Source organism: Geotrypetes seraphini, chromosome 7 (assembly GCF_902459505.1).
Source record: "Geotrypetes seraphini chromosome 7, aGeoSer1.1, whole genome shotgun sequence".
Taxonomy (NCBI): Eukaryota; Metazoa; Chordata; class Amphibia; order Gymnophiona; family Dermophiidae; genus Geotrypetes; species Geotrypetes seraphini.
In genome coordinates, this window is record NC_047090.1 from 186,078,604 (window position 1) to 186,980,288 (window position 901,685).

The 901,685-nt window shown below is 43.9% G+C and overlaps 2 protein-coding genes across 4 annotated transcripts; both read left to right on the plus strand.

Annotated features, from left to right (window-relative positions):
- Nucleotides 1–58,026: 58,026 nt before the first annotated feature.
- Nucleotides 58,027–591,004, plus strand: CEP128 (centrosomal protein 128). Of its 3 annotated transcripts, XM_033953417.1 has the most exons (26): nucleotides 58,027–58,363; nucleotides 63,528–63,706; nucleotides 77,312–77,473; nucleotides 85,242–85,328; nucleotides 104,940–105,066; nucleotides 111,400–111,521; nucleotides 114,923–115,014; nucleotides 130,287–130,356; nucleotides 143,245–143,361; nucleotides 146,262–146,291; nucleotides 174,453–174,539; nucleotides 181,757–181,831; nucleotides 184,924–185,047; nucleotides 189,445–189,605; nucleotides 231,948–232,298; nucleotides 236,741–237,391; nucleotides 252,203–252,367; nucleotides 268,651–268,827; nucleotides 292,129–292,188; nucleotides 308,183–308,375; nucleotides 461,015–461,064; nucleotides 470,907–470,930; nucleotides 505,892–505,969; nucleotides 545,740–545,853; nucleotides 572,865–572,973; nucleotides 589,595–591,004. In XM_033953417.1, exons 3-26 carry the CDS (start codon nucleotides 77,327–77,329, stop codon nucleotides 589,678–589,680), a joined length of 3,297 nt encoding a protein of 1,098 aa, XP_033809308.1. In that variant the 5' UTR covers nucleotides 58,027–58,363; nucleotides 63,528–63,706; nucleotides 77,312–77,326; the 3' UTR covers nucleotides 589,681–591,004. The 3 variants fall into 3 exon arrangements, with proteins under 3 accessions (XP_033809308.1, XP_033809311.1, XP_033809310.1); XM_033953420.1 differs by lacking the exon at nucleotides 146,262–146,291; XM_033953419.1 differs by lacking the exon at nucleotides 63,528–63,706.
- Nucleotides 591,005–752,611: 161,607 nt separating this feature from the next.
- On the plus strand, nucleotides 752,612–771,565 carry DIO2 (iodothyronine deiodinase 2). Its single transcript, XM_033950979.1, has 2 exons — nucleotides 752,612–753,156; nucleotides 769,776–771,565. Exons 1-2 carry the CDS (start codon nucleotides 752,935–752,937, stop codon nucleotides 770,328–770,330), a joined length of 777 nt encoding a protein of 258 aa, XP_033806870.1. The 5' UTR covers nucleotides 752,612–752,934; the 3' UTR covers nucleotides 770,331–771,565.
- Nucleotides 771,566–901,685: the final 130,120 nt, after the last annotated feature.

Sequence of the window (901,685 nt, forward strand, 5' to 3'; positions counted from 1 at the left end):
TATTTTAGTCCTCAAACCTCTGGAAATTGAAATGGAGAATTCTGTCTTAAGCCGTGTAATTCTGCTGGCAAAAGAGATCTATACAATGGCACTTCTCCTGGATTTTGTAAGGAATAAGGCTGCACCTGGCATGAGATGCGGGAAGAGAGCTGTGCCCTGGGCTGCAACAACCAGTTCAATATTACCTGTGAATTGCCACCATATGACTGTATGTTTCATCATTTAGGACCCCTGATGAAGGCTTCCTTAAGAGCCGAAACACGGACCATGTAGGGTCCCGCTCTATTGTTCATCGGACCATTTGCTGCTGTTCACCGATCTGATATTGGCGTACGAGGTCTGTTTGAAAAGTTCCAGAACAGTTTGAATTGCGCACCAACGGGAAGTTCTTTTGAGACGCGCTAAGTGATGTTGGGTAGCTTGAAATCTCACAAGTAACCTCCTGTTTTCTGTTTGTTGATATCTGTTTTCGTGTCTGAGCCACAGCAGGTTTTGCGAAAGTGTGTTTTCATGTTCGGCTGTTTTTCATCATGGGTGACCTCAATGAGCAGCGCTACAGCGTGAGGTTCTGTTTTAAATTGGGTAAGATCGCTACAGAAACTTATGAAATGTTGAAAGTGGCTTATGGGGAACATGTCATGAGCCGTGGAAGGTGTTTTGAATGGTATTCATGCTTCAAAAGTGGTTGTGAATCAGTGGAGAATCGGGCAGGGCCACAGATGCAAAATCTGGTAACCATAATTTTCCCAACACAGTCAATACTTCAGGAGTCTCTTTCAGTACTAGGGCTCTGTTGGGAGACCGGGATAACTAAGAGCCTAGAACGTACTCCTAACTGGCCTTTCATACTTTAGCCCCTCCCACTTGGGCTAAGGGGTCTCTAGCTCCTCCCACTTGTCTCTGCTAGCCACAAGCACACACACTTAGGGGTCCTTTTATCAAGCTGTGGTAGGGGTTTAACGCGGGTTAAACTGCCTGCCACGCTAGCCGCTAATGCCTGCATTGAGCAGGCATTAGTTTTTTAACCGGTCGCGGGGGTTAGCGCATGATGAAAGGACCCCTTAGTGACCTCCTGAAAATTGCAGTGTCTCCTGCTCTATATCAGAGGCATTTTTCAGCCGGGTGAGGGGTGGGGGGGTCACATATATTTAAAAGTTTATATAACGTCATGAATGATAGCTGCAATGCAAAAACTTGCAGAGATTCATTATAACATTTTTGAGCACCAGAATGTGAAAATGTTTCCATATAATGTTATCTTTGGGGGGGGGGTTTGGGGTTTTTTGGGGTTTTTTTTGCGAAAAAGGGGTGCTATTTTTCTTTTCATCAGGCTCTGCAGTGAAATATGGGACTTTTCTACAGAACTCGTGTGTACATGTAAATAAATGGTTTTCCTAGAAGCCACCAAGCCGTAGAAGATCTGGCCTCCTGCACTTTCTTAGAAGGTCAGTATAGAAAATCATTTCTAGGCCCATATCCACCGTCAATGTCTCTGCATCTGTGTAACCTGGAAGTGATTCCTGGTCCTTTCCTGTCTTATAGAAACATAGAAACATAGAAGATGACGGCAGAAAAGGGCTACAGCCCATCAAGTCTGCCCACTCTGCTTACCCACCCCCTGTCTATGCCCCAATGACCCAATTTTCCTATCTCGACCCTCGTAGGGATCCCACATGGGTATCCCATTTATTCTTAAAGTCTGGCACGCTGTCTGCCTCGATCACCTGCACTGGAAGCTTGTTCCAATGATCAACACTCTCTCCTCCTCTCCCTATTGGCTAAGGCTCTTAACATTTGCATCTCCTCTTCCTATAGGCTAAGGCTCTTTACACCTGCATTGTGATGTCATAGAACTTTCTGATTATAGAAACATAGAAACATGATGGCAGATAAAGGCCAAATGACCCATCATAGAAACATAGAAGATGACGGCAGAAAAGGGCTACAGCCCATCAAGTCTGCCCACTCTGCTTACCCACCCCCTGTCTATGCCCTAATGACCCAATTTCCTTATCTTGACCCTCGTAGGGATCCCACATGGGTATCCCATTTATTCTTAAAGTCTGGCACGCTGTCTGCCTCGATCACCTGCACTGGAAGCTTGTTCCAATGATCAACCACTCTCTCTGTGAAGAAATACTTTCTGGTGTCGCCATGAAATTTTCCGCCCCTGAGTTTGAGCGGGTGCCCTCTTGTGGCCGAGGGTCCCTTGAGAAAGAAAATATCATCTTCCACTTTGACACGTCCCGTGAGGTACTTAAATATAGAAACTTGAGATTCTTTACTTACAATGAAGTGCAGCACAGGTTGTACTGATTACTAATGCAGAAATTTACAAAAAAAGTGCATGGTGCCGGGGTAGGAGATTCAGCGAGATGTGGTTTTAAAGTTTGCATTGTTTGGTGAGTCTGCAAAATTCACCTTTACCTGGCATCAGACCTATAGAAAGTCACATTAGGGTAGAAAATATAGAGATCTGCTTTAAGAAGTACAATTTATTTTCACAGATATGTCTGAAAGTTTATATTTTAGATAACATCTATTCATGTTCTTTTTTGAGAAAAATTGTAAATGCCCAGCCATAATCCACATCTATATTTTTTAATAGGGAAATCAAACTTACATCTTGGAAATGTTGGGAAGATTTGAAAATGCTTCTCCCGGTATTGCTTTTAGCGTGGTTTCCATCAATCTCCTAAGAAAACAAAATCATTTCTTGATTACTTATGTATCGCACATCTCCCAAACTCAATCAATGTCACTAATTTCAAGTTTCAAGTTTTATTAGTGCTTGATAAATCGCTTATTAAATATCTAAGCGATGTACAATTCAAGTAAAATAGAAATACAAATACACTGATTTTAAATAAAAAACATACTGGGTTAACATACATGAACCGTGAGGGTTAAGGGGGAAAGTTATATTTGTAGAAGAAAATATACATTAAAGGGAAAAATAACTCAGGGAAGGGAGAAGAAGAAGAAGAAAAAAAAATTATATGTCTGGGGTCATATCTTAAAAGTATCCTTGAAAAAATAAGTTTATAAAGCTCTTTTAAAAGAAAAAAGGTCTTTTATGTCTCTAATGTACTGAAGCATAGAGTTCCACAAGGTAGGGGCAACAATTGAAAACATTTGATATTTGCTTTCATGAGGAGATCCTGTGAACCTCTAATGGTAACAGAACGGAACAGCGTTGCATCTCAGAAAACACAAAACTGAGGTGGATGGGCTGGAGAGAGAGTTTTTCAAAGTAGTTTAAATACTGGAATAATAATATTAATAACTCCAGATTTCTGCCAGGTGTTTGTGATCTAGACTGGCCATTGCGGATGGACCATTGGTCTGACCCAGTATAGCTATTCTTGTGTTCTTATGTGAGCCAAGTATAGGACAATCGAGCCATTGTGATATCACTGATGATTATTTGAAGAAGAAAAATCATTAATACATTTCAAAAATAAATATGTCTTCAATGCTTTACGAAAAGTGGGTAAATGAGAGAGCACTCTTACTATAGAAGGAAGATCACGCCAAACTTTTACGAATAAAAAAAGAAAATGATCGACAAAAATTTTATTCTCTTAACAATGGGAAAGCCAAGTTTAGATTTCTGAGAGCTCCTAGAATTAGAGATTTCTTCTGAATTAAACGAAACAGAGACCAAAGGAGAAAAAAAAACACCATATAGGATTTTGAAAAATACAGTTGCACACTTAAATTGGATCTTCCAGTTGACAGGAAGCCAGTGAAGGGATATCATTAAAGGTGTAACATGGTCATATTTATGTTTACCATATATCAATTTGGCCACCGTATTCTGGATAAGTTGCAGCCTCTTCAAATTGCATTTACTTAAACAAACATTAAGAAGTTTGGCAGAAGATGATGTTTGAGGCTACCTGTGAATACCAACCACTTACCTTGACTTCCGGAAGACACTTAAGACATATCTCTTCTCTCTATAGCCAATCTCCTGTCCTTCACTTCTGCGTACAGCACTGATCGCCATACCTGAAGAAGGACACGGTACTACTCGAAAGGGTTCAGAGAAGAGCGATTAAGATGGTTAAGGGGTTGGAGGAGCTGCCATACAGCGAAAGATTAGAGAAACTGGAACTCTTCTCCCTCAAACGGAGGAGATTGAGAGGGGACATGACCGAAACCTTCGAGGTAATGAAGGGAATAGACTTGGTAGATAAAGACAGACTGTTCAAGGTAGGGAGAACGAGAGGGCACTCTCTAAAGTTAAAAGGGGACAGATTCCATACGAACGTAAAGAAGTTTTTCTTCACCCAGAGAGTGGTAGAAAACTGGAACGCTCTTCCGGAGTCTGTTATAGGGGAAAACACCCTCCAGGGATTCAAGACAGGGTTGGACATGTTCCTGCTCAACCAGAACGAACACAGGTAGGGCTGGTCTCGGTCCTTGACCTGGGGGCAGCCGCGTGAATGGATTGCTGGGCGCGATGGACCACTGGTCTGACCCAGCAGCGGCAATTCTTATGTTCTTAGACACATTATAAACTCTAAGAGCGCCTTGTACTAAGGTGCGCTAGCATTTTTAGCGCACGCACAAAATTAGTGCACGCTAGCCGAAAAACTACCGCCTGCTTAAAAGGAGGCGGTAGCGGCTAGCGCAAGTGGCATTTTAGCGCATGCTACAACCGCTAGCGCACCTACGTAAAAGGAGCCCTATGTGACTTACTCCTTAACTCATCGTCATACCAATCATTCAGAAAATCACTGAAAACCCATTTATTTGACAAATTCATTTAAGCTTCCTCTACGTCTACTTGCGTGCTCTTGCCTTCTGATATATATAATTATGTCGCACGCCTGTTTGTTTCCTCCTACTTCATGCTCTTGATGTAACTTCGCTGCATTCTTGCAGCCTCTCTTGTAAACCGTCTTGAACTGAAAGGTATGACGGGATATAAATAAAGCTATTATTGTTAAATTAACTTGTCTTTTTTTTTTTTTTGCAGGCCGTCGCTTGTACACTTTCTTAAGTCAATGGCAGCCAGAGGCAGCACAACAGCTGGCCGGTCCCCAGAAATGTCTAAAATCCTCACTATCGCACCATGTGGGCTGCAGTGTAGATGCGAACAAGCGGCGAAAAGAAACCTCTCCATCGAAACTTCCATTCCCTTCGTCCCCCTCCCCCTAACCCCTTCTAACTTCTGACATCAGCACACTGGAGTGGGTTTTGGCCCACAGAGTGGATTATTCTCTTACCCAGACTCTGAAGCTCTTTGTGTGCCCAACACAACACTTTAAAAACCTGTCAGCCATGCAGTATGAAGCAGCAGGAGGCAGGAGAAACTCAGTTCCAGAACACCTTCTGTCCATTATAACCAAAACAAAATAAACGCGAGCTTTGTCCACCTGAAACTGGAAAGATTTCCAGCAGTACCGCGTGCTGATAGCACTGTGCCTTTAGAACAGGGGTGTCAGTCCTCTCCTCGAGGGCCACCATCCAGTTGGGTTTTCAGGATTTCCCCAATGCATATGCAGAAGATCTATTAGCATACCATGAAAGCAGTGCATGCAAATAAATCTTCTGCATATTCATTGGGGAAATCCTGAAAACCCGACTGGATGGTGGCCCTCGAGGAGGGACTTTGACACCCCCTGCTTTAAAATAAAATGCCAGTGATATAGACCAGTGGTTCCCAACTCTGGCCTGGAGGACCACCAGCCAGTCGGGTTTTTGGAATAGCCCTAAGGAATATGCATGAGAGAGATTTGCATATAATGGAGGTGACAGGCATGCAAATCTGCCCTGTGCAAATTCATTAGAGCTATCCCAAAAACCCGACTAGCTGGTGATCCTCTAGGACAGGGTTGGGAACCACTGATATAGACTATGCTCAGGAAACTTGTTATAAGAACATATTCATAAAACTAGCCATACTGGATCAGACCAATGGTCCATCTAGCTCGGTATCCTGTTTCCAGGTCACAAGTACCTTGCAAGAACCCAAATAGTTGTAACATTCCATGCTACCAATCCCAGGGGAAACAGTGGCTTCCCCCATGTCTGTCTCAATAGCAGATTATGAATTTTTCCTCCAGGAACTTGTCCAAACCTTTTTTTTTTTTAAAACCCGTTGCCACATCCTCTGGCAACGCATTCCAGAACTAAAGTATTGCTCTTTAACTTCATTGAGTGTCCCCTAGTCTTTTGTAATTTTTGATGGGAGTAAGAAATATTTGATCCATTTGTACCTGTACTATACCACTCAGGTGTTGGTCCATACAGTAGCTTCAAAGCATCTAATCTCTAGAACCGGAGGGCTCAGGGGATGGGCACAGGGATACAGAACCTGCCACCCCTAGCCCCTTTGAGAAACTAGAGGGGTTGACGCAAACAAGGCCCCCCCCCCCCCCCCCTGTTCAGCCTCACCACTGCCTCACCTACCCACGCAGCCCCTCCCCCTACCGACAAGAATTTCTCAATTTTTTAAAAAATGAAATTTCAAATAAAGACAAACCAAGCAATGCTCTCTTTGCCGAGCCACATGAGCCTCACAAGCTCATAGCACATGTTTCTTTATATTACGAGGAGATAGTGGATGCTGCAGATGGGCCATTTGGCCTTTATCTGCCATCATGTTTCTATGATTAAAAGTGTAATATTGAAACACTACCTCCCCCCCTGCTGGCAGCATATGGTTGGAGGATTTCCCGTACAGCTTAGTGGGAGCATTGGTAGGTAGAGGCCACTGCTGGCTTTGACTTTGAATCCTTTTATTCCCGAGGAAACTAGCTCTGACCCCGCCAACAAGTTCAGAGGGTTGTCGGCACACAGAAAAGCAGAAGCAGTGAAATTTGAAATCTGTAGAATCTTATTATTTTAAGACTTCTTGGCCCAGATAATGTTGAAAATATGATCAGTGGCATTAATCTGCATGGCTGAAGCAACCAAAATGTGCCCTCGTGTTTTCTGCAAGGATTAGTGGAGGAAATAAAGAATATGTTCCATCACTCAAAGATATCTGAAGAGACAGACTGGGAGGGTCTGTCCTCAGTACGAATGTTATTACAATGAGCGAGGTATTGGTAAGAGCTTTCTACTGAATAGGAATTCTGGGACTAGCTGTGCTTCCTTCCTTGGTAAGGAATTTCTGGGTGACAAATGTTATTTGGGAATACTTTTACCTAGTACCAGAAATTTTTCATTTGGAGAAGCAGAAAAGAAATATCTCTCTCCTGGCTACATTAGGTTTAGACAAAAAGAGAGAGAGAGCTCCATTTGCTAATTTGTGGATAGGTAGAACAAGCAAATTATTGTATTAGAATAAGATAATACACTTCTCCCTCTGTATTTGCTGTGATAGGGGATTAACAAAACCGCAAATACAGAAAAACCGTGAATAACATGGAGGGAGACTTGGCCTGTTCCTGAAGGAGGGGCAAAACACGGTGAAGAAAGTGCCAGGAATCAGCGATTTTTTTTATTTTCTGTAAACACTTGGAATCAGTAATTTCTCTATGCAAAGCTGATGTAATTTGGTGGGAGGAGCCAGCAAGCTAAAAACCGCAAATGCTGAAACCGCGAATACGGAGGGAGAAGTGTAGTAGAAATATCAGGGATTTCCGCTATCGCCAATCTTGTTTAATGTATATCTGACTTCTCTGAAAATGTTTTGCCTTTCATCAGCAGAGACTATATTTACCTATGCAGATGATATTTTCATTTTATTAGAAGTTGATCCTGATCTTAACACTCTGCATTTCTAAACTTCAACTGTGGGCTTTGTCTATTCAAATGAAACTGAACGCTGCCAAAACCAAATTGCTTTGGATTGGGCTAAAATTAGAAAACCTCCCTTCCTCTGTTACATTAAAAACAGGTATCGCATTCCATATAGATTTTTCATCTAGAGTCCTGGGTGCCATCTTGGACTCATCACTTCCATTTCATGAACAGATAAATTCCTTGACAAAAAAGTGTTTTTTTTAGTCTGCGCATGTTGAGGAAGGTCAGATCGCTATTCCATCAAGAGCATTTCTCAGCGTTGGTACAATCCACTGGGCTTTCTCAGCTAGATTATTGCAACTCAGTTTATCTGGGCATTAAGTGGAGCAGTCGAAAACGACTTCAGTTAATACAGAATATTGCAGCTAAGCTCATTTTTGGGAAACCAAAGTATGATCATGTTTCCCCTTTGTTGATAAAGCTTCACTGGCTCCCAGTTCGCTTTAGGATCCAGTTTAAATGCTTCTCTATGGAATATTTGATCCTTTTGTCCCCTATGTTGGAATACCCTTAGACTCTGCCATTTGAGAAACACACCAAGATATAAGTTAGCCTTCCCTTCCTTTAAGGCAGAGGTGTCAAAGTCCCTCCTCGAGGGCCCCAATCTAGTCAGATTTTCAGGATTTCCCCAATGAATATTCATGAGATCTATTTGCATGCACTACTTTCATTGTATGCTAATAGATCTCATGCATATTCATTGGGGAAATCCTGAAAACCGGACTGGTTTGTGGCCCTCAAGGAGGGACTTTGACACCCCTGCTTTAAGGGAATTAAATCTGCTGGGAAGCTCAGTCGATCTTTTGTTTTCAAGTTCGTAGAGATCTGGAATGAATTTCCCGACTCCATTAGGCTTTTAGGCCAGCTGCAATTATTTCGTAAGACCCTGAAAACTTTGTTGTTCTCACAATTTTTAAATGGTTTAACTACAGCCTCAATGAAATGATAATATTATAGTTATTTTTCTTATGTACTTCAATTTTTAATTAGTTTTTCCTTCTCTTATGTTTTCTGCTATGTACTCTAGTCTTAATTATATATGAACCGAGTCGAGCTCCACTGGGAGATGACCCGGTCTATAAACCAAAGATCAGGTTAGATTAGAGAGAGAAAGAGAGATACAATGCAATGAGACAGGTCACTGGCATCAAGCTCTGTCTCTGGTCCTATTCAAATCTAGGTCGAAAATCTACCTTTTTGAGGCTTCTTTCAACTCATCTGTTCAGTAGCCAAGTCCGATTTAATCATTCCCAATGTGAATGATAAAGAAGTAAGAACCAGAGATTTTACCCCAAAAGTTTCCAGAAGCTTTTTCCTTCTAAAAAATTTGCAGATGAATGGGGCTTTTATAATAATTTAAGTGAAAAGGCACGCAGATGCGCCAATGGCATTATAGAATGCTAGCATGATGCTGCCTTGGCATGCCAAAATGTAGGTGTACCCACTTATGGCTGGTGTAAGTTGGCATGCCTAAGTGTGCCCTGAAATGCACACAACAAATAGTATTCTATAAGTTGTGTGCATTACTTGATCCATGCATGCCACCTAGCACTTGGCACCTAATGGTAGGTATTGCTATAGAATAAGGGGGTTAGTGTTTATGTATACAACCTGAACCTAGACTGGACTTGGCTCTTTTTGGGTGAGTGAAAAAAGAATTAAGAACATATGAACTTACCATACTGGGTTAGACTGCTCAGGATCTTGCTTCCAACAGTGGCCAATCCAAGTCACAAGTACATGGCAGAATCCCAAAGAGCAGCAAGATTCCACGTAGAATCTCAGAGCAATAAGGTTCTAGAATCTCAAAGAGTAATACGATTCTAGAATCCCAAAGTGTAGCAAGATTCCATGTAGAATCTCACAAAGCAACAAGATTCTAGAATCCCAAAGTGTAGCAAGATTCCATGTAGAATCTCACAAAGCAACAAAATTCTAGAATCCCAAAGTGTAGTAAGATTCCATGTAGAATCTCACAGAGCAACAAGATTCTAGAATCTCAAAAAGTAATACGATTCTAGAATCCCAAAGAGTAGCAAGATTCCATGTAGAATCTCAGAGCAACAAGATTCTAGAATCTCAAAGAGTAATACGATTCTAGAATCCCAAAGTGTAGCAAGATTCCATGTAGAATTTCACAAAGCAACAAGATTCTAGAATCTGAGTAACAAGATTCCATGTAGAATCTCGAACATTAACAAGATTCTAGAATCTCAAAGAGTACAAACATTCTAGAATCCCAAAGAGTAGCAAGATTCCATGTAGAATCTCACAGAGCAATAAGATTTTAGAATCTGAAAGAGTAACAAGATTCCATGTAGAATCTCACACAGTAATACGATTCTAGAATCCCAAAGTGTAGCAAGATTTCTGCAGAATCTCACAGAGCAACAAGATTCTAGAATCTGAAAGAGTAACAAAATTCCATGTAGAATCTCAAACATTAACAAGATTCTAGAATCTCAGAGTAATACGATTCTAGAATCCCAAAGTGTAGCAAGATTGCATGAAGAATCTCAAAGAGCAATAACATTCTAGAATCTGAAAGAGTAACAAAGTTCCATGTAGAATCTCAAACATTAACAAGATTCTAAAATCTCAAAGAGTAATACGATTCTAGAATCCCAAAGTGTAGCAAGATTCCATGCAGAATCTCAAAGTATAGCAAAATTCCATGTAGAATTTCAAACATTATCAAGATTCTAGAATCTCAGAGTAATACGATTCTAGAATCCCAAAGAGTAACAAGATTCCATGTAGAATCTCGCAGAGCAACAAGATTCTAGAATCTGAAAGAGTAATAAGATTCTAGAATTCTGAAGTGTAGCAAGATTCCATTCTACCAATCCCAGGGATAAGTAGTGGCTTTCCCCATGTCTGTCTTAATAGCTGTTTATGGACTTTTCTTCCAGGAACTTGTCCAACCTTTTTTGTTTTTAAACCCAGATAGGCTAACTGCTGTTACCACACCCTCCAGGAACAAATTCCAGAACTTAAACTATTCATTGAGGAGAAAGTGAGAAACTGGTGCCTACGTAAAGCATCCACGGAAAGAGGGACTTGAACCAAGTCTTTCCTATCTCTCCTCAGAACTAACACAAAAGGAGATGAATACGGTCTTCTCTTTCAAGCATTTAAAATGGGCTCCACAACAGTTATGAAAACTCAGTATGCAGAACACATTTTTAAAAATATACATATAGGTTATTTGTGTGCTTCCAGCTTCCTTTCATTGTATGGATATTGAGGTGTTGTGGTTTCTCTGTCTTTGTGTTGTGTCTCCTTTTTAAACTTTGAACAGCTGCATCTTGGGAAAAAGGAGGCAAAAGAAGACTATCTGGCCAGATCTAAGGCTGTCAAAAAGGCAGTCAGGGAAGCCAAACTTCAAACAGAAGAAGATCTAGCACGGAATATTAAAAAGGGGGACAAATCCTTCTTCAGGTACATTAGCGACAGGAAGAGAAACAGAGATGGGATAGTACGCCTTAGGCAATCAGACGGAAACTACGCAGAATCTGATAATACCAAAGCAGAACTGCTAAACGAATACTTCTGCTCAGTATTCACCTGTGAAGCACCGGGAGCTGGTCCACAACTACAGATAAGAGACAGCCAAAATGACCTGTTTCATGACTACGAGTTTACACCCAGTAGCGTCTACCACGAACTTTCAAGACTCAAAGTAGACAAAGCCATGGGACCTGACAATCTACACCCCAGGGTACTCAGAGAGCTGAGTGAAGTTCTGGCTGAACCACTATCCGTGCTCTTCAATCTTTCCATGCGCACGGGAAAAGTACCCCTAGACTGGAAAACAGCTAACGTAATTCCACTCCACAAAAAGGGCTGCAGAACAGAGACAGAAAATTACAGACCGGTGAGTCTTACATCCATAGTGTGCAAACTCATGGAAACACTGATCAAACAGAATCTTGACAAAATTCTAGACGAAGAAAATTTACGTGATCCACACCAACACGGATTTACCAGGGGAAGGTCCTGCCAAACTAATCTGATTGACTTCTTTGACTGGGTGACCAGTCATCTGGATGCCGGGGAGTCCCTGGACGTGATATATTTGGACTTCAGCAAAGCTTTTGATAGCGTCCCACACCGCAGGCTGTTGAACAAACTAAAATCGATGGGATTGGGGGATACATTCACTACATGGGTAAAGGATTGGCTAGATGGTAGGATTCAAAGGGTGATGGTAAACGGTGTCAGCCTAGAGGCCTCTGGGAGATTATATCAATCTGACCCTGGCATGGGAAGGCAGATAGACCCTTAGTGCAGGGAAACTGTTTTAAGTAGCCCTGATTGATATATTTTAAGTTTCAAGTAGCCCTGCTTGAATCATGGCTAGCTAAAAGTTGTTAATGTCTGATTAAGAGGGTGCTTAGGACAATGGTGCACAGATCAAGCCAGAGACTTAATCCCATCAGGTTTCTCACCCTCCTTTGTTAATTAAATTAACCATTGTCTCAAACAGTTTACAAATTCTAAACAGAAAGATACTGGGAAATACAATATTTTCTCTATTCAGAATAAGATTCCAAGGTATAAAAAAGCCTGCTCTCTGCAACACACAAGAGCTCTCTCGTTTCCTATCAAGCTATCATGGGAGGGGTCTTGGCTCTCCCTCTCTCTGTCTATACTTCCCTTTATCTACGGAACACGAAGCTTCCTAGAACTGCAAGCTTCTATGTCCCTCTCTGCCTCTGACCTCTGTAAGGCAGTGAGACTGCTTGCTCTCTGCTTAAGTGTAATGCTTATGAATATTACTTTTCTGTAAGCCTATTTCTATAATATATTCTTTATGCAATCACCTCTGGTTGTGTCTATTATTCTACTTCCTGGTGAGTCATCTGTGAGGGAACTGAACCTGGGACCAGCGTTTGTCAGTACGCCTTTCACTTAACCCCTACCACCTAATATTGTGGGGGCCACTTTCAAACTGACAAACGGTACCCCCTCCAAAACGTCAGCTGTGACGAGTGGAGTACCTCAGGGCTCCGTCTTAGGGCCAATTCTATTCAATTTATTCATAGGAGATTTGACCCAAGGGCTTAGAGGAAAAATATCACTGTTTGCCGACGACGCCAAACTATGCAACATAGTAGGCAAAAGCAGTGTGCCTGACTTTATGACGCAGGACCTACGGCAGTTGGAACAGTGGTCATCAACTTGGCAGCTAAACTTCAATGCTAAAAAATGTAAAGTAATGCACCTAGGCAAAAAAAATCCACACAGAACTTACACACTAAATGGTGAAACCTTGTCCAGGACCACAATAGAACGTGATTTAGGAGTGATCATTAGCGATGATATGAAGGCTGCCAATCAGGTGGAGAAGGCTTCGTCCAGGGCAAGACAAATGATGGGCTGCATCCGTAGGGGTTTTGTCAGCAGAAAACCTGAAGTCATAATGCCACTGTACAGATCCATGGTGAGACCTCATCTCGAGTATTGTGTTCAATTCTGGAGACCACACTACCGGAAAGATGTGTTGAGAATTGAATCGGTTCAGCGAATGGCTACCAGGATGGTCTTGGGGCTCAGGGATCTCACGTATGAAGAAAGACTAAAAAAACTGCGGATGTACTCACTGGAGGAGCGAAGAGAGAGGGGGGACATGATTGAGACCTTTAAGTATATCACGGGGCGTATAGAGATGAAAGATGATATCTTCAGTCTTACAGGCCCCTCGATTACCAGAGGACACTCGCTGAAAATCAGGGGAGGGAAATTTCAAGGTGATGCTAGAAAGTACTTCTTCACCGAAAGGGTGGTCGATCATTGGAACGAGCTGCCTCAGCAGGTGATTGAAGCCAACAGCGTGTCAGATTTTAAGAGAAAATGGGATATTCACATGGGATCTATAGGGGAGTAAAAGTCAGGAGTGGGTCAATGGCATGGGCAGACTCGATGGGCTATAGCCCTTTTCTGCCGTCAATTTCTATGTTTCTATGTTTCTATGTTTCTATGTTTCTATCTGAAACTTGGGGTAGAGCTGGGTCATTGGGGGCCTTCAGGCTGTTTTAGTTTTCAGACTTGGAAAATGCTGGGGGGGGGGGGGGGGGTTATGGGAAGGGACAAAGCTGCAATTTTTGCTTTCGGAAATGCACTGGAACTAGAACCCAAATGAGAGAATATTGTGATCGATATTCAAAGTGATTTAACCAGCCACAAATGGCTCATTTATTTTTTTCATCATAACAGGACATCTATTAATTTTCAGTCCTGCCCCCAATTTCTTCCATTCATTTTTCATGTATACATAATAATAATTTATTTTCTTTGATACCGCCCCACCAATCGTTCTAGGCGGTTCACAACATTTCGGGAGAACATCCAATTTCAAAAACACACTTCTACAAATGCAGCGATAGCTAAGATGCGATTTCAACTCGTTGCTATCATTAAAACATAGGTTAAAAATAATTATAAAACACCATCGTAATATATAAAAAAAAAAAAATCGGTATTCTTGTTTATCAATAGATAAGTTTTTAATAATTTCCTAAATGTAAAATAAGAATAGTCTTGAGCATCCAGGAGTTCATCTTCCCTGCCTGATACTTCAATGTCCTGTCCCAAAAAGTCTTATAACGACAGGCCCTTGGGGGAGGGAAGATGAACATACCCGAGTTTCTGATACATTTTATTGACTAAGACAATTTCAAGTAAGATACCAAATAAGAGGATAATAATCCAAAAAGTACCTTATAACAAATACACCCAAACTTAAAACACGCTCTGGCCCCAAAGGGCAGCCAATGCAGTCTGGCATAAAAAGGAATAACATGATCATATTTTTTAAGACCGAAAATCAAACGGACTGCAGCATTCTGAACTAATCGGAGTCTTAATAAAGGGCTCCTTTTACTAAGCTGTGTTGGGGCATTAACGCGCGTAATCTGCTGTGTGCGCTAAAAACGCTTGAGCACCTTAGTAAAGGGAGTCCTAAGTCTTTTTTGGTAACCCAAAATAGACAATATTACAATAATCCAAGGTAGGCAACACAGTACACTGGACCAGCAACCAAAAAAACTTCTTAATGGCCCTCAATTTTCACAATATTGCATAACTTTTTTAAATTATCTTATTAATTCATAATGATAACCATAAAATAAAAAAACCCATAAAGCACACTGTACACAGCGAAAATGGTAATTATTATTTATATTTGAGGTGGTTTCAAAGATGTCAAGGTAGATGACTTTAAAATATGCAATGTCACCACAGTAACAACTAGAGAATAATAGACAAAATATAGACAGCAAATATAAATTCTCAAAACAGACACATTTTGATCACTAAATTGAAAATAAAATAATTTTCCTACCTTTGTTGTCTGGTGATTTCATGAGTCTCTGGTTGCACTTCCTTCTGACTGTGCATCCAATATTTCTTTCTTTCTTTCACCCATCCCCTTTGTGTCCAGGTCTGTCTCTCTTTTCCCTCTGTTACCCTCCTCAGATCCAGTGTCAGTTCTCCTTTGTACCTTTGTTCCAGGTTTCCCTCTCTCTCCCTCATGATCTTGCATCTGTCTGCTCTTCCTCAGGGTCTCTCCCCCTTTGTCTGCACGTTGCATAGTCCTGCATCTGCATCCTGTCTTTCACCTTTGGTCCAGGCTTTTCTTTCTCTAGTCTTTCTTCTGCTTACATCCCCCCTTTCTCTGCCTCTTTCTCTTCTTCTTCCTCCCTCCCTCTTTCCTATGTCCCACTCACTACCTTTCAGCCTTTGTCCCACCTCGTCCCCTGAAGCCAGCCAGCCTGCCTACCTCCCTCCCTCCCTGCCGTGCCAAAGCCAGCCTGCCTATATGCCTGCCTCCCTCCCTCCAAAGCCTGCAACCGCAAATTCAACCCCCCCCCCGGTCCGCCTCCACCACTGCTGCCCACTACTGCTTCCCGTCCGTCATCCGCTGCAACAGAAGAAAAGGAAGGTCTAGGCACCAGCCCACAAACCTTCTTCCTGACATCAATTATGATGTCAGAGAGGAAGTTCCAGGCCAGTCAATCACTGTCTGGATGGCCCGGAACTTCCTCTCTGACATCAGAATTGACATCAGGAAGAAGGGTTATAGGCCGGCGCCTGGACCTTCCTTTTCTTCAGTTGCAGCGAGCGGTGGGTGGAAGCAGCAGCGGGCGGCAGTAGTGGCGGACTGGGAGGGGGGGTTGAATTGGCGGTAGCAGGCTTTAGAGGGAGAGAGGCAGACAGGCAGGCTGGCTTTGGTGTGGGAAGGAGGGAGGGAGGGGAAGCGATCGCCTGTCCTATTGTCCCCACGCACAACTTCGGGACGCTGTCTCTGAAAACAGGACATTTCAGTGTCCCAAAGCTGTGTGTCGGGACAACGGGACAGGGGATCTAAAAACGGGACGGTCCCGTTCAAAATGGGACATATGGTCATATTACTCATGACCAGTTAAATTAGCTGTTTGAGGCCAACCACTAATTTTCACTAGCACTTAACTTCAACATTAAGACTTTGATTCTACTGAGCTCACTCAACTTCCATTTACTTAGCAGATATCCCCATAGGATAATCAGAAAAGGTTGATAAAAACCTCCATTTAAATCAAAATGCTGGCGATAAGATTTTTAGAAGGATATCCTAGTGTTCTAATATAGAGAATCACTTGATAAATCCTAACCAATTGTTAGTGTAGTCCTTAGTCACTTCTCTCTAAATCACGAACTATTCCCTGTACTCTTTTTAAATCTCTAATATCATAAAGCTATATGGTGCCTGTTTAAATAGTGCAGCCCCATATACACTGTAAAGAGATTATGGATCTAATACTAACATACACTTCATTGTATATGTTATGAATATATATTAATTATTTATTTTTTCTTTTGTATGGACCATAAATAGTGGCCAGCAATCTCTTGTCTTCATCAGTCCACTTTATTGTTTATTTATTCAAAACTCTAAAATTCATTTAGTTTCATACTTATTCTTCATTGTATTTCATTTTAGTTTCCTTCATTTCCTTACTTACTTACTAATATAGAGAATGACATGAGGACAAATTTTTTCCCATCCTGCAGGAACTCAATTTCCCCCTCCCTGTGAATTTTGTCGCTATCTCTGTCGCTATCCCCATTCCTGTAAGCTCTGCCTTAATCGCACAAGCCTCGAACACATATGATTTTAAAGTGTTTGATGCTTGTGCAGATGAGGACGGAGCTTAGGCATTGGTGGAATGACGCATTATGACATCACAATCTGAGCTCTAGAATGTTGCTACTTAGGATTTTAAAGTGTCTGAGGCTTGTGCAGATGAGGACGGAGCTTAGGCATTGGTAGAATGAGGCATTATGACATCACAATCTGAGCTCTAGAATGTTGCTACTTAGGATTTGAAAGGGTTTGAGGATTGTGCAGGTGAGGGCGGAGCTTAGACATTGGTGGAATGAGGCATTATGACATCACAATCTGAGCTCTAGAATGTTGCTACTTAGGATTTGAAAGCGTTTGAGGCTCGTGCAAATGAGGATGGAGCTCAGGCATTGGTGGAATGAGGCATTATGACATCATAATCTGAGCTCTAGAATGTTGCTACTTATGAATTGAAAGTGGTTGAGGACAGAGATTGCAGGAATGGGGCAGGGACAGGAAAAGAATTCACCGGGATGGGACGGGAAAATGAGTTCCCCAGGTACAGGGAAAAATTTGTCCCCATGTCATTCTCTTTTCTAATACAATTATATGCTTATGTTGAAAACAAATTGGCTTTAATATTACAGCGGATCTGATTTTCAGCAAGCATGGAAAAGTTTGAAACAATTTTACTCTTAACCTTGCAAAATAAAGAACATGACACCTCTTCCAATCCCATGTAAATATTAGACTTCCTGGAGGTTTGCCATGCCTACACCAGCAGTTTGGTCCCCTCCACCCCCCCAGCACCTGAGGCCAGCTGTGTCGGCAGCCCAGACTTCCAATGGGCCCTCAGCCAGTTTCCACGGCACAAATTCAGGAAATGTCACGGAGTACCTTTGGAATTTTTCACAAAATATAACTAAGGAATGCCAGCTCGAGCAACGCAATGGTGAGATTCTGGGTTGCTGATCACTCTCAAGCAAAGCAGAACAGGAGAAAGAGAAACTGTAGCCAAATGTGGGCCAGTTATAATCAATCCTGAAATCTTTGGTTTCATGAGTGGAAAGAAAAACAGAAGCAAGAGAGGAAGGTCCACACTGTTAATTCATGGAATGCTAGGCTGGTACTTAGTGTCTGGTGTATCATCTCTTTCTCCATTTCAGACTCCATGGATGGGATGGAATCTGCAATCTAACTGGGTGCCATGGGAGGGGGACTTGTATGTCACCTTTTTGTGGCTTTGACATTTCAAAGCTGACGTTCAAAGCGGTGGGCCCTGGGTCACAAGAAGCAGCACTGGAATTTGATCTCTCAACCTCTGAGTGCAGAGGCAGCAGCTCTAAAAGTGAGCCACACCTTCAGTCTGTCCCAGTCTGTCATTCTTATGTTCTTATGTGAGCCAAGTCTAGGACAATCAAGCCATTGTGACATCACTGATGGTGGAATGAGGCATTATGACATCACAATCTCAGCTCTGGAATGTTGCTACTCTTTGAGTTTCTGCCAGGTACTTGGGATAAAATAAACATAGTCTGCATCTTGTACATTTTGTCTGCAGTTTTCTCATAAGTTCTGCTTCCACTGCAGTCCCAGTTGGATCCTTTCTTGTTTTTACTCTTTGGGTTTCTGCCAGGTACCTGGATTGGCCATTACAGCAACTCTTTATGTTCTTATGTGAGCCAAGTATAGGACAATCAAGCCATTGTGACATCACTGATGAGGTTGGCTTTAGGCATTGGTGGAATGAAGCATTATGACATCACAATCTCAGCTCTGGAATGTTGCTACTCTGGGTTTCTGCAAAGGTACTTTGGACCTGGGTTGGCCACTTTTGGAAACAGGATACTGGGCTTGATGAAAGGGAAAGGGAATGAGGACTTCTATACCACTTTTTTGTGGCTTTGGCATTTCAAAGCGGTGGGCACTGGAGGGTTAAGTGACTTGCCCAGGGTCACAAGGAGCAGCAATGGGATTTGATCTCACAACCTCTGGGTGCAGAGGCAGCTGCTCTACCAGTGAGCCTCACCTTCCCATCTAGGAATGGGCAGCCAGAACATTTTTGTTTTGCGTCATGTCATGCCATTCCTGGGAATGTTTGTTTTGTTCATCTTTTATTTCATTATGTCACCACCAGTGTCAGAACAGGGAGAGAAACAAGTGCCAATGACACCCCTAAATTTTCCCTGTTTCCCCCTAAAGTGTTTATTTTCTTACATCCCTCCCCTGGGAGAGTTACAGGAGATCATGGTGTGTGTGTTTGTGTAAGGGAGGGGCGGGTGAGATAGAGAAGGGGAGACACATTACGCACCATGGGTAGGGAGTCTATGAGCTGGTAGGGATGAGGAGAAATGCTGGGGTCCCCAAATGAAAAAGCATTCCGTTGCCCCAATCACCACAAGAGCTATGTTGTTAAAGCCTCCAGATTCTAGAAAGGTTGCCCCAATTTGGGTGCCCAAAATAATTAGTTAATGGGCTCCAGTGATTAAGTTATTGGCGATAACAAGAACTTAATTGACGCTAATTATGATTTGGGTGCTAATTTACCACTACTGCTATGATTATTAAAAAGGGCTCCAGGGAAGATCCGGGAAATTACAGACCAGTAAGCCTCACTTCAGTGCCGGGCAAAATGGTAGAAACAATTATAAAAAATTAAATTGTGGAACACGTAGACAAACATGATTTAATAAGACAGAGTCTACATGAGTTCAACCGAGGGAGATCTTGCCTCACCAATTTGCTGGACTTCTTTGAAGGTGTGGATAAAGGTGAGCCAGTTGACATAGTGCATCTAGATTTTCAGAAACCTTTTGGTAAAGTTCCTCACGAGAGGCTCCTGAGAAAATTAAAGTGTCATGGGATAGGTGGCAAAGTTCCGTTGTGGATTAGGAATTGGTTATCAGAGAGAAAACAGAGGGTAGGGTTAAATGGTCATTTTTCTCAGTGAAGGAGAGTAAACAGTGGAGTGCCCCGAGGTCTGTACTGGGACCGGTGCTATTTAACTTATTTATAAATGATCTGGAAATTGGAACGACAAAATCAGGTGATTAAATTTTCAGTTGACACTAAACTGTTCAAAGTTGTTAAAACACTTGCGGATTGTGAAAAATTGCAAGCGGACCTTAGGAAATTGGAAGACTGGGTGTCCAAATGGCAGATGAAATTTAATGTGGACAAATGCAAAGTGATGCACATTGGGAAGAATAACCTGAATCAAAGTTACCAGATGCTAAAGTCCACCTTGGGGATTAGCGGCCAAGAAAAGGATCTGGGTATCATCATAGATAATACAATGAAACCTTCTCCCAATGTGCAGCGACGGCCAAAAAAGCAAACAGGATGCTAGGAATTATTTAAAAAAGAGATGGTTAACAAGACTAAGAATGTTATAAGGCCCCTGTATCACTCTGTGGTGCGACCTCATCTGGAGTATTGTGTTCAATTCTGGTCTCCTTATCTCAAGAAAGATATAGTGGCACTAGAAAAGGTTCAAAGAAGAGCAACCAAGATGGTAAAAGGGATGGAACACCTCTCGTATGAGGAAAGACTAAAATGGTTAGGGCTCTTGAGCTTGGAAAAGAGACAGCTGAGGGGAGATATGATTGAAGTCTACAAAATCCTGAGTGGAGTAGAGTAGAGCAGGTACAAGTGGATCGATTTTTCACTCCGTTAAAAATTACAAAGACTAGGGGACACTCGATGAGGTTACAGGGAAATTCTTTTAAAACCAATAGGAGGAAATTTTTTTTCACTCAGAGAATAGTTAATCTCTGGAACGTGTTGCCAGAGGATGAGGTAAGAGCAGATAGCGTAACTGGTTTTAAGAAAGGTTTGGACAAGTTCCTGGAGGAAAAATCCATAGTCTGTTACTGAGAGAGACATGGGGGAGGCCACTGCTTGCCTGCCCTGAATTTGTAGCATGAATGTTGCTACTCCTTGGGTTTTGGCCAAGTACTAGGGATCTGGATTGGCCACCGTGAGAACGAGCTACTGGGCTTGATGGACCAGGGCCATGGTGAGACCTCATCTGGAGTACTGTGTGCAATTCTGGAGGCCACATTACAGTAAAGATGTGCGCAGAATTGAATCGGTTCAACGGACGGCTACCAGGATGATCTCGGGGCTCAAGGGTCTCTCGTACGAAGAGAGACTGAACAAATTGCAGCTCTACACTCTTGAGGAACGTAGGAAGAGGGGAGACATGATCGAAACATTTAAGTACCTCACGGGACGTGTCGAAGTGGAAGATGATATTTTCTTTCTCAAGGGACCCTCGGTCACAAGAGGGCACCCGCTCAAACTCAGGGGTGGAAAATTTCATGGCGACACCAGAAAGTATTTCTTCACAGAGAGAGTGGTTGATCATTGGAACAAGCTTCCAGTGCAGGTGATCGAGGCAGACAGCGTGCCAGACTTTAAGAATAAATGGGATACCCATGTGGGATCCCTACGAGGGTCAAGATAAGGAAATTGGGTCATTAGGGCATAGACAGGGGGTGGGTAAGCAGAGTGGGCAGACTTGATGGGCTGTAGCCCTTTTCTGCCGTCATCTTCTGTGTTTCTATGTTTCTATGATGGGTCATTTGGCCTTTATCTGCCATCATGTTTCTATGTTTCTATAATCAGAAAGTTCTATGACATCACAATGCAGGTGTAAAGAGCCTTAGCCTATAGGAAGAGGAGATGCAAATGTTAAGAGCCTTAGCCAATAGGGAGAGGAGGAGAGAGTGTTGATCATTGGAACAAGCTTCCAGTGCAGGTGATCGAGGCAGACAGCGTGCCAGACTTTAAGAATAAATGGGATACCCATGTGGGATCCCTACGAGGGTCAAGATAAGGAAATTGGGTCATTAGGGCATAGACAGGGGGTGGGTAAGCAGAGTGGGCAGACTTGATGGGCTGTAGCCCTTTTCTGCCGTCATCTCCTATGTTTCTATATTGGTCTGACCCAGTAAGACTATTCTTATGTTCTATAGTGCTACTAGAAGTATGCAGCGCTGTACAGAGTCACAAAGAGTGAGAAAACAGTCCCTGCTCGAAAGAGCTTACAATCTAAACAGGCAAGACAGACAAACAGGATCTAGCTACGTGCTATTCTGTTACAATGGAGATAAGAGATGAGGGTTTCAACGTATCCTCAACAATGACACCTAGATCCTTTTCCTGGGCAGTGACTCCTAACACAGAACCCAGCATCACGTAGCTATAGTTCGGGTTCCTCTTTCCCACATGCTCACATTAAACCTCATCTGCCATTTTGATGCCCAGTCTCACAAGGCCCTCTTGCAATTTTCCACAATCCTCTTGCGATTTAACAACTTTGTATCATGATCAAATTTAATTATCTCACTAGTTATTCCATCTCTGTATCATTGATAAATATGTTAAAAAGCAGCGGTCCCAGCAGAGACCCCTGGGGAACCCCAATATTTACCCTTCTCCACTGAGAATATTGACCATTTAAACCTACTCTTTGCTTTCTGTCTTAGAACCAATTCTTAATCCGTAATAAGAAATTACCTCCTATCTCATGACTTTCTATTTTCCTCAGAAGTCTTCCATGAGGTACTTTGTCAAATAACAACACAGAAAAAGAGGCAAGAGAGATGTCTATACTAACCACCAGCTACTTTAATTGATACATCAATAATTGTCCAACCAAAGTCCTTGATCTAAATAGACCATACAAGGTCCCAAAGTTGGAATCCCAGGAAAATCCCAACCGGGATCCAGGTTTCGGCAAAAGACGTTGCCTTCTTCAGGGGACAATGAATAAACTTGTAGGAAGTGTATGCTTTTTAGTCCTTCCCCTTCATGTGGCCTATAGTGGAGTCTGTGGTTCAGAGCAAGTGGACATTTTTTGTCAAATACCTTTTGAAAATCCAAATGCACAATATCAACCGGCTCACCTTTATCCACATGTTGGATAAACGTGAAGAAACCTGACGGGCTGAAGTTAGAACCCCAGAGTGGTGAGCTGGAGTAAAAACTGGTTGACGGACAGACACCAGAGGGTGGTGGTTAATGGAATTTGTGCGGAGGTCGGAAAGCTGAGTAGTGGAGTCCCTCAGGGATAGGTGCTGGGGCTGATCCTGTTCGATAAGTTTGTGAGCGACATTGCTGAAGGGTTAGAAGGAATGGTTTGCCTTTTTGCGGATTATACAAGTTTCAAGTTTATTAAGTATTTGATTAATCGCTTACTCAAATATCTAAGCGATGAACAAATCATTCAATTTACAGATAATACAGGGGTGATAAAAGACAGATGGACACTAAACAAAACATATTAAATTAACGACTAACAGAATAAACAGAAAAGGAAAACAAAGGGAAATGCAGGGTAATGAAATATAATAATAATGATAGAAAGAAGGACGATTATGGTAAAAAAACAATAGGAGGGAAATAAAAGAAGGAGCCTGATTAAAATAAGCAAAACTAGGCTGGGACTCCTAAATATCATAAGCGTCTTTGAAAAGAAAGATTTGTAACAGAGTAGACACCAAGGAGTGAGCAGAAACCATGAACAAGGATCTGCAAAAGTCAGAGGAATAGGGGAGGGTGTGGCGCAGTGGTTCCAGCTCCAGCCTCAGCACCCTGAGGTTGAGGGTTCAAACCCCACGCTGCTCCTTGTGACCCTGGGCAAGTCACTTAATCCCCCCATTGCCCCAGGCACATTAGATGAGATTGTGAGCCCCCCAGCACAGAGAGTTTAAAAAGCTTGAGTACCTGAATAAATTCATGTAAACCATTCTGAGCTCTCCTGGGACAACAGTAAAGAAAATTGAAAGAATAATAAAATAAATAATATCTGGCAACTAAAATTCAATGCAGAGTAATGCATTTAGGAATTAGAAGTCAGAAGGAGCGGCTGATATGCACAGATGGGGAGAGGGACCTTGGGGTGATAGTGTCTGAAAATCTAAAGGCAAAGAAACAGTGTGATAAGGCAGTGGCTGTTGCTAGGCGAAACCAGTCGAAGAAAGTGCTTTTCTTTGACTAGCCTTTATAAACTAGGTATCAAACAAGTACATTTGCAACATTTTTCAAAGGTTCACTGGTATACAATAACCAGACCAAAAAACATAAAGGCTGTAGCAATGAAGCCCTATCACCACCACTGTACAGAAGATTAGAAGAAGGCTGCCACCTGCTGGTAAGATTTAGGATTGCAGCACTCAGGCAAAAGGGAGAGAAATTTCACTCCAAGCCCTGTCCAATTCCCTTCAAGTCTGGCTAGCAAAATAAGACAAGAGTGACACTAAAGCAGCAATGCAGAATTCCCCAGAATATCTCTGCTTGCCTGTTTGTTTGGTTTTTTGACTCTGTGTCTTGAATGGAGGTTTTTTTCCCCCTCTGTTTTCCTTTATTTTATTTCTCAGGTTTACACTTTGATGTCTTTAATAAAAGATGCAGTACTCTTGATACAGATATTTCTCGCATGTTAAGCCCTAGTATAGCGTAGCAGTAAAATGTCAGATTTTTGAATGTTGCATGAAAAAAAAGGATTTTTTTGTGCCTCTTGCTGTTCTGAACTTTGAGCCTCTCTCTTTTTAATTGACAGATTTTTGAATGCTGCCATTAGCGCGTGGCTAGGGTTACCATATGGCTCCAGAAAAAGGAGGATAGATTGAGACATCCGGGTTTTACTTCCATTGAAAGCAATAATGGAAGTAAAGAGGACTGATAGAGACATCTGGGGTTTACTTTCAATTATGTGGTGTGTGTACTAACCCGGAACTTATCGCAGGACAGCTAAGAATTGCATACCAGAGTTCTATACAGAATTGCGTCTGTCCTAATGGACAGATGCCTAACCCTGCCCAATTCTGTAACTGGCGCCCATATTACAGGTGCCGGTTAGAGAATCGCTTTGCCACTGAGCTGATCGTGGCAAGGGAATCCCCCTGCTGCAATCAGCTCAGCGGCTGTGGCAGGGAAACCCCGTCCCCATGAACATCCCTGGCAGGAGCGATGCCCACTCCCTCCTGCTGGCACCCACAAAACAATCCCACTTCCTCCTGCCACAACACTCCCCCTCCCCAACATCTCCAGCAGGAGGGATGACCACTCCCTCCTGCCGGCACCCCTCGACCCCCCCACCCCTCCCCAAAGCCCACCTGGACACCCTAGATCTTTTTCAGCAAGGCCGGCCAGAGAGATACCTACTCCCTCTGGCCGGCAGGCCCGCCTTTTCAAAATGGCAGGCTTTCCACTTCTGGGTGCATCCTGGCGTAGCTGCTGGGTGCTACTGCTGGGATGTGCCCTGATTGGCCCAGGTGCCTAAGGCCCCTCCCATAGAGCATCCCTCCTGCCATGGAGTGGTCTAAGACTCCGCTTGGCCAGATCCTTAAGGCCATTCCCATGGGGCATCCCTCCTGCCGGGGATGTTGGGGAGGGGTGACGGCAGGAGGGAGTGCCAGCAGGAGGGAGTAGACATCCCTCATTCTGGCCAGCTTGAAGTGGGGTTCGGGGGTTCCCTGTCACGGCTGCTTAGCTGATCATGGCAGGGAGACTTCCTTGCCGCGATCAGTTTAACAACCACGTCTATTTGAAATGTAGGCCAGCATTTCAATGGCTTTCATTTTAGGTGCCTATCGCAGCCCTAGAAAGCCACCTAGGGCTGCTTGAGCTTGCCTAACACCACTTCAGGTGAAACCATGCCCAGCCTTGGGTGAGCTCAAGCATCACTAGGTGCCTCCCTGCACCCACAACAGACAGAAAACATGCATCCCGATTTGCTGGTTAGTGGTAGGATGCCTACCGCTGCCTCTAATTGGGATGGCGTTTATAGACCCCTAAGTGTCTATTAAATGTTGGAAACGCTCTTTAATGTCAGCAACAATGGATGAATCTGCTGTAGTAACAGTAAGATGCTTGAGCAGCTGGGCACATGATGGAAGGACATTGCAGATAGTAGGAGTCTGATCAGTTGACAAGACTGTTGTTGCCACATCAAAGGCAGACAAGACACAAATGATGGACTTACAGCTCTTGTGAGAACTACTGACACCAGCTTCCCCAGTTTTATACTGCCATTGCATCTTCCCACTGTGGTTTGCAGAGCTCCTCTTCCACAGTATTCAAAGATCATCAGAGACTGAACAACACTCTACTTCCCGGATCGGAGGTGTTCCCCCCAATTGATTCCTCGCAGCAGAACCACCTGCCAACAGCAAACATTGGGTGAATCATTAACTAGAAAACCTCTGGGCCCCTGAAATTGACTGAGGAATGGAATGAGGTTCCTGTGCCGTAACCTTCCATTTAAATTAGCACATGGCTTGAAATAGTTAATCTAGATAGAAGCACCAATAATATATAGTGTCAGGGTGGTATAGTCAGACCTCCCCTAAATAACTTCTATATAAAGATAAGTTCTGTATGAACCTTTCCGGCCCTCAGAAGCGCCACCAAGTGTTCAATAGCTTTCATAACACTTGGCTTTATGCACCCAATCGTCACCGGGTCGTTTCTACACCAATGCTTATTAGTAAATTTGCTATAAAGATAGTACTTAGCTTGGGCGGTGGACCAAGAGGGATCCCTCTTGGTCCACCGCCCAAGCTAAGTACTATAAAAACACCTTCAAACGCTTAAGAATAGTCCAAAATGCGGCCGTTCGCCTCATTTACGATCTCAAAAAATACGACCATGTAAGCCCCTATTACACCAAACTCCAATGGCTTCCAGTAGAGGCAAGAATCATCTTTAAGTTCGCCTGCTTCTGCTTCAAAACTCTAACCGGCTCTTCTCCAATCTACCTGTCTGAGCACCTTGAAATCGCAGGCCCCTCCCGCACACGAAACGCCTACCTGTTCACCTTTCCCTCCCTAAAAGGCTGCCTCTACAAGAGATTCCTCGATAGATCCCTAGCATTCCAAGCGGGGCAAATGGAACAATTGCCTAACCGCCCTCATTTCCAATTCTCCGCCCTACCAATTGTTCAGGAAGTCATTAAAAACCTATCTCTTTGACAAATTCCTCTAACTCCCCTCCCCCTCCCCTGCCCTTGATATGCCTCCAAACTCTGAACCCTCCTACCTTGCCAAGCCACTTTATGGCCTTTCATAAACGATTCTGTTTATCTAAATGACCTGTCCTGTTATGCCTATATATTATATGCCTTATCATTGCCATGTATGTATCTTCGCTGTAAATGTACAGTCTCTTCTTCTGTTAACCGCATTGAACTTCCATGGTATTGCGGTATACAAGAATAAAGTTATTATTATTATTATTATATGTAACCTTCCATTTAGACATAGGAAAAGATGTTTTAAAAATGAGAGAGAAAGTTTAATAGAGTTAAGCAAGCAGCAGAAAATGTGCTTCAAACAGCAGTTAGCCCTCTGTATAATTCTAAATTCTATCATTATAGGATCAAAGGTGAATCTGAGATTTTTTTTTTTTTTTTTTTTTTTTTTCAGTTCAATGATTTTATTGAATATTATAGGAATTATAAACAGAAAGCAGTTCAAACATATAGAATCATAATAAAAATCATGTATCAAATATTTGTATCTACAATCATTTGAATAAAACTAGATTAATGAAAAGGATCCAGAGTATCTGGAACTGCTTAGAAAAGGAACAGAAGAAGACAGAGAAGCAGGAGGGATAAGAGAAAGAGAGAGAAAGATAAAGGAAGAGAGAGAGAATGAGAAATAGAGAGAGATAGAGAGAGAGAAAGAGAGAGGCAGAAGTGTCTATAGAGCAGAACGAACATATGAGTCTAAGAATGGCCAAGGTGATTTGTTTCGTGTCAAGTTTGTGGAAGATCGAGAAAACAATTTCTTCTCATATGCATAAGATTCAAATTTGTGGTACATACTTAAAGAGTTCCACCAAAAAGTGTAATCTAGTAATGAGGATGATTTCCAGTTTTTCAGAATATGCATTAGAGCTGTCACGAACATGGTGTCAATGAGTTTAGGCGGGCAATTTGATTGTGCAAAACATGGGTGTTGAGAACGAAGAATTATAATGTCCATGGAGATCACTTCTGAACATTTAGTGATAGATTTTATGGTATCCCAAATACGAAGCCAAAAGGAATGAACCATATTGCAGTGGAAAAGCATGTGATCGAGAGTTCCGGGTGCTTTCAGACAGTTCCAACAGGTAGAATCTTGTTGTAGATTCGCTTTCCACTTACGATATGGAGTCCATACTGCATTCCACATAACAAAGTACATTGATTGTGAAACTCTGGATGATAAAAGAGGACGATTTGTGGAAGACCAGAAGAGTTCCCAATCTATTTCAGAAAGCGTGGTTTTCAAAATAGAGTCCCAATGGTTCATAGATTGAGTTGAAAAAGTAAAGAAGTGATCTCTTAGTATACCATAAAAAAGAGATATTGTCTTACCCTTCATTAAAGCCAGAGTAGACCAATGACGAACAGTATGAATAGATTTTTAAAAACATCTTAATCCATCACTTCAACTGCCTACCATCTCTTTCTGAGAACGCACGTCCTCTGTAAACTGAGAGTCAATTATCTTACATTAATGTGCCTATTCCCTTCTGTAAACACGGGAGGTCTACAGGGCGAGCGGGATCCGGATTAGTCACAGCTGCTGGGTTATGGAAATATACGAGGGGGTGATGAAAAGTTCTCAGCCTAACCAACTTTCCAAATTCTTAGCGTTATTTTGCCACTGTAGCTGAGATTTTAATCTAATCTAATTTAATCCTTAGATTTATATACCGAGTCTTCTTCTAAATTAGAAGCTTGACTCGTTTTACATAAATATATTTTAGTTTGCAAAGTGCCAATTTGCAGAATCGTAATGCTATGTTTTGACATTGCTTCAGATCATTGATTAAACGATGTCAAAGGAAAGTGTGGAACTCCGAGTCGCCCTGAAGTTCCTATTCCTGCAGAAGGAAACTCTGAAAGAAACCCTTGAATGTATGATGCAAACATTGAGTGACAAATGCCCGTCATACTCCGCAGTGAAGAAGCGGTGTGCAAACTTTCACTGTGTGTGGAGATTTTGAGACCGAAGATGCAGCAACTTGGTCTGGGAGGCCTCAAACGGTGTCAGCTCCTGAAGTTGTTGACCATGTCCACGATCTGATTTTGGCAGATTGGTGAATATTGGCTAAAACAATTGTTGAGACTCTATAGCTATCCAGGGAATGTATTCCACGAGCAGCTAGGTATGCAGAAGCTGTCAACCAAGTGGGTGCCCAAATGTTTGAACGTTGATGAGAAACAACATTGAGTGGACACTTCCAAGTTGATTTTGGAGCATTTTCAGCAAACTGGCGCCAACTTTTTGGAACAACTAGTTACTGTTGATGAAGCATGGTGACACCACTATTATGCTGAGATAAAACAACAGTCCCTGCCATAGCAGCACTCAGGCTCTCCAAGGGCAAGGAAATTCAAGATCCAAAAGTCAGCAGGAAAGGCCATGGTCACGGTGTTGTGGGTTCAGGACCCTGAGGATGAATCTCAGGTTGCTTAATTTTCCCGAAACACATTATTTCTGCCCTAAAGAAACTTTTAGAATGTATGTGAAAGAAATATTGCAATTGAATTTAGAAACTATAGATGTAGTGACCAGGAATAATAATAATAATAATAACAGTTTATATACTGGAGGACCGTGAAGTTCTATGCGGTTTACAATGATTAGAAATGTTACAGATTGAGTGAATAAACAAAGTTATAGATTGAATGAATAAACAAAGTACAGATTTAGCGACAGGTGGTTCTTGCGCGCGGGTGTTAAGGACTAAGATTGAATAGGTTGGTTTCCTAAGTATTTCAGGAATAGATGTGTTTTCAGGCGTTTCCTGAATTCTCCATAGGTAGTAGGCACAAGCAATTGTTCAAGGTCTTTACCCCATAATGCTGCTTGATGTGTGAGAAGATGTTGATGATGATTTTTAAATTTACAACCTCTAATCGGTGGAGAAACGAAGTTTAGGTGTGAGCTTCGCTTGTGTCTGTTGGTTGTGAAAGAGAAAATATCTGTTATGTATTTAGAAGCTAAGCCATAGAGTACCTTGAAGCAAAAACAACCAAACTTGAATTTCACACGTGCCTCCATCGGTAGCCAGTGTAAAAGTCGATAGGAAGGTGTCATGTGATCAAACTTCTTCAATCCACAAAGTAGTCTAACCGTTGTATTTTGAACTAGTTGCAATCGCCGCATGTACTTCTGGGGGAGTGCCAAGTAGGCGATGTTACAATAATCGAGTTGACTCAGAATAAGGGATTGTACTAGAATTCGAAATGAAGAGGCATCGAAGTAAGCTCTGATGGACCGAAGTTTCCAGAGGGTGTGAAAGATTTTTCTGATCAAGGAGTCCACCTGGTCTTTCATGGTCAGGTTCTGGTCCAGTGTTACACCCAATATCTTCATAGTGGGTTGAATGGGATAACTAAGGTTATTGATGCACATTGGTGCTTTAGTGTCGAGTGGGTATGGCGCTGCTATGAAAAATTTTGTTTCCTCTGAGTTTAGTTTTAGTCTGAATTCGGTCATCCATTGCTCCATCCGATGTTGCTTTGGGGGTGACTTCTGAGACAGAGTTGGTGAATGGGATAATTATCGTGAAGTCGTCAGCGTAGCTAAATAGTTTTATCCCCAGCTGGGATAGTTGTACACCCAATGAGGACATGTAAACATTGAAGAGCAAAGGGGATAGCGGTGATCCTTGTGGCACGCCAGATGGATTGCTCCATGTATCTGAGAGATCGTGATTAAAACGGACTTGGTATGGGTTAAGTGTAGCTGTGGATAGTGACTTAACATCCTTAATGTTATTGCATATTAAATACATTAGTAGGAGCAATAGGAGATGCATGCTTGTAGGTTAAACTGACTCCTTCTTGTCCTAATGGCTATTTGGTGTTTCTGGTACTTCCCGTTTCTAGAATAATTAATTAACGGTGAATCAGATAGGTGATTTTAAGTTTCCCGCTGGTTTGGGGGGGGAGAGGGTGGATTGCTTGCCTGCAGGCTCGGGCTCCTGCCTCTCTCTCCTGCCCACTGGTATCTGTGCTGATTTATAAGTTTCCCCACTGGTATTGGTGCTGGTTCTTGAGTTTCCCCGCTGGTTCGGGGGATGGGCGGATCAATTCTCTTGCCTGCAGGGTCGGGCTCCTGCCTCCGCTGGTATCGGTGCTGATTTATAAGTTTCTCCGCTGGTGTTGTTGCTAGTTTTTGAGTTTCCCCGCTGGTTCGGCGGATGGACGGAATAATTTGCTTGCCTGCAGGGTTGGGCTCCTGCCTCTCTCTCCTGCCCGCTGGTATTGGTGCTGATTTTTAAGTTTCCCCACTGGTATCGGTGTTGGTTTTAAGTTTCCCTGCTGGTTCGGGGGTTGGGCAGATCAATTCGCTGATATCGGTGCTGGTATTGGTGCTGATTTTTAAGTTTCCCCGTTGGTATCGGAAGTGATGTCAGAAGGGAGTGATGTCAGAAGGGAACCGAGGCTAGCGCAAGCAGCAGGAAGGTGTTGTAATGGCTGACTATTTTCCAAGGGGTCAAACGGTTAATGCAGAATACTACTGTAACTTGCTGTGCCGATTAAAGGAGTCTTTGAAATAAAAAAGGAGAGGGAAGCTGCAGAAAGGGGTTCTCTTTCTGCAAAACAATGCACCTGCTCACATGGCTGGCAAAACGACGGATGTTTTGATGCATTTGGGGTTTCAGTGCAAAGACCATCCACCCTATTCACCAGATCTTGTTCCATCTGACTATGCTCCATCTGACCAGGTGTCCCTTTTTATTTGAAGAAGAAGAAGAAGAAATCTGATGACCCTACCAAGAACCCATCATCTTATACCTCCAGTCCAAATGGATTTCTGTAATGCCGACTTTTCTCTGAATAAGCTGTACTTTGAGACCTTTCATTTAGCTAAAAGAAACTAAAGACTCTTCTCTTTGATGCAATATATGTGATTGACAATTATCAGTAGCTCGTACTAACTCTCGGAATTCTTCCCCTCCAATGTAAATTGTACTTTGAATATCTTCTCAATATTTCCCTGTAGAGGACTTCACCCCTCCCTTGCTATATCTCCGCTCACCCATTTCTTCCATCTTTTGCCTCCTTCAACCTATTTAGGCATAGAGCGACTCACACATCGTAGATTAGATTAGAAGTTACTAGGGTCATGTAGAGCAACAGCCCAAGACACTCTACACCTGAATACAGCACAAACAGCTGATGAGAAACCTGAAGGAAAAGACACAAGCCCTTAAGATACCCAACATGAGCAGCTAGAAAGTGACCTCAAAGAAGGTAGAGTGTCTAGTGTTAACATATTCTTTTGGTGTGCAGAGACACAGCGGCAGCCTGGGAGCGATCTGAGCTGCCGTGCTGAAGCGGTAAGAGAAGATGTTAGACGGAACACAATTAAAACATCTGCCCAATTATGAAGACCGACACGATGGAAATAAAACGTTCTCCACCCAGGAACATCGGGGGTCTTCATTATTCTCCATGATGATTATAAACACAAAATTTTCCAGAAGCACAACTTACTCATCTGGAACCTTCCAAATGCAATTACAAGAAATTAATAGAATCTGAATAGCACTATTAAATGTAACCAAATTGAAGCCATTATCTTTCCCGACAGCGATATTGTTATCCATCGTTTTTGTACAAACATGCTGCATCCTTATGTTAATTAGGCAAATACCTTTCCAATGAGTCTGAATTAAGGGCAGCTGAGATCCTCTTTCCTCCCACAGAGATCGGGATCTCAGGATGTCTAAACTGTGCAAAACAGCCTTTGTGTGGCCATCCTGAAAACCTAATCCATTTCTTCAGATGCTATTCCTGAATGCTCTGTTGCTCTTGGCATTGAAATCACAAAGCTCCAGCTTACGTTGCTCTTATTTCTCCTCTGCTGCTTTCAGTCACACTACGGCGCAGGTTCACGACCTTATTTATTTGCTTAACATATTTCTATTCCACACTTTCTACCATTCTAAGAGGATTACAGAAAAGCATACATATAAAATACAAACAACATCACGAATTCATCTATAAGGCAGCGGTGTCCTTGCATAATCTGAAAGCCACTCTAGCAAATCTTCTGTCATGGGGATGCGCCTGTGTAGGCTACACAGGGCAAAGTCAAAAATTATAGGGAGTGAGGAAAATGCTCTCAAAAATACACAGAAGTGAGAGGTCAAAGTCAATGAGAAAAATATAACTAAGAACAAGACTTCTCAATATATGAATGAAATATTAAGGCTTGAATATAAATGTAAAAAATATAATACAATTTTTCACATACACTCAGGTTTGTGTAATCCGACCAAGAGCCGTAGCTCCTATAGTCGAACCCACCGTCCCATCACTGTGTATGACTTTGATGTGAGGCTACATGCTCTACTGATTAATAACTTTGTTTTCAATGGCAATGAGAGGAGAAAACAACCCCTCCACTTAGCTTTAAGGTGAATTAGCAGGTCCCGACATGGGCCATGTTTCGAGGGTGTGTTTCAAGGAACCCAAAGGAGAAATATTAGACTTCAAATGCCAGAGAGATGGGTGCTTGTGTGAATCGGACGACCACTTGTGTTCATAAGTTGAAACGATCTCTTCTAATTGTTCATACACAGGGCATGCATAACTCTCACGGACCTTTGGTCTGACACAGTAAAGCCGTTCTTATGAGTTAAATAGAAAGATATTCTGCATCCACAAAAAACCCTACTTAACCCCTCCCAGCCAGAGTAGAATTAGGATATTTCTTCACAGGAACTCATCAAAAAAAAAAAAAAATATTCTGATCCTCATATCATCTGAGTAACAGTAACATTGGGCTCCTTTTACTAAGGTGTGCTAGCGGTTTTAGCTACGTGGAAAATGCTAACGCAAGCTCTATGGAGGCGTTAACGTCTAGCGTGCGTGGCAATGTAGCGCGCGCTATCCCCGCGCTAAAACCGATAGCACACCATAGAAAAAGGAGCCTATTGTCTCTCCACGACTAGCCATATTGTGAAATAATGCAAGGCGTGAATCAATCCCCTCATGTAGAAAACCTGCCCTGCCATAGTGGCATTAGTTCTGATTCAAACAGCATGATGCCTACCTAATAATAATAATAATTTTATTTTTGTATACCGCCATACCCAGGGAGTTCTAGGCGGTTCACATCAGTTAGATTCAGTACAAACAGTGCAGTTGAACTTGACAACAAAAAGAACAAGCAATTAAAAAAAGTCATGCTGGTTATACGTCATTGATTTGAGTGAAGGAAACCAAAATTACATGCAATACATACAATAAGTACATGTATACAGTTTTAGTGAAGGGAAAAAAATGCATACACGCCATAGGAAGGAGCATACAAGGGAAAGGCAGCTCAGTAACATCAATGCTACTAGAGCAAGGGTCAACACAAAATACATACCAACAAAGCATCACACCTCGATCGCATATATAAAACAGAACAAGGGACCACAAAAGAGAAATAGAAACATGAAGACAAAAACTGAATTGGGAACTTAAGAAAGAAAAACTCAGCTTGTACCGCAACATAGTACAGGAGAAAAAAAACAAACCAGAAACGTATTTCTTCTTGTCTTAAACAAAATATAAAATTATTCGAAAGAACACAATTCCAGCTCATAGTACAATCCCTAATCCTAGGTCTACTAGATTACTGCAACATCTCCTACCTCCCCTGCCCTGCAACAATGACTAAATAACTACAAACGATCCAAAATACAGCTCTGAGACTCATCTACTCATTGAGGAAACACGGCCATATTACAGAAGCATACATCAACTCATACTGGCTACCAATTCAAGAAAGAATACTATTTAAATTCTACTGTATACTATTTAAAACTTCAAACGGAGACAGCCCAACCTACCTGAACAACCACCTCATCCAAACTACCTCAACTAGACATAGAAAAACACCCCCCCCATTCACACACCTCCAATCAAAGAAGTTATACTGAAAAACTATAGGATGGCCTCCTAACCACTCAAGCAGCAAAACTAGATAACCAAATCTCCAATCTACTGATAACTACCCCAGACTACAAGATGTTCAGAAAAGAAATAGACTATACTCTTCAAGAAATCCCTTAAACAGACTTAACATCACAAATACTTTCTTCCTCCCACTTTCTTCCTGCCACACAGATAGTACCTGATCTACTCTCTACCTTCTCTAGAAATGACCAATGATCTTCCATTGTAACCCACAGTTTATAACTCTTTTGTAATCCGCCTTGAACCGCAAGGTAATGGCGGAATAGAAATCTCTAATGTAATGTAATACAAAGACATCCACAATGCATCTTTCCCCAAACTTACATTACATTAGTGACTTCTATTCCGTCTATACTTTGCAGTTCAAGGCGGATTACAAAAGAGCTAACTGGACATTTCCAGTAACGTTACAATTGTTTTTTTGTTACAAAAGAGGTAAGATGGCTGGATAATTTCCAGGAAAACTTGCAAATTGGATAGTAAGATGACTGGACAATTTCTAGGTAATATTACAAATAGGTTACAAATAAGATTATATTACATTTTAGGGATCTGTATTCTTGGTTGGTATTTTGAGGAGGAAGAGATTACCAAAGTGGAGGCTTTGGGAGGGGGATTTACCAGGGAGGAAAGGGAAGGGGGGGGGGTTAAGGTATCTGGATAAATTTTTTGAATAGCAGGGTTTTGATTTCTTTTCGAAATGTTTTGAGATCTCCCATTGCCGTCAGCAGATTGGAGATGGAGTGGTCAAGTTTCGCTGCTTGCGTCACAAGTAGGTGGTCAAACATCTTCTTGTGCTGAGTGCCTTTGAGCAGAGAATAGGCAAATGGGGTCGGGGTTCTTCTTTGTCTTGCGGTGAGGATCTGATTTAGGCGGTTGTTTAGGTAGGAGGGGGCAGAGCTGTTTACTGCTTTGAATAATAGACGGTAGAATTTGAATTGAATTCGTGCTTGTATTGGTAGCCAGTGAGAGTCTAGGAAGGCAGTGGTGATCTGATCATATTTTCTCAGGGAGTAGGTCAGTCTGAGGGCAGTGTTTTGTATAGTCTGAAGTTGTTTTATCATGTTGGCAGTGCAAGGTAGATAGAGGGAGTTGCAGTAGTCCAGTAGACCTAAGACTAGGGATTGGACAATTAGCCTGAATTGCTCTGGGTCGAAGAATTTTCTTATTTTACATAGATTTCTCATAGTTAAAAAAGCTTTCTGGGTGGTCTTATTGATTTGAGACTGCATTATGCAGCATCTGTCTATCGTTACTCCTAGGAGTTTGAGTTCGGGCTGTATTGGGTATTTGGTGTTCTTAATTTCAAGTTCTGTGATGGTAGGGGGTAACATCACAGGCGTTGAAATGGGGGTGGGGGTGGGAGGGAAGAGATACACACTTTAGCCCCTCCCAAATTTTCCTGCCAGTTGCCACCACTTATCTAAAGAACAGTGGGAGCTTCTCATTCCACTGCCACTGCTTTACTACCCATGGCTAGCTCTGGTCACTGGCACTTCATCATCGCTCGTGAAAATAGCACAAAAAGAGAGAGTAATTGCTCTCCAATTTTACCAGGCACATGATGCCAGCAGCTAGAGCTGGCCAAGTATAGCATACTGGAAAGAGAAGCTGCTGTCATTCTGCAGGTGATTTAAAGTGTTGAGAGTGGGACGTGACCAAGATGTCATCTTGGTAGGACACTCATCTCTACTTTTTTTTTTTAATTATTTCTTCATAGCTGTTTTTCCTTTCAGATGCCTAAGAGGAAAGGAAAAGTCAGGGGTTTTCCCTCCATGTCCCTTGAAGCTCCAGCCCTTAGGCAACCACTACCAGACATATGCAGCACTGTACAGAGTCATGAAGGAGACAGTTCCTGCTCGAAACAGCTTACAATCTAATCAAACAAACCAGACAAACAGGATGCCAGGGTGGGGATACAGTTATGGGGGATGGTTAATCAGCTGGCTGGGTTGGCGGGCAGTGGGGAGTATGGTTATGGATTGAAGGCTATATCAAAAAGGTGGGTTTTCAATCTGCTTTTAAACAAGGAAAGGGGTGTAACGGACAAACTCAGGAAATTTATTCCAGGCATACAAAGTATAGAGATATCTGGGAGTCTCCAGCATAAAGATGGTGCTGAAAATCATGCAAAAGATCAGAGAGGACCACAGGAACAAGCACAGAGAGATGAGAGAAGAGATCCCAAGAAAGAGCCCTGAGGTACACCAAGTGAACAGTGAATAGGTCAATAAGGATGGAGACTTTGGCGAAGGCAGTTTCTGTATACCTTTCAGGACGGGGAATCTTCAAAGCAGCAAAAAGTTAGTGTTACCTTATTGAAAGACTTGGATAACACAGTGGTTGAGAAGAGGTATGAGAGAGTCCAAGTGTCAATAACTTGAAGATTCCTAAATGTGTTGATGGTGACTAGATGAGGTCATAGGGGGAGTGTGATGATCAGATAGAAGAAACACTTAGATAGAGAAGTTTGAGTGAGCAGTTGGAGAAAGAAAAATGTGCTTGCCATGATGGTAAAGATGGTGGAAACTTTGAGGCATAAGAGTTAAAGGCACCATTGGCATGAATGAGAAAGTCCCCAAGAAGGAGGGAAAGGGAAGATGATTGAAGAAAGAAGACATGCCAGGAGTCAAAATCAGTGAGAAAGAGAGGGACTTATCAGGGGATTGATATATGACTGCTACCCAGAGAGGTAGTGGAATAAACAGAAGTGAACTTCAAAGGAATAAAAAAAAGTGAGACTAAAGTGGAAGGAGTTAAAAAAGAAGGGAGGACAGCAGTCCAACACTGCTGACATAGGCAGCTGTGTGAGGTAGATGGGATGAAAGGGAACCTCCCAGACAACAGAGGGCAGCAACTGAAGCAAAGTCTTCAGGGAAAAAGTCAAGTCTCAAAGCAAGAGGATGCACAGATGAGAAACAAAGATGTTGTGAATGTAGGCAAGCTTGATGGAGGCAGAGCAGATGTTCGACAGAACACATTAGAAAGGGAGAGAAGAGGAAGGGAGGGAGGGAGGAAAGGAGAAGATTGGAGGGCGTTGCAGTTTGAGTTGCCCGGTAAGATGAGACTTAATTTGGAGGGCCAGAACAAAGACTGATATCCTCAGCTGAGAGGAGAAGAGTAGGAGAGGCATGATGACAGTGATGAAGATGAGAAGCACTCAGAGAGAATGGAATTTGTGAATGAAATTAAGAAACTGCTTGAAGCTCGAGAGTTGAGGAGAGGGTAGAAGACAGAACGTCTGGTGAGGTTATGAAAGTGTTGTGGTACTGAGAAAAGGAATAAGACTAGTAACCACATCATGTCATAAAGTTTCTTATATCCCGTAAATTTCAACAAGGATTCAATGCAGTTTACAGTAAGATTCTTAAAACATAACATAACATTTGTAGACCACATTACCCTTCAGATCTATGCGGTTTAACAAAAGTAGAATACTGCTAAATGAGTGTAATAGTTTCCTATAATTTTGATATGATGTAGATGCAAAGAAAAATTGACGAAAATCAGAATGCCAAGTAGCTGCTTGAAATGACAGTAGTCAATTATGATATCTTTTATAGCGGTAACATTCGGGCGATGGAAAATCTTAAAGAAAGCTATTCGAGTAGAACATCTATGATGAGAAAAATAAGTTGATCAACTAAATAAAATTTTGATACTCAAGTGATAGCTGTTGGAGGTTTTTGGGGCAACGATTGTTGATACAATCCGGTGAGTGGGACCTCTTTTGTGGTATTTTCTGCAGAATCCCTAATTCCTACTTCAAGATGAGAGAGCAAAATTTTCTGGGCTGCCAGCGGCTGCCGGGGTACAGTTTAAGAGGTTTTCTTTCTTTTTGAAAAGTGTCCATGTCTGCTTGAGTGCTGCATGTTCTTTTTTGTGGCTGAAGTTTGAAAAGGTCCATCCACCGGTGCCTGTACATTCGCAATTACAATGAAGACGACCTTGAGAAACGAGGCAGAACTGGCTTCAACACCCTCCCCTAATGGCTGAGGCCGGAGCAGGACCTATTTGCAATTTGAAAAACCTGTAATACTTGTCACTTTGACCAATTTCTTTTTCATTAACAAAAAAAGGTTCTAATTTAGCCAGCCAGTTAATGGAAATTAGGAATTCAGAAAGCCATAATTGTAGCTGAGAATATAATATAAGTGAGCTGTCTATCTCAGGGTGGGGTTTTTCTATATTTAGTCTTGCTTGGGTGTTTAATAGCACAATTTATTAATTTTTAAACATTTATAGCCTGAGTAGTTTGCATTCAGGTACTCAAGCATTTCCCCCTGTCTATCCTGGCAGGCTCACACTCTATCTAATGTACCTGGGGCAATGGGGGATTAAGTGTCGTGCCCAGGGTCACAAGGAGCAGTGTGGGTTTGAACCCACAACTTCAGGGTGCTGAGGCTGTAGCTTTAACCACTGCACCACTCTAGAAATCAAAATGTAGTAAAAGTGAGCCAGGTATAGGACAATCAAGCCATTGTGACATCACTGGTGAAGTTGGCTCTTATTGGTGGAATGAGGCATTGTGACATCACTGATGAGGTTGGCTCTTATTGGTGGAATGAGGCATTATGACATCACAATACCAGCTCTGGTTATCAGAGGCTGAAGCTTTTCACACTATTTATTTATTCAATTTTCTATATTATTCACCCAGGAGAACCCAGAACAGTTTACATGAATGTATTCAGGTACTCAAGCATTTTTCCCTGTCTGTCCTGGTGGGATCACAATCTATCTAATATACCTGGGGCAGTGGAGGGATTAAGTGACTTGCTCAGGGTCACAAGGAGCAGCATAAGATTTGAACCCACAACCTCAGGGTGCTGAGGCTGTAGCCCTAACCACTGCACCACACAATCCTAGAACAGGTCTTTCTTTACATATTTTGTCCATATTTATCTAATTAAAGGGAAGTGGCTGATTCAGTATTAGTAACTCTGCATTTGCACCGTGATGCATTTCACTGGTACCAGCTTTACATCTAGGCTGACAAAATGGGTTTCAAATAACAAATTCAATTAAAACCACATTAATTTCATATTTTATATAATGCCCAAGGTGCAGTAGAATGAAATGTACAGCTTTATAATGATACTATTAAAAGAAGTAAATTGCTTTTTTAAAAGCATTTAGGCCAGTGATTCCCAACCCTGTCCTGGAGGAACACCAGGCCAATCGGGTTTTCAGGCTAGCCCTAATGAATATGCATGGAGAAATTTGCATGCCTGGCACCTCCATTATATGCAGATCTCTCTCATGCATATTCATTAGGGCTATCCTGAAAACCCGACTGGCCTGGGGGTCCTCCAGGACAGGATTGGCAACCACTGGTCTAAACCATCAATACAGTTCTTTTCATAGAGTAGGAACCAACTTTCAAAATGATTGGGGGTGCTCAGCTCATAACTCACAACAAGATTCCCCTCATCCATGCCTGCTACCTACTTTATGGGCAAATCTCGCTCATGCATATTCATTAGGGCAGTGGTTCCCAACCCTGTCCTGGAGGAACACCAGGCCAATTGGGTTTTCAGGCTAGCCCTAATGAATATGCATGAAGCAAATTTGCATGCCTATCACTTCCATCATATGCAAATCTCTCTCATGCATATTCATTAGGGCTAGCCTGAAAACCTGATTGGCCTGGTGTTCCTCCAGGACAGGGTTGGGAATCACTGCATTAGGGAACTCTTGGAAACCCAACCGGCTGGGGTCTCCCAGGACAGGTTTAAGAACCACTGGTCTAGCATTCACGAGGGCAAATTGTAACTCTCTTACTTGGAAGCCCGATCTAACATAGTCACAGGGGACTAACCTTAACCCCCGTCTCTGACCTCTTGTTCACAGTTTTCAGGCTCAGGCTTCCGTATCGACCAGCTCCAGTCCACACAGGAATCGAGGAGATGGACATTTGTAGTGGTGGAATGCAATCCTATTGGCTAAGCAAGAGACTCTGCAATCATGTACGTTCCGCTCGCATTCCGCCTGAAGTCCGCAGGAAGGATCCTTCTACTCAGCCCTTCCCAGTCTGTGCAAAGGACCATTTGGGTTGGCTCTTCGGTGGGGCCTACCAGCAGGAGTGGTCAGCCTGTGCATTGGTCCTTTAAAGGGCTAAGTTCCTCTTGACGATGGGGTGGGTGGGGCCAATACCCAAATGTGCAGGGCACCGGTGGGATAAGGAGCTACTTGAACGTGTGGTTCACTGCTGTTGTCGTGACTTTTCATCTTAAGCTATTCTTGACCCCCCCTTCAATCGGGTTTTCATTTTCTACATTCTACAGAAACAGCCCTTGATAGAGTCTCCAATAACCTGCTCCTGGCCAAATCCAAAGGGCACTACTCCATCCTCATCTTCCTTGATCTATCCTTGATCTATCTGTGGCTGGAGGCGGAATGGGGCGGGGTCATGTATGGTAACCCTTTTTAAAGGGCTAAGATCCGTAGACATCAGGGTGGGCGGGGCCAAGGCCCGAACGTGTCACTTGTGGGGTATGGGAGGGATCAGAGATTGGCTTCCTTCTTACCCTGCTGGAGCCCTGGGTGTCAAATAGCAAAAACCTTTAAATCTGATTCAGGAGATGACATTTTTTTCCAGGTAAGAGATACTCTTTGCATAACCATTAAAGCATTCTTCTAGAAAGATAGAAGCGCGATTCCTTCTAATCTTTCAACATTAACAGGTCACCAGAGCTAGCAGACCTGTGAGGGGATCAGTGTTTGCTGAACAACTGGATAACCACTGATCACAGCAAATAGAAATCTCCAGCATCAGTAGGACAAGCCACTAAGGGCCGGATTCCCAAAACTCACCGGTAAAATCCATTGGGTCGATGCAGTAGCCTTAGTGGGAGCAATTTTTCATGTACTGGTGATTCTCAGCATAATAGCGTGCAAATTATATGAATGCTATTTGTGTGGAGAATCACTAGGAAAGGGGGGGGAGGAGAAACTGTGCCTTGCACTTGCTCAGAAGAGTAATCACTAGGTATAGCTCCCCCTCCTGTCAAGGTTGCTCTCCCTGCCCTGATCAACTAAGCCACAGGTTTCCCCGAGCCCTGCCGGCTCAGCTGATTGACCGGCAGGGAGGGCAGGAGAAGGAAAAGATCCTCTCCCATGGACACCCACCCTTGTTTGCTGCTACCCAGCACCATCAGCCCCCACCCTGTACAAGATCAGTAGGAAAGAAGTCCACTCCCTCCTGCCACGGTCACCGCTGCCCAGACCTGTCCAGACACCCCACACCCCCGTGCCTTGGAAGCAGGGATGCCCACTCCCTCCTTTTGCCAGGGTCACCTATCCCCCAACCCCCCTCCATCCCTTTAAATTAAAGGACAGCAGGAGGGATGCCCACTCCCTCTGGCCAGTAGGCCTACGTCTTCATAATGGTGGGCCATCTCCTTTCCAGTTCATCTTTGGATGCACTAGGAGGGGCCTAAGGCCCTGATTGGCTCAGGTGCTTAAGGCCACTCCCTATCCCAGGATGAACTGAGCAGGGGCCTAAGGCTCTTATTGGCTCAGGTTGTAAGGCCCCTGTCAGGAGTGGGGCCTTAGGCACCAGAGCCAATCAGGGCCTTAGGTCCCTCTTAGTGCATTCCAGTTTGCACCAGGAAGGGGTTGGTCTGCCATTTTGAAAAGGCGGGCCTGCCAGCCGGAGGGATTAGGCATCCCTTCTGCCATTCTTCATCTTCAAGATATGGGGGGGAAGGACATTTTCAGGGGGTCGGGGGACCTTGACACCCTGCTGGCAGGAGGGAGTGCCATCCCTCCTGCTGTTCTTCCATTTAAAGGTAAGGGGAGGGGGTTGTCAGGGGGGGGGAGGGGGGACACCAGCAGCAGGAGGGAGTGGGCATTCATTCTCTAGTTATTTCTCACCTTGATTATTGAAACTCTCTTTATAACGGACTTCCTCAAAAAGAAATTCGACGCTTACAATTAATTCAAAACACAGCAATAAAACTCATCTATAAAACTGGTAAATTTGACCATGTTACCCCTCTTCTGAAGGAAGCACACTGGCTCCCCATTACACACCGCATCACTTATAAAACCGTTCTGCTCACTTTCAAAATCAGACTTTCTCACCTGCCTTCATACCTAGACAAGCTCCTCATTCCACAACGCTCAGTACGTCTCCTAAGGTCAGCCAATCAGAAACTCTTGTTAATTCCTTCTATAAAAGATTTCTTCTACACTAGGAAAATAAATTTTGCAGTAGTAGCTCCAACCTTGTGGAATGCTCTGCCACAGCTACTCCGATCCGAACATCAACTTGATAAATTTAAGATAAGCCTGAAGACTTTCTTATTTAGCAATGCCTTTTCCTGTGTTTAGATTCTCCCTTTTATATATATATATATATTTTTTTCTTTTTCTCCTCTTTCTTTCATTCTTCGTCTTTTTCCTCTTTTCATATTCAGCCAACCGCTTTTATAAAATGATCCCACCCTATATGTTTTACCCTCTTCCCTCTCTCTCCTTTCTTCTTCAAACATGTAACTCTCCCCCCATCCTTCTTACTCTCCCTCACCTTCAAGTCTGTCTAGTTAATGTCCTTGGTGTGCACTTTCATTATTTTTTATATATTTATCTTTTTTAAAATTCTTATTGTAAACCGGCCAGATACTTGTTGATGGTCGGTATATTAAAAGTCAATAAACTTGAAACTTGGGCATCTCTCCTGCTGAATAGTTTTTTTAAAGTACTGTGGATGGGGGATAGCAAACAGCCCGGGGGGGGGGGGGTGGGGTGGGGGGAATCAAGGGTGGGGGGGGGGTCTGAGCTGTTAAGCCTTACTTTCCTGTCAGTGCCTGAGCCAATCAGTGCTCAGGCACTGACAGGAATGTAAGGATATGCCAGCTCAGACCCTGCCGTAAAATTTTGTGAAAGCTGGATACTACCGAAAGAAGACAGAAAGAAGATTGACTCATTTGAGCCCTGGTGCTGGAGAAGGATTGTATGCATGCCATGGACTGCCAGAAGATTCTGGAAGAGATCGAACCGGCTACGTCACTCGAAGCCCAAATGATGAAGTTATGACTCTCTTATTTTGGTCACAGTCAGAAGAGAAAGATCATTAGTGAAGGACATTATGTTTGGGAAGACTGAAGGAACCAGGTGAAGAGGGTGACCTGCGATGTTGAAAACAACCATGGGGAAGACCCTGGAGGACCTTTCCGGACTAGCCCAAAACGGATCTCTTTTTAGATCTGTAATTCATCAAGTCACTTACGCCCTCTTTTAGAAAGGCGTGCTAAACGTTTTAGCGTGGATTTAGCGCACGCTGAATCAATGCGTGCGCTAACTGCTAACGCATCCTTAGGGTACCATGCACACGTTAGCGTTTAGCGTGCGTTAATATGTAGCGCACGCTAAAAAGCTTAGCACGCCTTTGTAAAAGAGGGGGGGTAAGACTCGAGTCCGAGTGGATGACACCTAACTTTCTAACTAATTTAATTTCCATCTTATATACCGGATCATTCCAGCAAGGGCTCGAGACGGTTAACAAAGATTTAAAAGAATATAATAGAAAACAATAATGAAGGTAATAGAAAAATTTTCAATGAATTAGATCAGTTAAGAATCTCCGAAAGAGAGAAGTTTTCAGATTTTTCCTAAAAAGTGATAGCGATAATGACGTTCTGATAATCGAGGGAAGATCGTTCCAAACTTTTACCAAGGAATGTGAGAATTTACCTAGGGTTTTACTCCCTTTAATGGAAGGGAAGAGCAATTTAAATGTATGTTTATTCCTGGTAGTGAGAAACCGAAGAGACTTAAATGAGAGGTAATAAAGGCGAAAAAATTCCATGTAAAATTGTAAAAATTATATTGGCGCACTTAAATTGAATTCGCCAGTAAACTACCTAAAAAGTGAGCAAAATGTTTAGAGAATCGCCTGGAGTTCTTAATATTAATAAGCTCGTTGTGCTGCATTTCCATAGTACAATCGGATGCTGCTAGGAACCACGGAAAAGACCACGGCGAGCCATTCCGAGAATCGGCAGGAAAAATGCTTGAACACTAAACCGGCTAGGACTGCACTAAATGTATGGTGAGGTTTGAGAACCTGGCCCTGAGAAAATAAGGAAAAGCAGGAGCCAGGCAGACGCAGGAAGCTATAACTCTTCACCGAAACGCCATCAGACCACTAGCATTCGACATCAGAGGCTGGATTTTCACATGAACCTTCAACACTGCCTTCCCTCCCCTGCTGTCACTCCCCACCCCAGTTCACCTTTATTCAAGACTTAGGAGAAATTCATAGCCAGAAATTGCTGGTCATGTTCACAAATAAAGAAAAGCGATCCCAGGCATCTTTGGAAGGTCAAATAACAAGAGCTAGAGTCAAAGACAGTTTCCAGCAAGAATATGTAAAACTCTAGCACCCATTTTCCTGAACTGAGCCAGTGGAGCAAAACCTCTACCACATCTGTATGGTAAGCTCTCCTGAGCAGACACCTGCCACCTTCCCTACACATACAGAGCTCTGATCTATGTTGCGGCCGGCGGTCTGGACGCAATGATCAACAGCCGGTGGCGGCTCCTTGCGCCATCCACACCAGCATTTCTCTTCCCCCTTCCCTTGTGGAGCAGCAGCGTGTCTGGCCGGCTCAGTCGATCGATCCGTTCAAACCGGCGGGTGGCGGTTCCTTGCGCTATCCACTCCTGCATCGGAAGCCTCTCTGACGTCACAATATCAGAGAGGCTTCTGATGCAGGCGAGGAGCCGCCACCCGCGGCTTTGAACGGAACAATTGACTGGGAACCGGCCAGACACGCTGCTGCTCCACAAGGGAAGGGAACGGAAGGGGAGGGGAAAAAGAAATACTCTGCTGCATATGAAAGGAGGACCCTAGGGAAATGTTTGAGACCGCTGCAATAGACTGTAGTCTCAGGAAAGAAAGAAAGTGAATGTATACATTTACATATATTTTCAATTTTGGATATTTATTTATTTTTATAGCACTTATAGCCTAAGTGGTTTACATTCAGGTACTCAAGAATTTTCCCTATCTGTCCCGGTGGGCTCAGACTCTGTCTAATATACCTGGAGCAATGGGGGGATTAAGTAACTTGCCCAGCGTGGGAGTTGAACCCACAACCTCAGGGTGCTGAGGCTGTAACTTTAACCACACAGAACAGATTGGGACCTCTCTAGCAAAGGTAGCCACTCTCGGTGCTTGCAGAGTAGCTCCGTCTCAAGAGGCACTCAGGCATGTCACTCTGAGACTGTCACTTCCGCTTCAGTCCTTCTTTCAAACCCTCCTCGCTCCAACGGGTCAGAATTTGGACAGGGCAAAACCGCGCCAAAACGGACTGTGACTTTGTTTTAAAATGCCTCTCTCTTTTCTCTGTGCCGTTTTCAAGCCTTTCAGAACCGCGTTTCAAGTTCATTGTGCATTTGTGAGCACCCACGGATGGTGCGAATGCACACCAGGATACAGGTTACCCCTAAACCCTTTACCTTTTAAGATATCCCTTACCTAGACAATCATTTGCGGTTAAAGTTTTCTATTCTGATTAACTAGTGTCTGTGCAGTGAGGGCAGACAGCTCAAAGAAAACACATTACTTGGTAAATTAAGGGCAGCTTTGGGGGGTAAAGAGGAGGGGCTAAGATATGCCTCTAGTCTACCCTTCCCTTCCGGACCCTACTAACAGCACCCAGGAACCCAGCATCCTTGGGGTTCTACCTCTGATTGTATGCCAAAACTGATAGATACCCTGATTGCATTTGGTATTCCTCAGATTTTCAAAACTGGAAGTCTGCTAATTATCTGGACGTCCCATTTTGGTGGAATTCCATAATGTCTTTCCAAAACATATGAACAATTTGCGATGGAAAAGAACAGTCTTCCCTCATCGCTTCATTTATCCCCTTCCAAACATTCAATTTGGACTCCACTTAATATATATTTGCAGAAGAACCATACTTAACTGCCATTGACCTTTTGATTTATGGTTATAGTTTTATAAAACGTTTTATGAGCTAGTTTAACTTTGACTTATAGTATACTTGTCTGTTGTTTTTTTTTATATTCTTTATTCATTTTTAAAACTTACAATAAGTGCAACAGGATATAACATCAATATATATTTAAATACATCACTTAATATCCTATTAATATTGAATTCAGATCCCATAACCCTCCCACCCCCATATTCAATGACTTTCATCAAACATAAGACATATAATAACCCCCTCCACATTATTTGCACTTGTCTGTTACTGATGAAATCTTTTTCCAGTACTTGCTTGCTGTATTTTCTGTAAATAAAAAAATTAGAACTAACAAAAAAAGAAGAAAAAGACAGACTAATCTTTGCAGCTGTCTCTGTTGTGCTATTTTATCAAAAATAGGGGGTCCAGAGGGATCCTCGGAACCCTGTTCATACAACCCAGGCTCTTGGGTGTCCCAGGGCTGATGCCCTTCACCCCACCCCAGCTCCCCTCACTCACAGGGTCTCGGTGTGCGTGGGCAGCTCGGGCCAGGTTGCAATGTCCCTGCAGGTGATCCTGGTGGTGGTGAAATCCGAGCACTCGCAGAGCTCCGGGCAGGAACTGCGCCTCCCTCGGCTACCCGCTCCCTGTGCCCACGGAGGCAAAAGCAGAGGCAGCAGCAGCACGGCGGGCAGCCCCCGGAGCATCGCTCATCCCCTGTAGGGACGAGAAGAAGTAGGCGGTTACAAGGAAAGACACAACAGAGTGCTACAGAGGCAAATGCAAAGAAAGAGAATTAGCACCTTGGTGATCCCCTCCCAGGCGATCAGAACGAACCTCACCTCCCAGCCAGCGGCGCAGCTCTCAGGGGTAGGGGGAATCCTGGCTTGCTGCTCTCTGGGGCACTGTTAGGTGAGACTGAATGAACTTTTGCAGGTCTTTAGGGACTGGGAAGGAGAAGGAGGGCTACTGGAGGCAGCTTCTGAGCACCCTTGCAAGCAGCCAGCTCTTACTAGCCAGCAGAAGCTGGACGCTGCTGCTCTGCCTGGAGCTCTACTGCCACCTGCTGCTGGCGACTGGTATAGTATTGTGAGTTGCATTGGCTTCCAGTGGAGGCTCGTGTTTTGTTTAAATTGGGTTGTTTATGTATGGTACCGCTCCGTTTTACATGGCTAATAGATTTTCTTTAGCATCGTATAAATAAGGTAGAAGATCTCATGCCCTGTTCACTTTTCCGTCAGTACAAGGCTGTAAAAGCAAGAAATTTCTTGACCATACTCTAGCATTCCAAGCGGCTTCCCACGATAGAGAATTTCGATTGTTATTGCTTGGAGCTTGTTCCTGTAAACATTTCAGAACCCAATTGAAAACTCATCTTTTCTCAAAATATTTGGCCAAATAATTTTTCTGTCATCATCAAATTGTTTTTAGTTTATAATCTTTTGTAAACCGCGTAGAACTTATGGTTACGCGGTCAAGAAGTATGATGTTATGTTATGTAAGGGGAAGGGAGCTGCTTTCCCTACCATTCGTGGACTTGGTTGCTGAGACAGTTCTGACAATTAAGTGACAAGCAGAATTGATGTTTTCAAATAACTTTAAAAGACCAACATCATGAATCACTGTGGAGGAAAAAGAAGGTGCTTCTGCCTTGAGAAAAACTTGGAAAATGCTAACCAGAAAGATCTGGAAAACACAATGAGAGAGGGAAGAGCATTCATTTCAAAGAGTATAAAGACATAACACCAAATAGGACAAGAAGCAAAAAAGAACTAGGAATAAGACTTGAAAAGGTAACGACTGGCCTGAGAAACAGGTGAGCCGATAGTGCTCTATGGGCATGAAATGGGAGAAACCTTTTACCTTAAGTGTAAGGGCAGATAGTGCAATGCACACAGAGCACCTTTACGAGCCCCCTCCCCACTAGAAACGGAGTTTCTTGCACCAGAGAGCTAACTTTCTAAAACTCAGACACACTAAGCACGTCTCTCATAGATACAATGCAGACATAAAAATCAATATTTTTAATATAAACAAAACAGATTCTAGCCTTGGTTCTTAAAGAATAGGAAGCTCAAAGGAGCAGAAGGAAATTTCCGGGGGGGGGGGGGGGGTGGAGGGGAGGAGGGGCATTGGCATGTCCATATGATGGAAAATATTTCAACATTTGTTTCAGAAGGGAGCTCGTATAAACTCTTTTGATCTGGAAGATGGTTTGGGTGTTAGTTGTGGATGCGGGTGCGAAGGAGATATGCAGGGATTGTTCCTTAGGTATCTTCCCTATCAGATTAATGACTATTATATTGATTAGAGAATGACATGGGGACTCATTTCCCATCCCATCCTAGAGAGTTCTTTTCCTGCCCCTGCCCCATTCCTGCAATCCCCGTCCTCATCTGCACAAGCCTCAAACCCTTTAACATCATAAGTAGCAACATTCTAAAGCTGAGATTGTGATGTCATAATGCCTCATTCCACCAATGCCTAAGCTCCATCCTCATCTGCACAAGCCTCAGATGCTTTCAAATCATAAGTGTTCAAGATTTGTGCAGTTAAGGATGAGCTTACAGGAATGGGGAAGGGACAGGAATAGCAACAAAACTTGGGAAAATTGAGTTCCTGCAGGGATGGGGAAAAATTTGTCTCCTTGACATTTTCCAATATTGATCTTGTTCAAGATGTATATTTTGTACTTTCTGCTTTTTGTCTCCTAATAAACAGATTTAGACATTAAAAAAATGCTGTGAGCTCTATGTGACTCTGAATGACTTAGAACAGTTTTCATACACATCATTGGTCTCACATTTCAGTGAAAATTGTCAAATGTTTGCCACTTATGAGCCAATCTTGATGGATGCTGCTGGTTTAGCAGCCAGGTCTGCCACCTAGTGGTCATTAACAGCTCTAACAATACAATTTGAAGAAAGTCAATGAAGGCTATAAGCCAAGGGCTCCATACAATCCTAACCTTAGTCAAAAATGTAATAATGCAGTCCAATAAAAAAGGTACCATATTTTATTTTTATGTAATAACTTTTAAACTAATACGGCATGACACTATAGTATTATAAACTTTTCAATGATGTTTGTCTGCTCCTCATACAGGTATCAGTCTGACACACAGAGCATTCAAACAGCATGAATGGAAGTAGTCTACCTCGGCCTGAATGGGTCCTGTCCATGACAATTAAAGGGGGGGGGGGTCCCTATAAAACCATCTTTCACCAGAGGAGAAGTGGGATCCCTTTCAGAGTACCAGGTGGGATATCTATGTATGAATATTGAAGGGGGTGTCCGTGACACAGTGTGTAGATCGGTGGTCTCTTCATTGCTAGGCCCATGAGCCAATGGTGACCCTCCAAGACCTCTATGATGGCCTGAAGAGCCTGTGCAGAATATCATTTCCCTCATCAGGATCCAGCACGTTTCATTTCCAGTGCTGACGTCTGCACTCTTCGGGCTGCGAACAGCGTGAATGAAGCAACTACGCTGCCTTTGGTGGCCCAGGAAGCTCTCTGCTACATCTTCCTACCATGGGGACAGGAAGTGGGTACGTAGTAAGGGTGTGGGATAGGTCTGGTCTGAAAAGGTTTCTGAAGTGGTGACACAGGGGAGGGGTGTCTACAGGTAAGTTGTCCTAGGTGAGCTTGAAGGGATAATGTAAGGCAAGGGGGTAATGCAGTTGAATGAGGTGTTCGATGTTTGTAGGGAGGGTGTGAAGGGGAGCAGAGGAGAGGTCAAGGAGCATTTTCTGCCTCTTCCCTCTTCCCGTGGAGCATCTTAAACATTTTTAAAGTCTGAGGCCCCGATGCTCAAAAGCTTTCCATGACAGTAAGACTTATAATTAAAACATCAAAGGTCTCCTCTTGATGAACAAAAGGGTTCTCCGTGGCTGCTAACGATCCTCATAGCAGTCAGCAAGAACTCTATGCAAATGCTGTGTGATGCACTAAAGGGAGCACTCCCCCCCCCCCCCCTCCTTTTAGGATTGAAATTTTCCGGCATTCACAACAGCTGCGCCCTCCCCAGAACAACAACAAAAGACATCACCCACCATTCTGCCTCTCTGCTCAGCTGATGGTGGATCAGAATCCGTGATCAGTTGAGAGCCGGAAGAGGGAAGAGTGGGGGTGGGGTGTCAGGGGGGCTTGTTCAGGCAGAAGCGGGCATCCCTCCTGCTGATCTCGAGGTGGGGGGGGGGGTTCCTCAGCCCACTGCAGCCAGCTGAGCTGATTGCGGCAGGGGAATTTCCTCCAATCAGCTGAGTTGGCAGGACGCCCCGCAGCCATGGGGATTCTCGTGCCATTATCAGCTGATTTGCAGGCCTACATTTCAGGCGTCTGTCTCCCATCTGCGGAGACGCGTATCACCGCTTAAGCCCACTCAAGGCCACTTCCGGGTGAAACCACGCCCACCCCCTGCCTTGGGTGTGCTTGTGTCCCTACACTTCTCCGTAGACGTGCTACGCACGCTTGAAATGTAGGCATCGGTCCTCACGTGTTTTTTTTTTTAATTAAATTAAATTTATTATTTTAACAATTTAAACAAGAGAATAAACTTCTTGTACAGAAAATGAATAAGATATAGATTCCAATATCACAGCAATTGAATTTTAAAAAGTAAAATTATCAACTTAATCAATATTTAAAGTCCCATATTGGAGCAATCCAAGATTCAAATGAGTGAATCAATAAAGAAGAAAAAAAGGAAATAGCATATCCTATTTGAAGATAGGCAGACAACTATCAGTGATTACAGGGAAAAAAAAATTTTTTTTTTTTTAAATTTAATTGCTGTTATCACATTTTCCCCTTCAAGACGTTTCATGGTTAGAAATCCTGACAGCTGAGAGGGTTCAAAGAATATATAGTTAGAAGACTTATATTTTACTAAACATTTGCATGGATATCGTAAAAGAAACGTTGCACCCATTGCAGTTACTCCTGACTTTAACAACAAAAATTGTTTTCTTCGTTTCGGAGTTTCTTTTGTCACATCCGGAAACACTTGAATTTTTTGACCCAGAAATTCCTTATATCTATTCTTGAAGAATAATTTTAATATCCAATTTTTATCTGGCAACAATACCACAGTGACCAACAATGTAGCTGGTCTAACTAATTCTTTCAATGAAGTATCCAGCATGGTAGTTAAATCCATATGTTGCTCCTGGTCCTGATCTTGTTGTTGCCTTTCTTGATTTTCCATTGGAAGATAATAGATTTTTGAAAATGGAGGAAAAATTTATTCCGAGACATCAAGTATGTCATGAAAATATTTTTTTAACATTTCTTTAGCTGAGATTGAGGATATTTTGGGAAAGTTCAAAATTCTAAGATTGTTTGATCTACTCTTATTCTCCAAAATTTCCAACTTCCTTCTCAGGTTCAAATTGTCTCTAATCTTAGTGGGCTGAATCTTATTAACTTCCAAAAGATCATTTTCAGTTTTTTCAATTTTTGTATTTATTACAATATTATCCTGTGTCAAAGTTTTTATATCCTCATTTTGTTCCTGGAACTTCTGTTCTAACACTTTAATTTGGGGTGACAAAGTCTGACCCAGAGTCACAACTAAATCCCATAATGAGTCCAGGGTAACATTAGTGGGTTTAGTAATTATGAACATACTTGCAGACTTTGAGTCCTGTCCAGCTGTTCCGAGTCCTTCCTGAGCGCCTTGTTCCTCTTGCTCCATCGATGGTTTCCCCGCAGACAAGCTCCCATCCAGTGCCAAACTCAAAATAGCCTCCCGGGAGATAGAGTTCACCACTTCGGGCAGACTGTCCTCCCGTGGATGGTCCTCACGTTTTAAAAAAAATGTGCATCCTGATTGGCTGGTGAGAAAACGGTTGGACGTCTACTACCACCTACAATAAGGACGCAATTTGGAGAACAGCCCCTTGGAAATGGGACAAGGTAGAGGTTGGGTGTATGTGACCAGTTCTCAAGTTTTGGGTGAATTCGAGCAGTGGTAGAGAGCTGGAGTGAGAAAGCTTTTTACTGTTTTGGGGAAAAACGTTTTTTTTTTTCTTAGAGTCAGCTTTTATTGGTGACAGAGTTTCCAAAGTAAGTGGAAACAGTAAGTAATCCAGGTTTCTGGTGAATTTAAGATTTTCTTGAAATTGGCTGTTTTTATTGAGGTTAAGGGTGTGGAGATAGTACTCAGAGGCTGTGCTTAGTGGCATAAAAACCTGGCTGAAAAACCACATAAACGAACCAAATATGACTTATAATACATTCCGCAAATCGATCAAAACCACCCTATTCGCTAAATTCATTGACTAAAACGGTCCCCTCCCCCACTAAGACCCCTCTCACGGATGTTCTAAATCTTTCAGACACTCATTACCCTTAGATCTCCAATTAATATGTAAGTTTACCATTTAGACTATTGTTCGGCATCTAGACTCTTTGTTCGGTACGGTATTTAAACTTATTGTATAGTATTGTATTTAGACTTACTGTATTGTATTATATGTGGAGTTATTGTATTGTATTAGCATTGTACTGTACTAAGACCTTTGTTATTCGCTGAACGTCCAGCCTTCTTACATTGTAAACCGCCTAGAAGTCGCCTGACTATGGCGGTATAGAAAAATAAAGTTATTATTATTATTATTATAACTTAGAGAATTAAGGCCCCCTTTTTATAAAACCGATTATCGCACTGAAGCCCACTGGAAATTAATGGGCTTTGGTCTTAACATTCCAGAACTGAGATTGTGATAATGCTTCATTCCACACTTCCTCAGAGCCAACCTCACTAATCACGTCACGGCAAAAAACACATCGACGCTATACAAGATTGTATGTTTGCTGACTAGAGATCATCAAAACCGTTCTGATTCCTTACAACTCCCTTCAGCGCAATCTTTGGCAGATCATTTCACTAATAAAATCCAAAAAAAAAAAATCCATGCCTCACTTCAACCATTTACTCAAACAACCTCTTCTACCCATACTAATTTGGATTTTCAACCCTCATACTTATCCCTTTCAAAGTGTTCTCATTTCAGAATTCCTACACGTTCCGAGATCCAACGAATCGTTAACTCAATGAATGTCATCCCTCCATTTATTCTCAAACGATACTTTGCAATCTTTGGATCATCCATATTTGACTTCGTTTCCACTAGTTTAATCACAAGTTCTATACCAAAACTTTGGAAAGAAGCCATTATTCACCCAATCATCAAAGACTTTAAAGTTAGTGCTGCTGACAACACAAATTATCGCCCAATTTCCAATATTCCCTTCCTAGCCAAAATTACCGAGATGGTGGTCTTTAACCAAATTTTCGACTTTGTGGAAACCACCAATGCTTTGTACCCTAACCAAACTGGATTCAGAAAACATCATTCTACTGAACTTTCCCTCATTGGTCTTCTTATTAATATCTCTTATCACTTGGATCATTATAACTCAGCCATTCTCATCTCTTTAGATTTGTCCTCGGCTTTTGACATAATTGAACATCACTTACTCATTCATCGATTACAGGAAATAGGAATATCAGACCAAATATTAAACTGGCTTATCTCATATTTTAAAGATCGTTCTTCAAAAGTAGCATTTAATGGCTCCTTTTCTGAATCTTACTCAATCAACTTTGGTATCCCTCGGGGATCAATTATTTCTCCCCTCCTTTTTAATATTTTCCTTGCTCCTCTGATTACCCTCGGACAGTCAATTGGCTTCACTATCTATGCCTACGCCGACAATATCCAACTAATTCATCCCATTAACTTGGATAACCTCGAAGACATCTTCAAAATCAATCAAAAGCTGGAAAAAATAGGATAATGGCTTAACAATAATATGTTATCACTTGACATCAATAAAACCAAAGCTATGGTTTTTCCAATCAAGAAAGGATCTTCTCTGATCTCCCCAATTAAATTTAATTGTGTTCCAGTACAATTAGTCAAATCAATCAAACTTTTAGGAATTACTCTAGATGAGAACCTCAACTTTCACGACCATATAAGCACAGTAGTTCGAAAATGTTTTTATCGCCTCCGGATGATTCGTTCTCTAGCTAACCTCCTTGATAATTCTGCTTTAAATATTCTTATTCATTCTTTGGTTATCTCTTGCCAGGACTATGGTAACTCATTGTACCATGGAATTACAAAAAAAGAGATTAGACGTCTACAGATAATCCAAAATACTGCTGTTAAGATCATATTTAAGGCCAAGAAATTCGACCATGTCACTCCCCTCTTGATTAAAGCCCATTGGCTCCCTATCGCTCACCGTATCACTTATAAAACATTATTGCTGACATTTAAAACAAGAAAAACAGGACAGCTGGAATTTAAGAACAAACTTTTGATCCCCTATTCCTTTTCACGTATCCTCCAATCCTCTGATCAAAATCTATTGGTAGTCCCATCACTCAGACACATCAATACAAGGAGAAATTCCATCTTTTCGGTTGTTGCTCCCGCCCTTTGGAATTCAATGCCTAACCATTTGAGAGAGACGACGTCCATGGAGAAATTCAAATCTTTTCTTAAAACATTCCTTTTTAAAGACGCATTTAAGGGGTGCGTTAGAATGCAGAATAGCACGTGCTACATTGGCACACGCGCTGGATCTTAACACCAGCATTGAGCTGGCGTTATTCTCGAAGCGTACCGTGCGGTTTAGCACGCAGTAATTTTGTGCGTGCGCTAAAAACGCTAGCGCACCTTAGTAAAAGGAGCCCTTACTTTCAGACCACTTAAGTTGGACTGCTACGTGTTACCCTTACTCTTTTGTACTTGCCTGTATTTCTCTTTCCTGTATTTCTATTGTAGTTCTCCCTTTTTCCATTCGTTTCAGTACATCCTTTTGTCTTAAGAACATAAGCGCCATCTCCGGATCAGACCTTCGGTCCATCAAGTCCGGCGACCCGCACATGCGGAGGCCCTGCCCGGTGTATACCAGGCGTAATTTTAGTCACCCATATCCCTCTATGCCTCTCGTAAGGAGATTTGCATCCAGTTTGCTTTTGAATCCTAGGATGGTCGATTCCACAATAACCTCCCCCGGGAGGGCATTCCAGGTGTCAACCACTCTCTGCGTGAAGCAGAATTTCCTGATATTTGTCCTGAACCTGTCCCTGTCTTATTTGTCCACTGTTTTAATTGACGATGTCTTTGTTATAATTTGTCGTCCCCCCCTGATTTTATTTTATAACTACCTTGAAACTGTTGATAAGGCAGTATAACAAATTTTAAATAAACTTGGAAAATTGTCTGACAGGAGCTGCAAAACTGTGAGACAGCAGTGCTGCCTGAATTAACGAAAAAACAAAAATAGAATATGGCTTAATAAAGATTTGGAACAAATGATACACATTAATACTGGAAAAGTTTTGACCATTATTAATGGTCACCTTTGAATCTGTCCTGGTGGGATAGGCTGGATACAATAAAAGTGGTACTATCCCCACACATTAATTATCCCCCTCCGTTAAAAAGCTATGCTAGCGTTTTTAGAATTTTACAAACAAATTGACTCAAAATTGTCTAAATTCCTTTGGAAAAATAAACCTCCAAGGATAGCCATGAAAAACTCTTAAAGCTAGTAAGGATAAAATTTGTAAGATAAGAGAGGGGGGAAAACGGGAAAGGGCAGAACGACTGAGGTTATGCTCTTTTCCAGACAGTCAAAAAGGCTGAGGCTTCTGCTGCTTCTGTGGATGTTGCCTCTCGACAGGCGGACGAATGGCAGGAGCCTGTTTAGGTGGAAAACGCCGTTGGTAAATCAGAGGCGGGCGTGCAGGTCGAGGAGGGGCCGGCTTCGGACGGAGAATGGAAGCAAAAGACTTCTCGTGGTCCGAAAGCTTCTTGGTGGCCGCCTCAATGCAATTGTATTACATCTTTTCCATATAGCTGGAGCTGCCTCTTTGGTGGAAAATGCTATTAAACTTTTAGTACGATGGTATATTAGTGCGGTTCTAATTAGTAAATGCACTAAGGAGAAAAATGCTGTTTGTTGGAAAGGATGTGGTGAAAGAGGCACATTTTTATCATATGTGGTGGGAATGGCAAAAGGTCCAGAAGTTTTGGGAGCAGGTATTCGATTAGGTAAGCAATTTAATCCAGACTTCACTTAATATGAAATGCTGAAAGGGAACTGTTGGGAGCTTAACATCCCCTCAATCTAAACTTATGGATTTGGCATTTGCAGCTGTCAGACTGACACTGGCTCAGCAATGGCGCACTTCAAACGTACCCCCGGTTAGAGATATGAGAGACCGTTTAGGAACAGTGTGTGAAAAATATAGACTCTCGGCCCTTTTAACCATCAATGGGTGAAGTTTAAAGATATATGGGAGAGGTATATTGAACTGGAAAAAGAGGTTTTATTGAGTATCCTATCCTTATGAATTGGGAATCCAGGTCTCCTAGGGGAGGGGGGGGGGGGGAGGGAGGGAGGGGGATTGTTTTAATTGTTGTGATGATAAGTTGGACTATTTTATTAGTTTATTAAGGTTATGAATCATGTAAAATGTTACTCATGTCTTGTATTGAGATTATTGTATTAAAATTATAAAAATAAACAATTTTTTAAAAAAGGAAAGATCTCCTTCCTTGACCAGAGTAACTTGGCAGCTCTGCAGTGTGGTCACAAAGAAGCCCTTTACCGGCGCTGCCCAGTTGCCCAGTCCAGGATTTCTGCCAACCCCATTCTGCTGCATTATTGGACCTGCAACACTGGGTGAATAGACATTTAAAAGCAGGAGCGGCTAAAAAGTCTCCGCCTGGAATGGGTAACTTGGCAGCTCTGCTAAATTAAAAGAGGGCTTCTCAACCCAGTTTTTGGGACTCACCCAGCGGATACCTAGGTCAGAGTTGGGAGTTCTGGTCCTCGAGAGCCGGAGCCAGGTCAGGTTTTCAGGATCTCCACAATGAATATGTATGAGATAGATTTGCATGCACTGCCTCCTTGAGATGCAAATCTATCTCATGTGGATATCCTGAAAACCTGACCTGGCTCCGGAACTGCCTACCCCTGGCCTAGGGTTACCATATGGCTCCCCCCAAAGAGGAGGACGGATTGAGACATCCGGGTTTTACTTCCATTGCTTTCAGTCTTTTTCTTGAGCCATCTGGTAACCCTATGAATATGCATGACTAGATTTGCATACCAGTGTGCCTCCCCCTTCCAATTAAAACAGACAACGCGGCCGTGGCTCGCGAGACAGCCAAGCACGTGCCGGGACGCAGGTGCAACAGGCAGAAGCGTTGGCTTGAGCGCGAGCGTTCGCTGCGCGGTCAGAAGAAGCAGACGGCGGCCTCGCGCCAAGCCTGCCGCCTCCTCCAGGTCCCCAGCGCGCAGCCGCGGCGCACGGCCTCACGGGACGCGTAGTTCCGGCCTGCGCGTCCCACAGGCGCTCGGCCCGCGGCGGACCACGGCTCCCGACAGCCCCCGCGGCGGGTCCTGGGCGCCGCCGGTTACCTGCGGCGGGGCAGGGCGGCAGGTTCAAGTTGCCATAGCGGCGGGGCGGCAGGACGCGGCGAGCTGTCAGGCGATGGGGCAGCGCTGAGCTCCGGCCGCGCAGGTAAGCGGCACCGTGTCGGGGGCAGCGAGCCGGGCCTTGAGCTGAGGCTGCAGAGGCAGAGTGAGCGGGCCCGGCCTTTTCCGCACGCTTCGCTCGAGACTGAGAAAGCAGCAGCCACCTATGGAGCTGCGTTGCATCGCCGTACAGACGTACTAGTGCAAATGTCATTGCGGGATGTCACTAGAGGGACGCACTAGTGCAAGTGTCATTGCAGGATGTCACTTGACAGGGATACACTAGTGCATGCTTCATTGCAGGATGTCACTAGAGGGACGCACTAGTGCAAGTGTCATTGCAGGATGTCACTTGACAGGGATACACTAGTGCATGCTTCATTGCAGGATGTCACTAGAGGGACGCACTAGTGCAAGTGTCATTGCAGGATGTCACTATAGGGACGCACTAGTGCAAGTGTCATTGCAGGATGTCAGTTGACAGGGATACACTAGTGCATGCTTCATTGCAGGATGTCACTAGAGGGACGCACTAGTGCAAGTGTCATTGCAGGATGTCACTATAGGGACGCACTAGTGCAAGTGTCATTGCAGGATGTCACTTGACAGGGATACACTAGTGCATGCTTCATTGCAGGATGTCACTAGAGGGACGCACTAGTGCAAGTGTCATTGCAGGATGTCACTATAGGGACGCACTAGTGCAAGTGTCATTGCAGGATGTCACTTGACAGGGATACACTAGTGCATGCTTCATTGCAGGATGTCACTAGAGGGACACACTAGTGCAAGTGTCATTGTGGGATGTCACTATAGGGACGCACTAGTGCAAGTGTCATTGCAGGATGTCACTAGAGGGACGCATAAGTGCATGCTTCATTGCAGGATGTCACTAGAGGGACGCACTAGTGCAAGTGTCATTACAGGATGTCACTTGACAGGGATACACTAGTGCATGCTTCATTGCAGGATGTCACTAGAGGGACGCACTAGTGCAAGTGTCATTGCAGGATGTCACTAGAGGGACGCACTAGTGCAAGTGTCATTGCAGGATGTCACTTGACAGGGATACACTAGTGCTTGCTTCATTGCAGGATGTCAATATAGGGACGCACTAGTGCAAGTGTCATTGCAGGATGTCACTTGACAGGGATACACTAGTGCATGCTTCATTGCAGGATGTAACTAGAGGGACGCACAAGTGCAAGTATCATTGCAAGATGTCAATTGACAGGTACACACTAGTGTATGCTTCATTTCAGGATGTCACTATAGGGACGCACTAGTGCAAGTGTCATTGCGGGATGTCACTATAGGGATGCACCAGTGCATTCTTCATTGCGGGATGTCACTATAGGGACGCACTAGTGCATGTGTGATTGCAGGATGTCACTTGACAGGGATACACTAGTGCATGCTTCATTGCAGGATGTCGCTAGAGGGATTCACTAGTGCAAGTGTCATTGCAGGATGTCATTATAGGGATGCACTAGTGCATGTTTCATTGCAGGATGTTACTAGAGGGACGCATTAGTGCAAGTATCATTGCAAGATGTCAATTGACAGGTACACACTAGTGTATGCTTCATTGTAGGATGTCACTATAGGGACGCACTAGTGCAAGTGTCATTGTTGGATGTCAATTGACAGGTATGCACTAGTGTATGCTTCATTGCAGGATGTCACTAGAGGGACACATTAGTGCAAGTATCATTGCAAGATGTCTATTGACAGGTACGCACTAGTGTATGCTTCATTGCAGGATGTCACTATAGGGACGCACTAGTGCAGGTGTCATTGTGGGATGTCACTATAGGGACGCACTAGTGCATGCTTCATTGCGGGATGTCACTATAGGGACGCACTAGCGCAAGTGTCATTGCAGGATGTCACTTGACAGGGATACACTAGTGCATGCTTCATTGCAGGATGTCGCTAGAGGGATTCACTAGTGCAAGTGTCATTGCAGGATGTCATTATAGGGATGCACTAGTGCATGCTTCATTGCAGGATGTCACTAGAGGGACGTATTAGTGCAAGTATCATTGGAAGATGTCAATTGACAGGTACACACTAGTGTATGTTTCATTGCAGGATGTCTTTATAGGGACGCATTAGTGCAAGTATCATTGCAAGATGTCAATTGACAGGTACGCACTAGTGTATGCTTCATTGCAGGATGTTACTATAGAGATGCACTAGTGCAAGTGTCATTACAGGATGTCACTATAGGGATGCACTAGTGCATTTGTCATTGCAGGATGTCACTATAGGGACGCATTAGTGCAAGTGTCATTGAAGGATGTCAGTTGACAGGGATACATTAGTGCATGCTTCATTGGAAGATGTCACTAGATGGACGCACTAGTGCATGTGTCATTGCAGGATGTTACTATAGGGACGCAATAGTGCAAGTGTCATTGCAGGATGTCACTGTAGGGATGCAATAGTGCATTGGCCATTGCAGGTTGTCACTAGAGGGACACACTAGTGCAAGTGTCATTGCAGGATGTCAATTGACAGGTACGCACTAGTATATGCTTCATTGCAGGATGTCACCATAGGGACGCACTGGTGCAAGTGTCATTGTTGGATATCAATTGACAGGTACGCACTAGTGTATGCTTCATTGCAGGATGTCACTAGAGGGATGCATTAGTGCAAGTATCATTGCAAGATGTCTATTGACAGGTACGCACTAGTGTATGCTTCATTGCAGGATGTCACTATAGGGATGCACTAGTGCATGCTTCATTGCAGGATGTTACTATAAGGACGCACTAGTGCAAATGTCATTGCAGGAAGTCACTATAGGGATTCACTAGTGCATTTGTCATTACAGGATGTCACTATAGGGACGCATTAGTGCAAGTGTCATTGCAGGATGTCAGTTGACAGGGATACACTAGTACATGCTTCATTGCAAGATGTCACTAGATGGACGCACTAGTGCCTGTAATTGCAGGATGTTACTATAGGGACGCAATAGTGCAAGTGTCATTGCAGGATGTCACTGTAGGGATGCACTAGTGCATTTGCCATTGCAAGTTGTCACTAGAGGGACACACTAGTGCAAGTGTCATTGCAGGATGTTACTATAGGGACGCACTAGTAGAAGTGTCATTGCAGATATCACTATAGAGACGCATTACTGCATGCTTCATTGCAGGATGTCACTATAGGGACGCAGTAGCGCAAGTGTCATTGCAGGATGCTACTTGACAGGTATGCACTAGTGCATGCTTCATTGCAAGATGTCACTAAAAGGATGCAGTAGTGCAAGTGTCATTGCAGGATGTCACTTGACAGGGATACACTAGTACATGCTTCATTGCAGGATGTCACTATAGGGATGCAGTAGTGCATGTGTCATTGCAGGATGTCACTATAGGGACGCACTAGTGCATGCTTCATTGTAGGATATCACTATAGGGATGCAGTAGTGCAAGTGTTATTGCAGGATGTCACTATAGGGATGCACTAGTGCATGCCTTATTGCAGGATGTCACTATAGGGATGCAGTAGTGCAAGTGTCATTGCAGGATGTCACTATAGGGATGCATAGTGTATGCCATTGTAGGATGTCACTTGACAAGGACACACTAATGCATTTGCCATTGCAGGATGTCATGATAGGAACACACAAATGTATGTGTCATTGCAGGATGTCACTAGAGGGATGCACTAGTGCATGCTTCATTGCAGGATGTCATGATAGGGACGCGCTAGTGCATGTGTCATTGCAGGATGTCACTATAGGGACTCAGTCGTGCATATGTCATTGCAGGACACATTACTGCTTGTGTGATTGCAGGATGTCATGACAGGGATGCACTAGTGCATTCTTCATTGCATAATGTCACTTGACAGGGACGCATTACTGCTTGTGTCATTTCAGGATGTCATTACAGAGACACACTAGTGCAAATGTCATTGCAGGATGTTACTATAGGGATGCACTACTGCATGTGGTCATTTATGCTACATAACTATTTAAACATCTCCATCATATTTCTCCTTTCCTGCTTTTCCTCCAAATCTTTAAGTCTGTTAAGACAAAGATCACCAACCGTTTTAGTAGCCGTCCTCTGGACCAACTCCATCCTTTTTATATCTTTTTGAAGGTGCGGTCTCCAGAATTGTCCACTATATTCTAAATGAGGTCTCACTAGAGTCTTAGATAGGGGGCATCAATACTTCCTTTTTCCTAAAGGACATAACTCTCCCTGTGCAATAAATAAACAAGTCTGTAGCAGGTTTGCTTATTTGTTGCGAGAAACGAAAGAACCTCTGTCATGCCAGTAAATATTTACAGATTACTACCCCTAAATACCGTAATCCTTAATCTGATGCTTTTACCTCTGGATCCACCCTTGCTCCCTTTCTCCTTCCCCTCCAGCATCTCCCTGCCTTTTTCAATCCAATTCTGTCTCCCCCCCCTACACACCTCTTTCCTGTAGCCTAGAGCTTCACAGATTTCAACAATCAGAACAGAGAAGCTGGAAGGAAACAGCTAAACCATCAGTTTTCTGCTGAAGGGAGATACGTAAAGAGGAATCTTCTTATGGCCTGTGTCTTAGATTTATTGAGAGTTGATGATATGGAATTTTATTGCAGGATTTTTGCAATTTGTAGTGGGCTAAACGTAGTGTATTGAAAGTACTGTATTGTTGTTTGTTGGAACCCAAGCATAGTACCGGGTAGAGCTTTGGATTCTTGCCCAGAAATAGCTAAGAAGAAAAAAATTAAAAAATTTAAATTGAATCAGGTTGGGCAGACTGGATGGACCATTCGGGTCTTTATCTGCCGTCATCTACTATGTTACTATGTTTGTTGTCTTCTGAACCATTGTGAATGTTTTAAATTGTAAACCGCTTAGTTATAGGTGGTTAAGAAATAAATAAATTACTTACAGATAAATCTCTCACTCTAAACTTTGGCAAGTTCACTAAAGTAAATGTATTTTCACAAATCGCTCACCTTTCCTATCTAAGGAGAATGTTTTTATTCAGAATTTCTGAGCACGCCCCCCCCCCAACTCTTTCCACATCGTCTCAGCTAAACTTCCTCTTTGAACCGACTACGTGAGCCATCAGCCAATCAAACGGCTTTAGTTGTCTCCCGATAACTGTCATGTAGCCAGTTAGCAGAACATTTGCAGATTTTAAACTATCCCTGGTCTCACTTGCACACTTCCTCTCGTTAATTAGAACACTGTACGAGCTCACCCTGAATGAAGAGTTCATCTCGCACCAAGGGCATGTATAGCACTGGCTGTATCCTCTCAACTTCAGCAGCGCCAGGGTCTGTCAACTGCATTTCCATAATGCCAGAAATAGCATAAGTGCTATGACGCTGATGAAAATAATCCATAGATAAGATGACTCTGGTAAGCAATTCCCCAAGCTCTGGGTTTTTATTTTTAGTTCAATCATCTTTATTAACATTTTGTTTTATAACATACAATGGGTTACTGACCTAGTACAGGTACAGATCATGACATAATATCGTGACTCCTTTGTTTTTGAGCTCCCAGTTCACCTTAGAATTCAATTTAAATGTGCATGTATTATTTTTAAAATTTTATATAGTATTTTTGCTCCTTTTGTTCCTCTATCATGGAACGTTTACAGATTTTCCTATGGGAGAGGTACCCAACAATTTAAGCTTTCCCTCCCTTCTAGGAAAGGAATCATAAGAATCAAGTATTTTAGAGTCCTTTTATCAAGCTGCGGTAAGAGTTTAATGCGCGTAATACCGCGCGTTAAACCGCCTGCCGCGCTAGCCGCTAACGCCTGCATTGAGCAGGCGTTAGTTTTTTAGCCGGCCGCGGGAGTTAGCGCGGTTTGATAAAAGAACCCCCTAGTCTTTCTTTGGTTTTTAAATTTTCTCAACTCTGGAATGAACTTCCTTTAACCTTGCGATGTCCTAGTCCTTTCCAAGTCTTCTGCAAATCTTTAAAAACTTTCCTATTTGCAAAATATTTTAAAAATTAATTCTCTTGCAATTTTGGTATATATATATACTTTTATTCATTATTGTTAACCGTGTCGAGCTTCCTTATTTGATGACCCGGTATACAAAGCTAAGTTTTAGTTTAGTTTAGTTACATAGAATCAATAACTACCAAAATGAGAAAACCAAAAGTGGGACATATCCTACAACCGAACAAGTTGGTCAGACGTGTGTAAGAGAGTATAATGAAGTCACAAGCTGCAAAATGCCTTAAGGCCTAATAACACAGTGTTGAAAAACATAATTACATTACATTAGAGATTTCTATTCCGCCATGACCTTGCGGTTCAAGGCGGATTACAAAAGTGTTATAGAAGGAGGGTTACAAAGTAAGATCACAGGTCGTTTCCAAAGAGCAGATCAGGTGGTATCAGTGAGTTAGGGAGAAGGAAGGTATTCGTGCTCTTAAGCCTTTTTCAGGGATTTCTTGAAGAATATACTTTTTATTTCCTTTTTGAACATCTTGTAATCTGGGTTTTTATCAGTAGATTGGAGATCTGGTTATCTAATTTTGCTGCTTGAGTGGCTAGTAGGCCGTCATATAGTTTTTTCCCGTTTAACTTCTTTGATTGGGGGTGTGTGAATGGGGTGTGTGTTTTTCTGTGTCTGGTTTATATAATTCGAGACCATAAATCTTCAGTTAGGCAACAGGTTATATGTTTTTTCCTAGCTCACTGTGGGAGAATCCTAAGGGCTCCTTTTACTAAGCTGCGTTAGGGTTTTAACGTGTGCTACATCGCCGCACGCGCTAGACCTGAACGCCTTAACGTTAAGCTGGCGTTAGTTCTAGCTTCGTAGCACGCGGTAATATCCTGCGTGCGCTAAAAGCGCCAGCGCACCTTAGTGGTGACCCCAGGTTTTCCAATCTTTTGATTGAGCCTTTGCGTTCAGCCGCAACTCTTTCATAACTTGCATATAAACACTGTATTCCCCAATCCCTGTTTCAATTAGATTGTAAGCTCTCTCGGACAGGGATCGTCTTTCAGCACTATAGAAATGCTTACTAGTAGTAGAAGCAGGGGGTAGTAAGGGGAGGGGGCTGCGATCTGCCCCGGGTGCTGTTTTAAGGGGGTTGCCAGCACCCGCCCTCCTCTCCACTTCCCCGCACCTTCCTGCCCCCCCCTTGACCACACGCGTGCGCCCCTTCCCTTCCTTCGTACCTTTTTAATCTTTCCCGGCGTGAGCAGTACCATGAACTTGCTGCCCGTGTCGGTGTCGCTCTCTCTCTGACGTCGCTTCTGGGTCCCGCGCCTTAGAAGTGACGTCGGAGGAAGAGCTGACACAATGTGGGCAGCAAGTTCGTACTGCCGCTCTCACTGGGAAAATGAAAGAGGTATTGGGGAGGGGCGCCACTCATTCACGCTACACCACTGAGTAGAAGTAGTTCCTGATGGGATTTTGGAGTCAAACTTTCTCAACTTATACACTGTAAATTTTGTCCCTGAGGCCGTGAAGGGTTGAATGATTTGCCCAAGGAGCAGTTGTGGGATTTGAAACTAGCCCCCTTGGTTGTCAAGCCCATCGCTCTGTCTGCTAAACTCTGCTCTTTAAAGAGATGCACATGGCGAGGTAACAGCCGTTGCCAGAGCAGAGTTAAGTGGCCCAGAAATGTTCAGGTCAGCTTTCAAAACGACTCTCGTGTTCGCTGGCACTTTGTAAACGCAGATTAAACAAGCAGATAGACAAGGGCGACCCGGTCGACATTGTGTATCTGGACTTTCAGAAGGCGTTCGAGAAGGTTCCGCATGAAACTTCAGAAGACTACTTCAGAAAATTGCGAGCCATGGAATCAAGGGAGAAATACTCATGTGGATTAAAAACTGGCTGGAGCATAGGAAATAGAGAGTGGGGGTGAATGGACAATACTCGGACTGGAAGAGCGTCACCAGTGGGGTGCCGCAGGGCTCACTGCTTGGACCTGTGCTCTTCAACATCTTTATAAACGATCTGGACATAGGTATGATGAGTGAGGTGATTTAATTTGTGGACAACACAAAGTTATTCAGCATAGTGAAGACACAGGGGGATTGCAAAGATCTACAATGTGACATAATAAGGCTCGAGGAATGGGCATCGACATGGCAGATGAGGTTCAACGTGGATAAGTGTAAAGTGATGCATGTCGGTAACAAAAATCTCATGCACGAATACAGGATGTCCGGGGCGGTACTTGAAGAAACCTGCCAGGAAAGAGACTTGGGAGTTCTGATCGACAAGTCGATGAAGCCATCTGCGCAATGTGCGGCCGCGGCGAAAAGGGTGAACAGAATGCTAGGAATGATAAAGAAGAGGATCATGAACAAATCGGAGAAGGTTATCATGCCTCTGTACCGGGCCATGGTGCGTCCTCACTTGGAGAACTGTGTACAGCACTGGTCGCCGTACATGAAGAGAGACACAGTACTACTCGAGAGGGTCCAGAGAAGAGCGACTAAGATGGTTAAGGGGTTGGAGGAGTTGCCGTACAGCGAAATATTAGAGAAACTGGGCCTCTTCTCCCTCGAACAGAGGAGATTAAGAGGGGACATGATCGAAACATTCAAGGTACTGAAGGGAATAGACAATAGATAAGGACAGGTTGTTCACCCTCTCCAAGGTAGGGAGAACGAGAGGGAACTCTCTAAAGCTGAAAGGGGATAGATTCCGTACAAACGTAAGGAAGTTCTTCTTCACCCAGAGAGTGGTAAAAAACTGGAACGCTCTACCGGAGGCTGTCATAGGGGAAAACACCCTCCAGGGATTCAAGACTAAGTTAGACAAGTTCCTACTGAACAAGGACGTACGCTGGTAGGGCTAGTCTCAAGGCGGTGGTCTTTGACCAAAAGGGCCGCCGCGTGAGCAGACTGCTGGGCACGATGGACCACTGGTCTGACCCAGCAGCGGCAACTCTTATGATCTGATGTTCTTATCTCAAGAGCTACATGGCACCATCTGAATGTCAAAACTGGCTCCAGCTCCCATGGGGCTCCCCCTTCCTATGCAAAATTGTTTGTAAATTCTGTGCCTCCAGAGACTCCTGAAGTGCACTTATGCAGAATTCCCCCAGGAGTATATTTTGTATGGGAGTTAGGAGAAGTGTCTCAGAGCCGTTAGAATAATTAAAGGTCTGATGTCCATTGCAGACTCAGGCTTCAGAGTGTGTGGATCCCAGAGTAAGGATTTTCAAGAGACTGGACGTGTGGCCCTTCTAGAACAAAGTAATTAGCTTAGGAAAATAAGGCACTCCATTGCGCCTGCAAACATGTCACCTTTTCCAGTACTACGTCCTGTCCTTTCTGGAATCTGTATATGATTCAAGTCTACAAAATCCTGCGTGGAGTAAAATAGGTACAAGCGGATCGATCTTTCACGCCATCAAAAATTACAAAGACTTGATGAAGTTACAGGGAAATTCTTCTAAAATCAATAGGAGAAAATATTTTTTCACTCGGAGAATAGTTAAGATCTGGAATGCGTTGCCTCAGGATGTGGTAAGAGTGGATAGCGTAGCTGGTTTTAAGAAAGGTTTGGACAAATTCATGGAGAGAAAGTCCATAGTCTGTTATTGAGAAAGACATGGGGGAAGCCACTGCTTGCTCTGGATCGGTAGCATGGAATGTTGTTGCTCCTTGGAGTTCCGGAATCTTTTGTTACTCTTTGGGATTCTAGAATCTTCCTTTCTTTAGGATTCTGAATGGAATGTTGCTGCTCCTTGGGGTTCCGGAATCTTTTGTTACTCTTTGGGATTCTAGAATCTTCCTTTCTTTAGGATTCTGAATGGAATGTTGCTACTCCTTGGGGTTCTGGAATCTTTTGTTACTCTTTGGGATTCCAGAATCTTGCTATTCTTTAGGATTCTGAATGGAATGTTGCTATTCTTTGGGGTTCCGGAATCTTTTGTTACTCTTTGGGATTCCAGAATCTTGCTATTCTTTAGGATTCTGAATGGAATGTTGCTACCCCTTGGGGTTCCAGAATCTTTTGTTATTCTTTGGGATTCCAGAATCTTGCTATTCTTTAGGATTCTGAATGGAATGTTGCTACCCCTTGGGGTTCCGGAATCTTTTGTTACTCTTTGGGATTCCAGAATCTTGCTATTCTTTAGGATTCTGAATGGAATGTTGCTACCCCTTGGGGTTCCAGAATCTTTTGTTATTCTTTGGGATTCCAGAATCTTGCTATTCTTTAGGATTCTGAATGGAATGTTGCTGCTCCTTGGGGTTCCGGAATCTTTTGTTACTCTTTGGGAATTCCAGAATCTTGCTATTCTTTAGGATTCTGAATGGAATGTTGCTACCCCTTGGGGTTCCGGAATCTTTTGTTACTCTTTGGGATTCTAGAATCTTCCTTTCTTTAGGATTCTGAATGGAATGTTGCTGCTCCTTGGGGTTCCGGAATCTTTTGTTACTCTTTGGGATTCTAGAATCTTCCTTTCTTTAGGATTCTGAATGGAATGTTGCTGCTCTTTGGGTTTTGGCCAGGTACTAGTGACCTGGATTGTCCACCATGTAGGCGGTCCCTGTCAGACAGACACCTGAGAGGCATGCCTTGTTGATGAAACCGTTAGACTTCTGCACACCTTTGAGGCCACTGAGGCTTATTAACACGATCCATAGCACGCTCTGTTCAGTGAGCAGAATTCTGGCAGCCATTGCCGCGGCCAGTTAACTTTTGTGCACTCCAGCACAGCTTGCAAATCATAATTCAATCTGAACCCTATTGCTGAGAGAGATTGATAAGACTAAATGACCTGATACATTCCAAAAACATGGTCCTATTGTTGCAATGAAGACAATTGGCTGCTCGTTTAGTAAGTCAGAAATGATTCAAAGCAAGCATGGTATTCTGGAACCGGCTCATGTTGGCAGAGGCCGGTAGCAGTTCTTATCTTGCCAAAGCTGTTCTGTTTCCACAGCACAGATGCTGTGGATTCATTGGTTTTTCGGGTTTATTTTTAAGTAGGAGAATATTCATTTATATAGAAAGTGGTTCTGTCGCGCAGGTTTGGCTGAAATGTGTAGTCCACTATCCACTTCAATGTTGTCTTGTGACACTGGTCTCAAAGCCAATGGCAGTTTAGGATATAAAATTTTACTGTTTTGTTTTATAGAAGAAAAGCCTGAAATGTTTATTAAACAGAAATAACAGTTTGCAATATGGTCATTTGAGGGCATTATCTTCAAGCTGTACGCCGTGGGCTCTGGGGAGTAAGAGTTGTTGAAGGAGGCATTCTTCAGGATTTGGGGATGCTGAGGCGTGCTGGTCATGAAGGTGAATTAATTTAATTTGTACACAAGAATTGCCGCTGCTGGGTCAGACCAGTGGTCCGCTCCCGCGGTGGCCCCCAAGTCAAAGACCCTTTATCCCCAAAGAGCTCAGAACGGGTTACAGGTCGAACATACATAATTTCAGTACGTTTTTATCCTAACCTGACACATACTAGGGGGGTCTAATATTAATATACAAAATATACAGTTTACTGGCTACAATTTGCCATAGTTACCCATACTGTGCAAGGATTTCAGTCTAAGTTTCATCCTAATTTGACACACAAATAGTTAATGTGTATGATTTTAAAATACAAGTTATCCTTATGCGACACGTATTGGTTCTGGCATAAGCCTTGCGGTTCTATGCGGCTTACAAAAGAGGCAAAACTGACCAGTGTCAGCGAGCTACATTAAGACTCGTTGACAGAATATACAGTACTCCCCCAAAATTCGTGGGGATTCCATTCTAGGAACCCCCGTGAATTAAAAAAAAAACTGCCGAATGCAGTTTTTTACCTGTCAAAAGGCAGGGAGGCAGGAGAGGTTCAGCTGGTGCATCGGCAGGTGAAGAAAATCACTCGCGGTCTGCTCCGACCGCCTCTTCCTGTAGTAAAATCGGGCTACACCCATCAGGAGCTGCTTTAACATGCAGTTCCTGATGGGTGTAGCCCGACTTTACTACAGGAAGTGGCGGTCGGAGCAAACCGCAAATGAGCGAGTCTGCGATTTGCGAACTGTGAATTCGAGGGGGAACACTGTATTTACAAAGTGCTATATAACTTGGCAACAGCGGTAAACTAAGGTTTAGAGGTCGGCAGATGAGGCCTAGCAGACCAATGTCAGTGAGCTACGTCATAAGTGAGAAGCGAGGTTAGCATTTGAGGTAGCTTCCGAGAGTATCTAAGAAGGACTGCTGAATTTCAGGAAAAAGTATGTTTTTAGGAGCTCCCTAAAGTCCATGGAGGAGGTTGATGCGTTGACCAGTTGACTCGGTTCTGGGTCTTTGGTGGCCGCTTGGTAAGATGATAATCTGCTGATGAATCTCTTTTGAGTGCAGCCTTTGAGGAGAAGGTGAAGAACCATCGATGATGTGTGGATCGACCAGGGCCGGAGAATATGAATTGATTAGTGAGGTAGTTAGGTAGTGGGAAACAAACAGCGAAGGAGACTCTGGTGCCCAATCACTTTTATGAATATCAAGACTCGACAAGATCGTGTTTCGGCCCAAAAGGGCCTGCCTCAGGAGTCTGAAAATCGGATTGAGGGTGTTTACACTGTTCTTCTAAAGGTATTAAGTTAATGTATTGAAATATTAAAAGTGGCTCTTAGAGCCGATACTGCGGTTCTAACCAAAGCTTGGCCGCAATCCTTGTGCACAAACTTTCTTCAAGGGAGCAAAAGATAGCTTCATATCCAAGTTTATTATATAGTTTGATTAATCGCCTAACCTACATTCTAGGCGATATACAAAAATGGTTACAAATATCTTATGGACAGGGACCATAAGTAGAGATAAACACTGAGTGGATATATTTTAAAGCCCACATAACACAGTTCTTACACTTTATCAACGAGGTTCAACATAACCAACAACCACCTGGTGAAGATAAGTATATTATATATAATAGCAACTCACATAGAGTGTCTTGTTGATATACTAAAGGTGGTATGGGGACGTTGAAGGCGATGATGGTCCCCTTGTTAACCTCGTTTTGGTGACATCACTAAAAACATTGGTTATAAGGTCTGAGCACTTCACATTTAAATAAGGATATTAATTAAGTAACATTTACTGTTTAATTAGAGCTGTGATTTATTAATACTATTACAAATATCTAAAAACATAGGTAAATTATTACATAGACACACAATATTTCAAAAACAAAACAACAAAAATTCATAAATACAATATCGAAACAACAGGAAGATTATTTAAAGGTTACAATCTGTATTAAATTTAATATAAGGGTAAAAACAATGGGAGGGAAGACAAACATGAAAAAAAGAAGTATAAGATAAAGATAGATTAAAAGAACATTTATTCACTAAAAGCATCATTAAAAAGGAAACTTTTAAGCTTAGTCTTGAATTTGTCTAAATTCTTTTCCTCTCTTATATAGAGTGGGAGATCATTCCAAGACTGGGGGGCAGTCACTGAAAAAATAGTAAGACGCCTCGTATTAATGACTCTCAATGAGGGAATGGCCAATAAATGTTGATCCTGAGATCTCAGTGTTCGGGAAGTAGTGTAAGGAATTAAAACTCTAAAAATAAAAGCGGGGGTTTGAAATATTAATGATTTAAAAGTGAGTAAACATATTTTAAATAAAATGCGATGTGCAACGGGAAGCCAGTGTGCCTCCTTGAGTAAGGGTGAGACATGGTCAAATTTTTTAGCTTTATTTTGATAGAGGCGTTCTGAATATGATACCACCAATGACCCTTTCAGAACAATCACTGTCCCTAGGCAAAATGGCAAAACATATTTATTTATTTATTTCTTCCATTTGTGCATCACACATACCTATACAAGCTCTAGGCGACATTACAGAGGAAGGGGTTAGAAGAGGGTAGGGAGGACTGCGGAGGGCAGGAAGGAGTGGAGAGGAGAGAAATTCCTAACTTTACAGATAGGAGCACCATCTATGTAAATGATATGTAAATGAACTGAAGTAATATTTAAAAAGGAATAGAAGGGAGGAACCGCTAAACAATACAATTCAGGGAGATTCACTTAATAAAATAAAAACAGGGGTAAAAACAATGGAATAAAATTTTAAATTATTTATAAACTGGGGAAAAAATAAAATCAAATATGCCTGACAGAAGTCCAATTTCCTGAAGCGGCTCTGTTGCCTCAGCATAATTCCAACGGCAAAAGTCCAGACGGGACAGATATCAGCTCAGGCTTTCCAGCTGCTGCAGCCTCGACTCATTGCGTCCAAGCAGAAAATGTACAGAGAAAGAAAAATCCAGCACTGGGCCACACTGCTCTCGGTGGGTGGCAGATGCTCATGGGCAGCTCCCGAAGAATACAGCACTCTGCCTCCATCAGTGGACAACCGGGAGGAGGAGTCCACGGCACGGTCCCACTCCACGGATACGGAGATATCACCAGCTCCTCCCCCAACGAGAGAGCAGACACCGCCCCATCCTAGGCAACAACCAGCAGTGATCAACCATACCTCCACTGGCCCCGCCTCCAGCAATGATCTCCCTGCAGCGAACTGCAGTCACCACACGCAGATAGGAAGGGCCTCTGCTGACAATTAACCGTTCCAGGCCTTTAGGTTAGTCGACCGTTATGCTGTGATTCTATAACTGTCAAACTCCTCCTATCCAAGATGTTTTCTGACTCGCCCGAGTGAAAATTAAAACAAAAAAGTACAGAACCCTCTTCCGCAGGCTGTCGTAGGTGAAAACACCATCCAGAGACAAGTTCCTGTGGAACTAGAACGTACGCAGGTAGGGCTGGTCTCGGTTAAGGCGCTGGTCTTTGACCTGGGGGCCACCGCGGGAGCGGACTGCTGGGCAGGATGGACCACTGGTCTGACCCAGCAGCAGCAGTTCTTAAAACTATGAATAAGGTAGATGAAAGGAACAAAAGAAAGTAGAAAGCAACAAAATAAAACTAAATAGAACTAAAAACTTAAAAATATAAGAGAGAGACACTGAAGCCCAGTAATGTAATGTATGTTTACATCTTTTTTTTTTTTTTTTTTTAATCTTTATTGATTTTCAAACTGTGACAGTGCAATACAATTAATTTAAACATAAACACTACATAGAACGCACTTTAAATACACAATTAATACATAAAGCAATCATTTTCTCCCTCCTCCTCCCCATAAGTAATACAAGAAGGCATACATATGTAATTACAATATTATAGATAAGTAATACATTCCCCTCCCCCCACCCACCCTGGATGTGTAAGGAAATCAATGCGATTCAATAAATGCAGTCATTGGGCTCCACACCTTATTAAATGTATTACTTTTTTTTTAGTTCAATAAATTTTTATTCAGTATTTTAAAAAAAATACAAGGAGCAATTCAAATACATAAAAGTAGTATAACATTTTGCATTAATATACAGTTATTTATAAAGGCCCATATTATTAAGAAAAGCTCAGAGTATTGGATTTGTTTGTGGTGATGTATGACAATAGAAAGTGAAATAGGACAAAGTAAAAATTGAAAGAGAGAGGAAAAAATTTATTACTAAACCCCAAACATTCCGCATTCATTCTCTCATACTTGTTAATTTCCTCGAACAAAAGTTTGAGCCAAAGCAGTTTGTGCTTTGTGTATCTATCCTTTTGCCGGAATGAACTGTTTCACTCACGACTTACATTTCTGAAACTAGCACCCATTTCGCATCCGTGCTCTGTGGTCATGCTTGTGAAAGGAGAAGCAGTTCTCAGAAGCCGGAAGTGAATGCTCAGTTCTTGCTCACAGACTTTAAAAGCCTGCACCGTGGAGATTGAAACCGGTTGTGGACTAAGACTGGTTTGAACCCAGCCTGGGAGCAGCGTCTGTGCCGATGGGAGATGCTAGTGTGAAGTCTTTGGCATAAGAGCAAAACGTCATTCATTGCTTTCACTGTCCCAGAGGACACGGACACACACACTCTCTCTGCGTCTGAAAAAAAACCTGTAATTAATTCTGCAATCCATTTTTTCCTCCCCATTTCCAGAGGGCTTACTTATGGCCTTTTAGCAGCCTTAGGCTGTCTACCTGCTGCTGATTCAGCTACTCTGGAAATGTTTGTGAGTCTGAGTCTTTTGCATGGATTGTCTGTGGCGGTTCTTTGAGGTGTCCGAGATTACTGGCATGAAGGTTACGATGCCTGTCAAAGGCTTTACTATCTGAAATGTCTTTATGTTGATATTTTGGGGGTGGGTGGTATCTGCTGGAAGCCTAAAACGGAAACAGAGTCGGATTTGGGATTTGCGTGTAATTATAGTGGTTCATTTCGTCTCTTGTTTTCATGTTACTTATCCTTTTATTTTGCAATTTAAAATATAAGAACATTGCAGCACAAGCAGATAACATGACCAATTTAGCAAGTAATTCAAAAATGAAGGGAAAAAAATGTATCTTAGTCCACATCGTGGAGATCATAAGCTATAACATATATCAGTAACTAATTAAACAAAACAAGCATAGTCAAATCTTTAATTAAACACCTAACAACCACCAATACTGTAATTATTAAGAAATATTACTTTCAAGAACAGCGTAGCTGGTTTTAAGAAAGGTTTGGACAAATTCCTGGAGGAAAAGTCCATAGTCTGTTATTAAGACATGAGGGAAGCCTCTGCTTGCCCTGGATTGGTAGCATGGAATGTTGCTACTCTTTGGATTTTGACCAGGTACTAGTGACCTGGATTGGCCACCGTGAGAACGGCCTACTGGGCTTTATGGACCATTGATATGACCCAGTAAGGCTATTCTTATGTTATTACACTTCCCCCTCCCCATTCGCGGTTCCTGCACTCGCGGTTTCATATAAGCGCAATTTTTTCTGGGGAGGGGGAAAATAAAAAAATCAGTCTTAATGTAAAAAAATCCCATCTTTTTTCCTCCCTGCCGCCTTCCCGGCCTTACCTGGTGGTCTAGAGCAGTGGTTCCCAACCCTGTCCTGAATATGCATGGAGCAGATTTGCACGCCTATCACTTCCATTATATGCAAATCTCTCTCATGCATATTCATTAGGGCTAGCCTGAAAACCCGATTGGCTTGGTGGTCCTCCAGGACAGGGTTGGGAACCACTGGTCTAGAGGGCTTTCGGGGCAGGAGCGATCTTCCTACGCTCCTGCCCCGTGCAGATCGCCATGAGGAAATGGCTGCTGGGAGTTCCCGTAGTCTCTTGAGACTACATCGGGAACTCCCTACATCCATTTCCTGATGGCGATCTGTACAGGGCAGGAGCATAGGAAGATCGCTCCTGCCCCGAAAGCCCTCTAGACCACCAGGTAAGGCCGGGAAGGCAGGAGGGAGGTGGGGTGGGTCAGAGCCGGATAATCGCAGTTTTTTGGCATTCGTGGTCCGGCTCTGCCCATATCCCCCGCGAATGACGAGGGAGAAGTGTAGATGTACAGTATCTTTAAGAAAATGCCCTCAAAGTAATGGATCCAGGAAACCAAATTTATCAATCTTGACCCTTTATGTATATTATTATTTTTTTTTATGGCTAATTGTATTGAATCTAAACACACTCGCAAGAACACCTCTTTCGTTATAAGACTAAAGTCTCTGCTGTATTTGAGGAAGGCTCTTTTCAGTCTGTCCAGTTTAACTTGGTAATTCTCGTTCGAAGTGCCAAACTGGGTCAGACCAGAGATTTCTCGCACTCAGTCTCCATCAGTGGTGGGCAGTGGGCAGTTGGAGCAACGAGGGCATCAGTCATGATTTGGCAATACCCTGTACAGCAGAGTCTCTGACTAAACTTGCCTCGTCTCATATTGTGTGGTCTAACTATATCATAAATATATCTCTAAAAATGTCATTGTGTTTATAGCTATATATTATTGTATGATAGATATGTTGGGGTGAGGGGGGGTTCTATAGGGGTACTTTTCAGGTGGACAGTTAGGAAGTGATCTTGAAATACACCTCTCCCTCTGTATTTGCTGTGATAGGGGATTAACTGAACCGCAAATAACTTTTTCATATGTTATTTGCTGTTTTCTATTAAAAACCACAGTGAATATGGTGAAACCGCGAATAACACGGGGGGAGACCTGGCCTGTTCCTGAAGGAGAGGCAACACACGGTGACGAAAGTGCTGGAAATCAGCGATTTTCTCTGTAAACGCTTGGAATCAGCGATTTCTCTATGCAAGCTGATGTAATTTGGAGGGAGGAGCCAGCATGCTAAAAACCGCGATTGCTGAAACCACGAATACAGAGGAAGAAGTGTTTTTCTATAGTGCTACCAGACGTACGCAGCGCTGTACAGTCACAAAGGAGACAGTCCCTGCTCCAAAGAGCTTACAATCTAAACAGACAAGATAGACAAACAGGATGTCATAGATACAGTTAAGGGGAACTGTTAATCTGCTACAATCAAGCCATTGTGACATCACTGATGAGGTTGGCTCTTATTGGTGGAATGAGGCATTGTGACATCACAATCTCAGCTCTGCTTCCCAAAGACTGAAACTCTTCACACTACTACTAGGAATTACACTTCTCCCTCCGTATCCGCTGTGATAGGGGATTAACAGAACCACAAATAACTTTTTCATATGTTATTCATTGTTTTCTACTAAAAACTATCGTGAATAGGGTGAAACTGCGAATAACATGGTGGGAGACCTGGTCTGTTCTTGAAGGAGAGGCAAAACACGGTGAAGAAAGTGCCGGGAATCAGTGATTTCTCTATGCAAGCTGACATAGGAGGAGCCAGCAAGCTAAAAACTGCGAATAATCGAAACCGCGATTGCTGAAACCGCAAATACAGAGAGAGAAGTGTAGTTCAGTTGTACTTAGCCATCTAATTTCATAGAGGTCTTCATTTGTTATGGTGGTTCTTAGAAATAAATTGAGGGATGCAGTTAATTGAGCCTCTTGAGAAACCTGTACAGAGGGCGGAGTAAGTAAATTATACATGTTTACTTCTAGTAGGGCTTGAAAGTCTTTGGGGAGGCTGGCGAGCTTGTGGATGATTTATTTTGCCTTTTGTTTTCTCCTCTGCCCCCCCACCTCCCCTCCTCCCCTCAGGAGTTCTAGACACTAATGGCGGGATCATCAACTGATTCGGACTCCTTCCTTCCAAGCCGAGCAAGCAAACGGGAACCTCTGAGAGCAAGCCACAGGCGAGGAAGAGCCGGCAGGGCCGAGGAAGTTACGGAGAAGATCCACACCTTAGCAAGCACTTTACAGGTGCATTAACGGTTATTCTGTAGCCAGACACATACCCTAGAGTTTATAAAGGAAGCCAGGAAGAAGCGTTGCGCTGTGTTACTTCAGGACCTCTCGTTCCACTAAGGAGTAGCTGCAATATCAGATCGAGCAGGAGAAGCCAGGGTTTGAGGGTAGGATATGAATAATTTGTAGGTCTGGTGGCTGGAAAACCTACATTGGTGCTGGGTTCTGGAGGTTAGTAAACCTGATCTGGATAATCTAGGACAAGTAATATATTTATTTTGGCATTTTCTTGGTGTCATGCAATTTATTTTTAATATATATATATTTTTTTTCATTTGTAGTACAGTACAGACAAAAGTTTACAAAGTTAATAGTAAAAAGAGTCCAGAGTTCCAGTGATCCTTCTGGTCCTGGAGTTTTAAGTGGTTCTGAAACCTTTCCTAAGACCCAGCTAAAATACAGTATAAGCTGTCTGATAACCTACTTGAACTTGTACATGTACTAACAACTTTATTGAATGTCCCTGTCAAACTGTCCCTTGTAACTTCCTGGGTGACTGACCCATCCTCTTGTAATGTAATCCGACCTTGAACTGAACAGATAAAGGCAGAACAGAAAACAACATAATATATAGCATCTGTACTGCCCTCGAGTGAAAGTGATGCTAAATGCAGTGGTTTGGTGGGGGTGGGGGAGGCAGAGTGCCCCGGGTGCCATATTTGCAGGAGCCTGTCTTCCTCTCTGCCCCCTTCCACGCACCTCTTGAAATGTTCACTGGCGCAATCAGAATTTTCCACCTGCGGCTCGTGCTGGCCTCAGCTCCATTTTATTTATTTATAGTACTAGTCATTAAGCCCGTTACATTAACGGGTGCTAGAATATATGTCTGTCTGTCTTTCAGTCTCTCTCCCTCCCGCTGTGTCTCTCTCTCTCCCTGGCCACCATTCTCTGTCTGTCTTCCCGCTGTGCCTCTCTCTCTCCCTGGCCACCATTCTCTGTCTGTCTTTCTGTCCCTCTCCCTGCCCATGTGTCTTTCTTCCTTTTTTCCGATTCCCTCCCTCCCGCTGTCTATCTGTCATTATTTCCCTCCTTTTCCCTGTGCAGCATGTTCACCCCATTTCCCTGTGCAGTAGCAACAGCATTTCCCTCCTCCCCCCCCTTCACTTTCCTTTGCAGAAGCAGCAGCGGTATTTCCCTTCCCCTCCAGGTCCCTGTGAAGTAGTAGCAGAATGTTCTCCCACCCCCATTCCCTTCTCTTACCGCGAGCTGTCCTGCTCCGTTCGGCCCCTCCCTTCTCTTAACGATCTGGCCTGCTCTGTTCGGCCCCTCCTGCTTCCCTTCCCGCGGTGTAGCCTGCGTTCCAGTAGCTGGAGTCGTGTTCTTTTTCGGCCCCCCCTTCCCTTTCCGCGGGCTGGCCTGCTGCGGCCGAAGGTTTTTTTTCAAATTTAAAAGTGCCGGCGGCGGCCCCTCTCACGATCCCCGCCAGCGTCGGAAGCCGACATTGCAGCTTGAGAGGTGGAGAGCAGGGAGTCCAGCGCTGCCGGCCAGTTTGCCGAGACCGCTATGTTAGATGGAGTGAGGGACCCTTGTATGCGTGCATGCGCACTCTGCCGACCATAGAACTACAGATCAGGCAACATGGTGGTAGAGTGCGCATGCGCGCTTAGCGTTTTATTATATTAGATTTAAATACCACATAACCTAAGTGGTGTACATTCAGGCACTCAAGCGTTTTTCCCTGTCTGTCCCGGTGGGCTCACATTCTATCTAATGTACCTGGATAATGGGGGGATTAAGTGACTTGCCCAGGGTCACAATGAGCAGTGTGAATTTGAACCCACAACCTCAGGGTGCCAAAGCTGTAGCTTTAACCACTGCCAGATATGGTCTCTTAAACCAAACACAATACTCCAAGTGGGGCCTTACCAATGACCTGTACAGGGGCATCAACACCTTCTTCCTTCTACTGACTACGCCTCTCTTTATACAGCCCAGAATCCTTCTGGCAGCAGCCACTGCCTTGTCACACTGTTTTTTCGCCTTTAGATCTTCGGACACTATCACCCCAAGGTCCCTCTCCCCGTCCGTGCATATCAGCTTCTCTCCTCCCAGCATATACGGTTCCTTCCTATTATTAATCCCCAAATGCATTACTCTGCATTTCTTTGCATTGAATTTTAGTTGCCAGGCATTAGACCATTCCTCTAACTTTTGCAGATCCTTTTTCATATTTTCCACTCCCTCTTCGGTGTCTACTCTGTTACAAATCTTGGTATCATCTGCAAAAAGGCACACTTTTCCTTCTAACCCTTCAGCAATGTCACTTACATACATATTGAACAGGATTGGCCCCAGCACCGAACCCTGAGGGACTCCACTAGTCACCTTTCCTTCCTTCGAGCGACTTCCATTAACCACCACCCTCTGGCGTCTGTCCGACAGCCAGTTTCTGACCCAGTTCACCACTTTGGGTCCTAACTTCAGCCCTTCAAGTTTGTTCAACATCCTCCTATGAGGAACTGTATCAAAGGCTTTGCTGAAATCCAAGTAAATTACATCTAGCATATGTCCTCGATCCAGCTCTCTGGTCACCCAATCAAAAAATTCAATCAGGTTCATTTGGCACGATTTACCTTTTGTAAAGCCATGTTGCCTCGGATCCTGTAACCCATTAGATTCAAGGAAGTTCACTATCCTTTCTTTCAGCAACACTTCCATTATTTTTCCAACAACTGAAGTGAGGCTCACCGGCCTGTAGTTTCCTGCTTCATCCCTGTGACCACTTTTATGAATAGGGACCACATCCGCTCTCCTCCAATCCCCAGGAATCACTCCCGTCTCCAGAGATTTGTTGAACAAGTCTTTAATAGGACTCGCCAGAACCTCTCTGAGCTCCCTTAGTATCCTGGGATGGATCCCGTCTGGTCCCATCGCTTTGTCCACCTTCAGTTTTTCAAGTTGTTTGTAAACTCTTTCTTCCATGAAGGGCGTGGTATTTACTCCATTCTTTGCCAGACAATCTTGGTCCTTCTTTAGGATTTTCTTCCGTGAACACAGAACAGAAGTATTTGTTTAGCACATTTGCTTTTTCCTCATCACTCTCCACATATCGGTTCACAGCATCTTTTAGTCTTGCAATTCCATCTTCCTCCTTTCACTAATATATCTGAAAAAAATGTAGTCTCCCTTTTTTTACATTTTTAGCCATTTGCTTACCGCTTACGCTTTAGCCAGATATACCTCTCTCTTGGCTTTCAGTTTCACCCGGTAGTCCTTTCTGTACTCCTCTTCTGGTGTTTTTTTCACGAACGCCTTTATTTTTGCCTTTATTTTCAGATATGTCTCCTTCATGGAATTTCTTTCATACTGAATCGCCTCGTATAGCTGGTAATTTTTGGTCTCTCTGGTTTTCTTGAAAACATGAGTACCGCCTTGGTTCCATTCTTAAAACTTGTCTTTCAGGGTCAAACTCATGTAGTGCTTCTGGTACAACCTTTTTCCTTTGAAAAATACGCTGGTGCAGGTATGGGCTAGAAACCTTGGGCTCCGTTTTTAGCGCACTACACTGCGCAGTACGCTTCTAGAATAAGGCCAGCTCAATGCTGGCGTTAAAGTCTAGCGCGCAGGGCAGTTTAGCGTGCTTTATTCCGCACCTTAGTAAAAGGAGCCCCTTGACTTACAACAATCCTTTTGCACCTTCTTCGGCTGCCGTTTCACCTGCAACTGGTATCTGACCTTACAGATCCTTTCTGGTTAGGGGGAAAGGGGCTCTTTACTAAGATCAGATTTCTTGACTGAAACATTTAATATAAATGCTGAAGCAAATTAAATGGAATGACAAGTAGCAAAAAGGAAAGAGAAACATTCAACCTGGAGCTCTGAGAGAGATTCAAGACCTTCATCCTAATCATGTTTTCTCTGGGGGGTTTAATGTAATATTCCTGTGTATTTGTGGCAGAAATAAATGATTTATAGTCTCCTTGACTGCATCAAATTGTGACTAACCAGTTTATGTGAACAAATAAAATTCCTTGATGTTTTAGAGCACTGCAAAAGCAATAGAAGCACTGTAATATGGTTACAACAGTGGGTTATAGATGAAACAGGCTTGCTAGAAACTAAGAACATAAGAATAGGCTTATTGGGTCAGACCAATGGTCCATCAAGCCCAGTAGCCCGTTCTCAGGGTGGCCAATCCAGGTCCCTAATATCTGGCCAAAACCCTAGGAGTAGTAACATTCCATTCAGAATCCTAAAGAATATCAAGGTTCTGGAATCCCAAAGAGTAACAAAAGATTCCGGAAACCCAAGGAGTAGCAACATTCCATTCAGAACCCTAAAGAATATCAAGGTTCTGGAATCCCAAAGAGTAACAAAAGATTCCAGAGTAGCAACATTCCATGCTACCGATCCAGGGCTTCCCCCATGTCTTTCTCAATAACAGACTATGGACTTTTCCTCCAGGAACTTGTCCAAACCTTTCTTAAAACCAGCTACGCTATCTGCTCTTACCACATCCTCTGGCAATGCGTTCCAGAGCTTAACTATTCTCTGAGTGAAAAAAATATTTCCTCCTATTGGTTTTAAAAGTATTTCCCTGTAGTTTCATCGAGTGTCCCCCTAGTCTGGAAGGGCATTAGACCATGCTGTGCAAGCCTTTCCTCTCGGTACCTGCTGTTGGGCCACTGTTAGGTGGGTATTTCATCAGACCCAGTGTGGCAGTTTTTAGGATGTTTGAAAATTTTGTAAGGTTATTTATTTTATATATTTATTTAGAAAGTTTATATACTGCTTTAGATCAAAGCGATGTACAAAATAAACATGCACAGTAGCATAACAGATTACACACATGTCAAACAGAATACAGTGGTACCTTGGATTACAAGCATAATCCGTTCCAGGAGCATGCTTGTAATCCAAAATGCTTGTTTATCAAACCGAGTTTCCCCATAGGAAATAATGGAAACTCGCTTTGATATGTTCCCCACCCCCGAGGCCAGTAGTGCTGCTCCCCCTCCGCTCGCAAAGACTCCCCCCCCCCCGCGTGAACAACTTAAACTTGCCTCCCCCGGTCTGGCACCGATCGTGCCGGTGCCTAGAAGATCTTCCGGCTTCTGCCTCCCTCGGCAAGAGGGAGAATTAGAAGTCCTTGAGCATGCGCAGATGCATGCTCAAGGCAGGTAGAAGCCGGAAGATCTTCTAGGCACCGGCACGATCTGTGCCTGCGTGCCGATGCCAGACCGGGGGGGGGGGGGTAAGTTTAAGTTGTTCAGGGGGGGGGGGGGGGGGTGCCGGTTGGAGCGAGGGGGCCTTTGCGAGCGGAGGGGAGCAATGCCGGTTATCGGGGGGGGGGGGCTCGCAAATCAAGTTCAAGTTTCAAGTTTAATACCGATTTGATTAATCGCTTTATCTAAATTCAAAGCGATGTACATAATGATAAAATTACAATATAAAGGCAAAATCACAAAAAATAAAACTAACAAGGCTAATGACAAATTTGACAAAAACTAGAAACAAAGGGAAAGGATGGGGAAGAAGTTACAATTTAAATAAAAGTTGAAGAAACATGTAGGGAGGGCACATAAGGAGAGGGTAAAAATAATAATAATAATAAGATAAAATGTAAAAGATAATAAAAGTTGAAAGTGAGACTTGAAGGAATAATTTAGAAGATTCTCGTGAATGTTATAAGGGTCACATTAAAACAAGTTAATTTATGAAGGCATCATTAAAAAGGAAAGTTTTTAGTTTACATTTGAATTTTTCTACATTAGTTTCTTCCCTTAAATGACTAGGTAAAGAATTCCAGGTTTGAGGTGCAGTAACTGAAAAAATAAACTGACGGCGCGTATTTATTATTTTAAGAGATGGAATCGTTAATAAATGCTGTTCGGAAGATCTTAGTGTTCTATTAGCTGTGTAGGGGATTAAAAATTTATGAATGAAAGCCGGAGTTTTAAAAAAAAGAGATTTAAAAGTGAGCAAACTAAGTTTGTAAATAATTCTATGGGCCACTGGAAGCCAATGCGCTTCCTTAAGGAGAGGTGTTACGTGATCGAATTTTTTAGCTTTATAAATAAGCTTAATGGATGTATTTTGTATAATCTGTAAGCGTTTAATTTCCTTTTGAGCTATTCCTTTAAATAAAGCATTACAGTAGTCAATCTTCGACATGACAAGAGAATGAATAAGGATGTTAAGAGATTTGACACTGAGAAATTGTGAGACAGAGTGGATTTGTCGGAGCCTAAAAAACGAAGACTTAATGACGCTACTAATATGGTCATGGAAGGAAAGAGTGTGATCAAAAATAACTCCTAGTATTTTAATATTGTGTACCTCTTGTAAAGGATGACCCTTAATAGAGATTGGATGGTCAAGTTTAGGATTATCCTTCCAAGGAAAAAGCAACACATTGGATTTGTTAAATCGAGTCAAAAGTTTGCTGAGTGTTTTGCTCGTCTTGCAAAACACTCGCAAACGGGGTTACTCGCAAACCGAGGTTTGACTGTACAGGCAACATTGCAGGGTTATCTAGATTGAGCACCTACTTAGTCTTACAAGTTCCGTTCAAATACCACATATAAATTAATTGAAATCAGGTTACAATAGGGTACAATCAAAAACAGTCTTATATAAGTACTAGCTGAAACCATGCCAATTCCAACTATGTTATAGAAATGCATCCAGAAACAGCTGTGTTTTCAGCTGTTTCTTGAAACATTACATAATCTCTTCTCTCCTGGGAGAAAGTTCCACCATTGTACTACCCATGAACTCTCCAGACTATGGTGCTGAAGAGAAGTGAAGCCCAGGTTTCATAAACTATTGGTTATCCGCCTTTCCTGCTGTGTGCACAAGATCTCTGTTCGTAGCTCACATTTATCGTGGTCAGGAATAGATAATGACACGGTGGATGTTACCCACGGCTAGCCGCGAGTAGCCGCGGGTAACCCGCCAAAATGGTGGAGGGGGAAAGGTGCTCACTGCAGGTGTGGGGACAAGACCATCCACCGCCCCTTGGAGCGGTGAATGGCCTTGTCCCCGCAGTTAAGGGAGGGAACGCGTGACCGCGCGCGGCCCCCTCCCTCCTTCCTATGAATCGATCTCTCTCCCTCCCCCTTACCTTTGCAGCGCGTTTTAAGGTTTCAGAGTACTTGTTGAAAGCCGCCTGAGCCTCATGGATAGGCAGAAACTGAGCCTCGTGTGTGGGCAGAAACTTCTCTGATGCAACTTTCGGTTGCGTCAGAGGAGAAGCTTCCGCCTACACAAGCACGCGATGCACTTAGGCTCCAGTGGCTTTCAACAAGTACTCTGAAACCTTAAAACGTGCCAAGAAGGTAAGGAGGAGGGAGGGAGATGCATGGACCGTGCGAGGGATGCCGAAGGGTAGTAAGGTGGCGAGAGGGAAGGGTGGATGCTGCAGAGACGGGGGCGGTGAAGGGGACGACGGGGACAGGGCGGTGAAGGGGACAGTGGGGATAGGGAAGTGAAGGGGACGGCGGGGACAGGGAAGTGAAGGGGACGGCAGGGACGGGGCGGTGAAGGGGACAGCGGGGACAGGGAAGTGAAGGGGACGGCGGGGACAGGGAAGTGAAGGGGACGGTGGTCCGGTGACGGGGCAGTGATGGGGACAGATTTTTTTCCCCCGTGTCATTCTCTAGTCAGAAACAAGTGCTTGTTCTAGAAGGCAGACTCGTGTATAAACTAAGACAGAACTGTTTCTTATGGAAGCGTGATTCTAATGCCATTTCTGCTCTTTCCCATTTTGGCTTTTTTGAAGGACACCAATCGGAACCTGAGACATGTCGACCAGATGCTGGGACAGTACAGAGGCTATACCCATGAACAAACGGAAGCCATTGCAACAGTAAGCACCTTCCTGCAGAAAGATCGACAGTCCGAGTTCATGTCCTCTCAGTCCCAGGGAAATCCATGGACAGGAATCTTGTCGAGCACGTCCCTAAGTGTTCATCTTGGAGGAAGGGGTCTGAGAGATTTTTGTTTTTAATACTGTAGGCCAACTCAGTCCAGGAACACCCCCTTGCCAATCAGGATATCCACAATGAATATGCATAAACTCGATTTGCATACACTGCCTCCATTATATGCAAATTTATTTCATGCATATTCATTGTGGATATCCTGAAAATCCGGCTGGCAAGGGGGAACGCCAGGACTGGGTTCCGAAACACTGCTATATTTATTTATTTATTCAATTTTCTATACCGTTCTCCCAAGGGAGCTCAGAACGGTTTACATTCAAATATTCAGGTACTCAAGCTAGTTCTGAGGCTGTTGGAATAGAGCAGTGGTTCCCAACCCTGTCCTGGAGGAACACCAGGCCAATTGGGTTTTCAGGCTAGCCCTAATGAATATGCATGAAGCAAATTTGCATGCCTATCACTTCCATCATATGCAAATCTCTCTCATGCATATTCATTAGGGCTAGCCTGAAAACCCGATTGGCCTGGTGTTCCTCCAGGACAGGGTTGGAAATCACTGGAATAGAGGTTGTTACTGTTTGTCATCTTGTTCCTGTTGGTTTGCTTATCTAATATTGAGAACAGTTTGTTGATTTTGAAGATTATTTTCTGTGCTGATCTGTTTCGAGTAGCATTCTTTCTTCTTTTGCGTCGGTAGTGATTTATATTCTAGGATTTTCTGGTACCACTTAGGGCCAGATTCTCAAAACTTTAACGCTGCCGCTAAACTGCTTTTCAGCGGTTTAGCCTGCACACATTGTAGCGGCGGATTATCAAAATGGCTTATCGCAGTTTTTAGCAAGCTTTCTAGCAGTCTCCGACACTGCCATGCAAATGGGCTCTTCAATATTGAAATGAGCACTCTGGTGGATTCTTAAAAATCACTGAGCCATTCTCCAAGAGCGACGTTGGCTTTTGGCGACAAAAATCAGCGACTGGTCCAGGGGTGCCAGTATAGTGACAGCACTGTTTAAAATCCTGGCAGCGGGAGAGATGCCCACTCCCACCGCCCAACGACCCCCCCCCAGCAGCAGGAGAGATGTCCATTCTCTCCTGCTGCCATGCAACACCCTCCTCCCCCGTGCCTCTGACGACCGGCACCCTTTCCTTTTACCTTGATTTAGATGGCTGACTAGAGGGATGCCTACTCCCTCCAGCCAGCTGGCCTGCCTCTTCAAAATGGGTCTTCCACTCTCTGTTGCATCCTGGGATGCACTAGCGAGGAGCCTGAGGCTCTGATTGGCCCAGGTTGTTTAAGGACCCTCCTATGGGAGGAGTCATATGTGTTTGGGCGAATCAGAGCCTTAGGCTCTTCCCTAGATACATCAGTAAGGAGCCTAAGGTTCTGATTGGCCCAAATGCATAAGGCCCCACCCATAGGAGGGGCATTAAACAACCTGGGCCAGTCAGGCTCCTCCACCGTGGAAGGGAAGGCCCATTTTATAGAGGTGGGCCAGCTGGCCAGAGGGCGTAGGCATCTGTCAGGTCAGCCATCTAAGTCGAGCTAAGGGGGAGAGGGTGCTGGTCTTCGGAGGCACAGAGGAAGGGGGGTGTTGCTTGGCAGCAGAAGAGAATGGGCATCTCTCCCGCTGCTGGTGGGGGTGGGGGGGTCGCTTGGCAGTGGGAGAGAATGGGCATCTCTCCCGCTGCTGGTGGGGGTGGGAGGTCGCTTGGCGGTGGGAGAGAATGGGCATCTCTCCCGCTGCTGGTGGGGGTGGGAGGTCGCTTGGCGGTGGGAGAGAATGGGCATCTCTCCCGCTGCTGGTGGGGGTGGGGGGGGTCGCTTGGCAGTGGGAGAGAATGGGCATCTCTTCTGCTGCTGGTGGGGGGGTCGCTTGGTGGTGGGAGAGAATGGGCATCTCTCCCGTTGATATTGGGGGTGGGGGGTCACTTGGCGGTGGGAGAGATTGGACCTCTCTCCCACTGTTGTTTTGTTTTTGTTTTTTTTCTTTTTGTGTTTATTCTGCACCTGTGCCCATCGCTATCACCACCGAAGGGCAGATTCAAATTTAGCAAGTTACATAAGAACATAAGAATTGCCGCTGCTGGGTCAGACCAGTGGTCCATCGTGCCCAGCAGTCTGCTCCCGCGGCGGTGCCCTAACTGAGACCAGCCCTACCTGCGTATGTTCCGGTTCAGCAGAAACTTGTCTAACTTTGTCTTGGAAGTCTTGGTCAGGGATGGGGAGGGTTTGGACACCCTAAGCAACATGTCAGCCTTACACGCCTTTCCCAATTAATTTTCAGGTCCCTAGTCTATTGGCTTCCCACCCAAGATTGTGATAATTTACTCTGCCGTCAAGCTTATCTAATATAATAAAGCCCTAAGCGCACATGCGCACTCCCACCTGCGTGCTCCCATTTTCCGTGCGCTGAGGGGACTGCAGGTAGGAGTGCGCATGCGTGAGAATCCCCCGAGGCGGCTGTCGGAGGCTGTAGGCCGCGGCGGAAGATGGCTGAAGCCTGGATGGAGGAGGACGAGGAGGAGTTGCGAGAGCTCCGCAGAGGCAGGAGGTGAGGAGAGAGAGACAGAGACAGATGGATGAGAAGGACAGAGGGACTACTAGGGGGACCAGGAGAGATGGTAGGGGATAGGGAGAGAGAGACTTTAGGGAGTGTGGAGGGGGCAGGAGAGAGAGATGGTCTTGGGGAAGGACAGAGGGGGACAGGAAAGGGAAAGATGGCAAAAGAGGTGAAACAGGGTCAGAGAGAGATGGTAGAGGGTGTGAAAGAGGGAAAGGGAGAGATGGAAATGGTAGGACCACTGCTGCTTTGGGGCACTGAGGGAGGAAAGGTTGGTACGTCAGGACTGCTGCTGCCGCCTCGGGTAAGTAATGACCCTATCAGGAGGGCCAAAAGGGTACAAAGGAAATGGTGAAAGGTGAGGTGGTGGGACTAGGATCAGTGGGAGGCAGGGTCCGGGCATGATAGAGGCGGGGCATGGGTGGGGTCAGGGTCAGGATATAGATGGGGCTATTCTAGCACCCATTACTGTAACGAATGTAACGGGCTAAAATACTAGTTCTACAATAAGCCTCTAAAAACATATAACTGGAAACCATACTTTTAAACTTTGTGTTGTATTACATGACAGCAGATAAAGGCCAAATGGCCCATCCGCAGCATCCACTATCTCCTCCTCTCTCTATTGGTTAAGGCTCTTAACATTTGCATCTCCTCTTCCTATAGGCTAAGGCTCTTTACAGATGCATTGTTATGTCATAGAGCTTTATGGTTATAGAAACATTGTAACATGAGGGCAGATAAAGGCCAAATGGCCCAACTAGTCTGCCCATCTGCAGTAACCATAGTAGGACTGGGTGATTGGCACAGAAAAAAACATGTTTTTTTATAAAGCACTGTGAGTGCTGTTACCCAAGGCTGACAGAAGGATGTCTCTCACCCTAGGTGCGCCAACAGTGATACACCCTCACTCTGAAGGGGAGATGCAGTCCAGCATCTCCCCTTCATTATCCAGTATGTTTCTACTCCATTCCCTCCTCCCCTGCAGATGTCCATCATCTTCCTTCTCCCCTCCCAGTGTCCAGCGTGTCTCTCCCTCCTGCTCTCTCTACTCCTCTGTCCCTAGTGATAGGAAACATAATATTGAAGCACCTTCCCCCACAGGAAGCAATGCGGTTGGAGGACCCCCGCTCAGCTTAAAGGGAACAGTGGTGTCGATTCCTGAACCCAGCTCTGGGCACCAGAGTTACCCCTGCCTAAAACCTGGTGTAGGAGTGGTTCAGTGGCTATAGCTACAGCCTCAGCACCCTGAGGTCGTGGGTTCAACCCTTCTGACCTTGGACAAGTCACTTAATCCTCCCATTGCTCCAGGTATATTAGATAGATTGTGAGCCCACCAGGACACACAGGACAAACAGGGAAAAACGTTTGAGTACCTGAATGTAAACCACTTAGGCCAGGGGTGCCCAAACTTTTTTGGCTTGCGAGCTACTTTTAAAATGACCAAGTCAAAATGATCTACCAACAATAAAATTAAAAAAAACACAAAGCACACTGTACGCAGAGAAAATGTTAATTTATCATTTATATTCCGCAGGTTTTCAAAAAGGTCAAGGCAGTTGAATTTATGCAATGTCACCTCAGTAACAACTATACAAAAATAGACAAATATACCCCCTCCCTTTTTACTAAACCCAATAGCGGTTTTTAGCGCAGGGAGCTGCGCTGAATGCCCTGCGCTGCTCTCGATGCTCATAGGCTCCCTGCACTAAAAACCACTATTGCGGCTTAGTAAAAGGGGACCATAGTGCAAAATATAGACAGCAGATATAAATTCTCAAAATTTTTGATCAGTAAATTAAAAATAAAATAATTTTTCCTACCTTTGTTGTCTGGTGATTTCATGAGTCTCTGGTTGCACTTCCTTCTAACTATACATCCAATATTTCTTCCCTTCTTTCAGCCTGCTGTATGCTTCCAGACCTCATTCCCTCCGCCAGCTTTTTCTTCCTCTCTCTCTGCCCCCCTCCCCTTTCTTTCTTTCTCCCTGCCCTTCTTTCTTTCTGTCTGTCTTTCTCTCTCCATTCCCCCTTTTCTTTCTTTTTCCCTTCTTTCTTTCTGTCTCCCTGCCTGCTCCCAAGCCACTGCCGCCGCCATCGAGGAACAGGCCTCCAAACCACTGCCGTCCAAAGCTCTCCCTGCTTCCCCACACAGAAGCGTCGGGCCGACCTGATTTCCTCTCCCCGACGTCATTTCTAAAGTCAGAGAGGAAGTTCCGGGCCAGCCAGGCAGTGATTGACTGGCCCGGAACTTCCTCTCCGACGTCAGAATTGATGTCGGGTGGGGGAAGTTGGTCAGCTCAGCGCTTCTGAGTCAGGAAGCAAGTTGAACGCAAAGGCAATGCGATTGACTCACGTTGCCTTCGCGATCTACCGGTCGATCGCGATCGACCTTTTGGGCACCCCTGACTTAGGCTATAAGTGGTGTATAAATACTAAAATAAATAAATAAATAAATTCCAGTGTCAAAACGGAGAGGAAGTGACGTCATCCTTCCGAATGGCTGCTTAAAACAGGAGTTCCGTCGGGGCTTTTGTGGAAAAGTGCATAGTGAGCTTCCAGAGAGCAATTTTTGCTGGCACTGAGTGGATTGTGCACCCGATATCATGGCGACCTGAAAATGGCTGGAAAAGTTTAAATATTTGGGTGAAACGGACAAAAAGTCAAATTCCGAAGGGGCCGGAGGGCTCGTGGAGAAAAAGAAGATGGCGGCGGGGCGGGAGGCCCTCTCGGAATCGGAGGATGAAGGCATTACTGATCAGATGGGAGAAGAGAGCGAGGTGCCTCATAAATCTATGACTGCATGGTTCCAGGAACTGAAAGCGGAGATGATAGGGGTTCGGGTCGATGTCAAGGCGGCATTGGCAGAGTTCCGATCAGAGGTCAGTGAGGTGGGAGCCCGAGTGTCGGCTTCGGAAGACCACGTGGCGACACTTTCCACCTCGTTGTCCGCAAATAAAGACACCACGGATCGCCTTTCCTCCGAGTTGCATGATCTCCGGAACCAAGTCGAGGATTTGGAAAATCGATCTAGGCGCTGCAATTTACACTTCAAGGGAATCCCTGAAAATGAGGCATATCGGGATTGCAAAGCGGTGGTGCGCGATGTTTGTGAATATTTGCTGCGGGCTGATGGCGCTGAAGTGCCTGAGTCTATAGTCCTGGTACGGGCACATCGAAGCCTGGGGCCGGTGCGTGGACAAGGCACCCGCAGTATAATTGCCTGCTTTGGAGAGTTTTCACTCAAGGAACGCATTTTGTTGGCGGGACGCTGGCAGGTGACATTACGATGGAAGGATCTTACGGTGGGAGTATTCCAGGATCTTGCTTGGTCTACACTACAGAAACGCAGAGCTTTCAAGGAAGTCACTCAAGCTCTGCGTGAAGGGGGCCATAAATATCGCTGGCTCTTTCCTTGTGGACTGTGGCTGACAGTCAACGGTGCCTCTAAACGTGTGAGCACCGCTGCGGAGGCCTGGGGGTTGATGAGAGCACAGGGATGTGGCAGTGCGCCGGACAGTTCTCAGACCCCAGCGGTGGCCTCCACGTCGGCACAAAGCGGGTCTTGGCTTACAAAACTGGGCATGAAGACCCCTTATTCTTATTAACACTGCAGGTAATTCTGTTGGAATGCCTCTGACCTGCCCATGTGTCTCCCGTGGCCACGGCCCCTTCCGAGTTGCAGGCTATGGGTGCAGCTAGATGGGTGTAGGTCCCCAATTGGCGCCAAGTCATGCCTATAATTGTTTTTTTGCATCCAGTGATTGTTGCTTAACAGCTCGTCAGCCAATTAAGTTGTGCCCGTATCTCAGAAGCTCTAGAATCCGGGGGATGGTACCGCCGAATAGAAATAATTTGAAACATCTCAATTAGGCTGATGGAAAAAGTGCTTCCAATTCCTGTGCAAATATCATAATTGCCCAGAATAATTATGGCGTAGGTGTGCCAGGAAGCTAAGCCGAAGAAGGCTGTCAGCCCTTGCCTATGTTTAGAAGCGGCTCTAAAAGTTTCTTCCAGGACGCTGTGACAAGAGAGGGCAGAAGGAAGGCTCAGGTGTGTAGCAGCTAATTTTCACCACATGCTTAGAGGTCACACATGTTTTGTTATACCACAATTTGACAGTGAGAACCAAAGCAGTTCACAGCCGAAGGGAAAACCAGGAAAGCGGCTCCATTTTCACGATCGGAAAGAGATGGGGAGAAATGGAGTTGAGAAAATAAAGAGGGACAAAATACCACTGCCAGATAAAACCAAAAGAGTTTTAGTTCAATCAAAAAACGGCAAGAAATTCATCACGTTGTTTTGACCCGTTTGTGAAATCTGTTTTGCTATCCTTCCTCTTGTCCATAATAAAAACAAATATTTATTGGATGGTTAACGTCACACTGCAGTGCGAGGGACATCGGCCTTTTCCTCTCAAAACACAATTATGTTTTGTGTTCTCTCTGAATCTTAAATACTACTATTTATTTCTGTAGCACTGAAAGGTGTACACAGCACTGTACATTTAACATGCAATAGACGGTCCCTGCTCAGAAGAGCTTACTATCTAATTTGGACAGACAGACAGGACCTATAGGGGTTGTGAAGTTTCTTGCACAGAGAATGATAGGGTGGATATAGGTAATTTTATGACCTTGTTCTGGTTGTAAAAGTCACCCCGCAGCTGCCTTCTAGTGGAATGCTGGTTTATGAGCCCTGTCTGTGTTGGATTCAGGCTTGTTTCCATTTTTGAAACATGAAAATCTTTGCCTTTAAAAATTGCCCCTTTGAAATTTTAAACTGCCCACCGAGGAGACTTTAGCATGCATTTACTTCCTTTTGAAAATAGTCTACTGGATAGAAAGGACCTGCAGAATTTCTACCTGTTTTGTAAGCAGGTGCAACATCAATAGGAAATGACACTTGTACATTTAAAAATATAAACCAGTAGAAGGGGAATGGATCAATTGAGTTCTGTAGATGTAGATTTAACAAAGTTTCTTGAAGATTCTCAAGAATTGATCCCAACCCGGGCTATTTTGTTAATTACCTGTGCAAATGAATTAGATAAAAATTTAATCTTGAAATTGTATTTCCAAAATAGAGAGGCAAAATTTTGTGGAGATAAAGTCTTAATGTTTCCCGATGTGGCAAAGGCTACTCAACATAGGAGGAAAGCCTTTTTGGCTTTACGACCTAAAGTTCTTGAAATTGGTGCAACATTTTTTCTCAAATTTCCCTGTAAATGTTTGTTGCACATTCAAGATAAAAATTATGTTTTCTGGGACCCATTTCAGTTAGAATTATTTCTTAAGGGAAAGAAACAAGACTAGTTTATTAACACTTCTCAGTGGGGATTTATATAAGTGTAGCGCCATATGAAGGTATATAGGTTGTGATGGGGAGGAAGTTTATTTTCCTCCTTCTATTCCTATTTTTCTTTTCCTTATGTGGACTAACTTCCCCAAAATACAATGGAACGACATGACTCGACTATACAACAAATATAGTAAAACTTCTTGTGACCTAAACAGCTGCCCATCGTACCTGCTAACAACCGCATCCATCAAGTTCAAAGCTAACCTCATGAACTGGCTACAATCCACGCTCACAGATGGTCACTTCCCACCAGAACTAGGCGAGATTATTATCACCCCCATACCGAAAGATCCCAAAGCTCCAAACAATAATCCAGCCAACCACAGACCCATCGCTTCAATCCCATTATATATCAAACTACAAGAAGGTCTTGTGGCACAATACCTCACCAACTACTTAGAAGACCACAACATACTACACCCATCACAATCAGGTTTCAGAAAAAACCACAGCACAGAGACACTACTTGTATCTCTAATGGATATAGCCCACCAACACCTCAGCAAAGGGAACAGGATACTACTTATCCAACTAGATCTTTCAGCAGCTTTCGACCTAGTGGATCACAACATACTACTCCAGATACTAGACGCCATAGGGATCACAGGTTTGGTACTCAACTGGTTCCAAGGCTTTCTAAAAACTAGAACTTATAAAGTAAAGACAAAAGACCACATATCTGACCCTTGGTCAAACCCCTGTGGAGTACCACAAGGATCTCCATTATCACCCATACTTTTCAACCTCTACGTATCCTCACTGGGCACCACTCTAGACTCCCTAAATATAGTCTCATTCAGCTACGCAGACGACATAACAATCCTTCTCCCCTTCAATACCCAAGACCCCAACTCATCAGGACGACTGAAAATAACTCTGGAAACGGTAGAAACATGGATGACCAACCACAAACTGAAACTGAACACGGATAAAACCAAATTCCTGCTGCTAGAAAAAGACAAAGAACCTACCTTAACTGATCTGACGACAAATGCAATCACATACCCAATACAGCCAGCACTCAAAAACCTGGGAGTAACAATAGACAGGAGATGCACAATGCAGACTCATACTAACAAAACCATCCAAAAAGCCTTCTACACCATGCGCAACCTGCGAAAAATAAGAAAATTCTTTGACAAAATTCAATACAGGATCTTAGTCCAATCACTTGTACTAGGACTTGTAGACTACTGCAATAGCCTTTATCTACCCTGCCCCGCTTACATGACCAAACAATTACAGACAGTACAGAACACAGCACTCAGACTTATCTACTCGCTAGGAAAATACGATCACATCACTAATGCCTATCTCGACTCACACTGGCTACCGATACAAGCAAGAACTCAATTCAAACTATACTGTTTATTATTCAAAGCACTAAACGGAACAGCACCTCTCTACCTAAACAGCCGCCTAACCCGAAACCTCTCAACTAGAGTAAGGAGAACCCAGACTCCATTCACCTACCCCTCACTCAAAGGCACAAAACGCAAAAAGCTATATGACAACCTACTTGCTACACAGGCCGCGAAAACTGACCCCACCATATCCAAGCTGCTGACCACAACAACGGACTACAAAGCGTTTCGAAAAGATATAAAAACCATACTATTCAAAAAACACATCCCAATATTATAATCTACCATCATCTTCTCTCCCTTCATAACCTACTGCAACTCACAACCAACTGCAACTTCGTCCCCATAGGCAACATCTAATCTAGCTGCATCGGGCGTAAAGCCAATTCATATCTAGAAACACAGTCTCCCCAAATACCGAAAAAATCAGATATAGCAACCTAGGAACAGACGATTTTTTGGTAACATAAGAATATGCGTTGTAATATTATGTAAAGTAACATAAGGTTATGCGTTGTAATATAACATAAGGTTATGCTTTGTAATATCATGTAATGTAAGTTATGCAATGTACTGGAATAATAAGGTAAAATAACATAAAATAACTCTACGTAAAGTCTTGTAAAGTTATGTAAGATAAATTATGTAAGATAAATTATGTAAACTTAATGCAAGTTATGCAAGCACGGTAAGGATAATGTAAAGTAACACAAAGTAACTCCACGTAAAGTTATGTAAAGTTATGTACGTAAAGTTATGTAAAGTTATGTACGAAAAGTTAAGTAAAGTTAGGTTTGCAAAGTTTGTAAAGTTATACAAATAATTGTATTGTCATCGCCTGGAAATGTCCAGCCATCTTCTAATGTAATCCGCTTAGAACCGCAAGGCACAAGCGGAATAGAAATCACTAATGTAATGTAATGTAATGTAATCTGAAATATTAGAGTTGTCTTCCTTCAATTTGTGGGCTAGATGGATATCTACCTTAAGTGGTTAATTTGGTTTTTTTTTTCCTTTTTGATGTATAATTACTTTGAAATCCATATCTTATTATTTTAAATGGATGTAATATGCTGAAAATACTTAAATAATAAAAAAAATAAAAATATAAACTAGATGCTTTAGATTCCTCCCTTGATCTAAATATGCCTCCAGCAAAGCTTCCAATAGCCCAACTAGAAGTGGGGAAGAGTGTGGCACAGTAATTAAACTTGAGCACCCTGAGGTTGTGGGATCAAATCCCTCACTGCTCCTTGTGACCCTGGGCAAGTCACTTAGGCCTAGATTAGGCTGTGTTTTTTAAATTTTAAATTTGACTTTTTACCCGTAAGCCCGTGGTTTTGACCCACAGGTTTAAAGCTGGTTAAAACCACGGGCTTGAGTCGGGGCAGGAGAATCGGAGCAGAGATCGGGGCAGGAGAGTTGGGGCAGTGCTTGGAGCAGACATCAGGGCTGGAAGATCGGGGCAGGAGATTCGGAGCAGAGATTGGGGCAGGAGAGTCGGGGTAGAGCTAGGGGCAAAGAGCAGGGTTGGAAGATCAAGGCAGGAGAGGTGGGGCAGAGCTCATGGCAGACGGCAGGGCTGGAAGATCGGGGCAGGAGATTCGGAGCAGAGATCGGAGCAGGAGAGTCAGGGCAGAGAGCAGGGCTGGAAGATCGGGGCAGAGAGCAGGGCGGCAATGGAGCAGGAGAGTCGGCAGGGACGTGTTCGACTGTTCCCCATCAATCGCTTCTTCTGTTGATCGGCCAGCCCAGTCGATGTCCCAGATTTGTTTAGTGAATCGCGTCCCTGCCTACTTTGCATGCCTTTTCCCCTCATTTGCATGCACGGATCGGAATTGGATCGGCATAGAGGTTAGTGAATTGGGTCAGAGGAAAATCGGGTTGAAAAGGGGTCACAAACCGATCGGTATCCGATCGGTTTGCTTAGTGAATCTAGCCCAAAATGCCCCCATTGCTCCAGGTTCATTAGACAGATTGTGAGCCCAGCGGGACAGACAAGGAAAAATGTTTGAATACCTGAATAAATTCATGTAAATTGCTCTGAGCTCCCCTGGTGTGAAAAGTTTCAGCCTCTGTTAACCAGAGCTGGTATTGTGACGTCATAATGCCTCATTCCACCAATAAGAGCCAACCTCATCAGTGATGTCACAATGGCTGGATTGTCCTTTACTTGGCTCACTTTTACTACATTTTGATTTCTAGAATGGTGCAGTGGTTAAAGCTACAGCTTCGGCACCCTGCGGTTGTGGGTTCAAACCCAAGCTGCTCCTTGTGACCTTGGGCAAGTCACTTAATCCCCCCATTGCCCCAGGTACATTAGATAGATTGTGAGCCCAGTGGCACAGACAAGGAAAAATGCATGATTATCTAAATAAATTCATATAAACTGTTCTGAGCTCCCCTGGAAGAATGGTATAGAAAATTAAATAAATAAATGTAGGCATGTAGGTGGTCCTGGCTGGGAGCTTAATAGTTTTCCGAGCACAAAGTTTTTTCTAATTATCCCAGGACAAGCAGGCAGGTATTCTCACTAGTGGGTGATGTCATCAGACAGAGCCCCGGTACGGACGTCTCACAAGCACGTGTTGCTTGTAGAAACTTAAAAGTTTCTAGATGCCCGCACCGCGCATGCGCCGGTGCCTTCCCGCCCGGAGGTCCGGGCGTGTCTCCTCAGTTCTTTTCTTTCCGCGGAGCTGAGAAGTTCAACTTCATCATGCGCTAGCTGAATTCAGTTAAATTTGCCTTCCTTGTCCGCGTTTTCGCTTTCTTTTAATTACAGTTAACAGTACTTTTCTTTTTCAGTAAAAAAAAAAAAAAAAAAAGAAGATTATTTCCTCCGGCGGGTCGAACGGGCCGGCCACGTGGCTCAGGCCCACTGGCTTCGACCTCGCGGCGGAGATTTTCCGGCCTATGTCCCGGCCAATCACCGGGTTTAAAAAGTGCAGCAAGTGCCAACGCGCGATTTCACTCACGGACCCTCACCGGCGCTGTTTGCAGTGTTTGGGCCCTGACCACATTCCGAAATCGTGCAGGCCTTGCTCTACCCTTACGGCACGCTCATTCAAGCGGCGTTGCCTATTGTGGGAATCGATGTTCAAGATGGACGCAGCTAAGGATCCCTCAGCCTCCACTTCATCTGATACCTCCCCGGTTCGGGCGAAACCGGTAACGACCCCTCCTGCATCGAGTGTGGTGAAACCGGCACCGTTCATCCCGACACCATCCACGAGCTCGACGTCGGTGCCTGCCCCGGTCTCCTCGGTTCAGGTACCTCTTCCTTCCACAGTGCCACCAGTGGTCATCAAAGTGCCGAAAGCTACTAAGCAGAAGCACTCGACCTCGAAGGAGCGCGATGACCGTGCAGGAGGACCCCCTTTCGGTGCGGATCCCTCCTTATCGGCTTCGCTACGGTCCATGCTGGAAGCTCAATTCGTTGAGCTCATGCAGACCATCGGACCCGGGCTCATCGCTGCCATACAGGGTGACCTCCCGGTACCGGTCCAAAGGGGTGGTCCGCCCCCTCCCCCTCCTCCACGCCGTTCGACCTCGAAAACCGACGAGGACGAACGGGGGAGGGCGGCGATGCCCATGCGGCAAGCCTCGCTTACCGATATGCCGCCATTAGAGCCCATTACGCCTCCGCGCCAACATGGGACCAGACCTCCGATCGATACTCAAAGCCCTGGGCATAGTCAGGAAGAGTTCTTCCGTACTCCTTACCAGACTTGGGTAGCATCGCAAGAATCCGCATCGCAACCCCAGTTGCGATCCACCGCTTCCAGCCCTATCCACCACTTGGGGGCCTCGGGAGACCATGCGATGCACAGACGATCCCGATCCCCGTCCCGCCACCGAGACGGGCACCGATCAAGACACTCATCCTGGCACTCTTCACGCCATTCGGAGGTGTCACCGCAGAAAAAACTGCAACGTATGGGATACTCCTCATCAGAGGTGTCCCCTCCGGAGGGACCGGAGTACGAGGAGACACCCGTACCCGATTCTCCTTGCCACTCCCCGATGTCCATGGACCCGGAGGCCTCCTCCTCCTCCAGCCCGTCCCACAGACCGACGCTGGCGGATCAATTGTCTTTCTCATCATTCCTCTGACAAATGGCGGATGATCTGGATGTGACCCTTGACACGGGCTCCCGATACTCCAAAGAGTATCTGGACACCATGCATTTACCTAACCCTCCAACGGAGTCGCTTCGGCTCCCCCTGCATAAATTGCTGGATCAGACCTTCATGCAGTGTTTCGAAACACCGTACTCCATACCGGCGATTCCCAGCAAACTCGATGCTCGATACCGCATCGTGCACCATAAAGGGTTTGAGGGCCCTCAACTCTCCCACCAATCCCTACTGGTCGAGTCCTCTCTTAAACGCTCTCATCCCTCCCAGGTCTACGCCTCGGTACCGCCGGGCCGAGAGGGGAGAACGATGGACAAATTTGGTAGAAAATTCTATCAAAACTCCATGATGGCGTCACGGGTGCTGAACTACAATTTCTTTTTCTCTTCCTATCTGGAGTTCTTCTTGCCGGTGCTCCGCAAGTTCACTCCGTTCATAGACACCCAAGCTCGATTCGAGTTCGAGGAAGTGGTAGCCTCCCTCTCCCAATTACGCCTCCAGCTGATGCAATCCTCCTTCGATGCATTCGAACTCTCGGCACGTGCTGCCGCAAGCGCGGTAGCCATGCGTCGCCTGGCATGGCTCCGTACAATCGATATGGATCCCAACCTCCAGGACAGACTCGCCAACGTACCATGTGCGGGAGCTGACCTGTTCGATGAGTCTATCGAAACTGTTACCAAGAAGCTGTCGGATCATGAAAAATCTTTTCAATCCATCCTGCGGCCCAAACCCAAACCTCAACAGTCTCGACCTTCCAGGCCACCCCTGATTTACCAGCGGCGTTACATGCCCAGACAAACGCCTGCTGCGAGACAACCTGCGAAGAGACAACCTCCCCAGAAGTCTCAGCAAAAACCTCAGCCACCGGCTGCACCTAAGGTTCCCCAGCCCTTTTGACTCCCCTCCCGGGAGCATAACCGACACCGTTCTGCACTCAGCCTCTCCCATAGGGGGCCACCTCCACCTTTTTTACCATCGATGGGAGGCCATAACCACGGACCTATGGGTCCTTACCATCATAAGAGAAGGATACTCTCTTCAATTCCATCGGGTCCCCCCGGACCATCCTCCAAGAGAGTATCCTTCAAGCTCGACGCAGACCGCCCTTCTTCTTCAGGAAGTCCAAACCTTACTTCAGCTTCGGGCTGTCGAGCCGGTCCCGTCAGACCAATTGAACCGAGGGTTTTACTCCCGGTACTTCCTCGTCCCGAAGAAAACGGGCGACCTGCGACCCATTTTAGACCTTCGGGCCCTCAACAAGTTTCTGGTCAAAGAGAAGTTTCGCATGTTGACTTTGGCTTCTCTATACCCCCTCCTCGAGCAGAACGACTGGTTATGCTCCCTGGATCTCAAGGAGGCCTACACTCACATCCCCATTCACCCGGCCTCCCGAAAGTTCCTCAGATTTCGGGTGGGAAATCTGCACCTACAGTATCGAGTGCTACCATTCGGCCTATCTTCGTCCCCCAGAGTCTTCACAAAGTGCCTGGTGGTAGTGGCCGCGGCACTCCGGGACAGGGGTCTACAGGTGTTCCCATACCTCGACGACTGGCTCATCAAGGCCCCGTCAGCCCCAGAGGTCACTTCGGCGACCTTGGCTACAACCTACTTCCTCCAGAATTTGGGCTTCGAGATCAACTTTTCCAAGTCTCATCTACAACCCACCCAGTCCCTCCCCTTCATCGGAGCGGTCCTGGACACCACCCGACTCCGAGCATTCCTGCCTCTGCAACGCATGGAGTCTCTTCTTCATCTCTGCCAGTCGGTGTCTTCTCGCCAAACCCTACCGGCGAGACAACTGATGGTGCTCCTGGGCCATATGGCCTCCACAGTACATGTGACACCCTTTGCCAGACTCCATCTCAGGATCCCCCAGTGGACCCTGGCATCACAGTGGAATCAGACGTCCGATCCACTATCCAAACACATCTTAGTCACACCTGCTCCTCGGCAGTCTCTACTTTGGTGGATGACCTCTTCGAATCTATCCAGAGGTTTGCTGATGCACTCTCCCCCCCATCAGAAAGTTCTCACAACCGATTCGTCGAATTATGCATGGGGGGCCCACCTGGATGGTCTCCGCACCCAAGGATTCTGGACCAGTGCGGAAAGACTACACCAAATCAATCTACTGGAACTCAGAGCCATCTTCAATGCGCTCCAAGCTTTCCAACACCTACTTCACGACATGGTGATCCTCATTCGCACAGACAATCAGGCCGCCATGTATTATATCAACAAGCAAGGAGGCACGGGCTCGGCCCTCCTTTGCCAGGAAGCTCTACGAGTCTGGGACTGGGCGGTGCGCCACAACGCCTTCCTCAGAGCAGTCTACATTCAGGGGGAGAACAACGTCTTAGCAGACAAACTGAGTCGTCTACTACAACCGCACGAATGGACTCTCCATTCCAGCCCCCTTCACCAAATCTTCACACAGTGGGGGACGCCTCAGATAGACCTCTTTGCGGCTCCCCACAACTCCAAACTGCCTCAGTTTTGCTCCAGGATCTACACCCCTCATCGCCTCGAGGCAGATGCTTTTCTACTGAACTGGGGGAAACGATTTCTATATGCGTTCCCACCATTCCCGCTGATCCAGAAGACTCTGGTCAAGCTGAAACTCGAACAGGCCACCATGATTCTAATAGCTCCTCGGTGGCCCAGACAACCTTGGTTCTCCCTCCTACTTCAACTCAGCAGCAGGGAACCAGTACCACTTCCAGTGTTTCCTTCACTACTTACTCAACATCAAGGATCACTGCTTCATCCCAACCTGCAGTCTCTCCACCTGACAGCTTGGTTCCTCTCAACGTAACCCCTCACCAATTCTCTCAAGAAGTGAGGGAGGTCTTGGAAGCTTCCAGGAAGCCCGCCACTCGACAATGCTACTCCCAGAAATGGACTAGATTCTCCTCATGGTGTGTTTCTAAATCAAAGGAACCTCAGCGAGCTTCCTTATCCTCCGTGCTGGACTATCTCCTACACCTATCTCAATCCGGGCTCAAGTCTACATCCATACGAGTCCACCTGAGCGCTATTGCGGCGTTCCACCAGCCCCTACAAGGGAAACCCCTCTCGGCCCATCCGGTGGTCGCCAGATTTATGAAAGGACTCTTCCATGTTAACCCTCCTCTCAAACCACCCCCAGTAGTTTGGGACCTCAATGTAGTCCTTTCCCGTCTCATGAAGCCCCCGTTTGAACCACTCAACAGGGCCCCTCTTAAGTATCTCACCTGGAAAGTGCTTTTCCTGGTAGCCCTTACGTCCGCTCGCAGAGTCAGCGAACTCCAGGCATTGATGGCGGATCCACCATTCACAGTATTCCATCATGACAAGGTGGTCCTCCGCACTCACCCGAAATTCCTGCCTAAGGTGGTCTCAGAATTTCATCTCAACCAATCCATTGTACTTCCAGTATTCTTCCCTAAGCCCCATTCTCACCACGGAGAATCGGCCCTTCACACTCTAGACTGTAAACGTGCGTTGGCTTTCTACCTGGATCGCACCAAGCCACACAGAACCACTCCTCAACTTTTTGTCTCCTTCGACCCTAATAAGTTGGGAAGACCCGTATCAAAGCGCACCATCTCTAATTGGATGGCGGCTTGTATCTCTTTCTGCTATGCCCAGGCTGGATTATCACTTCCTTGTAAGGTCACAGCCCATAAGGTCAGAGCAATGGCAGCCTCAGTAGCATTCCTCAGATCAACACCAATCGAGGAAATTTGTAAGGCTGCCACCTGGTCCTCGGTTCACACATTCACCTCACATTATTGTCTGGATACTCTCTCCAGACGGGATGGACAGTTTGGCCAAACAGTATTGAAAAATTTATTCTCTTAAGTCGCCAACTCCCCCTCCATCCCACTGAGGTTAGCTTGGAGGTCACCCACTAGTGAGAATACCTGCCTGCTTGTCCTGGGATAAAGCAATGTTACTTACCGTAACAGTTGTTATCCAGGGACAGCAGGCAGCTATTCTCACGTCCCACCCACCTCCCCTGGGTTGGCTTCTCAGGCTAGCTACCTGAACTGAGGAGACACGCCCGGACCTCCGGGCGGGAAGGCACCGGCGCATGCGCGGTGCGGGCATCTAGAAACTTTTAAGTTTCTACAAGCAACACGTGCTTGTGAGACGTCCGTACCGGGGCTCTGTCTGATGACATCACCCACTAGTGAGAATAGCTGCCTGCTGTCCCTGGATAACAACTGTTACGGTAAGTAACATTGCTATCTATGTAATGTCATGGGAAATACACATGTGAATGCAGGTACATCCAATGGACATGGCCATTTTAGGATAAAATGTTAAAAACATATAGTGACTTTTTCAGGGCTTTGAGCATGCAAGTGCTGGTTTTACAAAAGTGGAAGTCCAGGAGGAGCCAGTGAAGGAGAGATGTGAAGAAAGAAAACTACGCCTTTTTAATAATTTTAGTCACCAGCAACTAACTAACACGCCTGCCTCACAGCAAGTGTAAATACTGTTGTGCGGTGCGGAAACCAGTGGCTTTGGTCTTAGTGCACCTCAGTGATATTCTGTAATATCACATGAATACTATCTTTCTTAACTAGCCATTTACATGCAAAAAAAATATGATCACGTCACCCCCCCTGTTAATTAAATCTCATTGGCTCCCGGTAAGCCACTGCATTACTTTTAAATTATTACTCTTAGTTTTTAAAGCCATAAATTTTAATGAGCCACAATTTATCAATAGGTGGCTAATTCCCTACAACATTACACGATCTCTCCGCTCAACCTCCTCTAACCTTCTTTCGGTTCCCTCGTGGAAAGTTATAGGTATCAGACGACACGACATGTTTTCGATTATGGCCCCTCAGTCATGGAATCTCTTACCTCAATATATTAGAGAGTTAAAAGATTTAGCCATATTTAAAAAAACACTAAAAACATTTTTTTTTTAAGATGCTTACGATTCTTAATATTTTAATAATTATTTTTTAACTGATAAACTTAGGTTTCCCTCCTATGTGTTCTTCCCTTTTATGTTTTACTCTCTTTCCTGTCTAAACATTGTAATTTCCCCCCTATTTGTCCTCACCATTCTTGTATGTTTTCACCCATAACTAATATTTTTTTATATGTATGTATTTTTGTATGATAATTTTTATCGCATAACAAAAGTTAGTTTATATGTTGACACCAGTGTTTTATTTGTATTTTTTGTGGTATTGTACATCGCCTAGTAATTTAAAATAGGCGATTCATTAAGAACAAATAAACTTGAACTTGAACTTATTACATGCCACTATTCTACTTTACGGAGAGGGTAGTGGATGCCTGGAATGCGCTCCCGAGGGAGGTGGTGGAGAGTAAAACGGCGACTGAGTTCAAAGAAGCATGGGATGAACACAGAAGATTTAGAATCAGAAAATAATATTAAATATTGAACTAGGCCAGTTACTGGGCAGACTTGCACGGTCTGTGTCTGTGCATGGCCGTTTGGAGGAGGATGGGCAGGGGAGGGCTTCAATGGCTGGGAGGGTGTAGATGGGCTGGAGTAAGTCTTAACAGAGATTTCGGCAGTTGGAACCCAAGCACAGTACCGGGTAAAGCTTTGGATTCTCGCCCAGAAATAGCTAAGAAGAAAAAAAAAAAAAATTAAATTGAATCAGGTTGGACAGACTGGATGGACCATTCGGGTCTTTATCTGCCGTCATCTACTATGTTACTATGTTAATTAAAACACACAGAAGCCCTGCAGAACTTCTAAAAGGGCTTCCATAGTGTCTTTGTACGTGTACATTAAGTTGGAATAAAGTCACTTGCTCTCCATCAGTCTCATAGGAACAGTGGAGTCATTAACTTGCCACTTTGTTAATGGGATTTGACCAGCTTACCTGGATTTTAAAATCAAGGGGAGGTTGTAAGTAAAGGGGCACAGCTTCAGTGTTCTGGATTATATCCATAGAAAGAGAAGAACTGAAAAAGAGTCATTTTCTTCAACAGAGCTGAGAAGCCTAGATAGGAGACGAGACATCCAGTTAGGGATGGGGAGCAGAGCATGACTTTTGTACATCTTGAAAAGGATGTTCAGGTGTTAACTGCTGTTTTTGTTTTGTGCTTTCTTCCCAATTTTCATGCAGCTGAAAGACACCTTGGAACAGTCCATTGACCAACTGAGGAGCCAACGTTTGTCCCGTGATTCTGAAATGAGAAGTGGGTCTTTATCAAGTCTATATGCAAGTGACCTGGAAGGTGGGCCAGCCACAGGTGATTGAGGGCCTTGAGTTCTCCTGCCACTTAGGGAATCAAATTACAGAAAACACATGTGAACCGCAGCTTCAGCGAATGAATCAAATGACACAAGAGAGGACATGCTTCTCGCTTACAGCAAAACAGGATGAGCTTCGAATATTTCTTGGGATTGTAATGTCATGCAAAAACCCGAAGGAACGGCACAGTTTAGGGGGTGAAGAACTTTTGTGCATGAAAGAGGAGCAGGACTTGGGTGTGATAGTATGTGATGATCTAAAGTTGGCCAAACAGGTTGAAAAGCGATGGTGAAAGCTAGAAGGATGCTAGGGTGCATAGGGTGAGCTAAAGCCAGTAGGAAAAAGGAGGTGTTTGATGCCCCTGCTTAAGATTCTGGTGAGATGCCTTTTAGAATATTGTGTACAATTCTGGAGACCACACCTTCAAAATGATATAAAAAGGATGGAGTTCCAGAGGTGGGTGATCTTCATCGTAAGGCATATAGGGACAGACTTAAATATTTCAATATATATACTTTGAAGGAAAGAAGAGAGAGGGGAGATTTTAAGTTCTTGTAAACCGTGTCGAGCTCCATTCTCATGGAGATGATGCGGCATATAAACTTAAGGTTTAGATTAGATTAGATAAATATGATAAACACATTAGCATGACTTCAGAAAAAAACTCAAAACTCACTTATTCCACGGACAGAACACTTAACACACCCTCACACCTCTTCAACTCCCACCAATACACGTGAACCCCTTCCTTCCCTTTTATCGTACCCTCCAATCATATTAACTTTAATGACCGGTATATTCCTGAAAATAAAATATTACCTTCCTATTGTACATTCTTGTATATTCCTATATATTCCTGTACATTCTTGTATATTCCTTGTACATTCTTGTATATTCCTATCGACTTCAATGACCACGACACTCCTAAAATGTTAATTCCAATGATCTCATCGTTTGCAATCTTAATTAATTGCTATGAACCGCCTAGAACTCTCTGGGTATGGCGGTATACAAAATAAAGTTATTATTATTATTACATTTAGGGTTCCTTTTATCAAGGCGCACTACGGGGGTTAGCGTGTCGGACATTTCATCATGCGCTAACCCCCGCGGCAAGCCTAAAAACTAATGCCTCGTCAATGGAGGCATTAGCGACTAGCCCGGCAGGCGGTTGAACGTGCGGTATTCCGCGCATTAACCACCTACCGCACCTTGATAGAAAGAGCCCTTAAACTACAAAAATTTTTCAAAAAATGTTACCAGCCAACGGTGGAGCTGCCCTCAGAGAACATAACATAACTTTATTCTTGTATACAATCAAAGAATTACAATATACAAATTATAAAAGTACAACATATTGCTCAAGAAAAGACATAATAAAATTATTAGATTTAGTGTAACTTGTGTTTAGGAGATAAATCTATCAAACAATGCAGTTTTAATTTCTTTCCTAAAAGCGCCGTAGGTCGGCCTAGCTCCATTAATGTGGTTACCTAACGAAGACTGCTGTTTACTTGCTTGATACATGAAAGTCCTATCCAAAAAGGATTTGTATTTATAGCCAGTAATGCTTGGGTATGCAAATAGATTATCCTCGTAGGACTATATAGGACGAAATGAGATAAAAGATAGGTAAGAGCTAGTCCCCAAACCGGCTTAAAACAAACGCAAGAAATCTTAAATATTATTCGTGCCTCCATTGGCAACCATTTAATGATAAAGCGTAGAAAAAGCCTCGAGCAATTTATAAACGAGGTAGCAATCCACACAGACTTTTAGCCACTCTGCTATTATCATAGGCTATTTATTATCTGTTACTATTTATATTTATTTGTGAGACACATTTAAATACCTATGTGACATAAATGGATATGAGGCCAGTCTCTTTCAATTGAAAGGAAACTTCAGGATGAGAGTGCTAAGGAAATACATTTTTTTACAGAAAGAGTGGTAGATGCGTGGAATAGTCTCCCGGTAGAGATAGTGGAGACAAAGACTGTCTGAGGAGATAGTAGATGCTGCGGATGGGCAGACTGGAAGGGCCATTTCGCCTTTATCTGCCATCATGTCACTATGTTTCTATAACCACAAAGCTCTATGACATCACAATGCAGGTATAAAGAGCCTTAGCCTATAGGAAGAGGAGATGCAAATGTTAAGAGCCTTAGCCAACAGGGAGAGGGGATGCTGCGGATGGGCAGACTGGATGGGCCATTTGGCCTTTATCTGCGTTCATGTTTCTATGTTATTTAATGTTTATTCTTGGCAAATACACTGGGCCCAATTATTGAAAAGGATTTTACCAGAAAGAAGATGCTTCTTCCTGGTTAAATCTTGTTAAGTGTCTCAAGAGGGGCTATTCTGCAGCAGAACCACTGTATCCGGTGAAGAGAAGGAAAATAAGAGGGAAAAATTATAAACTGGGGAGACTGATTCTAAATTCCATGAGGAGGAGAGGACGCTGCCTCGGAGCAGATACCTTAGACCAACGTATTCCAACCCTATTCTGGATGCACATCAACCAGTCTGGTTTTCAGGATATTACATTACATTACATTAGTGATTTCTATTCCGCCATTACCTTGCGGTTCAAGGTGGATTACATTCAAACTAAAAACAAGAATTACATTCAAATTAAAAGGAATAGAATAAGTGATGACATAGAATTTTTTAAGGTAATAAACATTGGATAAAGAGTTACCAAAGGGAAGTGGAGGTCTTTAGGAGATAAGAATAGGGTGAAATTATGGGTTTTAGATAACGTTTGATAGATAAAAGAGTATTAGAGAGATCTATAATGATATCTATAATGAATATGCATGAATTACATTTGCATATAGTGGGGTCTCTAGTATAAGCACGTCTCTCATGTAAATTCATTGTGGATAGCTAAAAAGTGTGATTGCTTTGGGTTGAGAAGTCCTATCAAACCTGCTGCAGACTGGGACCTTTCACATTGTTTGAATGGAGCAATATAGGTAGTAGTTGGGGTGGAGGTTACAGGTTATCCATCAACCTGCAAAACAACCAGTGTGACAGGGTGGGATCTCCCTCCATTTCTTTCTCTCTCTCTCATTGCCCTCTATCCTGCCCTCGTTCTCCTCTCCACTTCAGCCAAACAGACCTTTTTCATTTAATGGCAGTAGATACTCCATCCCGTCTTTTCTCTGGGTCTCGAGCTTTAGGTCCATCTACCCGTGAGGACTCTCTGGCAGTTGCATCACCTGAACTCCCTCTCTCCCTTTCTTTTTGCCTTTACAAACTGGACTGACTTGAGTCTGCTTCTATTATACAAAAAACCCTCTGTCCTTCAGGCGTCCCCTCTCCTCACTATCGCTTTGGGAGCTGTAACCTAGGACTGTGCCTCACAACCCAGCCAGCCAGTCGGATTTTCAGAATAGTGATAAAGAAAATGCGCAAGATAAATTTGCATACTAAGGAGGTGCTTTCAAGCAAATCTACCTTATGCATCTTCATTGTGGATATCTTGAAAGACTGTCTGGATGTGCCCAGAGTATCGCGTTGAGATCCAGTGACCTTGGGAGTTCAATCGTTAGTTTTACTGGGTTCAGCCTGGGATAGGCAAAAAAGGATCTTTGGTGCTGGGGAGGGGGAGTAAAACCTGGGATAAGCAGAGCCACACATAAATACCAGCCACAACTGGGTACTTGTTAGAATGAAGGTGAAGTGTTAGGGGAAGGAGGGAAAATAAAGAGAACTGAGCCAAACTGTGGAGCAGATCTCGATGTGTGGTGGAAATACCAAATGGGCCTTTCATCTTCTGAGGTATGCACTAGAGAATGACACGGTGAAAAAATTGGTCCCCGTCACCGCCCCGTCCCCGTCTCACCATCCTCTGCACCGCCCCGTCACCGCCATTCCCTTCACCGCCCCGTCACCGCCACTGCCACCCCATTCACCGCCCCGTCACCGCCACTGCAACCCCATTCACCGCCCCGTCACCGTCACCGCTGCATACATAAAAGCCTCAAACGGGTACGATTTTATATATTTTTCTTTATTTACGTATAAAGGAAACATTCTTTAAAACTTTAAAACTTAGTTAAATATTAGTTAATAACTATACAAAAACAAACACGACATGTACTTTTAATGCTTACAATGTTAGCCTACATGGTAAGTAGACGCGGCCGCTGTACCTAATCGCGGCAAAGATCTCCCTGCCGTGATTAGCATAGTGACCACGGCTACGGCTGCAAGTCTCCCCTCCCCCCAGCGATCACGACAGGAGGGCACCCAACCCCTCCTGTATGCTTCTCCTCTGATCCTCCTTCCCTCAACCAAGCATCTCTCTCTCTCCCTCCATGAGTCCAACTTTTCACTCTCTGCGCTCTCCCCCTTCCCCAGTGTAACATTTCTCCTTCCCTCCTTTCTGTCCTCCCCATCCATCTTGCCCTCTCCATGAGTCCAACACTTTCTGCCTCCTGCACACTTTCTCTCTCTGTCCTTGCCTCTTCCCTCAGTGGTATCCCTCCTTCGCACCCCACAACCCAACATGCTCTCTCCCCATGCACAATCTCACCTTCCCCTCCAGTGTGTAGCACCTTTCCTTTCCCTCCTTTTCTGCCAGGTTCAGCAGTACCTCTTCTCCCTTCCTTTTACTTCCCCCTTGTCCAGCAGTACCCCTTCTCCCTTCCCTGTTCCCATTGTCCAGCAGTACCCCTTCCCTCCTGTCCAACAGTATCCTTTCTCCCTTCCTTCTTCCCCTCCTCCCCTTGTCCAGCAGTACCTGGTGTACACTGGGCAGGAAGAGAAGCTCCGGCATCAGCGTCAGCTGACTAGCAACTTCCTGCAGCTGCATCTTTTGCTGGGACTCCTGTCTTCGTGTATCCGGCAGATATGTGAAGGCAGGTGTCCCATACGATGGGGGGTTGCTAGTCAGCTGACGCCGGAGATTCTCTTCTTTCCCAGTGTGCAAGATTGCGCCAGCGTCAGCTGATTTGCAACTGCCTGCTGCCGTCGCGTATGCCGGGACTTCTGCCTTCGCGTATCCGGCAGATACACATAGGCAGGAGTCCCAGCATACGCGACGGCAGCAGGCAGTTGCTCAGATTTCGGGATCAGGTTGCCCAGTTGCAGTTGCCCAGATTGCGAGTTCGGGTACTAGACTGTGTATTCCTGTAGACCCCCCCCAACGGCCCTCCCGACAATCGCAGCAGAAGGGTACCCAACCCCTCCTGCTGGACCCCCCCCCCCAATGAACCCTCCCACCCCGGAACCCCCTTAGTCTTACTTTCCAAGTTGGACCGGACGGCTCCTCACACGTATGGCCAGCAGGCTTGCCTCCGTCCAAATGAGGCGGGCCCGCCCCTACCCTGCCCAACCCACAGGATCCTAGGGCCTGATTGGTCTAGGCACCTAAAGCCACTCCCGCTATAGGAGGGGCCTTAGGTGCTTGGGCCAATCAGGCCCTAGGATCCTGTGGGTTAGGCAGGGGAGGGGAGGGGCGGGCCCGCCTCATTTGGACGGAGGCGGGCCTGCTGGCCAGACGAGCGAGGAGCTGTCCGGTCCAACTTGGAAAGTAAGACTAAGGGTGGTGTTTCGGGATGGCGGGGTTTGTTGGGGGAGGGTCCGGCAGGAGGGGTTGGGCACCCTCCTATTGGCGATATAGGGGGCCGTTGGGGGGGGCCGGCAGGAGGGGTTGGGCACCCTCCTATCAGTGATCATAGGGGGGCTGTTGGAGAGCTGGCAGGAGGGGTTGGATATCCTCCTGCCGCGATCGTTGGGGAGGGCTGGTTCTGTCGGCATGAAGGGCTGAGCACCTTCCTGCCGGCGATCGTCGGGGGGGGGGGGGGGCGGGTTCTATTGGCAGGAAGGGTTGATCTGACAAATGCAAGTTGGATCGAGAGTAAATGCGGCAACGTGCGAGTTGGATCGAAAGTTGGAGGAGACAGACAACATGGCGGAGACATCTAACACCCGGTCACGAACACGGTGAAACACAGGTAAATAGCGGTTCCTAGAAGGGGGGACATTGGCCTGCGGGGACAAATCTATTCACCGTTTTTGCGGGCGGTGAAAGGATTTGTCCCCGCGTCTGCGGCGATTTGCTAATGAGGTCACCATAACCCGCAGCCAAACCGCAGCCACGCAGCGGTTCGCTGCGGGGATCGCTCCCCGTGTCATTCTCTAGTATGCACCTTCCCTGTACACAGCCTTTTAATTTAAGATATTTGAGTCAAGGAGCTGCAATTAATAGATAGCCTCGGCTCTTGCTCTGAGAGATGAGTTAGCACTCTATTGATTCTGCCACCCTCTTCTATGTCAGAGTGTCTCACACGGTCGCATTGTTATTTGTTTCCCTATTAAGAGAGCCACCGTTTCCAGCCTACCTCCCCACTCAGGGACTACGGGGACTCGCTGGGAACCAGGCGCCGGAGGTCCAGGTCCGCCAGTGTCCGGTTTGTTGGCAGCAGCGATAATCCTGATCAGGTATGCAAAATCCCACAACACATTGTTGAAAGGTCTGGTTGAAGGATAGTAAATCTTTAAGCTCACACTCGTTCGGATGAGTCTCTGTGAGGAGGGACAGTCTGACCCAGTTCTGGGATTTACTAGCACCTCCTGTATGTCCTAAGTTGCAATTACAAGTTTGTGTACATACAAGGAATAATTTTATAAAGCATTTTGCACCTGTACATGATACGTAGTAACATAGTAGATGACGGCAGATAAAGACCCGAATGGTCCAACCAGTCTGCCCAACCTGATTCAATTCAATTTTTTTTTTTTTCTTCTTAGCTATTTCTGGGCAAGAATCCAAAGCTGTGCCCGGTTTTCTGCTTAGGTTCCAACTATTGAAGTCTCTGTCAAAGCTCACTCCAGCCCATCTATACCCTCCCAGCCATTAAAGCCCTCCCCAGCCCATCAACTGAATGGCCATATTCAGACACAGACCGTGCAGGTCTGCCCAGTACTGGCCTTAGTTCTTCAAAACAGGGCTCTCGTGAAATTGCATGGTTTAATATGCATGTGTGAAGAGCAGTTCTAAGATTTATGTACCCAGCACACAAGTAAAGGGGCCCTTTATTCAGCTGGTGGCAATTGGCATTTTGCTGACCACCGTCTGAATTAAATCTGGAAATCCAGTGCTGGGCCAGATCCAGGCATTGGCATTGAATTTCTGGATTTGCAGAGCTGGCTAATGCATGGATGGTTAAGTGTAATAGTCAGTATAAAGATAGCCCTGTCTCTTATGTGGTTAACCTGGCTGGTGAGGTTATGAATGCCAGCACTTAACCGGCCAAGTGCTGACTCCACTCTGGATAACCCCCAAAACAGCTGGTTTTCAGTTCAGCATTAGCCAGTTATTTTCAGTGACATTAATCTGTTAAGTGCTGCTGGAAATTAGCAGTTAGCCCCAAACAAGTGACCTAACTGGCCAGGATCCATTTCTGTCCAATTAAATCACTTTGACCTGTAGACTTGAATATTTCTAATACCAACATATGCACACGTATGTGTACAAATGCATGCATTTATGCCAGCTTGCCATCTAAATAGTATCCTGTAAAAAAACCATTTAACTTACATAGTACACATTTGTAGGAAGGGTATACCTGGGGCGGAGAATGGGCAGGACATAGATGGAGCTCTCACGTGTGTAACATAGGGAATGTTGCTTTGTTTAGGTGCAGCTCTGTAGCTGGGTAAGAACATGTACCTAATGCTACCAGGTTACCCTAGAATTCTGGGTTGTGATATAGACCAGGCCAGTGGTCTCCAACCTTTTCCATGTAAAGGGCTGCAAAGTGGGCACAAGAAAGGTCTGGGGGGCCACCAAAAGATTTTGGGCCTATAAATGTAATTTTAAATCCTAATTTTGATTTGACTAGCATACCGCCATCCAAGAGTGCAGCATCATGCAGGTAAGCGCAAGTGAGGAGGGTGCGCACAACACAGCCTCTATTGTCCATTGCTGTCTTCAGCCCACCTTGGTGCAAAGGACCACAGACCTTTTCTCTAATGTTCAAATCTATCAAGCCAATATTAAAGTTATTAAGATTTTTGGAGCTGATCTGGAGCAGAGGTAGATTTTGCCACTACTGTAGGTAGAGAAAAGGCCCCGAGAAGCTCCGCTAGATCATGTGTGATTGCGGGTCACATTGACATGCATGCACAAAGAGAGGCAGATCAATCAGTATTTGCGTGTATATATGAGCATGCATGTCAGTGTGACCATTTGGCCACATATGACCCAGATGAGCTTCATAGGTCCTTTTCTCTACACACAGTAGCAGCAGACGTTGCTGGATAAGAGGGCCACTTTGGGGGCCTATTTGGCCCTGCAGCCACATGTTGGAGACCACTCGAACTGGCCCCTATCTGCATCCTTGAGGCACCTAGTTATAGGGTTTCGCGCACAGGGTATGTACATTTTTTTTTATTTCAGAGCTAGCACAGGAGATCCTTAACTATGGGAAATAAGGGGTGAAGCCTGGTATAAGCATAGAGGATCTTTAACTGTGGGGGAAATGAGGGATAAAACCTGAGCTAAGCGCAGGATCCTTAGCTCTGGGGAGTGAGGGCTAAAGCCTAGGAAATGAGCGTGTGAGGGGTAAAGCCTGGGATAAGGGCAGCCGATCCTTAGTGCTGGGGTAGAGAGGAGATGAAGCCTGGATAAGCACAGAGGGCCCTTTGCTGGGGGGAGTGAAGGGTCAGATGTGAGATAACCATAGAAGATCCTTAGTTGGGAGGAGGAAAAGTGTGAGGAGCAGCCTTGAACAAAGAGACGAGAACCAGGGAAGCCAGGTTAAATTAAATCCCAAAATATATACCTGCTTTTTTTCTTTTATCACAGTATAACAAGTGATTTCAAATCCAGGGCCAAGCATTACATTTAAACAAGGAGGTAAAAAGCCTCAGAATGATCCCCGTCCTCGGTCAAAATAAATCTTGCTGAAAGACTAGAAAGGGTAGATACCTCACCGACTTCTAAAAAAAAACCTCCTCGTGACTCAGGACGCACTCAGGACCTCCTTGCCCTCAGAACGCCTTACACAGTTCTCATACCGAGAACCTAATTCTTGAAATAGTGAGAACTACACTGTCCAGTTCAAAAGATAAGTAGTTGCTGCCTAAGTTATTCATTATGGTTGAATCAATAAAGTATAGAACTGTGCTTTATTTAAAGTCTGTATCTAACTACCATCACCATTGAGATTTAAAGCATATAATAAGCACACGAGGAGGTTTTTTTTAGAAGCCGGTGAGGTATCTACTCTTTCTAGTCCTTCAGCAAGATTTACTGTGACTGAGGGACGGGGATCTGAAGCTTTTTACCTCCTTGTTTAAATGTAATGCTTGACACTGGATTTGAAATAACTAGTTATACTATGATAAAAAGAAAGAAGCAGATACAAAACTTTGGTTGTAAGCCCTCCAGGGATGGGAGAATTCCTACTGTACCAGAATTTAACCTGTCATGAGCTACTATTGTAAAAGGTTTGCGCCAAATCCAAGGTGAAGCAGTTGGGCAGATACTAGATCAGGGGTGGGCAACTCCAGTCCTCGAGGGCGGGAATCCAGTTGGGCTTTCAGGATTTCCCCAATGAATATGCATTGAAAGCACTGCATGCAAATAGATCTCATGCATATCCATTGGGGAAATCCTGAAAACCTGACTGGATTCCGGCCCTTGAGGACTGGAGTCGCCCACCCCTGTACTAGATGGACATTCTGGTCATTGTATGCAATGAGATTCTTGGTGTCTGCCTTTGTTTGAGCGGTTGCCTGGACTGCAGGCACAGTGAAATAGATTTTTGTTCAGCCTCTCTATTTGCGTGCAGTGAATCCCTTACCTCGAGGGCTGATTTATGCTCTGTCTTTTCTAGCTTCATTTGTTACACCAGTCCCTTCGAGACCTGAGCAGCGATCAGCTTCGGATGGGAGATGACATCAACAGGGAGGTTGCCAGAAGAAATCGGTATGATTATACTTCATTTTCATGGGGGAGGACTGAAGGGATACGTTTTAGGGAGAATGAAGTCAGCATTTGTGGAACTTTATGGAAGCACACAAGCAAACCAGGACCATTGGCCTGGCCTCTGAGAAGCGTGTACAGTATAAGGCAGGGTTTCTCAACTCGGCTTGCCAGTCAGGTTTTCAGGATATTCACAACGAATATGCATAAACTTGATTTGCATACATTGCTTCCATTATATGCAAATTTCTCCCATGCATATTCATCGCGGATATCCTGAAAACCTGACTGGCAAGGGGGTCCTCCAGGACCGAGTTGAGAAACACTGGTATATGAGACAATATCTGGTTAGAGCTCAGAGGCAGAATTGCGTTCAGGTAGATAACACTTGGTCAGAGTAGACATAAGTTGTACATGTTGCCTAGTGGACTCTATTTTGGTAGCTTTATTTATTTAAAATATTTTATTATCTACCTAAAGCCTAGGCGGCTTCTAATGAAACACTCAGCATCTTTAAAACTTACAGACATATTTTAAAAACATACAGGCATATAAAAAATAGACCATTCCATCACTAAACCGATGTCCAGGCTGAAACGAAATCATAATTACAAAAGCATCCTATTTCAAATTTGAATGCCTGGACCAAAAAAAAAAAAAAAGGATTTTTATTTATTATTTATCTATTTTATTTATTTATTTTTGTTTGTTTAATTCTTTATTGATTTTCAAATTTTGACAGTGCAATACAACTATATTAAACATGAGAATTCTACATAACGCACTTAAAATACACAAAATTAATCCATTACCAATCCTCCCTTGCTCACATAACTGTTACACTGCATATGCATATATTATTTCAATATTATAGATGAATACCTTTAGAAATCCCAAATACCTTCCCCTCCCCATCGGATGTGTAAGGAATCTGTAAAAAAGGAGATACCTGATATTCATTGCAATTCAACATATGCAGTCAATGGGCTCCACACCTTATTGAATATCATACTAGACCCCAAACACTCCATATTCATTCTCTCATATTTATACGTGGAACAAATATTTGCCCACCAAAATGTGTAATTCAGTCTGTCGTAACTCTTCCAATTCCGCGTAATCATCTGGATGGCTATTCCGGTCATAATCAAGAAGAGCCAGCTTTTATATCTATCTAAAGAAGGCTTAATATGCAATATTGTATCACAAATTATGGCTTTGTAGGTTAACGGGATTGATGACTCAAGAATAATATTTGTATGTCCCCAAATTGACTTCCAGAAATGAAGTATCATTGGACAATAATACAAAAGATGATCCAAGGTCCCTATATCAATATGACAATGCCAGCATCTATTAGACTTAGAACTATCTGCCTTATTCAAACGAACTGGGGTCCAAAAAATCCTATGTAATAAGAATAACCAAGTTTGTCTCATAGATGCTGACGCTGTACATCGTAATCTCCAAGTCCAAATTCGTGGCCATCGAGATGCAGAAATATACTGCTTAATCTCAATGCTCCAAATATCTCTCAGACTATTCTTTGGTCCTGAAATTAATTTATACCACCTGGCGGCCTGATGTCCTAACAAATCTGTCTGGTAGCATAGGATCTGCAAGCTATAATAAGTTTTTAAGTTATTTCATTCAGGGAACCCACTCCGAATGGCCTGCTTCAACTGCAACCACCTGTAATTTTGAGACTTTAAGAGACCAAACACTTGTTGCAGTCGTGAAAAATCAAGCAGTTTTCCATTAGATACGACATCATCCAATGTACGAATGCCTGCCTGCATCCAATTCTTCCAAGCGATCTCAGCACCGCCTATTTGAATCTTGGAGTTCATCCATAAGGACTGAAAAGTAGAATTCATTATCGGAATATCTGTTAATTTATCAATAAGTTTATTTGTTTTCCATGTGTCCAATATTATAATGTTGTCCTTAGCATATCTAGGTATTCTGATACTTAATACATGAGATAGTTGCATAAGGGATATTTTATTTATTTCTAAGATTTCTAGACCACCTAAAACCTAAGGGGCTCATAATCGAAAGAGAAAAACGTCTTTTTGTTAACCAGCCAGATATTAACTTGATGGTTGGTATATCAAAATTAATAAAACTTGAAACTTGAACTTGAAAAACGTCCAAAAACCGGCCTAAGTCGGCACTTGGACGAACATTTGCCAAATACATCCAAGTGCCGATACTAAAAACGGGTTTTGGACGTATTTCTAAACGACCTAGGCCTTCATAGTGCCGCTGAATGACCAAAGCTAAATGGGGCGTTTCGGGAGGAGTGTCGAGGGCGGGAGTTGGGCGGGATGTGGGCCGGCTTAGACTTAGTCGTACAGCATGTATAACCGAAAGTTATACAGGCTGGGATCGACGGAACTTGGACGTTGTGAGTTAGACCATGTAAAACATGGTGTAAGTCACAAAAACCCACCTAAAGTCACCAGATAAGCACTGCAAACACATAACACAGACTCCCACACACTACCCCAGTGATCACCTACCCCCCCACCCACATAAAAATCATAATCACACCTTTAAAATTCAGCCTCCAGACCATCATCACCTGGCCGCCTAGTTGTCCAGCACAGAGGCAGCTTAAGTCACCTTGGGGGTGGGTTAGGGAGCCATAGAGAGGAGGACCCATGCCCATAAGCCCCTGTAATCACTGCATTGATAATAAAACATGTGCACTCCCCTATACATGTAGAAAAGGCCTTAATAAACTTGCATACTTATATGTACACCGCTGGGGTTGGAGGGAGGGCAGCCCTGCTCCATTTAGTGTAGAAAGACATGTCTAGAGTGGAGGTCTGCACGGGAACGGGGATCGCGGTAATCCCGCAGGTCCCGTGGGGGTCCTGCAGGAACCCCCCAACCCACGGGGACCCCCCTCTGGCCCACGGGACTCTCACGGGGACCCCCCTCTTGCCCACGGGACTCCCACGGGGATGGAAGGCTTTGGAAGCAGGGTTCGTCCATATAATATAATGGACACGTCAGCCTTAGTAAAAGAGGGGGTTTATAAGTTAATTACCTGAACAGAAAACAAAAAAAGGGTCCCACCAAAGAGATTCCATGAGGAAAACAGCAGCGCAAACACAAAAGAAACTGTGGAACTGATGATCCTGTCAGAAGTAATTGCTGCTTTTTATGGGGACGGGCGGGGATGGGTGGGGACGGAGAGGATCCTAATGGGGACGGGTGGGGATGGAGAGGATCCTGGCGGGGTACGGGCGGGGATGGGTGGGATTTCTGTCCCCGTGCAACTCTCTAGTCTAGAGTGCATGTACAGATCTACAGATGAAAGCGTGTGCATCAGCAATTGCATGCTTTTGGGGCTAGATCTGGGAGTCTCTTGCTTATAAAAAAAAAATAGACACCTTTTTGGACTTGTCACATAGGTGACCTGTTATAATATGAAGCCCATACTGTCCTGTTGAAAATGAACTCGCCAAAACCACACATACATACACAGCTGCTGTTTCATCCACACAAAATGTTTGAGAAAATATATGTCCGACTTTTGAAAATCCAAGAGTGTTAGTGCTTAAGTCCGAACCCAGCTTCAGGTTCATCTTTAGAAATGCCGATGCTTTTGTGGGAAAGAGGCACGTGAAATGGCATTTATATGCATACTTGACTGTGTGTTCCCCAGACAATTTTATAGCCCTCAATTTCTGTGCATAAAACCGGCTTTTAAAAGTTCCCCTGCTGGAGGTGGTAGTTTTATAACGACATGCCTATAAAAATGTCCAAAAATATACTTATGTGGCTTTTTTTTATAGAAATGCACTGATGCTTCAAATATATGAGTGTAACCTGAGGGGACCTCCGTGTTTTTATAGTGTAACATAGTAAATGATGGCAGATAAAGACCCGAATGGTCCATCCAGTCTTCCCAACCAGTCATGCTCCATAAATTAATCATTTAGTTTAAATGGTCCTTTTTCTTAGATATTTCTGGGCCAGAAACCCAAAGCCCTGCCCAGAGGTGTGCTTAGGTTCTATTCACTGGAGTCTCCATCGAAGCCCTCCCCAGCCCGTCCTCAACTGCGTGTCCACATACGGGACACAGGCCATACAAGTCTGCCCAGTACTGGCCTTAGTTCCTTCAATGCAAATGTGCTTACTTTGCAATTCCACTTAGTCTCTGCCTTCAAGAATGCCTAAGAATATATTGTGGAAAAGTAGGTGCTACCATGCTTCATTCAACTCACTTATACCTAATACAATAAAAATATTGGGAGTCACATTGGACACACACCTGACAATGGTCGAACACACGAACATAGTGGTAAAAAAATGTTTCCTGATATTATGGAAATTAAAGACCATCAAAAAATACTTTGACCCATTATCGTTCAGATTACTAGTGCAATCACTAGTGCTTTCTACTCTGGACTACTGCAACATTGTCTATATGGGTATACCCCAAAAAACAGTGAGGAAACTTAGAATTATTCAGAACACAGTGGTCCGCTTGATATTTAGATTAAAAAAAGAGCGACCATGTCACCCCCCTACTACAAACTACTGCACTGGCTGTCAGTCGAGGCACAAATAATTTTCAAGTTCTCCTGCATATGTTTTCAAACTAGTTTGGGGACTAACTCCTACGTATTTGCTCTCTCACTTCATATTCTACAGCCCTATAAGACAAACCAGAAACCGCTATCTTTTTGCACACCCAAACATTACCAATTGTAAATACAAAACCTTTCTGGATAGAACCTTCCCGTACCAAGCAAACAACATTGGCTAGACAACTACATTAATAAAGCTAGACTGACATACAACGCTTTTAGAAAACTCATAAAAACTGCCTTATTCGACAAATATATCACCTAAACAAAATCTTCAACGAACACTTCTTTCTTTTCTCGTTCCCAATATACCCCCTCTGAAATCCTAATCAAACTGTATTTTGCAATTCGGGACATTTCTTCTAATATACCCCCCCTGAAAAATTCTTAAACTGTATATTGTAATTTTCGCTGTATTTTTTGTATTTCGCAACCTCTCTCAAACAGGTCCTCTCGGAAATTTCTTAGCATACTGTACATTTTATATTTTCGCATTCTCAAAGTTGATGTACTCTGTATTTCCTCTGACTATCTGCATATTGTAACTCGCTGAATGTCCAGCTCTCTTGAATGTAAACCGCCTAGAAGTCGCAAGATTGTGGCGGTATAGAAAAATAAAGTTATTATTATTATTACAGCACAGTTTTAAAATCACTGTTTCGTGCTTTACACTTGGAAAATGATTTATAAAATTACTCCATATGTGGGTGATTTTCAGATAGCCCATGTACTTTTTTTTTTGTACTTCTTTTTTATTAAGAAACATCCAACAGCATGAGCAATGAATCAAAAGCTTTATAAAGAGAACAAGAAGAGAGATAAATGCAGCCCGATGTGCAGAAAAGCACAGAGACATTAAAGTAGCATTATCCAGCAGTATTAAAAAAAGAGTGAGAACAAGGACATCCCCAAATTATTTTTGTTTTCATAACAGACCAACACTATGTCTGTAGTCTTGCCGCGTCTATGTAGAAAGAACCGACGCTCTTCCTGAAGAAAGCCACAGCATGATGGCTGAAACGTCAGTTCTTTGCACTGCTTCAAAAAGCACATTAAAAATGCATCAGTTTTTAAAAGGAGGGCTGTTTTATACGTATAAACCCAGTTGTGATTTAATTCTCTTTTTGAATGTTTTCTTCTCTTATTATCCACCAGACCATCCCAGACGAATTGGGTATTCTCCTCTTCTAGCAGATGGAGACAGAGAACAAACTCGGGTGAGTCCTGGCCTACTCTGTATAAGGTAGTGACCAGCCAGTAGTTCCTTAGTTTTTCTCTGTCTCCAGCAGATGGTAGATGAGCATTTAGTGAAGTGTTGGATTGATTGTAGGACTATAATCCTGGGACCAATTGAACTGGCTACCTGCTAGCAAAAGGGAGGGGTTCTCATGTCCTATTGAACTCTGCCTCCAATCCACAGGAAGATACTGGGAGTAGTTAAGGTCGTTTTCTCACTCCTGGCTCCAACTTCATCTTCAAGTTGCATTTGTGTTATATGATGCTTCCAAACCCTTCCCTCCCTCCGCCTTATATTTTTCCGAAGGTCTTTGGGGACACACAAAAAAAAAAGATAAAGGGGAAGTGGGTAAGAGGCAATGATGTCATTCTAGAGGAGAAGAGGTGTGGCCCAAGGGGAATGCTGCAGAATGACCCTGTGGTTTGATTTGTGTCATGCAGATGGGAAGCTGGGAGATGTGAGCGCTGTGGAGTGCAGTGGTTTTGTCAGCAAAAAGGGGTGACAGGTCAAAAGCGCACGCCGACAAAGGCGCGCCGAGACAACTGAGCGCAAGGCGGAAGCCCGCGCCGAAGAAAAACAGTGTTTTAAGGGGCTCCGACGGGGGGTGGGGGGAACCCCCCCACTTTACTGAATACAAATCGCGCTGGCGTTGTGGGGAGTTTGGGGGTTGTAACCCCCCACATTATACTGAAAACTTCACTTTTTCCCTAAAAAACAGGGAAAACCTGAAGTTTCCCGTATAATGAGGGGAGTTACAACCCCCCAAACTCCCCACAATGCCGGCACAATCTGTATTCAGTAAAGTGGGGGGGGAGGGGTTCTCCACGAACACCCCCCGTCGGAGCCCCTGTTTTTCTTCAGCGCGGGCTTCCGCCTTGCGCTCAGTTGTCTCGGCGCGCCTTTGTCGGCGCGCGCTTTTGTCTATAAACCGCAAAAAGGAGATCCTGCAGGTTGATACCAGTGAGGTGTTTTGAGCAGTGTTGGAAGCAGCACTTATTTATTTGATACTAGCTGATTTCCTGGTATTGCCCAGGTATTTATTTATTCTAATCTTCTATTAGACAGGAAAAGGAATAAAATTGGCCTCATGCTGATGTACTCTCTCTGAAGCTCTAGATGTAGCAGCTCTCTCTTTCATATCCTGTAGTCGGGCATAAGAACATAAAAATTGCCGCTGCTGGGTCAGACCAGTGGTCAATTGCGCCCAGCAGTCCGCTCATGCAGTGGCCCCCAGGTCAAAGACCAGTGCCCTAACCGAGACCAACCTACCTGCGTTCGTTATGGTTCAGCAGGAACTTGTCCAACCTTGTCTTGAATTCCTGGAGGGTGTTTTCCCCTATAACAGCCTCCGGAAGAGCGTTCCAGTTCTCTACCACTCTCTGGGTGAAGAAGAACTTCCTTACGTTTGTACAGAATCTACCCCCTTTTAACTTTAGAGAGTGCCCTCTCGTTCTCTCTACCTTGGAGAGGGTGAACAGTCTGTCTTTATCTACTAAGTCTATTCCCTTCATTACCATGAATGTTTCGATCATGTCCCCTCTGAGTCTCCTCTTTTCAAGGGAGAAGAGGCTCAGTTTCTCCAATCTCTCACTGTACGGCAACTCTTCCAGCCCCTTAACCATTTGTCGCTCTTCTCTGGACCCTTTCAAGTAATACCGTGTCCTTCTTCATGTACGGTGACCAGTGCTGGACGCAGTATTCCAGGTGAGGGCACGCCATGGCCTGGTACAGCGGCATGATAACCTTCTCCGATCTGTTCGTGATCCCCTTCTTAATCATTTCTAGCATTCTGTTTACCCTTTTCACTGCCGCCGCTCATTGCACAGACGGCTTCATCGACTTGTTGACCAGTACTCCCAAGTCTCTTTCCTGGGGGGGTCTCTCCAAGTACCGCCCCGGACATCTTGTATTCGTGTATGGGATTTTTGATACCGACATGCATTACCTTACACTTATCCACGTTGAACCTCATTTACCATGTCGCTGCCCATGGCTGTTTGTGAAGCTCTAGATGTAACAGCTCTGTCATGCAGCGTCACAAGTCTTGTATTCCTCTGCTCGTGATTTTTCTTGTGTACGCTGGTGTTTCATTTTTTTAGCCTTTGATTGCACTTGGCCAATTGCCTTACATTTCCTTGGAGGCATTGTTACAACTGCACTTCCTTGTGACATCATTCCCAAAGTTTCACACAATTGGTCAGTATATAACATCTATATAAAACACATCACACATGTCACCCCCTTCCCACCCCCACAGTATTTTTCCCCAGATAATAAATGATATGTATACCAAGTTTGGTTGAAATATGTACGTGCGTTTTAGAGTTATGCTGGAGCATGCATACAAAAATTCAAAAATATCACTCCAAAACAAAAGCACCACACAAGCCAAGAAAGTTTTTTGCTTATGATGCTTTGGTGAAAGAGTGTGGGTCCACCTCTCCATTTGTCTGAGGCTTTTCTTTCGCTTAAGTAATAAGCTAGCTTTCTTGGCTTGTGTGGTGCTTTTGTTTTGGAGTGATATTTTTGAATTTTTGTATTGTACTTCAATCCATTCCTCCCTGTTTTTTGTGGGAACATACATACATACATACATCTACCTGATTCTATATATATAGATATCACCAATTAATCAATCAATATATGAGCCTGATTTTTTAGCAGTCATTGTCTGAGGCAAACATGCAGTCATTGTGGGCTCACTGAAGCACAGTCATATGAACATAAGAGATGCCGCTGCTGGGTGGTCCATCATGCCCAGCCGTCTGCTCACGCGGCAGCCCTTTCGGTCAAAGCAGATCTTGCTGTGATAGCATGTGGGAGGGTAATAGTCACGGGTCTAATGTGCTGATTAAGTAAGGAGAGAAGACTCCAAGGAAATGACCTCCCAGATAGTTTAAAGTTTCAAGTTTAATGTGTTTTTTGATTAATCGCTTAATCATATTTCTAAGCGATGAACAGTTTAAAATTGCAATTAATGGGAGACAATACAATACAAAATTATATATAATGACATTAGGGATTAAAAGTTTAACTTAACAAACTCATATACACAAGGAAAGAGGGGAGGTGAAATACAAAATCAATATAGAAAAGTAGAACAAAAAGGGAAAAGTACAAAAAGGGAAACAAATAAAAGGTATAATATGATACAGTAAAAATAATTTACATATCCTTGGAGGCATTGTTACATCAATGAAAGTACAACTGCAGAAACCCAAGAAAGATGTGTTTCAGATTTCACAGTCAAGACTCTTTAGCCTCCTTTGGTCCCCCATATTGGCTCTAGAGAGAGTTGTGGAGGGGCTGTTTAGTCTTCAGCCAGGGTCAAGGGAGATATTTTCACCTGAATTTCTGCTCTTAATGCACAAGGCTTTCTTTAATGTGCCAGTCAGGGGCTTCTTTGGACATGGCCTTAGAGTGTCCTGTCTCACCAAGTCTGATTAAGAGAGTCCATATGGATGTGCAAGATGACTTGGAAGTATAGCGAACCTGGTTGGTATGTACCCGTCACGAGCTCTCTAGTCTAGGTTACGTGAGAATATAAGAATAGCCATGCTGGGTCAGATCAAGGGTCCATCTAGCCCAACAGGGGCCATTCTGGGTCGCAAGTACCTGGCAGAATCTCAGATAGTAGCAAATTTCCATGTTACTGATCTAAGGGATAAGTAGTGGCTTTCCCCTGTCTATCTTAATAGCAGATTAAGGACTGTTCCTCCAGGAATTTGTCTAAACCTTTTTTAAATCCAGATACACTAACTGCTCTTACCACATCCTCCAGCAACAAGTTCAAGAGCTTCACTGTTCCTTGAGTGAAAAAATTATTTTCTTCTGTTTTTTGAAAAAGGAATTGCCCATCAGAGATGGGGAAGAGCTACCCTCAAGAATAGTGTAGGCCTTTAAAGCTCTTAGCAGATCAGAGGATCCAGTGAAGAAGGTGGAAGCCTAAGGTGAACCTGTACAGAAGGTCCATGTAAGCCTGCAAATTCTTTCCCAGTTCATCAGATTGGAGCTCTAATTCCAACAAAGTGGGATCCTATGTGATCATTCTCAGAATCAGCAGGGTAATGAAGAATCTGCATCCTCTGGCGCTGGATAAAAAGGAGAAGTTAAAATTGCTCAAGGAGAGCGATTTGGTTACAGTGATGACCAAGAAGACTATTTTTCTGGTGGAAGAGGGCATGACGCTTTAGGACCTTCAAGGTCAGACAGTTCAGGCGCTATTGAAGCCAGTCTTTGAAGTATTTGCTTTGGGTTTGTAGACAGTGATTTTTAGTGGATACTTCTACCACCCTTTCTGTAAAAAAGTATTTCATTAGATTACTCCTGAAGCTATCACCTCTTAACTTCATCCTATGCCGTCTCATTCTGGAGTTTTACTTCATTTGAAAAAGACTCACATCCTGTACATTAATGCCACAGAGATAACATCTCTATTATATCTACTCTCTCTCCAGGGGTCTATAAGTATTGAGGTCTGTAAGTCTGTCCCATTTGCTTTATAGCAAATAGAGAATGACACGATGACAAAATTCATCACCATTCCCGTCCCCGCGGATAACCGCAGGAAATAATCCTATGTCATTTTCTAGTGTCTGTTTCAACCTCAGTCCTTCTATACCAGCATTCTTCAAAGCAAAGCTTGCGGGTCAGTGATTGTGGCCATTCATACTCTGATTCTTATGGGAGCCAAGGATAATGAAGCCATTGTGACATCACTGATGTGATTGGCTCTTAGGCACTGGTGGAATGAGGCCTGATGACATCACAATATCTGCTCTGGATACCAGAGACTGTCATTCTGTAGTGTCTGTTTCAACCTCAGTCCTTCTACACCAGCATTCTTCAAAGCAAAGCTTGCGGGTCAGTGGTTGTGGCCATTCATACTCTGATTCTTATGGGAGCCAAGGATAATGAAGCCATTGTGACATCACTGATGTGATTGGCTCTTAGGCACTGGTGGAATGAGGCATTATGACATCACAATATCTGCTCTGGATACCAGAGACTGTCATTCTGTAGTGTCTGTTTCAACCTCAGTCCTTCTACACCAGCATTCTTCAAAGCAAAGCTTGCGGGTCAGTTGTTGTGGCCATTCATACTCTGATTCTTATGTGAGCCAAGGATAATGAAGCCATTGTGACATCACTGATGTGATTGGTTCTTAGGCACTGGTGGAATGAGGCATTATGACATCACAATATCTGCTCTGGATACCAGAGACTGTCATTCTGTAGTGTCTGTTTCAACCTCGGTCCTTCTACACCAGCATTCTTCAAAGCAAAGCTTGCGGGTCAGTGGTTGTGGCCATTCATACTCTGATTCTTATGTGAGCCAAGGATAATGAAGCCATTGTGACATCACTGATGTGATTGGCTCTTAGGCACTGGTGGAATGAGGCATTATGACATCACAATATCTGCTCTGGATACCAGAGACTGTCATTCTGTAGTGTCTGTTTCAACCTCAGTCCTTCTACACCAGCATTCTTCAAAGCAAAGCTTTCGGGTCGGTGGTTGTGGCCATTCATACTCTGATTCTTATGTGAGCCAAGGATAATGAAGCCATTGTGACATCACTGATGTGATTGGCTCTTAGGCACTGGTGGAAGGAGGCATTATGACATCACAATATCTGCTCTGGATACCAGAGACTGTCATTCTGTAGTGTCTGTTTCAACCTCAGTCCTTCTACACCAGCATTCTTCAAAGCAAAGCTTGCGGGTCAGTGGTTGTGGCCATTCATACTCTGATACTTCCCTCTCTCTTTAAAGAATGACATGAAGATGGTTTCCCGCAGTTATCCGCGGGAACGGTGATGAATTTTGTCACCGTGTCATTCTCTAATAGCAAAGACTACTATCCAATTTTGCAGTTAGAGGGTTAAGCCAGATGACAGTTTTCATGTACACTTTCAGCATTCACGGTTTCTAGCTTGCTGGGTCCTCCCCCCAAATTACAACAGCTTGCATAGAGAAATCGCTGATTCCAAGCGTTTACGGAAAAAAATCGTCTATTCCCAGCACTTTCTTCACCGTGTTTTGCCTCTCCTTCAGGAACAGGCCAGGTCTCCCACCATGTTATTCATGGTTTCACCCTATTCACAATGGTTTTTAATAGAAAACAGCGAATAACATATGAAAAAGTTATTTGGGGGTTTTCTGTATTTGCGGTTCTGTTAATCCCCTATCACAGCGAATACGGAGGAAGAAGTGTATTATTCTTTACATTTCTCCAAGGTAGGATGACTGAATTTAGACTGAAGCTTAACTCAGAAAAAACGAAGTTTTTTGTAGCCTCACCGCACCCGTTTGATGCTAAAACATCATTGCGTATAAATAAATTCAGCTGTCCTATTCAATCTACCATTAAGGTTTTGGGAATAATACTGGACCAGGGCTTGACTATGAAGAACCAGGTGGACTCTTTGGTCAGAAAGGGTTTCTTTACTCTTTGGAAGCTTCGGTCCTTTAGGGCGTATTTTGATGTTTCATCATTTAGACTTTTGGTACATTTTCTTATACTAAGCCAGCTTGATTACTACAATATTGCCTATTTGGCAGTTTCCCAGAAGAATATGCAACGATTGCGAATAGTACAAAATGCAGCGGCCAGGCTGAAGAAATAGGATCACATAACACCCTCCTATCGAGTACTGCATTGGCTGCCAATGAAGTTTAAGTTTGGTGGCTTCTGTTTTAAGGCTTTGTTTGGTTTAGCTCCCAAATATATAATTGAGCTTTTCTCTTTTGCAACCAAGAGACATAAGAGAAACTCACATCTGAATTTTGTTTTTCCACCTGTTAGAGGATGTCAACTTAAAAAACATTATCAAAATCTTTTTTTCATATCAAGCAGCGTTATGGGATAAGGATTTAGAACAATTGCTTTTGCTTACTGTCACTTATGGGGAATTTAGGAGACATCGGAAAACATATCTGTTTTCAAAGTATTTAGGCAGCTAATTCGTAAAAATTTTATGATGCACTATTTTGATCATTTTAGTGTCTTTAATTATTGGCTTTTAACTTTTTTAGTTCTATTCAACTTCTTTTATTGTTTTGTTTTTTTTACTATTGTAAACCGCATAGAACTATACGGCCTTGTGATATATAAACTGATTATTATTATTATTACTAGGTGGATAAGTTGTTGGTGGATCTTCCATTGCTTTGTTACTGAAGAAAACTGTGGAACTGTTGGCTACACAGCGCCCTCTATAGGGCAGGGCTCACAAGTGTTTTTCTCTGGGCCATCTGCTGACAGGCATAAACCATTCCTCTGGACTGGCCTAGTAGGACTTGAGGGAAAAATTATGAGGCAAGGCCAAACATTTCTTTTATAAAACTAGCTTTTCAGTTGTACATGTCACCAAATATACATGTTTTTTTAGTGGCACTCTATATTCTTTGGCTTTTTGTTTACTGGTCCTTTTTATAAACATAAAAACATAAGAATTGTCATATTGGAACAGATTTTATGCTGCATATCCTAGGAATAAATAGTGGATTTCCCCAATCCCAATAATGACCTATGGACTTCTCTTTTAGGTAATTATGCAAACCTTTTTTGTACCTTGCTTGAATAATTTCCTAAAACACCAGTCTTGGGAGTCCTTTCCTCCACCTAGAAAACCTATACTCGTGGTTCTCCTCTTATTGGTTCATAGACAACGGCGCGAAAGACAAAGGTGCGCCCAGACAATTGAGCGCAGCGCGGAGGTGCTCGCCGCTCAAAATTACTGTTTTTAGGGGCTCCGACGGGGGATTTTGTTGGGGAACCCCCCCACTTTGTTTAATAGAGATCGCGCCGGCGTTATGGGGGGTTTGGGGGGTTGTAACCCTCCACATTTTACTGTAAACTTAACTTTTTCCCTAAAAACAGGGAAAAAATGAAGTTTTCAGTAAAATGTGGGGGGTTACAACCCCCCACAATGCCCCCACAACGCGGCACGATGTCTATTAAGTAAAGTGGGGGGGTTCCCCAACAAAATCCCCCGTCGGAGCCCCTAAAAACAGTAATTTTGAGCGGCGCGCGCCTCCGCGCTGCGCTCAATTGTCTGGGCACGCCTTTGTCCTGGCGCGCTTTTGACCTGACACCCCTTTTATTTGCTTATTTATTGACACTTGATGTAATGGCCTACATAGGCTTCAAAGCAATTTACATGTTTAAAAACATTATAACCCCATAACACAAATTACAGAGTGGATAATACATTAAATACAATAAAATCTCAGTAAAACCAAGAAAATCTAGTCAGTTGGAAAATGGAAAACTTAGAGAGGACTTGAGTGGGCGGAGTGGAGGCGTGGCCTAGTGGTTAGAGCCGCTGCCTCCGCACCCTGAGGTTGTGGGTTTGATTCCATTGCTGCTCCTTGTGATCCTGGATGAAGCCAAGTTCCAGTAATACAGAGAACATCTAACTGATGTTGCAAGATAAGGTCGGAGACAAAAGAAACCGTATGCCTAAGCAAGCATGCCGTATATACTTGAATATAAACCAAGATTTTTGGTCCCCAAAAAATGGTCCAAAAATTGGGTTATCATTTTATATGAGAGTAACTTAATAACAGTAGCATCAAGGGTCTTGAGGTAGGAATGTTTAAATGCATGTGTGTGACATCACCTTGTGAGGTCAGCAGGTAGGTAACGGGGCACTTGGGAAATATGCCATATGACTAGCAGAGCCTATAAAAGAACAAAGAGAATTAAAACTAAGTAAAACTATGAGAATGACATAATAACATTGGTGTACAGTACTCCCCCCGATAATCTTGAAAAACCGCGAATATGGTTTTTAGCGGGGGAGACAGGAGGGGCAGGAGAGAGCAGCTGGAGTGCCGGCGAGTGAAGGAAATCACTCGCGGTATGCTCCGACCGCCTCTTCCTGCACTAAAGTCGGGCCTCACCAATCAGGAGCTGCTTTGATAGAAAGAGGCGGTCGGAACATACCGCGAGTGATTTCCTTCACTCGCTGGTGCTCTAACTGCTCTCTTCTGCCTCTCTGGCTGCCTTCTCCTGCCCGGTCATTCGCAGTCGGAAAATACCACGAATGACTGGGACCGCGAATCGCTGACCGCGAATGACCGTGGGACTACTGTAATCCTTTTGCTGTCGCTCTGTGTTTTAGGTCTATGGGCTAAAACTGAACTCCATTTTTATAGGGCCCACCTTTATTTTAAAGTGGGTGCTTGAGAAGTAAAAAAAAACCCAACCCTCTAACATTTTGCAGTTGTTATGATTTGGCATACAGATATAGTGACTGCCTCCACCAGCTGTTTGTTTGCAGTGTGCTTTCAAGGACGTGATGTGTAATAAATACTGTTGGATCAGTTATCCAGCAGAATCCAAAATCTTTCTGGAGGACATGTGTAATTAGTCAAGTCTACTTCAGTACAATAGGTGTAATGCTTTCTTAAAAACCTTTCCTAGAATTGATGCAGAGACTAAAAGGACCTTGGGAGAGTTATCAGAACGTCTCGGTTGCCAAAGAGAAGACACGGTGAGTCATGCTGTTGAATGGTAATGAGCTCCTTGATAAGAAAAAGGGCACATCTCTGCCTAGATAGGATTTACCTGGTAAGAAGATGGGGAGCTGGTGTTATGATGTACTTGGTCCCGTTGACCATTCCACTGATGATGTGCAGATGTCCAGCACAAGTGGTAGCCCCAGACAATGACCTTCAAAGAATGTGCCACAGTGAGGTTGAGGTACTCAGGCTTGAACTCTTCTCCAGGAAACCTCCTCACATAGGTGTGGGCCTGGTTACCAAACAGGCAGAAGGTGCTTTCATCAGCAATTAACATTTGCTTTACTCCCTCCCCATTGGTGTGGCCTTCAATTAATTTTTGAATTATTTTGGAAATTGTATTATCTCCTTTCCTTTTACGAACTTTGTTTTGATGGGTTTCCCCCCCCCTGTTTTAACATATATACTTATTTTAAATGTATTGTAAACTGCGTAGACGTAATGATAGGCAGTACCAAATAAAAAATAAACTTGAAACTTGTCCCAGTGCAAGGACCTGCTGATGTGTCATTTCTGCAACAGTCAGTGATACTGAGGAGGGAAGGGTGAGGCAGTGGTGCCATACCCAAACGAAAGAGAAAACTGCAGAGATGATGTACAAGATACCAAGTTTCTAATCAGTCAACAGTTTGTATCCGAAATATATGGTCCAATTGGGTTATGGTCAAATATATTTTTATTGAGCAATTAAGAAAACAACAGGCAACACAACAGAATACAAAACCAGCTCAATAGAGTATGAAATGGCCTCAAAAAGAACCCCCCCCCCCAAACCCAAACTAAAACAACCCGTCTCCCACCCCCATGCCCACCCCTGGGTCCTCCTTCTAAATACATAGTAGCAAAAAATGAGAAAGGATAATAAAACACCAAGCTAAATAAAAGGGTAAGTACAAACAAGATATTCAATTAAGTATCCGGCTACAAGCCAAAGGGGTCAAAGTAGTCCAAAAAGGTTCCCAAGTGGTCTGGAAAAGTCGTCCCTGGCGAGAAGACAAATCAGTCACATCCCTCTGCTCCCACATCAAAAGAGAAATCATTTGGCATCTCCAAAGGGAATAGTCTGGAGCTTCGGCCTCAAGCCATTTCAGCAAGCCATTTCAAAGCAATCTGGATAGACCACTTAAGGAAGGTTGCAACTCCTTTAGTACGTGGAAAGTAGTGAGGAACTGTCCCAAACAAAAGCAAAGGGGAGCTGCGAATGGTGACATGCCAAAGATTCTCCACAAAAGCAAAGATAGCAGTCCAAAAAAGCTGCACCTTAGGACAAGTCCAAAACATGTGTCCCAAGCTTGCTTCCGGAGCCTGACAACGAAGGCAGGCTGCGTTGAGACGGAAGTGGGATAAATAAGCCCTTCTAGGAGAGATATATAAATGAAAAATCAATTTAAAATGTTGTTCCCAAAAGGTTGTATATTTACGAAAAGCAGGCAGATGACGGACAGCCTGAAGAAGTATGTCAGAAGGCAAATCAACAGCAAGATCACAGGACCAAGCATCTCGCAGCCGAGAGTGGTCAAACAAAGGGCATTCATCTTTCAAGTGGCGATGATGAAACTTGAGAGGGACCGGTTGTTGGGAACCAATGGTAAAAGCCATGGACAACGACTCCTGACAAGAGGCCTGCAAGGAACTAGAGGGTAGGGAAGAAAGGTAATGATGGATTTGCATGTAAGCAAAATAATCAGAAGGAGGGAGAGCAAATTCTGCTTGCAATTGAGCAAAGGATTTAGTGGTACCATCATCATTAACCAAATGAAAAATATAATGAATGCCCTTCGTTTCCCACCGAGCAAAACTCGGTCCATCAATCCCAGGTAGGAAAGAACCATTAAAGTGAAGAGGCAAAAAGGGAGAGACAGAGGAAGAAAGAGAGTGAAATTTACAGACCCAACGCTAAACCTTCCGCAAGGGTCGATGTAATATTTTCAGAGAAAGAAACTCAGGTTCAAGAGAAGGGATGGAATGAAGATAGGCACTAAAGTGAGTAGAATGAAAACAGGAAAGTTCCAGAGATGTGTTAGTAAACGCTGAGGTACCCCTAAAGAAATCATTAATATGCCGTATGCCACAACCAACTGTCAAATAGCGGAGATTCAATAAACCCAAACCACCTCTATACCAGGGAGTCGCCGCCTGCTTATAAGATAGACGAGGTCTCTTACCAGCCCAAAGAAAACCGGGACCCGACACAGTCTGTGTTTCGAAGAAACACTCCTTCCTCAGGGGTCCTAGTATAAAAATGTGATTATTTCAACAGATATGTATGCTATAGTAAGGAAAGATGCATCGCAAGGAAAATCAGATTCATAGTTATTTAGTAAAAATCAGCCAGGAGATGCCACCCTGTATAGCACCCACGCCCAGTTCTCATCATTTTCCAACGAGGACCAACAGGGAGGTTTGGGACAGTGTTACAAGACACATTTATTTGCAGGAACTAGCTGCTGCCACTAAAAGGAGATAAGGCAGTGCATCCTGATATGGAGGAGCCTCGCGGTCCCTCATTGGCTGCACTGAATTTTTTTTTTCTCTTTTAAATTGCTGCCATTTTGGAGAGCCAATGGGCCGCGCAGAGAATGTGGGGGAAGGGCAGTTTATGCCAGTTTCTATGGCAATGAGGGCAGCGGGTTGGGAGCTTTTCCTTTCTCTTGCGCTCATTTGCTGTCAGCGCCTCCGCCTCCCCCATCTCTTTCCCCAGCTCGCCCCCCGGGGAGATGGGCTGCGGCTGCTCCACGGCCGCTACCGGCGCCTCCATGGGAGTTAAGTCAAGGGATCACTCACTTTCCGAAGAGAACCCACCTCTTGCTCCCCTCCCCCCCAGCCCCAATTGGCAGCTTCCGGATTTGCCTTTCCTGTTGCCTCTGGCTCTTTTGCTTGCTTCCTGATCCGATCTTTCGGGCCCTGTGGACCTACAGCTGATGCGGCGTTTGTACGGCGGGCCAGCTCAAGTGCAAAGTTGAAATTGTTTGGCAGGCCAAATTTTATTACACCACGGGCCAGAGATTGACATGTCTGCTCCAGAGGCAACGAGGGAGGGGGCTAAAGAATTTCTCAGTGAGAGTGAGCGGGGGCTTCATTTCTTGTGAATGTTTCTCATCTTCTCTTCAAGTTTCATCTCAAATGTCTTTGAGTGCAGACCTTGCATCATTTTGGTTGCTATTCTTTGCCCTTTGTATATTTCCGAGTCTGGGATAGGTGCACACTGTATTTCTGGATCTGGGGAGTCCGGGATAGGTGCACGTTGTAGTTCTGGGTCTAGGGAGAGTACAAAACATGCAAATAATGTTAAAAGTGTCCAAGTAGCTCAAGCGGGAATATCCCCACTGAGACGTAACAAACATACAACATGGAGAGCTATGTACGTCAACGCCCACAGTCTGAGAAACAAGATCCTGGAATTGGAAACAGAAATGAGGAATGCCGACCTGGATGTGGTGGCGGTATCTGAGACCTGGCTCATGGACTCCCACAGGTGGGACATGGTCATACCAGGTTATAACTTGCTTCGCCGGGACAGGGAGGGCAAAATGGAAGGAGGTGTAGCATTATATACTAAAGATGACATTAAGGTCACCAGAATCGCAGATGTCCAGTACACTGGGGAATCCCTTTGGGTAAATTTGGCCAGAGGGAAGAACAAATGCCTGTATCTTGGTGTAATATACAGACCCCTAAGACAACAGGATGACCTAGATATGGAATTAATCGGAGATATAGAGAATATCACCTTGTGTGGGGACACAGTATTGTTAGGTGACTTCAACATGCCTGATGTGGATTGGGACACACTTTCCTCTGCTTCCGACAGCAGCAGGAAGCTATTAAGCTCTATGAAGGGAGCAAGACTCAGGCATCTGGTGCTGGAACCAACAAGGGATCAGGCAATACTGGACCTGATACTTTCCAATGGAGAAAGTGTCACAGAGGTCTCGGTGGGCGACACATTGGCCTCCAGTGACCACAACATGGTATGGTTCAATCTCAGGAAAGGTTTCACTAAATCTACCACACTGACAAAGGTCCTCAAATTCAAGGACATAAACTTCAAAGACATGGGAGACTTCATTCACCAGGCGCTGCAAAGCCAAGCAGAAACCGATAACGTGGAAGAAATGTGGTCGACTTTGAAAGCCACCATACAGGAAGCAACAAACCGCTATGTTAAATCAGTAAGTAAACGGCGAAGGAACAATAATCCACAGTGGTTCTCTGCGGAGATCTCGGACCTCATCAAGGAGAAGAAAAAAGCATTCATCTCTTACAAACAACACTGCACAACAAAGTTTTTGCTTCCTGAACACTGCTGGGTGTTTCTTATAGAATTTTGGGTGCTGATCATGAATATTACATCAAAAATTACCCATCACGTACCATTTCAGAGAAATCTTAAATTTTGTCGTGATTTTTTCTTATATTTGGATGCAAACAATTTTTTCTCCCATAAGTGTCTTATCAACAACGGTTTGTGCCGCCTGGGTATGTCCATGCATAAAATCTAGCCAGGTTGGAAGCTGTTTTATGGAAGATGACATCCTGGGCATGTCTGGGCAGGTCTGAACGAGCTTGCGCTGTCTCACCATGCTATAATGGTGGCTTCCATACACCGATCCTGCTCATTTGGTTAATATAGATAGTCCGTGTGTGTATATAGTATCAGTATAGTAAAGTATAGTAGTATAGTAGCTGTAGCAATATAACAGTAAGTAAGCTTGATGCTATAGACGTTTTGGTGTCGGGCAATATGTCTCGTCGGTGTCGTAACAGCCGCGACACATTCTGCTATATCTGTGGGGAATATACACTTACGCCTCAGAGACGTTCGATGACTGCCCTTGTAAAGAAAGCCTATCATCTGTATTTTGGCTGCAAAATAGGTGATCAAGACAAGCAATGGGCGCCTCACATTTGCTGTGCGACATGTGCTGTTAGTCTGAGAGCCTGGCTCAGAGGTACTCGAAAGACGATGCCATTTGCTGTTCCGATGATATGGCGAGAACAGAAAGACCATGTGACGGACTGTTATTTCTGTTTGACTAATGTGTCTGGTTTCTCTGCCAAAAACAAGAAGTCAATTGAATATCCTAATCTGCCTTCAGCAATGAGACCCATGCCACATGATGACAGTCTTCCAGTTCCGAAACCACCAGAGGATTGGACCTTAGACGAACCAGATGAAGAAACTGCAGTGCAGGGTTCTAACAGTGACATTGACCCGGATTTTGAACCATCCTCATCAGGCGATCCACATCTGATAACACAGTCCGAATTGAACGATTTGGTCAGAGATTTGGGTCTGTCAAAAGCAAAAGCTGAGCTGCTAGGTTCGAGACTGCAGGAATGGTGTTTGCTATCACCAGGTACGAAAATTTCTGTGTTTCGAGACCGGCATCATGATATAACCAAATTTTTTGCACAAGTCGACAGTCTCTGTTTCTGTTGTGACATTGAAGGATTGTTCTCGGTCTTTGGTTGTGATCACAACCCGGAAGAGTGGCGTCTTTTCATTGATTCGTCAATGTTAAGCCTGAAAGCTGTTCTGTTGCACAATGGCAACGTTTATCCTTCAGTACCTGTTGGCTATGCAGCACATATGAAAGAAACATATGAGAATATGGAAATGTTACTAAAGTATGTCCAGTATACCAGGTATAACTGGAATATCTGTGGAGACCTCAAAGTCGTTGCTCTGTTACTAGGACTGCAGCTTGGCTATACAAAGTACTGCTGTTTCATCTGCGAATGGGACAGCCGAGACAGAGAGTCGCACTATTCTAGAAAGAACTGGCCACTCCGTAAAAAGTTAGTTCCAGGACAGAAAAATGTAGCACATGAATCGCTTGTTGACCCGACAAAGATATTTTTGCCTCCTCTTCACATTAAACTGGGACTCATGAAGAATTTTGTGAAAGCAATGAACAAGGAAGGGGAAGGTTTTCGTTATTTAAGACAGATGTTCCCAAGAATAACTGATGCCAAGATCAAAGAGGGTATTTTTGTTGGCCCCCAGATCAGACATGTTATGAGTGACAAGCGATTTGAAGATCTGTTAGTTGGGCCGGAAAAAATTGGCTGGAAAGCCTTGAAAGACGTTGTTGACAATTTTCTGGGCAATTACAGAGCCCCAAACTACATTCAGCTGGTAGACAAACTTCTCAAAGCATAGAATGAAGAGAATGAAGTGCAATATGTCACTCAAGATTCATTTCCTCCATTCACACTTGGACTTCTTCCCCGCAAATCTCGGTGCTGTGAGTGACGAGCACGGTGAAAGGTTTCATCAAGACATAGCTACGATGGAGAAACGATACCAGGGCAATTGGAATCCGTCAATGCTTGCCGACTATTGTTGGATGCTACAACGTGATGCACCAGACACTGAATATAAAAGAAACTCGGGAGCAAAACACTTTTAATTCTGTTTCATTTAGTCGCTTGTGCGAAACGTAAACTTGACTATATATTTTATTGTCAGTAAACATAAAAATGTCTATTTCTCATAGTTCTTACGTGATGCAGTAAAACCAAAACCATATTTGAGCATACCAAGTTGGTACCTGTCATAATCACCAAAAACTTTTCAGGAATCAAGACTTAACCAAAAAATTGTTGTGCAGTGCAATCAGGGAAACAGAACTCTAGAGTAGACTATCTGGCCAAGTCAAAAGCCGTCAAAACAGCAGTTAGGGAGGCCAAATTCCGCATGGAGGAGTCTCTAGTGAAGAACATCCAGAAGGGAGATAAATCCTTCTTCAGGTATATCAGTGATAGAAATAAGAACTCAGGCGGGATAGTAAGTCTTAGGAAACCAGACGGAGACTATGTAGAAACGGACTCGGAAAAAGCCCAACTGTTGAATGAATACTTCTGCTCAGTCTTCACCCGCGAGGCGCTGGGACTCGGCCCTCAGCTACAGACAAGGGTTGACTCAGTTGACCCGTTTAGTAATTTTGAGTTTACGCCCAGCAGGGTCTACTGCGAGCTGTCAAAGTTCAAGGTTAACAAGGCAATGGGGCCTGACAACCTACACCCCAGGGTGCTCAGGGAGTTGTGTCATCACACAACTCCCGTTTACTTACTGATTTAACATAGCGGTTTGTTGCTTCCTGTATGGTGGCTTTCAAAGTCGACCACATTTCTTCCACGTTATCGGTTTCTGCTTGGCTTTGCAGCACCTGGTGAATGAAATCTCCCATGTCTTTGAAGTTTGTGTCCTTGAATTTGAGGACCTTTGTCAGTGTGGTAGTCTTGGCGGAACCACTATCCGCGCTCTTCAATCTCTCCCTTAGTATGGGTAACGTTCCTTTGGACTGGAAGACGACTAACGTCATTCCACTCCACAAGAAAGGCTCCAAGATGGAGACAGCAAACTACAGACCGGTGAGTCTCACATTAATAGTGTGCAAACTAATGGACACTCTAATCAAACGCCAATTGGATACGATCCTGAATGAGGAGAATCTATGGGATCCCCGTCAACATGAATTTACTAAGGGGAGATCCTGCCAATCCAACCTGATCAGCTTCTTTGACTGGGTGACGGGGAATCTGGATGTTGGGGAGTCCCTGGACATCGTATACCTGGACTTCAGCAAAGCATTCGATAGCGTACCACACCGCAGGTTGCTGAGCAAGATGAGTTCTATAGGATTGGGCGACACACTGACGAAATGGGTTGAGAACTGGCTTGGAGGTAGGCTTCAGAGGGTAGTGGTGAACGGCACCCCCTCCGAAATGATGGAGGTGATCGGTGGAGTGCCGCAGAGCTCGGTCTTGGGCCCGATTCTATTCAACATCTTTATAAGAGACTTGGCAGAAGGGCTCTGAGGTAAAATAACATTATTCGCCGATGACGCCAAACTAAGCAATGTAGTGGGCAAAAGCACAACAGACAAAAATTCAATGCCCGACAACATGATGCACGACCTACTCCTACTGGAGCGCTGGTCTAGGACCTGGCAACTCAGCTTCAATGACAAAAAATGCAAAGTCATGCACCTGGGCAGGCAAAATCCATGCAAGACTTACACCCTTAATGGCGAGATCCTAACAAGAACTGTAGCAGAACGAGACTTAGGGGTGATCGTCAGTGAGGACATGAAGACTGCCAATCAGGTGGAGCAAGCTTCATCCAAGGCAAGACAAATCATAGGTTGCATACACAGGAGTTTTGTCAGCCGGAAGCCTGAAGTCATTATGCCATTGTATAGATCCATGGTGAGACCCCCACCTGGAATACTGTGTGCAATTCTGGAGACCGCATTACCGCAAGGATGTGCTGAGACTGGAGTCAATCCAGAGAATGGCCATCCGGATGGTCTCGGGACTCAAGGATCTCCCGTACGAGGAACAGCTAGATAAATTAAAGCTATACTCACTCGAGGAACGCAGAGAGAGGGGAGACACGATCGAGACGTTCAAGTATCTCACGGGCCGCATCAAGGTGGAAGAAGATACCTTCTTTTTCAAGGGTCCCACGGCAACAAGGGAGCATCCGTGGAAAATCAGGGGCGGGAAACTGCACGGTGACACCAGGAAATTCTTTTTCACTGAAAGGGTGGTTGATCGCTGGAATAGTCTTCCACTCAGGTTATTGAGGCCAGCAGCGTGCCTGACTTTAAGACCAAATGGGATCGACACGTGGGATCTATTCATAGAGAAAGGTAGGGGAGGGTCATTAGGATGGGCAGACTAGATGGGTCAAGGCCCTTATCTGCCGTCTATTTCTATGTTTCTATGTTTCTATCTTTATAGAAATGCAGCTTTCAAAATGGAGGACAGTATTTCCAGCAGGGCTTTGCTGTGGGTAAATGGCAAATCACATTCTTTTCCTTCCATCAGTCCAGTGCTGGAAGGTAAATCTATTCATCTTCAAACAGTTAAAAGCCTTGGGATATGGTTAGACTCGGATCTAAGTGGTAAAGCTCATATAGAATAAGCTCTGTCATTGTCTGCTGTAACCTATTTGTTGTCATGACTAATCTGTTTTCAAACGATTGTGAATGTCTACCTGTAACCCTTTCTGAGCTTCTGGGAGAACGGGATAGAAATTGAAATAAATAAATATAGATAAATTAATAACGGCTATTTTCTTTAAGCTTAAATATTTACATCAAATTCGATCTTCTTTCTCTTTTGACAATATGCAAAAATTACTGTAGCCCAGGCCTTAATTCTTTCAAAAATAGATTATTATAACTCCCATTATGTAGCATTCGCTTCCAGTTCTTTGGCAAAAATACAGTTGCTTCAGAATACAACTGCTTGATTGCTTTTTTATAAATCCAGATTGGACCGCATTACTCCTTTGCTGAAGACCCTGTACAGAGTACAATTTAAAATATTATGTTTGGCATTTAAAATCAGAAATGGCCTTTGTCCAGAGTACTTGCTGTCTTTGATAACAATTCAATCCAAAAGTACATCTAGGTTAATATATACCAATAAATTACAGTTTCCTCTTGACCTCTTGATCCTTTTCCTGGAGGGTGATTCCGAATATGGAACATAGTATTGTATATCTGTCCTTTAGATTATATTTCCTTAGGCCCATTACTTTGCATTTGTCCATAATAATTTTCATGTGCCATATCTATGCCCAATTTTGAAAGGTCAGATTCTCACAGTTCTTTATTATTTTAACAACTGTACGTAACTTTGTGTTGTCTGCAGATTTGATCTCACTTGTTTCCATTTCCAGCTCATTTATAAATATATTATAGATTTAAACCTCTCCAAAATACTCTAAATAACCTCTATGAACACTCTCGTAGCAGGGAAGGAAAAAGCCTCAGATCAAGGAGAGCCAGCGACGATAGCTCTACCACACACACATCACAGGCCAAAAAATGTTCAGGGAGAGGACAGAGACACAGCAAAAGATAAAAGTTGGGGAGGGAGCTTAGGGACAGGGACATAGAAGAGCAATGCTAGAAAAGGGGAGGGGGATAGGGAGACTGGGAGCAATGCTAGATACATAGAGGGATAGAGCAGGGGTAGGCAATTCCGGTCCTCGAGAGCCGGAGCCAGGTCAGGTTTTCAGGATATCCACAATAAATATCCATGAGATAGATTTGCATCTCAAGGAGGCAGTGCATGCAAATCCATCTCATACATATTCATTGCGGATATCCTGAAAACCTGACCTAGCTCCGGCTTTCGAGGACCGGAATTGCCTACCACTGGGATAGTGGAACATATGAGTAATGCCGAAGGGAGGAGGAGGAAATGTTGCACATGAATGGAGGAGAAAGAGAACAAGCGAGAGGGAGGATATGGTGCAAATGGACAGAAGGGAAAGGAAGAGAGGAGAGGAGATGTGCGCATGGATGGAGGGGAGAGAGAGGGAAGAGAGGGAGAAGAAGATAGATTTGAGAAGGCAGCAGAAAATTGGAAGAAAGCTGAACATGAAATGTTGGTTCCAAAGATGGATGTAGGGTAGAAAGAGAAGAAAACCAAATGAAGAGAAGGCCCTGAAAACAGAGTTAAGAGCCCAGACAGAGAGAAGGGCAACCTGAGACTTGGAACAAGACAATTAAAGAAATGAAATCACCAGACTGCAAAAGTAAGAAAAATGATTTTCTTTTCAGCTCAGTGATTGAAATATGTCAGTTTTGAGAATTTACATCTACAGTTTTCAATTCTGAATTATGCAGGAAGAAATGCTCGTCTCTTTATTTCTCTGTATCTTAAGATTTCATTTTAATTTGTGTTCTACATTAGTATTTTTAATTTGTGTTCTGCATGTGTGACTGAGGACAGATGTTCTAGTGGGGGATGGATGTTGACATGCCTTAATGTTGTTGCTCTTGGCTCTCTTTCAGCCCTATTGAACCTAAAATTACCTCAACTCTCAACAATTAGTAGAGACCACTGGTCCACAGCTAGGGAGTCCCATATGCGAGGGTTTGGCAGTTCAACTTATCCTCAGAGAATATGAACTTACCTGTAGCAGGTGTTCTCTGAGGAGAGCAGAACTTACATCCTCATAACCCTCTCATCTCCCCAAATAGTTGTATTTTTAAAAAAATATTGTAATGGACTGAAGAGGACCCAGATGGGAATAGGCATGCATGTATGGTGAGCCTACTACTCAAAGGCTTCTAGAAAAGTTCTTGGAGTAGTGAGCTGCTACATATTCCTCCCCTTCACCTTTGAGTCTCACAATGCCACTTTTGCACTTCCTCCTATCTCTAACATATCTGAAAAATGTTTTGTCCCTGTTATACTGTGTCAGCTATTTTTTCTTCATTTTGAATCTTTGCTTTCCTGACTACTTTATCAGCTACTCTTAGCTTTCTATTTTCTTTTGTGGTTTATGAAGGCTAATGTCTGTTTTCTTACGTTTTAGTTGCTTCTTCTGAGAATCAAAACCGCATCCTTTTCCTCTTACTTTTTTATTTACTTTCTTAACAAAAGGTTTGTTGCCCTTAAAATATCTCCTTTTTGTTTTGCCCACTGCTTTCCAGATTTTCCCATCCAGTTACTCTTTGACGTAACCCTCCCATCTGAATTGTGTTAGTGTTTTTGAAGCCTAGGACCTTCACTTTTTAATGAACCCTCTCCACATCTATCTTAATATTGAATCACACTATCCGTTGATCACTACCATGTTTCCCCGAAAATAAGACAGGGTCTTATATTCATTTGGGGCCCAAAAAAGGCACTAGGTCTTATTTTCGGGGTATGCACATGATCATCTCTCCCTTGCTCGCTCTCCTTCACCTCAATTCTTCCTCTTTCCTTTCTATCCGCTACATGTGCAGCTTCTATCCTTCCCTCCCTCCCATCCTTCATGCAGCAGAATCCTTACCCACCTTCTATTCATCCTTCCCTCCCTCCCATCCCTTGTGCAGCAAAACCCTTGAGCACCCCCTACCGCCCACGCCCCTACCGCGCAGCCAAACCCTGCTCACCCTCCATCCTTCCCTCCCCGCCGACTGCAAGTGAGTGAGCCCTGCCTTCATCCAAAACAGCGTCGGGCCGGCAGACTGCTTGGCCATGTCCATCGGGGCTTTCACTCTGCTGCGTTACTGATGACGTCAGTTGCCGGCGAATCCCGGAAGTAGGGCTTAATTTTGGGGTAGGGCTTATATTAAGACCTACCCTAAAAATGATGCTAGGGCTTATTTTCGGGGAAACACGGTAGTTGCCAAGTGATCACCCACTACAGCAACGGAAACTGTATAAACACTAGTCCAATATGGCCTCATTCCGTGTAGATTCCATTACCAACTACCACTTAATACTTATGTCAATAGTGGTAAATCAAGAATAATCCAATCCAACTGCTGGAAAGGTTCTCCTTGCAAGGAATCCAGGATCTCCCTATTTCTAGAAGACCCTGCAATAGAGATACCCTAGTCAATATCTGGCATATTGAAATCACCTGTTATATTTTTGAATGTCTTCAATTTAATTTCTGTCTACTTCTTGAGCCTGTGAAGAAGGCCTGTATATCACAGCAGTCTATAACATCAGACAATGTATATTGCATGTAGACCAGCGAATATCAATAAAAACTACAGTAAAGTAATCTTCTTCTCAACAAAATGAAGATGCAAGCTGCGTATTTATCTGTGTATTTCTTACAATACAGTACTTGCTGCGACAGGGGCAGAGACTGAAGGTTACCGTTTTCCTTTGGGGTTTAGTTTCATTTCTCCTTTTGGGGGGGGGGTGTGGTGGAGTTTTCTGTATGGAAAATGAACCAATCCAAGTGAGAGAACATAAAAGTTTATCTTTAATTCTAGATCTAAGCTGACATTTGAGTGCACGGTCTTCTGGAGGTCACAGCCTAGTCTGATGTAGAGTTCAGTTTTCCCTGTTGTTTTCTGACATTTCTTGTTTTGTTTTTAAAGGTTTCAGGACGGGTTGAAAGGCGACTTCTGGAGCTCGAAAGAGAAATGCGGAGTGAAAGGCAGGGAATGGAAAGACGCCAAGAGCAGCTGGGCCACATGTCCATGCAGCTGCAGGAGGTATGGAAGAACTTGCTGACCTTCGCCTGATCACGGCAGCCTTCTTGGGTGACTCCCTCTTCCTGATTTCTCTTTAAACTTTTCTACCCCATGCAACATGCTCGGTAGAAGCTGTCATCTCTTGCTGCACTCATTTTGGGACCAGCAGAGGCTTCCGCAACATGATCTAAATCCAAACCCAGATTTCCTCCTGGGATTGATCATGTTGCTTCTGTGGCTTGCTCAATCCTAGCTGACCCCAACAGAGAGGAGAAGTGAACCTGAACCTCTCTGATGTCTTTTGTATGTGTATCTGGCAGGCACTCTTGATCTGTCAGTCTCTAGCTCATTCCATATGTGACACACCTAGAGCTGGACAGCTGGGAGAGGAACAGTCTGTTCCAAACATAGATGTTTCTGATATAATGGAGTCTCCCTATATTACTTAAGTAGTAAAACACTCAGGAACTGACAACTAATACAGAAATGCTAACAATTCCAGTAATAACCACTACAAATGGTACCTCGTCAACTTTGTTAAGCCTTACAGCATTACTACTATGTTTCCCCGAAAATAAGACTGGGTCTTATATTAATTTTGGCTCAAAAAAACGCATTGGGGCTTATTTTCAGGGGATGTCTTAATTTTTTTCATTACAACAATCATCTCTCCCCTCCTCTCCTCCACCCCAATTCTTCCTCTTTCTTTTCTCCTCCTCCCATGTGCAGCATCTTTCCTCCCTTCTCACCCATCCCCTTATGTAGCATCTTTCTATTCCTCCCTCCCATCCCTCTGTGCAGCAGAACCCCACCGACCCTCCCACCATGAGACTGACATACCGAACCTCTGAGCCCTCCAAAAACAGCAGTGGCAGCAACATTCTGAACGCGCTGCTTCGCAGCCTTTCCTGCTAGGGCCTTCCTTCTGCCGCATCACTGATGATGTCATCAGTGACGCAGCAGAGGGAAGACCCTGCCAGGGAAGGCTGCGAAACAGCCTGCTCAAAGTGTTGCCTTCTTTGCTGCTTTAGGAGACCTTGGAGCGGAGGTATGTCAGGTCTCACCAGGGTGGGTGTCACTGAATTGACGAGTCTGATTTTTTTCGGGGAATCGGGCAGCACTAATGCCAGGGATGGAGTCAGGAACATTCGGGGGGAGGGGGAGCTTCAGGGGTTGGGCTTATTTTTTGGGTAGGGAGCATCTTTAAAAATCATGCTAGATCTTATTTTCAGGGAAACATGGTATTTGTCTATTTATTTGTGTTTGATATACCGTATACCGCCTATCCTATTCATCACAAAATAGTATACAATTCCAAATTAGTCGTTGGTACATTCTCTAAATTTGTTGAAAGTCCTTTTCTGATGCATAGTAATTCATTGCTGGAATTTTTTGATTCCTTCTGAGTCTGGACGACGAACGCATTTGGCATACTGTTCTATGGTAAATAACTCTCCCTTTTTCTTATGACACCAGTTTGTAACATAACATAGTAGATGACAGCAGATAAAGACCTGAATGGTCTATCCAGTCTGCCCGACCTGATTCAAAATGTGCTGTTTCATGTTTGCTAAGAGTTTATCCTATTCCTACTGCTACTAGTTATCATTTCAATGGCGCTAAAAGGCGTATGCGGTGCTATACATATAACAAGCAGTCTTGAGCACGACTGGCAGTGCTGTACATTACATTACACTACATTAGTGATTTCTATTCTGCCATTACCTTGCGGTTCAAGGCGGATTACACAAGAGTTGTCATGAGGTTACAAGAGTTGTAACATTACATAAGAATTGTCGTACGCATTACATAAGAATTACATAAGAATTGTCGAGAACTTAAGGAGCAATATGTTGGGTAATTGGAAACATTTTAGATTCAATATGAGTGGAGTGTGTGGTAGGTGGAGTTAGGGAAGGAACTGGTCGTGTTAAACAGGTTTTATGTGTTTTTTGAAGAGTAGGGTTTTAGTTTCTTGTTTGAAGGTTTTGTAGTCTGTGGTCGTAGATAGCAGATTGGTGATTTGCCTGTCTAGTTTAGCTGCTTTGGTGGCCATTAGGTTGTCATAAAGTTTTCCTCTTTTGACATTTTTGGTTGGTGGGTGTGTGAAAAGTGAGTGGGTTCTCCTGTGCCTGGTTGAGGTGGATTGGGTTAGTCAGTTGTTCCAGTAGGTTGGGTTTTCTCCATTAATAGCTTTGTATAGTAGGCAGTAGAATTTGAAGTGTATTCTTGCTTGTATTGGGAGCCAGTGTGAGTCGTGGTATGCTTCTGTGGTGTGATCATAAATTTTTCAATGAGTAGATGAGTCTTAGGGCTGTATTTTGTATTGTTTGTAATTGCTTTATCATGGCTGCTGGGTAGGGGAGGTATAGTATGTTGCAGTAGTGTATTAGTCCAAGGATAAGAGATTGTACCAAAAGTTGAATTGTTTCCTGTCGAAGAATTTTCGTATTTGTCTTAGGTTTCTCATAGTCACGAATGATGTTTTTATTACTTTGTTGATTTGTGGTTGCATGGTACAGCCTCTGTCGATCAGTACTCCAAGAAGTTTTAGTGTGGGTTGAATGGGGTATGATATCGAGTTTATTACTAGGTTTATTAAGGTTGGAGTTTTGCTGTTTTCTAGGACGAATTTTGTTTTGCCAGAGTTAAGTTTTAGTTTGCGATTTGTCATCCATGTTGCTACTGTTTCGAGAGTTCTGTATATTGTGCCTGTCATGGTGGATTCTGGGTGGTCGAAGGGGAGGAGAATGGTGATGTCATCTGCATAGCTGTATGAGTTTATGCCATGTTTGTCTAGGTAGGAGCTGAGGGAGGCTATGTATATATTGAATAGTGTGGGAGAAAGAGGTGATCCCTGGGAAACTCCGCAGGGGTTGGACCATGGTTCTGATTTTTCTTTATTTGTTTTAACCTTGTAGGTTCTGGATTGTAGGAAGCCTTTAAACCATGTGAGTACCTTTCCTGAGATTCCTATGCAGTCTAGTGTTTGTAGGAGGATGTCTTGGTCTACCAGGTTGAAGGCTGCAGAGAGGTCTAACATAACATAAACATAGTAACATAGTAGATGACGGTGGATAAAGACCCGAATGGTCCATCCAGTCTGCCCAACCTGATTCAATTTAAATTTTTTTTTTTTTTTTAATTTTTTCCCTTCTTAGCTATTTCTGGGCAAGAATCCAAAGCTTTACCCGGTACTGTGCTTATGTTCCAACTGCCAAAATCTCTGTTAAGACTTACTCCAGCCCATCTACACCCTCCCAGCCATTGAAGCCCTCCCCTGCCCATCCTCCACCAAACGGCCATACACAGACACAGACCGTACAAGTCTGCCCAGTAACTGGCCTAGTTCAATATTTAATATTATTTTCTGATTCTAAATCTTCTGTGTTCAACCCATGCTTCTTTGAACTCAGTCACAGTTTTACTCTCCACCACCTCTCTCGGGAGCGCATTCCAGGCATCCACTACCCTCTCCATTAAGTAGAATTTCCTAACATTGCCCCTGAATCTACCACCCCTCAACCTCAAATTATGTCCTCTGGTTTTACCATTTTCCTTTCTCTGGAAAAGATTTTGTTCTACGTTAATACCCTTCAAGTATTTGAACGTCTGAATCATATCTCCCCTGTCTCTCCTTTCCTCTATGGTATACATATTCAGGGCATCCAGTCTCTCCTCATACGTCTTCTGGCGCAAGCCTCCTATCATTTTCGTCGCCCTCCTCTGGACCGCCTCAAGTCTTCTTACGTCCTTCACCAGATACGGTCTCCAAAACTGAACACAATACTCCAAGTGGGGCCTTACCAATGACCTGTACAGGGGCATCAACACCTTCTTCCTTCTACTGACTACGCCTCTCTTTATACAGCCCAGAATCCTTCTGGCAGCAGCCACTGCCTTGTCACACTGTTTTTTCGCCTTTAGATCTTCGGACACTATCACCCCAAGGTCCCTCTCCCCGTCCGTGCATATCAGCTTCTCTCCTCCCAGCATATACGGTTCATTCCTATTATTAATCCCCAAATGCATTACTCTGCATTTCTTTGCATTGAATTTTAGTTGCCAGGCATTAGACCATTCCTCTAGTTGTATGAGCAGGAATTTCTTGCCTGTACAGAGATGCTGTCTAGCTGTGTCCATTAGTGTTTCTAGTAGGATCTCAGTGCTGTAGTTGGTTCTGAAGCCTGACTGTGTGGGGTGAAGTAAGTTGTGGTTTTCTAGGTATGAGGTTCAGGTTTTGGCTACGAGGCCTTCCATCAGTTTGACGTACAGTGGGATTGAGGCTATGGGTCTGTAGTTGGATGGTTGGTCCGTTGTTCCTTTGGAGTCTTTTAGTATCGGAGTTATAGTGATTTCGCTGAGGTCTTGTGGGAAATGTCCATCTAAGAGTAGAGATTGTATCCATTGTAGGAGTAGGGAGCGGAATAGTGTACTTGAGGCTTTCAGTAGGTATGGGGGGCAGTGGTTGAGGTCACAGGCTGCGTGGCTGTATTTATTATATAGTTTGTTGAAGTCTGACCATTGTATGGGTGCGAAGTGGGACCAGGTTTGTCTGCTGAACCTGTAGGTCCAGGAATAAAAATTAAAGGGCAATATATGTTTTAGTAAATGCACCACACACAGCATGTTTTTCTATACTGTACGTCCTGCGTATTCTCCAAAGTTAATCGCTTAGTTGCTTAGTCATCAGTGCCGCTACCTTTACCATCAAAACCAAATCAGTCGGGTCACAAAGGCCTGGGAAAAAGAGCTAAGACTAGACTTATATCTATCAAATAAGGATTCAGTTTGAACATCTGGAGTATTGTATTCAGTTCTGATCGTCTTATCTCAAGAAAGATATACCAGAACTAGAAAAGGTTCAAAGAAGAGCAACCAAGATGGTAAAGGGGATGGAATTCCTCTCGTATGAGGAGAGACTAAAACAGTGAGGGCTCTTCAGCTTGGAAAAGAGACAGCTGAGGGGAGATAGGATTGAAGTCTACAAAATCCTGAGTGGAGTAGAATGGGTACAAGTGGATCGATTTTTCACTCCGTCAGAAATTACAAAGACTAGGGGACACTCGATGAAGTTACAGGGAAAGTTAGACAAGTTTCTGCTGAACCGGAACATACGCACGTAGGGCTAGTCTCAGGGCGCTGGTCTTTGACCAGAGGGCCGCCATGTGAGCGGACTGCTGGGCACAATGGACCATTGGTCTGTCCCAGCAGTGGCATTTCTTATGTTCTTATGAAATACTTTTAAAACCAATAGGAGGAAATTTTTTTTCACTCAGAGAATATTTAAGCTCCAGAATGCTTTGCCAGAGGTTGTGATAAGAGCGGATAGCGTAGCTGGTTTTAAGAAAGGTTAGGACAAGTTCCTGGAGGAAAAGTCCATAGTCTTTTATTGCAGAAGATATGAGGGAAGCCACTGGTTGCCCTGGATCGGTAGCATGGAATATTGCTAGTATTTGGGTTTTGGCCAGGTACTAGTGACCTGGATTGGCCACCATGAGAACAGGCTACTGGGCTTGATGGATCTTTGGTCTGACCCAGTAAGGCTATTCTTATGTTCTTAATAGAGAATGAAACGGTGGCTGTTACCCGCGGGTAGCCTTGGGTAACCCGCCAAAATGGTGAGGAAAAACCTGTGTTCACCGTGGCTATGGGGACAAGGCCATTCACCGCCCCATAGAGCAGTGAATGGCCTTGCTCCCTCCCTACTGCCGCTGCTAAGTTGAAACAGCTCCCTTTCTCCCTCCCTGCCTCTTAGCTTCATGGCCGCGAGTCTAAATTGCTTCTTACAGCAGCTGGAGCGTTGAAGCTGCGTGTAGCTGCCGTAAAGGTCATCTCTGACGCAACCGGAAGTTGCAGCAGAGACGACCTTTACGGCAGCCATATGCAACTACAATGCTCCGGCTGCTGTAAGAAGGCAGTTTAGACATCACCGGTCACAGGTAAAGGGAAGGGAGGTTTGTTGGACCGGGCCTGTTATCCGGGGGGTGGGGGTGAAAACTCCATGAAGGTAAGGGGCAGGGAGGAGGAAATGTGGGGTGGAGAAGAAAAGACGCTGAAGGGAAATGGGTAAAACAGAGTAGGGAGAAGGACACTGAAAGCACATGGGAAAGACAGAGGGGGAGAAGGACGCTGAAAGCATATGGGGAAGACAGAGGGGGGGGAGAGAAGGACGCTGAAAGGACATGGGGAAGACAGAGGTGGGGAGTAGGACTCTGAAAGCACATGGGGAAGACAGAGGGGGGAGAAGGATGCTGACAGGACATGGGGAAGACAGAGGGAGGAGAAGGACGCTGAAAGCACATGGGCAAGACAGAGGGGGGAGAAGGACACTGAAAGCACATGGGGAAGACAGAGTGAGGAGGATGCTGAAAGGACATGGGGAAGAGAGAGTGGGGAGAAGATGCAGGCAGGGAAGAAGACAGAGATGCCAGACTATGGGGGGAGCGGAGGGAAGAAGATGGGTGCCAGACCAATTTGGAAAGGGGGGAGAAAGGGAAAGGCACAGTAACAGAGCAAATGGAAGACACAGAGAGAAAACAGAAAGTGGATGGAAGGAATTGAATGAGAAGATGAGGAAAGCAGAAACAAGACAACAAAGGTAGAAAAAAAAATTCTATTTCTTTTTCTTTTTTTTTTCTTCAGGATAAAGTAGTATATTAGTTGTGTTGATAAAAATTTATAAACAAAGTCCTGCCAGCTGAACATCTCTTTCTCCAGTTCAGCAGCCAGAACTTTGATTTATAAGGAAGGAATAAGCTAAATATTGCAGTACTGAGGCTTGTATGGATGTTGCGGGAGCGGTGAATGGGATGGTAGTGACGGTGACGGGGTGGTGAATGGTTTGGCGGTGACAGGGCGGTGAAGGGGACAGATTTTTCTCTAGTTCTTAACATAATATAGAATAGAATTCTGATAAAGTGGAGCCCACAAGACCAGGAAGGTGAAGGATCTGGAACTGGAGCACCCTTGGTGGAGAATAAGGAATTAGAGCATTGAAGAGAGAGGATGGCTGACCATTAAATGTCAAATGTACAGCGCTGCATCTGCCTTTCGGTACTGTATAAGTGATAAATAGTAGTAGGAGACCAGAGCAGTTCTTTGTATACAAGAAGAAGACGTTTCTAATTGCAAATATAGGCTATCGGTAGCCAGTGCATTTTATATCGAGGGAGAAACAAAATCACCAGAGCTTTCCAGTATACTGCATGGGGTGCCATATGTACGACTACCTCCCCTCGGGAAGGCAGGAGTACATATGTTGTCGATGCCGGGAGCTGGAAGGCCTGAAGTATGAGGTCGCGAGATTGCAGGCCAGGGTTCAGGACCTGGAGGGGCTGCACGCTTCAGAGGAGCCATGCCAGGCGTCTGAGGATCCAGACAGAAACAGCTCCATTGAAGATCAGGTGAGGGACCTTGAGAGATTCATCGAGGAGAGCTACAGGAGGGTCGAGGAGCAGAACCAGCAGCAACTCAGACAGGTGTCATCAGACGAGAGCCAGGACCCACCGGAGGATGGACCTAGTGGAGAGGCCAGTGGAGAGGCCAGGAGGGCAGAGGAGGCCAAGGACCCCGAGGGAGGAGCGCCCAGATTCACCATGGACACGGACCTGAGGCAGAGGAGGCTCTTAAGGAAGGGAAAGACTGCAATTGTTGTGGGAGACTCGATCCTGAGGGAGGTGGACAGTCACGTAGCCGGAGGTCGAGAGGACCGGCTGTTGACATGTCTCCCTGGGGCCAGGACAAAGGACATTGCCGACAGAATCGAGAGGATCTTGGACGGAGCCGAAACGGAGGAGACAGCAGTAATTGTCCACGTCGGAACAAATGATGTGAGTCGGAGGAATTTCAGCATGCCTGCGCTAACAGACCAGTTCAGGGTCCGGGGAAGGAAGCTGAAACGGAGGTCACAGAGGATAGCATTCTCGGAGATCCTGCCGGTCCCGAGGGCAGATGCAAGGAGGCAGGCCGAGCTCCAGGAGGTGAATGCGTGGCTGAGGAGGTGGTGCAAGGAGGAGGGCTTCCACTTTGTGAGGAACTGGTCGTCCTTCTGGGGAAAGAGCAAGCTCTACAGGCGGGATGGCCTGCACCTGAGCACGGCGGGAACAAGAATACTAGCAGCCAACGTAAAGAAGGAGATCGAGAGGGCTTTAAACTACAGAGAGGGGGAAAGCCGACAGCTGACCTGATGACGCTTCGGACAGCAGTATCAAGAAAAGATGCTGAATGGGCTGACTGCAGGGAGGAGGACGGGGGTCCGATGGAACTCGTGATCAGACAGCGAGGGAAACACCAGATAACAGCAACTTGCTGGGAGAAGTCTAAGGGGAAGGGGAAAACAGGGGATTCAGGAGGACAAGATGGCACCAGGGTGCAAACAGAAGGCAATAAGGTGGAGCCACAGGGCAAAGGGGAGACACAAGGCAAGGGGGAACAAACCAAGGCCCAGGGGACGATAGCACAGGAGGGGGCTGGTACTCCCCGGGGAAAAGCGGGGAGGTGGGGTGGAGGGGACATGGGGAGGAAGAGAGTTGCGAGGGTAAAGGCGGAGGTCACCCATAGTGGGGAGGACCGCAACGACTGCGCTCAACTTCAGGAAAGGGAACTATGTTGCTATGAGGAAAATGGTGGGGAGGAAGCTCAGGAACGGCTTTAGGATGGAGACTGTAGGGAGCGTCTGGACCCTTCTCAGGGACACACTGCAGGAAGCGCAAAAACTGTACATCCCCAGTTTCAGGAAAGGCCGCAAGAACAAGCGGTCAAAAGACCCGGTTTGGATGACACATGAAGTAAAGAAGGTAATCAGTGACAAGAAAGTGTCCTTCCGGAAATGGAAAAGGGATCCAACGGAGGAAAATCACCAGGAGCACAGGAAATGCCAAAAGGAATGCCACCGAGAGATTAGAAAAGCAAAAGGGAAATACGAGGAGGGGCTGGCCAGGGAGGCGAAAAACTTCAAGGCATTCTTCAGTTACGTAAAGGGGAAGCAACCAGTGAGAGAGGAGGTGGGGCCATTGGACGATGGGGATAGGAAGGGAGTGATTAAGGAGAATAAAGAGGTAGCTGAGAGGTTGAACACGTTCTTCTCGTCGGTCTTCACGAGCGAGGACACGTCCAATATACCGGACTCAGAGGAGCTCATGAGTGGGGAGCAGGCCAAAAGATTGGGGCATATAGAGGTAAGTCGGGAGGATGTCCTCAAGCAGATTGACAGACTGAAAAGCGGCAAATCACCGGGACCGGACGGGATCCACCCAAGGGTTCTAAAGGAACTAAGTCAGGAAATAGCGGGCGCAATCCAGCATGTTTGCAACCTATCCTTGAAAACTGGAGAGGTACCAGAGGACTGGAAACTGGCGAATGTCACACCTATCTTTAAGAAGGGATCGAGAGGTGACCCCGGGAACTACAGGCCGGTGAGCCTGACTTCAGTTATAGGGAAGATGGTGGAAGCAATGATCAAGGACAGCATTTGCGAGCACATCGAGAAAAATGGCCTACTGCGGACAAGCCAGCACGGATTCTGTAAGGGAAGGTCGTGGCTGACAAACCTTCTGTACTTCTTTGAGGGAATAAGCAGTCAGGTGGACAAAAGGGAACCCATAGACATCATTTACCTCAGTTTTCAAAAGGCCTTTGACAAGGTGCCACATGAAAGGCTGCTTAGGAAGCTGTGGAACCACGGGGTGGGCGGGGATGTACACAGATGGATCAAGCACTGGCTGTCAGGTAGACTACAGAGGGTCGGAGTAAAGGGCCAATATTCTGACTGGCGGGGAGTCACGAGCGGTGTGCGGCAGGGATCGGTGCTGGGGCCGCTACTCTTCAACATATTTATCAATGACCTGGAAACGGAGGCAAAGTGTGAGGTTATAAAATTTGCAGACGATACCAAGCTCTGCGTCAGAGTTAGGACCAGGGAGGAGTGTGAGGAACTGCAAAGGGACCTCGATAAGCTGGAGGACTGGGCAAACAAATGGCAAATACGCTTTAACGTAGATAAATGCAAGGTCATGCACATAGGGAAAAAGAACCCGTTGTTCGAGTATAAAATGGGGTGGAGATTGCTGGAAGACACCGGACTTGAGAGAGACTTGGGTGTGCTAGTGGATCCATCCATGAAACCATCCGCACAGTGTGCAGCAGCCTCGAAGAAAGCCAACAGGATGCTGGGCATCATCAAGAGGGGCATATCAACCAGGACGCGGGAAGTCATCATGCCGCTGTATCGAGCGATGGTGCACCCACATCTGGAATACTGCGTTCAATATTGGTCGCCGCACCTCAAGAAGGACATGGCAGTTCTTGAGAGAGTCCAAAGGAGGGCAACGAAACTGGTAAGAGGGCTGGAAAACTGCCCATATGCTGAGAGGCTGGATAAACTGGGGCTCTTCTCTCTGGAAAAGAGGAGGCTCAGGGGGGATATGATAGAGACCTTCAAAATACTTAGGGGCATAGAGAGGGTGGACAGGGACAGGTTCTTCAGACTAAAAGGGACGACAGGTACGAGGGGGCACTTAGAGAAACTGAAGGGAGATAGGTTCAAATCAAATGCAAGGAAGTTTTTCTTCACCCAAAGGGTCGTGGACAAATGGAATGCGCTCCTGGAGGAAGTGATCCGGCAGAGTACAGTACAGGGATTCAAACAGGGATTGGACGGATTCCTGAGGGAAAAGGGGATCGTGGGGTACTGAGGGAGGTGCTGGGGTGTTGCATAAGTATAGACAGCTCACCAGGTCGTGCAGGTGCAAGGCCGGAGGGTTAGGACATTGATGGGAAGATAGGACTTCGATGAGAAACCTAGGGGGCAAGGGGGCCCCTTCTGGTGATTAAGGCAGGTCATGACCTGTTGGGCCGCCGCGGGGGCGGACTGCTGGGCGGGATGGACCTCTGGTCTGACCCGGCAGAGGCACTGCTTATGTTCTTATGACAGCACAGTGGGTAAGTTTAATAGGAGAACCATTTATTGTTAAGTGCTTTACAATCATCAAAGGTGACTCTGCACTAACACATGGATCAAAGTTGCTGAGTAATGTGCAGCCAGGAAAGGTTTCACCTTTAATTATCTGTTGGGTTCACTTTAGAGCAGGATATCTGTGTGGACTTTCCAAAAAAGGTGCCTATTTGTTTTATAAATGCAATGTAGGTGTTAAGGCCCTGATTCTGTAAGCGGCAGCTGCGGTGGCAGCCACCTACAAAACAGACGCCTGCCACGTGTTAATCGCCGACAGGCGCTGCTTCCAGAGTCACGGCTCCCGAGGACACTGGGCGCTGGAAATGTAGCTCAGGGTTTTACAGGCCTACGTTTCTGGCACCCAGGGTCTTTCCTGGATCGTAGTTGCCTCTAATCACACCCGCTTTGAAAGGAAACTCTGCAATGAGGTGATAGGCTCCGGAGTAATCTGAGGAAAGGGTGGTAGATGCGTGGAACAGTCTCCCGGAAGAGGGGTGGAAACAGAGACTGTGTCTGATCTCCTCTCATGGTTTTCAATATCATCTCTATGCTGACGACTCCCAGATCTGCCTCTCCACGCTGGATATCTCTGCGGGAGTTCAGGCCCGAATTTCAGCCTGCCTGTCCGACATTGCCGCTTGGATGTCTCACCGCCATCTCATAGTAACATAGTAACATACATAGCGGCATAAGAGAGCTCCCAGGTCCAACATAGTAACATAGTAGATGACGGCAGATAAAGACCCGAATGGTCCATCCAGTCTGCCCAACCTGATTTAATTTAATTTTTTTTTATTTTTTTCTTCTTAGTGTGCTTGGGTTCCAACTGCCGAAATCTCTGTTAAGACTTACTCCAGCCCGTCTACACCCTCCCAGCCATTGAAGCCCTCCCCAGCCCATCCTCCACCAAACGGCCATTTACAGACACAGACCGTGCAAGTCTGCCCAGTACTGGCCTAGTTCAATATTTAATATTATTTTCTGATTCTAGATCCTCTGTGTTCATCCCACTCTTCTTTGAACTCAGTCACAGTTTTCCTCTCCACCACCTCTCTCGGGAGCGCATTCCAGGCATCCACCACCCTCTCCGTAAAGTAGAATTTCCTAACATTGCCTTTGAATCTACCACCCCTCAACCTCAAATTATGTCCTTTCTCTGGAAAAAATTATGTTCTACGTTAATACCCTTCAAGTATTTGAACGTCTCAAACTGAATATGGCTAAAACTGAACTCCTTATCTTTCCGCCTAAACTCACCTCCCCCCTCCCGCCATTCTCTATCTCTGTGGATAACGCTATCCTCCTCTCTGTCTTGTTGGCTCGCAACCTTGGGGTGATCTTTGACTCCTGTCTTTCCTTCTCTGGTCAGATCCAACAAACTGCCAGATCCTGTCACTTCCTCTATAATATTACCAAAATCCATCCTCTACTCTCTGAACACACAACCAAAACCCTTGTCCACGCTCTCGTCACCTTCTGCTTAGACTACTGCAACGTAGTTCTCTCGGGCCTCCCGCGCACCCGTCTCTCGCCTCTTCAATCCGTTCAAAATGCTGTTGCGTGACTCATATTCCGTGAGAGCCGCTATTCTCACATGACCCCTCTCCTCAAGTCGCTTCATGGGCTCCCCGTCCATTTCCAAATACAGTTTAAACTCCTCTTGCTGACTTACAAGTGCATTCGCTCTGAAGCCCCCCGATATCTATCCTTGCTTATCTCCTCCTATGCTCTTCCCTGTGATTTCCGCTTGTTGGGCAAGCCCCTCTTAATCTGCACCCTTCTCTTCCATTGCCAGCTCTAGACTCCGTCCCTTCTTTCTTGCGGCAGCGTATGCCTGGAACAGGCTGCCTGAATCAATGCATCATGCTCCGTCCCTGGCAGTGTTGAAATCCAAGCTAAAGGCCCACTTTTTTGAAACTGCTTTCAACTCTCAACTCCCCCTCACTGCTGTCAGATACCTAGACCTGCTATAATCTCCCCTACCCTAAAATGTCCTGTCTAAATTAGATTGTAATCTCTTCTGAGCAGGGGCTGTCTATTGTGTGTTAGACTGTACAGCACTGCGTATGCCTTGCAGTTCTATAGAAATAATTAGTAGTAGAATTCAAAAGGGCCTGGGATAGTCACGTGGGATCTCTCAGAGAGAGAAAGAGATAATGGTTAGTGCGGATGGGCCATTTGGCCTTTATCTGCTGTCATGTTTCTATGTTTCTACTATGTGCTGCTAACTGCCAGGGACCTATGCACCGGTCCCGGAGGCTGCATAGTGGCGGACATTTTGTTTTTAACAAGGGTTTCATTGGATTATTTTTTTTTTTAATTATTTTTATTTATTAGTTTTTCAATCATTACATTACATATATAATGAGTAAAGAAAAAGGCAATTGATACAATAACAAAAAGGAAAACGCATCATATCAAAATATACTTTTCAAGCCCACATTAATGAAGTGCCACACTGAAATTCCAGGAAAATATATATCTACTATCGGTAAACAATTGAGTGAAATCTGAGTAGATAAAATAGACCCAGATTCAGTCAATAATATCTAGGGCCAAAGGGTTTAATTGGATTTTAATGGCGCAACCGATTCTCGCACCACTTAAACCCAATTAAACCAATTAAGTTAGGAGGCAGGAATGCAGCTACTGTTGTCTAACTTTTGGCGACTTTTGTAGAATCCGGCCCTAAGTGCCTTTTATAAGAGAGCTCCCAGGTCCAACCGCAACAGCACATGAATGATCGTGCACAAATATACTTCTGCTCTGAAGAAGGTATAAATATATGCACGTGTGCTCTACATGTGTGCACATCTGTTCTACCTGGAAACAGCTATACACTGATTACACATGTGCGTATGCATGTGCACAGTGTCATAAAACCCTTTCCTGTGTGCAAAACAGGTTTTAGATGTGGAAGAAGCTTAGTGAAATTATCCCCTACACCTGTATATTGGAATTGAAATAAAAACAGATCCCTTTTGTCTGTCTTGTTTCTCCCTACCACCTTTTAGCCACCTCTGTCATAATTAGATTGTAAGCTCTTCAGGGCAGGGACTGTCTCTTACATGTACAATGTATATTGCTGCATGCAAAATAATACATTGTAGTTGTCATGTTTATGGTTCTCTGAAAGTACAACGAAGTGGCACAGTTGGAGACTGCGCTCTGATCTCTGCTCTGTACTTGAAGACCGCAGAGGCATTCGTTCTTGAAACCCTTTCCCACTGAAACACAACATCTTATCTTGCAGTACAATAGGATGGCTGACAATTGTAAAAATATTTAATTTCAATGTTTTGCCGCCTTAATGCAAGTGGTGACCTATGTCTCTTCTTTTTCTGCTAGAGACACAGTGAGGAGAACTGGAGAGCTGTAATTCAAAATGACATTTTATTCTGCAAATGGTTAGAACTCCTTAAAGGTCATGTTTAGAAAGATAGCTTATGCATTTGGGAAAAAAATAAGAGATAAACAAAAAAGCTTTGGAAGTGAAAACAAAGTGTATCATCCTGAATTAGTTTCTTGCTAGTGATTTTGAGCAGGTGTCCTTTTGGCAGCCACAGCGGAGATTGTGGTATGTTATGGTTATACTTATCTTTATTTGATATACCACTTTTCACAGATAGCAAAGTGGTTTACACTACATTGACTAGTAAGCAGGTTCTGTAAGTATTTTTCCTATCTGTGCCTGTGGGCTCACAATCTAACGATAGTACTTGGGGAAATGGAGGGATGAGTGACTCAAGGAGCAACACTGGGCTTGAACCCACAACCTCATTTGTTACATAGAAACATTGTAACATGATGGCAGATAAAGGCCAAATGGCCCATCCAGTCTTTCCATCTGCAGCATCCACTATCTCCTCCTCTCTCTATTGGTTGAGGCTCTTAACATTTGCATCTCCTCTTCCTATAGGCTAAAGCTCTGTGCACCTGCATTGTGAGGTCATAGAGCTGCCCATCTGCAGTAACCATTATCTCTTTCTCTCTCCAAGAGATCCCACGTACCTATCCCAGGCCCTCTTGAATTCAGACACAGTCTCTGTCTCCACCACCTCTTCCGAGAGACTGTTCCATGCATCTACCACCCTTTCTGTAAAAAAGTATTTCCTCTGATTACTCCGGATCCTCTCACCTCTTAACTTCATCCTATGCCCTCTCATCCCAGAGCTTCCTTTCAAATGAAAGAGATTCGACTTATGCACATTTATATTTTATAGGTATTTAAATGACTCTATCATATCTCCCCTCTCCTACCTTTCCTCCAAAGTATACAGGTTGAGATCTGTAAGTCTGTCCCCATACACCTTATAATGAGACCACGCACCATTTTCATAGCCTTCCTCTGGACTGACTCCATCCTATCTATATCTTTTTGAAGGTTTGGCCTCCAGAATTGGACACAATATTCTAAATGAGGTCTCAGCAGAGTCTTATACAGGGGCATCAATACCTCCTTTTTTCTACTGGCCATGCCTCTCCCTACGCAACCGAGCATCCTTCTAGCTTTCGCTGTCACCTTTTCAACCTGTGTGGCCACCTTAAGATCATCACATGCAATCACACCCAAGTCCCACTCTTCCGTTGTGCACAGAAGCTCTTCACCCCCTAAACTGTATTGTTCCCTCTGATTTTTGCAGCCCAAATGCATTTCTTAGCATTAAATTTTAGCTGCCATATTTCATTCCATTCTTCAAGCTTCACCACGTCTTTCTTCATGTTATTCACACCATACAGGGTGTCTACTCTATTGCAGATTTTGGTATCATCCACTAGCAAATCTTCCCCTACAGTCCTTCAGCAATATCACTTATAAAAATGTTAACAAGAACAGGCCCAAGAACCGAACCTTGAGGCACACCATGGTATCCTCCCTTTCCTCAGAACAATTTCCATTGACCACTACCCTCTGTCACCTTCCACTCAACCAGTTATTGACCCAGTCCATCACTTTGGGGCCCATTCCGAGGGCACTAAGTTTATTTATTAGACATCTGTGTGGAACACTGTCAAAGGCTTTGCTAAAATCTAAATATACCACATCTAACACACTCCCTCTATCCAATTCTATGGTCATCCAGTCAAAGAAATTGATCAGATTTGTCCTGTAATCCACCAGGTTTCAGAAACTGCACCATTCTCTGTTTTAGAATCATTTCCATTGATTTGCTTACCACAGAAGTCAGAGTTACTGGCCTGTAATTCCCTACTTCTTCCTTACTTCCACTTTTGTAGAGAGGGGCCACATCCGTCCTTCTCCAGTCCTCCGGTACCACTCCTGACTCTGAGGACTTTCTTAAGAGACTCCACAGGTGACCCTTGAGGGGAGAAATTCTTTCCTAGTGCCTAACCCTCAGTAAGCCTGGTTCTGAGAGAGGTTGTAGAGGCTCACATTAAAAATAGTTTTACAGCAATCTGTGAACTACTGTCTGGGAAAGGTAAACTTGGATTTCTGCAGGTTATATCATTGTAGTTCTCTTTTTTTAGCTCAGCAAAATCATTTAGGCAATAGTGTATCCTTTAGAGTCTATGTTAGGGTTTAATACAAAACAGTGTTTTAGCCAAGATTAGTGTTTTAGATTGCATTTCAAGGCATAATATCAGATAAGGGTACAAATAGCTGTTGAGGAAAAGCTCTGGTGTAATTTAATTCCCTCTCGCCCACTCCAAGGCAAAGCTTTTTGATTTACAGTCGACTCCGCTTAAGTGCAAGCCCTTTGGACCAGACCACGATGTGCACTTAGAGTGTACGCTTAATCGGAGTACCACTTTTTAATCATGAAAAATCACAGTACGCTGTAGTCAGATGCAATAAAACTTTTATTCAATAAAAAACACAGCAAGTATAATGTAAAACGGTTCAGTTATAGAAACAGCACTGTTCCGTCTATTGCAATGCGTACACTGTAAACCTTTTTTAAAACCAGCATTCTACTGAAATAATCAGTCATTGTTTTCTGCACGCAGATTGTACGATTCAGGCTTTGTATCTGACTACTTAAGAACATAAGAACATAAGCAGTGCCTCCGCCGGGTCAGACCACAGGTCCATCCTGCCCGGCAGTCCGCTCCCGCGGCGGCCCAAACAGGTCACGACCTGTCTGCATCACCAGAAGGGGCTCCCTTGCCACCTTGGTTTCTCATTTAAGTCCTATCTCCAGATAACAACGCAGTGTGTGTAGGGACTTCAGCGTGTCCGAGAAGGAAACAATCTCTGCAGGTGTTTCATTAGTCGTGATGTCAGCAGCAGGATCTCTGTCCTCTTGGTTGTCTGCAGTGTCCTTTATGACTGTACAGATATCGGAATAAGTGCTGTCAGATGATGTGGGCACATCGTTGTCAACTGCGACATACAGCTCAAACTCTTGTGGTGAGAGTCCAACTGGGAGTTCAGTGGACAAAGTGTCAGCTTCAGTTGTCTCATCAGATGCGTGAACGAAGCATGCTCATCGATAGCAATTTGAAATCGTTGATGATGAGACTCAAATCCATGCCTCCCATACCATATGAAGAGAGTCGAGCACCATCATTTTTCTCACGAGCTCAGTAGCTTGGGGGTTGGATTCCATGCTTGCATCAATCACTGCCATCACATATCTTAGGACGAGTGACCTGTAATGGCGTTTAAAGTTTGCAATTATCCCTTGGTCCATCGGCTGGTTTTGGTCTAAATCTCTTTAAGACATCGACACGTTCAGCCAAAGACAATGATTTTTGCCCATGCGGCGCCATGGTGCAGTTCTGAAAGTTCGAACACCTGGCCAGGCCTAGACTGCTGTTCCAAAACACGTAGCTCGTCCACGTCAGAACATGATTGCTTTTAAGTGGAGTGAACATAATGTGAACGAATAGAGGTGGGACCTATAACATCAGTATGCATAAGCGGATTGTGTGCTTGTCAGAATTGCAAATATGCAGAGTTTATGTCCATTGACTTTAATGTAAAAAAACAGGACCATGGTGGTGGATAACCGCGTGCGCTTAACCGACATGCACTTAGGTGGAGTCAACCGTATAGACTCTTCAGCCCTTTCTTTATTCTTCCAGGTGTAAGCACTTCTGCACCACAGTATGGCTGGGAAACATCGTAACACAAAATCCAGCTTCTGTCTCTGTGCAGCCAGAAAATGTTACCCAGGCATCTACCACCCTCTCCTGATGTTACTTCTAAGGCTACCACCCTGCAACTTCAGTTCATGTCCTCTAGTTCTACTGCTTCCCTATCTCTGAGAAAGATGTATTTGCATATTAATATCTTTCAAGTTTCTTTCAAGGGGAGAGTGTGGCACAGTGGTTAAAGCTACAGCCTCAGCACCCTGAGATTGTGGTTCAAACTCCCGTTGCTCCTCATGACCCTGGACAAGTCACTTAATCCCCCATTACCCCCAGGTACATTAAATAGATTGTGAGCCCACCAGGACAGACAGGGAAAAATGCTTGAATAACTGAATAAATTCAAGTAAACTGTTCTTAGCTCCCTTGGGAGAACAGTAAATTGAACAAACTTCTGTTTAAAATCTCCCCTTCCCTCCCTTCTTCTAATCTAGGCTACACATTTTAGGTCTTCAAGTCTTTTCTCATACATGAAGTGCTTGAGGTCATCTGTTCTATGGCCTCCAAAACTGAGCACAGTACTCCAAGTGAGGCCTCACTGATGATTTGTACCAGGATATTAACACCTCTTCTGGCAATGTTAAGGGCATTTTGGGCCATGATGCACCTTGATAACTACTCCCCTCAAATCTTAGAAGCCAAATTCTAGATGATTCTTCAAGCTTTAATGGATCTCTCTTCGTGTTATCCACATTTTCTAGGGTGTCTGCCATCTTCTACCAAAATGGCTTATCTGTTTTCCCCAGTAAAGATGTTTAAGGTTGTAACTGCTCTTTCATGCAGGTATACTCCATCTCATTATTAGTTGTCCTGAACTCTTTATCATCAGAGCAGAGACGAACATCAAGGCCTTTAAAACACTACTTAAAAGCCACTTCTTTCAGCAAACTTTTGGGGCAGATGCTGTAGTATTGCAGAGCATCTTGAAAAAACATTGTATCCTGTATTTTGTATTTTTAATTTTCATGATTGAAATGTGTATTTTTTTGTTGTGCTTTCCTACTTTTAACTTTTTATGTAAACCGCTGAGAACTGAGTAAGATTCAGCGGTATATCAAATCCGAATAAACCTAAACATTATCTTTTCCTTACAGAGCATACCCACACGGTCTCAAACCTCGTGACAGTGGGAGAAGTATAATCTTTGTGTTCCAGGGTGAAGCCGTTAATTTTTAGACTAGAAGTTAGCAATCAATTGTACGAATGTCCACTAGTCGTCAGTGTTCAGCCATCAAAGGCCTCTCTAGCTGGTTTCTTCTGCCATCACAACATAGCTCGCCAGACAGATTGTACTTTTATTTTCATCATTGTGTGTTTTGGATATTTGCGTGTGCTATTTATTGATTGATTGGGATTTATTAACCACTTTTATGAAGAGGGCCACCCTAGGTGGTGTACAGTAAGTACATTTCAAGGTAAAACTTACAGTTTTCTTAACAGTATAACAATAGTAAAAAGACCAAATATAAACATACAGTGAATGAGTTAAACTCAAAATCAGCAAATTGAAACTTAACAGGACTACCACGAAGCAGTCTCAAAAATATACTTATTAACAGCATTGAAAATGAGAGAGAGAGAGAGAGTGCAATGTCAAGATAATATGTGAGAAACACCTAATAAACATATTAGAACATTCAGATAAGAACATAAGCAGTGCCTCTGCTGGGTCAGACCAGAGGTCCATCATGCCCAGCAGTCAGCTCACGCGGCAGCCCATCAGGTCCAGGACCTGTATAGCCCTCTATCTATACCCTTCTATCCCCTTTTCCTTCAGAAAATTGTCCAATCCCTTCTTGAACTCCAGTACCGTACTCTGTCCTATCACTCCCTCTGGAAGCGCATTCCAGGTGTCCACCATCCGTTGGGTGAAGAAGAACTTCCTAGCATTGGTTCTGAATCTGTCCCCTCTTAATTTTTCTTTAATGCTTTTCTACAATACAACTTATCATATAACCGAGGGGCCAAGTGCAGATGTTAGATGAGGACAAGATGGATGTTACCGATGAGAGACTAAACTCAAGGCAAGTTGTTTGTACAGTTAAAACAAGGTATAAGGAACTGATTTGCCGTATTTTTCGCTCCATAAGACGCATCCTAGATTTAGAGTAGGAAAACAAGAAAAAAAACATTCTGAATCAAATTGGGTACTAATATATACCAGGCTCTGCACCCAATCCCACACTCCTTGCCAGGCTCTGCACCCTGTCTCCCCTCTCCTGCCAGGCTCTGCACCCTGTTCCTTTCATTTTTCATATACACACAGCAGATATAAATTCTCAAAACTGACACATTTTGATTACTAAATTGAAAATAAAATCATTTTTCCTACCTTTGTTGTCTGGTGATTTCATGAGTCTCCTTCCTTCCTTTCTTCACTCAGGCCCAACAATTGTCCCTTTCTATTCCCTCCCTCCCATGTCCCAAGTTTGTGCCCCTCTCCCTCACTGTCTTCCAGCCTTTGTCCTTCATCCTCCCAGCCTTCCATGTCCCGAGTTTGTGCCTCCTCCCCCTCACTGCCTTCCAGCCTTTCTCCTTCGTCCTCCCTCCCTCCCATATCCTGAGTTCATGCCCCCTCCCCCTCACTGCCCTTCCCTTCTCTGATGTCAGAACTGACGTTGGGGCCAGCAATGTGCAATCGCTGCACGCTGGCTCTTACCTTACCTTCCTGGAGTTGTAGCGTAGTGGTGGTGAGCAGGGAGCAGCGGCAGCAACAGGCAGGCGGAGAGCAGTGGTGGGGCGGGCGGCAGTCATCCCGCATACCCCCAACAACGGGACATTTAAAAAGGTATGATGGGGTGGGTGGGGGGTATTAAAAAAATTTATCTTTGCTGCATAAGATGCACCGACATTTCCATCCACTTTTGGGTGGGAAAAAAGTGCGACTTATGGAGTGAAAAATACTTTATGTATTAAAGGCTTGGGTGAAGAGCCAGGCTTTTACCTGGAGTTAGACGTAGCCCCTCTGGGAGTAAATTCTGGAGCATGGGGGCTACTCCTGAGAAGACTCGCTGTCGGGTATCTAATCTAATGTTTGTGTGTCGCACAAACCTAAAAAGGCTCTAGGCAGCTTGAAGAGACAGGAGGGAGCTAGGTCAAGAGGGGAGGGAGGGAGAAGAAAGAAGGGGGTGTAGGGGAGGGAGAGCCTAGTCATACGAAGTAAGAGAACATGTGCGAGGGAAATTGTCAAAGAGTAGAGTTTTCAGTTTCTTCCGGAGTAGGGTGTGGTTGGCTTCTGTTTTTATTGTCTCTGTGAGATCATTCCAAGTCTTGACTTCTAGGAAGGTGAACATGGATTGGAAAGTTCTTCTGTACTTGAGGTTTTTTGTTGAGGGGAGGTTTAACTGCATCCTCTTTAGGATTCTGCGAGAGATGAACCATGCGTTTGAGAAGAGATTTATAAGTGGGGCGGGAGAGATACCATAGATTATTTGATGCAAGATACATGTTGTTTTGAATTTTATTTGGGATGAGATGAGTAGACAGTGAAGTTGCTTACGGTAGGGTATCACATGTTTATCTTTATTAGTATTTATATACCGCTCTTTATTACAACATCAGCGTGGTGTACATCAATTACAAACGAAAAGAACTCCAATAATTGTAATCCAGATATAAAGACAAAAAGACCCCCCCCCAAAAAAAGAAAGACAACCCCCACCTCATTTGGTTACTGTGTGATCCAACACCCAACTAAGGGTTAAAAACTCTATCATAAAAGAAAACTAAAAAGGAAATGCCATTCCGAATAAATAACCCCCTCTTTTATGAACACATAGCGTGAGTTTTAGCGGCGGTAACTGCTCCGACACTCCTAGAATTCCTATGAGCGTCGGAGCTGTTATCATCGCTGCCAGCGCTAAAACCCGCGCTATGCGTTCATGAAAGAGGGGTTGAGTTTTTAAAGAAAGTCTAAATTTACCATTTCTTTTGATGGCAGTACAGATGGTGTAAAGCAGGGGTGTCCAATGTCGGTCCTCGAGGGCCGCAGTCCAGTCGGGTTTTCAGGATTTCCCCAATGAATATGCATGAGATCTATTTGCATGCACTGCTTTCAATGCATATTCATTGGGGAAATCCTGAAAACCCGACTGGACTGCGGCCCTCGAGGACCGACATTGGACACCCCTGGTGTAAAGTGTTCGCTTATTCTTTGTATTCTGGCCCAGCGTCACGGGGGATCTCTCGAAAATTGTCCCTTTCCCTTATGAATACAAAAAACAGTTATTGCATTTAGGAGACTGGCAGCAGGGTCGGATTGCCCTTGGTTCTTTATGGTGCACCTAATGGACTTGCTTCCATATAAACAAAAAGCCAAAGTCAGTTTGTTTGGTGTGTGCGGTGTTTTGTGGCGATGCCAGTAGTAGGTTAATGTTTTTCTTTCATATTCAGGCTTCCTGTAATGGTTTGTGTCCATGCCCTCCGGGTTGCGCAGTCACAGAAGTGACTCCGTGCGGCATTAGAGCTCCCAATCAGACTTTAATGCTTTATATTTATGACAGACTAAGCATATTCCTGTGCATACAGAGTGGATCATTATTAAATTATTAGGCATCAATAGCTCCTGAGGGAGTTGTGTGTCACCAGCATATTCAGAATTCTAATGCAAGATGCTCACATGTTATAGCCACTGGCAACTCCCAGCCATACAGTACAGGTGACAAAGGCCTTCCTGCAGCATAGAACTATTTGAATGGCATCAGCTATTCTTTCACCGTCTTAATCTGTAAGGGTCTACCAGGACATTTCATTTTAAGATGTTTTGTGAAGCATTTTTCATGTTCTTTGCAAATAAAACACCTGAAAAGGAGCAGATCAGCGCTGGGACCGATACTTAGACCCATAGAAAAATGAAGGCGGATAAAGATTATATGGGCTATCCATTCTGCCCATCCAGGTCATCTGCTAAGGGCTTGTTTACTAACGTACATTAAGTAGGTAGAAGGCAGTTCTAGAAGAAGTCGCTTGAGGTTAGGTAGTGTGTATGTCTGTAAATAATCTGTAATCGTGCACATGTTTTCAATAGGTGTGCTCTGCAAGTGAGTGTTCACTTGAGTGGAGTCTGAGCAGAGATCACAAATGTGTATCTTACAATATTCAATATAAAAAAAATATCTAGATATGAGCTTTTACACAAGCTTACACCTACATAACAATTGTTATGTAGATCTAAAGGTGAAAAAACAGTGTGACAAGGCAGTGGCTGCTGCCAGAAGGATACTGGGCTGTATAAAGAGAGGCGTAGTCAGTAGAAGGAAGAAGGTGTTGATGCCCCTGTACAGGTCATTGGTGAGGCCCCACTTGGAGTATTGTGTTCAGTTTTGGAGACCGTATCTGGCGAAAGACGTAAGAAGACTTGAGGCGGTCCAGAGGAGGGCGACGAAAATGATAGGAGGCTTGCGCCAGAAGACGTATGAGGAGAGACTGGAAGCCCTGAATATGTATACCCTAGAGGAAAGGAGAGACAGGGGAGATATGATTCAGACGTTCAAATACTTAAAGGGTATTAACGTAGAACAAAATCTTTTCCAGAGAAAGGAAAATGGTAAAACCAGAGGACATAATTTGAGGTTGAGGGGTGGTAGATTCAGGGGCAATGTTAGGAAATTCTACTTTACGGAGAGGGTGGTGGATGCCTGGAATGCGCTCCCGGGAGAGGTGGTGGAGAGTAAAACTGTGACTGAGTTCAAAGAAGCGTGCGATGAACACAGAAGATTTAGAATCAGAAAATAATATTAAAGATTGAACTAGGCCAGTTACTGGGCAAACTTGTACGGTCTGTGTCTGTGTATGGCCATTTGGAGGAGGATGGGCAGGGGAGGGCTTCAATGGCTGGGAGGGTGTAGATGGGCTGGAGTAAGTCTTAACAGAGATTTCGGCAGTTGGAACCCAAGCACAGTACCAGGTAAAGCTTTGGATTCTCGCCCAGAAATAGCTAAGAAGAAAAAAAAAAAAAAATTTAAATTGAATCAGATTGGGCAGACTGGATGGACCATTCGGGTCTTTATCTGCTGTCATCTACTATGTTACTATGTTACTATGTTATATTGGGACAGACTGAAGGTCCATGAAGACCAATATCCTGTTTCCAACAGTGGCCAACCCAGGTCCCAAGAACCTAGCTAGATCCCAAGTAGTAAAACAGATTTCATGCTGCTTATTCTAGAAATAAGCAGTGGATTTCCCCAAGCCATCTCAATAATGGCCTAAGAACTTCACTTTTAGGGAATTATCCAAACCTTTTTTTAAACCCTGCTAAACTAACGGATTTCATCACATTCTCAGGCAATGAATTCTAGAGTTTAATTACACGTCGTGTGAAGAAATATTTTCTCCTGTTTGTTTTAAATCTACTGCTTAGTAGCTTCATCGCATGCTCCCTAGTCCTAGTATTCACATCTACCCTTTCCACTCCACTCAGTATTTTATAGACCTCTATCATATGTCCCCTGAGCCATCTCTTCTCAAAGATGCCTAGCTACTTTAGCCTTTCCTTACAGGGAAGTTGTCCCTTCTCTTTTATCATTTTTGTCGCTCTTTTCTGTACCTTTTCTAATTTCTTTTTTTGAGATACAGCGACCAAAGTTGCATACAGTACACAAGGTGCAGCCGTACCATAGAGCGATACAAGGGCATTATAACATTTTTATCTTTGTTTTCCACTCCTTTCTTGATAATCCCTAACATTCCGGAAGAAACTGAAAACTCATCTATTTAACACTTAATCACCTGTATCCTCTCCTCCCCCCTCCATCCCCCCTCCTCCCCACCTCTTCTCTTCTCCCACCCCTCCTCCCCCTTCTCTTTCCTCGCCCCCCTCTTTAAGTCACCTTGAGCCTACCTAGGTATGAGTAATGCAGAATTAGAAGATTAGATTAGATTCTATTTGCTTTCTTAACCGCCGCTGCATATTGAGCTGAGGATTTCATCGTATCCTCAACAATGATCCTTTTTTTGGGGTAGTGACTCCTAACATGGAACCCTGCATCTGGTAGCTATAGTTCGGGTTTCTCTTTCCCACATACACTTATACTCTGTAAAGGAATGTAGGAGCCTATTTTCTTTTATAGAATTGGCTCCAAACCGTGCAGGCAAGGGATTGCATGCTGTTTTAGGAAAGAGAAGGGATTTGGGATTTATTTTGTGTCTTTTTAGAAGTAACTCAAAGTTAGCTACATTCAGATACAGTAGGTATTTTCATGTTCCCAGACGGCTTTTCTCAAAAATGTAACACTCCCTCCTCCTTTGATATCCTAGTTCTCTAAACCTTCTTCTTTCATCCGATCTTCATCCTTTCCTTGGAGTTCCTTTCTCATCCCAATTCCTGTAAACCGTGTTGAGCTCTACGACTATGGAGATGGTGCGGTATACAAACCTAAGGTTTAGTTTAGTTTAGTTTAGATTTAATAAGATCATAAGAATAGCCCAGTAGCCTGTTCTCACCCTGTCCAATCCATGTGCCTAGTACCTGGCCAAGGAGGAGCAGCATTCCATGCTTCCAATACAGGGCAACCAGTGGCTTCCCCTATGTCTTTCTCAATAACAGACTATGGACTTTTCCTCCAGGAACTTGTCCAAACCTTTCTTAAAACCAGCTACGCTATCCGCTCTTACCACAACCTCTGGCAATGTATTCCAGAGCTTAACTATTCTCTGAGTGAAAAAATATTTCCTCCTATTGATTTTAAAAGTATTTTCCTATAACTTCATCGAGTGTCTCCTAGTCATTGTAATTTTTGACGGAGTGAAAAATCGATTCCTTTGTACCCGTTCTACTCCACTCAGGATTTTGTAGACTTCAATCCTATCTCCCCTCAGCCGTCTCTTTTCCAAGCTGAACAGCCCTAACCGTTTTAGTCTTTCCTCATACAAGAGGAGCTCCATCCCCTTTACCATCTTGGTCGCTCTTCTTTGAACCTTTTCTAGGTCGTTACTATATCTTTCTTGAGATAAGGAGAGGTCGCATCATGGAGCGATATAGGGGCATTTTAACATTCTTAGTCTTATTAACTATCCCTTTTTTAATAATCCCTATCATTCTGTTTGCGTTTTTGGCCACCGCCGCACATTAGGGAGAAGGTTTCATCGTATTGTGTACGATGACACCCAGATCCTTTTCTTGGGCGCTATGCCCCAAGGTGGACCTCAGCACCATTCCCCAAGGTGGACCCTAGCACCGGTAACTGTGATTCAATGTGCATCACTTTGCATTTGTCCACATTAAAATTCATCTGCCACTTGGACACCCAGTCTTCCAATTTCCTAAAGTCTGTTTGCAATTTTTCACAACCCGCATGTGTTTTAACAACTTTGAACAGTTTAGTGTCGTTCCAATTTCCAGCTCATTTATAAATAAGTTAAATAGCACCGGTCGCAGTACAGACCTCTGTGGCACTCCACTGTTTACTCTCCTCCATTGAGAAAAATGACCATTTAACCCTATTCTCTGTTTTCTCTCCGATAACAATTCCTAATCCACAACTGAATTTTGCCACCTATCTCAGGACTCTTTAATTTTCTCAGGAGCCTTTCGTGAGGAACTTTATCAAAACCTTTCCGAAAATCTAGATACACTACATCAACTGGCTTACCTTTATCCACATATTTATTCACACCTTCAAAGCAGTCAAACAAATTGGTGAGGCAAGAGCTCCCTCGGCTGAATCCATGCTGACTATGTCTCATTAGATCATGTTTGTCTACGTGTTCCACAATTTAATTTTTTATAATTGTTTCCACCATTTTGTCCGGCACTGAAGTCAGGCTTAATTGTCTGTAATTTCCCAAATCTCCCCTGGAAACCTTTTTAAAAATCAGTGTAACATTGGCTACCCTCCAATCTTTAGGTACTACAGATGATTTTAGCAACAGATTACAGCATGTTACAGATTACAGCAGGTCAGCAATTTCATATTTGAGTTCTTTTAGTACCCTGGGATGTATACCATCCGGTCCAGGCGATTTATCACTTTTTAACTTGTTGATTTGGCTTAGTACATCTTCCAGATTCACAGAGAGTTCTTTCAGTTTCTCCACATCATCACTCTTGAAAACCATTTCCTATTTTTTGTTTCAGGAATAATTTATCTTTAAATCTAAAGAATATTTTTAATAACCAGTCTCTATCAGAGTCCAGTGCCAGAGCCACTTCCATTTGCTAAAATGTTTGTAAGATCTAATAAATCCATCTCCTGAGCTTGTTGATCTTCAGATAATTTCTTTTTCCCAATTGGAAGGTAATACATTTTTGTAACAGGAGGATAATTATCTTGGGGAATTTTCAAAATCTCAGTAAGATATTTCTTAAACATATCAAGAGCGGAAACTGTTATCCTCTTAGGAAAATTTATTATCCTCAAATTTTGCTATACTATTTGAATTTACTTCTGGGCATTTCTGTTTATTTGTAATAATTATGTTAATTTGTAATATTGAAACATTAATAAAAATACAGTTTCAAAAAGAAAACCATTTCCGGTTCTGTTAGATCTCTTACATCTTCTTTTGTAAAGTTCAAAGCAAAGAATTAATTCAGTTTCTCCGCTATGGCCTTATCCTCTTGTTCCCCTTTTGTTCCTTGATCATCCAACGATCCCTTGGATTCCCTCACAGGTTTTCTGCTTCTGAAGTACCTAAAAAATTGTTACGAGTTTTTGCCATTTTTGCAAGTTTTTCTTCATATTCTCTCTTAGCTAACCCCCGGGGGGCCGTTTTACAAAACTGTGCAAGAGATTTGTAGCGCCGGCCAGCACGCTGAATACGCTTGTATTCTGCACTGCTCCGATGGTCATAGAGTTCCTATGAGCATCAGAGCAGCTCAGAGCATTCAGGGCACCGGCAGGTGCTAAAAACCTCTTGGGCGGTTTTGTAAAAGGAGGGTTACCGTATTTTCACGCATTTTCACGTGGTTCTCTCGGAGAGAGCGAGACCAGAAGGCTTTGAGCATGCGCAAATGCTCAAAGCCTAGTCCAGCCCGCCACAGGAAGAAGGAGGATTTCTCTCGCACCGCCCAGCCCAGCCCAATCCAACGAGGGAGGATCTTCGGGCACTGGCACTGGCACATCCTGTGCATTGGTGCCGGTGCCGGTGCCCAATCGGGTAAGAGTTGTCTTTGCGGTGCTGGGAGGGATGTAGGATCGTGGGGGAGGGGGGGTGACGCGAGCGGGGGGGGAGGATGCCGGTTCAGAGTAGACGGGAGGAGGTTTTAGCATGCTCGGTATACGTGTGCGCGCGCTATATTAATTTTTTTAACATAAATTTGTGTTCCCCGCGTGCTATACTCGTGTGTGCGTTTTACACGGGTGCGCGGTATATGGGTGAAAATACGGTAAGTGATTTGCCGAAGATGACAAGTGGCAGCAGTGAGATGTGGCAGGTTCTCACACTTGGGAATGGACAACATCGATTTAGGCGGCAGCCAGCACATTTAGAATTAGTCCTAGGTATGCAGTAGCAGTGCCGGAAATGACCCAGCATTGAATATCTAGGTCTAATTCTGCCCACACCTGTCAGCATTTAAAAACTTGGACTGAATATTGACCGGGCAGTTTTAAAATTATGTCATTTATTTAAGGCATGAATTTATCCAACACTCATATTACCCATGTGAAAAAGTAACTCCCCCTAAACATAACTCCCTTTAGCAGCAATAATTGCAATTAAATGCATTCTCTAATTTGATTTCAGTCTTTCACATCACTCTTGAGGAATCTTAGTGCATTGCTCTTTGCAGAACTGCTTTAATTCAGATTTGTAAGTAGTTGTTCACCTCTCCAAGGTAGGGAGAACGAGAGGGCCTCTAAAATTGAAAGGGGATAGATTCCGTACGAACGTAAGGAAGTTCTTCTTCACCCAGAGAGTGGTAGAAAACTGGAATGCTCTTCCAGAGTCTGTTATAGGGGAAAACACCCTCCAGGGATTCAAGACAAAGTTGGACAGGTTCCTGCTAAACTGGAACGTATGCAGGTAGGGCTGGTCTCAGTTAGGGCACTGGTCTTTGGCCTGGGGGCTGCCGCATGAGCGGACTGCTGGGCACGATGGACCATTGGTCTGACCTAGCAGCGGTAATTCTTCTGTTCTTATGCTACTTCACGCTCATGGCAAGGTTCAATATGTATAGTGAGTTTTAGATTCAAAAGTATTGGCTGTATTCAATCAGCTGAATCTAATTAGCAATTAAATTTGGTCAGTTGGTTGATTAACTAAGGGGGTAGTTTCTTTTTCACATGGGTGTTGGATAACCTTGTTCCTTGAATAGTAACATAGTAAATGACGGCAGATAAAGATCTGTTCAGTGCTTCTCTCGTTTCTTCAATGTGCCTTTATTGCTACTTTCCATATATCATAAGAACATAAGAATAGCCTTACTGGGTTAGACCAATGGTCCATCAAGCCCATTCTCACAGTGGCCAATACCTGGCCAAAACCCAAAGAGTAGCAACATTCAATTCAGAATCCTAAAGAATAGCAAGATTCTAGAATCCCAAAAAGTAACAAAAGATTCCGGAACTCCAAGGAGTAGCAACATTCCATTCAGAATCCTAAAGAATAGCAAGATTCTAGAATCCCAAAGAGTAACAAAAGATTCCGGAACTCCAAGGAGTAGCAACATTCCATGCTATCGATCCAGGGCAAGCAGTGGCTTCCCCCATGTCTTTCTCAATAACAGACTATGGACTTTTCCTCCAGGAACTTGTCCAAACCTTTCTTAAAACCAGCTACGCTATTCGCTCTTACCACATCCTCGGGCAACGAGTTCCAGCACTTAACTAGTCTTTGAGTGAAAAAAAATTTCCTCCAATTGGTTTTAAGAGTATTCCCCTGTAACTTCATCGAGTGTCCCCCTAGTCTTTGTCATTTTTGAAGGCATGAAAAATCGATCTACTTGTACCACTTGTATCAGTGTATCGCAAACTGTGTGCCGTGTCAAGTTTCAGAGAAGCATTTGTGTTTTACCTTAAAGAGAAGCGATAAGCCTTCACCACTTGTTTTATCCCCCATTTTCCAGGCTCTCAATTTTGTGTAACGCTATAAGTCACGGGTAGGCAACCTCAATCCTTGAGGGCTGCAACCCGGTCGTATTTTCAGGATTTTGCCAGTGAATATGCATAGATAACTGGGATCAAATATAATTCACTTAATAGCTCCAAATAATGTCTATATCCCAATATTAAAGAAGCTATTATATATGAATTCTCATTAGTCACACTAATTTATTAATAATAAATTATCATATAATCAAAAATTAATGATGAAAAATTGACAAAAATTAATTTTTGATATATGATGATTTTTGTCTTGATATATGTTCATTTATTATTAATAAATGTGTGAATAATGAGAACTCATATATAATAACTTCTTTAATATTGGGATATAGACAATGAATATGCATGAGATCTTTTTGCATATAATAGAGGCAGTGCATTCCAATAGATCTCCTGAAAACATGACTGGGTCATGCCCTCTAGAACCAAGGTTGCCCACCTGTGCTTTAAGCAGTGAATGGTACAGATCAAACTTTGGGACCACTGTAGAATAAGTGAGCGTCCCTGCACAGAAGAGCTTACAATCAGACAGTAGCTGAGAGGAGACTGATAGAGATTTACCATAATCAAAAGAGCAAAATAAATGTGGAAGAGAACTAAGGAGGCTAGCAAGAGAAAATTCAGAGATGTAGGACAAAAGGTCAATTTTTGAACAGGTTGTGTGGGAAAGACAGAGATCCAGTGGAACACTCTGAGGATTGGGATGATAAGATTCCATCTTAAACAGTGGGGAAGCAGCCATGACCTTTGTCTGTACCATTTCCCATTCCTCCTCAGAGATCTGACATCTATATTCTATATGGACATGGTACACCAATATCTTTCCTTCACAGCAGCACTCCTGAAACAAAGATAATAAAAATCCATTTACATAACGAGAAGTGCCTGGCGCCTTCACTGCTGACTAGATGAACTGAACATGTGGGCTGCAATTTTCAACATCTATTCAGTGATGTTTTGCAAAATGATTGGGGTTTTTTTTTCCCTTCTCTCAGGCTTTGAGAAAACGTGACTCTAAAGCTGATGAAACTGAAGCCTCCACGAAAGACAGACTTGTGAGATCTGAAAGTGAGAAGAGCCAGGTAAGGCATCTATTCTCATCCTTTAGAACCAAAGTGCAAATCCTGGCTTGGCTACACCGTTTTTCCAGTACTCGGAGGTGAACAATATATTCCAAGCAGATTCAGCTTAACACGTCACTATAAAGGACATATTTATATGTCCACGTGGACCTCAAAGTCGCAAAGATCGTTGTTTATTGGAAACTTCCGTTCCGCTACTAAGTCAATTGTTTGCATGAGCTTCAGTAAAGGTGTTACAATACGAGATACTTCTCATTTTTCCTCACCTTTGTTCAAGAGTTTCATCATCAGTCTAGTTTCAAGCAAAGTGCATTTATATGTAATAACATAATGAAAACAATCATCTATTTATCTTATAAATATTCATGTTCAGTTTTCAAAAATTACTTTTGGCACTTAAGTTTGTAAAAAGAATCCCAGCTCCAACATGTTTTAAAAGTTTTAGCTTTGGGGAATATAGAATTATTCTGCTTGAAACGACCATTTCACCCATTAGGTTTACTGAAAAAAGATGGTAACAGCATCATACATTAAATTAAATGACAAGAGTTTTATGGATGTTTGGGAGCCATTGGCTAAATTTTGTAAGGAGGAATAAATGAGTTTTATTTTATAGACATGTAAACATACACATCCAGGGATGGGGGAGGGAATGGGAACTTGATTTAGGGATTTCATGAATAGTTTTATTAAGCTTTTATTTTACTTGTATATCAGGTGGGAGGGTAGGGATAATATAATTGTACGTTGAAGTCTGTAAGTTCTATTGTGCTTGTTTTTAAGTATTCATATTTGTGAATCATTGTAGTTGAAAAACTTGGTAAAGAATTAAAAAAAAAAAAAAAAATGACCAAATGCACCAATCGCTGAACTTGACCTGTGCTGCTTCAAATCAACCAGTCAATCCATTTCAATTCTGAATTAGAGAATGACACAGGAACAAATATTTCTCCATTCCCGTAGGAACTCAATTTCCCCGTGAGTTTTGTCGCTGTCCCTTTCCTGTAAGCTCTGCCTTAACCGCACAAGCCTTGAACACTTATGATTTGAAAGTGTTTAAGGCTTGTGCAGATGAGGGTGGAGCTTAGGCATTGGTGGAATGTGGCATTATGACATCACAATCCGAGTTCTAGAATGTTGCTACTTAGGATTTGAAAGCGTTTGAGGCTTGTGCAGATGAGGACGGAGCTTAGGCATTGGTGGAATGTGGCATTATGACATCACAATCCGAGTTCTAGAATGTTGCTACTTAGGATTTGAAAGCGTTTGAGGCTTGTGCAGATGAGGACGGAGCTTAGGCATTGGTGGAATGTGTCATTATGACATCACAATCCGAGTTCTAGAATGTTGCTACTTAGGATTTGAAAGCGTTTGAGGCTTGTGCAGATGAGGACGGAGCTTAGGCATTGGTGGAATGTGTCATTATGACATCACAATCCGAGTTCTAGAATGTTGCTACTTAGGATTTGAAAGCGTTTGAGGCTTGTGCAGATGAGGACGGAGCTTAGGCATTGGTGGAATGTGACATTATGACATCACAATCCGAGTTCTAGAATGTTGCTACTTAGGATTTGAAAGCGTTTGAGGCTTGTGCAGATGAGAACAGAGCTTAGGCATTGGTGGAAATTATGACATCACAATCTGAGCTCTAGAAAGTTGCTACTTAGGATTTTCAAGTGTTTGAGGCTTGTACAGATGAGGACGGAGCTTAGGCATTGGTGGAAATTATGACATCACAATCTGAGCTCTAGAATGTTACTACTTAGGATTTTTAAGTGTTTGAGGCTTCTGCAGATGAGGACGGAACTTAGGCATGGTGGAATGAGGCATTATGACATCACAGTCTGAGCTCTAGAACAGGGTAGGGAATTCCGGTCCTCGAGAGCCGTATTCCAGTCGGGTTTTCAGGATTTCCCCAATGAATATGCATGAGATCTATTTGCATGCACTGCTTTCAATGCATATTCATTTGGGAAATCCTGAAAACCCGACTGGAATACGGCTCTCGAGGACTGGAGTTCCCTACCCCTGCTCTAAAATGTTGCTACTTAGGATTTGAAAGCGTTTGAGGCTTGTGCAGATGAGGGCGGAGCTTAGGCATTGGTGGAATGAGGGATTAGGACATCACAATCTGAGCTCTAGAATGTTGCTACTTAGGATTTGAAAGTGAGGCTTGTGCAGATGAGGATGGAGCTTAGGCATTGGTGGAATGAGGCATTATGACATCACAATCTGAGCTCTAGAATGTTGCTGCTTAGGATTTGAAAGTGTTTGAGGCTCGTGCAGATGAGGACGGAGCTTGCAGGAATGGGGCAGGGACAGGAAAAGAACTTGTTGGGATATGAAAATGAGTTCCTGCGGGGATGGGGAAAAATTTGTTCCCATGTCATTCTCTGTTCTGAATTTTAATCTTCAAGGTACGCTGAACGAAGTTGAAAATCCCAAACTGTTCTTTAGTATTCAAGTACCGCTGATGATCTCCACCAAATCAAGTTTCTTAAAACATTATCAATCATCATCTATCTAGTATTTTTAATATTACATGTGATAATAAGCCAATGATCAATCAGGCAGATCAATTTTTCATTCCTAATTTGGGAATTTATGTTCAGTCAACTGCAATTTCAAACATCTTGAAGTCCAATTGCTTTGGCATGAAGTTGCAGAGATAACGAGCCTGAACCATAGTGTATCTGTTGGGTGGTTATCCACAAATAATATCCGATCACTCGTGCTTTACTTCACCTTCTAATATATTTAGAGGTTTCTATTGCGGGTGGAAAAAGACTTCAAGTGCTGATCGTTAGATTAAACTTGTACAGTCCCCTTTATGTGAGCTATCATTAGTTTAAAAAAAACAAAAACCAAAATGGTTTTAATTTATTTTCAGTTAAATCTCCTGTTTATTTTTTTAACACCAAACATGCCACTTACGGTGCATGGAACGAACCCTTAGCTGGACATGAAGACCAAAGGTCCAATGGAACTTCTGTTTGACGTCTCTAGAAGCTTCTTCACGAGCCGGTCTTCACTCAGAACTCGTGCAAGCCACTACATTCCAGACGTGCTGTGTTTCGCGTTCGCCAACTTTTCTGATGCACTGTTATCGAACACAGACTTGCCCCCTGTTTTGCTAAGGTTCGCTAAGCGTTTTAACGCACATTTAGCGCACGCTAAATCTACGCACGCGCTAACGCGGCCACAGACGAACATGCACACGTTCGCATTTAGCGTGTGGTTAGTGTGTCCTAAAAAGCATAGCTCACCTTTAGTAAAAAGAGCTCTTAGTGGTAAAGAGGATCTGTTGGGTGGTTGCCATTTTATTCCACTGCTTGTTGACCATAAAACTGGATGTAAGAAAGAAATCGTGTTTATGGCAATTAATTCTTCCAGGTTCTTCCTTTGATGTGCAATCACTGGTTCTTTTGTGATGTTGCCTGTAAAGATTGAACTCGTGTGTCAGGTTCAGAGATTGGTGAGGAAAAGTGGGGAATACCTTTGTGGTTTTGAAGTCCATCTAATATAATAAAAGACTAAGCGCGCATGCGCACTCTTACCAGCGTGTTCCCGTTTTCCGTGCGCTGTAGGTCCCCGCAGGTAGGAGTGCGTGTGCGTGCTTCCACGCATATCTCTCTCTCTCTCTCCCAAGGCTGCAGCGGCTTGAGGCGGCTGTCGGTGGAGGGCAGACGCGAGGTAAGGTGTGCTGCTGGACAGGGGAAGAGACGGGGGGGGGAGAAAAAGGAAAGGAGGCCTACTGCTGGACAAGGGAGCAGGAAAGAGGTGCTAGGGGGAAGAAAAAGGAAGGGAGGCCTACTGCTGGACGGGAAAGCAGGAAAGAGGTGCTAAGGGGGAAGAAAATGGAAGGGAGGCCTACTGCTGGACGGGAAAGCAGGAAAGAGGTGCTGGGGGGAAGAAAAAGGAAGGGAGGCCTACTGCTGGACGGGGGAGCAGGAAAGAGGTGCTAGGGGGGAAGAAAATGGAAGGGAGGCCTACTGCTGGACGGGAAAGCAGGAAAGAGGTGCTGGGGGGAAGAAAAAGGAAGGGAGGCCTACTGCTGGATGGGGGAGCAGGAAAGAGGTGCTAGGGGGGAAGAAAAAGGAAGGGAGGCCTACTGCTGGACAGGGGGACAGGAAAGAGGTGCTGCTGGACAGGGAGGAGATTAAAAAAAGGGAGAAGTGCTGCTGCTGGATAAGGGGAGCAGTGAAGGGGTGATGGTGGACACAGGGATGGTAAAAGGAAGGGAGAATGGGTGGACAGCCGAGGAAAAAGAAAGACAGAAAGAAATACAGAAAGCGGCTAAGGAGAGAGAGAAAGAAATAAAGACAGACACACACACATGTATTCTAGCACCCGTTAATGGAACGGGCTATAAGACTAGTTTCTACATAAGCTTCAAACTGTTTATTAGAGCGATGCTGAGGCATGGCTTAGCGCTCTTCAGTATGTGCATGATTGCAACTGATGGGGTTGAAACTCGCTTCCCCCTCCCCCGCTTCCCCCTGCTCCTCCTGAGCAATAATTAATTAACCAGCTGCTAGTTTAAAGATTTCACTCTTTTTCCAAGAGATCTGTCCTTGTCTTCTTTCCACGGCAGCTTATTCTTCCTACGCGGTGGGATGTGCTCCTGACATTGCCCCTGAGGAAGAGAACGAAACAGGGGACTTTGTAGGGCATTCGGCTGAGGCACCCCCTAAAAGAGAGAGCTTGGACTTTTCCATCATATTTGATTTCGTGGAGGAAACTGCTATTATCAAGAACTGTTTGATTTAAACGTTTTTATGGATACACTGATGATTTCTTTCATTCTAAACTTGCACATGGCACTTTATTATTATTATTTTTTTTTTTATATATAAAAAAGGCACTTTTGCACTTAAACGGTTCATGGGGTGACAGAAGGTGATGTTTGTGGGTAAAACCTTGTAGGGTGCTTTCTGTGCTCATGCGCTGAGGATATACCCAGCTGAACGCCTTATAAAAATTTTTTAGGAAGTTCCCATGAACTGATTAGTCACCCTGTGTAAACCATATCAAATTTAACTTAATTCAAGTTCCTCTTTTTGAATGGTGAGGGTGCATGTGCAAAGATAGAATGCTAGGAACAGGCCTTTGGGATTGATTTGAACTTTTTGATATTTTTGGACTAGTGGTTAGAGCAACAGCCTCAGCACTGCTGAGGTTGTGGGTTCAAATCCCATCCTGCTCCTTGTGACCCTGGGCAACTCACTCCATCCTCCATTGCCCCAGATACATTAGATAGATTGGGAGCCCACCGGAACAGATGGAGAAAATATTTGAGTACCTGATTAGATAACTTTGACAAGCAGTGTATAAATACCTAAAATAAATAAAAAGAAATCGTGATTAGAGTAAGGGGCTGAGAAGCAGGGAAACCAATGACACTTGTAGTCAAGGGCAGGTCACTTTATCAATTCATGCCTCAGGTATCCTCTTAGATTCTCAAGACAGAGACTTATCATACCTGAGTTCTAAAACCACCTTGAGCATCATTTGGAAAGGCTAGTAAAAAAAAAAAAAAATCCAAGCTCTTTTTCTTGGTATTATATGAAAGCATTTTTAGGTGCTTTGATAAGCACATTTTAACTTGAGGGTCTTGCATTAACTAATTGGATTGATGGACGGCAAGAGGTCATTTAGCTGCAGCCCGTTGATGTACTGGCAGAGTATTTAAATGTTAACAAGTGTATAGTTTTGCTCTGAGTTTTTCCAAAGGAAAAATTGCCTCTAGAGATCTGTTCCTGCTTTCCCTGCAGTTGATTTTTAAGAAAGAGTTCAAAAAGTATGGGATGAACAAAGAGGATCTCGAATCAGAAAATAATGGTACAGTATATATTGAAGAACTAAGGCCAGTACTGGGCAGACTTGCACGGTCTGTGTCCGTATATGGCCGTTTGGTGGCTGATGGGCTGGGGTGAGCTTTGACGCAGACTTCAGGAGATGGAACCTAAGAACAATAGCGGCCAGAGCTTTGGGTTCTGGCCCCAGAAATAGCTAAGAAAAAGGAAAATTGAAATTATATCTGTAATTTAAAGAGAGGATAAGGTTGGGCAGACTGGATGGACCATTTGGGTCTTTATCTGCCGTCATTTACTATGTTACTGTGTTACTTTTGGCAGTGGAACAAGTGGGCTGTGCAGTCCCATCTACAACCAGTCTGTTCTCAGTCTCCAGCAGGTGGGGATGGTAAGCCTGTGCAGTCTTTCCTCTTGTTAACTAGGGCCTGTTGGATCTGATTAGTAGCCTTTTCTTGTCCCTTTTTTTCTGACCTGAGAGAGCTTGGGGGGGGGGGGGGGGGGACCCTTTCGGGGGTCCATCCAACCTCGAGGGTGTCACACTCGGGTGGCCAAGTCCCTCTTCCCCCATTTCCCTCACCTCCCCAAATTTTTTTTCTTACAGCTTTGAGAGCCAGTGGGGTCTGTTCCTTTGTTAGTTAAAGTTTTTATAAAAAAATAAAGACCCACGGCAGTGCTGGTCTGAAGGGAAGTGTTTAATTGCCCTTAATTGCCTTTTATTGGTTTTTTTAAATTGCTAACTGGTGGTTATGTTTTTCCTCCCTAGCGGTTCACAATGTCTTCATGGTGGAGCTGGTGGTTGAGCAGGGTCCTGTTTGTCAGGGGGCTCAGGCTATCAGAGCTGCTCCCTAGTCAGCACAGTGGGGCACATCAGTGCAGAAACAGGGCCACACATTTGAAATTTTCTCTGAAATTATGACCAAGCTCACGCCTTTACTTGAGTGATTTGTTCCTTTTGAAAGGTGTTTAACAATATTTGAACATTTTAAGCTCTTTGACGTAATACTTGACTTAACTAGACAGGAAAATGAATAAAAATGCAAGGGTGATTTGAAAGGTTGGTAAATTTCCATGAGAGGGTGTCACAGTCCATTAAGTCATCAATGCTGTTAATGAGTTGCAGAGTTTGACAAAACCAATTTTCCTATGATACGAAAACCTGGAAACTCGCTGGACTAAACGTATAGCTCTCAATGGAGACTACGTTGTTTAACTTGCTTTTTAACCAAACTTTTTCAACCACCCTTTTATAACCCTTAATTATTGCATTGGTTGCAATTGTATCAAGTTAGTTAGCACAGTGGCTCGTTTGCCTTGCTTTCTGTGTTGTCCTGATAAACTCCTCTTATCTCTCCTTGTAAAGAACTTGTTCTGTTTTTCTTCCCCTGGTGATCAACATGGAAGCTGGAGCTGGAGCTGGATAGGTCACGCCGGAAACTGGATCAATCTGAAGGCAACAGAGAAGTTCTCTTGCTCCAGGTAATGCAGTAAATGACAGTAGCTAAAGACCTGCACTGAGCATCTGGCCTCCTCAACAAGATGGCCAGAACCACTCCCGCCACTCTGAATGGGTTATAACTTAAGTCCTTCATGCTTGAACTCTGACTGGCCAACTACATATAGGCAGTTAAATATGATGCAGTCTTGGGACAATATACTGTGTGTTATAAACCCTGTTAGTGATACTCTTGGTTAATATGCTAAATTCAGCATTAAGATGTTTTCACTTCTAACTTCAGACAGCCCAACCTACTGGAACAACCGACTAACTCAATCCACCTCAACCAGACACAGGAGAACCCACTCACTATTCACACACCCGCCAACCAAAAATGTCAAACGAAGAAAACTATATGACAACCTACTGGCCACCAGAGCAGCGAAACTGGACAGACAACTGACCAATCTACTGATTTCGACCACAGACTACAAAACCTTCAAAAAGGAAACAAAAACCCTACTCTTCAAAAAATACATAAAACCTATTTAACACGACCATATCCGTCTCAAGCTTCACCTACTATACTGTCTACTCCTTATCAAATCTAAAATGTTCAAATTACCCAACATGTATTACCTAATTTCACGACAATTCTTATGTAATCCGCCTATATATTTTATAACTTCATGACAACTCTTATGTATTTCGCCTTGAACTACAAGGTAATGGCAGAATAGAAATCACTATTGTAATGTAATATAGAGCACCTTCACTTGGAGCATATAATGATAAAGTGATGCATAGACTTGATCTTTGTCTGTCTTTTGCCATTTGCGCGATAAAGACCATAGAAGTCGATTCAGCACGGGCTTTTGTTCCCAACTGCTCTTGCCTAACACCAAGGTATGTTTCCATCCTCTTTCTATTTAGGTAACCCCTGTACTTATGCCACACATTTTTTAATTCTTTCATACAAACATAGAAATATAATGGCAGATAAAGGCCAAATGACCCATCCAGTCTGTCCATTTGCAGTAAACATTATCTTTCTCTCTCTAAGAGATTCCACTTTTCTTCCTACCCTGTCTTTCCTGAACAGATTATAACCCAGTATAACTATATCCCAGTCATGGTTCTCCGTGAACCATGTCTCTGTGATAGCCACTAAATCCTACTCAGTCTCTTCCATCCTAGCCTCTAGATCCAGAACCTTGTTTCCCATACTTCGAGCACTTGTATATACAGCTTTCCAGACATTGCCCCCTTTTCCCTTTAGTGTAGAGGTATTTAGTGATTCACTTACCACCCTGCCCCCTAGTTTCTAGGTTAAAGCCCTCCTCAGCAGGTTAGCCAGTCTACTGTTGAAGACAATTCTTCCCTTCTTTGATAGATGCACACCATCCCTGCCTAGAAGCCCTTGGAAAATCATCCCATGGTCCAGGAAGCCAAAATGCTCTTGACGACATTCATTCAGCCACATATTCATCTCCAGGATGCAAGCTTCTCTGCCCGGGCATTTACCCTCTAGGATCAATGAGAATATCACCTGCGTACCTGACTGTTTCACCTGCTCTCCCAGAGCCACAAAGTCACTTTTTCATACATTTGTAAGGATAACTAGCATTATCATTAGTGCCAACATGGATGAGCAACATTGGATAATAGTCATTAGACTTGATGCGCCTTGGCTAGCTCTCCATAACATCTTGAATTTTGGCACCAGGCAGACAGCATACCTCCTGGGACATCATGTCTGGTCTGCAGATGGATTTCCCTGTACCCCTCATCAGGGCATCAACCACCACTACCTTACGCCTCCTAGTGGTCCCCTTAGGCTAAGGGGACAGAAATCATAGATATAAAAGTTGACTTTATATACATACATAAAGTATAATATAAGCTATATATATATATATATATATATATATATGAAATAAGACAAAAAAAGTTGTTAAAACATCATTGATGCTAGGTTGGGATTAATGAGGATTTTATCACCATGAGTTGTGCTACTCGGTTGGCTGTCTGAAAATCCCTGGATTAAGCTCACTATAAGACCGGTTCTTTATCATCTGTGGTGGAAGGTTTATACTACATATGTTGATTTGGTGAATTGATAAAAAGGAAAGTATTTTGAAAAATGGTTCCGACCCAGCCAGCAGATTAACCGTTCCCCTTAACTGTATCCTGTTTGTCTGTCTTGCCTGTTTGGATTGTAAGCTCTTTGGAGCAGGGACTGTCTTCTTTGTGACTCTGTACAGTGCTCATGCGTCTGGTAGCCCTATAGAAATAATTCATAGTAGTAGTGTGAAAGTTTGAGTCTTTGGGAAGCAGAGCTGAGATTGTGATGTCATAATGCCTCATTCCACCAATAAGAGTCAACCTCATCAGTGATGTCACAATGGCTCGATTGTCCTGGACTCCCCTCTGCCCTCCAACCCAGCCAGAAGATTAACCGCTCCCCTTAACTGTATCCATGACATCCTGTTTGTCTGTCTTGCCTGTTTAGATTGTAAGCTCTTTGGAGCAGGGACTGTCTTCTTTGTGAAGCACTGCATACGTCTGGTAGCGCTATAGAAATAATAGTAGTAGTGTGCTACTGTACAGTATATGTATAGATGGTCATTAAATTTTGCTCGTATGTGCAGCACATGGCGTTTAAGTGACTGCTGACAAGAATTTGGCACTGTGTGTAATCTCTAACATTTTTTTTTATTTATAGTACTGTCTAAATCCTTTCCAAACATATTAAATAATTATTACTACTCAGTATGTTGAAAGGATTAATGGGCAAGTCAACTCTTCTGGCTTGCAGACGTATTTCTAGGCAGATACCTTGTAATCTGTCCGTTTGGCTCTTGTGCATGTCGAAAATTCAGAGGCGTTTTCCATGCGTTGTTTCTTAAAGTCTAGCAGTTTGGCTTTGAATGCTGTGTGCATGAGCAAGTGCTCACATGGTCTCTGTTGTACATTTGTCTGCATGGATCGGTTCATCACAATTCTGCTTCTGTCTCTCTGTCTATTGCATTAATGCATCTTTATTCGTATGCATTAGATCAATATAGATTTTGGGCTGATCAGGGTTCAGCACGCGTGGGATTGATGTATGTTCCACGTGTCTGTATTTCAGATCGATGATCTGCGCTCCCAGCTCATGAAGGCAGAGGGTGATCGCGTACACTTGCAGCATCAGATTTCCGTGCAGAGCCAAAGTCACCACGAGGACCGGGGAGATGAAAGACGGCTCAGGACAGGTAGAAGCCCTGTTTGTTCCATGGACCTGGATTCCTGATATTCCTTTTAAATTTACCACTCTTTAATTGTGTAGACCCTAGTTCTAATATTTTTGATCATATCTCCCTTCAGCCATCTCTTCTCCAAGCTGAAGACTCTCTTTAGCATTGTCCTGTCCCCTTTATCATTTTTCTTGTCCTTCTCTACTTTTTCTAATTCCACTCTTGTATGTTTTTTCAGATGTGGTGGCCAGAATTATAGTATTCGAGGTATGGTCACACTGTGGAAGGATCCTCATTTTGGGTTTTTATTCTTTTCTTAATAATTTCTATCATTTCATTGGCTTTTTTCAGCTGCCCCTGAGCACAGAGTTTCAACTTATCAACGATCTTTGAATAGCATCCATGCCTGATGTAAATTTTTGACCTTTGCGGTTGCTCTGCCAAGGTTTTTTTAAAAATTATTATTATTATTGTTCTTCTCATTTTATCAGAATCTCCTTTTTCAAAGTTAAATGCTAATGTATTGGACTTTCTGTGTTTACTTACTCTAGAGGTTATAGCAATTCTGATCATGTTCTGATCACGGTTATCAAGTGGCAGCAGGTCATGTCTGTCCTCCACTAAGGAGTAGGTCTAGAATTGTTTCCCCTCTTGTTGGTTTCTGAACCAGCTGCTCCATAAAACAGTCCTTGATTTCTGCAAGGAATTTTGCCTCCCTAACTGGCTCCAAAGTTACATTTACCCAGTCAGTACTGGGGTAACTGAATTCATCTGTCTGTGTTAACCTCCCTAATTTCGGATAACTCTTCTGCATCTGTGTGTTCATCCTATCACTCTCCTTTTCCCCTTTACCCATTGTGATTTCAAGGTGTGTTTTGGTTCCTATAGAATTTTTAATCTATTTGATTCAAGGCCCTCTTTAAGATATAAGATATAATTCGATCCACCCTACACTGATATAGTTTCTACCCTGGTATGACAGTGTCTCATTGGCTATCTTTCTTCCACCAGGCCTCAGAGATGCCTATTATATCTATATCTTATCATTTAGTGCAATGTATTCTAATTCTCCTATCTTGTTTCTTTGTTTATTTATTTATTAAATTTTCTATACCGTTCTCCCTGGGAAGCTCATTTTTTTTTTTTAAGATTCTTTATTCATTTTTAAAACTTCAGTTGTGCACAAAAGATGATGTATTTACATCAAATATTATCATTACAGCATAATATACTTAATAGAATAAAACAAGACTTATTTTCTCCCACCCACTTCCCATTAACCAACATCTCATAAAAATATTTGCAATCAACCCTTCTATACTTAACAAATGCCAAATATACCTCCCTCCTTGGATGTGCATGTTTTCCTCAGTTATACAAATCAATCAATCTTTACAATATTTAGTTAATGGTTCCCAAACTTCCATCAATTTTTTTTATAATATCCCGTCTGAATGGCCATAAACTTTTCCATTTTAAAGATATAACAGGGAAGCTCAAAATGGTTTACATGAATTTATTCAGGTACTCAAGCATTTTTCCCTCTCTGTCCTGGTGGGCTCACAATCCATCTAATGTACCTGGGGCAATGGGGGGATTAAGTAACTTGCCCAGGGTCACAAGGAGTAGTATGGATTTGAACCCACAACCTTAGGATGCAGAGGCTATAGCTTTAACCACTGTGCCACACTCTTCTCGCATTTGCATAAAGACATTTCAACCTAAGTTTGTCATTCCTATTTACAAATTGCTTAGCAGTTGACATGGATAATTTACAATCTTTAAAATCAGTCTGCTCTAAATTTAAGAACACCTGGTCTACTATGGTCTCTACTGCAACCTCATTTTGTTGAGGGTATCTTATCTTCCCTAATGTGATGATATCTTTTAAATATACCTTGTTCTGAACCATACTGTTTTGAGTGACTGGGGTCTTGATGCCATCAGGCTGATTCCACCCTGGTTAAGGTGGAACCCATCTTTCCAGAATAGGCTCCTCCTTCCCCAGAATGTTGCCCAGCTGCTAACAAATGTAAAAACCTCCTGCCTGCACCATCACCTCATCCATGCATTGAGACTCCGGAGCTCTGCTTATCTCTTGGGTCCTAAGCTTGGAATAGGGAGCATTCCTTAAAATGCTACCCTGGAGGTTCTGAATTTCAGCCTTCTTCCTAAGATTTTAAATTTGGCTTCCAGAACCTCCCTCTCACATTTGCCTGTATTATTGGTTTCCTAATGTACTAAGATGGCAGGCTCCTCCCCCAACTCTGTCTAAAATCTTATCTAGGTGACGTGTGAGGTCTGCCATCTTTGCACCAGGCAGGCAAGTGATCAAGCGATCCTCTTGATCACCATTCACCCAGCTACAGAGTCCATCCTAACCCTTCCCTCCCATCCTTGGTACAAGAAGATATTGCACCCCCTGGATTTGTTCCGGAAAATCTGGTAACCCTACCCTAAGGCAGTTGGTAATTTAGCACCTTCTGGAACCCAGAATAATGTGACATTATCAGAGTTTATAAAAGATCCTGTCAGGCGGAAGATTGTCTTTTGGCAATCTCTACCACCAGATCTCGATTCTCATCTGCAATGGAGTCTAACCAGTTGGAGAATAAATAACAACTCATCTTGTACTAAAAATAACAGATGTCAAGTTTGTTATTTTCTAAGTTTGTAACTGAGTTTGAAGGAGTGTCTCTCTCCAGTTCCCAAGAGAAGGAAAATAAACTTGAAGATTTTTCTTCAAACAACCGGTGTGGTCTGAATCATTGAAAAGAAGGCTTGCTCTGGTTCCAGCCAATGGCCCAATCTATAAAAATACCTTGTGGCAAACTCTAACCCAGCAGTCGGGTATAAAGGGGCCTGTTACATTATTTATCCTCAACTATTTCCTGTTTAATTGAATTAACTTATGTACTGTGTCCTGGCTAATGCCATCTTCTGTTGCAAAGACATAGGCGTCTGTACTGTAGATGACTATTCCTTGGTTGCAAGTTGCTTGCAGAGGGTGTCAATCACATCTTTCAGCTTCTCCTTCACCAGATGAGCATAGTGTCCTCTTCAGTTTGAGAGGGTCACAAAATTGAGTTCTGTTGCCTTCCCCAGTTCTGTTTGTGGATTCTCCAGCGAGACGCCCCACTGCCCACCAACCCAGCCAGCAGATTAACCATTCCCCTTAATTGTATCCATGACATCCTGTTTTTCTGTTTTGTCTGTTTAGATTGTAAGCTTTTTCGAGCAGGGACTGTCTTCTTTGTGACTCAGTACAGTGCTGTGTACATCTGGCAGTGCTATATAAAAAATTAATTGTAGTAATAGAAGTAGTAGAGATGGCCAGAAAAGGAGACCAGGGTCTGAGTGATGGTGCAAAGGCTGTTGGACATGCGAGCCATAGAGTCAGTGCCCAAAGAAGAATCGGGCTCTGGTATAGTGCCCAAGAAAAGCACCAAAGACTGGAGACCATTTCTTAAATGCGGCACTGAGAGTATTGCACTTCCAAACGGAAACAGTCCTGTCAGTCATTGTGACTGTGGCACCGGGGGATTTCCTAGCCGCCCTAAATCTGATGGAGGCATATCTTCATACTCCCATTTTCGTGGAACACAAGATATACCTGAGATTCCATGTCCTACAAAGGCATTACCAGTTTACAGCACTACCTTTCGGGTTGACAACCACTCCGCACACCTTCACCAAGGTAATGGTGGTGGTTACAGCTCACCTCTGCAGGATAGAGATGCAGGTTCACCCATATTTGGACGATTGGCTGGTCAGAGCTCCATTGAGACTGGAGAGAAAGCAAGCTGAAATCTCCTCCAAGAGCTGGACTGGATAGTCGACTTCAAGAAGAGTAACCTAGAACCGAATCAATGCTTGGAGTATTTGGGAGTCTGTTTTGACAAGGCAAAAGGCTGAAAAGTAGGTGAACTTGATAAATGCTGGAAATTTTAATGAAAATCCTCTATATATAGCTACTTGTTTTAATTAACAATTCTTTCCAAATCCCTGGTTATGCCTGCAGTTATAAAACAGCACACCAATTCATAAGCTTACCAGAAGCGTTCCTCTCCTCCCCAACAAAAAAAAAAATTGCTTTAGAAGGAACTACAGTTAGTTATTGAAATTCTTATATATGCAAGCGTATGGAGGTTTTCTGCTCACTAAAAGGCCCCCTTTTGTAAGAGGGTACAAGCAGTTCTCTAAAGAGCCAGGAGAAACAAAGAGCACCCCCTCCTATCTGATGTAGAAATTGCCATTTTAGATTGCAACAGTACCATGTCAAGAACTTGCAGTACTATTTGCTTTGAAAACTGAAAAATCATTCATTGTGCTGTGCAATTCCAGTTTTAATGGCTCTTGTTTAGTTTTCTTGTACAAGGCGGTTCTTGCAGCTGATGCATTCACTTTGTTTCTAGTGGTGGAGCGTTCGGAGCAGGAGAAGAGGGATCTAGAAAAGCAGATCCTAGAGCTAAGGACCCAGCTGAACCACAATGCCATTGCCACGGAGATGGAGGAGCTGAGACGTGTCACCGACCGCAAGGAACGGGAGAAAGCGCAGCTCTCTGCCCATGTAGAGGTAACCTCCCACCCCACTGAGATTTCTGTTCATGACCTTTTTCAGTGCTCAGTCAAATTACAATAAAGAAGTCACTTTTTAAATTCATTCGATTGTGAGCCTGCTGGGACAGACAGGGAAATATGCTTGAGTACCTGAATAAATTCATGTAAACCGTTCTGAGCCCCCCCTGGGAGAACAGCATAGAAAACTGAATAAATAAAATGGTAAAACCAGAAGGCATAATCTGAGGTTGAGGGGTGGTAGACTCAAGAGTCTTTATGGAGAGGGTGGTGGATGCCTGGAATGCGCTCCCGAGGGAGGTGGTGGAGAAGAAAATGGTGACAGAGTTCAAAGAAGCGTGGGATGAACACGGAGAATCTCTAATCAAAAAATAATGGGTATATATTGAAGGAACTAAGGCCAGCACTGGGCAGACTTGCATGGTCTGTGTCCCGTATATGGATATTCAGTTGAGGACGGACTGGGGAGGGCTTAAGATGGGCTGGAGTGAGCTTTGACGGAGGCTCCAGGAGATGGAACCGAAGCATACTGCTGGGCAGGGCTCTGGGTTTCTGGCCCAGAAATATCTAAGAAAAAGGACCATTTAAACAAAATAATTAATTTATGGAGCCTGTATGGTTGACTCCAACTTAGATAGTATAGTAGCGCTAGATAATAGATCAATGTTTTATAAATTCTTTCTTAGTCCAGTTTCTTTACAACAGTACATCTTAGGAATTCAGATATCCACCCTTATCGATAGATACAGGTGGTGGGATTCTTCATGATTCCAAGTACTCTTTCTCAACTATTTACTTATTTGAATTATTTTATATAAATATATAAATAATAGACTCAGCTTATTCAAAGTCCAGGGGAATGGACTTTGAATAAATAATAGACTTGCTGTCACTGTCCCATTCCTATAAGCTCTGCCTTAACCACACAAGCCTCGAACACTTATGATTTTAAAGTGTTTGAGGCTTGTGCAGATGAGGACGGAGCTCAGGCATTGGTGGAATGAGGCATGATGACATCACAATCTGAGCTCTAGAATGTTGCTACTTAGGATTTGAAAGTGTTTGAGGCTTGTGCAGATGAGGACGGAGCTTAGGCATTGGTGGAATGAGGCGTTATGACATCACAATCTGAGCTCTAGAATGTTGCTACTTAGGATTTTAAAGTGTTTGAGGCTTGTGCAGATGAGGACGGAGCTTAGGCATTGGTGGAATGAGGCGTTATGACATCATAATCTGAGCTCTAGAATGTTGCTACTTATGATGTTACAGTGTTTGAGGCTTGTGCAGATGAGGACGGAGCTTAGGCACTGGTGGAATGAGGCGTTATGACATCACAATCTGAGCTCTAGAATGTTGCAACTTAGGATTTGAAAACGTCTGAGGCTTGTGCAGATGAGGACAGAGATTGCAGGAAAGGGCAGGGAGAGGAAAAGAACTCGTGGGGACGGGGAAAAATTTGTCCCCATGTCATTCTCTAGTGCTAAGTACATCCTCACTAATTGCTAAGTGCAGAGGTCATGTATAGCATGCCCTGCCTATTACTGCACAACCTTTGCATTACTGTGCATTATCTTTTGCTGTTAAAATTGCGAAGGAGACAAGATGGCGACGGGAGTGGACGCGTGAGTCCAAGCTCCCGCTCTGGCAGTAAACTTTACCTTCGGTAACGATTTCCCCAACAGTTTTTGGATGCCTAAGAGGAGGAGACGGCAGAGGGATATCCCTCATTCCTTGGCCGCGACTTCGACACCGCGTCAAACTGCGATAACATCATTCGCAGTGCCGATGGCGTTGGGCGGATCCGCAGCTGAGCTCCAGGAGCAGCTCAGCATGGACGGCGATGCGTCGCTGAGCCCCTTGGGACCTGATCCTCCTCCTCCCCCGAGCAGCGCAACGGAGCTGTTACTTCCTGTTGAGGGACTTCGGCAGCAGCCGACTCAGGAGATGACCCTGTTGCAGACATACTCGGAGAAAAGACCTGGAGAGGGAGGAGGAACACTGCAGGCAAGCGGTGGTGAGAGTGGGGGAGGTGAAACCCGGGAAGGAGTGTGGGAACCCGGGTTACCTCAGCTCAAGCCGCTTGTGAAACCGGCGGTGGTTACACTGGACTCACTGTGGGGAGCAATTGAAAATCTACAAACTGTATGTATTGGATTTATTTCCTTGATGGCTGAAGTTTCTACTAAAGTTAATAAATTGGAAATTATTTCTTGTGATCAAGCAAAACAAGTAGGAGATATTGAAAAATCTATAACTGAGATTAAATCTTTAAATAATCAGAATGCAAAGGACAAAGTTTTTCTTCTTCGCAAAATTGAAAACTTGGAAAATCAAAATAGGAGTTTAAATTTGAGGATTTTAAATTTTCCTATGTCTAAACTTAAAACTCCTAGGGAATTATTTAAGGATTTCCTGGTTTCCATATTGAAAATTACGGAAATGAATATTCCACCTTTGCAGAAGATTTACTATTTAAAAAGGACAATAAAAGAGTCTGATACAACTACTGAACAAGATTTAACAACTTTCTTGGAATCATCAAATCTCGAATTGTCCGGACGAGCTACACTGATAGTATCCCTGGTATTTTATCAGGATAAAGAAATGATTTTGAAATTGTATTATGGTTTAAAACAAGTTTCTTTTTTGGGAGAAAGAATATATATATATCCGGATGTTTCAAAATGGACCCAGATTAGAAGGAAAGAATTTCTTACATACAGGGATAAAGTTGTATCATTAGGAGCTTCTTTTCAGTTAAGATTCCCTTGTCAATGTTTTGTTGTATATCAAAACAATAGGTACATTTTCTATGATTCTCAGCAGTTACGTTTCTTTTTAGAGGGAAAAGGTGTTTCATTTGCACCACAGTGATTTTCGGTATAACTCAAGTCTATTTTTATTAAGCCATCGGTTTTCACTTAATTTCCTGTAAAACTTTAAGTTGTGATCTTTCCTGGAAGAATTTCTCTTTCTTAGTCTCCTTCCTCCCTTATTGAGGACTATGTTTGAATAAAAAGTATGGTTTACTTCTTTTTGTTAAATATATTGATCCAATAATGAAAATGGATTTATTTTGTATCAAGTTTTTGAAATATCATGACTACTAATATTGGATGTATTAATATTGTATATTGCCTGTTAAGCACAATTGTTGTTTATTTGAAAATTTAAATAAAGAATTAAAAAAAAAAAAAAAAAATTTGCACTTTAGGGAAAGGGTCCCAAAGTTAACCGAGATGTCTAAAAAAAATCAAGACGTTAAGGTCCATTTGACACACAACATTAAGATCAGAATTAAGCTGGTCCAGGTCAGGACTTGCTCAACTTTGGTGGTATTTTACAAAATGCTCTGATAAACGTGGAGAAAACCAAAAAAGCTTTTTTGGTTTTCTCTTGATTTTTCTCTGTGGATATTTCTGGGTTTTGCCTGATAAACGTGGAACCTTTTGTAAAATACCGTATTTGCCGGCGTATAAGACGACTGGGCGTATAAGACGACCCCCCAACTTTTACAGTTAAAATATAGAGTTTGTTATATACTCGCCGTATAAGACTACCCCTTCTTCCGATTCGCGACCCCCCCCAAAGCCGGCAAAAACAGCTTTGCACCGCAGGCCCAGCCGCCCAAGACGAGTCGGAGGCCCCTACCCGCCGCATCCTGCACGTGGGCAGACTCAGCACAAACGCTGCTGATGGCCCCAATCGACACGCTGACCTCCCCGTGCACGCTGACCATCTTCTCTCTGCCTGCACTTTCCCCGCGGCCCTCTTCGGCGACTCAGCAGGGGCAGCGATCAAGACAGGCTGCAAACGTCGGGACCTTCCCTCTCTGAGTCCCGCCTATTTTGTTTCAACTTCCTGTTTCCGCATAGGCGAGACTCACAGAGGGAATGACCGCCTGTCTTGATCGCCCGAGGCTGGGAGGAACAGAAGATTTCTGCAAACACCATCGGGGCAGAAAATTTAACGGGTCCATCTCGCCGGTCCTGTGCGGACCGGCAGGAATTTTCTGCGGACCGGCACGTAAACAGTACCCGGCGTATAAGACGACCCCCGACTTTGGGGAGGATTTTAAGGTACTGAAAAGTCGTCTTATACGCTGGCAAATACGGTATGCATAAGATCTTTCAGGAGAGCAGGTGTATTTGCTGAAATGCACAGCAGGAGCAACTGTTTTATAAATATAGATGTGGAAAAAATAAGCAGCTTAACCCCAGCAGCTTCTGTGGCAATTTTGCATCTTCAGCCTGGAATGGGTGCAATTTTCACATATAGCCAGACCATTTTACAAACCTGTATCTTGAAGTGCTGCCAATTCAGTCGTGAGGTTGCAATTTTAGTTTTCATTTTGTAGGGGGAATTATTCCTGTAATCTCTCTTGTAAAGCGCTGGCAAAAATCAGCAAACGTCTCAGAGCTGGTGCATAACTTGATGTTGATTTGGAGTATGTAAAATGGCGAATACACTTTTATAGAAGGGTAAATGAAAAAGTAAAAGCAAAATGCATTTAATGGCTTTACACTTCTCCCTCGGGATTAACAGAACCGCAAATAACTTTTTCATATGTTATTCGCTGTATTCTATTAAAAACCATCGTGAATAGGGTGAAACCGCGAATAACATGGCGGGAGACGTGGCCTGTTTCTGAAAGAGAGGCAAAACACAGTGAAGAAAGTGCTGGGATTCGGCAATTTTCTCTGTAAATGCTTGGAATCAGCGATTTCTCTATGCAAGCTGATGTCATTTTGGGGGGAGGAGCCAACAAGCTAAAACCGTGAATAATTGAAACCGCGAATACGGAGGGAGAAGCGTAATAGAAGTATCTGTGAACAATTGAACATATCACTTTTCCACATAGAAACATAGATGACGGCAGAAAAGGGCTAGAGCCCATCAAGTCTGCCCACTCTGCTTACCCACCCCCTGTCTATGCCCTAATGACCCAATTTCCTGATCTTGACCCTCGTAGGGATCCCACATGGGTATCCCATTTATTCTTAAAGTCTGGCACGCTGTCTGCCTCGATCACCTGCACTGGAAGCTTGTTCCAATGATCAACACTCTCTCCTCCTCTCCCTATTGGCTAAGGCTCTTAACATTTGCATCTCCTCTTCCTATAGGCTAAGGCTCTTTACACCTGCATTGTGATGTCATAGAACTTTCTGATTATAGAAACATAGAAACATGATGGCAGATAAAGGCCAAATGACCCATCATAGAAACATAGAAGATGACGGCAGAAAAGGGCTACAGCCCATCAAGTCTGCCCACTCTGCTTATCCACCCCCTGTCTATGCCCTAATGACCCAATTTCCTTATCTTGACCCTCGTAGGGATCCCACATGGGTATCCCATTTCTTCTTAAAGTCTGGCACGCTGTCTGCCTCGATCACCTGCACTGGAAGCTTGTTCCAATGATCAACACTCTCTCCTCCTCTCCCTATTGGCTAAGGCTCTTAACATTTGCATCTCCTCTTCCTATAGGCTAAGGCTCTTTACACCTGCATTGTGATGTCATAGAACTTTCTGATTATAGAAACATAGAAACATGATGGCAGATAAAGGCCAAATGACCCATCATAGAAACATAGAAACATAGAAGATGACGGCAGAAAAGGGCTACAGCCCATCGAGTCTGTTCACTCTACTTACCCACCCCCTGTCTATGTCCTAATGGCCCAATTTCCTTATCTTGACCCTCGTAGGGATCCCACATGGGTATCCCATTTCTTCTTAAAGTCTGGCACGCTGTCTGCCTCGATCACCTGCACTGGAAGCTTGTTCCAATGATCAACACTCTCTCCTCCTCTCCCTATTGGCTAAGGCTCTTAACATTTGCATCTCCTCTTCCTATAGGCTAAGGCTCTTTACACCTGCATTGTGATGTCATAGAACTTTCTGATTATAGAAACATAGAAACATGATGGCAGATAAAGGCCAAATGACCCATCATAGAAACATAGAAGATGACGGCAGAAAAGGGCTACAGCCCATCAAGTCTGCCCACCCTGCTTACCCACCCCCTGTCTATGCCCTAATGACCCAATTTCCTTATCTTGACCCTCGTAGGGATCCCACATGGGTATCCCATTTATTCTTAAAGTCTGGCACGCTGTCTGCCTCGATCACCTGCACTGGAAGCTTGTTCCAATGATCAACCACTCTCTCTGTGAAGAAATACTTTCTGGTGTCGCCATGAAATTTTCCTCCCCTGAGTTTGAGCGGGTGCCCTCTTGTGGCCGAGGGTCCCTTGAGAAAGAAAATATCATCTTCCACTTCGACACGTCCCGTGAGGTACTTAAATGTTTCGATCATGTCTCCCCTCTCCCTACGTTCCTCGAGAGTGTAGAGCTGCAATTTGTTCAGTCTCTCTTCGTACGAGAGACCATTGAGCCCCGAGATCATCCTGGGCCGTCCGCTGAACCGATTCAATTCTGCGCACATCTTTACTGTAACGTGGCCTCCAGAATTGCACACAGTACTCCAGATGAGGTCTCACCATGGCCCTGTACAACGGCATTATGACTTCAGGCTTTCGGCTGACGAAACTTCTATTGATACAACCCAATATCTGCCTTGCCTTAGATGAAGCCTTCTCCACTTGATTGGTAGTTTTCATGTCTGCACATTTTTTGCATCGTTCAATTAGCGAAATTTTTCAGCTGCTCCCAACGCTTCCTTTTCTTCATCATGCTTTGTCTTTTGCTTTCCGGGTCACAGTGATGCACCCATGTCTCATCCCCGACGACCATTCTCTCCAGAATCCTCGGTTCTTCTTCATACTGTCTCAGGAACTGGGTCGCAACCTCCACACGCTTTTTCTTGCGCCGCAGACCAATAAGCTGTTTGGGAACCTATTTATTTATTTTGATTTCTATCCCGTCCTCCCCAGTAGCACAGAACAGGTTACAAGCCAACGTTCACAAGTCATGGTTGATTTGAGCACTGACTTTAATATTTAAATCATTAGGATTTCGAACTGCTGTGTTCTCTGGGCTGATTTAATTTTGAGATTTAAAAACTGTTGCCTATGATGGGCTCCTTTTACTAAGTTGCGCTAGCGTTTTTAGCGCACGATAAAGATTAGCACACGCTAACCATGCGCTAAACGAAAAATACTAACGGAGGCGTTGGCGTTTAGCGCTAAAACTGCTAGTGCATCTTAGTAAAAGGAGCTCTATGTTTCTCTAGACCTGAGCACAGGCTTTATTATTATGATGTATCTAATTATTGGGAATTAACTTTAACCTTTTCCTATCATAATAAATTTTACGTTACGCTGGTTCCAATCGTAATTATTTTAGCAAAGTTTTGTATTATTCACTGTTATCATTTATGGCTATTGTAAACATAATGTAAATAAGTCATAAGTTTGTAAATTCAAATATTTTGTGTTCCTGGCTCTTTATTAGTCCATACAGACTGTTTATCCACGATGGCGACGACATTTTTGGAATGTCCCGTCAGCCGGGACACCCGATAGGAAAAGGTTAAGAACTGTTTGTCTATAGTACGGTGTAACTCTTCTTTCTTCTAACCTAGCCCCCCCCCCCCACCTAAAAACAAACAAACAAGCCTTTCCTCCTTTTCTTTTTCTGCTTTGCTCTGTCATTAGAGGGGTTAAACTCTTCTGACTAAGGCAAGGTTTATTTTATTTTCCTTAGTCAGTCAGACCAGAAAGCAGCTTTAAGGTTCAATCTATAGTTGGAGATTATAGCACAGAAGCTGCTAGCTAGATTTATTGGGAATATTTAGAATTTAAAATAGGGGAAAAAAGGTAGATTCCAGAAGAATTTGCATCCTAATGTCTCAGTTGATAGGTCCTCCTACAGAACTGCTGATAGGGGTCTTGGTGACTCCCTGGGACTTTAGTCCCGGCCCACACTCCACCCATCTCAGGCTCTGGAACTCATATATAGGCAGCCCAATAATCAAGAAGCCTCAGTCAATCCCAATTCCAACCAATCAAGATGAATTTCATTCAGTGCAATCATTGTGCTGCTTTAGTTCCTAGGCACACCATCTGGAGACTCAAAGCTTGCCCCCTCTGTCTTCAACTTGCTAGTATCAAAGAGGAGCTCCGTAAACTTAAGCAGGAGTTGGAGGCAGTTAAAGCAGCTACAATCACCCCACACAAATATGCCAATACACCACCACTCCCCCAAAGAATAAAACAACCCAGGAATAAATGGATCACAGTAAGCTCTGGTAGACAGAAACATCCACCTTCACAAGTGTTGCCCCTAAAGAATCCCTTTGCTCCATTAGAGTATTGTGATGCTCAAGATAAAAGAACCGAGGAGGAACCAGAACCAGTGACGATAACTTGTGAAGTAAAGCACCCCCAGTGCACATATAAAAATGCTCAAACCAGGAAATCATTGCTGCTAGGGGATTCCATCATCAGAGGGATTAACCTTGGAACACAGGACCTTCCAAGATCCTCAGCTACTAAGAATGCCAGACAAATACTGACTATAATTAGGGAAGAAGCAAAGAATTTGAACCCATGATATTACTATCCACCTCGGAACAAATGACCTTGCCAACAATAACTGACTTGCAGTGCAGAAAGCTTCTATCCACTTGGGTGTTGTCTTCAGACCTCCGACTCAATTGCAGCAAATTGACAAAGATCTGATTACAGATATACAAAAGTTGGAAAAGAAAGGAGAGATGCTGTTGCTGGATGATTTCAACCTGCCGGTTGCGGACTGGAAAGTTCCGTCTGTGGAATCAGAAAGAAGTAGAGAGATCGTGGATGCCTTTCAAGGGGCTCTGCTCAGACAAATGGTGAGGGAACCCACGAGGGAAAAAGCGATAATGAATCTCGTGCTCACAAATGATGGAAAGTGTCTCTCACGTCCTAGTGGGGATCCATTTGGGAAGTAGTGATCATCATACAGTTTGGTTCGATTTAACAGCCAAAGAGGAGGATAGTCACACAAAGCTCAAAGTCCTGGATTTCAAACACGCAGAAAGAGCTGATTGGCTGGGAAGACATAAGAGAAGTGGAAAAACAGTGGTTCATGTTGAAAGGTGCAATAAAAAGAGCTACTGATCGGAGGATTGGAGAAAGACTGGTACCGGAGGACTGGAGAAGGGCAGATGTGGTCCCTCTCCACAAAAGTGGAAGTAAGGAAGAAGTAGGAAATGACAGGCCGATAAGTCTGACTTCTGTGGTAAGCAAATTAATGGAAACGCTTTTAAAACAGAAAATGGTGAAATTTCTGGAATCCTGTGGATTACAGGACTGGAGACAACTTGGATTCACTAGAGGCAAATCTGATCAATTACTTTGACTGGGTGACCAGAGAATTGGATAGAGAGAGTGCGCTGGATGTGGTGTATTTAGATTTTAGCAAAGTCTTTGACAGTGTTCTACACAGACGTCTAATAAATAAACTGAGTGCCCTCGGGATGGGTCCCAAAGTGACGGGCTGGGTCAGGAACTAGTTGAGTGGAAGGCGACAGAGGGTAGTGATCAATGGAGATCGCTCTGAGGAAAGGGATGCTACCGGTGGTGTGCTTCAAGGTTCTGTTCTTGAGCCTGTTCTTTTTAACATTTTTATAAACGATATGACTGAAGGGTTGTTGGGTAAGATTTGCCTCTTTGTGGATGATACCAAAATCTGCAATAGAGTAGACACGCCGGATGGTGAGAATAACATGAAGAAAGACGTAGTGAAGCTTGAAGAATGGAATGAAATTTGGCACCTAAGATTTAATGCGAAAAAATGCAAGGTCATGCATTTGGGCTGCAAAAACCCATGGGAACAGTACAGTTTAGGGGGTGAAGAACCTATGTGCACGACAGAAGAAGAGCGGGACATGGGTGTGATTGTATGTGATGATCTTAAGGTGGTCAAACATGTTGAACAGGTGACAGCGAAAGCTAGAAGGATGCTAGGTTGCATAGGGAGCGGTATGGCCAGTAGGAAAGGGGAGGGATTGATGCCCCTCTATAAGACTCTGGTGAGACCTCATTTAGAATATTGTGTACAATTCTGGAGGCCACACCTTCGAAAAGATATAAAAAGATTGGAGTCAGTCCAGAGGAAGGGTACTAAAATGGGATGTGGTCTTTGTGATAAGGCATATGGAGACACAGACTTAAAGATCTCAATTTCTATACTTTGGAGGAAAGGCGGGAGACGGAAGATATGATAAGAGTCGTTTAAATACCTACTTAATATAAATGTGCATGAGTTGAGTCTCATTTGAAAGGAAACTCTGCAATGAGAGGGCATAGAATGAAGTTAAGCGGTGATAGGCTCAGGAGTAATCTGAGGAAATACTTTTTTACAGAATCAGAGGATCTGGGTCTGATTCCCACTGCAGCTGTTTGTGACCCTTCATTGCCCTAAATACAAATAAGTACCTGTATATAATATGTAAATTGTTTTGATTGTACCCACAGAAAGTGCGTGTGCGTGCGGGGGGAGGATAGGGGAAGAATCACTGGGCAGTAATGGTTATCCCCCGATTTTTTTTTTTTTTTTTTTTTGTATTCCTCCAGTGGCTTGTAAATATCTTTTCCTTTTTTCTTAAAATTCTTTCAAGATTTTTGGTTCTTAACAGCTCAAAATATGGGCTTCACTTCTAATCTTCAGTCTCGCTGATTTGCTGTGCAGCTTTGAGCGACTCACTCTAGCTCCCTGTGCCTCACCTCTAATCCTGGTTTTGCATAAGATTTTGCATAATTGTGGGCAGCTCAGTTTATTTCCATATGCCTTTGTTACCTGGTCCTTTACCACTGCAACAGATCAGTTGACTAAAACCCCATAATTAGAAATGAATAAACAAAATTGCTTTCCCAGTAGTGAAAGTTGGCATGGAATTCACCCCAGAGGTGGCTGCATGCAACATCTCGCATGCTGCAATTATGCAGGGTCTGACCTTGTTTGACTAAAGTAGTCCGAAACTGTTACTCAGTGCTATAATTGTATAATATAGCTCAAATCATCCAACCCCCATAGGAAACCGAAAGATGGGGATCTGAAAAACAAGTTTCATAGAAAAATAATCTTATAGAAGGAATTGGGACAAAATATTACACACTGTAGGGTTTTTATGTTCTGCATTAATCTTTGCCCTGGAACAGGCTGAACAACAGCAGTTCTTCAGGGGATACTGTAAAGTCATCGTCTTTTAAAGTGGAAATTTATGCCAGAAGGGCACCTTTTTGGAAAATTTATCCATTTGAATCTGCTTTTAGAAAGTAAATGGCTGTAGCTCAGGTGTTTTGCAGAGGTACATAGGTGGAAATGTGCTGGTCAGTATTTGGAGACTCAAGTCAAATATGGGAAAGGGGACCAGTTACAAACAATGTAACAGGAGTGATAAAATGCAAATGTTGAACTGAAGGAAAATCACTCCGTGGACCTGTTCAAAGTATTATATGGATGATATAACAGAGTTCACAGGCTTGCTCAGAATCATGGAGGGGAAAACTGGGGCGAACCCCAGAGGAAAAACCACCTCACAGCCCAATCATCACACGGACAAGTAAACCAGAGGTTATATCAATTCATATATGTTTTTAAGTTGTGAAAAAACTACGATTTACTATAACTTATAGTCAAAGAACTTAGGCAAACTTAGCTTGCAGCTTGTGAGTTCCGACATGCATGTTTCGGTCCTGCCTCAGGGAACACGCAGGAAAAATCTTAAGAGAAACACTCATGCGATGGGAGATTCCGACAGAGGACTGTTGTCTCACATAGAGAAGCGCACAAAACGCGCAGTTTAACAGTGTTCCCTGAGGCAGGACCGAAACATGCATGTCGGAACTCGCAAGCTAAGTTTGCCTAAGTTCTTTGACTATAAGTTATAGTAAACCGTAGTTTTTTCACAACTTAAAAACATATATGAATTGATATAACCTCTGGTTTACTTGTCCGTGTGATGATTGGGCTGTGAGGTGGTTTTTCCTCTGGGGTTCGCCCCAGTTTTCCCCTCCATGATTCTGAGCAAGCCTGTGAACTCTGTTATATCATCCATATAATACTTTGAATAGGTCCGGTCAGTATTTGGAAGCATGGATGTGATGAGTAGTGGGTGAAGATTTGGTTTTTTCATTTTCAAATATTGTTGTTAGGTGCTATCGACTCGTGCTCGAGTCCTGGCGACTTGATGAATTGCAGATCTAAAAGAAATTGGTTTTATGCTAGTCCAGTAAGGTTCTCCAGTGTCATCCCTATGGTCGTTTTCAACGTGTCCAGCCATCTGATTGCAGGTCACCCTCTTCGCCTGGTTCCTTCGATCTTCCCAAACATGATGTCCTTCTCCAGTGATCACTCTCTTCTGATGGTGTGACCAAAATAAGACAGATGTAACGTCATCATTTGGGCTTCGACTGACATAGCATGGTTTAATCTCTTCCAAAATCGATTTGTTAGTTCTTCTGGCAGTCCACAGCATGCCTAAAATCCTTCTCCAGCACCAAAGCTCAAATGAGTCAGTCTTCTTTCTTTCTTGTTTCGCATCTGTAACTGACCACTGAGATGACTTTTTTTAGCAAGGCTTGCTTTTGATGGCATGGATGTTAGAGCTCACCCAAAGGTTTCTGGCTACTACCCCATAATCTCCACGTTTCCTTTTCCCTATTCCTTCATGTCCAGTATTTTCATTTCCCTTCTGTTGCTCTTCTCACCTGCATCCAGCATATCCCCTTCCCTAGTTTCTCTCTCCCTGTCCAGCATCTCCCCTTTCTTCACCTTCATGTCCAGCATCTCCCATTCCCTTCCCTAGCTCCTCCTTCCATGTCCAGCATCTCCCCTTCTCTTTTTTTCCCCTCATGTCTAGTATCTCCCATTCACTTTCCTCTCCTGGGCCTGCCTTTTCACCATCTCCTTTTCTCTGTTTATTCTTGCAACACAGCTATCAGTATGGTGCAGGACCCATGAGTATCTGCCTGCTGTCAAGACCTACCTTGCTCTACCCTCTTTAACACAAACTTGGGGCATGACAGGTGCTGAGGGTGGGCTATGGCTTAAAAGCCCTACGCTGTGCTGACGGTTGCTCCTCTCTCATGCTCCAGTCATGCTGCCCCCTGAATTCTGCCAACCAAATAAATACTGTTATATATGAGTCCCCAGCAATATCTGACCACCTATTACAATTCTATCATTCAGAACATTCAACGGACCTCATAAAGAAGAGCTGAAAGAAACAAAGAAAGAAATCATAAAGTCAAAAGCAAGAGGGAAGACATATATTTCAGGTACAGCAGTGGAAAAAAAAAGCCAGAGGTCGAATTGTAAGATTGAGAGGTACCGATGAGCAATGTGTGGAGAGAGATAAAGAAAAAGCAGAAATGTTAATGCTCTGAACAAGGACTGATGGTTGTTGGCAAAGGTGTTTAGGGCAGGGAGATAGATATGACGCCATTTACAGAAGAGAATATTTGTGTGGAGCTGGCAAAACTGAAAGTGGTAAAAATGTTTTCTGTCCAGGTGGAATACATCCCATAATTTGAAACATACCGGAGGGGTTCCAGAAGGCTGCAGAAGAGCTGATGTAATCCCTCCTCCTTAAAAGTGGCAATGGAGAGCAAGCTGGAAAGTACAGGCCAGGTTATTCAAAATACTGCAGCCAAACTTATTTTTTCTGCTGGAAAATATGATCATGTGACACCATTATGGATCTCCTTACATTGGCTACCAATGGAGGCCCAGAGGTTAGGTTTAAACTGTGCAATTTAATGTTTAAGATCTATGAGTTGCAGGACCAGGAAGTGACAACAGGCAGCAGGTTGGAGATGTTACTCACGCCGGCGATGAGCCAAAGGGGTACTGGGGGGGGGGAAGGGTAGGTGCCTCTTACCCTCGCTACGCCACTGGTTCCTTATATGAATTTGTATGTAGAAACATAGAAACATAGAACATGACGGCAGAAAAGGGCCACGGCCCATCCAGTCTGCCCACACTAATGGCCCACCCCCTAACTCCTCCATGAAGAGATCCCACATGCCAATCCCATCTTTTCTTAAAATCTGGCATGCTGCTGGCCTCAATTACCTGTTGTGGAAGATTATTCCAGTGATCAACCACCCTTTCGGTAATGAAACAGTAGCTAAGCAGACAAGATGGGTCTGTGCAGAAGGCCTGAACAGCACTGCAACCCTGGCGTAATCTCGCTGAAATATGAGCCATGCACTAACCTACGCAGAGTAGTGGATACAACCCTGAATGAGGGTTCTGGATGCCCTGCCAGAGCAGCAGTTTATTCATTGGCGGTTTTGCTTTCTTAGCCGCGTGCTCCCCTTGGAATTTCTGCTTGATTGTGGCACTGTCATCGTACACGAGGCTCCCGAGGAAAGGTTTTTACCCGAACCTGAGCTTGGCAGAGCCTGGACGCTTGCTCCACCAGTTGTTCAGATGTATGATGAAACATTGAACTACGGAATACACAGAGGTACCCATTGACGGAAACTTCTGAGCTGAGAGCGAGGCAACACCTGAGATAAGTACTTGATTTTGTGCCCGTTTTTGAGCGTTTGGCCTTGATAAGTCGGCAATAAAAGAAAATAATTTTCTTTATGTAGATTGCACTTCACTTAATTGATGCGTTTAGCACTGATAGAATTTAAAAAAAAAAAAGAAAAAAATCTTGGGAGAAAATACAAATTATAAATTGAATTCACATAATCAAATTCAATAAAAAAAACTATAATTCATTGAAACACAGCAGTAAAGCTCATTAGTGATGTTGAAAGCAGACCTCGTCGCACCCATCTGCCTGCCTTCAACATTATGGTCAGCTTGTAAGAACATGATGTATAGAAGTTCTTTTTAACTTCAAAGGCAGTGTTGCGTACTCAATTTCCAGTCGGGGTGTGAGAGTCAGATTAGAAAGAGTGTATTGCTGGTTAATTTCCAAAATCTTCAAGTGCTCTCAATCCAAAGTGCTCCCAAAATACGTGATATGTAAGTGCTAAACTCTCAAACAGAAAAACCACCGCTCCCGCTTCCGATTGGAAGTTGAGTACGCAACACTGCCTTTGAAGTTAAGAAGAACTTCAATACATCAGGTATTCCTACAAGCTGAAAACAAAAAACAACGTAAACACTGCAGAAGATGTACAAGATGCAGGCGTGGTTTATTTAAACAATCAAATTGCAGTAAGATACAGGGCTGTGGAGTCGGTAGATAAATGTTCCGACTCCGACTCCTCAGTTTTTTGTACTTCAGACTCTGACTCCGACTCCGACTTCTCAGTTTTTTGTACTTCAGACTCTGACTCCGACTCCAGGTACCCAAAATTTCCTCCGACTCCGACTCCACAGCACTGGTTAATTTTCAGATTGGAATGTCAAGTTGAGAGAAATGAGCATTTTCGACACCACCTTCTTTTTGCTTTTAATCAAGGTTCTAAGGCCGCAGAAGCTGCTCGCAACATTTGTGCTGTGTATATAGTGGGTGCTATAGCTGAAAGAATCGCTCTTGATTGGTATGCCAAGTTCAAAAATGGAGTCGGTAGATAAATGTTCCTCAGTTTTTTGTACTTCTGACTCTGACTCCGACTCCGACTCCAGGTACCCGAAATTTCCTCCGACTCCGACTCCTCAACTCCGACTCCGACTCCACAGCCCTGGTAAGATATACAACCTTATTACCAACCAGGGGACCCGACACGGTCCGTGTTTCGGACAACACCTTCCTCAGGGGTCCGTGGTGGTTAAGGTTTGCCAGTGTGTAGTATTTGCCTTCCTATGACTATTCCATATAGACGTTCGTTTGATATCTTTTGTGCGGTTTTGCCTCATAACTTAACCACCACGGACCCCTGAGGAAGGTATTGTCCGAAACACGGACCGTGTCGGGTCCCCTGGTTGGTAATAAGGTTGTATATCTTACTGCAATTTGATTGTTTAAATAAACCACGCCTGCATCGTGTACATCTTCTGCAGTGTTTACGTTGTTTTTTGCTGGCTGCTTACTTCGCTGCAGACTAAGTTGGAATTTTCTTTTGCGATTCCTACAAGCTGACCATAATGTTGAAGGCAGGCAGGTGGGTGTGACGAGGTCTGCTTTCAACATCACCTAATGAGCTTTATTGCTGTGTTTCAATGAATTATAGTTTTTTTTTTAATTGAATTGGATTATACTACTGATATAGGGCTCCTTTTACAAAGGTGCGCTAGCGTTTTTAGCACAAGTACTGGATTAGCGCATGCTAGCCAAAAAATTACCGCCTGCTTAAAAGGAGGCGGTATCGGCTCGCGCGTGGCAATATAATGTGCGCCATTCCACGCGCTAAGGCCCTAACGCACCTTTGTAAAAGGAGCCCACATGGTGTGAAGCCTGGCTTGCTGCCCTGGACTTTGTTAGCTTTCACAGTCGCACTCAGGATACACTAATTCTTCATTGAGAGATATCATGTGCTTATTAGTTGTTTCCGACTTATCTTGACTATTCTAACAGGGTTGGTTAGTTTTGAAAGCGGCACTTTGAACATCACTAGCAGACTGGAAGGGATATTGGCTTTATCTGCTGCATATTATTATTATTATTTATTTATTGATTCAATTTTCTATACCGTTCTCCCAGGAGAGCTCAAAATGATTTACATAAATGTATTCAGGTACTCAAGCATTTTTCCCTGTCTGTCCTGGGGGGCTCACAATCTATGTAATGTACCTGGGGCAATGGGGGGATTAAGTGACTTGCTCAGGGTCACAAGGAGCAGCATGGGTTTCAACCCACAACCTCAGGGTGCTGAGGCTGTAGCTCGAACCACTGCACCACTCTAGAAATCAAAATGTAGCAAAAGTGAGCCATTAGGACAATCCAGCTATTATGACATCACTGATGAGGTTGGCTCTTATTGGTGGAATGAGGCATTATGACATCACAATACCAGCTCTGGTTAATAGAGGCTAAAGCTTTTCACATCAGGGGATCTCAGAACAGTTTACATTAATTTATCCAGGTACTCAAGCATTTTCCTCTGCCTGTCCCGGTGGGCTCACAATCTATCTAACGTACCTGGGGCAATGGGGGGATTAAGTGACTTGTCCAGGATCACAAGGAGCAGCGTGGGTTTGAACCCCCAACCTCAGGGTGTTGTGGCTGTAGCTTTAACCGCTGCACCACACTAGAAATCAAAATGTAGCAAAAGTGAGCCAAGTATAAGACAATCCAGCCATTGTGACATCACTGATGAGGTTGGCTCTTATTGGTGGAATGAGGCATTATGATGTCACAATCCCAGCTCTGGTTATCAGAAGCTGATACTTGTCACACTATTTATTTATTCATTCAGTTTTCTATACCATTCTCCCAAGGGAGCTCAGAACAGTTTACATGAATTTATCCAGGTACTCAAGCATTTTCCTCTGTCCTGGGGGGGGGGGGGGGTCACAATCTATCTAATGTACTTGGGGCAATGGGGAGATTAAGTGGCTTGCCCAGGGTCACAAGGAGCAGCGTGGGTTTGAACCCACAACCTCAGGGTGCTGAGGCTGTAGCTTTCACCGCTGCGCCACACTGTCCCCTGATCAGATAGGAATTTTTAGTTTATGATTACAGAACAAAAAAAATAAAAGATCCAGGCAAACTTTAGAAAATTTGACAAAGTCCACAGTATGATCCAGGAATTACAAAATTTTCTCTCTAAAATGGAGATGGCTGTAAGTCCAGGAGACGGTTCTGTATTTGGTGGGTTTTCTTTTTCCTGGGTGAAACTCATTTTTATTTAAAGGGCAACATTTAGTTATGTTTCTGCAACATTATGAAATACCGTCTCTCCAGAAATTTGTTTTTAGACAAATTATCTCATCTTTAGAAAGCAATTACTGGCATGGATGTTTTCTCAGGCCTTTAAATCATACTGGTTGGTTGACGTGAATGACGAATGCTTCAACAGTCCTTCTGGGAATGAACTATTTTATTTGCAAGATTTTCTTTTGTTTTCCTGCTTGGCTTCCATTTCCATTAGTCCTTCCACTGATGTACAGTGCTAAGGGGCGATAAGGGGCTGAATTTATGTCAGCAGGGCTGAGGAGTCATCCTATCTATCATCCTGCACGGTATCTTCCAGGTATACCGGTTCCTGAACCATCGACTCTTCTCTCTCGGTCGACTGTCGGCTTTCCCCTTCTTTCTAGTTTAAAAGCTTCTCAACTTCTCTCTTGATGTTGCTTTGCAAGTAGCCTCGTTCCGTCTGTGCTGAGGTGGAGTCCGTCCTTCCTGAATAGCTTGCTCTTCCCCCGGAATGTTGTCCAGTTGCGCACGAAATGGAATCCTTCTTCCTCACACCTGCGCCGCATCCACATCTGCCTCTTCTCGTTGGCCCTGGGTACCGGCAGGATCTCCGAGAATGCTATCCTCTGCGTTCTGGTCTTCAGCTTCCTTCCTAGCATCCGGAACTGGTCCTTCAGTACTTCCCTGTTCTTAACCCTTTCTGGTATGGGTTCCTGGAGTAATGCAATGGATGGGTGGGGCTTTCCCCTTTTCACCTTTCTACATGGCTGGGTTCCCCTTGGATCAGGGCTTTCTCTGCCCACAAAGGTAGACCCAAAGTAAGGGTCTTCAGAGTGGGGATACTTTGTACTCCACTGCTGGATCCAGCAAGAGCTGCTGTTCATAGTAAAATGCCAGAAGCATCTATGACGGAAACAAGAAACAGGCTTCTTCCCTTTCAACTTCGCTTCTCACACTCAGAAACTGGAAACGGACATTTTTTTGGTTCTCGGCTCCAGTCCCTCTTCCCGGGCAACTCTTGGGCTTCTCCAGTGAACACCCTGAGCAGCACTGGGACCACTCCTAGAGCGGAATGCCTTAGCAAATAGTTCAGTCCACGTTAACAGGGTGCCTAGGCAGGACTGTTTTTCAAAAGCAACATATGCACCTACTGTATTTTGCTTTCTTAGCACACCCATTTAGATCCACTTCACAGCAGCTGTGATTGTGCAGCTGTGTACAGTATGCTGGTATGAAAAGGCATTTTATATAATACTAGTCATTAAGCCCGTTACATTAACGGGTGCTAGAATACTGTTCACCCTCTATGTTGCCCCTTCCATTCACTGCCCTCTCTTCTCTTTCCATCTCTCTGTCCCATATGGCCTCTCTCCATCTCCTCCTTCCTTTTGCCTTGGTCTGGCATACCTTCCTCCTTCCCTCCAAGCCATTCTCTCCCCCTCTGCTCCCTTTCCTCATTTAACTACTTCATTGGTCAGCAGCAGCATTCACAATTCATTGCTGTTGCTGGCTTCAGGTCTTTCTCTCTGGCCGGTCCTGTCTTCATGAAAACAGGAAGTAGGCAGGACCGGCCAGAGAGGAAGGCCTGAAGCCAGCAACAGCAGCGAATTGTAAACGCTGCTGCTGCCTGAAGCACCCGAGGCAGATGCTTCTCTCCTCTCCCAGCCCAACCCCCGCGGACTCTGCGACCCTCCCAGCAAAATGACTTTAATATCAAACCTCCCTCCAGCGTTGGCAGCCGCAGCATGCTAAACAGGCTGCTTCGCGGCTTTCTTCTGCCGTTGAGTATCTCTGTCGCATCATTGATGACATCATTAGTGACGTGGCAGAGGGACTCAACTGCAGGAGAAAGTCGCGAAGCAGCCTGTTTAACGTGCAGCGACTGCCAATGCTGGAGGGATGTTTGTACCGGTGCAGAAGCGATATGTCTCTCCCCCTCCAGTACCTGTGCAGCACTTTGCTGCGGCGCATCCTCCCATCGTGAGTCGGCCACAGCGCTCGAGTCTGTTTCTCCCGCTTTGTCTAGCCGCCGCATACGCACTCTGGCCACAGACCTACAGATCACGGATCAGGGATTACAGATCACGCAGGTCTGAGTGCGCATGCGCGGCTAGCGTTTTATTATATAGGATATGCAGAAATTGCTAGTCTTTCTCTCACTTTGCCCTGGGATGCCTGTGTGTAACGCCATATAAAACTAAGAGCCTACTTGAGTGTGTGCAACATACTAAAGTCCCTCGTCACACTCTACTCTGAAAGGAGATAAACCGTTGTAATAAGGTATTGGAGCCTCTTTATTTACCAACGCTTGCTATTCTCCCTTACATTTTGTAATATCCAGGCAGCTGTAGTTTAAAATGGATAAACAATACACCACAACAAAACTCAAATAACATATAACATTAAAATGATAAAATAAAAAATAATCAAATAATACAAAACGAGGCATGAACACGTTTTTGCTCCCTCCAAAGCAGGGATCTCAAAGTCCCTCCTTGAGGGCCGCAGTCCAGTCGGGTTTTCAGGATTTCCCCAATGAATATGCATTGAAAGCAGTGCATGCACATAGATCTCATGCATATTCATTGGGAAAATCCTGAAAACCCGACTGGATTGCGGCCCTCAAGGAGGGACTTTGAGACCCCTGCTCCAAAGGGAGTGTCTTTATTTTTACTGGAAGCTTCTTTTCCGCCACTAATGACTGGGGAGTCAATTCAGAGCGGTTTTCAAAGACCTCTGTAATGGATTTTAAATACAGATTCAGATGGATTCCACTGTGACTGTTGTAGGCCTCCTGGCTGCGTGGCTGGGGTACCACGTTTGCATTTGCATCATTCCACTGTTATATATGCATGCTATGTTTACACAAGATAACATTTCACCATTCTAAGTAATCTATATTTACATGCATCCTAAATATTACATTGCATTACATTAGTGATTTCTATTCCGCCTTTACCTTGCAGTTCAAGGCGGATTAGATATGAATTGTTAAGATATTAAGAAGTACTTAGGGAATAGTTTGAACATTTTCTGGTTTGCTAATGACTAGTTGGTATTGCAGGAGGAGTTCGGAGTATGTTTGGTTGTCTTATATTGGTTTTATGTATTTTTTGAAGAGTAGGGTTTTTGTTTCTTTTTTGAAGGTTTTGTAGTCTGTGGTCGAAATCAGTAGATTGGTCAGTTGTCTGTCCAGTTTCGCTGCTCTGGTGGCCAGTAGGTTGTCATACAGTTTTCTTTGTTTGACATTTTTGGTTGGCGGGTGTGTGAATAGTGAATGGGTTCTCCTGTGTCTGGTTGAGGTGGATTGAACTAGTCGATTGTTCCAGTAGGTTGGGCTGTCTCAGTTTATAGCTTTGAATAGTAGGCAGTGGAATTTGAAGTGCACTCTGGCTTGTATTGGGAGCTAGTGTGAGTCTAGAAAAATGCACTACTGTATATTCGTTCTGTTTACTGTCATCCTAGATAATTCTATGAATTTGTGGCCATCTCTGGAATGACCATGTTATACAGAGAAAAGTCCCTTATGGCCCCAAGACACCTTAGCATCACGCCCTCTGCCTCTGGCTTAATTCACTGTGATTGTAAATAGCTTCACAGCCACACTCTGATTACTTTTCTTTCAGCTTTCAAAACTGTCATGTGCTTTCCACATTGCATGTACTCTAAAATCATCATGAACATGCATCATTAGAGACTCCTCTCCTCCCCGGGGAAGCAAGTTGAACAGCAGTGAACTCATAGCTCTGTTGTAAAGAGAAGCAGTAGACGCTGTCCTCCTGTGTGGGACGGTTTGCCAGTGCAGCTGGGACATCTGACGCTTGGCTCCCATTTACAATACATCAAGCCAAATGCTTTGTGCCCTTAATATACAACATATGTTACCCAAACATTCAAAGAATGAGAGAGGGTTGCTTTTCCAAAATGGAAGGCTCTTGTCTTCTTTACATGTATTTGTTTTACCCACTGTTAAAAATTCTGTCTGTTTTTGAGGATAATTATACAAAACTAGTGTTTAAGCCCGTTACATTAACAGGTGCTAGAAAGCAGCCCCCTTTCCCTCTCCCCCTCCAGTTCCTCCCTGACTGTCTCTCCGTGGCCCCCTTCTGTCTCCCCTCCCCCAAGCAAAGCTGTCTGCCTCCCAACACATCCCTCCCCCCAAAGCAGCCTCCTTTCCCTCTCCCCCTCCAGTTCCTCCCTGACTGTCTCTCCGTGGCCCCCTTCTGTCAACCCTCCCCCAAGCAAAGCTGTCTGCCTCCCAACACACCCCTCCCCCCAAAGCAGCCTCCTTTCCCTCTCCCCCTCCAGTTCCTCCCTGTCTCTCCGTGGCCCCCATTCTGTCTCCCCCCAAAGCAAAGCTGACTGCTTCCCAGCACACCCCTCCCCCAAAGCAGCCCCCTTTCCCTCTCCCCCTCCAGTTCCTCCCTGACTGTCTCTAGTCCCTTGCTGCCCCCCCCTGCCCCGTTCCCTTCCCTTCCTGCGGTACCGACAAACGTGTAGACTAGCAGCAGCTGCAGCATTCTAAACACGCTGCTTCACGGCCTTCTACTGCCCTGATTTGCTCTGCTGTGTCGGGCAGAGCAAATCAGGGCAGTAGAAGGCCGCGAAGTAGCGTGTTTAGAGTGCTGCGGCCGCTGGAAGTTGCTGCCGGACACCCGGTTCCAACATTTAGAGGCATCAGTCGGGGGCTTTTCTCGCCCATGGACTTGTAAGCCTCGCACCAGTTTCCTTTGGCCTGACCAATGGCGTCTCCCCCCCCCCCCGTAATGGCTCCCCATGTCCCCGCTCTCTGTGAGTGAAGGTGGCTGCCGCTGCCGGCCCAGCGCCCGCAGCCGCAGTCCCGCCGTCATCTTGGCGTTCCAGGAATCGAGAGGGGGGAGGAGGAGAGGAGCGCGAGCGGAGCCGCAGCGCTCACAGGACCGAGTGCTCGAAAGGGAGACGGCTGGAGTTCGCAGAGGATCCTCCACCTCCTCTGGCAGTGAGTGACTGCGAGGGAGGAGTTGCTCCATGTTCTGGCCTGCCTCCGTGTTCGAAAATCGAATTCAGTATGGAGGCACACCTCACGGCGTCAGGAATCACGGAGTTTCAAGAGCGCAAATGCGCTCTAGGGTTTTATTATTATAGATGTACCACTGGTGCTTGGTTCTGAGATCTGACGGGGGCACTTTCATATGCTGGGTAGAGAGAAGCCATAAAACACAAATCCTACCCAGAGAGAATTTAAATTCAAGGGAACGAAGGCTATGATAGAAACATTCAAATAACTGACAGGCTTTCATAGAAACATAAAGATAAACATGGAATGACAACCTCTCAACTCTATAATCCCTTCCGCTCTCTTGAGACAGTCTGAGGCATATTCTAGAAATGGAGCCTAGGCAAAGCCATTAAAAAATGATTTAAAAATCGTTAAAAAACTGTAGGCTTCTAGAGGTGCCTACAAAAACAGCGCCTTCATTGCGTCTCTGGAGGCACCTTAGAATGCCTAAGGTCAAAGTAGGCGTGGCTAATGCCTGAAACAACCTTAGGCATTCTTAGGTGCCTCCGTAGACTGCATTCACATCAAACAGGTGGCAGAAATGTAGGCTTTTAAAACCCTGATAGACACGCAATCAGTGGCCGTGAAAACCATTTCCGGTTCAGATAGATTTCTTCCAAGTGGCAGATTATGTGGACAAATGTAAAGTAATGCGCATTGGGAAGAATAATCCAAATCACAGTTACCAGATGCTAGGGTCCACTTTAGGGGTTAGCGCCCAAGAAAAGGATCTGGGTGTCATTGTAGCCAATACGATGAAACCTTCCGCTCAGTGTGTGGTGGCAGCGGCCAAAAAAGCAAACAAGATGCTAGGAATTATTTTAAAAAAAGGATGGTTAACAAGACTAAGAATGTTATAATGCCCCTGTATCGCTCCATGCTGCGACCTCACCTGGAGTGTTACGTTCAGTTCTGGTCTCCTTATGTCAAGAAGGATATAGTGGTGCTAGAAAAGGTTCAAAGAAGAGCGACTAAGATGATAAAGGAGATGGAACTTCTCTCGTATGAGGAAAGACTAAAACAGTTAGGGGAGATATGACTGAAGTCTACAAAATCCTGAGTGGGTTCAAGTGGATCGATTTTTCGCTCCATCAAAAATGACAAAGACTAGGGGACACTCACTGAAGTTACAGGGAAATATTTTTAAAAACCAATAGGAGGAAATATTTTTTCACTCAGAGAATAGTTAAGCTCTGGAACGCATTGCCAGAGGTTGTGGTAAGAGCTGATTTTAAGAAAGGGTTGGACAAGTTCCTGGAGGAAAAGTCCATAGTCTGCTATTGAGAAAAATATGGGGAAAGCCACTGCTTGCCCTGGATCGGTAGCATGAAATGTTGCTACTCCTTGGGTTTTGGCTAGGTACTAATGATTTGGATTGGCCACCATGAGAATGGGCTACTGGGCTTGATGGACCATTGGTCTGACCCAATAAGGCTATTCTTATGTTTATTTAGGCAGCCACCGATATTGTAGCCGTTTGTAGAATCTGGCCCTCTGTGCTTCCCCCATCCTTCCTTCACAGAAAGGGTGGTGAATATCTGGAATGCCTTTATGCGGGAGGTTATGAAGATAAAAATGGTGATGGAATTCAAGAATGTGGGTGATTCAAACAGAGGATCACTGTAAGAAAAGGCATGAAATCCAATTAAAGCAAAACTTAAATAACCTCATAACTGAAGTGAGCTTTGATGGCAGCTTCACAGGTTGGGAAGTAAGACCAATGCCGTACTGACTTTAGCAGTTGGGTTTTATAAATGGCAAAAACAGATCAGAATCAAGGCTGGCGTAAGCTTCGACTACAACTCCGGTAATTGGGAAGTAGGACTTCTGCTGGGTAGACTTCTACAGTGTGTGTCCCAGAATTGGCAAGGAGAGACCAAGATTGACGAACAAGTGGAACCTATGCAACTCTGGTCACCTTGTTCGACAGGCCAGACGGACCGTGCAAGCAGTAGCTTAGTAAGGGGTAGGTGGGGTGGGCAGATTACCCCAGGTGCCGCATTCATGGGGGTGCCGGTGCCTCGCTACCCCATACCCCAAAGAGATCATACCGAGTGGTTAGTGGCGGGACATACTCTAACTCCTGGGAAAACCCCTCGGGGGTTCCGCAGGGTTCACCACTATCACCTACACTATTCAACATCTACATCTCATCCCTAGGACACTTCCTGCAAAAGCTAAACTTAAACTATTACATATATGCAGATGACATTTCCATTTTAATCCCAGTGAACAGCATAACAAACGAGACCTCAGAATACATTTCTCATATTATGACCGAAATAGAACATTGGACAATCAACTTCAAACTGAAACTAAATGCAGAAAAGACAAAAGTCTTCCTTGCAAGCCCAACGGACAAAATTACTAAAACAACGCTACATCTAAAAGATCATGATTGCCCGATTGCTAAAACAATAAAATTATTAGGAGTCACATTACATACGCTCTTGACAATGGTTGAACACACGAACATAGTGGTAAAAAAGTGCTTTTTGGCATTATGGAAATTAAAGACCATCAAAAAATACTTTGACCATTATCATTTAGATTACTAGTGCAATCACTAGTGCTTTCTACACTGGACTATTGCAACATCGTTTATATGGGGAAACCCCAAAAAACAGTGAGGCAACTCAGAATTGTTCAGAACACAGCTGTCCACTTGATATTTGGATTGAAAAAAGCAACCATGTTAGCCCCTACTACAGACTGCTACACTGGCTGCCAGAAATATTCAAGTTCTCTTGCGTATGTTTCAAGCTGGTTTGGGGACTAGCTCCTACCTACCTGCTACCTCACTTCGTACTATACAGCCCTATAAGACTAACCAGAAACTGTCATCTATTTGCAAACACAAGCATTACCGGCTGCAAATACAAAACCTTTCTGGATAGGACTTTTATGTACCAAGCAAACAAACAGCAAGCTTGGCTAGACAACTACATTAATGGAGCCAGATTGACCTACGACGTTTTTAGGAAAGACATAAAAACTGCCCTATTTGATAGATTTATCACCTAAACAATAACTACACCAAACACTAAATCCAATTCTATTACTTCTAATATGTCCACTCTTGCCTATAAGGTTGTAATTTTAATAAACTGTACATTGTAATTCGCTGTATTTTAAGATTCTGCATATTGTAATTCGCTGATTATCTGCATATTGTAACTCGCTGATTGTCCAGCTCTCTTCAATGTGAACCGCCTAGAAGTCACATGATTATGGTGGTGTAGAAGAATAAAGCTATTATTATTATACCATGTGAACTCATCACTGGCACATGCAGCATTTCCAACCTGCTGCTTGCGCCAGCCTTGGTTCTTCCTCTGAAATCACTTCCTGGTTGCGGGACCAGGAAGTGGCATCAAAGTGAGAGCCGAGGCCAGCACTGACAGTAAGCTTATTTGATGACGGACTGTCTCCTTTGTGAGTCTGTACAGTGCTATTTACGTCTGGTAGCCCTCTAGAAATAATTAATAGTAGTAGGAGGTTGGAATGCTGCTCACACCGGCGAAGAGTTAACGAGATAGATGGAGCAAGGAAGGATTGGGAGGGGCAGAGAGAAATGTTAGACCATAGGAAGAGGGAGGGAAGGAGAGAGAGATGCCAGACCATGGAGAGGAGAGAGATTCCAAGTTATGGGAAGGAGAGGAGAAAGATGCCAGACCATAGGAGGGGGAGGGGGAAATAGAGATGTCTGACCATGGGAAAAGGAGATAGGAATGAGATGGTGCACAGGGATGGAGGGGAAGGGGAGACATAGGGAGGAGATGGTGCACATCAATTGGTGTGGCAGGGAAGAGATAGGAAGAAATGCTTCTTATAGATAGATGGGAATAGGGGAGAAGAAAGAGGATGATGCACATGGATAGATGGGAAGGAAAGGGAAGACATGGAAAAGTAGATAGATTTTGAGAAGAAAGCAGAAAAATGGAAGAAAGTTGAATGTTAAAAGTTAATGCTAAAGATGGATGTAGGGCAGAAAGTGAAGAAGGAGAGAAAAACAGCAAATGGCTAAGGTGGCCCTGGATATACAGTTAAGAGCACAGATAGAAATAAGTGAAGTCAGAGACTGGGAAAGATGATTTGAAAACCAAAATCACCAGGCAACAAAGGTAGGGGAAATGATTTTATTTTCAATTTAGTGACTGAATTGTGCCAATTTTGGGAATTTACATCTGCTGTCTATATTTTGCACTGATCAGGAAGAAATGTATTTGTTTCTTTTTCTCTGGGTCTGTACTGCATGCAGAGTCTTGAATCTTAGGGTTTCGTTTGTATGTATTGTAGCCATACTGCAGCCCTAGGCCAGGGCTCAGCAGCGCTCTCAGTGGCTATGCACAAAAAGTGCACCGGCGTGTGACCTGGACTGGAGTCACCCTGCAGGATTTACAAAAAAAGGAACTGAAATCAAAACCACAAACTCAGTTGTTTAAATGGCAATAAAGCAAATTTACTTTTACCAAAATAAAGATTAGAATGGTTAAACAAAGTAAAGAGTGCAACTTGCAAAATCCAACAAAACCATACTCAAAAGGAAAACTCAGAGACAAAGTTCAGGATTTTTGTTTCCTTCAGCCAAAAGTCAGTAATTTGCTCTGAGATACTGCTCTCCTCAGAGCTTCTTCCTCTCAGGGCCTTCACAGCCTGCTCCCAAGCAGGTTGTAATAGAAAATACAGTCCTCTGCTTTGCTGCACAATAATCACAGTTCCAAAGAAACAAAGCCTCCAGCAGCCGTTAGAGCACTAGAGAAAAAGAGAGTGCCCTAGGTTTGCCTGTCAAAAGCTTCAAAATAGCCTTCAAAATCCCTCCCTGGGAGTTTAGCAAACCTCTCCCCAGAAAAAGGCACTTTCAGCTTCTCAAACAAAATAGAATGCAAAGTCCAAAAGAGTTCAAAAACAACAACTCACAGTTCAGGCTTAGTCCTTGCACCTTCCATGGGTTCAGGAAACTCCATGGGTTCAGGAAACTCGGCAAACTCCGCCTCAGGTAGTTCTCTCTGAAGTTCCATGGGAATCTCATCCTCAGGCACTGCTAGTTCTGGAGGTGTCCCAGCTTCTTCTACCTTCATGGGTGTACAGCCATCACCCCTGCTTGAGCCAGGGAGGTCATCATGGGAGAGAGACCTCAACTTTCTCCCTATCGTGCCTAACTCCTTGTTCCAAACTGCTGGCTTTTCTAGAGCAGGGGCATGCCCTGATCTAGCTGAGTCAGCTTGGACTTGCACAGCTCTTGGGCTCCCCCGGTGGTGACCTGGATATCGGTTGCTCTGAGGGTTCTTAGTTCTAGCTTTGCCCCCCTGGGTCCTAGCTCTACTAGGTTCATGCAGTTTGTGACCAGTGTTCTTAACCCTTGGTTCTAGATGGTTAGTAGACTCCGGTAAATCCCCATAGTGACTGGGCCGAGCCCTGGGCATCCCCTTTCTGAGTTTCTTCTCCCCTTTCTTCCCAGCACTCCCAGGGACTCTGGCATGCCTGTAGTCCGCTTGGTCACAATATTAGTACTTTAGTTTGTGCATAGAGGTTATCTGTGTTCTGCATGTATGACCAAGGCCAGGTGTTCTGGTAGGAATGAATGTTGAGAAACATACAGTGTGCTTTGCCTAGTTTAATTTTGTGGTTAACCATTGTGTGTTGTTAATAATATATTGTGTGTGTACATATGAAAAATGAATGGAAAAAAAGATATTACAGTTAATACTATTATGGGGGTGGGGTCTGGGGCAGAGCTTGGGAAGGGACTGAGACTGAGCTTTTGGCCCCCCCTCCCCCCCAAAAAAAAGCATTCTGCTGCCTATATACTTGTGTTGGGAATCTTAAGATCACCAGATACTGGTGCTCCAAATACAGAGTTTTTCTGTAGAAAACTCCAGGGATCATAATATGAAATTAAGAGATAGAATAAAGAAATACTACTTTCAACAAAAGGTATTGGATGGTTCAAATTGCCAACCAGAATGTTACTAATTGGGATCTAGCTAGGTACTTGGGACCTGGGTTGGCCACTGTTGTAAAGAGGATACTGGGCTTGATGGACCTTCGGTCTGTCCCAGTATGGCAACTCTTATGTTCTTCTGTGAGCCAAGCATAGGACAATAAAGCCATTGTGACATCACTGATGAGGTTGGCTCATAGGCATTGTGACATCACTGATGAGGCTGGCTCTTAGGCGTTAGTGGAATGAGGCATTATGACATCACAATCTCAGCTCTGGAATGTTGCTACTTTTTGGGTTTCTGCCAGGTACTTGGGACCTGGGTTGGCCACTGTTGTAAAGAGGATACTGGGCTTGATGGACCTTCGGTCTCTCCCAGTGTGGCAACTCTTATGTTCTTCTGTGAGCCAAGCATAGGACAATAAAGCCATTGTGACATCACTGATGAGGTTGGCTCATAGGCATTGTGACATCACTGATGAGGCTGGCTCTTAGGCATTGGTGGAATGAGGCATTATGACATCACAATCTCAGCTCCGGAATGTTGCTACTCTTTGGGTTTCTGCCAGGTACTTGGGACCTGGGTTGGCCACTGTTGGAAAACAGGATTCTGGGCTTGATGGATCTTCGGTCTGTCCCAGTATGACAACTCTTATGTTCTTAAGTCTGTCTGGAACACATACATAAGATGGAGGAGGGGGTGACTGGAGATCAATAAGAGTCAGTGATGACACAGTAGGCAGGGAAGTACCTAGAAGATTGGGCTAGCACAAGATCCTGTTATCTGGCAAGAGCTACTATGTGGATTAACTGAATGGTTTAGTGTAATTGTAGAGATGAAAAGCAAGGTGATGGAGAACTCTCTGCTCGTCTAGCAGCACAATAAGAAGCTGTAGAAGCACTTAAAATGGGAGTAGGTGAAAGTGGGGGCGTTGAACGCAGCTCTCTTAATGGATTTTCTGGGTTTTTGTTGCTTTGATGCTGATACACAGCGCCGGCTTTTTACAGAAAAGACGCATTTGCTTGTTTCTGTGGTGTTCTGCAAATCTTGCATCAGCACAGTCTGGTGTCATTTTGGATTTGGCAGAAGATAGTGGAGTCTTTACCATTCTTTTCCCTAATTTGCAGGGTTAACGGCAATCCACAGGTAAATTCCCAGATCAAGTTTCAAGTTTATTTAAAAATTTTATATACCGCCCAATTGATCTTCTAGGCGGTGAACATTGTCTTAAAAACATATATACATCCTTTAAAACAATAATCATTATTTAAAACATTTAAAAACAAAACCAAACAGAAACAAAAAAGGGAAGAAGGGTAGAACTACAATTTATCAAGTAAAAAGAGAGAACATATAGGGAAAAAACAAAAGGGAGGGTGTCTAAAAGTAGAATAAAACTATGTAGCCCTAAAAAGGGCATTTCGGGCTCGAAAGCATATTCCAAAAAGATGGAGCACTGACACAGAAAATAGTAAACCTCGTTGTGTTGATGAACTTCAGAGATGGAACAGATAAAAGATTTTTAGAAGAAGATCAAAGGTTTGGTTTGGAATCTCTATACTAAAATCACTCTTTCTGGGCCCATTTCTGTTCTTTACTACCTTTGCTTCTACCAACCTATTCACTCAAATTTGATCCACTGATAAACTGCTGTTTGTTCTGAAAGGGAAGGAATATCTTGTTAGCCAGGTTTAATCCTTTAAGGGAATGCCTTATGATAGACTTTTACAATCCTTGGAGTTAAGGCTTCCAATTAAATGCTGAAAGTTTATCCCCAAGGGGGGGGGGGGTCCCCAGTGGTGTCGTAAGGTGTGTCTCCTTGCTCATAAGTGCATTTTGCAATCCTGGACTGTTTCTGAGCCTCCCTCAAGTTCAAGTTTCAAGTTTATTAGTTTTTAATATACCGACCATCAACAAATATCTGACCGGTTAACAATAAAATTTAAAAGGTAAGAAAAATAAGAAAATAAAATAATTGGCGATTTAAAATAAACGGTGCGAACATAAATAATATCGACAAGACAAACTTGAGAGTGAGGGTAAAAGGGAGGGGAGGGGAAAAGTTACATGTTTGAGAAGAGAAGGAGAAAGTGGGAATGGGATAAAACGTATAGGGTAGGGTCGCTTTGTTAAAGCGGTTGGTTGCTTGGAGAGGAAAAGGAAGTAGAAAAAGAAAAGAGAAGGAAAAAGAAAAGAAGAAAAAAAAAAAAAAGACAGAAGATAAGTCTAAGCACAGCCAAATGCGTCACAAAATAAAAAAGTCTTTAGGCTTATCTTGAATTTGTCTAGATGTTGTTCATCGCGGAGTTGCTGTGGCAGAGAATTCCATAAAGTTGGGACAGCTACTGCAAAATTTATTTTCCGTGTATAGTAGAAGTCTTTTATGGAGGGAATATAGAGAAGTTTTTGATCAGTTGACCTTAGAGTGCGTGGGGAACATTGGGGGATGAGAAGTTTATCAAGAAATGAGGGCTGGTGAGAGAGTTTTATTTTGAAGGAAAGTAAGATGATTTTATAAGTGATACGGTGAGTGATGGGGAGCCAATGGGCCTCTTTTAGAAGAGGAGAGACATGGTCAAATTTGCCTATTTTGTAAATGAGTTTTTTTATTGCTGTGTTTTGTATTAGTTGTAGGCGTCGGATTTCTTTTTGAGGGAAATCGTTGAGGGAGATCGTTGATAATCTAAATGGGAGATAACTAAGGAGTGAATCAGGATATTGATTGAATCGGTCTCTAAAATTGGAATTAGCGACCGAATGATGAGGAGTTTGTAGAAACAGATTTTTGCGACCGAACTAATATGGTCGTGGAAGGTAAGATCCCTATCAATGATGACGCCTAATAGTTTTATTTTTGTTTCCATTTGTATTGGAGTGGATTTGATAGAAATTTTTTCCAATAAGGATTCGCATGTTTTGATTGGAAGTAGAAGGCCTCGGGATTTATCTATATTAAGGGAAAGTTTATTTGAATAGAGCCAATCATTTATGATGTCCAGTTTGTTATTTATGTCTTTTATGTCTGAGATGTTTGAAGTGTTGACTGGGTGAAGAAGTTGTATGTCATCTGCATAAGCAAAGATTGTGAATCCGATAGATTGAGCCAATGTAAGAAGAGGGGAAAGAAAGATATTAAATAGTAATGGGGATAGAATCGAACCTTGCGGGACACCATAGGATTGTGATATAGCTGAAGAGGTTTCATTATTTACATGGACTTTAAAGTTGCGTTTGTTAAAGTAAGATGTGAACCATGAAAGAGCTGGACCTGCAATACCGCAGTCTTTGAGTCTATTAATAAGAAGAGAGTGGTTGATAGTATCAAAGGCTGCTGATAGGTCAAGAGAGATAAGAATGACAGATTTTTGATGGTCGTGATAATAATGTATGGTTGAGATAAGGCCTAGCAGTGACAATTCTGTTGAATGTGAAGAACGGAAACCAGTTTAGCATGGATGTAAAGCACTTGGAGATCTCTGGTACATAATTTGACCGCCTGGGAGGCCCGAGAGGCGGTTGGTCACCTTTGACGGCGGCGCAACTAACTGCTGCTTTGGGGAGTCTATTTGGATTCCTTACCCCCTAGAGATCGTAGTCTCCTTTTAAATACTCTCGCCTAGCTTTGCTAGTGTTCCCCGTGCTTGTTTCCATGGTTAGTTACTGCCTGCCCCTTCTTCTGTTGTTGTTTTTTTTTTGGGAGGGGGGTTCCTCCTGACGTAGCCCAAGGGCCACAAGAGTATGGGCCTTTGGCATTCGGGAGTCCTTTTGGTCATCTTTTGTATATTTTCTGGAGGTGGATCTCAGGGGGAGGTTGCCACTGGGGGATTTTGGTGGCTGAATAGGAAGGTGGGGGGATGGGTTTGCTACTTTGGCTGTTTCTGAAAATTGTGTATTGTTGGATGTTGATTCCTTTGATCTTGTGTTTCTTGCTCTTTGTTCTTTTCACATTCACAATAAAAAAAGATTTGAACATAAATGCTGAGAGTTTAGGGGTCTGCATTTGTTCTGAATACTTATTTTAACGCACAATCCATAAAGCCAATGAGAGGGCGTGTTGTGCAACAGTGAGCCCAAAGCCAGAGGCAAAAGACCAGGATTCCACCAAAGAACAGGAGTCCACAAATGCACAAAGTGGAATCAGTCCTTGGAGCCAAGAGATTTTGATGCAAGATTCTTTATTTATACTTACACAAATAAACTGGCACTGGAACCTGGACCCAGCACGGGCCGCATTTCGGCGATGTGAGCCTTCCTCAGGGGTCCTGTGCTTGTCATCCAACTACGCAAGGTCCGATAGGCACTGCAAGGTACTAAAATTTGAGATGTAACATACAAACCCCGACAAAGCTGATTTCACACAAGTTCTTGTTGGGGCTTGTATGTTACATCTCACGAGGTTGCCGTGAGAACTCATGACAGCCATTCAGATAACGGTTCTGAATGGGGCAGGAGTGTAGGAAGATCGCTCCTGCCCCAGTTTACCGCTGGACATCCAAGGATTTTAAAGGTGCACTTTTTACTAATCGAGGAAGTAGGAGGGAGGTGAGAACTGTTAAAGAATCGGCCCACCATTGGACCACCTGGGCTTTTGGCAGGCCTGGTGGAGACCTGCAAGGCATCGGGAGAGAGTGGGGACAGTGCAGATCCTGGCATAGCAGGGGATGGAGTGAGGGATGGGAGCTGGGTATAGAGCCTGGCAGGGCAGGGCACTTGAATATAAGCCTCTCCCCCCCTCGGTTTATATACAAGTCAACCTTTTTTCCTCTCCTTTCTTCACACTTCTACCTCTAACCCTCTGTTGTAGTTCCTTCCTATTTCTCCTACTGTAAACCGCGTCGAGCTCTACGAACGTGGAGATGATGCGGTATACAAACCTAAGGATTAGATTAGGGACCTCCCTCCACTTCAAAATCACTGAGCTCTGGAACAACCTTACCTCCCCTCTTCGGAACTTGAGCTCTCTCCAAGTTTTCTGCAAACATCTGAAAACCTGGCTTTTCTCAAAAAATGTAAGTCTCCCTCCAACTTAGGAATCAAGGAAACTCTTCTATCTTGGCATCCCAAGTCCTCTAAATTTTCTTCACACTTCTACCTCTAACCCTCTGTTGTAGTTCCTTCCTATTTCTCCTACTGTAAACCACGTCGAGCTCTACGAACGTGGAGATGATGCGGTATACAAACCTAAGGATTAGATTAGATTAGATTAGAATAAAAGGTTACTTTGCTTTATATTCAGATCGGTTTATATTCGAGTATATGTGGTACGGGTATTACCATTTGAAAGTGCGGTGTATGCAAACTGTTCCCTAATCCCACCTGAAACTTGCCCCGGAAGTGCCCTTGCCCTGGAAGTGCCCCTGCTATCTATCACTGTGTGGAGAAGTAGCTGTCAATCCTTTTATCTTGGTAAATGAATGACTAACTGGGTCCTTTCCTTGTAGTTTCAACATTTGAAATTTGAGGCACAGCTGTTATTTTTGGGTGAACTTTTTCATCTTGGCGTGGAGGAATGGTTTAATGGTTAGGACTGCAGTCTCTACACCCCCGAGGTTGCAACTCCAAGCCCAGTACTGCTGCTTATGACGGAGATGGCAGTAAGTGGAACCTGAGCACACTACCAGGCAGGGCTCTGGGTTTCTGGCCCAGAAATAGCTAAGAGAAAGGACCATTTAAATTAAATGGCTAATTTATGGAGCATGTATGGTTGGGCAGACTGGATGGACCATTCAGGTCTTTATCTGCCGTCATTTGCTATATTATTATGACCTTGGACAATTCACTTAATACTTGGCTCAGGTACATTAATCAGATTGTGAGTCCACTGGGACAAGATAGGGAGAAATACTTGAGTGCCTGAATGTAAACCACTTAGGCAATAAGTGGTCTACAATTCTGAAAACCAATCTTAATTATTCACTAAAAGCCTATTAAAATGAAAATGTGTTCAGACCCTTTCCAAATTTCGTGTTGCTCACAAAGTAAATGGCAACCAATTCCACCACTCTGGGGCCCCAAAACATAAAAAAATATAGGATCTTTGTTCCTCTAATTTAACAAGATGAAAAGATGGAATGTCCAAAAGAGCCACGGAGGGTTGATAGATACACAGGCTCTTGGGAACTATTGCAGATACATTCAAAGCTATTCAAAACTTTAAAAAACAATCATAAAACCTTAAACCAAATTCTCGACTGTATTGGATGCCAATGAAGCCTAATTAATACAGGTGAAATATAATCAAAATGTTAAGAACCATTAAGGGCTTAAGCAATGGTGTTCTTTGCAACCTGTAATGATCTCCATAAACATTTTGGAATCCCAGAAGTAGATTATTACAGTAATTGAAATGAGAAATGATTAGGCTCTGAATTAGCTGTACTCATATATTCTCTTAATCGCCTAACCATTCTCTCTTTTTGGAAAACAGTTGAAATTTCATGGTCAAAGTTGAATCAAGAATGACAGCCAGATTTTGAATTTTCTCAACAATTAGGACTGAAACATCATCAATAAAATGTGAAGGGATATCAGTAACAGGGTATCCTGACAATGACAAGACCAGTGTTTTTGACATATTTAATTTTAAATGATTTGCCCTCATCCACAATTGCAAACGCAAGATTTTCATTAACAGACTTGTCTGTGCTCCTTTGACTGATCTAGCTCTTAACCTTTAACCTCAACAGGACTTTTTTCTTTTTTTTTTTGATAGTTAGTAATGTCACAGTTTTTACTCTGCATTGGTCCTCGCATTCAGATAAATAGTTTTGCCATTCTTGAGATGGCTTGGGGAAATCCACTGCTTATTCCTAGGATAAGCAGCATAAAATCTGTTTTATTACTTGGGATCTAGCTGGGTACTTGGCACCAGGGCTGGCCACCGCTGGAAACAGGATACTGGACTTGATGGACCTTTGGTCTGTCCCAATATGGCAGCAATTATGTTCTTATGTTCTAATGTTCTAATTAAGCCAAATATAGGACAATCAAGCCTTGTGACATCACTTATGAGCTTGGCTCTTAGGCATTGGTGGAATGAAGCATTATGATATCACAATCTCAGCTCTGGAATGTTGCTACTATTTGGGTTTTTGTCTGGTACTTGGGACCTGTGTTGGCCACTGTTGGCCACTGGGCTTGATGGACCTTCAGCCTGTGCCAGTAAGGCAGTCCTTATATACTTATGTGAGCCAAGTATAGGACAATTAAGCCATTATGACATCACTGATAAGTTTGGCTCTTAGGCATTGGTGGAATGAGGCATTACGACAATATCAGCTCTGAAATGTTGTTACTCTTTGTTTTTAATATTGATGGTATAGTATTGTTTAAATGAACTCATAATATATTTATGATATACATATATATAATTTTTTTGTATTCTTAGATAACTTTGGTCTTAACGATATTAATTTATATGAAGTTATTTATTATTCATTTATATGTATATATATGTATTTGTAGACTCCTGAGGCAGGCCTGTTGGCCAAAACATGTACATGTCGAGTCATTGAGTCATAGAATCGTTCGAATGTACCATTGTGACATTGGAGAAATAAAGATCTTCACATTATCAGATGAGTTGGAGGACACTTTTTTAGTGCACATCATTCTGATCTGGACAATTCCATTCTGTTTTGTTGAATTTTACTCTTTGGGTTTCTGCCAGGTACTTGGGACCTGGGTTGGCCATTGTTGGAGGCAAGATGCTGAGCTTGATGGACCTTCGGTCTTCTATTTGAATGACTTGGAGTTGTGTTGCAGGTGTGTTATTGTAAGTAGAAAAAGAAAAGGGAAAACTTTATAGAAGACTGAGCTGTAGATTTATACAGAGCTGAAACTAGGAGAGCTTTCCTCTTTCTGTATGCATGCGGCTGCTTCTGGATTGGACGCATTAGTCTTTGAGAACAAATACAGACCACTGTCGATTGTGGACTGCAGAGAGGAGATTGTGTTGCAGAAAGCATTACAGTTGTACAAGAAGAATTAGTCTCTCTCCTAGTATAGAAATATACTTATGTTCTTGTGTTATAGAAATAGGAAGGAAACTACATTACAATATTTCATGTTTTTCTTGCAGACAGTCTCAGGGAAAGTCTGTGTAAGAGCAATCTAAGGGGTGTTTTTACTAACCTACGGTAAGCACTGATGTATGCTTAAAATGCCTTACCATGGGTATGTTCCCAAGCATCCCGCGGCAATTTTGGCATGTGCTTCCCACATGCTAAAAAAAGGTTTCCTTTTGGACTTTTTCTTAAGTGTTTTCTAAGTCTTCGAATGCCAAGGAAAGTCCGTAATTTGTTTCATCAACGGCATTTTGCCCCAGTCTATTGTATTGGCGCAACTGGATTATTGCAACTCTCTTTATGCTTTCCTAATTAAGGGCAGCTTGAAGAGGTTACATTTGATCCAAAATACAGCAGCCAAATTGATTTCTAGGAAAAAGAAGTATGATCATGTGTCTCCTTTCTTGGGGGCTCTTCATTGGTTGTCAGTTCACCTCAGATTTCAGTTCAAGTGTGCTACCATAGTGTTCAAAATTTTGAATGGAGTATTTCTGCCTTTGGTCCCTATTTCTGTCAATTCTTTATGAACTATAAGACCAAGAACCTCTCAACTGTATAAACTTTCTTTCCCTTCAATTAAGGGAATAAAGGCATTAGGTTATGTCTCTCGCTCCTTTGCATACATCTTTACTTCTATTTGGAACGACCGACCAGTTGAGATCAGATCCTGTTATCCCACTCTTCTGGAACTCCTCTAACCCTAATTCCACTAGATCCTCCCCAAAACTGAAACTATCATTCCCCTCTGCAAAAGGTATATCCCGCATAGGAAAACTAGGAACATCCCTCCCCTTTAGAACCACAGAACTCTGGAACAACCTCACATCCCCGCTCAGAATTTCAAGCTCCCTCCAATCCTTCCGCAAACACCTGAAAACTTGGCTCTTTTCAAAAATCTAACACCTCCCGCTCTTTGGTTCTTTATCTTCCTAGCTCCTTTCCTATAACCCTTCATTGTAGCTCCTTTTCAACCTAACCCTGTAAACCGTGCCGAGCTCTACGTTTGTGGAGATGGTGCGGTATACAAACCTAAGGTTTAGTTTAGTTTAGATCTACTTTTTCTCTTTATGTCTTTAGAAAATATCTGAAGACTTTTCTCTTTCAAAAAATTGTTACATAAGTAATTTTGTTTGAAAAAACTATTACAACCTCTTGTTGTGTAAACCGAGTCGAGCCTCTGTTGACTGGAGGATGATCTGGTATATAAACCGAAAGATTGGATTGGATTGGATTGGATTGAAATGTTTTTAATTTCTGAGAGTTAGCTTTATTTTGTGTTTGGTTTCTGACCTTTCGATGATTTGGAATTCCTTCCTCTCTTTGGGCTCCTTTTACTAAGGTGCGCTAGCGTTTTTAGCACACGCATGAAATTACCGCGCGGTACGCTTCTAGAATAACGCCAGCTCAATGCTGGCGTTAAGGTCTAGCGTTGCTCTATTCCGCGCGTTAAGGCCCTAACGCACCTTAGTAAAAGGAGCCTATACACTGTCCTGGCCTCCCCATTCGTAAAGTGGCATAAGAACCACAGGCAAACTGTAACATGAGAACATAGCATAGACCAGGGCAGCCCAAGTCCGGTCCTCAAGAGCTACTGGCAGGCCAGGTTTTCAGGATGTCCACAATGAACATGCATGAGAGAGATTGGCCTGCACTGCCTTCTTGGTATGCAAATCTCTCTCATGCATGTTCATTGTGGATATCCTGAAAACCTGGCCTGCCAGTAGATCTCGAGGACCAGACTTGGGCAGCCCTGGCATAGACGGATGGGTCATTTGCCTTCATGTTTCTCTGTTACTGGCTCAGACCACAGAGGCCAATTGAGGTCACAAGTACCTGGCAGGATCCCAAAAGCAGAGCAGTGGCTTTCCCCAAGTCAGCGCACAAGTCCTGATATAGCAAAGTAATAAGTATCATTAAAAATGAACCACTAGCATTCTTAATTTGAATAGAAATCACACAAGCGGAGGGCAGCACAGTGCTTTCCATACAGCAACGGACTTATTTTAGTTAATTAAAATATTTCTATCTACTGCTGTGCTCATCAGGTTGCAAAAAACATACTCGAAATAATGAATAGGCTCAAATAAATTAATTTAAAAGAAATACAGAGCCTAAGGGCTGTTTTTACGAACCCGCGTTACCGGCTTTACCGCACGCACCTTTTTAAGCGCGCGCTAACCCCTGCGCTAGTCGAAAAACTACCGCCTGCTCAAGAGGAGGCGGTAGCGGCAAGCGCGGCTGGAAAATTCACGTGCGCTTTTAGGTGCGTTAAACTGCTAACGTGGCTTTGTAGTCCTTTTTCAGATGCCTACATTTGGGGCTCCTTTTACAAACGTGCTTTTGTACAGCAGGGTCTTAAGATGTTTAGTAAACACACCACAGTTTTTTCTTTTTTTTTTTTTATATATTCTTTATTCATTTTGAAAACTTACAGCAAGCGTACAGGAATATATCATTAGTAACAACAATAACACTTGTAATTCTCATATAATTGGTAAAAAAGCTTTTTCAGCCTTCACATGCTGAGGAAAGTTAGATCCTGCTTCCATCAAAAACATTTTACCCTCCTTGTCCAATCCATCATCCTCTCCAGATTGGACTATTGCAACTCTATCTACTTAAGCCTAACTAAGAAAAACCTCCACAGACTCCAACGGATTCAGAATGCCGCGGCCAAGCTCATCTTCGCTAAAAGTAAATTTGACCATGTCTCCCCGCTCCTGGCCAAGCTCCACTGGCTTCCGATAATCGCCAGGGCCCACTATAAATGCACCTGTTTAACTTTCAAAATCCTATATGGTATCCTCCCTCCCTTTAGCCCTCTTTCTTGGAATTCCTCAAACCCTAATACCACCAGATCCTCCCACAAATTAAAACTATCCTTCCCCTCGCTAAAAGGCATTTCCCACACAGGAAAGCTAGGGACCTCCCTCCACTTCAAAATCACTGAGCTCTGGAACAACCTTACCTCCCCTCTTCGGAACTTGAACTCTCTCCAAGTTTTCCGCAAACATCTGAAAACCTGGCTTTTCTCAAAAAATGTAAGTCTCCCTCCAACTTAGGAATCAAGGAAACTCTTATATCTTGGCATCCCAAGTCCTCTAAATTTTCTTCACACTTCTACCTCTAACCCTCTGTTGTAGTTCCTTCCTATTTCTCCTACTGTAAACCGCGTCGAGCTCTACGAACGTGGAGATGATGTGGTATACAAACCTAAGGATTAGATTAGATTAGATTAGATAATTCTACAAACATAAAAATTATATCCCGTCCCACCCACCTTTTTTCAAATATTATAATCAATTATATCATAAATATAATATAAACACATAATTTACTAAAATTTGCCATTAGATTTTTACCTCAGATTTGCCATTAGGTGCCACACATTTCTGGGGTCACCAATCAACTTTTGGCTATGGCTCCCTCACTAGCCCCATTATACTTTTTTTTAATGTTTTTCTATATAAAGTGCTCAGTGCTATATTAATAACTTAATCCGTTTTTTCTTAGCAGAAAAACTTGTAAGAACTTTATAACTTATCTCAAATCTTTTCTGTTAGTAACATCGGGAAGGGACCTGTCATTCGACATGTTTCGCCCTCAGGCTGTTTCAAGAAAAATCCCCCCTATTTAAATTTACTCGTACCATCCTGACCTGCATAGCATTTCTGAAAAAATGTTTGGCACCTAATGGCAAATCTGAGGCCCTAGATAGGATCTATAAAATAAGTATAAAGAATATGTGGGACATTGAAAAAACTGGCGATTATACTTGTCAACGACTATAATTGATACTGTTGTAGTGTAATAAATACACCGGCATCTTTTATAATTCAGTTGACAAATCATGGCATGGACTTGGGAGCAGCAACTGAAAGCACAATGGCTATTCTGATTGGCCGAACACAGGCTAGCACAAAGGTCAAATGCTGACAGTGATGTGTTGCTCTATTGGACTGATATACATGTAAAGATTAGAAATAGGTCTTTGACGTGTGAAGACCCCATTTTACGTGAAAACAGAGAAAATGACAACCGACAAAGACCATATGGCCTAGCTAGTCTCAATCATACCATCTACTAACTGATTTGGTGTAGGGTGGGAATCAGTGGGAATTCCAGTAACTTGGAACATGAGTCCATTACTAGCTAGACTTTACGGTAGGTATCCTGCAAATAATGGGGTGGTTGGATAGGCTAGAGCAGGGGTCTCAAAGTCCCTCCTTGAGGGCCGCAATCCAGTCAGGTTTTCAGGATTTCCCCAATGAATATGCATGAGATCTCTTTGCATGCACTGCTTTCAATGCATATTCATTGAGGAAATTCTGAAAACCCGACTGGATTGCGGCCCTCGAGGAGGGACTTTGACACCCCTGGCCTATAGGGAGAGGAGAAGATAGTGGATGCTATGGATGGGCAGACTGGATGGGCCATTTGGCCTTTATCTGCCGTCACGTTTCCATGTGTGTAAATCACTTGCCCATTATGATCGTAAATGTTTAGAATGCTAGTATATACAGTGGTGCCTCGCATAAAGAACGCCTCGCACAGCGAACGCTGCACACAACGAACTTCATTTCATGATTCATACAACGAACTTCGTTTCACACAACGAAGTCGCCCGAGCTTCCACGATCGCTGCCGATGTATTGCATCCTTCCGCGCAGGCACTGCAGGCAGTCGTTAGTTACTGCGCTTAACGCGTTTCACATAACGAACTTTTCGCATAACAAACTTGCTCCTGGAACGAATTAAGTTCGTTGTGTGAGGCACCACTGTATACACACAAGAATGGATGTTTATGTAGCTATATGTGTCACGTAAGCACTTTTCTATAAATGTGTTGTCTTGCAACACACATGTTTGCAAGAGGACAAACATGGATTTAGCATGGAAGGAATGTGTGTGGTGTTCCCACTTACAAGGGTAACTTAGGATTCCTGCAAGTTATGTGTATCTTTGCCATATATTTGTGCCTGATAGTATAATGGCAGGCACCTATAGGTAGGCACGCTGATACTGGGTTATGCTAATGTTCTGTAACCTAGGTGCCTGGGTTCCATTATAGAATCGGTTCCTACTGCCCACCCTAGGGGTGTCTAAATGGCCTTCAGCAGGCATTAAGAACACAAGAATAGCCCTACTGGGTCAGACCAGTGGTCCATCTGGTCCAGTATCCTTCTTTCACAGTGGCCAATCCAGAAACCCAAACAGTAGCAACTTTCCATGCTACCGATCCCAGCACAAACAGTGGCTTCCCCATGCTATAAGTAGGACGCCAGCAACCAGAGTACTGGAATAGTTGTACTTATATGGTTTGAAAAGTTTGGTAAGAAAGCAAGTTAACGTAATCTCCATTTAGGGTATAAACTTAGGCCAGCAAATTTCCAGTTTTTCCGTATCGTAGTAAAAATAGCTTCCGGAAAAACTGGAAACTCGCTGAACTAAATGTATAGCCCTCGATGGACACGATGTCGTTTAAGCCTCGTATTTTCCCTTTCATTATCGCACCAAACGCTGCAGGTGTAGCTGCCCTCAGAGTGGGCACTTTGATGGTCTACTTCAATGTGTTTCAGGTGCTAACATCAGACTTGGAGAAGAGGGAACAGCAGCAGTTGAGGATGCTGGAGCAAGTGAAGGAGATCCAGAACCGCTACGAAGTTTGTGAGAGAGAACGCCGGCGAGCGGACCTCCAAATTACTGAACTGAGCCAGCAAGCCGAGGATTCAGCCCGGGAGGCAGAAGGTTACCTCAGTGAGCTAAGGCAGGTGGAGGCCCTGAGGCAGGAGAGCGAGAAGAAGAGAGAAGAGCTAAAAACCAAGGCCCAGGAGTCCATCCGGCAGTGGAAGCTGAAGTGTAAGAAACTAGAGCAGGATGCGGAAAACCAAAATCAGTCTAGCAGCCGTCTGATGGACAAGAACAGCCAGGTACTTATTAGAAAGCAGCAGCATTTGTGAGGACAGTTTACAGTAGAGAACGACACCCCGCGGGATCTGTCTCCATTCCCGCAAATTCTGTCGCTGCCTCTGCCCTAGGGTTTCCAGATGTTCGGATTGCCCCGGACATGTCCTCCTTTGAGGCCCGACGAACAGGCAGCGGGGGTGGGGCATAACGGGGGCAGGGATGGTTGGAACTGGGCGGGCCTGGGGGGGGCGGGTCTAGGGATCAGGATTAAACTGATGTAAAATCTGGTAACCCTACTCTGCCCCACCCTTGCAAGCTCTCATCATCGGTTCATAGACAACGGCGCGAAAGACAAAGGCGCGCTCGGACAATTGAGTGCAGCGTGGAGGCGCGCGCCGCTCAAAATTACTGTTTTTAGGGGCTACGATGGGGGGTTTTGTTGGGGAACCCCCCCACTTTACTTAATAGACATCGCTCTGGCGTTATGGGGGGTTTGGGGGGTTGTAACCCTCCACATTTTACTGTAAACAACTTTTTCCCTAAAAACAGGGAAAAAGTTAAGTTTTCAGTAAAATGTGGGGGGTTACAACCCCCCCCACACCCCCCACAATGCCCCCACAACGCGACGCGATGTCTATTAAGTAGAGTGGGGGGGTTCCCCCCCACGCCTCCCCATCGGAGCCATAAAAAGAGTAATTTAGAGCGGTGCGCGCCTCCGCGCTGCACTCAATTGTCTGGGCGCGCCTTTGTCCCGGCGCGCTTTTGACCTGACACCCTCATCATCTGCACAAGCCTCAAACACTTATGATTTTAAAGTGCTCGAGACTTGTACAAATGAGGACAGAGCTAAATTTGTCCTCGTGCCATTCTCTAGTCCAGAGGTTCCCAACCCTGTCCTGGGTTTTCAAGATATCCCTTATAAATATGCATGAGAGAGATTTGCATATAATGGAAGTGACAGGTATGCAAATCTCTCTCATGCATAGGGTTGGGAACCACTGCTCTAGACAGCTCTCTGTACATGGTCTTTCGAAGGATATTTGTCTTTTCACCCATCACTATTGCCCCTGCATGCAGATGCAGACTTTTCACTAATTGTTCCCCTCTTTTTATGCCCCTCCCTCCCCCCCCATCTCCAAATGGCATGTTTGTGTGGCTTATGTCCTCAGTCAGGCCTGATCGCTGAGGAAGATTATTCCGCAGAGCTGCCTTTAGCCAATAGCAGTGGAGCTGGCTCCCCTCCCGGCTGCGGCTCAAACCATCACCTCCACAGCATGCCCTGAGCCCTGTCAGCTCTGTCCAGCACAAGGCTCAGGAAGCTGGTCTTGGTAAAAAAACAAGCGTGAAAAGATTTTAAAGCTGCTCAGTAACCTTGGCAATATCTGGCGTGTGTTTAAATTGCATGTACAAACAGTCTTTGCAAGCGGCAATCATTTTCAACCATTCCATACACCGTAAATGCATTAAGAGTTCGGGAACAGCTGGAACATGTCCTTTTAAAGGAGATAACCGGTACATCGTGAAAAGAATTTGTTCAAGTACGGTTTTACTGCTGTAGCCAATAGAGTTCAAGAAGTACACAGTGAAATTTATTTTCCTCTTATTACGGGGGATGAAATCAAAAGTTCAGGCATGAAAGAAAAGGTCAGAGAAAGGGTCTTTCTCTTGATGAAAGAACGATTAGCATTGCCTCTTTAGCATTTGTGTAAATTATCTAGGATTTTTTACGATTTGAAAGCTGTTGTGGTTCAGCCGCTCCCACCAATCTCTCTCTCTTCCCCACCTATAAATAAACAGGGTTGACATAAGGCTCCAGAAAAAGGAGGTCGGATTGACACATCCGGGTTTTACTTCTACCCAGATGCCTCTGTCCATCTTCCTTAGTTCTAATACCATTGAGGAACTGATAACCCCAATATTTCTGAGAGGCAATTCAATTCCGATGGTTAAAGCCATTAAAGTTCTTGGAGTTATTCTTGGCAGTAAGTTCACCTTTCATGATCAAATACGTTCTGTTGTGCAAAAATGTTATTATAAATTAAAAAATGATCAGATCCATATCATCTTTACTTGATTTGAACCGCCGTCTCTTAACATTCTAATTCATTCTTTAATCACCTCACACTCAGATTATTGTAATGTGCTATATCAAGGAATTACCCAAAAAGAAATAAATAATAATAATAATAATTTTATTTCTTATATACCGCCAAAGCCGTAGTAGTTCAAGGCGGTTTACAACAAAGAAGGGCTGGACAATCAGCGAATATAGATACAATTAATTAATCAATCAAAGGCGAAAAAATACGATCACGTCACCCCTCTATTGTACAAGGTCCATTGGTTACCAATCAAACATAGAATAATCTATAAAGTTTTAACTCTCCAAGTTATATAGGTTGATTCCTTATTCCTTATATCCCTGTCAGATCCCTACATTCTAGTCAACAAAACCTATTAACTGTTCCCTCTTCAAGCCTATATTCACCTTAACCCTTTCAGGACCATAAGGATCGTAGGCCAATTTTTGTGGTTTTGACGACATTTTTATGGTAAAAAGGGCTTGCAGATGCCAAAAAATAGATTTTTTTTGTGAAATATCATTATTTTTTTTAAAAAAAATCAAACTTCTGGCTTATGGACAGTGTGGCAAGTGAATCTTCTCGTCAATCTGGCAACGACGCTAATGAATGAATGTCGGAACCAGTTTGTTTACATAAAGGCAGTATCATATGGAATCCGTACATATCAAATTTAGAACTGTAGACTATCCCAATCAAAATTTATAGGATTTTAAAGTTATGGGACAAATATGTCCCTTGGTCCTGAAAGGGTTAACAGCTCCCACACTCTGGAATGCTCTTCTGTCATACTTATGACATGAAAAATCATTAACAAAATTTAAGTCCAAACTTAAAACTTTCTTATTTAATGATGCATATGATTAGATGTACGTAATGAGCTATACAGTGGTACCTCGGTTTACGAGTGCACCGATTTGCGAGTGTTTTGCAAGACGAGCAAAACATTTGCAAACTTGGTGCCTCGTAAACCGAGCTTGCCTCGCTGTACGAGCGCACCCCTCCTGCGATCCTACATCCCCCCTGAGCACGGCAATGACATCCCTTACCCCGACTGGGCACCAATGCTGGTGCCCGAAGATCCTCCCTCTTCTGGCGCGGCCTGGGCTGGGCGGTGCGTCGGAGATCCTCCCTCTTCTAGACTTCTCAGATTCAGAATCTTGGAGAGAGCGAGACCAGAAGGCTTTGAGCTGCGCAAATGCTCAAAGCCAGTCCAGCCCGGCCCAGCCCAGAAGAGGGAGGATCTCCGAAGCACCGCTCAGCCCAGGCCGCGCCAGAAGAGGGAGGATCTTCGGGCACCGGCACTGGTGCCCAGTCGGGGTAAGGGATGTCATTGTCGTGTTCGGCGTGGGGGGATGTAGGATCGCGGTGGAGGGGGGGCAACGCGAGCGGGGAGGGGAGAATGCCGGTTCGCAGGGGGGGATGCCGGATCGCGGGGAGGGGTATGGAGCAGCGTCGGTGGCCTCAAGCAGGGGGGAATGGAACAGCGCTGGTAGCCTTGGGGGGAGGGGAGGAGATGGAACCAATCAAAGTGAGTTTCCCTTACTTCCTATGGGGAAACTTGCTTTGATATACAAGCAATTTGGTTTACGAGCATGCTTCTGGAACGAATTATGCTCGTAAACCAAGGTTCCACTGTATATCAAAACCTAAATAAACTTGAAAACTTCCATTGCTTTCAAAGGAAGTAAAACCTGGATATCTCAATCCGTCCTCTTTTTTTTTTTTTTTTCTGGAGCCATATGGTAACCCTATAAATAAATGAATAATACAATGTGAAAATAATTTACATCGACCCCTACAGGAGGTAGCAAGACAGTATTTAATGTGCATTTGAAAATGTAGTAAACACTGCTAAAATATGGCTTAGTTCGCTTAATACATTTTAAAATTGTGTCGGTTTTGTTCACAGCTTAATTGTGCAAGAACAGTTTTCATGAACACTGAGCCCTTCTCCCCTCTCCCTTTCATATTTAAAAACCGCAGTAAATGTTGACTTCAAACATTGACCACAAAGTTTAAATTTATACCCGGATGTTCGGCGTTGGGCTCTTCCCAGATGGTGGCTTTGACTATCTCGGTACAAGGCGATCACTGGAATTTATTCAAGTCTGCCGATAAGCAGTACGGGGACTTGGATAACTGTCTGGAGAAGTCAAGATGGCTATTTTTCTATCCAGGGACCGGTGGTTAATTTTGATGTTCCATCTTTGCTTTCAGACCATGTTGACACCATTCAGAGAGCGGTCAATATCCAGATAATGCCCCTACCCGGAAAAGTGCTGATGAACATCAACCCTGAGGTCTTTTCCCAAAGTGCAAATGTGCTCCTCTGTTTCTTCTCAGACTTACTAAATTTCTTGATTTTTCTCCACTTCTGTTAGGTGGTAAAAGAAAGGGATGAGCTCAAGGGCCAGCTGCAGATGGCCATTTCCCAGATGGAAAATCTCCGCAGAGAACTCAGCGACGTGCTGGCAAAACGGGCTCAGCAAGAAGAGGAGCTACACTGCAGGGAGATAAAGCTGAACGAGAGCCGGTCTCAACAGATGGACCTGGAGCGGGATCTCCGGGAGTCTAGAGCCATCACCAGCAGGCTGGAGAATGAGCTGCGGAAGCAAGGTGAATTGCAGAGCCAGCTCAGGGAGGATAAGGAGCACCTCGAACAAGATCTTGTAGTTGCCAGCAGGATCCAGACCAAGAGTAAAGAGCAGCTGTTGGAACTCCAGGAGACCATCTCAAGCCTAAGTTCTATCAGAGCCGAGCTGACCAATAAGGTAGCAGAGGAGGAGAGAGTCAGCAAGGACCTGAGGAAGGCCCTTGCAGAGCTCCAGAAGCAGCAGGAGTTCAACCAGGAAGAGCTGGCCTCAGCCAGTCGGCAGGTGAAACTCGAAAGAGAGGTGCACCAGAGGGAACTTGCAGACCTGCGCAATAAGGCACAGAGCATAAAAGCAAAACATGAAAGGAATTTGCAGGAGCTGCTCACTCGTTTCCGAGAAGAACGGGATGAGCTGGAGAGTCACATCCGCATGCTGAAGGTATGTGCTCTAAAGCAGTCGGTTTTGCAAGAGTTTTAGCAGAGCTCATTTTGATCTTTATTTTTCAGTCTGAAATGTATTTTATTAGTAATGATAGTCTCATTCGAGTAAAGGTAGCTTTTACTAATCCCCATAAAATACGATGTTCTAGAATATAGCATTACAAGATAAACAGTCATGTGAAAAAATTAGGACACCCCATGAAATATTCAGTTCTTTCTTAAGAAATGTTCATGTATCGAAATCAAATCTTTTTTTTTAATTTATCTCTGGAAAAGAAAGTGAAGTAATTGCAGGTAAACAACAAAAATTTTCCTTGATTTACTCATGAAACAAAAGATATCCACCAAAATGTGTATTCTAATTCAGGAATAAATTAGGACACCCCACATATCCTCCCACTTAAAGTGGTTCAAATCACAAACAGGTGTATCGCATCAGGTACACATGATTAGAACATCGTTACTCAGCATTTTGAAGGAGGTTTGTCCTAGTTAAACCTCAGACATTTAGTGTGGTGTGCTCATGACTGCTGCGGTGAGAGTGAACACCATGGTGAAATCAAAAGAGCTATCTGAGGCCTTCAGAAAGATTGTAGCAGCTTATAAGTACGGCAAGAGATTTTAAAAAATCTCAAAAGACTTTGACATTAGCCATTCCACGGTCCAGAAAATAATGTACAAGTGGAGGACTTTCCACACAACTGCTAACATGCCCAGGTCTGGCTGTCTAAGCAAGTTGATCCCCAGAGCATACCACAAGATGCTAAAAGAAGTCTCCAAAAACCCTAATGTCATCACGGGACCTACAGCAGGCTCTTACTACTGTTGATGTGAAAGTGCAGGCCTCTACAATCAGAAAGAGACTGCATAAATTTAACTTGCATGGGAGGTGTGCAAGGAGGAAACCTTTGCTCTCTAAGAGAAACATCAAGGCCAGACTGAAGTTTGCCAGAGAGAACGTAGACAAACACCAGGACTTCTGGAATAGTGTTCTATGGACAGATGAGTCTAAAATTGAATTATATGGACACCAGAAAAGAGGACATGTTTGGCGTACACCAAATAGAGCATTCCAGGAAAAGAACCTCATACCAACTGTGAAATATGGAGGTGGAAGTGTCATGGTTTGGGGATGCTTTGCTGCAGCAGGACCTGGCCAGCTCACCTTCATAGAATCCACCATGAATTCTACTATGTATCAGAGGTGCTTGAGGAACATGTGAGACCATCTGTAAGAAAATTAAATCTAAAGCGGAACTGGACTCTGCAATACGACAATGACCCAAAACATACCAGTAAATCCACCAAGGACTGGCTGAAAACTAAGAAATGGAGAGTCCTGGAGTGGCTGAGTCAAAGCCCTGATTTTAATTCCATCGAGATGCTGTGGGGTGATTTGAAACAGGCTGTACGTGCAAGAAATCCCTCAAATATCTCATAGCATTGAGGAGTGGGCCAAACTTTCCTCAGACCGATGTCAGAGATTAGTGGATGGCTTCAAGAAGCATCTCACTTCAGTAATTTCAGCCAAAGGGTGTAGGTATTAGGGTGTAGGGTATCCTAATTTATTCCTCTGAATGTACATTTTTGTGGATATCTTTTGTTTCATGAGTAAATCAAGGAAAATATTTGTTGTTTACCTGCAATTACATCACTTTCTTTTCTTTTCCCTCGTAATCTCATTGTTGGTTTTCAGGTTATCCCTCTCCTTATTGTTCTTCCCTTAATCGTTCTTTTCTTTACTTATTGTAATTCCTCCCTTTTCCCTCTTGTTTTACTTTTGTTTGTCTGGTGTATGTATTTTTGTTTTTACTGACCAGTCCCCAGTAAGGATATGTTTTGTTTTGAATTCTCTGTTTTCGTGCTATTCTATGCTGATAATAGATTTTATTGTACACCGGTATAAGAAATTTTTAATAAACCTTGAGCCTTGCTATGTGATCATTTCTTAAGAAAGAACTGACTATTTCAAGGGGTGTCCTAATTTTTTCACATGACTGTATATAGCAGTGGTTCCCAACCCTGTCCTGGAGGACCACCAGGCCAATCGGGTTTTCAGGATAACCCTAATGAATATACATGGAGCAGATTTGCATGCCTGTCACTTCCATTACTTGCAAATCTCTCTCATGCATATTCATTAGAGCTAGCCTGAAAACCCGATTGGCCTGGTGGTCCTCCAGGACAGGGTTGGGAACCACTGGTATATAGCACTATACAGATACAACCAAGAGACTGTCCTTGCAGCTTATGAGCTAGGCAAGGCACACAGACAAAAATAAATAAGATACTTTGAGCAAATCGGTGATGAACTAATCAGGTGGATTACAGGTGAGATTATTAGAGGAAAGAATAATCTTGATTCTGCAAAGATTAGGGTCTTTTTAAGGGTGTGTGAAGGAAAAGTCAGTGGGTTGGGTAAGTATGGGAGACGGTGAATGTAATAATGAACATTCCTTGGCGTCCCTCCAGAGTGGCCTTGATGGATGGATTATGCACTCGTACCAGCAGGTAGGAGGAGACAGAGAACTACAGAGACGTTCATTGGAACCTATAAGTTAGCTGTGCAGTCCCTCCCAAAATCAGTATTTCTCAGTCTCCCAGCAGGTGATAGAGGTATGCCTGTGGAGTCTTGACTGGACTGGTAGGCCTGGGGTTTCCTAGTCCTAGGGGAAAAAATGTCACTGGGCTCAGCAGTATTTGTATTTCATTCTGACTCCTAATTTCTCTGCTTTTCTCCCGGGGCTCCTTCTTGGCTTCTGGTTGGGGCTATGGTCTATGGGAGTCACACTATGCAACCTGGGTGAGCGGGTCCTCTCCCTCCCAACACCTCCTGGTTCCTTAGCCCTGAGAGGTTCCTTTTTGTTTTGTGCCTCGGTCACTGGTACTGTCTAAAGACCCTGAGGGCCTGATTCTGGAAACAGCTCCTGCAAAATAGGCATCTACCGTGTATCGGTCACCGGTAGGCGCTGTATCCAGAATCACGTCCATTTTTTTGTACAGACGCCTTAAATGTAGGTCAGCGTTTTACAGGCCTACATTTAAGGCACCTGACTTGCACCTATGGAAGCACCTAGGCACATTTACAGATGCCTAAGGGCACTTCTGGTATAAGCCACACTTACATTGGTCTTTGGCATCTATAGGTGTGCATAGGTGCTTCGGTAGGCACAAGTCAGACATCCCAGTTGGTTCATTAGTCAGCGGTAGGACGCCATTTTGTGAATCAAGCTGTGAGTGCCTGGATGATGAGCTTCCTCTTTGTACTGCATAACAAAGGCAAAATCCCTGGTTTCTCAGTGCTGTGCAGTCTTTTTGTTTTGTGTTCAGCTTGTTAGCAGGCAGTTTTCGGTGGACTCCCTACTTCCTCCCACAGCAGCATGAATAATGGACTAGCTATGCAGCTCCTGACTTGCAGCCTGATGCTCATACCTCCTGTGCTGTTCTGTACAGCGCAGGAGAATACCGCGGGAACAACACACAAGAAATAACGTCCTATTGTTCAGCACTAATAACTTGCAAATCATATGCACGCTATCAGTGCTGAACATTGGGAAGTTATTTTTCAGAACCTGCCTTGCTCACGCACACAAGAGCAGGCTCGGGCAGGCATCAGAATTTCACTTTTCTCATTTTCTCAACCTGAATTGTTCCGGCAAAAAGAAAAGCAAGTTGTGTGGGGGGGGGATTGAGGAGGGTGAGCAGAGTTGATCTCAGGGGCGGTTCTCCCTTTGACGCAATGGGCGTGTCTAATCCCACAAAAATAACACCACTGCTCTTCATTAGCGCAGCTACTGTGACTCTGCTGGCTCTAAGGTTAAGAGGTTCCTGACTTAATAAATGGCCGCACCCGCCCCTCCATTAAGCGGCCGACATCCAGCGCCGTAATGGGAGCTCCCGCCTCCTTTGATCTGCTCCAAGTCATCCCCAAGAGCCCTCTCACGGGGAAATGCAGCCGCAAAAGTAGAGAAAGCTAGGCGCTGCTCTTGGAAAAGGGTCTCCAGTTCGGTTGCCCTGCTCCGGAGGTGGTTGTGCTCTTCTGTCCCCAACATTCAGAGCCGTGACGGGAGACGACATGCAGCCACTCCGCCCCTAATCTAATCTAATCTAATCTAATCTAATCTAAACCTTAAGTTTATATACCGCATCATCTCCATGAGTATGGAGCTCGACACGGTTTACACGTACTTAAAATAGTAGATGGAGAAGAAGAAAGAGGATTACATGGACTTATGTGAGGGAGGGAGGAGAAAAAGGGGGGGAGGATAGAGTTACAATTTGGTAAAAAGCCAAGTTTTCAGTTGTTTGCGGAATAATCGAAGGGAGTCCAGGTTCCGCAACGGGATGGTGAGGTCGTTCCAAAGACCTGTGATTTTGGAGAGAAGGGGTTTTCCCAGTTTGCCTGAATAGTGGATGCCGCGTAGAGAGGGGAAGGCTAGTTTAAGCCTTTGGGCAGTTCTGGAGGAGTCGGGACTGGAGGAGTTGACGGATAGCGGGATAAGAGGGGGGAGGATGCCGTGAATGATCTTAAAAGCCAGGCAGGAACATTTGAAATGGATTCTGGAGATTATTGGGAGCCAGTGAAGTTTGGCAAGGAGTGGGGAGGCACATTGTTGTTGCCTGAAAGGACAGTACTGGAGGGATCTCAGGGAAAGGTTCATCGTAGCAGCCATTGAGAATCCGATGCTCATGCAGGACAAGGAGCTCCGTGTAATGCAGAGCAGGGAAAAACGTTGTTTCCCAGGCAAACTTTAATGGCAGGGTCTTAGCTGTTCTAGCCTTACTTTCCTGTCATTACATTAGTGCTGATTGACTCAGACACTGACAGGAAAGTAAGGCTTGACAGCTCAGACCCCCCCCCCCCAAACAGCAACAACAAAAGAAGCCCCTCCCCCTTAATCCCCTCCCAGTCGTCCATAGCTGCCTCCCAATGCTGGGATTTCCCTTCTTGCCGAGCCCCCCTCCAAGAAATCCTCGACCCCCGTATTTAAAAAAAAAAAATCAGCAGGGAGAATGCCCACTCCCTCCTGCCACAGGGCCAGGACACACCAAGTTTCAAGTTTATTAAGACATTTTTTATACCGCTAATTCAAATTTCTAAGCAGTGTACAGCCTTAATAAAAGAAAGCTTTTAAAACACAAATAAAAATTGGTGTTAAAATATTATACAGTACTATACTAGGTTAGTAGACTTTTAGCATAGGACACATATACTGACTATACATAATTTGGGAAGTAGGGTTGAATTATAATAAAGCACAGTTAAGGGTTAAAACAATAGGTGGGGAAAGGGACACCACCACTCCCCCACTGACACACCCCACCTTTTTTTGAAATTTGGCAAGAGTGTCCACTCCCTCATGCTGGCAGGCCCACCTCTTCAAAATAGTGAGCCTTCCCCTTCCTGGTGCATACTGGGATGAACTGGGAGGGGCCTAAGGCCCAGATTAACTCCGACTCCTAAGGTCCCTCCCAGGGGCTTCGGAGAGTCCTGCCAGCTCAGCGGATTCGGGATTCAAATGCCACGATCAGCTCAGCCAGCAGGGAGAGCAACAGCGGAACATCAGAAGAAAAGTTTTATTTTGACAGGAGGGATGGGTAGAGGAGTTGGGCCTAGCGATTGCTCTTCTGAGCAGGTGGCAGGTAAAGCTCCTCCCCCTTTTTCCGGGGCTGCTGTGCATGAATTGCATGCATATATTTTGCATGCTATTCGTGCTCAACATCGCCCAGTCTGGAAAAATTGCTCCCAATGTTGGAGCATTGTACATCTTGCCCTCAGTGACCTAAGTAGTATCAAGGTTAATGAAAGCCTAGGGGCTAAGCGCAGAGGATCCTTAACTGCCGGGAAGGGAGGGTAAAGCTGGAGATCAAATGGCTGGGACTGGATAGAACATTGGTTTGCATTTTAATCTTTTTTCTTGAGAGGCTCAGGAAAGGAGAATTTTAAAAGCAGGTTTAGCCTTGATAAAAAGTGCATAAGAAAACAAAAGCACATATAAGGGTTCAAGCAAAGGAATGGAGAGGTTGATATATTGAAGATTATAACAAGTACGTTTCTGAAAAGTGAATTTCTTTTCAAAAATGATAAACACAGCCTAAACAGTCCGAGCTTTTGGTCTTGAACTCAGGGGAGCCCAGCAGCCTGTGGGAATGCTGTACTGCAAAGTTTACAAGCCCAGTTCCCTCTGGGTCACTGCCAAAGTCGATCAGATTTCACAAAACCAAACCACTTGGCAATGGGAGCCACAAGCTGATTACGGAACCCACTCCTTTTATTTCGAAAGTGTCTCCTGTAAGATAAGTCCAGATAAACAAGATCTTTGAAACAACTGAAAACCTGGCTTTTCAGCAAATTGTAGCTCTATCCTTCCCCCCTTTCTCTCCCCCCTTCTACACATAAGTTCATGTAATCCTTTTTCTTCTTCTCTACCCACTATTTTAAGTTCTTGTAAACCGTGTCGAGCTCCATTCTCATGGAGATGATGCGGTATATAAACTTAAGGTTTAGATTAGATTAGATTAGATCCTTGTAACCAGATCTGACTTTAGCCTCCCTGATGAGTTGAAGAGATTTGAGCGATCCATTCATTGCCTCTAGAGTTCACAGAAGATAAATGTCACAGTAGAAGTGGACAAGGATATTGATCATGGCTCTCTAACCGGTACCTGTGTGCTTGAACCTCTGCAGTGCTTGCCTGGCACTGCTTAAACTTTAAAACTGCCCACCCACTTGCTCACCCCGCTGCCATATGTATGCACACGCCTTGTAATTCATTTCCAAAGGGAAAACTACCCAGTAATTTCTATGAACTCTATTTCTCCAGTAAATAAAATATATTATTTACCTTCTAAGAAAGGAAAATAGAGAGGAAGACACAGATCGACCTTGATAATATATTGGAGATTCTGGAAAAATTTATAGCTGATGTTTCTGAGAGAGCAACGCTGTTTGTATCTTTTGTCTTTGAACAGGACATGGATATGGTACTAATGGCCTCTTTTACAAAGCCACGTTAACGACCCCGAAGCCCAAAGAGATTTAAAGGGCTTTGGGACTGTTGCCGCGCAGCTTTGTAAAAGAGGCCGTAAGACTTTACTTTAAAAGTTCTCATCTTCTTTTTGGAGGTCAAAAAATCTGGGTTTATCCAGATGCTACAAAGACTACACAGGAACAGAGAAAAATGTTTCTATCCTTAAGACAAGAAAGAGACTATTAAAATAGGAGCGACTTTTTTGTTGGCTTACCCATGTAAATGCTAGGTTCGCTGTGCGGGATCTAAATATGTGTTTTATTCCCCAGAACAACTGAAAGACTTCCTTGATTTGAAAAAATATATAAAAGATTAATGTTGGGAATAGAATGATACGAAAGGGGTCACATTAAGCCTTTTCTTTAAGATTTGATTCATGTTAAACTCCTTGTTATTCTTTTTGTCCATTCCCAATGGATAGTGGTCTAAGGAAGGATAAAAAGCTAAGGTGAGGTTTTTGGTTTTTTTTAGTTTTCCGTTTTAATTGTTTGGATTGTTTTCACTGAATCTTCCATTTTTTCTTTCTCGCTGCTCTGGGTTTCTTGTAACAAGAGATTGTCTTGTGATTTTTTTTATTTTTTTTTTTTGAAATGCATAATTTAAAAAACAAACAACTTAAGTGCAAACATGTGTATGCATATGGTACATGAACTTGCTGCTTGATCTTTTCACGGGCTGCCAATCGAGTAAAGCATCCTGTATGTGCTTAAAAATCAAACGTACATGCGCTGCTTTCCTCCCCCCATGTTTTCAGAGCCTATCGGTGTATACACAGTGGAAGCTGGTTCATATTTACAGTGCTCAGCCAGGTAAAGTATCTTTTGAAGATTGTCATCACTCAGGAAGCACCATTGGAACTGGATAAATGCAAAGTGATGCATGTTGGTAACAAAAATCTCATGCACGAGTACAGGATGTCCAGGGCGGTACTTGGAGAGACTTCCCAGGAAAGAGACTTGGGAGTTCTGATTGACAAGTCGATGAAGCCGTCCGCACAATGCGCGGTGGCGGTGAAAAGGGCAAACAGAATGCTAGGAATGATAAAGAAGGGGATCACGAACAGATCGGAGAAGGTTATCATGCCGCTGTACCGGGCCATGGTGCACCCTCACTTGGAGCACTGCATCCAGCACTGGTCGCCGTACATGAAGAAAGACATGGTAATACTCGAAAGGGTCCAGAGAAGAGCAGCTAAGATGGTTAAGGGGCTGGAAGAGTTGCCGTACAGTGAGAGATTGGAGAAACTGGTCCTCTTCTCCCTTGAAAAGAGGAGACTGAGAGGTGATATGATCGAAACATTCAAGATAATGAAGGGAATAGACTTAGTAGATAAAGACAGGCTGTTCATTCTCTCCAAGGTAGGGAGAACGAGAGGGCACTCTCTAAAGTTAAAAGGGGACAGATTCTGTACAAACGTAAGGAAGTTCTTCTTCACCCAGAGAGTGATAGAAAACTGGAACGCTCTTCCGGAGGCTGTTGTAGAGGAAAACACCCTCCAGGGTTTCAAGACTAAGCTGGACAAGTTCCTGCTAAACTGGAACGTATGCAGGTGAGGCTGGACTCATTTAGAGCACTGGTCTTTGACCTGGGGGCCACCGCGTGGGCGGACTGCCGGGCATGATGGACCACTGGTCTGACCAAGCAGCGTCAATTCTTATGTTCTTATGGACTCTGACATTTACCGAATGCATGCAGGACTTCCAAGATTGGTCCTCGCAGAATTATTGAGGTCTTGTTGAGTGGACAAATGCAAAGTGATACACGTTGAAAAGGATAATCGAAATTACTGTTACCGGATGGCAGAGTGCACCTTAGGGGTTAGCACCCAAGAAAAAGATCTAGGTGTCATCGTAGACAATGCACTGAGACCTTATTACTACCGATCGTTTCTATAGTGCTTTTAGGCATAAGCAGTGCTATACTCATTGTATTGCTGGTACTTTCTCTATCCCTAGTGGGCTTTCAATCTACCTGGGGCAATGGAGGGTCGCAAAGAGCTGCAGTGGGAATTGAACTCGGTTCCCCAGGATCAAAGACTGCCTAAGATCAAAGACCACTAGATGCACTCCTGCACTCCACCCAATGTGCGGCAGTGGCCAAAAAAGCAAACAGGATGCTAGGAATTATTGGGATAGGGATGGTGAGAAATACAAAGCCATTATAATATTTCTCTCTCTTTCACTTTGAGTATTGCGTTCAGTCCTGGTCACCATATTTCAAAAAAGATATAGTGGAATAAGAGAGGTTCAAAGAAGAGTGACCAGAATGATAAAGGGGATGGAACTCCTCTCATATGAGGAAAGGCTAAAGAGGTTAGGGCTTTTCACTTTGGAAAAAAAAGGTTGAGGGGAGATGTGTCTGAAGTCTACAAAATCCTGAGTGATATAGAGTAAAAGTGAATCAAAAATTATGAAGACATGGAAATATCTTTAAAACCAAGAGAAGGAAATAGTTAAGCTGTGGAACTCACTGCCGGAAGATGTGGTAACTTCAGTTAGCGGAGCTGGGTTTTAAAAAAAGGTTTGGTCAGGTTCCTGTAGGAAAAGTCCATAGTGGGCTATTGAGACAGACATGGCGAAGCCATTGCTTGCCCTGGGATGAGTTTCTGCTAGGTATTTGTGACCTGGATTGGCCACTGTGGAAACATGATAGTAGGCTAGATGGGCCATTGGTCTGACCCCGTATGGCTAGTCTATGTTCTTATGGTTTGAGGGAATAGGATTGTAAAGCAAAATGCACTTCCTAGAGTCTAGCAGTAGGGGGCAGCACAGTGGTCCTCACCTCTGCAAACTTGATGATGGCCCTTCCTCTCCATTTGCCCATTTTGTAAGGGAATAAGTGCTGCATTTCCTGGTTTCCACTTATGGCATCTGGTAGTTCTTGATGTCTTTGGGTCCCTGTTGAAACGTTATGGCACTCTCATCCTCATGTCTGCAAGCTGCTGATGTTAGCAATGATAAAAAGCTGGGCAGAAGTGCAGGCTTAGAACAAAGCCAGACTTAAAGCCTGTGTCTTTTTAGCCAGGCTGAGATCTTTTATGGGAACGCACCGATCCTCTTTTTAAAAAATGTTGTTTTCTACAAAGAATATAAAATATTGATATTGGCAAGGAAGCAGCTTCTTGCTTTAGATATCTGCAGCTGTAGAAATGTTAATACCATCTTTGTGTAAGCAGCAAGGGATTTTAGCAGCATATTGTGCTCTGCTTAGAGTAGATTTTGGACCTCTGCTTTTAGTAATGTGAGAGGATTTAAGGCTTTATGCTTCAAAAGTGAAAAAGAAATTGAGCAAACATTCCATCTTACTTAAATAATAGGCATTCAGCACATGTGTGGATGTTGCCCTTATGACATGCATAAACCAGAGAGCAACAGAAGAGCCTTCAAGCAGCAGGTTGACTTGATAGAAAGTTCTGGTGTGAATGAATCTTGCTGTTGTGTTTGAGGAGAGCATGATTAAGTTTTTCTTTTTCTGAGTATTCCTTGCAAGCTTCCATAGTCTGTTATTGAGAAAGACATGGGGGAAGCCACTGTTTGCCCTGGATCGGTAGCATGAAATGTTGCTACTCCTTGAGGTTCCGGAGTCTTTTGTTACTCTTTGGGATTCTAGAATCTTGCTTTTCTTTGGGATTCTGAATGGAATGTTGCTACTCTTTTGTATTCCAGAATCTTGCTATTCTTTAGGATTCTGAATGGAATGTTGCTACTCCTTGGGGTTCCGGAATCTTTTGTTACTCTTTGGGATTCTAGAATCTTGCTTTTCTTTAGGATTCTGATTGGAATGTTGCTATTCCTTGGGGTTCCGGAATCTTTTGTTACTCTTTGGCATTCTAGAATCTTACTTTTATTTAGGATTCTGAATGGAATGTTGCTACTCCTTGGGGTTCCGGAGTCTTTTGTTACTCTCTGGGATTCTAGAATCTTGCTTTTCTTTGGGATTCTGAATGGAATGTTGCTACTCTTTTGTATTCCAGAATCTTGCTATTCTTTAGGATTCTGAATGGAATGTTGCTACTCCTTGGGGTTCCGGAATCTTTTGTTACTCTTTGGGATTCTAGAATCTTGCTTTTCTTTAGGATTCTGATTGGAATGTTGTTATTCCTTGGGGTTCCGGAATCTTTTGTTACTCTTTGGCATTCTAGAATCTTACTTTTATTTAGGATTCTGAATGGAATGTTGCTACTCCTTGGGGTTCCGGAGTCTTTTGTTACTCTCTGGGATTCTAGAATCTTGCTTTTCTTTAGGATTCTGAATGGAATGTTGCTACTCCTTGTTGTTCTGACCCAGTAAGGCTACTCTTATGTTCTTGGATCTTGAATGCCCACCTCTCTCCCAATCACGTGGAAAACTCACTTCTGTGTTGCACTTGATTAGATCTGAAATGTAGTGCACCATTTTGTGGAGATAAGATTGACGTCTACAAAGTTCTGATTGGTTTAGAATGGGTTCAAGTAGATCTTTTTTTTTTTTAGTCCATCAAAAGTTACAAAGACTAGGGGACACTCAAAGTTACAGGGAAATACATTTAAAACCAATAAGAGGAAATATTTTTTCACTCAGAGAATAGTTAAGTAAGCTCTGGAATAGAGAATGACATGGGGAAAAAATTTGTCTCCGTCCCTGCGAGCTCGGTCCCCGTCCCCATTCCATTCCCGCGAGCTCAGTCCCCATCCCGTCCTTGCGAGCTCAGTCCCCATCCCCGCCCCATCCCCGCAAACCATCTGATCCCATCCGCACAAACCATCTCCCTTCTGTGTTCCTATTTTCTCTATTTTGAATATCTCCTCTCTGTATCTGTGTACTCCCTCCTGTGTTTGGCATTTCCCCCCCCCTGTCCATATTAGTGCTGCCTGATTCAGGAAAAAATATTTTGATTCGATTCAGCCTATTGAATCGATTCGATTCAATTCGATTTCCTGCCCAAATGGGTATTTTTTTCAAACATCCTGGTGGGATTATTTTATAGCCTCTTCACCCCTTTGCCCTCTCCTACCCACACTGGCGCTGTGGTGTATACAAAATAAACAAAAAAGACTTTTCCTCTCTCTGTTAAATCCTAGCTCACGTTTGTGGTCTAACACCACCTCTGGCAGGATACACATTTCAAATCTGACATATTGTAATCATAAATGGAAAATAAAATTATTTTTCTACCTTTTGTTGTCTGGTCATTATTCAGATCTTGTTGGTCCCAGGCTCTGGTTGTCTTCTGATAACTCACATGCCAGGATCTCCTTCTTTCTTCATGCTAACCATCCATCTTCTATCTCTGTCCTCCCCTTCTGTTTCCCTTCCCTCCCCCAGAGGTCTGGCATCTTTCCTTTCTTTCGTCTCTATTTTCGTAGCTGCAGCGATGGACCCCACCAACTCTCCTTTTCTCAACTACCCTTTCATCCAGCATTTCTCCCTCTTTCCCCACCACCCCACGTTCCACCAACTCTCCCTTTCTCTTCCCAACTACCCTCCTATCCAGTATCTCTACCCCCCCATGTACAACTTCTCTCCCTAAATCCCATTGTCCGCCATCTCTCTCCCTCTCCTGTTTTTAGATCCAATATTTCTTCTATCCCTCTCCCCATTTCCCCTCTCCCTCCCCAACTCTCCTCTACCCCAAGTTCATCTCTCCCTCCCCCAAGTCCATCCATCTTCCCCCCTCCATCTTCTCCCCATATCTCCTTCTCCAGTTTACCAACTCCAAGTCCATCTCCCCTGTCCCCCAGCTCTGACTCCCAACACAGAAGCCCAGTATTTGGCTGACAGAGGGTAACACTCGTGCATTGTGGCACCTACCAAGAGCTCCGGGCGCTTCGCACAGTGGATATACACTTTTCCTGTGAGCTGCAGAAGATGTGGCCTTACAAAAGCTGAGTGAGAAGTGTCTCCGCACTGCAGCACTTCCAGTGTGCTCGCACCGCTCCTCGGCAGCCCCCATGCGGCACCACATCATCCGGTGCTCGCTGGTGCGCGGGGCTCTGGCCATCATGTGGCCGATGAAAGGCCAGCTGCTGGCAGGACCCGGAAGAGCAGGTACGCGCCACCGAGCAGCAGCAGCAGCAGCAAGAGCAATGCATGCAGGTGCCGGGCTCTGGGGAAGCATGAGTGTGCATGTGGGAAGATGATATGCGGGCATCTGCTGCCAGCCAACCAATTAAAAATCAGCTTGTTGCCGCTGTTCTGCACCCAGAGGCCCACTCGTCTTTCCCTCTGCCACCGGAGTCCTTGTTTCTGGTGTAACTTCCGTTTTAGCAAAACCAGAAGTTACATTAGATGGAAGGATTCCGGTGGCAGAGGGAAAACCCGAACGGGTCTCTAGCAAGGGGGCAGATGAATCGGTGAGCTCGATTTTTTTTACAAAATCAAATCGATTCAAATCGATCCACCCAAAGTGGATCGGTGAATCGATTTGAATCATGAATCGGGCAGCACTAGTCCATATACCATCACCATGTATCTTCCCTTTATGTCTCTGTCCCTATGCCCCCATGCACATAATTTCTCCTCTGTTTCTGTTACCTTCCTGTGTCCAGATTTCCCTTCTCCTTGCAAGTAGTGCAGACCCTACTTAATATTTGTATCCCTTGTGCTAAGGACCGTTTTGCTAATCCCACGCTTTCTTGAATTCTCATAATGTTTTCTGTAACTGCTTCCTTCATCAGGAAGTCATATTTTGTCGTAAAATGGGTGCCAAATGCACAGAATATTATTCCTGAGTGCCTGTTTTTCAGCCTCAAAATGTGATCCCCAGTCCTGGAATTTCCCTTCCACCGAAGATGCTTTGCCTTCTGAAATATCTGCAGATATCTGGGTGCTTAGGTTCCATTGTAGAATACAAGTGTAACCCAGTACTTGTTTGTTATTTGGCCACGTTGCCGCTCATTGGGTGGAAGGTTTCATCGTATTTTCTACAATGACACCCAGATCCTTTTCTTGGGTGCTAACCCCCAAGGTGGACCCTAGCATTTAGGTTATTTTTCCCAAATGTGCATCACTTTGCATTTGTCCACATTAAATTTCATCTGCCACTTGGACACCCAGTTTTCCAATTTCCTAAGGTCCGCCTGCAATATTTCACAATCTGCATGTGTTTTAACAACTTTGAACAGTTTAGTGTCATCTGCAAATTTAATCACCTCACTCGTCATTCCAATTTCCAGATCATTTATAAATAAGTTAAATAGCACCGGTCCCCTGTGGCACTCCACTATTTACCCGCCTCCATTGAGAAAAATGACCATTTAACCTTACCCTCTGTTTTCTATCCGATAACCAATTCCTAATCCACAACTGAACTTTGTCACGTATCTAAAAACTCTTTAATTTTCTCAGGAGCCTCTCATGAGGAACTTTGTCAAAAGCTTTCTGAAAATCAGATACACTACATCAACCAGCTCACCTTTATCCACATGTTTACTCAAACCTTCAAAGAAGTCAAGGAAATTGATGAGGCAAGATCTCCCTCGGCTGAACCCATGCTGACTCTGTCTCATTAAATTATGTGTGTCTATGCGTTCGACAATTTTATTTTTTATAATTGTTTCCACCATTTTGCCCAGCACTGAAATCAGGCTTACTGGTCTGTAATTTCCCGGATCTCCCCTGGAACCCTTTTTAAAAATTGGCGTAACATTGGCCACCCTCCAATCTGAGGGGGGCTGTTGTGTTTTTGCGGAGAGGAAGCTATTGTGTAAAGGTTTTGCCTTTTGTAGGAAATTCTGTCAATGCTGGCTTTGGTTAGCTGTCTCTTCAGAGAACTAATGCTTTCTTTCTTCCTTTCCTCAGACAGAACTCATGGATGATAAAAATTTGGTAAAATCACAACGCTGGCAGGTGGAAAAGATGAAGATGGAGTGCGACAAGCTGACGGAAAGTTTGACTCAGAGCAAGGAGGAGACTACAAAGCTTCGGCAGAAGTGTCAGCTGATGCAACAGCAGCTGGAAGAGAAGGTGAGAAACAGCCGTTTAAAATAGGTTTTGTCAAGCATTTTCTGTAGTGGCGCCTTCCTTTCTGTCAGATTCTTCATTCTCCGGAATATTGCACATCACCGACTCTGCGTTAATTCATTCCTCAAACCCAGAAATGTATTTCTTTATATATTTTTAAAATTTCTATGACGTCTAAATCCTATATCCACGTACATAATAGCTAAAAATAGTACAAAAGAGAGACAAAACATCAGAATTCATTTCACAGTTAATCTTCGATCAGGACAAGTCAGACCCTATAAAAAAAAGCATTGACGAACAGTTGTGTTTTGAGGAGTTTTCTAAAAGTTCCTCTCTGCAGCTTGAGTTCTCGAGCCAGGTCTTGGACATCATCATTGATTCCACATTGTCCTTCAATGACCACCTCCAATCCTTGGTAAAAAAATGCTTTTTCAGCCTTCACATGCTGAGGAAAGTTAGATCCTGCTTCCATCAAAAACATTTTACCCTCCTTGTCCAATCCATCATCCTCTCCAGATTGGACTATTGCAACTCTATCTACTTAAGCCTAACTAAGAAAAACCTCCACAGACTCCAACGGATTCAGAATGCCGCGGCCAAGCTCATCTTCGCTAAAAGTAAATTTGACCATGTCTCCCCGCTCCTGGCCAAGCTCCACTGGCTTCCGATAATCGCCAGGGTCCACTATAAATGCGCCTGTTTAGCTTTCAAAATCCTATATGGTATCCTCCCTCCCTTTATCCCTCTTTCTTGGAATTCCTCAAACCCTAATACCACCAGATCCTCCCACAAATTAAAACTATCCTTCCCCTCGCTAAAAGGCATTTCCCACACAGGAAAGCTAGGGACCTCCCTCCACTTCAAAATCACTGAGCTCTGGAACAACCTTACCTCCCCCCTTCGGAACTTGAGCTCTCTCCAAGTTTTCCGCAAACAACTGAAAACCTGGCTTTTCTCAAAAAATGTAAGTCTCCCTCCAACTTAGGAATCAAGGAAACTCTTATATCTTGGCATCCCAAGTCCTCTAAATTTTCTTCACACTTCTACCTCTAACCCTCTGTTGTAGTTCCTTCCTATTTCTCCTATTGTAAACCGCGTCGAGCTCTACGAACGTGGAGATGATGCGGTATACAAACCTAAGGATTAGATTAGATTAGATTAGATCAGCCCATTTCTTTAATGTAATGTAATGTAATTTATTTCTTATATACCGCTACATCCGTTAGGTTCTAAGCGGTTTGAAGAAAATATACATTAAGATTATAAATGAGAAGTAACTGCCCGACCAATGAATTCCATAATTTCACTCCAGTGCAACAAAAGGTCATTCCACTCATTTCTACATATTTCCGATTAACATTGGCCTTTAACAAAGCAGAATTTTCAGAACGTAACGATTTTTTTTTTTTTGTATAATCATTTTTATTGAATTTATGCAAAATACTAAGAAAGAAAACAATTGCCATGCAATAATAGCCAAACTTACAAGTTTATCCTGTTGCCCAGCCCTCCTCCCCCCAAAACCCACCATATACAATAGTAAAATACCAAATAACATATCAGAAGCTAGAAGCCCCGTACCCATCATGCCCCCCCCACCCATCCAGCCCTACCCTCCCACCCCCCAGTGAGTAATGGTTATGAGGAAGAAGTGGCCAATCTCCAAGTGGTATAGGAATCTCAGATTTTATGATACTTATCCAACTGCTCACGCCGTAGCGCAGTCAGTTGACACATTAAATGTACATACTCAATACGACTCAGCAAGTAGTGTCGGTCGGGAATCTTAGTGGACTTCCAGAATTTCGCTCGTGCAAGGCGAGCCACTATACAGAGAAACAAAGCCTGACAATTTGCTAGAGAAGTATAGCCCAGGAAAGACTCATTAAGAAGAAAGCATTCTTTTCCCATGGGACAATGGTTCTGATGCCTTGGAATCCGAACTTAATTCGTTCCAGAATCCTGTTCAAGTTCCAAAGCGTCAACAAGTCCACGCTGATAGCAAGGTCACAAGGAGCAGGGTGGGTTTGAACTCAAAACTTCAGGGTCCTGAGGTTGTAGCTTTAACCACTGCGCCACTCTAGAAATCAAAGTGTAGTAAAAGTGAGCCAAGTCTAGGACAATCCAGCCATTGTGACATCACTGATGAGGTTGGCTCTTATTGGTGGGATGAGGCATTATGATGTCACAATACCAGCTCTGGTTATCAGAGGCTGAAACTTTTCACACTATTTATTCAATGTTCTATACCGTTCTCCCAGGGGAGCTCAGAACGGTTTACATTAATTTATTCAGGTACTCAAGCGTTTTTCCCTGTCTGTCCCGGCAGGCTCACAATCTATCTAACGGTTCATAGACAAAAGCGCGCGACGACAACCCAGCGCAGACAACTGAGCGCAAGGCGGAAGCACGCCGAATAAAAACAGTATTTTAAGGGGCTCCGACAGGGGGTGTTGGTGGGGAACCCCCCCCCCCACTTTACTTAACAGAGATCGTGCCGGCGTTGTGGGGGGTTGTAACCCCCCTCATTTACTGGAAACTTAACTTTTTCCCTCTTTTTTAGGGAAAAAGTTAAGTTTTCAGTAAAATGTGGGGGGTTACAACCCCCAAACCCCCCACAATGCCGGCGCGATCTCTGTTAAGTAAAGTGGGGGGGTTCCCCCCCACGCCCCCCATCGGAGCCCTTTCAAACACTGTTTTTCTTCGGTGCGCTTCCGCCTTGCGCTGGGTTGTCGGCGCACCTTTGTCGTCGTGCGCTTTTGACCTGTCACCTATCTAACGTACCTGGGGCAATGGGGGGATTAATTGACTTGCCCAGGGTCAAAAGCAGCGTGGGTTTGAACCCATAACCTCAGGGTGCTGAGGCTGTAGCTTTAACCACTGCGCCACACTTGCATGAAATTACCCCAGGTAAAGCAGGCACACACATGTATTTCTCTGAGTTACATACAACTGTGCACATGTATACTGGCAGTATCTTCTATTTCTGCGTTGCACATACCTAAGCCGGCTCAAGGCGACGTAGGACTCCTTTTACTAAGGTGCGTTAGAGCTTTAACGCGTGGAATAGCATGCACTGAATTGCCTTGAACTGGCGTTAGTTCTAGAAGCGTAGTGCGGGTTTAGTGCGCACTAAAATCCCGCGTGCGCTATAAGGAGCCCTTAGTCAGCCATATGTGTGTATTGGTCACTATCCATGTGTAAATGCCCAAGCCCTCCCTTGCTCTAATTTCTGGCCACCAAGCGTTCTTCTGGCTTTTGCCATCACCATTGTTAACTGGCCACCTTAAGATCCTCACATATGACCACACCCAAGTACCGCTCCTCTTTTGTGCGCAAAAGGACTTCCCTTCCTAAACGGTGCTGTTTTCTCAGGTTTTTGTAGCTGAAATGCTAAACCCAACCCTGCATTTTATTTTATTTATGTATTGAAACACGAATCACAAGCATTCAGACCTCGTAAAAGGAACTCAGATAGAGACGCATTAGGGCTCCTTTTACAAAGGTGTGCTAGCCAAAAAACTACCGCCTGCTCAAGAGGAGGTGGTAGCAGCTAGCACGCGCTGTTCTGCGCATTAAGGCCCTAATGCACCTTCATAAAAGGAGCCCTTAAAGAAAACAAAATAACCAGCAATTTTAATATTTATTTAAAAATTTATATACCGTATATTAACTATACAGTTTAGAAAGATTACAGTCATAACAGTTTAAAAACCACATATAAACACAATTGCAGAGCAGGTCTCATAAAAAAGGGAGAAACCCCCCCAAAAAAACCTAACACAGGAAAGCGCTAACAATTGAGTTTTCAACATGTTCTTAAAATTCATCCTCCCAGCACAGTATCGCCAAAATTCCAGGCAACGCATTCCAAATATCTTGCTTAGACTCCAACTGTGATGGGGGGTGGGGATGGCGGAGAGGAGAGTAATAAAGAGAGATTATTGGAAAAATATTCCAAACTTAGGCTTAACATGAAACTCTCTCTGTCACCCACCTAAGACGTAAAAGTGGTTGAGGCTTGTGTAGGTGAGGACGGAGCTTAGGCATTGGTGGAATGAGGCATTATGACATCACAATCTGAGCTCTAGAATGTTGCTACTTAGGATTTTAAAGGGTTTGAGGCTTGTGCGGATGAGGATGGAGCTTAGGCATTGGTGGAATGAGGCATTATGACATCACAATCTGAGCTCTAGAATGTTGCTACTTAGGATGTTACAGTGTTTGAGGCTGGTGCAGATGAGGACATAGTTTGCAGGAACGGGGCGGGGACGGGAAAACGATTTCCTGTGGGGACAGGGAAAAATTTGTTGGTAACAAAAATCTCATGCACGAATACAGGATGTCCGGGACGGTACTAGGAGAGACCTCCCAAGAAAGGGACTTGGGAGTTCTGTTCGACAAGTTGATGAAGCTGTCCACGCAATGTGTGGCGGCGACGAAAAGGGCGAACAGAATGCTAGGAATGATAAAGAAGGGGATCACAAACTGATCGGAGAAGGTTATCATGCCGCTGTACTGGGCCATGGTGCGCCCTCACCTGGAGTACTGTGTCCAGCACTGGTCGCCATACATGAAGAAAGATACGGTACTACTCGAAAGGGTCCAGAGAAGAGCGACTAAAATAGGGGCTGGAGGAGTTGCCGTACAGCGAGAGATTAGAGAAACTGGGCCTCTTCTCCCTTGAAAAGAGGAGACTGAGAGGGGACATGATTGAAACATTCAAGGTACTGAAGGGGATAGACTTAGTAGATAAGGACAGGTTGTTCACCCTCTCCAAAGAAGGGAGAACGAGAGGGCACTCTCTAAAGTTAAAAGGGGAAGTTCTTCTTCACCCAGAGAATGGTGGAACACTGGAACGCTCTTCTGGAGTCTGTTGTAGGGGAAAACACCCTCCAGGGTTTCAAGACAAAGTTGGACAAGTTCCTGCTAGACCAGAACATATGTAGGTAAGGCTAGTCTCAGTTAGGGCACTGGTCTTTGACCCAGCAGCGGCAATTCTTATGTTCTTATGTTTCATTCTCTACTTTGGAAATCAGTATAAAAACTGAATAAATAGTGTGAAGAGTTTCACCTTCTGATAACCAGAGCTGGTATTGTGACATCATAATGCCTCCCTCATTCCACCAATGCCTAAAAGCCAACCTCATCAGTGATGTCACAATGGCTTGATTGTCCTATACTTGACTTATTTTTTACTACATTTTGATTTCTAGAGTGGTGCAGTTTAGAGAATGACACGGGGAGAAATTTGTTCCCATCCCTGCAGGAACTCAATTTCCCCATCCTGTCCCCATGAGTTTTGTTGCTGTCCCTGTCCCATTCCCATAAGCTCAGCCTTAACTGCTCAAGCCTCAAACATTTATGATTGTAAAGTGTTTAAGACTTGTGCAGTTGAGTTCGGAGCTTGCAGGAATGGGGCAGGGTAAGAAAAGGACTTATAGGGACGGGAAAATGAGTTCCTGTGTCATTCTCTAGTTCTGGGAAACTCATTCTCGCACATGGGAAATTTATTTGGAATTATATGACATGGTTCAGTTGCAGTTCTGTACTTGTTAAACGTGAAGGGTAAAATGATGATTATCTGCTTCAGAATTGTATATCAGTTGTTAGCGAATGCCACTTGGGGATGGTAAAAGCAATGTTCTCTGAGAAACCATGAAAACCAAGGAACCCACTTTTATCCATAAATATCTGATTCCACACAATCCTCTGAGAACATTAGGATCCGCTTCACAGCATCTTCTTCATGTCCCATCCCTAAAAATCATTAGTATCCATAGGGCCTCATCTTTTGTAGCGATAGCCCCAACAATATGGAATTCGTTACCATCATATTTAAGGTCTGAACAGAATTTAGATAAATTTAAAGGTGACCTCAGTGGCGTACCAAGGAGGAGGCGGGGGGTGCGATCCATCCCAGGTGCAACCTTAGGGGGGGTGCACAGCCGGACAGGTCTGGAAAATTCCTGGGCTGCGACGGCCCTCAGCAGCATCGGCACCCCCCCCTGCCCCGCGACAGCACTCAAGTTTGGCCTCCTTCTCCCGGCATCAGCAGAACTTCAGATCAGCAACAGGTGCTCAGTCAAAAGCTTCCCCTGACTCAGCTTCCTGTTTCCGCCCAGGCAGTTCAGTCAGGGGAAGCTTTTGACTGAGCACCTGTTGCCGATCTGAAGTTCTGCTGATGCCGGGAAAAGGAGGCCAAACTTGAGTGCTGTCGTGGGGCAGGGGGGGCGCCGATGCCGCTGAGTGCCGTCATGGGGGGGGGCGCTGATGCCGTTGAGTGCCGTCGCAGCCCAGGAATTTTCCGGACCTGTCCAGCTGTGCACCCACCCTAAGGCTGCACCCGGGGTGGACCGCCCCCCAACCCCACCCCCCCTTGGTACACCACTGGGTGGCCTTAAAAGCTTTTTATTTAAAGACGCATATGACTGTTAATTGGTCTATGGAACTTTTCTAGCTCATTTTCCATATAAAAATTCATTTCCTATACAAAATTTATTTTTCCCTTTCCCTATGTTATTATCCTTAATTGTTCTCTCTTTCTTTTAAATTGTATTTCTCCCAACCATCCTATTGTTCCATGTAAGTAATGCTATGTCATTAAAAGTTTGTTAACTGGACCCCTTTTTAAATTTTATATTGTAAAACGCTTAGAATTTATGATTAGCGTTTTATCAGATTTTTAAGAAACTTGAAGTCTTTTTCTTGATTGTCCCCACGTACCCATGCGGAATTAAAGGGCCAGCAATTTTCATGCTTAATCAACACAGCTGTGAAGTGAGATACACTGTTGGGCTCGGAATGGCTCTTTGCGTTCCAGCACATTTTGGCAACTGCAGCCATCCCACCCCTCCTCACCTTTAATGACACGTCTCTGCAGCGCATCTCCTGGTACTGCCAGTGCCTGCATGTGCACCTGTTTCCCCTCCTTCTAGAAATCAATCAATAAAGTCACATATATTTTTTAAACATACGCCTCCTTTCTCTTCTGTCTTTACTTCTTTTACCAGTTCAAAAACTATTACCAATGCCTCCTAGCAAAAGTGTGTTTATTCTTGCAGGAGAACGTGTTGGGTCTGTTCTTTTTATAAATCTCCCCTTTCCTATTTCTGTCTTCCCATCATCAGTCTGCCACCTCCTGTCCATCCCTCTAATGAAAAATTGATGTCTTCCAACACCTGCTCCAGCTAGACGTGATTATACCTGCCACGGGGCTTTTTCTTTTTATCTCCTTTGCTCTGGAATAGTCTAACAACAGATATTAGGGGAGAATCTTGTTCTTTTACATTTAAAGGCTACTTGAAGACAGAGGGGCATTTTCAATGTGATATCTAAGTCCGATTTGGGATGTTTTGTGAAAAATGTCCAAAAAATTGAGTGGCAGAATGAATCTTAAACCTCAAAATTCTGGGTTTTTGTTTGTTTGTTTTGAAAATTGCCATTTTCTGGACATTTTTGCGGTCAGTATGGGGCTCATAATCGAAAGAGAAAAACATTCAAAAACCGGCCTAAGTCGGCACTTGGATGAACGTTGTCAAAATATGTCCAAGTGCCGATAATGAAAACAGGTTTTGGATGTATTTCTAAACGACCTAGGCCTTCATAGTGCCGCTGAACGACCAAAGCTAAACGGGGCATTTCAGGAGAAGTGTCGAGGGCGGGAGTTGGGCCGGCTTAGACTTAGTCGTTCAGCATGTATAACCGAAAGTTATACAGCCCAGGATCGACAGAACTTTGACATTGTGACTTAGACCATGTAAAACATGGTCTAAGTCACAAAAACCCACCTAAACTCACCAGATAAGCACTGAAAACACATAACACAGACCCCCACACACTACCCCAGTGATCACCGACCCCCCCCCCACCCCCATAAAAATATTAATCACATCTTTAAAATTCAGCCTCCAGACCATCATCACCTGGCTGCCTGGCATAGGGAAGCCTAGTCGTCCAGCACAGAGGCGGCGTAAGTCATATTGGGGGTGGGTTAGGGACTCATGGAGAGGAGGACCCATGCCCATAAGCCCCTGTAATCACTGCATTGATCCTTAAACATGTGCACTCTCCTATACACCCCGAAAACCCTTTTTTACTGGCATATAAGTGGCTCCTGCAGCCAGAAGGGCTATTGGGGTGGTAGATAAGTGGGTCTAGGGGATTCTGGAGGTTGTTTGGGGGGCTCATCATGACCTATAAGGGAGCTGTAGTGAGGAGAAGACATGGCATACTTTTTGTGAAGTTCACAGCAGTGCCCTGTCTGGGTGTTCAATCCATCACTTTGCAGACCCCTCCCACATCCAACAGGGCTTGTTCTAGGCGTTTTGGACTTGGACGAAAATGTGGTATATAGATGGACGATTTAGCGACTTGGATGATCAGAGCGACAGGACGTATACTTAGACGATTTTTGAAGCCAAAAAAATTTTGGACGTATTTTTTGAAAATGTGTCTTAGGCTGTTTTTAACTTTGGATGACTTGCAACTTAGAAGAAAATGGGCTTTGACGTTCCTTCCGATTATGCCCCTCCACGTCTTATTTTAGGTACCGTTTTCATGTGTCCAGAGTTTTCCAGACTAAAATATTTTAACCCTAGCCTAGGTAAAACTTTCACTGTAATTTCCTCATATTATATTATGAGCCCTCCAGTAACAGAAAAACAAACAAACAAGCAAATGTCCCTCATTGTGCCCCACTTAAATAGCCCTCAAGACTGCAGGTGCCACCTATACAGCAGGTATTTATTAGGTTTTGGAGGGCTCACACTTTCCACCACAAATGTTCCAGTTAGAGTGGGATATGGCTCTAGGTTCCCTTCTATACAGTCCACTGTATTGACCACTAGCCTATTCCTGAGGCTGGCTTGCTGCTCTTGATAGGATTGGCCATCATCTCTGAAACTGTCATAGAGCTTGATATGCACTTTCACTGTCACTTCTGTGAGTGATGGGACAGTTATAAGAACATAAGCATTGCCATCCTGGGACAGACCAAAGATCCATCAAGCCCTGTACCTTGTTTCCAACAGTGGCCAACCCAAGTACCTGGCAGGATCCGAAAGAGTAGCAACATTCAAGAACTCAGATTGTGATGTCATAATGCCTCATTCCACCAATGCCTAAGAACCAGCCTCATCAGTGATGTCACGGTGGCTTGATTGTCCTATACTTGGCTCACATAAGAACATAAGAATTTTTGCTGTAGCTCACTGAGTAAAAGCGCTGTCCCGATCTTCCGGAGATTGTGAGTAGAGAATGACACGGGGAAAAAATCTGTCCCCGTCACCAGCCCACCATCCTCTGCACCGCCCCGTCACCGCCGTTTCCTTCACCGCCCCGTCACCGTCACCGCCATCCCTTTCACCGCCCCGTCACCGCCACTGCCATCCCATTCACCGCCCCGTCACCGTCCCCGCTGCATCCATTTTCCGTTTTCATCCCCTTGGCCCAGAATCCTTTTCCCTTTCACTCCCTCCTTACAGTTTGAGCTGGGAACACGGGTGATCGCACGGTCCTCGCAGCCCCCACCCGCCTGCCCAATCGATCGTAGTGATTAGCCAGCTCTCTCCCTTCTCCTCACCTTAGTTTGCAGGCTTTCTTTTTCAGCGACCTGCACGCTTTCCCAAAGAGCCGCACACGTGCGGCTGCTCAGTGTTCAATCTTCTGCTCTGCTGCAACTTCCTGTTTCCGGTTGCGTCAGAGCAGAAGATCGAAACTGAGCAGCGGCGGGTGCGCGGCTCTCTGATAGCGTGCGGGTCGCCGAAAAAGAAAATCTACAAACTAAGGTGAGGAGAAGGGAGAGAGCTGGCTAAACACTAGAATCGATTGGGCAGGCGGGTGTGAGCTGCGGGGACCGCGCGATCCTTCATGCCTCACTGCGGGGAACAAGACCCATTCACCGCCCCGCGGGCGGTGAATAGCCTTGTCCCCGTCGCCGCAGCGACTGCTAGTTTTCTTCCCCGTTTTCGGCGGGTGACCCGCGGCTAAAATGCGGTGGCCGCGGGTAAACCGCCACCGTGTCATTCTCTAATTGTGAGTTCAACTCCCGGCCGGTCTTTTATTCATTTATATCCCACTTTATACAAAGTGGTTTACAGTGAAAACATGCACAATATTTAAAACACATATACAGTACACACAATACATGTTTAAAACAAACACAGATTAGCGACCAGCGCTCTGGCATATTTAATAGACCTAGTTCCCATATTTCATTTTACAGAACAAGCATCTCTTCAATAATCGCTTAAAAGTACATAAGTTTCCTTGCTGATATATATCCATAGGTACTTCATTCCATTCCTGAGGGCCCATGCATGCAAACATGCTTGTTCTTGACACCTTCAACCTCAGACACTTGATAGGTGGAATATGCAAATCAGCACGATGAACAGAACGCAATTTTGGTAATGGAACATATGGCAGAATACTGTCCACCAGACTTTTTGGTGCCAATCCATGCACACAAAGATAAACCATCACTAGAAGTCTATAACGTATTCGATTTTCCAATTTCAACCAATATAACTTCACGTAGTATTCTTTCACATGTTCATTCCTCCCCAACGGATACAGCATCCTGACAACTGAATTTTGTGCAACCTAAAAAGCAAAAACACCAGATTGCAGTAGTCAAAACATGGTAGCACCACAGATTATAGAATAATCTTAAATGGCCGTTTGGTGGAGGATGGGCTGGGGAGGGCTTCAATGGCTGGGAGGGTGTAGATGGGCTGGAGTAAGTCTTAACAGAGATTTCGGCACTTGGAACCCAAGCACAGTACCGGGTAAAGCTTTGGATTCTCGCCCAGAAATAGCTAAGAAGAAAAAAAAAAATTTAAATTGAATCAGGTTGGGCAGACTGGATGGACCATTCGGGTCTTTATCTGCCGTCATCTACTATGTTACTATGTTCTGTCCAACAAATACGGCCTAAGTTTGCATAAAAGGCGCAGTCTGAAAAAATTTGTATCATCATCTGAACATGGCCTCTAAATGACAAACTCGAATCCACCCAGACACCCAAATACTTGACCTCCTCTAAAATCCCTATAGACCTACCTAGAAGCTGAAGTGAATCTGGAATATCATTAACTCATACATATAATTTTTGTTTTCTGCACATTCAGCTTCAGACGACTGCCATCCATCCATCCTTTCATCCTTGCCATCACTGCCTGTAACTGTTCCACAGCCCCCTCTCAAAATTTCCTTCTATGGGGAGCAGAAACTGGATGTTGTCCACATAAAGCCTGTAAAGAGATCCTTAAACCCTTCAACAACTTACATAATGGCAAGAGGTACAGATCGAACAGCGCAGCAGAAAGTGTAGAACCCTGGGAAACACCTGTCATCCATTCACTACAGTGGGAAACCTCTCCGTTCACAACCACCTCCTGCCGTTGATTGCGCAGAAATGATGTGAACCATGCCAGAAAAGTCCCTGCAACACCACAATCTTCCAATTGGTTCAACTGTATTTGATGATCCAGTGTATCGAATGCAGCTGAGAGTTGTCATATTGGGACAGACCAAAGATCCATCAGTCCCAGTATCCTGTTTCCAACAGTAACCAACCCAAGTCACAAGTACCTTTGCAGAAATCCAAATAGTAGCAACATTCCAGAGTTGAGATTGTGACGTCATAATGCCTCATTCCACCAATGCCAAAGAGCCAACCTCATCAGTCATGTCATAATGGCTTGATTGTCCTATATTTGGCTCACATAAGAACATAAGAGTTGCCTTACCTGGATAGACCAAAGGTCCTGTATCCTGTTTCCAACAGTGGCCAACCTAGGTCACAGGTACCTGGCAAGATCCCAAGGAGTAAAACAAATTTTAAGGAAGTCAGAAACACTGGGTGATTAAGGAAGGGGATCAATATTTAATCTCTCCAGAGGTCATGTGCTCATTTAGGGCAGTATTTCTCAATCTTTCAAGTCAAATACCCACTAAGCTTAACAAATACCAGCCGAGTACCCCTGCCCAAACTCTGCCCCAAACCCGCCCCAGATCCACCCAAACTCCACCCCTGACTCTACCCCCATAGTAATACTACTAATTGTAATGCAATTTCTTCCATCCATTTTTCATATACACACAATATAATATCATTAATACATAATGGTAACCACAAAATTAAAAAAGCACACTGTACGCAGAGAAAATGTTAATTATTTATATTTGGGTTTGTTTCAAAGATGTCAAGGCATTTGACTTTAAAATATGCAATGTCACCTCAGTAACAACTATAGAAAAATAGACAAATATAGTGCAAAATATAGACAGCAGATATAAATTCTCAAAACTGGCACATTTTGATTACTAAATTGAAAATTAAATCATTTTTCCTACCTTTGTTGTCTGGTGATTTCATGAGTCTCTGGTTGCACTTCCTTCTGACTGTGCATCCTTTCTATCTTTCTTTTTCTGCCTCCTGCATGCTTCCTCTCCTCCAGACCTCATTCTATTTCCCAACCAACATCTCTCTCTGTCCCTCCATGAGTCCAACTTTTCTTCCTCTCTTGTCCCCCAGATCATTTTTCACCATGGCCCACCAGCCCTATGCCCATTTCTCCTTCTATCACACCTCTCCAGCACCATGCCACATCTCTCCCTCCATCACTATGTCCAACATTCCTCCCCCTTGCATCCCCTTCAATCTATCCCTCTGTTCCCTCTCCATCACCATATCCAACATTTGTCCCTCTCATCCTTCTATTCCCCATGCATCTCTACCTCACTGCTCTCTATGTCCAATTTTCCTATTCCTTATTCCCCATGTGCACCATCTCTTTCCCTCTCACTCACACACTCAGGCCCAACAATTATCCCTTTCTATTCCCTCCCTCCTTCCTGTGTCCCAAGTTAGTTCCCCTTTCCTCCCTCCTTCCTTTGTCCCGAGTTCGTGCCCCCTCCCCTTCACTGCCTTCCGGCCTTTGTCCTTCCTCCCTCCCTCCCTGCCGTGTCGAAGCCTGCCTACCCACTGCCAATTCCTTCTCCCTCCCGGTCAGCTGCTGACGCCGCATGCCGCAACTCCAGGAAGGGAAGGGCCAGGCGCATGCAGCGATTGCACACTGATGGCCCACAAGTCTTCCCCCCATGTCAATTTTGACATTGGAGAGAAGGTCTGGGCCAACTGAGCAGGCTTCAACGCGGCAGGGAGGCAGGCAGGTAGGCTTCGACACAGCAGGGAGGGAGGGAAGGACAAAGGCTGGAAGGGTACGCATACCACAGATTGAGAAATCCTGATTTAGGGTACCTTTTTGTAACTTAGTCATGTTTGAAACTGGTCTAGACAAAATCATATCAATTTTTGCCCTGGATATTTTGGTTTTGTTCCATTATGGCAGAAAAATGTCCAAGTCTCGCTCAAAACAACCCTCCTCAAATATGCCCCTTTGAAATTTATTTAAACTGCGGAGAAGAACATCTCAAAATAGAGTTTCATAAATCTCAACTGAGATGTTTTTGCATTTAAAAAAAATGTGCTCCTGATGCTTTGTAATGATTTTCAGACATTTTTCTCTTTGGAAAATGAGCACCTTAGCAATATAATAAATGATGGCAGATGAAGACCTGGATGGTCCTTACAAGGCAGCCAGACTTATACTTGTGCTGTGTACAGGTTGGTTTATTTATGTATGTATTTCCAGTACTTATAGCCCACACTATTCAAAGATATAGGCAGGTTAACAGGATAAACAAACACACATCAAAATAGCAAAAAAAATGAATCCATAAAGAACATAAGAACATAAGCAGTGCCTCCGCCGGGTCAGACCATAGGTCCATCCTGCCCGGCAGTCCGCTCCCGCGGCGGCCCAAACAGGTCACGACCTGTCTGCATCACCAGAAGGGGCTCCCTTGCCACCTTGGTTTCTCATTTAAGTCCTATCTTCCCATCGTAGTCCTAACCCTCCGGTCTTGCACATGCACGACCTGTTGGCTTTCTATACCTGTGTTACATCCCAGCACCTCTCTCAGTATCCCACGATCCCTTTATCCCTCAGGAATCCGTCCAATCCCTGTTTGAATCCCTGTACCGTACTCTTCCTGATCACTTCCTCCGGTAGCGCATTCCAAGTGTCCACGACCCTTTGGGTGAAAAAAAACTTTCTTGCATTTGTTTTGAACCTATCTCCCTGGTTCAAACAGGCCATTAAAAATATGGAAAAAGTAATGAAATATAAATTATAAAATAAATCTGTACAATATAAAAAACACCAGGCCTACACGCAGAATACATATGTTCAGCCACCCTACAATAAAAACCTGCCGATACAAAAGATTCCTTGACAGAACTTTAGCCTTCCAAGCAAGTCAACAGAACGGCTGGCTAGGCATCATCATCAAGCACTCCTCATCCTATCTTAACTTCAGAAAACTAGTTAAAACCAACCTATTTAACCGATTTGTAACCAAGAACTCTTAAATCTTCCCCACACTCTTATCACATGTACTCGATATCCCTACATTGTGACTTTATGTAACCAAAGACTTCATTGTTATTCTTTTTTGCTGACTGTCCAGCTCTTCTTGTTGTAAACCGCCTCGAACTGCTATGGCTTTGGCGGTATATAAAAATAAAGTTATTATTATAATCAAAGTCAAAACTCCTCTAAAAGAAATGCCAAATGCTCACATGAATAGCACACTTTTAATTTCTCTTTTGAAAGAATGAAAACTGGTCAGAGCACGAGTTTCTCGAGAGAGAGCCCTCTAACCCTGATAAGAAATTTCTTATAACAATCTAACCTAATGGCATTAAAAGAAGGATTCTCCAACAAGAGAGTGGTGGATAAAGCTTCAACACGGAGGTCATTCCTTTCGGAGATTGAAAAACCAAACAGAGAAGCTTGAAAATAATCCTAAACTCAGTAGGGAGCCAGTGGAATGTGTAACGTGTTCAAATCGGTTCATAGACAAAGGCGCGCGTCGAAGAAAATTACAGTTTTTAGGGACTCCGGGGGGTTTTGTTGGGGAACCCCACCACTTTACTTAATAGACATCGCGCCGGCATTATGGGGGGTTTGGGGGGTTGTAACCCTCCACATTTTACTGTAAACTTAACTTTTTCCCTAAAAACAGGGAAAAAGTTAAGTTTTCAGTAAAATGTGGGGGGTTACACCCCCCACAACACGGCGCGATCCCCCCACGCCCCCCGTCGGAGCCCTAAAACCAGTAATTTTGAGCGGCGTGCGCCTCCGCGCTGCGCTCAATTGTCTGCGTGCGCCTTTGTCCTGGCGCGCTTTTGACCTGACACTGTTCAAATCTTCCCTCGCTGTAGAATTCGGCAAAACTTGCAACGCTTTAAGGTATTTCTTTGGTAAACCTATCAAAAGGCCATGACGGTAATCAAAACAGGGAACTATCATTGTACATAGCACCTGACAAAAGTTCTCAAAAGTCAGCAACTCACTTAGGCGGCTGATAAGTTCGTTTCACAATTTTTGAGTCCTGAAATCTCATAGACGAAACTGGTATCTAAAATGACTCCTAAATTACGCATCTTATCTAATATTTTAACTCCACTCCATCTACTGAAATCATTTTCGGTGTTTAGCTTCAGGTGCTTACCATGCAACCAGTTATTAATGAAATTTAAATTCAATTCTAGCTTCTCCAGCGTCTCATTGATATTAGGCCAAATCTTAATGAAAAACGGAATGCCATCTGCATAAAAGCAAAAAGGAAGTTCCAAATTTCAAAGTAAATGGCGAAAAGAAAAGTGAAATCAAATTGGAGAGAGTGCTGATCCCCGGAGAACATCACTCAAGATCGAACTAGACTAATAAGCACATTACAGGTTCTATTGGTTACGTCCCCTCTGTGTCGTGTTTACAGTGTGAAGATTATTTAGGTTTAGCTCCGTTTCCATCCCTTTTCTGGATGGGGATCCTCTGTGCTTAGCCCATGCATTTTCCATTCTGTCACTTTTTTTTTTTTTTTTAAATCTCCACCACTCTTACTGGGAGGGTATTCCAGGATTTCTCTTCTTATCCTGAGCTTGTTGAGAGTCCAGGTATGACATCTTAGGCCCCTGTGATGTCTCGCTCTATGTTTCAATTATATTTGTGTAAGGGATTTACTTATATGTCTTATCCTGTTATTCCTGTCCTTGTAAGTTTTCTTCCAAATGGCCATTAATCAGTTTGATTAAACACTAAATGTATCTCCTTCGCACAGTGAGGCTGTATTGATTCTGTGGCTGTAGGTATAGGAGTAACTGAGTCATATAATATTTACATTCCCGTCTTTTTCTTCTCTTGCCCCAGGATAGAATGATGAGCACGGGGGATGAACAAGTGGAAGCACTGGAGGAGGCCAGACAGGAGCTCAGGGATCAACTGCGCAGCCTGGAAACAGAGCAGGAATCCATTCTGAAAATGATTGGAAGTGAAATTGATGCAGCCTGCAAAGTCCTCTCCAGGGACTCGGTGGAGAAACTCCAAGTAATTATCATTTCTTGGCCTGTCTTAGATTTGTAGTTAGCTTCCTAATGGGTGATTTTAATGGAATTGTTATGCATGGCTGGCAGAGAGTTACAGCCAGGGTCTGGATGGCACAGTAAGGCACATTTCATTTGTGCTTCTTAAGTGGCCCCGTAAGGGCCCAAGTTAGCAGGGACAGTTTTTCCCTTCCATCCTGTTTTATACTTTGGGAAAGCTCTACATGTTCAGTGTTGTATCATCTATTTTGCACATTTGCTTTTCTTGCAGTGTGGAGCAAACACTTAAGATTTTCCTGCGGTTATTAAATTTGGTAACGCAGAATTCGTTGCGCAGGCAAATGGCTGAGTTTTGTACGAGGTTTGTGTTCGACTGTGTGTCTATCTATCTGTACACACACAGCACCGACTCCTTAAATCAAGGAAGGAGATGTTGAGGAGAGGCAACAGTTGCAGAGGTGCTTTCCAGCCTTGGGGTTTGAATAGAACCTTCCCAAATCGTGTGGAAAGAAAAGCCTTATAGGAGAAATCTGGCTTTTTGGTTTTTCAGCAGAAAAGGTTCAGAAAATCAGATTTAAAGGTTTGTTTTTATTCCCTTATTTCAGCCTTAGTAGAAGAAGACCTGAAGAAATGCAGCATCACAAAGTTAATTTTTTTAAAAAGCACTTTAAAATGCAGTAAACAAGATGGGAGAACATCGCAGGGGAGGAGACATAGGCATCCTGGGACTGTCTGCCAAGTCTCTTCCCTGAAGAAGCCCTTTCTGGAAACGTCAATCGCTCCTCCTAAACTTACTTGCTCCACTTCATCACTGACGCTGAAACCGTGGATTGAAGACAAAGTTTTATTTTATTTTTCTTTCCAGCTTATGATTTATCTTTAATCTTATCTATTGTTTTGCCTTTCTATCATTTAAATTTCTCCAGAATTCTACTGTTCAATGGCTCCCCCTTCTGCTTCTATTCCTTTCTCTCCTCTCTTCTACCTTCCAAAGTATTTAGATCAATGCTGTCTTGTTAAAATGTTTATTTTATTTTTATTTTTCCTCTAACTCTACTTTTCACTTCTCTATTACCCTCCAGGTACTTTAGTTAGATTGTGAGCCTTCGGGACAGTAAGGGAATTTTCCAAGTACCTTTCTTATTTCTAATCTTAATGTATATTTTCTGTAAACCGCTTAGAACCTAACGGATGTAGCGGTATATAAGAAATAAATTACATTACATTACATTACATTACATGGACCATTTGGCCTTCATCTGCCATCATGTTTCTAGGTTTCTATAACCATAAAGCTCTATGACATCACAATGCAGGCAAAGAGCCTTAGCCAATGGGAAGAAAATATGCAAATGTTAAGAGCCTTAGCCAATAGGGAGAGGAGGAGATAGTGGATGCTGCAGAATTCTACTGTTCAACGGCTCCCCCTTCTGCTTCTATTCCTTTCTCTCCTCTCTTCTACCTTCCAAAGTATTTAGATCAATGCTGTCTTGTTAAAATGTTTATTTTATTTTTATTTTTCCTCTAACTCTACTTTTCACTTCTCTATTACCTTCCAGGTACTTTAGTTAGATTGTGAGCCTTCGGGACAGTAAGGGAATTTTTCAAGTACCTTTCTTATTTCTAATCTTAATGTATATTTTCTGTAAACCGCTTAGAACCTAACGGATGTAGCGGTATATAAGAAATAAATTACATTACATTACCTGGACATCTCTAACACTAGTCAGGCAAGAAACAGTTTTTCTTGCCCCATGTAGTTGGAAATACCCTTCATTTGGGTTACAGTTGGGGGTGCTCTAGGAAGCATGAACGGTGCAGTCAGGTTTCTTGTCTGTGTTCCTATATATAAGAACATAGGAATTGCCGCTGGTCCATCGCGTCCAGCAGTCCGCTACGCGGCGGCCCCCAGGTCAAAGACCAGTGCTCTAAATGAGTGCAGCCTCGCCTGCGTACATGGATAATAATAACTTTATTCTTCTATACCGCCACAGTCGAATGACTTCTAGGCGGTTCACATCGAAGAAGGCTGGACAATCAGCGAATTACAGAATACAGGAAGTGAGAGTACAACTTATTACATAAGAAATAGATAAAAGGAGAATATGAATCTTAAGTATGTGGTATAGGTCTCATGTATGCAACCCAAGGAATAAAGTTGGAAAATCTGCGAATTTTAGGATGGAGCTGGGCAATAAGGCGAATTGCAGGAAGAAGCGAATTACAGAATGCAGGAAGTGAGAGTACAACTTATTACATAAGAAATAGATAAAAGGAGAATATGAATCTTAAGTATGTGGTATAGGACTCATGTATGCAACCCAAGGAATAAAGTTGGAAAATCTGCGAATTTTAGGATGGAGCTGGGCAATAAGGCGAATTGCAGGAAGAAGCGAATTACAGAATGCAGGAAGTGAGAGTACAACTTATTACATAAGAAATAGATAAAAGGAGAATATGAATCTTAAGTATGTGGTATAGGTCTCATGTATGCAACCCAAGGAATAAAGTTGGAAAATCTGCGAATTTTAGGATGGAGCTGGGCAATAAGGCGAATTGCAGGAAGAAGCGAATTACAGAATGCAGGAAGTGAGAGTACAACTTATTACATAAGAAATAGATAAAAGGAGAATATGAATCTTAAGTATGTGGTATAGGACTCATGTATGCAACCCAAGGAATAAAGTTGGAAAATCTGCGAATTTTAGGATGGAGCTGGGCAATAAGGCGAATTGCAGGAAGAAGCGAATTACAGAATGCAGGAAGTGAGAGTACAACTTATTACATAAGAAATAGATAAAAGGAGAATATGAATCTTAAGTATGTGGTATAGGTCTCATGTATGCAACCCAAGGAATAAAGTTGGAAAATCTGCGAATTTTAGGATGGAGCTGGGCAATAAGGCGAATTGCAGGAAGAAGCGAATTACAGAATGCAGGAAGTGAGAGTACAACTTATTACACAAGAAATAGATAAAAGGAGAATATGAATCTTAAGTATGTGGTATAGGTCTCATGTATGCAACCCAAGGAATAAAGTTGGAAAATCTGCGAATTTTAGGATGGAGCTGGGCAATAAGGCGAATTGCAGGAAGAAGCGAATTACAGAATGCAGGAAGTGAGAGTACAACTTATTACATAAGAAATAGATAAAAGGAGAATATGAATCTTAAGTATGTGGTATAGGTCTCATGTATGCAACCCAAGGAATAAAGTTGGAAAATCTGCGAATTTTAGGATGGAGCTGGGCAATAAGGCGAATTGCAGGAAGAAGCGAATTACAGAATGCAGGAAGTGAGAGTACAACTTATTACACAAGAAATAGATAAAAGGAGAATATGAATCTTAAGTATGTGGTATAGGTCTCATGTATGCAACCCAAGGAATAAAGTTGGAAAATCTGCGAATTTTAGGATGGAGCTGGGCAATAAGGCGAATTGCAGGAAGAAGCGAATTACAGAATGCAGGAAGTGAGAGTACAACTTATTACATAAGAAATAGATAAAAGGAGAATATGAATCTTAAGTATGTGGTATAGGACTCATGTATGCAACCCAAGGAATAAAGTTGGAAAATCTGCGAATTTTAGGATGGAGCTGGGCAATAAGGCGAATTGCAGGAAGAAGCGAATTACAGAATGCAGGAAGTGAGAGTACAACTTATTACATAAGAAATAGATAAAAGGAGAATATGAATCTTAAGTATGTGGTATAGGTCTCATGTATGCAACCCAAGGAATAAAGTTGGAAAATCTGCGAATTTTAGGATGGAGCTGGGCAATAAGGCGAATTGCAGGAAGAAGCGAATTACAGAATGCAGGAAGTGAGAGTACAACTTATTACACAAGAAATAGATAAAAGGAGAATATGAATCTTAAGTATGTGGTATAGGTCTCATGTATGCAACCCAAGGAATAAAGTTGGAAAATCTGCGAATTTTAGGATGGAGCTGGGCAATAAGGCGAATTGCAGGAAGAAGCGAATTACAGAATGCAGGAAGTGAGAGTACAACTTATTACATAAGAAACAGATAAAAGGAGAATATGAATCTTAAGTATGTGGTATAGGTCTCATGTATGCAACCCAAGGAATGAAGCTGGACAATCTGCAAATTTTAGAATAGAGCTGGCCAATGAGGCGAATTGCAGAATGAAACGAAATACTGGATAAAACGAATTACAGAATAAAACTGGACAGTCAGCGAGTTACAGAATGCAAGTAGTGAGGGTATAACTTATTAACAAGAAATACTTAAAAGGAAAATATGAATCTTAAATATGTAATTTAGGTCTCATGTATGCAACCCAAGGAATAATGCTGGACAATCAGCGGATTGCAAAATGCAAAAAGTGAGGGAACAACATATTACATAGAAATAGACAGAGGGAAAAAATAACTTTGTAAGTAGTGAGGCTTCTGTTTAGGAGATAAATCTGTCAAACAGTACGGTTTTAATTACTCTCTGAAAGGCGACGTAGGTCAGCCTGGCTCTATTGATGTAATTACCCAGCCAGGACTGCTATTTGCTTGCTTGGAACATGAAAGACCTGTCCAAAAAGGATTTGTATTTGCAGCCGGTGATCTTTGGGTATGTAAATATGTTACGGTTTCTGGTTGTGTAGTATGAAATGTGGTAGAAGATAGGAAGGCGCTAGTCCCCAGGCCTGCTTGAAACAAATACAGGCAAACTTGAGCATTATTCGCACCTCCATTGGCGACCAGTGTAACCTTCTGCAGTAGGGGCTAATGTGGTCGTTTTTCCTCAATTCGAAGATCAAGCGAACTGCAGTGTTTTGCACTATTCTTCATTTTTGTACTGTTTTCTTTGGGATACCTAGATAAACGATATTGCAGTAGTCCAGAATTGATAGGATCAGAGACTGCACCAGTAATCTAAAGAATATAACGTCAAAGTATTTTTTAATGGTCATTAGTTTCCACAGTGTACAAAAGCATTTCTTCACCACTAAGTTCATGTGGTCAGCCATGGTTAGATGTGTGTCTAGTGTGATTCCCAGTATTTTTATAGTTTTGGAAATTGGGTATTCATGGCCGTTGTGTTGACTCAGGCTCTTAACGGCGAGATACATTCTAGCTTGGCTTCAGTTCAAGCCAGATGACAGAACAGTGTTGACCTTAGCTTTCCCAGCCTGAGTTGGCCACAGTGCATGTCTGAAAGGAAAGAACCTGAGAGTTGCTGCAGACCTGGCTCTTAAGTTTGGACTAACAGTGCCACAGCTGGAGCCCTCCCAGCCGCTAGAGCCAGGAACAAAGGAATAGGTCTGCCAGCCATGACATACTGATCCAATCCTGGTTTTTGGTTTTCAAATATGTGCTTTATCGAATGATAATAGCACAGGACATTTGCACAGAACATAAGAACATAAGCAGTGCCTCCCCTGGGTCAGACCTGAGGTCCATCGTGCCCAGCAGTCCGCTCACGCGGCGGCCCAACAGGTCCAGGACCTGTGCAGTAATCCTCTATCTATACCCCTGTATCCCCTTTTCCAGCAGGAAATTGTCCAATCCTTTCTTAAACCCCAGTACTGTACTCTGCCCTATTACGCTCTCTGGAAGCACATTCCAGGTGTCCACCACCCGTTGGGTAAAGAAGAACTTCCTGGTAGAGAATGACACGGTGGCGGTTTACCCGCGGCCACCGCATTTTAGCCGCGGGTCACCCGCCGAAAACGGGGAAGAAAACTAGCAGTCGCTGCAGCGACGGGGACAAGGCCATTCACCGCCCGCAGGGCGGTGAATGGTCTTGTCTCCGCAGTGAGGCATGAAGGATCGCGCGGTCCCCGCAGCTCACACCCGCCTGCCCAATCGATTCTAGTGTTTAGCCAGCTCTCTCCCTTCTCCTCACCTTAGTTTGTAGATTTTCTTTTTCGGCGACCCGCACACTATCAGAGAGCCGCGCACCCACTGCTGCTCAGTTTCGATCTTCTGCTCTGACGCAACTGGAAACAGGAAGTTGCAGCAGAGCAGAAGATTGAACACTGAGCAGCCGCGCGTGCGCGGCTCTTTGGGAAAGTGTGCAGGTCGCCGAAAAAGAAAACCTATAAACTAAGGTGAGGAGAAGGGAGAGAGCTGGCTAAACAATAGGATCGATTGGGCAGGCAGGTAGTGGCTGCGGGGACCGTGCGATCGCTAGTGTTCCCGGCTCAAATTGGAAGGAGGGAGTGAAAGGGAAAAGGATTCTGGGCCAAGGGGATGAAGTCGGAAAGAAAAACCCACAGCAGGAAAGAAAGGGAAGGACTGGCAGGTGAGCCAGATGCTAGAAGCAGGGGGGGGGGGGAAGAAAGAGGGAAAAAAGCTAGATGGGGTTGAAAAGAAGAGACACACTGGTATGGAAGAGGAAGATAGGAGAAATCTGGACACAGGAAGGTAACAGAAAGAGGGGAAATTATGTGCATGGGGCATAGGGACAGAGACATAAAGGGGACATGCCATGGAAATGGTATATGGACACAGGGGGGGCAATGACAGATACATAGGGGAGATATTAGAAATGGAGAAAATAGGAGCACAGAAGCGAGATGGTTTGTGGGGATGGGACAGGGACCGAGCTTGCAGGCTCCAGTGGCTTGCACAAATTACATTGTAACGTGCCATGAAAATAAGAGGAAGGAAGGTAGATAGGCCACGCGAGAGGAGCTGAAGGGTAGTAGAAAGGAACAGATGGTAAAGGAGGGAGGTAAGGGTGGTGGTGGAAAGGAATAGGACAGACATTGAAGGAGGGTGGAGAGGAACAGACCCCGAAGGGAAATGTGGAAGACAGAGTGGGAAGAAGACAGATGCCAGACTATGGGGGAGCGGAGGGAAGAAGATGGGTGCTAGACCAATTGGGGGGGGGGGTTAAGGGAGAGGCACAGTAACAGCAAATGGAAGACGCAGAGAGAAGACACACAGTGGATGGAAGGAATTCAATGAGAAGATGTGGAAAGCAGAAACCAGACAACAAAGGTAGAAAAAAAAATTATATTTATTTATTTATTTTTTGCTTTAGGATAAAATAGTATATTAGTTGTGTTGATAAAAATTTATAAACAAAGCCCTGCCAGCTGAACATCTCTTTCTCTAGTTCAGCAGCAGGAACTTTGATTTATAAGAAAGGAATAAGCTAAATATTACAGTACTAAGGCTTATATGGATGCAGCGGGGACGGTGACGGGGCGGTGAATGGGATGGCAGTGGCGGTGACGGGGCGGTGAAAGGGATGGCGGTGACGGTGACGGGGCGGTGAAGGGAACGGCGGTGACGGGGCGGTGCAGAGGATGGTGGGCCGGTGACGGGGCGGTGACGGGGACAGATTTTTTTCCCCGTGTCATTCTCTACTTCCTGGCATTTGTTTTGAATGTGTCCCCTTTCAACTTTTCTGAATGTCCTCTTGTTCTTTTATTATTTGAAAGTTTGAAGAATCTGTCCCTCTCTACTCTCTCTATGCCCTTCATGATCTTGTAAGTCTCTATCATATCCCCTCTAAGTAAATACGGTAAATACGGAGGTGGAGGAAAAACGACGGGACCTGCGGTGCTTATACGCCAATGCAAGAAGCCTCATGGCCAAGATGGGTGAACTAGAGGTCGTAGCCAAGGGGGAGGACCTGGATATAATTGGAATTACAGAAACATGGTGGACACAGGAGAATCAATGGGATGTGGCGCTGCCAGGGTACAAGCTCTACAGGAGGGACAGGACCCACAAGAAGGGGGGAGGCATAGCACTATATATAAAGGACTCTATCTACTCGGTCGGGATGGATATGGCAAAGAAGGCAGAGGGGCTGGAATCGCTATGGGTCAAATTGCCGGGAAACAAGGGTACAGGCATAAAACTGGGGCTGTACTATCGCCCACCTGGTACGCCGGAGGAAACGGACACGACTTGGAAGCTGAACTGAGACAAGAATGCAGGACTGGAAGTGTAACAGTGATGGGGGACTTCAACTACCCGGGGATTGACTGGAGTACGGGTCACTCCAACTGCACTAAGGAAACAGGATTTGTAGAAGCTGTGAGGGACTGCTTCATGGAGCAACTAGTCAAGGAACCGACGCGAGGGAGTGCTACTCTTGACCTCATCTTAAACGGATTAGGGGAGCCTGCAAGAGGGGTAGAAGTGGGAGGAACACTAGGCAAAAGTGATCACAACGCGATCAGATTCACATTAGAAAGGGGGACACCCACAGTAAGGAGGACCGCAACAACTGCGCTCAACTTCAAGAAAGGGAACTATGTTGCTATGAGGGAAATGGTGGGGAGGAAGCTCAAAAACGTCCTTAAGATGGAGACTGTAGGAAGCGCCTGGACCCTATTCAGGGACACCCTGCAGGAAGCACAAAGAATGTACGTCCCAAGTTTCAGGAAAGGCGGCAAGAACAAGCGGTCAAAGGACCCGGTTTGGATCTCAACAGAAGTAAAGAGGGCAATAAACGACAAGAAAGTGTCCTTCTGGAGATGGAAAAAGGACCCAACGGAGGAAAATCACCAGGCGCACAGGAAATGCCAAAAGGAATGCCACCGAGAGGTTAGAAAAGCGAAAGGGGAATACGAAGAGGGGCTGGCCAGGGAGGCGAAAAACTTCAAGGCATTCTTCAGTTACGTAAAGGGGAAGCGACCAGCGAGAGAGGAGGTGGGGCCGTTGGACGATGGGGATAGGAAGGGAGTGATTAAGGAGGATAAAGAGGTAACTGAGAGGTTGAACACGTTCTTCTCGTCGGTTTTCATGAGAGAAGACACATCTAATATACCGGACTCAGAGGAGCTCATGAGTGGGGAACAGGCTGAAAAATTAGAACACATAGAGGTAAGTAAGGAGGATGTCCTCAAGCAGATAGACAGGTTAAAATGCGGTAAATCGCCGGGCCCGGACGGGATCCACCCAAGGGTTCTGAAAGAACTAAGACAAGAAATAGCGGGCACAATCCAGCATGTTTGCAACCTATCCTTGAAAACTGGAGAGGTACCAGAGGACTGGAAATTGGCGAATGTCACACCTATCTTCAAGAAGGGATCGAGGGGTGACCCCGGAAACTACAGGCCGGTGAGCCTGACTTCAATTATAGGGAAGATGGTGGAAGCTATGATCAAGGATGGTATTTGCGAGCATATCGAGAGATATGGCCTACTGAGAACAAGCCAGCATGGATTCTGTAAGGGAAGGTCATGCTTAACGAACCTTCTGTACTTCTTTGAGGGAATAAGCAGTCGGGTGGACAATGGGGAACCTATAGACATCATTTACCTTGATTTTCAAAAGGCTTTCGACAAGGTGCCACATGAAAGGCTGCTTAGGAAACTGTGGAACCACGGGGTGAGAGGGGATGTGCACAGATGGATCGAGCACTGGTTATCGGGTAGACTGCAGAGGGTCGGAGTAAAGGGACAATACTCTGACTGGCGGGGAGTCACAAGCGGTGTGCCACAGGGATCGGTGCTGGGGCCGTTACTCTTCAACATATTTATCAATGACCTGGAAAAAGAGGCAAAGTGCGAGGTTATAAAATTTGCAGACGATACCAAACTGTGCAGCAGAGTTAGGTCTAGGGAGGAGTGTGAGGACCTGCAAAGGGACCTGGACAAGCTGGAAGACTGGGCAAACAAATGGCAAATGCGCTTTAACGTGGAAAAATGCAAGGTCATGCATATAGGGAAAAAGAACCCGTTGTTCAAATACAAATTGGGGGGGGCATTATTGGGAGACAGCAGTCTTGAGAGAGACTTGGGAGTGCTGGTAGATGCATCACTGAAGCCATCTGCACAGTGCGCAGCAGCCTCGAAAAAAGCTAACAGGATGCTGGGCATCATAAAGAGGGGCATAACAACCAGGACGCGGGAAGTCATCATGCCATTGTATAGAGCTATGGTGCGTCCACATCTGGAATACTGCGTTCAATATTGGTCGCCGTACCTCAAGAAGGACATGGCAGTGCTTGAGAGAGTCCAAAGGAGAGCAACGAAACTGGTAAGAGGGCTGGAACACTGCCCATACGCCGAGAGGTTGGATAGGCTGGGGCTCTTCTCTCTGGAAAAAAGGAGGCTCAGGGGAGATATGATAGAGACCTTCAAGATCATGAGGGGCATAGAGAGGGTGGATAGGGACAGATTCTTCAGGCTGAAGGGGTCAACAGGCACGAGGGGGCATTCGGAAAAACTGAAGGGAGATAGGTTCAGAACAAATGCAAGGAAGTTTTTCTTCACCCAAAGGGTCGTGGACACTTGGAATGCGCTACCGGAGGAAGTGATCAGGCAGAGTACGGTACAGGGATTCAAACAGGGATTGGACGGATTCCTGAGGGATAGGGGGATCGTGGGATACTGAGAGAGGTGCTGGGATGTAACACAGGTATAGAAAGCAAACCAAGTAATAAGTATAGAAATCCAACCAGTTCGTGCATGTGCAAGACCGGAGGGTTAGGACTTCGATGGGAAGATAAAACTCAATGGGAAACCAAGGTGGCAAGGGGGCCCCTTCTGGTGTCTCAGACAGGCCGTGACCTGTTCGGGCCGCCGCGGGAGCGGACTGCTGGGCAAGATGGACCTGTGGTCTGACCCAGCGGAGGCACTGCTTATGTTCTTATGTTCTTATGTCTCCTCTTCTCCAGGGAAAAGAGACCCAGCTTCTCCAATCTCTCAGTGTATGAAAGGTTTTCCATCCCTTTTATCAGACGTGTCGCTCTCCTCTGAACTCTCTTGAGTAATGCCGTATCCCTCTTAAGGTACGACGACCAGTATTGGACGCAGTATTCAATATGCGGACGCACCATCGCCTGATACAGCGGCATCGTCCTGGTTGTAATATCCTTCTTGATTATATCTAGCATTCTATTCGCTCTCTTAGCGGCCGCTGCGCATTGTGCCATCGGCTTCATTGTCATGTCCACCATTACCCCCAAGTCCCTTTCTTGGGTACTCTCATTCAATAACATCCCTCCCATCGTGTAATTGTACCTCGGGTTTCTGCTTCCTACAAGCAATACTTTACACTTCTCAACGTTGAACTTCATCTGCCATCTCGTCGCCCATTCCCCTAGTTTGTCCAAGTCCCTTTGCAATTCTTCGCAGTCCTCCTTTGTCTGAGCTCCACTAAATAGTTTGGTGTCGTTCGCAAATTTTATTATCTCACACTTCGTCCCTATTTCTAGATCATTTATGAATATATTAAATAGCAGCGTCCCGAGCACCAAGCCCTGCGGAACACCACTTGTGACCTTCCTCCAGTCCGAGTAGTGGCCCTTCACCCCTACCCTCTGTTTCCTACCCTCTAACCAGTTTCTGATCCATCTATGCACGTCTGCGTCCACCCCATGGTTCTTCAGTTTCCGGAGTACAGCAGCATTAGTAGGTTGATAACGGGAGGAAGGTAAAGAGTTCCCTTGTTCTGTTGCGCCCTATCCTCTTATCATTCCCTTTTTGTATTTACGCCCGATAAGGGTTGTAAAAATAAGAAATACCATGATCGTACACTCTCCTTTCAAGCAGCCTCTCATGATTAGATCTTCCGTCACTTTCTTCTTATGTCACATTCCTACTTACATTTCAGAAGTCAACTAAAAACTTATTTATTTTTTTCAAAATTTATAATCAACTAGTTCTCCCTAGTGCTGCCCGATTCACGATTCAAATTGATTCACCAATTCACTTCGGGTGAATCGATTCAAATCGATTTACAACAACAACAAAAAATCGGCCTCCCGATTTGGTGACTGACCCTCCCTCCTCGCCCCCCTAAAGCAGGAGCGGTAGTGCTGCCTCTTGCTGGCTGGCCGCTGCCGCTCCTGCTTTAGAGGGTGATGGGGGAGGGTCAGTTGGGAAGTGCTGGTGTCCGGCTTCCCCCCAGCCTCCCCCGCATCCAGGGCTGGATTAAAGGATAGGCCCAGTAGGCACGTGCCCGGGTTAGGAGGCTGCAGGCGGCAGTGGTGGTTCTGTGTACATCTTCCCTGCCTCGGCCAACAATGCTGCTGTTGGTGCTTGCCTGCATCATGGCCCATCTGCTTGCGGCCCGCCCGCCAGCTCCATTTAATTCCGCTCGCTGACGCTGCTCCAAAAGAGCCAGGCGCATGCAGCGATTGCATGCCGCCAGCCCATAAGTCTTCTCACCATCAGAATTGACGTTGGAGTAAGGCTTATGGACTGGTGGATGCAATTGCTGCACACGCCTGGCTCTTTTGGAGTTGCGGCAGCAGCAGGGGGGGTGTTAAATGGAGTTAGCGAGTCGCAGCGTCAGCAGGCAGGGGGTGAGTGGCGGGAGGCGGAATTGGTGGCAGGTCAGCTTGGGGGAAGGCAGGCAAGCTTCTTGGGGAGTTAGGGAGGATTCTGTGTGGATCCTGCAGCTCTTGCCATGAGACTGGATCCACAGCAGCACCAAATGAAGTACAGTATATTTAAACATTTCTTCTGCTGCCATCAAACTACTGCACGATTAAAAAATAAACCACCAAAGAGATCAAGTGTAGGCAGCCTTAATCAGCCTGAGAGGAGAGCTGAGGGGAAGGAGGCAAGGAGTGAAGAGCCAATAGGAATAGGCTATGAAGGAGTGAAAAAGTACTGAACGAAGGATGGGAATGAGAAAGGAGACAGGAAGAGAAATATAGGATTGGAAAGAGGATAAAGAGTATTTGGAGAGAGGGATGGAGTGAGCAGAGAAAAATGTCTGGTGGGAGAAAGGGAAAGAAAGAGAACAGTGAAGAGTGAAGAGGAGAAGTAGAGAAGCAAGAAGGGGAAAAGAAGTAAATAAGAAAATGGGTAAATGCGGGCAGGTGAGGCAGGGGGCCCAGTGGACTTGTGTGCCTAGGGGCTCTCGATGAATTAATCCTGCCCTGCGTGCATCCATTTACCTCATTTCAGCAGCCTGCAGAGAGGATGGCTTGTGCTAGCGATCTCTGCAAGCTGCTATAGGCCTTTGGAGCTGTTTCCTTTGCTGCGATCCTGCCTCTGATGTCAGAGGAGGGGCGGGACCGCGGCAGAAGGAAGACAGCTCTGAAGGCCTATAGCAGCTTGCAGAGATCGCTAGCACAAGCCATCCTCTCTGCAGGCTGCTAAAATGAGGTAAATGGATGTGCAGGAGGTCAGGGGAACACGCAGGCCTTCCGGGGGGGGGGGGGGGAATAGTTCAGGGGGAACAAGCAGGTCGTCAGGGGTGGGTTTCAGGCCTTCAGGGGGGTCAGACCTTCAAGGGAGGGGGGCCCTGTTGTAGAAGTACACGGAGGGAGGGAGGGTGGGAAGGGGGTTCAAAGAGACGTGCATATGACTTTGGGAGGGGGGGAAGAAACAATGGGTTTAAAAACAGAGGAGAGGGAGAGAGATGATGGGCCATGGTTTTTAGAGAGGGAAGGAACAGAAAGGGAGAGAAGTTGGACACAAGGGATGGTGTGGAGGGGGGGATAGAGATACTGGATAGGAGAGTAGTTGGGAAAAGAAAGGGAGAGATGGTGGACCCTGGGGTGGTGGGGAAGGTGGGAGAGATGCTGGATGAAAGGGTAGTTAAGAAAAGATGGATCTGTGGAGGGAGACGAAAAAAGGATAGATACCAGACCTCCTGGGGAGGGGAGGGAAGGGAAACGGGGAGGACAGAGATGGCAGATGGATGGTTAGCATGCAGAAAGAAGGAAGAAGGAGACCCTGGCAAGCAAGTTATCAGAAGACAACCAGAGCCTTGGACCAACAAGATTTGAAAAATAATCAGACAACAAAAGGTAGAAAACTAATTTCATTTTCTGTTTTGTGATTACAATATGTCAGATTTGAAATGTGTATCCTGCCAGAGCTGGAGTTAGACCGCAAACGTGAACTAGGATTTAACAGAGAGAGGAAAAGTCTTTTTTGTTTGTTTATTTTGTTTACACCACAGGACCAGTGTGGGCAGGAAAATCGAATCGAATAGAAAAATCGATTCAATGGGCCGAATCAAATCGAAATTTTTTTGCCCTGAATCAGGCAGCACTAGTTCTCCCCCGATTCCTTCTACTTTTGTTTATTAATTAATCTTTTGTAAACCTCATTGAACTCCCTGGTTATGTGGTTTAGAAGCCTGATTTAATGTTATGTTATTGTAGCAGTGGTCGTCAGCCAAGAGGCACATACCATAGCTCTGTTTAGTGACTGGTATAATTGTTCCGTGCACCAGCTGGTAGATACCGCTGTAGCAGAATAAGCAAGCCCCTTCCCAGGGGCATTAGAGTTCAGCAGCTGAGTCTGGAGTGGCTCTGAGCTGCTTCTGGGCCATTAGGACAGTCCCACTAGAACTGCATTGAGGTAAGAGTTGTTATCATCTGGTGACGGCAGTAGATTCTTGCTCATTTCTTTTGTACACACTCAGCCTTTGGAGTGAGCTACAGAAAGGAAAAAGCAGTGCCAGAGAAAAAAGACTTTTGTACATGAAAAATATCAGATGCTTCAAGGAATGAGTCCCAAGTTAACTGCACAGATGGAATTATTGTTTCAATATTGCTTACACCTGGAAAGAACAAGTTCACAAGTAATCCACAGGGAGCAGACGCTCTGTCCCAGGTTCGATGAAAAATCTGCCCACATGCTTCCATTATTTGCAAAAAAAAAAAAACCCAACCCATAGAAGCCTGCACGAGCAAAAGTCCAAAAAATGTCCTTGATTAGAAACAGTGCAAATGATGCTGGTGTTTGTGGGCAGAGGCAGCATTACAGCATAGTTGGCATTTAGCCCGGCAGCTAAAATTTCCAAAGATTTCCGTGGAGATGATTATGAACTGGATGGGAGAAAACCCCATGGAAATCCAGGAGAAGGAGTGAGGCTGAGCACAACCACGGAGAGTTCTAGGCACAAAATTGTGGAAGGAATGCTTAATCCTCAGGCCATTTTCCTTTTGTGCTATTCCTGTTTTATCCGTTATCCTTACAGCTTGTAGAGGAATGAAATTCTATGTTAGGTAGCTCCAGTTAAAGTATCTCCTGGATCTGGGGCAGTGGCCAATCAGAAATATCCGATATTGGAAGCAAATGTTCAATTTTGATGAATTTGTCAAAGCTCTACAAGGAAGCATAATTTTTATTATCTTTAGTTACATCAGTCTTCTCTAAGGTTCTTGCCTTTGTTAAGTGAGGTAAGTCCTAGTCTATTTATCATGAGAAATTCCATGTAGGGGGAGGAAGTGATCAATCACTTAGGTAGATAGTTTCTTTGGTGTGAAGTAGAGAATGACACGGTGACAAAATTCATCACCGTTCCCGTCCCCGCGGGAAACCATCTTCATGTCATTCTTTAAGGAAAGAGGGAAGAATCAGAGTATGAATGGCCACAACCACTGACCCGCAAGCTTTGCTTTGAAGAATGCTGGTGTAGAAGGACTGAGGTTGAAACAGACACTACAGAATGACAGTCTCTGGTATCCAGAGCAGATATTGTGATGTCATAATGCCTCATTCCACCAGTGCCTAAGAGCCAATCACATCAGTGATGTCACAATGGCTTCATTATCCTTGGCTCACATAAGAATCAGAGTATGAACCACTGATCCGCAAGTTTTGCTCTGAAGAATGCTGGTGTAGAAGGATTGAGATTGAAATAGACACTAGAAAATGACATGGGATTATTTCCCACGGTTATCCGCGGGGACGGGAACGTTGATGAATTTTGTCACTGTGTCATTCTCTAGTGTGAAGCTCGAAATCAGTGCTATACTCCCCTTCATTCACAATGTTGAGAGTGCAAAACGACTGTTGACCTTCCTAAGAGTGCTATGCTCATCGGGAGAAAGCTGAAGAGCTATAAATTCATGGGCGGAAAGGTAGTAGTGGGAGCTCCATACTCCACCAGTCCCAGCACTGCATTCAAGATGGGGACAGCGGCGAGATCTGTGACCACAGTCCTTTTACTTTTATATATGGACTAGGAAATCAACTTCATTCGCACCCACATAAACCTACTATGAACCTATAAAGCAAAACTAACCGTTAAGATGTCAATCTGTTCTAACTGTTACGCAAACTGGATTCTGGTCACTCCCTTCCATTACCTCACTCTGTGTCAGTAACTGCAACCTGGATATACATAAGAAGAACATAAGAATTTGCTGCTGCTGGGTCAGACCATGATCCATCGTGCCCAGAAGTCCGCTCCAGCGGTGGCCCCCAGGTCAAAGACCAGTACCCTGAGGCCAGCCCTACCTGCATACGTTTAGTTCAACAGGAACCTGTCCAACTTTGTCTTAAATCCCTGGAGGGTGTTTTCCCCTATAACAGCCTCCGGAAGAGCGTTCCAGTTTTCCACCACTCTCTGGGTGATGAACTCCTCCAATGTGTCACATGCAGGGTTATTCATATTTTGCTTACCCTTGGAGAAAACAAAATTACTTACCTGTAGCTGGTGTTCTTTGAGGACTGCAGGATACATATCCTTACAAATGTTCAATCTTGTACCAGCTAGAGACTTGACTGGTGAGGTTCCATCCAAAAGCGGCAGGTGGGGATGTGCACGGAAGTGGAATAGCATGCTCTAAAAAGGTTTGATTAAAGCTGCAGAGCTCCATCAGATGATATCACCCACATGTGAAGATATGTATCCTGCTATCCTTGGAGAATACCTACAGTAGGTAATTAACTTCATTTTATGTTTAAAGTTATCAGCTTAGATGAAATTTGATAAGCGGGTTATGAATGAAATCATCTAGGTTAATATGAGTTTTGAACAGTTGAAATGAGGTCTTATGGGATAAAAATTTGGGAAGCAGTGCTATATGGGACAGTTGCCCCAGGGAAAGATGTGTGTAGAGATTTTCAAATCAAACTGTCTACTTGACGCATGTCCCCCCCAAATCATTAAATGACCTGAACAGCAACTTCGCTCAGAACAGACTGTACAATCCAATGGGAATTCTGATTCCACTTCCTCAAAACGAGTCAGCGGTGTTAGGATTCTTCATCATTCCCCATAAATGGAAAGTACTCGATTTATATTTTTAAATTTTCTTTTCTCTTTATTTATAACTTATTAATAATTTATAGCTTATTTATAATTAGATAAAGATTTAAAAGTGTATCACTTATCTTCAATCCTTATCGGTTCCCCTTCCTGACGCGTTTCAGAACTCTTTTTCAAGGTCGGGGGAACAAGAGATAAGGGTAATCCTCAACCATATTCTTACTGCCGCTGGCTTCCCGCATCGGGAGGGGAACCGATAAGGATTGAAGATAAGTGATACACTTTTAAATCTTTATCTAATTATAAATAAGCTATATTTAAGCTATAAATTATTAATAAGTTATAAGTTTCAAGTTTCAATTTTTAAGTTTATTAGTTTTTAATATCCTGATCATAAAACAAATATCTGACCGGTTTACAATAAAGTTTAAAATAGGTTAGAAAGAACTAGTTATTTGGTGTATTAGAAAACATATAAAACATGTACTGACAAACCTAACAGTGAGGATGAGTAGGGAGGAAGGGAGAAGTTACATAATATTAGAAGAAATGAGATAGAGGGAAGGGGTAGGACATGAGGGATGAGGGTGCATGGTATAAGAGATATGCGCTGAAGTAAAGGTTAGTTTTGGGAAAAAGATAGATAAATATACAAAGTAGAGATTAAGATTTATCAAAGGCATCTTGAAATAGGAAAGTTTTAAGATTAGTCTTAAATTTTGGTAAGAAAAGAAAATAAGAAAATTTAAAAATATAAATCGAGTACTTTCCATTTATGGGGAATGATGAAGAATCCTAACGCCGCTGACTCGTTTTGAGGAAGTGGAATCAGAATTCCCATTGGATTGTACAGCCTGTTCTGAGCGAAGTTGCTGTTCAGGTCATTTATTGATAATTTGAAGTGAGTCAAATAAGTTTGGTAGATCCCCCGAAATCATGACCCACTGGACTTCAAAAAGGAACTATTTACATGGCTAACAACCGCCCTTACAAACGGAACAGTAAACAAGGACGTGGGACACATACTGATCACTCCTATCCCCAAAGATCAGAAAACCTCTACAGCGCTGACATCAGAAATGAAATTATAGACAACCTCTCAAACACAATGACAGAAATCGAAAAATGGACCACCAACTTCAAACTGAAACTAAACACAAAGAAAACAAAAGTCTTTTTGGCAAGCCCCAATGACAATTCTTAAAAAAAATAAAAAAAAACAGGATAAAAGCAAAAGGGAAAGATTGGGAAATATTTAAATTTTAAAAAGGCGTGGGATAAATCAGTCGTAGGCATCTTTAAAAAGAAAGCATTTTAAGCTACTTTTAAATTTATCCAGGCTTTGTTCTGCTCTTAAGTGTAAAGCAGACATGTCAAACTCTGGCCCGCGGTATAATAAAATTTGGCCCGCCTGACAATTAAAAATTTGTACCGAAGCTGACCTGCCAGCACACATTTTTTAAAAGCAATCAGGTACACAACATCGCAAAGTGTGGCAGCCGTGAGATGAGGCGCAATGCATCCTGCAGGTAAAACTGTAGGTTTACGCACAGGATGTGTTGCACCTCTCATCTCACAGCCGCCACTTTGCGACGCTATGCTCCCGCCGCGTTGCCGCTTGTGGTCGCCTGCACCCTGGTCCTCTCGGCTGCCGTCACCGTTTGGTTCTGCCTGGTCGGTAAGTAATACAATTGATATTTCTTAACCACTTGCACTATTTTTTTAACGTCGTTATAAAGATGCAAACCTGCCTAAAACCCTCCTGGAAGATGCTAAATGTAAAGTTAGAGATGTGATGAACAGGCAGAAAGTAACGTGGCATTACTGGAGAAGAAGAGCAGGAAACGCTTGAGTGACTGGCTCTGACTTTCATCACGGCAAAACTTCTTTATTTCACTAAATATGCTGATGTCAAGTTTCAGCTCTCCCTCAGGCCTGGATTCAGGAACAGCAAATATAGACAACTACCAGGAAACTGAATTCAGACACGATCAAATGGCTGTGCTCAACAGAGGTTTGCTTCCTCACTCATGACTTCTTTCACTGCCCATTCAATGGACTGTTCCAGGGCAGAATTCTTGGGGTCACAGGTAATAGAAGAATTGCCCACCTGCCCTGAGTCAGGTACAAGAAACCTTACTATTGATCTCCCTGTTCTGGCAATTACAGATAGTCTGGAACTGCTGGCAGAAAAGGGGATCACTTGAAAGACCCCAGTGCAAAGAGCTCTGCCATAGGAGAGTCTGGGAGTTCAGAGGGCACTGCTGGCATTTGGAGAAAGTCTCCTGAGCCTCTCTCAGAGGCCAATATCCATCAATGTTGGCAGAAAAGGGGATCACTTGAAAGACCCCAGTGCAAAGAGCTCTGCCATAGGAGAGTCTGGGAGTTCAGAGGGCACTGCTGGCATTTGGAGAAAGTCTCCTGAGCCTCTCTCAGAGGCCAATATCCATCAATGTTGGCAGAAAAGGGGATCACTTGAAAGACCCCAGTGCAAAGAGCTCTGCCATAGGAGAGTCTGGGAGTTCAGAGGGCACTGCTGGCATTTGGAGAAAGTCTCCTGAGCCTCTCTCAGAGGCCAATATCCATCAATGTTGGCAGAAAAGGGGATCACTTGAAAGACCCCAGTGCAAAGAGCTCTGCCATAGGAGAGTCTGGGAGTTCAGAGGGCACTGCTGGCGTTTGGAGAAAGTCTCCTGAGCCTCTCTCAGAGGCCAATATCTTCTCAGAGGAAAGTTGTCAATATCCATCTATGTGTATATTCTGTGTTTAAAAATCCATATAATGAACTTGATAGCTTGGAGTTAACTAGGCTTCTGGAAATGTCTGAAGAATATTTGGAATTAACTTGTACTCTAATAAGTAAAAAGGGTGATTTTATAAAAAGGCACCCAGAGGATCAGTAATTTCCACTTTATTAACCCTTTCAGGACCAAGGGACATATTTGTCCCATAACCTTAAAATCCTATAAATTTTGATTGGGATAGTCTACAGTTCTAAATTTGATATGTACGGATTCCATATGATACTGCCTTTATGTCAACAAACTGGTTCCGACATTCATTCATTAGCGTTGTTGCCAGATTGACGAGAAGATTCACTTGCCACACTGTCCATAAGCCAGAAGTGTGATTTTGTTTAAAAAAAATAATGATATTTCACAAAAAAAATCAATTTTTTGGCATCTGCAAGCCCTTTTTACCATAAAAATGTCGTCAAAACCACAAAAATTGGCCTACGATCCTTATGGTCCTGAAAGGGTTAAGGTGCACATTTAATTAAAGGACCCCGAAGTATCTTAATCAAAAATTCGGCCTGCGACTTAGCCTATGTTTTAGATTTCGGCCCCTTATGTGATTGAGTTTGACAGCCCTGGTGTAAAGGAAGTGAGTTCCGAATTGAAGGTGCTGTTACCGAAAAGATGTACGCGCGGCGAGTGTAAGGACTTACAGAATGTGTGTTCTACGTTGTAGCGGTTTGAGGAGGATAGAGTTGTGAACGGATCCGACTCCTTATAAACTGACCCCTTCGAAAGCTACGTTCTTTAACCTCTCGTTTCTATATAGTTAGGAAACCGTCTCCTTGTATGCGCCAGTTCTTTTGTCCTCTGTAGTCCCTGCCTTTAGCTTCGTGTCCTCTTCCCACACTGTGAATGTCCTTTTGTAACCCATTTTGAGCTGCTGGGGGCACGGGATAGAAATCTAAATAATGGCAAAGACTGCTCTAACACTTGAGTTGAGTATGGAATGCAATGACACCATTCTTTTCGTCATAATTCCTGGCATTCTCTTATTTTGGCTGCTGCTACTCACAGAGCAGATTTCAATATGTTTTTCATGAAGTCATCTAGAACCTTTTCCTGTGGGGTCTTTCTAATGTGGAAGCTAGCATCATAGTCCTATAATGTGGGCTATTCTTTCCTTTATATGCATCATTTTGCACTTATCTATGTTGAGTTTCATCTGCCATTTGCCCAGTATTCCAGTCTCCCAAGGCCCTCCTCAAATTTCTCACATGCATGAATCATTTTGTGACCTTTGCAAATTTGATCATGTTACTCACCATTCCCATTTCCAGATCATTTCTAAATATGTTAAAAAGTTTCAGAAAAGGGTTCACCTGGGGCAAAAAAAGCTTTTATCCCTCAGAAATCTCTTTGCAAATTACCCTGTGCATTAGGTAATTTTTATTAACTTAATAGTTTGTTCTCCCCCCCAAAAAAGCCCAAGTTTCAATGTAAATATGAAATTAAACAAAACAAATCCCCAAATTAAATCTTCTTTTGACCTAGATTCAGAATTACACTGTGATTGTTATTACTGATATGGATATTGTTTCCAGTCTGATTACTTGCCATTTGATTTAACTATTTAATTTGTAAGCTAACATGAACACATTGTAATGGACTTGTTAAATAAATGTGTGTATTTTTTCCTTGATGAATATTGTGTTGGAGAAAGCAATCAGAGTGGCAGTATTGGCAAATGAAATGTTCCATATATTGTGAGGGACATTTTCGGTAGGACGTCAAAGTCCAACGTTGGACATCTCTGCAAGGACGTTCAAAAGTCGGGTTGGGAAAACGACCATTTTCGAAACCACAAGACCTCTTTTTGTTTTGTTTTTTTCCAAAAATGGCTTGTCCACACATTCTAGCCCTTAAGATGTGTATCTTTTTAGCCATTTTCAAAAATCAAAACATCCAAATTGAAGATGTCCAAGCCTATTTGGACATGAGAGCAGCTAGAATTTTGATGGACTGTCCACACAAACGTGCCAACAGAGTAGTGGAGCACGGCTGTGAATGTCACATGAAGGGTGCCAGGTCCATATTTCAGCATAAGCCCTCCAAAACGCCCCCAAAACCTACTATTCCCACCTGTTTCCCACCCCAGTAGACCTTATGGCTGTAGGTTTGGGTAGGGTGTGATATGGACATGGATCCCATTCTCTATGGGTCATTACACTGCTCACAAGGCTACTCCAGATACCTACTTGTTGCTCTACTGAGATTTCCCATAATATCTGCAGCTGTCATGGAGGCTAGTATGTACTATTTCTTTCACATTGTGGGGGGCTGGGAAGGGGGTCATGCCTTCATTCAGCTAGTGGTCATCTGATTCCTTTGGGTACCTTTTTTGGTCTTTATTCACTTTTAAACAGGTCTAACTCTGAATGTCTAAATGACGCCCTGGACATCTTCAAAAAAGGTTTCATTATCCCTGCAAGACATCTATGTCCTAAGGCCATTGTAATCCCGCTCAAAATACACCCCCTTAAGATTCGGGTGTACTGGAGGTGGGGCCCCGGATTCTGGTCCTGCTGGTGATGATGCCCCTGCTGAGGAGAAGAAAGAGGAAGATTTTGAGAAGTCTGATGATGACATGGGCTTTGGTCTTTTTGACTAAGTGATGTTTGTAGCAAACTTTATAATTAACTGAATGAAACATTTAAAAAAAAAAAAAAAGATTTGTATGTACTGGAAGGAAAATGACCTGCAAGATGTCTAAAAGGTCAGTTTTGAAAATCGGCACTTGGACATTTTAGCGATTAAACCGTGCCTTTTTGGATGCCTTTCTGTTTTGAAAATGAGGCCCTGTATGTACAAAACGGGAACAGCCCAGGCAGAAGCAATATAATTTCTCCCTTTCCACCCTCCCCAAACACATGCATAATCTCAAGTAAAACTAAACTAAACCTTAGGCTTATATACCGCACGGCACGGTTTACAAAAATTAAAAAAGAGAAAAAAATACAATGTGGATTTGGAATAGTTTGGAGAGGAGTGAAATTTACAACTTTGAAAATAGCCAAGTTTTCGAAATAGTTGGAAAGAGCCAAGATCGCGCACTTGAGCAGGAAAATTATTCCACAGTTCAGTAATTTTGAAAAGTAGAGACTTCCCTATTTTGCCAATATAGATAACGCCTTTTGACGTAGGAAAGGACAATTTAAATTTTTCAGTAGATCTGGTAATGCAGAATTCCAAGACAGGGGAATTAGCATGCCAGGCAAGATCTTAAATATTAAGCAGGCACATTTAAAATAAACCCAATGAAGTTTTTGCAGAAGCAGAGAGACGTGATCAAATTTACTTTAATCTTAATGCAGAACAGCTATAGCACAGGGAATAGCAGTGCCCCCTCCATATATCCAATACAAGCGCACTCCCACAGACCAAATAAGTAGAAAACAAGAGACGTTAGTACAGAGTTTTTGAACACGCTGCCCCTCCAAAACATGCCTTCTTCTGGCTTTGATGGGAACACTTCGGCAAAGACATTGGGTTTTTTTTTAATGTCTGTTTATTCTGTCCTATTTTCTGTGGTTTCCTGTGGTGATGTGTTCTGAGACCTCCAAACGGATTACATATCATTTTAAGTTCTCTGATTGCATTGTATTTATATTTTCAGGCAATTTCACTCATCCCTAAGTTGCAGAATGACCCTCATCGTTGGCTGGCAGAAGCAAAGGTGAGCACTGATCCAAGGGAGAAAGTGGTAAATGATGGAGTAATTTTAGGTTAATATGTAGCCATTAGTAAGTGTATATTTATCTGGACTGAATATGTGTAAGTGGAAGAAAAGTTACCTACTCTGTTCTAAGAAATGACATGCACTTGTTCTTCATTCCCTTGATAAATGAACCGCAGTGTCGGCAGTACTTAGCATCTTGCATTCTTGGCGAGTTCAGCCAGAAAGATGCTGTCACTTTAATCACCAATGATGTGTGCCTTCATCACTAAATCTCGCCTAGACTTTTTCTTGAGGCTTTATATTTTCTTGCTGTTGGAGATGGGGTAACATACAGTTTTGAAGATCTAGATCCAGTGGAGAAATTTGTTGTTTCATAACTCAAAAATGATATGTTCCCCGGTGAAAGCAGCTTTCAACAGAATGAAGGACTGAATCCTGGAGTTAATAAAGCTTTCTTTATCATAAGAACATAAGAATAGCCTTACTGGGTCAGACCAATGGTCCATCGAGCCCAGTAGCCTGTTCACACGGTGGCCAATCCAAGTCACTAGTACCTGGCCAAATCCCAAGGTGTAGCAATATTCCATGCTACTGATCCAGGGCAAGCAGTGGCTTCCCCCATGTCTTTCTCAATAACAGACTATGGACTTTTCCTCCAGGAACTTATCCAAACCTTTCTTAAAACCAGCTACGCTATCTGCCCTTACCACATCCTCTGGCAACGCGTTCCAGTGCTTAACTATCCTCCGAGTGAAAAAAAAATTTCCTCCTATTGGTTTTAAAAGTATTTCCCTGTAACTTCATCGAGTGTCCCCTAGTCTTTTTAATTTTTAACGGAGTGAAAAATTGATCCACTTGTACCCATTCTACTCCACTCAGGATTTTGTAGACTTCAATCCTATCTCCCCTCAGCTGTCTCTTCCAAGCTGAAGAGCCCTAACTGTTTTAGTCTTTCCTCATACGAGAGGAATTCCATCTCCTTTACCATCTTGGACGCTCTTCTTGGAACCTTTTCTAGCGCCACCATATCTTTCTTGAGATAAGGTGATCAGAATTGAATGCAATACTCCAGATCAGTGTTTTTCAACCTTTTTACACCTGTGGACCGGCAGAAATAAAAGAATTATTTTGTGGACCGGCAAACTACTAGGACTAAAATTTAAAAACCCCATTTTCGCCCCATCTCCGTGAGCTCAGTCCCGCAAATCATCTGATCCTACCCACACAAGCCTCAGTTATGATTTTATATTGAATGTATTTTATTAAAGTATAAAAAGAAACAATATTCTGTACAATTGTCATTTTATAAATACAAATAATACAAAGCAAGGATCAACCCTTGCTTTGTATTATTTGTCTCCCCTCCCCTTCACATATATCCCCTCTACTATCAAGAAAACTGAACAAGCCAAATTATTACAGAATGCTACACAGAAATATCATGCTAACAGAATACTGCAGTCACACATGACAGGAATAGTGTTAGGGGAATGCAACTAGGGCAACTGCCCCCTGGTCAGCGAGCACCATAAGCTAGCTGGAAGTTAAAGAAGCACTGCCTGGGCTTTGCAGTCCCCAGTTATGTCTAACACCAGCTCTAGCAGGATATATATTTCAAATCTAATATATTCTAATCACAAAATAGAAATAAAATTATTTTTTTCTACCTTTTGTCATTTCTTCCCTTCCTCCCCTTCCAGCAGCATATCTCCTTCTCCCTCTCCAGTAGCAGCTGTCCCTTTTTTCCCTTGCCCAGCAGCTTCCCAGATTCCTTTCCCTCCGCCCCTCCCAGCAGCATCTCTCCTTCTCCCTCTCCAGTAGCATCTGTCTATTTTTTTCCCCTTGCCTAGCAGCTTCCCAGATTCCTTTCCCTCCTCCCCTCCCAGCAGCATCTCTCCTTTTCCCTCTCCAGTAGCAGCTGTCCCTTTTTTTTCCCCTTGCCCAGCAGCTTCCCAGATTCCTTTCCCTCCTCCCCTCCCAGCAGCATCTCTCCTTCTCCCTCTCCAGTAGCAGCTATTTTTTTCCCTTGCCCAGCAGCTTCCCAGATTCCTTTCCCTCCTCCCCTCCCAGCAGCCTCTCTCCTTCTCCCTCTCCAGTAGCAGCTGTCCCTTTTTTCCCTTGCCCAGCAGCTTCTCAGACTCCAATAGTGGCTTTCTCCCCTCCCAGCAGCTCTTCTTACTTCCCAGCGCAGCGATTCAGGAAGGCAGCCTCGGGTCCTTTGTTGGGTCGCCTGAGGAAAGAGGAAGTTGCATCATCAGAAGCAGCCACGACTCAGCAAAAGCCCCAAGGCTGCCTTCATGAATCACTGCGCTGGGAAGTAAAGGAGAGCTGCAAAGGGGAGAAAGCCACTATCAGAGACTCCCCATGATCTCTCCTGCCCAGCGAGGACCAGCTAAAAATATCTCATCGATCTTGCCGGCCTTGTGCGGACCGGCAGGAAATTGAACTTAATCAATCTCGTCGGCCCTGCGCGGACCGGCAGAAATTTCCTGCGGACCGACACCGGTCCACGGACCGGCAGTTGAAGAACAATGCTCCAGATGAGGTCGCATCATAGAACAATACAGGGGCATTATAACATTCTTAGTCTTGTTAACCATCCCTTTTTTAAGAATTCCTAGTATCCTGTTTGTTTTTATGGCCACCGCCACACATTGGGCGAAAGGGTTCATTGTATTGTCTACAATGACACCCAGATCCCTTTCTTGGGTGCTAACCCCCAAGGTGGACCCTAGCATTTGGGTCACTTTGCATTTGTCCACATTAAATTTCATCTGCCATTTGGACTCCCAGTCTTCTAATTTCCTAAGGTCCGCCTGCAATCTTTCACAATCCACATGCATTTTAACAACTTTGAACAGTTTAGTGTCATCTGCAAATTTAATCACCTCACTCGTCATTCCAATTTCCAGATTATTTATAAATAATTTAAGTAGCACGGGTCCCAGTACAGATCCCTGCGACACTCCACTATTTACCCTCCTCCATTGAGAAAAAGTTTATTTATTTCATTTTCTCTACTGCTATCCCAGGGGAGCTCAGAACGGTTTACATGAAATTATTCAGGTACTCAAGCATTTTTCCCTGTCTGTCCTGGGGGGCTCACAATCTATCTAATGTACCTGGGGCAATGTACCAGGCCATTTAACCCTACTCTCTGTTTTCTATCTTCTGTGATGAGTCTTTGTGGATGTTTGCATGTTATTCGATTGCTTTGGAATATAAATAATAAATTATAAACCAATTCCTACTCCATAACTGAACTTTGCCTCCTATCCCATGACTCTTTAATTTTCTCAGGTCAACCGCACTTCCATTCCTATTTGTGTTTGTTTTCTGTAGTCCTATTCCTGGCCCTTTCTCTGTGAACACAGAACAGAAGTATTTGTTAAGCAGTTCTGCTTTACCTTTTTCAGTTTCTATGGCATCTATCGCTAGAAAATGTATTGGTGCTTTATTTTACTGTATTGGCTATCTTTTCTTCCACTTGCCTCTTTGCTTTCCTGACCACTTTACCAGCTTGCTGCCTTTTCAGCAGTGAAACATCTTGTTCCACATCGCAGCCCATCAATCAGGCAAACATTGTTGCGTTTATCCCTTTTACCACCATTCCTTGGACCCCCTGATGAAGACATGTCGATCGAAACAAGGACCGTGTTGGGTCTCGTTACTTATTTAAGGTGGTTCAGTTTTGTTTTGGTTTCATTACTTTACCAGCTTCTCTTAACTTTTCCAAATATTGTGGACCTCCATCATCTTTCTGTGCTCTCTTACAGTTTACTAGTCTTTAAGCCCGTTACATTAACGGGTGCTAGAATAGATGTGTGTGTCTGTCTTTCTTTCTTTCTTTCTTTCTGTCTCTCTATCTCCTTGGCCGCTTTCTGTCTTTCTTTCTTTCTGTCTCTCTTTCCTCGGCTGTCCAGCAGCACCCCTTCCCTGCTCCCCCTGTCCAGCAGCAGCCCTTCTCCCTTTGTTTTACTTCCCCCCTGTCCAGCAGCACTCCTTACCGATCCCCCTGTCCCTCTTCCCTGCTCCCCCTGTCCAGAAGCACCTCTTCCCCACTCCCCCTGTCCAGCAGCACTCTTTACCTGCTCCCCCTGTCCCTCTTCTCTACTCCCCATGTCCAGCAGCACTCCTTACCGATCCCCCTGTCCCTCTTCTCTGCTCTCCCTGTCCAGAAGCACCTCTTCCCCACTCCCCCTGTCCAGCAGCACTCTTTACCTGCTCCCCTTGTCCCTCTTCCCTGCTCCCCGTGTCCAGCAGCACCTCTTCCCTGCTCCCCCTGTCCAGAAGCACTCTTTACCTGCTCCCCCTGTCCCTCTTCCCTGCTCCCCCTGCAGCCGGCTTCCTAGTGTCTTTGAACCGCTGATGCTCCTCTTCAAAGCAGCCAACTGAGGATCGCAGCCGGCTGTAGCGAACCTTGCAGGCCGCTCTGCACCTCAGTAGCACGTTCCCTCTGACGCAATCGCGTACATCAGAGGTAACGTGCTACCGAGGTGCAGCGCAAACTACAGCCAGCCGCGATCCTTAGCAGGCTGCTTTGAAGAGGAGCAGCGCCATTGGCAGCGGTTAGTGAGTGAGGGCGGGAGGGGAGAGTCGCTGGCGTGTTCCCTGCTTCTGTGTTCCAAAATGGAATTCGGCACGGAGGGACACAGCATGGTGGCAGCTATCACAAAACCCTAAGTGCGCATGCGTGCTTAGGGTTTTCTAATAGAGGATAATGCTAATCTCTTTTAACTTAGTTTTTCAGCTACTACTTTGAGGACCAAAGTTGCTTTCATTTGCTATCTAATGTGTTGAAGAAGTTGGTATTGGAGCAGTTAACAGATTTTGTTGTGAGGAAGGAAATTCTTGATAGGTTCCAGTTTGGATTTTGTCCAAAATGTGATACAGAGACGTTACTGTTTTTTAAATACTCAATTTAGTGCATGGAGAATTTGATAGAGGTTATCAAATGGCATTTTTTTTAAAGTTGTGCAGTCTTTGATACAATGAACAATTCGATCTTGTTGAATAATTTGCAATCTATAAGGGTTGAAAGTTGGCTATTAATAAGGTTTAAGTCTTTTTTGATGTGACGTTTCACAAGGAACTGATTAGACTTCTTGGATTATGATGGAGTCTCAGTTTTATTATTCACTATCTTTCTATTCCCAATTTGCCAATGATTATTTTGTCTTGGATTAATTATTGAATTTATGATGTGGATTTCTTGTTTTAGTTTAGATAGAGACATCTCTAGTATATGATCCATTAACATATGGATGGCTTCAATTGTTTTCCCCTCATTGTTGCCAAAACTATTATTTAAATTTTTGTGAACTTTTTATTTATCAATTGAAACATATTCACGATAAATTATTATTAAAGAAATCAGAGTATATGAAAACAAACAACAAAAAGAAATACTAGAATTAAACCTAGTGCAGAAAATAAACTCTCATAAACTGTTAGTTCAGAATAAAGAGGAAAGAGCATTAATCAGGCAGAGAAAAAAGATAAATACATGAAAAGAAGCAAAAGATGTTCCTGGATTTGATCGAAGTACACAGAATGTGGAGAACAGGAGAACGTTCATCGAGGGCTACTAAAGGGCTTATTAGAGACAAATGTTGAAAGCTGTGCTGAATCCAAAAAAACCCAAACCTAAAGAGTGATCACACATTTCCAGGGAAAACAACATAAGTTGCCAGCTGAGCTCTCATCCATCGAAATTTCCTTTTCTTCTTTGTCACTCTTGACACATTTATACTTTACAACTCATAAACAACATATCTTTAATTTTCAAGAATAGCTTCAAAGAGCCAACTGAACTAATAATGTAGCCGGTTCCAGAACCTCTAGAAAATTCTAAGAACATAAGAATAGCCATATTGGATCAGACCAGTGGTCCAGCTAGCTCAGTATCCTCTGGCAATGAGTGAAAAAAATATTTCATTTTGTTGAGTTCCCCAGTCTTTATAATTTTTAAAAGAGTAAACAAATGGATTCACTTTTACCCATTCTACGCCACTTCGGATTTTGGGGACTTCAATCATGTCTCCCCCTCAGCCTTCTCTTTACCTTTATCTCATACGAGAGGAGATCCATCACCCTTCTTTGAACCTTTTTGAATTGCGCTACCGCCTCCTTTTAAGCGGGCGGTCATTTTTTGGCTAAAACCGCTAGCGCACCTTAGTAAAAGGAGCCCTATATCTTTTCTGAGATATGGTGACCAGATTTCCATGCAATATTCAAGTAGAGGTTACACCACGGAGCAATACAGAGGCATTATAATATATTGTTTGGTTATTTTTCGTCCCTGTCCTAATAATTCCTAGCATCCGGTTTGCTTTTTTGGCTATTGCCACACACACTGGGCAGAAGATTTCAGCATATGGCCTATCATGACATGTAGCTCTTTCCTTAGATGCTGACTCCTATTGTGGACCCTAGCATCTAGTAACTATAATTTAAATAATTCTTCCCAAGGTGCATAAATTTGCATTTGTCCACATTAAATTTCCTCTGCCATTTGGATGACCATTCTTCCAATTTCCTAAGGTTTTAGAATATAAGAACAAAAGAATAGTCTTACTGGGTCAGACCAATGGTCCATCAAGCTCAGTAGCCCGTTCTCACAATGGCCAATCCAGGTCACTAGTACCTGGCCAAAACCCAAGGAGTAGCAACATTCCATTCAGAATCCTAAAGAATAGTAAGATTCCGGAACCCCACAGAGTAAAAAAAAGACTCTGGAACCCCGAAGAGTAGCAACATTTCATGCTACCGATCCAGGGCAAGCAGAGGCTTTCCCCATGTCTTAATAACCAACTATGGACTTTTCCTCCAGGAATTTGTCCAAACATTTCTTAAAACCAGTTATGCTAACCACTCTTTCCACATCCTCTGGCAACGCGTTCCAGAGCTTAACTATTCTCTGAGTGAAAAAAACATTTCCCCCCTATTGGTTTTAAAAGTATTTCCCTGTAACTTCATCGAGTGTCCCCTAATCTTTGTCATTTTTGACGGAGTGAAAAATCGATCCACTTGTACCCGTTCTACTCCACTCAGGATTTTGTAGACTTCAATCCTATCTCTCTTCAGCCGTCTCTTTTCTAAGCTCAAGAGCCCTAACCGTTTTAGTCTCTCCTCATACGAGAGGAGTTCCATCCCCTTTACTATCTTGGTCGCTTTTCTTTGAACCTTTTCTAGCGCCCCTATATCTTTCTTGAGATAAGGAGAACAGAATTGAATGCAATACTCCTTACCTATTGTTTCATTGTGTTCGTAAATAAGTTTTATATTATGTTTTGCAAACTTAGTCCTTTTGTTAGTTTTGTATGTTTATTTTATGTATATTTTAACTATGTATTTTGCTGATTTGTACATCACTTAGAATTTGGAATAGGCGATTAATCAAATTGTAAATAAACTTGAAAAAAACTTGAATGACGTTGCACCATGGAGCGATACAGAGGCATCCTTTTTTAAATAATTCCTAGCATCCTGTTTGCTTTATTGGCCACCGCCACACATTGGACGGAAGGTTTCATCATATTGTGTACGATGATACCCAGATCCTTTTCTTGGGCGCTAGTCCCCAAGGTGGACCCTAGCATCCGGTAACTGTGATTCAGGATATTCTTCCCAATGTGCGTCACTTTGCATTTGTCTGCATTAAATTTCATCTGCCATTTGGACGTCCAGTCTTCTAATTTCCTAAGGTCCGCCTGCAATTTTTCACAATCCGCATGTTTTAACAAGTTTGAACAGTTTAGTGTCATCTGCAAATGTAATCACTTCACTCGTCGTTCCAATTTCCAGATCATTTATAAATGTCTTCTTCAAATGTTTCACAGTCTGCAGGTATTTTAAGGTGAGTGGTTTGAGGTTGTGAGTTCAAACCCTGCGCTACTCCTTGGGCAAGTCACCTTTAATCATCCACCACCCCAAGTACATTAGATAGACTGTGAGTCCGCTGAGATAGATAGGGGGTCATTTCGTATCAAATCGTTCCTCATACGGACTCAAGGATCTCCCATATGAGGAACGACTGGGTAAGTTGCAGCTGTACTCACTCGAGGAACGCAGAGAGAGGGGAGACATGATCGAGACGTTCAAATATGTCACGGGCCGTATCGAGGTGAAAGAGGATCTCTTTTTCCTTAAAGGACCCACGGCAACAAGAGGGCATCCGTTGAAAATCAGGGGTGGGAAATTTCATGGCGACACCAGAAAATATTTCTTCACCGAAAGGGTGGTTGACCGCTGGAATAATCTTCCACAACAGGTCATTGAGGCCAGCAGCGTGCCAGATTTTAAGAGAAGATGGGATTGGCATGTGGGATCTCTTCATGGAGGGAGTTAGGGGGGTGGGCCATTAGGGTGGGCAGACTGGATGGGCCGTGGCCCTTTTCTGCCGTCATGTTCTATGTTTCTATTTGGCATGTGGGATCTCTTCATGGAGGGAGTTAGGGGGGTGGGCCATTAGGGTGGGCAGACTGGATGGGCCGTGGCCCTTTTCTGCCGTCATGTTCTATGTTTCTATTTGGCATGTGGGATCTCTTCATGGAGGTAGTTAGGGGGGTGGGCCATTAGGGTGGGCAGACTGGATGGGCCGTGGCCCTTTTCTGCCGTCATGTTCTATGTTTCTATTGAAAATCATCACCACTCAATCTCCAAATTGAATAAAATTTTGTGTGGATGTTCCCTCAAATGAAACCATGTACAGTTTTTCAGCTGGATCTCTATTGGTTTGAGACCTAGAGTCTGTCAAATGTAGGTCGCTCTTGGTAACATCAAAGGGCAGCTTTGTGCAGCCCAACAAAGCCTCAAAGAGAATTGAAATTTTACGGATTAATACAACCCCTGACACTAACTTCATTAGTGCTTTATACAAATTTTGGCCGTTGTTTGGGTGCAACTGTCTCAACTGTACTTCATTCATTTTTTTAAATTTTTGATATCACTTGAGAGAGCATCTTTTTTGCTAGAAAGGCCATTCTGTTTCATATTTGGCCAAAAGTTAGGTCACAAATGCATTCATTATTCACAGGCGTATACATGCAGTGGTCAAAAAGGACATCTTTGGCAGCCTATTACATAATATGCAAATGAGCTACAGGTGTGAACTTGTATGGTGCAGCTAAGCTTGGTGAGCTTGCCATGCTAACTCAGGCCCAGATGCACTAAAGTCAGCAATCGTTGCTAAACCATTTTTGTCTGCTTTAGTGTCGACCTGATATACAAAACGGCTCACCGCTTGTTTTTCCCCCTCGATCGCCCATTTTCCGATCCGGTCATGCAAATGAGCTAAAACCCCATTGCAAACTAGCCAAGTGATTGATGCACTGATAGTTCAGCTCCTTTTATAATGGGCACAGATGCCATGTGTGTGTTACACACAAACAATATCTGTCTCATTAAAAAAAGAAAAAAAGGCCCCGCCAATGTTGATAATGGCAATCCCTGATGTGCTCCCAACGAACTGGCACCGGCACCGGGAACCGACTTCCCCACCGGCGGCAGCGAAAACAGCAGGAGTGACCCACACGGTCTTACCAATCCTATTTAGCGCATCTGGCCCTCAGGTTATGACATCCACTGCTTACACGGACTCTTCTAAATGGCCTATTAAAATGGACCCTTCTCTTATTCAATTGTCAACCTGGCCAATATGTTGCTTTCATGTCTTATTGGTAGATTGGAACTATCTCTGAAATCTCCTCAGAACACAATAATGTCTTAATTAACCTTTTGCATCCACAAGGCCCTGCATGATCCCTTTGAAGTGACTGCGGAGCACGATTTGTCTTTGAAATTGTTACTCTTTCCTCACCATACTGTTCTTTGATCATATTAATGTTTCATCCTAATAAAAATTACAATTATTAGAAAGCCAGAAAATGTCAGTTCAAAGTTTCTTTCATTAGTCCAGTGCCTGTATACATTTCCAACATATTGTAACATTAAACGCAGTTTGAAACCTTTATGTAATTTTAGGCCCATTTTAAACTATTTGGAGTAGCAGGTCAAAAATGTGGCTCAGTGAATTTTGTAGCCAAAAAATTGTTCTTTCAAATGGTTCAAGAGAGAAAGAGATTGGAGGATGTACAGTTATGATATATTAAACTAGAATAGTTTCTAAGGTGTTTAACTATGTATCTTTCAAATCCAGTTTCTAATTTGGCTGAATGTTCATAATGTTTAGAAAACACTTTTTTTGGTCTTTTTATGAGACCTCAGAGCCACCACTCCTCCGTCCCACCAAGGTGTATATACGGGGAGTACAAGCAGTGAAATCCTCACCGGTCTCTTCAAAGTTTAAATACCATGCATTTCTTAGTGTGTTATTACTTAACTTAGTAATGGTGAAATCTTGTTTTTCATACGGACTGAACGGTAAGACCCGACATGTTTCACTAATGGATTTGAGGTTCACGGCTGCGGTAGTGCAGTGAAACATGTCGGGTCTTACCATTCGGTCCGTATGAAAAACAAGATTTCACCATTACTAAGTTAAGTCATAACACACTAAGAAATGCATGGTATTTAAACTTTGAAGAGACCGGTGAGGATTTCACTACACCTTGGTGGGACGGAGGAGTGGTGGTTCTGAGGTCTCATAAATGAGGTTTCAAAATGTGCTATAGTTTAACCGCCCCCCACCCCCTTGTTTTTTCCATTTTTCTACCAAAACGAAAATTGTAACTTTTTCATTTTCCCTCCCCACTCATGTTTGTATTTTATGAAAGTATATTGTCAACATGTTAGTTTCTTTGTATTATACTCTATTTTAATTTTGTTCATCGCTTAGTAATTTTAAAAAGCGATTCATCAAACATATTAATAAACTTGAAACTTGAAACATAAAAAGACAAAAAAAAGTGTTTTCTAAACATTATGAACATTCAGCCAAATTAGAAACTGGATTTGAAAGATACATAGTTAAACACCTTAGAAACTATTCTAGTTTAATTGGTCAGATTTCTAAGGAAGTAATCAGCCTTTTTACACAAGTTTGAACAGTTATGATATATGACATTAAATATAGGTAAACATTTGCATACATTTTTTTCAACAATTCATGGGGCAGTAACTGGCCGTAATCTCTTCCAGTTCCTAAAATCTGAGCCCTATTGTGATATAGTACATAGTAAATGATGGCAGATAAGACCCGAATGGCCCACCCAGTCTGCCCAACCATACATGCTCCATAAATTAATTTAGCTTAAATGGTCCTGTTTCTTAGATATTTCTGGGCCAGAAACCAGTAGTGTGCTTAGGTTCTGTCTCCATCAAAGCTCTCTCCAGCCCATCTTAACCATCCCAGTTGTCGAAGCCCTCCCCAGCCCATCCTCAACTGAATGTCCATATACAGGAGCTATGTTGTGTCAAATATTTGCCTGTACATTCCACAACAAACTTTTCATTAACATTGTGGTCCCCCAGATATAAGCCAAAGCATGCACCAATGATCTGAGTGGAATATTTGGGTTTAGCACCAAAGGTTATACTAGAAATATGACTTTTATCTTGGTTGAGCAACTATCCTTTCCACTACCTGAATCAAAATTTGATGTTTTTTTCATTATCTTCCATGGAATGAAAAAAGTGGCCCCAATAACAAGGCCCCTAACTTTGGAAGAAGTTGAGATCCTGCTCTAGGCGTTTGCGCATATTCATGGCATGTCCTATTGTATAAGTACCTCCAGTAAACATTTGATCAGCTTCTGAGATGGTCAAGTGGGGAGGGCCCATAGGAAAATGCTTGAGTACCTGATTGTAAACCTTGTCCAGGCAGTATATCAAATCGCAATTCCTTTCCCTTTAGCAACTGTGAATAGTTGTGTATCTACAGATTTAATCCCCTCACTTGTTCTGATTTCCAGATCATCCGTCTGCGGCACTCCATTACTCACCCTCTTCCACTGAGAAAAATGGCCATTTAGCCCTACAATTCACCAGAACATTGCCTCCTATCCCATGGCTTTTTAAATTTCTCAGGAGTCTCATGAGGGATGTTGTGGAAAGTTTTCTGAAAATCTAGAAACACTACTACTAATAATAACTTTATTTTTCTATACCGCCATAATCTTGCGACTTCTAGGCGGTTCACAGTGAAGAATAGCTGTACAAACAGCGATTACAACATACAGATGGAGAAGAGGTCACAGAGCGGCCTGTGATTACATGGTGCAGATTAGTAAGAAGAAAGGTATACATAGGTTACAATAAAGTTTTAACATGTTACAATAGAAATGTTGTAAAAAGAGCGAATAGCAGAATACAAATGGAGAAGAAGCCATTGAGCAGTCAGAGAATACGAAGTACAAAGTACCGTGAGAAAGGAAAAAGTGGATTCAAGTATGATGAGTAGTAACTTTAAAAAAGGGGGGGAGGAAGAACTTTATCCACATGTTTATAATAATAATAATAATAATAACTTTATTTTTCTATACCGCCATAGTCAGGCGACTTCTAGGCGGTTAACATGGTAAGAAGGCTGGACATTCAGCGAATTACAAGAGGTCTTAATGCAATACAATAATTCTGCATACTATACAATACAATGAGTCTAAATACAGTACAATACAATACAATGAGTCTAAATACAATACAATACAATGAGTCTAAATACAATACAATGAGTCTAAGTACAATACCATTCAATGAGTCTAAATATTTTACAATAAACTAAATGGGAAACTTACGTTTTACTTGGAGTTCTATGGGTTATGAATACCTGAATACTTTAGTATTAACATATTAATTGGAGTTCTATGGGTAGAGAGTACCTAATACGTGGAATGGAACTTCTTAAGAGAAAGAAAGGTGGTTACAGGGGGGAAGTTCTAGAGAGGAAGGGGACTGTTTTAGTCAATGAATTTGGCGTAAAGGGCGGTTTTGATCGATTTTCGGAATGCACTGTACGTCAGATTGGGTTCGTTTATGTAATTTTTCAGCCAAGCTTGCTGTCTGTTCGCTTGGAACTTAAAGGTTCTGTCCAGGAATGATTTATATCTGCAGCCTGTAATTTTTGGGTAAGTAAAGAAGTATTTGTTTCTGGTTGCTCGCGTGGGGTTATGTAGGATGAAGTGAGTTTGCAGGTAAGAAGGTGCTAGTCCCCCAGACTTGCCTGAAACAGGTGCACGCAAATTTTAATAATATCCGCGCTTCCATTGGCAGCCAATGCAGCTTTTTATAGTAGGGGCTGATGTGGTCATTTTTTTTTCAGTCCGAAAATTAGGCGAACGGCGGTGTTTTGTATTAATCTCAGTTTTTTTATTGTTTTTTGTGGGATGCCCAGGTAGATGATGTTGCAATAGTCAAGAATGGATAGGATCAGCGCCTGTATCAGCAACCTGAAAGATGTAGGGTCAAAGTATTTTTTATGGTCCTTAGTTTCCATAGCGTGTAAAAACATTTTTTCACTATCAAGTTCGTGTGGTCAGTCATAGTTAGGTGTGTGTCTAGAGTGATACCGAGTATTTTTATGTTTTTGGATATTGGGTATTCGCGATTGTTTATTTTTATCGAAGTTCTCGTAATTTTGTCGTTAGGACTGGCCAGAAAGACTTTTGTTTTCTCTGCGTTTAGTTTCAATTTGAAATTGGTGGTCCATTTATTGATTTCGGTCATTATGTTTGAGAGGTTGTCTACAATTTCATTTGTGATGTCGTCTAGGGGGATTAGAATGGATATGTCGTCTGCATAAATGTAGTGTATTAAGTTTATTCTCATGTTTATTCACCCTTCAAAGAAATAAAGCAAATTGGTGAGGCAGTGGTGTACTAAGGGCAGGAGGCACCCTGGGGGGGCAGAGGGGTGGCGCTCACCCTCCTCTCTGCACTCCCGCTCCTTCCCGCCCTCCACTCCACCCTCGTGTTCTCCCTTCCCCCCTTAGCTCTGAATCTTCATCAGCGCAATTGGCTTCTCCGCAGCATTCTCCTCGCACCAGAAGTTCTACCCCTTTTCCACCATGTTTCTGTTTGTATGTTCTTTGTTTTGTTAATATTTTAATTGTCTGGCTTCCTGTAATTTTATGATGCACTTCGCTTAGATATTTTTATAAACAATTTTATCAAATTTTAATTAAACTTGAAACTTGGATTTCCCTCTGATGTCACTTTGAGGGATAAGGGGTTTGGGCGGGACAGAGGCGTGTCAGGCAGTTAGGCATGTGGGATCTCTCAGAGAGAGGAAGAGATAATGGTTACTGCGGATGGGCAGACTAGATGGGCCATTTGGCTTTTATCTGCCATCATGTTTCTATCATTTATACACGTGATTGCCTACAGCTAGATGTGAGCATTTACAATAACCATGGAGGTGGCTGGATTTACAATACGAGGAGGCACTAGAAGAGAATGACATTGAAACAATATCAAAACATAGAATTTTGTTTCTCCAAATTGGCATAGAACGAAATACGATAGCGCTCTTTTCAGCTCCATTGGCAAAATAATGCTCAGAACATAGGAAGTTGTTGGTTGGGCTGAGAACTTTTCAGCACCTCTTCGTATGTAATAAAAGTGAGCCAAGTATAGGGCAATCAAGCCCTTGTGACATCACTGATGAGGTTGGTTCTTATTGGTGGAATGAGACATTATGACATCAGAATCTCAGTTCTGGTTATCAGAGACTGAAACTCTTTATACTACCAGGGGGTGTTGAAACGTTCTCAGCTCTGAAACGATGTGAAAAAACATAGAATTTTGTTTCTCCAAATTGGGATGTAACGAAATAACATAACTTTCTTTTCAACTACAGTGGCAAAATAATGCTCAGAATTTAGGAAGTTGTTGATTGGGCTGGGAACGTTTCAGCAGCCCTTCATAATATTTTAGAGCAGAAGTATCCTAATGGTTAGGGCAGTGGACTGAGAACCTGAGGAACTGGGTTCACTGGCTTGCCCACTGCAGCTCCTTGTGACCTTGGGCAAGCCACAAGTCTCCATTGCCCCATGTAGATAGTGAGACAACTAGGGACAGAAAAAGGGCCTGTATATATTATATGTAGACCGTTTTGTTTGTACCACGAAAGGCAGTACCGTATTTTCACGCATATAAAGCACGCGTTATACACGATTTTTACAAACCGAGTATAACCATGCGCGTTATATTCGTGAGCGCCTTATCCTCTTTTTTTTTTACATAGTTCCCCCCCCCGACGTCTGATTCACCCTGAAGGACCGCTCGCACTCGAACCCGCACCCCCACCCCGAAGGACCGCTCGCACCTCCACAGCCTCCCCATCCCCCATCATGTAGAAGCTGCCTACCGTCGTCCTGCTGCTTCCTCTGCCGGCGGTCCTGCCTCTTCTCTTAGCCCTGCATCTATGCTGCTTCCTCTTCCGGTGGTTCCGCCGGAAGAAGAAGCAGCGTAGACGCAGGGCTAAGAGAAGGGGCAGGACCGCCGGCAGAGGAAGCAGCAGGACGATGGTAGGCAGCTTCTACATGATGGGGGGGGGGTGAGGAGGCTGTGGGGGTGCGAGCGGTCCTTCGGGGTGGGGATGCGGGTGCGAGCGCGAGCGGTCCTTGGGGGTGGGGGTGCGAGCTGTCCTGCGGGGGGGGGGGGGTGAATCGGACATCAGGGGGGGCATCAGGCTTTCAGGGTGGGGACAGGACTTCAAGGGGGGACAGGACTTCAAGAGTGAGAGGAGAGTCAGGGCGGGCTAAAGGAGAGTCGGGCTGGCCAGAGGAGAGTCGGGGCGGGCGAAAGGAGAGTCGGGCAGCAACGGGAGAGTCGGGACGGTATGCGCGGTATAGGGGTATGCGCGGTATATAAAAATTTATTTACATAAATTACAGTTTCCCGCGTGCTATACCCGTGTGCGCGGTATATGAGTGAAAATACGGTATATCAAATGCATGAGCTTTTACCTTTTATACTTAGCATGCATCATCGTGCTCTTAAATTTCACTAACCTTTTGAGTTAACCCTCCTGTGCACCTTTCTCCACGGGCTTGCATCTTTACCTTATATTATGAAATATTCTATCTCTGTAGACTAAGCTGCAGTGGCTGTGTGAAGAAGCAAAAGAGCGGGAGGGTAAAGAGAGAAAGCTTCGACGTCACCTTCAGCAGAGCCGTGAGCAGCTCAAGGACTTGGTCTCCAGCAAGGATGCAGAACGTCAATCTTTCATGCAACAGCTATCCAAAAAGGAGGAACTTTTGGAAGGCGTGCACAGGGATAAGAAAGGTGATTTCTGAGAATTTATGAACCTCCCCAGCTCTGTATAACCTCTGTAGAATATGGCTGTGTGCTGGTCACCAGGTAGGGTGGACGGATGAGAGGAATCTTGAAAGGAAGAGAAGTAGAGAATAGGTGGAATATAACCCCTTTCAGTGCAATCGATAGTAGTGGCTGCCATATCTCAAAAAAGATATAGCGGAATTAAAAAAGTTTCAAGGAAGAGCAACCATAATGATAAAGGGGATGGAACGCCTCTCATATAGTACATGACTGCAGATAAAGACCTGAACGGTCAATCCAGTCTGCCCTATAATTATATGCTTTAAACAATGTCATGATTACACTATTTTTGGCATAAATGAAAAAATTATTATGGTTTGCAAAGTTAAACTACATATCCTATAAAACCACTAGAACATGAAATAGAGCTGTAACAATAATCTTTATAAATATTCTTGGGTGTGATTTTTTTTATTATTTAATCAATTACTATTATTAAAGGAGTGGCTTGCCTTAGGAGATGGAGCTATACACCCTATATTTTGTCTGCTCCCAATTACATCTGCTCCTGCTGACATCATAGGCATCCAACCCCCTCCTAACTACACTGTTCTAACATATGTAAATACTTTTCCTTTGTTAAACAAATTTGCAAAAAACTGTTTTTCTAAAAAGACAGATAGGGATATTGCCCTGTGCTGCCTGAAAATCACTATACTGATACAGCCTTCATTTAAAGTTTTCAACACAATACAGAGATTTCAAATTTGAGATCGGCAGACAGTGCAAATGCAAGATTACTTGCAAAAGCTTGCTAGCTTATATATATATATATATTTTTTTTAATTGAATTTTAATAAACGTATAACAATGCAGAACTGAATGTAAGCAAAATAGCACACACAGGAAATAAAAGTCCCCAGCCCAGAACTGGCCAAACTAATACAGACTGCTAGCTTATCAAGTTTATTAAAACATTTTTTATACCGCTAATTCAAGTTTCAAAGCGGTGTACAACATTAATAAAAAGAAACAATATAAGTGGGTATTAAAATATAATATAATACAATACAATATATTTTATTTTTACATTGATCAAAGGTGAGAGGCTGATGGAGATAAAATTTTAGCACTTGCTTCAGTGTGGTGCGGCCAATGGCAGTGTCTGTATGTGTTACAGTGTTATGGTATATTTGCTTTTGTATCTTCATGGTCAGTTCTATAGTATTCTACAGTATTTGAATTATATTGGTAAGGTGTATATTGTATATTAATGCAAGGACTGCAATACCTAGCTTGTTTTTAAAAGCAATCACAAATAACAGATAAGTTTTATTCGGAGAAAATGAGAGCCAGAAAGCCTTGAGCATGCGCAGATGTTCAAGGCCCAGTCCGGGAAGAGGCAGGATCTTTGGGCACCGGCACCTCCTGTGGGTTGGTGCTGCGTGCCGGTGCCAGATTGGGGGTAAGCCTTCAGTTTGGGCGGGCGGGGGATGCCGGTTCGTGTGTGTGTGTGGGGGGCGGGCGTTCATGAGGGGTGGCGATGCCGGTTCACGGGGGGGGGGGGGCGTTTGACGGCGGGAAGGGCGATGCTGGTTCGCGGGCAGGGGAACTCGCAAATCAAGTCAATGCTCGTTTTGCGAGTCACAATTTGCGAAAATGTTTTGCTCGTTTTGCAAAACACTTGCAAACCGCGTTACTCGCAAACCGAGGTTTGACTGTATAATGGAGAGAAGGAAATGTGTCAAATTAGGTAAAGTGAATATGGAAAAAGAAGTCCATAGGCCATTATTGAGATGACTTGGGGAAATCCACTGCTTATTCCTAGAATCCTGAGGTGGCGGAGCCACAACCACACTTCTGAGTCCAAGGTAAGTACCCATACTATACAAGAAAAAATGGGAGTCACACTAAATCAGAAGGGAATCTCTTCACAGGGACTTAACAACAATAAGGTATGGAGGGCAATGTATGTTAATGCACACAGTTTGGGCAACAAAATTCTGGAATTGGAGACTGAAATAATGAACGCAGACCTAGATGTGGTGGCAATATCTGAGACTTGGTTCACGGACTCGCACGGGTGGGATATGGTTATACCGGGCTACAACTTGCTTCGTCGAGACAGAGAGGGAAAGTTAGGAGGAGGGGTAGCACTATACATTAAAGAAAACATCAAGACTACCAGAATCACAGATGTTAGATACTCCGGGGAATCCCTCTGGGTGAACCTGGCCAGAGGGAACGAAAAATGCTTATACCTTGGTGTGGTATGTAGACCTCCTAGACAACAGGAAGACAAGGACATAGAACTGATCGAGGATATAGAGAACATCACTTTGCGCGGGGACACAGTTCTGCTAGGAGACTTCAACATGCCCGATGCAGATTGGAACACATTCTCTGCGACCACCTCTGGCAGCAGAAGAATATTAACCTCCATAAAGGGAGCACGACTCAAACAAATGGTACTGGAGCCCACTAGAAACCAGGCGATACTAGACCTGGTACTCACCAACGGAGACAGCGTCACAGAAGTATTGGTAGGAGATACGCTGGCCTCCAGCGACCATAACATGGTATGGCTTAACCTCAGATGGGGTTTCTCTAGATCAAATACAGTGACGAGAGTCCTCAACTTTAAAGGCACAGACTTTGAACGCATGGGAGATCTTGTCCACCGGGAGCTGCAAAACCAAGCACAAACCGACAACGTGGAGAATATGTGGTCGACTCTGAAATCCACCCTGCGTGAAGCAACAAATCGCTATGTAAAAACGGTCAGCAAAAGTCGGAGAAACAAGAGACCCCAGTGGTTCAGTACTGAAATTTCGGACCTCGTTAAGGAGAAGAAAAAAGCATTTATCGCCTACAAACATTTAGGAAAGCAGGAGGCAAAAGAAGACTATCAGGACAGGTCTAAAGCTGTCAAGAAGGCAGTCAGAGAGGCCAAGCTCCGAATAGAGGAGAATCTAGCGCGGAACATTAAGAAAGGGGATAAATCCTTCTTTAGGTATATTAGTGACAGGAAAAGAAACAAAGATGGGATAGAACGACTCAAGAAATCGGACGGGAATTATGCAGAATCGGATTCCACTAAGGCCGAGCTACTAAATGAATACTTCTGCTCGGTTTTCACCTGTGAGGCACCGGGATCCGGTCCACTTTTACAGACAAGGGAAAGCCAGAAAGACCCGTTTCAAGACTTCAAGTTTACGCCCAGTAGCGTCTACTGCGAACTTTCAAGACTCAAAGTGAACAAAGCCATGGGACCAGACAACCTACACCCCAGGGTGCTCAGAGAGTTGAGTGAAGTCCTGGCGGAACCATTGTCTGTGCTCTTCAATCTCTCCCTAAGCACGGGAAGAGTCCCCTTGGACTGGAAAACAGCTAACGTTATTCCACTCCACAAAAAGGGCTGCAGGACAGAGACGGCAAATTACAGACCGGTAAGTCTCACATCCATAGTATGTAAACTCATGGAAACACTGATCAAACAGAAACTTGATACAATACTGGATGAAGAAAATCTACGTGATCCCCATCAACATGGTTTTACAAAAAAAAAAGAAATAATAATAAAAAAAAAAACATGGTTTTACCAAGGGCAGGTCCTGCCAATCAAATCTGATTAGCTTCTTCGACTGGGTAACAAGACAACTGGATGCCGGGGAGTCCCTGGACGTAGTGTATTTGGACTTCAGCAAAGCTTTTGATAGCGTCCCACACCGCAGGTTATTGAACAAGTTGAAATCGCTGGGATTAGGGGAAACACTAGCTGCATGGGTTAAGGATTGGCTGAGAGGTAGAATTCAGAGGGTGTTGGTAAATGGTACCCCATCCAAAACATCGGATGTGACCAGTGGAGTGCCACAAGGCTCGGTCTTAGGTCCAATCCTATTCAACATATTCATAAGTGATATGACCCAAGGGCTCAGAGGAAAAATATCATTGTTCGCCGATGACACCAAACTGTGCAACATAGTAGGTAAAAGCACTATGCCTGACAGTATGACGCAGGACCTACTACTATTAGAACAATGGTCATCGACTTGGCAGCTCAACTTCAATGCTAAAAAATGCAAAGTGATGCACCTGGGTAAAAGAAATCTGTGCAGGACTTACACGTTAAATGGTGAGACCTTAGTTAGGACCACGGAAGAACGGGATTTAGGAGTAATCATTAGTGATGACATGAAAACTGCCAATCAAGTGGAAAAGGCTTCCTCCAAGGCAAGGCAAATGATGTGTTGTATCCGTAGAGGTTTTATCAGCAGGATGCCAGAGGTCATAATGCCACTGTACAGATCCATGGTGAGACCTCATTTGGAATATTGTGTTCAATTCTGGAGACCACATTACCGGAAAGATGTGCTGAGAATGGAGTCTGTTCAGCGGATGGCCACCAGGATGGTCTCGGGGCTCAAAGATCTTCCGTATGAAGTAAGGCTGAATAAATTGCAGCTGTACTCACTTGAAGAACGAAGAGAGAGAGGGGACATGATCGAGACATTTAAATATATCACGGGCCGTATCGAGGTGGAAGAGGATATCTTCCGTCTTATAGGACCTTCTTCCACCAGAGGGCATCCGCTGAAAATCAGGGGAGGGAAATTTCATGGAGACTCCAGAAAGTATTTCTTCACTGAGAGGGTGGTCGATCATTGGAATGAACTCCCACGGCAGGTGATTGAGGCCAACAGCGTGGCAGATTTCAAAAATAAATGGGATATTCATGTGGGATCTCTAATAAGGTAAGGGCAGGAGGTTGGTGAGCAAACTCATGGGGGAAGGGTCACTGGAGTGGGCAGACTTGATGGGCTTTGGCCCTTTTCTGCCGTCATTTTTCTATGTTTTCTATGTTTCTATGTAAAATCTGTTTTACTACTTGGGATCTAGCTAGAATTCTTTGAGATCTAAACTGAAAAGAGAGCTTAGGGATATAAATGGGATGAAATTAAGTTTGGAGGGTAGAATGTCGACCGTGCGTGCTAGGATCGGAGCACCAATGATATCTGTGGCCTTGCCTAGTATCCTGTGGTTTTGTGTGAGGAGGATGAATTATAAGAAAATGTTGAGAATTCAATTATTTGTCAATGTCTTCTTATGCTAAAGTATATTTCAGTTGATAATCGCATTTTAGAATTTTTTTTTTGACACAATGTATGATTTAAAACTTGATTGTATTTCTGAATTGATTGAATTTGCGCTCAATCCCTTTTTATAACCGGGACGATTAATGATGTTGTTTAGACATGTCTATGTTATATGTGACAGTTGTAGGGAAATAAGATTTTATGTTTGTGATATGGAAAGCGCATAGTTGTATGCAGTATATAAATTTTTGAATAACAAAATACTTGGGACCTGGGTTGGCCTCTGTTGGAAACAGGATACTGGGCTTGATGGAATTTCGGTGTGTCCCAGTATGGCAACACTTATGTTCGCACACTTTCTTGAGCCACTACACACTAGACGTAGTGGCTGTGGCTCGAGGCATCTGGAAGTGCGTGGGCATCGCCGTGATGATGTCCGCCCATGCGCGAAGGCCCTGCAGATGGGCCCTGAGACTCCAGCGGGGGGTGCCAGTAGAGAAGAGGGCTGGAGAGAAGGAGAGGCGCTGGCACCGGCTGGTTGCCTACAAGACATGCCTCTCGCCATGCAGTAGGCAGTCAGCCTGCGCTGGTGCTTCTGCTCCCCAGTGTGCCGTGGCACACCTGAAATCTCAGGAGGCACACAGTTTGTGATATACTGTTGTAACAAGTGAGCCTGAAGAAGTGGCCAAAGGCTATGGAAAGCGAATTATACTATTACTTGGGATAATAAAGGGTGGTGGAGGAGACATGCATTTGATCAGACAGATAAAGACCATATGGCCTATCTAGTCTGCTTAACCATGCCATCTGCAATCCCCTCCTCCCCCTCAGAGATGCAATGTACTTGTCTCCACCTCATCCACCGGGAGGCTGTTTCAACGCATTCACCACCCTTTCTGTGAAAAAGCATTTTCTGAGTCTCTCCCTTCATCCTGGGCCCCCTCAATCCTTTCGACTGAAGGAGACTCTCCTCATGCGCACTTATGCCATCTGCTGGCCTTCCAGAGAAAGAAATGAGTCTTTGGAAGCTTGTGTCTGTTCTTGAGAAGAACCATACCCTCTTTCTTATTCTGTCCCTGGAAATGAAAGCAAGGCCAGCGGGAGAGTTGTGCAAGTCTTAGGTACACATACTTTTTTTCCACCGGAGCAGCCCGAAGAAGACATGTCCGGGGGTATAGACAACTTTTCAAAACCTGGCACTTTGTCCGTCAGGCAGGAAGGAAGTCCGCGCATGCACAGATGTCACACGATGACATCAAGCACACATGTACATGACATCTGTGCATGCGTGGACTTCCTGCCCGACAAGAGCAGGGAGTGGAGGGTGGGGCTAGGGTGGGACTGGGGGGTGGGATTAGGGCAGGGATGGGCAGAACGGGGGGGGGGGGGCGGCAGGTCTAGGGCTCTGGATTTTCCAATTGGAAAATCTGGCAACCCTAGTATCAGATGTAGGCTGCCTCCCCTCCCCCACATTTAGAATCCCTCCTTCCTTCCCATTGTCCAGCACTGCCTCTTCCTTGCCCTCCCCCTGTGGTGTCCAGCTTCTCTTTTGTTCCCTGCCTTAAGGCTCCATGTTTCATCATACAGGTTCTGCTACCGAGGGGGTTTGAAAGGGAAGGAAAGCTGCTGAACACCTTTTGGGGATTGGGAAAACCAAACTGTGGTAGGGATTCTACAGATAGTCGAATTTTGGATGTCAGAATTTAAATTGAAAATTAACACAGAAAAAACTAAAATTTTCTATGCATCACCTAATTTAAACGAAGATGTAATAATACAATTTATAGCATTCAGTCAACTCTAAAGATACTTGGCGTAGTTGTAGACCGTACCCTTACAATGAAAAATCAGGTCAATTCATTGGTTCGAAAGGGTTTTTATACTCTATGGAAATGAAGAACTGTCAGAGCATATTTTGATATTAACTCCTTTCATTTGTTGGTTCAATCACTTGTCCTTAGTCAACTGGACTATTGTAATATTATTCATCTTGTAGCTCCTCAGAAAAACCTTTATAGACTACGCATGATTCAGAATGCAGCAGTTAGATTGATTTTCCATTTAAAGAAGCATGACCATGTTACTGATTTTTATCGTCAACTGCATTGGCTTCCAGTTGAGGCAGGGGGTTAAATTTAAGCTGGGCTGTATTTGTTTTAAGGCACTAACAGGCTCAATTCCTGAATATCTTATGGAATTTTTTATTATCGCAAATTCTAAACATCCTAGGAAAACTCACTCATTGTTTTCTTTCCCTTCTGTGAAAGGATGTAAATACAAGAAATTTCAGGAACGACTATTATCTTTTCAGGCAGCCTCATGGACTAAGGATTTAACTTATATATTTACACTCCCAACTTCATTATCAACAATTTCAACATGCCTTAAAAACGTACCTTTTTAGGGAACACTTCGGAAGTTAGAAATCGGATGTCTATCCACTTGTATTACTAGTCTTTGTGAACCGCACAGAACTTAATAGTATTTGTGGTATACAAGTGAGGTTTATGTTATGTATGAAATGCTGAACATAGACCTATTGATTGCTGCTAAATTGTGCTGCCCTAGGCAAATGTGAAGTCTGCCTAGTAGTTGGGCCTGCAGTGGTGGGACCTGTAGCTCAGTAGTACAAGGTTACAGGTGGCAGGATCTCTAATGAAAAAGAAAGTTATGTTCCAACATTTTGATCAAAGATTAGGTGTCTGTCCCTTTCCTAGGCTGAACTCGCATTAATGCTTGACTATTATTATTAATTATGCTGTTTTTCTGTGTTCTGTTTAAATATTGTGATCCGCCTAACTTGCAAAGTGACAGAAGCTCACCTGCTAGAGAAATCGTCCCTGCCTGATCTGAATACAGAGCCCCCCAACGTTTTGGCGTACTGCTCACCTTATCAAGAAAAGAACATTTTAGCTAGACCATTAAATTTTTTAAGAAGACGATTCTGTTTCTTGGACCTATCTTAGCGTAGCCTGAAAGAAGCACTGCAGAGAAATACAGCATGAGGGAGTAGGAGGCCTGCGGTACTGCGAGAGCAAGCCTGCTCCTCTGCTGTGGCAGATTTACATTTTGCTGTGCAGTAATGGAAACTCCATAGAGCACCAGTGGGGAGCTCTTTTAACGACATAATGAAATAGCCAGAGCTGCTGAGAGAGGCGGCAGCTTCTCATCCCTATTAAATGAGTTTTGTTTATGCTACATCGGCATTTCTAAATGCTCATTCTCCTGTTTAATGGGACACAGATTTATACAGTACATTATAAATGCAACTTTCCCACCATGCCTAACCCTTGGTTTGTGGACAGAAGTCTCTTCTTTGCAGTATTTTCAGGCACATCTTTGCCTTCGTCAGGTCAGCTCAGCAGACACAAGAAAAGAGGGGGATGGGAAAACCACTCCCGAGGATCAGTCCTGCATGTGTGATAAGATCTCTGAAAATTGGATAGGCCGGGGTGGGAGGAGGGAGAAATTGCAAAGATCTCTTGAACAGAGAATATTATCCCTTTCTTCCAGATTTTCATGGCTACTGTTACGGTGATCCACAGTTTAATGCGGTTTGACAATGGTGTATTGATAATGCTAAGATAACTGAAGACAGACCTCAAACGCCCAGGTGTTTAATAATGCTAAAAGCAGAAACACTTACACGGGGCTTTGACCATCATCATTGGTCTTGTGTCTTCAGTGCGTTTTTTTTATACGTGATTAATACCCACAATCTTGTGCTTTTAATAACTATATTTCAGTAAGCAGTTGGCTCAAGAATGCAACAGACAGTGCACTTATGAATTAATCGATAAAACCCAGAGTTGACATATAGAGCTACCCCTGAGGAAGCCGTTTTTAAAAGTGAAACGGATAGGCCGAGGTTCCGTTGGCAACAAAACTAAGTGCGATTTTTGCTATTCAGTAGAATTTTGAATGCAATAGGTTGTAACATATGAAAAAAAGAAACAAATAAGAAAAGAATATTTTCAATCCTGCCAATTATTGATCATACAATATAGTTATTAAAAGCACAAAAGTGTGGGTGCAAATCACGTATAAAAGAAAAAAAAGAAAAAAAATGCACTGAAGACACAAGACCAATGATGATGTTCAAAGCCCCATGTAAGTGTTTCTGCTTTTAGCATTATTAAACACCTGGGTGTTTGAGGTCTGTCTTCAGAAAGCTTAGCATTATCAATACACCATTGTCAAATCATCATCGATTTACCTTATTGGTTTTTCCATTAATTATTTTGGAATTGATCCACAATTTAAACCACACCCAAAGGAAACTAACAGAAGAGTTGCCAAGGGGGCCCAGTTTTGAGAGGACCATTTTAGTACATGCCCCAAGGCCCATCCCCTCCACTACCTGGCACACCTCAAGTCCACAGCCTTTTCTTCCTCCAGTTCTTCATGGCCCTTTGGTCAAAGACCAGCGCCCTAACTGAGACTAGCCTTACCTGCATATGTTCTGGTTCAGCAGGAACTTGTCTAACTTAGTCTTGAACCCTGGAGGGTGTTTTCCCCTACAACAGCCTCCAGAAGAGCGTTCCTGTTTTCCACCACTCTCTGGGTGAAGAAGAACTTCCCCTTTTAACTTTAGAGAGTGCCCTCTCGTTCTCCCTTCTTTGGAGAGGGTGAACAACCTGTCTTTCTCTACTAAGTCTATTCCCTTCATTATCTTGAATGTTTCGATCATGTCCCCTCTCAGTCTCCTCTTTTCAAGGGAGAAGAGGCCCAGTTTCTCTAACCTCTCACTGTACGGCAACTCCTCCAGCCTCTTAACCATTTTAGTCGCTCTTCTCTGGACCCTTTCGAGTAGTACTGTGTCCTTCTTCATGTACGGCGACCAGTGCTTGACGCAGTACTCCAGGTGAGGGCACACCATGGCCCGATACAGCGGCATGACAACCCTCACCGACCTGTTTGTGATCCCCTTCTTTACCATTCCTAGCATTCTGTTCGCCCTTTTCGCAGCCGCCGCGCATTGCGCAGGCAGCTTCATCGACTTGCCGATCAGTACTCCCAGGTCTCTTTCCTGGGGGGTCTCTCCGAGTACCACACCAAACATCCTGTATTCGTGTATAAGATTTTTGTTACCGACATGCATCACTTTACACTGCTCAGAGTTACTGAGAAAACATCCCTAGACTGGTAACAGCAAAGTCAGCAATACAAATTCATACAATAATATATAGGGTTGCCAGACTTTACTGTAGTAAAACTTGGACCCCTAGACCTGTCCCCCAATTCTGCCCAGTTCCACCCAACCCCGCCCTGTTACGCCCCAGTCCCACCCCAGATGCACGGATTTCCTCCTGCCCGACATGATTTAGAGGAGGCTTTTCAAAAGCCAGACCAAGTGCCGGTTTCTGAAAAGCCGTCCAGACGGTTCATAGACAACGGCGCGAAAGACAAAAGCGCGCGCCAACAATTGAGCGCAGCGCGTGCCACCGCGCCGCTCTAAATTACAGTTTTTAGGGGCTCCGACGGGGGTTTTTGTTGGGGAACCCCCCCAGTTTACTTAATAGACATCACGCTGGCGTTATGGGGGGTTGTAACCCTCCACATTTTACTGTAAACTGAACTTTTTCCCTAAAAACAGGGAAAAAGTGAAGTTTTCAGTAAAATGTGGGGGGTTACAACACCCACACCCCCCACAACGCCCCCACAACGCGGCGCGATGTCTATTAAGTAAAGTGTGGGGGGGTTCCTCCCCCACACACCCCCCGTCAGAGCCCTAAAAACAGTAATTTAGAGCGGTGCGGCGGCGCGCACTGCGCTCAATTGTCTGGGCGCGCCTTTGACCTGACACCGTCCAGACTCCTTAAAAAGGAGGGCGTGTCGTAGGAAATCCAGACGTCTGGTAACCCTAATAATATAGGCACCCTTTTATCAAGCCGTGTTAGAATTTTTTCGCCTCAGCCACTGCGGTAAAAGCTCCGACGCTCCGGCTGGCAATAAAAATCCCTAACGCAGTTTGATAAAAGGGGGCCTTAGTGAATAGTAAAGCTTTGCAATTCCCTCCCTGGAATCTTGAGGCTTTGTATGGATCGTTTGGACTTTAAGAAAATGCTGAAACCAATTATTTGTGATATATTCTGCTCTCCTGTGTTGCACTTGATGCGAGTTTTATACTGTGCTTTGCTGTTCCTGTTATTGTTGTTTCCCATCAATACAAAAAAATGATTTGAACTAAAAAAAGGGACAGAAAAGACTGGTTACACAGTCAATACAGAGAAAACATGCTACGAAAGGGGACTGGGTGGGATCCAATGCACAAAAAGAAAGGGAAGTTGGGAAAGAGGCAATATCTGATGTCTGGCCATGGTCAGAGATCTCGTAGGTATCTTTGAGGCTAGCTTTGAAATGGTCGATGTTAGTTTCCTGTCTCAAGGTTAAAGGGAGGGCATTCCACAATGTGCGTAGATAGGCTAATCGTTGCCAGAAATGTACGATTGCAAACGACTTAACAGTCACAATTTAAAATAGGTCTTGTAGATGCGCCTTAAACGATAACTGTGAATCCAGATCAACACCTAAGAAACATAGAGTATGACGGCAGAAAAGGGCCGGCGGCCCAACATGTCTTCCCACTCAAGAACCCTCCCTGCCTCGAGAATCCATCTTTTAAGCATTCCTCTGGAGCGACCCCACCTGTCTGTCCCATCGTCCCTTGAAGTCGAGCGTGGTACTGGCCTCGATTACCTGACGTGGAAGACCATTCCATCGATCAATTACCCTTTCGGTGAAGAAGTATTTCCTGGTGTCCCCATGAAATCTTCCCCCCCTGAGCTTTAGAGGTTGTCCTCTTGTCGCCGTGGGACCCGTAAGAAAAAAGATTTCTTCCTCCACCTCAATGCGGCCCGTGACGTATTTGAATGTTTCTATCATGTCCCCCCTTTCTCTGCGCTCTTCGAGAGAATATAAGCGCAGCCTGCTCAAACGTTCTTCATATGGGAGACCTTTAAGTCCTGAGTGTCATACTTTAGTAGAAGAAGTTATAACTGAATCTGAGTGTCAGCATCAATCTATTAGCGTTCATCCACTCACTCCTTAATCTCTGTCAAAATCTCATTCGACCTGATATCGTCTGCGGCAATGACCAAACAATTGGGAAAATAAATTGTATGTCGTCAGCAAACAACCTATATGATACTTCCAATTTCTTAGCAATGTTTAGGGCTCCTTTTACGAAGCCACGGTAGCGGCTTTAACGTGCGCGACTTTCATCATGCGCTAACCCTCGCGCTAGCCGGAAAACTGCCGCCTGCGCCTTCGTAAAAGGAACCCTTAGTCTCTTCACATTCTTAAAGTGTCCTTCTTAAAACCTACACCCCCAGAGAAGTTCCCCGGATGGGAGCAGGCGACCTCTTGAGGTCCGTTCCAGTTCTATATTTCTCTCTTCCCACACCCTTCAGATGCTCCTGTGCTTTGTCATTTTGTTTTCAGTACAAAATGAATTGGCAATTTCGTTTCCTGGATTGACATTTTGAAAAGTGGAAGATTTGACAGGCTTGAAAGCTACTCTGCCTTTTATCACTTAATTAAAAGCTTTCAGAGAAGCAATTAAATTGATCATGTCAGCTATCTTCCTAAAACAATCTTTTAAACTTCCCATCATGCCAGCCTTTTATCTTCAGGAAGCATTTAGCTGTATTTTTAAATCTGCAACAAATGTTTTTGAAAGTTGGGATTAATTAATAGACACCCCTGGATCTTTCCATGTCTTCTTTCTTTATTCGCTTGTTCGTTTTACATTTTTGTCTTCTGCCCATTTGATGACACCTTAACCATTAGCAGAGTGAAATAAGCTAAATGCTAATTTTATAGGTTTGTTGTTTTATATGAGCATCACAGGTCATTGTTGTCAACGAGACTAGGTTTACTTTGGCCACGGCAGGCCCATATGATACCTGGGTCCTGATGCAAAAATAAATTCTGGCTTAAGTACTCCTATAAAAGCCTGATTAGCGTTAGCCCTACCATAATAAAAACAATGACCAGCCATTAAATAAATAGACAATAAGGGGCAGATTCTGTATAGGACGCCTGTCTCAGTAGCGGCTGAGAATTGCACCCCGGCGTCCTATACAAAATCACGCCTGCCCTAATGGACAGACACCTACCCCCGCCTAATCGCCCCAATTTTCTAGACAGGTGCCGGTTAGAGAATCACTTCTCATCCCTTGCTATCAGCTGATCGCAGCAAGAGAATCCCCCTTACTGTGGGTTTTATTGTAATCCGCTTAGGCATTAAGCAGAGAAGACATTTTTAAAATAAAATAAATAAATAGTATCGATATAGAAGCTCTCAATAAACATCAGCCTTCCAATACGTCTACCTCACGCTTCTTCTGCCGTCCCAGTACTGAGCCGCTCATAAAACTCCAGTACAGTCAAACCTTGGTTTGCAAGTAACCCGGTTTGCGAGTGTTTCGCAAGACGAGCAAAACATTCTGGCAAAACGTGTCTCGCAAACCGAGTGTTGACTCGATTTGCGAGCACCCCCCCCCCCCCCGATAACCGGCATCGCTTCCCCCCCACTCAAACCGCCCCCCCCCCCGAACAACTTAAACTTACACCCCACCCCCCTGTCTGGCACTGGCACGCAGCCCACAGGACGTGCCGGTGCTGCTAGAAGATCTTCCTGCTTCTGCCGGCTTTGAGCATACATTTGCACATGCTCAAGGACTTCTAATTCTCCCTCTCGCCGGCAGAAGCAGGAAAATCTAGCGGCACCGGCACGTCCTGTGGGTTGCGTACCGGTGCCAGACGGAGGAGTAAGTTTAAGTTGTTCGGGCGGGGGATGCCGGTTCGCGCAGAGGGGGGGGGTCTTTGCGAGTTGGGGGGAGCAGCGCCGCTGGCCTCAGGGGGGGGTGGGAACGTATCAAAGGGAGTTTCCATTATTTCCTATAGGGAAACTCGCTTTGATATACGAGTATTTTGGTTTACGAGCATGCTTCTGGAACGAATTAAGCTCGTAAACCAAGGTTCCATTGTATTTATTTCACTTAGTTTTCGGCACCTCCCTCTGTTCTGGAACTAAGCCTCCCACTTCATTCCTATTTATTCCATGCTTTCTGACGATTCCTGAACATCAGTTTGTCCTTTGCTTCTTGTGTCACACTAACCAGCGTGTGTCGTCAGGAGTGAATGCAAAAAGCAAAGTTTTTAAGGAAAAATGATGTTCTTGGTAGACTGAAGCCTGGTATGGGGGAAAGCTGGCAGAGCTCATACAGCAAGGAGTTCTTCAAAGATCTTTGCTTGTTCCTCTCATGCTCTTGAAAGACGAGAAGCTGACAAATCAAATAGAAACCTGCTGGATCCCAATTAAGGTTTTTAGCTTATTCAGGTCACTGAAGTCTATTGTAGGTTTCTTTGAATGGACGTTTCTTGGGATTGCATAAAAGAGGGATGACTGGAAACTACGCTATCAGATCAGCTGTTGCTTATCCCCGGAATTCCCCACTACCTCAAAGCTTTCTAAGAAAAAAGCAATTACACGAAGTCCAAGTGAACCAAAAATGAGTTTTGTTTCTTGGTGAAAAATTGACGTCAGTTTTGACGACAAGGCTAAGCGGCTCAGTGTCAGTTGAAAGAGTGTCTTTACCGGGGTTATATTCATTAAAGCTTTTAACTTGGCAATCTGGAGCTTTACTGATTGAGAAATGGCTGAACATGATTTTAAAAAAATAATAAGGACTAGAGAAATAATTCTTAATAATGAGAATGTTGTCCTGCAATTTGCTTTTTCTTTGGGGTTATGCTGGTGACTGGAGAAGGCAGAATTAAAAAAAAAATAAAATAAAATAGCAGACTTTAAAATTATCACATAAAGAGGAAGCCAGCATGCAGGGTTTAAGATTCTCAGAAGATATGCTAGGTAAAAAGGATTGGATACTAATTCAATATTTATTTTTCCCTGATATATCTCAATAGTAACCTAGAAACATGATGGCAGATAAAGGCAAATAGCCCATCTAGTCAGCCCATAGTACATGTGCACCAAATGAGATAGAAAGTTCCTCTTTTTTCAGCTACCCAACAATAATTTTGTCATGGTGAGGTTTCTATTTTTTTATTCTACTGGTGAGTATTTATTCTTCTGGTGAGTAGGACCATCTGAAGAACCACCATTTTCCTGCAAAGTTGTACATATTGAATTAACTTTCCTTATCTTGTTAGACCAATGAATTATGTCACCTTACCAGTAGGTGGAGACAGAGAAAACCTGAAGATTCTAATGATTTTACTATAAGGTGGTGCAGATAAGACCCCACCCATATTTCTTTGCCTCCAGCAGATAGTCAAGAGGGCCTGGTGCAACAGGATATTAGTGGTAACAGGTCTGATGTCCTTGGATGCACATTACGGCCTGTATTAAATTGTTGAGGCTGGTTTGTATAGGCTCTTGGGAATCGAATTACAATCCTTCTCCCAGTTGATCCTGGAGGAGGTCACTGCCTCACTCTAGCACTGATTAATAAGTTATACCCCCTTTATCAGGTAGACCTGAATTGACTTTTTCTAGACCCAAAAGTGGGATGCCTTAGTGACAACAGTGACCAAGAAACCCACAATTCCATTTGAATGAGATTCTGCACTTGGGGATGCTCATGACAGGAAGGTAGAGCTTCCCCTTAAATAGGTCTTTAGTTCCATGGCCCTTGATTTCCAAGTGGCAGTCTGTGGAGGTTATGTAACTCAGGAAGTGGTACACCAGATTAAGAACTCCAGGGAAGGGAATGACTCGGGGACAAATTGCCCCTGCAGGAGTGTGTGGAGCAGGGGTTAGAGCTACAGTCTCAGCACCCTGAGGTTGTGGGTTCAAATCCCTCACTGCTCCTTGTGATCCTGGGCAAGTCACTTAATCCCCTCATTGTCCCAGGTACACTAGATAGAGTTTCAGCCCACCGGGACAGATAGGGAAATATGATAAAGTACCTGAATGTAAACCATTTAGGATATAAGTGGTATATAAATCGATCAATAAAATAACTCAATTTCCCCGTCCCTATGAGTTTTGTCGCTGTCCCTGCCCCATTCCTGTAAGCTCTGCCTTAACCGCATAAGTCTCAAACACTTAGGATTTTAAAGTGTTTGAGGCTTGTGTGGATGAGGACGGAGCTTAGGCATTGGTGGAATGAGGCATTATGACATCACAATCTCAGCTCTAGAATGTTGCTACTTAGGATTTTAAAGCGTTTGAGACACGTGCAGATGAGGATGGAGCTCAGGCATTGGTGGAATGAGGCATTATGACATCACAGTCTGAGCTCTAGAATGTTGCTACTTAGGATTTTAAAGCGTTTGAGGCTTGTGCAGATGAGGACGGAGCTTAGGCATTGGTGGAATGAGGCATTATGACATCATAATCTGAGTTCTAGAATGTTGCTACTTAGGATTTTAAAGGGTTTGAGGCTTGTGCAGATGAGGACGGAGCTTAGGCATTGGTGGAATGAGGCATTATGACATCACAATCTGAGCTCTAGAATGTTGCTACTTAGGATTTTAAAGGGTTTGAGGCTTGTGCAGATGAGGACGGAGCTTAGGCATTGGTGGAATGAGGCATTATGACATCATAATCTGAGCTCTAGAATGTTGCTACTTAGGATTTTAAAGGGTTTGAGGCTTGTGCAGATGAGGACGGAGCTTAGGCATTGGTGGAATGAGGCATTATGACATCACAATCTGAGCTCTAGAATGTTGCTACTTAGGATTTTAAAGGGTTTGAGGCTTGTGCAGATGAGGACATAGTTTGCAGGAATGCGGCAGGGACAGAAAAAGAACTTGCGGGAATGGAACGGGAAAATGAGTTCCCGCAGGGATGGGGAAAAAATTGTCCCCGTATCATTCTCTACTTCTGGGTTCATTGGAGAGAGCTGTTTTGGAATCGGGGGAAGATTTGTAAGCTGATTTTGCCTCATTTAAGGAAGATGACTTTCAGAGATTAGATTAGGAATCGTTGCTGAGGTGTTGGATTCTCTTCTACCTACATTATAGATATGTTTCAGCTTTGGCTTACTATGATCACAGCTTTTTGAGCAGTAACAGGTCACCTATTTGGCAAACTTGTTGCGTATAAACTTTTTTTACCACCATCTTGGGGACCCCTGATGAAGACGTGTTTGATCGAAACAGGACTATGTTGGGTCCCTTTACCTCTTTAAGGTGATTTATTTGTGGAATAAACATTGCCTTCATCTTGTACTGTGTTCTGCAGTCTTTTCTTGTTTTAGTTTCAGCTTTGTACGATTAATCTGGCAGTTTTCTTTCCTGTTTTATTATGTATAGTAGTTCTTTACATAAGAACATGAGTTATCTTACTGGGTCAGACCAAATTTTCATCTGGCCCAGTGGCTAGTCCAGGTTATAGGCACTTGACAGAGTCCCAAAAAGTAGAAAGATTCATATTACTTAAACTCACGGCCTCTTTTACAAAGCCGCGTGGCAACAGCCCTGAAGCCTTTTAAATCTCTATGGGCTTCGGGGCCGTTAGCGCAGTGCAGCCACTAGCATGGCTTTGTAAAAGAGGCAGTCAGGGATAAGTAATAGCTTTCCTCAGTATGTCTTAAAAATGTTTGCCGCAGGGCTCGGTCTTGGGCCCGATCCTCTTCAACATATTTGTGGGAGATCTGACTCAGGGGCTTCAGGGCAAAATCACATTATTCCCTGATGACGCCAAACTATGCAACATAGTAAGTGAGAACACTTTACCAGACAGTATGACGCAGGACTTACTTCTATTGGAACACTGGTCCTCGACTTGGCAGCTAAACTTCAATGCTAGAAAATGTAAGGTCATGTACATCGGCAGCAGGAATACATGCAATACTTACACACTTAATGGTGAAACCTTAGTTAGGACCAAGGCGGAACGTGATTTGGGGGTGATCATTAGCGAAGACATGAAGACTGCCAATCAAGTGGAGGAGGCTTCATCAAAGGCAAGACAAATGATGGGTTGTATCCGAAGAAGCTTTATCAGCCGGAAGCCCGAAGTTATAATGCCGTTGTACAGATGCATGGTGAGGCCTCATCTGGAATATTGTGTACAATTCTGGAGGCCACATTACCAAAAAGATGTGCTGAGAGTTGAGTCGGTTCAAAGAATGGCCACCAGGATGGTCTCGGAACTCAAAGACCTCCCGTATGAGGAAAGGCTGAATAAATTGCAGCTATACTCACTCGAAGAACATAGAGAGAGAGGAGACATGATAGAGATGTTTAAATATATCACTGGCTGTATTGAGGTGGAGGATGATATCTTCTTTTTTAAAGGTCCCTCGGCCACAAGAGGACAGCCGCTGAAAATCAGGGGTGGGAAATTTCATGGCGACACCAGGAAGTTCTTCTTCACCAAAAGGGTGGTCGATCGTTGGAATGAACTTCCACTTCAGGTGATTCAGGCCAGCAGCGTGCCGGATTTTAAAAGGAAATAAAAAGAACTAAAAAACGAAATAGCGGAGCCACTCCGACAAATATGCAACCTATCCCTAAAAACCGGAGAGATACCGGAGGACTGGAAAATAGCAAATGTCACGCCCATCTTCAAGAAGGGCTCAAGGGGCGACCCAGGAAACTACAGGCCGGTGAGCCTGACCTCAGTCCCGGGAAAGATGATGGAGGCACTGATTAAGGACAGCATCTGTGAATATATCGAAAACAATGGGCAGCTAAAACCGAGTCAGCATGGCTTCTGCAAGGGTAGGTCTTGCCTCACAAACTTATTGTACTTCTTTGAGGGGGTGAACAGCCAGGTGGATAAAGAGGAATCTATAGATATCATTTACCTCGACTTCCAAAAAGCCTTCGACAAGGTACCACACGAGAGACTGCTCAAAAAGATATGGAACCACGGGGTGCAAGGGGAGGTCCACCGATGGATCAAAAACTGGCTGGCAAACAGGAAACAGAGGGTTGGCGTAAAGGGCCACTACTCGGACTGGAAAGGGGTCACGAGCGGAGTTCCACAGGGGTCGGTGCTAGGACCACTCCTGTTCAATATCTACATAAACGACCTAGAAGCGGGAACCAAGTGTGAGGTCATAAAATTTGCAGATGACACCAAACTATACAGCAGGGCTCAAACGAGGGAAGACTGCGAAGATCTCCAAAAGGATCTAACGCAGCTGGAAAAGTGGGCCGAAAAATGGCAAATGAGCTTCAACGTAGGGAAATGTAAGGTCATGCACGTGGGGAAAAAGAACCCGATGTTCACTTACAAAATGGGGGGAACACCACTAGGTGTCAGTAACCTGGAGAGAGACCTGGGAGTAATGGTAGACGCAACACTGAAGGCATCGGCGCAGTGCGCCACGGCCTCAAGGAAAGCTAACAGAATGTTGGGTATCATTAAGAAGGGTATCACGACCAGGACGAGGGAAGTCATCATGCCGCTGTATCGTGCAATGGTGCGGCCGCATCTGGAGTACTGTGTCCAGTACTGGTCACCGCACCTCAAGAAGGACATGGCGATACTAGAGGGAGTACAGAGAAGAGCGACTAAACTGATAAAGGGAATGGAAAATCTCCCATATACCGACAGATTAAAACAGCTAGGACTTTTCTCCCTGGAAAAGCGGAGACTTAGAGGAGACATGATAGAAACCTTCAAGATCCTGAAAGGCATAGAAAAAGTAGACAGGGACAGATTTTTCAAATTAAGGGGCACCACAAGTACAAGGGGGCACTCGGAGAAACTGAAAGGGGACAGGTTTAGAACAAACGCTAGGAAGTTCTTCTTCACTCAGAGGGTGGTGGATACATGGAACGCGCTTCCAGAGGCTGTGGTAGACAGGAACACATTAAATGGTTTCAAAGAAAGTTTGGATAGATTCCTGTAAGAAAAAGGGATTGAAGGGTACAGATAGATATATACCACTGCTCAGGCAATGGGCTTGATGGGCCACCGCGGGAGCGGACCGCTGAGCAGGATGGACCTATGGTCTGCCTCAGCGGAGGCAATTTCTTATGTTCTTATGTTCTTATGAAATGGGATACACATGTGGGATCTCTAGGGGAGTAAAAAATGTAAATGGGATACACATGTGGTATCTATAGGGGGGTAAATTCAAGGGGTAGGGTTGTTGGAGTGGGCAGACATGATGGGCTATGGCCCTTTTTTGCCGTCATCTTCTATGTTTCTATGTTTCTTTCAGGAATTTGTTCAAACCTGTTTTAAATTCAGCTATATTAACTGCTTCTACCAATTGCTTCTGCAGGAAATCCAGAGTTTAACTATAAGTTGCATGAAAATTTTGTCTTCAATTTGATTGAAATTTGCTACTGTGTACTTCATGGAGTATCCCCTGGTCTTTGTATATTTTGAAGAGTCAACCATCGGCTTGTATTTGCTTGTTCTACTCCATTCTGGATTTTATAGATCTCTATCATATCTTCGCTTAGCCATTTATTCTTCAAGTTGAAGAGCTCTAACAACTTTAGCCTTTTTTCATATGAGAGTTGTTCCATAAAAAGATTAGAATAACCATACTGGGTCAGACTAATTGTCTATCCAGCCCAGTAATGTACAATGGCTTACTGGCCACGCAGGCAGCAAAACTAGACCACCAACTCTCCAAACTACTGATCATGACACCAGAATACAAAACTTTCAGAAAAGAAATAAAAACCCTCCTATTCAAGAAATCCATCAAGACAAACTAACTCCGCAGGAAGCATTTCAATTCCCCAAAGTAACCCGCTCAACTCTGTAACTCTTCTGTATCCTCTTATGTAATCCACCTTGAACCGCAAGGTAATGGCGGAATAAAAGTCACTAATGTAATGTATTCTGTTTCTGCAATGACCAATCTAGGTCACAAGCATATGGCAGAAACCCAAATAGTAGCAATATTCCATGCTCCCAATCCCAGACGATGGCCTTTTTCTCCAAGAACTTGTCCAATCCATTTTTAAACCAAGCTACGCTCACTGCCGTTACCACATCCTCTGTCAACATCTCCCTTTCTCATATCTCTTATAAATTATGTAAGCCACACTCAGATTTGGCAGTATTTCAAATTGAAATAAACAATGAATTTCCTTTTTGTGGTTGCCTGCTTTTGGGAAGATCTTGAGAAGTTAATTAAGGATTTGGTGAGTCTAGATCCCGATGCCATAATTCAGATTCCATTCCAGTAAGGCATCAGCTGATTTGCTTTAGAAAAACCTTGAAAACACATTTGTTTAAGAAATTTCTAACTGATAATTGATAGATGACTGAATGTTTGATATTTATTGATCGATGTATTTTTAAGATAAAGTTCTGTTAACCGTATCGAGTCCCTCAGGGAAATGACCCGGTATATAAGGTTAAAGATTAGATTTCATACCAAGAGTTGGTAAGAAGGGTTTTCATTCCTCCATGAGTGTATAGAATAAGGGTTCGTTTTGCAGGGCTAAGAAGTTGGAGAGTGGTGGCTCTCACTCACTGCCCCAAAGCACATCCAGTAAAGGTCAGAGATGTAGGTGTAAAGTAGACTTTGTCCATATCTTTGGGAATGGGCCCTTGACACTTCAGATCAGTGGTCTTGGAAGTGATTCAGATTGGTTTCACTGTTGAGTTTTCTCGTCCCATCTCAGATGCCTTTATAGTGTCTCCCTCTAGGTTAAATTTCAAATGAAGGGTAGTTTGGAATTCCTTGTGTCATCTCGGCTTGGAGACCCTTAAGTCTATTCACCTTTAAGAGCAAGGTCAAGGATGGTATTCCATCTTGTTTTTAGTCCCAAAGAAAGGAGGACCTTTTGGCCAATTTTGAATTTGAAGGAAGTCAGTACTGCTCTTTGGGTTCCCTATTGTTCAAAGAAAAACTTGGGTTTGCTAATATCTTTGGTCAAACTGGAGGAAATAACAGAGGAGAGAAAGGGCACCCCTGCTTGGTTTCACAGCTGGCCCAGCCCCTCCAACCCAGGACAGACTTCAGGCCCACCTCCCCTTCACCCCTCAAATCTAGCCTTTCCCTTTTCCTACCTGGGCCTGGGTCCTCTTCTCTTTGGTTCACTGGCCCACCCACCAGGCTACTTAAGACACCTATGTGCTGCTCTAGCTTTCCCATACCACGTTTTGCTGTTCAAGAGACACAGGCATGTGCTATTTCATTTACATCTTTGGAGGGGATGGGGGGGGTGGGAGGGAGTCAGTGATCACTGGGAAATGTGGGGGGGCGTGCCATACTTTCATCTCTCTAGTCCTCATCTGGTCAGTTTGGCTTTTTAGCCCTTATTCACTTTTAAAAAAGGTCTAACTCTGAACATCTAACTGACGCCCTGGACATCTTGAAAAACGTTGATTATCCCTGCAAGACATCCAAGTGCTAAGCCTGCCCAAATTTCACCCAAACCACACCTCTTCCATGCCCCCTTAACATTTAAATTTCCTGGAGTATGAATGCCCTGCAATATGTCTAAAAAAAATCTGTTTCGAAAATCAGCACTTGGACATTTTAGCGATTAAAATGTCCAAATGCCAGATTATGCTGTTTTTTGGACTAGGGATTTAACTTATATATTTACACTCCCAATTTCGACGTGCCTTAAAAACGTATCTTTTCAGGGAACACTTTGGAAGTTAGAAATTGGACGTCTATCCATTTGTATTACTAGTCTTTGTGAACCGCATAGAACTTAATGGTATTTGCGGTATACAAGTGATTTTTATGTATGTTATATTATGTTATCTTTTCATTCTTAGCGATATGCAGCCCGTAAGCATGCTTCTTTTTCCTTCCTACCATACTTGTCTGGATTTCACCATTAAGGGTGTAAGTCTTGCATGGATTTTGGCTGCCCAGGTGCATGACTTTGCATTTTTTGGCATTGAAGCTGAGTTGCCAGGACCTAGACCTAGATCGCTACAGTGTCATGCTGAGATTTGGTATGGATTTTATAGAGAGGGGTCACATTATGAAGATAGTGAGTAAGACTTGGGGAGAAAAATGTCTTATCTCCCCCTCAGAGCCTCCATAGCAATTCATCAGCTTGATGCTAAAGTATATATTGCATTCTCTGTTTTTTCCCTTTCGATCTTTCAAACTCTTGATTTCCTGCATAGCATTTGCCATCTGTGAAATCTCCGCATGTAGCTGTTGAAACTCCCTGATCAAGTCTTCAAGATCAGACCATTAGCGGACCATCTGTTCCTCTTTCCATATCTGGGGCACTGCTATCTTTAGTCTGCCTAGCCATTTCTTCAAGCTCTGCTGAATTTAGGTGCGATTGTGGGATGTCTTGGCAGAGGACCAACAGGCAGGCATGACTTTTTTTTCCTTGTTTCTTTCTTGTATTTGACACAAGAGCAGAAGGAACTGTGCAGAGGTCAAGTACGCCATCCTCGGTCTGTATCGAGGTCTATTTTTCAAAAGAACGCACTGACTCTGATCAGAACCTTGATGCTTTGGTTCTTTTCGCTGATTACTCGTGTATGTGTGTGTAGGAGGGGGGCTTAATTAAGAATCCATACACTTCTGTAATTAGAAACAGAAACATGATGTCAGATAAAGGCCAAATGGCCCATCTAGTCTGTCATACTCTCCTTGTTCAGATAATTGTGTTCTATATTGGGAAGGCCCAGTTGGGTGAGGATAAGTACTCTGAAGGCACAGGGCCTCAGACAGGTCTGTACACAGCCATAAAGAACAATTTCCTCAGGAAGGTTTCTTCAGCAGTGGAACATGCTTCTTTGGTTTCTACTACTGCTACTTACCATTTCCATACACCAAAACATGGAAGAGAGTCCCTGCTCGAAAGAGCTTACAATCTAATTATGACCGAGAAACTGGACAAAAAGGTGTGCTCAGGTGGGGGAATGACAGAGAAAATGCTAAACCAGATAAGAGTGCTTAGCAGGTGGATTGGGGTTAGGAGTTGAAAGCAGCTTCAAAGAAGTGGACTTTGAGCCTGGATTTGAAGACTGCCGGAGACAGAGCTTGACATACTGAATCAGGCAGTTTGTTCTATGCAGAGTAGAAGGGACTGAGGGCTAGATTCACTAACTCCCGATTCTGTGTCCGATCCGTGCCCAATTGCATGCATGCTGACGAATTCACAAAAGGCCTCATGCAAATGGGGACGATCGTTGACACGTCCCCCCACTTGTCGCACAGATCGCTAGAGAGCGATCCCGATGCATGCGCATGTGTCTAAGATCCGCAACTTAAAAAAAAAACTTTTACTTTTAAACAGCTCGCTTTAAACCCATGGATTAAAACCACGGGCTCGCAGTGCGGGGAAGGGCAGGAGATCAGGGCTGAGACAGGGCAGAGAGCAGATCGGGGCAGGGCGGTTGGAAAGCACCTCAGCAATTGGTCCGCTTACTTTGGATCGGCCAGCCCAGTCGGTGTTGCTTTTTTAAATTTTAGTGAATCACTTCCTGTCTGCATTTGAATGCCGTTCCCCCTCATTTGCATGTGCGGATCGGAGGATGATCGGGACAGAGGTTAGTGAATCGGGTCGGAGGGAAATTGGGTCACAAAGGGCTGACAAACCGATTGGTACACAATCGGTTTGCTTAGTGAATCTAGCCCTGAGTCTGGAATTGGCTGAAGAGGAGAAGGGTACAGATAAGAGATAAGAGCTCTCATTGCTTACCTTTTTATCACCACAGTTCCATCTTTGACCCTTCAGAATCACCACCCGAGCACCATATTACTGTTGTCTTCCTCTTGCTTCTGATATTGCACTAGGGAGAAAACGAGTTGGCTTTCTACCCTGCTATTTATTTAATTTTAGATGACAACAGTCTCACTTCTATATGTAGAGACCAGAGGTAACTTAGTAAATGACCGCAGATAAAGACCTGAATAGTTCATCCATTCTGCCCAGTATAATAAGAAAAAATACAAAACCTTAACTATATATAAAAATTTTTTTTTAAATTTACATAACTTCAGCAGGATCAGTGAGGAGTTAAGCCACTTGAAGTTAAATTACTCGGTGGTGGTCTGAGGGTCCCTGAAGACTGGAGTTTTTGACACGATAGGGAATGTGTATTATATGACTGTACTATGCATGCACCAGTTCTAAGTTTTCCACAGAGCTGAGAAGCTGTTTCTTGGATTCTCTCCAAGTGTGTCAAACTTATTCATTTTGTGCCTTCCCGTGGCATTTTTTTCTTTATTTTATTTTTTCCTTTTTATTTTAAGTTGAGAATTTTTGATTTTTGACTGACTTTTTATTTTGGGCCTACGGGCTCTTCTCAGCCTGATTTCATGCCAGGAACATTGAACTATTTTTGGCTTAACATCTACTTGACCTCCCCAGACCATAGAGTCCTTTGACTTTGTGTCAGCGGTTCCCCTGGATGCCCAAGCTCCAAGCCGCTTCAAACGGTGCACTCAGTGTAACAGCACCATCTCAACCACTGATCCACATAATTGGTGTGTCCAGTTTCTTGGACCTGAACACCAGGACATTTTTTGGACCCTCTGCTCCCAACTGCAGAAGAGGTCGCTGAAAGCAAGACAACTTCAGTACGAGAAGCTGTTCAGGACACTGTGAACATCAATGATGCCTGCTGACTCTGATGCTGATGTGCAGCTTCTAATCACCTTTGATGTCAATACCAGCATCTTGTACATCGGTACCATGATCGACCGCTGCTGCTTCTATCTTAGCTTCATCAGGGGAAGTTCGTAAAAAGGTTAAGAAGCATAGACATTGTTCCTCCTCCAGGTATGCATCAACATCTTCACAGATGTCCACATCATAGACGAACTCGAAGCGCTGACATACAGCAGCCAGGTCTCCATCGTTACAGTTGATGTCTTCCCCTGAAGCGTGCCATGTCATCAACGCCTCAACACCAGACACAGTCTGTGCCTTCTGTTCGAATGTACCATCTATACGTGCTCCATTGCTACACAACCAAATCAGAGAAATACTACGGAATGCTACAGTTGTGCAAAGTGTATGAACCGACTGCTTCGCATCCAGTGTCAGTTCAGTCCGTGCAACGCCCCATAGTTCCAACTAAAGATCGATCTCTGATTCCACAACATCGGTATTCAACATCGAGGAGACCTGCTATGAGGGAACACAGTTCTTCCCATTCAAGATCATCAAGCAGCATCACTAATTCATAACAATTGTTGTTACATGACCCTATTTGATAAAAATGACCGACGCACACCTTAAATCTGTATTTAATAATATATTAATTGCTAAATTAGCGTTTCTAAACTTTAAAGCGCAAGCTGATATGGTAATTTTGTTAATTTAGCTGATGGAGTGTTTCCTATTTACTTAATGTAACCTATCTTTGCAATCGTCAGCCAAATTATGAATCCTTCAAAAACTTCAATGTTAAAAGGTGTCATGTATGCAGGTAAATTAGGGAAATCCCTTTTCTTCAAATTCACTGAGCTTTGGAATAGCCTCCCTGCCCCGCTGCGGAACCTAGGCTCATTATAATTATTCCGAAAGCATCTGAAAACCTGGCTTTTCTCCAAAACGTAAAGCTATCTATTTAAAATGTAAAGCTAGCTATCCTCTTCTTAACCTCTAATTTCTTATTATGTCCTTCCCTCATTTATTGAAGTACCTGTAAACCGTGCCGAGCTCTATCTTTATGGAGATGATGTGGTATACAAACTTAAGGTTTAGTTTAGTTTCTCTTCCTCTCTCTCTTTTTTTTTCTCTCTCTCTTTGTCTCTCTTTTTTTTCTCTCTCTCTTTGTCTCTCTTTTTTTTCTCTCTCTCTTTTTTTTTTCTCTCTCTCTTTGTCTCTCTTTTTTTTCTCTCTCTCTTTGTCTCTCTTTTTTTTCTCTCTCTCTTCCTCTCTCTCTTTTTTTTTCTCTCTCTCTTTGTCTCTCTTTTTTTTCTCTCTCTCTTCCTCTCTCTCTTTTTTTCTCTCTCTCTTTGTCTCTCTTTTTTTTCTCTCTCTTTTTTTTTCTCTCTCTCTTTGTCTCTCTTTTTTTTCTCTCTCTCTTCCTCTCTCTCTTTTTTCTTCTTTCTCTCTCTTCTTCTCTTTTTTTTCTCTCTTCCTCTCTTTTTTTCCCTCTCTCTTTCTCATTCTCATTAAAAGGCGTGATGTATGCAGGTAAATTTTCTTCAAATTTACCGTGCCAAGCTCTATCTTTATGGGGATGATGCGGTATACAAACTTAAGGTTTAGTTTAGTTTACTGCAGCTGACGACAGAAAAATGACTCAATGAACAATGTTACCTTCGAATGCAACTATGCTTTCCAACAACCGGCGGTAATAAATGCTTACTGCAATCTGTCTAACAAATGCTTCTCTTCAAAGAAGAAATGGCGGTTATCTACATCAAGGTTGTACTCAAAAGCACCAGGTGCCAATAACGTTATCTGATAATTTCTCATTTCAACTCATATCATCTAATTTAATTAGATTACATGATTCATTTAAATTATCTGAACCAACCAATTGTCAATAAGGGGTCCTTTTAGCGCGTGCTAAACGCTAACGCGTCCATTATATTCTATGGGTGCGCTAAAACGGTTAGTGCCCCTTAGTAAAGAACCCCTAAATTTCTAAACAGCATTGAAAATGCTAGTTCATAACCAAGACTAGTTAGACAAATCCTATAAATAAGACTCAGGGCCTGTTTTACAAAGCCTCGCTAGCGGCTGCTGTGCGGTAACTGCCCCGAAGCCCATAGAGATTTAAAGGGCTTCGGGGCTGTTGCCACACGGCTTTGTAAAACAGGTCCTTAATAAAGTTACAAAAACATAAATTTTACATTGCAATTAAGTCTTATTTATAAGATTTGTCTAACTAGTAATGGCTATGAACTAGCATTTTTATAAAACAGTAAAGATATCCTGTACATTTGTAACCACTGATTTTCAGACTTCTCAAATATCTTTATCATACTCATCAAATTTAGTTTTTTTTATTCTTTATCTTTATATCAAAATCCAAAATTCATCTCTCTATGTTCCTATTTTTATAAACAAACTCGATTTGGGGATGTTGTAGAGTAGAATTGACTGGAATGCAAGCAGAATCAGGATTCACCTGTATATTTTATAAAATAAATGTGGCTTCAACCCAGGCACAAGTTTTCACTATTTAACAGCTCATATACTGTCCATCTGTAAAACCATCTAGACCGGTTTGTCGGTACTTGGAGGGCCTCAGAAAAAGGAGTTAATGCTTAATTAAAGAAATGACAATTTTGCATGAGGTAAAACTCTTTCCTTTTGGCTAAGTCTTAATAATAATATTGTCATTTATAGCTAAAGAGACATAAGATCAAGAAACTGTTTTATTCTACTTTTGTGATTATGAGAAACATACCGAGGGCCTCAAAATAGGACCTGGCGGGCCGCGCGTTTGAGACCACTGAGTTAAGGGGAACATTTAATCTGCTGGCTGGGTTGGAGGGCAGAGGGGAGAACAGGACAATCAAGCACTGTGACATCACTGATGAAGTTGGCTCTTATTGGTGGAATGAGGCATTATGACATCACAATCTCGGCTCTGCTTCCCAAAGACAAACAGGATGTCATGGATACAGTTAAGGCAGTGGTCTCCAACGCAAACCCTTTGCAGGGCCACATTTTGGATTTGTCGGTACTCGGAGAGCCTCAGAAAAAAAGAGTTAATGTCCTATTAAAGAAATGACAACTTTGCATGAGGTAAAACTCTTTCCTTTTGGCTAAGTCTTAATAATAATATTGTCATTTATAGCTAAAGAGACATACGATCAAGAAACTCTTTTATTTTACTTTTGTGATTATGATAAACATACCGAGGGCCTCAACTGATCTAGACAGTTTACAATAAAATTATATAGTCTTAACAGAACTACAATATTTGAAGAAAAGGAAGTGGTTGTCCTGGATTTGCAGTGGCCACTTATGGCCTAATTTCTGCCAGTCTACTCCTGGTGTTTTATAAAGAGACAGAAGTACCTGAGTGTCTTTATACAATTGGTTAGAAATAGGCATTTTCCTGCCCTCTCAACTTAGGCAGCTTAGCTTCCAAGAGACCCAGGAGGTTCTGGGGGTGCAGGGGAGATGAGGTATTGAGTTGTGCAAAAAGGGATCAGGGTTGGATGGGAGCAAAGTCAGGGAGGTTAATTTTTCAAAAGTATTGGGTTCAGAGTTTTTACGGTAGGAAATGATATTCCTGGCTGCAATCATGCAAAAATTCATTTACCATGGGATTCACTTAGCCACATTACTGAGATTCCACTTGCCAGTGAATCCTATGGTATATATTTCCTGTATTACATAGTAGGCAAACAAGTGCTTTTAAGTTTATATCTTAGGCAGTGGAGCCAAGGTCACAAGGCTCCACTGCCAGTGGAGCAGCAGAATTTGAACCCTGACTTCTCTAGTTCTCAAACGTTAGGGCTGCTTCTCAAGTTAATAGTCTTTGTGTTCTCTCCCAGCATCTGGAGTGAAGGAATACCTGGCCTTAGTGAGTCCTCAATAATCTTGTGGGAAGGCAGCTAGCAGATATGTCATGTCATGACGTTTCTGAGGGTTGCGCACAATCTTGTCAGTATTTCTTGGGCATGCCGGGTTTGATCATGGCTTGATACTTGTTTCCAAGGACAAAGGGAAGAATTCAACCCTGAAATTCCCATGAACAAATACAAAAGAAGAGGTGAATATGACTGAATGGTATGCTGAATCCATTAGCAGTAAGTAAGGCATTGCTTAAGATGCCTCTCTCCAGAGAATGCGATCCTTTCAGCTCACAGTCAAGAGAACTGAATTGTCAAGCACTTTAAGTGGTGATGACCAAGTACTTGCTTTCAACGAGTATCTCATAATTCCACAAAGTAAGAATGGGATTCTGTTCAGGTCTCCAGGGTTCTTGAGCACCTTTAAAAGGCTGCCTGCTTTCACCACATTAAATGCATAGCAGAATGGAAAAGGGTAGTCAACGTGCCTTAGCCTGAAAATTTCTGCTGTAATAGGGGAGAAAATCACCTTCTCCGCAGTAACCTTTCTGCTCACAAACACACATTCCTCTGCCTGGTCATATGTTGCCCACACCTCAGTTTAATTACAGCATTAGGCTCTTTTTGTTCTCATTAATTTCATTGTATTTTTGACATTTGAATTGCTATAATTATTTTATTGCTTTCTGTTTTGAAAACCACCGAGAGTCTCTTCTGGAGTAGGATGATATAAAAATGTGACATGAAATGATTCTTTGCTCTCCTCGTTAGGGCAGTTCTTTCTGTATGCAGTTCAAATATAACATTATCCGCTCAGTATGCAGCTGTAGCCAAAAAAGTGAACAATTTTATAATTATTTTTTATAATTATTAGGAAAAGAAAGGAGAATAAAAAGAGAATATCAAAATGCACATTTGGGGGCTCATCATAACTGAGCCAAACTACGTCACGTTTCGGAAGAAGCTAAAAACCTACCTAATCTAATCTAATCCTTAGGTTTGTATACCGCATCTTCTCCATGTTCGTGGAGCTCGGCACGGTTTACAGGAAGGGTTAGAGGTCGAAGAATGAGGAATATTTAGAGGACTAGGGAAGCCAGATATGAAGAGATTTGAGGACTTGGGATACCAAAGTTGGAGAGAGGCTTACATTTTTGAGAAAAGCCAGCTTTTCAGATGTTTGCGGAAAACTTGGAGAGAGCTCAAGTTCCGAAGAGGGGAGGCAAGGCTGTTCCAGAGCTCACTGATTCTGAAGGGGAGGGAGGTCCCCTGCTTTCCTGAATGGGTAATGCCTTTTAGTGAGGGGAAGGAAAGTTTTAATTTGTGGGGGGGTCTAATGGAGTTAGGGTTTGAAGAATTCCAAGTAAGAGGGATAAAGAGAGGGAGGATACCGTGGAGGATCTTGAAAGCTAGACAGGCACATTTGAAGTTGACCCTGGCGATTATTGGAAGCCAGTGAAGTTTGGACAGGAGTGGAGAGACATGGTCGAATTTACTTTTAGCGAAGATGAGCTTGGCTGTGGCATTCTGAATCCGCTGAAGTCTATGAAGGTTTTTCTTAGTTAGGCTTAAGTAGATAGAGTTGCAATAGTCTAATCTGGAAAGGATGATGGATTGGACAAGGAGGGTAAAATGGTTTTGATGGAAGCAGGATCTAACTTTCCTCAGCATGTGAAGGCTGAAAAAGCATTTTTTTACCAAGGACTCCTAGCTCCCTACAACCATCAGACACAAACTAAACTACCTCATGTTTCGGAAGAAGCTAAAAACCTACCTCTTCAACTCCATATATTCTCACGACTCCTAGCTCCCTCCAACCATCAGACACAAACTAAACTACCTCACATTTCTTAAGAAGCTAAAAACCTACCTCTTTAACTCCATATATTCTAATGACTCCTAGCTCTCTTCAACCATCAGACACAAACTAAACTACCTCATGTTTCGGAAGAAGCTAAAAACCTACCTCTTCAACTCCATATATTCTAATGACTCCTAGCTCTCTTCAACCATCAAGACACAAACTAAACTACCTCATGTTTCGGAAGAAGCTAAAAACCTACCTCTTCAACTCCATATATTCTAACGACTCTTAGCTTCCTCCAACCATCAGACACAAACTAAACTACCTCATGTTTCATTTGAAACTAAAAACAATTCCTATCCTCTGTAGAACTGTATTCCCCTTTATTTACTGCAATGCATCGTCTTAAACACTCATAATTTCAAACTGTAAGTCACTATAACGCTCTAGAATCATATCCTATTTTACTTATTGCAGTGTACTATTTTGGCTAACCATAATCTTGTAGGTCACCTTTAATCCATTTGGACATAGCATGACTCAGAAATGTGCAGACCTACGATTTGTCTATTTATTTTTATTTTTTTTTGCAATAATGGAACATTGCAAAAAAAATTCAGAGCAAAACTTAGATGTGTGAGGCTAGACCTGTTTCAAAAAGATGGCCAAACTGACTGGATGGCCACTGGAGGCATGAATACATACTCCTCTCGCCCCCTAAAGATGTGAATTAAACAGTACATGCCAGCCTGTATGACAGCTATGGTCAGCCCTATTAGAACAGCAAGCAGGTCTCTGGAGGAGCCTGGAAGTCAGTGCAGTGGACTCCAGAGAAAGGGACCCAGGCCCATAGCCCACTGTAACTAGTACACTTGTGGTGGAAAGTGTGAACCCACCAAAACCCTACTGTACTGACCTAGATGACACCTGCAGGGCATAAGGGCTATTCAGTTGGGTGCAGTAGGTTTTGGGTGATTTTTGGAGGGCTCCCCATACAATGTAAGGCAGTGTCTCTCAAACTTTTTTTAGCTGCGGCACACTAAACAGAGCAAATGTTTTTCATGGCACACTTCATGGAGCAAATGATTTTTGCGGCACGTTATAATTGAAATTATAAAACTGCAAAACCAACAAAAAATTAATTTGAGGCTTATTTATTTAAAGTTCTTTAAGCTATGTATGATAATTGTAACTACCCCCGCCCCTTTTTACAAAAGCATAATGCTGTTTTTAGCGCTGGCCGCAGCGGTTACAGCTCCGACGCTCATAGAATTCCTATGAGCATAGGAGCTGTTACCGCTGTGGCTGGCACTAAAAAACATGCTACATTTTGTAAAAAAAGGGAGGGGGAGTTGTAAAGTAGATAGAATTGCTAATCAATACGATGGATGTGCTTGTTTTTGAGTGCACAAACAAAAGATTGACCCTTGATGCTCCACAGACCGGGAGTCTGACGAGAACAAAAAGACTGTGGAGGAGATGATGTTCAAGGTGCAGGCTTTATTAAAAATACAGTTCAATAGTCCACATGAAGAAATACCATTGAGGAGTAAGGACGCAACACGGTTCGTGTTTCGACAAAATTGTCTTCCTCAGGGGTCCCTGAAGGTCCTGATATGAAAACTCGTGGATCAAAGACTAAAAACAATCAGGACCTTCAGGGACCCCTGAGGAAGACAATTTTGTCGAAACACGGACCGTGTTGCGTCCTTAGTCCTCAATGGTATTTCTTCATGTGGATTATTGAACTGTATTTTTAATAAAGCCTGCATCTTGAACATCATCTCCTCCACAGTCTCTTTGTTCTTGTTTTTGAGTGCAAATTAACTCAAAATGCGGCTCGATAGTTGACAAGGAAAAATGCTTCATCATCCACCATCTGCAGTTGTTCTCTTTTTTTAAAATTTAATTTCTGTTAGAGCTGAAGATCCAAAAAGTAACAAAGCCTTGATTGCTTTGTTCTACAAGTTAGGATAACTAGAACATAAGAATTGCCGCTGCTGGGTCAGACCAGTGGTCCATCGTGCCCAGCGGTCCATTCTCACAGCGGCCTCTAGATCAAGGACCTGAGCCCTAACTGAGACTAGCCTCACCTGCGTATGTTCCAGTTTAGCAGGAGCTTGTCTAACTTTGTCTTGAATCCCTGGAGGGTGTTTTCCCCTATAACAGCCTCCGGAAGAGTGTTCCAGTTTTCCACCACTCTCTGGGTGAAGAAGAACTTCCTTACGTTTGTACGGAATCTATCCCCTTTCAATAAAAATAAAATTTCTTGCCGTTAGTTTTCAAGGACCAATCACATCAAAGAATGATGCTTGTCTTGGCAGTTGTATCCTTACCGCACACAACATTGTCAGCCACTTGTGTAAACAATGTACATGTCATCTAATCTAGTGTATACTTATGGAGGAAATTTTTAAAAATAAAGTAAAATTCTGGAATCTCTTCGGAGCACACAGTTTGAGAGATAATGGGTTATGGTGAGCTGTGTACCTGGGTTCTTGTGTATGAAGCTCACTACAGTGCCCCTAGGGTGCTCCATTGCTTTGCTAGGATGTTGGTGTGGCCAGTCTCCTAAGAATGCTGGCCTCTTCTACATACCAAAGGCTGCTTTTTTCTGTGTTTTTCACTTGGACTTTTTTTTAATGATTCAAAAAAATAAACAAACCGTTCTAGGAAATAGCTTTTTTTTTTTTTTTTAAACAAAAAGTTGGACATTTCTCTGGTTTGAAAATGGCCATTTTCTTCACTGGCTTTTTGGACATTTTTCCCCAAAATGTCCAAAATCGGATTTAGATGTCATTGAAAATGACCCTCTACATCACTCCAGGGTGAGACTGTACCTTGATTATTGGGTGCAATTCTGGTTGTCGCATCTCATGATATAGTGGAATTGGAAAAGATACAAATAAGAACAACGAAATTATAAAGGAAAATCTCTCCTGTGAGGAAAAACTAAAGTGGTTTGGTGAAAATATAGCTGGGGGGGGGGGGATATGATAGAAACCTATACAGTCATGAGTGCAATGGAATGGGTAGATGCAAATTGATTATCTACTCCTTTCAACAACAAAAAAAGGTCTAAGGATTTTATTATGAAGATCCTAAAGAATGCTTTTTAAAACAGACCAATGGTCCTTCAAGCCCAGTAGCCGGTTCCCAAATCTGAGAGAATATTTTTTCACTTAATATATGATTAAGTTCTGGAATTCATTGTTGGAGAATAGGGTAAAAGCAGTTAGCATAACTGGGTTCAAAAAAAATTTGGGTAAGTTCTTGGAAGAAAAGTCCATAAGATAGTCATAGAGGAAGCCACGATTTGTCCCCGGAGATAGGCAGCATAGTGTGTGTATCCAACTGGAGCCAAGCCAGTTGGTACCTGCCAGGATCCCAAAAAATAGTTTCCGTGCTGCTTACCCTAAAGGGATGAGCAATGGCTTTCCCCAGGTCTACCTTAACGTCAGTTTATGGATTTATCTTCCAGAAATTTATCAACTAACTTTAAGAAGCTTTCTATTGCACTTATCTTAAAGTTAGTAGATATTTATTGTTGAGTTAGGTGAAGCCATTTTAAGTGATTTAAAGCCCCGTTTGTACTAATTGGTAATCCCAGAAATTTATCAAAGACATGTCCAGCTACACTAACTAGATAGCTTTTTATAAAACTGGCTATTAAATCCCCAATAAATGCAAACCTAGCTTTTAATTTATTTTATAAACTGATAATCTTCACAATCTGCAATCCTTGAAAGATAACAACTAAAATATATAATTATCTACAGTACGGCATTAACATTGACATACATTAAAAACAAGACAAAATGAGTATGGTAAATATTCATTGGGCGGAATGATTGATCACAATAGTCTGTAGTAAATGTCAAAAAATTTAGTTTTGGGTTTCCATATAATGTAGAATTAAGTATTACCCTGTTTTCAGAAATCTAAAGCCAGTATCCATCAGAACTGGGCAAGTAAATTAATAAGTAGATGCTTACTGCCTCTCTTAGAAAGCCACAGCCCCGAAGCCCTTTAAATCTCTATGGGCTTCGGGGCCGCTAGTGTGGCTTTGTAAAAGAGGCCGTTAATGTTCTTTGCTCAGGAAGGGTTCATTTGCAATAGCTTCGTGGATAACTGTTTTTTGAAATTTGCCCTGGACTCCTTTCCTAAGGCTGAAATTAAGACACAAAGGGCCGGATTCTGTAGCCAGCGCCTATGTTGGTGGATGCCTTAAAAGCGGCCACCGATTGTGTGTCAATCACTCAACAGCGCCGGTTACAGAATCACGCCTAAATTCAGCCAAGAAAGGCGGCTGAAATGTAGAACTGGAAAATCCTAAAGTCAGGCCGGCAGGGGAAGTTATCCCTGATCAACTGAGCCGGTAGTTGCTAGATCCAGTGTATTTATCCCAAGCTTCAAAACTGTTTCCGCAGGCAGAAGAATGTTTTACTCATGGAACTGGTCTATTTGAATATTGTCCACAGCACATGTGGGCACTTGTATGTTGTTTCAATACATGTGTCTTGTTAACACATTTCATGGAACCAACTCGTATATCTTTATATTTTCAAATTTTAGCCTGCTGTCAGCATCTGCTAGCATTAACATGATTGTCATGCTGTCCATATGATATTTCTAGTCTTAGATATTTTTCCAAAACACTCCTCGTATCACTTTTTCCCTTTAGGTTCCAAAAGAAAATCCATCAGCATTTGTTTAGCTATGACTGTCATTCGTTGTGTAGTCCAGAAATTGGACAGATACATATAAGTCTCTAAGATATTTCAAGAATACGGAGATAAAAGTGAACTAATGCAAGCATTACAGTATGTGAATTCAACACCGAAAGCTTTCAGCGGGGCTTGTCAGATGCTGGTGTGATGGAAGCTGAGTCTTTTAACTTCCTTTTGAATTTTGTGTGCAGATGGGCAGCTGCATCGTGAGCTTGCTGGCAGTGTCACAGAATTGCCACTAAATCTATTTTCCTTTTCATGGCATCTGTCATTTTTTTTTTTTTTCATTTCTTTGATGTCTGACATAAACACAATAGGAAATCTGTTCCTTCTTCCTGGCTGAGACAGCTGCACGCAGAGCTTATTCCAAAGAGCATTTCATATGTTCCTTATTGACCTATTCTGATTTGGACCCAGCAAGTCTTGGTGCTGGAAAAATTCTGCAGGAACTTAAAGCCAAACTATCATTGCATAGTTATAGCTGAGGAGGTACATAAAAAAATAGTGGCAGAAAAAAGAACTGGCCCAGTTATTCTGTCTGCACCAAGCTGTCAGCCACAGTGTGTGACCTGCAAGAAATTTCCTAGGGCAGTGGTTAGAGCTACAGCCTCGGCACCCTGAGGTTGTGGGTTCAAATCCCACGCTGCTGCTTCTGACCCTGGGCAAGTCACTTGATCCCCCATTGCCCCAAGTAATAGCCCACCGGGACAGATAGGGAAAAATGCTTGAGTACCTGGCTATAAGTAGTATACAGTGGTACCTCGGTTTACGAGTGCACCGGTTTGCGAGTGTTTTGCAAGACGAGCAAAACATTCGCAAAATCGGCTCCTCAGAAACTGAGCTTGCCTCGATTTGCTAGCGGCGTCCCCTGCGATCCGGCACCCTCCCCTCCCCCCGTGATCGCAGCCCCCCCACCGCGATCTGGAATCCCCCAGCACCCACCCGAACACACTGCTTACCCCCATCTGGCACCGGCACCAATGCACAGGACATGCCAAGGCCTTCGAGAATCTCGGAGAGAGCGTGAACTCGAAGGCCTTGAGCATGCGCAGATGCTCAAAACCCAGCAAACAAGAAGATGCAGATCTTCGGGCACCGGCATGTCCTGTGCGTTGGTGCCGGTGCCAGATGGTGGTAAGCAGTGTGTTCAGGTGGGTGCTGGGGGATGCCAGATTGCAGCGGGGGAAGGGGGGGGTGCAACGCGAGCGAAGGGGGATGCCGAATCGTGGGGGGTTGGGTGTCGGACCGCGGGGGGATGGCGGATCATGCGGGGGGGCCTTCGTGAGCGGGGGGAGCAATGCCGGTTCTCGGTGGGGGGGGGGGAGAGCACCGCCACTGGCCTCAGGGGGTGGGGGTGGGTGGGAACGTATCAAGCGAGGTGGAGGTGGAGGAAAAACGACGGGACCTGCGGTGCTTATACGCAAATGCAAGAAGCCTCATGATCACTGAAACCTGGCTCCAAGACAATGATGGGATAACACTAGGCGAACTATGTCCTCCAGGCTACCAGGCCCTAGCCTGTTCACGTACCTCTGGGAAAGGAGGTGGAGTGACTACCATTGTCAAGACCTCCGCCACACCTAAACTGATAAACTCCATCAATATTCCCTCCCTAGAAGCACTTGCGTTCACCATAGGCCACAAACACAAAATTGCCCTCATACTCCTCTACAGAACCCCTAGCTCCCCAGCAGATACCCTAGAGACCCTCCTCGAATTCATCACTGAACTATCCATCTCACACAAACACGTGACCATCCTGGGAGATTTCAATTTCCCAGACTACCCCAACACCTCAGGACAAATTGACAACTTCCTCTCCTCCCTCACCGACCTGGGATTTCATCAGGCTATAACCACCCCCACGCACTCAGCAGGCAACATCCTAGACCTGCTCTTCACCCTTAGTGACCCAACTGCAGAGCCCCAACAAACAACTTATACCACCACACCAGTCCCATGGTCAGACCACCACCTCATTGAATTCGAACTCCCACTCGAAACTACCCTAGCCCCGCGTAAAGACCCTACTCCTCCCACCCTACGTCAACTCCCTAACTCAGTCAGCCCTCCAGCCATGGCCGCGGGCATTCGCACCCTAAATGATACCTGCACCCAACATCCCCACTCCATTGACCAGGCAGCCTCCACATGGCACTCCAACATCCAATCCCTCTATAATAGCCTCGCCCAGACAAAAACAACCCAAATAATCACCAACAAAGCACCTGCTCCCTGGTACACCAGTGACCTCCGATCCATAAAACGATCGCTGAGGAAAGCAGAAAGGATCTGGGTCAAACACCCGAACTCGGAAACCAAAGCCCACTGGAATAACATATCCATCACCTACAAAGCTGCCATCCTAGAAGCAAAAAAGACCTACTACTCTCGCCTCCTACAACTAGCCCCTTCTAGATCCAAACAATTGTTCACCCTCACAAACCAACTCTTCACCAGCGCCCAAAGAAAAAGTCACAACAACCAAACAGAACTTGATAGCGAGACTCTCTCGGACTTCTTCCAGTCCAAAGTACAAACCATCCGAGATAATCTTGACACCAACACCAAACCCACTCCTATTCAACCCCAACCGATTCCAAATACCCCACCCTCCGCCGCTCTCTCCCAATTTCATATGGCCACTCATACCGAGGTTCTCGAAACCCTGAGAGAACTCAAACCCTCCAACACCATCCTCGATCCCTGCCCATCCAGCCTCCTGCTGTCCACAGAAGACGCCATGGCAGAATCCATCCTCCCCATCATTAACACCTCTCTAACCACTGGGACTGTGCCCCTCAGCTGGAAGTCAGCTATTATCAAGCCCACTCTCAAAAAACCCACTCTTGATCCTAACGAACCCGGCAACTATCGCCCAGTCTCCAACCTCCCATTTGTCTCCAAACTCCTTGAACGAATTGTGCTCCACCGACTTCACCCCTTCATTGAAGAACAAGCTGCTCTATCCCCTGCCCAATCCGGCTTCCGAAAAGGCCACAGCACAGAGTCAGTACTCCTTGACATCATTGATGATAGCTGGGCAATACTCGACAAAGGCAGTGATGCCCTACTAGTCCTACTTGACCTCAGCGCTGCCTTTGACACAGTCGACCACCACCTCCTCACATCCAGACTCTATGACCTCGGAATCAAAGACACAGCCCTCCAATGGATCACCTCCTTCCTCCATCAAAGGACCCAGACTGTCCTACTAGGAACTCACAAATCTCGCCCCAAGCCTATAAAATATGGTGTTCCTCAAGGCGCCCTTCTATCCCCCCTCCTATTCAACCTCTACATCAGGCCTGTCATTGATATAGCGCAGAAATATAGCATTAAAATCCACTCTTATGCAGATGACATCCAGCTGCTCCTCCCACTAGGCGAGAACCGATCGTCCCAAATTACTAACCTCCAACATTGCCTCTCTGATATGAAAACTTGGATGTCAAACAACAAACTTCAACTAAACGCCACTAAAACAGAACTCTTATGGATCAGAAAAAAAAGCACCAAATTCACACGTCCTACCCTAGCATGGGACTCCACTCTACTAACGGCAACAGATCAGGTACGCAGCCTAGGAGTAACCTTAGACGGACACCTATCCCTATCTGCCCACATATCCCAAGTAATCTCCACCTCCTTCTACTACCTCCGCCAACTGAAAAAGATCAAACCCTACATCTCCACACCTGACCTCGCCCAACTCCTCTACGCATATGTCCTCTCCAGAATGGACTACTGTAACTCCCTATTCAATGGACTAACCAAAAATAATCTCAAACGCCTCCAACGTGTCCAAAATGCAGCTATCCGCCTCCTACACAACCTCAACTACCATGATCCCGTCTCCCCAGCACTCTGCGCTGAACACTGGCTCCCAATTAGCCAGCGCTGTGCTTTCAAGGCCCTAGCAGTAGCCCACAAGAGAATTTATGCCACCACCCCCTCCTACATAAAATCTAAGCTTCCCATCTACACCCCCACTCGCACCCTCCGCTCAAAATCGGAAATACGCCTATGCATTCCCCCTGGAAGGTCCCTCCTCTCAGAAACTGCCCGCAAACGATCCTACAGCCACTTCATCCCACATCTCTGGAATAAACTCCCCCCCCAACTCAGGCAACAGAACTCTTTATTGACATTCCGTAAAATGGTAAAGACCCTCCTCTTCAACTAAAGGTCTCCCTCAGTCTACACCCCCCCTTAAACCCCACCTCTCTCTTCTCTCCCCTATTTAACTTCTCCTAAATTTCAGTATAGTCCTCTCTTAGTCTGTACTCTGATAAATTGTCTATACTCTGAAAAATTGTCTGTAGCCTGATAAATACTGCTCAATCTTGTATGTCCAAGCATCTAAACCTATTGCACATTTATTTGCCTAACTACTTCTACTGTGTATGTTTACTTGTAGACCGTTCTGAGCTACTGGGAGAACGGGATATAAATCTAAATAAATAAATAAATAAATAAAATAAATAAATAAATAAATAAAAGCCTCATGGCCAAGATGGGTGAACTAGAGGTCGTAGCCAAGGGGGAAGACCTGGATATAATTGGAATTACAGAAACATGGTGGACAGAGGAGAATCAATGGGATGTGGCGCTGCCGGGGTACAAGCTCTACAGGAGGGACAGGACCCACAAGAAGGGGGGAGGCATAGCACTATATATAAAGGATTCTATCTACTCGGTCGGGATGGATATGGCAAAGAAGGCAGAGGGGCTGGAATCGCTATGGGTCAAATTGCCGGGAAACAAGGGTGCAGGCATAAAACTGGGGCTGTACTATCGCCCACCTGGTACGCCGGAAGGAGTCGGACACGACTTGGAAGCTGAACTGAGACAAGAATGCAGGACTGGAAGTATAACAGTGATGGGGGACTTCAACTACCCGGGGATTGACTGGAGTACGGGTCACTCCAACTGCACTAGAGAAACAGGATTTGTAGAAGCTGTGAGGGACTGCTTCATGGAGCAACTAGTCAGGGAACCGACGCGAGGGAGTGCTACTCTTGACCTCATCCTAAACGGATTAGGGGGGCCTGCAAGAGGGGTAGAAGTGGGAGGACCACTAGGCAACAGTGACCACAACGCGATCCGATTCACATTAGAAAGGGGGACACCCACAGTAAGGAGGACCGCAACAACTGCGCTCAACTTCAGGAAAGGAAACTATGTTGCTATGAGGGAAATGGTGAGGAGGAAGCTCAAAAACATCCTTAGGATGGAGACTGTAGGAAGTGCCTGGACCCTATTCAGGGACACCCTGCAGGAAGCACAAAGAATGTACGTCCCAAGTTTCAGGAAAGGCGGCAAGAACAAGCGGTCAAAGGACCCGGTTTGGATCTCAACAGAAGTAAAGAGGGCAATAAACGACAAGAAAGTGTCCTTCCGGAGATGGAAAAAGGATCCAACGGAGGAAAATCACCAGGCACACAGGAAATGCCAAAAGGAATGCCACCGAGAGGTTAGAAAAGCAAAAGGGAAATACGAAGAGGGGCTGGCCAGGGAGGCGAAAAACTTCAAGGCATTCTTCAGTTACGTAAAAGGGAAGCGACCAGTGAGAGAGGAGGTGGGGCCGTTGGACGATGGGGATAGGAAGGGAGTGATTAAGGAGGATAAAGAGGTAGCTGAGAGGTTGAACACGTTCTTCTCGTCGGTTTTCACGAGAGAAGACACATCTAATATACCGGACTCAGAGGAGCTCATGAGTGGGGAACAGGCTGAAAAATTAGAACACATAGAGGTAAGTAAGGAGGATGTCCTCAAACAGATAGACAGGTTAAAATGCGGCAAATCGCCGGGCCCGGACGGGATCCACCCAAGGGTTCTGAAAGAACTAAGACAAGAAATAGCGGGCACAATCCAGCATGTTTGCAACCTATCCTTGAAAACTGGAGAGGTACCAGAGGACTGGAAATTGGCGAATGTCACACCTATCTTCAAGAAGGGATCGAGGGGTGACCCCGGAAACTACAGGCCGGTGAGCCTGACTTCAATTATAGGGAAGATGGTGGAAGCTATGATCAAGGACGGTATTTGCGAGCACATCGAGAGATATGGCCTACTGAGAACAAGCCAGCATGGATTCTGTAAGGGAAGGTCATGTTTAACGAACCTTCTGTACTTCTTTGAGGGAATAAGCAGTCGGGTGGACAATGGGGAACCTATTGACATCATTTACCTTGATTTTCAAAAGGCTTTCGACAAGGTGCCACATGAAAGGCTGCTTAGGAAGCTGTGGAACCACGGTGTGGGAGGGGATGTGCACAGATGGATCGAGCACTGGTTGTCGGGTAGACTGCAGAGGGTTGGAGTAAAGGGACAATACTCTGACTGGCGGGGAGTCACGAGCGGTGTGCCACAGGGATCGGTGCTGGGGCCGTTACTCTTCAACATATTTATCAATGACCTGGAAAAGGAGGCAAAGTGCGAGGTTATAAAATTTGCAGACGATACCAAACTGTGCGGCAGAGTTAGGTCCAGGGAGGAGTGTGAGGACCTACAAAGGGACCTGGACAAGCTGGAAGACTGGGCAAACAAATGGCAAATGCGATTTAACGTGGAAAAATGCAAGGTCATGCATATAGGGAAAAAGAACCCGTTGTTCGACTACAAATTGGGGGGGGGCATCGTTGGGAGACAGCAGTCTTGAGAGAGACTTGGGTGTGCTGGTGGATGCATCACTGAAGCCATCTGCACAGTGCGCAGCAGCCTCGAAAAAAGCCAACAGGATGCTGGGCATCATAAAGAGGGGCATAACAACCAGGACGCGGGAAGTCATCATGCCATTGTATCGAGCGATGGTGCGTCCGCATCTGGAATACTGCGTTCAATATTGGTCGCCGTACCTCAAGAAGGACATGGCGGTACTTGAGAGAGTCCAAAGGAGAGCAACGAAACTGGTAAGAGGGCTGGAACACTGCCCATACGCCGAGAGGTTGGATAGGCTGGGGCTCTTCTCTCTGGAAAAGAGGAGGCTCAGGGGAGATATGATAGAGACCTTCAAGATCATGAGGGGCATAGAGAGGGTGGATAGGGACAGATTCTTCAGGCTGAAGGGGTCAACAGGCACGAGGGGGCATTCGGAGAAACTGAAGGGAGATAGGTTCAGAACAAATGCAAGGAAGTTTTTTTTCACCCAAAGGGTCGTGGACACTTGGAATGCGCTACCGGAGGAAGTGATAAGGCAGAGTACGGTACAAGGGTTCAAACAGGGATTGGACGGATTCCTGAGGGATAGGGGGATCGTGGGATACTGAGAGAGGTTCTGGGATGTAACACAGGTATAGAAAGCTAAACAGGAAATAAGTATAGAAATCCAACCAGGTCGTGGATGTGCAAGACCGGAGGGTTAGGACTTCGATGGGAAGATAGGACTCAATGGGAAACCAAGGTGGCAAGGGGGCCCCTTCTGGTGACTCAGACAGGCCGTGACCTGTTCGGGCCGCCGCGGGAGCGGACTGCTGTGCGGGATGGACCTATGGTCTGACCCGGCGGAGGCACTGCTTATGTTCTTATGTTTCCCATAGTTCTTCTGGAATGAATTATGCTCGTAAACCAAGGTATCACTGTATACGTAAATACTAAATTAATTTACAAACATAGTCTTTTCTTAATCATTAATAGCAATGTCAATCATATGTTTTTAAATGCATAACAGAAAAAGAGACGAAGGTCAGAGCAACTGTCCAGAGATTACTAGATATAGCGGCCACTGAGCCCATCCCAGAGTCCGACTCAGGTACCAGCAAATACACAATATACTTAATCATGCCAAAGAGAGGCTTCAAAGACTGGAGACCAATTCTGGTTCGCAAAGCAGTAAATGCAGGTGTCAAAATGCCTCAGTTCCAAATGGAAACAGTAAGGTCGGTCACGCTGGGGGAATTTCTGGCCTCTTTGGATTTGACAGAGGCCTATCTTCATATTCCCATTTTTTTCAGGTTCCAAATCTTGCAGCAGCACTTCCAATTCATGGCCTTACCCTTTGGGTTAGTGACAGTGCCTCAGACCTTCACCAAAATGATGGTGGTTGTTGTGGCACACCTCCTTATGCTTGGCATTGAAGTCCACCCCTATCTGGACGATTGGATCATCAGAGCCCAGTCAAAGTCTAAAGGACACCAGACAGTTCACCATGTTGTCCAGTTGCTGCAGAAGCTAGGCTGGGTAGTCAACTTTCAGAAAAGTCACCTTGTTCCGACACAGGACCCATTTTGCCACGGGCATGCACAAGGTGTTTCTGCTGGAGTCATACAAGGCAAAGCTTCTCCAATTGATTTTTGCCTTGCTGAAAACTCAAGCCCTGACAGCCTGGCAATACTTGCAGATCCTGGGGTCGATGGTCACAACCATAGATGTAGCACTCTTTGCGAGAGCCCACTTGCGACCGCTCCAGGAAGTGCTTATCTCCCATTGGGGCCCTCAAAGGGATCTGCTACATCAACAACTTCCTTGGAAACGGAAGCTTGTCATAGGCTCGCCTAGTGGTTGAATCCTCTGGATCTCCACCTGGGTGTTTTTGATGATGGATGCAAGCCTTTACAGCTAGGGGGCACTTTGCATGGACCGTCCAGTCCAGGGACGTTGGTCTCCTTCCAAAAGAAAGTGGTATATCAATTGCTTGGAGCTTCGATTGATTCGATTGGCTCTCCTGTACTTCGAGAATGCACTGCAGAGCAAGGCGGTTCGAGTCTTCTTGGAAAATGGTATGGCAATAACCTATGTCTGTTGCCAAGGTGTGCACCAGAAGTGCACCCCTACAGTGGGAAGCTCAAATGCTCTTTTGCTGGGTGGAAACCCATCTTTTAGCACTTTTGGGGGACATGTAGCAGGAGCAGACAGAGTACAAGCGGAATATCTCAGTTGCCAGACGCTAGATCCAGGGGAATGGTCACTGTCCCCGGGGGCCTTCCGATGTACAGTATAGTGACAAGATGGGGATGTCCGAAGTTCGACCCAATGGCATCGGTATCCAACATGAAGGTGGCTCAGTTCTTCAGCTAACATCACAAACCAGGAAGTGAAGGGCTGGATGCCATGGTTCAGCTTTGGCCTCTGGATGACCTCCTCTATGGCCCATGATAAGGCATCTTCTGTGAAGGATCAAGGTGCACCAAGGTCGGATGATTCTCATGACACCTGATTGGCCGAGGCACCCGTGGTATGCGAACCTGGTTCATCTCCAGCTGGTTCGTGGTCTCAAACTTCCCTGCCATCTCTCGTGCAGGGCCCAATAGTCCAGCAGGATCCAGACCACTTTGGTCTTACTGCATGGCTTTTGAGCATGCAACTTTAATGCGCAGAGGCTACTCGGCTGCAGTGGTTGCTACCATCTTACACAGCAAGAAGAAGTCGACAGTTGCAGCATATGCTAAAGCCTGGCAGTATTTTCAAGCCTGGTACATTCAGAAGGGTGACGAACCGAACTTAATGTAGATCACAGTGGTGCTTGTCTTCCTCCAAGAAGGCCTGGAAAAGGGCTTTGGAGTCGGATTTCTGAGTGTTCAAATGGCTGGGCTTTTCTGTTTCGGTCCTGAGCCCCAGGGGGGCTCTTTTGTGGCTTATCCAGACGTGGTCAGGTTCCTGAAAGGCACGTTATAGCTCCGTCCTCCATTGTGTCAACCATTTCTGACTTGAAATTTTAATCTGGTTCTCCGGGCGCTGGCAAGTCCGCCCTACAAGCTATTGGACCAAGCTTCTCTGATGGATCTCAGTATCAAAACGGTATTCTTGGTGGCCATTACATTCGCCCACAGGGTGTCTGAACTTCAGGCTTTGTCCTGCAGATAACCCTTTCTTTGGACTACAGAATCAAGTGTGATCCTGCACACTGTCCCATCTTTCTTGCTGAAGTGGTGTCTAGTTTCCCCCATGTCAACCAAGAGGTGTGGTTACTGTCCTTTACGCTCTCGGGTTCGAGTAAACATGACAGGGTATTGAAATCACTGGATATGCGCAGGCTTTTGCTGAGGTACTTGGAAGTCACGAACAAATTTTGTTGTCAGATCACCTGTTCGTGCTGGTTGGGGCAGCCCGTAAGGGCAGACCAGTGTCAAAATCCACCATTTCCAGGTGGATCCAAATAGCTATTTTAGCCGCTTATATTGGAGCTAGAAAGCGGCTGTTTATTCAATAGAAGACATTATTAAGACTGCGATTGGTTCAAAATGCCGCTGTTCGTTTGATATTTGGACTGAAGAAATATGACCATGTAAGTTCCTTTTACATCAAATTGCATTGGCTTCCATTCGAGGCCAGAGTGATTTTTAAATTTGGGTGCATCTGTTTTAAGGCACTTTTTGGTTTATTACTTTTTTATTTGGTTTCTCATTTGAAATTATTTTAGTCAAATAAATATACAAGAAACTCCGGTATGTTCACCTTTCCCTCTTCAAAGACATGTCGTTATAAAAACTCCCTGGATAGAACCTTAGCATTTCAAGCAGGGTTGTTCCTCGACGCCCCCCAGACACTTTAGTTGAGCCTCTACGATCTCCCATTCGCGGGACTTCGAGGCCTCGGCTTACTATTCAAGGGAAATTTCTTCTTCTTTCTCGGCTGCCAACAGATCTCACTCAGAGTCTCCTCAGGGGGATGAGTCTTCTTCTCAAAACTCCTCCTTTACTCGTTTCATCTCTGATATGGGTAGAGCCTTGAACCTGGACCTCCATTCTGAGTCACGTTATACCCAGGAATTCCTGGTGGAAATGGGTGTTGATCATCAGCCTCATGAGGCGCTGCGCTTCCCATTGCACCAGGTTCTCCGGCAAACATTTCTCCGGAATCTGGAGACCCCCTATGCGGTCACGGCCATTCCCTCCAAGTTGGAGTCCCGTTACCGGACGATCCCAGTTAAGAGATTTGAGAGTTCTCAGCTTTCTCACCAATCCTTGGTGGTTGAGTCTTCCTTGAAGAAGTCCAACCCCTCGAAGGTTTACGCTGCTGTTCCTCCGGGCAGGGAGGGCCATACGATATACAAATTTGGTTGCCGTCTTTATCAAAACTCAATGATGGCGAACTGTGTCCTCTACCTTCGGTTCTGTGTGGACGCTCTCCGCTCGTTACGGGAGGAGGTGCCGGATTCTCGGCGTCGGGAATTTCATCTCCTTGAGGAGACTCTCTCCCAACTCCGCCTCTATATGTTTCAGGCGGCCTATGACTCCTTCGAATTGTCTTCAAGGGTCACGGTGTTTGCAATCGCCATGCGTCACCTTGCTTGACTCAGGATTGTGGACATGGATCCGAATCTCCAGGATCGTCTTGCCAATCTCCCTTGCGTGGGTAATGAGCTATTTGATGATTCCATCGAGGCAGCCACTAAGCGCCTCTTGGAACACAAACGGTCCTTCGCCTCTCTGGTGAGACTTAAGCCGAAGACCCCTCCGGCTCGGCAATACAGAATTCCTCTCCGGAGGTATCCACAGAAATCTACTCCTGCGTTCTCTTGGCCTCCTTCGAAGCGGCCGCAACAACAGCAACAGCGACAAGCTAAGGCCCAGCCGCCGGCTCCAGCGAAACCTGGGCCGTCTTTTTGACAATTCCAGTCTGAGCCTTCAGGCTCCTTTCCTCCTGGAGCCTTCCCCCTCCCCATCGGGGGATGTCTCCATCATTTCTATACCCAGTGGGAAAGTCTTACCACTGACAGTTGGGTGCTTTCCATCATCCGGGAGGGGTACTCCCTTCACTTCAGTCGCATGCCCCCGGACCTTCCTCCAAGAGAGTTTCCTTCTGCCCGGTCTCAGCTGCCTCTCCTTCTGCAGGAAGCTCAGGCCCTTCTTTGCCTTCGGGCGATCGAGGAGGTTCCTCTGGACCAGTGGAATACTGGATTTTATTCCCGGTACTTTCTGGTACCTAAGAAGATGGGGAATCTGCGTCCGATCCGGGACCTCCGTGCTCTGAACAAGTTTCTGGTCAGGAAACAGTTCAGAATGCTCACCCTTCCTACCTTGTACCCCCTTTTGGATGAGGGGGACTGGCTGTGCTCACTGGACCTCAAGGAGGCGTACACGCACATTCCGATACACCCAGCCTCTCGCCGGTATCTGAGATTCCGGGTGGGGGATCTCCACCTTCAAAATCGTGTTCTTCCCTTCGGCCTGGCGGCCTCTCCGAGGATTTTCACGAAATGTCTAGTTGTAGTAGCTGCGGCCCTGTGTCTCCGAGGCCTGCAGGTGTTTCCCTACCTCGACGACTAGTTGATCAAAGCGTCCTCGCGCCACGAAGTTCTGCGTGCGACGAATCAGACCATATTGCTCCTTCAGAGTCTCGGCTTCGAGGTGAACTTCCCCAAGTCCCACCTCTGTCTGTCCCAGTCTCTGGAATTCATCAGAGCGGTCCTGGACATGGTTCGTTTCCGCTCCTTCCTGCCTTGGCCTCGTCAAGAGGCCCTTGTTCGTTTATGCCAGAGGGTGGCCCATCTGTCCTCGGCCCCGGCTCGGATCCTGATGGTCCTCCTCGGTCACATGGCCTCTACAGTTCATGTGACTCCTTTTGCCAGACTTCACCTCCGTATTCCACAATGGACTCTTATGTCCCAATGGAACCTGGATCGAGATCCTGTCTCTCAACTCATTGTCATGGCTCCTTTGTTGAAGAAGTCTCTCCGTTGGTGGATGCTCTCTTCCAATCTTTCTAAAGGTTTTCTGTTTCATGCCCCCCCCCCCCCCTCTGCAGAAGGTCCTCACGACGGACTCATCAACCTATGCTTGGGGAGCTCATCTGGACGGTCTTCACACCCAGGGTCTTTGGTCCAGTGCCGACCGCCTTTGTCACATCAATCTGCTGGAGCTTCGAGCGATTTTCCTTGTCCTGAAGGCTTTTTGTCACCTGCTTCGCAACTGAGTGGTGCTGATCCGCATGGACAACCAGGTCGCCATGTATTATATCAACAAACAAGGGGGCACGGGGTCCCTGTACCTGTGCCAAGAGGCGATGCGGATCTGGGATTGGGCCATTCACCGCAACATATTCCTTTGAGCGGTCTACATTCAGGGCCAGCACAATTGTCTGCCGGACAGGTTGAGTCGTCTTCTGCAGCCTCACGAGTGGTTCATCCATTCCTTGACTCTGCTTCAAGTGTTTGCTCATTGGGGGACTCCAGACGTGGATCTGTTCGCATCCCCCCTCAATCACAAGTTGCCCCGCTTCTGCTCCAAGGTTTACACCCCTCTCAGACTCAAGGCGGATGCTTTCCTGCTGGACTGGATGAACCTGTTTCTGTATGTGTTCCCTCCGTTCCCTCTGATTCTGAAGACTCTCGTCAGGCTCAAGTCCACGATTGCCACTATGATTCTAATAGCTCCTTGGTGGCCTTGACAGCCGTGGTTCTCCCTTCTGTTGCAACTCAGTTCCAGGGAGCCTCTTCTTCTTCCTGTTTTTCCTTCTCTGCATACGCAGAGTCGAAGTTCTCTATTTCATCCCAACCTTCAGTCTCTGCACTTAACGGCTTGGTTCCTCGAGACTTAATGCCCTCGTTCCAGTTCTCTCAGCCTGTGCTGGACGTCCTGAAGGCGTCTCAGAAGGAGTCCACTCGCCAATGTTACCATCAGAAGTGGACCCGGTTTTCTTCCTGGTGTGCTACTCGACAGCAGGAGCCGCTGTCTACCTCCTTCTCTGCTGTTCTGGATTATCTGTTACATTTGTCTGGCGCTAGACTCGTCCTCTTCGGTTCGAGTCCACCTTAGTGCCATTGCTGCTTTTCATCAGCCGATTGACGGGAAGCCTATCTCTGTTCATCCTGTGGTTTGCCGCTTCATGAAAAGCCTTTTCCACGTTCATCCACCCTTAAACCTCCTCCGGTGGTTTGGGATCTTAACGTGGTCCTTGCTCGCTTGATGAAACCGCTAGCACAGGTTCACTTGAAGTATCTTACCTGGAAGGTTGTATTTCTGATTGTTCTCACTTCTGCCCATCGGATCAGTAAGCTTCAAGCCTTGGTAGCGGACCCACCTTTCACTGTCTTTCATCATGATAAGGTGGTTCTCTGTACCCATCCTAAGTTCTTGACTAAGGTTGTTTCTGAGTTTCACATCAACCAATCCATTGTTCTTCCTGTGTTTTTTCCGAAGCCCCATCCTCACCCTGGAGAAGTGGCTCTGCATTCTCTTGATTGCAAGCGTGCGCTGGCCTTCTACTTGAAGCGTACCGCTCCTCATCGTTCTGCTCCCCAGTTGTTCCTGTCTTTCGATCCAAATCGCTTGGGTCGCTCTGTTTCTAAGCGGACCATTTCTAACTGGTTGGCTGCTTGTATCTCTTTCTGGAAAAAAGGAGGCTCAGGGGTGATATGATAGAGACCTTCAAGATCATGAGGGGCATAGAGAGGGTGGATAGGGACAGATTCTTCAGGCTGAAGGGGACAACAGGTACGAGGGGGCATTCAGAAAAACTGAAGGGAGATAGGTTCAAAACGAATGCAAGGAAGTTTTTTTTTTCACCCAAAGGGTCGTGGACACTTGGAATGCGCTACCGGAGGACGTGATTGGGCAGAGTACGGTACAAGGATTCAAACAGAGACTGGACGGATTCCTGAGGGATAAAGGGATCGTGGGATACTGAGAAAGCTAACCAGAAAATAAGTATAGAAACCCGACCAGGTCGTGCATGTGCAAGACCGGAGGGCTAGGACTTTGATGGGAAGATAGGACTCAATAGGAAACCAAGGTGGCATGGGGGCCCCTTCTGGTGATTTGGACAGGTCGTGACCTGTTTGGGCCGCCGCGGGAGCGGACTGCTGGGCAGGATGGACCTATGGTCTGACCCGGCGGAGGCACTGCTTATGTTCTTATGTTCTTATGTTCTTATTACGCTCAGGCTGGTCTCTCCCTGCTGGGTTGTGTCACAGGCCACAAGGTCAGAGCGATGGCGGCATCTGTTGCTTTCCTCCGCTCTACTCTGCTTGAAGAAATCTGTAAGGCTGCCACTTGGTCCTCGGTTCATATGTTTACCTCGCACTACTGTCTGGATGCTTTCTCCAGGCGAAATGGCCATTTTGGCCAGTCCGTTTTGCAAACTCTGTTCTCCTAAATAGCCAACTCTCCCTCCATCCCATTCTGGTTAGCTTGGAGGTCTTCTCCCACATGTTGAGAATATGCTGCCTGCTTGTCCTGGGATAAAGCACAGTTACTTACCGTAACAGGTGTTATCCATGGACAGCAGGCAGATATTCTCACAACCCACCCACCTCCCCGTGGTTGGCTTCTTTGCTAGCTATCTGAACTGAGGCCACGCTGAGGAGATGCATGCCCTAGGTTGGGTGGGAGGGGCATGCGCGGGCCAATCACAAGCTTGAAGGTCTTCAAACAAGTCTGCTTGCGAAAACGTCCGCTAGGGGGCTCCGTCTGTGACGTCACCCACATGTTGAGAATATCTGGCTGCTGTCCCTGGATAACACCTGTTACGGTAAATAACTGTGCTTTTGCGGTGGAAGCAAAAACAGGGGCCGAGTTAATAAATGTGTGTGATATACAGCAAGATGGATCCGGAGCAAGTATGTGTATTTTATTCCACTTATTTTGTACCTGGGGCATTGAAGAGATAAATAACTGGCCCAGAATCACATGGAGCTGCAGTGGGAATTGAACTCAGTTCTCAGGTTGCTTCACTAACCATTCAGCTTCTCTTCCGCTCCTCCATTGGCAGTGCCTCTCTTTTCTTTCTCTTACCTACTGTCCTTAAGGTAGCTCCTCTTAGCTTCATATCTCCCATAACCCCTTGTGATCTAATCTAATCTATTTGTGCATCGCACATACCTATATAGGCTCAAGGCGACATCAAGAGAGGAGGAAGAAGGGAGAGAAGGAGATTTATGTGTCGAAAAGATGGGTTTTCAGTTTCTTTCGGAAAATGGTGTAGCCAGGTTCTGTTCTGGTCCTTTCTGTGAGGTCATTCCAGGTTTTTACTCCTAAAAAGGTAAACATGGAGTGGCAAACATGTTTGTATTGAAGATTTTTTGTGGATAGGAGATTTAGTAATATCCTTTTGAGGGTTCTGCGAGAACTGGACCATGCCGTTGAGAAGAGCAGGATGAAGGAAGCCACCGAGTTTCCATGCAGTATGTGGTGCTTGATATTTTGAATGTTATTCGTGATGGGATGGGTAGCCAGTGATGGCGGCCTGTAGATTACACCTACCTAGGTTTGCGAACCCCAACAGCAGTTGAGCAACTTATAAAACACACATTTGCTTTTTAGTTTTTCCACCCTATAATGTTCTTCCTGGTATGCTTAATGTGTTGTGAAATTCACAGGGCTTGATAGGCCAAGCTGAGAGCTGACATACGGTATTCGTAAGGGATTCTGAAGCCATTAGAAGAATAAACAGTGCCTGGTTATGTTCTGCAAATCTTCAACAGTTAGTAATGTTAGAGGATATGTGAGGATACTGTTCGTCAGGGATCCACACCTGGACTGAACGAAATACATATTCCGATCTGCTAATGGCTTCACTTAAAGCAGATGGTAAATTGCTGTTTGAACGATGTAATGTTGAACCTGTAACCTTTTGTGGAGTTATTTTGTTAGACAAGCTGATCAGTGGGAGATGTACGCACTAGGGGATTCTTAGCAAAAGCTATTGAGTTGATGCCCCTTCCTGCCCCTTGTGCTGGAGCTCTTGCTGTTTGTCTTGGAAAATCGACCCATTATGACTAGGACTTCCTTTTCATGCTGCACCAGAACACAATGTTCTCTGCACTGCCAAAAGCCCTCTGTCCTTAGCAACTTTTCTGTTGTTATTAAATTATGCTTCGGCAATTAGCAAGAAGCATTTCAGGACATCCTGCATTCTTCCAAGTGTGTAACGGGTGAGGCAGATTAAAGTCTGTCTTGTTTATGCTGCCTTGATCTTTTTCCCTCTGTCTGAATGCTTTAAATTGAAGTTGGGCTTGGAAATGTTCCATCCTCCTAAAATCGGCTGTGATTTGTGGTTTGCAATAAGTCGCTCAACTATTCATTTTGGAACATCTCAAGTTACAATAATAATACAAAGAATGGATAGAATTTCTGGTAAGTTTATGTAAAGCAGCTGCTTTGCTGGGCTTTAAAGACGGTGGCCTGATTTGTCTCTGTGTCCTCTCTTGCTCCCACTTCCCCCTGCTGTACTTCTGGCATGTTAAATGCTTTATCAGCTTTGCTCAAGCTTTGTCTGTATCCTACCTAGAGAGCAGCTAATATGGAATCAGTCATCTTGCACAGGGATATAATAGGTACAAGACCGAGGTACTGGGACATGGAATGCAAGGAGCAGAAACCTTTGATTCACTGGAAAAGGTTTCTCCAAGAATGGTGACATATAGTCGATCCAATCCAACTCCTAGCAGTGTTGGTTTGTGATGGTGTTAGCAGGGCACTGCAGCTGATGCCAACAAACTCTCCATGTGTCCTCGTTGTGCTGTTACAGTCTTACAAGTTAACTTCCATGTGTGTGTTACCACATTCTCTAACCCAAAGCCCAGGTTAGAGAAGAAGAGTGTGAAGCCCTGAAAGTCACATGGAGAAGAATAATGTTAAATCATCTATTACCAGCATTGGCTTTTGCAGTTGTAGAGGTGTAAGGCTTATCTCCAATCTAAGGCATATAATAATTTCATTCAATATTCTAAGTCACAAGTTTTCTGTCAAGATGTATTCCTATATTATGCTCCTGTAGAGCTGACAGTGTAATGCAATGTACACTGTGGTCTTGATTCTTTAGAATTCCTAAGTCATAAAAGTGATACACATAAGGAGCAGTTTGGCCAGTGGCATTGTTTTCTCATGTTTCTGAAATATTGATTCAATGCTCTTTTGAAGACATTTGCTTTGACACATGCTCAGTTTTCTAACATACCTGTGGATGTTGCCCAAACAGTAGCCAAGTGAGAATGACTGTTATATCACACAGTCTTTATCTGATCAGTAAGTATTGGTCATGATATTTCAAGTGGCGTTGCATTCTTTCCATGAATGGTAAATAAGATGGAGTTGGTCCAGAGGGCAGCTACTAAAATGGTCAATGGACTTCATCATAAAGCATATGGAGACAGACTCAAAAAAGATCTGAATTTGTATACTTTGGAAGAAAGGTTGGCAAGAGGAGATGTGATAGGTGCCATCGACTCATGCTTGAGTCCTAGCAACTTGATGAATTACAGATCTAAAAAGAAATCGATTTTGTGCTAGATTGCTAAGGTCCTCCAGCGTCATCCCCATGGTTGTTTTCAACCAGCCATCTGATTGCAGGTTGCCCTCTTCGTTTGGTTCCTTCGATCTTCCCAAACATGATGTCCTTCTCCAATGATCTTTCTCTTCTGACGGTGTGACCAAAATAAGACAGTTGTAACTTCATCATTTGGGCTTCAAGTGACATAGCCAGTTTGATCTCTTCCAGAATCGATTTGTTAGTTCTTCTGGCAGACCACAGCACGCATAAGATCCTTCTCCAGCAGTTGTTTCCGTAGTGTAGATATAATAGAGTCATTTAAATACCTCTGTGGCATAAATACGCAGGAAGCAAATCTCTCTCAATTGAAAAGAAGCAAAGTAAGTAGTAATATGGGGATTGGGATAGTCCAAAGAACCTGAACCTGTACAGCTAGAAAAGGGCCATTTCAGATATTCTGAAGATGCCACAGTCTGTGAATTATCAACACGAGTGATGTCAGTTGAACACACAGCAACTTTCTGAAGCCTTATCACATGTTGACTTAGGTTTGTAAGTGTAAAGTGATGCATGTAGGTAACAAAAATCTCATGCATGAATACAGGATGTCCGGGGCTGTACTTGGAGAGACCTCCCAGGAAAGAGACTTGGGAGTTATGATCGACAAGTCGATGAAGCTGTCCACGCAATGTGCGGCGGCGGCAAAAAGGGCGAACAGAATGCTAGGAATGATAAAGAAGGGGATCATGAACAGATCGGAGAAGGTTATCATGCTGCTGTACCGGGCCATGGTGCACCCTCACCTGAAATACTGCGTCCAGCACTGGTCGCCGTATATGAAGAAAGACATGATGCTACTTGAAAGGGTCCAGAGAAGGGCGACTAAGATGGTTAAGGGGCTGAAGGAGTTGCCATATAGTGATAGATTTGAGAAACTGGGCCTTTTCTCCCTTGAACAGAGGAGATTGAGAGGGGACATGATCGAAACATTCAAAGTACTGAAGGGAATAGACTTAATAGATAAGGACAGGTTGTTCACCATCTCCAAGGTAGGGAGAACAAGAGGGCACTCTCTAAAATTGAAAGGGGATAGATTCTGTACGAACATAAGGAAGTTCTTCTTCACCCAGAGAGTGGTAGAGAACTGGAATGCTCTTCCGGAGTCTGTTATAGGGGAAAACACCCTCCAGGGATTCAAGACAAAGTTAAACAAGTTCCTGCTGAACCAGAATGTACGTAGTTAGGGCTAGTCTCAGTTAGGGCGTTAGTCTTTGACCAAGGGCCACCGCGTAAGCGAACTGCTGGGCACGATGGACCACTGGTCTGATCAGCAGCAGCAATTCATATATTCTTATTGATAACATAGTATCATAGTAAATGTCAGATAAAGACATGCTTGGTCCATCCAGACTGCTCAACAAGGTGGCCACAGTTGTATCTGTCACTCTGAGCTGCTTCCACTTCTTCATGATTGAACCTTGGCTGACTTAATCTCTGTCTCTCCCTGCCAATTTTGGGCCGCTGATCCTACTGCCCTGCAATTGGAGTTGCTGACAACGCTCAGACCAGCCTTGATCCTGATCTGTCATTGCCATCTACAGGGGCACAGACCATGGACGTCAGCCTGGCTTTGGTCTTACTTCCCAACCTCTGAAGCTGCCATCAAAGCTCACTCCGGCTTATGAGGTCATTTAAGTTTTGTTTTAATTGGGTTGCATCCCTTTCCTGTAAAGGGATCCTCTGTGTTTATTGAATACAAAAACATCTTCCATTAATGAAACAGTAGGACAATCCGTTTAAAAAGTAGGTAAATATCTGATACATTACTCTGTTTTTGGCAGCAAATAGGAGGAAAAGCCTCAGGGCACAGACTGGGATCAGACATCTTCTCAGGCCTATTAGTGCTTCCTCATAGGCATAAAAACCTGTTCACCAGTCTCTCAAGGTCAAGTTAAGAAATGTGATTGTCAACAGTCTTAGTTCAAATGTTAAGATAGTAGAAGCATAACCAACTTATCTTGTCAGTGCCTTCAAGAAGAATCTTCTAATGGTGCTCCGTTAGCGGGTAATATATAAAAATAATAGAGTCCCACTGATGACGGTAGCCAGCGTTTTGTTAGTTCAGCTGCTTCAGGGCTAAAGGGACCCTAAAGATTATCCTCTGTGTTTATCCCATGTATTTGTTAATTAACCCAATAGTGAGTGTAGCCTAAATGTTTCCAGAGAAGTGAAAGGTATATTACAGGAAATTCTACAAGAATTAACAGGATACATCAAAACGCCCTTTTCTGTAGGTGCCAAGTGCATCTGTACTGTGTGGAATTCTAGCACTTAGATGTGCCAAAGACAACGGTAATTGGCATGTACATGCTTAAGTCCTAGGCGCTATTCTATACAGGATGTGCCACTGTCGCTTATTGTAGAACTGCGAGGGGTATATTGTATGTGGACGGAGCAAAGTTCATTGTATTAAGGGAAATCAAGGTTCTAGTCCCTTAGTGAGAATTTGGCACCTAAATGGGCCTCTTCTTTTCCTGCCACTGCATATAGCTGTGGATTATGTGCATTATATCTGTACTTGAGGAAAGAATATGGAAGGTAAAATAGTAGACCTGAGTGGTCAATCCAGGCTCTCCACCAGCCACATTCTTTATCAATTAACGACTAAACCGACACTGAATGTGGTCTTTCGTTGCCATTTCTGGGACACAGACGGTAGAAGTCCACCTGGTACTGTCATTATTTTTCAACTCCAGCCATCCCATAGACTGTAGAAGCCTGCCTAACTGTCCGTACTTGCCATCTAAGCGCCACTCGACACATACATGCGGTCATTTCAGTTTTCTTTTCTGTGCCATCCTCTGTGTTCATGCCACGCCTCTTTCAATTCTGTCACCATTTTGACTTCACTGACTCCCTCCCCGTTCAATCTTGCTTTTATTGAAGGAAATTGTTCTAAGGGCTTTTATCAACTTGCATGCATCAAAAGTACTTATACCGAGAGTCCACACATGCCTTTACATAGACTAGTCGTAGGTGTTCTTTGAGACTTCGTTTGGGCAGAGGAGAAGCAGAGTTGCGATGCGTCATGTATAAAATTTACAGATAAATACATAGAATGAAAGCTCCAATTTACACAATCTTTGGAGCGAGAGTAAAGTTGTGCTTGGGACCTTCTCCATTAATGGGGCTTGTTCCAGGTGTCTTTTTGGACTTTTTACAAAGGTACCCTCTTACTCCTGGCTGTGACACCTCGGGAAGAACATTATAACCCTAGATTTATCATGGAATTTCTTGAAGCTCCCTTTATCTATTAGAAATCTCTTTTCCATCTCTGTGAAATCTTTGCCTTTTTTTGATACTGATCTCTAATAATTGTTCCAAGATTTGTTATGCATGATGTAGCCTCATATGACCCAGAGGATTTTTTTTTTTTTTTTTTCGGCATGGCAAGCCTACCCTTGGCAAGAGAACGACGAGATGTCACAGAGCCGGGGTACTGTGAGGCCACATGTTACCAAACACAACTTGGAAGCATCAGAAAACTGAAAATAATAGGATCTTTGTGAATGAGAAAAGAATAAAGTCTAAAGACAGCAGAACCGGAATAATCCCTCCCAAATAATTTGCGCTGGTGCTTAGCGGTGCTCATCCAAGGTAAATACCTTTCCAACAGAATGTAGTTTTGATACACTGCACTGGGCTCCCTCCCAGGACTTTACTCTTCCAATCTGCTGGACACTGTTGGCTTTATTCTTTTCTTTTTTTAACTTTTCTAAAAGAAATGAACGTGTCTGGTGGACAGAGAAGAGAATGAAAGTGCACTGTTCCCCCCCCCTAACATTCCTATGGAAATATCGAAGGGAGAAACATCGGATGCACTACTGCAGGATTCTTTTGTTTCTCAGTATTTCGTAGGTGATGTCCTACTGTGGAATACCATATTCTGAAAATGAAAGGTAGGTTGGCAGCTCCTTAGAGCTTTGTCCCCCCCCCCCCTCTTTTCACCCAGCTTCCCTGTTTGCATGGCATTTCAGTGTAATTTTGAATAAGGATTACAATATGGGGAGCTGTGGAGAGCGTCTGCCTGCTTAGCGCACCGGCTTTTTCACTTCCCCCTACCTGGTGGACTGCGTAATTCTTCTTTGGTGCGCAGCTCATTATGAAGTTCTGTAACAACGTGGTTGATGAAAAATCTAGAAAAGGGATGTGTCCGAGGAGACCCCGTTTTTCTCCCTGTGCTCCCTGCTCATTTCTCCAACTCCAGAGGTGGAATTAAGAATGCATTATTAGCGAGGGAAGAATCATTAGCCAGAAATCTTTTCCTGTTTACTTCCCATTGAAAGAAACATTACTAAAGAACTTATTTTCTCTCCTTCGGTGATGGTGATGTGCATGTATTACATGTTTTTCCCAAATTATGGCTTAGTTCTAAACCCAGCTAGAGGAAATTCAGTCTGTACCCAGTCGGATCACAGTTCTTTTCATGTTGCCACAATGGTCCGTACGGTTGTGATGCATTCTGCTTTTCCAAGAACAGCTCTTGTAACTGAAACCTTGATATAAGACCCTGGTGCATAACATCAGCCTTCTGTGAATGCATCAGTATTTAGCTCCAAGCTGAGGATCTCATTGGCATATGGCAAGTCTGCATCAATATTTTCTTAGATATAAATCTACTAATTCAGCAGTGCTTCTGTCCAGTGTTGAGGTGTAGTTTGTTCTCATCAATATTTTGTACTTGAGGTTTTACGCAGGACAGGCTTTCTTGAGAAACAAGTGATGAAAATATAGAGGATGTGAATGCAAGATGTAGTTTTAATAATCCCCAGCTTTTCTTCTTGATGAAAAGCCAAGGAGAAAGTGTTACATAGAACATAAGATTTGCCGCTGCTGGATCAGACTAGTGGTCCATTGTGCCCAGCCCTTAGGTCAAAGACCAGCGCCCTAACTGAGACCAGCCCTACCTGCGCATGTTCTGGTTCAGTAGGAACTTGTCTAACTTTGTCTTGAATCCCTGGAGGGTGTTTTCTCCTATAACATAACTCTTACTGTAGTTTAGTACCCCAAGGAAACCTTAGCACAGGTAAGAATGGAGCATAAACTTGTTCTTTTGGATGACCAAGGACAAACTCAAAGCAGTTGAAGATTTCAAACGACTTAAACATAAATCTTAAATGAAGAAAAAGTAAACCCACAGCCTGGTATTTTTAAAAAAAAACCTCCATGAAGGCTGTTTTATTATTTAATTAGGGTCTATCTTAATACCTAAGCAAGCAAGAGACTAATATTACCTAAAACCCCAAATAGTGTGTTCAAACACTCCATAAACTTCCTTTCATGCAATTTTAACAAAATAGCTTAATCCTGTCCTTGAACACCGCTGCATTTCCAGTGCTATGGCTTTTTGAATTTTGCCTAACTATATGAAGTTTTTTTTTTCCCCAAACTTGTTAGATAGAAATTAAAGCTGAGAATTATCCTTCCCAGTTTTCCTCTACTTTTGCCTCTGGCCCTGCCCTCTCGCACTATAAGAGCCATCCGTCTGCAGGAGAAAGAATAAATTGCAAAATGTGATCTCTAGGGCTGTAGGGGCATATTCCCCTGCCTTGCTGCTGGATGTATTTCACCTTTGCTCCAGATATTCCTGCTTCTGCCTCAGTGTTTTTGCCCTGTCCTTCTCATTGATATCATTACAGGCTGGCTATGAGAGCCAGGCAGCCAGAGGGATGTACCAAAGGACGTTGCCCCTTTGGGAGCTTCATCGGGAATGATCAAGAGGTAGTGGGAGTATGTCAGATGGGCTGGGTGGAATTGGTATTGCTAATGGCTTTTGGGTGGTTAGTTTTGGCACTATCTTTTGTGAGGAGGGGTGTAAAAATTCAAGTTTCACCGCTCATCAAAAAAAAGTTTGAACGGTTTACAGTAATACTGAATATATTCTTAAAAAGACGATTACTGGGAAATGTCATAATCTACAAACAATATACAGAAGGGAGGCGGCTGGATGGGTAAACTGGATGGGCCATTTGGCCTTTAAAAAAAAATAAAAAAATTCAATATCCTAAGCGACAATCAATCGGGCTTCCGCACGGACCACAGCACAGAGACCATCATCGCCTCCTTACTAGACCACCTGCACATACTCTTCAGTCGGGGCTCCAGCGCCCTGATCTTACAATTTGATCTAAGCAGTGCGTTTGACCTAGTTGACCACACTATTCTCCTGGAATGCCTGACCCACATTGGAATCTCCGACCGGGTACTCAGCTGGTTCCAAGGGTTCCTACGAAACAGATCCTACAGGGTACACAAAAATGACAATTTCTCCTACAGCTGGGTGAACTCCTGCAGTGTACCACAAGGCTCCCCCTTATCCCCCACCCTGTTCAATATCTACCTCGCCTCCCTCAGTAACCTCCTTCACAAACTTAAGCTCAAATTCTTCATCTATGCAGATGACATCACAATTGTCATCCCTCTAACCAGTCTATCCCAGGATCTTCTCAACTACATAACTAGCATACTCAGCCAGATAGAACTCTGGATGCTCTCCTTCAAACTAAAGCTCAACCCAGACAAAACAAAATTCTTTCTAGCCACCCCCAAAGACAAAATCAAAGACACCACAATCCAGGTGAAAGGATTGGTTTTCCCACTCGAACAAACATTAAAAATACTAGGAGTCACGCTTGACAAACATCTATCCCTAGAAAATCACACCGACCTCACTGTCAAGAAAGGCCTTTCAGCACTCTGGAAACTCCATACCATAAAGAAATACTTCGATGACATTGCATTTCGACTATTAGTTCAATCCTCTATCCTCAGCATACTGGATTATTGCAATATCATTTACCTAAGCTCCACAAAGAAAATCACCAGAAGACTAAAACTGATTCAAAATACAGCTGTCCGCCTCATTTTCGGCCTGAACAAATGGGAACACATCACCCCCTTCTACCACCAACTGCACTGGCTACCCTTCGAATCCCGAGTCCTCTTCAAGTTCGCCTGCATCTGCTACAAGACAGTATTTGGTCTCTCACCAAAATACCTCTCCCCACATTTCAATATGTATTGCACCAACAAGAAATCCCGCAGAATCCAGTTGTTTACCTTCCCCTCCATAAAATCATGCCAGCTCAAAAGATTCATCGACAAAACCTTCGCCTTCCAGGCGGCCAAGCTGAACCCTTGGCTAGCCCAAATGATGCTAGAGGCCCCGACCTACCTAGACTTCAGAAAACTTCTCAAAACACACCTCTTCCGCGAACAAGACCCTTAGTCCTTACTCCCCGCATACACTCCAACCCCCCCCACCCCCACCTCCCTCTCCCCCCCCCTCTTCTGGTTTCCCACTCCCTCCTTTTTATCTTCTAACCCAACTATGATAAACCTGTGCTAAAACTACTTTGTCTCCTTCCGCGCTACCTGCAATTCCGACAAAATTTTTGTAAATCCGTGTTCAGACCGGATCCTAATGTAACGGATGTGAACCGCCTAGAACTCTTTGGGTATGGCGGGATATAAGAACCTAATAATAATAATAATAATAATAGCCATCTTGTTTCTATGTAAAAGAGAAAGTGATGATAGAGGAGAGATACAAAGGAAGGAGGGAAGTATTTTATTAGGGCCTGTCATGATCTTTTTCCATCATGGATGATATCTATCCTTAAATAGAAAGGATTTTAGGTTTGTTTTAAATTTGGATTTGGAATTTTCATGTCTAAGATGAGAGGGCAAAGCGTTCCATAATGTCAGCGCTGCGACTGAAAAAATGGTTTTGCGAGTAGTGTCATATACGAGATGACGCAAGGAAGGAATGGATAGAAGATTATGGCAATTAGAGCATAATGCCTTTGGGGTATTGTAAGGAATAAGTAATCTGTCAAGGAAAACAAAGGAGTGGGAGTAAAATTTTATACATTAAGTGGTGAGAAATAGGTAACCAGTGGGGAAACGCAATCAAATTTTTTAGCCTTATATAGAAGTTTTGTATTGTTTGTAATCTTCTAATTTCTTTTAGAGGGAATTTATTTAAAATACTATTATTTTGCCCATCATGATTGATTTTAGACAGATCCAATACAATATATAAATAGTCATGACATCAAGACGTGACCAGATGAATGTTACAAATAGTTAGGGTGGCTTGACTTTATTTTTAATGTATTTTTGGATATTGTTATGAGTCTGAATCCTTTTTGAGATGGCATATGGCATATTGCAAATAAATGCAAATGTTATATGCTCTAATATAATATACTGTAATCCTCGTGCTGGTCTGTAAAACAGAAAAGTGGGGTGACTCAGGGCTTCCTAACCTCTCTTGGGACCCCACAGTTTTTGTAGCAGTGAGACGCTTTTCTGGACTTCCTAGAATCAGGCAAAATTTGTTGCCAACCTTTTCGACTACCATACCTAAGGACCCCTGATGAAGACGTGTTGATCGAAACACGGACCGTGTCAGGTCCCTTGATATGTAAAAAGGTGGTCTGTTTGTACGCAACAAATATTTTGTTGGTTTAAATAAACATCGTCCAGTTGTCTGCAGTTCCATTTTGCTTTGCATCATCGGTTTTCCATCTGCTATGTAGCACAGGCCCTGTTTCCAAGAGTCAGATCCTTTGGCAAGACACCTGGAGTTAGAATTCTATAGTCATAGTTTTGATCTGTGCTTAAGTCTTTGATCACTTTATTGCTGAGCTGAGGAAAATGGGGGCCCACAGAGATCTTAGTAAAATCAGGATTTATTTTTTGTCGTGCCGCCACCTAAAATCATTCACGAGCCATCGATTAATATAAATTCTACATGATATACAATTCAACCAACAATTAAAATATTGGGAGTCGTTTTGGTTCAGCATCTGACCATGAAAAAACAGTTAGATGCTGTGGTACATAAGGGTTATTACACGTTATGGAAATTGCGTACCATTAGACCCTATTTTGAGTTTTCTGCTTTTAAACTTCCGGTACAATCTTAGTTACTGAGTCTTTTGGATTATTGTAATATCGTATACTTACATGGTCAGACTTACACTGATTCAGAATACAGCGGTTAGAATGATCTATGGTCTTAAAAAGGATGACCATTTTATTGTGAGCTGCATTGACTTCCAATGCAGGTTTGTGTTTTGTTAAAGTTGGGTTGTTTTTGCTATAAGTCATGTATGGTATTGCCCCATTTTACATGGCTAATAGATTTTCTTTAGCATCGTAGAAATATACTTTTCCATCAGTACAAGGCTGTAAAAGCCTGAAATTTCTTGACCATACTCTAGCATTCCAAGCGGCTTGTTCTTATAAACATTTCAGAACCCAATTGAAAACTCATCTCTTTTCAAAATATCTGCTCAAATAATTTTTCAGTCATTATCAAATTGTCTTTAGTTTAATCTTTTGTAAACCGTGTAGAGCTTACGGTTACGCAGTCAAGATGTTATGCTATGTTATTTCCAGCTAAGCAGCAGAATCCAGAATTTTTCCAATGTGATCTGTCCTTTTGTTGTTGCTTAATATCTTGCCATCTAAAGCAGTCATCAAGTGCCAGAATGGTAGTTCACGTGTGCGGGGCTTACAAACAGTCCACATGAACTTCCTTTGTAGCTTCTCCTTAACATAATGCATAAGTCCTTCCTCCCAACCAATGTTTACATTAGAAGAATCACTTCCAATAGCTTGAAGAATTTTGTCTGCTCCTCTTTCAATCATGCAACCATTTTTGCGTGAGTCTTCTCTTTAGTTGCTTTTGCAGTAACAAAATGCTACAGATATCTGCCTCCTAGCTTCATACAAACTGTGTAATGTTCCTCTTTCACCAAACCCAATTACCCAGTTAGCTGTCTGGTTAGTGTCTGTTCATTCCAGAACTTGGAGGCTGGATGGTGGCTGGCTGACAGTTGAGCTCCCTCCTTTTAAACAACAATTCTTCATCTATTTAATTATAAAATCCTCTAAAAGGACATCAACCAAGCAAAAGAAGCATATGGTATATGCGTTATGAGAAAAGACCAGCTGTAAATTCTAAACATCAGCAGATACTATGAGCTGTTCGCCTGCTCCTGCCTTTTGCCTGCTCTCACCGTAACTGACATCTCTAGGGCTCCCAGGCCACCTCTCTTCCTCCGGGGCTCGGCGTGTGATCGAGTGCCGCCCCCCAGAAGCAGCCGGGAACCCTCCTAAACTGCGGCAGTTAAGCCGTTCACCTGCTCCTGCCTTTTCCCTGCTCGCACCGCAACTGACACCTCCGGGACTCCCAGGCCACCTCTTTTCCTCCGGGGCTCGGCGTGTGAGCAAGCTCCTCCCCCCAGAAGCAGCCGGGAACCCTCCTGAACTGCGGCAGTTGAGCCGTTCGCCTGCTCCTGCCTTTTGCCTGCTCGTACCGCGGCTGTCACATCCAGGGTTCCCAGGCCACCTCTCTTCCTCCGGGGCTCGGCGTGTGAGCAAGCTCCACCCCCCAGTAGCGGCCGGGAACACTCCTGATCTGCGGCAGCGTTAACCCGGCGAAGGCACTGCAACCGCTGGCTTCGGCAATGGAGAGGAGCGTCCCCCACAGCCACCGCCGCCACCGCGAAGGGGAGGCCATGGTTAGCCCGGATGGCATGGTCGCCGAGGAGCCGCGCACGATCAAAATGGCACAATACCTGTCCAAAAAGAGACAAGTTCATCAGGTTTGGCATGCAAGAGGTGGATGTGAACATCTTGGTCGAGTTCGAAAAGCAGAGACACTGGATCTGGGGCTTCCGGTGTGTTGGCAAGGATCGGATGATACCTGGTGAAATTTGGCGGCCTAGCAGTGAAGCCATCTCAATCTGGACTTTAATCCGACTGTTCTGATTTATATTTTCACTTTTTTTTTTTTTCCAGTTTATGTTTTATTGTTAATTTCATTCATTGATTTGCCCCTTGTTTTGTTTTATTTTTAACATTTAAATTTCTCCAAAATTCTATTGCTCAATGGTTCCTCCTTTCTGCAGCTATTCTTATCTCTTTTCTTTTCTACCTTTCAAAGTCCTTAGATCAATGTAGTCTTGTTAAAATGTTTATTTTCTTATTTTTTCTTCTATTTCTATTTCTTACTTTTATTACTCAACTCATTGTTATTTTTCCAGGTACTTCAGTTAGATTGTGAGCCTTCGGGACAGTAAGGGAATTTCTAAGTACCTATTCTTTATTTATTTATCTTATTTTTATTGTATCCTTTAATGTATATTTCTCTGGAAACCTATATTACTTATAATTTTAATGCACACTATTGTCTATTTTCTGTAAACCGCTTAGAATCCTAACGGAGTTTAGCGGTATATAAGAAATAAATTACATTACATTACATTAACACTTACCCAATAAACAGCACTGGCTTAACTAGATAAGTATCTTTGAATACTGGCCCCTTTAAAGTACGAGGGGGTGCAGAAAAGTTCTCAGCCCAACCAACTTCCTAAATTCTGAGCGTTATTTTGCCAATGAAGCTGAAAAGAGTATTATTTTATTTTTCAAAGTGCCAATTTGCAGAATCGTAATGCTATGTTTTGACACTGTTTCAGATTATTGATTGAACCATGTCAGTGAAAAGTGTAGAATTTTTAAGTGTGGAATGCCGAGCTGTCACGAAGTCCCTACTCCTGCGGAAAAAAACTCCAAAGGAAATCCTTGAATGTAAGATGCAAACAATGAGTGTCAAATGGTGTTGTGCAAACTTTCAGTGTGGAGATTTCAAGATCTACTCTAATCTAATCTAATCCTTAGGTTTGTATACCGCATCATCTCCACGTTCGTAGAGCTCAACGCGGTTTATAGTAGGAGAAATAGGAAGGAACTACAACAGAGGGTTAGAGGTAGAAGTGTGAAGAAAATTTAGAGGACTTGGGATGCCAATATATAAGAGTTTCCTTGATTCCTAAGTTGGAGGGAGACTTACATATTTTGAGAAAAGCCAGGTTTTCAGATGTTTGCGGAAAACTTGGAGAGCTCAAGTTCTGAAGAGGGGAGGTAAGGTTGTTCCAGAGCTCAGTGATTTTGAAGTGGAGGGAGGTCCCTAGCTTTCCTATGTGGGAAATGCCTTTTAGCGAGGGGAAGGATAGTTTTAATTTGTGGGAGGATCTAGTGGTATTAGGGTTTGAGGAATTCCAAGAAAGAGGGATAAAGGGAGGGAGGATACCATATAGGATTTTGAAAGTTAAACAGGCGCATTTATAGTGGACCCTGGTGATTATCGGAAACCAGTGGAGCTTGGCCAGGAGCGGGGAGACATGGTCAAATTTACTTTTAGCGAAGATGAGCTTGGCTGCGGCATTCTGAATCCGTTGGAGTCTGTGGAGGTTTTTCTTAGTTAGGCTTAAGTAGATAGAGTTGCAATAGTCCAATCTGGAGAGGATGATGGATTGGACAAGGAGGGTAAAATGTTTTTGATGGAAGCAGAATCTAACTTTCCTCAGCATGTGAAGGCTGAAAAAGCATTTTTTTACCAAGGATTGGAGGTGGTCATTGAAGGACAATGTGGAATCAATGATGATGCCCAGGACCTTGCTCGAGAACTCAAGCTGCAGAGAGGAGCCAGAGGGTAGTGGGATGGAGGTGGGTGGGTGATCTAGTTTTGGACCGAGCCAAAGAAGTCTTGTTTTGGACTCATTCAATTTCATTTGCACAGTGTGGGCCCAAGATTGTAGGTTCATTATACAAGAGGATATGTTCTTAGACAGGTAGGAGAGGTTCGAATCGGTCTCGAGGAGGACGAGGATGTCGTCTGCATAAGTGTAAATTGTTTCAAGGGGGGATAGGTGGAGGAGTTTTAGGGAGGACATATAGATGTTGAAAAGGATGCGGGACTCCACAATTCGGTTTCCAGGGGGAGGATGAGGTACCATTCATGTTAACAATGTAAGAACGAGAGCAGAGGAATTTAGAGAACCAACCTAGGACTGTGAAGTTGATACCTATCTCAGAGAGTTGATAAACCAGAATATCATGGTGAACAACGTCGAAAGCAGCGGAAAGGTCAAATTGTAGGAGGACGGCGAACTTGTTTCGAGAGTGAAGTTGTTGAACCCTTGAAATCAGGGAAGACAGTAGGGATTCGGTGCTGAAGTTAGGACGAAAGCCATATTGATAGGGTAAAAGAATAGAGAATCTCTCTAAGTATGATGAGAGTTGGGAAGAAATGATGGACTCTAGCATCTTGGTTAGGAGAGGGATATTTGCAATTGGGCGATAGCTGGATGGTATGGAAGGGTCAAGGTCAGATTTTTTCAGTAGTGGGGTCAAGGCGATATGACCCATTTCTGGGGAGAAATGACCCGACTGAAGGGCGGAGTTTATGAGAATGGTGATAGAAGAAATAGCCTGAGCGGGAATGTTCTCGTATAGGTAGGAGGGGAATGGGTCCAAGGAGCAATTACAGGATTTCAGTTTGAGGCAGAGATTGAGGACCAGGGATTCAGATACGCGCTCAAAGGGGGTCCAGGATCTGTCAGCTGGGATAGGGTTGGAGACCATTAGGGTGGGAGTGGAATCGGTGGGCACTAGGGAGTTGTAAGAGACTGAAGGAGGGAAAGAGCATCTCAAGGAAGAAACCTTATCGTTGAAGAATTTTGCTAGCGCATCGGCTGAGGGAGAGGAGGGGAGAAAGGTGGGGTCTCTTTTGGAGGTTAGGGAGCGCCAGATGTTGAATAGAGTACTGCTTTGATTGTTGGACCTGGAGATTTTGTCACCATAGAAGTTCTTTCTTGCTTTTTTTAGTGCTGTATTGTACAGCTTGATATTGACTCTCCAGATCAAAGATGCTTCAAGGTGTGAGAGGCCTCAAATGGTGTAAACTTCTGAAATTATTGACCATGTCCACAACCTGATTTGGGCAAATCGGTGAATATCAGCTGAAACAATTACTGAGACACTACAGATATCCAATGAACATGTTGGGTGTGTAATCCATGAGCAGCTGCTGGGTATGCAGAAGCTATCAGCCAAGTTGGTGCCCAACTGTTCGAATGCTGGTGAGAAACAATGTTAAGCGGACATTTCCAAGTTGATTTTGCAACATTTTCAGTGATCTGGTGCCAACCTTTTGGAACAACTAGTTACTGTTGGTGAAACATGGTTACACCACTATGATCCTGAGACAAAACAACAGTCCATGCAATGGTGGCACTCAGGTTCTCCAAGGCCAAGGAAATTCAAGACCCGAAAGTCAGCAGGAAAGATCATGACCACAGTGATTTGGGATCTGGAAGGTGTTGTAATGACTTGACTATCTTCCAAGGGGCCAAACAGTTAATGTAAAGTATTACTGTAACATGCTATGCCAAGTAAAGGAGGCACTGAAAGAAAAAAAAAAAAAGAGAAGGAAGCTATGATAAGGAGTTCTCCTTTTGCTAGACAATGTACCTGCTGACAAGACTGGCAAAAGAATGTTTTGATGCAGTTGGGGTTTCAGTGCAAAGACCATCCACCCTACTCACCAGATCTTGCTCCGTTTGACTATTTTCTGTTTCCAAACCTTAAAAAGAGTTTGAAAAGATGACAATTTTCGAGTGATTTGGAGGTGATTGCAGCATTGGAGTTTTATGGCTCCACCTCACTCCCTTCTTGGTTAGACTAAGAACTTTTCAACACCCCCTCGTAATTGTTCCTGCTATGCAAACTACAGTGGTGCCTCGCATAACGAACGCCTCACACAACGAACGCTGCACACAACGAACTTCATGTCTTGATTCACACAACGAACTTTGTTTCACACAACGAACTTTGTTTCACACAACGAACTTCGTTTCACACAACGAACTTCGTTTCACACAACGAAGTCGCCCGAGCTGCCGATGTATTGCATCCTTCCGCGCAGGCACTGCAGGCAGTCGTTAGTCACTGCGCTTAACTGCCCTCTCTCACTGTATACAGTCGTCCTTTTAAGATAAACTCAATATTTTTTATATATCATGGCTTCTAAAAAAAGCAGGAAGGTGATTTCTGTTGAAATGAAACGGGAAATAATTAGAAGGAGTGAATGTGGGGTAAAACAGTGTGACCTCGTCAAAGAGTTTGGCCTCAGCAAGACCACCATTTTCACCATTTTGACAAATTTATCTTTTTTTATGTCATCTTAGCATATTTTATGCTGCAGAACGAATTATTTTTTTTAACATGTATTGTTATGGGAAAACGCGTTTCACATAACAAACTTTTCGCATAACAAACTTGCTCCTGGAACCAATTAAGTTCGTTGTGTGAGGCACCACTGTATTCTTCAAAAGTTTGTTTCAACAGCCAGGCATTTATCCTTTTCCATGTATTATAAAATAAATTTAAAAAAAATCTGACTTCTTTTGAATTGAATTAATGAATACATAGACATGGCTTGTTGCAGGTGAGTAAAAATTATTCATTATTTCAGCGTAGTGTTTAATGTACATTAAAGCATAAATTAAAGCCGTCTTATTGGAGAGTGTATCTGGGGTAAACATCGTTTAGCTTAATGTCTATCACCAGAAAAGACCGTGACCCCACCAGCCAAGCTTTCTTGAACCAACGAACACCAGTCACTTGCAAGACAGCCCTTTAAATCATGGTGAAGGAATAGAAATAGAATAGCTGAGGTGAGGAAGGGGTAATTCTGTTTTAATAGCAGCTGCTACTGAATTTTAGCACTGTTTTTGATTACTTTTTCTGATTTTGTCCCTTCTTTCTGCCTTTTCATGACAGATGTGTTGTTCCTAATCAAGCAAAAAGCCCAGAACTTTGATTAGCATCTTTTCAGTTAACTAGGGCGTTTTACCCATTATTCATAACTGCAGAATCGCCGTACTTTAAGGTCAGACCTTTATATTGCTATCATCTCTTTTGAGTAAGTCAGCGATGGTTAGGCCATTACCAAATGTGGAGCTGTGAGAGGCGCCTTTCATCTTCTGCACCTGTCACTTGTGATATGTGAGGATAATTTCCAGGATTTATTTTACTCAACCCCAAGCTGGTCTCACAGATTACTGTATAGATAATGCAATAAGGGAATCAGTGGTTTGTGAACAATAAACCACAAAGTGACATTCCATATAATCGATCAGACCTTTTTCCATGGTCCGTTGGATGGAAAGATCCGGTTAAGCCCAGAGTATTAAAGCAGTGCTGAAATCTAAAGAAATGGAATCAGCATTTATAGATATCTTTATCAGACTCCTTTATTTGGCAATTCAAGTTTCAAGTTTTATTTTAGTTTGATAAATTGCTTATTTAGTTTTACTAAGCGAGGTACAAAAGTATAAACATATATTTAAACATACAATTTAAAATAATGAGTTAGACAAATAGACTTACAGACCGACTAATACACTAGGTAAGAGGGAACAGAACTACAATTCTGTATTTTAAAAGTACAGAGGAGAACCATATATGGAGAGAAAAATAGGGAGGGAAGAGTGCCCTCAAAGAAGAAAACTAATATAAAATTTAAGCATAATTTAAAAGATTAAAAGCATCTTTAAAAAGAAAACTTTTCAAATTACTTTTAAAACGACTCAAGTCCTCTCTTAAATACTGAGGCATTGCAGCCACCTCTTTTCTCTGTTTGTACCATTGTACCAATTTCGCTGATTGTCCAGCCCTTCTTCGTTGTAAACCGCCTCGAACTACTATGGCTTTGGTGGTATATAAGAAATAAAATTATTATTATATTATTCCAAAGCTGCGGTACCATGGCTGAAAACATATCATGTCGTCGTGTTCCAATAACTTTCAAAGTGGGGACTCCTATAAGCTTTTGATTAGTAGACCGGAGAGAACGAGAAATGCTATAAGGGATGAGTAATTTATCAATAAATTGAGGTTCATTAGTAGAAAGCGTTTTGAATACTAAAAGTAAAATTTTGAAGGTAATACGGTGGTTAATTGGGAGCCAGTGGGATTTAATCAATTTGTGCTTGAATCAAAAAAAAGTGTAAAATCATTTGCAAAAATCCAAGGACCAAACAACGTTTTGGAGGGGAAGCCTTTAATCATAGAAGTCTCCAAACAAGGGTTGAAATAAAGAGAACAAAAAAAAAAAAAAAAAAATCAATCAGCAGAAAAACTGGTGACTTGCTGTGCATTTTTCTCCAGGACAGTTTTTCCTAATAGTTAAATTCTGCGTAGACTATAAGACTTGGCCTCACTCTTAAGCCAGGACATGTGGCTCGTATGATCTGTGTCTCTCAAATTTACTTCTAACACGTACCATTTGGCCAAAGAAGCTTCTTTCTGGAGTTCATGAGATATATTGTAACATGTATAAGCAATCCATATGTGCTTGGACATTCTTTTTGCTGAAGTCTGAAGTACCCAAAATGATAAAGCACATTATTCCAAGAAACTTTTCTGTAATTAACAGTTATTGTCTGCTAGGTTCTGCCTGTGGTCTTTGAGCTGGGGGGAACATTGTGATTCACACATTTTTACTTGACTTTCCTATTATATTATGGCATTCTTTTCTATATTCTGCATTTTTAATTGCAATCTCCTTGTATGGACTCTTAGTGCCCTTAAGCGGATAAGCAATTGAAATAAACCTGAACCTGAACACACTCATCATTGGTGAATTTTGATCTGAAGCAGTAGCGGAATGCTTGAGGGATGCCACAGAATGCTTCTGGAGAATGTTCCATCTTTCCAGATGAGGTATTTCCAATTCAGTAAGACCAGCTTAGAACAGTGCCCTCAATGCCTATTTCATTTAGATTGGTTAAAAGTAGTGGTGGACTGAGTCAAACGCGGTTGATATATCAAATTGGAGTAGAACTACCTGGTGTCCCATGCTTAAGGTTTGTTTGATTTTGGCGGTTAAGGTTAATAGAAGAAATTCTGTGCTATGTTGTAAGTGAAACCCAAACTGTGAGGGATAGAGGTTGCAGAATATTTCGATATAAGTTGAGAGTTGTTTGCCGACATGCACTTCCAGAAGTTTAGTAAGTATAGGGATGCCGACGATGGGTCTGTAATATGAAGGATTTGAGGTCTTGGGAATAGGGGTGAGGGTAATATGACCCATTTAGCCATACTGTAGTAGGTTATTTAGGAGTTTGGTCAGCCAGGATATGATGTGATCTGGGACAACTGCTAATAAACAAGGATGCTGCTGCAAGTGGATATTTTTTTTCCTGGGAGGCTGTGTCAGATGTTGCTAGAGGCTTGAAGGTATTCCAGACTTGGTCAGCCATACAAGGGTCTGTTTTCTTTGGGTGTAGTGTGTATTCTGGTGTTACAACGACAGTTGTCTTTTCAACCTCAGTTTGTATATTTTTAAACTAAACGAAACCTTAAGTTTATATACCGCATCCTCTCCATAGAGATGGAGCTCGGCATGGGTTACAGGAACTTAATATAAGGAAGGAAAACATAATAAGAAGGTAGTGAGATTTACATTTTTGAGCAGAGCCAAGTTTTCAGATGCTTTCGGAATAATTGGAAGGAACCCAGATTCCGCAGCAGGGCAGGAAGGTTATTCCGCAGCTCACTGATTTTGAAGAAAAGAGATTTCCCTAATTTTCCAGCATAGAATAATGCCTTTTAGCGAGGGGAAAGATAGTTTAAGGGCTCCTTTTACAAAGCCGCGCTAGGGCCTTAACGCGCAGAATAGCACGCGCTAAATTTCTGCATGCACTAGCCGCTTCCGCCTCCTTTAGAGCAGGCAGTCTATTTCCGGCTAGCGCGCGCTATAGCACGCGCTAATCCGGTGCGTGCATTAAAACCACTTAGCACGGCTTTGTAAAAGGAGCCCTAAGTTTTTGGATGGATCTGATAGTGTCAGGTCTTGTAGAATTCCAAGATAGAGGAGGAAGAATGCCATGCAAGATCTTGAATGTTAGACAGGCACACTTAAAGTGAACCCTAGAAATTACTGGAAGCCAGTGAAGATTTGACAGAAGTGGGGAAACATGATCAAATTTACTTTTTGCAAAGATCAACCTAGCCGCAGTATTCTGGATCAGCTGAAATCTTTGGAGACTTTTCTTGGTTAGACTTAGATAGATGGAGTTGCAGTAGTCCAGCCTGGAAAGGATGATTGATTGTACAAGGACAACAAAATGTTGGTGGTGGAAGCAAGATCTCACTTTCCTCAACATGTTAGAGACTAAAAAAAACATTTTTTTACCAGAGTGTTGAGATGGTCATTAAATTAAAGTGTAGAGTCAACAATGACGCCCAAAACTTTGCGTGAGAATTCAATCTGCAGTGTGGGACCAGAAGGTAATGAAATGAGTGTGGGTAGCTGATCTAATTTTGGACCAAGCCAAAGTAATTTTGTATTGGACTTATTCAGCTTAATTTGTACAGTGAGGGCACAGGATTGGGGTTTCGTTATGCATACTGTTATATTCTCAGTGAAGTTGGTAAGATTTGAATCTATCTCAAGAAGGACAAGGATGTCATCTACATATGTGTATAATGTTTCAGAGGGAGATAGTTGGAAAAATTTCAAAGTAGACATAGTAGATGTTGAAAAGAATAGAGGACAGAGGTGATCCCTGCGGGACTCCGCATAACGGCTTCCAAGGAGAAGACATGGTGCCATTCATATTAACAGTGTATGAGCACACCTTCTTGCAAATCACATTGGGGGATTCGAGTAAACAAGGTTTCTCAGCAGGGAACACCTGGCTTGGCCTCCGCGGGTGCGGGTCGCCGGACTGGATGGACCTAGAGTCTGATCCGGCGAAGCCATTTCTTATGTTCTTATGTTCTAAGAACGTAAGAATTTTGAGAACCAGTCTAAGACTGTGGAATCAATGCCTATCTCAGAAAGTTGGTAAATTAGAATTTCGTGGTGGACAGCATCAAAGGCTGCAGATAGATCAAATTGTAATAGGATAGCAAACTTATTACAAGAGTGTAGTTGTTGAACCTTTGAAATTAATGAGGCCAGTAAGGATTCGGTCCTGAAGTTGGGTCTGAAGCCATATTGGCAAGGTAAAAGAATGGAGAATCTCTCTAAATAAGATGAGAGCTGAGTAGATATGATAGACTCTAGCATTTTGGTCAGGAGAGGAATATTCGCTATAGGATGATAGCTGGACGTGAAGATTGATCTAGATCAGCATTTTTCAGTAATGGGGTCAGGGCAATGTGTCCCATTTCTACAGAAAATAGGCCTGATAGTAAGGCAGAGTTTATAAGTCTGGTGAGAGATGAAATAGCCTGCGTGGGAATTTTCTCGTATAGGTAAGAAGGAAACGGGTCCAGGGCACATATGCAAGATCTTAATTTGTGGCACAATTTTGAAACCTGGGCTTTGGATACATGCTCAGAGACTGTCCAGGATCTGTCTACTGAGATAGGGTTAGTGTCACTGGGCACCAGAGAATTGTAAGTGACTGCTGATGGAAAAGAGCTTCTTATAGTAGCAACCTTTTCATAGAAAAATTTTGCTAAGTCATTCGCTGCTGGAGAAGGGAATATAGAGGAGTTGTTTTTAGAGGTTTAGGAGTGCCAGATGTTAAACAATGTACTGCTTTGGTTATTGGATCTGATGATTTTATCACCATAGAAATTCTTCCTTGCTTTTTTTAAATATTGTATTATAGAACCTAATACTATCCCTCCAAAACTGTCTATCCGCAGGGGATTTAGATTTTTTCCATTTGCGCTCCAGTACTCGGCATTTCTGCTTCAATTCTCTGTGGTACGAAAGATACAAGGGGGCCTTACAGGAGTAGGAGACAGTCTTAGTAGATAGAGGAGCAAGACAGCAGTAGGTAGTCTCAGAGAGGTTTACCTAGTTGTGCCAGTTGGCTTCTGGGGCATCGGGCTTGGGACAGAAGGAAAACTGATTAAGAAATTGGGTCCAGAACTGTTCATTCGCAATTTTTATGCAGAAGGTAATGGATTTAGAGGCATGGGGTTGAACCCCAAGGTGAGAGACATGAAAATGGGGAGACAGAAGGTACCTAAAAAGTGGTCGGACTAAGGGACTTGTTCCCAACAAACTTCTTTGGATAAAATTTTGTAATTAGTAAGATCAAGGAAACTGATGATGTCCAGAGTGTGCCCCTTTTCATGGGTTGGAGAGGGCTCAGGAGAGGGAAAGCCCAGAGAAGTGAGAAAGTTGTTGAATTCAATCACATCCTTACTAATGTTGTCTAGGTGGAGATTAAGATGACCAATAATCAGTAATCTTTGAAATTTTAGGAAAGCGCTTGTTATGGTCTCAAAAACGAGTTTGGAGGATTTATTCCAAGGGATTGGTGGATGATATAATAACAGAATACCCAATGGGTGATAGTGGAGCCTATCGTTGACTTTAGCTAGCATATATTCTAGTGATGTGTCGCTACCCTTATCGAGGAGCTGTACGTCAAAGAATGATTTGTAGAGAAGTGCCAGGCCTCCTCCTTTCCAGCAATTTTTTATCTTGTTTAAGAAGTCAGCTAGTATTTGAGTATTTGGCTGGGAATTAATGTCAACTAGACCTAATTTTGGAGGCGTAGTCATGCTTCTCATTAGGCAAAATTTTTGTTTTCTATATTGCGAGCGTAGTGGATTTTTTGGCTTCAGCGATATTGAATTTGTATTGATTGATTGCAACCCTCCCAGCTGTTTTGTTTTCTGGTAGGTTGCTTTTTTTCCATTGCTTTTCAAGTATTTGGCAAGATTGTTTTTCAGCTATTAGGTTTTCAAGAAACCAAGGTGAGGGGTTGGTAATTCTTGTGTTGTGGTGAGGCTATTTGTTCAGTTGTGTTCCAATTAGTAAGCATTGTAGTAGGATTGTTTGAAGACGTGTTTAATAATTCAGACGCTTTATTCCAGAATTTGTTTGTGTTTATCCTGCCTTGTTGGTGTTTTTTTATTGGTGTCCTTGGTGGATGTACTTCCCATGTACAAGGTGCAATTGAAGAACGTGCTGGGCATGATGGACCACTGGTCTGACCTAGCAGTGGAAGTTCTTAAGTTTTTATGTCACTCTTGCATATTGGCATTACTCTTGGCATGGAATGCTGCTACTATTTGGGTTTTTGCCAGGTACTTGTGACCTGGATTGGCCTCTGTGAAGACGAGATACTGGACTAGATGGAGCATTGATTAATAAGGCTATTTTATGTTCTTATATTGGCAGGTGAGGTTTGAGATAATTTCTTGTAGTTTTGTGGTATTACATGACCATGGTCCGGGAGGAGAATATACTTGCAGTGTACCCATTTTGAAGGGATATATATCAGATTTATATTTAATTTACACGCAGCTCCTGATTGGTGAGGCCCAACTTTAGTACAGGAAGAGGCGGTTGGAGCATACAGTGAGTGATTTCCTTTACTTGCTGGTGCTCCGGCTGGCCTCTCCAGCTAACCTCTCCTGTCTCCCCTGCCTAAAAACCTTATTCGCGGTTTTTCAAAAATCGTGGGGGTTCCTACAACGGAACCCCCACAAATGTCAGGGGAGTACTGTAGTTTGTCTCCTTCCTGATTGCTTCTGGGAGGTCATTCCAGGTTTTTACACCCAAATAAGTTAGCATAGAGTGGAAGATTCGCTTGTAGTGGAGGTATTTTGTGGATGGTAGGTTTAGTTGAATTCTGTTAAGGATTCTTGATGTCGACCAAGCAGTAGAGCATTGTTGGATGAGGGGAGCAGCTGAGTTTCCGTACAAAATCTGGTGTAGGATGCATGAAGTTTTGAAGATTATTCGGGATGGTATTGGGAGCCAGTGTAGTTGCCTAATGAAGGCTGTGTATATGAGCTCCTAGTGATGATCAAGTACAAATTGCATCGGTGCAGTGGCACCCCGACGTTTAAATGTAAAATGCATTCTTTGAAATCTGTTAATAATGACATCTAATGGTTAGATATATTATGAAGCTTGCTTTCTTAGACACAGAGATTTTGGCAAGAATGGCATGATCCATGCTCTACATGCTTTTCCCTCTTGTTGACTCAAGATCTTAGCTAAGAAGTAGCAGTAGCAGTAGCAATAATCATAACCATGATCTCTGAAAGTAACTTGTGGTATGGTCCTTTACAGTGTAGAATGAATGATGCTTGGTGGTAACTAGGGGCAAATTTCTCAATAAACAGGGCGAGCAACTGCCCCACCTTAGGACATGCACTCTGGTGATCAAGGATGGTCATTTTGTTATTTTAGTCTGGATAGCTGATGTGATATTCAGATGGAACCCCTTGGGGCCCACCACAACTTAAGATTTTGGAGGGGAACCTCTCCTCTTGCCCCGTTGGAGGGAAGTACCTGGCTAACTTAATACCTAGAGGCAGCTGGAGGGTTAATTCTGCCACCATTGAGATATGTTCCATTTTTATCTTTTGTGAGTGGATGATAAGTAGTAGGGGGAAGGAGAGCATAACATGCTATTTACTAAGCCCATAATTGGGTTTAACATTTCTTTGATGCTATTGAGGATAAGAGATGCTGAACAATACACAGTAATGCTGCATTTCCATATTCATGTTAATGTTTATTTCAGAACAGTTTAATATGCATATTAAACATTTCCTTGCATAGTGTGTTATTTTTTTAATGCATGATAAATAGCCTTAATGAGCTTGGTAATATTTACTCTGTGTCTTCATCAGAACAGAAAAGCTGCAAGTGTGAAACCATTTCTTCCTATGCCCGATATCTTCATCCTGCTAGAAGTTGATCCTAATTTGAGCAGCTTTACAGCTAATATAAACCCTTGTATATCTAAATTGCAAACGTGGCCACTTCAGGCTCAAATGAAGTATAGCGCAATAAAGACAAAATGATTATAGTTTGGCCCAGAAATTGGTAATTTGCTATCTTCAGTTATCCTTAATCATCTTCTAGAATCATCTTCTAGAGCAGGGGTGTCCAACTTTTTGGCTTCCCTGGGCCGCAGTGGCCGAAAAAAATGCTTTTTGGGCCACGCAAGTGCTGCAGCAAGACAGAGGAGGGAGCCGGCAAGACGGTAAACACCCGGGGGCAGCAGAGCCCTCGACCGGGGCCGCGCAAAATACTTTACGGGGCCACAGGTTGGACACCCCTACTCTAGAGTCACATCAGTTCACTCAAATTTTCAATCATAGGCTATACCACCTCCTCCCCCTTTTAAAGTTATTATATCATTTTAATTTTTAACCTTATTCCCTTTATTTTCTTGATTGCTTTTTCTATTTAAAAACTCTTCAAGAAATATTCTTTATAAAACGTATCGATCCATTTTCAAGAGGGCTGATTTCATTACTCATAAAATTAATTTCCAATCCTCTTATAGATACATTCATCAATCCTCTCAATTCTTAATCCACCTCAGTAGGAAAACTAGTAATATAATGGACTCCTGAATGGGTCGCACAAATCTTCAGAAGACGTAGGGCTCCTTTTACAAAGCTGTGCGTGACTTTTCATCACGCGCTAACCCCTGCACTGGCCAAAAACTACTGCCTGCTCAAGAGGAGGCGGTAGCAATTAGCGCATCCGGCAGTTTAATGCACGCTATTACGTGCGTTAAACCACTAGCGCAGGTTTGTAAAAGGAACCCATAGTACAGTGTTTTTCAACCTTTTTACACCTATGGACCGGCAGAAATAAAAGAATTATTCTGTGGACCGACGGTTGAAGAACACTGGGCTAAGTCGCGGGCCAGACCCTGCCCATCTCTACCCAATCTCCACCCCAGACCCTACCCTCATAATAGTACTAATTGCACCTTGCACGTCCCATGCCTCATCTGGAAGCCTTCCCTATGACATTGCAACGTCAGAGAGAAGGCTTCTGGTTCAGGCGCAGGATGCCCGTAGGAGCCACTGCCCGTGGCTTTGTGCACTGAATCAGTCAGGAAGAGGGAGCTGGCTCGAAGATAACGCCACATCGATCACACCGTGGACCAGCGGTTGAAGAACACTGTTTTGGGCCTGATGCACGTGCTGGCCCTGTGGACCAGCAGGAAATTTCTGTGGACCGGCACTGGTCCATAGACCGGTGGTTGAAGAACACTGCCATAGTACATAGTCCAACAGGAAAATACTGCCATCTGTGTTCAAATTTCTATATTCACATTATTTGAAAAAACATGTGTCTTCTAAACAGTTACTTAGCTTGATTTAGCTCATTTTCACTCTTTTTTTCATCCAAGATCGCTTCATTAACATTAGGAGATGCCAAGTGTTCAGTGTTGTGGCTGTAGAGCAGATGGATTCATTGAATGGCAAAGCATAGAAATCTGCATAGTAACATAGGACTAGATTCACTAAGCAAAACGATCGTGTACCGCTCGGCTTGCGCTGACTTTCCGACTCCGGCTCGATTCACTAATCTTCCTCCAGACCCCATCCGCACCCGATCCAATCTGCGCATGCAAATGAGCAAAAAGGCATGTAAATTTCTTAACACGTCGATTCATGAAACCATTTCGTGCAAACTGACTGACCTTTCCTGTCCAAAAGTTACGACTGCTGAGGACCAGTCGTTTACATCCTCGCCAACTATTTCTGCCTAGCAACTGCCGCGTGCATGAACCCTATTAAAAATATATATCTACCCCTCCAAAAATCGAAAATATATCAAAACTTTTAAATATATGTAAACGTTCATATACATAAATGTTAGAAATATTTTTTTTTCTTTTTTTGGAATGCGCATGGCGAGCGCGGGAGTGAATCTCGAATTTGGAATGCGCATGGCGAGAAAATCGCGGATTAACCCCATGCTCTCCTTATGCATTGTACATTTCAAATATCAATGCCAAGCAACAAAAAAAAATTCAAAATTAAATAAAGCTTTTATGGGCCAGCTATCCCTCCCCCCTTCCTTCCAGCTGGATTGTCGCAGGCATGTGATGTCAGGGTGGCGCTGGTGGTTGCTACTGTCAAACAGCTACGGTCACAGCTTGTACAGCTTCAGAAAAATAACGGTTGGTAAGAAGACTTCCTTATATTGCCTTTTTTACGACAACAATGCTTTGTGGTAGGCGCATTCGGAGCCCGCTAATGACATCCGCAATTAAACCACACCCCATTTCTAACACAGTGAAGTCCTAAAGAGGTAGCGCATGCGTTATAATAATAATAATAATAATAACAACAGCTTATATACCGCAGGACCGTGAAGTTCTATGCGGTTTACAAAGATTAAAAGAAAGGTACAAATAGATTGAACTTAACAGGGTGGAAGTTAGAGATTAACAGCTTAAGGGATCAGTTATTGAGGAGAAAGAGTTGCACGGGTCAACTGCCTAGATATTTCAGGAACAGATATGTTTTTAGGCGTTTCCTGAATGTTATGAGCTTCAAAACCAACAAGGATACAGTGTGCACGCACTTCGATCGATGTTTCAGCGCTAATAGCGGCGTGTTTACGATTGGGTCATTTGCATGGACAAGCTTTACTGAATCGATTGGCTACAATGACTCGGAAACGGATAGGACACGAATTGAATAGATTTCGGGACTTTAGTGAATCCTGCCCATAGATAAAGACCTGGATGATCCATCCGGTCTGCCCAATAGGTACATGCATTACAAATCCATGGTTAAGTTCAGTTGTCTTTGTTATAGACCGTAGACGTCTGCCCAACAATGTGCTTTGGTTCCAACTACTGAGTGGCGGTTGAAGCTCACTCCAGCCTATCTAGACCAGTATTTTTCAACTTTTTCAAGCCAAGTACCCCCTAAATCTAACAAATATCAACTGAGTACCCTTGCCCAGGCTCTGCCTCTGACCCCACCCCCATAATAATACTACTAATTGTAATGCAATTTCTTCATATACACACAATGTAATCTAATTATTATATAATAGTAACCACAAAATTTTTTTAAAAAGTGCACTGTGGGGTCCTTTTACTAAGGCATGCTAGTGCAACTTAGCACACACTAAATGCTAACACGTGGCAACTCGTCCATAGGATATAATGGACGCATTAGCACACGTTATCATTTAGCGTGCTAAGACGCACTAGCATGCCTTAGTAAAAGGACCCCTGTATGCAGAGAAAATGTTATAATTATCATATTTGGGAGGGGGAGTTCAAAGAAGTCAAGGCAGATGACTAAAATATGCAATGTCACCTCAGTAACAACTATAGAAAAATAGACAAATATAGTGCAAAATATAGACAGCAGATATAAATTCTCAAAACGGACACATTTTAAATCACTAAATTGAAAATAAAATCATTTTTCTACCTTTGTTGTCTGGTGAGTACATGAGTCTCTGGTTGCACTTCCTTCTGACTGTGCATCCAATATTTATTTCTGCCTTCTGCACGCTTCTCTCCTCCAGACCTCATTCCCTTCCCCAACCAACATTTCTCTCTGTCCCTCCATGAGTCCAACTTTTCTTCCTCTCTCCTCCACCCCTATTGGCAAGATGTCTTCCTCTTTCTCTTTCACTGTTCATCTGTCTTGAGAGATCCAGGTATATCTCCCACCCCCTCTACTGCCACATCCAACATTTATCTCTCTCTCATCCCCTGGAGCATGTGCAGCATTTTTCACTACTGCCCACCAGCCCCATGCCCATTTCTCTTTCTATCACCCCTCTCCAGCACAATGCCCATATCTCTCCCTCCATCATTATGTCCAACATTCCTCCCCCTTGCATCTCTTTCAATCTGTTCCTCTGTTCCCTCTCCACCACCATATCCAACATTTCTCCCTCTCATCCTTCTATTCCCAATGCATTTCTACCTCACTCTTCTCTTTGTGCCCAGTTTTCCTCTTTCTTCCTTTCCCTGTGTGCACCATCTCTTTCCCTCTCATTCACACACTCGTGCCCAAAAATTCAACCTTTCCATTCCCTCCGTCCTTTGTCCCAAGTTAGTGCCCCCTTCCTCCCTCCCTTCTGTATCCCATGTTCATGCCACCTCCCTTCCCTCTGCGTCCAGAGTTCGTGCCCCCCTCTCTGTCTTCCAGCCTTTGTCCCAAAGTCATTCCCCTCCATGTCCCAACGCGCTCCTTCCCCCACCCCCTCCTTTCTCCCAGATCATGTCCTCTCTCTCCCTTACTTGCTAGAGTTGCACTTGCTCCTTCTGCCTTCAGCAGCACACTCATTGCTGGGACACACAGGCAGCGATTCAAATGCTGTACATGGCTGACCAACAAGCCTTCCCTCTGACGTCAACTCTGATGTTGGAGAGAAGATTTCCTGGTTAGCTACGTGCAGCATGTCAACCGCTGCGCGTCCCTGCAATGAGTGCCGCTGAAGGCAGAAGGAGGTAACTGGAGAAACACACACACACGCTGACCCAGAAGGCTTTCCTTTGATGTCAGCTCTGACATTGGAGGGAAGCCCTCTGGGTCAGCTTTGGTGGAGGTGGGTGGGCAGGAAGGAGGGATCCCGGCAGCGGCTTTGACGGAAGGTGAAGGGCATGAAGGAGGGATCCCCGACAGCAAATTTGATGGAGGGCAGGAAGGAGGGATCCTTGGCAGCAGCTTTGGTGGGCAGGCAGGCAATATCCTCGTTGGCAGCCAGTGCCATGTACCCCCAATAAGCAGCTTGCGTACCACTAAAGGTACGCGTACCGCATGTTGAGAAACACTGATCTAGACCATCTCAAATTACTGGAGTTCCCATCAAAACCCTCCCCAGCCCATCCTAAGCCAAATAGCCATATACAGGACACAAACTGTTCAAGTCTGCCCAATACCGGCCTTAGTTCTTCCAATTGTACCCTTCATTTTCTGATATCCTACTACCAGCTGACTGCAAGACCCAGTGGCCTTCAAGAAAGGTCTTTTTCTTTTAACTTAGGGGTAGATAGGAAAGATAATTTCTAGCTTCTCTAGTAGTTCACTCTTTTAGTTGGAGCTCTTTAAATCTGAGTCTGCAATTTCTTGTCCCTCTAGTTCTCAGATGAACTTCTACTACCACTGTTTTAAACTAGCCCCATCCTCACTTATGCACATTAGTCACTCTCTCAATTTCTCATTACAGTCTGCGTTTCTAAAACCACCCAATTCACCCACCCAAATTCCTCCAAGCAAGTCCCAACCCTTCCCTCATTGCTTGAACTAATTGATGTGCAATCTGCTAAAGCTGTACTCATCTTTGACCTAATTTAAAAATACAAACTTCACATCTTTGCGCTTCACTAAGACCTTGTAGGCAGGGAAGATGACACTAGCCCCCACCTCAGCTTTGTCAACCAGATTAAAAGTGTACACCACAACCCATGGTCTGTGGGTTGTGGGGAAGGCAAAGTTTTCACTAAGCTGTGTGGGAGTCCTCCAACTGCACTGATACATGTAGGGCATCCCTTCTGCCAGCAACCTTCGGGGGGGGGAGGGTATAGGGTATTCCTGCAGGAGGGATAGGTCATCCCTCCTGCCGCGTTCGTTCGGGGCAGGTAGAGGGTGTTCCAGGCAGGAGGGATTGGGCTTCTCTCCTGCTGTGTTCATTGGGGGAGTGGGGGGAGATCTGGCGACCGCTATACTTATCGTGGCAGGGAGATCCTTTTCCGTGATAAGTCCTTTCCCATTAGGAGTTATTTTTAGGAGTTTTTTTATAGGCAGAAAACTAGAAATTTACTATATCTTAAAGTTTGGAGTTTCTACAAAACAGATGAGCATGGTTCATTTAAAAAATAGTTCTTAAAGCCATCATGCTAATCCTTAATTTTTATCTCTATTATGCTCTTTAAAAATGTTCACTTCTAAAGAGAACGACAATAAATGTTGCTTCCTGTTGTTGTTACAGCAGAAGTCATAAGAGATGCTAGAATGCGGGCGCATAGATCTGGATTTCAATCATTTCCCACACAGGCAGGCAATAAAGTTCAGCCTGCCTTTGACCTTTTCTTCCGATGGACTTTGTAATTACAGCTTGGTAAGTCGTTATGGAACCTTTCCCTGCACAGGGTCTGTTGTTCCAAAGCGGAAGTCTCAGGACGCTTAGCCTATTAATTCTAAACTCTTCAGTTGAGGGAGTGGGACACGTTGGGGTAACGGGGATCTTGTAACTCATTAGAATGCAGCAGCTCTTTACTTGTTAGCGTGATTAGCTGTGGGACCACCAACAGCTGACAGCCAAGTCTCGGGCGATATCTTGCACAAATTACTGGAGCTGATGATATTCATGTCTTACATCCTCGGATATCCAGGCAGTAATTTTATCCTCTTTGTTCTTTCTGGCCCCTCTAGGTTATGGGTCAGTGTTTTAAATCCGTGCTTATATTGCTAGTTGACGAGCTGAGCAGCACTGTGTGTACTAGTATATCATAACAGATTCAGTTTTATTGCTGAGGCAGGAGACAGTGTAATTAAATCCCTTATTCTGCCTATAACAGAGCGTTCCAAGCTCACCTACAGAACATGCTGTAAGAGGCTGCAATAAAAAGTTACGACTAGTTGTCTTGCAGACTTGATTTCTGCTGAATGGTGGTAGACAGAAACCATTTACCTCAAAATGCGCCCTAAATCGAACATTCAAGGGTCTTATGGGACACTGCAAGCCCACCCACACATCGCACGTACACCCACAGTCCGAAAAAAAAGGAGACACAGGAAAAAAGTGGAGCAAAAGCCTCAGTTAAGCTTCATATGGCTAAAAAAAACTCCACTTATGTGTCTTCACTATATCAAAAACAGTGGTGAAAAATTGAGGCACAATAGCAGCCCCCCAAAAAACACCTCACATCCAGCAAGCCAAAATCTCACATACAAACATTGTGTGAAAAAGATTGCAGTCCAGAGGCACAGTCAGTATCACATTGATTGTGAAATCTGTGAAGGATTTGCACGGAGGTTTTGCATGGTGGATTTTTCACCCCTGACTCAGCAAGAGCAAAACAGAAATTTCCCCTGACTCAGCAGGAAGTTTTTTACCCCTGACTCAGCAAGAGCGAAACAGAGCTTTCCCCGTCGGGTGAGCTGTTTACCCACGAGGCCCGGGTAGTGAGGCTTGGGCGTAAGCCTGATTGGAGACAGCTGGGACTTCGTGGACAGCTAAGTTTTTCCTTTTCCCTTGCTCAAGTTGCAATATTTCCGACTGTGCCTCTGGACTACAGTCTTTTTTCACACAATGTTTGTATGTGAGATTTTGGCTTGCTGGATGTGAGGTGTTTTTTGGGGGGCTGCTATTGTGCCTCAATTTTTCACCACTGTTTTTGATATAGTGAAGATACATAAGTGGAGTTTTTTTTAGCCATATGAAGCTTAACTGAGGCTTTTGCTCCACTTTTTTCCTGTGTCTCCTTTTTTTTCGGACTGTGGGTGTACGTGCGATGTGTGGGTGGGCTTGCAGTGTCCCATAAGACCCTTGAATGTTCGATTTAGGGCGCATTTTGAGGTAAATGGTTTCTGTCTACCACCATTCAGTAGAAATCAAGTCTACAACACAACTAGTCGTAACTTTTTATTGCAGCCTCTTACAGCATGTTCTGTAGGTGAGCTTGGAACGCTCTGTTATAGGCAGAATAAGGGATTTAATTACACTGTCTCCTGCCTCAGCAATAAAACCGAATCTTCAGGGGATCTGATGTTGCGGGGGTAATTTATTCCAGTGGTATGGTATAGAAGGGATTATGTGGATGGTAGGATGGCAAATTTCTAACCAGTGTGTAAACAGAATGACTGACCTCAGTGCAGTGGATGTGGCTCTGGCCATCTTGTTGGGCAAACTGGATGGACTTTGCAGGACTTTATCAGCCAACGGTGTAAATCTGTCACTCAGTCAACTGCTAAAGAAATCGTCATTGCAAGCATGGGTTACTATAAGAAAGGCAAAGTCTCTAGGTAAACTCACTTTGTATTACTCCACAGAACATATCTGACCTCCTTAAATTTCTGGCTACAGTGGGGGGGGGGAACTTCTGCCTTACCTCTGTATTCTCCTGTCTTGGTGTCTGCCCCCAGCATTTTCAGCTTTCCCTCAGGAGTGATAGTGATGCTTGCTCCAGCGCTGAATCATTCAGTAGAGCTATTCTGCCAGCAGGGGTCACCAGAGGCCTGAACTTGTGAAGCAGTAGCAGCAGCGATCAAATTCATCCCTAGAATCAGGCAAGCATTAAACAAATACAGCAAAATTAACCAACTGAAGGTTTTCAGAGTTTGGGTTTTTCACCTAACCTTACTTTGGGCTCCTCAAATCTGTTTTCTTGCTATTTGTGCCCATGAAAATGAGCGTGATCCCTGAGATCCACCGCTCAAGCATTTTTTCTCTTTGTATGGCTGCAGCCTGCACCAGCCTTGGCTCCCTTCTGACATTAATCATCCAAAATACCGCAATAAAAATCATCACCAAGTCCAGGAAGTTTGATCATGTTACTCCCCTTCTAAAGCATGCTCATTGGCTACAGCCTCAGCACCCTGAGGTTGTGGGTTCAAACTCACGCTGCTCCTCTTGACCCTGGACAACTCACTTAATCCCCCCATTGCCTCAGGTACATTAGATAGATTGTGAGCCCCCCAGGACAGACAGGGAAAAATGCTTGAGTACCTGAATAAATTCATGTAAACTGTTCTGAGCTCCCCTGGTGTGAAAAGCTTTAGCCTCTGTTAACCAGAGCTGGTATTGTGATGTCATAATGCTTCCTTCCACCAATAAGAGCCAACCTCATCATTGATGTCACAATGGCTTGATTGTCCTTTCCTCGGCTCACTTTTACTACATTTTGATTTCTAGAGTGGTGCAGTGGTTAAAGCTACAGCTTCAGCACTCTGAGGTTGAGGGTTCAAACCCACGCTGCTCCTTGTGGCCCTGGGCAAGTCACTTAATCCCCCCATTGTCCCAGGCACATTAGATAGATTGTGAGCCCACCAGGACAGACAGGGAATACATTCATGTAAACTGTTCTGAGCTCCCCTGGGAGAATGGTGTAGAAAATTGAATGAATAAATAAAATAAATACCAATAAACCCTAGAATTACATTTAAAATATGTTTATTAATGTACAAAATATTAATCTGTAAACTTCCCCTATTCCTAGAGAGAATGCTCATTCTTTGCTGTCCGTCAAGAACATTACAATGTGATGACAAAAACCTCCTGTCCGTCCCATCCTTAAGGTGTATCAATACCCAGAGGGATACTATCTTTTCAGTCGTAGCCCCACAGCCCAAACAAATGAGGGAAAGAGAAGTCATTAGATGAATTCAAAGGTTTATTAAAAAGCTTTCTGGACAAAGACGCTTTTGACAGTTAAGATTTCTAAGAGGCGTTGATTATTCTCTTTCTCCCTGTCCTTGGGATCCATAGGCGATTGGCCAACCGATTCAGAAACCATCTTCATGCAAATGGGAGTGATCGGAGGTACCCCTCCCCCATCCAACGACACAGATAGCTAGTTAGCGATCCGGACGCATGTGCGGACCGTCTACTTTGCATGATTAAGAAGGGGATCACGAGTAGGTCGGAAGATGTTATAATGCCACTTTGCAGAACAATGGTCAGACCACACTTAGAATACTGTGTCCAACACTGGTCTCCATATCTTAAGAAGGATAAAATTCTGTTGGAGAGAGTGCAGAGGCGAGCCACGAAACTAGTCAAAGGCATGGGGAATTTAAGCTACATGGAACGCCTCGGAAAACTGGGACTGTTCACCCTCGAAAAGAGAAGACTGCGTGGGGATCTAATAGAGACTTTTAAAATATTAAAGGGATTTGATCAAATTGACCAGGAAGCAGCATTACTGACATTTTCAGATGTGATGCGGACAAGAGGCCATAGCCTAAAACTGAATGGCAGCAGGTTCAGGACAAATGTCAGGAAGTTCTGTTTCACACAAAGAGTGGTGGGCGCTTGGAATGCTCTCCCGGAGGAGGTGGTGGCAGAAAATACTGTGCTGGGTTTCAAACACATGTTAGATGCACACCTTCTTGCAGATCATATTGAGGGATACGGGAAAACCGGGTCTCCAAAAAGGAGCACCTAAATGGGCCTCCGCGTGTGTGGATCGCCGGACTAGATGGACCTTGGTCTGATCCGGTGAAGGCGGTTCTTATGTTTCTTATGTAGATGGCGCATGCGTTTGCTGTCCGTTTTTTTTTTTGGGGTGGGGGTTTACTTGCCCCGACTCTCCTCCGAAGTCCCTGCCTTCCTTCCCCTTCTTGCCTCCGGTGCTGTTCTAATCCTGTGCATGGATCATCTTACTTTTAACTTTTTATAGCTTTAAACCCACGGGTTAATATCATGGGCTCGTACTGCGGGGGAAGGCTGGGGCAGAAGCAGGGCAGCACTGTGCGGCAACTCGTAACTCCAAAGTCGGGGAGGCAGTGAGCAGGAGAGCCGGGGGAGACAGAGTGTCAGAGAACAGGTTGTGGCAGAGAGCAGGAGAGTCGGGGAGGCAGAGAGCAGGTCACGGCACAGGCAGAGAGCGGGTTTATTTCAGGACTGCAGGGCTGGCAGGACAGTCGGAAAGGAGGTGAGCGACTGGTCCCCCAGCAGTCGCTTCTTGTTGATGGGCCAGCCCAGTCGGTGTTCAAGATTTTTGTTTTGTGAATTGTGAACCTGCCTACTTTGCATGCCGTTTCCCTCATTTGCATGCACAGATCGGAATCGGATCGGTACACAGGTTAGTGAATCGGGTCGGAGGGAAATCGGGTCGCAAAGGGCTCGCAAACTGATCAGTACACGATCGGTTTGCTTAGTGAATCTAGTCTCTTATGTTTTCTTTCCTATCCCAATTGTGGTTCTCCCACCATCCCTTTCGTATCTAATAAGTCATGTTTGTCCATGTCTTGTGTTCCTAATTGTTTTGTCTGTCTTCCCCACATTTTTTTGTACGTCGCTTTGAATTTTTGAAAATATTTATCAAACTTCAAACTTCTTGGTCACAGAACCAGGAAGTGGCATCAGAAGGGAGCCGAGGCCGATGCGAGCAGCGGATGGAAGATGCTGCTTGCGCTGGTGAACATTTCAAGACGGGGACGGGGGGCACTCAAGCGGTGGGAAGAGCGGGGGTTGCGCGGTGCGACAATGCCGTGCGCCGGCCTCCCTTGCAACGCCACTGCTCTGTGGCATCAACTCAAAGCACGATCTGTTCCTAGTTGTGGGCAAATCAGCAACAGAGCTCTAAGCTATGGGGTTTTCCTCTGCAAACATTTTGGATATTTTCCCCCAAATTCTATAAAGTTGTGCATCCAAATTTCCCACTATCGCACAAAGTCGTGTGCACAGCTTCTAGAATAGTACTAGTACTCATACGTATTTTATTTATTTAAACATTTATAACCTACACATCCAACAATTCTATGTGGATAACAAAAAACGATGCATACTATCAGCACTTAAATATTATATTTCCTGGGTATTTATCTATATGTCCTCTGCAGTGAAAATACCACACTTTAGTACCCACGTATATCAAACCCCCTTCCAAACCACTTTGATCCTCAGTAACACCACTCTGTATTCTATCGTATTTCATTACACAGAGCTTTGCGTGTTCTTAAGTTAGACGCTCTTAGGTTTATATAAATCTTTTTCTTTATATATCTAATAAATATTAGCTAGTACTTGGCTTTTAAATGTGGTCATGGTTAGGGACGAATGTCGCCAATGTGTTTTGCAAAATATTGCTTTTTGAAGGACATTTCAAGGTTGGGGAGGTTATAGTGGGTCTTGGTATCTGACTGCAGTGAGTGGGAGTTAAGAGTTGAAAACAGTTTCAAAAAAGTGGGCCTTTAACTTGGATTTGACGACTGCCAGGGATGGCGCAAGACGTATTGATTCAGGCAGCCTGTTCCAGGCATACGTTGCCGCAAAAAAAAGGGACGGAGTCTGGAGTTGGCAATGGAAGAGAAGGGTGCAGATAAGAGGGGCTTGCCCAATGAACGGAGATCACGGGGGGGTGGGGGGAGCATAGGGGAGATAAGTGAAGAGAGATATTGGGGGGCTTCAGAGCGAATGCACTTGTAAGTCAGCAAGAGGAGTTTAAACTGTATTCGGAAATGGACGGGGAGCCGATGAAGCGACTTGAGGAGAGGGGTCATGTGAGAATAACGGCTCTCACAGAATATGAGTCGCGCAGCAGCATTTTGAACGGATTGAAGAGGCGAGAGATGGGTGCGCCGGAGGCCCGAGAGAAGTACGTTCCAGTAGTCTAAGGGTTTTTTGGTCATGTGTTCAGAGTGAAAAGGATGGATTTTGGTAATATTATAGAGAGGAAGCGACAGGATTTGGCGGTTTGTTGGATCTGAGCAGAGAAGAAGAGACAGGAGTCAAAGATCACCCCAAGGTTGCGAGCCGACGAGACAGGGAGGAGGATAGCGTTATCCACAGAAATAGGGAACGGTGAGAGAGGGGAGGTGAGTTTAGGTGGAAAGATAAGGAGAACGGGAATGGGGACTTGTATACCACTTTTTGTGGCTTTGGCATTTCAAAGCGGTGGGCACTGGAGGATTAAGTGACTTGCCCAGGGTCACAAGGAGCGGCACTGGGATTTGATCTCACAACCAGTCAGCCACCTTCCTTCACAGCAGCCCTGCTTGCTAATTACATTTTACACTAGACTGTGTTTGCCAAAAGTAAATTATTTTTATTAATTCCCTGGTGAGAGCAGTTATAAACTGCTGGGTGTTGAGCAACGATGAAAGCAGAAACCTCTAGGTTGTCATTACCGTCATTAAACTTCCCCTGGAAATTTTAACATAAACAAAGACACGTTTAGATTTTTTACAGCCTCCATGATGAATGTTCCCTTTACTGCTGAGAGATTCTTGCCATTGAGGTAGACTTTTGACACGATCATAATGGGAGAGTTCCATGAAACTCCTGGGAAATGGAGAACAAATATGCAAGCAAAGTGGGATTTTTTTTGTTTAAACCTTTCCGAAGAGCTAAACTGTGAATATTTTGGCTTTGGTGACCTGATGCAGACTGATTCTGCTGCACGAGAGTCTGCAGTTTTCTTAAATTAACCCTGACAAAAGAGAGAAGCAAATTCATATTTTCTGTGCATGATGGTGGCCAAGAGAGAAAGGCCCATTTTTGCTGCAGTTCTAGAAATTGTTGCACTTTCATTGCAGTAAGTCACAAAGGGCCTGAGGCCCTCCTTAAATACCATAATAAATAGTAATTTAATATTTCCCCAACAAGTATCAGTCAGTTTGGAACATTTTGTCTGTTGGGAGTGAGCAAATGCTTACTGTGGAAGAGTGCCAGCCTCCTTAACCCAGGTGTATATCATACAGGGTGGGGCAAAGGAGGCTCTGTGGCCCTCCCACTTTTCTTTGTATTCCTCTGGTACCTTGGCCACAGTCCAGCCTTTGCATGAAAGAACAAAGCGTGCCCACCTGCCTAACCTAGCTATGTCCTTACAGGTACATTCTTAAGGCAGGTATTTTAAGGTCTGTATAGTGTGGGATATGTCCTCTATAAAGCTGTTCAACAGATACTGCTTTTTCTTCCTGGCTTAAACAGCCAAACATTTATTTTCATGCATAGGTCAGGAGAAAATATACATCCAAAGTCGTTCTTCGTTTCCAAGTTTATTTAAACTTTTCTATCCAGCCTTTGGGAAACCCTTCAGGACAATTTACAATCTAAAACATAGTAATAATAATAAAAAAAATTAACAATACAATATACAAAGCAATCCATACATGCTATATACGTGGAGGGGCAGAATAATTAAAAAAAAAGTCTTAGTCCCCTTTTGGCCTAAGGCCCTAAACGCTGAAAGTAGCAGCAGGGAAAATGTCCATTCTCAAAAAAAATGTCCAAAATGAGGGTTTTTTTTGAGAATGGCCTACATCTACGTTCAGCAGTTTAATCGCCGAGACCACCACTACGTCTAAAATTACAATACATTATCAACCAAAAATTGCCCAAGTCCCAAACCCTCAAAACAAGACATTTTAGGCAAAGGAGAGGCCAGTCCTTCGCCTAAACACTGGATTCTGTAACCGGTGTCTGTCAAAAACAACACCGGTTACAGAATCTCTCCCCCTCCCCCTCCGCAACGATCACGGCAGGAGAGATGCCTAATCTCCCCTGCCGCGATCGCGATCCCACCCCCGAACCCCAAAACAATACTAGCAGGAGGGAGCCCAACCCCCCTGCCAAGGTGACCTGCGATCCCTCTCTTAAATATGGGCAGGAGGGACACCACGCCTTCCTGCCCATGATGCACATTACCCCTACGACCACACCCCCGATTGCCCCCCTCGAATCCCCGAACCCCCCTAGCCCCGCGACACCACTCCCACCCCTGACACCTTCCCTGAACTTACATGAAGTTGCCTGGACGAACGGGTCCCAAGCCCATCTGCCCGGCAGGCCCTCCATCCTCCGAATGATGGGCCTAGGGCTTGATTGGGCCAGACCCACAGGAGGGGCCTTAGGTGCCTGGGCCAAACGGAATTGATGCGGCAGTTCGGGGGGGGGGGGGAGATCGCGATCGCTGCAGGAGAGATGATCCATCTCTCCTGCCACGATCATTGCGTTGGGGGGGTGGGCAGGTTGCCGGGGCTGCTGAACTGATTGCGGCAGCCGCGATCAGCTCACTGGCTCCTATTCGGAACTTATACCTGTTTTGACTTGGTCTAAGTCAAAACGTATAAGTTCCGACTGGGCAACTGCTCAAGTTTTTGGTTATACTTGCTGAACGACTAAGTGTAGGTCGGCTCACCTCCCTCCCTTTCTCCTCCTCTAAAAACGCCTCTTTTCGTTCTAGGCGTTTAGAGGCAGGGGAAAGGCCTAAGCTGGTTTTAGATACGTCTAAAACCTGCTTTGATTATCGGTACTTGGACGATCTGGCTTTTTGATCGTCCAAGTACCCATTTAGGCCACTTTTTGAACGTTTTTTAAAAATTATTATTATGAGCCCCATAAGGTTGAAGAAAGAAATACAAATTTTCTTTTACAAAAGAAAAAGAGGATACATTAGGGATATTTCTTTTGTTTTCACAGATGCCAATTGCGCTACCCGTTATACCTGAGAAAAAAGATAGGTCTTTAAATTTTGTGTTTTCAGGGGGAGAGATTTTATTCTTTTCTCCTGCTAGACCTTTGTGATTTGACTGAGTTCAGTCTTATTGTTTTTCCCACTCAATTGGGAAATTTTCCCCCCTGTGGAATAAAGGAAGTTCTTCTTTACCTAGAGAGTGGTGGAAAACTGGAATGCTCTTCCGGAGGCTGTTATAGGGGAAAACACCCTCCAGGGATTCAAGACAAAGTTAGAGAAGTTCCTGCTGAACCAGAACGTATGCAGGTAAGGCTAGTCTCAGTTAGGGCCCTGGTCTTTGACCTAAAGGCTGCCGCGTGAGCCGGCTGCTGGGCACGATGGACCTCAGGTCTGACCCAGCAGTGGCAATTCTTATGTTCTTATGTCTAGGTGTATTTTATGAAATTCGCTGATACAGAGTGTACGCATGCTCTTTTACCTAAGATGGAGCAGATGAGGACTTGTGCCACGGCCCTGAATCTCAGGCTGTTTTATACAGTTCCTCAGGCATCTATGTTGTTTTTATAAAACAGGCCCCTTTTTCTAATTTTCATATCTGGTCTTTACACTTATTAACGCTTAGGGCAAGTACATGGGATCTCTAAGGGGATCTGAAGGGATTATAGATGGGCAGACTGGATATGGTCTTTATCTGCCTTTATTTTTTTGTCTTTTTCTTCTCAGAAGAATCTTTCCCAGTAATCTTTTAACTCTGAGTAGTCTCCCCCCCCCCCCCCCAGGCCCAGCTGTGACTCATTTTTATAACTGAAATTACTGACATAAGGAAGAAAACTCTATAATCTAGAGGGGGGGTTTTATGCTCTGGTTGAAACTCCTCACACATTTTCTCAGCAGGAAAGGGAGCTCTTGCTTGTTACTCTGTGCATGCGTTCTATGGTTTTGTTCGTTATTCTCCAAGGTCTAGGTCCTGAATGCGCAAGAAAAAGGCTGATTTTTAAAATTCTGTTTCTTCTGTTATCGTCCCGCCCAGTATTATCCTATTGACTTTATATGAATGAGACATGAGTGAATTATCTCTGCTGTAGGTGGATGATACAACTTTGTTTTGCTTGGCTTTATTTGATAATAAACCAATAAATGTAAGGGAAAATACAGCCATATATTTCAAAATAAAGCAAAAAAAGAATACAACGCACAGTAAATTTGTTTTGCCAGTTTTCACAATCAAACCTGCAAAACATATTTACAATGCGTTGTGTTCTTTTTTGGGTTTATTTGATGGCACATCCCACAAAAATAATTCGAGGTGAATAACAAAATGTAATAAACAAAAGAAAAGCCTAGCAAATAAAGTAAACATCCAATATAAATAATAGAAAATCATACTAAGCTTTCAACTGCTTGTTAAAAAGAAAGCAAACAGACGTTCAAAGTTTCAAGTACCTGGACTATTCAACAATGTTAATATACTGGAGACAAGATCAAAAACCGTGTTACAATTAGCTGTGAGAATGTTCATATGATGATTTCTGTATATTTCTCTTACTACCACCAGTTGGTAGGTTTCAGGTTTATTTAAAATTTGATAGTATCACCTATAAAACGTCTAGCGATGTACATAGAAACCCTACTGAGCTCCCCTGGGAGAACAGTACAGTTAAGTGCTTCCGATTAAGTCGTGAGACCACCATTTTGGAGGATTAAGGAGAGTGACTCCTTTAATCCCTTGGGTAAATCCCTGCCTGAAATGAACAGGGTTGTAAAACCTCGTATGTGGAATTGTTTTCCCTAGATAGTGTGAAATGGGAAATATGCCTACAGGTTATAGTCCCCTTGGGGTGTAGATCTCCACCTGCACAGTAAACATTGGCTTTCTGACATCAGTATTTATACACATATATGATATACATTTGTAAACCGTGCTATTTATACGTGGATCTACTTCTAAATTAATGCTCCTTGCCCTTGAAAACTCTAAGACCCCCAATGCCTAAGAAACCCCTTCAATTGACTATACCTAAATAAGGACATTTGAAATCTCAACTTATCTTACAAGTGATTCATAGAAGAGGAAGTGACCCTATGATAAAGGTTCACTGCTCTTTCGATATCATTTATTCCTTCCCTGTGTTAATAGCCTCTGTAACAGTAGTGAAAGTGATGCATTGTTTCTGTACAGAAAGCCTCCACAACACTAAGCAATCAAACCTGCAGCTTCACAGCCCAGTAACTAGATGCTTGGGGCTAAGCCATGAAGGCTACTTACCTGCAACCCAAATTCCAGGAAGTATTTATTTATTCAATTTTTCTATACTGTCTCTCCTGGTGGGCTCACAATCTATCTAATGTACCTGGGGCAATGGGGGGATTGAGTGACTTGCCCAGGATCATAAGGAGCAGCGTGGGATTTGAACCCACAGCCTCAGGGTGCTGAGGCTGTAGCTTTAACCACTGCACCACTAGAAATCAAAATGTAGTAAAAGTGAGCCGAGTATAGGACAATGAAGCCATTGTGACATCACCGATGAGGCTGGCTCTTATTGGTTGAATGAGGCATTATGACATCACAATACCAGCTCTGGTTATCAGAGGCTGAAGCTTTTCACACTATTTATTTATTCAATTTTCTATACTGTTATCTCAAGGGAGTTTAGAACAGTTTACTTGAATTTATTCAGGTATTCAAACATTTTTCCCTGTCTGTCATGGGGGGCTCACAATCTATCTAATGTACCTGGGGCAATGGGGGGATTGAGTGACTTTCCCAGGGTCACAAGGAGCAGCATGGAATTTGAACCCACAACCTCAGGGTGCTGAGGCTGTAGCTTTAACCACTGCGCCACACTCTCCCCCTATGAATGGCAGAAGGAGAAGCCTGCCCCTAGAGGAGACCACTGGAACAGCCTATAGAGTGTGTTATCAATGGCAGTATGAGTTTAAGAGGAAGTCCAGCCAGACCCACCCTTACTGGTTCGACAGTTTTCAGAGGGCCTATCCTGCATCGACTGTAATCCCAACTCCTTAGTTCCTTTCTACATACTCCATGTTTTGTTCCTGTTTTTACACCTGAATTCTGCTTGAAGGTTGTTCCCTGTTTTCAAATATTTTTTCTGGCATATTTTTAAATACTGTATATGACAGAGCAATACCAGTTCTTCATCAAGGAGCATAACCTAAATCTGAGCTGTATATTATAAACAAAATCTAAGATTAGTGGTTCTCATCGTCTGACCTTTGTTGGTCTTGGCACAAATCTGTAGGAACAATTATACATATAGTATTTGAACTTGTACAATTATTTTGGTTAGATGTCTGGAATATGATATAGAATATCTTTAATTTTTCAGAATCCATCACTATCAAACACATTACATGGAAATAAATCATTATCATTACAAACTCCTCTATCTACACCAGATAAAGCTTTATTTGACTTCCTAATGACAATAGCTTTGAAAATTATTATTAATAATTGGAAAAATAACTCTAATCTCTCAGTACATGCTTGGTGGAACTGAGTGGTCTTCTTTCAGAAATATGAGCGCATTTCATATTTAATATTAACGCATTTAAATTTACTACATCCCACAAATGGAAATCTCAAACAACATGATAAAACAACTACAGACCGTTCAGAACACAGCCATCAGACTCATCTACTGTCTCAGCAAATTTGACCACATCACCCCCGCCTATGTAGACTCTCACTGGCTTCTGATAAAAGCAAGAACTCAATTCAAGTTCTATTGTCTACTATTTAAAGTAACCCATGGAACTGCCCTCTGTTACCTAAACAACCGCCTATACCGCTACCACTCATCCAGATCAAGGAGAACTCAAAACCTATTCACCTTCCCCCCTCATAATGGTACTCAACGTAAGAAACTATACGACAGCCTTCTAGCGACACAGGCAGCAAAAATTGACCCCACCATCACCAAACTAATGATCAACACAACAGACATCAAAGTGTTTCGAAAAGAAATCAAAACATTTCTATTCAAAAAACACGTCCCTACTAACTAATCTCCTCCCCTTTCGCACAAGCTCTCCCTCTCTTGAATAACACATTAGTCAACTCCTAGAACCTTTCCTTCCAAAAATATTCTGATTCCTAAATAAGCATCTACCTCACTATCCAACAAACTTCTTACGTCATTGTTAGATAATTTCTCTTCTGTAACCCATATATACTGATATTCTCCACTGTATCCTGTTATCACTTGATTCTCTGCTATGTAATTCTTTCGGAAAAATCCAGATATCTTATAATTGAATCCTCTACCACACCATGTAAAATACATGAATCACTGTTATGTAATTCTCTAGATAATCTTGTTACGCAATTCTCTCGGTAATGTCCAGATCTCTTATAATTTGTAATCCGCCTAGAACCGCAAGGCACAGGCGGAATAGAAATCACTAATGTAATGTAATGTAATCTCGAAATATCTACTTTTCTTTTTTTTTTTTTGTTCAATTTCTTTATTGAATATTTTAAAGGTACAAAAGGCAGCATCAGTATAAGAAACAGTAAACAAATGCCTTAATCCAACTGAATAAATAAATAATAGTCAACAAAAACAAGCCATTAAACATATACATTCAGTTCAATAAAGTACCAAGAACTGTAGCCATTATGAATGAACCAGAACAATAAAACTGCTATGAAGCGCAGAAAAGAAAGGAAGAAGAAGAAGAGAAAAGGAAAAGAAGAAAGGAAGAAAGAAGGAAGGAAAAAAGGAGAAGAGAAGAAGACAGGAGTGTCTATCCAGCAGAGTGAACATACATGTCAAGAAATGACCAGGGTGACTTAGGACATACCAACTGTGCTTGGATAGGTATTTCTTTTCATATGCATATGATTCATATTTATGATACATGCTTAGGGAATTCCACCAAAAGGTGTGGTCCAGTAATGAAGGTGACTTCCAGTTTTTCAAAATGTGCATAAGAGCAGTCACAAACACGGCGTCGATAAGTTTGGCTGGACATTGTGAAAGAGCAAAACAGGGGTGTTGAGATCGAAGAATTATAATATCCATGGAGATTTCAGCTGAGCAGGATGTAATAGATTGAACGGTAACCCAAATACGAGACCAAAAAGAGCGAACCTCAGTGCATGTATAAAGCATGTGATCAAGAGTGCCAGGTTCCTTCAGACAGTTCCAACATAGGGGATCCGGTTTTAACTTTGCTTTCCACATGTGAAACGGGGTCCAAACTGCTTCCACATAACAAAGAACATTGACTGTGAGACTCTGGAGGACATGAGAGGTCTATTCGTCGAAGTCCAAAAAAGTTCCCAATCAACATCAGAGAGCGAGGTTGTTAACGTAGAATCTCAATGTTGCATAGATTGAGGAGAAAAGGTGAAGGAATGATCCCTTAAAATATTATAGAAAAGGGAGATCGCCTTTCCTCCCATCAGGGCCAATTTGGACCAGTGACGCACTGTATGAATGGAATCCTTAAAATCATAGAGAACAGCGAGGGAAGAAATGGCCTGGGAAAGAAGAAGCCATTGTGAGTAAGCAGACAAAGGTAGCTGATATAGAGAACATAATGTGGAAAAGGGAACAACAGAAGTAGGAGTAGTCAGCTGATGAAGAAACCAAAGACCTGCCTGTTGCCATTTTTTCCATGAAATAGGTTTACCATGACATTGGAACTTAGGGTTATTCCAGAGGGACACATCAGGGCTATCTTTGATGGAGATCTCTGCCACTGCGTCTAAAAGATGAAAGGCATGCTGCGTTGCACTCATCAGGGAATACTTCCTCAGTGATCTGGGTATTGGCGTCATTGTCAAGCAGGAAATGTGAAAAGGAGCACAAATAAAATGCTCCATTTCAAGCCAGGAAGGAGGATCTTTAGGGTGTGGATCATATACCCAGTGGGCTCCATATTTGGCCAAAGAGGCGGTATAATATAGATGGAAATCAGGCAAATTCAAGCCACCATGAACTTTAGAGGCCTTCAACTTAGTGAGAGCTATGCGGGGCTTTTTCTTATTCCAGATAAAATCTGAAATTTTGGTGTTAAGCCATTGAAATAATGACTTCTTGCATAGAGATGGAAGCATGGAAAGGGTTTAGTTGATTTGTGGGGCTAGGGTCATCTTAATTGAAGCTATTCTGCCCCACCAGGATAAAAAGAGCGGGGACCAGCGAGAAGTAGTAGTTAGAAACTGGCTCTTAAGTTTAGATATGTTAAGGTCTTGAGCATGAAGTGGATCTTTGTGAATTAGAATTCCCAGATATTTCACAGCCCCCTGTGACCAATGGAAAGGGAAATGTGAGAGATCCGAGGATAAAATGCGGTCATTGAGGGGAAAAATCTCCGATTTCTCCCAGTTGACTAGATACCCAGAGAGGAGGGAGTATTGAGAAACAATGCTAATAAAAGAAGGAAGAGGTCAAGGGGGTCTCGTATGAAAAGGAGGACATCGTCTGCATAGGCCGCCAACTTGATCTGTCGATGAGTAGAAGTAATGCCTTTAATTAAGGGGCATTGTCGAATGGCAGAAAGGAAAGGCTCCAAAGCCAAGTTAAACAGTAGAGGTGAAAGGGGGCAGCCCTGACGGGTCCCCCTGTGGAGGGAAAATTTGTTAGAGAGGGAGTTATTAATCAGAATGCGTGCCATGGGTTGCCGGTATAAGGTTTTAATATCTGCTTTTCTAAAACTCAGATTCTATAAATATTATTGATGCCAAAATGGCAGCACTTTTACTTTATAACATGCAGCTCAGATTTAGCTTAGGCTTCCTGCTTTATCTGTGGTTCTTGTTCTGTGAGAAATATGATGTTTAAGTTGGATTTTCAAATTGTGGTGCAGAGCTTGGTACTGTCCAGACTAAGGGCTCCTTTTATTAAGCTGCATTAGGGGCATTAACGCGCGGGATAGCGCACACTGAATTGCTGCGCGAGCTAGACCTTAACGCCAGCATTGAGCTAGCCGCGTAGCGCGTGGGAATATCCTGCGTGCGCTAAAAACGCTGGCGCACCTTAGTAAAAGGAGCCCTAGATTTCTGCAATTCCTTTTTGTTAGGCATTGCGAAAAATAAAATCAGGGCACTCCCAAGTTGTACAAAATTCAGCAGCGAGAATGATTGCAGGGGGTGGCATGAAATGAGTATATAACGCCGGTATTGAAAAGTCTCCACTGGTTGCCAATTCAAGGTAGAATTGATTACAGAATTTTTATGGTTGTTCAAGCAATCTATGGGGTAAAACCGTGGTATTTAAAGCAGGTACTGAAACATTACATACCTTCTAGAACGCTGAGGTCAGAATCTGCCATGAGGCTATCAATAGAGGTGCTTGGTGAAACTTATTGCAAAAAGACGCAAGCAACCGCCATTTCTGTGGCGGGTCCTCTGAAATGGAATGCTTTACCATGCTATTTGAGGCTACTGGAAACACTAGGGAGTGATGTTTCAGATTCTGATCATCTGTTTTATTAAAGTCTTATTAGCCATGTGCTAGTTTTAGTTAGACAACTTTGGAGGTATGAGTAGATAATGTTGTACTGATTATGTGTGTATGCATGATTATGTTTCTTTACTTTGTAAACCACTTAGGTCTTAGGTGGTGTAGAAATTTTTTAAATAAATAAATCCTGCAGGACTATGCCTTATTCAACCCTGGCCTGGGCGTAGCCTCTCTGTCCATGCTCTTGCCTAGGGGTAGGTCTTCACAGATAGCTGAAATAAAGAGATGATGCCGATAGTGTTGGATGCCCTCTGTCAGTTTCCTGGGATGATCCCTACTAAGGTATTCAAATAGTCATCCTGCACACAGTTGAGTTTAATTGAAATGCAGTCCTCATCCTCAGTACTTCTGTTCCAATGGATTATACTTTTCCAAATATTTAGAATCAGAAAGTTCTAAACCTCCATCTTGAAGGAGGTTGGTTGGAATGAAGGGGTTGATGAGATAGGATATTGGGTTGATTTTACTGTCTGTATCTAATTTTAGAAGATTGTTGTTTTGCGGCATCACTCTTGGGATTATGATTTATTTTTTGTAGTTTAATTACTGTTGAAGAGAGATTTTACGCTTGCTGTTGTTTTAGAGGAGCTTCTTGGAATTGGGGAAACCTCTGTAAAGCAGGCTAGAAGTGTTAAATACCACTGCTTAACCATAGGATGACATAGAAGGATCAAATAAATTATCTTGTTAAGAAAAGCTTCTTCAGCCTTCATTTGCTGAGCAAAGTTAGGGTGTTTTGTCATCAACAGCACTTTTCTGTTTTGGTTCAATCTGTTATACTGGCTCGGCTGGATTACTGTAATGCAGTGTATTTGGGACTAACTAAGACTGGCCTCCAAAGACTCCAACTGATACAGAATACCTCTGCTAACTTGATCTTTGGGAAAAGTAAGTTTGACCATGTGTCCCCATTGTTCAAAAAGTTACATTGGCTTCCTGTTCACCTCAGGATCCATTTCAAATGTGTCTGCATTGCTTTCAAGATCTTCTTTGGGTGTTTTTTGTTCCTCTACCTTAGAATGCTCATAGATCTCATTTCGCCAGACGTACTCAAAGATTCCAACTTTCCTTTCCCTCATTCAAAGGAATAAAAGCTGTCCGGAAAATCAGCCAATCTTTTCTTTTTAAGTTGACAGAATTATGGAATGGTTTGCCACTTACGGTGGCCGTTGGATGACCATGGAATAAAGGGAGTGCTAAAAGAGGACAAAGCCATCGCCGACAAACTGAACACGTTTTTTGCGTCTGTATTTACCGAAGAGAATATACACAACATGCCGGAAGCCGACAGGCTATACACAGAAAATGAAGATGGGAAACTGACAGGGTTGACGGTCAGTGTAGAAGAGGTATGCAGGCAGATTGATAGGCTTAAAAATGATAAATCCCCGGAACTGGATGGCATCCATCCGAGGATAATCAAGGAACTGAAAGGGGTTATAGCTGAACTGCTTCAACTAATAGCCAAACTGTTGATCAAATTGGGAAGGATTCCAGAAAACTGGAAAGTGGCGAATATTACGCTGATCAAGAAAGGTACAAGGGGAGATCCGGGAAACTACAGACCGGTGAGTCTGACCTTGGTACCGGGAAAGATGGTAGAGGCGCTGATAAAGGACTGCATCATTGATCACCTTGATGGACACAATTTGATGAGGATCAGTCAGCACAGCTTCAGCAAGGGAAGATCTTGCTTGACGAACTTGCTGCACTTCTTCTAGGGACTAAACAGGCAGATAGACAAGGGCGAGCCGGTTGACATTGTATATCTGGATTTTCAGAAGGCGTTTGACAAGGTCCCGCATGAATGACTACTTCGAAAAATTGCGAGCCATGAAATTGAGGGTGAAATACTCACATGGATTAAAAACTGGTTGGGGGGATACAAAACAGAGAGTGGGGTAAATGGACAATACTCGGACTGGAAAAGAGTCACGAGTGGAGTGCCGCAGGATTTGGTGCTTGGGCCCGTGTTCTTCAACATATTTATAAACAACCTAGAAATTGGTACGACGAGCGAGGTGATTAAATTTGTGGATGTTACAAAGCTATTCAGAGTAGTGAAGACGCAGAAGGATTGCAATGTGACAGAAACACGTTCGAGAAATGGGCATCGGCATAGCAAATGAGGTTTAACAAGGATAAGTATAAGGTGATGCATGTTGGTAACAAAAATCTTATACATGAATACAGGATGTCTGGTGCGGTACTCGGAGAGACTCCCCAGGAAAGAGACTTGGGAATACTGGTCGACAAGTCGATGAAGCTGTCCGCGCAATGTGCGGCGGCTGTGAAAAAGGCGAACAGAATGCTAGGAATGATTAAGAAGGGGATCATGAACAGATCGGAGGGGATCATGCCCCTGTCCCGGACCATGGTACTCCCCCACTTGGAATACTGTGTCTAGCACTGGTCGCTGTACATGAAGAAGGACACAGTACTACCCAAAAGGGTCCAGAGAAGAGTAACTAAAATGGTTAAGGGGCTGGAGGAGTTGCTGTATAGCAAGAGATTAGAGAAACTGGGCCTCTTCTCCCTTGAAAAGAGGAGACTGAGAGGGGACATGATCGAAACATTCAAGATAACGAAGGGAATAGACTTAGCAGATAAAGACAGGTTGTTCACCCTCTCCAAGGTAGAGAGAACGAGAGGGCACTCTCTAAAGTTAAAAGGGGGTAGATTCTGTACAAACGTAAGGAAGTTCTTCTTCGCCCAGAGAGTGGTAGAAAACTGGAACACTCTTCCGGAGTCTGTTATATGGGAAAACACCCTCCAGGGATTCAAGACAAGGTTGGATAAATTCCTACTGGAACAGAACATAAAAAGGTACTGAAAAGAATAGACTTAGTAGATAAAGTCTCTCCAAGGTAGAGAGAACGAGAGGGCACTCTCTAAAGTTGAAAGGGGATAGATTCCGTACGAACATAAGGAAGTTCTTCTTCACCCAGAGAGTGGTGGAGAGCTGGAATGCTCTTCCGGAATCTGTTATAAGGGAAAACACCCTCCAGAGATTCAAGACAAAGTTAAACAAGTTCCTGCTGAACCGGAACGTACGCAGGTAAGGCTAGTCTCAGTTAGGGCACTGATCTTTGACCTAAGGGCCGCTGCGTGAGCGGACTGCTGGGCACGATGGACCACGGGTCCGACCCAGCAGCGGCAATTCTTATGTACTTTAAGGGGTCCAGGCCTCTTCCAATCATTTTGAAAAGCTTTAAAACCAATCCTGTTTGCTAACCATTTTGGAAATCCTTCCTATTAGCTTTCTCTGACTTGTGATCCCTCTTTTTCTTTCTCTTCTTTTCCATGTATTTGTTTTTTTTATTGTTAACCGAGTCTACAAATCCAAGTTTTAGTTTGGCATTGATCTTGAACAAGGACGTTTAATAGTTAGGGTAAACTCACGAGGCAAGGTCCGAGTTTCTGGTTTCATTGGATCCTTATTTCTTAATCTGAAGAGCTCTATCAAGAGAAGAACATAAGAATTGCCTCTGCCAGGTCAGGGGTCCATCGTGCCCGGCAGTCCGCTCCCACGGCAGCCCTCCAGGTCCTTGACCTGTAAGATCCCTCCACCTGAATTGTTTATGCTCTAATCCCTCTATCGATACCCTGTCATCCCTTTCTTCTTCAAGAAGTCATCCAAGCCCTTTTTGAAACCCATTATTGTTGTGAAGAAGGGCAGTGCGAAAGCTACCGTTTGAACACCGTGTGTAGGTCATGGAGATTTCTTTCATCTTCCTTTTAGGTCAGTGCGCTTCAGGCCTTTGTTTAGAAACTTATCTCGCTCTGTCAGGAACATGCCTTTGCTTCAGTGCCTCCCTCTGGTAATTTATCCCAGCTGCCTCTTATCCCTTTGCATAAAACAGTTTTGCCCGTAACTGACCTTTCTGCACGGGGTCCGTGCCTCAGCCTGCCAGAAAAGAGTATTTTTGAATTGTTCTGCCGCAGAAGCTTCCCAAATCATAAACTTCTTTCTTCAATCATTACAAGGTGACATTCCCCGAGTTTAAGTTTTTCTGTTCTGTGGAATTATCTAAAGGGCTTCTCCCATCATTAAAGCAGGGGAATAAGTATGCCAGTTTGTTCTTTAATCGGGGGCAGCTTGAAGACGCTCATTAGGAGCATATTCTGTGAGGAAAATAGACACTTACTTTGTTATTGAATATTAGAATATTTTTTAAATTTATTTTAAGTGTTTGATAGATTGCAAAGGCTGACTAGCAGGTCAATGCGGTTTACATAACAAAAGGCAGAAGCAGGAAAAGATCGCCATCAAAATATAGGAGAGAAAGAATCATTCCACAAGGGAGAGGGAGAGATTGCAGGCAAACAAAACAAGATTTCATGAGCGCAAAGCATGTGTCTCCAAAAAGCCAGTCTCCAGGACCATTTTATATTTAGTTTAGAATTGCTCAGATCGCCAAAAAAAAAAAAATGGGGAGGGAGGGAAATATACTGAGTGCCTGGTAGATGCAAGGTGGGTGTGACATGCATGTCTTCCAGCCACTGAGATGGCGTAAATGCTGTTGCCTGAATGCCAGAGGTATACACACAATTTATAGCACGGTAGGAAAGGCAGTGCATACAAGTTTAATAAACATCTATAAGTTATGTGCACAAACCTGTGTGTATGCCTAGCTGTAAAATATGACTTATGTAATATATGTGCATATCTGGCACGCACGTGCACCTGGGTGCATATTTGCCAGTATTCTGATCTTTTACCTGCTCGATTGGCGTGTAAATCTTAGCGGCTTCTTTACTGAATTACTCCCTTGCTGGCCACAAAAACATACAGCGAAGACAAGATGATGCATTATTACTATGGCATAAGGATCATTGTAAAATCACAGAAATAAGTCACCACTAGGTCTCCTGGATAGGATCTCCGAGTCAGAAAGCTAATTGGTTTGCCAGTATGATGCTAGTGTGTTCAAAGTAACGTAGGGCAACTCAAATGAAGCGGAAGGCTTTTAATTTTTTGAAGCTAAGAGTATTGGCCCTGAAATCTACTTTTTGTTCTTAAATTTCCTTGTAAATGTTTGCTAAATTACCAGAATAATGATTATGTTTTTTTGGGATCCACTTCAGTTGGAACATTTTCTGAAAGATACTGAGAATTTCTTCATATTTTATGGAACAACTTATCTCTTGAGGGCTTGGTGGATTTTCTGGTAATTTTTTTTTTTCCTCAGTATTTCAAAGTGATTTCCATTTTCCTAAATTCCAAGTTTCAAGTTTATTAAAAATTTGATTTGTTCGCTTATCTGGTTTTCTAAGCAAGGTACAATTTAAAAAACAAAACAAAACAGGGGCATCATACAGATTCCGACACATGAACAAAATAAACAAAAACTGAACTACTTATGGACAAGCACAAGAGGAAAGGAGGGGAAGAACTACAATCTTTTGAAGGATAGAGAAGGAATATATAAAGGAGAAAAACAATATGGAGGGGGTTGAATGAAAAGTAAAGAAAGGTCTGACTAATTATTGTTTACGAATTCCTATGAGCGCCCGAGGTGTTAACTGCCACAGCCGGCGCTAAAAACACTAGTGCAGCTTTGTAAAAGAGGAGGTTAATTAAAAAAAGAATTGCTAAGTACAGAAGAGACATTCACAAGAGCAGTTTCCTGGTTTGCTGTCTAAACCCATGACATGTTTTCCTACTGTAGCTGCAATCTTGCCTGCTTTACTGAACATTATTCACAATTGTCCCTGCACAGGGAGGGGCCTAAGGCCCTGTTCAGACGCCTAAGGCTCCTCCTGGGATATAGATACAGAAGGAGGAGCCTAAGGCCCCGATTGGCTCAGAGCCTAAGGCTCCTCCCTCCTGGGAGGGGCCTTAGGCATCTGAGCCAATCAGGTCTTCAGGCCACTCCCTGTACATCCCAGGATTCTCTGGGAAGGTATGGGGATGTTCGGAGGATGGGGGGATTGGGGGCATCTGGTGGCAGGAGGGAGTGGGCATCCCTCCTGCAAATTTTTTTTAATGAAGGGGAACAGGGAGGGGTTGGTTGGGGGGGCTGGCAGGGGGTTAAATTCAGTGGGGGAAGGTCACTGTGGCAGAAGGGAGTGGGCATCTCTCCTGCCGATCTTCAGTTGAGGGGTTCGGTTCACAAGGGCCGGCAGTAGAAGGGAGTGGGCATTCCTCCTGCCAATCTTCAATTGGGGGGTGGGGTCGGTTTGGGGAGGTCAGGGGTTTGGGAGGACAGGGACCAGTGGCAGCAGGGAGTGCCAATCACGGTGTTGGCAGAAGGGAAGGGCCGTCATTGGGGGGGATCTTTTAATGGGGGTAGATATTATGTGTGTGTAATACATGCACATATGTGCCATTAAAAAAAAAGCTCCAAAAGCTGAGCGACAGGAGACTGCTTTGGATTTCCCCTGCCACTCAGTTGTTCGGGCTTCTCCAAACTGGCTCTGCGCCTGTTAGTCGCTCTCACATCAATTGATCATATGGGATTCTGGCGAGCCTCCGTACAAATCATTTGCATGGAAACTTGTTGGAGCATCAGTCGCTGTTCCAGAGTTGGCCCAAAAATTGGGCAGCAGCAACTCACGCTGTCTCAGCAACTATGTTTTGTGCATCTAGCCCCAAGACGGTTAGACAGTAGTTACCCTCATGAAGACTCCATAGGCACAAAGGAAAAGAATAGCCATTTTGTTATTATTTTTTCTTATCAAGTTCCTCTACTGACTTTGGTTTATTTTTTATATCTTTTTTGTTTTTGCCCTTCAGGCCACCTCAGGCCTTTTTTCTATCCAGGAGCATCAAGCCTTTATGGGTTGCTTCTTACTTGAGCTCCCTGGGCCATTGAGCCCTTTGACTTTGCATCAGCTTTTTCCCCCTCCATGTCCAAATCAATACCACACAGCTTCAAGAAATGTTCTTGATGTAATAAGATCATCTCAGGCTCTGATTCACATAATTGATGTGTTCAGTGCCTATGTCCTGAACATCAAGACATTGACTGTGTCCTCTGTGCCCATATGCAAAAGAGGTTACTTAAAGCCTACAAACTTTAATTTGAAAAACTTTTTGGTACTGGGTTGGCATCAACATAAAGCATGTCTGGGAATTCAGAACCCAATGTTCAACTTCCTCCAACCCCAGCATTGACATCTGCACTATCTGCATTGACACTGCGTCAGGAGCATTGTAATCAACTCATTGGGATCTACTTCTTTTTTTCTTTGATGCCTCAAGCATATAAGAAAGCTAAGAAGCATAAACATTCTTCCATTTCTAGGCATACCACTTCATCCTCCCAAATATAGACTTCATCGACGCATGCTAAGCGTCAACGTGCAGACTGTTCAACATCCATCCAACTGTTGTCTTCACGCTGGTGTACCGTACAGCAGGCTGCTTCTATACCACTGTCTCTTTTGGTATCGGCACTAACTCTCCAGAAGAAATCCAAGTTTTGCTTAAGAGCTTTGAGGGCTACTGGAGATGCAGTCCACACAGGCTTCAAGGGCTACCATGCCTGTCTCAGACCAGCTTGAAGATGCAATGGAAGCGTTGATCGAGGACACATCGAGCATTGGCATTAAGAAGAATCCATTCGATGCATGCTTCATCCTTGCTGGAGGAAATATCTCCTGTTTCACCTCAACACAAAGTTGAAGTTCTCGACACACACTTCCAGATAATCCAAAAAGAGAATACTTTGACCATTCTGATTCTAATATCTCTATACACCAAGTGAACAGATTTCTCAGCAGAAGAGTCCTACAGTATCCCTTCTGATCCTTCCCCTCCTCCTCCACTCCGCACATCCCCACCTGAAAGTCTTTATTTTATTGGCTTCATATGACAGATGGGATAAGCATTACCCATCAAGAGCCAGGAGGAGCCTTGTTCGGAACTCTTTGGATTCCTTGACTTTGAAATTCCACCAGATGAATGCATTAAAATACCAAATGAACGCACTCAGCTGCCACTCACTCTCTTCACTTACCTCCCCCTATAATCCCCCCTCCCCCCCGTCAGCTGGTAAGTCCCTCCTATATGTGCCCTTCTCTTCAGTTGCCAACTCCAGATTCCGTCCTTTCTGCCTTGCTGTGCCGTATGCTTTGAACAAGCTGCCCAAATCCCTACGGCGGGCTCCATCTCTGACAGTGTTCAAAGCGCTTTCAACTCCTAACTCCTTTCACCTTGTGTTCTGTATCCCAAACCCTATATGTCGTATCTGTCATTCCAAGTTAGATTGTAAGCTCTTCCGAGCAAGAACTGTCTATAAATGTCAAAATGTACATCGCTGCATATGCCTTTCAGCGCTATATAAGTGATAAGTAGTAGTAGTAGTAGTAGTAAGTAATACCTTTATACAAAGTCATAAAACACCCTTTATTTAAGAACTGGGAGACTCCCTTATCAGTACAAGTTGCTCCTAGGAAGGTAGACATTATGGGGCTCATTTTCAAAGCATTTAGACATACAAAGTACCATAAGAACATAAGCAATGCCTCCGCTGGGTCAGACCTGAGGTCCATCGTGCCCAGCAGTCCGCTCACATGGTGGCCCAACAGGTCCAGGACCTGTGCAGTAATCCTCTATCTATACCCCTCTATCCCCTAATCCAGCAGGAAATTGTCCAATCCTTTCTTGAACCCCAGTACCGTACTCTGCCCTATTACGTCCTCTGGAAGCGCATTCCAGGTGTCCACCACACGTTGGGTAAAGAAAAACTTCCTAGCATTCGTTTTGAATCTGTCCCCTTTCAACTTTTCCAAATGCCCTCTTGTTCTTTTATGTTTTGAAAGTTTGAAGAATCTGTCCCTCTCTACTCTCTCTTATCCCTTCATGATCTTGTAAGTCTCTATCATGTCTCCTCTGAGTCTCCGCTTTTCCAAGGAGAAGAGCCCCAGTTTCTCCAACCTTTCAGCGTATGAAAGGTTTTCCATGCCCTTAATCATTCGTGTCGCTCTCCTCAGGACCCTCTCAAGTATTGCCATATCCTTCTTAAGGTACAGTGACCAATACTGGATACAATACTCCAGGTACGGGCGCACCATTGCCCGATAAAAAGGCAGGATGACTTCCTTCGTTCTTGTAATACCCTTCTTGATAGTACCCAACATTCTGTGTTAGCTTTCTTTGAGGCTGCCGCGCATTGCGCCGTTGGTTTCATTGTTGTATCCACCAACACTCCCAAGTCCTTTTCGAGGTTACTTTCCCCTGGAGCCAAACCCCCCCCCCCCATTTTGTAGCTGAACATCGGGTTATTTTTCCCTATATGCATGACCTTGCATTTCTCTATATTGAAGTTCATTTGCCATTTATTCGCCCACTCCTCCAATGTTGTCAGGTGTCTTTGCAGTTCTTCACATTCCCCTATAGTTTTAACCCTGCTACAAAGTTTAGTGTCATCTGCAAACTTTATAACTTCGCACTTTGTCCCCATTTCCTATGATATTTTGGCTCAGATGCACTAAACTCTATGATCGTCTAACAATTATCGCTAAGCCAGTTTGAACTGGTTAAAGCGATGACCTAATTTGCTGACCCAATGTATACAATGGCTCACCGCAAGGTTTTACATGCATTCGTACATTCTCCGAGTCTACCATGCAATTAAAGAGAGGCAGGAGTGATGCCACTCCCTCCTGCCTTGGTCACCTGGACTCCTCCACACTCCTGATCCCCCCCCCCCCAACATTGTACCACCCGGATCACTCTACACTCCCGACTGCCTCTCTAGGAGAATTACATCACCCAGAGCCCCCCATACTCTCGGCCTTCCCCTCCATGAAGATCGTGATCACCCATACACCCTCCCCTATGAGAATCACGGCCCCCCCGGACACCCCCCCATGAATATCCTTGGCAGGAGGGATACTCAGCTCCCCCACACACACATACACCCTCGACCTGCTCCCATACCTTATTTGGAAGAAGAGCAGAAGGGATGTCCAATCCCTCCTGAGTCGGGCCCCCTCTCCAAAATGGGAGGCCTGCCCCTTCCCAATACACCCTAGGATACACTTGGAGGGGCATAAGGTTCTGATTGCCTTAGGTGCCTAAGACCCTTCCCAAAGGGAGGGACCATAGGTGCCTGAGCCAATCAAGGGCTTGGGCCCCTGCCCTGGGAGGAGCCTAAGGCCCTGATTGGCTATAGCCCCTCCTGTGTGGGAAGGACCTTGATCACCTGAGCCAATCAGGGCCTTAGGCCCCTCTTAGTGTATCCTAGGTGTATCGGGAAGGGGAAGGCCTCCCATTTTGGAGAGGCGGGCCTTACGCAGAAGGAACTGGGCATCCCTCCTGCTCTTTTCTTCCAAATAAAGTACGGGGTGGGGTGGGTGGTGCGGGGGGAGCCAAGTGGCAGAGGCATGTGGGAGCGGCCAATCCTGCCAAGGATCTTTGCAGGAGTTGTGTGTCCGGGAGCCGTAATCTTCGTGGGGGGGGGGGGGGGGTCAGGAGTGTGTGGTCACGCGATCCTCTTGTTGGATCGGGAGTGTAGAAGGGTCTGTGTAGCTGAGGCAGGAGAGAGTGGGTATCCTTCCTGCCTCTTTTTATGTTTGGGGGCATTTGAGGGGGAGCCATCATCCGAGGGGGCTTTCAAAACTTTTTTTTGATGGGGCAGATGTGCATGGGTAACACATGCACAATATCTGTGCCCATTTAAAAAAAAAAATGCTTTGTGCCCCAAACAGCTGAGTGGCAGGAGGCTGCTTCGGGGCTTCCCCTGTAGCTCAGCTGTTCAGAGTTTCCCTGCCGGCTCTGCGCATGTGTTTGTCAGTTTTCCAGTGACTGGTGGAGTGGGATTAAAGCAGACCTCTGTGAAACTAATTTGCATGCAAAGTCATTGGAAAATCAATTGCCATTTTTAAATCGGACAAAAAATTGTCCCACAGCGATCTACATGGTCTTAATGACCATTTTTAGTTCATCTGAGCCTTTGTGTGTCTAAGTGCTTTGAAAATGAGCCTCTATCTATAGGATACAAACAAGTCCAGGATTCAACAGACCTTTATGTCAACATCATTTACTGGTTGTGGAATCTGCCCTTAAACATTCACACAGTTCATGCTCTTATGCTTCTGCTTCGTCTAGAAGAAAGGCCAGAGCGTTAGATTCCTTTGGCAAACGCATATTCCAATTTTCAGTGCTTCTCAACAGGATAAAAACCCACCAGTTTTACATGTCCCTTTATCTCAAATATTTGCTAAAACAATTATCAGACTTTAATTAATATCTTCCTCCAAATCATTTGAAACAATTCCAACAGCTATCCAAGAGCTTGTTTACTACTAGGAAATTTATGGCTAGGGCAACTTCTGATGCATTTGATATCTCCTCCAGGATATCTGCAATAGCTATTGTAATGTTTAGAATGGCTTGACTTTGGGTCTCTGATCTGGAAACTTCAGGAATGCCTCTCTAATGTCACTTGCAAGGGAGAAAATTGAAGAAACTGCAAATAAAGGGGGTGAAGAGCTTATATGCATTACGGAAGAGCGGGACTTGGATGTGATTGTATGTAATGATCTTAAGGTGGCCAAACAGGTTGAAAAGGTGACGGCGAAAGCTAGAAGGATGCTAGGTTGCGTAGGGAGAAGTATGGCCAGTAGGAAAAAGGAAGTATTGATGTCTCTGCATAAGACTGTGGTGAGACCTCATTTAGAATATTGTGTACAAAAAGATATAAAAAGGATGGAGTCGGTCCAGAGGAAGGCTACTAAAATAATGTATGGTCTTTGTGATAAGGCGTATGGGGACGGACTTAAAGATCTCAATCTGTATACTTTGGAGGAAAGGCGGGAGAGGGGAGATATGATAGAGACGTTTAAATAAAAAAATCTAAGCAAATACTACCAGCCAGAGGTGGGCATGCCATTAGAGAAATCAATTATCACAAAAAGGTGGAGAAAAAGCCTCAAAAATCATATATACAGTCAGCAGACCAGAAAGGACTTCAAGCTCCCATACTTCTTGTCATTGGCAAAAAACTCCACCAGATTAGATAATCTATCTCAAACTAGGCAACCGCCCACCACCGTGCACTGATGGAAAAAGGAGAATTTCACTTAGCTGAACATGAAGAATGTTGACACTGTCCAACAAAAAGATCCTTCAAACATTCTTCATTCGCCTCCAAGAGCCTTGTTTCATTGTTGCCGGCTGCCTCAGGGATAACAAGAGCCTTGTTTTACTTGAATGCTCTACATCTGTTGAGGCCATCTGCAAAGTGGCTACTTGGTGCTCGATCCATACCGTCACTTCACACTTTCAAGTTCTGCAAAATCAATTTACAGTACTTCTTGACTGCAAGCTTTCCCACCAACACATTTTGGGTTTCACCAGGATCATGGGATCTCCTTACTTCTCAAGGGTCATGATTCTGGCAGCTTGGGAGTCACACATGTGAGACTACTATAACTGCTTGTCCTTTGAGAAAACAAAGGTAACTTACCTGTAGCAGGTGTTCTCCAAAGACAGCAGGTATATATTCTCACAACCCGCCCACGTCCCCTAGTTGGCTTCTTAGCTTTGTTACTGAACTAATGGTCCCACAAGCTGACATTGGGCAAGACAGCACCGGCACATGCAAAGTATGTGCACTTGGTATTATCTGTATTGGGTTCCCTGGATGATGTCACCCTATATACTTGCTGTCCTTGGAGAACACCTTCTACAGGTAAATATCTTTGCTCTTTTTGAATATCTTGTCTCATGCGTTCTTAGCAATACTTGCATTGAAACTGAATGTGGAACTAAGCATCATGTGGGCACATTAAATGTCATCTGTCATTTGTGAAGACATTTTTTCAGTTAAAATGGATAATTAATGTTTTTGTAGACTTTCCTGAACTATATAGGTTCTTTGATGTCTTTGTATGTTATTGAAAAAAAATCTAATAAACAAATTGAACTAAAAAAAATGGATAATTAATATCATGTTGTCTGCGGTATAAGGGTGGTTTAGTATTCTTGTATATCATCTGATGAAATCTACAGCTGGTGCTAGAATTGGTTTTCTTGGCCCATGTCCATAGTCTGTAAATAATAGGGGTTTTTTTTTTTTTTTTAATTATTCTGCACTTACAATACAGGTGTACACACAGCTTTTAAATGTGTTTCTTTCTATGCTGCTGCTCAGTTTGTGATCAGTAGCTGCATTTCGCATGACTGTTTTCAGGCAACACACTTTGGTGACATTCACCACCGTGACTGATTTATGCCACTCTACCAGTGAATATATACAGAAAGACAAGGCATTCCATAAGAACATAAGAATTGCCGCTGCTGGGTCAGACCAGTGGTCCATCATGCCCAGCAGTCCGCTCCCGCGGCGGCCCTCTGGTCAAAGACCAGTGCCCTAACTGAGACTAGTCTTACCTGCGCACGTTCTGGTCTAGCAGGAACTTGTCCAACTTTGTCTTGAATCCCTGGAGGGTGTTTTCCCCTATAATAGACTCTGGCAGAGCGTTCCAGTTTTCCACCACTCTCTAGGTGAAGAAGAACTTCCTTATGTTTGTACGGAATCGATCCCCTTTTAACTTTAGAGTGTGCCCTCTCATTCTCCCTACCTTGGAGAGGGTGAACAACCTGTCTTTATCAACTAAGTCTATTCCCTTCAGTACCTTGAATGTTTCGATCATGTCCCCTCTCAATCTCCTCTGTTCGAGGGAGAAGAGGCCCAGTTTCTTTTGCTATACGGCAGTTCCTCCAACCCCTTAACCATCTTAGTCGCTCTTCTCTGGATCCTTTCGAGTAGTACCATGTCCTTCTTCATGTACGGCGACCAGTGCTGGACGCAGTATTCCAGTTGCGGGCATATCATGGCCCGGTACAGCGGCATGATAACCTTCTCCGATCTGTTCATGATCCCCTTCTTAATCATTCCTAGCATTCTGTTTGTGCTTTTCGCCGTTACAGTGCATTGCGCAGACGGCTTCATTGACTTGTCGACCAGTACTCCCAAGTCTCTTTCCTGTGGGGTCTCTCCGAGTACCGCAACCGACATCCTGTATTCGTGTATAAGATATTTGTTACCAACATGCATCACCTTACACTTATCCACGTTAAACCTCATTTGCCATGTCGCGGCCCATTTCTTGAGCGTGTTTATGTCACGTTGCAGGTCTTTGCAATCCTTCTATGTCTTCACGACTCTGAATAACTTCGTATTGTCTGCAAAAGGCTTAGTTTTGCAATCTTAATCAATAGAATCTTCCTCACCCCTCATAAAGTATTTGTGCCCTCTGAAATCAGCTGCATTACTTGTAGACACAGAGCCCAGGCTCAGACCTTTGCTGATCTTCATTCTGATAATGACTTGAAATGCTGGTTCATCAGCCCCCCCTGAATTTAATTTGCTGATGTGTAATGGTGCTGACATGCAGCTTAGCTGCTTGCTTCTGGATCGTGTGTGACAATGGGGCTCTGCCAGCGCTACAGTAATGGCCTCCGAAGACGATCGAAGAACACAGGTGGTGATGGGAATGAAGGAAGGATCATCAACTTTTCAGTTGCCCAGAGGCTCCTGCTGGAGGTGCAGAGCTTTCTCAGCATCTTTGCATTTCCAGCTCAGGCTCATCTGGACGGTTATGCATCTCAGAATATAAAAGAAAACCCCCATGAATTTATGAGTTTATGTTGCTAATACAATGGCTTCATCCTATGCGTACCCTCCTGAGACAGATAAAAGCTACTTATGCTTGGAAATTCTTACATACTGCTGCAAATTATTACTCCAAATGCGTTGCCAGTGCGCACAGCTCTGTGAGATAAATTACCTGCCTACAAGGTCAGTTATCTCAACACATTTGGAATGTGAGTGTTTAGAACAGGAGGTTCAGTGGCAGGTGTGGGCTTGGAGCCCATGTCTTCCAGTTTCACAGCTATGTACTTGAACTCCTGCTGCTTTGACAGCTCACGAAGAAACTTACTTCAATGGTGAAAAATTCTTACAGTCAAAAAATGTGGAGGTCTTTGCAGATATTTTCATGGGAAGACAAGTGATTGTTAAATGATGGAATTTTTTATGGCAACATTTATCTTCATACAGCATGTATGTGGAGCATGTGTATCTTTAAAAACCTGCCAGTAGAATGTCATAAGTTTTCAAAGATGGTGAGCTCTTGATTGGATACTGTGGACCAGTTCTCTAGTAGGCTGTGAAGTGAGTCTGTAGGGAATATTTGTCTCAGTGACTTTGATGCAGTGCTTAAAATGTATAACTCTGGTTTGAGCATCTTGAAGCAGCCACAGTTGAACTTGAGGCCATTTTGGGGGGCTCAGATTACATTACATTAGTGACTTCTATTCCGCCTATACCTTGCAGTTTTAGGCGGATTACATGAGAAGATAACTGGACATTTCCAGGAAAATTACACTCTAGGGGGCTGGTTACATAATAGTCTTAGAGGAAATATTACAAGATGGGTGGCGAACCTAGGAGAAATTACAAGAAGAGTAGAAATCAGAAGAGAACTGGACATTTCCAGGAAAATTACACTCTAGGGGGCTGGTTACATAATAGTCTTAGAGGAAATATTACAAGATGGGTGGCGAACCTAGGAGAAATTACAAGAAGAGTAGAAATCAGAAGAGAACTGGACATTTCCAGGAAAATTACACTCTAGGGGGCTGGTTACATAATAGTCTTAGAGGAAATATTACAAGATGGGTGGAGAACCTAGGAGAAATTACAAGAAGAGTAGAAATCAGAAGAGAACTGGACATTTCCAGGAAAATTACACTCTAGGGGGCTGGTTACATAAGAGTCTTAGAGGAAATATTACAAGATGGGTGGCGAACCTAGGAGAAATTACAAGAAGAGTAGAAATCAGAAGAGAACTGGACATTTCCAGGAAAATTACACTCTAGGGGGCTGGTTACATAATAGTCTTAGAGGAAATATTACAAGATGGGTGGAGAACCTAGGAGAAATTACAAGAAGAGTAGAAATCAGAAGAGAACTGGACATTTCCAGGAAAATTACACTCTAGGGGGCTGGTTACATAAGAGTCTTAGAGGAAATATTACAAGATGGGTGGAGAACCTAGGAGAAATTACAAGAAGAGTAGAAATCAGAAGAGAACTGGACATTTCCAGGAAAATTACACTCTAGGGGGCTGGTTACATAATAGTCTTAGAGGAAATATTACAAGATGGGTGGAGAACCTAGGAGAAATTACAAGAAGAGTAGAAATCAGAAGAGAACTGGACATTTCCAGGAAAATTACACTCTAGGGGGCTGGTTACATAATAGTCTTAGAGGAAATATTACAAGATGGGTGGAGAACCTAGGAGAAATTACAAGAAGAGTAGAAATCAGAAGAGAACTGGACATTTCCAGGAAAATTACACTCTAGGGGGCTGGTTACATAAGAGTCTTAGAGGAAATATTACAAGATGGGTGGAGAACCTAGGAGAAATTACAAGAAGAGTAGAAATCAGAAGAGAACTGGACATTTCCAGGAAAATTACACTCTAGGGGGCTGGTTACATAATAGTCTTAGAGGAAAAATTACAAGATGGGTGGCGAACCTAGGAGAAATTACAAGAAGAGTAGAAATCAGAAGAGAACTGGACATTTCCAGGAAAATTACACTCTAGGGGGCTGGTTACATAATAGTCTTAGAGGAAAAATTACAAGATGGGTGGCGAACCTAGGAGAAATTACAAGAAGAGTAGAAATCAGAAGAGAACTGGACATTTCCAGGAAAATTACACTCTAGGGGGCTGGTTACATAAGAGTCTTAGAGGAAAATATTACAAGATGGGTGGCGAACCTAGGAGAAATTACAAGAAGAGTAGAAATCAGAAGAGAACTGGACATTTCCAGGAAAATTACACTCTAGGGGGCTGGTTACATAATAGTCTTAGAGGAAAAAATTACAAGATGGGTGGCGAACCTAGGAGAAATTACAAGAAGAGTAGAAATCAGAAGAGAACTGGACATTTCCAGGAAAATTACACTCTAGGGGGCTGGTTACATAAGAGTCTTAGAGGAAATATTACAAGATGGGTGGCGAACCTAGGAGAAATTACAAGAAGAGTAGAAATCAGAAGAGAACTGGACATTTCCAGGAAAATTACACTCTAGGGGGCTGGTTACATAAGAGTCTTAGAGGAAATATTACAAGATGGGTGGCGAACCTAGGAGAAATTACAAGAAGAGTAGAAATCAGAAGAGAACTGGACATTTCTAGGAAAATTACACTCTAGGGGGCTGGTTACATAATAGTCTTAGAGGAAAAATTACAAGATGGGTAGCGAACCTAGGAGAAATTACAAGAAGAGTAGAAATCAGAAGAGAACTGGACATTTCCAGGAAAATTACACTCTAGGGGGCTGGTTACATAATAGTCTTAGAGGAAATATTACAAGATGGGTGGAGAACCTAGGAGAAATTACAAGAAGAGTAGAAATCAGAAGAGAACTGGACATTTCCAGGAAAATTACACTCTAGGGGGCTGGTTACATAATAGTCTTAGAGGAAATATTACAAGATGGGTGGCGAACCTAGGAGAAATTACAAGAAGAGTAGAAATCAGAAGAGAACTGGACATTTCCAGGAAAATTACACTCTAGGGGGCTGGTTACATAAGAGTCTTAGAGGAAATATTACAAGATGGGTGGAGAACCTAGGAGAAATTACAAGAAGAGTAGAAATCAGAAGAGAACTGGACATTTCCAGGAAAATTACACTCTAGGGGGCTGGTTACATAAGAGTCTTAGAGGAAATATTACAAGATGGGTGGAGAACCTAGGAGAAATTACAAGAAGAGTAGAAATCAGAAGAGAACTGGACATTTCCAGGAAAATTACACTCTAGGGGGCTGGTTACATAAGAGTCTTAGAGGAAATATTACAAGATGGGTGGCGAACCTAGGAGAAATTACAAGAAGAGTAGAAATCAGAAGAGAACTGGACATTTCCAGGAAAATTACACTCTAGGGGGCTGGTTACATAAGAGTCTTAGAGGAAATATTACAAGATGGGTGGCGAACCTAGGAGAAATTACAAGAAGAGTAGAAATCAGAAGGGAACTGGACATTTACAGGGAAATTACAGTTTAGGGGACTGGTTTCATAGTTGAGTCTTTGAGGAGAAAGTGCAAGAAGAGTAGCAATTTGAGGGGGAATTTATGAAGGGAGGGGGAAGGACAAGGGGAGAGTTAAGATAACTGGATACATTTTTTGAAAAGCAGGATTTTGATTTCTTTTCGAAATGATTTGAAGTCGCTTGTTGCTGTCAGCAAGTTAGTGATGGAGGGGTCTAGTTTCGCTGCCTGCGTCGCTAGTAGGTTGTCAGATGTGCTAATGAGCTTGTCTTGCACACACCATGAAAGGAATGAACTTCACATATATTCTGGGGCACATGATATCCCGGGTGCACTACCCCTCCAGGCAAATAGCACTTCCCTAGAGAAGGAGTAGGCTTTGTTGGGTGGGGCACTTCTGGTTTGCATGTGCTTAGGACACTTTGGGGGTGTGGGAAGCTGCACAGCACTCATGGCTTGTTCCCCTATTTGGGGCTTCTCCTCCATGAGCACCGTGCTCCCTAGAGAGGAACCCAAGTTTGCATCCAGGTTGTCTGTTCAGGTTTCTCAGTTACTGCTGGATGGAATTGATTTATAACTGACATTAGTGTCCAGGATAATACCAACTCAGACACAAGCTCTGAAGAAGCATCTACAGGAGTAGATGATAGCGCCCATCTCGGGGACTTGTCTGCTTTTTTAACCTAGCCCTCCCCCCTTTAACCACTTGTGAAGCTGAGTTACTGCACTGAAAAGTCTCCATAGGGTGTGCTCTTAACAATAACTTTAAACTCCTCCACTAACTTACTGACTCTGGAGGCATCTCTAAATCAGCAAATCACCAGGATTGATAGTATGGAATTGCCGACTTCCAATATGAAAACTTTATCTGAGCAGCATACTCAGGTATGCCAGCTGATAGATACTGGCAGAATTTCTCCACAGTTACATCCAAAGACATCTCAGACTGGATGAAGAGGCTCTCAAAAAAAATCATCTTGCCTGGATATATATCTTGCCAAATTGTTGGGCCACGCCACCTCCCCTCCTCCCGAGTTTCTCATCTGGCTAACTGACTTTATCAACACGTACCTATACCGAAAGCCTAAGGCCTCAATTTAACTAGGGTCGAGAACTTCCAGCCAATTGCAAGAATACCTTTCCTTAAAACTGATGGAATTCTGCGTCAGCACGCAATCGACTGACTTCCTCAACCAAGTGGATGGATTCCACAGCTCACAACATTGTTTTAGAGCCATGCATAGCACCAAAATACTACTAGAATTAATCTCAACAGCCAAATCATACCTGAGCAAAGGAAAACAGTCCATCCATCTACAATTCGGCCGCCTTCGATGCCGTTGACCACTGACTACTACTATTTCTGAAACTCAGTGAAGTGGGCATGCATAGAACAGTCCTCAACTGGTTCTCACAATTCCTGAAAAACAGATCTTATGAAGTTTGGAAGGGCAGCCAGAGATCCCAGAGCTGGAAGTCCTCATGTGGTGTCCCACAAAGCTCTTCGCTCTCACCTTCCTTATTCAATATCTACCTAAGGGCAGTGGAGAATAGCCTCCCTTCCCTCAGATTCACCTCTTCTCCTATACAGGTAACATATTCATACTCTGCCCAGCCAAAGAATCACTAGACGGCACATTGCTCCTCATAAAATTACACACTAGCTTCCTATGCAAAATCATGCCTACACTTTCGGACAGCATTTTGCAGGTCTACATTTCATGCATCTGTCTCCCGTCTACGGAAGGGATAGGCAATTCCAGTCCTCGAGAGCTGGAGCCAGGTCAGGTTTTCAGAATATCCACAATAAATATGCATGAGATAGATTTGCATCTCAAGGATGCAGTGCATGCAAATCCATCTCATACATATTCATTGTGGATACCCTGAAAACCTCACCTGGCTCCGGCTCTTGAGGACCGGAATTGCCTACCCCTGGTCTATGGAGATGTTTGCCGACACTTGAGCCAGCACAAGGCCTCTTCCTGAAAAAGGCATGCCCACGCCCGCCTTAGGAGTGCTTAAGCGTCACTAGGCGTCTCCATAGATGTGTTCTGGAGACCTACAATATGGGTGTCCTGCCTTGGGGAGTTTTTTTTATTTAAATGTGTGTCCCAATTGACTGCCCGACGGCGGTAGATCGACAGCGATAGATGTGCATTTTCGAGAATCAGGCCCACAATTCTTTTCCACCTCTTTGAGGCTGATTGCAGCTTCCTAGCTGTGGAGCTAACTGAGGAGACCACTGTGCCCAAGTAGGGCAAAAGTGTTCCATCCTAATACCATGCAATGTCACCCATTTGTGTGTCTGATTGATCTCAGTGTCTACAGCTTTTCACTACCTTACATCTCCCCTTTACCCCTCCTTGTATACTCTGCTCATTGGGGTCCTATACCTGTATATAACTCCTTGAGCTCAGATTTTGAAAGATGCGTGATATAAATGAAAATTGTGCTCCAAGTCACTTCTCTTGCCCAATTACTGATTCTGCACTTTCCAGCCAGCCTTGAGTCGCTGCATCATACTTCCTCTCTGAACAGATTCAAATCAAGTATAAAAGTCTACCTTTGGCGGCCGCTTTTCAATCTTAACATCTGCTTCTCCTAATCACATCTTTGATAACCAGAACAAAAGAAGTTATCCTGTCGTTGTATTGGGCGATGGTGCGCCCACATCTGGAGTACTGCGTCCAATATTGGTCGCCTTACCTTAAGAAGGATATGGCGATACTCAGGGTTCAGAAAAGAGCGACACGATTGATAAAGGGTATGGAAAACCTTTCATATGCTGAGAGATTAGAGAAACTGGGACTCTTTTCCCTGGAGAAGAGGAGACTTAGAGGGGACATGATAGAGACTTACAAGATCATGAAGGGCATAGAGAGAGTAGAGAGGGACAGAAAGAGAGAGAGAAAGGGAGACAGAGAGAAATAGAGAGAGAGAGAGAAAAAAGGAGAGAGACAGAAATAGAGAGAGAGAGAGAAAAAAGGAGAGAGATAGAGAAAGATTGGAGAAACTGGGTCTCTTTTCCCTGGAGAAGAGGAGACTTATAGGGAATATGATAGAGACTTACAAGATCATGAAGGGCATAGAGAGAGTAGAGAGGGACAGAAAGAGAGAGAGAAAGGGAGACAGAGAGATAGAGAAAGATTGGAGAAACTGGGACTCTTTTCACTGGAGAAGAGGAGACTTAGAGGGGACATGATAGAGACTTACAAGATCATGAAGGGCATGGAGAAAGTGGAGAGAGATAGATTCTTAAAACATTCGAAAACTACAAGAATTAGAGGGCATTCGGAAAAATTAAAAGGGGACAGATTCGGAACCAATGCTAGGAAGTTCTTCTTCACCCAAAGGGTGGTGGACACCTGGAATGCGCTTCCAGAGGGTGTGATAGGATAGAGTATGGTTTTGGGGTTCAAGAAGGGATTGGATGATTTTCTGAAGGAAAAGGGGATAGAAGGGTATAGATAGAGGGCTACTATACAGGTCCTGGACCTGATGGGCCGCCGCGTGAGCGGACTGCTGGGCGCGATGGACCTCTGGTCTGACCCAGCAGAGGCACTGCCTATGTTCTTATTTTTAAAATGAAATGTCCAAAGTCTCTCTTGTCTTCCACATTTGGTCTTGAATACAGTACAAGCTCTGTGGGGTGGTGAATGATTGAAGTATTTGTAGCAGCAGAAGAGTGACCTGGACTTTGAACCAGGGAAGCCAGGGTTCTAATCCCACTCTGACTCCTTTTATTTATTTATATATGCAAGTTAATTATATACTGCCTATTAATTGTCCAAGTTTATTCTATATTTGATATACTGACCATCAATAAGTATCTTGTCAGTTTACAATAGTAAAATATTAAAATAAAGGTACAATTTTAAAAGAAAAGGGGTCATTAACTAAATGTAACATAAGTGACTGACAAGACATAAACAGACTTAGTATGTGAGGTACTGGGGTTAAGGTTATGAAAAATACATCGAAGTGTAAACATTTTTTTTTTTAAAGGAAGGTAAGAAGGGGAGGAGGAGTCGCTTCTTAAAAGCGGTTTTCTTTCGTCATTGATCCTGAGTGGAGCTGTCAGGAGATATGATCTTATCTCATATTTGATAAGCATCCCGGAATAAGAATGTTTTGAATTTGCTCTTAAATTTATCGAGAGAGTCTTCAAATCGAACGTTAGATGGGAGTGTGTTCCAGAGTGTAGGGGCTGTGGCGGAAAATATGGTATTGCGAGTATAATAGAGCTCCTTAATTGGGGGAATAGCCAGCAAATTTTAGTTAGTGGATCTTAAGGCCCGTGGGTTGACATAGGGGATAAGATAGTTGTCTAAGTGGTTTACATTCAGGTACTCGGTCATTTGTCCCTATCTGTCCCGGTGGGCTCACAATTTATCTAAAATGTGCCTGGGGCAATGGAGGTTTGAGTGACTTGCCCAGGTCAAAAGGAGCAGCATGGGGCTTGAACCCACAACCTCAGGGTGCTGAGGCTGTAGCTGTAACCACTGTGCCAATCCCTCCTCCTCCTCCTTTAATCTTGGACAAGTCACATCTCTCTCCATTGCCTCAGCTACAAACTCAGACTGTGATCCCTCTAGGGCAGGGGTAGGCAATTCTGGTCCTCGCGGAGCCAGGTCAGGTTTTCAGGATATCCACAATGAATATGTATGAGATGGATTTGCATGCACTGCCTCCTTGAGATGCAAATCTATCCCATGCATATTTATTGTGGATATCCTGAAAACCTGACCTGGTTCTGGCTCTAGAGGACCGGAATTGCCTACTCCTGCTCTAGGGAAACAAAAACAGTGGTAAGTTGTGTGTCTTTTCCTGTGTTTTGGGTGAGTGTTTGGGATGATAGAAACACCCTGAATGTGGACTAGAGTTAGGTAGGAGAGACGCTCACATAACCATCAGATTTGCTATAGATTACGTTAATGCCACATCCTGTGCTTTTTTCTAAAGTCATTACTTGTACGTATTAAAGAAACGTCTCCATCAATCAAGGAGGGTAGCGCTCAGCACCCCCCGAAGGCCCAAAGCAGTTACTACATACAAATAGGGAAGAAAACAAATGTGAATTAATATCTCATGAAAACAAACTAAGCAAACCTTTAAAATATAGACAGTGCAAGCTGGCCCGTCATAACACAACGATTTGTTAATGGACTAGACAGCTGTAATCACTATTAAAAATTAGCAGAAACTTTTTATATGTTTAGGAAAAGCTGCTAATTAAGGAGAGCAATGGCCTGTGAGATTGGCCATGAAATTCATTAGCCAGCTGAAGTCTGGCTCCAAAGAAAACATTCGCTTTGCGAGGTTCTCTGTGTGATATCTTACCTCTACACATTGGAATGCCATTTGGCTTTCTTTTATCATATATTTTTTTTTTTTTTTAAATATTGGGTACACATTTTTAATTCCGTTTGAATGGAACTTGAATGTTTAATTCTCATTAATAGCAAAGGATTAGTGCCTTGAAAACCTTTCAGATCCCTGTTTATTCAGGGGTGTATTCTGGTTTCAGTTCTGTGACTACGCTTTGGGCTTGCCTGACTTAAGAACATAAGAACAGCTGTTCTAGGTCAGACCAGTGATCCATCTACTCAGCAACCTGTTTCCAGCAGTGACCAATCCAGGTTACAAGTACCTGGCAGAAACCCAAATAATAGCCCAGGGGAAGCAATGACTTCCCTCATGTCTGTCTCAATAGCAGAATTCGGTCTCATCTATCACTTCTGTGATCCGACAGGCATGTGCTTCACTTGATGTACCAATCTCTACTGTGGCTTCAGTGTTCTTATGGGCACATGCCTTATGTGAGGGGCTGATCTCGTCTGGGGCTTCAGTGTTCTCATGGACATATTCCTTATGTGAAGGGCTGATCTCGTCTGGGGCTTCAGTGTTCTCATGGACATATTCCTTATGTGAAGGGCTGATCTCGTCTGGGGCTTCAGTGTTCTCATGGACATATTCCTTATGTGAAGGGCTGATCTCGTCTGGGGCTTCAGTGTTCTCATGGACATATTCCTTATGTGAAGGGCTGATCTCGTCTGGGGCTTCAGTGTTCTCATGGACATATTCCTTATGTGAAGGGCTGATCTCGTCTGGGGCTTCAGTGTTCTCATGGACATATTCCTTATGTGAAGGGCTGATCTCGTCTGGGGCTTCAGTGTTCTTATGGACATATTCCTTATGTGAAGGGCTGATCTCGTCTGGGGCTTCAGTGTTCTTATGGACACATGCCTTATGTGAAGGGCTGGTCTCGTCTGGGGCTTGGGGCTTCAGTGTTCTTACGGGTACATGCCTTATGTGAAGGGCTGATCTCATCTGGGGCTTCAGTGTTCTTATGGACACATGCCTTATGTGAAGGTCTGGTTTCGTCTGGGGCTTGGGGCTTCAGTGTTCTTACGGGCACGTGCCTTTCGTGAGGGGCTGATCTCATTTGTGACTTTAATTCTTCTATAGGCAAGACTGTGATGACAAAAATGCAAATAAGTTGAACTCATTTGTAAAACTATTCCCTGTTCACTGAAAGGGGTGTTTGAGGAGGACATAATTATGAATAGGGTAATAGAGATGAGAGAATGGAGGTTCTTTGGTTGTACTGAGTCGTCCTCCTTCAGCGGGCCCCCCTCACAGTTTCGGGCCTATTGATTAATCCGGCCCTGGTAGAGGGTGAGATTTAGTGATATTAGAGATTTTGAGTTAGTTGTCTACAGTGTTTCTCCTTTCAAAGAAGAGTTTTTAATCTTTTTCGGAATCTGTTGTACATTCTTTCCATCCTGGTGTTTGTCGGGAGGTTGTTCCAGCTCTTGGTGCCAAGATCTGCGAAGAACAAGTCAAATACGCGTTTGTATTTAACCCCTTTGTGAGACGGGAGGAACAGTTGAAGCTATTTCAGTTTTCTGGTTGATGTAGACCAGGAGTTGACAAATAAGTTTTTTGAGCGGTTCCGCAGTTTTTGCATATAAGAGATTCCTTGATAGAACACTGTTGTTCCAAGCTCTAACAAATGTCTAACCAACCTCATCTCAAGTGCTCCCTCCTACCAATCCTTCAGGAAATCAGTTAAAACCTATCTCTTTGATAAATTTCTCTGACTCCTTCCTGCCCTGTTATATCACTGTATCTCTTGACATATTTCCGGTTATACCTAACCTCTCTCGGCTTACTAATGTAATTGAAATCTGTTACCAATGTACTCGACAATATTTTCTGTAACATTGCTGTATATGTACAGTCTCTTCCTCTGTAAACCGCTCTGAACTGCTTGTGTTATTGCGATATACAAAATAAAGTTATTATCATTATTTGAAACATTATGCATGATAGTTTGAAGGTAATACAAGTTTTCACAGGCAGACAGTATAAGTTCTTATACCGTGTTTCCCCCAAAATAAGACAAATGTCTTATATTAATTTGGGGTCCAAAAAACGCATTAGGGGTTTATTTTTTTCATGTGCAACAGTCAGTCATCTCTCTCTTCCTCTCCTCCACCCAATTCTTCCTCTTTCCTTTCTCTCCCCCCCCCACCATGTGCAGCATCTTTCCTCCCCTCTCACCCATTCCTTTGTGCAGCATCTTTCTATCCTTCCCTCCTATCCCCCTGTACAGCAGAACCTCGCCGACCCTCCCACAGTGAGACTGACATAAGGTACCTCCAAGGCCTCCAAAAACAGCAACAGTGGCAGCGCTCTGAACAGGCTGCTTTGCAGCCTTCCCTGCCAGGGCCTTCCCTCTGCCACACCATTTGCTTGGAACAAGCTACCTGAATCCCTATGGCGGGCTTCATCTCTGGCAGTGTTCAAGGCCCAGTTAAAAGCCCACCTCTTGGAGAGTGCTTTCGACTCTTAGCTCCTCTCACCTTGGGTTCTGCATCCCCAACCCTATATGTCATGTCTGTCTGTCCAAGTTAGATTGTAAGCTCTTTTGAGCAGGGACAGTCTATAATGTCAGCCCGCCTCTTTGAGAGTGCTTTTGACTCCTAGCTCCTCTCACCTTGGGTTCTGCATCCCCAACCCTATATGTCATGTCTGTCTGTCCAAGTTAGTTTGTAAGCTCTTCCGAGCAGGGTCTGTCTATAAATGTCAGCCCACCTTTTGGAGAGTGCTTTCGACTCCTAGCTCCTCTTACCTTGGGTTCTGCATCTCCAACCGTATATGTCATGTCTGTCTGTCCAAGTTAGATTGTAAGCTCTTCTGAGCAGGGACCGTCTATAAAAGTCAAAAAGTACAGTAAGAGTAGGAGTACACTGACTTGGAGAGTGAAGCTGAAGTCACAGAAGTATAAGAATTGTAGATGACAGTGGAAGGGACATCTTTTACCTTGATCTCTGATAAAATGAAAGAGGAAGCGGAGCATTTTCCTCTGAGGGCTGCAGCCTCCATTAGCTTCTGATATTACATCTGGTATCCTTGAGAGGTCTAATTTTAAATAGTAATATTAGGATCTATCTACTCGTAAGAAAAGGAAGAAACCATTTTTATTGAAGCCTGGGGTGCATTTTTCCTTGTTAAGGGTATTAAGGGGTCCTTTTACTAAGGTGCTCTAGTACGTCTTAGCGCACGCTAAATGCTAACGCGTGGCAACGTGTCCATAGGATATAAAGGACGTGTTAGCACGCATTAGCATTTAGCACAATCTGAGACACACTAGTGTGCCTTAGTAATTTCATATTAATATGAAATGATGTTTTCTTTAAGACAGCACCGTTAAGTTCCCTGATCAGTAGAGGAGGTTGCTGGATGTCTCCTTCGACGCGGGTTCAGTAGCCCATCTTGTGTGTGTTAGAAAGAAATGATTTTCCCCTTTTCTTTTGACTTCCTCCTAAATAATGGTTTAGAATCAATGTTAGCAAGTTCTGTTTTGTCCTTGTGCCCATATTTCTTTGTTTTGCTGTACTGTCTGTTGTTGATTTAATCTACGTACAGAGAATCCTCATAAACTTGCTGAGAAGGACTTTAGTCATTTCCAGGTCGTAACTTTTCCTGTCTTTCTCGCCTGCCATACGGATTTACTTTGCTTTTCCCAACAATCTTTAATATCTTGTTCCAGTATGTTTGCATGATGAATAAAAAAACAGACCAGCTCTGTAAAAGTTTAGCCTCTCTCTGAGGATCTTGTATATAGGGTTAGCCTATGGCTCCAGGTTTTACTTCCATAGCTATACTGGGTTAGACCAATGGTCCATCCAGACCAGTATCCTATTTCCACAGTGGCCAATCTAGGTCATAAGTACCTGGCAAAACCCCAAATTTGTTTATTTAAAAGATTTCTCAACTGCCTATTCCTAGGCGGCTTTACATAAAATAAAAACATACAGAAAAAACAAAATATATACAAGCAACAGACATTTCAAATCATTCAATGAGAACAATCAATTCACAGCAAGAACACATGGGGATAATGAATGTATATAACACTTAAACCAAAACCTAAAATAGCAATTTTGCAACATATCACATCCACATTTCAATGGATGTCTTAAGTGTGCTTAGAGAGTAAAGACACCAGCATGGGTGAATAATCCTAAGGGCTCCTTTTACCAAGGTGTGTTAGGGCCTTAACGCGTGGAATAACGCACACTAGACCTTAACGTCAGCATTGATCTGGCGTTATTTTAGAAGCGTACCGCGCGGTCATTTCGTGTATGCGCTAAAAACGCTAGCGCACCTTAGTAAAAGGAGCCCTAAGTTTAGAACTCATCGGTATTCCGCCATTGTGCACTCTGCCGACTTCCTTCAATTGAAAACAAATAAACTTTCTTTTAAAAAAAAAAAACCAAAATCTAATTTTATATTTATTTATTTAAAAATTTATATACCGTATAGGAACTGTACGGTTTAGAAAGATTACAATCATAACAAGTTAAACACCATCTACAGACATGATTGAAAACAGTTCTCATAAAAAAGAAAAAAAAAAACCAACACAGGAAAGCGTAACAAAAATTGAGTTTTTAGCATTTTCTTAAACTTCATCCTCCCAGCACAGTATCGCAAAATTCCAGTCAATGCATTCCAAAGCTTGGCACCTACCACAGACAGCATCACTGCACCAATCCTAGCATGAGAGATTGACATCTTACATTACATTACATTACTGGCTTATATTCTGCCTGTACCTTTCAGTTCTAAGCGGATTACATCAGAACAATAACTGGACATTTCCAGGAAGAGAAATACAAATTACAATTAAGGCGTAAGGTCTAAAGCAATTTTGATGAGTGGGTTCTAAGAGGGGGAGAGAGGGGGAAAGGAAGGGATTAGGACGTTTGGGTGAATTTCTTGAATAGTAGGGTCTTGATTTCTTTGCGGAAAGCCTTGAGGTCAGTTGATGCTGTCAGTAGGTTGGTGATGGAGGGGTCCAATTTAGCTGCATGTGTTGCAAGTAAGTTGTCATACATCTTTTTGCGTTTAGTTCCTTTAAAAGGGGGGAAGGAGAAAGGGGATTGGGTTCTCCACTGTCTGGTTGAGAGGTTCCTGTTTAGACGGTTGTTTAGGTGGGTGGGTGCCGTTCCGTTTAAGGTTTTGAATAACATACAGTATAGTTTGAATTGGATGCGGGCTTGTATTGGAAGCCAGTGTGAGTCTAGGAAGGCGTTGGTGATGTGGTCAAATTTTCCAAGGGAATAGATCATTCTGAGGGCAGTGTTCTGCACAGTCTGTAGTTGTTTTATTAGGTAGGTAGGACAAGAAAGGTAGAGGATATTGCAGTAATCCAATAGACTTAGGACTAGGTATTGAACTATGAGTCTGAATTGTTCTTTTTCAAATAATTTTCTGATTTTGCGAAGGTTGCGCATGGTGAAGAAAGCTTTTTGTGTGATTTTGTTGATTTGCACCTGAAGAGTGCAACCTCTGTCTACTGTTACTCCAAGGAGTTTGAGAGTGGGTTGTAGGGGATATTTGGTGGTTTTTATTTCTAGCTCTGTTATAGAAGGGGTTTTGTCCTTTTCAAGCAGTAGAAATTTAGTTTTATCTGGGTTGAGTTTCAGTTTATGTTCTGTCATCCATTTTTCCACTGCTTCTAGAGTTTTTTCCAGGATGCCTGATTTGGTGGGGTCTTGTGTGTCAAAGGGGAGGAGTATGGTGATATCGTCTGCATAGCTGAATGAAGTTACTTTGAGTTTGTCTAACAGGGTACCGAGGGAGGAAATGTAAAGATTGAAGAGCATTGGTGACAGTGGGGAACCTTGGGGTACTCCGCAGGGGTTGGTCCAAGGCTCCGATATAAGATCGTTTGTTTTTACTCTGTATGTTCTTGTTTTAAGGAATCCTTGAAACCAGTTGTATACTTCGCCTGAGATCCCTATTGCTTCTAATATCTGAAGAAGTATGGTGTGGTCGACCAGGTCGAATACGGCAGAGAGGTCGAGTTGAATTATCAGCATCCTTTTTCCTTTGCTAAGGTGCTGTCTGGCTATATCTAGAAGGGAAGCTAGCAGTGTCTCGGTGCTGTGGTTAGATCTGAACCCCGATTGAGTTGGGTAGAGTAGGTTGTGGTCTTCAAGGTAGTTGGTGAGGTATTTGGCAACCAGACCTTCTATTAGTTTAACATATAATGGAATTGAGGCGATGGGTCTGTAGTTGGAGGGGGTGTCTATTGGTCCTTTGGGATCTTTCAGTATTGCCCTCTAAACTCAATTTCATACTATTTTCTGATCTCTAACACCTTCTAGGCTGATAAATTTTTTTAAAAACCACCTGTAAAACAACCGGAGAAACATGATACAAAATCTGATGTATAGTTGAAATAATCTTAAAGTGAACTCACATGGGTAACTAATGCAATTACCAACACATCCATTGGCTGCTTCAAGGAACCTAGATAAAGGCGATTCGCATCTACCTAACAACATAAGAACATAAGAAGTGCCTCTGCTAGGTCAGACCAGAGGTCCATTGTGCCCAGCAGGCCGCTCGCGCGGCGGCCCAACAGGTCCAGGACCCGTGTAGTTGTCCTCTATCTATACCCCTCAATCCCCTTTTCCTTCAGAAAATTGTTCAATCCTTTCTTGAACCCTAGTACCGTACTCTGTCCTATCACGCCCTCTGGAAGCGCATTCCAGGTGGGTGAAGAAAAACTTCCTAGCATTGGTTTTGAATCTGTCCCCTTTCAGCTTTTCCGAATGCCTTCTCGTTCTTGTAGTTTTCGAAAGTTTGAAGAATCTCTCCCTCTCCACTTTCTCTATGCCCTTCATGATCTTGTAAGTCTCTATCATGTCCCCTCTAATTCTCCTCTTCTCCAGGGAAAAGAGCCCCAGTTTCTCCAGTCTCTCAGTGTATGAAAGGTTTTCCATACCTTTTATCAAAGGCGTCGCTCTCCTCTGAACCCTCTCGAGTATCGTCATATCCTTCTTAAGGTACGGCGACCAATATTGGACGCAGTACTCCAGATGCGGACACACTATCGCCCAATACAATGGCAGGATAACTTTTCATTCTGGTTGTAATACCCTTCTTGATTCTATTCACTCTCTTACCAGCCGCTGCGCACTGTGCCGTCGGCTTCATTGTTTTGTCCACAATTACCCCCAAGTCCCTTTCTTGGATATTCTCACTCAATAACATCCCTCCCATCGTATAGCTGTACCTTGGGTTTCTGCTTCCTACATGCAATACTTTACATTTCTCTACATTGCCATCTCGTCGCCCACTCCCCTAGTTTGTTCAGGTCCCTTTGTAATTCCTCGCAGTCCTCTTTAGTCCGAGTACCACAAAATAGTTTGGTGTCGTCTGCAAATTTTATTATTTTGCACTTCGTCCCTGATTCTATATCATTAATAAATATATTGAATAGCACCGCTCATGACCCTCCTCCAGTCAGAGTAATGGCCCTTCACTCCTACCCTTTGTTTCCTACCCGCCAACCAATTTTTGATCCATCTATTTACGTCTCCTTCCACCCCATGGTTCTTCAGTTTCCGAAGCAGGCGTTCATGGGGTACCTTATCAAAGGCTTTTTGAAAATCTAAATATACGATGTCTTTGGGGTCCCCTTTGTCCATCCGTTTGTTAATTCCTTCAGAGAAGTGCAGTAAGTTCGTTAGGCAGGATCTCCCCTTGCAGAAGCCATGTTGGCTTGTGATTAGAAGTTTATTTCTTTCAAAATGCTCATCGATGCTGTCTTTTATCAGCGCTTCCGTCATTTTCCCTGGAACTGAGGTCAGACTCACCGGTCTGTAGTTCCCCGGGTCACCTCTTGATCCCTTTTTACTCTTCCAGTTGAAACCGTTTTGAGGTGCATGAAAATTTTCTTTATTCAGATTTCCTGAAGCAGCCAATGGCAAAATGCAGTTGGTGTTGGGACCCAACATTTGTTTAAAGATGCCATTGTCCACTTTTATAAAAGGACCCTCACGGAACCTCTACCAACCTATCAACTAGAGTCCGATCTCTTTATTTGCCTTTTCCATCAAAACTTCTTGAAAGACTGGTAAATACCAAGCTCACTGCATTCTTCGAGAGAACCAATATTCTCCACCTGAGAAAATCTGTTTTTCGGACACAGCATTTTATCAGAATGGCATAGAACCGAGCTCAATCAGGTTGCAATAGTTATATCATTGCCTTTGATTTGGTGGATCTAACACTTCTTATAGCTCAAAAAATGCTTGAGGATGCTGTACTTGGCTGGTTTCTCTCTCTTTTTCAGAATGTTAACGTTCTTCGTTTTTTTAGACACTTCAGTTTCAATTGGAGTTTCCCATGGTACAATTCTCTGACTCTCTTCAATCTTTTCCTTTTTCCCCTCTTCCTGCCCTCATTAGAGGTTTGAGATATAGGTGTTACTAAACTAAACCTTAAGTTTGTATACCGCATCATGTCCACAATCGTAGAGCTCGGCACGGTTTACAGGGAATGGTATAGAGAAGGAACTCCAATGAGGGTTATAGGACAGTATAGAGAAAGTTTAGAGGAGGAAATATTACATTTTTGAGAATAGCCAAGTTTTCAGATGTTTTCGGAAAAGTTGAAGGGCGCCCAGATTTCGAAGTGGGGTAGAAAGGTTATTGTGGGCAATGTTCCAATGATATTATATACTTATATTGACCGTACCAAGCCAGACTGTGCACAGCTAACTCAGCACATGACATAATGGCTGCTGGACTTATCTCAAATGGCATGAAACTTAATCCAGAGAAGTCACAAATGATGTGGATCATTTTCTATTCTCCTCTTCCTGAAATTAACAAAGTTCCAATTCTTCTTTCCACTTGTATTAAGATACTGGGAATTAAAATTGATTCTTTTTTGTTGTTGTTGTTGATAGATTGCTTTTTTACTCAAATCCTCTTATTTGGCTATTTGGCAGTTAGCTCTGTGAAACCTTTTTTCTCAATGTGAAAACTAAAGATTCTTGCCTTTGTTTTTATCTTAAGTTGCAGTGATTATTGCAATTCATATTATGAATTACCTTAAACCTCTATACACAACTTGCAATTACAGTGGTACCTCGGAACCCGACCGCCCCAGAACTCGAATGATTTGGAATCCGAACTTTTTTTTTTTTTTCATTTTTGCCCTGGAATCCCAACACTGCTTTGGAATCCGAACTGCAAGCAGTGCTCAGCCCAAAGCTTCCCCTCTGACACAGCTTCCTGTTTCCGCCTGGGAGGGGAAGCTTTGGGCTGAACACCACTTGCAGCTGCCGTTGCTGATCTTGCTGTCTTGCCGCTGGGGATCCCGATCTTGCTCCTTCTGCTGCTGGGGGTCCCAATCTTGCTGCTGGGGGGTCCCGATGTTGCTATTTCTGCCAGGTAGGCCCAATCTTGCAGAGTTTGTGGGACCAAGGAACGGATTAAACTTGGAACTTGAATGTTTTGGAACTGGAACGGGGTTCTGGAATGGATTAAGTTCGGATTCCAAGGTACCACTGTAGTTCAGAATACAGCCACCTGTCTGTTGACAAATGCTAGTAAATTTGAACCCTGTTACTCCAGTATTTACTTCCCATTTTCTTCTAGAATCCAAGATAAAACTATTTTTATTATTCACAAAACTTTGTTTTCAGGAACAGTACCCCTTCAAATCTGGCAGATGTTTTTAACAACAACTGTAGTATGATATGACTAATTTTGCTGGATATCTGGATCTAAGAATTATATCTAAGGACTAAACTAAACTCTGAATGAACCTAGGCCATCTGCCTACAGAACACTGAGGCCCATATACTCAAAGCTCACCGTGCCTTTAACGATAGACGCTAGACCACTTTTAACTGGTTTAATGTTGAAGTATTTCAACTGTCGATGCCCAAACTGGCTAATCGTGGTCTTTTCCGTGGTTTGTAGCGGCCTCCAATAATTGTATGTAAATGTATTACAACGAGCTCATCAATATATAAATGAGCACCGATTGATGCCCAAAACGAAGCAATGGTTTTTAACGCTCCAAAATCTCCGCCAGGTCTAGAGGTGCCAGTAGTGTTTAAAAAGCACAGCTTTTTAATTTTTTTTTAATGGGCACAAATATTGTGCGTATATGACACATGCACAATGTCTGTCCTCATTAAAAAAATTTTAAAAGTCATGCAGCCTCCCCCCCCCCCCCCCGAACTTTAAAAAAAGAAACTGGCAGGGCAGGAGGGATGTCCACTCCTTCCTGCCTCAGCTATCTAGATCCCCCCCTCCCCCATGAAGATTGGCAGAAGGGATGCCCACTCCCTTCTGCCTTGGCCATCGACGACTCCCCCCCCCCCCCCCCCCCGTGAAGATCAGTAGGAAGGATGCCCACTTCCTCCTGCCTCGGCCACGTGGAGGGCGGACCTCTCCCCCCTCCTACCAGCAGGCCCACCTCTTCAAAATGGTGGGCCTTCCTCTTCCCAGTGCATCCTGGGTTTGGACTGAGAGGGGCCTAAGATTCTGATTGATTCAGTCCCTCCTATAGGTCTTTGGGGAGGAGGAGTATGGGGAGAAGAGGCTTTAGAGGGAAAAAGAAACAACTAAAAAGGTACAGGGCTAGGGAAAATGAGGCAAGTGGGATGAACGGTAGCCCTAGAAAACCAGGATAGAGGCCATCTTGCAAACTGCTGTCAGCATGGTATTGAAGGGGGGCACAGGATTTTGACCACCAAGCTGATGACATGCTGTAAGAGCTGTGTGGTGCATGAAGTAAGACTGCAACTCCAGCTACTTCTCAACGTTTGATTGCACAGTGCAACAAAGATAGTGTTAGGAACTGGCTGGAGAGATGAGATTTTGGGGGGGTGGAGGGGGTTGGTGAAAGAGAGAAGCTTGGAATATGACTTACTGGGGGAAAGGGGGCTAAGGCAATAATATGGGGGAGGAAGCAGTGGATAATTGGAATCTGAGAGGAGAAATGAGTTGCAGACTATGACGTGTGGGTGGGGACTCGGTAGATAAGCTGGAAATAGGGTTATGTTGAGATGTGAAAGCAGGAGACCCCAGGGAGTAAGGAGACATATGTTGGAGACAGGGGTGTCAAAGTCCCTCCTCGAAGGCCGCAATCCAGTCGGGTTTTCAGGATTTCCCCAACGAATATGCATGAGATCTATTAGCATGCAATGAAAACAGTGCATGCAAATAGATCTCATGCATATTCATTGGGGAAATCCTGAATACCCGACTGGATTGCGGCCCTCGACGAAGGACTTTGAGACCCCTGGCTGGAGAGGTGGAGGAGACACAAGGAGAGAACTCGAGATACCAGGGGCTAAAGAAGAGGTGAGGGAGGTGTGGGGTTGAGTTTGGGGACATATGTTGGCTAAAAGCCTCATATGTACAGGGATGTGTGTGGGCTTGAAAATATGCTGAGAGATGAGTTGGGTGCAGAGGACAGTTATATGTATGTGTGTGTTTGTAGGAGGAAGAGTGGTTAGTGTTGTGTGGTTAGAACATCTGGTCTTCAGCGATTTTCATCTGACAGTCTGCAGAACCGAAGAAGACTTGCAGGCAGCTCTGCTTTTTTTTTTTTTTTTCAGTCAGTAACTTTTGTAGGGAAAGCCATGAACACTTTTGTGTTGCCCAGATATTGACAGATGCAAGACGTCGGCACTTCTACAGCTCCCCTCGGACTCGGTAAATTGCTGAAATATAAACTGCTGAAAGCCAGAAGGCCTAGCTACGGTGTGCTATTACTGCAATCCTGAGGAAAAACTTGGTTATATGTCTTCCAGTGAGAACTTTTCTGTTTAAACGTTTAAATAAATTACCACTCAGAGACAGTGGTTATATTGTATTAATTTTGACAAGTATATTATGCAGAATTTTAAGATTTATGTGTGCAGATGTTTTAATGTTTTCTGCAGAATTCTCCTGAGGGTATCTTTTGAACACTTTACATGTGCTCAGTGGTTCCCTTTCTCCGTCCACTCTCTTCCCCCCTCTCCCCAATCTTTTCAATAACTCCAGGTAGCTCAAAATATGGTAACAAGGTTTTTAACTAAGAAGATCTAGTGCTTCACAATTGTTACTCAGTTTACATTGGCTTCCAACGCGTGATAGGAGTATGTTTAAATATTAACATTAAATTTAACATTTTAAGTTGTCAGACCCTCCCCTTTGCTTTGTCCTCGAGTTTAAGGATATGTTCCCAGACATCCACTGTGCTTTGCAAAAATCTATAATAATAAAACCCTAGAGCGCGCATGCGCTCTTGAAACTTCGTGATTCCTGGCGCCGTGAGGTATGCCTCCGTGCTGAATCCGATTTTCGAACACGGAGGCAGGCCAGAACACGGAGCAACTCCCCCCTTGCCGTCACTCACCGCCAGAGTGCCGCCTCACTGCTGCCGCTGATTCGGAGGGGGGGCACAGGCGCACCTGCCAGCATTTTCTTCTCACCCTCTTGCCTGCTCACCCGCCCGCCGCGGCTCCTCTCTCGAACGGGCCGGGGACCACGGGCGGGCGGCCCGCAGATGGAAGGCTGCCGAAACGCACAAATCTTCCTCGGGGGAGGGGGGAACGGCAAGCAACGGCGAGGAGGGAGTTGGAGAAGGCCGCAGAGGATGTCAGTGCCTGCAGGCCGCGGCGGATTCAGGCGGATGTCAGTGGAGGGCAGAGTTGTCGGTGTCGGCTTCAGGCAGATGTTGGTGGAGGTAAGGGTTGCTGCTGGACATGGGAAGAGGTGCTGATGGATGGGGGGGGCAAAAAAAGGAAGGGAGGCCTACTGCTGGACAGGGGGAGTAGAAAAGAGGTACTGCTGGACAGGGGGGGCAGGAAAAGGAAGGGAGGCCTACTGCTGGACAGGGGGAACAGAAAAAAGGTACTGCTGGACAGGGGGGAGTTAAAACAAAGGGAGAAGGGCTGCTGCTGGATAAGGGGAGCAGTGAAGGGGTGGTGGTGGACACAGGGGAAGAAAAAGGAAGGGAGAATGGACAGGGGGAGCAGGCAATGGGTGGTGGTGGATAGCCGAGGAAAAAGAAAGACAGAAAGAAAGAAATCCAGAAATAGGCTAAGGAGGGAGAGAGAAAGAAATAAATACAGATACACACACACATATTCTAGCACCTGTTAATGTAACGGGCTTAAAGACTAGTATATATATATTGACACTAAGAACATAAGAATAGCCTTACTGGGTCAGACCAATGGTCAATCAAACTCAGTTGCCCATTGTTACGGTGGCCAATCCAGGTCCCTAGTACCTGGCTAAAACTCAAAGAGTAGCAACATTCCTTTCAGAACCCTAAAGAACAGCAAGATTCCGGAATCCCAAAGAGTAACAAAATATTCCGGAACCCCAGGAGTAGCAACATTCCATGCTACTGATCCAGGGCAAGCAGTGGCTTCCCCCATGTCTTTCTCAATAACAGACTATGGACTTTTCCTCCAGGAAATTGTCCAAACCTTTTTTAAAACCAGCCACGCTATCCGATAAAACTGTTTTTGGAAAGAAAAAATGGAAGCAAAAAGCTTTTTGGCAGTGCAAAGATGAAATAATTTAACAGGACATGAAAAGTATGTTGTCAGTTGCAGGTTTTAGAAAGGCTTTGAAAACTTATCTTTTCCTTCAGGGAAGATGTGACTGAATGTTTAATTTCTGGCTGTTTGTTTTTAAGGGCTTTTTTAAAGGCTTAGCTCACCTAAAAAGGCGTACCACAGGATGCACAAAAGCAACTTGTAGTAAATTTTTGTTTGCACGTGCCAAGTGGGTGGTGGTGATTTTTTTTGTGGGGGCGGAGAATGAGCATGGATGTGTTAACCAGCTAGCAATAGCGTACGCTGACTAGCTAACGCCTCTCTAAATAGGAGGCAGTAAGGGACAGATTCTACAAACGGCACCATAAATTAGGCGGTGGTTGGCACCCTACCACCACCTAACTTACCCCCTTTTACGAAGCCATGTTAGGCTTTTTTTATTGGTGGCCACGGTGGTATGAGCTCCGACGCTCCTAGTAATTCTTTGAGGGTCTGAGCTGATACCGCTACGGACGGTGATAAAAAAAAGCCTAACACGGCTTCATAAAAGGAGATGGGGGGATTTAATTGGCATGTTAATTGACTGCATCGATTAAAAACCAATTAAAATCTTATTTAAAAATGTGGATATTCCAATCGTATCTACAGAAGCACCTAATGGCGTCTACGGTCAAAGTAACATAGAAACATAGAAATAGACGGCAGATAAGGGCCACGGCCCATCAAGTCTGCCCACTCCAGTGACCCTCCCTATCTATCTTTGCGGATAGATCCCACATGTCTATCCCATCTGGCCTTAAAATCTGGCACACTGCTGGCCTCAATAACTTGAAGTGGAAGACTATTCCAGCGATCAACCACCCTTTCAGTGAAGAAGAACTTCCTAGTGTCACTGTGCAGTTTCCCGCCCCTGATTTTCCACGAATGCCCCCTTGTTGCCGTGAGACCCTTGAAGAAGATGTCTTCTTCCACCTCGATGCAGCCCGTGAGATACTTGAATGTCTCGATCATATCTCCCCTCTCTCGACGTTCCTCGAGTGAGTAGAGCTGCAATTTCCCTAACCGCTCCTTGTATGGGAGCTCTTTGAGTCCCGAGATCATCCTGGTGGCCATTCTCTGGACCGATTCCAGTCTCAGCACATCCTTGCGGTAATGCGGCCTCCAGAATTGCACACAGTACTCCAGGTGCAGCCTCACCATGGATCTATATAGTGGCATAATGACTTCAGGTTTACGGCTGATGAAACTCCTGCGTATGCAACCTATGATTTGCCTTGCTTTGGATGAAGCTTGCTCCACTTGGTTTGCAGACTTCATGTCTTCCCTGACAATCACCCCTAAGTCTCTTTCTGCTTCAGTTCTTGTCAGAATCTCGCCATTTAGGGTGTAAATCTTGCATGGATTTTGGCTTCCCAGGTGCATGACTTTGCATTTTTTGGCATTGAAGCTGAGTTGCCAGGACCTAGACCAGTGATCCAGCAGAAGTTAGTCATGCACCATATCGTCTGCCATTGCTTTTTTGTGTGTTGTGCTTTTGCTCACCACATTGCTCAGTTTGGCATCATCGGCGAATAATGTTATTCTACCTCGGAGCCCTTCTGTCAAGTCTCTTATATATATGTTGAACAAGATCGGGCCCAGGACGGAGCCTTGTGGCACTCCACTTATCACCTCCGACATTTCGGAGGGGGTGCCATTCACCACCACCCTCTGAAGCCTACCCCCAAGCCAGTTCCCAACCCATTTGGTTAATGTGTCGCCCAAACCTAAAGAACTAAAGTAGGCGTGGTTTGGGCGGGAAATGACCTCATGCGCCGAGAAAGGTAGGCGCTGGGAATGCAACGCCTTTAAAACCTTTTTTTTTTAAAAAATTATTATTTATTCATTTGTTACAAATAATATAACAAACTCAGGAAAATCCAATTACAACCATCATCATAAGCATTTACAAAAAGAAAAATAAAATCATTCAGCAGTTTATCCCACATTATCTGGCCGTCAGTACCTTCCCTTTAGCAACATAAATTTGTTATAAGGAAAACACCTAAGTAGGCAGAATGTGGCATCTACTTCTATATGTTTTTCAATTATCCTCCCTAGTTGGAAAATGAAACCCCAAAACTATTAAGTCTAGGATGCTGTTTGAACCGGTTTATCTTTTAGAAAACCTAACTGGACTTGGTCTAAAAAGACATATTAAGAAGGGGATCACGAACAGATCAGAGAAGGTTATCATGCCACTGTACCGGACCATGGTGCGCCCTCACCTGGAGTACTGCGTCCAGCACTGGTCGACATATATGAAGAAGGACACGGTACTACTCGAAAGGGTCCAGAGAAGAGCGACTAAGATGGTTAAGGGGCTGGAGGAGTTGCCGTACAGTGAGAGATTAGAGAAACTGGGCCTCTTCTCCCTCGAACAGAGGAGATTGAGAGGGGACATGATAGAAACATTCAAGGTCCTGAAGAGAATAGACTTAGTAGATAAAGACAGACTGTTCAAGGTAGGGAGAATGAGAGGGCACTCTCTAAAGTTAAAAGGGAATAGATTCTGTACAAACGTAAGGAAGTTTTTCTTCACTCAGAGAGTGGTGGAGATCTGGAATGCTCTTCTGGAGGCTGTTATAGGGGAAAACACCCTCCAGGGATTCAAGACAAGGCTAGACAAGTTTCTGCTGAACCGGAACGTACGCAGGTGAGGCTGGTCTCGGTTAGGGCACTGGTCTTTGACCTGGGGGCTACCGTGTGAGCGGATTGTTGAGCGCGATGGACCACTCTTCTGACCCAGCTGTGGCAATTCTTATGTTTATCACTTGCATATGAGATATGGCATTTACATGGACATTTTAAGAAGAAGGTCACACCCATCGCTAAGGCCTCAGGCCTAAGTGCCAGGAATTGCTTCCTCTTCATTTGGCTCTGCTTAGAAACATCAGGAAATGTAACCAGTGCCTACCTTTAACGGGAGCCGTGGTTCTACAAACTGCACTGTAGCGTAGTCGATACGTGAACGGTGCCGTTTTTGTAGCCAGCCGCCAATTATGGCTCCGTTTGCAGAATCTGTCCCAAGTGTTCCCAGGTTAATTTTTCTCACTTGCCACATGCTAATACCCAACAGTACATGGCCTGAAAAAGACTATTCTACAGATTGCAGGAAAAGGGCTTAGCACATGGAAAAGTCCTGTGTTAGCAGGCGCTCAACCCATTTCTTAGCGCATCTTAGTAAAATGTAATGTAATGTAATTTATTTCTTATATACCGCTACATCTGTTAGGTTCTAAGCGGTTTACAGAAAATATACATTAAGATTAGAAATAAGAAAGGTACTTGAAAAATTCCCTTACTGTCCCAAAGGCTCACAATCTAACTAAAGTACCTGGAGGGTAATAGAGAAGTGAAAAGTAGAGTTAGAGGAAAAATAAAAATAAAATAAACATTTTAACAAGACAGCATTGATCTAAATACTTTGGAAGGTAGAAGAGAGGAGAGAAAGGAATAGAAGCAGAAGGGGGAGCCGTTGAACAGTAGAATTCTGGAGAAATTTAAATGATAGAAATAGAACAAAACAAAGACAAAAGGCAAAACAATAGATAAGATTAAAGATAAATCATAAGCTGGAAAGAAAAATAAAATAAAACTTTGTCTTCAATCCACGGTTTCAGCGTCAGTGATGAAGTGGAGCAAGTAAGTTTAGGAGGAGCGATTGACGTTTCCAGAAAGGGCTTCTTCAGGGAAGACACTTGGCAGACAGTCCCAGGATGCCTATGTCTCCTCCCCTGCGATGTTCTCCCATCCATGCATTCCCTCCCAGACACACTGCCCGTGCCCCAGCCGCTCCAAGGAGGCTGCCCTAGATGAGGCCCACGGTGAATGCAGGATTCTCTCCTCTGCGGGAAAGCCGCCCGGAGCCGACAGTCGATCTTCTTAGCGGATTGCATGGGGGGAAGAGTTCACACTCTTGGTAGGATCGGGTCTGTGTGCTCTTAGACTGTAATAGAGAGCTGCACAGGAGCAGGGATGACGGGAATCCCGCGGAAGCTGTGGGGATCCCATGGGGTGCCCCTCCCCCCCGATCCCAGGGGGACCATCCCTATGGTCACAAGGATCCAGTAGGGTCCTCCCTGGGGTCACAGGGATCCCACAGGGTTGGAGGCAGCTTGAGGGGCTCCAATACCTGTGCACCTCCTTTTTCTGCCCTCCAGCTATATTTGCTCCTCCACCAAGCAGTGTGCAGCACTCCAAGCACGCCATCCGTAGCTAACCCAGAAATCTTCCTTCTGACGTCAGAGCTAACATCAGAGAGAACACTTCTGGGTCAGTCATGTTCAGCGTGCAGGGCCCACTGTACTGCAAAGAAGTGTGGCTAGAGGGCAGGGAGGAGACGGCTGACCAGGATGGCTCCAGTATAGTCTTGTGGGAGGGGGGCACCAAAGTGTGTGCTGAGAGTAGAGTCGGTGCAACGGATGGCCATCAGGATGGTCTCGGGGCTCAAGGATCTATCGTACGAGGAAAGACTGAAAAATTTGCGGCTGTACTCACTCGAGAAACGTAGGGAGAGAGGAGACATGATCGAGACTTTTAAATATATTATCAGCCGTATCGAGATGGAAGAAGAGATTCTCTTTTTCAAAAGACCCTCAGCCACAAGAGGGCATCCGCTCAAACTCAGGGGCGGGAAATTTCATGGTGACACCAGGAAATATTTCTTCACCGAGAGAGTGGTTGATCCTTGGAACGAGCTCCCGGTGCAGGTGATCGAGACAAACAGCGTGAAAGAATTTAAGAACAAATGGGATGCCCATGTGGGATCCATTAGAGGGTTAAGCCAAGGGAACCTGTCACCAGGAGTGGGATCCCTAGGATAGTAGACTTGGGGGTGGGTCAGTAGAGTGGGCAGACCTGATGGGCTATGGCCCTTATCTGCCGTCATCTTCTATGTTTCTAAGTAGTTGGGTCACAGAACAAGTGCGCTGGACCAAGGAAGGGAGAGAGAGGGAGGGGGCACAAACTTGGGATAGAGGAGGATGCACTTTGGGACATGGGAGGGGTACAAACTTGGGACACAGACAGAAGGAAGTGGGACATGAACTTCAGACAGAAAAGGGAGAGAGGAAGGGGCAAAAACTTGAGACATGGGAGAGAGGGAAAGATGCTGAGATGTAGGTGGAAATAGAAAGGGAGAATTGTTGGGAATGAGTGTGTGAGTGAGATTAAAAGAGAGATGGTTCACACGGGGAATGGAAGAAAGAGGAGAATTTTTCAGCAGAGGAGTGAGGTACAGATGCACGTGGAAGAGAAAGATGAGAGGGAGAAATGTTGGATATGGTGGTGGAGAGGGAACAGTAGAACAGATTGAAAGGGATGTTGGACTTAGTGGTGGAGGGAATGGAGGGAGAGATGTGGCATGGTTCTGGGGAGTGGTGACAGAAGGAGAAATGTTGGGCATGGGGATGGTGGCAAGGAGTGAAAGATGCTGCACACAGTCCGGGAGATAAGAGAGGGAGAAATATTAGAGGTGGCAGTAGAGGATGTTGGAGAGAAGCACCCTGGATCCCTCTCTCTTTCCCCACTCCCATTGCAGCAAGGGAGGGAATGAGAGGTAAAGAGATGGTGGACAGTGAGAGAGAGAGAGAGAGAGAGGGAGACATGTTGCACATGGGGGTGGAGGAGAGAGGAGGAAATGCTGTGCAGGAGTGGGGAAGGGAAAAGAGGGAGATTGATCCAGGACAGAAGGAAGCGAGGATGCTGTAGAGAGGGAGAAATGCTGGACCATGGTAGGAGGAACCAAAGGACAGCAAAAAAAAGAATTTGCAGAAGATGGGAAAGTGGAAAAAAAAAAAAAAAGAAACTGGGACCAACTTGATGGGAAAAATAATCTCCAGACAACAAAGGTAAGAAAGGAATTTATTGACTCCAATATGTTAGCTTTGGGAAATGTACATAGCAGATGTCTTTTCCCTCTCTTGGAAACCTTCTCTGATCTAACGTTGTAACCCTTCTTCCATAACTCTTTTTGTAATCCGCTTTGAACCGAAAGGTAATGGCGGAATAGAAATCTGTAATGTCATGTAATTGTGATCATAAGAAAAGGAAATGCGTTTCTGGTTTTATTTCTCCAGTGCTGAAGTATTTGCTGACCCTTGCTGTGGCTGGCAGGGATCCCCAAGTACCGCCAGAGGAGGACCTCCTCCAAAGATGGCCAGAACTCCTCTCCACCAAGCGCATCAGGCGTTGGCAGCATCCCTGAGCCACTGAGGTGCCAGCATCTGTGACTCAGGGGTGTTACTACTGCCTGCCAAGGACCCTCGGCCACCTTCACAGGAAGTCCTCAGCTGACATAGCTTGGGGGTTCTCATCAGCTGGAGCATTTATATTTTATATTTACATTAGAGGCTCTGGCAGAAACCCGTTTACAAAGTATGTAATCTTCCCAAATAATATTTCCAAATTAATAAAGTCTCTTTGCTTATTTGTAAATGGGTCTCTACCAGAGCCTTTAATTCAGTAGCATAATTAAATGAAATAACTACTTCTGAAGTTTACAGGGATGGGCGGGAACAGATTTGATTCCAGCAGGGATGGGCTTGATTTCTGTCCCCCGTGCAACTCGCTAGACTGTAAACATATCTCCTCCATCATGCTTGAAATAGAAAAATGGACTTTAAACTTCAAACTGAAATTAAACTCAGAAAAGACAAAGATTTTCCTTGCTAGCCCAAACGAGAAAATCTCCGCAACTACAATATATGTAAACGGCCATGATCACCCAATACTAAAAACCATAAAAATACTGGGAGTCACCCTGGATACCCACCTGACCCTGACCGAGCACATAAACTCGGTGACTAAAAAATGCTTCTTCATCCTTTGGAAACTGAAAACCATAAAAAAATACTTCGACCCGCTATCCTTCAGAATATTGGTTCAGTCACTGATTTTATCCACCCTGGACTACTGTAACATTGTCTACTTGGGAATACCTAAAAAAAATGTGAGAAAACTGAGACTAGTTCAAAATACGGCCATCCGTCTAATATTCGGACTAAAGAAGAGCGATCATGTTAGTCCATTCTACAAACTCCTTCATTGGTTACCAATTGAAGCACGAATTCTATTCAAATTCTCCTGCCTCTGCTATAAACTAATCTGGGGACTGGCCCCCAACTACCTACTACCTCACTTCGAATTCCACTCCTCAATTAGGCCTACCAGAAACCGTAACCTCTTTACCTACCCAAATATCATAGGCTGTAGATATCGCACCTTCTTTGATAGAACATTCAAATTCCAAGCAGGTAGACTGCAAACTTGGATAGGCTACTTCACTGATGCCGCCAGAGAATCATATAGTATCTTTAGGAAAGAACTAAAAACCACCTTGTTTAAGAAATTTATAACCTAACCAGACTTCTCCCCTAATATCGGAGCCTCCTCCCATCCCAAGGAGTCCGTCTACCCTCTTCTGCCAAAATTTCTATCTTTAATTGTTACCAGTTTTTCCCACTGGTGCCCGTCCTTCGTTCAAATGTACCAAGTTAACAACTTACTTCTCATCAACATCTTATGTTATCTTTTTCACCTTCGCAGCCTTGCACCTTTGTAACTCAAAGCGCAATCTCCTTTCTCTTCTCCTACTTATGCTCTGAATATCGTCGACTGAATGAGCGGGTCAGTAGAGTGGGTCAGTAGAGCGGGTCAGTAGAGTGACAGTATAATTACAAGGGATAGGGTCACTAGGACTGAATGAGCGGGTCAGTAGAGTGACAGTATAATTACAATTATTCTTTAAGGGGTCAGTAGATTTAAGAGGGTGGGTAAATGGTGTGGGCAGACTTGATGGGCTATGGCCCTTATCTGCCGTCATCTTTCTATGTTTCTATGTTTCTATGACTGTATAATGCTACTCATTGTGAAACCGTGTAATATACAGACCCTGTAACTCTCCTGTTACTATCACTAGATGTTCAATGCTATACTCTGTAATTCGCTGTCTGTACAGTTTCTCTTCATTGTAAACCGCCTAGAAGTCGCAAGATTGTGGCGGTATATAAGAATAAAGTTATTATTATTATTATTTTGAATTTGATTTTTTTTGGAAACCATCTTCAATGGCATTGTTAAGAGAAGTATAGAAACATTTTTAAATAAATAACTCAAATGATGTCCAATCCAGATTTTGGCTATATTTATAAAAGTAACCTTTACTGGGTGGTTTAAAAACTAGAATACAAGTTCAAGCTGTTATTGTCACAGATAAAACTAGAGAAACACTTGAAATAACATCCCGTGGTCATTTCTTTATGGGGGGGACACATCCATATACTCATTCAAACATTCTCGTACATTACATTACAGATTAGTCCACCAGTCATTAACACTGAGGCAAATGCATTAAATCAGGGCATTTTAGTGAATTGTTTTACAATTCTGTCAATTTTGAAAATTTGAGTTTTGAAAGTTATATATGAAGGTCGTGAACAGCCATATCTGACGCCCCACCAACAGGTTGAATATTGCAAACCGGAAGTGTTTTTCTATAGAAGCAGAGAAAAATGAAGCGAGATAAAGACCATATGTCATATTTAGTCTGCCTAGCCTTAGAAAATTGTGCCTGTCTTAGAAAGCGATGTGTACAAAATAGACGATGACACGGGGCTCATTTTCCCATCCCAGCAAATTCTTTTCCTGTCCCTGCCCCATTCCTGCAAGCTCTGTCCTCATCTGCACAAGCCTCAAACACTTTAAAATCATAACTAGCAACATTCTAGAGCTCAGACTGTGATGTCATAATGCCTCATTCCACCAATGCCTAAGTTCCGTCCTCATCTGCACAAGCCTCAAACACTTTCAAATCCTAAGTAGCAACATTCTAGAGCTCAGATTGTGATGTCATAATGCCTCATTCCACCAATGCCTAAGCTCCGTCCTCATCCGCACAAGCCTCAAACCCTTTCAAATCCTAAGTAGCGACATTCTAGAGCTCAGATTGTGATGTCATAATGCCTCAATCCACCAATGCCTAAGCTCCGGTCTCATCTGCACAAGCCTCAAACACTTTCAAATCCTAAGTAGCGACATTCTAGAGCTCAGATTGTGATGTCATAATGCCTCATTCCACCAATGCCTAAGCTCCGTCCTCATCTGCACAAGCCTCAAACCCTTTCAAATCCTAAGTAGCAACATTCTAGAGCTCAGATTGTGATGTCATAATGCCTCATTCCACCAATGCCTAAGCTCCATCCTCATCTGCATGAGCCTCATACACTTTCAAATCATAAGTGCTTGAGGCTTGTGTGGTTAAGGCAGAGTTTACAGGAATTTATTCAATTGTCTATACCGTTCTCCCAGGAGAGCTCAGAACGGTTTTATATTAATTTATTCAGGTACTAAAGCATTTTTCCCTGTCTGTCCTGGCGGACTCACAATCTCTCTAGTGTACCTGGGGCAATGGGGGGATTAAGTAACTTGCCCAGGGTCACAAAGAGAAGCATGGGTTTGAACCCACAACCCCAGGGTGCTGAGGCTGTAGCTTTAACCACTGCACCACTGGGACAGAGACAGCAACAAAACTCACGGGGACGGGACAGGGAAACTGAGTCCCTATGGGGACAAATTTGTCCCCGTGTCATTCTCTAGTCCAAAGGTAATTCTCTCTTTTGTTGTGTGTGCTGCACAAGGTTTGATTGTTTGGTTTTTGCATGTGCTCATTTTCTCGCTCTTTTTCAGACTTTTCTTCTGTACTGGATGTATTTTAGGTGGGACAGAGACTTGCTCTTTTCCAATTTCAGGTGGCCTTGAAATGCCAGACCTCTACCAGGCTGCACATACCATAATTGCAGTATCTTGTCGACTTGAATAGTGGACAAGTGCTAAGACTCGTAGCCTTTAAATAAGCAGATCTGAGCTGCAGCAAAGACCCTAAACTGATCATTTGGGAAGGCTGGATTTCAGCAGTACCCAAAGAGCTCTGCTTTTTATCAGCTTTAATAAACACAAAGAAAATATGCTTAAAAGCTACATTTTTAAAACAGTTTTGGTTAACTGTTATGAATCTGTACTTGCCTTGCATATGACCCTTTGATAATTCTCACCACAAAATGGGCGTCTTCTTATACGTTCGTGCCAAGTTTCCTTGCTCAAACATCACCAAGTTCTATGATTCAAAGTGGAATTTCATTTCCTAGAAGTGCTGGTGCAACACTTTCTACACAGTGGCAGGGGTCACAAGCAAAGCTCTTTTCTAAAGGAGAAAGTATCCATAAGATGCCTATTTGGAGGTATTTAGGCCCAAATTCACTAAGCAAACCGATCATGTACCGATCGGTTTGCGAGCCCTTAACGACCCCGTCCTGATTCACTTATCTCTCTGCCGACCATCCTCCGATCCGCGCATGCAAAGTAGGCACAAACCCGATTCACAAAGCAAAACCCTGCAACACCGACTGGACTGGCCAATCACAAACAAGCAACTGCTGAGGACCAGTCGCTGAAGCCCTTTCTGTCTGCCCTGCCTTCTGCCACCTTGCTCTCTGCCCTGTCAACCCCGGTTCAGCGCCATGACTCGATCAGTTAGTAGAGGGATGAAAAGCTCTATTTTCAACAGCATTTGCACAGCTTCTTTCTCCCTATTTGGCGGAACTAAAACTCATACCTGTAAGTCGCCTGCCTGCTCCGAATGCCTGCCGGCCCCGACTCTCTCCCACCCTTCCCCTGGGTCCAGCGCATGCAATAGTAGTTAATGGAGCTCAGCCCAAGAACATGTTCGCCCCAATCTTCCAGCCCTGCTTTCTGCCCCGAGCTCCTGCTCTTTGCCACCTTCCCTGCAGTGCGAGCCCACGGGTTTAAAGCGAGGATGCACGCCGCAGTGCAGCCCCGCTTTAATACGGGCTCATACTGCACGAAAGGTGGCAGAGAGCAGGAGAGTCTGGGTGGCGAGATTGCCCGGAAGGGGGGAACAGGAAAGCCAGCCCGTGTGAAGGATTAAAAAAAAAAAAAAAGTTGCGGCTGGATGGTCTACGGATGATCTGCGCATGGGCGGGAATCGCTTAACCGCAATCCGTGCCTGCAGATGGAGCGTTCTTCCGATTGCCCTCATCTGCATATTTTGGCTTGAAGAATTCGTTGGACCTGCCCAAATCGGGCCCGATCGGGCAGGTTAGTGAATCCAGGCCTTAGACGGGGAATTCATTAAGGTGCAGTAACGTAGAAACATGATGGCAGATAAAGACCAAATGGCCCATCCAGTATGTCCCCATGATGGCAGATAAAGGCCAAATGGCCCGCCCAGTATGTCCCCATGATGGCAGATAAAGGCCAAATGGCCCACCCAGTCTGTCCATCTGCAGCATCCACTATCTCCTCCTCTCTCTATTGGTTGAGGCTCTTAACATTTGCATCTCCTCTTCCTATAGGCTAAGGCTCTGTGCACCTGCATTGTGAGGTCATAGAGCTGCCCATCCACAGTAACCATTATCTCTTCCTCTCTCTAAGAGATTCCATGTGCCTATCCCAGGCCCTCTTGAATTCAGACACAGTCTCTGTCTCCACTACCTCTTCCGGGAGACTGTTCCATGCATCTACCACCCTTTCTGTAAAAAAGTATTTCCTTAGATTACTCCTGAGCCTATCACCTCTTAACTTCAGCCTATGCCCTCTCATTGCAGAGCTTCCTTTCAAATGTAAACATCTCTATCATATCTTTATTTATTTTAAGAATTTCTATACCACTTACAGCTAAACGGTTAACAGAGAATATACATACATAATCTTAAAACATGATAAAATAAACATACATACAAGCCTTAAAATTCATAGCTAGTGTACAGATTGAGATCTTTAAGTCTGTCCCCAGACGCCTTATCACGAAGACCACACACCATTTTAGTAGCCTTCCTCTGGACCAACTCCATCTCTTTTATATCTTTTTGAAGGTGAGGCCTCCAGAATTGGGCACAATATTCTAAACTAGTCTTTAAAGCCCGTTACATTAACGGGTGCTGGAATAAGAGTTTTTACCTCATGCAAAATTGTCATTTCTTTAATAAGACATTAACTATTTTTCAGCAGCCCTCCAAGTACCCTATTTTTTTCTGCGGCCCTCACAGTTAAAGTTTAACATCTTTCCTTTCTCAAAACTGACACATTTCAATCACTGTATGGAAAATAAAATCATTTTCCCTTCCTTTGTTGTCTGGTGACTTTATTTTTCTGTGCTTTTAACTATGTTTCCAGGGCCTCCTGCATGCTTCTCCTTTGGTCCTCCTTCCCTCGCCCAACCAACATCTATCTCTCCCTCCCTCCATGAGTACAACTTTTTACTCTCTGCCCTCTCCCTCTTCCCCAGTGTAACATTTCTCCTTCTCTCCCCATCCATCTCACCCTCTCCACATCCAACACTTTCTGCCTCCTGCACACTTTCTTTCTCTGTCCTTGCCTTTTCCCACCCCCCAACCCAACATGCTCTCTCCCCATGCACCATCTCATCCTTACCTCCAGTGTGTACTTTCCCTCCCTCTCTGCCAGGTCCAGCAGTACCCCTTCCCTGCTCCTCCTGACCAGCAATACCCCTTCTCCCTTCCCTGCTCCCCCTGTCCTGCATCCGCTAGCTTTATTTTAGCTTTAACCGCTGATTCATCAGGTAACTTCGGGGCTTTTGTAAGCCAGCCCACCTTGCATCATCGAAGTAGGTCGGCCTAGCAAAGGCCCCGCGGCTGCTTGATGAAACCGCGGCTAAACTAAAGCTAGCTGCCACTGCTGGTCTGGGGGTGAGAAGAAGAGGAGTCCCGGCAGAAGGCAGGAAGTCAGCTGGCATCGGCGATCGGGGCAGAAGGCAGGAAATCAGCTGACACCGGCACAGGTGATCGGTGGTAGAAGGTGAGATAATTAAACCGCCGCACACGCACACTCCTTCTACCGTGCATGCAACGGCACGGTAGCAGAAAACACGGAGGTACGGAGTTTCAAGTGCGCATGCGCACTAAGGGTTTTATTATGATAGATGAGGTCTCACCAGAGTCTTATAGAGGGGCATTAATACCTCCTTTTTCCTACTGGCCATACCTCTCCCTATGCAACTTAGCATCCTTCTAGCTTTCGCCGTCACCTTTTCAACCTGTTTGGCCACCTTAAGATCATCACATACAATCACACCCAAGTCCCGCTATTCTGTCGTGCACATAAGCTCTTCACTCCATAATCTGTACCATTCCCTCGGGTTTTTGCAGCCTAAATGCATGACCTTGCATTTCTTAGCATTAAATTTTAGCTTCCAAATTTCAAACTATTCTCCATGCTTCGCAAGGTCTTTCTTCATGTTATTCATACCATCCGGCGTGTCTACTCTATTGCAGATTTTGGTATCATCCGCAAAGAGGCAAATCTTACCCGACAACCCTGCAGCAATATCGCTTATAAAAATGTTAAACAGAACAGGCCCAAAAACAGGACCTTGAGGCACACCACTGGTAGCATCTCTTTCCTGAGAGCGATCTCCATTGATCACTACCCTCTGTCGCCTTCCACTCAACCAGTTCCTGACCCAGCCCGCCACTTTGGGACCCATCCCGAGGGCACTCAGTTTATTTATTAGACCTTTGTGTGGAACACTGTCAAAGATTTTGCTAAAATCTGGTACCATCTAGCACACTCCCTCTATCCAATTCTCTGGTCACCCAGTCAAAGAAATTGATCAGATTTGTCTGACAAGACCTACCTCTAGTGAATCCATTTTGCCTTTGGTCCTGTAATCCACAGGATTCCAGAAACTTGACCATTCTTTGTTTTAAAAGCATTTCCAGAAATCAGACTTACTGGCCTGTAATTCCCTACTTCTTTTGTGGAGAAGGGACCACATCCGCCCTTCTCCAGTCCTCTGGTACCACTCCCAACTCTAGAGAAGCATTGGAAAGGTCAGTCAGTGGAGCCACCAGAACTTCCTTAAGTTCCTTCAGCACCCTCCAATGTACACCATCCAGCCCCATCACTTTGTTTGCCTTTAATTTAGCTAGCTCCTCACGAACACTATCCTCTGAAAATTGACCAGGGTCTACCACTACTCCATCCCTATTTGTCTTCACCTTCTGCGGTCCCGCTCCTGGTGCTTCAGCCATGAGCATAGGACAGAAATATTTGTTAAGCAATTCAGCCTTTTCTTCATCAGCTTCTACATATTCCTTCCCTTCACTTTTGAGTCTCACAATGTCATTTTTGTACTTCTTCCTATCACTGATATATCTAAAAAATGTTTTGTCTCCCCGTTTTATCATGTTGGCTATTTTTTCTTCCATTTGTATCTTTGCTTTCCTGACTACTCGACCAGCCTTTCTTAACTTTTCCAGATATTTTTGTGTGGATCTGTTTTAATTTATGAAAGCTAACCTCTTATACCTTACCTTTTCAGCTACTACTTTTGAGAACCAAAGCGGCCTTCTTCTCCTCTTACTTTTACTTATTTTTACCACACCTTGATTTGATGCCAGATTGAGCAACCTGCGGGTTCTCAGTTCATCAAAAGTTTGAATTTTGGTGGGACACTTTGCTGTTCATGATTAAAATTCTGGCAGGTATAAGACAGCAAATTCATTGGGCTGTTTTTACAGTTGGAACCTCCAAAACTTCATTCAGCCTGTTAAGCTTCCATAGTTCTCCTTTTTTTCTCTACAGGACATTGTCAGAGGTTGTGGTAAGAGTGGATAGCGTAGCTGGTTTTAAGAACGTTTTGGACAAGTTTCTGGAGGAAAAGTCCATAGTCTGATATTGAGAAAGACACGGGGGAAGCCACTGCTTGCCCTGGATCGGTGGCATGGAATGTTGCTGCTATTTGGGTTATGGCTAGGTACTAGTGACCTGGATTGGCTGCCGTAAGAATGAGCTTCTGGGCTTGATGGACCATTGGTTTGACCCAGTAAGGCTATTCTTATGTTCTTATGTAGTACCACTGCAGAGCATTCCACACTGCTTTCCAAGGTCTAGGTTCATCAAAGGACTTTGTTAGTCCTGAAAGGGGAATTCACACTGATCTTTGCATAAATATCTAACAGGCAAAAATTTTGTGAGAATTATAATCTAAGGTTGTATCTGTGGCGATGAAGGTTAAGTGACTTGCTGAAGATCTCAAGGAACAGGGGTGGGATTTGAACTTGGCATCTCTGGTTGTCAACTCGGTGCTCTAACCACTGGGCGGCTACTCCGCTGCAGTGATCTCTCAGCACTGAAGGTAGGTCTTCATTTGGAGTTGATTTTTGTTGGGAACAATTACCTATATTTCTTTGCATGGAAACGTTATGTCTGGTGTTCTTTTTATTTTTACAGATCTGTTGGAAAGAACACGTAGACAAGATGAAGAAATGAGAGCGCTGCAGGTATGTTTCAATCTCAAACAACCTAAACAGGGAATAAGAATTTGTGCACATATAACATTGTGTGTGAATCATCACAATATTATGGCAGTCGTCGTATCTGGCGACTCCAGGAAGTACTTCTTCACCGAGAGAGTGGTGGATCATTGGAACAGACTCCCACTCCAGGTGATAAAGGCCAGCAGCGTGACGGATTTTAAGAGAAAATGGGATACTCACGTGGGATCTTTAAGGGAGTAAATTCAGGGGAGGGGATACTTGGAATGGGCAGACTTGGTGGGCTACAGCCCTTTTCTGCCGCTTTTTTCTATGTTTCTATGATGGCAGATAAAGGCCAAATGGCCACAGCATCCACTATCTCCTCCTCTCCCTATTGGCTAAGGCTCTTAACATTTGCATCTCCTCTTCCTATTGGCTAAAGCTCTTTACATCTGCATTGTGAGGTCATAGGGCTTTATGGTTATAGAAACAGACTCCCACTCCAGGTGATAAAGGCCAGCAGCGTGACGGATTTTAAGAGAAAATGGGATACTCCCGTGGGATCTTTAAGGGAGTAAATTCAGGGGCGGGGATACTTGGAATGGGCAGACTTGGTGGGCTATAGCCCTTTTCTGCTGCTTTTTTCTATGTTTCTATGATGGCAGATAAAGGCCAAATGGCCACAGCATCCACTATCTCCTCCTCTCCCTATTGGCTAAGGCTCTTAACATTTGCATCTCCTCTTCCTATTGGCTAAAGCTCTTTACATCTGCATTGTGAGGTCATAGGGCTTTATGGTTATAGAAACAGACTCCCACTCCAGGTGATAAAGGCCAACAGCGTGATGGATTTTAAGAGAAAATGGGATACTCACATGGGATCTTTAAGGGAGCAAATTCAGGGGAGGGGATACTTGGAATGGGCAGACTTGGTGGGCTATAGCCCCTTTCTGCTGCTTTTTTCTATGTTTCTATGTTTACAATGTCTGTTTTCTACCAGCTCAACACACTCTACAAATTGTATCAGAGCCAGAGAACACCTCAAGAAAATCATGTTTTTTCCAATTCTCATTTTGTTTGATTGTGTCATCACCAAATTACTGCTTTTTGTTCAGGAAAACAAAAGATTTAAGCCATTTGCTTCTGTATAGAGAATGACATGGGGACAAATTTTTCCCCATCCCCGCAGGATCTCATTTTCCGTCCTCATCTGCACAAGCCTCAAACACTTTCAAATCCTAAGTAGCAACATTCTAGAGCTCAGATTGTGATGTCATAATGCCTCATTCCACCAATGCCTGAGCTCCGTCCTCATCTGCACAAGCCTCAAACACTTTCAAATCCTAAGTAGCGACATTCTAGAGCTCAGATTGTGATGTCATAATGCCTCATTCCACCAATGCCTAAGCTCAGTTCTCATCTGCACAAGCCTCAAACACTTTCAAATCCTAAGTAGCGACATTCTAGAGCTCAGATTGTGATGTCATAATGCCTCATTCCACCAATGCCTAAGCTCTGTCCTCATCTGCACAAGCCTCAAACACTTTCAAATCCTAAGTAGCGACATTCTAGAGCTCAGATTGTGATGTCATAATGCCTCATTCCACCAATGCCTAAGCTCCGTCCTCATCTGCACAAGCCTCAAACACTTTCAAATCCTAAGTAGCGACATTCTAGAGCTCAGATTGTGATGTCATAATGCCTCATTCCACCAATGCCTAAGCTCCGTCCTCATCTGCACAAGCCTCAAACACTTTAAAATCATAAGTTTTCGAGGCTTGTGCAGTTAAGGCAGAGCTTACAGAAAGGGGACAGCGACAAAACTTGTGGGGACGGGACAGGGAAACTAAGTTCCTGCGGGGACGGGAACAAATTTGTCCCTGTGACATTGTTGTAGTGATTGCTGTTAGAAACGGTTCAGTTTTGAATTCTGCAGTTCTGGAAGAAGATAGATAAAGGCAATAGAACTGGAGCCCCCTCATATCTGGTCTCACCTCTGAGAATTCAGGGCCTTCTACCTTCTGCCAGGCTTTACTTGGCCCAATATACTAGCACCTAACTTGAACCCTAGTAACACCTAAGTAAACCACGCCTATTTTCTGCCCCTAACCACACCTACTTTTCAGGTAGGCATCGCTAGATATCCTAAGAGTTCCGTGCAGAACTCTTAATTGATAATTTAGATTTTTTTTTTTGATTGTCTGAAAACTGGTGTTATCCATTATCATGCAAATTAAGCCAATTAAAAAAAAAAAAGTTACACACAGATTCCAAAGTTAGGCATCCTATGTTACTAGATTGGGGCCTCAGATCTGTGTATTTTTCTGTTTCCTAAGAGTCCTAAACCAGGGATCCTTTATAAGAACATAAGAATAGCCTTACTGGGCCAGACCAATGGTCCATCAAGCCAGTAGCCCATTCTCAAACTGGGCAATCCAGGTCCCTAGTACCTGGCCAAAACCCAAAGAGTAGAAACATTCCATTCAGAATCCTGAAGAATAGCAAGATTCTGGAATCTCAAAGAGTAGCAAAAGACTCCAGAGCCCCAAGGAGTAGCAACATTCCATTCAGAATCCTAAAGAATAGCAAGATTCTGGAATCCCAAAGAGTAGCAACATTCCATGCTACCGATCCAGGGCAAGCAGAGGCTTCTTCCATAACAGACTATGGACTTTTCCTCCAGGAATTTGTCCAAACCTTTCTTAAAACCAGCTGCATTCATGGCTTCTCCTCCCACAATTTCTCTGGTGTTATAGGAGAACTACATTGATCTTTCACCTATTTCAGAAATATAAATTTAAAATTGGTCGCTACTATTACTATTAATTATTTCTATAGCACTACCAGACACACACAAAGAGTAAGAAAATAGTCCCTGATCAAAAGAGCTTGCAATCTAAACAAGCAAGACAGACAAACAGGATGTCATGGATACAGTTAAGGGGAACAGTTAATCTGCTGGCTGGGTTGGAGGGCAGAGGAGTAGGGTTAAGGATTGAAAGCTACATCAAAAAGGTGGACACTAGACCATGGGTCAAGGATTGAGGAGGAGAGAAATCTTAGATGTGTGCTTGGAGAGGGAGAGTGTGCCAGCACGGTCAACGAGAGTGCTCGACTTCCTCCATGAGCACTGATGTGTGGCATCGCTCATACAAGATGTGTGGCATGGCTGGGAACTGTGGTATTGGACCCTATGGTTAAGTGGTAAGAATTAAGCATGTGAGGAATCTTAGCTATCATTGTGTTGGCGAGAGAATGCTGACGCTGTCAACAAGGGCGTCTGACATCACCTGGGTGTGCCGCTGCCTCTATAGAATCCTGCAAACTCTATAGTGTACGTCCATAAGGATATGACCAAAGGGATATGCCCTGAGACATTAAGGAGCTCCTGGAAAGGACTAGGGGCTAGATTCACAAAGCAAACCGATCGTGTACCATCGGTTTGCAACCTCTGTGCGACCAGATTTCCCTCGGGCCCCATTCACTAACCTCTCCAGCGATCCGCTTCGAATCCCTGTCTGCAAATGAGGAGAAACACATGCATAGTAGGCAGGGACGCGATTCACAACACAAATTTGGGACATCAGAAGCGACTGCTTGGGACCAGTCACGCAGGTCTCTGCCAACTCTCCTGCTCCATTGCCCTGCTCTCTGCCCCAATCTTGCTGTGTAGGAAGAGGTTCAGGTCCTGTCACTGCTCTGAGCTCTGCTTTGGAGCTGATTCTAACCAATAGTGAAAGAAAGAGAAGACAGGAAGTGTGAATCTCTCTGCTGCCTTCCCTGCAATGTGAGCCCAGGGGTTTAAAGCAGGGCTGCACACCACAGTGCAGCCCCGCTTTAAACCCACGGACTCGCACTGCAGGGAAGGTGGCAAAGACCAGGAGAGTCTTGTCGGCAAGGGCAGGGCTTGGGAAGAGCAGAAGAGACAGCGCGCATGAAAACTAGTCTCTTAAAAGTTCCCGGCTGCTGAGGAAAAAATATCTATGCCTGGCCCGGAGGTCCAGCGTATGCATGCGCTGGGATCGCTATCGAGCGATCCAGGCAGGCAGATGGGGCGTTCCTTTGATCGCCCCCATCTGCATATTGGGGTTTCGAGAATTCATTGGACCTGCCCGGATCGGGCCGGTTCGTGAATCTAGCTCTAGGTGAAAGTCTGGGTGAAGACTGGAAGTTATGCGTAAACAAAAGATGGCTTCTACTCCCTTTTCAACTAGCCCAATATATAGACATGTTGATATCCTGCCAAATTGGGCTTCTAGGTGGTTTACATATTAAAACAGAGGGGGATACATTAAAAAAATTAAAATAAACAAACATACGCATTACAAATATACATAAATTACACAGACTAGAACAGGAATGAAAGGGAAACGGGGAAGAAAAGAAAGGAAGGGAAGAACAAAAGGGAGGGGACAATACTGAAATATCCGTCTTGCGGATGTATCTGGAAGCGGAGTGAATGGCCCTTTCCTGGCCTCCTCCCTATCTTTTGCCTGCCTATGGAAGTTAAATTTCCAATTCAGAAAGGCCGAGGCAATTTCTTTGCATCAGGATATCAGCTTGGAAACTATTGGAATTCTTGAGGGATTACACAAAATGTTTTTCTCCGTCCTCTCCTGGCCATTCAAATAATTTTGAAATATTGGGCCAATACAATGATTAATTGGTGTTAAGTGGTGTTAATTAGCAGTTGTGTGAGTAACTAATTTAATTTAGGGCTAGATTCACTAACCTGACTCTCCGTGCCCGATCCGTGGCCAATCCGTGCAGGCCCAACCAATTCACCAAACAAAAAAATTAAAATGAGGGCGATCGGAGGAACGCCTCCCACCGCACGGATCGCTAGTGTGCGATCCTGACGCATGCTCAGACCATCTGCTTTCCCTGTAGATGGTCGGCGCATGCGTTTGGTGTCCGTTTTCGCTCCAGCTCAATCAAATCATGGAGGCGCCAGTTCACTTTTCTGTGGGTTCCTGACAGGCTTTCGCCATGCGTTTCCTGCTAAAAGCCATCCTAACGAATTACTGTGCTGGCCTCGACTCTCCTTCTCTCCCAGGGAAGGGCGATCCCCAGCAGCAGCAGCCTCTTCCCCTTCGCCGACACAAGTTTAAAAGCAGGCAATTATTGTCTCTCCTGCTCTCTGCCGCCCTTCCCCGCAGTGCAGCCCCACTTTAAAACCACGGGCGGCTGAGAGCAGGAGAGTTGGGGCGGCAAGAGCAGGGCTCGGCTGGAAGGGGGCAGAGCGGCAGAGATGGGCTGCAGGGCTGGGAATTCAGGCCGAGGTCAGTGGGAAAGGACGTTTGCCACTGGTCCCCAGCAGTCGCTTCTTGTGTTAATCGGCCAGCCCAGTCGGTTTCCAAGATTTCTTTAGTGAATCGCGTCCCTGCCTACTTTGCACGCCATTCCCCCTCATTTGCATGCACGGATCGGAATCGGATTGGGCCGGAGTAAAATCGGGTCGCAAAGGGGTCGCAAACCGATTGGTACACGACTGATTTGCTTAGTGAATCCAGCCCTTAGTGTTCTATACTCTGTGCACAACATTCAAAGCTTGCAAGTGCAAAGGAGCGTGAACCTGTGCAGATCAAAAGTAGCACTGTCTGATTCCCTATTTGAATAGAATTGCCAATTTGTCTTGAGAGAATTGATTTGAATCCACTTGTTTTTGGAAAAATCGGGACTTTCCCATCTCCCTCCTGCTGTCGCCCAAGAGCAGCAGTGATGGTGGCAAAAGAGACTAGTCACTGTGGGGCCCATAGTCAGCATTTGCGTAGGCTGCCAGACCGGCTTCCTTGGACGTCACTTCCTATTCCAGGGCAGAACCAGTAGCCTGCGTGAATGCTGACTTCGGGCCCCACAGTGAGTATTTTTTTTTTCCCCCACCATCCCTGCTTCTCTAGAGAAGGAGCAGCAGCAGCACGGGTGTCAAGGTGAGAGGGCAGAGCTTTGAGGTAACAGATGCTGGATTGGGGGGGACAGAGAACAGAGGCAGGTTGGAAGAAGTGGAGACTGGAGAAGAGAGAGGGCAGAGGCTGGATTGAGGGGAAGAAGAGGGCAGACATGAATGGAAGAAGAAAGAGAAAAGAAACACCCTGGATGTAAGGGGCAGGGGAGGACTAGAGAGAAGGAAGGGAGGAGGGTAAACAATGGAGTGCCACAGGGATCTGTACTGGGACCGGTGCTATTTAACTTATTTATAAATGATCTGGAAATTGGAATGACGAGGGAGGTGATTAAATCTGCAGATGACACTAAACTGTTCAAAGTTGTCAAAACACATGCGGTCTGTGAAAAACTGCAGGAAGACCTTAGGAAATTGGAAGACTGGACGTCCAACTGGCAGATGAAATTTAACATGGACAAATACAAAGTGATGCAGATTGGGAAGAATAACCCACAACACACTTACCAGATGCCAGGGTCCACCTTGGGGTCAGCGCTCAAGAAAAGATCTGGGTGTCATCATGCACAATACGCTGAAACAAATATGTTCACCTCTACCCATTATTGAAAACATGAGACCAAGAAATTGTTGGCTGACTCTCTCTCTCTGCCTTTTTTGGCTGTACAGCTGTAACAGCATGTGAAGGTACACACAGTTTGAACCTGAAAATAAATGTGTGTTGTCTGTCCAGCAGCACCTCACCAGCATGTCACTGAATAGGTGGGGGTGTGCGAATAAAGCTGTGTTTTATTTGGGATTCTGTGTTCTTACGACCCCCCTCTAGAGCACTGCAAAAGGGCAGCCTGAACGTAATCGCTGAGTCGCACCGCCTGTGGTTACATGTTATGAAATAGTACAGGATGTGACACTCTCTGTAGTGACCATATTGCTGCATCGCTAAGGTCATTGTCCAGTTTATTCTCAGCACTGACGGCTCGTTCATTGTTCGAGCTTTTGAAAGTGAACTGGACAAATGTTCCCAGCTAACCCACACACAAATTTAACTGGTCAGAAATAAAGGGCAGGGGACAGAGGTGTTCCCAAGGATTTGGATTTAGTCTGCTAGGGCTGGATTCTGTATAGGACGCCTGGTCTCAGAAGCCGCCCTGTCCTCACGGACAGACGCCTAAGCCTGCCTAACACCACGATTCTCTAAACAGCGTCCATGTCACAGACGCCAGTTAGAGAATCGGGTTGCCGCTGAGCTAATCGCAGCAAGGGAATATCCCTGCCGTGATCAGTTTAGTGGCAGGGAATCCGTTTTCTCCCCCCTCCCCCGCAAAGACTACAGAAGGGACGCACAGTCCCTGCTGCTGGAAACCCTGAAGCCGCCCCCACCCCTGAATGTCCGCGGCAGGAGGAATTCCCAATTCTTCCTGACGCCACTCCTTCAAGACATCCCCCCAAGGCATCGAGCCCCCCTCCCTCCCGACACATTCCCCAGTCCCTTCTGCCGGATTCCCCCCCTGCCCCCGAGACATTGAAATCTCCCCACCCCTCCACCCCCAACACATCCCCCAGGTTGATAGATGCATGGAATAGTCTCCCAGAAGAGGTGGTGGAGACAGAGACGGTGTCTGAATTCAAGAGGGCCTGGGATAGGCACATGGGATCTCTCGGAGAGGAAGAGATAATGGTTACTGTGGATGGGCCATTTGGCCTTTATCTGCCATCATGTTACAATGTTTCTATAATTCACTCACCAAATCACAGCTCTAATTACTTATAATTTAAACCTATACATAAATATATTTGTAAAGTGCTCAGACCCATAACCAAATTAATCTGTGATAACAACAGACTATGGTTATTGTGGGACCATCATCGCCCTTTACGGTCCCAAGCCACTCGCTATGAATTCAGTCTTGATTCCCTTGCAATCCGAGTTGGTACTAGCCTTTAGCGGTGTCCCCTCCTGAGGAAGAGTCATCGAAACTCGAGTCAGGGGTCATCGATTTTAATATGGCTAATGTCTATCATTAGCGCACACTAGAGCACTGACACTTTATTGATTACTACGGTTATTTTCAACATCTTCTATCAACCACTCGCTACACCTGGTAAGTGAATTTATCACATCTTTTAAAGTTTGTTCATAGCGAGTGGCTTGGGACCGTAAAGGGCGATGATGGTCCCACAATAACCATAGTCTATTGTTATCACAGATTAATATGGTTATGGCTCTGAGCACTTTACAAATATATTTATTTATATGTTTAAATTATAAGTAATTAGAGCTGTGATGTGGTGAGTGAATTCTAAGAAAGCATCACAGATTACAAATAATATTTCCCTATTGAGATTGGATACAATGTTTCTATAACCATAAAGTTCTGTGACATCACAATGCAGGTGTAAAGAGCCTTAGCCAATAGGGAGAGGAGATACAAATGTTAAGAGCCTTAGCCAATAGGGAGAAGAGGAGATAACGGATGCTGCAGATGGGCAGACTGGATGGGCCATTTGGCCTTTATCTGCCATCGTGTTTCTATAACCCTAAAATTCTATGACCTCACAATGCAGGTGTAAAGAGCCTTAGCCTATAGGAAGAGGAGATGCAAATGTCAAGACCTTAGCCAATAGAGAGAGGAGGAGATAGTGGATGCTGTGGATGGGAAGACTGGGTGGGCCATTTGGCCTTTATCTGCCATCATGTTTCTATGTAGAGTAGTGACAAACTAAAAACTTCTTAAATCAACTAACAAAAGGAAGAATTGTTTAAAAATGTGCACTATGCATTAAAAACATGTGCATTTAAAACTGTAATCTACACATTACATATTACACTTTTTGAAATTGTTGTCATTCCCTCATTACTCCTCTACCTCCAGTTCCTTATATTTCCCTCACCTAAGTAACACGTGTAAGTCGCCTTTGTCTTATGTTTATCTTAACTGGATTGTAAGCTCTTCAAGCAGGGACCGTCTCTTGTATGTTTGTTGTACTGCTCTTTGTGTGTCTGATAGCGCTATATAAATAATAAATAGTAGCAGTATTAGTAATATTGCCAATAAGGTGAAGCATGAGACATAAGAAATAAAAATAGCGATATAAAATACTATTGTCATAAGGTATAGTAGGTACATCAAAAAAAACCTTTGTGGGCCTTCAAAGTAACATTCCTTAATGACAAAGGCTTGGAAAACCTTCCAAAATAGAACATAGTGTCAAAGGACATATAAAAACGGTCCTAGGTGAACATAAAGCATAGCATACGGATCAGACCAACAGAAGCAGAAAAAACTGTTACAATATTATATAATGTCAGCAAGAGATAAAGGCTAACGGGCTCCTTTTACTAAGGTGCGTCAGGGCTTTAACGCTCAGAATAGCGTGCGCTAAATTGCCAAGCGCACTAGACCTTAACGCCAGCAGTGAGCTGGCATTATTCTAGAAGCGTACCGCAAGGTTTAGCGCGCGGTAATTTCGTGCGTGTGCTAAAAACGCTAGTGCACCTTAGTAAAAGGAGCCCTTAGACCAGGGGTGTCAAAGTCCCTCCTCGAGGGCCGCAATCCAGTCGGGTTTTCAGGATTTTGCCAATGAATATGCATGAGATCTATTTGCATGCACTGCTTTCAATGCATATTCATTGGGGAAATCCTGAAAACCCAACTGGATTGCGGCCCTCGAGGAGGGACTTTGACACCCCTGCCTTAGACTTACAAAGTTCCGTGGGTCAGTACAGACCTTTGTAAGTCTAAGTGATTTGAAAATATGCCTCTAAGTTGCCAATATAGTGCAAAAATATAAAATTGTTTTACCCACGCAGGATACAAAATAGTTGAAACGTAGCCCAATGTGAAAATTAAGAAACCAGAACTGCAGAGTGCTTTGTGTATTCAAAACTGTGCCTGGTAGCAAAAATCTGAAAGTATTTTCTCAAACTTTAATGTCCTAATTTTAATATTTGGATTTATTTGTAGGATCGGATTATGGATCTGGAAATGGTAAGTTTCAATCCTGATTCTTCTTAAAAGCTTGAAACGTAGTCCAACTTCAGGAGTTCATGATGTCACAAGTCCCATGGGATAATGACATCATGAGTCTGTGGATTAGTGACATCACAAGTCTCAAAGGTCTGTAATATCATGAGCTTTCAGGGCTTACTCTTATCATGAATCTAGTCCTTGAAAGCCTTAATTGGTTAATCTGTACACCAGACTAACACAGCTGCCCCTTTTAAAGTGTTTATCAGGGGTTAATAATGTCAGAAGTCTCAAGGGGTTAATGACATCACGAGTCTTCAGAGACAGAATGGAGTTTTGTTGGCTCAGGGCTTAGTTAAGTGGTGGCTAAAATAAATTCATTGTTCTCAATTGTATTAAAAGTACAGTAGTACCTCGGAATCCGAACGCCCCAGAACTCAAACGCTTTGGAATCCGAACCTTTTTTTGTAGTAAATTTTGCCCCAGAATCCGAACTCTGCTTTGGAATCTGAACACCCTTCATGTTGTATGTGTGTGTTTCTGCCCCAGAATCTGAATGCTGCTTTGGAATATTTGTTAATATTTTACCTTAAAATCCAGTGTATTTACTGTTAAAATTTGAGTTTGTGGGACCCAGGAACGGATTAATCCAGTTTCTATTATTTTCAATGGGAAAAATTGGCTTGGAACTCGAACGCTTTGGAACGGATTAAGTTTGGATTCCAAGGTATCACTGTATTGTATAATATATGCATTTAGTAGCATCTATCAGGGTTAGCCTTAGAATATAAGGAGATAGAATTATCAAGCTGTGTCTTGGTGCTGACTAGAATATTCCCTTTTTAAAGTGTAACTGTGGATATTTTTAGATGCCCAGGGTAAGATGTTTCTTGAAGATATTTCCAGTTAAGCTAACCTCAGGGATACCTTTACATTGCATTAGGGACTTCTATTCCGCCTATACCTTGCAGTTCAAGGCGGATTACAAAAGAGCTAACTGGACATTTCCAGTGAAGTTACAACAGTTTTGTTTTTTGTTGTTTTTTTTTGGTTACAAGGGAGGAACATAAGAACATAAGAACTGCCTTCTCCGGATCAGACCTTCGGTCCATCAAGTCCGGCGATCCGCACACGCGGAGGCCCTGCCAGGTGTACACCTTGCTTAATTTATAGTCCACCATATCCTTATATGCCTCTCTTAAGGAGATATGCATCTAGTTTGCTCTTGAAGCCTAGGACGGTCGATTCCGTCATAATCTCCTCTGGGAGGGCATTCCAGGTGTCAACCACTCTCTGAGTGGTAGCTGGATTAATTCCGGAAGAACTTGCAAATTGGATATTAAATTGACTGTACGTTACTGTGTGATATAACAAATAGATTACAGTTGGAGTACAAATAAGATTACGTTACATTTCAGGGATCTGAATACTTGGTTGGTGTTTTGGGGAGGAAGAGATTATTTAAGTGGAGGTTTTGGGGGAGAATTTATCTAGGAGGAGGGGGAAGGGTTGGGTTAAGATATCTGGGTACATTTTTTGAAAAGTAGGGTTTTGATTTCTTTTCGAAAAGTTTTGAAGTCGCCCGTTGCCGTCAACAGGTTGGAGATGGAGTGGTTAAGTTTTGCTGCTTGCGTCGCCAGAAGGTTATGAAACATCTTTTTGCGCTGAGTGCCCTTGAGTGGAGGGAAGGCAAAAGGGTTCGGAGTTCTTCTTTGTCTTGAGGTGAGGATCTGGTTTAGGCGGTTGTTTAGATAGGGGGGGCGGAGCCGTTTAATGCTTTGAATAATAGACAGAATTTGAATTGAATTTGTGCTTGCATAGGTAGCCAGTGAGAGTCTAGGAAGGCAGTTGTAATATGATCATATTTTCTCAGGGAGTAGATCAGTCTGACGGCAGTGTTTTGTATAGTCTGAAGTTGTTTTATCATGTTGGCAGGACAAGGTAGATAGAGGAAATTGCAATAGTCCAGTAGACCTAAGACTAGGGATTGGACAATTAGCCTGAATTGTGCTGGGTCGAAGAATTTTCTTATTTTACGTAGATTTCTCATAATTAAAAAAGCTTTCTGGGAAGTTTTATTGATTTGGGACTGCATTGTGCAGCATCTGTCTATCGTTACTCCTAGGAGTTTGAGTTCAGGCTGTATTGGGTATTTGGTGTTTTTAATTTTCAGTTCTGTAAAGGTGGGAGTTTTGGCCTTTTCGAGCAGAAGGAATTTTGTTTTATCTGAGTTTAGTTTCAGTTTGTGGGCTACCATCCATTTTTCCACTGCATCTAGTGTTATTTCCAGTTTTGCTGTAGTGGTGGGCTCTGATGGGTCGAAGGGGAGGAGTATGGTGATGTCGTCTGCGTAGCTGAAGGATGTAACATTTAAGTTATCTAAAGTGGCTCCAAGGGAGGAAATAAAGAGGTTGAAGAGCGTAGGTGATAGAGGTGATCCTTGTGGAACTCCGCATGGGTTGGACCATGGTTTTGATTTGATATTATTGGACTTTACCTTTGCCAATTAATTAAATCTGATAATACAGAAACGTTTTAGAAAGGAGTGTTTCAGCAAAGTCATTTAGACCATGTTTTATACCTCCGTGTATAGACAGATATAACTCTATTCTATGAAAAAAAAAAAAGATTTTCTGATGTATACAGACTGTTTTCACAAATGATTGAAAACTTTGTTACTCCAGTGATACTTAGGGCTCCTTTTACTAAGCTGCGCTAGCGGTTTTAGCGTGCGCTTAGCGCGTGCTGCATTGCCCCGTGCACTACACGCTAACGCCAGCATTGAGCTGGCATTAGTTCTTGGCATGTAGCAGGGGGTTAGCGCGCGCGGCAATGCAGTGTGCGCTAAAAACGCTAGCGCACCTTAGTAAAAGGAGCCCTAAGATTAGTGATGTTTGTGGGAGGGGATATTTATTTGCAATCGGAGTAAAATTGTCATTATGTTTCTATGGGATCTCTTAGGGAGAGAAGGAGATAATGGATACTCTGGATGGGCCATTTGTCCTTTATCTGCCATCATGTTTCTATGTTACTAAAGTTCTGTGACATCACAATGCAGGTGTAAAGAGCCTTAGCCTATAGGAAGAGGAGATGCAAATGTTAAGAGCCTTAACCAATAGGGAGAGGAGGAGATAGTGGATGCTGCAGATGGACAGACTGGATGGGCCTTTTGGCCTTTATCTGCCATCATGTTTCTATGTTACTAAAGTTCTGTGACATCACAATGCAGGTGGAAAGAGCCTTAGCCTATAGGAAGAGGAGATGCAAATGTTAAGAGCCTTAACCAATAGAGAGAGAAGGAGATAGTGGATGCTGCGGATGTACAGACTGGATGGGCCATTTGGCCTTTATCTGCCATCATGTTTCTATGTTACTAAAGTTCTGTGACATCACAATGCAGGTGTAAAGAGCCTTAGCCTATAGGAAGAGGAGATGCAAATGTTAAGAGCCTTAGCCAATAGGGAGAGGAGGAGATAGTGGATGCTGCAGATGGACAGACTGGATGGGCCATTTGGCCTTTATCTGCCATCATATTTCTATGTTGCTAAAGTTCTGTGACATCACAATGCAGGTGTAAAGAGCCTTAGCCAATAGGGAGAGGAGGAGACAGTGGATGCTGAAGATGGGCAGAATGGATGGGCCATTTGGCCTTTATCTGCCATCATGTTTCTATGATTCTACAACCATAAAGCTGTATGACCTCACAATGCAAGTGTTACGAGCCATGGAGGCAGCAAGGAAATGTCCATTCTCAAAAAAAATGTCCAAAATGTGTGTGTGTGGGGGGGAGGGGGGGTTCGAGAATGGCCAGTCTATATGTTCAGGTGTTTAATCGCCCAGACCGCCACTATGTCTATCTTTAAGCCCTATTCCCAAAAAAAATTTGGCCAAGTCCCAAATGCCCAAAACAAGACATTTTGGCCCTGATTCTGTATAGGACGCCCGGGAGAGGTGTCCTATTCAGAATCGGGCCTACACTAAACCCCGATTCTGTAACCGGCGTCCATGGTACAGACGCTGGTTAGAGAATCGGGTTAGATTAGACACGGCCCGCTACACTTATCGCAGCAAGGGATCTCTCTGCCGCTATAAGTATAGCGGACCGCGGCCGCCTGTCCAATTGCCGGCAGGAAGTGCCCAAACCCTCCTGCCAGAAGATGCCCCCCCCCCCCGACACTACTGATCGCCCCCACCCCCGACACTACCGATTGCTGGCAGGAGGGTGCCCAATCCCTCCTGCCCGAAGACACACCCCTCCGCACTCTCCCCCTCCCGCGCTAACAGCCCCCAAACCTCCACCCCACCAAACTAACCTTTTCTTTTGGCCAGACGGGTCTTACCCGTCCAGCCGGCAGGCCCGCCTCGTCGAAATGAGGCGGGCCCGCCCCTTCCCGGCCCATCCCGCAGAAGCCTAAGGCCTGATTGGCCCAGGCTCTAGAAGCCTGGACCAATCAGGCCTTAGGCATAGCGGGTCCGCCCATCCCCACTTAATCTAAGGCCTAATTGGCCCAGGCTCTATGCGGTAGTGTCGGGGGAGAGCATCTTTCAGTATGAGGTTTTGGGTACCCTCCTGCCTGCAATCGGACAGGGGGCCGCGGCCCGCTATACTTATAGCGGCAGAGAGATCCCTTGGCGCAATAAGTATAGCGGCCGCGTCTACTTACAATGTAGACCAGCATTTTGTTGGCCTACATTGTAAGCGTCTCTTCCTCTACTAGGGAGACACGTAGGGCTGCCTAGGTTTGCCTAAGGCCCTTAGGCGTCTTGCAGGCCTCCCTAGGCTCCCGGAGGCGCCTTCAATATAGGCGGCCTGCCTAGGGAGCATTTTTTTAAAAAAAACGTGCATCCCGATTGGCTGATTAGACAGCTGTAGGACGCCTACAGCTGCCTAAAATCGGGACGCACTTTATAGAATCAGGGCCTTTAGGCGTAGGAGGAGACTTCTCCTTCGCCTAAAACCACAATTCTCTAACCGGCGTCTGTCATAAGCGCCAGTTATAGAATTGTGAAACCGGGGGGAGGGGGGATGGCTTAAGGGATCTGGCCAATCAGAATCTTAGGCCACTCCCAGCGCATCACAGAATGCACTGGGAGTCAGGCCTATGATTCCAGTTGGCAACTTATCCAGAGAATACATTACATTAGTGATTTTTATTCCGCCTTTACCTTGTGGTTCAAGGCGGATTACATAAGAATTGATTAAGATATTAAGAAGTATATATTGTTAAAAAATTAAGATATAAGAAATATTTAGGGAATGGATTGAACATTTTCTGGTTTGGTGATGGGTAGTTGGTATTGTAGAAGGAGATAGGAGCATGTTTGGTTGAGTTATTTTGGTTTTATGTATTTTTTTGAAAGTAGAGTTTTTGTGTCTTTTTTGAAGGTTTTGTAGTCGAAGTCATCAGATTGGTGAGTTGTCGGTCCAGTTTTGCTGCTTTGGAGGCCAATAGGTTGTCATACATTTTTCTTCTTTTGACATTTTTGGTAGGTGGGTATGTGAATATCGTGTGGGTTCTTCTGTGTCTGGTTGAGGTGGATTGAGTTAGTAGGTAGGGCTGTCCCCGTTTATAGCTTTGAATTGCACTCTGGCTTGTATAGGGAGCCAGTGTGAGTCATGATATGCCTCTGTGATGTGGTCGTATTTTTTCAATGAATAGATAAGTCTTAGGGCTGTGTTTTGTATTGTTTGGAGTTGTTTTATCGCGGCTGCTGGACAGGGGAGATAAAGTATGTTACAGTAATCAGTTAGGCCGAGGATCAGTGATTGAACCACTAGTTGGAATTGTTTTCTGTCGAAGTATTTTCATACTTGTCTTAGGTTTCTCATAGTTGTGAATGATGTTTTTATTATTTTGTTGATTTGAGGTTGCATGGTATAGCCTCTGTCTATCAGTACTTCGAGGAGTTTTAGTGTGGGTTGGATGGGGTATGAGATTGTGTTTATCATTAGGTTGGTCAAGGTTGGGGTTTTGCTGTTTTCTAGGAGGATGAAGTTTGTTTTGTCAAGGTTAAGTTTCAGTTTTCATCCATGTTGCTACTGTTTCAAGTGTTTCGTTTATTGTTCCTACCATGGTGGGTTCATGTTGCTCGAAAGGATCATTCCTAAATGGAGATTAGCCTGAACTTTAGGTAAAAGCAAGGGACTAACCAAAAGAAGATCGACTCTCAAGAAAAGATTTAGGCACCCATACATGACAGGGCTTGAAGTTCTGAACATTGCTATCACAAAATAGTCTTTACAAAGACTAGGAGACAGTCAATGAAGTTACAGAGTAATACTTTTAGAACCAATAGGAGGAAATATCTTTTCACTCAGAGAATAGTTAAGCTCTGGAATGCGTTGCCAAAGGATGTGGTAAGAGCGGTTAATGTGGCTGGTTTTAAAAATGTTTTGGGCAAGTTCCTGGAGGAAAAGTCCATTGTCTGCTATTGAGACAGACATGGGGGAAGCCACTGCTTGCTCTGGATCAGTGGCATGGAATGCTGCTACTATTTGGGATTTTGCCAGGTACTTGTGAACCTGGAATGGCCACCATAAAAATGGGATACTGACCCAGTAAGGCTATTCTCATGTTTTTACTTTGCAAAACATTGAAGCCCTTCTGTGTAACTCTAGAAGAAATGATAAATGTGTCATTCAGCACTGACTTATTCCCTAAATTCCCAGGCAGGCTGCCCTGATTTACTGTCCAAAGTTATACCTGTGACCGCTCTCACAACTCCCCATTTAAAAGGATTACTATATGTTCACATCTCAGTAGATTGGGAGGAGGGAACCCCACAATGCAGTACGTGCTGAGGATCGAGTCGGTTCAGCAAACGGCCACCAGGATGGTCTTGGGGCTCAAGGATCTCACGTATGAAGAAAGATTTAAAAAATTGCGGCTGTACTCACTTGAGGAAAGAAGAGAACGGGGAGATATGATTGAAACATATAAGTACATCACGGGACGCATCGAGTCAGAAGATGATATCTTCTGGCTCATGGGACCCTCGACCACCAGAGGGCATCCGCTGAAGATCAGGGGAGGGAAGTTTCATGGCGACTCCAGGAAGTACTTCTTCACCGAAAGAGTAGTGGATCATTGGAACAGACTCCCACTCCAGGTGATAAAGGCCAGCAGCGTGACGTATTTTAAGAGAAAATGGGATACTCACGTGGGATCTTTAAGGGAGTAAATTCAGGGGAGGGGATACTTGGAATGGGCAGACTTGGTGGGCTATAGCCCTTTTCTGCCGCTTTTTCTATGTTTCTATGTTAGTCAAATCTATAAATGACTCAAACCCATGTTTGCAAAATTGAAGCAGATTACCGTATTTTCACGCATATAACGCGCGCGTTATACGCGTTTTTACCTACCGCGCATACCCCTCGCGCGTTATATGCGTGAGCGCGGTATACAAAAGTTTTAAAACATAGTTCCCACCCCGCCCGACGCCCGATTCACCCCCCCCAGCAGGACCGCTCGCACCCCCACCCCGAACGACCGCTCGCACGCGCTCCCACCCGCACCCGCATCCACGATCGGAGCAAGAGGGAGCCCAAGCCCTCTTGCCCGGCCGACTCCCCGACGTCCGATACATCCCCCCCCCCCGGCAGGACCACTCGCACCCCCACCCCGAACGACCGCTCGCACGCGCTCCCACCCGCACCCGCATCCACGATCGGAGCAAGAGGGAGCCCAAGCCCTCTTGCCCGGCCGACTCCCCGACGTCCGATACATCCCCCCCCCCGGCAGGACCACTCGCACCCCCACCCCGAAGGACCGCCGACTTCCCGACAATATCGGGCCAGAAGGGAGCCCAAACCCTCCTGGCCACGGCGACCCCCTAACCCCACCCCGCACTACATTACGGGCAGGAGGGATCCCAGGCCCTCCTGCCCTCGACGCAAACCCCCCTCCCCCCCAACGACCGCCCCCCCCCAAGAACCTCCGACCGCCCCCCAGCCGACCCGCGATCCCCCTGGCGACCCCCACGACCCCCCCACCCCCCTTCCCCGTACCTTTGGTAGTTGGCCGGACAGACGGGAGCCAAACCCGCCTGTCCGGCAGGCAGCCAACGAAGGAATGAGGCCGGATTGGCCCATCCATCCTAAAGCTCCGCCTACTGGTGGGGCCTAAGGCGCGTGGGCCAATCAGAATAGGCCCTGGAGCCTTAGGTCCCACCTGGGGGCGCGGCCTGAGGCACATGGGCCCAACCCGACCATGTGCCTCAGGCCGCGCCCCCAGGTGGGACCTAAGGCTCCAGGGCCTATTCTGATTGGCCCACGCGCCTTAGGCCCCACCAGTAGGCGGAGCTTTAGGATGGATGGGCCAATCCGGCCTCATTCCTTCGTTGGCTGCCTGCCGGACAGGCGGGTTTGGCTCCCGTCTGTCCGGCCAACTACCAAAGGTACGGGGAAGGGGGGTGGGGGGGTCGTGGGGGTCGCCAGGGGGGTCGCGGGTCAGCTGGGGGAGCGGTCGGAGGTTCTTGGGGGGGGCGGTCGTTGGGGGGGAGGGGGGTTTGCGTCGAGGGCAGGAGGGCCTGGGATCCCTCCTGCCCGTAATGTAGTGCGGGGTGGGGTTAGGGGGTCGCCGTGGCCAGGAGGGTTTGGGCTCCCTTCTGGCCCAACTACCAAAGGTACGGGGAAGGGGGGTGGGGGGGTCGTGGGGGTCGCCAGGGGGGTCGCGGGTTGGCTGGGGGGGCGGTCGGAGGTTCTTGGGGGGGGGCAGTCGTTGGGGGGAGGGGGGTTTGCGTCGAGGGCAGGAGGGCCTGGGATCCCTCCTGCCCGTAATGTAGTGCGGGGTGGGGTTAGGGGGTCGCCGTGGCCAGGAGGATTTGGGCTCCCTCCTGGCCCGATATTGTTGGGGAGTCGGCGGTCCTTCGGGGGGAGGGATGTATCGGACGTCGGGGGGGGGCATCAGGCTTTCAGGATGGGGACAGACCTTCAAGGGGGGACAGTGCACGGAAGTCAGGGGGGGTGAACGGAGAGTCGGAAAGTCAGGGCGGGCGAAAGGAGCATCGGGCAGCATGCGCGGTATACCCGTGAGCGCGGTATACCAAAGTTTTTGAACATATCATCGTGATTTCTGCGCGCTATAACCGTGTGCGCGTTTTATACGGGTGCGCGTTATTTGCGTGAAAATACGGTAAGCCTTTTCTTGCTGTTCTGCTTGGCCCTGGGTATAAGTTAACAGATAAAACTTAACCTAAGAATCACCTGCAATTTGGACCTTTTTCCAGAGTAAGCACATTTTCTTGATTCTTTCCTAAGACTCAGATGGCATAACTTACAGTACAAAAGGTTTTTATGGCACAAAATGGGAGAAAGCCCCTAAGGTCAAGCAGTGACACATTCCCATGAATAGCAGACATCCAAAGAAGCCACATTGCCGGAACATCTCCAGTCCTGCAAGGCCTCATTTCTTCCATAAACAAACAAATTGCAGAAAATATTTTTTAGGTTAACAAATTCCAAAACATTTGCCCATGTTTTGGAAATATAGACATTTCTTAAGGAACATAATAGAAAGGTAACGTTACTGTAGTTGTTCCATTCATCGTCTGCTACAAGATCTGGCTCCTCGTATAACAGATAAAGACCACTGCCCTAGTTGTTTTGTTCCGTTTTTCCTATTTATCTTACTCAAGCTAAGGATGTGCCTTGGCTGTTCTTGACTGGCAGCAGGATATTCTTCATTATCCAAGTCCTTGAGAAATTGCAAAACATAAATCAACCTCCAGGTTCCTGTTAAAGCCCTGAGGCCTTTACCCAGCTGAACACAGCACTCCAATAGCTGCCAGCCATGGCCTCCATTCTGTGCAGATCTCTGTCATTATGGATCTCCTGAAAACTTGGCATATTGATTCTGATCCATAGAGTTTCATGGTAAAGGTTTAATGGTCGCCAGGTCTTTCCCCAACCCATAGCACTTAGCCACATGACCGCTGCAGTTGCTATGTCATGTGTTGCCACTCTCCTGGCACTTTGACCTGGCTACGGGAAGCATGGCAAGGACTGGCCTACAGATTTATTCATTCAATTTTCTATACCATTCTCCCAGGGGAGGTCAGAATGGTTTTCATGAATTTATTCAGGTAATCAAACATTTTTCCTTGTTTGTCCTGGTGGGCTCACAATCTTATCTAGCGTACCCGGGGCAATGGGAGGATGAAGTGACGTTTCCAGGGTCACAAGGAGCAATGAGAGGGCATAGGCTGAAGTTAAGAGGGGATAGGCTCCGGAGTAATCTAAGGGTGGTAGATGCGTGGAACAGTCTCCCGGAAGAGGTGGTGGAGACAGAGACTGTGTCTGAATTCAAGAAAGCCTGGGATAGGCACGTGGGATCTCTCGGAGAGAGAAAGAGATAATGGTTACTGCGGATGGGCAGATTGGATGGGCCATTTGGCCTTTATCGGCCATCATATTTCTATGTTTCTATGGGTTTGAACCCACAACCTCAGAGCCACTGTGCCACATTCTCCCCCAAAGGTCACATGCAACTGAATGGATAGCAGTAGAAGTAGAAAACCTGGCCGGCCGGAAGCCTTCTGAAGGCAGTGTAGAGTTCCCTCTTCTCTATCCCAAGCATGCTTATAAATGCGCTACCATCCTCTCAGTAAAGAAATGTTTCTTAATTTGTGAGTCGTTGCCCTTCAATGTCTTTTTCGATAGTAAATCATACCTGAAGACTGCTAAATATTTGAAGGTTTTGGTCAACTCCTCTACGTTGCTGGCCTTCTAACGCCAAGAGAAAAAAAGTGATGTCGTCACAAAGGATTCTGTGCTGCTATCTCATCCTCATTTACTTGGCACAAAAATATAGTCCAGTCAACTCATTCCGATATCTTGGGGTTATCCTGGATCCCCAGCTTTCTTTTCTGTCACAAGTGACTTCGTTCTCTCCAGAGTTACTTTGATCATGCTCTATTGCATTCCCTAAATGTACAAAAAATCTCCCCCGCCCCGAAAAAAGTTGTTAACAGAATAGGAGGGAAGAGACAACTGGAACTAACAACTGGAACGGGCTGACCTCACATATTTACTGAAATAATCTAGTGTACAAACCAGTGTACTACAGGTGAATCCCCTTGAATGAGGGGAAGAGATGACTTCTACTACCACTTTTAGTTATTATATTTAGATTCACCTGTAGTACACTAGTTTATACACTAGATTATTTCAGTAAATATGTGAGGTCAGCCTGGGGATGTTTCACAGTTAATATCCTTCTGGGTTTATTCCTGTGACAGCTGTACTTTTGGGGGTTTTCTTACTTTTCCCCAGGTTAGCTGTGTGACTGAGGGCTTTCCTTCACTACAATATTGGACTTCATTTAATCACTTATTAAGGTGGTTAGTTCCAGTTGTCTCTTCCCTTTTTTCGGGGCGGGAGAGATTTTTTGTACCTTTTGAGATTTTTTCTCCTCCAGTCTAAGGGTTCTACTTGATTCGTGATCCATTACATTCCCTGGCTGTCTCTCCTTGATTATTGTAAAGTGGTATATTCAGGTATTTCAAAATCGACCTCAAAATGGCCACAAATGTTACAAAACACTGCTCTACGCTTGATTTACTATTCCTGCCATTCAGACCATGTGACCCCCCTCTTTTTTAGAAATATGATTCGTTTCCAGTATAGCAGCAAATCATCTATAAAATTCTACTTCTTACCTTTAAAATCTCTTGGCTGGGTGTTCCTCTATATTTCAATGTTTGGGTTATTCCTTATATCCAACCCATGTTCTCCGATCATTAAATGACCACCATTTGGTCCTTCCCAATCCTAAAGCAGCTTACTACGAGACCACTAGGAACAGTGCATTTTCTTTCGTGCCCCTTGCTTATGCAATAACTTACCTCTATATACATACATAGTGAATTATTTAAAAAATTAAGTTCCAAAAATTTTTACTGAAATTTTTCATAACAATAGACATCCAGACAGGAGAACGAAGATTCTTAAAAAATTGCTTACGACTTTGTTGACAAAGCTTAGGCTATTCATGGACTATAACCATAACCCATCCCACCCTTCCCATATACAGAGATTTAAAAATTTTAAAGTGCCCTCAAGACTTGGCTCTTTCAGCATTGTGATAAGTGACAGTTGCACCCTCTACAACTCTAGTGGGTTTCGTGGGGGGGGGGGGGGGGGAGTTGTTTTTTCTGTGGATTGACTGAGTTCCTTCCCTGTCATTTAATTAAAGCTCCTTTCTTATTTGTGTTTTAGCCTGTAAACCGCTTAGTCCTGCTTTGTTCAGATAAAGAGGTATAGTAAATTTAAAATAAATACATTTATCCCATAAACAAACCTTAAGTCTTCATCTACTCCACGTGTAACAGCTGGTAATGGTGAACCTAAAGCTCCCCTTTACCACTACAAGTTTCAAGTTTATTTAAAATTTCTTATACTGCCTAATCAAACCTTCTAGGCGGTGGACAAAAATGTTAAAACCGTCTATTAACTAAAATACAGTTTAAAAACACACAACACTAGGGAAAATACTAACTTTAAAAGACTAATAAACTAAAAAACTTTTACAAACAGAGACAAGAGGGAAAGAAGGGCTAGAACTACAATATGTAAAGAAAACGAGAACATGTAAGGGGAAAAAAAACAATAGGGAGGGGAGCAGGTATTAAGAATCCTTCTAGGTCCTAGGAGGTCGTCCTTAAAAGGACAGTTAGGTTTCAAAAGCATCAAGGAAGAGAAATGTCTTTAATTTCGACTTAAAGTCTATTAGTGTAAGTTTTTCACGTTCCAAAGAGAGGGACGCTAACAGAAAAAATTGTAGACCTTAATGTATTTATATATTTCAGTGATGGGATAGTAAGAAGGTTTTGAGCTGTAGATCGTAAAATCCTTGTAAGGTTGTAAGTGATAAGTAGGTTATTAATGAATTCTGGCTGGTTGTTTTCTCTGGTTTAAAATGTTAATAAAATAATTTTATAGGGTTGTATCGGCAACCAGTGAGCTTTACGTAAAAGAGGGGTGCAGCCGAAAGAATTAGTTCTACCATGGTGAGATCCTAGCGAGGACTGTAACAGAACGTGACTTAGGGGTGATCATCAGTGAGGATATGAAGACTGCCAAGCAAGTGGAGAAAGCTTCATCTAAAGCTAGACAAATCATAGGTTGTATACGTAGGAGTTTCGTCAGCCATAAGCCCGAAGTCATTATGCCATTGTATAGATCCATGGTGAGACCCCATCAGGAATACTGTGTACAATTCTGGAGTCCGCATTATCGCAAAGATGTGCTGAGACTTGAATCGGTCCAGCGAATGGCCACCCGGATGGTCTCGGGACTCAAGGATCTCCCGTATGAGGAACGGCTGAAAAGATTGCAGCTATACTCACTCGAGGAACGCAGAGAGAGGGGAGACATGATCGAGACGTTCAAATATCTCACGGGCCGTATCGACGTGGAAGAGGATCTCTTCTTTTTCAAAGGCCCCACGGCAACAAGAGGGCATCCGTGGAAAATCAGGGCCGGAAAACTACACGGTGACATCAGGAAATACTTCACCGAAAGGGTGGTTGATCGCTGGAATAATCTTCCACTACAGGTAATTGAGGCCAGCAGCGTGCCTGATTTTAAGACAAAATGGGATCGTCACGTGGGATCTCTTCACAGAGAAAGGTAGGGGAGGGTTATTGGGGTGGGCAGACTGGATGGGCAGTGGCCCTTATCTGTCGTCTGTTTCTATGTTACCATTATCTTGCTCTGTTTTTCGTTTGAGAGAAGCTGGGCAAGCCAATGCGCCTCATCATTTTTCGTCTGTGCAGAGAGACATGGTAGCAATGTTCCTTCGACTGCACCCCTTCCAGCTGGCTGGTGGTGGAGAGCTACTTCCTGCTGCTTTCATTCCCCTCTTTTGGAAGAAAATATTTGCAAATTGCTAGAAGACAAGGTAGAGCATTTGTTCAGAATCACAAAACCGAATCCCCTTGTGTTTTGGAGCTAAATTTGCGAAGTTCATTTTCCAGATTTTTTAGTGAATGTGTTCCTGGGTATTCAAGGGGGTGCTGAAAAGTTCTCAGAATTTAGGAAGTTGGTAGGTTGGGGCTGAGTGTAGCTGAGAAGAGTGTCATCTTGTTTCATTAAGGGCTTCTTTTATCAAGCCGCACGCTAGCTTTTCATCACGCGCTAACCCCTGCGCGGGCCAAAAACTGCCGCCTGCTCAAGAGGAGGCGGTAGCGGCTAGGGGTTTTAGCACACGGTATTACGCGCGTAAAAGGAGCCCTACGTGTCAATTTGCAGAAACGAAATTCTATGTTTTGACTTTGTTTCCAATCACTGACTGAACCATAGCCAAATTATAGATCAATTAAGCAGCACTTTGCAAGAAACAATCTTCTGGATGTCTCATCCTCTGTATCCGTGCTGTTTATTTAGGGTTTTGTGGTAAGAATTTCTGTCTCCAGAACAGTTTAATGGTAGTGAATTATTCAGTGCTAGAAGTCAGATATACCTGGAGGGACCCTGGCCTTGATATAGTGGCTTTTTTTCCAGACCGGTGCCAGAGGCCATTGAACGTCGGTCTAGCACCGCTGCACACACCTTCACAGGGCACAGCGTGGGCGCTGAAGATCAGCAGAGCTAAAATGCAAATGGGAGTCAAGCAGACGTAAACACGGCACGAAGTATTTCTCCTGCTGTCACAAACAGCGCAGCCCTTACCGTTTGAAACCCTTGAGGTCTTTTCCTTTCTGACAACAAGAGCATTATATTACATTACATTAGTGATTTCTATTCCGCCATTACCTTGCGGTTCAAGGCGGATTACATAACGGAGTTATCTGGACATTTCCCGTGGTATTACAGAGTGGAGCGGGTTGCTATTGGGGATTGAGATGATTCTTGCTGTGTTAGTTTGTCTTTAAGGATTTCTTTTCTGAAGGTTTTGTAGTCTGGGGTCGTGATCACTAAATTGGAGAATTGGTAGTCTAGTTTTGCTGCCTGAGTGATCAGGAGGCCATCGTACATTTTTTTTCGTTTGACGTTTCTGATTGGAGGGTGTGTGAATGGAATGTGGATTCTCCTATGTCTGGTAGTGGTTTGGGATAGCAGGAAAATTATAATATATAATACATTATCCCAGGACAAGCAGGCAGCATATTCTTAACACATGGGTGACGTCACCGACGGAGCCCTCGGTACGGACCTTTTTAACTAGAAGTTTCTAGTTGGCCGCACCGCGCGTGCGCGAGTGCCTTCCCGCCCGACGGAGGAGTGTGTGGTCCCCAGTTTCTTCGTTTCCGCGGAGCGAAGAAGACGCGTGTGTTTTTTCAACGGCCGTTGAAACCACTTTTTTGCCTTCCCGCTCGCGCTTTTTTCCTTATTTTTTCTCTCTTTACCTTCGGGTTTATTTTTCTTTGATTTGCAAAAAAAAAAAAAAAAAAACTTTGCTTTTTCGCCTTTTTTCTTTCGTTTTTGCCCCGGCGGGGCCTGTTGCCAATATACAGGCCTCGGGCTTCGATTTTGCGGAGGCTATCTTCCCCTTCATGCCCCCGCAGGTCGGTTTTAAGAAGTGCCAGCGGTGTGCACGCCCGATCTCCATAACTGACCCACACAATTGGTGTTTGCAGTGTCTGGGTCCGGAGCATCGGGCGGACTCCTGCACCCGCTGTGCCACTCTTCAAAAGAGAACCCTTAAAAACCGAAGAATTCAACAAACTCTTCTCTTCGGCACCGAGTCGGCGATGGACTCCTCACCTTCAACGGCGGTACCTCAAAAATCGGCACCGTCGACCTCGACACCGACCGACCCCACATCGGCGTCGCTGGAGCCAGGTAAGCCGGCTAAGAAGCCTTCCTCTTCCCTCGAGCGCCCTCCAGCTACGGTGGCGACACCGTCCCTACCGGCATCGCACCGGTCCCGCAAACGCTCCGCCCCGATCTCGGTGAGTGCCTCGTCATCGGCCTCCTCATCGCCGGGGCGTGGAGCGGCATCCAAGGAACCGAAGAAAAAGAAAGCGGTTCCGATGCCACCCCTAGATGACCGTATCTCGGCCATCTTAAAGGCTCAACTCCAGGAGCAGTTGAAGAAACAACTTGAACAACTGTTGCCCACTATCCTGGCACCGCTCCTTCCGGTACCAGACCGGCCCGAGCCCCGTACCGAGCCCCCGGTGTCCACCCCTTCGGTACCGGTGAACACCTCCATGCCGATCCTTTCGGCCCAACAACTTCATGGCGATCCGGTGGTTCATTCTCAGGCCACATTGGATCCTCCTCGGCACCAGGCGGTACGGCATTCTTCTCGGGACCGAGATCGACGCCGGTCGTCCTCCCCTGGTACCGTTTCGGTGCGCTCTGGAAAGTCTTTGTCCAAGACTCGCCATACCGCGCCCTCCACCCCGGTGTCTCGACATGCACCAGAGGTCAGGGACCCTGACTTATGGGAGGAAACTCCTCTCGGTACCGAGGAGGATCCCTCCTCATCTGATGAGGAACCATCGGCACCCGATGCCACCTCTAAACCAGAGCAGTCCTCATTTTCTAAATTTCTGAGAGAAATGTCTGCTGCCCTGTCCCTTCCCCTAGAATCTGACTCCAAAAAGTCTCAAGCCTTTCTAGAGGCTTTAGACTTTGAGCAACCTCCTAAGGAGTTCCTCAAGCTTCCCGTGCATGACATCCTACGGGAAACGTTCTACAAAAACTTGGAAAATCCCCTCACGGTACCGGGAGCCCCCCGTAAACTGGACAACCTTTACCGTGTCATCCCTATTCCTGGATTCGACAAATCTCAATTGCCCCATGAGTCCCTTCTGGTGGAATCCACCTTAAAAAAGACTCAGGGCTCCAGTGTCTATGCCTCTACCCCTCCTGGCAGAGAAGGTAAGACCATGGACAAGTTTGGCAAGAGGCTTTACCAGAATGCCATGCTTGCCAACAGGGCAAACAACTATTCCTTCCATTTTTCCTTCTATCTGAAACACTTGGTCCAACAACTGTCTGCCCTCCAGAAGTACCTTCCTGAGCGCAAGGTCCCGCTATTCCAACAACACATCTCTGGCCTTCTCCAAATGCGCAAATATATGGTCCGCTCAATATACGACTCCTTCGAGCTCACCTCTCGGGCCTCTGCCATGGCCGTAGCCATGCGTCGCTTAGCCTGGCTCAGAGTCTCCGACCTGGACATCAACCACCAGGATCGTTTGGCCAACGCCCCCTGTCTCGGGGATGAACTCTTTGGAGAGTCACTGGATTCCACCACCCAGAAACTCTCGGCCCATGAGACCAGGTGGGACACCCTGATCAAGCCGAAAAAGAAGGCTCCGCCTGCCCGACCCTATCGGCCTCAATCATCTTACCAGCGGAGGTTCTCAGCCAGGCCACTCAATCCGCCTCCCCAACAATCTCGGCGACCCCGTCAACAGCAGCACCATGCCCAGGCTCGATCTCAGGCCACTCAACCTTCTAAGCCTCCTCAGCCTGCTAAACAATCTCAGCCCTTTTGACTCTTCTCTCCAGGGCATAGCCAGTCATCCACCCTCGCTACCTCTTCCACAGCCTATCGGGGGTCGTCTCACCATTTTCTCCAGCCGTTGGGAAGTCATCACGTCGGACCAGTGGGTCCTCAACATCATCCGCCACGGCTACTCTCTCAACTTCCAGACTCTTCCACCAGACAACCTTCCCGTAGAGTCTGCTTCACACTCATCTCAAACCCCCCTCCTCCTGAGGGAGGTTCAATCCCTCCTCCTTCTCAATGCCATCGAAGAAGTGCCTCCAGATCAAAGGGGTCAGGGATTCTACTCCCGCTACTTCCTGGTTCCCAAAAAGACGGGAGACCTCCGTCCCATTCTCGATCTCAGGGACCTCAACAAGTGTCTGGTCAAGGAAAAGTTCAGAATGCTCTCCCTTGCCACGCTTTACCCTCTTCTTTCTCAACACGACTGGCTATGTTCCCTGGACCTCAAAGAGGCCTACACTCACATCTCCATCAATCAGAATTCTCGCCGCTACCTGCGGTTCCAGGTGCTACACCACCACTATCAGTACAAAGTGCTACCGTTTGGCCTCGCCTCCTCCCCCAGAGTCTTCACCAAGTGCCTTATAGTGGTGGCGGCCTTCCTCAGGTCTCACAACCTCCAGGTGTTCCCCTACTTGGACGATTGGTTGGTGAAAGCACCTTCATCTCAACTCGTGCTACAAGCTACTCATCACACCATCTCTCTCCTCCACCTCCTGGGGTTCGAGATCAACTACCCCAAGTCGCACCTGCTTCCCACCCAGCGACTTCAATTCATTGGAGCAGTTCTGGACACCACGCTGATGAGGGCCTTTCTCCCCTCCGATCGCCAGCGGACCCTGCTCCATCTCTGCCGTCAGGTACTCATGCATCCCTCCATTCCTGCCCGACAGATGATGGTCCTCCTGGGTCACATGGCCTCGACGGTGCATGTCCTTCCTCTGGCACGTCTCCACCTTCGTACGCCTCAGTGGACTCTCGCCAACCAATGGTCACAGACTACAGATCTTCTTTCTCATCCCATCTCTGTGACATCATCTCTTCAGCAATCTCTCCAATGGTGGTTGAACTCCTCAAATCTTTCCAGGGGTCTACTTTTTCATCTGCCCCCCCACTCTATGATCATCACCACCGATGCGTCCCCCTACGCGTGGGGAGCTCACCTAGGAGATCTACGCACCCAGGGACTTTGGACCCCACAGGAGCGTCGTCATCACATAAACTTCCTGGAACTCAGAGCCATGTTCTACGCCCTCAAGGCTTTCCAACATCTTCTCTGCCCTCAAGTCCTCCTCCTGTGCACAGACAATCAAGTCGCCATGTACTACATAAACAAGCAAGGCGGCACCGGATCTCGCCCCCTTTGTTTGGAGGCTCTGCGCATCTGGACCTGGGCCAAGGACCGCAACCTCTTTCTCAGGGCGGTCTATATCCAGGGCGAACAGAACTCTCTGGCCAACAATCTCAGCCGCATCCTTCAACCTCACGAGTGGACGTTGGACCCTCCGACTCTGCTCTCCATCTTTGCTCGATGGGGCACTCCGCAGGTGGACCTCTTTGCAGCACCTCACAACCATCAGCTGCCCCAATTCTGCTCCAGACTCTTCTCTCCTCACCGTCTGGCTCCGGATGCATTCCTGCTCGACTGGAGGGATCGGTTCCTGTATGCCTTCCCTCCACTTCCTCTGATGTTGCGGACCTTGTCCAAACTCCGCAAGGACAACGCCACCATGATTCTTATCGCACCTCGGTGGCCTCGCCAACACTGGTTCTCACTCCTGCTCCAACTCAGCTCCAGGGAACCCATTCTCCTTCCTGTGTTTCCTACTCTACTTACGCAGCAGCATCAGTCTCTACTGCATCCCAATCTGTCTTCGCTCCACCTGACAGCTTGGTTTCTCTCGGGCTGACCTCTCCTGAGAACCTATCTCAGCCGGTCCGCCTCATCTTGGACGCCTCCAGGAAGCCGGCCACCCTCCAATGTTACCATCAGAAATGGACCAGATTCTCCTCGTGGTGTCTCCGGCATCATAAGGAACCCACCTCCTTAGCGGTGGAAACTGTATTGGAATATTTGCTCTCGCTGTCCAATGCTGGCCTCAAAACTACCTCCATCAGAGTCCACCTCAGTGCCATCACTGCGTTTCATGAGCCTATTCTCGGAAAACCCCTCACGGCTCATCCTCTGGTTTCCAGATTTATGAGAGGTCTCTTCAATATCAAACCGCCTCTCAAGCCTCCTCCTGTCGTCTGGGACCTCAATGTGGTTCTCTCAGCACTCATGAAACCTCCGTTTGAGCCTCTTGCCACTACTTCGCTCAGGCTTCTTACCTGGAAGGTGCTTTTCCTAATTGCCATCACCTCTGCCAGGAGGGTTAGCGAACTGCATGCACTGGTTGCTGACCCACCATTCACTGTTTTTCACCATGACAAGGTTGTTCTGCGTACCCACCCTAAATTCCTTCCCAAGGTGGTCTCGGCTTTTCACCTCAACCAGTCCATTGTGTTGCCCGTCTTCTTCCCTAAGCCTCACTCGCATCCTGGGGAACAGGCGTTGCACACGCTGGATTGTAAGCGTGCCCTTGCTTACTACCTTGATCGTACCAGAGCTCACCGAACATCCCCTCAGCTATTTTTGTCTTTCGATCCCAACCGTTTGGGTCGTCCTGTCTCCAAACGGACACTTTCAAATTGGCTTGCTGCCTGTATTGCATTCTGCTATGCTCGGGCCGGTCTCTCACTGGAAGGAGCTGTCACGGCCCACAGAGTCCGAGCTATGGCTGCTTCTGTAGCTTTCCTCCGTTCCACGCCCATCGAGGAAATCTGCAAGGCGGCCACTTGGTCCTCAGTTCACACGTTCACTACTCACTACTGTCTGGATGCGTTCTCCAGACGGGATGGACACTTCGGCCAATCTGTGTTACAAAATTTATTTTCCTAATGGCCAACCATCCCACCTCCCTCTTTGTTAGCTTGGAGGTCACCCATGTGTTAAGAATATGCTGCCTGCTTGTCCTGGGATAAAGCACAGTTACTTACCGTAACAGGTGTTATCCAGGGACAGCAGGCAGATATTCTTACGTCCCACCCACCTCCCCGGGTTGGCTTCTTAGCTGGCTTATCCTAACTGGGGACCACGCACTCCTCCGTCGGGCGGGAAGGCACTCGCGCACGCGCGGTGCGGCCAACTAGAAACTTCTAGTTAAAAAGGTCCGTACCGAGGGCTCCGTCGGTGACGTCACCCATGTGTTAAGAATATCTGCCTGCTGTCCCTGGATAACACCTGTTACGGTAAGTAACTGTGCTTTTTTGGTTTTAAATAACATAAAATAACATCAAACAATTTTCAATACACTAATAATAATTATAATAATTTTATTTTATATACTGCCATACCCAAAAAGTTCTAGGCAGTGCACAACAATTAATTGAAATACAAACAATGCAGATCCTTAAAATCAACAAGTTATATTCATATAATATAAGAAAAATACATACATGCCACATAAACAGGGTACAACAATCTTAAAAGATTATAATAATAAAATATATTAAGAACTCAGCCTGTTAAATAATTGAGTTTTTATCTGCTTTCTAAAATCAAGATAAGAAGAGGCATGAAGCACAATTTTGGCAAGCCATGAATTTAGTTTGGCCGTCTGGAAAGAAAAGGTTCGTTCAAAGAACCTTTTATAATGACATCATTTTAATGAGGGAAAAGCAAACCAATGTATTCTTTGAGAGCTCTTATTGTTATAACTCAAAGTGAAGTGAGGTTTGAGATAACCCAGTGACATACCAAATACATGAGAACTTGAACAGAACTCTGGATTCCAATGGCAACCATTGTAGCTTTTGATAGAAGGGGGTGGTAACATGTTCCCATTTCCTCAAGCCAAAAATAAGACGGACGGATGTATTCAGAACCATCCTCATTTTCCTGATAATTTTCTTAAGGATGCCCAAATTTATGATATTGCAATAATCAAGAATACTCAAAATGGAAGATTGGCATCGTCGAAGTACTTTTTTATGGTGCGGAGTTTCCAAAGCACCGAGATACTCTTCTTAAATACTAAGTCAGACTGTTTCTCCAATGTAAGATGTTTATCTAGAGCAGTGTTCTTCAACCACCGGTGCCGGTCCACAGAAATTTCCTGCTGGTCCACAGGGCCGGCACGTGCATCAGGCCCACAACAATGTTCTTCAACCGCCGGTCCACAGTGCGATCCATGTGGCATTATCTTCGAGCCAGCTCCCTCTTCCTCACTGACTCAGTGCACAAAGCCATGGGCAGCGGCTCCTATGCGCATCCTGCGCCTGAACCAGAAACCTTCTCTCCAACGTCGCAACCAGCTTCCAGATGAGGTGCGGGACATGAAAGGAGCCGCTGCCCGCGGCTTTGTGCACTGCAACAGTGAGGAAGAGGGAGCTGGCCTGAAGATAACGCTGGGGGGGGGGCGGCATAAAATGGCCAGGCGGGAGTAGGCCAGAAGGTAAGGCATAGCATGGAGGGAGGGAGACAAGAAAGGTAGGGGGAATGATTTTATTTTTGAATTTAGTGGTTGAATTATGTCCATTTTGAGAATTTACATCTGCTGTCAGTGCGCTTTGTGTAGTTTAATTTTGTGGTTAACCATTATGTGTTGTAAATAAGATTATATTGTGAGTATCTATGAAAAATGAATGGAAAAAATAGTGTTACAATTAGTACTATTATGGGGGCGGGGTCTGGGGCGGAGATTGGGTAGAGATGGGTGGAGTCTGGCCCACGACTTAGCCCAGTGTTCTTCAATCGACGGTCCGCAGACCGATGCCGGTCCACAAAATAATTCTTTTATAGGTGTAAAAAGGTTGAAGAGCCCTGATCTAGAGTAACTCCTAGTATTTTTAAGGATTGTTCAATATAATAATCCATCCCATTCACATGTATCGTCATTTCCTTGATGACCTTGCCTGCCTATATATTAAAATTATCCCAAACTTTCTCGTCATATCATTAATTCCAGGTTCCAGATTTGACTCTTTCATTAATTTGAGTAACTTAATAAAATAAAACTCTTTGAAAATTTGAGTTAACACCCCCCTCCACCCCTGTTTTCTCCTTGTGTGGCCAATGAATTGTCTTCTACAAAAGGGACACATATACAGTATATATATATTTTTTTTATATAATTTATATTCCGTATATGCTACAAATCTTTGCAGATTACAAATTATTCAGGTCCTCAAGCATGTTTCCCTAACTGTCCTGTTGGGGATGAAGTGATTTGCCCAGGGTCACAAGGATTTGAACCCACAACCTCAAGGTGCTGAGGCTGTAGCTCTAACCACTGCACCACACACTCTCACATATCTAATACAATAGGTGAATTTAAATCCGGAATCCAGGTTTCAGCTATGAAAGACATTCCCGTCACATCTCTTATCACTGGTGTTTTATTACATACTAATTGTGCATTAAAATAATAACATTATATCAGTATATAGTCATCCAATTATCAATTGTTACTTCAGGCGTAATAAATAACAAATTATTCCGTTCTTCAATATTCAAACTCCTACCTTTACAAGTTCTTCTACTTATAATTATCCCCCCTTTTAGTAAGCTATAATAGAGGTTTCTACCGTGACCCGGAACGCTAAATGCTCTGTTTCTGCTCTGACGCTCATAGAATTCTTTAGTGTTGGAGCAGCGTCAGAGCATTTAGCTCTCTGGGCCGCAATAGAAGTCTCTACTGTGGCTTACTGAAAGATGGTCTCTATGTTATAATGCCCCTGTATTGCTCTATGGTGCAACCTCACCTGGAGTATTTTATTCAATTCTGTTCTCCTTATCTCAAGAAAGATATAGTGGCACTAGAAAAGGTTCGAAGAAGAGCGACCAAGATGGTAAAGAGGATGGAACTCTCCTCGTAAGAGGCGAGACTAAAACGGTTAGGGCTCTTGAGCTTGGAAAAGAGACAGCTGAGGGGAGATAGGATTGAAATCTACAAAATCCTGAGTGAAGTGGAACGGGTACCAGTGGAACGATTTTTCACTCCGTCAAAAATTACAAAGATTAGGGGACACTCGATGAAGTTACAGGGAAATACTTTTAAAACCAATAGGAGGAAAAAAAAATTTCACTCAGAGAATAGTTAAGCCCTGGAACATTTTGCCAGAGATTGTGGTAAGAGCGGATAGCGTAGCTGATTTTAAGAAAGGTTTGGACAAGTTCCTGGAGGAAAAGTCTATAGTCTGTTATTGAGAAAGACATGGGGGAAGACACTGCTTGCCCTGGATCGGTAGCATGGAATGTTGCTACTCCTTGGGGTTCCAGAATCTTTTGTTACTCTTTGGGATTCCGGAATCTTACTATTCTTTAGTATTCTGAATGGAATGTTGCTACTCCTTGGGGTTCCGGAATCTTTTGTTACTCTTTGGGATTCCGGAATCTTACTATTCTTTAGTATTCTGAATGGAATGTTGCTACTCCTTGGGGTTCCGGAATCTTTTGTTACTCTTTGGGATTCCGGAATCTTACTATTCTTTAGTATTCTGAATGGAATGTTGCTACTCCTTGGGGTTCCGGAATCTTTTGTTACTCTTTGGGATTCCGGAATCTTACTATTCTTTAGTATTCTGAATGGAATGTTGCTACTCCTTGGGGTTCCGGAATCTTTTGTTACTCTTTGGGATTCCAGAATCTTGCTTTTCTTTAGGATTCTGAATGGAATGTTGCTACTCTTTGGGTTTTGGCCAGGACTTGGATTGGCCACCGTGAGAATGGGCTACTGGGCTTGATGGACTATTGGTCTGACCCAGTAAGCCTATTCTTATGTTCTTATGAATCTTCCACATCTTTTCAATTATCTCAGCATTTCCACTTTTTTTTTTTTGTAAAAGATGTTCACAGACTTTGTGACGGGCTGCTCAGACGTTCTTTTTCCAACGTGACTAATGAAGGCTTACCATGCCTCCTGTCTTGCTCTCATGCAGAGAGCAACCAATTGTCTCCTTACTGTCATTTTCAGAGTCAGAGCATGAACAAATTTACAGGAATTCCTTCTGATCCTTTACCATCATTGCTGTATTATGAGTCTCCATATAAGGACATTTTATTTCCAGAATGTGTCAGTAAAATGGCTAACGAGTTTCCTTTCTCCCTTCAGCAAGATTTGGAACCTAGATCAGGTGTATTTAGCTGTATATCGTAAATATATACAGAGGCTCCCAGGACAACAATTGCTGTATTTTTGCATAGCATGCTCAAAAACCAGCAGTTCACTTCCCATTTTGCCTGTTTCAAACAGCTTAGACATTGAATATAAAGTCCAGTCATCACCGTTCCCAAAGTGCCTGCACCAGAAAACCCACTCTTTCCCAAAGACTCCCTCCTCCTAGAACATACTCTTTCCAAAGAGCCCCCAGCACTCAGGACCTCCCTAGAGCATCCACATCTCCCCAAGACCCCCCAAGACTCCTAAAGACTCCCTCACCACCAATAGATCCTTGAGTCTTACCTTAAAGATGCCCTGGTGGTTTAAGATAAAGATAGGAGTGATACCCAGTTTCTCATGCCTATGCCTGTGCCAGCACCAGGTCAAAATGGTGATCATGACCTATAGTTGTAGTTTCATAGTACTACCACTAGGGGTGAGGACTAGCCATTGTACTGATGGACTACTACCAGAGGTCATGGCCACCATTTTGAACCTGGGGATGACACAGACAGGGGCTACTGGTGATCGCTCCTGCCTGCCCTACCCTAGACCACCAGGGCATCTTTAAGGAAGTCCTGATAAAGCAAAACTCCACCTCACTCTATGAAAAAAGGGGAAAAAAATTTCTTCTTTCTTTAACACTTGCTGGAATCCATCATCCTCCAATCTTTCCAAAGGTAAGACAAACCAGCAAACAAGCAGCATTAATTGATAATTCAATCATTTATTCTTAGTGCAGAGTTACTTAACATATCCCAATGGGACCAGATCAGATTGAGTTCCTGAAATGTGAGGACGCTTAAAAAAGAGTGCCTACTGTGAACCCTTGAGAAAGCCCAGTTAGGGTGAAACGGGTCCCGTCGGGATATGTTAAGTAACTCTGCACTAAGAATAAATGATTGAATTATCAATTAATGCTGCTTGTTTGCTGGTTTGTCTTACCTTTGGAAAGATTGGAGGATGATGGATTCCAGCAAGTGTTAACAGAAAGAAGAAAATTTTTTTCCTTTTCTCATAGAGTGAGGTGGAGTTTTGCTTTATCAAGATTTGAATGACCTCACTTTCATCTTCATTGTCATTGAGTCACCTTTAAGGGAGTCCCATGGGGCCTACAAGAAAGTCTTCAGGAGGGAGAGTGGATGCTTCCAGGGAGGGTGTTTGGGAAGTGGAAGCAGTAGGCAGCAGTAGCAGTATTAATAATGTTAATCATAAAGAGGGTTTTGTGTGGCTTGTGATCACTAAGAGTGATTAATCAAAAGCACTATCGCTGTTTCAGACAGAATGCTGGGGTCAGTGGAGCTTTGAGCTGACTTAGCAGAACACGTAAAGGGACATAAAGCATGGACAGTTAAAGGGCACATCTCCATCAGAGCCCTAGGCAGGCATTATACTGGCACATATAAAGAATGAATAACACATTGTGAATACCATTGTGGACAGAGCTGGGGGTGTGGCTAAAAAGCTCTCCCTCAACGATCTGCCCCCTGACAGTTTTGCACTTCTGGTGATAAAAGTATGTCTTGTTATACGGTATGTTCTGCCAAATGAGAAATCTAGCTTTAAATTAACTCCGATCTCAGGCTTCCATCCCAGCAGCACCGGGTGCCTGGATCACTATGCCATACTCCCACTTTTTTTGAAACTGCTTTCAACTCTTAACCCCCACTTACTGCTGTCAGATACCGAGACCCATTATAACCTCATCAACCCTGAAATGTCCTGTCTAAATTAGATTGTAAGCTCTTCTGAGCAGGGACTGTCTATTGTATGTTAAAATATACAGCGCTGCGTACGCCTTTCGGCACTATAGAAATACTAAATAGTAGCAGTACCAGGTAAGATGTTGCTCTCTTTCAAGCACTGGAGGCCTCACTGGAAGGCATTAAGTCCTTCACCAGGCTCTGGAGCATGCCGCACTGCTGCCCTAGTTTAAGGGAGACCTCACCACAGGGCTATATGCAAAACAGCATTCCCAGACGTCTGAAATTAGGCCTTGGAGAGGAAGCCAGGTCTGCGGGAAGAAAGAGCAGATGAGATGGGTCTGAAGAGTTTTATCTGCTATCTGCTATTTCTGTGTTTTAACACCTTAGAACAGGGGTGCCGGGTGCCCAAACGGTCGATCGCGATTGACCAGTACATCGCAAAGGCAACGCGAGTCGATCGCGTTGCCTTTGCGATGTTTTTCATCCTGCCTCCCCGAGCCAGGCCAGGTGCGTACAAGCGCCAGATCCACAAGACTTCACCTCTGATGTCAATTATGATGTCAAAGAGGAAGTTCTGGGCCAGCCAATCGCTGCCTGGCTGGCCTGGAACTTCCTCTCCGACGTTAGAATTGACGTCGGAGGTGAAGGCTTGTGGGCTACCTTTGAATGTCATCCCCTACGTGTTTTGGGAAAGAAAAATACAGAATATATTGAATACACTTCCCCTCCGTATTCGCGGTTTCCGTATCTAGGTTTTGCTTATTCGCGATTTTCAGCCCAAAAATTCATTTTCATTTTTCGGGCTATTTTAAGCCCCTGAGCCCCCCCTTAAGCCTTACCTGGTGGTCTAGCAGGTTTTTGGGCAGGAGCGATCTGCCCACGCTCCTGCTCCGTGCAGATCGCTTGAGCTTCTGTCATAGTCTCGAGAGACGATGGAAGCTCAAGGCAGCCATTTCCTTTGAGCAATCTGCTTGGGGCAGGAGCGTGGGCAGATCGCTCCTGCCCGAAAACCCGCTTACAGGGCTTAAAATAGCCAGGGGGAAGCAGGGGTTAGTGGCAGAACCAGCCCAAATATTATTCACGGTTTTTTAATATTGGCGGGCCAGCTCTGCCCCTAACCACCGCGAATACAGAGGGGGAAGTTAATAATAATAATAAAAATAACAATTTATTTATATACTGCAAAGCCGTGAAGTTCTATGTGGTTTACATCATTTAAAATACAATAAAAGTTGAAGAAGATTAGTTAAAAAGTAATGGCTAAAAACCCTAAAAGTCTGATAATTACATAATATAAAATTTTTTACAAATTAACTACTTAGATACTTCAAAAATAGATGTGTTTTTAGATGTTTTCTAAATTCCCCATAAATTTCAGTAAGAAGGAGCAGTTGATCTAAGGGCCTGTTTTACAAAGCCGCACTAGCGACCGCCCCGAAGCCCTTTAAATCTCTATGGACTTTGGGGCCATTATCGCGCTGCAGCCGCTAGCGTGGCCTGCAAAACAGGCCCTAAGTCTTTGCCCCATGCTGCTGCTTGATATGAGAGAAGGTGCATCCTTTAACAGGTGGAAAAGCAAAATTCAAATGCGAGCTTCTCTTAGGTTAGACGCACGTGAAGCTTGTGCCTGCCTTGTTCGCCGCTCTGCCTCTCGCTGCCGTCCAGTGGGGGAAGTGCTGGGAGTACAAAAAGGTACCGGGGGGAGGGGAGGTGTGGTATTCACTCCATAAGACGCACCCTTATTTCCACCCACTTTATTTTGGGGAAAAAAGTGAGTCTTATGGAACGAAAAATACGGTACCTGGTTAGTCACTTAATTAACACCCCCTCCCTCTTTTACAAAACTGTAGTTAATGTGATTTTTTTAACTGTTTTACATTGCCTAAAGCAGGGGTGTCCAACCTGCGGCCCCGTGAAGTATTTTGTGTGGCCCCGGTCGAGGGCAATGCAGTGCTTTCCTCTGCTGCCCCCGGGTGTTTACCGTCTTGACGGCTCCCTTCTCTGGCTTGCTTCAGCGTTTGCGCGTTTGTGCAGCCCCCGAAACATTTTTTTCGGCCAATGTGGCCCAGGGAAGCCAAAAGGTTGGACACCCCTGGCCTAAAGTAAAACCAAATGCATGATTTGATTTAGACCTTTCCCTCAGCAAACATGAATTGTCCCAGATTAAAAGGATGAAGTGTCCATCTTCGTATCTCCCCACTGATAAACTCGCACACAACTGCCATGATAAGCAAAGACAGCATTAACTAGAAAGTGGATAATCCTGGAAGTCTTAAACATTCATCATATGGTTTTTAAGTAAATTAACATAGTTGGTGCAACTCAGTCCAAAAGCATCCACTGGGTCTTAGGGGGTTCATTGGAGCATCCGCTTCCTTTGTTCCTCTTTAACTAATTAGCTGTTCAGCCTTAGTTGTCTGATTTATGGCACATCATTTGCTTCTATCTGTGAGATAATTAACATTGTTTAATTGCCCTTTTTGTCAGCCGGTGCTGCCGTCTTTCATTGGATTTTATTCCACACGAGTAGATCTATCGTCTTTAGCAGATGAGCTTAGTTAATAATGACACAAAGATGGCTCTTAATCCTCATTCCATGCCAGGAAAGTCTACTAGACTACAACTAGACTTCAGCAGCGCTTTTGATCTTGTTGATCACGAAATAATGCTACACTGCCTAGATGCACTAGGACTTACGGGAAGAGTAAGAAACTGGATACAGGGTTTCCTAACAAAGTGATCATACCGTGTGGTTAGTGGCGGGATATACTCTAACTCCTGGGAAAACCCCTCGGGGGTTCCGCAGGGTTCACCACTATCACCTACACTATTCAACATCTACATCTCATCCCTAGGACACTTCCTGCAAAAGCTAAACTTAAACTATTACATCTATGCAGATGACATTTCCATTTTAATCCCAGTGAACAGCATAACAAACGAGACCTCAGAATACATTTCTCATATTATGACCGAAATAGAACATTGGACAATCAACTTCAAACTGAAACTAAATGCAGGAAAGACAAAAGTCTTCCTTGCAAGCCCAACGGACAAAATTACTAAAACAACGCTACATCTAAAAGATCATGATTGCCCAATTGCTAAAACAATAAAATTATTAGGAGTCACATTAGATACGCTCTTGACAATGGTTGAACACACGAACATAGTGGTAAAAAAGTGCTTTTTGGCATTATGGAAATTAAAGACCATCAAAAACTACTTTGACCCATTATCCTATATAATAAAACCATAAGCGCACATGCGCACTTAGGGTTTCGTGTTCCCTGCCGCTGTGGTGTGTGATCCGTGGCTGTGTTCCATTTTAGAACCCGGCGGCAGGGAGCATTCTGACCACTCCCCTCCTCCTGCCCTCACTCACCATTTGGCCAGGCAAGCTCTGTCTCTGCCTGCATTCTCAGCAGGGAACACACCTCCCGCCCTCACTCGCCACTGCCGCCGATCTTCCTCTTCAGAGCAGCCTGTCCTGCCCTCACTCGCCGCCACCGCTGCTGCCGCTGATGCTCTTCTAAAGAGCAGCCTGCGATGGTGGCCGGCTTTAGCGAACCTCGAAGGCCGCTCTCTAACCTCGGTAGCAAGTTCCCTCTGACGCACGGGATCGCGTCAAAGGGAACATGCTAATGAGTTGGAGAGTGGCCTGCGAGGTTCGCTAAAGCCGGCCACCACAATCACAGGCTGCTTTGAAGAGGAGCAGGCCAGAAGACGCCGGGATAGAGGGAAGGTAAGAAGCGGATCAATACTGGGGGCCAGGGGGAGAGGGAAAGGGGGCTGCTTTGCGGGGAGGGGTGTGCTGGGGGGAGACAGAAGAGGCCATGGAGAGATAGGGAGAGGGAAAGGGGGCTGCTTTGGGGGAGAGGTGTGCTGGGGACAGACAGCTTTGCTCGGGGGGGGGGGAAGGCAGAAGGGGCCATGGAGAGACAGGGAGAGGGAAAGGGGGCTGCTTTGCGGGGAGGGGTGTGTTTGGGGCAAATAGCTTTGCTCTGGGGGAAGACAGAAGAGGGCCATGGAGAGACAGGGAGTGGGAAAGGGGGCTGCTTTGGGGGGAGGTGTGTGCTGGGGGCAGACAGCTTTGCTTGGGGGGGGGGGGAGACAGAAGGACACAGACAGTGGCCAAGGAGAGAGAGATAAAGAAACACAGACAGACAGACACATCTATTCTAGCACCCGTTAATGTAATGGGCTTAAAGACTAGTAATAATAATAATAACTTTATTTTTCTATACCGCCTTAATCTTGCGACTTCTAGGCGTTTCACAGAGAAGAATAGCTGTACAGTCAGCGAATTACAACATACAGATAGAGAAGAGGTCACAGAGCGATCAGAGATTACAATGGTGCATATTGGCAAGAAGAATGATATACATAGATTACAATATAATTTTAACATATTACATTGAAATGGTTGGAAAGCCAGCGAATAACAGAATACAAATGGTGAAGAAGACATTGAAGAGTCAGAGAATACGGAATACAAAGTACCGTTAATGAGGAAAGTGGATTCAGTATGGTGAGCGGTAGCTTTGAGAGGGGGGGGAGGAAGTCTAGCTATGAAATAAATTTTTTGAACAGAGTGGTCTTTAATTCTTTTCGAAAAGGGCCATATGTCAACCTGGCACCGTCAATGAAGTAGCCTAGCCAAGTTTGCTGCCTACCAGCTTGAAACTTGAATGTTCTGTCTAGAAAGGTTCGGTATCTGCAATCACTAGTGCTTTCTACACTGGACTATTGCAACATCGTTTATATGGGTATACCCAAAAAAACAGTGAGGCAACTCAGAATTGTTCAGAACACAGCTGTCCGCTTGATATTTGGATTGAAAAAAGCAACCATGTTAGCCCCTACTACAGACTGCTACACTGGCTGCCAGAAATATTCAAGTTCTCTTGCATATGTTTCAAGCTGGTTTGGGGACTAGCTCCTACCTACCTGCTACCTCACTTCGTACTATACAGCCCTATAAGACTAACCAGAAACTGTCATCTATTTGCAAACACAAGCATTACCAGCTGTAAATACAAAATCTTTCTGGATAGGACTTTTATGTACCAAGCAAACAAACAGCAAGCTTGGCTAGACAACTACATTAATGGAGCCAGATTGACCTACGACGTTTTTAGGAAAGACATAAAAACTGCCTTATTTGATAGATTTATCACCTAAACAATAACTACACCAAACACTAAATCCAATTCTATTACTTCTAATATGTCCACTCTTGCCTATAAGGTTGTAATTTTAATAAACCGTACATTATAATTTGCTGCCTTTTAAGATTCTGCATACTGTAAATCTCTGACTATCTGCATTTTGTAACTCGCTGACTGTCCAGCTCTCTTCAATGTGAACCGCCTAGAAGTCTCACGACTATGGCGGTATAGAAGAATAAAGTTATTATTATTATTATTATTCATTGTGGTGCTCACACAGGAAACAGAAACATGAAGCATCCACTCTCTCCTCCTCTCCCTGCCCCATGCTTTTTTCAACTCGGACACAACTCTCGGTTAACCGGCACTCTCATCCAACCAGCAAAAAACTGCTGAGGGGGAAAAAAATCTCCCGAAGCAGCAGCGGGCCTGAGCTGCTGCCAACCTCCCTCCCTCAAGCACCAAAGCACTACAAGCGGCAGCAGTCCTGAAGCACAAACCCCACCTCCCTCCCAACCCGAAGCACCAGCGTGGCAGCGGTCCTGAGCCGCAAATCCTCCCTCCCTCCGCTTCAGAGGAAAGGCCCTACAAGCAGCTTGTTTTGAGTCCTGCCTACTGCTGACCAGCTGCCGCTTCAGGTAAGAAAGGGAGGGAGGAAGGGGGTTCGCTGCTCAGGACTGCTACCATCGGACTTCAGTTGGACTGAACTTCTACCCCCCCCCCCCCCCAGGCTGCAGTGACTGCCGAAAAGAGAAAATGCAGCCAGCACTTTGAACGCCCCAAAGGATGCTATTAGAAACATAGAAGATGACGGCAGATAAGGGCCATAGCCCATCAGGTCTGCCCACTCTACTGACCCACCCCCAAGTCTACTATCCTAGGGATCCCACTCCTGGTGACAGGTTCCCTTGGCTTAACCCTCTAAGGGATCCCACATGGGCATCCCATTTGCTCTTAAATTCTTGCACGCTGTTTGCCTCGATCATCTACACCGGGAGCTCGTTCCAAGGATCAACCACTCTCTCGGTGAAGAAATATTTCCTGGTGTCGCCATGAAATTTTCCGCCCCTGAGTTTGAGCGGATGCCCTCTTGTGGCTGAGGGTTCTTTGAGAAAGAGAATCTCTTCTTCCATCTCGATACGGCCGGTAATATACTTAAACGTCTCGATCATGTCTCCTCTCTCCCTACGTTCCTCGAGTGAGTACAGCCGCAAATTTTTCAGCCTTTCCTCGTACGATAGATCCTTGAGCCCCGAGACCATCCTGGTGGCCATCCGTTGCACCGACTCTACTCTCAGCACATCTTTTCAGTAGTGTGGCCTCCAGAATTGCACACAGTATTCCAAATGAGGCCTCACCATGGTTCTGTATAATGGCATTATGACTTCAGGCTTCCGGCTGACGAAACTCCTGCGGATGCAACCTAACAACTGTCTTGCCCTAGATGAAGCCTTCTCCACATGATCAGCAGTTTTCATGTCTGCGCTGATGATCACTCCCAAGTCTCGTTCTGTTGAAGTTCTAGCTAAGGTCTCACCATTCAAGGTGTAAGTTCTGCACGGATTTCTGTTGCCGAGGTGCATGATCTTGCATTTCTTAGCATTGAAGCCCAGCTGCCAGGTCGAGGACCAAAGCTCCAACAAATGTAGGTCCTGTGTCATACTATCGGGTGAATTGCAGTCTCTCACTATATTGCATAGTTTGCCTAACAGCCTGTGCTCAAGCTCCTGACCGAGTCAAGGAAGCAAACAAATGCTGAGGACCCAGAACCTGAACTCCACATAGATTCAGCAGGCTGGCTGAACAGGCCCCGAAGGATGCGCCTGCCGGCTGCAGATAGGCTGCTCTACTCCAAGCAGGCATGACCCGTTCTGCAGCCATGTAAAAGGGAGCAGATCAGAATGACACCTCCGTGCCTGCAGAAGGAAGAACTGGAGAGGGCAGCAGAGACCGGGGAAAAGGAGGAGGAGCTGAAAAGCTGTGATTGACATCTGCAGAATGCTCGTGAGCAGGTTCAGCATACCATTCCTATTGCACTGGAAAAGTAATTTTTGAGTCTGCTTTTAGCAATCATGGTACAAGGTTATAGTAGCAGGCTACCTGGAGAAGTATCCCAGGCCCAGATCACATTTTTCATTTCTAATCTGTACTCTTAATTGTGAATTTTATTTGTTATCTGCTTAGAATATAGCAGAATATAAATAGAAAGAAAGATAGAAATATTATTCCACTATCAATGCTACTGAAAGCCATTAGTGCTCCTATGTCTATATGTATTTCGTAGATCAAGGTGTGTTACATTCCAGTACTGTAGGTATTTTCCTGTCCCTGGAGGGTTTATAATCTAAGAGGCCTGTAACAGTCACAAGCAGTAAAGAAAAAGTCTTTATTGTCTCAAACAAAAATTCCTGCAGACTATTACTTCATAAGACCAGGTATATAAGGAGCAGTCTCTTTGTTCAAGAAGCAAAAGTCCTGAGATGGCTTGTGACTTCTGAGTGCCACGCCCCAAACACCGTCTGCAAAAGTCTTTCTTGAGACAGGTAACAAGGTTGGGTCCCTGCCAGACCTCAGAACGAGACTCATAGGTGTTCAGTAGGGTTACCAGATTTCCGGATATACCCAGACATGTTTTCTTTTTAGAGGACTGACTGGGTGTCAGGACAGATTTTAAAAACCCATCAATTTGTTTGGGTGCTGACAAGAGCTCGGGGTCGCGTCTGGAGGGCCTCTGAGCATGCGCAAATATAACGCGATGACATTATGTATATGCTTATGATGTTATCATGTTGCATGCTTAGAGGCCTTCTACATGCGGCCCCAAGCCCAGGGAAGAAGAGATGAGGTTTGTTTGGGGGTGGAGGCGGGGCTTCAAAAAATCTGGTAACCCTTGTGCCCAGCAAAGGAAAGGTTAGCAGAGTATATAGTGCATATAGTCAAGGCACATATGGTTTTCGCCTCTTTGCCTAGCTCTGTCCCTGCCTCTTATACTTTCTGGTCCCTGATTTCTCCTTCCCATGCCACGTCCCCCTAAGGAAGAGCTACCTATATTAAGGTCACTCTGACATTGTGAGGGAGTATCCAGTAGGGGGAGTAGTAGCGTCCTGTAGACTTCCTCAGAGAGATGCATTGTCTGAAAAGAGGACTTTCATGAAGGATCACCAAATCAAGACAAACAAGGCTATGGTGAAAGTTTTTACAGTACTTAGATAAACATGTGTAGCCATGAAAAGCAAAGGTTAAATCTCCTCCCCCCCCCCCCCAAATTCAGGTAAAAGTAGACAGGGTTAGAGCAAGGCTGACAAAATATATCCCTAAAAAAGGGCCTGTGTTCCCTGCCAGTCGGCCAGTTTAAGAATTGCTGTTTAGGATGAAAGTATTGGACTACTTGATTTTTATAGGTGGATCTTGTCTTTTTTTCCCCCCCGTCTGTAGAGCACCAGAGTGGCCCTGGACCATCTGGAATCCGTTCCTGAGAAATTGAACTTGTTGGAAGATTTCAAAGATCTTGGGGTGAGCATATTTCGCTAAAAAGTTCAGTCTTTTAACTTATTGGAAAGTACTTATACGAGTGCTTCCCAGTCTTTTTTGTAGCTATGACCCCCAAATTGCAGCCAACTAAAATTGTTTGGCTCCCCTGAAGGTGCAGAATAATGAGGCACCTTTGGAGAGCTCACCCAGGTTGTGACACTAAAGGCAGGTTTTGTAGCCCCTCATTTGGGGTCCCGACCCACAGTTTGGGAAGCTCTGACTTATAGCCCCCCCCCCCTGCTGCTTTACTAAATGTTGAAAAAAAAGATGAGCTAAAGTTGTTGGAAGGAAGAGGGTGACGATGTGTTCAACAGGAACTAACCAGGTAGGAATGGCTTCTACCTGCATAAGTTCTGCTGACCCAGTCCATACCTCAGTTTTCAGCAGCGTTATCCGATCAGACTGCCTTGTCTTTATCCAGGTAGTGGTCTGGGGCGGAACTTGAGCGGTCGCCATGACTTTGCCTACAGATTTTTTCTGTCTTGAACTTTTTTGGGGTGGGGGATGACTTGTGCTTCCTCTTCATTGACTCCATTTGGGACCCGGGATCTCTGTGATTAGACCCAAATCTCATCTCCAATCAGCAAAATTCATTTGGTCTTCGCGGAGCATCTCCAAGCCTCGTCGCCTTCTAACATGGCATCAGCATTCCTGGAACCCATCTTGCACCAACCTTGGACATGCCCAACTTTTCATGAATTATTTTCCAAACTGTACTTGCCGAGATGCCCATTTCTTCAGCTATTCAGGAAACCGGTTAGCCGGTTAGCAGTGGTGTTCGGTCCGGTCCGGTCCACTAAACAGGTAACTGCCTGGATAAAGTTAAGCTAGAAAAAGGCTGCCCTAACTTTGTCTGGTTACCTTAGATAAGTTGCACCAATCAGCACTGAATATCCAGGTATAAAAAACCCACAACAGCCAACATTTACAAAAATCATGGACTGATTATCATTAGGGGGGTATCAACGAGAGAGAAAGGAGGGTTTCAGATTTCCATTTAATATATATTTTTATTGAAATAATTTTGTTCTAAGGGCACAATAAAAGTTGTTAGACTTTTAATAGCATACATTTGACAAGTACTAGTTGGTGATATAAATATATGAAAAATGTTATTTATAAATGTTTCCTTTTGTGGAAGAAGAGAAAGATCAGCTTTTCTCCTCTGTTGACCCTTAGCAGTTAAAGCCAGAAGGCTCTATAAACAGTAGGAAGAAGCAAACATTAACACTGCACAACACCAGAGCAACCATGCAGGACGAAAACCAAGAACAAGAGCCATCTCCGAGGCAAATGGCTCACGAAGCTTTTCACCTGACACGGAGGCCAGAGAGAACTTTAGGAAAATGTACACAGTGTTTTCTTAATTGGCTTTTAAAACAATATTAACGCATAGGATACTCTCACGTCTGCCATTGAATGACCTCGGTACTTAATGCATTTATTTTGGTTTTTCTCCCATTTTCCAATAATGCTTAAGGCAGCTGAACTGAAAAGGATTGTTTGTAAACTAGAGAACCAAGAACAAAAGAAACTAAGGGCTGGATTTACTAACCTGCCCGATCCGGGCAGGTCTGACGAATTCACTAAAGTAAAATATGCAGATGGGGGCGATCGGAGGAACGCCCCCATCTGCCTGCATGGATCGTGCATGCGCAGATCATCAGAGCAGCGTTTTTTTTTTTTAACGTACTTTTTTTTAGTACTTTTGAGCCCATGGTTTTAACCTGCGGGTTAAAACCATGGGCTCACAGGGAGGGGAAGGGCAATGCAGGGCGGCAGGACTGTGGGGAGATTTTTAACTAGTAGATTCACACCGACTCAACGGCTTCTCCTCTATCAAGCTCTTAGTTCTCCTCCCTCGCCACAGACTGAACCGGAGCAGCCTGGAGTTCTCGGTTACTTTCAGCCAGTTACCACGGGCTTGCACTGCGGGGAAGGGTGGGAGAGTCGAGGCAGGAAGCCATGGCAGTTTGGGCAGGCAGGAGAAGAGCATCGGAAAGACGAGTATCAGGAGATAAGAAGCAGGGCAGCATTCGGGGCAAGCAGGCAGGAGAGATTGCAAGGCAGAGAGCAGGGCTTCCAGTCGGAAAGACGTTTTTGACTGGTCCCCAGATGTCGGTTCTTCAGGTGATTGGCCAGCCCACTCAGATCGGAAATTTGGTGTAGTGAATCGGGTCGCTGTCCAATTTGCATGCATTTCACCTAATTTCCATGCACGGATTCGAAGCGGATCGCAGGAGAGGTAAGTGAATCAGGCCGGATGGAAATTTGATAGTAAAGGGGTGGCAAACCAATCGGCACACGATTGGTTTTGCTTTGTGAATCTAGCCCTAAGTCGGTGTACAGAAATCTTTATCAAGAAAAGGTACAAAGAAGGGCAACGAAAATAGTAAAAGGGATGGGGCGACTTCCCTTTGAGAAAAGGCTAAAACATCTAGGGCTCTTCAGCTTGGAGAAGAGACAGCTCATGGGTGATATGATAGAGATCTATAAAATACTGAGTGGAGTGGAAAGGGTAGATGTGAATCGTTTGTTTACTCTTTCCAAAATACGAATACTAGGGGGCATGCAATGAGTAGTTGTAAAACAAACGGGAAAAAATATTTCTTCACTAAAACGTGTAATTTGTTGCCGGAGAATATGGTGAAATCAGTTATGGGATTTAAAAAAAGGTTTGGATAAATTCCTAAAAGGGAAGTCCATAGGGGAAATCCACTGCTTATTCCTTGGAAAAGCAGCGAAAATCTGTTTATTATTTGGGATCTTGCTAGGTACTTGGGACCTGGGATGGCCACTGTTGGAAACAGGATACTGGGCTTGATGGACTTTCAGACTGTTCCAGTAAGGCAGCTCCTATGTTCTTATGTGAGCCAAGTATAGGACAATCGAGCCATTGTGACATCACTGATAAGGTTGGCTCTTAGGCATTGGTGGAATGAGGCTTTATGACATCACAATCTCAGCTCTGGAATGTTGCTACTCTTTGGGTTTCTGCCAGGTACTTGGGACCTGGGTTGGCCACTGTTGGAAACAGGATACTGGCCTTGATAGACCTTCAGTCTGTCCCAGTATGGCAGTTCTTATGTTCTTATACAAGAGTAAGAACCTGTTTATGAGAAAAGAAAATGAAAGATCACTAATATATAGAAGAAACCGTAGTTAACCAAGTGCTAAAAACAGGCCTTGATCATTAATTAAGCTCATATGTAATAATCTAAAATCTTCTAATATACTTCAAACAACAGACGTAAAGGCCACAATGTGAGACCCTTTTGGGAGACATTTCCCCAACTATTTATTTATTTAATTCGATTTATATTCCATCCTCCCCAGAGAGCTCAGAATGGGTTACACATAATAATTAAACAAGGCACAGAAGACTAAGGCATGTATATATATATCCATAATAATAAAAGGCTAAGCGCACATGCGCTGTCGAAAATCCGTGAGGCCTGGCGGCGTGAGCTGTGCTTCTGTGCCAGTGCTCACAGCGCCTGCGCTAGTGCGTGTGCCAGCGACTCCTCCCTCCCCACTGCCGGTCCTCTTCCAAGCGGCCTGCTGAGGTCCTCAGCCACTGTAGCGAACCTTGCAGGCCGCTCTAGCAAATCCAGGGAGGCGAAGGCTGGTCGGAGGCTGCGATCGGCAGCGGCTGCTGCTCCTCCTCCAGCCGCCTAGCTCCTCTCCGCTGGCCCCGGCCGGCAGTCCTCTCTGCTCCAGTGGCCCGCGCAGGAGAAGGAGCGGATGAAGCAGGGAGACTGTGCAAAGGGAAACAAGGGGGTTGACGGGACGGGAAGGGGAAAGGGAGGGGGAGGAAGCCGAGGAATCTCTAGCACCCGGCTACAGTGAGATGCGTCTGATTCGAATGTTCTGGATAAGCAGACGCATGGAGCATGAAGCATGCACAGGGAGTCAGTTGAACTTATGCGAGGAATACAGTGGTTTGGAAGCTACAGTCTATGCTAGCTTATCCCGAAGAATTAGATGAAGAGGTAGGGGTTTTTTTTTATTGCTTTTCTAAAGCTCAATAGCCCATCAAGGGATTTGATGTTTGGAGGTAGTTGATTCCAGTACTTTGGTAAGAGGTGAGAGTATGACTTTTATCTGGCACTTTCAAGTTGGAGGCTCTGACTATGGGGTAATTGTAGACGTGTTTCCTCCTAGGAGCAGAAGGCTCTGTTCGGGACATAAGCTGGGAGTTTGGCTGATATGTAGCTGGGCTTGAACATTAGTACTATGCCTCTGAAGATGCAGCATTTGGCTTTGGGTAACCAGTGGGCTGACGCTGATGCTTAGGTTACTGAATCATGGGTGTGAAGGTTCTTCAGTGGTCTAATTGCTGTGTTTTGTACACGTTGGAGACCGTTGAATAATGCATTTCAGTAGTCCATGTGGGAGAGGACAAAGACATAAAGAAGTTGGGTTAAGTCTGGTTCAGAGAAATAGTTCCTGAGTTTTCAGAGTTTTCGGAGATAGTAGGACGAAGAGGAGACCACTTGAGAGATATGGTTGGTAAGAGATAAGTTAGTATCGAGAAGTACCCCTAGGCTATGAATTTGGTCTTTAACGGTTATGGTAGATGATTCCCAGAGGACAGATGGGTGGTTATAGGTGCAGTGTTCTTTGTGGTTCCAAAGGAGTTCTGTTTTTGAGGCGTTTAGTTGAAGCTTGTTTGTGGACATGCAGATTTTGATTTCAGTCTGTGGGTCGTGGTTCTCTCCTAGTGGAAGATATAGTTGGATGTCGACGGCAAAAGAGAGAATCTTCATTTGGTGTTTTTAGCTAAATCCAGGACAGGTGTAATGTAGAGATTAAACAGCAGAGGGGATAGTAATGCCCCTTGTGGTACTTGATTGGCTTTGGTTTTGCTAGGGTGGTATCGAGTAGCATGCATTGGGATCTGTTGCTTAGGAAGGATGCGCATCAGAGTAGGCCTTCCCTCGAGTGTGACATTTCTCCTTTCTGCCCTCCCCATCCAACATCTCTTCCTCTCTCTCCATGAGTCCAACACTTTCTGCTTCCTGCACATTTCTCTTTTTCCTCGCTCCCTTCCCTCGAGTGTGATATTTCTCCTTCCTTCCTACCCTCGGTCCATCTCTTTGTCTCCTTGCGTGCTTTCTCTGCCCTAGCTGTTCTGTACCCTGCCCCATAATCTACCTTCATTTGTGGCCCAAAGGACGTCACTGGCAGCAGCCAATCACATAAGCTAGCCTGCCGCCTGCACCGGCATCGCTCGCCCCCCCCCCCCCCCGCAAAGTTAAAATTTTGGTAACGGTAGGGTGGGAGCAGAAAGGAAAAGAAGCTGCCACTGCAGGAGGAAGGGGAGGCAGAAGAAAGGGTGCTCTGCTGTGCTGGACAAAGGGGAGCATATAGGAAGAAGAATTCTGGGTGGGGGCACAGGAAATGAGTGATGGAAAAAGTAGTAGATTGAAAAGAAGCCGGAGAAACTATTTTTTCATTCAATGTGTAATTAAACTCTGCAATTTGTTGCCAGAGAATGTGGTGAAAGTAGTTAGCTTAGCAGGGTTTAGAAAAGGGTTGGATGGTTTCCTAAAAGAAAAGTCCATAAGACACTGTTAAGATGGACTTTTGGAAAGGGATTGGGACTTATATACCGCCTTTTGTAGTTGTACAACTACACTCAAAGAAGTTTATATACAAGTACTCAAGCATTTTCCCTGTCTGTCCCGACGGGCTCACAGTCTCTGTAATGTACCTGGGGCACTGGAGGATTAAGTGACTTGCCCAGGATCACAGGGAGCAGTGCGGGGTTTGAACCCACAACCTAATTACTCTACTCTTTGGAAAATCCACTGCTTATTCCTAGGATAAGCAGCATAAAATCTATTTTTCTCCTTGGGATCTTGCCATGTACTTATGACCTGGCTGACCACTGGGTTTGATGGACCTTTGGTCTGTCCCAGTATGGCAGCTCTTATGGTCTTATTTATTAATTATTTTAGCCTGTCCTCCCAAAGGAGCTCAGAAGAGGTTACAAATCAGTTACTCGAGCGTTTTCCCAGCAGACTCAAAGTCTCATCTAATGTACCTGGGGCAGTGGAGGATTAATGTAATGTAATTTATTTCTTATATACCGCTACATCCGTTAAGTTCTAAGCGGTTTACAGAAAATATACATTAAAATTAAAGATATGAAAATAATAAAGGTACTTAAAAAAATTCCCTTTCTGTCCCGAAGGCTCACAATCTAACTAAAGTACCTGTGGATTAATAAATTAATTAAAATAAAGATAGAAGAGGGAATAGAAATAAACATTTTAACAAGACAGCATTGAATTAAATTATTATTTTTTTTTTTTGGTAGATAGAAGAGAGAGGATCAAAGAGTTAATGCATAAGGGGAAACCGTTAAACAATGGAATTCTGGCGAAATTTAAAATGACAGAAATGTTACAAAACAAAGAAAAAAGGCATAACAATAAGTAAGATTAAAGGTAATTCATAAATAAGTAGGGAAAGAAAATAAAATAATACATTGTCTTTTAAAAAAGAGCTTCTTCATGGAAGAGATCTGGATGACAGCCACTCGATATTGAAAGTCATCATGTTCTGTTTCCGATGTAACTGGGTCCGACACAAGACTCCCGTCCCGCTGTTTCCGTGCACATCCGCCAAGAGCTCTGGAAAGAAGCCGAGTCAATGGGTGAAGTGGTTCTGGGGTACATGAAATCAGACTTCGGGTTAGGCAAGTAGGGATCAGATCTTTTAAATATCAGCAGCAGTGGAGATCAACTGCTTTTACACCTAAACAGCAACGAGACCAGCCACAACCACCGAGAGCACACAGACCCGATCCTACCAAGAGTGTGAACTCTTCCCCCATGCAATCCGCTAAGAAGATCTACTGTCGGCTCCGGGCGGCTTTCCCGCAGAGGAGAGAATCCTGCATTCACCGTGGGCCTCATCTGGGGCAGCCTCCTTGGAGCAGCTGGGGCACGGGCAGTGTGTCTGGGAGGGAATGCATGGATGGGAGAACATCGCAGGGGAGGAGACATAGGCATCCTGGGACTGTCTGCCAAGTCTCTTCCCTGAAGAAGCCCTTTCTGGAAACGTCAATCACTCCTCCTAAACTTACTTGCTCCACTTCATCACTGACGCTGAAACCGTGGATTGAAGACAAAGTTTTATTTTATTTTTCTTTCCAGCTTATGATTTATCTTTAATCTTATCTATTGTTTTGTTCTATTTCTATCATTTAAATTTCTCCAGAATTCTACTGTTCAACGGCTCCCCCTTCTGCTTCTATTCCTTTCTCTCCTCTCTTCTACCTTCCAAAGTATTTAGATCAATGCTGTCTTGTTAAAATGTTTATTTTATTTTTATTTTTCCTCTAACTCTACTTTACACTTCTCTATTACCCTCCAGGTACTTTAGTTAGATTGTGAGCCTTCGGGACAGTAAGGGAATTTTTCAAGTACCTTTCTTATTTCTAATCTTAATGTATATTTTCTGTAAACCGCTTAGAACCTAACGGATGGAGCGGTATATAAAAAATAAATTACATTACATTACATCTTCATCGCCGTAGCCAGGAGCGCAGGAAGCGGTGAAAGGTCCTGTGCCGACCAGGGTGTGCTGCATCCGGACATCGGGGGCAAGGCGGAGCTTCCCAGGGTCATCTCTAGCAACGCAGGAAACGCCTCCACAGCTCCTGCCCTCGCATCCTGGTCGACCACCCCCGGCGATCTCCTGGTCGGTCCCCGCCGTGGCTCGCCGACACTCAATGGCGACAGACGACACTGGCCTCCACACCGGAGTGACTTGCCCAGGACTACAAGGAGCAGTGTGGGGTTTGAACCTCAGGGTGCTGAGGCTGTAGCTCTAACCACTACGCTACACACAATGTCCTCTGTAAATTTGCCTTGGAGCATGCTGGACTATGGAGGAAAGTCTGAGAAGATCTCAGGCCTTTATTCGGATTATAGGAGCCAAATGAAAAACACGGGTTGGGTGCAATTTTCATGGACAATGTTGATGTCCTGAATAATAAAGCTCTACCTGCAGGCAAAATCCAAGCCAGGAGTTTAGGAAGAAGATTGCAACCATATGAGACTGACCTCCTAAACCGTATCCCAGCCCCATGCTCTATATGTTTTCCCCTACTTGTTTGTTCAAAACATTTTTAAACTACCTAGGCACTGTACCGTAAAGCATGACATTGCTTTAAATCCCTGGCTTCAGAGCCAATAAATAGATCCATGTAACTTATTGCACTTCATCCTTAATAATTCTACTTTGGAATCAAAGAAAGATGATAAAGCATCTAAGCCTGGAGCCATGTTGAGAAATCTAGACTGATTGCCAATGTTCTCAATGGTCTATTGACTACCATAAATAATTCTTTTGGCCAATCAGCAGATGAAGCTATCAGTCTGGACAGTTAAGATTTTTGCTTCATTTATCTCCTGTTTATCTGTCATCCCTTGTACTCCAACACAGTCATTCTGCTTCTTTCACTTACTGTACGCTAGGTGCAGGAAATGACTGTGCAGTAAGTGTAAAGCTTGTGTGGGAATTGCTGAAGGTTCCCACTTGAGCCCTAGTAGCTGTATAATTATATTTTTATTTTTTATAATAATAGCCACAGTGCGTGCATGCTGATAGCACCAGGAGCCTCCGTTAGTATCGTGTAACACTCCACACAGAAAAGACTGCTCCTTTGCATGCTTCTTCATCCCCATGAGAATGGCACTGATGCCCATTCACGTAATTGGCACTGATGCCATCAGCATCACCTTGTGTACCATCTCAGCATTAGTAAGAGACGTAAAGGAATGGAACAATGTCTGAGCTGGGATCCTTTTTTTTTTTACACAACATTTTAAGAAAATTTTTAAATGAGTTTAGAATAAAACAAAAGAGTTGCCATACTGGGACAGACTGAAGGTCCATGAAACCCAGTAGCTGTTTCCAACAGTGGCTGGTCTCTGTCAGCTAAAGAGTTTCCCTGCTGGAGTCCGGCAGAGCACTCTAGTGGCTAATGCCAGCATTAAACGTCTTCTGCACATGCTCAGTTCATGTATTTGAACTGAGCATGTGCAGAAATGCTGTCATCGGAGGCTGGAGCAACCTGCATGCTTCCCCGCATCTACAGGGCTCCGGTGGAGAAACTTCAGTTGGCAGAGCTTACATAATAATATAAGAGCTGTCATAATGGGACAAACCAAAGGTCCATCAAGCTAAGTATCCTGTTTCCAAGAGTGGCCAGTCCTGGTCACAAGTACCTGGCAAGATCCCAAAGAGTAAAATAGATTTTATGCTGTTTAAGCTAGAAATAAGCAGTGGATTTTTTCCAAGTCCATCTTAATAATGATTTATGGACTTTTCCTTTAGGAAATTCTCCAAACCCCTTTTTTATTTTAAACCCTGCTAAGCTAACTGCTTTCACCACATTCTCTTGCAACAAATTCCAGAGTTTAATTAGACTTTCAGACAAGACGTACTTTCTCCAGTTTGTTTTAAATTTACTATTTAATAGCTTCATTGCACGTCCCCTAGTCATAGTATTTTGGGAAAGAGTAAACAAGTGATTCACATCTATCCTTTCTACTCCACTCAGTATTTTGTAGACCTCTATCATATCACCCCTGAGCTGCCTTTTCTCCAAGCTGAAGAGCCCTAGCTGCTTCCTCCTAGGGAAGTCGACCCATCCCCTTTATCATTTTTTGTTGCCTGTCTCTGTACCTTTTCTAATTCCGCTATATCTTTTTTGAGATACGGCGACCAAAACTGCACACAGTATTTGAGTTGCGGCCCGTACCATAGAGCGATACAAGGGCATTATAACATTTTCCTCTTTGTTTTCCATTCCTTTCCTGATAATTCCTACCATTCTTATTGCTTTCTTAGCAGCCGCCGCACATTGAGCTGAGGGTTTCAACGTATCAAGTTTCAAGTTTTCAAGTTTCAAGTTTATTAAATTGTTTGATTAAACGCTTTTCCAATTTCAAAGCGTTTTACAAAATAAAAACAGAATTTAAAAAAACAAAACAAAACTAACTTATACATAATATTCTACTAAACGAACAAGGGTAACATCCTTAGGACAAGAAGAAACTAGAAACAGTGGGAAAATGGGGAAGAAATACAATTTTTGTTTAAAGAGTACATAAAAGGAAAACACATTGGGGAAATAAGGAAAATAAAAAGGCCAAAAAAATGTCCTTAGAAAAGTATAATGGTTTATATTTAAGGGAAAAGAAGTTAACTGATATTATTGTGCAAGGGATTAACTGATGTTATTAAAAAAGAGAACTGTCAGTTAAATGCTTCTTTAAAAAGAAGACACTTTAAGTTCTTTTTAAAAGTTTGCAAATCTTGTTCTAATCTTAAATACAAAGGGAGAGAGTTCCATAACATTGGGGCAGTAACAGAGAAAATTGAAGCACGGCGGGTTCCGATAATTTTCAAAGAAGGAACATTTAGGGTAGATTGAGAGGCTGATCTGAGAACTCTGGACGAACTGTAAGGAATCAGGAGCCTATCTATAAAAGCAGGAGTATTGGTTTTTAGTGTATTAAAAACTAGGAGAGCTATTTTATCCTCAACAATGAATCCTAGATCCTTTTCCTGGGCAGTGACTCCTAACACAGAACCCAGCCTCACGTAGCTATAGTTCGGGTTCCTCTTTCCACATGCTCACATTAAACCTCATCTGCCATTTTGACGCCCAGTCTCACAAGGCCCTCTTGCAATTTTTCACAATCCTCTTGCAATTTAACAGCTTTTATTCATCATGCTTTCTGGAATTTTTATAGTTAAAAGCAGTATTCTCTAACCATATCCCTGTAATATGTTCAATTGAATTAAATGATTGTCAGTAATTAAAACAGTTGGTAGATCTGATAGTATGACAAAGAACTCATGGCCTTTAATTGTGTCCTTAAATCATTCAACAGAGCCAAATGATATGTTTCAATACAGTGCCACAGTCTGAAACTGAATTGGACAGAATCCAAAAAGATTATTTGTTTCTAGATACTTTGGTAATTGGCCCACAACTCTCAGTTCTATCATTTTCCTTAAGATTGTTATGTTGAAAACTGGTCTATAGTTTTCCAAATTACTAGGATCAAAAGCTAGTTCTTTGATGAAGGGGTGAACTGTTGCTTGTTATAACCATGATGGCATAGTTCCCTCTCCCAAAGAAGCATTCACTAGGGATCTGATAATATAACAGGACAGTAAAGTTTAAAATATTTTATTTGATAAAAGCAGTGATGCCTCTGAATAGCAAAATAATTCCCTGTTCTGTGAAGGTGTTATAATGTGTGCATGTACTCTAGAATAAAGGTCTACACAGGAACGGGGATTGCAGGAATCCCGCGGATCCCGTGGGAATCCCCCCTAATCCACGGGACTCCCACGGGGACCCCTTCTGGCCCGACCCCCCTCTAGCCAATGGGAATCCCACGGGGAGGGAAGGCTTTTGAAGCAGGGTTCGTCCATATAATATAATGGACACGTCAGCCTTAGTAAAAGAGGGGTTTATAAATTAATTACCTGAACAGAAAACAAAAAAAGGGTTCCACCAAAGAGATTCCACAAGGAAAACAGCAAAAGAAACTGTGGAATTGATGATCCTGTCAGAAGTAATTGCTGCTTTTTATGGAGCGGACGGGGATGGAGGTAATTCCTTGCGGGGACGGGTGGGGACGGAGAGGATCCTGACAGGGACGGTGGGGACGGAGAGGATCCTGGCGGGGATGGGCAGGGATGGGTGGGATTTCTGTCCCCTTGCAACTCTCTACTCTAGAACTGGACACCTCCATTTTGGGCACCCCAGGGTAGGCGTTGGCATATTATTTGACAGGACCTAGATTCCATAATTTATTTCTTTTTCATTTCTATTTATTAAATTTTTGTTTTGTACAGAAAGCAAACCCCCCCCCCAAAAAAAAAAAATTAGAACAGATTCACAAAACAGCAAACAATACAGCTAATTACCAAAGAACTTCACATAAGAATACATTGTGAATCTCCAACACCCAACCTCCCCAGCCCAGTAGATCTCACCCCTAACCCACCCACCCCCAAATTTCCCCCTAAGGAGCTCGACTCGGTTTACAGTTCGTTAAAAAGTGAAACATAACAAGTAAAAACTGTGGGATAAAAACAGAAATTGGTTAAATTAGATGGATGGAAAAAGTTAGAAAAAAAGTATGTTGAATTGCTTAAAATTACTATTCGACAGCTAAAATCAAATTAACTATTGTGAAAACAACCAGGTTTTTAAACTTTTTCGAAATTGAAATAATTGATCTACCAGTCTTAGAGAATCTGGAAGTCCAGTCCAAATTCTCACCAATTTAAAAGTAAAGGTACCAACAAGAGAGACTTACCCAACGAATGGCGTTCCCGGGGGGGGAGAGACAAGAGAGGAGAGGTACTGAGGAGAATACATTTGTCAGGCAATAAGGGGAGTTTGAACTGTATGTGGAAACGGACAGGGAGCCAGTGAAGCGAGGGGTAACTTCTATGTAAAATCTACCGTACCTCCTCTCCATCTATCCCAGGCCCACAGGAAAGCATCTATGCAGGTCCCATGTAAAGAGGTGATAGCTTTCCATGTGCTTACTTTGCATGTAAAACATGGAGAAAATGAGCTGGCCTCTTTTTTACAGGGCTTGTTGCAGACCCCTGTGCCAGTCTCAGTGCAGTCTATGCTGTTTGCCCATTTCTCTTTCTTGAATATGTACACTTCTTATGAAAAATTGTTTCTTAGTAAATGTTTTATTTTGGGGAAGAAATGTATCTTGTGTTGCTGGCTTTCTTCTGAACCACCTTCTTTCTGGTATTGGAGGAATCGCCTTCATGAACTTCTGGGTTGGGAGGCCCGCTTGGCCTGTTCTTCTCGACGCCGGAGCAGAGACTTTGTTCACACGTGGACTCCGTATTTGAACATTTTGACTCCTGAGAGTCGTAGTCGTGTTTTGAATAGACTTCACCTCTGATTCAATGCATTAATGTGTCTTCGCTGTTCCCTGCCTAAACATTTGTTGTTTGTATCTGGGGGGGGGGGGGGGGGGGGGGGGGGGGGGGGGGTTGGGGTTTCTTTGCTGTGGGGTGGGGTGAGGTGGGTCCGGGGAGGGCATAAGAGTCCAGTCCTCCGCGGGTGTTTGATGAAAATGCATATCTTGGTTGTCATTGCTTTTGTATTTACTATTGCTTAATAAAATAGATTTAAACATAAAATAAAAAAAGGGACCTCAGTGTTATCATCCAAAAGACCATCCTGGGCTGCTTTTAGTTGCCACAAAAGAATCCATATAACCAGTAGAGCAGGGGTGTCAAAGTCGATCCTCGAGGGCCGCAATCCGGTCGGGTTTTCAGGATTTCCCCAATGAATATGCGTGAGATCTATTTGCATGCGCTGCTTTCATTGTATGCTAATAGATCTCATGCATATTCATTGAGGAAATTCTGAAAACACGAACGGATTGCGGTCCTTGAGAAGGAACTTTGACACCCCTGCACTAAGGGGTGGGATTTAAATTATGGCAAATAACCAAAAATCTTACGGGCAAATATTTTGTAAACGTATTCAGCCATATTGACGAAATGGGTTGGGAGCTGGCTTGGAGGTAGGCTCCAAAGGGTGGTGGTGAACGGCACCCCCTCCGAAATGACGGAGGTGATTAGTGGAGTACCACAGGGCTCAGTCTTGGGCCCAATCCTATTCAACATCTTTATAAGAGACTTGGCAGAAGGGCTTCGAGGTAAAATAACATTATTCGCCGATGACGCCAAACTGAGTAATGTAGTGGGCAAATGCACAACAGACGAAGATTCAGTGCCCGACAACATGATGCACGACCTACTCCTACTGGAGCGATGGTCTAGGACAGGGGTGCCCACACTTTTTGGGCTTGCGAGCTATTTTTAAAATGACCAAGTCAAAATGATCTACCAACAATAAAAAAAATTTTAAACCCCCACAAAGCACACTGAAAGGCAGAGAAAATGTTAATTATCATTCATATTCCGGGTTTTTTTCAAAGAGGTCAAGGCAGATGACTCTATGCAATGTCATCTCAATAACAACCATACAAAAATAGACAAATATAGCCCCTCCCTTTTTACTAAACCACATAGCAGTTTTTAGCGCAGGGAGTTGCGCTGAATGCCCCACGCTGCTCTCGACGCTCATAGGCTCCCTGCGATAAAAACCGCTATTGTGGTTTAGTAAAAGGGAGCCATAGTGCAAAATATAGACAGCAGATATAAATTCTCAAAACAGACACATTTTGATCACTAAATTGAAAATAAAATCATTTTTCCTACTTTTATTTGATGATTTCATGAGTCTCTGGTTGCACTTTCTTCTTCTGACTTCTTCTCACTTCACTCTGGCTGCACTTCTTCTGACATCTTCTGATTTCAGCCCACTCCTTCTTTCAGCCTCCTATATGCTTTCTCTCTTCCATACCTCATTCTCTCCCCCAACTTTTTCTTTCTTTCTCCCTGCCTCCTGTTCTTTCTTTCTCTCTCTCTCTCCATGCCCACTTTCTTTCTGTCTCCCTGCTTGCCCCCTTTGTTTCTTTCTCCCTGCCCTCCCCCAAGCCACTAGGTTTGCCGTCGCCACCGGGGAACAGGCCTCCAAGCCACCGCCCCCCAAGCTCTGCATGCAGAAGCCTTGCACTGACCAGCATTCTGCTCCCCTTCAATTCTGATGTCAGAGAGGAAGTTCAGGGCCAGCCAGGCAGCGATTGGCTGGCCCAGAAATTCCTCTCCGATGTAAGAATTGATGTCGGGGAGAGGAATGCTAGTCAGCGTTAGGCTTCTGCAGGCCCAAATCTCTGGATCCCCAGGGCCGAGGAAAAGAAAAGAAAAAAAGCCAGTCTTCCATGAGAGCCGTTCCAGTCTCTTTTTAGCACGACACTCAACTTCCCATTTTCAGGCTCAAGACGTCAGAGCAGCAGCAGCAGCTCCGGCATTTTTGGGCAGAGCACCTCCTGCTCCCGACCGCCTTTCTCCAGTCTGGCTTGTCAATTCCGCCAGGGGCAGCCGGCGCTCAGCTCTCAAGGGTCGTGACTTCCCTAGACCTCCCTCCCACCTTCTCCCGAAGGAAGTGACTTCATCCCCCAGTCGGAAGACGGGTTCTGGCAGTCGGGCAGGAAGGGCGCAGCAAGAATGAGTGTGTGTGGGGAACCTTGGGGAGATTCTGGTGGGGAACCTTGGGGAGAGGAAGGCTGATCAGCCGGCCGATTGGAATGGCAACACGAGATCGACTGGCGTTGCCTTCCCGATCGACCGGTCGATCGCGATCGACGTGTTGGGCACCCCTGGTCTAGGACATGGCAACTCAACTTCAATGCCAAAAAATGCAAAGTTATACACCTGGGCAGCCAGAATCCATGCAAGTCTTATACCCTTAATGGTGAGATCCTAGCAAAAACGGTAGCAGAACGAGACTTGGGGGTAATCGTCAGTGAGGACATGAAGTCTGCCAATCAAGTGGAGCAGGCTTCGTCCAAGGCAAGACAAATCATGGGCTGCATACGAAGGGGTTTCGTCAGTCGTAAGGCGGAAGTCATTATGCCATTGTATAGATCCATGGTGAGGCCCCACCTGGAATACTGTGTGCAATTCTGGAGGCCGCATTATCGCAAGGATGTGCTGAGACTGGAGTCGGTGCAAAGAATGGCCACCCGGATGGTCTCGGGACTCAAGGATCTACCATACGAAAAACGGCTTGACAAATTACAGCTATACTCGCTCGAGGAGCGCAGAGAGAGGGGGGACATGATCGAGACGTTCAAGTATCTTACGGGCCGCATCGAGGCGGAGGAAGATATCTTCTTTTTCAAGGGTCCCACGACAACAAGAGGGCATCCGTTGAAAATCAGGGGCGGGAAACTACGAGGTGACATCAGGAAATTCTTTTTCACTGAAAGAGTGGTTGATCGCTGGAATAGTCTTCCACTACAGGTGATTGAGGCCAGCAGCATGCCTGATTTTAAGGCCAAATGGGATCGGCACATGGGATCTATTCACAGGGCAAAGGTAGGGGAGGGACATTAAGGTGGGCAGACTAGATGGGCCGTGGGCCCTTATCTGCCGTCTATTTCTATGTTTCTATATAAGCTCAGCTGACCTGAGGGTGGATGGGGAGGGAAAATAACTTTTTCAGATGGTTCTGGGTAACCAACAGTCCAAAAGAGACATAATTTCTTGTAGCCATTCTAATGGCTGAACAATAAGTTCTATGTTGTACTTTGTCCTTCTCACGCTGAGACGTTCACCAAGCTCTCCTGAGCTATCTGCCTATTGGTTTCATTTTCCCAGAAAAACTGAATTATTCTTTCTAATGATTACACAAAGTTTCAGGAGACATATGGTTTCCTATCTCGAAAGGCCACGTTGCAGCCATGTTGTCAATCAACTTCTCTCTTAGTTTAGAATGAAAAATCATCATCGGCTGCATGTATTAGATTTGATGGTTTCGGTTTACTGTTATCATCAATCTTCCCCATCAGCACACCACTCCTCAGTGCTATGAAGATATAATTAAGTGTAAAACTAATTAGGTACTGATCAGAGCATGAGATAGTCTTACAGTGCAGACTATTAATTTTGAATTTAATGTAATGAAATTCAGAATAAAAGCTAAATCTCAGGTATGACCTGCTAAGTGATAGGTTCACTTACCACCTGAATAAGCCCAGAATTCTTTTAGCTGTTGTAAGATCTAATTAAGAACAGACAAGGATGTATCAAGATGCAAATAGCAATCCCCTGGAAATAGGAATTGTGGACAATCTAAGGCTACCTCGGTAATAATCTGTAATGAAATGCCAAATGTAGATACTTTGATTCACAAGGACAATGGATATTCATATTAATGGATGGATCATGCTACTGACATGCCAAAACACGCAGTGGGGAATCCACTCTGTGATGTTTCATGGCAGAGTACAGGAATGGTTTGCAGTGTGTGGCTCCTGCCTCGGCCTACAGCACCTGGTATTCCCAGGTGTTCTCCCATCCAGGTACTAGCCAAGCCCTACCCTGCTTAGTAAGCGCAGGCCTACTCAGGGCAACCAGGCCATAGGCATTCATATTAATAGAGGAAGGGTATCTAATCTAATCTAATCTTCTATTTGTGCGTCGTTCATACCTATACAGGCTCAAGGCGACTGTAAAGAGGGGAGAGAGAGAGGAGGTGGATAGGTAAGAGGGAGAGGAAGGGGGAAATAAAAAGAGGGGAGAGAGGAGGAAGGGAAAGGGAGAGAAGAGAGGGTAAAGGATGGCAGGCAAGTTAGTGAATCCTGTTAGTGAGAACTAGAAGCATCTGTTCTCACGTTTAAACCCTTTGCAGTACTGGTGGGCGTGTAGAGAAGGCTGAGCTTTTGACACCCTTCAACTCTGGCGCCTGAGCCAGCCCTGTTTTCCTGACGACTTTCCCAGCTTCTCTTAGCTCAGGGCCTTGAGGATTGCAACCACCTTGGGTTTTCAGACCTTTCCCCAGTAAATATGCGTGAAACCTGTTTGCAAGCACTCTCTCCATTGTACGCAAACAGAGCTCATGCATATTCATGGAGACAATCCTGAAAACAGGTTTTAGCCCATCCCTGTCTCAGGTTTTTCTGATATTTATTTATAGTATTTCTCTACCACTTATAAGTGGTTTACATTCAGGTACTCCATCATTTTTCCCCATCTTTCCCAGTGGGCTCATCACGCTCTATCTAATGAAGGGTTAAGTGACTTTAGGTCGGCTTTCACACTCCATGGCATTTGCCTTGGTAAAAATCTGGAATGACCTCCCATCGGAAATTAGACTCCTCTCTGCTTTGACACGTTTTGGAAAAACTTTGAAGACGTATCATTCCGTTTGTTAGTGTTAAGTAGTCTTGATTATTGTAATGTCATCTATTTGGGTGCTTTTAAGAAAGCTGAGTGGTTCAAAACACCGCAGTTAGTTTGATTTTTGGATTGAAAACATGGGAGTATATTACGTCATATTCCTTGAAACTTCACTGGCTGCCGATTTGCTTGTCTCTGTTCCAAATCTATTCTTGGCTCGTCACCTGGATACCTTGTCTCCCATTTTTCTCTGAACCACCCAAATAAGGTCCCACGCAGAGTTTGTTTATTTGCATTTCCTTCTGTTAAATGATGTCGTTACAAAAGATTTCTGGAGAGAACTCTCTCTTTTCAAGCTGTTAAATTGAATGGGTGGTTATGTAAAATTATGTTGGGATCTTCTTCTTCTCTTGATTTTAGAAAATTATTGAAGACCCAACTATTTGAAAGATCGGTATCCTAAAAATTCCATGCTTCTTTTATGTAATGTATCACCTTTTAAATTGTATTTTTATCGTACAATCGGTTCTTATTTGTTGTAAACCGCTTGGGACCTTTCTTTTAAATTGTACTGTTCTTTTAAATCATTCTCCACTGTAGGATCGGTTCCTATTTATTGTACATTGCTTAGAATTGTATTTTCCTTTTAAATTGTATTTTTCACTATATGACTAGTTATTATTTGTTGTAAACCGCCTAGATCCATTTTTTTTGTTTAGGCGGTATATAAAAAATAAAATTATTATTATTATCTGTTTAAGAAATTTTTAGCTGACAAATAAGGTTTTGTAATGGATGAACTTCCTGTCCAATGACTGTTTTCTTATGTTCTTCTGAGTTAATTTTGTTAACCAATTAGATTGGACTTGCATAAAGACTGATCTCTATTTCTTTACCTTTTCAGCTACTGCTTTTAAGAACTAAAGTGGTCCACCTTTTCCTCTTATTTTGAGTTACTTTCCTAACCAAATGATGTGTTGCCTTTAAAATAGCTTCTTCATCAAAATGAAGACTGCAATGTAAGCCTATCTTGTGGTCTGATTATTACCTAATTATTTTTACATTTAATTATATCTTCACAACACTCGGGAGTGGCATGGTGAAAATTCACGTTAACAGTAAACTGAGACCATCAAATCTAATGCACGCAGTGGATGATTTTTCATCTAAACCAACAAGAAAATTGATTGCAACACAGTCCTACAAGATAGAAAATGCCTTTTTGTGGTTATACATTCTAAGCGGTTTACTTATATACAGGTACAGTGGTGCCTCGCATAACGGCCGCCTCGCACAGCGAACGCTGCGCACAACGAACTTCTTGTCTTGATCCGTACAACGGACTTCGTTTCACACAACGAAGTCGCCCGAGCTGCATCGCTTAACTGGCGCTACATATTTTAAACCTCCCCCCGCCGCCACCGCATATTTTTAAACCTCCCCCCGCCGCCACCGCATATGTTTAAACCTCCCCCCGCCGCCACCGCATATGTTTAAACCTCCCCCCGCCGCCACCGCATATTTTTAAACCTCCCCCCCGCCGCCTGGGCCTGCGCTGATCTCTGAATGGCTGCAGTCAGCTCTCGCGGGACTCACAAGAACTAACTGCAGCCATTCGGAGATCGGCATGGGCCCACACAGGCGTGCAGAGGAATTGCTCCTGATCTCTGCGCTTCTGGCCTGTACGCCACTGGCTGGGAAAGATGGGAGGAATTAAAAAAGGTACTGGGGAGTATGTGGGGGGTGATTATAATACACAGCAAGGATCAACAAAACCCCTGTCTCCCCTCCCCTTCACATATATCCCCTCTATATCATGCTAACAGCTCTAACAAGATAAATTTATCTTTTTTTATGTCATCTTAGCATATTTTATGCTACAGAACGAATTATTTTTTTTAACATGTATTGTTATGGGAAAACGCGTTTCACACAACGAACTTTTCGCATAACAAACTTGCTCCTGGAACGAATTAAGTTCGTTGTGTGAGGCACCACTGTACTTATTTTGTACCTGGGGCGATGGAGGATTAAGTGGCTTATCCAGGGTCACAAGGAGCAGTGCTGGGATTCGATCCCACAACCTCTGGGTGCAGAGGCAGAAGCTCTACCACTAGGCCACGCCTCACTTCTTATGGCTTTTGAAATGAGTTTAATCATAACAACAAATAACCTTGCTTCCTGGTCTGCTGAGTAGCTACGGAAAATGAAACCAATAGGCTTCCAGTTTAGGAGAGATTGGTGAAAGTCTCCGAGTGTGAAGGACAAACTGTAAATGCAGAACTTAGCAGAGCCATGTGCAAGAGTTATTTCATCTATATCAGGATTTCATTCCATTCCCCTCCCCACGTCAGCTGGGTTTATGTTTAAATCTGTTACGTTTGCAACAAAATTGTGGTATAAGTTAAAATAAGGCATTGCAATTCCCATCATATCAGATGCAACTTCTGAAACATTTGCCTTTTAATTAGGCTTTTTGGAAAACCATACTATAAGACAAACAATCCCCAAAAAAGGTATTCCCATCCACCACACATTCCCCCCTTCTCCCCCTCCAATTACTTTGGCTTTTCCCACAAAATGCAATTAGGAGAAACTGAAATATTATTATAATTTTATCATTTACACTAAACTACATTTATAGTGTTTTAACATCTTAATAAGCAGTAATAATCTGTCTGCAAGCCAAGGTAGTCAAAATATTTCAGAAAAGCTCCTTTATTTCTTGAAACCTCTCCCACTTTTGGGTTTTATCCACAAGTACAGCTAAATACTCCAAAGCTGAGAGAGATTTCTTCTGAAGCGCCATTAGGAGAGAAATGGCATCCAGTTCTGAAGGATATATTTATACACCATCAGAGTGGTAATACTTTTTTTTTTAAAAACCCTACAATTTTTACTTCTGATCACGTTCTGTTCAAAACAGTCAAGAAGGAAAGTGCAGTTCAGTGCAGGAGTAATGCCCAAGATGACAGACACATGATGGGAAAGAGGCAAAGCTGCTGAATCCAGGAGCATTGCTAAAAGGTGTGACTGAGTGCAGCCATCTCTTGTGGACACTGGGGGCAAGTCTCATCTGCCCATATTCAGGCTTTTTAGGGCCTTCAAATAGATTTGCAATGCATTTCCCATAGTACTGACTCCCTTCAAACGTGATTTAAGATTACCATATTTCCACCCATATATCGCGCACCCGTGTAAAACGCGCGCACAGGTATAGCGCGCGGGGAACAGAAATTTATGTAAAAATTTTTTACTATAGCGCGCACACGCGTATACCACACATGCCACCCCGACTCTCCGTTCACCGCCCCGACTCTCCTTTCACCCGCCCCGACTCTCCTTTCCAAAGGACCGCTCGCACCCCCAACCCCGAAGGACCGCTCGCACCCCCACAGCCTCCCCCCTCCCCCTCCCGCATGGAGAAGCTGCCTACCGTTGTTTCCGGATGCCAGTGAGCCCAGCTGCTTCCTCTGCCGGCGGTCCTGCCCTTTCTCTGACGTCAGAGAAAGGGCGGGACCGCTGGAAGAGGAAGCAGCGCACGCAGGGCTCAGAGAAGGGGCAGGACCGCCGGCAGAGGAAGCAGCTGGGCTCACTGGCATCCGGAAACAACAGTAGGCAGCTTCTCCATGCGGGAGGGGGAGGGCGGGAGGCTGTGGGGGTGCGAGCAGTCCTTCGGGTGGGGGTGCGAGCGGTCCTTCGGGGTGATGAATCGGACGTCGGAGGGGAAACTATGTAAAAAAAAATTTGTACAACGCGTATAACGCGCATGGTTATGCACGGTTTGTAAAATCGTGTATAACGCACGCGTTATATGCGTGAAAATGCGGTAAATCCTTGCAGTTCTCTGGTCTGTGCTGTTTCATGTTTAGCAAATCTTATATACTCAAATATAAATCAACCCAAATTTAAACTGAGGTAAAGGAGGAAAAAATGTTGACTTGAATTTAAACTGGGAGAGGGGGGTTATATATTCACCTTGCACCTAGCCCTCCTTCCTTCCTTATTTCCCTTCCTACCCAGCCACCGATGCCCACTACAGGCCTGCCTGAAGCCCTTATGGTCCTGAGGTGAGCTGGGACAGCAGCGATCCTTCCCGTGTCCTTTCCTGGCTGACTCTAAACAACCTCCTGCCTCCCTGACCCCTGCAGACCTTACCTTTAAAGCCCTGGCGGTCTAGCGGGAACGATCTTCATAAGCTCCTGCCTCATGAGAGCCTCAATCAAAAATGCCTGCCGCAAGACCACGGGAACTCACAAGACTGCAACGGGAACTCGCAGCTGGCATTTTTGAGCGCAGCTCTCATGGGGCAGGAGCATAGGAAGATTGCCCCTGCCCCTTTTCACCACTAGACCACCAGGGCTTTAAAGGTAAGGTCTGTAGGGGTCAGGGAGGCAGGAGGAGGCGGGGTGATTTAGAGTGAGCCGGGACAGGACACGGGAAGGATCGCGTCTGTCCCGACACCGCTATATCACCAGGGCTTCAGGCAGGCCTACGGTAGGCCTGCAACTGGTCCAGACGGAAGGAGAAGGTGGGCGCAAACCAGAAGATTTAAATGTAAAGCGAGGCTTTCATTTTTTATCCAAAAATCTTGCTTTATATTCAAGTATATACGGTCATGACACTCATAAACTTGACAAAGCAGGTAGACATAGCAGAATTGCATAGGTACTTTGGTATGGGCTTCCAAATATAGCATGTCACACACACCTTTTCAGACACTCCCTCTGTCAGCTGAGAGAATTTTAACCCACTCACATAGTGCTGTGGCTGAAAATAGCCCAAATAATCTTTTTCTACTTTGTATTCTTGCTCTAACTCTTCAAAGCCTTTTACTTGGCCTTCTGCTTTTAAAACATAGAAAATATATTTAATTCCCTTATTTCCGTGGAAGGTTAAGATGTCCAAACCTGTTGGAAAATTTAAGTGCCTGCAAATTGGTAATTTGGTAATAGTTGAGTAAGGACCGGCAACAATTGACTCGACTCCTCTAGGCCACACATAAAGAAGTATTTAATAAAGATATTTGAGCTCCTTTGCCCTGCCATAAATTTACTCGGAAACAATGCATAGGATTTTTGGATTTCATGAATGGATTGATTTGATATAAAGTCTTTCTGTGGTACAATCAAAGTGGTTTAATTTTTATTATATGCTGTTACTTATTTCTTTTCTTAGTGGGCTCCCAATCTAATATTAAATGCTATTGCAAGCATTTGCAAAGTGCACAACGACTTGGGAACAAGTAACATATTGTAAAGGAGATTCAACCCATCAAAGAAAGAGGATGGGCAGACCAAAGCCAAATGTATTTGAAGCTCTCTCCTGCCCAAGCCACACAAAATACTCCCTCCCACTCGGCGCTCACACTTTGTTGGTCTGGCAGCACCTCTGATTTGGACAGATTGAGTTTTAAAGCCTTATGATGCAGAGCCCAGGCCAAGTTAGGTTGAGGTTTACCCAACACCAACAAAACGTCATCTGCAAACACAAGAAACTTGATTTCTGTTGCCCCGATCTCATTCCATTTGGTGCGTTTCTGTCATCTGCCCCAACTGCTTCACAAACTTTGAATCTAATGTTCTCACCACTGCCTGTATAAAATCTGCAATGATCGTGAGCCATCTGCCATCTTGTCCTCCCCCCCACGATTTGTTTCTTTCCTTATCTTTCTCCTAGTCTGTTTTTTTCTCAGAGCCTTAGCAACCATAACTGTGTCAGTTTTTGTAATATATCTGTTCATTCAGTGTTAATAATGCAGCAAAATTGGTTGAGTTTCCCATTTTTTTTCATCCACTTGGACATGGATAGTGAGCAAGTTTCTGGAGCGGAGCTGAGATACATCTGACTCAGCTGGCTGCACTGAGTGACACTCTGTCGGCTGAACTACTTTTGAATACAGACTACAACAAATTTGCAAAATATTCTGCTGATGAAACTATCTGTATTCGCCAAGATTTAAATGCCATAATTCTAGTGCATCAAGAAGAAAGAAATGGATGAACCTCCTCTAGTGCATTATTTCCCAAGTCAGGCCTGGAGCACTCCCTTGCCAGTCAGGTTTTCAGGATATCCACAATGAATATGCATGGAATTGATTTGCATACACTGCCTCCGTTATATGCAAATCTCTTTCATGCATTTTCATCGTGGATATCCTGAAAACCTGACTGGCAAGAGGGTACACCAGGGCTGACTTGGGAAACACCGCTTTAATGGTTACCATAGAGTCTTTTGCTGGGAAATATGGAACCTGCACCGTGTGCACTAGGCCCCTTTGTGGCTACTGTAAAAATCTTAGACTGGTCTTTTAGAAACTAACATGAGATAACTTTATAATGTATTTTCTCCGTGTAAAAGGGGCTCTAACCAAACGACGTTTTGCCCGCTGCTTTTCTCTTTCTCGCACCAAGTTCTGCCGCTGTAGTGAGTCCTTAGCTCCCTCCATAAACCCAGTATGCATGGGGGGAGGGGGTTATTCCATCATTCGATCCTACTGGAACTGCGTTTGGAAAGCTCTTTACCAAATTTTAAGACTAAACTTAAAGCATATTTAAGACAAGGCATATAGGTAATAGATGCTCTCCACCATCGGTTTTCTGGTTTAATGATCTTTTCTTTTCAAATTTGCATACACTGCCTCCATTATATGCAAATGACATGCTCTAATTACATTCATTTATGCTCTATATGTCTTAAATATGCAAATGATATGCTCTAATTACATTCATTTTTTTTATACTAAGATGTAAACTTCTTTGATAATTTTCTCCTAATCAGTATATTAAGTTCTTAATAAACTTAGAAGCTATAACAGTGTGCCTGCTCATATTTTGTTTGGGCAGCTGAGAACTGGTCCTGCTTCTGGAGCATGTTGAGTACTTGATTTTAACTTGTCATAAATGGAATTCCTTTCTTTTCCACTTTTACTTACATTTTATGATATTGTACGCCTTCCAGATCCCTAACCGGAAAGTGAGGTATATCAAATCCCAATAAACATAGACCTGAAAAGGAAAACGGGCAGCTACGTTCCATTCTGGAATCCTAGTTTAACAGGTGAAATTCATGACTACAGTTTAGAGCAAACCCTTTTGCCGGTCTAATCAGGGCATAAATGTCAGTGTTTGCTGTACAGAATTGCCCTCTGAGCAGAGCTTTCCTTTCCCAAGGGCTCAGGAAACGCAACCAGGGGTGATAGGAACGCAGAGAGAGGGGTGACATGATCCAGACGTTCAAATATATCACAGGCCGTATCAAGGTGGAAGAAGATATCTTCTTTCTCAAAGATCCCGCGGCAACGAGAGGACATCCACTGAAACTCTGGGGTGGGAAATTTCATGGCGACACCAGAAAGTACTTCTTCACCGAAAGGGTGGTTGATCGCTGGAATAATCTTCCACTACAGGTAATTGGGGCCAGCAGCGTGCCAGACTTTAAGACAAAATGGGATTGGCACGTGGGATCTCTTCATAGGGGAAGGTAGGGGTGGGTCATTAGTGTGAGCAGACTGAATGGGCAGTGGCCCTTTTCTGCCGTCAGTTTCTATGTTTCTATGAGTAAAGCTTGGCTCTTCTACACAGCGCTAGTATCGCTACTGGGTCATGAGACCAGGCCGAGCAGAACCATTCATATGCCAGTATCCCTAATGGACTGCTGAGTTTGCTTTCAGCCAGCCTTCCATTCTGAAAAAGCCTCAATATGGGAATTATCCCAGGGATACCTAGAACAGCTGGCGTCATATATAGTACTGAGAAGCTCCTATGGCCCAACCTATAATTGAAATGTCGCTGCAGCAGCATGGCGTAATATATCACACTGAGACACAATGCTATTGAGGGAATTTATACTTGTGATGTACTGCAATATATCACAATATACTCTAGCAACGTTTGACCAGTGAACCTGCAAGATTGGGGCTGCAATTTAAGAAATACCAGATCTACACGAGTCAGATAAAAAGCAGTATCTGCAAGAAAGCTCCCAGCTGATGATAAAGAACCGCCGGCTGTGAACGCAGACTCTCCAAATCCTCGTTTGCAAGGTCATATAACACAGACTAATGCGGTGATTAGTGATCCCAAGGCAAACTTCAAAGACGTGTCTTTTAACTGAGCTCTTTCTTTGAAAGTCATTTGTATGATATTTAATGAATGGATGCATATTAGCCTAATTTGGGTTTCTCATCAACTCGCCTTCACCTGGAAGCCATCGACTTTTTCTGCTCTGCTTGCCAGGGCTACAGCAGCTGTTCGAAATGGCCTGGGAAATAATGTCAAATCCAGCCTGTCTTGACAGGGTTTTCTTTTCTTTGTGAATCATCCTTCGCCTTTGCTTTTATTTTACCCTGTTCAGTGAAATTCCTCACTTGGGGTGTCGTGGACTAGCATGAAAACTATTCAAGTTGTCAGCTTTACAATGATAATTGCCTCGTTCAAATACACATAAATCACAAAACAGCCGTAACCCCATTCATCTTAAACACGCCAACTCAGCTAGAGCGAACATAATCACAAAACCATGCCCACTGTGTTCATGAAGCACTTTCAGATTCAGCACAACGACACACAGTAACAGTGACTTCACAAGATGATCGTCCAACCCATCCAGCTACACCAAGATCAGGAAAGCGGGGTGGAGAGGAGCAGTCCTGATTGGTCAGAATACCTCTTAATTCATCCGGGATATATGAAACCAGCGTAGCTTCTTCTAGTCTACTGAGCACCTCAGAAGGACTCTTCACCTGGGCAAATCTCCTTAGTGACCTTGAAGATTTGTAGACTTGAGATCCTTTTCTTCAAATACTCTGGGCCATTTCCCTTGAAAGCCTTGAAGATCAGGCATAGAGTTTTAAATTTAGCCCCTTATTGTACGAGTAACCTGTGAAGCTTTTGCAAAAGTGGTGCGATGTGGTCACATCACTTACAACCTCCTGTTAGCCTTTCTGCAGCACTCTGAATCAATTGGAGCTGGTGCAGACCCTTTGTAGTCAGACCAGCGTAGAGTACATTGCAGTAATCCTATCTTGAGGTTAACATGGCACGCACAACTGAGACAAGTTTTGCCTTCTCAATGTAATGAGACGGCGCATTTGTTGCAAATGATAGAAGCAGCTCTTAAAGGTTGCTTGGATTTGGTGGATCAGAGTAAGTGTTGAATCTAGCTGTATTCCAAGGTTCCTGACTTGTGGTTTGAGGGGGAGTTCGTATTTCCCAAAAGAGATTTTGATGTCAGGTATGTGCCCACTTGTGTCAGAGACCCATAGAAGCTCGATTTTACTTGGTTTCAGCAAAAGTATGTTGTTTTCAGTCCATTCTTGAATTGTTGTTAGACAGGTAATCAGTTTATTCAGGGCTATGGGTAAATCAGGTTCAATGGGTTTGAGTAGCTGCATGTCTTCCATGTAGATGTAGGGCTGAGTGTCCATTGATTGAATCAACTTGACTAGTGGCTTGAGGTAGATATTGAACAGAATAGGTAACGGTATTGATCCTTGTGGTATTTATCCATGCAGGGTTTTGTTATAGAGTCCACTCATTGAGGGTTCTAACTGTCGCTCCATACAAGCTATGCCAATGTTTTCTCATAGATTGCAAGGCTTTAAGGAAATGTTTCTATATGTTGTTCAAATTACGGACTTTTAGATCATATTTTGATGTTTCTTCTTTTACACTGTTGGTACAGCCATTAATTCTAAGTATTTTGGATTACTGTAATATAGTTAGCAGGTTATCAGAAACATCTTCTTAGACTCCGCATCATACAAAACACGGCAATCTGAAGAAATCAGATCATCTCACATCTTATTACCAAAGACTACATTGGTGACCTGTCAAGGCCAGAGTCAGATTTAGCCCCCTCCTTTACAAAGCCGCTCGAGCATTTTTAGAGCAGTTTATATAAGAATTACCAGGTGCTGTTACCGTGGGAGCACGGTAACTCTTACCATGGTGCCAAGACTACACCAATTCATGCTTTAACTGCCGTGTTAAGGGATGGGATCCGGGCAGAGAGCAGGCGTAGATTCCATACTACTGTCAGGACACAGCGTTTAGCACTCCTCAACCAGAGGAATTAAGTGCGTCCATTCTAATTGCAAATGAATGCATGCTAAGGGACTTTTTTTGTGTGAGAAATGTGACGGATATACTGGACATGTGCCCAAAGGTTACTGCACAGTCTTCGTGCTTAATTGAGGGGCACAAAACAGCATTGGTGCACCCACTTATGATGGGTCAGTGGCTGCTGTAAGATGCTTCACTTAAGTGCCCCATGTAATATGTGCAACTGATAGTATCATGCCCGTGGCCTGCCCATGTTTCATCCATGTGCAAGCCTCTCCCACATTTACGCAATAACTGACTTTGGCGCATATGTTATAGCAGTGATTCCCAACCCTGTCCTGGAGGAACACCAGGCCAATCGGGTTTTCAGGCTAGCCCTAATGAATATGCATGAGAGAGATTTGCATATGATGGAAGTGATAGGCATGCAAATCTGCTCCATGCATATTCATTAGGGCTAGCCTGAAAACCCAATTGGCCTGGTGGTCCTCCAGGACAGGGTTGGGAACCACTGTGTTATAGAACACAGCTACTGCTAATTATTGGGGCTTCTGACCCAGGTAAGTGCTATTAAAATCTCTTGGAACTTCACACTAAGTGATTTATTCTACTTCTGTAAACAGGCATCTTAGTGGATGCCTGTGCTAACAGTTAACACAGCAGCGTGACGCTTAGGGGGTCATTTCTATAAAGGAAATCAGATGCCCATCTTCCTTTATAGAACATTAGCGTAACAGGCAGAATGTGGGTCAATAATTGAGGCATGAGCACTCGTGTACACAACCAATTTATACTAATGTCCAGTATGTGTTAGCGCCTATAAGCTCCAGCCTTGAGTACACCCACCTGTCAAAAACACACTGTGTAAGATATGTGACTATTTACAGAATAGTGTTTAGATGGCTTTTCAGTATGTATGTACATTTAAATTAGTATATGCTGCTATTCTAATCATTTACATTTGGATTTGGCATGTAAATGTTAACACTCGCGTTATAGTACTGGTCGACAAGTCGATGAAGCAATCCGCGCAGTGCGTGGCGGCGGCAAAAAAGGGCGAACAGAATGCTTGGAATGATTAAGAAGGGGATTGCGAACAGATCGGAGAAGGTTATCATGCCGCTGTACCAGACCATGGTGCGACCACACCTAGAATACTGCGTCCAGCACTGGTTGACGTACTTGAAAAAGGACACGGTACTACTCGAAAGGGTCCAGAGAAGGGCGACTAAAATTGTTAAGGGGCTGGAGGAGTTGCCGTACAGTGAGAGATTAGAGAAACTGGGCCTCTTCTCCCTTGAAAAGATGAAAACTAAGAGGGGACATGATTGAAACATTCAAGATAATGGAAGGGAATAGACTTAGTAGATAAAGACAGGTTGTTCACCCTCTCCAAGGTAGGGAGAACAAGAGGGCATTCCCTAAAGTTGAAAGGGGATAGATTCCATACAAATATAAAGAAGTTCTTCTTCACCCAGAGAGTGGTAGAAAACTGGAACGCTCTTCCGGAGGCTGTTATAGGGACAACATCCTCCAGGGATTCAAGACAAGGTTAGATAATTTCCTGCTAGACCAGATCGTTCGCAGGTAAGGCTAGATTCAGTTAGGGCTCAGGTCCTTGACCTAGGGGCTGCCACAGAAGTGGACTGCTGGGTGCAATGGATCACTGGTCTGACCCAGCAGCGGCAATTCTTATGTTCTAACCTCTTGGTGTGAACTAATTAGATAATTAAATCTCTCTCTCTTGTCTGCCATGGTGCATATATGTCTATGAGTGTCATCCCGTAGGACTTCCAATACTGAATCCTTGACTGTCTATATTGGTCCCCCCAGGATAGATTTGGGAAGCCCTCCTTCAGGTGTTGGAAAGAGCATCACATCTTTCACATGGAAAGCAATAATGCTGTAGAAATCACATTTTACTTTGACGCTTAAATTTCTCTCAATAAGTCTCTGTGACTTTCTAGAACTTGAGGGACGGGGCTGCCAAATATTTGGGAACAGTCATATAAGAGATAGGTAAGGACAACCCATTCTGATTGATGAATGAGAAATCAAAGACAGAAAAAATGTTCCCAAACAGGTTCAGATGCCTCAGTCCTTTTAGCAGAGAAATGCTCAAAAAACAAGTCCAGTATTCAAAACTACTTATGAAGTTAATAAGCTGCAGTGGGTGTTGCCTGCCTAAGCATTAAAAAAAACATTTTGATGGCTGACAGACAGATAAGTTTGGCCAAAATAAATTTGTGTAGTTAAGAGGGGCTGGGGATGTCTCAGAGGCAAAGTTTTGTTATACAGCTGCTTTCCATAAAGCTTATAAATTTAAGCCTCCCCATAGTAATAATGGTTCTAGCTGTCAGATAAGTTATCCTTTTAGATAAACATATATTCATATGGCTGGTTGATTTAAAGACATAAGCTAGCTGATAGCTTGACACAAAACCTATCTGTACGAAGTTGTCCATTTGGAAACAATTCTATAGCTATTAGGCAACTATTGTACTGTATAGCAGAACCTAGGCATCTGGTTTCCATTATAGAAAGCCAGCTTTACTGGGTATCTTTGCACCTAGGAATTAGGTGATCACACTTACCCCACCACAGAATGGATTTACTGAAATGAGCATGAATGCAGGAGGGAACTAAAAGACCTTAAATTGGGGGACCCCTAAGCTATCAATAAAATCATCTGTGATACCTGAAGCTCAGAGGGTGGCAAATGTACTACCACTCTTTAAAAGGGGGTCTGGAGGTGATCCAGGAAGTTATATACTGGTAAGCCCAACACAGAGACAAACATGGTTCAGTGGGACAGAGTCAACATGGATTCATCCAAGGGAATTCTTGCCTCATGAGAAGATAAGCTATGCATCTGCTGGGTCAGACCAGAGGTCCATCGTGCCCAGCAGTCCGCTCACGCGGCAGCCCATCAGGTCCAGGACCTGTATAGTAATCCTCTATCTATACCCTTCTATCCCCTTTTCCTTCAGGAAATTGTCCAATCCCTTCTTGAACCCCAAAACTGTACTCTGTCCTATCGCACCCTCTGGAAGCGCATTCCAGGTGTCCACCACCCTTTGGATGAAGAAGAACATCCTAGCATTAGTTCTAAATCTGTCCCCTCTTAATTTTTCCAAATGGCCTCTCGTTCTTGTAATTTTCGAAAGTTTGAAGAATCTGTCCCTCTCCACTTTCTCTATGCCCTTCATGATCTTGTAAGTCTCTATCATGTCTCCTCTAAGTCTCCGCTTCTCCAGGGAAAAGAGCCCCAGTTTCTCCAGTCTTTCAGCATATGAAAGGTTTTCCATACCTTTTGTCAATCGTGTCACTCTTTTCTGAACCCTCTCGAGTATCGCCATATCCTTCTTAAGGTACGGCAACCAATATTGGACACAGTACTCCAGATGAGGGCGCACCATCGCCCGATACAACGTCAGGATAACTTCTTTCATTCTAGTTGTAATACCTTTCTTGATAGTACCTAGCATTCTATTCGCCTTCTTAGCGGCCGCTGCGCACTGTGCTGATGGCTTCATTGTCTTGTCCACCATTACCCCCAGGTCCCTTTCTTGGGTACTCTCACTCATTAACAGCCCACCCATCGTATAGCTGTACTTCGGGTTTCTGTTTCCTACATGCAAGACTTTGCATTTCTCTACATTGAACTTCATCTACCATCTCGTCGCCCACTCTCAATTTGTTTAATTTCTCTGAAGGGAAGAATAAACTTAAGGATAAAGAACTGAGGTTTCAAGTTTGTTTATTTTTGATATACCGTCTATCAAAACAAATGTCTAAACGGTGTACAATATAAAAAAAATTGTAGAAAACTGTTAAAATGGGTAAACAAAAACAATATTGTGTCATATATTAAAATACTAGGCCAATTCACATTAACGTACATGAAACAAAAGGGAAGTTGGGAAAGGAGAAGTTGTTTAAAATACATCAAAGTAAAATTAATAAAAAAAAGGAGAGGTAAAAGGGAAGTGGCAAGACATTAGGGAGGGGATCGCTTCAGAGGAAGCGTTTGATGTTTCAGAGCTTTGCAGAAATTAGAAGTTTGAGAAGCGGAAGCTGGTACTAAAGAGTAAAGGCATCTTTAAAGAGAAAAGTTTTGAGCTTGATTTTAAATTTTCCAAGCGAGTTCTCTAATCGAACATCTAATGGGAGGGCATTCCACAAAGAGGGGGCAGTAACTGAAAAAATGGATTTACAAGTAGTATTGTAAAACAGTTCGTGTATTGACGGTATGGAAAGTAGGTTTTGATTGTTAGATCGGAGGGTCCTGGATGATGAGTGTAGGATCAAAAGTTTATTTATAAATGCTGGTTGGTTAGTTTTTTGTTTTAAAGGTGAGGAGTATTTTATAAGTGAGACGATGTGCTTTACGGAGGCTGCTCCCTGCGACCAGCAAGTTGCTTAAGCCTCCATGCCCTGGGTACCTTAATGCTGGGACAGATAGGGAAAATGCTCGAGTATCTGATTACTATTTAATGTATTGTAAACCACTTTGGGTGAATCTCTTCATGAAAAAGCAGTTAATAAAGCCAAGTAAATAAATAAATATAAACACAATCATTTTGCAGTGTAACAATAATGAAAAATGCTGTCATTTATCTGAAATGTCTAGCAGGTTCACATTGGATATTATAACGTTGGCTTAAATATTATAGCAAGAGACACAGAGGTCCTCATGGATGAGCAAAGGCAAATGACAAAAGAAGCGAGGTCCAGCAAAACGAAGAGTCCAAGGTGTAGAGGCAAATATAATTAATTTAAAAAGTTGTTTCCTCAGTGTCTTCGGGCTTTACAGTCACTCATTTGTCTTGCTAGTGAATTTGCCGGTCCTATTGAAATAGAATCCTGAAAAGACTAAACTCTTTCTAGCTGATGGACAAGGGGGAAGAAAAAGGAAGGGAGGCGTACTGCTGGACAGGGGGAGCAGGAAAGAGATGCTGCTGGACAGGGGAAGAGGTGCTGATGGACAGGGGGGAAGAAAAAGGAAGGGAGGTGTACTGCTGGACAGGGGGAGCAGGAAAGAGGTGCTGCTGGACAGGGGAAAAGGTGATGATGGACAGAGGGAAGAAAAAGGAAGGGAGGCCTCCTGCTGGACAGGGGGAGCAGGAAAGAGATGCTGATGGACAGAGGAAGAGGTGCTGCTGGACAGGGGGGGAAAAAAGGAAGGGAGACTTACTGCTGGACAGGGGAAAAGGTGCTGATGGACAGGGGGGAAGAAAAAGGAAGGGAGGCCTACTGCTGGACAGAGGGAGCAGAAAAGAAGTGCTGATGGACAGGGGGGTAAAAAGGAAGGGAGGCTTACTGCTGGACAGGGGGAGCAGGAAAGAGGTGCTGCTGGACAGGGAGGAGGTAAAACAAAGGGAGAAGGGCTGCTGCTGGATAAGGGGAGCAGTGAAGGGGTGGTGGAGGACACAGGGGAGGTAAAAGGAAGGGAGAATGGACAAGGGGAGCAGGCAAGGGGTGGTAGTGGACAGCTAAGGAAAAAGAAAGACAGAAATACAGAAAGGCTAAGGAGAGAGAGAGAAAGAAATAAAGACAGACACACACATATATATTTTAGCACCCGTTAATGTAACGGGCTATATAAGACTAGTTAAGAAATATTTTGATACAGTTTCCTTTCATCCGTTGGTTCAGTCATCGATATTGAGTATCCTTGACTATTGCAATATAATTTACTTTGGTGCTTATAAGAAAATTTTCAAAAAACTAAGAGTGGTTCAAACCACTGCTGTTCGTTTGATTTTTGGTTTGAAAAAAATGGGAACATGTTACTCCCTATTACAAAAAATTACATTGGTTACCGATAGAGGCCAGAGTTTTATTCAAATTTTCATGTATCTGCTTCAAATCAATTTTCGGTTACCTTGTTTCCCATTTTTCCTTCAATTACTCAAACAAGCCTACACATAAAGTCCAGTTATTTACATACCCTCCTCTCAAATTATGTCATTTTAAGATATTTATAGAGAGAACTCTCGCTTTTCAGGCAGCTAAATTGAATACTTGGTTTGGCAAAATTATGCTAGAAGTTCCATCTTACTATAATTTTAGAAAATTACTAAAAACACAACTATTTGATAAATATCAGGACAAATATCAGGAAGTTCTGCTTCACGTAACGAGTGCTGGACACCTGGAATGCTCTCCCAGAGGAGGTTATTGCGGAATCCACCGTTCTAGGATTTAAAAGCAAACTAGATGCACATCTCCTTACGAGAGGCATAGAGGGATATGGGTGACTAAAATTACGCCAGGTGTACACCTGGCTGGGCCTCCGCGTGTGCGGATCGCCGGACTTGATGGACCGAAGGTTTGATCTGGAGATGGCACTTCTTATGTTCTTTTAATCTACAGGCATTATGTATCTTCTAGAAATAGCTTTTCTTGTATTGTAAATCGGCTGGATGTTCAGCCTTATCTTGCTGTGAACCGCCTAGAACCTTTTACTGGTTTGGCGATATACAAGAAATAAATTATTATTATTATTATTATGTACATGCCAAAGACAGCGTTTTACTCCACAGGTGCATACACTGCGTCTTTTGTTCCATTTCCTGATGCAGGCGTTATTGCCGAAACATAGCCATGTCGAGTCTTTTTAACCAACTGACTTTTAAATAAGTTATATTTGCCTTCACGTCTTGGAGTCTTTGTTTTGTTGGAACTCACTTCTTTTGTTCTTTGCTGTTGCTCATCCATGAGGACCTGTTGCTCCTTTACTCCTATGGTTGCCATATAAGCTACAGTGATAATGTCCAATATAAACACTTTGGACTTTCCGATAAGTGATGATCTGAAGGTGGCCAAACAGGTTGAAAAGGCAACGACAAAAGCTAGAAGGATGCTAGGTTGCATAGGGAGAGGCATGGCCAGTAGGAAAAAGGAGGTATTGGTGCCTCTGTATAAGACTCTGATGAGACCTCATTTAGAATATTGTGTGCAATTCTGGAGGACAAACCTTTAGAAACAAGATGGCGTTGCTCTAGAGGAAGGCTACTAAAATGGTGTGTGGTCTTCATCATAAGGTGTTTGGGGGCTGAGTTAAAGATCTCAATCTGTATACTTTGGAGGAAAGGCGGAAAAGGGGAGATATGATAGAGATGTTTAAATACCTAAGTGACGTAAATGCACATGAGTCGAGTCTCTTTCATTTGAAAGGAAACTCTGCAATGAGAGGGCATAGGATGAAGTTAAGAGGTGATAGGCTCCGGAGTAATCTAAGGAAATACTTTTTTTGTGGAAAGGGTGGTAGATGCCGTCATGTTTTTGTGTTTCTATGTTTCTATTGATCTTCTGAAGTGCGTGTAATATTTTTTTTTAAACTATATACTTTGCATAATAAATCTAGGGGAGTGTTTGTTTCAGTAGCATTTGTGCATTTTATAGATTGGACTTTAGACTGACTTTGTGTTTTCATGTCCATATTCAGACATCCATGAACCATTACAGTCACATCAAGAGGAAATCGTGCCGTCGTAAACACGCATACAGAGCAAAGTTGGCACTCGAGATACACTGACATTTACTTTTATTAAAGTATTATGAAATGAGCATGTATCATCTTCGGGCTGAAATTGTGGGCAAGAATGTGCAGTCTCTCACATGGTTTGAAACCATTTCAAGGATACAGAAAAACAGACTATTTTTAGCCCAGTGTGCAGCGTTGCACTTCCCATTACCAATGTGTCATCTCCAGCTGTGCGAAGATCCCTAGCCCAGCTATTTAGTTATTTATTTAGATTTTTATCCCGTTCTCCCAGTAGTTCAGAACGGCCTACAAGCAAACATTCACAGTAGACATTTGGACAATACAAAGACTATACAGTAGTTTAAGTACAAGGACTATACGGCAATTTAAGTAGAGGTTCAGAAGGGAGGGGGAGTTTGGGGTGGATGAGGGATAGATTGCAGTTGTAATTTCAGTTGAAGAAGAGGGTCTTTACCGCTTTCCGGAAGGTCATCAATGAGTTCTGTAATCTGATTTGCGGGGGGAGGGGGGGGGTTAGAACATAAGAATTGCCGCTGCTGGGTCAGACCAGTGGTCTATCGTGCCCAGCAGTCCGCTCACGCGGCAGCCCCCAGGTCAAAGACCAGTACCTAACTAAGACTGCCCTACCAGCGCATTTCTTGTTCAGCAGGAACCTGTCCAATCCTGTCTTGAATCCCTGGAGGGTGCTCTCCCCTACAAGAGACTCTGGAAGAACGTTCTAGTTTTCCACCACTCTCTGGATGAAGAAGAATTTCCTTACGTTTGTCCGGAATCTATCCCCTGTCAACTTTAGAGAGTGCCCTCTCGTTCTCCCTTCCTTGGAGAGGGTGAACAACCTGTCGTTATCTACTAAGTCCCTTATATATATATATATATATAATCCCTGGAATAAGTCCACACAAAAAATCCAATCCAATAACATTTAACTTTAAAAAAGGAAACTATGATAACCTGAGGAGAATGGTAAAAATGAAACTTAGTGGAGCATCTCAAAGGTCAAAAATTTACATCAGATGTGGATGTTATTCAAAAATACCATCCTGGAAGCCCAGACTAGATATGTTTCATGTTTTAAAAAAGGAGGAAGGAAGATCAAACGGTAGCCAGAGTGGTTAACGAGTGAGGTGAAGGAAGCTATTAGAGCTAAAAGAGAATCCTTCAGAAGGTGGAAGAAGGATCCGACTGAAAATTACTGTAAACAGCACAAGGAATGGCAAGGCACTAATAAGGAAGGCAAAGAAGATTGCACTGGAATCAAAAACACAATAACTTCTTAAGGTATATTAAAAGCAAGAAGTCGGGAAAAGAATTGGTTGGACTGCTAGACGACTGAGGGATAAAAGGGGCTCTCTTGGAAGAGAAGGCCATAGTGGAGATATTCAATAAATTCTTTGCTTTGTTCTTCAATGAGGAAGATGGGGGGGGGGGGGGAGATTCCAGTGCCAGAAATGGTATTCAATTCTGATGAATCAGAGAAACTCAAGCAAATCTCTGTTACACTGGAAGACGTAATAGGTCAATTTGACAAATTGAACAGTATAAAATCACCTGGACCGGATGGTATACATCCCAGAATGCTGATAGAATTGAAAAATGAACTTGCAGCCAAGCTGATCTTCACAAAAAGCAAATTTGACAAGCAGAGCCTGGGACCAACAAGATTTGAATATTGACCAGACAACAAAAGGTAGAAAAAATAATTTTATTCTCTGTTTTGTGATTACAGATTTGAAATGTGTATCCTGCCAGAGCTGGTGTTAGACCACAAACGTGAGCTAGGATTTAACAGAGAGAGGAAAAGTCCTTTTTGTTTTTTTATTTTATTTACACCACAGCGCCAGTGTGGTTAGGAGAAGCCAAAGGGGGTGAAAAAGCTATAAAATAAACCCACCAGGATGTTTGAAACACCCAATTGGGCAGGAAAATTGAATCGAATTGAAAAACCAATTCAATAGGCTGAATCGAATCGAATCAAAATTTTTTTTCCTGAATTGAGCAGCACTACTATAGACCAATGAATCTGACATCTGTGCTGGACAAAATGGCGGAGAGTATTATAAAGGACAAAATGACAGAACATATATTTGAGCATGGATTAATGAGAGAAAGGCAGCATGGATTTAGTCAAGGGACATCTTGCCTCACCAATCTACTGCATTTCTTTGAAGGGGTGAATGAACGCGTGGATAAAGGTGAACCAGTTGATATTGTGTATTTTGAGTTTCAAAAGGCATTTAATAAAGTACCTCATGAAAGACTTCTGAGGAAATTGGAAAGTCATGGGATAGGAGGTAATATAGAACATAGAGTATGACGGCAGAAACGGGCCGACAGCCCATCAAGTCTGCCCACTCAAGAACCCTCCCTCCTCGAGAAACCGTCTTTTAAGCATTCCTTTTATGGATTAAGAATTGGTTGAAAGATAGAAAACTTGGCCCCAGGCTCTGCTTCCCATTTATGCCCAGTCTTTCATTATGCCTGGCCCAGCAGTCCTCCTTTTTAAACTTACTTCTCTACCCAATAATCAGAGTTGGAGTGAGAGGAAAGAGAAGGGGAAGGACGCTCAGGTCATCTCTTCTACAGCCTGTTAGGTGCCGTTGATTCATATTTGAGTCTTAGCAATTTGATGAGCAGCAAGTTTTCGTGGTAGAATACAGAAGTAGATTCTGTACAGTATAAATTCAGTGTTGTCGCATCAAACCCAATCCTCCAACACTGCCCATCTGCTGTTGCCCAGATAGGTGGTACATCGTTAGTTTGACATCTCCACTGCTGCTGTTGGCTCGCAAAAATTGCTTTAGACGTTTCCTCCTATCTAGACTTTAGAAAACAGATATTCAACAAGCTAAGATCTTAACGGTTATTCCTAATCCTTTTCTCCTTTTAAACTGCTCTTATTTCTCAACATAGTCAACTTTCTTCATGCAGGTCCTCCAGAAATCTGATGTTTGCATTAGTACTGTTTATCCTACATTGTACGTATTTGCTTTCGATTCTTGTAAACCGCCTAGAACTCTCAGGTATGGTGGTATACAAAAAATAAAATTATTATTATTAATATATCCTGGTATTGTTTAGCATTACTCATTTTTAATTTGATTTTATGGTGTTTTCATTGTACACCGCCTAGAAGTTTGATTAAGCGGTATAAGAAAGTTTAAATCAACTTGAAACTTGAAGACGGCATATGAAACCTGATAAATAACTAAGGGGTTGGACCTAGAGAATGACCATGGGTAACCCACCAAAACGGTGGCCAAAAAAATTGGTCACCGCAAGTTCGGGGACAAGGCCATTCACCGCCCCGTGGAACGGTGAATGGTAGCACGGGGCGGTGAACAATCTTAAACGTGCGGTGACCGAGCGTTCAAACCAGCAGCCAACTCTCTCCCGCCGGCCGTCCATGTATCTCCCTCCCTCCTTTTCCCTTACCTTTTCTTCTTAAAATGGCGATTTCTATAAGGGTACGAGCTGTATTACAGCCGGAGCCTTGAAGTCGCGTTGCTGTTGCCTGCTGGTAAAAGTCTCCTCTGACGCAACTTCCTGTTTCTGGTTGCATCGGAGGAGACTTCTAGCAGGCAACCCAACGCAACTTCAAGGCTCCGGCTGTAATACAGCTCGTAGCCTTATAGAAATCGCCATTTTAAGAAGAAAAGGTAAGGGAAATGCACGGCTGGCCGGTGGAAGGGAGCTGCTGGACCGCGTGAAGGGTGCTAGGGGTGGGGAGATGGAGAGGAGAAGACGGGAACGGGGCCGGGGCGGTGAAAGAGACAGCAGGGCGGTGACAGGGCGGTGAAGGGGACGGCAGAGACGGGGACGGGGCGGTGAAAGGGACAGCAGGGACGGGGCGGTGCAGAGGATGGTGGTCCAGGGACGGTGACGGGGACAGAATTTTTCCCCGTGTCATTCTCTAGTTGGACCCACATAGCGAAACAGGCCAAGATAGGGCCAAACAAAAAACAATTCCTAGCTGCCCCTTTTACTAAGGTGCACCAGCGTTTTTAGCGCGCGCTACGTGGCTAGAACTAACGCCAGCTCAATGCCAGCTTAGTAAAAGGAGCCCTTAGTTATGTGGAAGTTATGCAACTAACAGACTGCCCCAGCGCTGACCATATAGTACAACTGTGGTCAGAGGACATATTCAGTAGCATAGTGCATTTATCAGGGGACAGCCCGCTAAGTGGGTTTAAGTGACCAGGGTCTCCTTCTCCCTCCCAGCTACTGTTATGGAAGTCCCCCTGTGCACGACATTGTTTTCTTTGACTTACTGTGCTAAACAATTTTTTATTCTCATGGCATTCACTCTTTCTATTTAACCCTCCAAACCTTTTCCTCTGTGTTTTCAGGAGTCTCAGCGTCAAAGAGAGATGCTGGAGGAGAGATACACCAAATACAGAGAAATTGTGGGTTCACTGCATCAACAACTGGAAGACTCCAAGCGCCGCATCGAGGAATACCGAGTAATGCTTCCCTTCTCCCCCCCCCCCTCGTATACACCTATTGAGTGGGTGCTGGGTGCAGGATAGACGGGCTCCAGAGAAGTCCAGGAAGTAGGGAGCCAGTACTGCAATGGGGAATTCTTTAGAACAGAATAATACACTTTTCTATCACTTACGCCATGAATGAGGCAACTTTGAAAAGTGGCCACACATACAAAAAGGGGCTTCGCTTGAGATCTCAGAGGGAGAATATAAGCGCCTGGAAAAAGCACCTGCAGAAATTTGAACTTTTTCCACAAGTTCTTGTTCCTTTCAAAGCAGCACGTAGATTTGACAACCTGTTCTATGTGCACTGCTACCCTCCTCTCACCTAACCATGCTCCCAAGCCCACCTTCATTTGCCTAAGTAAAAACCTCACCTTTACTTTTACTTGGGGAAGTTGTCGAAAAGCCAATGAACTGTATCCAGGTAAATTGCATACATTTCTCAAACTGTTCATAGTTCCCCCAGAAGGGTTTTTGTTGATGGCCTTTATTGGGCCAATACTCAGCTGGAATGGTCAGTGATGTTTTTCAACACCGACTACCATAGATGGATTAAGTCCAGGTAGTAGCCGCTGCTGTATATATGGATTCATTACCACTGTCTGGAAAGCAGAGATAATGAGTCCTCTATCTGGATTGAAAACCCAGATACTTAAGGCATCCTTTTCGCTATCCTAAATTTATTGTGATAATTATCCGGTTAGTAGACTAAATATCACTGCTGACCAGATAACGTCTAACTCCACACAAGCTCTGCCCCATCCCTATTTGGATAGTTTTGAGGTGATATATAAGGATATTTAGCTACATTAAACAGGTTGCATCCCTGAATAACCCTGGCTAGGCCCTACTAAGCTATTTATCAAAATAATGGCAGCTATTATAAGAACATAAGAATTGCCACTACTGGGTCAGACCAGAGGTCCATCGTGCCCAGCAATCCGCTCTTGCGGCGGCCCCCAAGTCAAAGACCACTGCTCTAAATGAGTCCAGCCTCACCTGCGTACGTTCCAGTTTAGCAGGAACTTGTCCAACTTTGTCTTGAATCCCTGGAGGGTGTTTTCCCCTATAACAGACTCTGGAAGAGCGTTCCAGTTTTCTACCACTCTCTGGATGAAGAAGAACTTCCTTACGTTTGTACGGAATCTATCCCCTTTCAACTTCAGAGAGTGCCCTCTCGTTCTCCCTACCTTGGAGAGGGTGAACAATCTGTCTTTATCTGCTAAGTCTATTCCCTTCAGTATTTTGAATGTTTCGATCATGTCCCCTCTCAGTCTCCTCTTTTCAAGGCCCAGTTTCTCTAATCTCTCGCTGTACGGCAACTCATCCAGCCCCTTAACCATTTTAGTCGCTCTTCTCTGGACCCTTTCAAGTAGTACCATGTCCTTCTTCATGTATGGCGACCAGTGCTGGACGCAGTACTCCAGATGAGGATGCACCATGGCCTGATACAGCGGCATGATAATCTTCTCCGATCTGTTTGTGATCCCCTTCTTTATCATTCCTAGCATTCTGTTCGCTCTTTTTGCCGCAGCCGCACATTGCGCGGACGGCTTCATCGACTTGTTGATCAGAACTCCCAAGTCTCTTTCCTGGGAGGTCTCGCCAAGAACCGCCCCAGACATCCTGTATTCGTGCATGAGATTTTTGTTACCGACATGCATCACTTTACACTTATCCACGTTGACCCTCATTTGCCATGTCGATTCCCATTTCTCAAGCTTGATTATGTCACGTTGCAGATCTTCGCAATCCCCCTGCGTCTTCACTACTCTGAATAACTTCATAAGTCATAAAATTAATCTGTTTATAATCCATGAAATTAGAAGTAACTGCATGGGGTCCCTTTATAATAATTATCAAATCTATCAAGCCTCAAAACAACTAAGGCATCATGAGACCCAAAGGGCTACTAACTGCACAAAAAATGGAGTCCCTTCATTTATTATCATAGACTTCTTATTAAACCCATGAAGAAAAAAACTGTGTGGAAAAAACTCCATCAAATATGGAGAAAATCAAATTGTTCCCCAAAATCCAGGTACAGAGCCAAAACACTTGCAGAAAATTCTAATTTCAAATCCTCAAAAATAAACCTAAACAGTTATCATCTAAAGAATGTCATATGTTTTATTGAGGACTGTTTCTTTCACTTCTCGGCAACTCTGATTGGCCAACAATGTTGGCATCCTGTTAAATTCCAGTCGCCATCTTCTGCAGTTCTTTTAAGATCAGTTCCGCCTCCTGAAGCAGCATTTCTGTGGAATAAGTGACGTTTCTTGGAGTTTTGGATTTATCCTGGTGCCTTAAAGGAGGTCTGACTGTCTTTTGGAGATTGGTCTTTTGGAGTTGTGCTCTTCCTACACGCAAACGTGAAACTAAGAAATTGGAAGGAGCGGGGATGAATTTGCTCTCTTCGCCTTTTGACCTAAGTGCCCTTCGCATCTCATTTCTATAGAGAGACACCAGTTTAAATTAGATTTTGGAACTGTTTAGATTTATTTTTTGAGTTTTTGAAATTTGAATTTTCTGCAAGTGTTTTGGCTCTGTGCCTGGGTTTTTGGGAACAGTTTGCTTTTTTTCATATTTGATGGAGTTTTTTCACACTGTTCTTTTTTTTTTCCTGGGTTTAATAAGATGGCTGTGATAATGAAGGGACTCCACTTTTTGTGCAGTTACTGGCTCTTTGAGTCACTTGATGCCTTGGGAGTTTTCAGGCTTGCTAGATTTGATAATTGTTTATGATGAAGGGGCCCCTTGCAGTTACTTCCAATCTCACGGATCAGCAAACATTATTTCTTTGTGTATTTCAGGTTTGCTCTCTTTTCTATTTATTCCAGTTGGCCTTTGTCTGTAAAAAATGATTTTGAAAATTTCAAGCCTTTGACGTCTACAAAGTACCGTATATACTTGAATATAAACTGAGATTTTTGAGCCAAAAAAGGCACAAAAATGGGAGGGGTCTCGGTTTATATTTGAGTCCACTATATAGCTGGAGCTTTAGTCCTTCCTTTTCCAATGGCAGACAATGCTTTCCTGCATTCCCCCTACCCCCGATTACTGGCACTGCTCTCCTGCACACCCACCCTCCCCTGATGACTGGCACAGCTGTCCTGCACACACACACACCCTCCCGATGACCGACCCCCCCCCTCTCTGCACCCCTCAATGACTGACGCTGCTGCACTCCACCCCCCACTCCGATGATCAACACTACTCTCTGCGCACCCCCCCACCCCCGATGACCGGTGCTTCTGCACTCCACCTCCACATTCTCCTTACCACTCTGGCACTAAAGAAGGCTGACATCAATTCTCTTTCCTGGGCTGGTGTGGGGTCTTCAGCATCTGTACAGGAGCACGCAACAGGGGTTCAAAGAAGCTTTGGATAGGTACTTGGAAGACAAAGGGATTGAGGGGTACAGATAAGAGTAGAGGTAGATTATAGGGATGGGATTAGAGGTAAGTTATAAAATTAATCAGGGATCACTGTTCAGGCACTAGGCCTGATGGGCCGCCGCAGGAGCGGACCGCTGAGCAAGATGGACCTCTGGTCTGACTCAGCGGGGGCAACTTCTTATGTTCTTAAGGTCTGTCGTCTCTTGCTCTCTCTGAGATTTCCAGAGAGGGTGGAAGCCAGCAGGCCTTGAGAATGCGCAGATGCTGAAGGACCCACACCGGTCCAATACAGAGAACGATGTCACCTTTTTTGAGCCAGTTTTTCTGCAATCTCTTGTTTCAGCTCTTGAATTTCATCCCACAAGGCAAGAATCTGATATTTCTTAAACTGAACTGCTTTTTCAGAGTACAGGTGACAGGTTTCTCAATAAACTTTCACTTCAGTGGGCGATATACCCCTAGAAATAAGAAAGTTTAGCAGGGATAATAATGTATATCAGATTATCAATAGTAAATTTGGACAAACTGAGCACAATCCAGTGTAAGTGAACTTGGGTGTGCTTGGTTCACCATTTCGGATTAAGAAAAGCGTTCTGCACCTGTCCTAGCTCAATTAATGATTTACAGCGACATAACTATAATGTTTCTCAGCAGTTTAAAGTAGGCATCTTTTTTAAAATGAGACAAAAAGAGAAATTTGAGTTGAATTTAAAGAGTTGATCCAAAGCCACATCAGAACAAAGTCAGCTATGGCTCTGATGATCTTAGCATTTCAACTTATTATGAAACTACTCACACAACGAACTTAATTGGTTCCAGGAGCAAGTTTGTTATGCGAAAAGTTCGTTATGTGAAACGCGTTTTCCCATAACAATACATGTTAAAAAAAATGATTCGTTCTGCAGCATAAAATATGCTAAGATGACATAAAAAAAGATAAATTTGTCAAAATGGTGAAAATGGTGGTCTTGCTGAGGCCAAACTCTTTGACGAGGTCACACTGTTTTACCCCACATTCACTCCTTCTAATTATTTCCCGTTTCATTTAAACAGAAATCACCTTCCTGCTTTTTTTAGAAGCCATGATATATAAAAAATATTGAGTTTATCTTAAAAGGACGACTGTATACAGTAAGAGAGGGCAGTTAAGCGCAGTGACTAACGACTGCCTGCAGTGCCTGCGCGGAAGGATGCAATGCATCGGCAGCTCGGGCGACTTCGTTGTGTGAAACGAAGTTCGTTGTGTGAAACGAAGTTCGTTGTGTGAAACGAAGTTCGTTGTGTGAAGTTCGTTGTGTGAAACGAAGTTCGTTGTGTGAATCAAGACATGAAGTTCGTTGTGTGCAGCGTTCGTTGTGCGAGGCACCACTGTAATTAGTTTCAATTTGACTTGCTTATCCCTAATATGCTACTATATTTTGGAAAGACAGAGCGGCTTGGCCTTAAAATTTTGAACTTAAAATTTTGTAGAATAAATTCACTAAAACATTTAAATGGCAGTAAACCAGGTGTCTCCCTGCATAGAGCTACCTCCTGTAGATTGAAAGGCCTGTGGTTTGGCCTGATCTTGATATTCCTGTAATTGAACCCATGTGATGTCTGAAATTAGCTTAGCAAAGCACAATTAGAAAAGCAGGTCACCGATTCAATAGCAATCTTAAGTGTATAATAGAAAAATCCAGCTGTGATGCTGAATTTCATCTGCCTTTCTGCCTAACCTGCACGTTATTAAGCTAATTTCAGACACTGCATAATAAATGAAGGGGAGAGGAGAAGGGAGAGAGATCATTACTGTACAATCAAACCTTGGTTTGCGAATGTTTTGCAAGACGAGCAAAACATTCTTACAAATCTTGCCCCGCAAACTGAGCATTGACTTGATCTGCGAACCCCCACCCCCGAGAACCGGCAACGCCCCACCCGTCCAAACCCTTACCGCGATTGGGCACCGACACGCAGCACCAACCCACAGGACATGCTGGTGCCGAAGGAGTCTGACGGTGATCTCTGCGGGCCTTGAGCATCTGCGCATGCTCAAGGCCTTCTGGCTCCCGTCCTCTCCGACATTCTCATTAGAATCTCGGAGAGAGTGAGAGCCAGAAGGCCTTGAGCATGCGCAGATGCTCAAGGCCCCACAGAGATCACCGGCAAGCAGCAGGCTTCTTCGGCACCGGCACATCCTGTGGGTTGGTGCTGTGTGCCGGTGCCCAATCGCGGTAAGGGTTTGGGTGGGCAGGGGGCGATGCTGGTTCATGGGGGAGGGCGAAGCCAGTTCTTGGGTGTGGGGTGGAAGCGCACCAGTTGCCTCGGGGGTGGGGGGGTCTTTATGGGATGTGGTGGGGTGGACTGGAAACGCTCCAGTGGCCTCGGTGGGGGGGGGGGGTCTTTTGGGGATGTGGAACGAATCGCCCACGTTTCTACTAACTGCTATGGGGAAAGTTGCTTTGATATACGAGCACTTTGGTTTACGAGCATGCATCTGGAACGAATTATGCTCGCAAACTAAGGTTCCACTGTACTTGGTCTAGATTCAGAGTTTAGTGTACTGTACCCACATCTAAACCCTCGGTTTATATTTGAGTCAAGCTGGAGGGGGGAAGTTGGCTCGGTTTATATTTGGATCAGTATATATTCAAGTATATACGGTAATTTTCTTACTTTAAATCATTTTTTGAGTTGGCCATAATTTTTCAAAAGGCCTGCGATTAATTTTTGCTATGAAAAGTTCCAATAAGGCACCTTGGCAGGATATAAAAATAAGTCCTTTGGAAAAATCAAACTAGCTTCTTTATTTAGTTACAGTTTTTTTGGCTTCGGTGTACCCGTGTAGCATCATCTTTGGCTGGTGACTTGCTGGGAAATGTGCATGAACTTAAAAGATAAACTTGCTCCACAGGCCACATCCAATAGAGGCAGAAAAATGAGCTGTGCAGACCGCAATTTGAAAATCCCAGATGTATGTCAGGGAGGCTTATATAAGCTGAAATTGGAGGGGTGACACCAGTAATCCATTTCTGAAATTGATTATGTGGACATTGCATGCCTAAGAAAATCGATTGTGGGCATCGGACAGTCTTGTGACATCCTGTTAACCACCTTCTCTTAACTAAACAGTGCGTTCTAACTTGGGTTTTCTGCAACTGCTCAGAGTATCCATTTCAGAAATAGGTGAATATTTTTCTCTTCTGTGTCTTTACCCATAACCTCCCTTAAAAGAGGGGAAAAGCTTGAAAGTACAGTGTTTTACAGTAATAACCCTCCAGCTTAAAGATTATAGGTTGAGAAAACATCTTTGCAGAAAAGTAATTGTCATGCATTCCTCAAGCCCTCTCTTTGACTGGTTTCAGGAAATATAACATGAGGAGGAATTCCTCACATTTCAAACACTTTTCACAGAGCAGAGAAAAGCTAAGCCAAAGACAGTTTCTAGGTGGTCTGCAAACCCCCCTATATCACTGCAGTTATAACTGAACAGTCAGATGTCTTGCAACAAAGAGCGGACAGCGTAGCTGGTTTTAAGAAAGGTTTGGACAATTTCCTGGGGAAAAGTCCATAGACTGTTATTGAGAAAGACATGGGGGAAGCCACTGTTTGCCCTGGATCGGTAGCATGGAATGTTGCTACTCTTTGGGGTTCCAGAATCTTTTGTTACTCTTTGGGATTCCGGAATCTTGCTATTCTTTAGGATTCTGAATGGAATGTTGCTACTCCTTGGGGTTCTGGAATCTTTTGTTACTCTTTGGGGTTCCGGAATCTTGCTATTCTTTAGGATTCTGAATGGAATGTTGCTACTCCTTGGGGTTCCGGAATCTTTTGTTACTCTTTGGGGTTCCGGAATCTTGCTATTCTTTAGGATTCTGAATGGAATGTTGCTACTCCTTGGGGTTCTGGAATCTTTTGTTACTCTTTGGGGTTCCGGAATCTTGCTATTCTTTAGGATTCTGAATGGAATGTTGCTACTCCTTGGGGTTCCGGAATCTTTTGTTACTCTTTGGGGTTCCGGAATCTTGCTATTCTTTAGGATTCTGAATGGAATGTTGCTACTCCTTGGGGTTCTGGAATCTTTTGTTACTCTTTGGGGTTCCGGAATCTTGCTATTCTTTAGGATTCTGAATGGAATGTTGCTACTCCTTGGGGTTCTGGAATCTTTTGTTACTCTTTGGGGTTCCGGAATCTTGCTATTCTTTAGGATTCTGAATGGAATGTTGCTACTCCTTGGGGTTCTGGAATCTTTTGTTACTCTTTGGGGTTCCGGAATCTTGCTATTCTTTAGGATTCTGAATGGAATGTTACTACTCCTTGGGGTTCTGGAATCTTTTGTTACTCTTTGGGGTTCCGGAATCTTGCTATTCTTTAGGATTCTGAATGGAATGTTGCTACTCCTTGGGGTTCTGGAATCTTTTGTTACTCTTTGGGGTTCCGGAATCTTGCTATTCTTTAGGATTCTGAATGGAATGTTGCTACTCCTTGGGGTTCTGGAATCTTTTGTTACTCTTTGGGGTTCCGGAATCTTGCTATTCTTTAGGATTCTGAATGGAATGTTGCTACTCCTTGGGGTTCTGGAATCTTTTGTTACTCTTTGGGGTTCCGGAATCTTGCTATTCTTTAGGATTCTGAATGGAATGTTGCTACTCCTTGGGGTTCCGGAATCTTTTGTTACTCTTTGGGGTTCCGGAATCTTGCTATTCTTTAGGATTCTGAATGGAATGTTACTACTCCTTGGGGTTCTGGAATCTTTTGTTACTCTTTGGGGTTCCAGAATCTTGCTATTCTTTAGGATTCTGAATGGAATGTTGCTACTCCTTGGGGTTCTGGAATCTTTTGTTACTCTTTGGGGTTCCGGAATCTTGCTATTCTTTAGGATTCTGAATGGAATGTTACTACTCTTTGGGTTTTGGCCAGGTACTAGTGACCTGGATTGGCCACTGTGAGAAAGGGCTACTGGGCTTGATGGACCATTTGTCTGACCCAGTCAGGCTATACTTATGTTCTTAAATTCCTTTCTCCTATGTACACCTTGTTAAGCAACCAGTCATGTCCTTAATGTTACTGTGAATGTCTTTTTGTAACCCAAATCTAAATAAATAAATAAATAGTTTCTGAATTGCCAGAAAAAATAGTTGTTGGAATTAGGGAAGTTGCCTTCTCAAAGGTTTCTTAAATATAAGCCCACTTGAAACAAGTAAATAGAGTAACAGTTTTCAATAGTAGTAGGGTTTAGGGTCTGGTTTCTATTTTCAAACTATCTAATGTAACAGAAAAAATATCTTCACTGAAACTTAGGTGAATCTTGAGGCAAGACATCTATCTTACGAATAACCACTCTGCCATAAAAAGGATCACCACTAGGAGGTGCCAGAAAGGAATGATCTTAAAGGAGAGCAGGCGAGATACATAGAAACATGATGCAGATAAAGGCCAAATGGCCCATCCTGTCTGCCCCTTCACAGTAATCATTATCTCTTCCTCTCTCTAAGAGATCCCAAATGCCTATTTCAGGCCCTTTTGAAGTCAGACACAGTCTCTGTCTCCACCACCTCTTCCGGGAGACTGTTCCACCCATCTACCACCCTTTCTTTGAAAAAGTATTTCCTCAGATTATTCTGGAGCCTATCACCTCTTAACATCATCTTATGCCCTCTCATTCCAGAGCTCCTTTTCAAATGAAAGAGACTCAACTCATGCGCATTTACATTACGTAGGTATTTAAATGTCTCTATCATATCTCCCCTCTCCTGCCTTTCCTCCAAAGTATACAGATTGAGATTTTTAAGTCTGTCCCCATACACCTTATGATGAAGACCACATACCATTTTAGTAGCCTTCTTCTGGACCGATTCCATCCTTTTTATATCTTTTTGAAGGTGCGGCCTCCAGAATTGTACACAATATTCTAAATGAGGTCTCACCAGAGTCTTATACAAAGGCATCAATACCTCCTTTTTCCTACTAGCCATACCTCTCCCTATGCATCCTAGCATCCTTCTAGCTTTTGCCATCACCTTTTCAACCTGTTTGGCCACCTTAAGATTATCACATATTATCACACCCAAATCCTGCTCTTCTGTCGTACACATAAGACCCCCTAAACTGTACCATTCCTTCGGGTTTTTGCAGCCTAAATGCATGACCTTGCATTTCTTAGCATACAATTTTAGCTGCCAAATTTCAGACCATTCTTCAAGCTTCGTCAAGTCTTTCTTCATGTTATTCATACCATCTGGCGTGTCTACTCTATTGCAGATTTTGGTATCATCTGCAAAGAGGCAATCTTACCCGACAACCCTTCAGCAATATCGCTTATAAAAATGTTAAACAGAACAGGCCCAAAAACAGAACCTTGAGGCACACCACTGGTAACATCCCTTCCTCAGAGTGATCTCCATTGATCACTACCCTCTGTCGCCTTCCACTCAACCAGTTCCTGACCCAGCCCGCCACTTTGGGACCCATCCTGAGGGCACTCAGTTTATTTATTAGACGTCTGTGTGGAAATCTAAATACACCACATCTAGCGGGAGTAAATTTTTAGTGCCAGGTTCCTGTTTGAAGTCCTGGTGCTGACCGTAAAACTTTCTGTTTTACTAAACCACCTGCAGACTCTTCTGTGAGTGAATAATGCCCAGGAAAATATGTGGAGAAAAAGTTGTTCTGAGACAAGTTGTTTTCTGAAGCCAAACATAAGAAATGCCTGCACCGGATCAGACCTGGGGTCCATCCAGTCTGGTGATCCGCACACGCGGAGGCTCAGCCAGGCGGGAATGTATGGCACAACTTCTTAGGCAATGCATTCTTTTTTTTATTAATTCTTTATTCATTTTCAAAAATACATTAAGTGTTAAATATATTCATTCATATTAACAATAAATACATCACTTACAAACAATCATTGATATATTTCATAAATTCTTATCCCTTCCCCTTTCCCATCCCTCCCTCCCATATATTCCATTATCATATAAAACAATGCTTTCTTGAGGATACAACCATTGGAAAGTTCCAGTAGTGCTGACAGTTCTGCATGTGATATTTGGTCTTCTTGGAAAATGTGATTGAGGGCTGATATTCAAAGCAATCTAGCAAGCCGCTGACCAGTTAAATTGCTTGGGCGGGGCTAGCTGTTCATTTTTAGCGGCACATAACTGGCTAAGTGCCGTTGGAACTTGGCGGTTAACATCTAACTCAAAGCCGGCTATGTTGGGGGCATTGTAGGTGTGGAGTCGGCACTTGACCATTCGTAAGGGCTGATATTTCAACCCTTAAACGAGACCACGTTAAAGTCTGTCCTATTTTCATGGGCTACCCCATGGCTGCTTAAGTGCCAAATATTGACTTAAGTAGCTACTGCATGTGTTAACTGGCTTAAAAATCACCAGGTATTCAAAACTGAAGCCTGTACAGGTCCTGGCTTTGAATATTCAAAATGCTCACTGCCAGTGGCTGAATTTTGGACTAGAGAGTTGTGCGGGGACAGAAATCCCACCCATCCCCGCCAGGATCCTCTCCGTCCCCACCCTTCCACATCAGGATCCTCTCTGTCCCCACCAGAATCCTCTCTGTCCCCACCCGTCCCCATCAGGATCCTCTCTGTCCCCACCCGTCCCCATCAGGATCCTCTCTGTCCCCACCCATCCCCGCCAGGATCCTCTCTGTCCCCACCCGTCCCCATCAGATTCCTCTCTGTCCCCACCCGTCCCCATCAGATTCCTCTCCGTCCCCACCCGTCCCCGTCAAATTCCTCTCCGTCCCCACCCATCCCCGCATATAATTACCTCCATCCCCGCCCGTCCCCATAAAAAGCAGCAATTACTTCTGACAGGATCATCAATTCCACAGTTTCTTCTGTGTTTGCGCTGCTGTTTTCCTTGTGGAATCTCTTTAGTGGAACCCTTTTTTTGTTTTCTGTTCAGGTAATTAACTTATAAACCCCCTCTTTTACTAAGGCTGACGTGTCCATTATATTATATGGACGAACCCTGCTTCCAAAGCCTTCCATTCCCCTGGGAGTCCCTTTGGCTAGAGGGGGGTCCCCGTGGGAGTCCCGTGGGCCAGAGAGGGGTCCCCATGGGAGTCCCGTGGGTTAGGGGGGATTCCCGCGGGATTCCTGCGTTCCCATGCAGACCTCTATTTTGGACCCTAGTTTTAAAGACAAGGTAGAGAGGGTGGCATGTGGGCTCCTTGAAAGCTAACGGGGTCCATTGCTGTTTCCTTTTGTGAAGCCCACATAGGGCTCCTTTTACAAAGCTACGATAGCGGTTTTAGCGCGCGCTAGACGCTAATGCCAGCATTGAGCTGGCATTAGTTCTAGCCACGTAGCGCGGGTTCAGCATGCGCTAAAAACGCTATCGCAGCTTTGTAAAAGGAGCCCTTAATCTTGGATCAGAAAATGTAAACAATACCAGATATCTTTAATGCTCAGGTACTGGTTTCCCGGTTGTCAGTGAAATTATTTCCCTTGCAAATAGTGATGTTTGCCAAAATTAGCGAGAATTGCGTATGTAGCAGAACTTTTCTTGAACGTGTCAACCTCCCGTGGCTTCCCTTGAGCTCTTGCCTGTTGATTTATTGGGATTTATAAGAAATTCATCCAGGATGATGTACAGCAACACAAAATTTACAAGGGCTTCTTTTATCAAGGCGCGCTACGGGGTTTAACGCGTCGGACATTTCATCACGCGCTAACCCCCGCGGCAGCCTAAAATCCTAGCACCTCGTCAATGGAGGCATTAGATACTAGCTCGGCAGGCGGTTTAACACACGGTATTCCGCGCGTTAAACTGCTACCGCGCCATTGTAAAAGGACCCCCAAATATAAACATAAATACAATGGATGAGGCAAACTTAAAATCAGTAAACTGAAATGTAATAATAGGACTATTGTGAAACAGTTTCAAAAATATACTTAAAACAGCACAGAAATTCAAATAAGAGAGATTATAATATGTACTAACACCCTCTTTTACTAAGGGGCGCTAATCGATTTAACGTACACTAAACGCTAACGCGTCCATAGAATATAAATGAATGTTGGGGTGATTGAAAGGAACGGGAGGGTTTCATTTATAACAGTGGGGTGAATAATATTGTGTATGTTATCTATAATATTAAAACCCTAGAGCGCGCATGCACTCTTGAAAATTCGCGATTCCTGGCGCCGTGAGGTGTGCTTTTGTGCCAGTCCTCACGGCGCCTACGCTAGCTGGAGGCGCGTGACTGTGCAGCTCTTTCAACGGTGCCCTGCCACGACCGCCTTACAGTTGAGCCTATGGGCTGCCGACCCCACAGTACCGCGCCTGGTCGCTGGCTGAGGTGGCGGCGCGGGGCACTGCCCGACCTGCTGGATACTTCACTTGTTCTGCGGTACAAGGGCCAGAGCGTGGAGATCGGGTCCAGGGAAGAGGAAGGTTGGTTGTTGTGCGCTGAGAGGGGAAGGGAGCCGGCCACAAACAAACATGCTGCTGCACAGAGAAGTGGGGTGGGGGGAGGGGAGGGAAATGCTGCTGCACAGGGAAATAGAGGGGGGAGGGAAATGCTGTGGCTACAAAGGGAAGGGTAGGAGGGAAATGCTGCTGCTGCACAGGGTAGTGGGGTGGGGGAGGGGAGGGAAATGCTGCTGCTGCACAGGGAAGTTGGGGTGTGGGAGAGGGAAAGGGGGCCAGGGAACAAACTTGCTTTGCTTTAGGGGGGAGGGGTGTGCTGGGGGGCAGGGAGCAATCTTGGTTTGCTTTGGGGAGGGGAGACAGAACGGGGCCACGGAGAAAGACAGACAGACAAAGGGGGCCAGGGAGAGAGACAGACAGACAAAGGGGGCCAGGGAGAGAGACAGACAGACAAAGGGGGCCAGGGAGAGCCACAGACAGAACGAATGACAGACAGACAGCGTCCAAAGAGAGAGAGAGACAAAGAAAACAAAACAGACAGACAGACATCTGCTCTAGCACCCGTTAATGTAACGGGCTTAAAGACTAGTTATGATATAATTTATTATATAATTTTATAAAAAATAATAAATGTTTGAAATTTAAATTATAATAGCGAGTGTTGAGTGGATATATGTTTTCAAGTTTCAAGTTTATTAGGTTTCTTGATTAATCGCTTAATCATACTTCTAAGCGATGTTTAAAATTTACATTTGTTTACATTTGTTTAAAATTTACATTTGTTTACATTTGTTTAAAATTTACATTTGTTAGGTGACAATACAATAAATAAAAATACTTAAAAAAAGGACAGAATTACACTCAATTTAACATATTCATAACATTGGGTAAGGAGGAATGAAATACAAATCTTTAAAGTAAAGAGAAAACATTAAGGGAAAATACAGAAGGTTAACAAAATAACAAAATTTAATAAAATAAAATAGAATGGGGTTGTAGGATAATAAAATTAGTTTGCAACTTACTACACGTTATACCTCTGTTGTGTCTGAAAATTTGGAAATGAAAAATAGGATATCCAGCGTTGAAAATAAAGTGGATGGACATGAAACTAGATTAAAAACAGTGGAGTCCAGGGTAAAAGACAGTGGAAACCTTAATTTTAAGGTGGAAATGTTGGAAAATATGACTAGAAGAAGTAATCTTCGGATTATTAACTTCCCAAAATTACCACTTATTTCTGCGCAGGATACATTTAAAAAATATTTGAAAGAAGTTTTGAAAGTTCCCGAAACCTCCTATCCGCCTCTCACTAAAATATATTATTTACCAACTAGAGGATCTGTTCAAAAACCAAACCAGCAGAATTTGGATGCTGATAGTTTGGATTTGACAAATTTCCTGGAGAGGTCAGGTGAAGAGATTCCGGCAACTGCTACGCTATTTGTACAATTTGCTATAGATGCTGACAGGGAATGGATGCTTAAAATGTTTTTCAAGTTTAAAGATGTTCCATTTATGACTAAAACAGTGAGAATGTATCCAGACGTGTCACGAATGACCCAAAAGAGAAGAAAACAATTTCTCATTTTGAGACCAAGGGTTCTGCAGTTAGGTGCGACGTTTGAACTCAGATTCCCCTGTAAATGTGTAATGACCTATCAAGGGAACAGATTTATTTTCTTTGAACCTCAGCAGTTGACAAAATTTATTTCTGCTAAAGAGCAAACTTAAATTCTTGAGAGAAGTTCAGTCTCAACCTGCTCAAGTATAAGGTTTTTGGTTATGTTCTCTCCCGCTACCATTTTCATTTTTCTTTGTACTATTTGATTAAGATTTCAGCAATTTTAAAGCTTTCTCCCCCATGGATTGAGGTCTAACGATACAAACCAGTAAAAATTTATTTTGTGTTTAATGTTATGCCGTATGAGAAAGGGAAAAATTTTGCCTTGATTCCTTTATTTCAATTGTAAATGTTTATTATTACCTATTGTCTCATTTTAATCTTTGAACTGACTTGTATTATTTTCTTGTTTTGACTAATATTATGTCAATACTATAAAATGAAAATAAAGATTTAAAAAAAATAAAAATAAAATAAAATTAGTTTGCAAAGGCATCCTTGAAGAGAAATGTTTTAAAGTTACTTTTAAATTTTCCAAATTCCTTTTCTTCCCTTAAAAATATAGGGAGGGCATTCCAAGTCTGTGGTGCAGTAACTGAAAAAATGAATTGTCGTCTTGTATTTATAATTTTCAACGAAGGAATAGACAATAGGTTTTGTTCATTAGATCTTAAAATTCTCTTTGCAGAATATGGAATTAATAATTTAAATAAGAAAGCGGGAGTCTTATTATAAAGGGTTTTGAAGGTAATTATACAAAGTTTATACGTTATTCTGTGTATAACTGGAAGCCAGTGTTCATTTTTAAGAAGTGGTGTTACAAGGTCAAACTTTCTAGATTTGGTTATTAGCTTAATTGAGGCATTTTGTATAATTTGAAGACGTTTTATTTCATGTAAAGCAATTCCTTTGAAAATAGAATTGCAATAGTCGATTTTAGACATCACCAAAGAGTGAATAAGGATATTAAGTGATTTGGGACATAGAAATTTAGAAATAGATCGAATTTTACGTAATCTGTAAAAGGTAGTTTTCATAATGTTACTAATATGATCGTGAAAATTTAGTTTGTTATCGAAAATCACCCCTATGTATATGTATATATGACGCTATTTATATGATATAACTAGCTGATGCCCCGGCGTTGCACGGGTATTTAATTATAGCAATATCACTGTAAATGGATTCAAATAAAGATACTTTATAGTGGTGAATGAAATTATTTTTTACAGCTTAATAAAAAGTACAATATTCAAATTATAATGTGAAATATTTGACAAAATGAATACAATACAACTAACGCAAAACATGATTATAAACAACATTTTTAGTTTCACCTCCAGGAGCAAGAACATATAAATTCTTGGGTGAACCCACCCTTGAGCAAGCAACATAGAGTTGTGGGCCGTGAGACCCCCAGAACATATCACCCCAGGTAGTGAGGGATCTGCATACCAAGTTTCGTTAAAATCGGTCAAGCCGTTTTTGAATTACTGTGAGAATGGCAGCTTTTTACATTTTTTCCATTGACATGAATGGGTGAAATCTGATTTTATGTTTGTAGCTCCGCCCATGTATGCAGGTGGGTCGCGATACCCCCAGAACATATCACCCCAGGTAGTGAGGGATCTGCATACCAAGTTTCGTTAAAATCGGTCAAGCCGTTTTTGAATTACTGTGAGAATGGCAGCTTTTTACATTTTTTCCATTGACATGAATGGGTGAAATCCGATTTTCTGTTTGTAGCTCCGCCCACGTGTGCAGGGGGGTCGCGAGACCCCAAGAACATATCACCCCAGGTAGTGAGGGATCTGCATACCAAGTTTCGTTAAAATCGGTCAAGCCGTTTTTGAATTACTGTGAGAATGGCAGCTTTTTACATTTTTTCCATTGACATGAATGGGTGAAATCCGATTTTCTGTTTGTAGCTCCGCCCACGTGTGCAGGGGGGTCGCGAGACCCCAAGAACATATCACCCCAGGTAGTGAGGGATCTGCATACCAAGTTTCGTTCAAATTGGTCAAGACGTTTTTGAATTACTGTGAGAATGGCAGCTTTTTACATTTTTTTCCATTGACATGAATGGGTGAAATCTGATTTTCTGTTTGTAGCTCCGCCCACGTATGCAGGTGGGTCGCGATACCCCCAGAACATATCACCCCAGGTAGTGAGGGATCTGCATACCAAGTTTCGTTCAAATCGGTCAAGCCGTTTTTGAATTACTGTGAGAATGGCAGCTTTTTACATTTTTTCCATTGACATGAATGGGTGAAATCTGATTTTCTGTTTGTAGCTCCGCCCACGTGTGCAGGTGGGCCACGAGACCCCCAGACATATCACCCCAGGTAGTGAGGGATCTGCATACCAAGTTTCGTTCAAATCGGTCAAGCCGTTTTTGAATTACTGTGAGAATGGCAGCTTTTTACATTTTTTCCATTGACATGAATGGGTGAAATCTGATTTTATGTTTGTAGCTCCGCCCATGTATGCAGGTGGGTCGCGATACCCCCAGAACATATCACCCCAGGTAGTGAGGGATCTGCATACCAAGTTTCGTTAAAATCGGTCAAGCCGTTTTTGAATTACTGTGAGAATGGCAGCTTTTTACATTTTTTCCATTGACATGAATGGGTGAAATCCGATTTTCTGTTTGTAGCTCCGCCCACGTGTGCAGGGGGGTCGCGAGACCCCAAGAACATATCACCCCAGGTAGTGAGGGATCTGCATACCAAGTTTCGTTAAAATCGGTCAAGCCGTTTTTGAATTACTGTGAGAATGGCAGCTTTTTACATTTTTTCCATTGACATGAATGGGTGAAATCCGATTTTCTGTTTGTAGCTCCGCCCACGTGTGCAGGGGGGTCGCGAGACCCCAAGAACATATCACCCCAGGTAGTGAGGGATCTGCATACCAAGTTTCGTTCAAATTGGTCAAGACGTTTTTGAATTACTGTGAGAATGGCAGCTTTTTACATTTTTTCCATTGACATGAATGGGTGAAATCTGATTTTCTGTTTGTAGCTCCGCCCACGTATGCAGGTGGGTCGCGATACCCCCAGAACATATCACCCCAGGTAGTGAGGGATCTGCATACCAAGTTTCGTTCAAATCGGTCAAGCCGTTTTTGAATTACTGTGAGAATGGCAGCTTTTTACATTTTTTCCATTGACATGAATGGGTGAAATCTGATTTTCTGTTTGTAGCTCCGCCCACGTGTGCAGGTGGGCCACGAGACCCCCAGACATATCACCCCAGGTAGTGAGGGATCTGCATACCAAGTTTCGTTCAAATCGGTCAAGCCGTTTTTGAATTACTGTGAGAATGGCAGCTTTTTACATTTTTTCCATTGACATGAATGGGTGAAATCTGATTTTCTGTTTGTAGCTCCGCCCACGTGTGCAGGTGGGCTGCGAGACCCCCAGAACATATCACCCCAGGTAGTGAGGGATCTGCATACTAAGTTTTGTTCAAATCGGTCAAGCCGTTTTTGTGTGATCGCGGCACATACACACACACACACACACACATACATACATACACACATACATACCTCCGATTTTATATATATAGATTAGCTCCGTGTTAGATGATTCATCGAATATAATGGATGCATCTGATAACAAGGGGTCCACTGGTGCCTGCAAACATACTGTCCCTCTTCACAACGGCAGTAAAAGCGCGTCTTTCTCAGCTTCCTTCTTTCCCGAAGATTTTAGGCTGTAAACTTAGGTCTTATTTAGACAGGATGTTTGCATTTCAAGCAAGCAAACAACAGTCCTGGTTGGGTAACTATATCAGCGGAGCCACGTTGTCCTATGGCGCTTTCAGAAATGAAATTAAGGCAGTATTATTTGATAAATTTATCTCTTAATTTGGGCTTTTAATCTTAACACAATAATTTTACTGTATTAATTTAAAATTTTCACGTCTTTTTAAATAATCTGCTGTATTCTTACCATTATTATTTTGTATTTCACTGATTGTCCATTTTTCTCTTCATGGAAACCGCCTAGAATTCTTTTGATTAAGGCGGTATAGAAAAATTAAGTCATTCTTATTATGAAGCAGCAGAATTCGGCGAAACAAGGATCTTGTTAAAGGGGGAAAGAAAGTGTCTAGTTGAATTACAAATTCACATGTAGGGCAGTGTGTTTGCAGGCAGCCGTCTGGCGGTATGGACTGGTGGAGCTTTTCTACATTTAAATTTAAATTTTTGTTTTCATGCTATTATACTGTATTTACCGTGACTAAGTTCTGGGAACTTTGGGGACATATTTGGGCTCATTCAGTGGGTGTAACCGTAGGTTTTTCTCAGTAGGCCCTTTGAGCCTTTTGAGGTATTTTTTTTATTTTTTTTTTTGTACTGCGGTTTCTCCCCCAGGTAGAGGAGCCCATGATTTAACTACTTATGGCTTAGTGTTCAGCCGAGCTCATGTCTCTGCTTGATGGTTCTGAGGCTCGTTTTTGTAATTAGTGTGGTTCCATTTCCCTGATTAGTCCTGGCATACGTGTGTGTACATTAAGTTGGGAATTTTGGTGGCCGCACCGTTTTGGGGATTTACTGTACTCGTATAACATAACATTAGACTACTCTTGGCACTCCTTGGTGACACTTCAATGCATCACTGAGACGTTTCATCACACAACACTTCATCATGTATTCAAATAATATATGTGGAAAACCTGCAGCAAACGGGAGGGAAGTGTGCCAGCACACATCCATGCCTGTAATTTTCTGCATCTAAATATGAGCCTCAGTAAAACGTCCTACACATAAAAAGGCTCATATTTAGACACTATGGGGCTCATAATCGAAAGAAAAAAAAACGTCCAAAAACCGGCCTAAATCGGCACTTGGACGAACATTTCTCAAAAACGTCCAAGCACCGAGAATAAAACTGGGTTTTGAACGTATTTAAAAGCGACCTAGGCCTTCATAGTGCCGCCCAACATCCAAAGCGTTTCGGGAGGCGTGTCGAGGGCGGGAGTTGGGTGGGACGTGGGCCGGCTTGGACTTAGTCGTACAGCATGTATAACCGAAAGTTTAACAACAGAGCCTAGACGGAACTTGGACGTTGTGACTTAGACCATGTAAAACATGGTCTAAGTCACAAACACCCACCTAAACTCACCAGATAATAATTGAAAAGACATAACACAGACCCCCCACACACTACCCCAGTGATCACCAATTCCCCACCCCCCCCCCACCCCCATAAAAATTTTATTCACAACTTTAAATTTCAGCCTCCAGACCATCATCATCTGGCCGCCTGGCATAGGAAAGCCTAGTCGTCCAGCCCAGAGGCAGCTTAAGTCGCCTTGGGGGTGGGTTAGGGACCCATAGAGAAGAGGACCCATGCCCATAAGCCCCAGTAATCACTGCATTGATACTGAAACATGTGCACTGCCCTATACACCCCAAAAAACCCTTTTTTACTGGCATATAAGTGGCTCCTGCAGCCATAAGGGCTATTGGGGTGGTAGATAGGTGGGTCTAGGGGATTCTGGAGGTGGTTTGGGAGGCTCACCATGACCTAGAAGGGAGCTGTAGTGAGGAGAAGACGTGGCACCCTTTTTGTGAAGTTCACAGCAGTGCCCTGTAAGGTACCCCACTATTTAGGTGGCATGTCTGGGTGTTCAGTCCATCACTTTGCAGACCCCTCCCACGTCCAACAGGGCTTGTTCTAGGCGTTTTGGACTTGGACGAAAAGTTGGACGGAAATGTGGTATAAAGATGGACGATTTAGCGGCTTGGACGATCAGATCGGCAGGACATAGAATTAGACGACTTTCAAAAGTAAAAAAAAGTTGGACGTCTCTTTTGAAAATGTGTCTTAGACTCTTTTTAACTTTGGACGACTTGCGAGATGGACGTAAACGGACTTAGACGTCCCTTTCAATTATGCCCCTCCATGTTTTCTTCACATTTATTTATTCAAATTTCTCTACCGTTCTCCCAGGGGAGCTCAGAACGGTTTACATTAATTAATTCAGGTATTCAAGCATTTTTTCCCTGTCTGTCCTGGTGGGACATTGGGGGACCAAGTGACCTGTCAGAACCCACCACCTCAGGGTGCTCCAGCCCCTGCGCCGCACTCTCAGACCTAGTATGGTAGGAGATAGCATGGCCAACATAGGACTCCTTTCACTAAGGTACGCTAGCGGTTTTAGAGCGCACTTAGCACGCGCTAGACACTAACGCCTCCATAGAGTTGGCATTAGTATTTTCCTTAGTAAAAGGAGCCCATAGGCTGACAGGCATGGTAAAATATAGCACAAATACTATAGGCAGTCTTAATAATAGTTTCCTTCAGGTCACCACAATTGTTCACTACCTTAACTATTCCGCCTTCTAGACCTCAACGGTGCTGCTGTGTGGCAAAACTTAAGCACACAGATCAAACAGCACCCAAATCGGCATTGGTCTTTTATCTTTTTGATAGTTTTTAAGAACATAAGCCGTGCCTCTGCTGGGTCAGACCTGAAGTAGGCCGCTGTCTAGGCCTACCTCGTAATGGAGACTCCACACACTATATACTGGTTTCAATAGGTATACATTTATTAGCAAATCAGTAACAGCTTACAAGAATAAATCATTCAGCATATAATGGAACAGATGTGATCCTCAGGCCTGAGGGTCCTCTGATGTCTGTTCTTCTTACTTCTGCTTATAGGCCTGGTTTTATACATTTCTTGGTGGTCAATACCACGTTAGCCTAAATCACATGATACATCTTTATTGGTTGTTTTTCTTATACGTCAATACATAAGTAGATTCATTTATTGGCTTATCTATTTGTGTCATCTTATACGTCTGTTCAGTTTGCCGTAAGGCCTAACCTTTTCCTGCAAATGCCCTTTTCCCTTTACCATATATGCAATTCCGAGTCCAAAATTCCTTCTCTGCTGTGGTAACACATGATATATCTTGCTAAATAATGTTCTTGAGTACTCTGTTTTTTCTGACCATGAGCTGTGTTCCTCTTTGCATAATATCCGGCCAGGTGCCATGCATCGGAATTTAAGTCTTGTTTCTTACAAGTTTTTGCTTACCATAGCTAACTCAGAAACAGAACATTTCTCAATCACTATAGGCCAGCTGGCAAGTGGGTTATGAAATATCTTTTACAGTTCATATACTGATTTATTAGAGCAAGAGGGAGGGGAGGGGGTTTTTCTCTTATGAGGTCTGGTTACTTCACCTTTATCCAAAGGACTTGTTTTGCTTCACCTGTATCACACCAGGTCTTCTTCTTCTTCATCTCATCCTCTTTTCCCTCTCATCCCCTCTTCAAAGCCTCTTCAGGTGGCTTTGACATCCGGATATTCGGTCAGAAGGTAGATTGTGTCAGTGATCATACAGCACAGGCATAGGGCCACGTACTTGAAATTGTATATGGTAAAAATGAAAAGGACAAGAGCCCACCCATACTATACTAACCCGGAACAGAGCAGCATAACATGTCACAATAAAATTATTAATACAATGTGAGGTCCATCGTGCCCAGCAGTCCGCTCACGCGGCGGCCCATCAGATCCAGGACCTGCATATTAATCGACTATCTGTACCCTTCTATCCCCTTTTCCTTCAGGAAATTATCTAATCCCTTCTTGAACCCCAATACTGTACTCTGTCCTATCACACCCTCTGGAAGCGCATTCCAGATGTCCACCACCCATTGGGTGAAGAAGAACTTCCTAGCATTGCTTCTGAATCTGTCCCCTCTTAATTTATCCGAATGCCCTCTCGTTCTTGTAGTTTTCGAATGTTTGAAGAATCTGTCCCTCTCCACTTTCTCTATGCCCTTTGTAATCTTGTAAGTCTCTATCATGTCCCCTCTAAGTCTCCGCTTCTCCAGCGAATAAAGCCCCGGTCTCTCTAATCTTTCAGGTTATGAAAGGTTTTCCATACCTTTTATCAATCGTGTCGCTCTTTTCTGGATCCTCTCGAGTATAGCATTTAATATTATTCAATAGTATTTTTAAATACTCATCTCTTTAGGAGCATAGCAAAGGGGATGTTCGTCCGACATAGACTATGGGCTCCTTTTACTAAGGTGCGCTAGCGTTTTTAGCACACACAAACCCCGCGCTAAATGAGAAATACTAACGCAAGCTCTATGGAGGTGTTAGCTTTTAGCAAGTGCGGCATTGTAGCGTGCACTATTAATAACTGTAACACCACCACAGAGCTCTGTGTATTTCAGTATAGAGACCATGTATTGTAACACCTCACAATTCCTTATGGTCAGGGCCGGATTAATGAATAGGCCCAGTAGGCACGTGCCTAGGGCCGAAGTTGTCAGGGGGGCCCGATGAAACAGAGGACTCAGGTGTTTTGGGGTTTTTTTCCTTGGCAACGTGGACCTCCCGGGAAAGATCGTCAGCACTGGGTCCCCCGGGAGTTCGACAACACCGCCCTCCCCCCGGCATCGACATCAACGAACCAGAATAAATGACGTCGGAGGGGGTGGACCGGCAGATGCAAGGAGTTGCTGCAAGGTCCCGTGATGACTGTGTCTGCCAGCTCTGCTTAGGGAAGAAGTAAGTGACGTCAGAGGGGTTGGACCGGCAGACGCAGTCATCGCGGGACCTTGCGTCTGCTGGTCTACCCCCTCCAACGTTACTTATTCTGGTTCGTTCATGTCGATGCCAGGGGGAGGGCGGTGTTATCAATCTCCCGGGGGGGCCCAATATTGTTGATTTCCCGAGGGGGGGGCCAGTGTTGTCAGTCTCCCGGGGGGGCCCAGCACTGCCAATCTTTCCCAGGGGCCTGCATTGCCAAAGGAAAAAACAAACAAACACCTGAGTCCTCTGTTTCTTCAGCGGGCCTCGTCTGACCTAGAAGGGTGGTGGAGGGAGAGAAAGGGGGTAGGGTGGTATGGAAGGGTGGTGGAAGGAGAGAAAGGGACAGATGCTGATGGAATTGGTGTGCAGGGAAGGGGAGAGATATAAGGGGAAGGATACTGGATGGAATTGGGTTGAAGGGAAAGAAAGGGGGCAGATGCTGATGGAATTGGGGTGCAGGGAAAGGGTAGAGAGACATAAGGGGGAAGGATACTGGATGGAATTGGGTTGGAGGGAAAGAAAGGGGGCAGATGCTGATGGAAGTGGGGAAAGGGAGAGGAGAGAGTAAAATGCCAAACCATGGGGGTGTAGAAGAGGGAAGGAGAGGAGAATGATGCCAGATCATTGGAGGAGGGAAGGGAAGAAGATGGATTGCTAACCAATGGGGCGGGGGGAGGAAGAGATGGAATGTGGAGGTAGACAATTTCTGGAAGAGGCATAGAAAGAGAGCAGATGTCATATGGAAGAAGCAGAGAGAGGGCAGACAGTGGATGTAAGGAAGAGAATGATGAGAAGATGAGGAAAGCAGAAACCAAACAACAAAGGTAGAAAAAATTTTCTATTGGTTGTATTTCTTTTTGCTTTAGGATAAAGTATTATTGTAGCTGTGTTGATAATCATTTATTAATAGAAAATGGAAAAAGGGTGATCCTGTTTATTGGACTAATTTTAATACATTTTTTTTTACTAATTCTGAGACCATAACTCCTTTCCTCAGGTCAGGACAGGGATACTGTAACAGTAGCATAGTTTTCTGACCTGAAGAAAGAGGTTTTAACCTCTGAAAGCTAAGTGAGAAATGTATTAGTCCAGTAAAATGACGGGCACTAAATTTTCTTTCCCCATGCCTCCTACCCATATGCAAAATATAAATTGGTGGGCTGCCAGCTGAAGATCTCTTCCTCTAGGAAGGAAGGGGAGATTGTTCAGAGATGTTTGGAGGTTGCATAGAAGAAAAACTGTACACTGGCACTGGTATGGTAATCTTTGGGGAGGAGTGAGGCAGGGGGCACAGTGTACCTGTGTGCCTAGGGACCTTCGACAAATTAATCCTGCCCTGCTTATGGTAACATCTCTACAGAAGCTCATGTAGTGTAGTGCCTTTGCAGAGGCTCATATAGACCGCTCAGAATTGACTCCTCAGTCATTAGTAGCGGTATAGAAGCTCTCAATAATCATAATCATAACCAGAGCAGGTACTGTAACATCATAATGCCTCATTCCACCAATGCCTAAGAGCCAACCTCATCAGTGATGTCACAATGGCTTCATTGTCCAATACTTGGTTCACTTTTACTACATTATGGTTTCTAGTGTGGCACAGTGGTTAAAGCTACAGTCTCAGCATCCTGAGGTTGTGAGTAGAGAATGACACAGTGACAAAATTCATCACCGTTCCCATCCCCGCGGATAACCGCGGGAAAACATCTTCATGTCATTCTTTAAGGAGAGAGGGAAGAATCAGAGTATGAATGGGCCCAGCCACTGACCCTCAAGCCTTGCATTGAAGAATGCTGGGGTAAAAGGACTGAGGTTGAGACAGACACTAAAGAATGACAGTCCCTGGTATCCAGAGCTGACACTGTGATGTCATAATGCTTCATTCTACCAATAAGAGCCAACCTTATCAGTGATGTCACAATGGGTTCATTATCCTATAATTGGATCACATAAGAATCAGAGTCTGAATGGGCACAGCCACTGACCCTCAAGCTTTGCTTTGAAGAATGCTGGTGTAGAAGGACTGAGGTTGAGACAGACACTAAAGAATGACAGTCCCTGGTATCCAGAGCTGACACTGTGATGTCATAATGCTTCATTCTACCAATAAGAGCCAACCTTATCAGTGATGTCACAATGGGTTCATTATCCTATAATTGGATCACATAAGAATCAGAGTCTGAATGGGCACAGCCACTGACCCTCAAGCTTTGCTTTGAAGAATGCTGGTGTAGAAGGACTGAGGTTGAAATAGACACTAGAAAATGACATGGGATTATTTCCCGCGGTTATCCGCGGGGACGGGGACGGTGATGAATTTTGTCACCATGTCATTCTCTAGTTGTGAGTTCAAACCCACGCTGCTCCTTTTGACCCTGGGCAAGTCACTTAATCCCCCCATTGCCCCAGGTACATTAGATACATTGTGAGCCCCCCAGGACAGACAGGGAAAAATTCATGTAAACCATTCTGAGCTCCCTTGGGAGAACGGTATAGAAAATTGATTCAATAAATAAAGGTGAAAGGAGATTAAACTCAGGAGTAACCTCAGAAAATAATATTTCACAGAAATGGTGGTGAATTTGTGGAATGACCTCCCAGTGAAGGTGGTGGAGATGAAAAATGTATTTGAATTGAAGAAAGCTTGGGACAAGGACTTAGGAGGATCTTTATAAGAACATAAGAAGTTGCCTCCACTGGGTCAGACCAGAGGTCCATCTCGCCCAGCGGTCCGCACCCGCGGCGGCCCATTAGGTCCACGACCTGTGAAGTGGTTTCTGAACACCTCTACAACCTACCTCAAGTTCTATCTGTACCCCTCTATCCCCTTATCCTCCAGGAACCTATCCAAACCCTCCTTGAACCCTTGTACAGAGTTCTGGCCTATCACATCCTCTGGAAATGCGTTCCATGTGTCCACCACCCTCTGGGTAAAAAAGAACTTCCTAGCATTTGTTCTAAACCTGTCCCCTTTCAATTTCTTCGAGTGACCCCTAGTGTTTGTGGCTCCCCATAGTTTGAAGAATCTGTCCTTATTTACTTTCTCTATGCCCTTTAGGATTTTGAAGGTTTCTATCATGTCCCCTCTAAGTCTCCTCTTCTCTAGGGAGAACAGACCCAGCATTTTTAACCTGTCAGCGTATGAAAAATTTTCCATACCTTTTATCAGTTTAGTTGCCCTCCTCTGCACTCCCTCGAGTACCGCCATGTCCTTCTTGTGGTACGGCGCCCAGTACTGCACACAGTACTCCAGGTGAGGGCGCACCATTGAGTACTGTGTGCAGTACAGTACTCAATGGTGTACTTGTATAAATCCATTTATGGGAGAAGAAAGGATAGGCAGACTGGATAGGCCCATATGGTCTTTATCTGGCTCCATTTTCTATATTTCTGTAACTGGTTCAGGGATGAAGTGACACAACGAGATCTGTCAGGTGATGAATTGTCTATATTTCCTGCCTTTCCCCACAACAATCAGGTTCAATTCTTCGTACAATAAAAACAAAGGTAATACACCGAAGCACTAAATACAACCTGAAAAAAACCTATTCCCATACAGATTGCATAGTCATAAAAGTAGTGAGTATTATGTCAAATCAAGTAAAAACACAAACTGATAAAATATTCAGAATATTAGTAATTAATAATATATTATTCCTCAAAATAGGTGCCAAATATCTATGGGGTCAGTATTCAGTGCTTTTAAATCAGGTGGGAGAGGCTCCAAAAATGCTGACCACAGTGAGCTGCATATTGCCTTTGTTTTTAACCTTCATCCTGAAGACCAAGCAATTAGCTTATGTCTTCCGGGAAGCTGGTGCCTCCCCCAGAGAAACTCCTTCCAAGTTGAACACCGTCTGGATCTGTTTAGGAACTGGAACAGAGAAAGGGGGGCCTTGAAGAAACATATAATTGCACCCAGTGGGCAAGATAATTTGGACAATGAGAAAAGCACAAAAATTGTGTGGCAGTGCCGATAAGAATTGTGATGTATTTCTACTTTTCTTGCTCAAAGGATGAGAAGATGGATGCACGGGCCTACAGCGCACGACTGATAACCCGTTCTTCATCTCTGCGGGGGCCCAGTAGTTTTCTGTCCAGTTCCTTGCTGTCGGATGGTGGCTGTAAGTATATGAAAAATGACCAAAGACACCTTTGCAGTGCGTATTATGAACCTTACACATAAGGTTGGAATGGGGTGAGAAACAGGCGACCGGAGGGGGACAAAGCAGTATCATTTTATGGTTTATAATGTTATAGGAAACCCAAATCTCTGTTTCTCACCGCACCCCTACTTTTCCCCGTGACACTGTCAAGCTTCAAGTTTATTTAAAAATTTCTTATACCGCCTAATCAAACTTCTAAGCGGTGTACAGTAATATTAAAAACATACATTGACTACAGTACAAACTTAAAAATTACTAGACATCTTTAAGGGTAATTAATACTTCCAAGGACAGAAGGTAAAAAGGTAAGAACTACAATATCGTTGAGAGAAAGAAAGTTCAAATAGGGGAAGTTCAAAGGAGAACAGTGTCTTTTCGCCCTTACTAGGGCTTTTCTGTTTTATAGATTCTGATATTGTCAGGTTTGTTTGGGGTTTTTTTTTGCTCATTTCTGATCTGAAGAAGATATCGCCTTCAAAAGTTAGACCGATAAAAAGGTATCATTTTGTCTTCCTTTTTGTTATCTTAATTCTGTTTATTACCTTTAAAGTGGACTAGCATAGCAACCACCCAATTTTATCCAGGACTATTTTTAAAGTTCTATTAATGCTAAAAGAAAATCTACCATTCTTTCACAGCTATAAAAACATCAAACATGAGAGTCCTTTCTCCCATAAATTTGTCCCATCTTTTCAGCTCCCATCACTCTTGGATGAGTTCATGAAATGTTAATGCTGATCTCTCTATTGATCCACTTATTCCTTAATATATATATATTTATTTTTTGAAAGCTGCTTAATCAGGCCCATTAAAAACAGGGAGTCTATTTTCAAAGTGATTTACATGGGAAAAACTTGTTTTTAATCTATAAATCCATTGTCTGAAAGATTTTCCTTCCTGCTGCTCCTCAGCCCGTGAAATTTTAATAGCACCGAGAGCAGATGTTTCCAGTGGTATGTTTAGTTCAGGTAATCTACCTGCAGTGCAGTTTTCGGGGTAAAAGTATTTTCATTTTGAGAAATCTTCAAAGGCTCACAAGTGTGCACCGTCTTTGTTTCAGTGTGTACAGTTTGAAAATGACCCCCTGGATGTAGGTCTGTCAGTCCATCAGTACAATTTATATTTATGTACTTGTGAGCATGGAGAGATGTGTATAGCAAATCAACAGTGGGTACCACCTTCACTTTGTGAATTTTCCAAATACTTGCTACCTTAGTCTGTTCTTAATCCATCCCAAATGCTGTGGTGAGCTTGGGGAGGTGGATGTCAGTCCACATTGACTTTATTATTTCAAGATTTCTGCCTGGAACTCTTGCCAGAACTTGCTATGCTTCAGAGAGGGTCAACGTGATCCAGAGTTTTTCGGTCAACATGTCCCAAACATCTTGAGAGCGGGAACTGTTAAGATGTATGTCTTGGGCTACAGTGTAGTGATGCTCAAGAACTGATAAGTTGTTACTTGAACACTGTACATCCCAGGCAGTATTGCAAGCCTGCATAGAGCTACTGTAGCTTTGAGGCACTCCTCATAGACAAAAAGATGACTAATTTCTGACCTTGTTGAAACTACTTAACAATTCCTCTCAACCTTGTTTAGTAATGTGTTTCAAAGAGACTCACACGGATATGAACTGATTGGGCTTTATGGGTTGTGATGTCACATGTAGGACAAGGTTCACGATACAGCTCTGAATGTAGCTGAGAAATTCTGGAGCAGTTAGTTAGAACTTCAGTTAAGACCGCTTAAGAGCAACTTTTCATTGCTCTTAAGGGTAGGTGGTGGTGGGTGGAAGGTTCCAGTCTGTATTTAGGCAGAGCGGCCATACCTATTCAGGTTGTAGAAGGCAGGATGTTCCTTTCCTATGTTTTCCTTCCACAGGGTCTGTAATCCATTGCTCTCAGGACAAGGGAGGCAACGCAGTTATCATGGGTGACTTTAATTATCCGGGGATGGACTGGAACCTAGGCACCTCTGAAAGTAGTAGGGAGACCAAGTTCCTGGATGGTGTAGGCGATTGCTTCCTGGAACAACTTGTCAAGGAGAATACGAGAGGAAACACAATTCTGGAAGTAGAAGTAGAGGGGACGCTGGGAACCAGTGATTACAATATGATCCACTTCGACCTGGACACAGGGGCAAAACATCAATCCAGAATGACGGGCACGGCACTGAACTTCCAAAAAGGGAATTACAAAGGGATGAGACTCATGGTGGGGAAGAAGATTAAGAAGAGGATAAGCACTGTAAAGACGTTAGAACAAGCATGGTCCCTTTTTAAGGACACAGTCAGCGAGCCGCAAAATCTATATATACCGCGTATCAGCAAGGGATCCAAGAGGAAAAAGAACAAGGAACCGGCGTGGCTCACTATGATGGTGAAAGAAGTGGTCAGAGACAAAAAGACTTCGTTTAAGGAATGGAAAAGATCAAAAACTGGAAAAAGCACAAACAGCATCAAAGCAGGTGCCATAAGACAGTAAGAGGAGCCAAAAGAGACTACGAGGAAAAAATAGCCAAGGAGGTGAAAAACTTCAAGCCATTCTTTTGATATATTAAGGGGAAATAACCCGCGAAGGAAGCAGTGGGGCCATTGGATGACCATGGAATAAAGGGAGTGCTAAAGGAGGACAAAGCCATCGCCGACAAACTGAACACATTTTTTGCATCTGTGTTTACCGAAGAGGATATACACAACATACTGGAAGCCGACAGGCTATACGCGGGAAATGAAGATGGGAAACTGACAGGGTTGACAGGCAGTCTAGAAGAGGTATGCAAGCAGATTGATAGGCTTAAAAATGATAAATCCCCTGGACTGGATGGCATCCATCCAAGGGTAATCAAGGAATTGAAAGGGGCTATAGCTGAACTGCTTCAACTAATAGCCAATCTGTCGATCAAATCGGGAAGGATTCCGGAAGACTGGAAGGTGGCGAATGTTACGCCGATCTTCAAGAAAGATTCGAGGGGTGATCCGGGAAACTACAGACCGGTGAGTCTGACCTCGGTACTGGGAAAGATGGTAAAAGTGCTGATAAAGGACCGCATCATTGAGCACCTTGACAGACACGATCTGATGAGGACCAGCCAGCACGGCTTCAGCAAAGGAAGATCTTGCTTGACGATCTTGCTGCACTTCTTCGAGGGAGTAAACAGGCAGATAGACAAAGGTGACCCAGTCGACATTGTATATCTGGATTTTCAAAAGGCGTTCGACAAGGTTCCGCATGAACGACTACTTCGAAAAATTGCGAGCCATGGAATTGAGGGTAAAATACTCACATGGATTAAAAACTGGCTGGCGGATAGGAAACAGAGAGTGGGGGTAAATGGACAATACTCAGACTGGAAAAGCATCACCAGTGGAGTGCCGCAGGGTTCGGTGCTTGGACTCGTGCTCTTCAACATATTTATAAACGATCTGGAAATTGATACGACGAGTGAGGTGATTAAATTTGCAGATGATACTAAGTTATTCAGAGCAGTGAAGATACAGGAAGATTGCAAAGATCTGCAACGTGACATAAACACGCTTGACAAATGGGCCACGACATGGCAAATGAGGTTCAACATGGATAAGTGTAAGGTGATGCATGTCCGTAGCAAAAATCTTATACACAAATACAGGATAACCGGGACGTTACTTGGAGAGACCCCCCAGGAAAGAGACTTGGGAGTGCTGGTCGACAGGTTGATGAAGCCATCCGCGCAATGTGCGGTGGTAGCAAAAAGGGCAAATAGGATGCTTGGAATGATTAAGAAGGGGATCACGAACAGATCGGAGAAGGTTATCATGCCGCTGTACCGTGCTATGGTACGACCTCACATAGAATACTACGTCCAACACTGGTCGCCGTACATGAAGAAGGACACAGTACTACTCGAAAGGGTCCAGAGAAGAGCGACTAAAATGGTTAAGGGGCCGGAGGAGTTGCCGTACAGCAAGAGATTAGAGAAACTGGGCTTCTTCTCCCTTGAAAAGAGGAGATTGACAGGGGACATGATCGAAACATTCAAGATAATGAAGGGAATAGACTTAGTAGATAAAGACAGGTTGTTCACCCTCTCCAAGGTAGAGAGAACGAGAGGGCACTCTCTAAAGTTGAAAGGGGATAGATTCCGTACGAACGTAAGGAAGTTCTTCTTCACCCAGAGAGTGGTGGAGAGCTGGAACGCTCTTCCGGAGTCTGTCATAGGGGAAAACACCCTCCAGGGATTCAAGATAAAGTTAGACAAGTTCCTGCTGAACCAGAACGTACACAGGTAAGGCTAGACTCAGTTAGGGCACTGGTCTTTGACCTAGGGACCGCCGCAGGAGCAGACTGCTGGGCACGATGGACCACTGGTCTGACCCAGCAGCGGCAATTTTTATGTTCGTATGAAAACTTTTATAAAGAGAGCATCAGTGTCATTTTAGTGGCTTCATAGAAGAAATGAGTTTGTTGATGTAAGACATTATCAATAGCAGCACTGGGAAAACGTCTCCTGCACATTATGCCTTATATAATGTGTGTTCTTATTTCTATTCGGTAGTACTCCTTGAAGTTCAATTTATGAACCCAGAATCTGAAGTATTTTAGATGAGTGAAATGCTAACTTGGACTTTGCTCTGGTGCAGGAGTATTGAAGTTTAAATCTCTTGACCAGTAAGGCTCAAGAGCACAGCAGAGGTGATGCATTGAAGCTCCTAGTAGGAAGAGACGTTGACTGTCACTAAAGGAGTTGGCAAACGAGCAAAAGTTTAAAATTTGGGCATGAATGAGACTTTTCCTCCACCAACACAGTACCAAACTTGCACTGGTTAGCTGTTTGAGATGTGGGTTTACAGTGGGCAATAAAGAGGAAAAAAGGATAAGACACCAAAATGTAACCAAGGCTAAAAGATGCTGGGAACAAATATGTGGAGAGTGATGAGGAGAAAGCAAATGTGCTAAACAAATACTTCTGTTCTGTGTTCACAGAAGAAAATCCTGGAGAAGGACCAAGATTGTCTGGCAAAGTTACACGAGAAAATGGAGTAGATTCTGCGCTGTTCACGGAGGAGGAAGTTTATGAGCAACTTGAAAAACTGAAGGTGGACAAAGCGATGGGACCAGACGGGATCCATCCCAGGATACTAAGGGAGCTCAGAGAGGTTCTGGCGAGTCCTATTAAAGACTTGTTCAACAAATCTCTGGAGACGGGAGTGATTCCTGGGGATTGGAGGAGAGCGGATGTGGTCCCTATTCATAAAAGTGGTCACAGGGATGAAGCAGGAAACTACAGGCCGGTGAGCCTCACTTCAGTTGTTGGAAAAATAATGGAAGTGTTGCTGAAAGAAAGGATAGTGTACTTCCTTGAATCTAATGGGTTACAGGATCAGAGGCAACATGGCTTTACAAAAGGTAAATCGTGCCAAACGAACCTGATTGAATTTTTTGATTGGGTGACCAGAGAGCTGGATCGAGGACATATGCTAGATGTAATTTACTTGGATTTCAGCAAAGCCTTTGATACAGTTCCTCATAGGAGGCTGTTGAACAAACTTGAAGGGCTGAAGTTAGGACCCAAAGTGGTGAACTGGGTCAGAAACTGGCTGTCGGACAGACGCCAGAGGGTGGTGGTTAATGGAAGTCGCTCGAAGGAAGGAAAGGTGACTAGTGGAGTCCCTCAGGGTTCGGTGCTGGGGCCAATCCTGTTCAATATGTATGTGAGTGACATTGCTGAAGGGTTAGAAGGAAAAGTGTGCCTTTTTGCAGATGATACCAAGATTTGTAACAGAGTAGACACCGAAGAGGGAGTGGAGAATATGAAAAAGGATCTGCAAAAGTTAGAGGAATGGTCTAATGCCTGGCAACTAAAATTCAATGCAAAGAAATGCAGAGTAATGCATTTGGGGATTAATAATAGGAAGGAACCGTATATGCTGGGAGGAGAGAAGCTGATATGCACGGACGGGGAGAGGGACCTTGGGGTGATAGTGTCCGAAGATCTAAAGGCGAAAAAACAGTGTGACAAGGCAGTGGCTGCTGCCAGAAGGATGCTGGGCTGTATAAAGAGAGGCGTGGTCAGTAGAAGGAAGAAGGTATTGATGCCCCTGTACAGGTCATTGGTGAGGCCCCACTTGGAGTATTGTGTTCAGTTTTGGAGACCGTATCTGGCGAAAGACGTAAGAAGACTTGAGGCGGTCCAGAGGAGGGCGACGAAAATGATAGGAGGCTTGCGTCAGAAGACGTATGAGGAGAGACTGGAAGCCCTGAATATGTATACCCTAGTGGAAAGGAGAGACAGGGGAGATATGATTCAGACATTCAAATACTTAAAGGGTATTAACGTAGAACAAAATCTTTTCCAGAGAAAGGAAAATGGTAAAACCAGAGGACATAATTTGAGGTTGAGGGGTGGTAGATTCAGGGGCAATATTAGGAAATTCTACTTTACGGAGAGGGTGGTGGATGCCTGGAATGCGCTCCCGAGAGAGGTGGTGGAGAGTAAAACTGTGACTGAGTTCAAAGAAGCGTGGAATGAACACAGAAGATTTAGAATCAGAAAATAATATTAAAGATTGAACTAGGCCAGTTACTGGGCAGACTTGTACGGTCTGTGTCTGTGTATGGCCGTTTGGTGGAGGATGGGCTGGGGAGGGCTTCAATGGCTGGGAGGGTGTAGATGGGCTGGAGTAAGTCTTAACAGAGATTTTGGCAGTTGGAACCCAAGCACAGTACCGGGTAGATCTTTGGATTCTTGCTCAGAAATAGCTAAGAAGAAAAATTAAAATAAAATAAAATAAAAATTTTTAAATTGAATCAGGTTGGGCAGACTGGATGGACCATTCGGGTCTTTATCTGCCGTCATCTACTATGTTACTAAGTAAGGGAAAGGATCTTGTTCAGACAGTACCATTGTCTTGGTCAGTGGCGTAGCCAGACAGCCAATTTTGGGTGGGCCTGAACCCAAAGTGTTTCCCTCCTTTCCCACTCCCCTAGCCTGTGCAGCAGTCTCTCTTTCCCTCCCTTCTCCCACCCATTCCCCAGCTCGTGCAGCCTCTTCCCAACCACCTCCAGTCCATACAGTATTTTCAGGTCACCGCAAACACATCAGAAGGAAGACTTTCGAGTCAGCTGTCGGCAGCATGTAGGAACCGCTGCCGGCAGCTTGTGGCTGCTGGATGGGTGGGCAGACTTGAGCCCAAATTAGTCAATCTAATATCCTCATATCCTAGAAGTTACTAACTATAAAATCATTTTTACCACTGATTTTGTTTGTTTTTATGTTTTGTTTTTAGTGCTCAGAAAAGGCTGCTCACTCAGCAGCAAAGGCTTATTTTTCACAGCAATGGGACAAACACTCCTTCTTAATCATTGCACTAATACATTTGAAAACAGTACATTCAAAAGATAATTCCTTCTGTTTGTACTTATCTTCTGTTTTTCTGTTCCAAACTGAAGCAATCCTCTTATCCTCTGCGATGATTTTCAGGGTGAAACACAATTTTTCAATATATTCCTAACTCCGCACCTTATCAAGCGATTTCCCAACTGGGATCCTGGTTTCGCCATCCTGCCTTCCTCAGGGGATAACTTTGTAGGACTCCTCTTGCCCTCCTTCACAGTGACCTACAAGTGACAAGAGGAGTCCCACAAAGTTAACCCCTGAGGAAGGCAGTGTGGCGAAACTGGGATCCCGGTTGGGAAATGGGAAATCGCTTGATGGGATGATGAGCTAGGACTATATTGAAAAATTGTATTTCACCCTGAAAATCATTGCAGAGGATAAGAGAATTGCTTCAGTTTGGAACAGAAAAACAGAAGGAATTAAATATAAGCATTAATTAAAATAAGCACTTGTGCTGAGAGAACAGCCTTTTCTGAGCACTACTGTAAAAACAAAATAATAAAATAAACTAATTTACTAAGGGGGTAATAATCAAAAAAAAAAGTCTAAAAAAGTGTCCTAAATGGCTACTTGGACGATCAAAAAGCCTGATCGTCCAAGTACCCATAACCAAAGCTGGTTTTAGATGTATCTAAAACCAGCTTAGGCCTTTCCCCTGCCTCTAAATGCACAGAGAGAAAAGAGGTGTGTTTAGAGGAGGGAAAAGGATGGGCGGTGGGCGGGAGGTGGGCCGACCTATACCTAGGCGTACAACAGTTAAAGGTTGCCTAGTCGGCACTTAGACCTATTTCACTTAGACGAAATAAAACCAGGTCTAAGTGCCGAAAAAGGGGCCACTGAGCTGATGGCCGCTGACGCCATCAGTTCAGCGGCCCGGCAACCTAACCATCGCGGCAGGAGAGATGCCTCATCTCCCCCTACCGCGATGCCATCACTCTTCTACCCGAACTGCCGCAACCCGATTCGGGGGTCGCCTGGGCCAGGAGGGCTTGGGCTCCCTCCTGGCCCGAACGAGTCGGGGGTGCCGCGGTTAGCCGGAGCAAGAGGGCTTAAGCTCCCTCTTGTCCCAATGTTGTCGGGAAGGGGGAGGGTCGCGGGTTGACATGGCAGGAGGGCTTGGGCACCCTCCTGCCTGGATGGTTGTGTGTGTGGGGGAGGGGGATTCTGTAACCGGTGTTGTTTTTGACAGACACCGGTTACAGAATCCAGCTTTTAGGCAAAGGACTGGCTCCTCCTTCGCCTAAAAGCCCTTCTATTGGACTTTTGGGGCTTAGGCGTTTTTTTGTTTCATTATGGCTGAAAAGTGTAGACGTGGTGTAGGTTTACTTTTAGACGTAGTGGTGATTAGACGTTTAGGCAGAGGAAGGCCATAATCAAAACAAGGACGTTTGGTTTGGTTATGGACACTTTCCCTGCTTCTGGGTTGAACGTTTAAGGACTTAGGCCAAAAGGGGACTTAGACGCTTTTTTTGATTATGCCCCTCCACGCTTCTAACGCCACCATTCAGCTGGCGTTAGTTCTAGCCGTGTAGCACGGGTTTAGCACGCACGGCAATACTGCGAGCGCTAAAACACTTATCACAGCTTTGTAAAAGGAGCCCTAAATTTGTGGTAAAGAATGATTTTTATAGTTAGTAACTTCTAGGATATTCGATATATGAAAGACCTGGAAATATAAAAATATAGATCTCCTCTGTAGTTAAAAAGTGAACCCAAATTAGTCAGGCCAGGCCCGCTCTGCTCTTGATTTTCCAAAGTGCCTTAATTAGATTTGGTGTGCCCAGTTCGCAGATACAGTGCTCCCCCGAGATTCACGGGGGTTCTGTTCCAGGAACCCCTGCGAATCTCGAAAAACCACGAATATGGTTTTTCATGGGGGAGCCTGAAGAGGGCAGCGGGAGAGCAGCCAGAGCGCCGCGAGTGCAGGAAATCACTCGCGGTACGCTCTGACCACCTCTTCCTTCACAAAGTCGGGCCTTATCCAATCAGGAGCTGCGCGTCAAAGCAGCTCCTGATTGGATAAGGCCCAACGTAGTGCAGGAAGAGGCGGTCAGAGCTTACCGGGAGTGATTTCCTGTGCTCGCGTCGCTCCAGCTGCTCTCTCCTGTCTCTTCCACTGCCCTCTCCTTGTCGGCGGTTTGCAGTCCTAAAATATCGCAAATGACCGGGACCGTGAACCGCCAACCGCGAACAACCGGGGGAACACTGTACACCAGGGGTGCCCACACTTTTTGGGCTTGCGAGCTACTTTTAAAATGACCAAGTCAAAATGATCTACCAACAATAAAATTTTAAAAAAACACAACGCACACTGTACGCATAGAAAATGTTAATTATCATTCCTATTCCAGGGTTTTTCAAAGAGGTCAAAGCAGATGACTCTATGCACTATCACCTCAGTAACAACCATACAAAAATAGACAAATATACCCCCCTCCCTTTTTACTAAACCACGATAGCAGTTTTTAGAGCGCAGGGAGCTGTGCTGAATGCCCAGCGCTGCTCTCGACGCTCATAGGCTCCCTGCGCTAAAAAACTCTATTGCGGTTTAGTAAAAGGGGACCTTAGTGTAAAATATAGACAGCAGATATAAATTGAGACACATTTCGATCACTAAATTTAAAATAAAATCATTTTTCCTACCTTGTCTGGTGATTTCATGAGTCTCTGGTTGCACTTTCTTCTTCTGACTGTGCATCCAGTCTTTCTTCCCTTCTTTCAGCCTGTATGCTTCCTCTCCTCCACACCTCATTCCCTCCCCCAACTTTTCCTTCCTCTCTCCCTGCCCTTTCTTTCTCTCTGCCTCCCTTTCCTTTTTTTCTGTTTCTCTTCTTTCCTTTGTCTCCCTGCCTGCCCTTTTTCTTTCTTTCTTTCTCCCTGCCCTCCCCCAAGCCACTGCCATCGGGGACCCAAACTGCCATCGGGGACCAGGACCCAAACCGCCACCAATAACAGGCCCGAAAGCCGACGCCAATAACACGCCCAAAAGCCGACGCCGCCCCAACCTCTCCCTGCTTCGGCCGACCAGCATCGCGAGGAACTGTTGGGGGAAATGCTGCCGGGTCCTGCCTTCGCGGAAACAGAAAGTAGGCAGGACCCGGCAGCAAGAAGAGGAAATGCTTCACTGACCTGTCTCCCGCCTTAGCCCGTAGCGAACGCTTGCTTCAGGGCTCTCAACATGTGCGTGCCGGCTTCCCTTCTCCCCCCCTCCCCCTCCCCGGGCATAACTTCCGGTTTCGGAGGGAAGAGAAGAGAAGCCTGCACGCACACGTTAGAGCCCGGAGCATAAGTTCGCTAGGGGCTGAAATCGTAGATCAGGACGGCAACACGAGTGCGATCGACTCGAGTTGCCTTCCTGAGCTACTGGTCGATCGCGATCGACGCGTTGGGCACCCCTGCTGTACACCATTCCAGAGACTCTCCATTCTCATTAAGTCTAGCCAAAAAAATTTGATTAATTTCTTTTCTGAAGTTAATAATGTAATAGATGTTGCCTATTTGGATTTCAATAAAGCCAAGCCAGACAGTCTTGAAGTTAGAAGCGAAGCTGTAAACTGGGTGAGGAGTTGGTTAAGTAATGGACAACACAGAGTGTGCTGGTCTACTCTGCTAAAGGGGACGTGACGTGGGGTACCAGAAGGCTCACTATGAGGCCTAATCCTCTTTAGTGTTTTTATAAGTGACAGTGACCAGAGAGGCTAAATAAGATGATGCTTTTATATAGTTTGAAAACTGGTCAGGGGTTTGCCAACTCTACTTTAATCCAAGGAAATGCTAGTTTTTCAACTCCCTAAACATCTAGCTCTTCAATTTCTGTACCACAAATGCCTGATTTAGCAGAGGAACCACAAGGAGCAAGGCGATAAACACAGCAAATGTAAAACCAAGGGTAAACTTATTATATCCAGCGTCTAGTAGCTCAAACAAGCGGACTCGACACAGCTGTGCTTCGGCATAGAGATACCTCCATTAGGGGTCAAGTCTCTCAGGACCAATTAGTCACAAACACAACTAGTGATAAGGTCAAAACATAAAACCACAGACAAATATGACCAGACCTTATCACTAGTTATATTTGTGAGTAATTGGTCCTGAGAGATTTGACCTCTGATGCAAGCATTTCTATGCTCAAACATGGCTGTGTCAGTTCCTCTTGTTATTGCCATTAGCCGCTGGGTATAATAAACTTACCCTTGGCTCAACATTTGCGGTTCTTGTGGCTTCTTATGTAAGACTGACTTGTCCTTCTTCATTTCTCAGCCATCTCCAGAGACCTCAAGGTAGCCATCTTGGATAAAGTAATGTGATTGTGTTAGTCCTATTAAAGGTTAATAAATAGAAATGTTCAAAGAGAAAGAAAAAAATGATATCTTTATTGGACTAACAATACATTTTTTTAGTAGCTTAAGTTAATCCAATAAAAAGATATCGTCATCTTTTTATTTTTTCTTTTGTTTTATATATGTTTATGAACATCAAGGTAGCCAGTCAGTGTAACAAAACAGTTGGGAAAGCTATAGGCAGAAGTAAGCAATATTACCTCTGTTCAGGTGAGTTCCTTTTTTAAGAATTGTCTTCAGTACTGGAGACCATATATAAGAATGACATTGACAAAGGAAGGTCACTGAAATGTGCATGAACTACACCACTGAGAGGTGGGGGAGGGAGGTACAATACAAACATTCAAATAACCAGAAGGCTTCAGTGTTGTAGCGAAAGGCAGTGTCTTCCGTAGAATGAAAAGTTCAAGGAGGAGGAGTCACGTTGGATGTGAAGCTGGAAAGGAATGTAGGGAAATGTTTTCACTGAGAGGGTGGTGGACACCTGGGCCAGACTTTCAACTCAAGTCATAGAGTAAACCAGTAGCAGAATGCAAGCAGAAGGAAGAGTAGACCAACATAGGAGTCTCTGTTCAAAAAGATTTGGGCAGTTCTAAGTTCTGTCTGGTGAGAAAGTCAACATTACTGATTTATTGGGATTTATTAACTCATCCAAGGCGGTGTACAACAAGTACAATTTTGTTAATAATAATCATTTATTCTTATATACCGCCAGATCACGAATGGTTCTAGGCGGTTCACAGCAGATAAGGCTGAACATCCAGCGAATATACAGTTCAAAAAGATACATCAATTTCTAGAATGTACACAATACATGTTGTATTTAAAAAGCATTAGGAAGCTTGGGCTACAAATTTGTCAAATAGTTGTGTCTTTAATAGTTTTCTTAAAAAAATAATAGGATGAGACTCCTGGCATGATTTTGCCAAACCAGGCGTTCATTTTGGCTGCCTGGAAAGAGAGAGTTCTCTCGAGAGATCTCTTCAAACGATATGATTTGACAGTAGGATATGAGAATAACTGGACTCTATGGGGGAGGGGGGGGGGTTATTGGAGTGATTTAAAGAGAAATGGGGAACAAGGTAACCTGGGGACATACCGAAGATTGATTTGAAGCAAATACATGCAAATTTGAATAAAACTCTAGCCTCAATCAGTAACCATATAATTTTTGGTAATAAGGAGTAACATGCTCCCATTTTTTCAGACCGAAAATCAATCTGACAACAGTGTTTTGAACCACTCTTAGTTTTTTGAAAATTTCCTTATAGGCGCCCAGGTAGATTATATTACAATAATCAAGGATACTCAGTATCGATGATTGAACTAACAAACAAAAGGAAGCTGTATCCAAATAGACTTGGAAACAGGCAAATTGGAACCTAATAATAGGAATTACATGATACAGTGTCAGAAATATACACAATTACAATACTGTAGACTGCATCATACTGTATAACCTGTGGCATAGTGAGGGTGGGAAGCGCACCCCCCCTTCCCCATGCCCCTTCAAATTCCCCGGTGCGAGCAGCATCTCCAACTTGCTGCCCGCGGCCTCGGCTCTCCTTCTGATGTCACTTCCTGGTTCTGCAACCAGGAAGTGACATCAGAGAAAGAGCCAGGGCCAGTGCAACCAGCAGGTTGGAGCTTTTGCTCACGCTGTCAAAGAGCTAGAGGTATGGGAGGAAGTGAAGGTATACACATGGCAGGGAAGGAGCGGGAGGAGGAGGGGTGCGGGCGCCCTCACCCCTTACTACGCCAAAGCAAAATATAAATGTCAGCGCCCAAACATTTTTTCATTTTAATTCCATCGTGGCTTTATTTGCTGCTAACAAGAAAGAAAACATTCTGAACCAAGTTGTATACTAATATATTTAATAAAATATGCCATTACATTACAATGTACTTGTTAACCGCAATAGCAAAAGTTCTATGCGGTTTACAAAAAATTATTAATTATAACATATTACATAGAAAGAATGGATTAATTAGTCAGATATTTAAGGAAAAAATAGGTTTTCAACTTCTTCCTAAAATGTATGTAAGAATCAGCGGAAAACAGCACCAAATTAAATTCCTTTTCCTGAGAAGCTGCGTTGAATGCTAGGACATGATTGAGGAATTTCTTACTTTTACGGGAGGGAAATTGAACAAAGTCTGTGTTTTTCTACTATTGTTATGTGTAGCTATAATGAAGTTATCAATCAGGTAAATTAGGGTTGAGCCATAAAGAACCTTATAACAAAAACAGCCCATCTTGAACAAAATCCCAGCCTCCAAAGGCAACCAATGAAGTTCATAATAAAACGGAGTTACACGATCATGTTTTTTTTAGTCTGTAAATCAGTCTAACTGCTGTATTTTGAATTAATGATAGTCTTGATAGCTCTTTCTTAGTGACTGATAAGTAAACGATATTACAGTAGTCAAGGAGACTCAGTAAAAGTGATTGAACCAGTAGCTTATAAGCAGAAAATTTAAAGTATGGTCAAATTGTTCGCACTCTCCATAAAGTAAAATAGCTTTTACGTACTACGGCTTCTATCTGACTTTTCATCGTGAGATGCACCCATTCCCCTTCCCTCCCTGCCCTACCAGGCTATGCAGCCAGTCCCTCTCCCTGCCAGGCTCTGTATCCTGTCCCCCCTCTGGTGGTCTAGTGGTAGGACAAGACAGAGTACAGGGTAGGTCTAAGAGGTAGACAGTTCCAGCCCACCCCCACCCCTCTGGTGTCTTTAAATTCTGGTGGTCCAGCGGTGTATCGGCAGAAGCGAGCTTTCCGCGCTCCTGCCCCTCCCTTGCTGCCTCCTCATATCTTGCGACCAGCAGCACACGAGACAAGAGCGAATTCAGGTGAAAGTTTTCCACAGTGCCCAAAGGAATATGCCCTAGGTGCAAGCCTTGCCCATACTGCTGGCTGTGGAAGATGTACGCAGACGCAGAGGTCCGTGCTGTCTCCCAATATTGTCTGTATGATGTATTGCGGAAGGTTGTAGCCATACCCTACTGTTTGCTATCTAGGCAAAGCCTAGATATGAGAATGCACCTCTAAATCTGACATCCCTGTAGATTAAAATAAAAGCCACCGAGTGGGGAAGGCTGTCCAGTTGATCCAATTATTTGCTAAACCATTCTATACAGTTTCTTGTCTTGCCTACTGGAGACATGTTCAGATACTGTAAATCAGTGGTCTCAAACTCGCGGCCCGGGAGCCACATGCGGCCTGCCAGGTCCTATTTTGAGGCCCTCGGTATGTTTCTCATAATCACAAAAGTAGAATAAAACAGTTTCTCGATCATATGTCTCTAGCTATAAATGACAATATTATTATTAAGACTTAACCAAAAGGAAAGAGTTTTACCTCATGCAAAGTTGTCATTTCTTTAATAAGACATTAACTATTTTTTCTGAGGCCCTCCAAGTACCGACAAATCCAAAATGTGGCCCTGCAAAGGGTTGGAGTTTGAGACCACTGCTGTAAATGTAGCTGAATATTCAGCAGAACATACCTAGATAAATACACCACTGAATGTATCTTCACACCTTCAGGATAGTCATTTTTCCAACCAGAGTTATTCAGATAACTGTAGACTGTCAGTGCAGAATATCAGCGCTAACCAGCTGAAGTTGACCCACCCCTGGAGATGCCTCCAGCATCACCTTTCTACCTGGTTGATTTGTCCCCACAAAATTGAGTTGGTGAATGTGGAAAAAGTTTAAACCGCCGGGGTTTGATTAGCTCCTGATGCTAACTGCACAAATCCTTTCTATATTACATTACATTACATTACATTACATTACGGATTTCTATTCCGCCTGTGCCTTGCGGTTCTAGGCGGATTACAATATAGAAATTATCTGGGCAGTTCCAGTAGAATTACATTTCAGGATAAAGGTAAGTTACAGGAACAGTTAGGGATAATGGTACTTCAATTTCACAGAAGATAATACATATCACAGAAGATAATACATATCACAGAAGATAATACATATCACAGAAGGTAATACATATCACAGAAGATAATACATATCACAGAAGATAATACATATCACAGAAGGTAATACATATAACAGAAGATAATACATATCACAGAAGATAATACATATCACAGAAGATAATACATATCACAGAAGATAATACATATCACAGAAGGTAATACATATAACAGAAGATAATACATATCACAGAAGATAATACATATCACAGAAGATAATACATATCACAGAAGGTAATACATATCACAGAAGATAATACATATCACAGAAGATAATACATATCACAGAAGATAATACATATCACAGAAGATAATACATATCACAGAAGGTAATACATATAACAGAAGATAATACATATCACAGAAGATAATACATATCACAGAAGGTAATACATATCACAGAAGATAATACATATCACAGAAGATAATACATATCACAGAAGATAATACATATCACAGAAGGTAATACATATCACAGAAGATAATACATATCACAGAAGGTAATACATATCACAGAAGATAATACATATCACAGAAGATAATACATATCACAGAAGATAATACATGTCAACTGAATCAAGTTAAATCGGGTGTAGTGTAAAAGAGTTACAGTACATTCTGGATCACAGACAAAGAGATACTAAAGGTGGGTGTTTCCAAAGGCGTTGATTGGGGACTCATTGGGTGGAAGTTAGAGTGATGGGAGATATTTTTTGAACAGTAGTGTTTTTATTTCTCAATGCAGTATATTCTCTCCTACAAACTAATTATAACCCCCAAGTGCGAGTCTATCTTATTCTACAGGTTTATAGACTGTTGATTTCAACCTGGAAAGCTACTAATCTCTCCTTCTTTGCTCCTTTCTCTAGCATCACCAAAAACACAGGTCCCTGTGGGATTCGATGCACTCGGAGATAGCTCTCTCAGTGTGACCGTCAATGGGACAAAGTCTTGAAGAGCTAGAGCTTGGGCTTTGCTGAGATGTTTGGTGCTTTAAGAAAACAAAGAGTTAGGACTGCAGCTCGGGAAAGTGTGGTGCCAAATATATAGATGGGCACAACAGTCCCATCACAGTTACTTCTCAGTGATAGACTTATATAGCCTGAAGACATGGTATATATTTGGTGTATCTGTTGAAGGACTTTGCGGCTCAAAACTGAATGGTGGTCAATAAGCATTTGCTTGGATGCCTTGACCAAAGCACTGATAGGCATCTAGGTATCCCTACAGAACTCCTTGTGCTAACGCCTCGTCATCCAAGTGAGGACCAGTCTATGCTTCATGTGTACCCTGTTCTAACCTCAGGTGCTGTGCTAATACCTTTAATCCCACCCCTCTTCAGTGACTTGTCACACATCCCGCATCTGTTTCATGAGCCAGCCTGAAAGGATTCAAGGATTTATCTGCAGTCAGGAAGTCACTCTAATCTTTGCACAATGTTTGGGTTGCCTGTATGTGCCAGTTCCATGATTTTCCATAGTCTTCAGTGACGTGAAAATGGAATGCAGTGGTCACGAGGCGTGCTTTCCCAAGTTAATGCCATTAGACAATCGTGGTGCACCTTCCAAAGTGTTGCAGTAGGGTTGTGGGTTTTGTTGGAAATTTGGGTGCTCTGGATTACTTTTCAGGAGCTAAATATGCAGGAGGTTCCAGAAGAGTGCAGAAGAAATGGAAGTTACACTCTGCTCCCATTACAGAGTCTGTTTTCATCTTTTTATGAACTGGATATAAGAAAAACTACCTTTAGCCACCAGAAAGAGCAGGAACTCATAAAGCAACCCCAGACAGGCAGTATCTCCAATTGCAATTACAAATTTTAATCAAAATGCAGCCCTAAAAAATTGAAAAATAAAAAGTAACAAAAAAATAAGGAATACAAATTGGCAAGTTACAAATTAAAGAATCTAAAACAGCATGCAGAATACCTATAAACAGCCTTAGCGTTTTCACGGTCTGCTTCAGAAAATTCTGTATTGTATATCTAAAGAAAGGTGCCTGTGCTTCAGCTGTTGGTTAACATAAGAACATAAGAATAGCCTCACTGGGTCAGACCAATGGTCCATCAAGCCCAGTAGCCCATTCTCATGGTGGTCAATCCAGGTCCCTAATACCTGGCCAAAACCCAAGGTGTAGCAATATTCTATGCTACCGATAACAGGGCAAGAAGTGACTTCTCCCGTGTCTTTCTCAGAAACAGACTAGGGACTTTTCCTCCAGGTCTTTGTCTACACTTCCGCTCTTACCACATCTTCTGGCAACGCATTCCAGAGCTTAACTATTCTCTGAGTGAAAAAAAATTTCCCTGTAACTTCATCGAGTGTCTCCTAGTCTTTGTCATTTTTGACGGAGTAAAAAATTGATCCACTTGTACCCGTTCTACTCCACTCAGGATTTTGTAGACTTCAATCCTATCTCCCCTCAGCCGTCTCTTTTCCAAGCTGAAGACCCCTAACCGTTTTAGTCTTTCCTCAAATGAGAGAAGTTCCATGCCCTTTATCAGCAGATTGAGAAGTGGGTCTGTTGACCACATGCAACTTCCACTGGGATCCTACACGTCTGTTGTCACGCAGAGCTAGGTAGAGAGAAAGGATTAAAACCATTTGTAAGGGAAAAACTTTCCAAACTAATAGGAGGAAATATTTTGCACTTAGGGAATGGAATAGTTAAGCTCTGGAACGCGTTGCTGGAGGATGTGGTAACAGTGGTTAGTGTAGATGGGTTTAAAAAAGGTTTGTACAAGTTCCTGGAGGAAAAGTCCATAATCTGCTATTGAGACAGACCTTGGGATCAGTAGCATGGAATGCTGCTTCTATTTGGGTTTTTGCCATGTACTTCTGACCTGGATTGACCACTGTTGGTATCAGGATACTGGGCTAGATGGACCTTTGGACTGACCCAGTATGGCTGTTCTTATGTGAATTAGCACAGCAATATAATTACTGGCAAAAACGTATGGAGAAAAGAGCTTTGAAAAGCAAATTGTTATCGCCTGCCCTTTATTTGGGCCATAGTTCTGTCTTGTGATACTAACTCCTAGGGGGAGAAGAGGGATTAGGATGCCACCAGATATGTCTCCTCTTCTATCCAGGGCAGGATTAATTCATCGAGGGCCCCTAGGCACACAAGTACACTGGGTCCCCTGCCCCGCCCCACCCCACCATGCGCCCAGGTGGAAACAGGAAGCTACGTCAGAGGGAAGCTTTGGGCAAGCAGCACCGCTTGCACAATTACAGTTCCCGTTGCCTTTCTTACCTGTGTTGCTTGCTTGTCTTACTTTCTGTCAATGGGGGGGCCCACGTTGCTCATCGGGGGGGGGCCCGTGTTGCCGATCAATGCTGGAGGGGCCCATCGCTGTTTGGAAAAAACAATGTTGATGCTCTCGTTCATCGGGCCCCCCTGACCCTACTTGGCCTATTGGTTAATCCTGCCCTGTACCTACCCTCTGTCATCTTCCTGAATAAGGAACCGGTTATTAATCATCACCCTGTTTACCCCAAACAGAGCAAATCCCTTGAAGCCATTGAGAAGTTCTTCATCAGGAACTCTGTTTGCAGTTAAATGCTTAGACCTCTGTCAGCCATGTGGCACTTTACTCAGTAAAAAACCCTCAACCTCCCAAATGGGAGCAATACAGTTCAGTTTGTGGCCTACAAAGCACTTTAAACAGGAAGTCAGCTCATGCATTCATCTTACAGAAATCTGAGTGGGACACAGAGCTGGGACACTTGGGTATTTATCTGGGTAAAGAGAATGAGGCCTAGTGTTCCTAAAAGCCTTTCCCTCTTTCTGTTTCATTCAGTGGTTGAGTGATGACCTACTGTATTCAGTTTCTTACCTTGTCTACTGCAGACACAAACTAGATCTGTTTCACAATGTACCTGCTCTGCTCCCTCCACTTCTCATACCCCCCTCCAAAATGCTATAAATCATTTTTTTAAACAACCCAGGCATTAAACATGTGTATTCAAAGTTTGTAGGTTGTCCTTGTTGTAGAAACATGGAACATGATGACCATAAAGACCCTATAGGCTATCCCGTCAACCCTTCCATACCAACTATTATCCTTTCCTCACAGAACATAGAAAAGGACAGTGGGTAAAGGCCAGATGACCTATCCAAACTTCCCATCCATGTAATCTACTATTCTTTAGAAATCATACGTGTTTGCTCCTAAAAGTCTATCAGGTGTAATTATCGTGCTGCACTGCATCTATACTGTGCATTATTTGCCACTGCACGTTTCAGTGCACTGTGTTTTTTAGGTTATCTTAGGGTACATTGTAATGAGATGCAAATGCATGCAAAACACCTCATTACTATGTAAATTCCAAAGCCTTATTTCTAGAAAAATAACCTGAGCCAAAAGCAGGGGTAATTTATCTTCCTGGGAGCACTGGGCAGCTTAAAGGGGCCAACCTCGGTCAAATAAGGTGCCCTCCATCACAAATCCCTTTGCCAAATGAGTCCCATCTATAACTCCCTAGGCCTTCCCAATTCAGTAGCCCCTAGTTCCAGATCCTGCTCTCCAGAGACTCCCTTCACCAAGAAGCTCCCTTCAGAGTCCAATTTCCATCCCCCCTTTCAATTTGCCCACACCCCCATGAACCTCCTCCCAACTATACCTGTAAGCCTTCCCCGGGCCTCCCTTATAGATTTCCGGGGCAGAAATTATCCCACATTTCTTCTGCCCTTGCTGGTGGAGGATTCAGAATGATGCCAGTGACCCTTAACAGCTGTGGATTTGTGGCCCATAGCTAATAATTCTGCTTGCAAAGTGGCTGACAAACAGTAGTATTCACTTACTACAGGAATCAGTAAACTACAGGACTGAGCCACCACTGGTGATGACTCCTGTGGTATATGAAAAGCCCAATTGTTGCCAGCACACCTTGATAACTACCCTCTTAAATGTTATCAGCAACTTAAAAGGGAACTCTGTGTGTCCGTTGGGATCTAAAATTTTCCAAAAATCTCCATGGAACAGATTTGCATTTAGATGGGTTTGCAGGCCAGAGATCTCCAAATCACAGATCTCACAGTTGCATCTCATAATCTAGTATCTGAGCGATGCCCAATACCAACTTTTTATAGTTACAAGATCGAATTCAAGAGGGCCTGGGATAGGCAGGTGGGATCTCTCGGAGAGAGAAAGAGATAATGGTTACTGCGGATGGGCAGACTAGATGGGCCATTTGGCATTTATCTGCCTTCATGTTTCTACGTTTCTAAGATAAGGATATCAAATCTCTAGCTTTCTCTTTCCCCATGGAAACAAGGCTGCTTCACTTGGATCAGTTATTAAGTTGCTGTTTTCCCCTACCTCTTTGTCCCATGTTTTCCATCCTTGAATGGAAGAAGAAGTTACCTGGTGGTTAGAGCAAGGACTCGCAAGCGGGGAATCTAGGGTTCAATTCCTGCTTCATCCCCACCTTCTAATTTTGGGCAATTCATTTCATCTTCCATTGCCTCAGATACCTGCTTATCTTGCAAGCTCTTCGGAACAGGGGGTACATTTCACCTGCATTCTTATCACCACCCTAAAGCACTGTGTACGTTTATTAATGGCATAAAAATGGTAATTAACTGATAAGTACTGTGGATTTCTCTGCTTGGTGATGTAGCAGGGCTTGCCAGATGATCCAAAGGAGAAGCCATTTTGTAAATCAGACCTTTTGGGCTCAGTCTTGTCTTTGTTGTTGTTTAATTCACACTATAGAGTATTTTACAGCTCTAGTCCTGATTTCTCACTTATATATGTCAAAAACCCAGAAACGGTGACTCCAAAGATCTAGTCGCACCCAAGACAGATCTGAGTCCTCTTGATGGGTGGCATTGTTGTGGACCCTGTACAATGAAGTAAGTAGAGCATTCTTCAAGGATCTATGGAAAGTTGCAACACACACAACATGCAAAGGGTCACCAAATCTCTTACATTTACCACATGCATCCAACATCACCATATGCCCCTGGCTTCAATATATAATGCCCAAATTTGCATATGGATTGAAGCTGCAAGCACAAATTAAATAGCTAACAAGCCATTAACTCGCAATAAACTGGTGTTATCCTTAATGAGATTTAGCCTGCACTCTGTTCTATAACCCCATGCACTTAAATCCCCTAGCGTGCAACTCAAAAGGGGCGTGGCCAGGGACGTATCAAAAATTTGCGCACAGAGATACAGAATCCCGCCATTCCCTACCCAAATGCCCAAGAGTTGTGTGTCTGCAATTACAGCAGATTTCAACTGGCATAAATATTGCCCTCCAAATAAAGAGCTCTCGGCTTGGAGCACTCACGCCAATCTTTTCCACCATCCAAATTTGGGCTCCATTCACTGAATCCAGGCCATTCTGTTTAGGTCACGAGTCTCATCGAAGCAATATTTATGTTGTAAAAATGCGGCAGGGCAGCGTGCGCGAGATACAGTGTTTATAGAGCACCTAGCAAGGCTGACCACAGGCTACCGAAACCAGTAAACTAATGGTGAATATCAGTTCTTCAAAACGGTTACAGATGTATGCTTTGTCAGCCAGGGGTCACCGAGAAACCTTTTTATTGGACTGTCAGATCTGTGAAAGCCTGAGGTCCCATCAGTAGAAGAGACAGCGCAGTTACCTTGCTCTCTTCATCTGAACGATTCTGCATTGCTCAGGTGACATTTTGCCGTGTGAAATGGTTGAAATCATGCTTTTTAATGCCCCTCATCACTCTGCACTGGATATTAAGTTATGAGCTTCCTGTCCATAACATCGGCAGATGTTAACCCAAGGAGTAAAAACCTGGAATGACCTCACCGAAATGACCAGAACGGAACCCAGCTACACTATATTCTGGAAAAAAACTGAAAACCCACCTCTTCGATACCTAGTCTCCCAATATCCCTCTTTCTCTTCCATTTCCCACTCTCTCCTCCTAGCCTTCCTCTCCCTCCCCTTCCCACCTCTTCCCCCCTCTCTCTTTCCTTCCCTTTGTAAGTCACCTTGAGCCTGAATAGGCATGCGTGACGCCCAAATATTAGATTAGATGACATCACAAGTGGGATTAATGCAGCTGTAGCGTCTTGACTTCTTTTGTAGGACAGCGTGTAAAAGGAATAAGAGAAAATGTTTTGGTTTTTGTAACCCAGGTGACTGATCTGGTCGATTGTGGCAGAAAGAGCTGTACACATGCATCCCCTTGGACTCCTGTTAATTACCCTCAGTGCAGAGAACCACTGGATCCAGGGGTCCCATTCGCTGACAGTAACGATATACCAAAATGGTGCTGCTTACACTGAACATTCAAACGAACACCTTTTTAATACTGTTTTTAAGCCTTTTAAATAAATTTTATAATTGACTTTTTTAACTAGTCCTATTGGGGGAAGAAGACATTTACAGTGTGTATTTGATATTTTTTTCAGTGCATTGAAATCATTTCTACATCTTGTTTTAATGCCTCTCAAGATTTTCTCTCTTTGTATGGGATTGATTTGTATTATGTATGTTTTGACACGCCACTACCATAATTGTGCCTTCAGACTTTTTGTATAATATTAAAAGCAGAAAGTGAAACGTACCATTAAAGGCTGGACTGTTGTATGGGATGTAGCTCAAGGTGCTTTACGGGAGATTTATATACAGTATATATAAATTAGGAAACCCCATGAAATATTCAGTTCTTTCTTAAAAAATGTTCACATATCGATACCAAATCTTTTTTTTTTTTTTTTATCTCTGGAAAAGAAAGTGATGGAATTGCAGGTAAACAACAAAACTTTTCCTTGATTTATTCATGAAACAAAAGATATCCACAAAAATGTGTTTTCTAACTAAGGAATAAATGAGCGTGGGAAGCATTTGTGCTGGTGGTTCAGAATTTTCTTGGTAATCACAGATCCGAGAATTATGCTGACTCAATCCCAACCTTCATCAGGCAACTACATTGGCTCCCAATATCATCCCGAATAATTTTCGGATCATCATGTATCCTACCCCAGATTCTATATGGAAACTCAGCAGCCCCTCTCATCCAATTATTCTCTACTGTTTGGTCAACATCAAAAAGAATCCTTAACAGAATCCAACTGAACCTGCCATCCACAAAATACCTTCACTACAAGCGAATTTTCCACTCTATGCTAACTTATCTGGGTGTAAAAACCTGGAATGACCTACCTGAAGCTATCAGGAAAGAGACAAACTACACCACATTCAGAAAAAAACCTGAAGACTCACCTCTTTATCCAAACAAGGAAGTGCAAATGAGATGTCAGTCCAGGTGTACAAAAAATTCTTTAATATAAGGTCTCATAAGTCTGTATTAAAAAATAAATCCTGTTAGAAAGTCCCAACAAGGATTTAAGTTTCGGCAACAAAGGCTGCCTTCTTCAGGGGCTAGTCAATAACGCATCTAGTGATGTGAAAGAGGTGTGTGAATCAGTGTAGATGAGTACTGTACTTGTTAAAACGCAGTAAGTAGCTACGTTGCAAATTCTAGCAGATTTGCACCACAAAACGTTTTCTTGGGTTTGGTTTTTTTTTTAATCTTTATTTATTTTTAAAACTCACAATAAGTGGAACATAAAATACAATCATTTTATACTTTAACCTCACTTAATATATCATCAAATTCTAACTCGAATCAAATATCCCCCTTCCCTTATACATTTGTTCCATTTGCCTGCTTGAAATCTATCAAGTGATCTATCAAGGAATCTCTTGTAGATACAACCCTTCAAGGATGGGAAGGCAAAAAGATAGGTATTACGTTTGCAAGTGGTGCCTGGAAATTCAAAATGGTGCGACAGGTAGATCGGGGATGAACCTGTCATGGTTTTGAAGCAGAGGCAGGCAAACATGAAGATGACCCTTGACTCCATCGGCAGCCATGTAGTTTTCTGTAATAGTGGCTTACATGATCTGACTTTTTGAGACCATAAATGAGACGGACGGCAGCATTCTGAATGACTCTCAATTGTTTGATGGTTTTCTGAAAGGATCCCAAGTATATAATATTGCAGTATGAACAAAAGGGAAAAAAAATTAATATTTATTCTATGCAGTAATTTCAATCTTTACAGTATCTTGTTAATGGCTCCCAAATAACCTGAAATTTCCCTGCTGCATGGCAATTATCCTTTCCATTTTGAAAATGTGACACAAAGAGTTCCACCAAAAGCTATAATTCAGCCTATCCCAATTTTTCCAGTTATTCGAAATCTGTTGTACGGCAACCCCCGTCATAATAAGTAGAAGCTTATTGTTATTAGAGGATATTTGGCTCTTGATTATCCCCTGAAGAAGGCAACCTTAGTTGCTAAAACTTGGATCCTTGGTGGGACTTTCTTACAGGATTCATCTTTTCATATAGACATATGAGACCTTTTAATAAAGTTTGTTTTGTACACCTGAACTGACATCTCATTTGCCCTTCCTTATTTGGATTCTCTCGTTCGGCTTGTTCTCTTTTTTTTCTTGTCTTTCATTAGCCGGGGCCAGATGGAAGGGTCTTGCGTTATCCCCAATGAACATAAAGCATTAAGACATGATAAAACATTCATTCTCTAAACCTGTTCATCTCCACGTGCCTAGAATACTTTAGCATAGGCATCATTTTTTTGAGAAAATAGTGCTCAAGTGCTTCCTGGAATATCTTAACAGGTGGAAATACTATCAATGTTATTTCAAAGATTTTGTAGTCTCAGTGTGTTTATTGTGTGCTGCATTTTAAATTCATCAACCAATCATAGTGCTACATTTATCAGGGACTGGTGATGGCACTATTTAATAATAATAATAATTTTATTTCTTATATACCGCTATACCCTAAGTTCGAAGCGGTTTACAGTGAAGTCGTGTCTAGAGAGAGTACAGTGTTAACAGTAGGATACAGGATAATGCAAAGTGAGCAGGTACTGGGGTGATTACAATAAGGTACGAGATATTAACACGAAAAACAGTTATAGGATGTTTACAATGAGATACAGGGTACTGGGGTGTTTACAGTAAGGTACAAGATATTAACAAGAGAACAGTTACAGGATGTTTACAATCAGATACAGGATGTTATAATAAGTTATAGGATGATACAATATGAACAGTTACAAGGGATCAATGCTGTTTACAGCTAGATATATATAATGAGCGTAAGAGAGGTACAGCATTAAGCGTTGGGGGAGGGGAAGAGGAAGGGGGAGGACTTTCAAGGCGGTTTATAAATGGTAGGGGGGAGAGTTTAGGTGGTGTTGAAGAGGCGGGTCTTCAGAGATTTTCTGAAGTCCGCGTATGATGTGGCTTCGAGTATTGGTTTTGCTAGCCATGTGTTCAGTTGGGCTGCCTGGAAAGAAAACATTCTGTTTAGGTACTTCTTGTAGTGACATCATGATTTCAGGGATGGGTAAGTAAAGAGGTTTGTTCTGCGGGAGGTCTTTTTTGGGCAGTGGATGAGGAATTGGGAAGCTAGGTCTTGTGCTTCAGGATTCATATCTCAGTAGGCTTAACCATTAAGCAGCATTGCCAGCCAAGTAAAGGGGCTCACACTCAAGTGTTTCATTGTCAAACAGAAGCCCCCACCTCCACCCTTTCTCCATTTTGTCTTTCCAGTTAACAGATTAAGTTGCCTATGGTATTATTCGGCTTTAACAAAATACAGTAGCTCTTGAATAACATGTTAGGGACTCAAAAATAATTACCACAAGAGTGTAAGAGATACTCTCTCATTATGCGTCATGGGGGGTAATAAAACTAGGTGCCCTGAGGCCACATGATAGGGGTCTAGGTTCTATTATGCAGTCTCCTTATCTCAAGAAAGATATAGGGGCACTAGAAAAGATTCAAAGAAGAGCGACCAAGATGGTAAAGGGGATGGAACTCTTCTCGTATGAGGAAAGATTAAAGAGGTTAGGGCTCTTCAGCTTGGAAAAGAGACGGCTGAGGGGAGATAGGATTGAAGTCTACAAAATCCTGAGTGGAGTAGAACGGGTAAAAGTGGATTGATTTTTCACCTTGTCAAAAATTACACTTGATGAAGGTACAGGGAAATAGTTTTAAAACCAATAGAAGGAAAAACTTTTCACTCAGAGAATAGTTAAGCTCTAGAACGCATTGCCAGAGGTGGTACAAACGGATAGCGTAGCTGGTTTTAAGAAACGTTTGGACAAATTCCTGGAGGAAAAGTCTGTAGTCTGCTTATCCTGGATTGGGGGCATGGAATGCTGCTACTATTTGGATTTTTGCCAGGGACTTGTGACTTGGATTGGCCTCCATGAAGATGGGATACTGGGCTGGATAGGCCTTTGGTCTCACCCGCTAAGGCTATTCTTATGTTTAGTAGAATACTAGCATAACCCAGTATCAGCAAGCTTAACCTCTAGATGCCTGTACTCCTGCCAGTCACAGAGCTCATGTAAGCATAAGCACCTTAAATGTGGCAGCAATGCATTTAACTTAAGCCCCGCCCATGCCTTGTCCCTGTTTATGACCCATGATCTTGCAAATGTGCTCTGTAAGTTAAGCAGGTGCTTGCAGAATACCACTAGGGTGGATTAGTGGCATATATGTGTAGATATGCTCGTATTCTAAATATTTACTTTTGTAACTGTTGGCGCCTAGGTATAAGCGCCCCTTCGTAGAACTGCCTTCTGTGTCCCTTGGACAGGAGAAGAAAGCATAAGACAGTCGCTGGAGCTGCTCTTTGTCTTGTAGCCCTGGTAAACAGCTTGCAATAAGCTGACTTTAATTTGGGAAAGGGGAACGGCATGGAAAATTGAAGACACTACCAAATGTGCTGACTTAAGTTTAATGGCAGCTGAATCTACTGAAATTGCCAAAATGCTCAACTGTCTATTTTTAGAGGATTATAAATCACATACAAGGGACCGAGCCAGTTGTAGATCAGTGTTTTGTAAGGTTTCCAAGCCCTCTGCGTTTTTGGAGACATCACTGCATCTCCTAAGCATCTCAGCACTTGGACCAACTTAGTTAGTCAAAGGGGACCCAGCAAAACCGCAACGAGTGTAATTAAAGCAGCTGTTCAACTTTGGCATTTGTTTAAACTTCCTGCCGTGTTTATAAGAAATAAGTGAGGTACCATATATAAATCAGCAGAACAAGTGTATAGGGCTTATTATGCATATGTTCCTTTTTAAAGACAAAAGCAGTCCTCATTTATTTTCTTAGATGTCTTTAGGTAAGATTTGAAATTCCACTGAATCAACCGAAGGAAGCCTACAGCTGTTTAAGCGGTTGCTTTCCAACAGCAACCAGAGCAGCCAACAGACCTCCTGAAAGGGTGCTCTACGTGGCCAACTTATCATGTGGTTTTGGAACAATCCAAAAAGTGTTATATAATTTATTTCATTGCACTGTATGTGAATGCCTTCCAGTAAATTGGTTTAAGCCCCTTGTTCTTACATCTTTCGGTCCCCCCTGTCCCCTTTATTTATCTCATATAGTAACACAGTAAATGATGGCAGATAAAGACCTGAGCGGGCCATCCAGTCTGTCTATTAGTTATACCCATTAGAAAAACATGATTAGATTAACTTGTCTCTTTGATATTTCTGGGTTGTAGACTGTAAAGTCCACCTGGTATTGTCCTAAGTTCCATCTAATCAAGCCATTGTGACATCACTGCTGAAGTTGGCTCTTAGGCATTGGTGGAATGAGGCACTATGACATCACAATCTCAGCTCTGGAATGTTGCTACTCTTTGGGTTTCTGCCAGGTAATTGGGACCTGTTGGCCACTGTTGGAAACAAGATACTGGGCTTGATGGACCATTAGTTTGACCTAGTATAGCAAATCTTATGTACTTATATGAGCAAAGTATAGGACAGTCAAGCCATTGTGACATCACTGCTGAGGTTGGCTCTTAGGCACTGGTGGAATGAGGCATTATGACATCACAATCTCACCTCTGGAATGATGCTACTCTTTGGGTGACCCTTGAGGGGAGGAATGCTGGCTTAGTGCCTAACCCTCAGCAAGTCTGCAACCTGCTCTGATCATCTGAGCTCAGGTTATCTAGCACACTTGGCCTAAACTCTTGGTAGGCGGTGAACGGATACTCTGCCTTGGGTGGGTGGTAAAAGGCCACTTGGCCTACGCCCTCTGGTGAGCAGGGCCAGGGGTGTGACAATCTCTCTACTTCCAGACAACACTGACAGCATATCCTAAAATATCTGGCAAATTGAAATCACACGGCAGTAACACTTCCCTTTTCATGAATGTCTTTAATATATATCTATTTTTTTCTGCCTGTGCAGGAGGTGTGTAGAATACCAATCTAAACAGATGGTCTGTTACCTCTTTCCAAATTAAACCGCAGCGCCTTCCCCCTGCCTCATAAACTCTGCAATTCTGTTGCTGTTATATTATCTCCTTTGTCTTTTTCCCCCTAGATATTCTCTTCTTTTCAACTAACATACCAACTCATATCATTCCTGTCTACAAGATATTCATAACAGTCGATCCAAATTGAATGTACAATGATCAGCTTTAGGGGACATTCTACATTTTGAAGAATAAATTATTTTGTAATACACAAAATGTGGCAGACTAAACAGCATCTGAATTGTGAAAATGGACAATATAGCCTTCCAGACATCGAGATCAAGCAAAGAATATTTCAGGGGAATTCCCTGTCACCATTCATGTTTTGTTTTGCACTACATTAATTGTGTACAGTATTTTCTTTCATTCCATGGCTATAGATATTGCCTTAATTTTAGAGGCCTTAATCATTTATACAAATTGTCACAAAAACTATTTATAGAAGGCTTGATGTTCTACAGCAGTGGTTCTCAACCCCCCCTCCTGCTAGAAGGATTTTTATGATAGCCAAAATGAATGCACATATATAGGTATATCAGTGTTCCCTCTAAGCGGGCGGGTGTTGTGAGCAAACTTTTTTCACTGTGAGCTAAAAATATCGGGCGCCAGCAAGTTATGAGCCAAATAAATATGTTGCTTTCTACCACAGAACTTCCTTACGTTTGTATGGAATCTATCCCCTTTCAACTTTAGAGAGTGCCCTCTCGTTCTCCCTGCCTTAGCTACTAAGTCTATTCCCTTCAGTACCTTGAATGTTTCTATCATGTCCCCTCTCAATCTCCTCTGCTCAAGGGAGAAGAGGCCCAGTTTCTCTAATCTTTCGCTGTACGGCAACTCCTCCAGCCCCTTAACCATTTTAGTTGCTCTTCTCTGGATCCTTTCGAGTAGTACCGTGTCCTTCTTAAAGTACCAGTGCTGGACGCAGTACTCCAGGTGAGGGCGTACCATGGCCCGGTACAGCAGCATGATAACCTTCTCTGTCTCTTCAGTCCAGCATCTGCCCCTTCCATTCACTGTCTGTCTTTCCCTGCCATCTCTCCTCCTGCCCCCCCCCCACCCCCCAATTTGGTCTAGCATCCATCATCTTCCTTCTGTTCCCCTCATGGTCTGGCATCTCTATCCTTCCCTCCCCCCTGTGGTTTTTAGCATATCTCTCTTCTCATTTCCTCCACTCAGATCTGATCATTCTCTGCTCTCTCTTCCCTTTTCTTCTCTGGTCTTCCTTCTCTATTTTCTGCCTCCATCTAAATTAAATTCTTTCTTACTATTTAGTCCCGTTTCCCTCTTTTCACTGTGTCTACACACAGCTTGTCACCCCTTTCCCTCACCCCTCCATTATCTTACTATTTTCTTCCCCCTTTATTTATCTCCTCCTCCATCCAGTATGTGTTCTTTCCCCACTTCCATTCAGCATCTGCTCTCCCTTCTCAACTGACATCCATCTGCCTTCTGCTCTCTCTCCCTTCTTCTCACTTCCATCATCTGTCCCCTTCTCTCTCTCTCTCATCTCCTCCATTCCATCATCTGCCCCTTCTCTCTCTCTCTCTCTCTCCCCCCCCCCCAACTTCCATCATCTGCCCCCCTTCCCCTCACCTTTGTGGGTCACTTTCTTTCCCCTGAGGGTGGCTCATGTCACAGGGGAAGCTTTGGCCGAGCAGAACCGCTTGATTGACAGTGGAACTTACTTGATTGATGTCGATGCTGGGGCCCGTTGCCGTTTGAAGGAAAAAAAAAAAGGTGGAAAAAAGGAACCTGTAAAGGCGAGAGGAAGGGAAACCTCCAGGACAGCTGCTTTTTGCCCTCCTTCAGCGGCCCAAGAGTTCAGACCAGCAGCGGCAGCTCTGTATGCTTTTAACTTCGGCACAGAGCTGCCCCTAATCAATAGTTTAGCGCGGTTTCATGAGGCAGCCTCGGGGCCTTTGATAGCCGGCCCGCTTCGATGATGCGATGTGGGCCGGCCTAGCAAAGGCCCCGAGGCTGCCTTATGAAACCGCGCTAAACTATTGATTAGGGGCAGCTCTGTGCCGAAGTTAAAAGCATACACAGCTGCCGCTGCTGGTCTGGAGGTGCGAAGACAAGGCAGGAGGCAAACGCGGTGGAAGGCAGGAGTCCCGGCGAAGGCAGGAGTCCCGGCACAGCGACTGCAACAGGAAGTTGCAAGTCAGCTGACGCCGGCCTTTCGTTGCGGCGGGGACCGAATCCTTCGCGGACCGGCAAGATTTTGTTTGCGGACCGGCGGTTGAAGAACTGTGCTCTACACTGTGTGCGCTGTGACGAGAAACTTGTGCGCTGCGAGGTAATATTTTGAGCGCCAGCGCACCCCAGCGCAGCTTAGCGGGAACACTATAGATATATATCCTGAAAACCTGACAGTGCATTACAGCTTCAGCGATCATTACTTAGAGAAAAACAATTCTGAGAAGTAAAATGTTTTCCAGGTGCCATCAGGATGAAATGTGGCCTAGCCTTTTCTTAAAGGAAAGGATGTTGTAAATAATTAGGAAGACAGAAGACTACTTCACGACTCAGGATGTCATAATTTTCTCGTTGGGAACTCTGTAAGCAGGACACGCCAGGGAAGCTTTTTGCTGCAACAGGGACTTAATGCTAGGAGTAAAGGGGTTTATTAGTTGTCAGCAGAAGGCACCTTGCTGGGACCCCAGAAGTGCATTTCCTTTTCATGTTGAATAGCTTAGTCCTCCTTAAACACCACAGCCGTTCCTTTAAGTGACAACCCGTTCTTCCTTAAACACCGCAGCTGTTCCTTTAAGTGACAACCCGGTCCACCTTAAACACAGCAGCCGTTCCTTTAAGTGACAACCCAGTCCTCCTTAAATACCGCAGCCGTTCCTTTAAGTGATAGCTCGGTCCTCCTTAAACACCGCAGCCTTTCCTTTAAGTGACGGCCTGGTCCTCCTTAAACACTGCAGCCATTCCTTTAAGTGATAGCTCGGTCCTCCTTAAACACCGCAGCCGTTCCTTTAAGTGACAACCCGTTCTTCCTTAAACACCGCAGCCATTCCTTTAAGTGACAACCCGGTCCTCCTTAAACACCGCAGCCGTTCCTTTAAGTGACAACCCAGTCCTCCTTAAATACCACAGCCGTTCCTTTAAGTGATAGCTCGGTCCTCCTTAAACACCGCAGCCTTTCCTTTAAGTGACGGCCTGGTCCTCCTTAAACACTGCAGCCATTCCTTTAAGTGATAGCTCGGTCCTCCTTAAACACCGCAGCCGTTCCTTTAAGTGACAACCCGTTCTTCCTTAAACACCGCAGCCATTCCTTTAAGTGACAACCCGGTCCTCCTTAAACACCGCAGCCGTTCCTTTAAGTGACAACCCAGTCCTCCTTAAACACCGCAGCCGTTCCTTTAAGTGACAACCCAGTCCTCCTTAAATACCACAGCCGTTCCTTTAAGTGATAGCTCGGTCCTCCTTAAACACCGCAGCCTTTCCTTTAAGTGACGGCCTGGTCCTCCTTAAACACTGCAGCCATTCCTTTAAGTGATAGCTCGGTCCTCCTTAAACACCGCAGCCGTTCCTTTAAGTGACAACCCGTTCTTCCTTAAACACCGCAGCCATTCCTTTAAGTGACAACCCGGTCCTCCTTAAACACCGCAGCCATTCCTTTAAGTGACAACCCAGTCCTCCTTAAACACCACAGTCTTTCCTTTAAGTGACAGCTCGGTCCTTTTTAAACACCACAGCTGTTCCTTTAAGTGACAACCCGGTCCTCCTTAAACACCACAGCCGTTCCTTTAAGTGACAACCCGTTCTTCCTTAAACACCGCAGCTGTTCCTTTAAGTGACAACCCGGTCCACCTTAAACACAGCAGCCGTTCCTTTAAGTGACAACCCAGTCCTCCTTAAATACCACAGCCGTTCCTTTAAGTGATAGCTCGGTCCTCCTTAAACACCGCAGCCTTTCCTTTAAGTGACAACCCGGTCCTCCTTAAACACCACAGCCGTTCCTTTAAGTGACAACCCGTTCTTCCTTAAACACCGCAGCTGTTCCTTTAAGTGACAACCCGGTCCACCTTAAACACAGCAGCCGTTCCTTTAAGTGACAACCCAGTCCTCCTTAAATACCGCAGCCGTTCCTTTAAGTGATAGCTCGGTCCTCCTTAAACACCGCAGCCTTTCTTTAAGTGACGGCCTGGTCCTCCTTAAACACTGCAGCCATTCCTTTAAGTGATAGCTCGGTCCTCCTTAAACACCGCAGCCGTTCCTTTAAGTGACAACCCGTTCTTCCTTAAACACCGCAGCCATTCCTTTAAGTGACAACCCGGTCCTCCTTAAACACCGCAGCCGTTCCTTTAAGTGACAACCCAGTCCTCCTTAAATACCACAGCCGTTCCTTTAAGTGATAGCTCGGTCCTCCTTAAACACCGCAGCCTTTCCTTTAAGTGACGGCCTGGTCCTCCTTAAACACTGCAGCAATTCCTTTAAGTGATAGCTCGGTCCTCCTTAAACACCGCAGCCGTTCCTTTAAGTGACAACCCGTTCTTCCTTAAACACCGCAGCCATTCCTTTAAGTGACAACCCGGTCCTCCTTAAACACCGCAGCCGTTCCTTTAAGTGACAACCCGTTCTTCCTTAAACACCGCAGCCATTCCTTTAAGTGACAACCCAGTCCTCCTTAAACACCACAGTCTTTCCTTTAAGTGACAGCTCGGTCCTTTTTAAACACCACAGCTGTTCCTTTAAGTGACAGCTCGGTCCTCCTTAAACACCGCAGCCGTTCCTTTAAGTGACAATCCGTTCTTCCTTAAACACCGCAGCCATTCCTTTAAATGACAACCCAGTCCTCCTTAAACACAGCAGCCGTTCCTTTAAGTGACAACCCAGTCCTCCTTAAACACCGCAGCCGTTCCTTTAAGTGACAACCCAGTCCTCCTTAAACACCGCAGCCGTTCCTTTATGTGACAACCCGTTCTTCCTTAAACACCGCAGCCGTTCCTTTAAGTGACAACCCGGTCCTCCTTAAACACCGCAGCCGTTCCTTTAAGTGACAACCCAGTCCTCCTTAAACACCGCAGCCGTTCCTTTAAGTGACAACCCAGTCCTCCTTAAACACCGCAGCCGTTCCTTTAAGTGACAACCCGTTCTTCCTTAAACACCGCAGCCATTCCTTTAAGTGACAACCCAGTCCTCCTTAAACACCGCAGCCGTTCCTTTAAGTGACAACCCGTTCTTCCTTAAACACCGCAGCCATTCCTTTAAATGACAACCCAGTCCTCCTTAATCACTGCAGCCGTTCCTTTAAGTGACGGCCTGGTCCTCCTTAAACACCGCAGCCTTTCCTTTAAGTGACGGCCTGGTCCTCCTTAAACACTGCAGCCATTCCTTTAAGTGATAGCTCGGTCCTCCTTAAACACCGCAGCCGTTCCTTTAAGTGACAACCCGTTCTTCCTTAAACACCGCAGCCATTCCTTTAAGTGACAACCCGGTCCTCCTTAAACACCGCAGCCGTTCCTTTAAGTGACAACCCAGTCCTCCTTAAATACCGCAGCCGTTCCTTTAAGTGATAGCTCGGTCCTCCTTAAACACCGCAGCCTTTCCTTTAAGTGACGGCCTGGTCCTCCTTAAACACTGCAGCAATTCCTTTAAGTGATAGCTCGGTCCTCCTTAAACACCGCAGCCGTTCCTTTAAGTGACAACCCGTTCTTCCTTAAACACCGCAGCCATTCCTTTAAGTGACAACCCGGTCCTCCTTAAACACCGCAGCCGTTCCTTTAAGTGACAACCCGTTCTTCCTTAAACACCGCAGCCATTCCTTTAAGTGACAACCCAGTCCTCCTTAAACACCACAGTCTTTCCTTTAAGTGACAGCTCGGTCCTTTTTAAACACCACAGCTGTTCCTTTAAGTGACAGCTCGGTCCTCCTTAAACACCGCAGCCGTTCCTTTAAGTGACAATCCGTTCTTCCTTAAACACCGCAGCCATTCCTTTAAATGACAACCCAGTCCTCCTTAAACACAGCAGCCGTTCCTTTAAGTGACAACCCAGTCCTCCTTAAACACCGCAGCCGTTCCTTTAAGTGACAACCCAGTCCTCCTTAAACACCGCAGCCGTTCCTTTATGTGACAACCCGTTCTTCCTTAAACACCGCAGCCGTTCCTTTAAGTGACAACCCGGTCCTCCTTAAACACCGCAGCCGTTCCTTTAAGTGACAACCCAGTCCTCCTTAAACACCGCAGCCGTTCCTTTAAGTGACAACCCAGTCCTCCTTAAACACCGCAGCCGTTCCTTTAAGTGACAACCCGTTCTTCCTTAAACACCGCAGCCATTCCTTTAAGTGACAACCCAGTCCTCCTTAAACACCGCAGCCGTTCCTTTAAGTGACAACCCGTTCTTCCTTAAACACCGCAGCCATTCCTTTAAATGACAACCCAGTCCTCCTTAATCACTGCAGCCGTTCCTTTAAGTGACGGCCTGGTCCTCCTTAAACACCGCAGCCTTTCCTTTAAGTGACGGCCTGGTCCTCCTTAAACACTGCAGCAATTCCTTTAAGTGATAGCTCGGTCCTCCTTAAACACCGCAGCCGTTCCTTTAAGTGACAACCCGGTCCTCCTTAAACACCGCAGCCCTTCCTTTAAGTGACAACCCGGTCCTCCTTAAACACCGCAGCCGTTCCTTTAAGTGACAACCCGTTCTTCCTTAAACACCGCAGCCATTCCTTTAAGTGACAACCCAGTCCTCCTTAAACACCACAGTCTTTCCTTTAAGTGACAGCTCGGTCCTTTTTAAACACCACAGCTGTTCCTTTAAGTGACAGCTCGGTCCTCCTTAAACACCGCAGCCGTTCCTTTAAGTGACAATCCGTTCTTCCTTAAACACCGCAGCCATTCCTTTAAATGACAACCCAGTCCTCCTTAAACACAGCAGCCGTTCCTTTAAGTGACAACCCAGTCCTCCTTAAACACCGCAGCCGTTCCTTTAAGTGACAACCCAGTCCTCCTTAAACACCGCAGCCGTTCCTTTATGTGACAACCCGTTCTTCCTTAAACACCGCAGCCGTTCCTTTAAGTGACAACCCGGTCCTCCTTAAACACCGCAGCCGTTCCTTTAAGTGACAACCCAGTCCTCCTTAAACACCGCAGCCGTTCCTTTAAGTGACAACCCAGTCCTCCTTAAACACCGCAGCCGTTCCTTTAAGTGACAACCCGTTCTTCCTTAAACACCGCAGCCATTCCTTTAAGTGACAACCCAGTCCTCCTTAAACACCGCAGCCGTTCCTTTAAGTGACAACCCGTTCTTCCTTAAACACCGCAGCCATTCCTTTAAATGACAACCCAGTCCTCCTTAATCACTGCAGCCGTTCCTTTAAGTGACGGCCTGGTCCTCCTTAAACACCGCAGCCTTTCCTTTAAGTGACGGCCTGGTCCTCCTTAAACACTGCAGCCATTCCTTTAAGTGATAGCTCGGTCCTCCTTAAACACCGCAGCCGTTCCTTTAAGTGACAACCCGTTCTTCCTTAAACACCGCAGCCATTCCTTTAAGTGACAACCCGGTCCTCCTTAAACACCGCAGCCGTTCCTTTAAGTGACAACCCAGTCCTCCTTAAATACCGCAGCCGTTCCTTTAAGTGATAGCTCGGTCCTCCTTAAACACCGCAGCCTTTCCTTTAAGTGACGGCCTGGTCCTCCTTAAACACTGCAGCAATTCCTTTAAGTGATAGCTCGGTCCTCCTTAAACACCGCAGCCGTTCCTTTAAGTGACAACCCGTTCTTCCTTAAACACCGCAGCCATTCCTTTAAGTGACAACCCGGTCCTCCTTAAACACCGCAGCCGTTCCTTTAAGTGACAACCCGTTCTTCCTTAAACACCGCAGCCATTCCTTTAAGTGACAACCCAGTCCTCCTTAAACACCACAGTCTTTCCTTTAAGTGACAGCTCGGTCCTTTTTAAACACCACAGCTGTTCCTTTAAGTGACAGCTCGGTCCTCCTTAAACACCGCAGCCGTTCCTTTAAGTGACAATCCGTTCTTCCTTAAACACCGCAGCCATTCCTTTAAATGACAACCCAGTCCTCCTTAAACACAGCAGCCGTTCCTTTAAGTGACAACCCAGTCCTCCTTAAACACCGCAGCCGTTCCTTTAAGTGACAACCCAGTCCTCCTTAAACACCGCAGCCGTTCCTTTAAGTGACAACCCGGTCTTCCTTAAACACCGCAGCCGTTCCTTTAAGTGACAACCCGGTCCTCCTTAAACACCGCAGCCGTTCCTTTAAGTGACAACCCGGTCCTCCTTAAACACCGCAGCCGTTCCTTTAAGTGACAACCCAGTCCTCCTTAAACACCGCAGCCGTTCCTTTAAGTGACAACCCGTTCTTCCTTAAACACCGCAGCCATTCCTTTAAGTGACAACCCAGTCCTCCTTAAACACCGCAGCCGTTCCTTTAAGTGACAACCCGTTCTTCCTTAAACACCGCAGCCATTCCTTTAAATGACAACCCAGTCCTCCTTAATCACTGCAACCGTTCCTTTAAGTGACGGCCTGGTCCTCCTTAAACACCGCAGCTGTTCCTTTAAGTGACAGCCTGGTTTTTGCTACCTTGATTGAACCAGGTGCAGCACAATTTCTCTGTAAACAACTAGCTGGCGGGATCTGCGGAAGTTTGTTTTAGAAGATAGCACTCCCATGGTTGCTTTAAAAGAAAAACTAAGCTTTCATTTGAACCCCATCCTTAAGAGTCTGCTGCCTACAGGTAACAGACAGCTATTGTATTACTCCTTAATGCACTAAACACCTTCAAATCGCATTTGTTATGGGCAACCGTGCCAGACCAAAGGAAGACAATCAGATTCATTTGAAGCGGTATGTGTGGTATGCGGTGGCAGATGCCAAGCTAGGACTTAAAGGCTGGTCTTTCCTCATGCTTGGAAACCAGATCCAGTTTAGAAGGGGCAGGCCGAGTGCCTATTACCTGTGTTCCTTGGTATGTGCTCCAAAAATGCCACATGAACTGCAGTATCAGATTGTCTGACATAGGGTTAGAAGAGATTGTCGCAGTAATCATCCCCAGGAATGAAGAATCAAACTTGGGTCTTGGGGGTATGGTTGGCCTCACTTAATCATATGTCCAGAAAACTCCACGGTTTGGCTTCTGCAGCTTCGCAGAATGGATACCGGGCAGGAAGCAAACATGGCTGCACACTGTCCTTCACAAGCTGCCAAGGGAGAGGGTTTTCCCCCTCCCCCAATCAGACTGGGCAAGACATTATTAATTGAGTTAGGTTCGTAGCCCATCCTCCCAAGAGATCCCAGAACAGGTCAGAGATCAAACATAGGGCTAGATTCACTAAGCCCACTGATCAAGTCCCGACCACTTAGCGACCCGATTTTCCTCCGAACCGATTCACTAACCTCTGTCCCAATCATCCTCCGATCCGCGCATGCAAATGAGGGGGAGCAGCATTCAAATGTAGGCAGGCAGCGATTCACTACAAAAAAATGAGGGACACCGACTGGGCTGACCGATCAAAAATAAGCAACTGCTGAGGACCACCACCCTGCTCTCTGCCCTGATCTCTTGCTCTCTGCCCTGCTTCTCTGCTAATAAATATTCCTGTTCAGAGAAAAGCTTGAAATTATACAGCAGAGGAAAAAGAATTAAGCTTGACCCTGAAAAAAGATGCATGGAGGGAGATTGTACACAGGAGGGTCAAATTCTCTATATGGCACCAAACAATTGACACTAAGTATGATTCTATTAAAGTTACATGCACTTTATAGACCAGGGGTGGGCAACTCCGGTCCTCAAGGGCCAGAATCCAGTCTGGTTTTCATGATTTCCCCAATGAATATGCATGAGATCTATTTGCATGCACTGCTTTCAATGCATATTCATTGGGGAAATCCTGAAAACCCGACTGGATTCGGCACTCAAGGAGGGACTTTGGGGACCCCTGCACTGGATATTCCTGGTCAGAGCCTAAGCCAGGGATAGGGAACTCCAGTCCTCGAGAGCCATATTCCAGTCGAGTTTTCAGGATTTCCCCAATGAATATGCATGAGATCTATTTGCATGCACTGCTTTCAATGCATAGTCAATGGGGAAATCCTGAAAACCCGACAGGATTCTGGCCCTTGAGGACCGGAGTTGCCCACCTCTGTTATAGACTCACGCTAAGCACCAGTTTATGGAACATCTTTTAGGCGCACCCATGTAGACCAAGGAAAACCAGGCCTACATACCTGCACCTAACTTGTGCGCATGGCAGGCATATTCTATAATTACGAGTAGATCAGAGAAAGTTATAATACCGCTCTACAGAGCCATGGTCAGACCGCACTTGGAATACTGCGTCCAGCATTGGTCTCCATACCTAAAGAAGGATATAAAACTGCTAAAGAGGGTGCAGAGACGAGCAACGAAGCTAGTGAAAGGTATGGAGAACCTGGGCTATGAGGAACGACTTAGGAGACTGGGGTTGTTCTCCCTTGAGAAGAGGAGACTGTGAGGGGATCTGATCGAGACTTTCAAAATACTGAAAGGATTCGACAAAATGGAGCAGGGAAAGCAGTTATTTACAATGTCCAGTGTGGCACGGACAAGAGGACATAGAGTGAAGCTGAGGGGGGACAGGTCCAGGACGAATATCAGGAAGTTCTGTTTCACGCAGCGAGTGGTGGACACCTGGAATGCTCTCCCAGAGGAAGTAATTGCAGGATCCACCATTCTAGGATTTAAGGGTAAACTAGATGAACATCTCCTTAAGAGTGGCATAGAGTGATACGGGGAAGGGTAAATTAGATGCACATCTCCCTTGAGAAGCATACAGTGATATGGGGACTAAAACTAGGCCAGGGTACACCTGGCGGGGCCTCCACGTATGTGGATCACTGGACTTGATGGACCCAGGGTCTGATCCGGAGATGCCAATTCTTATGTTCTTATGTATCAAGATTCCGTGCAGAATCTCAAAGTGTAGCAAGATTCCAAAACCCCAAATAGTAGCAGCATTTCGGAACCCCAAAGAGTATCAAAGCTGAGGGGGGACAGGTCCAGGATGAATATCAGGAAGTTCTGTTTCATGCAGCGAGTGGTGGACACCTGGAATGCTCTCCCAGAGGAAGTAATTGCAGAATCCACCGTTCTAGGATTTAAGGGTAAACTAGATGTACATCTCCTTAAGAGTGGCATAGAGTGATACGGGTAAGGGTAAATTAGATGCACATCTCCCTTGAGAAGTATACAGTGATATGGGGACTAAAACTAGGCTAGGGTACACCTGGCGGGGCCTCCGCGTGTGCGGATCACTGGACTTGATGGACCCAGGGGTCTGATCTGGAGATGGCAATTCTTATGTTCTTATAACAGTGCGCATAAATTTTAGGAGTGCCCACGATCCACCCATGCCCCTCCCCTGGCCATCTTTTCCATTTCAGATCCGTGCATTAGAACTGGCGCTCAGCACTTTATAGAATACACCTGCCAAGCTGTGCATGTAACTTTTAATTAACGCCAATTCCAGTCAATTAAGAGGCGTTAATTGTCAATTGGTGGCACTGATTAGGCTTCTTAAACAATTACATTGTGCGCAAAAATCGGCTGTGCACATCAATTCGCGCGCACAACTTAAAGTACCCCATATAGAACTTGGTGGTTGGTGGGTAAATTCTCTCTATTATCAAACTTGATAGATAACAGTTATCTATCATAATAAAACACTTAGCGTGCATGCGCACTTTAATCTCCTTGCATCCGTGCTTTGTGCTACCATGCCGCTCATGCGCAGTACAATATTTCGCCTGCCGCCTCAGCTGACTTCCTGCCTTCTGCCCTGATCTCTGATGCTGGCTGACTTCCTGCATTCTGCCTACGCTGCCGGCATGCCTCTTCTTCTCACCCCCCCAGACCAGCAGCGGCAGCAGCCGCGGGGCCTTTGCTAGGCCGGCCCACTTTGATAATGCAAGGCGGGTCGGCTTAGCAAAAGCCCCAAGGCTGCTCGGGCTAGCGGATGCTGGACAGGGGGAGCAGGAAAGGGGTGCTGCTGGACAGGGGGGAGGTTAAAAGAAGGGAGAAGAGCTACTGCTGGACAGGGGGAGCAGGAAGCAAGGAAAGAGAAAGAAAGAAAGGCCTCAGAGCCCCATTGTGCTAAAAGTTTACACATCTATTCTAGCACCCGTTAATGTAACAGGCTTAAACACTAGTAAAGTATATTATCACTGGTACCTTCACACCTTATAAACTTAGCAAAATATATAATTTTGTATTATTAGATGTTGAAAGCGTGAGGGAAATCTTAGAACTTATAAGATCATGAAAGGCATAGAGAAGGTGGAGAGGGACAGATTCTTTAGACTAGCGGGGACAACAAAAACAAGAGGTTATTCAGAAAAACTGAGAGGAGACAGATTCAAAACGAATGCAAGGAAGTTCTTCTTCATTCAACGGGTGGGGGACACCTGGAACTCGCTTCCAGGAGAGGTGATAAGACAGAGTACAATAATGGGGTTCAAAAAGGGAGTGGATGACTTCCTGGAAGCAAAGGGGATAGCAGGGTACAGATAGAGGGTTACTTCACTGGCAAACAGGGTATGGAAGTTGTAGGTTAGCAGTACTTACAGGTCATGGACCTGGGGGGCCACCGTGGGAGCGGACTGCCGGGCACGATGGACCCCATGGTCTGACCCGGCAGAGGCAATGCTTATGTTCTTATGAACAATAGCTCAGATATGACAGACATGCTCTATCATTACAATCTACTGGGTGCAGATCATGTTCTTAATTTTCTGTATCACGCAGATGACTTTAAATGTCGAGCCCTTGTTGGTGAGTTCTTGATGGCTGCTGGCTGTGAGATTGCAGTGCATTGGATTAGAGAATGACACGGTGACAAAATTCATCACCGTTCCTGTCCCCGTGGATAACCGCGGGAAACCATCTTCATGTCATTCTTTAAGGAGAGAGGGAAGAATCAGAGTATGAATGGCCACAACCACTGACCCGCAAGCTTTGCTTTGAAGAATGCTGGTGTAGAAGGATTGAGGCTGAAACAGACACTACAGAATGACAGTCTCTGGTATCCAGAGCAGATATTGTGATGTCATAATGCCTCATTCCACCAGTGCCTAAGAGCCAATCACATCAGTGATGTCACAATGGCTTCATTATCCTTGGCTCACTTAAGAATCAGAGTATGAATGGCCACAACCACTGACCCGCAAGCTTTGCTTTGAAGAATGCTGGTGTAGAAGGACCGAGGTTGAAATAGACACTAGAAAATGACATGGGATTATTTCCCGCGGTTATCCGCGGGGACGGGAACGGTGATGAATTTTGTCACCGTGTCATTCTCTACATTGGATGAAAGCAGCTGCCCTCTGGAATGTGCGTTTGATTGAAAAGCTGATAACACTTAGATGGTAGAAGATGGGGGTGGGGGGTTCTTCTAACAATTCCGGTCCTCGAGAGCCGGAGCCAGGTCAGGTTTTCAGGATATCCACAATGAATATGTATGAGATGGATTTGCATGCCCTGCCTCCTCGAGATGCAAATCTATCTCATACATTTTTATTGTGGATATTCTGAAAACCTGAGCTACCTGTGGTTCTCGAGGACCGGAATTGTCTACCCCTGCAGTAGAGGGACAAGAGTTTTAGCCATCTGGTTCGTTTTGATGTGGCCGACTCTTGAAAAATACAGTTAGCCTGCAAATATAGTGAACAGTGCATGAACAGCTCCCTAATGGACGAGTGGACAGGCACTTGCGCGTGGATTGGTTATGCCAATACTGTGTTGGAAGTCCTAAAAGCATGAAGCTAGATCAGAGCTTCCCAAACTGATGACTCCAAAAGGGTAAAAAAAAACCCACGTTTGTGGGTCATGACTGGTTTGGGCTGTCCATAGGTGCATCATTATTTTGTGCTTCCAGGGGGGGGTCACTCAATTTTATTTGGCCACAATCATGGGAGGCACAGCCACAAAAAGATTGATAAGCATAGGACTAGATATGAATGACAGATCATTGGTTCTTATGATTACACATTCTCTGAATCAGTCATGAAAGGTTTCAAAGCAGAGACAGTCCCATGCGTAACCTCAAAACCATAAAATGGTGCCTTTAGATAAGATGATTGTATGGGGTTAAGAAAGCGTCTAGCATATTTGTATTGGCAAACGTTCAGGAACCTGCTGGAGTATTGTATTTCTAAATGATATCACATTTTAACAATTTATTTGTCAAATAATTGCATAATGACATCAGAAAAAAAAAAAAAAAAGTAAAAATAATCATTTACAAAGAGAGGTAGGATTACCAGGACATCTATAATCCTGAACTTCTTGACTTCTATGGCCTACAGCCAAAATGCTTCTGAAAGAAATGTAGTGAAACTTTGCTAATTACTTATATGGGGCACTGAGAACAAAGACGATGCTTAAATCTATTGATTGATTATTTATTTAAAAATTTTATAGCCCACATATCCAACATTTCTATGCTCTAGTTTATAAGATATGCTACTGCATCAGAAGATATGATCCTTAACTTGCAAATGGAAGAGGATAAGTGAGTTATCAAGGGAAAGGATCTCAGTTTAAACGAGAAATAACTAACTACATCTTTGACTGGATCTATGAATAAACCTATGAGAGGGTTTGTACAGTATTTGCTTTTATGTACAATGAATATTGCAATTTGAATATGATGTTGTGTTATATGTGACATCAATTATATATTGTTTTTCGTAAAAGTCATGGATGATGCAGCAATAAGGCATGTCAATTTTAGGGGTAGATTTAATTTTTTCAAACTTTACAAACTACTAGTGACCAAATTATACAATTGTGGATGCTGAATCTAAGGAGATTAATTTGTACATCAGTACAATTCTTTATTTCACACTTGCAGGACAGTATATCCATCAGTCTGTCGAGATTCTCCATAAATCTGTCTTTCTCCACCAGTTTTGCTCTGCCTAGAGAAACCGTGGACTGCCAGAAGAACTAACAAATCAATTCTGGAAGAGCTCAAACTGGCTATGTCACTCGAAGCCCAAATGATGAAGTTACGACTGTCTTATTGTGGTCACACGAAAGACCACTGGAGAAGGACATCATGTCTTTGAATATCGAAGGAACCAGGCGAAGAGGGCGTCCTGCAATCAGATGGCTGGACACGTTGAAAACAGCCATGGGGATGACGCTGGAGGACCTTTCCGGACTAGCACTAAACCGATTTCTTTTTAGATCCGCAATTCATCAAGTCGCCAGGACTCAAGCATGAGTCGATGGCACCTAACATAACATAACAATACAGCAGACCCTCAATATTGGGGGGGGGGGGGTTGGGGCAGAGCCGGCCCTCAAATAGGTAAAATTGCAAATAATTTTTTGGGCTAGCTCTGACCCACCCCCGCCTCCCTCCTGCCTCCCTCCTGCGCCACCGACCTTACCTGCTGGTCTAGCGGTGACACAGGGCAGGAGCAATCTTCCTACGCTCCTGCCCTGTGCAGAACCATCATTCAAATGGCTGCCATGAGTCCCGTTGTAGTCTCTAGACCAGTGATTCCCAACCCTGTCCTGGAGGAACACCAGGCCAATCGGGTTTTCAGGCTAGCCCTAATGAATATGCATGAGAGAGATTTGCATATGATGGAAGTGATAGGCATGCAAATTTGCTTCATGCATATTCATTAGGGCTAGCCTGAAAACCCAATTGGCCTGGTGTTCCTCCAGGACAGGGTTGGGAACCACTGCTCTAGACTACAACAGGAACTCATGGCAGCCATTTTGATGATGGCTCTGCACGGGGCAGCAGCGTAGAAAGATTGCATCACTGCTAGACCACCAGATAAGATCTGGGGGATACCCAGGGCAGCATTTCTGCATTAAAACACAAGGGGCAAAAAAAATCACATATAACTGAATTTGCGAGTGGGGAATCTGCAAATCCGGATGGGAAGCTGTATGTTTATATATCAGAGCTACCTCTCAGTTCTGTTCTGTTTACAATGTAAAGATACTGGACATTCACAGTGAATTACAATCCATTAGTTAAATAATTTACCAAACAAGTATGTTTTTAACAATTTTCTAAATGCCAGATAGGTGTTGGAACTTAATATAACATTACCAAGATGTTTATCCCATATACCGAAATAAAAAAGATTGACCAAAAACAATCAGATCCACAAAAGGTTACTCAACCAGGAGATTAGATTAATTAAATGAAGCAAAGAATCTCAGAATTGCCACTCCAAGGATCATAATATTATTATCCATATAAGGAATTGTGGCATGGGTATCTTTCATCGATCCAAAACCTTCATATATTAGAAGTGACTATGTATAGCACTTTTCTTCAAATTTTAGCAATTACTACTCACAATTTCTATTCAGATTCCTTTTTTTTAAGTTATCTTATATTTATATTTTTGTTATTTTTAAAAAGAATTATTAATAAATTATCTTTTTAATAACGTTTGTTTATTAAAGAGAAACAACTTGTGCAAATAGCATTATTAAGAACACTATTGATAATTCAGCATATAGATTATGCTAGATTTGTGCAAATAACGTTGATATTTCTACAAATAGATCTTTTTTTCTTATATCATCATTGAGTCACAGCCAACGATTGTAATTGTAAACAAAAGCACTTATCTTTCGGCTTGAGTTATATTGTTCAACGGCACTGAATAAATTGCCGCTATACAGTATATGGGGCTATAGCAGCTATTTATACCCTTCTATCCCCCTTTCCAGTAGGAAATTGTCCAATCCTTTCTTAAACCCCAATACCGTACTCTGCCCTATTACGTCCTCTGGAAGCACATTCCAGGTGTCCACCACACACTGGATAAACAAGAACTTCCTAGTATTCATTTTGAATCTGTCCCCTTTCGACTTTTACGTCTTGTTCTTTTATTTTTTGAAAGTTTGAAGAATCTGTCCCTCTCTACTCTCTCCATGCCCTTCATGATCTTGTAAGTCTCTATCATATCCCCTCTAAGTCTCCTCTTCTCCAGGGAAAAGAGACCCAGTTTCTCCAATCTTTCTCTATCTATATATCTCTATTTCTGTCTCTCTCCCTTTCTCTCTCTATTTCTTTCTCTCTCTCTCTCTCTCTCTCTATTTCTCTCTGTCTCCCTTTCTGTCCCTCTCTACTCTCTCTATGCCCTTCATGATCTTGTAAGTCTCTATCATATCCCCTCTAAGTCTCCTCTTCTCCAGGGAAAAGAGACCCAGTTTCTCCAATCTCTCAGCGTATGAAAGGTTTTCCATTCCTTTTATCAGACGTGTCGCTCTCCTCTGAACCCTCTCGAGTAACGCCATATCCTTCTTAAGGTACAGCAACCAATATTGGACGCAGTATTCCAGATGCGGGCGCACCATCGCCCGATACAACGTCAGGATAACTTCTTTCATCCTGGTTGTAATATCCTTCTTGATTATACCTAGCATTTCTATTCGCTCTCTTTTAGTCTTTGGGAGTCAGGAACCTTGTTGCTCTTTGGGAGTCCAGAATCATGTTACTCTTGAAATTCTGGAAAATGGCTTCTCTTTGGGAGTCCAGAATCTTGTTACTCTTGGAATTCTGGAATCTTGTTGCTCTTTGCAAGTCCAGAATCTTGCTACTCTTTGAGATTCTGCCATGTACTTATGACCAACATTGACCACTCCTAGAAGCAGGATCCGGGGCTAGGTGGACCTACTAAATAGTTAGTGGTAAGTGCTCACATGGTCTTTTTTTTTTAATGGCTGCACAATAATGGCAACAGCTATCACTACTAAAAAACAAACAAACAAGAGAATAAAAGACTTTTTGCCAGCCATGGTAAAAATGGCCTTAGTGTGTGGGAAAGACCTGCATAAGGGCATGATAAGATCAATAATTACACAGTTTTGTAAAAGACCCCTATGAAAATTGTCATTTGCACTTGCCTAAAAACATAGCCTCAAATGGATTCCTGACTGGCAGAGTAAGTTAGAGTAACACACCAGGGTCTAAACACTGCCAGGTTAGTACAAAGTGACAATTATCCAGTTCCATCCCTCCATTCCCTATCCTGACTGGCTGCAGGACAATGAAACTTGTACTCAATAGCCGAGAATATTGTTGACCTTAAACCTAGGCAAATGTCCTTCCATCCTTATGTGGCCTGCTGCTGAGATGGTACCTGCAGGATTGCTCCTTGATAGCAATGATGTAGGCTATTCCAGGCGCCTAGCGACATTTCCCCAGGCATCTTTGCAATTCAACTGTTTCTCAAACATCTTTAATCATTGGGCTTTTACTTATTAAAGATGGCAGAACGTCACATATGATTTTTCAATCTGCTTCACTCGCCAAGACTGCTCTTTACCTGTATTCCCAGGCATAAAAATACGAGAAACCTTGAGAGAATCCGAGCGATTTTTTGGAAGAGATGGGGGAAGAAGGGTTTATTAACCCCTTAATGACCCGCAGGCAAACAGGGCTCTTGTAGGATGGAAAGTCTTAGCAATGTGCTGTCATCAGTATGTAAACAGGAGATTTGAAGGAATTTCATGGTTTGCATTTTGAAATGAAAGAAAAGTTGCCTCATTATCATTTATTTTTCTCTAAAATTTGGGCCAATTCTGCAGTAAGAAAATATCTCCTGGTCCTCCCCTCTCCCCCCCCCCCCCCCCAGATTCCAAGTTCTCTTATCTCTTGATGGTCAAATTGTCTTCAGTGGGAAGGACAATAAGAAATAGGCACTGAGGATCATGTCTAAAACTATTATTAAAATCTGCCCACTGTGGACTCATGATATTCCCTGTCTTAGATGCTTGGCAGTGCCATTTGTATGGTCATTTCCCATTGCTGCACTAGGGGGCAGGGGTGACTGGTGATTATTGCTGCCCTAGAAAAATAATTCCACACGGATAGATAAGATGCTCTGGATGGAGGGGGAAACTGGAGAGGAGGCAAGTTGGAGTAACAGCAAGAACGACTTTTGTTCCAACTTGTTTTTCATTTCCTTTATATGGTTCCATTTAAATAATAAAATGCAAGAAGCCAAATTCAAAGAAGTTGAAAAGGTGCTTGTCCCCTTTCCTCTATTCACAGATTCAGCCATGTTTGTGTGGAGGATTGGGTTTTATCAACATTGTTAAGGGTAGAAAGAATGAGTAGGGGAGAGTGTGTGTATATATCAGTGGTAGGGGTCTGGCTTCCGATCGAGGCCAGAATCCTATTCAAATTTGGCATTGCTCCAGCTTATCTCCTGAGTCACTTTTTCCTACAAGACAAACTCCGCCTCTCCTGAAGATCATCACTTTTCACATTCCCTACGCCAAGAGGCTGTCATTTCATGAGATTCCTTGATCGAACTCTCGCCTTTCAAACAGGAATCTGGAACAACACCCTACGTGGCCTCCTTCTGATCTCTCCGTCATTCCACTCAGTCAGAAAAGCGCTCAAAACCAACCTCTTCGCCAAATTCATCTAACAGCCCGAGCCCCAGCTCCAGCCATTTTTCCCCCCCCCCCACTCCACCCCACTACCTAAGCTATACGCCCTCCCTGCACCTGTAAAACCCCAGTTTGTATAATCCCCACAACTCACTCAATCCCACGCCAATCCCAATGCGTATCCTCTGCTTGCTCGTTCCCACTCTAATCGAATGATGCAATCAAAGGCACCTCGCTTTATCCAATGCTATATCTCTCTTATTGCTATAAGCTCTACTTGTCTGTTCCCTCTCTAATCTAATGCTGTAATATCTTTGCCTATCTATTCGCACGGTAAGCGCACTGTACTCTGTTATTATTGTGCACCGTCTTGAACTGAAAAGGTACGACGGGATATAAATAAAGCTATTATTATTATTATATTTATCTTTCTGCTTGAGTTTAGTTGTTTATCTGTGGGAATGTGTGGGTGCTATATAAGAATAACTTTATTCTTATATACCGCCATACCATGATAGTTCAAGGCGGTTTACAGCAAGAGAAACTGAACAGTCAGCGAGATATACAAATCATAAGAAGTGCATAATAAACAAGTAAGCTAAAACAGTAAAAACTTAGGTAACAAATCTATCAAATAACTGCATCTTTACTAATTTTCTAAAAGAATAATATCATGAATCATTTTGCCTGCAAAGGCTCTATCAAGAAATCTCTTAAAACGACAGGCTATTACTGTTGGATATGCAAACAAATGAACTCTGCGTGTGGACTTATTGGAACTATCCAAGAGAAAATGGCAAGTCAAATAGACTGGAGATATACCAGATATTGATATAAAACAAATACAGGCAAATTTGAACAGGACTCTTGCCTCCATCGGCAACCGGTGTAGTTTTTGGTAATAGGGACCGATGTGCTCCCATTTTTTCAAACCAAAAATCAACCGTACTGCTGAATTTTGTATCACTCGTAATCTTTTAAAAGTTTTCTTATAAGTACCCAAATAAATTATGTTATGGAGGTGATATGTTAGGGTAGAAGAGTATAGGAATATACCAAGGGTTTTGGAAGTGTGTCTGTGTGTGTCTGTCACGGGTGTTCCTGTGGGCATATAAACTTATTTTGCACTTGCCCTTCTATCCTGCCACCTTCCTTACTGCTCCCCCTCCTTCCCCTGCCAACCAGCTTGCACACACTCTCTCTTTCCCTCCACCTTGTACATTCCTCCTTCTCTGGCACCCTTTATCCCCCTTGTACTTTTCTCCCTCCTATCTCCTCATAATCTCTCCTTCCTGCCACATCGTCTTATACTTTTTCCTCCTCCCTCTTTATTTCTGCTGTCCCTTCTAACACGCTCTCATAAGAACATAAGAATTGCCCTACTGGGACAGAGCGAAGGTCCATCAAGCCTGTATCCTGTTTCCAACAGTGGCCAATTTCTTTACAGCCAGCATCTACACGACGGCGTTCTGATTAATACAGTTTTCTAGAGTGGTCCATACTAGAGGTTATTTACATCCAAAGATCTTTAAGACTCCTGACGCAGGCCGTAGGGCCGAAACATGTACATGTCGGGTCGAGTATTTTTGGAAGAATAAAGAATAACCTGATTGTCCAGATGAGTTGAAAGACATCTTTATTTGGTGCACCTTTTTATTGGACAATTCCACTTGTTTTCACTGTTCCAACAGTGGCCAAGCCAGGCTCCAAGTACCTAGCTAGATCCCAAGGAGTAAAACAGATTTTATGCTGCTTATCCTAGGAATAAGCAGTGGATATCCCTAAACCATCTCAATAATGACCTATGGATTTCTCTTTTAGAAAATTATCCAAGCCTTTTTAAAACCCCGCACAGCTAACTGATTTCACCACATTCTCCAGCAATGAAGAAATATTTTCTCCGGTTAATTTTAAATCTACTACTTGGTAGTTTCATCGCATGTCCCCTAGTCCTAGTATTTTTGGAAAGAATGAACAAGCGATTCACATCTATCCTTTCCACTCCACTCAGTATTTTATAGACCTCTATCATATCATCCCCGAGTCATCTCTTCTCCAAGCTGCTTTAGCCTTTCCTCCTAGGGAAGTCATCCCAAACCTTTTATCATTTTCAACGCCCTTCTCTCTACCTTTTCTAATTCCGCTATATCTTTTTGAGATACAGCAACCAGAACTGCACACAGAATTCAAGTTGTGGTCATACCGTAGAGCGACAGAAGGGCATTATAACATTTTCCTCTTTGTTTTCCGTTCCTTTCCTGAGAATTCCTAATATTCTATTCGCTTTTTTAGCCGCTGCCACACATTGAGCTGAGGGTTTCAACGTATCCTCAACAATGACACCTAGATCCTTTTCCTGGGCAGTGACTCCTAACACAGAACCCAGCGTCACGTAGCTATAGTTCGGGTTTCTTCTTTCCCATATGTATCGCTTTGCACTTACTCACATCTGCCATTTGGATGCCAAGTCTTCCAGTCTCACAAGGTCCTCTTGCAATTTTTCACAATCCTAAGAACATAAGAATTGCTGCTGCTGCGTCAGACCAGTGGTCCATCGTGCCCAGCAGTCCGCTCACGCGGCAGCCCTTAGGTCAAAGACCAGTGCCCTAATTGAGTTTAGTCTCACCTGCATACATTCCAGTTTAGCAGGAACTTGTCCAACTTTGTCTTGAATCCCTGGAGGGTGTTTTCTCCTATGACAGACTCTGGAAGAGCGTTCCAGTTTTCTACCACTCTCTGGGTGAAGAAGAACTTCCTTACGTTTGTATGGAATCTATCCCCTTTTAACTTTAGAGAGTGCCCTCTCGTTCTTCCTACCTTGGAGAGGGTGAACAACCTGTCCTTATCTACTAAGTCTATTCTCTTCATTATCTTGAATGTTTTGCTCATGTCCCCTCTCAGTTTCCTCTTTTCAAGGGAGAAGAGGCCCAGTTTCTCTAATCTCTCACTATAAGGCAACTTTTCCAGCCCCTTAACCACGTTCTGGTTCAGCAGGAACTTGTCCAACTTTGTCTTGAATCCCTGGAGGGTGTTTTCACCTATAACAGCCTCCGGAAGAGTGTTCCAGTTTTTTACCACTCTCTGGGTGAAGAAGAACTTCCTTACGTTTGTACGGAATCTATCCCCTTTCAACTTTAGAGAGTGCCCTCTCGTTCTCTCTACCTTGGAGAGGGTGAACAACCTGTCTTTATCTACTAAGTCTATTCCCTTCATTATCCTGAACGTTTCAATCAAGTCCCCTCTTAGTCTCCTCTTCTCAAGGGAGAAGAGGCCCAGTTTCTTCAGTCTCTCACTGTACGGCAACTCTTCCAGCCCTTTAATCATTTTAGTCGCTCTTCTCTGGACCCTATCGAGTAGTACCATGTCCTTCTTCATGTACGGCGACCAGTGCTGGACGCAGTACTCCAGGTGAGGGCGCACCATGGCCCAGTACAGTGGCATGATAACCTTCTCCGATCTGTTCGTGATCCCCTTCTTGATCATTCCTAGCATTCTGTTCGCCCTTTTCGCTGCAACAGCACATTGCGCGGTCGGCTTCATTGACTTGTCGATCAGAACTCCTCTTGCATTTAACAACTTTGTGTCATCAGCAAATTTAATTCTCTCACTAGTTATTCCCATCTCTAGATCATTGATAAATATGTTAAAAAGCAACGGTCGCAGCACAGACCCCTGGGGAACCCCACAATGGAAGGCAGGACTCTGAGGCTTTTTCCTCTCCTTTTATGAGATCCTTTGAATTTTTGATACTGTTATTTTATTCTAATCACAAATGGTGAGCTCAACACAAATGATAACATGTGCAATTTAAATGTATTCCTTTTGTTTGGGGGACAAGTGAATTTATATCAAGGGTTTTAGAGTGTTGGATAATTAGTCCCTTGAGTTTGTGAACCCCACTATTTACCCCCTTTGCACGCTCCCAAATCCCCTCCTTACCTTGTGCTCTTTCCCATTGCATTCCCTCCTCCCAGTATCCCTTCACCAAAGCTCTTTGACTCTTTAAAAAAAAAGTCTACACAATGGGTGGAATGAAAATGATTTTATTGAAAGAGTTGCCCTCTTCATGGGCTCGCTTCTATCCTTGGGGGGGGGGGGGGGGCATGAACAGAAGTTCATTCTGGTCCTCCTCGTTCCTCTCAGATGACAAATTCAGATGAGACACGGTTGCTCTTTTCTCATCCATAATTTTTCTATTTCTAAATTGTACACATATATCTGATATGGTTTCAAACGGGCTCTGTGACAGTGCAATCGCATTCCCCCTTTCATTTTTACATTAATTTGAATATTTCCATTATAAAGTTCAACTATCAGTTCTCCTTCTGATTCTTCAGCTGCAACCATTAATTATTTGTGACGCCCCTTGCAAGTCTGAACTTCTTCTTCGACGTTAACAGGGCTATCAATCAAAGCATGTTTAATAATTTGCATAGCTAAATAAAGAATTCTGCCTGCATCTTTAGGTATTCCGAGTGGGTCCTTAAACATTGTGCACCATCCCCTATTTCGGGAATACTTAGCCAAAGCAAGCCACTATATTGTACTTACAGGGAAATACACAACATTGTACAATACACATAGCATTCAAGCTATGCCTATACACCCCTAACTGCCCCCTCCGCTCCAACGCAGAACAAAGACTCAGCATTCCCGCAGGGAGATCCCTCCAAATGAGTACAGCGTACAAACGATCCTACAGCCATTTCCTACCTCAGCTATGGAACCGACTACCCAAGCAGATCAGGTTGCTAGACTCACTAATGACCTTTCCCAGAGCAGTAAAGACCTTCCTCTTCCGCCAATCAGGCCTCCTCAATATACTTCTCTTAGTACTCTTCGCTGTGACCAGTCTGGTCTCTAGAATAAGCTCCGTCATTGTCTACTGTAACCTATTTGTTGTCATGACTAGTCTGTTTTCAAACGATTGTGAATATCTACTTGTAACCCGTTCTGAGCTTCTGGGAGAACGGGATAGAAATCGAAATAAATAAATAACCCTGAATTGCTTGCATTTACTTTAATTCGATTTACATCCCATCCTCCCCAAGGAGCCCAGAACGAGTTTGGAGGTGGAGGTACAGGTACATTCTATATAATGTTGAGTTGTCGTGATACAATCACAGAGTTTTAGGGGAGCAGGACAGGTAGTACATTCACAGTATAATGGTGGGAGGTAGGAGGGCAGAGGGGATATTTACAGTGAAAGGAGCAAGGTATCAGGAAATATACACTGAATATTGGGAGAGGGGAGGTTTGCAAAGGTGTGCTTTCTGTGGGCAGAGGGAGTGAAACCTGTGGAAATTCACCCTTGGATATTGACTCAGAATGGACATAGCGCCATGAATCAATGAAAGGTTTATGAGTGGGTGAAAAGGTTTAGAGCGGGAAGAATAGGTGTAACCGACGAAGGTCATTCTAGTCGCCCATCAACATCGCGCGCACAAGAGGTGCGTGCCTTGATTAGAGAAGACTGACGGATTACGATGTCTCAATTGGCTGCAAATTTGGATATCGGCTATGGATCTACATTTGCCATAATGCATGATGACTTGGGATCCAGGAACGTTTACGCATGATGAGTTCCCAAACAGCTTACTGAACTGCACAAGCAACAGCGTGCGGAGGTTGCGACCCAGTTCCTGAGACGATACGAAGAAGATTGGAGTATTTTGTTGAGGATTGTCACCGGCGATGAGACATGACTGTATTACTGCAACCCAGAGAGCAAAAGACAAAGAAAATGTTGCTCTCTTGGATTCAGGAGCAGCTGAAAACCTTTTTCTCTGCAGGAATGCAGAAGCTAGTTGAACAATACAACAAATGCGTCATCTTGCATGGGGTCTAAGTGGAAAAGTGATATATTCAATTGCTCACAGTTACTTCTATTAAAGCCGTTAAATGTATTTTGACTTTATTGTCTGATTTACCCTCATATATATAGAATCCAAGGGTCTATGTAAAATAGGGCTCATAATCTCAACCCAGGGTTATGGATTTGATATACCACCTTCTGCGGGCACAATCAAAGCAGTTTACATATATTATATACAGGTACTTTTTCTGTCCCGAGAAGACTTGCGGTCTGTTATCTTTCATTATACAAAAAAGAAGATGAGAAACCTTTGTGAAAACGACCTTTCATGTCATGACACAATCTTTGTGGAAGGTGCTTCTTTAAATGTCCAGTTGTTCGGTCATGCCTTTGAGCTATAATGAAGGACCTCTTAAGCCCACTACTTAAATCTACCCCCGATTACTGCTGCTCTTGAAGAGAGCAAGTGGGAAGGTTCGAGGAACACTCGATCAGTCCTCCTGAGCTTGAGTTCCTTATTTTCCTGTCATCTTCCTGCTCTCCCTCTTTCAATGATTATTGTAATTTTAATCTTGCTTTATAAACTGCTCCGACCAGTTGCGTTTTGAGGCATTAAATCCAATCAATAAACATGAACTTTCCAGGTCATTTTTGTTCACGTTACTCTATTGTAAGTAGCATTCAGCCAGTGGAATTCAAGTCAATGAACTTCTCCCAGTGCAAAACAAATCTCAACCTTGAGAAGGTCCCTGAAAATCCCTGACTTTCTAAACCCTTATTTTGAATACCCAGAAATATAATGATTTAAAACCTTTTCTTGAGTAGTCTGAGCTGTCTTGGTCATCCACAGGTTCCAGAGGGTAACTGTAGAAAGCCCTTTGATGAGTTCCAACACCCCCTTTCTAAACTCAATGGAAACAGCTAGTTCTAGTTGCTCCCAATATGTCAGTTTATGTTAAAGCTCTCTGACAAGCATTTCATTCATCTATAAAAAGATCCCCTTCCTCAATCCAAATTTCCCTTTCTTCATTTTTCATATCATCAAGAAAGCCCCGGTTCAGATCATCTTTATTGGTTGCTTTAGTCATGATTTTACGGACTGATTGACCTTTCTGAGCACGTCGCCCAGTGTGTTTACATGATGCCCCAGAAACAAACCATTAGCAATCAAGATCACTGTTTAAAAACAGGTGAAAGCATGAAAAGGAATCCAATTGCTAACATTTCAGTCCTTTCAGGTGATTTTCTGCAGGGTAAACAGTACAAACAAACAGGCAGGCTTAAGTTCCTGAACAAAGAGCTAATGCCTGTTGAGCCTGTGAAGAGCCTAAAATTACCACAGTGTGTCATGACCTACCACAAATGCATTTGCAGTGCAAATGTGCATCCCATGAACCTAAGAGACACCAAAGAGAATCCAAAGTTTTAAACCCCGCCCCCGGGAAACAGCAAAAAGGTTTTCAGGATAACTACTATAATTATGGATGAGATAGATTTACATACAATGGAATCAGTGAATGTAAATTAATCTCACAGATATCTTGAAAAGCAGACTGGCTTGGCATGTCCCAAGGACTGGTTTGAAAACCCTTGCTGCAAACAAAACCAAACAGAACAGGGCATCACAGGGGCAAATCTAGGAGTGGGGAATGAAGGCTGCAATCCAGTCGGGTTTTCAGGACTATCCCAACCAAAATGCATGAACTGCCTCCATTGTATGCAAATATATCTCATGCATATTCATTGGGGAAATCCTAAAAACCCAACTGGATTGTAGCCCTCATTCCCCACCTCTGAGCAAATCCATTCTTTATGGTTGATGAATGTGGATATAATCAGAGACCAGATGTAATTGTTAAATTAGTTAGATGACAAGGCTATTCAACTGTATATCAATACTCAGTGAAATATGAAAGCAGATAAAGGCCAAATGGCCTATCCTGTCTGCCCATCTACAGCATCCACTATCTCCTCCTCTCCCTAAGAGATCCCATGAGCCTGTCCCATGCTTTCTTGAACTCAGACAGTCTTTGTCTCTGCCATCTCTACCAGGAGACTATTCCATGCATCTACCACCCTTTCTGAACACAGAAAATGATGAAGATTTTGAGCTTCAAGGCGATAAAAGTTGCAAAGGATTTCAATCTCCTGGGCTCTTTCATAAACAAAGAAGCACCTAGCAGGGAAGAAATATTTCACAGTATAGCACTGGGTCGCTCTTCATTGAAGGCTCTTGACAAAGTATTCAAAGGCAAGGAAATAACACTCCAAATGAAGATCAGACTTGTCCATGCACTCATTTTTTCAGTGTTCAATTTCGGATGCAAAAGCAGGACACTGCAGAAACATACAGGTAAAAAGAAGGAAACTTCACCTCAGAGTGTAGACAGTCTTACAAAAGGCAAGGAAGACGTCTGTTCAACCTTTTGCACTACAGAAACAAGACAGAAAGAAGATTGACTCATTTGAGCTTTGGTGCTGGAGAAGGATTTTATGCGTGCCGTGGATCACCAGAAGAACTAACTCATCGATTCTGGAAGAGATCAATCTGGCTATGTCACTCAAAGCCCAAATGATGAAGTTATGACTGTCTTATTTGGGGCATACCTTCAGATAGCGAGAGATCACTGGAGAAGGACATCATGTTTGGCAAGATCGAAGGAATCAGGTGAAGAGGGCATCTTGCAATCAGATGGCTGGACATGTTGAAAGCAGCCATGGGGATGATGCTGGAGGACCTTACCGGACTAACAGAAAACTGATCTCTTTTTAGATCTGTAATTCATCAAGTTGCTAGGACGAACATGAGTCGAAGGCACCTAACTAACCACCCTTTCTGTAAAAAAGTATTTCCTTAGACTACTCCTGAGCCTATCACCTCTTAAGTTCATCCTATGCCCTCTCATTCCAGAGCTTCCTTTCAAATGAAAGAGATCTGCCTCATACACACTTATGGCTGAATATTGACTGGGACCCAAATAAATGCAGTATGTGTGTTCCTTCTCCCAATCCCTCCAACACTAGGCCCAACCAGTGGATTACTGGCACCTTCCCATTTCTTGCTTTTAGAAATCATGTTTATTGTTTGAGATTTGCAATATCACCTAACTATTGCCCACAATCAGATTTGATTTGATTTAAATCACTAGTTAGAAACAGAGAAACACTTAGTCCAGCGAGTTTCGAGTTGATTTCGTAAATTATTTTTCCTATGATACAAAAATACTGGAGACTCGCTGGACTAAGTGTATAGCCCTCGATAGAGACTACGGGGCTGAGTCTATAAATGGCGCCTAGAAAAATGGCCCAGACGCCTGTCAATCATTCTCAGGTGCCCTTCATAGAATCGCAGCTATGTAAAAACGTAGGCGCCTGAAATGTAGGCCAGGGTTTTAAAAGCCTACATTTCAGATGCCTTTTGGAGACTTGCGCTTAGCAGCGCCTAAGTCACGTTCTGCCGCTAGAAATGCCCACTTAGGCATTAGGCACCACTAATCACCGTGTGATAGGTGCCTATCGCCCAATTAAATCTTTTCTTTTTTAACAATTAATAAGGCAGTTAACGCTGGGTTTTACTAAGCATTTTACCATGAGACGGTGAGGTACATGCTCCAACATTCATAGGAACTCAATGAGCATCGAAGCATGTACCTTGCCGGCCCACAGTAAAATGCTCTTACGCTGCTTAGTAAAAAGAGACCTAAGTTAGGTGCTTAAGAGGAGCCTAACTTTAGAATCAGCCCAAACGATTATTTTGTTTAACATGCTTTGTTACCAAACTTTTCAAACCACCCTCGTAAACCGCTTGGACCTGTCTTAAGATTCAGCATTATACGTTTCAGTAAACCTAAACAAATGGGGTGGTTCTGTTTTATGAGTTTGTTCCAACTCAAAGATTTCTTCCTCATCCATTATTCCTTGTGGAAACTCCGTACCATCAGATCTTACTTTTACACTCTTAGTTAAGACACTACTTTTCAGTATTTTGGATTACTGCAATATTATATACTTGACAAGTACTAAGAAAAATTTGACTAGACTGGCCTTAGTCCAAAATACAACTGTAAGAATGATTTATGGCCTGAAGAACTACGATCATGTTACTCCTTATTATCATGAGTTGCATTGGCTCCCAGTGGAGGCCCGGGGGATTTTCAAGTTGGGATGCTTATATTATACAGTAGTTTTTGGTGCTGCTCCTTCATATCTTGTTGATAGATTTGTTACTATGACACATGAGAGGAGTAGAAAATCTCACGCCCTATTTACGTTCCCTTCAGCAAAGGGCTGCAAAAGTAAGAGACATCGTGTGCATTGTCTTTCTTATCAGGCTGCTTCTTATGACAAAGATTTTCGTCCATTGTTGATCAGATCTATATCTTATAAGCATTACAGAAAACTTTTGAAGACCTTTCTTTTCTCCAAATTTTTGGGTAGCTTAGTTTCTTTGCATCACATTATTTCTGTATTTTCCCATAGCATAATTTTTTGTTAACCGCATTGAACTAATGGTCTAGAAATCTGCTATTATGTTATGTTATAATTTGTACTTCTAATGTCAACACATTTTTTCCCAATAGAAGACTCTTCACCCTCTCCCTCTCCTCCTCCAACTTACTCTCTCTTACCCCTTAATTCTTCTATCCTTTTGCCTAACACTTGAATTGTACGTCGCCTTGAACCTATCTAGGCATAGAGCGATTCACAAATTGAGATTGAGAGGTGACATGATTGAAACATTCAAGGTACTGAAGGGAATAGACTTAGTAGATAAGGACAGGTTGTTCACCCTCTCCAAGGTAAGGAGAACGAGAGGGCACTCTTTAAAGTTGAAAGGGGATAGATTCCATACAAAGTAAGGAAGTTCTTCTTCACCCAGAAAGTGGTGGAAAACTGGAACGCTCTTCCGGAGGCTGTTATAGAGGAAAACACCCTCCAGGGATTCAAGACAAAGTTAGACAAGTTCATGCTGAACCAGAACGTATGCAGTAGGGCTAGTTTCAGGGCGTTGGTCTTTGACCAGAGGGTCGCCGCGTGAGCGGACTGCTGGACATGATGGACCACTGGTCTGACCCAGCAGCGGCAATTCTTATGTTCTTATTAGATTAGATTAGATATGAGCTTTTGAGGTAAGGATTACATGTTATTGGATGAACATGGAAACCTCTCAGAAAGTCTCCCTAGCAAAGGCATGAGAAACAGTTTTGACAAAGCTACCAGGACCTCTTGTGTTGTCTGTCTTTTTTTTTTTGTTGTTAATACTAAATTGTAAGTTCCCATGTCTTCTATTTGCCTGCACATTAGCACTCCAGAAATGGTTTTTAGTAGTGATAGGATGGACTGCTGACAGTTGTGTTGGAATGGAGACTGTAGAAAGACATTCTAAGCCCTGGACAAACAGCAACAAATCTCTCTAATCCCTTGATGGGGTGTGGTGAACTTCTGGAGGATGAAATAAACCATGGTATCCCTGTTACTGTTACTGGGAGTCAAATGAGTACATTCCTGCACCTTGCAGCAGTGTAAAAGTCATTCATGTCGACTGGTGACTCCATCAGAAGGGAATTAATGTATATAAATTATGTACTCGTAGTTTAAGCACAGTTTGGTTCTTGATAGATATGGATCTTCATCTCAGCTCCTAATGCCTCTCTCCACTCCTGTCTCAGATGAAATACAAATAAGATTGTCATAGCAGTGTCGACCGGTTGTACATATGACACAGTACCAGGCCTCAAAATGTGAGGTAGAGAAGAATAGATGCAAATCATTCATTATTTCCCTCTATTACCTTTGCCTAGGGGAGACAGAATAATGTGCAATTATACACAACACTTCCTAGTGCAACTAGTGGGCATTACTAATAAAATGGACAAACAACAATATTTAGAGCACGCAGAAAGGTGCTGCGCTGTACGGAAAGGGACTGTATGGAGCACAAGGAAGAGAAGGGAGGATTGTTTGGAGCACAGGGAAAGAGGGGCGATGTTGAGTTCGGAGAGAATGACAGGGGGGCAAATTGGCCCCTGTCCCCGCGAGATCTATCTCCATCCCCGTCATGTGCAGATGAGGACAGAGCTTACAGGGATGGGACATGGACAGGGACAGGACAGGGATGGAGCTAGATCCCACGGGGACAGATTTGTCCCCGTGTCATTCTCTACTGGGAAGTAGTTGGTTGGTTTGTTTATTTCTCCCTCGCCCTTATCCAGGGCGAGTTACATATTAACATACAAAATAAGACATTAACATTTATCATACAAATCAATTAAAAAAACACACTACACTTCTCCCTCCGTATTCGCTGTGATAGGGGATTAACAGACCCGCGAATAACTTTTTCATATGTTATTCGCTGGTTTCTATTAAAAACCATTGTGAATAGTTTCAAGTCAAGTTTCAAGTTTAATAGATTTTGATTTTTTACGCAATATCATATATTTCAATGCGTATTACATGTTTCTTTTTTTTTTTAAGTTCAATAAGTTTTTATTAAGGTTTTACAAAAGAACAGAAAGTAATAGAGCTGAACATCAGTCAAACATTGCATCGGTACATATACTAATACATAACAAATCCATAAAACAATGCCCCAAAACACGGGATCGATAATATGAGGGATTGATATTTCCAGGAAGAGGGAGAAAAGAAAAAGGGGAATATAAGCAAATCAGTGTAACTTATACTTAAACTATGATGTAAAGTCTGTAACCAATCTGATGGCAAACCTATACCACAATAATGTACCAAAAACATTGAGAGAAGAAGATATAGAGGAATAATGAGTGTCGAAGATTAATATCAAGTACAGTCAAAGGACGTGTTGATGTAGTTTTATCATGAATCACAAGGGCTAAGTTGGAAAGCTAAATGGTGAATCAGCATATTGTAATAAAGGACCCCAAAGCCTTCTAAACTTATGCTGGTCCTGCAAATCCTCTCAGGGCACCCTTAAACATATGCTTTTTGACTGTCCATTGTTACGTCAATTCTGGTCCAGTGTCATAGCCGATATTAACAAGTTACTTCATACCTCCATTCCGCGTATTACATGTTTCAATACATAAAAAGAGAGCAGGGTGGACAAAATAAAATAAGATAAGACATTAGATACAAATCATTTGTTCTATTACAAATTAGTACAAACTGGTACAAATGGGTAATGGGAAGAACGACAATTTATACAAAAAAGAAACATTTAAGGTTTGAACACAAAGGATGGGATTATTTAAGAAAAAGTATAGAATGAATTGATTGAAGATGCTTTAATCATTTGTAATGAATTCAGTCAGAAAATGAGGAGATTGTTTGGATTAATTGAACAGTCTATATATTAACAGCCTTTTTTTAAAGGAAAAAAGGTTTTAAAAAGCACTAACAGTTTCAATTTGATGACCTATTCGTTTAATTCATTGGGGTCAAGATATTGTGTTTACTTGAATGTTCTGTCTACTACATATAGAATGCATCTTTATAGAGAAAGCCTTTTAAGGCACGCTTATATTTGTCTAATGATGGTTCGCCGCGTAAGTAAACCGCAAATAACATGATGGGAGACCTGACCTGTTCCTGAAGGAGAGGCAAAACATGGTGAAGAAAGTGCCGAGAATTGGCGATTTTTCTCTGTAAACACTTGGAATCAGCGATTTCTCTATGCAAGCTGACATAATTTGGGGGGAGGAGCCAGCAAGCTAAAAACCGCGAATAATCAGAACTGCAATTGCTGAAACCGCGAATACGGAGGGAGAAGTGTATATCAAATTACTATAACACTGTAACAAAGTAGTTAATCCAAAAGGTTCAACTACTCAAAAATAGTTGGCAGTTTCCCAGTAGTTAAACTACATTTTACATAATTAATTAGTAAGTAGATAACAACAAAAAAAAATCTCAGTTGCGTTTTTAAGTTCTTCTGCACTGCTTGGTTACTGACTTACTAATACCCCAGCTAGTGCAGATCTCTTGGGATATGTAATATTTTGGGTTCTGCAACAAATGAGAAACTGCATTGTGATTGGATAAAATGAGAAACTGCACTGTGAATGGATGGCTAGGAAGGAAGTGCTTGTCTGTGATTGGATAAAATGAGAAACAACACTGGCATTGGACAGATCGGAAAGAAGTAGTAATCTGTGATTGGATAAAATGAAAACAAGATTGGGGACATTTGTGTTATGGCATAGCCAGTATTTGTTGTTGATTTAGGAATCAGTTCCAGTTTCAACTTCTGGGCTCTTTCCTAAACAAAGAAGCAACAAGCACTTAATGATTTGTTCAACAAATCCCCGGAGATGGGAATGGTTCCATGGGATTGGAGAGGAACGGATGTGGTTTCTCTTCACAAAAGTGGTTGCAGAGATGAAGCAGGAAACTACTGGTCTGTAAGCCTCACTTCAGTTACTGGAAAAATAATGGAAGCATTGCTCTAGAAGAGAATAGTGTAATTCCTAGAATCTAATGGGTTACAAGATCCGAGACAACACGGCTTTACTAGAGGTAAACTGTGCCAAAAAAAATCTGATTTAATTCTATGACTGGGTAACCAGAGAATTAGATCAAGGAAGTGCGCTTTTTTACTTAGATTTCAGCAATGCCTTTGACACGGTTCCTCATAGAAGGCTCTTGAACAAACTTGACCAGAAGAAGTTAGGACCATAAATGGTGAACTGGAAGACATCAGGAGGTGGTGCTTAATGGAATTTGCTCGGAGGAAGGAAAGGTGAATAGTGGAGTACCTCAGGAATCGGTGCTAGGGCCGATTCTGTTCAATATATTTGTGAGCAATATTGCCGAAGGGTTATAAGGAAAGGTTTGCCTTTTTGTGGATGATACCAAGATTTGTAACAGTGCACACCCCGGAGGGAGTGGAAAGCATGAAGAAGAATCTGCAAAAGTTGGAAGAATAGTCCAATGTTTGACAACTATAATTCAATGCAAAGTTCAGAGTGATGCATTTGGGGAGTAGAAATTTGAGGGGTGAGAGGCTGATATTTATGGATGGGACCTTGGAGTGATATTGTCTGAGAATCTGAAGGTGACAAAATAGTGTGACAAGGCAGTGGCTGTAGCCAGAAGGATGCTAGGCTGTATAGAGAGAAGCATAACCAGCAGAAGAAAGAAAGTGTTGATGTCCCTGTACAAGTCATTAGTGAGGCCTCACTTGGAGTATTGTGTTCAGTTTTGGAGGCGGTATCTGGTCAAGGATGTAAGAAGGCTTGAAGTGGTCCAGAGGAAAGTGACAAAAATAGTAGGGATTCTGAGCCATTAGAAGTATGAGAAGAGAATAGAGAACCTCAACATGTATATTCTGGAGGAGAGGAGGGACATGGATGATATGATACAGACATTTAAATATTTGAAAGATATTAATATTGGACCAAATCTTTTCCAGAGAAGGGAAATTGGTAAAACTAGAGGACATAAATTGAGGTTGAGGGTAGACTTAAGGGTTGACTTAAGAGTAATGTTAGGAAATTCTTTTTCCCAGAGAGGATAGTGGATGCCTGGAATGTCCTCCTGAGGCAGGTGGTGGAGAGGAAAACTGTGACAGAATTCAAAAAAGTGTGGGATGAATATAGAGGATCTCTAATTAGAATATGCCTCCAACACACCCACTTGTGATTTAAATACACTGAATTCGAACTGAATTAGACTCAATAAATGTCACCCAAATTTAGGTGCTGACAAAAATGCGCACTAAGTGCCATTCTATAAGCAGTGTTTTAAGTTGAGTGTCATTTAGAGAATAGTGTATGGGACTGGAATCTGTACCCAACTTCAAGCATGAGGATTTACACCAACTGAAACCTGGGGTAAATCCTTGCATGTAAATTAGACATGGATCCTCTAACTTTATAACACTGTTAGAAGCATTTTCAAAACACCAAGACATCCAAAAGAAGATCGTAAGTCGACACTTGGATGTCCTAATTGCCAGGATGTCAAAGTGTCAATTTTTAAAACCATATTTCTGGATGTCTTGGGACGTGTCCTAGCTGCTATGTATCCAAAACTAAAGGGGGCACGTTGGAGGTATACTCTAGGTAGACTTGGATGTCATATAGCGATGATCGAATGTTTCCCAAGGTGTCCTGGATGGAACATTGATGTCTGGAGCTAGACCTGTTTTAAAAGTGCCTAAGTGCCATAAAAGGAACCCAAACTGGCCAGATGATCACTGGAAGGATAAATAATGGCCTCACCACACTCTCCCAGTGGTCACTGACCCCCCTCCCACCCAACAAAGATCTGAATGAAACAGTACATACTAGCCTTTCTCTAGAACAGCAGAATCTGGTATGGGAAAGCCTAGTAGAGAGCCTAGTGAGTGGGCTAGTGAGCCATAGAAAGAAGGACCCAGAGCCATAACCCACGCTAACCACTACATTTATGGTGGAAAGTGTGAGCCCACCATAATCCCACTATACGTGCCACCTGCAGCCATAAGGACTATTAGAGTGGGAGACAGATGGGTATAGTAAGTTTTGGAGGGCTTGGGATAAATTATAAGGGAGTTATGGTGAGATGTATATCTGGCATCCTTTATGTGAAGTTCACAGCAGTGTCCTCTAAGGTGCCCCACTGTTCTTTTGGCATGTCTATGTGGCCAGCCCTTTACAATCCTGGACCCTTCCACATTGAAATGGTCTAGATTTGGACATTTTGAACTTGGATGGTTTTGTGGTCGAAAATGGTGACTAAAGTTGGACATGCTAAGGTTGGACAGCCTATCGGCCAAGATTTTCAAATTTTTCTGTCTTTGCTTTAAATCAATATTTGACAGGATTTTTTTGGACCCCAGTTCGTTTACAAAAGTTAGATAATTCCAGGTCTAATAGATGTTGGCATTGTCATAATGATATAGGGACTTTGGATCATCTGTTATATTATTGTCCTTTGATACTTAATTTCTGGAAATCAATTTGGAGACAAATTATTCTTATTCTTGATTCAGCAATTCCCCTAACATAAGAAGCCATAATCTGTGGTACGCTTTTACATGTCAAGCCTTCTTTGGATAAATGTAAAAGTCATCTTTTTTTTTATCGTGACGGGAATAGCTATCCAATTGATTACACATAATTGGAAGAGGTATGACAGACTAAATTATACGTTTTGGTGGACAAATGTATAAATATGAAAAAATGAATGCAGAGTGTTTGGGGTATAGCAGTACATTTAATAGAGTGTGGAGTCCATTGACTATGTTTGTAACATCATAATAATTGTAATGTATTCATTTATCTATTTATTTATTTATTTATTTTTTGAGGTTGGTAGAATTCCTTACACATCCAGGAGAGGGAGGGGGGAGGAATAGATATTTTGTTTATTAAAATACTTAATTATAATATTATAATTACATAATTTGTCTTATTGTAGTAATTTGGTAAGGGAGGGAGAAAATGATTGTTCTAAGTATAAATTGTATGTTTAATAATGCGTTTTATGAAATATTTATGTTCAGATAATTGCAATGCATTGTCAAAGTTAAAAAATCAATAAAGATTTATTTAAAAAATCTATATTTGGTCTGGCCCCTATGTACTTGGTCTCTCAATTTAATTTGGATAGCTCTATTAGGCCCTCACGTAGAATTCATAGTTCACCTATCCAACAATACCTTCTGTTATAAAAGATTCCTGGACAGAACTCTCGCTTTCCAGGCAGGTAAATGGAACGATTGGCTGGGTAACATTATCATGCATTCCTCATGCTGCTTTAGTTTTAGAAAATCTGTAAAAACAAAATTGTTCAATCGATTTGTAACCTAAAAAATTCTATAGTTTTTACTTCTATTCTGTATGCATGTATCTGATGACTCTATATTGTGACTATTTCTCTTGTTGTAAACTGCCTTGAACTATTATAGCTTTGGCAGTATATAAGAATAAAATTTTATATATATATATATATATATATAAAATAATATAGGAATTAATATAATTTCCAATTGTGATAATAACTTAAGTAACTGTATTCGTATCACAATTTGAAAAATTAAATAATTTATTACATTAGGGATTTCTATTCCGCCATTACCTTGCGGTTCAAGGCGGATTACAAAAGATTAATAAAAACGGTGTTACAATGGGAGAACTATTGATTAGCTAGAGAGGTAAGTAGTAGATCTTTTAAATTTATTAATTTATTAATTTAAATAGTGCTCAGACCCTCAACCGTGGTGTTCAAATATAAAAACACACAACACCAGCTGCCGTCAGACCATCATGGCACTATTAATGTCTGTACCACCATACAACAATCTAACCAGTTAACTTATCTTTTGTGGTGGTTGATACTTCTTCGATGGTCAAATGATGGGCAGCTGGTGTCATAAAGTGCTTGTGCAAATAATAATAATTTCTGGAAGCCAAAAAATACATCTATCTTCCCTTCCACTCGAGTTTCGCCTTGTGCTTCCTCAGGAAGGGATTATCTATCAATCAAAAAAACATATAACTTAAAACATCTCACTCAAAAAACATTAACACTAATGCTGTTTATAAAGTATATCAATGCATTAGACAAATTACCATAGAATACCTAGAAACAGCCTCCAATGATGGACCCATCCAACCTGCTCCAACAACAAGCCACTGACTTCCTACCCCATCTTAAATAGGGAGCCCAGGGTCACATGCCCAAACTCCTCCCTCTAACTCATTACTAGTCAGCAAACTTACTGCCATATGAAAGGGAGATACGGCACTCTACATCTGGAACCAATCAATCTCATTATTGAGCCCTCTGGGGCTTAAGGTTTGCCAGTTAAAAATAAACTGATGTTCTTTCTCCATTAAAATCTGTGTAACGTCCCTCCCTACATGTAGGTAGATGTAGTAACTCAGTGTAACGTAAATCTTCACTCACATGACCCATCTCTACCCAGTGGGAAACCAGAGGAGCCGACAGCCGGCCACATCAGATATTACTTAAATGTCCCGCTATCCTGATTTTAATACTCCTTTTAGCGTGACCGATATAAAACTTATCACAGGGGCATATAATGCAATATACCACTGCCTTAGACCTGCAATCAGTGTTCATAAGTGATTTCAACTTTTTCTTATATCTACCACCCTGACCCTGCTTGACATATTTGCAGTATACACAACCGTCACATGGCTTATGGCCACTTCCGGTTCCATCCGCTCCTCTGGTTTCCCGCAGACCTCCCCTATGCTGCAGCATTTCCCCTACATTACAGCCACGACGGTAAGCAAACTTAGGGGGTTCTATTAGGTCAGGAATAACTTGTAACACTGACCAATGCCGCTTTATTATTTGACAAATCCTATAACTATCAACTGAATAATGGAGGACACGTGAGCGTAGAGTTACCGTTTCCCCCGTTGTTGTTAGGTTGTAGTAACCACTCCCGGTGACAATTACTAGCCCTCTTCCAGGCATTCTTAACTACTTTATGAGGATATCCTCATTGTATAAACCTGTAATACATTTTCTCAGCTTGATTATGAAATTCCTTATCCTCTGAGCAAATTCTCCGCAATCGGAGAAACTGTCCCACCGGTATGCCTTGACGGAGGGGCTTCGGATGGAAACTCTGAAATTGTAACAAAGAATTTCTATCTGACTGCTTACTGTACAGGGTAGTTTTTTAATACTCCTTGATATTTAACCAATTCACCCAGAGAGTGGTAGAAAACTGGAATAGGGGAAAACACTCTCCAGGGATTCAAGACAAAGTCGGACAAGTTCCTGCTGAACCAGAACGTACGCCGATAAGGCTAGTCTCAGTTAGGGCGCTGGTCTTTGAACAAGGGCTGCCGTATGAGTGGACTGCTGGGCACAATGGACCACTGGTCTGACCCAGCAGCGGCAAGTCTTATGTTCTTCTGTATTCCTTCATAGCTTCTGCAGTCCTTTAAAAATATTGTGCACCTTCCCCTTCCCTGTCCAGTATACTCTACTCTTGTTCCACAAGGTCCTTCCTATATCTCCAACTAGAGAATGAAATGGGGACAGGTGCCTAAAGTTAACCATGGGGCAGGGACTGGGACAGAGCCCACGGGGATGGGGATAGAGCCCATAGCTGTTGGGACAAACTGTGTTCCCTGTGTTATTCTCTAAAAGAGTAACCTTAAACAAGTTGTTCCAGCTAGATGGAACAGCATCTATAAAATGTTAGTACAGTATTAATATGTAAAAACTTAATACATCTTAGCCAACTGGCAACTGAATTCAATGATTAAAAAAAGTTGTAGAAGCTGCTTTTGTGACTTATCTGCCTTTGATGTGGCAACGAGTCCTGTCTGCGGATCAGACCTCCCACGTTCAATGTCCTTCCATCACATGCCTAGTTGCTCAACAGATTCATCCATCATTTCTGGCATCAAGGAACATTTCCAACGTTTAATAGACACTTATTTTCCTGTTTATCCACTACACTGTGTTGGCTCCTTTCTACACCCATGTCTGAAAGACAATCCAATTATCTCCCCAGATGATGCAAAAACACAGGCAACTGAATCTTTGAGAAGCTGGTGCCAAAACCATATCTAAATGGAAGGCTCTAAATGTGATTTATAAATGGTTGTACAGAATATTGTTCCTTTTTATGCTTTAATAACAAGATTTAAATATAAAATAAGTGTTTCTGGCTTGTACAGATGAAGACAGAGATATTTTCTATCTCCAACCCTCCACAATCATTTAAAAAATGATTTTGTACCTTGTCCCCCCTCCACATATCATTCTACTCTTTTTAATCCTTTAAACCAGAGGTGCCCAATAGGTCGATCACGTTGGCTTTGTGTTCTACCTGCTTCCCAATGCAAAAGCCCCGAGCCGACCAACCTTCCCCATCCGACATCAATTCTGACGTTGGAGAGGAAGTTCCGGGCCAGCCAATCGCTGCCTGGCTGGCCCGGAACTTCCTCTCTGACATCAGAATTGATGTCGGGGAGAGGAATGCTGGTCGGCCCGATACTTCTGCACCGGGAAGCAGGGAGAGCTTGGGGCAGCGGAAGTTTGGAGGCCTGTTCCCCGATGGTGGCGGCAGTGGCTTGGGGGAGGGCAGGGAGAAAGGGGGCAGGCAAAGAGACAGAAAGAAGGGGGAGCATGGAGACAGAAAGAAAGAAAGAAAGAAAGGGGGGACAGGGAGATAGAAAGAAAGAAAGAAAATGGGCATGGTGAGAGAAAGACAGACAGAAAGAAAGGGGGACAGGGAGACAGAAAAAAAGGGGAGGGGGCAGGGAGAGAGGAAGAAAAAGTTGGTGAAGGGAATGAGGTCTGGAAGCATACAGTATGCTGAAAGAAGGGAAGAAATATTGGATGCACAGTCAGAAGAAGAAAGTGCAACCATAGACTCATGAAATCACCAGACAACAAAGGTAGGAAAAATGATTTTATTTTCAATTTAATGATCAAAATGTGTCCGTTTTGAGAATTTATATCTGCTGTCCTTTTACTAAACCGTAACAGCGGTTTTTAGTACAGGGAGCCTATGAGGGTTGAGAGCAGCGCAGGGCATTCAGCGCAGCTCCCTGCGCTAAAAACCGCTATTGCAGTTTAGTAAAAAGGGAGGGGGTCTATTTGTCTATTTTTGTATAGTTGTTACTGAGGTGACATTGCATAGAGTCATCTGCCTTGACCTGTGAAAAAACCCTTGAATACAAATGATAATTCACATTTTCTCTGTGTACAGTGTGCTTTGTGTTTTTCTAAAATTTTATTGTTGGTAGATCATTTTGACTTGGTCATATTAAAAGTAACTCGCAAGCCCAAAAAGTGTGGCCACCCCTGCTTTAAACAATCTTTTCAAAAAATATTTGCTGCACCTGAGCCCCAACCCCTCCAGCACATTCTTATTGTCCCTAGGGGGTTTCTGATGGTGACAGGAGCAATCCTTTGTCACCTTTGCCCAGTGGCTGCCTCTTCTATTTTGGTGCCATGAGTCCCCTGCAGTAGTCCCATGATACTACCACTAGGGGTCAGACTTCTATTCTTGAGGTGCTCCTAACTTTCAATGAATAACAATTTTGCATAGTTAGAGACACTAGGGTAGGGTTACCAGATTTTGAGCCGCAAAACCCTGGACACATGGCCCCACCTTGTTCCATCTCCATCCCAGCCCAGTTCCACATCCAGCCCTTCCCAGTTCTGCTTCTAGCCCCGTCTTGATCCTCCCCCATTCACGCCCCCACAAGGCCCTCCAGATGCGGCCGGAGCTTGTCAGGGCTTTCTAAAACTCAGACAAACTGTTGAGTTTTGGAAAGTCTGTCCGGGCACCTGGGCAATCCGCTAAAAAGAGGACATGCCTGGGTTTTTCTGGACGTCTGATAACCCTATACTAGGGTCCTGTTTAAGAGTGTTAGCAGGGATACCTAGAGACTCCTAAAATACCCTATTTTGACTTAACTATGACATCACCATCTGCTAGAGAAAAGTATAGAAACATAGAAACATAGAAAAAAGCGGCAGAAAAGGGCTATAGCCCACCAAGTCTGCCCATTCCAAGTATCCTCCCCCCCTGAGTTTACTCCATTAAAGATCCCACGTGAGTATCCCATTTTCTCTTAAAATCCGTCACGCTGCTGGCCTTTATCACCTGGAGTGGGAGTCTGTTTCTATAAACATAAAGCCCTATGACCTCACAATGCAGATGTAAAGAGCTTTAGCCAATAGGAAGAGGAGATGCAAATGTTAAGAGCCTTAGCCAATAGGGAGAGGAGGAGATAGTGGATGCTGTGGCCATTTGGCCTTTATCTGCCATCATAGAAACATAGAAAAAAGTGGCAGAAAAGGGCTATAGCCCACCAAGTCTGCCCATTCCAAGTATCCCTCCCCCCTGAATTTCCTCCCTTAAAGATCCCACGTGAGTATCCCATTTTCTCTTAAAATCCGTCACGCTGCTGGCCTTTATCACCTGGAGTGGGAGTCTGTTTCTATAACCATAAAGCCCTATGACCTCACAATGCAGATGTAAAGAGCTTTAGCCAATAGGAAGAGGAGATGCAAATGTTAAGAGCCTTAGCCAATAGGGAGAGGAGGAGATAGTGGATGCTGTGGCCATTTGGCCTTTATCTGCCATCATAGAAACATAGAAAAAAGCAGCAGAAAAGGGCTATAGCCCACCAAGTCTGCCCATTCCAAGTATCCCCTCCCCTGAATTTACTCCCTTAAAGATCCCACGTGAGAATCCCATTTTCTCTTAAAATCCGTCACGCTGCTGGCCTTTATCACCTGGAGTGGGAGTCTGTTTCTATAACCATAAAGCCCTATGACCTCACAATGCAGATGTAAAGAGCTTTAGCCAATAGGAAGAGGAGATGCAAATGTTAAGAGCCTTGGCCAATAGGGAGAGGAGGAGATAGTGGATGCTGTGGCCATTTGGCCTTTATCTGCCATCATAGAAACATAGAAAAAAGCAGCAGAAAAGGGCTGTAGCCCACCAAGTCTGCCCATTCCAAGTATCCCCTCCCCTGAATTTACTCCCTTAAAGATCCCACGTGAGTATCCCATTTTCTCTTAAAATCCGTCACGCTGCTGGCCTTTATCACCTGGAGTGGGAGTCTGTTTCTATAACCATAAAGCCCTATGACCTCACAATGCAGATGTAAAGAGCTTTAGCCAATAGGAAGAGGAGATGCAAATGTTAAGAGCCTTAGCCAATAGGGAGAGGAGGAGATAGTGGATGCTGTGGCCATTTGGCCTTTATCTGCCATCATAGAAACATAGAAAAAAGCAGCAGAAAAGGGCTATAGCCCACCAAGTCTGCCCATTCCAAGTATCCCCTCCCCTGAATTTACTCCCTTAAAGATCCCACGTGAGAATCCCATTTTCTCTTAAAATCCGTCACGCTGCTGGCCTTTATCACCTGGAGTGGGAGTCTGTTTCTATAACCATAAAGCCCTATGACCTCACAATGCAGATGTAAAGAGCTTTAGCCAATAGGAAGAGGAGATGCAAATGTTAAGAGCCTTAGCCAATAGGGAGAGGAGGAGATAGTGGATGCTGTGGCCATTTGGCCTTTATCTGCCATCATAGAAACATAGAAAAAAGCAGCAGAAAAGGGCTATAGCCCACCAAGTCTGCCCATTCCAAGTATCCCTCCCCTATGAATTTACTCCCTTAAAGATCCCACGTGAGTATCCCATTTTCTCTTAAAATCCGTCACGCTGCTGGCCTTTATCACCTGGAGTGGGAGTCTGTTTCTATAACCATAAAGCCCTATGACCTCACAATGCAGATGGAAAGAGCTTTAGCCAATAGGAAGAGGAGATGCAAATGTTAAGAGCCTTAGCCAATAGGGAGAGGAGGAGATAGTGGATGCTGTGGCCATTTGGCCTTTATCTGCCATCATAGAAACATAGAAAAAAGCGGCAGAAAAGGGCTATAGCCCACCAAGTCTGCCCATTCCAAGTATCCCCTCCCCTGAATTTACTCCCTTAAAGATCCCACGTGAGAATCCCATTTTCTCTTAAAATCCGTCACGCTGCTGGCCTTTATCACCTGGAGTGGGAGTCTGTTTCTATAACCATAAAGCCCTATGACCTCACAATGCAGATGTAAAGAGCTTTAGCCAATAGGAAGAGGAGATGCAAATGTTAAGAGCCTTAGCCAATAGGGAGAGGAGGAGATAGTGGATGCTGTGGCCATTTGGCCTTTATCTGCCATCATAGAAACATAGAAAAAAGCAGCAGAAAAGGGCTGTAGCCCACCAAGTCTGCCCATTCCAAGTATCCCCTCCCCTGAATTTACTCCCTTAAAGATCCCACGTGAGTATCCCATTTTCTCTTAAAATCCGTCACGCTGCTGGCCTTTATCACCTGGAGTGGGAGTCTGTTCCAATGATCCACCACTCTTTCGGTGAAGAAATACTTCCTGAAGTCGCCATGAAACGTCCCTCCCTTCCCTCCTCTTCAATGACCAGTATTATAACAAAGGGAGGAGAATTGTTTTTGAGGAACTGGTTAGGGGGGGAAAACTCTGTGCTCAGTTCAAATCCTTGCCTTTGCTCCTTGCTTCCCTGTCCAAGAGACCTGCAGGTGAGGGGAGAGTCATCCTGTGCAAACAGCCTTCCAATCTAAACTCAAGCAGTCGTAGGACACCTGGCTGCCCTCTAGGGACATTCTACACTTTTCCCTCCAATTCCGCAACTTCGGTTATTCGCGGGTTTTGTCTTGTTGGCTCTGCCCCCCCAAATGACATCATCCTGGAGTGCCAAGAAAGTTCAGCGCATTTTTTTTTTTCCCAGCGTGGTTGGGGCAAATGGCAGCGTCAGAAAAAAGTGTGCAGAGAGAAAATGTTAGCGCTTGCTTGTTTTTCAAAGCAACCGCAAATAATGATGATGCGTTTTATTTTGTTCACGGCATTCGCAGGGGTTATACCAAAAACCTGCAACTATGATAGGAAAAAGTTATTTGCGGTTTTTTTTTTTTGGGTATTCGCGGGCCATCTTTGAACGTATCCCCCGCGAATATGGAGGGGGAAGTGAATAAGGAGACCTCTGGGAGCAGTTACAGTGACAGCAGCCGCTTAAGCTCACTGCTATGGCTGAGATAGTGGAAATGGGGAACCTGCTTCATCTACTCTTAGGACTGAAATAGTAAAGAGGAGCTTGGCTTGTTTGCATATTTTCCTGGAACAGCTCTAGTGACTGAAGAAGAAAAACTACAAAGTGCTTATAGCTACAAGTCTGCTGGTCCATTGCTTATCCAGCCAGGACAAAGCTAGCTGATGCTTTGCTTAGGAACATCTAAGGGTCAATATTTATTTATTAATCCAATTTTCTATACTGTTCTCCCAGGGGAGTTCAGAATGGTTTAAATGAATTTATTCAGGTACTTAAGCATTTTCCCCTGTCTGTCCTATTGGGCTCATAATCTATCTAATGTACCAGGGGCAATGGGGGGATTAAGTAACTTGCCCAGGGCCAAGAGTTGTAGTATGGGTTTGAACCCACAACCTCAGGGTGCTGAGGCTGTAGCTTTAACCACTGTACCACTCTCTCCCTGTTAAGGAGAGTAAAGAGAAGATATTTGGAGCAGGCAAGCAGGAGAGGAGAAGCAGTTGCAGAGAGAGCAGGTAAAGGGGAGAAAAGCACAGGAGAGAGAAGTAGAGGCAGGAGACTAAGAGGGGAAAAGGGCGAACAGAATGCTAGGAATGATTAAGAAGGGGATCACGAACAGATCGGAGAAGGTTATCATGCCGCTGTACCGGGCCATGGTGCTCCCTCACCTGGAGTACTGCGTCCAGCACTGGTCACCTTACATGAAGAAGGACATGGTGCTACTCGATAGGGTCCAGAGAAGGGTGACTAAAATGGTTAAAGGGCTGGAAGAGTTGCTGTACAGTGAGAGATTGGAGAAACTGGGCCTCTTCTCCCTTGTGAAGAGGAGAGTGAGAGGGGACATGATCGAAATGTTCAAGATAGTGAAGGGAATAGACTTAGTAGATAAAGACAGGTTGTTCACCCTCTCCAAGGTAGAGAGAACGAGAGGGCACTCTCTAAAGTTGAAAGGGGATAGATTCCGTACGAACGTAAGGAAGTTCTTCTTCACCCAGGGAGTGGTAGAAAACTAGAACGCTCTTCCAGATCCCTCTAGGGATTCAAGACAAAGTTGAACAAGTTCCTGCTAAACTGGAACGTACGCAGGTGAGGCTAGACTTAGTTAGGGCGTGAGTGGACTGCTGGGCACGATGGACCACTGGTGTGACCCAGTAGCAGCAATTCTTATGTTCTCAGAAGAAGAAGTAAGGATACAAGGGTGATAAAGAAACTGCAAATCCTTTTTGCTTACTTCCTCTGCTTTTATCATTGTCTTGTTCATTTGTCACAACAACCTTTAAGTCAATTTTCTTGTTTTGGATCTCGCTGCATCTTTGACATAGCAAGACCCGGAGACCTGCAACAAGCACAGCGCCATCTGCAGAAACCCTGGAAGAACCTTTAAGTAAATTTGTTAGTTCAGAATGCCAAAATTGGGGTGGTCTGGCGTATTAATTGTGTGGAGCGTGCAGAGCCTGAGGCCTAACTCCCTACAGCCTCCTGGCACTTCCTGGTCCTGGCCCTGGTTCCAAAGCCAACAAATTAGTTATTTGAGCGGTCTCCCATACTGCCTCCAGGAATAAGCAAAGGCCTGCCTTACAGACAGGAATGAGTCACTTTGCATGATTCACAGCTCATTATTAGTTAATGTACCTTGAGGTTAAAAAAAGTACTACATTGAGCTATCTTAATGGGATAAACACAAAAGATTCCTATCTGGAAAGAGAATGGAAGCAAAACAGTGCCAGCAATTGGAAAATAAGGCCAGTGCCGGACCGACTTCTACAGTCTGTACCCCAGTTATGCCTAGATATATCTGGATGGGTTGGAGTGGGCTTTGATGGCAACTCCAATAGTTGGAGAGTATAACAAGTTCTGGGCGCACTTCTGTAGCCTGAAAATGGCAAGGACAGATAATACTATATACCGTACTTTGAGTTTATCTTATAGGGCAGCCTGTATGGACTGGGCAGCTCTTTGCCAATATTTACCATGTTACTGGAAACTAACATTACTGACTGTTGTAGTGGACCGGGTCCTGCCGCATCTGAATAAGTGGAAGCAATGTTTCAGCCATTGTGGCGTATCTTTAGGGCAGCTTGATGGCCGAAACTACGGTCCCACTTGTTCAGACATGGCAAAGACCCAACGACTGCAACAATCATGATGCTAGCCACGGAAGTCTAAAAGAAGAAACTCACACTATGGCCTGTTAATCCATGTTACTTGGCAAATAACATGCATTATTGCCTTAATACAGCTTAGGGGACTGACAGCCAGTGGGAATCAGCGTTTTTCCAGAGCCGGCTAACACATAACCAGTTATGAGGTGAGGAGTGGCCTAGAGGTCAAGCTGCTGCTTCTGCACCTAGAGGTTGTGGGATCAAATCCCAGGATTGCTCCTTGTGTACTCCTGTACTGTATATATGTGAGCTGTTTTGAATGTATGTCAAAAAAGAGGCAAGTTAATCTAATCATGTATTTTTTAATGGGTATAATGTACGGATGGACCATTCAGGTCTTTATCTGCCGTCATGTACTATGAAACTATGTTACCTGGCAGAAACCCAAAGAGTAGCAACATTCCAGAGCTGAGATTGTGATGTCATAATGCCTCATTCCACCAGTGCCTAAGAGCCAACCTCAGCAGTGATGTCACAATGGCTTGATTAGATGGAACCTAGGACAATATCGGGTGGACTTTATAGTCTACGACCCAGAAATATCAAAGAAGAGACAAGTTAATCTAATCATGTATTTTTTAATGGTATAACTTATGGACAGACTGGATGGACCGTTCAGGTCTTTATCTTCCGTCATGTACTATGTTACTATGTTACTTGGCAGAAACCCAAAGAGTAGCAACATTCCAGAGCTGAGATTGTGATGTCATAATGCCTCATTCCACCAATGCCTAAGAGCCAACCTCAGCAGTGATGTCACAATGGCTTGATTAGATGGAACCTAGGACAATACCAGGTGGACTTCAGAATCTACGACCCAGAAATATCAAAGAAGAGACAAGTTAATCTAATCATGTATTTTTAATTGGTATAACAAATGGGCAGACTGGATGGATCGTATGGGTCTTTATCTGCCGTCATTTACTATGTTACTATGTTAATAAAAGGACCCCAAAGATAGCACTGTTGTTCTATTTATGCAGTGACCTGGCTGGTTATGCACTGAATATCGTCACTTAATTAGCCAAGTGCCACCTCCAGAACCCCCCCTCCCCCCCAAACAGCTGGTTTTCAGTTCAGTGGTAACCAGTTATTTTCAGCAGCACTAAAGCATTAGATGCCACTGAACGGGTCATTTAACCAGTTAAGAGCCATTTCTTTACTGATTAAATTGCTTTAACTATCGACCCCTAGGAATCAGAGTTTGTAACTGGAGAGCGACCGTCTTTATAGCTGGCAGAAACGTTACACCTAATAATTATGAGGAATGCCATGGTTAACGGGTGAAGATCAGATTATGTTTTCCAGGGTCATTGGCACATTATTTCTCTTTGGAATCCTGTTTGCTAATCCTTGACTTGCCGTGTATGAGAAACGTCTGGGACAGCCACTCTCCCAGAGCGAAAAGTATAACCCCAATAAGTGAGACTGAATTTTCTAGTATGAAACTCCACTCAAAAGTCATATGACAAAAATCTCCCCCTCCATGAACTCCTTTTCAGCGTCAAAAACACAAATGGAAGAAAAATATATATATTACATTACATTACATTAGTGATTTCTATTCCGCTAATGCCTTGCGGTTCAAGGTGGATTACATCAAAGTTATCAAGAATTACATTAAAAGATTGAAGGAATAGCATAAGCGATGTCATAATATTTACTTAAGAAGTACCAAAGAGTTGTCGAGATCTTAAGGTGATAAATGTTGGGTAATAAGAATTACCAAAGAGAAGTCGAGATCTTAGGTGATAAGTGGGTAAATTAGAAGCATTTTAGACTTTGTTGGGTAGTTAGAAACACATTAGGGAGTATTAAGGGTATATAGAGGGTTGGAGGGGATTGGGTAGGGACTGGTTGTGCTAATGAGGAAGCGTGAAATAATCAAATCAAAATAATAATAAAAATAACACACTAATATCAGAAATAGAAAATATGTTTAACTAGTCTACTTGATTTTTACAAAGGTAGGTAGTGCTCAGAGACATGGAGGAAAAAGGGGAACGAATTCCCCCCCCCAAACCTCACCACCCAATCATTGCGCAGTACTTTCCAATTCACAACAGATGGTATCTTTTAGGGCTCCTTTTACAAAGCCCTGCGAGGGTCTTAAAGCGCTAAATTGCCCCGCGCGCTAGCCGTTACCGCCTTCTTTTGAGCAGGCGGTAGATTTTTGGGTAGCACGCGCTAATCCGTTGCGTGCGCTAAAACGCTTAGCGCACCTTCGTAAAAAGAGCCCTTAGGGTACTGCAATGAAACAAAGTTGAAGAAAGTTATCTATGGTTATAATTCAGAAGTATGGGGTTAGATTAAGAAAGGGCGGGGGTTGGCACAAGGCATGTGGTAAATACCAGTGGTGCCGGTCTACTATTGAAGGTGAACAGTGGGAGATTCCAGGGAAAGATACTATATTGAAGTCTAGTACAGCTACGGATTGTAATACGGATGATGTCATCTATGCGATAATCTGCCCTTGCGACCTGATATATATAGGCCGCACTAGTAGGAAGATACGAACTGAATTAACGGAGCATAAATCACGTATTAATAATAAAGTAGCTCTAGCCCCCCTAGTAGATCATTGGCTTCTGCACAATCATACAGTGGAGGAGATACGCTGACGTGTCATTGATAAGGTCATTGGGCGGGTTGGTGGGAAAGATCAGAAAAAATTGAATGAATGTAAACAACGCTATATTTTTACCCTTGACACAGTAGAACCTAGGGGTTTGAACTGTGAGATCGAATGGACGACTGTGATTGGCCGATTTTTGAGCAAATGGGATCCAGGGGGCGTGTATGTTCATTAAGTTGGTGGGAGTATTTAAATCCGGGGAAGAAGGCCACCGCCATCTTTCTCTTACAACTGAAGATAAGTGGAGTCGGATGACGTCAGCAACCTCGGTGAGTCTGAGATAGGAGACAATAGAGGTTGAGTTTTCATATAGGGGGGTTAGTTGGACAGAAACGTTTATGTTTACAACTTTCTTCTCTTTACACTTGTTTATTGTTTAGGGAGACCCTTGATACAGCTCTTTGTGAGCGAAACATGTCGGGTCAGACTCCCAGGTTTTTGGCTGATATGGAGCTAAGTATTTAAGCACTTTATATTTATATATATATATATATATATATATATACAGATATGATATTTATCCTGTATCTATTTCGTAGGGATTAAAACTGGCAATACAACACTTTATAAATACTTGAAGGGACAGCCAATGATGAGGCACCACATAATTCTTCCCGCAGTTACAAGATAATACAGCGGTGGAGTGGTGAGGCTGAGGCTTCCCATAAAATCAAGTAATATTGAGGATATAAGAAGAATTTATCCAGCCCCGACTATATTTGATTATTATATTGAACATACGGTCACTGGAAGAGCATACACTGTTGCCATAGATTGGTATGCGTTTCAAATCTTCATCAGGAAGCCAAACGGAAAAGACTAACAAGACAAAAAATCTCACATACAGGGTGTCAGTCTCTCAAGAGCTTTACAGAACGGGCTTTGCACAGAGAGAGGAAGAAGACGGAGCGCCTCCCTGTTCTGTTGATAACTGCTGCGGTTTATCATTTGTCTAATTTTGAATTCGCAATTTATATCATCAGTAACGATTCCCTGCTCCTGATGAAGCTCTGATTTATGAGTGAAACGGAGAAGCTCTGTTGAGCATTTAATTGGCAACGTTACCAAATCTGGGTGGCACATTAGACTGTTTCATCTGCTGGATTAATTACATCTTTCAGCTAAGTGAACTTATACTGTTTGGGTGAACATACCAGTAATTAGTTCTCCCTTGGTGACAGTGGTTCCCTTTTCCCCCTTTTTATACACGGGAAGGACTTTAAATATGATGCCTTGCATGAACATTGATACAAAGAGAAAAAGTAGAGAGAGAATAATAGGATAAAAGGGTGTTTTTTTCAATATAAAAAAGGGGAAGGTTTTTCTGACCAATGATTGCTCAAAGTATGTGGCCTGTACACTTCTCCCTCCGTATTCGCTGTGATAGGAGATGAACAAAACCGCAAATACAGAAAAACCGTGAATAACTTTTACATATGTTATTCGCTGTTTTCTATTAAATTCGAATGGCAACATTTCTATTGATTGTGAGGTTAAAATAGGGGTTTACAAGATGTTTCTCGGTAAACGAGATTGTCCGCTTTGATGTAATTTGATTCTCTGTTTGACGTCAGAACGCTGCCAATTGTTTTAAAACGAGGCTGTCGCCATTTTGGCTTTATCCTGAGACCACTAACAAAATGCACTTTGAGCAGTAAGTAAGAGAGCTTTGTGTGAGGAAATTGTAAGTAATTTATATTTTTTGATTATATATTTTTGTTTGTGTTTCAGCATCTTGTTTCCTAAATAAATTGGCCCTGATGCAGTGAGCTTGAATTTTCGCCCACGAAACGTTGGCCACGTTGGCTCTATTTGTGAAATACAAGTGCTGACTTAAGATGAGTGCTGACTTAAAGATAAGCTCTAAAGATAAGTAGGCTTGTATAAGCCAATATTTGCTGAAAACGAATACTTTTGAGTAATCACATAACGTTGGAGATAAGAAATATAACGAGTAATATAAATAGTGTAGTCTCAAACGTGAATAAGGAAGGATGATAGGGAATGTATGATTAAATATAGAATGATAGGAAGTGTATGAAAATAGACGTTTTAAGAATTTTCCTAAAAAAGAAATAAAAAAAGAATAAATATTAATATTAAGGATAAAAAACTTTTTAGAAGTATTGAATAATATAAAATGAGAGTGAGGCCAATGATTGGAGATTAAAGGAGCGAGTATAGCTACGCTGAATACCCCAGTCATTGAATGGCTACGCGTAGGCTCCATTACTGAGGCTAACTCTCATAGATTACGACATTTATAACCTTATTCATAGTTAGTTATAAGTGGGGAATATTGGGTACATAATTCTATTAAAAACCATCATGAATATGGTGAAACCGTGAATAACATGGTGGGAGACCTGGTCTGTTCCTGAACGAGAGGCAACACACGGTGAAGAAAGTGCTGAGAATCAGCGATTTTCTCTGTAAACGCTTGGAATCAGCGATTTCTCTTTGCAAGCTGATGTCATTTGGGGGGGAGGAACCAGCAAGCTAAAAACCGTGAATAATCGAAACCGCGAATACAGAGGGAGAAGTGTACATGAATGCTATTTGGCTTTGCACTTCTGTCTCACTGACCTCTTGAGGTCTTTTCCTCCAGCCAAGATATTTCTGTTCCATTTATTTGTGGCATTGGAGCTCACAGCTTTAGCATTTTCTAGTATCCGGGACACAGATCTTTGTCTCCTCCCAACAACCAGTTTCCTTTGGCATAAGTTTTCCCCCCCTACTTTAAGCAACTGGCTCTTCCCTTGACTTCAATTTCACAACCCTCATGAACTGCTCCTTGCCTTTGGCCTCAATATCTTCTTCCAAGCAACGGCTCCTATTTGCCCTCATCTAACCTTCATCCTTACGCCAGTATCAAATGCTATTTGACTCCCATCTCACCCCCTTCTAGCAATAGACTTTCATTTGCCTCCATCTATCCAGCAATAAATCCTCTAACCCCCACCCCTACCCCAATCTCATTCACTCCTACCGATAAACGTATATATTTATTTATTGAAATCATTTATATTCAGCCTGTCAAACCTTCTAGGTGGAACACAAATGTACATTTTTACAAGCATCTGCTCGGACAAACTTAACCATCTCACTTTCTTTCTGGCAATGGTAACCCCTATTCAGTCACCTTTCTAGCTCTAGCTTTCCTTTGACCTCCATCTCAGCACTCCTTCCATGAGTAACCTTCTTTTGGACTCTGTCTCCTCCCCACAACCTCCCTTTTGCCTTCAATCTCTCCCCTCCTCCTTCAGCCTCTATCCTCTAATATGCACATATCTCGTATCTTTCCACGGTTAGTCACGGTCTCCAATCCCAGCTCTTGCTGCTTTCTTCACCAAGCAGGGTTTGAGGGTCCTCACCAGTTTTGCAGTTCCAGGCAGAGCCTGTTCTATTCTTCACCCAGCCGGATCTGCAGGATCCCCACTGACTTCAGGTTCCTTCTTTCCTTTGGTTCAGCTGAAGCTCTGAATGCATGAGAGAAGAAAATCCCTCCAGTTGCATGACACTTGCATCTCTGATGCAATTAATTGCCAGAGCCAGATAATTGGTTTAGATTTGCCCTTTACCGCTGACCCAAATTCATTGGTTGCCTTTTCAAGCTAGGTTAGAGTTTAAGACCTCTTGTGTTGTTTATAAATTCTAAGGGGTTTAGGTCTACATTATCTTACTAAAATTATTTCCTATCCAGTAGTTAGACGCCAATTGCATTTCAAAGCTACCCTTTGCTTGAGTTATCCATCAATGAAACATTTGCTTGGGTGTGATTGTATGTGATGATCTCAAGGTAGAAAATCAACCCATGGTCCAGGAAGCCAAAACGCTCTTGACGACACCGTCCACGTAGTCACAAATTCATTTCCAGGATATGTGTTTCTTTGACCTGGCCCTTACCTTCGACAGGGAGGATGGATGAGAATACCACCTGTGTACCTGACTGCTTCACCTTTTCTCCCAGAGCCACAAAGTCACTTTTGAAACGTTTGCAGGGGTACCTGGCAATATCATTAGTGCCAACGTGGATGAGAGGCATCAGATAATAGTTATTAGGTTCGATGAGTTTTGGCAATATTTCCGTAACATCTTGGATTTTGGCACCAGGCAGACAGCATATCTCCCGAGTCATCTTGTCTGTTCTGCAGATGGATGCTCTGTACCCATCAGAGGGGTATCGCCAGGCACCACTACCTTATGCCTCCTAGTGGTCATGGATCCAGCAATACTTGGGATTTCAACCTTTGGTCCTTCCTCTCCCTGGGATGCTCTCATCTCCTCCACTTCAAGGTCAGCATACCAGTTCTTCAGTTCAAGGGCAGGTGGAGTCGCGGTACAAATCTTGCAGGGTTCTGTAGTCTGAGTCTAGTTGTCTTCCCTTAGCACTGCCTCTTCTCTCCTACTTCTGGAAATCTTTGATGCCTCTTGAACCATTTCATTGATGTACCTCTCATTCTCACGGATGCTTCTCAATCTTGCCACCTCCTCTCCCAGTTCTTTTACTTCCTTCATGAGGGATTCAAGCTGGAGACAGCTTGCACATGGAACCACTTCCTCTGCCTGGGTAACATTTTCTGTCTGCACAGAGACAGAAGCTGTAACCTGAGCAACAGCTTTGGTGGCATGATGTTTCCCAGCCATACTGTAGTTGCAGAAGTACTTACACCTGGAAGAAAAAAAGAACGAGCAGAAAAATCCTACCAAAGCAATGCCCTGTTCCTGGTTGGCTGAGGAGCCAAAAAACAAAAGCTCTGTCCATTGATTCATGGTGCTATGTCCATACTGAGTCAATATCTGACGGTGAATTTCTACTGGTTTCCTTCCCTCTGCCCAATGGAAGCGCACTACTGTACGTTGTTCTTCAATGGTGCAATCTTGCTATGGAGTGTCCATGTTTCTGACCTCGTGGCTGCCAAACGACTATAGGCTGAGCGCTGCACTATGTGTGGACGAACTATCCAACAGGCAATGTATGAGTACATGTATTGCATTTCACTAGCTCTATTCTGGTTATTGTGTAATGTAACAATTGCCTTTAATTTTTAATTTGATCTCCTCGTAGTAAGATGCCGGGGCTGCTGGGCTAGCCAATCTCATAATACACAACTGGTCCATGAGTTTTGAAACTGCCCACACGCAGTGCCCGCATTTGCATGGGAACGTTTTTGAGGATGAGTGCTGCTGGCTCTCTTCTGGGATTCCCTCTTCTGCTTGCTTTTTATGGGTAATTGTGTTTGGGGCAGCGAGAAGGATAGTTATTTCTGCATCGGAAGGTCGTTAATACCGTTGACTATAAAATACTGGATTCGTTTGGTCCACTGTCATTTTAACCTGTTGATGAAAGTCTTGAGCTGCTGATAGCGAAGCAAAAAGGGCAGAAGAATGAGCGAAGAAAGCCCTGGCAAGATGCTACTCCTGTCACACCCATCTTTACTTTCCCCATCTCGCAATACTGAGGTGTGGTTAGAAGGAGTTAATTAGAGCCAAAAGGCAGTGTAAGCATGAGTCTCCAACTTACCGTGGCCGATTACTTTTGGATAACCCCCTCCCAACAGCCCTTTCCCTGCCATTACTGTCATTAGTTCAAAGATTCCCACACATAGCCGTGCCAGGGTGCTAATGACAACCTGTAATTCCAGTTCTGGCTTTTTCATCAACAAGACACTGCTGGATGTGCCAAACTGTAGGACCAGTTTTACGACACTCAAGGCTTGTTTCAGCTTCTGGCCCCAAAAGCTGTGGAAGCTCCGATTCAGGTAGAGTGAAAGGCAGGTCCCGGCGATTGTGCCAGTGGGCATCGACATGTTTGAAAGTGCCGAGCTGACAAATGCCTATTTGCGTATATTGACAGGGACGAGAACAGTGAACAAGCACCGGGGGGGTGTGGGGGGTGTGTGGAGGAGGAGGAATCCGGATAAGTGGCGTGGGCAGCCACCCATTGAAGACCACAGCCTTAGGTCCATAAAATTGCATGAAATCATCTTTCTGTTTTGAGTGGGAAGATGCAGGGGGGGGAAAAAAAAATTAAGATGGCTGGAACGGTGAGGAGAAGAGAATGAAAATGACGGGATGAATTTTTGTCCACGCCCAATCTCTAGGTAGGACTTAATGCCATCCTATTCATGCAGTTAACCTAGCTGGTTAAGTGAAGAATATTGGCACTTAACCAGTCAAGTGCCATTTATGCCTCCAGAATGTCCCCCAAACAGTTGATTTTCAGCCAGTACTAACCGATTAGGTTTTAAGCGGTTCATAAATTTTTTTAATAAATAAATTTTCAGCAGCATTAACCAGTTAAGTGCTGCTGAGAATGAGCAGTTAGCCCCGAACAGATGATTTAACAGGCCAGGAGCTAAACTGCTTTGAATAGCATCAACCCTACTCTGAGCCTCCATCTTAATTTGAACCGGCTCCTTTTGTAGCTGGATCAGAGGAGGATGGCCGTGAAGTGAGACGAGGAAGGCCTTCCTTATTCCACTTTGTGGGTATCTTTGCTCTGTTCAGCCTTCATTAAGAGTTACTTGCAGTCCCGTTTAGCACAGCTGATATAGTACAGGAAAAATAGACCCCCCCCACCTCTCAAACATGCTGACCACGACGCCCACCTACAAAACATTCAGGAAAGAACTGAAAACCATACTATTCAAGAAATTTGTCAAATGATCTAGACAAACCATATCGACCCTTCCCAGATCCAGACGCAAACTATAGCGATCTCCCTGGGAATGCCCAGGCTAATTTCTTGTTGTAAACCGCCTAGAACTGAAAGGTATTGGCGGGATAGAAGACACCAATGTCATGTAATGTAATGAACCTAGTATCGCACCAGTCTTTGGAATATTCATTTTAGCAGAATTTTTACAAAAGCCAGACCTGTGTCTGGTATCCAAGAACACACAGTTCACCATCCCTGGAGTGGCTTTAAGACAGAGCTGAAAGAATAGCCTTTCTAGGCCAGACCTATTATGCATCTACCCAGTATCTCTAAGTCACAAGTGCCTGGGAAAAACCCAAATAGTAGCAGCATTCCAAGCTACTGTCCCATGTCTGCCTCAACAGCAGACTATGGACTTTTCCTCCAGGAATTTGTCCAAACTTTTTTTTTTTAAACCAGCTACATTAACCACTCTTACCACAACCTCTGACAACGCATTCCAGAGCTTAACTATTCTCTGAGTGAAAAAATATTTCCTCCTATTGGTTTTAAAAGTATTTCCCTGTAGCTTCATTGAGTGTCTCCTAGCCTTTGTCATTTTTGATAGAGTGAAAAATCAATCCATTTGTACCCGTTCTACTCCACTCGGGATTTTGTAGACTTCAGTCATATCTCCCCTCAGCTGAAGAGCCCTAACCTTTTTAGTCTTTCCTCATATGAGAGGAGTTCCATCCCCTTTATCATCTTGGTCGCTCTTCTTTAAACCTTTTCTAATGCCGCTACTTCTTTCTTGAGATAAGGAGACCAGAATTAAACTCAATACTCCAGATGAGGTCGCACCATGGAGCAATACGGGGGCATTATAAAATTCTTATTCTTGTTAACCATCCCTTTTTAAAGAATTCCTAGCATCCTGTTTGTTTTTATGGCCACCGCCACACATTGGGCAGAAGGGTTCATTGTATTGTCTACAATGACACCCAGATCCCTTTCTTGGGCGCTAACCCCCAAGGTGGACCCTAGCATTTGGGTCACTTTGCATTTGTCCACATTAAATTTCATCTGCCATTTGGACTCCCAGTCTTCTAATTTCCTAAGGTCCGCCTGCAATCTTTCACAATCCACATGCATTTTAACAACTTTGAACAGTTTGGTGTCATCTGCAAATTTAATCACCTCACTCGTCATTCCAATTTCCAGATTGTTTATAAATAAGTTAAATGGACATGTCCAGCACTTTGTCCAGGTTTTGAAAAGGCTCCTCTAAATCAGTGATTCCCAACTATGTCCTGGAGAAGCACCAGCCAGGCGGTTTTTATGGGATAACTCTAATGAATATGCATGAGTGAGATTTGCAGATAATGGAAGTGACAGGCATGCAAATCTGCTCCATGCATATTCATTAGGGCTATCCTGAAAACCTGACTGGATGGTGGTCCTCCAGATAAGGGTTGGGAACCACTGCTCTAAATCACATGGGGCAGGAGGAAGTCTGCACATGCGCGGATTTCCTCCCTCCTAATGAGAGCAGGCAGCGGGGGGGGGAGGGGAGGGGTGGCAGGGCTGGGGCAGGACTGGGGTATAACAGGACAGGGATGGGTGGAACTGGGCAGGCCTGGGGGCGGGGCTAGAGGGTCCCTAAATATGCATGAGATAGATTTGCATCTCAAGGAGGCAGTGCATGCAAATCCATCTCATATGTATTCATTGTGTATATCCTGAAAACCTGGTCTACCTGTGGCTCTTGAAGACCGAAATTGCCTACCTCTGCCCTAGCCAAACATGCCACAGGTTGACATTCACTTACTGATCGTAACATGCCTCTCTTTTGTTGATCTCACACACTGTATGATTCATCGGAGCATGAAATTTACTCAGCATTCAATGCTTGCACAGAGACTTTCTGATACGAAGGAAATCTATTGAATTAAATTCTTTGTAGGGGATGACACTGCAGTGTATTCTGTTTACTTCACCATGTATGAAATGTACACCAGGGCGCTTGACCATAAAGGTACAAGTCCTTTTCCAAAGGAGTCTAGAATCTAAGCGAAACACACTTGTTCACTAGGAGGGTGAATAGGAGAAGTGGAACATGAATTTTCCCTCACTCTGAACAGTAGACCTTTCTGTTGACGATCAAGAAAAGCCTTCCAGTAGACCATGAGTTGCAATTTTAATTAAAGCAAAGACAAGGAGGATTTCCCAGGTGGAATGGAGCCAGTTGGAGTACTATTAGCTTCCACAAAAGATCTGGCTTCTCCACACTGGGAGCTGCCAGGTTTCAAGGAAAGCCTTAATAATTTATTGACGGTTACATTTTTATTTGCAGGTTCTTGGAATTTTTCCATGGTTGATGTCAGATTCCTGTTACTATTTACTATACGCTCTCTTTTCCTAGAGTGATATGGCTCTTCTTTTTGCTCTGCTCTCTACAGTCCTTATAACTTTTGGTCTCTTTAAGGACCCGTCCTTGAGTGAAAATAAATTTAATCTGATTCCTGCAGGCTAGTTATTACCTGACTTTAGCTGGATTAGATAATGCTGTGCAAATGTTTGTGGTAATGTGAGCAAGGGCGGGCCTGGAGCCAGTACAAACAGGAGCCATACAACGGGTGCAGGTAAAAAAAAAAAATACTATTTATTATAAGTTTCGGGAAGGGGGTCCTATTCCCTTCAGAGGTAGGGAAGAGAAAATTAAACACATAAGCGGTCCTTAGACAAAACAAGGCACTCCAGTGGCCTGCTGCAGGGCCACAGCATACATTACCGTCTCTTAGCGTGGCAGTACACTTTATTTGTCTCTGGCCTGGTTCCCCAGAGTTACCAATGTTGTCTGTAGTGACCACTTGGATCAAAATGCAAAGTGGCAAAGTTCCAACCTGGACTTGGGCCTACCTGATTTTTAGCAGCTGCAGTTACAGTGATTCTGAGTTACCCAGTTTCAGGCTGGAGATTTTTGCCCAGTCCTAGCTTTCTGACCTCCCCTTTCTGGTGCAACACTAATTTCAGTGGGCAGGATCCAGCACTACAAATCTCAACCCATCTGCTTTGGGTTGTAAGTTTAAAACCAAGACTGGCCAAAGATCTCCAGCCTGGAACTGTGTAACTTGGTGGAGGCAAATTCACTTGGGTATTGCTGCTTCCCTCCGGGCCTCCGTAACCTAGCTGTACCCAGAGCTTTTATACTTCCTGGATCGTGCCCTCCTGGCTCTACCCCTTTGGGTCACTTACCCCTTGGACAGGACTCTGGGTTTTAAGGAGAAGTGGTAGCGTCCTATTGACTACCTCAGAGCTGCCAAGGGGGCTGACCCATTCAGCTCTGCCAATTTCTCTGCCCAACCCATCCCATTACTCCACCCTGACACAGCCAATTGGCAGAGAGAAGGAAAAGGAGTTGCCTTCCTGTATGAAGGCCCTTCCTGTTCCTCCAGCATGGGTAGGCAACTCAATGGGAGATGGCAAATCATTGGCAGGAGGGCAGGAGAAGACTTGCATAAGCAGGAGTCTTGGCAGGTCTATTACCTCACAAAGGTGCTGTGGGACACTTCTTAGCAATTAAGTGCTGGTGTAGGAAATCCTAACCTAGCAGTTGTAGAAATCATGTGTTTGGGGAACTGCAGCCATGTTTTGGCAGGTTACAGCTTGATCCTTGTCTCCCACATCCATCCCTTCCACACCCTCTTCTCCATTTCCTTTTGCTATCCCCCCCTTTTTACTCCAACCTCTTGCGCATGAAGAAAAATCATTAGCATCCCAGAGAGCTCAGAACCTCTAGCCATAGCGAAATGAGCAGCAGTTGACAGCCATCATGAAAAGACAAAGAGACAGTGAGCCAAACATTCAGAAAATGCTGAACTCCCAAATTAATGCTTCTAAATTTTCAGCCAGACTTAGGAGCATAGGTTTTTTCCCAGCTAAAAATTCATCTTCATTTAGGACAGGGGTAGGGAACTCCGGTCCTCGAGAGCCGTATTCCAGTTGGGGTTTCAGGATTTCCCCAACGACTATGCATGAGATCTATTTGCATGCACTACTTTCAGTGCATAGTCATTGGGGAAATCCTGAAAACCCGACTGGAATACGGCTCTCGAGGACCGGAGTTCCCTAACCCTGATTTAGTTTAAAAGTTATTCAAGCCTGCCAGTTAACCGCCTAGATTTATGAGCCTACTATGACTTTTTCTGCGTTTTAACTCCACCTCTGTTACCGCTCACTGGTTGTGCCTCTAAATTCAAGAGTTTCCTGAAATTTTGAGTATAAAGGTTATGCTCTAAGCCAGGGGTGTCCAATGTCGGTCCTCGAGGGCTGCAGTCCAGTCGGATTTTCAGGATTTCCCCAATGAATATACATGAGGTCTATTTGCATGCACTGCTTTCATTGTATGCTAATAGATCTCATGCATATTCATTGGGGAAATCCTGAAAACCCGACTGGATTGCGGCCCTCGAGGACCGACATTGGACACCCCTGCTCTAAGCACTAGCAACTTTACTAAGCCACTACTAAGGATGTAATTCTAGACAAAAAGTTAAAATTTAGGCCCTAAAATAATGAGCTCTGAGCTAGTAATCAAAAACGGCATCTGAGCGCCCAGCTTATGTTATTATAGAGTACTGGGCATCAGTCATAAGAACTTAATAACATCGTGCCCAGCAGTCCGCTCACGCGGCGGCCCTCTGGTCAAAGACCAGCACCCTAACTGAGACTAGCCCTACCAGCGTACTTTCTTGTTCAGCAGGAACTTGTCTAACTTTGTCTTGAATCCCTGGAGGGTGTTTTCCCCTATGACAGCCTCCGGAAGAGTGTTCCAGTTTTCTACCACTCTCTGGGTGAAGAAGAACTTCCTTACGTTTGTACGGAATCTATCCCCTTTTAACTTTAGAGAGAGCCCTCTCGTTCTCTCTACCTTGGAGAGGATGAACAACCTGTCTCTATCTACTAAATCTATTCACTTCATTATCTTGAATGTTTCGATCATATCCCCTCTCAGTCTCCTCTTTTCAAGGGAGAAGAGGCTCAGTTTCTCTAATCTCTCACTATATGGCAACTTCTCCAGCCCCTTAACCATGTTCTGAGTCAGCAGGAACTTGTCTAACTTTGTCTTGAATCCCTGGAGCGTGTTTTCCCCTATTTGAATCCCTGGAGGGTGTTTTCTCCTATAACAGCCTCAGAAAGAGCGTTCCAGTTCTCTACCATTCTCTGAGTGAAGAAGAACTTCCTTACGTTCGTACGGAATCTATCCCCTTTCAACTTTAGAGAGTGCCCTCTCGTTCCTCCTACCTTGGAGAGGGTGAACAACCTGTCCTTATCCACTAAGTCTATTCCCTTCATTATCTTGAATGTTTCGATCATGTCCACTCTCAGTCTCCTCTTTTCAAGGGAGAAGAGGCCCAGTTTCTCTAATCTTTTGCTGTACGGCAGCTCCTCCAGCCCCTTAACCATTTTAGTCGCTCTTCTCTGGACCCTTTCGAGTAGTACTGTGTCCTTCATGTACGGCGACCAGTGCTGGATGCAGTACTCCAGGTGAAGGCGTACCATGGCCTGGTACAGCGGCATGATAACCTTCTCCGATCTGTTCGTGATCCCCTTCTTAATCATTCCTAGCATTCTGTTTTCCCTTTTCGCCTCCACCACATATTGCGCGGATGCCTACATTTCAGCACAAACATGCACTTACACACACAACTTACAGTATTCTAGAAGTTTTGAATGGAAATCTGCAACCTGCCCAAATTCCCACCCATGTCAATGCTTTCTTTGTGGTTGCATGCTCTAGAAGTTAGGCACTAAGACCCGAATTCTGTATATGGCACCAAACGTAGTGCACGGAAATCGGTGCACACGATTTAATTGCTTATGAAGACCAATTGGCGCCAACAATTGGCAATTAATAACTCAGAAAGGTTGGTAGATGGAATAGTTTCCCTGAAGAGGTAGTGGAGACAAAGACTCTGAATTCAAGAAAGCGTGAAGCAGGCCCATGGGATCTCTTGGGGAGAGGAGGAGATAGTGGATGCTGTGGATGGGCAGACTGGAAGTGTCCCTATATCAAGATGACAATGCCAGCATCTATTAGACTTTGAACTATCTAACTTTTGCAAACGAACAGGGGTCCAGAAAATCCTATATAACAGAAAAAAAACAGGTTTGTCTCATAGATGCTGACGCTGTACATCTCATCCTCCAAGTCCAAATCTGTGGCCATTGAGTAACAGAAATCTGTTGCTTTGTCTCAATGCTCCAAATGTCCCTTAGGCTCGTTTTTGGTTTCTTATTCAAATATTCCGATATTAATTTATACCACTTGGCAGCCTGATGCCCTAGAGAATCTATCTGGAAACATAGGCCCGGTAAGCTGTACTGATTATTTAAATTTGGCCAATCAGGGAACCCCTTCTGAATGGCCTGCTTCAACTGCAACCACTTATATGCTTGAAACTTTGCAATATCAAATGATTGTTGCACTTGTGAAAAATCATGCAGTTTCCCATTTGATAATACATCATACAAAGTACATATACCCACTTTCAACCTACATGTCCAACTTAAGCTAGTTTTAAATGAATAATCCCAATATGAAAGAATGTCCAAAATAATAACTCAAAAATTCCTCCAGTAGTGGAGAAGAAGTAGAAATATTGGGGTATCCAACCAAATCATTCCCTAATCCATTATCACAAAACTTAAAGAACCATATCCTCATTGTACCATGATTGTGCCAAGAACATAAGAACATAAGAATAGCCTTACTGGAGGCGGAGCTCACCCAAGATGGCGGTCTGAGGTATCTGTGGAGACGCCGTCGTGCTTGTGGTGAAGGTTTCCTTATGTGATATTGTGAAGAGGAAGTAAAAAATATGGGTATTTCCCCTTGAGGCAGCGGCACCATTTGGCCCAATGGATTTCTTCGTCGATCGCGGCTCACGAACCCCACAACCAGAGATTGCCATGGCTGGAGAAAACACTCAAGCTGAGGCGCGGAACATCTCCTTCGAGGCTGCCACCTTATCTCCGGACGAGTGGAGTCCGCCTAGCTGCCCCGTTGCGACGGAGGAGTCGTTTCCCGACGTGCCGGCTTGGGATGCCATCTTGGTGTCCTCTCTGAGTGGGAGGACTGACCCTGGAAGGGGGAAGGAGGAGTTTTCAAGAACCCAGCAAGTGGTGGTGAGATCACAGCAAGCTCAAGCAGCTTCTTCAAGCACTCAGGAGGCTACAGGTAGTTTGGGAGCCCAATAATTTTCTTTGATAATTGAGGTGGTCCCTGGTACTGTGAGAACTGCAGGGAATTTTGGAACGGAGATTGTTCCCTTACAAAGGCCCAAGGTAATTACTATGGAATCCATATGGGAGGACATATCAAATATGCAAACTTCACTGGGGAATCAAGTCTGGAGATTAAAACGTGTGACATTGAGACCAAAATAAAAACGTTGGAAGAACAAGCTCTGACTTGGGTCAAGGACAGTGCTAGTTTGCACTTTAAACAGGAAATGTTGGAAAACTCTGTTAGGAGATATAATCTCCGGATTATTAATTTTCCGAAAGTCTAACCTAAAACTGCCCTAGCTACGTTTAAAAGATATTTGTCTGAAATTTTGAAGGGACCAGAAACCTCGTATCCACCTCTCTCAAAAATATATTACCTGCCAACGAGAGCAAAATCTCAAAATCCAAATCCAAACCAGCAGAATTTATCTGCGGATAGATTGGATTTGACACAGTTTCTTGAGAGGTCCGATACTGAGACTTCGGTCCCTGCTACACTAATAGTACAGTTTGCAATTGATTCAGATAGGGATTGGATGCTTAAGATGTGTTTTAAGTATAAAGATGTTCCATTTTTGACTAATATAATAAGAATGTACCCTGATGTATCTCGTTCGACCCAGAGAAAAAGAAATCAGTTTCCTATGTTGAGACCTCAGGCTGTACAGTTAGGGGCATCCTTTGTCCTAAGATATCCCTGTTAGAGGTAATAGAAATGAACTTAGATAACTGCTGTGGATCATAAAACACATATCTGATAGTCTTCATGAGCTGTCAGATCACCTCTTTAAAGTTTGCCTAATACTTAATTTCTTGGTTGCCTTATTTCAGGTTTTTCTTCAGTTTCGTCTCCAAAATTGTGGACTAACTATACATTGTATAGCTTGATATCCTTTAAGCAATTTGGAATGTTAATTTAATTTCAGTTCACATTGTATGTTTTCTTTTATTGACTTGTAATTATTGTCAATTGTTAAAATTATAAATAAAGAAAGTTAAAAAAAAAAAAAGAATAGCCTTACTGGGTCAGACCAATGGTCCACCAAGCCCAGTAGCCCGTTCTCACGGTGGCCAACCCAGGTCACCAGTACCTGGACAAACCCAAAGAGTAGCAACATTCCATTCGGAATCCTAAAGAATAGCAAGATTCCAGAATCCCAAAAAGTAACAAAAGATTCCGGAACCCCAAGGAGTAGCAACATTCCATGCTACCGATCCAGGGCAAGCAGTGGCTTCCTCCGTGCCCCAAAACTTTAAAATGTTCCTCCAGTCTGGGGTTACCATATGACTTCAGAAAAAGGAGGACGCAATGTTATTACATTTTTGTGATGAGAGAATCCTCGGTTTTCACAAGTCGTAACGGGGACAAGACCTCTAAGCTAGTACCATTATCAGTAATATGGCTAAGACCAAGCTCCTTATCTTTCTGCCTACAACCCCTCTCCCCCCGTTCTCTGTTTCTATGGACAACACTCACCTCCTTCCTGTCTTATCAACTCGCAATGTTGGGGGTCATCTTTGACTCCTCTCTCTCCTTCTCCACTCAGATCCAACAAACTGCTAAAGCCTGTCGCTTCTTCCTCTATAACAGTGGTCTCAAACTCAAACCCTTAGTGGGGCCACATTTTAGATTTGTAGGTACTTGGAGGCAGGGCCGGATTTTCCTATAGGCTAACTAGGCTTCAGCCTAGGGCCTCAAGATCAAGAGGGGCTACATTCAAATTGTTAGCAAAATTAAAATTACACTATTCTAAAAACAGTGAACACTAAAACACTGAACCGAAAATAAGGAGAAATTCTACGCTTCGGGATCGGAACTGGCTCCGGCCGCAACGGGGCGCCGACTCGGCTTCTCCCTTTCTTTTTCTCGCCCTGAGAGGAGGATCGGGGAGGGAAAGACGTCAGTCCGGAAACAGCTGGCATCGGGGGGTGGGTGGGGGGTTCAGTGGAAGGGGGATGGGAGGCAGGCGGGCATCGGAGGGGGGGGGGTGAGGTGAGGAAGGACGCACTGGGGGCACTATGGACATAGGAAGGGGCAATGTTGTGTGTTATGTTTGATTAGTTATTGTTACAAGTACTATATATGGTGCTGAGAATAAATGTCCAAATAAGTGTTCTCGACGTTTTTTTATTTATTATCCGTGTCACATTTTTTATAAAGGTTAGTACCAATAAGAACATGTTTCATTTAACATATTGATATATATCACAGTAATGATGTATTTTATTATCTCTCATATAATTTACAAACTTAAAAATGGGAGGTGAAAGGGCCTCATAAGTGGAATAGCCTAAGGCCTCTTTTCATCTAAATCTGGCCCTGGCTACATGTTGTCCCCATCCCCACGGGATCTCTCTATCCCTGTTTCATCCCCGCAAACTCTATCCCTGTCCCTGTCCCTTTCCTGCAAGCTCTGTCCTCCTCTGTACAGCCATGAATACTTTAAAATCATAAGAGTTTGAGGCTTGCGCGGTTAAGGCAGAGCTTGCAGGAATGGAACAGGGACAGGACAGAACGGGCCGGGCCGGGGAGATTAAGATTTTGTGGGGAAGGGGACAAATTTGTCCCTGTGTCATACCCCTCTTCACAGAATAGCAAGCCTTGATTCTCGGACTTATGCCTGCTAAAACCTGCTGTAAATCCGGGCATGCTGGCCCATGATTCTATAACACTGCGTGCAAAGTTCGGAATGCCTCTGAACAGCCCACACTATGGGACTTAGGTGCCTTGAATTCTAGAATAATATAGAGCTAGATTCGAATCGGTGCTGGTCATTAGCCAATTAAGTTGCCCATCCATCTCAAGAGTGCGCCCAAAACTGGGTGTCAGATGAAGAATCCAGAGGGAAGTTTATGGAATAGGTTTATAAATTAGTTTTTGACTGTAACTGCACAGTAATGCATATTAAGGCCAATTATTGCTTTCACTTATTGCCAAATTAGATCCAATTAACTAATTAAGGGATTTAGTGCAGCTAATTAAAAGAAGCCCTACAACTATGCACCTAATTTGTGCTATTTAAGAAGCGCCATCCCTGTCTTCCTCTCGTTATTCTCAATCCCTCTATCCTTCCTTTTTATTTTTATTTACATATTGTAATTAAAACTTTCCTATCCCCCAGTACCTTTCATTTCTAATAAGTCTTAATTTGTCATAGTTTTACTCTCCTCTTCTTTTGTTTTAATTAAATCTTAAATTTTGAATATTGTAAACCGTCCAGCTACATGTGATGGTCGGTATATCAAGCCATATATAAACTTGAAACTTGATTATATGACTGGCTGTCCAAAGATGAACTAAATGCATGCACCTTATATAGAATGAGGAGGTAAGGGACAATTATATAAGTGGGTACCTCCTTTCAATGGCATAGTGCGATGGAGGGGGCACTGAAACCTCTCCATTCCCCCACACCTCTCTTACCCCCCCCCCATTAAATCTTTGCCAGGGTGAGCAGCTTCTCTGGCCTGCTGCTTGCACCGGCCTGGCTGGCCTCTGAAATCACTTCCAGGTCACGATGCCAGGAAGTGACATCAGAGGGAAAGCCATCACTGGCACGATCAGCAGGCTGGAGAAGCTTCTTGCACTGGTGAAGATTTAAACAGGTATGGGGGGGGGGGCCGCCCTGGCTGCCTTCTACTCTTGTCGCACCACTGCTTCCTTTTAGATACCCTAAGGTCATATGGCAGAAACCTAGTCGTATCTTGGAACCTAGGTGCCTTTTTTGTTATAAAACGCCAACATAACACAGCTTTGAGGTGCCCAATATTTAGGTGCCTGCAATTGCCCGAGCTATAGAGCAGCTGTAAGTGTGGTGCTTATGCCACACCACAAACGGTCCTTCCCATTTCCTCAACAAGTACGGCAAAAGAAGACGTTCAAAACGACTTTCAAATACCAAGGACCTCCCATTTGCACCTAAGGCAACCCATCAGCAACCTTGAATTCCGGAAGAAACGAAAGACTTACCTCTTTCCACTAGAACAGGGGGTCTCAAAGTTCCTCCTTGAGGGCCGCAATCCAGTCGGGTTTTCAGGATTTCCCCAATGAATATGCATGAGATCTATGTGCATGCACTGCTTTCAATGCATATTCATTGGGGAAATCCTGAAAACCCGACTGGATTGCGGCCCTCGAGGACCGGAGTTGCCCATCCCTGGACTATCTCGTACATGGGTGGCTCTATGGCAGGGATCTCAAAGTCCTTCCTTGAGGGCCGCAATCCAGTCGGGTTTTCAGGATTTCCCCAATGAATATGCATGAGATCTATGTGCATGCACTGCTTTCAATGCATATTCATTGGGGAAATCCTGAAAACCCGACTGGATTGCGGCCCTCGAGGACCGGAGTTGCCCATCCCTGGACTATCTCGTACATGGGTGGCTCTATGGCAGGGATCTCAAAGTCCTTCCTTGAGGGCCGCAATCCAGTCGGGTTTTCAGGATTTCCCCAATGAATATGCATGAGATCTATGTGCATGCACCGCTTTCAATGCATATTCATTGGGGAAATCCTGAAAACCCGACTGGATTGCGGCCCTCGAGGACCGGAGTTGCCCATCCCTGGACTATCTCGTACATGGGTGGCTCTATGGCAGGGATCTCAAAGTCCTTCCTTGAGGGCCGCAATCCAGTCGGGTTTTCAGGATTTCCCCAATGAATATGCATGAGATCTATGTGCATGCACTGCTTTCAATGCATATTCATGGGGGAAATCCTGAAAACCTGACTGGATTGCGGCCCTCAAGGAGGGATTTTGAGACCCCTGGATTAGAGTGTCTATGTCAGGGATGGGCAACTCCGGTCCTCGAGGGCTGGAATCCAGTCGGGTTTTCAGGATTTCCCCAATGAATATGCATGAGATCTATGTGCATACACTGCTTTCAATGCATATTCATTGGGGAAATCCTGAAAACCCGACTGGATTGCGGCCCTCAAGGAGGGAATTTGAGATCCCTGCACTAGAACCACAGTCTCACTCTCATCCCTTCTTCCTAAGCCAATGCTCCTGCGAGCAATGTAATTTAAGAACTTGATCTAAATCTTATTGTAAACCGCAGACTCCTCGTAGAAAAACTGTGGTACATTAGACACTGTATTGCATTGTATAACATCGTATTCTGACAGTTTCCTGTGTGAATGGGAGCCCTGCCTATGTTCCACCCTTGTTCCACCTGAGTTGTATCAGCCCGTTGAGGTAAGGAGTGGCCTAGTGGGAGAGCTGCTGAAGTGGGATCAAATCCCAGCACTGTTCCTTGTGACTCTGGACAATTGCCCCAGGTACAAAATAGGTACCTGTATACTTAGGGTTACCAGATTTTCAGTTTGGAAAATCCGGACCCCCTTAGACCCGCCCCCCAGGCCCGACCAGTTCTCCCCATTCCCACCCCATCACGCCCTAGTCCCGCCCCCTGCTGCCTGCTTTGGTCGGGCAGAAGGGCATGCGCGCATGCGATGACGTCACGTGCACGACATTATTGCGTTGCCCTCCTGCCCGACAGCGATTTTGAGGGAGGCTTTTCAAAACCCAGACAAAGTGCCGGGTTTTGAAAAGCCGTTCAGACCCCCAGACATGTCCTCAAAAGGAGGACAAAACCGGGGAAATCCGGCCGTCTGTATACTGTATATGTAAACCACTTTGAATGTGTAACCACAAAAAGGTGGTCTACATGTCCCATTCCCCCCCCCCCATTGCAAATAAGCATGATATACCGTAAGTTAAGTGCAGTGGCGTACCTAGGGTATGTGGCACCCGGGGCCCATCATTTTTTGACACCCCCCCCATCTATATGAAAAATATGATTTTTAGTACCAATCTACATATCGCACCACAAGAGTGTACCTAGGAAAAGGCTGCATCTTAAACACTGCAGTGAGCACTAGAACACCAACACATACATTGTAAAACTAAACAAGCCAGATCCCGCACAGTCAATTGGTCCTGTAGTCAATGCCAACTGAAAACTATGTCTTTTTCATACACACAGAACAGAGATACACCCTCGCCCAAAATGGAATAATCACAAACTAAAAATAGAAATATGTAGACAAAAGTTAAACTGATCCTCCAAGAAACCAGACCCTGGATACAATGCAACACCACAAAAAACAGTAACACATGTCCTCTAATACAGTGCAAAATATAAAGACAGTAGATGTAAATTTGAAAAAACTGATACATAACAATCACCACTTTATAAATTAACAAATAAAAATAAAACAAATAATGAGAAATAAAAAAATACCATTTTATTGGACTAATCCCCGTAAGCTCGGTCCCCATCCCCGCAAACCACCTGATTCCATCCACACAAGCCTTGAATTGTTTATATTAAAGTATAAAAAGAAACAATATTCTGTACAATTGTCAATTTATAAATCAGCGTCTTCTCCCCACTCTCTTCCCCATTTCCCTTCAGCATCCTTAGCCCACTCTCTCTCCACTTTCCTTCAGCGCACGCACATAAAAACAAGCAAGTAATTTTATATCATTTTCATTCTATTCATTCATAGAAATTAAAGTCTAGATAATGCCAGTCACATAACAAAACATGATTTTACAAAAATAATTCCCTGCAGTCAAGCCTGCAAGGATTACTAGATGTCTTTCAGCAGTTCCCCTCCCTCCCTCCCCCTTACCTTTGTGGCCAAGTCAAAATGATCTACCAACAATAAAATTTTAAAAACACAAAGCACGCTGTACGCAGAGAAAATGTTAATTATCATTTATATTCCGCGGGTTTTCAAAGAGGTCAAGGCAGATGACTTTATGCAATGTCACCTCAGTAACAACTATACAAAAATAGACAAATATTCCCCCTCCCTTTTTACTAAACTGCGATAGCGGTTTTTAGCGTAGGGAGCTGCGCTGAATGCCCCACGCTGCTCTCGACGCTCATAGGCTCCCTGCGCTAAAAAACTCTATTGCGGTTTAGTAAAAGGGGGCCATAGTGCAAAATATAGACAGCAGATATAAATTTTCAAAACGGACACATTTTGATCATTAAGTTGAAAATAAAATCATTTTTCCTACTTTTTTGTCTGGTGATTTCATGAGTCTCTGGTCCTTCTTCTGGTCCTTCTTCTTTCTCTCTCCCCCTGGCTCCCCTCTTTATTTCTGCCTTTCTTTCTCTCTCCTCCTGGCCCCCCTCTTTATTTCTGCCTTTCTTTCTCTCCCCTTGGTCCCCCTCTTTCTTTCTGCCTTTCTTTCTCTCTCCCCCTGGCCCTCCTCTTTCTTTCTGCCTTTCTTTCTCTCCCCCTTGACCCCCTCTTTATTTCTGCCTTTCTTTCTCTCCCCTTGGTCCCCCTCTTTCTTTCTGCCTTTCTTTCTCTCTCCCCCTGACCCCTCTTTATTTCTGCCTTTCTTTCTCTCTCCCCCTGGCCCCCCCTCTTTATTTTTTCCTTTCTTTCTCTCTCCCCCTAGCCCGCACAAAGCCATCGTGCCGATTTCTCCACTTCCATGATTCTTTCCCTACCCTCACCCCCAAGCCAGCAGCCGATTTCTCCCTGCTCCTTCCCCGATGTCCTGATGTCCTGAACTTCATTGGGCAGCAGCAGCATTCACAATTCACTGCTGTTGCCCGCTTCAGGCCTTCCTCTCTGTCGGGTCCTGTCTTCATGAAAACTGGAAGTAGGCAGGACCAGGCAGAGAACAAGGCCTGAAGCCGGCAACAGCAGCGAATTGTAAACGCTGCTGCTGCCCGAAGAAGGTAATGGAGCACCGAGGCAGTCCGCTTCTCCCCCCTCCCAGCCGAACCCCCGCTGACCCTCCTATCTCTCCCCCCCCCCGTGAACCTTTCCGACCTTCCCAGCGAGAGCAGCAAACCTCCTTCGTGGCTTTCTCCTCCCTCTGCCGCGTTACTGATGACGTCATCAGTGATGCGGCAGAGGGAGGATAAAGCCGACGCTACTGGAGGGAGGTTTGCTGCTTTCGCTGGGAGGGTCGGAAAGGTTCACTTGGGGGGGGAGAGATAGGATGGTCAGCGGGGTTTCGGCTGGGAGGGGGGAGAAGCGGTCTGCCTTGGTGCTCCAAGGCCTGGCGCCATTACCTTTTTCGATAATGGCGCCGATGCTGCTTTCGCTGGGAGGGTAGGAGCGCGATAGGGACCGGGCCAGCTGTGCACCCCCCCCTAAGGCGGCACCCGGGATGGACCTCCCCTTCGCCCCCCTTGGTACGCTACTGCCCTGGGGAAACAGCCTGCAACAAGATCGCGCGATGCCAGAGATCTTTGCCTGCTTCGGCTGTTTCCTCCGCCGCGGTCCCGCCCCTCCTCTGACATCAGAGGAGGGGCAGGACCGTGGCGGAGGAAACAGTCGAAGCAGGCAAAGATCTCTGGCATCGCGATCTTGCTGCAGGCTGTTTCCAGACGCGACACCCGGCGCAGGGGGGGGAGGAACTGGACCGGACCGGGAGCACCCCCTCAGGGCTTGGTACCCGGGGCGGACCTCCCCCCCCCCCCCCCCCCTTGGTACGCCACTGGTTAAGTGGTTATTTGTCAAATAGCAGATTCCCATGTATATCCTGCTACCACATACATGAGAAAATGCCGACAGAGAGAGAATCTGAAGGACAGAAACGATTATCAGTAAGAACCTTGAACATTATTTCTTGGGATTCATGTAACGCCTTTGTGAAGGAATTTAGTCAAGGCGGTGGACAGCAAGAATAAGTCAAACATAAGTAATGGATAATTACAGCAGTTAAAAATATTCAAGGTATGGCATAGCATACTACATTACAATATCAACACAATATGCAAGAAAACATTTTAATAGACAAAGATGGAGCATATAGATAAGAACATAAGAAGCGCCATCTCCAGATCAGACCTTCGGTCCATCAAGTCCGGCAATCCGCACACACGGAGGCCCAGGCAGATGTGCACCTGGCGTAATTTTAGTCACCCATATCCCTCTATGCCTCTCGTAAAGAGATGTGCATCTAGTTTGCTTTTAAATCCTAGGACGGTGGATTCCGCAATAACCTCCTCTGGGAGAGCATTCCAGGTGTCCACCACTCATTGCGCAAAGCAGAACTTCCTGATATTCGTCTTGGACTTGTCCCTCCTTAGCTTCAGTCCATGTCCTCTTGTCCATGTCACATTGGACATTGTAAATAATTTTTTTTTCCTGCTCCATTTTGTCGATTCCCTTAAGTATTTTGAAAGTCTCGATCATATCCCCTCGCAGTCTCCTCTTCTCAAGACAAAGTTAACAGAAGTTAGACAATAAGGGGACTCATTTAAAGAAAGTTGCTCAGAAATGTGTCTGAATATTATCTTAATATTCAAACAACAAAAGGCACCCCTAGACTTTAACTAGTCTCTTGTTGACTGAAATGTGCTCAGAACTGTTGTCAGGTAGAAAGACCACAATGCAGCTTGCTTAGTCTATCGAGTCTTTAGAGCTACCTTGTCAGTAAGCCATTGCTCTTAGTCTTTTTGAAAAGTGTAAACTTTCTGCAGTGTCGGGTTCTGACGCGTTTCGCCAGACCGGCTTCCTCAGAGAACCCACAATTAACTTCTAATTATAACAAGTAGTCACCTTCTTCCTCATACTCTGCTGATCTCACGTCCTTTTCCTAGTTGTAGATAAGCAACTTCTGCTACAGTAAGTTCAGACGGTGTCACTCCTTCTGTGTGTGTGTGACTAGCAAGTTAGTTACTTCTTCCGTTAAAGGAGGCCTGGGTGAACAGCCAAGCTTTCACCTGCTTCCTGAAGTAGAGATAGTCTTGTGGTAAGTGAAGCCTTTCAGGGAATGTGTTTGAGAGTGTGGAAGCCAATCCAAAGAAGGCTCGCTGGCAGGGTATTACATCATGTGATGTCCTTTGGAGAAGGTATGGTTAGGGATACTTCTTGGGAGGATTTTAGTGACCTTGAAAGTGTTTAGGGGGAGATCCTGTTATTCAGGTGCTCTGGGCCATTTCATTTAAAGGCCTTAAAGATCAGTAGGAAGGTAGCAGGAAAGTCCATGCCAGAAAGTTACTAGAGAATATAAAGCGTGGAAAGGAGGAATGCTTGCTCAAACGTGTCAAAAGCAAAGAAGAAATTCAAGAGAAGTTCTGGAAGGTCCTCTCTGAAAGCTATGTTTAACAAATCATGTAGACATGGGAGGTTTAATTTCATTGGGAAACATCAGTTGTGCTCCCTCTTCACAAAAGTGTTTAATAAAAAAGATATGGAAGAAAGGCCCGTAAGCCACATCTTGGTGGTGAACATAAGAATAGCCATTACTGGGTCAGACCAATGGTCCATCAAACCCAATAGCCTGCTCTCAAGGTGTTCAATCCAGGTCCCTAGTACCTGGCCAGAACCCAAGGAGTAGCAACATTCCATTCAGAATCCTAAAGAATAGCAAGATTCTGGAATCCCAAAGAGTAACAAAAGATTCCGGAACACCAAGGAGTAGCAACATTCCATGCTACCGATCCAGGACAAGCAGTGGCTTCCCTCGTGTCTTAAAACCAGCTACGCTATCTGCTCTTACCACGACCTCTGGTAACGTGTTCCAGAGCTTAACTATTTTCTGAGTGAAAAAAATATTTCCTCCTATTGGTTTTAAAAGAATTAATGAAGACACTGCTGAAGAAAAAGATAGCAAACATTTTACAGTCCAGTGTCCTGCACCATGGGTTCACCAGCGGCAGATCCTGACAAGTGAATCTCATTGATTTCTTTGACTGGGTGTCCAGAGAACCATATGAAGAGCTTGCACTGGATGTGGTGTACTTGGATTTCAGCAAAGTCTTTGAAACACTTCCTCACAGGAGGCTTATAAAGAAACTGACTGGGGATGGGCCCGAATTTGGTCAATTGGATAAAAAAATTAGTTGACAGAAAAGATAGAATACTAGCAGATGGAATTCATTTGGAAGAAAGAAAGGTGAGTTGTGAAATTCCTCAGGGGTGGTCTTGGGGTTTATACCTTTGAAATGTTAGTTGGAAAAATTTTGTGTTTCTATGGATAACACAAAGATTTACAATAGAGTGGACATCCCATATGGAATAGGCAAAACCTAGAGGCTTGGTCAGATGCTTGACAGTTAACCTTTAATGTAAAGAAGTGCAGGGTGATGCATATGGGGCGCAAAATCCTAAAAGAACTGTATGCAATTAGAGGGAAGAGGCTGATGATCTTGGACTGGGAGAAAGACCTTGAGAAGACAACTGTAGTTTTAAAAATGAATGGAAAGCCACCAGAAGCATCTGAGAAATTGGAGAAAGATGAGATAAAGGGAGGGACTTAAGTGGGCCATTATTGAAAGACAGTTCCACAGAAAGACTGGGAGAAAAGTCTCCAAAATCTTTTGCAAATCTGCTAGCAATATGATAGAAAAGGTTACAAAATGCTGCATCAATGGTATTGCATACCTGTTGGCCATAACTGTATGTATGGTCGGGATAGTGATCTCTGCTGGAGGGTCTATGGGGGGAAGGGTACTTTTTGACATGCTTGGTGGTCTTGTCCCATGGCTCGAGTTTTCTGGGACCAAATTTTGACTTGGTTGACTGAGATCTTAGGAATGCCACTGGACAAGAGTGTAGGCTGCCGCTTACTCAATATTGGGCCATTGACTTTGCCATCGAGAAGGAAGACATTGTTCATCATGATGTCATGCCAAGTTGTTTGGTCGTGGCGGCAGCATGGAAGCAAATTGATGTTCCTGGACTGTCTGTAGTACTGGCAAAAATTGACCATATTTCTTACAGCGTTGAAAAGGAATATACTCTTGCGCGTTTGAAAAACTTGAGAGAGCTATGTTACCTGGTTCAATTCCCTTTTGAATACCTGAGTTGTGTCCTGGCCTAACCTTTTCCTATGTGAAGCTCAGAACTGTTGGTGGGGAGTTGTTTTTTTTTTGGGGGGGGAACCTTGTTTCAAACCTAATTTGTTGTATGATGTTCATGGCCATGTGCAGAAGAGTCACAGTAGGTTATAAGTTCTGTCAGTATTGTATGGTATGGTTGCATATAAGTTTGCATGCTTATATTGGGAAAAAGATGTAAAAAAAAATAAAACCAGTTCCACAATTGGCTGCAAACACTGCTTTTATTTAAATTTTGCTGAGCAGGGATTGCATAACTTCTGTCTGTATATGTTGCTATGCAGCCAAACGTTTGCTTCCAGAGCGGGGCAGGTTTAGGGACATTCTTGGGGTGGTCTTAAGTTGCAGGGGAAGTGGTGAAATTCAGCCACTCTCCCTATAATTTATGTGATTAAATAATAATAATAATTTTATTCTTATATACCACCATACTGAAAAGGTTCTAGGCATTCACAACAAGGTGAGCTAATACATAGGATACAGATAAAATACAAATTAGAATAATGGACTTAAAACCAGATAAAGACAGAAAGCATTTACAATATAATGCAGAAAATACCGGCCTGGCAGGGAAAGAAATAAAACATAGAACAGATCAAATACATCAAGTTGATGATAAGGAACTTGATTGAAAAAATGAAGCAGAATGCATTAAGATAGCAGCCTATCAAGATTCCAGAATCCCAGAGAGTAACAAGATTCCAGAATCCCAGAGAGTAGCAACATTCCATACAGAATCTCAAAGAATAGCAAGATTCCAGAATCCCAGAGAGTAACAAGATTCTAGAATCCCAAAGAGTAGCAACATTCCATACAGAATCTCAAAGAATAGCAAGATTCCAGGATCCCAGAGAGTAGCAACATTCCATACAGAATCTCAAAGAATAGCAAGATTCCAGAATCCCAGAGAGTAACAAGATTCTAGAATCCCAAAGAGTAGCAACATTCCATACAGTATCTCAAAGAATAATAATCATTTTATTCTTATATACTGCCATAACGAAAAAGTTCTAGGCGGTTCACAGCAAGGTGAGCTAATACATGGGATATAGATAAAATACAAATTAGAATAATGGAGTTAAAAACAGATAAAGACAGAAAGCATTTACAAATATAATGCAGAAAATACCGGCCTGGCAGGGAAAGAAATAATACATAGAACAGATCAAATACATCAAGTTGATGATAAGGAACTTGATTGAAAAAATGAAGCAGAATGCATTAAGATACCAGACTATCAAGATTCCAGAATCCCAGAGAGTAACAAGATTCCAGAATCCCAGAGAGTAGCAACATTCCATACAGAATCTCAAAGAATAGCAAGATTCCAGAATCCCAGAGAGTAGCAACATTCCATAGAGAATCTCAAAGAATAGCAAGATTCCGGAATCCCAGAGAGTAGCAACATTCCATACAGAATCTCAAAGAATAGCAAGATTCCGGAATCCCAGAGAGTAGCAACATTCCATAGAGAATCTCAAAGAATAGCAAGATTCCAGAATCCCAGAGAGTAGCAACATTCCATACAGAATCTCAAAGAATAGCAAGATTCCAGAATCCCAGAGAGTAACAAGATTCTAGAATCCCAAAGAGTAGCAACATTCCATACAGAATCTCAAAGAATAGCAAGATTCCAGAATCCCAGAGAGTAACAAGATTCTAGAATCCCAAAGAGTAGCAACATTCCATACAGAATCTCAAAGAATAGCAAGATTCCAGAATCCCAGAGAGTAACAAGATTCTAGAATTCCAAAGAGTAACAACATTCCATACAGAATCTCAAAGAATAATAATCATTTTATTCTTATATACCGCAATACTGAAAAGGTTCTAGGCGGTTCACAACAAGGTGAGCTAATACATGGGATACAGATAAAATACAAATTAGAATAATGGAGTTAAAAACAGATAAAGACAGAAAGCATTTACAATATAATGCAGAAAATACCGGCATGGCAGGGAAAGAAGTAATACATAGAACAGATCAAATACATCAAGTTGATGATAAGGAACTTGATTGAAAAAATGAAGCAGAATGCATTAAGATAGCAGCCTATCAAAGAGTTGAGGCAGGTATCTTAATGCTGGTATATTCAACGCCGGCATTTGTGTGTGTACTCCCATTGAATATACATGCAGTATTGTATGGAGGAGTGCGTGCCGCGGTGGTTGAAGCTACAGCCTCAGCACCCTGGGGTTGTGGGTTCAAAACACGCCGCTGCTCTTTGTGACTCTGGGCTACATGAAATCGATTGTAAGCCCACCGGGACAGATTAGGAAAATTCTTGAGTACCTGATTGTAAAACCGCTTAGATAACCTTGATAGGTGGTATATAAACACCTAACAAACTTGAAACTATGGACAAGTTATCCCTTCAAAGTTATACACCCATCATGGAGCACAAACGAGCTTAAGGATGAAAAGGAGTCATGAGATTAGGAGCCAGCTCTGTGGGTGCTTGAGCACCTCCAATATTGAACACATGTCTCCACTGTGTCCATGGAGAGAATTTCCATTGGGTTTAGCACCCCCAATAATTCTGAAAAGTTGGCTCCTGTGGTCATGAGGAGCCATGGAGGAAAGGATTTCGGTGAAAGTTTAGGTCTATTAGAGGAGAAACATGAATGGCATTGGAAAAAGTTGGGAAGGAAGGCTGATGACTGTTCTGTTTTGGCGGAAGAAGACACTGGTGAGTGTACTTTGCACTAGAATGTCTGGGACAAAGATTAGGCTCATCTGTCCGTCTTGTCCGTCGCAACACATGCACAATCAGGAATTTGTGAAGGTTCCCCATCTCCTGCTGGCTGAAGAGCTGCGCAGACCCACAGAACAGCAACTGTAGGAACTAATGGAGGTTTCCACCTGTGCTGGCTGAAATGTGTGGCTGACTTATCCTGCTGTCCATGGAGAACCCCTGTTGCAAATAAGTAACTTCACTGGACCTGTGATGGTGCAGCAGAAGAGACTGAAAGGGGAAGAGGGTAAAAGAGAAGGAGGAAATCGAAGGGAAGACAACTCATCCCATTATAGAAACATAGAAAGATGACGGCAGAAAAGGGCCACAGCCCATCAAGTCTGCCCACTCTACTGACCCACCTCTTTAAGTCTGAGTGCTAATGACCTAGTTCCTTAACTCGACCCTCATAGGGATCCCACGTGGATGTCCCATTTATTCTTAAAGTCGAGCACGCTGGTGGCCTTGATCACCTGCACCGGAAGTTTGTTCCAGTGATCTACCACCCTTTCTATGAAGAAATACTTCCTGGTGTCACCACTAAATTTCCCTCCTCTGAGTTTAAGCGGGTGCCCCCTTGTGACCGAGAGACCCTTGGGAAAGAAAATGTCGTTTTCCACCTCGACACGACCTGTGACGTACTTAAATGTCTCAATCATGTCTCCCAGCATCTCCTCCAACACCCATACTTGCTCACACAGCTGCACCAACATTCCTCCCCCAAACCCTACCCATTACCCACTTTCACCCCCTGTATTTCATATCCTACCCAGTTATTATGTACTCAAACATATAGCCTCACATTATGAACACCCCACCTTCACAATCGCATACCCTGCTCTGCGCCCATGACCCTTGAACTCTCGCCCTACTCAGTTGCTCCCTATGCAATCCCATACTCCCATATCCATACCCTACCCACTCGGTGAAACACAGCTTCGTTCTCTGCTTAACAACACGACCCTTCCACACATTTGTCTTCATGGAGCTCTGCCGTAGGGCTTCGGGCTATTGATTACGAGGCTGGAGCAGATGGAGAAGGGCAAACAAGGTCAATAGCAGCTCCATGTTTGTCAGGCACTGGCATTACACTAATACAAGACACTGGTACATACGGGCATGGCAATGTTTTCTTAATGAGTTCCAGCCAAAGATTCATTTATGTATTCAATTGAAGTAAATGTAATTAATGTACTTCTGAGCCCTGCTGCAATAGAAAACAGTCTCTTTGGAATTGCATTAATATCATTTCTTTCATTGCTGTGTATTAGAGTAACAGCTCGGAGACAGAGCTCCCTGTCCCTCTCTATCTCATTAGAAAAACATCCTGACCTTTATTGTCAGTACTAGCGAGAGATGTACGCGGAACAGTGATTTGCGTCGTGGGCTTCATCCTCACCATGATTCAATCAGGCCACTTGCGATTAGGAGGAGAGTTATCCCAGGCCAAGAAATTGCCAGTCTTCTGAATAAAGGAGAAATCTCCAGAATGAGGATGGTAAAACTGTACCACATTTTGACTTTTGCTGAGGTAGAACCATTCTGATGGTTTATGCTCTGCCCCCAATTTATGTGGGCACTTTGTCTGGGTTTTGAAAAGCTTCCAGCTAGCTGCGACGTCGGGACAGCATCTGTGCATGCGTGAATCCAACACAGTGATACCACATGCATGCGCACTTGGGTGTGACATCATCGCATCATACCAGCGCATGCACAGATGTCCTCTCGACAAGTGAACAGATTGAAGGGGGGGGGGGGCTTGACTCAGGCAGAATGGGGAAGGGCATGGGGTGGGGCCATGAGTCAGGATTTTTGTTCCAGAAAATCTGGTAACGCTATGTATGAGTAAGGTGTGCTCTGTGGATTTAAATCCCCAGAGGGCTTTGCTTCTCCCAGAGAGCTAGGCTGCATTCACACAAGTCAAGCCCCCACCCTTCTCCAGTGTGAGAGAGAACTGTTGCCATATTTGAGACTGCATTGTTTAGCATTGTTCTCCCACCAGGGTTTTTTACCCTTTATTTCTAACAATCTAACACAGCTAAATTTTATATCTAAAGCTGGAGAACAGTATTATTTCCACAAGGCACGGACACTCCCAGCCCCCTTTTTGGAAAGGAAAGTTGGTAGAGTGAGAAGATTCTGTGTCAGAGTTGAACTGCCTTGAAGTCATCAATTGTGAGTGTTTATTTTATGTTATTAAAGAAAGTTGATCAACAAATACAGAATCTGACTGGTAACACTAAGATTACAGAAGTAAGGGTTGGCTGACTAGGAGCCTCTTACAGCTGCTAATATAATTTAGAGGAGTCCTTGCTTTCAGCAAAAAAACCTGAGAGCAAGTCTGTACAGTAAGCTGTAGCTGTATAGTAAGATCTAGTCAGCATAGTTTACGTGATATGGACTCCTGGTATGGACTCAGTCCTTATACACTAATGCTAGAATCAGTATTAAATTGGATTCCTTGCAGGTTGTGATCCCATAAGCCAAAGTTAATATAGCAGATAAAGGGACATGAAGGACCAGCTGGCCTACCAAGTCTGCTGCTAGAGAATATATTCCAGGTGCCTGCTGTATTATTTCTTAGAATTTATTTACCACCTTTCTGAAGAAATTCACCCAAGGTGGTGTACAAGAAGATAGCTGAACATAGGGAATAGACAATATTAACAGAAAAAATATTCAAATTACAGAACATATTATGACTTAGGATGGTACATGTGTGATGCTGACTACATAAAACATCTTAATAGCATAGGATGTAAGCAAATTTGGAACATATAGGCAGATAAGACGGAGTATCAGGAGTTAGAGAATAAGGGGGCTAACTTAAAGAAAGTTGCATATAAGGTGCATAAAAATGATCTCAGCTAGGACAGGAGTGGATGAATCTGGCTGCTACAGTACACGAGTGGATGAGTGGCCTATGAACCAGGGGAAATATAGAACAAAATAAAAGAAACAGAAACCCCACGTAAAATCCAACAAAGAGAGAACAAGTGGGGAGTGGGATAGAACACGTCAACCTTGGGACAATCTTTTATTTTTATCAATTCAAAATAAATACAGAAGCACATGAATAAAAAGCACATGTATAAAGGTCCTATGGATGCAATGTCCTTATATTGAAAGGATCCAGCCAATGACTCGGCACGGTCCGTGTTTCGGCCCTCAGGGGTGTGTCTGTTGGTCTTTAAAAAGACTAAGAGCATGTACAAGGCTCGTAGAAAACCCAAAGGGCGAAATCAACCAGGGGAACAGGGTTCAACTCCTACTGCAGCTTGCTGCAGAGCTGACAGTGGGTCATCTTTTGTGACCCGTGACCCATCACGTCTTTGACCCATGACCAGTGGTACATTTTCCTGGTTCCAGACACAACTGGCAAATCTAGGCCTCTTGTTAACTGCCAAAAGCAATGGTGCAAGTTCTCTTTTTTTATGATTACCGCATATACGACTGTACGTGTACTTTGTATGCTCTCGGCAATTCTGCATTCTGCTTTGTCGAATGTAATTCTCGGTATTTTTATGGATAACTGTAATGACATTCTATTGTACAGCTTTGTTTCATTTTATTACATTAGAGTACACTGAAATCGGAAGAAGAAAACATTATTTTCAGTATTAAAATCTCAAACTGCTGCTGATAGATTTTACTGTGGGTCAGTGACCTGTGATCCACATGAACCACCCAATATTGTTGACCATCTCTGCTTCCCTCTGTCTTTGGGTGTCACTTAAACCTCCAGTGCCCTAGGTACAACATAAATTCCTCTATAAAATATGTAAAGTAGTTTGATTATAACCCCAGAAAGGCAGTATATCAAATCCTAACCCCTTTCCCTTACTGTATTTGCAGCCAGTGTTAATCCTTGTGTGGGTGAGACTAGCCTTCTTCCATTAAAGGCGTGTGAAAAGAGCCAAGCTTTCACCTCTTCTTGAAATAGAGGTTGTCCTAGATTGACAAAGCCTTCTCAGGGATTGCAAAGCTTTAGAGGTTTCACTGCTGGTAGGAATATTTGTCCTTATCCAAATTCAGTTTCTGCTGTCTTTCCCTTGGGTTCTCTACCATTCTTGGCAGGTAAATAAGTTTTAAGTTTAATTATAAGTTTGATTAAATCGCAGTTTTATACTTCAAAGCGATGTACAGTATAAAAAATAGGGAAAACGGACTGCATTTGTTACAATAAGACGTGGGACAAAAACAAGAGACTTGACCCAATGACCTCCACAGACAAATCCAAGAAGAAACAAAAAACAATGTGGAGAAATGATGTTCCTGAGATGACTTTATTAATTTTAAAATAATATTAAAACTTGGCAAACCACATCAAAACCTCTAGGACAGTGGTTCTCAACCCTGTCCTGGAGGACCACCAGGCCAGTCGGGTTTTGGGGATAGTTCTCATGAATATGCATGGGCCAGAAGATTTGCATGCCTGTCACCTCCATTATATGCAAATATCTATCATGCATATTCATGAGGGCTATCCCAAAAACCCAACTGGCCTGGTGGTCCTCCAGGACAGGGTTGGGAACCACTGCTCTAGGACACATTCCGCTGGAAAGCTTTGGACCCTGGACCCAACACGGTCCGTGTTTCGACGGACCCTATGAAGTCCTGCACACAGCTTTTACGGAACAGTTTATTTCTGACTGGCATTGTTATCCAGGTATCTTTACCATAGGACTTCATAGGGACCCCTGAAGAAGACATTCTGTCGAAACACGGACCATGTTGGGTCCAGGGTCCAAAGCTTTTCAGCGTTTTTTATGTGATTTGTCAAGTTTTAATATTATTTTAATATTAATAAAGTCCATTTCAGGAACATCATTTCTCCACATTGTTTTTTGTTTCTTCTTACGATAAGACGCGGATGAAACAGATAAGTACAGAAGGGAAAAGGGGGTAAGATTGTGGAACTCTCTCGTTGGGCAAATACGGATAGAAGTAGAGGTAGGTTATAGGGATACGAGTAGAGGTAGGTTAAATAAATAGTCAGGGACCACTGCTCAGGCAATAGGCCTGATGGGCCGCCGCGGGAGCCGACCACTGGGCGAGATGGACCTCTGGTCTGACTCAGCGGAGGCAACTTCTTATGTTCTTATGTACTGATAGGGGCACAATCAGAAAACGACTTAAAACACAATTGTTTGCAAGCGCGTTTCTTTAAGTGACCTGGATTGGCCACCGTGAGAATGGGCTACTGGGCTTGATGGAACATTGGTCTGACCCAGTAAGGCTATTCTTATGTTCTTATTGAATGAGGTGTAATGGTTTTTTAGGGAATGGTCAATATTCCATAAAACAACCAACCAGTAAACTGTTGTCAGAAGATGTTGTTGAGGTGGCTGACTCAGTGAGGTTCAAGAAAGGTCTGGACAGTTCCTGGAGGAAAAGCCCAAATATTATTAGCAAGGTAGACTTGAGAGAGCCATTACGTATCCCTACAAATGAGCCACAGCAAATAGATGGACTTCTGCTCTGCCAGGCACTTGTGGTCAGGACTGGTCACTATCAGGACAGGATGCTGGACTCGGTGGATCTTTGTCTGACCATGATCTTAAGCACCATGAAGTTCCTTTTGACCTTGCTGAATTGTATTTGTTTCCCCCCAACCTGCCTTTACTGACCTAGCCTGAGAAGCACTGCCAAGTGTCCTGGTTTCCAGTGATCATTCTGGAGTGGGACTTGGTACAGAGAGGTGGGTGTGGCTTTGGCCACCCTTGTTGGACAGACTGTGTGAGTCGAGTCTCTTTCATTTGAAAGGAAGCTTTGGAATGAGAGGCTTAGGATGAAGTTAAGAGGTGATAGGCTCCGGCGTAACCTGAGGAAATACTTTTTTACAGAAAGGGTGGTAGATGCGTGGAACAGTCTCCCGGAAGAGGTGGTGGAGACAGAGACTGTGTCTGAATTCAAGAAGGCCTGGGATAGGCACGTGAGATCTCTCAGAGAGAGAAAGAGATAATGGTTACTGCGGATGGGCAGACTAGATGGGCCATTTGGCCTTTATCTGCCATCATGTTTCTGTTTCTATAACCATAAAGCTCTATGACATCACAATGCAGGTGTAAAAAGCCTTAGCCTATAGGAATAGGAGGAGAAAGTGGATGTTGTGGATGGGCAGACTTGGATGGGCCATTTGGCCCTTATCTGCCATCATGTTTCTATATTACTAAGTTACTAAAGTTCTGTGACATCACAATGCAAGTGTAAAGAGCATTGGCCAATAGGGAGAGCAGGAGATAGTGGATGCTGTGGATGGGCAGAATGGATGGATCATTTAGACTTTGGCTGCCATCATGTTTCTATAATCAGAAAGTTCTATGACATCACAATGCAAGTGTTAAGACCTTTAGCCAATAGGGAGAGGAGGAGATAGTGGATGCTCTGGATGGGCCATTTGGCCTTTATCTGCCATCATGTTTCTATGTTACTATGCTTGAAAGCCCTTTTTCAGATATGAGCCTTGCAGCTATTTCTCTGACTCACAGCAAGTGGTAGATTTGCCCTGTGCTGCCACTTTTTTTGAACTCTTAGCTGGCTTCAGCTATATCTGGTAAACATTAACAGAGCTTAGAAGGTTAGCCTGGGACCGCCAGGAACCTGTAAGTACATGCCCCTTTCTCTCAACGGTAGGTGCCACAATCACCAGCCAACAAACTATTTCAACAGCTAACCCATGGATAATTTTCATGACTAGTTTTTCAGTTAGACAAATGAAGTGAAACCTGGCAGCCACCCATTACTATGAATAAGGAAGATGTTTGCTTTGTTGTTAGTTGGGAAACTGGCACTCACCTCTTTCAATGTCATTTAAGATGGCTAAGCCTTGGATGGTAGGAGCAAGGCGTGGTTAAAGAGGGTTAAGGAGGTTCACAGCTTAGTAAGTAGTTTGAATGGAAGTGCGCCCACTTGTCAAAACTGATGCCAGCCTGCAGGTATTGGGCGTTCTCTGGTATCCCTGTCATTTAGCAGGAATGAGGCTTCGGTGCTGTTTCAACAGTTTGTCTAATCTCTTTTAGAGCAAATCATTAAATCCTATGTAAAAAGCAAACCAAGCCTTATGCCCACAAGATGGAAGACCCCTGAGTCATCGGGACTGTCAATCCTTTATTCACAGCCCTCTGCCACTAAAACCTTTTCTGCTGGCCAAGGCCACAGGCCTTTAGGCTGAAGGACCGGGAATGCTGACTTTTTATTTGTTACTAGTGAAGTTGCATCATGCTAAAAGCTAATATATTTCTGATTATCTGGGTGTGAGTCCTGGAAAAATGATTGTTGCTTAATTTAAAAAGATCAAACTTTGCACTACCTAGAATTTGTAATCAAACGGTGTAACTCGGCTGGAGGTCATTTAGGTGTAGCCTGCCTGGTTCTGTGCCACAGTATTCTGGACAAATCATTTGGAAAATGCCCTTGGCACTGGTAACCAGTGAGAAATGGAGCATCTTTCTTCTGAACAAGACCCACCATCAGGAAGCCCAGCAGCCTCTGAAGACAGGATACATGTGATGACAGAAAGAAAAAGAGAAATGATTATATGTTTAGTAAATACTAAATAAATAAATAACAGTTCTATGCAGTTTACAATAATTAAAAGATGGTACAAATTGAGTGAACTTAACAGAGTTAAAAGTTAGTGATTAACAGCTCTAGGGATACAGAAAAACTAATACATACAAGACATTAAATACCTTTCATTAATCCCGGGTTAAGAACCCGTTAAGTCGGATTTGTATTTCAACTCAGATTTATATCTTATAGATTTTAAGATTCTTCCTGCTTCCCTCTGCTCCCAGCTGACAAAAGGGTCAACTGTCCCTAGCAGTGTTCCCTCTAAGATACAGCATACACAACCACACACTGTTCTTAATGTGACCGTGTATCATTCCTGAATCTGATAAAGGAGAAGTGTAGGAGTCTATGCCACTGGGAAGACTGCTCAGTGAAATCAAATGATGCTACAACTGCATTCTTAAGTACGAGGCATACTTAAGCTGGGTGTCTGTAACTCGGGGACTGCCTATACTTGACTCAAATAAGAACATATGAGTTGACATACTGGGACAGACCGAAGGTCCCTCAAGTCCTGTATACTGTTTCTAACAGTGGCCAACCCAGGCCACAAGTGTCTGGCAAGATCCTAAGGAGTAGCAACATTCTAGATCTATTATTGTGACATCATAATGCCTCATTCCACCAATGCCTAAGAGCCAACTTCATCAGTGATGTCACAATGGCTTGATTATTCCTAAACAGGCAGTACCTGGATTAAGAATGAGTTACGTTTGTAAAGCTGTTCTTAAGTCAGATGTGTATGTAACTCAGAACTTGTAGATTTTAAACTTCTTGCTGCTTACCTCTGCTCCCAGTTGACAAAAGGGCCAACTGTCCTTCCAGTGTTCCCTCTAAGGTACTACATGCACAACCACACACTATTCTAAATATATAACCAACGCATGCAACTCTTCCACATTATGTAGCATCATACCATCCCTATTCCCATACTCATAGAAGAACTCTCCTCCACCACTCAAGCAACCATCTGTTACAGAACTGGCAAACAATTTCGACCAAAAAATAAAAGACATCAGATCAAACTTAGTATACCCAACACCCATAGGGCCCCCAGACCCTACAAGCCAAAATAACCATCTATCTTTTAGCTCTCTCTCCAACTTCAAACCACCCTCCCTACCTGATCTACTTAAAGTCATTCAATCGATAAACATTTCCAATAACCCAATTGAGACTATCCCACCATCTATTCAAAAAAAAATTTATTTTCAATCTTTGGTCCCTTCATTCTCAAAATGATCACTAAGAGCCTGTCCACCAATGACGTCCCAAAAATCTGGAAATCCCAAAATAATAAACCAAAATTCAGATGAAACTCAATGTACCAACTACCATCCCATTGCCAATCTGCCTTTTTTCACCAAACTTACCGAAAAAATAGTATTCAACCAGATGTCCGAATTCCTTGAGAAAACCAACGCTCTTCACCCAAATCAAATGGGTTTTTGCCTAAACCACTCCACGGAACTATCTCTCCTCGGTCTCACCACCACCATCTACTACTTTCCAACCATCATAAATCCGTTCTTCTAATATCTCTCGATTTATCAGAAGCTTCCATAACCTTCTCCTCACTCGCCTTAAAAATTGTGGAATATTAGATTCTTCTCTTCTTTGGTTCACCTCCTATTTCAAAGACCGAAATTTCAAACTGCAGTCCAAAGGAACTTTTTCTCTCCCAATTACCCAATCCTACAGCGTCCCACAAGGCTCGATTCTCTCCCCTTTACTTTTCAATATCTTCTTGACCCCTCTACTAACTCTAGCCCAATCCATCGGATTCACCACCTTTGCATATGAGGACGACATCCAACTTCTACATCTCATCAACCTCACAAATCCCATTGACATACAGGAAATCAACACTAAACTCCCTTAACATAGCCAAATCCCACGGTCTACTTTTCACAATCAAAAACAGTGAAACCTTAAACGGACAAGTATGCATCGAATCTTGTCCTTTTCAAATGGAATCTAAAATAAAACTACTAGGTGTCATCCTAGATAAAGATCTCTCATACCATGACCAAATCAGCTCTGTCACAAAAAAATGCTTCTACAAACTTTGTCTCATCCGTTTCTTAACTTCTGTCCTCGAAACCGCTTCTATTGAAACCCTAATTCATTCACTATCATCTCTCATCTCAACTATTGCAACTCTTTATATCACAGGATCACTCAAAAGGAAACATGCCGTCTGCAACTTATTCAAAATACAGCCATCAAACTAATTTACAAAGCTAGAAAATACGACCATGTCACCCCTCTTCTCCGTGAAGCGCACTGGTTACCTGTCTCACATCACACCACATATAAAATCCTTCTGCTCGTCTTCAAAATAAAATCGACGCGATCTCCAGCATTTCTCGTTAAACACATCATTCCCTACTCTTCAACTAGGGCCCTCAGATTAGCAGACCAGAACTTACTAAGCGTTCCTCCAATCAAAGAACTCTAGTATACTAGAAATACAATCTTTTCTGTCACAGCCCCTGCACCCTGGAATGCCATGCCATCTCATCTCCGCCATGAAAATTCTCTCGACAAATTCAAAACCTTTTTATTCGAAGACGCATTCCACAGTACTAGATAAAAACTTTTCTTCAACTGTAGCATACTTTATAAAGAACCGCTTCTATGAAGCAACCCTCATTCCATGCTGTTTTTTCCCCACCCCTGGTACCTTCCTTTACTTTTAATTTTTATGATGTAATTATTAACTTTCCTCACCCCCAGCTCCTCTCATGTCCTGTTATGTCAATGTCCTAGTCCTCATTTTGTTCAAATTTTTCTTGTTCAGCACTCACACATTTATTTTTTTATACTTTTAGCTTTGTAAACTGGTCAGATACATGTAGATGGTCGGTATATTAAATTATAACTAAACTTGGAAACTGTTCTTATGTGACCGTGCATCATTCCTGAATCTGCTACAGGAGAAGTAGAGGAATCTATGCCGCTGGAAATACTGCTCAGTGAAATCAAATGAAGCCACTTCTGCATTCTTAAATTGGGAGTCTGTAACTTGGGGATGGTCTGTATATCAAAAACTTCTTTCACCTACCGTAAAATTGTACTCGATCCTATCCTTCCACTAGAGAGCTAAGCTTTGTAAGAGTAGCTCTCTGAATATCAGAATAATAGCAGTTCTTCCTGCTTCCATGAGGGCAGGATGTGACACAGGGAAGGCCGAAGCCCTGAGGTAGGCTGCTTCAGTTGTTGCAGTGCTGCTACTGGTGGCAATCAAATCAGGTCAGAGGGACTGTGGGTAGGGAGGGAGAGGGATAGATGCTGGAATGGAGGGTTGAGAAAGGAGAGAGATGCTGAACCAGTGAGAAGGAGGGGGAAAGAGGTCCTGGACCCCATAGAGAGAAAGATGTAGGAGATGCTGTTCTTCTGGACCTGGGGAGGGGCAGACAAGAAAGAGGTGCTGAACTCAGGAAATGTAAGGAGAAGGAAGGATATAGATGCTGGACTGGGGGGCGGGGGGCTGGGAGGGAAAGAGAGAGAGAGACTGAGATAGGACTGGAGGAGACAAAGATACTGGATCAATGGGGGGGGGGGGGAAGAGAGAAGGAGAGAGAGAGAGGAATCAACCATACATGAAGCAACTAGCCGCTTCATAAAATCAGTAAATAAACGACAAAGAAACAATAAACCCCAATGGTTCACCGCAGAGATCTCGCACCTCATTAAGGAGAAGAAAAAAGCGTTTCTCTCCTACAAGCGCACGGAGAAAAGAGAGGCAAAAGTAGAATATAGGACCAGGTCTAAAGCGGTCAAAATGGCAGTTAGGGAGGCAAAACTTCGAGTGGAAGAAATTCTGGCAAAAAACATTAAAAAGGGGGACAAATCCTTCTTCAGGTATATTAGTGACAGAAAAAGGAACACAGGCGGGAAAGTACGCCTTAGAAGACCGGACGGAAGTTACGTGGAAGCAGATTCTGATAAAGCCGAACTACTGAATGAATACTTCTCAGTCTTCACCTGTGAGGCACCGGGACACGGTCCCCAGTTGAAGGCAACACAAAGTACAGAAGACCCGTTTCAGAATTTTGAGTTCACACCAGGTGAAGTTTACAGTAAACTGGCAAGACTCAAGGTGAACAAAGCCATGGGACCAGACAATTTGCACCCAAGAATGCTCAGAGAATTGAGCGATGTCCTGGCGAAACCGTTGGCTGAGCTATTCAATCTCTCCCTAAGTAAGGGGAAAGTTCCCCTGGACTGGAAATTAGCTAATGTCGTTCCTCTGCATAAAAAGAGTTGCAGGGCAGAGGCTGCGAATTATAGACCGGTGAGTCTCACATCAATAGTGTGCAAACTCATGGAAACACTAATTAAAAGCAAATTGGACACAATCTTGAATGAAGGGAATCTTCGGGATCCCAGTCAGCATGGATTCACCAAGGGTAGGTCCTGCCAATCCAATCTCATCAGCTTCTTTGACTGGGTAACAAGAAAGTTGGACTTGGGAGAGTCTTTGGACGTCGTATACCTGGACTTCAGGAAAGCTTTTGATAGTGTCCCACACCGCAGGCTGCTAAGCAAGATGGAATCGATGGGGTTAGGAGAGACACTAACTGCATGGGTCAATGATTGGCTGAGTGGCAGACTTCAGAGGGTGGTGGTTAATGGTACCCTCTCTAAAACATCGGAGGTGACCAGTGGAGTGCCGCAGGGCTCGGTCCTGGGTCCACTCCTTTTCAACATATTCATAGGGGATCTGACTCAAGGGCTTCAAGGTAAAATAACACTATTCGCCGATGACGCCAAACTATGTAATATAGTAAGTGAATACAGTTTACAGAATTATATGGTGCAGGACCTGCTTACATTGGAAAGTTGGTCCTCAACCTGGCAGCTAGGCTTCAATGCTAAGAAATGTAAGGTCTCCAAGCGGAAACCAGAAGTTGCATCAGAGGAGGTGTGAGAAGGCATCAACGTTGGCCAGAGGCAGTCTGCCTTCATTGCTGTGGTTACTTGTGATCAAGGCAAGTTTGGAGGATCCAGGAAGTGGGGAAGTTGAGGGAGAGATATTGGACTCACTGGCGGGGTAAGAACAGGGGAGAGAGTGAAGGAAGAAGAAAGGGAGGAATGGGGGGAAAGAGAGAGAGAGAGAGACCCTGGCTGAATCCATGAGTGGGAGAGAATGGGGCCATGATATCAGAGCCCAAAAATTGGCTTTTGTATTGCCAGTTTTAGGGATCTGCTGGCAGCCAGCTGGCCATTAAAAAAAAAAAAAAAGGCTAGGTCAACAGACCAGCCATCATTTCCCCTCTGTGTTCCTGCCCCCATAGCCGTCGCAACTGGGAGGGGGGAGGGGCACAGAGGACATGGCCTCACCAAAAATTGGAAGTCAGAAGAGTCAGTTATGGCTCACCCAACTCCCCCACCTAACTCCTTCCTGGCTGCTTTAATTTTAAATCTTCGGGCAGATGGCGGCAGCAACAAGGTGAGCCTGCTGTTATTGGCCTGGCTCGGAAGGTGTCATTCTGCAGCGTCCCACCTACATGGGAAGAGGAAATCGCTGCAGAATTAAGACTTCCAGAGCAGGCTGACAGCAGCAGGCTCAATATGTTGCCGCCGCCGGCTGCCCAAAGATTTAAAATTACAGCGGCAGGGAGGTGGTAGGTGGGGGAGTCAGCAGCTGGATAGACAGATCATACCACATGATCCTGCTGGGGGGGACTGGAGTTGAGGTTGGGAATGGAGGGAAGAACATATCCCTCCCCATGTTCAGCTTCTCCCCTCACTCTTCCTGCTGCATAGTCCTTCCCTCAATGGGGCCAGCAGCATCCATCATTCTTTCTTCTCTCATGTCTCCCCCCTCCCCCCCTTGAAGCCACCAGCTCTCTTCCTTCCCTCCTGGTCTCCCAAGGCAAGCATCCCTCCCTCCCTCTTCTTCTTCCTGGGAGAAGTGTCCCTCTCTCTTCCTACTTTCTCTTTCCTCAGCAAGTTTGTTTATTTATTTAAAAGATTTCTCAACTGCCTATTCCTAGGCGCCTTTACAAATAGTAACATACATAAAATAAGACAAACAGGTTCTGGTATCTTTCCCTCTCCCCCACCAAGGGTCCATCAAGTGTTATTTCCTTTGTTCTCTCTGGGCCCCCCTCTCCTCATGGGTCCAGTATCATTCTCTTTGCCTCCTTCCCCCCCAAGCCCTTGTACCCGTTCAATCCCTTTTTCTCCAACCCAAGTCCAGCATGTCTTTCTCGTCTTCTTTTCTCTGCAGATCCAGCATCTTTTCCACTCTCCTCCCTCATTGCATTTATATCTGGTAGTGCTCATGACATGCTGCTTCCAGTTGGCGTAGGGTTTTCTCTTTACCATGTCTCACCCTCCAGAAACAGGAAGTTGCATCAGAGGAGGTAGGATGTGGCAGAGTGAAGGTCCTGGGCTAGCTGGAAACACTGTGTCTTGAGTGCTACTGGCCATTAACACAGGAGTGGTGGGGGTGTGGGTGGAGGGGGGAGGGTTACCAGATCATAGGATGGAGGATGAGAGTGAGAGACACCAGGTTATGGAAGAGAGAGAAGGAAATAGCAGGAAAGAGAAATACCTGACTACAGGCAAAGAGCAGGAAATTCGGGAGCCAGTGTGTGTGAGGAGAGCACTTAGACCTGTGAACTGGAGAAGGGGCTCTAATGGGTGTGACTTGGCACATCTAGTTCTACTTTGTTTTAAAAAAGATTTGGATATGTTCATGGAGGAAAAGTCCATAGTCTGCTATTGAGACGGACATTGGAGGAAGTAACTGCTTGCCCTGGGATTAGGTTTCTACTATTTGGGTTTCTGCCAGGTACTTGTGACCTGGATTGGCTACTGTGGTAACAGGATACTGGGCTAGATGGAGCATTGATCTGACCCAGGATGGCTATTCTTAAGACAATCAAGCCATTGTGACATCAGTGATGAGGTTGGTTCTTATTGGTGGAATAAGGCATTATGACATCACAATCTCAGATCTGCAATATTGCTACTATTTGGGTTTCTGCCAGGTACTTGTGACCTGGATTGGCCACTGTGGGAACAGGTCTGACCTAGGTTGGCTAGCCTTATGCTGTTATCTAGTGTTGAGGCTCCACAGACTCTGTGAGTAAGAAAACAGTCCCTGCTCAAAAGAGCTTACAATCTAAATTTTATTGTTAGAGAGTATACAGAGGATATCTGCTCGCCTACAATTTCCTATGCCAAATGTTCATTCTGGAACCATTCCAGTAAATATAAATCTCAAAATCTGTATGCAGTTCAACTTGCATTTTATTCAATTTCTGCTGTAGCATCTTCTTCGAGTCAGGTTGAGTTTTAGCAACTTGGAGATCTGTGCAGATTTCAGTTTTTGCCATTCTTTAAATTTAGGGGACAGTGTGTTCTCCATCATCTTACTAATGGAAAACCAGCCTCACGGTAGGAATCCTTTTAGCCTCCTGGTGTCAACATTCAAATATAATTGTAGCCTGAAAGCATTATATGAATATAAGGCTTTCCAAAATGTTACAGGGCACTAATATGTGAAGGAGATTCCTAACAGTCTCTCAAGGGTTATATCAGGTTTGTTTAACAAGATAACCACAATATGCAAACTCATTCTGCAGTTTTTCTTCTCTACCTCTAGGGGGCACTCTGTTCTGCCTTCTTCAATGGGCTATGAAGAAGAGGTCCTTTTTAATTCTCTTCCCTTCTCCAGCCAGTCTCACTGCTCACCTCCAGTGCTTTCAATTCTGTGCAGGCCTGCTGTAGTCCTTGCCCCATCATGGAGCTCTTTGGAGTAGCCTCAGCTGCTGCCTGTCCTGGCTGACTGGGGGCTTTCTTTAACAGCTGCTACCAGTGCAGTGCTGGCTCTCCCCCTTTGGCTCCAGGTTCTCTGTGTGCTGCTCTTCTGGGCCTGTCTCCATGGCTCACAACTGCATTCATGGTGGCTTGGCTCTATGAGGCCCCCAGAGGAAGGGTAAGTACACATATTTATTATGTCTTCTAGCCCAAGGGGTCCATAAGGTGTTGGAAAAGTGGTATGTTCAAACAATACAGTCCATGATTGCGTTATATCCTGTAGCAACCCTGCTGATAAGGACCTGAGTTTTAGTCTCCTTTACAAAATTTGCAAAGTGCCTTCTTTACCTCCAAGAAGAAACTGAAAGGTCACTTTGGGAAGCCACAAAACTTAGAGACTTGAAGAAAGCAACAGGTTTTATTAGCATACATATGCGACTCCTGAGCTCCAAGCTGGCTACAGAAGTCCCGAAAACAGGACGTTACGGAGATATTTATACATTCTTCTGGCTATACAACTGAATTCTAGAAAAAACTTTTCACGTGTTACTTTTCTTAACAATCGTTGGTCCTAAGCTCAGACTAGCAGGTCACTAGCAGGTCACTTATCTGAGCCCTGCAGTCTTTCTGTTACATGTCGTTTATGCTGAGATAGCCATAAGAAGTTAGAATGTCCAAGCTAACACACCCAGTGCAGGCAGGCTAGAACATGAGATAAGTTAGGTCTGCAGCTAAACATAATTCAGCATTTTATTAAAGAGAAAACTTAGTTCAACACTTAGGAAAACCATCCCAGACTCCTTCAAAATCAGCTCAAAAGAGGCCTATTCAAAAAGTCCTTGTCCTCCCTCCAGCTACTTGGGGGGGGGGGGGGGGAAAGAAAGAAGCAATTTTGCCACTTTCCCTGTATTCTGGATTCATCCTTTCCTGTGTGAACTTTCCACGATAAATGAAATAACATTTTCCTCAAAAGGGGAAGAGGGACAGGTTTACAAATTAGCACTAATGCCCTAAATTTTTACTTGGGCTAATTGTTCTCAGCTTGGCGAAATGGCTGTGTGATCTGGTTTCACTTCAGAGCATTTAATGATGCTGCTCGGGGTTAGAAAGTGTCCTCCAGTGCCATTATTTGCTTTGGCACTGTGATCTGCAGAAGAAAGCCTCTTTGCCAGAGGACCCCTGAAGCCTGCTTTTTCATGGATTCTCCGGAACTTTCCTTCTCCGTGCTCTCCCAGACTTCTTATAATATCACTGGGCATTTAATCTGTCGAAGCCTTTTAATCCCCCTTGCCTCCTATTTTCTCCCCTTTCCCACACTACCCCGTTCCTTCGGCTCTCCCTCTTCCCCCCCTCCCCCGACTTTATCTTTCTCTCGCTATCTCATACCTTACAACCCTTCCTTCTGTATTACCGTTATTTCTGCTTAATCTCTATCAAAGAGTTCCCCCCCCCCCGCTTCATTGCCTGTAACTTTGTCAAAATTTTGTAAATCCGTGTGTCATCACGGACCTTAATTAATGGATGTGAACCGCCTAGAACTTTATGGGTATGGTGGTATACAAGAATAAAATTATTATTATTATTATTTCAGCTCACTTTTTTTTTTTTCCAGCAGCAGCTCCAGGGTCGGGTTACCAGACGTCCGGATTTCTCCAGACATGTCCGGGGATCCGGACGCCTTTTCAAAACCTGGCACTTTGTCCAGAGACAATGTGGCCAATAAGGTGAAATGTTTTAAAAGTCGGGGTTCTCTGAAGCAGCGGGTAGCGAAACGCGTCGGGACCCCTACACGCACATGGCATGGTTCTTAGCAAGTCCTTGCAATAGTTATGTGGTTAAGAAACGTTTTTGGGGTTTTTGAGTGAATTTATGGGATTAGAAGTTAAGACACTAACACCGAACAAAGAGACACCTTTGTGCAGCGATTGAGAAACGAGACCGTTTTAGTGGTGCGTTGCTCACCGTTCGGTCTCGGATCAACAGCAGTTCTCTGAGCACAAGTAGCGTTTTCTAAAAAAAATGGTGTAACCCTGGTGTGTTAATGGTATCTACATATGGGGCCCCTTTTACTAAGCTGCGCTAGCGTTTTTAGCGCACGTACGAAATTACCGCGCGCTACGCTTCTAGAATAATGCCAGCTCAGTGCTGGCATTAAGGTCTAGCGCGCGTGACAATTTAGCGCGCGCTATTCCGCGCATTAAGCGATAACGCACCGTAGTAAAAGTAGCCCATAGTTTTAGACACTAGGATTGCATTCAACTTTCCCGGTTTACCTTTTGGGTATCCAGAAAAAAGAGGACAGATTGAGACTTCCGGGTTTTACTTTCACTGAAAGCAATGGAAATAAAACCCGGATGTCTCAATCCGTCCTTTTTCTGGAGCCATATGGTAGCCCTAGTCCTGGTAGAGAGGACTAGTGCTGAATCTTCAAATTTTATTTGTTAAAATGTTTCTGTACTGGCAATCTCGTCCTTCTTAATGCCTTCCAAAGTAAACAGTGACGAAACATACATAAATCACACAACATCAAATCAATTCTAAAACTCAAAATGACTTAAGACCATTAAATCTTTCACAGTGTAGGCTTGAGAAAAGAGGAATGGCTTAAACTATTTAAAATAGTTTAAGCTTCAAACTATACAAGTATTCCATAATCTCGGACTTGCATTGCTTTAACCTTTGCATTAATCAAAATTAATACTGCTACTATTAATTATTTTTTTTTTTTTTTTTTTTAATTTTATTAAATTATTTCCAAAAACGAAGCTTTAAAATCATAATTCTCCTATTGCTAGGAAACATAATACAATTTGCTCTAAATAACGTTCTTTGTTGGCATAATACACTTTTACATCTTGAAAATATGTCCCACCCTCCCAAATCCCATCCCCCCGCCAAACCATGAGCCTAGGACAGGGGTAGGCAATTCCGGTCCTCGAGAGCCGGAGCCAGGTCAGGTGTTCAGGATATCCAGAATAAAATTTGCATGAGATAGATTTGCATCTCACAGAGGCGGTGCTTGCAAATCCATCTCACACAGTTTCTAGAACCCCAAAGAGTATCAAGATTCCATGCAGAATCTCAAAGAATAGCAAGATTCCGGAATCCCAAAGAGTAGCAACATTCCATTCAGAATCCTAAAGAATAGCAAGATTCTGGAATCCCAAAGAGTAGCAAAAGATTCTGGAACCCCAAGGAGCAACAACATTCCATGCTACCGATCCAGGGCAAGCAGTGGCTTCCCCCATGTCTTTTTCAATAACAGACTATGGGCTTTTCCTCCAGGAACTTGTCCAAACCTTTCTTAAAACAAGCTACGCTATCTGCTCTTACCACAACCTCTGGCAATACGTTCCAGAGTTTAACTATTCTCTGAGTGAAAAAAAAAAAAAAATTCCTCCTATTGGTTTTAAAAGGATTTCCCTGTAACTCAAATGTAGCTCAAATGAGCTCACAATCTAATCAGTCAAGACAGATAAACAAGATGCCAGGGTAGGGGTTACAGTTAGTAGGAGTTGGTCAGACTGCTGAGTAGGGTAATGAGCAGAGGGAGAGGGTTGAAGGTAATCTCAAAAAGTGGGCTTTTAGGCCCTGATTCTGCAAAACGCATCTAAAGGCATGATATGGACCCTAGTTTGCTCAGTGTTATGTAAATGAATCAAAGGATGCCCAAATTGAGCCATTGCCCAAACCATGCCCATTCCACACCAGACCAATTGAGTTTAGGCGTGAGTTTTAAACGTGGGCGTCTATGAAATTGTGGCTGCATCTACAAGTCCTTTGGATGCCTAAGTAGCAATTATCACTTGTTAGGACCCTTAATTGGCTCATTAACTACTTAGATTGGATGCCTAAGGCACGCCTAACTTTAGGCATGACTTAGGCGCCCTTTATAGAATCGGGGCCTAAGTCTATTTTAGAACAAGGGAATGGGCATGACGCATGACCTCAGGCAGTCTATTCCAGGTGTGCGGGGCATGAAGTCTGATGGAATAGAGATAAAAGTAACTTATCTATGGAACAACGTTCTCAGGGAGACATTTAAGGAACGACAAGAGAGGCAACAGAATGAACACCGTTGTACGTTAGTAATAGGAGATTGAACTGTATGCGAAGGTGGATAGAAGGCCAGTGAAGTAATTTGAGGTTGGCAGAAGATGAGTTGTGTGGCAGAGTTTTGCACAGATTGCAAGGGAGGGAGGCAGCTCAGCAGGAGACCTGTTAGAAGTACATTGCAGTAATCTTAAGCGTGAGGTTACGAGAGTGTGAACAAGGGCCCGGGTTAGGGTTACCAGACATCCGGATTTCTTTTAGAGGACATGTCCAGGCATCCGGACGGCTAGTGAGCTCGGGGCCGGGGCTGGAGTGCATCTACATTCCAGTTCTGACCCGAAGAGATGAGGTTTGTGTGGGGCTGGGTTTGGGGGGGGGCGGAATGGGGCAGAGAGGGGTGGACCCAGGGACCTGACGGGGTGGGGCCACTTGTCGTCTTTTATCAGATGGAAAATCTGGTAACCTTAGCCTGGATCGTGTGCTCAGAAAGGAAGGGATACATTTTGGTGATATTGAAGAGATACGTTAGAAAGATTTGTCTCTAATAACTTAAAGCAAATGTGGTCTTAACATTTGTGCCAGCCCTCCCTCTTTCTATCCATTCTTGGCACGTGATCTGAAACATATTTTGGGGAGGGGGCAGAGACCCTCTAAGCTACCTCATCCTTCATTTCAAGCTGAACTGCAACAAAAAGAACTCCCGCAGAATCAATCTATTTGCCTTCCCCTCCCCAAAACTATGTCACGTCAAAAGGTTCTTCGACAAAACCTTCGCCTTCCAGGCGTCCAAACAGAACCCATGGCTAGCCCATACTATGCTCGAGGCCCCCACCTACCTCGATTTCAGAAAACTACTCAAAACTCATTTATTCCACGGACAGAATCCCTAATCCCCCCTTCTTCCTCTTCTCTCACCCCTCCCACCAACCATCTGAACTCTTCCTTTTCTCCTTCTTATTGTCCTCTCCCAACCCGTTAACTCCAATGACTTGTACAACCCCTTCATTCTTACCTCAACGACTTCGTTGCTTGTAAATCTGATTAATTGTAATTCTTGTAAATTTGTTTAATTGATGTGAACCGCCTAGAACTCCCTGGGTATGGTGGTATACAAAAATAAAGTTATTATTATTATTATTATTAAACCAGCAGTCTCAAACTCTTTGCAGGGCCACATTTTGAATTTTTAGGTACTTAACTCGTGCAAAGTTACCATTTTTTTCATAAGACATTAACTATGTTTTTCTGCGGCCCTCCAAGTACCAACAAATCCAAAATGTGGATTATCTGAAATCTGAAATAGTTTATAAAGCTTTCCTTAATTGCTTCTGATAATTTCAGCTAGACACAACCAAAAGCAGTATCAAGTACAAGAGACAAGATTTTGGAACAACTATTTTGAGGCCCTCAGTATTATAAAGAATGATTCTTTATGGGAAAACGTGTGCTTTAAGTGTCCGGCAGTCGCTTCCGCAACCGCCTTCAGCTCACCTCCTCCAGCACCGGACGCTGCTCCTTGTGACCCTGGGCAAGTCACTTAATCCTCCAGAGCCCCAGGTACGTTAGAGAGATTGTGAGCCCGCCGGGACAGATAGGGAAAATGCTTGAGTACCTGATTGTAAAACCGCTTAGAAAACCTTGATAGGTGGTATATAAAATCCTAATAAACTTAAACTTAAACTTAAACTTAAACAAGCACAAGCTGCACTGCCTCCAATGGCTACCTTACGTTCTGGAACGTTGCCCACCGCACTGCTGTAACCTCACGCAAGCACTTTCCTGCGTCTGTACGCGATTGTCCTCTCCCCTCCACCTCACAATCGTGTACAGATGCAGGGAAGCGCTTGTGTGAGTTTACAGCAGCGAGGCGGGCAATGTTTCAGACCACGACCGCCGGACACTTAAGGCACAGGTTTTCCATAAAGAATCATTCTTTAAAACACCGAGGGCTTCAAAATAGTACCTGGCGGGCCGCATGCGGCCCCTGGGCCGTGAGTTTGAGACCACTACTCTAAACTGAGCACTCATCCTATATTAGCCAGGATTGTAGAGTCCTTGGCGCCTCCAGAGAAAATTCTACAGTGAGAACCTAACTGCTAGGGTTTTATTTGGAGTAACCTTGAATTAAAATATAAGGCGCTCCTTTTACAAAGCTGTGATAGCGGTTTTAGTGCACGCTAAATTTCCCCGCACGCTAGATGCTAACGCCAGCATTGAGGAGAAGGAGAGAGAAAAGAAGGGAAAAAGCTGAACCAAGGGGATGAAGGAAGATTCAGTGAAATATTGAACATAGTGGAGGGAGGGAGGAGTGAGAGACACAGTGATGTAAGGGAGATATACAAAAAGAGGGGAGATGGTGGGCATGGATGGGAGCTTAGGAACAAGGACAAAAATGGGAAAGCTGCATGGGGATAGCATATGGACAAAGAGAGAAGATGGCTAGACATGGGGGAGAATAAGAGACTTAGGGGGACATAGGAATATAGAGGAGATGGTGAGATGATGAAGGAAGGGGGATGGAGAAAGGGGAAATACTAGAAAAGGGCGTATAGGAGACATAGAGAAGGGAGACGTTGAACATGGGGAACAATACATACACAGATAGAAGATGGATGGTGAGCATGGAGAAAGAAGAAATGTCAAAAGGTCAGGAGACCCTGGCAAGTGAGTTAAGAGAAGACAAAAGAAAACAGAGACCAACATGATTTGAAGAATAAACTGGTAAAACAACAAACGATTGAAAAAATAATTATATTTTCTGTTTTGAGATTAGAATATATCAGATTTGAAATATGCATCCTGCTAGAGCTGATGTTAGACATAACTGGGGCCCGCAAAGCCCAGGCCGTGCTTCTTTAGCTTCCAGCTGGCTTAGGACTTTCTCTCACGGACGGGGAGAGGGACCTTGGGGTGATAGTGTCCGAAGATCTAAAGGCGAAAAACAGTGTGAAAAGGCAGTGGCTGCTGCCAGAAGGATGCTGGGCTGTATAAAGAGAGGCGTAGCCAGTAGAAGGAAGAAGGTGTTGATGCCCCTGTACAGGTCATTGGTAAGGCCCCACTTGGAGTATTGTGTTCAGTTTTGGAGACTGTATCTGGCGAAGGATGTAAGAAGACTTAAGGCGGTCCAGAGGAGGGCAACGAAAATGATAGGAGGCTTGTGCCAGAAGACGTATGAGGAGAGACTGGAAGCCCTGAATATGTATACCCTAGAGGAAAGGAGAGACAAGGAAGATATGATTCAGACGTTCAAATACTTGAAGGGTATCAACATAGAACATAATATTTTCCAGAGAAAGGAAAATGGTAAAACCAGAGGACATAATTTGAGGTTGAGGGGTGGTAGATTCAGGGACAATGATAGGAAATTCTACTTTACGGAGAGGGTGGTGGATGCCTGGAATGAGCTCCCGAGAGAGGTGGTGGAGAGGAAAACTGTGACAGAGTTCAAAGAAGCGTGGGATGAATACAGAGGATCTAGAATTGGAAAATAATATTAAAAATCGAACTAAGGCCAGTACTGGGCAGACTTGCATGGTCTGTGTCTGTATATGGCCATTTGGTAGAGGATGGGCTGGGGAGGGCTTCAATGGCTGGGAGGGTTTAGATGGGCTGGAGTAGGTTTTAACGGAGATTTCGGCAGTAGGAACCCAAGCACAGTACCGGGTAGAGCTTTGGATTCTTGCCCACAAATAGCTAAGAAGAAAAAATTAAAAAATTTAAATTGAATCAGGTTGGGCAGACTGGATGGACCATTCAGGTCTTAATCTGACGTCATCTACTATGTTACTATGTTACTGACCAGGGGACAGTTGCCCTAGTTGCTCTCCCCTAACACTATTTCTCCCATGTGTGACTGAAGTATTCTGTTAGCTTGATTTTTCTATATTTCCAAGTTTATTTACAATTTGATATACTGACCATCAACAAGTATCTGGTCGGTTTACAATGCTAAAATTTAAGTTAAAAAATAAAATCAGGCAATATGTGGACAGGAAAAAGATATGAACATAGACAAAATTGATAAGAGAGGTGCTGGAGAAGGGGAAGATTCAAAGTTAAAATAAAAAATTAAAGAGAGGTAAGAAGGGGAAGGGAAGTCGCTTCTTAAATGTGGTTCTGCAGTAATTTGGCTTGTTCAGTTTTCTAGATAGTGGAGGGGAGGAAAGAAAAGGGTTTTGTGCTTTGAAATGACAATTGTCCAGAATATTGTTCCTTTTTATACTTTAATAAAATAAGTTCAATATAAAATCATAACTATTTGAGGCTTGTGCGGATGGGATCAGACGGTTTGTGGGGACGGGCACAGGGTTGAAGCTCGCAGGGACAGGGCCAAATTTTCTCTCCGAGTCATTCTCTACCTAGGAGATCACATGACCAGCTGCTGCATCTCCTCTGGCTGGTGTGTCACATATTCAAGTGAAAGCTTTTTATAATGATTTGTAGTACAGTATAAACATTTCACCTTTGTATCTGAAGTTCCTGCCAAGAGAAATTCTTTGCAATCTGTTTCTTCACTCTCTTTTTTTAGATAGCTAAAGAGAGAGAGGTTCCCTACCCAAAATATAACTGCTGTTCACCAGGCAGGTCAAACTGTGTAAACAGAGTGATTGATTACGGCATCAGAGAGTTCATGAAGAATGAAGGAATTGCTTCACTGCCAGCATTTTGCACCTTCACTGGGTGAACAGTGGCAAATATTTAGTCTTTCCAGATTCCAGCTTTTATAAAGGTTTATTTGGGCAGACAAAAATCTTGTTCGGCAAGATGCACAATTAACCCGCTTTGATTTGGCCCCCAGACCAACTTACCCACTTGCACAGTTTTTGTATCATTTTATGTCTCTGGGAGTCCTCCAAGCAGTGATGCTTTGCGAGTCTCCAGTGTCTCTCATAAGAACATAACATAAGAGCAAATTTCTAGACCGCATAACCCTTAGTTCAATGCGGTTAAGACAAGATTATGCTAAGAGGAAATACAGGAATAAAGTGATATGCTGAAATTTAATTAACCAAAAATTTGAAAAAGAAAAGTCTTCAAAAGCTTTCTGTAACGTTCATAAGATGTGGATCTAATCGATAATGGATGGAAATCTTTGTCGTAATAAGCTGTTTGGTAGGAAGGACTATGCCCATGAAGGAAACGTAAATAGGGCATAAGATTTTCTACTATTCTCATGTGCCATGATAACAAATCTATAATGGGGCAACACCAAAAGCGACTTTATAATATAAGCATCCCAACTTAAAGATCACCCTGGCCTCCACTGGGAGCCAATGCAGCTCACAATAGTAAGAGGTCACGTGGTCGTACTTCCTAAGACCATAGAACATAAGAACATAAGAATTGCCACTGCTGGGTCAGACCAGTGGTCCATCCTGCCCCGCAGTCCTCTCATGCGGCGGCCCCTAGGTAAAGATCAGTGCTCCAAATGAGTCCAGTCTCACCAGTTCAGCAGGAACTTGTCTAACTTTGTCTTGAATCCCTGGAGGGTGTTTTCCCCTATAACAGCCTCCGGAAGAGCGTTCCAGTTTTCTACCACTCTCTGGGTGAAGAAGAACTTCCTTACGTTTGTACGGAATCTGTCCCCTTTCAACTTTAGAGACTGCCCTCTCGTTCTCTCTACCTTGGAGAGGGTGAACAACCTGTCCTTATCTACTAAGTCTATTCCCTTCAGTACCTTGAATGTTTTGATCATGTCCCCTCTCAATCTCCTCTTTTCAAGGGAGAAGAGGCCCAGTTTCTCTAATCTCTCACTGCACGGCAACTCCTTCAGCCCCTTAACCACGTTCTGGTTCAGCGAAACTTGTCCAACTTTGTCTTGAATCCCTGGAGGGTGTTTTCCCCTATAACAGCCTCCGGAAGAGCGTTCCAGTTTTCTACCACTCTCTGGGTGAAGAAGAACTTCCTTACGTTTGTACGGAATCTGTCCCCTTTCAACTTTAGAGACTGCCCTCTCGTTCTCTCTACCTTGGAGAGGGTGAACAACCTGTCCTTATCTACTAAGTCTATTCCCTTCAGTACCTTGAATGTTTTGATCATGTCCCCTCTCAATCTCCTCTTTTCAAGGGAGAAGAGGCCCAGTTTCTCTAATCTCTCACTGCACGGCAACTCCTTCAGCCCCTTAACCACGTTCTGGTTCAGCGGAACTTGTCCAACTTTGTCTTGAATCCCTGGAGGGTGTTTTCCCCTATAACAGCCTCCGGAAGAGCGTTCCAGTTTTCTACCACTCTCTGGGTGAAGAAGAACTTCCTTACGTTTGTACGGAATCTATCCCCTTTCAACTTTAGAGAGTGCCCTCTCGTTCTCTCTACCTTGGAGAGGGTGAACAGTCTGTCTTTCTCTACTAAGAAAATATTTCAGGGGCAAAACTCGTCATAGGCATAAAAAACCTTATACGTTGGGAGATGTCACAAGCCTTAGGCAATGCAGGAAGAACAAGAGAAAATTACTTGAAGCCCCAGCTGCTAGTGACTTCATTTCAAATAATCATGAAGAGAGAAAAAAAGAAATGAACTGGTACGTATCCCACAAGAAGGTAGGTATGCAGAGCAAGTATCACATCGACGTGGTGCCCATCCACTCAGAAGCAGAGGAGTTATAAGTGGTTGGGAGCCAGCACATCCTGAAGCAGCCATTTCTGGCGAAACGCTGGACACCGCGTCAATGTGATACTTGCTCTACATACCTACCTTCATGTAGGATAAGTACCAGCTCATTTTTTTTTTTCTCTTCATGATTATTTGAAATGTCCCTCTCTTTCTTTCCCACTGACCACTTTGTGTGTGTGTGTGTGTGTGGAGGGGGCGGGGGTGCTCTTTTCTCTTTTTGATAAGTTTTTTTCCTTTCTTTTTTTTCTGAGCCTTCTGTTACCCCAGGTACAAAAAACTGAAATTATGAGCCCACTAGGGACAGAGAAATTAATGGTAAACTGCTTTGGTTGTACCACAGAAAGGTAGTACTGGTATATCAAATCCACGACCCATTACCATTATCCTTACCGTTTTTAAAAAATTTTGCATAAGAGTATAAGAATTGCCATACATAATGTCTCATTCCACCAATGCCTAAGAGCCAAATTCATCAGTGATGTCACAAAGGCTCTGGAGGAGAGTATGGCATAGTGGTTCAAACCCACACTGCTCCCTGTGACCCTGGGCAAGTCACTCAATCCTCCACTGCCCCAGGTACATTTGATAGATTGTGAGTCCACCGGGACAGATAGGGGAAAATGCTTGAAGTACCTGTATGTGAACCACTTTGAGTGTGGTTGTAAATCTAGAAAAAGGCAATATACAAGTCCCAATCCCTTTCCCTTATGGAGCGAGTATTTTCACTTGACTGGTTCATATTCCTATAGTTCTAACATCAGATGATCTTCTGATGATAATAGGAGGTGGTATGAGCATCCCATAAAAATGAATAGATGAATTAATAGTGGAGCTAATTTTCCACAAACCTCATGGAACTCGGTGTTTCCGTAAGTGCTTCAATCTGAACAAGCGAACTCAGCAGAACTCAGGCCCTGGCTCCAGCTCAGCTCTTGGGTTCTTCAGAGGATGAAAGTCCAGCCAGAGGCAAACCAAAGCAAAGATTCATTCTTTCCTGCTCTGGATGCCAGATACAGAGGTCATGTTACGTTCAACAGAGCACATCTTCCAAATCCTTACAGACTCTTGAAAAGTCACACTGATTGCTGGTGCTGTGCTTTTTTTTTTTTTTCAGCCAGCTGGAAATAGCTGAGCTCCCTGGAAAGCTGCCGTGAAGGCAGTTGGACTGTGGTTTTGGGCACAGCTTGCAGCAATGTGACTTGCTGTCCTGGAAAGCTGTAGCGGTTCCATGCTGGCCAGGTTTTATCCACTGGATGGCGCTATATTTACTAAGTGCTTTCTCTAGTTTGGGGGAAATCTGCACTGAGTTTTGTGCAAGTGCTGGTTTGAATTGGATGTACTGACAGTCACCAAAATGTAGATTCCTCTTCAAGCACAGAGCCTTTGTTTCCTCCTTTCCAGTCTGGAAGATGTGACGCTGCAAGCAGAACTATTAAATAACTGTGTTTCTCTGCTGGATGGACCGTTCAGGCCTTTATCTGCCGTCATTTACTATGTTACTATGTAAAATCAGAATTCATAAAAAGCCTCCCGGTTTTACATGAATCCTATCAAATGCCAGCTGCTGGAAAAGGGCAATGGAGTAGGATTCATGCAGGCCTCAGTTTTTAAATGAGGGGTGCCAAATTGAGCAGCGCTCTGATTCTAAGGAGTCAGGTGCAGCCATCGGGCCTAGCTCCTGCTTTCCTGTAGCAGATTTTTCAAGATTCTTCCCACGAGCTTTCAAGTTCTGCCCCTTCAAGGATCCCTTCGGGACCTTCGGAAGACTGGATAGGTTATATGTTCTTTAACATCAGTTTCTATACTTCTATACTATTTTCCTTCCCCCCCCAACACAAACACACTTATTTAAGAATCCTTCACAGGCTTAAGAACAAAGGCTAGGCCTACCAGAAAGGAGGGGGGGGGGCAGTGTGCTCAAGGATGGCAACAAGGATCCCAGTTTCGGCGTATAGAAGACGCCTTCTTCAGGGGACACTTGAGCAGAAAAACGAGCTGTGCTTGTCGCTGTAAAAGCGAAACTGAAAAGTGCAGCTCGTTTTTCTGCTCAAGTGTCCCCTGAAGAAGGCGTCTTCTATATGCTGAAACTGGGAATCCTTGTTGGGACCAACTGTTTCTAATAAAGACTTGTTTTGGTTGTCAAGACATCCCTCTCGCCTTTCCTTGTTGTCTCAACCCTAGACGAGAGGCATGCAGGCAGCCCGCTGCATTCTTTATTAAGGACTTCCTTTTGCTATGATTTCTGGCTCCTAGTTAAGTGTAGCCGGCTACTGTATGTGGAAGCTCTGAGTGGCAGTTTGCAGAGTCTGAACTTCAAGGATGAATCTGTGCAAGAGTCTTCCAAGGGACACAGCACTGTGCCAAGCAGCTGTTTGTCTTAAGTCTGTCTCTTGGGTCAACTTTAGTGACTTTGGACCATGCAATGCTTCTTGGATAAAGAGGATGCTGCTGTGTTTTGGTGCTGTCTGCAGTTGATCATGAGGGATGGCCACAACGCCAGACCTCAGCATATATCTCTGACTGACAGAGAAGAGTCAAGCTACCTCCCAAATCACATAACAGAGCTCCCAAATCAAAGAGAAGCTGAGTTGCTCCATAGCCTTGAACTCAAGCAGAGAAAAGCTCTCTAGTCACAAGTGCTCAAGAGTTTACCTGTCTAGCAACTTGCCTTGAAGAGCTCCTGCAGCAGTTTGAACCGTGGAAATGCCTGGTTCAGGATATGAATGGAACAAAACAGCCTGCCTCATCTACCTTCAAACCAAATAAAGTTCTGCTTTTTTTGGATAAATCAGCACTTCAGCAGTGTTATTGATACATGGTGCGTTTTGGCCCAACCTCGGGAACATTGGGAATGACTGGAGATGTTGACGCATAGCTATGTACTACTCCATCATTGATACCAACATCGACTGCATCAACAATTCATTCCACCTATTCGTCAGTGCTGCCACAATCGGTGGAGCCTCATAAGTGAGCTAAGAAGCACAAACATGCCTCCCCCCTCGAAGCATGCATCGGCATTGTCTCAAGCGTCATCTCCATCGGCACACTCCAAACATCAATTCACTGTTGCCTGATCTCCATCAATACACAGAAACATGATGGCAGATAAAGGCCAAATGGCCCGTCCAGTCAGCCCATCCACAGTAATCATTATCTCTTCCTCTCTCTAAGAGATCCCACATGCCTATCCCAGGCTTTCTTGAAATCAGACAGTCTGTCTCCACCACCTCTACCGGGAGACTGTTCCACGCATCTACCATCCTTTCTGTAAAAAAGTATTTCCTTATATTACTCCTGAGCCTATCATCTCTCAACTTCATTCTATGCCCTCTCATTACAAAGCTTCCTTTCAAATGAAAGAGACTTGACTCATGCTCATTTACGCCAGGTAGGTATTTAAACTTCTCTATCATACCTCCCCTCTCCCACCTTTCCTCCAAAGTATACAGATTGAGATCTTTAAGTCTGTCTCCATACGCCTTATGATGAAGACCACACATCATTTTAGTAGCCTTCCTCTGGACAGACTCCATCCTTTTTATATCTTTTTGAAGGTGCGGCCTCCAGAATTCGACACAATATTTTAAATGAGGTGTTGGTGCTTGGACCCGTGCTCTTCAACATCTTTATAAATGCTCTGGACATAGGTACAAGTGAGGTGATTAAATTTGTGCACGATACGAAGTTGTTCAGAGTAGTGAAAACACAGGGAGATTGCGAAGATCTGCAACGTGACAAAATCGAGCTCGAAGAATGGGCATCGACATGGCAGATGAGGTTCAATGTGGATAAGTGTAAAGTGATGCATGTCGGTAACAAAAATCTCATGCAAGAATACAGGATGTCTAGGGCGGTACTTGGAGAGACCTCCCAGGAAAGAGACTTGGGAGTTCTGATTGACAAGTCGATGAAGCCATCTGCGCAATGTGCGGTGGCAGCGAAAAGGGCGAACAGAATGCTAGGAATGATGAAGGGGATCACGAATAGATCGGAGAAGGTTATCATGCCGCTGTACCGGGCCATGGTGCGCCCTGACCTGGAGTACTGCGTCTAGCACTGGTCACCGTACATGAAGAAGAACACAGTACTACTCGAAAGGGTCCAGAGAAGAGTGACTAAGATGGTTAAGGGGCTGGAGAAGTTTCCGTACAGCGAAAGATTAGAGAAACTCGGCCTCTTCTCCCTCGAACAAGGGAGATTGAGAGGGGACATGATTGAAACATTGAAGGTACTGAAGACTTAGTGGATAAGGACAGGTTGTTCACCCTCTCCAAGGTAAGGAGAACGAGATGGCACTCTCTAAAATTGAAAGGGGATAGATTCCGTACGAACGTAAGGAAGTTCTTCTTCACCCAGAGAGTGGTAGAAAACTGGAACGCTCTTCCGGAGTCTGTCATAGAGGAAAATACCCTCCAAGGATTCAAGACGAAGTTAGACAAGTTCCTGCTGAACTGGAACGTACGCAGGTAGGGCTAGTCTCAGGGTGCTGGTCTTTGACCAGAGGGCCGCCGCGTGAGCGGACTGCTGGGTACGATGGACCACTGGTCTGACCTAGCAGTGGCAAGACTTATGTTCTTAGACAGAGGCATCAATAACTCCTTTTTCCTACTGGCAATACCTCTCCCTATGCACCTCAGCATCCTTCTAATTTGCACTGTCACCTTTTTGACCTGTTTGGCCGCCTTAAGATCATCACATTCTACCACACCCAAGTCCCGCTCCTCTTTTGTAGACAAAAGTTCTTCACCCCCTAAACCGTACCGTTCCCTCAAGTTTTTGCAGCCCAAATGCATGACCTTGCTTTTCTTAGCATATTTCAGACCATTCTTCAAGCTTTGCTAGGTCTTTTCTCATATTATTCACATGAGGGGTATCTACTGTATTGCAGATTTTGGTATCATCTGCAAAGAGGCAACTCTTACCTCACAGCGACAGCGTTTCAGCAATCTCGCTTACAAAAATGTTAAAAAGCACAAGCTCTAGAACCGAAACTTGAGGCATACCACTGGTAACATCCCTTTCCTTAGCGAGTTCTCCATTGATCACTACCCTCTGTTGCCTTCCACTCAACCAGTTCTTGACGCAGCACATCATTTTGGGACCCATCCCGAGGGCACTCGGTTTATTTATTAGAAGTCTATGTGGAACACTGTCAAAGGCTTTGCTAAAATCTAAATACATCACATCTAGCGCACATCCTCTATCCAATTCTCTGGTCACCCAGTCAAAGAAATTGATCAGGTTTGTCTGACAAGACCTACCTCTAGTGAATCCATGTTGACTCCGGTGCTGTAAATCCACTGGATTTCAGGAACTTCACTATTCTCTGTTTTTAAAGCATTTCCATTAATTTACTTACCTACCTGTAGTTTTTAACCTCTTCCTTACTTCTACCTTTGTGGAGAGGTGATCACATCCGCCCTTCTCCATTCCTCCGGTAACCACTTCTGATTCTAGAGAAACGTTGAAAAAAGCAGCCAGTGGAGCCGCAGGAACTTCCCTAAGTTCCTTCAGTACCCTCGGATGTACACCATCCGGCCCATTAGCTCCTCAGGAAAACAATCCTCTGAAAATTGATCCGGGTCTACCTCACCTCCATCCCTAATTGCGTTGGTCTTCCACAGTCCTCCTGCACTTCAGCCGTGAACACAGAAGAAATGTTTGTTAAGAATTCAGCCTTATCTTTATCAGCTTCTACATACAAAAAGGGTCCCTGAAAAGTTCTCAGCCCAGCCAAGAAGAGAATGATGTGGAGCCTTGAAACTTACAATTATTTCGCACTTTTCATGATGCTTTTCGTTTCATTTCATATCATTGAAACGGAGAGTGTCAAGAACAGTGTGGAATAACTTGTAAGTTTCGTGACTCCACGTCATTCTCTTCTTGGCTGGGCTGTGAACTTTTCAGTGGCCCCTTCACCTCTGAATCACAAAATACTGCTTTTGCTCTTCTTCTAGTTCCTATCACTAATGTACCGAAGAAAAAGTCTCCTTGTTTTACGATTTTTTTCATTCATTCGCATCTTTGCTTTCCTGACTCCTTGACCAGCCATCCGCTTCTTCCCCTGTGTATGAGGTCTGTAGGCTATATCAGCCGAGATGGAAGTTCCTCGCTCCCCTCCCCCACAGTCACTACATTTTCTTGGCATTTGGGAAAATTATTCTCTTAACTTACCCTTCCCCCTCTTTTACAAAGGCGTAGCATGGTTTTTAGCGCCTGCCACGACGGGAGCTGCTCTTGCGCTCATAGAAATTCTAGGCGCTTCATAACTGTTACTGCCAAGGCCGGCGCTAAAATCTGCGCTACGCTTTGGAAAAGAGGAGGAGGTGTTGAAATGTTAATCTCCCCCCTTTTCTGCCATCCTATATGACTACGGGCTCCTTTTATGAAGGCGCGTTAGGGCCTTCACAAGCGGAATAGCGCGCGCTAAATTTCCCCGCTCGCTAGCTGCTACCGCCTCCTTTTGAGCGGGCGGTAGATTTTCGGCTAGCGCACGCTATAGTGTGCGCTAATCCGGTGCGTGCGCACCTTCGTAAAAGGAGCCCTATGTCGCATCCTTGGGAATCACCGAACCGTCCCCTTTCGCTTTGAAACTCCGGTCAAAAATTGGTGTGCAGATTAATGGTGCCTGTGGATTTGGTCTCGAATGCCTAGTTGCAGCGCAGATGCCCCGATTATCTCCAGGAAACCTGAGCGAGCGGGAGAGGGTTGGGATCCGTGTCCCTGGAGCCGTAAAATATGAAATACAGACTTAAGTGAGATTGTAAATGTTCAGGTTGTGTCGGGTTGCTTAATCACCTGTGAGCGAGAGAGTTCTTTTCCCTGAAGACACTTCAGTTATTTTCGGCAGATTTATAGGCTGGGTTGAAAGATTAATTCCCAACATGAGTGATAGAAATTAGAAAAAGTGCCAGACTATTAAGGTTTGCAGCTGCTTCCAGACTGAAAGATGCTCTGATCACTCTTCAGTCTGCCCCCAAAAGAAAAGGGGTTACGCGCAGTGCTCCCTCTAAGCGGGCGGGTGTTGTGAGCAAACTTTTTTCGCTGTGAGCTAAAAATATCGGGCGCCAGCAAGTTATGAGCCAACTCGCCCGATTCTCCTCTCGCCGCCCTGCCATCTGCCGTACGCCGTGCGCTGTGACGAGAAACTTGTGCGCTGCGATGTAATATTTTGTGCGCCAGCGCACGCCAGCGCAGCTTAGCGGGAACACTGGTTACCAGGGGCACGCATCACTTTTCCCACTTTGGGATATACGGTATAACTCCTCCCCCCACCCCACCCCCCATAGTGTCCCCCTTGTGCATAGGATTTCCCCAGGCTTGTCCTCCTTTTGAGGACATGTCTGGGGGTCTGGGCAGCTGTTCAAAACCCGGGTTTTGAAAAGCTTGGAACAAATCACTGTCGGGCAGGAGAGCATCCGCGCATATGTGCGCGGGCGCTTGATGTCATCACGTCGCATCCGTGCATGCCCCTTCTGCCCGGTGAGAGCGGGCAGCAGGGCTAGATCGTAATGGGGCGGGGCTAAGGGGCCAGATTTTCCAAACGGAAAATCTGGTAACCCTACTTTTGCAGTACCCCCAGACCTGGCCAATCTCCATCAGTACATTTAAGGATTCTTCAGGCTATTGACCCTAGCACTCCCTCCACCACTGTTTCATCCCTCTTCTCAACCATACAAGTCTGTCAATGGGACTGTCTCCTCCTATAATACCATTCTCTGTGCTCTAGATACCCTCGCTCCTCCCATTTCCACGTTCTGTAAGGCGTACCAAACCCCAACCCTAGCTGGTCGCTACAATCCGCTACTTAAGTTCCTCTGCCTGGTCTGCTGAACGTCCCTGGCTCAAATCCCGTACTCACGCTGACTTTATGCAGATCATATTCCTGCTGACCGCCTTCTAGTAACACCCATTTGACAAACTCTCTTGGCTCCAACCCTCGCCGTCTTGTTGCCACACTTAGCGGTGGGGTTTTATTTTTTTTGGGGGGGGGGAGAGCGCGACATTTGTGCGTGTGTTGTGTGAATACACAACACATGCACAATGGAAAAATCTCCACGGGGGGTGGGGTGCTCCCTTTTGTGCATCGCAAGGAAAGCTCATTAAAATGCTAGTGAGCTCCTTGTAATGCGTTTACATTGGATTCTCATTGGCTGCTATGAGCATCAGAGCCTTGGTGTGTGTGGCGAGCTAGTCCTGGTGCAGAATGACTTTATATTAAGATCCGGGTGAAGGGCCAGGCTTCCACCTGCTTTCTAATGTAGAGGTCTTGACGTTCTTTCATCTCCAGCTACAGTTACTTTATTTGATATAGCGCAATTATTAACAAAAAAGTTACATCAAAGCGGTATAAACTGAAAAGGAAACAAGGTTAAGAGGTATCAAAAATCAATAAGGACAAACAAGGTAAATAAACGTTACCATAACAGACACGTGGAGGGGCATATTACATTCTTAGTCTTGTTAACCATCCCTTTTTTAATAATTCCCAGTATCCTATTTGCTACTATGGCCGCCGCCACACATTGGGTGGAGGATTTCATCGTATTGTCTACGATGAAACCGAGATCCTTTCCTTGGACGCTAATCCCCATGGTGGACCCTACCATCCGGAAACTGTGATTTGGATTATTCTTCCCAATGTGCATCACTTTGCATTTGTCCACATTAAATTTCATCTGCCATTTGGACTCCCAGTCTTCTAATTTCCTAAGGTCCGCCTGCAATTTTTCACAGTCTGCATGCGTTTTAACAACTTTAAACAGTTTAGTGTCATCTGCAAATTTAATCAACTCACTTGTCGTTCCAATTTCCAGATTGTTTATAAATAAGTTAAATAGCACCGGTCCCAGTACAGACCCCTGTGGCACTCCACTGTTTACTCTCCAACGTTGAGAAAAATGACCATTTAACCTTACCCTCTGTTTTCTATCCGATAACCAATTCCTAATCCACAACTGAACTTTGCCACCTATCCTATGACTTTTTTATTTTCTCAGGAGCCTCTCTTGAGGAACTTTATCAAAAGCTTTCTAAAAATATAGATACACTATATCAGCCAGCTCACCTTTATCCACATGTTTATTCCCGCTCCTCCCCCCAGCCACATACATGCACCCCTTCCCTTCTCTTGTACCTTTTTAATGTTCCCTGTGTGAGCAGCATTATGAACTTGCTGCCCGCGTTGGTGTCACTTCTCTCTGATGTCACTTCCAGGCCCCAAACCTAGGAAGTGACGTCAGAAGAATATCTGATGCGACGTGGGCAGCAAGTTAGAAACATAGAAAACATAGAAAATGGTGGCAGAAAAGGGCCATAGCCCATCGAGTCTGCCCATTCCAAGTGCCCGCCCCCCTGAATTTACTCCCCTAAAGATCCCACATGAGCATCCCATTTTCTCTTAAAATCCGTCACACTGCTTGCCTTAATCACCTGCAGTGGGAGCCTGTTCCAATTATCCACCACTCTTTCTGTGAAGAAGTACTTTCTGGAGTTGCTATGAAACTTCCCTCCCCTGATTTTCAGCGGGTGCCCTCTGGTGGTCGAGGGTCCCACGAGACAGAAGATATCATCTTCTGACTCGATGCGACCTGTGATGTACTTGAACGTTTCAATCATGTCTCCCCTCTCTCTTCGTTCTTCAAGTGAGTACAGCTGCAATTCTTTTAGTCTTTCTTCGTATGTCAGATCCTTGAGTCCCAAGACCATCCTGGTGGCCATTCGCTGAACCGGCTCGATCCTCAGTATGTCCTTACGGTAGTGTGGTCTCCAGAATTGGACACAGTACTCCAAGTGAGGCCGCACCATGGATCTGTATAACAGCATGATGACTTCAGGTCTCCTGCTGACAAAACCTCTACGGATACAACCCATCATTTGTCTTGCCTTGGAGGAAGCCTTCTCCACCTGATTGGCAGCTTTCAAGTCGTCACTGATGATCACCCCTAGATCAAGTTCATGATGTTTCTCCCGCCTGGAAAACTAAAAAGGTATGGGGTAATGGAAGAGGATGCACACGCGGCAGGGGGGTCGGGAAGGAGCAGGGAGGGGGCAGAGAAGAGGGGCTCCACTCACCCTCGCTCCGCTACTGATTCTGTATATGTCTAGCAGCTCTATAGAAATAAGTAGTGGTGTTCTCACAACCCATTACTAGTGTCTTGATGGGAGCTTTGGGAGAACTCACTCTCCTTCCTATTGGTTGACATCCTCCAGGGACTTCTAATTAGTAGTTATCATATTTAAATGTAACTATTCGAAAGGGTCCAGAGAAGAGCGACTAAAATGGTTAAGGGGTTGGAGGAGTTGTCCTACAATGAGAGATTGGAGAAACTGGGCCTCTTCTCGCTCAAACAGAGGAGATTGAGAGGGGGGCATGATCGAAACATTCAAGATAATGAAGGGAATAGACTTAGTAGATAAAGACATGTTGTTCACCCTCTCCAAGGTAGAGAGAACGAGAGGGCACTCTCTAAAGTTAAAAGGGGATAGATTCCGTACAAACGTAAGGAAGTTTTTCTTCACCCAGAGAGTGGTGGAAAACTGGAACGCTCTTCCGGAGGCTGTTATAGGGGAAAACACCCTCCAGAGATTCAAGACAAAGTTAGACAAGTTCCTGCTGAACCAGAACATACGCAGGTAAGGCTAGACTCAGGGCACTGATCTTTGACCTGGGGGCCACTGCGTGAGCGGACTACTGGGCAAAATGGACCACTGGTCTTATGTTCTTATGTTGTCCTGGCAATTTTTAAGGTGAGGCAGGGGGAATCTAACCTTCTAGAGACTTCAGTTTACTGCTGTTGTTTGCTTAATATCTACTAATATGGGACAGAACATGATCTGCAGAGATTGTGTGTGGTGTAGGAGACAAAGATTGTGGTGAATAATGTAACAAGACTCTTTATGCTGTGCTGGTTAATATGCAGAATCGGTAAGAACTGGCTTTCCTGTTCACCTGTTCCTGTGAATCTCTCAGATAGAGATCTTGTGTGAGCCCTTATTCCATGTGCGTCTATGACCTTGCATTCATGAAGTTTTCATAATCATGGTTTTATTATTTTGCATTCAAAATGTTTTTGTGGATTATTTTCAGTGAGTTCAGTAAATAAGCACGGTTATTCAAATTGCAACCTCTTTCTAAAATATACCTGGGCTTATGGTCTAAGATCTTCTAAATATTCATTTTTCCTTGCCTCTAAATATATTTTAAATCACAGTACTTATGACCTTGAGTGTCGCAGTGCAATTATGAAAACCAGCTTTGGATGCTGGAAATAAAGTTTTTAGAGTGTCATCTTAAGGTTCAGACTCCAGATTTGGAGCATTTATATCGCTGGAATTTCTACAGGGTCGATATTCAAAGTGATTTGAATGGCTAGAAATGATTCCTGGCCAGTTAAACTACTTATCCAGAGCTAACCAGGCACATTCAGTGGCAGTTAAGCAGACTAGTGACACCGAAAATTCCCGCTTAGCTCTCAAGCCAAAACCAGCTACTTCATGGACATTTCTATGGGCAGAGTCAGCGCTTGGCCACTTAAATGCCAGTCTTGAGCAGCTAACTGGATAGGGTAACTGCATAAGATAAGGCCCTATCTGTATAAGGTTTTTCTTAGATGGTTAAGTACTGAATATTGCACTTAACTGGCTAAATTTTAGCTGCTCGAATTTGCCTGGATATTCAGTGCCAGAGCAGCAAAATAGAGGAGATAACCAAAGACCAAAGTGTAGCCAAGAGAGCCTTTGAAAAATCTTTTATTAACAATTCACATAAGATCACATGGAAGGGTACTCGAGTATTCTTCCAACGCCTGGTCTTATTTGAATTGTTGTTACTACAAGGGGTGTTGAATAATTTATCTACCTGAGTATGAAAGAAAGTATCAAGTGTGTTGAAACAAGTCTGTGCATGTTGACATGTCTCAAGTTTACTCATACACAGTGGCAGCTCATTGCAAATCTAACATTCCAAGAGACAGGATGTCAGGAGAGTCCTCATGTGAATCAAGTAAGGAACTGCAAGATTTGGAGCACCATTCAGTGATAAAATTTCTCACAAAAGAAGGGAAAAAGCTAAAGGAGATCCATGAATGCATGACTGCAGTTTATGGTGAGTCTGCCCCATTCTACAAAGTAAAAATTTGGAGCAAGCAGCTTAAGTAGGGTAAAGAGTTCATTAAAGATGACCCTCCCACTGGACAGCCTATGGAAGCCGCTTCCAAAGAAATGTGCAAGAAAGTAGAGGATATAATTTTGTTAGACAGATGAATTAAGGTTTCCCAAATAGCTGAAGAAATGGGCATCTCGGCAGGTATAATTTGGAAAATAATTCATGAAATGTTGGGAATGTCCAAGGTTAGTATAAGATGGGTTCCAAGAATGCTGACGCCATGGCAGAAGGCCACAAGACTTCAGTGCTGTCAGGAGAAATTGGAGATGCTTCGTGAAGACCAAGTGAATTTTTTTCATCGTTTGGTGACTGGAGATGCTCCAATCACAGAGATCCTGAGTCCAAAATGGAGTCAATGAAGTGGAAGCACAAGTCATCACCAAAAAGTTCGTGTCGGGGAAATCTGCAGGCAAAGTCATGGCAACTGTCTTCTTGGATGGTGAAGGACTTTTGCTTCTGGAATTCATACCACATAAAACAACCATAACCATGGAGAGTTACACCAACACAATGATCCCTTTTGGGGGAGTCAATCAAGGAGAAAAGATGAGGAAAACTCACAGCACATGTCACGACAATCACAGGCTGCCATCTGAGAATGTGGGTTTCAGCAGTTGAACCATTTATCCTACAGTCCTGACCTGGCTCCTTCAGATTATTTCCTGTTCTGAATTTTAAAGAAATCTCTCCGTGGACAGCGGTTTTCAAGCGATAAAGACGTCAAGGAAGCTGTGACATCCTGGTTTGAAGGTCAAACAGAAGAATACTTTCAAAGGGGTTAAAGTCATTGCAGGAAAAGTAGATGAAGTGTATGGAGCTATCAGAGGACTATACTGAAAAATAAAATAAAAATATTTTGAAAACTCTTTTCTTTCCTATTGAGGTAGATCGAACACCCCATATAAAAAAAGTTTTCAGAGACTCTCTTGAATACGCAGAGGTCTTTGGCTATCTCCACTGTTTTGCCGTTGCATTCTTTGTAGAAATTGTTCCTTCCTCTGCTTTTATTCCGTGCCAGAGCCCCAGCATGGCCCGGCATTGAAAATCTGGGCATAAAACCGTCAGCGGTTGGGAAATATGGACTACTGCTGGCTGAATATTAACCCATATGAGTTTTGTGACAGCCAGAGCAAAGAGTGACAACGGGAACCCATCAGTCAGGTGTCAGCTAAGTTCAATCACGAGTGTACTGGCTTTTGATGTGTTTCAAGGGATTTTGCTTTTGGATAAGAATCTCACACGGCATTTCTAGCCCCTGAAGGTCCACATTGGAAGATTTTCTCTTTGCTTTCATTCTGAGGGAGCAGCAGATATATCTACTACTACTAATCCTTTCTAAAGCACTACTAGACATATGTAGCGCTGTACATCAAAACATAGAAGAGACGGACCCTGCTCAGAAGAGCTTACAATCTAGGTAAGACGGATAAATTAGACAAGAAGATGCATCAATACACAATTGAGTCGCGCTTTCAGAATTTCCCCCAATCAATTTGCATATGATCTATTTGCATGCACTGTTTCCACTGTATGCAAATCAACCTCGTGCATATTCATATGGGAAAACCTGACCTGACGAGGGCCAAGGTTGGTTTTAAGAAGAGTTTGGACAATTTCCTGGAGGAAAAGCCCATAGTCTGTTATTGAGAAAGACATGGGGGAAGCCACTATTTGCCCTGGATCGGTAGCATGGAATGTTGCTACTCTCTGGGATTCTAGAATCATGTTACTCTCTGGGATTCCAGAATCTTGCTATTCTTTGAGATTCTGCATGGAATGTTGCTATTCTTTGGGATTCTAGAATCTTGTTACTCTCTGGGATTCCGGAATCTTGCTATTCTTTGAGATTCTGCATGGAATGTTGCTACTCTTTGGGATTCTAGAATCTTGTTACTCTCTGGAATTCCGGAATCTTGCTATTCTTTGAGATTCTGTATGGAATGTTGCTACTCTCTGGGATTCTAGAATCTTATTACTCTCTGGGATTCCGGGATCTTGCTATTCTTTGAGATTCTGCATGGAATGTTGCTACTCTCTGGGATTCTAGAATCTTGTTACTCTCTGGGATTCCGGAATCTTGCTATTCTTTGAGATTCTGCATGGAATGTTGCTACTCTCTGGGATTCTAGAACCGTGTTACTCTCTGGGATTCCGGAATCTTGGTATTCTTTAAGATTCTGTATGGAATGTTGCTACTCTTTGGGTTTTGTCCAGGTACTAGTGACCTTGATCGACCACCGTGAGAACGGGCTGCTGGGCCTGATGGATCATTGGTCTGATCCAGTAAGGCTATTCTTATGATCCCGCTTTATAGACAAACCCAGACCCTAGAACAGGCAGTGGCAATTTAAGCCTCTCTCTCTTTCACTCTCACACAGTGCCCTAAACACCTGCTTCAGTTCTGCTTTAGAGGGACCATGTCTAAGGGTGAGAGGATAATGCAGTCTCAAAGCCTGTGCAGTCTTTTGTCTCGGTTGTAACCGCCAACAGCCAAGAACAAATCATTGCCCGGGAAAGAAATGTTATTTTGTGGTTGCAGACGCTTTTCCATTGGCAGCCGGAGCCTTTTCTCTGTGCCAGCAGTGAAAGTGGCATCGTGTCAGTACATCACCCAACAAGTTTAATCCTTTGGAACACGTGAAAAGGTTGAAGGTTTTTGCCAGTTCAGGATGTCCTGAAAAAGCCAGCTGGTTAAGTGACATCACTGGCAAGGTTTTCTCTCGTCGGGACGTCACTGGCAAGGGCATATCGTTCTGTGCACATGCCCGTGAATGAAAGGGACTTTTGTAAGATTTTGTATCATACCTGGCAGTCTCCATGCGCCCTGCTGGTACATAGAAACTGCGAGAGAGCCCAGGGAAGTGCTGCTGGCTGCCTTCAACTATGAACAATTAATCGTTATCCTAATGAGAACACAAGCTGCTGATCTGACATGGAGTGAAGAAATGAATGAAGGGATTGGTCGGTCGGCTGGTTTCGGAATTGCAGTGGCTGCCCATATCGGACCCCAGTCACAGCAGTGGCTAGCATCACTTTTATTCTATGTATTTATTGGGCTTTATCTAACACCTCAGTGAAGATATTCACCCGAGTGGCATACGGCCGGCAAGCTTGACTTAAAATTTGAAATAGTAGAATGATCAAACAAAAGCATACGTACAATCGATGAGATGGCAAATTGAATCCTTGTAATAGGACCAGCATGATAATAATAATCACTATTTTAACATTTAATAGCACTATAAAAGAATCATATAACACGACCCTGCACAACATACGGCCCGATAGGGCTCTCACTGCGGCTTGCGCCAGGGTTTCTATGAATTGTGAACTCGTACGGTCCGCTTCCTGGTGCTCTCATTTTAAATCTTCGGGCAGCTGCTGCGTCAATGAGCACCCCTGCCCCTGAACGCTTCATTCTATTGCGCAGTGGCTGCCTAAGGACTTACAATGACAACGCCGGGAGGAGGTGGGTGGGGAGTTGGGAGCTGGGGAGAGGCGACACCTGTCCTCCTGGGCCTACCCAAACCATGCAGCGTTCCAACGTCTGTGCTTGTATCATTAACCCTGTCCAGGGTACAGAGCCCAAATAAGACAAGTCCAGGGTTTGACCCCATTCAATGAAGGAAGCTGACCTGTTCCACCCATCTACTGTATACTGGCAGCTAGAGCCCAAAACTTGCATGCTGGGACATCAGAACAGGACAGGTAAGCCGCGTGAATTGGCAGTTTGTCATGCTTTTCGTAAGTTAATATTATTAAATTTAGTTATCTAATACTTTCGTAACATGTTTTTAATTGGTACTCTCTTGAAAATATTGAGGTTTGCCACCTTCATTTTTTTTTTTTTTTTTTTTGTAAATTTAAGACGATCTGTGGCCCGCGCTACATTTTCCGGCTTTCATTGTGGCCCCGGATCATTTTTGAGCTATGCAGGGCTGATATAACAGAAACATGATAGATATCAGCAGAGAACAAATAATCCCACAATAGTGAGCATGGAAAGAACATGGACGATGCCCTCCTAGCCACCCAAGCAGCAAAACTAGACCACCAACTCTCCAACTTACTGATCTCGACCGCAGACTACAAAACCTTCAGAAAAGAAATAAAAACCCTGCTATTCAAAAACTTCATAAAGACAAACTAACACAGCAAGATCCATCTCAAGCCCCATTTACAATCCACTTCACACTTTAGCACCTCCAAAAATGTTCAGACAACTCCTAATGTACTTCTAAATGTCCTGACAACTCATATGTAATCCGCCTTGAACTGCAAGGTAATGGCGGTATAGAAATCACTAATGTAATGTAATGTAATATGATATAGAACAATACGCCTTAATAGGCAAGCATTAGAACATTCAGATAGCATAGATATGATAAATACAATGGAAGTGCAGTACAAATGACACACTTGAATAGGCATTAGAGAAATCAAATGGCGTAGATATGATGCTTGTAATGTCAGTGCAATCCAATGCGAGGGAAAGGTGAGCTGGGCAGAAGAAGGTGCTTGGGATCAACAGATGGGTAGCTACACTGAAGCAGATTAGATGTATACTTGAATACGATGTGTGGAACTGGTCTTAGTTGCAAGAAGGGTGGCCAGCAAGCCCAGATGTGGAGAAGAGCCAGGCTTTCACCTGCTTCCAGAAGGAGAGGTAGGCTTGATTTAGACGTAGCCCTTTGGGGTATTATAAGTCCAGTGTGAATTTTAGGCAGAAAAAGTTGTACGTTTATACTCTTAAGTTTACGGTAATTTTAAATCAGTAAGTCATTTGCATGATTCTAGGAAATTGGACCATATAGAGGCCATGGAACCCCCAGAAGAATTCTCCCTAGATTCTGTAGAACATGTGAGCTCCACACCACACAGGTCCTGATGGTATGTGAAAACAAAACACTGAAATAGAAGTCTTTTGTTATGAGAGGCGTTCAATAATTTTTCCAAAACATCTTTGTTTTATTTTTCAATATAGTCCCCTGATAGCTCCATACACTTCAACCACTTTTTATGCAATGACTTTAACCCCTTTGAAAAGAATTCTTTTGTTTGACATCTTCATCACTTGAAAACCGCTGTCCATGGAGAGATTTCTTCAAAACTCGGAACAGGAAAGAATTTGAGGGAGCCAGGTCAGGACTGTAGGGTGGATGGTTCAGCTGCTGAAACCCACATTCTCGGATGGCAGCCTGTGATTGTCGTGACATGTGCTGTGAGTTTTCCTCATCTTTTCTCCTTGATTGACTCCTGGAAAGTGATCATTGTGTAGATGTAACTCTCCCTACTTATGGTTGTTTTGTGTGGCATGAAATCTAGAAGGTAGGAAGAACGAGAGGGCACTCTCTAAAATTGAAAGGGGATAGATTCTGTACGAACATAAGGAAGTTCTTCGTCACCCAGAGAGTGGTGGAAAACTGGAATGCTCTTCCGGAGTCTGTCATAGGGGAGAACACCCTCCAGGGATTCAAGACAAAGTTAGACAAGTTCCTGCTGAACCGGAACATACGCAAGTAGGGCTAGTCTCAGTTAGGGCACTGGTCTTTGACCTAAGGGCCGCCACATGAGCGGACTGCTGGGCACGATGGCCCACTGGTCTGACCCAGCAGTAGCAATTCTTATGTTCTTAAATCCTTCATCACCCCAGAAGACAGTTGCCATGACTTTGCCTGCAGATTTTCTGTCTTGAACTTTTCTTATTGTGGGGGTGGGGGTTGACTTGTGCTTCCACTTCATTAACTCCATTTTGGACTCAGGATCTCTGTGATAGACCCAAGTCTCATCTCCAGTCACAAACAATGAAAAAAATTCACTTGGTCTTCAAGGAGCATCTCCAAGTTCTCCTGACAGCACTGGAGCCTCGTGGCCTTCTGACATGGTGGCAGCATTGTTGGAACCCATCTTGCACTAATCTTGGTGCTGTTTAACTTATTTATAAATGATCTAGAAATTGGAAGTACAATCAAGGTGATAAAATTTGCAGATGACATTAAACTTCAAAGTTGGTAAAACGCATGCGGACTGTGGGAAAACTGCAGGAAGACCTTAGGAAATTGGAAGACTGGGTGTCCAAATGGCAGATGAAATTCAATGTGGACAAATGCTAGGGACCACCTTCGGGGTCAGTTCTAAAGAAAAGGATCTGAATGTTATCATAGACAATACGCTGAAGCCTTCCGCCCAATGTGCTGTGGTTGCCAAGAAGGCAAATAGGATGCTACGAATTATTAGAAAAGGGAAGGTTAACAAGATTAAGAATGTTATAGTGCCTCTGTATTGCTCAATGGTGTGATCTCATCTTGAGTATTGCGTTCAGTTCTCCTTATCTCAAAAAAGATATAGCGGCACTAGAAAAAGCTCAAAGAAGAGCGACCAAGTTAATAAAGGGGATGGAACTCCTCTCGTATCAGGAAAGACTAAAACGGAAAGAGAGGGTTGAGAGGAGATATGATTGAAGTCTACAAAATCCTGAGTGGAGGAGAACGGGTACAATTGGATCGATTTTTCACTCCATCAAAAATTACAAAGACTAGGGGACACGCGATGAAGTTACAGGGAAGTGCTCTTAAAACCAATAGGAGGAAATACTTTTCCACTCAGAGAATAGATGAGCTCTGGAACGCATTGCCAGAGGATGTGGTAAGGAGCAGTTAATGCAGCTGGTTTTAAAAAAGGTTTGCACAAATTCCTGGAGGAAAAGTCTGCTGTTGAGACAGACGTGGGATTGTAGCATGGAATGCTGCTACTATTTGGGTTTTTGCCAGGTACTTGTGGCCTGGATTGGACTCTGTGAAAATGGAATACTGGGCTGGATGGACCATTGGTCTGACCCAGTAAAGCTATTCTTATGTTAGCATTTTGAAACACAGGCGGCTCCATTCATCTCCTCCCCATTAAGAGACTACTAGTGTATGGTTTCCAGATTTTTCCTTGAGTTATTAGCCTACACAGCTTCATGTTCCTACCCATTGGCTAGAGTTTATGCATAGATGGGCCTCATAAGTAAGACGGAGCTCTGTAATTTAGCTGCCACTCACTGATGAATGATGAATGATTACAACACGGCTGGCATCAGCACTTTATCATTCTCTGGACTCACCAGTTTTGAAATGGCAGCCACATATGGTGGTTAGAGGCCCAGAGACTATGGAAGGAGTCTGAAAACTGGCTAGCAGCATTGGCGTATTACTACATCTAAAGAAACAAAAAGCAGCAGAACTGTGTGACAAAATTATTTGCCAACCTTAATCTCCCCTTTCTGCCAGAAGAGCTGGCTTCGATTTTCAAGAAAAGAAGGAGACACTGCTGCCCTTCCTTGTTCTAAAAAAACGTACCCACAAGAGAGCGATAAGTCTTTGGAGTGGCCTGAACCTTGAAGATGGATGGTCATAGCTTTCATCTCACAGCATGGGTTTCTGATTGGTGACGCCTGTCCTGAAACCAGCCACTCACAAGTAAAATATATTCTTATAGCGAACAGAATGCTGGGCATTATCAGAAAAGGTATCACTACCAGAACGAAGGAGGTTATCCTGCCATTGTATCGAGCAATGGTGTGACCACATCTGGAATACTGTGTCCAATACTGGTTAAGAAAGACATGGCGATACTTGAGAGGGTCCAGAGGAGAGCAGCTAGGATGATAAAAGGAATGGAAAACCTTTCATATGCCGAAAGGTTAGACAAACTGGGGCTCTTTACCCTGAAAAAGCGGAGACTGAGAGGAGACATGATACAGACGTATAAAATCATGAAAGGCATAGAGAGGGTGGAGAGGGACAGATTCTTCAGACTAGCGGGGACAACAAAAACAAGAGGTCATTCAGAAAAACTGAGAGGGGACAGATTCAAAACGAATGCAAGGAAGTTTTTCTTCACTCAGAGGGTGGTGGACACCTGGAACACGCTTCCAAAGGAGGTAATAGGACAGAGTACAATACTGGGTTTCAAAAAGGGACTGGATGACTTCCTGGAAGCGAAGGGGATTGCAGAGTATAGATAGAAGGTTACTCTACAAGACATAAGCAAAAAACGTGTGTAAGTTTTAGGGTAGGAGCACTATCAGGTCCTGGACCTGAGGGGCTGCCGCGTGAGCGGAAAGCCGGGCACGATGGACCTCCGGTCTGACCCGACAGAGGCAATTCTTATGTTCTTATGTTCTGGTCAATATTCAGAGCGATTTAAGCGCTCCGGGCCTCTTAAATTGCTCTGAGCCACCTAACTGGCAATACTGAATGGCAATGCCATGTCAAAAGTGGTCAGGTTAAGGGTAGTACAGGGGGGCGGCATGGGGGAGGAGCTGGGGGTTATGCAGGTGCCAGCAACATTCAATGCTGAGACCCGCATATCTAGGCTAGCCAAGTTAGGACAGCTGAAAAGCTATCCTAACTTTGGCCGACTTAGCTATGCAGGTTCTGCCATGGAATATCTGCTGGCATCTGCATAACTTTTTTAAGCTCCTTGATCCCCTGAAAAAGCCTCCCTCCTACCCACCCTCTCAGTAAGTCCCCTGGTTCTACTTGATATCCTTGGTGGTCCAGTGAGATCACTGAGGGCAAGTGTGAAGGCCACTCACTCCTGTCTCTTGCAGCCACTAAAATAAAATGGCTGCCATGATTCCTCACGGTAATACACGGAACTACCAGAGATATCAAGCCTGGGGAACCCACTAAGATGAGGGGGTTGGGGAGGAGGTTGTTCGAGGGGGTGGGAGGGTGTTTGTGGCTCATGATCTGGGGAGAAGGGAAAGAAAGAAGGGGGGATTTTTAAGCAGATTACCATCATAATGGCTGCTGTGAACTCCCAAGGTTGCGGCAGCCATTTTGAGATTGGAGCCAGCATGAGCAGGAACCACTGGGGTTTGCTTCTATGCTGACTAGCCACTAGACCATCAGGGACTCTGAGGTAGGCTCGGGGAAGGGGGTGGCCTGCAAGTTTGTCAGGAAGAGGAAGTTGAGCCTGAGAGGGAGGGAGAGGGAGAAGGAAGTTCGAGCTGAGTCTGCTCCTGTATGGGGAGGGGGGTGAGGAGAGCATGTGCTGTGGCTAGAGTAGTGAGTTGTGGTTTCAGCCAAAAATGTACTATTATTATTTTTTCTTTTTTTACTAAAACCGAAACAAGGCCGAATGTGAACTTCAGGCTGGTTTTGACGCTAAGACGCTGATAGGAATTCTATGAGCTTCGGAACTGTTTCCGCTGCAGCTGGCGCTAAAAAACGCACTATGGTTTTATAAAAGGAGGGGGTAATTTTTTTATATATACTTCTCCCTCCATATTCGCTGTGATAGGGGATTAACAGACCCGCGAATACAGAAAAAACGTGAATAGCTTTTTCACATGTTATTCGCTGTTTTCTATTGAAAACCATCGTGAATATGGTGAAACCGCGAATAACATGGCGGGAGACCTGGTCTGTTCCTGAAGGAGAGGCAAAACGCAGTGAAGAAAGTGCTGGGAATCGGCGATATTCTCTGTAAACGCTTGAAATCGGTGATTTCTCTATGCAAGCTGATGTCATTTGGTGGGAGGAGCCAGCAAGCTAAAAACCACGAATAATCGAAACCACGCTTGCTGATACCGCGAATACGGAGGGAGAAGTGTAATCTTTTAAGGGAAGAGATCATTTTATTCATCCAAAGGATTAAGTCAAATAATAAAATAGAAATTGAATCCTGTAGTAATTAAGACCATTTTTAGATCTAATCAATTATTTTCTATATATCAAACGATTCACCATGTTTTTGCTCACACAAGTTTTATCCAGCAACCTTCATTTTCTCAAAAAGTTTTCCCAAAAGTATCCACAGTTACCAATGTGATTTCAAAGCATTTAAAAGCAGTCTTTCAAAAGTGAAAATTCTAAGTTAAGGACTTTCTTTCTCAATGGTGCATTCCAATTGCTCTTTCGATTGCTGTATTTTCTCAACGCTGCATGCCCACTAGAAATGCTCTCGTTGAAAGCACCACTTAAAAATTATGCCAGCACAAAATCTTTGCAAACAACTTTAAAAATTATGGCAGCCTGAATCATTTATGCAGGAGCCAACAGGTGTTTCAGCGTCCAGAGGATGTTGTAAGGGCGGGTAGCGTAGCTGGTTATAAGAAAGGTTTGGACAAGTTCCTGGAGGAAAAGTCTGTTATTGAGAAAGACATGGGGGAAGCCACTGGTTGCCCTGGATCGGTAAGCATGGAATGTTGCTACTATTTGGGGTTCTAGAATCTTTTGTTACTCTTTGGGATTCTAGAATCTTGCTTTTCTGTAGGATTCTGAATGGAATGTTGCTACTCCTTGGGTTTTGGCCAGGTACTAGGGACCTGGCTTGGCCACCGTGAGAATGGGCAACTGGGCTTTATGGACCATTGGTCTGACCCAGTAAGGCTATTCTTATGTTCTTATATACACATGCTTTGGGGGCCAAATTGATGAGTGAGATTTTTTTCTGTCAGTTTTGAAGGTGTGTTTGTGTGACTAGAAAAGGCTGTCAGAAATTGTATTAGTTTCCCTTCTCCATGGAGAAGAGGGGAAAATTTCTGAAGAGGGACAATATCATTGAGTGTTTTCTTTCCTTGGTAGGGGGGAATTCTGTGGAAACTGTCGGTGAAGGCAGAACACAGATGAACAAGATGTGAGTTGGGTTACTCTATTTGGAGCCTCACGAACCCAGACACATGCCCCGTTCCGCCCCCCAGCTCCGCCTTATTCCGCTTCCAGCCCCGCCAGTTCTGCCTCAAGCCCCTCTCCACTACATACCCAACCGTACTCCCTCAAAACCTCGTCTTCTTCTCCGATGAGCTCTGGCCACATCTGGAGGGCCTCAAGCATATGCGGATGTATGCGAAATCATCCATGCATGCTCAGAGGCCCTCCAGATGTGGTCGGAGCAGGTCGGGGCTTTTCAAAACCCGGACAAACTGCCGGGTTTTGAAAATTCCATCTGGGAACCCGGTCAGTTCTCTAAAAAGAGGACATGTCCGGAGTTTCCCAGACGTCTGATAACCCTAGATGTGAGAGATTTTAAGAGAGTTGAATTCATATGGGTATTGTGGTAATTTCATGAGGAAAAGATAGGACTTCATTAAATCATTATTACCCTTTTACATGGGGTGGAGGCAAGTTAGGATGAGCACACTGTATTACACTCCTCCCTCTGTATTCACAGGGGTTTCAAGCTGGTAGTGTTGATATTTTTTATTCACGATTTTATCATATTCCCAATGGTTTTAACAAAAAAAAAACCACGAATAACATCTAAAAAGTTATATGCGGTTTTTCCTTATTCGCAGGTTTGCTCCGCCCCTAACCACTGTTCCCTCTAAGCTGAGCCGGAGACCTACAGCTACTTTGCTGCCAGTGGGGTGAGGTGCTTCAATATTGTGTTTTCAATCACTAGGGACAGAAACTTTCCCTGGAGTCCTGCAGAACTTGCCTGTCCCTCACTGTTGAAAATGTGATGGCATCCTCAACGGGAAGGGCTGCAGGTAGAGGACTGCTGCTCAGCTTAAAGGGAACAGTGGTTAGGGGCGGAGCAAACCTGCGAATAAGGAAAAACCGCATATAACTTTTTAGATGTTATTCGTGGTTTTTTTTTTGTTAAAACCATTGGGAATATGATAAAATCGTGAATAAAAAATATCAACACTACCAGCATAACCTACCAATGCCAATCTCTACCTCCAGATGCCAGTATCACCTCTTCCCGTCAATGCCAAACCCCAACCCTCAAGGGGTGCCTGGACCTCGAGCTTACTGCGGCTTGGGGTGTGAGGAACAGCCAGGGCCTTGCTTCTCCTCCTCCACAACTCCCCACCCACATTCCAGCTCTTCTTCTCTCTCATTCTCGGATGACCTTGGCCACTGCCGCCGGCCTGTGATACGAGACGTGAGGCCGTGTAGTCAATGCCACGCGCCGCACCGTGGCTGCCGAATCGTTTCGGGAATCAGGAAGTGGTAGTGGACTCTGGGGGAAATGTGGGCGGAGCCGAGAGCTGGGTAGGGAGTGAGTGGTTTCGAGGGGGAGGTTGTGTTATTTTGGGGGGTGTTTTAAGAGCTGCTTAAAATCGGACAGTGGTATTTATTTGGCACATAAAATGATGAGCTGGAGGAGGAAAGGCCGGAACAGCATTTGGGTTATTTATAGGACTGAAGGCGTGTGTTTCCTTTGCTTATCACTTATATATTTCGGGTGTTAGTTTATTGGCTCAGCTATTCTTCCAAGCCGTTTGGGGGGGAGGAGCCAGCAAGGTAAAAACCACGAGTGCTGAAACCACGAATACGGAGGGAGAAGTGTATAAGTATAGCAAATTATAACCTGGTTTAACTGTTAACCTCTAACCCACTGTTGGGGAGGGTGGGATATAAAATAATAAATTAATTATAGCTAGATAGAAACATAGAATGTTGGGTATTATTAAGAAGGGTATTACGACAAGAACGAGAGAAGTCATCCTGCCGTTGTACCGGGCAATGGTGCGCCCGCATCTGGAGTACTGTGTTCAGTATTGGTCACCGTACCTCAAGAAGGATATGGCAATACTTGAGAGGGTCCAGAGGAGAGCGACACGAATGATTAAGGGCATGGAAAACCTTTCATACACTGAAAGATTGGAGAGGCTGGAGCTCTTCTCCCTGGAAAAGCGGAGACTCAGAGGAGGCATGATAGAGACCTACAAGATCATGAAGGGCATAGAGAGAGTAGAGAGGGACAGATTCTTCAAACTTTCAAAACATAAAAGAACAAGAGGGCATTCGGAAAAATTGGTAGGGGATAGATTCAAAACAAATGCTAGGAAGTTTTTCTTTACCCAGCGTGTGGTGGACACCTGGAATGCGCTTCCAGAGGACGTAATAGGACAGAGTACGGTACTGGAGTTCAAGAAAGGATTGGACAATTTCCTGCTGGAAAAGGGGATAGAGGGGTATAGATAGGGGGCTACTACGCAGGTCCTGGACCTGTTTGGCCGCCGCGTGAGCGGACTGCTGGGCACGATGGACCTCGGGTCTGACCCAGTGGAGGCATTGCTTATGTTCTTATGTATGTTCTTATGTAGAGTATGATGGCAGAAAAGGGCTGTCGGCCCAACACATCTGCCCACTCAAAAGAACCCTCCCCTTAAAAGAATACTCCCCTAAGCAATTTCCCGAAGTGAACCCACATGTTTATCCCATCGTTTCTTGAAGTCGGGCACGTTGCTGGCCTCAACTACCTGACGTGGAAGGCCATTCCATCAATCGACCACCCTTTCAGTGAAGAAGTACTTCTGATATTACCATGAAATCTCCCACCCTTGAGTTTGAGCAGATGCCCTCTTGTTGCTGAAGGACCTGTAAGAAAAAGGATATCTTCCTCCACCTCGGTACAGCCTGTAAGATATTTTAACGTCTCTATCATGTCTCCCCTCTCTCTGCGTTCTTCAAGAGAATATAACTGTAGCCTGCTTAGACGTTCTTCATATGGGAGATCCTAGAGTCCTGAGACCATCTTAGTGGCCATACGCTGAACTGACTCCATCCTCTTCACATCCTTCTGATAATGTGGCCTCCAAAACTGAACACATACACATGCACATACAGTATAAGAGGCTGATAGAGCTGGTCCTGTGGGCTCCTGATGTTCCGGAGAGGGTGTTAAACACACCAGACGGCTGAGGAGGAAGCACATTGGTCCCTCCTTATCCCAACAGAGTTGTCTTCGGGAACTGTTGGCCTGCGGACCGACATCGGGGCTGAGCTGCCTGCTCATAAAAGAGTCCACAGACCAGCGGGTGAGATTTGAGTGGAGAGAGGCAGAAAAGGAGGAAAGCTGAAAGGGGGGAAAAAATCAATATGTTGGAGACAGGTATAGTGAAGGAATGGAGCAGATGAGAAGAGAAAAAAAATGGACAACAGCCACTGGAAGAGAATTAGTAGAAGATAGACAAAAAGCAGAAAGAGAAGCTGGGACCAAGACGATGGAAAGACAAAATGTCCAGACAACAAGGTAGAAAAAAGTGTTTCATTTTGAATTTATTAACTGAAATATATGAGCTCTGGGATGTGTTCATCACAAATATATTAGTATTCTATTCAGTTGTGTAGCCACACATCTAATTGGGTGGGGGGGAGGCTGCAGCCCCAAATGAGTGGGTGGGCACCAAATTTTCTCCCCATCTGAATGCAAAATATAAGTCCTTAAGCTGCTGGGGATCCCCAAGCCCTGTCAACTGAAGACCTCCTCCTCCAGTCTGGCAACCACAAATCTCCAAGCTTCGCAGCTAGTGGCCGTATTCTCAAGCTGCCACTGCTTCCATGCGTGCATGAAAGCCAAGGAGGGGGGGGGGGGGGGGCTTGGCTGCCGCAGCAGCTCTGAAATACTGTTGCAAGCTGCCATACTTGGAAAGTTCTGGTCTCTGGACCTGAGGAGGGGGAGGAGGTGGTCATCAGCTGATGAGGCTTGGGGACCCCCTCCCTAGCTACAGCATTATGTAGAGGGCCTAAGCTCAAAGTGGGAGTCCCAGCCCCCTCTCACGTTTAAGCCGCTGTTTGTGTTTAGTACAAAACGAAGTGGTTGCTGAGTTTAACGTTTTGGGGGTTTCCAGTTCAGTTCTGGTATTCATATTTCTGTTTCTAATTTGTGATCCATTGTTCTGTATTGGATGAAGTTCTGTCTGTGTTTTGTGTGTGAAGAAATCATTTAAAGTTGGTTTTCTACGTACGTGGTAGTAATGGTGAGTGGGGAAATTGGGAAAGGAGCAGGTAGAGCAGGGGCCCCCCTTCCTTAATTTCTGCCCTGGGCCCCAGCATGTCTAAAACCGGCCCTGCAGAGGGAAGTTTCAGAGGCTCAGAGAGAACTTGGACATAATGCAAGGCAGTGTTAGTTAGCAAATGACAGATTTGGGTGGACAGAGATGACACTCCGATGAGGAGTTCACTGTCTGCTCTCCTGATATCTTAGCAGTCTTTAACAGGCAGGTGGAACCAACATTTGTACGTCCCTTATAGAAAGTGTAAATGATGACATCAAAGCACTATATAGCATGCCACTGCACCACCCAAACACAACGGTGGGGTCGAGAGGATAAGATGTTCAGCTTCGAATTTGGTCACTGCCATTTTTCCATCGTTTTACCCAGCGTCTTGATAAAGACAGACTCTTGATAAAGGCACAGATGCCGAAACACTGTCAGTGTCTTTGAGCCCTTGTAAAAGTATAGGACTTTCATTAGTCACCAAAACAAATGAGTTCAAATCAAATTAAACTCTAAAATCACATCGCGTTCCTCAGTATGCCACCCGTGATTAACGAATGGTAGCTGTCCTCATAGGAACCTTATCGTGTGTGATTTTATCTTTAAATATATTTTTTTACTTTTTTACTTTTTACTTTTTATATTTGTCAATAAGTTATAAAGTTTTATAAAATGCTTGTGCCTAATAATTTTAGCAACAATAGCATATAGTAGCAATTACTTAGCTTATATTTTAAAGACTGGGTCTGGTTCATTCCCCACCGACGCGTTTCATTACTTCATCAGGGTCGGGGAAGGAGAACGCTATAAAAAAACAGATAATAAAGTCATTTATATTTAACAAACCCAGTGTCGTTAGTAAATAGAACATAGTATAAAAAATTGCTACAAAGCTTACCAGAGCCATGTTATGTATTAGCTGAAGGCTAAATCCATAGTTAATGAACCAGAAAGGAAAAAACCCCGGTTCACAGAGAGCTAATAAGTCCAAAACCCCTGATCACCTGACCCAAACCTAGCCAATAGACACCCTGACTATTGACCTTTCACACATTTACTGCACTGCTCTTAATTACATTCATATGCTCACAGTTAGCCAATCACTAGTTAAATTCAGGCCATGGGGATGCATGGTATTAAGTTTATACATCCACCGAAGTTCTTTAATGTTCAGGTTATTTTCATGATTGCCTCCCTCCCACCCAATAGGTACTGTGTCAATAATTCGCCATTTAAGATCAGAGATTTTATGATTCATTAAAGACCAATGGCGAACTAAAGGAGCAGTTTCAGTTCCAGTTTTAACTCGGGACTTGTGCTCATTGAGCCTGATATTCATAGGTCTCATCGTGCGCCCTATGTAGATTTTTGGACACGGACATATAATCATGTAAATAACATGATCAGTTTTACAGGTAGTTCTGAATTTAGCTGTAAAAATTTGACCTGTGTGTGGATGACTCCATGTTTCCCCTTCTAGGGTATATTCGCACCATTGACAATGGCCACAACTATAGTGGCCCATCACATCAGAGGTACTGTCTTGTTTGTGTTTATAATGTCCAATAAGTTCCCCCAAATTTTTTGCTCTTTTAAAGGCGAATAATGGAGGCTCGCAGTCAGGTCCCAAGGTTAAACGAATGATGTGCCAATGAGAAAGAATAATATTCTTAATATCATAAGCCAGATGGGAGAATTGTTGTACACATACCAACAGTTTCTCTTCTTCAAGGTTCTGTTTATATTGAAGAAGTTGATGTCTATGAGCATACTTAGCTCGAGTATATGCTTGTTTTATTATGTGTCTTGGATATCCACGTTGTTTGAAACGATTTTTCAATATCCTGGCTTGAATTTTATACTCAGCTAAGGAGTAACATAGTCGCCTCAATCGTAAAAATTGGCTATGAGGTAGACTGTTTTTTAGTTGTAACGGATGGAAACTGTGGTAGCGAAGTAGGCTATTTCTGTCGGTGGCTTTGCGAAAAATAGTTGTTAACAAAGAGCCCTGAAATTTAAAGATGGTCATATCCAAAAATGATATTTCATAATGATTGACAATAGCTGAAAACTGGATATTTGGGTCTACTTGATTTAACCAAGCAAGAAAGGCGTTGAATGTCTGAATGTCAGATTTCCAAATGCAGAAGATGTCGTCCAGATAACGTCTCCAAACTGTAATATTCTGAAACCAATGGGATGTGTAGATGTGTTGTTCCTCCAATTGAGCCATGTACAAGGTGGCCACGGAGGGCGCCAGGGAGGCCCCCATCGCAATACCATGAGTCTGTAAATAAAATTCCCCATTACACCAGAAATAACTCCTGGTGAGAACCAAGGTTGCCAACTCCATCAAAAAAGAGGAAGAAATCCGTTGACAGTAAGTTTGATTTTCAAAAATATTCTGTAATAAGGTTAAAGCACCTTGTGAGGGAATCATGGTATATAACGCCTTGACATCTAACGTTATCAATATCCCATCGGTATATGATTGTGGGATCGTTGACAATATATTTATCATGTGAGTGCTATCTTTAACATGAGATTTAATTTTCAACACTTCTTTCTGTAAAAATAGGTCTAGAAATTTTGAAAGAGGTTCTAGCACTGAGTGAGTCATGCATACGATAGGTCGCCCAGGGGGATGATGTAACGATTTGTGGATTTTTGGTAAAAATCTTATACGTGGAGTATTGTGGAATGGAGGACGAAGAAAGGCAGCCTCTTTCATAGTAATCATCTTTTTCTTATAGGCGCCCGACACTATCTGAGAAATATATACCTTCAGATCATTGACAGGATCCTCACGCAATTTTCTATAGAAACGGTTGTCATCTACTTGTTTCGTAACTTCTCTTGAGTAATCAATTTGAGACTGAAGTACAATGGCTCCACCCTTGTCGGCCCGCGATATCACAATATCCTGATTATTACGTAATTCCATCAGTGCTTGTCTTTGTTTTTTGGTGATGTTGTCAGGAGAGAAAGAAAAATTCTTTTCTAAAATTTCCACATCGTGAATTACTAAGTCCATCCAAGTGATTAAATTAGGATGGAGGGGCAGAGGCGGGAGCCAGTTTGATTTACGTGTTACCAAAGAAGAATCAACCGCAGGTTCTTTATCCAAGAAATAGTGCTGAGTATGCAATTTGCGCAAAAATTTATATAAAGCCAAACGGGTTTCAAAAGGGTCATATATTTTAGCTGGAACAAACCCTAAACCCAGTTCTAATAATGATGCACAGTCAGGGGTAATACGAATGTCCGATATATTAATTATGGCTGAAAGTGCTTCTGGGACCGCGTCTGGGGGCCTTGATAGCCTTGATGACCTTGTGGCTGAAACGCTACCCGTCTTCCTCGGTTGCCACGATATCTTTGACGGCCCCGACCTCCTTGTGGATAGTAGTTTTTTGAAACTGGAATAGATCCAGAGCTGTCACTTCCAGAGATTGAGCTAGATGACCCCTGACCATCAGTGTAGGGTTGTGGAGGGCTTGCACTATTAGGTGCTCTAAACATCCAAAGGTATACTTTATTAGTAGAATAGTCCTTTTCGTCTCGTTTATACTTCTTTATTTTGGTTTGTTTAATTTTATTCTTATATGTTTCTAAAGACGTACGTTGATCCTCTTCCTGTCTAGAGAATTCTGTGTCAGAGATACCAGAATTTTTAATAGTTGATAACATCTGATTAATGCTGTCTTTAAGTTCAGATTCAAGTTTAGTTGTTTGCTCAATAATCAGTAACATGAGGTCCATGCTACACTTATTTAGTATGGCGCACCATTTATCAAGGAACCCAGCATCATAAGCAAATAATGTAGGGGCTTTCTGTATACGCAAGCCCCTAGGAATCATAGTAGATGTAACATACTGGGCTAACGTGTTAGCATGTAATTCAGCACGAATCAATCTCTGATTCAATATTTCTAATTCATTCCAGGAAGAGGATGTAGTAATTTCTTGTGTATTCTCATACAGGACTGGTCTATTAGTGAGTGTAGTTCTTTGTTCCTCAGAAAAACTAAACGTTTTTTGATTGACAGTGTTTTGAATATGTGCCATGTTACTGGTAATTCAAATCCCAAAGTGCACAAGAATTAATATGAAAAAGTATAGGACTTTCATTAGTCACCAAAACAAATGAGTTCAAATCAAATTAAACTCTAAAATCACATCGCGTTCCTCAGTATGCCACCCGTGATTAACGAATGGTAGCTGTCCTCATAGGAACCTTATCGTGTGTGATTTTATCTTTAAATATATTTTTTTACTTTTTTACTTTTTACTTTTTATATTTGTCAATAAGTTATAAAGTTTTATAAAATGCTTGTGCCTAATAATTTTAGCAACAATAGCATATAGTAGCAATTACTTAGCTTATATTTTAAAGACTGGGTCTGGTTCATTCCCCACCGACGCGTTTCATTACTTCATCAGGGTCGGGGAAGGAGAACGCTATAAAAAAACAGATAATAAAGTCATTTATATTTAACAAACCCAGTGTCGTTAGTAAATAGAACATAGTATAAAAAATTGCTACAAAGCTTACCAGAGCCATGTTATGTATTAGCTGAAGGCTAAATCCATAGTTAATGAACCAGAAAGGAAAAAACCCCGGTTCACAGAGAGCTAATAAGTCCAAAACCCCTGATCACCTGACCCAAACCTAGCCAATAGACACCCTGACTATTGACCTTTCACACATTTACTGCACTGCTCTTAATTACATTCATATGCTCACAGTTAGCCAGTTTGTTTTGGTGACTAATGAAAGTCCTATACTTTTTCATATTAATTCTTGTGCACTTTGGGATTTGAGCCCTTGTGGCATATCTGTCAATAAAGTGACCTTTGAACTATAGGCCCCTGGCTAATCATTTGACATCTTATCCTCACAACTCCATCGTTGTGTGTTCTTCTCTCGTCGTTGAGGCCTAACCTTGGCATGTCTCTTTCCTGGACATTGATCATTCACTCTCGATGGCAAATGAATATTCAAACGGCACCCTTTGACGTCTTGCCGAGATGCACGTGCATATGCTGCCATAACCACATTCATATCACAAATAATGACCCCCCTTTATGTAGGAATTGGTGTAAAGAGCATCATTTTAAGTATTCAGGTTCAATGTTTATTGCTATGGGGGAAGGTAGGGCTCACGGGTAGAGCTGCTGACTCTGCACCCAGAGGTTGTGAGATCAAATCCTGGTGCTGCTCCTTGTGACCCTGGACAAGTCACTTAATCCTCCAGCTTTGAATGTCAGCTTTGATATGCCAAAGCGACACAAAGGCATCTCCTCCCTTACCAGGCTTATAAATTCTGCTTTACTATCGGGCCTGTTTTCCACAGAAATGGGACACATTGCCTTGTCCCCTCTTCTGAAAAAAGCAGATCTCGACCCTTCCTTACCATCTAACTACTGCCCCATAGCAAATATCCCTCTCCTAACTAAACTGCTAGAGGCCATAGTCACCACCCAGCTCTCTTCTTACCTAGAGAGATTCTCCATCCTCCATCCCTACCAATATGGCTTCAGACCCAGCTTCAGCACCGAATCCCTCCTAGTTTCCTTAATTTCTAAGGTGCAACAATTACATTCTTGTAACAAATTCACTGTCCTATTACAATTCGATCTCTTTGCAGCTTTCAATGTTGTCCATCACAACATATTACTTTATCAACTTTCCAAGATAGGAATTGAATCCACCGTCCTAAAGTGGTTCTCAAACTTCCTACGCTCTTGCTCCTACACTGTCAACACAAATGGCACCATGACCGTTCCTTGGACACCATCTTGCAGTGTCCCTCAGGGATCACCCCTATCCCCTATTCTCTTTAACATCTATATGTCCTCCCTGAAACTCCTCCAATTATCCCCCCTTGAAACAATCTATACATACGCTGATGACATCCTTGTCCTCCTTGAGACAGACCAGAACCTCACCAACCTCCACGAGAACATTACAGCTTGCATAATGAGACTCCATTCCTGGTCCTTCTCGGTACAGATGAAATTGAATGAATCAAAAACAAAATTACTCTGGCTCGGCCCAAAATTAGAACACCTGCCTACCCTCTTCGCACTACCCTCAGGCGCTGCACTGCAGCTTCAGTTCTCAAGCAAGGTCCTTGGCATCATTATCGATTCTTCTCTCTCCCTCAATGATCACCTCAACTCCTTGGCTAAATCATGCTTTTTCAGCCTCCACATGCTGAGGAAAGTAAGATCCTACTTTCGCTAACAACATTTCGCCATCCTTGTCCAATCCATCATCCTCTCCAAATTAGACTACTGCAATGCCATCTACTTAAGCCTATCAAAAAAAGTCTTCAAAGACTCCAGCTAATCCAGAATACTGCAGCCAAGTTGATCTTTGCAAAACGCAAGTCTGACCATGTCTCCCCCACTCCTAGCCAAACTTCACTGGCTCCCAGTGATTTCCAGAATCCATTTCAAATGCTCCTGCCTGGCTTTTAAGATCATTCATGGCATCCTTCCTCCCTTAATCCCACTATCTTATAACTCCTCGAGTCCTGACTCTACCAGACCCACCCAAAGGTATAAATTATCCTTCCCCTCTCTACGCAGTATTCGCTATGCAGGCAAACTGGGAAAATCCCTTCTTTTCAGAATCACAGGTCTTTGGAACGACCTTACTACCCCGCTGCGGAACCTGGACTCCCTCCAATTATTCCGCAAGCAACTGAAAACATGGCTTTTCACTAAAATGTAATTCTATCCCCCCTTACTCTTCTCTTCTATATATAAGTTCATGTAAACCTTTTTTTTCTTCTCTTCCTATATTTTAAGTTCTTGTAAACCGTGCCGAGCTCCACAACATCCGTGGAGATGATGCGGTATATAAACTTAAGGTTTAGTTTAGTTTAGTTTAGTTTCCCATTCATCAAGCCCAGTATCCTATTTCCAACAGTGGCCAACCCAGGTCCCAAGTACTTGGCAGAAACCCAAAGAATAGCAACATTGTGGAGCTGAGATTGTGATGTCATAATGCCTCATTCCACCAATGCCTAAAAGCCAACCTCATCAGTGAGGTCACAATGGCTTGATTGTCTCATACTTGGCTCACATAAGAACATAAGAACTGCCATATTGGGACAGACCGAAGGTCCATCTAGCCCAGCGTCATGTTTCCAATAGTGGTCAACCCAGATCCCAAGTACCTGGCAGAAACCCAAAGAGTAGTAACATTCCAGAGCTGAGATTGTGATGTCATAATGCCACATTCCACCAATGCCTAAGAACCATGATGTCACAATGGCTTGATTGTCCTAGACTTGTTTCAAATTGAGAGCTTCTATTCAGCTAGGCAGGAGAGAGGAGATCTGATAGAGATGTTTAAATACCTGTGTAATGTAAATGCGCATGGGTTGAGTCTTTCATTTTAAAGGAAGCTCTGGAGAGAGCATAGGATGAAGTTAAGAGGTGATAGGTTCAGGAAATACTTTTTTGCAGAAAGGGTGGTAGATGCGTGGAACAGTCTCCTGGAAGAGGTGGTGGAGACAGAGACTGTGTCTGAATTCAAAAGGGCCTGGGATAGGCATTTGGGATCTCTTAGAGAGAGGAAGAGATAATGATTACTGCGGATGGGCAGGCTGGATGGGCTATTTGGCCTTTATCTTCTGACATGTTTCTATGTTTACTTTCTACAGTTTTATTTTGTACAATGTTTATTGGGGCACAGTTTTACTTATTTTAATAGCTATTATATTAAATTGGAATTTGTGTAAATGTTTTTATTCTAGTGTTTTGCTTATTTTTGTGTTTTTAAAAAAATGTTATTTTGTATATTGTTTCTTGAATTGGGCGTGCAGGTTATAAATTTGAAAAACAAATTTTAAAAATGCCAACTTTGTGGTGTATTCTAATTTTTGGGCTTTGTTAATCACCTTGAGCCCCTTTAGGAAAGATGGCTATACATTTTTTTTTTTTTAAATCATGTTTCCATCGCCAGAGATGTTGCTCACCAGATCTCTTGAGTGCAAGGAGATGTCCCTAAAGCATTCGAAGGAAAGTTGACATCTCGGTCCCGCAGCTGGAATTTTCAAAAGATTAAGCATTACATGGGAGGGGCACAACTTGTTCTGAGTGGTTTGGACAGGCAAGAGCCTGGGGCACAGGAGGGTGACATTCTGTCATAGGCAGATGGAAACCTGCTCTAGAGGAATACATTGCAAAATGATTTTTAACCTTTACACAATACAATCAAAATAATAATTAGGATTTCTAATAGAAGGATGCATGCAGTCACCACGGGGATTGGACGTCTTTAGGTGAAAAAGAACTGGAAAGCCAAGGGAGGAGACCAAACATGGATCTAATCATTCTTACCCAGTGTTACAAAGACGGTGGCATTTTGAGGTTTAGAACTCAGAGTTTTCAAATGAAATTACCCCTGTTCTTCAGCTCATCTTATGGAGAGATCTACTTTTCAGGAAGGAAGCATGAGTTTCTTTGTGACAACCTATAGAATTAAACACCATTTCAAATTAAGAGCCTAAGAGTTGCACTTACTGGGACAGACTGAAGGTCCATCAAGCCCAATATCCTGTTTCCAACAGTGGCCAACCCAAGTCCCAAGTACCTGGCAGAAATCCAAAAGAGGAGCAACATTCCAGAGCTAAGATTGTTGTGATGTCATAATGCTTCATTTCCACTAATGCCTAAGAGCCAACCTCATCACTGATGTCATAATGGCTCAATTGTCCTATACTTGCGACCATAATAGCTGCCATACTAGGACAGACCAAAGGTCTATTAAGCCCAGGATCCTGTTTCCAACAGTGGCCAACCCAAGTCCCAAGTACCTGGCAGAAATCCAAAAGAGGAGCAACATTCCAGAGCTAAGATTGTTGTGATGTCATAATGCTTCATTTCCACTAATGCCTAAGAGCCAACCTCATCACTGATGTCATAATGGCTCAATTGTCCTATACTTGCGACCATAATAGCTGCCATACTAGGACAGACCAAAGGTCTATTAAGCCCAGGATCCTGTTTCCAACAGTGGCCAACCCAGGTCCCAAGTACCTGGAAAGATTCTAAGGAGAAAACCAAATTCTATGCTGCTTATCCTAGGAATAAGCAGTGGATGTCCCCAAGCCATCATAATAATAGCTTGTGAAGTTTTGTTTTAGGAAATTAGCCAAACCTTTTTTTTTTAAACCCTGCTAAGCTATCTGCTTTCATCACGTTCTCCAGCAATGAATTCCAGAATTTAATTACATGTTGAGTGAAGAAATATTTTCTCCTGTTTGTTTTAAATCTACTACTTAGTAGCTTCATCACATGCCCCCTAGTCTTAGCATTTTTGGAAAGAGCAAACAAGCGATTCACATCTACCCTTTCCACTCCACTCAGTATCTTCTCCAAGCTGGAGGTCCTAGCTGCTTTAGTCCCATCCCTTGCATCATTTTTGTAACTCTTCTCTCTACCTTTTCTAACTCTGCAATACCTTTTTTGAGATACAGTGACCAGATTTGCACTTAGTACTCGGGGTGTGGCTGTGCCATAGAGCAATATAAAGGCATTACGACATTTTCATCTTTGTTTTCCATTCCTTTCCTGATAGTTCGGAACATTCTATGATGACCTATATCTATGAGTATCAGTTGATTTAGCCACAGTCTAAAGATGATTCCACAGGGGCAGTTACAGAGGAAGAGGTTAAATAAATAGGACTAGGCAAAGAGGTAGGTTGTTATAGCTTTCCTTAAATTTAGAAGGCCCTGGAGGTATCTGATGTGTAGAGGTAGGTTATTTGCTTTCTTAGCTGATGGTTAAACTGAAGGTTTCAATGTCTTCTCAATGATGACACCTAGATCCTTTTTCTGGGTGGTGACTCCTAACTCGGAACCCAGCATCACGTAGCTATAGTTTGGGTTCCTCTTTCCCACAAGCCTCACTTTGCACTTATTCACATTAAACATCATATTAAACTCTTTCTGAAAGCTCCCCTCCCCCACCCCTCTCTTCCCGCTTCTCTTCCCCTTTCCCTCTCCCTCCTACCTCCATGTTAAATGTCCCCACAATCCCACTATTGTATACCGTCTTGAACTGAAAAGGTATGACGGGATATAAATAAAGCTTTATTATTATTATCATTGCCATTTTGGTGCCCAGTCTGATAAGATCCTCTTCTAATTTTTGACAATCCTCTTATGAATTAAAAACTTTGTGTCATCAGCAAATTAACCCCCCTCCCCCTTTATGATGATGCGTTAGCGATTTTTATCACCAGCTATGGCGGTAGAAGCTCCAACACTCATAGAATTCACTAGCTTCCATTCCCCTCCCTTCCGTACCCAAGGCACTCAGCAACTCACTCTTGTCCTTCCCCCTCCCCACTATGGTTCAATAGCTTCCATTCCTCTCCCTTCCCTATCCAAAATGATCAGCATCTCATCATTGCACCCCTCTGTCTGCTCCCGAGGTTTTCAATGATCTCCCACTCTTTCCTCTTTTCTCTGGGACAATGCCGGAGTGGCAGTCAGCATGTCTAAAGAAGACCCATCTTGGCCAGTGTAGGGCATTGAACATACATACATACCCAAGAACCATTGGCCCTCCAAACTTCCTGTTTCAAAGAGAGTGGAACCTGGCAGTTCTTGAGCATGGGTAGACGCTTAAGGCCCCGTGCTGGCCACAATGAGTGGGGAAAAGGGGGCAAGAGAGTCTTATCAATTTTCTCCTGCTCCTTTAGGCAGAACTAGGATACAGCTGTCCTCAAGGACTTCTCTCTCTCTCTCTCTCTCTCTCTCTCTCTCTCTCTCTGCCTGTGTTCTTATTCAATTGACATGCATAACTTTCCACTGCTACTCAGTTTATATGCATGAGGTCCACAGGATGGGAAAAATTATACATTAATAGGAACTGAAATGAGGTAACAGATGCTATCTTGTAGTTGATATGCATACCTATTTTTCCAGTGTAGTCATAGCATATGCAGAAGTTGCAAATAAATCACATCTGGAAATCATCTTTAGCTTAAGGTGCACTCCAAACCTTCTTAAGATCATCAAAGAAAGTAATCGGAGAGCTCCAAGCCTCAGAGCATGGGCTGGCTTTGTCCTGGCTTTCCTCCCTCTCCGTCTATGGACTTATGGTTCTAGTTTGTTCAACTGTGGCAGAGAACGCTGAGTCTCTAGATGTGATTCGGTAAAACTAAAGCTCACTCAATCTGTCCATCATAGCACGGATATAGGGGTATAGCCATGGGTGATCACTGCCCTCCCCCCCCCCCCCCCATTTTCTGGTCAGACCCTCCTAGTCAACAGCAGCAGATGTCAATGAAAGGGGAACCAGAGGTTGTACTGATATCTACACTGCCTAGCATTCACCAATGTTAGCCTTGGACTCCACCCCAAAAAATCTCTGCAACTGGAAATAACAATGAAGACTAAAACTCAACTGAAAGATTTTTGAGGCTCAGCTGATGGGAGAAAGAATAAGATGACCTTGTGCTGAGAGGATATTTCTCTTGCATCGAACTTACGGGTTATGTGGTATAGAATTGACTTGTTATGTTATGTAAGAATGAATCCTAAAATAGTATTGACAGCGCCTTCTCATTGGTGTCTGTGCCAAGGAACGCCAGCACTGTGAAACATTATAAAACTGAATGTACAAGTTGATTTTGATGTTACTTAGAGACATATTTTGAAAGCACTTAGACTGACAAAGTTATAGTTGAACCTGTGGAACTTTGTAAGGTAAGTGCTTTGAAAATGAGCCCCATAGCATCGAAAAGATATTATACAGTATCAAAAGGGAGATCCGGGCTTGAAAATAGAGACCTCAAATCCCATTCATTTATATTTTAGGAGGGAGACAGGAAGGATCTGGTAAGGGCTAGATGTCGATTCCAAAAGAGTAGATTGAGGGCTAGATTCTTAAAACTTCATGGTAAAAGGGATGGTTAACAAAACTAAGAATGTTATAATGCCCCTGTATTGCTCCATGGTGCAACCTCATCTGGAGTATTGCGTTCAATTCTGGTCACCTTATCTCAAAAAAAATATAGCGGCGCTAGAAAAGGTTCAAAGAAGAGCGACCAAGATGGTAAAGGGGACGGAACTCCTCTCGTATGAGGAAAGACTAAAAGGGTTAGGGCTCTTCAGCTTGGAAAAGAGACAACCGAGGGGAGATATGATTGAAGTCTACAAAATCCTGAGTGGAGTAGAACGAGTACAAATGGATCAATTTTTCACTCCATCAAAAATTACAAAGACTAGGAGGAAATTTTTTTTTTCACTCAGAGAATAGTTAAGCTCTGGAACTCGTTGCCAAAGGATGTTGTAAGAGCGGATAGCGTAGCTGGTTTTAAGAAAGGTTTGGACAAGTTCCTGGAGGAAAAGTCCATAGTCTGTTATTGAGAAAGACATGGGGAAAGCCTCTGCTTGTCCTGGATCGGTAGCATGGAATGTTGCTACTCTTTGGGGTTCCAGAGTCTTTTGTTACTCTTTGGGATTCTAAAATCTTGCTATTCTGTAGGACTCTGAATGGAACGTTGCTACTCTTTGGGGTTCCGGAATCTTTTGTTACTCTTTGGGTTTCTAGAATCTTGCTTTTCTTTAGGGTTCTGAATGGAATGTTGCTACTCCTTGGGTTTTGGCCAGGTACTAGTGACCTGGATTGGCCACCGTGAGAACGGGCTACAGGGCTTGATGGACCATTAGAAACATAGAAACATAGAAAAATGACGGCAGAAAAGGGCCATAGCCCATCGAGTCTGCCCATACCAATGACCCACTCCCTGATTCTTACTCTTCTAGAAATCCCACATGAATATCCCATTTTTTCTTGAAATCTAATACGCTGCTGGCCTCAATCACCCACTGAGGCAGCTCGTTCCAATGATCGACCACCCTTTCGGTGAAGAAGTACTTCCTAGTATCACCCCGAAATTTCTCACCCCTGATTTTCAGCGAGTGTCCTCTGGTCTGACTCAGTAAGGCTATTCTTATGTTCTTATATTCTTGTGATGTGGATGAATCGCTGTTGGAAACAGGATACTGGACTTGTTGGACCTTCAGTCTGTCTAGTATTATTATTTATTTTTAGTAAAGTATTTATATACCACTTATATTTTATTTATTCAATTTTCTATACTGTTCTCCCAAGGAAGCTCAGAATGGTTTACATGAATTTATTCAGGTACTTAAGCACTTTTCCCTGTCTGTCCCGGTGGGCTGACAATCTATCTAATGTACCTGGGGCAAAGGGAGATTAAGTGATTTGCCCAGAGTCACAAGGAGCAGCATGGGATTTGAACCCACAGCCTAATGGATATTTTTTCTGGTAGTAACCAATGTTTGCTTGATTTTTAAATTTTATCAAACAATTAGCATTAGTCAGAAAGTTTTCTAAATTGTTTCTAAATTCTAAGATGGTGGTGCAGGAGGATGGATTTGTTAGGAATTGGACATGTTCTGGGAAAGGGCTATATTTTATAAAGGAGAGAGAATTGCTTGTAAACTAGAATTGGGGGTGGGGTGGGGGGGAAGCTGGCACATACTCAAGAGTACAAGGTTTGTATGTGATTAAAAGAGCATTTTTGCAAATGACAGTATTATCAAGAGTTAGACCGATGCTATCAAATGCTAGATTTTCAGATTGTGGTCCAAAGTCTTGTAATCACTCTGACTTTTTTAATGCTTTATTTTGGGGTATTACAAAGGCAAGAATACAGCTGCTAGGTTGATAAGACCATATCACTCCTGTTCTAAAAAAATACTATGGGGTCTTTGATCAGGGTCTACCACTCCTCCATCCCTATTCACGTTTGTCTTCTGCAGTCCCGCTCCTGGCGCTTCAGCTGTGAACACAGAACAGAAGAAATATTTGTTAAGCAATTCAGCCTTTACTTTATCAGCTTCTACATATTTCTCCCCTTCTCCTTTGAGTCTCACAATGCCACTTTTGCACTTCCTCCCATCACTGATATATCTAAAAAAATGTCCTGTCTCCTCATTGTACCATATCAGTTATTTTTTTCTTTCATTTGTATCTTTGCTTTCCTGACTACTCGACCAGCCTCTCTTAACTTTTCCAGATATTTTTGTCTGTCTTTCTCTTTCTGCGATCTGTTGTAGTTTATGAAAGCTAACCTCTTATTCCTTACCTTCTCAGCTACTTACTACCTTTGAGAACCAAAGTAGCCTTCTTTTCCTCTTACTTTTACTTACTTGCCTCAAAAAAAATTTGTCGCCCTTACAATAACTCTTTTCAGTTTTGCCCACTGCATTTCCATTCCTTCCAGACGTTCCCATCAAGACAATAATTTCTTGACGTAAACCCCCATCCGAACAAAGTCAGTTTTTTTTTTAAAGTCTAGAACCTTTGTTTTTGAATGAGCCCTCTCTATACCCATCTTAATATTAAACCGTACCAAGCAGTGATCACTGGATGCCAGATGATCACCCACTGTAACATCAGAAACACTTTCCCCATTTGTAAGCACTAAGTCCAATATGACTCCATCACGTGTGGCTTCCATTACCAACTGCTGGAACAGTTCTCCTTGTAGAGAATCCAGGATTGCACTTCTTCTAGAAGACCCCGCAATAGGAATATCCCAATCAGCATCTGGCATTTTAAAATCAACTATTAGTAAAACTTCCCTTTTTTTTAGATATATTCTGAATGTCTTCTATTAAATCTCTGTCCACTTCTGTCTGTGAAGGAGGCCTGTATATCACACCAATGTAAATATATTTACCATTTCCTCTTTCCAAATTGATCCACAGTGCCCAGGGCAAGATTAATTCATCAAGGGCCCCTAAGCAAATACACTGGGCCCCCTGACCCGCCCCACCCCACCATGCGCCCAGGCGGAAACAGGAAGCTGCATCAGAGGGAAGCTTTGGGCAAGCAGCACCGCTTGCAAAATTACAGTTCCTGTTGCCTTTCTTACCCTCAAAGAAAGCGAACAGAATGTTGGGTATCATTAAAAAGGGTATCACGACCAGGACGAAGGAAGTCATCATGCCGCTATATCGTGCAATGGTGCGTCCACATCTGGAGTACTGTGTCCAGTACTGGTCGCCGTACCTCAAGAAGGACATGACAGTACTTGAGGGGGTCCAGAGGAGAGCAACTAAACTGGTAAATGGTATGGAAAACTTTTCATACGCTAACAGGTTGAAAATGCTGGGGCTGTTCTCCCTGGAAAAGCGGAGACTTAGAGGAGACATGATAGAAACCTTCAAAATCCTGAGGGGCATAGAGAAGGTGGACAGGGATAGATTCTTCAGACTGTGGGGAACCACAAGTACAAGGGGGTCACTCAGAGAAATTGAGAGGGGACAGGTTTAGAACAAATGCGAGGAAGTTCTTTTTTACCCAGAGGGTGGTGGACACATGGAACGCGCTTCCGGAGGTTGTGATAGGCCAGAGCACACTACAGGGTTTCAAGGAAGGTTTAGATAGGTTCCTAAAGGATGAGGGGATTGAGGATTACAGATAGATGTAGAGATAGGTTACAGAAATGGTCAGGAACCACTTCACAGGACACAGACCTGATGGGCCGCCACGGGAGCGGACCGCTGGGCACGATGGACCTCTGGTCTGACCCAGTGGTGGCAACTACTTATGTTCTTATGTTCTTGTCTTACTTTCCATCGATTGGGGGGGGGGGGGGGGCGCATTGCCGATTGGGGTGGGGTCCGCGTTGCCGATCGATGCTGGAGGGGCCCATCACCATTTGGAAAAAACAATGTTGATGCCCTCCTTCATCGGGCCCCCCTGACCATTACGGGCCCTAGGCACATGCCTACTTGGCCTATTGGTTATTCCTGCCCTGACAGTGCCTCTTGCTTGTCCTGCAGATCCTGCAATGGTGTGGCTTTAATATGATCTTTAACATATAACACTACTCCAGAGAGTCCCTCCTGCTCTCAACTTCTGACAAAGATACGGGGGGGGGGGAGGGTGGTCGGTGGGAGATTTGGGGGAGCATCCCTCCTGCCTTTTTTTTTTGGGGGGGGGGAAGGGGAGAGGGTAGGGGATGGTTCAGGAGAGCGCCTGGTGCAGGGGTGGGGTATGAAGTGGCAGTGAGTGGGCATCCCTCCTGCCAATTTTGTCTGGCATAGATGGTTTTCGCAGTGGCAGGAGGGAGTGGGAATCCCTCTTGTTTCTGAGGGTTTGGGGACCTGCAGTTGTCAGGGGGTGGAGGCTCGTCATTAGAGGGGGGCTTGGCTTGTGTTGGGTTATTTTATTTTAATGGGGCAAATATTATGCATGTGTAACACATACACAGCATCTGTGTCCATTTTTTTTAAAAAGGTATGGCATGTTATAAATATATTAATTTGTATCGGTAGAAAAGGTAAGCGACTGGTTAAGAATGTTGACTGGTCGCTTTTTTTAAGATCACTAAAAGTGATCACTTTTTTATGTGCCTCAGAAAGCAATGTTAGTGCATCAGTCACTCAGCTAATTTGCATGGCGTTTTAATATTAAAGAGATTGTTTGCATGGCTGAGTTGGATTGGGGAAAACCCCCCCCCCACGTGGTGAGCCATTTTGTGCATCGGGTCAACAAATTCGATCGTCGCTAAACCAGCCAAAACCGGTTTAGTGACTATTGTTAGCCAATCGCTGACTTTAGTGCATCTAGCTCTTAGTATGAGAAGTAACAGTATTGGATCTGCTGGAAAATGGTGATCATAAGATGATCAAATTTGACTTAACTGAAGTTATTAAGGAAATCTATAACAACATTTAATTTTTGAAAAGGCAGCTATGATAAAATGAGGAAAATGGTTAAAAAGAAGCTAAAAAGATTGGCTGCAAAGGTTAGGATTTTAAATCAGGTATGGACATTGCTTATAAATATCATCTTGGAAGCCCAGACCAGATGTATTCCACATTTTAGTAAAGGTGGAAAGAAGAACAAGTGACAGCCAGAATGATTAAATGGAGAAGTGAAAGGCTGTTAGGACCAAAAGAACATCCTTCAAAAATGGAAAAAGGATCCCAACGAAGAAAACAAAAGCAACATAAACACTGGCAAGTTAGATGCAAAGCATTGATAGAAAAGGATTTTAAAAAATGCAAAGCAAAAGTTGCCACAAAGATGAAAACTCATTGTAATAACTGTTCAAGTACTGTATATCAGGAGCAGAAAGCCTATGAAGGAATCTGTGGGGCTGTTGTTTATTGAGTTAAAATTTAATGAAATGTTTTGCAAAACACTCGCAAACCACGTTACTTGCTATCCAAGGTTTGACTGTATGCATTATTACTGCTGCTTGGAGTTCCTCCCCCCTCCCCCACCCCACCATAATGTTCCTTACATATCAGTGGAGGATTTGGGCTCCTGGCAGTTCTTATTCCCAGTAGTAACTATTTATCATTTCTATAGCACTGAAAGGCGTACAGCATTGTACATTTAACATGCAAAAGATGAAGATGGTCCCTGCTCAGAAGAGCTTACAATCTAATGTAAGTACAGAGAGTGAGCTGCAGGAATTCTTGCTGTATAACAAAGAGTGTAGGGAGTCATTTTCTTTAAGTTTGTGCTGTTAAGGACAGGGGCCTCAGTCTGTGTTTGCTCCTGTTGAGTGATAATTGTAGAATGTATCTCCAGGCAATTCGTACTGCACAATAAGGGCAGGGACTGAGCTCCAAGGATTTCATACTGTATAATAAGGACAGAGACTGAGCTCTGGGGATTTTATATTGTATAAGGGCAGGAACTAAGCTTTGAAGATGTCATACTGTATAATGAGGACAGAGACCGAGCTCCAAGGATTTCATACTGTATAACAAGGACAGAGACTGAGCTCTGAGGATTTCATACTGTATAAAGGCAGGGACTAAGCTCTGAAGATGTCATACTGTATAATAAGGACAGAGACCGAGCTCTAAGGATTTCATACTGTATAACAAGGACAGAGACTAAACTATTGGGATTTCATATTGTATAATAAGGACAGGGACTGAGTTCTAATCATTTCATATTGTATAATAAGGGCAAGGTCTGAGCTTCGAAGATTTCATATTGTATAATAAGGGCAGAGTCAGGGCTCTTGGACTTTCATATTGTATAATAAGGACAGGAATTGTGCTCAGAGCATTTCATACACAATAAGGACAAGGACTGAGCAGGAATTTTATAGTATATAATAAGGGCAGGGGCTGAGCTCTGAAGATTTCATACTGTATAATAAGAACAGAGACTAAGCTCTTGGGATTTTATACTGTATAATAAGGGCAGGGGCGGAGCTCCAAGGATTTAATACTGTATAATAAGGACAGAGATAGGGCTCTTGTGCTTTCATACTCTAAAATAAGGACAGGGACTGAGTTCTGAACATTTCATGTTGTATAATAAGGGTATGGTCTCAGCTCTGAAGATTTCATATTGTATAATAAGGACAGAGACTGAGCTCTTGGTAATTTATAATGTATAATAAGGGCAGGGGCTGAGCTCCAAGGATTTCATACTGTATAAGAAGGACAGAGTCTAAACTCCTGGGATTTCATACTGTATAATAAGGGCAGGGGCTGAGCTCCAATGATTTCAGTAGTGTATAATGACAGAGACAGGGCTTTTGGGCTTTCATACTGTATAATAATGACAGGGACTGAGCTCCAGGAATTTACAGTATGTAATAAGGACAAGGTCTGAGCTCTGAATATTTCATACTGTATAATAAAGATAGAGACTAAGCTCTTGGGATTTTATACTGTATAATGGCAGGGGCTGAGCTCCAAGGATTTCATACTCTGTAATAAGGACAGAAACAGGGCTCTTGAGTTTTCATACTGTATAGCAAGGACAGGGTCTGTGCTCAGAGCATTTCATATTGTATACCAAGGTCGGGAACTGAGCTCTTAAGTATTTCATACTGTGTAATAAGGGCAGCATCTGATCTCTGGGGAATCCCTGCCTTATTAGTAATGGTAGTATTTGTTATTTGCAGTTCCTGCTGTATAATTAGCACAAGCATTGAATTCCTGGGTATTCTTATGTGCTTTGAGAAGTCCTGCTCCAGTCTGATCAAATTCCTTTCTTAATCATTTAAAGGAATAAACCTTTTTGGTCTTTAAGCCACGTTAGCTAAGGAGCTTCTTAAAACCTAAAAGATTGCAGGTTTCTGCCTTCTGACTGGGGAATGAATGCATAAGCAGCGAGAAAGAGAAGGGACTTGGACAGTGCGTCCCTCCAAAGTTTTTCTCTGAATGTATGCGCCTATTTGCAAACAGGCAGACAATGTGCCGGGGAAAAGGGTTTTCCTTGGCCTTAAATAACCAAGCAAATCCCGCCTCCTTGGGAAAAAAAAAAACCACTTTTAGAGTTTCTCTTTTCTATTCAGAGCTTTGCTGGCCCGAGTAAAGCCCATTTTTACATTGACGTCAGGAATAGATCTTAAATTCGATTAGTCTTTTCATTTCTGTCTTGCTGCAGTTCACCTGGGAATGTATAAAAGGTTACAGGGAGGGAAGGCGTGCGGCAGAGGGATCCTTTTCAGTGCCACCGAAAGAAAAAGGGAGGGAGAGAAGCAGATAGTGAGACTTACAAAGAAAAAGTCTCTTTTTTTTTTTTCCTTCCCCCCCTCCCCCCCCACTCTGTAGTAGCAGCATACACTGGTATGGGGCAAAGACTTCAGCTTTTCATAGAACCAAAGGAGTAAAAGCTCCCTGCTCAGATTTTGTAACTTTTGAAAACTTGAAGGAGGAAGCAGCTCTTACGAACTTTTGAATGAGCTGGGAGTGTAGATCTGAGAAGCCTTTCAGTACATTTATGACTTCTCTGAACGCAGTCTAGTAATAAATCCACATGCTATTAGACTCCGCTGTGGCTTGCCAAGTTCAAAGTTGATTTATCTGCCGGAGAATTGCACTCCGGGTTTGCTAGCTTTTGAACTGAAGGTGAGAGAGAGGCAGGGAGTGGACAGGTGAGTGGGCGGCGGGGGCGACAGAATGGGTTTGCTGAGTGTGGACATGCTAATAACTCTCCAGATATTGCCTGGCTTCTTCTCCAACTGCCTCTTCCTGGCTCTCTACGACTCCGCCGTCCTCCTGAAGCACGTGGTGTTGTTGCTGAGCCGGTCCAAGTCTACCCGCCATGAGTGGCGCCGGATGCTGACCTCAGAGGGGCTGCGCTGTATCTGGAACAGCTTCCTTCTCGATGCCTACAAACAGGTACGCCAACCCCGATGCTTTCGTTTCATTGGCAGAGAGGAAGAGGTGAGGGGGCTGATGGGGGGGGGGGAGTAGATGATAGCTAAGAAATCATTTCAGCACTCCAGAAGTCTTCTTCCTCCTGAGATCCCACTCCTCATCCTGTGGAATCGCCCAGTGCTGTGCAGCTCACCCTGCCAAGTCATTAAAGAGGTTTATACCAACCTGTCACCCTTCGGGCTTTCTAGGGAGAGAGCTCCTGCATCTCTCGTCCTGTGTGATCGTTAATAATAGAGGTCCTCTATCCCTCCGCCTGCTCCATCAGTAATGAGGGACTTTCTGACTCACTAAGGAGGGAGAGATTTTTATGAGCTTATATTAGAGTGAAGGAGTTGTGATTTTTAAGAGGGTAACTGTCTTCTAAAGAGCTTTCATCCTAGTAAAGAGAAGAGTTGAGAAATCCGTATGAATGGGAAAACTGCACTTGTTTTACAAAACACTTGTTTTTTTTATTTCAAGTTTCAAGTTTCAAGTTTTTTCATTATTTGATTAATCGCCTATCACTGATTACTAAGCGATGTACATAAAATATTAATATTGGGTAAACAAGAACAAAAATGAATAAAAAGATAAAATCTTTAAACATAGACAAAATACAACGGGAAACATTAGGATGGAAGGGAAAGAACTACATTTTCTGATAGAAAAGGAAGAACAATTAAGGGTAATATACAAAGGGGAAGGGAAAACAAATTAGTTTATTAGGAGCAAAATACACAATTAAACAGAATGGATTACTATTATAAAGAGCAATTGGCTTTTCAATTAAACATTGAAAGCGTCTTTAAAAAGAAAGCTCTTGAGTTGGCTTTTAAATTTATCAAAGTTTTTCTCCTGTCGTAAGTAAAGCGGGAGTGAGTTCCAAGTTTGCGGTGCTGTAACTGTAAAAATGAATTGCCTTTGTGCACTGGGGTGCACTGGAAAATTCTTAGAGACAGGGTGTCACAGTGTATTTTTTTTTGGGGGGGAAGGAGAAGTGAAGGGGTAAAATCTGGTAATCCTAGAGAAGAAACAATTCCTCAACTAGAAATTCAATGGAGGAGAGTTTGCCCCATCGTCTACTCAGGTAGAGGTTCAGTAGAGCTGTATTTGTTAAAACGGTAGCCACGGGCATATCCTCTTTCTTAAAAAAAAGAAATATACAGTATGCAAATATTTATGTGTTTGTGTGCACTCATATTTAAGTTTGTGTCCCTGTGTCTTCCTCTGTATGCATTTTAAGATCGTATTCTGTTCTTATAACGAGATGTAGCCATATACTGAGGGACCTGCTCAGTAATGCAGAGTCAGTGATAGTCCGGTATTATTTGACAAGGTTGATGGTGGTGATGAGAGTATGAATCTGTGTGGCTCAGGAAGGGATGGGGAGGCCAGTGGCATTCCTCCCTCTGCGTCGAGCTATATTCCTTGAGATTCAGGCAGCCCCGAGCCCGAGAACGTCACGCAGCCACCGTGGCTGTCGGCCAACTACCGCGAAGCAGAGGGGCTGCAGCATCTCCCCCCACGGCTTTCCCGTGAACAGTGCTGAATTTTGGCAGGAGGGGTGCAGGTCTGTTTGCAGGACTTTCAGTGGGAGCTCTGTCTGCTTTCACATGGGGGCCCCCAATGTTCTTATCTGTAGTGCCCCCCGCACTACAGATAAGAACATTGATGCCAAGACGTGGCAGCTCCACACTCTGATGTCAGCGAGAAACCTTTAGCTGGAAAGGGCTGAGTCCAGCTGTGTTCTCCCTTCTTATGTACTTGGAACCTTTTCAGAGCAAGACATCATGTGATCCCCTCTTACTGACCCCAAGGCGTGAGCACCCTCTCATGGCCATAGCTGATGTCACATGTGACAGGGGGCAGAGTGCTGTTCCAATCTGGACTGAGACAGGAATTCACTAACTCATTTTTTGGCACAGAGAGCAGAAAATTCTTTGTTTGTCTCACTGGCATTTTTCCTCGAGCGGCTGAGCTAAATGATAGACAGGGAGCTGGGAGTGTGCAGAGGCAGCGGGGATCCAGAAGAAGACGAGAAAGGGGAAAGTTTGGGAATCAGCGTGGAAATTTTCTTTTCAGTTGTATCCTGACCAAGGATAGCAGCCATAATCTCCCTGGCCTGCCGCCCCGGCTGGAAAGAAGCATTGGCTGGAGCAAATTCTGGAGGCAGAGTGACGGAGCAGCCCTAAAATCTCCTTCAGCTGGTGAGGTCTAGGAGGACCCGAAGCACGCTGTGGAGGGAAAGAAGCTTACGAAGAGCCACGTAAGCTAGGGTAGGAGTGAAACAAGAGCATGTGTTCATGCATTCACACCTGGGACGGACACATTTGTTCTGGAAAATAATGCCGGAGGATGGACAGCATGGGTGATTGGGGCTCGTGCGGGCATGGCTCTGGCCACCTGCTTGGGTAGATTGGTTGGACCGTGTGGGTCTTTATCTGCTGTCATTTGCTGTGTTACTTTGTATCCTGGGTCACTGAGGTGTACCTGGAGGGGAAGGCGGATGACATATCACTCATGCAGCATGGGTCATTTCTATGTTTTGTTGAAATGTGTCCCTTAGTAGAGCGAGGTAGCATCGATCTGCCCATCCACAGAGGATGTGGTAAGAGTGGTTAATGTCGATGCATTTAAAAAAAAGGTTTGGACATGTTCCTGGAGGAAAAGTCCATAGTCTGCCATTGAGAAGCCACTGCTTACGCTGGATTGGTAGCATGGAATGTTGCTACTCTTTGGGATTCCAGAATCTTGCTATTCTTTAGGATTCTGAATGGAATGTTGCTACTCTTTGGGGTTCCGGAATCTTTTGTTACTCTTTGAGATTCCAGAATCTTGCTATTCTTTAGGATTCTGAATGGAATGTTGCTACTCTTTGGATTTTGGCCAGGTACTAGTGACCTGGATTGGCTACTGTGAAGATGGGATCCTGGGCTAGATGGATTTATTTTATCCATTTATTTAAGGTATTTATATACAGTCTATCAAGGTTATCTAAGCAGTTTACAATCAGGTCCTCAAGCATTTCCCCTATTTGTCCTGGTGGGCTCACAATCTATCTAACGTACCCGGGGCAATAGGGGATTGAGTGACTTACCCAGGATCACAAGGAGCAGTGGGGGATTTGAACTAGAGAATGACACGGTGACAAAATTCATCACCGTTCCCGTCCCCGCGGATAACCGTGGGAAATAATCCCATGTCATTTTCTAGTGTCTGTTTCAACCTCAGTCCTTCTACACCAGCATTCTTCAAAGCAAAGCTTGCGGGTCAGTGGTTGTGCCCAATTATACTCTGATTCTTCCCTCTCTCCTTAAAGAATGACATGAAGGTGGTTTCCCGCGGTTATCTGCGGGGACGGGAACGGTGATGAATTTTGTCACCGTGTCATTCTCTAATTTGAACCCACAACCTCAGGGTGCTGAGGCTTTAGCTCTAGCCACTAGGCCACGCCTTCCTCCCAGTAAGGCTATTCTTATGAGAGGGAGCATCATTTCTTCTGTTATAGTGTGAATGAATGAATGAATCTTAGAGAGGGTAACCGACTAAGCCTTATCATTCCCTTTGTAATGCTCCCACCTGAGCACTGTTTGAGGCATCTTCTTGTCCAGCTCAGCTGTCTTAAATAGATTGTAAGCTCTTCTGAGCAGGCACTGTCTCTTCTGTTTTGTTGTATAGTGCTGGGTATGTCTAGTAGTGCTATAGAAATTATTATTTATTTAGATTTTTATCCCGTCCTCCTGTGAGCTCAGAACGGGTTACATAAGCACGTTCACAGTAGATTTCAGTAGACCCATAACAGTCGGTTATATTAGACATTCAAGGTACATTCTAGTTATTTGGATATTCATGTTTATTACATAGGATATTCATGTTTATTACATAGAACAGCCATGGTAGCGTAGGGCATGGCAGGAAGTAGAGATGTTCATAGCAGTCACAGGGGGTGTTTCCTGTTAATTGTATAGTAGTGTTCATCGGAAGAAGAGAGTACAGTGCTCCCCTGTGAATTTGCGGTCCTGGTCATTCGCGGTATTTTCCGACCGCCAACCGCCAACCAGGAGAGGGCAGCCAGAGTGCCGGCGAATGAAGGAAATCACTCGCTGTATTCTCCGACCGCCTCTTCCTGTGCTAAAGTCGGGCCTCACCAATCAAGAGCTGCTTTGACACACAGCTCCTGATTGGTGAGGCCCGACTTTAGTGCAGGAAGAGGCGGTCGGAGCATACAGCGAGTGATTTCTTTCACTCGCCGGCACTCCTGCTGCTTTCTCCTGCCTCTCCCGCTGCCCTCTCCAGTCTCCCCCCACGAAAAACCATATTCGTGGTTTTTCAAGATTTGCGGGGGAACGGAACCCCCGCGAATATCGGGGAGTTCAGATGAAAAGGAAGGTTTTCACGGCTCTTCAGACTGTCATCAATGAGTTCAGTGATCTGATCTGTGCAGGCAGCTGGTTCCCTAAGTGTGGGACAAAATGGCCGTGAGAGCGCTTGCGGGCAGTTTCCATCTGGAGACATCACCGGGGGGGGGGAGGTTTGCATAGAAGTAATATTTTAGTTGTTCTACTAGGAACCACGTAGAGATCACTTTTTAACCCATTACAAGATCGTCACAACATGAGCCGTCTTGAAGTCGCCCCAGGAGGAAAGCATCAGAATCGTTTGATCGCAATACGTTAGCCAGAGTCTAACATCTGTGGCCTGTACTAGAATGTTGGACCAGGCGGGATTTGTGGGGTTTTTCTTTTAAGCAAAAAGGGGCATAAACTGCAGTGGCAACTGACTCTAGCCACCTAAAATGGGACAGGTGGGGGTGGGGGGATACCCTGCAAAGAGCAGCGGGTAAACCCTAAAATTTAAAAAGGGCACCAGGTACAACCCTGAAAAGAAAAGGGGAGGTATAGCCTACAGAGAGCAGCAGATAAACGTGAAAAATAAAAGGTACAACTGGATGTTTCTCTCCTCCCCTTTTATCAAGCTGCGCTAGAGGTTTTTAGCGCAAGCCGTCAAGGTAAGTGCGCCGACGCTCATAGGAATTCTATCACACTGGCGCACCTGGGTAAAAGGGGCCCCATGTCAATTAAAGAGACTTAAAATGAGCCCCACACTGGCCATCGAAAGAAGTAGAGAGAGACATAACGGCTGGCTGTTGTCAGTTCCCTGAAGAAGCATCTGCTTAATTTCCATTTGCCCAGAAAAATCCGCCAGGTCGTTTTCACTGTCTAAGGTTTAGCTTAGGGGCAGGAGAGAGGCGGAGACTGTCAAAAGCCATTGAAAACCTGCTTCTGTAAAGGCCTAGGGAAAGACAAAGCGGGCTGAAAAATCAGAAAGCAGATTATTAAATAATAAGAACATAAGAACATAAGCAGTGCCTCCGCTGGGTCAGACCACAGGTCCATCTTGCCCAGCAGTCCGCTCCCGCGGCGGCCCGAACAGGTCACGGCCTGTCTGAGTCACCAGAAGGGGCTCCCTTGCCACCTTGGTTTCCCATTGAGTCTTATCTTCCCATCGAAGTCCTAACCCTCCGGTCTTGCACATGCACGACCTGGTTGGCTTTCTATACTTATTACCTGGTTAGCTTTCTATACTTGTGTTACATCCCAGCACCTCTCTCAGTATCCCACGATCCCCCTATCCCTCAGGAATCCGTCCAATCCCTGTTTGAATCCCTGTACCGTACTCTGCCTGATCACTTCCTCCGGTAGCGCATTCCAAGTGTCCACGACCCTTTGGGTGAAGAAAAACTTCCTTGCATTTGTTCTGAACCTATCTCCCTTCAGTTTCTCCGAATAATAATAACAGTTTATATACTGCAGGACCGTGAAGTTCTATGCGGTTTACAATGATTAAAAGATGTTACAGATTGAGTGGCATAAACAAAACTCAGAGTTAGTGATTAACAGTTCTAAAGATCATTTGTTGAGGACTAAGATTGTGTAGGTCAGTTACCTAAGTACTTCAAGAACAGATGTGTTTTTAGGCGTTTCCTGAATTCCCTATAAGTAGTAGGCACGAGCAGTTGTTCCAGGTCTTTACCCCATAATGCTGCTTGATGTGAGAGAAGATGTTGGTGATGACTTTTAAATTTGCAACCTCTAACCAGTGGAGAAACAAAGTTCGGATGTGAGATTCTCCTGTCTGTTGGTTGTGAAAGAGAAAAGGTCTGTTATATATTTAGGGGCTAAGCCGTAAAAGAACCTTGAAGCAAAAACAACCAAACTTGAACTTCACACGGGCCTCCATCGGCAGCCAGTCGATAGGAAAGCGTTACATGATCAAACTTCTTCAGTCCACAAAGTTGCCTAACCGCTGCATTGGGTACCAGTTGCAATCGCCGCATATTACAGCATGTGGTGGTCAAAATGTGCGGACGTATTCAGCGGCCCAGCCTGGATAGGGCCAGATTCAACCAAAGCGCTCAAAAACTCAGCACGAAGAGGGAAATTCTGTAAATGGCACCTAAGCATAATTGGGGTAACGCTGTTTCAAATGGCAGGCCGCGTCAAATTTAAAGCATCTAAATTTAAAAAAAACGCCAGAATCGCACCTCCAGCGGTGCCTACCGGCGCCTACCACTGCTATAGGCGTGGCTAACACTGGAAGCGGCATTCGGTGCTACAAAGCGCCTTTGTAGGCGCAATTCACAGCAAGGATAGGCGCCGGAAATGTAGGCGTTGAATACCCTGGCTTGCATTTCCGGCAGCTATCTTTCCTGGAGGCGAGATTCTCTAAACGGCGCCGTCGCTTGATTGGCATGCAACCGTCGCCCGCTTTTTAGGCGGCCACTGACATCGGCGCTGTTTGGAGAATCCGGGCCTAAGCACTATTCTATAAAGGGTGCTCCGGGCTATGCGCCCCCTCCCCCTTATAGAAAGCGCAAGGGGCTAGCATTTATGCCAGTTAAAATCTGTTGTAAATGCTGCTGCCCAACTCATAGCCACCAAATGATGAATAAATTTTAGTATCTATAGACACCGGAACAAGTCATGGCATTTGGATGCATAAATGGCGCTCTAACACCATGTACCCATGTTTTCGGAACAACCTGATCTGATCAGACCCTCCTTTTGGGATGCATTCTATGGGATTAGGCGTGCAAGGTTACAGAATAACTCGCCGGCAGATGCGTGAGTAAATCCAAATTAGCACCAAATAACGTCAATTGATCATTAGTTCCCAATTACTGACTGTAATTGGCTCATTAACTAATTAAGTTGGGCATGTATCTGGGGATAGAAACATAGAAGATGACGGCAGAAAAGGGCTATAGCCCATCAAGTCTGCCCACCCTACTGACCCTTCCTCTTAAGTCTATACCTAGTGACTATTTATTCAGATTGACCCTCTTAGGGATCCCCTATAGGCTTCCCATTTATTCTTAAAGTCCCATTTATTCTTAAAGTCCAACATGATGCAGGTCTCGATCATCCCATCAAGTCTGCTGACCCATCCTCCTAAGTCTATACCTAGCGACCGATGTTTCAGTTCGACCCTCGTAGGGATCCCACATAGGTATCCCATTTATTCTTAAAGTCCAGCACACTGCTGGCCTTGATCACCTGCGCTGGGCACCAAGCACTGAGTGACCATTACAGAATCTGGATAATGGCCAGTACCGAATATCCAGGTAAGATGGTCAGCACCTTCCATCTGGATAGCAGATGGAAATATTGCCATTCCCAGGACCACCCGGGTTCCCTCACACACACTCCGTCCTGGCACCGTGCCACATGATAGTGTCAGGTGCTGTTAGGCTGTTATTTCATGCTCATATTTGGATATGTTCTTCTCAGTATTGAGCCAATAGGTTCCTTTCAAAGATTTTCTTATTACCACATTGACTGGAATGGTACGTTGAAGCCATAGTCTGGAAGGGTCACTGCTCTGATTAATAGCGCTAACTTTTACATCACAAAATCCTGTTGGAAAACATGCAAGAGGAAAGCTGGGGACCCGGAAGGAAAGGCGAGTTAGAACGCAAGAAAGAGGAGAGAAAGCCAATGTTCTGTTTTAACACTGCAGCTTCAATTAATAGGGGGTTGCGTAATGCCCTCATTCCCACTCCTAACTCATTTCTCCTCAATCCCCCTTCCTCCCCCTCCTCCCCCAAATGTGATGGTGTAAGAAAAACAAACACTTCAGATGACATCAGCCATCCATGTAAATCTCCTTTCAAGCCTTAGTAAATTAAAAGGCCTTTAGAACATGAGGGCACCCTCCAGTCCAATTAAGTGAGACACCGCCTCTCCTCATTGAAGCGATTGCAATAGCTGGGCATTAAGCTCTAGCCAAGCTTTTGTCTTTCTTTATTGAGCCTAGGTACAGACCTCTAGTAATCATTCTTTTTCCCCGGCTAGAATGTTATTTCCTGAAGAATGATCCCATTGAGGAATGGGCCTCATTAAGGATGGAAACACAGCCAAAACATGCAAAGAAAGAAACAGGACGTAAGACAGTAGGTGGAACTGGACCTTCTGTAACCTTAGTTTAGAGGCTTTTTAACATTTTTTTTTAAAACTGGAAGTGGACTCTGCTTGTGGGGTGAGGCATCAAATACAGGCCTGACTATGACCTGTTACAGTTGGAAAGTGACCAGGCTGTTTGGCACCTACGCTAAGACCACCTTTCTCTAAGGAAAAAAGGGTCACAAGTCTTATAAAGATGTTCCTGTAAGCACTATCCTAAAAAAAAAGATCGGAAACTGTTATCTCAGAGCAGATAATTTATACCCTCCATATTATTCTTGGGCCCTTGAAAACCTTGATGATGCAGCTCCCTGTGAGCCAGAGAGAGGAATCAGCAGAAGCGCAAAACAGCTAACTAAAAGGGTTTCTGACTGGTATAATACTTCTTCATGGAATGGGAGGTGAATACGTGGAACAGCCTCTAGGTGGCAGCGTGAGCGGACTGCTGGGCACGATGGACCACTGGTCTGACTCTTATGAATCTAGGCAAACTTGGAACAAGTAGATGGGATCTCTAGGGGAGAGGAAGCGATAGTAGATGGCATGGATGGGTCAGCTGTGAAGGCCACATGGTCTTCATCTGCCTTTTTTTGTGTTTCTATATAATCACAGCCAACATGTTGGGTCTGATACCTACTTTCTGGATTAGCTAAGGGATCCTTTTAAAAAACCCCGGTAATCGCTTCAACGCCCAGAGGGATTTAGTGGGCGTTGGAGTATTTGCCATGTGGCAGTTGCCATTGCGGTTTTATAAATGGGTTGGGTGGGGGGGGGGGGGGAATTACCTGGCAAAATGTTTTGGCTGATTTGAACTTTTTTAAGGGCATATTCCATATTCTTCTCTAGACAGCAGATTTGAATCTCAGGGAGAATGATAATTTATTTATTAGGATTTATTAGGAAGAAATCCAACCAAGGCAGGATATATCAGAATTATTGTTTATTTACTGTATAAGGCCTAAACGGTTTACATAAAAACATACATAAGTTTGGCCATTACATAGATGTTCAATAAGGGAAGAACACTTTGCTCTTCAAAACCATCTTATACAAATAAAATAATCTATTGCATTAAATAAGTTGAGCATGGCCAATAGACAATTACAGCAGTAAATATGCAAATAACAGTAGATAGTATGGTATAGTCTGCTACTTCCATAAAACCGTGTGATATTAGTGGGCAAGAAAAGGATGAGAGGAACAGAAGTAGCGAAGATGACCGGACAGTGCACAAGATTAAAAAGCTTGAACTGGTGGTGTTCCATGCCAGAAAGAAAATAGTCAACATGCAATAATCAACATAGTCAATTTAAGTAGCATACTATCTACTGTTATTTGCATATTTACTGCTGTAATTGTCTATTGGCCATGCTCAACTTGCTGTACAGTATGGTATAATATGCTACTTAACATGCAATAGTCAAAATAGTCAACATGCAATAATCAACATAGTCAATTTAAGTAGCATACTATACCATACTATCTACTTTTATTTTAATATTTACTGCTGTAATTGTCTATTGGCCATGCTCAACTTGCTGTACAGTAAGGTATAATATGCTACTTAACATGCAATAGTCAAAATAGTCAACATGCAATAAGACATTACAGTAGCATAGGGTGTAAGCAGAGGTGCAACACAGAGAGTATCTGGAGTAAGAAAATAAAAGGGACTAGTTGTAAAGAAAGTTGTGCTTGAATATAAATCTTAGCTAGCGTAGGAGTGGATAAGAAGATCCTGCTACAATATGTGTAGCCAATGTTAGAGGTAAATCAGTGAATATTACATAGGAGAATGAGAGGTCTAAGGTGGCCTGGCTAAGACTGAGTTCTCTTAGAAAGACAAAATATACCATGTTGCAACTTTGGTTCTGCCATTATTGAGAACAGATTTCTGCTCTCTGATGTCTTCCAATCTCTCTAAGTCCACCGAGGATGGATAGGCGCATCTTCCTTCCTTCTGTATCTCCCAACTTTTCCTATTAGCATCTTCTCTTGCTTTCAGCTTTTCCTTACACAGCTGCTTGCTTTTCCCAATAATTCCGAACAGCACCTTCGGTAATGGCACCAGAAGAAATTGTAGAGTCACGTTATCCCAGGCTAGTTGTACCTCAGGATCCGACGTTCCAATGAGCCGAAAAGTCATCGGTCTTTATCCCTGTGTGTTCAGAAATCTTCACCTTGAACGTCTCGGCACGCTCTGAAAAATTCTCCTTCTTGCAAATATATTTTGGCCAAGAGATTTGTAAGTGAGTAGTGTCAAGTTACGCCCAATGAACAAACAGTACGGTAATTAGTCATCACTGCTCCAATGCTTGTTGGGCAGAAACTCAAGCCAGCCTTTATCAGGTAAAAGCCAAAAGCATGTGCACAGTGGGATAACGTTGCCAACCTGGAAGTGTAGAAATTCTGCATCTGAAACTTCTGGTTGACTCATCAGTTATTCCCCTATCCAGCTGCACAAGTGATGCTGAGCTCACACTCCTACATTACGTGGTGGGTTAGTAGGCAGCAATTGCTAATAAAGATCAGGAGGAAAGAGACCAAAACAAGATTGGCCTTTTTCTCTGGCTATAGTTTTGGGTCTTACTAAGCAAGAAAGTTGGTATTTTCCCAGTGTTGAGATGTGATATTAGATTCCACTAGCCAATGATCCAGCTGCTTCGAAGGTGACCGTTGTGTTGACTAGTGACATCCATCTGATTTTAAAGACTCAACTTTCAAGAGTTGCAAGATAGGTACAAAGTCATAGGTCTTGTATAAGTATAATAATCAAGGAAACTGTGATGTCTTATCCTATTTCATTGTTTATTCTGATATGTCAACAATATAGATTTACTTTCTAGATAGGAGATGATACCAAATGACCACTGTGGAGTGATGATGTTCCTAAATGGACTTTATTTGAAAGTGTCAAAGTTCTTAATGTACTCCTCATTATTTATAGGACCCCTGAAGAAGACTTTTTGTTGAAACGCGGACCGTGTTGGGTCCTGTATCCCTAGTGGACTAGGTCCTTTAAGAACATAAGAACATAGGAACATAAGAAATGCCTCTGCTGGGTCAGACCCGAGGTCCATCGTGCCCAGCAGTCCGCTCACGCGGCGGCCCAACAGGTCCAGGACCTGTGCAGTAATCTTCTATCTATACCCCTCTATCCCCATTTCCAGTAGGAATTTGTCCAATCCTTTCTTGAACCCCAGTACCATAAGAACATAAGAAAGGATGATTTACTTTTATGTGGATGGAATTATTTTATGTGGATAATTTCAGTGTACCTTTGGAACTTTGACACTTTCAAATAAAGTCCATTTAGGAACATCGTCACTCCACAGAGTTTTTTTTGGTTTTCTCTGGATTTTCTTCTTTGTGGATATTTCGGGGTCAATTCCTTTTGTTTTTTACCAATTGACCACTTTCATGTCAATGGGTTTATGCTATAGAGCAGGGGTAGGGAACTCCGGTTCTTGAGAGCCATATTCCAGTTGGGTTTTCAGGATTTCCCCAATGAATATGCATGCAAATAGATCTCATGCATGGTCATTAGGGAAATCCTGAAAACCCGACTGGAATATGGCTCTCGAGGACCAGAGTTCCCTACCCCTGCTTTAGAGAGACCCTGATATACTTTATGTATTGATGGCATCATTTGTTAACAGAATGGATTGCAAAATCAAATCTACTGTGCAGTGCTGAAAAATAGGGCATGCACAGACATGTGATTACTTGAGTTTGGTAAACATAAGCTTTGCCGTACTGTGACAGATCGAAGGTCAATTGAGCCCAGCTCTAACAGTGATCAATCCAGGTCACAAGTATCTGGCAAGATCCCAAAGGAATAAAACAGATTTTATGGTACATATACTAGTAGCTGACACCAGAAACACCACGGCATGCCATGGTGATGACAGAGCGTGAGAAACTGAAGTAGCAGAGAAAGGGATAAGATTGAAGAAGGACAGCAGTATAGCCATGAAGCTGCAAGGACAGGGGGGCCTAGTGCACTGATAATAGGTCATCTTCTGAAATCTGAAGCAATGGGACATCTAAAGAGGTCGGGGCTCTTCAGCTTGGAAAGGAGACGGCTGAGGAGGGATATGATTGAGGTCTACAAAATCCTGAGGTCTGTAGAATGGGCACAAGTGGGTTGATTTTTCACCCTTTCAAAAAGTACAAAAACCAGGGGACATTCAATGAAATTACATGGGAATACTTTAAAACAAATAGGAAAAAATATTTTTTTACTCAAAGAATAGTTAAGATCTGGAACTCGTTGCCAAAGGATGTGGTTATAGTGGTTGGTGTAGCAGGGTTTAAGAAAGGCTTGGAAACATTCTTAGCGTAGTATTAAGACAGACGTGAGGGGTACCACTGCTTGCCCTGGATTGGTAGCATGGAATGTTGCTACTGTCTTTCTTTCTAGGATTGGCCACTGTTAGAAACTGAGCTAGATCGACGATTGGTCTGACTCAGTACGACTATTCTTATCCTGGAGAGACGGTGTCAGGTCAAAAGCGCGCCGGGACAAAGGCGCGAGCAGACAATTGAGAGCAGTGCGGAGGCGTGCGCCGAAGAAAATTACTGTTTTTAGGGCTCCGACGGGGGGGGGGGCGTGGGGGGGAACCCCCCACTTTACTTAATACAAATCACGCCACGTTGTGGGGGCGTTGTGGGGGGTTTGGGGGGTTGTAACCCCCCAAATTTTACTGAAAACTTCACTTTTTCCCTGTTTTTAGGGAAAAAGTTAAGTTTACAGTAAAATGTGGGGGGTTACAACCCCCCAAATCCCCCACAACGCCGGCGCGATTTGTAGTAAGTAAACTGGGGGTGCTCCCCAACAAACCCCCCCCGTCAGAGCCCCTAAAAACAGTAATTTTCTTCGGCGCACGCCTCCGTCTTACTCTCAGTTGTCGGCGCGCGCCTTTGTCTTCCGCGTTGTTGTCTATGAACCTGGAGAGACACACCCAGGTAAAAAAGTGGTTAAAAAGTGGTTAGAAAAGCAAAAAGAGAATATGAAGAGAGGCTAGCCAGGAAAGTACGAAATTTCAAACCGTTCTTCAGATATGTTAGGGGGAAGCAGCCAGCTGGGAGGAGGTGGGACCGCTGGATGACGGAGATAGGCCAAAGTCTCATTACATTGTAGCTCATTAGAATCTGGTTCTTATCAATCAATCTGGAAACCTAAAGGAACAGGAGGAATTTACTGGGCCAGAAACAAATAAACTACTTTTCCTGCCCTCCTTAGTGCGATATTTATTATTTATTTTAAAAACGTATACACCGCCTAAAAACCTAGGCGGTTCAGTAAGTGTTTAATGGAAGCCAAACTGGAGCTGAGGGCTGAACTCTAGCTATTTATTGGCTCCAGGTTGCTGTTACCCACTTGTTTTCAGAACATAAGAATTGACGCTGCTGGGTCAGACCAGTGGTCCATCGTGCCCAGCAGTCCGCTCATGCGGCAGCCCTCTGAGACTAGCTCTTCCTGCGTATGTTCTGGTTCAGCAGGAACTTGTCTAACTTAGTCTTGAATCCCTGGAGGCTGTTTTCCCCTATAACAGCCTCCGGAAGAGTGATCCAGCTTTCTACCACTCTCTGGCTGAAGAAAAACTTCCTTACGTTTGTACGGAATCTATCCCCTTTTAACTTTAGAGAGTGCCCTGTCGTTCTTCCCACCTTGGAGGAGTAGTTGATGTTGCAGCCAAACCTCCCTTGTCAGTCATGCTGTCTAGCATTGTCCCTTTAAATAAGCATAGTATTTTTAAATGGGAGAGTGCACATGAGCTCTGGTTTGGATTCGTAGTGATCTTCGTAGTGATCTTTGTCAAAAAACCCAGTTGATCAACCCCCAAACCATATTCAGCTGTCACCGTCCCCAACCTGGATGCCCTCTGTGCTTGTTTGCTTGGATTTCTGTTCTAAATTAGAGAAAGGGACCATCAGATTAGTCTCTGGTCATGTATACCCGATGCTCCTGCAGCAGCTATTACATGCCTCTCGGTAAAGATTGATTCTTCTACTCCTTGGGTCAACCAAAGCTGGGGATACTGGAGGTAGCATTTACCTTCCGTGGGAAGTAGAGGTGGGTTTTGTCATCATCATCATCATCATGCAATGGTGGCACCTGGTAGCTTGACTGAGGGCCAACGAGAGCAGAGTTCCAGAAGAAGCACTGGCCAAAAGCTGTAATGACATAAGAACATAAGAATAGCTTTACTGGGTCAGACCAATGGTCCATCAAGCCCAGTCACCCGTTTTCACGGTGGCCAATCCAGGTCACTAGTACCTGGCCAAAACCCAAAGAGTACCAACATTCCATTCAGAATCCTAAAGAATAGCAAGATTCCGAAATCCCAAAGAGTAACAAAAGATTCCGGAACCCCAAGGAGTAGTTTCCAAGTTTCCAAGTTTATTGGTTTTTAATATCCCGACCATCAAACAATTGTCTGGCCGGTTTACAATAAAATTATAAAAAAAGAATTAAATGTAGCAGTATGTGCAAAAAGATGTCTTAAGTTAAACATAAATGACAAAGACTTAACGAACTGGAGTGTGAGGGCAGTAAATGTGGAAAGGGAAAAAGTTACATTGAATAGAAGAAAAGGAGAGAGTGGGGGGGAGGATTGAACAAAAGGGAGGGGAACATTAAAATAATTGAATAATGGAAGCTTGCTGGACGAAGGGAGAGAGAGAAGATGCTTTTAGGTTTGATTAAAAGCATCTCGGAATAAGAAAGTCTTTAGATTGATCTTGAATTTGATTAGTTGTTGTTCGTCGCGGAGGTGTTGTGGAAGTGAGTTCCATAAGGTAGGGGCTGTTATAGCGAAGTTTGTTTTGCGAGTATAATAAAAATCTTTAAGGGATGGAATATAGAGAAGTAACATTCCATTCAGAATTCTAAAGAATAGCAAGATTCCAAAATCCCAAAGAGTAACAAAAGATTCCGGAACCCCAAAGAGTAGCAACATTCCATTCAGAATCCTAAAGAATAGCAAGATTCCAGAATCCCAAAGAGTAACAAAAGATTCCGGAACCTTAAGTATTAGCAACATTCCATGCTACCAATCCAGGGCAAGCAGTGGCTTCCCCCATGTCTTTCTCAATAACCAACTATGGACTTTTCCTCCAGGAAATTAACCAAACCTGCAGGATACAAAATAGGGGGAAATTCCCTGGATTAATTGCAAGTGATGAATCATGATGCAAGATCCCAACCTTGGGTCCAATTTAGCTGGAAACATCACTTTCTAATTGGTGTGTTGTTAACTTCTTTTTGCTTATTATGATTTCTACACATCAGTTTCTCTTGTTGTAAACCGCCTTGAACTATTACGTCTTTGGCAGTATACAAGAATAAAGTTATATAAATGTCTACATTCTATATATGGAATGGCGGAGAACCAAATTGAAAATCAATGAAAACTAACCTGGATAGGAAGCAATACTAGCAGTTAGGCTTCTCTGTCTGATAGCTGCAGAACATCCTTGGCAATATGACTCAAAATAGTGAGGCAGATTGGATAGGCCAGAAGACCTTTTTCTATCATCATGTGATACGTTGCTATGAATGTCGAAGAGCAGGAGAGTGCTGTTGAGTCAGAATAAAATGTGGCCTGAGCTGCTTGGTGTAGACTAGATTTTTCTCTGTGAAAACACATGGGGGGTGCAAGCTAGTTCTGTGTTGCCCAATATCCAGGTACCTTCTTCTCACTTAGAGCAGTGGTTCTCAACCCTGTCCTAGGGGGATCCCCAGCCAGTTGGGTTTTCAAGATATCTCTAATGAATATGCATGAGAGAGATTTGCATATAATGGAGGAGACAGGCATGCAAATATGTCTTATGCATATTCATTAAGGATATCTTGAAAACCACTGACTTGAGTTTGCAGATAAGGTAATGTTCCTTTCATCCCGTCCGTCCATTCTTTTTGCTTTCAAGCAAAATGCCAGTTAATACAAAAAGGGCTATACACCAGTGTTTGGCAACCAGTTCTAGATCAACATCCTTGTTGCCAGTGATTTGAGAGCCCAATAATATTTGCTATTTAGGGGAAAAGCTACTCTGAAACAATTAGCGCTTTGTACGAACTAAGTGTTGGTATTGGATGCTGCAATAATCGTCTCATGTCTTTTTCTTTTACAGGTAAAACTGGGCAGAGATGCACCAAATTCCAGTTTGGTCTATGTCCCTAGTGGTAAGAAGAAGAACATAAGCGGCAAACGGGGGATGCAGTGCCACCTTCTGGATTTTGCCACCTCAGAACGCCCGTTGGTTGTCAACTTTGGTTCAGCCACCTGACCTCCCTTTATCAGCCAGCTGCCAGCCTTCAGCAAGATGGTGGAAGAGTTTTCCAATGTGGCCAACTTCCTGTTGGTCTACATTGACGAAGCTCATCCTCTGGATGGCTGGGCTGCTCCTGGGATTTCAAGCTCCTCGTTTGACGTGAAGAAACATAAGAACCAAGAAGATCGTTGTGCAGCTGCCCACAAGCTCAGAGACCACTTCTCCTTGCCATCCCAGTGCCAGGTGGTGGCTGACTGCATGGACAACAATGCCAATGTTGCTTACGGAGTCTCTTTTGAAAGAGTGTGCATTGTGCAGAGACAAAAAATTGTCTATTTGGGAGGCAAAGGACCTTTCTTTTACAACCTTCAAGAGGTCCGTCTTTGGCTGGAACAGACCTTCAGCGAGAGATGAAGAGCACAAACTCCAGAAGTATCAAAAGTGGGGCCCTGGAAACATGAAAAGGAAAGGTTTAAAATGTGTAATTTCATGCATAGTGTCGATGGATTCAACCAGAATAGAAGTTTCAGCATCAAAACATACAAAAGACCTACTGAGAAAAAGGGCAAACAACCCCTTCCATATTACAAACCGGTAGCCTTCAAACTGCAGAATCAAGAGTTAGGGAAATAGCTTCTTTAGAAATGGGTTTTAACTCCACTCAGCAAAAAAGCCGCCTATGAGCGGGAGCCTTCCGTAATACCGTGTGAAATTAGTGGGTAAGAACAGGACGAGAGGAACAGAAGTAGCGAAGACGACTGAAGGACAGCGTACCAGAAGGAAGAGCGTGAACTGGTGGCGGTCCATGCCAGAAAGAGAATAGTGAACAGTTCGGATAATCTAGAAAAGCTTATGCCAAAGGCTAAATGCAGCTCGAGAGAGACGTGTGCTAACACAATGATCACAGAACGGAACGGGACAATTTTATTTATTTTAGTTTTTATGCTGTTCTCACCCCCCCTAGAAAATAATAAAATATAGCTAGAGCAAGGGACTTTTTTTGTGTCCCTCATTTTTATAAGGTAAATTATTTCATAGTGATAATGCCTTAACGTACATCTCTGGGGGATTGAAAGCACGAACCATCTTACCTCACTGGATGTATAGCCACAGGAAGGATTTCTCTGCACGCGTAGTTTTGATGTGCGTTTCTAAAGGCCATGCTATGAGGCTGGACATTGGTACTGCATGAATTTATTGCAAGTATGGAACTAATTGGAGGACTCTCAGACAGATGCTTATAGCCAAATTGGATTCAGGAAACCTAGAGGCCTGTCATTTTTGCCTAGAGTTCTTTCATTTTTGTGGCCACCATGAAGTCCCGTCTGGTCAATATTCCCCTGGAATTTCCCGGTAGGAAAGAGTTAATCAGTGAAAAACAGTTCAATGTGAGGCAGAGTCTAAGGCTCCTCCTTACATTCATCTTTCTCTAAACAGTGATGAAAAGGGATCAAATGTTGATAAGTTGTCGAATAGGAGAAGTTGGTGAGCTGGGCGAGGATTTTGGGGGGCAGTAGAGATAGACATTTGTTGCCGCTAAATGGTGTCAGGTCAAAAGTGCGCCGGGACAAAGGCGCACGCAAACAACTGAGCGCAACGCGGAGGCGCGCGCCAAAAAAAATGACTGTTTTAAAAGGCTTCGACGGGGTGTGTGGGGGGAATCCCCCCACTTTACTTTATACAGATCGTGCCGTGTTGTGGGGGCGTTGTGGGGGGTTTGGGGGGTTGTAACCCCCCACATTTTACTGAAAACTTCACTTTTTCCCTAAAAAACAGGGAAACAGTTAAGTTTCCAGTATAATGAGGGCGGTTACAACCCCCCAAACCCCCCACAACGCCGCCGTGATCTGTATTAAGTAAAGTGGGGGGGGGGGGGGTTCCCCAACAAAACCCCCCGTCGGAGCCACTAAAAACACTCTTTTTCTTCGGCGTGCGTTTCTGTCTTGCACTCAGTTGTCGGCGCGCACCTTTGTCTTTGGCGGTTTTGTCTATGAATCCCGGTAAATTGGTTGAATACACATTAACTCAGTGGCATAGGAAGGGAAGGGGGACGGTCTTGAGTCACCCATCCTCTCCGCCCCACCCCACCCCCGCCACGGGTGCGCACCGCTTCCCTTCCCCCGTACCTCCGTAACATTTCTGGCGCAAACAGCAACCCCCCAAGCTGCCGTCGCGCCAGCATTGGCTCTCCCTCTGACGCCACTTCATGGACCCGCCCCTAAGAAGTGACATCAGAGGAAGAGCTGGCGCTGGCACGACGGCAGCTTGGAGGTTGCTGCTTGCACCTGGAATGTTACAGAGGTACGGGGAAGGGAAGTGGCGCGTATGCGGCAGGAGGAAGGAGCGTGTAGAGGTGAGGGGGGCCACTGCCCCGAGCGCCTCAAAACCTCGCTTAAGTTGATTAGCGCTTGTTAAAAGGTAATAGGCATTAAAAAAAATTTATTCAATCAAATGTGTAACCAAATAAACATCTGAAAATTGGGGAGGTGGGGGGGAGGGGAGAGGGGAAAGGCCAAATGAACCAAAAGCAAATTGAAAAAGGTTTGCCCTGTGCACATCCCTCACATATATGAAAAGTTGGTGGTGCAAGCAATACGTTTGTGACTAGCTCCAAAATGCTTGTTGATCTCTAATCATCAACACAGGTGCTTCCTTGTGTACCTAAAACCATTGCGTTACCTGCGTACTGCAGGCCATGAGCTCACGCTTCTTTCATTTAATGCTGCATCTACAGGAGAAAGCAGAACAAGAAGCCATGAATATGTTGTGAATCTTGTCTAATGGCCTAGATATTGTAGTCTCAGTGGAGGATTCTATGCACACGGATGCAAGCTGTTCTTGCCCTATAGCCTTGACTCCTGTTTAGAGAATAACACGGAGACAAATTTTTCTCAACCTCACAGAACTCATTTTCCCATCCCATCCCAGAGAGTTCTTTTCCTGTCCCTGCCTCATTCCTGCAAGCTCTGTCCTCATCTGCACGAGCCTCAAACGCTTTAAAATCCTAAGTGGCAACATTCTAGAGCTCATATTGTGATGTCATAATGCCTCATTCCACCAATGCCTAAGCTCCGTCCTCATCTGCACAAGCCTCAAACACTTTAGAATCATAAGTGGCAACATTCTAGAGCTCAGATTCTGATGTCATAATGCCTCATTCCACCAATGCCTAAGCTCTGTCCTCATCTGCACAAGCCTCAAATGTTTTAAAATCCTAAGTAGCAACATTCTAGAGCTCAGACTGTGATGTCATAATGCCTCATTCCACCAATGCCTAAGCTCCGTCCTCATCTGCCCAAGCCTCAAACCCTTTAAAATCATAAGTAGCAACATTCTAGAGCTGAGATTGCGATGTCATAATGCCTCATTCCACCAATGCCTAAGCTCCGTCCACATCTGCACAAGCCTCAAACACTTTAGAATCATAAGTAGCAACATTGTAGAGCTCAGACTGTGATGTCATAATGCCTCATTCCACCAATGCCTAAGTTCCGTCCTCAAATGCATGAGCCTCAACACTTTAAAATCCTAAGTAGCAACATTTTAGCTATCATATTATGATGTCATAATGCCTCATTCCACCAATGCCTAAGCTCAGCTGCACAAGCCTCAAACACTTTCAAATCATAAGCGTTTGAGGTTTATGCGGTTAAGGCAGAGCTTACAGGAATGGGACAGGGACAGTGACAAAAGTCACAGGGATGGGACGTGGAAATTGTGTTCCCACAGGGATGGGGACAGATTTGTCCCCGTGTCATTCTCTACTCCTGTCCTATTGAATTCAAAGATGTATAGTTACGAAATAATGCTGCATGTTCACAGAATTTGGGGTAAATTAGAAGAGCAGGGCAGGGAAAATCGATTTGAGTTGAAGGAATCATGTGGGTGACCTTGCTTCAGTTTGTGTAACGCTTAAGACCGCTGATGAAAGCAGCTCAGGGAAAAGCACAATTTGATCTTCAGCAAATAACTCCACTGCAAACAATTACTGAGTTCAGTCAATAGCTTGCCAACAAAGACCAGGAAGTCACAAGGATCATGCGTATGGCAGAGAAGCAAATGATTTAGGGCCAGATTCTCACAACTGTGTGTTTAACCAGTTCTATCCAAGTATTTTACCGGCTGATTCTCAGAACGGCCATCCGTGCTGTTTTCTGTGCTTCCTAGCAGCCTCCGATTCTGCCATGCAAATGTAGTGCAACAATGTCATTAATAGTAAAATGGTAGTAAAATGAGGTCATTAATATTAAAACAAGCACTCCAGGTGAATCCCTAAACTGTCTGGGCGATACTCTGACCTTGTCGCACTACATTTGCGTGCTACATTTTCCGGTAGGGTCTGAGCTATCGTAGCCAATTGACTCAGGCATTGACAGGGAAGTAAGGCTAGGCAGCTCAGACACCCCCCCTCCACAAATTAAAAAATAAGACCCTCAATCCCCCGTGCCGTTCGATGCCCCCATTCAGCAGGAGGGATGCTTACTCCCTCCTGCCGCCAGGGTCCCCCCGCCCCCAAAAACCCCCTCTTACCGTCCCCTGCACCACACATACCTTTAAATTGAAGGACAGCAAGAGGGATGCCCACTCTCTCCTGCTGCCAGAGTTTCCCGACAGCCCCCCATGCACCTTTAAATTGAAGGACGGCCAGAAGGATGCCCACTCCCTCTGGTTGGCAGGCCGCTACTTAAAAACGGTTAGCTTCCTCTTCCCGGTGCATCCTGGGATGCACTGGGAGAGAGACCTAAAGCTCTGATTGGCCCCTCCCCTGTAAGCATCTGAGCCAACCAGGACCTTAGGCCCCTCCCAGAGCATCCCAGGATGAACCAGAAAAGGGCCTAGGCTCTGATTGGCTCAGGTACCTAAGACCCCTCCCAGGGTTTTTTTCCCCCCATTTTTGACAGGAGGGAGGAGCTATACTTAGCAATTACTCTTATGAGCAAACGCTAGGCACAGTTCCTCCCCCCCCCTTTACCTGCGATTCTCCGCACAAGTAGCGCGCATATAATTTGCATGCTATTATGCTAAGAATCGGCTGTAAAAGTAAAATCGCTCCCACTATGGCCACTACATCGACTCGCCAGATTTTACTGGCAGTTTTGAGAATCCGTCCCTTAATCCCTGCAGGACCACATGCGTACTGTTCAGCTGTGCCTTATACCGCTTATCTCTTCTGCAGATATTCCTTAATGTGGTGAAATGGTTGTTGAATTCCTTCTCGCATCGACTGCCACATAACTAGGTTAGCAATTCTTGCAGATCCCCCAAGGTTCATACAATCTGCAGACATTGGACTTGACGCCTTTTATCAAACCTTCATACTTTTCAGTAGTGGTCTCCTAGTCACTATAATGCCAGGGAAAACCCCAGAATAGCCTTTAGGGTTGGCATTGCTGCTGAAACCTTGAACAGCCATTTTATAGGTCATAGCATGGGCAAGAGTTGGCAATGAACTTCACCTCATCTGATGATGCAAGTCAAGCAACGACAAAATCTTGTGTTTGAATAATGTCTCGGTCTCTGGATAGTCATACAAGGCTGGATTCCATAAATGGCACTCAGAAATGGGGGCTGAAAAAGATTGGCACTAAACGAGATTCTATAAAGGGCACACGCTTAAGGCCCTGACTTTGGATGCCAGACTTGCACCTGCAGAAACCTGGTGTAATGCTGGTGCCCAAACCCATTATTCTGTAACCATGCGCCCAACTCTTCAGAACGCCCATGACCCCTCTTGAGTTGCGAGCGCCCAGTGTTACGGAACAGCATGCAGCTTGGCAACGCACAAATTCCAATTAAAGTCAGTAATTGGCTGTTGGTGAACAGTTATCGCTCATTAAAGGCTTGTTGGCCCACTCAGTTGCAAATGCATCTCAGCATCACGGTGGCCAAATCTGTGTGCCATGTATAGAGTCTGGGGACCTGTGATCGGTACTAGTGTTGTATGGTAGGTGAGTTTCAAGACTTCCGTAGTTCTCAGGCATCTTAAAAAAAGGCCCCTTGTAGGCTTGGACACTCCTGTACATCGCCACTTTTCCAAAACTCTTATGTTGATCCATGAGAAGCTTTCGCTACCATCAAAGAATCTGTTGTGTTCTCGGACCAATTAAGTTGTCAGTTATCTATGTTATTTTTTTTGTATTTTAATGTCAGAAATGGTACGGAACTAAACAGTCCTCTGTTACACTTTCTGTGACCAGTGGGAGAACGTGCTAATGGGTGTGGTTTATCTTCGGTATCATCACGTCCTTCTGTGTGTGTGTTCTGCTGCAAACTGTAGGGTAATTTGTTAGCTATGAATAAGAATTGTACATACCTAAAAGGAGTTTCTGCATTTAGAGGGGTTAATATCTTATTGCTTAGAGAAAAGCCCTAGCAAGGAAATTCCTAACATATACATCACCTTAAGCTTTATCGATTAGTCTCTACCTGTGCCCAAGCTAAACGTAAGCATTGAAGAACCAAGACAGAAGTAGTCTGTACGTGTGATATTCTGCGTGTCTTTGCTAGATGTTCTGAGGCCTGCAAGACTCCAGCAAAGGACATTTCTACCAAGTGCTAATAAAGCACTGTGAGTCTTTTTTTTTTAGTTGGGGGGGGGGGGGGAGGGGAGGAGCCATAGTTCACCTCTATGGTAGGTGTGTTTGCACTATAAGGAGAAGCAAATTCAGAATTAAGCCCTGCCGAGGAGCAGCGACGTCAACTTAAGCCCGTGATATGCAGTATCTATGCTACCCAGACCCTTGACTAAAGTGTAACAATGACGTCGGGGGGATACTGGGGGGGGGGGGAGGGGGAACGGTAAAGAGAGTTTCAACATACTAATGAAGAATGCTGACAAAAGAGAGATCCTCTCTGTTGGTATTCAGATAACACTTATGTCTGAGCCTCTCTTTGCCTTTCATGTTTGGGTGCTTTGTAAGTAAGGTATAGCGCTCTCCTACGGTTGCAAACTCTACTGGTCTTTCCACTGAACTTGCTTTTGAATGATTGTATCGTCTTTTAATAAAATTTGAAGAAAACGATATTTCATGTTCCCGACGTTCTTTGTCTTTATTATCAACTGCAAAATGGGCAGAAGAAAAGAGCCCAGCAGGGCAGATAATATGATACCGAGGTCAACTAGGACCCAGCAAAAGACGGCATGTACAGTACTCCAAAATGGCATCCGCGGAGACGCAGCAAAAGGGCTAACCGCCAATGCAGACACGGTGAATGCGAAATAAAGGAAGGCCGCAGATTAGCAGTGTTGTGAAAAGATAGAACACATTGCGCAAGAACCCTAGACGATATCCCCCTAATCCAAGAAACTTGCGTAGACAAATTGATGCTCATTGCACAAAATTACAGGCACAGGTTATACAGTAATGCCACTTTCACGGGTAACTTAATTGGTAAATTAGCTGCTCATTGGTGTTAATTTTATTTATTTATGGGGACGGTGGACAACAAGTTCAACATAAAACTTACAATTTTGTTAATAGTTATGTTGTTCAGTTACACATGTAACTATCCTTAGTATTCTACAAATTGAGTACACAAGATCCATATGCAACTGCAAAGGGGGCGTGGACCAGGGAGGAGCTTGGACAGGTGTGCCTAGCGCTTATGCGCACAGGTTTATGGAAGATGCTCAGTTATGCGCTTGACATTGGCCTAGACCAGGGGTGGGCGACTCCGGTCCTCGAGGGCCAGAATCCAGTTGGGTTTTCAGGATTTCCCCAATGAATATGCAGTGCATGCAGATCTCATGCATATTTATTGGGGAAATCCTGAAAACCCGACTGGATTCCGGCCCTCGAGGACCGGAGTCGCCCACCCCTGGCCTAGGCTGTGGGATTGTAGAGTGAGATGTACAGCCTCAGCCTCTATGACAGTGATTCCCAACCCTGTCCTGGAGGAACACCAGGCCAATCGGGTTTTCAGGCTAGCCCTAATGAATATGCATGAGAGAGATTTGCATATGATGGAAGTGATAAGCATGCAAATTTGCTTCATGCATATTCATTAGGGCTAGCCTGAAAACCCAATTGGCCTGGTGTTCCTCCAGGACAGGGTTGGGAACCACTGCTCTATGAGACAGGCTTTATATTATTTAATGTATAGAGTATTTTGGACTCCAATGAGATTACAAAAAATAGATTCGACACGTTCCAATAAATGTTGGCATTTTTAATTGGAAATCAGAACGCTAGACCATCTTTTATTTCACTGTCCTTTAACATTTGGGTTCTGGAAGTCCATAAGGAGCAAAATTAATTTCTATTCTTGAAGTTCCTGTTCCGTTATCATATGGAATAATATTGTTGGTACTTCAATTATGATTAGGAGCCCGCTCAGTAGTTCCAAAGATAAACTTCTCATTATGGCTTTGCAAATGATTACAAGAAATTGGAAGAAATGGGATAGGTTAAATATGCCGTTTTGGTGGGAGACTCTTGGTATGTATTACCGATACGAGAAAATGTTAGCAGTAAAAGTGAACGAATCGCAAAAATTCATAGGAATCTGGGGTCCTTTAGATTCTTTTGTTAAAAAGCTTTAATCGTTGTGTGAACTGGCCAAATTAAAGATTGCCTATTCTTCATACAAATCCAGAGAGGGTGGAAGGGAAGGGGGTTGTTTATATTTGCATTTCATGTATAGTACATAAGTGCTTTTAAGGAATATTATTGATGGATAATTTGGTGCACTTTCTGTTAAGATGTTTTTATAAAATCAATGAACAGGTTTTTTTTTTTGTTCAAGAAAATGTTATTGGTTTTAGAAAGCATAACAATACAAAATCAAAAAGAGAGCTTCCAATGAAGCACAGGTTAAGCCGGATGAAGACACCCATCATGTATATCTAATTACAAATTAGAGGTGGTAGTAGCAGAAATTATAAAAGCAGAAAACATTATAACAATCATCAATGTATGCAAATCATAAATTCGTATGGAAACGAAATATACAAACAACTAAGAGGAATGAGGAAAGTATGTCGAGCAAGAAAATGGTATTATACATTCAATGCTAATATCAGTACAAGTAGGTATGTTATAGTGTTAGCAGACATTAAAATGCCAATATAATATGACATAGAAGACAAAATAAACACACATGTCAACTAGAAAACTATAAATACAGATCTGTATGTTGGTCGAGGGTCTAAGTGTTGAAATTTGCCAAAATCGACCAAGTTTTGTCAAACGTTGTTATCGAGTTATGGCGTTCAGCCATATGTCGTTCAAATTTACTGTGGAGATAAACGGAGTTCCACCATTGATTGAAATCTAATTTAGTAAAATCTTTCCAATTATGTAAAATGAGTTGGATGGTAAGAATCAATAGGAGTGTCAAAAGGCGGTCATGATGCACAGATAGATGAGCAGCGAGTGCAGTGGGTCCCAGAATTAAAACATCAAACGAGAGGGGATCAGTGAGAGAGAACATTTTGGCAATCGTGCGCCCAATCGGATTCCAAAAGCTCTGCAATTGAGGGCATTCAAAAATCATATGCCGCAAAGATCCCTGAGAAGATTTGCAGGTCCAGCATGAATTATCTGAGGACTTTGTGGGTGCAGAGCCTGACAGGGCAGGACACTTGAATATTAAGCTGCCCAACTTATATTCAAGTCAACCATTTTTCCTCCTTTTGGGGGGAAAAAGGGGGTCTCGACTTATATTCAGATCAACTTATATTTGAGTATATACGGTACATTTGGTTGAACTTGAAGGTTTGCAGAACTCACCTCAAACTGGGATGATACCACAAAAATCCAGTACACTGAGGAGCAGTAAAGTCTTACTCCAACGGCCACAGTATCCTGCAAAAACACACTTAGAACCTATAAATCAAGCTTGACATGCTATTGAAGAGCTCAAAGAGGCAGCACTTTGATAATTATCACACTGAGATCTGGAATATAAATACACCATCACCTCCTGAAGGGAAAACAGAATAAGCTGCACTGCTACCAAAACAGATTCTCAACAAATACAGAATAAGTAACTAAAAATTAAAAATACAGATATGCAGACAAGGAAGATAAACCTTCTATGTAGTAGAACAGTGGAACAGTAGAAATGTGTTTCCTCTGTACTGTGTCATGAGAAGAGATGCACATTCCCACAGGTTACAAATTCCAATCCAGAAAAATAAAAAAAAGGCTTTGTATCTATTCATGTCTGAACATTAATTATACTTTTTTTTTTCAAATTCAATTTAAGACTATCAGTGGCATACCTAATAAATTTGATATCCAGGGATGATAATTTTTAATACCCCCCCCCCCCTTTTATATGAAAAATATATTTTTGGTTACACAAGGTTATAACTAGGAAAAGACAACATTTTAAGCACTGCAGTGAGCACTAGAACATCAATACACCCACTCTAAAACCAAACATGCCATATTAGTACAAATTGATCCTGCACTGTCAAAACCATGTCTTTTTCATTCATGCAGAACTCAGACAAACCCTTGTCTACAATGGAATAAGTAATCACAAACTAAAATTAGAAATATTTAGACAAAAGTTAAACTGAACTGCCAAGAACTGAACAATCCCCCTAATACTGTGCAAAAGATAAAGGTAACAGATGTACATTAGAAAAAAAAAAAAGACAACAATCACCAGAGTACGGTACAGGGATTCAAACAGGGATTGGACGAATTCCTGAGGGATAAAGGGATCGTGGGATACTGAGGGAGGAGCTGGGATGTAACACAAGTATAGAAAGCTAATAAGTATAGAAACCCAACCAGGTCGTGCATGCGCAAGACCAGAGGGTTAGGACTTCGATGGGAAGATGGGACTTCAACGGGAAGCCAAGGAGGCAGGGGAGCCCCTTCTGGTGATTCAGACAGGTCGTGACCTGTTTGGGCCGCCGCGGGAGCGGACTGCCGGGCAGGATGGACCTATGGTCTGACCCGGCGGAGGCACTGCTTATGTTCTTATGTAATTAAGAAATAAAAGTGAAACAAAAGATGGAAGATAAGATAATATCATTTTATTGAACATTTTTTTCAATTAGCTTTCAGATGCCAAAACCATCTTCTTCAGGTCAGTACAGTATACTGCAGTTATGGTATTCTGTCCTGATCTGAGGAAGGAGGTTTTGGTCTCTAATTTTAATATATGTTTGACTATCTTTCAGTTTAATAAAAAGATCACCTTATTTCCATTTCCATTTCCATTTATAAATGTTTATCTACACAGCTACAATACTACTTTATCCTAAAGAAAATAACATTTTATTTTTTCTACCTTTGTTGTTTCTGGTTTCTGCTTTCCGCATTTTCTCTTCACTCCCTTCCATATGGCATCTGCCCTCTTTCACTGCCCCTTCCATCTGCTATCTCTCCTCCCCTGTATGGCATTTGCCCTCATTGTCCCTTCCATAAACTACATTTCTCTCCTTTTTCTGTCTTCTTCCTTCATCTCATACTCTGGTCTCTCTCCTTTCCTTCCTCTTCCCACCCAACCAACCTTAACCCATGGTCTGGCATCTCTGTCCCCTTCCTCCCCCAAATGGTTTGGCATCTCTCCTTTCCTCTCCCAATCTGGTATCTCAATTTCCCTTCCATCTGTCTCCTACCCCATCTATGGTCTGGCATCTGTCTCTTTCCCTCCTCTTCCTCCCCATAGTTGTATCTCTATCTCCTTCCCTTCCATATCTGCCCCCACCTGCACTGGCATCTCTCTCCTCTCCATCCCTCTCCTTTTCCCATGTCTGGCATCTCTCTCTCCTCACCCTTCTCATCCCTTTTCTTCCCTGCCCCTATCACATGGTCTGGCATGGAAATCTCTCCCTTCCCTCTCCATGCTCTGGCATCTCTCTCCTGTGCTTCCCTTCCCTATGGTCTGGCATCTCTTTCTCTTCATTCTTCCTTTTTGTATCCCATCCCCCACCCTGTGGTCTGGCATATCTGTCCCCTTCCATGACTCTCCTCTGCTTCCCTTCCCCATGGCCTGGCATCTCTTTCCCTTCCCTGGTGATCCTTCTTCCTTCCTTCCAATTTGGCAGCTTTCTCCTTTACCCTCCTTCTCTCCCTCCAACTGGAGGGACATTTCTCAAACCTCTCTCTGCCGCTTGTAAGCTTTGGGCTGCTAGCAACGTTATTGAGTTGAACACGCTGCCTCAGGCGAACCCAGAAGCTTTCCCTCCGCTTCAACTTCCTGTCCCTGCAGGGCATTGCAGCAGAGCAACAGCTTCCAAGGCCACTGCTGGCAGCATGTTCAGCTCATTTACGCTGCCAGTGGCCCAAAGCTTGCAGGCTGCAGCATGGAGAAAATGGAGTCTGGACCAGAGTACCCCCCGAGGAGCTGCACCCGGGGTGGACCATCTCCCCCCTTATTACTCCACTATAGTAGTAGTGCGGCTGTGGTCATGTGAAGTCCCAAAAATATTGTGGGTGCTCAGACACCCACAGAGCTGGCGCTGATACCTCCCATGCATATTGCTGGAGGTTTTCCTTAGAGCTACCACCTGATCCTGGACTGGTTTCCTGGGAATACTGGGGACTCTCAGGACCATTACTACCCTGTTCCATCTCCCCTTACGTATCACATAGGCGAGAGACTGTCGGTGGGAAATGGAGTCAGAAGGTTGAACAGAATTTCGACTGGTTTCTAAGACTTATGGCTTTTCACAGGGACCAGGCATTCCTCCAGTGTAGTGGCAGCCCTAATTATTGCCAGCTAATGACCGACACAATTCCTGACAAACTCCCAGTTCTACATCCTGTCAAAATAGCACCTCCAAGCTATTCATTAGCAGCCTCGCTCCATTTTCTATGCCTGTCTGCCTCTAATTTACCAGGCCATGTTAATGAAGCCTGTAGCTTACAGATGTTTAAGCAGCAACGAAGGTGGGGGTGAAGCTGTCTGAGAGCATGAACTTATTAGTACAGAGCTGCAAAATGAGAGCCAGGGCTTGGGCGATGGCTGTACAATGTTAAAGTTGGCTAATGGCCTGGGGAATAGGGGAGAATTTTAAAGGTGTCGAAGGATAGAAAGTGGTGATAACACAACATGGGAAGGGGAGGAGGGATAAAAGCACCAAATTAAAGTTATTTATTTAGATATTTAATTTGGGGAGTGGGGGGGAGGCTTTCTATCCCGTCCTCCCCAAAGAACCAAGGATGTCTGCATGTATTGGTCACCTAGATGTCTGGAATTGAGTTTGTTGGGTTCTTTGAGTGTGCAGTCTGTCATCCCCCGATTTAAAGACAATAGTGAAAAGCTTAAAGATGATTCTTTGTTGAGGGGGCAGCTAATGAAGGTCGAAAAGCAAGGGTGGAAACCCTTGTGTTGGGAGAATTGGGAATCTTGGCGTGCAAATGAACGGCGGAGGGGCTGTCATAAGAAACCGTGCATTAGAATTCTGCGCTCAGCTTTCACACAGTTTCGCAATGCCCCCAATATATTAAAGAAATGTTTTGCCTACAAAAAATGTGCTCAAGACACAGGAGAAGGCGCCATTCACCAAAGAAACACACAGTTTATTGCATTGGGTGACAGCTGCAGAAAGCACAGTGACTTACCTGTAGCAGGTGTTATCCATGGAGAGCAGGCAGATATTCTCGTGCGGGTGATATCATCCATGGAACCCGGCATGGACAGTCCAGTGAACTGTCATTTTAAGAAACCAAAGAACTGACAGTACTAAGCATGCATGGGCCTTTCCGTATAAAAGCTAAAAAGGGGATGTGGGAGGGTTGTGAGATTATCTGCCTGCTGTCCTTGGATAATACCTGTTACAGGACAAGCAGGCAGAATATTGTCATGTGTGGGGACCCTCCAGCATACGAGAAGGGTTGGAGGGAATATCTGATTTCTAAACAGAGAATACATTTTGGAGAATTGTGTGGCTGAAGTGACTATGTCGTCTGGATAAGAACATATGAATAGCCTTCCTGGGTCAGATCAATGGTTCATCTACCCAGTATCCCGTCTTCGCAGAGACCAATCCAAGTCACAAGCACTTGGCAAAACCCCAAATAGCAGCAGCATTCCAGGGCAAGCAGTGGCTTCTCCCATCTCTGTCTCAACAGCAGTTTATGGACTTGTACATAAGTACATAAGTAGTCGCCTCCGCCGGGGCAGACCAGAGGTCCATCCAGCCCAGCGGTCCGCTCACGCGGCGGCCCACCAGGCATATTGCCTGGTCAGCGGTCCCTGACTAATTTTATTGCCTTCCTCTACAGTTATCTCTAAACCTTCCACTGCTCTTATCTGTACCCCTCAATCCCTTTGTCTTCCAGGAACCTATCCAGGTCATCCTTGAAACCCTGTACTGTGCTATTTCTTATCACGGCCTCCGGAAGGGTGTTCCATGTGTCCACCACCCTCTGTGTGAAAAAGTACTTCCTTGCGTTTGTTTTAAACCTGTCCCCCTTCAATTTCATCGAGTGACCCCTTGTTCTTGTGGTTTCTTTCAAATTGAAAAATCTGTCTTTGTCAACCTTTTCGATGCCCCTCAGGATCTTGAAGGTCTCTATCATATCTCCTCTGAGTCTCCGCTTTTCCAGGGAGAACAGCCCCAGCTTCTTCAGTCTGTCAGTGTATGTAAGGTTTTCCATACCCTTAATCAGTTTAGTTGCTCTTCTCTGGACTCCCTCAAGCATTGCCATGTCCTTTTTGAGGTACGGTGACCAGTACTGTACACAGTATTCCAGATGCGGACGCACCATAGCCCGGTACAGTGGCAGGATGACTTCCTTCGTTCTGGTCGAGATACCCTTCTTAATGATACCTAACATTTGGTTTGCTTTCCTCGAGGCTGTGGCGCATTGTGCCGACGCCTTCAATGTCGTGTCTACCATCACTCCCAAGTCTCTTTCCAGATTACTGACCCCTAGCATTGATCCCCCCATTTTGTAAGTGAACATCGGGTTCCTTCTCCCTATATGCATGACCTTGCATTTCCCTACATTGAAGCTCATTTGCCACTTTTTCGCCCATTCTTCCAATGTCGTAAGATCCCTTTGGAGATTCTCGCAGTCAACCGTGGTTTCAACCTTGCTGAATAGTTTGGTGTCATCTGCAAATTTGATGACCTCGCATTTTGTTCCCGCCTCCAGGTCGTCAATGAATATGTTAAACAGGAGCGGTCCCAGCACCGATCCTTGAGGAACCCCGCTCGTGACCCCTTGCCAGTCCGAGTAATGGCCCTTTACACCAACCCTCTGCTTCCTGTCTGCCAGCCAGTTTTTGATCCATCGGTGGACCTCCCCATGCACCCCATGGTTCCATAGCTTCCTGAGCAACCGCTCATGTGGTACCTTATCGAAGGCTTTCTGGAAGTCTAGGTAAATTATGTCTATGGGTTCTCCTTTGTCCACCTGGTTGTTTACCCCCTCAAAGAAGTACAACAAGTTTGTGAGGCACGACCTACCCTTGCAGAACCCATGCTGGCTCGACCTTAGCTGTCCATTTTTTTTGATATGGTCACAGATGCTGTCCTTAATCAGTGCCTCCATCATCTTTCCCGGGACCGATGTGAGGCTTACCGGCCTATAGTTTCCCGGGTCGCCCCTCGAACCCTTCTTGAAGATGGGCGTGACATTAGCTATTTTCCAGTCCTCCGGGATCTCTCCAGTTTTTAGGGATAGGTTGCATATTTGCTGAAGTGTCTCTGCTATTTCATTCCTTAATTCCTTGAGCACCCTTGGGTGAATGCTATCCGGACCTGGCGACTTGTCGCTCTTTAGCTTGTCTATCTGCCTGAGGACATCCTCCTGGCTCACCTCTAATTTGACCAGCTTGTTATCTTGATCTCCATTTTCTATTTCCTCTGGTTCCGGAATGTTGGATGTGTCCTCCCTCGTGAAGACCGACGTAAAGAAGTCATTTAACTTGTCAGCTATTTCTTTTTCCTCCCTCACTACTCCCTTTCTATCCCCATCATCCAAGGGCCCCACTTCCTCCCTCGCTGGTTGCTTCCCCTTTACGTACCTGAAGAATGATTTGAAATTTTTTGCCTCTCCCGCTAGTCTCTCTTCATATTCCCTCTTTGCTCTCCTAACCACTCGGTGGCACTCCTTCTGGCTTTCCTTGTGTTCCTTTTGGTTGGCCTGCGTTTGATCCTGTTTCCATTTTTTGAACGATGCTTTCTTGTTACTGATCGCCTTTTTTACAGCTGCCGTTATCCATGCTGGGTTCTTTATTCGATTTTTCTTGCACTCTTTTCTGAACCTGGGGACGTACAGGTTCTGTGCTTCGTGCACCATACGCTTGAGCAGAGTCCAGGCGCTTTCTACGGACTCTACCTTCCTTGTGCTGCCGTTGAGTTTCTTCCCCACCATTTTCCTCATTGCATCATAATTCCCTTTTCTGAAGTTGAGCGCTGTTGTTGTGGTTCTTTTCACCCTGGATGATCCCAGTTCTAGTCTGCACTGGATCATGTTGTGATCGCTGTTTCCCAGTGGGTCTAATACCGCTACTTCCTTTGCAGGTCCCCCCAGTCCACTGAAGATTAGATCAAGAGTAGCTTCTCCTCGTGTAGGTTCCATGACCAGCTGTTCCAGGAAGCAGTCCCTCGTGGCTTCCAGGAATTTGGTCTCTCTCTCGCAACTTGAGTGCCCGATACTCCAGTCTATCCCAGGGTAGTTGAAGTCTCCCATCACCACCACACTTCCATTCTTGCATACCTGCCGCAGTTCTGTCTCCAGGTCCCGGTCGATTTCTTCCGATTGGCCAGGCGGACGATAGTATAGACCCAATTTGATGTCTGCTCCAGATCCTCCTGGTAGCTTAACCCATATTGATTCCAAGCCTTCCGACCTTACTGCTGTTTCCATTTTGGTTGAGGGTATGGAGTCTTTTATGTATAGCGCTATTCCTCCACCCTTCTTGTGTGTCCTGTCTCTCCTGTAAAGTTTGTACCCTGGTATGACCACATCCCATTTATTATCATCAGCCCACCACGTTTCTGTGATTCCAATTATGTCCAGGGCTTTTTGACTGGCTATAATTTCCAGCTCTCCCATTTTGGCCCTGAGGCTCCTCGCATTTGTGTAGAGGCAATATAGGTCCTGATTTGTTGCCCGCCCTGCTGTTTTCTTTCCATGGCTCGGCGCTCCCACCTGGCTTGCCTTTACTCGGTCATCCACCTCCCGTGGCGTGTCCGTTTTGCCCCCATCCAGTATCTCCTTTTTTGGATGGTCCTCTTGCTCCCATTGTTCTCTTTCAACCATGCCTGTTAGGCTCGTTTGTGCACTGGGCCCCTGCATTGCATCTGTGGGCCTTTTTTCTGAAGATTTCCACTCAACCCTTTTGTTTAAAAGTTCCCTCCCAGTCCCTTTGTCCAAAAAGTCCCTCTCAGCCCCTTTGTCCAAGAGTTCCCACTTCGGTCCCTTTGCCCAAAAGTGTCTCCTCAGTCCCTTTGTACAAAAAGTCCCTCTCAGCCCCTTTGTCCAAGAGTTCCCACTCGATCCCTTTGCCCAAAAGTGTCCCCTCAGTCCCTTTATCCAAGAAGCCTCTCATAGTCCCTTTGCCCAAGAATTTTCTCTCAGTCCCTTTGTCCAAAAGATCCCACTCGGTCCCAAGCTCTCTTTTGCAATGTCCTTGTTCGGTATCATTTTTTGATACCAATGTCCGGTGTGTCGAGGCCAGATCGACTTCCGGCTTTCCCCTTCTCTTCAGTTTAAAGCTAGATCTATGGCGTTTTGGATGTTTCTTGCCAGCTGCCTCGTCCCAGCTGTGCTCAGGTGCAGTCCATCTCTCTTGTAGAGCTTGTTCTTCCCCAAGAAGGTCGTCCAGTTTCGAACAAAGTGGAATCCCTCCTCCTCGCACCATCTCCTCAGCCATCCGTTCATTACTTGTAGTTCGCTCTGTCTTCTTGTGTCTGCTCTCGGTACTGGTAGGATCTCCGAGAAGGCTATCCTATTTGATCTCAGCTTCAGTTTCCGCCCCAGGATCCTGAACTGCTCAGTCAGTGTAGTCCGGTTGAAATTTTTCCTGCTGACGTCGTTGGTTCCAATGTGGATTACAACTGCCGTCTCCTCTGTCTCGGCTCCCTCCAGGATTCTATCAATTCTGCTGGTGACGTCCGTTGTTCTTGCCCCCGGGAGACATGTCACTAGTCGGTCCTCCCTTCCTCCGGCAATGTGACTGTCCACTTCTCGCAGGATTGAGTCTCCTACTACAACAGCAGATTTCCCCTTCCTCAGATGTCTCTCTGGTCTCAGGTCCGTGTCCTCCGGGCTCTGCTGGATCTCCGCTGGTCCTTCCGCCAGGTCCTGTTGGGTACCATCATCTGCATTTTCAGACCCTACGCTAGGTCCCACTCCCATGGTGTTTGTTGGTTCCTGACCTCCAGCTGTCGGTTCCCGTCTGATACGCTGGTGGTCCTGTGCCTCTGCCATCTGCCAGGCCTCCTCTATGTACTTCTCGAGCTCTCTGACTTGTTCTGAGATGTGGCTCTCTCTGGTAGTCTCCTCCGTTTCCTCACACTGTTCCTCTATTGAGCAGAGTCCCTCCAGCTCCTGGACTCTAACCTGCAGCCTTCCGACCTCCCTCTTCAGGCTATCCAGTTCCTGGCATCGATTGCATATGTATGCCCGCCTCCCAAAGGGGAGGTAGTCATACATATGACATGCGATGCAGTATACTGGGTAGCCCTGCTGGATTCCTGCAGCCTCCATTTCTCTGTTTTCTTTCCTGTGTTCTGTAAGAGAAGAGAGAGAAAGAGAATGAGAATGAATCGCGAATAAATTTGAGAAAATGTACCTCAGGAATTTCTCTACTGGGCTGCCTGTGCTCCTGGCTCCTTCTTAAGGCTCCTCCGCAAAGGCGCTCCCGCTAAGGCGAGCGCCTTTGCCGTGCGCCGAACGGCTGCACGCCGTTGGCTCCCTGCCTTTTAAGGGGGAGCCCGGCTGAAGTCGCTGAAGTCGCTGACGCGATGTGGGTGGGCGGAGCTAGCTCTCGCCCGCCTCTGGCTCACCGCGTCCCCCTCGCCTTTCTCCTCTCCTGCTTGCTGCCGCTGGAATCGGCAGCGAGCCCTGTAGCTTCTGCCCTCGCCTGCCTGCCTCCTCTCCTGGCCGCGGCTCCCTGCCTTTTAAGGGGGAGCCCAGCTGAAGTCGCTGAAGTCGCTGACGCGATGTGGGTGGGCGGAGCTAGCTCTCGCCCGCCTCTGGCTCACCGCGTCCCCCTCGCCTTTCTCCTCTCCTGCTCGCTGCCGCTGGAATCGGCAGCGAGCCCTGTAGCTTCTGCCCTCGCCTGCCTGCCTCCTCTCCTGGCCGCGGCTCCCTCCAGGAACTTGTCCAAACAGGAACTTGTCCAAACCTTTTTTAAACCCAGCCACATTAACCGCTCTTACCACATCCTTTGGCAACGCATCCCAGAGCTTAACTATTCTGAGTGAAAAAAATATTTCCTCCTATTGGTTTTAAAAGTATTACTCTGTAACTTCATCGAGTGTCCCCTAGTCTTTGTAAATCCTGATGCACCACTCAGGATTTTCTAAATTCTCTAAACAGTAATGAGTGGTGAATGTGTGAACTGAGGACCATGTGGGCTGCTTTACAGATATCCTTAATAGGAGTGGAGCATAGATGGGCTACAGAAATTGCTATTGCTCGCATCTTGTGTGTGGTAACACGACCGTCTAGCGTCAGTCCAGAACGAGAATAGCAGAAAGAAATACAGTCCACAAGCCATGCGGGGATAGTTCTTTTAGAAACAAGTGTTCCTATTCTATTTGGGTCAAAAGACACATTTAAAGTTCAAGGTATGAAAAGTTTCTTCAACAGGGTGAGAATGTGGCTTTGGAAAAACTACTGGAAGATTTATGGACTGATTTAGATGAAACTGAGAAATGACTTTTGGGAGGAATTTTGGATGAGTTTGGAGAACCACTTTTGATAGAAAGTGGTATAAGGTGGGTTTGCTAACTCAACATGCAGATGTGAGGAAAAGTCCATAGTCTGTTATTGAGAAAGACATGGATTGGTAGCATGGAATTTTGCTACTCCTTGGGGTTCCGGAATCTTTTGCTACTCTTTGGGATTCTGGGATCTTTGCTATTCTTTGAGATTCTGTATGGAATGTTGCTACTGTTTAGGGTTCCGGAATCTTTTGTTACTCTTTGGGATTCCAGAATCTTCCTATTCTTTAGGATTCTGAATGGAATGTTGCTACTCTTTGGGATTCCAGAATCTTCCTATTCTTTAGGATTCTAAATGGAATGTTGCTACTCCTTGGGGTTCCGGAATCTTTTATTACTCTTTGGGATTCCAGAATCTTGCTATTCTTTAGGGTTCCTAATGGAATGTTGTTACGCTTTGGGTTTTGGCCAGGTACTAGTGATCTGGATTGGCCACCGTGAGAATGGGTTTCTGGGCTTGATGGACCATTGATCTGACCCAGTGGGGCTGTTCTTATGTTCTTATCTAGGAATAATTTTGGATTCTACACTATCATTGAAACCACAGGTAAAATCAGTGGTGTCTCATGCTTTTTTCAAATTTATGATGGCTGCGGAAATTGAGAGATTTTCTTCCGGAGAGGGAATTTCAAACAGTAATCAGAGCAATATTGACACCGATTCTAGACTATTGCAATGCCCTATATTTGGGGTTGCCAAAATATGTGATTCGAGCCTTGAAATTGGTTCAGAATGCAGCAGCACGATTGATTGTTGGGGGCCGCTAAGTTTGGACATATTACCCCAATTCTATGTCAGTTGCATTGGTTACCTGTTCAAGCTCGGATTGAATTTAAGCTGCTTCACTTGATTTACAAAGTAACCCATACACAACTGCCAATAGTAGTCAGTTGTCATTTCAAGGGGGCTAAATAGGCCAAAGTACGGTGCTCCCAGAGAGAGAAAATAAAATAAAAAAACTGGAAGAAAAGTTAAGTCAGGAAAGTACAAAACGTACCCTGATAACACATGTAGAAAATATATATATCATACTCTTAAAGATGTGTGTAGAGAAAACAAAAAAAAAAAGCTTCTCTGCTCTGCAGAAAACAACAAACCGATGATCGCTCGAGCTACTTTCTTAAAGTGATATCGCACTTTGGACTGTCCGTGCTGGGTCTTTGGATGATGTCATCCACACGTGAGAAAATGTCACCTGCTTGTCCCGGCATAAAAATCAATGCACTGCACAGAGATTGTACCAAGACTAGGAGACACTCGATGAAATTACAGAGTAATACTTTTAAAACCAATAGGAGGAAATATCTTTTTTTACTCAGAGAATAGCTAAGCTATGGGATGCGTTGCCAGAGGTAAGAGCGGTTAATGTTGGGACAAGAGGGGAGACATAATTGAGACATTTAAGTATATCACTGGTCGTATCGAGGTGGAAGATGATATGTTCTCTCTTAGGGGACCCTCGAACACAAGAGGGCATCCGCTAAAAATCAGGGGCAGAAAGTTTCATGGCGACATCAGGAAGTATTTCTTCACCGAAAGAGTGATTGACAATTGGAATGAGCTTTCAGTGCAGGTGATCGAGGCCAGCAGCGTGTCAGATTTTAAAAACAGATGGGATGCCCAGGTCGGATCTCTAGGAGGGTAGAGTTAAGGGGAGGGGTCATCAGAGCATGATATCTCAAAGGGTAGCTAGGAGGGAGGGTCAATAGAGTGGGCAGACTTGATGGGCTTTGGCCCTTTTCTGCCGTCACTTTTCTATGTTTCTAAGTTCCTGGAGGAAAAGTCCATAGTTTGTTGTTGAGACAGACATGGGAAAAGCCACTGCTTGCATAGAATGCTACTGGGCCGGGTGGACCAGTAAAGTTATTTTTATGCTCTTATGATTGATTCATTGGAATCCTGCTGTGTACTTGGCACAAGATTAGGCATAGCCTAATGCTTAGGTCAGCGGACTGAAAATCCTGGGGAACTGGGTTCAGTTCCCACTGCAGCTTCTTGCGACCCTGAGCAAGTCAGTTAACCCTCCATTGCACAGGTAGAAAAACAAACAAACACCACCTTAGATCAGGGGTGTCAAAGTCCCTCCTCGAGGGCCACAATCCAGTCGGGTTTTCAGGATTTCCCCAATGAATATGCATGAGATCTATTAGCATACAATGAAAGCAGAGCATGCAACTAGATCTCATGCATATTCATTGGGGAAAACCCCACATGGATTGCGGCCCTCGAGGAGGGACTTTGACACCCCTGCATTAGATTGTGAACCTACTAGAGACAGAAAAAGTTACTGCATATAATGTGTGCAGTGCTGAGTATTGTATACATTCAACAGGTTCTGTCATTTCAGGCTGCAACTTGGGATAAAGATTTTAGCTGTCTGATAGCAACGTCTGCCTCTTATCAGCATTTTAGGAAATTATTTATTTCGTTTTGTAGCCTGTCCTCTCAGAGGAGCTCAAAATGGATTACAGCATTACATACATAGTATAAAGCAGGGCTGCCGAAGTCCGGTCCTCGAAATCTACTGGCAGGCCAGGTTTTCAGGATATCCACAATGCATATGCATGAGAGAGAGATTTGCATACCAAGAAGGCAGTGCAGGCAAATCTCTCTCAGGCATATGTATTGTGGATATCCTGAAAACCTGGCCTGCCAGTAGATCTCAAGGACCGGACTTGGGCAGGCTTGGATTAGTGCAGGGATCTCAAAGTCCCTCCTTGAGCGCCGCAGTCCAGTCGGGTTTTCAGGATTTCCCCAATGAATACGCATTGAAAGCAGTGCATGCACATAGATCTCATGCATATTCATTGGGGAAATCCTGAAAACCCGACTGGATTGCGGCCCTCAAGGAAGGACTTTGAGATCCCTGCCATAGAGCCACCCATGTACGAGATAGTCGAGGGATGGGCAACTCCGGTCCTCGAGGGCCGCAATCCAGTCGGGTTTTCAGGATTTCCCCAATGAATATGCATTGAAAGCAGTGCATGCACATAGATCTCATGCATATTCATTGGGGAAATCCTGAAAACCCGACTGGATTGCGGCCCTCAAGGAGGGACTTTGAGACTCCTGGATTAGCGCATCAATTGACATACTTACAAACTTAGAACGGAGAGGGTTACAGAGTTGTAGCGAAAGCTTACAGTTTCAGGAGGTTGATACATGATGCAGGATGGGGGGGGGGGGGGGGGAAGGAATTGAGAAGGAGAGGGAGCGAGGTAAAGCGTAAGAGTTGCGCTGACACACCAATTTCGATTTTACCTACTTGCAAAAATCTTGCAAGATTAATGTATTGTATTTCACGGTGATTGTTCAGTTCTGTTAACCGCATAGAACTTTCAGCTACTGAGGTATATAAATACATTTCTATGTTATGTTATGTTTCATGATAACACTATAGTCGTAGTATGTTGGGTTTGTTTGACCTCGTTCTGATCCAGCACGGTGTATCTTAACTTCAAATCTATCCCAAGTCCCAGAACTCAGTCTAGGAAAAACAGATTTTGTGTGAAGTTGTATCTCTGCTACCCTTTGCATCACAAGCAAAATCTCTGCTTCTCTTTTTCTGGCTCCAATAAACATGTGCCGGCCGTTTGATATAACAAATAAGCTCCCATGATCCCCCATACTTCATGAGGCTCGGGTCCTTCCCTTTTCTGAAATGTCGCCCTAAGGTCTGAAAGTATCACTTCTTCCATGAACCCAAAGCCTGGCACTTGGGCAGCTAGACCTGCAATGCTCCAGCTGGCTGGCTGCAATTTGGTTTCTGTCCTACCACAATGAGCTCCTGGGGCAACCGCAGCTGTTGTCATAAGCTGAATAGCAGAAGCTAAGCATGATTTTACAGTCTTTCTGCCAAGCTACAGGGCCATTCATGGTTCCATGCTGAATCACTGTTTGGTCTGGCGACCATTTTTTCCCTGGAATGGAATCTTGATGGCCTCAAGAAGGCAGATGATAATTGAACTTGTTACAGAAGCCCGATTTCTTTTTAAAGTTTTGCTGCTGAATTGCTTCTTTTTTTTTTTTTTTAATCGTAGCTTTTCGCTCTCAACTGGGAAGCAGAGAGGTGTCTCTTTGATTTAGATTCCATTGGCTTCCCAGACAACTTAATTCAGTGTAAATCCTTGAGCTCTGAGTTTCATTTCACTACAGGTTTATAGATAATGCAAGTCATTACTGGATTGTTTGGTCTGGGTCATTACCCAGAATGCCATCTGTTGGTGCTCCATCAAGCTCCTTCCATTAACGTGCCTGTATGCTACACTTGGTACCCTACCGATAAGCAAACAATAAATTATCCGAGTGCCGTAAAGGTACCAGATAGGTTTTAATTGTTTTCCCTGAACTTTGTGCCAATCAGTCCTTTAATCAGTAGTTTGCCCGACCGTCTTACCAACAGTAAAATTTCTCCTTGCTATTTTTTCCCCCAATTGTTTTTTAAATTAAAAATTCTCCTGCACACGGTATCCTCCTTTGCTCTTTTCTACCCCATTCTGTCAATGAGTACCTCATTTCTCTCTTTCCTTTTCCTCACCTAACTCTCAGAGAGTCATCATGCACTTTATGTCCCTCCTGTAACGGGACTCAGAAGAGTTCATGTCTTCCTGGACACCAGGTATTGGTGTTGAGTTCATTGATACCGTGTTTCCCCGATGATAAGGCAGGGCCATCAAATAAGACAGCCCCCCCCTTTTTAGAAAAAAATGTAAAATAAGGCACCCCCCCGCAAATAAGCCACCCACCGATATCTGCGCTTACCCGAATTGGGTGGTACGGTGGGTGACTCCGTGTGGTCCCTCCGTCTACCGTATTTGCCTCCATGAAGTGAAGAGGAGGAAGTGACAGGACTGCAGCGCGCGCACGTGACTCCGCGCAAGGAAACACAGGCAGCTTCCCTCATCCCTCCCTAACGGAGACTGCAGGAGTTTGTTCACGGCCAGAACATCCAAAAGTGAGACACGCAGACAGGTTTCTTTTGCTGTGAGCAATACCACTTACTGTATATAAAGCCTGTTTAAAATGCATACGGTATATAAACAATGGTTTCACATTGTCAAGTCCCCTCTGATGCTGCACTACAGAATAATCTCTTTACTGTGTTTCCCTGATGGAGAACATTGGGGACATTAAATGGTACAATATATGGTATGATGGATAAAGCTGGCCATACACAGTACGATTTTTCGGCCGACCGATTCTTCAGCCGACCGTTTTCTTCCTCCAACGAACGCATTGCGAACGTACCTATCGCGAACGTAATAAAATTCTGTTTTTTTTCAACAATAACTGTGTACTGTAGTCTTCTTCATGGGTAAATAAGGCATCCCCCCGAAAATAAGCCCTAGAGCATATTTTGGCCTTCCAAAAAAAATAAGACAGTGTCTTACCATCGGGGAAACAGGGTATCTGTTGCCAAGAGCTGCTATACGGGACCGTCTGTGTAAGTACAACAAAGTTCACACCATACACTAATTGCATTAGCTATCGATGAAGAAGGGAATCCATTTCAAGATAGCCCGCATGGGTTCACAAAACGATCTATATAGAAAATTTGGAGGGACTAACATCTAAATCAAAGTCCCACACTTCTTCTTCAACTCACATGTATCGCAATGCTTCAACCTTTCTTCCCGTCACCTCAAAAAGTATGAAGTAAGAAGATGTTTTAGGCTACCTTTGAATACCAAGGTCCCCACTTTTGGAGCCAACTGCCAATAGAACTAGGCCAACCCACCACATGCCTTGGCTCCAGGAAGAAATTAAAGACATACTTCATCTCCCTATAACCACTCTCTTATCTTTATTCTTCCCTCCCCCTCCCCCCAACAATTACCTCCCACTCTAAAAATGTAACTTCCAAAACTTGATCTAATTCTTATTGTAAACTGCATAGATTCTTTGCAGAGGATTGCAATATATAAGACCCTGTATTGTATTGTTTTGTAATGATGGTATCAAAGTCATCATTCACAGTGGACAGTAGGTGAAGGCAATCTCTAGACTTCCAAAGTGTTAGAAAAAGGACAATGTTTTTCTCCTGTCTTCATAATAACCCAGGATCCCTTTTCTTCTCTGTCCCATTGCCAGTTTGTCTGGTGTTTTCTCTTCCTTTTTCGAGTATACAAATCCATATATCCTAGCCACTCAAGCCGCAAAACTAGATAACCAGATCTCCAATCTACTGATAACCACCCCAGACTACAAGATATTCAGAAAAGAAATACAAACTATACTCTTCAAGAAATTCCTGACAAATGTCCTAACTTCACTTACTCCGTCATTCCTCCCTCCCTCCTCCCGCCACACTGAAACTACCTGACCTTCTCTGTACAACCTGAGAAATGACAAATGATCTTCATTTGTTACCCCCATTCATAAATATCTACTCTTCACCACTTTTTACCACTCTAGAAATGACAATTCTTCTTCCATTGTAACCCCCATTCATAAATCTTTTGTAATCCACCTTGAACCGCAAGGTAATGGCGGATTAGAAATCTCTAATGTAATGTAATGTAATATATGCAGAAGAACAACAATGTTTGGAGCAGTAAAATGATCAAAAGGCTGATATCTCCTTATCCATAGTCACTCCAGCCTACAACTGTTTTGGGTTTCTTAGTCTATTTGGTATACCACTTTTCATCATGTGCATCCAGACGGTTTGTAGCAAAGAATAAAAGACTTTTACAAAGAGGAAAAGCAGGAGAGGAAAGATATGATAGTCGCTTAAATATCTACATGGCATAAGAATACAATTTAAATTCTACTGTCTATTATTTAAATCCATAAATGGTGACAGCCCAGCCTACTTGAACAACTGCCTAATCCAAACTATCACAACCAGACACAGGAGAACCCAGACACCATTCACATACCCTCCAATCAGAGACATCAAACGGAAAAAACTGTATGATGGCCTTCTAGCCACACAGGCAGCAAAACTAGACCACCAACTCTCCAATCTACTAATCGCGACCCCAGACTACAAAACTTTCAGAAAAGAAATAAAAACCCTGCTATTCAAGAAATCCATGAAGACTGACTAACACTGTATGAAACATTTCAATCCTCTGAAGCAACCTGCTCTACTCTGTAACACCTCTGGACATGTCCAGAAATCCTCTTTTGTAATCCACCTTGAACCACAAAGTAATGGCGAAATAAAAATCACTAATGTAATGTAATAAACATGCATGAGGCCAGTCTCTTTCAACTGAGAAACATGATGGCAGATAAAGGCCAAATGGCCCACCCAGTCTGCCCATCTGCAGCAACCATTATCTCTTCCTCTCTCTAAGAGATCCCACGTGCCTATCCCAGGCCTTCTTGAATTCAGACACAGTCTCTGTCTCTACCACCTCTTCTGGGAGACTATTCCACACATCTACCACCCTTTCTGTAAAAAAGTATTTCCTTAGATTACTTCTGAGCCTATCACCTCTTAACTTCATCCCATGCCTTCTCATTCCACAGCTTCCTTTCAAATGAAAGAGACTCGACTCATGCGCTTTTACATTACATAGGTATTTAAACGTCTCTATCATATCTCCCCTCTCCTGAGATCTTTAAGTCTGTCCACTCTCTGCTTTCTCGCTGTGATGCCACTTTCACGCACTCTGAGACTGGTATCCTGGAATGTGTCTGGTATATCATCCCCCATTAAGAGAATCAAAATCCTTACTCAATTAAAGCGTTATAAGGCTGATATAGTATGTCTCCAAGAAACCCGCTTGATGGCTGAAGAGCACGCTAAACTTGGTAGATCATGGGTAGGAGCAATTTATGTGGCCTCTTCCCCACATAAACAGGCAGGGGTTGCAGTGTTAATTAAAAAATCATTACCCCATACAGTTTATGTAGTTGATCGGGATCAAGAAGGCTGTTATTTGCTCCTACATATTTCAGTTGGTACATATTCTTTTCATTTATTTAATATATACGCACCTAGGGGTAAATTCTCTATTACTGCGTTTAACTTAGGCGTGCTTTGGACGTCCGATGTAAGTGAATAATTACGGAGTTAAGGGTCTTAATTAATGTTAATTGGGAAATAAACGACACATAGACGTCCCTAAGAGGTAGTTGACGGACTGACGTCTACAGAAAGCATAGTCCCGTCTCCAGCTCTGGATGTGGGCGTTCCGTGGGCGTTCCCTGGGCGTGCCAAATGGGGACGCTAGATAGGCGCTACCTGAGCGAACGCCTGCGTCTAAATATCGTGTATTATGTAGACGTAAGAAACCCTGGTCTAACTTGGATTTCAATGCCGTTTCAATTTTCGTAATTGCGGCTCTTTGTTAGACGCGAGGCAGACGTTCGCTGTGTTTTTCATCAATAATTCCAATAGTGAGTTTGAATAGGTAATTTTCATCTTTTCTCTGTCCTAATAAATATAATGTCAATGGAACACATTATATTGCATGGATAACAAACCACATTTCTGCCCGAACAATAATATAATTTACACATGGCTTTTACAACCCCCTTTTTTTTCTCAACAAACAGCACTGTAATCGGCTCTCTTTTGAAAGCAAAGAAAAACCAGCACACATTATCAGCACTTAAAAAGAGAATAAACAGATACACACCTTAACATTCAAGCTTCCCTCATTGCAAAATGGAGGTCTTCAGTTGCACAAAACTGACCTCATTGTGACCTCATCAATCTGCACCTTCAAAGTAGTATGGCACAATTTAAAGATGTGCTGGGTGTAGAACTCACAACCTCTGGATATTAGGAGCACAGGCTGGCTCCTAACACATAGAGCTACAGCTGCTTCTACTTAGGTCCATCTCACCACCCTTTCATATCATACTTGACTGAGCTGTCTATGCTTCATTAGCTATCATATCAGGATGAACTCAAATAAGTTTAAGCAAAGGAATGCCTAAAGATTTGGAAGGTTTTCAAGTAGAAAACAAATATCAAATATGTATTAAAGAATTGCAGCACAATTGACGCTGATCGGTAAGGGCAAAAAAACACCACTTTTCCGGTATGACGCCTAAACGGAACAGATTACTTACAGTCATATATGCATTAGTACAGTGCTTAGAATGAAGATTAGCGTGTGAGAAAAATGGAGCTCCGCCTCACATGCATTCAAGCACACTTGGGAATATGGGTTTGGGGCTCAGTGAAAGCAGCGCTTTTAACCATTGAGCTACCACTCTTTTGTCTCAGCCTACTATGACATTATAGCTAAACTCCTTTTCCCTTAGCACTTCACTAAGATATGATATGACAAGGGAGCCAGAGACATTGGAGCAAAAGTTGCTGTAGCTCAGTGAGGAAAGGCACTCTCTACCAATCTTCTGGGCTTTGAGGGTTCAAATCCCAGCCTGTATTTTACTTGTGGCATATCTACCTTCCAGGTGCACTTTGATGATGCTTTCCACTTCTTATAGGAGTTGAATATAACATTACTGTACAACTTTGCTGTGTAGCAGAAAAATAAACTTTTCCCCCTTCCATACTAAGAATTTGAGTTCAACTCATCTTATATTTCTCCTTTTAAACATGGCATACTTTGTTAGTTTTTATCATGGTAAAGTATACATTTCTGAAATGGTGAAGAAACAATAATATACAACTGCAGTGTTTTGTCTCACCAAACTGCTATAAGCACAAGAAAGCATTTCTAGGTCAACACGGTAATGTTCCTGTTCTGAGCTCTGACCTCTGAAACTCCCTGGTTCAACTCCCACCTTTGCTCATTTTAATAAGGTCCTAGTTTTTTCCTATTAGCTCTTATAACAGGGTCTACATGATGGACTTTGCCATTTGTAAGGTGCACAATTCCCTTTCCAGGCAAACCTATTTTCAACTTACCATGGCTCGGACATCCTAAGCAGTGATGAGAGCACATTAACCAGGCGATCCACAAATGTCATCTTGCTGTCAGAGGAAAGGTTTCCTCTCATCACTGCTTAGGATGTATTCAATAGCCTACCAGATGCGACACTAGGGGATGAGGGATATATTTTGGTGCATATATAAAAGAAAATTGTTGTATTTTGTTTGTCTTGCACTTTTCTATTCAATAAATACATTTAAATATGTCTGTCCCCATATGCCTTATCACGAAGACCACACCCCATTTTAGTAACCTTCCTCTGGACCAACTCCATCCTTTTTATATCTTTTTGAAGGTGCAGCCTCAATGAGGTCTCACCAGAGTCTTATACAGGGGCATCAATACCTCCTTTTTCCTACTGGCCATACTTCTTCCTAGCTTTCGCCATGAATCAATTTCTTTACTCTTGCAAATATTACAAAGACTAGAAGAAACTCAATGAAGTTACATGGAAACTAAACTAAACTAAACTAAGCCTTAAGTTTATATACCGCATCATCTCCACGGAAGTGGAGCTCGACACGGTTTACAAAGCTTAAAAATACAAGAAGAGAAGGGAGAGAGAATTTACAAGAGCATATGAAAAGAGGGGAAGTAAGCAGGAGAAGAGATGTTATATATTAGGGAAAAGCAAGAAAAAACTCGGAATTGTGAAATTCAATACTATTGTAAACAAACACTTTCACTGAAATGAAAAGATGTCACAAACAAAAAGAAAGCAGCACTGCTGTAGTTCCAAAATGGGGAGTTACAGTAAACTGGAGGAAAAAGCCTCAGATAGGAGCCCTTCCACCACCACAATGGTGGTCCAAGGTGGTTGGACGTAACACCTCACTGGCAAAAAACCTCCAGACCGGCTCCCCGTAGTAGAGAACTTAAAGCAGGGCGGCGGTGCAAAAGATAGAGGATAAACAATCCACTTATCTTATCTTATATATTAGGGAAAAGCCAGGTTTTCAGTTGTTTTCGGAACAGTTGGAGGGAGTCCAGGTTCCGCAGCTGGATAGTGAGATCATTCCAAAGGCCCGTGATTTTGGAGAGGAGGGATCTTCCCAGTTTACCTGCGTGGAGGATACCATGTAGAGAGGGGAAGGATAGTTTATGTCTGTGGGCTGATCTGGTGGTAGCAGGCGTTAGGGTGAGGAAGGATAGAGGGATTAGGGTGAGGAAGGATAGAGGGATTAGGGGCGGAAGGATGCCATGAATTATCTTGAAAGCCAGGCAGGAGCATTTGAAGTGAATTCTGGAAATTACATGGAACTCAGTCCCCGATACTCAAAAGCTTTCCGTGCTGGTAAGACTCGTTAAAGCAGCCTTACTGGCACGAAAGCTCAGCTTCTGATGCACAAAAGGGTTCTCCATGGCTGCTACCAATCCTCGTAGCAGCCATGGAGTATTCTAATGAGCTTTCTTTGTGATGCATGAAAGGGAACACCCTCTACCCCCTCCCCTCATTTACATGAACATTTTTTCCACCAGCTCTTGTTGTGCATGAATTGTACACTCACACAACACATGAACAACAGCTGAACTGTGGGCAGGAAGAAGCCTCCTTGGGGCACATGTTTTACTCTTATTGCTTGATACAATCTTTTGGGGGGAGGATCTTGGTGCATATTTCTCTTTAGTGGCGAGCCTGGTGCTCATTGTCTCTCCTATTATTGTTCTCTACCTGCTCGGTAGTAGCTCCAGCACCAAAGGGTACGAGAGGATTTCTGAAACGAGCATTCCCTCTTGAGTAAGAAAGTTATCCTTCTCAAATGGTTGGAGGTGGCCCCTCCCACTGTGACTCATTGGAGGGCAGCCATGATCCAACTTCTTCAAATGGAGAAGCAGATGGTGTCTAATATGAATTCTTGGGAGAGTAAAGCTCTACAAGCCACCTGGGAGCCTTTTTGGACCTCTTTATCTTCTGCTGCTCGAGGCCATCTTTTAAATTTATGAAATATAGTTGCTGGTACCTTACAGACATTCAGGAATTTGTGGGTTTTAGGGGGGATGGAAGGGTGAAAATGAAAAGTTGGGCATTGTACTGGTTCGCCTCTTTTGGTGACTTGGATGCTTGTTCTGTTGGAGTTTTTTAATGCCTTTCATAAATAAATATTACAAAAAAATTAATACGAGGGTTCTTCAAAAAGTTTCTGCACTGTCTTATTTTCACAGGAAATAGTTGGGGCGGAAGAAGTGGTAAGAGGACGTGTTATTGAATGTCATGAGACTAGTCATGTGACAGGCAAAACAAGGTGATTATGTGGAGAAGTGATGTAATTTGCTTTTGAGATAAATAAAAGTGCAGAAACCTTTTGAAGATCCCTCGCATTATACTAATTTCTTGTAGCCAAGGAAACAGAATTCAGGTAATTCCACTGCTGCTCTTTTGTCCACCACTAGATGTCAGTGTAAGATCAGAACTTGAAAGAAAACCTTCCCAGGGCATCGAGTTGTAGCACACATCTAGTGCTAACTCTCTTGTTGGCCCATGTAATTGGAACAATTAGACTACAGGGTCTTAAAGCTGTGGGTTGGGAGATCAAAAGGCCCACTGGAGTACAATATGTAATATTTATTGAGTCGTTTGATCACCTCACAAAGCAGTGGTCTCCAACTCAAACCCTTTGCAGGGCCACATTTTGGATTTGTCGGTACTTGCAGGGCCGTAGAAAAATTAGTTAATGTCTTACTAAAGAAATGACAATTTTGCATGAGGTAAAACTCGTTATAGTTTATAAATCTTCACCCCCACCTCCCCCCCGAAGGCCTGCATGTCCCCGCTTTCTTTGCAGCGTCCTCCAGCTTCCCCCTGGCCTCCCGGTCTTAGTTTCAGCTAATTACCGCAGCCTGCAGAGAGGATCGCCAGTGCTGTAGTGATCCTTGCAAGCTGCCATCGGCCTCCGCAGCACATTCCCTCTGCCGCAGTCCTGCCCCTCCTCTGACCGTGCTGCTGAGGATGTGGGCAGCCTGCAAAGATCGCTACAGCACCGGCAATCCTCTCTGCAGGTAAGAGCGGAAGGCCAGAGGGGAAGCCAGAGGACGCTGCAAAGAGCGGGCAGCACTAGTACAGACCGTGGGCCACAAAATAGTACCTGGCAGGCCACATGTGGTCCCCGGGCCACGAGTTTGAGACCACTGGTGATTGACTACCTTAGATTTGATATTTGTATACAATATACCGTGAAGTTCTGTACAGAGGTCTGCTGAAAAGGGAGAAGTTACAATTCACATATCCTTATTCACTACCAGCTCAGGAAATGAGAACAGTCTATGTAAGTCCTTCTTCAGGCTCATTCTAGCCCTTTTAGAGATAAGAAGGACTCGGATTAGGTCGTTGTGAACCCAACTGACCTCACATTCAATTCTGAATCAGTTCATTCATCTCTAATTAAAACCAGACATCTCCTCTACGCACAGGTAGCCAGAAGAAAAAGGAGGCAAAGTTTGATTAATTCCTGCTTTATCTCTTCATAGATCATTTCTAATTAAGCTGCCCTCCCCCCGCCCCCATCTCCATGAATATGCTTCCTTGGCCAGGTGCCCAAAACAAACACTTCCATCACCTTCGACATTGTATGTGAGATTCCAAATATACATTCCCTCTTTCTGTGCTTTGATTTTACATTCAATGATATCATCAGCTTTTAATTCTCTATTTCTATAGCAACATAGAGTCCAACAGGTTGGGATTCAGAGATAACACTCGCAAAGGGGATTTTTTAAAATACTGTATTTGCAAAACACATCGGTATTTTGCCAACACAGTGTGATTAATAGAAATATTGATAAAGTAAAAATATAAGATTAACTGCCCCCAGGAGGGGTATGAGCTGCAAATTGGGCTTGTCATAAGAGTTCCCCTGTACCCACTTAGATCCCTTGGCTTTCCTTGCCTATTTCTCCATATCCACCTGGATAGGTCATGTGTCTCCAATGAGACTAGGATCAATAGCTTTCTGATCAGTCCAGGTAGGTGCTCTTCATTAGAGAATGGCACGGGGACAAATTTGTCCCCGTCCCCGCAGGAAGTCAATTTCCCCAACCTGTCCCTGTGGATTTTGTCGCTGTCCCTGCCCCATTCTTGTAAGCTCTGCCTTTACCGCAGAAGCCTCAAACACTTATGATTTGAAAGCGTCTGAGGCTTGTGCAGATGAGGATGGAGCTTAGGCATTGGTGGAATGAGGCATTATGACATCACAATCTGAGCTCTAGAATGTTGCTACGTAGGATTTGAAAGTGTTTGAGGCTTGTGCAGATGAGGACGGAGCTTAGGCATTGGTGGAATGAGGCATTATGACATCACAATCTGAGCTCTAGAATGTTGCTACTTAGGATTTGAAAGCGTCTGAGACTTGTGCAGATGAGGATGGAGCTCAGGCATTGGTGGAATGAGGCATTATGACATCACAATCTGAGCTCTAGAATGTTGCTACTTAGGATGTTAAAGGGTTTGAGCCTTGTGCAGATGAGGACGGAGCTTAAGCATTGGTGGAATGAGGCATTATGACATCACAATCTGAGCTCTAGAATGTTGCTACGTAGGATTTGAAAGCGTCTGAGACTTGTGCAGATGAGGATGGAGCTCAGGCATTGGTGGAATGAGGCATTATGACATCACAATCTGAGCTCTAGAATGTTGCTACTTAGGATTTGAAAGCGTCTGAGACTTGTGCAGATGAGGATGGATCTTGCAGGAATGGAGCAGGGACAGGAAAAAAACTTGCGGGAATTGGATAGGGAAATGAGTTCCCGTGGTAAGAGGGAAAATTTGTCCCCGTGTCATTCTCTACTCTTTATCTCCTCAGCTGCATTTGTTGTCTCTCAGCACATGATGGGACAGCATTGTACACAAGCCGGTCTATTTCAGGTGTAACCACGGCCTCTGGGGTGTGATGTTTAGTTCACTCCACAGAGGATATTCTACATGAAAACCTGGGGGGTCCTGGTGGGCAGAAGGAGGCATCATTCCCCATAGACCTCCCTACCCCACCTCTTCAACATGAATTCTCCTTGCTTGTTCTAATCTAAAGCAATCCAGTTCACAAAGCTGCTATTTATCATTTCTCTAGTGCTGAAAGGCGTACTCAGCGCTCAGAAGAGCTTCCAATCTAATATGGACAGACATACAGGACATATAGGGATTGGGGAGTTTCTTGGACAGAAAATGATGTCTTATGGTGAGTGGGAGGAGTTGAAAGCTGCCTCAAAAATGTGACCTTTTAGGATAGGAATGCTGCTAGAGTTGGAGCCTGGCATAGTTTGTTCCAGAAGGGACGGAGCCTGGAGTTGGCTGTAGGTTCTTCTTAGATATCATCTTTATTGATGAAGTTCTTAACCTTAGAGTTATCAGGTTTTACTTCCAGCCATCCCTGCCCTGTTACGTTCCAGTCCTGCCCCAATCTCGCCCTAGCGCCCCCCCCCCACCCCCCCGCCTGACTGCTCTCATCAGGCAGGAGGATATCTGCATATCCGCGGGTGTCCTCCTGCCCAACGTGATTTTAAGGAAGCTTTTCAAAACCCAGACAAAGTGCTGGGTTTTGAAAAGCCATCTGGACCCCCAAACGTGTCCTTGAAAATGAGGACATGTCCGGGGAAATCCAGACATCTGACAACCCTACTTAACCTCCCCCCCCCAAAAAAAAAAAAGTAACTTACATATAGTATAGAAAATGTCAAACAACAGCAGAAAGTTCAGAAAGAAAGCCAGTCAGAATTACAGGGGTTTTTTTCATTAACACTTTTGGCTGAACAACTCGCTTTTTCTTGAGACCTTGGGAAGCACCCAGTCTAGTTCCTGCAAAACACACTGGGGAGAGTGTGGCACAGTGGTTAAAGCTACAGCCTCAGCACCTGAGGTTCTGGGTTCAAATCCAACACTGCTCCTTGTGACCCTGGGCAAGTCACTTAATCTCCCCATTGCCCCAGGTACGTTAGATAGATTGTGAGCCCCCCAGGACAGACAGAGAAAAATGCTCAAGTACATGAATAAATTCGTGCCAATAGTTCTGAGCCCCCCCTGGGAGAACGGTATGGAAAATTCAATGAATAAATAAAATAAAATTACTCCCTGTCTTTGAGTCACTCTTCTAACGCCTTTCATTGCATCAGTTAACACCTTATTGGTGACTTGGGGCTCCTTTTACGAAGGTGCGCTAGTGGCTTTAGCTAACGCACCCGTGTGAGGTAGCCGAAAAACTACCGCCTGCTCAAGAGGAGGCGGTAGCGGCTAGCGTGCGTGGCATTTTAGCGTGCGCGATTCTGCACGTTAAGGCCCTAACGCACCTGTGTAAAAGGAGCCCTTAGTCTCAGCTACGGAAAGAAAATCAAGGGATGCCCAGCTAGTTTTCTTTAACTCTCTGTGGTAGATTTTAAAAACTCCTCTTGAGAAAAAAAAGCCAAAGAAATTAAACGGAACAAGAAAATCCCCCCCCCCCCCAAGAAAAGGCCAGAAGGCCAAATAGACAATGCTTGCAATACTTTGGTGCTCAAAGCAGATGGACATCTCCGAATGGCCCCCCAAAAAGGTTCATCTGCTGAAAACGTCCAAAGTGCGATTTCTGAAATGCAGAATTTAGACATTTTGCCTTGCGCGCGGGGGAGGGGGCGTTGGGGACGGGAAGATATGTTCAAGGTAGACAAGGAGGACATTTTTATTTAGACCCGTTTCAATCACATCCTGGATGAAGGCATGACCCCCTCCTCTACCTCCCTAAGATGCCAGACTTTATGTCCGCTTCAGCTATTAGGGTCCTTCCTTATAGATCAGCAAATGTAAAGCGTAGCCTAGTTGGTCTTTGAACAACGGGCCCTAGGGGCTCCTTTTACGAAGCCGCACCTTTTTAGCGCCCGTTAACTAGCCGTAAAACTACCGCCTGCTCAAGAGGAGGCGGTAGCGGCTAGCAGGGCCGGCAAATTAGCACGCGCTATTACACGCGTTAAACAGCTAACGCGGCTTCGTAAAAGGAGCCCTAGGTGTAACTCCCACTTTAATTCTTTTATTTCTGAACACTGAAATTCCTACTGCCCCCCAAATCTATAAGACGTCTGCAAGTGTGATGGCTACTGAAATGCCGTATCTTTAGGCGCAGTAGGTTTTTATCTGTTCTTGGAGGGCTCATAATTACATATAACGGAATTAAGGTGAGATTTGCACCTGACCTGACCGCTAGGCTGCCCCTCTGCGGCCATTTTTGTACAAACGATGCCAGACAGACATTTTTGTGCCCGCTTTTCTGGTGTTCATATTTTGGGCGTTTCATTTTGGAAAAATGGCTGTTCATTTTGGACATTTTCAGCACAAAAACATCCTCACGTACTTTATGAACAGGAAATCCCATTTTCAAAACTGGCTGTGGACCTTATGGGCAGGACATCGCAATTCTGACTTGGACGTTCCTTCGAAAATGCCCCTTCATGTTTGCTAAACGTAGATAAGGGGTTAGGCCGATGCCAGGCTGGCTTTTCTGCTCTCTGTGGCCTAAAATTGGCAAGGAGAGATAGAGGTCACGTGTACCAGCATTTAATTATGAAGAAGTGTGAACCTGTGCAGACTGCCAGATTCAACTCTGGCCACCTTGTCGGGCAAACTGCTTGGACTGTGCAAGTCTTTATCTGCTATATATCGCTTTTCAAGAGGGAACAATCAAAGCAGTTTACATGACTAAAAATCATTAACAGGACAGAGAAAGGGAGTAACATGAAACAGCTGTTTCGCTGCCAGCCCAAGCCTCCCTCACTCCACCTGCCTGGAAAAGGCTTCAGTAAAAAGGGAAATTTTCAGCCCTGATTTGAATTTAAGGTTGGAAAGTTCAGCCCGTAGGTGGGATGGAGAAGAGTTCCAGAGAGAAGGAGCTACCCTGATGAGTTGAGGAAAATTACATAAGAGAAATTGAGAACTAGACCTCAGAGTTTGAGTAAGTAGATAAGAGGTGTTCGAGAAAGCAAAGTAAGGAGGATGGCCAGTGTGCAGAGCTTTATGTTCTAAGGGTAAAGGCTTATGATTATGGATATTAGGCCCCAAGGTAAGTGTAGAGAGGAATTTTCGATAGGACGTCTGAGCTTGGATATTTTGGGAAAGACATCCAGAAATCTAGTTGAGAAAATGTCCATTTTTGAACCTACAAGATGTTTTTTAAAAAAATTACCTTTCCTGATGTTTTGGCCCTTAGCGCATCCATATTTTGTACCCATTTTCAAAGATGAAAATGTCCAAATGAAAAAATGCAGAAACACAAGCCATCGAGATGTATAAGCAGCCAGCATTCTTAGCAAACTGGTCACACAGACACATTAAAAGGTCCCAGGTACACGTTACTATAACCTGCTTATATTGCATGTTGAGCCCTCCAAAACCCACCCAAAACTTACCAGACCCACCTGTACACTACATCAAGAGCCCTTATGCCTGCAGGTGTCATCTTTATGTAGGTACAGTAGGTTTTGGAGGGCTCATGAAACAATACAAGCAGGTTACAGTGACTTGGGTACCTGGGACACTGTACTGTAACGTTCACTGCAGTACCCCCTAGAGCACCCCTCTGCTCTGCTCAGCTGTGTCTGTGTGGCCATCTGAAGCTGTAACACAGGCTGGGTTTTGTCACATATTTGTATGGTGGAAGGGGGTTGGTGACCACTTTGGGGAGGGGGGGGGGTAAGGGGAGGTCATGCCTTAATCCCTCCAGTAGTCATCTGGTCAGTTTGTGCACCTTTTTGATTCCTATTCATTTTTAAAACAGGTCTAGCCTCAAATGTCTAAATGATGCCCTGGACATTTTGTTCAAAGTTTGATTTTCCCTGCAAAACGTCCAAGTCCTAAGCTCACATTAAGCGTGCCCTAAACACGCCTCTAACATGTTCCCTTAAGATTTAGATGCACTGGAGACAAAACAATCAGAAAGACATCTAGTTTCGAAAATGGCCACTTGGACGTTTTGGCTAGTAAGAAGTCCAAATGCTGGTATATGCCATCTATCTTTTTTGAAAATGAGTCTCATAGCCTCAAAGACTATGTCAAGACCAGTGCTCCAAAAGAGTCCAGTCTCACCAGTTTAGCATGAACTTATCCAACTTTGTTTTGAAACCCTGGAGAGTGTTTTCCCCTATAACAGACTCCGGAAGAGCGTTCCAGTTTTCTACCACTCTCTGGGAGAAGAAGAATTTCCTTACATTTGTACAAAATCTATCCCCTTTCATCATGTCTGGCTCTACCTTCAAACTGCACATGATAACTGAAATGATATAGTGGAATTAGAAAAAGTTCAAAAAAGGGCAACTAGAATGACTGATGGGATGGAGCTTCTCTCATATGAGGAAAAGCTAAAGAGGTTAAGGCTCTTCAGTTTGGAAAAGAGAAGGCTGATCGAAGTCTACAAAATCCTGAATGGAGTAGAAGATCGATTTTTCACTCCGTCAAAAATTACAAAGACTAGGGGACACTCGATGAAGTTACAGGGAAATACTTTTGAAACCAATAGGAGGAACTATTTTTCACTCAAAGAATAGCTAAGTTCTGGAACTCATTAACAGAGAATGTGGTAACAGCAGTATCTGGGTTTTAGAACGATTTAGACAATTTTCTGAAGGAAACATCCATAGTCTGCTGTTATGGTACACATGGGAGAAGCTACTACTTCTTCCTGGGAGTTGGTAGCATGGAATCTTGCTAAATATTATTTGGGATTCTACCAGGTACTAATGACCTGGATTGACTACTGTTGGAAGCAGGATACTGGGCTGGATGGACCTTTGGTCTAATCTATTATGGCAATTCTTATAATGGTTCTGTTGGAATACTGACCTATTCAAATGAAGACATAAATCCATATGAGGAATGAATACTTAACACTGGCATGCACATTCGATTACTGTGTCTGGTGCAGTGGTTAAAGCTACAATCTCAGCACCCTGGGGTTGTGGGTTCAAATCTTAGTATTCTCACTCAATTATATAAACTACTCTAGCTGCTATGTTACTACGCTGGATTGAGACATATCTGATGGACTTTGGCAGCTAAGTGGGTTTTTTGGCCTAATGTTATGATTTCGGATCACTGTGCCTTTGGGCCCTGTTGCCACATTTTTTTTCACGTGTGGGGTTATGTACCCCTGGTGCTTTTGAACATTGACTTTGCAAGCTATTACAGTGCTTTCTTCACCCTACCGGTTGGTTTGTGTAGGAGTGTATGTGAAGTGGAGTTTTTTGCCCAATGAAGCTGAACTGAGGCTTTTTCTCCGCTTCTTTTTTTGTTTTCGGTTTGATTGAGTGTTTCTCCTGCTGTGGATGGTTGGTTGGGTGGATGTATGTTTAAGCCTTGTAGCGTTGCTGAGCAGGTTCGTTTGTTCTGTGTGGGGTTGTGTTTGAGATATTTATTAGGTTGTGGGTTCAACCCATGCTTGTCCTTGTGACCCTGGGCAAGTCACTTAATCTCCCCATTGCCCCAGGTACATTAAGTAGATTGTGAACCCACCAGGACAGACAGGGAAAAATGCTTGAGTATCTGAATAAATTAATGTAAACCGTTCTGAGCTCCCTTGGGAGAACGGTATAGAAAAATTGAATAAATAAATGTAAAAGATTAAGAATCTTTCAAAATTTCGCTGTACGTCTGATATTTGGGTTGAAAAAAAATCAGATCACGTTACTCCATATTACAGAAAATTACATTAGTTGCCATGATCGAAACATTCAAGGTACTGAAGGGAATAGACTTAGTAGATAAAGACAGGTTGGTCACCCTCTCCAAGGTAGGGAGTACGAGAGGGCACTCTCTAAAATTGAAAGGGGATAGATTCCGTACGAACGTAAGGAAGTTCTTCTTTACCCAGAGAGTGGTGGAAAATTGGAACGCTCTTCCAGAATCTGTTATAGGGGAAAACACCCTCCAGGGATTCGAACAGAGGAGATTGAGAGGGGACATGATAGAAACATTCATGATAATGAAGAGAATAGACTTAGTAGATATAGACAGATTGTTCAACCTCTCCAAGGTAGAGAGAACGAGAGGGCACTCTCTAAAGTTGAAAGGGGATAGATTCCGTACAAACGTAAGGAAGTTCTTCACCCAGAGAGTGGTAGAAAACTGGAACGCTCTTCCGGTGTCTGTCATAGAGGGAAACACCCTCCAGGGATTCGAACAGAGGAGATTGAGAGGGGACATGATAGAAACATTCAAGATAATGAAGAGAATAGACTTAGTAGATATAGACAGATTGTTCATCCTCTCCAAGGTAGGGAGAATGAGAGGGCACTCTCTAAAGTTGAAAGGGGATAGATTCCGTACAAACATAAGGAAGTTCTTCTTCACCCAGAGAGTGGTAGAAAGCTGGAACGCTCTTCCGGTGTCTGTCATAGAGGGAAACACCCTCCAGGGACTCCAGGGATTCAAGACAAAGTTACACAAGTTCCTGGTGAACAACAGCGTACGCTGGTAGGGCTAGTCTCAGTTATGACGCTGATCTTTGACCAGAGAGCCGCCGTGTGAGTGGACTGCTGGGCATGATGGACCACTGGTCTGACCCAGCAGCGGCATTTCTTATGTTCTTATGTTTAAATCTGCATGTTTATGTTATAAGACGTTGGTTGGATTTTTCCTGTCTGTCTCTCTAATCATTTTGTGTTCCCTGCATATTCTCGTCCTAAGTGGGGAATTTCTTTATTCTCATTTCCAACATTAAAAGGATGCATTTCAAAAAGATTTCTGGACAAAACTTTATTTTATCAGGCTGGTGTTTGGAGTAAAACTGTAAGTGGTTTATTTTCGAATTCAGTCTCCTACCAAATGTTTAGAAAACCTGTGAAGTCTTATTTATATGACAAATTTGTTTAAGAAATTGTAATTATAGGATGGATATATTTCTGTATGTACTTCATCTGCATCTTACAGATCTTCTTTATCATGGTATAGCGGGTTATAAATAAAATATGATTCGTATTATGAGGTGGGAAGGGCCGCAGCATGCTGATGTCTCCAAAACGCTGCAGAGAAAAAAAGACACCCAACCCACAACTCCCGGGGTATTTCCTTCAACGTTTCTTCAGTGTTTGATTTGACCTCTTCTGCTTCCTGTCCCTTTCTCCCCTCCCCAAAGAGTATATTCATCTTCTGGTATATAATAGAAAAGATTTTCAGTTCCCTGTAGGAACATGCAATGAGGAAACTCTCACTTCCTATTATCTGGAGGAACCTTGCCCTCTGCCCGAACATATGGTGCGTGCCATGTGCTCAATCCAAGGAATGTCAAATATTTTGCAAGCAATTACCTGAAGAGGCACTTTTCCAACCAGGTTAACACATAACCCTCCCTCCCTCGGCTCCTTAACTATTCCCATCCTGACCATTGTCCAGCTGTCTCTCTCGCAGGCTGGAGAAGTATCCGACAATTTACTTTAATGAGGTGACAGAGGTTGAGGGGAGATACCAAAGGACTTTTCTTACCTGTCTGAAATCCTGGCTACAACACGGCACAGAAGGCAAAACTGGTTTCTTTCCAGCTGTTGAATGTTCTGTAAATGATGTTTCTACAGAGCCCTTGATTTGCTGTAATACTTTGATTCAGTCTGGTTTCTTCTGTGTATATTTTCCCTTTTATTCTTGGGGGAGGTTGGGGGGGGTAGTCACTTTACCTCTGAAGTCCTGGAAGGGTTCAACTGGAGGTCTCCTCATGTCACCAATTTTGGCTTCTGACATTACTCTGTTAGAGAAGTGGCTTTTCTGTCAAAGATGGGGGTTGATGAGCTGAGTGAGACCAGTAGGAGCTACCTATGACTCATGGCTCGAGTCGTATTTCACCCCCCCCCAACTTAAAAGGAATAAAATCCTGCTGAGATGAGCAGCAACCACCATGTAACACTTTGGTACATTATAGTAACCAGGGCTGGCCCAACCATAGGCAAGAGAAGGCGGTGGCCTACAGAGCAGCTGCAGTCAAAAATAAAGCAGGAAGTCCTGCCACCAACACAAAGACAACTATAAGCATACACGTTAACCTCCAAGATGTTTGTGCAATAATCATAATTGTTGAGTTTCATGATAACAATGGGCTGCAGGTTAAACTGAGGGGGTGTAAGGCTGAGGGTTTACCTAGGGGACATAAGACTAGCCTTACTGAGTTAGACCAATGGTCCATCAAGCCCAGTAGCCCATCCTCACGGTAGCCAATCCAGGTCACTAGTACCTGGCAAAAACCCAAGGAGTGGCAACATTCCATTCAGAATCCTAAAGAATAGCAAGATTCCGGAATCCCAAAGGGTAACAAAAGATTCCGGAACCCCAAGGAGTAGCAACATTCCATTCAGAATCCTAAAGAATAGCAAGATTCTGGAATCCCAAAGAGTAACAAAAGATTCCGGAACCCCAAGGAGTAGCAACATTCCATTCAGAATCCTACAGAATAGCAAGATTCTGGAATCCCAAAGAGTAACAAAAGATTCCGGAACCCCAAAGAGTAACAACATTCCATTCAGAATCCTAAAGAATAGCAAGATTCCGGAATCCCAAAGGGTAACAAAAGATTCCGGAACCCCAAGGAGTAGCAACATTCCATTCAGAATCCTAAAGAATAGCAAGATTCTGGAATCCCAAAGAGTAACAAAAGATTCCGGAACCCCAAGGAGTAGCAACATTCCATTCAGAATCCTACAGAATAGCAAGATTCTGGAATCCCAAAGAGTAACAAAAGATTCCGGAACCCCAAAGAGTAACAACATTCCATTCAGAATCCTAAAGAATAGCAAGATTCCGGAATCCCAAAGGGTAACAAAAGATTCCGGAACCCCAAGGAGTAGCAACATTCCATTCAGAATCCTAAAGAATAGCAAGATTCCGGAATCCCAAAGAGTAACAAAAGATTCCGGAACCCCAAGGAGTAGCAACATTCCATTCAGAATCCTACAGAATAGCAAGATTCTGGAATCCCAAAGAGTAACAAAAGATTCCGGAACCCCAAAGAGTAACAACATTCCATTCAGAATCCTAAAGAATAGGAAGATTCTAGAATCCCAAAGAGTAACAAAAGATTCCGGAACCCCCAAAGAATAGCAACATTCCATGCTACTGATCCCCCATGTCTTTCTCAATAACAGACTATGATAAGAACATACGAATAGCCTTATTGAGTCAGACCATTGGTCCATCTAGCCCAGTAGTTCATCCTCACAGTGGCCAATCCAGGTCACTAGTACCTGGCAAAACCCCCCAAAAGTAGCAATATTCCATGCTACCGACCCCAGTGGTCAATCCAAGTCTGGACCATTGCACTGACCCTAGTTCAAAAACATTCCTCATCTCTCCAACACTGAGACTGTTGTATCTTATAAACCATAAGTGTCCTCCTCTTATGTAAAAGGGGAAAGGGGTCTTGCATACTGCCCAGGACCTCAAGGAGCAGCACCAGGATTTGATCTCACAGCCTCTGGGTTAAGAGGCAGCAGCTAAACCAGTGAGCCACAGCCCTTCCTTCCATCTGTCTGCTCAACCTACATGAGATGATACCTCTTCTGTCATAACACCAATTTTCTTATTAAACCAAAACTCACCCTCTTGGACAGGCATGCTCATTCATTATATTCCTTCATCACTAGAATGTTTAAGAGAAAGATTTCTGTTCGAAGAGGAAAAATATGCAAATGCAGGACGCAATGCTGCAGGTCATTACGCTTTACCTAGTACAAGAGAGATGATACGCCAACTAATCTATGCAACCTGGAATAGCCCAGATGCTGTAGAATTGTGTTAACGTTTGGCTGGTTGCGATAAAGGATTTTCAATAATATTGTGTAATATCATTCCATAGTTTGCACAAAATGGAACAGAACATAAGCATTGCCATACTGTCCTGTTCCTATAGAGGCTAATCCAGGTCACAAGTACCTGGCAAGATCTCAAAAGAGTAAAACAGATTTTATGCTACTTATCCTAGGAATAAACACAGTTTCCAAGTCCATGTTAATAATGGCTTATGGACTTTTGTTTTAGGAAACTATTCAAACCTTCTTAAAACCCTGCTAAGCTAACTGCTTTCACCACATTCTCCAGCTACACATTCAAGAGTTTAATTACATGTTGAGTGAAGAAATATTTTCTCTGATTTGTTTTAAAATTTACTGTTTCGTAGCTTCAATGCATATCCCCAGTAGCATTTTTGGAAAGAACAAGCGATTCACATTCTCTTAGGCTTCTGCGGCTGGTGTCATGATTGTTGTAGTTGTCTGGGTCTTGCCACAACGCAAGACCCAGACAACCGCAACAAAGCGATTCATGTCTACTCATTCCAATCCACTCGGTATTTTATAGCATTTAATTTTCATAAGGACGACTATGATAAAATGAGGAAAATGGTTAAAAAGAAGCTTAAAAGATTGGTGGCAAAGGTTAGGATTTTAAATCAGGTATGGACATTGCTTATAAATATCATCTTGGAAGCCCAGACCAGATGTATTCCACATATTAACAAAGGTAGAAAGAGAAAATGAGACCCATCATGGTTAAAAGGTGACGTGAAAGAGGATATTAGAGCCAAAAAACTTCCTTTCAAGAATAGAAAAAGAATCCAAATAAAGAAAACAAGAACATAAGAACATAAGAAGTTGCCTCCGCTGAGGCAGACCAGAGGTCCATCTCGCCCAGCGGTCCGCTCCCGCGGCGCCACTGCCTGAACAGTGGTCTCTGACTAAATTTTATAAATTACCTCTAATCCTATCCCTATAACCTACCTCTATTCCTATCTGTACCCCTCAATCCCTTTGTCCTCCAGTTACCTGTCCAGACCTTCTTTGAATCCCTGTAGCGTGCTTCTGCTTATCACATCCTCCGGTAGCGCGTTCCATGTATCCACCACCCTCTGGGTGAAAAAGAACTTCCTGGCGTTTGTTCTAAACCTCTCCCCTTTCAATTTCTCTGAGTGCCCCCTTGTACTTGTGGTTCCCCTTAGTTTGAAAAATCTGCCCCCTGTCCACTTTTTCTATGCCCTTCATGATCTTGAAGGTTTCTATCATGTCTCCTCTAAGTCGTCGCTTTTCCAGCGAGAAAAGCCCCAGCTTTTTCAGTCTGTCAGTATATGAGACAGAAGCACTGGCAAGTTAGATGCAAAGCATTGATATAGAAAGTTAAGAAAGAATACAAAGAGAAACTTGCCAAAGATGCAAAACTCATACCATTTTTTTAGGTACCATATTTTTTGCTCCATATGACACATTTTTTTTTCCATCCAAAAGTGGGTGGAAATCTCGGAGCAAAGGTACAATTTTTAACCCCCCACCCCACCGCCGCCGCCACTGCCCCTTTTAAAACACCTATTCACCTACCCGCCCGCCATCCCCCCACCTTTTAAAAACCCGACCGCCGTCGCCGTACTCGGAGGTCCAGCGTGTATCCCTCCCTTGCTAGCGGCGCACAAGTCAGGAGCGCGGATGTCGGGAGCAAGCTTTCCGCGCTCCTGCTTGGGCCTGCACCGCTTTCTGAATGGCTGGCATCAGTTCTCGCGGGTTTTGATTATCGGCACTTGGAGGTCCTGGATATTAGGATGCTTTTTGGATATCAATGTCTTTTGATTATGGGTCCCATAGTCTGTTATTGAGATAGACATGGGGGAAGCCACTGCTTGCCCTGGATCGGTAGCATGGAATGTTGCTAATACTTAAGGTTCCGGAATCTTTTGTTACTCTTTGGGATTCCAGAATCTTGCTGTTCTTTAGGGTTCTGAAAGGAATGTTGCTACTCTTTGCTGAATATTATCCAAAAGGAAAAGAAACGACTACAAATAATACAAAACACCGCAGTTAAAATTATTCATAATGGAAAAAAATTTGATCATGTCACTCCTTTCCTTATTGATTCACACTGGCTGCCTATCAACCACCGTATAATTTACAAAATTTCTCTATTAGTATTTAAAACATTAACTACGCATGAACCACATTTCATAGATAGGTTACTCATTCCTTACAATGCAACACGATCCCTCCGCTCTTCATTACAAGGACAATTAATGATTCCATCCTTGAAGATAATTGGCACCAGACGGTATGACATATTTTCTGTAATGGCCCCCCAAACCTGGAATAATTTACCACTATATATATAAGAGAAGTTAAAGATCTTAATAAATTTAAAACTATTTTAAAAACTTTCTTATTTAAAGACGCTTTTAACGTTTAAAAATGCATTATATTTAATTTTTTTATTTTTTAAAAAATTACTATTTATCCAATTTTTCACATTCCCTTTCCGTATGTCTTTTCCTACCCCCTCATTTTCCATTTTTTGATTAAATATTGTAACTATTCCCTTCCATTTTTTTCCTTCCTTATGTATCATGTTAGTCTGTTTTGTCTGTTTGTATCTGAACCTCATTTACTGTTTTACTTTTAAAATCCTACTTATTTTATATAAATTGTTAATCGCTTAGCTTGTAATAAGCGATCAATCAAATTTTAAGAAACTTGAAACTTTGGGTTTTGGCCAGGTACTAGTGACCTGGAATGGCCATTGTGAAGATGATGGACCATTGGTTTGACTCAGTAAGGCTATTCTTATGTTCTTATATTTCCTGTGAGCCCTCTCTTTTCCAAGCCACTTTAGTCTTCTGCAATAGAGAAGTCGTTCCATCATTGCCATTCTCTGTACCTTTTCTAAAAGAGTCTACAGTCTTAAAACCAGTGCATGCTTTCAGGTTTTTCAAGTTTTGGAAAACTTGTCATATTTTGGAAGATTTGTTGACCGTTCTGATGCTTTTCCCATCGAGCATTGCAATAATGATTCTAATTGTATGCTTATCTAAGACAAAGTATCAGAAGAAAATTATCGTTCATTTAAAATACATTCACTAGGCAGAGAATGGGAAAATTTATTAATTCATTTCTCTATACTGTTCTCCCAGGGGAGCTCAGAACGGTTCACATGAATCTATTCAGGTACTCAATCGTTTTTCCCCGTCTGTCACAATCTATCTAATGTACCAAGGTCACAAAGAGCAGGATGGGTTTGAACCCATAACCTTTAACCACTGCACTCTAGAAACCATAATGTAGCAAAAGTGAGCCAAGTAAAGGACAATCCAGCCATTGTGACATCACTGATGAGGTTGGCTCTTATTGGTGGAATGAGGCATTATGACGTCACAATACCAGCTCTGGTTATCAGAAGCTGAAGCTTTTCACAGTATTTTTATATAAACAATACAAAAATTAAGAATAGTGCAAAGCACTGCAGTTCGCTTGATCTTCAAATTGAGGAAAAACGACCACATTAGCCCCTACTACAGAAGGTTACACTGGTCGCCAATGGAGGCGCAAATAATGTTCAAGTTTGCCTGTATTTGTTTCAAGCAGGCCTGAGGACTAGCGCCTTTCTATCTTCTACCACATTTCGTACTACACAACCCCACACGGTCAACCAGAAACCGTAACATATTTACATACCCAAAGATCACCGGCTGCAAATATAAATCCTTTTTGGACAGGTCTTTCATGTTCCAAGCAAGCAAATAGCAGTCCTGGCTGGGTAATTACATCAATGGAGCCAGTCTGACCTACGTCACCTTTCAGAGAGTAATTAAAACCGTACTGTTTGACAGATTTATCTCCTAAACAGAAGCCTCTCTACTTACAAAGTTATTTTTTCCCTCTGCCTATTTCTCGTGTAATATGTTGTTCCCTCACTTTCTGCATTCTGTAATGCGCTGATTGTCCAGCTTCATTCCTTGGGTTGCATACATGAGACCTATACTACATACCTAAGATTCATATTCTCCTTTTATCTATTTCTTATGTAATAAGTTGTACCCTCACTTCTTGCATTCTGTAATTTGCTGATCTTCCAGCCTTCTTCGATGTGAACCGCGTAGAAGCCATTTGACTATGGTGGTATAGAAGAATAAAGTTATTATTATTATACCATTCTCCCATGGGAGCTCAAAATGGTTTACATGAATTTATTCAGGTACGCCAGCATTTTCCCTATCTGTCCTGGTGGGCTCACAATCTATCTAATGTACCTGGGGCAATGGGGGTGGGGGATTAAGTGACTTGCCAAGGGTCACATGGAGCGGTGTGGACTTGAACCCACATCCTCCGGGTGCTGAGGCTGTAGCTTTAACCACTGCGAATTTTGAGAAGATCTCACCGGATCCAGCTTGGCTCTGCAATGTATTTCACTATGGAAGCTAAAAGTCCTGCTCAGTGCAAATACTGAAGGTTCAGGTAACAATCTGAAGTATGAGGAAGAGAACATTTAAAAAGAATTGTAAATTAAAGTGTTGAATGTGTGAAAGGGCACGGCTGTCAAAAACAAGCATATTAAAGAGAGAATACGAGAGGAATAAAGAGAAATAATGTAAGGGAAAGGGCGGGGGATTCCATATAACGCCTTTCCGTGGTTAGAGTCAAAGCAGTTTATATATTAGATACAGGTACATACAGTGCTGTACATTAAACACGCACGAGATGGTCCCTGCATGAAAGAGCTTACAATCTAATTATGACAGATACACAGGACAAAGGATGAATCGATATATGCTTCTCATGAAGTGAAGTAGGCCGCTGTCTAGGCCTACCTCGTAATGGAGACTCCACACACTATATACTGGTTTCAATAGGTATACATTTATTAACAAATCAGTAACAGCTTACAAGAATCAATCATTCAGCATATAATGGAACAGATGTGATCCTCAGGCCTGAGGGTCCTCTGATGTCTGTTCAGCTTACTTCTGCTTATAGGCCTGATTTTATACATTTTTTGGTGGTCAATACCACGTTAGCCTAAATCACATGATACATCTTTATTGGTTGTTTTTCTTATACGTCAATACATACGTAGATTCATTTATTGGCTTATCTATTTGTGTCATCTTATACGTCTGTCCAGTTTGCCGTAAGGCCTAACCTTTTCCCGCAAATGCCCTTTTCCCTTTACCATATATGCAATTCCGAGTCTAAAATTCCTTTTCTGCTGTGGTAACACATGATATATCTTGCTAAATAATGTTCTTGAGTACTCTGTTTTTCTGACCATGAGCTGTGTTCCTCTTTGCATAATATCCGGCCAGGTGCCATGCATCGGAATTTAAAACTTGTTTCTTACAAGTTTTTGCTTACCATAGCTAACTCAGAAACAGAACATTTCTCAATCACTATAGGCCAGCTGGCAAGTGGGTTATGAAATATCTTTTACAGTTCATATACTGATTTATTAGAGCAAGAGGGAGGGGAGGGGGTTTTTCTCTTGTGAGGTCTGGTTACTTCACCTTTATCCAAAGGACTTGTTTTGCTTCACCTGTATCACACCAGGTCTTCTTCTTCTTCATCTCATCCTCTTTTCCCTCTCATCCCCTCTTCAAAGCCCCTTCAGGTGGCTTTGACATCCGGATATTCAGGCAGAAGGTAGATTGTGTCAGTGATTATACAGCACAGGCATAGGGCCACGTACTTGAAATTGCATATGGTAAAAATGAAAAGGACAAGTGCCCACCCATACTATACTAACCCGGAACAGAGCAGCATAACATGTCACAATAAAATTATTAATACAATGTGATAATATGCAATCAATAATTAAGATAATATGCAATGTAAAAGTCAGGTAGGCATGACTGCAGAGCTTACACAAGTGTGTTAGAAATATCAGAATAAAGTACTGACGCGGTGGCGACAGGTGGAGGCTCTTGAGAGGGGAAATCAGCTGTTGGTGTTTCATAGGGAGGTACATCAAAATCAGCCAAGTCAGAATTATCAAAAATGCTGTGGACGGGTCTGCGCAGGGGTCTCATAGTCTGGTACCCGGCCTCTATAGTCAGGGGGTTAGAATGATAATATATATGTGCAGCCAGCATTTGTCGAGACACCCGTGCAGTGGTACTGCGTACAAGGCTGACACAGCAAGGGAGACAGCAGGGAATAAGTAGAAAAATAAGACACAGGATACCTAAGAAGATCAAAATAGGACGCAAAACACCAATGTTAGGAAACCAGGAGGTGAACCAATCAGGTTGAACCCCATTCCAAGTGTGCAACTTCCCTCATACCATCAGTTATATCTTTTACCACCTGGCCTATCTCATCAATGTGTAAGCAGCAATTAGACAAATTAAATTGACCACAAACACCACCTTCAGAAGGGAAATAGAAAGGGATGAAGAGGTAGAGAGGGTGGGGGCCACAGAGGGAATGAGAGGCAGATCTAGTGTATTACAAGTGGGAAGCGTTAGGACCTAAATGCCTGTGAGCCTGGATTTCAATACCGCCAGAGATGGAGCCTAGTGTACCGATCCAGGCAAGTTGTTCCAGGCAAATGGTGCAGCAAGGCAGAAGGAGTGGAGTCGGGAGTTGGCAGAAGAGGAGAAGGGTACAGACGAGAACGGAGAACGGAGTTCCCACGGCGGGGTATAGGGGGAGATAAGAGAGGAGAGATACTGAGGAGCCACAGAGGGAATACACTTGTCAGTAAGAAGAGTTTGAACTGTATGCGGAAGCGGACAGGGAGCCAACGAAGTGACTTGAGGAGAGGGGTAACACGAGCATACTGACCCTGTTGGAATACGAGGCGGGCAGCAGAATTCTGAAAAGATTGAAGTGGGGGGAGAGATGGCTTAGCGGGGGAGGCCCACGAGAAGCACGTTGCAGTAATCCAGGCGAGAGGTGATGAGGGCATGCATAATGGTCTAGCATCGTGCTCAGGAAGGAAACGCCAGATTTTAGCAATGTTGTATAGAAAAAAGTGACACAATTTGGCAGTTTGTCAGATATGCGAAGAGAAGGATAGAGAGGCATCAAAAACAGAGCCAACAAGACAGAGAGGATGAGAGCATTATCCACCAAAATAGAGGACAGGCAGGCTTAGGAGGAAAGATAAGGTGTTCCGCTTGGCCATGTTTTACTTTAATAGGGACAGTAGGCGGGATGCTTTGGAATGACGACTTCCAGGGCAGGCCAACGGCGTCAGGTTCACTTTACTGCTGCTGCCTGAAGATTTAAAATTACAGCAGCCGGGGAGGCGATAGGTCAGTGGTCTCAAACTCAAAGCCTTTGCAGGGCCACATTTTGGATTTGTAGGCACTCGGAGGGCCTCATAAAAAAATAGTTAATGTCTTATTAAAGAAATGACAATTCTGTATGAAGTAAAACTCTTTATAGTTTATAAATCTTTCCTTTTGGCTAAATCTTAATAATAATATTGTCATTTATAGCTAAAGAGACATATGATCAAGAAACTGTTTTATTTTACTTTTGTGATTATGATAAACATACCGAGGGCCTCAAAATAGGACCTGGCGGGCCGCATGTGGTCCCTGGGCCACGAGTTTGAGACCACTGCGATAGGTGGAGGAGTCAGGAGCTGGAGAGGTCCTGCCACAGGATCCCACTGAGGGGGACGGCGGGGGTGGGGGTGGGGCTGAGGTTTGGGTTGGGAACAGAGGGAAGAACATATGCTGCCTGGGCCAGGAGAGGGTTTGGAAGGCAGGGAAGGACAGATGCTCACGGGCTGAGGGGTTGGGTAGGGAAGGACAGATGCTATTTGGGCTGAGGGGGTTAGAAAGGGAGGGAAAGAGAGATTCTGCCAGTGACGGACAGCTGTGGGATCCACTGACTTAAACCACTCAGGACTGACAGCCACCAAATTCATTAGGCTTCATTCTGGATCTATGCAGACTATTAATTACCTCCTCAAGTCCTACCTATCACTAATATGTATTAATGGAACATAAGAACATAAGAATTGCTGCTGCTGGGTCAGACCAGTGGTCCATCATGCCCAGCGGCCCTTAGGTCAAAGACCAGTGTCCTATTTGAATATAGCCTTACCTGCATACGTTCTGGTTCGGCAGGAACTTATCTAACCCTTTCTTGAATCCCCTATAACAGCCTCATGAGAACTGTAACTCCATATACTTGAAAGTGTGAGGGAGAGAAGAGGAAAGAGATGGGCTGTGGAAGAGTTGGCAATGGAGGAAAAGGGTACAGATAAGAGGGACTTACCCAACAAACGGAGTTCACGGGAGACAGCAAAAGGGGCGATAAGTGAGGATAGATATTGGGGTAGGCTACAGATTGAATGCACTTGTAAGTCAGTAAGAGGAATCTGAGCTGTATTTGGAAACAGATGGGGAGCCAACGAAGTGACTTGAGGAGAGGGGTAATTTGAACGGATTGAAGGGGAGAGAGATGGTTGACCTAAGAGAAGTAATTTGCAGTAGTCTAAGCAAGAGGTGATAACAGCATGGATGAAGATTTTGGTGGTGTGTTCGGAGAGGAGAGGTTGAATTTTGGTAATATGGAGGAGGAAGCGACAGGTTTTAGCGGTTTGTTGGATCTAAGTGGAGAAGGTGAAAGAGGAGTCAACAGGCTGCCAGAGCCAATACGTCAGGCTCCGTCTCTAGCAGTCTTCAAATCCAAGCTAACTCTTAACTCCCACTCACTGTCAGATACCTCTATCCATCATATCATTCCTTCTACCAGAATCTCCCCAACCCTGAGATGTCCTATCTATCTGTCCAGATTAGATTGTAAGCTCTTCTGGTTTGCTTTAGACTAAATTATATTTTAATTGGTATATTGTTATGGCACCTAGGAGGTTCGAGTGGGCGGTATCAGTGTTCCCTCTAAGCGGGCGGGTGTTGTGAGCAAACTTTTTTCACCGTGAGCCAAAAATATCGGGCGCCAGCAAGTTATGAGCCAACTCGCCCGATTCTCCTCTCGCCGCCCTGCCATCTGCCGTACGCCTCTTCCGATCGTGCGCTGTGACGAGAAACGTGTGCGCTGCGATGTAATATTTTGTGCGCCAGCGCACGCCAGCGCAGCTTAGCGGGAACACTGGTTCAAATGGTTTTATTTATTTCCCCAAATTTATTTTTGTTATACGCATTGAAATATTTGATATTGCGTTTAAATCAAAATCTCAATAAACTTGAAACGAGTGCCCGTGAGATTGTGGGAGGGTTAAATACTCAAAACTTAGAAGTTTTTGCTACGCCAGCTTTCTGGTATCTTTACATACAGTGGCGTACCTAGCATATGTAACATCCGGGGCCCATCATTTTTTGGCACCCCCCCCATCTGTAAGAAAAACATGATTTTTAGTAACAAACCACACGTCACACATGAGTACCTAGGAAAAGGCAGCATCTTACATATTGCAGTGAGCAGTACATCAATACACCCATTGTAAAACTAAACAAGCCAGACCAGCACAGATCAATCCTACATCGTCAATCCTAACAGAAAACCATGTCTTTCGAACACACAGAACACAGAAAACACCTTCGCCTAGTAAGGAATATGTAATCACAAACTAACCCCTCCCTCTTTTACAAAACTGTAGTGTGGATTTTAGCTACGGAGGTAACAGCTCTGATGCTCATAAAATTCTGAGCATCAGAGCTGCTACCACCAAGGCTGGTGCTAAAAACGCTTCACAGTTTTGTAAAAGGGGGGATAAAATAAAAATACATAGACAAAGGTTAAATTGAACCAGCAAGAAGCTGGACTCTGCATACAATGCTTCACAGAAACAGTGACACATGTCTCCTAAAGCAATAAATAAATAGAAATTTTTTTCTACCTTTGTCTTCTGTGGTTTCTCCTTTCCTCATCTTCTTGTAACTCTCTTCCTTCCATCCACTGTCTGCCGTCTCTCTTCCCCTATATGGCATCTTCTCTCCTTCTATGCCCCTTCCAGAAACTGTATGCCTCCCCCTTCCATCTCTCCTTTCACCCCATTGGTCTGGCATCTCTCTCCTCGCCTTCCCTCTCCCACACCTCTCCTCATAGTCTGGTATCTCCCCTTCCCTGATTCTCTGGCATCTCTCTCCTTTCCTTTTCTTCCATCTTTCGCTCCCCCTCCATGCTCTCACATCTCCCCCTTCCTTTTCCCTTAGACTGGCATACCTTCCTCCTACGCTCCAAGCCCTGGCATCTCCTTTAATTCCCTCCCTCATCTTCCTTCTCCCTCCAGCTGGGTACCGCAACACTCTTCCCTGCAGCTCTGCACTTCCCCACAATTGCCATGCTTCGGTTCCTCTTCTTCCTTCCTTCCTCCCCCCCCCCCCGCGGGACCCTGCGGCACCATCAACTCTTACTCCCTCTAATGTCGGCCCTGCAGCTCCAGACTTCCTCGCACCTTCTCCCCTCCCCCTTTGGATCGCTATTATTTTAAATGTTATAGCCGCGGAGCTGTATCCATCAGTGGAGATGTCTAACCTCGGCCTGCCCCGGAACTCTTACTGCAACAGTGACTTCCTGTTCCTGCCTAGACGGGCGGCTGCTGCAGTAAGAGTTCCGGGGCAGGCCGAGGTTAGACATCTCCACTGATGGATACAGCTCCGCGGCTATAACATTTAAAATAATAGCGATCCAAAGGGGGAGGGGAGAAGGTGCGAGGAAGTCTGGAGCTGCAGGGCCGACATTAGAGGGAGTAAGAGTTGATGGTGCCGCAGGGTCCCGCGGGGGGGGGGGGGGGGGAGGAAGGAAGGAAGAAGAGGAACCGAAGCATGGCAATTGTGGGGAAGTGCAATCCCCCCAATGCGTCCCCTTACCTTACCGACGCGTGTGTGCGCTGTGAAGAGAAACTTTGCGCTGCGATGTAATATTTTGTGCGCGAGCGCAGGCCAGCACAGCTTAGCGGGAACCTGGTATAGTAAATTTGAAAGAAACTTGAAACTTCTGTGCAGGGACCATCTACTGAATGTTAAGGGGCTCATAGTTGAAACTTAAATATGTCTAAAAACCTACCCAAGTTGGCACTTGGGTGATCTAAAAGACAGGTTGTCCAACAGACGATAATCGAAACAGTTTTTTGGACGTAGCCAGGGACATTTTAGGCCTCTGAATCCCGCTGTGCACCCAGAGCTGAAAGGGGTGGTTTGGGAGGAGTGGTTAGGGCGGGATGTGGGCCGACCTAGATTTAGTTGTCCTGCAGGGATAATTGACTGCCTAGGGGAAGCTTATGCATTGCAAGTTAGACAATGTAAAGACAGGTATAAGTGCCCAAAAGGTATTAAAAGCGACCAGATAACCACTGCAGGGACAAAGTAAAAACCCACACACACTCCCCCCGTGTTCAGTTCCCGGTGCACCCTCCACAAAAGAAACGTACATACCTGCTTCCGGAACATCAGCACCTGGCATAGGAAAGCCTAATAGAGCTGCACAGGGGTGGCTTAAGTAGTCCGAGGGGTGGGCTAGTGAACCATAGAGAGGAGGATCCAGGTCCAGAAGCCACTCTAACCATTACATTCATGGTGGAAAATGTGAGCCCACCCAAACCCCACCAAACCCTACTGTACTGCAATATAGGTGGCACCTGCAGCCATAAGAGCTATTGGGGTGGTAGATAGGTGGGTATAGTAGGTTTGGGGGGGCTCACCATGACCTATAAGGGAGTTGTGATGAGATATTTATGTGGCACCCTTTTTGTGAAGTTCACAGCAGTGCCCCACTACTCTGTTGCCAAGTCTGGTTGTCCAGTCCATCACTTTGTTGACCCCTCCCACGTCCAAAAGGTCTTGTTCTGGGCATTTGGGACTTGGAGAAATTTTTGGCCAAGAATGTGGTATAAAGATAGACGTAGTGGCAGTCTGGACAATCAAACGCCTGACCGTACAGATAGACGATTTTTGAAAAACGGAATAATTTAGACGTACTTTTCAAGAATGGACATTTTACCAGTGCCTACTTTGGGCAACTAGTGCTCTACGTCTACAATTTTTTTTTATTATTATGCCCCTCTATAGGTACAGTGCTGTGTATATCTTTGAGAGCTATAGAAATGATAAATAGTAGTATAATGATACTTATTATATTTAAGCCATGACAAAGGAACGGCTTTGCTTTACAGTGTTCACGCACTAGTGGTTTGATAGACAGTAAATGTATTTTTTGGTCTGTAATATTTTTTCACCAGCTGTTTTCCCTGTGTTTCTTTAGAATAAGTACAACATGTGCAATAGATCTCAGGCCAATAAGGGAATCAGAAACAGAGGGGGGCCGGAGTAGAGAATGACACGGGACAATTTTTTCCTCATCTCCGCAGGAACTCATTTTCCCGTCCCTGCACATTCTTTTCCTGTCCCTGCCCCATTCCTGAAAGCTCCGCCCTCATCTGCACAAGCCTCAAAAACTTTCAATCCTAAGTAGCAACATTCCAGAGCTGAGATTGTGATGTCATAATGCCTCATTCCACCAAAGCCTAAGCTCTGTCCTCATCTGCACAAGCCTCAAACCCTTTCAAGTCCTAAGTAGCAACATTCTAGAGCTCAGATTGTGATGTCATAACGCCTCATTCCACCAATGCCTAAGCTCCGTCTTCATCTGCACAAGCCTCAAACCCTTTCAAGTCCTAAGTAGCAACATTCTAGAGCTGAGATTGTGATGTCATAATGCTTCATTCCACCAATGCCTAAGCTCCATCCTCATTTGCACAAGCCTCAAACCCTTTAAAATCCTAAGTAGCAACATTCTAGAGCTCAGATTATGATGTCATAATGCCTCATTCCACCAAAGCCTAAGCTCCACCCTCATCTGCACGAGCCTCAAACACTTGAAAATCATAAGCATTTGAGGCTTGTGTAGTTAAGGCACAGCTTACAGGAATGGGGCAGGGACGGAGAAATTGAGTTCCTGCAGGACGGGGACAAATTTGTCCCTGCTTCACTCTCTAGGCCGGAGGATACCTCTGACTTGCATACACTAGCCAAACAGCTAGAATTAGAATGTCTTGTAATTCTCATGGCCATTAACAGCAGCAATGTGGCAACCTGGCTTTTCTCCTGTTTCAAATCTGTTTCTCGGACTTCTACTGTATTTTTTTCTCTCTCTATAGGTTTTTCTGCTGTCTGAAGCCTGGTTGAAATGGAAAGGCAGCTTGGGCATGTGCCAGACAAGGACAATTGATGTTTAATGCAAAGCAGGAGTTTCGACAGTTCTAACAGCAAGGGGGAATAGTGTGCTGAAAAGCATGCGACTGCCTCACCTGACTTCTCCCCTCCTCTGCCGTTGGGGCAGCTGGTGTGGGCGGCAGCATGTTTCATGGTGGAGAACAAACACCAGACTTCCCCTTCCTGATCTGCCTGGGTGGCCCAGTCCTCTTCCCACAGCTGAAGATATGAAAGAGTGTCCTCCCAGATCCTGCTAAGACTCTTCCAAACATTGCGTTAGGTGTCATCAACTCATGTTTGAGTCCTAGTGACTTGATGAATTAAAGATCTAAAAAGAAATCGGAAAGGTCCTCCAGGGTCGTCCCCATGGTCGTTTTCAACGTGTCCAGCCATCTGATTGCAGGTCACCCTCTTCGCCTGGTTCCTTCGATCTTCCCAAACATGAGGTCCTTCTCCGGTGATCTCTCTCTTCTGACGGTGTGACCCAAATAAGCCACTTTGTAACTTCATCATTTGGGCTTTGAGTGACGTAGCCGGTTTGATCTCTTCCAGAATCAATTGGTTAGTTCTTCTGGTGGTCCACGGCACGCATAAAATCCTTCTCCAGCAGCAAAGCTCAAACTTTGCCGTCCGTCGAGACAAAATGATCACCCTTCTAAGAGTTCTTATTTAAGCTCACGCTTTCTCTCTCTGTGTCTCTCATTCTCCTGCTTAAGGACAGTCGCTAGCATTGGATTTACTTCGGTGGTGTAGCAGGATGCTTTCTATAAATGGGGGGGGGGGGGGGCACAAAAGAAAGCATTGATGAAAGAGGCAGGCCTTTCTCATAAGTGGTTCTCAGCCTGAGCAGATTCTATCTTCCACTGCCTGCATCTGATAGGACATTGTCACTCAGGCTAGTGGTACTTGGGAGAGTGGTCCAGTGGGACAGAGGAGAAGATGTCTCTTGTGCCCTAAGGCAGGTGCTGCTTATTTCCCTAATTAAACACTGGCACTTGCCGTATCTTGATCTGTCCTCACTGGGCACTTGATGTCATAAGTTGTGTTATCCTTAAGCATGGCGGTTTCCTTTGGATTGCCTTTGCTAGCGTTACTCCAGATATAGAAAGATTTGCAGTACAACCATCACACCAGTGTACAAATTCATGCAAACCTGCCAAGTTGGAAATGATTCTTGATAAAAACCATCCTAAATTTTGGCCCCTTTAAAAAAAGTCCTTTCCGTGCAAAATCTGTACTTCAGCTCAGGAGATCTGGAAGCAGCACGGTCTTCCGAGGTGGGGTAACACTCCACCTCAGAGGACTTGAGGCCTAAATGAGCCTCTTATCTTAAGAACATAAGAATTGCCCTACTGGGACAGACTGAAGGTCCATCAAGCCCAGAATCCTGTTTCCAACACCGGCCAACCCAGATCCCAAGGACCTGGCAGAAACCCAAAGAGTAGCAACATTCCAGAGCTGAGATTGTTATGTCATAATGCCGTTTCCACCATCAGTGATGTCACAATGGCTTCATTGTTCTATACTGGCTCACTTAAGAGCTGCTATACTGGCACAGGCCGAAGGTCCATCAAGCTCAGTATCCTATTTCCAACAGTGGCCAATTCAGGTCACTAGTACCTGGCCAAAACCCAAGGTGTAGCAATATTCCATGCTACCAATCAAAGCAGGATTAACCAAAAGGCCAAGTAGGCACGTGCCTAGGACCTGAAATGGTCAGGGGGGCCCGATGAAGAAGGGCATCAACATTGTTTTTTCCAAATGGCGATGGGCCCCTCCAGCATCGATCGGCAATGCGGGCCCCCCGATCGGCAACGCGGCCCCCCCTCCGATAAGCAACACGGCACCCCATTGACGGAAAGTAAAACAAGCAAGCAACGCGGGTAAGAAAGGCAACGGGAACTGTAATTTTGCAAGCGCTGCTGCTTGCCCAAAGCTTCCCTCTGACGCAGCTTCCTGTTTCCGCCTGGGCGTATGGTGGGGTGGGGCTGGGCAGGTGGCCCATTGTACTTGTGTGCCTAGGGGCCCTCAATGAATTAATCCTGCCCTGCTACCAATACAGGGCAAGCAGTAGCTTCCCCCGTGTCTTCTTCAATAGCAGACTATGGGCTTTTCCTCCAGGAACTTGTCCAAACCTTTCTTAAAACCAGCTACGCTATCTGCTCTTACCACATCCTCTGGCAATGAGTTCCAGAGCTTAACTGTTCTCTGAGTGAAAAAATATTTCCTCCTATTGGTTTTAGAAGTATTTCCCTGTAACTTCATCCAGTGTTCCCTAGTCTTTGTAATTTTTGACGGAGTGAAAAATCAATCCAATTGTATCCGTTCTACTCCACTCAGGATTTTTTTAGATCTCCCCTCAGCTGTCTCTTTTCCAAGCTGAAGAGCCCTAATCGTTTTAGTCTTTCCTCATACGAAAGGAGTTTCATCCCCTTTACCATCTTGGTCGCTCTTCTTTGAACCTTTTCTACCACCGCAATATCTTTCTTGAGATAAGGAGACCAGAATTGAACGCAATACTCCAGATGATGTCACACCATCCTAGGAATAAGCAGTGGATTTCCCAAAATCGTCTCTATAATGGCCTATGGACTTTTCTTTTCGGAAATGATCCAAATCTTTATTAAAACCTCATTTAGCTGATTTCACCACATTTCCAACAATGAATTCCAGAGTTTAATTACATGTTGAGTGAATAAATATTTTCTCTCATTTCTTTTAAATCTTCTACTTATTAGCTTCATTGCATGTCCCCTAGTCTTACTATTTTTGTAAAGAGTGAAGAAGTGATTCACATCTTACCTTTTCCACTTCACTTAGTATGTTATAGACCTCTATCATATCACTCTTGAGCCATCTCTTCTCCAAGCTGAAGAGCCCATTCTAACATGGCACTGGGAATCAGGCACTGCCTTTTTCAAGATGATGGTAAAAGAAACCACTGAGCATCTCCTGGACCAGGACCAGGGGGAACCACAGTATGATGGTTCTCTGATCAAGGACCTCTTTGTGCCAGATGCCCAACCCAGGAACCAGATAGTCCTGGGATTGGGGATAAGGATGGGATGTAAGTCCTGGGTCCCATTGGGCCACCAAGTAACGTTGCTGGGTAGAAGGGAGCTGAGTCCTGATGGGCCACCAAGAATGTTTGCAGGGTAGGAGAGGGTTGGGGCCCACTAAACTGCCAAGGAATATTTGCAGGGTGAGACTCCGCGAACCCACTAAACTAACAGCGAATGTTTATGAGATGAGAGTTGGGGGTCAGGACTGAGGGGTCCAGGGACCTTTAGGCCACCATGGGTTTTGTTAAAAAATGGGCTTATTTGTCTCTCTTCCTTTCAGTGTGTGAGCCAATTCCTGCTCAAGGACTGGGAGGAAGGTGGGCAAAAGTGTCCACTGTAGCAAACTGTGGCGGATCACTGCATTTGTGTACACTGGTTTTTCTGTTGGTGCAGTAATCTGCATGGCAGCGTAACTGGTTTTAAGAAAGGTTTGGACAAATTCCTGGAGGAAAAGTCCATAGTCTGTTATTAAGACATGGGGAAAGCCTCTGCTTGCCCTGGATCGGTAGCATGGAATGTTGCTACTCTTTGGGGTTCCGGAATCTTTTGTTACTCTTTGGGGTTCCGAAATCTTGCTATTCTTTAGGGTTCCTAATAGAATGTTGTTATGCTTTGGGGTTTGGCCAGCTACTAATGACCTGGATTGGCCACCATGAGAATGGGCTGCTGGACTTGATGGACCATTGGGCTGACCCAATGAAGCTATCTTATGTTCTTATGTCAACCTCTGCATCTCATTATCTAGTTACTTCAGTAAAGTCCTCTTGGCCCTTCTATCTACTTTTCAGTGACAGAAATTTAAGAGGTGAAAGACTGCTAGAGACCATCGCAATGTGACTTACAAATGGAAGAATTTGACTGGTGATGTAAAAATGAAGAATATGGTAAGAGACACCGGTAAGAAGGCCTGTCTGGGCTGTTGTTTGTTTTCCTTTTTCTGTAATATCTAATCTAATCTCTGATTTTTTATACCGATTCATCCCAACAGGAGGGCTTGACTCGGTTAACCAAATATTAATAAAATTATACAGAAGATTAGAGCAGAGACTCTTTTAGGCCAGAATTTTATCTTTTACGATTGATTATTAGAAAAAGAAGGATCATTAGTAAATTTCTGACATAAATCTGTCTTCAGTACTTTACGAAAAGTGGGCAGATGAGAGAGAATTCTAATTATAGAAGGAAGGTCATTCCGAACTTTTACGAATAAAAAAGAAAATGATCGACTCGGCCATAGTTTTTCTTCCTTTAACAGTGGGAAAGCCAAGTTGATATTTCTGAGAGCTCCTAGAATTAGAGATTTCTTGTGAATTAAATGAGACATGAACCAAAGGAGAAAAAATGCCAGATAGGATTTTGAAAATGACAGTTGCACATTTAAACTGGATCCTCCAGTAAACAGGAAGCCAGTGAAGGGATCTCAGGAAAGGTGTGACGTGATCATATTTAGGTTTATCATACATCAGTTTGGCCGCTGTATTCTGGATAAGTTGTAGCCTCCTCAAATTACATTATTTAATAATTTGGTCCCTGCTGTTGGCTACTCTTTGCCTGACCCAGACTTTTTGGAAAGTCTGTTCCACACATCCACCACCGTTTCTGTGAAAGGCAAAAGCTGCTGTAAGCAAGAGAGCTGGGCTGTCTGCAAAGCCATCAGATCCTGCACCGTCTGCCAAAGAAGGGCAGTGCTGCTGCTGCTGGTGGGATGTCAGTCTCACCGCCTTGCTCTACCAGCTCTAAGGTGTGTCATATTCAGCTTCCTCAGCTTGTTTATCATTTTTTCACTGTCTGTCTCTCCCCCCCTCCCCCCCCACACACATTTCCTCCTGTCCACAGTGTCTCAGCAGATTCACGTTTGACCTTGACACAACCTCTAAAGTGTCACCTTGACAGATCTTCCAAAGCCTCGGAGCTCTGTCCACGTAATTGATTGGTGGCTATGGTGCTTATCCATAGAAGGAAAGATTTCAACTCTTCTTAAAGTAGAGCCGGTCCTATCTGACTATGACACTGTGACTGCTATCTGGTTTGGGAAAAATCCCTGTTTTGGTGTGTAGCTGGAGTTCCCCAAAGAGGCATGGCCTGTTTCGGTTCCTGCCACTGCAGCCAGTTGCCGTCTCCCTTGCTGAATGGAGCAAAAGTTTGATGGGGAAAGTGGGAAGAGAGGATGAAAGGGGCTGGTCCATGTTCTGCTCTTGCTGAAGGACCTCGATAATGGGTGCTAAAGGTTAGCTTTGGATGCCCTCTGGTGGCTGCCAGTGCCACTACATACTCTCGGCAGTACAACTTGCTCACAGCTTCCCAACCTGTGCATCAGTTTGCCCAGAAATTCATTTGTACTTTCAAAGTCAGAGAAGCATAATGTAAAGCAGCCCAGTCTGCCCGTTTCCCTTGTGCACCAAAACCATTTTGGTCTCTGCATTTCCCTCCCCTACCTCCTAATTCTTGAAGTAGAAATGTTCTTTCTGCATCCTATAGCAGACATTTGAACTATTTCGCCATCTAAATCTCAGGGACTCTAAGGACTGGGTGGACACTGAACAATGGAAAAAATCCCCTTTGTTAACAAACTAAAGTTTTGACTGGACTTTTTTACACAATTGTGTACTCTTGAAATTCGCAACAAAGCTCTCAGATACCTGCACTGATTGTTCATAGATTTTTAGATCTGTTTAAGCAGGTGGAAGATATCATTCATTGAGCTTTTTAAACTGATATACGCTATCAATAATTTAACGTGCTTAGTGCAATAAATATTTGAGCAAACCCAGCACTTATCTTAGGTACTGCCGGTGCTTCTATTGTGTAGCTCTATTTTGGCCCTTCGCCAAATTGCTGGCTTCCTCAGGGGTCTACGTTTTTATGAACGGCTACGCTAGAGGCTTTTAGCGCGGGCTAGCAAGGTACATGCTCCGACATGCGTACAAATTCTATGAACATTTACCTTGTGAGTGGCGGAGTGGTTAGAGCTACAAACTCAACACCCTGAGGTTGTGGGTTCTAATCCCACATTGCTCCTTGTGAGCCTGGGTAAGTCACTTAATCCTCCACTGCCCACCGGGACAGACAGGGAAAAATGCTTGAGCACCTCTTTGTAAACCACTTCGGCTATAAGTAGTATTTAAATACTTATATAAATCTATATCTTTTATCCTGTTTGCAGAATTCCCTTGCTTGTCATTGGTGAAAGAACTTCAAAGTCTTTCAGGGAGCGGATTGGGATTTTAGATTTAATTGCAAACATTTTTCTAATCCAAGGTCAAAGCAACTTACAGACACGTACGTGAATAAAGACAGTGGTCTATTGTCGTCCGGCTCTCTGGGCATCACCGATTCTGTGGCCTGGTTCTCCACCGACACTTTTACCAGCGAAGGGCTGACTTTGAAAACCTTGGCTGAAGTTGTCAGCATTTATTCAGATATCTGGCGAGTATTTAGCGCTTGATACTCTTGCTCTGAGATACTGCATTCAGTTACGTTTCATCGTTCGAGCCCATTTTTTCTCCAACATGGCAAAGCAAGTGAAAACTTTTGCAACAAAGTTGCTTTGGTTTCTTATTTTTAATGAATTGTTTTTCTATAATGTGGGGTTTTTTTCACATTAATTATGTAGACCAGGGCTACTCGAATGTTTTGAGGGAGGGCCACAAACCTGAGCTGTGAAACCTGCGGTCCACAAAATACTACATCTACCAGGACTTTAACAAAACTGTTATGAGAGGATGCTAAAAAGTTCTCAGCCCAGCCAAGAAGAGAATGACGCGGATATGGTTCAATCAATGATCTGAAACAATGTCAAAACAGAGAATTGAAATAAGATAACACTCTTTGCAGCTCCAGTGGCAAAATAACGCTCTGAATTTAGGAAGGTGGTCGGTTGGGCTGAGAACTTTTCATCACCTTCTCGTAAGTAATAAAAGTGAGCCAAGTATAGGACAGTCAAGCCATTGTGACATGACTGATGAGGTTGGCTCTTATTGGTGGAATGGGGCACTATGACATCACAATCTCAGCTCTGGTTATCAGAGACTGGAACTCTTTACACTACTAGGGGGTGCTGAAAAGTTCTCAGCCCAACCAAGACGAGAATGAGGTGGCCATGGTTCATGCAATGACCTGAAACAATGTCAACAAATAAAAATGTTGTTTCTGCAAATGGGTACTTCAGAAAATACAATTAACGCTCTTTTCAGCTATAGTAATGTAATGTAATGTAATTTATTTCTTATATACCGCTACATCCGTTAGGTTCTAAGCGGTTTACAGAAAATATACATTAAGATTAGAAATAAGAAAGGTACTTGAAAAATTCCCTTACTGTCCCGAAGGCTCACAATCTAACTAAAGTACCTGGAGGGTAATAGCGAAGTGAAAAGTAGAGTTAGAGGAAAAATAAAAATAAAATAAACATTTTAACAAGACAGCATTGATCTAAATACTTTGGAAGGTAGAAGAGAGGAGAGAAAGGAATAGAAGCAGAAGGGGGAGCCGTTGAACAGTAGAATTCTGGAGAAATTGAAATGATAGAAATAGAACAAAACAAAGACAAAAGGCAAAACAATAGATAAGATTAAAGATAAATCATAAGCTGGAAAGAAAAATAAAATAAAACTTTGTCTTCAATCCACGGTTTCAGCGTCAGTGATGAAGTGGAGCAAGTAAGTTTAGGAGGAGCGATTGACGTTTCCAGAAAGGGCTTCTTCAGGGAAGAGACTTGGCAGACAGTCCCAGGCAAATTAACGATCAGAATGTAGGACGTTGGTTGGGCCGAGACTTTTCAGCAGCCCCTCGTGCAATGCCATGAAATGAATGCTACGTAATAGTATTTTCAGACTCATCTTGCTGTATATTTATATTTTCTAATGGCCTTTTCTCATTTTCTAATAACAAACGCAAGAGAGACACACACTCAAAATTCATTTCCCCACCAGTTAGAGGTTGCAAACTGAAAAAAACACCACGAACACCTTCTCTCTCACCAAGCAGCCCTATGGGGTAAAGACCTAGGTCCTAGATCAATTACGCTCGCCCACTACCTACAGGGAATTTAGCAAACGCCTAAAAACATACCTGTTCCTGAAATATCTAAACAATTGACCCACTCTCCCCTCTCTCTTCCCAATAACGGTCCCCCTACCCCCTACCTTTACCCCCCCTCCTTAGCCCACCTGAATTTGACGGTACTGTGATACATATAAACTGTTATCTACATCTTATCGTAATTTTTCGTTGTTATTTATTCCAAACAGGTCCTGTTGGGCATTACCTACCAAAATGTACATCTTATACTCTTGTTCAGAAAATTGTATTTCTATTTTCTTGCTTTCTTAAAGTCTCTGCTCTCTGTATTTCCTCTGATTATCTGCATATTGTATTTCGCTGAATGTCCATCTATCTTGATTGTAAACCGCCTAGAAGTCGCAAGATTATGGCGGTATAGAAGAATAAAGTTATTATTATTATATTACACAGATCTTTATAAACTGCTTTGCTACACCCACAGCACCCCGAGGTTGTGGGTTCAAACTTTGTGCGTCCCCTAATCCTCCACTGCCCCAGGTACATCAGATAGGGAAAATGCTTTGTAACCCATTCTGGACTCCTTTCAGAGGACGGGCTTTCAAATGGGATACATACATTCATTCACAGGTCCATCCAGTGTTTCTTTCTCCTGTACCTGATGAAACTTATATGATATATCAGCAAAGGTCCAGCACTGCAGCAGTTTTGAGGGCTAGAGGGCAGTGGTAGAAACCCTGTACAGTAGACTTTCTGTTAACCGGAACTCAAGCAATCAGAACTCTCAAGCAACCAGCAAAAAAAATCTCTAAGATACATTGTAATGCTTTAAATAACAATAAGAATAAAATCAATTTCTGGCGGAAATTTAAGTTTAAACTTGGCAAGCCACACCTGAGAACGTCCACGCTTTTCCTACCAAATGTCCACTAGTGCATCTGGAACAGTTGATGGTATGCCATACTATGGGGTATGGTATTAGCTAGGCCTAATTTTATAGTAACTCTCAAGCAACCAGAAATTACATTTATCCGGCATCTATCAATCCCCAGGGGTGCCGATGGAACAAAACTCAGTGGAGCAAACTAGAGGGGACCTTTTGCTCTCTATTTACCATCATTTACTATGTGACTCTATTGCTAAATTAAACTAATCCTTAGCCTCTGTCTGTGTCCCCTTTCTGATGTCCCTGTTGGGTGTCTTTTGTGTAGGTGTTTTCCTTGAATGTCTTCCGGAGTTAAATCTAATCTAATCTACAATTTGTGAGTTGCTCTGTGCCTAAAGAGGTTTGAGGCAAGGTACAATTCGGGTGTTAAGCAAAGAGATAAAGGAAAAAGGAGAAAGGGGAATTAAGCAGAAGGAGGAGAGGGAGGGGTGAATGATGGACACAGAGTGAAAAATCTTTTCTGAAACCATCACCAGGTCAAGTTCTGAGGATGTAATACTCCCCTAGCGCATTACCTCCCACCCCCCCCAAAAATAAAAGCATTCTCCCTCTTTTGTTTCTTATAACTGGCGTCAAGAGGGGAGCAAGCAAGGCTTGCAGTGAGCCCCCTCCCCACAGACTTTTCAGCAAGTGAGTGATTGCACCCAGTCCATCTTATTACATGGGTGGCCAGGTTATTGAGCTGTCTTGACGGAGGGCTTGGGTTCCCCAGCAAGACGAAGCTTCATTAAGATTCTGCAGAGACGGAGAATTCAATAATGTCTCTCAGCGCGCACCGCACGAGTGTGACTGATCATGGAAACTTCTCGCCTCTCATTTCTTTTGCTGAAAGCGTTGCACCTTCTCATTTGACATTCAAAAAAAAAAAAAGACAATCTTTAAATGAGCTGGAGTCGATTAAGCGGAAAGTTTTTCAAAGGTGTGCGTGGCTCTCTTCTCTCGAGGCTTAATTGAGGCCTACAAGTGATACTAGGTGACTTCTGTTTCAAATATTTAGCATCTTAAAATCGAGAACAACAAAAACATAGTAACATACATAGTAACATAGTAGATGACGGCAGATAAAGACCCGAATGGTCCATCCAGTCTGCCCAACCTGATTCAATTTAAATTTTTTTTTTTTTTTTCTTCTTAGCTATTTCTGGGCAAGAATCCAAAGCTTTACCTGGTACTGTGCTTGGCTTCCAACTGCCAAAATCTCTGTTAAGACTTACTCCAGCCTATCTACACCCTCCCAGCCATTGAAGCCCTCCCCTGCCCATCCTCCTTTGTCGTACTGGGCCTCTCTCAGACGCCGCTTTCTAGGGTCTAGGGATGTGTGCAGGCAAGAAAGTTCTGGTTTGTTTCTGGAGTTTGCAGAATTTTTGCCAATTTCCAGTTTGTTTCACACACAATCAACATTTGGCATGTTAAAATCACCCATTACTAATACTTCCCCTTTGACAGTTATATTCTGAATGTCTAGGGTTACCATTCCGCCCCCCCAGGACCGTCCCCAGACAGCATCCACACATGCGCGGCCATGATGACATCACGTGCATGCGTGTGTGTGACGGCTCTGCGTAGGGTCCACGTATGTGCGGATGTCCCTTCCCGCCCGGACCCATGGATTTGTCCTCGAAAAGGAGAACATGTCCGGGGACATCCCATAATCCTGTGAATGTCTACGATTTAAATCTCTGTCCAGGAGGCCTGTATATCACACCAATGTAAATACATTTTTCATTCCCTCTTTGCAGATTGACCCACAGGGCCTCTTCTTTACCCTGCAAATCCTGCGATTGTGTGACTTTAATATGATCTTTTAACATGCGACTCCCCTCCCCCTCCTTTTCTTCCTACCCTGTCTTTCCTGAACAGATTATAGCCTGGTAGAACTACTTCCCAGTCATGGTCCTCCGTGAACCACGTCTCTGTGATCACCACTAAATCCAACTCAGCTTCTTTCATCACAGCCTCTAGATCCAGAACCTTGTCTCCCATAGTTCGAGCATTAGTATATACAATGCTCCCCCACGAATTCACGGTCGGCGGTCCCAGTCATTCGCGGTATTTTCTGACCACGAATGACCGGAGCGCCGGTGAGTGAAGGAAATCACTTGCTGTATGCTCCGACCGCCTCTTCCTGTACTAAAGTCGGGCCTCACCAATCAGGAGCTGCTTTTGAAACGCAGCGCTTGATTGGTAAGGCCCGACTTTAGTACAGGAAGAGGCGGTTGGAGCCTACAGCGAGTGATTTCCTTCACTCGCCGGCGCTCCGGCTGCCCTCTCCTGTCTCCCCTGCCTAAAAAACGTATTCACAGTTTTTTGAAATTCACGGGGGTTCCTGGAACAGAATCCATGTGATTTTCAGGGGAGTACCGTGCTGCTTTTCAAACATTGCCCCCTTTTCCCATTTGCATAGTATTTTGTGATTCACTTATCTGAGGGCTTATATTCACCTGGGTCTTTGCTCACCTGCCTTAATGATTCTACTTTAAAAGCCTCTTCAGAAGTTTAGCCAGTCTGTTGCTGAAGTCACTCTTTTCCTTCTCCGATAGATGCACGCCATCCCTGCTTGGTAGCCCTGGGAAAATCATCCCATGGTCTAGGAAGCCAAAATGCTCTTGACGACACGACAACAGTCACGCAGCCCCTAATAGAACAACTCCTGGACAGCCTGAGACTGTAGGGGTGAAGTCTATAACTAGGCACCTCCGGAGCTGCTAAGGGGGCCTTTGGGAGATTCAGAGTCCACCCTTAGCCCACCCATCATTCCACCCCATCCCACTCATTGATCTGCCCCCAACACATCTGATTGGCAGCCAGAGGCAAAAGGAGTTCCCTCCCCATGCTGCAGCAGCAAGAACGGTCTTCCTATGAGGTCATTTCCTGCTGCCATGGGATGAGCAGCAGCAGGAAATGACCTTTTAGGAAGGCTCTTCCTACTGCCGAGGTTCGGAGAGGCAATTTGGTGGAAGATTGCAGCTTACTGGTGGAAAGATGGGCGATGACCCACAAACCTAAGAGTCTCCCGCTGAAAATGGGAAACTTGACAGTTCTGCACTTCCCTATAGGCACCCCGAGGCCACATGGTAGTAACCAATTCTATAATGGAACGTGGTTGCCCAGGATCCATTATAGAATGCTAGTCTAGCCTGGTGTGCCTAGGTGACTGGAGTGGCACAGCTGAAGAGATGGCACACATGTAGATGTCCATTTGTGGCAGGAATGTCTACAACTTCCAGTATTCTGTAGGTTACATGAATTAGTGAGTGCCCCGCCCATGTCCCACCCATGTGTTTGCCCCCTTGCAAAATGCGCTCTATATAACCCCTGCAGGAATTTGCAGAATAGCGTTTAGGTACTCTGCTACCACTTGGCATACATATGCTAGTACTCTATACATTTACAGCCAACAGGGGTACCCAAATCTGAGCACCATTAGGTCTACACTGTATCATTAGCTCAGTTTTATTCAGGTTAATAAGCAAACTAGTTTTGTGCTTATACTTCTCTATCACAGCGGATAGTGTAGCTGGTTTTAAGAAAGGTTTGGACAATTTCCTGGAGGAAAAGTCCATAGTCTGTTATTGAGAAAAACATGGGGAAGCCACTGCTTGACCTGGATCAGTAGTATGGAATGTTGCTACTTCTTGGGGTTCTGGAGTCTTTTGATACTCTTTGGGATTCCAGAATCTTGCTATTCTTTAGGATTCTGAATGGAATGTTGCTACTCCTTGGGGTTCCGGAATCTTTTGTTACTCTTTGGGATTCCAGAATCTTGCTATTCTTTAGGATTCTGAATGGAATGCTGCTTCTCTTTGGTTTTGGCCAGGTACTAGGGATCTGGTTTGGCCGCCTTGAGAATGGGCTACTGGGTTTGATGGACCATTGGTTCACTCTTTCCAAATATACAGGACTAAGGGACATGCTATGAAGCTATTAAGTAGTAGATTTAAAACAGACTGGAGAAAATATTTCTTCACACAATGTGTAATTAAACTCTGGAATTCATTCCTAGAGAATGTGTGAAACCAGTTAGCTTAGCGGAAGTTATGAAAAAGATTTGTACGATTTCCTAAAGGAGAAGTCCATAGGCCATTATTGAGATGGCTTGGGGAAATCCAGTGCTTATTCCTAGAATAAACAGCATAAAATCTGTTTTACTATTTGGGTTTCTACCAGGTACTTGGGACCTGGGTTGGCCACTGTTGGAACCAGGATACTGGGCTTGATGGACCTTTTGGTCTGTCCCAGTACAGCAATTCTTATGTTCTTATTATGGTGATGGGTATGTCTTTTTGTGTGCATAAGGCCTGCATTAGCCTAATTGTAGTCTATGAACTAAATTCTGACTGCATCATAACCCTCCCATTATTACATTACATTACATTAGGGACTTCTATTCCGCCTATACCTTGCAGTTCAAGGCGGATTACAAAAGAGCTAACTGGACATTTCCAGTGAAGTTACAACAGTTTTGTTTTTTGTTTTTTGTTTTGGTTACAAGGGAGGAGAGGTAGCTGGATTAATTCCGGAAGAACTTGCAAATTGGATATTAAATTGACTGTACGTTACTGTGTGATATAACAAATAGATTACAGTTGGAGTACAAATAAGATTACGTTACATTTCAGGGATCTGAATACTTGGTTGGTGTTTTGGGGAGGAAGAGATTATTTAAGTGGAGGTTTTGGGGGAGAATTTATCTAGGAGGAGGGGGAAGGGTTGGGTTAAGATATCTGGATACATTTTTTGAAAAGTAGGGTTTTGATTTCTTTTCGAAAAGTTTTGAAGTCGCCCGTTGCCGTCAACAGGTTGGAGATGGAATGGTTAAGTTTTGCTGCTTGCATCGCCAGAAGGTTATCAAACATCTTTTTGCGCTGAGTGCCCTTGAGTGGAGGGAAGGCAAAAGGGTTCGGAGTTCTTCTTTGTCTTGAGGTGAGGATTTGGTTTAGGCGGTTGTTTAGATAGGGGGGGGAGGGGCGGAGCCGTTTAATGCTTTGAATAATAGACAGTAGAATTTGAATTGAATTCGTGCTTGCATAGGTAGCCAGTGAGAGTCTAGGAAGGCAGTTGTAATATGATCATATTTTCTCAGGGAGTAGATCAGTCTGAGGGCAGTGTTTTGTATAGTCTGAAGTTGTTTTATCATGTTGGCAGGACAAGGTAGATAGAGGGAGTTGCAATAGTCCAGTAGACCTAAGACTAGGGATTGGACAATTAGCCTGAATTGTGCTGGGTCGAAGAATTTTCTTATTTTACGTAGATTTCTCATAATTAAAAAAGCTTTCTGGGATGTTTTCTTGATTTGGGACTGCATTGTGCAGCATCTGTCTATCGTTACTCCTAGGAGTTTGAGTTCGGGCTGTATTGGGTATTTGGTGTTTTTAATTTTCAGTTCTGTAAAGGTGGGAGTTTTGGCCTTTTCGAGCAGAAGGAATTTTGTTTTATCTGAGTTTAGTTTCAGTTTGTGGGCTACCATCCATTTTTCCACTGCATCTAGGGTTATTTCCAGTTTTGCTGTAGTGGTAGGCTCTGATGGGTCGAAGGGGAGGAGTATGGTGATTTCGTCTGCGTAGCTGAAGGATGTAACATTTAAGTTATCTAAAGTGGCTCCAAGGGAGGAAATAAAGAGGTTGAACAGCGTAGGTGATAGAGGTGATCCTTGTGGAACTCCGCATGGGTTGGACCATGGTTTTGATTTGATATTATTGGACTTTACCCTTTAGGTTTTTGATTTGAGGAATTGTAGACCTTGCCTGAGATCCCAATGGCGTCAAGTATTTGTAGCAGTATGGAGTGGTCGACCAGGTCAAATGCTGCGGAGAGGTCAAGTTGGATTAGCATCATCTTTTTGCCTTTGCTAATTTGCTGTCGAGCTGTGTCTAGTAGTGTTACAAGTAGTGTTTCTGTGCTGTGGTTGGTTCGAAATCCTGATTGTGAGGGGTGAAGTAGGTTATGGTCTTCCAGGTAGTTGGTGAGGTATTGTGCAACTAGACCTTCTATTATTTTAACGTATATTGGAATTGAAGCGATTGGTCTGTAGTTGGAGGGGTTATCTATTGGGCCTTTTTGGTCTTTCATGATTGGGGTGATTATGATCTCTCCAAGGTCTTGAGGGAATTGGCCTTCGGTTAATGTGGTTTGAATCCATAGCATGAGGTTGGCTCTGAATGTGGTGGAGGAGTTTGATAACAGGTATGTGGGGCAGTTATTTAGGTTGCAAGAAGCTTGGCTGTATTTTTTGTAGAGTCAATTCATATCCGACCAATGTAATATGGGGAAGACTGTCCAGCTTCTGTCTATGGCAATGGCTTCTCCTGTTGAAGGGTTTGTTGTTATCTTGTTGAGGTGGGTGTGAGTATTGTTGAATGCGGTTCTAATCTTGGTGATCTTATTTTTGAAATGATCTGCTAGTTGGATAACTGTCGGTGGGTGGTTTCCTTGGGTAGCTAGGTGAGGTTTGGTGTCGGTGAGATTCTTTACTAGATGATGGACTTTGCCATGGATACCTTGTTGTGGTAGAGCAGCGTCTCTCAAACGTTTTTCTCTCTGTCCTTGCCTCTTCCCTCAAGTGGCATCCCACCTTCCCACCCCCAACCCAACATGCTCTCTCCCCATGCACCATCACACCCTCCCTTCCAGCGTGTAGCACCTTTCCTTTGCCTCCCTTTCTGCCAGGTCCAACAGCACCTCTTCTCCTATCCCTTTACCTCCCCTATGTCCAGCAGTACCCCTTCTGTCACTGCTAGCGGCAGGTCACTGTGTGCTTTTAACTTCATCACACAGCTGCTGCTAGCAGTAGTTTAGCCTGGTTTCATCAGGCAGCCTTGGGGCCTTTGCTAGGCCATCCCGCTTCGATGGTGCTGTCTTGGTGGGGACACTGGCGCCTCTCCTCCTCTCTATCTCCTCTCCCACTGCTGTGCATGCACCTTCCCCTCCCCATCCCTCTAGCTCAGGGGCCTCAAAGTCCCTCCTTGAGGACCACAATCCAGTCGGGTTTTCAGGATTTCCCCAATGAATATGCATGAGATCTATGTGCATGCACTGCTTTCAATGCATATTCTTTGGGGGAATCCTGAAAATCCAACTGGATTGTGTCCCTCAAGGAGGGACTTTGAGATCCCTGCTCTAGCTCATCGCCGGTGCGAGCAGCAGCTCCAACCTGGTGTCTGTGCCGTCCTCCCCTCTGATGTCACTTCCTGAAAACCCAACTGGCTTATGATCCTCCAGGACAGGTTTAAGAACTGCTGCTCTAGAGACAAGCTGTATGCATGGATGGAAACACCAGTGCGTGAAATGACTTGATCTTCTGCGATTTTATCATTATGTGGTCATTATGTCTTTAGTGGTCCCCACTGGAGTTTGGACCGTATTTTTCGCACTATAAGACACACCTGACCATAAGATGCACCTAGGTTTAGAGGAGGAAAACAAGAAAAAAAATTCAAAATCAAATGGTGTACTAATACTGTATATTTAATAAATTATAGCATAATAATATTTCAACCATGTAAAGTCAACAGCGGTATTAAGAACCAAAATCACTGTCATCAAATGAGGAGAAACTTTAAGATTCAAGCACTCTTCTAGTTTTCTGTACCCTGTCCCCCCTCTGGTGGTCTAGTGGTAGGTCGGGACAGGAGGGATCTGTCCCAGCCGACTAACAATTTTTTACCCTCCCCCATATCTTTTTTAATTCTGGTGGTCCAGTGGTGTATCAGCAGGAGCGAGCTTTCCGCTCTCTGAACCCCTCCCTTGCTGGACATCTCAGATTTTGTGACCAACAGCACACAAGGCAGGAGTGAGCTTTTCGCACTCCAGCCTGGGCCCACGCCACTCCCTGAATGGCTGCCATCAGTTCTCGCAAGATCTGAGGTAGCCATCCGGAAAGGGAGGGGCTCAGCGCGGGGCAGGAGTGTGGAAAGCTCGCTCTTGCCAATACACCGCTGGACCACCAGGATTTAAAAATGTGAAAAAAGGTATAAGTTTCTCTGGCAGACAGCCGGGCGCTCACCAAATTAGCTTGGCAGAGCACCCGACTAAAAGACGCTGCACATCACTGACTATGACACAATGTTCGCTCCATAAGATGCACAGACATTGCCACACACTTTTTGGGGAAAAAAGTGCGTCATATGGAGTGAAAAATGCGGTAATTTGTAGGGCCAGCAAGGCTGCCTGCCCTCTGAACGTCAATGTTTCCTTTTCTGAAAAACTGGAGCCAGTATTGGAGGAATCTGCAAACCACCTCATCAGTATTCCTGTAACGGACAAAATGTGGAGCTAGTGAAGTTTATTACAGAAACAAATGTGATTTTTTTTTTTTTTGCAAGGGTGGCATCTTTTGGGGTTATGCATGGTGGCCTGCCATTAAGAGTGTATTTTAAGCTGCAATTATGTGTCTGTCTGTCTCTCTGTGTAAGCACAGTATCTATCTCCAGCCTCCTTCTATTAATCCAATCTCGCTCTCCTGCCTGTCAGTCTAATGAGCAGGGAAAATTTTGTAAAGCTCTTTTGTTAAAACCATCTGAATAATAATAATCATCAAATTATCATTCCCCCCTATCTCACTATACTGTATGTATGTTTGTGTGTATATATATATATATATTCATAGTGTCTCTGCAGCCTCCAACTGATCCTGAGTCTAAGTTATTCTGGTATGCTGGAACAGTTAGTTTGCCGAAGCAGGTCACCCCAATTGCTATTTTTCCACAGGAATGGAAAAATAAACCTAGTTTATAAAGGGGGAGGGCTCTAAAATGGGCCATACATGCTGGAGGTAAGAAAACGGGCTAACAACCAAACTCATTTTCACATTACATAGAAACATGACGGCAGATAAAGGCCAAATGGCCCATCTAGCTTGTCCATCCGCAGCATCCACTATCTCCTCCTCTCCCTATTGGCTAAGGCTCTTAACATTTGCATCTCCTCTTCCTATAGCCTAAGGCTCTTTACACCTGCATTGTGATGTCAAAGAACTTGATGGTTATAGAAACATGATGGCAGATAAAGGCCAAATGGCCCATCCAGTCTGCCCATCCACAGTAACCATTATCGCTTTCTCTCTCTAAGAGATCTCACGTGCCTATCGCTGGCTTTCTTGAATTCAGACAGTCTCCACCACCACCACAGCCAAGTCTCAACAGCCAAAGATAGACCACCCTTTTAGGCAGCTCTATCTGGCAATAAACTTAGACAGTGAGCTGCTGAATGTTGGTAGTGATCCGTTATGTCATGCAACACAGCCAGTCACTGGCCAATCCGCTAAGCTGGATATTCAGCATGAGATAGCCAGCTATCCCCATTGAATATTGGTGGATAGCTGTTCCCGGCTTTCTAAAAAGCACTGAATATCACCTGCAGAGTTTTAAATTTCATCCTGTATTAGACAGTGAAGTTTTTGCAAAAACCGGTGAGACATGGTCACATCACTTACAGTCTTCTATTAGTCTTGCTGCATCATTCTGAATCAATTGAAGCTGGTATGGACCTTTTATAGTCCGACCAGTGTTGAGTGCATTACAATATTCCAGTCTTGATGTTATCGTGACATGCACAACGGAGACAAGACTCAGACTATCTCAGTGTAAGACAAGACTTTCTCAGTGTAAGGAAAGAGGCTGCGTAGTTCTCGCAGATGATAGAAGCAGGTTTTGAAGGTTGCTTGGATTTGGGGGATCAGAGTACGTGTTGAATTTAGCTGTATTACAAGGTTCCTGACTTGCGATTTGAGGGGGAGTTTGTAATTTCGATGTCAGGTATGTGCCCACTTGTGTCAGGGACCCATAGAAGCTCAGTTTATACTTGGGTTCAGGCAAAGTTTGTTGCGTTTAGCCCAAAACCCTTAGACTGGAAGACCACTTGGGATAGAGAAAGTACCTCTATATAATACTAGCTGCTTACCCGGCTTTGCTCTGTGTATTTATTCTAATCATCTATTACTCACGCTGTTGTACTGTCTCTGATGTAGTAACTCTATCTTTCATATCCTGTAGTTAGCCCTCATGCTGTTGTACCGTCTCTGAAGCTCTAGATGTAGTAGCTCTATCTTTCATATCCTGTAGTTGGGCCTCATGCTTTTGTACCGTCTCTGAAGCTCTTGATGTAGCAGCTCTCTCTTTCATATCCTGTAGTTTGGTCTCACGCAGCTGGACTGTTTCTGAAGCTCTAGATGTAGTAGCTCTCTCTTTCATATCCTGTAGTTGGGCCTCACGCAGCTGGACTGTTTATGTAGCAGCTCTGTCGTGCAGCATTGCAAGTCTTGAATTCTTCTCCTGTACGCTGGTGTTTCATTTTTTTAGCCTTTAATTGCACTTGGCTAATTGTCTTACGTTTCCTTGGAGGCATTGTTACAGCAATGACAGCACAGCTGCCTTGTGATGACATCATTCCCCAAGCTTCACACAATTGGTCAAAGCAGCTTAATCTTTTTAAAACACATCACCCCCTTCCCTCCCCTACAGTATTTTTCCCCAGATAGTAAGTGATGTGTATACCGAGTTTGGTTGAAATCTGTCCATGCATTTCAGAGTTATGCTGGAACATACATACATGCACACACACACACACATCAGATTTTATATATGTAGATGTAAACTACTTTGGTTATATCACAGAAACATATATCAAATGCATTTACCCTTACTCTTTTGTCTAGCCTTTGCCCAATGCTTTCTGAAATTTCAGGTACACCATGTCAACAAGCTCAGTCTTACCTATATTATTAATAAATTTACAAATATATTGGTAAAGCAAGACCTCCCTTGGCTTACCCCATCAAGCCATGGTTGCTTAATTTTTTCAGCTTCTATTATTTTGCTCAGCTTCAATATCAGGCTTGTGGGCTTCTTGAGTTCTTTTCAAAGACTGACATTACATTGGCTAGTCTCCAATCCTCAGGTAAACCATTTGGTCTTGGTGATTTGTTACTCTTTAGGTTGATTTTTTTTTCCCATTACATCTTTCTGGCACACTGTACTTTGCTTCAGGTGCATAGAGAGAGGAATAGCCACTAGGAAAAAGGAAGTAATGATGCCTCTGTATTAGACTCTGATGAGATCTCAATTAGAATATTGTGTGCATTTCTGAAGACCGCACCTTCAAAGGGATATAAACAGGATGGAGTCAACCAAAGTGCCTACCAAAATGGTCAGTGGTCTTCATCATAAAAATGTATGGAGACAGACTTAATGATCTCAATATGTACAATATACTTTGGAAGAAAGACAGGAGAGATGTTTAAATATCTATGTGGCATTAATGCACGAGGCAAGTCTCTTTCAATTGAAAGGAAACTCTGAAATGAGGGGGCATAGGATGAAGGTAGAAGGGAATAGACTCAGAAGTAACCTGAGGAAATACTTCTTCATGAAAAGGGTGGTGAATTCATGGAACAGCGGCCTCCTTGTGGAAGTGGTAGACACGACAACTGTGTCTGAAATCAAAAAAGCTTGGTACAAGTACATAGGATCTCTGAAGGAGTGAAAGGGAGAGAAGAAGGCATGGATGGGCAGACTGGACAGGCCATGTGGTTTTTATACGCTTCCATTTTTCTATTTTTTCTATTATCCAGCTATAAGTGGCACCCGGCTTTATAACATCACACCAGTCTCTAATTCAGAGGTGTCTGGAATTAAATAAAACCCAGAGAGAAATGTCTTTTGTAGATAATGCATTGTTGTCGTGTGCAGTCTCCGACTATCAAGGTACTTCTATGAGCATCTCATTTCACTGGCAGCACAAAAAATTTAAATATGCTGCAAACAATTTGTAAAAGAGCTACCGCAGGGATGGGCTGAAGAACGGGAGGGGACACGCTTGAGCTCTTTATTTAGTTAATGCAGAAGGAAAGCGCATCATTTTTTAAAAAAACTTCATTTCTCAACACAGTTGATGAAACCATATCTTTGATTTTTACACTCACACAATTAAAGCGAGTAATCTTATGGCACATGGAAGAGCAGAAGCCCTGTATAGTAGTAATGTAGTATAGCACATCTCATTTATCCTGTTACAAGGCAGGCCAATTAGTAATTTTATGGATGGGAAAACTCATTCTTAAATTTTAGGAAAATATAGGCAAATGACCTTAAAGTACAATAGATGGTTACTACAACTGGAGTATGATCCGGTTTTTAGTAGAATTTGCTGTCGGTTGCTTTTTATATTATGCTTTTCTTCCATTAGATTTTAGGATATTTTAAATTGTACATTAATCTTTGCTGTATTGATTGCCTATGATGTATTGCTCTTGTGAAACTGTATATTTTTCGCTGAACTGCTCAATTTAATTCTTGTTGTGAACCGCCCAGAACTGTTGCTGGGGCGGTATATAAGAAAATAAATTATTTAATGGTCTTTGTGTGTTTGTAATTTGCCACCAGGAGTAATTCTCTCATTTTAAACAGAATTTTCCTGGCTGAGGACAAGTGCAAATGGAAAGCATGAAGCCCCTATACCCAGCGTGTAAAAGCAGCGCCTTCTACTGGCCAAGAAGTGCAAGCAGCTACAATTCAAGGGGCTAGTTCTACAATATGCACGTGGGTGTGTACATGTCAACGTACACGCTGGATATGCACCCGAGTGATATTCTATAGCTGATTACAAATCTCCAATAGGTAGGCGTGCACATGGGTAGGGCACAAATTTATGCATTTACAGATACTGTATATGGTGCGCTGCTGAGATATGCATGCAAATTAAGAACATAAGAACATAAGCAATGCCTCTGGTGGGTCAGACCTGAGGTCCATCGTGCCCAGCAGTCCACTCGTACGGCGGCCCAACAGGTCTAGGACCTGTGTAGTAGTCCTCTATCTATACCCCTCTATACCCTTTTCCAGCAGGAAATTGTCCAATCCTTTCTTAAACCCAAGTACTGTACTCTGCCCTATTACGCCCTCTGGAAGCGCATTCCAGGTGTCCACCACACGTTGGGTAAAGAAGAACTTCCTAGCATTCGTTTTGAATCTGTCCCCTTTCAACTTTTCCGAATTCCCTCTTATTCTTTTATTTTTCGAAAGTTTGAAGAATCTGTCCCTCTCCACTCTCTCTATGCCCTTCATGATCTTGTAAGTCTCTATCATATCCCCTCTAAGTCTCCTCTTCTCCAGGGAAAAGAGACCCAGTTTCTCCAATCTTTCTCTCTCTCTCTATTTCTCTCTGTCTCCCTTTCTCTCTCTCTTTCTGTCCCTCCCCACTCTCTCTATGCCTTTCATGATCTTGTAAGTCTCTATCATATCCCCTCTAAGTCTCCTCTTCTCCAGGGAAAAGAGTCCCAGTTTCTCCAATCTTTCTCTCTCTCTCTCTATTTCTCTCTGTCTCCCTTTCTCTCTCTCTTTCTGTCCCTCTCCACTCTCTCTATGCCCTTCATGATCTTGTAAGTCTCTATCATATCCCCTCTAAGTCTCCTCTTCTCCAGGGAAAAGAGACCCAGTTTCTCCAATCTTTCTCTCTCTCTCTATTTCTCTCTGTCTCCCTTTCTCTCTCTCTTTCTGTCCCTCCCCACTCTCTCTATGCCTTTTATGATCTTGTAAGTCTCTATCATATCCCCTCTAAGTCTCCTCTTCTCCAGGGAAAAGAGTCCCAGTTTCTCCAGTCTTTCTCTATCTATTTCTCTCTGTCTCCCTTTCTCTCTCTCTTTCTGTCCCTCTCCACTTTCTCTATGCCCTTCATGATCTTGTAAGTCTCTATAATATTCCCTCTAACTCTCCTCTTCTCCAGGGAAAAGAGACCCAGTTTCTCCAATCTTTCTCTTTCTCTCTCTCTCTCTATTTCTCTCTGTCTCTCTTTCTCTCCCTCTCTACTCTCTCTATGCCCTTCATGATCTTGTAAGTCTATATCATATCCCCTCTAAGTCTCCTCTTCTCCAGGGAAAAGAGTCCCAGTTTCTCCAATCTTTCTCTCTCTCTCTCTATTTCTCTCTGTCTCCCTTTCTCTCTCTCTTTCTGTCCCTCTCCACTCTCTCTATGCCCTTCATGATCTTGTAAGTCTCTATCATATCCCCTCTAAGTCTCCTCTTCTCCAGGGAAAAGAGTCCCAGTTTCTCCAATCTCTCAGCGTATGAGAGGTTTTCCATCCATTTATCAGACGCGTCGCTCTCCCTGAACCCTCTCGAGTAACGCCATGTCCTTCTTAAGGTACGGCGACCAATATTGGATGCAATACTCCAGATGCGGATGCACCATCGCCCGATACAACGACACAATCATGGGAGGGGCTTTGACATGCTGGTGGCATTCCAAAAAGTTAAGCCAGTGTATCGCAAACTGTGTGCCACGGTACGCTAGTGTGCCAGAGCGAGGTTCAGGGTGAGTAGAGGCACCTGTGCTGACTAACTACCTACAGGATGTGCCTCTCATGGCGAGAAGCACATCCTGTAAGCAATCAGCTGGCACCAGTGTCTCTCCTCCTGTCCACTCAGGGTTAGCAAGCTTGGGCCGCGGCTGGAGGGCTTCCGCGCGTGCGAGGACATTGACACGATGATGTCACACATCCGTGCATATCCAAATACCCCCCAGCTGCGGCCCCAAGATTAGTGTGCCGCGGCTTCAAAAAGTTTGCGACACACTGAGTTAAGCAAATACCTGTAGAGTACACTCTTCTCTCCATATTCGCAGGGGTTCGGGGCACAGCCCCCTCACAAATAAGAAAAATTAGCGAATAACTTTAAGGCCGACTGTGAACCACCTCCGCCTCCCAGACCTTTCCACACCTTACTCTTACAGCCTGGTGGTCTAGCAGTAAAGCAGGGCAGGAACGATCCTACACTTCTGCCCCATGCAGAGCCACATACAAAAATGGCTGCCGCGAGTGTCCGCAAGAGCATGGGAACTCATAGAATCCATTTTTGTTCATGGCTCTGCACAGAGCAGGAGCACGCGCCTCTTATAGAATAGTGCATACTGTTGATTGTTTTGGGCACCCATATTTGAGCGCTCTTTAGAGAATTCCCTTCTTAACTTAGGGACTCTTTTAGAAAGCCGTGACAGCGAGTCCACGGCCCATTCAATTCCTATGGGCTGCATTGCATTTGCCGTACCGGAATTTGCAAAGGATGACCTTATAAAATAACATGCATTACACGTTTATCTCCATAGCTGGCGTAGGCACTCATGCCTAAGCACGTACATGATTATCTACCCTGTTCTGCTAATATGAGCTGATCCATCGTCTCCTGGGCATCTTGTATATAGGCAGAGTTGTAGAATCCCCTCCCACTTGGCTGGCTTGATAGTTTAATTATTCTATCTTTCCTTATAATGTAACTATAATACTCATTTTCTTGGATATTGAGGTTTTGGGGGGTTACCTGTTCACTTTTCCATCCTTGAAGGGCTGTATCTACTAGAGATTCCTTGATAGTATTGCAACGGAAAGTGAAACGACACAAAAATCCATACGAAAAAGGAGATTATCGCTGAAAAATAGCTGGAAAGCGATGACCACAAATGCTCGCAGTCTAAGCAACAAAGTTCATGATCTGCAAGCCCTGATATTAGAGGCAGATCTAGATATTGTTGCTATCACAGAGACATGCTTGAGTGAATCACATGGATGGGATGCAAACATACCGGGATATAATCTTTTTAGGAAGGACAGAGATGGTCATAAAGGTGGAGGAGTAGCTCTCTTTGTAAAGATCAATATCCAAGCGACCGAAATGCAAGGGACCTGGGGAGAGGAGGAAGCGATATGGATTGCTCTGAAAAGAGAAGATGGAACTTCTATCTACGTGGGTGTAGTCTACAGACCTCCGACTCAATCGCAGCTAATTGATAAGGATCTGATTGTGGATATCCAAAAGTTTGGAAGGAAAGAAGAGGTTCTGCTGTTGGGAAATTTCAACCTGCCGGATGTGGACTGGAATGTTCCGTCTGCGGAATCGGAAAGAAGTAGGGAGATTGTGGATACCTTTCAAGAAGCTCTGCTCAGACAAATGGTGACGGAACCCACAAGGGAAAAAGCGATATTGGATCTGGTCCTCACAAATGGAGAGAGTATCTCTAATGTTCGAGTGGGTGCTCACCTGGGTAGTAGCGATCATCAAACGGTTTGGTTTGATATAACAGCTAAAGTGGAGAGCGGCCGCACGATACTTAAAGTCCTAGATTTCAAACGTACGGACTTTAATGCAATGGGAAAGTACCTGAAGAAAGAGCTGATAGGATGTGAGGACATAAGAGAAGTGGAAAGACAGTGGTCTAAGCTGAAAGGAGCGATAAAAATAGTTACGGACCTTTATGTGAAGAAAATCAATAAAAACAAGAGAAAAAGGAAGCCGATATGGTTCTCCAACCTAGTGGCTGAGAAAATAAAGGCGAAAGAGTTGGCGTTCATGAAATATAAAAAAACCCAAGAAGAGGAGAGCAGAAAGGACTACAGGGTGAAACTGAAAGAAGCCAAGAGAGAGATACGTTTGGCGAAGGCACAGGCGGAAGAACAAATGGCTAAAAATGTAAAAAAGGGAGATAAAAATTTTTTCAGATATATTAGTGAAAGGAGGAAGATAAAAAATGGAATTGCTAGGCTAAAAGATGCTGGGAACAAATATGTGGAGAGTGATGAGGAGAAAGCAAATGTGCTAAACAAATACTTCTGTTCTGTGTTCACAGAAGAAAATCCTGGAGAAGGACCGAGATTGTCTGGCAAAGTTACACGAGAAAATGGAGTAGATTCTGCGCCGTTCACGGAGGAGGGTGTTTATGAGCAACTTGAAAAACTGAAGGTGGACAAAGCGATGGGACCAGAGGGGATCCATCCCAGGATACTAAGGGAGCTCAGAGAGGTTCTGGCGAATCCTTTTAAAGACTTGTTCAACAAATCTCTGGAGACGGGAGTGATTCCTGGGGATTGGAGGAGAGCGGATGTGGTCCCTATTCATAAAAGTGGTCACAGGGATGAAGCAGGAAACTACAGGCCGGTGAGCCTCACTTCAGTTGTTGGAAAAATAATGGAAGTGTTGCTGAAAGAAAGGATAGTGTATTTCCTTGAATCTAATGGGTTACAGGATCCGAGGCAACATGGCTTTACAAAAGGTAAATCGTGCCAAACGAACCTGATTGAATTTTTTGATTGGGTGACCAGAGAGCTGGATCGAGGACATATGCTAGATGTAATTTACTTGGATTTCAGCAAAGCCTTTGATACAGTTCCTCATAGGAGGCTGTTGAACAAACTTGAAGGGCTGAAGTTAGGACCCAAAGTGGTGAACTGGGTCAGAAACTGGCTGTCGGACAGACGCCAGAGGGTGGTGGTTAATGGAAGTCGCTCGAAGGAAGGAAAGGTGACTAGTGGAGTCCCTCAGGGTTCGGTGCTGGGGCCAATCCTGTTCAATATGTATGTAAGTGACATTGCTGAAGGGTTAGAAGGAAAAGTGTGCCTTTTTGCAGATGATCCCAAGATTTGTAACAGAGTAGACACCGAAGAGGGAGTGGAAAATATGAAAAAGGATCTGCAAAAGTTAGAGGAATGGTCTAATGCCTGGCAACTAAAATTCAATGCAAAGAAATGCAGAGTAATGCATTTGGGGATTAATAATAGGAAGGAACCGTATATGCTGGGAGGAGAGAAGCTGTTATGCACGGACGGGGAGAGGGACCTTGGGGTGATAGTGTCCGAAGATCTAAAGGCGAAAAAACAGTGTGACAAGGCAGTGGCTGCTGCCAGAAGGATTCTGGGCTGTATAAAGAGAGGCGTAGTCAGTAGAAGGAAGAAGGTGTTGATGCCCCTGTACAGGTCATTGGTGAGGCCCCACTTGGAGTATTGTGTTCAGTTTTGGAGACCGTATCTGGCGAAAGACGTAAGAAGACTTGAGGCGGTCCAGAGGAGGGCGACGAAAATGATAGGAGGCTTGCGCCAGAAGACTTATGAGGAGAGACTGGAAGCCCTGAATATGTATACCCTAGAGGAAAGGAGAGACAGGGGAGATATGATTCAGACATTCAAATACTTAAAGGGTATTAATGTAGAACAAAATCTTTTCCAGAGAAAGGAAAATGGTAAAACCAGAGGACATAATTTGAGGTTGAGGGGTGGTAGATTCAGGGGCAATGTTAGGAAATTCTACTTTACGGAGAGGGTGGTGGATGCCTGGAATGCGCTCCCGAGAGAGGTGGTGGAGAGTAAAACTGTGACTGAGTTCAAAGAAGCGTGGGATGAACACAGAAGATTTAGAATCAGAAAATAATATTAAATATTGAACTAGGCCAGTTACTGGGCAGACTTGCACGGTCTGTGTCTGTGTATGGCCGTTTGGTGGAGGATGGGCAGGGGAGGGCTTCAATGGCTGGGAGGGTGTAGATGGGCTGGAGTAAGTCTTAACAGAGATTTCGGCAGTTGGAACCCAAGCATAGTACCGGGTAAAGCTTTGGATTCTTGCCCAGAAATAGCTAAGAAGGGAAAAAAAAAAAAAAATTTAAATTGAATCAGGTTGGGCAGACTGGATGGACCATTTGGGTCTTTATCTGCCGTCATCTACTAAAACATCATCATTCCAAGCAGGCAAATGGAATACATGTTTAACCAACTTTATTTCAAACACACTTTCTTAGCCTTTCTGGGTCAGACCAATGGTCCATCAAGCCCAGTAGCCCGTTCTCATAGTGGCCAATCCAGGTCCCTAGTACCTGGCCAAAACCCAAGGAGTAGCAACATTCCATTCAGAATCCTAAAGAATAGCAAGATTCAGGAACCCCACAGAGTAAAAAAAAGACTCCGGAACCACAAAGAGTAGCAACATTCCATTCAGAATCCTAAAGAATAGCAGGATTCTGGAACCCCGAAGAGTAGCAACATTTCATGCTACCGATCCAGGGCAAGCAGTGGCTTCCCCCATGTCTGTCTTAGTAACAGACTATGGACTTTTCCTCCAGGAACTTGTCCAAACCTTTCTTAAAACCATCTACATTATCTGTTTTTACCACATCCTCTCCAGAGCTTAACTATTCTCTGAGTGGGGAAAAAAAAAATTCCTCCTACTGGTTAGAAAGTCAATCAAAACCTACATCTTTGATAAATTCCTCTGACCCCACTTCTGCCTTGATGTATTCCTAAAACACTTCCAGTCAAATCTGATTAACCTTAACATGCTAATGTAATCTCAAAAGATTTTTCTCTAATATCACTGTTTGTTGTATACAGTCTCTTCCTCTGTAAACCGCTCTGAACTGTTTGTGGTATTGCAGTATATAAAAATAAAGTTGTTTTTTTTTTTATATTTAAGTATTTTATTGATTTCAACATATCATCAAGTAATACTTGTACAGAAAGCAAATTTAACCAAACATATTACAATCATATAAATCCATACTTAACAAATTAAGTAGTTTACAAGAAAAACTGTTATGGTGAAATTAGCTCAAGTCTTCTTTAGATCCAAGAATTAATTTGCGAGAAAACAACAAGAAAACAACCAAGAATAGTAAGAATATGCCTATAGATCGGCTTTCTCTACATGAAAAAGGTTGAATTTTCTCCTTGTCCGGAGGGGACATAGCCAGAAAATTAATCAAATGTTGAGGCTCAAAGAAAACATATTTAATGGAATGATAACGGACAATGCACTGTAGCCCCCAATGAGGTGACCCCGGGTTTCAAAAGAAGAAAATCATGTCTACGTTTTTGAGTTTCCCTTGAAATATCAGGGAACATTTGAATTTTACAACCAAGAAATTCCTTCTGTTTATTCTTAAAAAATAGTCTCAATAACCAAGATTTATCTATAGAAAGAGCTAAAGTAGCTACTAATGTTGCAGGTGTTACCACTTCTTTGTCTGACTTCAATATCTCGGTAATATTCAATATTTGTCCTTCAGAAGGAACAGGTTGCTGTTGATGCGACTTTTTACTGGGGAGATAATAGGCTTGAGAAAATGGTGGAAGATTATCCTCTGGAACTCCCAGTATTTCTATTAGAAATCTTCTAAGCATATCTCTAGGCGTATTCGTAGTTATTCTTGGAAAGTTTATCAGTCGCAAGTTATTACTATTCACCTGATTCTCTAATAGTTCCACTTTTCTTCTAAGATTTAAATTGTCTTAAATTATAGTTTCCTGGGGTTGTTTTACTGAAAGCATATCCTGCTGAGTCTTTTGAAGTAAATTTTTTGAAGAAGTCATGTCCACTTTTAATTTTTCCAATTCTTCTGAATGGCAAATAAGTTTATTTTCAATCTTTTGGAAATTAGGACTAATTACTTTCCCAAAATTTGCCACCAAGTCCCAAAGGGCTTCTAGGATCACCTCAGGAGGTCTATCCCAAAAAGAAGCTTGTACGGAAGTGCAGAGTCTCTCACCTTAGGGTATTCTGGTTTCTGTTCCCTCTGTTTCAATCCTCCTCCAGATGTTAAAATTCCCCACAGTGTCTTCTCCGGAGATAATCTGAACTGGGATCTCCATTTTCAAGCTCTCCAATGTTAAATCTCCTGCCTCCGGGGAGAGTATTACCCCTTCTTTCGGGATTTCCTGGGAGAGCTAGCCAACTGTGGTGGGGAAGGCGGTGCTCTGACATCGGGGCTCAGAGTGGTATCTGGCCCAAGAGATACCCCGTTGGTCTCGCTTACTCGCGGGATCCTCAGCTACCGGACTGTCCGACGCAGCTCCCTGCATCCTCCTTAGCAGCTCCTTGATATTTCCGAGGGAGGGACCCTTGGAGTGCCGCGAGGCACCAGTAACGTTCCTGCCTCTCCTCTTCGGCATCGTTTCAGAAAAAGAAGTGAAACCCAGCTGAAAAACAACCGTCACCCACATGAAAACCAGGTCCTTAGGAGCGCTTTGGTCGGAGCATTAACCCGGTCATTCAGGCAGCGGCCATCTTGGATCCACTATTATTATTTCTTTTTCTTTGCCTTCAATGTTCTTTACATTCTATGAGGTACTTTCTTGTCCTCCCTTGTATTATATATCTCTGTAAGGTTAGTGATGTCTCCTCTTGTATGTTTAATTAGATTGTGAGAGAGTAGCTCAGGTGCCTATATTTAATATTGTAAATCGCTTAATACCTATGCAATAAATCCAATCCAGTCCAACTTCTCTTGTGTTCAAAGTGCCACTTTGCACAATTTTGTACTTTCATCCATTCAATCTTAATCCTCAAAATATGGTTTAATCTGTTTTATATGGTTAAAGTGTTTTTTAATTATTATGTTTTTAAATCCTCTTTAATAAAACCCAATGCGCGCATGCGCACTTAGGAGGCTGTGATCCCTGCCACCGTGCTGTGTGTTTCCATGGCCACATTCCATTTGCGGCGCATGAGGCGGCTTGTGGTGCGTGCGGCGGCGAGAGCAACGGCAGGAAGGTGTCCGAGGTGCTGCGAGGCATCTGGCTGCTACTGCTGCACAGGGAAGTGAAGGGGAGAGGGAAAAGGGGCTGCTTTGGGGGGAGAGGTGCGCTGGGAGGCAGCAGCAATCTTCGTTTGCTCAGGGGGCCAAAGAGAGATAGGCAGGAGCCAGGGAGAGAGACAGACAGAAAGACAGACAGACAGGGGGCTAGAGAGACAGGCAGACAGACAGCCAGTGGCCAAAGTGAGAGAGAAAAAGAAAAAAAGACAGACAGCGGCCAAAGAGAGAGAGAGAGAGAGAGAGACAGACAGACAGACAGAAAGACAGACAGACAGAAAAGGGGCCAGGGAGAAACACAGACAGAAAGAATGACAGACAGACAGGGGGCCAGAGAGACAGACAGACAGCGGCCAAGGAGCGAGAAAGACAGACAAACAAGGGGCCAGGGAGAGACACAGACAGAAAGAATGACAGACAGACAGGGGGCTAGAGAGACAGACAGTGATCAAAGTGAGAGAGACAAAGAAAAAAAGACAGACAGACAGACAGCGGCCAAGGAGAGAGAGAGACAGAAAGAAAGACACATCTATTCTAGCACCCTTTAATGTAACGGGCTTAAAAACTAGTATATATATATTTTTTACAATTTTTCAGACTTGTTTAGTTGATTTAAAGTGGAAAAATTATCTTAAGTGTTCTGGGTCCCAAAACATTTTTTGGGACGGTACCTGTTAAAAGCACAAATGTTGACTCACTTATGTGCGATGATTACAACATGAGACACTCGTAAGAGGCACGGTTTTCATTCTGGTCTTGTTCGGTCTCTGAGCACAAGTGAGTTCGGAATACTCCGTTCCGAGTGCTTCTTGGAGAAAAGTGATTCCTATGCATTAAAACTGTTTGCAGCTGAAGGTTTATGGGTTATAGACGAGGGCTGATTGAAAAGTAATGAGACTGCCTCTGGTTTTCCTTCCAAGAAGTAGATGTGGAAACACTGCGCTGGTTCTTCTGAAGCTCATATATCAACATTTCTGAACCCGCAATTGGATTGCCGCAGTCTTCATTGATGGGTCACAGTGAGAGGAAATGAGGAAGTCGTGTCTGTGCGAGTATACCAACCTTTTTCATGTAGAGAAAGCCGAGAAGGCCACCTAAAGATTCACCCACTACTAGTTTTGTAAACTGCCTTGACTTGCTTTTTCAGACTGGATATTAATCTAACACTTCAAGGATTTATTTTAAAGAACTCACTTTATTCTGACTTGTCAACAGAATCAAATTCCATAAATGTGACACCCGAGTAACACACTTAACAGATGGTCTGTTTTGTAGTTATTATATGAATAATAATAATGATAATAACTTTATTTTGTATATCGCAATAACACAAGCAGTTCAGAGCGGTTTACAGAGGAAGAGACTGTACATATACAGCAATGTTACAGAAAATATTGTCGAGTACATTGGTAACAGATTTCAATTACATTAGTAAGCCGAGAGAGGTTAGGTATAACCGGAAATATGTCAAGAGATACAGTGATATAACAGGGCAGGAAGGAGTCAGAGAAATTTATCAAAGAGATAGGTTTTAACTGATTTCCTGAAGGATTGGTAGGAGGGAGCACTTGAGATGAGGGTGGTTAGACATTTGTTAGAGCTTGGAACAACAGTGTTCTATCAAGGAATCTCTTAGACACAGCCCTTCAGGGAGGGGAAGGCAAACAGGTAGGCACTACGTGTGCAAGTGGTGCCTGGAAACACGAAATGACGTGACAGGTAAATGGGGGATGAACCCATTAAGGTTTTGAAGCAAAGGCAGGCGAACTTGAAGATGACCCTTGCCTCCATTGCCAACCAGTGAAGTTTTCTGTAGAACGGACTTACATGATCTGACTTTTGAGACCATAAATGAGACGGATGGCAGTGATCTGGATGATTCTCAGGTGTTTGATGAAGTGATTATTAAACATGAAATATTGATTCTACAAGACAACTAGGATATATTTAAATTCGCTTGACTGTGGCTCGTCAACTGTAGCAAATATCATTCATGAGAGATCTGTGTCTGCAGATTATTTACCAGCTTAATAAATCATGGTTCATAATTTGGCTTACACATCTGTAACATATATGCCTGGCAGTGGTGTAGCGGAGGCACAAGGCGCCCCGCCCCCCTGCTCCTTCACCACGCCCTGCCACATATGCACCCTCACTCTCTCCTCCTCTCCCCCCCCCCCCACTGTACCTCTAGCTCCTTGCCAGCAATTTCAGCCTGGTGATATCACTTCCTAGACGCGGGACCCAGAAGTGACATCAGAGGGAGAACCGACGCTGGCTGGGGTTGCTGCTCACACTGGCGAACAGCTAGAGCTCCGGGGGGGGGGGGGGGAGGGGGAGGGAGGAGTGGGGAGCAGAGAGGAGGAGGGGTACCGCCGCCCCCACCAAGATGACACCCGGGGCAGACCGCCCAACCAGCCCATGTCACCGATGCCTGGCATGCAGCAATCCTTTTTAAAGACATTTACCTCAAGTGGCACTCACCGACTTATGTAACAAACCCATAGGAACATAATGGACATCTTATTACGTTATAATCATTAGCTCAGTTATGCCTCTTGATAAATGCCACGTTAAATCAGTTATGCCACGTTAAATCAGTTATGCCTCTTGATAAATTCCCCCCTTATTGCAGTATTCAAGTGGGTAAGATTGAATTGAACACAGTGACAGGATTTGAAGAGAGGGGAGATATGATTGAAGTCTACAAAATCCTGAGTGGAGTAGAACGGGTACAAGTGGATCGATTTTTCACTCCTTCAAAAATGACAAAGCCTAGGGGACACTCGATGAAATTACGGGGAAATCCTATTAAAACCAATAGGAGGAAATTTTTTTTCACTCAGAGAATAGTTAAGCTCTGGAATGCGTTGCCAGAGGATGTGGTAAGAGCAGATAGCATAGCTGGCTTTAAGAAAGGTTTTTTTACAAGTTCCTGGAGGAAAAGTCCATAGTCTTATTGAGAAAGACATGAGGGAAGCCACTGCTTGCCCTGGATCGGTAGCATGAAATGTTGCTACTCCTTGGGTTTTGGCCAGGTACTAGGGACCTGGATTGTGTCATGCAGCGGGTCCTGGGCCTTGCTGAGTGCAATTTATGACCTTGGTGTGCCTTCAAAAGGTGAAAGCCCTGCTGGGAAAAATAATACTCAGAATAGCAAAGCTCCCAAAATTCACAATAAGGCCACAGTCCAGTCACTGTTCAAATAAAGCAGGCTTTTAGTTTCTACTTGGCCAATGTTCAAAACGTGTAGGAACAAAAACTGGGTTGGCAACACCCTTGCTTCAGGGTAAGTCCAGGAAGTCAAACAGCTGGCATTTTGCAAGTAAAACAAGTATTTCACAGTTCATTGAATCACAAAACTTTTCCCTACCAAACTCAGTGTGCCTGCCTAAATATAGTCAGGCTCCCCACCAACTCTAGTAATCCACTTTAAAGAAATAGCCTTTTAGGCCCCGCAATCCCCACCCTTTGGATCTCACGTGAATTTTGCCCCACAATCCCTACTGTAGCAATCAGTGACTTGTAACTTCCAAACAGGGAAAAAAAAACCACAATACAAAGTCCTGCAGACAGCACAGACGAGTGCTCTCGAAGCTCAGCAGTGCTCAAAGGTAGCAGTTGTAACAGTCCTTATATTTCCTTTTCATAGAAAAAAAGTTCTTTCTAAGCAGGGCAATTTTCCCTTTCAATTGCCTTTTTAAACTCCCAACATAGCTTCTGGCTGCTGGTTTCCAAAGCAGCCAGCAAAACACAGAGCAGTGTCAGCTTCTTCAGACCAGCCAAAAAAAGAAGTCAAAAGAAAACTTTAACTCACATCCATTTGATCCCAAACCGGTGGTAGAGCAACACTCATTGCTTCCTATGGTCCTAACGGCATTCAGGCTGATTGGCAGGCAAAGGTTCTTCCCAATCCACCATTTCTACTTCGTTACCTTGCCTAACCTCTGGAGCACCTAGCCATAGGTCTGTTTCCTTTCCTGGCTTGCACTGATCACACTGCCTTGGCTTCTGAGTGCCATGTCCAAGCCTAAGTGGGAGAAGCCCAGGCTTAGCTCTCTCCTGTTCAGCAATCAATCTCAGCAGGTGTGCATTTAAAGGGGACAATGCCTGTTTCCTAGGCTGTGTCCTAACAGTGTTTGACTTAGGTTTAAAAGTGTTTTTAACCCCATAGGATCCTAAATCCTCCCAGGGCTCTTGCTTTTGGGAAACCTTCCCAGAATCTGAGTCTTGGTCAGTGTAAGGACCAGGGCTTCTGCACTGGTCAGCTCTCCTCAGTTTTAGGGCTGTGTTTCTCTGCTTTCTATCTGGAACAAGGTTAGCTGTAGTGCTGGGTTTGTGACAATTAGCCACCTTGAGAACGGGCTACCGGGCTTGATGGACCACTGCTCTGACCCAATAAGGCTATTCTTATGTTCTTATACTGACAAGGCAGGTACAACTATGGATGTTTCAGTGCATAGACCATTCACCCTACTCACCAGATGTTGCTCCATCTGACTATTTTCTGTTTCCATACCTTAAAAAGAGTTTGAAAGGGGTGACAGTTTTTAAGTGATTTGGAGGCGATTGCAGCAGCGGAGCAGTATTTCAGTGATCAGACAGATTATTTTTGGGAAGAGTTACAGAAGCTTCAACCACGATGTTCCAAGTGTGTTGGACTTAAGGGTGAATATGTGAAATAACTGGTACTTTTCTTGGCTCCACGTCATTCTCTTGGTTGGGCTAAGAACGTTTCAGCACCCCCTGGTAAATATACATCACCCAGAGAGTGGTGGAGGTCTGGAACGCTCTTCCGGAGTCTGTTATAGGGGAAAACACCCTTCAGGGACTCAAGCCAAGGTTGGATAAGTTCCTACTGGAACAGAACATACGCAAGTAAGGCTAGACTCAAATAGGGCACTGGTCTTTGACCTAAGGGCCGCCACGTGAGTGGACTGCTGGGCACGATGGACCACTGGCCTGCCCCAGCAGCGGCGAATCTTATGTTCTTCTATGTTGGATGGTGTTCCACATGTTTAGCTTCGGTAGAACGAATTGAGTGCTTTTCATGTTAGGACTACCTCTGTTAAGGCACTTGTATGGATAAAGGTCATGCATTGGATATACAATACTGCCTTTCTGTGGTACAACCATAAGAACATAAGAAACGCCTTCACCGAATCAGACCACTGGTCCATCCAGTCCGGTGACCCGCACATGCGGAGGCCAAGCCAGGTGTTCCCCGATGAAGACCTGTTTATCCATATCCATCAATGTGATTTGCAAGAAGGTGTGCATCCAACTTGCCCTTGGAACCCAGAATGGTGGGTCTCCGTCACAACCTCCTCCGGGAGAGCATTCCAAGCGTCCACCACTCGCTGCGTGAAACAGAACTTCCTGGTATTTGTCCTGGTATTTGTCGCCTCTGAACTTCAGTCCATGACCTCTTGTCTGATTCACGATGCTTCTCGCTCTATTTTGTCGAATCCTTTTATTATTTTATAAGTCTCTATCATATCCCCTCGCAGTCTTCTCTTCTCAAGGGTGAATAAGCCCAGTTTTCTGAGGCGTTCTTTGTAGCTCAAATTTTCCATACCTTCTACTAGCTTCGTAGCTCGCCTCTGCACCCTCTCCAGCAGGGTCACATCCTTCTTTAGGTAGGGAGACCAGTGCTGGACACAGTACTCCAGGTGTGGTCTGACCATTGCTCTGTAAAGCGGCATTTAGTGGTTTTAGACTATACAGGTCTGTACCTAGACTCCTAAAATTCCCTTGCCTGCTTCTGCTCTTAGCCAGTCATGCTAGAGTTGAGCTTTGCGAGTCTGCCAAAGTGGCACCTGCCTGCCTTTCTCATATGGGAACGAAGGGAGAAAAGAGATGGCAAAGCTGGAAGATGTTAACCACCGCTGTCTTCTCAGGCATCAGGTAGAACTGTAGCTTTAAATACAGGAATTTCTGCTAAATTTTGAACTAAATGTCTGACTTTGTTCATTCCTGTGGTTCAGAAGTCTTTACTGATGAGCAGTGACAGGAAAGGAAGAACAGAACAAGGGCGACAGATGGGATTCTAATACAATATCCGTGTCTGTAACAGCTTTCCATAGTGTGCCGCGTGCTTTTTAAAGAAATGTTTAGAGCTTATAAAAATTCCAAGTGAAATGTCTCATCCAGATTCTGCTATTTTTTTTTTTTTATAATGTAAGTCAAATATAGTTTACAGAATGATAGGAAAATCCATCTGCTCTATATGTCTCGTTCCTTAGGATGTTCGGTACATGCCTGAAGTAAACTCCAGAACCAGGGGCTGTAATTTGAAGGGAGGATCCCAGGAAATAGTTTTCCTAGTGAGAGAGTGTTGAGTGCAAGAAATCACCTCCTAATGACTGAAGTCAAATAGCTCTGGACGATATGACTGGAGTTCAAGTGGGGGAGGGGGAAACTAGTTGGACTAAGCCAGTGTAAGGCCCGGGGAGCAATAGCAGCCCCCATGGACATTCTGTCTTTTTGTTTTGTTTTGGTACTTTCTGCCTCTCTAACCATTTCTGCTTGTGGCAGAAATGGGAAAGTGGATGGTGGGGAGAGGTGGAGGGGGAGGGAAAGCTTCTTGCTTGAAGGATTAGAGAATGTATTTGAAAGTGCTTATCTTTTTGAGTATTCCCATCGCACAGGAAGTGAGTCTCTTTCAATTGAAAGGAAGCTCTGGAATGATTGATTTGTTCAATTTTCTATACTGTTCTCCCCAGGGAGCTCAGAATGGTTTATATAAATTTATTCATGTACTTGAGCATTTTTCCCTGTCTGTCCTGGTGGGCTCACAATCTATCTAACGTATCTGGGGCAACAGGGAGATTAAGTGACTTGCCCAGGGTCACAAGGAGTAGCGTGGGTTTGAACCCACAACCTCAGGGTGCAGAGGCTGTAGCTTTTTTTTTTTTTTTAGTATAAACTTTTTATTCACCAACATGAAAGATATACACAGAACAGAGAGAACACAATCATTTTCTCAGTACAATGCCACAATACAGATTAACATGGTAACACCCAACTAGAAATCCCAGATATCAGCGAGAGTCCAGGCCTGTACTCTGATAGCCTGGAGCCCTCCAAATCCATACTAGACACAACCCCCCAACCGCTCCCTCCCAACACCCCCCACCCCCAAAACCCCACCCTCAACCCACTGGCAAGACAGGGGCAACTGGCTTCCGCAAGCGATTGACCACCTGGCTCTTTATCACAGGGGGCAAAGTATCCAAATAAGAAGCCCAAACAGACAGAAAAAGCTTGCTCCGAGATCCAGAGAACCGAGCGGACATGGACTCCCAGTCCATTAAAAGATGCAATTTATTGCGCCAATACCAGATGGTGGGCGGGGAGTCCTGAAGCCAATGAGTAAGAATACATTTCATTCCCACAATATAGCCCTTACGAATGAGCTGGCTATCCCCTGCAGAAAGGCCGCCTAAATAGCCCTCCGCCAAAAAAATAGTCCCTTCCACCGATGAGGGGAGCCGATAACCTACCAAAGATTCCAAATAACAGCGGACCTCCATCCAAAAGGCAGAAATTGAAGTACACAGCCACACCCCATGTGCCAAAGAATTATCAACCCGGTGACATTTCAGACAAATAGCCGTAGGGGCACATCCGAAATAAAAGGCCCGCTGCTGCGAGACATATCCCCGATGTAAGACCCGAAAGTGACATTCCCGGAGCTCGGCGCTCTGCACCACCCGAGGTATCCGGCGCACCAGAGGAGCCAAGGACGCCACCCGCGGGCGACATCCCAGGTCCCGGGCCCAAGATGCCAAAAGCCGCTGATAATCCCTCCGAGGCTGCAGAGCCACCAATCTGCGATGATATTGAGAGATAGAAAGCCAATCCCACTGAGCATCAAAGAAAAAGTCGCGTACAGTGATAGCAAAAGACTGGGTCAATGAGTCCCTGGGCAAGGAGGCTACATAATGTGAGAGCTGCATATAAGCAAACCGATCCGTCGCACCCAAAGACCAGGACGCCTGGAGAGTCAAGAAAGGAACAGCGCTACCATCCATCTGGAGAAACTGCTCCAAAGTTCGGAGTCCCTTCCTCGCCCACCTTTTGAAAACAACATTGTCCTGTCCCGGACTGAAGGCCGCATTGCCCACTATGGGCAGCAGAACAGAACTAAAAGGCGAGTGACCCCACATCCGCGAAACACATCTCCAAGCCCGACGAAGCGGCTCCACCAAGCAGCTACGGGCCCCAGGCCCCAATCGCACCTTCCCGTCCCACTGTAAAAGATAAGGCAGAGCCCACGGAAAAAAATAATCAACCTCCAACTCCCGATCAGTATGCTGAGAGCCAAAAAAGAGCCAATCCCGGACATGCCGAAGCAAGCATGCCAAATTATACAAACGAATCGAGGGAAGACCCAAACCTCCCTGTGCCCAGGACCCCTGAAGGAAAGAACGATGCATTTTACCTTTCTTACCCCCCCAGCAAAATGAAATCACCAGTCTCTGAAGACCCAAAATATCTTTTTCCAAAAGAAAGAATGGAAGCGTTTGCAGGACAAATAACCATTTCGGGAAGATAATCATGCGAAAAAGATGAACACGGCCCATCAAGGAAAGCGGGAGATTCAACCAGCGCCGTAAAAGCCCCTTAGTTCCCTGCAACAAATGATCAACATTCAAACGGTAAAGCGCGGAGACATCCATAGACAACAAAATACCAAGGTATCGAAAAGAGGATCCCGCCCAGCGCAAAGGAAAATCCGGCCCCCATTCCACCCGCAAAGATTCCGGAGACGCCATAGCCTCCGACTTCTGCTTATTTAAACGGAAACCAGAAAAATCCCCATACTCACGAAAACACTCCAAAAGAGCAGGGAGGGAGGCCCGAGGATCCGTCAAATAAACCAAGAGGTCATCGGCAAAAGCCGCCAGTTTAAAATGATGAGCCCCCACGACCATTCCCATTATGTCCGGGTTATCCTGCACATCCCGAATGAGAGGATCCAGAGTCAGGACAAACAACAAAGGTGAAAGGGGGCATCCCTGGCGAGTACCCCTACAAATTGGAAAAGGATCAGAAAGGGTATCATTGGCCCACACACGGGCCACCGGGTTTTCATAAAGAGTCCGCACCGCCTGAATGAACCAGGGGCCGAGACCGTACACTCGCAGGACCTCGAACATAAAGCCCCAATCCACCTGGTCAAAGGCCTTCTCGGCGTCAAAGCTGATCATCAAAGAAGGCACCTGATCCTGTGCGGTCCGCTCCAAAGCCGCCAATATACGGCGGACATTCTTAGCAATCGCACGGCCCTTCACAAAACCCACTTGCTGATCAGAAATAAGACTCGGGAGTACCAAGGCAAGACGGGTGGCCAAAACTTTAGCAAAAAGCTTAGCCTCAAAATTCAATAAAGAGATCGGTCTGTACGACTCGGGTCTAGTCGAATCCTTCCCAGGTTTCAACAGAACAATAATCTGTGCTACATTCAAGTGGCGAGGGAGCTCCCCCAAACCGACCGCCTCGTTAAACACCGAAGCCAACAAAGGCGCCACCTCAGCTCGCAATATCTTATAAAACTCGCTACGTAGCCCATCCGGGCCAGGAGACTTACCCAAAGCGCTAGCCTGGATCTCCCGCTCAATCTCCCCTGCAGTAACCTCCGCCTCCAACTGCTCCCGAGAGGAAGCTGAAAGAGTCGGGAGATCCCGACCAGCCAAATATACCTCCCCATCTAGCAGAGGGTCAGAGGGAGCAGAATACAAGTTCTCAAAGAAATCCCGCAACTCCCTGTTGATGTCTCCATCAGTATGCACTATCTCCGAGTTCCGCGTCTGAAGAGAAGCAATACGCGAACTACCCCGCTGCTGTCGAACTAGCTTTGCAAGAAACTTACTACTCTTATTCGCAAAACGATAAAGATGATACCTATAATGCTCCATAGACCGACGAGCATGTTGGTGTAACAGAGAGTTAAGCGCACACTGAGTCTCCAGCAATCTAGCCCTATCCGGGAGTGCCCGAGTGGTGCCGTAGCGTCGACGGAGAGAAGAAACCAGTCTCTCCAGCCGAAGCAGCTCTCGCGTGCGCGCTTTACGCTGAAAACTAGCATAGGAAATAATCTCACCCCGAAGGACCGCCTTTGCCGTCTCCCAAGCCAACGAAGGAGTACCAAAATGAGCTGCATTGGTATCCTGAAATGAGCGCCACCGGGCTACCAGATGTTCATGAAATTTACTATCACGATATAGGTGGCAAGGAAAGCGCCAACCCCGAGGGGTCCCCGGCGTCCGAGATAACTGCCATACCAACGCCACCCAAGCATGGTCCGATACCTCAATAGGCCCCAGCGTAGACTCTACGACCTCTGCAAACACAGAGCGGGAACAGAGAATATAGTCTATACGAGATAAGGAAGCATGGGCCCGAGAAACGTGAGTGAAATCCTTCTCCAAGGGATGCAAGACCCTCCAGGCGTCCACCAAGTCAAGGGAGGCACAAAGAATCTCAATTCCAGTAGCAGATTTCCGAGATTCCCTCCCCACCCCCGACGATCTATCCCAAAGAGGATCCGCCACCTCATTGAAATCCCCCCCCACCAACAGAGGAACATCTCCATAGACCGACAAAAGGTCTGCTAAATGATGAAAAAAACCCACGCCCGGGCTATTGGGAGCATAAAGGTTGCAGAGAATGTAAGGTTTAGAGTTCAAACTAACCGAGGCTATCACATACCTACCCTCCGGGTCCCTAAGGACAGTCTGTACCTCCAAATGAAGATGTTTACCCACCAAAATAGCCACTCCAGCCCTCTTACCCAACGCCGGGGAATCCAGGACATCCCCCACCCACCAGGTGCGCAGTTTGGCATGCTCCGCAGCAGTCAAATGCGTCTCCTGCAAAAAGGCCACGTCCGCCCGGCTCCTCCGCAGCTGTCGAAGCACCTTCTGTCGCTTTATTGGGGAATGAATGCCCCCCACATTCCAAGATAATAACTTAAGGGACATAAAAATGAAACAAAAATACCCAACAAGGAATCAAAAAATTCAAAAGCCTAGGAAGAGGCGTCCCAGCAAGCCCCCCTCCTAAGGCCACAGTCCTGCGGAAGCCAGTGCCTGCGGTCACCATGGAACAAGAACAACAACCCTCCCCACCCCACCCTCCCCTCCCCCCCAACACCAACCCACCCCCACCCACCACCCACCCCAACCCAACCCCCAAACCCAACCAGACCAATCCTACCCCACTAAACTCCTCCCATCCCATCCACCCCAACCCTTCTGGTCCCCACAGGAACCCAATCACTACAGACGCCCCCTCCACAGAAACCCCCCCAAAATAGCGAAGAGAACTGGACAAACCCCCAAGAGCAACCTAGCAGAATAGAACCCATCTCCCGATCTCAAGACAGCCTCATATAATGCCTCAGTGTCCCAGGAAGGGCCCCCCGACCCAAAGAAACCTAATCCCCGACCCTATCCACCCCCTAATATCCCTTGAGAATGAAAAACCAAGAACCCCAAACTCATACTCAACCGGAACCCCAAAACCCCCACTCTAACTCTCCTCCCCCCCTCGCATCAGACAATCCGCCAACCACTCGTCCCCATGCACGCCCCTCACCCCAGTCAACAAGCTCAACAACACCCGCTCCAAAAGATGGATCCAGGCCACCGTCCACCCAACACAGCCTGGGCCGTTTAGGGGTAGAGAGAGGCCCCGTCCACCCGTAAGAAACAAGAAAGCCCCACACATCCAAGGGCCTGGAGACCACTGAAAGTCAAAAGCACCGAAGCTGAGCAGCGCCCCAGTCAAAGACCGAAGTCCAACCAAGGTCCCAGCCAAATCCAAGAAGGAGTCCCAAGTTGTAGTTGAGCCAGAAGAATGAGGAGCTCCGAAGAGAGAAATCCAGCAGAAGTCCAGGGACACCGCGGCATCTGGAAGCACAGAATCCGAGCGGTGCCACCATCAAAGACATAGCCGCACAGGGCCATCTAAGGACCTGACAAAGATCCAAGGAGGAGACCATAGTTGCACCAACTCCAGAAGAAAGAGTGTCTCGGAAGACCGGCAGCTATCAAGCCGGACCAGCAGTAGAGGAGATCACACCAGCGGCACTAGTAGAAGGCAGGTCCACATTCCACGCATCCAACATGCTCTGCGCCTCTGCTACGGTAGAACAAAACTGAGTAGTGCCATTGTGATGGACCCTCAACCTCGCCGGGTAGAGGAGGGCGAAGCGAACATGGCGAGCCGCCAGCGTAGAGCACACCGGAGCAAATGCCCGCCGTTGCTGAGCCACTTTCGTAGAATAGTCCTGAAAACAGAGCACCCTGCCGTTTTGATAGGTGAGAACGCGCTCGCCCCGGGCCGCCTGAAGAATAGACTGTTTGTGAGCATAGTTCAAGATCTTTGCTATTACCACCCGTGGCCGGGCCTGATGAGCTGAACTGAGACCCAGGCGATGCGCCCTCTCGATACGAAGCGGGCCGAGATCCGCAGGAAAGGTAACGGAGGCAGCTAACCAGGCTTCCAGCGTGCCTCTCAAGTCCCGCTCCGCTACAGCCTCTGGAAATCCGATAAAACGCAAATTGGACCGGCGTGATCTATTTTCCAGGTCCTCAATGCGATCCTCGAGAGCAGAAATAAGGCGCTGCTGTGTTGTCTGGACATCCTCCACGTGCTGCAGTCTATCCTCCACATCGCTCACCCGCTGCCGGAACGCCGCCGTCTCCTGGCCCATAGCATCCAGCGAAGCCTGGACCACCGCCAGCTTGTGATCCAACGGCAGGAGCTTTTGTTCCAACACGAGCTCCATCGCCGCCGTAACTCCGGCCGTGATTTCAGTTATCCAAGCCGGCCCCCCCGTAGCTGCTCCAGGACTCGGCGGCGCCGCCATCTTGAGTTCCCCTTGCTTGCCGCGGTCCTTTTCTCTGCGGGCCGACTTCAGCGACATACCACCGCAAAAGCGGCCCGAGACTCACTCACAGAGTCCGGAGGGGGGGAGATATCGGAGGGTCCGGTCCAAAGGCTCAATAGCCCGAGAATGCCCAAAAAGGGGGAGGGGAAGCTGCGTAGGGCCGCGGGAGAGAGAGGCACAGACCAGCGTCCGTCTCGCTGCACAACTTCACAGATCCAAGACTGCTCACTGGAGAGGCGATTAAATTCTGTGATCCTAGCTCTCTGTGACCAAGCACGATCTCTCTCAGAAGTACACTGGGAAATCCTTACCAGCGAGTCCAACCCCAGTGCAGCACCCCTCTCCACGTGGCTCCTGTTATTTTTCGTTGTAGTAAAGCTGGATGCAGCTGCAAACCTCCCCTCTCCTAAGTTCCCCTCGGTTCAGGGACGGACATGCTTCCTTACAGCCAGCCGCAGACAGGATTCCGTAGCTGTTCCAGGGCACGGCAGCGCCGCCATCTTGACCTCCCCCTGCATGCCGCGGTCCATTTCTTTGCGGGCCGATTCCTGCTCCACGCCCCGACGAAATCGGCCCGAAACTCGCCCACCGCGTCCGGAGGAGGGGAGGTATCGGGGGGTCCGGGCCGGCTGTAGCTTTAACCACTCTAGAAATCAAAATGTAGCAAAAGTGAGCCAAGTACAAGACAATCCAGCCATTGTGACATCACTGATGAGGTTGGCTCTTATTGGTGGAATGAGGCATTATGATGTCACAATTCCAGCTCTAGTTATCAGAGGCTGAAACTTTTCACACTATTTATTTATTCAATTTTCTATACTGTTCTCCTAGAGGAGTTCAGAACAGTTTACATGAATTTATTCAGGCACTCAAGCATTTTTCCCTGTCTGTTCTGGTGGGCTCACAATCTAATGTATCTGGAGTGATGGAGGGGATTAAGTGACTTGCCCAGGATCACAAGGAGCAGTGTTGGTTTGAACCCACAACCTCAGGGTTCAGAGGCTTGTACAGGTTAGTTGCCTAAATACTTCAGGAACAGATATTTAAAAGTATTTCCCTGTAACTTCATCGTGTGTCCCCTAGTCTTTGTAGCTTCAACCACTGCACCACAGGGGACAGAATCAGGAATAGCATCCCAGTGGAAGTGGCGGGGAATATGGCTGTATCCAAATTCAAGAAAGCTTGGGACAAGCACATATGATCTCTAAGGAAGAGGAAGGAAGAACAGATGGCATGGATGAGCAGACTGGATAGGTCACATGGTCTTTATCTGTTCTCATTGTTCTCTCTTTCTCTTTAGCTGGGCTGAAAGTGTTGGATGTCATAGATAGATGCCAATAAGCGATTTTACGAGCCCCTGTGGGAAGATATGTGGCAGTTCTCCTTTTTTTAAAAATTTTCTAGATATACACTCCATTTTCTAAAATACCTAAAATTCAACATATTTTGTTCCAAAAATACGCAAATCTTTCAGTAGCCCTTTTGGACGACCTATACTTTCAGGACAGGGGTCGGTTAATGAACCCTTGTCACAATATGTGGATCATTACTTGCATATATTAATGCCTCAAGCTGATTCATACGTGAGGGGCTGGCAACATTATATTCCAATTTTGAAGGCAATGAAGATCACACAAAGTCAACAGATAGTGCTGGTCACTATGGAAGTAGCTGCTTTATATACTAACTAGTCTTTAAGCCCGTTACATTAATGGCTGCTAGAATAGATGTGTCTGTCTGTCCTTCTTTCTGTCTCTCTCTCTCCTTAGCTGCAGTCTGTCTGTCTTTTTTTCTTTGTCTCTCTCTCTTTGGCCGCTGTCTGTATCTCTGTCCCCCCTGTCTGTGTCTCTCCCTAGCCCCCTGTCTGTCTTTCTTTCTCGCTCCTTGGCTGCTGTCTGTCTGTCTCTCTGGCCCCCTGTCTGTCATTCTTTCTGTCTGTCTCTCCCTGGCCCCTTGTCTGTCTGTCTTTCTTTCTGTTTGTCTCTCTGTCTCTCTCCCTGGCCCCCTGCCTATCTCTCTCTGGCCCACCGAGTAAACCAAGATTGATGCCTGCCCCCCAGCACACCCCTCCCCCCCAAAGCAGCCCCTTTTCCCTCTCACCCTCTACTTCTTTCTGTCTGTCTCTCTGTCTCTGTCCCTGGCCGCCTGCCTATCTCTCTCTGGCCCCCCTGAGCAAACCAAGATTGCTGCCTGCCCCCCAGCACCCCCCTCCCCCCAAAACAGCCCCTTTTCTCTCTCTCCCTCCACTTCCCTGTGCAGCAGTAGCAGCCGGACGCCTCGCAGCACCACTCTCACCGCCGTAAGCCGCCGCACACTGCAAATGCACGTTGCACGGAAGCAGAAATCACAGCGGCAGGTATCACGCCGTGTCAACAGCTCATGCGTTGGTATAGAGGATATTCCTCATGAACAGGCAATAAAAGCAGGGGAGCAATATTTGGAACAGTTGCCTACATTGAGTCAAAAGTTAACTATGCTTATGTCTGGGATCAATACAACACAATTATCTCCAGTCTGAAGACTTACAAATCTGCAATGGTTTTTTTTTTTTCTTGACCTCAGTCTGGCCTTCAGCCTAGTAGACCAACACCATCATCTTCTTGCAGTGTTTTTTTTGTTTTTTTTTTACTCAAACCTAAGAGGCGGAGTCTTGATTTGGGTTTCTGCTTATCTGAGTGGTTGTACTTGTTCGGTATGTTGTGGGTAGCAAATTTCAAATAGTAAATCACCGTCATGAGGTCCCATAGGGATCTGTTATGGTCTTGGTGCTCTTCAATTTTTGTGTCTTGTTCTTGAACCAGCGCAAACTCGCCTTGAAACCTTAAAGGCCAGGCTCTAACAGTATGCAACTGAGCTGATGACGGGGTATTGTTCACTGTGGGCACCTCTCCAACACCCCAAGGTCCCACCAGCCCCATATCTTCAGTTTAGCTGTGAATATACCGCTGTCACCATTAATCCTCGACTCAAGTATATGGCAAAAGTACTCTAACCAAATGCATCCCTAAATGCTACCAGGACACCCAAAGATACCTTAATAACTTGGGCCGATTTAAATCTAAAGCCCTCCAACCTAGTGTGAATATAGCTATGTAACTCTCTCTCCACTGCCCCAGTGTATTGTGAATATACCCTTGATGCTTGGCCCCCAATATATTGTGAATGCTCCTCTATCTCCACTCTTCAGTATAATATGCGACCTCATCTGGAGTATTGCGTTCAATTCTGGTCTCCTTATCTCAAGAAAGATATAGTGGCACTAGAAAAGGTTCACAGAAGAGCGACCAAGATGGTAAAGGGGATGGAACTCCTCTCGTATGTGGAAAGACTAAAACGGTTAGGGCTTTTCAGCTTGGAAAAGAGACGGCTGAGGGGAGATATGATTGAAGTCTACAAAATCCTGAGTGGAGTAGAACAAGTGGATCGATTTTTCACTCCAACAAAAATTACAAAGACTAGAGGACACGCGATGAAGTTACAGGGAAATAGTTTTAAATATTTGTTCCTGAAGTATTTAGGCAACTAACTTGTCCAATCCTACTCCACAATAACTGATCTCTAGCGCTGTTAATAACTAGCTTCTAACCTTGTTAATTCTACTTCATTTGTAACATCTTTTAACCATTGTAAACCGCATAGAACTTCACGGTCCTGCAGTATATAAACTGTTATTATTATTATTAAAACCAATAGGAGGAAATATTTTTTCACTCGGAGAATAGATGAGCTCTGGAACATGTGGCCAGAGGATGTGGTAAGAGCGGATAGCGTAGCTGGTTTTAAGAAAGGTTTAGACAAGTTCCTGGAGGAAAAGTCCAAAGTCTGTTATTGAGAAGGACATGGGGGAAGCCACTGCTTGCCCTGGATCGGTAGCATGGAATGTTGCTACTCCTTGGGTTTTGGCCAGGTACTAGTGACCTGGATTGGCCACCGTGAGAATGGGCTACTGGGCTTGATGGACCATTGGTCTGACCCAATAAGGCTATTCTTGTGTCCTTATGTGAACGTACCCTTAATCTTGTATCTACAAAATATTGTGAATGTATCACTGCAACCCATTCTGGGATCCTGGGGATGACGGGCTATAAAATGAAATGAATAAATGAAATCAGAGAAGTAGCCTTGGGGGCAAAGGTAGCTCCATCAGTGGCCTTCCTATACATGACTCAATTTGAATTAAAATATTTGCCCCTTACATATTGTCATGGAAGTGCTGTATAGATATCCAGGGAACATGTTGGGTGTAGAATGTATGAGCAGCTGGGTATGCAGAAGCTGTCAGTCAAGTGGGTGCCCAGCTGTCTGAATGCTGATGAGAAACGACGTCAAGTGGACACTTCCAAGTTGACTTTGCAGCATTTTAGAACAATTAGTTACCGTGGATGAAACATGGTTTAAGCACTATGATCCTGAGGCAAAGCAACAGTCCACACTCCAGTTTCATGCGCTACAAGTCAGTCTGGTTTTCAGGGTAAGCAAGATAGTCCAATAAATCCTTTTCTTCTTCCAGAATTATGCAAATTGGATGTAGGAATCAGAAACCCAGATCCATCTGTGGCTCTGGAGGACCTGAACTGCGCATCCTTCCTCAGGGTTACCATCAGAGCTGTAATTCGGAGTGGACATAGGGGTTGGTGCATCCCCCAAATGTTGGGCACCTTCAGTGTGCATGAAATTAAATACTGCCAAGACAAAATTATTATGGTCTGGGCCAAAAATTGAGCAGTTGCCCAGCTCAATTTTGTTAACCTCTGGAGACTCACTGAAAATTGATTTTTCATCTAGAATTCTGGGTTTTATTTTGGATTCTTCACTCTCGCTATCTAATCAAATTAATCATGTTACAAAAAATGTTTTTTTTCAGTGTAAAGATGCTTAGAAGAGTCCTTTTGCAAAGGCACGCCAGCGGTTTTAGCATACGCTTAGCGTGCACTAAAATGCCATGCGCGCTAGCCGCTACCACCTCCTCTTGAGCAGGCGGTAGTTTTTTGGGTAGCGTGCATGCTAAAAACACTAGCGCACCTTTGGAAAAGCAGCCCTATGTCATCTTTTTTTTGCAGCAACATTTTGCGTTATCTCAGTCGGACGATGGCAACTCGCTTTATGCTTGTTTAAGTAAATGCAATTTGAAGAGGCTACAACTTATCCAGAATACGGCGGCCAAACTGATATACGGTAAACTTAAATATGATCACGTCACACCTTTCCTGAGATCCCTTCACTGCCTTCCTGTTTACTGGAGGATCCAGTTTAAATGTTCAACTGTCATTTTCAAAATCCTCTATGGTATTTTTTCTCCTTTGGTTCTTGTCTCATTGAATTCACAAGAAATCTCTAATTCTAGGAACTCTCAGAAATATAAACTTGACTTTCCCACTGTTAAAGGAAGAAAAACTATGGCCAATTTTTGTCGATCATTTTCTTTTTTATTCGTAAAAGTTTGGAATGACCTTCCTTCTATAAGTAGAGTTCTCTCTCATCTACCCACTTTTCGTAAAGTACTGAAGAAATATTTATGTCAGAAATTTTGTATTCTAATGCTGAATTGGAACTCTTCCTCCTATCACAAATATGACTTCCTTACTTTTTTTCTCACCCCCCCCCCCCCCCAAAGCAAGATAGCAAACTACACTAGTAGCAACCATGTCTGCATAGAGAAGAACAGTCTGGATTTTTCAGCCAACATTACAAGAATGTTTTTCTTGGTTATTTCCTACGAAATAACTACAAATTCCTAGGGCGTAGGGGAACATGGAGTGGATCAGCCTCTCCTTACAGACATGGAATAGTGAGGGAACCAACCTTACTCTATGTTCATAGGGCAGCATAGGCTGGCACCTGACAGGGAGGTTTAGAAAGCAAATGGCATCTTTGTGCTTTTCTCCAGCAGATGGAGACAGCCTGGCATATGCCAAAGTGGTTCCGTGAAGTACAGAATCTATCTTGGACCCACGGCAGGGAAAATATTTAGACTAATTCTGAAGTCTGTGAGTTGAAAATATTGTAACAAGTTACAAGTTCCCAGTCTGAGCTGATATATAAAATGGGGTTTATAGAAATTTCTTAGCAGGAGAGCAAGCTGGTATTAGCACTGTTGAGGATCGCATGAAGAGGGAGAAAGGTGAGAGGGAGAAGGCCGTGTTTTGGTGACGACTGAAATGATGAAAGATGGCATTTTCAGCATTCGGGGTTCAGGAATATCTTACAGCTGAGGCTGAAATAGAGTGTGGTGAGAGAAGGGAAGGTTGAATTTTTCTGGCTACTTCAGTATGGTACAGGCTTTTTCTTGGCTGCTTTCTGGACTGTCTACATTCTTTCCAAAATTTCTGCCAGTGCCGCCTTTTATCCTCCCTCTAAAGTCCTGGCATTCATAATAACAAATGAACAAAGTCAAACTCTAGGGAGTCCAAAGCACCTTTAATAAACCATAGGACAGTCCAAATAATAACAAGTTGCTCTCTGGGAGAACAGACTCAATTCAAAGCATTATCTGGCTGTGGTACAAATGGCTGCAGGAAAAACCAACAACCCATGTAAGGGCGCACTAAGACTTCTTTTTACCCCCAACATAGAAACAGGGCCCCATAGACTCAAAGGTAGGGTTGTCCAATGTCGGTCCTCGAGGGCTGCAATCCAGTCAGGTTTTCAGGATTTCCCCAATGAATTTGCATGAGATCTATTTGCATGCACTGCGTCCATACAAAGAGATCTCACACATACTCATTTGGGAAATCCTGAAAACCTGACCGGGCGAGGGCTGAGGTTGGAAGTGGTAGAAAGTGGCCTTAGCATGCCCTTACATAGGTATTGCATGCGTGCTAAGGCCAGTTCTAGCGCCATTGGAAAATAGCTCATTTTCCATTTTCTGAATTAATAGCCCTGCGCTAATGTTGCCATTAGAATCTGGCTATTAACAAAAATTAGTGTGTGAGCTCTTACCGGCACCAATTTTCCAGGCCTGGATTCCGTCAACCGTGCCATAAATTAGAAACCAGAGGGTGCCTAGATCGCTCCTACTGACACCAAACTTAATTTCTTTAATTGACTTTAAATGGTGCAGTAATTGAGCACGCCAACAAGGGTAGGCACTGGAATCGCACCTATGACATGGCACCGAAGGTCAAAGTAGGCATGGTTAGGGGCGGAGATGACCTTAGCCGCTGCTATGCGTGATTCTCTGTAAAATTTAGGCGCTGGAAAAGTAGACCTCTAAAATCCTGGCCTGCATTACAGGTGCCCGAGTTTTTTCTTAACCGCTGGTAATTGCGGTTCTGTTAACAGCACGATTGACACACGACCGGCCCCATTTCTGATACGGGCCACCTGATGTGGGCACTGTTTACAGAATCTGGGCCTAAGGACTCGTGTGCTAATCTTGCGCTAATCAGTTAAGGTCATATTCTATAAACAGTGCTGAAAGTTAGGTGGTGGTAGGCTCTCTATTGCTGCCTCACTTAATTGGTTTAATTGGCTTTAATTGGTGTGGTAATTGACCCCGTTGTTTAACACCAGTTCAAATGTGGTTAAAAAAGTAGGCGTCTGCAGGCACATCCGAAAAGGGCATCACAATCACTTCTACAGAGACGCCTTCCACCACCTAAGGTCAATGTAGGCATGGTTTTGGACGAAAATGACCTTAGGCGCCACTAGTTGACTCTGTGGACATGATTCACATCAAACATAGGAGCCGGGAATAGAGTCCCTCAAAGCCTTGGCCTACATTACTGGCATCTATGTCTAAGAGTAACCCTGATTCTGCAAACGGTGATGTAGTGTGATTGACATGCGATCATCGGCCCTTTTGTAGGCATCCGTGGTTGATGTAGGCGCCATTTACAGAATCCAGCCCTTAGCGTGCAGCATGTCAACATGCTGATTAGTATAGAAATCCCACCCCCGTCCCCCTGACACACCCACTCAGCCAAAAAATATACAGAGTGCCCACAAAAACACTCCTTGATTTTAAATGGTTACGAAACCCAAATTTATTGGAATATTCTTTCACCTTTGCGGCTACAGTTTCATCATCTCATAAAGTTTCATTTGGTATCTGGTGATGACATACACTCGATGTGCGCCCCACCTGTTACTCGGCAAACATCGATGCGATGATCGAGCTCGGACCAGACTCTCTGGCGTGATTGCGTTTATAGCTTCAGTGATGCGTTCCTGCAGATCATCCATAGTTGCGGGTAGTGGAGGTACGCACACTCTGTCTTTCACGTAGCCCCAAAGGAAAAAGTCACAAACAGTAATGTCCGGTGATCTCGGGGACCACTCGGTCATTTTGTCACATTGCATTGTCTGAAGGTTGTAACTTCTGCACTAACTGAAGCTTATAAAGGTGAAAGTGCAAGCGATTGTGTAAGATCTTGCTAACCGTGCTTTTTGGGACTTGTATTTGCTGTCATCTTATTTATAAGAACATAAGAATTGCTACTGCTGGGTCAGACCAGTGGTCCATCATGCCCAGTAGTCCTCTCACGTGGCATCCCTTAGGTCAAAGACCAGTGCCCTACTGGAGTCTAGCCTTACCTGCATACGTTCTGGTTCAGCAGGAACTTGTCTAACCTTATCTTGAATCCCTGGAGGGTGCTTTCCAATAAGTTTTGATTTTGTAACCATTTAAAATCAAGGCGTGTTTTGGTGGGCACCTTGTATTTTAGCATCCAAAGACATGGGAACAATGTGCAGTTATGAGGAAACCTGTGATCCATCAAAAGGCAATGGGAGGAGATGTTGTGGGATGGCTGAGCTGAAAGAACATACAGACCAACGAGGTATCACCTTATTCCCCTTGGTTTATTTCTTTATATTACCTTGGAAAGGGGACTAACATTTCAGACCAAAAGCAGACAGCTGGATAACAGGACTGAATGAAATTAAAGGTAAGAAATTAGTCTAGAGGGGAGAGGTTCAGTTGTGTGCATCAAAGGGGGTGTGAGTAGAAACAAGGATGAAGCGAGCAGGCAGTTGGGGGTACATAATCCATAGGGAAAGTCTCAGAGCATTAAAGGAAGGGAACTGTGACTTGAGGAAGACAGGAGGCAGAAACAAAATGCAAACTTCTTGTTGTAAAGGGACAGTCGGTGGGGGTTGGGGCGGGGCAGTCCACCCTGGGCGCCATGTTGGTGGTGCTGGAAGCCCTCCTCCTCTGTGCCTCCTCCCACCTCTGCCCACTCCTCCCCTCACCTCATGCGCACCCCCTTCTCTGGCTGTTCACTGCCAAGAGCAACAACTTCCACGTGCTCCTTGTGACTGCGTCATCTCTCCTGCCAACATGACTTCCGGGTGCCACGCAGAGGGAGTGCTGACAGGGTCACGAGGAGTACATTGAGGTTCCCAGTGGTGAACACCTAGAGGTACGGAGGAAGGGAAGGGAAAGGGGGGCCCGTGCAGCAGGGGGGAACGGGGGCAGAAGTGAGGATGGGGGAGGGGAGCCTCTCACCCTTGCTACGTCACTGCCAGGGAGGTCACACAATTTTATTTTTTGTGGGTTAGACACAAAAACATTGAGAAGCAGTGACCTAAGGGATTAGTGTATTTTACCCTTTGTCACCTTACAATAGTTACGGGCCATTTAATTCGAGGCTTCAAATCTACTTGGACTTGCTGTATCTTCTCTGCCCTCCTGTTTCTTGTCATCCCGGATATATTTAACAGCTTGGCTGCTGCAGCTCCTTCTTGTGACCTCCACATGGGGGAAGCCACTGCTTGCCCTAGATCAGTACCATGGAATGTTGCTACTCTTTGGAGTTCTAGAATCTTTTCTTACTCTTTGGGTACTTACTGCTACCCCTTGGGTTTTGGCCAGGTACTAGTGACCTAGATTGGCCACCATGAGAATGGGCTACTGGGCTTTATAGACCATTGCTCTGACCCAGTAAGGTTATTCTTATGTTCTCAGTTTTAAAGAAATGTTCTCCCCCTGCCAAAATTCTTTGAATCAGTCTGTCGATGAAGATAGCAGTGTCGTGCCTGCTTAGAACAGAACTTAATATCCTTAGATGCAAAGTCTGTATAAGTGTCTCTGCAGGGTCCCTTTAACACCAAACTTTCCAGGGAGCGTGAGGTTGCTAAGCAACAACTCCAGGCAGCCAAACCAAATCCAAGCTTTTCCTTTTTAAAAAAAAAAAATATTGTTAATCAAGTTTCAAGTTTATTAGGATTTTATACACCGCCTATCAAGGTTATCTAAGCGGTTTTTACAATCAGGTACTCAAGCATTTTCCCTCTCTGTCCCGGTGGGCTCACAATCTATCTAACGTACCTGGGGCTATGGAGGATTAAGTGACTTGCCCAGGGTCACAAGGAGCAGTGCGGGGTTTGAACCCACAACCCCAGGGTGCTGAGGCTATAGATCCAACCACTGCACCACACACACTTAATTAATTAGAACAGATACCAACCATGAAATTATCAACTAGACCAAATATGGGCCATAAAACTGGAAGCCATTTCATTGCAGGAACCTATCTTCTCAGTCCCAACATACTTCCAAGAGATGTGAGTGTGGTTATGAATATATTCCTCCAGTTAAGACCATCTTTCTACAAGACTGAACCTGGCCAGGTGGCCATTACACATGAGGAATGGGGGGGAGGGGGGGGTTCTATCAGGTCATGAACTTGGAACCTATTTTGGGCCAAAGTTTGTTTATTATTATCTTTCATTCAATTTTCTACAATGTTCTCCAAAGAGCTGTGAATGGTTTACATTCATTTTTTCAGGTACTCAAGTATTTTTCCCAGACTATCCTGGGGCAATGGGGGGATTAAGTGACTTGCCCAGGGTTATAAGGAACAGTGTGGGTTTGAACCCATAACCTCAGAGTGTTGAGGTTGTAGCTTTAACTACTGCACCACACTCTCCTCTTTCAGGTATGTGCATCTATCATATCTCCCCTGTGAAGTCTTCTGGTGCAGAGTCCATACCATTTTGGTTGCTCTCTTTTCAACAGCTTTGAGACTCTTTTTTTTCCCTCCTAGGTGAGATATGCTTTCAAAAACTAAACCCAGTACTCTTAAGTGGGCCTCACCAATAACTTGTACAGAGCCATTATCACCTTCTGCTGGTTCTGCCCCTCTTAATGCAGGCGAACATCCTTCTGGCAGTGTTTCATCGCCTTGAGATCTTCAAACATTGTTACTATCACGTTGACATTCCTCTACTAGTCTGTCCACACCAGCCTCTCATGTCCTGTTGCACATAGTTCCTTTGGATTTCTGCACCCCAAAAGCATCACTCTACATCTTAAAACCTGTGTGTGGAGGGCTGACTGAAGCTGTTGCTGACATCTCCCTTCAGTCAGGCACCCCTGCAGCCACCACCCGGCATCTGCCATCAGGAGGAGAGGTCCTCGCTCCCACGAATAAAACCTGCTGTGAGCCGTGGAGAAAAGAGGGCTGACTGAAGCTGTTGCTAACATCTCCCTTCAGTCAGGCACCCCTGCAGCCACCACCCGGCATCTGCCATCGGGAGGAGAGGTCCTCGCTCCCACGAATAAAACCTGCTGTGAGCCACAGAGAAAAGAGGGCTGACTGAAGCTGTTGCTGACATCTCCCTTCAGTCAGGCACCCCTGCAGCCACCACCCGGCATCTGCCATCGGGAGGAGAGGTCCTCGCTCCCACGAATAAAACCTGCTGTGAGCCACAGAGAAAAGAGGGCTGACTGAAGCTGTTGCTGACATCTCCCTTCAGTCAGGCACCCCTGCAGCCACCACCCGGCATCTGCCATCGGGAGGAGAGGTCCTCGCTCCCACGAATAAAACCTGCTGTGAGCCGCGGAGAAAAGAGGGCTGACTGAAGCTGTTGCTGACATCTCCCTTCAGTCAGGCACCCCTGCAGCCACCACCCGGCATCTGCCATCAGGAGGAGAGGTCCTCGCTCCCACAAATAAAATCTGCTGTGAGCCGCGGAGAAAAGAGGGCTGACTGAAGCTGTTGCTGACATCTCCCTTCAGTCAGGCACCCCTGCAGCCACCACCCGGCATCTGCCATCAGGAGGAGAGGTCCTTGCTCCCACAAATAAAATCTGCTGTGAGCCGCGGAGAAAAGAGGGCTGACTGAAGCTGTTGCTGACATCTCCCTTCAGTCAGGCACCCCTGCAGCCACCACCCGGCATCTGCCATCGGGAGGAGAGGTCCTCGTTCCCACGAATAAAACCTGCTATGAGCCGCGGAACGCGGCCCGTGGCCGCGAGTCCGAAGGGGCGTGGCCAAAGGGGCAGGACACGCCCCTTTTGAGCCCCTTCGGAGCCCAGGAGGAGCAGGGAGCAGATTTGTGAAGTTATGGGCAAACGAAAGGCTAAGATTATTTCTACAATAAATTCTGGTCCAATGGATCGTCATTTGTGCCATATTCCTGTAACAGCGTTGGAAGGTAAGCCTGATTTACAGATCCAATCTGTTTCTCTCTCATCTGGGGAACCCACGCCTCCACCTCAACCTGTTCAATTTTCCCTAGAGAAAGATGACTCTGACTCCATAGTAGATTCGGATTCATCTCCTCTACACTCATTTGAACTTGAACTGGACGCCAAAAGCATAATAAAGGGGAAACAATTGTTATCTGTATCCCCTGTCTCAATGCCTACTGGTCCTGTTAGCAGGCCTGAGTTGGGCAATAAAGTGGTTACTCTTCAAGATGTCTGGACAGTTGTTAATAGAATTGAGAATTCATTACAAGGCACAGTAGTAAAATTATGCCAATTTTCCTCTGAGATAACAAGTAAAGTGACTGATCATGACACTCAATTGGCTTCAATTGAGAAAAAAATTGATAAAGTGGAAGCATCTGTTTCTATAATGCAATCTTGTGCAGTTTCTAATGTAAAGGATAATACTTTATTACATTTACAGATGGAAAAAATGGAAAACGCTATGAGATCCAGGAACCTCAGATTTCTGAATTTTCCTATATCCCATTACCTTTCTCATTTGGAGTTATTAAAAATGTATTTAAAGGATATACTTTCCTATACTAAGATAGAATCCTTCACACCAGATAATCTTTATTATATTCCTAGTGGAGTAAAAGTGGCTTCAGAAGAGGGGGATAAGGATCAATTAGTGTCTCCTGACAGTTTAAATATTTCTCAATTCTTGGAATCATCGAAAGATTTTATAGCCAACAGAGCAACATTGTTGGTCACTTTCAAAACTGATATAGAAAAACAGGACATTCTTAAATTATATTTTATAAATAAGAGTGCCTTGTTTTGTGGTCAACAGATAAACATCTTTCCAGATGTCTCCAAACAAACACAATATAGGAGGAAACAATTTCTACAACTCAAAACTCGTGTCTTGGGTGTAGGAGCTTCCTTTTTCCTTAAATTTCCATGTAAATGTTTGGTGACTTATCAAAATGTTAGATATGTTTTTGTAGATCCAGCTCATTTAGAGAACTTTCTTCATGACAAAAACAAAGTAAATATTTTACCTGAAACTATTGCAGAGATTGAGGTTGAGTGAAATATAGAAGTTTTTTCTTTTGCCTGATCTGAAGATTATTGAATAATTTCCTGTTAATTTTTACTTATGATTTGGTGATGCCAATAGAACAAGCAGCCCTCATATAATGTGGACTTGAATTAGATTTTCTTTTATTTTGATGTATTTTCCTTGATTATTTGTTTTCATGGAATTGTTATAAGTTGTAACAAATGAATAAATTTATAAATAAAAAAGCAAACAAACAAAAAAAAAACAACAAAAAAAACCTGTGTGTGGTGCTGTGGTTAGAGCTACAATCTCAGCACCCTGAGGTTGTGGGTTAAATTCCCATGCTGCTCCTTGTGATCCTCATCCCCCATTGCCCCAGGTACATTAGGAAGATTTATTTTTCTTTCCAGCTTATGATTTATCTTTAATCTTATCTATTGTTTTGCCTTTTGTCTTTGTTTTGTTCTATTTCTATCATTTAAATTTCTCCAGAATTCTACTGTTCAACGGCTCCCCCTTCTGCTTCTATTCCTTTCTCTCCTCTTCTACCTTCCAAAGTATTTAGATCAATGCTGTCTTGTTAAAATGTTTATTTTATTTTTATTTTTCCTCTAACTCTACTTTTCACTTCTCTATTACCCTCCAGGTACTTTAGTTAGATTGTGAGCCTTCGGGACAGTAAGGGAATTTTTCAAGTACCTTTCTTATTTCTAATCTTAACGTATATTTTCTGTAAACCGCTTAGAACCTAACGGATGTAGCGGTATATAAGAAATAAATCACATTACATTACATTACATTGTGAGCCCACCAGGACAGATAGGGAAAAATGTTTGAGTACCTGAATGTAAACCACTTAGGCTATAAGTGGTATATGAGGAATTAGGCCAAGCTTCTAACTTTTGCAGCTCATATCTCAAGTTTCAAGTTTAATAAAAATTTTGATCAAATCGCAATTTCAAAAATTCACAGCAATGTACAGTAAAATGTGGGGAAGACAGGCAAAACAATTAGGAACATAGACATGGACAAACATGACTTATTAGATACGAAAGGGATGGGGGGGTGGAGGAGAAGAAGAACCACAATTGTGATAGGAAAGAATTTCTTTTAAAATTCTACATGGTATCTTTAATCCTCTTATTCCTTTATTTTGGAATGTTTACCGATTGTCCTTTGCAAGAGGTAGCCAACAATTTAAATTCTCCCTTCCTTCTAAAAAAAAAAAGGGATTAAAGCAGTGTTCTTCAACCACCGATCCATAGACCGGTGCCGGTCCACAGGGCCAGCACGTGCATCAGGCCCAAAACAGTGTTCTTCAACCGCCAGTCCACGGTTCGATCGATGCGGTGTTATCTTTGAGCCAGCTCCCTCTTCCTCACTGATTCAGTGCACAAAGCCATGGGCAGTGGCTCCCACACGCATCCTGCACCTGAACCAGAAGCCTTCTCTCTGACGTTGCTTCCAGAGATGAGGCACGGGACACGCAAAGAGCTGCTGCCCACAGCTTTGTGTACTGCATCAGTGAGGAAGCGGGAGCCGTCCTGAAGATAATACCAGGGGCGGCATAAAATGGCCAGGCGGGAGCAGGCCAGAAGGTAAGGCATAGCATGGAGGGAGGGAGACAACAAAGGTAGGGGGAATGATTTTATTTTTGAATTTAGTGGTTGAATTATGTCCATTTTGAGAATTTACATCTGCTGTCAGTGTGCTTTGTGTAGTTTCATTTTGTGGTTAACCATTATGTGTTGTTAATAAGATTATATTGTGTATCTGTGAAAAATGAATGGAAAAAATGGTGTTACAATTAGTACTATTAAGGGGGCGGGGTCTGGGGTGGAGATTGGGTAGAGATGGGCGGGGTCTGGCCCACAACTTAGCCCAGTGTTCTTCAACCTCCGGTCCATGGACCGATGCTGGTCCATAGGTGTAAAAAGGTTGAAAAACACTGGATTAAAGGAGTCAAGCTCTTCAGTCAATCTTTGGTCTTTAAACTCTCTCAACTCTAGAATGATCTCACCTTTTTTTTATTTAAGGAGTTCCATTCGTTTCAAATTTTCTGTAAAGCTGTAAAAACTACTCTATTTGCCAAACATTTTGAAAATTAATTCTTTTGAAATTTTGCTATTATCTTTGACTTATCATTTGTAAATCATTCCCTGTTTATTTAATTGCTGTAAACTGATTCGAGCCTTCTCAGAATGATGACTCGGTATACAAAGTTTAGTTTAGTTTAGAAAGAAAACAATTAAAGGAGAAAACGTAAGGACAGAGAGAAAGAGAAGAATCAAAGCCTCCAGGGTGTCAACTCTGTTGTTAATCTGAATATCATTCACAAAAAAAAGACCTACCTTTTCACAATATCCTCACATAGATATTGAACAGAATCAGCCCCTGGACGGATCCCTGAGGCATTCCACAACTCACCTTTCTTTCTTCTGGGTGAATTTCATGAACGACCAGTTCTGTCACCTGTAAGTCAACCACTTTCTGATCCGGGTTACCACGCCATCTTTTAAGCTGCTCAGTTGAGGTTTATCTTTATAATGGACTTGAGTCTGCTCAAATCATTTAACACTTGTTTAGAAATTGGAAGAAAGGACATTGTTTGCAAAGCTGTGTATACTAATGCCCAGAGTATAGAAAATGACGTCCTGGATTACGAGGCTGTAAGGCACAGGTGTCAAAGTCCCTCCTCGAGGGCCGCAATCCAGTCGGGTTTTCAGGATTTCCCCAATGAATATGCATGAGATCTATTTGCATGCACTGCTTTCATTGTATGCTAATAGATCTCATGCATATTCATTGGGCAAATCCTGAAACCCAAACTGGATTGCGGCCCTCGAGGAGGGACTTTGACACCCCTGCTGTAAGGGGAAAGGCAGACTTAGGGCCTGTTTTACAAAGCTGCACTAGTGGCTGCAGCGCGGTAACCGCCCCGAAGCCCATAGAGATTTAAAGATCTTTGGGGCTGTTGCTACTCGGCTTTGTAAAACAGGCCCTTAGTGGCAGTTACAGAGATGTGCTAGATCAGTGTTTCTCAACTCAGTCCTGGAGGACCCCCTTGCCAGTCAGGTTTTCAGGATATCCACATTTAATTTTCATAAACTTCATTTGCATACACTGCCTCCATTATATGCAACTCGAGGAGCGCAGAGAGAGGGGGGACATGATCGAGACGTTCAAGTATCTCACGGGCCGCATCGAGGCGGAGGAGGATATCTTCTTTTTTAAGGGACCCGCGGCAACAAGAGGGCATCCGTGGAAAATCAGGGGCGGGAAACTACGAGGTGACACCAGGAAATTCTTTTTCACTGAAAGGGTGATTGATCGCTGGAATAGTCTTCCACTGGAGGTGATTGAGGCCAGCAGCGTGCCTGATTTTAAGGCCAAATGGGATCGACACGTGGGATCTATTCACTAGGCAAAGGTAGGGGAGGGTCATTAGGGTGGGCAGACTGGATGGGCCGTGGCCCTTATCTGCCGTCTATTTCTATGTTTCTATGTTTCCTTTCATGCATACTCATTGTGGATATCTTGAAAACCTGACTGGCAAGGGGGTCCTCCAGCACCGAGTGGAAAAACATTGTTCCAGATGGAGAGCCAGGATTGGAAAGTTCTAGCAAACACAGTGGTTCAGCAATACGGCAGAAGGTCCACAATGAACCAAGTTTCACTACCATAAATCATAGAAATGTATTCTTTATTGGGATATAGCTATACTAGGCTATACTATAAATAGATATGACAGGATGGGAAGGAAGGAGAAGTTTTGTTATATAATTAAAATAATATTACATCCACAGAACTGCAAGGCTTACCAGGTATGGACGAGACACTATGGGTGGCTTAACAGGAAATGAAACATCACGGACATCTTTTGCAGGCAGAAGAAAAAGTGGTCAATATTCAAGGCGACTGAACAGGTCAGCAACTGCTCCCGACTGCTTCAATCCCTTGCGCTTGGCTATCCCAAGATTCATAAAATGTGGGTTCCTTGAGACAGGCAATCGAAACGTGTTCCGCGTCGTGACTCAAGGATTTTTCCAGCTAAATTGAATTGATTATAGTTTTATGAGCATAGGAATTGCACCAGTTTGAAAGCTCTTTTACTATGGGCTAGATCAGGGGTGGGCAACTCTGATCCTCGAGGGCTGGAATCCATTCGGGTTTTCAGGATTTCCTCAATGAATATGCATGAGATCTATTTGCATGCACTGCTTTCAATGCACATTCACTGGGGAAATCCTGAAAACCCGAATGGATTCCAGCTCTCGAGGACCGGAGTTGCACACCCCTGGGCTAGATTCACTAAGCCCATCGATCGTGTTTACGATCGTGTACCGACCCGATTCAATAACCTCTGTGCCGATCATCCTCCGATCCGATCCACGCATGCAAATGAGGGGCAACGGCATGCAAAGTAGGAAGGCAGCGATTCACTAACCAAAATCAGGAACAGCGGCTGGGTTGGCTCATCCAACGTCAAGCTGAGGACCAGTCGCTTGTGGAAAAACCTGCTCTCTGCCCCGATTCTTCTGCTCTTGCCACCCTGCTCTCTGCCCCGACTCCGTGGTTTTAACCCGCGATGCAGCCCCGCTTTCAACCCACTTAAAACCACAGGCTCACAAAAGTTTCCAGCTCTGTATTAAAAAAAACAACAACAACAACAATTTTCCAGCTCTTCCTTTGCGGTGAGCATGCATAGACCATCTACAGGCAAAGAAGATGGGCTGCACATGCGTCAGGAGCGCTCTCCAGCGATCGGTGGGGGACGTGCCTCCGATTACCCCATTTGCATGAGGACGTGTTGAGAATTTGTCGGCCTGCCACGGATCGCACACAATCGGGCAGGTTAGTGATTCAGGGCCTGTGTCACATATGGTGGGTCTTGCTCTATGGACATTGTCTGAGCACATGTAACAACTCATATAGTTATCTAACTATTTGCTTAAATATTGAGATCATTATTTCATACTTATCACGATTGCCTTTGATCTCTACTATATTATTTGTTTCTCCACCCATTTTGGACTCTATCCACTGAGATTCAGCAGCTCTTAACTGGTTACTGCTACCGAGTCTCCTCACAGACTGCGAATGCGAAAGCCCGCTCTTTTGCGGATGCTCTGGGGGCAGAATCGATACTTATTCCAGCGATCAACCACCCTTTCAGTGAAAAAGAATTTCCTGGTGTCACCTCGTGGTTTCCCGCCCCTGATTTTCCACGGATGCCCTCTTGTTGCCGCGGGTCCCTTGAAAAAGAAGATATCCTCCTCCGCCTCGATGCGGCCCGTGAGATACTTGAACGTCTCGATCATGTTCCCCCCTCTCTCTGCGCTCCTCGAGTTGCATATAATGGAGGCAGTGTATGCAAATGAAGTTTATGCAAATTCAATGTGGATATCCTGAAAACCTGACTGGCAAGGGGGTCCTCCAGGACTGAGTTGAGAAACACTGATCTAGCACGTCTCTGTAACTGCTACTAAGAGCCTGTTTTACAAAGCCGAGCGGCAACAGCCCCGAAGACCTTTAAATCTCTATGGGCTTCGGGGCCGTTACCGCGCTGCAGCCACTGTGGCTTTGTAAAACAGGATAAGTCCGTAACTGCCCAAGTTAAACCACATAAAAGCCACTCCTATCTTTATGCGGTCTTGCTTAGGCCTTTAGACCGTAAACAATTATTTTATAGATGGTTTTTATTATGTGTTCATCTTTATTTCTGTGCTTGAGTTTTGACGCCCATCACTTCCTGGTACTTTATTGACGCTCACTGGATATTCCAAGGCTTCATATCTTGGGCAGCTGAACAAACCAATCTTTCCCCACCTTCAGGGTCAATTGGTAGCTAATACTGTGCTGGACAAAATATTAGCCACTTCATTCCACTGATAAGTCATACCGTATCTCTCTTTTCACCTCTTTGTCCCAGAAAGTACATTTTTAACTCTTTAAGCCTATGTGTTGCCTACCCTTGTATCTATCCTTTCTGGCATGTTTACTGTGTTTTAAGCTTTCAAATTATCTACAAACAGGCTTTTTTTAATTACTTGTATCGTATTTCCCCGTGTATAGGCTGCAGCCTATACATCGATTTTGCAAACCGGCCTAGTGGGTACGGCTTGCTTGAATGGGGTGGCCTATATATCATCCTTCCCACCTTAAATACCTCCCTCACCACTAAATACCTCCTGGACAGCTGCCTCCTCCAATCACGCTGTGCAAGGCAGGAGCGATGTGCAATCTCACATGTGATAATATACACCAAAAAAGAAGTGAAGAAGGGACACAGTCAATCAACTACAGGGACAATCAATTTATTTGAACAATATAAATCAATGATACACATATACCATATCCATAAAACAAATCAGGAATAACAAGGAATCTCAATCCTTTTTCATACTAGACCACAACACGGCCCGTTGTTTCGGCTAAAGTAGCCTTCTTCAGGGGTGTTTGAATGAAGCTAAATCAGCGACATCTTTCAGTTCACAGCATTCTTCAAAATTGTGTTTTTAAGGCACCGTGTTGGGCTCCTAAATGGACATCGAGAGTATTCCTTTTGGTTTCATTATTTGCATTCTAGCGCCATCTACTGGGCTTCATTCAAACACCCCTGAAGAAGGCTACTTTAGCCGAAACACAAACCGTGTTGGGGTCCAGTATGAAAAAGGATTGAAAGATTCCTTGTTATTCCTGCTTTGTTTAATGGATATGTTATATATGTATCCTTAGAATAGGGGACCATCTAGTCAACTTCAGGATAGACTGGGCTTCTGTTTCTAGGTGTGTCTAAATTGTAAACACAGATGTTTGTTTTCCAGCTATTAACAGGTTCTTTGAGGATACAAACAAACTGGTGTGGTTCTTTGAAAGCTGAATCACACAGACACATTTCCATAATACAAATGCACTACCATTAACTTGTATATTCACATTCTCCCCGGCACCAGAACTCCCACCCCAGCCTCCAACGCATGCCCCCTTATAACTCTGTCTCTACTCCCCTCAGCCCCTGGCCACTTCTGCCAAAAAAACCCATCCTATCACTCTTCCCTCCAGAATTCCTACCTCACCATTCTCCCAACCTAGTATAACCATATGGCTGTACCATATAGTTACAGAAAAGATAAGTAATTTACAGAGCAAGAGTGTTGTCAACAGTTGTAATTTATCAACATTGAACGTATCTTGGTGGATTGGGACCGGGAAGTGCTGTGATGGTCCTTTTATCAGCCTGTGCTTGTTTTTAAATTGAGCATGGATGTTGGTGGTCTGAGCACTTCATTTGAACACATTTGTATTGTACAGTGATTGATTTATTTTGATACGTTGACGATATCCTGTGGAATAGATGGAATGATATAGAAAAAGGAGGATGGATTGAGACATCTGGGCTTTACTTTAGTTGCTTTCAATGGAAATAAAATCCAGATGTCTCAATCCGTCCTCCTTTTTCTGAAGATAAGAATAGCCTTACTGGGTCATCCCAATGGTCCATCAAATCCAGTAGTCTGTTCTCACAGTGGCCAGTCCAGATCACTAGTACCTGGCCAAAACCCAAAGAGTTGCAACCTTCCATGCTACTGATCCAGGGCAAGCAGAGGCTTCCCCCATGTCTTAATAACAGACTATGGACTTTTCCTCCAGGAATTTGTCCAAACCTTTCTTTTGGAGCCATATGGTAATCCTATCCCAACCCCAATCCTTACTACTGTCAAATTTTCCATTCTTGCTGATCTGTTTTCTTACTTCCAGCTCAGGGGCTTGGTTTTGAGAAGAGCCGTATGGTGGAGCTGGAGGAGAACGGAGGCCCATCAGCTTTTAAAAATTATTAGCACAGACAGGATCTAAAACAGGGAATGGGAGGGGCGGGAGGGTGGTAGGAGCTGGCAATTACCCAATGAAGGTCTGTTTAATTGTTTCTGTAGTATGGGGGTATTTTATTGTTTTCTATCACATAAAACCTAAAAATAGAAGCTCAAGATCTGTGCCATCATTAGTAAACAAGTCTCCTCATAGCATGTCATAGTAACATAGTAGATGACGGCAGATAAAGACCTGAATGGTCCATCCAGTCTGCCCAACCTGATTCAATTTAATTTTTTTTTTAATTTTTTTCGACTTAGCTATTTCTGGGCAAGAATCCAAAGCTCTACCCAGTACTGTGCTTGGGTTCTAACTGCTGAAGTCTCCACACCCTCCCAGCCCTTGAAGCCCTCCCCAGCCCAACCTCAACCAAAAGGCCATATACGGACACAGACCGTGCAAGTCTACCTAGTACTGGCCTTAGTTCATCTTTTACTATTACTTTCTGATTCTAGATCCTATGTTCATCCCATGCTTCTTTGAACTCTGTCACCATTTTCCTCTCCACCACCTCTCAGTTGATAAAAAAAGAAAGATAGTTTATTGATTGTTCCTTTAAATAGGCTGATTAAAAAGTTGAGAAATGAGAAGGAAGCGAGCGATAACCTCCCATTGCTGGGTCTCTCTTCTTCTGCTGCAGATGGCTGGAGATCTCAGAGGTCTTTGCACTGTGGGAAAAATCATGTTCAGACAAAGCCAGATATATCCAATATGGTTAAACGATACAAGCTGAAGCTCTATGAAGGTCTGTCTATTTACAAAACTCAGGAAACAATCAGAAAATATTGGCAGAGTTTGTGGTCATAAGTGTCGTAGGGTTACCATATGGCTCCAGAAAAAGGAGATAAGAAAAAGAAATCCCTGAAGGGTTTATGCCACAGAACAATACTATAATATCAGAGCAATGTACTCAAATTATAAAGTTAGAAATATTTAATTAATAAACATGTACAATATTTCTAACTTTGTAATTTGAGTACATTGCTCTGATATTATAGTATTGTTCTGTGGTATATACCCTTCAGGGATTTCATTTTTTTATCTTTGAGATTTACTTTTGAATCCCGTTGTTTATTGGTTGTAGCTCTCCGTTTTATTTATTTTTTTTCCAGAAAAAGGAGGACAGATTGCGACATCCGGGTTTTACTTCCATGGAAAGCAATGGAATCAAGAAAGACAGACTGACTAGGGACCACTAGAACCGCCCCCGTTCCACCCATCCCTGTCCCGTTCCACCCCAGTGCCGCCCCAGTCCCACCTCAGCCCGCTTCCTGTTCTCATCAGGCATGCGCGGATGCCCTCCTGCCCGACGTGATTTCAAAGAAGCTTTTTCAAAACCCAAAGTGCCAGGTTCTGAAAAGCCATCCGGACGTCTGGTAACTCTGAACCTGAGGCATCTAGGTTTTACTTCCATTGGTTTCCATGGAAGTAAAACCCAGATGCCTGAATCCATTCTCCTTTCTCTGGAGCCATGTGGTAACTCTAAAGTGTGGTGAATACCTGTGATGAGTTACTCCCTAAGCATGCCAGAGCCACCCATTCTGTGAGCTCAGTGACTCTGTCCTTGTCAACATTTCATTTTTAAGAGCACCAGATCTGAGGAGCCTACACTCAGCTATGCCTCTCTGTTCCTTTCTCAGGTCTTGTAGAATGCACAGAACATTCTTCCTTCTTCCCCTGGAATTCTACATCTACGATATTGAAATAGGGGGTTCATAGACCCCGCGAAAGACAAAGGCGTGCACCGACAACTGAGCGCAAGACAGAGGCACGCACCAAAGAAAATTACAGTTTTTAGGGGATCCGATGGGGGGTTTTGTTGGGGAGCCCCCCCAGTTTACTTAATAGAGATCGCGCCGGCGTTATGGGGGGTTTGTAACCGTTCACATTTTACTGTAAACTTAACTTTTTCCCTAAAAACTGGGAAAAAGTGAAGTTTTCAGTAAAATGTGGGGTGTTACAACCCCCCCACAATGCCCCCACAACACGGCGCGATCTCTATTAAGTAAAGTGGGGGGGTTCCCCCCACGCCCCCCTGTCGGAGCCCTAAAAACAGTAATTTTCTGCGGCGCGCGCCCCCGCGCTGCGCTCAATTGTCTGGGCGTGCCTTTGTCCCGGCGCGCTTTTGACCTGACACCGAAATGGGGTGTGTTTGTGTTGAACTGACGCTACCGTTTTTCAGAAGCAGTGATGATTGCCAACATTTATCCCAGAAATCAACATAAAATCTATGTCTTGCAGCAGGGTTCTGAATATCAAGCCTTGAATATCAAGCTTTGAATATCAAGCCTTTGAAATTTAGATGATCAAATACTTTAGAACCAAATTAAAAGGACTTAATAAGGACATTGACTTTCTTTTCCATAATCAGAGCTAAACCCTTTGTGCTTGTAAAGTGCTACTGTCTGTTTCCTCTCTCAATCACCCTCCACCGCCATAACCTTGCGTGGCTGAGCTGTAATTGTGAGTCAACCCTGTAGCGTCCCACCTCCTGTCTAAGGTGATCACGTTTGCTGGTTCATTAGGCTCTACTTAGCGTGTAAGATTACTGAAATGCACACGCTCTTGCGGGGTTAAGGAGAAACCTGATCTCCTTAACCCCGCAAGAGCGTGTGCATTTCAGTAATCTTACACGCTAAGTAGAGCCTAATGAACCAGCAAACGTGATCACCTTAGACAGGAGGTGGGACGCTACAGGGTTGACTCACAATTACAGCTCAGCCACGCAAGGTTATGGCGGTGGAGGGTGATTGAGAGAGGAAACAGACAGTAGCACTTTACAAGCACAAAGGGTTTAGCTCTGATTATGGAAAAGAAAGTCAATGTCCTTATTAAGTCCTTTTAATTTGGTTCTAAAGTATTTGATCATCTAAATTTCAAAGGCTTGATATTCAAAGCGAGCAGGAGAGGCTTCTGTCTGCTTAAATTGGGTTCGGCAGACCTCAACCAGGCAGTGCCACTGGCAGGAAAGGGGTATCAGTAGGCTGAGGTGGGCAGGAGCTGACAGCTGTGTGGGTGCCATGCTGATTGCCGACCAGGACCTGTATACAGGAGATCCGGATATTCAATGCCGATGCTCGCAAATGGCCTGGCACTGAATTGCCGGGTGTAACTTAGCCAGCGACAGTAAGGATTTGAAAAAACCGCTCACCACTGCTGGCTGGCCAGGCTTTGCACTATCGTGTCGTTCTGAAATGGCCTTTTCGTGCCACGATTATGAGGCTGTTGGCAAAGTGACCTTCCTGTGAGATATGGTTATCTGTTGAGGGGCCGATGTAATAAGTCATGTCTTAGAATGGTTATAATGCATGTGAGGAATAAAACAGTTGACTAATGGTATGTACACCAACAGAGAAATCAGTTCCCAGCAGTGTCCTCCTGTCAAAGCCCTCTACCAGCCCATCCTAAATCAATCGCCCTATATGGGACACAAACTATGCAAGTCTGCCCAGTACTTTCACTTTCTAATTAGAGAGGGTGTCATTAATTTAAAAAAAAGACTGGACTCCTTGCGCCTGTCCCTTATGACAAAGTTCCCTGGTCTCAGTAGGCCATACTCCCTGCTTTGGACTTCCAGCTCCAAGGTTATCTGAGATGCTAGAATGTTGCTACTCTTTGGGGTTCCGGAATCTTACTTACTCTGAGATGCTGGAATGTTGCTACTCTTTGGGGTTCCGGAATCTTGCTTACTCCGAGATGCTGGAATGTTGCTACTCTTTGGGGTTCCAGAATCTTGCTTATTCCGAGATGCTGGAATGTTGCTACTCTTTGGGGTTCCGGAATCTTGCTTACTCCGAGATGCTGGAATGTTGCTACTCTTTGGGGTTCCGGAATCTTGCTTACTCTGACATGCTAGAATGTTGCTACTCTTTGGGGTTCCGGAATCTTGCTTACTCTGAGATGCTGGAATATTGCTACTCTTTGGGGTTCCGGAATCTTGCTTATTCCGAGATGCTGGAATGTTGCTACTCTTTGGGGTTCCGGAATCTTGCTTACTCCGAGATGCTGGAATGTTGCTACTCTTTGGGGTTCCGGAATCTTGCTTACTCTGACATGCTAGAATGTTGCTACTCTTTGGGGTTCCGGAATCTTGCTTACTCTGAGATGCTAGAATGCTGCTACTATTTGGGTTTCCGGAATCTTGCTTACTCTGAGATTCTGGAATGTTGCTACTATTTCGGGTTCTGGAATCTTGCTTATTCTGAGATGCTAGAATGTTGCTACTCTTTGGATTTTGGCCAGGTACTAATGACCTGGATTGGCCACTGTGAGAACGGGCCACTGTATTTGAAGGACCATTGGTCTGACCCAGTAAGGCTATTCTTATGTTCTTATCCTACTTTACATTTTTGCCCTGGATCATATCTACTACATTCACAGTGAAGCAGGAGTAGGAAATTTTTTTTTAGTCAAATGCCTTTCCTAAGTGGGCATCTATGGTGCCCTGATCTTGCGAGTCTCAAACAGGAAATCAAAAAGAAGCAAATGGCACGAAAAGTTGTAAGATACCATGATATAAATTATGCCAGCCTATCTCACAGGATGCCATTGCTACCCACAGTGCCTTTCCCATCACTCCATCCCTTAACTAGGATTAGGGGGGCACAGAAAGAAGTAGTAAGTTTAAAATAAATTGTAGAAAATATTTCTTCACTGAGTAGTTAAACTCTGTAATATGTTGCCAGAGAATTTGTTAAAAGCAGTTAGCTTAGCAGGGTTTAAAAAAAACAACAACAAGTTTGCATACTTTTCTAAAAGAAAAGTCCATAAGACATTATTAAGATGGACTTGGGCAGATCCACTGTTCATTTCTAGGATAAGCAGCATAAAATCTGTTGTACTCTTTTGGAATATCGTCAGGTATTTGTGACCTGGATTGGGCTTGATGGACCTTTTGTCTGTTCCAGTATGGCAACAATTATGACTGAGCTGTAAATGCAGAAACCTGATCAAAGGATCAAGGCTCTAGAATGCTAATCCAAGTTAGTTAAGCCCATAAAATGAAAGAATAGCCCTAGTGGTTGAAGCAGCAGGCCAGGGTTTCTTACCTAACGATACTCTTCGTGATTTTGGGCAAGTTATGTCACTCTCCATTGTTCAGGAACAAACCTAGAACCAGATTTACTAATATATGCAGGTTAAAGTGCTTTAATGCAGTGGTTCCCAGTCCTGTCCTGAAGGACCACCAGCCAGTCGGGTTTTCGGAATAGCTCTAATGAATGTGCATGGGGCAGATTTGCATGCCTGTCATTTCCGTTATATGCAAATCTCTTTCATGCATATTCATTAGGGCTTACCCAAACACCCGATTGGCTGGTGGTCTTCCAGAACAGGGTTTGGAACCACTCCTTTAATATACAGCATGTAACATAAGCCTCATTAATTGTCAGCGAAATCCATCTACTGACTTTATAACTTGCACTAACACATGTTAATTTATGTAGCGCTTAGGTTGCACATGGACCTACCTCTAGGAGCTGAATTTGTAACTCACCTTAAATTTGGATTTGGAATACTGATTGATTAAAACCCAACTTGTTTGCTGACCGTGCTGAGAAGGGAAAAGCATATTTACCAACATACACATTTCAAAAGATCCCATATATACAGGCCATTGACCCTTGTCAACATTTTTGTAAGGTGTACGTGAATTTATTAAAATTTCACTGTGTGTGTGGAGCAAGCACCTCAGCAGCTAATGAAAAATGTTTTCTAGGTTATTTAAGTTCCACAGTTTGGTCAAAAGAAAATCTCCAGCTCTTGATGTGTGCTGCTTTCTTCGTCACTTATTGACAATGTCGGGGGATCTATATGGAACCTCTCTAGGAGCAGTGGTGCATTTCACATACATCTAACTATAGTCTGGAGAAGGCTGGAGAGTTCCATTAGGTTCACTTGTAGAGAGTGACAGAATTTGTCCCCATCCCCACAGTTAACTGCAGGATACTATACTTGTGTCATCCTTTAAGGAGAGAGGGAAGAATCAGAGTATAAATGGGCCCAGCCACTGATCCTCAGGCCTTGCAATGAAGAATGCTAGTGTAGAAGGACTAAGGTTGAGACGGACACTAAAGAATGACACGGGATGGTTTCCAGCCACTGACCCTCAAACCTTGCAATGAAGAATGCTGGTGTAGAAGGACCAAGGTTGAAACAGACACTAAAGAATGACACGGGATGGTTTTCACTCACCCTCAAGCCTTGCATTGAAGAATGCTGGTGTAGAAGGACCAAGGTTGAAACAGACACTAAAGAATGACACGGGATGGTTTTCACTCACCCTCAAGCCTTGCATTGAAGAATGCTGGTGTAGAAGGACTGAGGTTGAGACGGACACTACAGAATGACACGGGATGGTTTCCAGCCACTGACCCTCAAACCTTGCAATGAAGAATGCTAGTGTAGAAAGACTAAGGTTGAGATGGACACTAAAGAATGACATGAGATAGTTTCCAGCCACTGACCCTCAAACCTTGCATTGAAGAATGCTGGTGTAGAAGGACTGAGGTTGAGACGGACACTAAAGAATGACACGGGATGGTTTCCAGCCACTGACCCTCAAACCTTGCAATGAAGAATGCTAGTGTAGAAAGACTAAGGTTGAGATGGACACTAAAGAATGACATGAGATAGTTTCCAGCCACCGACCCTCAAACCTTGCATTGAAGAATGCTGGTGTAGAAGGATTGAGGTTGAGATGGACACTAAAGAATGACAAGGGATGGTTTCCAGCCACTGACCCTCAGACCTTGCAATGAAGAATGCTAGTGTAGAAGGACTAAGGTTGAGATGGACACTAAAGAATGACACGGGATGGTTTCCAGCCACTGACCCTCAAGCCTTGCATTGAAGAATGCTGGTGTAGAAGGACTGAGGTTGAGATGGACACTACAGAATGACACGGGATGGTTTCCAGCAACTGATCCTCAAGCCTTGCATTGAAGAATGCTGGTGTAGAAGGACCAAGGTTGAAACAGACACTAAAGAATGACACGGGATGGTTTTCACTCACCCTCAAGCCTTGTATTGAAGAATGCTGGTGTAGAAGGACTGAGGTTGAGATGGACACTAAAGAATGACACGGGATGGTTTCCAGCCACTGACCCTCAAGCCTTGCATTGAAGAATGCTGGTGTAGAAGGACTGAGGTTGAGACGGACACTAAAGAATGACACGGGATGGTTTCCAGCCACTGACCCTCAAACCTTGCAATGAAGAATGCTGGTGTAGAAGGACCAAGGTTGAAACAGACACTAAAGAATGACACGGGATGGTTTTCACTCACCCTCAAGCCTTGCATTGAAGAATGCTGGTGTAGAAGGCCTGAGGTTGAGACGGACACTAAAGAATGACACGGGATGGTTTCCAGCCACTGACCCTCAAACCTTGCAATGAAGAATGCTAGTGTAGAAAGACTAAGGTTGAGATGGACACTAAAGAATGACATGAGATAGTTTCCAGCCACCGACCCTCAAACCTTGCATTGAAGAATGCTGGTGTAGAAGGATTGAGGTTGAGATGGACACTAAAGAATGACAAGGGATGGTTTCCAGCCACTGACCCTCAGACCTTGCAATGAAGAATGCTAGTGTAGAAGGACTAAGGTTGAGATGGACACTAAAGAATGACACGGGATGGTTTCCAGCCACTGACCCTCAAGCCTTGCATTGAAGAATGCTGGTGTAGAAGGACTGAGGTTGAGATGGACACTACAGAATGACACGGGATGGTTTCCAGCAACTGATCCTCAAGCCTTGCATTGAAGAATGCTGGTGTAGAAGGACCAAGGTTGAAACAGACACTAAAGAATGACACGGGATGGTTTTCACTCACCCTCAAGCCTTGTATTGAAGAATGCTGGTGTAGAAGGACTGAGGTTGAGATGGACACTAAAGAATGACACGGGATGGTTTCCAGCCACTGACCCTCAAGCCTTGCATTGAAGAATGCTGGTGTAGAAGGACTGAGGTTGAGACGGACACTAAAGAATGACACGGGATGGTTTCCAGCCACTGACCCTCAAACCTTGCAATGAAGAATGCTGGTGTAGAAGGACCAAGGTTGAAACAGACACTAAAGAATGACACGGGATGGTTTTCACTCACCCTCAAGCCTTGCATTGAAGAATGCTGGTGTAGAAGGCCTGAGGTTGAGACGGACACTAAAGAATGACACGGGATGGTTTCCAGCCACTGACCCTCAAACCTTGCAATGAAGAATGCTAGTGTAGAAAGACTAAGGTTGAGATGGACACTAAAGAATGACATGAGATAGTTTCCAGCCACCGACCCTCAAACCTTGCATTGAAGAATGCTGGTGTAGAAGGATTGAGGTTGAGATGGACACTAAAGAATGACAAGGGATGGTTTCCAGCCACTGACCCTCAAACCTTGCAATGAAGAATGCTAGTGTAGAAGGACTAAGGTTGAGATGGACACTAAAGAATGACACGGGATGGTTTCCAGCCACTGACCCTCAAGCCTTGCATTGAAGAATGCTGGTGTAGAAGGACTGAGGTTGAGATGGACACTACAGAATGACACGGGATGGTTTCCAGCAACTGATCCTCAAGCCTTGCATTGAAGAATGCTGGTGTAGAAGGACCAAGGTTGAAACAGACACTAAAGAATGACACGGGATGGTTTTCACTCACCCTCAAGCCTTGCATTGAAGAATGCTGGTGTAGAAGGACTGAGGTTGAGATGGACACTAAAGAATGACACGGGATGGTTTCCAGCCACTGACTCTCAAGCCTTGCATTGAAGAATACTAGTGTATCAGGACTGAGGTGAGACGGACACTAAAGAATGACATGGGATGGTTTCCAGCCACTGACCCTCAAGCCTTGCATTGAAGAATGCTGGTGTAGAAGGACCAAGGTTGAAACAGACACTAAAGAATGACACGGGATGGTTTTCACTCACCCTCAAGCCTTGCATTGAAGAATGCTGGTGTAGAAGGACTGAGGTTGAGATGGACACTACAGAATGACATGGGATGGTTTCCAGCCACTGACCCTCAAGCATTGCATTGAAGAATGCTAGTGTAGAAGGACTAAGGTTGAGATGGACACTAAAGAATTACACGGGATGGCTTTGCAGGGATGGGGATGGTGATAAATTCTGTCACTGTGTCATTCTCTAGCTCCAAACCAGCCAAAGTATGCTTGGTAGTTCTGGTTTAGCTACACAGCATTTACAAACATACGAGACTTTTCTTTGAGAACCTTTAACATACAAGTCCTTAGATACATTGAAGACAAAACCAGAAGGAGCTGGCTGAGCCTTTCCCCAATGTCTTGGCATCCTCTGCAAACGCTAGTATCCCAAAGAGTATACCTTTTTAGTCTTGTCTGGCACACAGAGGAAATGAAAGAGAAAATATGAGAAGGAAATCAACAGCCATATTAGGCTCTTATGCAGTGGCTTAATAGGGGAGGACCAGACCGCTCCGGGCACCTTTGTACCCCCCCCCCCCCCACCATGGTGGTTCCCTCCCACTTCGCCCCCTCTTTAAATCTTCGCATGAGCAACTTTTCCAGCCTGTTACTTGCGCTGGCCTGGCTCCTCTCTGAAATCACTTCCAGGTCACGGGGCCAGGAAGT

What these genes read in the sequence shown, in the direction of transcription:
- CEP128 (XM_033953417.1), top strand. Translation starts at nt 77,327, where the DNA reads ATGGCGGGATCATCAACTGATTCGGACTCCTTCCTTCCAAGCCGAGCA. An exon ending in AAACGGAAGCCATTGCAACA is followed by an intron (nt 85,329 to 104,939) that starts GTAAGCACCTTC and finishes ATTTTCATGCAG; the next exon opens with CTGAAAGACACCTTGGAACA. An exon ending in GGAAGGTGGGCCAGCCACAG is followed by an intron (nt 105,067 to 111,399) that starts GTGATTGAGGGC and finishes TTCCCTATTAAG; the next exon opens with AGAGCCACCGTTTCCAGCCT.